The sequence below is a fragment of the Lepidochelys olivacea genome (genome assembly GCF_965140295.1).
Source record: "Lepidochelys olivacea isolate rLepOli2 genome assembly, chromosome: 22".
Taxonomy (NCBI): Eukaryota; Metazoa; Chordata; order Testudines; family Cheloniidae; genus Lepidochelys; species Lepidochelys olivacea.
This window is the reverse complement of record NC_140432.1, coordinates 3,175,128-4,272,045: the sequence shown is the minus strand read 5'-3', so window position 1 is coordinate 4,272,045 and position 1,096,918 is coordinate 3,175,128. Positions and strand designations below refer to the sequence as shown.

Genomic DNA, 1,096,918 nt, shown 5'->3' with positions numbered 1-1,096,918 from the left:
GGGTCCCGACGACTGCCGGATTTCGTCACAGGCGGGGAGACCCTCTGGGATGATGGACACCAGGAAAGCAGGACCCTCCACAGGTAAAATGGATTCGGTTCGCTGGGGCGGGGATAGTGTGGACAGGCCTCTGCTTTCTCAACCTTGCTGCGGGCTAGATGGTACTCTTCTCTCGAGCTTTGGAGAGCTGGGCAGAGCCGACCGTGCGCACGCTACCGCTGGAACGGGCAGCACCGTGCGGGCACTGAGCAAGATCTTATATATTCTCTAAGGCGGGAAAAGTTTGAGGGAACAGAATGTTGGGGGTTGGCTCTGGCGGGAAAAGCTGGTTCAGTCCGGTTTGAGCCAGAAAACTCCAGTGTCTAAGTTGTAAACAAGTTTGCTTACAAAGATGGAGTCCAAGGGTCATAGTTCACATACTCCATATTAAATTCTATTGAAGCCAGTGATTTACGTAACATTACTTCAAAATTACATTATTAAAACACCTAATTAAACGTATTAAACAACACCAACATTTTAAAACTTTTTTTTATACCTAACCATGCTCTGAACATACCTACCAGACTGGGCCCTGTAGGAGAGCGAGGCTGGGGAATGCCTGGTTTGAGAATCCCACTGGCGGTGAGCTAGGGTTTCTCAGCAGCTTGGTGGTTCTGCATATGCCTTTGATGGAAATGTGGGCACCTGGTGCCCCTTGTCAGCCTAAAAGTGGGCATCCCAGTGTAGGCAGCAGCTGTGCAAGGATTTTGAGGTTCTCAACGGTGTCTAAATCTCCAATTTAGGCGCCGATAGTGGTAGTTAGACATCTAAGGGCATATGTGGAGCTAGCCCTAAGACTTTCACAAGCAATCCTTCAAAAGGGTCTGGTGCTCAGAGGTGAGTGCTCGACCCTTTCTGGCCATTGGGCCCTTTAAGTTGGAGCCTTCACAGGAATGGTAAAAGGCACCTCTCTCCCCTGGAAGTCTCCCCCGGGGAGGGATAGCTCAGTGGTTTGAGCATTGGCCTGCTAAACCCAGGGTCTGTGTTCAATCCTTGAGGGGGCCATTTAGGGGGTTCTGGGGCAAAATTGGGGATTGATCCTGCTTTGAGCAGGGAATTGGACTAGATGACCTCCTGAGATCCCTTCTAACTCTGATATTCTATGAATCTACCCTCTTGCTAAATTCCAGGGTCCTGCTGGAAAAGGAAAAAGAGAAAAAAAAGCTGGAAAAATGTGTCAATAGGAAGTGTTAGGCAACCTTAATATGGGGGCCACTGCTGCCTCTTCCTCTATGCAGAATCTTAGAATCATAGAACTGGAAGGGACCTCAAGAGATTATCAAGTCCAGTCCCCTGCACTCATGGCAGGACTGGGGTCATGTAGTAATTTCTGTTGTCAGAAGGGGGTTGCGGTGCTATGAAATTTGAGAACCCTTGCCCTAGGCAGTTTATTCTAGTGCTTAACCACCCTGACAGTTACAAAGTTTTTCCTAATGTCCAACCTAAATCATCCATTGCTTCTTGTGCTATCCTCAGAAGTTAAGGAGAGCAATTTTTTGCCCTCCTCCTTGTAACAACCTTTTATGTACTTGAAAACTGTTATCATGTCCCCTCTCAGTCTTCTCTGCTCCAGACTAAACAAACCCAATTCTTTCAGACTTCCCTCATAGGTCGTGTTTTCTAGACCTTTAATCATTTTTGTTGCTCTTCTCTGAACTCTTCACAATTTATCTACATCTTTCCTGAACTGTGGCACCCAGAACTGGACACAATACTCCAGCTGAGGCCTAATCAGCCAGGAGTAGAGCAGAAGAATTACTACTTGTGTCTTGCCTACAACACTCCTGCTAATACATCCCAAAATAATGTTTTGCCTTTTTTTTTTTTGCAGTAGTGTTACACTGTTCATATTTAGTTTGTGATCCACTGTGACCCCCAGATCCCTTTCCACAGGACTCCTTCCTAGGCAGTCATTTCCCATTTTCTATGTGTGCAACTGATTGTTCCTTCCTAAGTGGAGTACTTTGCATTTCTCCTTATTGAATTTCATCTTATTTACTTCAGAGCATGTCTCCAGTTTGTCCAGATCATTTTGTATTGTAATCTTATCCTCCAAAAACTTGCAACCCCTCCCTGCTTGGTATCATCCGCAAACTTTACAAGCGCATTCTCTATGACATTATTTAAATCATTGATGAAGCTGTTGAACAGAACCAGATCCATAACTGACTCCTGCAGGACCCACTCATTATGCCCTTCCAGCTTGACTGTGAACCACTGATGATTACTCTCTGGTAATGGTTTTCCAACCAGTTATGCACCCATCTTGTTTCCCTAGTTTATGAGCCGGTCATGTGAGACAGTATCAAAAGCCTTAGTAAAGTCAAGATATACCACATCTACCACTTTCTCCCATCCACTGGGCTTGTTATCCTGTCAAAAAAAGCTATAGGTTAGTCTGACATGATTTGTTCTTGACAAATCCATGCTGACTGTTACTTATCAACTTATTACCTTCTAGGTGTTTGCAAATTGATTGCTTAATTATTTGCTTCATTATCTTTCCAGGTACTGAAGTTAAGCTGACTGGTCTATAATTCCCCGGGTTGTCCTTATTTCCCATTTTATGGATGGGCACTATATTCACCCTTTTCCAGTCTTCTGGAATCTCTGTTGTCTTCCATGACTTTTCAAAGATAATCGCTAATGGCTCAGATCTCTCCTCAGTCAGCTCCTTGAGTATTCGAGGATGCATTTTATAAGGCCCTGGTGATTTGAAGACATCTAATTTGTCTAAGCAATTTTTAACTTGTTCTTTTCCTATTTTAGCCTCTGATCCTACCTCTTTTTCATTGACATTCACTGTTAGACGTCCGATCACTACTAACTTTTTTGGTGAAAACTGGAACAAAAAAGTCATTTAGCACGTCTGCCATTTCCATGTTTTCAGTTATTGTTGTAGCATTCCAGGTATATTTCTGACCTGTCCTGTGGCAGACAGGCTTCAAAATGCTGTCTCAGCAAAGAAAGGCTAAACTGGTCTCCAGGGATGTATCGCACTTGTTTGTTTGGGCCCAGTAAGAAGTTAGAACCCGCACATGGGGGAAATACTGTCTCATCTCTCTGGACATGCTGCATGGCCCTTGGTGGTGTTTAGAGCCGGAGCCCCGGGGTAGCAGCGGCAGGGCTCCGTCGGTGATTTAAAGGGCTGCAGTAGCAGCGGCTGGAGCCCTGGGCCCTTTAAATCACTCCTGGAGGTATCACCTCCGGCAGCGGGGCTTGGGCGGCGCTTTAAAGGGCCCGGGGCTCCCCACAGTGGCTGAAGCCCCTAGCCCTTTAAATCACTGATGGATCCCTGCCGCTGCTACCCCAGGGCTCTGGAAGCGGGCTCAGGCGGTGATTTAAAGGGCCTGGGGCTCCGGCTGCTGCAGGGAGCCCCAGGCCCTTTAAATTGCCAGACTGGGGAAGCCGGTCCGGTCCGGCACGGCGTACTGGCTCTTGGAGGGAGCCCAGCCCCATGGACAGCCTTGGGGAAGGAAGCCCATTCGCTAGCTTTAGCGCCCTGAAACCATCCCACACAGGCTGCATTTGGGATGAAATGTTATCCTGGGGCTAGTGCTAAGAACAGCTGGATTAACCCTAAACCAGCTGCCTGCCTCCCAGGGCACTGGACACCTCCCAAAGAACTCGACTGCTCTGTCTCACTGGCAACTCCTGTTTGCCACTAGCTCAGAAAACTCATCCAAAGTCTTCAGGGAGCGACAGGCTGGTCCCCTTCCCAACGAAGCCTGAAGGTTCTCATAGGGTGGATCCCATCTTCATGGAGAGATGGTCTCCTGGACCCCCTCTTCCCATTACAGCTCCCTTGTCTGGCCCCATCTCCCCCAGTAAGTGGGGCATAACATCACCGGGACAGCGACACCATGGAAAAGCACACCGGGGTGTTCCATTTCCCACAGCTCCTTTGAATGTGATCTAGCAGCTGGTTACAAGGAGGAGCCAGGATCACATGAGCAACCAGCTCTGTGCAGAGTGTGGGCTGTCGGAGAACTGGGGACACCCCAAGCTTTCTGGCAGGTCTGTTCCATCCACCAGAGCCAGCTGTGCCTGCAAGGAAGTGCTATCGCTCTGCGGTGGTGGGTTCTCCCCACCCGCAACTGTGCCAGGGTTGAGGATCTCTCCTCTGTCAGGAACTCAACCAGGTCTGCTGCATCCAGTTAGAAGTTTACAATAACCAGGTAGGGAATTTCTCAGCTCAGTGGGATAGCTGTCGACCTGGAGGTGTTTGCAGCTTTTCTGTACGTGCACACAGTCACCTCCAACTCACACAGCCAGCTTTCACTTCACAGATCCCCTCAGGGGTGACCCTGGCAGAGCTACAAGATCACACTAGTGAGCTATTTGTTACCAGGGAAGACTCAGACAAAGGAGCAAAGTTCTGCGCCTGTTTCGCTAACACACTAACATGGCCTCAGCTCCTAGGGACTGTGGCCCTGAGGAAGGGTCTCAGCACTGCTAATGCAGCTCCAGCCATGGCTCCCAGAGAAAAGGGAGGGAAGGGTTCATGAGTCACAGATTCCAAGGCCACAAGAGACCATTGTGATTGTCTAGTCTGACCTGCTGTATAGCACAGGCCAGAGACCTGCCCCAAATAATTCCTAGAGCAGAGCTTTTAGCAAACCCTCCAGTCTTCATTTAAACATTGGCGGTGATGAAGAATCCACCACAACCCTCGGTAAACTGTTCCATTGGTTATTTACGCTCACCATTAAAAACTCATGCTTTATTTTCAGTCTGAATGTGTCTAGCTTCAACTGCTAGCCTTGGATCATGTCAGACCTTTCCCTGCTAGATTGAAGAGCCCATTATTAAATGTTTGTTCTCCATGTAGGTACTTAAAAGACTGTGATCAAGTCACCCCTCAACCTTCTGTTTGTTAAGCTAAATAGATTCTGCTCCTTGAGTCTGTCACTATAAGACAGGTTTTCTAATCCTTTAATCATTCTCATGGCTCTTCTCTGAACCCTCTCCACTGTATCAACATCCTTCTTGAATTGTGGACACCAGAAATGGACACAGGATTCCAGCAGCAGTCACACCAGTGCCAAATACAGAGGTAAAATAGAAAAGGAGGACTTGTGGCACCTTAGAGACGAACCAGTTTATTTGAGCATGAGCTTTCGTGAGCCAAAGCATGCTTTGTGTGTATAAAAAAGATCTTCTACACTTTCCACAGGATGCATCCGATGAAGTGAGCTGTAGCTCACGAAAGCTTATGCTCAAATAAATTGGTTAGTCTCTAAGGTGCCACAAGTACTCCTTTTCTTTTTGCGAATACAGACTAACACGGCTGTTACTCTGAAACCAGAGGTAAAATAACTTCTCTGGTCCTACTTGAGGTTTCTTTTATGCATCTCTAGTGAGGCAGAGGGGGAGGAGCCCCACATTGAACCCTGGTGGGCGGAGCCACATCATGCTCAACCCTCCCACTGGAAGTCATTGGGCGGGACCAGAAGTATAAAAGGCGGGCCAGAGAACTCAGTTGGGAGGCAACTGCCAGAGGAACCAGATGCCTCCTGTGAGCTCCTGAGCTGGGAGGCCACTGCAGACCCCCAGGGAGCAGACTGGCCAGGACCATTTACGGACCCGAGCACAGAGGAGCTGCAAGCCCTGATGGAGGCCTTCTTTCCCGACAACCAGGACGACCCTCTCCAGAGCCAGGTACACCCGGAGGGGGAGTTGAGAAGTGGCCCAGGGGTAGCCGACCCCTGTCTGGCTGCAACGCGGACAATAAGCAAGTCAGCATGTTGTGGTCAGGATTCCCGCTGACCCAGTGGCGGCCTGTTCTGCCACTGTCAGGGCCCTGGGCTGGGATGCAGTGGAGTGGGTGGGCCTGCGTTCCCCCCTGCCACCCCAATCTGTGGGTGGCAGTCTCCCCCTCTCTGAGGCAAGAAGCCTGTGCTTGTTGGCCCTCCGCCAGAGCTAGGAAGCCCGACTGCTGCTCAGCCTCAGTGCAAGCCTGATCCCTGAGACCAGGGGTCTCAAACTCAATTTACCTTAGGGCCAGTGCCGGTTCTCAAATCCTCCCAGCAGGCCAATAAAGTCACTGAAAATGGTGTTCAGAAAAGAAAACGTTTGTATTGTCTCTTTTTATTTCGAATTCCTTAGAAATAATAAAACTCTCGTACAGCTTTATACAATTCTTTGTCTGCCTGAGAGTTTTTAGTGTTTGCCAGACAGCTGCCAACACGTCAGTTCTGTCAGTTTGTTGAGGTTTGGCCTCGGGGACTGAGCAGTTGACACCTTCAGGCTGCAGCGAGGTGGGCGTCAGATAGTTACGTCCGGTATTTTGACTTGTTTATATTCATTGTGGAAAAAAGTGATGCTGCCTCCCTGGCTGACTCTGCCCGGCGATTAGTGATGGGATCTCTGTCTCTCTCCCCCAGCCAATGGGAGCGCTGGGGGACGTGTTTGCGCTGCAGGCCGCAATGGGGAGGTTCTCGGGCCGCAGACGGCCTGCGGGCCAGGACTTTGAGACCCCTGCCTTGGACTCTCTACTGCCCTGATCAAGGGCCTGGGCTAACTGACTGTTTGCTGCCCTGCCTGAGTCCAGGACTGGGCCAGAGACTCTTTGCTGCCCTGCCCGGGACTACGTAATTGTGTTTATTGTTTGGCCCTGACCACAGGCCCAAGCTCATGTCTCCCGTCACCCCGCTGATTTCCCACATTAGGCGACCCCCGGAGATGTAGCGGGGCGGATCGGCTGCCCACAGACCCGGAAGAGGAGGAGCCACTCCCCCCAGTGGACTACACATCCCTGGATTGCATTAGCTCTTTTTCGCCACAGCGTCACACTGGGAGCTCAGATTCAGCTGATGAGCCACAACGACCCTCAAATCTTTTTCAGAGTCACTGCATCCCAGGAGAGAGTCCCCCATCCTGGAAATATGGCCTACGTTCTTTGTTCCAAGATGTATACATTTACATTTAGTGCTATTAAAATGCATATTATTTGCTTGCGCCCAGTTACCAAGCGACCCAGATAGCTCTGAATCAATGAGTGTCCTCTTCATTATTTAGCACCCCCCCCAGTTTTTGTGTCATCAGCAAACTTTATAAGTGATGATTTAATGTTTTCTTCCAGGTCATTGATAAATATGTTAAATAGCATAGGCTCAAGAACATATCCCTTCAGATCAGTTTGTTTAAAACAAACCAAAGGAAGTATTTCTTCACACAACGCACAGTCAACTTATGGAACTCTTTACCAGAGCATGTTTTGAAGGCCAAGCCTATAACAGGGTTCAAAAAAGAACTAGATACATTCATGGAGGATAGGCCCATCAATGGCTATTAGCCAGGATGTGCGGGGATGATGTCTCTAGCCGATGTTTGCCAGAAGCTGGGAGTGGGTGACGGGATCACTTGACGATTATCTGTTCTGCTCATTCCCTCTGGGGCATCTGACATTGACCACTGTCAGAAGAAAGGATACTGGGCTAGATGGACCTTTGGTCTGACCCAGTATGACTGTTCTTATGACCCCACTAGAAATAGACCTGCTCGATGATGATTCCATGTTTACAGTTATATTTATTATACAGTACATATTTGGCAACATGTGACCTCCAGAAGAGGTAAGCGGAATGTCCGGGTTCCAGTAACACAGACACAGGTAACTAACCGCTTTCATGTTCTCTCCACAGGTATCGTTGCGGAGAGTGGACCAGATGATATGTCTGGGGCGAGAAAGCAGAAGGAGACTCCGCTGGTTGGAAGGCATGAGATGCTATGTCCTGAGGTTGGGAGTTCCACGACCACCACTCCCAAGAGGAGAAGGCGGGTGGTGGTGGTCAGGGACTCTCTCCTCCGGGGGACTGAGTCATCTATCTGCCGCCCTGACCGGGAAAACCGAGAAGTTTGCTGCTTGCCAGGGGCTAAGATTCGCGATGTGATGGAGAGACTGCCGAGACTCATCAAGCCCTCGGATCGCTACCCCTTCCTGCTTCTCCACGTGGGCACCAATGATACTGCCAAGAATGACCTTGAGCGGATCACTGCAGACTATGTGGCTCTAGGAAGAAGGATAAAGGAGTTGGAGGCGCAAGTGGTGTTCTCGTCCATCCTCCCCGTGGAAGGAAAAGGCCTAGGTAGGGAGCGTCGAATCGTGGAAGTCAATGAATGGCTACACAGGTGGTGTCAGAGAGAAGGCTTTGGATTCTTCAACCATGGGATGGTGTTCCATGAAGGAGGAGTGCTAGGCAGAGACGGGCTCCACTTAACGAAGAGAGGGAAGAGCATCTTCGCGAGCAGGCTGGCTAACCTAGTGAGGGATCTCTAGGTAAACTAGGTTCACCGGGGGAAGGAGACCAAAGCCCTGAGGTAAGTGGGAAAGCGGGATACCGGGAGGAAGCACAGGCAGGAATGTCTGTGAGGGGAGGGCTCCTGCCTCATACTGGGAATGAGGGGCGATCAACAGGTTATCTCAAGTGCTTATATACAAATGCACAAAGCCTTGGAAACAAGCAGGGAGAACTGGAGGTCCTGGTGATGTCAAGGAACTATGACGTGATCGGAATAACAGAGACTTGGTGGGATAACTCACATGACTGGAGTACTGTCATGGATGGTTATAAACTGTTCAGGAAGGACAGGCAGGGCAGAAAAGGTGGGGGAGTAGCACTGTATGTAAGGGAGCAGTATGACTGCTCAGAGCTCCGGTACGAAACTGCAGAAAAACCTGAGTGTCTCTGGATTAAGTTTAGAAGTGTGTGCAACAAGAGTGATGTAGTGGTGGGAGTCTGCTATAGACCACCGGACCAGGGGGATGAGGTAGATGAGGCTTTCTTCCGGCAGCTCACGGAAGCTACTAGATCGCATGCCCTGATTCTCATGGGTGACTTTAATTTTCCTGATATCTGCTGGGAGAGCAATACAGTGGTGCATAGACAATCCAGGAAGTTTTTGGAAAGCGTAGGGGACAATTTCCTGGCGCAAGTGCTAGAGAAGCCAACTAGGGGGGGTGCTTTTCTTGACCTGCTGCTCACAAACCGGGTAGAATTAGTGGGGGAAGCAAAAGTGGATGGGAATCTGGGAGGCAGTGACCATGAGTTGGTTGAGTTCAGGATCCTGACGCAGGGAAGAAAGGTAAGCAGCACGATACGGACCCTGGACTTCAGGAAAGCAGACTTCGACTCCCTCAGGGAACGGATGGCCAGGATCCCCTGGGGGACGAACTTGAAGGGGAAAGGAGTCCAGGAGAGCTGGCTGTATTTCAAGGAATCCCTGTTGAAGTTACAGGGACAAACCATCCCAATGAGTCGAAAGAATAGTAAATATGGCAGGCGACCAGCTTGGCTTAATGGTGAAATCCTAGCGGATCTTAAACATAAAAAAGAAGCTTACAAGAAGTGGAAGGTTGGACATATGACCAGGGAAGAGTGTAAAAATATTGCTCGGGCATGTAGGAATGTTATCAGGAGGGCCAAATCGCACCTGGAGCTGCAGCTAGCCAGAGATGTCAAGAGTAACAAGAAGGGTTTCTTCAGGTATGTTGGCAACAAGAAGAAAGCCAAGGAATGTGTGGGCCCCTTACTGAATGAGGGAGGCAACCTAGTGACAGAGGATGTGGAAAAAGCTCATGTACTCAATGCTTTTTTTGCCTCTGTTTTCACTAACAAGGTCAGCTCCCAGACTGCTGCGCTGGGCATCACAAAATGGGGAAGAGATGGCCAGCCCTCTGTGGAGATAGAGGTGGTTAGGGACTATTTAGAAAAGCTGGACGTGCACAAGTCCATGGGGCCGGACAAGTTGCATCCGAGAGTGCTGAAGGAATTGGCGGCTGTGATTGCAGAGCCATTGGCCATTATCTTTGAAAACTCGTGGCGAACCGGGGAAGTCCCGGATGACTGGAAAAAGGCTAATGTAGTGCCAATCTTTAAAAAAGGGAAGAAGGAGGATCCTGGGAACTACAGGCCAGTCAGCCTCACCTCAGTCCCTGGAAAAATCATGGAGCAGGTCCTCAAAAATCAATCCTGAAGCACTTGCATGAGAGGAAAGTGATCAGGAACAGCCAGCATGGATTCACCAAGCGAAGGTCATGCCTGACTAATCTAATCGCCTTTTATGATGAGATTACTGGTTCTGTGGATGAAGGGAAAGCAGTGGATGTATTGTTTCTTGACTTTAGCAAAGCTTTTGACACGGTCTCCCACAGTATTCTTGTCAGCAAGTTAAGGAAGTATGGGCTGGATGAATGCACTATAAGGTGGGTAGAAAGCTGGCTAGATTGTCGGGCTCAACGGGTGGTGATCAATGGCTCCATGTCTAGTTGGCAGCCGGTGTCAAGTGGAGTGCCCCAAGGGTCGGTCCTGGGGCCGGTTTTGTTCAATATCTTCATAAATGATCTGGAGGATGGTGTGGATTGCACTGTCAGCAAATTTGCGGATGATACTAAACTGGGAGGAGTGGTAGATATGCTGGAGGGGAGGGATAGGATACAGAAGGACCTAGACAAATTGGAGGATTGGGCCAAAAGAAATCTGATGAGGTTCAATAAGGATAAGTGCAGGGTCCTGCACTTAGGACGGAAGAACCCAATGCACAGCTACAGACTAGGGACCGAATGGCTAGGCAGCAGTTCTGCGGAAAAGGACCTAGGGGTGACAGTGGACGAGAAGCTGGATATGAATCAGCAGTGTGCCCTTGTTGCCAAGAAGGCCAATGGCATTTTGGGATGTATAAGTAGGGGCATAGCGAGCAGATCGAGGGACGTGATCGTTCCCCTCTATTCGACATTGGTGAGGCCTCATCTGGAGTACTGTGTCCAGTTTTGGGCCCCACACTTCAAGAAGGATGCGGATAAATTGGAGAGAGTCCAGCGAAGGGCAACAAAAATGATTAGGGGACTGGAACACATGAGTTATGAGGAGAGGCTGAGGGAGCTGGGATTGTTTAGCCTGCAGAAGAGAAGAATGAGGGGGGATTTGATAGCTGCTTTCAACTACCTGAAAGGGGGTTCCAAAGAGGATGGCTCTAGACTGTTCTCAATGGTAGCAGATGACAGAACGAGGAGTAATGGTCTCAAGTTGCAGTGGGGGAGGTTTAGATTGGATATTAGGAAAAACTTTTTCACTAAGAGGGTGGTGAAACACTGGAATGCGTTACCTAGGGAGGTGGTAGAATCTCCTTCCTTAGAGGTTTTTAAGGTCAGGCTTGACAAAGCCCTGGCTGGGATGATTTAACTGGGAATTGGTCCTGCTTCGAGCAGGGGGTTGGACTAGATGACCTTCTGGGGTCCCTTCCAACCCTGATATTCTATGATTCTATGATTTTGAGACCTATCATTTAGCCAGTTTTTAATCCATTTAATGTGTGTCATGTTTATTTTATATTGTTCTAGTTTTTTAATCAAAATAGCATGTGGTACCAAGCCAAAACTCTTACAGAAGGCTAAGTATATTATGTCAACACTATTACCTTTGATGTATCTCATTAAAAAAAGATGTTAAGTTAGTTTGACAGGATGAATTTTCAATAACCCGGGTTAATTTTCATTAATTGCATTACCCTCATTAATTATGTATTCATCAAGTACCATATCAGCTGCTCCATTATCTTGCCCAGGATCAGGGTCAGGCTGACGAGACTTTTTATCCTTTTTGCCCTTTTTTAAAATTGGCATATTAGCTTTTTTCCAGTCTTTTGAGACTTCTCTACTGTTTCCAGATTTATTGAAAATTAACATTAACAGTCCATCCAGCTCCTCAGCCTGCTCTTTTAAAATTCTTGGGTGCAAGTTATCTGGAGCTGCTGATTTAAAAATGCCTAACTTTAGTAGCTTTTGTTTACTATCCTCCAGAGATAAAAGCAGAATGGAAAGAATGTAGTTGTTGGGGACACTGGGGCATGGCCACTAGGTAACTCGAGGGGATGGAAGACCACGAGTGTCGATGAAGCCCCCTCGCACTAAGCCCAAGTGTCCTTGGCCCCCCCTCCTGCCTGGAGGCACTCGTAGCAGTTATGCTGAGGATCTGCAATAATATGTTGCAGAGTCAGACTGCCTGAAACTAAGCAAGGCCAAACAGGGCAGATATGGAAGAACAATGCTGAATAAAGCAGATTTATGTATGATTTAACAAATGATACAGAGAACAAGGGCACTAGCTGGGAACTGGATTGGCTGGCTATATGGATACTTAGGGCAGCTTGCTATTGGATAAGTATGCTGGAAAAAAAGGATGTATAAAAGCCTGTGTAACTTCCTGCTCTGTGTGCAGGATTTGAGATTCTATTCTCCCTGTACCTTTTTGCAGCTGCAAATAAACTTTTCTGCTTCTCCACCCCGTTGTGATTATTGGGTGTAGCACACCAGGTAGCGAACCAACCCCAGCTGTTGTTTAGCCTCTCGGCACTGGGTGCCGGCAACATTATCCTCATCATATGATGAGTATATCGTGTTTTTTTCCCCCAAATATAGAACAGAAATATTTATTGAACACTTCTGCCTTTTCTGCATTATTATTGAAAATTCTACCATTGCCGTCAAGTAACAGACCAGCACCGTTGTCTTTTTGTTCTTAATATATTTAAAAATCTGCTTCTTGTTGTCCTTAACTCTGTTGGCCATAGATTTCTCCATGTGTCCCTTGGCTTCCCTTATTTATTTGCTACAATTCCTATCAACTTCTCCTTCCTTCCATTTTTTACAGCTGCCTTCACTTCCTGACTAAATCAGGTTGCTTTTTTAACCAGCACAGCCTTCTTTCTCAATGGTGGGATTGTGACTTTTTGGCCATTTAGTAAGGTGTTCTCAAATGATTCGCAATTATTGTTTAAATTCTACCTCCCAGCTGATCTGGCTCATAACTGTTTTCAGCTTTGTGAAATTGGCCCTATTTAAACACCAAGTATATATATTACCTTTTTCTGCTGGCGCATTATAGATGTGATCAAGTCATGATCACTTGTATCTCAGCTACCATTAATTCTGCATTCTGTGATGTGTTCCTTTTCATCCATTAGGTGAAGGATGAGCACCCTCTGGACCCAGAGGAAACTGACACCTGTGGGAGTGCTTCCCAGACACATGGGGCAGCTGGGGAGAAAGCAAAAAGGGCCGATTGGAGAGGAGCATTGACAGCTCGATAGTCAATGAAAGATGATAGGTGGGTAGGGACTGACTGTGCAGGGCTTTGAAAGTGAAGAGAAGCAGCTCATGTTTGATGTGGTAGAGAAGGGGGAGCCAGTAGAGGGTTGCAAATAAAAGGGCGACAAAGCAATGGGCTAGGAGAAAGATCTTTGCGGCAGCATTCTGGATAGAGATGAGTGGGACAGGATTCAGGGCTGGCCTGAGAGCCGGTTGATCAGGGCAGTCGCTCAGGGCCCCAAATCAGCATTCACCACTGGGGCACTACATAACTTGGCTGGTCTGGCTTGCCAGTGTTTTTGTTTGGTTTTGCTCTGCTGGCCTGCTCAGGGAAAGGCACTGAAAACGTTTTCTGCCCTGGGTTGCAAAATACCTAGGGCTGGCCCTGATTGCATTGGTTAAGGCCAGAGAGCAGGATGTTGCAGTAATTGAGTTGCAAGCTGATGAGAGCCTGGAGGAGAGTTGTAGCTGGTGGATGGATAGGAATGGCCCGATCTTTGGGTGCTGTTGTCCACAGTGACTGAGACAGGAGGTAGTAGGGAGGGTTTGGGGGAAGATTAAGAGCTCTCTTTTAGCTGCCATCTTGAGCTTGGGGTGATGGCTAGACATTCACAAGGCAACATCAGAGAGACAGGCAGAGATACTCATTTGTACAAAAGAAGCCAGGTCTGGAGCAGAGAGAGATCTGTGAGCTGTCCACATAATGATGGGAGTTGAATTGTTCACAGATAAGATTACCCAGCAATCAGGTCAGCCTGGCCCCAGGCTTTCCTGCACTTGAACTGAGAGCCTCCCCTCAGACAGCCGCAGCGTCAGCCCTAGGCCACGACATTCTAGTCATAGGTCCCCGGACTGCTCTAGCTCCCCAGCTGTAGAACACCCATGTTGGCCCGTAGGTCCTGGAGCCTAGAGCAGGCGCTTTCCTATCCATGGCATAGATGCCCTGGGGCAGAAAGGGCACAGGTTTGGATCTCGCCACAGCCAAGACAGTTAATGAGTATGTACGTTGTGTCCAGATGTGAAACAGCAGCCAGTTGCACGGATGTGAAATGTCTGAGTAGCAGCTTTGATGTGCTGAAAACAAAACTGCAGCTTGCAGCAAAAAACTCTGATGTGTTCTGTCTGCTGAGCCATGAGGTATGTGTCCCAGGCTGTTCTCCATCCAGCAAGCACATCAATGAGGAGGTCAGGCTAATTATCCAGGGGATCATTCCATTGGTATTAAGGCTGCCTGTGCCACGCACTGTGTTTATGTACAGTATAAATCTGAACTCTAATTGACTTCACCTCCTTGGAACGTAAGGCAAGAAGTAACATCTGTGCCTGATGTTATTTTATGAAGTGCTGATTCCATCAGTAAAGAAACAAAATACCTGTAGTAAAAGCAAATCCCTGTAAATCCCAGCAGGGCTGCTTTCAGGCCCTACCGAATGGCGCACTGGCAGAGCTGGCAATCAAGGGCTGACTTCAGGAACTAGCCTGGTGACCACATGGCTTCTTGCATGAAGGAGAGATGTCCAAATGAAGAGAATCTTTGTGAGGTCAACATGATTCAAGCCTTAGTCAAAGGAAGCCTCTCTTGCTCTAGAATGTGATTGATTGGGAGAGGGAGCACATACATAAACACGCACTGAAACACCCCCCCACACACACACATCTTTTTGGGGATGCCCCACAGAGCAGTTTGCCTCTCCTAGGGCAAAGACCAAGCATTCAGAATCCCTCTGCTCAGTTGCCCTGGCTGCATAGAAATCTTTCAAAAGTGACCCCCCCCCGTAACCTCCACTGCCTGAGCCTGTGCAGAGCCTGGGCCGATTGCCCGGAGAGGGGCCAGCTGCCCCCAGTATCACCCCCACTGCCTGAGCCTGTGCAGAGCCTGGGCCGATTGCCCGGAGAGGGGCCAGCTGCCCCGAGTATCACCCCCACTGCCTGAGTCTGCGCAGAGCTTGGGCCTATTGTCCTGAAAGGGGGAAGCTGCCCGGGGTGTGACCCAGCCCAATGAGCAGAGGTCACTGTCAGGCTTCCTGCACTGCAGCTGTAACCCCGTACAGGCATCGACCCACCCCAGTGACAGCTCTTGCCTGCATCCTGGTGTATGTTGTTCAGTGCGCTGCACCCCCCAGGAACAAGCGATGGGTTTGTAGGCAGTTTGCACTCTTGCCTTCCCCAGGCACACTCCACCACCATCCAGCAACTGTTCTGGGGTGACTGAGCCTTCTGCTGCCAGGTGCTCTCTCATCAGGATTCAGTTTCATAAGCCAGGGCAGGGGTGGGCCTGGCCACCCACACAACAGTGAGCACAGACACCCCATCGATAGCCATATCATGTGGGGGGACCAAAGCCCCTTCTTGTCCAAATGCGCCTGGCCAATGCGTCTCATGCAGTGTCCATGAACCCCCTCTGTAGTTGATCCAAGGCAATGTAACAAGGGAGCAGCATCTTTTCTAGCTGCCATATTCCTGTGCCCTTTGTGCGAGGCAGACCATGGGAACAGGAGTGCCAGCAAAGGGCAAACCACAGGAATAATCACCTCCCAAACCTCCATCACCACAACATCGATGGTTGGCTTGTCACCACCAAACTGACCAGCCACCTGACCTGCAGCAGTCTGGGGTGGCCAACTTCCATATGGCAATGGCAACGCATTTCTGGACAGGTATGGCCTCCCTGTGTGCTGGGGCTCAAGGGTAGGGCAAGCTCCTCACGTGGCTCCTCTTTACCATCTTGGTGGGCTAAAAACACTTCCACACACGGGCCGAGAACAGACAAGTTCTCCCACAATAGATTACAAAACAGTTCAGAGAGTGGCTTGGTTTCAAAATTGCTGGTTATGGGGAATCTGCCACAACCGTTGGCTGTTAAAGATTTGTGACTTATTTCCAGTCTGAATTTGTCTGGCTCCAAATTCCAAAGATTGGACCTTGTTAGACCTTTGCCTGCTAGATTGAAGAGCCCATTATAAAATTTCTGCTTTGAAGTAGGTACTTAGAAACTATGATCAAGTCACCCCTTCACCTTCTCGTAGATAAGCTAAATAGACAGAGCTCCTTAAGTCTTACTGTAAGGCAGGTTTTCCAATCCTTTCATAATTCTGGCAGCTCTCTCTGAATCTCTCCAATGTTTCTACATCCTCTTGAACTGCGGGGCACTATGATGCTGGAATCCTGTGTCCAGTTTGTCACACCAGTGCCAAACACAGAGGTGAAGTAACCTCTCTGCCTCTTATGGCAGGTTGAGTCACAGAAACTCCCTCAAGACTGTCACTAGTTGTGTTGGGATACCACTGAGAACAAACCCCCCTGCCAGAAAAGGCTTCCCTCCACTCCCGTTTTGCTGAGCTAGACACACCAGTCAGCTCCACACAGACCAAGAGGTTGGGCCACGCCCCCCTGCAGTTCACTTAGCCCGGGGGCTTCTCAGTTAATAGGGACTTTCCCAACACCCAGTATTCAGTCTTTCTGGGAGCCTAAATGCTGAATAAATCCATTTTACTCTGTATAAAGCTTATACAGGGTAAACTCATAAATTGTCTGCCCTCTATAACACTGATAGAGAGATATGCACAGCTGTCTGCTCCCCCAGGTATTAATCGCTTATTCTGAGTTAATAAACAAAAGTGATTTTATTAAGTATAAAAAGTAGGATTTAAGTGGTTTCAAGTGATAACAGACAGAACAAAGTAAGTTACCAAGCAAAATAAAACAAAACACGCAAGTCTAAACCTAATACATTAAGAAACTGAATACAGGTAAAGCTCACCCTTAGAGATGTTACAATAAGCTTCTCTCACAGACTAGACTCCTTCCTAGTCTGGGCCCAATCCTTTCCCCTGGTACAGACCTTGTTAGTTCCAGCCGGCATCTGAAGTGAAAAACAGGGGATTCCACATGACTGGGCCCCTCTTTGTTCTGTTCCACCCCCTTTAATAGCTTTGACACAAGGCGGGAATCCTTTGTCTCTCTCTGGGTTCCCACCCCTCCGTCTAAATGGAAGAGCACCAGGTTAAGGATGGATTCCAGTTCAGGTGACATGATCACATGTCCTGTGAGACTTCATTATCCACTCACTGGCACACACTATACAGGAAGTCTTACAAGTAAACAGAGCCATTTACAACCAATTGTCCTGGTTAACGGGAGCCATCAAGATTCCAAACCACCATTAATGGCCCACACTTTGCATAATTACAATAGGACCTCGGAGTTATATTTCATATTCCTAGTTTCAGATACAAGAATGATACATTCATACAAATAGGATGACCACACTCAGTAGATTATAAGCTTTGTAATGATACTTTACAAGAAACCTTTTGCGTAAAGCATATTCCAGTTACATCATATCCACACTTATAAACATATTTTTATTAAACTATGGAGTGCAACATCACACACCTTCTCAAGGTTCCCATTTATACATCCAAAGATCACATTAGCCCTTTAGCACAGTGTCACATTGGCAGCTCACGTTCAGCTGATTATCCAGATGATCTCCAAGTCTTTTTCAGAGTCACTGCTTCCCAGGATAGAGCCCCCAATCCAGTAAGTGTGGCCTGCGTTCTTTGTTCCTTGATGTACATTTACATTTGGCCCTATTAAAACACACGTTTGCTTGCACCCCATTTACAAAGTAATCCAGCAAAAAGAACGAGGAGTACTTTTGGCACCCTGCTTATAATAGCCCACTGTAATTGATTTGTCTCGTTAGAGTTGGTAAAGCAACCCCCATCTTTTCATGTTCTTTGTATATATACATCTCCACTCCATGCATCTGATGAAGTGGGTTTTAGCCCGCGAAAGCTGATGCCCAAATAAATTTGTTAGTCTCTTAGGTGCCACAAGTCCTCCTCATTCTTTTTGCTGATACAGACTAACATGGCTACCACTCTGAAAGTAATCCAGAATGCTCTGTATCAGTGACCTGTCCCCTTGGTTATTTACCATCACTCCAATGTTTGTATCATCTGCAAACTTTATCAGTAATGATCTTTTGCCTTCTTCCAAGTCATGGATAAAAATGTTAAACAGTATAGAGCCAAGCTCCAATCCCTGTGGGACCACACTGGAAACACACCCATCAATGAGGATTCTCTGTTTACACTTACCTTTTGAGACCTGTCAGACAGCCAGTTTTTAATCCAACATGTTAATTTCATACTGTTCTAGTTTCTTCATCAAAATTTTGTATGTTAACAAGTGAAATGCCTCACAAAATTCTAAGTATAATTCATCAACGTTATTACCTTTTATGATGAAGTTGGGGATTTTTGTAGTGTTTTACATGAATAGTGTGTGCATGCCTCAGTTTTCCTGTGTGCTGAATGTTTAACGAGGTGTGAGAGATGGTTTGTTGTTGCAGCGGATCCTGTAGACAGTTGGCTGTGAGCGGAGAGGCTCTGCAGTGAGTGGGTGCCAGCGATAAAACAAGGGAATTGAAGGAATCAGTAAGGAAAGGCCCTAGAACCAGCTCCCTGTGAGGGACCTTGCACGTCTGTGCAGGGAGAAAGGGCTGAGCATTGGGAGGCTCACCCAGGACCTGCTGATTGCCTGTCTGGTAGAGAATGACCAGTCCGAGGAGCAAGTTCCAGGTCTCAGTGGGGCTTCCGGGGTGCCCGGAGAGCCTGGGAGTAGCAGGGGGCCAGCTGTTGGGCTAGCGGGAGGGGGTCCACTGGACCTGGCTCTCCAGCCAGGACAGGGGCTTCCCAACCTGGGTTCCCCCCAGTGGATGTGAAGAGGTGGAAATTGGAGCTGAGAGTGAAGGAGCTGGAGCCAGAAGAGCAGAGGCTAGCTGACTGCTTGGAGCAGTGAAAACATGAACTGGAGTTGGAGGAGAGGCAGGCCAAGAGGACCTGCTCTGGAGTAATTGGGGAAGGACACCAAGCTGCCAATTCGGCAGGAAGCCTAGATTCCAAAGTGTGTCCCGGTGTAATGGGGGAGGTATATCGAAGCAGTGGGGGCAAAAGATCTATCTGGCTTTAAGATTAAACTCGATACGTTTATGGAGGAGATGGTATGATGGGATAACATGGTTTTGGTAATTAAATATTTATAAATAGGCCCAATGGCCTGTGATGGGCTATTAGATGGGGTAAGATCCGAGCTACCCAGGAAAGAATTTTCTGTAGTATCTGGCTGATGAATCTTGCCCATATGCTCAGGGTTCAGCTGATCGCCATATTTGGGGTTGGGAAGGAATTTTCCTCCAGGGCAGATTGGAAGAGGCCCTGGAGGTTTTTCGCCTTCCTCTGTAGCATGGTGCACGGGTCACTTGCTGGAGGATTCTCTGCTCCTTGAAGTCTTTAAACTACGATTTGAGGACTTCAATAGCACAGATATAGGTGTGAGGGTTTTTTTGTAGGAGTGGTGGGTGAAATTCTGTGGCCTGTGTTGTGCAGGAGGTCAGACTAGATGATCATAATGGTCCCTTCTGACCTAAATATCTATGAATCTATGATGCCGACCACGCTGCCTGTGAGAAGGCTGGTGATTTGAACCAGGTTGACCCCACAGGCGGGCACAGCTGTCTCACCTCACTGCTTGGTCCCAAGGCAATAGGGGTGTTCAGCCAAATGGACATTACAGAGACTGGGGACTATGAATGTTCAAACAGGCTTTGCTGCTTAAGTTTGAATGGACCCCAGAGGCAGATAGGAAAAGATTCCGGGTATCCCGAGAAATATCTCTGCAAGGGCAGGGGGGAAAGGGTGCGGGGCCGCCCCCGTCGCAGAGGGCGTGCAGAATCTGGTTGGATTGGGGGAACTGTGGCATATCTGCCCTCAGAAGCCCAAAGCCCTGCAAGGTGCAGGTATGCTGGTAGACTTGAGGTTATGGACAGCAGACGGGGTTGGGGAGAGAGACCCTTGTCGGGGACTTGGAAGGGGAGTCACCCAGAGACCTCTCAGAGGAAGCCCAATGCAGGGGTGCCCACGAATGCCGAAGCAGGCAGACCCCCTTCCCTGGGACCTGAAGTGTCATTACTTCGGGCAAAAGGATGCAAGGTGGTGTCATGCCCAACGACACAAGAAATTTTTGCCCAAGAGAACCCTCGAAGAGTTAATGGGCATAGGTGCCAACTCCAGAGCACCCACAGGGAAAAATTAGCGGGTGCTCCACACCCACCGGCAGCCAAGATCCGCTTCACCTCTTCCCCACCTCCTCCCTTGAGCACAATGCGTCCCCGCTCCTCCCCCTTCCTCCCAGCGCTTCCCACCCATCAGCTGCCTAACAGCTGTTTGGGGGTGCTTAGGACTTTCTGGGAGGGAGGGGGAGGAGCGGGGATGCAGTGCGCTCAGGGGAGGAGGCGGAGAAGAGGCGGGGTGGGGCAGGCACTTGGGGGAAGGGGTGGAATGGGGCGGGAAGGGGGCGGGGCTGGGGTAGGAAAAGGCAGGGAGGGAAGGTGGTGGGGCGAGGGCAGTATAGGGGCGGGAAGAAGTGGTGCAGGGGCGGGGCCAGGGGCAGGAGGGGTCGAGCACCCACCGGGCAGAGGGGAAGTCGGTGCCTATGTTTACAGGCAAAGGGAAGACAAGTAGACAACCTGTAACACAGGCTGAGAGAGCGAGCTGGGAAGCGGCCATCCAGCCAGCTCCTGGGGCAGAGCTGGCCAGGGGAGTGGGGAAGGCAGACGGGCTTCCACTCCGAGCCCAGCAGATATGTCTGCTTGTGACTTCTGGGCTCAGGCCCCTCTGATCCCCAATGGGAGCAGAAGGTGGGGGTCAGTGGGAAGACATTCACGGAGTGAAGCAATTCTGGGATGAGACACTTGTGGGTGTGATGCAACTTCACCAGCTGCTGAGGGGCCATGTAACTTGGGGGAAGGCTCCCAGACAGCAGCCATTCACCCGGGGTTTCTGTGCAGACACAGGAAGGATGGGGGTGGGGGCGGCGGTTAGCTAGGGTCCTTCAGCACATCAGCTTTGACGTACTCTTGGGAAGTGACTCTCTCTCTTAAAGACAGGATCCAGACTCTGCACCATAATGGCCAAAGAGCTGAACCCACCAGAGATCGGAAGGTGGAGAGGGCAGGAGCCAGTGAGCATGTGAATGGCCCAGCCGGCAGGGAGGGGAGCACTTTCCCCCCTGGCTAGTAGCACAAAAGAAGAACTGCAAAGCCCTGGTTACTTGCCTATCTGTAGCCAGCCCCTGGAGCTGAGTGGGACAACAGTCCTGCACAGGGTAGAGGTGACTCACACTGGCTCTGATGAGGCAACCAAAGCAGTGGGCTCGCTCCGTACCCCCACTGGGACATGGGTGCTGAGGGTGGTCGGACCCCCAGTTAAGGTCTTGTAGTGAGGATACATCTGAATGGGGCCCCAATGAGGTTGGGGTGCATGATAAGCTACCTGCAGAGGGGCTGATGGCGGATGGACTGAAGAACTAGCCAGATGGTGCCCTCATACTTGCCTGTGGCTGAGGTCAGGGAGGGCCACTTGGCCTGACACCAGCAATCCACCCAGCACAGGGGTGTGAAACCTCCAATGGCAGAAAGTGAGTTTCCAGGGGCAGGGCTTAACAGGACTGAGACCAAGGCCTTGTCTGGAGGTGGGAAAACTAAGGCACAGCAATGAGAGCTGGGCCCCGAACCCAGCAGCTGAATTTTAGACCTAGCGGCAGAAGGATCAAGACAAGTTGCAGTGGGGGAGGTTTAGATTGGATATTAGGAAAAACTTTTTCACTAAGAGGGTGGTGAAACACTGGAATGCGTTACCTAGGGAGGTGGTAGAATCTCCTTCCTTAGAGGTTTTTAAGGTCAGGCTTGACAAAGCCCTGGCTGGGATGATTTAACTGGGAATTGGTCCTGCTTCGAGCAGGGGGTTGGACTAGATGACTTTCTGGGGTCCCTTCCAACCCTGATATTCTATGATTCTATGATTCTATGAAGGATCCATCCTGGAAGAAGTGGGGGCCTTGTGGGCCACAGTGTTGCAAGATCCTGGGAAAGGATCCAGCTGAGAGAAGTGACCCAGTACCAAGAAAGGGCTCCCTGCGGGAAAACTGAACTTCGGGTATCAGAGTACCAATGGGGGGATGTCCCTTCTTCAAATATCAGGGGGTTCAGTGCACCAAGTGAGAGCTGCTGCAGAATGTTTACTGCCCCGGAAATTCACAGGGGTCCCCCCTTTTGAGTTGGTGTATGGAAAGAGAAGGAGGGGACCCCTTAAGCTGATGAGAAACAAATGGGGAATCTGTGGTGGATTCTGAAGTATTGTTCTGGGGAAAGCTCACTGAGCTCATGGGTTTGGCCAGGAAGAACCTAGCCAGCGCCCAGGAACTGCAAAAGGGCTGGTATGACAATGTGCCTGATCAAAGACCAGAAGAGGGGTCTCGGCTCGGTGAGAAGGGCACATGGGAAGAGCCCTGTGATATCAGCAGCCAGCTGAAGGAGGTGAGTCATGCTGGGAATTGTACCATTTCAACATAATGAAGCTGTACTTTGACAGGGAGACTGTTGGTGTGGCCGTGTGTGTGGGCAGCGGAAGGAGAAGGGGAAAGGGAATCTCGCTCCTAAGCCAGGAGTTGACTTCCTGCTGGAATAACTTCTCCTCTCTGACCAGCTAACCCCTGCCTGCTGGCAGAGATCAGAGGGGCTGCGTTCATACCTGCAGCTGGGCGCCAGCTGGCCTGGGCTCACTAATCTGGCTATCCATGGGGGGCGGGGGGGTGTTCCCTGTTCACAGTCACTGGGAAAACAGCCCGGGATCTGGAAAGAGAGGTCAGTGACATGCTGGCATTACGGGTGATCCAGCCATCCTCCAGCCCCTGGGACTCACCCGTGGGGCTGGCCCCCAAGTAAGATGAATTGATCAGACCCATTGTGCACTATCGGAAGCTCAGTGCTGTCACCATGTTTGATGCCTGCCCCATGCTTAGGACTAACAAAATCCTAGACAAGGCGGGGTGGAGGAGCGTTACCTCACTACTGTGAATCTCCCCAGGGGCTACTGGCAGGTGCCTTTGGACCCAGTTGCCAGGTTGAAATCTGCTCCCATCACCCCTATAGGGCTCTGAGTTCCTGGTCCTTCCTTTCAGCCTCAAAGGGGTGCCTGCCACCTCCCAGGGGATCAGTTACTGAGGCGCGGTGGAGGACTGTGCCTGGCATACATTCATGATATCTGTGTCCTCAGCCTGACCTGGGAGAACCGTGTGTCCCAGTGAAGAGGGGGCTGGGACGCCTCCAGGATGCAGGACAGATGATAGAGGCTGGAAAGGGTAAGATGGCAGAGGTGTTGTACCTGTGCCACAAGGTGGGAAGCAGCTGCCTAAAGCCAGAGCCAGCCAAGGTGAAGGTAACCAGAGATTGGCCCATTCCTCAAACCAAGACACAGGCCCTCTAATGGGAGGGCAGGGGACCACTGAAGGTTTGTACCCCACTTTAGCTCCCGTTATGAAGATTGGTAAATTGGGCGAGCCAGACAAGGTGGTCTGGACCGAGCAGTGCCAGGGGGCACTCTGTTCACTGCAGGAGGCTCTAGCCCAGGGGCTGGGGCTGGTACACCCAGACTTGGACAAACCCTTTAGGTGTTCACCAACATGCCTCAAACGCAGGGCTGGGCACAGTGCTGATGCAGGCCAATCCGGAGGGGAAGAGACATCCCATTGTGTACCTGAACAAGAAGCTGCTCCTCTGGGAGCAGGACTATGTGGCCATAGAGAAAGGAATGCCTGACCCTGGGATGGGCTGTTAAAAAGCTGCAGCCGTGTCTATTTGGGCGGAGCTTTATGGTGTACACTGACCACTCGCCCCTGATGTGGCTGCACCGGATGAAAGGGGCCAATGCCAAACTCCCAGGGTGGCGTCTGATCCGCAAGGATTATCATATGGGGTGGTCCATGTTAAGAGGAGCGCGAATGTTATAGATGATGCTGTGTCCCGGAGAGCAGGGGCCTGAACTTCCCCAGGTCACCAGCTGGAGTGACCTTGCTCAGTTCAGGCTCGAAGGGGGAGAGATGTGAGGAAGTTGGGGATTTTTGTAGTGTTTTACATGAACAGCATGTGTGCGCCTCAGTTTCTCTGTGTGCTGCATGTTTAACAAGGTGGTGAGAGACAGTTTGTTGCAGAGGACCAGGTATGACCTCGCCCAGCAGCCAGGAGCCCCGGACACTGGCCTGGAGATGGGGAACCCTAACAACTGGTGACTAAGAGGCTCACTCCAGTTTGGCAGCCAGCTGGTTCTAGCCAGTGGGAGGACAAAGGGCTGAGGAGAGAGGACCACACTGACCTGACCAACCAGTTCCAGCCAGAGGGAAACAAAGGATGGAAGAGAGAGGGCCCCAGTGACCTGTTTACCTGGGACAGAAGACAAAGCACAGGGGAGGAGCTGTTGGGGGAGATGATATCGGATAATCAGCTAGGAGTGGGCTGCTGCACTGGACAGAGAGAGAGCAGCCAGAGCCCACCCGGATGCGGGACAGACCTAGATGTACTATGCTGAGGGATGCTAGGCCTGAGGGCCTTGAGAGTTTCCTGTGCTGGGTTCAGATGCTCAATAAACCCTTCTGTTTTACGCTGGTGGAGAGTCACTCCGGTCTAGAGATCAGGGCTGCATTATTTCCTCTGGGCATGGAGGCCCCGGGGGTCCAGAGCGAGTGGAGTCTTTGAGGGGGCCCACGGTGAGAGACAGGCATGGTGAGGGCTCAAAGAGGTGCGTTTCCAGGAGGCAGAGGGGCCTATGGTTTAACCCCCAAGAGAGAGTGGATCCCCAAGAAGAGCTGTCACACTGAAGGGGGTTCTTCCCAGGGACCATATGGAGCCGGGGGAGAGCACGAGTCCTGTGAGTCCGTGACACCTTTATCAACCAAACTTGTAATCATATAATAAAAAAGATATCAAGTTAGTTTGAGTGGATTGATTTTCTATAAATCCATGCTATTGTCATTAATTATATTACCCTCCTTTAATTCTTTATTGATTGAGTTGGATATCTACCATTCCATTATTTTGCCTGAGATCAATGCCAGTCTGACAGGCCTACAATTATCCAGGGTGTCCTATTTACCCTTTTAAACTACTGGCATGGCATTAGCTTTCTTCCAGTCCTCTGGAACTTCCCCAGTGTACTAAGACTTATGGAAAATCAGCATTAATGGATGAGCAAGCTCCTCTGCCAGCTCTTTTAAAACTCCTAGTAGCAAGTTATCTGGATCTGCTGATTTAAAAGTAGCTGCTGTTAACATCCTCCTTAGTCGTTGGAATAGACCGTATTTCTCCCCATCGTTTAACATGAATACATTACCTGGCATTTTCCAAAAAGGAAAACAGAAATATTTATTGAACGCTTTTGGAGAGGACAGCTTGGAAAGGGAACAGTGAAGGGAAGGTGACAGAAAGTGTGTGTGGGGGAGGGCTGCAGGGTGTCTCTCTCTCTCTTTGGATCCCTAAGAGCTGTTAGCCCAAAACAGTTTAACTATAGTCTACACAGATCAGAAGAGGGCTGTCTGCAGATCCCACCCCCTCCCGCATCTATCGTCAGGTGATTTATTAAGACAGAGGCAGAATAAGATGTAACACACAAATACTTATTATGAAAAGGAGGACTTGTGGCACCTTAGAGACTAACAAATCTAAGGCGCCACAAGTACTCCTTTTCTTTTTGCGAATACAGACTAACACGGCTGCTACTCTGAAATACTTATTCTGTCACTAGTCAGTAAACTTTACAAGGACCCCTTCAGACAATAAACAACATAAGCAAGACACACTCCATTGTTAACAGTTACCAGAGCTCGAAGCTCAGAGCCCTTAAATCCCCTTAACCTATTGATGTAAAAGAGAGGAAAACCAAAATGGGTATTACTCTACCATACCCTGAAGACAGGGACACAGTGACAAAGACTCAGGATACTGACAGGGATAGTGGTGAAAATCGGGGGCGCTGGACAGCAAACAGGAACTCCGGAACTGGGTTTGCTTCTCCATCTGGACAAGTCCTCTGGGCAGGTCTTCTCCTTCTTGGGCAGATCTTCTCCCTCAGATAGGTCTTTGGTGCTTGCCCACGCAGTCTCTGCTTGACCTCGTAGTCCAGTGCAAGTATGCGCTCACTAATGGTGTGTAGCAGCTGAGTGCACGTAGATTAATAGAGACCAAGAACCCAAAGTCCTGTGAGACCTGGTCCCTCTGGGGCTCCTGGCAGCTCACTGAACTGTGCGGGCATGTCGCTCACTCAATAACCTGCGGTCGCTAAGCAGATAGATTATGGCTGTCACATGACTCCAACTGCCCTGACCTTTTTCCACCTTAATTTGAAAAAGGCTGAAAGGGCACGAAATCATCTGAGGAGAAGGGTATCCAAGATGGAGGCTTAGCTGTCCTTTTATGTAATATCCATCTTGGATTTGTAAAACGGGTCAGAAACAGATTTTACTCAACAAGATCCTTTGTGGCTCAGTCACTAGCCACTGGGCTGGAGGCAGGATTCTCCAGAGGAGGTTCTCGGGCCTGGGTGATTGAGGAGGCCAGACTGGATGGGTGTAATGGTCCCTTCTGGCCTCAGGATTCTACATTTATGTTTTGTTCATAGATTCATAGATATTTAGGCCAGAAGGGACCATTATCATCATCTAGTCTGACCTCCTGCACAATGCAGGCCACAGAATTTCACCCACCACTCCTAAAAAAGACCTCACACCTATATCTGTGCTATTGAAGTCCTCAAATTGTAGTCTGAAGACCTCAAGGAGCAGAGAATCCTCCAGCAAGTGACCCGTGCCCCATGCTACAGAGGAAGGCGAAAAACTTCCAGGGCCTTCCAATCTGCCCTGGAGGAAAATTCCTTCCTGACCCCAAATATTGCGATCAGCTAAACCCTGAGCATATGGGCAAGATTCATCAGCCAGATACTACAGAAAATTCTTTCCCGGGTAACTTGGATCTTACCCCATCTAAAAACCCATCACAGGCCATTGGGCCTATTTACCATGAATATTTAATTACCAAAACCATGTTATCCCATCATACCATCTCCTCCATAAACTTATCGAGTTTAATCTTAAAGCAAGATAGATCTTGTTTACGGATCCAGAATGCTCTGGTACTCAGAGGGCGAATCCCCCCAGGCAGAAAGGGGCTGCTCAGAGCCATGGCAAACGCTGCCCATCTCCAGCCGAGACCTGCCTCTGCAGAGCTCACCAGAGGAGGTAGAGCTAGGGGCGCTCACGCTGCTTTCCCAGGGTCCCAACGTTTCATTTCACTCGTCCATGGGTTCGGAAGTGCTTTACCCCATCCCTCCCCTGTGTAGATGCCTCTCGGGATCTCTGGTTCCTCAAGGCCCTGGGCAGCGGGACAAAGGGCTCCTCTTCTCACTCCAGGCAGGAGATGATGTCAGGCTGTGAACAGGAATCCCTGCTCATGGGAAGGTCCACAGGTTGGGTCCCAGCCTGGCAGATGTCTCAGCATTCATTGTTCCATTATTTTAACCCCAGCCACCCTCCCCATGCTCACAAGGACGTGGGATCCGCACAGCTGGGGAAATACCACGGAAGCCTTCTGGGGAGGCAAAGTGTCTGTGAGGGGAGTTGATGTGTCCCTGTTAAGACACCAGCACCTGTTACGTGCCAATGGACCCTTTATCTCCCACTCAGAGGGCTAAATCCAGTCGCTGGATTGCCACTCTACTGTCCCCCACCCACCCTGGGATAAATTACGCCTGGGTGGGCACAAGTTAGAGGGCAGGACGTGTGACCACCCCACGTGTCTCCCCTGCCGAGTGACACCCCCTGCCCAGCCAGGGCCACCACGTTACCTGCAGGGAGGGGTCCGGGGGGTTCTGTCCTTCTCTCCCTGTTCCTCCCCCTCTCCCCCAAGCAAGTTCGACCCGCTCTCCCTGGCAGCCGGGCAGGGAGCGGGACAGAGCCGCTCTGCCTGAGAGAGCCTGGCTGGGAGGCAGCCTGGGCTTGGCTGCCGGAGGGAGGGACTGGGGCTCCAACTCGCTGGGCCCCTATCCCTGCAGCGGGGCCCGGCGGGGGGGCAGCCCGCTACCGCCCCGGTTGCCAGGGACAGGGGTGAGCAAGCTAGAGTCCCCTCTCCCCTCCCCATCATGTTTCTGGCTCGCTCAGCCCCTGTCCCCGGGCCCCACTCCGCCCCCGGCGGCAAAGCCCAGGCAGGGAGAGGGCCGCAGATGTGGCTCTGTTCTGCTCCCTGCCCAGCTGCCAGGGAGAGCCCCTCTCTCTCCCTGCCCCCGGCAGGCCAATCTGGGGGGGCATTTGACTCCCCATTCCTCCCCCCCCACCAAATGGCTTCTGTGTGGGTCCTAGAGAAACAGCAGCTGAAAAAGCCCTGGCAGCACATGCCTCCCTGAACTGGGAAGAGCCTGATGGCTCCAGAAGCAGTGCAGAGTCTAGGTCCTCTTCAGAGGGGAGGTCCCCGCTGACAGGTGGGGCTTGGAGTGGAACTGTTGACAATGCCATTGCAGGAGGACAAACCACCATCTCCCTCCTTGCCCAATAGACTGATTTGGGAAGAGCTCCCTGAGGCAATCCTCCCTGGGCCTTCCTCACCCCCGACCACCTCGGGCTGGCACTTCTGCAGCACGGAGCGGTGAAGGGTAAGGAAGAGGTCCCTAACCGTTTATGACAGGACATGTCCAGCTGCCTGTTACTGTATTATTTGCCGAAGCAGCTCCTTATGGAGGCGGCACTTAGTCCCCAGCCTCCTTCGGCGCGGCAGGGCCCGGCACCGAGCTCTTCAGTGCACAGCGCCCCGGCGGCGGCGGTGGAGGCGGTCCCTGGCCGAGACCCGCGGCACCACCGCTCCCCGGCACCGCAGTCGGTGACATGGGCTTGGCACCACTCCCGCTCCCCGGGACTGAAGTGGCACCAAAAGCCAGAGAAGAGGGGCAGAGACCCAATTCCCTGGAGCCAGCCACGGGGGCGCATCCCGGAGGGGAGTGCCCAGGAGCAAAGGTCCTAGCTGCGGCACCATCACCTCCAGGCCCGCAGGGGGAACCATTGAGTCCGGTGCCGCCGGACTCCCCAACCCGCAGCGTGGTGGAAGTCCAGCTGCTTTCTACCCCAGACACATTTGCAGCGGCGAGGGACCTCATCATCATGACAGCATTGGGGTCTCCTCCACTCCATGCCAAGCCCCCAGTGCCCCTGCGGATGGCACCGTCTCAGGGCAAGCCGGCGTTGATCCACCCATCGGCACCAGTGGTCAAGCCTTGGCACCGTTCCCGTTCCCGGCACCGTTCCCGGCACTACTCGAAGCCCAGGCACGGCTCTCCCTCGCGCCGCCAGTTGTACTCATGGTGCTGGTCGCAATCGCGGCACCGCTCCGGTTCGCGCTGGTGCTCCCAATCATGGTGCTGCTCTGCCTGCCAGTCGCCGTTGCAGAGCAGATCCTGGACGCAGCGCCAATCCCAGCACTTTTGGTCATCTTGGCACAGCTCCAGGCCACGGTACAGCTCCAGGTCCCAGCACCGCTCCCCTTCTCCTCGTGGCTGCTCACCGGCACAGATTCATTTAGTGCTGCCCTGGCCCTCACAATCCAGTTCTCGTTGCTCGGGATCAGAAACAGGATTGAGGTTTTCGGACCGGGACCCCCGCTAGTTGGACTGTGGCCACTCTGATGCGGGGTGGCAGGCGCCCAGGCAGGGTCCCACCCAGTGGCCGTTCTGGACCCCGTGGGCATACCACCAGGCCCAAGGTGCACAGTCTGGTGCTTCCTGGTTGGCCGCCTCTGAACCATGAGTGCCGGAAGTTGATACTAAACTGGGAGGAGTGGTAGATACGCTGGAGGGGAGGGATAGGATACAGAAGGACCTAGACAAATTGGAGGATTGGGCCAAAAGAAATCTGATGAGGTTCAATAAGGATAAGTGCAGGGTCCTGCACTTAGGACGGAAGAACCCAATGCACAGCTACAGACTAGGGACCGAATGGCTAGGCAGCAGTTCTGCGGAAAAGGACCTAGGGGTGACAGTGGACGAGAAGCTGGATATGAGTCAGCAGTGTGCCCTTGTTGCCAAGAAGGCCAATGGCATTTTGGGATGTATAAGTAGGGGCATAGCGAGCAGATCGAGGGACGTGATCGTTCCCCTCTATTCGACATTGGTGAGGCCTCATCTGGAGTACTGTGTCCAGTTTTGGGCCCCACACTTCAAGAAGGATGTGGATAAATTGGAGAGAGTCCAGCGAAGGGCAACAAAAATGATTAGGGGACTGGAACACATGAGTTATGAGGAGAGGCTGAGGGAGCTGGGATTGTTTAGCCTGCAGAAGAGAAGAATGAGGGGGGATTTGATAGCTGCTTTCAACTACCTGAAAGGGGGTTCCAAAGAGGATGGCTCTAGACTGTTCTCAATGGTAGCAGATGACAGAACGAGGAGTAATGGTCTCAAGTTGCAGTGGGGGAGGTTTAGATTGGATATTAGGAAAAACTTTTTCACTAAAAAAACACTGGAATGCGTTACCTAGGGAGGTGGTAGAATCTCCTTCCTTAGAGGTTTTTAAGGTCAGGCTTGACAAAGCCCTGGCTGGGATGATTTAACTGGGAATTGGTCCTGCTTCGAGCAGGGGGTTGGACTAGATGACCTTCTGGGGTCCCTTCCAACCCTGATATTCTATGATTCTATGAAGCCATCTACATTCTACATGGTCTTCCACAAGGATAAGGTACAGCTCAGGCTGCACCCGGCCTTTCTCCCCATGGTGGTGTCGGCTTTTCACACCAGCTAGGATATTTTCCTGCCCGTTTTTTACCCTAAACATCACGCTGGTCCCCAGGAGCAGCGGCTGCGTTCCCCCGATGTCTGCAGATCCCTAGCTTTCTACATTGAGTGCACTAAGCCATTCAGGAAATCAACCCAGCTCTTCGTTGCGGACCAGATGAAGGGCCTCCCAGTCTCCTCTCAAAGGATTTCCTCCTGGATCATGGCCTGCATCTGCTCTTGCTATGAGCTGGCCAGTGTGCCGACCCCATCTCTCACCGCGCACTCCACTAGGGCCCAGGCCTCAACAGCGGCATTCCTGGGCCAGCAGGACAGCAACTTGGTCCTCAGTGCATACCTTCACTTCTCACTACGCCATCGTCCGGCACACCAGAGATGACGCAGCTTTCGGCAGAGCGGTGCTACAATCTGCACTCCTTCACTCCGACCCCACCGCCTAGGTAAGGCTTGGGAGTCACCTAATTGGAATCGATATGCGCAAGCTCTCGAAGAAGAAAAGACGGTTACTCACCTTTGTACCTGTTGTTCTTCGAGATGTGTTGCTGATGTCCATTCCAAACCCGCCCCCTTCCCCTCCGTCGGAGTAGCCGGCAAGAAGGAACTGAGGGGCGCCGGGTCGGCAGGGGTATAGCTCGAGCCCCATGCAGGTGCCACTCCAGGGGGCTCCACAGCCGACCTGATGGATGCTGCTAGGGGAAAAATTTCCGGCAGCCATGCACGCGGCACGCGCACCTAATTGGGATGGAGACGAGCACCACATCTCGAAGAACAACAGTTACAAAGGTGAGTACCATTGTTTTCTTCCGGGGGGAAGTAAAGGCTTGAGGCCCAAACCCTGGAGGCGGGGAGCTCTGAGAGACGGGCTCTAGAGGGGCTGGAGGTGCAGCAAGCTCTGAAGCGGGATCAGATTCCTGGCAATAGTGCGTGTAGAGCCGTTCTCAGCCTGTTTACCATTGTGGGCTGCATCCAGTACTCTTAGTGTGGCCCTGAGGACGTCACGTGGGCCTCAGCTCTGTGCTGATCGGGGGCGGCTCTACCAATTTTGCCGCCCCAAGCAGTTGCCGCCGAATTGCCGCCTCCACAACAGCGGCGGAGCGGCCGCCGAATGGCCACCGCGGGACACGGCCTGCCGCCCCGTTCTCACTGCCGCCCCAAGCACGGGCTTGGAAAGCGGGTGCCTGGAGCCGGCCCTGGTGCTGACTGGTCCACAAGCAGCCCACGGGCCGCAGGTTGAGAACCACTGAGTAGCCTTAGCATAGTTTCCTGTTACTGCCAATGGGTAAAATTAAAAAGAGTGTGTGAGAGCAAGAGCTGGCGCCCTATAGCCTGTGGCGGTCACACCAGACTGGCGTACGTTTGTTAGCATTGCCCGGTTCGCTTTCTCTAGGGGGAGGTGTCATGACAAGCAGAACACAAAGCAGCATCCTCTCAGAGGCAAGCGAAAGCTCCCCTAGGGGTGACACTGTTACTTTACTGGTGGATTCAAATGCTGGCTATGAAAAGAGGACCCAATCTGGCAGTCTCACCAACACAACCAGGCCCTCCCCTCTGCACTAGGGTCAGTCAGGTGCATTGAGAGTTCACTGGACAGGATGCTCCAGTCCGAGTCCCACTGCATCCCCTCTTGGACGAAGTCTCCACAATGGCATCTGAGCCCTGAAGTTGCTTCCAACCCAGCATCTCTTTTATGGAGGATACACTGTAGTCCTGTGCAATAAGGGCACCAGCAAGAGAACACACTGCAACAGTCCTGGGAATTACTAACTGGCCAGAAATCAAGGAGGGTGCGAAAAAAGAAATGCAATGTTACATTCTTTGGTCGCTAGATGGTGCTGCTGCTGTGTGACACGGAGCTTCAGAAAGGTCCCAGTGTGGCTCCCTGGGAAGGGCACCATTTGTTTATGGCGTTTGCACTGACATTTTAATTGCAGGACTGGGAAGGCTTGTCTGTAAGAAAGCTCAGTGCTTTTCTGTTTTCTGTTTTGATTCATTCCTCTCCAGTGTCAGATCTTCAAAGCGCTATGTATCTCTTTCTCACAGACACACACACAGCCTCATGGCAATAGTCTGCATTGTAAAACCTCCCTATAAATGTCTAATCATGATGGGGGGCTGCTAAGGAGCTGTGAGAGTCTTAATGCTCCAGATCTGAAAAGGCTTGAGGTGTGTATTTACTGATAAAGAGGAGACCTGCCTGCCTTTTGAGCCAAATTGCCCCCAGCTCACGTTCACATTTAACATGATTTTTATTATTATTTATACCAACTGAATACTCTGCATTGAGGCGGAAGGAAAAGATGCAAACATTAGGCATCAATCAGGCATATCTGAAATATTAGCCATATATCCAAGAAAGAATTCCCGAATAGATCGGCCTTGCCAGCAATAACAAACCCCCTCTTGCTGGCTCTGACAGATGTAGTATGGCTCAGCAGCATGCTTTCAGGCTCAGATAATTCCTCTCACAGAACTAGCTCAGTGGGGTGGAGGGATAGGTTTGAGCATTGGCCCGTTGTGAGTTCAATCCTTGAGGGGGCCATTTAGGGATGTGGGGCAAAAATTGGATATTCGGTCCTGCTTTGAGCAGGGGGTTGGACTAGACCTCCTGAGGTCCCTTCCAACCCTGAGATTCTATGATTCTATTCTATGATCATGACCCAAGAACTCCTCAATGCTGACAAGAGGATTAAAAGGATGTCCTGATTCTGGTCTGTACAGCGTGACTCAGCAAAGAATGTTGTGTGAGGGGTTAACTGAAAGCCAGCATCACTCAGGCCATTGTTACTATTGTGCAAGGGATGTAGAGATACTGTGCAGGGCGCTGGGTGCACACTGGGAATGTGTCCTTGGAGTCTGTATCACAGCAGAAGTGAAGAAACAGGTTTCCTGTCACACAAAAGGTGTTTATTCACCTGTCTCTCTGTTGAGATGTAAATTAACTTGCTCATTCGCAGTGAGTCTCTCAACACCCATCTGAGATGAATGCAGAGGAAGGGTTGTAAGAATTCCAGCAAGGTGTTAACAGGTAGAGACAGGGGCACAGCTGCCGCCGAATTGCCACCGCGGGACACGGACTGCTGCCCTATTCTGAATGCCGCCCCAAGCACCTGCTTGGACAGCTGGTGCCTGGAGCCAGCCCTGGGTAAAGAGAGACAGTGCAGGAAGAGAACCTTATCGTGAGATGCATGTTAAAGGTTTGCTAGACTATATTTGGGGAACAAAGAAAACACCCTGCACCTAGGAAGTAAACAGGCAGTGTGTTTACATGAATGAAAACAGGATCACCACCAGCCTTGGTTGAAGACACTGCAAAAGGCTTTGCACAAGATAAACTTCATTAGACAGGCGGTTAACCGAATAGTTAAGTTTAGGGTATGTCTTCACTACCAACATTAAAGCACTTGGCAGCTGTGTAGTCGCAGCACCAGCACAGGGAGAGAACTCTCCCAGCGCTGTAAAAAACCCACCCCTCGAGGGGAGTAACTACCAGCACTGTCTACACGCCACTTTACAGCGCTGAAACTTGCATCACTCAGAGGGGTGTTTTTTCACACCCTTGAGCGAGAAAGTTTCAGCGCTGTAAAGTAGACAAGCCCGTAGTCTCTAGAAAGCGTGTTATGTAACCCTTATGTTTCCATGACCCTTACTCACTATCTCTTGAATTGTGACTCTTTGATAATAAACATATTGTTGTTTTCACTATAACTATATCTCAGTCAGGGTATACCACCCAGCGGGGGTGGTATACGTTTGTCCCAGGTCACTGGGAGGGGGCTCGAGCCGGTTTGCATTGTGTTAGTGGAATGGATCCCCTAGATACTGAACCCGGCCCTTGCTGCTGCCGACTCTGACGGGCAGAAGGGTTACACATGCACTGGTGACTCACGGGAGAGCCCCACCCCCCTTCACCAGCCTCCTACCCACTGTCCCGGGCACAGGCGATGGAGTCAGACCGACCCCCTTCTGCACAGGGGGAGGAAAGGGGCAGTTCTTCAGAACTCCCCTCCCCAGGCAGCTACCCCAGGAAGTGGGACTGAGGCCACTAGCCTCCCTGAGCTCCCAGCATGGCGGGGGTGGGTGGGGGCCATCTGCTGGAAGGGCAGCGCAGGGCCAGTGGGTCACTCGCCAGCGAGCAGGGGCTGCGGGCCGAGATGCAGCAGTAGCCGGGAGCCAGTTGCGGAGGCAGCAGCAGAGGGGTTGCTTGGTACCACCACCCCCCCCCCCCGTGGTGAGAGGTGAACCCCGTGAACGCCCCTCTGTATGCTGACCAAGGACAGCCAATTGTGAGGAGGTGCACCAGGGGGAGCAGGACTGATGCGTTAAAGGGACATTCGCTCATCGGACTTTCCCACTGCCAGGTGGGAAACTGAGGCAAGGGACACTGTGGGATCTACTTTGCTTATGGTAACATGCTTTTGCATGTGATTGTCATGTTTTCCCAAATGAATGCTGGTTTCCCTCTCCCTTCTAAGAAAAGTTTTCTATTGCTATACACAGACTCTGTGTTTGTAAGAGGGGAAGTGTTGCCTCTGAGAGGCGCTCAGGGGTGGTGGTAAATTTTCCCAGGTTACTGGGTGGGGGCTCAAGCCAGTTCTGTGTTATATTGTTAAGAGGAACTTCTGCATATTGAACCTGGCCCTTGTTGCTGCCAACTCTACCCGCCAGAAGCGTTATACTTATAACCAACCCATAGCTTTCCCCTATCGTATTATTACAAAAGCATGACGGGGACAGAGGCCAACACAGTGCATGGCCTGAGTAGCCATCTTTCTCCAGTACCTGGGGCGTGAAGAGTGATGGTCCCTTAAAACAAGGGGCTTATTCTGGAGGCTAATGAGCATGCACAGGAGTAACTGAGGGCTTGTTTGGCCTGTGGAGTCTCCGTTACTGGTGATAATGTGCCAGAAGGGAACAGCTCTGCTTGGCTGTCAGACTCAGGCCGACTGTTATAACAGCAAATGGATCCCATTCCAGGGAATGCACAATCCAGGGCTTGGTTTGACCTGTTCTCTAGCAACAAGAGCCTGGCCAGTTGACTCAGGCTGAGTCATAGCTCTGAATATGGCAGGAGAGCGTTCAAGCACCAGGGCAGTAGACAGGAAGCCTGGGAAGTGGTGGAGAGGCTGGGGGAATTTGGAGGAGTTTGGTGGCAGGGGTGGAGACTGTGTGCAGCAAGAACGGGAATCCCAAACGATTCCAAGCTAGTTCTTCCCTGCGTTCCCTGCCTTTCTGCTCGGAGCCCTGGAGCACCTCTCACAGGCCACTGGGGAAGGCCAAGCCAAGCCAAGCTGAAACTCAAGGCATTGATTCTCCCATGCCGTTCCTGATCTTGGCTCTCAGCTCTATGGAGGATGAGGAGTCGGCGGCAGTGACCAATTGCACTTGGTCCCTAATGGGTTTTGCTACTTAATCACCATCTACTTTCCCTAGGCCGTGGCTGGAACCAGTATTGTTATGCTGCCCACATGGTTTTCAACAACTTTTAAATGAGTTGAGTCAACATGGCAGCCCTGTAAGCAGCGTGCGACCAGGCCTTGTCTCTATTGTACTGTTTTCAAACAGATGTTTAGAAATAGCCAAACATCTGGCTTTGGTTTCAGTTCCAAATCAGCAGTGTTTGAGCCATACCTGTGCCCTTGGCCAAGTGTCCCACTGCCAGGGTGAGCGAAAACCCCTTCCCTCTCCCACCCCCCCGCACGCGATTATTATTCACTGGAACACATACATCATGAAATCATGTATCAGATATTCTCACCAAATGGGACCAAATCCATGCAATTCCCATGAAACTTCTCTCTATTTGAATATGCAATATCGTGCTGGGAGATTAACCTAAAAGCAGATTAATAGACAACTCACCTAATCTGGGATGAAATGAGTGCAAATAATACCCCTTCTCTGTGTTTGTGTAACTGGAATTTTTCATATGATCCTGCTTGTGTTTTCAATACCTTACTGCTTGGAATTCACGTGCCATGACCCTAGGCCAAGGCCAGGAACTGAACCTCTTCACTCCCAGACACTGACTAAGGATCACAATGTGTAGGGAGAGCAAGAGGCCTTGCGGCCATGTCAGAAAGTGCAGCACTGTAGCATCTAAAGTGGAGCTGCCTGGAGAGGGAAGGGATGGGCAGGTGTAAAGACTCTGCACCTGGGCTATCCCCTTCAGTTATGGGCCCTTCCATACACGAATGGTGCAAACTCAGGGGAACTCAAAGGTGGGAAACTAAAATGATTAACAACCCCAAGAGACTGACTGATGAGGAGGGATTAAACATCTATGGCAGCTCTGCTAATGCCTTTATATCCTGACCCCTGCTACTCCATCCAGCACTCTCCACCCACTCCCTTTCTCTGACTGGAGCATGGAGCTGGTTTATGGAACTTTGGGGGTAAGGGTCTATTTTGGCTGGAAAGTCTTCTATGGCAGCATTTAAAATATTATTTGATATAATTAATCCCTCAGAGCCATGTGGGCTGCTGGTTTCTCGATCTTCAGAGCTCAGGGTTGTGTGGGGTGATTCCAGAGGGCCACAGAGTCTAGGGCCGTATGGGGTGCTTCTCAGCCCACCTGAGCCTAGGGCTGCGCAGGATGCTCCCCTGGCCCTCAGAATCTGATTTTGTGAGATGCTGCAGAGTAGAGACGGGGAGTTGATAACAGGTGAGAAAACGAGACGTTGAGTTTCTCCTGAGGATCCAGGGCATTGCAACCCTGAGGAATAAAGTGTGTGATCTGCGGTTTCCATGCGAAAACACAAAGCCCAGCATCTCTCACTACCCTCCCCACCCATTGTGACTCATTGCATACACACACACATTCACATGCCCAATGTCATTCATTTTACACACACACACATTCTCACATGCCCACATGCCAGACCGGGCAGCTGCACACACATCACAATTCTCTTTGGAAGCTACGAACAAGAGCCTGTGATTGTAGCTTAGTCATCACTATGCAGCATAGAAACCAGCCCCCCGCCCCCCCAGCACTGCGTGCAGTGCTGCAGTAGAACCTCAGAGTTACAAACACCTCGAGAATGGAGGGCGTTCGTAATGCTAAAATATTCATTACTCTGAACAAAACGTTCTGGTTGTTCTTTCCAAAGTTTACAGCTGAACATTGACTTAATACAGCTTTGAGACTTTACTATGCAGAAGAAAAAAAGCTGATTTTTATCCATCTTCGTCTAAATGAAACAACCACAGCAGCCATTTCCTTACCATGGCAGATCTTGTTTTTAAACTTTCCCTTTCTTTTTTTTAGCAGTTTACATTTAACAATACTGTACGGTATTTGCTTTTGTTTGTCTCTGCTGCCTGGTTGCGTACTTCCGGTGCCAAACGAGGGGTGGGGTTGACTGGTCAGTGCGTAACCCTGGGGTTTGTAACTCTTCAGTTCTACTGCATGTCTCACTGTGCATGGTTCCCAGCCATGGGGTCCGTAGCAGGGCCCATGGTTTTTCATGGGCAGTTGACAATCCCTCCTGCACAGCCCTCTCTGTCGGCCTCATATTCACTCAGTAAACACTAGGGCTCCGTGAGCACTTTGGAGTCAGGAGCAGTGTGTCTACATGGGAATCAAAGACCTGCAGCGTGGCCATGGCTGGCCTGGGTCTGCTGACTCGGGTGCAGGGGGCTCGGTCTGTGGGGCTACAACAGCCTGAGCCTGCAGTCTACTGCCCCGCAGCCCGAGCCCTGTGAGCCTGAATCAGCTGACCCAGGCCTGCCATGGGTATTTAATTGCGGTGTAGATGTCCCCTAAGAGACCCTAACGGGACTGGAGCTTGGGTTCTGAGCCCGGGGGGATTGGGGGGGGTGCACTTCAGAACCAGAGCTCCACCCGAGCCACACCGTCATAGCTCTGTCTACAGAGGGCACTGGGGTGAGCCCAAGTCAGCTGGCCGGGGCCATGGGCTGTGTGGACGTCCCTTAGCCAGCAGCCTATGCTCCCACCAGACGTGTGCCATGGGGAGCAGAGTGGAATTGCAGGGATGCCAGGGGAGTGGCTATTACTTGAGGCATTTCTGGCTGGACCAAAGCAGGAAATCCCAGGAGTCTCCCCAGGGAGCTTGTGGTCAGGAGATTTCCAGCCCCTGAGCCCCATGCTGGACAGACAAAAGGTGCAGAGACACTTCTGGGGGCTTATCCAACCCAAATCTGTGAGCTTCACCCCTCCCAATTCCCCTGGTGCGGCTCTGGCCTATAATCATGCCCTTCTGCCGTTGTGGGTGTTGCTGCAGTCGGTTCATCCAGCTTGCTCACAGCAGGGCACCTGCCGCTCTGGAGCCCAAGCTTGCTGTGGGACGGGTGACATTAATTCAGGAGCTGCACGCACATCTGGCAGAGGGGGCCTGGGCAGCATGGCTGTGGGGTGCCAGTGGGGCCCTATATCAGCCCCTGGGACAGGACGCATCATCTGGTGGCTGTAAATCTGCTTGAAAAAGCCTGTGGAGCTGAACGCACTGATATATGTTGGGCTGCACAGCTCTGGCATGTGAGAAAGCTGCTATAGCAGAGGCCCCCTCTCCCACTCCCCTCTGCTCCCCACTCCTCACCGACCAGCTCCTCATAGCCTTGCTCCTTAATTGAAACCGTACTTTAATTCTGCTCCTATAAATATTAATGGGGTTCTTTAGAGCCCCCAAGCTGGGATCACGTGGTGTGTGGTACCCAGCGCAATCATGTTTTATTGGTGCTTCCATATGGACCAGGAAACGTGCACAAAGGGGGGAACTCCACGGATGGGAGGAAATTTACTCTAGACTCAAGTCGGCAGAGGAATGACCGGGAACTTGCAGCCTGAATTGCCAGCCGCAGGGGTGACATTCTTGATCCTCTGGCACTCACACAGCACCGTATTACAGCTTATTTTTCAAGTGCAAATTGTGGCAGTTGCTGGTGCTGCTTTTCTTACTTCTATGCCAGAGAAGCATCTACCATTATCTGCAGAGATATCCACGAAAGCTCATGCTCAAATAAATGGGTTAGTCTCTAAGGTGCCACACGTCCTCCTTTTCTTTTTGCGAAGACAGACTAACACGGCTGTTACTCTGAAACCACTTTTTACAGAGGCCCTACAACAGCTAAGGCAGTTGGTTTCATATTTCCTCATTCTTCCCATCCCTGGGGGATTAATACACAGGCACTGTCTTTGCAGCAGGGACAGTGTAATAAATTCACTACAAGGCTTCACTGAACTGTCACTCACTGAAAGAGAAGGTTAGACCAAGACTCACGAGATGGCCAGCACAGCAGCAGAGATCTGTCTTCAGTTCTTCCCCCCCTTTTTCAGTGACTCATAATTTTCCCCAGATACATTTATTTGGGGCTGAAATGATTCACACTTGGCCTCAGCCCAAGAGGAACTGTTTCTAGAAAACCTGTGTCGAATCAGTTGAGAAGTTTGGTCCTTTCTTTTTCAACAGGGGGAAAAGGCACTACATTTCCCTCTCAGTTCTGGTCAGACTTGTTCTCACAAACCGAGTTCACAAAAATGACTCAAGCAGCGCTAGAAACAAATCTGGCTCTCACTGACACTTAAAAGGTGAGTGGCAAAGGGGTGGGGGATTAGTTCATCTGCTTTCCCTGCTTTTGCTTCTCTAGGACAGAGAAGGGCAGGAAGGTTTGTCAGAAAGAAAGAAAGAAAGAAAGAAAGAAAGAAAGAAAGAAAGAAAGAAAGAAAGAAAGAAAGAAAGAAAGAAAGAAAGAAAGAGGGGCAGGGAAGAGGTTCTGCTCTTTTCTACAATAGAAATTCAGGTCTTGTCCACCGTGGAACACTCTGTGGATTATGGCATCGAAAGAGCCCAAAGGCTGTAACAAAACTCTTTCTGTCTTTGTTAACACCAATCTAACCGAAGAACGGTTTGAAGAAAGGATGTCTTTGTTAAAGATTCAAACACACGTCCATGCAGTGTGAAGTGGGGCTCCCAATACACATGTTCCGCAACCTCCCCTAGGTCCTCCAGAAAATCCAGGGCCCAGCAAGGTTCATATTCAGACATAAATGGGCAGCAAGTTTAAAACAAACAAAAGGAAGTATTTCTTCACACAAGTCAACCTATGGAACTCTTCACCAGAGGATGTTGTGAAGGCCAAGACTATAACAGGGTTCAAAAAAGAACTAGATAAATTCATGGAGGATAGGTCCATCAGTGGCTATTAGTCAATAGCCAGGATGGGCGGGGTGGTGCCCCTAGCCTCTGTTTGCCAGAAGCTGGGAATGGGCAACAGGGGATGGATCACTCAGTGATTCCCTGTTCTATTCATTCCCTCTGGGGCACCTGGCACTGGCCACTGTTGGAAGACAGGATACTGGGCTAGATGGACCTTTGGTCTGACCCAGTGTGGCCGTTCTTATGTTCTTGTAAAACCAGGGGAGCCCAGCTGGACAAAGCCCACATTTCAGGCTCTTTTTATCCTTCATAAAGTAACAGAAACAGAAAAAAGGGCACAGCTCTAGTTCTAGAAAGCCTCTTCGCAGGTCACCTTTAAATGAGCTAGGTGGGAAGCCAGCTATTTCAGGGGTTCTGTGAGCTAGGAGGCAGCAGTTTGTCACATACACAGTATTACTTTGCCACTTGATTAACTCAGTGATTTGTCTTAATGTCTCTATTCCAAAATTAACATGGAAAATAAAGCCGAAAGCGAAATAAAGGTGAAAATAAAGGCAAAATGCAATGTTATCTTTGAAATCTGGAACAGGCAAAAGGCAGGAAATTTTACAGCAAAATCCAATTGCTCTGACCCAAGCCCTGAGGAGGGGCCAGTGTAGAGGGGATGGTGGGGCCATGATCTTGACTATTGATTTTGCCCACCAAATTACATGGACCACAGTAGGTGCTACTGCACGCTGACCCTGCGCAACCGAACAAGGTGGTCTGGCAACCTATGAACTCCCACCCCTGAATGGCTGCCACACACAGGCAGTACGACGCCTCCCCTCCGAGCATTCTTGTTTAGTCTCCCCCACAGCAGAGCGCAAAGCCATAATTACCACTTCCGCAAATACTTGTTGCAAGAGAGTTCTACACAGAGCTATCTGTATCCATGTAGATCACTGAGGTGAAAGCTGGGGCTTCTCCAAGCGGCAGAGAATGGCATGATCTGCAAAGTGTATGCCTCTAATAAAGGAAGAAACAAACAATCAAGATGGAGATTTATGTTTAAAGGCCTCAGATGCCTTCTGGAGAACAACACATGGAAATCAACCCCGAGGTGAAACAACTGCAACAAGAGACACAGAGCAGCTGCTCCTTTGAAGAAGGAGCTTATACAGATTAGCAAACTTGTGGATATGGGAATCTTAAAGAAAGTTATGTGACTGACCAACTTTCAACACTATGGTAGCTATAAAAATCCAGGCAAACTGCTCACACCTCACTAAAGCTCTAAAATGATTCTGTTATCCTTTACTAATAACTCAAGGGACTCAGCCCAAACTCCTGAAGGCACCAGGTTGCAATCCATCTTCAAAAACCCATTGTTATCAGCTCATGAACATCTTCAAAGAGCGTTGATGACGGTTCACAGTTATCACTGGGACATTCAATACAGAGAGGGCCTCTGATGACCATTGCAGAATTTTAGTCCAGAGCAGCATTACTACAACAGACTGTGAATACTGGGACCATTGAAATCTTCAGCATGCACCAAGGTGGAATGAAGCTAGACAGACTCAGACTAAAAATAAGGCATACATTTTTAACAGTAAAAAGAAAAGGAGTACTTGTGGCACCTTAGAGACTAACCAATTTATTTGAGCATAAGCTTTCGTGAGCTACAGCAGTGAGCTGTAGACTAACACGGCTGTTACTCTGAAACCATTTTTAACAGTGCAAGTCATTAACCATGAGAACAATTTACCAGCTGTCATGGTGGATTCTCCATCACAACAATGTTTAAATCAAGACGGGATGTTTTTCTAAAAGATCTACTCAAGGAATTATTTTGGGGCAGGTCTGCCCTGTGTTATCCAGGAGCCAGACGAGAGGATCACAATGGTCCCTTCTGGCCTTGGGATCTATGAACCAGGAACTTGAGCACATCAATCAGACAGAATTCCTTCATGTGATAAAGAAATGGCTTCTGCAAATAGGCTTGCCCAAACAGATACTGCACCTCAGGTACTCAGAACAGTCGTTATACTGGGAATGCACAGGCAGGAGGTAAGGAGAGCCACTTAACATCCATACTGCCTATAGACACACATCCCAAAAGGCTAACCATACTGGGGCTGACGTGAGTCTATGTGAGGCCTGAAATGTCCTGTATTTGCCAAACATGAGCCGTGAGGTCAGAGACTCCATAAGCCACTGCAATATCTGCAGTGAAATCCTCTTACGAGTTAGGCATGCATCAGTCTTCCCTCCCTAGCATAACAAATACGTTAACTGAAAAATTGCATAAGGTTGCCCCAGGCAGACCTAGGAATAGAAATTAGGTCTCTCATATGGCTGAGCCAATACAGCCACTGGGCCTTGGAGCTCAACCATATGTATGGGCTTGTGTGTCCCACACTAGGAGGGGATGGGTCCTTGTCCCCTCTAGTGGCTGGTCCACAAGGCATATTTGAGTCTGGTTCTGTTTCCAGCTGGAGGATTGATTAATTTAATTCAGATTGTAGAAATCAGTGCCAGGACTCTGAAGGTCCAGTGCCAAGTCCTGTTAATGACCAAAGTGGGTCTTATAGTTGCACATGACAGAATTTCTGTATTTCTACTTTTCTTTTGGGGGAAAAAGTGGTTTATTTAATTCACACAGTAAGAAAACATCCTTTCAACACGGTTTATGGTTAGGAACCATTAGAATCTGTCAGTTATGGTGTGATGTGCAATAACCCAGCTGTTCCACACCGTGGTCATTTGTCACAAATATCAGTTGTTGGAGCCACACATTGGGAAGCTTGAAGGTTGAGAGGAATGATGGCAAAGACTTTAGTGAAATGGCGGCCATCTTCCCAGGGGATAGCTTGTGGCACCCGCTCCACTGAAAACAGCAGCCATCTTTGCTAGGAGCAGCCTCATTTCACATGGTAACACTTTAGTGAAAGGGTGGCCAGCTTCCCTGAGGGCAATCTGTGGCTTTGCAGATGGCGGCCATCTTAACTAGTGGCATCGCTGCCCCCCACTAGTGAGACCCTGGCCATTTTTCCTGAGGGCCATGTGTAGCTTCAATTCCACTAGGGAACTTCACTTCCATTGTAAGTTAGGGGAAACGGTGGCTGTTTAAACTAAGGGGAACATTGGGAAATATAGGAAAATAAACTTTGCTTGATTCCAATCTAATTTCTTTAAACAAATATACATCCATCATCTCCTTGCAATGCGAGTTAAGTATGGAAAGTGTGAATGAAAACAAACTGGCCACTTGTGAGCAAAAGGCATTCAAAAAAAGGGATCAACAGATAAAAAAAGTCCTTTTTATTACTAATGAATGCAAGTTGGGATCTTTAACCCACACTAAAGAAAAGAAACACATTTCCTTGAAAGTCCCCAGAAAATTCAGTCCTCACCACAGACTATGTGCTGCTCATTGCGGAATTCCACATTTCAGGGGAAAGAATGCAAAATCTCTCTGTCACCTGCATGTAATATAGCCAAGTCAAACTCATGCTAATAAAGCCTTTATACCACTCCACAACAACATGAATTCCCTCTATATAATCAGAGAGTATAAACCCCTAGTCCAGGAACATGCCTGCATGTGCAGAACCTAGTATCCAATTGGCGCTACCTAAACAATAGACAGTATGAATTATAAGATGACAGACACAGAGGTTAGACTGTATATCCAGCACTGCCAAACCCTGGTCTCCATTCAGAAGATTCTTGGGCTGTTGAATCGTTTTAGCTACCTCTGATTTACATGGTTTCCTGGTAAGTCTTCACGCTCCGAACCAATTGGAACGATTTCATCCCCAGCGGGGCTGGATTTTCTGACTAACAGAAATGTGAGCGTCTGGTTAAAACATTGAAGTCTCCACTGTGCTTCCCTTTTATGGGTGATTTTATAGCTTCTGTATAATCCATTAGGTTACGAGCTGCCCTTTGATCCTTGTTTGCCCCTCACCTTCTGTTTCTGGTTGATTTTGTCCCTTGCTGGCCGCCTCATCTCTGTGCCGCTCACACCATTCACCTCACTTAGAGAGGTTTCCTTTGGGCTCCCTGGACTGGATTTTCAGCATAGCTAACAGCTATTTCCATCACTCCAGCTAACACTGTTGCTGTGCTAGAGGCCTATGATGCCACGTGCCCCATTAAACACACTCCCCCATCCAGGAGTTGGCTGGGAGGGGATCCCATGCGACCAGCCTAGCCTGGAACATCCTCAGAGCCACTTGGAATGTGGGGTGTAGCCTCCCTCCTGCAGCTGCAGGTGGATCTATGGAGACACTGATAATGCTCAGTTGTGATAGGCCTCCTGCTAGGGAGTGCTGGAAACGATCCAGCTCAGCACCTCTGAGCAAGAGCCAGCCAAGTCCTGGTGCTGGCCTGGGGGGCGGGGGGAAGAGGATGACACTGAGATGGCTGCACTAACGGGAGCAGCGTCTGTATCTCCTCCACAGGAATAGCAGGAGAAGGAGTGCTTCCCAGCAGCCAGGAGGCATTACGCCTTTCAAGGCACACACCTCCACCTGGGCACACCTCCTCATGCTACCCAGCATGGCTCCCCCTTGCACTGAGCCTTTGGTCTTTGTGGCCCAGAATTCTTGCAATAAAATTGTAGGGTCAGTGGCTAAACACAAGCTCTCTGTTATTTCCTTGATTAACTGATCTCTCCCTGCTCTGCACAAGTGTGCTCCCTTTGGGCTCAGCAAATACAAGGGAGCAAGCCAGCATGCAGTGAGGGGCTGAAAACTGGTTTGGTTACAATAAGAGGAACCCTCCAAACCCATATCAAGTCTGAGGTCCCGTTGTGAGGCAGTAGTGAAGGGGAATTTTTAGTAGTGAAGGGAAATGGAGTGATGGTGGATTCTCCATGACTGGTTGCAGTGCGAGGAAGTTTGTGTGGAAGGCTGGTTTTTTATGAGCGGATCCAGTTTTGAGAGCTCATTCGTTATCTTTCCCTGCTTGCTGCAGAGGATGTTGATCAGGTGGTTCCGCAGTTTCTTTGAGAGCGTGGGGCACAAGCTGTCAGCGTAGTCTGTGTGGTGTGTGGATTGTAATGGAGTTTTTACCGTCAGTCCTTTTGGTACGAAATCTTTAAATCACGACTGGACACCTCGCACTAAAAGATACATTCTAGCTCTAGCTGAAGCTATGAGCTTAATGCAGGAATCACTGGGTGGAACTGTCTGGCCTGGGTTATGCAGGAGTTCAGACTAAATGATCACAATGGCCCATCTGGGCCTTGATCTATAAACCCCCCACTATTCTTCCACCTGCCTTCAGACAGAGGGAAGATGAGAACAGTCCCAAGATTTCCCTGGTGAAACCCACTCACCCCCTTGGCAGGTGTTCTGCGGAGTAGGAGGCCCAGTGGCCTTGTTCTTCCCTCCAGTGTTTTCAGGCCACAGCGCCCTATGCTGTTATTTCACAGGGTCCTCAGGGAGCCCACTGGCACTGGGGAGCCTGTCAATTTGCCAGTCGTCTCCCACTGCTCTGGCTCTTTACAAGTGAAAAGGCACCTTGGATCTTACACCCAGCGATTGCAAATCCCCTGATCTCACATGACCCTCCCTCCTCTCACCCCGAGGGAGCAGCACGAAACTCTGGGACTGTCTCAGCAGAGCTGAGCTGAGCTTCCTGGGGATTCTGTGCAAGAATTAACTAAAGCAAAGCTAATCCCCGGGGGCCTGTGAGGGGTTTGGGCTGAAGAGCTGCCACTAGGCAGCTGACACTCAGGGGCCTGATCCAAGGACGGTACAGCCAATGGAAGGACACCCATTCACTGCAATGGGCTTCGGATCAGGTCCCAGGTCCTCATCCCTCCTGGCATCCCAGTGCTGGAGCACAGCAGGGACCTGGTCAAACCACAGTCTGAGTAAGAGGAAGGCAATGCTGGCTGGCAAGGGGAGCTGCGCCCAGCTCTTGGGGTGGAAGTGCGTGGAGTGTATTTATCTCTGCTCCTGCACCCTCTGAAACTGAATCCCTCCCCTGGGACATGCAACTCACTCTGTCTGGGACTGAGCATGAAGGCCACCCAGCAACCCCAGCCAATTGAGAACCTTTCAGACAGAGTAGCAGGGATGCACTCCTTATGCCAGCATGCTGCCTTCGGCTCTGGTGACCAGGCCATACTGACGTGTCAGAAGGGCATTCCTGTGGTTAGGCAGTTCCTGAAACCCAAGGGATCGAGATAGTCCCACCCATCCAGAACTGACCTTAGCACGATCAACAATGGATTTTGTCAACCAGTTTTTGAAGTAAGGAGCCCCTATTAGGTGGAAGGGCTGCAGAGTCAAGGACTTGCAGGCTTTATAGCTTGCGACGATGTCTCCCCTACAAGCTAATCTTCATAAGGGAGGTTCTTTCTCTTTGAGAGTTGACAGTGGAGTAGTTTCTACTTTGAATAGTCTTTTTTCCAGATGTCCTGCTTTCCTTTCTCCTCCATTCTCCAGGAGAATTACAGTAGCAATCCTTTCCATAGTTCCCAGCACGATTTCCATGTCACATAGATGATGTATGGGATGATGATTCAGCTCTGCAGTCTGCGAGTACCATACCCCAGAGACCTCACCTTCCTTCGCTCTGATCCTTAATGCTCTGCACATCAAGCCTGGTTTCCTAAGCAAGATTTAGTGCTGCTCTCTGTGGTAACAAGCTGTGCATGGTTCACATTACTGGGCCTGCTGACAAAGAAAAATTCTTACCCCAGCACAGCTGGGTGCCTCTACTGCAAAGCACTCCAGCAACCAGGGGTGGTCTGGGCTCTAGCCGCTGCTGAAGCGGGAGCCATACAAGATGGAGCTAAGATTCTCACTCACCTTTTCATGAATGTAGTATGTTTTACAAACTAAGGTTGAGATTTTCAAAGCATTCTAGGGAATTTAGGGTCAACTTTTCAGAAGGGCTCAGGGTCAAACTTTCCAGATCTCAGCACCACACCCACAGCTGGATAGTCAAAAGAACTCAGCACACAATGTGCAGAGCTCCTAGAAAACCTAGTCTTGGTGCCTAAATCCCCTAGACTGCTGTGAAAAGCCCAAACTGACCTCTGAGACTTGATAAAGGGACAGTCACTTTGCTAAATCTGAGGCTTGATCTACATTAGAAAGTTGACTCACCTATTTAGGCACAGCCTGACATGCATCCATATGTAATTTTGTCTCCTACCAATAAAACCCTCTGGTTTTTCCAGCATAGTTATTCCCCTTTCTTATGTACCTCTGCTGATATAAGTAAACCTCCAGCGGCAATCCCACAATGCAACATTCTCTTCCCAAACAATCAATCTGGAAGCCCTTTTGAACTTCACTGCACAAGCATCACTGAGACCGGAAGTCCACCTTGCTTTTAAGTGCCCAGCTCGATATTCACAGCCACGGCCATTCCAAATACCGGCTACCGTTTTGTTGAAAGAGTGGCTCCTAGCTCCTGGTTTATGCTGTGGCTTGGTCCCGATGGTAGGTGCTCATTGCCCGTACACTGTAGGAAGAGGGGTGTGTGCAGGCCCAACGACAGCTCTCCTGCAGGACCAAGGCTCTCTGCAGTGACTTGGTGAGGCTGGGGCGCGCAGAGAGGAGTACCAGTGCCATGCAAGGGAAAGGAGGTGAGGAAGAGACACCAGAAGGTGAAGCGGAACAATATGCTGCCCATGTGGGGCAGGAAAGCATCCTGACTAACTCGGAGGCCTTGTTAGATGCAGAATCAGGGCTGCTAGGTGCTAAAACTTGGAGAGGGAGGAGGAGGTCCATGCCTCTGGGGTGCATGGAGGAAGCAGTCCCTGGGGGATTTTGCTGCTCAAGTTATGTGTGATACGTAAGCCCCTGGGCTCTGGAATGCTATAACTCCAGCACAGTCTTTCACCTTTACAAAACTCAAGCTGGCTGGAGCCATAGGCTCTCTCCTGCATTAACAGTCCCTTTGTGTTGCTGGGGTGGCACAATGGAGCAGGAAGCTAGCTGGATGTGGCCAGCTGATAATTCCTGCAGCGTGGTGTACCCAGCCCCTGCATGACTCCCCCATGGCATAGGGGGCAGGGAGGGAGTAGGGAGACTCAGGGAGAAGGTATGGCTGGAGGATGATATTCTTCAGCGAACCTCAGCTGGCTTACAATTCCTTGCTGGTAGGGTCGTCAACAGTCCTTTATTACAAGGGACATCCCTTATTTTTCATCTCTGTACAACAAGGTCAGGAGTTACTGAGTGCTGCAAAAAAGCAGCAAGAAATACCCTGGCAAATGTCAGTGAGTACTGCTTAGTATTATTGTTATTATTATTAATAATCATGATGATGATGATAATAATTTTGAGAAGAGGGGTGGGGTGAGGTGCTAAGAAAACAATCCCTTATTTTTGAAATAGAGCATTGGAAGCCCTACTTGCTGGCAAAGGTTTAAGGATGCCACTTTTGGGGAAAAGACTGGGGACACTTTCTGTTGCATAAACATTTATGCAAATTAGTTCATTTGTATATTTGCAAATAATTTGGGAGCTTGGCTGGATTCAAACTCACAATCTATAGGAGACAGGCTCAGTAGCCCATTAGCAATGACCTGACACCTATAAGATCCAGTGAGTGATAACCAGGGATCCTAGAAATCCGTTTGCCACAGAAAAATACGGAAAAACATGGAATTGGCGTTTTTAGAGAATTTGTAGTTTTTCCATTTTGTGAAAAAATAAAAACATATATTAACTATTAACTACATTTTACTGAAAGTACCAGTGTCACATATGCAATGCACACACCCTTCCCATCTTGTGGCTGATTTTTGAATGCATGTTAAATTTACAGTGGAACCCCGTTTTTCCAATCTTATCCAGATCAGATAATCAAAAATTGGGATAATCAGGAGAATTGGCCCAATCTTCTAATTTGTCTAGGTCCCTCTGTATCCTATCCCTACCCTCCAGCGTATCTACCTCTCCTCCCAGTTTAGTGTCATCTGCAAACTTGCTGAGGGTGCAATCCACACCATCCTCCAGATCATTAATGAAGATACTGAACAAAACCGGCCCCAGGACCGACCCTTGGGGCTCTCCGCTTGATACCAGCTGCCAACTAGGCATGGAGCCATTGATCACTACCCATTGAGCCCAACGATCTAGCCAGCTTTCCATCCACCTTATAGTGCATTCATCCAGCCCATACTTCTTTAACTTGCTGGCAAGAATACTGTGGGAGACCGTGTCAAAAGCTTTGCTAAAGTCAAGGAACAACACATCCACCGCTTTCCCCTCATCCACAGAGCCAGTTATCTCGTCATAGAAGGCAATTAGATTAGGTGAGGCTGACTGGCCTGTTGTTCCCCGGATCCTCCTTCTTCCCTTTTTTAAAGATGGGCACTACATTAGCCTTTTTCCACTTGTCCGGGACCTCCCCCAATCACCATGAGTTTTCAAAGATAATGGCCAATGGCTCTGCAATCACATCCACCAACTCCTTTAGCACTCTCGGATGCAGCGCATCTGGCCCCATGGACTTGTGCTCATCCAGCTTTTCTAAATAGTCCCAAACCACTTCTTTCTCCACAGAGGGCTGGTCACCTCCTCCCCATGCTGTGCTGCCCAGTGCAGCAGTCTGGGAGCTGACCTTGTTTGTGACAACAGAGGCAAAAAAAGCATATTGTGGCTAGGGAAACTGAAGTTCAGCATTTCATTTTAATCATGGAAAACCACAGATTTTTATGTTTTTCTATAGGAGAATTTTGGTTATTTTTAATCATGGAAAACTAGGATCCCTGGTGATAACTTAAGATGGAGTCTCCAAGACAGACAGATATTACATACGCACCCCCCGCACCCCAAACTCTGAAAAAACCGTGTTCAAAGAATATTAAGGTTGCAAAGTCAAGCGCTCAAAAGTTAGAAAATGCCAGAATGAAGGTTGCCCATGTAACCTCATTCAGTCCCTCTGTGCATAGGCATTATGATGCAGCCTTTTATAACACCATCACATACTATATTTTAGTCCTACAGGGTGTGGACTTAGGATTTTAACATCCATAGCACCACCCTCAACTCCTACAGCGAAAGGAGAAACTGGGAGATGAGCTAGACTGTTATCATCTGTGTGAACCAATCCTTAGTGGGGATCCAACATACAATTTGTCAGCTGGTTATACACCTGCTTGTGAGATGCAATGGAATGTTGGCTATCAGGATTCCTGGGTTCTTGCCCTGTTTTTGGCAGTGGGCTGTGGTTAAGTGGTAGGAACAAAGAAATTAAGAATTAGGCAATAGTCACTGTGGCATAGTGGTTAGAATTCTGTGCTCCTGAAAAATTATTGTAATGATTCCCACAAATGAGGGCTGTTTTTTATCAGCCAGAACAGAATAAACATGAGCCCAGTGCTGATGTGACAAATGTGACATCTGGAGGCGTTTGGAACAAACACGGAGACCTTAAATAAGCTTTTCAATTGAGTGCATTATGAGGACATTTGTTAAACACTGAGCCTCCCCTTTTTACTATGTCAAAGAGCTCTTAGAATATTCATACTGCAAACCCATACTTTACAGTGCAAGGGCTCCATTTCACATGCTAATTGCTGGTTCACATTAGCCAATTGTTTCTAAGATAACGTTTATGGGACACGCACAGCGTGTTTGGAATATTTATCATGCTTCATAATATTCCTCCCTCCTGCGTTCCTATAGCTCCAACAGATTTTAGTGGAGTTTAATACATATTTTCTATGTGTAATACAAATCACTGGCCTTGACAACCAGACTTTTTATAACGTGTATGTCTTCCCAGTAGTCGTATTTGTCTGGTGGAGACAAGGGAGAAAGTGTCACACATTCTTGCGGGCATCCTAGTGCAAGAAATGTTATCAATATAATTTCAGCAAATTGTTCCTAGAGTCCTCGGAAGGCTTCACATTCTGCACATCCTGCAGCATCTCTATCACCTAAGGCCCTGCTCCTGCAAAGGGGCATGCCCCCATGGAGTCCTGGGAAGTTCAGTGAGGATCCTCAGGAGCATGAGGATACTCAGGAGCATGAGGATCAGTGTGGGCAGATCTCTACAGGCTTGCTACCCAACACTAGATCTGCTACTGGAGTTTCAGTGGCAATCTCCAACTGCCTGCTGCCTCAGCACCCACAAGAGAAAGCAACTCCATGAACGGAAGAACTCCAGGCCAGTCTGTGTCTGAGTGGTGTTCTGTGAAGCTTTGTGGTGGACAGGGGCAACAGCGGCTTCAAGAATCTTTCATGCCCCCAAGTCCTGGTGCCGATGGTCTGCAGGGCTGGTCCCCAGCATAGGCTGCTAACAGCCCTGAAGGGATGTTATGGGTTGTCAGAGTACAAGGATGCCATGACCTCACATCCTTCCCCACACCCAATCCCCCCATGCTAGGGGCAGGGAAGAAGCAGGCCTACGTCATTGGAGAATTTCTCCTACCCAGGATGGGGAACTCCTGAAAGCCTCGGTCACCAAGGAGATGGCTTTTGGTCCAGCCCTTTACTTGTCCTCAGGGCTGTGGTGTTTTTTGTCTGAGGAAATGAATGGGGAAAAAGTTTCTCATCTAAACCACGGAAAAGCCACAAACCTATACTGTTTGCACATGTGCCCTCAGGACCATTTGTTACCTGAGAGTCACAGCACGGCTGGAACAAGCCAGAGAAGAGGAACATCTCAGAAGCCCTTACACTATTGGAGGCTTGGACCACAGGACTGTCCTTGCGCAGGTGTTATGTTTTAGTCCCTGATCCTTCACTGAGAACTGTCAACCCTTTGGCTACAACAGATCTCTCTGCAGTTCTGCTGCCCTCAGGGTTCTCAGCACAGAATCGAGGCATCATCCATTTCTTCATTACCTGAATTTCTAAAGTAAGGACAAGCAGGGGAAGCCCTGTTTTTGTTGGGGGAAAAACCTTCCAGGCATTCTTTATAGTGTATAAAGAAACAAAGGAAAACAAACCCCGTGCAGGTCACAGTCCGCACACTCTGGGTGGAGGCTTTCCTTGGAATGGATACCAAGCCCCAGGCTACTTCAAAGGGCTGAGCGCTTTTCACTTAAAGGCCCAGTTGTACTTCATAGCATCCCTGCAGATAGCACCTTTATTTCTCTCTGTATGGACATGATTTCATTATCACTTTAGCCTGGTTTCCCTGTGTGTGCTGAATTGTTGGCTTTTGGTGTTGTGATCCTTCCCCCATCTAGTTCTATTCTCTTCTTCTAATATTTGTGTGTAACCCATTGTCCATGCTGCATTTCATTTCCAAAGTCTGTCTGCCTTTGAATCACATTACTTGCTATTTTATAGGAGGGATCCAGGAAGATGATCTTTAGCCCTGTAAACTGGAAATGCATAAAATAAGGATGTGACATTGTACCTCTAAGTAGCACCCTGGAACCCCCATCTTCACTATAATGATATGAGTATGATCTATTTTGTACAAAATATATCTTGTGAGGTATCATTTTAAAAGTCTTGATCTGTTGAACATCAATATCCTGTTGGATTGTATGCGCTGTCATTGTGTGTGAAGTTAGGAAGTTTTGCTATGCATGTGTTACTGAAATACGTTGTGAGGTTGGGAACACCCACAATCAGCCTTTCAGTTACAACAAAAGAGTAGCCATCAATAGCCGGACAGCGTTAATGCCTCAACAACACCATCAAGAAAAGTTTCCTCTATCCTAGAGACTTCTCAGAGGAGGCACGTACACCATGGTGGCGAACTAACCGACCTCACAGCAAAGATCTTTCCAGCAATCTGGAAGAAAATATAAAAAAGAGACAGTGTTTTGGTTGAAGTGCTTGGGAAAATCTCTGCTCAGTTTACAAAGGCTGGTATGTGCCCTCTCCACACTGAGGGAGTGGCAAATTGGATAGTGAACTTAGAATCCAGAATCTGTATCAAGCGGAGTGCCCCAAGGGTTGGTCCTGGGGCTGGTTTTGTTCAATATCTTCATTAATGGTGTGGAGGATGGCATGGATTGCACCCTCAACAAGTTCGCAGATGAGTGGGAGGAGTGGTAGATACACTGGAAGGTAGGGATAGGATACAGAGGGACCTAGACAAATTAGAGGATTGGGACAAAAGAAATCTGATGAGGTTTCATCAAGGACAAGTGCAGAGTCCTGCACTTAGGATGGAAGAATCCCATGCACTACTACAGACTAGGGACCGAGTGGCTAGGCAGCAGTTCTGCAGAAAAGGACCTCGGGGTTATAGTGGATGAGAAGCTGGATATGAGTCAACAATGTGCCCTTGTTGCCAAGAAAGCTAATGGCATTTTGGGCTGTATAAGTAGGGGCATTGCCAGCAGATCGAGGGACGTGATCATTCCCCTCTATTTGGCATTGGAGAGGCCTCATCTGGAGTACTGTGTCCAGTTTTGGGCCCCACACTACAAGAAGGATGTGGAAAAATTGGAAAGAATCCAGTGAAGGGCAACAGAAATGATTAGGGGGCTGGAGCACATGATTTATGAGGAGAGGCTGAGGGAACTGGGATTATTTAGTCTGCAGAAGAGAAGAAGGAGGGGGGATTTGATAGCTGCTTTTCAACTACCTGAAAGGGGGTTCCAAAGAGGATGGATCTAGACTGTTCTAAGTGGTACCAGATGACAGAATGAGGAGTAATGGTCTCAAGTTGCAGTGGGGGAGGTTTAGGTTGGATATTAGGAAAAACTTTTCACTAGGAGGGTGGTGAAGCATTGGAAAGGGTTACCGAGGGAGGTGGTGGAATCTCCTTCCTTAGAGGTTTTTACGGTCAGGCTTGACAAAGCCTTGGCTGGGATGATTTAGCTGGGGATTGGTCTTGCTTTGAGCAGGGGGTTGGACTAGATGACCTCCTGAGGTCCCTTCCAACCTTAATCTTCTATGATTCTATGACACTGGATATTTTGGTCTGAAAGTGCAAGATCTAGTATTTGCAGGACAAAAACCATGAGGAAGACCCAGAAAAGGTGGTTCGAGATGCTGAAGGAGGACTTGAAGAACGCTGATGTCAGCTTAGAAGATGTACTGGAAAGGAATGCTTGGAGGCAAAGAACTAGAGCTGCTGACCACAGCTAATGGAGCAAGGTGAGGAGGAAGATGAAGTACTAGTCATCTGTAGCACACTTTTAAGAGGGAAACTGAGCCACAGAGAGGGGAATGTGACTTGTACGCAGTGATTCAGTAACAGAGATGAGAAAGGAACCCAGATCTCTTCACTCCCAGGCCTGTCATAACTGCTGAACCATGCTGCCGTCTCCTGTCAGCATGCTATGGGAACGGAGCACCTGGGATGTGTGGCCTTCAGGTCAAATATAGCCTCTGGAACTCATGGGTCACAGATTCTAAGGCCAGAAGGGACTGCTGGGGTCATCTAGTCTGACCTGTTTATACGTCCAAGGATTGCATTAGCCTTTATCACCACAGCATCACACTGGCAGATCATGTGCAGCTGATTATTCACCATGACCCCAGGTCTTTTTCAGAGACTCTGCTTCCCAGGACAGGATTCCCCCATCCTGTAAGCATGACCTACATTCTTTGTTCCCAGATTTATATCTTCACATTTGGCCACATTATAACGTACATTGTTTGCTTGCACCCAGCTTACCAAGCTATACAGCGTGATCTGGAGCAGTGACTTGTCCTCTCCATTATTTACCAGCACCCCCGATTTTTGTGTCATCTGCAAACTTTGTCAGGGATGATTTTATGGTTTCCTCCAGGTAACTGGTAAAAAAGTTAAATAGCAGAAGGCCAAGAACCTGTTCCTGCAGGCCCCCACTGGAAAGACACCTGCTTGATGACGATTCCCTGTTTACAATCACATTTTGAGACCTATCAGTTATCCAGCATTTATGATGTGCCATGTTGATTTTATATCATTCTCATTTTTCAGTCAAAAGGTTACGTCAAGTGAGATGCCTTACAGTAGGCGAAATACATCAACACTGTTACCTTTATCCTCCAAACTTATCATCTCACCAAAAAAGCCATCGAGTGACCCTGAACAGCCTAAATGAGGCAAGCGAACACCAGCAACTGGTCAAGAACTGTATCCCCCTCTTCTAGAGGGTCTGCGCTGTGGGTCAGCTAAGGCTCCAGGAGCAAGGAGCCCTGAGGACAATGCTGTCCTGCCCCTGCCATTGCATTGCTGTCAAAGGGGATTTAGTGCTAGAGTCTGCCAGCCCCAGTAGAGACTCCCTTTGTGTGAGATGGGTGCATACATCCATGGGAACCCACCCGGTCTAAGAACCTGGCACGTGAGGCCCCAGCTGCCCCTGCCTCTGGAGTGGGCGTTACTCCATATGTTTACATTATGATTGCAACAGCTTGTCTGAGACCCTACGGTTTGTTCCTGGTTTTAGCCACTAGATGGTGCCAGAGTCAGGATTTTCACCGAAGGGATAAAGCTCCCATTTGGCCCTCCGGTGCTCCTGTGCACTGGACTCAGGCCTCTCCAGGGAGGCTGCTGCCGAGGCAACACCAGCGAGCAACGGAGCAGCCCTTGTGCCTTGCTCTAGTTTGCTGCAATGAAAGAACAAGGGGAGGGGACTGAACCCCAGGGTATCCCGAGGTCAGGCCCAGGGGTCAGTGCCCTGCAGCAGATGCCCACGCAGGCCCAAGCAGACAGGGAGACCGTCCTTATTTTAAGGGACGCCCCTTAACCATTTTATACATTAAATTGAAGCTGATGCTAATTGCACGGTACACCTGAGGGCAGTAGAAATGCACCCTTGGGAGACAAACACACAGTTTGCTACAGGAAATGAGGTTTCCCTAAAGTGTTCCTTAAAATAAAGCCTGGTCCCTTATTTCCATCCAGCAAAGGGCATCACCCGCCGAGAGCAGCAGCAGGGAATGCAGAGGGTTTGGAGGGGAGGAACCAGCTGCACCAGCCGACTGGCCTGCTAGTCCCCACTGCCCAGTGTCGCACTCCCCTTCTTGACTGTTGCTGCTGCCTCATCGGTCTGGGCAGCCTCTTCACCCGTCTGATGGCCACGCCAGCTCATGGTAACGCTAGTGTGTGGTGGGTCTGCCACATGCTCCAGCCCCTCAGCTGTGCACTTGTCAAGCCCCCCAGCCAGAGGGCAGCCCTGGTGGTAGAGTGCATGAAGAAAGTGACATTTCTGGAGCTTTGTGAGCAGCTTTCCGTGACCCTTCAGTGTAAAGACACACACGAGGCCACCTTTGCTGGACCAGAAGGGGGTTTCTATAACCATTCTGGTAGCTGGCTACCCCAGACTGCAACAGGTCTGTTGCCAGCCAGTTTGGTGTTGGAAGGGTGACTTTGGGTACAGCTTTGGCAGAGGTCTCTGAGGCCATCTGTTGTATGGGTAACCCCAAGGTGACTGGAAGTAAAGCTATTCCAGAGGCAATTGCTGGCTTTGAGAGAATGGGGTTTCCTAACTGTGCCCATTGTGCTCATGTGCCCATAGTTTGCCCTCCCCAAGGAGCACACGAGCATATAAACCTCAAAGGGAACTACAGGTCCTCGTGGACCACAAGGGGTGATTTAATGGGGGCTGCATAGGGAAAGTTCATGATGCCAGGGTTTTTTGCTGATCAGCAGTCTACATTCATGGCCCGGCTGGGACACTATTCCCACCACATGGCAGTGTCATAAACGGAGTTACTGTCCCCACCAGCATTCTGGGGGCCCTGTGTGCCCCCTTTTGCCTTGACTTATGAAACTGTACCCTGATGTCAGAGACGGTTTAACTACACTCTCAGCAGGTGCAGAGTGGTTGCTGAATGTGCTGTTGGCAGATTGAAATCCCACGGGAGGTGTCTATAGACCCCTTTGGATGCCGTGTCCTCAATGCTGTCCGCATCACTGTAGCTTGCTGTGCTCTTCACAATCTGTGTGAAGCCAGAGCTGAGCCTTTTCCTCCTGAATGGACCTGTGACAGCGAGAGGCACCTGTGGATCGGTGCCTCAGCCACACAGTGCACCCACCCCAGCTGGAGATGGATGCCCCCAAGCACAGGAGTCAGGGGTGCTTTGTGCTTCCACGTTATGGACTTGCCTGGTCCAATGGACGAGGGGGAATAGCACCTCTATGAATGTGCTTGTGGTGGGTGGAGATGGGGCTCATTGATTTAGTGTAGGGGGCTGTTCAGTGCTTGGGGAGAGGTGGGGGCTTGATTTCATGCAATGTACTTATCAATGACATGACCACTTATGAAATGGGGCGTGGGGGAGGATGATTCACAGTATCGATTCATATAAGGAAGTAACTGAAGTGTGGCTTACTGTACCTAACTGTACAGAGGACTAGTGTTTGGATTTTCCACGGAATGCATCCGATGAAGTGAGCTGTAGCTCACAAAAGCTTATGCTCAAATAAATGTGTTAGTCTCTAAGGTGCCACAAGTCCTGCTTTTCTTTTTGCGAATACAGACTAACACGGCTGCTGCTCTGAGACCAGCCTTTGGATGCTAATTCCTAATTGTCCCTGATCATGTGATAGCTTTCATATTTCAAATACACACTGTCTGATGTGGTGCAGTGATGGCAATAGGCGTCCTTGAAGACAGACCAATCTTTATTTCTAAACACGTTATAAAAGTACAACAGCTGCCCATTCCAAGGCAGGGAGCCACCATTACCGCACCAAAACACCAGTAACAACAGACCCCTACAGGGAAAAAAAAAAAAAACAGTGGAAGAACAAGTGTGAACAGTGGAACCAAGTACAAGACAGAACCTCCTCCTGTGGCATGTCTGCTGGGCCCCCATTCTCCTTTCCCTTGGTTCCCCATTTGCTGACAACTTGATGACGGAGCAGGGGCTAGAGGCATCCACAGGGGAGGAGGTCAAGACAGAGGGCTGCATGGAGCTAAGTTGCCCTGCCCAGCCGCTCATGGGGCCTGACTGCATGGGCTACCCAGGCATGGAGTTTTCCATGCTGTTTCCGGATTGCATCCCAGGGTACCATGCAGGTATCTGAGGCCTTGGTGTGGATAATGCAGCAACAGCTGGTACTCTCATAGCCATTACTGACAACAGCTGCTCAGCTCTGTCCTCTCTTAGCAGCCATTCCTGTTCCAGGAACTGCAAAGCAAATGCCTCCTCCCACACTGAAACCCTGTCCTCAAGCTATGCAGCCCACTGCCAGCCGGAGCCTTTCCTCTGGTCTCCCACCAGGTCTTTGCTCGAGCCGCAAATCCCTTTGTTTGAGGTACTGGACTTGTTGGTGACTCTCTGCAGAACTTCAACCATCAGTTCATCACAGGAACATTTCCTCTTACCTCTGTAATGGTACATTGGGCCAGCCTCGTACTGCCCTGTGAGTGAGCTGTAGAGGTTCTGTGGCCAATGGAGGGTGAGGGGCCTGGAACAGGACAGGACACAGAGGGTTATTGTCTCAAACACCCCCATGCAGGAGCACAGAAAAATCCTTGTGGAATTTCAAGAACATAAAATGCTACTTTTCCAAACTGAACTTCAATATATTGCAAGCAGGATGCACAGAAGCCCCTTGACACGACCTGGTTAATCACAGCGAAAGAAGTGCAGAGACGAGAGGCTTTTTTTCCCTAGAAAACTGCAGAACTGCTTGGGTTGGCCGGGGGAGGGCGTGGGGGTGGGCAAGGTGCCATCAGTGGCAATGCTACAAAAGCTTTTTCTATCATTTCGGGCCTTCCACATTTTGGAGGGCAGAACAGTTCTTGTGCTGCCCGGCTGGCCGAGGGAGATGTTATTCCAAGCTTCTGGTGGGAAACCGGCAGTGTGTGCAGCCACAGTATTCGGATGTAGAGAGACTGACCAGCACATTGATTAGTGGAGTGGGCTAGTCAGCTATGAAGCTGGCCCTGGGAAATACACCCTTCCCTGCAAAGTGACTGCCTAGCTGGGGTTCCTGCTTCAGGAAAACTTTCTATCAGCACCTGGGATTGGTTCAAAATTCATGAGGGAATCAACAGGACACTGCATTAGCTTCCACATGGCTTAGACTGCTATGGCTGCATGCAAACAGTCATCTCTCTTATACCCCACCCCCCATGGCACATTTCTGGATGTATTTTGAACCCCAGTCAAATTTGGGGTTTTGTCACTTGTGGACTGCCTGGACTAGCTTTCCCTGAAACGGACTAGATTTGTGACTGGGACTCATTTCCACCTCTCCCCTCCCCCACAGTTCAGTTTCCAGCATCTCTTTCTGCCATGGAGAGGTTATAGAATGGCGTACTTACCGGCATGGCAATGCAAAATTATTATTTTTAGGAAATAGGAATGGCTGGACCAAAAATCTGTGCCTTTCCAGTAAAAATACACTTGAAGGCGTTTTTACTATTTGCATTTCCCAGTCACCATTTTGAACTCCATGTGATGGGGAAGCCACAGCACTGGGCTACAATCTGCCATTGGTGGATACATGCTGCTAGCTGGGGTGTCTCATAACTTTTTCATTGGTTAACAGAGCAGAAATCCCTGCCATGCCTATATTAATCCTAACAAACATTGAAACAGGGTCAGAAGCTTAAGAGGCTCCGGGGCAGCTTCTGTCCAGCCTCTCTCTGCTGCAGGCTCCGCAGAGAGCTGTTCCTCGCTGGGGAGGACGGGACATCAAACAGCTCTTCCAAGTGTGGCCCCAGGATGTGCTGCTGCTGTGTGGGATCAGTTTCAGTAACAGTCTCTTCACTGCCCTCACTCGGCACCTGCTCCTGGCTCCCATCAGTCCCCATGCTGGATTCCGGGGCCAGCCGGGCACCACCCTGGCTAACCAGGTCGTCATGCACCATGGTTGGCTCTGTGCTCGGAGCAACACCCAGCACGCAGTCAAACTCCTCAGAAAACAGGCCCAATGTCGGTGAGTAGCTCAAGGTGGGGTTCTGGTCTCTGGTTTTCCAGTACTCACTCTGGAGACGCTTAAGCCAGTCCCTGCACTGCAGTCAGGTCAGACCCTAGAGGCTGTTTTATTGACAAACCTCCATTCATAAATGCAACACACAATTCTAAGCTACATTAACACCACCCAATGAACCTTTCTGCCCAGGAGAGGAGGTGACAATTCAGGATAAGTTGGTGGCTGAGGAATTTAGCACAGAGATTCCCGTAATCAGCCTTTTGTATTTCAAGGCCAGCTTGCAGTTTATGTGGTAACAATATATTTCATTCAATTCATTAGCTCGGAAACCATTCAGGAATCCAGCTCTTTGCATGCAGGCAATAATGTAAGCTAGTAGAAATGAGTCCAGCAAACACATCAGTATCATATTCTGAAAAGAGGCTAATGTACACACAGGCTGTTTCTCAGCTCTGTCAGATGTTTTGCTCCCTCTGTTGTCCTCTAGCTCCCAAGGTAAAAATCTGGCACTGAACAGGTAAACTCCTCTCTCTTAATCCAGTGCACAGGTCTGCGGGCTGAGCACACCCCTCCTCTTTTAGGGCCTGAACCTACACCCATTGGAAAGATGACTTCTCTTACTGAGTGCAGCGCGAGTTAGATCAGGCTCTTGGAGCACAATGTAGACAGCTCTTTAGAGGTGTCCCCCAATCTAGATAGCCACTGAATGGCCAGTGAGTTTTCACGCTCAAAATACCTACCTCGGCCTTCAATCCCTCATAGAAGAGGGAACAAGAAAATGATTCAGTCACAGACAGTGATTTGTTTTTCATGTTTGTTCCTTTTCTAAGGTGACAGGTGCAAATGATAGATATGTGTATGTTCTGATGCAACCAGAAGGGAATATAGCAGCTGAAAAAAAGTCATTTTAATGAGGACAATAAACACACTGTAAAAAATAAAATAAACTGACTCGATAATACTGACCCACCACTTCACATCTTCAAAATACTTATTGTGTTACTGCCTCATTAGCTAGTGTTATCAGAGCATCAGTGCCAGGGCCCTTCCATGCTGGTGGCAGGTGCCCCTGGTTTGGGACACAGCCTCAGTCCCTGTGCAATAGGTGGTGTGGTGAGTGCGGCAGGAGCCCACCAGTCATTGACAGTAGCTCTCCCAGTCTCTTTAGCAAACAAGAGGCCACACATCTGCATCTTGGGCGGTAGGAACAACAGGCCATAGTACGTTATACAGGATTACGTGACACAGTCTGTGACAATAGATCCCAATGGAGCCAGAGGGACGTCTGTGAGGACGACTTCATCACTGACTCAGCACTGCAGGTTCTGCTCCGCTTGAGCCACCCCCCTGGCCAGGTGGGACAGGGAAAGCCCGACCGAACTGTCTCCTCCGTGCACACGAACTGCGATGCAGGGTGTGACGGTACACCCCATATTCTTTATGGAAATATGCTTAGGATATGCATATGGCCTAACTGAGATCTATTTTATGCAAGACGGATCTTATCATTGGGAAGGTTATAATTTACTGAATATGTATCATTTCTTTATCTAAAGTTAGGAATACTGATTATGTAACAATTACAACAGTGTGTGTATTTGGGAGACACCCACCAGACAACAGGCCATCAGCCTTGATGGGCTACTAGGAAGAAACAATGAGACTTTGAAGACACTAATCTCTCTCCTTCCTGAGAGGGGTCCTGGGACATAACCGTGACACTACTAGGTCAGGTGGTCCTGTCACCTGCTACTAAACACCATCTTGGGCTTATAGTAATTTTCCACTAAAAGGAAGGGGAGGTCAAGACTGGGAAACAAAAGATTCCCACCTTATGTAAATCTTATTTAAGGCTGGGGAGTAAGGCAAACAAGACTCTTCGCCTTTGCCTTCCAGCCCAAGAAGAAAGACTGCTGAAAGTACCTGAAGAGACAAAGGAACTGAGTGGTGGGAAAGGCAAGGGCTGAGTCCAGACTAAGACAGGAGTCTAGACTGTAAAGAGAGAGAACTGGAACTCTAAGCTACAGAAACTCTGCAACTTGCCTAAAACAACATTTAGGGTGAGAAATTATTTCTTGAAACCAGTCTCTTTAAGATCTTAAGCTTAGCATGTGTCTTTTGTTTTATTTGCTTGGTAGTCTGCTTTGTTCTGTTTGCTATCCCTTATAATCACTTAAAATTTGCCTTGTATAGTTAATAAACTTGTTTTTATTATTAAACCCAATTTGTGCAATTTCTAACTGGAGGAAACAAGAAGTTGTGCATCCCTTCCTCCACACTGAGGGAGGGGGCGAATTTATGAGCTTACTTTGTATAGATTTCTCTACAGCACAAGACAGTATTATTTTGGGTGTGCTTTCCAGAGGGAGCTGCACTTGAGTGCTGGGCAATTTCCTAGCCGAGTCTTCTCATACAGAGCTGTTTGCAGACCCTCTGTGATTCTACAGCTGGTGTGTCCCTACCTGTGTGTGCGTGCCTCCAGAGACTGGAGAGCCTAATTCAGCAAAAGAGGGAGAGGGAGCCCAGCCTAGTGGATCAGAAAGGCTCAGTTAAATCCCAGTACATCCCGGATGGGGGGGTCCAACCCATCACACAGGGGTTCTCCTCCCTGCTGCCTCCTGGCTTGCTGCTCCTTCTGTTTTTTTAAAAGCAACAATTCCCCCTCAGAGCAGTCATATAACGGTTTATGTAACAGTCTGCACAGCCCATGATCTGTACTGGGAAGCTGCTGGTCAAAGCCTTTGGCATCACCATCCAAAAACACTGTGCTGCTTTTGCGTCAGACCACTCATTCACTGAGATCAACAGCTCAAAGGCTCTTAAGTAGTCAGATTCCAGTCTCATTTGCATGACGAGCACATTTCTTCTCAGGCAAAAGTACTTTTGCCATCTTGAAGCCACTGCTACCAGCTTTATTACTTGCTGTAGAAATCCAAGGATTTATCGAATACGGCAAGTAACAACTCTAGCACACAAAGGCAGGATTTGACTTCCTACTACACCCCCCAGGTCAGATACCACACAAGACAGCAGCATAACCCCAACTACTCGTGGAGGTGCTGTATACACTCATCATTACCCATCTCCCGACCTGAGTCTTTAAAGGGACACTAGTGTCACAAGCGATGCCTATAATCCCTATAACTGAAAGAGTTTAGAGGGGAAAAAAATCACGCTCTTTATTTTTTCAGTGTGTTTTTTTTGTGCATCTTACAGTATTGAGTGTCTCGGCAGGGTCCTGGTTCACTAGTCTAGGCAGTGAGGCCTGGAATCTACAGCCATTTACACAATGGGCATTGAAACCAGTTGAAGCCTTTCCCTTCATCACAGTTGGCTCTGGATCAGCCCCTGAGTAATCTGCCACTGCCATAATGGGTAAAGCACTTTCTGCTCCAAAGATGGACATCTCCTGGGCCATGTGGGCTGCAGTGCTTCTTTTCAGGCACAATTAAATGGTTTGTTTTCGGAGAACTTGTTCACAGAATGAAAGATCATTTAAACATTGTCTGATTAATGAGGAAAAAAATCAAGTGGATCATGTGGAAGTAAAAAGTTCCTAAAGAAATGGCAAAACCTTGACTTTACATTTTTCAGGCACACTTTACTAGCTGCTGCCCAGTTTGCCACAATCAGACCTTGACTGAGAGCCCAGAGCCACCTCCTCCCATTTGAATGGACATGTTCCAACCCACCTGGGAACATGGGATGCTCCAAGCCTCAGCCTTACCTTTGTGAGGAGCTGCCCAAGCACCTTGGCTTCTCGTCCACTGTAACCCCTAGGTCCTTTTCTGCAGAACTGCTGCTGAGCCATTCGGTCCCTAGTCTGTAGTGGTGCATGGGATTCTTCCGTCTTAAGTGCAGGACTATGCACGTGTCCTTCTTGAACCTCATCAGATTTCTTTTGGCCCAATCCTCCAATTTGTCTAGGTCCCTCTGTATCCTATCCCTACCCTCCAGCGTATCTACCTCTCCTCCCAGTTTAGTGTCATCTGCAAACTTGCTGAGGGTGCAGTCCACACCATCCTCCAGATCATTAATGAAGATATTGAACAAAACTGGCCCCAGGACCGACCCTTGGGGCACTCCACTTGATACCGGCTGTCAACTAGACATGGAGCCATTGATCACTACCCTTTGAGCCTGACAATCTAGCCAGCTTTCTGTCCACCTTCTGCTACTCTGCTGTACCCAATTGGCCTGGGTCTATCACAAGGGGCAATATATTTTCTGTGTTATCATCTATTCCTTCTTAATGTTTCCCAACATTCTGTTTGCTTTTTTCACTGCCGCTGTACATTGAGTGGATGTTTTCAGAGAACTATACCATGACACCAAGATTTCTCTCCTGAATGGTAACAGATAATTTAGACCCCATCATTTTATATATAATTGGGATTATGTTTTGCAATGTGCATTGTGACATTCTGTACCTTGGGGGAAGCACACTGTAACCCCCCATATTCCTCATCTGCATATAATTATATTTCATATAAAACATGCTTTGTAAAGTATCAGGGGAAAGGTTATGATCTGCTGAAAGTCATTTCTCTATCCATATAATATCTCTATATAATATTCCAATCCTCCTGTGCTGATGATGAATCCCAACTTTGTCATCAGCAAATTTCATTAACACACTCCTGCTTTTTGTGCCTCCATCATCTACTCTCCCTGCACCTCAAGAGTGAGGTTAAACCCAGACTCAGACTGACTCCCCACCACCTCTATCTATTGTTGTTTAACAACAGTCCTTGGGTCAGTTTTCAATCCATATGAAGAAGCTGAGGTTGAAGCCAATCTGAGATAACATTCCATGAGACAAATGCTTTACTACAATCCAGCTAGATCAGTGGTCTCCACCTTTTTATTCACAAGATCACTTTTTGAATTTAAGATCAACCCAGGATCTACCCCACCTCTTCCCTGAGGCCCCACCCTGCTCACTCCATTCCCCCCACCCTCTGTTACTCGCTCTCCCTCACCCTCACTCACTTTCACCAGGCTGGGGCAGGGGGTTGGGGTGCGGGAGTGAGGGGTGCAAGCTCTGAGTGGGAGTTGGGTGCAGGAGGGGGCTCCAGGGTGGGACAAGGGATTGGGATGCAGGAGGGGGTGAGGGGTCTGGGAGGGAGTTTGGGTGCATAGGGGGGAATATGGGGAAAAAGGGTGTGAACAATCCTGAAGTACTAAAAACCTTGCAAATAAAAGCCTGCAACTCCCATTGGAGCGCTTAGGGGCCAGAGCCAGGCCATGCCATGGCTGGTACAGGGGATTGGGGTGCAGGAGAGGGTGAGAGGTGTGGTCTCTGGGAGGGAGGTTGGTGCAGGAGGGGGCCCCGGGCTGGTGCAGGGGATTGGAGTGTGGGAAAGGGTGCAAGCTCTGGCTGGGAGGCGCTTACAATCGGCGGCTCCTGGCTGGCGGCACAGCGGAGCTCTGGCAGGCTGCCTGCCTGCCGTGGCCCCACGCTGCTCTCAGGAGTAGCTGGCTGCTGGCAAATCTCTGCAGTCCCTCCAGGAGAGGGAGCAGCGGGTCTCCATGCACTGCTCACGCCTGCAAGCTCCGTCCCCACAGCTCCCATTGGCCAGTTCCCAGAAACGTGCCAGCAGCCAGCCGCTTTCGGGAGCGGCATAGGGCTACAGCAGGCAGCTCGCCTAAGCCCCAGTGCGCCACTGGCTTTGTAGAGGCCCAGAGATTGCGATCGACTGGCAGAGGCTCTAGGATCGATCACGATCGCTGGGTTGGTGACCACCGAATTGAATTGAAGCCGTAGCATTCCTTTCGTTACCATTTAAGCACCAACAATATGCTTGATGATATACAACACAGATAATACAGACAGCCCTGCTCCCAGGAGCTTACAGACTGAGCTATGCAGTTAGAGCAAAGACTCAGAGCAGTGAACGAGCTCACCACTAACTGAACTCTTGGCTTTGTCTATGTCGGGGTGGGCAAACTGCAGCCCGCGAGCCATTTTAAGCCGGCCCGCAAGCTCCCACTGGGGAACTGGGTCTGGGGCTTGCCCTGCTTTGGTGCTCTAGCCGGGGCGCCAGATCGGGGGCCACACCACGTGGCTTGGCTCCCCTCCGGCCAGGGCGCAGGGTCGGGGGCTGCATCAACTGGCTCCCAGAAGCCACGGCATGGCCTGGCTCCGGCTCCTAAGCGCTCCAATGGGAGCTGCAGGCTTTTATTTGCAAGGTTTTTAGTACTTCAGGATTGTTCACACCCTTTCCCCCATATTTTTCTTGTTAGAGATGAAGTTGCAGCTTAGCATCACTTTGATTTGTGTTTCCTCCTCATTCAATGCTGGGCCAAGTACTTTTCAATGAAGTTATACAATCTAGTTCAGAGGTGGGCAAACTATGGCCCCCAGGACCGTCCTGCCCCTGGCCCAGGAGGCTCGCCCCCAGGGCCTCCCCTGCTGTCCCCCCATCCAGCCTCAGCTCACTGCGCTGCCAGCATAATGCTCTGGGCAGCAGGGCTGCAGAGTCCGGCCTGACTCAGTGCTCTGTGCTGCAGGGCACGGATGCCTGTCCTGGTGCAGCCGCACCGCCAGGCACCGGTGCTCCAGGCAGCGCAGTAATGGGGCAGGGGAGTTTGGGGGGTGGTCAGGGGCCGGGGGTGTGGATAGGGGTCAGGGCGGTCAGAGGGTGGGGAACAGGGGGGTTGAATGGAGGCGGGGGTCATGGGGGGCAGTCAGGAAGGTGTGGGGTTGGATGGGGCGGCGGGGGGCAGCTAGGGGCAGGGGTGCTGGGGGCAGTCAGGGGACAGGGGTCCCGGAGGGGCAGTCAGGAAGGAGGGGGGGTTGGATGGGCCAGCAGCAGACAGTTAGGGACGGGGGGTCTGGGGGCAGTCAGGGAGAAAGGGTGGTTGGATGGGGCAGGAGTCCCAGGGGGGCAGTCAGGAAGGGAGGCGAGGAAGCAGTTAGGGGCAGGAGTCCCCAGGGGGCTGTCAGGGAACAAGGGGGGTTGGATGGGGCAGGAATCCAGGGGGGGCATCAGGGGGTCAGACAAGGGGTGAGGGCCAGGCCATGCCTGGCTGTTTTGGGAGGCACAGCCTCCCCTAACCGGCCCTCCATACAATTTCAGAAACCCGATGCAGCCCTCAGGCCAAATGTTTACCCGTCCCTGATCTAGTCAGAAGTTCATTCACCAGAGCCCCTCTCCATCAGATTTTGTGCTTTCATCAGAAGAAAGGGGTTGCTTCCCCACTTCAGTTTTCTAACAAAACGAATGACAAGCTTTCTACAGCCAATGCCAGCAAAGGGAGATCTTTCCCTCCACAGGAGCTAGGAATAGTTCAGGCAGGATAGACTGTGAAAATTGCAAGAAGTGATAGAGGAACCATGGTGTCAGTAAAACCAGCGAAGCTATTTCATGGCCTGAAAGAAGTAGTTAGGTACAGTCAGTGGAAAGGGGTGGCATTTAGCATTGTATGAGTACGAACAGGCAGATATGGTGCAAGTACGTAACTAAACAATAGGCAACAGAGCATGCATTGCTTGGATGGTGGCACATTATACCTGAGGCATCACAAAGACTAGTTTCACCGACCTGCGAGGTGCACATAGGACATCCGCAAAACATTTGCATTAGAAGTTTGCCCTTTGTCAGTGTGTTGTGCTTCTGAGAACATAAAACGCTCCCTGGGCCATTCTGCTGAAGTTTGACCCAGGCATCCGAGAAAGCTGAGTGGGATTGGTTGTCGTTCTAGACATGGCTGGAGTCAGAGGCTTCAGATGTTTATTTATATAAATGATGTGTTTTTTTTCATGATCTATCCTACCCCAGCTCCTACGCCATTGGTTACCCTGCCTGAATTATGAGCGGGAATCTCACTAGAAAGGGACTCTGTGTACTTTTGTTTGATTCAGCATTCGAAAAACACACACGTCTACATTGCCCCCCAAATGCCCAGAAAAATGTCTCGAGCAATATGCCCTAAATTACATGACAATTCTTATTTCACTCATTTCTAATTTAAGGACAGAATTTTGGAAAGAACCATTTACTTTCCCCTTCTGGAACAATGGGGATATCCAGAAGTTCCCCAAAGCACCGCCGAGGGTGGTTGTCCTACTGGAATTTTTTAGTCACATCCCCTTTCAGTACTGAGCAGTCAAGTGTGTCCCACTGGGAGCAGGTACGTGGCTATGGCATCACGGGCAAGGCCCAAGTGGCCAATCCCAATATGGCTTTGGAGAGTCCAGGCCTAAAGTTGCATGCCAATCAACAGCTGGCCTACAAAAAGGTGAATTTCCAAAAGGGCATGAGTGGCACGAGTACTCCAGCCTTCAGCTTCGCTCATAAGTGAAGGCCCCTCCACAGTTATAGGGACTGGAGCGGTCATCAAATTGCTAAAAAACACATTATTCTTTATTTTGTCCTCTAGGAACCAGTCAGCCAGTGGCTTCTCAGAGGGACTCATTAGTTTTGCACTTGCATGAAGAAGGAAGGGAGGGCAACAAATAAGCCCTTGGGGATCCATTAAATACAATTCACTAAATAAAACAGAGTGCAAAGGAATACCTAGAGGAGAAGAAAAGAGCTGATGACAAAGCCTAGTCCTAGAATGAGCATGAGATTTCTTTATTAAAATGCTCTAGCTGCATAGCAGCTGTTTTTGTCAAGTGCCACGGGTGTTAGGGAAGTGTCTAAGGTGGCATATACATTATACAGGGCGTTGAATGGGTCTGGGAAAAAAACCCTCTGGGCTACAAAGATGGTTTTTATTACAGTAGAAAGTTTGGGCCCAGGTGGCCTAGTCATGTATGGAAATCGGCATGTCCTACCCTTTCCTCCACGGCCTCCTCCTGCAGCATTTTTCAAATGTTATGTTTTTATGCAAGCTACTTTTCAAAACTTCACTCTTGCTCTGGGCTCAAGGCCAGATCGCCTCAGCCCACAGAAGAGCATGGGGGAAGAGGTCCCCACCTCTGCTCCCACCGTTCTGTCCCTAGCCTCCCTTCAGTGGTTCCACCTTCTGCAGCAGGTTTTCCTCCCTGAAATGCTGGTGGGAATATCTAGTGACATGCACATTCAGCTCCCCGCACAGAGGAGCTCGCAATCCCCTCCCTGACCCTCTCCAAGGGAGCAAGGAGGCAGCAAAATAAACCCCGGTTCAGGGCAAGCTCAAGAATGGCAACACAGATCCATTTCCTTGTGCCAGAGTGTCTCTGAAAGAGCCCCTGGATTCAGAGCTGGGCATAAGCAACACCTTTGAACTGTCACGTCAGTACTTTTTAAGCCAGGGAAACTGAGAAACATTTAGTTCTTCCTGTTCCTGCTTTTTTATTGCCATAAAAATAGGATCTCACTTTCCCATGAGTTTACCCTCTCCACTTGCTTCTGCCTCTGAAATCATTTCTCAGGTGTTTTGAGAAGGATTACAAAGCCAAAAATGGCAGGGATAGGTGAACCAACCCAAACTTCTAACACCCACAGTTCAAACTGAACTGGGCTAAAGCCTCCAAGTTCAGTTCCCCTTTTTATTTATTTCCATACTTCCTTTAGCCAAAAGCACCAGCACCAGGAAAGGCCTCCATCATGGCATTCTGCACCACCTCCTTTGTTGGAAAGATTTCCAGCCTGACTTTTAGACCCCAGTGGTTCAGGTAAGGATCAGATCTTTTAGGAAATTTCAGCTAGGACTACAACTGTAGATGAGGAAAAGGAGAAACCAGAGCAGCTAAATTTCCATAGAACAGAGACCATGGATGTACCCCTGGAAAAAAAAATACTGGAGACACACGATAAAGTCTGTAAACAGGACTGTCTCTGCCAGGAAACAGTTCTCAGCTTCGAAAGACACAGCAGCAACATTTGGTAATTATCCAGTCCAAAGCATACACATTCTACAACTTCATTCTGGAGATGCCAGGGCCCCAGAAAGCAGATGCTGATTCTGGAAATCAGTGTAGGTCTCATAACATCACTTGAAGAAAGGTTTCTGGAGAGATTTGGGGAGCATATTTTCTTTACCCAACTGGTAACACATTGTCTACTTTGGAGCACGGGGAATTCCCTTCTTCGGAACAGCTAATTAACTCAGAGTGGTTTAGCATACACTGGCTCCAAGATATGGTGAACCAGAACCAGGAACAGACTTCCTAGAAATGTCACACTGAGAAGGGAGACCAGGACATAGCGACCAATGAAGAAGGTGTCCACGATCTGAGGAGAGTGGAAAGGTCACAAATTACACAACAACATTTCCTTCTTTATCACTGTTAACAAAAGCCCTACTGCAGGTACCATGGCAATTTGACCAGTTCACTGTAGAATAGTAAGTAAGTGTTCTCTGGGGGCTGAGAGATGGTGTACCAGGTAGTAAAAAATAGAACAGAATAGAACTTTTGGCCTTTTGAAAAGGAAAAGCCAGCCAAGATAAAAGTAGCAGCTCCATGCAGGCAGGCAGGGATGGGGTACACTCCTTCCCAAATGTGCCACCTCTCAGCAGGATTTCTCCGATAAAGGCAGGCTGCTCTGCCTAACCCGCTGGCGGGGTCGCTGCTGAGTAACAAAGGGGATGTCTTCTCCCACTAGAGCTGTGTGTGCCAACTCCAAAGCAGGATGAAATTCAAACCCTGTTCTGCTGAATACCAACTCACAGTGCTAGCATTTGACCCACAGAGCTGCCATCCTATTATTTTAAATTTAATAGGTTCACATGAGACACATTCATGGTAGTACTCACACTGAATTTCTCTGTTGGTTCTGATTACTGGACAGTGGCTCAAATGCTACCACTTGTGAGTGGGTTTATATAATAGGTTCCTATTCCCATCCTGTTTCAAGCTTAGTTCTAAGGCGAGAATTAAGCTGAGCCATGAAGCAGCAAGGTACCTACTATTTAGATGAATGAGAAAGTGTTTAATCATGGAGTGGAGCCCAATTCTGCATTCCTTGGACCCAAACTTCAATAGAATTCAGTAGGAATCTAAGGTGAACCAGAGTGCAGAATCTGATCCATGAGGTTCAAAATAGCCCTGAGTTAACCATGCTCAGCTCACTAGAATAACATGTGGCCGTGAGTCATGACAGCGAGACAAGAGCTGAAATCTTGTCCAGCAATTATTTCCCTGAAGTCAACCAGTTGTTTCATGAACTCCATGTCACACAGCTGCTTCTTCCAGAATACTAGTCACTGATCTTTATATTTATGGGCATTGATATAAGGCACCACTGTGCTTACAGAGGATACATGGCAGGAAAAGAATATCTGATTATTTAGTGAAGATGCAGACACAGAAGGCAGACAAAATGATAGTGAGAAACACCAACCAGAAAGCCCAGGATTATGAAATCATCCTTTGAGCTTCTGGGATTGCTTATAACAAAGGTGAGTATTATGAAACAGTGTTAACACAAGCTTGACCTTGGCTCTGCTACAGAACAAGTCTCTTGAGGGTGACATGTTTGCTCGTCCAACACTTTCACTTTTTAATTAGCCAATTAGCAGGCTTTGAGCATAGAAAGCCCAGGCCATGTATTATTGATATCGTATTGAACTAGGCTGCTTCAGGGGCAAGTCCTGGAGATCCTGTAAATGAGCATTTATTCTGCTGGCTTGTCGAACATGTACACTATAACCTATTTCCACCACGGCCCTTGATCTCAGTTCCAAGTTTTACTTGGAGCAAGGCAATTCACATGCATGGGGGAGGGGGAGGGGCGGAGGAGGAGGGGAGGAAAAAAAAAAAAAAAGAACCTCTCATACCACACTGTGACACTCCGTACCTTGGGGAAACGCCCTACACCACCATGTTCATTCTTTAATATGATTGTGTGGTACACAATGCAAAGTTTGTCATGGTAGGTGTCTTTGGAAGGCTCATGACACACTGAGCATTGTTGTTACAGTAATGTTATAGGTTGTAATTTCATGTATATAGTTATGAGGCTGAAAACGTGTCCTCATAGCTTAAAACAAGCCCAGGCAAAAACTCTCCAGGAGCAGAGGGGCAGTTCATAGATATTAAAGGTCAGAAGGGACCATCATGATCATCTAGTCCGACATCCTGCACAACACAGGCCACAGAATCTCACCCACCCACTCCTGCGATAAACCTCTCATCTATGTCTGAGCTATTGAAGTCCTCAAATCATGGTTTAAAGACTTCAAGGTGCAGAGAATCCTCCAGCAAGTGACCCGTGCCCCATGCTACAGAGGAAGGCAAAAAAGCCCCAGGCTTCTTCCAGTCTGTCCTGGAGGAAAATTCCTTCCTGACCCTAAATATGGTGATCAGTTCACACCTCATCAGGGCATGCATGGGACAAACCCAGCCCAGCCTCACAGGAACAAAGGACACTGGCCTAGGCAGCAACAAAGGATCTGTTGGACTCTCGAGGGAGTCACCCCCCTTCCCTTGGTCAGTTTGGGGCTATGATGAGGTAATGCTCACCTGACTCTGAAGGGGGAGGGGGGGGCAAAGCCAGGAGGGAAGAAAAGACATGATAAAAGGGAGAGACGTTTGCCATGCTGGCTCTCTCTTCCAACTCCATCTACAGACACCACCACCAAGCAACTGAAGCGCTGATCAAAGGGGAGAGCCTGGCTGAAGGGCAACCAGCCAGTCTGTGATGAGAACATCTAAGTTTGTAAGGGCACTGAAAGTGTTAAGATCAACTTAGAATGTGTTTTGCTTTTATTTCATTTGCCCAAATCGGACTTCTTGTGCTTTGACTTATAATCACTTTAAATCTATCTTTTGTAGTTAATAAATTTGTTTATTCTACATGAAGCAGTGCATTGGTTTGAAGCATATCAGAGACTCCCCTTGGGATAACAAGCCTGATATATATCAATTTATTTGTTAAATTGACGAACTCATATAAGCTTGCAGCATCCAGCGGGCATAACTGGACACTGCAAGACGGAGGTTCCTAGGATTGTGTCTGGGACCGCAGATACTGGCTAGTGTCATTCGGTTGCACAGTCCAAGCAGTGCTGGCCAAAAGTGCTCGCTCACGTAGCTGGGAGCTGCTTACAGGGTAGACGCTGTCTGAATAGCCCAGGAGTGGGGGTTCTCAGAGCAGAGCAAGGCAAGGCTGGCTCCCAGAGTCGAGGATTGGAGTGACCTACCAGATCATCAGTCCAGGTAACACCAGGGGAACGTCACACATACCACACAACTCAATATTTAGAAAAGTGAGTATCATTCCTCTGCACGCTAATAATGGAATATGGGAAAGAGCACTTTGGTATCCAAAGCCCCAAACACCTACAGAAGGGCTGGGAGATGTAGAGCAAGAATAAGACAAACACAGAAAGCAGCATGGTGTGAGCAGGAGTCAAGAGAATCCACCATCTAAACTATGGCCAACAGAGACTAAGCTCTTAGGAAGGTGAAAGGACACCAATCGGGCTCTGAGACAGAAGGCAAGTGGAATTAGGGGTAAATGATTGAGAAAGTCAGTGGAGGGTCAGGCAGGGTGCTGAATGCAGGACTCTTTGCCAAGTGATTATTACTCTATAATGCTCAAAAGTGTGCTGGGTGCTGCAAGGAAGGCAAAGAAAGGTATGGTCCCTGAACCAAAGCATTTGCAGTCTAACTTAGAAATGTGAGCAAGAAGCAATGGAGGCAGCTTGAACTCCCAGAAACCAAGCAAAATTCTGAGGCCAGGCAGGCTGCACTGTGCAACAAGCAAGAGACAGAGGGGTTTTGAGGCAAGCCACCTTGGAGTGCAGAGCCTTGGAGGAAGGCTCACCAAAGAACTAACTGCCTGCATCCTCCAGTCAAACAACCAGTATCCTGCCAGAGGAAAACCAAGGAGGAACAGAAAATTTCCCTTGGAAGGTACTTGTCTTCCAACTGCAGAAGAACAGGGTGAACATTCCTCAAGCTCTGAGAGTTCCTCAAGGACACAGGAAATCACAGTGCTAAGAAAGGGCTTTTTAATCACTGGGACAAAGTCAGGTGTGTGATAATAAAGGAACCACAGGATCATTACTAAGAGTCCAGCTCACAAACCTTTTGGTGAAAACTGTGGTATGAGAATCTGTCAGTACCCACAAACTAGGACACTGTAGGAAAAACTCAAGTGCAATCTGCTGTAGAGGCCTATCTTCCAGCTGCATTCCCAGGCAAGCCCAGCAAAACAGGAGAACTAAGAGCTGCAGTGTGTGAGTGAAAAGATGGTGTAAAGAGTGAGGAATTTAAATCATTAGTACTGGGAAACCTTTGGCAAGAAGGAGAACAAGCCCAGAAAGGGCATTCGCTGATGGACCCAACAGGGAGCCAGATTACTGGTAATGAAGACTCTGATTGACTCTTCTGGAAGCAGTTGACATGCAAGTGAAACTGTATTTTAGCAGGGGCAGGATTACAATTGCCCCAGAAGAAGGGCAGATGGGGGATACAAAGAAGCACTCTAGCAGGGTAACAGTGACAGGAAAGAGAATGAGAAAAGCTCACAGACTGAAGTATTATGGGATTATCAAAATTGTAAATCTCTTGCACTATAAATGGGATTTTTACAGCAATTTACAGATGCAGAGCAAGCCAGATTTCCTGCCCTGAAGATTTTAAGCTAACGCAAAGACCAGACACAGACAGTATGGGGAATATTACTCGTGAGGAGGCAAATGAAATACCAAAAGAGGAGAGAGCACTGAAGTTTAGTGGCTAAGATGATGAAGATTGTTCTACATGGGGCCAGAGGGCAGCCTGATGGAAGGTGAAAAGATCAAAGTTGAAGAAAGAGACAAAGGAGGAGAGAGAAAAGGTTGTGAGTTGCCGAAGGAGCACATGAGGGAAGATGTGGCAAGAGAACAGGAGCCACAGCAGAATTAAAAAAAGTATGTGAGGGTGTGTGTATGGTGGGGAGGGAATGTGAAACATGGCAGGAGGAGGAGGAGATGACTTTAGCAGAGGCGTTCTGAGTACATGGAGTGTAGAAAGAGATGACGGGAGAGGTACAGTACTCAAGGCAGGAGCCAAGCAAGGGCTCTAGCAGGGTTTGAGCAGTGAGGTGATGGCGAGGCATGGGTGGGCTCTGATTAAAAGAGTGACAAATGCCTCTACCTCAGGGTCAGTTAATCAGGGAGCAAGAACTGTCCTGGGAGAACGCAAAAACTTTCCTGCATACTAGAAAGATGGCAAGACACTGCAGCTCCTGACTAGAAACTATACTGCACGAATAGGCTAGGCCACCAAAGCACTGCACAAAAAGAGTTCCAATCCTGACTAAGGACTTCTGGGGAAAGGAACTAGGAGGTAGGATCCATAGGGATGCAAATACCCTTACAAACTGGTATGTCTACACTACGAAATTAGGTCGAATTTATAGAAGTTGTTTTTTTAGAAATCGGTTTTATATATTCGAGTGTGCACATCCCCACAGAAAATGCTCTAAGTGCATTAAGTGCATTAACTCAGCGGAGTGCTTCCACAGTACCGAGGCTAGAGAGTCGACTTCCGGAGTGTTGCACTGTGGGTAGCTATCCCACAGTTCCCACAGTCTCCGCTGCCCATTGGAATTCTGGGTTGAAATCCCAATGCCTGATGGGGCTAAAACATTGTCGCGGGTGGTTCTGGGTACATATCGTCAGGCCCCCGTTCCCTCCCTCCCTCCGTGAAAGCAAGGGCAGACAATCGTTTTGCGCCTTTTTTCCTGAGTTACCTGTGCAGACGCCATACCACAGCAAGCATGGAGCCCACTCAGCTCACTGTCACCGTATGTCTCCCGGGTGCTGGCAGACGCGGTACTGCATTGCTACACAGCAGCAGCAACCCATTGCCTTGTGGCAGCAGACGGTGCAATAGGACTGGTAGCCGTCATTGTCATGTCCGAGGTGCTCCTGGTCACCTCTGTGAGGTTGATCAGGAGAGCCTGGGCAGACATGGGTGCAGGGACTAAATCTGGAGTGACTTGATCAGGTCATTCTCTTTAGTCCTGCAGTCAGTCCTATTGAACCATCTTATGCTAAGCAGGCAGGTGATATAGATTGCTAGCAGTCCTATTGTACCATCTTCTGCCGAGCAGCCATGAGATGTGGATGGCATGCAGTCCTTCTGCACCGTCTGCTGCCAGCCAAATATGTAAAAGATAGATGGAGTGTATCAAAACAAGAAATAGACCAGATTTGTTTTGTACTCATTTGCAACCCCCCCTCCCCCGTCTAGGGGACTCATTCCTCTAGGTCACACTGCAGTCACTCACAGAGAAGGTGCAGCGAGGTAAATCTAGCCATGTATCAGAGGCCAGACTAACCTCCTTGTTACAATAAGAACAATAACTTAGGTGCACCATTTCTTATTGGAACCCTCCGTGAAGTCCTGCCTGAAATATTCCTTGATGTAAAGCCACCCCCTTTGTTGATTTTAACTCCCTGTAAGCCAACCCTGTAAGCCATGTCGTCAGTCACCCCTCCCTGCGTCAGAGCAACGGCAAACAATCGTGCATCTGAGTTGAGAGTGCTGTCCAGAGCAGTCACAATGGAGCACTCTAGGATAGCTCCCGGAGGCCAATACCGTCGAATTGTGTCTACAGTACCCCAAATTCGACCTGGCAAGGCCGATTTAAGCGCTAATCCACTTGTCAGGGGTGGAGTAAGGAAATCGATTTTAAGAGCCCTTTAAGTCGAAATAAAGGGCTTCATCGTGTGGACAGGTGCAGGTTTACATCGATTTAACGCTGCTAAATTCGACCTAAAGTCCTAGTGTAGACCAGGGCTAAGAATACAAGCTGAACTGTCAAATGCAAGAATTCCAGAATACAGTAGTTTGGGTTACTCCAGATCAAAACAGGGATTGAGAGAGTCAGAATGGACACTATAGTAGTGATGTGCTCCCAATATCATAACAAGGGACTCCCACAAAGTTTTCCTTCTTGGTGTGTGATAAACCCTGTGTCCCTAGCACGTACATGCTGCAGAGATGAGAGGTAGGGGACTCAGGATGCTCATATAGCCACAGCTGCAAATAGCACTCACTTCAGATGGTCAGCAGACTGCAGCCCATCCTATTGGGCACAGACCTGGCTACAGGGATCCATGCTTTTGTGCACTTCCAGTTTGATCACTGCAGCTCATTGTACCTAGGAATGAAGCCACATACCCTGAGAAAGCTGAAGCTGACATGTAACCCTGTAGCACATCTGCTCAGAAAGAAAGGCTGCTGTGAAGATAATGTCCCAAAGCTACTCCTGAGGGCATTCTGTGCAAAACATTTAAAAATACTGCGAGTTTTATTTGTCAATAAATACATGCGGAGGCTCCAGCATGGCAGATGGAAATGGTAAAATTATCAATAATAATGCAGAAAAAGCAAGTATGGGGGGGGGGGGGAAACCAGATGATATAGTCTCATCATATGGTGTTGACAACACTCTTTCCATTCCACTAGTATCTTTGAAGAATGTTAAACAGAAGTTACTAAAATCAGTAGGTCCAGATAATTTGCATCCAAGAGTTTTGAAAGAACTAGCTGAGCAGCTCACTAGACCATTAACATAGCTTTTCAATAAGCTTTAGAGAACTGGGGAAGTTCCAGAAGACTTAAAGAAAGCAAACATTGTGCCAATTTTTAAAGAGGGTAAACAGGATGACCCGAATAATTATAGGCCTATCAGCCTCACACTGAGAGTCTCTGGATTAAGTTTAGAAGTATGAGCAACACGGGTGATGTTGTGGTGGGAGTCTACTATAGACCACCGGACCAGGGGGATGAGGTGGACGAGGCTTTCTTCCAGCAACTCACAGAAGTTACTAGATCGCACGCCCTGGTTCTCAAGGGAGACTTCAATCACCCTGATATCTGCTGGGAGAGTAATACAGCGGTGCACAGACAATCCAAGAAGTTTTTGGAAAATGTAGGGGACAATTTCCTGGTGCAAGTGCTGAAGGAACCAACTAGGGGCAGAGCTCTTCTTGACCTGGTGCTCACAAACCGGGAAGAATTAGTAGGGGAAGCAAAAGTGGATGGGAACTTGGGAAGCAGTGACCATGAGATGGTCGAGTTCAGGATCCTGACACAAGCAAGAAAGGAAAGCAGCAGAATACGGACCCTGGACTTCAGTTCCCTGAGGGAGTCAAAGTCTGCTTTTCTGATGGGCAAGATCTCCTGGGAGAATAACATGAGGGGGAAAGGAGTCCAGGAGAGCTGGCTGTATTTTAAAGAATCCTTACTGAGATTACAGGGACAAACCATCCCGATGTGTAGAAAAAAAAATAGTAAATATGGCAGGCGACCAGCTTGGCTTAACAGTGAAATCCTTGCTGATCTTAAATACAAAAAAGAAGCTTACAAGAAGTGGAAGATTGGACAAATGACCAGTGATGAGTATAAAAATATTGCTCAGGCATGCAGGAGTGAAATCAGGAAGGCCAAATCACACCTGGAGTTGCAGCTAGCAAGAGATGTTAAGAGTAACAAGAAGGGTTTCTTCAGTTATGTTAGCAACAAGAAGAAAGTCAAGGAAAGCATGGGCCCCTTACTGAATGAGGGAGGCAAGCTAGTGACAGAGGATGTGGAAAAAGCTAATGTACTCAATGCTTTTTTTGCCTGTCTTCACGAACAAGGTCAGCTCCCAGACTACTGCACTGGGCAGCACAGCATGGGGAGGAGGTGACCAGCCCTCTGTGGAGAAAGAAGTGGTTCGGGACTATTTAGAAAAGCTGGACGAGCACAAGTCCATGGGGCCGGATGCGTTGCATCCGAGAGTGCTAAAGGAGTTGGCGGATGTGATTGCAGAGCCATTGGCCATTATCTTTGAAAACTCATGGCAATCGGGGGAAGTCCCGGACAACTGGAAAAAGGCTAATGTAGTGCCCATCTTTAAAAAAGGGAAGAAGGAGGATCCTGGGAACTACAGGCCAGTCAGCCTCACCTCAGTCCCTGGAAAAATCATGGAGCAGGTCCTCAAGGAATCAATTCTGAAGCACTTGGAGGAGAGGAAAGTGATCAGGAACAGCGATCATGGATTCACCAAGGGCAAGTCATGCCTGACTAATCTAATTGCCTTCTATGATGAGATAACTGGTTTTGTGGATGAAGGGAAAGCGGTGGACGTGTTGTTCCTTGACTTTAGCAAAGCTTTTGACACCGTCTCCCACAGTATTCTTGCCAGCAAGTTAAAGAAGTATGGGCTGGATGAATGGACTATAAGGTGGATAGAAAGCTGGCTAGATTGTCGGGCTCAATGGGTAGTGATCAATGGCTCCATGTCTAGTTGGCAGCCGGTATCAAGTGGAGTGCCCCAAGGGTCGGTCCTGGGGCCGGTTTTGTTCAGTATCTTCATTAATGATCTGGAGGATCGTGTGGATTGCACCCTCAGCAAGTTCGCAGATGACACTAAACTGGGAGGAGAGGTAGATACGCTGGAGGGTAGGGATAGGCTACAGAGGGACCTAGACAAATTGGAGGATTGGGCCAAAAGAAATCTGATGAGGTTCAACAAGGACAAGTGCAGAGTCCTGCACTTAGGACGGAAGAATCCCATGCACTGCTACAGACTAGGGACCGAATGGCTCGGCAGCAGTTCTGCAGAAAAGGACCTAGGTGTTACAGTGGACGAGAAGCTGGATATGAGTCAACAGCGTGCCCTTGTTGCCAAGAAGGCCAATGGCATTTTGGGATGTATAAGTAGGGGCACTGCCAGCAGATCAAGGGACGTGATTGTTTCCCTCTATTCGACACTGGTGAGGCCTCATCTGGAGTACTGTGTCCAGTTTTGGGCCCCACACTACAAGAAGGATGTGGAAAAATTGGAAAACGTCCACCGGAGGACAACAAAAATGATTAGGGGACTGAAACACATGACTTATGAGGAGAGGCTGAGGGAACAGGGGATGTTTAGTCTACGGAAGAGAAGAATGAGGGGGGATTTGATAGCTGCTTTCAACTACCTGAAAGGGGGTTCCAAAGAGGATGGCTCTAGACTGTTCTCAGTGGTAGCAGATGACAGAACAAGGAGTAATGGTCTCAAGTTGCAGTGGGGGAGATTTAGGTTAGATATTAGGAAAAGCTTTTTCAGTAGGAGGGTGGTGAAACACTGGAATGCGTTACCTAGGGAGGTGGTAGAATCTCCTTCCTTAGAAGTTTTTAAGGTCAGGCTTGACAAATCCCTGGCTGGGATGATTTAATTGGAGATCGGTCCTGCTTTGAGCAGGGGGTTGGACTAGATGACCTCCTGAGGTACCTTCCAACCCTGATATTCTATGACCCTGGGTAAGATAATGGAGCAGCTGATAAGGGACTTGATTAATAAAGACCAAAAGGAATGTAATGGAATTAATATGAATCAGTGTGGGTTTATGGAAAATAGACCCTATCAAACTAACTTGATTTTTTTTTTTTTTTATGAGAACACAAGTTTGCTTGATAAAGGTAATAGTGTTGACCTAACAGACTTGGAACTGCTCAACATTCTGATTAAAAAATTAGAATAGAAAATTAATATGGCACTCATTAAATGGATTAAAAACTGGTTAACTGCAAACTTAACTATAACTGTAAACAAGGAATTGTCACAAACAGGTTTGTTTCCACTGGGGTCCTACAGGGCTCAGTTCTTGGTCCTATGCTATTTAACATTTTTATCAATGACCTGGAAAAATCAAAATCATCACTGATAAAGTTTGTAGATGACACAAAAATTGGGTGTGCACTAATTAATGAAGAGGACAAGTCATGGATGCAGAGCTATCCGCATCACTTGGTAAAATGGACACAGGCAAACAATATGCATTTAATACAGCTAAATGTAAATGTATACATCTAGGAACAAAGAATGTAGGCCATACGTACAGGATGAGGGACTCAATCCTGGGAACCAGTGACTCTGAAAAAGATTTGGGGGTTGTAGTGGACAGTCAACTGAACACGAGCTCCCAGTGTGGCACTGTGGCCAAAAGAGCTAATGAGACCCTTGGATTTATAAATAGGGGAAACTCGAATAGAAGTAGAGAGGTTATTTTACCACTGTACTTGGCATTGGTGTGACTGATGCTGAAATACTGTGTCCGGTTCTGGTGTCCACAATTCAAGAAGGATGGTGATACATTGAAGAGGGTTCAGAGAAGAGCCACAAGAATGATTACAGGATTAGAAAACACGCTGTATGGTGATAAACTCAAGGAGCTCAATCTGTTTAGTTTAACAAAGAGAAGGCGGAGGGGTGACTTGATCACAATCTACAAGTACCTACATGGGGAAACAAATACTTAATAAAGAACTCCTCTTCTGTCTAGCTGAGAAAGGTATAACATGATTCAATGGCTGAAAGTTAAAGCTAGATAAATTCAGACTGTGCGAGTAATTTCACTATGCGGGTAATTAGCCATTGGAACAGTGTACCAAGGGTCGTAGTAGACTCTCCATGATGACAATTTTAAAATCAAGATTGGATTTTTTTTTTTTTTTTTAAAAACACCAGCTCTAGGTATTATCTGGGGGAAGTTTTATGGCCTGTGCTATACAGGAGGTTTGATTAGATAATCATAATGATCCCTTCTGGTCTTAGAATCTATGAACTCCCATTCATCCATGTCAGAAAATGACTCACTGTGGACAGCAGGTTGCTCGCCTCTGGGCAGTGGCAGGACCCAGCTGGTTCCACCCATAGAGAAGCCTTTGGCATCATGGAACAGACAAGGGGGTCCTAACCACCCCACTCTACTTGTGCCTCTTGCTCAGGCTCCAAAGGGGTGCAGCCAGCCAGGTATCTAGGGCAGGGTAGCAGAGAGGAGAGCTGGCAGAGAGTCACCAGTGGTCAAAGAAGGGAGGAGAGAGAAAGCAGCAAGCTGCTGCTGAGGCTGGGCTGAGCTTCCATCCCCCGTATCTGAATACAAGGGACTCCCTGCACACTCTCTCCATTGCTATCCTGCCCTGTCCTGGACACCTGGTCAGCCACAGCCCCACGTCCCCTGACAACCTCATTCCACCCCCACCCTGTTTGAAAGCCAATGGCCTAAATTGAATAAGGTGCAACCACCAGGACAACGAGCCTGAAATGGGGAAAAGAAACCATGAATTTACCTTCATTTCTGTAGCTGGTGCTGGGAACTCACTGGCACGAGGGAAAAGTAACAGAACCAACATAACGATCACAGCAGAGAAGAAAACCATAATGACAGAGAATCTGAGGAAAGAATTGGACAGGAAGAATCCCACTATTAGGTCTCCCAGCCACACAGCTCCTTTTATAAATGAGACATTGACACTGCTCACATTTTGTCCATACCACATCAAACAAACCAATATCCCCATATCCCTCTTCTCGGCCTAACCCCAGCCCAGGTATTTAGTGCAGCCACAGGACTCCAAAAAAAGCAGCCCTCACAAATTCAAAAGAATTCTACTCTTCTTTTGTCCTTCCCATTAAGATATAAAGTGCCAACATACTGAAATGAAAGATAGTAATTCCCCATAAATCAGACACTGGTAGTGAAGCAGTACCCAGAAAATCTGATTTTCAAAACCACTTAGGGCAACTGGTCATACAATTTCCACTTGATCCCCTAGGCAGCACTGAAAATCTCAGACTTGTAGCGTAAGGTTTGAATTGGATGTTTTGCTGGAGCCTGGTACAGGATAGTCTCTGTACTGCCTACCCATAAGAGCACCGGGAAATAGTTACATTTGCTTGAATCAATCATTTTAATTATTTATGCGACTTTCATGGGGGGAATCTTGGCTCAGTGAGCAAAGACTTAAAAAACAGATGAGTCTCTTAGTCAATCAGCATCCTGTCCCACAACCACACATGGGCTTTAGAGTGACAAGCTCCTGAAGTGATTTAATCTTCAGTGCTGCAACAAAAAGACAAATGGGAAAGGCCAAGCCCTGGAAAAGTGCCTTTAGGAATGAAATAAATATATATATATGACAGTTCACACCCAAAATCCACCAATAATCCTTCCCACCCTACTTGGTATGTACAAGTACTCTACACACTGTAGCACTCTATGGAGAGCGGGTAGACTACAAATGAGCTGGTTAGTGTTTATGGACTCAATCTAACTCCCTCTTAAATTAATGAGAGTCTGCTATTAACAGGAGATTAAAATGGATCCTATTCAAGCTGTGAGGAATTAAAGAAACAGTGCCCTAAAATCCAGATGTACTAGGACAGTCAGGCATTTCACTTCTAATAACTTTAGCTTTCTTTATCCAGAAGGCTACATCTCCTTACCTTGCAAGACCGGAGGTCCTGGATAACAGCATGCAGAGCAGCAACATCAAGACACAGAGCAGCGCTAAAATAAATACTCCTGGCCCCACCCCAAGCACAGTGCCAGCCATTCTGGAGGAAAGAGAAAGCATCAGCAAACCTGCTTCAGCTGGCCTTCCTCAATCACACAGAGGATAGATTTTTCTGCAGGTTCCATTTTTAAAACATGTAACTATTCAAAAATAAAAACAAATACTTTAACACTAACAAACTAAGTGCAGAGAACAACCTGGGAAACTAACTATCATCTCCTCAGGCTAGTAATTTCATCTGGCAATTATTCTTCAGGTAATGCTATGTGAAGACACTGGAAGTATAAGAACAAGGAGATTTGTTTGTTTTAGGACTATTTGTTAACTATATTCTATTTACCCAAATTCCTGCTCCAATTCCAGCTTCATATGGACTTTTTAAAAAATAAATGTATATTCTAAACTGTTACGTAGTGTTGTGTGTATTATGAAATGCATTCCACCCAAGAGTATATCTTGGTGAAGTGATCCTGGTGTATAGTTTGTATACCATTTGTTAAATATGTACAACATTTTGGGAGCCAGCTAAATGAAAGGTGCTACATAAATAAAGGTTATTAGTACAAAAGAGTTGATGCACAGTACATCAGCCGAATACACTAAGGGAGTTTACATGCTGTGTATTATTTTATGTATGCTTTCAAATTTAGGTGAACTACCTTTCACTGATGACAGCTGGCAGTTAGAATGATTAATGTTTAAATATCTAGTAACCTCTTCTACTACAAGCTGAGACACCAACTCTTTCACCCACCAAGGAGAGCTACTAACGGGCTAGGATTCACCCACAGTCCATCTGCACGGTAGGAAAATAGTCCTGGTCATTTCCCCTCGCACAGAAATGACTTGGAGTTTCCAGGCACCCAGAAGCGGTCCGACTGGCCCCCGCAGGCCGGACCCAGCCCGTGGGACGATTCTGTCCGGACCGGGCGGCAGCATTTTGCTCTACAACGGGGTCCCGCACACGGGCGGGGCTTCGCAGCTGCCGCAAGGTCGCAGCAGGCGGCTGCAGCATTTGCCTGGAGCAGCGCGGCCCAGGCCCCGGCGGGGGAGGCCAGGCCCCTCTACCGGCTCCTGGGCCGCCGGAGCCCACCCGGGAGGGCGCGCGGCCGCGTGCCGGGAGCCAGGGCTCCGCTGAGCCGCAGGACCCCCCCCCGGCAGATTCCTGCGCGGAGCCCGGGCGGGGCCGGGGCCGGGGCCGGGGGGGGGGGGGTGCGGGGCGCCGGGGGGCGGTGCGGGGGGCCGGGGCCGGGGGGCGGTGCGGGGGGCCGGGGGGCGGTGCGGGGGGCCGGGGCCGGGGGGCGGTGCGGGGGGCCGGGGCCGGGGGGCGGTGCGGGGGGCCGGGGCCGGGGGGCGGTGCGGGGGGCCGGGGCCGGGGGGCGGTGCGGGGGGCCGCGGACCCAGCCGTAACGCCTGGGGAGGATGGAGACCCAGCGAGCCGGGGGTGCAGCAGCCCCCCGGGGCCCACGGGCCGCGCTCCGCACGGGCTGCGGGCTCCCACCGTCCACTGGCCTCAGCTCACCCCACGCTCGGGGCCGCCTCAGCCGCGCCCCGCGCCCGGATCCAGCGCCTCAGAGCCGGCCGCGCGCGGGGCCTCACGGACACTCGAGGGGCCGGAGAAGCCCCGGCCTGGCCCTGGGGTCGGTCTCGCGGGCGGGGCGGCCCCGCCCGGGCCCAAGGCGTCGGCTCCTACCTGCGCCCGGGCCGGGCCCCGACACTGCGCTTTCCCCCGGCTGCTCGAGCTCACACGGCGGGGCGCCAAAGAGAGCCAATGGCAGATAAGCTTCTATTCCGGGCTGTAGCTGTGCACCAGTCAGCATCCCCCTCTCAGCAGCGCCTCGCTCTCCGCTTGCCGGCTCTTCGCGGCCGGTTTCCCCGGGCAACCAGCCGCCTCGCGCGTGTTGAAATGTGCCATCTGATTGGTTAGTGCTGGGCGCCAATCACTGTGGCCCGGTCCGCTGCGCCGTATCGCTATTGGTTACAGCAACTCTCCCCCCCACCACGTGATAGGCGGTCCGCGACTGAGGGCGGAACACGGCAGCTCGGCTCGCGGCGACGCCGGCCCCGCCTCCTCGTTCCGGGGCGGGAGAGTCGAGCTGGGCCCCGCCCCCGGCCGACGGTTCCTCGCGCCGGAGGGGCTCGTGCGGCGCCCCTGAGGAGCCCTGCGGGCTCGGGGGCGGCCGGGCACGTGGGCATCGGGTCCCGGCTGCCGTCCTGGATCCTCTCTCCTCTGAGATCCGCCTTCCCGCCCCTTCGCCTGAGGGGGAGGCTCCCCCGGTGCCCGGCCCGCGGGGTCCCCGGGCTTTCACGGGCAGCCGGCGCCCCAGGTCCCAGCCACCGCACTCGCTGTGTCGTGGTTGGGTTTAGCCCGGTCTCGTGGCTCGCGGGCTGAGGGACCCGCTTGTCCTCTGTGCCCCAGCGAGGCTGACGAAGCCCCGCCAATCCCTGTGTCTAGCCCTCAGACGGCGCCACAAAATGTGGGGGCCGCCCCCCTAGAGACGACCCCGCAGCCCGGGTCCGGCTCCCTGCGAATCTGTCCGCTCTCCTTCGCGTGCCTGAGCCCCTGACTGAAGGAACACCCCCCAGCCAGCCAGCCAGCCGCCGCCAGGTGGGTGAATCCCCCGGATGGGGGAGCCCCCTCGCTTGTCTGATACCATACAGCGTGAGGAATCTTCGCCCCCTGGTGCCCTATACCACCAGCCTGTTTGGAAAACTCCCCTGAGCAACGACCTTGACACGTTAAATCCCCATCCCGCTGCACCTCCCCTCCCTCACTAGGCCCCACCTCTACATACCCCCAAATTCTTCTTTTCACCTCCTTGAAGACCCCTCCCCCCACTCTCATCTTGTTCTTAAAAGGATACTGCTACTAACCAAATTACAAACACTAACAATATAATAAAATAGTTACAAACACATCAAAACTCATTTAGAAATAAGAAAAGGAGGACGTGTGGCACCTTAAAGACTAACCAATTTATTTGAGCATAAGCTTTCGTGAGGTAGAGCTCACTTCATCAGATGATGTATCCGATGAAGTGAGCTGTAGCTCACGAAAGCTTATGCTTATGCTCATGCCCAAATAAATGTGTGAGTCTCTAAGGTGCCACAAGTCCTCCTTTTCTTTTTGCGAATACAGACTAACACGGCTGCTGCTCTGAAACCTGTCATTTAGAAATGTTTTACAATAAAGACATTTGAACAATTCCATTTTAACCTTTATACTTACTGTTCTACAACTATTTTCATAGAGGTCATCATCATCAGGACTGAACTTGCAATTGTCAAAGCTATAATAGAGTGCTCAACCACCTCAGCCATAGGAACAACCAGTAAGGAGAAGGTACTGTGTAGTCTGCTATGTGGAGCAGCCCAACAGGGTGATGACAGAGAAAATCTGCATTTTTATTTTTCCAGTTCAAGTACTGAGGCTTGGTGGAGGCCCTGGGGTGGTGACTGGAGATGCCTGTGGGGTTGAGAATTCGAAGTTGTTGGATCTCCACTGATGGGGCAGGGGAAAAATCTTGAACATGTCTCTGCCTTGACATCAGTTCTGTCACTTTCATGCGGTAAAGGAAAGTTTAATCAGAATAAACATTAACTGGAGGCAAAAAGGTGACCAAAGGATGTTCTGATTAATAGAAACTGGATTTGACAAAAATAGCAAATTGCATCGTTTCTGTCTGTTGGGTAAGCAGCTTTTGAAGCCAAACAGGAAGATGCAAACAATTCTAGTGTGTGATATTGGAGGCTCCATTCTTGTTCCTTGTCATTTAATAAACGTCTTTCCGTAGTAAATTATTAAGTCAGGATTTTCTCTGGTCTGGGCCTGAGGAAGTGAGATGAGAGGACAGGAAATCAAACAAACAAGCCTTCCCTTGGCATCACTGTCTCATTGTGTTTCATGAAAGGTGCCACTCTTCATAATTTTTTTTAAAGTGGCCTCTCTTTGATAGCTGAGCTCAGCAACTCTGAAACAAGGGCTCTCTGCTGTTATTCACAGACATGATTAATTTGCTGTTTCCATCAATCAGAAGATCCGTGCACTGACAGAATGCAACTGAGTATTTGAAAAGATTCCTGCCTTAGGTTTGCTATGGTCATATCAAGGAAGGGCCTGAACCAGCCCAGCCCACTCAACTTCAGGGAAATTTGGATCACGCTCTGAACTCTGTGGCTCGGGCCTCTCCCTGGTTACATTCAGGGATAAGTTTCAGAGTAGCAGCCGTGTTAGTCTGTATCCTCAAAAAGAAAAGGAGGACTTGTGGCACCTTAGAGACTAACACATTTATTTGAGCATAAGCTTTCATGAGCTACAGCTCACTTCATCAGATGCATCCAGTGGAAAATACAGTGGGGAGATTTATATACACAGAGAACATGAAACAATGAGTGTTACCATACACACTGTAACGAGAGTGATCAGGTAAGGTGAGCTATTACCAGCAGGAGAGTGTGTGTGTGAGGGGGAACCTTTTGTAGTGATAATCAAGGTGGGCCATTTCCAGCAGTTGACAAGAACGTCTGAGGAACAGTGGGGGGTGGGGGGGGAGGAATCAACATGGGGAAAGAGTTTTGCTTTGTGTAATGACCCATCCACTCCCAGTCTTTATTCAGGTCTAAGTTAATTGTATCCAGTTTGCAAATTAATTCCAATTCAGCAGTCTCTCATTGGAGTCTGAAGGTTTTTTGTTGAAGAATTGCAACCTTTAGGTCTAAAGAAAAGGAGGACTTGTGGCACCTTAGAGACTAACCAATTTATTAGAGCATAAGCTTTCGTGAGCTACAGCTCACTTCCTCAGATGCATATCGTGGAAACTGCAGCAGGCTTTATATATACACAGAGAATATGAAACAATACCTATTCCCACCCCACTGTCCTGCGTGGGGTGGGAATAGGTATTGTTTCATATTCTCTGTGTATATATAAAGCCTGCTGCAGTTTCCACGATATGCATCTGAGGAAGTGAGCTGTAGCTCACGAAAGCTTATGCTCTAATAAATTGGTTAGTCTCTAAGGTGCCACAAGTCCTCCTTTTCTTTTTGCGAATACAGACTAACACGGCTGATACTCTGAAACCTTTAGGTCTGTAATCGAGTGACCAAAGAGATTGAAGTGTTCTCCGACTGGTTTTTGAATGTTCTAATTCTTGACGTCTTTCTTGTGTCCATTGATTCTTTTACGTAGAGACTGTCCAATTTGGCCAATGTACATGGCAGAGGGGCATTGCTGGCACGGCTCATGATGGCATATATCACATTGGTAGATGTGCAGGTGAACGAGCCTCTGATAGTGTGGCTGATGTGATTAGGCCCTATGATGGTGTCCCCTGAATAGATATGTGGACACAGTTGGCAACGGGCTTTGTTGCAAGGATAGGTTCCTGGGTTAGTGGTTCTGTTGTGTGGTGTAAAAAGAAAAAAGAAAAGGCGTACTTGTGGCACCTTAGAGACTAGCCAATTTATTTGAGCATAAGCTTTCGTGAACTACAGCTCACTTCATCGGATGGTGTGTGGTTGCTGGTGAGTATTTGCTTCAGGTTGGGGGGCTGCCTGTAAGCAAGGACTGGCCTGTCTCCCAAGATCTGGGAGAGTGATGAGTCGTCCTTCAGGATAGGTTGTAGATCCTTGATGATGCATTGGAGAGGTTTTAGTTGGGGGCTGAAGGTGATGGCTAGTGGCTTTCTGTTATTTTCTTTGGTGGGCCTGTCCTGTAGTAGGTGACTTCTGGGTACTCCTCTGGCTCTGTCAATTTGTTTCTTCACTTCGGCAGGTGGGTATTGTAGTTGTAAGAATGCTTGATAGAGATCTTGTAGGAGTTTGTCTCTGTCTGAGGGGTTGGAGCAAATGCGGTTGTATCGTAGAGCTTGGCTGTAGACAATGGATCGTGTGGTGTGGTCTGGATGAAAGCTGGAGGCATGTAGGTAGGAATAGCGGTCAGTAGGTTTCCGGTATAGAGTGGTGTTTATGTGACCATCGCTTATTAGCACCGTAGTGTCCTGGAAGTGGATCTCTTGTGTGGACTGGTCCAGGCTGAGGTTGATGGTGGGACGGAAATTGTTGAAATCGTGGTGGAATTCCTCAAGGGCTTCTTTTCCATGGGTCCAGATGATGAAGATGTAATCAATGTAGTGCAAGTAGAGTAGGGCATTAGGGAATGAGAGCTGAGGAAGCGTTGTTCTAAGTCAGCCATAAACATGTTGGCATACTGTGGGGCCATGTGGGTACCCATAGCAGTGCCGCTGATTTGAAGGTATACATTGTCCCCAAATGTGAAATAGTTATGGGTGAGGACAAAGTCACAAAGTTCAGCCACCAGGTTTTCCGTGACATTATCGGGGATACTGTTCCTGACAGCTTGTAGTCCATCTTTGTGTGGAATGTTGGTGTAGAGGGCTTCAGGGATAAAACTTGGTTCTTTCAGTATCTGTAACATTTTCTGAAAAGGCAATAGGAAAACTTGCTCTGAAAAAAGAAAAGGAGTACTTGTGGCACCTTGGAGACTAACCAATTTATTTGAGCATAAGCTTTCGTGAGCTACAGCTCACTTCATCGGATGCATACCGTGGAAACTGCAGCAGACTTTATATATACACAGAGAATATGAAACAATACCTCCTCCCACCCCACTGTCCTGCTGGTAATAGCTTATCTAAAGTGATCATCAGGTGGGCCATTTCCAGCACAAATCCAGGTTTTCTCACCCTCCACCCCCCCACACAAATTCACTCTCCTGCTGGTGATTGTGAGGGTGAGAAAACCTGGATTTGTGCTGGAAATGGCCCACCTGATGATCACTTTAGATAAGCTATTACCAGCAGGACAGTGGGGTGGGAGGAGGTATTGTTTCATATTCTCTGTGTATATATAAAGTCTGCTGCAGTTTCCACGGTATGCATCCGATGAAGTGAGCTGTAGCTCACGAAAGCTCATGCTCAAATAAATTGGTTAGTCTCTAAGGTGCCACAAGTACTCCTTTTCTTTTTGCGAATACAGACTAACACGGCTGTTACTCTGAAACCTTGCTCTGAAAAGTCACTCTGCACAAATGGCTCCATGCAGCCCCCCGTTTAGGATTGCTCAAATAGGGCAAAAATGTTTAGTTTAAGTAACAGTTAAAAAGATGTTTTTTGTAACTGCTAGCCTTGCAGATTCCACTTGGAATATGAGAACCAGGTTGGGCTCTTCACCGTTACGTATTATCCTCATTAATAAAGATCCTGCAGACCCATATTGTGCCCCGAGTGATACCTGTGAAATCCCCATTGCCTACAATGGATCTGCACAGGTGTAACTGACTGAAACTGAGTAAACAATTCTGTTGCTGATGCAGAAGGAGTAGACTCCTGCTCCTTCATCTATAGCTGTGTTGGCTCTAATAGGAGGAAAGAGCAGAAAAATTTATCCCTGTCACTAAAGTCAGCAAGCAGGTCTGTGTCTGCATACACACAGAGAGTAGGTTTAATAAGTAAAAATGTCATTTTCACTTGGTCACTTTTCAGAGCAGAACTGCAATTTAAGCTTCCAAATCCTCCAACACCTTCTCTGTGCATGCTCTGCTCAGGTCACACCTAGGTAACAGCCTGTGTAATGGGGCCTACAAAACCCATACTGAGTTTAAACAGAGGAGGGGAGAAAACCTCTCCTGTTTACAAGCAAGCAGCTTGGTTACACCCCCATGCAGCTGCTAGAGCTACTAATCATGGAGACAGGTACTCACAGCTGCAACCAATGGGGGAAACAATGCCTTCTATAAAGGAGGGAGTATAGAGATGGGAGGGGAGGCAGAAAGGCGTAGGACAAAGGGGTGACAGCCATGCACCAGGCTGCCTCCAAGAAAGTAACCAAGCAACTGAAGCGGACTGAAAGTTGTAAAATTAAAGGACTGCTAGCCTTAATTAGAGGTGAAGGTCCATGTATTGACCTGACTGAAGACAGGCTAAGGTCAGTCAGCCCAGAAAAGCTCGGGCCCCTCGAAAGACCACACCAAGAGACTGCGAGAGCCTGATATAGCTCTCACCAAGATAATAAGTGGGAGGCATTGACCTTCCCTTTGCTTCTTAGGGAGGAAAATCTCAAGATCTTGGAATGAAAGGCTACGTCTACACTGCCCAGTTAGCCTGGGTAATTCACACCTGGGTTAGTCTAGCCCAGCTGTGAGCAACCCCCAAATGGGTTACTAATTCTACTGGTGTTACTGTGTCATAACTGTTGCTGTTCTCACCCCTGTGCGTCTGGGGGGTGCATCCCATGGCTGTCTGTGCAGAAGACATTCTATGATTCTTTTCCAGTCAACTGTGTTAATTAAAAGGGAGAACCTTTCTGGGGGCGGGGGGGGGGATTGTAGGAAGGCATCACAGGGCTATCAGCACTTGAGTGATTTTGCCTGTGGGTTTCAGCCTGAGGGCTTGTCTACACTTACAGTGCTGCAGCTGTGCCATTGTAGTGCTTAGTGAAGATGCTACCTACACCAACATAAGGTGGAGGTGCCCCACCTCCCTGAGAGGCCATAGCTATGTCGATGGGAGAAGCCTTATGTGATGCGGTGGACCAGGCCCTGTGGCCCCCTGCTGGAGGCCTTGTGACCCTGCCATACCCTGCCCCAGAAAAGGGCAGTGGAGAGGGTCCTCCATAGGCCATGGCTATATGGGACATGGCCTATCAGAAAGGGGCTGCTGGGAGCAGCTGATCAGAGCCTAGCAGACTAGTATAAGAGCTGCAGGGCCAGAATGAGATCAGTTGCTGCCTGGAGCTGGAAGTGGGAGGACTGGGTGCATAGCTGACTGGCTGGAAGAGCAGCAGGACTGTGGACAGCTCACTGCAGGCAGGACTGAGCCTAGGGAAGGCTACTAAAGGCCAGGTGCCTGGCTGACTGGAAGAGCAGCAGGACCATGGACAGGTCAGTGCGGGCAGGCTGACTTGAGGGGACTGAGCCCAGAACCTGGCCAGACCAGCCGAGAGTACTGTGATGTGCCCTCCTGGTCTGGTTGAAGACCGACCCCAAGCGAGCACTACCAAAAGGACAGCAACCGAGGGTACCGAAATGGGCCCCTGTTGGGCTGTTAAAGAAAGCATTTTCTCTGGGGAGGAAGCTTTGGTCCTACGGCCCTGTACTAGGGCCATGAGAAAGAACTAGAGACAGTATACCCCAGAAGTGGGGACAGTGTGTGTGACTTGGCCAGAGGGCTGAGTCACAGAAGACCCACCGAAAGAACGAGTGGCTGAGGAGAGCGGGGTACTCGCAAGAGGCAGATGCCACCCTGTTGTAAGAACTGAAAGAAATGCAGGCTCACACCTGCCCAGAAAGGAGGTGCCCATGAGAGGCGGGTGCTGACCCTGTTACACCCTTCCATCAATATAGTGCTATCTACACTGGGGGTTAGGTTGGCAATAATTACATCATTCAGGGGTGTGGTTTTGCCACATGCCTGAGCCATGCAGTTATACTGTCATAAGTTGGTAGTGTAGGTCAAGCTTGAGTTAAAGCAGAGCCCAAGCTGTAACCCACACCTCAAGCCAGCTAAACTAGCTTGGGCTTACAGCGTCTTGTTTTCTGTGTGGACGATGGGGTGGGGTAAGACTAAAATCCAGGTAAGAATCTGGATTAACTCTGCAGTGTAAAAATAGCCTAAGTGAAGTGACTCCAGTTAAATTATATCTTATTTATTATGCACATAGTGCAGCTAACACTAGCTAACTACAGGCAACTGCTCTGGTACTTCCCCTCAGGCCCAGCAAGGGCATCCACTCGCAGCTTCCCGCTTCCCAGTCATTACCCGCGTCTCTCTCCCTTCTGACTAGTGTATTTCCCAGCCACACTGTTCCCTGCCTTTGCTTTGTTATTCCCAGCATAGGCAGGCTGCCAAGCACACCTGCTCGCTTTCTCTTCAGTGACTGACAGAGTGATTGTCAACAGTTAAAAGGTGCCACACAGCTCTTTCTATGCAAGCTTATTTTATTCTTAAGGTAATAGCACTATGGAGAAAACATAAAAAATAAGAAAAAGACCCCACATGCATGCTAATAATCTTACCAAAATTCACCCCAACCATAACCACTTCTGATAGGGCAGTCCTTCAAATCCCCTCCCAAGGTGATTCCTTGTGGTTACATGTTCATTGCAGCTCAGAACAAGCAACCAGGGTGACCCTAAGAGCCCCTCAATGCCCACTGGCAAAGGGTTCACTGCCATATAACAGCAACTCCTATCAAGCCTAACAAATTCACTACACCTAACACTCTGCTGTCATGATATTCATCTCTGAAGAATGTCATGTAAGAGATCAAATGAAAGCTCGTGATACACTGGTAGTTAATATCATTGTGAAAATGTATTCACACTCTGGGGAGTTATGGATACTTACTGATATTATGCTTTAAAGTCTGTGACCAAATAAAGGGGGAACAGGTTCTCTTCCAGACAAGCAGGAGCATTGTTATCTCCCTAGTTCTAATGTAAACTGAGCATGGTGATATTAGAGACAACAGGCAGTCCATCTGCATCTGCAGTAAACTCTAATGACCAGGATGATGAGGAAACAGCACACTAGAGGACACACCAGAGTCTGAATGTCACAGGTTCATCCTGACACTGGTGACAAAGACAATCACCTTTGGGGAATATAAGGAGAAGCAAAAAGATATTTTGATTATCCATCAGTTAAGTAACAAAGAGGCCGGCACTCTCCCTATCTTTGAACAGTGGATCCCATACCATGTGGGTGGGTGATGCTGAAAGGTTGCTTTAGCTAAGAAACTTACCTTGGACAAGAATTGTAGTGTGTTAAATTCTAGTCACTAGAAAGCATGCTTATGCTTTTGTTTTATTTTTGACCATTTTCTATGATTGCTTAATATCATTAAAATCTCTGTTCTTTATTAATAAATGTATTCTTGTTTTATTATAAATTCATCTCAGTGCTGTTATATTAAAGTGATGTGTTCATCTTCAGCTGAGTCAACAGGCTGGATCCTGCAGGGAGTCACTTCTGGAGAGCGTGGGAACTGAAGTACACCAAGGGTTAACCTGCAAGATAAAGTTAAGGCTGGTGAACTCTTGAGAACTCTATGTGGCTGGCTAACAAACTAGAGGGGAAAGGAGTTGTCACTCAGTTTAGCAACAGCAGACCCTTTTATGCTGAGATAGAGAGGTAACAGGGTGACTTACAGTTCTGGACTCCCTGAGAAAGCATCACACCCAGTCGTATGGGGCCTCAGTAGGCGCAGATGTTCCAACCCTAACCCAAGGATTTGGGCCCTCCCAATCCTAGGACAGGGGGGTGGCTTCAGAGGATTGATAACAGAGAAAGTATATTAGCATCCCCCTTACTAACAGAGAAGGTACATACAATGCAACAGTAACACATACACAATTGCATTTTTAATACAATGTACCCCAAAGGTATTAATTCAATACAGTTTAACTTAATTCAGTACACTTTATCTTCATTCCATAAGGTTTGTTCACAATATTGTCAGTCTGTCACAACATTAATTACCACCTATTTATATTACAGAAGCAAATGGATTACTAATGTTCTTTAAACTATTTACATGTAACCAAGAAATAAAATAATCTGGCTATTAAATAGGACTCCTCAACACTATAACACAAAAATGCTGTAAAATCAACTATGAGATGAAGCCCAAGTAGAAATGTTAAGTCTTCTTACTTACCAGGAGATATTTTCAAAGGTGCAGAGGGCAGTTAGACAGCCAGGGTAAAATGTTCAAAAGCAGCTAAGTAATGTAGAAGGCTAAAGTTCCATAGACTTTCAATAGGACTCAGGCACTTCTGAAATTTTTCCCTCAACTCCCCCAACAAAAGTCAATGGGAGTTGGGCACCTAACTCCCATTTATACCATTGAAAATGAAGGAAAGAGGAAAGTGTGGCTACTTCATAGCATCCCCTGCAAGACCAAGGGTAGTACTGCAAGCACTCCCTGCTTCAGTCAAGTGGCAAGAGAGAATAGCTTTTCTCTGTATCTTTTTTTATGGCAGTTTTTCAAGTGTTTGAAAGACTATCATATCCCCCTCTCCCCTTACTCTCCTCTCTTCCAAACTAAACATACCCAGTTCCTTCAGCCTTTTCTCATATGGCTTGCATTCCATCCCTTTGATCATCTCTGTCACTTGCCTCTGGATCCTTTCCAGTTTCTCCACATCCTTTCTATACATTGGTGACTAAAATTTGGCCACAGTATTCCAGCTGAGGCCTAACCAGTGCCAAATAAAGTGGTACAATCACTTCCCATGACTTACATGCTCTATACCTTTGTTAATGTAATCTAAAATTGCATTTGCTTGTTTTGCAACAGCAACGCATTGTTGACTCATGTTGAGGTTGTGATCCTCTACAACTCCCAGATCCTTCTCAACAGTGCTGATGCCAAGTCAGTTATGCCCCATTCTGTATTTGTGCATTTGTTTTTTTCTTCCCTAAGTGTAGCATCTTACATTTGCCTTCATTAAATTTCATTTTGTTGTCTATAGCCCAGTTCTCCAATTTATCAAGATCCTTCTGCATTTTCCTATGTCCTCCAAAGTGTTGGCACCCACCCCCCAGCTTTGAGTCATCTGCAGATTAAATCAGTGTGGTCTCTATTCCTATATCCAGGTGATTAATAAAGAGGTTAAACAACACCAGACCCAGAACAGATCCATATGGAACTCCACTTGAGACTTCCTTCCAATCTGATGTCATTCCATTAATAGTTACTCTTTGGGCATGTCTACATTTACATTTTATAAGGCTCTAACTTGCTGGCTCAGGGGGGTGAAAAATCACCCCCCTGAACGCAGCAAGTCAGAGCGCTTTAAAGCGCTAGTGTAGACAGGCTCTGAGCGCTGGGAGCCGCGCTCCTGGCACTCGGAGCTAATCCCCTCTTGGGAGCGTTCCCGCAGCAGCGCTTTGAAGTTTCCAGCGTAGACATACCCTTTGTTTGCCGTTGTTTACCTAATTATGTATCCACTTAATGGTAGTTCCACCGAGCCCACATTTCTCCTGCTTACATATCAGAATGTCATGTGGGACTGTGTCAAAAGCCTTGCTGAAGTTCAGGTATATTATATCCACTGTATTCCCCCTCTCCACCAAACCAGTTACTCTGTCAAAGAAGGAAACCAAGCTGGTTTGGCATGATTTGTTGGTAAATTTATGCTGGGTGTTAGTGATTACCCCTTCATCCTCCAGGTATTCACAAATGGAATGTTTTATACATTTTGATACCTGGGAAGCTACTAGAGCAGTCAGGCTCACTGGTCTACGGTTCCCTGACTCCTCCTGTCCCCCCACTTTTTAAAGATGGGCACTATGTTAGCCCTTCTCCAGTATTCTGGAACCTCTCCTGTCATCCATGAGTTTGCAAATATCATTGCTAGTGGCTCTGAGAATTCTTTGGCCAATTCCTTCAACACCCTGGGGTGAATAGCATCAGGCCCTGCTGACTTGAATTCATTCATATTAGTCAGTCAGATCCCTGACATGTTCTTTACTTATCCTGATCTGCATCCCTTCCTCTTTGTCTATGGTAACTTCTCTAGTCCTTGGATCACACTTTTCTTTTGGTGAGAAGACTGAAGCATTGAACAAAGTAGGCACTAAGCAGCTCTGCATTCCTATCATCTTCTGTTACCAGCTCACCTTCTCCATTGAGCAGCGCATCCACACCATCCTTGATCTTTCTTTTTTTCTGACATATTTGAAGAACCCCTTCTTGTTGCCTCTAACATTCCTTGTCAATTGTAACTCACGCTTTGCCTTGGCTTTCTTGATTTTCTCCCTACACACTCATGCTATTCCCATGTAGACTTCCTAGGTGACATGCCCTTCCTTCCTGCATGTATGCCTCTCAGTTTTTAGATAGCTAAAAATCTACCTGTGGAGCCACATTGGCCTCCTGTGGCTCTTATTCTGTCCTTATCTCCTCCTTTCCTTAGGATTTTGAATTCTATAAGATCATGATCACGTCCTCCCAAGTTCCTGACCATGTTCACGTTTGCAACTAATTCATCCCTGCTGGTCAAAACCAGATCCAAAATGGATGACCTCCGACTTGTTCCCTTCTGACCTTCTAGTCCTCTGGATGATTGCCTTGTTGATCTGAGTGGATTTTCCTTGAACAGAGGGTTTCAGGGTACCAATGCCTCCAGCAAGAGACAGAGAATGCCCGATAGACCATGTCACAGTTATATATGTCTGTTATGGTGAAAAGTGCTAATGGCTGCCGACAGGTAGATATTCGATCCAAAGATAATTACAGACCTAATTTGAAGTCAATGGATTCCAAGCACACCCTTTCAGGCCCATCAAAGAGACAATCAAGCCCCATTCTATAATTAAAACACCTGCGAGCTGTGGGGTTACCAGATGAGGCGCTAAGCTCAGAGCTAAGCCATGTGAATGGATGGATTTCCCCGATCGTGAGAATGACCCTGAGAGGAAGCAAAGAAGCAAGCTTCTTGGGTACAGTGGTCACAGGAGGGAAAGACTTGGAGATTTCTGAGCAACGAAACTGCCTGCTGTTTGTTTCCACTGTGTTCAAGAAAACAGGACTCTGTACACTGTTAAAAAATAAACAAGATTACACCAGAAGTATACTTGACTCATATCACCCATTTCTCATCCTAATGATATCCACTCAGGCCAAAGGGCAACTATATATGTATGTATAAAGATTTTTGAGCATCTGTCATATAATATAAAACATGAATGAAGTAACTCTCCAGGCTTTTTTTAAAATATGGGCGGCTGTATTTTAAAGAAGCCTTATTGAGTGCTGTCAGGGTTCCCTCTGAACTCTGGGGTACAGATGTGGGGACCTGCATGAAAGACCCCGTAAGATTATTTCTACCAGCTTAGGTTAAAAACTTCCCCAAGGTACAAATACTTCCTTGTCCTTGGATGGTTCTGCTGCCACCATCAAGTGAGTTAGACAAAGATTCAGGAAAAGGACCACGTGGAGTTCTTGTTTCCCCAAAATATCCCCCCAAGTCCCTTCACCCTCTTTTCTGGGGAGGTTTGAGAATAATATACCAACCAAATAGGTAAACAAGGTGAGCACAGACCAAACCCTTGGGTTTTTAGGACACTAAAAACCAATCAGGTTCTTAAAAGCAGAACTTTATTATAAAGAAAAAAAAATAAAAGAAGCACCTCTGTAAAATCAGGATGGAAGTAATGAGAGTAATAACAGAGTAATAAGATTTAAAACACAGAGGAGTCCCCTCTAGACAAAACTTCAAAGTTACTGAAAACACAGGAATAAACCTCCCTCTTAGCATAGGGAAAATTCACAAGCTAAAACAAAAGATAAGCTAATGCATTTCCTTGCTATTACTTACAATTTTTGTAATCTAGGATGCTTATTTCAGGTAGGGTTTTAGGAGATGTTTTTTCTTACCCTGGTCCCTCTCTGTCCAAACAGAAAAGGAGTACTTGTGGCACCTTAGAGACTAACCAATTTATTTGAGCATGAGCTTTCGTGAGCTACAGCTCACCTCATCGGATGCATACTGTGGAAACTGCAGAAGACATTATATACACAGAGACCATGAAACAATACCTCCTCCCACCCCACTCTCCTGCTGGTAATAGCTTATCTAAAGTGATCACTCTCCTTACAATGTGTATGATAATCAAGCTGGGCCATTTCCAGCACAAATCCAGGTTTTCTCACCCCCCCCCCTTCCAAAAACCACACACACAAACTCACTCTCCTGCTGGTAATAGCTTATCCAAAGTGACCACTCTCCCTACAATGTGCATGATAATCAAGGTGGGCCATTTCCAGCATAAATCCAAGTTTAACCAGAACGTCTGGGGGGGGGGGGTAGGAAAAAACAAGGGGAAATAGGCTACCTTGCATAATGACTTAGCCACTCCCAGTCTCTATTTAAGCCTAAATTAATAGTATCCGATTTGCAAATTAATTCCAATTCAGCAGTTTCTCGCTGGAGTCTGGATTTGAAGTTTTTTTGTTGTAAGATAGTGACCTTCATGTTTGTAATTGCATGACCAGAGAGATTGAAGTGTTCTCCGACTGGTTTATGAATGTTATAATTCTTGACATCTGATTTGTGTCCATTTATTCTTTTACGTAGAGACTGTCCAGTTTGACCAATTACCAGCAGGAGAGTGAGTTTGTGTGTGTGTGTTTTGGGGGAGGGGGGTGAGAAAACCTGGATTTGTGCTGGAAATGGCCCAACTTGATTATCATACACATTGTAAGGAGAGTGATTACTTTAGATAAGCTATTACCAGCAGGAGAGTGGGGTGGGAGGAGGTATTGTTTCATGGTCTCTATGTATATAATGTCTTCTGCAGTTTCCACAGTATGCATCTGATGAAGTGAGCTGTAGCTCACGAAAGCTTATGTTCAAATAAATTGGTTAGTCTCTAAGGTGCCACAAGTACTCCTTTTCTTTTTGCGAATACAGACTAACACAGCTGTTACTCTGAAACCTGTCCAAAGAGAGCCCAACAAAACCTCCCCCCCACAGATTTGAAAGTATCTTCTTCCCTTATTGGTCCTTTTGGTCAGGTGCCAACCAGGTTATCTGAGCTTCTTAATCCCTTACAGGTAAAGGAGGGATGTTATGCTACCCTTAGCTGTATGTTTATAAGTAGTGCCCAGGAACAAACCATCCCGATGTGCAGAAAGAATAACAAATATGTCAGGCGACCAGCTTGGCTTAACCAAGAAATCTTCGGTGAGCTTAAACAGAAAAAGGAAGCTTACAAGAAGTGGAAACTTGGACAGATGGCTAGGGAGGAGTACAAATATATTGCTCGAGCATGCAGGAGTGTAATCAGGAAGGCCAAAGCATAACTAGAGTTGCAGCTAGCAAGGGATGTGAAGGGTAACAAGAAGGGTTTCTACAGGTATGTTAGCAACAAGAAGGAGGTCAGGGAAAGTGTAAGACTCTTACTGAATGGAGGAGGCAACCCAGTGACAGATGATGTGGAAAAAGCTAAAGTACTCAATGGTTTTTTTGCCTCAGTCTTCATACACAAGACAAGCTCCCAGACTGCTGCATGGGGCAGCAAAGTATGGGGAGGAGGTGAGCAGCCCTCAGTGATGGAAGAACAGGTTAAGGACTATTTAGAAAAGCTGGACATGCACAAGTCCATGGGGCTGGATCTAATGTATCCGAGGGTACTGAAGGAGTTGGATGATGATTGCAGAGCCATTGTCTTTGAAAACTTGTGGTGATCGGGGGAGGTCCTAGACGATTGGAAAAAGGGAAGAAAAAAAAAAGGAAAAAAGTCATCTTTAAAAAAGGGAAGGAGGAGGATCCAGGGAACTACAGACTGGTCAGCCTTACCTCAGTCCCTGGAAAAATCCTGAGGCAGATCCTCAAGGAATCCATTTTGAAGCACTTGATTGTTCCTGATCATCTTCGTCTCCTCCAACATGGATTCACCAAGGGCAAGTCATGTCTGACCAACCTGATTGCCTTCTATGATGAGATAACTGACTCTGTGGATATGGGGAAAGCAGTGGACGTGCTATATCTTGACTTTAGCAAAGCTTTTGATATGGTCTCCCACAGTATTCTTGCCAGCAAGTTAAAGAAGTATGGGCTGGATAAATGAACTATAAGGTGGATAGAAAGCTGGCTCAATGGATAGTGATCAACGGCTCAACGTCTAGCTGGCAGCCGTATCAAGTGGGGTGCCCCAGTGGTCGGTCCTGGGGCTGGTTTTGTTCAATATCTTTATTAGTGATCTGGATGATGGGATGGATTGCACCCTCAGCAAGTTCGCAGGTGACACTAAGCTGGAGGGAGAGGTAGATACGCTGGAGGGTAGGGATACAGTCCAGAGTGACCTAAACAAATTGGAGGATTGGGCTAAAAGAAATCTGATGAGGTTCAACAAGGACAAGTGCAGAGTCCTGCACTTAGGACGGAAAAATCCCATGCACTGCTACAGGCTGGGGACCGACTGGCTAAGCGGCAGTTCTGCAGAAAAGGACCTGGAAATTACAGTGGATGAGAAGCTGGATATGAATCAACAGTGTTGCCAAGAAGGCTAAAGGCATATTTGTCTGCATTAGTAGGAGCATTGCCAGCAGATCGAGGGAAGTGATTATTCCCCTCTATTACATCCAGTTTGGGCCCCCCCACTACAGAAAGGATGTGGACAAATTGCAGAGAGTAACGAAAATGATCAGGAGGCTGGAGCACATGATTTATGAGGAGAGGCTGAGGGAACTAGGTTTATTTAGTCATAGAATATCAGGGTTGGAAGGGACCTCAGGAGGTCATCTAGTCCAACCCCCTGCTCAAAGGAGGATCAATCCCCCTATTTTTGCCCCAGCTCCCTAAATGGCCCCCTCAAGGATTGAACTCACAACCCTGGCTTTAAGCAGGCCAATGCTCAAACCACTGAGCTATCCCTCCCCCCAGAAGTCTGGGGAAGAGAAGAGTGAGGGGGGATTTGATAGCAGCCTTCAACTACCTGAAGGGAGGCTCCAAAGAGGATGGAACTCAGCTGTTCTCAGTGGTTGCAGATGACAGGACAAGGAGTAATGGTCTCAAGTTGCAGCGGGGGAGGTCTAGGTTGGATATTAGGAAAAACTATTTCACTAGGAGGGTGGTGAAGCACTGGAATGGGTTATGTAGGGAAGTGGTGGGATCTCCATCCTTAGAGGTTTTTAAGGCCTGGTTTGACAAAGCCGTGGTTGGGATGATTTAGTTGCGGTTGGTCCTGTTTTGAGGAGGGGATTTCACTAGATGACCTTCTGAGGTCTCTTCCAACCCTAATCTTCTATGCTTCTATGATCTGAGGCCCTCCAAAGGGGAGAGAAGCAGCAGCCAGCAGGACTTTGGAACAAACCTTGCCAAAGCTTCCCATGGCTGGGTCTGGCACTTTTGTATTTAAAGGCGCAGTGCTTGGGTGGGAAATTTGTTCTCTCCTATTAATTAATATTTGTATTAAATAGTGCCTAGGAGCCCCGGTCATGGACCAGCGCCTCATTGTGCTAGGTGCTGTACAAACACAGAACAAAAAGACAGTCTCTGTATCAAAGAGTTTACCCTGCTCTTAAAACAATGTTCTCTCTTAGCAATATTAACTATTGTGTTAATCAAATACCCTCCATGCAGCTGTTTGACTGATGAAAGCTCTGGCCTGGCAGTTGCTTTCTCCATCTTCACTCATTTCTTTTTGCTATACCCACTGGGAGCCAAGTCTGTCCTTCACTGGATGTCATTTAATATCAGCTGACATTTCTTTGACTATAATCTAGAGATGTCTATGCTATTAACAAAGTTTTCCAATTGTCTGTGGCAGCCATCTGATTCCATTTATGTTCAGAGATTCCAAAGCCAGAAGGGACCATAGTGATAATCTAGTCTGCCCTTCTGCATAACACAGACCATCAGACAGAATTTACCCATCCCTTCTGCAGAGGCTCGCCCATCCCCAGAAATTTCTTCAGTACCTAATAAGCATAACCCCCTCCTCTTTACATCATCTTCTCATCCACACATGGAGACCTTGAAGTTCCCCCATCCACCTGATCCTGTGTCCCCTGTATTAGGAGCAAAGGCATCTTTAGGCCTGACAGAAGCCTGATGTGGACTTTAAGAGTCTGTTCTGATAACGTTTAACAGCAGAAGAATAAGTAGAACTGTGTATATGTAACAAATTGCAGAGTAATCATATTTAACGTTGCACGTGTGTAAGAAACTAATCAGGTTGTGTTGCTCATGTAAAAGAAATTGCAGAGCAATCATGTTTGTGAGAACAAGATAAAGTAGCTGAAATGCTCAAAAAAACCATTTGGAACTAATACTAAACCTATACTGATAGGGTGAGGGGGGGAGTGAACCTGGGAATGAGAGACTAATATATATGTATAGGAAAAGAAAGTTATAAATAAGTTTGTGTAACAGCTGGAGCTGAAGCTGTATTGTCTAGTGCTGGACATGGCTGTGATGAGATGATCCTGATGGGCTTCCCACTTGTGAGTAATTGATCACTACTCGCTGAGTGTTTTGCCTTAGTTAGATACATTTGCTGAGTAAATGAACCTTAATCCAACACTCTGTAGACTAGAAGATTTCAAAGAAAACTGAGACCCTGGACCTAAGTTTCCTTTCTAGCAATCTAAATTCTGCTTCCAGGACCAATGTTCCCTCTAATTTTTGACAGGCCATACGCACAAAAAAGTTCTTCCGTGCAGATTTGTGTGCGCACGGTGTTTCGCCGTGTGCGCGGGGTTTAGGATGAGTGCATGTGCACACGCGCACAGCTTAGAGGGAACAGGGTCCAGGTCCTCTCTCTTGTGCCATTGGAACCAATACGTCCCTTGACCACAGTCTCCCTCCAGCACTCACTGTCTTGATGCTGCTAGACAAGTCACTGCCCAGTTTCCATGGTCGGCGCACACCCAACTATCGATACGCCTAATGATCGAACACCACACTAGCTTAAACAAAATAGTATACAGAAAACAGAGAAAGAATCAATGGTAGTGAATCAAACAGAGTGAATCATAAAACTTTCTAGCACAGCCTGAGGTCACCGTAAATCTTGCTGTGGGAGGGTGTGGAAGGTTCTTTAGCATTACAGGTGAATTTTTAAATGGAAACATCCTTTTCCTTGTTTGACCCCCAGCCCAATACATTTAAGCCTTATCTACATGGGAAAGTTGTTTGGCTATATGTTTTTTCAGTATAACTACACTGAAAGTGCATCCACATTACTTTGTTTATGCAATTTAAGCTCCTTCCCTTTGAGTCATGTTGTGTCCACACAGCTCTGTGCTTTTCTGCGCAGCACTGTGGACAGATATCCCATGGTGCAATATGCTGTCACTTGGTTCTATGCATGTGGGGATTTTTTTCATGGCACATTGCTGGATGGCACATTGCTGGATACCTGCTGGACCCTACTGGAACTCTGAGACTGGGGGGGGGGGGGGTCAAACTAAAAACTCCCATGATTCCTTTCATAGGATCCCAGGCCTCATCTGGTTTTAGCAATCTAGTGCCATTTTCAAAACTACTGTCAGGAGGAAACACTGCTGAGTGCTGCAATCCTAACAGGCATGGATATGAACAGCTGTACTAGATATACCGGTGGATGGTTTGGAGGAGCCACCAGTATAGCCACTGTGCTGATCCTGCTCGAGGAAGATGAAATTGAATAAGTACTTCTGCAGGGAATTCCCCTGGATTAGCTTTATTCATAGAATCTCAGGGTTGGAAGGGACCTCAGGAGGTCATCTAGTCCAAACCCCTGCTCAAAGCAGGACCAATCCCTAAATAGCCCCCCCTCAAGGACTGAACTCACAACCCTGGGTTTCGTAGGCCAATGCTCAAACCACTGAGCTATCCAGAATATCACTTCTGGACTTGGCCATCCAGCAGTGACCAGCTGACAGGACAGTGCTGCAGAACTGGGATGCCAAGCAATGGAAGCAAAACTTCAGGATGTGTAAGGCTGCTTCCCTGGAAATCTGTGCAAAGCCCATCCTGGAGCTGCAGGAGGGGAAAAGGAAAGTTTCATCAGGAGAGTTCCCCTTAGCATGGAAAGCATGTGGCTATCACCATCTGACAGCTTATTGGCCCTCTTTGCTACTGGTCAGCATGTAATCCCCCCTTTCTTCTTATTTCCTGGTGTTTAGCCAAAAACACTCACTGCTTAATTATAGCTGCTGTTTCTCCTTGTTCTGAGCTGATATGGAAACATTGCCAGGCAAGGGGGCAGTGACGGCAAAGAAGTAACAGCTGTTTCAGCACACTGGAGGGAGTACAGAACGTTGTTAACCACGCTCAGTAGCTGTTTTGAAGCTGATGTGGAAGGCTTTATTAAGGGCAGCCCCATTGCTGCATGTACACACTCAGCTGCCTAGTGGGAGTCTGGAAGGTCCTGGCCAATCAGCAGTGAGTGCTGTCAGGGGTACAAAACTGGCAACCACATAGAGCCCCAGTCAGATCCAGCCCAGCCCTGGGGGAGGGAGATAGAGCTGCCAGTGGTAACCCAGGCTGAGTGCTGGGCTAGATCTCAAGGCAGTTTCCCAGTGGGATTGAGGAGGGATCACAGGCAGGAGGCCAGATGTCTCCAGGAGGTGCACTGTATCATGGAACCAGACACTGTGAGCCTCACAGCTGCAGTCAGTGCCAAGTTGTTTTCTTTCTTATTTGAAGTTGTGTGTGCGCTCAATAGTGTGGATGCTGAAACACTTGGGTATGTAGGGCAGCTAAATGTTTTATTTCACTGTTAGTGCATTACCAAGGGTGAGCCCATGTGAAAGCAGAAGATCTGATTGTCAGAAGTCTCAAGCCCTGTATTGACTTTGCAAGGCACGATATATATGTTTTGGGTCTAGGCCCCATGTTCTATTCTTCATTTTAAAGGCATGATAGGGTATCCATCCACACAAGGTGAACTGCCTGGCTGCACCTGAAGGAGAAGCCAGGGAGCATGGATTAATTAGAGATGAGGCTCCAGGCTTAGCTGGATGGGAACAGGAGGGGCCCAGATAAAGCCCAGGAGCTGCAAGCAGAAAGGGGCTCTGCAGGAAGGAGTCTGCAGTCACTCCCTGGAAGAAGGGAGGCATGTTTGGGGCTGTAGACGCAAGTAACCTACAGTTACTCTCTGGGAGCAGGGAGCTGGCACACGCAGGGAAGGGGGCAGAGCCGGCAGGTAAGGAAAGGGCTCAAGGAAAGGCAGCAAGGTCCAGGAGGGACCAGACCTTGGTTGCTGATGAGAGGGTCCCTTAGCTGGGACCCTGAGGAGACGGCAGGCCTGGGTTCCCCTGCCAGCCACTGGGGAAGTTGTGCAGAGCAGGCACTGGGAAGCAGACTGCCCCCAAAGACTTTGACACCCCAGAAGGGGAGGGCCACAGGGACTTCTCCAGAGAGCCAAGTCATAAAGAGGAAGCTGTGGCCCTGGAGCGCTGGGGCTGGACCTTGAAAGAGGACGAAGGTTGGCGAGACCGCCAGAGGAGGGTGCCGCACTTGGAAGGAGCGAATGCCCACAGCAACCAGGAGGAGGGACACTAGCAAGGAGTGGACCTCATGACAAAAAGGGAAATAAATCTCTAGTTAGAAATGTCAGTCTAGCTAGATTGCATTGCAACAGCTTGTAACAGGTGGGGATTTTTACTGGAGTGTTATTCACAAAAAGGAATTTGAAATTATTAACTGTGCGCGCAGAACTGTTGTATGGCAAAGACTTGTACTGGATTCTGCAGGAGAGAAAGTGAATTCTGTTTTTTCTACTTTTAATATTTAGAGGGTTCCTACAGACAATCCAGCTGTAGCCTCTTGCAAGAATAGGGATTCATGGTCTTTGCAAATAGTTTGCCAGAGGAATTCTGTAGCACAGAATTGGTAAGTGAATTGACTTACCTCCCCTCTACATAGGTTACAAGCAGCTGACCACTTTGATCCACTAACTATCGGATCAACTGTGAGGGAGGTTAGAACTGCTAGGGAAACAGTGTTGCTCTCACCTCCCATCTAGCCACCAGACCCACTCCAGCTTCACTTCACAATCCCCTGGAGCAAACACAATCTTCTCTGCTAGTGTCTGCTCCTGGATTTTTATTGCCAAGCGACCTGTTTGCCAGGAGGTGTCAGCAGCTTGTGCTGTGACAGGAGCCTGAGTCTTTCTTGCCACATGTAAGAGAAGATACTGCATGTGACCCACTGCTTGTGGCTTCATACTCTGTGGATGTGCCCCTGCCTGATTGTAGGCACTCTCCATAATCTCTGCTGTCCGATATTCTCTGGTGATTTTTGCTACCATGAAAGCATCTGCCCACTGGGTTGAGAATCTGCATAGATAACCTAGGCAACTCTGAGAAAGAATGTTCTGAAGCTTCCCTCACGTAAAATGATGTTTGAAGGAAAGAAAAAATAAATCACAGACAAAGGCACATGGCACCTGAATCTCCTGCACGCTATGCGTTAACCATAGGCACTGAAAAGCCTCCTGAGAAAGTGTAGCACTTACCCCCTCAGAGCACATGCTGGGGCTACTTTCTTATTCATGTTTTTGTTGGGGTTTTTTTGGTAGGAAATAGCAGCATTAACTAGGTGCTCAACAAGCTAGGAGCCAGGATCCTTACAACTTACAAAGCACAAGTCGGAAAGTAATTAAAGCATACATCCACTAACGAAGGCATCCTAAAGACAAGCCCTGTCATCACCCTGCCTCTTCTGAAGCACCAAACCCAGCTTCTACATGTCCTCAGTTTCAGCCTGTTTGCTGGAGAATCTTGTTGAGGAGCACCTAGCAGGCATTACTCTAACCTCTTGTGTCCAGTAGTGCAGTATCTAGGATTCCTTTCACAAACCCTAACTTGCCACGTGGAGTGGGTGCAATTTAAGTTTCTGTCTCTTTAAACCTCATTATTGCGAATGCTGTACATTATAAAATATCACCCAAGTTCTCAGCTGCTGTTGATGTCGTGGAGTTACACTGATTTATACCAGCTAAGGAGCTGGTCCCATATACCTGTCCCAGATGCACATTAAGCAACATCACTGAGTAGTGCCCTGCCCAATTTCCTGTTTTAAATCTAGCCCAGGGATCGGCAACCTTTAGCCTACAGCCCGTCAGGGAAATCCGCTGGTGGGCCGGGCCGATTTGTTTACCCGCAGCATCCGCAGGTTCGGCTGATCGCAGCTCCCACTGGCCGCGGTTTCCCGTTCCAGGCCAATGGGGGCTGCAGGAAGCAGCGTGGGCCGAGGGATGTGCTGGCTGCCATTTCTCTGATGGGCCGCATGGCAAAGGTTGCCGATCCCTGATCTAAACAGTGACAGGGAAGTAAAAATTCATTAAGAAGCAGGCTCTCTCTCTTCTGACACAACTGTGCTTCAGAAACAGCGGCACAAGGCTTTCTAAAAACAAAACTATTTACACTTGGGGTGAGACATCGCAAACTGAGCTTCATATTTGTCCTGAAAACAGCATTCCCAATAATTCAAACAAAACCCTGCAACAAAAACCTTAATTAAAAGGATTGTAAGGTAGTGGGCACTGCTATGTGTACACCGTGTAGATTCACGTGATAAATGAATCACAGGCCCTGGTCAGAGTGTTTATTATTCACTTTGTACTGCATCACCTACATTCTACTCACTAACTCATCTCCTAGGAACTTCCAGACTGGATCAGACCCATGGCCCGTCTAGCCCAGGATCCAGTCTCTGACAGTGGCCAGTTTCAGAGGGAGGAGCAAGAAGCCTTGCAAAAGGCAGTTACTGGACAACCTTCCCCCAGGGAAGTTTCCTCCTAATCCCATCCCACTAAACCTTGGGCCTTGGGCACTGTGAAGGGGTACATGCTCACTCATGGAGAGGAGACTTAGGAACTCTTCTAGGCTCCTTCAGCACAAATGAGGAGCACATGGAAGGTTTGTGATGCCTGGGGGGGAGCTTAGAAAGGAAAATCCCCCCCAGGAAGGGGTGGTGAACTGGAAGAAGACTGCTACATCTCAGAGACTGCTGACTACAGACTGATCAGCCACGAGAGACAGTTGCAGGCTTTGCTGTCCCTGAAACTGTGTGGACCAACTGCCAACAGGGTGCCCCAAGAGGAGGGGCTGGAGGTGGACCCTATTTAAAGGCAGTAGGGGCCAGCTGATAAGCCAAGCCCCACAAAGGCTCAGGGGGTCTGTCTCTTAGGCAGCCTCTCTTCTATTCCGATTCCCCTCTCTTGCAAGAGAAAGGGAGAGAAAAGGATGTTTGTTTTGTTTGGAGGACCCCTTGTGTGCTACAGACAGGGGAAGACATTATAAATAACTTGAACTGGGAACTTGGTGGGGACTCAGGGGAACTCCAACCCCCCACTGATGCCCTGTAGCAATGAGTTCCAGGGGGTAGTTATGCCTTATGTAAATAAAATAAAAATTTTATTGCTTTTGAATTTACCACCTTTTTCAATTTCGTTGAGTGCCTTCCTTTTTGTGTTCTGAAGTAGGGTGAACAAAAGTTCTTGATCTACCTTCTCCAGACCAGTCAATATTGGACAGACTTACCTTGTCCTCTCCTATTCACCACATTTCAAAGGTAACAATCCCACCTTTTCCATTTCTCTTCACATGAAAATTTTCCCAGGCTATTTCAGGTAATCTTTAATTTTTTGGTTTTAATTTCTTACCTTTGGAGTTGGATTCATGGTAACTAAGGGCCTGGGACTTTCGGGTAGAATGATGAAAAAAACTTGTCTCAAACTCTAAAAGAGTGGTTTTCAACCTGTGGTCTGGGGACCCCAGGGGTCTGAAAATGCAGAAAGGTTGAAAGCCCCTGCTCTAAACCATTCCTCACATAGTTTTCCAGCTCCAACGTATGTGGCTTTCATGGGTTTTGGATGTGCAAATGGCAAATTCATGAATGAGTAATGCAGACCATCTCAGATGAAAACCACCTTTGAAAGCCAGCCCCATCAAGTCATCCTCCACCAGGTTAGCTCCGTTCTGTGCTTAAAAATCCTGAGTGCAACCTGCTCCCACTTCCTTGGAAATCTGTTCTCCAGCCACACTGTCAGGAAACATTCCCTTGATATGCAGCCTAAATTTCTCTTTATTTTGTCTTGTTGCTCCCAGTTTTAACCCCTTGAAGCACCCTGCACAATTCTTCTCCCCTTGGTGTTTATACTCTTCAAGTATCTAGATGGTTATCATGGACCTCCTTAGTTATTACTCAGCCAAGCTATACATTGAGCTCTTTAATCCTTCCTTATTAGTCAGATCCTTAATCAGTTCTGAGCTTTCCAGTGTTGAGACTTCCCATCATCAGAAATGTCTTAGCACTGGGAGATGCTCCCCCACTAGGAACCTAGACCTGCAAGGTGCTGAGTACCCTTCAGTCCCATTAGCAGGCCTTATATGCTTTTCAAGTGCAGAGCCATTTGAGAGAAACTTCCCAGGGACACCCCGGGCTGTGATGCACCTCGTTATCACCTGCCTGTAGCACAAGAAAGCCATGGTTGTGCCTATTGTGGGTGAGTTCCCATACCATTCTGGGTACAGGCCAGTTAACAATGGCTTCCACTTCTAAGGATCCAGGCACATTGGGCCCCTCCTATTCAATGACCTAGATAAAGGGCTTTGTCCACCTAGTCTTACACTTTGGCACTGTTACTGTGAGACCTGCATCTTTGAGTTTTTTTAGAACTGTTTCCAAGTGGTTGTTATGAGCTGACCAGAAACTGCTGAGATGGCAATAGTGCATCAAATGCTGTAAACCAGAGTAGGCTTCAAATCAGCACATTTTTAACTGAAAAGGATGATACTTAAGAAATCTGTGTTTTTGTGACTAGTTAAACGCATGCCACAGGGTATGTCCACACTATGAAATTAGGTCGAATTTATAGAAGTCAGATTAACATGCAGCACAAACTCAACTAACCCCCCCACCCCCCCAATTCTCTGAGATGATCGCTTCACCCCTCCCCCCACCACATGACTAACAGTGGGGATGATTTCTTTTCAGCCACAGGCAAACAGCCCAGCAGGAGCGGCCACCTCTGAATGTCCCCTTAATAAAATTCCCCTATTTCAACCAGGTGACCTGGAATCCAGGTGACCTGGAATGATAGCACACTCCTGAGGATAACAGAGATAAAGAACAGATGTTGCTTGCATGCCAGCAGACACCGGGACCACACACTGCCATGCTTTTTATGCAATGATTCCAGACTACGTGCTACTGGCCTGCCGTGGTAAAGTGTCCTACCATGGAAGACGGAATAAGGCTTCCCTCCCCAGAAACCTTTTGCAAAGGCTTTGGGAGTACCTCCAGGACAGCTTCACTGAGATGTCCCTAGAGGATTTCTGCTCCATCCCCAGACACGTTAACAGACTTTTCCAGTAGCTGTACTGGCTGCAAATGCATCCCAAGTCTTCAGGGCAAAATCCATCATTAAACACGCTCGCTTTTAAACCATGTATTTTATTTACAAAGGTACACTCACCAGAGGTGCCTTCTCCGCCTTCAAGGTCTGGGAGCCTGGGTTGGGAGGATACTGTCTCCAGGGTGATCAACAGTTCCTGGCTTGTCAGGGAGAATGATTTCTCCGCTTGCCTGGTGTCACTATCATCTTCCTTGTCCCCTAAATCCTCATTCCTGTTGTACATGGACTCCTGCAAGGGAGTTTCATGCAGATGTGGGGTAGTTTTAGGGGAACCCCCTGGAATTGCATGCAGCTCATCATAGAAGTGGCATGTCTGGGGCTCTGACCCCGAGCGGACGTTTGCATCTTGGGTTTTTTGGTAGGCTTGCCTAAGCTCCTTAAGTTTCACACGGCACTGCTGCGGGTCCCTGTGACAGTCTCTGTCCTTCATGCCCTTGGAAATTTTCTCAAATAGTTTGGCATTTCATCTTTTGGAATGGAGTTCTGATAGCATGGATTCATCTCCCCATACAGCAATCAGATCCTGTACCTCCCGTTCGGTCCATGCTGGAGCTCTTTTGCGATTCTGGGACTCCATCGTGGTCACCTCTGCTGATAAGATCTGCACTCACCTGCAGCTTGCCATGCTGGTCAAACAGGAAATGAAATTCAAAAGTTTACAGGGCTTTTCCTGTCTACCTGGCCAGTGCATCCAAATTGAGAGTGCTGTCCAGAGCAGAGCACTGTGGGATAGCTCTCAGAGGCCAATACTGTTGAATTGCGTCCACACTACCCCAAATTCAACCCAGCGATGTCAATTTCAGTGCTAATCCCCTCGTTGGGGAGGAGTACAGGAAATCGATTTTAAGAGCCCATTAAGTCAACAAAAATGGCTTTGTGGTGTGGATGGGTGCAGGGTTAAATTGATCTAACGCTGCTAAATTCAACCGAAACGCACAGTGTAGACCAGGGCCAAGAGATGGTACAAGAACACACCGATCCCTTGTAAGAGAAGGAGGTGATGACAGGCTAATGGATAAGAAGAGTGGTAACTAACCATGTTTGGAGTGGGATATATAACTTGTTTGTGTTAAAGAAAAAAGTCAGAGAAAGAGCAACTCTGTGAAAGCCCAGGGGACAGGATCATGGTGTCCTGATGGAGCTGGTGCTCTTGTTGCTGGCATACGTGTCTCAGTGCACCTGTAACTCCGATGGGGTGCTCGTACCATGCTTTGTCAACAATAAACCTGGCCGAGCGCCTTTGTCACTGAACCGAGCCTGTGGTCTTTCTGATAAAAAATCAAGACCTGCTAACTTGGAACACTAGCAGTAAATGCAGCTTAACAACTCTGAAGCCGTAACAACATTCCTTAGCACTAACACATTCGTGTCTTGTAGAGTAATGCTCACCCAAAATCCTCACAGTGCTCCACAGCCAGGTTGGCTGTGACCCTTCTATCATGAGACAAGGAAGCTTGCCTGTTAGGTGCAGGATGCAGTGTGTTTCTTTGCCCCCCCCCCCAAGATACACCGTCCCCATCCTTTGGCATTATGCAGAACCAGGACATCCCCTGCGGTTTCTCTCAGTTTGTAGATTTTTGCAATCTCTCATTTGCAACTGGCTTAGGATGCAAATAGGCCGACAGTATGAATGGCCAGACAGGGAGATAAGTGTCTGTTACCTTGTGCCTGAAAGGAACGTTTCTGAAGTGTGTCACTTTCTGGGGGCCTGTCTGAACTCTGAGATCTTCAGACCATAACTTTCAGTAGAGATACAGATTTTCTCAAATATGACCCAGACATACATTTTGCAGTGGTTACAACAGGTTATTGTCTTTTGGTAGAGATCTCACATGCCACCCTCTTATGCATATATCCTGGGCTGGGAATCCCTGTAAAGATTACCTTTCACCTGTCAGTTTGAGGAATCTTCTCTCCCATAAGCATGGCTGAAGGAAGAGATGAGACACTCTCTGTATTCTCATATAAGAGGGGAATAAAGAGAGGGAAAAAAAAAACACTACTGAGGGGGGGGGGGAGCCACAGTAGGTTTGAGGTGCTGTGGCCAGTTGGAGACCCAGTGAGGGGGCTGCCAGGAACTCTGATCCTATCCTCTTCTCCCCTGAACAGCAGCCCAACCTTCCACAGGTCTAGGTGCAAGCAGAAGGGGGTTAATAATACAGGAGCTTAAATATAATGCTCCTTAGCCACCCGGGTCTGAGGTGATTTGTTGACATTTATGAATATTAAATAAATAGGCTACAATATCTGGATCTGAAATGCATGGCCAGGATCTGCTGTGGAGTCAGAAGAACTTGGAGATGGATTCAAAACTCTTCGCACAGTCATAAAAACTTGCTGAGCTAAAGCTGTAAAAATTCTAGCTTGATCATCAAGTATTAAGATTGGAAAAAACAAGCATTGATGCAAGTAAAAATATTCTTCTACTGATTTAAAGACTAGTGAATTGCTAAATATTTTTATTAGCAGCAAATTTGCTGCTTGCTGGAACTAATTTCACGCCTTGTAGATATGGTGCTTAAGCTGGAAATAGCGTTAAATTACTCTCTTGTAAAGGCAGTTAAGCCTTCTGACAAAAACACCACTAGATGGCATAAAACTGTCTGACATACACAGCAGGTACCAAGAGCTGGAAGCCAAGGGAGGAGCCTGGCAGAGGATGGGGTAAGTACAACTCTCATTCTACAGCATTGCCGTAGGCTGACATGAAATGGCCTTACTAACACGCCTGTTTCTCGCCTCTATCCTGGTCTCCTCCCTCCACAACCTCATAGCTGGCAACACTGATGAACATTTTGGAATGGAGTTGACAAACAAGCTTATATCAGGAAAGCAGCTGAGGGAGCTCCAGAGAGAAGCAAAATCGGCATTAGTCCCATGAGAGGTTTGGAAAGGTGCTGCTAACCTCTAACCAGAGACTGTTGGCCTCACCATGTCAGGTGCAGTGTGCCAACACCACCCAGCACATCACAGGATCAGGTCCCTTTTTCCCCAGAGGCCTTGTTCTGGTTGTTTAGATAGAGACTGGTAGGCAAGGAGAGAGAGAGAGAGAGAGAACCCACAGAGTCAGTGACTTTCCCACAAGTTTTGGAGCAGGAGAAGCGAGTCCCACTTCTTACAGGCCTGGTTGTCTGTGGCCTGGAACCTTGAGTCGTATTTACACGACTCCACAGGAGTGTAAAATGCTATTAGATCACAATGGCAGCTTGTTCACCCCTGGGGCACTTTGTCTGAGGTGGAACATCAGGCCCAGGGTCTGTAACCCACCAATGCCTGGGGCTTGGAGGCTTTGGGGCTGAGTCCAGGTGCTATGCCGCACCCCAGTGATTAACAGCAGCTGAAGGTTAGATTAACAATTCGGGTACTTCCAGTGGAAGAACCTGAGGGAAGTGGTGGATGTGGCATGCTGACTGGTAGAACAGTACTGCCAACTTCACAAGTTTCAAACTCTTGGAAAGGCCTGCAAAGGACAGGAACTGCCCCACCCATCTCACTGCAGCTTGGGTGTGATCTTTGAGCTTGAAAGGGGAAATCGCCCCTTTGTGTGCAAGGGATTCAGGAAACACCCAGAAACAATATGACACACACACCATGGAACCAGATCCTACAGCACACACACAATGCCCCTGCAATGGGAGAGGCCTCCCCCTTTGCACCATGGATTGAAGGTGGGACTCCTCCCCAACTCCATTCTCCCCAGGTACCAATATCCCCCCGACCCACACCACTCCTCTACTTCCCTCTGGCCACTCCTGGATCAAGTCCCCTGTCCTGCTCCCTCCCTGCCCAGCCCAGGGCAGCATGTACACTCTGGGATCCACTTTGCACCCTGTTGCTGGGTGGAGCTGCCCTGAGTAGGGTGACCAGATAGTAAGTGTGAAAAATCAGGACACTTTTTCCAGGGGGAGCAGTGGTGGTATAGTTGCCTAAAAAGACAAAGCCCCTAATATCAGGAGGTCTGCTCCCTCTCGCCTGACGCTGGGCACAGGTGGCATGGGCGGGGGGGGATGACAACCATGAGTCACTTGCTCTGCAGGATGTAGCAAGCGGAAGAGCAGCCACTCCTGGTGGCAGCTGGATCTACAGTATCAACCACAGCTCAGGCCAAAACCCTGGGCTGCCAGGATTCTCTTGCCAGCTCAGCACTGCTCCCACACCAGGCCCCTCCCACAGCCAGTCCCTTAGTCCTTCCTATAGCAGGCCCCTCAGCACTGCTCCCAGCCTCCCACACCCAGCGCTGATCCTGATCCCCACCCCTCTCTCTCACCGGCCCCCTAGACTCCCATGCCCATCCCACACCCTGATCCCCACACCGGTCCCCCCAGTGTTGATCTCCATGCCCCTCCCACACTGGTCCCCCCCCCAGTGTGGATCTCCATGCCCCTCTGATACCAGAAACCTCCAGGCTGCTCCTCGCACCATGCCTCAGGCTCACAACCCCACATCCACCAGCAAGTAGATGTGGCATCAAATATTTGCCTGGAGGTTTGATACTAATTTTTAAACATGCAATATGTGGAAATCCATCCATCCACAAAATGCTTGTGACACAGCAGAGGCCGCCTTCCCCACATGCCTCTCCCCAACAGAGCTAACACAGAAATGAAACCTTAACCCACTTACCAGCACATCACCTCCACATCTCCACCCAGACACACGCTTTGCCAGTGCTCCCGTACCACACCCCTAACTCGGCTCTAAAACCCCTGAATTATGCTGTAAGTCTAGTACACAGAGACCCCTGTCTGTCAGCGCAGAGTGAAGTGAAGTCTGAAAGTGACCCAGCATTGCAGCCCCTGTGTGCGAAAGGGTTCATTTTAATCCGCTTAACGCCTAAACCGGTACTAGAATCTGCAGGAAGGAAGGGAAAGGATTGGGGTAGCTGTTTAGCATTGCTTTCATCCTAACCATAAGGCAGCATGTAAGTGAAGAAAAGTTCCACCAGGTGAAAATATTTATCTTTTGGATTCCTGAAAAATGAGAAGTCCATTGGTGATATTTTGTGAGATGTGCCCAAGGACCTTGCCGGAGGGTTGGGTGGGAAGGAGAAGCGTTGTTGAAAGTGCCAGGTTTCAGAATAGCAGCCGTGTTCGTCTGTATTCGCAAAAAGAAAAGGAGGACTTGTGGCACCTTAGAGACTAACCCATTTATTTGAGCCTAAGCTTTCGTGAGCTACAAAGTGGGCTGTAGCTCACAAAAGCTTAGGCTCAAATAAATGGGTTAGTCGCTAAGGTGCCACAAGTACTCTTTTTTTTTTTTTTTTTTTTTGAAAATATGACAGTTGGTGTAATCTGACATGCCCCAAAAGCAAGCAACTCCTCTCCTGCAAGGGTGGCTTAGCAATGCCCAGAGAGGGGTGACTCCATCAGAGGCAAAGAGGTCATAGGCCTGTCACAGTGGTTGTAGTATTTTAACAAGGGACAGCCAGGAGACCTGGTAGGCCTCTCTGTACCTGGTATTTCCAGGAAGAATGTCTCAGGCAAGCCTTGTGCAGCCTAGAATGGAGAAAGTTTACCATGCCTTAATCTTCCCTAGCCTTGCTGATCGGCTCCCTCTCCCTGAGGGGTTCAAAGCACCAGAGGGGTATTAGAAATTACACTTATCCAATCAGGGAACAAAAACAATATCATGTGATCAGCTGGCCAACACATCTTATGCAAACAAAAGAGGAGCTGGTCCACATTTTGCTAACTCTGAAGGACAAAGGTCGAGCCATATTTCTGCAATGGAAACATAATCGGTTAAATGGACCTCAACAACGTCCTTGGACAACATGTATGTCCCGTAATTGACCAAATGATAAGTTGCTCTTTTCCAAAGAGCATCACTAGTAAAAGAAAGTTAAAATAATATAAGAGTTTGTAATGGCTCCTCTGGGGATAAGTCTCTCTCACAGGAACCCATTTTGTATTATCTTTCTCTTGCTCATGGCGGAAATCAATTTTAATAGTACTGACAGGAAATGAGGATGTAAGACTTCAAATAGCACAAATCCTGCAACGTTCACAAATCATAAAATGGGATATGAAGTTGTTTTAAAAATAAAAGTCTGTTACCTGCAAGTGAAAGCCTTTCTATTGAGGACCCAAACATTACTGGCTTATGTGACAGTGATTAGGCAAAGTATTTCCAACAATTAAACACAAATTAGATGAACCGTGTACCATTCGCATATGGAGATGTGCACTTCAGGCTATTAACATGGACATAGGGGGCACCTTTGTAATCATGGATTCTGATTTTATAGGCACCAGAGTTGGAGGAATTTGGTTTTTTTGGTCTGTAAATAGAACCATAACTCAGGGCAGTATGCTGTCTTTTCAAACTTACTCTACCACAAACACCACACATGGCATCCCAGTCTCAGAGGCTAATCAAGCTTTGAAATTCTCCCCCCTGCAGATACAATCACTGCCCAACTGATCAGGGTCCCAAGGAAAATTGATCCATGTTGTTAGCTGTGTGTAACTGGGTTATCTAGGTGGTACCACTTGGGGCCAGTCAGGGCACAGCTCCCCCACTAAGGTCCCTGATGATCTGGTGCTGTGGTGCATTAGCCCTTCTGCTAAGACACTCTGGGGTTAGAGTCCCAAACAAAGGGCAAACAGTGAACTAAAATCTGAATCTGAGGATTCAGCTGCAAGACCTGGCCCGGTCTCCATGCAGCTAGTCCCTCCTTGTCCATCTTCCTGGGCCCAGTCGGGTTACCCAATGGCCATAGCCAGGCTTCCCTTCTCAAGGAAGTAGCAGAGCTCTGCTTTCCCTCCACGTCAGCCCTCAAACTGGGCTAAGTCTCCTCTTTTTAACTCCCTTCTCCACGCCTGACTGTAGCTGCTAATGTAGCAGTCCGGCTGACTGTGTGGTCCCCAAGCCCTGCGTAGCCCTCATTGCCAGTGTGGGGCCTAGCTGCCTCATTAACCCCCTGGTTGCCAGGGGGGGTCCTGTCTGGCCCATCACACTAAGCTATAAATGGAATTAGATGCATCACAATGGGGTGAGGTACAAGAGACCAACTCAAAGTGTAGTAAACAGTTAGGTCCCCATAAGCTTTATATGTAGGTGTAAGTGATGACTAGGCCTTGTACCAGCCCTCATCACCAGGGTGAATTTCAGCCAGGATGCAGTGTTAAATTGATTACCAGATGTGGGGAGGGGGAAATGGAAAGGAATTCCCCCCCCCACAGGTACACTGTCAGGAACTTGGGATTTCACTTCTTCTTCTAGGGCATTGAGCTGGGTCATGTTTTCAGGCATGAGCACCTTCAGCTGAGCTGGAGGACTAGCCAGCCCAGCCTCCAGGCAGACTAAAGAACTCAGCTGGGTTGCAGGAGGACCACCTGACTGGCTGAAAGGAGCCAGCATACCTGCGTTTAAGCTCAGCTGCAGCAGGTAGAGGCTGCTCAATGCCTAGCCTGCAGCTGTGATTCCTTCTGTGCCTGCCTTGTTCTTTGTCCGGCTCCAGTCCACTCCAGCCTCACTCCCCTGCTTGCTCCTGACTCTGCCCTCCACTTGACTCCAGTTCCTGGCTTCCGCTCCAACTACTAGGCCTGACCACCCATGTCCTGGCCATGACACATGGTAGTGTGTTCCACACAATTTCCTGTGGCTTCTCAAGGAAGTGGGCTGTAGTGCATCTGGGTCTTTTCTACCTCCTTATTCTAGATGGCTGTAGCAGGTCCATGTAACAGGGGCACACTCACCTCTTGAAAGCACCCCCTTAGCCAAGTGCACCTGGCTGCACACTCTCCATTTGTCCCCACTTCAGGGCAGAGCAGTGCCCAGGGCTCCCTCCCTGGAGACAATGTCTTCAGCCTCTTGGGGCCTTTCTGGTCACAGCTCTCCAGCTGGGCACTACAGTTCAGTCCCCCCTCTGGGGTGCCTCAGTGTCCAGGCCATTTCCCCCAGTGGCAAATGGAGCATGGTGGGGACCCAGGCCCATCCATTACTCCAGGTTCAAGCCCAGGGACCTTGTAGATAGCAGCCAACTGCTGCTCTTCTTTATCTATGTCATACTGTTACTCTAATTCCCTGGGCCACTTCCCCACAGCCCCACACCATCTTCACCCTTATTTCAGGGCCTTGTCCTAATGGAGTCCCAGCAACAACCTCAAGGCTCCTTCTTGCTCTCCCTAGCAGCACAGCCCTGATCAAGGTTCTGCCGCTCCAGCTCCAGCAAGGAACTGAACTCATGCTAGTCCTGCAGCTGTTCTTATACTAGGCTGCTGGGCCCTGATTGGCTGCTTTCCCCACAGCCATTCTAGGCAGCTTGGAGAACCCTCTCCATTGCCCTTTTCTGGGGCAGGGTGTGGCAGGGTCATGAGGCCTCCAGCACGGGCCTCAGGGGGTCTGGTATACCCTGCCACAGCCACGTAGAAAGTCTTAGTGCTACTGGACATAAATGACTTGTCCTGAGTTTTTCCATTCAATTAAAATTCTTCAGCTTCAGTTTCAGATTCCAGGTAGAACAAAATCCAGTGCTGGGAGTTGAAGTTAGATAAATTCAGCCTGGAATTAATAGTACCTAGCTGTTACCTAGTGTTGTCATTAGTAGATCTCAAAGTCCTTTACAAAGGAGGTTAGTATTATTATCCCTATTTTACAGATGAGGAAACCGAGGCACATAGGGTATGTCTAGACTGCACTTAAACACCCACAGCTAGCCCATGTCAGCTGACTCGAACTCACGAGTCTTGGGCTAAGAGGCTGTTTAATTGTGGTGTAGATGCTTGGGCTGGAGCCTGGGCTCTGGGACCCTATGAAGGGGGAAGGTCTCAGAGCTCTGTCTACAACACTAACTGCCCCTTAGCCGGAGCCCTGTGAACCCAAGTCAGCTGACATGGGCCAGCTGCAGATATTTAATTGCAGAAATGCCATTGGAAGTCATGCCCAAGGTGTTACTTTCCTATGTGACCCAATCCTTCTTAGGTGGGCTAGCGGGTTGCCTGGTCTCCCACTGACCAGCTGTGTGTGCTCATGCCTGACACTCCAACAAGCAATGCAAGTCCTATAAGTCTCTAGACCCATGGGCTTCAATTTATGTATATTTACTGCTATCTGTGTGGCCCAGATCGTTAGTGTTTTGGGACCTATGGCAAATCATTCAGCCCAGAACCAAACAGAACTCAGCCTGGACTCTGCACGGCATTAGGAAGACTTTTAAAAGTATTTGTTTTATTTTCCATACAAAGCACATATCCTTTATGCATTTACTTCATGGTGACCATTCACCAACTCATGTCTACCCATAACAGCCCTTTATAAGTCACTGGAACTTTGGATACCTTGTGTGACAAAAGTGAGAATGTTCTGAAATATTTGTATGATGCCTATGTGTGCCTCAGTTTCCCCTATATATGGCATAGCTACCCAGAGAGGGTGTGGGGGGAGAACTAAGTCTGCATTCAGGCTAAGGGAGGTGGGTGTTGCTTAGCTATGTAATCCTGAAAGGGGCCTTATAAAAAAGGACTGGCCAAGGCTGACCCCATATCAATGGAGAATCCAAGACGACAATGGAAAACCAAATCACCAGGATAATGACACTTAGCAACCAGCACCTCAGCCTCAGAGCAAGACGGATTCCCTCACTTCTCAATAGGGAAGCTCGGCATGGACCCCAGCTCAAGAACAAAGGACTGGAAGGTGTGAGGTGGGGGATGAAGTGTTGGCTTCTGAAGGAAGCTGGAGTCTCTCTCCCTTGGACATAGGTGAGGGAGGTGAGAATGAAGGAGAGACAGCTGGAACATGGGGCTCACTATAGCTTGGCTGGGGCTCTGAGCTAACCATGGAGGACTGTGCTTTAACTGTCATCTCTCAGAGCTAACCTAAAGCCTCCCAGATCCTGTGTGCCATGGGACTAATCAATTGTTCCCTTGTTTTGAAAAGGCTGCCAGTGTTGCTGCAAACATTCACTGAGAGCATTGTGCCCTGAAGTTTTGGCATCATTTCATCTGCAAGAGATGGTGGGGATTGCAGCCTATGATGTAGATAGTTTGCAATGTATCATGTGACTGAATAGTCCAATCTGAGATTTGCATGATCTTTGGGAGTTATTGCCAATGTATGTATCTTAGTTGGGAGCTGCTTGCTTCCTACAAGCTCTTTTTTCTTCAAGCTTTGGGGGGCCAGCTTCTGTCATGGACTTTGATTCCATTATGGAGACGAGGGCACCACTTGTTATGATCACTTGCCAAGATTTTCCATTGGTCAGGATCAGTTCCAAATTCCTTCATATCTCGCTTGTATGTGTCTTTATAGCGAAGCTTGGGACATCCTGTTCTTGTTCCCTCTGATAGCTCCCCGATAGCATGTCCTTGGGTATGCGTCCGTCTTCCAACCTACTCAGATGGCCCAGCCAGCGCAGTTGTCTTTGCTTGAGCAGGGCTGTCACACTTGGTAAATTTGACCTTTGAAGAACCTCTGCGTTGGTAACTTTATCCTGCCATTTGGCGTTGAGTATGTGGCATAAACAATGTAGGTGGAAAATGTTTAACCTTTTCTCCTGATGAGCATAAGTTGTCTATGTTTCCCCACCATACATGAGAGTGCTGAGGACACCAGCTTGGTACACTAGCATTTTGGTCTTGATTGTTAGCTTTGAGTTGTTCCATGCTCTTTTAGTTAGTCTGCTAAAGGTGGTGGCAGCCTTTCCAATGCAAACATTTAGTTCTTTATCCAGTGAGAGGTTGGTGGTCACTGTAGAGCCTAAATAGCTGGACTTTTGGACTACTTCTAGCTGGTTTGTGTTTAAGGTGATTGAAGGATCTTGTGGAAACCCCTGTCCTAATACAACCGTTTTCTTGATGCTGATAGTGAAAGAAAATGCCTGACAAGCACTTGAAAGGCGGTCCATGAGTTCTTATAGTAGAATTTCATTATGAGCTATGAGGGCAGCATCATCAGCCAATAGACATTCCCTGAATAGCACCTTTTTGACTTTGGTCTTTGACTTAAGTCAGGACAGCTTGAGGAGTTTCCCATCTGATCTTGTATGGAGATACACTCCATCTTTCATGCACAGGTCAAGAATACCAAGAAGAAGATTCCAAAGAGTGTAGGGGCAAGAATACATACTTGCTTCGCTCTGCTTTTCATCTCAAAGCTGTCCAAAGTGGACCCATCAAACTGGACAGTTGCTCTCATGTTCTTGTGGAATGAACATATAAAACTTAACAGGGTTGGTGGGCATCCTATACTTTATAGTATTGCAAAAAGACCTGCTCTGTTGACTGTGTCAAATGCTTTGGTTAGGTCCACAAAGGTGATGTACAATGGTCAGTTTTGCTCTCTGCACTTTTCTTGGAGTTGACACAGAGAAAATATCATGTCTATAGTTGATCTTCCAGCCCTGAATCTGCACTGTTGTAAGCACACTAAGATGATGTTTGCGAAAGCTTTTCCTGCTACATTTAGCAGCAAGATACCCCTGTAGTTGTTGCAGTAGCCCTTTTCACCTTTATTTTTGTACAAAGTGATGATGTTTGTGTCATACATCTCTTGTGGTACCGCACCCTCTTTCCAGCATTTAAGTACCAACTGATGAAGATACTGTAATAGGCTGTCTTTTCCGCACTTGAGGATTTCTGCTGGGATGCCATCTTTTCCAGGAGCCTTGCCACTTGATAGCAAATCAATGGCCTTGCTTAGCTCTTCTACAATGGGCTCCACATCTTGCTCTGGCATGACCTGTAGAGTTGGTATTTGTCCAGTGATTCGCTGCTGATGTTTCTTTCTTGTGCTTATAGCTCTGAATAGCGTTCAACACAACGTGACAACTGCTTGCTTTTATCTGTAATGATTTCATTGCTGTGCGATTTGAAAGGGGCAACCTTGTTGACAGTGGGACAGAGAGCTTTCTTCAGGCTGTCATACATGACTTTGAGGTTTCCTGTGTCTGAGGCTGTCTGCATCTCTTCACAGAGCTTGATCCAGTAATGATTTGTACAGTGTCTGCTTGCTCGCTTTACCTTGTTTTTTGCATGTCAAAGTCTCACTTTAATGATCTCTGTTTGCTTCTTGTTGTGTTCCAGATAGGCTGTGTTCTTAATGTTGATGACAGGTAATAGTCCCACATCATTTTCTTCAAACCAGTCCTTTCCTGATGGACTCTTTCCCCCAAATGTAGCTAAAACTCTTTCATGGATTGTTGTTCTTAAATCTTCCCAAAATTCCTCTGCCTTCTCTGGTAATGACTTCCTGTGCATGCTAAGTTCAAAAGCCTTCACAAACTCCTGGCATTTCCTCTGGTTTTCAGTGTTAATAGCATTGATTTTGGGCTTGCTCCTAGGTTTTGCTCTGTGTAGTTTCTTGGCTGTAATCTTCACTTTGCTAATGATCAAGGCGTGGTCAGTGTCACAATCAGCACTGTGGAAGGTGTGAGTGTTCTGCACTAAGGGGAGGTCTTTCCTCCTGACAATAACAAGGTCTAACTGGTGCCAGTGGCCTGATCATGGATGTCACCATGACACTTTGTGGCAATCTTTTCTTGTAAAATATGCCCTGAAGGGGCCCTGTAAAACCCCCCTGTGGGACACTGGCTTGGCTGGGGTCTCTGCAGGGAGCCATGAAGAAAGACAGGGGATGTTGGTGTCGAAGGCCCCGTCTTGGAGACCACAGGCCTGTCCCTGTGGAACTGTGTGGGTGCTTGGGGAGCACAGGACTCCATGATACCTTGCTTCTTCCCATGTTGCATTGATGAGGTCCTCAAAGCTAGCTGAATATACCTAGAACTGGGTTGAATGAAGAAGGCCTCATTTACCACGTGCCTTCCAACTGCTGTAATAACCAAGGCTGGGGTCCTACAGACAACAGCCTCCTTCACCACACAACCCTGATTCATGCCCTGAGCACTGTCCAACCTGGACAATAAATGAGGCAAGGGCGCTGTGGAAATTAAAGTGTGTGATCATGTAATTAAACAGTGCATCGTAAAGCGTATGCACAAAGTGGCCAAATTAAAGTTGCTTGGCAACCTTGGTTCTGGTATTTCCTAGCTTTGGGGTGGTTAACTTTGCACATTAATGTTACTTTAACCTATCTTTTGGGGATGAAACCCTGACAAAGAAAGGGCACCAGCAGGGTTGCACCTTTGATCCACAGCTCAGAGCTCCACCACTGGGTTGCAGTTGGTTTGGCAGCCATTTGTTAACAGCGGAGGAATACTGAGGTTCAGGAATCCTGGGTTGAATTGCAGGAGCTGCATGGGAGTGTGTAGCGGCTCTCAACCTGCAGGGTTAGGACCCCTTGGGGATTCACAAACAAGTTTCAGGGCAACAGAATGTTTACCTTTCTCATCTTAAAACAAACTGTGTTTCTGGACTTTATGGTTGTGAAGATAACCTCCAAGTGTCAACAGAATGTAAAGTGATGCAGGGGTGCCTGTCTGAATCTGCAGACCACCAGACGCAGTAGGTCTAAGAGGTGGCCCATGCATCTCAGTCAAGGCCCTGTGGACTGTATCATTCTGTGGCCATGGAATCTGGCATTTTTTCATGATCCCACAAAATGAAGCATTTTTGCCATGGAATTCACCACTTTTCTGCAGCCTGCTCAACATTATTTTCCCATCTCTCTGCCCTGTGGTGTGCTACTTCTTGCTCTCCAGCTTTCCCTTCATGGAAAGTTCATAGATTACAGAGTGTTCCCCTTGCCCAGTTCCATGGATTCCAGCAGCAGGGTGGTCCTTCCTTTCTTATCTCCTCTGCTGATCTGCTGCTCACAGCCTGGTTTTCTTGCATGGTGATCTTGGAGCAAAACACACATCAGAATCTTTGTGATCTACCACAGTTCTCCAAAGGAGCGGTCTCAGTAGCGTGCAAAGGATTGTGGGTATGATGCAGTCATGAAAAGGCAGGCACACTGAGCCATTTGGAGATCAGCTATCCACTGAAAGAAATCCAGTGAACTCTTCAAGTGAAAACCTGTGGGTTACAGAATCAGAAGACTGCTGCACGAATGACAATGCTGTAAACATGAAGGCCTCCAAGCATCATACTGAGTGTCTCTGCGAACAGCAAGAGCTGCTGGGCCTCAAATAATTTGGGAAACACCGATTTCACTCTGTGCCTCTGATATCATTCCCATTATATTGGAATCAGTTTCTGCCAGTCAAGTCAGCAGTTCACCTCCAATGACACAGTCAGCTGACAGACTCACGCCATGGCTACAGATGTTTGGGAAGAGTGCAGGAGAGCCAGGGCTTCTGACTACAATGGGATGAAATTACAGATAAATCTTTTTCAGCCCACCTTTGAACATTTGTCCAGTGAGGACAAATAGGATGATTGTCCACAGGATGAAAATCTTTGCAGCTTCCCACAATCAGTTCTTCCAGCTGGGTTGGATGAGCCTTGCTGTGGTGGTATTTGTATTGATGTGACTAAGCTATGAAAGGAAAGCACAGCAGCCTTGGGACTAGAATCCACTCTATTGCACTCCAAGCCATTTGGCCACATAGGAAGCCTCGGCGAGAAGAAGGATAGCAGTGGAACTGAAACAGATACTTGATGATGTGAACTTTACTAAAGGTGAACCCAGTGCAGGCCTCCTCACTACTTAATGTGCAGAATTGGGCCTTTTACATCAGCTGCTTTTCTTCACCACAGCCCATTGGCTTCTGCATGACAGAGTTCTGAGCTGCATGTCTGGGCTCAGAGAAGAGTCAGGGATTCCCCTGGTGGAAGGAAAGAGTTCCCATGCCCTTGCTGTATCATTGACCGGCATTGGGTCGCTCGAAATGCTTCCTTCCAGGGGCACAATGTGACGTGGGCTTTCAACCTGGGGGCTGCAAACAGTTATCAGGGGTCACAGCCATCCTGCCCATCCCATATTGCTAACTAGGACTAGGGTCCTGGATGGGGCACCAGGGGGGGAGATACGGGAAGAGACAGTCCTAGGGAACTGGCAGTCTGGAAAAGGTTGAGAACCAGTGCCCAAAGCAACTTCTCAGCAGGGACAGATGAAGGGAGTCTGGAGCCCTAGAAAACACTTGCATGGCGTGATATGGATAGTGTGGGATGGATTTCTAATCTCAGGTGGTGCTGACGTGTGTTTGTGGATATACAAGAGGGAGGTGATGCTGAAAGTGTGAGGTCTGGTGGCTACATGGCAACGAATTGATCCATATCACGGGGTGGGGCAAGTTGGGTGTGTGGCAATGGAGGACGGGTTCCTAATGTTGAAGGGTGTAGTAGGTAATAAGCCTCTAAATGCACTGAAGTATTGTAAATAATCATTCTTCTGGAGTAAAATGTAACATTGTCAAGAGCTGATAAGTAACCAGGGGAAAAGGATTTTTGCCTCTCTCCGAAAGGGCAGGAAACCTTGTCTTCTGATTCTCCAAGATCAGATGTGCCATTGAATGAGGCTTTGTCTATTGAGGTGGAAGAGCAGAACACTAATGAGACTGATGATCCTACAATTCAGACATTTCCAAACCCATCATCAGCAATGAGAATTTAAATCCCTGTTCTAGGCCTTCCTGCAGTTCTTCACATCGCTTACACTCAGGAGCAATCTCTGTTCATCTTTGACGTCAAAAAAATGGCAAAGCTCAATCTGTGATTATGTCACAGGAGCAATGGAAAGGCAAAGATTTCAATTTGATAAGAAAACTGCAACTTTCTTTTATGCTAGCAACATTGTCTTCAGTGTAGCATAAAATGAGTAATTTAAAGAAATGACTGAAGTGCTCTCCTTGAATATACTCCTCCAGGCAGATTTTAACTTCTCCTCCTCTACTAGATGCTCCAAGTGAAAGAAACAGAGGAAAAATTATAGGAAGAACAAAAGGAATCAACATTGACATTAATGCAAGGAAGTTGAACATGAGTAATGACCTGATAATAGCTATGAGCATTCATATAACAAAAGATGCATCCCTACTTGATGCTGTTAATTCTATGTGAAAGGAAACCATAAGCTACAGATTATGTGTCCAAGTTGCTGAAGATGCCATTCAAGAATTCAGGGAGAAGATGATGGAAAAGAAGAGAGACCTTCTCAAGTGTGTTGTCCTTAGCTTCTGAGGCATTGGTGTTCAGCATGCTAATTAAACTTCATTGAGAAAGAAGTAACAGCGAATATAGTCCTGGAAGTTCTTTGTGCATTAGTGTCCAAGAGCAGATAGAAAAGAGTATGAAGTCTCACAAATTAATAGACTGTTGTGTTCTTATATTTGCCTTACAGAACCGGAAGCAGTCATTGTGGACAATATGTGGCTATGGTGTTTAAGGATTTACTATGTTTATGAAGTGAATCACATGATGTATGTCTTGTGTTTCATTTAATAAATACTTTTTGCGGTCCCCTCCTCCCTCGTTTGTTTTTTTCCCCAAAAAGAAAATCATGGACCCTTTGAAGTTGGGGGAAATTACAACCAGCAATTAAGTGACAATCATAATGAAGTGACAGTTCCAAAGTAGCTAAAATGTTACAAGACATTTTCTGAGCAGTGCTGTTGCTTTTTCCTTGTGTTATTTTCTCTTTAAAAGGGCAAAATTATATATTCTATCGCCTTCCATTTTAGCCTCCTGGTGGAACTGGTCGTTTGTTTGCCAACCCTCTCTCGCCTTCTTCTGACAAAGTATTTTCCAGTTATCATCAAACTTCAGCGCAGCCACCATGCCACAAACACACGGCAAGTGTTGTCAGAGGGTAACTAAAAGAGTTCCAAGAAAAGCAACAGCCATTGATAAGGAAACTCTTAACACTTAACTCTAAGTGGCTAATCGTCATTAGTTCCTTTGGTATTCCTCAAAATGACATTAATCATAGACTATTCATTAGACTTTAATATGCCTGTAATATGTTAATCCATATTAATTCAACTGTAATTTAGCATTAAATAATGTCCACTTATTGGAAGGTGTTAGTGATGTAACTTAAATCCATTTTGTAATAAAGCTGATGAACAGACGTGGGTAGAGAGTGAAGTCAGGGAGCAGGAAAAGTCTTAGTATTTTGCACTCCTGTCATTGATGTATTATGTGACTACAACATGCAGTAGCAGAGATGAAATGCAGACACATGCACAGTCAGCTGTCTGCTGGTCTCCAGGCTTCTCAGCAGCACCAGGTGGGATGCAGAAATCATGTCTGGCTCCCCAGGGGGAATGGACCTTGGAAAGCTACAGGTCTGTGTAGCCCTTGGCACCTGTCACAAATGGAAAAGATGTATTTTGCTTTCTGGGCATGTTTGGAAGTATAAGGAGTCATAAAATCCCTGAATGACACTACAGGGACCCTGAAATAACTGCTGGCAGTGACTGGAGAGAATCTGACCTTCCTAAGCATCAGAATAGCACGGTCAGCCTCTATTTTTAGCTGTTTATGGATCATACTCAGTGTTGATGGTTTGCTATCACCACTGAATGCTCCATTCTTCTTCTACCGCTTTCAAAGAGACACCGACTACATAGTCTCACTGTGTCACTGGTCTTTTCGTCTTGTATTTCTGTACATTTTCACTAGCGCAAAGGCTCATGGGCTAGTGCACTATACTACTCCTGCACTATTAGCTGTGAGGAAAAGAAATGTCTTTAATACGTGCCTGACAAATTGTCATGACTGATCCACTGAGGTTGCCTGCCATCCCACAGCCAGAGTGTGACCTTGTGTGACAGGGTCGGGCCAGAGGGCTATAGGAGAGTCATTTTTTTTTGAAGCAAAAGATGTTTTTATTTGCGTAACACACTTACAAAGTAAAAACAGCAGCATATGCAACGTGTAACACAGCAACCAGTCACAATTGTTTTCTCATTAGCTTCAGGGGAGGGAAGTGTTCAAGCTTGCCTGGGCCCAGAGCGGGGGGCTTCCTCGACTCGCGTGGTCTTCCACCCCTTCGAGTTACCTGGCGCCACGCCCGAGTGTCACCAACAATTCCCTCCTCTGAAAGCACCCAACAAGAGGGGCAGTTTGTGGGGTGGACAATCCGGGGGGGGCACGTGCACCCACGTGTGAAAGGATCCCTCTAAGGTGGTGGTGTCCACAGCAGCAATGGCTGGGGCTGGGGTCCCTTACTCTCTCCCCCAATCAAAGGGTCAGACAAAGGGACCCGGACGGGGGCACCGAGCAGAGAACCTCGGACAGCGCCCACTGTTCCTCAAAAGCATCAAGGGAGTCGGTGGACGCCACCCAGAGGAACTCCGCCCAGATACATGAACGGACCGAGGATCCGAAAATGGCCCCACAGTCACAGGAAACTGCATTGGCCAACCTCCTCTCTCTGGTTTTATAGATGGCCATTTTAGCCAGGGCCAGGAGGAGGTTAACTAGGAGATCCCGTAACTTTGTGAGGCCACGGGTGGGGAGTGCATAAATAAAAAGGTGAGGGGAAAAATGCAACCAAAAATGTAATAGGAGATTTGTGAGGAGCTGGAACAGGGCCTGCAGCCTGGCGCACTCCAAATATACGTGCGCCAGGGTTTTCCTCACTCCGCAAAAGGGACAAGTATCTGGGACGGGGGTAAACCGCGCCAAGTACATGCCCGTGCTCACAGCTCCATGAAGGAGCCGCCAACTGATGTCCCCGACGGACCTCGGAACCAAGGTGGAATATAGGCTGACCCACCGGGGCTACTCACCCCGGGACACTACGGTGAGGGCGTGAAGGGTGTGGAGCACGAGCATGTATAGATGTTTCCTTGGCGCAGTTTGGAAGCGTACCGGCTGCAGTTCATGCAGCCGGCTCGCAGTGAAGGGGTGAGGGGGTCGATTGGGTCTGCGGGGCAGGAGTCCAATTAAAAGGTCCAGCGGGCCTGGGGTAGAGGGTGGGTGGGGCGTGCCCTCGAGCAGGACCCGGTCGAGGTAAGCTTGAGCAGCAGGCGGCAAAGCAGCCTTCGCCTCCTGAAGTACGTGCCGGGGGGTGTGAGGATAGGGGTAGGGGCAGGGGCAGGGGCGAGGTTCTGGGTTTTGGGAGGCAAGCAGCTGGATGGTGGCGCCTCCCGATCAGGCTCAAGTGTTAAGGGGGTGGGGAGGGAGCTCTCAGTGACACTGGGCACGCGCTCTGTGGTGGATTTAGCAGCCACAGCATCAGGAGGTGGATTATCTTCTGTAGGGCCCCCGCCCGGGAAGGAAGTCGATTGCTCCGCACCAACGGGGGGTTCCGGCTGTCACCTGAGCAGGCTCCGTGGTCATCAGCGGGGTGCCATCAGCGGCCGGGTCGGTGGAGGAGTCCAGGGGCTTCTCGGAGGTGGTAGCGGAAGCAACAATTAAGGGGAGGGAGCATGGGGAAAAGAGGGGTGGAGTGAGGTCGCCTAGATCGAGATTTGCTGGCAAAAGGTCATCCTCCCCCTGGGCAACTGGGGTCAGATCTAAGGCCTCGATCTCCTCGAACATGGAGGAGAGGACACGTTCCACCACCCCGGGGTTCTCCCCGCCGGCACCCACCACAACGGTGTCTTGGGGTTCACGGGGGCTTTCGGGTAGCGTCAGGACAGAAGGGGCTTCCTCGAGGGTCTCGGAGGGGAGGGTCTCCCGTGGAGGGGAGACACTACCCTCCGGTGCTGCCACGTCTTTCCGGGCTGACACTGGTGGATGGGACGCACTCGTGGGCAAAGCGGAAGGTTCGGCATCGGTGCCCCCCTTCCTGGTCTTCTGGGGGGCCTCCGCCTCGGGTAGATGAGGTGGAGCTTGAGCCTTCCACTTTCCTCGCTTCCCCTGGACTAGGGCCCAGCCCTTCGTGGCATCATCTGGGGGCTGGTTAGCAGGGGTCATGTCAGGGGGTAAAGGCGATGGCTCAGGGACTTGGGGGAGGGACTTGGGTGGGGTGGCATAAGGGAGGGACTACTCTCCCTGGGACAGGCTCTCTCCCATGTCTGGTGGTATCTCTGCCACACCATCCTCCATAGGCCCTGCTAGATTGTCAGCAGCGAGGGCGGGGCTGTCCCGCTCGTCTGGGCGTTGTAGGGGAGGTGCTCCTTGGGCCTGAGCGGGAGTAGCGGTGGTCCGAAGAGGAGCGGGGGCAGGTTCGGGTACCGGGCAGCCAGGGGCATCAGCAATGACGGGGCCAATGTCCTGTCGGGTTTCGGGGATCCCAGGTGCCCCTTCTTGCCGGGCTAAGGGGCAGTCCCTCCAGACATGCCCTGACACCCGGCAGAGGTAGCACCGGGCTTCCCCTGTGGAGAAATACAGCCGGTAACGGGTCCCCTGGTAGGGGACCAGGAAGGACCCTTTGAGCGCCTCTCCGTCACACGCCACCAATGGCAATAAAAGTTGCACTTGCCGGCAGAAGGAAAAAATGTGATGGAGGTTGGGGTCCTTGCACCCAATGGGAGAGGGCTGATGACAGAAACAGGTTTCCCCAGGGTGGAAAGGGCGAGTAGCAGGGCAGCATTGGGGAGAAAAGGAGGGGCAGAGGTCAGGACCAGGTGGACGCCCAGGTCCTCTAGCGGCTCTAGGGGGGCAAACACCCCCCCCCACCACCACCAGGCCCCTCTCCACCACTTCCTGGGCGGCAGCCTCCAATGCTAAGAAGAAGACGACCTTCCCGTACATTTTGGAGGCCGCCACAATGGCCGAGGGCCCCACCACCCTCACCAACACCCACACATAGGTCTCCATGCGGGGCGAGGCAGGCACCAGGAGGCATCGGACACCATGCTTCCTTGTCATGGTGGGAAAGGAGCCCCGGCCACTCTTGATGGTGGCGGAGGCGGTGGGCGGGAAAGATGACGAGGCGGCAGGCAGGGGGGCTGCCGCCGCCCGGGCATACATCCTGGGGGCTGAGGGAGGGACATCCGCAGAGCTGGTGGAGGGGGCAGCGGGGGAGGACGCTGTGGTCAGTGGCGGGGCTGCAGCAGTGGGGATGGCCCCTGCCATGGAGGGCCCGGTTGTTTTAGCAGGGTCCTTCCCCTTCTTCTTGCCCTGGCCTTTCCCGCCGGCTGGAGGGGCTTCCCTAGAGTCTGGGGAGGCGATGGGCATGGCAGCGGTGGAGGTCACCCCGGTGCCCTCCATTGCCGATGCCCCAGCGGGGGTGGTGGCAGGTGGTTAACAGGAGTTGGGGTCAGATATAAAGGGACAAGCTGTGGGGTGGACAATTCGGGGGGGGGGCACATAAACCACCGTACGCTTGTCCAGAGAGTCCTGTTTGGTTGGCTGGTGCTTCTGGTCCACGCGGTGGAATCAGGGCGAGCAGCTGAGTCCAAAGGCAGATGTTAGATAGCCAGCAAAGATGGCAGTGAGGAAGGTCGTAGTGTGGGGGTTGGGAGGACACAGATGGATTGGGGGGCAGCTCCGTGCCACACCCCTTGTGTCCCTTCAAACACAATTAAGACACAGTCAAGGCCTCCCCCCACACGAGAGCACCGTTCGAAAGTTACTCAGTCTTAGGTCCCCTCCACAGCGATTTGTAGATTCCCTGGGCGGTGTTCCTCTGGTGGATGGCTTTTTCTCTGTCTATTCCGGGTTTTCTTTTTTTCAGCAACAGCATTCCAGAAATGCCAGAGCAGGTGATAAGAGTCCTCTCGACCGAAGACGGGTCCGCAGACAAACAGCTAGCAGCTGGGTCTGGGGGCTGGGTCCTTCCACTCCCCCCATCTGGGGAGTGAGCCGGCAGTCCCACCTCTCTCAGAGGAGGTTTCAGCTGGAGCGGCAGCAGCATCCAAGGGCAGGCGATGGGGGGCTAGCAGCCGGCCGGCAGCTGGCCAGCACTCTAGCAATAGCAGGAAAGAAAAAAAAAACAACAAAAAGAAAAGAAAGGGAGGAGAATGGGTGAGAGAGTGTCTGGCCCAGTTGGGGGGAAGCCAAAAGCAGGGGCAAAAAGCAAGGAAAGCCCAGGCCAGAGGGCAGCAGCAGGAGAGAAGGCTAAGTAGGTCCCTTTTCCCTGTGTAAGGTAACAGGGAAACTTTTTTTTTTTGAAACAGAAAGAAGTTTATTGGTAACGCTTACAGAATTACCAAAGGAAACAAAACAACTATGCAACAAAACAACGCAATCAGAAGGTATAACACAGCAGCTTTCAGGAGGGAGAAGTGTTCAGGCTAGCCTGGGCCCAGAGCGGGGGGGCTTCCTCGACACTCGTGGTCTTCCACCCTCCTGAGTTACCTGGTGGCCTAGAGCGGGGGGGCTTCCTTGACACTCGTGGTCTTCCACCCCCTCGAGTTACCCAGTGCCGCGCCCAGTGTCACCGATCCTCCCTCTCCTGAGAGTGCCCGGTAAGATGGGCACGGCTGCGGGGTGGGCGGTTTAGGGAGGGGGGGGTAAACACCCATGTATTATAGGACCCCTCCTAGATGACAGGAATGATGGTATCCACAGCGGCAATGGCTGGGGCTGGCGTCTCTCGCTCTTCCCCTCAATCAAAGGGTCAGACGGAGGGAACCGGACGGGGTCACCGAGCAGAGAACCCCAGACAGCGCCCACCGCTCCTCGAAGGCTTCAAGGGAGTTGGTGGACGCCGCCCAGAGGAACTCCGCCCGGATACGTGAGTGTACTGAGGATCGGAAAACGGCTCCACAATCGCAGGACGTTTCATGGGCCAACCTCCTCTCTCTGGTTTTATAAATGGCTGTTTTAGCCAAAGCTAGGAGGAGGTTGACCAGAAGATCCCGCGACTTTGTGGGGCCACAGATGGGAAGTGTATAGATAAAAAGGTGGGGGGGGAAAATGAAGCCAGAAGCGTAATAAAATATTTGTGAGGAGCCGAAAAAGGGGCTGCAATCTGGCACACTCTAAATACACGTGCGCCAGGGTTTCCCTCACATTACAGAAAGGACATAACAGGGAAGCTTTTTTTTTTTTTTTTGAAACAGAAAGAAAGTTTATTGGTAACGCTTACAGAATTACCAAAGAAAACAAAACAACTATGCAACAAAACAACGCAATCAGAAAGTATAACACAGCAGCTTTCAGGAGGGAGAAGTGTTCAGGCTAGACTGGGCCCAGAGCGGGGGGGCTTCCTCGACACTCGTGGTCTTCCACCCTCCTGAGTTACCTGGTGGCCTAGAGCGGGGGGGCTTCCTCGACACTCGTGGTCTTCCACCCCCTCGAGTTACCCAGTGCCGCGCCCAGTGTCACCGATCCTCCCTCTCCTGAGAGTGCCCGGTAAGATGGGCACGGCTGCGGGGTGAGCGGTTTGGGGGGGGGTAGACACCCATGTATTATAGGACCCTTCCTAGATGACAGGAATGATGGTATCCACAGCAGCAACGGCTGGGGCTGGCGTCTCTCGCTCTTCCCCTCAATCAAAGGGTCAGACGGAGGGAACCGGACGGGGTCACCGAGCAGAGAACCCCAGACAGCGCCCACCGCTCCTCGAAGGCTTCAAGGGAGTCGGTGGACGCCGCCCAGAGGAAACCCGCCCGGATACGTGAGTGTACTGAGGATCGGAAAACGGCCCCACAATCGCAGGACGTTTCATGGGCCAACCTCCTCTCTCTGGTTTTATAAATGGCTGTTTTAGCCAAAGCTAGGAGGAGGTTGACCAGAAGATCCCACGACTTTGTGGGGCCACGGATGGGAAGTGTATAGATAAAAAGGTGGGGGGAAAAATGAAGCCAGAAGCGTAATAGAATATTTGTGAGGAGCCGGAAAAGGGGCTGCAATCTGGCACACTCTAAATACACGTGCACCAGGGTTTCCCTCACATTACAGAAAGGACATAACAGGGAAGCTTCCAGAACAATCAGGAACCTTCTGGAGACAATTAAGACAGGCTGATTAGAACACCTGCAGCCAATCAAGAAGCTGCTAGAATCAATTAAGGCAGGCTAATCTGGGCACGTGGGTTTTAAAAAGGAGCTCACTTCAGTTTGTGGTGTGCGTGTGAGGAGCTGGGAGCAAGAGGCACTACGAGCTGAGAGGGAGAACGTGGACTGTTGGAGGACTGAGGTTGTTCAAGCGTTATCGGACACCAGGAGGAAGGTCCTATGGTGAGGATAAAGAAGGTGTTGGGAGGAGGCCATGGGGAAGTAGCCCAGGGAGTTGTAGCTGTCGGACAGCTGTTCCAGGAGGCACTCTAGACACCTGCATTCCACAGGACCCTGGGCTGGAACCCGGAGTAGAGGGCGGGCCCGGGTTCCCCCCAAATCCTCCCAACTCCTGGTCAGACACAGGAGGAGTTGACCTGGACTGTGAATTCCGAAAAACGGCCAAGCTGAGGGTTGCCGTGAAGTTCCAAGATGAGTAAATCCGCCAATAAGCGCAAGACCCACCAAGGTAGAGCAGGAACTTTGTCACACTTGCCATGGGAAAGGAGCATTTAAAAGACTAATTTCTGCAATAAGGAGCTGGGAAAGGCTGGATGGGAATTTGTGAGAATCTTCTTACCTCCTAACAGCCTTGCCACTGCTCTTCCTCCTTGGTGCTTCTGCATCTCTGTGCTACACGGTAGATGTATTTACTTCTTTAAAAAGAAGCGAATGTAGAAAACAATGTTCACAGCCCAAGAGACAAAGAAATGGATAACCTCCTGAGGTCCCTTCCAACCCTGATATTCTATGATTCTATGAAATTAAACACTAATATTGGTCCTGATCCAAAGTCCATTGAAGGAAATGGAAAGGCTCAAGGACCTTGGATCACTCCCATAGTTCCCTATTCCAGATAGCTGCATTGCTGATGGCTGTAAAGCAGAGAGTTCTTCATATTTAGGGGATTTCATGTAAATTTATGAGGCTGGTTTTGATCTTGAACACCCAGTCTGGCTTAGGCCCTGGCTAACTTTATAACTTCCTTACAGCTGAGGTGCTCTCACTGACAGTTCCTAACTCTGGAAATGTAGATCTGCTGTCCCCATGCAGCCTTGTGTCCCTACGTATTTTATAACCCCCACCCCTTGCAGTACCATCATATCTGAGCTCCCCCACAAGTGTTTATGGATTTTTTCTTACAACACCCATTTGAGGCAGGAAAGTATCATTAATCCCATTTTACAGATGCGGAAACTGAGGGACACAAGAAGTTGGGGTGATATTTTGGAAAAATCTCAGTTCCCATTTAAATGAAGTGGCCAGATTTCCAGACATGTCCTGTCCCTGGCATCTCCGGCCAGGCCATTTAGTTGCCTAAATAGGTGCTGAGTTTTTAAAAAATAAGTGATTCATCCAAGGTCTCACAGAGATTCTGTGGCAGAGCCAGAAACTAAGCCCAGATCCCCTGCGCAGCAGTCAAGTGTAGTAGCGACAAGACCATCGTTCTCCCCTCACAGTTGCTTGCTATGGGCCTGATCCAATCCCCATTGCTGTCAATGGGGGGGTCTGTGATGGGGTGCATAGACAAGGGAGGTGCCAGAGAGGCCCAGGCAACAGAGCTAGCCCTGCCCCGTTAATCTTGTATGAGAGGGAGGAGGCATTTAAAAGGGAGGAAGCTGCAGTAAGTGGGTGGGGAAGAGTAGGGTTGCCCTAAGCAGCAGACTGCAGGGGTAACTCCTGAAGTTGCAGAGGGAACCCCTAGACAGAAGACCTTCACCCCGCCCCTGAGAGGAGTACAGTGGACTTCCAGGGTAAGATGGACAGGCTGAGCCTGACTCAAAGTCCCAGCCAGAGCAATCTCCCCAACCCTGCCTACATTGGTGCATGATTGTTGGCAGCTCTGTAGACTAACCAGCCCCTCTGCTGGGGCCACAGGGAGGGAGTATCCCTGAATACACTGGGATTTGTGATGTTCATTTTGATTCCCACAACTGGAGACTTAAGAAAGCCCACAAAGGGGAACCCCACCCCCGCTGCACACAAATAGCAAGGAAGTGGGGCCTGTGCTGGGAGCAGCCAACGTAGATAATGGGATGTGATCAGGTCTTCCCAACCACTGACGGAGGAAAGGCTGAAGACTCTGTTACAGGGTCTTTCAGGCCTTAACATAGTAGAGAAGACTGCTGGCAGGAGCAACTTCCGGACTACCCAAACACCAGCCTCAACCTGTCTCTTTATTCCCCCACTACTGTGTGGTTGTGACCCTACGAACACCCAGTGCCAGCTGGCATACTGTCATTATTATATTCACCCAAAGGATGACATAATGTATAACTGGAAAACTCATAACTCACTGACCAGTAATACTATTGTGTGATGCATGTACGGGTAACATATGCAAAGTTACAAACATGCTGAAATTATGTTCTTCAAATGTGTCCCACTCAAGATGTAAGGTACCTCACTCTGAGCAAAGCAATGTGGTTCTGCCAGCTTGAATGTTTCTTGAGAGACATTGGAAATGCATTTATATAAAAGATAAACAAAGCCATCACGCTAGCAAGGGGAGAAGACAACCACCAACTATCACCAGCGGGGGGGGACCAACCAGAAGTCTTCACGAGACCACGTGGTGTCTCTTCCCAGCAGGAGAAAAAGAACGTTCTCTGAGAATACATTTCAGAGTTTACTTGTCTATAGAGAGTTATCCTTTTGCCTGAAGAGACAAAGAAACTGACCATTTTGGACTCTGTAAAGGATCCTGGTCCAAAAGGTTGGTCAGGCACTGCTGGAAAAGAGACTTGGCAAGAAACACTCCTCTTTTGAACAAGAAACTCCAGTTTGTTAAATCAGACTTTAATCCTAGGAACATATTTTTGCTTTTATTTGCTTGTAACCCTTTCTATCTTTATTCTTTATACTTGGTATCACTTAAATCTATGCCTTTTTGATTAATAAACTTGTTTTACTTTTAATATAAACGAACACGGTGCCGTGACTGAAATAAGAGTGTTTGTCATAGCCCAGTTCAAAGGAGCAGTGAATGTAATAACTACCGAGAGTGTTCCAGGAGACGGCTGGATGCTACATGGCAACAGTTTGGGGAAAATTGGGGGCTGGAGGGGCGTTGGGGTTACCTCGCAAGGAGTAACCAAAGCCAGCTACTGGTGTCAGGGCTCTGAACCAAGGCTGCACAGACAGACGCCCCGGGGGGCCGTGGCAGTGGCTGGCAGGAGTGAATACCATCTGTGTCAGCACTGAGGCCCAACAGAGACAGCCCACAGGGCCAACCAAGGGCAATGCTGTGAGAGCAGCTGATCCCTGCTGTATTCCCCACACCTCCAGCACCACCCCGAAAGCCCCATCGAGCCCGACTGCCACATCGCACCCACAGGGCAGCAGCCACAGGAAGGTAGAGGGGCTGCCAAGGCTTTGTTCACTCAAACCCCACAGACCGTACGTGGCCATAAGGGTGTAATGCAATTTACACATTGATAAGTCAATATCCATATCAATCCCATGGGGCTCGGTACCCTGCAGCATAGGAGAAGGTCACTGTTTTCAGGTTGGGAAAGAAGCATGTCAGAGTAACCACCGGAGCTAGTGGATGCCAGCCCCTTCATTTGACGGGCATTCACCCTCATTGTCCCTGACTCACTGACTGGGATCTTAGCTCTTCGTTGCTCTCACAGTATTTCAGTGCTTCTGCTACAAAATTTTTCATTACCAAAAACATTTCTCTTGCCCATCACCCCACTGCTCTCCTGTACTGTCTTCAAGCCGCTGGCTGGGTGGAGCACTTATTTGTGACAAATTGGGGTTGAGCTTGATTAGACATGTTAACATGCCCATGAATGTCAGCAAGGCTTCCTTGTTTTGAGGTCTTTTGGTCTGTATAATTGTCTTCCTGTAGTGAGCCAGTGTGGCTCCCCGCCGCCCCAGAGAGGGACGAGCCCTTCCGGACACTGGAGTAGGCGGAGCCAGGGAGCTCTGAGCCCGCCCCTCAGAGGGTCAGGCGGCACGCTGGAAGTATAAAGGCTCGACCTCAGAACTCCCTAGGGAGACAGCCGCCAGGGAGGCCAGACGCCTCCGACCTGTCCTGTGCCCACCAACCGGAGGAGTTGCCGGGCCTGCCCCACGCCCGCTCCCCGGAGGAGTTGCCGGGCCTGCCCCACGCCCGCTGCCCAGAGGAGTTGCCGGGCCTGCCCCCTGCCCGCTGCCCGGAGGAGTTGCCGGACCTGCCCCACGCCCGCTCCCTGGAGGAGTTGCCGGACCTGCCCCACGCCCGCTCCCTGGAGGAGTTGCCGGGCCTGCCCCACGCCCGCTGCCCCGAGGAGTTGCCGGGCCTGCCCCACGCCCGCTCCCCGGAGGAGTTGCCGGGCCTGCCCCACGCCCGCTCCCCGGAGGAGTTGCCGGGCCTGCCCCACGCCCGCTCCCCGGAGGAGTTGCCGGGCCTGCCCCACGCCCGCTCCCCGGAGGAGTTGCCGGGCCTGCCCCACGCCCGCTCCCCGGAGGAGTTGCCGGGCCTGCCCCACGCCCGCTGCCCGGAGGAGTTGCCGGGCCTGCCCCACGCCCGCTGCCCGGAGGAGTTGCCGGGCCTGCCCCACGCCCGCTGCCCGGAGGAGTTGCCGGGCCTGCCCCACGCCCGCTGCCCGGAGGAGTTGCCGGGCCTGCCCCACGCCCGCTCCCCGGAGGAGTTGCCGGGCCTGCCCCCCGCCCGCTCCCCCGAGGAGTTGCCGGGCCTGCCCCACGCCCGGTGCCTGGAGGAGTTGCCGGGCCTGCCCCACACCCGCTGCCCCGAGGAGTTGCCGGGCCTGCCCCACGCCCGCTGCCCCGAGGAACCCATGGTGCTGGACCCCCCGAAGGACACCACCGTGACCCAGGTACCACCCAAGGGGGAGTCTGGAAGTAGCCCGGGGGCAGCCGACCTAGTCTGGCTGCAACAGAACCCATGTCAGCGTGTTGCGGCCGGGATCCCCACTGACCCAGCAGCGGGTCTTCTGCTGCTGCTGGGGCCCCGGGCTGGGACGCAGGGGAGTGAGAGGGCCTGCGTCCCCGTTGGGTGGCAGTCCCCCCTCTCCCAGGTCTTTTGGGGCCTGGGCTATTGTACTGTTACTGCTCAGCCCCTGCCTGAGGGCCTGGCTCCTTGTGGCCCCCCCGACCTAGGGCCTGGGCTCACTGCGCTTATTTCAGTTGCCCCAAGGGCCACCGAGAGAGACTCCCGCGGCAGAACTAATTCCCCATAAACTTCAACTGTGTGTAGTGAGCTGGTGTGGCTCCCCGCCGCCCCGGAGAGGGATGAGCCCCGGCTAGACTCTTTACACTTCCCTTTGCTTGGGTTCAGCTACGCCCCTTTGTCACCCAGCGTGTGTCCCACAGAACTCATCTTATTCAGCTGGACCTGGCATTTGGTCTTGCTCCGTTTAAGGTGTTTTTCTTTCCTTTGGTGACAAGCGGGATGTTATGCCATCTCTCAGTGTGGCTCATTTCCACCCCAAAATAGCAGGCCATCAACAGCTATTTCCACCTTACCCAGGTCTGCCAATATGCAGGACATAATGCTTTGGTTACCTCAGGAGCTGAGGCAATCCTGAAAATGAGTCATTTAAACATATATCTGCCAAACAGGGAGTTGAAGGGGCAGAGTTTTTGTTATAGTCACATTACACACACACAAGTTAGATAAAAGAAGATCAAATATTCCTGCGGGATGGTTGCAGTGTAACACTACTTTCTTTCTTAGAATCCTGAACTTTAACACAAGAACCAAAAACAGAGAAAGAAAGCAGAGTGCTTGCTCCCTCGCCCCACATTGCAGTAGACTGGCTTTTTGCAGACTCTCTGCTGCTAGACACAAATCACGGGCTACTCTCCAGAGCCCCCTGACCAGCAAGCAGGACCAGGAAAACCTCTGAGGATTTCACGTGACAATTTATCATTTTAATACAGTTTTCAATATGCCACAGTTTTATACTTTCTCTTTTGAGTTAGACCTGCCAAACCCCATGGCTTGCATAGAGAACTGAAACTATCTTTGCATTTTGAAGTATTCACATGACCTCCTCATTGTGGCCTTGGACCTTTATTTCTCTAAGGTTTGCTACTGGTATAATTATTAATTTATGGCTATCAATTCTTTAAAAAACGACTTCAAGTTTTTGGAATGAGGATAAAGAGAGGAAAAGTTTCACTTTCCCACAGGCCTCTGATCTGAAATTAATCTGTTTGTTACTGTTGGGAGAACAAAATTTCTGAGAGTCAGAAAATTAAAAATTGCTCCAGTTGCACCCCCAAAGACTTTTCTCCCATTCTTTCCCAGAATTCTGGTGCGTGTGCTGTGTTTATAGTGTTAATTACAGTTTTATTCTCCAGTCTTTGCAACACCCTGATTTCATCCTTTTTCATTTGGCAAACATTGATTTTCCCTCCCTCGCACTCCCTCCCCCCCGCCGCCCAGGAGGCAACTTGAAATTGATGTGGCTGTTGTTGTTGTTGTTGAATTTAATTTCCTTCCTTGTGTGTGCATAACATCATCTAAATTAGTGATAGAAAAGACCAGTTAGACTTCTGATAATGTGGACTGGGATCAGCATCCTCAAGCTCCATGGAACTTCCTTTGAGTGCCGCAAAGTGCCCATGTGCTGCTACACAATATTGGGATTATTCGCATTTGACAATCTGTGACTTTTCTTTCGAAAAATTAAATATTAAAGAAATACCTTGCTCTGCTCTGAACAGCCCTTGCCCTCCTTGGTATATAAATCCATTCAGTATCCAGCCTCAGGCAGAGCTCAGTCGGCCTGTAAGTATTTTGTTCTTTTCCCCAACTTAGTCCTTTCAGCTTTTTCATGCTTTCTGTCACTCTTCAGGAAATGCCCTCCAGTGTGTCAACGTCTTTCCAGTATCGAGGCTCCCAGAGCCATGCACAGCATTCCACGTGCAGCCTCACCGATACCATATCAATAGTAACTGTCATCTCCTGTGTCCCTCATGTGATGGCTCTACATACGCACCCCAGAGTCACATTTCCTTCTTTACTGCTGTATAAATCTCATCTAGCAGAGACATTTCCAATACTTTTGTTATCATGGCATCAAAACTCTACACAAACGAAAGTAACTTTGTTCATTGGAATCACAACAATCTGCCCTTCCAAGATTCACCAGCTTTTGCATGAGAATCCTCTTTCTTCACTTTACTGCCTGTGCCTCTTAAACCTCCTTTATCAATAACTAGCATCTGACAGTTAACTTACCCATAATTTGTCCCTCTGTCACTGAAGTCTTAGCAGGTGCTATTCCAAGACCCAGCTCAGTTCTGCCCTCATGTACACCTGTGTGATCTCCCTTATTTCAGTGAGGCTGAGCCCAGCCATTTGCCATAGCATTTGACCCTAATGATTGCAGAAGATTAGGAAGCATACATATCATGGATAGTCTGCTGAGTCCAAGAGACGCTCTAAATTTTCTATTTGGTTCCTGGGACCATGAGAGCCAACACAGATAAGCACCTGTAAGAAAATCAAGCTTGCCCACAAAGAGTTCTCCAACCGTCCTAGAGAGACAGACAATACTTGTTGGGAATTCAATGCTCAAAAGAACATTCTGCCAGGGGCAGGTGATCAACAGGATGGTGGGCTGCCCTCCCAGAGCCAAGACATGAGATGTCACTCTAAGATTGGATAGACTTCTGACATCAATAAGCAAGGATCCATCGGTGATGGTTCATATTGCCACTAATGACACTGTATTGCCAGATATTTCACAGATAATAGATAACTTCAGGGAACTCAGAAGAGTGTTGAAGAAGAATGTCCAAGCAGAGAGAACACGTAACTATAGATGGGGGGAAGGAGGAGCACATATTTTGAACCCACACCCCACACACAGGATGACTGCCTCCTTTCTCGTCTATAGATTATGTGTAGGCAAAAAAAAAGCTATGTGATCATGGGGGACTTCAACCTGAGTGACCTATGCTGGAGATCTCATGCTGCCAGGACTAAAACATCCTGGGAATTTCTAAATATTATAAAGGACCATTTCCTAACCCCAAAAGTGTTGCCTCCAACACTATATTGGACTTTGTCTTGACAAATAGAGAAGAACCAATCACAGAACTAAAAGTCAGTGGTAACTTAGGCTTTGTCTACACTGGCACTTTCGTTGCTAAAACTTTTGTCACTCAGGGGTATGAAAAAACACACCCCTGACCAACAAGTTTTAGCAATGAAAAGTGCCAGTGTGGACAGTGCTACGTAGTCAGGAGACTCTCTCCTGTTGGCGAAGATACACACCCTGGTTGGGGGTGGTTTTATGTTGTCACTGGGAGAGCGGCCACACACAACGCACCTTACAAGGGCACGGCTGCAGCAGCACAATCACGCTGTTGTCAGATGTGCTGTGTAGACATAGCCTTAGAGTAGGCACCCTTTACTTGGGGGGGCCTCTGAACTTAATGGGGAGTGTTCCACTCGGGAAGATGCTGGGTGCTGCAGTTCAGTCTGGGAGACTATAACTCCCACGATGCCTTCAGGTAGAGAAAGACTTCCACTTGGAGAGGAGGCAGGGAGAGCATGTGGTGGGCTCCATCTTGGCGGGGAGCTAAGGTTGGTTAGTGGAGCTCTGTCCAAGCCAGGAGCTGCTGTTAAGCTCCTGATAGAGAGCCAGAAGCTGTTGCTGAGAAACCACTGGGGCTTTGACTAAGCAGGATGCCATGGAGTGTATTGCTGGGCTTCCTTGGAGCCAGGGTAGAGATTATTGCTGTGCCCAGAGTTGACTGAGGTTGATCTGCAGTGCAGGCAGTCCGCATCAGCACCTCCTTTGTTGTTTGGGAAAGTGCTTGCAAGGGACGGGGGACAGCAAAGAGACTCTAAGGGGTTGCCTAAGTCTGAGATGAGAAAATGGTCTTATCATCTAACCAGAATCCAGGGTTATTAACCTCTGGTTATAACAGCTCCATTCTTCAGAGTGGCTGTGCAGCTTGGAGTGATCCCAAGTTAGAATTGTTCTACCTTTGTTACCTTGGCTGGACTGCTTTACTGGACCAACAGAGTGCTGTCCCCAGCTTCAAGATTGTCACACACGCCCACGCAAGCATCTAGATCGCTGACATTCAGAGGAGTGGACATGCAGGGGTGGTTAAATGGTGACGGTGGAAATGTAAGTTGATTACGTTTCATTTACTACTGTAAAGTGCAATTATTAATTAATTTATTGGAGTACCTCCTTTTTTAAATTGGTTGTGACATTTTAATTATCTCAATATATTATATCACATTTTTCAAAATTGTTAGATTAGAGTTAAGACACCTTGTCATAAATATAAAGGGAAGGGTAAACACCTTTTAAAATCCCTCCTGGCCAGAGGAAAAATCCTTTCACCTGTAAAGGGTGAAGAAGCTAGGATAACCTCGCTGGCACCGGACCAAAATGACCAATGAGGAGACAAGATACTTTCAAAAGCTGGGGGGAGGGAGAAAACAAAGCCTCTCTCTCTCTCAGTCTGTGTGATGCTTTTGCCGGGGACAGAACAGGAATGGAGTCTTAGAACTTAGTAAATAATCTAGCTAGATATGCGTTAGATTCTGATTTCTTTAAATGGCTGAGAAAATAAGCTGTGCTGAATAGAATGGATATTCTTGTCTGTAAAAAGAAAAGGAGTACTAGTGGCACTTTAGAGACTAACCAATTTATTTGAACATGAGCTTTCGTGAGCAGCTCACGAAAGCTTATGCTCAAATAAATTTGTTAGTCTTTAAGGTGCCACAAGTACTCCTTTTCTTTTTGCGAATATAGACTAACATGGCTGCTACTCTGTCTGTGTGTCTTTTTGTAACTTAAGGTTTTGCCTAGAGGGATTCTCTATGTTTTGAATCTAATTACCCTGGAAGGTATTTACTATCCTGATTTTACAGAGGTGATTCTTTTTATTGATACTTCTATTAAAATTCTTCTTTTCAAGAACTGAATGCTTTTTTCATTGTTCTTAAGATCCAAGGGTTTGGGTCTGTAGTCACCTATGCAAATTGGTGAGGATTTTTACCAAACCTTCCCTACAAAGTGGGGTGCAAGGGTTCAGAGGATTTTGGGGGGAAAGACATTTCCAAATGGGTTCTTTCCTAATAAAATAAACCAGGATAAAACGTTTGGTGGTGGCAGTGGAAGTCCAAGGGCAAAGGGTAAAATAGTTTGTACCTTGGGGAAGTTTTAACCTAAGCTGGTAAAAGTAAGCTTAGGAGGTTTTCATGCAGGTCCCCACATCTGTGCCCTAGAGTTCAGAGTGGGGAAGGAACCTTGACACACCTTTACTTAAGATTATATTGTTTATAACTGGTACTTTTGAGTTAGACCCATTACACAGGTTAACTCAGATTTATTCCTGGAAGCTCTCAAGGCATTCCAGTGAGTGTGTGCTGGGCCCAGCCAGGTGGAGGTACCGTCAACACTGATTTCCTTTATAGGTAAAAGGACTGCAGCAGACGAGGGTTGGGGGGTGGGGTGGCAGAGGATTTGCATCTATCCAACATCACCACTGGGATTCTTAGGGTCTCCTTTGCTTTCAACAACATCAGGCTGTGGTGGAGTGTACAAGCCACATAGCGGTGAGGCAAGGGTTAAGGAGTTGCTCTGGACACTGGAGGCCCTGCTCTGCTGCCCCTGCTGGGCATGCTGTGAGTGGAAGCAGCACTCAGGAGGGAGGAGCTCAGAGGGAAGGACACTGAACCACCACAGAGTGAGGGAGACCCCCCCAGAGAGTGGCCAGAAATCTCCAAGGGGGACTCCAAGTGGCACCAGGAGAGGATCTGAAGCCTGGGTAGGAAGTAGCCCAGGGAGCAGGCGTAGAGGTGCCCGGCCCGTAGGCCATACACTTTGAATTATTGTTTCTTTGGGCCCTGGGTTGGAACCTGGTGGAGCAGGGAGGGCCCGGGTTCCCCTACCTGGGCCACTAACTCTCACCATTGGGCAACACAGCTGCTGAATCCAGCATCCAGGGCACCACTGGGCAACATGGCCGCTGACTCCAGCCACTGGGCGACATGGTTGCTGATGCCCACTGCTGGGCAACACGGCCACTGACACCTGCCACTGGGTGGCGCAGCTGCTAACGCCTGCCTCTGGGTGACATAGCTGCTAACGCCCACCACTGGAAGACACAATGAGCCAAATGGACTCTTGGTCTGACCTAGTATGGCCATTCTTACATTTTTATGTTCTTATGTCATTCTAACGTAAAGGCGTATAGTCACACTGGAAACTAGAAAAAAACAAATTCAATCATTGTAAACTTTCATAGATAATTTAAGTAAGGATAAAAAATTACACTAACCTAGTAACTAAAGCTACTAAAAATTCAGAGTTTATAGTCCATCTGTCTCTTTGCTTCAGGGAGCCCGTAGTAAATTTATTGCTAAATAAATAAGCCTAGCAAAAGTCAGTGCCGAAATCTGCATACTCATAAGAAAATTAACAGAACTCTCTTGTTATGATGGCTGATTCTCAATTTGCATCTTTAAAGAGTTGTGACCATTTCTTGGTTTGTTCCTTCCTGGTTACATCAGAGGTAGGGCCAGTCATATGCTTTGTGGAGTGCTGCATGGTGAGTTTTTAAACAGGTGCTGTGTACGATGGTGATTTTGCACCATGGGCTGAACTGAAACAAAGTGGGGGGACATAAAAAGTTAACAAAGGCTGAATATTGTCTCGGGGGGCTGTTGACTGAAAGTTAAAGGCAGCTCCAAGGGTGATTCACCTTTGGAATTCATCAGGTCTCTGTTGCCTACATTTTAGTTTTGCTGTGTGTTTGGATTTCTGAATGTCTCACATATAATTATTCCAGTGAAAGCCATAGAAAAATAGATTTCCTATGGAAAACTAATGAGATACATAATTTGACTTTGCAGTGGGGGGGGTGTGTGAGGTGGAGGGGTTATGAATTAATCCCAAGAGATTTTGTGGTCTTTGCTGTTATGGGAAGCTCAGGATGTCAATTTATGATTTTTATTAGAGTTTTATTTAGCTTCTCTTTCGATGTGTTAAAAAACTAATAGCTACTTGAAAGTATAAATATATTTTTAAAAACCCCATATCTCTTTCCAATGTGGCCAGTATTGTCTCAGCAAAACGGGTTCTTCTGTCGAAGGATATGAGCGTATCACTGCTATGTGCTTGCCTGCATAGCCTCTGCAGTTCTATTGTCTGATGCTGGATTTAGTCAAGTGGTGGGGACCTTGCATATGAAAGTCCCTGCATAAGTGCAGGGTTTTTCAGTTCTATCAGCTGTGTAGGAAGGATCAGTAAAGACAAGAGCGAGAGCAGCTTTGCATTTAAAGGCAGGTTTGGAAGTGCAGTAACTCAGATTCAGGCCCTGAAGGAGAAGCGAGAGCAAGCAACAGACTTATTATGGCTTGAAATGAAACATTAAAAGGAAGTAAACTGACAGTAGGAATTTTCTAATAAAAATGATATAACCTTCAATTTATAGAGCCCTGTCATCCTGAAGGATCCCGCCATGCTTTGCAGACTCCATGTCATACCATTAACCCGAGTATAGCCATCTCAGAAATGGAGCATGGCAGCTGTTTAACAACACAGCGCTGCCCTGTGCTCTGCTCAGGGGGGCAGAATTACATTGTGCAACCTTAGCTCTTTCCTGACTTTGGAGTGCTCAGCAATGCACCGTTCATGTTCCTCTAACCAGTGATGGGACAGAATGTTCTCCTGGCAGATGCTGCACAAACCAATGGCCATCGGTGTGACTTTTCCTGCTGGTGGTTGTGATGCTGGGATCCATCTAGGTAGCCAGTATATATTGCTCTTGTGCACATATTTTTAGATAGGGTGCACTAGGCCTGTGCCCTCAGGTTCCTTGTTTACCGGTTTGCACTTTGAGGCTGTTGTTTTCCCAGCTGGCAGATCAATGGACTCATCTGGTTAATGCCAGCGTCATCCCCGCTGACAGCCCTGATGGTAGCACTCAAGCACAGGTGCCGACTTCCCGAAGTGCCGGGGGGGAGGGGGGGCTCAACCCCCAGCTCCTGCCCCAGGTCCTGCCCCCACGCCACCCCTTCCCACAAAGCCCCACCCCACCCCACCTCTTCCCACCCCTGCTCCACCCCCACCCCCACCTCTTCCTGCCCCCTCCCCCGAGCATGCCGCATCCTTGCTCCTCCCGCCTCCCCCAGCCTCCTGCATGCCACAAAACAACTGATTGTGGCAAGTGGGGAGGGTGGGGGAGGTGCTGATCTGTGGGGCCCGCCGGCAGGCAGGAGGCGCTGTGGGGGGAGCTGATAGGGGCTGTCAGTGGGTGCTCAGCACCCACCACTTTTTCGCCATGGGTGCTCAAGCCCTGGAGCACCCACGGAGTCGGCACCTATGAGGACTCTGTGTCACATAGAGCCCTCAGGCTCTGTGGCCACTTTGCCAGATCCAAGTTCAGGCAGCTGCTTTCTGGGAATGTGAGGCCAAGTGCACCCAGAAATTCTGGAGGGCTATGGTTTCTCATAAAGCCAGTCGATCATGCTACTCTAATGTGTTTGCACCACAGTCTCTGAGCACCTGGATGACTCTTATCTGCATCCCTCTCCTCAGGAGTTGCTCATCATCTTCTTCTCACTCTGAAAAATATCCCTGACATGTATCTTCTGAAGATGAGTCGCTTTTCCACATACACGGAACTTCTCTACATCGTCCTGATGGGACAGCAACCTGCACCACATTCTCTGTATTCAGAGAGCGGCACCAATGCCACTCAAAGTGAGTAAAATAGACTAACATTTCTGTGTGGCATACTGCTGTTGTCTGACCCTTCAAAGTGAAGGTCTGATGAGGAATCTATGCTAAGTGGGGGAATCTGGAGTTGGCGTGGACAGGTTATTTTGCCTCTGCATTGGCAGTGGTATGACACTGCTGGAATAGTGTGTCCAGTTGTGGTGTCCACAATTCAGGAAGGCTGTTGATAAATTGGAGAGGCTTCAGAGAAGAGCCACAAGAACGATTAAAGGATTAGAAAACCTGCCTTACAGTGACAGACTCAAGGTCTCAGTTTATGTAGGTTAACAAAGAGAAGGTTATGGGGTGACAGTCTATAAGTACTTTTATGGGGAACAAAACTTTGATACTGGACTCATCAGTCTCATGGACAAAGGTGGAAAGATCCAAGATCCTAGGGTTGGAAGTTGAAGATAGACAAATTTGGACTAGTAATAAGGTGCCCATTTTTAACAATGAGAGTTATTACTGGAACAATTTACCAGGGGTTGTGGTGGATTCTCCATCACTGACCATTTTAAAATCCAGATTGGATGTTTTTCTAAAAGATCTGTTCCAGGCATCATTTTGGGGCAGATCTCTGGCCTGTGCTATACAGGAGGTCAGACTGGATGAGCTCAGTGGCTCCTTCTGGCCTTGCAATCTAAGCACCTGTCATAAATATAAAGGGAAGGCTAACCACCTTTAAATCCCTCCTGACCAGAGGAAAAAGTCTTTCACCTGTAAAGGGTTAAGAAGCTAAAGATAACCTCGCTGGCACCTGATCAAAATGACCAATGAGGAGACAAGATACTTTCAGAGCTGGAGGGGGGGGGAGAGCTCTCTCTGTCTGTGTTGTCTTTTGCAAAGACCAGAGCAGGAATGCAGGTCAGAACTCCTGTAAAGGGTTAGTAAGCAATCTAGTTAGATATGCGTTAGATTCTGTTTTGTTTAAATGGCTGATAAAATAAGCTGTGCTGAATGGAATGGATATTCCTGTTTTTGTGTTGTTTTGTAACTTAAGGTTTTGACTAGAGGGATTCTCTATGTTTTGAATCTGATTACCCTGTAAGGTATTTACCATCCTGATTTTACAGAGGTGATTCTTTTACTTTTTCTTTAATTAAAATTCTTCTTTTAAGAACTTGATTGCTTTTCATTGTTCTTAAGATCCAAGGGTTTGCGTCTGTGTTCACTGATGCAAATTGGTGAGGATTTTTATCAAGCCTTCCCCAGGAAAGGGGGTGTAGGGCTTGGGGGGATTTTGGGGAGAAAGACGTTTCCACGTGGACTCTTTCCCTGTTATACTTGTTAGACGCTTGGTGGTGGCAGCAATAAAGTCCAGGGACAAAAGGTAAAATAGATTGTACCTTGGGGAAGTTTTAACCTACGCTGGTGAGAATAAGCTTAGGGGGTCTTTCATGCAGGTCCCCACATCTGTACACTAGAGTTCAGAGTGGGGAAGGAACCTTGACAGCACCTATGAATCTAAGCTGCAGCTCATAACACTAACCAGAGTGAACCCAAGCAAAGGGACACTGCTTACCATGAATAACAGCACAGGGACCGATGTGGTCCCCAGCACACTGGCTGGTACAGAGATCTGACTGCTCCCTTTACAGCCAGGACTTCAGATGCAATGAGAACATTATTTATCACAGAGACTATGGTGAGTGCTGATGAACCACAGGAAGCTGGGAACCAGGAAATTCAGTAAATACCCACTGCATGAAATACTGTGGTACAGAAATGGAGGCATGGTGCTCACTGACACAATGGGATAGTGCTTCGCTAGCCCCAAGCCAGCTCTGTGGATGCCTGAGGAGTGTTCACCAAGTAATTCTTGGCAATGGTTTTCTGGCAGTTGTCAGAGAAGTTCTCTATAAAGAATGTGGTTCATAATTAACCACCTCTGCTCTTACTGAAGTTCTGGACAGCCTCGGCCCATGTTTAAATGTGCTCATGCTCCGTATGTTGGGAATGTTAGATGGGGTGGGATCTGAGTTACCCAGGAAAGAATTTTCTGTAGTATCTGGCTGGTGAATCTTGCCCATATGCTCAGGGTTTAGGTGATCGCCATATTTGGGGTCAGGAAGGAATTTTCCTCCAGGGCAGATTGGAAGAGGCCCTGGAGGTTTTCCGCCTTCCTCTGGAGCATGGTGCACGTGTCACTTGCTGGAGGATTCTCTGCTCCTTGAAGTCTTTAAGTCCTTGAAGTCCACGATTTGAGGACTTCAATAGCTCAGACATAGGTGAGAGGTTTTTCACAGGAGTGGGTGGGTGAGATTCTGTGGCCTGCGTTGTGCAGGAGGTCGGACTAGATGATCATGATGGTCCCTTCTGACCTTAGTATCTATGAATCGATGAACGTGAGGGCCAGGGGCACTGCTTAGAGTGTAAGTTCTTCCGGGCAGGGCCTGTACTTTTCTTATGTGTTTGTACAGCACTTAGTACAATGGGGCCCTGATCCCTGCTTTGGGCCCCAAGGCACTGCCACAATTAATAAAAAATGGTAGTAATCACTAATTACATATGTTAGAAGCTGAGCACTGTAAAGATGCTGTGAGCCCGAGGAGTTATCACTGTGTCTGAGCCTGAAATATTTATAGATGAATAGATTTTTAATTCAGAAGGGACCATAATGATCATCTAGCCTGTCTATCCTTCTATATAACACAAGACATAAATTTCACTTAGCGATTCCTGCATCCTATGGTAGAACTAGAGCAGCTTTTTTGGAATGACAGCCAGTCTCGATTTAGAGATGCCACGTGCTGGAGAAGCCAGGCACCTGTTGCTAATCTGTGCCACTCATTAATTGCTCCTATTGTTAAGAATCTTATTTCCAGTTTTAATTTTGCTGACTTCAACTTCTAACCATTAGATTTGGTTACACCCTTCTCTCCTGAATTAAAGAGCCCTCTGTTAACAGGTATCTTCTCCCTCTGGAGGTATTTATGGACAGTGACCAAGTCACATTTTAACCTTATCTTTGATCAGCTAAATATACAGAGCTCTTTAAGTCTCTCACTGTAAGGCAGGTTTTCCAGATGTCAGATCATTCTTGTAGCTCTTCTCTAACCCCTCTCTGATTTTTCAACATCTTTTAAAACTTTTTTAATAGTGCAGACACCAGAATTGGACTCAGAATTCCATACGATGAGGTTGCTACTGCTTTAAGAATTTTCTCTTTTTAGAAAACACTCTTAAAGGCATGTTTCCATTTATTAATTGTTTTTCTCTGACACCGTGAAGCTGTTTGGTTTTAGATGAGGAACAACTGTTTTGACTCTTCCCGAATGACAGATCATTTCAGAAAAATTTACCAAGAATTGCCCACTTTCAAAATAGCTACCATCTCCCATTGCTCTCAATTGGTCTGAGGTTACAGATTAGGCATAGCAATTGGCCACTTCCTCAGTGGTTCCCATTGTTCTCACTAGGACTGAACCAAGCTGCCCTCATGGAAGATGGAGACAGAGAGGAGAACTTTGAGAACCAAGAATGACCTTGGGCAGATCACTGCGGTCTACGTGGCTCTGGGAAGAAGGATAAAGGAATTTGAGGTGCAAGTGGTCTTCTCGTCCATCCTCCCCGTGGAAGGAAAAGGCCTGGGTAGAGACCGTCAAATCGTGGAAGTCAACAAATGGCTACACAGGTGGTGTCAGAGAGAAGGCTTTGGATTCTTCGACCATGGGATGGTGTTCCAAGAAGGAGGAGTGCTAGGCAGAGATGGGCTCCACCTAACGAAGAGAGGGAAGAGCATCTTCGCAAGCAGGCTGGCTAACCTAGTGAGGAGGGCTTTAAACTAGGTTCAATGGGGGAAGGAGACCAAAGCCCTCAGGTAAGTGGGGAAGTGGGATACTGGGAGGAAGGAGGAGCGCGCGAGAGGGCAGGGCTCCTGCCTCATACTGAGAAAGAGGGACAATCAGCGAGTTATCTCAAGTGCCTATACACAAATGCAAGAAGCCTGGGAAACAAGCAGGGACAACTGGAAGTCCTGGCACAGTCAAGGAATTATGATGTGACTGGAATAACAGAGACTTGCTGGGATAACTCACATGACTGGAGTACTGTCATGGATGGATATAAGCTGTTCAGGAAGGACAGGCAGGGCAGAAAAGGTGGGGGAGTTGCACTGTATGTAAGGGAGCAGTATGACTGCTCAGAGCTCAAGTATGAAACTGCAGAAAAACCTGAGAGTCTCTGGATTAAGTTTAGAAGTGTGAGCAACAAGGGTGATGGCATGGTGGGAGTCTGCTATAAACCACCGGACCAGGGGGATGAAATGGACGAGGCTTTCTTCAGGCAACTCACGGAAGTTACTAGATCGCAGGTCCTGGTTCTCATGGGAGACTTCAATCACCCTGATATCTGCTGGAAGAGCAATACAGCGGTGCACAGACAATCCAAGAAGTTTTTGGAAAGTGTAGGGGACAATTTCCTGGTGCAAGTGCTGGAGGAACCAATTAGGGGCAGAGCTCTTCTTGACCTGCTGCTCACAAACCGGGAAGAATTAGTAGGGGAAGCTAAAGTGGATGGGAACCTGGGAGGCAGTGACCGGGAGATGGTTGAGTTCAGGATCCTGACACAAGGAAGAAAGAAGAGCAGAAGAATACGGACCCTAGACTTCAGAAAAGCAGACTTTGACTCCCTCAGGGAACTGATGGGCAGGATCCCCTGGGAGAATATCCGATCAAGTGAGCTGTAGCTCACTAAAGCTTATGCTCAAATGAATTGGTTATTCTCTAAGGTGCCACAAGTACTCCTTTTCTTTTTTTATGAGGGGGAAAGGAGTCCAGGAGAGCTGGCTGTATTTTAAAGAATCTTTATTGAGGTTACAGGGACAAACTATCCCGATGTGTAGAAAGAATGCTAAATATGGCAAGCGACGAGCTTGGCTTAACAGTGAAATCCTTGCTGATTTTAAATACAAAAAAGAAGCTTACAAGAAGTGGAAGATTGGACAAATGACCAGGGAAGAGTAGAAAAATATTGCTCGGGGATGCAGGAGTGAAATCAGGAAGGCCAAATCACACCTGGAGTTGCAGCTAGCAAGAGATATTAATAGTAACAAGAAGGGTTTCTTCAGGTATGTTAGCAACAAGAAGAAAGTCAAGGAAAGTGTGGGCCCCTTACTGAATGAGGGAGGCAACCTAGTGACAGAGGATGTGGAAAAAGCTAATGTACTCAATGCTTTTTTTGCCTCTGTCTTCACGAACAAGGTCAGCTCCCAGATTACTGCACTGGGCAGCACAGCATGGGGAGGAGGTGACCAGCCCTCTGTGGAGAAAGAAGTGGTTCGGGACTATTTAGAAAAGCTGGACGAGCACAAGTCCATGGGGCCGGATGCACTGCATCCGAGAGTGCTAAAGGAGTTGGCGGATGTGATTGCAGAGCCACTGGCCATTATCTTTGAAAACTCATGGCAATCCGGGGAAGTCCCGGACGACTGGAAAAAGGCTAATGTAGTGCCCATCTTTAAAAAAAGGGAAGAAGGAGGATCCTGGGAACTACAGGCCAGTCAGCCTCACCTCAGTCCCCAGAAAAATCATGGAGCAGGTCCTCAAGGAATCAATTCTGAAGCACTTAGAGGAGAGGAAAGTGATCAGGAACAGTCAGCATGGATTCACCAAGGGCAAGTCATGCCTGACTAATCTAATTGCCTTCTATGACGAGATAACTGGCTCTGTGGATGAGGGGAAAGCGGTGGACGTGTTGTTCCTTGACTTTAGCAAAGCTTTTGACACGGTCTTCCACAGTATTCTTGCCAGCAAGTTAAAGAAGTATGGGCTGGATGAATGGATTATAAGGTGGATAGAAAGCTGCCTAGATTGTCGGGCTCAACGGGTAGTGATCAATGGCTCCATGTCTAGTTGGCAGCCGGTATCAAGTGGAGTGCCCCAAGGGTCGGTCCTGGGGCCGATTTTGTTCAATATCTTCATAAATGATCTGGAGGATGGTGTGGATCGCACCCTCAGCAAGTTTGCAGATGACACTAAACTGGGAGGAGAGGTAGATATGCTGGAGGGTAGGGATAGGATACAGAGGGCCCTAGACAACTTAGAGTATTGGGCCAAAAGAAATCTGATGAGGTTCAACAAGGACAAGTGCAGAATTCTGCACTTAGGACGGAAGAACCCCATGCACCGCTACAGACTAGGGGCCGAATGGCTCAGCAGCAGTTCTGCAGAAAAGGACCTAGGGGTGACAGTGGACGAGAAGCTGGATATGAGTCAACAGTGTGCCCTTGTTGCCAAGAAGGCCAATGGCATTTTGGGATGTATACGTAGGGGCATTGCCAGCAGATCGAGGGACGTGATCGTTCCCCTCGATTCAACATTGGTGAGGCCTCATCTGGAGTACTGTGTCCAGTTTTGGGCCCCACACTACAAGAAGGATGTGGAAAAATTGGAGAGAGTCCAGCGAAGGGCAACAAAAATGATTATGGGACTGGAACACATGACTTATGAGGAGAGGCTGAGGGAAGTGGGATTGTTTAGTCTGCGGAAGAGAAGAATGAGGGGGGATTTGATAGCTGCTTTCAACTACCTGAAAGGGGGTTCCAAAGAGGATGGATCTGGACTGTTCTCAGTGGTAGCAGATGACAGAACAAGGAGTAATGGTCTCAAGTTGCAGTGGGGGAGGTTTAGGTTGGATATTAGGAAAAATCTTTTTCACTAGGACGGTGGTGAAACACTGGAATGTGTTAACTAGGGAGACGGTGGAATCTCCTTCCTTAGATATTTTTACGGCCCAGCTTGACGAAGCCTTGGCTGTAATGATTTAGTTGGTGTTGGTCTTTCTTTGAGCAGGAGGTTGGACTAGATGACTTCCTGAGGTCCCTTCCAACCCTGATATTCTATGATTCTGTGATTCTATATTCTAACTGAGACACAGGTCAGTGGAGGCGGTGGCCATATCTTCTGAGCACAGCCTATGCCCGCCGTCCCACAGAGAACACTAGAAGATGGAAGCCATTTAAAATCGGGCAATTCTTTGTGAATTTCTCTAAAGAACAATGTTATTCTTCAGCCTCTGCTGACAGAGAAACATTCAACTATAAAGAACAATAGGGAGAGATACAAGTAAACTTAAAAAAAGTATTTTAAAAAATTACCCATTGCATCAGATCTACTCACGGCTCATCTCAGCCAGTGTTTGTGTAAACACAATGTCTGAGCTGAGACCACCTGGGACAAAACTGGCTCTAGCCCAGGGGGCTCCGTTTCTTAAAGGATCTGTTTTTAAATTAATTTGAACTCATACATTAAATGCTGGATTTACTTGAAAACTCCCAGGACATTAATTCACTATGCAGCAAATAAGTGTTGTGATTTTGGGGAGGATACAGTATGTGTCAGGGACCCACAGCTGAACCCAGACCCAGCTCATTGCCCTCGGCTGATTCAACTAATGAAGCTGGCCTCCTGATTGACTGAAGACTCCAGCAGGCACATTCTTAAACTCTGGAGCAGGCCTAGGTCCCTGGTCAATAGTTTCCTTGCCTGCAGCTGTGTTTCTGGTCCTCCTTTCTGTTCCTGCTCTCAGTTCTATCCTTGCTCTTGACCCTCGCTCCTAACCCCTTCTTCTGTCTCCTGGTCCTTGTTCTTGGCTGCCACTGCTGGTTTCTTCCCCTTGGCTTCCAGTTCCTGGTTTCCACTCCTGGCTCAAGCTCTGCTTCACCTGATGCTTCTGGCTCTGAGCCTTGGTTCCTGGTTCTCAGCTCTGGCTCGATCCCTGGACTTGGTAACTTGGCTCCTGATTTGGGCTGTGGCCACTAGGCCTGGTCACCTCTGCTCCAACCACTAGGCCAGCCGCCCTCCCTGACCATTAGGAAAGACCTCCCCATGGCCTGATCTTTAACAGTATTCTTCATATATAGCAAAGAGCTTGAATTCCATCTTGAAGTGCAAAGCTTAACCCCAGCTATGGAGCCATGACTGCTCCTCCATGATAAATTTTTGTGTTGTTTTTAACACATATTGTTTAATTATTTGTTCAGCTTCCTATCTTATGTATACTTAACAAGATTTCTTTTTGCATACACATAAAGCTGTAAACATTAATTTCTCATTGTGTCCTGTCAGTTTTCTTAGAGAAAGTCTACACTAGTGAAAATGTAATGTAGTAAGGAGAATTGAATTATTCATGGCAATGGAGTGAAATGACTTACAGTAAAACTCGATATTTTATGTAATTTGTTTTTCCCTAAGCCTGTTGTGTAAGTATAACAAATTATGCATGTCATTTCCCTTGCTGTGTGTTTAATATTTTAACAAACTTGCTCTGTGTATTTTTGTCACTTAATAAAAAGAACCAGTCGATTTCTTTAATAAGCAGTGATTAGTACACAGTACCTATACATCCACCACAGTGACCTGAAATGTACATCCAAGCAAGTCAAACAGCTGTAGTTTGTCTATGTGGGGAAACAGGCCAGAATAGCTATTCCATAATAGCTCCCTGGATGGACACTCTTATTTTATACTAGTCTACTTTTGGATTAAGTTAAACTACACAAAGACACTCTAGTTTGGAGTAAGAGTGTACACATGAGGAGCTAGTGCAGAATAGCTATCCCCCTTCAAATTCACATCCTAGTTTATTTTGCAGTGGCTTTCCTGTGCAGACAAATCCTTCCACAGCTGCTAACTGAGCCATTACGGTCATGGAGTCTAAATCCAGAAGAGAAACCTGTGATCATCTAGTGTGACCTCCTGCATATCGCAGGCCGTAGAGTTTACCTGAAATAATTCTGATTTGAACTACAACAGATCTTTTCGAAAAACATCCCCTCTTGTCTTAAACATTGCCCGTGATGGAGAATCCACCGCAGCCCTGGGCAAATTGTCCCAATGATTGTGTGCTAATAATGGGCTAAGCTATGGCATTGAGGATATGTCTATACTGCAATAAAATACCTGCGGGTGTCCTGTGTCAGCTGACTTGGGCTTGGGGGGGGTGCTCAGGTGCAGGGCTATAACCCTGCAGTGTAGACATTCTGGCTCAAGGGGGAAGGATGTCAAAGCTAGGACCCCAACCAGAGCCCAAACGTCTACACTGCAATTTTATAGCCCCAAAAGCACGTCAGGGGATGTGGGCCAGCCGCGGGTGTTTTATTGCAGTGTAGACATACCCATCATCACAGAGACATTTGAAGATGCATCCCTGAAGAGGAGACAGAGAGGACTGCTGAGGTGCTGTTAGGCTCAGCTCTTCGTGTGCTTTTCTGGCCTAGCGTGAGATGCGCAAAGCAGGGTCTGTGAGGAAGCAGAGGACAGTCGTTAGGCAGCTTTGACTCCAAGGCACTTGTTAGCATAAAGGCATGAGAGGGAGAGAGGAAGGGCATGGACCAGGCGTGGAGACTGATGTAGGGGTATTGCTAAGACTGGAAGGAGAATGCTCCCATAGGAGCTCAAGCTGCGAGGAGGTGCCATTCCTCTTTCCCGTATCAGAGCCCAGAGTCCTGGAGGTGAAAGCAGCAGTTAAAGGTACAGTGGTGTCAAGTTGGTGCCAGCTCAGAAAAGAAGATGTCCAAGCCTTTGCCCATTCTCACTTATCTAAACATACTCCACCTTCTACAGACCTGATCCCCACCCTCAGCATTGACCTGACTTCACCCCTGCACCTGACTCATAGAACTTATGGCCAGAAAGGACCATCATGACCATCTAGTCTGCACATCACAGGCCACAGAACCTCACCCACCCCCTCCTGTAATAGACCCCCAACCTCTGGCTGAGTTACTGAAGTCCTCAAATCATGGTTTAAGTACTTCAAATTACAGAGAATCTACCATTTACTCAAGTTCTAGCCAGAAAGTGACCCTTGCCCCATGCTGCAGAGGAAGGCAAAAAACTCCCAAGGTCTCTGCCAATCTGACCTGGGGAAAATTCCTTCTCAACTCCAAATATGGTGATCATTTAGACCCTGAGCATGTAGGCAAAACTTGCCAGGCAGATACCTGGGAAAGAATTCTCTGTAATAACTCAGAACCCTCCCCAATTAGTGTCCTATTTCTGGCTGTTGGATATATTTGCTGTTAGCAGTCGAAGATTTGCTACATGCCCTTGTAGGCAGTCCCAGCATACCATCCCCTCCATAAATGTATCAAGCTCAGTCTTGAAGCCAGTTAGATTTTTTGCCTCCACTGTTCCCCTGGGAAGGCTGCTCCAGAACTTCACTCCTCTGATGGTTAGAAATCTTTGTCTAATTTCAAGCCTAAACTTGTCGAGGGCCAGTTTATAGCTATTTGGTCGTGTGTCCTCCCTGGTATTAATCCCTTTGATGTACTTATAGAGAGCAATCATACCGCCCCATAACCTTCTTTTGGTCAGGCTAAGCAAGCCAAGTTCCTTAAGGGTACGTCTACACTGCAGTGTAAGCCCAGAGTTAGTGGAACTAGAGTCAGCTGATCCTGAGTTAGACAACCTAGGGCACGAGCGACTACACCGATTGTTAAACCTATGTTAAGATTTTTCTAACCTGGGACTTCGGCATCCACACTGCAGCACGCAGACCTGAGTCAAATCAGACTCCCTGGTGTCCTCCCAAAATGTAGCCACTCCAGCCTTTTGACCCTGGTGCACTGTGGGGAAACTTGACTGTCCACCCTGCACGTCGCAGGAAGTTTGAACAGCCTGCCAACGCAGCCTGCCGAGGGGTCATTTTGGTCTGTGTGCTCCCAGCTCCCAGAGCCAGCAACATGGAGGAGGAGGTGTAGAACTTCTCTTGCTTGCACTTTCACTCCTGCGTTAGGCAGGGCTTCCGTGAGATGCTGGTGGATGTTTCGGTGACGTTTTCTGACCTGACAGAGCTTAGGATGGAGCAGGAGGAGAAGTACACAGACATGGCCGACTTGCACTGACTAATGCTGCTCATAACCCTTGGCATGGCTGCTGTTGCCCCCTACATAGACTGGTGCTGGGCCACAAGCACAGACTGGTGGGTTCACATCGTCATGCAGCCCTCAGGTGACCAGCAGTGTTAAGAAAGCTACATTCCTGGAGCTTCGTGAGCAGCTTGCCCCAACCCTCCAGTGTAAAGAGACACATAGGAGGCCACCCTTGCTGGACCAGAAGTGGGTTGCTATGACCATCTGGTAGCTGGCTACCCCAGACTGCTACAGGTCAGTTGCCAGCCAGTTTGGTGTTGGAAAGTTGAGTGCGAGTAGAGCGCTGGCAGAGGTCTCGGAGGCAGTCAGTCGTGTGGGTTACCCCAAAGTGGGTGGCATTAAAACTACCCCGGAGGCAATTGCTGGCTTTGAGAGAATGGGGTTTCCTAACTGTGCCATTGTGCTCATGTGCCCATAGTTTGCCCTCCTCAAGGAGCACACGAGCATATAAACCTCAAAGGGAACTACAGGTCCCTGTGGACCACAAGGGGTGATTTAATGGGGGCTGCACAGGGAAAGTTCATGATGCCAGGGTTTTTTGCTGATCAGCAGTCTACATTCATGGCCCGGCTGGGACTCTATTCCCACCACATGACAGTGTCATAAACGGAGTTACTGTCCCCACCGGCATTCTGGGGGACCCTGTGTGCCCCCTTTTTGCCTTGACTTATCAAACTGTACCCTGATGTCAGAGGCCTGGCAGAAGACGGTTTAACTACACTCTCAGCAGGTGCAGAGTGGTTGCTGAATGTGCTTTTGGCAGATTGAAATCCCACGGGAGGTGTCTACAGACCCCTTTGGATGCCGTGTCCTCAACGCTGTCCGCATCACTGTGGCTTGCTGTGCTCTTCACAATCTGTGTGAAGCCAGAGCTGAGCCTTTTCCTCCTGAATGGACCTGTGACAGCGAGAGGCCGCTGGATCGGTGCCTCAGCCAGAAAGTACACCCGCCCCAGCTGGAGATGGATGCCCCCAGGCACAGGAGTCAGGAGTGCTTTGTGCTTCCACGTTATGGACTTGCCTGGTCCAATGGACGAGGGGGAACAGCACCTCTATGAATGTGCTCCTGGGGCTGTGGTCAGGGTGTCTCATTGATTAGGGGGGTTTCAGTGCTTGTGGAGGGGTGGGGAATTGATTGTCATGCCATGTACTTATAATGACATGAACACTTCTAAAATGGGAGTGGGGGTAATTCATCGTCTGCCGTGATGGAAGGCCGTGATGGAAGTATGAATTGCTATAGATAACTGTATGGAGGGACAGTTTGTGCCCATTAAGTCCCTGATCATGTGTTTACCTTCATTCTTTTGAACACACACTGTCTGATGTGATGCAGTGATAGCAATAACATTTCTTGATGAAATAATAAAACTTTATTTATAAATATGTATGAATAAAGTACAACATTTGCCCACTCCCAGGCAGGCCAGCCACCATTACCACAGCAAAACACCAGCGACAACAGAATCTCACAGGAAAAAACAGATAAAAACACAGTGCACAAAAAAGTGAACACTGTGAAACCAAGTACAAGACAGAAACCTCCTACTGTGGCATGTCCCCTGGCCACCGGTTCTCCTTTCCTTTCTTTCCCCATTGGCCATTCACTTGGAGGCGTGGGAGGGGGCCAATATGGAGAGTTGTGTGGGGGCAAGGCTGCCCTGCCCAGCCACTCAAGGGGCCCAACTGCATGTGCCACCCAGCCATAGAGTCTTCCAAGCTGCTTCTGGACCGCAGCAGAAGGTAGCTAGCTGGGGACGCAGGTCGTGCTGCAGATGATGCACCAGGAGCTGCTACCCTTTCCATCGTTAGTGATATAAGCCGCTCACACAATTCTCTGCTGAGTACTTCCCTCCTCCTTTAGCCACCATTCCTGTTCCAGGCCCTGCAAAGCAAGTGCCTGCTCCTGTGTTAAACCATGGCCTCAAGCTGTGCAGCCAGGCTCAGCCTTTCCCCTGGCCTCCCGCCAGGCCTTTCCTCTAGCCGCAAGTCCATCTGTTTGTGGTACTGGACTTGCTTGTTGGCCCTGTCCACAACTTCAACCATCGGTTCATCACAGAAACATTTCTTCTTGGAACAGTCCGTGAAGGTACAATGGGCCAGCCTTGCACTGCCCTGTGGGCGAGCTGTGGAGATTCTTGAGCCAGTAAAGGATGTGGGGCCTGGAACAGGACAAGACACATGGGGTTATTGTCTCAAACACCCCCTGTGACCGGGGTCCCAGGAAGCCACACTGAAGTTACTCAATTAGGGTAAACTGCAAAGAATGGAGCAGACAATCCCCAAAGTTGGTGGATATTCCAATACTTAGATTTACCAAACCAGCACAAAACTCCTTCTGTAATACCTCCCTGGTTCCGCAGAAGCCAACAACACAGTTCCGTTAAAATAACCCAGCCTCAGGCCTCCACCCAGACACCCAAATCAAATACGATGAGGATTACTGAAAATCTTATTCATCATATAAAAAAGTTCTACCAATCCCAAAGGATTGGACACCTTACCTCCCAGGTTAATGGATATTCCAGAATTTACCCAAATACACACTTACTGCCAATTCTTAACTAAACTACAATTTATTAAAAAAGAAAAGTGAGAGAGTATTGGTTAAAATATCAGTATACATACAGACATGAGTACAGTTCTGAGATCAGATTCATATAGAGATGGTGAGCTTTGTAGTTGCAAAGAGTTCTTTCAAAATTAGTCCATAGGTTATAGTCCAATGTCCATATTCCGAGTGATCCAGATGGAACTCGGGAGATCTCAGTCAATGAAACATCAAGCAGATCTGAGATAAAAATTATCAGGATCCAAGACATCTTTATACAGTTCCAGGCCTTCTTTGACAGCTCGGAGTCCTTAGGGAAACAATAGGTAATCATCGAGACTTTGCCGGTAATTAGCTACACAGATTAACATAAGGCAATTGCTTGTTTTCCACCATTTGCAGGTGATTTGCTATAAATTTCAAAGAGAGATGACTACACGATATCCTATGTTTACAGTTAATTTCAATGTTAAGATTTCCTTTTGATCTCTGAATTAACAGAATACAGCATAGACAGGGACTGTTTGATTACACTGTTCACCTCTAACAATATATATGTAAACATACAAAAACACAAACATCTACCAAAATGTCTCTAAGGGTTGAATTTGGGTCATCTATCCTGCAGGATGTTTAACCCTTTCTGGCCATCCGTCACACCCCCGTGCAGGAGAACTGAAAAAATCCTTGTGGAATTTCCAGGACATAAAATGTTACTTTTCCAAACTTAACTTCAGTATATTGCGAGAGGGATGCACAGAAGCTCCTTGACACAGCCTGGTTAACCACAGTGAAGGGAGTGCACAGACAATGATAAGTTACAAATGCAAAGCTGCTTTTTTATTTTAGAAAACTGCAGAACTGCTTGGGTTGGCCGGGGGAGGGCGTGGGGGTGGGCAGGGTGCCATCAGTGGCAATGCTACAAAAGCTTTTTCTATCATTTAGGGCCTTCCACATTTTGGAGGGCAGAACAGTTCTTGTGCTGCCCGGCTGGCCGAGGGAGATGTTATTCCAAGCTTCTGGTGGGAAACCTGCAGTGTGTGCAGCCACAGTATTCGGATGTAGAGAGACTGACCAGGACATTGATTAGTGGAGTGGGCTAGTCAGCTGCCAAGCTGGCCCTGGGAAATACACCCTTCCCTGCAAAGTGACTGCCTAGCTGGGGTTCCTGCTTCAGGAAAAGTTTCTATCAGCACCTGGGATTGGTTCAAAATTCACGAGGGAATCAATGGGACGCTCCATTAGCTTCCACATGGCTTAGCCTTCTTATGGTTGCATGCAAACACACAGAACTCCACAATCTTCCTCCTCCCCGCCCCAGTTGTAATTGGGACAAATGATTTTGTCACCTGTGGACAGCATGGACTTGATTTGTGAATGGAACCCATTTCCACCTCCCCCACCTGCACCCATTTCACTGTTTCCAGGCAGCTCGACAGACCATTGAGTGGTTACAGAGCAGCATACTTACAGGCATGGCAATGTAAGGCCTTTGCTTTTAAGAAACAAGAAACGCCCTCGCACAAATCTGTGCCTTTCCAGTAACAAGACACTTTCAAGGTGTTCTTTACCGTATGCATTTCCCAGTTGCCATTTTGAACTCCACATGCTGGGCGGGAGGTGAAAGGGGAACACCAAGGTGCTGGCATACAATCCGCCATTAGCAGATACATGCTGCTAGCCAGGGCATCCCGTAACGTTTGTATTGGTTCATAGAATGGAAATCCCTCCCATTACTGTATTAATAAACATTCCAATGGAGCCAGAAACTTAGTGGGCTCAGGAGCTGCTTCTGTCCCGTCTGTATCTGCTGCAGACTTCACAGTGGGCCGTTCCTCAGGGGGTACATGGATTCAGAGTGTGCTGCTCCTCTCCAAAGCCTGCTCTGGGATCAGTTCAGCGACCAAGTGACTTCATTATCCTCCCTTGGCACCTGTTGCTAGCTCCCATCAGTCCCCATGCTGGATTCTGGGGCCAGCAGGACACCATCCATCTGAACCAAGTCATTGCGCACCACCATTGGCTCCATGCTGGGTGCAGTGCCCAGCACCCAGTCAAACTCCTTATAAAACGGGCATGATGTCAGCAAGTTGCCCCAGGTGTGGTTCTAGAACATAAGAATGGCTATACTGGATCAGATCAAAGGTCCATTAGCCCAGGATCCTGTCTTCCCACAGTGGCCAATGCCAGGTGCCCCAGAGGGAATGAAGAGAACAGGCAGTCATCAAGTGATCCATCCCCTGTTGCCCATTCCCAGCTTCTGGTCCCGGTTTTTCTGGTACTCAGTCTTGAGCCACTTAATCTGCTCCCTGGACTGGTCTGATATATTTGCAATGCTGGCAGCTTCTTCACTATTTGCTGGTACGTCTGATCATTCCAGGTTCTCTTACTGACGTCCCCTCTTTTGCTGGCCTCACACTACAGATTCACCAAAATCTGGCTGTGCTGCCATGCCCATGAAGCCGCGCACTTGCAAAAGGCTTCTTCTGGTCTGTCTCCACTGCAAACACAGAAGGCTGGTGCATTTGTAGCTTAGTGGTCAGAAGACAATGGAAGAGTTAACGCTGACTCACTGAGCTGCTGCAGTACACCAAGAGGGCTGCTTCTGTTTTCAGTGGACTGGAGATTCTTAGGATAGAGGGGACAAAGGAAATTGCCCCATGGGATTGTGGGATACTTTTGGTCAAGTAAAGCAACTGTAAAGCAACGGGGCTTGAACCCTGGGTCACTGCTCAACTTGGGCCCAGATCCCGCAGAGTCCTAGGACCCTAGGTCTGAGCCGAAGTCTGAGGGAACTGTGTTTAGACAAAAGGGAGGTCTGGGCTCAAGCCTGAGTCTGAGCCCAGGCTTACAGGGCAGTGTAGACAAACCCAAAGTTTCCTCTTCTCAGGTAGGTTCTGTATTCCTCAGATCATCCTAGAAGCCCTTCTCTGCACCTGTTCCAATTTGAATTCAAATTTCTTAAACATGGGAGACCAGAACTGTACACACTATGCCAGATGAGGGTTCATAAGTTCCTTGTATAATGGTAAGAACACTTTCCTATCTCTCCTGGAAGCACCTCGCCTGATGACTCCTGAGCTAGCATTAGCTTTTTTCACAATTGCATCACACTGGCAGCTCATAGTCATCCTATGACAGACCCAGATCTTTCTCCTCCTCTGTTGCTTCCAACAGACATGTCCCCATCTTATAGCAAAACTTCTTCTTGTTAGTCCCTCGGTGCGGGACCTTGCACTTTGCACTATTAAATTTCATCCCATTTCTATTACTCCAGTTTTCAAGGTGCCCCAGATCTTTTTGTATGATACTCCAGTCCTCCTCTGTATTGACAATACCTCCTGTGGTGGCCAGGAGTCCTCCTGAGTCCCTACCAGACCACGATTTGGGTTACTTACAGAGTCCTTCACCTGGTTGTGGCAAACAAGGGCTTCGCCAAACAACCAAAGGTTCTTTTCCCTCTCGCTCCGCTGGGAGATGGAGAATCAGAGTAAAAGAAAAGGGCAAAGGTGGTCAGACTCTTAGGCAATCTTTTGGGTCACCCTTTTGGGGTTCATCTTACCAGCAGGTTCTAATATCCTTGCTCAGGATTAAGGTCTGCCTGCAGCCCATCTTTGTGGTAACCCCCACTGTGCACCAGGTCCATACGGTCTCAGGGGTGGCAAAGTCTGAAACTGTCTTCCTGTTTGCTGATCTGTCACTATACAACTATCTGCTCCTCGTCACTGCCCCTCCCTGTGGGGGATTTTCCCTTTCTAAGCTTCCTCCCTCCAGGCAAAACAAGCCTTATAGGTGTGTCTGGTTAGTGCTGGCTGACCCCGGAAGAGTTCGTTAGCTTCCTATCTACTCGAGTGAGGGCATGCCCCTCTCACCTCCCAATTTTGTGTCTTGCACAGATTGTGTTAGCACACTCCCACTTTTGATGCCAAGGTCACTAATGAAAATGCTAAAAAAGATTGGCTCCCACTTCTCCAAACCTTCCTTGGCTGAAACAGAATTATCCCACAGAACCTCAGTTTGCAACAAGCCCCTCCCTTGTCGCCAGATCCTTGCTCTGTACCACTGTATGCTGAGGAACCTGTATCAGAAGGAGAGAGAATCTTCTATCTGCGGAAATTAGCCTAGGATAGGATAAAAATATAATCAGAAGAGGTGAGAACTTAATCTTCTATGAAGTGGTAGTTCCACTGAGCACAAGTTGTGTCCCCGAGAACATTCTCACCATTTGCCAGAACTACCTCATAGGGTGATGAAGACCATTGGCAGTTAGCATCCACTAACAGTAGGTCCAGGACATGTATGTATCCCTGTCTAGCCTATATCTGCAGCAGCATACTGAGACTTTCCCATCCCAAATGGTCTCCTTTGAGAATGGTTCCACTTTTAAGCCCATAACTCTGAAAGTCCATCCACTCACTGTTTTTGATTGTTGGCTGTAACTTTCCAGGGACAGGTGAAATGTGCCATCATTAAAATCATGCTGTAAGAGAGCACATTGTTTTATTTGAGGTCCCTTCCAACCCTGATATTCTATGATTCTATGATCTAACCAGACTCTGGACACGCAGAGGAGGGGTTTGCCCTACCAGCCTGGCAGTATCCTTGCCTCTTATGTCAGCCTACAGATATAAAACAACAAGAAAGAACCTTGGCCAACCTAGTGGTATTCAGCTGAAGTGGTGGTTTTATTTAAAGATATTTCTTGCATTTCAGGATTGCATGTTACCATAGCCAACACTCAAAGGCTAGAGTGATGATGAAGCCGTGGGACTAGTAAAGTGAAAAAGAGCAAATGCTGATGCTAACCTATAAAATACAGTATTCGCTGCACAAACCAATGGACTGGTTCTTTGAGATGAGCAGAGTTGTTCTTTTCTGTGCACTTGGTAAGCTGGATGTGTGAATGACTTTTCTTGCTTCTAGTCCCAACTGTAGTCAGAAGAGAGCCTAAGACATAAGCCCTTTTATCAGAGTCCTGGTATAAGGCAGAACCTGTTGACAGAGTAACACTTTGAGGGTATGAAACTTTTATGACACTATTGTGTTTGGGAGCCAATGGTGGAAACCTGTGGAAAAGGCGGAAACCTGTTGAAATTTTTAGTTAGCTTTATGCATAAATTAATATTCTAAAACATTTTTGCTATGACATTTTTATAACTGTATTTAAAAGTGCAAGCAAGTTTATAAAAACCAAAACAAGAAATTGACATTTTGTTAATATTACACTGTTGTAATATTGTATTTTGTATTATTACAAAATATTATTACAAATACAAATATTGTATTTGGGCTGTACCTGAACCCCGAGCTACTCCATGGCGTAGGAGCCAGCTTACCAGCTCTGTGCCAGCAGAGCTTTCCCCTCTACCAGGAGACTTCTCTACCAGCAAGTCATAGCCAGAATCCAGTCTGTTAAATGTAAAAGCGAATTGACTTTGGCTTTGCATATAATGCTTTGGCGACTGCTTCCTACAAACATCCAGGAAATAAGGTGTTAATCACAAAGTGAATTTTAAACTAGCTCAACTGTGTATTAACACTGGAAGCCATTCGAAAAGTTATATTCTTCCAATAAGAGAAAAGGAAGAATACCATGTGGCCAGTCACAACTCACCTCTCATATTTTCAGTACTGAGCAAATTGTTCATATAGAAACATATTTCACAAAAATCATTTAGTAATTTCAAAACACAAATAAATCTGAGGAAAGCATGACACCGCACAAGCAGAAAGAGGCTGGAGCTGTTAATGAAGTTATTCTCTATGAGTTATTTGCTCAGCTCTGTTCATTTTTTGACAGTATCTGAAAGGTGCTTCCAGGTCACAGGTATCTGATATTGCGAAGAGCAACATTTCATAACAGTTTAGCACAGGAAGTGAATGATACCATCTCCAAGTGAAATGCAAAGATGCAGTTGTCCTGTCCACAGTGGCATTTGTTCAGAAGACCTGATCTAGGGGTCATTTTTGCAAAAAAAAAAAAAAGCCTTTGGTATTTTTACCAATTTTTACCAAAGGTGGTACCTTCAACAGCACAGTGTCTCTTAGTGCCATGCTTGGTCATTGGTTCCGTACTTAAACTCCCTGGATTTGCTTTGTGAATCTCCTATCCAAGTTCTAAGGAGGACTAATCTCTTGTGAGATTGGATACTGACACTATGTACTGCTGCCTAAACCTGGGGATTGCTGAAATATTTGGTACTCAAACATTTCCAGAAGTGCCCATTAGTGCTGCCATATTGAGATATCATATTGGGGGATGGGGATGGCACAGACTGATCGGAATGGTAGAATCTGGTAAAGCCGTGAAAAAGACAGGACTCATTGAATAGGTCTGTTGTTAGTGGGGTCCCACCAGGATTGCTTCTTGGCCCTACACTATTTAATATTTTTATTAATGAAAACATAAAATCTTCACTGATAAAGTCTGCAGCTGACACAAAAATTGGGGGAGTGTAAATAATGAAAAGGAAATGTCACCGACAGAGAGTGATTTGGATCACTTGGTAAGCTAGATGCAAACAATATGTGTTTTAATACGGCTAAATGTAAATGTATACGTCTAGGAACAAAGACTGTAAGCTATACTTACAGGATGAGGGACTCTGTCCTGGGAAGCAGTGACCCTGAAAAAGATTTGGGGGTCATGGTGGATAATCAGCTGAACATGAGCTCCCAGTGTGACACTGGCTAAGAGTGCTAACGAGATCCTGAAATGCATAAAAAGGGAAATCTCGAGTAGAAATAAAGAGGGTTTTTTTACCTCTGTATTTGGCACTGGTTGGACCACTGATGAGAGTAAGTAACAATTTATGAAGGGTTGTGGTGGATTCTCCATCACTGACAATTTTGAAATCCAGATAGGATATTTTTCCAAAAGACCTGCTCTGGGAATTATTGTGGGGCAGGTCTCTGCCCTGTGTTACACAGGAGGTCAGACTAGATGATCACAATGATCCCTTCTGGTTTTGAAATCTACAAATCTATGAATTATATCTGTTTTATGCTGACAGTACTATTCAATCTCATCTCAGTATTTAAAGGGGGCTCCTTAGCTTCTGTCTTTTGCTCAGGTTTCAGAGTAACAGCCGTGTTAGTCTGTACAAGTACTCCTTTTCTTTTTGTCTTTTGCTCACTTTTCTTTTCATTCTATATTTTAGAGGATGAAAAGCAAACTTGGTGCTCTTGTAATATCTTTACTATTGAGTTCAATGTGTTATGTCTACCCCTACTTATCTCTCCTATTTAAATTATACAGTCTCTGAAGACCTAAATATTTTTCGCCTGGCACCAAATCTGGCTGAAACAACTTAGTACTGAAGACACTTTTATGGCTCCTTGTCTTACATTGCTCTTGTAGAATAACAATGAGGGTGTAAAGACCAACCCGTTTTCTGATTTATAAGGCACTCTGAGGTCTCCATTGTATTTTAAGTCCTGAACAGCAAGAAATTATCATAAATCATTGCCCAGAAAATCTCCAAAGACTAATTGTTAATGGGGGAGAAAAGGAGCTGCTCCAGGTTACTTCTGGAATGATGTTTGTCATGCTGACATGCTGTTCTAATAGAAATCCGGCGATGTCTCATGGAGAAATCTCCATCAGTCTCACTGGTTGCAGAATGTCCCACCGCTTTACAGCGGACACACGTGGTGCAATAGCAAGGAGGCTGTGTCACATTTGCAAATCCAGGACTCCGACCCCAGCAGCAATTGCAGTTGGTTAGTTTGCAAGCCTGCTTTTCCCCCCGGGATCTTTAACATGCGGACTTGGCCCTACAGCTTTCCGCAACACTCTTCCAAAATACGTGTTGATATTTGAGGGGAATGTGGCTGACTGCAGAGCCAAGAGCAGGTTTGCCATGTGGAGTCTCCTTTGCCTCACCATGTAAACTACATGTATACATCTTAGTGCCCACAGAACATCTGACACATAGGTACCACTACCCTCTGCTGGGTGGAATATGCTAGGGCTGCTCACGTGCACGGATTCCTCTTCTGGCTGAGCTTGCCTGCAGCTTACAGGTGTGTTATCTTTGAGTGGTTAAGATGAAGGCTATGAGTTCTAGTCCTGATGTTACATCTGTTTAGCTGGCTGATAACGCTCTAAGTCAGCAGGGCAGAGAAAGCAGCAAGGCAAACATAGAATAGAATATAGAATCATAGAATAACAGGGTTGGAAGGGACCCCTGAAGGTCATCTAGTCCAACCCCCTGCTCGAAGCAGGACCAATTCCCAGTTAAATCATCCCAGCCAGGGCTTTGTCAAGCCTGACCTTAAAAACCTCTAAGGAAGGAGATTCTACCACCTCCCTAGGTAACGCATTCCAGTGTTTCACCACCCTCTTAGTGAAAAAGTTTTTCCTAATATCCAATCTAAACCTCCCCCACTGCAACTTGAGACCATTACTCCTCGTTCTGTCATCTGCTACCATTAAGAACAGTCTAGAGCCATCCTCTTTGGAACCCCCTTTCAGGTAGTTGAAAGCAGCTATCAAATCCCCCCTCATTCTTCTCTTCTGCAGGCTAAACAATCCCAGCTCCCTGAGCCTCTCCTCATAAGTCATGTGTTCTAGACCCCTAATCATTTTTGTTGCCCTTCGCTGGACTCTCTCCAATTTATCCACATCCTTCTTGTAGTGTGGGGCCCAAAACTGGACACAGTACTCCAGATGAGGCCTCACCAATGTCGAATAGAGGGGAACGATCACATCCCTTGATCTGCTGGCAGTGCCCCTACTTATACATCCCAAAATGCCATTGGCCTTCTTGGCAACAAGGGCACACTGTTGACTCATATCCAGCTTCTCATCCACTGTCACCCCTAGGTCCTTTTCCGCAGAACTGCTGCCTAGCCATTCGGTCCCTAGTCTGTAGCTGTGCATTGGGTTCTTCCGTCCTAAGTGCAGGACCCTGCACTTATCCTTATTGAACCTCATCAGATTTCTTTTGGCCCAATCCTCCAATTTGTCTAGGTCCTTCTGTATCCTATCCCTCCCCTCCAGCGTATCTACCACTCCTCTTATTTTAGTATCATCCGCAAATTTGCTGAGAGTGCAATCCACACCATCCTCCAGATCATTTATGAAGATATTGAACAAAACTGGCCCCAGGACCGACCCCTGGGGCACTCCACATGACACCAGCTGCCAACTAGACATGGAGCCATGGATCACTACCCGCTACACTTCCTGCATTCCCCCTCCTACTGATTTGGTGCAAACTGCACTTGCAGGGAATGTCACCCCTAATCCTTCCTGCAACCTGCAAACCTGTCAGACACCATACAGCTGGTCAGAGAGCATGCAGTGAGTGGCTTCTGGAATGGCTTCCGCTTTCTCTCTCTTGATTTGTCCTTTCCCTTCTTCTTTCCTGTCACTTGTGCAGTGGTTTTGTCACCGTGGCCATATGGTAGGGTTGCCAGGTGTCCAGTTTTTGACTGGAATGCCCAGTTGAAAAGGGACACTGGGGGCTTTGGTCAGCACCACTGACTGGGCCATTAAAGGTCTGGTTGGCATGGTTCTGGCAGGCTCGCTGCCTGGCTCTGCACGGCTCCCGGGAAGCTGCTGGCATTTCTCTCTGGCTCCTAGGTGGAGAGGCGGCCACAGGAGGTCTGCACGCTGTTGCTGCACTGAGCGCCAGCTCCCATTGGTCAGGAACCGCGGCCAATGGGAGCTGTGGGGGCGGTGTCAGCAGGCAGGAGCAGTGCCCAGAGCCACCTGGCTGCACCTCCGCCTAGAAGCCAGAGGGTGATGTCGCTGCCTCCGGGAGCCACTTGAGGTGAGCACCACCCGGAATCCACACCCTGCACCCCAAACCCCTGCACCATTCCTGAGCCTCCTCCCATACCCAAACTCCCTCTCAGAGCCTGCACCCCCTCCCGCACCCCAAACCCCTGCACCATCCCTGAGCCTCCTCCCATACTCAAAACTCCCTCTCGGAGCCAGCACCCTGCAACCCGTCCTGCACCCCAATCCCCTTCCCCAGCCCAAAGCCCCCTCCAACATGGTGAACCCCTCATTTCTGGCCCCACTCCGAAGCCCGTACCCCCTCCCACACTCCAACCCCCTGCCCCAGCTCTGAGCCCCCTTCTGCACCCAAACTCTCTCCCAGAGCCTGCACCCAACAACCTGCCCCGGCTCTGAGCCCCCTCCTGCACCTAGGGTTGCCAACTTTCTAATTGCACAAAAATGAACACCCTTACCCCACCCTGCCCCACCCCTGCCTACAGGCCCCACCCCTTCTCTGAGGCCCCGCCCCTACTCACTCCATCCCTTCTCCCTCCATTGCTCACTGTCCCCCACCCTCACTCACTTTCACTGGGCCAGGACAGGGGATTGGGGTGCAGGCTCCGGCTGGGGGGGGGGGTGAGCTCTGGGGTGGGGCAGGGGATGAGGGTTTTGGGATGCAGGAGGGGGCTCAGGGGTGGGGGAAGGGGATTGGGGTGCAGGAGGGGTTGCAGGGTCCAGGCTCCAGGAGGGAGTTTGGGTGCAGGAGGGGCTCAGGGCTGGGCCTGGGGTGTGGGAGTCGGTGTGGGATCCAGGCTCCTGGAGGCAGCTTGGGTGTTGGAGGGGGCTCAGGGACTCCACTTGCTGCCCCTGCCCCAAACACCAGCTCCGCAGCTCCCATTGGCCAGGAACCTCTGTCAATGGGAGATGCGGGGACAGCACCTGCCACCTGGCCACCCCTGTGCCTGGGAGCCAAGCTGGACATGCCAGCCACTTCCAAGAGCTGTGCAGAGTCAGGGCAGGCAGGGAACCTGCCTTAGCCCCACTGACTGGGAGCCGCATGAGGTAAGCGCCGCCTGGCTGGAGCCCACAGCCCGAATCTCCTCCCGCACCCCAACCCCTTGCCCCAGCACTGAGTCCCCTCCCACATCCCAATTCCCTCTTGGAGCCTGGAATCCGTCCCACACCCCAACCCTAAGCCCCTTCCCACATCCAAACTCCCTCCTGGAGACCGCATCCTGTCCCACACCCCAACCCCTCGGCCCCAACCACCAGCCTGTACCCTACACCCTCTCCTGCACCCAACCCCAGCCCTGAGCCCCCTCCCAGATCCAAACTCCCTCCTGGAGACCGCATCCTCTCCCACACCCCGACCCCCTGCCCCAGTCTGGAGCCTCCTCCCACACTCCGAACCCCTTGGCTGCAAGCACTAGCCCCTCCTTCACCCCATACCCCTCATCTCTGGCCCCACCCCAGAGCCCACACGCCGAGCTGGAGCCCTCACCCCCTCTCGCATCCCAACCCCCTGCCCCAGCCCGGTGAAAAGAAGTGAGTGAACAATGGTAGGGGAGAGCGAGCTACGCAGGGAGGAGGGATGGAGTGGGCGGGGCCTCAGAGAAGGGGTGGGGCAGGGGCGGAGCAAGGGTGTTTGGTTTTCTGCAGATAGAAAGATGGCAATCCTACCATATGGGTCTGTCATTGTTTAAGCAGATCTCCCCGTTTAACTTATTGGGCCGTTCTGATTTAAACCACTACATTCTAAGGCCTGTTATTTATTATCATGAATGGACTTTAAGAAAACCAAGACAGTTCTGTATGGAACCCACCCCCAGCTCCGGCCTCCTTCCCCTCCCCACACAAATACAGATTTCAGCAGGAGGCTTTAGATTTGGGGACTATTTAACTAGTTTAGGCCCAAAATTGAACTTCTGTCAAAAAAAATGGTTTTGCTCTGAGTTGCATTATCAGTAAGGTTAAGATTCTGTCGTAGGGAACCAAGGGGGCTGACCCAACCCCAGCTACTGCTCTTGTGGTCTGGGGACCACTGCTCTGGTGGGCCTGGGGCTGGCTGCTGTTCAGCTGTTCTGGTGGCCCCAGGGCTAACAGCTGCTCCAGGCCTGCCACAGAGCAAACCATGGAGGTCTCGGAAAGTCCTGGAATCTGTGGTTTCCATGACCTCCATAACAGAATCGTATCCTTGATGATCAGAATTTCCATAGACCGTTATGCTGTGGTGATGGGGCATGAGAACATGACTTATACTGACTAGAAACAAAAGGGGAAACATTTTTCATCTTCCATGCTGGGAAAAGTGCAAAGTTCGTACAGTTTGACTAACTTGGGCCCTGATTCAGGGAGGCACTTAAGCACATGTGTAAAGTGACCTGATATACCAAGGTACTTAATCTCGACGCACCAAATTCAATTGCTTTCAGGGGGACCACTCACATGCTTATAGCTAGGCATATGCTTTGGTGCTTGCTGAATTCAGGCTTTAGGACCAGGGTAGCTGGTCCCAGTGGAGGGCCTAATCCCAGAGCAGGTGAGTCCAAGCCAGCCAATTAAAGGGGGCTGGCCTACACCTGGGCCTATGTAGGGCTGCTAGAGATGGACTGAAACAGGTTGTGCCCTGGGAAGGGAAAGCCACACTGGAGAGGAGTTCGTGTCCATAGAGGGTCCCTAGAGCAAGGGGCCAGGGGCTCAGAGAAGCAGCTCTGGGGCTGCCAATCCAGGAAGGCAGCAATGCTGACTGAAAGAGGGCGGCTGCTAGGCGCAGGAGTGCCAGAGACCCTGGGAAGGGGTGGCTCTGAGGCTAAGGAAGAAGGTAAGAGGGTTTTTCTGTTTGTTTGCCAACCTTGGCAAGGGTTAAGAAAAGAAAGCTGGGCATGGCAGCATGTGTTTTGGGGCCGGGGAGACCCTATGGCCGGGCCCTTACGCTGCAATGAGTCCTTTAAGTCAGGTAAGGGTGACTGCAGCATCCCTCTCACCGTCCATTGCAGACAAGAGCTAGAAATAGGCTCCTTTTGTCAAACAGGGACAGCTGTAAAAGTTAACTCTGAAATCTAGAGTCCGATAAACACCCTAGTGACAAGTAAAATGGGTTTTGTTGTCTGTCTTTTTGTCCTGCTGCTGAAGCGATAATCTCTAATGATGTTAACACTGTCATCTCTCTGCTGCTAACTGCCTCGCAGCAGTGGGATGTTAGCTGACCTGAGGAGAAGCCAAGGGTAGCTAATTGGCCATTAGCAGGCATTATCAAATTAGGATTATAATCCATTTTGACCTAAGAAGTAAAATGTTTCAAATTGTCTGCTTACTTAATTGCATCTTCAGAATTTGGCAGGAAATTAACATGAGCGATAATGTCTTGGAATTGACTGATCACATTGCTGTGCATTTCTGCTTAGTGAGCTATTACAGGCCCCTCCCTCAGTGGCCTGCTCCTGGAGAAGTCCAGGCTCTGTCTGTTTGCCAATGTTTGTAAACTGCACTGAAATCCTGGGGCAAAAGGGGCCTGATCTTGAGGTGCTGTGTCACCTTATTTCCTGCTGATCTCACTGATGGGGCCATATCTGTATGGCAATAAAACACCCACAGCTGGCCCAAGCCCCAACATCTACACTGCTCTTTTATAGCCCTGCAGCCTGAGATCCATGAGCCCACATCAGCTGACCTGGACCAGCCATGGATGTTTTATTGCAGTGTAGACGTACCCCGAGAGCCGAGGATGCATAGAACTGTGCAGGATCAGGCCCTGAGAAAGAGAATGAGAGAGAGATGTCACCTCCTTTATGGATATCTAGGGCTTTTATGACTTCATCACCACAGTGTCGGAGCACCTACCACATATCGAAAAATAGAAACTGCAATTACAATCTCCCTCATCTTTCCCGGGCTGTCGGAGAAACATGCTGATTCATTGACAGTGTTTTGTTTTTATGGGGTTGCATGGGAATGGATATGGGAAACAGATGCTTAATCTCTGATGGCAGACTAAGTAAAACATACAAATAACAACATAGATGCTGTAGTAGGAAGAGGACCTGAGACATAAGCCCTTGTAGCAAAGGCCTCGCTGGGCTAAAGTAGTGGTCAAACCTTTGCTGATATCAAGCAAAGTCAGGCTCTGAGCTAGAAGCCGGCCCTGCTCACAGAGTCTGCCAAGAACAGGGCTGATATTGCAGAAACACGTCCCTAAGAGGTGCTAGGCACAGAGCACTCGCACAAACACATTCCAGAAGGGTGGTACCAGAACACCTCGATACCAACACATTCCCTAAAGAGAACAGAAACACGCTGACCCATCCTAAAAATAAGGTCAGAATGACAGTGTGATGGATAGAGATGTACAAGGTGATGGGTGGTAACTGGCTACCTCAGAGGGTGTCAACTAACTATCTCAGAGGGGCAGGAAGTAATTTGTTTGTACTGATGCATAAAATGGATCTCAGAGCGAGTGTCTCTGTCTGGCATGGAATGGAAGAGAAGGGGAGAATGGAAAGTCCCGCCATTCACTGAGCCGGTCCATTGTTACGGGTGTACATGTATTAGTCGTTCAGTAGAGTCTGCGGGATACTAGTACTGTGCTTCGTCGACAATAAACCTAGCTGGGTGCCTTCGTCCCTTAACGGATCTTGTGGTCATTGGGCAGTTCACTCAAGGTCTGCTGTGCCAGCTGTCTGTGCAGGGCTTGGACAGCACACAGGGAGAACACACACATGCAGCCAAACCTCTAATGACACTGGTAACCCACGACCGCTGATCTAGTAAGTAAGTGAGCTGTCCTCTGTAGGAATTGAGATCTAATATAACAGAAAACCACAAGCTAGGGAACCCCTTATCCACTCCATGCAAATCCCCACAGAGTTTGATGAAATTTGTAATCTCAGTAAAAGATTTAAGGGTGGCAAGTTTGCAACAGAAAAGCTTCAAAAACAGAATCCAAGGAGAAACTGCTGAGCTTGAATTAATATGCAAACTAGATCCCATTAACTTGGGTTTGAATAGAGACTGGGAGTGGCTGGGTCATTACACATATTGAATCTATTTCCCCATGTTAAGTATCCTCACACCTTCTTGTCAACTGTCTAAATGGGCCAGCTTGATTATCACGACAAAAGTTTTTTTCTCCTGCTGATAATAGCTCATCATAACTGATTAGCCTCTTAGTTTGTATGGTAACTTCCAACTTATCTGTATGTATCTATCTATATCTATATATCTCTTACTATACGTTCCATTCTATGCAGCTGATGAAGTGGGCTATAGCCCACGAAAGCTTATGCTCTACTAAATTTGTTAGTCTCTAATTTTGCTGTTCTTCTAGCAAAATTAAGAGATGAAATGAGGTCCACTGCAGTGCAACCACCACCTTACTATAAAAGCCAGGTTCCAGTTAAACTTAAACTAAAACCTAGACTGGTGCCGGTCAAAACGGCAAAAATAAGGACACAGAAGGCAGAAGTAGCAAACTGTACTTTCACTGAATTGACAAATCAGACAAAGGCAAAAATGGAACAGTTCACAGAGCACATTAGGAGATGGGAGCTGGGACTCAATCACAGGGGAGTGAATAAAAAAGAACTTCAAAGTGAAAAACCAAAACTGAGCAGGTTAACACCTAGAGTTGATGAATTAACACATGGGGTTGCCCCAAAACAGTTAACTTCAGCTAAAAAGGGCACTCCTGCAATCTTCTGGCATGCAGACAAAAGCAACGGGGGGGGGGGGGGGGGGGACAAATTCAGGTTTTACAAGAGGAGGTAACTACCTCCACTCTCCTCTCAGAGCCAAGATAAAATCAGGGGTGCGGGTTCCTAACAGTGCAGGTTCCCAACTGCTTTGAGCCACAGAACCACACTTCTCCCTCAAAGCTACAAATAGAATCTTCTTTCTAAAATATTTTTACATACCAGTTACATTTTCCTCTATAGCCTTTCTCAGTTTGCTCAATTTGCTGCTGCTGCTGCTTGTACTTTAAGATACCTTGATAGAGTTAATCTTTCTTGGCTCAGATCTCCCTACCTCCCTAGGCTGCTCTTTACTCCCCCGCCTCTGTTCACTTCTGCTCTTTCTCTTTGTTTTAAAAGTGAAAGTTTTTACAGAAACCTCCAAAAGATCAAGCAATTGAAAACAAAGCAAAACAACAAACTAGGAGAAAAGATAAAAACTTTACTTTAAATAAGCCCAGTATGTTAATTATTTTAACCCTTCAGGAATGCAACAGCTGGGATTACTCCTAACTTTCTTGAAGATATGGTTGCCAAGCAACAGATATGCAGACTCTGCTTCTAATCCTAACCACTGAGTAATGTTTGAAACATGGGCTTTTCTTATTTCCATAGAGCAGTTTTAAAATAGAGTTTAATATAAAGAACTGGAAAATGCCTTAAGTTACTAAATTGATACAACAAATTTGGACAATATTAATATGAATTTTTATCAATTTTTATTAAAAAGTTTTAAATAAGGTAATAACTTGCTTATTTAAATGTTTAACCCTTTTTTTAAAAAAAATATTTTTGTTTTCCTTGTTTTGTGTAGTTATAAATAGCATTCTGGAGCCATTTGCTCTTAATTGTAGGTTTGTCCTGTGGTGCATGCTGTGTGTGTGACATCTCTATTGTTTTATTATTTTTATTTTGTTGCAACAAAAGTAAATATTATACCCTTTTTTTAAAAAAAGAGGTACCACATTATTTTAATATTATGGTTGGGGCATAACCATCATAATGTTATTAATTCCTACTTATTTATTTTTTGCCAAGTTCAAAAGGGCCTCAGTTATAAATCTATGTGCATATATTTCTGCCTCAACAAATAATGCAATTGGAAACAAAAAGAATTCTCTTTTATTAATCACAGTTTCGTTTTTTGTTTTATTTTTAATTTATTTTTTATTTTTTATTCAAAATAAAAAAGGAGTGGAAACCTCAACATTAAGGTGAAGGAAATATTAACAAAACGTCACTTTCTTCTTGGGTTTTTATAAACTTGTTTGCCCTCTTAAATACAGTTATAATAATGTTACAGCAAAAATGTTTAAAACCAGCAATTTATGCATAAAACTAACCAAACAATTTCAACAGGTTTCCACCTTTGTCTCATAAACACAGCAAAGTATCATGAAAATGTAATACCCTCAAAGTGTTTGCACAGACTTACATTTAAAATTTATTTTGGTTTAATTTTATACACTTTTCTTTTATGTTATGTTAAAAGGAAGAAGTGGTTGTTAACATTTGTTCTTCTAAACAGTTAAAAGTGGAATTGGTTTCACAAACAAATTAACTCCAAAAAGCTTGGTAAAAATTCTGTTATTAACTCTTTTGCTAAAACAAAGTGCTGAGCAGGGGAAAACAATACACCATATCATAGAAGATAGTGAGCGTCTATTTTAGCAGTTAAGCATTACGTTTAGTATAAAATATTAATAAGGCACCTCATGTTAAATGAATGTCTACACAACAATTGCAAAAGGATAGCTTGTGTTATAAAAGACTTGGTCCCTATTACATTGTAAACACACGAAGTTACTCTGTGTATTCAATTTGGGTTACTAAAAACAAGAAAACTTACTTAAGCTGTTTAAGGTTGCATTCCACAGACCAAAGACACCGGAAGATATCAGTATACAGTGAAGGAACCCCCAAGCACCAAGAAAAGAACAATGAAGTGCTTTATAAATAAGAGACTGGTTAAATACACCTCAGTCTACTCTATGTGGACAATTAAGTTGGCAAATCAGCTAGAAATCACTGTCAGTGAAACTTGGCTACTATGTAAATGCAACTGTATTGTTGCTGTACAGCATTTACAGTGTGCGTAACCTTGCTAGCCAACACACAGGTAAAAATCACCAAACAAATGGCAGCAAACAACATGAGTTAGTTGGGGTTGGTCCTGCTTTGAGCAAGGGGTTGGACTAGATGACCTCCTGCGGTCCCTTGTAACATTGAGAACCCTGAGATTCTATGATTCTATGCTTCTAAGGCAAGGAAAAAACAAAGTGGTAAAGAAATTAAGTTACCCACTAATTACAAATTGGGTAAACAAATTCCCTGGTAATACCAGCCACACTTTGGGGTCAGTGATGCTGCAGCCTAAGTAGGTCACATGTTATTCAAAACAATCTTGTTCAGTGTCTGGGTACCAACACTAAATCCTGACACAGCAATATTTGATCAATTGGTTACTGTCCATTCAACAGGTTATCTGAAAAACAGCGTCCATAAGATCCATAACAACTGGATCTATGTCAGCTACTGGTGTATCACAGAGCAATGCAACCCATGGAACAGAGAAGCTAGCCGTTCCTGTTTCCTGCCCAGTAACGTTTACCAAAGGGTGATAACCAGCAGTAAGGGTAACCTATAACGTGGATGGATAGTACTGTGTAGTAACTAATTACAAGACATTTATATATAAAGGTCTCATTTGTAATGTCACTACTCTAAATTTCCATTTTACTTCTCATATACATCGCACCGTGGGACACACTGTAATAATGTCTATCCCAGTATTTCAGAACACAGCCTACTACCAATAACAACATAAGTGGTAACTGTAATTGCCCTAATAGGAATGTGTTGCTATCTGCAGTACCACAAGGGCCAAATTACACGACCTAGACTGGAAAAGGATTGTTATGCTTGGCTATAAAGTGCGGCCAGATGTACACATACATACTATGCATACATACCCCTATGTAACATACCATACCATAGACACCAAATCCATATTATCCATACATATTAATTATCTGGAAGTGCTCCCAACGCTCAATCATAAAACTACATTCCTCAGTCACGGTCCCGGAGCTAACATTCCCAAGTCCACCGTAAGGGAATAAATACAATTGAAAAATAAAATCTGTCCATCAGTCATATGAGGGAACATGCAGACTAAGGGGCAGATGGGGCGTGACTGTGTGGATGATAAAGTGAGGTGACCAAATAACAGTGTTTAGCCCCCGGCTCATCTTCAGTCCATGCATTATGCTTTTCCGGAATGATAGGTAAACATCCTCCCCATAAAAAGACAAAAAGTGGGGAAATGTATTAGGAAGAGAGCCTGAGACATAAGGCCTTATATCAGAGGCCTGGTATGAGGCATGAGGCCTGGGTTAATGTAGTGGTCAAAACTTTGCTGATATCAAGCAAAATCAGGCTGTGAGCTAGAGGCAGGCCCTGCTCACAGAATCTGGCAAGAACAGGGCTGATATTCATAGAATCATAGAATCTCAGGGTTGGAAGAGACCCAGGAGGTCATCTAGTCCAACCCCCCTGCTCAAAGCAGGACCAATCCCCAACTAAATCATCCCAGCCAGGGCTTTGTCAAGCCAGGTCTAAGGATGGAGATTCCACCACCTCCCTAGGTAACCCATTCCAGTGCTTCACCACCCTCCTAGTGAAATAGTGTTTCCTAATATCCAACCTAGACCTCCCCCGCTGCAACTTGAGACCATTACTCCTTGTTTTGCCATCTGCCACCACTGAGAACAGCCCAGCTCCATGCTCCTTGGAACCCCCCTTCAGGTAATTGAAGGCTGCTAACAAATCCCCCCTCACTCTTCTCTTCTGCAGACTAAATAAGACCAGTTCCCTCAGCCTCTCCTCATAAGTCATGTGCCCCAGACCCCTAACATTTTCGTTGCCCTCCGCTGGACTCTCTCCAATTTGTCCATATCATTTCTGTAGTGGGGGGACCAAAACTGGATGCAATACTCCAGGTGTGGCCTCACCAGTGCCGAATAGAGGAGAATAAACACTTCCTGTGATCTGCTGGCAGTGCTCCTACTAATGCAGCCCAATATGCCATTGGCCTTCTTGATAACAAGGCATTGTTGATTCATATCCAGCTTCTCATCCACTGTAATCCTTAGGTCCTTTTCAGCAGAACTGCCGCTTAGCCAGTTGGTCCCCAGCCTGTAGCAGTGCATTGGATTTTTCCGCCCTAAGTGCAGGACTCCGCACTTGTCCTTGTTGAACCTCACCAGATTTCTTTTGGCCCAATCCTCCAATTTGTCTAGGTCACCCTGGACCCTATCCCTATCCTCCAGCGTATCTACCTCTCCCCCCAGCTTAGTGTCACCCGCAAACTTGCTGAGGGTGCAATCCATCCCATCATCCAGACCATTAATGAAAATGTTGAACAAAACCAGCCCCAAGACTGACCCTGGGGGCTCTCTGCTTGATACCGGCTGCCAACTAGACATCAAGCCGTTGATCACTACCCGTTGAGCCTGATGATCTAGCCAACTTTCTATCCACCTTATAGTCCATTCATCCAATCCATACTTCTTTAACTTGCTGGCAAGAATACTGTGGGAGACAGTATCAGAAGCTTTGCTAAAGTCAAGTTATATCACATCCGCCACTTTCCCCATATCCACAGAGCCAGTTATCTCATCAGAGAAGGCAATCAAGTTGGTCAGGCATGACTTGCCCTTGGGCAGAGGTGAAACTAAGCCAGTACGGTATGGCGTACTGGCAAGAGCTGGTACGCTGTGCCGGACAGGACTGGCTTCCCCAGGCTGGTGATTTAAAGGGCCCAGGGCTCCCTGCAGCAGCCGGAGCCCTGGGCCCTTTCAATTGCCTCCCGAGCCCCGCTGCCGGAGCCCTGGGGTAGCGGCGGCAGGGCTCTGTCGGCGATTTAAAGGGTCTGGAGCTCCACTGCGGTAGCGGCAGCTGGAGCCCCAGGCCTTTTAAATCATCACTGATCCCCGGGGCTTCCAGCCCCTCTGCAGCTGGTAGCTCCGGGGCTTTAAATCTTGATTTAAAGAGCCTGGGTATTTAAAGGCCCTGCCTCTTCCAGTTGAGGCCATGCCCCCTGCTCAGGACTCCGGGGTACCGGTAAGTCTTTTAAGTTACTTTCACCCCTGCCCTTGGGGAATCCCTGTTAACTATTCCTGATCACCTTCCTCTCTTCCAAGTGCTTCAAAATGGATTCCTTGAAGACCTGCTCCATGATTTTTCTGGGGACAGAGGTGAGGCTGAAAGGTCTGTAGTTCCCTGGATTCTCCTTCTTCCCTTTTTAAAAGTTGGGCAGTATATTTGCCTTTTTTCAATTGCCTGGGACCTCCCCTGATTGCCATGAGTTTTCAAAGATCATGGCCAATGGCTCTGCAATCACATCCGCCAACTCCCTCAGCACCCTTGGATGCATTGCAATCCAGCCCCATGAACTTGTGCACGTCCAGCTTTTCTAAATAGTTCTTAACCTGTTCTTCCATCACAGAGGGCTGCTCACCTCCTCCCCGTACTGTGCTGCCCAGTGCAGTAGTCTGGGAGCTGACCTTGTCTGTGAAGACCGAGACAAAAAAAGCATTGAGTACTTCAGCTTTTTCCACATCCTCTGTCACTAGGTTGCCTCCCACATTCAGTAAGGGGCCCACACTTTCCCTGACCTTCTTCTTGTTGCTAACGTACCTGTAGAAACCCTTCTTGTTACCCTGCATATCCCTTGCTAGCTGCAACTCCAGTTGTGCTTTGGCCTTCCTGATTCCATTCCTGCATGCTTGAGCAATATCTTTATACTCCTCCCTAGTCATCTGACCAAGTTTCCACTTCTTGTAAGCTACCTTTTTCTGTTTAAAATTTCTCTGTTATGCCAATCTGATCATATGCCATATTTGCTATTCTTTCCACACATCAGTTCCTGCGCCCTCAATAAGGCTTCTTTAAAACACAGCCAGCTCTCCTGGCTTTCCCCTTCATATTAGCCTCCCAGGGGATCCTGCCCATCAGTTCCCTGAGGGAGCCAAAGTCTGCTTTTCTGAAGTCCAGGGTCCGTATTCTGCTGCTCTCGTCTCTTCCTTTTGTCAGGATCCAGAAGTCGACCATCTCATGGTCACTGCTGCTCAGGTTGCCATCCACTTCTACTTCCCCTACCAATTCTTCCCTGTTTGTGAGCAGCAGGTCAAGAGGAACATGGCCCTAGTTGGTTCCTGCAGCACTTGCACAAGGAAGACGTCCCCAGCACTCTCCAAAAACTTCCTGGATTGTCTGGGCACTGTTGTATTGCTCTCCCAGCAGATATCAGAGTGATTGAAGTCTCCCATGAGAACCAGGGCATGCGATCTAGTAACTTCTGCGAGTTGCCTGAAGAAAGCCTTGTCCACCTCATCCCCCTGGTCCGGTGGTCTATAGCAGACTCCCACCATGACATCACCCTTGTTGCTCACACTTCTAAACTTAATCCAGAGACTCTCAGGTTTTTCTGCAGTTTCATACTGGAGCTCTGAGCAGTCATACTGCTCTCTTACATACAATGCAACTCCCCCACCTTTTCTGCCCTGCCTGTCCTTCCTGAAGGGTTTATATCCATCCATGACAGTACTCCAGTCATGTGAGTTACCCCACCAAGTCTCTGTTATTCCAATCACATCATAGTTCCTTGACTGTGCCAGGGCTTCCAATTCTTCCTGCTTGTTTCCCAGGTTTCTTGCGTTCGTGTACAGGCACCTAAGATAACTAGCCGATTGCCCTGCTTTCTCAGTATGAATCAGGAGGTCTCCCCTGTTGCACCCTCCTCCTTGTGTCTCCTCCTGGTATCCCACTTCCCCAGTTACCTCTGGGCTTAGGTCACCATCCCCCGGAGAACCTAGTTTAAAGCCCTCCTCACTAGGTTAGCAAGCCTGCCTGCAAAGATGCTCTTCCCTCTCTTCATTAGGTGGATCCCATCTCTTCCTAGCAATCCTTCTTCCTGGAACAACATCCCATGGTCAAAGGATCCAAAGCCCTCTCTCTGACACCACCATGCATTTACTTCCACATTTCGATGGTCCCTACTGGGGCCTTTTCTTTCAACGGGGAGGATGGATGAGAACACGACTTGCACCTCAAACTCCTTTATCCTTCTTCCCAGAGCCATGTAGTCTGCAGTGACCCACCCAAGGTCATTCTTGACAGTATCATTGGTGCCCACGTGGAGAAGTAGGAAGGGGTAGCGGTACGAGGGCTTGATCAGTCTCTGCAGACACTCTGTCACATCTTGAATTCTAGCTCCAGGCAAGCAGCACGCTTCTCGAGTCTCCTGGTCTGATCGGCAGATGGATGACTCCTTCCCCCTTAGGAGGGAGTCCCCGATCACCACCACCCATCTCCTTCTCTTGGGAGTGGTGGTCGTGGAACCCCCATCCCTAGGACAATGCATCCCATGCCTTCCAGTCGATGGGGTCTCCTTCTGATCCTTTCCCTCAGATGACTCTTCCAAACCATTCTCCACCATAGTACCTGTGCAGAGATCCTGAAAATGATTCCTTACCTCTATCTGCCTGGGGTTACATGGGTTCTCCTCATTCTTCTTCTGGCGGTCACATGCTGCCAGTTTTCTTCCCTGTTCTGCACTGCCCTCTGATTCTTCAGCATGCTGTGTCTGCAGTACCAAAAACATATTGCAAAAACACACATTCCTAAGAGGTGCTGGGCACAGAGCACTCGCACAAACACACTCCAGAAGGGTGGTACCAGAACACCTCGATACCAACACGTTCCCTAAGAGAACAGGAACACGCTGACCCATCCTAAAGATAAGGTCAGGATGACAGTGTGATGGATAGAGATGTACAAGGTGATGGGTGGTAACCAGCTACCTCAGCGGGTGTCAACTAACTACGTCAGAGGATCAGTACCTAACTTATTTGTGTCGGGGTATAAAGATGTTTCTCCAAGGGAGTGTCTTTGTCCAGCCTAGGGAGGAACGGAAAGTTCTGCCGTTCACTGAGCTGGTCCACTGTTATGGGCATACATGTATTAGTAGTCTGGTAGAGTCTGCGGGATACTAGTACCGTGATTCATCAACAATAAACCTGGCTGGGTGCCTTCCTCCCATAACAGATCCTGTGGTCATTGGGAAGTTCCCTCGAGGTCTGCTGTGCCAGCTGTCTGCACAGAACTGGGACAACACAAAGGGAGAACACACACACAACCAAACAACTTACCACAGATGCTGCTCCTGAATCGATCAGAGGGGTTGCTGTTGAGTCATAAAACACACTGCCACTAGAAGGGGGTGGTATGCATTACTTCCAGCCATACACCTCTTTTAGGAGAGTTGTCTTTGTGGCATTGTGGGAGGGACAGTTAAGCAAATCTCTCTTTCTCACTCTCAGTGTAAATGAGAGGTCCTGTAACCGAAGGAACCAGTGTTTATTTCTCAATTTTTTAAGTATGACAGTCCAGCTACTTGAAATAAAAATACAGACATTTGTTAGGATTTGAAGGCAAGTGTTTTGTAACATTGTCCTCATTAATCCTGTCAGCCGTGCAGTTTCACTCTGCTCTTCAACACTTGCTAAAGATACATTACTTTTCTGGCTCAGTGAAACTTCCCTGCCACTGCCAATAGGCACAAGATAAACACTGCAAAGTCATTCCAATACCCTCATTATTCCCTCTGACCAGGGTGAGCTCCTCTAAAGCAAACCACCCTCCAGAACCTCAGGTGTGTCTGCACTCAGAACGGTACCGCAGCAGAGCTGTCCCACGGCAGCTGCCCTGCTGTCACTCTTCGGCATAGACACTGCCAGTGCAGGTTGGAGGGAGTCTCCCATTGCTGTAGATCAGCAGTTCTCAGACTGTGGGTCGGGACCCCAAAATGGCCAAGGCTGGCTTAGAATTGCTGGGGCCCAGGGCTGAAGCCCAAGCCCCACTGCCTGGGGCCAAAGCCAAAGCCTGAGGGCTTCAGCCCTGGGAGGTGGGGCTTAGGTTACAGGCCCCCTGCCTGGGACTGAATCCCTTGGGCTTCATAGAATCATAGAATATCAGGGTTGGAAGGGACCCCTGAAGGTCATCTAGTCCAACCCCCTGCTCGAAGCAGGACCAATTCCCAGTTAAATCATCCCAGCCAGGGCTTTGTCAAGCCTGACCTTAAAAACCTCTAAGGAAGGAGATTCTACCACCTCCCTAGGTAACGCATTCCAGTGTTTCACCACCCTCTTAGTGAAAAAGTTTTTCCTAATATCCAATCTAAACCTCCCCCACTGCAACTTGAGACCATTACTCCTCGTTCTGTCATCTGCTACCATTGAGAACAGTCTAGAGCCATCCTCTTTGGAACCCCCTTTCAGGTAGTTGAAAGCAGCTATCAAATCCCCCCTCATTCTTCTCTTCTGCAGGCTAAACAATCCCAGCTCCCTCAGCCTCTCCTCATAAGTCATGTGTTCTAGACCCCTAATCATTTTTGTTGCCCTTCGCTGGACTCTCTCCAATTTATCCACATCCTTCTTGTAGTGTGGGGCCCAAAACTGGACACAGTACTCCAGATGAGGCCTCACCAATGTCGAATAGAGGGGAACGATCACGTCCGTTGATCTGCTCGCTATGCCCCTACTTATACATCCCAAAATGCCATTGGCCTTCTTGGCAACAAGGGCACACTGCTGACTCATATCCAGCTTCTCCTCCACTGTCACCCCTAGGTCCTTTTCCGCAGAACTGCTGCCTAGCCATTCGGTCCCTAGTCTGTAGCGGTGCATTGGATTCTTCCATCCTAAGTGCAGGACCCTGCACTTATCCTTATTGAGCCTCATCAGATTTCTTTTGGCCCAATCCTCCAATTTGTCTAGGTCCTTCTGTATCCTATCCCTCCCCTCCAGTGTATCTACCACTCCTCCCAGTTTAGTATCATCCGCAAATTTGCTGAGAGTGCAATCCACACCATCCTCCAGATCATTTATGAAGATATTGAACAAAACCGGCCCCAGGACCGACCCTTGGGGCACTCCACTTGATACCGGCTGCCAACTAGACATGGAGCCATTGATCACTACCCGTTGAGCCCGACAATCTAGCCAGCTTTCTACCCACCTTATAGTGCATTCATCCAGCCCATACTTCCTTAACTTGCTGACAAGAATACTGTGGGAGACCGTGTCAAAAGCTTTGCTAAAGTCAAGAAACAATACATCCACTGCTTTCCCTTCATCCACAGAACCAGTAATCTCATCATAAAAGGCGATTAGATTAGTCAGGCATGACCTTCCCTTGGTGAATCCATGCTGGCTGTTCTTGATCACTTTCCTCTCATGCAAGTGCTTCAGGATTGATTCCTTGAGGACCTGCTCCATGATTTTTCCAGGGACTGAGGTGAGGCTGACTGGCCTGTAGTTCCCAGGATCCTCCTTCTTCCCTTTTTTAAAGATTGGCACTACATTAGTCTTTTTCCAGTCATCCGGGACTTCCCCCGTTCAGCTTTGGCCCTCCCGCCCAGAGCAGTGGGGCTTGGGCTTCGGTCCCCCGTCCTGGGGTGATGTAGTCATTTTTGTTGTCAGAAGGGGTCGCGGTGCAATGAAGTTGGAGAACCCTTGGTGTCAGTAATCCACCTCCCCGAAAGGCGGTGGCTAGGTCAACTTCCCACTGTCTACACTGGGGGTTAGGTCGGCTTAACTACACCACTCAGGGCTATGGATTTTTCACACCCGTGAGCAACACAGTTAAGCTGACTTAATTTTCTAGTGCAGGCCAGGCCTTAATGTGGCTTAGATTCAGGCACTAACCAGCAGCAGAACTCCTAGACAAGCAGAGTGAAATTCAAGAGTTTCCTGAGCAACTTTCAGATACTTCCTTATTTCCAACAGTAGGAACTGGAAAGCGACATTGAGGGTCATGTTGGACTGTATGAACAGGAATCCTGGCTTGGTGTTATGGTGTGACAGAGGAAAGAGCCCTTTTTGCGAGAGAGCAGTGATGTACGCTATAGTTCGAGTTCCTATCGTGATCCCTCCGGAGACAGAATTAGGGCTGACCCTATATGGTCTGAGTGGAGCAGTACCTTACCTGTGCGTTTGCTGGGTTTGTTAGTCGGGTTTGTTTGTTTGTTTTTTCTTCTCACATGAACATTTCTTCCAGGGAGATGTGGAGAGGTTGTAACTGAGCATTTCCTAGATTCCTAACGCTTGAGTCTGGGGGTTTGAAGTCCCACACCAGTCCTGGCTGGGCACAGGGCACTGTTGTAAGGCACCAAGCACAGCTGCAGCGTAATGAAGGCTTTGTAAATGAATTTCCTTTTTTAAAAACATGTGACTACCAGGCTGCAGGAGGCTCTGACATCTCTGTCAATGGAGCGGTTTAGCCTCTCGGATACCCAGGCTTTGCAGACAATACTGGAGGTTTCTTTGAGTCTCAGAAAGTTTAATTCTGGGGTCATCCCTGACAGTGTTCCAGAAACAGCCCCCATTGGAGGGAATGGCATACACAATGGCTCCTTAAGAGTCACCATCAAAGGAAAGAGACTAATCACACTGACAGGTTAAAATACCCACTACACTGACACAAAACGAGCCCCAAGTCTGCAGCAGGCCAAGTTCTCTCAACAAACCTTGTGAGGACTGACCCAGCCTTGTGCCCTGGCTCCCCGGCCCAATTTTCTGTATCCCCTGGGTCTTTCTGATCCTTGCCCTCCCTTCAGCCCCTGCCCAACAGATATCCAGCCCCCTCCCCTTACACACCAGGGACAGTACCAACTTTACTGCTGTAAGCAGAGTCAGGATGAGCTCCACTCTGACATCTGGTGGTGAGGTGTGGCAAGTTGTGGAAAAGAACTTCAGGGGCTGATCTCATTTGCATAGGCACACCCACCCCGCCTAGCATGAGGCCATAGCTGCCCAAATAGCCACTTTGGCTGCTGAGGGTTCCCCAGTGTCTCTGTTATTGGGGCAGGAAGAATAAATTGTTATTACCCTGATTATGGGAATCCAGTACAGTGGAACTGTACTTGGCCTTTTGTTATGATGGAGGGACTCGCCATCAACTAAGTAGCACTCGCCAGGCAAGGGACATGGGTTCCAAAACTCTGTGAACTGAGAGAGGGTGGGGATGGGTATTAGTACTTGGTGGCATAGGTCCCCTGATGAGGGCATTACATGCTAATTGCACTTTCTTGTCTCTCCACTGTAGAATATCAGGGCTAACTTTGATTCCATTGGGAGTCTGGTTACAGGCTGCTGAGCTGAATTGGCTTTGGGCTAATGGTGCACCAGCCCTGAGACTCCCCTACTACAAGCTGAAATCACAAAAGAGCTAAACTTACTAAGAGCTGAAATCACTGAGTGTTGTGTTAGGTAGTGGGGGAGCCTGAAGATATTTGGCGGAGCAGTTTGTGGGATGCAAAGCAGCTTGTGGAGCAGAGCAGTTTGTGGGACGGCTGGCAGAGTGGCTGGTGGAGCAGAGCAGAGCAGTTTGTTGGCTGCCTAGAGCAGCTCATGGGGCGGCTGGCAGAGCGGAGCCCCATGGAGAGGTGGGGCCATCAGCTTTGGGCCATGTAAGATGCCCCTTAGCACCCCCCCTCCCCAATCTCCCCCCAGGTTGGGAGGTAAAACTCTGCAGATAAACTTTCGAACTCTGGGGCTGCCCTGACCAGGGACAGAGACTTTTGGGTCGTTGAACTTTTGGGACTTTGGGTGATTTGGGGTTGCTGGACTCAAGAACCAAAGGGAAAGGACATGCCCCAATTTGCTTGGGGTGGGGTTTTTGCTCATGGGTTGTGTTATGAATCCTGTTGGTGGTGTTTCCCCAACATAATGCCACATTGTTTCTCTCTGTTATTAAAAGACTTTTTGCTACACTCAGACTCTGTGCTTGCGAGAGGGGAAGTATTGCCTCTTGGAGGCGCCCAGCGGGGGTGGTATAAGTTTGTCCCAGGTCACTGGGTGGGGGCTCGAGCCGGTTTGGCATTGTGTTAGTGGAATGGATCCCCTAGATACTGAACCCGGCCCTTGCCAACTCTGACAGGCAGAAGGGTTACATTTTCATGCCCAGAACCCCTCCCACAGCTCTAGGTCTCCTGCACTTCTCCACACCCAAGAAATCTTCAGCCCACTCATTGCTCCCAGGACAGCTCTAGCTTTTTTCATGTCCCAAACATTTCTGGGTTTATTAACACAGCCCCTTGTGAGATGCAGGCATTTGGATATCCCCATTTACTGACAGGAACTGAGGCACAGAGACGGAGGCCATCTCACGAATTGCACCTCCAAGAACTGTGCTTGATACAATTTACTCCATATCGCTCAGAGAGTATGTGGCAGACCAGCCCTAGAACCCACTTCTTGTCGTCCTAGTGTGTGTCCCTTAATCACAGGTCTATCTTCTCATTCACTACACACCCATGTCAACGTGTTCACGTATATGCTAAGCAAAACTGTCTCTGCATAACAGAGAACAGCATGCAGGTGATCATGTAGGAATAGCTCCATTGTCCAGAGAGCACAGCTAAGCACATAAATTCGTCTTACCCTTTCAGAGAGGCAGGGTGGATATGAATTGGTGCTGCTGTGTGAGGGTGTGACATTCCCCTCTAGTGTTATCTGGACTGGTGATCTGCTAGGTGACTCCAATCCTTGACTCAGCCTTACCCTGCTCTTCCGGGAGAACCCTCTGGATGCTGCAAGCTTATATGAGTTTGTCAATTTAACAAAGAAATTGATATGTACCAGGCTTGTTATCCCAAGGAGAGTAGGGATAGGATACAGAGGGACCTAGACAAATTAGAGGATTGGGTCAAAAGAAATCTGATGAGGTTCAACAAGGACAAGTGCAGAGTCCTGCACTTAGGACGGAAGAATCCCATGCACAGCTACAGACTAGGGGCCGAATGGCTCAGCAGCAGTTCTGCAGAAAAGGACCTAGGGGTTACAGTGGACGAGAAGCTGGATATGAGTCAACAGTGTGCTCTTGTTGCCAAGAAGGCCAATGGCATTCTGGGATGTATATGTAGGGGCATTGCCAGCAGATCGAGGGACGTGATCATTCCCCTCTATTTGATATTGGTGAGGCCTCATCTGGAGTCCTGTGTCCAGTTTTGGGCCCCACACTACAAGAAGGATGTGGAAAAATTGGAAAGAGTCCAGCGGAGGGGAACAAAAATGATTAGGGGACTGGAACACATGAGTTATGAGGAGAGGCTGAGGGAGCTGGGATTGTTTAGTCTGAGGAAGAGAAGAATGAGGGGGGATTTGATAGCTGCTTTCAACTACCTGAAAGGGGGATCCAAAGAGGATGGATCTAGACTGTTCTCAGTGGTAGCAGATGACAGAACAAGGAGTAATGGTCTCAAGTTACAGTGGTGGAGGTTTAGGTTGGATATTAGGAAAAACTTTTTCACTAGGAGGGTGGTGAAACACTGGAATGCGTTACCTAGGGAGGTGGTGGAATCTCCTTCCTTAGAAGTTTTTAAGGTCAGGCTTGACAAAGCCCTGGCTGGGATGATTTAGTGGGGGATTGGTCCTGCTTTGAGCAGGGGGTTGGACTAGATGACCTCCTGAGGTCCCTTCCAACCCTGATATTCTATGATTCTATGAGTCTCTGACACACTTCAAACCAAACACACTGCTTCAGGTAGAATAAACAAAGAGATTTATTAACTATAAAGATAGGTTTTAAGTGATTATAAGTCAAAGCATAACAAGTCAGATTGGGTCAAATGAAATAAAAGCAAAACACATTCTAAGCGGATCTTAACACTTTCAGTGCCCTTACAAACTTAGGTGCTTCTCACCACAGGCTGGCTGGTTGCTCTTCAGCCAGGCTCTCCCCTTTAATCAGCACTTCAGTCGCTTGTGGGTGCTGGTGTCTGTAGATGGAGTTGGAAGAGAGAGCCAGCATGGCAAATGTCTCTCCCTTTTATCATGTCCTTTCTTCCTTCTTGGCTTTGCCCCCTGCCCCCTTCAGAGTCAGGTGAGCATTACCTCATCATAGTCCCAAACTGACCAAGGGAAGGGGGGTGACTCCCTTGAGAATCTAACAGCTTCTTTTGTTGTTGTCTAGGCCAGCATCCTTTGTTCCTGTGAGGCTGAGCTGGGTTTGTCCCATACATGCCCTGATGAGGTGTGAACTGTCTCTCTGTTCTTGAAAAAAGAAAAGTGTCACCTTAGAGTGTCTTGTGTCACCTTAGAGACTAACAAATTTATTTGAGCATAAGCTTTCGTGAGCTACAGCTCACTTCATCGGATGCATGTTCTTGGAGAGTTTTTGCATGGGCTTGCTTTAAGCCATGAGGATACATTTTCATAACTATATACATGAAATTATAACCTATAACATTACTGTAACAATTACTGTAACCACTATAACCACCATGCTCAGTGTATCATGAGCCTTCCGAAGACATATGACATGATAAACTTTGCATTGGATACCACACAATCATTTTACAACAATGAACATGGGGGTGCTGGGTGTTCCCCCGAGGTACAGAGTATCACAGAGGGACCTTGGCTCTCCTAGGAGTGACTTCAGGGACCATCTTTCAGGCCCCCGACATAAATTTAGGCTGATCTGACAATTTGCATCCTCTCTCAAATCTGACAAAATTTGGTTTAAAAATAAACTTCATTACAATCTTAATTAGCAGAATAGAAATTCCATCACTTAGAACCACAGCATCCTCCTCATGGATCAGCAACTGAGTTTGAACACAAGGCTTTCCCAGTGCCTTTTCTTAACCACTTGACCTAACACCAGGGGCGGGGGGCAAATGGGGGAAATGATGAGGGTAGATCATGGGCATGAGTGTGCATAGGGCAATTGAACTGAATACTGGCACCATTATCCACAGGCGGTGGTGATTTTAGCTGATGCCTTCACAAGTGAGATAATGGAGGCATCCACCCCAGAATAGCTAATAGTCCAGTAGTTAAAGCACTTGTGGGAGATTCAGGCCCCTGGGCTGAATCAGTACTCTAGCCACCAGCCTATTGGCTATTGATGGGCTGGGTCTCTCTCCTTGCCCAGAAAATCCATCTGGACCTCTGAAACCCTTGCTGATGAACATTTGTTGAAACTGGTAAGTTCCTGTGAAAAGTTTTGGCTTCAACCATCAGCATGTTCCTACAACAGTGTTTTGTTGAAAAATGTCCAGCCAGTTCTAGATATGAGGCCCTTCCCCATAGCATCATAAGATCTCAAAACACAGTAATTAATTAACTCTCACTGTCCTAATTTAGTCTTTATTAATCTATGAGAGAGAGATTTATTGTTTATTCCCATTTTGCAGATGGGGACATCAAAGTATAGAAAGGCGAAATTATTCTCCCAGGTTCTCTTAGTGAGTGAGTTATGGAGCCAGAAATGGAACCAAGAATTCCCAGTCAAGTGTTCCAGCAACTCAGCCATACTCTTCTCAGTTGCCGGTGGTACAACAGACGCTAATTCCAGTACGGTTATGAGGCCCTAATACAGGTGGATGGGGTGCCACACGTCATCTTGCCTGCATCCATCAGTTTGGACAAGTGGGCTTAAATCGGAATACTTTATCACTGGGTTTGTTTCCTGATTATCTGGTATGTATTTTAAAACAAACAATATGGCTGAATACATGGATAAATAGGACTAGTTGGACATACGGCTATTCAGTCAAGTCTTCAACCATATTTTCTGTCTTGTTTTCCTTTAATATGGAAAACTTGCAAAAACAGTGTATGTTCTCATGTACCAAAAGGATACTGCTGAAGTGTTCCAAATAGAGTTTTCAGGTGTCTAAATAGCCCCTAGAATTATGCTAAAGTTGCCACCCCCACCAAAATCTGAAATGGCGCCCCTGATCTCGTCTTCCTTGTCCCTGTTCACAGCAGGGACCTCCAAGTGTCCACAGGGGGGAGGGCGGGAGGTTCGGGGATGGCACGCAGCTCTTTGTAAAAGCAGCAGGTCTGCAGCTATGCACCAGAACAACTGTTAGCCTCCTTTGCTTTCTGGTAAGCCTGAAGCAGCCCCATGGCTTTCACACGGCACTGCTGCATCCCCCCTATAGCCCTTCTCTTCCATGCCCCAAGCGATCTGCTTGTAGATGTTGATGTTTCTATGGCTGGATCAGAGCTGTGCCTCGCAGACTGAGGAAATCCACCATGTCCTATGTACTCCAGGCAGGAGCGCATCTGCAGCGTGTAGTCAGCATGGTTAGCTGGGCAGTTGCCAGGCGTGCTCTAGAGTTGCTAGGTGTGCTCTCCAAGCTGCACAACCCGGAATTAGAATTTCAAACATGTGCAGGCCTTTAAAGGAAAGGGGCAGTTCCCTGGCCGCTGGGAAATGGAGTTCACAATGGTGACCAGAGCGGCCAGGGTGGGACATTGTAGGACACCTCCTGGAGACCACTAACAGTTGATGTAAGTAATGGAGGGTCTACACTGACACTGCATTGACTTAACTACATTGACCTTGACTCTACACCATGCAGGGGCATGGTGTTATTAAGACAGTGTAATGGGGCCGTTTCAGCAGCCAGAGCAAAACTGAAGTGTAGATGCTGTGATATTATCTGATTATAATATAACCATATAGAGCATTGTTGCAACCACTGTTATATATTTGCAGCAAACCTTGTACAAAGGTTGTCAAGTGAGGTGCCTATGACAAGGTTATGATTTGCTGGTTATGGTTATGGTTATGCTATCTGTCTGCATGTATCATTTTTGTATTTGAAGTTATAAGTATGGCTCTGTACCTGGATTTCAAATGTTTGCTCCTGGGGTACCACCCACAAGGTTGCTAGGCAGCACATCTTGGAGGGACTATTCAAGTTAAAAGAAAAGGAGTACTTGTGGCACCTTAGAGACTAACCAATTTATTTGAGCATAAGCTTTCATGAGCTACAGCTCACTTCATCGGATGCATACTGTGGAAACTGCAGAAGACATTATATACACAGAGACCATGAAACAATACTTCCTCCCACCCCACTCTCCTGCTGGTAATAGCTTATCTAAAGTGATCACTCTCCTTACAATGTGTATGATAATCAAGGTGGGCCACTTCCAGCACAAATCCAGGTTTTCTCACCCTCCGCCTCACCCCCCCACACAAACTCACTCTCCTGCTGGTAATAGCCCATCCAAAGTGACTGCTCTCTTTACAATGTGTATGATAATCAAGTTGGGCCATTTCCAGCACAAATCCAGGTTTTCTCACACCCCCCCCTCCAAAAACCACACACACAAACTCACTCTCCTGCTGGTAATAGCTTATCCAAAGTGACCAATCTCCTTACAATGTGTATGAAAATCAGGGTGGGCCATTTCCAGCACAAATCCAGGTTTTCTCACCCCCCCTCCCCCAAAACACACACACACAAACTCACTCTCCTGCTGGTAGTAGGTCATCCAAACTGACCACTCTCCCTACAATGTGCATGATAATCAAGATGGGCCATTTCCAGCACAAATCCAGGTTTTCTCACCCCCCCACCTCCATACACACACAAACTCACTCTCCTGCTGGTAATAGCTCATCCAAACTGACCACTCTCCTTACAATGTGTATGATAATCAAGGTGGGCCATTTCCAGCATAAATCCAAGTTTAACCAGAACGTCTGGGGGGGGGGGGTAGAAAAAAACAAGGGGAAATAGGCTACCTTGCATAATGACTTAGCCACTCCCAGTCTCTATTTAAGCCTAAATTAATAGTATCCAATTTGCAAATGAATTCCAATTCAGCAGTTTCTCGCTGGAGTCTGGATTTGAAGTTTTTTTGTTGTAAGATAGCAACCTTCATGTCTGTAATTGCGTGACCAGAGAGATTGAAGTGTTCTCCGACTGGTTTATGAATGTTATAATTCTTGACATCTGATTTGTGTCCATTTATTCTTTTACGTAGAGACTGTCCAGTTTGACCAATGTTCATGGCAGAGGGGCATTGCTGGCACATGATGGCATAGATCACATTGGTGGATGTGCAGGTGAACGAGCCTCTGATAGTGTGGCTGATGTTATTAGGCCCTGTGATGGTGTCCCCTGAATAGATATGTGGGCACAGCTGGCAACGGGCTTTGTTGCAAGGATAGGTTCCTGGGTTAGTGGTTCTGTTGTGTGGTATGTGGCTGCTGGTGAGTATTTGCTTCAGGTTGGGGGGCTGTCTGTAGGCAAGGACTGGCCTGTCTCCCAAGATTTTTGAGAGTGTTGGGGTCATCCTTCAGGATAGGTTGTAGATCCTTAATAATGCGTTGGAGGGGTTTTAGTTGGAGGCTGAAGGTGAGGGCTAGTGGCGTTCTGTTATTTTCTTTGTTTCTTTTCACCTGTCCTGTAGTAGGTGACTTCTGGGAACTCTTCTGGCTCTATCAATCTGTTTCTTCACTTCCGCAGCTGGGTATTGTAGTTGTAAGAATGCTTGATAGAGATCTTGTAGGTGTTTGTCTCTGTCTGAGGGGTTGGAGCAAATGCGGTTGTATCGCAGAGCTTGGCTGTAGACGATGGATCGTGTGGTGTGGTCAGGGTGAAAGCTGGAGGCATGCAGGTAGGAATAGCGGTCAGTAGGTTTCCGGTATAGGGTGGTGTTTATGTGACCATTGTTTATTAGCACTGTAGTGTCCAGGAAGTAGTGCAAGTAGTGCAAGTAGAGTAGGGGCGTTAGGGGACGAGAGCTGAGGAAGCGTTGTTCTAAATCAGCCATAAAAATGTTGGCATACTGTGGGGCCATGCGGGTACCCATAGCAGTGCCGCTGATCTGAAGGTAAACATTGTCCCCAAATGTAAAATAGTTGTGGGTGAGGACAAAGTCACAAAGTTCAGCGACCAGGTTAGCCGTGACATTATCGGGGATAGTGTTCTTGATGGCTTGTAGTCCATCTTTGTGTGGAATGTTGGTGTAGAGGGCTTCTACATCCATAGTGGCCAGGATGGTGTTATCAGGAAGATCACTAATGGACTGTAGTTTCCTCAGGAAGTCAGTGGTGTCTCGAAGGTAGCTGGGAGTGCTGGTAGCGTAGGGCCTGAGGAGGGAGTCTACATAGCCAGACAATCCTGCTGTCAGGGTGCCAATGCCTGAGATGATGGGGTGCCCAGGATTTCCAGGTTTATGGATCTTAGGTAGTAGATAGAATATCCCAGGTCGGGGTTCCAGGGGTGTGTCTGTGCGGATTTGATCTTGTGCCTTTTCAGAAAGTTTCTTGAGCAAATGCTGTAGTTGCTTTTGGTAACTCTCAGTAGGATCATAGGGTAATGGCTTGTAGAAAGTGGTGTTGGAGAGCTGCCGAGCAGCCTCTTGTTCATGAGAAAACCTGGATTTGTGCTGGAAATGGCCCACCTTGATTATCATGCACATTGTAGGGAGAGTGGGCACGTTGGATAAGCTATTACCAGCAGGAGAGTGAGTTTGTGTATGTGTGGTTTGGGGGAGGGGGGGTGAGAAAACCTGGATTTGTGCTGGAAATGGCCCACCTTGATTTTCATACAAATTGTAAGGAGAGTGATCACTTTAGATAAGCTATTACCAGCAGGAGAGTGGGGTGGGAGGAGGTATTGTTTCATGGTCTCTGTGTATATAATGTCTTCTGCAGTTTCCACAGTATGCATCCGATGAGGTGAGCTGTAGCTCACGAAAGCTTATGCTCAAATAAATTGGTTAGTCTCTAAGGTGCCACAAGTACTCCTTTTCTTTTTGCGAATCCAGACTAACACAGCTGTTACTCTGAAACCTATTCAAGTTAAGTGGTTCATCAAGAAACACTTGGTTGGCAATGGACCATGGGAGACAGCCATCTACACTGAGTGGACTGTCATGTAAATGTGCTGTCTCGAGTGTAGGTAATGGCTTCCTGCAATGACTAAGGGAAACTGGGTATGAATGTGTGACTTGCACATGTGGCTCCAAACTCCATCTGTTGCTATAATTTTCTACAGTAAGAACAATGGGATGCCCTCCACATGGCAAAAGTTATAAAAGGCCCTGGAAACACCTCCATTTTGTCTTCAATCCTGCTTCTTACCTCTGGAGGAACTTTACTACAAACGGAAGCTCTGAAAAAAGGACTGAGTGACCCATCCCAGCTGTGGATGTGTTCCAGAGACTTGACTTAGGCCAGCAGTTTATTCCATCGCTGCTACAAGCCTGAACCAAGAACTTTGCCATTACTGCATGTAATTGATTCCTTTAACCAATCTTAACTCTCACTTTTCTTTCTTTCTTTCTTTCTTTCTTTCTTTCTTTCTTTCTTTCTTTCTTTCTTTCTTTCTTTCTTTCTTTCTTTCTTTCTTTCTTTCAATAAGCCTTTAGATTTTAGATACTAAAGGATTGGCACCAGCGTGATTTTTGGGTAAGAGCTAAGTTATATATTGATCTGGGTATGTGGCTGCTCCTTTGGCATCAGAAGAGACTATTATTTGATGAGACTGGTTGTAAAGAACCACTCATCTCTGAATCCTATGTTTTTGATGGTGATATAAGATCTGGAATGCCTGAGAAAACTGCCTTTATGTTTTCTTCTTAGCCAGTGTGATGAAACAGGAGTTTACTTTTGTGGCTGGTTTGGTATATCTTATAAAAGAATAGTCACCAGTTTGGGGTTGTGTTTGCCCTATTTCTCAGCATTTCATCCTGAATTTGGCATCCTCCGTTGTGACCCACTAAGGCAGAGGTGGGCAAACTACAGCCCGCGGGCCACATCTGGCCTACGGGACCGGCCTGCCCGGCCCCTGAGCTCCCGGCCGGCGAGGCTAGCCCCCAGCCCCTCCCCTGCTGTCCCCCCACCCCCACAGCCTCAGCTCACCGTGCTGCCAGCACTCTGGCCCACCACTCCTGCTGGGTAGCGTGGCGGTGTGGCTGGCTCCGGCCAGGCAGTGGGGCTGCGAGCTCCTGCTGCTCTGAGCAGCATGGTAAGGGGGCGGGGAGTGGGGGTGTTGGACAAGGGGCAGGGGGTCACGAGAGCAGTAAGGAGACAGGGAGCAGGGGGCTGTTGGATGGGGTGGAGGTTCTGGGGGGGGGCAGTTGGCGGCGAGAAGTGGGAGGGGGCGGATGAGGGTGGGGGCCAGGCTGTATGGGGAGGCACAGCCTTCCCTACCTGGCCCTCCATACAGTTTCACAACCCGATGTGGCCCTCGGGCCAAAAAGTTTGCCCACCCCTGCACTAAGGCATGGTTACAGTGGCGTAGTCTGGCTAGGATCCACAGAACCAGGTCAGTTAAGCTTTGGGTCAGAACCCCACGCTATTAAAATTTGAAATTTGATATTTTGAGTTTGAAAGGATCAGTGACCATAAGCCAGATGGCATCAGCAGAAGCAATGAAACTGCAAGCCCTGAGAGACAGCCTGTGTCTTGAATATGAACAGAAAATGGCTGAAATAAAGAAAAAAGCTGCTCAAAGAGAGAGAGAAGCTACAGAGAGATGATCTAGTTGGGGATCGGTCCTGCTTTGAGCAGGGGATGGGACTAGATGACCTCCCGAGGTCCCTGCCAACCCTGATATTCTGTGATTCTATGAGAGAGCCAAAGAAGCGTACAGGCAGTGTATGGAATGGCTGGCTGCTGAGGAGAGGGTTCTCCAGATGCAACAAGAAACTGCCAGATTTGGGCAGCACAGTTCCCAATGGTGACCAGATGGGTCAGGGTGGGGCATTGTGGGACACCTCCTGGAGACCACTAGCAGTTGATGTAAGTAATGCAGTGTCTACACTGACACTGCATTGATTTAACTACATCGACCTCGACTCTGCACCACTCAGGGACGTGGTGTTATTAAGTCAACGTAATGGGGCCGTTACAGCAGCCAGAGCAAAACTGATGCACACACAGCTAAGTCAATGTAAGCTGTACTGTGTCGACTTACCTGTGTAGAGTAGGCCAGGCCTGGTCTCCTGGTCTCAAGGCTCCCAGCCTGTTTCATCTTCTTCTTGGCTAAAGGGTATATTTTGTAGCGGAGGCTCACACTACCCCCCTGCCCCCCCCCCCCCCCACAACTCTGACCAGGAGTCTGTGCACAATGCTGGTGTTCCATGAAGGGATCACAGTGGTCCAGCACACCAGGAACACAACTTTTCCAGTTGTCCGTGTTGCTCTCTCTCTCTCTGTATAATTAGGGCTGTAAATTAATCACAGTGAACACAAGCAATCAATGAAAAACAAATTAACTAGATTTTAAAAGTAGTTGCTATTAATCACAGTTTTATGTGTTACTGTGAAAGCAAACACCTGCAGTGTCCGTGCAGCAGCCATCAGGCGTGCTGTGACTCCAGGAGAGCTGTGATTGTTCATGGGTGTCCAGGGATCACCAAACAAAGCAACAGCTCGTGCATTTTTCAGAAGTTCCAACTTTTTAGTCATCTCACTGTGATATAGGTCATGTATTCCAGATGCAATGCTCCTTGAGAGAGCAAAGTATATGACTGATTGGACGATGCAATTTGAATAACATCTCTTAGCCCACTCTCATTTACAATGTTGAGTGGTCTGCAGTGATAGCTATCAACTTTGCAATAGCATTGGTTAACCTGTTGTACTTCGTTTGATCCATTGGCTTGAAGCGATCCTGAAACTCTGTCAGTGTACTCTGTCGTGGCTGGCGGGATTCATTTGCTGCTGGTGCATTACCTGTCGCACAAGAACTGGAGGTGAAAGCATGTTTAGCGCATAGGTGGTACTGCAGACTTGAACTACGTCGATGTGGAGCTCAGCGTTGCAATAGCTACCAGATAATCATCTTTTTATCCAGAGAACCATCTGTAAGTTTTTTAAAAACAGACTTCCCATTCAAAAGGCCTGAACTTTTGCGGCTTTGCTCCATTAACTTTTTCTGATATTTAATCATTCCAGATCATGAGAACACAGTAGAACTGTGCCAATGTCCGCCAAGCGATGAAGTACAGTAAGTTAAGAGGCTCAAAACAGAAATGTGCAATTAACACTTGTTAAAAAATAATGCATTAATTTGTTTTGTGTTAATCATTTGCACTAACTGCTATTAATTGACAGCCCTCCCCCCCCAAAAAAAAATAATTCGACATTTGTAAGTTGCATTTTCACAATATAGATTGCACTACAGTACTCGTATCAGGTGAATTGAAAAATACTTTTATTGTCTTTAGCTTTTTTACAGTGCAAATATTTGTAATAAAAAATAATAATATAAAGTGAGCCCTGTGCACTGTGCATTCTGTTTGTAATTGAAATCAATATATTTGAAAATGTAGAAAAACATCCGAAAATATTTATAATAAATTTCAATTGGTATTGTATTATTGTTTAACAGTGTGGTTAAAACGGCAATTAATTGCAACAATTTTAAAAATCTTGTGATTAATAATGATTTTTGAAAAACCATTTGACAGCCCTGAGATATAATATGGTTTTTGCAAGCTCATAGGGAATGTTTTATTGAGCCAAAATCATTAATATTGTTACTTGATCTGGGGAAGGGAGGGCCCCTAGTTTATATATAATTATGCACAAAAATCTGTTAATGCTGAGTTTCCAAAGTCAAACACTCGAAAGGTAGCGAATACCAGAATTAAGTTTGCCTGTGCAACCTTAATTTGGTCCCCTTGTGCATATGCATTATGGTACAGTCTTTAATTATAGAATCACATAATAATTTTCCCACAAGACGCCTGTCTCATTCAGTGCACAGGATGGACAGTGCTCACTGAATGAGTAGCTATTCAGTAATTTTTATCCTCATCATTTAATCTGTGGCCCCAGGCCTTACTTACTGCACACCAATCAAACCCTGCACTGATTGTAAAATTAATATCCTCCTGGGATTTTTATGAGGTTTATCACTGATATGAGTGCTTCACAAACATTAATGAATTATCTTCTCAACCACCTGGTGAAGAAAGGTGGTAGTACCCCATTTTACAGATGTGTAACTGAGTCACAGAGAGATTAACACCAAAATTGTGAAAAATATCTAGTAATTTTAGGTGCTCAATTTGAGACACCTATGGACGGACTCTTCAGAGTTCTTAGCACTGTATATGTTCAAAGCCCAGCTCCCATTGACTTCTCTTGTAGCTGGGGTAGGGGCTTGGAGGAAGGGATGGAGTGGGGGTGGGGCTTGAGGCGGAGCGGGGTTGAGCACCCCCCTGCAACTTGGTAAGTCGGCGCCTATGGACGGAGGTCCTATAAACAACAGCCTCCTTGACTATCCAACCCTGATTTGCTCCCAGAGCATTGCCCATCTTATGCATTGATTGAGGTAGGGGTCCTTTGGAAAAAATACTCTGAGATCATGTAATTAAAGACTATATCGTAATGCATGTGCACAAGGAAGCTGAAATTAAAGTTGCCCAGGCAACTTTAATTTTGCATTTCCTAAATTTTGACAGGTTTCAGAGTAACAGCCGTGTTAGTCTGTGTTCGCAAAAAGAAAAGGAGTACTTGTGGCACCTTAGAGACTAACCAATTTATTTGAGCATAAGCTTTCCTGAGCTACAGCTCACTTCATCGGATGCATACGATATCCGGATGCATCTGATGAAGTGAGCTGTAGCTCACGAAAGCTCATGCTCAAATAAATTGGTTAGTCTCCAAGGTGCCACAAGTACTCCTTTTCTTTTTCCTAAATTTTGAGTGTTTGACTTTGCATCCTTAATGTCCTTTTAATGTAATTTCCTACGTTTATTTTTTAAAGGGAATTCTCTCATGTGGCATTTAAATGGCTTTAAGACTTTATAACATGGCCAAAACACTGTATTCTTCCATCACATCAGTCTTGGAAACGGTTGAATCATTTTAGCTAAAACCTTTTTCTACCTGAGGAACATTGCAGCTTGAATGGTTAAAATTTGGCAAAGTTAAAAGCAACTGAAAAAGGTTCTTACAATGGAAGGTGTTAGGCAACCTTAATTTATAGGCAACTTCTAGCTCTGCCTACAATCCTTCTGAACTATTGGAGAATAGATAATCCTTGCATTTTTTTGCCACACCACATTTCATGTTGTTTGATACAGTATATACTGAAAACAAATGAGGAAAAAATAGATATGTGAGTACAAGTGGTCAAGACCTGCTTTTTGACAATTTCCCATATAAATAAATGCTTCATTCATCTGTCAGCTATGACTCACCTTAATTGTGGCTTGATCTTTCATTTCCTGTACCCAAAACTCACGTTGATTTTAATGGGGGTTTTTCATGTACAAAATGCTGGATCCATCACAAAACAGGATCATATTCCTAATGTTTAAAGCTGGAGTAGAAGAAAAGTGCATTGAAAGCTTGAGCATCAGAACAAAGCTCTTTGCATAGCTGTGTAGGGTACAGGGGACCCAGACAAAAATGCAAAAGTGTGGATTTGTGTGAGGAGAAGAGGTTGTGAGGGGAAAAGCCTAGAGCTTGCATTCAGGCTGTCTACACTGCAATTTTGTAACCCCACAGCCAAAGCCTGAGTCAGTTGATGGGCCAGCTAGGGGTGTTTAACTGCAGTTTAGACATACCCTGTGTATACTGTACCTTTCTTTGGATGCTGTTTTTATAATTTTCTTCTTTGACTGGTGGTTTAGAAAAAATAGCACCCAGAATTAATTTAGAACTATATTCCTCAAGTAGGCAAAGTAGTTCAGTTTTACAGTAATGGAAAGAAGACCCAATGCTTTACTTTTCATAGGATCTCAAATCTCTGGTTATATATTGGCATATCATAGAAAATCCTGAAAGAACCATTTACATCTTGTAAGAAGAGTTGGGGGGAGGTGGAATCAGAATAACCTTTTGCAGGCTGTCCAAATTCAAGGTATACTAATAATCCTTCAATGCCACATAAAAATATAGAAAAAGCTACTTAAGCCCACTTCTTGCCTGGAATCTTGTGCAGTCACTTGCATCTGTACAAAACTCCCAATCAAATCAGAATCTTCCACAGACCCTTGTTGGTGGCAGTGTTTTACATGTACTTTGCAGAAGAAGCGTAAATGACTGCCCCAAGTGTAAGGCACTCATGCCCTCTGTAGATACAGAGGTCAAATTCCATGTACATGCAATCCACACTGAAGTCTAAGAAGTTCACGCATGTGTAATCAAGAGGAGCATTTCTTCTTTGATATTTACCTAGGGTGACCAGACAGCAAGTGTGAAAAATCGGGACAAGGGGTGGTGGGTAATAGAAGCCTATATAGGAAAAAGTCCCAAAAATCGGGACTGTCCCTATAAAATTAGGACATCTGGTCACCCTATATTTACCAGGCCTGGGTAAATAGTGGGAAACAAATATTTGTTAAATAACTTAAGTTTAAATAAAATAATAAATGATGTGATTCAAATAAATAATGTGATAGATATTATTATTCAGACAGCACTGCTACTGAGGGGTGAGGGGGGTTTGTATTTATTAAAAAACATGCCCATTGCAACCTCTGCATCACTTTACACCGGATTTGTGTCAGTTTTATTATTGTTTTAAAAAGAACTTTATCACAGAGAGAACTCTCTCTACTTAATAGACTTCACAATCAATCAGTAACACTTCTGAAATTAACACCTTTGACCTGTGAATAAAACTCTCTAGTTTATCTATTTTTGTTGCTTCTTGGAGGAGCAAATCCTGGAATAATTTTGTTTAAAGGAAGGGCCAAGGAGAGTATTTAGCATCTCCCTTCTGTAGTTTTTAATGGATTGATCTCTCTTTTATAATTCCAATATATTATTTTGCATGCAGCAGGAGTGTAAAAGAATGCACTTCCCCTCAGTAAAGCGACTGGGGGGGGGGGGTTTCAAACCTCACATGGAGGGTGGGGGAGGCAAGCATTTACAACATCTAGGCGTAGGTGCTGGAATTAGGGGTACAGCCTTGCTGAGAGTGGTTTCCATCAGGGGCCCTGGATCAATGTTTATAGTGGAGGTGCTGAGAGCCATTGAACCGAACTGTAAACCCTGGCTAGGATGGAAACCAGCACCCCTAGTCCCAGCATCGATGGGTTTCCCTCACACCCGGGGCTTACAGTTTGGTTCAATGGCTCTCCGTACCCCCCTGTACAATTGTTCCAGCTAACCCGCATCTAGGGGTTGGGGTGAGATCTTTAAAATTCCCTTTGGAAGGAGTTAATACAGAGAAAAGGCCTTGTGGAGCTTGAGCCCCTGTCCCGCTGCTAACGTGTTTTCAAGCCCCAGCCCCGGGCGCCTCCCAGCCGGGCCGCTGTGCCGCAGGTCTGGGGAGTGCGCGGGCCGCGAGCCGGGCGAAGCGCGCCCGGGACCGGGCCGAGCCCGCCGCCCGCCGCCCCCGGGCCGGCCCGCTAGAGGGAGCCAGGCGGCAGCCGGCGCGGGGCGGGGCGGGGCGGGCGGGGCCGTGACGCGCGGCGGCGGGCGGTGAGTATAGGCTGCGCGGCGCGGCCGGTGTCAGTGTGATGAAGATTGGCGTGCAGGTAAGCTGTCATTCAGCGCGGCCGGCGCGCACCCGGGGGCGGGCGGAGCCGGGCAGGGACCCGGCTGCGGGCAGGGGATGCGGGCGAGGGAGCCGGCCGCGCCGCCGGGCTGGGGAGAGGCGCTGCGCTGCGGGGCGGGCGGGGGGCGCGGGCAGACGCTGGAGGGTAACCCCGCACGTGGGGGTTGGCGGGTGCTGTGCAGGGGCAGAAGGCGGGTGCGGCGGGGTCGGTGAGTGGGGGAGGCAGGGGGTGCGGGGTCGATGCGGGCTGGAGGGGCAGGGGGTGCGGGCTGGAGGGGCAGGGGATTCGAGGCTAGTGTGGGCTGGAGGGGCAGGGGATGCGGGGTCGATGCGGGCTGGAGGGGCAGGGGATGCGGGGTCGATGCGGGCTGGAGGGGCAGGGGATGCGGGCTGGAGGGGCAGGGGGTGCGGGACCGGTGCGGGCTGGAGGGGCAGGGGGTGCGGGACCGGTGCGGGCTGGCGGGGCAGGGGGTGCGGGACCGGTGCGGGCTGGCGGGGCAGGGGGTGCGGGACCGGTGCGGGCTGGAGGGACAGGGGGTGCGGGACCGGTGCGGCTGGAGGGGCAGGGGGTGCGGGACCGGTGCGGGATCGGTGGGGGCTGGAAGGGCAGGGGGTGCGCGGTCGCTGAGCGGTGGCGGGCAGGGGGTGCGGGTGAGGCGCGGGGCAGGAGCGGTCGCTGGCTGAGGGGCCGAGGGCAGGACCGGCTGTTTCTGCGCTTGACTCCCTCCCCCTGGCCGGGTTTCGGTGCCGGTAGCTGGGCAGGCTGCGCCGTGGGGCCCGGCCCCCTCCGCGGGCCAGGCTGGGGAGTAGCGGCGGGACAGTGCCCGGCGGAGCGGCGGCGATGGGGGCCGCTGGGCATGCGGAGAGCCAGCTGCGGGAGGCGCAGCTCCGAACCCCGGCCTGGGCTGCCCGGACCCGCCGCTCTGGGCCCGGGGGTGCGGAGTTTGTGCGGGTTGCGGGAGCCGAGCTGCTGGCGGGGGTTGCGGGAGCGGGCTGACGGGAGGGTTTCGGGGCAGCCCCGCCGCGCTGCGCTCCCAGTGCTACCCCACTGCGATGGGCTGCGGACCCGGAGCTCCTGCGCCGGCGGCCTCCAAGGGTCAGTGCGGTCCGGGTGGGGAGAGCCCGGGGACCGGGCAGGAACTGGGCCGAGCCCGCTATTCTCCCCGGGCGGCTGGTTGCCCGCGGCTCCGCTGTCCCGCCCTAGCCACACGCCGCCCGGGCCTGGCACCGCTGCCCCGGGAGCTCCGTTCACCCAGCGGAGGGAAGGGCACAGGGGGCTGGCCGGCTGCTGGCTCCAGCCGGCGAGGCTGCCCGAGCTGGGCCGGGACCGAGGAGAAATCGCAGCGGCCGAAGCCCGGGCAGGCGGAGCGCAGCGCCAAGCTCGGCGCCCCCAGGGACTGGCTGGGCTCGGCAGCGCGGCGGGCAGGGAGACGCGGACTCGCCCGCACGGCGGCTGCTCCGGGCTCGCTGCAAGCCAAAGCCCGCGGGAGCCGGGCTGGTGGGCGCCGCAGCGCCGCGTGTAGGGGCTGGCCGGGGAGCTGGGGCGCTCCACTGCGATGGTCTCCCTTGGCGAGCCTCCTGCGAGCTGCCCCGGGCACCGCGGGCCCGATCCCGCCGGCGGGCGCTGTGCGGAGCCCTGGGCTTGGGGCTGGCGGTGCTTGGGGCTCCCTGGAGCGGGGCAGGCGGGGAGCAGCGCCCCTTGGCGGGCTGGGTGCCCGGGCCGTGCCCGGCGGGCACAGCGGTCTCCGTGTGGGCGAGAGGAGGAAGCTCCGCCAGGCGCCGTCTCGCCGTCAGGCCCGTGTCGCTTGCGGGTCGCTGCTCTCGGCGGGAGCGGTGCTGAGCGGAGCCCAGGCTGGGCGCTGCGCGCCGCGGACCGGCGGGAGCGGCTGTGGCTGCCCGCTGTGCCCACCCCGGACCCTGCTCTGCCCGCCGCGCTCGGCTCGGCGGGGAGGGACTCGGAGCCCCTGGCGGGGAGGGACTCGGAGCCCCTGGCTCGGAGCCGTTTGCAGCTCTCCCGTCGCCCTGGCTTTGTCCCGGCCGGCGTCTGGCGCGGCGCGGGGAGCGCAGTGAAACCGCTGTTCCTGGGGCGGCAGCAGCCACGTTAGTGCGGGAAGGGCGAGGGTCCGAGGGGCCCGATCCCATTCTCCCGGCTGAGCGAGGGCAAAGCTTGGCCGAGCGTCCGCTCCCCTCTCGGCTCCCCCCGACGCGCGCCAGGCCGGGGGCTGTTCCTAGCTTTGTTCTTCGCACCAGAGCGCTCGGCTGCAAGGCTTTGACCGTCCCCTGACACCGGAGCGGCGGCTGCCCTGCGTGCCGGCACCCCCAGCCCGCCCGCGCCGCGGCGTTTGGCGGTAGCTGACCCTCTTGCCGGGACGTTCAGCGGCAGGACTGTCCGAGCCCGTCCGGCTACGCCAGTGATGGGATCGGGGGAACCCCTGCCCTGAGCGTGCAGATCCCACAGGCTTGAAGTTCTGCCGAGACAACGCCCGCGGCCGTCGGGAGTGGGCGGGACGGTGCCGGCTCTGGCTGCGAAGGGGTCCCGCCTGGCGCTGTGCCCCGCTCCGGGCCCAGGCGCGCTGGGGCTGCGTGTTCGCTTCCACCGTGCTTGGGAACAAAGGGGACGGAGGCAGTTCGGGGGGTGCGCGGCTAGGCAGCGCCAAGAGGGGGCAAGCGACGGGGAAGGTGGGAGACAAATTCAACTTTATCCAAACCATGGCTTCGGGGTTACCCATCTCCGTGGTCAATGACGCGCGAGACGAATCTTCAAACGGGGCTACGGCGAGGATAGATGGGGCCAAGGGTCCTTCTCCTAAGCACACCTTTGCCTTTCCAAGACCGCCTTCTGCTCCTTTGTCTCCCCCGCTTTTCCGCCTGCCCTGGGTTTTGGGTGGCTCTGGCTGTCTCCCAAGTGAAAGAGGCCGAGCAGTAGCGGTTTCTTTTCCACGCCGGGATGCACTGGGCTGCTGAGACGTGTATGTGAGCGATGCACTTGCTGGAGGTTCAGAGCCCGAAGGGACGTGCCAGGGACAGGAAGGAAAGTGTGTGGATTAAGTGTAATGCAGAGCAGGTTCCAGAAAGAGGGTCTGGAGGAAGACAGGGAAAGGCACGTGGAAAGTCCGCAAAATCAAACCCCCGCACAGACTTGCCCTTTGCCTGGCTTGCCCAAGCGCTTTCCGCTGTCGGCCTGCAGATTGAACCGTGGGAGGGGCTGCAGTGCTTTGCTGACAGCAAAGTTGTCAAAACATGTCACCTGGTGTAGGAGAAAGTGCGAGTGAGACTGGTGCGGGGAGGGACTACAGGACACCTCTTTGTCTGAGTGCTGGTGCCCTGACTGTTCCCGTTGTTCCGGGGCTGGGGCTAAGGACCTCAGCTCCAGACTCTCTGGATTCTGAGATCTGAAACGGACCTTTTCAAATCGATTTGACAATTCTGTGCGCACAGGGCCCTTGCCAGGTAATTAGGAATGATGGTTGGTTTAGGTGCTAGTCCAGGATTCACAACTGTGTTGATCATGTTTCAGAGTAACAGCCCTGTTAGTGCCACAAGTACTCCTTTTCTTTTTGTGTTGATCATGGGGCTTGCTTGGTGTGTTACATACCAGCTGAATTGACCTAGAATATTGTAATGAAGCAATATTCAAAATCATGCCCTTTCGCCTGCAAGCCTGTGTTAGTAAGTGTGAATGGGAGGCATTTGTGGAAATCTCTGGAAGACCTGGATTTACTGCTCTGGTGCTGTCTGTGAAGTCTCACTTCAGACCTCACTCAGTCTTGAGTTTTCACAAGTAGTGCAGAGGAGCCCCCTGCATTTTGCTTTCTTTACCCCCTTGTGTTCTATTTCCTGCGGAAGACTGAGAGTCCTTTCTTACTGAGTGTGTCATTGCATTACGTTATCTCACTGAAGACACAGAAAATGCTGGCTTCATGTAAAAAGAACAGGAGGACTTGTGGCACCTTAGAGACTAACCCATTTATTTGAGCACAAGCTTTCGTGAGCTACAGCTCACTTCATCAGATGCATCATGTATTAGCACACCAGCCAGAGTCCCCCTTCCACCAGGGCAACTCCAGAATAACTGGAGTTTTTAAAAAATATTTTATATTTATACCAGAGACAATCTAGAGTAGCTGAGATCCAGGTTTGGTGCAGAGTTTAAATTAAACAAAACCACGGTGGCACTAACGCCAACCGTTGTAAAAGTTCAACTTCAGTGCAGTTTGCTTAAAGCTATGTCTCCTGGAGGCTTTTGTTTAGGTTGCAGCAGAGTTGGCCTTCCATGGTTTCTAGTTACATGAAGCTTCTATGAAGGGCCTTTCAGCTAAGATCTATCTCACTAAAAACACATCCCTCCATGTAACAAGAAACCCTAAACCAAGCAGGATATTTTAAAACTGAAGCAATGAAGATTAGATTAAGTCTCCTCCAAACAGCTCTGTTCTGTTATTATTTTTGGCTGGAATGTGGGGGAAGGCAGCTGTCTCTGACAAGCCTTGTGAGAGTCAGAATAGATTTTAAATGTGGGGTGGAACAGCTTTGCTGTTGTAAATAATAAAATTGACTCTGAAAGCACTACAATAGCAAGTTCTGAAATGGTTGGTGCTGCTATAAAGCACATTTCAGCTGGACTTTTTGTGATTGTTTTTACTAGAGGGGGTTGTGACCTCAGAACTGGGTTTTACATATGAATCACAAAGACCTTTAATTTGTTTATCTGTCTGCATATATTCACACATTCAGTTTCACTTTCTGACCTTATTGAACATGCTTTATTCTCTAGCCATTACTTTGAACTGCCTTCTTACATTTATCTGACCTGTAGGTTTTACTTTTTACTATTTTTACAGTTGACTTTAAACGGGGATTCCCTGCATTAAATAACACTAATAAGTGTGTGGGACTCATTGTGAGGTGACAGCAGGCACTGCACAGTTAAGGTTGTAGTTGGATTTCCATTATGAGCCAGAGTCTGACTCTTTTTCCCCCGTTCTCTTAAAAATCACAATGTCAAATTGGCCTCAGAATTCGTAGGCTGACACACAAAACAATTGCACACATTGAGGTGAATTGGACAAAGGGTTTCTGGATAATGACATGCTAAAGAGAGAGTCACCTGGCTTTGAAAAGTCTTATGATGACTTTTCCTCTTCATAGCAGAAAATCAGGAAGAAGGAGCAGGAAATGACCCATTTCACTGAACTCCCCTGGCTGAGATCCAGCACTCAGGGTGAAAATTTAGTTGTTTAAAGTCTCATTTTAAAAGATATTAATTGTGGAACTGGTAGCATCAGCATTGGCAGCTTTAGCACATGGTGTCAAAGAGCTCTGGGAGTCCCAGGCCAAGATATTCCAGTGATCAGGAATTCTGGGCCCCTGACTTGGGTTGCCTTAAAGGTGCTGGATTTTCAGAAAGGGCCGAATTACCCGAATCTGAAAATTGAGCTCTTTAAAGCAGAAGGGAGAGGAGTCTTGGCTGTCTGGCGTCCCTGAGCTGGAATCCTCTTCATGTGAGTTTTTGGCAGCAGGAGGGTGTCATGGGGCAAGTACACCCCATCCCCCTTTGGGGTGGTGAAAAGGGTGTGTGGCTGAGTCCGCCTGACCACCCTTAGCCTCAGGGCTGTGTGGCCTAGTGGCCAGAATCAATACAGTTGCCCTCCCTTACAGGGCTGTGTGGCTCAACTCTCTCATAGGGTGATGCAGCTTGATGGTCAGTGAGGGGATAGGCCACCACCCGGTCGGGGGAGAGTGGCCAGGGTAGGGAGACACAGGCCCTTGCTACTCCACCAGGTCCCAGCCCAGGGCCCTGTCAGCAGTGAGTGTACTCTCTTCTGGGTCAGCAGAGATCCGACCAAAACACACTGATTTAGTTCCCAGTCCTCCAGCTGGATCCATGTCTAGTCCCTCTGCCTACTTCCTACTGTGTCTTCTAGTGGCATGGTCTCTGAGTCTCCGGCCTGTGAAGCTCCCACCGGTTCCAGTGTTCCCTGGGTGTCCAGCAGTAGCCGCGTGTCTGTCCGGACCTTGGAGGGTTTGGCCTCCATGATCTCAGATAGGCAACTGCAACATGCATCCTCCCACCTCAGTGGTCAGTCCAGACTGAGCTGGGCTACTCCCTTTTATGGCTGCTCCAATTGGAGCATGCCCGGCAGGCGCGAGGCTTCCTCTGCCCAGAGTGTGGCCAAGGGTGTCAGAGCCTTCCCAAAAGTGCCCTCCCACCCCCCCCAAGGCCCCATCCCCGGCCAAGCCAGAGTGGGGCCGGGGAGCCCACTTCCTCCTCGCCCGGGGTGAGGGTGGGGCCAAAAGCAGCCTCCTGCCCATGTCCCCACCCCCTGGGCCCCAGCCAGGGCAGGTGGAGGGTACATGTCACAGCTTCCCACGGCTGTCTGTGCAGCACTTACCCTGGCTGGGCCCTGGCGCCGAGCCCCTGAGCCCTCCCCAGCTGGGCCAGGTCGAGGAGAGCTGCGCAGGCAGGTGCGGGAGCTGGTTTGGACCCTCCACCTGCCCTGGGCGGGGCCGGGAGTCTGGGGGGCAGGGCATGGGCAGGGGCTGCTCTCAGCCCTCCCCCCCACTGCAGGCCGGTGGAGGGTCCGCATGACTCCCAAAACTGCTTGGGCTCCCCGGCTGGGCTCCATGCTGGCCAGGCTTGGGGGTGGGGCCTCAGGGCAAAGAGGAGGGGAAGGGGGTGGGGTCTGTCCCATTGAAAAGTGGGCAGGCTGTGGCCCCCTGTCAAGGCTGAATCCCCACTCTGGCACTTGGAGTGCAGAAGGTGGGGGCTCGCAAGGATTTTAAAAATTAATACTGGCCACTCCATTAAACTCCCAAGGTTACAGCTTTTCTCTGATCTTGGCTTGGTAAATGCTGCCACCACCCAAATGCAAAAAAAACCCCTTGAACCCAGGAAGGAGCACTTGGGAATTCCTCCCTGTGGGGTACCCTCAAGCTCTTTCACCCCCCTCTGGGGAAGAGCTGAGAAAGAAAACAAAGGAAATTAGCTGTTGCCACCAGTTAATTAAACAATATGTGCACAAACCTCTTAGGACACCAAAAATCCAATCCTGTTCTTAAAAAAAGGTAAATTTTATTAAAAACAAAAGGGAAGAAAATACATCTGGAACTTAGGCTTTTGTTAGATTTTTAAAAGAGCAATTCCAAAATCAAGCACCCAAAATAGCTTTCTTGGGAGTTCAGCTTAAAGGTTACAAACAAACAAACGTATCTGGGGTTAGCACAGAGGAGCTCCACAAGCCAAAATAAAGAAATAAACCTGATTCTATCTAAACATTCCCTGTCCCAATGATTCCTTCTAGGTATGGAAGATAATTTTTCATACCTGGTTCAAACCTTACACAGCATTCCTGCTTTCAGCATTGCTGCTCCCTGTCCCTGCAGCCCAGAGAGAATAATAAAAGTTTCTTTCCCAATTTTAAAAAGTTCTACCTTCCCATTGGCTCTTTTGGTCAGGTACCCACTTCCTTTTAATTACCTTGGGGACTTTTAACCCTTTCCAGGTAAAGCAAGCAGAGAACAGCTACCAAGAGGGATTTTGTAGCTAACTGGCTGGTTGGGTGTCCATAAAAGGGAGCTACCCCCCCCTTCATTTATCACACCCCCCTGGCCTCCCCGGTTCCAGCACCACCGGGTGTGGCACCCCTCTCCCCATAGAGCACATGAGCAGCCTGCAGAGATTGCCCTGGAGTGAGGTTTGGCCCCAGTGGGTGAAATGTGTTGAACACTCAAGAGAATTCCCATTGGCATCACTGAGCTGAAAAGTGGGGACTGGGAGCTCGTTAGAACTCTCATCATTTTCCACTCTGGTAGCCAAGCAGAAGCTTCTAACTTGCTGTAATACTGATTAAAGTCAGATGCTCTTTTCTAAATGGCAAATTTTAGACCCTATTGTTCTCTCTTATTAACGCTGATCCAGGTTAGAGGTTTTCCTTTTTAGTCCCTTGTTGGGCTGCTCTACTGGCCTCTCACTTAGCAATACGGTCACCAGCAAAAGTCGTGAGAAACGACAGTCGTCATTAACTGACCCCCACATTACAGATTCCTGAGTGTCACTTACCTGGGTAAGGGCCTGGCAGCAACTCCCACAGCACATTCAGGTCTGCTGGTTCAGTGTGTCCAGGTTTGTGGTGGGAGAGTGACAAAACAGAGATGGGGCTTGATCATAAAATATAACACTCTGAGGCATGATACCATCAGGAAAAGTAGAATCAAAAACTGTGAGCAGAAATTAATGCTAATGTTGGCTGGAGCAGCATCTGCACGTGGGCAGGTAGGAGGAAGCAGTCTGGCTAAATGCACTTCACATTTACCAGCTAATGTAGAAGTCCGTCTACAACATGTAGATCTGAAGAGCATCCTGCAGGTTTGTGACTCTTTCCAGCTGCACATCCCTACAGCAACGAACAGGGCTCAGTGCTGCTTGTGATCCTGTAGCCAGTCTGCATAGGGATCTACAGAAAGGTTTTTCCTTGCCCTGCAATGTGATGTCCTTTCTCTGCTGGGCAGATTACAGGAAGCTTGTTGGTCAGTGGTCTGCCTGAGTTCACGGGACCCATTTTCCCTCCCCCCAGCTCTGTCAGGGCGAGCTAAGGCATTGGGAAGCAGAGTGCTGATCTCACCAATGCTCCTCATTCAGTCACATATTGAGACAACTGACCTGTGGGAGGAGTTAGAAAATCAGAGCAGAGGATGGGGGAAGCTCTGGGGAGAGAGACCCACAGGGATGCTTACTCCACCAGAGGGAGAGAATGAGTGGCTAGGAGCCAACACATCACTGCTGTCCTCCATGAACTTATCTAGTTCTTTTTTGAACCCTATTATAGTCTTAGCCTTCACAACGAAGGCGAGGAGTTCCACAGATTGACTGCGTTGTATGGGGAAAAACCTTCCTTTTGTTTGTTCTAAACCTGCTGCCTATTAATGTCATTTGGTGACCCCTAGTTTTGGATTCTTATGACACTTACCTTGGGTCATGCCATACACTAGCAGGGACATGACCGCTTATGTGAGTGAACATAGTTAGTAAGTTTGAGATGCTTCTCACTCTGACATCCCTGATACGTGCCACCAACCCCTACCACCCCAACCCTACTTACTGCATAACGGTGCGATACAGAAGTCTCTAAAATTCCATATTTGGAAGCAATTAAATTCCTGATTGCTTGGAAGCAATAATGCTAATTACTGAATTTAAAAATATTGATGTGGCATTACACTGCTTAAGTGTCTCTCTGTGCGAGATCTGCCAACCCTAGGTATACAACACCGCTGACCCTATTACATACACCACTATAGGCCACCATCTCAGTGCGCAGTATTGGCCAATAGTGGTGATAGTGAACATTTTTGCAAAGAATTTGAGGGATAATTCATTATGGGATGGTCTATAAGGTTATCTAGACACAGCAATCTCTGGGTGCAAACCTAAATATGCTTCAGGTAATGCATTTCCTTATTAAGTAACAATCACTGTAAGGAAATCTCACAGATAAGAAAATCATTTTTGGAGCCCAGTGTGTGTTCTGAGAGCGGAGAAAAGTACCCTGAATTAACAAAAGCCACTTAAATTTAGTCCCAAATGTAGGGCTGGCTTTTGGCTGAACAATGGCCGTGTAATCCTGGAGTGCGGCTCTACTGCGTGAGATTGGCCTTTGTGAAAGGCTGTCATCTGGAAGGAGTTTAGCAGCCCTCAGGGCAAGCAGAGGCATGACATGGCCCTTTATTATCAAGCACATTCCACAGATCTGCAATGCTAAGCAGAGTTGAGTCTGCTTCGTACTTGGGTAGGAAACTGAGGGACAGCTAGTGATTCAGTATATAAGAACGGCCATACTGGGTCAGACCAAAGGTCTGTCTAGCCCAGTATACTGTCTCGACAGTGGCCAATACCAAGTGCCCCAGAGGGAATGAACAGAACAGGGAATCATCAAGTGATCCATCCCGTCACCCATTCCCAACTTCTGTCAGACAGAGGCTAGGGACACCATCCCTGCCCAGCCTGGCTAATAGCCATTGATGGACCTATTCTCTGAACTTATCTAGTTCTATTTTGAACCCTGTTATAGTCTTGACCTTCACAACATCCTTTGGCAAGGAGTTCCACAGGTTGACTGTGCATTGTGTGGAAAAAACCTTCCTTTTGTTTGTTTTAAACCTGCTACCTATTAATTTCATTTGGTGACCTCTAGTTCTTGTGAGTATTAGAATGAGTAAATAACACTTCCTTATTTACAAAAAGAAAAGGAGGACTTGTGGCACCTTAGAGACTAACCAATTTATTAGAGCATAAGCTTTCGTGAGCTACAGCTTTCTCCACAGCAGTCACGATTTTGTAGACCTCTATCATATCCCCTTAGTCATCTCTTTTCCAAGCTGAAAAGTCCCAATCTTATTAATTGCTCCTCATACGGAAGCCATTCCATACCCCTAATAATTTTTGTTGCCCTTTTCTGAACCTTTTCCAATTTCAATATATCTTTTTTGAGATGGGGCGACCACATCTGCATGCAGTATTCAAGATGTGGGCATACCATGGATTTATATAGAGGCAATATGATATTTTCTGTCTTATTATCTATCCCTTTCTTAATGATTGCCTACATTGTTTGCTTTTTTGACTTCCTCTGCACATTGAGTGGATGTTTTCGGAGAACTGACCACAATGACTCCAAGATCTCTTTCTTAAGTAGTAACAGCTAATTTAGACCCCCATCATTTTATATATAGTTGGGATTATGTTTTCCAATGTGCATTACTTTGCATTTATTAACATTGAATTTCATCTGGTGTCAGTCTTCCGTCTGAGTCCATAATGAGTCACTGCCCTGCACAGTGTTGGGCCCGGTGTGAGTGCCATCTTCCCAAAGGGACTTAAAACCAAGGCCCTGGCCGCTGTGGCCATTGATGCCCTTCTGATGCTTTTCACACTGGTAGGGATATTAACTCCACATTCCAGCTGCAGTTAATCAACTACATTCCCTCTGCAGTTTCAAGGGACTCTCCACTTCCCCCGCTAAAAGAGTGGGTATAGTCCTGACCTAGGCTTGCTGCCCCCTTCCACCTTAGACATGGCTGCATTCCAGGGGTGGGTGAGCTTTCCTATCTCCAGCTGAGAGCAGAGTTTGGCCTGGGGTGTGTTTATGTAGGTATTGCTCACTTCTCACTTCTGGAGAGGAAGGCAGCACCCTATGCCAGCAGCACTGTAACCATTTTTCAGGAGGGGAAGTGAAGAATAACTTCTTCCATTCCAGCTGCTGAGGGAAGTAGGAAGGCAGAAGGTGATGGTGGAATGGAGCCAGAATATGGAGTTCAGACTCCTGTTTTTGTGGGATGTGCCATGAGAGACTTAATGGCCACAAGGGGTCAGGGCCTTGAGTTTGAATCTTGTCTAGCACGACAGCGGCACCAAATGACATGGGTAACGGAAGGCAGAAATTGGCCATGGTCTGTCATGTAGCTTGGGATCTCCTAGGATGAAGGGTGCTGTATACAGGTAAAGACATTGTGGTCATTCTTAGATGAATGTTTTACCACCTGAGCAGGGTTGCACTGAGCAAAATGGCAGTTTTCTTTTTAGAGACTTTTTGCCAATAAGTTGGGTAACTTTGTGCATAACCCTGAGTGCTTTAGATTTTGTTTGGTTTCGAAATACAACCTGGCTTGAGGTTTCTATTTTTTCTGGCAAACTCTGTAGTGACTTCTTTGAACTATATCATCAGACTGTGAGTGCTTCTCTTCCTGGGACACTATACAGTTATCTTTTGGCTTCAAAGACAAATCTTGCTCAGTCCCTAAACTCTTCCTAGAAGATGCCGATTGGCCTCATGTGCTCACATCCAGTGGCTCTGTTTGGTTCAGTTTGTGTTAGGAGAAGTTCACTCCCTGTTAATGGCTCTGAGTGAGTTACAAGCCAAAAACACCCAAGTATATTGGCACCTCCCCATTCCTGCACTTTCCTTGCCTTGCCAGTGAACTTTCTGATTGCTCAGTGGTTTCTAGGTGCAGTGGTGGGGTGACTGGCAGCAGGAGAGCTGTATCTTGAAATAGGAGTTCAGAAGTCGTGGAGCACTAACAGATCTCCAGAGGGGACTGTCTTCAGGCCTGGGAAGTCAGTGGAAATACTGCCATGGACCCTTGTGGGAGAAGGAGCAGTCCCATACCGAGACCCATACGTACAGACCGAGTCTCTGGTGATTTTTTTCCCTGGTGATCGCACTCACCGTTGGTCTCTTCTGGATGTGTGCGGCCCCTGAGAGTTAATGTATTGTGGTCATGTCGTCAGCGCTTAGGGGGTACGTGGTAAGTTTCAGAACGGTGCGCACGACTGCTTCTACGATTGGGACTGCTTCTCATCTGAACAAAGTTTGGGTTTTATTTTTACACTGATGTGCAATACCGATAATGGTCTAATTCTGCATTGCCCCAGCTGGTCATAAAGCCAGAGTGTGACACTTACCCCTGCACTGCTGCAATATCTAGAAAAATATACAACAACAACAATGCGCTTGGACAGGGAAGGTCGGCAGCGCCGGAAGTCCATGACCACGTTGCACAGCTTTATTCCAGGCATCTAAAAGCACCGTAGGGTTATTACTGTTTTGGTGCAGTGAGGTTAATTGCAGGCGGCCACGTGGCTGCTGCCAGTCCATGGGCAGACAATGTGATCTTCAGGGCTCAGTGTGCAGGGCTCTGTTGCTGATGAGGGCTATCTGACCAACAGTGCTAGCTGGCAGTGACCAATGATGATGTCACTCCTCTCGAGACCAATTCTCAATAATCCATCCCTATGACTGATAAAGTCAAATGATCTTATGCCCAACGATCGCCTCTAGCAATGCACATGAAATGTCTCCAGCCTCCTGATGTCTTGTTTAAACAGCTTCCATGTTTCAGATTCGTAAGAGGATGGGAAATGCACAGGTTAGATAAATCCATACTTCGTATGTAATTTCACCACCATTTGACTCCAAACTCTGTCCTGAGCCTTCATGGCTGAGGCTGCTAAACCAATTCTGCATTGTGCAGGAGGTCAGACTAGATGATCATAATGGGCCCTTCTGACCTTAAAGTCTATGATTCTATGATTCTAATTCTCCTTAGGGTGCCTGGCAGGCTGTGCCCACGTGAGGGCAATTTCCTGCCTAGACAGGTGAATTGATAATACAGTATTTAACAACTTTGGAGTTGCTTTCTTTTTTCATAGAAGGAGCAAAAGTTTAGGTGAACAGAAATACTCTGAAAGGTTGCTCTTGAGAGAGAGAACATCCTGGAGCACAAAGAAATGAGCTGGGACTCTAACTTTTTCCTGAGTCTTTTCTTGTCTTTTATACAATGCCAGAACTCCAATAGTTCCTTCCACTTACAGTAAATAAATAAAATATAAAACGAGTGCATAGTTACCATGAGGACAGCACTTCCTGGTCAGAGTTGATGGGGAGGCGACAAAATTTCTATAAGGCAGTTAGGATCCCTAGCGTATTGGGATCCTAAATCTACCCACAAAGACTCTGCTGAAATTAAAATAAATAAAATTCAATGATTAATTGAAAAATAAAAATGGAAAAATAAATAAAACCCATGTTTTTCTTTCTGCTGAGTTGCCTTCCCCATTTTTCCTGCCCCCCAGTCACTTCCTTGAAAGAGACAAATTTTTTTTTTTCATATGCACAAGGGTAAAGTGAAAATCAGCAAACCCATTTCCTTGCGCATTTGAGTGAGATATGGGTGTCACACTGTGTGGAGAGGCTCATGAACGTGGGTGCCAACCTCAGGGCAGACTGGCACAAAGTAGGGCACACATCCCAAAAGGTTGTATGCTCTGTAATTAGATTTCAGCAACCAGGTGACAAGTGTGAACTTCCAAAGCATGATACAGCCTTAGCCTGGAGTCACTAAGGCACTTCGGTCTATCTTGTCACCTGAGCAAGCCTGCTTTGGTGATAGATGATCCCTTACACCAAAAATCACAACAATATCCAAGTTATTCCCAGTCCCAAAGGATCAGTCACTTACCCTAGGTCAGATCTCAAACCCAAGACAACTCTTGTAGCCAATCCTATAATACTAGCTAAAGATTTATTGCCTGAAGCCAGGTCTACACTACAGACTTATATTGGGATAACTGTGCCACTCAGGGGTGTGAAAAATTCACACCCCATGAGTGACATAATTATACCCACCTAATCCCCAGTGTAGACAGCGCTATGTCAGTTGGAGAGCTTTTCCTGTCAACATAGCTACTGCCCCTCGTGGAGGTGGATTAACTATGCCAACAGGAGAATCTTTCCTGTCGCCTTAGGAGCACTTTCACTTAACTCCAATTTCTATTTTATCAATACTAACAGATGGGTGAGTCAGACTGGGTTCCAGCTATGCATTCTTCAGTGTTCAGTGATGCCTAGTGGCCTCGGCATAAGCTGGCAGCTGGCCTGAGAGCCTCACAGTGAGTAATAGACAAGGGGCAGAAAATGGCTCCACTCCTTCAACAGAGCAACCATATTTCAGCTGCCCCTGAAGCCCTAACTCATCTGCCCAAATCCAGGGGAGATTAAAGTTCATCTCACAGGTAAAAACGCAAGAGAACATAATTGTTTATCACGCGCACAGGGATGGTGATAAATAGTCTGAGACCATCCTCTGCGGTGTTCTGATGTTGCCAGTAACTAGAACTTGGCAAATGGTCTGGTTCACCCAACTGCATCTGAAATTGGGCTTCGAGGATGGTCCAGTCCTAATAGGTGCTTTGGGCCTGGGATCCTGACAAACTACAAGGAAAGGGGTTCTCGTAGCATCTGGTCGCAGGACGACTGTTCAGACTGAACTATACTGTCTGCTTAATTTGCTTCAGGATATGAAAGGCTGTGATTGCAACCGCGTGCGGATCGTGCACAGTGTGGGATTCGGGCTCCTCGCTGATCCTCGTTCTTTCTATTTGTGTAGTGACTAAAGAGATGATCCCGGCTGACACTTTTGACAGCCACAGCCTGCTATCATAGAGCAGCAGGGTCTGTTTAATCTGTGGCTCTCTGCTTTGGATGGACACCCCTAGGAAGTTAACAGTGATGCTGCAGGTTTGCCACCATTTATTTTTCAGCCAAAATGAAACCAGCAAGAATTGCTTGTAAATTGAGGTAACAATGGCCCTCATGCGAGCTTTCTAAATAGTTTTCAGAGTAACAGCCGTGTTAGTCTGTCTTCGCAAAAAGAAAAGGAGGACTTGTGGCACCTTAGAGACTAACCAATTTATTTGAGCATGAGCTTTCGTGAGCTACAGCTCACTTCATCGGATGCATACCGTGGAAACTGCAGAAGACATTATATACACACAGAGAACATGAAACAATACCTCCTCCCACCCCACTGTCCTGCTGGTAAAAGCTTATCTAAAGTGATCATCAAGTTGGGCCATTTCCAGCACAAATTCAGGTTTTCTCACCCTCCGCCCCCCCCCCCCCAAACTCACTCTCCTGCTGGTAATAGCCCATCCAAAGTGACCACTCTCTTCACAATGTGTATGATAAGCTATAAATTGGTTAGTCTCTAAGGTGCCACAAGTGCTCCTTTTCTTTTTTCTAAATAGTGAGACTGATCAGCATTCTCCAAATTAATCCCCATGGGGGAGTCTTTGTGTTGAGGTTCTGGAGACCAAAACTTATTAGATCTGCAATAAATCATATTCCTAAATGGCCTCTGAAGATGTTCCAGAGTATGCTGGCCCTTGGCTCTCTGCCCTGCTGGTGGCTTATGCTTTATGGCCCACTGGTGACACTAGCCGGGCAGCAGCAGGAGAGTCAAAGCACATGCTACACTTGTGAATGCTTGAAAATAGAAGAGAGGAATGACTTCTGCTGGAGCCGAAGGCCGAGTGGGACAAAATAACTGATTGGGCCAGATCATGTCCATCTGCAGAACTCCCACTAAGTCTAAAAGCACTCGGAAGGCCCTCTGGACATGCGTGCAGAGTTCCTTTGGGGGTGACTGGGGTACCATGATCTTCCTTGGCTGATGTCTCAAGATCAACAGAGATTGAACAGACCTTGGAGATCTGCAGAGGCCTGGAGTATCGCATGGGGCTGGCTCCTCTGCACTGTTTCTTGAACCCCCTGCCATTGGCATCCTGCTGCCAGTGGCTTCCCTGCCTAAACCTGGGTGGTCCCATATGGATTGCAGAAGGATTTACATTAGCAAAAGTGCATCTGCAGGACTGGGCAAGGGACAGTGGAGCAGGAGGGGGGTGAAGAGGCTACTACTTAGGCTTGCCTCCTCTCCCTCGGACAGTTTTTGAACTACTGTAACCGGTTTTCTACTTCTCTCATCTGTCAGAGGGCGAAGTTGGGGTGATCTGGCCCATTATCTGAAAACGTCTTGTATGGGGTTGGGATCTGAGCTATAAGGGACTCCTTTCTAAGCAACCAGCACAGAGACATTTCTGGCCTTCATACCACCCCCCAGTAGGGTTATGTGAGCATAAGTCAGGAGCATCTTTAATTGTTTGGAGCTAGGCTCTCTAGGTTCAAGCTAATTTCACATGTGTGATTGAATAATTCAATTCTCAAGTAAGTTTGCCACTACCCTCCACCAAACTGAGGGTCGTAATGATCATTAGACTGATCCTGGAGAGCTTTTATGGAGCTGTAGAAGAGACTAAATATGTGATTAGTACACAGGGAGTAGATTTCCCCCTAATGAGAATTGGAATTGGAATCCCGTTAAGAACAAATGCCCTCTAATTAGAAAAAAATTCTTTCATGGCATCATTAGTCAGACTGTTAAGATTCCAACTCAAAATAACAGTAAGAAGGAGAGGAAGTAACTGTGGTCCCTGAGAATAACTGACAGCTTTTCCCCTGAAGAAGAGCTCTGTGTAGAGCAAAAGCTTGTCTTTCACCAACAGAAGTTGGTCCAATAAAAGATATGGCCTCACCCATCTCCTCTCGCTAATATTCTGGGACCAGCATGGCTACAAGAGCACTGCAAACAGCCTTTCCCCTGTTCAGAGGAGGGATTAATGGGTCAGATGACGTTTGAAGCCACTTTTTGTCACTAAGGGCTGCACTGTGGTTTTTCTTGGTGGTAATTGCAAGGAACAGACAGATTTTCCACGATGAGGCAGCACCAGAAAAGCAGGTAGTTTGATGAGGTCTCCGTTGAGCTGTTTCTCAAGGCAATCCCCAGCAGAAAGCAGCCTTTCTAATACCGGTAGGAAACAGCTGCCTTTGGTCACAGCATGCCCGTGTCTGCTTCCGAACAGCCCTGTCAGAACCGCACCGTTTCTGCAGCACAACGGCCTGGTAGAAAATGGCACATGCTGATCTCATTACAGCACTGTAAATCTGGAGAAACTCCACTGACTTCAATGAAGTTACTCTGGATTTACAGTCATGTAAATGGTATCAGAATGTTGTCTTGGCTCCCTCGCTGTTTGTGCTTTGGAACTCCTCATGCTCCCATGTCCCCCAGACAGAGCGGACACTGTGCAGAGTAAAGTTGGTGAATTAAATTAAACATTTGTCAGCTAGCTTGTTAGGATCTAAGATTTGTGAATGTTTGAATTAGCATCTGTTAAATATTTGCAAGCATGGAGATGTGCAGGCCTTGGAAAGAACTGTGCAATTATTTTTTTTAAAAAGGCTTGCCAGGGTGGCAATGGCCAACCATTGCCTTTTGGGCAGAGCTGCTCTTCCGTAAGGCCCTTTCTGATTGACAGGGCACTTGAGCTCTCTTCGAAGAGCCGGATTTGAGGGAGTCGAATGGTTGGTGTGCAGAACTCATGGTGATGGGCTGGGGTCCTTTCTCAACGACACTAGGAATAATGAGATGAAATTAAGAAGGGAAAAGTCAGGCTGAACACAGTATTGTCAACCCCAAGTGTTCAAAAATCACGCGTCAGGCCCCCCAGAATCGTGAGATTGACTTAAAAATCAGGAGATTTAAAAAACAAAATAAAGCTTTTGGCTTTTTATTGTGTTTACTTTCTGATGGCTGGGCCATTGGGGGCCACATTTCCAAGCTTTTGTTTCTGCACACTCACAAGGGCAAGAAACGTATCTTTTCTTCAGTTAAAGCCAAGCTTCTCCTGTAGTCATCTGGCTCTGGGATCTGGGGCTTCAAGAAGAACACCACCAAGAGCGCTGACAACACTCTGAACGTGAAGAAGCTCTTTCTGACAGTGAGGTGGATCAGGCTGTGGCTTCATCTCCTAGAGCAAATGGCAAAAGCCTTCTTGCTTGGGATCTGTAGAACTACAATGGAGGGTGCATTAGAGACAGGTCCATGACCCTGTGGGATAGGATGGATGCACAAGTGTCTTTCACCTCAAACTCCTGTGACTCTAGTTCCTTGTAGTCTGTGGACCCTGTTGCCCAGTGCTCTAGTCTAGACAGTGTTGTTCTCACCCCACTCTGATGACTGGCCGTCATTCATGCTGCTGCTTCACACAAATCAAAACTTTGAAAGTCTGCAGGTGGCAGAAATTCTGGCAAATGCAGGAAGAGTCACCATCAAAATTCTCTCTCCCTCCACCCCATGCAGTCTCCAAGCAACTGTTGTGACTTTAAAAAATATATATATTTTTGCTGTTGTCTGATGCCGAGTGTCTCTCCTCACATAACTATGGGCATCTGCGTTGGTGTCACCTCCACTTCTGAAAGAGGGTTCTAGTTAAGTACGTTAGAGATGATGGACCAAATCCAAACTCTGTATAAGTGCAGTTCTAAAGCCAGTGAGATTTCACCTATGTAATTACATCAGATCTGAATTTGGCTCTGCGACAACAGTATCAATGTTCTTCCCTTTGTGCTTGGATTATGATTCTGGCACAATTTCTACAAGTATTCTTTGACTGGGATGTCAGTGACTAAAAGCAGAGATGCTCTTGGTATGGCCGCCAGGCTTATTAGATCTTTGTGTAAATGCAAGAGCTGTACCGCTGACAGGAAATCTGTCCTTCATTCCTACACGTGTTATCTAAAAGCCCCTCTGTTGAAAGCTGCATTTGGTTGCAATTTACTGTCCAAGGCTGGTTAAAATGTCCAGAATATGTGTGGATTACAGGTGGATAAATGTTCTTTAAATTACAGGCATTTCACAAGCCAGAGCAGAGAAGAGGGCATGGTGAAAATGCATGATCATATGCCCTGGTTTGCAGTGCCATGTTGGTGAGGAGCTGTAGCGAAATACAGCTGCAGTGGATCAGAAACGTGCCCATCAGTAATGTTGTTATATATGTAGCTTTCAACTGTAATAAGGTGTTGCAAGAACGATGAAAATACTTATCACTAAACCCACATTTTTCTGCAAGCACAGGCGGTGCTCCTACTTTCCGCTGCTACAATGTGCTGCTTTGTACTGTCAATAAAATAATTAAATCTCATTGCTCAGTTACCAATTTTCAGTCTATTGCTTTGGTTTTTCACCTGTGAAATACTGAGATCTGAAAATCCCAGCTTTACTTTAAACATGTCTACCAAATGATGTTATTTCATGACAACTCTAAACTGCTAAAGAATGTGTCGCAAAACAGGATTTTGGCCATTAAAGTCACATCACCCAAAGTCAGGAAACCGCTGTGTAATTGCTTCCTGTAGTAGCAAGGGCAGAATTAACATAAGTGATGCTGCTGCACCATTAGAATTAATGGTTTAAATTTGTTTGAGTTTAAACTTCCCCGAATTTTACCTGGTATCAAACAAGTATGGTTTTCCTGAGATGACTAAGGGGGGGGATAGGACAGAGGTCTATAAAATCATGAATGGTGTGGAGAAAGTGAATAAAGAAGTGTTATTTACTCCTTCACATAACACAAGAACTGGGGGGGTCACCCAATGAAATGAATAGGCAGCAGGTTTAAAACAAACACAAGGAAGTATTTCTTCATACAGTGCTCAGTCAACCTCTGGAACTCATTTCTAGAGGATGTTGTGAAGGCCAAAGCTGTAACTGGGTTCAAAAAAGAATTCATAGGTATTAAGGTCAGAAGGAACCGTTATGATCATCTAGTCTGATCTCCTGCACAACGCAGGCCACCGAATCTCACCCACCCACTCCTGAAATAAACCTCTTACCTATGTCTGAGCTATTGAAGTCCTCAAATTGTGGTTTAAAGACTTCAAGGTGCAGAGAATCCTCCAGCAAGTTCATGGAGGATAGGTCCATCAATGGCTCTTAGCCAGAATGCTTAGCCAGGGATGCAATCCCATGCTCTGAGCGTCCCTAGCCTCTGTTTGCCAGAAGCTGGGAATGGATGACAGAGGATGGATCACTCAGTGATTGCTTGTTCTGCTCCTTCCCTCTGAAGCACCTGTCCCTGGCTGCTGTTAGAAGAAAGAACCCTGGCCTAGATGGACCATAGGTCTGACCTAGTCTGGCCATTTTTATCACTCACCTCGGATTTCATTCTAGTGCCACAAGTAGGGCTGTCAAGCGATTAAAAAATTAATTGCGATTAATCGTGCAATTAAGTTAATTATGATTAATTGCGCTGTTAATAATAGAATACCATTTATTTGAATATTTTTGGATGTTTTCTATATTTTAAAATATACTGATTTTAATTACAACACAGAATATAAAATATTCAGCACTCACTTTATATTTATTTTTGAGAAATATTTGCGCTGTAAAAAAATAAAAGAAATCGTATTTTTCAATTCACCTCATTCAAGTACTATAGTGCAATCTCTTTATCATGAAAGTTCTACTTACAAATGTAGAATTATGTACAAAAAACCTGCATTCAAAAACAAAACAATGTAAAACGTTAGAGCCTACAAGTCCACTCAGTCCTACTTCTTGTTCAGTCAATCGCTCAGATAAACAAGTTTGTTTACATTTGAAGGAGATAATGCTTCTTGTTCACAATGTCACCTGAAAGTGAGAACAGGCATTGTAGCTGGTGTTGCAAGATATTTATGTGCCAGATGCTCTAAAGATTCATATGTCCTTCATGCTTCAACCACCATTCCAGAGGATATGGTCCATGCTGATGATGGGTTCTGCTCGATAACAGTCAAAAACTGTGCAGACCAATGCATGTTCACTTTCATCATCTGAGTCAGAGGCCACCAGCAGAAGGTTGATTTTCTTTTTTGGTGGTTCGGGTTCTGTAGTTTCTGCATCAGAGTGTTGCTCTTTTAAGACTTCTGAAAGCATGCTCCATACCTCGTCCCTCTCAGATTTTGGCAGACACTTCAGATTCTTGTGTCGAGTGCTGTAGCTGTTTTTAGAAATCGCAAATTGGTACCTTCTTTGCGTTTTGTCAAATCTGCAGTGAAAGTGTTCTTGAAACAAACAACATGTGCTAGGTCATCATCAGAGACTGGTATAATATGAAATACTTGGCAGAATGCAGGTAGAACAGAGCAGGAGACATATTATTCTCCCCCAAGGAGTTCACAAATTTAATTAACGCATTGTTTTTTTTAATGAGAATTATCTGGAATTATCTGGAAGCATGTCCTCTGGAATGGTGGCCGAAGCATGAAGGGGCATACGAATGTTGGCATGTCTGACATGTAAATACCTGTAATGCCAGCTACAAAAGTGCCATGTGAATGCCTGTTCTCAATTTCAGGTGACATTGTTAATAAGAAGCCAGCAGCATTATCTCCCATAAATGTAAATGAACTTGTTTGTCTTAGCAATTGGCTGAATAAGAAATAGGACTGAGTGGACTTGTAGACTCTAAAGTTTTACATTGTTTTGTTTTTGAGTGCAGCTATGTAACAAAAAAAATCTACATTTGTAAGTTGTACTTTCACAATAAAGAGATCGCAGTACAGTATTTGTATGAGGTGAATTGAAAAATGCTATTTCTTTTATCATTTTTACAGTGCAAATATTTGTAATAAATATAAAGTGAACATTGTACACTGTGTATTCTGTGTTGCAATTGAAATCAATATATTTGAAAATGTAGAAAAAAACATCCAAAATAATTTAATAAATTTCAGTTGGTACTCTATTATTTAACAGTGGAATTAAAACTGCGATTTAGCGTGATTCATTTTTTTGAGTTAGCGTGTGAGTTAACTGTGATTAATTGACAGCTCTAGCCACAAGCAATTAAAAACTGTGGCAATGGGAAGCATGAGCTAGCATTGTGCCTCCCCGCCCCCTTAGGGACCAGAACTCTCAACCTACCTGCCGAGGCCCAGCCATGGGATAAAGACCTGAGGGGAAGGATGCAGGAGTGTCATTAGACCTAGTGAGAATGACAATCTGTGTATATAGCAGTATCTTTAAGATGGATCCCAAAGGCTTTACAGACTTTACTGCCTGACTGATCAAGCTCTGGGGTTGAAACTGGAGACCTTACTCCCAGAACACTCCCGAGTGACTTCAAATTACGGATGGTTGAGAGTGACAGACAAACACAGGCATTGCTTCTTCTTTAGCTAACTCGGGAGTGTTTAAAAATCTGCCCCTGGAAACGCTCCTACCTAGGGTAGGTCCGAGGGGATTGTCTACACTGGAGATGGAGCTTTGACCCTCGCAGTGCTGCTGTGGCTGCCCCAAGTACTTTGCTGTCTGAAAACCTACCAGTGCACGTGGGGGCTAGCTCGTCACGTCGCCCAGCCAGCCACAGCTGTGCGGCTGTTTGTAAGTGCACTGGCTTGACCAGAGCGACCGCAGGGATGTCTGCCTGAACTGGGAATTACACCGCCATTAAGCTCCAGCCCAGAAAACGCACAGCGACACGGCACGACAGTTCAGGATGGTCAGTAGAGAACACCGCGCCCAACGTGCAGAGCTGACGGTGGCCAGACACAATGTAAATGGGAATTTGGCCAGGTTTCCAGGGTGCAATGTAATTCTGTAGCATAAAAAAACTTTTTCTCTTTCCCCAGTTTTGTGATTCCGGATTTGTGATATAAACAGTGTAACGTACAACAGTCAAATAAGCAAAAGCAAGGTCTGTGTGGTCCGGAGGGGAGTTTGGGTGTGAGACTCTGTGGAGAGCATGTTCCCAAATGAAGTTTGCAGGCACCTGACTGTGGAAGTCATTCTCATTGTTACAATTGTGCTTCTTGACAAAATAGCACCAGGAATCAAGCAGCAAGTCAAAACTTTTCAGAATATTTCTCTTAATCCCTTCAAAAATATATTTCATTTCAAGAGCATTATCTACAAGAACCTTGCATTATCTGATCAGCAGAGTATCCCTGCATGGCTGCTGTCTGTTGGAAGCAAAACTAGTCTTTTTTAGATACATCAGTTTTAGGTTTGCCGGAAAGCATTTTATAGCTTTATAAAACCCTTAAAATGTTTTTTAAACACTCCTCCAAGCTTATACGGCTAGTTTTAGACTAGCAATGGCAAGCTCCCTTATCCCCCAGCAAATTCCCACCATGATGAGGTGTGTAAACGGTTTGAGGCATTTTTAAAGCTTCCTAGCAATACATATGGAAGGGAACGCAAGCCCCTCAGCCTGTACAAATGAAAGACCGCGTCCTAATTCATGTGGCATATAAGACTGTGAAGTCATTTTGCGTCTTTCTGTGGCAACGTTTATATTTGTATTGTTTCAAGGTGTACATTTTTTCCATCTGAATGTTGCCTTACAGTGACCACGCAAGGATTGTTAGGGGGCATGTGTGTATCGGTCTGCTCTCGGTGTGCTGGCGGCATTTGAGGTGTGCTGAGATGTCAGGGGTTTTCAGTGTTCAGGTTATTAGTGCCAGTCTATGATCTTTCCTTTTAAAGCAGACTTTGGTTTTTGGTTCCCAGAGTGTGGCATAGTAAGTGTTTCTAGCCAGAGGGCAGCCTGGGATGGGGTTTGGGGGTGGATGAACAGCCCGCTGCTGCTATAGGCTGGTGGAAGTGGCTGTCCTGGAGAGGGTCTCACGCCTTGTTCTTTCATTAGAATTGTCTCTCTCCTCCTCTCAGCTCAGTTTTCACCCCGTTTTCTGTCTGCCCCTTCTCTGTTCCTGCCCAGAGTCTCTCCTGAGTGAAATGCAAAGGCAGCACCGCTCACATTGGAGTTGAATCTCGGAACCCACCTTGTCTGAGAGGCTTTAAAATCAGGTCCAGCTGCTGAGCTCCTGGGCAGGTCCATACCATAGTTTTTCCGAGTCCTCACTCAGCGCTAGCCCCTTGGTCAGCCTGTCACAAAAAATGGTCCAGATCATTTCTGGAGATGCCTGCGTGGAAGGGCCTCTGTCTACGGCTCTTTCCCCTTCCCATGTGGAAGAGCATTGAGTTGCCTTTACAACACTGTCCCTGGTCTCTTCTAGATCGCTCTTCACAGGTCCAGGGTCCCCACGGCCTGGGCATAGAGATTGGGCCGACAAGGGTGAGGAGAGTGCAGAGGGAGCAACATGCACAGTTCTGGTCACCCATGTTCAAGAAGGTGAATTCAAACTGAAACAGGTGCAGAGAAGAGATACTAGGATGATGCGGGGCATGGAGGGCCTGTCTTATGAGAGGAGACGAGAAGAGCTTGGCTTGGTTAGTCTTGCGAAAAGAAGGGGATATGATTGCTCTCTGTAAATACATTGCGGGGTTGACACCAGGGACGGTGAAGAGCTAGTTAAGTTAAAGGACAATGCTGACACAGGAATAAATTGATATAAACTGGCCATGAACAAATTCAGGCTGGAAACTAGAAGAAGATTTCGAATCATTAGAGGGGGTGGGGTTCTGGGACAGCCTCTGTATAGGACTTGTGGGGCAAACAACTCAAAACTAATTAAGAGAAGGCTGGACAAGTTTATGAGTGTGATAGAATGACGGGGTTGCTTATGATTATAGGGGTCAATGCTCAGCAGCCATGGGGCTCACTTCCGGTGCATGTCTTATGATGCTACAAGCTCATGCTTCAGAGTTTCAGCTGGCCATCTGCAGGGTCAGGAAGGGATTCCCCCTCTCCCTGTGTCTGTGTGCATGTGGGTGTATTTTAATCTTCCTCTGAAGCACCAGGTCCTGGCTGGAGATGAGACATTGGGCGGGGTGGGACAGGGCTCTGAGATGGGACTCAGCAGTCTCTCTTGGGTGCTTGGCTGGCTGTTTCTTGCTCATATGCTCAGGGTCTAACTGATTGCCACACATGGGGTCAGGAAGGAATCTTCCCCCAGGTCAGTGACCTTGCGGGTTTTCGCCTTCCTCTGCAGTATCTGGATGCAGGACACTTGCCAGGATTGTCTGGGTGTATCTCACTTGTCATCCCTGCCATTGTAGGGCCTCGGGCACTGATGCCCCTCGGTCCCTCCTGTTCTCTGCCTGTGGCACAGACAGTGCACTCTGCTGTGGGCTGTGATACTTCAGTCTCACATTGGTTGTTGAGTTTTGTATGTGGGGGCTGGGTGGTGCTGGTGGCTGGTGATAGAGAAGAAAGGAAAGCAGCAGAATACGGACCCTGGTCTTCAGAAAAGCAGACTTTGACTCCCTCAGGGAACTGATGGGCAGGATCCCCTGGGAGAATAATATGAGGGGGAAAGGAGTCCAGGAGAGCTGGCTGTATTTTAAAGAATCCTTATTGAGGTTACAGGGATAAACCATCCCGATGTGTAGAAAGTATAGTAAATATGGCAGGCGACCAGCTTGGCTTCACAGTGAAATCCTTGCTGATCTTGAACACAAAAAAGAAGCTTACAAGAAGTGGAAGATTGGACAAATGACCAGGGAAGAGTATAAAAATATTGCTAGGGTGAAATCAGGAAGGCCAAATCACACCTGGAGTTGCAGCTAGCAAGAGATGTTAAGAGTAACAAGAAGGGTTTCTTCAGGTATGTTAGCAACAAGAAGAAAGTCAAGGAAAGTGTGGGCCCCTTACTGAATGCGGGAGGCAACCTAGTGACAGAGGATGTGGAAAAAGCTAATGTACTCAATGCTTTTTTTGCCTCTGTCTTCACGAACAAGGTCAGCTCCCAGACTACTGCACTGGGCAGCACAGCATGGGGAGGAGGTGACCAGCCCCCTGTGAAGGAAGAAGTGGTTCGGGACTATTCAGAAAAGCTGGACAAGCACAAGTCCATGGGGCCGGATGCGTTGCATCCGAGAGTGCTAAAGGAGTTGGCGGATGTGATTGCAGAGCCATTGGCCATTATCTTTGAAAACTCATGGCGATCCGGGGAAGTCCCGGCCTACTGAAAAAAGGCTAATGTAGTGCCCATCTTTAAAAAAGGGAAGAAGGAGGATCCTGGGAACTACAGGCCATCAGCCTCACCTCAGTCCCTGGAAAAATCATGGAGCAGGTCCTCAAGGAATCAATTCTGAAGCACTTAGAGGAGAGGAAAGTGATCAGGAACAGTCAGCATGGATTCACCAAGGGCAAGTCATGCCTGACTAATCTAATTGCCTTCTATGACGAGATAACTGGCTCTGTGGATGAGGGGAAAGTGGTGGACGTGTTGTTCCTTGACTTTAGCAAAGCTTTTGAGGGGGTCTCCCACAGTATTCTTGCCAGCAAGTTAAAGAAGTATGGGCTGGATGAGTGGACTATAAGGTGGATAGAAAGTTGGCTAGATGGTCGGGCTCAACGGGTAGTGATCAATGGCTCCATGTCTAGTTGGCAGCCAGTATCAAGTGGAGTGCCCCAAGGGTCGGTCCTGGGGCAGGTTTTGTTCAATATTTTCATTAATGATCTGGAGGATGGTGTGGATTCCACCCTCAGCAAGTTTGCAGATGACACTAAACTGGGAGGAGAGGTAGATATGCTGGAGGGTAGGGATAGGATACAGAGGGCCCTAGACAAATTAGAGGATTGGGCCAAAAGAAATCTGATGAGGTTCAACAAGGACAAGTGCAGAGTTCTGGACTTAGGAAGGAAGAATCCCATGCACCGCTACAGACTAGGGACCGAATGGCTAGGCAGCAGTTCTGCAGAAAAGGACCTAGGGGTTACAGTGGACGAGAAGCTGGATATGAGTCAACAGTGTGCCCTTGTTGCCAAGAAGGCCAATGGCATTCTGGGATGTATAAGTAGGGGCCTTGCCAGCAGATCGAGGGATGTGATCTTTCCCCTCTATTCGACATTGGTGAGGCCTCATCTGGAGTCCTGTGTCCAGTTTTGGGCCCCACACTACAAGAAGGATGTGGAAAAATTGGAAAGAGTCCAGTGGAGGGCAACAAAAATGATTAGGGGACTGGAACACATGAGTTATGCGGAGAGGCTGAGGGAACTGGGGATGTTTAGTCTGCGGAAGAGAAAAATGGGGGGGGATCTGATAGCTGCTTTCAACTCCCTGAAAGAGGGTTCCAAAGAGGATGGATCTAGACTGTTCCCAGTGGTAGCTGATGACAGAACAAGGAGTAATGGTCTCAAGTTGCAGTGGGGGAGGTTTAGGTTGGATGTTAGGAAAAACTTTTTCACTAAGAGGGTGGTGAAACACTGGAATGCATTACCTAGGGAGGTGGTAGAATCTCCTTCCTTAGAAGTTTTTAAGGTCAGGCTTGACAAAGCCCTGGCTGGGATGATTTAATTGGGGATTGGTCCTGCTTTGAGCAGGGGGTTGGACTAGACGACCTCCTGAGGTCCCTTCCAACCCTGATAGTCTGTGATTGATAGGACGGGGGTCAGACTGGGTGATGCGTGGTCCCTTCTGGCCACAGGCGGTGGGTTTAATGAAACCAGGGGAGACTACGCACAGGCCTGGCACAACTCCACTGACCCACTGCTGACTGCCTGGGCTGCGATGGCCTGGCCTGTGCCCTGTTTCTTCCCATCCCTGCTCTACCCCTTCCCCAAGGCCCCCACTGCCCACCACTGCCTGTTGAGTCCCTCCTCTCCTCCAGGCCACCTCCCCTCGCCCAAGGTCCCCGCTGCTCACGGCATCCCTCCTCTCTTCCACCCTCCTCCCCTGCAAGGATCCCCCTGTTTGCCACATCCCTGTGGGCAGGGGGGGCCTCGTGGGAGAAGGGTGGAGGAGAGGAGGGACGCAGCAAGCGGGGGGGGCCTCGTGGGGAAGGGTGGAGGAGAGGAGGGACGCAGCAAGCGGGGGGGGGCCTCGTGGGGAAGGGTGGAGGAGAGGAGGGACGCAGCAAGCGGTGGGCGGTGGGGGGCCTCGTGGGAGAAGGGGGGGGAAGGAGGAGAGGAGGGACGCAGCAAGCGGTGGGCGGTGGGGGCCTCGTGGGAGAAGGGGAGGGAGGAGGAGAGGAGGGACGCAGCAAGCGGTGGGCGGTGGGGGGCCTCGTGGGAGAAGGGGGGGGAAGGAGGAGAGGAGGGACGCAGCAAGCGGTGGGCGGTGGGGGCCTTGTGGGAGAAGGGGGGGTGGAGGAGAGGAGGGACGCAGCAAGCGGTGGGCGGTGGGGGCCTCGTGGGAGAAGGGGGGGGAGGACGAGAGGAGGGACGCAGCAAGCGGTGGGGAGGGATGCAGCAGGTCGTGGGGTGCCTCACGGGGACTGGGTGAGGCCTGGGACAGTGTGGACATGGCATGTGGGCAGAGCCGGGGGTGGAAGAGGTGGGGCCGTGGGCGGAAGTGGTGGGACAGGGAGCTAGCCTCCCCCAGGGGAAGCTTCACCCGCCGCCCATGCTTCTGGACTTCGTGACTCTGTGTACAAGAGGGATGTCCGTAAGTAGGCAAGAGATCAGATGCCAGTAGATCGTGCTCAAGAACACACAGCAGAGTTCCCAGGGTTTGCAGGACCAGTAAATCCTGTGACTGTTCGGCACTGCCAATGGCTTCCATTGGCTGCACTCTACTTGCAGGGAGGCACAAGCATGGGTAGGTGGTTGTCAGTTTACAGCTGCCCTGACCCCGCTTCTCTGTGTCGAGAGGGAGACCCTGGCACGCCGGCGGGCAGCACGCCAGGTTGCCGCCCCTTTTCCGGCTCCTCCTGATCCTCCTGCTGAGGTTCTGGCTGCACTTCTCCTCCCTTCCTCCACCGCACTGTCCGTGGCTCCTCCAAGTCCCAGGCTTTGCTCACCAACCTCTTCCTCCTTTGTGGAGCGGTGGGTGGGCGCTACCCTGGGTACGCCTCTGTATCCCCTCCTGCTTGCTCATTTTAAACCTTTACCCTCCCGGCCCCCATTCCTGGGCCTTTATGTTTTGTCCCATGGGACTTGTTGTTTTCTGGGCTCTCGGCCCTTCCTTCAGTTGCGAGGTCTGTTGTCACGCCTAACCTGTCCTGGTGGGAGTAATCATCGTTATTACTTTGTTACCATATTGTGCTTTGTCATTTATTATTGAGGGTGGTACAATCCAATAATCGCATCCTTCTAGAATGTAAATTTAGCTTGTACTCACCTTAGCAGTGCCTGGTTCAAAAAACAAACATTAGCTAAACACAGAACTTTAGACACTGGGCAGATGAAGGTTGCTTATTTTCAAATTGTATTTTTAGTTAGATCTGTAAAATAACTTAAAATTTGCATGAAAATAAATGCAGTTCCAAGTCTGATACCAGTAGCAATGATGGAGACAAGTGTTAGTGAGTCACGTACATGACTGTGATCGGTAAACATAAATGCCAAAATAATTAGAAAAATAAATTCCCTGTCTTAATAAAAGAGAAAAGAACCTTAATCACGCGTGTTAAAATTACAGAAATATATTTTTAGTGGAGTGAAAAACCGTTGACTAAAATAGAGTAGATACTGGCAGTAACACGGAGTGTGTCTGCTGGGGAAAGTCAGCAGATTCTGAGCACATTTTATTTATTTTTATTTATCTCTACTAAAGATAGTGTGAAAAGTATCAACCGTGTGTTTCTGAGATCCGTGTGAAGGCTCCAGAACTGATACCTCAAGGCTTGGGATTATCTTGCTGCATTATCCCCTGATTGTTCTAAATTTACGTAGAAACTTAAATATGGCTTTAATTGGTATTTGAATGTTTTTTCTTTCTTTATAGAGGAATAAGATACAGTGCTCCTGCCAGCTACTTCCTAAATTATTATCTGCAAAAAAACTAGAGTGTTCAGGTGCCTAAGTAGCCCCTGGAATCACAGGTAAAGTTTCCCCCCACCCACCCCCCCAAAAAAACCCCCAAAAAGCTCTGAAATGGCACCCTGAGTGGGTCATGGCAAGCAGGAGGCTGGTAGTTTTTACTGTTTCTGATTTAGCATGGGTCAGTGTTTGCCTTTCTGGTTTATTATTATTTATTTACTGATCCCATCCGTGAGAGAGCCCACTGCAGATCCAGAGCTATGTAGCCCTTCTGGCCTCATCTAGACTAGAATTGAAGGGTTTGATGTTAGCAAAATAGCTGGGGGCAGGCTAGGGATTAGCTTGGCCGGTTTAGGATGCACCACAGGCAAGATGGCTGGTCCAGAGTAGACTTTTAGCATCTTGGTTAGCTGACACCTGCTAATATCACATCTTAAAACCCAGTCTAGATAAGGTCTCTCTGCTTTTTGGAGAGCACTGAAGGGAGATTTCTATAGGTGTTTTCCTCTTTGTTCCCATTGAGTCACCTGCTTCAGACAAAGAAAAGTCAGGTCTGGATATTAAATACATTAACTTTCTTTTTCTTTAAAATTTATTCATCTCTGTCCCAGCGAGATCGCAGTTGTGCAGAGTGCCCGGAAATGCATTTGTGCAGCAATTGGTTTCCTTATATTTTAGTAACAGATCCAACGTAGCTAACTACAGCAATTAATTTAGCAACATAAAAAATTAAGTGGAACATTTTATCAGCTGAGCAGTTTGCGGGACCTGTTTATGCACGGCACGGAAGCATTCTGTTGGTTTGGGAGTGCATTTAAACGTTAAAAATAGCATTTAAAATGCATTTGAAGTTCTGCACTAGATGAAAATGGTACTTCTGGCAAATATTTAGCACAGAATATGAATTCATAAGCTTATTTGGCCCTAAGAAAATCTGCTGTACATTGGAGTGCTTTGTCAGATTGACAGCAAAGAACAAACTTAATGAACGTAGTGGTGGGTTATTTTCCTGCAAGAATATGAGCTGTCGTTACATAACAGGAAGGGTAAAATAACCAGGAATAGGAGACAAATTGGCAGGTGTAATCTTAATTGAATTAATCTGTCAAAAATGTACTCTAGAAATTGTGCATTTATTTAGTGTCACTCTGAGTCAAACTTGAATGATGGCATTAGATCTCTGCTCCTTAGAAGGCCCTAATGCCATAATTTTTCCTAGTATTTGAATAGCTCGGTTGACGTTTAAATATGCTGGATAATAACAGGACTAGGAGCCTGTGGAGGGTGATATGCCATCAAACATCTTTATTTGTGCTGTTAAGTAAATAACATTAAGGAAAGGGATAGGACTTCTTTATCTTTTTTCTGGGAGAAGAAAGGATTCCCCCTGCTAGCATTGCCTTCGCCCTGCTGCTCCCTTTGGATGGTGACTGGGGGAGGCATGGGGGGGGGGTGAATAACTTCCCACTTGTGGCTGCTATTATCAATTAGTTTTTGACTGGGGGAGGAAGTAGCTAATCTTTCTGTCCTCAGCTGGGCCAGTCAGATCTTTCATTCCACTGTGGTGGCAAAGACTGAAGTGCTTCTGATGCTGTGAGAGCACCAGGCATGGTGTACATTGGAGTTTTGCGTAGGGTTTTCATTTCGTTCTGCATTTCCCTCTCTGGCTGTGGTTACTTTTGATTCTTACCTTCTGGGAAGGACTGAGGAACAGTTCTCAAATCCGTGACAGTTCTCAAATCAAGTCAGTGAATAAAGGTTAATCTCATATCTGTAATTATCTTAATTACCCAATAAAAGGTATATTAGTGATTATTGCCCAACCCAAGCGTGGGCCTCCCCATACTGCTTACTGGGCCTCGCTCTTCCAGGTTGCAGCTGTGTCACTCCAGCGGAGTTGTTCTTGCTTTACGCCAATGTGACTAAGACCAGAAGAGAGTCCCCAGTGGAATACTTCTGCTGACGATTTCAGGGAGAGTGTGGAATATTAACTAAGTCATAGAAGCCTCCATAATAGTCATGAAAAGTCTGATTACAATCCCCTGAGAGGACCAGGGCAAGGCTGGGTGCAAGGACCATGCCTAATCTTTCCTTGCCATGTATGGTCTAGTCTGGTTTTCAGTTTCTTAAGTAGTGGGGCTTCTCTCACTTCCCTTTGGAGTTAATTCCCCAGTCTAATAGATCTAACCATTAGGAAATATTTCCTTGTATTTAACATATTTTCTGTTCTTAGTGCCATCTTGTTACCCCGAGCAATCTCCCTTTGCGCCATGGTAAATCATTCCTCTCTGTTCACATATTTCTGGACGGGAAGCATTCAAGGCACAGATTTCCCTTCCTTTGGTTTTAGAAGTCTAATATCCCAGTGCTTGGATGGAGAACCCTGTGGGAATGCGTATGCTAAAAGCACCAAGTAAAGCTATTTCACTAGGGGATAGTCAAATGAACAATCTTGTTTAGTAGCCTAGCTGTTAGAACACCTGGATGGTAGCCAAGGTCATCTCAAGGTAGGTCATCTTATTGTTTCCCTGTAACAATTTATGTTTCGATTTTGTAATACAGTGACAGAATTTTCAGATTGATATTACTGGGGAAATCTGCTGTTATCTCTGTGTGAATTATAGAAGCTTTTTCTGTCAGAATTAATTGTACCCTTAGAGGGGTTTAGTGCATAATCTCTGGTCTACAATCTCGTTCACTTGTCAAGTGGAGGTCCCTTTGTGGAATGAGTTTGGAAGGCTCAGCTCAAGGGGGAGTTTCTGTTGCAAAGTCAATTGTATTGTTACAAAATTTGTCCCACACCATATCTCTTTGGAGGGCAAGTTTGTTACTGAAATGGAGTGGAGATTAATACTCTCCACATGCTGCCTCCTGCAGCATTTTAAGCCTTTCATTTTAGGCTTAAATCCAGTGCCAGGATTTGGTGTATCTCTTTGGGGTCAGGAGTGCAGAGATGCTCTCTGGTGTAAGTTTGTGAGAAGAAAGAGACTCCCAGCTTTTCAAAGCTGTCAGCCCTTGATTTTCAGAGGTGAAAATAAAATTCACTCTGAGTGTTGCTGGGAAGTGACACCTGCAGTGTGGGATGCTCAGTTGTCTTGTTTTCATAAATTTTCCTCCTTTTTCCTTTTGCTGCAAAAGCCTTAGCAACACAGGAATTCAGTGCACAAGCGGTGGCTGACAAGATTCTAGGAAAGCATTAAAAGAACTGCTAGGTTGCTGTTTCCCCTCCTATCTGCATACAACAGCAACTTTGCACATACTGATAATTCTTTGCTTGAGACTATTTTCCAGTTTATTGTGTTGGAAATTAATGTAGCAGTGGCTGCTGGTGCCGTGGCTGCTGCCACAGTGGCTTGATAATGTAGTCTCTTAGTTTTACCCCCTTCTGTGCTGTAGGCTCCAGCCAAGCCCTCATGCAGCTAGCTGGGTTATTCCTCTGTTCTTGTTATTTAGCAGGAAATTTTCACTTCTCGTTCATGCTAGCAGCTGCTTTTAGGAGGGAGGAAAACATTTCGGTATGTAGGATTCCCAAATGCCCTGGGAGTTCATTCCCCATTGATTTTGTTCCTCTCCACCTTCCCTACCGTTTGCATCAATGAACATGTTCCTAAAAGCAGAGGAGGAAGCGGGGGAGTAAGGATGAGTTTTTGCAAGTTGTGCCTCAAACTGCTAAAATAAATGTGCAAACTCTGTTTAGATTGTTAATAATTCTTTAAAAGGACACTGGTCGAATTTGCCCCCAAATTTAGAATCCAGTCCTGCAGCTTCTACTTATTTGAGAAGCCCCCTGGAAGTCCAGAGGATTACTCATGTGAGTAAATGCTGTGGCAACAGTTAGATTCTGAATATATATATATGTATATTTGGGAAGAAATTTTCTTAAGCGCCAAAGGGATGAGGGAGCATAAATCTCACTGACAATCATTGGGACAGAGCACAAGGCCCATGGAAAAATCACTGGGAAAGTCCCATAGGCCCTTTGAAAACTCTCTTCCAATGGCTGTGTTTATTGTTTTAATGTACATTTCCCCAGCCTTTCTAAAGCAGTCTCACCATAGGAAGTGAGAGCCACTTTTGACGAAACCTACAGAGCAGCAGAAATGTCCCTGGATTTTTAATTCCAAAGGAAACATTTCTTAAAATGAATCAGCGTCCCCTGCAGGATTTGCACCTTGTTGCAGCTAATTCCTGAGAACCTAGACCTGCACCAGAAGAGAAACCGACATCTGTTTTCACTTTCTAAGCTGAAAGAAATACAGGACCTGATCCGCAGCCCAGTGAAATCAGTTGCAGTCTCGTCTCTGGGCACTGGATCAAGGCCCCAGTGTGTAAATAGTGAAAAACAAATGAGATTTGAAAATTCCAGTTGACTAATCTAAGGGTATTTGTAACCTGGAAAGGGATTTGCATGCCTCATTTTGTAAAATGTGGCTCTAAGGGCAAGACTTTGGGTGACCATGCGAGCAGCAGAGTGTTCTGATCTTGCTTTGTGTTCTTCTCCACACACCAGTTAATAGGGCCGGATTTTCATTCTCCCCATCTCCAAGGGTCTGTTTGTGTGTTTGTGTTTGAAAGGCATCTGATATCCTCTCCTTGGCTCTGCCAGTTCCCTGCTGTGCTGGGATGCCGAGCTGCTTCACGGGCTGCCCACTCTTGCTGATAGTATGTGTGCATGACCCTTGTGTGGGGGAGAGGGCGTGCCAGCCCAAGGAGCTGGCCACGCTCCAGCGCCTGGCCGTGACATACAGGACCCTTCATGAAACCAGACAGAATTAAACCCTTTGTTTCCTGTTTGCCGGGCCGGCTTAGAAAAAAGTCAGTGAGGCTGAAGTGCTCAACAAGACAGTCTTTGTATTAATTTAATTAATCGGTTTAGCTGAGGGGCAGTGAGGATGGGAGGTCATGCTATAAATACCTCCATTTCTTGGAGTTTTGAGATGGTTCTGGTGCAGGGGCCTTATCACCCACCTGGGCTTCCCTGTTTGCCAATGGGCACAGTGTGTCTTGCGATCAGGCTGGAAAGGAATTCCCATGAGGAGCTAGCTTCCCTGTCCACTGCACTGTTGCCAACCTGCAGCTGTTGAGGTCCTTTGGAATTTTTTTTTCTACCCACACAAGTTCTCATTTCAGCATTTCACTCCCCCGTGACTCAGAACTGAGGTGAGAGGTGCTAAACACCTCTGACTGAGACACTTAGCTCAGTGCGCCTGGCCTAGGAAGGCCATGCATGCGTGTCTGGGGATGGGGAGAGCACCTACATTACAAACCGCACTCCCTTGTCATTCGAATGGGTCCATCAGCATTTGCTGGGGATGAATCTTGGCACAGAGGCTCAGTCTAGGAGGAGGTGAGTTTTTTAAACAAATCATCTGTGTGGTTCTTTTTAAACAGTGACAATATGTGTGAAATATCACAGATTTGGGGTTAATTTTCATCAGCTTAAAATGAAACCAGCCTCAGTTAAATAGAATCATAGAATACCAGGGTTGGAAGGGATCTCAGGAGATCATCTAGTCCAACCCCCTGCTTAAAGCAAATCCCCAAGTTTTGGCCCAGATCCCAAATAGCCCCCTTAAGGATTGGACTCACAACCCTGGGTTTAGCAGGCCAATGCTCAAACCTCTGAGCTATCCCTCTGCCCCCATCTGCTTTGGCTTTGGAGTTTGGAGCATAGCTGCCACACAGGGACATTAGCAGCGTGGCAGGGCAGTTTTGGCAAAATCTAAATTAGAAAGCCCCTTATGGCTGATGGTGTTCTCTGGTTGCAAACTCCATGGCCTCTTGAGTCATGGATCTAGTGCAGGAAGGAGGGAGGGAGAGTGACCTGGGCGGTCAGGAGCAGTGTGTTGTGTTGTTACAGTCCTTGTGTCCAAGACGTTTCATCATGGCAGTCTTGTTTCGCAATGGCTGGTTGCAATAGCTATTCTTCCCAGTGGCCTGCATAGTGCCTGGAGTTAGAAATCATCCCCTTCTCAGTGTACAGGCTGCCTGGAACAAAGTGAGCAAGCAACCCCAGAACCACTGGAACAATTTATCCAGGGTCATGGTGGATTCTGGACCCTGGGATGGTGGCCCCGCTCACCGGTATTATGGACTTTGGCTGCTAGGCCGCACTGCCCTGAGAGCAAGGGTCATATTAAGGACGAAGGCCTCAAAGTGACGCAGCCCCAAGAGGTGGGGCAGCCCTTCAGACTCGATCCCAGGGATGTGACACACCTCTCCCCTGCCCTCACAGGGTGTTTCAGCCCCGGGGCACCTGGTGGAGAATACGGGCATCGGTCGGGACCTGCTCAATGGAGATCAAAAAGCTTTTGAAATGGCTGCTAGAGAGCCAGCCGGTGCAGCTGCTCCAGCAGATCGCCTCACAGCAGCAGCTTCAGATGGCCCAGCAGCAGCAACAGCTAACGTGGGAGTTGGGCCACCCAGCCACAGGCGCAGCAGGAGCGACTAGTGCAACAGATGGCATCGTGTTGCGACCCCCACAAACTCTTCCCCTCCTCCGGCCGGGTCTGAGGCTGGGGGTGGCCTGGTGGGTATTCCTGACAAAGATGGGACCCAGTGATGACCCGGAGGTGTTTCTCGTGATGGGATGTTAGATGGGGTGGGATCTGAGTTACAACAGAAAATTCTTTCCTGGGTGTCTGGCTGGTGGATCTAGCCCATATGCTCAGGGTTCAGCTGCTCGCCATATTTGGGGTCCGGAAGGAATTTTCCTCCAGGGCAGATTGGAAGAGGCCATGGAGGTTTTTCGCCTTCCTCTGTAGCATGGGGCACGGGTCACTTGCTGGAGGATTCTCTGCACCTTGAAGTCTTTAAACCATGATTTGAGGACTTCAATAGCTCAGACATAGGTGAGAGGTTTATCGCAGGAGTGGGTGGGTGAAATTCTGTAACCTGCATTGTGCAGGATATCGGACTAGATGATCATGATGGTCTCTTCTGACCTTAATATCTATGAAACTTTGAGTGGGGTCGCCACTGAATAATAGGCCACACTTCTAGCCTCTTACTTAACTGACCTGGCGTAGATGGCATCCCGGAGCCTCAACCCCCCAGGAGGCGCGAGAATATTCGAAGGTGAAGACAGCCATCCTGGACCAAACGGGCATCAACCCTGAAACGTACTGACAGCGACTCCGCTGTGAGTGGTACCCGCCAGGGCCAGACCCAGGGCTGTGGCACACGGGATCCAGGATTAGTGTTGGTGGTGGCCAGAACCGGAACACCAGACTGGGTCCAAGTGGCCGAAGCTGTGGCCCTGGAACAATTCACTCCGATCCTTCCTGCTGGGGGGAAGGAGTGGGTGCAATGGCATCACCCGGCAACCCTCACCGAAGCAGTCTCCCTGACAGAGGACTACATGGCTGCTGAGGGAGTGGAGTGATCAGGCCGTAAACTGGGGGCCCCGGGAGATCCGGACTGACCGCTAGGTCAGTGGTCTTGCAAGACCGAAGGGGGGAATCCCCATCTCTGTGCCAGGCTGCCAGCACCCACAGCAGGGCCCAGTGCAAGGGACCTAATCGGGGCAACCCCTACCTGGGGCAAAGACGACTCACTGGGTGGACAGAGTGCATCCCAGGCCACCCCACTCACAGGGGGAAATCGTGATCGATGTTATGAGTGTGGACAGGAAGGGCACTTCTGGAGAGAATGCCCTTACATGGATTGCAATTACGGGCAGGTTTGGGTGGCCAGTCACCGCGCCTGGAAGAGGGAGCCATATAAGATCTTGGTTCCTGTTCGGGTGGATGGGACGCCAACAACAGGCCTGGTGGACTCAGGATGCAGCCAAACAATCATCTGTGCTGGCCTGGTCGAGACCACCAGCTGGCTGGGGCACCCAAATGTCTGCAATGCATTCATGGGGACGTGAAACCATACCCAACCATCTGGGTGTGACTTGAGACCGCCCATCAGGAAGGACTGTGCCAAGTTGTGGTGGCCCCAAAGCTAGCCTACCCAGTGATCTTGGGGTGCAGCTGGCAGGGTTTTGCTGGTCTCCTTCAGAAGTGGAGCACACACCCTTCGGGAGCTAGGGAGGCACACCCTGTGAGGGGGGGGGGGTTTGGGCCTTCCAAGGCCAGACGACCCCGCAGAAGGACCCTCAGGAAACCCTGGGATACCAGAGGCCGGCTGCCCCCTGGCTGAAGCCCTGACAAGGGAAGTGCAAGGATGGCTGGACATTGACGGGAACATCCTAGAAGAACAAAGGGGAGATCCAACCATCAGCCGAGCCTGGCAGCAAGCAGTGGGCCCCACCTGGAAGGAGGATCAATCTCAGTGCCTTCCCCAAGGACCCCAGTTTGAGATCTGCAACGACCTTCACTACCGGTTGGTCCAGGACCTGCAGACGAAGGAAGACCTGAGCTAACTGCTGGTCCCACGGTGGTTCCAGCAAGGCGTGCTCCGCTTGGCTCACTCGGTACCCTGGGCTGGGCACCTGGGGAGGGAGAAAATGCTGCAGTGGGTGGCCCAAAGATTCTTTCAGACTGGTATACACCAAGAAGTGTGGGACTACTGTGTCTGGAGGCCAGCCCGAAGGGGGTACAGAGGGCCCCCCTTGTGCTCTTACCTGTGGTCAGGATCCCCTTCGAGCATATTGGCCTGGACTTCATGGGGCCTCTGGAGAAGAGCAGCAGGGGCCACAAGTATATCCTCATAGTAGTCAACTATGTGACGTGGTACCCGGAGGCTATACCTTTACAGACCGCCACTGACTCCTGCTATGGCTAACAAACTCCTGCAGATCTTCGCCAGAGTTGAACTACCGTGCGAGATACTAACAGACCAGGGAACTAATGTAACATCCAGTCTGATGGCAAAGCTATGCTGCCAGCTAAATATCCATGCCCTCAAAACCTCGGTCTACCACCCCCAAATGGATGGGTTAGTGGAGTGATTTAATGGGACCCTGAAGTCGATGCTGAGGAAGTTTATAGAGGACGATCCCCGGCACTGGGATAAGTTTCTGCCAACACTACTGTTCGCCATACGAGAGGTTCCACAGGCATCCACTGTGTTTTCCCCATTTGAACTCCTCTATGGGGGGCAGCCCCGGGGAATCCTGAACCTTCTGAGAGAGACTTGGGAAGAATAGGAGACCTGGGTCAGGGGGTCTGTCCAGTACATGCTGCGGGAAGGGTGCCAGGAGCTGGGTACCATGGTAGAAGAACCTGTTGCGGGCCCAATGCGCTCAAGAGAACCAGTACAACAGGGGAACAAAGATGAGAACCTTTGAGCCTGGAGGCTGGGTCCTGGTGTTATTACCCTTCTCAGAGTCTAAGCTCTTGGCCAAGTGGCAGGGCCTCTTCGAGGTAACCAGATGGGTAGGCCCTGTCGACTATGACATACGGCTACTGGGGTGTTGGAGAGATGCACAGGTATACCACATGACCCTCCTCAAGGCCCGGAAGGAATGGGAGGGCTTGATGATCGCCCTGTATCACCCAGAGCCCGAGTTGGGGCCACTGGCAGACAAACCTGCTGATCTAGGGCTGGTGGCAATCAGCCAGGAGCTCGATACCTAACAGCAGGAGCAGGTATCTTAAAGGAAAGGAGTCTTTCTTTCCCACCATCTTGTCTGCCAGGCCAGGGAAAACAAATGTGACGAGCCATCACATTGCCACCATCCCCAGTCAGAAGGTGAGAGAGAACCACCGCCTGCTATCCAAGAAGATGTAGGAGATGGTACAGAAGGAACTGGAGATGATGTTGGCCCTTGGAGTGGTTGAGGAGTCCAGGAGTGAGGGGTGGAGCCCCATAGTTCTTGTCCCCAAGGCTGATGGAGTGATCAGGTTCAGCACTGACTTCAGGAAGGTGAATGGTATCTCTCGGTTTGATGCCTACCCCATGCCCCAGGTGAACGAACTGCTTGAGCGGCTGGGTGATGTGGAATTTATCTCCACCTTAGATCTAATGAAGGGATATTGGCAGATCTTTTTGACGGCAGCCTCCAGAGAGAAGACGGCCTTTCCTACACCATTTGACCTCTACCAGTTCACCATGATGCCTTTTGGTTTGCATGGGGCTGCTGCCACTTTCCAGTGGCTCATGAACCAAACATTGAGTCCCCACAATTTGTATGCCACCGTGTACATCGATGATATTGTCATCTATAGCGCCGGCAGGGAGGAATATCTCCAGCACCTTGCCAACGTGCGGCGAGTCCTGGGAGATGCAGGCCTCACCGTGAACTCAGCCAAGTGTCACTTGGGACAGCAGGAGGTGACGTATGTAGACTTCACCGTGGGTAGGGGAAAGCTACACCCCTTAATAGAACAGGTGCAGGCCCTATGGGACCCCCACACTCCCACGACAAAGAAGCAAGTACCGCAATTCTTAGGACTGGCAAGGTATTGCTGCCTGTTTGTACCCAACTTTGCCACGTTTCCCACCACACTGACGGACTTGACAGAGAGCTCCCAGCCACAGAAAGTCCAGTGGTCAAAAGACTGTGAGGCTGCCTTCCAGGAGCCGATGCTGTCCCAGCCCGGCTTCACAAAGAGCTAGAAGGGGAGGAGCATCCCATCCTGTATTTCAGCCACAAGCTGTTCCCCTGGGAGACCCGCTCTTCCACAATAGAGCTGGAGGCCTTTGCTGTTAAGTGCGTGGTCGATGCCTTAAGATATTACTTTTTAGGGAACCCCTTTTCCTTGGAAATTCCTTCCCTGTGCTGCACCGGTCAGGGAAGGCCCATGTTAACGTGGACTTCTTCTCCCGGACAGGGGAGGAAAGGGGAAGGGATTCTGGTGTTTGTCATAGTGAGCCATGTTCTCTTGAGCGGGGAAGCCATGCCATCCTTCATCCCCAAGCAGCACTCGGAGGAGATGTTTAGAGCACTGGATGGTGAAGATGCTTTGAAAACCTAGAGGGATGGAGTGGCACAAACAGGAATTGCAGGAAGCACTTAAAATGTACTTATAGGGCACAATAAAATCAAGGTCCCTTTTTGTATCCCATTACCAAAGCACTGGAGGGAAGGACGCGCCTAATCTTCATTGTGCAGGTCAGAAGCTCAAAAGGCAAGATCCTGGTATCAATCGATCAATAGCGGTGTCCTGTGTGGAAAGACTGCATGCTCCTTCTCCATTCTGATTATTATGCTAGTGCCTAAGTACCAGCCAAGAAGGGGGCCCCATTGTGCTGGTCAGTGCATTAACAGAGCTGTGGATGGTCTCTGCCCTCAAGAGCTGACAATCTAATTCAACCAGACAAACGCAGGGCAGGGGAGGGGGAGAACACCCCAGCCGACTGAACAACAGGATGGCAGCAAGTTAGTGCCATGAGCTTTTTTGGTTTTGGGTGGGTTTAGTTAGGAGGGGATTAGCTAAGTGGGAAGAGTGAAGGGGCGGGGGAAGGGAAAAGAGGGCAACGGGGGAGTGGATGTGGGGTGAAGCTGAAGTGAAGAGACTGTGAAGGGGGGGAGGGGGTCTCTGGAGGTCCATGCTTTTGGCTGCTTCTGCTGACCAGAATGGATTTTTCTCTGCAGACTTTCCCTAAGGCCGCATGGCAGGGGGAGGGGAGGCTCCACCTGGTTCTCTGTCCCCAGAGTGCTGCGGGGGGGGGGGGGGGGTGGTGGTCTCCCCTGCATATTTCTAGCTTGGTCGGGAGGGGTGGCCCTGGCTCTGGACTCTGTTTTATCCCCTCCCCCCCAGTGCTGCAGTGTCTGTTTTGGCTGCTTCTGCAGCTGCTGCTGCTGCTGCTGCTGGATCAAGATCACCAAGGTGCTGATGGCCTGGTCCAGCCACGTTTCCTGGCAAGACAAGACAGATGCCCTTTTCTCTGCAGCTGCAGCAGCTGGGAGATAGGGACTGCAGTCGGGAATCTAGTGATCTCTTCACTTACCTTTGTTTCTGAAACACATAGAAATGTTTGCCCTCCCTGGATAGTGTTGTTACACGGACCTCCCCGCAGGACTGTCAGACACAGGAAAGCAGGAGAAAGAAGAAGGTTGTCTTAGCAATTCATTTTTTATTTGTACTGGTATTTGAGTCTGGCAGTTCATCCAATCAAGCTGAGAGTAGATGAACATGCTGGAAAATCACTATTGTGAGTGTGTGAGCATGAACACAACACACATGCTTTGGAGCTCTTGTTTTCTGTAAGTGTCCAGGCTCATGAAAAGCAAATGTTTAGTCTGAATGCTCAAATATTTGCCAAAAGCAAATTCTGAATTGTATATTCAATTATGAAATTATTTGGTGCAGTGTTTGAATAGTTACATAAATCATATGATATATGATTGCTATTCCCTGATTGGATGAGTTGTGTAATTTACAACCCAGTCCAAATGTTGAACTACACATATCAAAATTGTGTATGCTATTAGAAATTTGCACTGTGTTAAGTTAGTTACAGTATGAATTTCAAATTATGTGAATGTTCCAATTGCAAATAAGGCACTCAGTCTGACAAACAAGAATTATTTGCTGAAAAATTTGAAAACAACTGTGAAATTCTTAAATCACTTATTATTCCAAATCTGTCCCTGGACAGTTCCTACAGGGAAAAAAGGTGAAATTTATTGAATAAATTACAAGTTATAAATGATTTGTTCAGCTGTACTATACAGATAAATAGTTTAAAATCAAAAATCCCTTCTGACATATTGTAGTGAAACTGATTCAATATTTAACAATCTAATTAGTATTGTTACAGCTTTGGGAGTGTGTCCATAAGGCAGCGCCAGTGGGTGGAGGAAAGAGGCTCACTGCTGAGCCCTGGAGCAATTCGGCTGTCTACCCTTGCTCTGTAGACAACAAAAATCCCCCATAGAATTGTCAGGTGTGGAAATTGGGGGGGAAATAAAGTGACAAATAAACTGTATTTAAATAAACTTTTCACTGTTAATGGATGGGAGCCTGCACTATTGAGAATTGTATGTACATGGTGCATGATATCTTCGTGCTATGTTAAACAACCCTGGCTGTGTTCTAGTTGTTTCTAGTTAGGCCTAGCCAGATTGTGTAGGCAAATAGTGAAGGTACTTTAAACACCCAAGCCCCCCGCCACTCTCCCCTCCCCTCAAAATCCCACACAGAAAGAAGTATTTTGAGAACATTAAGGTTGCAAAGTAAAGCACGCTGAAGTCACAAAAGCCAAAGTTACAGTAGCCTTCAGCTACATGGTCACGCTTACTATTATTTCTGCAGGATCTAGCCGCATTCTCCAGACTGTCTCCTGCTGTCCTTCAGATATTACACTGGCCTAAGGCTCAGAATCGGCAGCTTTCACTGCTGGACCAGAAACAAGGTTAAGGGCCAGTATCTATGGGGAATAAATATTTGATAAAGGGGCTCTTCAGTGTTGCAGACAAAGATATAACCAAAATCCAATGGTTAGATGGTGAAGCTAGACAAATTCAGATTGGCTGTAACGTGTAAATTTTAAACAGTGAGGGTAATTAATCACTGGAACAATTTACCAAGGATCGTGGTGGACTCTCCATCACTGACCATTTTTAGGTCAAAATTGGACGTTTTTCTAACATGTATGTGATGTGGTTGTAGGTGAGACTGCCCTGTAGCACCACCTGTGTAGTTAGCATGGTATTGCAGGTATTCCCTGCCTCAGTTTCCGTTTTCAGGAAGCCAGTGACTCCACTTTAGGCGCTCTTGACACATGACTCAATGATACCATTCTGGGGGCTGGTTTATTATAAAACTTCCTACCGAAGAGTCTGTAACAAAAAGTCCCAAATGAACAAAAGGCGGTTCAGGCGAAGCTCTGTTTCCAGTGCCCTCAGTGTTATCTCTGGGTATGCCTGCACTGCAATTAGACACCCACGGCTGGCCCTTGCCAGCTGATTTGGGCTGGGGGCTTTCATTGCAGTGCAGATGTTTGGGCTTGGGGCACAGGCAAAGCTCTGGGACCCTCCCACCTTGCCAGGTCCCAGAACTTGGGCTGCAGCTGAAGCCTGAAGATCTACACTGCAAAATGAAACAGCTCTGGACCGCGAGCTGGAGTCAGCTGGCACGGGCCAGTTGTGGGACTCTAATTGCAGTGTAGGCATATGCTATGTCTCTCCTTTTGGCAGGAGCCCCCGACCTCCTTCAGGAGCTGGATAGTTCAAGCAGTCATTGTTCCTCTCCTTACCAGAAGTCCCCAGCTCTCCTCTTGGAGCTGGGTTGCAATTCAGCCGACTGTAGGACCTTAGCTAGCTTCTCCCTGAGCTGGCCCCACTTAGGCCTCAGGTCAAAGGGTCTGGTGACAGCAGAGCCACCTCCTGCTGGTGTCCGTCTACCCTGGTATGAGGAGGGAGGCAGCATTTATGCTGGTTCCCTTTTCTTAGCTCCGCCCCAGTTGGCTGGGGACAGGGGAAGCTTGCCCCACCCTCCCTGCAAGGCTTTGGATCCTTAAAGAATCAGTAACAGGATTTCCTCCTGAACACTCCTTACTCCCAGGACCACGTCCTCTCTGCCAGGATCTCTCAGGTCCTTGTATCTATGATAGGACCTTTCAATTCTTAAAGAGCTATGCCAGCTTGTAAGGTGGGCTGCCCATTAGGTAGCACTACCCTTAAGGGGCAGACTATGCATCACAATTCTATACTTCAAACAGGACTTATTTCAGGGACATTCTCTGGCCTGTGCTATCAGAAGGTCAGACTAGCTGATCACAGTAGTCCCTTCTGGCCTTGCAGTCTAGGAATTAGGCAAGAAATGGGAGTGTCATAGCATTGGAAAGGGGTATTCCCCAGCTCTCCAAGGGGAAATCACTTGCTTCTAGCTACATTACAGACCCTACAACAGTGACGCTAATATGTACAGAAAAGCTATTGTACCTCATTTGTAGAGGTTCCTAAAGTCAGTTATTGATAGAAGGGCCCATTGTGATTGGCCTGTGCTATACAGGAGATCAGACTAAACAGAACATCCCCAAAATAATTCCTAGAGCAGATCTATTAGAAAAAAATCAATTCTTGATTTAAAGATTGCCACTGATGGAGAATCCACCACAACTTTTCCTCTCCAAGTCCTGTGAAGCTTCCCAGTGGGCATTAGCCCCAGTCTGTGGTAGGAGTTGCAGATACTCAGCATCACACATTATCTGAGGAAGTCAGTGGCAGCACAGAAAGGGAGAGGGCTGGATACCATACATGTGATGATAGGTTTTGCATACAGCAATCTACCCATAAGTCTCTGTGCTGAAAGCTTTTCACTGTATGATAAGTGTAGACAACTGCATCTGCTCCAGTTACAATTAGTGCCTAAATACTTGTGAATAGCACTGCTGTGCAATTAGAAGTGCTTAATGACATGCACACCCAAATGTTCACGAGCGTGAAGTATTTCTGCTGCTCCCGCTGAGCCACCCCAACCAAAAGTCAGCCTAGGAGGCTGGGACCACATGCCCTCTAACCTGCTGTACAGGATGCAGAGCCTCCAAGGTGAGCAGGGGCCAACACTGGTCTTCGAATTTCCGCCATGTGCAGGGTTCTCTGAACTTCTTGGATTGGAATGGTCCTGGAGAGTCTGAGAAATACATTGTGGAGGGAATCGGTGCATAGGGAATAGCTGGGACCCAGTGGGCAGAATGGAGTACCTCTTGTCTCTGTTCAGGGCAACTACACCTGCATTTTCCCTCTGTGATTCCTTGAGGGCACCCACTCTAGGCACCAGACTCCTGAGTTGTCCCCTCTCTTAGGGGGAGACCCGTGTCTCTCACCCCGCTGACCAGGGTTTTTCCAGGTGCACAGTTTCTTGCATACATTGTGATATTCCCAGCAAGCCAGACAGATACACTGTGATATCCCCAGCAAGCCAGACAGCCTAAACAGGCCAGCCTCTGCACTTGGCTTTCTCTTCAAAGGCTATGAACAATGTGATTGCCTGCAGTTATAAGGGTTGTGCAGCCCTTTCTAAGCAAGTGCATTTATTCTTAAAGTGAAGGCATGACAGAGAAAACATATTAAAAACAATAAAAGAAACTACACGCATGCTAATAAGTTACCAGAGATCACCTTCCAACTCCAGCAAGGGTTCTGGTAGAGGTCAATTCTTCAGACCCCACCCAGGGTTTTTTCTGTAGTTACAAATTCATAACTATCTTAGCTCAGAACTCTCACATCCCCATGAGTTATTCAATCTCTCCTTTCAACAGCTTTTGGTTTTGATGTCCAGTCTCAGAGAACAGGTAATCAGCAGACAAAGACCCTCTCCTCAGTATGTAGCTGCAAAAGGCTTAGTTTTTGCATAACTGGAGGTGGGAAATTTGCATTCATCTCCGCCTAGAGATTCCCAGGACAACCCACTTGACACGGTTTGTTCCAAAAGTCCATCCTAATAGGCACATTGTTCAATACAGTCGTTTGAAGTTCCTAACACCTCCCAGGGTTATATCTCCCCCTAACAAGGTTACATGCAATCCCGGCCACAATAATACACAGCCTTTGGATTTAATACAATTGACTCTGAAGATACTTCAACATAATTCAATTTGGTTTTTCAAGATTATTGCAAGAGATTGACACCTCTGTCACACCTCTCTTGGGTGCCTTCTTCTGGGTGCCAGCATTTTCAGTAGTCAGCTCAGCTAGAATGCTTTCCGTGCTCATACCCAATGGGCTGTCTAGCGCAGTGGTTCTCAAAGCCGGTCCGCCGCTTGTTCAGGGAAAGCCCCTGGCATGCCGTACCGGTTTGTTTAGGTGCCGTGTCCGCAGGTTCAGCCGATCGCGGCTCCCACTGGCCGCGGTTCGCCGCTCCAGGCCAATGGGGACTGCGGGAAGGGTGGCCAGCACGTCCCTTGGCTCGCGCTGCTTCCCGCAGCCCCCATTGGCCTGGAGTGGTGAACCGCGGCCAGTGGGAGCCACAATCGGCCGAACCTGCGGACGCAGCAGGTAAACAAAATGGTCCGGCGCGCCAGGGGCTTTCCCTGAACAAGCGGCGGACCGGCTTTGAGAACCACTGGTCTAGTGGGCATGAGCAGGAACTGTTCCCATCAAAAGGGCTCACAGGTGAAGCTTTCTGTGTTGGCTTTTGGTCATGAAAATTTGCTCTGTCGGCAATCCCCACCCCACCCCTGCCCCCACACTAACTGTAGTAGCCACTCATGCACTAGTGAGGAATAGTGCTCACTAAAGCTGAGCGAATAATGGACTTTTTGGATTCATTGGAAGGTTTGAAAAATTGAAAAAATCACTTTGGGCCAAACTGAAAACAACTTTGTTGAGGTTTTTTGGTGAATTTGCAAAATGGTTGGAATTGAAATTGTCTGGGAATGTCAATGAAACATTTCCCTTCCGCCCACAACGTTTCAGTCCAACTTTCAGCTGTTTTGATAAAAGCAAGCAAAGGATGCACAAAAACTGTCTACAGGAGGAGGAGGGACAGAAAGTGGTGGAGCCACCCTTTTAAGTTTTAAGTCAGTGGTTAGGGCTCTCACCTGGGATGTGGGAGACCCCTGTTTAGTTCAACGGCTGCTCATTGTCATTACGAGTGACCTGCCATGGATCAGCCAGGCCCTCCGCCCAAGTGGGATTTTCTGCCACCTGAGGGGGAAAGGGCGCTTTCAAGAAACCCAAGGACTGTTCCATTAATTTAAGGAGAAACTGATCAAACGATACTGGTGACTGAGGCATCTCTTGGGCTCAGCAGTGGAAAATATAAGGCCTGGAGATCTACATCCCTTGATCTTAGCAGGTATTGGCCATCTCCTTGCAATCCATCTAAAGACCATTTCCCACTCTCCTACACTGACTGCAGGCTGCCACAGTGCACTCAGCTGATGAGGTGAGGTATTTAGTCACATGTTTCCAGTACAGGAGGTAGATCATAGAATCTCAGGGTTGGAAGGGGCCTCAGGAGGTCATCTAGTCCAACCCCCTGCCCAAAGCAGGACCAATCCCCAATTTTTGCCCCAGCTCCCTAAATGACCCCCTTAAGGATTGAACTCACAACCCTGGGTTTAGCAGGCCAATGCTCAAATCACTGAGCTGTCCCTCCCCCCATTAGCTGAGTGTGGCTGTTTTTATCAGCTGTTTTTCTGTGCTGCTGACCCTCCTCTGGACCTTAGTGGATGGCATGTGACACCAGTGAATTGGCCTGGGGTAGAATTACAGATTAAAGAGTTATAGATGAGGTGAGGCCCTTCTCCAGCGGCAGTTGGAATCAGTATGCAGTGTATCCAGAGTTCTGATTTTTACATGGATGACATTTTTAATGCTTTTCTTAAGATAAAAGAGGCCCTTATTTGGAATGTGTGCTAAAAGATTTATGAGTGTTACACATCTTGAATAATTCTACCTGTAGAAGCCCCTTCATTGTACTTTCTTTTCATGTTATAGAGAACATTTGAAGACTATAAGGTTGACAAAAGGAAAGTCTCTGAAGTGATGTTTGAAATCATTTCACAAGAATTAATTGACAAGCTTCCCAGGCTGGGGTTATGGAGAGGGTTGAGGGATTATAATGGGGAAATAGGTTGTTTTGTAAGTAGGAAGCATTGCCTGTGTATGTGTGTGTGTGGCGGGGAGGGAGGGAAGTTTGGGAGTGGGGGAAGGGCAAATGGGAAATTAATTTGATTTTTTGACAGTGATTCAGAAGCAGTATTTCAAAAAGCCAGTTTGAAGGCTCTGTTTTCAGGATTCGTTGTGCTGTGAGTGTTTGTGGCCACCACTGAATATGTCACAATCCTGAGATCACTGCAGTGTTACAGTAAAACCAAGTCTGAAGCTTTTGCAGATACTTGAGTGTATGGCATCTTTTAAGGGCCGTTTGGCTAGGAAAAGGAACCTGTCAACTGGAAACGTCCATGGGGCTGTTTGAACAGAGGCAGATAGTGGGGTCAGGACAGAATGTCTGCAAGTTTGGGACAAGCTGTCACACAAATACTATTCTAAAGTCAGGAAATGGTATTTAACAAATAAAAATCTAGGTAAAGCCAAATGTTTCTTAACTAGGAGTGGCTCTTAGTATTGCCCTGGGTACATTGTAATTTAGGAAAGCCATGGATAAAGGAGATCTCCCCAATGGTGCTGACATTCAATATAGAATGGATGGGCGGCTCTTTAATCTTCGGTGTCTCCACTCGAAGTCTAAAGTCGTCAGGGCGTCCACTACTGATCTTCAGTACACTGATGACTGTGTCATTGTCGCGCATACTGAGAATGACCTTCAGTCCATACTGGATTTTCTTATCATAGAATCATAGAATCATAGAATATCAGGGTTGGAAGGGACCCCAGAAGGTCATCTAGTCCAACCCCCTGCTCAAAGCAGGACCAATTCCCAGCTAAATCATCCCAGCCAGGGCTTTGTCAAGCCTGACCTTAAAAACCTCTAAGGAAGGAGATTCTACCACCTCCCTAGGTAACGCATTCCAGTGTTTCACCACCCTCTTAGTGAAAAAGTTTTTCCTAATATCCAATCTAAACCTCCCCCACTGCAACTTGAGACCATTACTCCTCGTTCTGTCATCTGCTACCATTGAGAACAGTCTAGAGCCATCCTCTTTGGAACCCCCTTTCAGGTAGTTGAAAGCAGCTATCAAATCCCCCCTCATTCTTCTCTTCTGCAGGCTAAACAATCCCAGCTCCCTCAGCCTCTCCTCATAACTCATGTGTTCCAGACCCCTAATCATTTTTGTTGCCCTTCGCTGGACTCTCTCCAATTTATCCACATCCTTCTTGAAGTGTGGGGCCCAAAACTGGACACAGTACTCCAGATGAGGCCTCACCAATGTTGAATAGAGGGGAACGATCACGTCCCTTGATCTGCTCGCTATGCCCCTACTTATACATCCCAAAATGCCATTGGCCTTCTTGGCAACAAGGGCACACTGCTGACTCATATCCAGCTTCTCGTCCACTGTCACCCCTAGGTCCTTTTCCGCAGAACTGCTGCCTAGCCATTCGGTCCCTAGTCTGTAGCTGTGCATTGGGTTCTTCCGTCCTAAGTGCAGGACCCTGCACTTATCCTTATTGAACCTCATCAGTTTTCTTTTGGCCCAATCCTCCAATTTGTCTAGGTCCTTCTGTATCCTATCCCTCCCCTCCAGCGTATCTACCACTCCTCCCAGTTTAGTATCATCCGCAAATTTGCTGACAGTGCAATCCACACCATCCTCCAGATCATTTATGAAGATATTGAACAAAACCGGCCCCAGGACCGACCCTTGGGGCACTCCACTTGATACCGGCTGCCAACTAGACATGGAGCCATTGATCACTACCTGTTGAGCCCGACAATCTAGGTCTGAGTGTCTCTTTCCATGGAGGAGGTGGAGAAAGCTGGGCTCAGGGAGTTTGGTCAAGTCTCTGGAAAGGAGAGAGTTTGTGGGGAAAAGCCAGTGACTCAGCTTTGTCTCTGTGTGCACTGTCTGCTCTGCCTCTGTCTCACTATTTTAAGATTTTATACTGCTGCCCATCACCCTAGTGTCTGTAAAATCAGTAGCACTAAGAAAGTCCCTAGTGGACTCCTGCAGTCTTTGAAACATCTCCTCTTACTAGGGCAGAGCTCTGCTTTGAATAGGTTTTTATTAGGGCTGTCAATTAATCACAGTTAACTCACGCAATTAACTCAAAAAAATTAATCGTGATTAATCGCACTTATAACAATAGAATACCAATTGAAATGTATTAAATATTTTTGGATTTTTTTTTACATTTTCAATATTGATTTTGATTACAACACAGAATACAAAGTGCACAGGGCTCACTTTATATTATTCTTTTTGATTACAAATATAGGCACTGTAAAAATGATAAAAGAAATAGTATTTTTCAATTCACCTCACACAAGTACTGAAGTGCAATCTCTTTATCATGAAAGTGTAACTTACAAATGCAGATTTTTTTGTTTGTTACATAACTGCACTCAAAAACAAAACAGTGAAAAATGTTAGAGCCTACAAGTCCACTCAGTCCTACTTTGTATTCTGCCAATCAATAAGACAAACATGTTTTGTTTACATTGAGGGGAGATACTGCTGCCTGCTTCTTATTTACAGTGTCACCTGAAAGTGAGAACGGGTGTTTGCATGGCACTTTTGCAGCCGGCGTTGCAAGGTATTTACGTGTCAGACATGCTAAACATTCATGTGCCCCTTCATGTTTCGGCCACCATTCCAGAGGACATGCTGATGATGCTCATTAAAAAAATAATGTGTCAATTAAATTTGTGACTGGACTCCTTGGGGGGAGAATTGTATGTCTCCTGCTCTGTTTTACCCACATTCTGCTGTATATTTCATGTTATAGCAGTCTTGGATGATGACCCAGCACATGTTCGTTTTAAGAACACTTTCACAGCAGATTTGACAAAACACAAAGAAGGTACCGATGTGAGATTTCTAAAAATAGCTACAGCACTCGACCCAAGGTTTAAGAAGCTGAAGTGCCATCCAAAATCTGAGAGGGATAAGGTGTGGAGCATGCTTTCAGAAGTCTTAAAAGAGCAACACTCTGATGCAGAAACTACAGAATCCGAACCACCAAAAAATAAAATCAACCTGCTGGTGGCCTCTGACTCAGATGATGAAAGTGAACATGCGTTGGTCTGCACTGCTTTTGATTGAAGCAGAACCTGTCATCAGCATGGAAATACGTCCTCTGGAATGGTGGTTGAAGCATGAAGGGACATATGATCCTTTAGTGCATCTGGCCCGCAAATATCTTGCAACACCAGTTACAACCGTGCCATGTGAACGCCTGTTCTCACTTTCAGGTGACATTGTAAACAAGAAGCAGGCAGCATTATCTCCTGTAAATTGTAACCAACCTTGTTTGTCTGAGTGATTGGCTGACTAAGAAGTAAGACTGAGTGGACTTGTAGGCTCTAAAGGTTTACATTGTTTTATTTTTGACTGCAGGTTTTTTTGTACATAATTCTACATTTGTAAGTTCAACTTTCATGATAAAGCGATTGCTTTACACTACTTTTATGAGGTGAATTGAAAAATATTTTTTTTTGTTTTTACAGTGCAAATATTTTTAATAAAAAATAAATATAAATTGAGCCCTGTGCACTTTGTATTCTGTGTTGTAATTTGTAATTTAAATTAATATATTTGAAAATGTAGTAAACATCCAAACATATTTAAAATAAATGGTATTCTGTTGTTGTTTAACAGTACAATTAATTGATTTTATATGTGATTTTTTTAATCGCTCGACAGCGCTAGTTTTTTTTCTTTGGGGGTGGGGGCTGTCGTGGGTTGGGTCTAGAAGGGGTTTCTGAATTGTGAATGTCACTGGTAGGAGCCTGTTTTCCCCTCTCCTTTCCCCCTTTCTTTCGTTGTCAGCAAGGGGCACTTCTCATTCCTGTGAGTCCTTTCTCCTGGGAGCTGTTAAACGCAGGCCAGGGGTTAAAACGCTCCCTTTTTGTTTTGCCTGTTGAACACACTTCGGGAGTGGGTGAAGTCCCAGCGGGGCACCCGCGGCAGCCATTGCCATATACCCCGGAGTGCTCCTGTAGCTTGCGTAGGTGTGCCCTGACAGAGCCGGGAATGCTGTGTGCTCCTGTCAGAGAGGCGCCAGCAGCATGGCTTAGTTGTGGCATCATGTGCCAGGGAATTCCACAGGGCTCCTGGAGGTCTGGGCAAACTTGCTAAGACACTTTTTGTCTTCTGCTACTTAGCTGGGTCGTTTTGTGCTGTGCTCCGATCTTCAGTTTCGCTCTGCCCAGCAGTGGAAGAACCAAAGCCTTGTCCCAGGTCTGTTTGCAAAACTCTCGGTCAGCTCAAACGTCCACGTTTCTGAAACCTGGTACAGAAACCCCAAGGCTGCCAGAGTGGGTGGTGCGCGCTTGAGAAGAGGCTGCAGGTGAGAGTAAAGCCGTGCATTCTGGGCACAGGGTCCACAGTAGCTCTCTGGTTCCGCTCCAGGAGTGGGGCAGGATCTGTATTGTATCTGTACACCCCAAAGCCCCACGTCTTGCTTGGGCTGGGGTGGAGATGCCGGCGCATCTCATGGAGTAAGGGGCTGAAATAGCAGCGGCCGCCTGTTGTCTGGGTGGCTGGGAGTGGCCCTGAGGCACCAGCTGCTCAGTGAGAGACACGGACCAAGCTTGCTGCTGTGCGACCTGGGGCCACTGTCCTGCAGGCGATCCAAGGGGACAGAAGCAGGCTGTGTGGGCCTTTGCTCTGTAGTGGGCTTCTCCCCTAGCCCATCACTGGCACCAAGGCCTTAAACTGGCATCAGAAGCTTTAGGAAATGCTGCAAAACCTTCCCCTTTGAGAAAGCCTTTTGTCCATAGGTGACTAGTCCTGCCACGGTGGCTCTCCATCTTCCCTTCTCAGTGGGTTTGCAGCACGCTCCCAGGGCGGAGCTGGAGAGTTTAGGCTGGAATCCTGGGGACCTGCAGTGAGGAAAGTGAGGTGGAGGTTCAGGGCATTGTGGTTAGTGTTGCTTTGCATTCTGGTGAGGCTGTGCCACCAATCAGCCAACCTGTTTGTTACCAGGACCCCACCATGTTCCTAGGGCACTGCCAGCCCTTATCTGCTGTACACTCTGTGCCAAATTCGGCCCTGCCATAGTCAGACACAGCTCCCATTGACTTAAATGGCAGCTCTACATGTATACACTTGAATTTGGTTTATTGGCTAGAAGAAGAATAAAATGGAGACAGACAAGTCCTACTCCCAATTACAGCAGCGGCAGGATTGCCAACTCTTGCGATATTTGGTGTTTTTCTTAAGGCCCTGGTTCCTGAAGTCATGTGCTTTATATCAGAATCATAGCAATACAGGGCTGGCAGGGACCTCGAGAAGTCATCAAATCCAGCCCCTTGTTCTGTGGCAGGACCAAGTAAACCTAGACCATCGCTGACAGGCGTTTGTCCAACTTGTTTGCAAAAGCTTCCAATGATGGGGTTTCCACAACCTCCCTTGGAAGCCTGTTCTGCAGCTCAGCTACCCTGAGGGTTAGAAAGTTTTTCCTGATATCTAACCTAAAACTCCCATGCTGCAGATTAAGCCCGTTACTTTTTGTCCTGCCTTCAGTGGACATGAAGCACAGTTGATCACCGTGCTCTTGTTAACAGCTCTTGTTATCGGGTCATCCTCAGTCTTCTTTTCTCAAGACAAAATGTTGGTTTTTTTAACTGTTCTTCCTAGGTCAGGTTTTCTAAACCTGTTATCATTTTTGTTGCTCTCCTCTAGACTTTCTCCAATTTGTCCACATCTTTCCTAAAGTGTGGCACCCAGAACTGGACACAGTGCTCCAGTTAGAGGCCTCATCAGTGCCAAATAGAGTGGGACAGCTACCTCCTGTGTCTTACTCACAGCAGTCCTGTAAATATACCCCAGAGTCACATTAGCCTTTTCTGCAGTTGCATCACGTGGGTGACTTGTATTCAGTTTGTGATCCATTATAACCCCCAGATCCGTTTCAGCAGTACGACCACCTAGCCAGTTATTCCCCATTCTGTAGTTGTGCATTTGACTTTTCCGTCGTAAGTGAAGTACTTTGCACTTGTCTTTACTGAATTTCATCTTGTTGAATTCAGACCAATTCTCCAATTTGTCAAGGTCATTATGAATTTTAAACCTGTCCTCCAATCTTGGTTGTCATTTTAAAATAACGTTTCTAACCCTCATGATTAGAGAGAAAAGCTTGAAAAGGCTCAGATGCCAGAAGACAAATACCCCTCCCCCAAGTTTTTAAAAATCTCATGAATTTTGTGGCCCAGCCCCTGCCTTTCGGACACAGAGGCTGGTGGAGTTGCAGCAGGAGTCAGAAGCACATGGCACTGCTGCAACCAAGAGATGATTTTCTGACTGGCTCAGACAGCAGATCAAGTGCAGTCGCTCACTCACCATGGCAATGTAGAAATGAGAACCCAATTAGTTCATGTGACTTTTCTGACCAATCACAGCCAATCAACCCAGACTGACATTCCAAAAAATAACACAAAAATCTTCTAACAATTTGCAATCAATTTAAAATGAGCAGAAAGCTACCTTTGGTTGACACTTTGTAAACTGCAAATATGTAGTGACCCTAAAAGCAGGAAAGTGTGAGCAACAAAAATGGTGACAAATATTTCTCTTAGCTAGCTGCCTGCTCAGTATTTTCAGCTGTTTTCCAAATGAGGCCTCGTGCTGGGTACTATCACCATGACTGCATCCCAGGCTCTGGAGCCATCCACCTCCCCAGAGTTTATCGCTGGATGAGGCAACCCTGCAATAGCTGCAATAGGAACAGGATTTAAAAATATCAAAATAAAATCCACCCTTTTCTCCCTTCGGAGGGAAATGCTGAGCCTGGCTGATAGTTCATAGGTCTTAAGGCCAGAAGGGACCATTCTGATCATCTAGTCTGACCTGCACAAGGCAGGCCAACAGTTTCACCCAGAAGAACGGGCATAGAGATGAATGATTTGCCTGAGGCTAGGCACAAGAACACAGAATCCTGGCTCCCAGTCCAGCATGCTGTCCACTAAACCACAGTGCCTCCCTGGTTTGGCCCTTGTTCAGCCTAACAGTCATAGGGGAGACCTGACTCTACAAAGCTGTCATAATCTTACGACCCACTTCTCTCAGCCTTACCTACAGCGAGTAGAATCTTGGACCTGACATTTCAGTGGGACTACTCACGGAGTGTACACTTCTCAACGTGAGTAAGGCTGGCAGACTTTACCCCTCAACATTAATGTGAGCTAAACATAGCAGCAGTGTTATCCACCTAAGCCTCCCCAAATCACAAGATTGGCTTAAAATCATGAGATTTCAAAATGATGATAAATGTTGGGTTCTCTTTATTTCCTGTCTGTTGTTTTGAACCTTTAGGTCACGCATGTGCCATGTTTTTACTCTGTTATCTGCAACCAGGAGGGCCAGAAACTTACTTTTTAAAAAAAAGAAAGCTGAGATTCTCACCAAATTACTGGTCTCCAGGGTTGGGGCTTTAATAGCGCAAGAACCAGCAACACTGCAGAGAGTCCCAAGCTGGCTTCCCTGCTACAAGTGTTAGCAAGAGCGGCTCTATTGGTAATGTGCCATGACCAGATCTGAGCCACTCCCGCAACTGCTGAATTCATTTTCAGTCGCTGGCATTTAATTTAATTACCTGCATTTGTAAAACACTTAGAAGTAAAATGCCATGTATGTACTGGGTGCTGTATTATTATTTCTTTAAATACATAACTGACACTAAGATAAATAGATAAAATGGTAATAGAAATTCCTCAGTTATCTGAATTATGCATATCATGTGCATTATGTTTCTACTGTGTTCAAACGGGAGCGTTTTTATTTATTTATATGATGGGTAAATTTAAATAGAGATCTGGGTGATGTCATCTGAAACCAGGAGGACTAGTTTGTGAAACAATATCCCATACAAACCTTAGCTGGCTGTCTTAAAATAGCTATTTTATAGCGTGGAAATGTAATATCTCTTTAAAAATGAGCACCTGGCTGGATCCTGTAAAATTAACTTCAACTGCAGCATGTCCTGGTGAATCATTTCATGTGAGTTAGGCCTCACCCTCCCGTTGGTTATAGCTTATATTAATTTTGCAGTAACTGCCTGTCTCTAGCCATTTGCAAGTCATTTCTGTGGAGCTGCAGGCCAGAATTAAAATTGACCGAATCATTAACGGCAGCCACGCTGGTTGGTACTGGAGAAGTTATGATACAGCAGATGAAATACATCTGCACTCTTGGTTCCAGTATAGCTGAGAAGGATTAGAAGACAATTAATAAATCATTTAGTGCTGTAAGTTTAAGTAACTTCTTATTAAAGGTTGCAGAGATCTATTGTGCAGTGACAAATTTCCTCCATGTTGTATCCAGTTTGTTTCAGTGATTTTTAGTTTCAGTTTTTAAATATTTTAAAATGTTTCCGTGATTAAATATATAAAAATATGAAGTGTGTGTGTGTATAAATGATTAATGTGTAGTCTGTGTGCCAAACGAATCACAGGATTCTTTCCTAAGATGATAAAGGCATCTATACAAAAGACAGTGTAGACTACTGGCGTGTGGCCGACTGAGGGTGTCGGGTCATATTCCGGGGGGAGGGAGGAAAGACAGTCACTGTTAATGTGCCTTTGCACCCACAGCCATAACTGGAAAGGACTGTAATGTTCCCCTAGCCTTGAAACGTGTCTTGTAACTAAGCTCCGATCAAAATATGTGCCTCACGGCTCAAGTGAGATAGCCTCAGAATATGTCTGGGTGGTTGTTGTGTACATGAGTGGTTTTCAAACTGTGGGTCGCGACCCAGAACTGGCTCACGGAATGGAAGGCACTGGGTCATGGCAGCTCTGGTCAGCACCGCTGACCGGGCCATTAAAAGACCTTCGGCGGTGCTGCCTGGCTAAGGCAGGCTAGTTCCTACCTGTTCTGACACCGCGCTACACCCCGGAAGCAGCCAGCAGCAGGTGGGGGGGCGCACGGGGCTCCACACACTGCCCCCGCCCTGAGCACCGGCTCCGCACTCCCATTGTCCGGGAACCGGCCAATGGAAGCTGGGCGGGGGGGTGCCTGCAGCTGAGAGCCTCATGGAGCCACTTGCGCGCCTCCTCCTAGGAGCCGGACCTGCTGCTGGCTACTTCCGGGGCACAGCGCAGTCCGCCGTGCCAGGACAGGCAGGAAGCCTGCCTTAGCACCCCCGCTGCACTGCTGACCGGGAGCCGCCCGAGGTAAACCCTAAGCGCCCCAACTCTGTGCCCCAATCCCCTGCCCCAGCCTTGAGCCCCCCCAAACCCAGAGCCCCTTCCTGTACCCCAAACCCCTCATTCCCGGCCCCACCCCAGAGCCTGCACCTCAACCCCCTACCCCAGCCCAGAGCCCCCCTCCTACACCCCAAACCCCTTATTCACGGCCCCACCCCACAGCCCTCACCACAACCCTCTGCCCCAGCCCTGAGCCCCTCCCACACCCCAAACCCCTCATCCCCAGCTCCGTTGGGTCGTGGGCATCAACAATTTCCTTCAACTGGGTTGCCAGAAAAAAAAGTTTGAAAACAAGTGGTCTACCTGTCCTTGGTGGGTGGCCAGATTAAACTATTTGCTCTAGTTACACTGAGTAGAAGAGTAGCGTGTGTGAGGCCCACCCTCACTGGGAAGCCACGCTGTAAAAGTCACTGGTTGTGGTGATTGTCTTCGTGTCGCTCTTCATGCATTTGTCTGTGTGCTACTGCTGAGCTGAGTGCGGGTGAATGGAATGGAACGCAGTGCGGGCCCATTCCGGCAGGCCTGGCTCTGCTGTAATGCCTACTGCACCAAGGGGGGCGTTGCCTGACTAAGGTTCCCAAAATCAAGCCCAGTGCACGCAGGCAACCAAAGTTATTAAAGCAGGAAGGGGGAGTTGGAAACTCCACTCTGGACTCATTCCTCACATGTCTGAATCAGGGGGTAAGGGGCTGGACCAGCAGAGGCGCTCTGGAGCAAGGGAGGAGGGATGCACTTGCATAAGCCAGCAAGCCTAACCCTCTGCCCCCTGCACCTCGTGGAGTGGTTTACCCCAGTGCAGAGTGCATGTGGAATGTTCCCGTTCTGTGGTGACTGTGCGTTAGACCCGCCTTGCACTGGTGCAAATGGTGGGACAAGATGCGAGCAATGGACATCAGACCCCAGGTGATGCTGGAAGGAGTGGGGAGGCTATCCTTCCGACACATGATTCTCCCATCCATGAGCACCAGAAGGACTTGAAAAGTGTGTGCGTGCGGGGGGGCGCAAAGCAATCAAAATGAGCTATGTATGAGTGGCACTGTGACCGGGTGTCTAGGCCCAGCTGCCCCTCATCATGCCGGCAGGGAAGAGACTCTGCTGTGATGCCGCCCAGCTGAGGTCAGGGGACAAAGGGAAGTGGCTAGGCCACCTGCCCTCCCCACTTGTGCCCCTGCTGAGTTCAGGTTCTCATAAGTGTGTGGGAAGGAAATGGCCCTTTGGCCCCCCATTTCTTGCACCCATGCTCCTCTCACACTACACCACACCCCACTCACCCATGTATGCCCAGCGAGCCTTTCCCCTCTACTTGCCCATCCAGTTACATGAACCCCAAGCACTCTTCTTCACCCACTTGAGCCAGCTGTCCCAAATCTTCCTCCGGAACCTTTGCCCTGCCCTGCTCCTTGGAACAGTGCACTGGTGTAGAGATTGCCACGCACACGTGTGTGACCAGGCGTGTGACCTCTTGGGAGCTGGCTCCCTCCATGTGACTTTACATCTCTTTTTGCTAACTGAGACCCAAGTTCAAAATGCAGCTCTATGGGATGTCACAGGCCAGTGGTGGCTTAGAGTTATCCATATGCCACATGCTCATGTGTAACACTCTTCACTTGCCAAGAAATCAATACGTTGTCCAACACAGGCACCCCGCACTGTGTGTGCGTGAGCACAACACAATGGATTGTGGCGGGGCTCAGCGCTTGATGGCATCTGCAGCGACACCTCAGCCCCTGTGGAGCAGAAGGCATATTGCACAGTGGCTCTTTAGCGGTGCTGTTTCATGGTTGTCCATGGCAGTGGTTTTCAAACTGTGGGTCGTGACCCAGTACTGGGTTGCGGCGGCTCTGTCAGCACTGCTGACTGGGCCATTAAAAGTCCCGTCGGCGGTGCTGTCTGGCTAAGGCAGGCTAGTCCCGACCTCTTCCAACACCATGCTGTGCCCCGGAAGCGGCCAGCAGCAGGTCCGGCTCCTAGGCAGGCGGGCCAAGGGGCTCTGCGTGCTGCCCCCACCCCGAGCACCGGCTCCGCACTCCCTTTGGCCAGAAACCGGCCAATGGAAGCCAGGGGGGCGGTGCCTGTGGGCGAGAGTTGCGCAGAGCCACTTGCGTGCCTCTGCCTAGGAGTTGGACCTGCTGCTGGCCACTTCCAGGACACAGTGCGGTCTGCAGTGCCAGGACAAGTGGGAAGCCTGCCTTAGCACCCCTGCAGCACCGCTGACCGGGAGCCATCCGAGGTAAGCCTGCACCCCAACCCTGCGCCCCAATTCCCTGCCCTAGCCCTGAGCCCCCCAAAGCCAGAGCCCCTTCCTGCACCCCAAACCCTCATTCCCAGCCTCACCCCAGAGCCTGTACCCCCACCCCAGAGCCCTGACCCCCTTCCGCACCCCAACCCCCTGCCCCAGACCTGAGCCCCCTCCTTCTCCCTAAACCCCTCATCCCCGCCCCCACCCCAGAGCCTGCACCTCCAGCCCAGAGCTCGGACCCCCTCCTGCACCACAACCTCCTACCGCAGCTCAGAGCCCCCTCCCACACCCCGAACCCCTTATTTCCACCCCCACTCCACAGCTCTCACCCCAGCCCTTTGCCCCAGCCATGAGCCCCTCCCACACACCAAACCCCTCATCCCCAGCTCCGTTGGGTTGCGGGCATTAACGATTGATTTCAGTTGGGTCGCCAGAAAAAAAGTTTGAAAACCACTGGCCTATGGCATGCCATGTAAATGGGTCGCCATCAGGGCTTTGGTTTGGATGCTCCTGGTGCTAGTGATTGTCACTAGATGGAGGGTGGAGCCTTGTGCTCTAGTTATGGCGAAGTGACAGCCTCCATAGCTAAAGTTGCAACTTGTTTTCTATCATGATCTTAGTCTTGCCCCCCCTTCACCCCAATTCCTCTATAAAGGTAAATTCCATTTTACATTTGGCAGGTGTGCTCTGTGGTTAGGGGACAATATTTTGCTCAGATTTGAAGTGATTTACCTTGGGATAAAATAGGAGAAATCACCATGCATTATCTTGCCTAGCTGCCCTCGCCAGCTGTGCTCGGAGTTGGCACCCCAAGCTCCAACAGCCAGAATTCCTGACTCCATTTCCTTCTCCTGGCGTCTGCTCCTTCCTCCACCCTTGCCCAGCCAAACGAGATCTTCCCTGCTCATTCTTTTTCCTCAACTATCTGCTCATAATTCTGGTGGCTGTGTCTATGGCTCAGTGGGGAGCAAGGGAGGGAAAATACCTGAGCTACCATAAAAGATGAGCTGCTGTAAAATAACTCATTCTTCTTTCTAGAGCAAGGGCCTGGATTGGACAGTCTACTTTGGACAATCTACTTTGAGTGGCAGCTCATGGGCAGAGCTTATCTTGTGGACAGGGCTTGGAAGAGTACCAATGCCTTATTTTTCCACTGACTCCTGGCTCCAGCAGTTTAGTAACTTCTGGCTGATGTAAAAGAGAGCACGTATGCAGATCCATCCCTGCACTATATACCGGGGCACACTGTGGTTACTGTGTGGCAACTTGGGTTGCCAAAGACTGAGATGATCTTCCCCAGCAAGGGCAGGGGGGCAAAAATGTTGACAAAGGGGGTGGGGCAAGATCATAGCAAGTGCAGGGCCTGGATTTTAGTATTCGTTAATTTTTTCTGTGTCTTGCAGCCTGCTTTGAGAAATGTCTGGCATAGTGTCAAGTCATCTGTATGTGAATGTCTGATTCCAGAATATATGTGCCTTCTCATCACAGATAACTGAGTTTTGCTGCATAGAAAGTGGGAGGCTTCCGTTCCTTTCTCCACAAAATTCTTTTTCAGATGAGCAAAGTCACTTCTCTTTGCCTCGGTGGCTGGGCTGAGATCTGGGGGAAATGGCAGCTGGACTCCTTTAAAGTGTATTCCTGGTACAAATGTGCAGTGAACAATATTCAAGCTTGATTCCTCTGATTAGCTAGTGTGTGTTTACACCAGAGGATTTAGTACTTGATTACAGCAGCAGCAGGTGATGGTGCCGCAGAACTGATGCAGAGCTGCTCATTGGGGAAGGGCTTAGGTATTCCTAGTGCCACGTTATGAAAACTCACTCAGAGCAGGCAAAGGTGTCTCAGCCCTGTCTGCATTTGTGCTTACACAGTTACTCCGTTCAGCTGCACTCTTTCTGGTGGTGGTGGCTACAATACAAGACTCCTTTTTCCAGTGTAGACAAGGCAAAAGGTTTCAGAGCATGGTGCTCCTTCTCTGGGGACTTTGAAGGGCTTTCGGGGGGAGGGATAGCTCAGTGGTTTGAGCATTGGCCTGCTAAACCCAGGGTTGTGAGTTCAATCCTTGAGGGGGCCATTGAGGGATCTGGGGCAAAAATTGGGGATTGGTCCTGCTTTGAGCAGGGGGTTGGACTAGATGACCTCCTGAGGTCCCTTCCAACTCAAATATTCTATGATTCTTTCCTCACAGCAAGGATAGGCTCCTTCAGAAGCCTTGACACAAGATTTTCTATAAAAGCAAGTCAGTGTGGCTGGCTTTCTCTGCAGAGCCACCTACCTCGTTTTCTGCTTTGGCTCTTTGATTTTTTTCTCTGCATTCCATTCTGGCTTTGAAATATCTCCTGCCAATCAATCATGGTTTTCGATTAATTTGGTCTTGCTGTCTAAGTCCTGCCCCTTTTGTATCTCTTTTCCCCAGCCTGGCTTCTGGCTCACTAAATTTAGCAGAAATCCTTCCGATGCCATTTTCCAGAGGTGATAGCAGCTCAGAGAATATCTTGCTGATCCGCTCGAGCGTTCCAATGGCACCGAAAAGTCCTGTGGCTGAGAGTCAGTGGGTGCAGCAGCTATCCAGGCCCTATGTTTAAAGGAACCCTGATGATCATTTGCGCTTGTATAGATAGCTCATGAGTCCGTCTCCTTTGAGGATTTTTATGATGTGTTTGCTTTTGATAACGTAATAAAAAAACCTGAAGGAAAATCTGGCAGTGACCTAAGTAAGCTCAGGCTCAAGCAAATTCAGTGAAAGAAATGTCTGACCTTTCATGACAAGCTTTAGGGGATAGATTATATGGGGACAATATTAGATAAATATCTCTGTAACAAAGGCCTAGCAAAGCCAGAAACACTAAACATGCCACTCTGGGAACGCATGGCCAGAGCAGCATTTCTTGGAGAAATTCTCTGAGACTGGTGAGTCATTATTTTTCAGAGGTGTGTCCAGAGCTTCACTCAGTGGTTAAATGGGGAGTTAGGTGCCTGACTTTATGCAGTATTGTTGTAGGTGTGTCGGTCCCAGGATATTAAGAGAGACAAGCTGGGTGAGGGAATATCTTTTATTGGAACATCTTCTGTTGGGGAGGGAGACAAGCTTTCGAGCCACACAGAGCTCTGCTGGTCAGACCAGCCCTGAAGAGCTCTGTGTAGCTTGAAAGTTGTCTCTCTCACCAACAGAGGCTGGTCCAATAAAAGATATTCCCTCCCCCACCTTGTGCCTAACTTTAGGCACACAAGTGTGAACATCTTGTTCTAGGAGTTTTTAACATAAGCGTTGCTTTCCTTACAGTTATACAGAGCTATTGGAAAAACAAACTCTGTAAATAGGCAAGGATGCCATAATACGGGACATTTTCTGACGGTTTGACTGTGTATCCGTATGCTGCATTCACCCTTACTTGCATTCACAAACCTTGCAGCTGCAGTCACAGGTTCATTCACTGCAATTCCACAGTTTCTTTGGAAGAGAAAAGAGGGAGAAAATGAACAAGAAGCTTTTACTCTCTGGGGTTCCCAGGCTCCTCAGCTCTGCAGAAGCATGAACTTGTGAAGGGAGGCCCAGAGCTTTTGTGAGAGTCCATCCTGGACAGCTTACGAGTGAGTGAGGGGGATTGAACCCCCATGCTACAGAGCTCTTAACTAGCCACCCTGTAGCTGCAGGGGGTCTCTAAATATATAGCTACAGAACATTTAAATGCACCCCATCCACCTCCTGGCCTTTGCTGCCCCCAGCAAACTCAAACAATGGACTCAGCACTCTGTTTCCAAATGCAGCAACAACATCCTTCCCCTGAAGCGTCTGGACTGCTGCTTAGTGAGGGCTGTCTCCAGCCAGTTCCAACTTCCAAAGCTTAGTCCTTCCAGATGGAGGCTTGTGGGGGCTGTCTGTTAAAGAGCAACACTTTTGGGCAGGTATTTTTTCTATGAAGGACTTTTGCTCAAGTCTCTCAACAAAATACACATTTGGCTGCAGACTAGGCTGGGAGAATATCAGTCCCAAAGGGATATCGAATCAGAAACCAATACCCATCTGAAAACAGGGATTCTGACTCGATATTGTTCAGCAGCCTTCCTGCTAGCAGCAGGTACTGCAGTAATTAGCCATTGGTTTCTTGGGCTGTATGCAGCGGTGCCTTTGTGCTTCAGCTAATGCTATGCCCAGTGGTTCTGCTGAACAAGGCTGATGCTGTGATAGATTCGGGATCGATATATGACGAGAAGAGCAATGTGCGCTCCTCATGGAAAACATAATGGGGAGAAATGTGTAGGCGCTAACGATTGGGAACATAGATCAGATTTGGCTCAAGTGGACAACCTGTGGAGGGAAGAAGCCCTCACTATCTATAGCCACGGCAGTGGAGAGCGAATAAAAATGGTCAGTATATAGTATAAATCCCAGGGCTTTTTTTTGTTTGACTTGTATAACTTCCCCTTCAAACATCACCCCATAGCGATCTTCCTGGACCTGATTGCTTGGCGAAGGCTCCCTGGTTCAGGACAACTGGAAAGCTCCCCCTAGATCCACTGAAAGTAATGATCTAGCTACTAACACCCCTTCCCCACTCTTAGGTGGTGCATCGTGGGGAGCGACCTTACAGTCGCTTACTGGGCTCCATCTTCTTCAGCCCGCATTCTGCATCTGTGTAATGGGGCAGACGGAAGTCCTCTGTTTTATCCACAGCAAAGGTATCTCCTGAGTGGTGCAGACGTCCACCCCCTTCTCCTATAAATGTTCCTGAAGGACCGGAAGAGAGGGTAACTCAGTCCTTGGTCTTTGGCTGTTCTGCCGAGACCCAAAGTAAACGTGAAGGCAGTGGCGGATTAATGATGTTGCCGCCCCTAGGCCCTGAAATAATTGCCGCCCCCATATGAACTTGTGAACGGCACTAACTGATACAGCAAAGGAATCGATTTTGCGCATTTTTGCTGTCATTTCATTTTCCCTTTCTTTCTTTTGGGTAGCCTTTTTTTTAACTGAGAACTGCTTCATTTCTTCCTTCTGGTCACATTATTAACGTTTAGAGTTGTCGCGAGTACGTTTACTAAATGGCGTCGCGCCCTCATGGGGGTTTCAAGACGTGCCACGGTTGTAGAATCGCGGCGTCACTGATTCTTTGGTTTGGTGCGCGGTTACGATACGAGCAAGCGACGATACAGGCATCTGACAGGCAGTGGGCTTGTGCAAAAGTGGCGCGATGACAAAAATGCTGCCATGATCAATTTGCTGCCCCTGACAATTTGCCGCCCTAGGCCTTGTCGGCCTCGGTGATAATACGCCATTGCGTGAAGGCTAGCGTTAAGGACAAGCTCACATGCAGGATATTGCCAAATACGAATGACCGTGACAAATCTGGCTGGATGGTGGCTGGTTGAGTCAAGCTTTTGCCTTCTGCTGCATTCTGCTTACCTCCTTTCTCTGAAACTTGGCATCCTGAGTGTCTGGGCGATTCGGATACTGAGTCTGATTTGAGTTTCTGTCAGCAGAGGAGAAGTAGGAAAATCCCACAGGCCTGCAGCGAAGAACTGTCTGAATAGTGCTGGTGAAGCTGCTGCCGTTCAGGAGAGGATTCTGGGCATCGCTGTCACCAACACTCAGGTTCAGGGTGTATGAAACAAACACTCCCCGGAATAGTTGCCTTAAAGGGTCTCCTCATCTCACCAGCCTGCCTGGTGTTCGACAGTTCCCAGGGCAAGAAAATGTCATTTTCTCAATGTGTCAGGTCGTTACGTTTCCTTTCTGTGATTTCTTCCGTCTCCGTCACGCGGCGTCACCAGCAGCGCGGAGCCAGTTTCCCACCGTGGCCGGTTACTGACAGGGTGCTCTGCCGCACACAGCTGGGCTTGCATTAGCTGGGGCAGGGGCGGTAGAAGCTCAGTCTCCAATGGAGGGGCTCAGGCTTGGGGCTAAGGGTGTGCGCCAAGGGAGCTGGGGTGCGCAGGGGATTTGGGCAGCATCCAGAGCTCTGGCATGCCTGGCAATTGGGCAGGCTGAGGCAACGGTGCAGTCCGGGCAGCTGCTGAGGCCTGGTGTCCCCACTCTGGGGACCCAGGGCAGCTGCCTGCCTGGCTCCCTGCTCCCCACCTCGCAGGCTGCTTTTACGCAACTGGCAGCAGCTCCTGCCCTGGAGGTGACACAGTTCTGCCCCCATCCCTGAAATGATGCATCTCTACTCTGGCCCTGCCCTGCCTGGCTCTTCCTCTGACTCCAGGTGCCCCCTCTCCCCAGTGCCAAGAGGGCTGCGCTGAAGGAGGAATGGGGGAGGGCTGCCCCATCTCACACCCTCCCTGGGGACAGAGGAAATATTTGGGAGTGTAAACATAGATCAGCCCCCACAATATTTCCATTGGGGGGTACTAGCCCCCACTGGTGCTCCTCCCCTCCCCCTTTCTGCTGCCCTGAGCCAGGGGACCCTGCAAGGTGAAGTGCTAGAGAAAAGGGAAAGGGGGGTGACCCTGAAGCAGCAGGAGTGTGTGGGTGTGTAAGGAAGAGGCAGGGCTGGTTGGTGTGCTTTGCAGGACACATGGACACACACACACACACACATACACAGCCTTGTGTTTGGGGGAAATGCTTGCAGCTGGAAAGAAGGGAAACTTGGCTCACATGGCTGACCTGTGAAAGAGTTCTCTGGACTGCACCCTTTTATCCCTTCAGATTTTGTCATTCCTTTGTGTAAGGTATATTAACACAGTCTGGTTCTTTGTCCCCCTCTAGTGGCTAGACCATGTCTGAGGTTTATGAGTCTGCTCTTCTCACTGAGCTAGGGATTTGGGCCCCTCCTTCCCTTCGAGACCTGTGAAAATCCAGTCTGATGTTCATAGACGTGGCGGGTACTATCAAAGAGGAGCATCTGAGGTGGAAGGAATATTTGCAGGTTTTTTGATTGATTGTGGGTTTTGGTTGATTTTGTTCAGGGTATTTTTTGGGGGGGGTCAGTTGGGATTTTTTTTGCATGGAAAAGAGTGTCATTGTTGTGAGTGTTGTTCTTATGTTGGAAGGGTCTTTTCAAAAAGGAAAGCTCTGCAGCTCCTCCTAGAGATGGTCAGACTCTGGAGTCACCTAATCTCCTCTTGCAAATTTGTTCCATAACCAGATACCCTGGACCAAGCATGCTTTTATGCCCTGGTTTATGTGCTTCATCTGGGGCTCTGTGAGCTGCAGTGTCCCAGGGGAGCGAGAGGTTCATAGATTAAAATTCAGTCTTTAATATAGTTTTGTCTTGATTCATTAATTTCTTTGAAGATTAGGACAAAAATATTAAACTGGCATCAAAAACTAATGGGGAGCCAATGGAGGGACTTGAGAACAGGCCATGATGTGTGCATGGCAACCTAAACGTAGAAGGAGGCCAGTGGTGGTGAGAAGTAAAGGAATCTATTCACTCTCTTTGAGTAGAACTTTGTTGTGAGTCTGGCATGGAACCCAGTTGGTGGAGAGGTGCCCGTAATAGAAGCCTTTCCGCATTACAGTCTTGGGAGTGTTGCCATTAAATAGCGAGGAGCTATTTCCCAACTCTAGTAAAGAGTCTTTTATAGTTGTTACAGCATGCAGCTATGTGATGGCAATTGTAAATAAGCAGATAGGGAGGAGGATCCATCCTTTGTTCATGTGATGTTAGTCAAGATATTAGAATTCATTGTTACAGAGTATAAAAGGAGAGAATTATCTGAACCATGCTAGTCCCTCCCCAAAGCTAGAGCTAACCTGCTTGCATAAAATTAGCATTTAATAACAGCTTTGCGTATGTTTGAACAGAATGGTTCTCCATCTTTCAGAGTGTATTCCAATTAACATTCATTCTATCCCAGGCAGGAGTGGGAGGAAATACTTTGAACTGATTGAGCCTGAGGCTGCTTTGGGATCCTCCAGAGTTCACCTGTTCTAATAGCATTTTGTAGATAAAGTTTGTAATCTGAGGCGAGCTGTCATGTAGTAACAGGAGATGGGGATCATAGCTTGGGGAGCACCAGTGATTGGTGAGAAATGATGTCATCGGAGATGAGATACTCACAAATAATTTGTTTGCTCTGCCACTACCATGACTTCTTAATATATTACATTTCTTTAAATGCCCCAACTATCAAGGCAGGAGCGTGGGGGGCTGCCATGGTTATGGATGGAGATTGTGCTAGCATTTTATATAACAGATGGTTCCTATTTGTGCATTGATCTTGTGGAAATTAACTCCAATAATGGGTTCTGTGGCCTAGCTCCCATGATGTCAGGTCAGAGGGGGAGGCAGAAATGTCCCTAGTTGATTATACTGTCTTATTTCAACCTCATCCCCTGCACAAAATGGCAAGAGGTCATACTAATTCCCTGGCAGGATATGACAGCCCCCTCTTGGCCGATGTTTTTCCAAATGGTTGGGGAGGTCAGGAATCAGTCTTGGGACCAGTCTTATTTAGCATTTTCATTAATGACCTTGGCACAAAAAGTAGGAGTCTGCAAATAAAATTTGTGGATGACACAAAGTTGGGGGATATTGCCAATGCAGAGGAGGAACAGAATATTATACAATATTTGTATGACCTTGAAAGCTGGAGTAATAGAAATGGGATGAAATTTAATAGTGTAAAGTACAAGGTCCTGCACTGAGGGACTAATAATGCACATTTTTCTATAAGTTGGGGACATATCAGTTGGAAGTGACAGAGAAGGAGAAAGACCTGGGTGTATTGGTCGATCACAGATAATTAAGAGCCACTGGTATGATACGATCACGAAAAAAAACTAATGCAGAAATACCATGCATCAGGCGAAGTATTTCCAGTAGAGACAGGAAAGTGTTAGTACCATTATATCAAGCACTGGTGAGACCTCATCCGGCATAATGTGTACAGTTCTGGTCTCCCATGTTTAAGAAAGATGAATTCAGACTGGAACAGGCGCAGAGAAGGGCTACTTGAATGACCAGAGGAAAGGAGAACTTGCCTTATGAGAGGCAACTTAAGGAACCTGGCTTGTTTAGCCTAACAAAACAATGGCTGAGTTATGATTGCTCGCTATAAATACATTGCAGGGATAAATACCAGGGAGGTAGAGGAGTTATTTAAGTTAAGGGCCAATGCTGGCACAAAACCAAATGGCTATAAACTGGCCGTCAACAAGTTTAGGCTTGAAATTAGTTGAAGGTTTCTGACCATCAGAGGAGTGAAGTTCTGGAACAGCCTTCCAAGGGGAGCAGTGGGGGCAAAAAATCTAACTGGCTTCAAGAGCGAGTTTGATAAGTTTATGGAGGGGATGGTATGAGGAGACTGCCCACAGTGGCACGTAACTGATCTGTGACTGCTAGCAGCAAGTATCTCCAAAGGCTGGTGAATTCTTTCCCAGGTGTATGGCTGGTGGGTCTTGTCCACATGCTCAGGGTCTAACTGATTACCACATATGGGGTTGGGAAGGAATTTCCCCCCTGAGTCAGATTGGGAAAGACCCTGGGAGTTTTTTGCCTTCCTCTGCAGCAGGGGGCATGGCTCACTCTCTGGTCTGAGTTTGAGTAAAAGGCGGATTCTCTGTAACTTGAAGTCTTTAGTTTATGATTTGAGGACTTCAGTAACTCAGCCAGAGATTAGGGGTCTATTACAGGAGTGGGTGGGTGAGGTTCTGTGGCCTGCGAAGTGCAGGAGGTCAGTCTAGATGGTCATGATGGTCCTTTCTGCCAGGCAGCAAGTGTGAAGAATCGGGGCGGGGGGAGGGGTAGGTAATCGTTGTCTATAAGACAAAGCCCCAAATATCGGGATAGTTCCAATAATATCGGGATGTTTGGTCACCCTAATGAGTCTGAGTCAGAGTAAGTTTAACCCTTTGTGTCAGACACATAAGAACGGCCATACTGGGTCAGACCAAAGGTCCATCCAGCCCAGTATCCTGTCTTCCAACAGTGGCCAATGCCAAATGCCCCAGAGGGAGTGAACCTAACAGGTAATGATCAAGTGATCTCTCTCCTGCCATCCATCTCCACCCTCTGACAAACAGAGGCTAGGGACACCATGCCTTACGCATCCTGGCTAATAGCCATTAATGGACTTAACCTCCATGAATTTATCCAGTTCTTTTTTAAACCCTGTTATAGTCCTAGCCTTCACAACCTCCTCAGGCAAGGAGTTCCACAGGTTGACTGTGCGCTGTGTGAAGGAGAACTTCCTTTTATTTGTTTTAAACCTGCTGCCCATTAATTTCATTTGGTGGCCCCTAGTTCTTATATTATGGGAACAAATAAATAGCTTTTCTTTATTCACTTTCTCCACACCACCCATGATTTTATATACCTCTATCATATCCCCCCTTAGTCTCCTCTTTTCCAAGCTGAAAAGTCCTAGCCCCTTTAGTCTCTCCTCGTATGGGACCCGTTCCAAACCCCTAATCATTTTTGTTGCCCTTCTCTGAACCTTTTCTAATGCCAGTATATCTTTTTTGAGATGAGGAGACCACATCTGTACGCAGTATTCAAGATGTGCGCGTACCATGGATTTATATAAAGGCAATAAGATATTCTCCGTCTTATTCTCTATCCCTTTTTTAATGATTCCTAACATCCTGTTCGCTTTTTTGACTGCCGCTGCACACTGCATGGATGTCTTCAGAGAACTATCCACGATGACTCCAAGATCTTTCTCCTGATTAGTTGTAGCTAAATTAGCCCCAATCATATTGTATGTATAGTTGGGGTTATTTTTTCCAATGTGCATTACTGTACATTTATCCACATTAAATTTCATTTGCCATTTTGTTGCCCAATCACTTAGTTTTGTGAGATCTTTTTGAAGTTCTTCACAGCCTGCTTTGGTCTTAACTATCTTGAGCAGTTTAGTATCGTCTGCAGACTTTGCAACTTCACTGTTTACCCCTTTCTCCAGATCATTTCTGAATAAGTTGAATAGGATTGGTCCTAGGACTGACGCTTGGGGAAAACCACGAGTTACCCCTCTCCATTCTGAAAAGTTACCGTTTATTCCTACCCTTTGTTCCCTTCTTTTAACCAGTTCTCAGTCCATGAAAGGATCTTCCCTCTTATCCCATGACAATTTAATTTACGTAAGAGCCTTTGGTGAGGGACCTTATCAAAGGCTTTCTGGAAATATAAGTACACTATGTCCACTGGATCCCCCTTGTCCACATGTTTGTTGACCCCCTCAAAGAACTTTAATTGGTTAGTAAGACATGATCTCCCTTTACAAAAACCATGTTGACTTTTGCCCAACAATTTCTGTTCAATTTATGTGTCTGACAATTTTATTCTTTACAGTTGTTTCAGCTACTTTGCCCAGTACTGACGTTAGACTTACCGATCTGTAAGTGCCAGGATCACCTCTAGAGCCCTTCTTAAATATTGGCGTAACATTAGCTATCTTCCAGTCATTGGGTATAGATGCTGATTTAAAGGACAGGTTCCAAATCATAGTTAGTAGTTCCGCAATTTCACATTTGAGTTCTTTCAGAACTCGTGGGTGAATGCCATCTGGTCCCGGTGACTTGTTACTGTTAAGTTTATCAATTAATTCCAATACCTCCTCTAATGACAGTTCAATCTGTGACAATTCCTCAGATTTGTCACCTGCAAAGGACGACTCAGGTTTGGGAATCTCACTAACATCCTCAGCCGTGAAGACTGAAGCAAAGAATTCATTTAGTTTCTCTACAATGACTCTGTCATCTTTAAGTGCTTGTAGCGAGGCGGGACTCACTGACACAGTGCCTCCCGCTGGTCGTCCTGAGAATTAGCTCTCCAGCTTCCAGGGTGCCTTCTGCAGGCCAGTGTCTCGCCTATTGCTGGCCCCTGTGTCCCTCCTGGACCCCAGTGTCCCTATATCTTGGGTGCCCTCTCTCTGGGTCTCCCCACCCAGGGGAACCCCCAACCCTCTATACCCACCTCGCCTCAGTCTATGGCTACTGCCAGTCACCATCTAGCCCCCACTCACTGGGGCAGACTGCAGTATCATCATTGGCAAAGGGGGGTTTGGACCTGCTGCCTTTGCCTACCCTGGGCTGCAGCCTCTGCAACCCCAGTACCCTTCCCAGCCTTTAACAAGGCCTGCAGCCGGGGGGGTTTCCAGACTGGAGCTCCCCCAGCGCTGCTCCACTCTAGGTACCTTACTCAGCTCCCAAGCAGCCAGGCCCATTTCTCTCCACAGCCTTTTATAGGGCCAGCTGTGGCCTGATGGGGGCATGGCTCCAGCTGAGGCTGCCTTCCCCATCTGCCTAGCTTTTGGCTCACCGCCCCAGCCCTCTCCCAGGGCTGGGCTGTAACCCTTTCAGGACCGGAGTGGGTGACCACTCTGCTACAGAGCTCCTTTTGTGTCTTGACCATCCAGGGGCCACACTGGTTGTTTAGCAGGCTTCCTGCTTCTGATGTACTTAAAAAACATTTTGTTCTTACCTCCACCAATACCTCCTGGCCCATGTTTTCTCTACAGCTTGTGGAGAAAGGGCAGGGTCTGGGGAAGTGACTGTCTGATCAGTGGTTGAGAAGAGTGGATGCAGGCACAGTGGTACTGGACTGAGTGTTAAAATGTAGCTGAACGGTTTCATGGGGGCCTCTGAAAACTGACCTCTCGGGATCTGTACTTTGGGAATGTTTGTTACAACCATAGAGCTGTGATGTTACAGGAGAGGACTGGGCTATAGAAATCAAAAGGGCAGGCCCAATAGGTTGTCCTGCGTAAATAGGACAAGTAACAGACCTGTGGTGGGAAGAAAAATCATCAGAACTAAATTAAGCAGAGAAGGCCGAATTGTCAGCTGGTATAATCAGGCAAAACTTCCTCAATATCAGTGGAGCTATGCCTGTTTACACCAGCAGTGCATTCAGCCCTAGGGCCTGACAGTGCAGTTCCTGTGCATGGGAAAGTGCCTTTGAAACTATAGGGCTCTCAGGTGGATCCAGTGATGAGTCCAGTGTGGGTCAGTGCAGGGAAACGTCACGTTTTAGCAGCCTGTACCTGCAAATGCAGGCCTCTCTCTTGTGTGTGTCTCGCTGTACTTTCCTGACCTTGGTCTGGTGTGGAGTTTGTCATTAAAAGGGGAGTTCTCTGCACTTCATAATTTCCATGAACATAACTGGGTGGAACATAACTGGGGAACTGAAATCTGTAAAGCTGCCATATAGAGCTCCACTCTGGTCTTTCTGCACCTCCCAGTAGAAGAGCCAAGTCTAAAGCTTCTGTTAGGAGAAGAGCTTTTAGAAAGACATTCCTCAGCCTCCACTCAGGATAGTTATTACAGCCAATTAATAGCCTGAAAGAGGAGATCTGCAGAGAGTTCTTTAAGGAGACAGGCAGTTTATTCACCTGTAAGTGGAGTTCTCTGAGATAGATTGTCTCTTCGGCACCCCACTCACCTACCCTCCCTACATCTTCAGGATGTTTGGGCTACAGTCCCTTCTATGCCCTCACATTGAATGTCTGGATCTGGAGTGGGGTGTATGTAGGGCTGCACTAAATACTGTTTTGTAGGCTCTGAGTGCATGATGCCAAGGACACAGTCACTGAGGTGTGAACCTTCAGGGACAGTAAATAGATTAAAAGATCTTTCTCTCCGAGGTCTGAGAGAAGGGTGCAAAATACTGGGGGGAAGGAGTTCATTGCTTACACTACTTGAGGCATTAATTATGCCATTAATTGAAGCAATTAAAACTCAACGCCCAGAATTACAGTCTTGGTTGATGAGGAGGGACTAATATTCAAATATTTTGTTTTGAAAGTATTATAGGTTCACGGGTATATGCTGACTGATAATGGGAACCCTTATGTGGTGTATTTGGACATATTTAAGTGTACACATAATAGGCTGTTACCAAACTGGAATTTCAGATGTCTTCTGATTTACATAATTTCATGTGAACATTTCACTTCTCCTTTAACTGAATTTAACTTAAGTTTAGAACTTTAACTTAAGTTTAGAAAACTCAGGTTTGTTTTATGGTTATTTGTGTGAATGATCTTTTTATTTTTTAAATTAAACTTTCTTTAAAGAGATAGCCAGAAGTAAAATAGTAGGAACCAATATGTTGTAAAATTCTTGGTTAGTTAGTACCACATGTCCATCCAGTCTGCTTCAGAGTTCTTTTGGTTCATTGTCCTTTTCCTGATGAATTATTACCCATGATGTAATGTACATATGACACACTCATTCTTACTGCTGAGACCTGCCCTCACTGTGGGTCATGAGTGAGACTTGAACCTAGGACTTTCAGGAGGATTTTAGTTAGATAATCCAACAGTAGTAGTAGTCTCCATTCTTTTCTGTGGATCAGTCGCTAGAGGAGGCTTTGACGATAATTTAATATGTTACACTTCTCTAAGGCCAAACGTGCTGTTAACAGTTGTTTAATTTTAATAAAATACATAGTACCTGGTGATCTGCTTATTTGTACCAGCTGTTTTTGTGTTAATCCATTTAAGTGGGAATGCTATTTCTCACCCAGAAGCAATAATTTTTGGAGGGTGTCATATCTTTATGTGATCTCTGCTCAAATACACAAAGGTTGTGAATAGATCTGGTTGCATGGGGAATTTCCAATATTTTGACATTTTGTTTTGGTTCCAAATGAGGAAAAAAGCTGAAATAGCATATTTTTGGAGGGATGAAATTTCCCCCAAAACTTTGGATTTGAAAATATCAGAACACTTTGATTAGATACTTTTAGCTGAAATGAAACATTTCAGCATTCCTGAATTGAAATGTTTCACTTCAGGTCAGGTTGACAATAAGCTGCATTTGCCTGAGCTGCTGTGATGCCTCATAGGAGCTGTAGTTTGAGCGCCTCATGCCCCCAGTGTTCGCTGTGGGCCGGGCTCCTTGGTCAGACTACATCTCCCATGATGCACCATGGTGTCTCCCTCTGACTGAGGAAAACAGGAAAACTACAGCAGCAATTTTTTTCTGTGAAAAATGTCGATTTTGCAGAAATCATATTTTCTATAAAAGCCCCACTTCGAAGGAAGTGCACTTAAACAGCCCCTCTGCATGTGTTTGTGCATTCTCAGTAGAATTGCATTTTAATATTGCTTTCCTCACAAATAGGCAAAGGAATTAGCCCTCTCCAGGGTCTAATGTTTCACCCTTAAACAGTCTTTCTCCAACTTAAAATAATGAGTTAATATCAAAGTGTGGGCTGAATCCAGTGGGATCCTGGGTACTTCCACTGTGCTCAATGGCCAGCACCTTGCAGCGCCAGGCTTCTCGTTTGGAAACCTGGTCTTAGCCTGAGCCCTTGCAAGGTCCCTCTAGACAGTACTGCCAGTAGGGTTGCCAGGTGTCAGGTTTTCGACCGGCATGCCCGGTTGAAAAGGGAACCTGGCGGCTCCGGTCAGCACTGCTGACCAGGCCGTTAAACGTCCAGCCGGCAGCACGGTGGGGGCTAAGGCAGGCTCCCTGCCTGCTGCGGCTCTTGGGTGCGGCTCTCTGAAGCAGCAGCATGGCCCCTCTCTGGGTCCTATGCATGGGGCAGCCAGGGGGCTTCCACCCGCTGCCGCCACCCCAAACGCCAGCTCTGCTGCTCCCATTGGCCAGGTGCTGCGGCCAATGGGAGCTGCGGGGGTGGTGCCTGCAGATGGGGCAGCGCACAGAGTTGTCTGTCTGTGCCTCCGCGTAGGAGCCGGAGTGGGGACATGCCACTGCTTTCGGGAGCTGCTTGAGGTAAGCGCCACCCAGAACCTGCAACCCTGACCCCCTCCTACACCCCAGCCTCCTACCTCAGCCCGGAGCTCCCTTCCATACTCCGAACCCCTTGGCTCCACCCCCCAGCTCCCTCCTATACCCCAAACCCCTCATCCCTGGCCCCACCCCAGAGCCCGCACCTCCAGCCGGAGCCCTCAGAGATGGGGCCTTGGAGAAGGGGCAGGGCGGGGCCTTGGATGAGGGGCAGGATGGGGTGGGGCAAGGGTGTTCAGTTTTGTCGGAGTAGAAAGTTGCCAATGCCAGTGGGAGTCGCACAGTCCCTGGCCTCAAGCCCATCTGCAGGTCAGGTGCTGCAGGAAAGAGCAGCTGACAATCAGCCTCTCCCAGGCTCTCCCTGAGGTTTCACTGCACACAGACAGATTGTTCCTGCTGTCCTGTCTGCCACAGCAGCTGCTCGCTGCCTGGTTGTGGTTCTGAGCCATGGACTTGCTGCTTGCTTGCCCTGCTGCAAAGGGCTGGAGTTGCATTCCTCAGACATTACCGCCTGGTCCAGGTGCTCGCTCCTGTGTTCCTCTGGGCTGGATCTGCAGTTGTGCGTGTTGGAAATGATCCGTTCACTAAATGTTTCTGGTCCCCGGAGGGTCATGTGAGCTGAGGGAGAACGTGGCCTGCTTTGTGAGTGATTAACATGGTGTAAGCAATCTGCATACGGAGAAAAGCCCGGCTGGTATTACATTATTCTGTTACAGTTTCAAAGCTGGTGTTAAGTGGACATGATTTCTTCCTATGGACCATTAATTCTGTTTTATTGCTGGCCTGATGGCCATTACCCTTTTTTGCCAATGCATTCCTCCATTAAGTTTGTACAATTAATAAATATGAGCCGTGGAGGTGATGCTAGCATCAATGGGATGGCAAGGAACAGGGATTTAGCTGGTGCAGCCTGTGTGTGTGCAGAGGACAGCTGGTTCACAGCGTCCGTGTGTGTGACGGCTGGGAGAAAGGCAGCGAACTCTCTGTGGCTGCGTTCTCTGCAGGCTCCTGGATGCTGCAAACAGCCTCCCTGTGGTGTGGGGAGTGGTGACCTTTGAGGAACAAAGGTCCTTCTCCTGTCCTAAATACACCTTCGAGGGGCAGCTCTCCACACTGTCCAGGCTACTCACTCTGGGCAGCTTGGCTCTGTCTCACCCTTGATCTGGCGTCACATTCCAGTGAGTTAATGAGAACCTCCTTTCTGCTCAGTCATCTAATACGCTGAAGCCCATAACCTGCTCCCCACTAGGGTTGCCAGGCATCTGGTTTTCAACCGGAAGGCCCAGTCAAAATGGGACTTCAGTCGCTAAACGTCCAGTCAGAGCAGCGGGGCTAAGACAGGCTCCCTGCCCGGCTCTGCACAGCCCCTAGGCGCAGGGCCGGCCAGGGGGGCTCCGCGCACTGCCCCCACCCCAAATGCCAGCTCCGCATCTCCCATTGGCCAGGAACCACGGCCAGTGGGAGCTGCGGAGGCGGCACCTGCAGGCGGGGGCAGCGGCCCTAATGGCCGCAGGGACATGCCAGCCGCTTCTGGGAGCCGCTTGAGGTGAGCGCTGCCCGGAGCCTGCTCCACCTCCCACACCCCAACCCCCTGTCCCAGCCCTGAGTCCCCTCCTGCACCCAAACTCCCTCCCAGAGCCAGCACCCCCCCACCCCTCCGCCAACCCTCTGCTCCAGCCCGGAGCCCCCTCCCACACCCTGAACCCCTCATTTTTGGCCACAACTCGGAGCCTGCATCCCCAGCTGGAGCCCGCACCCCCTCCTGCACCCCAAACTCCTCATCCCCAGCCCCACCCCTGCCCTTAGGCCCCTCCCACAACCAAACTCCCTCCCAGAATCTGCACCCACACTGCAACCCCCTGCCACAGCCTGGAGCCCCCTCCTGCACCCTGAACCCCTCATTTCTGGCCACACCCCAGAGCCCGCACCCTCAGCCAGAGCCCTCACCCCTCCCGCACCACAACCCCCTGCCTCAGCCCCACACTCCCTCCCACACTTTGAACCCTTCGGCCCTGTTGCTGAGCCATTCGGTCCCTAGTCTGTAGCGGTGCATGGGATTCTTCCGTCCTAAGTGCAGGACTCTGCACTTGTCCTTGTTGAACCTCATCAGATTTCTTTTGGCCCAATCCTCCAATTTGTCTAGGGCCCTCTGTATCCTATCCCTGCCCTCCAGCGTATCTACCACTCCTCCCAGTTTAGTGTCATCCGCAAATTTGCTGAGAGTGCAATCCACACCATCCTCCAGATCATTTATGAAGATATTGAACAAAACTGGCCCCAGGACCGACCCCTGGGGCACTCCACTTGATACTGGCTGCCAACTAGACATGGAGCCATTGATCACTACCCGTTGAGCCCGACAATCTAGCCAGCTTTCTATCCACCTTATAGTCCATTCATCCAGCCCATACTTTAACTTGCTGGCAAGAATACTGTGGGAGACCGTGTCAAAAGCTTTGCTAAAGTCGAGGAATAACACGTCCACCGCTTTCCCTTCATCCACAGAGCCAGTTATCTCATCACAGAAGGCAATTAGATTAGACAGGCATGACTTTCCCTTGGTGAATCCATGCTGACTGTTCCTGATCACTTTCCTCTCCTCTAAGTGCTTCAGAATTGATTCCTTGAGGACCTGCTCCATGATTTTTCCAGGGACTGAGGTGAGGCTGACTGGCCTGTAGTTCCCAGGATCCTCCTTCTTCCCTTTTTTAAAGATGGGCACTACATTAGCCTTTTTCCAGTCATCTGGGACTTCCCCCGATCGCCATGAGTTTTCAAAGATAATGGCCAATGGCTCTGCAATCACATCCGCCAACTCCTTTAGCACTCTCGGATGCAGCGCATCCGGCCCCATGGACTTGTGCTTGTCCAGCTTTTCTAAATAGTCCCGAACCACTTCTTTCTCTACAGAAGGCTGGTCACCTCCTCCCCATGCTGTGCTGCCCAGTGCAGTAGTCTGGGAGCTGACCTTGTTCGTGAAGACAGAGGCAAAAAAAGCATTGAGTACATTAGCTTTTTCCACATCCTCTGTCACTAGGTTGCCTCCCTCATTCAATATGGGGCCCACACTTTCCTTGACTTTCTTCTTGTTGCTAACATACCTGAAGAAACCCTTCCTGTTACTCTTAACATCTCTTGCTAGCTGCAACTCCAGGTGTGATTTGGCCTTCCTGATTTCACTCATGCAGGCCCGAGCAATATTTTTGTACTCATCCCTGGTCATTTGTCCAATCTTCCACTTCTTGTAAGCTTCTTTTTTGTATTTAAGAGCAGCAAGGATTTCACTGGGAAGCCAAGCTGGTCGCCTGCTATATTTACTATTCTTTCTGTACATTGGGATGGTTTGTCCCTGTAACCTCAATAAGGATTCTTTAAAATACAGCCAGCTCTCCTGGACTCCTTTCCCCCTCATGTTATTCTCCCAGGGGATCTTGCCTATCAGTTCCCTGAGGGAGTCAAAGTCTGCTTTTCTGAAGTCCAGGGTCCGTATTCTGCTGCTCTCCTTTCTTCCCTGTGTCAGGATCCTGAACTTGACCATTTCATGGTCACTGCCTCCCAGGTTCCCATCCACTTTTGCTTCCCCTACTAATTCTTCCCGGTTTGTGAGCAGCAGGTCAAGAAGAGCTCTGCCCCTAGTTGGTTCCTGCAGCACTTGCACCAGGAAATTGTCCCCTACAGTTTCCAAAAACTTCCTGGATTGTCTGTGCACCGCTGTATTGCTCTCCCAGCAGATATCAGGGTGATTGAAGTCTCCCATGAGAACCAGGGCCTGTGATCTAGTAACTTCTGCGAGTTGCTGGAAGAAAGCCTCGTCCACCTCATCCCCCTGGTCTGGTGGTGTATAGCAGACTCCCACCACGACATCACTCTTGTTGCTCACACTTCTAAACTTAATCCAGAGACACTCAGGTTTTTCTGCAGTTTCGTACCGGAGCTCTGAGCAGTCATACTGCTCCCTTACATACAGTGCTACTCCCCCACCTTTTCTGCCCTGCCTGTCCTTCCTGAACAGCTTATATCCATCCATGACAGTACTCCAGTCAGTGGCAAATGGACTTGCTTGCAGCTATTTTTCCTACCTGGAGTGCTGTTCCACCGTTCTGAACTCCGTTCAAATTTGACACATACTGTCTTGGGTCCAGTTGCGTCTCGCAGCCTAGATATTTCGTAGACTAAATGCTGCCTATTGGCAGCTGTTCCAAGCAGCAACTGTACCTGCAACTGGAACTTTAAGTATAGTGAGGAAGTCTGCTGTGCCCTTCCCAAATAGCTGAACATGTTCCCCCTCCACTTGCCAACCTGGCTCATGAGGGCCTAGGTTAGCCCTGAATGCAAGTTTTCCATATTGCATCTGGTTGCAATGAAAAGGCCTCAGCACTTGTGCATCAGAAAATCAGTGGACTGAATTGTGCTGGGTCTGCCCTCTGAGTTAGCTAGGTCACTTCATCCACATGAGGTCCTGATTCCACCACTCCCAGCTCCTCTAGTCCAGGCAGTGCTTTAAAGCTGGGGTGGGCCGATATTGACCTTAGAAGCCCTGCAACAGGCTGGGCCCAATGAGCTTCTAAGTTCCATAACTGTCCTTGAGGATTTGCAAAGTGTCATGTGGATCGGTTCAGCTGGGATGCCCAGCACCATGGATCTGCTTTTTTCTGGGGAAAAGAGTGGCAGCATGGAGCAAAGGGAGGATGGTGGCTCTGCAGCATGTGCATTGCCCTGAGGTGAAATAGTCTTGTAGGAGTTAATTCATGTACAAGGTGGATGTGGGGAGGGAAAGTTTAATGCTGAGAACATGGAAGTTGAAAGACTCCCCTGTAGTAGGGACATTCTGGCCCTGGAAACATTCAGCATCAGTTTCCGTGACCCAGAGGGAGACACAAGGACTTTTGAATAAATTCCTTTTTATTTAATTTTAGCTCGTGTTTTAAATTTCCCTTTGCACAAGTGATTCTCTGCAGTCGCACATGTGCACGCATACACACACAGACAGAGAGACAGACACACAGACAGACAGACAGACAGACACATACACAGAGAGGTTTTAATGATATAAACCTTCCCACCCTGAAGTTGGAGAAAATAGATAATTATTTCAAAGGGGGAAAATGACTATATTTAATGAATTTTACCTTCAAAAACATTTGATTAGATTACTTAACGTTTATGGAAAAAAATCCTCCTCTTTGCTAAGAGTATTCACAAACTTTGAAGGTGTAAATCTTTTCCCTGTTAGAGTAAGGGTGCAAATTGGCTTATAGTGGAACCCTCTTTGCAACCTAAATTTTGGAAGTAATGGAAACCAAGCAGGAAAATGGAGTTGCTCCCACCACCCCTGCAAAACTTTATGCACAAAAGAACAGCCAAGTTCAGCGAGGTAAAACGAGCCGTGGGATATGGTGAGGGGCTCTGTTGGGTTCCATATTCAGCTTCCGAGGTCAAAAATTCCTCATAGGGTTTTCCTCTGCATGTCCAGTGCCTACTGAATGTTGGGACAATGAATCCAACATTGTCATTAAAAATGTCATGTGTGTGCAGAATATGGTGTGTGTGTGTGTGTGTTAAACCTTCATAACGCAGACAAACCGAAACAGATTTTCATTGTCCAATTTCAGATTTCTACCCCAAACAGTTGACAATGTAGTAGCTGTGTGCAAATTGTTTTTTGGTGAATTATTTATTAATAATTTTACACTCTTGAGAGACAAAAGTGGGAGCCATTTTTGCCCAAACTTTTAAGAAAAATTGCATCTGGAGAGAAAATTTTGGAAGCTTCAGAAAACTACAGCCCGAAAGGTGAAAATCTGATAAATGTTACAAGCAAGTGCAACAGGATTCTTTAGAATAGAAACACTGTCACTCAGCGCTGACTGAATGGGCAGGCACGTGATTTGTTAACCCTTTGGCTGCTGAACCAGCATGGGGTGTACAGACATCATGACATGTTCATGTTAAAGTGACATTGACATGGGTTGACTGTTGGATCCATATTTAAGGTGTCACCTTCATGCTCCATCCCTTGTATAATCTATAAATCTCATAGGTTTTAACACTGCTAACATCAATGATTTTAACATCAGAAGGGATCCTTAGATTATCCTGTCTGACCTCCTGTATAACACAGGGCAGAGAATTCCCTCTAGTTTTCCCACTACTGAGCCCAATAGCTTGTGTTAGGCTAAAACATATCTTACAGAAGGCATCCAGTCTTGAAACCCTCATCTCCTGAAAACCCAGCCCAAGTTAAGTTGATAGAAAGGAATCTGAATTATGGTGGGTAAAATGTAAGAAGAAAGTAAACAGGATAAAGACAGAATCTAAATAGCAAAGAGACAAATAAAAACAAGCCATTCTGTATGTACGATCAGAAGCAGAGCACCCGGGGGGAGGAAATTCCGGTTCCTGGACTGTCTGGAGGTAAAAGAAGCAATCAAGCAGATAGTGACAAAGCTGAGATGCTAAATGATTTCTTTGCATCGGTCTTCACCAGACCTGCTCTTTTGCGGTGATGAAGATGAGGCACTGCCAGAGACTGAGGTGTCACAAGAATAGGTGCTGGATGAAAATGATAAATTTAAGAGCATCAAGTCCTCAGGACCAGATGGGACAGTGAAGAGCTCTATGGGAATTCCAGGCTGAAGGTTCTCAGCAGCCAACAAAATGTGCAAGGTTGAATTTTCAAAAATATCTAGTGTGGTAGAAGCACAGATCCCATCGAAAGTCAATGGGACATGTGCTCCTAACTCACTTAGGAGCTTTTGAAAATTCCACTTGCAATCACTTATTAACATCCTCTATTACACTGGAGCACAGGAGAATGGAAAGTGGAGTACAGAAAAGACACTTGGGGAAGTCCTGAGGATTACAGAGTAGCGTGACTTATTTCAGACTCAGGAAAATGGGCTGAAATGATCATTCATAATAGAATTATAAAACATCTAGGTGTACAGGATATGATAATGATAAAGCACCATGGCTTTGTAAAGGAAAATTGTGCTTTAATCTGGTTGAATTATTGAGCATGTCAACAAAATAATGGCTAAAGGAGAACCATTTAATGTCATTTATGTCTGCTTTCAATGGCCCCTCCAAGAAGCTACTAAAATTAGGTAACTAATCATGGGATGAGAGCTAAAGTACAACCATGGATTAGAAACTGGATCTGAGGGGAAAAAAGAGTAGGACTAAATGGACAATTTCCAACATAATACAAGGTTAAAGATGGGTGCCCTATGGTGCTGCTCTCACACCAGTTTGGTTTAATATTTTTTAGCTTGGTAAAATCTGCAGGTGACACAAAATTATTTAGATTAGTCAACAATGGAAAAGGCTGGAAAGGGACCTGACCAAGGCCCTACGCCAGCAAAGCACTTAAGCATGTGTGTGACTTTATGCACATGAGTAATTCCACTGAGGTCTGTAACTCCAGAGGGGCTGAAAGTTATGCGTGTGCCTTGCTGGGTAAAGGCCGAAGTTTGGTGCATGGGCAGCCAGAAGACAGAGGAAATGAGTTGTTGGCAAAAGCAAAGTAATGCAAATGGGAAGGAATAATCCAAACCACTCATACACGTTGCTGGGTTCTACATTAAGCATTACTACACAGACCTGAATGTCACTATTAGCAGCTCAGTGAAGACTTCTGCTCAGTGTGGTGGTCACACTGTTACCGTGCATATAGAATGAGAAAGAACACTCAGTGTCTCATGACAGTGACCTACTTGCCCTAAAGGTACGGAATAGTGTGTTGGAGCCGGAGTTGGGGGATCCTTGCCTTTTACATGGGTCTTGGGGAGCAGCTAAACTTCTGGTCCCTTTGCAAGGCTTGTGGCCCTTTTCAGGTAGTGCTGCTTCCTTGTCATTTTGCATCCCTCTATGGGAAAAAGTGCCATGAATAAATGTGTCAATTAGAAAATAATGGAGTGCTTTCCAGTAACTGGTCATTTCACTAATGGCTTATTAAATAGGGGACAACGAGTACAGTTTGGCCACCTTCCCTCTCTCCATATATCTCTATTTCTGAGACCTCATTCAGCTTCTTTGTCTAGAGCTGATGTGAACAGCCTCACACTGGCCAATTCACCCATGTTACGGGACTTTGAAATAGCCCATTGTGCCTTGCATATTATTTACCTTTGTCTGAAAGCCTCTCTATTTGCAGCTAGAATGTAGAGTTGATTCAAATGTTATAATTTTGTACAACCTGCAAAGAGATGGAAAGATGTGGCTATATGCTCCTTCATGTGTCTTTCTCCTAGCCACAGAGAGGGTAAGTAAGGAATCCGCAGGGCCCTTTGTTACACTAAATTCTATGTTTAAAGCGCTATTCTATTCCTATTGTGTTCTGGCATTTGAAACTCTGAGCCTGACTCTCCTATCACAGATGCTGGAGCAAATCAGGAGTCCTGCCATCAGCCAATGACACTGCACTAGGGAAAACTAGCGAAGTTCTCCGTGTTTGCAAAGGGAAACACTGGGAATAAAAGGTGGGCTCTCTCTACAAGGGGATGTGAGTCAGCTCCCTGTCTCTATTCCGGAATGTTGCTAGGCTCTAGTAAGGGCATATTTTTATTTATTATTTTTTGCAAAGCTGAGTAAGAAGAAAGGCCCCTTCTGGGTTCCCTTTGCACAAAGCTCTGCTGTCTGACTCTGGAAGCAGCTGCTCTCTGGAGACCTCAGCTGCTGCGTCTCTGGTAACAGTGGCAGCTGGCGGAGGTGCTTGTGGGCTCTGTCCTGTCCGTGAAATAGCCAGCGACGTGTTCCTACAAAGGAGAACATGACTCAGTCTGCTGTGTCAGTCCTGGGGAATTGCATAGGCCTGTGGAGCTCCACAGGCCTGTGCTCCTGTAAAGAGAAAAGGGCAAAAACCTTCATTGATTTGTTCTTCCTGTCCCAAGGACATTCTTCCCTCACGTGGTTCTGAAGCTCCCTGATATTTTTGCAATGTGATTTAGCAGCGATGTTAAGGAGTGACTGTCATCTCTCATGTGCAGCACAAACAGCAAAGAGAAGGCTCCACTTAGCCAGTTGGGACAGAGGCTGGTCTACGCTACCGTGATAAGTCGACCTAAGTTACGCTGCTCCAGTTACGCGAATAATGTCGATGTATCTTAGGTCAACTTACCATGCTGGGTCGACTGTAGACGCTCTCTCGCCAGCTTCCCTTACTGTTTTTGGGGAGGTGGAGTATAGGAGTCGCCGGGAGTGCACTCTGCGGTCGATTTAGCGGCCCCCTAAATTGACATGGCTGCATCGATCACAGCAGTGCCAATCTACCAGTAGCTTCCAAAGGGAGTTTGGGACAACAGGAAGAAATTACAAAAGGATATTGTTCCCTCATTTCTTCCTGTTTAATTGGTCCAATGCTCAGAGGTTAAAGGGAAAGGAGCCATGTGTCTCTTCTGTTTGGTGTCTCTTGTGCTATGTGTATAGAGTTGCCAAGTGTCCGGTTTTCAACCAGCTGTTAAAAGTCCGGTTGACTGTACAGCAGGGCTAAGGCAGGCTTCCTGCCTGCCCTGGCTCCATGCAGCTCCCAGAAAGTGGCCAGCATGTCCGGCCCTTAGGCGTAAGGGTAATCAGGGAAGCCCTGCATGCTGCCCCCAGTGCCAGCTCGGCAGCTCCCATTGGCTGGGAAACCAGCCAATGGGAGCTGTGGGGGCGGCGCCTGCGTGCATGGGCAGCATGCACCAAGCAGAGCCGCCTGGCTGTGTCGCCGCCTAGGGGCCGGACACGCCAGCTGCTTCTGGGAGCTGCATAGCGCCAGGGCAGGCAGAGAGCCTGCCTTAGCCCCGCCGCGCCACCGACCGGGAGCCGCCTGAGGTAAGCACTGCCCGGCTGGAGCCCACACCCCGAACCTCCTGCCCCAGGTTGGAACCTCCTCCCTCACCCTAACTCCCTCCCAGACCCTGCACCCCAAACCCCCTGCCCCAGGTCAGAACCCCCCCCAAACCCAAACTCCCTCTACTACCTCGGGAGGTGGTAGAATCTCCTTCCTTAGAGGTTTTTAAGGTCAGGCTTGACAAAGCCCTGGCTGGGATGATTTAACTGGGAATTGGTCCTGCTTTGAGCAGGGGGTTGGACTAGATGACCTTCTGGGGTCCCTTCCAACCCTGATATTCTATGATTCTATGATTCCCTCACAGAGCCTGCACCCCCTCTCACACCCCAACCCTGTACCCCAGCCCTGAAGCCCCTCCCTTTCTGCACCCCAACCCACTGCCCCAGCCCAGTCAAAGTGAGTGAAGGTGGGGGAGAGTGAGTGCCAGAGGGAGTGGGGCTGGAGTGAGTAGAGGCAGAGCCTCAGAGAAGGGGCATGACCTCAAGGAAGCGGTGGGGCAAGGGTGTTTAGTTTTGTGCAGTTAGAATGCTGGCAACCCAACATGTGTACAGGCTTCCTCCATCAAGAAGATAGAATCATAGAATATCAGGGTTGGAAGGGACCTCAGGAGGTCATCTAGTCCAACCCCCTGCTCAAAGCAGGACCAATCCCCAATTAAATCATCCCAGCCAGGGCTTTGTCAAGCCTGACCTTAAAAACTTCTAAGGAAGGAGATTCTACCACCTCCCTAGGTAACGCATTCCAGTGTTTCACCACCCTCTTAGTGAAAAAGTTTTTCCTAATATCCAACCTAAACCTCCCCCACTGCAACTTGAGACCATTACTCCTTGTCCTGTCCTCTTCTACCACTGAGAATAGTCTAGAACCATCCTCTCTGGAACCACCTCTCAGGTAGTTGAAAGCAGCTATCAAATCCCCCCTCATTCTTCTCTTCTGCAGACTAAACAATCCCAGTTCCCTCAGCCTCTCCTCATAAGTCATGTGTTCCAGTCCCCTAATCATTTTTGTTGCCCTTCGCTGGACTCTCTCCAATTTATCCACATCCTTCTTGTAGTGCGGGGCTCAAAACTGGACACCAATGTCGAATAGATACTTACATTTCAGTGGCTAATTTCTGAGGATGATTAGCTGATGAACTACCTCTGTGCTTCATAGCCTCTCTTCATCCTGAATTGTGCCTCAAGGTGGCAGATAAATTCAGTTGGATAGTGTTTCCTTTTATTCTATTTGCAAAGCATCACAAATACCCCCAAGGAAACCTTTGTCCCACCCAGCCCCAGCAGAATTCTTTGCAGAGCACACCTTGCATTACCCACAGCTACTCTGGAAGGGTTTGGAGAGTTTTAAAAGACTGTTGTTGGGAATGGTTTCCCTATGCATAAAGAGAGCTAGCCTCGTACTCCAGGAGTCCCGCCAGCTGGCTCTGGAGGAAGAGCGAAACCTGCTGGTGATGCTTAGCACTATGTCTCTTCTCTCTGACCTAACCAGGTGGTTGAGCTTCTGGGGGTTGTAGGAGGGCTACACGGCTGAGGTTTGAGCCGGCGAAGACCAAGAGAACGCACGATGATTGGGGGAAGAAAGTGTAAGAAATGGTGGAGATTAGGGGCATCTCCTCGGCTGACATGTTGCCCACCCCTTGTTATAGGGGTTTGCAATTGTGGAAGTAATGTTGGGTCCTCAGTTGTTCCTAGTTGCTCAGGTAGCAGTGGGGACCAGCAGTGTCTTTCATTTGCCCTTGTCAGGAAGGGTGTGAGGGCCTCGCTCCAATGATCCAAGCTTTTGGCATCTCCAGATTAGACCCAGCAATGTGCTCTTTATGGAGTTGCACAAATTAAGGAGCAGGTGATGTCTGGGGTTCTCTGCTTGGTGTCCGCTTCTGGAATCCTGATTGTAAACCTATGACCTCACTCCTGTTCTGTTCTTTCATTTGTTGTCCTCTGTAATCTGTTGATCCCTGTGGTTTTTCCTGGTCATTCCCATCTGAAGATCCCTTTCAGGGATCCCTCATGCACATGGGGACCAAATAGGCCTCTGCACTGAATGAGGAGTCCTGTGGAAGGACTAGTATGTGATCATGTAACTAATGTAATGAATACATATACAGGAGGCAGGCAAATTAGCGTTGTCTGGGCAACCTTAGTTCTTGTGTTTCCTAACTTTTGAGTTTTTGATTTTGCAACTTGAATAATATTCTTTTAACACAGGGTGTGTTTCGCCTCCAAAATGCACAGAAATTGTCAGGACAGCAACATTGCCCTAATTTAATTAAGAAATTCTTACTTTCACCCATTTCTACTTTAAGGGCACAATTATAGAGCTACCCAGAAGAGTGTGTTGGGGGTGCAGCTTGCTCCCTGCAGAAGGCGTGGTTGGGATGTGTGTGGCAGTTTGCTCCCTGTAGCCCCTGCATCCTGGTCAGCTGATTTACAATACAACACGTGCATACTTTGAGCCTAGGAACTGAGCTCCATGTTGAGCTTATCCCACCTCACAGATCCATCCCAGAGTGTTAATTTTTGCTCTGACATCTGCTCTCATTCTAGTAATTTCCTCTCTAATAAAAGCCGTTTTTAAAATATCAGCAGGTACCGTCGAGGATTGGATCCTGAGGCTCCTCTGGCCTTCACGCTGATCCACTGAAAGAGTCCTTGAACTGTAAGTAACTTTGATTGGCATTTTCTCCTGTCTTTCATTGAGGTTATGGGTTAAAGATCAGGCCAGAAATTTGATATTTGGCTGCACTGCACTGTGTAATGAAACATCTAACAATGAACTAGTCAGGATTTAAAATACAGTGAAATTCTAATTAGATTAGTTGGAATGTGACAAAGGAGCCCTGTAATATGACATTCTATTTAATTAGTCTTTATTGATTGTGCTTTAAGGTAGACTTCATATACTATGTGTGTAATTAGCTCTACTGCAGTACATGGTTGGCACAAGTTTGACTCGTCTGAACCTGACACTTGTAGCATAAAGATTTCCTCTCTGTGTGGAGGTGAAGGGCCAGGCCTTGCCATTTTCACTAAACAGAGGTTCTGGCCTGACCTGTTCCTCCATTTGTGTGTATGTGAAGGGACTAGGCTACATCCTGTGGATAATTTACTTGTCTGCTTGTTGCACTGTTTATATACAACCGCCCATGTGGTTACAGAAAAAGTTACATCTCCTGGCCACTCCTGCTCCCAGGTAAACACCCCTGACAGCCAGAGGTCAGAATCTCAAGAAACAGTCTTATAAAAGCCTACCCATCCGTGTGGCATTCCTTGGCATGGGGAACTTGCCTTGGCAGGGGCTGCTCCCCGTGTTGCAGAAGAGATGGGTGACTGATGGAGGGGAGAGGAGGTTGGTAAAACAGTAAAGAGGCAGATTTCTTGTAGCCCTTGTCTCTCCTGCTGCAAGGGCTAGTTGAGCGTTCGTTCTCTCCCATGATGGGATGAGTGTAGATGGCTGAGTTTGTTCAGTGGGCGTCAGCCAAGATTGACTTCCTTATGTGGAGTTTTAAATCCTCCCAAGGTATATTCAAAACTCAGTTTTTGGCAATTTGCTGCATCTCTGAAGGCGCCTGGTGGAATTCCCTTTAATAGTACATTGGCATCTCACTAGTCCATGGAATTATAAATGATTAACCGTTATCAGCGAATATCATCACCTCTGTGTAAAAATAGATTGACTGTAATGAGCATTTGAATAAATCATAAGAATGGCTAGCCTGATATCATATAACATCATGCAGATGGCTGAGCAAGAAGCATACTGAGCCCTGCCACCCTATGGCTTGCTGATTTCAGTGCTGGCAGAGTTAGTGATTGAAGGTTGTAACTTGCAGGGCATCTCATTTTGGCAGTCACATCTGTCTGTCCATTTGTCCGTGTGGTACATATGCATGATTTCTTGAGTATCCAGCTCAACAGAAAAATAAGAAACTGAAACTTCTGCACATCTGCCTAAAATCAGTCATAATACTAATGGTGTGATATGCACAAACGCCCTGGAGAAAGTCATGATTGTGTGAAGAATTCAGAGATGAGCTGTTACCATGTTATTCTTTGGTCGTTCTAGAACAGCAGCCAATGGAATGATTATGTTTCTTATATGTTCCTCCATTCCCATGTACATTCCTGTATTCTTAGACCTTTGTGTTCTCCTCTGTAGCTAGCCATCTTGATGTGCAACTCTTCTTTGCTGAAGTGTTAAAATATCCTAGTGGCGACTTCTAGGGTATATTATGTGGATTGGTACAGGTGATTGCTTGATGCTTCATTTCTGCTCCCATCCCGTGGTCTGTCATAATTCACCTCTAGGTCTTTGATAAAATATCAGTGCTTCATTCGAGGCCTCTCTTTTCTCTCACTGTGGCGACTGGTAATGACAAAGTCTGGCACAGTATTATGATTGACAGAACTTGTAAGCTTAAAACAGAATTCCTTGGGGCCTGAATCTTTGGAATCATTTGTAGGGTTTTCCCCTTCCCAGGTCCTTTGTGTATGTGCCTGGCTCATGTCAATTAGCAATGGCAATCCTGTGTGTTGCTTTGCTCACGCACTTGTCAGAGTGGGAGGGAACACCAGGCACTGGGAATGTGTAACTAAGATTAGGAGTCATTGTTTATTCTCTGCGCTATACAGCTCGCTCCTGGACATAGTCTTCCAGACCGTGAACTTGTGCTTGTTCTGAATGAACAGCTGTATAAAAGACCAAGCAGGTAGCTGTCTTTGTCCTATAGTATCCCACTGCACGTTCTAAGCAAAAGACACCCATTGCTGTTTATGGCAGCGTCTCTGCAGTAAAGTACCTCAGTTATTTGGGGACCTCCGAAGGAGCAGACTAGCCATTATAGCCAAGAACTTTTAGGGATACTTCTTGATATTAGATATTGGTGCAGGAACAAGTCCCCAGGAGTCACCGTGAGATGGTTCCCTAGAGCATGTTTGCTGGTGCTTGCTCTAGTTTAGGTTCCCTGGGGGTTAGCTTGCGGCCAGGCCCAGCCATTTAGAGACCTCATGCTTCCAGGCTGGCTTTATGTCTAACTCTGCCTTCTCTGCTCTCCATTGATGGGGTTTCCAGAGCGCGATGCTACCCTGGAAATCCAGTTAAGTGCAGAGAGTGACCTGAGGCTGTTATCTTTCTGGGAGAGTCTCTGCAGGACTAGTGAAGGAAGCATCTGTGTGGATTATTGAAGCCACAGAAGCCTTCTGCAAGGTTTTAGAGAAGGGGAGGAGTAAGGGACGTTGTTTGTCTGATTCTGAGAAATAAGGGAATTGTGGAGATTATGTTCAAACTGGGCATTGGCTGCTAATCTCTCTCCCCATTACATGTGGATGGGGGAGGGAGGTCTTGCACAGACAGTGCCTTCTGCTCATGAATGCTGGAGGATGATGCAGCAGAGTAATTATAGTGCACCCAAATTATGGTGCACTCTCGTGTGAGTTCTGGTCATGAAGAAAGCCCGGGCTTCCAGGGATCCCGCTCATGCTGTGTGTTTGTTCTATAATACAATTTGTTGATGTGGTGATCACTTTGACTTCAGGAGCTTTCTGCATCTTTCCCACAGGGAGTCTGGGAATTACTATGGATGTTCTCCAAGAGGCACTGTAGGTATTGGGGTGACCTGAGACTGTAGCTGGGTGCCAACATCGCATCCTACACATCCATCTTCATTAGCCCATCAGACAGAAGAGGAAGGAGTCGCTTGGTTATAAAATGTTTCTCTGTTATAAAGTGTCTCTGCGTTGCCCAAGAGTTTATGTCCTCTAGGCTTAGTTTATTGCTGAGCAGTGACCTCTCTCTTTCTTGGAGACTGGGAATATATTGCTTAGCAACAACTGATCTGATGGGGCACTTGTTTTATGTGTCTTTCTTCACCACTGATTTATTTCTCCTTTCAGGGGGAGGTTGTTTGTCTAATTTTGAGAAACATGGGAATTGTGGGGATTATGTGCAAACTGGAGCGTTGGCAAATTCTCTGTAATTTACATCAGTAGTTGATCTATTTGTTTAGGACTGAATTTTGGCTTTGCCACAAGCCCCAAGGCAGGGGCAGCATGTTGTCACAGCACCCCTGGAGCACAGCTTGGAGAGTCACAATCTGCTGCCCGGGTCCCCCTGCTCCAGGGAAGGTGGTTTGTGAAGACCCTGGGTCTGGGGCAGCTGGTTTGCTCGTGGCACGGGGAAGCAGGGAGAGACAGGGAATAGTATCCCTGTGAAGGCTGTTCTCCTTCCCCACCATGCGGGTAGCTGGTGCTGCAGAGTAAAGGGTTGCCTTGCCCTCCCTTACTCTCCTGCACAGGAGCAGTAGGTGTGCTGCAATTTCGATTTCAGTGTAGAGGAAGCCCAGCACCAAAGCTCTGGGCACCCTGGAGGGACACTTGAAAACACAGTAATAGGAGCTACAATATGCATTGTCTAAAGCTGTAGCATAACTGCCTGCCCCCCGCATCTCAGCCGTCCCCAGCCAGGGGTCGGTCCTGGGCCGGTTTTGTTCAACATCTTCATTAATGATCTGGATGACGGGATTAATTGCACCCTCATCAAGTTCGCAGATGACACTAAACTCGGGGGAGAGGTAGTCACGCTGGAGGGTAGGGTTAGGATACAGAGTGACCTAGGCAAATTGGAGGACTGGGCCAAAAGAAATCTGATAAGGTTCAACAAGGACAAGTGCAGAGTCCTGCACTTGGGAAGGAAGAATCCCATGCACCGCTACAGACTAGGGACCGACTGGCTAAGCAACAGTTCTACAGAAAAGGACCTTGGGATTACAGTGGACGAGAAGCTGGATATGAGTCAGCAGTGTGCCCTTGTTGCCAAAACGGCATATTGGGCTGTATTAGTAGGAGCACTGCCAGCAGGTCGAGGGAAGTGATTATTCCCCTCTATTTGGCACTGGTGAGGCCACACCTGGAGTATTGCATCCAGTTTTGGTCCCCCCACTACAGAAGGGATGTGGACAAATTGGAGAGAGTCCAGCGGAGGGAAACGAAAATGATTAGGGGGCTGGGGCACATGACTTACGAGGAGATGCCGAGGGAATTAGAGTTATTTCGAATGCAGAAGAGAAGAGTGAGAAGATATTTGGTAACAGCCTTCAACTACCTGAAGGGGGGGTTCCAAAGAGGATGGAGCTTGGCCATTCTCAGAGGTGGCAGATGACCAAACAAGGAGCAGTGGTTTCAAGTTGCAGTGGGGGAGGTCTAGGTTGGATATTAGGAAAAACTTTTTCACTAGAAGGGTGGTGAAGCACTGGAATGAGTTACCTAGGGAGGTGGGTGGAATTTCCATCCTTAGAGATTTTCAAGGCCCGGCTTGACAAAGTCCTGGCTGGGATGATTTAGTTGGGGTTGGTCCTGCTTTGAACAGGGGGTTGGACTAGATGACCTCCTGAGGTCTCTTCTGACCCTAATATTCTATGATTCTATATGCCCAACCCCCCATTGCAGCTTTCCCCTAAGAAAAATGCCTCCCTCTGCTGCCTTTGCACTCCTGCAATGGCCACTCAGCCCCATGGGTGTAGTGACGCACCCAGAAGGTCAGCCAGCTCTGGGTATGTGAGAAGCATTCCACAGGAAATCAGCCCCCCTCTTCTGAACTGAGGGGCACCTGACTGCAGCCATGGCCGTGGTCTTTCAAGAAGGTGGGTACCAAGCTGATTAGGGCTGATTAGGGCTTTGTCAAAGACAACACCTGGAGCTCCACCCAGAAAGCCACAGACAGACTGCTTATGGAGTGCTGGCATCATGCTGCTATCCTGAGGCACCATGTTACAAGCTGTCAAGGTTCCTTCCCCACTCTGAACTCTAGGGTACAGATGTGGGGACCTGCATGAAAACCCCCTAAGTTTATTTTTACCAGCTTAGGTTAAAACTTCCCCAAGGTACAAACTATTTTACCTTTTGCCCTTGGACTTTATCGTTGCCACCACCAAACGTCTAACAGATATATAACTGGGAAAGAGCCCGTTTGGAAAAGTCTTTCCCCCCAAATCCTCCCAAACCCTACACCTCCTTTCCAGGGGAAGGCGTGATAAAAATCCTCACCAGTTTGCATCGGTAAACACAGACCCAAACCCTTGGATCTTAAGAACAATGAAAAAGCAATCAGGTTCTTAAAAGAAGAATTTTAATGGAAGAAAAAGTAAAAGAATCACCTCTGTAAAATCCGGACGGTAAATACCTTACAGGGTAATCAGATTCAAAACAGAGAGAATCCCTTTAGGCAAAACCTTAAGTTACAAAAAGACACAAAAACAGGAATATCCATTCCATTCAGCACAGCTTATTTTATCAGCCATTTAAACAAAACAGAATCTAACGCATATCTAACTAGATTACTTACTAAGTTCTAAGACTCCATTCCTTTTCTGTTCCCTGCAAAAAACAACACACAGACAGAGAGAGCCTTTGTTCCCCCCCCCGTTTTGAAAGTATCTTGTCTCCTCATTGGTCATTTTGGTCAGGTGCCAGTGAGGTTATCGTAGCTTCTTAACCCTTTACAGGTGAAAGGATTTTTCCTCTGGCCAGGAGGGATTTAAAGGTGTTTACCCTTCCCTTTATATTTATGACACAAGCAGCCTGCACATTCTGCATCAGCTTGAGTTTTGGCTAGGCTCAAGGTGTAGTATGGCAAGAACACATTACAGGGCCCAGCCTTGAGGTGATAAAGGCAAATCAACTAACAAAGCCCCTGCGTTTGAAAGTCACATTCACAATCTTCTGGCCTGGTGCAGCTGGAAGACAAGCCTGCCTGGTCACAGCTGCCAGGAGCCTTGTGGAAATGGCAGGGACAAGGCTCCCCTCTTACCCAGCCAGGTGCTGTAGGGCATAGGTGCTGACTCCATGGGTGCTCTGGGGCTGGAGCACCCATAGGAAAAACATGGTGGGTTCTGAGTACCCACCGACATCCCCACTGATCAGCACCTTCCCCTCCCAGTTCCTCCCGCCTGCTGCGATCAGCTATTCTGTGGCATCCAGGTGGCTTTAGGGAGGAGCAAGGGTGGGGCATGCTCAGGGGAGGGTGCAGAAGGGGATGGAAAGAGGTGGGGCAGGGGTGGAGTGTGGGCTGAGTGGAGGTGGGAAGAGGCGGGGTGGGGCCTTGGGGGAAGGGGTGGAGTGGGAGGGGATCTGGGGCAGAGCCGGGGGTCGAGAAAGTCAGCGCTTCTGCTGCAGGGAGTAAGGAAGCTCCTGCAGGGCCCCGAGTTAACGGAGAAAATGTGACCCTTGCTTCTGCACTGTTCAGGAAGAAGGTGATTGCACAGGTGAGCCTTCCACCCACTTCTCATTCTTCTCACACCAGTGGCCGTGTGTGCCTGAGCCTGGAGCCCCAGGTCACCGTGCACCTGGGAGGGAATGGCTAGTGAGGCAGCTCACCTTCTGGTGTCTGGGAAGGTCTGTGTGAGAGCCATGCCTGTCTACAATGGCAGGTAGTAAGGCTTGTCTCCAATCTAAATGGTTGTGAAGAACGTAGACTTGGCTGAGGTATCCTTGAAGTTTCTGAGATTTTGGATTCAGTCCTGAGAGCTTCAAAAATCCCCTAAAGCCAAAAGTTGAAATGAGGCAGTATAGTGAGAGGGTGGCCACTGGTTTTTAGGAGGTTATACTCTAGCTTGGCTTCCTCTGTCTCTTTGCGCAGATGCTCAGAGGAGGGAATGAGGGCTGGGGGGCTGCAGGAAACACCAGAGACAGAAGGGGAGCTGTTTGGTGCGGTAACCTCCACACTCCAGTCACTGCAGGGCTTAGGTTTTAGAGCAGTTTCAATGGTATGCTGGGTGGAGACATTGTCCTGGGAGGACTTTGAGGACTAAATCCTGAAGGAGAAGACAGGTGGCCTGTGTGGCTGGTATTTTATTACTGATCCACCTGCTGAATTTCAGTCTGGCAGCTTTCCTAAGATGCAGGAGCTCACCTGCCATGGTCCTGTCCCTATATGCTTTGATACAAGGATGGGGCTGAATGATGGAGGATCAGCAGACTGTCATGTTACAGAATGAAGCAATTTGTCATCATTGCCTACATGTATAATAAATAGGCTGTTTCCTTAACCCCTCTACTGAGATTCAAGTGAGAAAATCAAAGCACACACCTGAGTAACCACTGGGAGTGGGGTAAAAATGTGGGTAGTGACAACATTCCCCTTATCTGGGTCAGGTCACCATCTCCTGTGATTTGAGTTGGGATGCTCCCATGCTGCAGGCAGCTGTCCTGACAGGCTACCCTAGATAAAGCCTCCAGGATTCCAGATGGGTCTGAGAAAGGTTTCGTTCAGCCACATAGCATTGTGTTGGAGTCTGGGGGGAACTGTTGTGCACTGGTGGCACCTGAATGCCCTCCCTGCCAGTGTTGCCCACACAGTGCAGCATAGGTTGCAAGCAGCCTGCTGTAGCTGAAGCAAGAGGGCTCCAGTGGGTGGGTCTTGAACTGAAACCCACTGTTGGCGGCACAGAATTTTTGAAGGTGTATGTGCAGGGTCTGGGAGGTACAACCAGAGCATCCACGAAGTGAGGCACAGCAGATATGTTCAGAGCCAGTGGCAGGGTGGTACCTTCATGCTGCCTCCTAGCGGCTATGCAGCTGAGTTTCCTTGTGAAGAATTTATGTTGCAGATAAAGTTTTTCATATCTGGATTCAGGTGGCTGCTTCTGGGCAGAGAGAGTAATGACCGGAGCGGACAAATGCTAGTTCTTCTCTCCTTGAGGTTCGGCCAGTCTCACTCACTGAGCTTCTGCAAGTGGTAGGGGTGCTGAGGCTGAAGCCTGTGATTTGGATCCGTGTCCTTCCTGGCTCCCAGCCCCTGAGCAGGCAGCCCAGTAATTCAGGAAACTTGTACCGCCTCAGCTAAAGAAACCATTGCTGGAGGCTGATGAGCTCCCGAGCTGTCAGTCTGTACATGTACTCCCATTTTTAGAAAACCCCATTGACAGGATGGTAGTGGGTCAACTCTAGCAATTGCTGGAGTGACCTGATTTCTGGGACCCAGCTCAGTCTGGTTTTAGTCCTGGGCGTGGGGTTCAAACTGGACTGGTTGATGACCTTCTGCTAACAAAGGATGAGGAGACAGTGTCCGAGCTCCTCTTATTAGATCTGTCGTTTGCCTTTTACACCGTTGGCCATGAGATTTTAGTCTCTTGTCTGCTGACACCAATGGCAGTGGGTGGAGTTGGTCTTGAAAGATTCCATTTGTTCCTAGTTGGCAAATCCCAAGGCAATTTCTTCTTATGCCCCAAGAGCTTTCTCATGAGGTTTACTGCAGGGGTTCAGGTTTGGCCACACTCCTGCTCAACATGGATATGAGACCATTAGGAGAGTCAGTGAGGAAATCTGACCTGTGCTGTACTCTGCATTTGATGACACCTGGCTCTGAATCTCCATCACTTCAGACCTGGTTGCAATGTGTGCCTGAACCAGGGCTGTGAACAGGGATGAGATGTTTGAAGCCCAGTGCAGGCAAGACTGAAGGAAAGAAATGGAAGAGTTGGCAAGCATGCTATCTGCATGCACGGTGGAGAGTGGATGTCTGTCACTAGTGACTTGGGCTCACAAGCTAAGGTTTTGTTAGGCCCTGGACTGCCTTTCTAAGATTAACCAGCTTCTGTCTCCAAAAAGAGGTGTGGGGTGGGGAGTTGCATCTGGCTGGAAGAGTGACCATTCCTTTCAGGTTTGGGGAACTCCCTGCCTTCCTCTAGGCCTTTGTCACATTGAAACTAGCTTACTGCAATGGGTTGTACATGGGGCTGCATGATGCTGGTGCAGAATGTGGCCACCTGCCCATTGCATGGTGGATCACTGCCAGTATTTTAACACAGATTCTCCGAGTGTGCCACTGGTGGATGATTTTAAACAATCAACTCCTAAATGGCTTGCCTGGTGGTTGAGACATCTTTGTCTTCTTGGGTCATATTTGAGAGCTGCAGCAGCCTCAATATAAACAAGATTAATACAAATATTGAATTGAAAACTGTTAGATTTGGTAATGCTGTTTTACATTTTGGAAGATACCAGAGAAATAAACAAACACTGTCTCCCAGCAAAACTGTCCAAGTTTTATTTAAAACGAATAAAAGGAAATATTTTTTACATAATCCACAATTAACTCATGGAATTCATTGCCACAAGATATAAGTTGAAGTCTTTGTCTTCCTAGTGCTCTTGTTGTTGCCAGTGTAGGTGGGAGAGGAGAAAGGCCAAAGCATGATGCCACTGTCCCTTACATTATACCCTCAGTCCTTGTGCCTGGAAAACACCAGCCCAGACATGTCCTGGTGGGGTTTGCTGAATCACAGAGTTGAGCAGTGCCCTACTGTGTGATGCTTGTGCAGTCCTCTTACAGCACTGTAAATCTTTTGATTACAACACCCTTGCTGATCCATGGTCATTTAACACCCTTCTGGGAGTGGGTTACCTCCTTTGTTGTCACTGGAGAATTAGCAGTGGAGACTCCGCAAATTGCAACATATTTCAGTAGCAATCATAGAGCAAAATCTCATAACTCCATACACACTAACAATATACACGTTTGGACAGAACAATGGGTTTCACAGATCATGACTTTTCATATGATATCTTACATGGCAAGCTTTGTATGAAATATGCCATAATTATATGATGAGGGGGAATATGGGGATTCTAGGGTGATGCTTTGAGGTACAGAGTACCACAACAAGATTTGCCTTTTATGGCTGAGGAATGAGTATACTGATGGGTTGAATACGTGCTGTGAGACGGGTCCTTCCGATCACATCGCAGAGAAGCGGGGCTCTTTGCAATTTAAATATAGAATCATAGAATCATAGAATATCAGGGTTGGAAGGGACCCCAGAAGGTCATCTAGTCCAACCCCCTGCTCAAAGCAGGACCAATTCCCAGTTAAATCATCCCAGCCAGGGCTTTGTCAAGCCTGACCTTAAAAACCTCTAAGGAAGGAGATTCTACCACCTCCCTAGGTAACGCATTCCAGTGTTTCACCACCCTCTTAGTGAAAAAGTTTTTCCTAATATCCAATCTAAACCTCCCCCACTGCAACTTGAGACCATTACTCCTCGTTCTGTCATCTGCTACCATTGAGAACAGTCTAGAGCCATCCTCTTTGGAACCCCCTTTCAGGTAGTTGAAAGCAGCTATCAAATCCCCCCTCATTCTTCTCTTCTGCAGGCTAAACAATCCCAGCTCCCTCAGCCTCTCCTCATAACTCATGTGTTCCAGTCCCCTAATCATTTTTGTTGCCCTTCGCTGGACTCTCTCCAATTTATCCACATCCTTCTTGAAGTGTGGGGCCCAAAACTGGACACAGGACTCCAGATGAGGCCTCACCAATGTCGAATAGAGGGGAACGATCACGTCCCTCGATCTGCTCGCTATGCCCCTACTTATACATCCCAAAATGCCATTGGCCTTCTTGGCAACAAGGGCACACTGCTGACTCATATCCAGCTTCTCGTCCACTGTTACCCCTAGGTCCTTTTCCGCAGAACTGCTGCCTAGCCATTCGGTCCCTAGTCTGTAGCTGTGCATTGGGTTCTTCCGTCCGAAGTGCAGGACCCTGCACTTATCCTTATTGAACCTCATCAGATTCCCTTTGGCCCAATCTTCCAATTGGTCTAGGTCCTTCTGTATCCTATCCCTCCCCTCCAGCGTATCTACCACTCCTCCCAGTTTAGTATCATCCGCATATTTTTTTAAAGAATGCTATTTTTCGCGGGAGCCAGTCACTGCCCCCGATTTCTTGCTCACCCTGCAGTTGCTCTGAATGTGGCTATGGAAGACACTCCCACCTGTCGGAACAACATGGGATCTGTGTTTCTAACACAGGTGCCGACTCCATGGGTGCTCCGGGGCTGGAGCACCCACAGGGGAAAATGGTGGGTGCTGAGCACCCACCGGCAGCCCCTTATCAGAACCTCCCCCTCCCCCCAGCGCCTCCTGCCCGCTGGCAGGCCCCGCCGAACAGCACCTCCCCCTCCCTCCCAGCGCCCACCGCCTGCCACGGATCCGCTGTTTCGCGTTGTCAGGAGGCACTGGAGGGGAGAAGTGAGGGTGCAGTGCACTTGGGGGAGGGGGCGGAACTGGGCGGGGCAGGGGCGGGGAAGGGGCCAGGCAGGTGTGGGAAGAAGCAGTCGTGCGTGGTCTGGGGTCCGGGGCGGGCAGGCAGGCAGGCAGGCAGCCCCACGAGCTCCAGGGGTCCAGGGCTGGGGTCAGGTCTGCCACTGCCATGCCACCCGGCCCCTGTGGCCCAGGTAACATGTGGGCTGCATATATGGCCCACAATGATAAATATGTTGAGAACCAGTGATCTAGAGCAAACCTTGCTCTTCCCTGTACATAGTGACCCAGAATTGCTATCATCCCACTGCCTGTACCAGTGTGGCCATCTGAACCATGGTAGGAGCTGTAAAAGACCAGGGCCTGTTGAATAAACCGGCTATTACATCAAGGTGGATAGAGAGTATACACCACAGATACCAAATTGCAGTTGAATGAAAGGAGCGTTCCCATCTACATCCACAGGAGGAGAGACTGCTGGCTGGGAGCACCAGCATGGCAGTAGACAGGAGGCGGGGGGAAAGTGGGCCAGGGAGGCCCACATCCGCATCCCTGGACAGCAGTGGGAACTGCTCTTGGCCCCAGGTGTCTCCCAATTCGGAGAGGTGTCATTGCTAGGTGCCACCTACCACTGAGTCTCTCAACGTGGGATAAGCTCCCTGCCTTCTGTCATCCTCATCCACAGGTGAGAGTCTGAAACAGCTGAATAATGGGGAATATGCCATCAGTAGCTTGTTTTGATTATATTTGAATTACTCAGTAAATCAAGATTAGCCCTGTCATAAATATAAAGGGAAGGGTAAACCCCTTTAAAATTCCTCCTGGCCAGAGAAAAAAATCCTCTCACCTGTAAAGGGTTAAGAAGCTAAAGGTAACCTCGCTGGCACCTGACCAAAATGACCAATGAGGAGACAAGATACTTTCAAAAGCTGGGAGGAGGGAGAGAAACAAAGGGTCTGTGTGTCTGTCTATAGTCTGTCTTTGCCGGGGATAGACCAGGAATGGAGTCTTAGAACTTTTAGTAAGTAATCTAGCTAGGTACATGTTAGATTATGATTTCTTTAAATGGCTGAGAAAAGAACTGTGCTGAATAGAATAACTATTTTTGTCTGTGTATCTTTTTTGTAACTTAAGGTTTTGCCTAGAGGGGTTCTCTATGTTTTGAATCTAATTACCCTGTAAGGTATCTACCATCCTGATTTTACAGGGGGGATTTCTTTATTTCTATTTACTTCTATTTTTTATTAAAAGTCTTCTTGTAAGAAAACTGAATGCTTTTTCATTGTTCTCAGATCCAAGGGGTTGGGTCTGTGGTCACCTATGCAAATTGGTGAGGCTTTTTATCCAACATTTCCCAGGAAAAGGGGGGTGCAAGTGTTGGGAGGATTGTTCATTGTTCTTAAGATCCAAGGGTCTGGGTCTGTAGTCACCTAGGCAGATCGGTGAGGCTTTTTACCAAACCTTGTCCAGGAAGTGGGGTGCAAGGTTTTGGGAAGTATTTTGGGGGGAAAGACGTGTCCAAACAGCTCTTCCCCAGTAACCAGTATTAGTTTGGTGGTGGTAGCGGCCAATCCAAGGACAAAGGGTGGAATATTTTGTACCTTGGGGAAGTTTTGACCTAAGCTGGTAAAGATAAGCTTAGGAGGTTTTTCATGCAGGTCCCCACATTTGTACCCTAGAGTTCAGAGTGGGGGAGGAACCTTGACAAGCCCTATTCTAATTATCCCAGATACAAAGTGCAACTTTATGGATAACAGCAACCTATTCACGACTCTGTGGAGCCAAAGTCTCCGAAGCTGAGTCCCCTGTCTACATGACTTCTCCAAATCTCCCTTTGACTGTATGGCTGAGGAAAGGTTTGGATGTGGAAAAACTCACAGTCAAGAACTTCCTCACACTGGTGTACATAGCTCTGTAATGGAGAGGTCTCATCATTCTGTGCTCTGTGTATGGCACCTTTCAAATGGAGGCATCTTCCTGCCTGTTTCAGAGGCAATTCTAAGGCAACAATGATTCTGTGTTTCAGTTCAGCTACAGAATGAGACCCCCTTGCTTCTGGAGACTTTACATTGATTCTTTCTTTGTTGTTTCCTTAGTCTGAAATAAGTCACTGTTTTGCAAACTCTTTGGGTTAGGGACTGTATCTCTCTTTGTCTTCTGTGAAGTACCTTGCCCACTGTAAAATAACACTAGCTACTTTCAAGGGTCTTGAAGGGCTTGATCTTGCCTTATTGACTTCAACTGAAGCAGGATCAGTCCCCACACTCAGCCATACCTACCCAGTGTTGGTTAAATGATGCCTCATTTTCTGGCTATTACGTCAGACATAGAAGAGCTGTGTGGCTTCTGAGTGCACATGTTGGAGGATTTGTAAATCCTGCAGCACTCCAGTCCCACATGTGGATTTCTGTGCCCCCTAACCATTCCTGAGTGGAGTATGATTAGGCTCCCACTCATTACATGTTAATGATCCCCTCTAAGTTGTGCTGTTGTTCCCATCTGGAGAGGCAGAGAGCTGAACCTGGGAAATGGGGCTATTTACATCTCACTTTTATAACTCAGCTGTGGTACTTCCCACCTCTTCTTCATCTGTCCTGCTCTCCAGTGCATGGAGACTGAGTGAGGCTCTTCGTTGCCCTAGTCCAGCCAGTTTGGATGCAGCTCATAAAGCAAATAGAACAATCGTCATGAGGGTTTGGCAGAGGAGTTCCAGGAACTATTTGCTCCAAAGGCAAGCCAGCACTCCAGCAGAGTCCTCTTTATGGGAGTTCATGAAGACTTAATTGGGATTGATTTTTTTAATTACCTGCTGCCTGTGCATTTCTCCTATCTTTTACATCAGGTGGGTCATTCCTCTACTCTGACACTAAAGTTGTTTCCAATGGGGGCAGAGACTGGTGGGCACAAGTGGATATTATGTACAGGAGCTTGTTTCAAGTTTATAAGTGAGAACTGTGCTGTGTTTCTTCCCCACAAAGCTCTCCTTCTCCTTGTACCTGCCTGGTCCTGAACCATCTCTGTAGTCTTTCAAACAGATGGCAATTAGAGTGTTTAAAAGAAGAGCAGGCCCCTTTGGCTTGGCTGGAGGTGACAGTGTTTATCAGGCTAGCATGAAGTGAGGACAATGCAGGAGCCAGTGATGATAGCGGCTTGGAGTGGAGCATAGGGGCTGCTCTTGTGGAAGAGCAAGCTCATTCCCACAGACAGGAGGGACCAGTTGAGGCTGTTGATGGACACGTTGTCCATTGCTGAATATTGTGGGAAATGCACTGGGGGAGGTGAGACGGGTGGGGAGATGTTAAATGGCAGAGAATAATGACACCTCAGACTGACAAGACACATGAAAACCGTCCTATGGATGGCCGGTTTACCTGCTTCCTGCTCTGCCCTTTGAGGTGCATATGGGGGATTGACAGTCTGAGTTAGAGGCTACTAGAGTTGCTCCCAAAACCAGCATCACCCCACCCGCAGACATTTCAAACACAAATGTTAATTTGAACATACTTGGGTCCAAAAAGAGTTTGGTTTTTCCACAGGAAGTTTTCTAATGAAGAGTTTTGTTGAGAATTGACATTTTGACATAAAATGTCATCTTGTTTTAGAGTTGTCTTTTTTTAAATAAGCAGCTGAAATGAAATGACTGAGTCTAAATGAAAACTTATATTTTGGTATTTCCTGTGGGGAAAATGGAAAATTTTCATTGGAACTGACATTCTCCTATAAAAAAATGTCTGTTTTGATGCAAGCATATTTTTCAGTGGGAAAACTTTTCACATGAAAACTTTCAGCCAGCTTGCTGTCCGCAGAGAAGCCTGGCTGACAGACCGAATTGATACCTCATTTTGTACAGCTAAAGTACAACATTTCAAAGGTTTGAACTCGGAGTCTATTACAATCTCTGCTGCTGGGGGGAGTGTGGCGTAAAGAGACCATCAGTTCATCCACTGGCTGCTGTAACCAGCCACATACGTACTGAGCCTCCACGAGGCTCGCAGCATTGGGCATGGAGGTCAGGCCCTCGCGGGGTGTCTGGTGTGTCATGGCACCAGCCCTTGTAGGACACAGTCCCAAGTGACACACTAGGTGCATATAACTGAGGCCAGCGCTGTGGGCTCTTCAACAAAGACTATTGGTGGGACCCAATATCCACTCTCCAACTGCCTCTGGTGCCCAAGTTCCCATCAGAGCCTCAGACCAATGATGTCCCCCAGTTGCTTGCAAATGTGGCAGGTGATCCATCACACGCCTCTGTAAGAGGAAAAGAGCAGCAGCAGATCTGCCCCTTGCCCTCCCATCATTGCTCAGCAGAGTCGTACGTCACATGGGTAACTCAAGTGAATGATACAATAGGTTGAAAGAACGAGGAGGACTTGTGGCACCTTAGAGACTAACAAATTTATTTGGGCATAAGCTTTCGTGGGCTATAAGCCACTTCATCAGATGCATGCAGTGGCAAATACAGTAGGAAGAGAGAGATATATACAGAGAACATGGAAAAAATGGGGGTTGCTATACCAACTCTAACGAGACTAATCAATTAAGGAGGGCTATTATCAGCAGGAGAAAACAAATTTTGTAGTGATAATCAGGATGGCCCTTTTTGAAACAGTTGGCAAGAAGGTGTGAGTAACAGTAGGGGAAAAATAACATGGGGAAATAGTTTTTAGTTTGGACCCATCCACTCCCAGTCTTTATTCAAGCCTAATTTAATGGTGTCCAGTTTGCAAATTAATTCCAGTTCTGCAGTTTATCGCTGGAGTCTGTTTTTGAAGTTCTGTTGTTGAAGCATTGCCACTTTTAGGTCTGTAATGGAGTGTCCAGGGAGGTTGAAGTGTTCTCCGACTGGTTTTTGAATGTTATAATTCTTGACGTTGAAAGTTGAGGTTGAAAGTGTAGACAACTGCTCCCAGTAGTGGCAGTTTTACGGAAGAGAGCTTGAGCATGAAGGTGGTGCTCAGTGACTCTTGGGAGGTGGGTAGGGTGAAAGCTAAATCACCACAAAACTGGTCAGACAAGGTGGATGGATGAGCCATGCAGGGAAAGCCAGGATGCTAGAAAATGAGAGGCTGGGGGTGAAGGGAAGGCAAGAAACGAACTGGGAGCTCAGAAGCAGGAACTCAGGCTGTGAGCTCCTGCTACTTCAGCACAAAAGAACTTTTCTCCCTTCCCTGCAACCTCTCTGTTTCTCTTATTCAGTGGGATGAAGCTTTGCCCTTGACTGTTGTTTTTGTAGATTTTCTCTGTTTTTCCCCTGTTAAATTAACTTTGCTTTATTTACTCTGAACTGGCATTATGGGCTGTTTGGGGGATTATTTCTGGGAGCCAAGAGGGTAACAATCCTTTTCAGCAGAGGTTGAAGTTTGTCTAAGCCAAAACCCAACTCAGATTTTCCCCCCAAAAGCTTTATCTTGACATGGTCAAAAAGTGGAATTTCCATCCCCTGGGAAATGTCAAGTTTTTAAAATGTGGTTTTGTCCCAAATTGGGATGAAAAGTCAAACTCTTGATTTTTGTGTGAAATGAAATACTTCATTTTAATAAGCATTTTTCACAGCTTCATCCATTATAAAACCAGAAGGGATCATTGTGGTCAGCGATTCTATTTCCTACATATCACAACCTAGAGAACTTCCGTGAGTTAATACCGGTTTGAACTAGAGCATCCCTTTTAGACAAACACCCAATGTGAAAGTGTTCCATTTTATTTCAACATGGTTGTTTTGACTTTTGTTATAACATAAAAGTTGAAACAAAACATTTTGACCTCATTGGGGAAAAAAAGATTTTGATAATTTCTTGTTGAAAACTTCAGCAAAATCATTATATTCCCATGAAATGTTTTTATTTTGCCGAATCAGTATTTTCCAATTGAAAACTGTTGCTGCTGGACAACTTTTGACCAGGTCTCCTCCTATCCCAGAAAGTGCTGTCAGCATGCTGCTGTGGTCTGGGGTGAAGGTCACGGGTGCAAGGAAAGCCCCTAGTGCAATGCCTTCAAATACTTCAAAAAAAGTTACTGTTAACTGAGAGGAAAATGCATTGACATCATGTCTTGGAGGCTGTTGCCTCAGGCTGCAAAATGCACTGATCTTTTGTGCTGTAGAATAAATTTGACACCAACACGTATTAAAAATCCAAGCTGAGTTCAGAGCTTCAAGCTGCTAGGCCTCCTTTGAATGTTTTGCTAACACCTGTGCATGAAGGTAGGACCACACTTCAGGGTAATGTGGGAGCCGCAGTGTCACATAAGGGAATCGAAACAGCTAGGGCAGACAGATGTCCTGGCAGACACGTAGAGGTGGTTCCAACGTCTGTCTACAGTTTTCTTTTTCTCAGTTAGAAAACTGGAAAATTTTAGGTGGAAAATTTACTTCCTTTTCTTTCAAAAATGCCTTTAAAAGGCAAATGAAATAAATAAAGCATTAAAGCCATGTTAAACCAGAGAGATGAAGCACTCAGAAGTCAGGAAATTCCAAAGAGATAAGATTACTGGGGCACATTAACTTGGTCATGTTGCACATGTGTTTTGTTTTCTAGTTCTCAAACTGTATTACCCTTGGTTACTAATATTACCAATAAATAATTTTTATTAACATTGCTGGATTTCTTTGGGATTTCTTGCTACTGAATGCTTGATCTCACAACCTTCCTGTACCTTTAGTGCGTTTCTTACATGTCATAGTATCTAAATTTTAGCTAGCCTACTAATATTTGAATCAGACTTATTGGCATATTGACTTTTGGCAAATTACTATTGAATGATTATAATAAAATGTCAAGAGACAGCCAAGCACGAGGCTATGCAGTGCTCTAAATATATGTTCAGAGAGGCAGTAAGTCTTGTTAGAAAATTATCATCATTATTACATCCTGGAACACTCCCTGGAAAAGGGAAAGCTATTCCCCGGCACGGGCTCCTCTATTTTTATAGATCAGCTCAGAATATACTAATAAGGCAAAACAGTAATGGAACAGTGACAATTCACTCTTCTGTTCTGATCAGTTGTTATAACATCAGATTTTAACTAATGGGAAATTATTGGGTACAGCAGATTGGACTCTCAGCTAGCTTAGGTTTCCCTGTATCACCATCTATCTAAGTGCTGCTAAACCGTACTCTTCTTATGATTCATAATAAACATTTCTGTTTCTAGTAGCACTCAGCAGCCCCAGTATGCATCCGATGAAGTGAGCTGTAGCTCACGAAAGCTCATGCTCAAATAAATTGGTTAGTCTCTAAGGTGCCACAAGTACTCCTTTTCTTTTTTGCGAATACAGACTAACACGGCTGTCACTCTGAAACCTACCGAGGACCTGAGTCCCATTGTGCTAGGCACTCTGCAAACACCTACAGCGAGGTGGCCCTGAAGAGCTCATTAGCAGAGTGTGGCAGTATTTTGAATAAGTTCTTTAAGCAAGGGATATAGATATCCAAATATTTTTGTGTTTAAAGAGTCCCATTGGATGGAAATAGCCATCAAGATAGCACTGGCAGAAGCCCCAATGTATCTATGACTCCAGCCATCGGTCTTCACCAGCCCACTGATCTGTCTTGAACTTCTGACTCTTGCATGTGCAATGGTAACAAAACGAAGTGCTCTCTTGCTCTGGTTTAATCAACCTGATCTAATGCTGTATGCTGCAGTCACATTTATAAGGCCTTTTTAGCTGCAAATCTGCCTCCTAAATGTAGAATTTTTGTGGAGTGGTAAAAAAATAATGGCTGTTCTGTGTCTCCCATCTCCTGTGCTAGTAGATGGCAATTTACATTATGCAAATAGACATGATGCAATCAAAGCACTTTAGCTGAAATCTGGCAGGGAGAGCCTGCTGATGAGATGCAAAGGTCTGAAGCCCCAACTCCTGCATTTCTGAAAGCTTTGAGGGATCTTTCCATTAAACCAAAAAAAAAAAAAAAAAAAAAAAAGTCCACTCAACTCAACCCGAAGAGGTAAAATGGAGCCAGTGCAAAGATGAATGAATTCAGTGAGCTGCTGAAGCTACTTTCTCAATTAATGGCTTTGTTTAATCATACCCCCTGTCCAGAGGAGTATTGTCTTACGGATAATTTCGTTTGCCTAACGAGATTTTACTAATTAAATCTCCTTTCTGTAGGTGTGACTGTCTCTGCAGGCTAGAGGAATGTTTGTAAATCCTTCTCCGCTGCTGGCTAAATAACCCTTTCCTCTCCAGTGCAAAGAAAAGGCTGGAATTTCTGAGGACAAACACTGGGTTTGAAATAAATTAGCTTTTGAAACCCTGAAAAGCTGCTTTGTTGTATGTATGTGACCGTGCGTGTGGCTTTCTAACAACATCCCCTGCCTTACAGGATACTTTAAAGCCAGGAAGCTCCTGAGCTCATTCTTGCTCTTCCTGCATGTTGGCTTCTAAATCAGGCACTGGCAGCTCAGCTGTTGCTGTGAATGTTGCCTGGGTAGGAGAGTGGGGGGATCCAGCACATGGGGGCTTTGCTTTAATAGCTCAGGCCCTGCAAGGCTGTAAGCCATATGCCCAGTCCACTGGCAGGTGATTAGTAACCAGTATGACATCATAAACCCTGAAATGATCCTGAAAATGGGTCAGTGCACTGGATGGCTTTTATGCAGCTGGAACTAGAGCTGGTCAAATTATTTGTTGTTAATTTTGGCATTTTTTCCATTGAATAATTATTTATTTGCAGATAAATGTTTCCTTTACTCCTAGATGGAATGTAAGTACCTTCTTCCCCCTCCCCCGCCCCACTACACTTATTCAGTGGTGCTTAATGATAATTGGCTCCTCATGTCAGTCCCAGCTGCCGGGCTCAGCCAAGCAGTGGGATGGTGCACATGCATTGCTCTCTAGCTAACCACACGGTCTAATAAACTGTGTTGCACTAAGCAAGCCAGCTCCAATTGGACTCAGTTTGTGCAACCAAAGGGCCAGCCCAATCTGCCCCAGGATTAGTTCACCTGTCCCCCAAGGGACAGAGCCACAAAAGGGTTTGTATAAATAAATATTAATTGGAGCAAGTGCGCTAAGGGTTATAGAGTTGTTCTCAAGCTCTCTGGTCTAATGAATAATTAATTATACAAAGTGGAACAGCTTCAACTGGAGAGACATTACCCTGTAATGCCGTATAGCCCAGGTCACTTGAAGACCTGTGTTCAAATCTCTGCTCTATATCAGGCAGAAGGGGAATTTGAACCTGTAGCTCCCATACTAGGAGTGAGTGCACTAACCACAGGGCTATTAGATGTAAGCAAGTTCTTCCTGAGTTTTTCCATGAAGGGACTTAGGCACCTAGCTCGAAGAGAGAGTTCACCACTGTTAATCCCAGCAGAGGGAGGTACCTAAGTCCTTTAGGGTATGTCTACACAGCAACTAGACACCTGCGGGCTGGCCCCTGCCAGCTGACTTGGGCTCGCGAGGCTCAGCCTCTGGGGCTGGTTCACTGCAATGTAGACCTCAGGGCTCGGACTGGAGTCAGGGCTCTAGGACCCTGCGAGGTGAGAGGGTCCCAGAGGTCGGGCTGCGGCCCAAGCCCAGAAGTCTACACTGCAATGAAACAGCCTGGCAGCCTGAGCCTCCAGAGCCTGAGTCGGCTGGCGCGGGTGTCCAGCTACTGTGTAGACATACCCTTTGAGGGTGGACCTTAGGTCCCACCGCTCTCCTCAGCATTTCCTATTGGCTAGCTTAGACAGCTCCCTTGGTATAACTTCGTCAAAAATCCACACCTCCGAGCTATGGCGTTACACCAACCTAACGCCGGTGTAGGCAGTACTGTATCGACAGGAGAACTTTTTCCATTGACATAGCTATGGCCTCTCGGGGAGGTGGAGCACCTACGCCGATGGAAGAAGTTCTCCTGTCAACCTAGGTAGCATCCTCACTAAGCGCTACATCTGCACAGTGCGTGTCTGTCCACATGTATTGTGTGGGGTGCTGCACGCCTACCAGCTTACCAAAGAGAAGGTAAGTGCGTGACTTGATCACAGACTATGAATGTCGACACAGGGAATACAGATTTAATTATGGGCTCTTCCATCTAGCAGAGAAAGATTTAACATGATCCAATAGCTGGAGGTTGAAGCTAGACAATTTCAGGCTGGAAATAAGGCGTACATTTTTAATGGTGAGAGTAATTAGCCATTTGAACAAGTCACTAGGGGTTGTGGTGGATTCTGTGCACACAAAGATGCAGTGTACCCCTGTTTTTCCCTAAACCATTGATCTAGTAAGCAACACAGCACTTGCGATAAAACAAAAGTGGGTTTCTTTAAGAAAGAATAAGGATTTAACTAGAAACAAGAGAGTAGTGAAAACAAGTGGTTGCAATACAATACAAACTCATAAAATGCGTCCACACTTATCAATAATCATCTTTCCTATCTAATAGGAAAAACTGGTTAAACAACTGCAAACAAAGAGTAACTATTAATGGAATGATGTCAGATTGGAGGGAGGTCTCAAGTAGGGTTTCACAGGGATCTGTTCTGGGTCTGGTATTGTTTAACATCTTTATTAATGACCTGGATGTAGGAATAGACAGCACACTGACCAAATTTGCAGATGACACGAATGTATGCGGGGGGGTGCCAACGCTTTGGAGGACACAGGTAAGATTCAGAAGGATCTTAATAAATTGGAGAACTGGGCTCTAGACAACAAAATGAAATTCAACAGACCAGTGTAAGATGCTACACTTAGGGAAGAAAAAACAAAAGTACAAATAGGGGATAACTGGCTTGGCAGCAGCACTGCTGAGAAGGATCTGGGAATTGTGGTGGATCACAATCTCAACATGAGTCAGCAATGCGATGCTGTTGTAAAGCATGCAAATGCAATTTTAGGTTACATTAACAGAGGTATAGAGCATGCACATAATCGTAGGTGATAATACTGCTTTACTTGGTGCTGGTTAGGTCTCGTTTGGAGGACTGGTTTCAGAGTAGCAGCCGTGTTAGTCTGTATTCGCAAAAAGAAAAGGAGGACTTGTGGCACCTTAGAGACTAACCAATTTATTTGAGCATAAGCTTTCCTGAGCTACAGCTCACTTCATCGGATGCATACTGTGGAAAATCTCCTCACTGTATTTTCCACTGAATGCATCCGATGAAGTGAGCTATAGCTCACAAAAGCTTACGCTCAAATAAACTGCTAGTCTCTAAGGTGCCACAAATACTCCTTTTCTATTTGGAGTACTGTGTTCAATTTTGGTCACCGCTGTATAAAAAGGATTTGGAGAAAGTGGAAAGGATCCAGAGGTGAGCAACAAAGATGATCAAAGGGATGGAACACAAGCCACATGAGCAAAGGCTAAGCAACTAGGTAAATTCTCCCTTGGAAAAGAGGAGATTAAGGTGGGGTATGATAGCAATCTTCAAATAGTTGAAAGGCTGCCCCAAGAAAGATGGGGAAAAGTTGTTTTTTCTTGCCACATAGGGCAGGACAAGAAGCAATGCGTTCAAACTACAGCAGAGCAGATTTAGATTAAATCTCAGGAAAAACTCCCTAACTGTAAGAACAGTAGGACAATAGGACAGACACCTAGGGAGGTTGTGGAAGCTCCTTCACTGGAGGTTGTCAAAAGGAGGGATAGCCATCTACCTTGGATGGGTTAGACACAACAAATCCTGCATCTTGGCAGGGGATTAGACTAGATGACCCTTGCGGTCCCTTCTAACTCTATCATTCTAGGATTCTATAAAGTAGATTCCTCCCCTCCCCCGGCAAGTTCAGTCTGTTGCAGAACTGGCTGGTTTTTCAATAACTAGGATCCAAACCATTCACGAAAGCACTCCCTTGTGCCAGGGGAGTTCCTCAGTGAACGGAGACAGAGCATCTTCCCTACACTCGGTTATACTGAAAACAGTCTTTTGTTCCCACCCTATTCACAGCCAGCGGGAAGCTCTATCTGGTGTAATGTTCACCTCTAAGTGGTTTCGGTTAGTCATGGTGCCTCTGATGGTTTTTCATTGATAGTTTTGGGAGGGAACAAGCCTGGTCAGCTGAGCCTTGCGTTACCTCGCTGGTTGATTAGGGAGGACAACTCCCTCTTGCTTGGATGGGCCATCCCCAAGGCTCATTACCTCTTGATGATTAATTTCTTTTCCAAGTCCATAAAGCCAACTTTGAATATAAATGCATTGTTCCTTCAATACTCCCCCTATACACAACTCACAGTGACTATGAATCTTGACAAGTCATGAGCTGTCTGTGGACACCTCACGTGATATCCCTTACGGATAAATACCCGGTAAGATGGGTGCTTGGTATAATGAGTTTGTCAGGTCTGAGGTCAGAGCTGTTTACAAAGAACAGGGGACCCATTGCCAAGGATTCTCTGTGTCACAGACACACACCTGTGTCTACAAATATATTACCTGCTTTGTGCATACCCACCGATGGAAAAGTAGCCACCTTGAGGTCTTTGCCAGCAGAAGCGTGGGCACCTCCAGGGTTAGGCGGCAGCTGAGAAGGGGTTTGGAGGATCTCATTGACCCCTAAATGTTGAACTTGGATGCCTAAGGACACCTCAGTCCCTTTGTGTGCAGGCCCTTGCACTGTTTCCACTGAGCAGTCAGCCAGCTCCTCTGTCTGTGTGGGTCTTTCAAGCAGCAGGTGAGAGAAAACATTTTTAAAATAGGACAATGTGACTGGTCAGCACACCCATCAGCATGGGGCTCAAGGCAGGGCAACACTGGCTACTGCTTTAACTCCTTTTTCCAACTGACGAGAATCCAGCTTCTGGCGCCCTGTTAGCAAAGTGGGAGGCCTTTGCGGTGAGGCACTGGGCTGGGCTTCAGGAGCCTGCGCTCGCTCCTGGCTTTGCGGCAGACTTGCTGTGACGTCCAGGGGAACCATGGCCTCGCCGTACTTATATAGGCCTCGCCATGTTCAAAGCACTGTACAAACCTTATCTCAGTGGAACGCATTACTCACACTCCCCTTATGGAAGAGCCCTGCACAATTTAATAGGGATTAAACCATTAAGGTTCTAGACCAATTAAATTGGTTTCTAGTCCTTGTTCTGCCATTAACTTATTGGGCAAGTCACTTCACTGCTATGTGCCTCAGTTTCCCCTCTGGGAATGGGGATAATGATCAAGACCTATTTTGTAAAGTGCTGTGAAATCTATGACTGAAGAGCTCTGCAGAAGGGCTAAGTAATATTATTATTAGCAGTTACTCTAAAAACGTCCAGTACATAAGAAATAGCAGTCTCGAGTTTCTGTAGAACTATATTACACCATGCCATGGACCTTAGATAATGATATCCCCACCACAGAATGCCATCGACTGTTTCCCTTCTATGTAACATTCTGTAAGATTTCTCCATAGGGGTCTGGGAGTCGGGAGTGTAAAGTGGATGTATTTAATATTCAACATGCCATGTCTCAGTGAATTGGACAACTCTTTATGTGAGACTCAGTAACTTTTGTGGAGCAGTAAATCCCAAATAACAGGTTAATGGGCTGTAGCTAACCTTCTATACGATCTGCTCTATCTCAGAACTCCCCGCTCCAGAAGAAGGAAAAGGCCTTTGATGTCTCACAGCTTGTGTGCCCCGAATTATCTCCCTTGGTCCAACCATATTACCTGGTCGGCACTGGCAGGGATCCCGACTGTCCCTAGTAAACCCTGCCATGGCTGGAACTTTCCTGCTTATGCTGGTGAGCCTTGCGTCTTGTCCCTTGTAGGGTAGGGTTGATAGGTAAGGTCACTGGTTCTCCCAAACCCCCAGCCTTCTTGGTGGAAGGAAGCCTGAGCGCTTCCATACAGGGCAGTGCAGGAGGGAGCCGCTCTTCTGCTCCTAGCAGCACTGTGCTAAGGTTTAGCGGGAAGGCAGAGTTGTCACCTATCCCCAGAACCACAGTATAGTCCGAGCACTCTGTAGCCTATGGGCAGACACACTAGGCCGGAGCCCACAAGAGAATAGCTCACATCCTCCACTTACCACTGTTCATATTTCTGTGCAATTCTCCTATTTTACATTGGAATACAGGACTGAGTCCAGTCCCCTGGTGTTGCAGGCAACCCCGACATATAATCCCCTTTTTACAATTAAATTAACAGAAGTTTCACATGTTCCCTTCAGGCAGGGCTCGACATAGTATCCAGGGCTCTAATATGGCAATCCCAAGTTTTACTCGCTCGCCTTCCAAAATGAACGTGCCACAGCTATGTGCTTGGCTACCCTTTCTACAACAATTGTTCTGACCAGTAACCCACCCTTCCCTCCTACGGCTAGGAAGAGCACCCAGGAATCATGACTCCCAACGGTTTGCTGCTGAGCAGCATATAGTTGTATAATTGACTGGGAAAGTGTCATATCCCCTGCTAGCTGCTGGTCTACATAAAGGGTGAAAACCTACTACTCCTGCCAGCTGCTCCTTTTGCACAAGTGGTAGCAGTCTGTGCTGAGGGCCTGAAGGTCCTGGATTCAAACCCTGCTGAAGGTTGAGGTTGCAAAGGGAAGCATTCAAAAGTTAGGGAAAGCCTGTGTATGTACTATGATACAGGCTTTAATAGATAGCCCCATACTGTTTTCTCCTGCCCCTTTCAGGGCCTGATGAAGTCATTGGGAGTCTTTCCGTTGACTTCTACTGGCTTTGGATCAAGATCTCAGAGCAGAGCACATACACCAACGAGGAGACAGTGTCATTTGTATACGTTTGCACACAAACACCACATGAAAAAAATGTTAGATTGCAAAGAGAAACCCTCAAAGAACAAGCTAAGCAAGCGTGACTACTTTACACTCTCTGAAACAGATCCTGAGTGTTACCCAACACAGTTAGAAACTGTTCTGAAAACAGTGCATGGAATACTCCGGCGAAATGTTCAGTACGTTGGAGTTCTATGGGTCTGTGTGTCATCTGAAGTAAAAGAACTGAAAAGTAGGTCAGTGCCCATGGTTGCGGTGAGAGAGGGTGTATAAAGGGGAACGGAAATAGGACAGACCTGTCTAAGCAGAGCTTGACTCGAACTCATCTCTAAGGCAGTACGCAGTAGAGTGAGTGTCATGGCAGGCTGCGTGTAACCTAGTCCCACGTTACCCTGGTTGCTGTTTGTTTAAAGATCCAGGCTCTTGAAGGATGTGTAGCATTTGGGAAAATTTAAGGTACATTCTTCTTCTGGAGAGGGACAGGCAGAGAAAGAGAACCCCAAATATGCAGAATGCACAGAAATGTCCCCAGACCCCTCAATGTTTCAAAGGATGGGTCTTTAAATGAGAGTTGCCCGTTTCTCTGACTTCATAACTTCTGCTCTGTCTCTCTGCTGCACCTGGCCCTGCCATGGGCTAGTTCTGCTTCCTGTGCCACATGTGGCTCCCACAGCTTGTCCTTCCCCACAGCTCCATCCCCGTCTGACCCCGAAGCTTCCCATGCTTCCACCATCCCCTCCGCCAAGCTTCTCTCTCCGCCCCATGACAGATTTCCCTTGCTTTCCCTGCCTCTTCTGTCTCATTCCCCTCACTCATCCTGACTTCCCCCTTTCCCCACCAGCGGCAGATTAATACACGTCCCACGGGGCCCGCGCCCAGGAGTCCCAGACAATTTGGGGGGTCCCACAGGAGCGCCGGAACCTGGGTAAAAGTGGGGGGTCCACCAGCAACTGAGCTGTACCCTGACCCCTGTTCCTCCTCTTCCCGCAAAGGACCTGCCTCCTGGCTGGCCAGAAGCCGGAGCCTGGCAGTGGTAAGAGCCACTGGGGAGCCTCGGACCCTGAACCTGCCTTGGGTGGAGACCAGGTTGCCAGAGAGAAGCCACCGGCCCGTGTCCCCACCCCCCAGGCGCACCGCTGTTGGTGGGATCCAGAGGCAGGGGCTCCAGTCCAGCATCCTGTCCAGTCCCTGGGCCCAGCAGACGTGCTCTGCGGGGAGAGGAGACCCTACTCCAGCTGGGAGGCGGTGGGGAGCTCTGGGAAGGTCACAGGCAGCGAGAAGCCGGGCAGGGATGGCTCCTCCGGCGCAGCTCCCACTGCAACTGGCCTGGCCTCAGTGGCTTCCACGCTTCACCCGGGCTCACTCAGTGCCTGCGCCCAGCTCCTACTGCCAGGCTGCCCCCGCCAGGGGGTCCTGCTGCTGCCAGGCTGCCCCTGCTGGATCCTGCTGCTGCCAGGCTGCCCCCACCAGGGGGTCCCGCTGCTGCCAGGCTGCCCCCGCCGGGGGTCCCGCTGCTGCCAGGCTGCCCCTGCTGGATCCCGCTGCTGCCAGGCTGCCCCCGCCGGGGGTCCCACTGCTGCCAGGCTGCCCCCGCCGGGGGTCCCGCTGCTGCCAGGCTGCCCCCGCCAGTGGGTCCCGCTGCTGCCAGGCTGCCCCTGCTGGATCCTGCTGCTGCTAGGCTGCCCCCGCCAGGGGGTCCCGCTGCTGCCAGGCTGCCCCTGCTGGATCCTGCTGCTGCCAGGCTGCCCCCGCCAGGGGGTCCTGCTGCTGTAGAGTGACCGGACAGCAAATGTGAAACACTGGGACGGGGATGGGGGGTAACAGGAGCCTATATAAGAAAAAGACCCAAAAATCGGGACTGTCTCTATAAAATCGGGACATCTGGTCACCCTAGGCTGCTGCCAGGTTGCCCCTGCTGGATCCCACTGCTGCCAGGCTACACACACCAGGTCCCACTGCTGCTTCTACTCCTGGCTGCCGCCAGGCTGCCCCCTCCCTGGGTCCCACTGCCACCAAGCTGCCCCTGCCGGGTTCTTCCTGCTCCTGGTCACAGGCTGACCCTACTGCTGCCCGGGCTTTTTGCCCAAGGCAGCAACCAGGTGCTATCCCGCTCTGCCTCTTGCCTCTGGCCTGAGGCTGGCAGTTTGGGAGGCAATGCCCCCCTCATCCCCCCCCCAAAACTGCACCCACGTCACTACCGCTCTACACCTGCCATTTCGAAGGGAACAAAGCTGGTTGCCTAAGGCTACTATGGCCATGTTAAAAAGTGGGCAGGCACGACCCCCTTGATCTCCCCAGTTCTGGAACCTCTGGGCCCAGGGTGTGGGGGCCCAAATGTTCTTTGTGCCCAGGGCCCCAAGAAATCTTAATCTGCCTTTGCCCGTGCATGGTTGCTTCTGGCCCTTCTTCCCCTCTTTTCCCCACATATGGGCTCTTCTCCTTTTTCTCCTTCCAAAAGCTGCTGTCCTCACCCCAGGCCCTGAGACTGACCTGTGGGTCCCAGGCAGACTTCTCTCCTGGCAGCACAGTAGTCTCTCCCATCCTCCCTGTTGGCTGCATGTCTCTCTTTCAGCAGAAGCCAGCTCTGGGTCTCCCCAGCCTCTGGCCACAAACAGCTGAGAGCGGGCTGCAGTAGACACATAGATTCCAAGGCCAGAAGAAACCACTGTGATTATGTAGTCTGCCCTTCTGTGTAACATAGGCCATCAAACTCCCCCCAAATAATTCCTAGAGCAGATCCTTTAGAAAAACATCCCATTTTGATTAAAAATTGTCGGTGATGGTTAATCACCACAACCCCTGGTAAGTTCCACTGGTTAATTACTCTCACCCTTAAAAATGTATGCCTTATTTCCAGTCTGAATTTGACTAGCTTCAACTTCCAGCCACTGGACTATGTTATACCCTGTTCTGCTAGACTGAAGAGCCCATTATCAAATATTTGTTCTTATGTAGGTACTTATAAACTGTAGTTAAGTCACCCCTTAACCTTCCCTTCGTTAAACTAAATAGATAGACTCAAGAAGCTCAGTCGCTATAAGGCAGGCTTTCTAATCCTGTAATCATTCTTGTGGCGCTTCTCTGAGCTCTCTCCAATTCATCAACATCCTTCTTGAGCTGGGGACAGCAGAACTGGACACAGGATTGCTACTCGAGATTCCCCTGTTTACACATTAGGTCCTTTGGCCACAGCCTCACACTGGGAGCTCATGTTCCAGCTGATTATCCACCACGACCCCCAAATCTTTTTCAGAGTCACTGCTACAGCCCAGCCCCAGGACTTTGGCCAGGAGAACATTTCTCTGGGACAGGTTCTGAAAAATCCAGACTGCCCTGACTTAATTGGGCTGTTGGCAGATGAGCTAGTGAACCATTTTATTAAGCAACAACAAGAATCTACTGTAGCTCTGCTCAGTAACCCAGAATAAATACTGAAAAACCAACGAGAAGTCCTTGTGGCACCTTAGAGACTAACACATTTATTTGGGCATAAGCTTTCGTGGGCTAAAACCCACTTCATCAGATGCATGGAGTGGAAAATACAGTAGCAGGTATATATACACAGTACATGAAAAGATGGGAGTTGCCTTACCAAGTGGGGGGGGAGTCAATGCTAAATACTGAGTAACTTGGGTTTGCTAGGTAATTGATTTCCATAGTTATTTCTAAATAATTCAGTAAATATTAGATTATTGCTACAAATTACTTATAAAACAGATAATTCATTTGACCACTCCAAGGAAATCAAATTGCTAATACTGAGCAATTATGAATAATTCAGTTCTCTGGGTAAGGAACAGGTTTCCACCCTGTGAAACGAAGACCTTGTCTACACTTGCGGCAGCATGTGGGGTATACGTTGGCAGCTACACATGGCAGTGAAAGGCTGGCTGTGTCCATGTCCACGGCAGTGTGTGACAGTGAAAGGCTCTGGCACGCGGGAGACAGCGGGACACTACACTTCTAAGAATAGCCGTGTAACTTGGGTGGGTGTGTAGAGAGCTGTGTAGGGGTTCAGGAGTGTAGGGCACTTTGCTCTGTACTACTTACCTAAGCCGTCCTCCCTGTCAACACTGCTGTTCATACCCGGGCTAGCTAGGTGTGCAATGTCTGTACTCTACACACCACCGCAAGAACGGATCTACTATAAAAAACACCTAAAGAAGCGATCTGTACAGCACAGATGCTTTCTGAATCAATAACTAGGACACTTACACCTCCCAATCCTGAATACACAAGAGTCAAAAGAAACTTAAATTTAACCTGGGTGCTGTGTGGTCCCTCAACTTGTTTCGTTTACTGGTTATGATCACAGAATTAACCTTTTGGTTCTTTCTGTAAATCATTTATTAAAGCAAATGTTTAAGAATGTAACTCTGGTAACATTTTATAATCAATGCATTGTTTATAGAATGGTCTATAACCGTGCACAAGATAATTCTCAGCATGCCTGGCTTAGTGTGAAATTTGCATATTTGTTTTTTCTAGGTTCATTTCCAATAGTGCGAATTGTGGGGGAGTTTATTCAATGACTTTGATTGTAAATTTGTTGTTTCATATGTGGATGGCTTTGGCAATCCTCAGGGGAGTTATAAGACCTGGCTGTAGTTTCTGAAGAAGGCAATAACCTTCTAATTGATCAGTCGAATACAGGGCAGGTTTGTGTCCATGGGCATTACACAAGCAAGGCCTTTTCTCGCATTGTGTAACAGGTCTAATTCCAGCCACAGGTAAGTGGGTGCAATTTCATTGACTTCCATGCGGTCATGCCCACTTACACCAGGTTTGAATTTGGCCTATTAAATTGAATCAGATTTAACTAGGCAATTGCACACTTTGTAGCTTCTATAACCTGAACTCATTCCTCCATCCCCACCCTCCAAACTCCCTGTGTGCCACCCTCCTGTTCCCGTCTATAACAGGGACTCCCTGCAACTACTCACTCCCTCCTCCATGCCAGGAACTCTGTGTGCCCACCCCCATTCCCACCTGTCTCCATTCCAGGATCTCTGTGTGGCCTTCCCTATACTGGGTCCCCCATAACCCCCATGTCAGGGCCTCTGTATGTGCCCTCTTCCCCATTGTGCTCCCCATTTCCTGTATCTCCCATTTCTTTTCTTTTTGTCTGGGAGATAAGTCATTCAGGGCATCAACACCATATCTGGCCTATAGAGAATTACAGAGCTGGCTGAAGTGGCTGAGCCTGCTAATCGGATGTTAACGGCTTCATGGGTCCCCCGTTTGCACCCTTCCAGTTTTCTGATTTTTATCCAAATCAATAGGGGTTCCCCCACTGATTCCTAGAACATTCCTTGATATTTTATTTCCTTGATTTAGTTGGTGTTGGTCCTGCTTTGAGCAGGGGGTTGGACTAGATGACCTCCTGAGGTCTCTTCCAACCCTAATATTCTATGATTCTGGAACTGACTGTATGTACAGTTCCAAAGTTATTGTATTACATTCAAGCAGACAGACAGGCAAACAGAGAAATGCCCCAAGGAACCATGGCCAAATGCTTAATGTTATTAAAGAATCAACATAGAGCCAAATGCTGGCACAGGACAACTTAACCATCATGGTGAGTGTGCTCTGACAGTGCCCCGCTAATGTGGGCCTGTGTCCTGCTCTCCTGTGGTTCCTTTCAGAGGATATCTAACTGCACAAGGAGACTCTCCTGTTATATGAACAGATACATGGGTACTGAGAATTATGACAATAAAGCCCTTTGTTGAGAACAGAATTCACCTTGCAAAAATTCTCAAGACCAGTTTCTGGCTGGTGCTGAGCACCTCCAAAGCCCATAGAATGTAAAGGAAGTTGCAGGTTTAGGTCCATTAAGATCTTCAGAACGTCTGCTCAGCTGCCTGCTAACCCGCGAGGTGCGTAATTCCTTAGGAGCCCACGTTTCCACCATGGCATCTACATTTCTGCCAGCGCACAAAGTCCTTATGCTGCTGAGTGGCTTGGCATCTAGGCACCTAAGCCCTGGCAAGATTCTTGAACTAGGTATTGCCCTGCCTAGCTTCCTGGGCTCAGCTCAGTAAGCATTCTCAGACATTGCCTAATCCTCCCAAGAGAAAGCCAGGTGAGGGGTAGGTCCTCTGTGTGCCCAATGGCCCAGTGGTTGGTACACTCACCTGAGATGTAGAAGATCTAGGTTCAAATCCCATCTCTGTCTGAATTGGTTCAAGGACTTTAATGCTGCTATCCCACCTCAGAGGCAAATTCTCTGTGGTGGGGCTCTCTGCTGTGGTGCTGTTGTACTTTCTGTGAAATACTGAAATATTCATTGGCACAGCGCCTGGAAATTAGATCAGGGCCTCAGGCTAGAGAAGCTGTGTCTACACTAGCATTTTTGTCTACACTAGTGTGAGCCCCTCCTCCCCCTGGCTGAGAAAAGTTTCACCGACAAAAGCGCCGGTGTGGACAGTGCTATGTTGGTGGGAGAGTGTCTCCTGCTGACATAGCTAATGCCACTTGGTGGGGGTGGTTAAAATATGCTGGCGGGAGAGTTCTATCCTGCCAACAGAGAGCAGCTACACAGGAAACCTTACAACTCTGCAGCTGTATTGCTGTAAGGTCCGTAGTGTAGACACAGAATCATAGAATATCAGGGTTGGAAGGGACCTCAGGAGGTCATCTAGTCCAACTCCCTGATCAAAGCAGGACCAACCCCCAACTAAATCATCCCAGCCAGAGCTTTGTCAAGCCTGACCTTAAAAACCTCTTAGGAAGGAGATTCCACCACCTCCCCAGGGAAGCCATTCCAGTGTTTCACCACCCTCCTAGTGAAAAAGTTTTTCCTAATATCCAACCTAAATCTCCCTCACTGCAACTTGAGACCATTATTCCTTGTTCTGTCATCTGGTACAACTGAGAACAGTCTAGATCCATCCTCTTTGGAACCCCCTTCAGGTAGTTGAAAGCAGCTATCAAATCCCCCCTCATTCTTCTCTTCTGCAGACTAAACAATCCCAGTTCCCTCAGCGTCTCCTCATAAGTCATATGTTCCAGTCCCCTAACCATTTTTGTTGCCCTCCACTGGACTCTTTCCAATTTTTCCACATCCTTCTTGTAGTGTGGGGCCCAAAACTGATACCGTCTGCCAACTAGACATGGGGCCATTGATCACTACCCGTTGAGCCCGACAGTCTAGCCAGCTTTCTATCCACCCTATTGTCCATTCATCCAGCCCATACTTCTTTAACTTGCTGGCAAGAGTACTGTGGGAGACCATATCAAAAGCTTTGCTAAAGTCAAGGAATAACACATCCACTGCTTTCCCCTCATCCACAGAGCCAGTTATCTCGTCATAGAAGGCAATTAGATTAGTCAGGCATGACTTGCCCTTGGTGAATCCATGCTGACTGTTCCTGATCACTTTCCTCTCCTCTAAGTGCTTCAGAATTGATTCCGTGGGGACTTGCTCTATGATGACATAGCCTCACTCTCTCTCGCCCAATGAATATATAATTATTTATCCAAACTGGAATAGCCTCAACAGGAGAGATTGACAGAGACACCCACCCACTCACACCTAGAATACCCTATGGCCTAGGGGAGACCTGGGTTCATGGCCCTGCTCCCAAGCAGGCAGACGAGGGATTTGAACCTGCGTATCCCAGTGAGCATTCTAACCACTGGGCGACTGGTGACACCAGCTCCTGATTACCTTTTCTGTGACCTCCTTGACTCCTCCTCCCACCTTTTTAGTCTCTCTAACATGCTGCCACTAAAATAACCTTTTCCTGCCACCGTGACGATATCTCCCCCAATCCTTGGGAAAGAAGCTGTGCAGCTGTATTTGCTGGCCTTGCTGCTCCCTTTCTCCTGTCTCCCACCTTCACGCTTCCCAACTCTTCTCACCTTTTTGTTCCCTTCGTACCTTTTCTCACGCTGCCTCCTATGCCTTGAACAACCTCCCTCTTCCTACGCAACAAGTTCTTCTCCTTCAGACCTCCCCATGGAGCTCTCTTTCATTGTCCTTCTGTCCCAAAGCATCTGCTTCTCCTCTCCTGCCCTCAGGATCAGTTAAAACACAACAGTTGTAAGCTTCCCGTGCAAGATAAGCATGCTCTTGGTTTGTTCTAACCCTTGGTGATCCTATCCCTTCCCTGTTCAGGGCCTGCAGCACCCAGGGATTGCACTTCGCTAACTCCAGGACTCTGTGTTTTACAGCATCCCTGTTTGAAAAGCCAGACTGTTTCTGTCATTGTAACCCCTCCGAGGAGCGGTATTTGTCAGCCACAGAATCAGACATTTCCCTGCTCCAACCCATGAAAACCTTTTACTATGTGTCCAGGAACTGGTATTTCCCAAGTCAGGGGCCTGGCCCAGCTTCTTCCCGGTTAGTTGCTGTGCCCTGTAGTTCAAGTGCTTTCCCAGGAGACAATGGGATGCCTCCACCATCGACTCAGCCTCCTGCTTCGAGGCAGTTGCCTGGTGCCCTGTTGTCCAGCATGCATCCTTCATGAAAGCTGCAGATATTCTTCAATTACTACAGCTGGCAGGGACTGACTTCAGTTCCTCCCAGAGGCTGCTGAAGTCAGTGGAGCTCTGCCAGATTTACATGAGCTGGAGATCTGGCCCATTGTATTCCTATTTGAAGGGTTTCAGAGTAACAGCCGTGTTAGTCTGTATTCGCAAAAAGAAAAGGAATACTTGTGGCACCTTAGAGACTAACCAATTTTATTTGAGCATGAGCTTTCGAAAGCTCATGCTCAAATAAATTGGTTAGTCTCTAAGGTGCCACAAGTACTCCTTTTCTTTTTATTTGAAGGGTGTTGCCTGGCTCTAAACTCTGGGTGGTTATTCAGGGGTCATTTTCCCTTTCACTCAAACCTGTACTTCCCACCATCTCACACCAATGCTTTGTTGCGAGCCTGGTGACAATGAGCTGCCAAGACAATTCCCCAAAGACACCCCAATTATACAAGCCTTCCAGCCTCGTTTCCTGTAGCGTGAGGGTCACAAATGCATTGCTGTAGGCCAGCACAGGAAGCGAGCGCCTCCTCTCCCTCATTGGTTGCCTTGTTTGTTTTTCGGTGTCGTGAGACCTGAAGCTGTGCCCTACCCCACCCCCACTGTCTCGGGCGGCATTCTGGGCTCCCAGCCAGATGTTGCTAAGGCAGGGCCCATGAAGTGTAGGGTTTCTGGCCACCTGTTGGGAGAGCTTAAGTTGTGTTTTTCAAAGGCATTTTGTGCAGCCTGGACACAGCAGAGCTGATTTTCTCAGGCAAGTGGCATAGTTAGCGATGTGTTTTGGGTAAAAAAGAAGCCCACACTGACATGTGGATCTGCAATCACGGGATCTGCAATCCCGGTGACAAAGCCAGGCATTCATGCCAGCTATTCACAAAGCCCCATCCCAGGTGAGCTAGGTTGGCTGGAAGCATTTTCACTTTTACCCTCCCATGGGTGGTTTTCAGCACTTTCCCCACATCAGATGAGTCCAGAGGTTTGGGTTTTCATTCATCACCAGAACGAGCTGTTCAGGGAATAGTTATCAGTGCCGGCCCCATGGTCAGATACACCAGTGGTTCCAGATGGAGGGATGAGTCAGCTGGTGCGGGCCAGCCCTGGGTTTGTAATTGCAGTGCAGCCATGCCCAGAAAGTGAAGAGGGAGTCTGTTATTTTATTTCTTCACTTTGTGACGAGTGAGTCAAACTGACACGTGGGCAAGAACTGCCACGCACATATCCTCATCCTCTAACGTCCTCACCTGGCTGAAGGGCCCTGCTTGTTTATTGGCTTGGCCATAGCTCCTCTCCCCACAGTATGTGAGCAGCTTTACCACAGTCCTGTGAAATAAGAAAGGACGATTAGCCTCATTCTACAGCTGAGGAACAGAGGCCCGTGGAGATGACATTGCTTGGTCCATGTCGCGCAGCATGTCTCTGGCAGAAGCAATAACAAAACCTGGATCTCCTGAGTCCTAAGCCGCAACCTCAGCCACTAGACCACCCTTCTCTGGAGCCTCCACAATGCACAATGTAGTGTCTGCTCACTTTCTGGAAGAAAGCGCATCAGAGCCACCTTGAGAAGCATCACAACAGACTGTTGTCGCTATATACTGGGCCAAATACTGCGACGTCTGCATTTGTGCAATGACAAATGTACATTACTATTGGCTTCAGAGGGGTGCACGCGTATAACTGTATATGGGGTGCATATTTATATTTCAGGGACAGATTCTAATTTGAGTTATAACCCTCCAGGAAAGAAGGCCGAGTGGTTAGAGCAATAGCCAGCGGCATGGGAGATCTGGGCTCATTTCCCTGCTCCTCCTTCACAGTCTTCTTGTGTGAGCTGGGGTGAGTCACATAGATTTGGATCCTGTAAGGTAATTAGGCTCCTAACTTCCATTGAAATCATTCAATGGCATGAATTTCTGTTCCATTCCCTTGATTTCAATGGAAATTAGGAGCCTACATACCTTTGAGGATCTCTCTCTGTGCCTCAGTTCCCCAGCTGTACAATGACGATGACAGTGCTCCCTGCTGCACAGGGCATTGTGTGGAGACATGCTAAGACTGAGAAATGCTCAGGCACTTTGGTACTGTGTGCCATGTAAATGCCATTGGTAGGTGACACACATCCTCAGCTGTTGTAAACCAAGGTAGCCCCATTACCTTTCATGTAGTCATGCCGCTTGACCCTGGTTGCAAAGCTGTCCCTCTCACGTAAATCTGGGGTCAGGCAACTGTCTTCAGACCTGGGTTTTACACCAGTGTAACTGTAATGGAGGGCTGGATGGCCTAGTGGTTAGAGCACATGGCTCCCAACCCCCTGCTTGGTTGTGGGGCCTCAGTCTCCAAGGTCATAGTTAGAGTTGGGGGGTAGGGCAACCCAGGCCTTCCCTCTCCACTGGGTCCCAGCCCAGGGCCCTGTGTTTGTCAATGCTCGAACAGAGGCAGCGCTCCTGGCATGGAGTCTAAATTGGCTGCCCTTGGCTACTTCCTGTCAAGGTCTGTTTGGTTTGGGGCATGGCCTCTCTAGTCCACTTAGCTGGCAGCTTGCTTCCCATAGGGTCTTGAGAGGCACCTCATCACGGTCGCAGGCTCCTTTGGGTGGGCAGCTGCAAGTTGGGGAGGTCGAGCTCCACAATGTCCTGGGCTTTGCCCACTGAGTGCCGCTGGAGCTGGAAGTTCCAGAGTCTCCTGCAGCTGGGGGCACAGGGCTTCCTCTCCGGTGGCTGCCTGGGTGGGTAGGTTAGTGACCCTTCCCCTCACTTAGCGAGGCAGCTAGCTCCTGCCCCTTTGCAAGTCAGCCCCAAACTGAGCCAGGCTCTCTCCTTTTCTCCCCCCTCCAGGCCTGGCATTGGCTGCAGGTATAGCGTGGTGGAGCTAGCCGGGCCCAAAGGTGCTGGCTGGCAGTTTTTCTGCTTCTTCACGGTAACTAAGATCAAGATCTGTCTTAACTCTTCAGATGCACACACTGTGTCATGTCTCCAAACACTCGTCATTGATATAGGACAGTAAAACTGAAAAAGTTACAGGAAATGTGCAGTTAATTGTGATATCTCCTTGGAGAACAAAGTAATTTGCTACTAAATAGAAATACAGAAAATGATTTTTTTAATGAAACATTAACTCCCAACTCCAGTTGACTTCCAGGAGAGCACAGGGTATGCAGCACTCTTGAAAGTCAGGTCCTAAATAAAATAACTGTGAGCAGAGAGAAATATCTTATCTCCAGTCTCTTTCCATGACAGTGATTTCAGGTGATTCTTGTAACAATAGTAGGTAAAAAAATTCAGTGTGATTTTTAAATTAATATTCCTGGTGTTAGAAAAAATTGTGTTTGGCGGAGGAAAGGAATGAAAAGGCCCAAGTGAGCACATGGCTGGGAGACCTGAAGACAGAATTTTAAAAAGTAGCCACAAATTCTGAGTGCATTGCTTCCTTGCTGCCCGACATGAGGCATTTTGGATCTGATTGTCAGAGGAGCTGAGGACCCACAACTCCTATTGGGATTGTTTACCTTGGGGAATCTTATTGTGTTTAAACATTACACATAGCAAAGAAGTTAGCTTGCACAATGCAGACAGTGTCTTTGTAGTCAATATAGACCAAACGAGCTTGTGTTCGGTATCGTAGGTTTTAAACATGATGAGTGTTGTCAGTTGGCTTGCGTGTGTTTGTTCTTTCCGTGTGTTTTCCCAGCTCTGCGCAAATGGCTGGTTCAACAAACCGCGATGGTACTACCCAGTGCGGTTAAGTGTTAAGCTGGAAAGTTGTTGCCTCGGGAGCACTGTTTAGGCTGCTCGGAGGTTCTGTCCTTGAAGACCACAGGCACGGTTCAGTGACAAAGCCACTTGGCCAGGTTTATTGCCCCCTTCACACAGTCTCAGCACCCTGGCTCCCTGGTTACAGGTACACCGACACATTAGTGCCTCGTAGCGAGGAATGGCTCAGTCGGCAGTGGGGGTTTCTGACATCCCCATGGCCACGCAAAGAATTAAGGCAAAGTACCCTGACATTTATAGACTAAAACAAACTAACATAAGCAACTTACACACCACCTTATGTATTTCATGACATCTGTTTGTTACCTGCCCTTGTTCCTGATATCTTGGACAAAACATTCCTAATAACTGTTTTGTCAAACCATCTTATCTTGTACTAGATTGGGATGTATCTGTGCTATCTGGAATATAGTTACGTAAATATCTAGTGCCTAGTACACTAGCCACAACTTTGCCAAGTTCATGTACTGGACAGTGAACTTGTAAGCATCTGCTTTAATGCATGGCCTAAGTTTGGTTCACAGCCTCTGACTCACAGGTGAGAACCCCAACCGTTGGGCTAAAAGTTACAAGGTAGGCTCCTCCACCTTCTGTTGCTGTTTTGTGAATCTAACTGCATTGTTTATTTTCCTGACCAAAACTATTTGGCAAATTTGTGTTAAATTTGCAAATAGGTTCAGGTCAACCGTAACTGCATTGTCTGGCAAATCAACTATGAATATAAAAATGTTTGCCCAGTTCTACCCAGGACCTCTCTTCAGCAGATGGCCAAAGGCAAGGCAAGAAAAACACTGCGGAATGAGCTGGGGAGAGGAAAAGGGATCGAGATGGCTGGATGGATCTAGACTGTTCTCAATGGTAGCAGATGACAGAATGAGGAGTAATGGTCTCAAGTTGCAGTGGGGGAGGTTTAGCTTGGATATTAGGAAAAACTTTTTCACTAGGAGGGTGGTGAAACACTGGAATGCGTTACCTAGGGAGGTGGTGGAATCTCCTTCCTTAGAAGTTTTTAATGTCAGGCTTGACAAAGCCCTGGCTGGGATGATTTAGTTGGGGATTGGTCCTGCTTTGAGCAGGGGGTTTGACTAGATGACCTCCTGAGGTCCCTTCCAACCCTGAGATTCTATGATTCTGTGATGGGGTACAGGTGAGGAGGCAGCAGTCAGACAAAGGCATTAAAATGTCTTATCCCAAGCCCGATCTTCAGGTACCCAAGGGGCAGTAGGGAGTTCATACTGAGCTACAAATGTTAAAAACGTCTTTCAGCAGAGTCCCCCCTCAATCTCCCGGGGTGAGTCTGTTCTGTTCCCCCTGGCTGGCAAACATAAGGGTTATGCATGGACTCACTCACCAGACCTGTTTTTAAAATATATATTTAGCATTGCAGTGGTCTCTCCCTGAGCAACTACACACACAGCAGATGTCCCAGAAGCTAAACATAACTCCTGCTGCCCTCTCATCAGCAGCCAAGACTCTCCATGTTCAAGGAGTTGGTGATAGGGCAGTTTTCATGCCTCCTATCACCCCATCAATTAGCCTAAATCCCACTGCCCTAGGGAAGCTCCTAATCCCTGGAAACTGATTCGTGTGCCAGGTGTAATTGAGACCCTAAAATGTGTCATGCCCCAAATGCCACAAATGGCAGAGGTTGGTGAGGACAGCACATGCCGTGGCTGTTCAGTGCCATGAAGCTGTGGGGATAACATACCTGCAGGTCCTGAAACCAATACTGAGCAAAAATGTCTGTCTATGGTGAGCGAAGGAGTTTCTCTCTCCCTCATCATAGTTGCTAGAGTCCAGAGGCTTTTAAGCAGCTCAAAACAGGCAGGGAACTGCAGGAAGAGAAAGGCGTGTCCTTAGCACAGTTGAACACTAGGCAGTAAAAATGTATTCTATCATTGTCTCTGCCACAGAGCCACTCTGTGATGCTGGGCAAGTCACATAACCCAAAAACTTTCCCAGGTGGCCAGTAACTGTGTGTTTCTCATCTTCTGGGTGCCCAGTCTGAGAGAGGCAAGGCTCAGGAACTCACAGTTGCAAGTGAAGTTTTTGGGAGTTGCTGCTTCTGTAGCACTGTTGGGAGTGAGGCAGCGCGATGTGCAGGCTTAGCATGACAGCCAGTCCTGAACTCTAACACTGCCGCTGCTGCTGACTCCCTGTGTCGCCAAGTCCCTTTGTCTCTCTGTCGCAGATTCCCAAGCTGGAATGTGAGGCTTTGAACATATAAACCACTGTGAAGTACACTGAAAAATTGGAGGTGTCTCCGATTGGAGTTTGGTTGTAATCTCCCTGAGTCTCAGTTCCCCGTTTACAAAACCCTCCCTACTTCCTAAGAGTGTTGTGAACAGAGGCCCTCAGAGAGTGTGAGGAGAAAAATCATTCTGCACTGAGGGCAGGGTTTGCATGTTGTGCGGGAAGTAAAGTTTGAGACTCACGTTCAGGGCCGGATTAAGGTTATGAGGGGCTTAAGGCTAATCGGTGGGAAGGGCCTAAGTATGAATTACATATTGCAAAAAAAATTATGAAGTCATCAAATATTTCTCTACACACATATTTACATATTACTTATTTATGTAAAATGAACACATTTATTCTACTCTCGTGACGCTCAATTCTCCAAACAGAGACTTCTGAGTATGAGGTAGCACAAGGGATGCTACGCTGTCCTTCTCTTAGGCCTCCTTCCCCTAGGTAGTGGGGTGCTCATCTTGATGAGGGTGGTTTCAGAGTAGCAGCCGTGTTAGTCTGTATTTGCAAAAAGAAAAGGAGGACTTGTGGCACCTTAGAGACTAACCAATTTATTTGAGCATAAGCTTTTGTGAGCTACAGCTCACTACATCGGATGCATCTCACTCTGACTGCACTCTGGGAAGCAGCCAGCTTTTATTATGTAAAAGAAAACCACTCAGGTGTAAAATCCACTGAAGTAGAGGAAGTAGTAATAGGATAATTACATTGGGTGGCATTGTATTTTAGGCTGTCTTGCTCTGAAAGCTGCCTCCCAGTGTTGCACTGGCTGGGGACGATGAATTACTGTTTTCACATTGAACCCAAATATTATTTGTGGGATGATTCCCAGTTTGTGTAGTTAATCTCCAGTGATTCCCCACATCAGGCCATTATGTCACCAAGCTCTTCCACAATTAGAATCATAGAATAGAATCATAGGACTGGAAAGGACCTCGAGAGGTCATCTGGTCCAGTCCCCTGCACTCATGGCAGGACTAAGTATTATCTATTCTAGAATGTGTGATCAGCAGCTCTGACATGAGGTTGTTTAAGCATGAGTTCTGTGTGCACCAACCCCCCATGGTTTGCATTTGTTTGTTTAAAACTTTCTGTAAGAAAAAGGTAAAAGCTAGAAGTGACACAGATCTTTAGATGGTTGCCCAGTCATAATATTTAGCACTTCTGTACTATGTTAGCTCTTCAAAATCACTGTACAAACATTAAACAAACTTAATCTAAAGCCTTTCAGCTTTTGGATGACAAGGAGCTGACAAAACAGAGCTATTCCCTGTTGTGTTCTCTGCCCCCGTGAATAAAAAAACTTAAGTGAAAATCAGCATCTTAAAAGACCCGTTAAGGATCTTTCAAAAGAACAGTCCAACCAAGGCTGTTGTAGTGACACCCTTGTTACATCAGGTCTGGTGTTTGTTTAAGGCTAGTGTAGAATGAAAGGAATCCTGTTTCATTTGCATGTGTAAATCAAGCAGACCTTGCTTATTCTTTTCCCTTAAAGTGCTCAGAGTTAGGGGAGGAAAGTGAATGAGATTCTGCTTATACTAGGTGTGAAAAAGCAGAAGGGACCAAAATCTATTCTTGTGCAAAAATCTGTTCTCCCTAAAGTCAATAAGGCTGCACAGGTGTAACTGTCAGCAGGACTTGGCCTGTGTTCTCATTCCCTTCTTGAATCACACACATCCCATGCTTATCCAACGTTTTCCGCTTGGGAAAGTTAGTTTGAGATGGGGCAGAAAAATGAGGATTAACTTCAGGGTTATTTAGCTTCAAGTTTTTGGAATGAAACTCAAAAGAAATCTAATGTGAGGTACTTTTATGATGGATTGAACGGCTGGAGAACCAGCAAATGGACAGAACCTGCCTTTAGCCTATTCAGCCAGTCTTTCTATCATAGTCTGCTGAGAAGTGGATTTAAAATCCTTGCGGGAGAGGGGAGGGAGAAACCTACAACATTGTGTGTTGAGCTTCCTCCAGTGCTTTTGCAACCCCTTAAAAGTACAAAGACGCGCTGGCCTGTGGAACGAGGCTGAGCATCAGGAAAGAACTTGGTGGCCTGTGCATCCCAGGACAGAAAAATACATCAAAGAAAAAAATGGGATTTCTTTGATTTTTAGTACAGTTCAATACAGTATTGAACACAGTGAATCATACATCTGACGCCCCTCAATGGAAGGCCCTGTAAAAGTTAAAGTCTTGGTATCCGGAATGGGCTGTTTTGTTTTGTTTTCCCTACAAATGTGTGGGAATTCATTCCTCTTACACGGGAGGGGTAATAGTTCTGGCTGGAGCTGGATAGAGTTTGTGCAGGTTCTGTGCAAGATTCCCACCCTGCCACTCTGGTACTGCCTCTTCCCCCCCCCACCCCCTTGCCCTGCCCCCCCACAGGCACTCACCAGTTGTCCATAAACAGGACCCAGCACACATAGAAGATGAGAGTGACGGGCACTAGGACCAGGGAGGCAGTGTCCTGGAGCTGCCTGCCAGCCTCAGCCCAGGAGAGAGGGACTAGGGTGACCAGATCGCAAGAGTGAAATATCAGGACACATTGGGTGAGCGGGGTTAAGAGAGCCACAGGGGCACAGCCCCAACCGGAGCCATGAGAGGAGGCGCACAGCCCTAGGAGCTACAAGAGGGGTGTACAGCCCCTGCTGCAGCCTGCACCACAAGCCAGGGGGCAAAGACTCATGGCCCCAGCTCCAGCCTCCAGCAGAAGCCACGGGGCCAGGGGCACAGGTTTCTCCTCCCTCCCTCCCAGTGCCCTTCCCCACAGCCCCACCACCACAGCTAAACAATGCCCCACACAGACTCCCACTGCCCAGCACACAGATCGCCCCCACTGCCCAGCACCCCCCAACAGGCCCCCACTGCCTACCACCCCAAAACACACAAACCTCCCCCACTGCCCAGCGCCCTCCACACCCTCAAAGCTCAGCACCCCATACACACCTCCCAGGCACTCACTCCATGAGGCCCTGCCCCCTTCCCTGGCCGCACTCACCAGCCCTGCCGGGAGGTCTCCGGCTCCTAGGGTCAGAGCGGCGAGGGGGGTCTCCAGACAATCCACGTGCTGCGCCCGCCATAAGCGCGAGCTCCGTGGCTCCCACTGGCCGGGAAAAGCGCCAATGGGGGCTGCTGGAGCTGCGGAGCGGGGCTTGCAGGCACCGGCAGCGTGCAGAGAGCCCCCTGCCCCCCCGCCATGACCCTAAGAGCCAGAGAGACCTGCCGGGGGGTGAGGTGGGGAGTCCCGGTGGTGCTTACCTGGGGCGCCTCCCAGAAGCATCCAGCAGGTCCCTCTGGCTCCGAGGGTCGGGTGCACTGGGGAGGCGGAGATCTCTCTGCCCGCTGCGGCGCCTGCAAGCCCCGCCCCCGCAGCTCTGATTGGGCAGGAGGGAGTGGGTGCAGCACGCGGAGACCCCCTCCGCCTCTGTGCCCGGGGCTGCCCGCACTGCAGGCTCCTGCCGGCGGGCGGGCGCCAGGAGCTGCCCCAGGAAGCGCCGCCACGCCGGCCCCGGGACTTCGGCGGTGATGGTGAGCGGTCCGTCCCCGATATCGGCACAAAAGGCGTCCCGACCGATGTGCGGTTGGGACACGGGACAAATGGGTTAAAATCGGGACTGTCCCGACAATATCAGGACGTCTGGTCACCTCAAGAGGGACAGAGGGAGCCTGACAGCTAAGCAGAGCTCCGGAGAAATTGGGGTGGGGAACAACGCGGGCTCAGATTACACCCAGGGCTGGCACGGGTTCCCGTGGTAACTGGATTTTTAGTGTCCGGTCACCAGTGTTAACCGGATCCCTGGCAGTGTGTTCCTGCAGCGCAGCGAGACGGCTGAGCTCTTCCAAGCCACAGGGCGCTGCTTTGCCTGTCCTGCCATTAGCAGCGCTCCAGCAGGGCTAGGTGAGCAAGCTCGCTCCCCCCTCACCCGGCCGCGCCCCCGCCTGACCAGTAGGGCCTACAAAATAGGAGAGCCTAAGGCTAGAGCCTTATTAGCCTAATGGTTAATCCGGCCCTGCTCACATTCATTGATGAGGATAAAAGAAATACTGAAAGGCTGCCTGATTCCCTAACCAACCTCTCACCGATGAGGCAGAGGTCCTATGGAAAAACATGTCACTGTAGCATTGATTCTCAGGTCACAAGGGACGACTGTGATCATCTAGTCGGACCTGCTGTGTAGCACAGGCCAGAGACCTGCTCCAAGTCTCACATTGCTTGCACAGAAGGGGGCTGAATTAAGGCAGCACGAGCAACATTAGTTTTGGCATTTCCGAAATGTCCATTGCTTGGTCTTTGCAACCGTAACAATAGTCTTTTCATGTGGAGTTCGTCTGCGGGTCGAAATCAGATCCGTGTATCTTTATGCCGTTTTTCTATGTTTGCCATCGTTCCATTCTTTAATAATAATGTAGGAATAATGTAGGGCGGCCGGATATTGAGAAATGCTGAGCGCCCACAGCTGCTACTATCTCTGTTGGCTTTGAAGGTAGAATACGCACAGAACTTCCCCCTAAGAACTTACAACCTAACTACAGAGGCCTGATTTGCTTCTTGTACCAGAGTCCATCAGGAATCACACAGGTGAAGCCAGTGGAGTGATGTTGGCATAAAAGTGATACAAGGGCAGCATCAGAACCAGCATTTGGCTGCAAAGGGCTGGGTCCTCTACCCATTCTAGACACTTGGGGATGTCTACAAAGCAAAGAAAACCTTGCTGCTGGCCTGTTTCATTGCAGTGTAGACTTCCAGACTTGGGCTGCAGCCCGAGCTCTGGGACCCTCCACCCTGCAGGGTCCTCCTAGAGCCCGAGCTCCAGCCTGAGCCCAGGGGTCGACACAGCAGTGAAACAGCCCCACAGCCCAAGTCCTGCAAGCCTGTGTTGGCGGGCACGGGCCAGCCGGGGATGTCTAGTTGCTGTGCAGACACATCCATGGTGCTGTGAGGAGCCACAGGTAACTTAAAGCAGTTTCAAGGATGGCCCCAGAAGGTGGGCAATTGTGGGCTAACCTGCTCCCAGGGGAAGTTTCTTCTTAACCCCATGAGTTAGAGGCCAGTTCACGCTGTGGACTGGAAGGGTTATATATTGTTGGCTTGGAAATAATCTTAACTCTGATGTGATTGTGGAGGTTTTCATTAGTCACAGAAATGTCCAAGCCTTTTTTGCTTCTTGCTAAGCTCTTGTACAAAATGGTTTCCTTTATTAGCTTTGCAATTGCTAAAGGCTCTGGAAGTCATGCGGGGTATAAACGAATAACTCTCCAGCTTGCTTTGCTCTAATCCTGCTCCTGCAGCCCTGGGCCCACGGGAGACAGATCCCTGCTGGCCGCTGTTGGTTCAGGCAGCCATGCCAAGCCTGCATTGTCTGCCATTGCTTCATGTTTTGTGCCATTGTGTTGCTTTGACATCAATCAGTGTGGCTTTTGTCCTGTTACCCTTTGCTGCCTCCGTGCCAGATCCTGGCTGTATTGGCATGTGAGTGGTGGAGGGGACAGAGGAACGACATGTTTGGGGGAGGATGTAAGTGGGGGAGGGGAGAGAAGGCAGGGGGCTGTATGGGAGTGGGGGGAGGGGATGGGTGGATGTGTTTGGGGTAGGATGTGCGGGGGGGAGGGGAGAGAAGGTGGGGGATATATGAGAGTATGTGAATGTGGGGAGGGGGAAGGGTGTATTGGGGGGTATGTGAGTAGAGGAGGGGATGGGACAGGGCATGTTTGGGGGAGGACGTAAGTGTGGGGAGTGGAAGGGGTGTGTGTTTGGGGGAGGATGTTGGGGGGGAGGCAGGGGAGGCATGTTTTTCTGGGGAGCATTGGGAGGGGGCAGAGTGGGGGCTGTGAGTGTAGTATGAGGCGATGGGAAGGGGAGACTGGATGTGTGTGTGTTTGGGGGCGAGTGTGGGGGAGGAGGATATGATGTGGGGCAGTAGACAGGAGTTGTGTGTGTTTGGGAAAGCAGAGAAGGAGTAGCTTGTGTGTGGGTTTGCTGGGGCCATCAGTGTCTTGAGATTGTCAGTCTGGAGTTATGAAAAGTACAAAGAAAATACTATGATGGAACTTCCCTTTTTTAGGGGGTTCTGTAAAGCTGAAGAAATGGCCAGGCTGGGAGACAATGCCCCTTTGAGAATATTTTGAAATCTCCATATAAACACTGCTAATAGTTTGAGAGTTTATCCCATTTATTGTTTCATTTAAATGCTTTTAGGCTTGCTGTGAAGTTAAATGCAAATTTTCCCTGTTTCTCCTGCTGGTCAGCGGTTGGTGGGGATGGCGCATAGCCCAAATCCCCAGGAAATCTCCTGCTGTAATCTCCAGCAAGACATGGAAAAGTTTGTTGTTAGTCAGAAGCTTTCAGAGCAATGTTTAGATTGGCCATTGGTCAGGTCTGAGCCAGAACCGTTTTGTTTCATGGCTCCGGACCTGGCCCACATTAAAAACAAGCAATGTTTGGTTTTGCTTTGGGTCTGTTTTTTGTTGTTTTTTTTTAACTTTTTGGCTGGGGTTTGGCAGCCATCCCTGTAGACAGAGGCAGATTCCCACTGCTGGCATTAGATGCAGGGAGAGGCAGGGCTGTTCTCTTTGCCTGCTGGGTGCAAGGCAGGGTTCATTTTGGGGGGGCTTTATTTTTAGTAGCGCTTGTTTCAGAAGCATCATGGCCCCTACATTTCATTTCCATTTTTATCCTAGTTTCCATTGTTTTATCCTCGTCTTACCGTAGATGGTTGAACATCATTGCCCTGTAGCAGCATCTGCTGTGAGAGGTGGGAGTGGAACAACTGCACATTCTGCTCAGGCTGTTCCCTGCTGAAGCTGGCTACCAAGCAGCATTGTATAAAACAGCCCTGCCGTGCCCCTCCATCATGCCCTTCCTCTCCTTTTCCCTTAGGTGCTAATAGAGCTCTTATTCTATAGGGGAACAGCTCATAGAAACAGCATGATACTAAATATCCCCCAGAGAACCTATGCACCATTATCCATTTGGCATGCTTTTTTATCAAGAGATAAAAACAGACATAAATCTAAAGCCATAGAAACATATACCCTCCCAGCCTAAACACCAGAGAGCTTGCTACAGGTAACAATTATTATGCATTTATAGTATGTGTAATTTAAAATATATAGACTTCAAAAAATGCTACCACGGGGAAGCTGTCAAGCCAATGACTGTTACATTACTCTAGTCCTTGGCTGGTGCAGTTAATTAGGATGGCTGAATATCTAATTCATGGTGACTGTCCTTACAGAGATGGAGGTGCTTATGCTACATAAAACTAAAAGGTGTTTTCAGATGTATCCCCAAGTGCAGGTGTAAACTGGATTTCAGGGGAGCCTCTTTATCACTAAAAGCCATTGGAAGAGCTGCCAGATCTCAGGGAGTTAGGGTCACCTCCCCTCATTTCTGTATATGAAGCTAAACATTCATGGATCTAATCATTCAAAACAAGATTGTGGTCAAACAGAATTAGCTAAATCTTCACCTGTCACTTTGTCATGGTTGGGAATCGCTTTCAGTGACAAAAGAAACTTTGAATCAACTCTTTAGCATCCTCCCTGCCCTCCAAAACTGAAACAAACTCCAGTGACAGAAAGAGTATTTCCTTAGGGTAGCCTTCCTGGTGAAGCATTTTCTTCCTTTTTTATTAGGACATAATTACAAAAACACTGTAAAAGGTAGGGTTTTTGTCATTAAAAAAGTCACTTTTTGTCTATAATAAATCACTTTTGAATGCTTAGAACTGAATCTTTCTCTGGGGTGTTTGTCAGTTGCAGCTCTGCTCAGCATCACAGACGGGGCAACGCGATGCAAACAAACAAACAAAAAAGGACCATCATTAACTCTTTATCTTGAATTCAGTATGAGAATTTATGGTTGAGGAAGAGAGATTATTGGTCCTATTTTGGGCATCCAAAATGGGTTGTATTTTGTACGTTATAGATTCATAGATACTAAGGTCAGAAGGGACCGTTATGATCATCTAGTCTGATCTCCTGCACAACGCAGGCCACAGAATCTCACCCACCCACTCCTGCGAAAAATCTCTCACCTATGTCTGAGCTATTGAAGTCCTCAAATCGTGGTTTAAAGACTTCAAGGAGCAGAGAATCCTCCAGCAAGTGACCCGTGCCCCATGCTCCAGAGGAAGGCGAAAAACCTCCAGGGTCTCTTCCAATCTGCCTTGGAGGAAAATTCCTTCCCGACCCCAAATATGGCGATTACCTAAACCCTGAGCATATGGGCAAGATTCATCAGCCAGATACTACAGAAAATTCTTTCCTGGGTAACCCAGATCTCAGATTCATTGGTACCCAACAGCAATGTGCTTTCCTCATGTTCCTCACGGAAAAGACACAGCCGAGCTTTTCACCTGAAAATGAATATTCCTTCCTCACCTGAGTATACGAGTATGTGTGTGTGAGAGAGAGAAAATGGGGTGGACGGAGGGAGAGAGAGATTTGATCCATCTTAAAATAACAATTTGTAGTTCATATTTTAAACAATGAATACAACAGCGTGTAAGGGTTGTCATAGCAGTACTTTTAAAGAGAGGTTTTTGTAACTCTTTCTGGCACATTGGATCTATTTCTGTTCATAACATGCCTCTCTGCTTTACATTGGAAGCAGTTTCTCTAGAGGTCAGTTCGGTGCTCAGAGATGAAGATCAAGTAAATAGTCGGGTTCGTTCAGTTTTTCCTCTTCCTGTACATGTTGAGCACTTGCCACCCTGCTGTCTGTTTTTCCTTGCCAAGGTTCAGTTCTAATTATGTTGATTTTCTTCAGCCCACCCCCTCCTAGAAGCTTATTAGGGTGAATATTTTTATTTATTATCATTTCGCCCAGCTCCTGCCAGCATTTCCAATTACTCTCGCCGCTTCCTTGTAATTGTCTTTCTGTAATGGCTCTGAAACAATTGCGCTAAATGAGGTGTCTCCGGCAAGATGAGAGTTTCACTTCATTAAAGGCTAATGTATTCTCAGCTCCAGCTCTGTGGGGCTGGCTTGGAAAAGAGACATTTAAACAGCTTCTTTTATTTTATAGAGACCAACTTTCAGTGGTAGAAGATTCTTGTGTGTGTGAGTGTGCGCAGGTACACCCTGGTAATAATTTAAAGAAACTTTATGAAAGAACAGCCGCTTCTTGGTGGTTATCATGAGGGCTTTATCTTCTATTTGGAATGGTTTATATAAAGAGAAAGGCATTTGCCCTAATGAGGAGGGGGCTGGTAATTTGATATGCTCCTTCAGTTTCTTTGGTGGCTGCTTGGCTGGCAGGTATAGAATATACCATGGGCCCGATGGGCCTAATTTACTAAGTATTTGTGCAGTAGCCTGACAGTCCTTGAATTTAGACAATGAAATAGGCTCATTCATAAAAAGAGTTTGTTTTCCACCACACCTCTACTTTGTGGAATGGAACTTTTCAGAGTGGTGAATTTGACTGATTGGCTGGAGCTGGGTGTGAAGGGAGTGGGTTATAATTCATTCCGGTATTGTTCACCCCAAGCATTCAAAACTCATGAGTTATGCCCCCCCAAAATCATGAGATTGGGTTTAAAATAATGAGATTTTAAAAATCCCAACACATGTTGAGGTCTTTTCATTTGCCTTCTGCTTTTGGGGGAGTGCTCAGACCACACTTTTGGAAGAGATGCTTTAGTCAAGCACAAGTTGGGCTCCATACAGGGGGAAAGTGGGTGAAATTTAATGGTCTGTGACATACAGGAGATCAGACTAGATGATCTAGTGCTCCCTTCTGGCCTTTAACTGTATGAACTCTTAAACCCTATGAAACCTATGCTTTCGGGCCTTTGTATACAACCATGAGGGCTATAAGTTTTTTTTTAGAAAAGAAGTGAAAGCTGAGATTCTCACCTAATCACTTGGCTACCCAAGCTGGGGCTTTGAGTAAAATACCAAATATTAGGAAACTCGCAGTAAAATCCGAAAGAGTGGGCAACAAAAATCCACAAACATTTCTGTAACTTGGCTTTCTCTTCTGCATTGAAGCACTGGCTGTTTTACTCCAGTTGAAGTATACCAACAGAGCGTGTGCACACTACTCCCCCAGCGTAGGTGTCATCCACAGCAGGGCTGCTTTCCACCAATTCAGGCAGGGTGGTTGTCATCTCTGACAGCTGTCAGAGGGATTTTCTACGCACCGGTTTAACTTAACGCAGATTTTAATACAATTTTGTTAAATTGGTGCAAGAGATTGTTATTTCAGTTTAAAACTGGTTTATTTCTGCTCTTTTAGGACAGTAAGGGATTGATTTAATCCAAGTCAGTATAAGCCACGTTTAAACCAAAATAAGAATGTCTACACACACGTTTGCACTGGTTTAACTCAATCTGATTACAATACCTTTAGTTAAACCAATACAAGTCTGGATGCAGATAAGAGCCCCCTTAGCTAGCAAACTTCCTTAATTCCCCAGCTGAAAGTCCTCCCTCTGCCACTCCCATCCCGTAAATCCCTCCCCACAAGAAATGCTCCTCCAGCTTTTTCCCCCATCTGCTGCGGCTCCAAAATAAACTCAGCTTCACTGGCACTCAGCTGTTGAGACATCTGTGGGTCTTGGGCTGGGATTCATTTTCTGCCCCGTCTTGTTGCTCCCACAGTATCCTCCTTTCCCCTGGCTGTGCACCCCCACATAAGCTGCCCTTCACAGTATGTATGCTTCAAGCGATGCCCCTTGGCTCTGGCTCTGCAGCCCTGAAGCTGATGATCCATCTGTGAGAGATCAGCTGCAGATTCTGCTCTGGTGAACCTCCTGCAGTTCTCCAGAGCACGTGGCTCGTCGGGTGGCTGTGGCTGCAGCCGGAGAAGACCAGCTGGGAGCGGCACCCTTCACACTGCCTCCCCCTCGTGCTGGCTCCAGCTGCTGCAGGACATGGGTCACAGGCTCTTGGGCTACATGTCGTGCTGGTGCTGGAAGCATCACTCGAGATGGAGGGAAGCATCTGTGGAGGAGCAGGGCTGGGAGAGGGTGTCATGGCCGGGGTGCTTGGCTAGGGGCGTGGGGCGTCTGTAGGAGAGGCAGGCTGAGCAGATTGCCAGCTGAAGACTTGCGGCACTGTGGGGTGTGTGGGCATTTCCAGGGGAAAGTAATGTGTCAAAGGTGACAGATGTCAGCTGATAGGGCATTAACCGTGCCAGTATGTTGTCACTGATCCAGGCTACTGCAGTTCTTCCTCTTGTTACATTTTGGGGAAAGTTACATCGATTTCTGCTTCCCCAACAATCAGTGAAGCACTTTTGTGTGTGGACAAGAGGGACCTTTTACTACACCAACGTACACTGAGAGCAAGCTAGAGGTAAACTGGTGTAGGAGTGTAAGTGGGAGAAGAATCAGGCCACAGTCCTGTTCAGTCAACTGAGTGTAAAAAGTCAATGCAATTTATCCAGTGTAGCCATGGCCTTAGGAAGTGCACCTCAGTGTGACATGCCCATCACACTGCAATCTCTTCTCACAAAGGGACACAGCAGTGACGTTTTGTTTATATGAATGTTCATGGAAAACAATTTTCAGGCTCAAAGACAATATTAGTTTAGTGATTAAGCTACATTCCTTCCACGTGGCAACAGAAATAGTGCAGCGACCAACTCAGTTGTTTATTTTGGGATTTGTGAAGCAGGAGAGTAGATGCAAGGCAGAGTGGGAGAGGATGGAGAAGGAAAGAGGGGAAGTGGGCCAGCTGTAGTTGGAGGGAAGATAGTTCTGGGAGCAGGACTCACTCTGCACTTGTGCTCACTTGTGGCTCACCACAGGCATGAGATGCAGGCCTTGATGGGAAAGCTGGACTCCTTGCTAGCAGGGGACAGGGTATCTGGCCCAGACAGCAGCAGCCAGCCCGGAGCAATGACAGCTGGGAGAACATCCAATATGGCCCCATTGGCAGGATCCTGTACCTGTGGACTGGGACCAGCTGCTCTCCTTCCTCACAGACCTTTCAGATCATCCATCCTTTCACAGCCCGGTTGCTGTTGGGTCCAGAGGAACAGAGGGAACTAACTAGAAGGTTTATGGCCTTTGTCTGGATGACAGGATGAAAGCAGTCCCCTCCCAAGATGTCAGTAGACCTCTCTGCCCCCTGGGGAATGTTACCCATCCTTTCCCTTATCCTCCCCAGGAGTTGGCCCCATCCCTGCTCAGCATCCTAGGAGACAGGCCTAGGTTGGTTGTCAGTTCACTGTTTTGGTTTTTTTAATATATTTTTTAAAATCTACATATAGAACACCACATGTGATAAAATTAGAATGCCATGTGATCAATACATTCACCTATAGCCACAACTCCTTCCCACTAAATCTGTCTCTGAGGCCTTTTTAACATTAAAAAAACAAAAAACCGGCAAATTCGAATAGCTGCCATTTTTTTGAGTCAAGCTGCCAGAAAAATGTTTCCTCTTTCTCCCCACAGGTGTACCGTTTTCCTCCCCAAATTATCTCTGCCAGAGGCCTAGTATGTGTAAGATTCAGGTATTGAGGAATAAAAGCTTTTCTGCCTATAACAATGCTGTGGTTTTAACGTCTGATGTCTTCCAGCCTTGGAGGGCTAGAAATGAGAGATTAGTGATATAAGGGATGGGATATTGTTTATAACAACACAACACTGCATCATAGAGAAATACTATGTTCCCCTGATCCCTGGCATCACCAAAATGTAAAGAGACAGACACACTCTTCATAGCTACAACAATGCAATCCCCCAGCCAGAGCCACATACGCCACATAAGGATCTGGCTGCAACCTTTACTGTTGGACCTCTGCCCACATTGGCAGAGTCTGGCTATTTGTCCCGATATAGTGGCTGGACCACATAAGGGGATAAGGATCTACTGAACTGCCAGCTAATGGAATTACTCAAGTTCAAGCGGTAGAGACTCATGCTTTTACATTGTTGGTCTGAGATTCAGATTCCATTGTCGGCCTAAGTGGCGTCATTATACACAGATGCACTCTTCACGTACAATTACTTTGTGTGAATGTGATGGGAAAACTAATTCTAAACCTGGCCTCGGCCTGTGATATTACACTACCTCATTTCCTAACTGTCATGCTATTGGCCAAAGCATAACTAAGGGGGCCTGGAAAAAAAAGGGTTAAGATGTTCTATAAAAAGTCCCTGGTCCTGCTAGCCTGTCTGCACCTAAATCCACATGCTCCTTCTGCCCACTGCATGGGAGAATCAAAGGCATGTATTTATGATAAAGGTAACTAAATACTTTGGGTAGAGGATTGGAGGTCCATTGTGTTAGCAGTTGTACAAACAGATAGAAAGACACTCCCTGCCCAAAAGAGTTTACAAATTAATTTTAAGGAAACTGAGCATGTAGTAAATGAAGCGCTTTACCCGTTAGTACTATTTTGCAGGTTCGGCTTAGTTAAAAGAGGTTCGATAGTCATTCTGAGGCCAGCTGACTATGTGTGAACCTTGCCTTTTCTTCAATATGGAATTACTGCATTTCTTTGCCTAAAATAATAATAATGACTATTATAAAAAGCCTTTTGTGTTAATACATTTTTTATTTTCCTGCCAGCCAAGGGTAGCTTTTTTAGCTGAAACTTCAAGGTTCCTTGGATATTATTTTTGTTTCTGAATCAGACGTTATTTCAGCGTAGATCTTGTTTAAAAGAAAATCATTTTTTGTCCTGTGATTTTCCCCCCAACAGTCCCATGTTTCCCTCCTTTTCACTCTTCACTTGCCCAACTGGGATTTTAATGCAGAATTCTTAATCTTAAGGAGACTTAAATACAGGCTTAAAGTTAAGCATGTTCTTAAGTGTTTTCTGAATAGAGATGATCGTAAGCACATACTTAAAGTGAAGCATGTGCTCAATTGCTTTTCTGAGCAGGGCCGTAGGGCCCAACTGGACAACCTTTATTCATGTAATAATAATAATTCAGTAATCCAGTTGAATTCAATGGATCTATTCCCATGAGTAACTGTTACTCAGCCTGAGGTAAGAGTTGCAGAACTGGAACCTTAGACACTGATAGTGATATTCAGCACCTCAGTAAGTTACCATGAAAACCATTAAAAAGTATTTAAGTGTAAAAAGAAAAATATCTACTAATATTGGTCCAAATATTGAGATATTGGGGGCCCAGGGAGCTGGCTTTACATACAAGCTCCTTTTCCCTTTTCTTCCAGAGGAAGTCCCACCAAGTCTCTCTGCTTGTTCTTCCCTAGCAGCAGCTTGAGCTACACTTACACTGGGAGTCAACATTTATAATGCAAGGAAAATGTGTTCTTTTGTGTGTTCACAGCCCCCTCTCCTTCCCTCCCATTTGCTACACAGATGCCCCCCCCAGTACACCCTAGTGTCACATATCTTTGTTGCCATTAAAAAGGAAACTTTTAATTCCTTTACAATGGTATTAGCATTACTGTTGTAGTGGGATTTCCCTTCCCCACTAGCTGAGTTGCAGGAGGGTGAGGCTGGAGGAATGGGAAGTGAAAGCTCTGGTGAGTGATGCTGCCTGTCGCCCCCTCTAGGAGAGGCAAATGCTCCTGGGTGAGGGCTTGGACTGGGCTATATGGAAGTTTATTGGATGTTTTAGACAATATGGTCTGCCTCATTCATTCCAATATGCCTGATGCTACACTACATTTCTAGATAACTGCAACCCAAAATAAATTAGTCCTTTATAGTGGCAAATATTGCTTATAAACACCGAAAAATCAAATAACTGGCTGCTACTTTTGCATAATTTAAAAATAATGAAAAGAATTAACTTAATATACTGTCTTTGTTCTGTTCTCACTTCACTCCCTAATTCTCGTTCTTTTCTCAGTTTTTCCCAATCTTTGTCAGCCTTTTCTTTCATATGTTTATAAGTACCTGTTCTCTGTCAGTCTCATTTTTCTATTACAAACAAACAAAATATTTTGGTAAAGTAATGTTGCAAAATAAGGCACTCAGAAATTAGAAACAGCCAGATTTAAGATTGCCCGTGCAAGCTTCATTCTGCCCCCCCCCCCCCCCAGGTATGCATTATGATACAGATTTTAAATAGACGATCACATACAATTTTTCCACAAGACCTCTGCCTCATTCAGCACACAGGATGGACACTGTGCTTAGTGTATGACCTGGGGGTTGCAGTGGACGAGAAGCTGGATCTGAGTCAGCAGTGTGCCCTTGTTGCCAGGAAGGCCAACTGCATATTCGGCTGTATTAGTAGGAGCATTGCCAGCAGATCGAGGGAAGTGATTATTCCCCTCTGTTCGGTACTGTTGAGGCCACACCTGGAGTATTGGGTCCAGTTTTGGTCCCCCGACTACAGAAGGAATGTGGACAAATTGGAGAGAGTCTAGCAGAGGGCAATGAAAGTGATTAGGGGGCTGGGGCTCATGACTTATGAGGAGAGGCTGAGGGAACTGGGCTTATTTGGTCTGCAGAAGAGAAGAGTGAGGGGGGATTTGATAGCAGCCTTCAGCTACCTGAAGGGGGGTTACATAGAGGATGGAGCTCGGCTGTTCTCAGTGGTGGCAAATGACAGAACAAGAAGCAGTGGTCTCAAGTTGCAGTGGGGGAGGTCTAGGTTGGATATCAGGAAACATTATTTCACTAGGAGGGTGGTGAAGCGCTGGAATGGGTTACCTAGGGAGGTGGTGGAATCTCCATCCTTAGAGGTTTTTAAGGCCCGGCTTGACAAAGCCCTGTCTGGGATGGTTTAGTTGGTGTTGGTTCTGCTTTGAGCAGGGGGTTTGGCAATATGACCTTCTGAGGTCTCTTCCAACCCTAATCTTCTATGATTCTATGAGGCAGCTGTTCAACAGATCTTTTCTTCTGTGCAGGAAGGTCCATCTTCCCTCACAGTAGATCTTCAGCCTATATGCAGTTAGAGGACAGAACTAGATGTGTCTGTCCTGGGAAATGGGGAGTAGTCTCACCCTTGAAGAGTTTAGCATTTTAGTTCTGCCTTCTCAACGGCAGGTGGGCAGGGTCAGACCTTCCTGCTAGGGGTAGAAAGGCTATTGTTTAGAATTATCTAATTATTCAAGGGCAAATTGCTAGTATCCCTGATATCTGACAATCCACGAAAGAGAGCAGATAGCAAGTACCTGTCCAATCTCTGCTGTGGACAGGATGCAATGGAGAGAATTCCTCAACCAGAAAAGGGTCAGGAAATGTATTCTGTGCAGGGGGATTTTTCTCCTTGTAGATTGAAAGGAAGCTTACCTGCACATGCCGGTTCATCTAGCACATCACAGATTTCTCCACTTCCGCTGGCTACAAGGAGCATAGGCGTAATTTGACTTCTATATTTGGGGGGCGGCTCCAGTCAGGCCAACGGGGCTGCCTGGGGAGTGGGGGGGAGAGGGACAAATTCTGTGCTTGCCCACAGGGGCACCATTTCAGATTTGGGGGAGGGGCGCAACTTTAACCATGATTCCAGGGGCTACTTATACAACTAAGTTTTTGCAGAAAATAACTTAGAAATCTCTGACAGGAGCATTGTGTCTAATTCCTATGACAAGAAAGAAAATTAAATAAATATTAGACCCACTCAGCTCTAATACTAACATGTTCTGACATCTTGTGGCAAGTCACTTATGGGACACTGGTTAAGTTTAAAATTGTAATGTCTATTCTTACTCAGATACTCTTACTAAAGTCAGAGGGGAACACCATGACCATCTAGTCTGAACTCCTGCACATCGCAGGCCATGGAACCTCACCCACCCACTCCTAGCCTCTGGCTGAGTTACTGAAGTCCTTAAATCATGGTTTAAAGACTTCAAGTTCCAGAGAATCACCATTGACACGAGTTTAAACCTGCAAGTGACCCATGCCGCAGAAGAAGGTGAAAACCCCCCAGGGTTTCTGCCAGTCTGACCTGGGGAAAAATTCCTTCCTGACCCCAAATATGATGATTAGTTAGACCCTGAGTATATGAGCAAGACCCACCAGACAGATACCTGGGAAATAACTCTCTGTAGTAACTCAGAGCCCTCCCCATTTAGTGCCCCGTCTTCAGCCATTGCGAATTTTCCTGTCATACCACCCCCTCCGTAAACTTATCGAGCTCAGTCTTGAAGCCAGTTAGGTTTTTTGCCCCCGTTGCTTCCCTTGGGAGGTTGCTCCAGAACTTCACTCCTCTGATGGCTAGAAACCTTTGCCTAATTTCAAGCCTAAACTTGTTAATGGCCAGTTTATATGCATTTGTTCTGGGGTCCACATTGATGCTTAACTTAAATAATTCCTCTCCATCCCTGGTATTTATCCCTCTGATGTATTTATAGAGAGCAATCATATCTCCCCTCAGCCTTCTATTGGTTAGGCTAAACAAGCCAAGCTCTTTGAGTCTCCTTTCATAAGACAGGTTTTCCATTCCTCAGATCATCCTAGTAGCCCTTCTCTGCACCTGTTCCAGTTTAAATTCATCTTGCTTAAACACGGGAGACCAGAACTGCACACGATACTCCAGAGGAGGTCTCACCAGTGCCTTGTCAGGCAGATATACAGTGTGCTATGAGTCCTAAAATCTCATGGGTTAATGGTCAGCTGGGATAAGACCCAGCAAGCTCCCATGCTGTCCATTGTACCCCTCTGGGAACTCAAACGCTTTTGAGCATGGACTGATTCCCTGGAGGGTGATAGTCCAAACTGAGGGAAACAGTCCAATCAGCTGTCAGCACTCAGCAGATGTTGGTATGGGTTTCCTAGATACTATGCCCTCTTGCAGAGTTGCTCTGTGGTGATCCAAATATGAGACCTCAACAGCCTTTCCACATCAGTTCCAGCTATGCTTTTCATTGGTAGATAAAACTTTGAAGATCCATAGATTCAAAGGCCAGAAGGGACTGTTTTGATCATCTAGTCTGACTTCCTGTATAGCACAGGCCAGAGACCTGCCCCGCAAAATTCCTAGAGCAGATCTTTCAAAAAAAGTCCAATCTTGGCTTAAAAATGATCAGTGATGGAGAATCCACCATGACCCTTGGTTAATTGTTCCAATGGTTAATGACTCTCACTGTTAAAATTTTAGGCCTAATTCCCAGTCTGAATTTGTCTAGCTTCAGTTTCCAGCTGTTGGATTATGCCAGATCTCTACCAGATTGAAGAGGCCATTATTAAATATTTGTTCCCCATGTAGGTACTTACAGACAATAATCAAGTCATTCCTTAATCTTCTCTTTGTTACACTACCCCAGATTGAGTCCTTGAGTCTATCACTATAAGGCCTGTCTTTGATTGTTCCTGTGGCTCTTCTCTGACCCCTCTCCAGTTCTGTCAACATCCTTCTTGAGCTGTGGACACCGGAACTGGGCACAGGATTCCAGCAGCCGTGGCACCAGCGCCAAATACAGAGGTAAAATAACCTCTGTACACCTACTAGAGGTTCCCCTGTGTTATGTATCCCAGGACTGCAGTATCCCTTTCGGCCACATGGTCACTCTGGGAGCTCATGTTCAGCTGATTATCCAGCATGGCTCCCAAATCTTTGTCAGAACCACTGCTTCCCAGGATAGAGCCCCCCAGCCTGTAGGTATGGCCTACGGTCTTTGTTCCTAGCTGTATACATTTACATTTAGCTGTAAATGTGTGGGAGCACAGCTTATAGAGGAGCCCTTGAAGGCAGTGTTGACTATCAGTCCTACACCTGCAGGTAGAGGAGCCTGTATGGAGGGCAGGGTGGATCACTGGTACACAGGACAGAGAAAGCCCTGCTGAGAAAGGAAGGCGGAGAAACCATGGAGCACAGAGCGTAGTGGATCATTTGTAGCTGCAGCTGGTTGTTACCATGATATTTCTCTACTCCCCTAACCAGGTTCCCTGAATTAGGCTGCCACCTCTCTGTCCTGTGTGCCCACTGCACACCCTCCTGACACCAAAACCCCACGCCTTCCTGTGTCTAGCAAAACCTGCACCCCAGACCCCAGAGTCTCCGCCCCGCCCCATCTCCCTTTGGGTGCTCCCTTCCCCACTTACTCTCTCTTCAGACTTCTTGTCCCATTTTTATTTTCCTGAACAACCCTGGCCTCCCAGCCTCCTGCCCTAGATTCTCTCCACCCTGCTTCCTTACCCCTGCCCCTTGGGTGAGCATTCCTTCCCAAACCGATGAGCGCACACATCCATACACGCCTGTGCGCACACAAACGCGCACACACAGAGGGCATACCAACACACCCATTGTATGGTTCTTCCATCAATCCATTGTGCCCCCTGCTGGCTATTGTGTTTCTTCCGCCTCCTTTTGGGTGTTCTATGGCTCCTCTGCACCATCTCCCATCTCCCTGGTTTAAGTGCTCTCTTCCCGCTCTGTCCTCATTCCCTCTGTTTGCTACCCCATTCCCTGTGTCCCCCTGCCTCCCGAAGCTCTGTCCCTACTCCAGGCCTCTAGTCTCCCCTAGAGTAACCCCTCTAGTGTGTGCTCTGTCCCCTCATGTCCTCTGCAACACCGTTGAGCTTTGTTACCCCTACCTGCCCTCTGCTTCTCCCCTAGGCTTTGTCCTTCCCTGTGCTATTGGGTGTGCCCCACAAACTCTTCCTCTCTCCAAACAGGGCCCTCTAGTTCCCACCAAATTCAGCCCTCCAATGTCCTCTGGTTCCCCCAAATACTCCCTCCCCTTACCCTCCACTAGCCTATGCTGCGTCCTCCCCAGACCTCTCCCTTCCCCAAACCTTCTGTCCCCCAGTCCTACTTACATTCTGCTTCTCTGTTCTCTTGGCCTTGTGCCGCCCATAATGGCTGACAGGACTGGTAACCTGCAGAATTCTGAGCACAGGAAACATGCAGATTGAGCTGTGGTCCCTGCACCCCGGCAGGTGAGCAGAGAGGTATGTAGGTTAAGTCAGCTCTGTGAAGTACTTTCTCTCCTCTCTGGAGACTGGAGAGGGAGAGAGCAGACTAGCTTCCCCCGGACCACTGGGGGATCCAAAGGCAAAGCATTTGGAGAAGCAAATAGATCATTCCTCCCCTTGGCTGCAAAGTGGGGGTGGAACATGACTCTTCTCACTTTCCCCATCTCCCCTAAAATGATGTTCGTGTTAATAGAGACCCACTGCCTGCTATTCAGATGCTGGCACGGCTAATGCCAGCCTGAGGTTTTCCTGAGAGGCAGGTCCTAAAGGGAGGGAACGGGAGGTAGGGGAATAGGGAAGGGGCACTGCTTATAGTCCAGCCTGGGGAGTTCTAGAAATGGCTGCTCATCTTAATGGGAACAGACACAACTTGGATTTCAAATACACAGACATGGGAAAACAACCCCAAAATGGGTCCAGGTAAGAAACATGAGAAACCTCCTCCATGCTGCTGCCCGACTGTACACTGCTGCCCTATTCCAGCTGCCCCATGCACAGAAAAGGGGTGCTGAAGGGCAGCCTCAGCAGGACAGGAAGGTCCATAAAGGGACAGTAGGCAGAGGGGGACACGGATTCTCCACTCTACTCTGTGACATCATTTAAACCAGTGGTGTAAAATGCTGCCATTCTGACTTTTTTTTTTTTTTACACAGTTTTACACTTGCTTTGAAGTGGGGTTAGCTGGAGAGGGATTGATTGCCAGGTAACTACATTAAGCAAACTCTAACGTAAATCACTAGTCAGTATCTTGGGTCTTGTCTGCACACAGAACTTGCACTGGCTTAACTAAACTGTGAAATAACAGTGGTAAACTAAACTGATAGAAGCTAGCTTTAAATTGATGTAAGTGTCCACAGACGATTTAAATAAATCGCTGCAAAATCACATCTCTAGTTAAGCTGGAACAACTCTGGGCTTAGACCAGGCCAGACATGACAGTCAACAGAAATGTCTAACATTGTAAAGCAGGTTAAATTTGATTGGTTCCTATAGTCCAGGGATGTAGATTTTTCCCATTAAAATGGAGGACACAGCTGTCCTCTGCCCTGAAGGTGGAGGCTGAGAAGCATTTCAGACCTTCCATAGTATCAACGGAATCATTTTTCTCAGGCCAAAAGCAATGACTGGCCTAGTTAAATATGGTCCGGAAATCTATTCATCTGACAATACTGTTACTTCTCAGTCTTAGAGTTAGGGGCTCTGCTGTTCATTAAGTCCCCCTCCTAATGATTTATGATTTCAGTGAAACACTCAATCTCGTTAATTTACCTCATCTTTCCAGAAAATGGTTACACCCGATTCAAAGAAATAATCTTAGCCTCAAGAATAAAAATTTCATGTTCAGAAGATGATTATCTTTTTCACTTTAGTTGGGCATGTGTCCATCAGGTAATTCCTTATGCTGCACTCGGCACATCAGCTTATTTTGTAAAACAGAAGCCAAATACTTTATAATCTGATAGTGTAACAAAAGAAGAGAATGAACCAGGACTTCAGAGACTGTTGCTGAAACACATAATTAGAGACATAATTAGAATAAGCCCATCAATGCACAATTATATATATTGCTGCTCTCCTGATGCTAACATAAATGCACTAATATCCAAAAATTTGATGCCAACCTGAATTCCACAGGATCTAATTAGTACTAAGGGAAGTTATACAGTTTCTGTTTGACACCTTGCGAATCAAGTGAGTAACGATTAAGTACTTTACAGTAAAAGTCACCCAGTTTAAAATGAAATGTAAATGCACAGTGTAGCATTGTATCCAGCTGTGAACAAAATAAAGCTAATCCAGCACAATTCCATGAGATTAATAGAAAATAAAATAATCACACAAGACAAGACCAGATCCTCCTGTCAACTAATGATTCTCTTCCTCTTCCAACACACACTCCTTTGTTCTTTGCCTCTAAAGCCGAGAAATAATATTTGAAAGATTATCCATGTGGAAATATTGATCCTCTGCTCTGGACTAACATACTGCCATCTACTATTGTATGCAATCATTGATGAGAGAAGTGGAAACTACTTAGTAGATTATCCTGTCCATCTCTGCCAAGGCAGGATTGTTCAATATGGGACATTTTCTACATTTTGTCCAGTTAGTTTTAAAAGTTGCAAGCAATGGGGTTTCTGCAATTTTTTTGGGCCCCTTGCAAAGGGGTGAACTTCATCCGGTCTTCTCATGTTCCTCACAATCTATTCTTGGCCCTACTCTGTGATAAGTTTTTGGCCCTACACTATTTAATGTTTTTCTCAATGACCTAGAAGAAACAATTATCACTGATAACATCTTCAGATGACAGAAAAATTGGGGAAGTGGTAAATAATGAAGAAAATAAATCACTGATACAGAGCGAACCGGAACACTTGGTAAATTGGGTGCAAGCAAACAATAGGCATTTTAATACTGCTAAATGTAAATGTATACAGCTAGGAACAAATAATGTCAGCCATACTTACAGGATGGGGGATTCTAATCTGGGAAGCAGTGACTCTGAAAAGGATTTGGGGGTTGTGGTGGATAATCAGCTAAACTTGAGCTCTCAGTGTGACACTGTGACCAAAAGGGCTAATGAAATCCTTGGATACATAAACAGGTGTGACCGCTGCTGGAATTCTGTGTCCAGTTCTGGTGTCCACAGTTCAAGAAGGATGGTGATAAATTGTAGAGGGGTGAAAGAAGAGCCACTAGAATGATTAAGGGATTAGAAAACCTGCCTTATAGTGATAGAGCCAAGGAGCTCGGTCTATTCAGTTTAGCAAAGGGAAGATTAAGAGGTAACTTTATTATGGTCTATAAATACCTACATGGGGATCAAATATTTGATAATGGTCTCTTCAGTCTGGCAGAGAAAGGTACATGATTAGTGACTGAAAGTTGAAGTTAGACAAATTCAGACTGGAAATAAGGCATAATTTTTTAACTGTGAGGGTAATAACCATTGGAACAATGTTCCAAGTGTTGTGGTGGATTCTTCATCACTGGCAATTTTTAAATCAAGATTGGATTCCCCCCCCCCCCCCCCAAAAGATCTGCTCTTCTATGGCCTGTGTTATACAGGAGGTCAGACGAGAAGATCACAGTTGTCCCTTCTGGCCTTGGAATCTCTAAATCTCTCTGGGTGACAAGGTGAAAAGGCCCCATAGACGTTTGATCACTTCATTTCTTGTTACCTTTTCTAGTGGCCACATTCCTCTGTCCACTTTGTTTGCTTTTTCGTTCAGTCAACTTGCTTAACAGTGCCTAGAGAAAGTCACATCAGCAGGTCCAAATTATATCATAAAAGTGCACAAGTGAATAAACTAGTACCACATTTTTTACAACTTAAAACTTTATTATAGTTTGTTTAAATATATAAAAATTGGTTGGATGTTAGGAAAAACTGTTTCACGAGGAGGGTGGTGAAGCCCTGGAATGGGTTCCGTGGGGAGGTGGTGGAATCTCCTTCCTTTGAGGTTTTTAAGGTCAGGCAAAGCCCTGGCTGGAATGATTTAGTTGGAGATTGGTCCTGCTTTGAGCAGGGGTTGGACTAGATGACCTCCTGAGGTCCCTTCCAACCCTGAGATTCTATGATTCCATGATTCTGTGAACTGAAATTTGCTGTGTGTAAAATTTGCTATTTAATTATTTTCTACAAAGTGGAATAACTTCAACAGAAGAGATTGCAAAGGACACACTCCAGAATTCTCCAGTTGCTGGGGCACCAACCACAGAGGTGGGGAATGTGGGGTCAAGTCCCTGGGCTAAACGAGGCAGAGTGGGAAGTTGAATATGGCTCATTCACATTCCAGATGAGGGCATTAAGCTATGGGCTACACAGCTTTAGCGTGACCAGATGTCCCGATTTTATAGGGACAGTCCCGATTTTTGGGTCTTTTTCTTATATAGGCTCCTGTTACCCTCCACCCCCTGTCCTGATTTTTCACATTTGCTGTCTGGTCACCGTACACAGCTTAAACATGTAACTTAAGTGTTTTTGAAAATCCCACTGGGTGCCTGTCTGCAACTTCAGGCACCTAAATACTTTTGAAAATCTGGCCCCAAGTGATTTTTGAAAATGGGACTTAGGCTTCTAAGCCACTTAGATGCTTCTGAAAATTTTATCCTCTGTCTGTTTCAGAATGTTTCTTTCTTGTAGCTGTTGGAGAAGTTCAGTGAGTGCTCTGCCTAGCATCAGGGACCCTAGGATGATATGTTGCTCATTCTCTGCTGATCCATTCTATTCTGTTGGGTTCTACTAGTCATTTAGAGATTGCTCCTTGGGCTTTGGTCTCATGGCTATAGGAACAGGAATCCATGTCAACCATGTCAAAAGGTAAGGGGGTAAGCCCAGGCATACAGCAGATGTGGGGAAGAGTGTAGATGAAGAAAGCCTACTGATACCTAGATGAACAGAAATTGCCTGGCTGCACCATTATCTCATTGTGATGCTGATTGCCTTCCTCCTGCTTCGATCACCCACCAATCAGCTTCGCCAACAAGCACCTTCATGTTTTCTCCCACGCTACCCCTTATGCATGGGGAAGACTCCCTGCAAAAACATTTGCAGCCACTACCTGATTCTCCTTCAAATCCTTCCTTAAAATGCACCTCTGCTATGTTGCCTCCCTTCTAAGAACAGCTAGGCCAGTGGTGAGCCGTGTTACAGCTACCGATCAGCTCACTACACCTACTAACTGTGCACATGGTGGCTAGTCTGTGTAATAACCAGCTCTGATTACTGGGATCTCATCCTTGCTTCTCCCACCCTATTCATTTGTTTCACCCCCACCTGTTGTTACGTCTTGTTTTGAGACTGTGGGCTAGGACGATCATATAACATATGCTGAACATAATGGGGCCCTGATCTAGGCTGAGGTCTCAGTGCACTGCTGTAAATAATAATCTGTATTTCAAGTGAATAGATTTTCATTAAATGGGGAAGCATGGGGAAGGAGAGATGACTATTAGTAGGTGTAAGGAAGCAGGGTGGAGGGTATCGGACTGTGAGCTTATAAGAATACATCCTGAAATAAGCCATCGGCTTAGTACTCTCCTCTGTGTTTGCGCCATCATTTTGAATGTGCTGAAATGTTCTGTTTGCTCTTAATACTATAGGACTTCTTGGTCGGAGCAATGGTATAAATGTAACCCTCTGGTGAGTGTGCGTTACAGGTCCCTCTCTGTGCTGATCCGCAGAAGATACAAGTTATTACAGTTGCCACACAGCCTTTAGATGTAGTAGCTCATGCTTTTAGCGCTGGATATATGAAGTACAACTCCAGTATGTCATCAGAGAGAGGGCTGTCCATACAAATAGGGATACCATATAATACCACTTATATACTGCTTTTCATCTGCGGGGCTTCAAAGACTTTTCAAAGATGGGTAGAGATCATCCTCCCCGTTTGCAGATTAGTGCCCTGAGCTACCTGTAGTCATAGAGCTAAAGGCCAGAAGAGATCACCAGATCATGTAGTATGGCTGCCTGTCCCTCACAGGCCACCAACAGGACTCAGCACCCTTGCACTGAACCCAACAGCCGGAATGAGATCAAGGTATTACAGCCCCAAGTGGGTAAGTGATTTGTGCGATGCCTTACAGGGATTCTGTGGCAGAGTTAAAAACTGAACCCACATCCCCTCTGTCTGCTACGCCCGCTTAAACCCCTGCCTCCTGTGTGGGCACCTCAGCCTAATGTACAGCAAATGCAGTGAGCTCGGTCGCAGTGGCCGAGCACAGACAGTACAAAGAAGAGGAGAGACAGCGCCAACGAGTGAAGACACCAGGTTGTTTTTGTATAAAATGTCCTTGTATTTAATCAGAAAGCCATTATGAATAATTTTACCATCTTAATATTAGCTGCCTCCTTGCAAAAATATGGGCGGCATTCAAAGCGGGGAAAGCTTTGTAACTGGTCATATTCAGCCGAGTGCAGAGGGACAACACCTGGCCCTAGGCATCACTTAAGTCCTGTCCTGAGGGTTTAAGTGAGGCTTAAGTGTCACGTAGACCCTTGGAGGAGCTCTCTGTTCTGGGGTGAATCTCAGCCCATCTGCTCATGGATCAGCTCCATGGATGTTAATATGGGCAACACAGTAATCACGGTGGTAATGAACGTGTGTGGAAAACTAATCTGTCTGCTCCTATAGGGGCCCTTTGCACTCACACTGTGCTCCAGTATTTCCCTTGTGTGGGAACAGTGAGGAGGCCACAACCAGGGCACAGAGTAACAGGGTGGCAAGTCCTCCTGGTCAGCTCAGCTGACATTGCAAAGGACAATTCATACACTGATAGGACCCAGTGATATATGAATTGCTGACCTGTGCTGGGGGGTTAAACCATCTTGGGTGGTTTGAGCTAATGTGGGTGAACTGTCCTTTATCCAATGTCTTTGTCCAATGTCCAATGACAATTTCCAATGTCTCGTCCATCCTCCCCGTGGAAGGAAAAGGCCTGGGTAGGGACCGTCGAATCGTGGAAGTCAACGAATGGCTACGCAGGTGGTGTCGGAGAGAAGGCTTTGGATTCTTTGACCATGGGATGGTGTTCCATGAAGGAGGAGTGCTGGGCAGAGACGGGCTCCACCTTACGAAGAGAGGGAAGAGCATCTTTGCGAGCAGGCTGGCTAACCTAGTGAGGAGGGCTTTAAACTAGGTTCACTGGGGGAAGGAGACCAAAGCCCTGAGGTAAGTGGGAAAGCGGGATACCGGGAGGAAGCACAGGCAGGAATGTCTGTGAGGGGAGGGCTCCTGCCTCATACTGAGAATGAGGGGCGATCAGCAGGTTATCTGAAGTGCTTATATACGAATGCACAAAGCCTTGGAAACAAGCAGGGAGAACTGGAGGTCCTGGTGATGTCAAGGAATTATGACGTGATTGGAATAACAGAGGCTTGGTGGGATAACTCACATGACTGGAGTACTGTCATGGATGGTTATAAACTGTTCAGGAAGGACAGGCAGGGCAGAAAAGGTGGGGGAGTAGCACTGTATGTAAGGGAGCAGTATGACTGCTCAGAGCTCCGGTACGAAACTGCAGAAAAACCTGAGTGTCTCTGGATTAAGTTTAGAAGTGTGTGCAACAAGAGTGATGTAGTGGTGGGAGTCTGCTATAGACCACCGGACCAGGGGGATGAGGTGGATGAGGCTTTCTTCCGGCAGCTCGCGGAAGCTACTAGATCGCATGCCCTGGTTCTCATGGGCGACTTTAATTTTCCTGATATCTGCTGGGAGAGCAATACAGTGGTGCATAGACAATCCAGGAAGTTTTTGGAAAGCGTAGGGGACAATTTCCTGGTGCAAGTGCTAGAGGAGAAAACTAGGGGGAGAGCTTTTCTTGACCTGCTGCTCACAAACCGGGAAGAATTAGTAGGGGAAGCAAAAGTGGATGGGAATCTGGGAGGCAGTGACCATGAGTTGGTTAAGTTCAGGATCCTGACACAGGGAAGAAAGGTAAGCAGCAGGATACGGACCCTGGACTTCAGGAAAGCAGACTTCGACTCCCTCAGGGAACGGATGGGTAGGATCCCCTGGGGGACTAACATGAAGGGGAAAGGAGTCCAGGAGAGCTGGCTGTATTTCAAGGAATCCCTGTTGAGGTTACAGGGACAAACCATTCCGATGTGTCGAAAGAATAGTAAATATGGCAGGCGACCAGCTTGGCCTAACGGTGAAATCCTAGCGGATCTTAAGCATAAAAAAGAAGCTTACGAGAAGTGGAAATTTGGACATATGACCAGGGAAGAGTATAAAAATATTGCTCGGGCATGTAGGAATGAAATTAGGAGGGCCAAATCGCACCTGGAGCTGCAGCTAGCGAGAGATGTTAAGAGTAACAAGAAGGGTTTCTTCAGGTATGTTGGCAACAAGAAGAAAGCCAAGGAAAGTGTGGGCCCCTTAATGAATGAGGGAGGCAACCTAGTGACAGAGGATGTGGAAAAAGCTTATGTACTCAATGCTTTTTTTGCCTCCGTCTTCACTAACAAGGTCAGCTCCCAGGCTGCTGCGCTGGGCATCACAACATGGGGAATAGGTGGCCAGCCCTCTGTGGAGAAAGAGGTGGTAAGGGACTATTTAGAAAAGCTGGACGTGCACAAATCCATGGGGCCAGACGAATTGCATCCGAGAGTGCTAAAGGAACTGGCGGCTGTGATTGCAGAGCCATTGGCCATTATCTTTGAAAACTCGTGGCGAACCGGGGAAGTCCCGGATGATTGGAAGAAGGCTAATGTAGTGCCAATCTTTAAAAAAGGGAAGAAGGAGGATCCTGGGAACTACAGGCCAGTCAGCCTCACTTCAGTCCCTGGAAAAATCATGGAGCAGGTCCTCAAAGAATCAAACCTGAAGCACTTGCATGAGAGGAAAGTGATCAGGAACAGCCAGCATGGATTCACCAAGGGAAGGTCATGCCTGACTAATCTAATCGCCGTCTATGATGAGATTACTGGTTCTGTGGATGAAGGGAAAGCAGTGGATGTATTGTTTCTTGACTTTAGCAAAGCTTTTGACACCGTCTCCCACAGTATTCTTGTCAGCAAGTTAAGAAGTATGGGCTGGATGAATGCACTATAAGGTGGGTAGAAAGTTGGCTAGATTGTCGGGCTCAACGGGTAGTGATCAATGGCTCCATGTCTAGTTGGCAGCCGGTGTCAAGTGGAGTGCCCCAGTGGTCGGTCCGGGGCCGGTTTTGTTCAATATCTTCATAAATGGTCTGGAGGATGGTGTGGATTGCACTCTCAGCAAATTTGCGGATGATACTAAACTGGGAGGAGTGGTAGATACGCTGGAGGGCAGGGATAGGATACAGAGGGACCTAGACAAATTGGAGGATTGGGCCAAAAGAAATCTGATGAGGTTCAATAAGGATAAGTGCAGGGTCCTGCACTTAGGACGGAAGAACCCAATGCACAGCTACAGACTAGGGACCGAATGGCTAGGCAGCAGTTCTGCGGAAAAGGACCTAGGGGTGACAGTGGACGAGAAGCTGGATATGAGTCAGCAGTGTGCCCTTGTTGCCAAGAAGGCCAATGGCATTTTGGGATGTATAAGTAGGGGCATAGCGAGCAGATCGAGGGACGTGATTGTCCCCCTCTATTCGACATTGGTGAGGCCTCATCTGGAGTCCTGTGTCCAGTTTTGGGCCCCACACTACAAGAAGGATGTGGATAAATTGGAAAGAGTCCAGCGAAGGGCAACAAAAATGATTAGGGGTCTGGAACACATAACTTATGAGGAGAGGCTGAGGGAACTGGGATTGTTTAGTCTGCGGAAGAGAAGAATGAGGGGGGATTTGATAGCTGCTTTCAACTACCTGAGAGGTGGTTCCAGAGAGGATGGTTCTGGACTATTCTCAGTGGTGGAAGAGGACAGGACAAGGAGTAATGGTCTCAAGTTGCAGTGGGGGAGGTTTAGGTTGGATATTAGGAAAAACTTTTTCACTAGGGGGGTGGTGAAACACTGGAATGCGTTACCTAGGGAGGTGGTGGAATCTCCTTCCTTAGAAGTTTTTAAGGTCAGGCTTGACAAAGCCCTGGCTGGGATGATTTAATTGGGGATTGGTCCTGCTTTGAGCAGGGGGTTGGACTAGATGACCTCTTGAGGTCCCTTCCAACCCTGATATTCTATGATTCTATGATTCTTTTCATGCTTGTAAACACAGTAGAAATACCCTCTTCAATTTCAGGAAGGAGTGCAGATTGTTACTGCACTGTGGTGTGTGGCATTGCTATTAACATCTGTTCAGTATCCTCAGCATTGACTGCACAGCAAAGGCCACAGGTCAGTCATGCACTGTACAACTCAGTTTACAAGTGGCTGTGCTAAACTTATTCATGCCTCTGCTACAAATCGCAGATCAAAGGAATAAGGCTCACTTTTATCCTAGCTTGATTAAAGGGAATGCACCTGTACTCTGGATCATTAGAAACTTGCTTAACTTAGACAAAACGTAGCTTTTCACTCTTCTCCACTTCCCCTCACCAGTTGAGCTTTCAGTCAATCCAGAGATCCTCCATGTCCATTTTCTGATATGTCCTTTTATGCTTTTCTTCCAGAATGAACACAAAAGGGCAAAAATAGTCAAACTGCGGGGATGGATTCAGTTAAAAGGCTGATTTAAGAGGTGCACCTTGCATTCTCTCCTGAGACTTGCCAAAATCAGGGGCTGTGTTGGCCACAGGGGAGAGAGGGCTCACAACAAGGAGTGTCCTGCCGTTGCTTCCAGACTACGCTCCCTGTCCCAGCAGCAGAAGCCATCTTAGCTGGTGTGATGCCAGGAAATCTTTTGGATAGCTGAGTCTCAGGCCATTCAGAGATTGAAAGATCATTATTAATACTCTGAATTGCACCTGGGTGCTTGACAGAATTTATACTGCTTATGAGACCTATTTATATGGCAAATCTTAAGTTGCTAAGTTCAACTATATTTGCATTATCACCACAGAAAAATGGCGGTATGATTTCTTTTACAATGGAAACATACATTTGCTTTATCTGCCCAGAACTCCCCAAATGGCTGGAAAGACTTTGCTCAAGTGCCAAAACAACAACCACCATCTTTCAGGCAGCCCAAGCAGGAACAATTACTGCCCCAAAGGGGAAAGGGTTAGCATGTGTATGAACCTGTCATATGGGCTTCGAATGGAAACTCTTCTAAAACCCTGACTGTAGCAGTTTTGACTGGAATCTCCCCTATGAGGCTGAAATTCATCCCAGCCCACAAGGTCATATGCACAGCTTACACTTTTAAGGGCAGAAGGCCTGGGCATCCCTTAAATAGCATTTTAACCCTATTTTCAGTGGGGCCTAGGTCTTGCGCCAGTCCTCTCCAAGGTGTTGGGGGGAGGGAGAGGCCTCGCACTGAGGCCTGCCCAGGAGTGAGAGGGGGCTAGGCCTTGTGCTGCCCCCCATTGTGGGATGAATTTCACCCTTAGTGCTTAAAGGGCTCCCAGAGAACAGCCCCAGGGAGGCCATGCAGACCTGTGTGGGTCTCTTGGCACTGATAGTCCATTCACTATTGGCTGAAGAAATGTAAAGGAGCCAGTCTCTTCCGAGATCTCCTGAGTCACACGGAAGGGAGGGTTCTCTGGCAATGAATAGAGTATATCTAGCATGACTAGAAAGAAACACACTTGCATGCCAACACACTGGTGTAGGAAACGCAAACTGAACTCCCCTCTGCCCTGAGGCGCTGTACTGGGGGAGTCATCCAGTCCTGAGGGAAGGCAGTCAGTGATGGGCTACAGCTTTCAGTTCTGCCCTGTCTCCATAAGAACCTCGCTGGCAGATGCTCGCACTTTGGAGGGAGGCTACCACCCAGCCTCTCTCCTGAAGCTGGAAGCCCGCAGCTCGGTCACACACTGGAACTCGACGGGGTGAATCTGGCCCAGTCACTGCAGCAGGTGTCTGTGAGGCAGCTGCTTTGCTGTTGCAGACTCGTTCTTGTCCTGATGATCTGATCCAGATGTCTGGACAGGATCCTTTGTCTCTCTTTGTCCTGGATTTGGGCAGGTTCATAAAGCTACCTTGATGACGGTGTTTGGAGAGTGGGATCTCCCAGTGACACTCCCCCCCCGGTCAGCACTTTCTCAGCCTTGTCACCTCCTGACTTAGCCCTTACGTTCTGGATCACGTCCCAGCCTGGGGGTGGTGCCAACAGAGTCAGGGGAACTCACCTGCCCTCCTGATAGGCACTGCCAGGGGTCTGGCATGTAACACATCTTTCCCTTCCTGTGGGTGAGAAGGAGAATGCCTGAGAATAATGCCTCATACATGTGAGGTGTCTTTCCTTTCCCAGCCCATGTGCTCCACATCCCCTGTCTCCCTGACCTGCACACTGGCACTTGTTCTCGGCTGGTCATTCTAAGAGTCACCGTGCATTGAAGCCCCTGGTTTGGGGGAGGTATTGGTGAGTGGACACATACACACCCGGTGTGCAGAATTACATGAACAAACCGTCAGGTCAGACAGTACCCTTGTGATTTAGACAGCTTCCTTTGGTTCACAAGCAAAACTCCAAAAGAAGCAAAATGGTAGCTCTCTACAGTGATGTGAGTGGGAGAGGGGCAGAGCAGGAAGGAAGAGCTGGAGGAGGATGGGGCTGGGTGGGTTCTCCGGAGGCGGTGGGATCTGAGGAGTGAGTTTGGGCAAGTGCTGTGCTTGCTGTCAGTACTGTGAAGATGGTACCGAGCCTGGGGACATTTAAAGGGATGCAGGCACTTTGCCTCTGCTTTTCAAGCCGCCTGACTAGAACGAGCCCTGTGTGCTGTGGCAGGGCTGATCAGACGAGATGCAAGGCAGGGGCTGGTATTTCAGCTAGTCAGTGGCCTTGTCTTGCACTTCCAAAGCCTCTTTCACCATTGGAGTTCAGGGTGTGAAAATGGTTCTCTTCTCCTTGCTGCTAGACTAGTCTGTGATTTGCCAACTCTGGTGCTGCCGTCACTGAGGTCTGCAACAGCAGAGCTTGAATAACTGTCAGCAATGGGATTGCAACCGCCCTACAGTTAGTTACGTTTGTGCCTTGATGTCTCAGACAACTTCCTCTGACTTTTGTGCTGCCCTTTTATGCAGGCTGGGCTTCCGACCTCTCCACAACTGCCACAGTAACAAAATTGAGGCTTCTCCTAGAGCTGTACTGAGTGTGAGGTGAGGCCAGCTGTTCACTAACTTCTCACACGGGGTTCTTGTACCTCATTCTGAAACCAGATCTGTATTGCCATTTGCACACCATGTGCACCATGCACGGCATCCCTCTGAATGGCAAGAAGGGATGCACCCATGGGACTCATTACTGTCCTTTGTCACAGACAGTAACATTGCTGGGAAACAGCTTCATCCATCTTTGGCAAGTCCACAGACTGCACTCATTGCTGAGCAGGCCATGCTTGCCCACCTCCCTGGTAAATTATGGCAATGCATTTGACCCGGGTCTGACTGTGAAGGCCACACAGAAGATTCAGATAGTTCTGCACGTAGGAGCCCACCTCCCAGACAAGAAGGACTGATAGGGTGCCTCATGCTGGTGCCCTATGCTCTTCACTGGATGCCCATTCAATGACAGACCCATTTCAGGATCACATCCTGATCTAAAAATCCTTTAACAGGTTAGGGCAAAGCAGAGTTGAAGTTTTTGAAGTTTTCAAGGTCAGGCTTGACAAAGCCCTGGCTGGGATGATTTAGCTGGGGATTGGTCCTGCTTTGAACAGGGGGTGGGACTAGATGACCTCCTGAGGTCCCTTCCAACCCTGATAGTCTAGGATTCTCTGAGAGGCACTGCACTGCAAGGTACCTTGGCTCCAAAAGCTCGCTGCGCAGGAGAAAAAGCTCACTTTCTGCTGAGGAACCCAGCTTGTGTATAACGATGAAGCTTCTTGTTGCTCTTGACCACCAATATCCATCTAAATTAAACGTGTAGGCAGGGGGCGAGCTTGGCTGGGTCGCTGGCATGTGATCGAAAGCTGTTCTTGGCAGCGTGGCGTTGCCCCGATGATCATGTTTCAATGTGGAATAAAGCCAAGCCTCCCAGCACGGAGGCTGCCTGGCTGCATGACACAAATAGGCCTCACTCACTGTTCTTACTCCACCACAGGCCAAGCAAGCACCAAGTGCTTTGGAAAAAGGAGCCCTGTGGCTCTGGGGGAAGCACTTCAATCATTTATTCCACTTTGACCCCAAGCACTTCAGGTAGCTGTTTATTCAAAGACAGAAATATCTGTTAAGATGGAATTAAGGTTGAGGTTCATTTCAGTAACTTTTTTAGTCTCCAAAGAATAGGGTAGTTGTCAAAAACAAGCATCAGAAACCCAGAAAATTTAGGGCCAGATCCTCAGCTGGTGTAAATTGACATATCTTCATTGAATTTAATGATTTATACCAACTAAGATTCTGAATCTCGGAGTTAGGGTGCAACTTAAAAGAAATCTTAATAATTGAAAGTATGGAAATGCACAGTGAAGGCCCCCAAACAACCTTAACTGTGCCCCTGCTGCAATGCTTGGGAAAAAACAAACTCCGAAACTCTGACAACCTTATCCTTAAAATCTGTTCCATTTCATCATCAACCAGAGACACTAAGGTGTTTGACTCCTGCTCAAACAGTGGTTGTGCCAGCTCCAGCCACTTTATAACCGTACACCGCACACAGAAAAGGATGTCCTTTGCAAATAGCATTCTGAAGAGGCAGTCATTCCCAACTCTTCATTAGGATTCCATGTGTCACCAGTTATACAAATGTCATTAAACACAGAGCTAACGTATATACCTATACAAGCCTCCTGGGCCAAGATCATGAAATTATTGCACTTACATGAAAGAAGTATGGTTACGAGGCATCACACTTAGTACTGGGGACACGTCTTTGTGAAATGAATTATAAAACCAGAGTTCTGTGGTGCTGTTTTTGATGTCACCCACAAGCTGTACAAGTATAGTGCTTTTCCCACACTGTGGCTACAAACAGCTCAAAGCCAGGACAAGATAGTGGTCAGAACATGGTCACGTTCATTTAAAAATTCCACCAAGGAATTTTCCACTATTTTCTGTAGTATGTCCTTAGCTCTCTGGGGAAATCAGATATGAACATAGCTGGGAAGAATAGCACATGGGGAACATTTTTCTTGTTTTTACATTCACCCTAGAAATCCTCCCTCTTTATAAGTCAAAGCTGTCTTCATAGGAGGAGGGGCATTGGTTTGAAGCTAAGGATCCACCATTTAAATGTTTTCCAAAGCCCAGTGAACCATTCTGATTGATGTTCTTATTTCACCAGGGACTAACCACACAGATATGTCTTTCCTCATCTCTGAGTTAATCCTGGGAACTAGAGTTTTGCCAAGTTTTGTCAAGGGGGAATCATAGATCAGCTTGATCTGAAATTTCTAGGAAAAGGCTTTTTAAAATAAGATGAGGCAAAAAAGCATTTGAAGGCGTTGCAAAACATGAGTATGACTGATTTTTTCCAAGTCAAATAAATCTCAAAAATAGCTGGGCTGAATTACCTCATGGGTGGGTGGGGGGAACAACTAGTGAACAAACAAAAACCCTGATGATTGTAGACTACAGTGCAAAGTATGAAGTGAGAAGCGCTTTTCTGAGGATTTGGAGCCAGGAAAAAATTGGGTTTATAGTGGAAAGCAAATTTGAACCTTACTACTATGGCGAGAACACCCCCTTTCCCATCTATCTCCCTGCCCCTGCAGGTACATCAGTGGTTCCCACCACCCTAGAATCTGGGGTCTCACAAACATTAATGAAATAACCCTCAAAAGATGCCGGAGCGGCAGGAAGGTTTGTTGCTCCCAAGTAACAGATGAAGAACAGAGGCACAGAAGTGGGTAAGAGAGGGCACTTAAAGGTGCAGATAGGCATCCAGTGGGATTTTTCAGAAGCACCTAAGTGAGTTGGGTGCCAGACTCCCATTATCTCTCAATGAGAGTTAGGCACCGGACCTGCACCTCAGCGCCTTGGGAAATCTGGCCCTGCGTGACTGGCCTGAGGTCACACAGGGAGCTTGTTTGATGTGTCACTGTGTAGTGATTCACGCACAAGATCCTTCCCCCTCCTGGTATGAGTTTGCCCGCAGTCCAGTGCTCCCATCACCCTAGTGTCCAGAGGTGAAATACTGGCCCAGAGAAGCAAATGGCAAAACTTCCAATGACTTTAGTGGCACCAAGATTTCTCACCCTAGGGGTATGTCTACACTGAACTATACACCCAGAGCTAGTAGATCACAAGTTAGTGACCCTGGGTTTGTTTACCTAGGGTTTGAGTGTCTACACTCAGTTGTAATCCCAGGTTAGGAATGGTTGAACCCTGGGTCCCAGCCTCAGGCTCCAGAGTCTACACTACATTATGTGGGCCCAAGTCCCACTACCCTTATCCCAGACTTCCTAGCCCCTCCCAATATGTTTCTAGTCTTAGCCCCTTGTGCGGGAAAACATGACTGTCCACCAAATGTGACTATCCAGAGGACAAGAAAAGTCGGCCCATGGGATTGTGGGATACTTTTCGCAGACTCCCAGAGAATGAGTCCAGTGGGACTGTGTCTACACTGCAAAGCAATAGGACTTGAGCCCTGGGTCCCATCTTGACTCAGGCTTGGACCTTCCACTCCCATGGAGTCCTGGGATGCTGGGTCTGCGACCTGGGTTAGTGAATTTTGTGTGTAGATGGAACGGGGAGTTAGGCTTGAGCCTGAGTTCAGTCCCTGGCTTCCATTGCAGTGTAGATGTACCCTCGGTGTCTTCTACAAATGAAAAGGGTCAAACTGTGCTGGGTGTGTTATGGTTATGTGATGGAGGGTGCAAGTAGCCACATCCCCTTTCCATCCCTGTGCAGCAGTTGGGTGCATTTGCAATTCCCATGCTCCCACAGTGCAGGGACTGCTCCATTTCTCTGACACCTGGGGCTGAAGAAACCCCAGGGATGAGGTTTGGTCAGGCCCTGTGCCCCCTGCCCTAGCCAGCATAGCATGTCATACACATAGAGGGCAATATTCTGCACTCCCTGGCAGGGTGGATAGCACGGGACACACTCATTCTGCCCATGCTTGGAGAATGCTTGGAGACATTCTCTGTCTGCCTCCTACCGCTCCCACTAGGATAGTGCAGCTCAGGTCTGGTTCAGTAACGGTTTGGGAAAAGCAGTGACCAGGGAGTGGCAAACTTTGGAGCTAACACAAAAGTATTTAGATTAGTCAAGTCCAGAGAGGATTGTGAGGTACTACAGGGGACCTAACCAAGCTAGTTAAATGGGTAACAAGATGGCAGATGAAATTAGTCTCTAAGGTGCCACAAGTACTCCTTTTCTTTTTGCGAATAAATGTAAAGTAATTCATGTTGGAGGGGAACTCATGAACTACTCATGCCCCTTGCTGGGATCTAAATTAACTGCACCAAGTCAGGAAATGGACCTGGGCATAATTGTAGGGAACTCGATGAAAACATTCGCTCATTGTGCAGCTTTGCATAAACTAAATGCTAAGGTATAAAAGGAACAGGATGGACAATAATACAGAAAATTCTATAATGCCATTATACACATCAATGCTGCAGCATCAAGTAGAATAGACTGCGCAGTACGGGTCGTCCCGTCTCCAAAAGGATATTGCTGGATGGGGTTCAGAGAGGGGCAATGAGACTGATTAAGGGCCTGGGAAAACTCTCCTATGAAGAAAGACTGAAAAGATTGGGATTGTTTATCTTAGAAAGGAAACCCGTAAGAGGTTGTGATAACGGTGTCCAAAATAATGCATGATTTTGAGATGGTGGATAGGAAACTTCTATTCTCCCTGTTATTCAAGGAAAGTGAAAGGCAGCAAAATGAAAACTGATTAAAGGAAATATTTTTTCGCACACTGGGTAATTAGACGGTGGAACTTATTGCCACAGTATGTTGTTAAAGTCAAAAGTTTGCAAGATTCAATGAGGAATTGAACATTTATCTAGATAACAAAAATACCCAGTTATAATAGTACATATTCTAAAAAAGACAAGAGCTTTGGTATGTATATAAATCATCCTCCTTCAAGCCATAGACCAACTTCTAACTCCTAAGGGTTGTGAGGAAACATCTCTTGGGGCCACGGTATCCCATAACTGCCCCCCTCCCCGTCCCCCGTGGTTTTTGCTCTGAAGCATCTGGTGTTGGCCATTGTCAGAGAGAGGACATTGGGTCTGATCCAGTACGAGAATTCTTAGATACATGTGCAAGACAGCAGGACTCATATATGAATGAAGGTCAAAGGGCCTTTGGAAAGAGAACAGGGGCAAGTATTTGCCTCCTGGTCTCTGCTGGGGAGCTTGGTTTTAAGGGCTAGCCTCACAATTGCTGGTCTAGGAAGCTCCATGGCAGCAATTCTTTTTCTTAGCCCCCTTTCATAGAATCATAGAAGATTAGGGTTGGAAGAGACCTCAGGAGGTCATCTAGTCCAACCCCCTGCTCAAAGCAGGAGCAACACCAACTAAATCATCTCAGCCAGGGCTTTGTCAAGCTGGGCCTTAGAAACCTCTAAGGATGGGTAGGTAACCCATTCCAGTGCTTCACCACCCTCCTAGTGAACTAGTGTTTCCTAATATCCAACCTAGACCTCCCCCACTGCAACTTGAGACCATTGCTTCTTGTTCTGTCATCTGCCACTACTGAAAACAGCCGAGCTCCATCCTCTTTGGAACCCCCTTCAGGTAGTTGAAGGCTGCTATCAAATCCCCCCTCACTCTTCTCTTCTGCAGACTAAATAAGCCCAGTTCCCTCAGCCTCTCCTCGTAAGTCATGTGCCCCAGCCCCCTAATCATTTTTGTTGACTTCCACTGGACTCTCTCCAATTTCTTCCTTCATCTCTTCTGTAGTGGGGGGACCAAAACTGGATGCAATACTCCAGGTGTGGCCTCACTAGTGCCAAATAGAGGGGAATAATCACTTCCTTCTATCTACTGGCAATGCTCCCACTAATACAGCCCAATATGCCTTTGTCCTTTCTGGCAACGAGGGCACACTGCTGACTCATATCCAGTTTCTCATCCCCTGTAATTCCCAGGTCCTTTTCTGCAGAACTGCTGCTTAGCCAGTCAGTCCCTAGTCTGTAGCAGTGCATGGGATTCTTCCTTCCTAAGTGCAGGACTCTGCACTTGTCCTTGTTGAACCTCATCAGATTTTTTTGGTCCAATCCTTCAATTTGTCTAGGTCACTCTGGACCCTATCCCTACCCTCCAGCATATCTACCTCTCCCCCCAGCTTAGTGTCATCTGTGAACTTGCTGTGGGTGCAATTAATCCCATCATCCAGATCATTGATAAAGATGTTGAACAATACCGGCCCCCCGGGGCACTGTGCTTGATACCGGCTGCCAACTAGACATCGAGCTGTTGATCACTACCCGTTGAGGCTGACAATCTAGCCAGCTTTCTATCCACCTTATAGTCCATTAATCCAATCCATCCTTTTTTAACTTGCTAGCAAGAATACTGGCAAGAATTTCCATTTCATGGAGGGTCATGTGAGAGGTTCTTACTCCACCATGAGGACACTAGATTTCTTGGAGGATATAGTGTGTTTTTCTCTGTCCTCTGCCCCCAGCCCAGACAGTAGCAATGTGTCTCATGGGGAGAGGTACTTTTGAGAAAGCCACCACATTGGCCAACAAAAGGGATGAACCAGGATTTCCAGAGGTACAAAGCAGGAGCTGCTATAGCTTGAGCTGTAGCCGACTCGCATCCTCTGTGGATTGGGCGCAGAAGCGGACATGGGACACAGCTGGATTATACTTTGATCTAGTCATAGATCATTTCATTTTATGTCAAATGAAACCGTTGTGATAATCTAGTCTGACCTGCATATCACAAGTGATAGACTCTCACCCAGTGATTCCTGCAACAAGCCCAATAGCTTCTTTTCCTGTTATTCCTTATGTATCATACTCAAAGTTTATGACCATGATTAAGGCATTTGAGTGTTTCTGCACTCAGGTTACAATAAACTGCTTTTTAAAAACACATTAGATTTTTTCATATTTTCCTCTCAGTGTCACGACAGGGCAGAGTTAAGGTTTCTGCTCAAAGAGAAACTCAATTATGAAGAACAAAAGGGAAGAAAAGGACCATTAATCCTAAAAAATACATATTCAAATGTAGCCTATGCACAAGATTTTAGGAAGTTTTAATGATACAGGGAGTTGTCTATGACAGGGCAGAGTTAAGGTTCTTTAGGTGCCCTAACAGTGCATTTCCAGACATTAACATGTTAGATTTCTTTTCAATTTAACCTTATTTGTAAATTTCCTGGGTTCATAAGACTTGGTTTTGGACAATTACCACATCCCTGTAATGTAGTGTACCCTAAGCTACTGACATGTATTGTCAACCTTAACTCCATTTTAATGTGCTTTTTGTCATGGAATATTTGCTGATAAAGTTTGCAGATGACACAGACATTGGTAGAGTGATAAATAACAGTGAGAAAAGGTCAGTTATACAGGGCAATCCAGATTGCTTGGTAAATTGGACATGAACAAACAACATGAATTTTAATGCAACCAAATGCAAGGTTATAAATCTAGGAACAAAGAATATAGGTCACACTTACAGGATGAGAGACTGTATCCTGGAAAGCAGGGTACAGACTCTGTAAATGACTTAGGTGTCATAATTACCTACATGGGGAGAAGATACTTGATACCATAGGAGTTTTTAATCTAGCAGATAAATGCATAACAAGATCTAATAGTAGGAGCTGAAGCTGGAAAAATTCAACCTGGAAATAAGATGCAAATTTTTACCAGTGAGAATAGTTAATCATTGGAACAGATTCCCAAGGGATGTAGTATATTCTCTATTACCTGAAGTCTTTAAATCAAGGCTGGACGTATGTCTAAAAGAAATATTATGGTTTAACAAGTCACTGTACTTGAGGCAGGAATTGCTAGTGAAATTAGTGTGTTTTGCAGGAGGTCAGATGTGATGATCATAATCTTTTGACCTTAATATCGATGAATCTATGCATCACAGTTGACAATAAGCATTCCTTTTGAGATCTAATTGCCAGTACATTCAACTAATTAGGAGTCGCAAGACCTTTTGCAGTAACAAATTTGGTGACTGTAGATAATGTTACATACTTTAGGTTCATTGGGATTTGGTCTGATACCACAGCAACTCAGAGCCAATCAGTCACTTGTGGGCTGCCAAAAACCTAGAATAATAATATCAATAATTCGAACAGTTTCACCAAGATTAGCAATTTTTTGGTCATGAACAAAATGGAGAATCATTGACCAATGATTCAGCCAGCATTTATAGGGTGATTTTCAAATAGTTTTCAGGCCAGAAACTGAGGCACTTAGTAGAACTAAGAGTATGTCTATACTACCCGCCGGATCGGCGGGCAGTGATCGACCCAGCGGGGGTCAATTTATTGCGTCTAGTCTAGACGCGATAAATTGACCCCTGAGCGCTCTCCCGTCGACTCCTGTACTCCACCGCCGCGAGAGGCGCAGGCAAGTCGACGGGGGAGTGGCAGCAGTCGACTCACCGCAGTGAAGACACCGCAGTGAGTAGGTCTAAGTACGTCGACTTCGGCTACGTTATTCACATAGCTGAAGTTCCATAACTTAGATTGATCCTCCCCCCACCCCCCAACCCCAGTGTTGACCAGGCCTAAAATTATTTTTCTGTGTATTGAGGGTGCTGTTTTGCAGCCTAAGATTACTGGGCCAACATCTGACCAACAATTTGCAGAGAAATCAGGAGCAAACATTTGTTCTCACAACTGTCCTGTAATCGATGCATCTGACTATATCTGAAGCTTTTGACTATATAGCATATAAGATTTGTACACAAATCATTATTTCTCATTTTATTCCATACAGTGAACTCATTAACTCATAGGGAAATGGGTTGGCGGCCTTTTTACATGTACTGGGACTGTGAGATATACATTGAATGTAGGGCTCTCTCTGTTGCTCTCTTAAGAATATGTTAGTAGATCAGACACAGATATGAGATTTTTATAATGGCTGATTTAGGATTGGTTTTACATTGTTTAGTTTAGTATAGTTTTCATTTTTCAGTTAATTTGATCCCAATCCAGCAAAGGATTTAAGCACCAGCTCAACAGTAAGCATGTGATTAGCCCTTCTGAAATTAAAGTTAAGCATATGCTTAGGCAATTATAATTATTATTATATTGTTACTACTACATGAGGACCGAGAGGCCCCAAATGAGATCAGGGCCCCCTTGTACCAGCCCCTGCACAAACACATACAGAGAGACAGACGCTGCCCCAAGGAGCTCCCAATGTAAAGAGACAACACAGACAGTGGGTGGGAGGGAAACAGATGAATGGAGCAGGGAAGTGACTTGGCCACAGAAGATCAGTGGCAGAGCCAAGATGAGGAGCCAGGTCTCTTGGTCCCCAGGCCAATGCACTAGACGATGATGATGATGGCCCAATGAACCTACATGTCTACAGATTAATGCAGTGTTGCTTACTCTGACTGACCTTTTTAACTTTGTTCCACTTTAAGACAAAGGAAGCTTAAAAAACAACTATGAAAACATGTTCTGGATGTTTCCTGTCAAGTGTCTCCATCCAAAACTTGATTCCTTGGAGCTGAGAGGAGAGCATTACAGATGGAGCAGAGCTCGGTTTAGTTCTTTCAACATGAAAACTCGTTGCCTCAGCAGCACAGCTTGTACCCTACCTGTAGCTGGAAGATTCCCTTGCCCCCTGAAATTGATGGTCGTGCCATCTACTGTACAACTGCTGACTACTGAAAATGTAATCCTGGAGGTGTTTGCAAACTGCATCTGCAGTTGCTGGATTTTGTGGCTGAGTCTGCACATCCTTTGAGAAGGTGGCACTGTCTATTGTCTTTCCCTTTGGAGTGTTTTTGTGCACTTTGTGCAGAGTATTTTGCTCTCTAACTCTTTCAGAATGAACGTGCAAATCCCATCTCCCGTTAGTCATTGCAATTTTCTTAATCCTTTAAAAGAGCCTTCACAGTGCAACAAAATTATTTTGGTGTCACTAGGAAAGCAAACCACTCTTGAATCCTCTTATAAATCCATGAGGGATGTTTTTCTCCTCGATATTTTCTCAGGTTTCACCACTTACTTATTTCTGAGTGAGGGATAATAGCTCTTAGAATAAGCCACACACTGATTGTATTATTATTGCTATTTTGATGATTGTGGCTATTGAACATATCCTGACTGAGGACCTTTAAGTACAAACCTTCTACTCTGGAATTGTGAATTACGCCAGCCCCTTTTCTAATCTCTCTTGGCCTCCACTTCCTTAGATGGATTGTCTGTGCATCTGGTTGCATATTTTGAATCAAAAGACAATTAAGTTACATTTCTGTGCATAGTTTACTGTTGCTCTGAACCAGTCACTGTTCCACTGAGGTTAATCTTGGGTTTTTGCAAGCCTGTTTGTAGTACCTTCTTCTCAGTTACAATTTTCATTTTACTATTATTAAATATTCCCAGACATTACATTATTATGTGCCTCTGAGCTTAAATTCCTGAATTGGGGACTGGTCACATCTGGGCTTCTTCTGACAATGATTGTTCTCCTTTGCAAAGGAATAGATATTAAAGCTGAATGTTGAAATGATTTCCCATAACTCTTTGGGATGGGTCTGCACAGGTACATGCTGTAACACAATCTGTTTGGAATGGCCTTGGCAGAAATTGGAATGGCCTTGGCAGAAAAAGGAATAGCAGAATCTATTTAATCCTATGCAGCAAGTAGCAAAAATATCTAACCCTCTGTTCACCCGTTCGAGTTACGCAACAAAGAACTAGAGAGGGATTGGAGAGGTGACTGTGGACCTTGGCTTTGAAAAAGAAAATGGTGCCAGACTCGGGTTATATTGCACACTTTATGCCTGTTCACTGCATAGATCATGGCATTCTAAATGTTTTCTTGTTTTGCTTTGTCTCAAGCTAATTCTGCCCCAGGAGTTCCCAGCCTATGGCCTCAAGTGTCATTATGGAGCTGTTGAACTGCTGCAGGAAGTATTTTGCATATTTTTGCAATGATAGTCAAACACTGGAAATCAGTTTACCTGAAAGTCAAAGTCCCAAGTTTTTATCTTGCATCTGGTTCAGGATCAATTGGCAGCTTGTGTTCTGAGTGATGTTGTTATGATGAATTGTCATGGCGCACAGAAAAAACATTCAAATGATTCCCTGGGTCCAAATATTCCAATGCTGATCAGAACTCATATTTGGTACCACCTGACATTTGAAATTGCTTTTTATTTTTTCCTACTTGTTTAACTTCTTATGACAGCATCACCCTGTTCCACACACACACACACACACACAGACAGTCAGAGACAGATCCTCCCCCACCCCCATCGTATACACACACACTTACAGACACACTGACATGTACCGATTCAGAGACGTAGATATACACACCGGCAGACACACAAATGCAGGCACATAGAGACAGAGGCACACACAAGTGTCCACACACACACACACACACACAGATTCACTCTCACACGCACTGATTTTCACACAGAGTGAAACCGTAACTTTTTTTTGTTCCCATTGTCTCCGACCCATATACTCCAGGAAGTTTAATTTGTTCTCGATGGTAATCACCATTAAATAGAAATTGTCTTTTTCTGTGTAAACACGTCATTAGTGAAGCTGGTTTCTGCAGAGTCCAGATTTCATTTTTATTAAAATGAAACACTTTTAGACTCCTCACTGTGTCCAAGGATGAACAGTATAATTTTAACCCATTGGGTTGGCCACAGATAATTGCGCTAGCATTTGATTGGATGATTAGGGAAATATCGTCTTCTCATGCAGTATAATTTGCATTTTCCTCTACTTCTATGGAGTTCAGTCATGCTTTTGTACACAGGCAGTTTTAATGAGCATTATAAATCCTAATGAATATATTTCCATGTTCATTTTATTGGCTTGTTTTTATTACTGAAGGTCTAAAACACAGGTCCAGTTAAAAACCTGCAGATGAAATGATTGCACAGTGTGGTCTGGAAAGAGGCATTATATTTCTATTTCTCTCTCCCTCTCTTTAATAAGAATAATTGTGACTAAGGAAGTCTCCTGTTTATGGAATAAGGACTGGGAACACAGTGGGGAAGATGTTTGAATTCTTGAGCCCCAGACATTAGAATAAAGGCATGCTCCTCTTATGGGCGGTACCACGTCTTTCAGAAACAGTGGATCCTAGAGGGAAGCGTCTTTTCTCTTGTTGACTTTAGAGGGGAGCGACTTGGAAGCCAGGACACTTGAGGATTTGGGACTGGGACTGACCTTCAGGTCGGCTATTGAAATCTGTTCTAGTCAGTGCTGACTGAGAGCCATTATCCTTGGGCATCTGTTCCCTGCTCTCTGTGCAATACACTTAGGGGCTTGGGCCAGTTGCTGCTGTGTAGGCGTCCCCATCACTAAACTCACCATCACAATTGGCCCCCATGTCAGCAGACTCCGCGAACAGTGCCAGTCTGGAATGGGCCTGGAGAATGAATGCTTATCTCCTCGGAGTCTCTCCGGAACATGACTGATGCCCAGTGATGGGGCAGTGCAGGGAAGTTTGTACGCCTGTTTCCCAGGCTGCACACACTCTGTGGAGAAATGAAGGATGCCAGTCTGCAGGGCTGTTTATGCAGAACCTCATCAATACTGGAGTCACTGACATTTACTGTAAATGTTCCTGTTGCTCAATGATTATTCTCTAACACCTACTGTGACTTCATCTGCAGTCTCATTGGAATACTCATTCTTTTCTCTTCCCTTCTCTGTGCTTCTCTTCCTCAGGTATAACTGAGACACCCTCTTGAAGTGTTTTCAATGCCTCCATAGATTCGAGATGTCTTTGCCATCAGTCTTGAAGAGAAATCTTCAGTGAAATATTAACTACCAAAATATTATTTCATTCCAAAGTGAGATATGCAATAAATGACATCCCCACTGCTGCCCCATCTTGTGTTATTAGTTGTGTGCCCAATGGCCCCCGGGAGTGGGGAGCTGCGCAGATACAGTCCCTAATCCATTGCCTTCCTCCATTGCATGTTCTCTAGACCCCACTGTGTTAACTCCCTAGCCACTAGCTCTTTTCTGGGATCTCTGCAATCTGACTTCTGCCAAGGCTGTGCACCGTTTTTTGGTATTGGAAAATGTCAGAGATTTTCACAATATTTCACAATTAAAACTAAGAAAAGTAAGTGTTCACAAATGTGACCAGCTGTATGCAAGGCCGTCTTCTGTATCCCATTCTCCTTGATTTCTCTGCCACACGCACCAGCCCAACACACTGTCCACCATAATACTCTCAGCTCCCTAGGCTTTCACAGCTCTGTGCTTGAGTGATTCCTCTCCTAGCTCTCGAAATATTCCATCGGTTTCTCTCTTGAATCATATACTTCCATTAATTGGCTGTCCCTCCTCCTTCCCTCTCCCACTCTCAGTTTGAGCCTCCCAAGTTCTTGTCTGGTCCCCTCCTTTTCTTAGGCTTCACTTTATCCCATTGGGTTAGAGAACGATGCAGCAAATCATAGAATCATAGAATCATAGAATATCAGGGTTGGAAGGGACCCCAGAAGGTCATCTAGTCCAACCCCCTGCTCAAAGCAGGACCAATTCCCAGTTAAATCATCCCAGCCAGGGCTTTGTCAAGCCTGACCTTAAAAACCTCTAAGGAAGGAGATTCTACCACCTCCCTAGGTAACGCATTCCAGTGTTTCACCACCCTCTTAGTGAAAAAGTTTTTCCTAATATCCAATCTAAACCTCCCCCACTGCAACTTGATATGACTGTATAGCCTGTATGAAGGGAGATCTGAGTTCCTAGTCTCTGCTCCATAGTGGGGATTCAAACATAGGATTCTGAGTGCCCTAATCACTGGCCTCTTGGGTGTAAAGGCACCTAAGTCCCCTCATGAGTCTATCCTGAAAAGTGTGTGCATTTTGTTTCAGAAATGTCTAAATGAACTGGTTTGATGCTTCTGATTCTTTTTTTTACCAAAACAAGTTGCCGAAATTGGTATGAATTCACAAACCATTTCAGTTGCCCTGAGTCTGCATTTTTTTTGTTGAAAATGTGCCCAGCTTTACTCATGATCTCTTGCCCTGCATGACTCTGCACAGATTGATAAGGGTATAGGAATTGTCATGTGGGATCAGACCAGGATCCATCTAGTCCAGTATCCTTTCTCTGTTAGTGGCTCACACCAGATGCTTCAGAGGAAGAAGCCCTGCAGTGGGCAATTATTAGATAACTGCCTCAGGGGAAGATTTCTTCCAATTTTATTTATTTTTTTAATATTCACTCATCTATCTCTGGATGCTTTTGTGATCTTGCAGATGTCCAATCCTCTTTGGATTCTGCTAAGTTCTTGACCTTAATGATTTCATGTGGCAATGAGTTCCATACACCAATTGTACATTGTATGAAAAAGCATTTCCATTGATAGGATTTACTATTGCTTATAGTCCTTGCCCCAAAGAGAGTAAATCTAAATTAGAAACAAGCTCAGAACCCAGTGAGAATCATAGTCCTGTGTAGCATTTAAATCTCTGTCATGATGCTGAAGTAAATGTTTAAGCCCATTTCAGGGAATGCGCTGAAGAGACAGCAGAGGGTGGGGGCGAGAAAAGAAAGTTAAAGGAGGAGCACCAAGGTAGGAAGGGTCAGACATAGAGAGCACAATGCCCAGGATGGCATGGTCAGCTTTTAAAGGTAGTCTTGGTATTTAGATACGAATATTGGGCCCAAACTTGGAATCTGAGAAGGAGTCCTTGTGTACTGTGCTGCTCGCTGTAATGCAGAATCAGTGGAACTGATATGATTTCCCATTGAAGTAGCTTGGTTACATTTCTTTCACCTTAGTCTTGCAACGAGGAAAAGAGGAGGAAGGAGATGTGGGAAGTGCTCAGTCTAGGATAACAGGCAGGCAGAGAGAGTGGCAGCGTCCAGACCCCTTCTGGCTGGTGGAGAGTATAACCTATTAAGTGGTCTCTGCTTAATGGCTTTGATTATCTACTGAATATAACAAGTTTCATGTAGAGAAATTTACCTGCCTGATGATTTGGGTTCACACTTTTAGCATCCATTACATTAGAATGGGGAAAAGTGTTCTGAAAACGTATCCTCCGTGTGTATCTGCACAACGTGCACTTGGGAATCACATAAAGAAAAGGAGGACTTGTGGCACCTTAGAGACTAACAAATTTATTTGTGCATAAGCTTTCATGAGCTACAGCTCACTTCATCGGATGCATTCGATGAAGTGAGCTGTAGCTCACGAAAGCTTATGCTCAAATAAATGGGTTAGTTTCTAAGGTGCCACAAGTCCTCCTTTTCTTTCTGCGAATACAGACTAACATGGCTGCTACTCTGAAACTTGGGAATCACAGTTTCTCCTGCAGTTTTTCCTTGTGCATGCGACTCCTGGTGCAACTGGCTTGGGAGTGATTGTTGCTTTCTCTGTTAATCTGTGATCCAAGCCGCCTCAGGTTTGGATTTAGATCACAGTATGAAGCCTCCCAATCCCCCAAACTGTCTCAGTTTCACTTGACCTGCTAAACAAGGAGACTCTGTGGCTTTATTTTTTTCATTTTATTGCCTTTGTTGCCTTAGAATCAGGGAAAGACCCTTCTTCTGAAGGAAAGTTCAGCAATCTTTCAGTTCAGGAGCCACAAGAGTACAGGACAAAGCATAAGGTACTCCACATTCCTGTAGCCAGTGACGTCAAGAGCAAAGCCAGCTTCCTCTACCCATCGTAGCTCATATTGGTCTGTGGTGCTTGGCTTCTCCTTTCTACATAGCAAAGGAAGACAGAGGCAGAAGATGCGAGAAGTGAACTAAGGAAGTGGGGAAGGATAGGTTTTTGTGGAACATTGTACCTTCTGTGGGAAGAAGGAACTGTATGGTTTGGATGGCCTCCACCTCATTATCAGGGGAACCAATATCCTCAGGAACAGGGTGGCTAGAGAAAAGTCAGGAACTAATAATAAAAGGGTGACAAGCCAAAGTTTAATCTACACTGAATATTTATTTATTGTTGCTCAAAATATCCCTTGTTATTGAATGCCCGCTTAGCCTTTGAAACAATCCCAGCTGGGCTAGTGGGCTGCAATCACTGAGTGACAGAGGGCACGCAAGGCTTGCTGAAAAATCAGTGATGCGTGAATTGAGTGTGCACATTCAGTGTTACCCGCTTTCCTTCTCTGGACAGAACAGAGAATATTGGTGTCAGGCCCAAGGGCAGCAGGAGAACAAACCACATTTGAATTTGCTTTTTACAGCTGGAATTTGGTCTTGCACTGAGACAGGCACTTTTCCAGCCTAAGGGTTGTTTGACCTGTTGATACGTGGCTAACCAGAGGAAGAATTCCAGTTGAGAGAAAGTTCAGCCTGGATGGGATTCTGGGGGAGTTTGCTTCCTAAAGGATTTCTTATCCTTCTCTTCATGTGTCAGTATATTTATGTCTACATCTGTAACTTTCACTCCGTGCATCTGAAGAAGTGAGGTTTTTACCCACCAAAGCTTGTGATCAAATAAATCTGTTAGTCTTTAAGGTGCCACCGGACGCCTTGTTGTTTTTGTGGCTACAGACGTTTGTGGATACACGGCTACCCCCTGATACTTATCCCATCTCAGGCTCACTGAGTGCTGCTTTTCTCAGGCAGTGGTGCAAGGAGAAATGATTTCTTGCCGGTACGCTGGACTCTTGCCGGTACGCTGTGACCTCCCCATGTGACCCCCACATGGCTCCTCCCTACCCTGCCCCCAGCCTGGGGCCCCCATGCACTCCTCATCCCCTCCCCATGATCCACATCCATCCCATGTTACCTGGGGGGGCCCTCTGTCCTCCCACTGCGCCGGAGACTTCTGCTCCACAGACCCCAGGCAGGAGGACTCAGGAGAGGTGGCTGGAGGCGGGGCTGGAGGCAGGCTCCTTCTCTGTCTTTACGGTGCTCTGTACTAGCTATAAATATCTTACTGCTATGGTGGACCGGACCAGACCGGCCTACTTGCACCACTGGCATCGGGCTTCCCTCAGGCAGTTTGATTGTAACAGGAAAGGGATCATTCAGCCCTATCCAAAGTAACCACTGATTTTAGGTGCCTCCGTTTTGGGATGCCCAAGTCAAGGCACCTATGGGCTGATTTTTCAGAGATGTGGAGCCCTCAATGAGTTGTGGGTACTCAGCACCTCTGAAAATGAGGCTCATGGTCTCTCAGCTTGGGAACTCCCCAAACTGAGAAAGCCCAAATCAGTGACCTCTCTTCAAAATTTTAAGTACACTCTGTCTGATGTGGTAAGTTGCTTCCTGTCTTGTTTGGGTATCTTATAGTAAAGTTGGCAAAGAGTCCTGTGGCACCTTATAGACTAACAGACGTATTGGAGCATAAGCTTTCATGGGTGAATACCACTTCATCGGACACATGCATAATAAAGTTGTTACTAAGTTTACTTTATTTTCTATTCCAAGGCTGAGTGTCAGTGAATAGCCAGCAGGGCTCTGTTCAGAGGGGCATATGGAGGAGTGGGTCACTCTAAACTTGTCCTTTAGAGCTGCAGGTACAGTATAAATAACTCACCTGAGGAGCTTTACATGAGTGCACATGAGCTCTGACAGCTGAAGGAACCTGGTAATGCAGGCTTGCAAACTGCATTTGTGCCTTTTTAAAATTAATGTTTAAAGAAGAACCGTCAGCTCTCTGGGCAGCAGCATGGGCGGACGGGACGTGGGGCAGGCAAAGAAATGTGGTGGAATGAATAGTGTTCTGTACTCCAGGAAGTTGCTGATTGATGACACTGATACTAGGCTCCTGTGCAAAAGCTATCTCACCTCTCCTTGCATTTAGTGTATTTATTTAAAATCCCAGCACAGATTAGCCTGACCAGAGCCCTGCTGCTCTCCATTTATAGGCAGCCTGCTTGGCGCTGTTTGCATAAGACCACTTGGGGAGAGCAAGGGATTATGGGCACTACAGAAAATGCCTAGTTGAAACAAATTTTAATCTTTTTTCTCTAAACTGCTCCAAGTATCCAGCACAGAACAATTTACTCCTTAAACTGAGTGTTTGTTCTATCTCTGACATCAAGATTATTAAAATAAAGATCTGGATGAATGAAGTGTAGTAGCTGGATTGCCTGGGTACTAGCTGCCAGCTCAGGGGCATTAGGATTTATCAGTGGCGTTGATGTTTTTCAGAAAGAAGGCAAAGAACTCATGAAAATGGCAGGGTTGGAGAAGCCCCCCTGCACAGAGCATTATCAGAGCGAGGGACAGCTTCTCTCTGAGTTCTGCAAGGAGCTTCGCATTGAAGATACGTGCTGCTGCCTGTGGGAAGGATGCCCTTTTCTGTTCGCTAGCTTTCGTCTGTGCACAAGGCATGGCCTCGTTGCAGCTCTTGGTCAAACCGCACTCCTTCTACGAAGGCCAGGAGAAACGAGCATGTTCTTATTAGCGTGGAGTGAAGTGAACAAAGCTTTAAGTCACTGACTGCCCCACGTTCCCCACTGTGTCCCGCTGTCTCGGAGTGGTGATAAGCTCTTTGGGGCAGGAACGGTCGTCAGGTTTATGCGTTGTTCAGCACAGAGCATGCTGCTGCCTTGAAACAAATATTCAGTCAATAGCAATAACCGGGGGGCAACTCGGTTTGGCCATGGTCATTCTGTGCTCAGTCGGGCAGGGATTTCTGCCTTCCACTCAGGCCCCTCTACCTCTGGAACAGCTGCAGTCCAGCTGCTGGCAACCCTGCTGAGGCGAGCGCTAAACCTCTCTGGGGTCAGAGCTGTGGTATGTCGGTTTCTATAGCAACCAGCCAAAGGTCCACTTTCTCAGCACAGTTCCCCTCCTCAAGCGAGTTGTGGAGTTAGCTCAGCTGAAGAGTATGGGGCTGCAGAGCGCTGGGTTAGCGCACTCCCGTTTCCCCTTAACCCGCAGACCTCTCTGTACTTGCTAACAAACTGGCAGAATTGGGTGAGGAGATTTAGGCTTGAAAAGCTCCATGTTATTAACCAGACGGTCCCTGGTTCTGGGAGCTGCGTGGCAGTGTTTCAGATGGAATAGTGACTAGAATAGCAGGAACACGAGTGATACCAGCTTGCAGTTCGAGAGCAGAAGGGGCGGTGAGCAAACATCCAGAGAGCGCCTCACCTCTGAAGGGCCAGGCTGGCCACGTTCCCTCATGCTGTGCTTTTCCTTCTTTGCCTAGTGCTAGAGCTCGCCTTCAGCGCAGGAACGAGGGGCCTTGTTGTCTGTCTGTTCAACTCTTTCCAGTGCCCTTTTAGCTGCTCTCTTTGCGCTAAGGGGCAGATGAAGAGCAGAGGGTTCCTCTGTGTTGCTAATTAACAACATGTTCTTCTTTTAAAACACACATAGTACAATCCATACACAACTTACGCCCAGCAACAGTGACAATCACCCCTACAGCCCTCACAGTCACACTAACACATGTAACGGCAACAGACATGCATGCGGCAACCCCGACACAACATATCCAGCTAAAATAGACACAAAAACAAAAATAACCACTTGAACACCCCAGCCTCTCTTAATAAAGTACATCTGTTATGTCTGGACCTTGTTCATAATAAATGCCAGAATATCCATTCACTTTAATGATGTTATCAATATCCATAAGAAAGCTACGTACAAAATCAATGCATTTAAATAATCAGATCGTTACAAGTGCATCTACACCAGTAGGGCCATGTCTGATTTTACTGTCTGTGATTCTGTAACCAAGGTGCAAGAGCTGTGAAGATGAGCATGGGAATAGATCTAGAAATGTTCAGAACTGGTTGCTCTAGGAAGATAATAATGATGCTTTTAATCCTGGGCTACCTAGGGCCTGAGTCTACTCTTATCTATGCTCTGTAAATCAGTAAAACCAATGTAGGTGAGATCAGACTTTGGCTCCTGCTGTCCACGAGGACTTATCCTGGCTGCTACTGAGTACTCACACTTCCAATGATTAACTCAGTACCTCTCAAGTGGCCTCAGTACGTGGTAGGATCAGGCCCCATGTGAGGTTCAGGAGGTGATTCTGTGACTCTGTTTCTCTCTATCTAGTGACAGATCGCAGAACGTGGTCACTGGTGGTGAGTCATTGTTGACGGGGGTGTTCCTAGGCATATGTTCTAGGCCCAGTGGTATTGAGTGTTTTTATTGAAATATGAAAGTAAATATAAAATCATTGTTTATAAAGCTTGCAGCTGACACAAAAATTGGTGGAGAGGTAAATAATGAGAACAAGTCAGTTCTGGAAAGTGATATGGATAGTTCAGTAAGTGATCACAAATGACATACATTTTAATACAATCAAATACAAAGTCATAATTCTAAGAACAAAGACTGTAGCTCACACTTACCGGATGGGGTTCTGTGTTCTGGAGAGCAGTGACTCCAAAAAGGATTTAGCTGATATGATGAGTGACCAACTGAACATGAGCTGTCAGTGTGACACTGTGGCCAAAAGGGCAAAAAGCAATGCTTATATCTATAAATGGGGGCTATTGAGTTGGATATGGTACTGGTGAGACCACTACAGGAATAGTGTGTCCAGTTCTGGTCTGCACACTTTAAAAAGGATGTTGGAAAATTGAAGGAGGTTCATAGAAGAGTCACAAAAACAATCCAAGGGTTAAAAAGCTTATTTTACAGTGAAACACTTGGGAAGTTCAATCTATTTAGCGTAGTAGAGAGAATGTTAAGAGATGACTTGATCCTGGTCTATAAATACTTGCATAGGGAGAAGCCATCTGATAATAGATGACTCTTTAATCTATCCGATAAAATCAGAACAAAATCTAATTGCTGAAGGTTGAAGCTAGACCAATTCAATTTGGAAACAGAAAACACATTTTTAACAATGAAGCTAATTATTTAGCCATTGAAACAACCTACAGAGGGATGGGGTGGATTCTCCAGCACTTGAAATTTTAATATCAAAATTGGCTGTCTTTCAGAAAGATCTCATCAACCCAAAGTTATGGGTTAAACTAAGTGATCAGAAGGGTCCCTTTCTGATACTAAAATCTATGGATCTATGAATGGCTGCACCACAGCTGCTGTTCCAGGTGCCGTGAGTTTGATGGTCTCAGCAGTGTTTGTGATGAGTGAGCAGGCAAGTGTGGGGCTGAACAAGGAGCCGGGAAGTTCAGTGACCCACAGCAGATAAAAACAGGACTTCGTTTCTTCTCTTTCCCCTTTTCATCAACATCTTTTATTTTCCTTTCACATTTTTATAGGCAGGTTCATTGGCTCAAGATATAGACAGTATTTCAAGTCCCAGTGTACTAAATTGTGGCAAATCTTAGAGTTAGTTTTAGTGATGACTTTGTCTTTGTTTGTGAGGAGAGGTGGATGAAGAAAGAGAATTCCTGTCCTGGTGTTCAAGAGCTCAACTTTTATAAACACAAATATTTACTGCATTCTTTATGGTGTAAAGTGACATCTGTCTCTTTCTGGGATTTGATTTTTGTTTTAATTTTGTTGTGCTTTCCTGTTTATGGGGATCTGTCAAGTATTCCTCACTTCAGATCATTGCTGAGCCCAGATACACAAATGGACTTACGTGTTGCAAGGCTCAGCTTTGCAGCACCTAACTTGTAGGTGCCCAGCCATGCAGTGGAATTCATAGTTCTGGGCTCTGTGTGGCTCATCAGCTTGTCTCTCTCACCAATGGAAGTTGGTCCAGTCAAAGATTTTACCTCACCCATCTTGTCTCTCTAATATCTTGGGACCAGCATGGCTACAACAACACTGCATAGTCCTGAGGTAAGCACCCACGCTCCCTGTACAATGCATGGGGAGAGCGAGGCACCTAGTAAGGGGATACACCAAAGTCAGCAAGCTGAGTGAGGTGCTGCCCAAGATAGACAACAGGAAAATCTGAGGAGAGGGGTGTGGTCAAAGCCCCACCCCACAAAGGGAGTTAGGCGTCTAAGGCCTGGCTGGAGGTGTGCAGCCATCTCTGCTTGGGATTCAGAGCCAGGAACCCTCTTCTGGAGTCAGGTGTCTAAACTGTTCTTGTCAGGAAATGCGGGGGATGACTTGCCCTGCACTCCCCTTATAACTTTTAGTCCAGGGTTTGGATACTTACCTGCAGTGTGGGAGACCCAGGTTCATCTTCCCCCTTTGCCTGGTCAGGGCGGGGATTTGAACTTGTGTCCTTCTCTCTAACCACTGGTCTCTGGGTTACTCTCAGGCTCTCCTGTTGAAGTTGTTCCATTGTGTATAAATCATTCAATAGTGATTGGGGCAGAGGGACTGGATCTGGGTCTCCCGCACCAAGGAGATTGCCCTACCCACTAAGATATATAGTCATTTTGACTCTCATTTTGGTCCAATGACTATTTAATTGGAGAAACTGAGAGAGCCCTGCCCCAGACAACCCTTATCCCAGGCCCTCTACATAGAGAGTGGAGACTCAAGTTCAAATGCTTTTTTCCATGTCTGGCAACAGTGGAATTGAACCTGGTTCTCCTACATGCTGGGTGAGTGCACTAACCAATGTACTAAAAGTTATAAAGGGGTGGGACCCACCACAGCCTCCTTGGCTGATTCTTCTGTGGAGGGTTAGACATGCTCTGAGAACATTCACTGTCTTGAGCCCAGCAGGCTTGTCAGGTGGGGGAATACTTGCTGGGACTGTGGTGTGAGCTTGGCGTGCAGATGTTTGTTGGGAGGTGGCCTAGCATGTGGTCACTGGCAGAAGCTTGGGGATTTCAGGAACTTTAACAGTGGAAATGTAGGTGCTGAGGGACTTCAGGCACCTACAGAGTTAGGTAGCAGCTGAGTGGGATTTTTGAGGATCTCAGTCAGTGGTGCCTAAATGTACTTGTACTTAGGCTACAGTGGCAGTTAGTCACCAAAGTCCTTCATGGATCTAGACAAATTCCAAGTGTCTCTTTTGTGTTAATTTAAACCACAGACTGACCTGGTTTGCAAATGGCTGTCATTTTGCATGAAAAGATCATTTTCAAGGATAACAACTTGGTGTCCCAGATGGATCAGTTCAGTCAGCCCTACTTTTTATACAGAGTATCATAGGTTGTTCTGTACTTTTCCTTCTATTCATTGGTATTAATTCAGCAAAAATCTGTTTTACTGATGCCAAGAAATAGGGGACCTTCCCTAAAAGAATGTGCCGTTGAAAGGGTCTCCCTGAATCCTTTCTGAACATAAGCCAGAGATACATACTGCCCAGCACCCTTCCAGCAAATACCTAGTGATAAAAATATCTCTGAGCCAGTCAATGGTTTCAAGCAGCAAGGGCTGTGCATGATTTTATATATATATATAGCTGATTTGCTGGCATTTCTGGATAAGCAGAGTTGTGGACATGGGGGTGAAGGGAATTGTATCTGAATTGGGCCCTGATTAGAGCTAATCAGTTCAGCGTTGATGATGAAGGTAGTTTGTAACAGAATCTGTAAGAAATGGCAGAACCTAATGTATTTCACAGAAACTTCCACAATTAAAACAACACATATAGAAGATGGTTTGTTTGGTTGCTGTGCACACTGGGGGCCTGCAGTTCACCTCTGATTAGTCATAAACTAATCCCAGTTTTACTCCAGTAAGAGCTCTATGTAATGACACAGAATCATTATGATATGTGTGTTTCTCTTTTGAGGTCCCTGTTCAGATAACAGGTTTCAGAGTAGCAGCCGTGTTAGTCTGTATTCGCAAAAAGAACAGGAGTACTTGTGGCACCTTAGAGACTAACAAATTTATTTGAGGATAAGCTTTCGTGAGCTACAGCTCACTTCATCGCATCCGATGAAGTGAGCTGTAGCTCATGAAAGCTTATGGTCAAATAAATTTGTTCAGATAACAGTACACTGGAAGTCTACACTCACATCCAGAGGTTTAAATGACCATGAAAGTGAATCTGAGTGCTTTGTAAAATCACCAAAGACTTGGGACATTGGTAGATGTTTATTCCCAATTTATCTCTGTGTTTTTTTTTTTTTGTTTTTTTTTACACACTTAAAGGCTCTCTCAAGATTTTGAACCAGGATTTAAAATAATCCACCAAATGTCCCTCCCTGCATGTTGGGTTTTAGCATTATTACTACTTGGCTTGGTTCATAGTATTTCAGTTCCATGTAGGAAAGATTGACGCATCCATTTTCATGAGTCAGTATTAGGTGGTTCAAAGCACTTTGGAAAATTCCCTCCATATCGTTCTTAACTATGTAAAAAAATCCAGAGGTGTTTTTATACTTTGCAGTTTTATTTAGAGATAGCTCTGCTTATTATGGGATATTAGAGAAAACCCAGTCAATTCACATACAATTGCCTTTCCTGCAATGCTGCTCGTTAAAAGGCTTTAAAATTAATATTAATTAAAATTAATTCATTATTAGTTATTGATGAATATTGACTCAGATCAATATCCATATCAATATCATTTCATATTGATGACTATAAATCATACTTATAATTCATAACTATTGATTTCACAGATGTCACAGCTATGAAATATGGATCATTGTTACCTGGCAGTGAGATTACTTAGATTTTATTTATTACGATGTGATACTTCTTAAATGCTGCCACTATGCCAGTGAAGACGGTTCATGCCGTGACGTGCTTACGTATCCAAAAGATGTGAGCAATATATTATTTTACTCCTACTTCTCATATATTTGGTTATGGACACTAGTGATATGGGAAAATTCACCTGACACATTCCTCTGACAACCCTAACTGACCCACAGAACACGCTTACATTGAGTCAATGGTCCCTGTGACCCGTTGGAAAACACAGACGAGAGAACCTCACCCAGGAAAAAGCTTGTGAGGGAACTAGAGTCGGTCTTTTAGAAAGACACGTAGTCTAGAAGACTGTAAGCGATAAAGAACCCAACGGACCCCCTCCCTTGGTAATCTGTGCCAATGGCTGATACGTATGCCAGCTGGCTTTGGGACCATACATCACCTGAGCAATGGGCTCTGCCCCTTCTCCTCCTATGCCAGGTAGCGATGGGGGCATTTGGTAGAAGCGTTGTAATGCTGGTTTTACCACAGCTGAGCGCTCCCTGGCCAGGAGAGTTCTCAGCTGGACAGTGAAGGCCAGATTCTGTTCCCTGCATCTCAGGCCAGAACTGGGGCTGGAAATGTGGCCTGATATCTCCATTTGTACAATGGCTAGTTCAGATACAGAGTGTGTGGCCCCATACGCTCCACTTTACAAAATATATAATATAGAGCAGTGGCTTTCAACCTTTTCTCATTTGAGGACCTCTAAAAAAATTTGAATGGAGGTGCAGACCCCTTTAGAAATTTTACACATAGTCTGCAGATCTCCACGGGTCCACAGGTTGAAAACCACTGATATAGAGAAAAGGAGGACTTGTGGCACCTTGGAGACTAACCACTTTATTTGAGCATAAGCTTTCGTGAGCTACAGGATGCATCCGATGCAGTGAGCTGTAGCTCACGAAAGCTCATGCTCAAATAAATGGGTTAGTCTCTAAGGTGCCACAAGTCCTCCTTTTCTTTTCACTGATATAGAGAGTATGTAACATAACACCCTGCACATGGGCTGTTCATTGACTTTATATAACTACCACCATTTGCCAGAGCACCGGGAACTGTTTAACAGCTATCTAGATAACAAAGGGTGAAAGCTGCTGTGCACTAGAGACAGATGGTTCAGTGATTAAGGTCTGTTCTTCCACAGACTCCTAGTGTGACTTGGGGCAAGACGCTTAGCTCCAGATCCTCAAAGGTATTTAGGCTCCTAGGCGCCACTGATTTCCCTTTGAGGATCTGTGCCTTAGTCAGCCTGTGCCTCAGTTTCCGACCTATACAATGGGAACAATAGTATGTCCCTACATCACCGGGGTGTTGTGAGGCCAAATTAAGGGTTATGTGGTGCTCTGAAGCTCTGATAATGGGGGCCAGACCTTACGTAGAAAGAGATGAAATTAACAATTAAAGGTAGTTTTATGTGTTTGGTATAAAAGGGCTAGTTTCTCCAAACAAAAGGAAGACATTGGATTTCTGCTTGTTTTGACATTAGAGATTCAGGTCTTCTCTCAACAGAGACCTAAGCCTCAGAGATGAGCAGCAGAGAAGGGAAGAGTTTTAGACTGACTGCTTAGAACTCTGAGGTTTGCATGTTTGTATAAGACCTGTGTAAATGCCAATGCCTAGTGAACACCTGGGAGAAAGTCAGTTTTGATTGAAGCCTGCTCTCTCTTTAATGCAGGTGCTGGAGCTCACAATAAGCATCTGTGTGGCCCACAAGAGGTTCTCCTGCAAACCAAGCAGAGAGGCCTGGACATTCCTGAGATTTCAGCAGTAAAAACAAGCAGAGAAAAAACCTTTTAAAAACAAACTTTCCAGGCCTCCACTACATCCCAAAGAAGTTACAAAGAGGGGGGAAGTGCAAATGCAATTTTTAAACAACCCTTTGCAGTTCACATTTAGCTGGAGGTTTAAGTATCGATGGCCTCATGGTTATTGCTCTGGCCTAGCATCCAGGAGAGCTGTATTCAGTTCTTGTTCCAAGGACTCCTTTTGCGACCTGTTATGATTGCTGCAATGGCTGGTAAAGTCATTTGGAGTCTTTCTATTGACTTCAGTGCCTGTTGCATCATGACCTTACTCTGTCTGGGCCTCAGGTCCATCTGTAACATGAGGATAATCATCCTGCCTTTCCTCAGCCTACTCTGGGTCTTGACTATTTAGACTGGGAACTCTGTAGAGCGCTTAGCAGGGTCTCTGGCATGGCTGACTACTAGGCACTACTGTCAATTCAGAATAAGCAAAGTTGGTTTTGCGGAAATTTTGTTACAGAGAAAGAACTACAGGCAGCCCAGAAAATGAAAAGGCAACTTCTGGTGTAGAAGCTGTTCTGAGATGTGTGGGTTAGGAGGGAAAGTGGTGTCCAGAGCCCCGCAAACAGCTGCCAGCAGAGGGTCATTTACTGGATAACTTCCTTCAGGGATCTTGTGATGTTGAACTCTGCCCCTCCATGGCATCTTCCACAGGAGAGGCATTTCCCCCTAATGAGACACAATGCAGGGAGGCAGAGGGGAGTGTAGAACAATTGCTGCCTTGTGGTTGCTGTTTGCTTAGCTACATACTCACCTGGGGAGTCTTTTTAGAGTAGGGTGTTTTTAGAAATTCATCGCAGTGTTGCCAACCCTGTGGATTTAAAATAATTCGTCAGGCCTCAAAAATCATGGGGTTGACTTAAAAACCAGGAGCTTTAAAATAAACCAGGAGCTTCGGGCCTTATTATTTGCCTTCTGGTTTACGAGCCTTTAAGGTTACCCTCACGTTATGCTGCGGTTTCCTTTCTTTTTCTGATTTTTTAATGGAAGCTGATCCTCACCAAATAGAGATCCTCACCTAATCCCAGGAGCCGGGACTTAAAGAAAAACACCAAGTCTCACAATAAACTCTCAAGAGCTGGCAACACCACGTCCCTGTGGTTTGTGAATTAAAAGTGCGGGTTCCTTAGGTAAATGATGAGAGAGGCTAGTTTGGCATGAGGCCAGGAGAAGATCACGCAGCATTAGAGCAGAACGAGGGAGCCAGAGTGCAGCAGAGCACAGAAGGGAGGAGGATGGGAGTGGAATTGGGAGAAGGGAATAGGAGAAGCCAGGGAGAGGGGGAAATGGCACCTGCAGGTCACCTGATGAGCAACGCCAGCAGCAGAGTCAGAATACCCAAGCAAGGCAGGGAGACCAGTTAGGGGGGTAAGAGCCTTCAAATAGCCAAAGGGGGGTAAACACCATGGACCAGCACCTGACCCCAGCCCCATCCCTCCAGCTCAAAGGAGATGGAGAGCTTCTCTAGGAGGGCACTGAGGGTTTCCCTGATGTAAGAGAACCTCTGGATGGTGTGGGGAGTTCTTGGACAGGCTGCAGGAGGTAATTGGTGGGGTGTGCTCTGGCTATCCAGCAGAGCAGTCCCTAGAGGACCACCAAAGCCAATATAATTTAGAGCCGCCCTTAAGTTGCCCTGATATATTCCGGGGTGTGTTTCCGCCCCTGGCTGGCTCCAGCGTTGGGGAAGTGCAGAGTTCACTTAGAGTCACATTCCGTGCCCCCAAGTTCTGTGCCCCACACAGCTCAGCCAGTCCTGGGCACCTGCAGCTGCAGAGGAATTATGTAACTGTGAATACAGGACTGACATGGCAGCTGAATATCAGGAAACAGGCCAGTCAGGGAGAAGGCTCAAGCTGCAGAACCATCCCCTGGAGAGGCCCTGGGAGATGGTTACTAATTGGGCCTGAAGCCACCTGGGCTGGTCCCCAGGGGGGATACGCTGTATCTTCATCGTCTTTGTGAAAACATGCCAGTCATGGAAACAACAGATCTGGCTCTGCAGCAGAGTGATTTGTGCAAGGGCAGCCGAGAAGATCTCTCTCAAACTCCTCCCTCAATAAAACAGAAAATACATGTAATTTAAGAAACCAAATTAGTGCAAGGTTAATTTTTATATTTTAAAACTCAGGAAATGGAGATTAAGTTCCCATGGCAACAGTATCTTTATCCTCTTATTTTTGTGCATTCCGGGACTCATCCACCAGAAAATATTGGCTGCCTTCATGATCATAGGGGTCCAGAAAGCCTCTGGGTCTCGGTCTCATTGTAAGCAGATTCATCCAGGGCCCCGTCTGTACTTGGATGGAAGAACTCAAAGAAAAAATACATGCACCTACCTCTGTGTATCTTAGAATCTTGTCTTGACAGTTGGCCCCTCATCTTCTCCTGTCCCTACATATTTGAGATAGTTTTGCACCACCAGAGAATGGGATAGGAAGGGAATTCAGCTTGGTATTTGTCCCTTGGGGAAGCCAGCACGACTGTTTATACAGCTGACAGCACTGTGTTTGGGTGTGCTATGGCAGAGTCAAGGAGGGTGTGTGTTAGAAGTGTCTGGCATAGTGGTGATTGTTCCTTTTCTTACACAAACAAAGAAATTCCCACTGAAAAACTCCATTAATACAAAGTTAAGGTTGAGAATTTGACCCCTCGATTCAGAAAGTTCCCATGGTGATATCCCCACCATCCTTAACGCGCTGCAATGTGGATAGGTCTTACAGTTAGGAATGGACAAGCCAATCTGGGCAAATTGCAACTGTCTCCAATCTTTGCCCATCCTGCACACCAAACCCAAACTTTATCCTATCTGAGCTATGGAACAAGTTCAATACATGTTGTTCTCTACCGTCCAGAGATGGGATCTGAGCTCTCTGCTACTGCTGCTTATCTCTGGAGCATTGCTTGTAGTGACACCACAAAGCTGAGAACCCCAAATATAGGGTCCTATGTTCCCATAAGTTGCATGCCAAAAAGCGTATCAAGTTACAAGACAATCTACCTCCAACTTCTCAGCACAGCTGCACTCCTGTTGGTGGCATGCTGCCGTTCCCAGTAACAGCACAGAAACAGTACTGCTGAGCCAGAGAGAGATGGGGGGAACCTCGATCTGAAGGGTCAGCACAAAACCTGGAGTCCCTGGGAAAACAAAAACAGACACTACCGAAACCACAGCGGATTTAGCATGTGATAGGCAAGAATCCCCTGAGTGGCCTGTTTCTGGGGGTGCCTCCGATGAAGTGAGCTGTAGCTCACAAAAGCTTAGGCTCAAATAAATTGGTTAGTCTCTAAGGTGCCACAAGTCCTCCTGTTCTTTTTGCAAATACAGACTAATACGGCTGCTACTCTGAAACCTGTGCATACAGAGTGCATCTGCAACTGATGGCATGGGATGGATCAGGATCTGCTGCATCCACTTGCTACACATTGTCATTGGGCAGCCCCAGAGGTGGTCATGGAGCCTTACACAGTGTTACAGAGATGGTATCATTTTCAAGACTTTTCCGTCTCAAGGCATTACCGAACGAGTGAGACCAGACCAGACCATGGCATGGGTGAGGAAGGGTGATGGGAAGCTGATCAGGTAACTGGGTGGGGGGAGGGAGTTACAGTGAATCCAGCTCCAGTGATTTGGCCTGTGAAGCTGCCAGTGCATCAAGTTTGTAGGTTTTTTGGTCACTTCCCTCAAATATATATTTCATTTATTTTTTCTATCTTCCCCCTTTTCCCATGGGGAGATGGGCTGGACTATGGGAGGAGGGGGACCTGAAGGAGGTGGTGGGATGGGGAGGACTGTGGGAGGAGGGGGAGCTGGAGGAGGTGGGGGGATGGGCAGGGGTGTGGGAGGAGGGGGGGCTGGAGGAGGTGGGGGGATGGGCAGGGGTGTGGGAGGAGGGGGGGTTGGAGGTGGGGGGATGGGCAGGGCTGCGGGAGGAGGGGGGGCTGGAGGAGGTGGGGGGATGGGCAGGGCTGTGGGAGGAGGGGGAGCTGGAGGAGATCAGGGCGATGGGCGGGGCTGTGGGAGGAGGGGGAGCTGGAGGAGGTGGGGGGATGGTCAGGGCTGTGGGAGGAGGGGGAGCTGGAGGAGATCAGGGCGATGGGCGGGGCTGTGGGAGGAGGGGGAGCTGGAGGAGGTGGGGAGATGGTCAGGGCTGTGGGAGGAGGGGGAGCTGGAGAATGTGGGGGGATGGGCAGGGCTGTGGGAGGAGGGGGAGCTGGAGGAGGTGGGGGGATGGGCAGGGCTGTGGAGATGGGGGGCTGGAGAAGATCAGGGCGATGGGCAGGACTCTGGGAGGAGGGGGGCTGGAGGATGTGGGGGGATGGGCAGGGCTGTGGGAGGACGGGAAGCTGGAGGAGATCAGGGCGATGGGGAGGACTGTGGGAAGAGGGGGGCTGGAGGAGGTGGGGGGATGGGCAGGGCTGTGGTAGGAGGCGGAGCTGGAGAATGTGGGGGGATGGGCAGGGCTGTGGAGATGGGGGGCTGGAGGAGATCAGGGCGATGGGGAGGACTGGAGGAGGGGGGGATGGGCAGGGCTCTGGTGTTTGAGAAGTAGGATGACCATTTTTCTGAAAGGGAAAATGGGACACCATGTGGGGCTCGCCCGAGCCCCCCGCCCCATCCCCTGTGCATGGAGCTGGCCTGAGCCGCTCACCAGAGCGGACTCCCTTGCATGAGGCTGGCTGGAGCCGCCTGGCATCATGGCTTTCCCAAGCCCCACTGCACGGGGCCAGCTCAGTCCTCCCACAAATGTTTCTCTGCACTCCACTAGAAGGGCACATCCCACTTTTTGGCAAAACTGGGCATTTGTCCCATTTACTTTTGCCAGCTAATGGTCAGCTGGCGAGAGTGAATGGGACAAATCCAGTTTGGAAAAAAAAATATCGGGACGATTGGGACAGGGCTGGAAAAGGGGACGGTCCTGGCTCAAATGGGACGTATGGTTACCCTGAGGAGAAGGGTCAGGCTACTTGACGTGTGTCGGGAAAGTTGACCCGGTGTCGGGGCAGCATGGAATCAAGTGACGAAGTCTGGAGTGGGAGAAATGAGACAGAGCCATGGGGGCCAGGACCTGCTATGTTAGAGCACTGGAAAGCATTGGGGCTGATACAGGATCTCATCAGACCTCCCTTAAGCCTAATTGAAATGGCTTGTCTGTGGTGCATAGGCCATGACTGTGATTCACCCCCTGCATGGGGTGAATCACACCCCACTTGCAAGGGGATAGATCTAATATGCTGTGAGCCCCTTAATACTGACTCCACTGGAATGTGTGGGTTGAAATTTTAGTCTCCGCAGTACATAAAGTAGCTGTTTATTAAGTGGTCTCTGTCACGACCCGGGTTCACCATACTGCTGTGTTCCAAGGCTGGCAGTTTTTTATTAATTTGCACTGTATGCTTCTGTTAATTGATTGATAGAGGAGGAAGTGATAGGACAGTTAATGCCCTGAAAGAATCTTTATTTTGCAGCTAGCAATTTTCTGCTTGTTTGTTTGCAATGAGGGGAAGAGTGAACCAGCCTGTAATTTGAATTGGATTTTTTTAACCAAATGAAAAGCAGCCCCCGCCCCTCAAAATTCGGGGGTGTTTGTGCTGCACCCTGGCACAATGCTTTCCTCCTTTCCAGAAGGGGGAAGACAAAGAAATGAGGAGTGTTTTCTGCTGAGTCCACCTGGACTTTGGCACATCCATGGAGTAGATCAATGTAACCATGCTAACAGGGAACACAAAGTTCATGGGCATGGGGAAATACAAGCGTGCAAAACATCAGACATGGGGCTGTGGGTTCAGTCCTGCAAACCCTTGTGTAGGTGAGTATCTTGTATCAGGTGAGTAAAAGTTATTCACATGAATAAGTATGCGCAGAACCAGGTCCTATGGGATTTCAATGGACTCAGCTCATCTTCTCTGCTTTCTGACTCTTTTTAAAACCTTTCGAATTCATATGTATTACAGGCATGTGTGTGCAGCCATTTGTGTGTGAACAGTCGTGTGCGTGCTTCTGTGTGTATATTAATGAACATAAAGAATGCTTGTCCCTCTGAGAGAATGGCTTTACCCTATGGGAAGTCTGACTCTCCCTCACTGCAATATAGTTAATTGTAAAAACTCTGCTAATGCAGTGCTAAGTTGTGTGGTTAAGAACTCAGTGGTCAGGTGATAGGACGCCCTTGGCCCTGCCCTGTTGCGTGGATGCATTTCACTGCAGATTGGCATTACATGATCACATGGTAGTTGTTGAATAATTAGGCTAAGGCCCATATTTTGACAGCTTTATATACACAGGTGTGTAGTACAGCGCTGGGAGAGTGCAGGGAAGCCATGTGTTTGAAAAGTGCACAGGAAGATGTGCATAGTTAGCTTGCTCCCTGCAGGGAGGGCAGGGGGACCCTGTTGGGGGCAGCTTGTTCCTTGCAGTGAGGGCAGGGAGTGTGTTGGGGTGAGGAGCTTGCTCCCTGCAGGGAGCAGGGAATATGGTGTGATGGGGCGCTTGCTCCCTGCAGAGAGGGCATGAGGTGTGGTCATGGGAGCAGCTGCTGCTGCTGTTCCAGTGATGGCCAGGCATGCTTTAGTCTTCTCTCTTCTCACTCAAAAATGGCTCAAGGGATTTTGTTCCAATTTTTAATAATAAAATGGAATTAAATAACGCCCCCTCCCCAGTGGACACTGAGTGCTGAGCATCAGGGAAATGTGTCCTTTCCCTTTACACTGTCCTGGCAGTGTAAATAGTCTGCAAAAGGGGATGAAACAACCCCTTTTCAACACCCCTGCCTTAAAGGGGTCCCCTGGCCACTATGTATCCATTACTCAGCTCCCAGCCTAGAGGGCATCATACGGGTGAAAGGGAGGGATGGGACGGGGCCTGGGCAGAGCACACTGCCCTGTTCTGTGGTGGCATAATTGTGACAGTCTGTACTCCTGCGTTCACCCCTTTTGTAGGATTATGATAAATCTTGTACAAAGTATAGCTTGTGAGGTATCATTTGAAAACTCATGATTTGCTGGTCATTATTGTCCTAGTAAAATATGTGCAGCAACTTTTTATGTAAAGTTATAAAAGTATGACATTACTGAGACATGTTCCAAAGTTAGAAAAGCAGTCACAAACCAGTTCCTTAGAGACAAAAGGCAAATTGACGCCTCAGCCAGGTGTCAACGAAATCAAATGGACCATCACCTGGTTAAGTGGCCATTTTTTGGCAGGAAAAGGGGAATAAGCGAGAACTTTATATCTTGGCAAAGAAGCAGCTGGAGTTTCCCATCCCCACAGATTTTCTGTCTCTTGAACATCAGCTGGAGAAGTTTCTCAAAGAAGAGGAAAAGTATAAGAATGGGGAAGAGATGCCCCAAGTTATCTCTCCTGTCGTCTCTGCTCATGGCATCGACAAATCTTGAAGGACAAAGGAAGCATCATTGGACTGGGGCGGGATCCTGACTGAAAGGAATTCAGCCAGTAAAACTGCTGTAATATGTGGTGAGAGAGACCTTTTGCTTTGAAGTCACCCTAACTTGTTAAGTTAGGCATTAGTTGTGATTTACTTTATTTTCTTGTAACCAATTCTGACTTTTATGTCTCATTACTTGTAGTCAGTTAAAATCTATCTTTTATAGTTAATAAACTTGTTTTATTGTTTTATCTAAATCAGTGTGCTTTGACTGAAGTGTTTGGGAAACTTCATTTGAGGGAGCAGGAATTGTGCATACCATTTTCTATTAATAAAATGATGGACTTTCTCTGAGCTTGTGCTGTCCAGGAGAGGGCTGGGCAATACACACACATTTCTGGGCGAAAGTCTGGGACTGGGAATTTGCTGGTGTTACTCTGCAGTGTAATTCAAGAGTGGTTGGCCATAGCACTCATATATAGCTGTGGGTGGTATACATGCTGGAGGCTGGGTACGAGCAGACCAGGAGTGGTTGCTCTCACAGCAAAGCAGGGTAAAAGACACCCTAGTTGGAGAACTGCGGGGACACAGCTTGTCCAGATTGGTCCAGATTACACCCTGGGTTGTGTCATAATAATGACCCATGGAGGAGGCTGCTCTAAACTTCCCTGGGGGCTGGCCAGGCCCCCAGCATGGCCAGAATTAGGGAGACCCAGAGGTCATTAGAGCTTCCTTTGCCTTCCTGCCCTCCCTGTGTCAATGTGGATTCAGGGGACAATCTGGCCTAGGGGTTAGTGCAGAATCAGCTTTGGCTCTCATGGTTGCAGACTCTGTCAGGCCTTCACCTGGACTCGCTGTCCTGCTGCAGGGTACCAAGGTACTGAGACAGGAAATGAGCTGTGCCCTGGTGTCTCTACCTGCAGGAGGGTGGGATTTCTAACCTGTTACAGGGAAGCTGCTTATAAATGACAGCCCATCTCCAGCCCAGGGAAAAGAAATAATTTACAGGAAATATACTGGCAAGGCCGCACTAAGATATGAAGGGTTTTCCCATTTGGTTGCCAGGGCTTGGACAAAGCTGTCAAGGCAGGGATGCATGAAGCTTTTCTGCTTTCAGTTTAGATTAGTAAACCTACCGTTTTAATTTCTAATGAGAAAAAGGCTACAAGTCAAACCTAGAAATATCCTACCATTCCCAACACAGACGGTAACAATTCCATAGCAGAGTACAAATACACTGAACTACTAGCTATGCCCTTTCGAAAGGACCCTATGTTTAGATGAGCAGCTGGCATACGATTGATCTGTAAGTAACTTTTGGGAGTAGAATGGAAGTTTCTGGCTTTGGCTCTGAGCCCAGCAGTTTGTGATCAGAGTTTTGTAGCCAGTTCACTAGAAAAGCCCATTCCCTTTTTCCTAATATGTTCATGGTGTATGGTTATCCTAGAAATGTCAGTGATGCCCTTTCAGTGTGATGATCTGTCCCAAGTAACTGTGGTATGTAACCTATCACTTAAATCAGCCTCTGTACCAGATGATTGGAGGATAGCACAATACCAATTTTTAAAAAAGGGTCAAGGGGCTATCCTGGCAATTACAGGCTGGTAAGCCTCACTTCAGTATTGGGCAAATTGGTTGAAATTACAGAACAGAATTATCAGAGACAGATGAACACACATTTGTTGGGGGAAGAGGCAACAGGGCTTTTGTAAAGGGAAATCCTGCCTCACCCATCTGTTAGAATTCTGTGAGGGGGTCAAACAACATGTGGACGGGGTGATCCAGTGACCTTTCAGAAAGCCTTTGACAAGGTCCCTCACCAAAGGCTCTTAAGTAAAGTAAGCTGTCATGGGATTCAGAGGAAAGGTCCTCTCATGGATCAGCAACTGGTTAAAAGAGAGAAAACAAAGGGTAGGAATAAATAGTCAGTGTTCAGAATGGAGAGAGGTTAATAGCGGTGTTTCTCAGGGATCTGTACTGGGATGAGTGTTCAGTGTATTCATACATGATCTAGGGGGGAAAGGGTAAACAGGGAGGTGGCAAAATGTACAGACAACACAAAGTTACTCTGGATAGTAAAGTCCAAAGCAGATTGCTAGGAGTGACAAAGGGGATCTCACAAAACTGGATGACTGGGCAACAGAATGGGAGATGAAATTCAGTGTTGATAAATGCAAAGTAATGCACATTGGAAAACATAATCCCAACTATACATACAAGTGATGGGATATAAATTAGCTACCACCGCTCCAGAAAGATCTTGGAGTCTATCTTGTGGATAGGTCTCTGAAAACATCTGCTCAATGTGCAGCGGCAGTCAAAAAGGTTAATACAGGGGTCAGCAACCTAGGGCACGCGTGCCAAAGACGGTATGCGAGCCGATTTTTAATGGCACGCTGCTGCCTGCTGGGTTCCAGCTGCCGGCCCCGCTCAGCCCACTGCCGAACCCAGGCCAGCAGCAGGCTGAGCAGGGCTGGGATCCCGGAAGACAGCAGCGTGCCATTAAAAATCCTGCCCGCCCCCACCTGCTCTTCTCAGCCCCCCCCTGCGGGGGCAGGGTGAAGAAGCCTGCCCTGCAGCAGCAGCCGGCAGGACCAAGCAAGTTCCCCCTCCCTCGCCTCTTCCCCCCGCCGTGCTGGGTTGCTGCCCCTGCCCCTCTCCCCCTCCCTGCCGCCCATCAGCTGATGGCCCTTGCGTGGGAGGGGGAGCTCCGGGGAGGAGGTGGAGAAGAGGTGGGGACGGGGCCTTGGGGAAGGGAGTAGGAATCAGGGCATATCCCTTCCAGCCCCCTGCCGTGACCCGCTCTGGGCAGGGAGTGCCCCCAGGACCCTAGCCCACACCCCCTGCACCCTCCTCTCACACACCCAGCCCTCTGCCCTGACCCCTGCACCCCCCGCCCTGACCTCTACACCCCAACACACACTCGCAGCCCTCTGTCCTGACCCCTGCACTCCCTCACACACACCCAGCTCTCTGCCCTGACCCCTGCACCCCCCCAGCCCTAACTCCAACACCCCCAATACATGCCCCGAGCCCTCTGCCCTGACTCCTGCACCCTCCTCACACACCCCCAGCCCCTCCACATCCCATGCCCTGACTCTTGCACCCCCCACATCCCCACCCCCACCCTAAGCACCAAACGGGAGCTCCTGCACCCCTCCCCCCACATTCCCACCTGCACCCCTCGCACCAAATGGGAGCTGCCCAGGTAAGCACTCCACACCCAAACCTCCTGCCCCAACCCTGAGCTCCCTCCCTCATTCTAGCTCCTGGCAACACCCTACATCTCAACCCCCAGCCTGCTCCTTCACTCCCAGCCCTATGCTCAGTGCAGAGAGAGGAAGAGAATGGGCTAGAACCAGGGAGCAAGTAGGTACCTACTCTATGTGGGCAGGGCTGGGATCACAGACCGGCAGCGGGCTGAGCGGGGCCAGTAGCCAGGACCCTGGCTGGCAGGAGCTGGCGGATGGAACCCCAAACCGGCAGTGGGCTGAGTGGCAGCGGGCTGATCCGCTCAGCGCACTGCCAGTCTGGGGTCCCGGCCACCAGCCCTGCTCAGCCCACTGCCGGTCTGGGGTTCTGGCTGCCCCTTGCCAGCCGGGGTCCCGGCCGCAGGCCCCGCTCAGCCTGCTGCCAGCCTAGGTGAATGGAACCCCAGGCTGGCAGCGGGCTGAGCAGGCCGGCGGCGTAAGATCAGCATTTTAATTTAATTTTAAATGAAGCTTCTTAAATATTTTGAAAGCCTTGTTTACTTTACCTAAACAATTGTTTAGTTATATAATATACAGACTTGTAGAGAGAGACCTTCTAAAAATGTTAACATGTATTACCGGCATGCGAAACCTTAAATTAAAGTGAATCAATGAAGACTCGGCCCACCCCTTCTGAAAAGGTTGCCCACCCCTGGGTTAATAGATAATAAACAGTAAATAACACAATGCCACTATATAAATCCATGGTCCGCCCACATGCTGAATACTGCATGCAGTTCTGGTTGTCCCATCTCAAAAAATATATTAGAATTGGAAAAGGTGCAGAGAAGGAGAGATTAATAAGATTGGAACCTTTCAGTTTGTAAAAGGGACGACTAAGGGGGGATATGATAGAGGACTATAAAAATCATGAACAGTGCGGAGACAGCGAATAAGGAAGTGTTATTTATGCCTTTGCATAACAGAAGATCCAGGTTATCCAATTAAATTAATAGGCAACAAATATAAAAACAAACAAAAGGAAGTACTTCTTCATACAACACACAGTCAACCTGTGGAACTCGTTGCCAGGGGATGTTGTGAAGGCCAAAACTATAATTGGGTTCTGTGACGGGCTATGCCCCCTAGGAAGCCACCTGATGTGCTGAGATACCACTGAGTCTACCTATTCTGACAGCATGGGCCCTCTTTAACCTGTCTTGCTGAGCCAGGCTATTAAAGCCTCCTCTAACACACACACACAGGCAGGGCCACACGCAGCTGCAGATAAACTCTGGGAAGACTCAGTTTAAGGACTTGCTCCAACATTCTGGTGCTCACTCCTTTTAAGGGGTATAAACCCAAAGGTTTTATGAAATTTGTTCCTCCCTCAATGTGGAAAGAGGTATGCACACTTCTTGCCCCCCCCCCCCCCCGTAGAAGTTACAGAAACTGGGTTTAATAATAAACAGAACAAATTTTATTAACTATAAAAGGCAGATTTTAAGTGGTAAAAGGGCAGTACAGACAGAACAAAGCAGATTACTAAGCAAATGAAATCAAACACTCAAACTAAGCTAGTTTCAGTAAAGAAATTGGTTGGAAATAGTATTTTTCACCCTAGATATTGTTGCAGGCAGGTTGCAAAGTTTCTGTGGTTCAGAGTTCCAGTTATTGTACTGTCTCACATGATCTTCTAATAAACAAACTAGGGAAACACAGCCTAGATGGAGTTACTAAATGGTGGGTTCATAACTGGTTGGAGAACCGTTTCCAGAGAGTAGTTATCAGTGGTTCACAGTGAATCTGGAAGGGCATATCAAGTGGGGTACTGCAGGGATCGGTCCTGAGTCCAGTTCTGTTCAAGGTCTTCATCAGTGATTTAGATAATGGCATAGAGAGTACACTTATAAAGTTTGTGGATGATACCAAGCTGGGAGGGGTTGCAAGTGCTTTGGAGGATAAGATTAAAATTCAAAATGAGCTGGACAAACTGAAGAAATGGTCTGAAGTAAACTGGATGAAAATCAATAAGGACAAACGCAAAGAACTCCACTTAGGAAGGAACAATCAATTGTACACGTACAAAATGGGAAATGACGTCCTAGAAAGGATACTATGGAAAGGGATCTGGGGGTTATAATGCAGTACTTCTCAACCTTTCTAGACTACTGTACCCCTTTCAGAAGTCTGATTTGTCTTATTTCACCTCACTTGAAAACTACTTGCTTACAAAATCACAGATAAAAATACAAAAGTGTCACAGCACACTATTACTGAAAAATTGCTTAGTTTCTCATTTTTACCATATAATTATGAAATAAATTGATTGGAATATAAATTTTGTACTTACATGTCAGTGTATAGTATATAGAGCAGTATAAACAAATCATTGTCTGTATGAAATTTTAGTTTGTACTGACTTGGCCAGTGCTTTTTATGTAGCCTGTTGCAAAACAAGGCAAATATCTAGATGAGTTGATGTACCCCCTGGAAGACCTGTATGTACCCCCAGGGGTACACGTACCCCTGGCTGAGAACTACTTGTACAGTGGATCACAATCTAAATATGAGTCAACCGTGTAACGCTGTTGCAAAAAAAAGTGAACATCATTCTGGGATGCATTAGCCGGGGTCTTGTAAGCAAGACACAAGAAGTAATTTTTCCACTTTACTCCGCACTGATTAGGTCTCAGCTGGAGTATTGTGTCCAGTTCTGGGTACCACATTTCAGGAAAGATGTGGACAAACTGGAGAAAGTCCAGAGCAGAGCAACGAAAATGATTAAAGGTCAAGGAAACATGATGTATGAGGGAAGATTGAAAGGACTGAGTTTGTTTAGTCTGGAGAAGAGAAGATTGAGGAGGGACATAACAGATTTCAAGTACATAAAATATTTGTTACAAGGAGGAGGGCAAAAAGTTGTTCTCATTAACCTTTGAGGCTAGGACTAAAAGCAATGGCTTTAGATTCCAGCTAGGGTGGTTTAGGTTGGACATTGGGAAAAAATTCCTAACTGCCAGAATCGTTAAGCACTGGAATAAATTGCCTAGAGAGGTTGTGGAATCTCCATCATTGGAGATTTTTAAGAGCAAGTTAGACAAACACCTGTCAGGGATGGTCTAGATAATATGTAGTCCTGGCTTGAGTGCAGGGGACTGGACTGGACGACCTCTCAAGGTTCCTTCCAGTCCTACACTTTTATGATTCTATAATGACACTAATGAGCCCAGTAACTTGTAATTGAGCGAGAACAGATGGAGTCTTGATTTAAAAAGACTCCATGTGATAATGAATTTATCACATCCCTTGGTAAGCTGTTCCAATGGCTATTCACACCATTATTAAATGTATATGTTAAGCCACGTATACAAGTCTCGCACTCAATCGTAACACATTTCACCAGGAGAGAAGTGGCTGGGGACATCACTGTGTTCCACCTCCTGAAATGCGGAGATCAGTATAAGATCTTGCAGCCTCCAGCTGTGGATGCATTTGACTTTAACCTGGAATTTAGGCAGATATGAAGAGGGCAGTGAGTTTCAGGCTGAGGCATATTGCTTATCGATAAGGCTACGTTTATGTCATGGAGGTCATGGAAGTCACGGAATCCGTGACCTCTGGAGACCTCTGTGACATTCTCTGCTTCAGCCCCAGGGGCTGCAGGACTCTGGAGCTGGCAGCCAGCAGGGCCCTGGCAGGGTTTTGGTGACAGCAGCGACAGGCAACAGGGTTACAGCAAGAGTACAACAACAGATGACAGACTACTGAGGGGGCCCTCCTCAGGGTTCCAGCGATGGGTGACAGCCTTGCATGGGGCGGGGGTGAGAGGAGGACGCCTCAGGCGAGTGGCTGGGGGCATAGGCGCCAACTCTGTGGGTGCTGCAGGGCTGCAGCACCCACAGGGTAAAATTAGTGGGTGCTCTGCACCCATCGGCAGCCAAACTCCCGCCACCCCTACCCCCTCCTCGCCGCCTTCTCCCCTGAGCGTGCCGCATCCCTGCTCCTCCCCCTTCCAGCGCTTCCCACCTGTCGCCTAACCCGATGTTTGGCGGTGCTTAGGACTTTCTGGGAGGGAGTGGGAAGAGTGGGGATGTGGCGCGCTTGGGGGAGGAGGCGGTAAAGAGGCGGGGCAGGGACTTGAGGGAAGGGGGTAGGATTGGGGCGGGGCAAGGGTGGGTCAGGGGCAGGCACCCACGGGGTAGAGGGGAAGTCCACGCCTATGGCTGGGTGTGTCCCATTTTCTTATGGTCACCCTGCAGCTCCCAGCCACTGTGGGCAGAGGGCCACACTGCCGTTTCCGGCTGCCGTGGGGCAGAGGGGGAACCCCACAGCTCCCAGCCACCGTGGTGGTGGGGGAAACCATGGAGCCGCAGCAGCAAAAGTCACAGACAGGTCATGGCTTCCGTGAATTTTTGTTTATTGCCTGTGACCTGCCTGTGACTTTTACTAAAAATATCCATGGCAAAATCTTAGCCTTACAGAAGGCTGGTGGGACAGAAAAGCCAGGGCTTCCCCACAGTCTCCCAGCTAACGTGATACTATCCCATGCTCAGATTCCTATCACCTGGTCTGGGGAAGAGAGAGTGGGATGCCTTCTGGCACCCCTTTTGTGGTGGGAATTTGTGGTGTGTGGGGAGGGGAGAAATTGGCCTCTGGCGAGTAGAGAAGCACGCGTCGTGTCAGAGGCCCTCTAGACCATGTTTGCCGCACCAAATAGGTTGAAACTTTTCCAGTTTCGTTTCTGGAATGTTGGAGCTAGACAAGTTCGGACGGGAAATAAGGCAGAAATGTTTCACAAGGAGAGTAATTAACCATGGGAACATGTAGTGAGGCAGTGACTCACCGGTGCGGCACCGCCTGCTGGTCATCCTGGGAATTAGCTCTCCAGCCTAAGGAGCGCCCTCTGCAGGCCGGTCTCTCACCTGCCGCTGGCCCCCGTGACCCTCCCGGCCCCCAGTCCCCCTCTCCCTCAGGGTTCTGCCCCCAGCAGTAACCCACAATCTGGGTCTCCCCACCCAGGGGAACCCCCAACCCTCTATCCCTACCTTGCCTCAGTGGCTACTGCCAGTCACCATCTAGTCCCCGCTCACTGGGGCAGACTGCCGTCTGTAATGGCCACTCATCATTGGCAAGGGGGGTAGGACCGGCTGCCTCTGCCTATTCTCTGGCTACCCCTCTGTCGCTCCAGTACCTTTCCTGGCCTTTAGCAAGGCCTGCAGCCTGGCGGTTTTCCAGACTGGAGCTCCTCTGGCCTTTCCCCAGCCCTGCTCCACTCCAGGCACCCTTTCCTCCCAGGCAGCCAGTCCTTCTCTCTCAAAAGCTAGAGAGAGTCTGCTAAGCTCCTGGCTCACAGCCCTTTTATAGGGCCTGCTGTGGCCTGATTGGGGCATGGCCCCAGCTGTGGCTGCTTCCCCCAATGAGCCTAGGCTTTTCTCTCAGCCCCGGGCCTCTCCAAGGGCTGGCTTTTAACCCCTTCTGAGCGGGGTGACTGTCCCACTACAGAACAACATAGCTAAGGATGCAGTGGTTCTCTGTTGCTTGGAGTCTTTAAATTGAGACTGGATGTCTTTGGAAGAGCAATTCTAACTCAAACACAAGTTTATTGGGTTTGATGCAGGAATCACTGGGCTGGCCTGTGGAGGTCAGACTAAAAGATTAGAATGGTCCCTTCTGGCCTCAAACTCTATGGTTCTTTGTTATGGTCGAGATTTTCTCGTGTGTTCCTTGCTTTCCCATTGGATATGGCTCTGACTGGTACTGGGGAGCTGGCCTAGCAGCTGAGCCCTGGTACACCATCAGCATGTATCAGTGGTAAATATGACATCAAATTAAGCAAAAATAAATACGTTTTCATGCAGTATTTTTCTCTTGACTGAATCAAACAATGCTGTTGCCATAGGAACAGCCTTTTGTGAAAAGGTCACATGCTAGAAACTGTGTTTTAAGTGCAACTCAAGGAGATTATGGAGGATTAGCTAATATATATATATATATATATATATATATATATATATATATATATATATATATATATTCTTTAAAGGAAATGTTATAAAGGAATAATATCCAGCTGAACTGGAAAGTTCTCTCAGTAAATTAAAAAGTTGAAAAGTCTGTGATGAAGGTTTTCCTTTTTAGCAGCATGCAGTGGGGTGATATCTGAAATAGTGATTCTCCTCTGTGTTTTTACTTGGCTTTAATTAAACCTCAGTCAGGGCTGAGAAATGTGGTGAGACGAGATAATTGCACTATTCCCAATACAGTTTTTCAACTCTGGCTTTGCTATGCACCTCCTGACAGAAGGAACCCGCACCCAGGTGCTTTGTATGGCTCAGGGCTGAGTTTGTACTATTGTCTCATAGCTTGCAGGTGCTCGAAGAGCAGAGCAAGAGAAGGGGATGTCAAGTGAGTGATTGCCAAGGAGAAATTTGGGGAGACGTAATCTAGGGAAGGGGTCAAGGTTAATGAGTGTGTCAGTGGCTCTCTGTACTGAGACTCTTATAATAGAAAATGGATTCACTACAATGACCAATCTCCTATTTAAAAAAAATTACTTTGTAAAAACGGAAAGAGATAGAAATATTCTCTTGTCAGTTTGCAATAAGTGGCACAGCTTCCAAGATTGACAGCTTCATAGCAAAAGACTGTTTATATGGACACCCCCCACCGCTCCCAGTAACAGGGCACCGGGCACTGGTAGCACAGGGACACAGCTCCTCTCTGATCATCATAGTTTGTGCTGTACTCCTGGTGCCCCTGCTGCCATCTGCTAGCTCAGATAGGGGAGCAACACTGAGCTATGGGCCAGTCGGGCTCAACGGGTAGTGATCAACGGCTCCATGTCTAGTTGGCAGCTGGTATCAAGCGGAGTGCCCCTGGGGTTGGTCCTGGGGCCGATTTTGTTCAATATCTTCATTAATGATCTGGATGATGGGATGGATTGCATCCTCAGCAAGTTCACAGATGACACTAAACTGGGAGGAGAGGTAGATACGCTGGAGGGTAGGGATAGGATACAGAGGGACCTAGACAAATTGGAGGATTGGGCCAAAAGAAATCTGATGAGGTTCAACAAGGACAAATGCAGAGTCCTGCACTTGTGACGGAAGAATCCCATGCACTGCTACAGGCTGGGGACTGACTGGCTAAGCGGCAGTTCTACAGAAAAGGACAGGGGGATTAGAGTAGATGAGAAGCTGGATATGAGTCAAAAGTGGGGATTACAGTAGATGAGAAGCTGGATATGAGACAAAAGCTAATGGCATATTGGGCTGCATTAGTAGGAGCATTGCCAGCAGATTGAGGGAAGTGATCATTCCCCTCTATTTGGCACTAGAGGGCCACACCTGGAGTTATTGCATCCAGTCTTGAGTCCTCCACTATGGAAAGGATGTGGACAAATTGGAGAGAGTCAAGCGGAGGGCAACAAAAATGATTAGAGGACTGGGGCGCATGATTTACGAGGAGAGGCTGAGGGAACTGGGGTTATTTAGTCTGCAGAAGAGAAGAGTGAGGGGGGATTTGATAGCAGCCTTCAACTACCTGAAGGGGGTTCCAAAGAGGATGGAGCTTGGCTGTTCCCAGTGGTGGCAGATGACAGAACAAGGAGCAATGGTCTCAAGTTGCAGTGCGGGAGGTCTAGGTTGGATATTTGGAAACACTATTTCACTAGGAGGGTTGTGAAGCGCTGGAATGGGTTACCTAGGGAGGTGGTGGAATCTCCATCCTTAGAGGATTTTAAGGCCCGGCTTGACAAAGCCCTGGCTGGGATGATTTAGTTGGGGTTGGTCCTGTTTGAGTAGGGGGTGGGACTAGATGACCTCCTGAGGTCTCTTCCAACCCTGATAGTCTGTGATTCTGTGGCCAAGTTTGGTGCCCACATACCTGAAGGGGCCCAGAGCTATTCCACTGCAGTCAGTGGATATGGTGCTGTTGAGTGCAGAGGGTGCTGGGGCAGTGGGTGTGGAGGGATCAATTTCCACTTTAGAGACTTTTTAAAAGAGCCATTTTTTCAGGGGGACTCTCCTGGCATTAATGGTTTGACCCCTGCTGGCTCCACCCGTGGAATTGCCCCGGGCCTGCTCCCTCCCTGGAGCTTCGGTCATGGGGGTAGCACAGCTGAGTGGGGAGATGGCCTTTGTATCTGAAGTGAACAGGGAGTATTCCTAGTGTAGGGCTCTGTGGAGAACCTGGAGAGATGTATTGTGGAGCTGCTTCATTCCAAGGTCAAGTGATATTGCAGCTTGTATATGATCTGTGGTATCCAAAGCTCCTGTTGTTCCTTTCATCCTGGTCAGAGGGTTTCAATCTGTGCAGACTGCTACCCTACCAAAATAGTGGGTAAGGAAATGGGGATGGGGTAAGTCAGCAGTCCTGGCTCCACACCCCCTGGGAATCCCATGCGGAGCTGTGTTCTGTGGGGCAGGAGCAGGGGTCAGAAATACACCCATCCTGTAGGTTGAAGATGGATACCATGTATAAGGTGCTGTACTGGGCCATATCGCTATATCTGGTCTCTGCCACCAGCTCCCTGTTTGCCCTGGGGCGTATCGCTGCATCTCTGTGTCCCAGATCACCCCTTCTGTGAGGGAAGAGCCCTGGAGGGGGATCCACAGGAGGAAAGCTCTGCTGATGCCTTCAGGGAGATCACCCATGTCATCCCACAGGGAGCGGGGCAGGGCTCGTCCTCTCACAGAAACGGCTGCAGGGCCTACCCCCAAGCCTGGCAGCACCAGGGGGATCACAGGAGGCCACAGCCGTTCGCCTGGAGGTCTCTCAGGATCTCACAGGGCCCCCAGGATCCCTGGGCAGTTACATGGGATGGACAGCACAGTCTGGGCTGGTGCAGGGATATGAACCATCGCACCAGCTCCACTCACTGCTATCCTTGCCTCCACCCCATAGCTCTATGGGGAGCCAAGTCTGTGGGGAGATGCCTCTGCCCAGAAGAGCTATTGATATTGTGGAGGCATCGGAGCCCCCTTCCCTGAGGAAGGTGGGAGACACGCCTGTGAAGTTCCTGTTCCTTGCACCTGTCTAGGGCACAAGGTGTGCCCAGGCTGTGAGACCGTTGGGCTGTCGGAGCAAAGGGCAGTGCAGAATTCCAAAATCAAGGGCCCTTCATTGGTGATAATGACTTCTGACTAGGGCTGTGGGCCAAGTAATATGTTTGGTGGATTTCAGCTCTGGGATTGCCCAGAAACTCCATGTCCTTTTCTCACATGTATTAGTTATTTACAGTTATTCAACAAAACTTGGTATGAATTCCGTGTAATCGGAGCTTGGCCTAACTTCAGATGTGAGGCTTAGGTGGCAGTGCCCTCATGTGCCACGTTGTGTTGTTTCTGTTCCCTGTCTGGTTGAACAGAACTATCAGGCACTTAGTGTGAACACTTGCAGAAAGCATGGCCCAGGTACTCCCTCCCATCAATATATGAGCATGTGTCAGGGAGTGGGGCATGGGCAGTTGTGTCTAGTGGTTGGAGCCAGAGATAGTAGCTAGGAATCGGAGCCAAAGAGCAGAACAAGTCAGAGGCCAGGTGCCAGAGCCAAGGGTCAGAGCCAAAAGGTACATGTCAGGAATTGGAACCAAGGGTCAGACCCAGGTTACCTGGACTAAAGCAAGGCTGGGGCCAGGGCAGGAGTAGGGCTGGGTCTGAGATGTAGCAAATGCTTTGAACAGCTGCTGAACTGCTGCTGCTGGACATACGAGCAAGCTTGCTAGCTCCCCCAGCCAACCCGACAGAGCATTCCATGAGGTGGTCTAGCTGATGGAGCCCAGCTCTGTTCATTAGGCTGCCAGGAGACTGAGCTGGCACAGTGGCAGGACTTTATTCCTGACTGTACCCCCTTCAAGGATGCCCCCAGACCCAACATCTCAGGGTAGACGCTGTGAGAAGCGTGCAGCAGATCTGGGGCATGGATGTGCTCTGCCATTTCCCAGGACCATTCATCCTGGCCATAAGCCTCCCAGGCCACCAAGTATGGCAGTTGTCCCCAACACATCGGGAGTTGAGGATTTGTTGCACAATGTACTCATCTTGTCCATGGACCACTGCAGGCAGAGGGCTGGAATGGTATGGGAAGGGGCTTCAGGAGAGAGACATGAAACATGGAGTTAATCTTCAGAGACCTGGGTAAATTGCAGTTTGGATGTGCCAAAGGGCCCTGATATTGGTGGTCCTGCTGGCTTTGCTGGGTTGAGGCATGGGTGGCATTATTATAAGCAAATTGGCATATGGAAGCATAGACAACCAGTTGTCCTGATGATAATTCAGAAGGCAGCCAAGGTATTGCCCAGGAATCTGGTTAACCCGCTCAATCTGCCCATGGTGTATGGCTGGTAGGTAGATGAGAAGAGTGGCTCCATCCTCAGAAGCCTTAGAAATGCCCACTAGAACTGGGAAGCAAAACGAGGACCGTGGTTTGACATGGTGCATGTTGGCAATCCGGGGAGATGAAAAATGTTCCCCAGGAAAAGGCAAGCCATTTCCTGGGCAGTAGAGTTGGCATGGCAGGGGATCTTGGTTAGGAGATGGGCCATGACTAGTATAGCTATATGCTACTAGGAACATGGCAGCTCCACAATAAAGTCAATGGAGATAAGAGTCCATGGCTGAGATGGAATGGGCAAGGGCTGGAGAAGTTTGAGCATGGGCGTTTAGTCCGGGTGCAAAGGCTGCAGGATCTTATGTAGTTCTTGACTGAACCCAGCCCAGCCACCAGGCTTGCAAGCCCAGTCACCAGAAACTCCTCAAGATTAGGCTCCAGGATTTGAGGTAGCCGAAGTGCCCAGCAAGTAGCATTCTATTACATAACCATGGATGTTCCTCTGGGACATAGATACCGCCGTTGTGGTTGTGACATCTTGCTTGGGTCACTCAGGACTGTGAGCCACAGTTACTACTCGGCTTCAGTAACAGTGAGCTTATTAGGTTCCAGGTCTTCACCATTCTTGTCCTTGTTGAACAGGGTATCAATATTCCCATTTCTTGCTCCCAGGTGATAGGTAACTACAAAGTCAAAGCGGGCAAAGAAGAGGGAACAGCGGGTCTGGTGTTGGTTAAGGGTCATGGCTGTTTGGAGATACTCCAGGTTTTTATTATCTTTGAAAACCTGGATGGGGAACCTGGCTTCCTCCAGTAGATGATGCCATTCTGCAAATGCAGCCTTGATAGCAAAGAGTTCCTTGTCCCATATATCATAATTCTTTTCTGCTGGGGCCAGTTTATGAGAGTGAAAGGCGCAGGGGTGAAGTTGACCATGAGGATCTGCCAGCTGGGACATTGTTGCCCCTATGGCAAATTGGACATGTCAGCTTCCATTGTAAACAGTTTTGTGGGGTCTGGGTGGATAAGGATGGGTGCAGTGGTGAATTTCTCTTTTAGTTGATCAAACACAGCTTGCTCTTCTGAGGAGCAGGTGAACCAGATTCCCTTTCATAGCAGTGCAGTCAGAGGAACAAGTAGATTGAAAAACCCCTTGATGTACAGCCTGTAGCAACGCCTAGGATGAACCGGTTTTGTTCAATATCTTCATAAATGATCTGGAGGATGGTGTGGATTGCACTCTCAGCAAATTTGCGGTTGATACTAAACTGGGAGGAGTGGTAGATACGCTGGAGGGCAGGGATAGGATACAGAGGGACCTAGACAAATTGGAGGATTGGGTCAAAAGAAATCTGATGAGGTTCAACAAGGATAAGTGCAGGGTCCTGCACTTAGTACGGAAGAACCCAATGCACAGCTACAGACTAGGGACCGAATGGCTAGGCAGCAGTTCTGCGGAAAAGGACCTAGGGGTGACAGTGGACGAGAAGCTGGATATGAGCCAGCTACAGGCTGGGGACTGACTGGCTAAGCAGCCGTTCTGCAGAAAGGAACCTGGGTATTACAGTGGATGAGAAGCTGGATGAGAGTCAGCAGTGTGCCCTTGTTGCCAAGAAGGCCAATGGCATTTTGGGATGTATAAGTAGGGGCATAGCGAGCAGATCGAGGGACGTGATCGTCCCCCTCTATTCAACATTGGTGAGGCCTCATCTGGAGTACTGTGTCCAGTTTTGGGCTCCACACTACAAGAAGGATGTGGATAAATTGGAAAGAGTCCAGCGAAGGGCAACAAAAATTATTCGGGGTCTGGAACACATGACTTATGAGGAGAGGCTGAGGGAACTGGGATTGTTTAGTCTGCAGAAGAGAAGAATGAGGGGGGATTTGATAGCTGCTTTCAACTACGTGAGAGGTGGTTCCAGAGAGGATGGTTCTAGACTATTCTCAGTGGTGGAAGAGGACAGGACAAGGAGTAATGGTCTCAAGTTGCGGTGGGGGAGGTTTAGGTTGGATATTAGGAAAAACTTTTTCACTAGGAGGGTGGTGAAACACTGGAATGTGTTGCCTAGGGAGGTGGTGGAATCTCCTTCCTTAGAAGTTTTTAAGGTCAGGCTTGACAAAGCCCTGGCTGGGATGATTTAATTGGGGATTGGTCCTGCTTTTGAGCAGGGGGTTGGACTAGATGACCTCCTGAGGTCCCTTCCAACCCTGATACTCTATGATTCTATGAACCCCTTGATGAACAGCTAGCAAAGCCTAAGAATTGTTGTACCCCATGGATGCCCCTTTTGTATGGCCCAGTTGCATATGGCCACTGCCTTGCCTGGATCCATGGTTAGCGCCTTGAGAGAGATAATGTAGCCAAGGAATTCTATCGTATCCTGGTCAAACGTTCATTTTTTGGGTTTCACATGTCAATAGTGTTGGTGCAGTATTTCTGCATACATAATGATTGTGGAGAGTGTGAATGTCAGAAAAGATTAGGATGTCATGAAGATAAATGACTAAACAGCAATCTAGCATATCCCTGAAGATTTTTTTAGGAAGTACTGAAAAGTCTCTGAGAGATTGCACAGGCTGAATGGCATGGACAAATATTCAAAGTGTCCCTACCATTCATCTTACTTTTTAATCTGGACAAAATTATACGCTCTGCAAAGGTCCAGTTTAGTAAAAACCTTGGTGGAGTGGGGTCTTTTGAAAAGCTTGTTAAAGAGGGGGAGGAAGTATCGATTTTAACAGTAGCCCTGATTAATGCCCTGCAGTCAATACAAAGCCTTAGAGAGCCATCCTTTTTCTTAACAAAGAAAATTGGAGCCCCGTCCGGAGAAGTGGAAGGATGGATAAACCCCTTTTGTAGCTTTTCCTGGCGGTAGTCATGGAGAGCCTGCAGTTCAGACTCCAAATGGGAATAGATGTGGTCAAAAGGAATTTCAGCTTCAGGCTAGAGGTCAATGGGACAGTCATAGCTGTGATGGGGCAGCAAGGTGTCCAAGTTCTTTCTGTTGAACACCTTGGCAAAGGGCTTTTATTTAAGAGGTATCACAAAGGCAATGGAAGTAGCCACAGGGGGTGCTGAGACTCCTCATGGATTAACCTGCTTAGACTCAGAATCTCAGGGAAGACAAATGAAGCAGTAGAGGGCTTCCATAGTCGGAGACAAAAGTGTTGGCAATGCAGGGAGCAGAACTGTACCGTGCCCACACGCCAACAAATGCATGGGTCATGGGTGGCAAGCCAGGCCATGCTAAGGACAACTGGAGAGTCTGGTACTTGAATAAAGCCAAACTGGAGGGTCTTTCAGTGACCCTGAAGGGTAACAGTTTCCAAGGGGGCAGTGTGATGGGTAATGGGGCCTGACAAAAAGAGCAAGCCATCGATAGACTTCCCCAAGTCTGGAGAGTTCTTGCATTGGATCTTATGTACTGTGACAGGGCAAGGCCAGATGGCTATAGAAAAGTAGTGGGAGAGAGATATATTAGCTCCAGGCTAAACAAATCCCTGGTACCAGGATAAGTTAAATGGCAGCTGCTCCTGGTCAATTAAGATACCTGGGGCCAATTAAGAGCTTTCCAGAAGGCAGGGAGAAGGCTAGGTTGATTGGGACACCTGAAGCCAATCAGGGGCTGGCTGAAACTAGTTAAAAGCCTCCCCGCCAGTCAGGTGGGTGGACATGTCAGGAGCTTTGGGAGGAAGTTATGTTTTGTTTTTTTTTGCAGAGGCTGAGCAGTACACACCATATCAGGCACAAGGAAGGAGGCCCTGAGGTAAGGGTGAAGTGGAGCTTGAGGAAGTGGGGGCTGCTGTGGGGAAGTAGCCCAGGGAATTGTATGTGTCATGTTTCTAAAAGGTCAGCTACCATAGCTGATACTATTAGGGTCCCTGGGCTGGAGCCTGGAGTAGAGGGTGGGCCTGGGCTCCCCCCTTTGCCCTCCCCCCTTTGCCCTCCCCCCTGTTTAATCACTGAGACTGGGTGACAACAGATGACTGTGCAAGGGAGGATAGCTTCTCCTCACCCCCCTCACTGGCTTATGATTAAAATGGCTCAGTAGACTGTGACCCTTGTCTCTAGAGAGAGAAGGGTTATGTGGAGGGTTGCAGTGAGCCTCTGAGGCTAGTGAAATCTGCCAGGAAATGTGGGACCCATGGAGACAAGGAAAGAGCTCTGTCACAGTACCCACACAAAATCCAAGTCCATGAAGTTGCTGGAGGCACTCCAGCTGAGTCCACCAGTGCCTGCAGGTTGACCTTGGACATGGTAGAGCGTTGGATCTCAAGGGGAGTTGAAGGTGTGTTGTATCCCACTTAGTTGTTGCCAAGGTACCACCAGAGAGATACTGGTGCTGCGTGCCAAAGAGAGGGGGAGAGCACCACTCCCACCCAGGCACTTCTATTGGGGCTGGGACCTGGCGTTCCCTGATTGGAACGCAGATTGTGTCTTGCAGGACAGCTTGACAGACAGTGTCCTGGTTCCCTGCAATATAGGCATAGACCTCATCTCTGGCATCAAGATTTCCCCACATTGGAGACACGGGGATGAGCCTGATCGATTTGTATGGGCAGCAGAGAAAGCGCTGGTGATTGCAGGGCTGGAGCCACCTGGGCTGAAGGGGGCTGGGAGACAGGTCCTTTTGCTTCTGTCAAGCAGTCATCATACCTTTTGCTAAGGTCAATCAAGGCATGCAGGCCAGATGGGGACTCCACCTGCACCAGCTCAGCTTTGATATCCTCATTTAGGCTGAGGCAAAAAAGAATAGCACTCTATGGCCTCGTTCCACTGGATGGCCGCTACCAAGAGGCTGAACTGTGTCTTATACTTAGCAAGTGGCTGGTGCCCCTGCTGCAACACCTGCAGGGTGGCCTGGGCAGCATCCTTGCATGTTGGGTCACCAAAGGTTGGATGAAGTTCTCAAGCTGGCACAGGAGTGTGGACAGAGCTTCCCTAGTCAGCAGGCTGATAATCAGCCCCCTCCCCTCCCCCTCGATCTGGTCAGTGGGGAATGACTATGGGCATGGCAGAAATAGAAGCTGGCACTGATTGAGAAACTGTCAAAATTTGTGACAATCATTGTTAAACTTGTCAGGCAGGGGCATCCCCGGCTCATAGAGAGTAGAGGTTGGTGTCAGATATGGTGGCTGGAACCTGCAGGGTGTGTAAGACACCCACTATCTCCAGCGGGAAGCTGTTAGCCTCAGAGGGAGCCATTCCAGCCACCAGGCTGGACCCCTTCTCCGTTATTTTGGTTTTTGGCCGCTCAAACCGTGCAATGTTGTGCCTACTTACAGCTGGATCAGGGCTAGTGGTTAGAGATGGAGGCGGTAGCCACGAATCGGAGCCAAGGGTCAGAGCTGGAGTTAGAGGCCAGGAGCCTGAGCCAAGGGTCAGAGCCAAAGTCATAAGTCAGAACTGGAGCCAAAGGTCAGAGCTGGGTTACCTGGGGTGAGGCAAGGCAGGAGCAGGGCGGGAGCAAGGCTGGGAACAAGACGGCGTGTGGGTAAATGCTTTGAGCAGCTGCTGAACTGCAGCTGCCGTTGGGCTTAAGAGCCAGTCCGTTAGCTCCAGCAGCTAATCAGACAGGGCGTCCTGTCAGGTGGTCTAGCTGAGGCTGCCCAGCTCTGTTCCTGAGACTGAGCAAGCACAGCCGCAGGGATCACTTACGTTAACAACGCGTGCTCAGGGTTACATTTGTAGGAAGCCAATGCAAGGGACCCTACTCACCCCTTCAGATTTGTTTTTACAGTCAAGTTTCACTGTCTGGATCATGCAGAATCTGTGGGGCACACCCCAGAGGTGCCCCTGAGCAATGGCTGAAGTCGGGAGGAGAGCTTAGCAAGCAGAAGGCGTGCTGGGTACGGGGACAAGCAGAGGCCAGGTGGAGCCTGCTCATTGTCCCTAGGTGAGTGAGTCCATGGAACATGTGCGAAGAGTTTGAGTGCAGTGCTTCCCCAGCACAGAGACAGTAAAATATTCCTCCTTGGCGCAGACTGACTGGAAGCTCACTAACAGCTGGTGTCGGTCTGAAATATCACCAGGCAGCGTGTCCCGGCTCAGAGTATGCACGGAGAGCGCAATCCTGCTCATTTACAAGTGGCTGCTGTTCCTTTCTGTAGCAAAGATAGCAGTGAGTAACTTCAACATGAAGCTTTTGTCATGATGTGTTTGAGGTTGGGGGGTGGGGGAGGAATTACTGTGGAAGAGTCATGTGAATAAAAAAGCAAATATGCAGATCAACTAAGTGGCATCCTCTCTGGGGTGGCGTTAAAAGACTTTTACCACATAATGCCCCATCTAGAGAAGGAAATCACTCAAAAATGGGATGTGAGCATGGAGGGGTGCATCTGGAAAGCAGGAAACAGTGAAAGAAGGGTTCTTTGGACAGAGATTAATCAAGCAACATTCAGTGTCTCATTTTTGGTCTGTAGTCATGATTTTTGCTGGCTTACAGTGACAGCCTCTGGCAAAGCCGCCTGCTTTGCAGTTAAATGCCTGAAGTCTTGTCTTTGAAGGCTCCAATTCTTCTGTGTAAAATCAATCTCAATGTTATAAAAATATTGAAAGAGCTCTTGCTGGTCAGTTTTGGGACATGCTCTACCTCCTTTTTCTCCCTGCCCCTCATGAAGGGATATTGTCATTTGTCTTCATTTCTGGAGAAGATAAGAGTAAAGTACAAGTGACACCCTGCTGCAGATCTTAGATAAGTACCTGGCCTGTTGGCGCTAACTTCAAGGTGTCCAAGCAGAAGTCTGCAGAGACATTCTGTGCAAAGCAAAAAATAACTAAATATTCAGTGGGCCAGAGAGAAAGATGCTAGAGCCCAGTGGCTAAGGCACACAGCTGGATGGGGGCACTTAAATTCCAGTCCCAGCTCTGCTGAATATTTAATTATTTATGCAGAGTGGGATAGCTTCAGCAGGAGAGAGACCCACTCTATTTTCTAATCTAGACCGGCAATTAATATATTTTCCGGGGAGGGGGGGAGGCCTGAATCCAAGCCCCTGCTCTAGAATGGGGATTCAAACCTGGATCTCCTATATGCCAGGTGATGCCCCTAAGTGCTGGACTATTGGGTATAACAGGCCACTCCTGTGTCCTTGGTTTTGTAAAGGGTGCATAAGGTTATGGCTACACATCAGTTAAATGTCCGCCAACTCCGACTCCTGGGGCTCAGGATGTAAAACCGCAGTGTAGACATGCAGGCTCAGGCTGGAGCCCAAGCTTTGGGACCCTGTGAGGGGGGAGTCTGCAATGGGCCAGCTCTGGGTGTTTGTTTGATGTGTAGACGTACCCTATGTCCCCTTGTGAATTTAACCCAGAAGATCCAAACATTTTAGTTTGGAAACTGTTGCCATTTCCAAAATTTCTTTTTTTCTGATTGAAACAGTTCTCTGAAATCTACCGGAATTCACGAAATGTTTCCATTGACCCAAATCTGTAAATCTGTCAAACAGTATCAGCCGAAAAAAGTCTGCCCTGGTCGAGTTCTTTCGTCTCGGCCGTGGTGGGAGCAAGAGCAGGACTGATGGTCTGAGCAGTGGCTGAAGTGGAAGCAGCCCGGAGTGGAGGGCACAAAGAACAACTTATGTGTGTGACTGTGCGTGTTTTGGAGCCGCCACTTGTCTCCCAGTCCCTTGCCTCGCTACTCAAGCTGAGTGCTGGGCACACAGGCTGTCTCTAGGAGCACTGCGATATCACTAAAATTCAGCAACTGGACATGAAACTGCCGCAGGAGAAGGTCAATGGAAGGAGATTTTAAGAAAAATGCTTGTGTAAACAGAGCCTATTTGGTGGAGGAGAAACAAAGCCTTCCTGCTGGAAGGAGCAACTACAATACATTGTGCGTCCTTCTCCTCTGCCATGGGTACTGTGGGAGAGCAGTGTGGGTTAGGAGAGAGGACATCCTGGTAGTGCTTAGGAGGCGCCAGCTCTGAGCAGGGAGCTACCTAGACATGCCCACCAACCTCTTTGTGTTATCCTGATCGTGCAGAGTGGGAACATGTGTTCTCCACTGGTTATTCTGCAGTGTAAGCTCTAATGTAGACAGGGACCAGGCTTCTGTGTTGAAAACCAGTGTACACCAATAATCAGAAAGCAGCATTCACTCATTCACTTACTAACAGGAAAGGTGGTCTGTGGAGCAGCCCCAGAGCTGTGCCCAGAAGAGCCCTGGAGCTCTCAGGCATAGGGGTGAGAGAGCATTTCTCCCAGCATGCTTTGGTGGTTTCAAAGTAATTCAGCACACTGAACTTTTATACAGCTTTAAATATCTGCTGTGAGACTCTTGACTGGTGTGCTAAGGATGAAGAGTAATTGTCTCATCCCCCACTTTATGGACTGAATCACGCTGGCCGTAGGAGCCAGGCTAATAACTTACTGTTTTATCACCTCACTTATGCATATTCTGTTTTGTCCTCCTTTGGAGGGACTTTAAGGCCTCATGTTCCGCTGGATAGAGGTCCTAGGTTCATAGGAATTTTAGGCACAACTCAGCCCAGCCTTGGTTTAATTATGGCTTGTGAGAACATGAGCGCACCCGGGGGTGGTGGGAGCGGCTCAGGCTGCAATGGAGGCAGAGGCTGAGGCATGGGGCCTTTGAACAGCTCAAGGCCCTAAGGTCTCCAGGGCCTAGAGGGAACTGCTGGAGCAGCTGCATCTCGGTAAAGATGTAGCCAGTGCTTCTGCCAGCACAGTGCCACCAGTGAGCAGGGTGGTGGGGTCATGACACCACTTCCCGGACCGGGAAATCCTTCTCTGGGGCCAGCAGCAATGACCAATGCCCCCGCTTTCTGCGGGCAGCCAGCTGAATAACAGTGCTAAGGGGGAAAATGCTTCACAGGCCATCTACACTCTAGCAACCCCGCACAGGGCAAGCTGACGCTTCCCTACTGTTTCTGTGACCCTTCCTCTGGCAATGCACTGCATAGGGAGGTCAGACGCACCTCACTGCAAAGTGGCACTTTCTCTGTGCTGTGAAAGATTCCTTCACTTCTTCGTTAACTTAGCCCTGAAATCTAGTGCTTGTCATTGCTGCCAGGCCCTGGAGCCCTCAGCCAGACGTCCCTGAGCAACAGCAACAGAGAGGCTGGCTCGGGGCTGGGTGATGGTGGATACAGAAGAAAGGAAGTAGTAGGCACTTCAGAGGTACCTGGGAATATTTGGATTTACAATAAACCTAGATGTTGCCAAAGATCTTTAACCAGTCACTAGAATGCTCCTTCTCACCCTTTTCCCATTTCACACTGAACAGTGCTGGGGAGCTCAACAGTTACGACTTGTGTGCTGGCTTCCCTGTCTCTTGGTTGACTACTATCATCTCCTCCCTCTGGCTCTGACACTCAAGCTCATTCAAAACACGCTGCATCTTCCTGGCTCACCACTGCAATCACATCACCCCCTTTTGTGTCTCTCCCCGGGCTGTCCCCCCCCACCCCCCATCAAATGCAAGCTCCTTTTCTTTGCCTTTAGAGCTGTTCATGTGTGGCCCCTCCCATCAGATCTACAGTAACTCCTTGCTTAACATTGTCGTTATGTTCCTGAAAAATGCTACTTTAAGCAAAACGATGTTATGCAAATCCAGTTTCCCTATAAGAATTAATGTAAATAGGTGGGGTTAGGTTCCAGGGAATTTTTTTTCACCAGGCAAGAGATATTGTATACATTTACAGTATAAGTTTTAAACAAACCATTTAATACTGTACTCATCAATGTTGAGTGTAAAGCTTGGTTGAGAGAGAGGCGTAGCAGGGTCTGGGGCATGGGGGCTTACCCCACTCCACCCACCTGGCATTCCAGGCAAGCCCCCAACCCTGCTCCCTGGCTGGAACGCTGAGTGGGGCGAGCCAAACAACCTTATAATGGAACATTGCACGAGACTTTAAACAAGTATGTTCTCTAATAGATCAGCAACCGAATAACGAAACAACGTTAACTGGTACGACTGACTGTACTAGCTTATCAAGCCACTGACCCTGTCTTTGCTGCGGCCAGAATGGCAGCCTTGATCACCCTCCCGTATACCGCTTCCTCAGACCCCTCCACACTGACTCCACTCTGCCCACTAGACATGCGAAAAACTCATCAGCCATCAACCTGCTGTTGTCCGCCTTTAAACCCCTCTTCAACCCACCTCTGCCACATGCCCACCCCCCTCGGGCTTGGCACTGTGCTGGCAAATGAGAAGCCTTCCAGCTAAACTCCGCATCTCATCCTCCCCTCCCCGTTGTCTCTTTGGCCTATCTGTGGAGTCCTGTCTGTCCCACTGAGCTCTTGGGGCAGACACTGTCTTCTTTGTTTGTCTGTACAGCAGCAAACACAAGGGGCCTGATCTTTGATGGGCACTCCTAGGCACCCCATAAAATCACTAGTATTAATACTAACAAGTGAAACTTGAAGCCATGTATGACCTGTATTTGTGGGTTTGTTACAACCTGGACACCTGGGTCAAGTTCACAGAAAGACTTGCTGAGGCTCTGAAGATTGTTGGTCAAGAATGGGCACTGTTTTGAATCAATATGAGCTGGAAATCATGTGAAATCTGTAGTTTTGTATGGCTTTAGTGCTAAAGTGGGTGAATCACTCATTTGAACTAAGCTTTGATGGTGTTTTTCAGTCCACATCTCAAAGCACATCTTGAGGGCAGTTAACCTACATGTATCAACACTGAGGCAGATGTTACCATGAAGCTTCAGATAGCTCAGATATTGAGTTAGACTTTGCCCGATATGCACAGCCACAAGAGCCATACCCTCGCTCCTCAATGCTGCAAATACTGTATGGTCAATAGGAAGTGTGAGTCCTCCAATCAGCCAGCTCAGACCAGGAAATGTGTGTAGCTGCTGCCATCCAGGAATCCAGAGCCACCAAGAAAACAGAAAATCTATGAAAACAGGCAGTTTCTGTGCAGTTTGAAAGGCTGGCTTGGAGGTTAACAATGAAAAGCAGAAAAACAGATTACAATTCAACACTGAAAAAATAAAAGGAGCACAAAACCTAATATATGATGAGCAATATGATACATCTATATGAAATAGAGACAATCTTAAGTTCAAATCATATATTTAGGGTCCTACCAAATTCACGGCCATGGAAAATGCATCACGGACTGTGAAATCTGGTCTTTTGTGTGCTTTTACTCTATACTACACAGATTTCATGGGGGAGACCTACGTTTTTCAAAGGGAGTTGCAGAGGAGTCATGAGGTTATCTTACAGGGCTTGCGCTTTTGCCACCCTGACTTCTGTGCTGCCTTCAGAGCTCCGTGGCTGGAGAGCGGTGATTGTTGGCCAGGCGCCCAGCTCTGAAGGCAGCGCCCTGCCAGCAGCTGCACAGAAGTAAGCGTAGCGGTACCACAACCTTCCCTACAATAACCTTGTGACCCTCCCACAACTCCTCTTTGGGTCAGGGCCCCTACAGTTACAGCACTGTGAAATTTCAGATTTAAATAGCTGAAATAATGAAATTTACTATTTTTAAAATCCTATGACCGGGAAATTGACCAAAATGGACGCTGAATTTGGTAGGGCCCTACACATATTGTACAAATGTATCACTCAGTGTAGCAAATACATGTATAGTTCATAGTTACCAATCAGTGTAACAGTAAATCATGTTCTGATCTTTGGTGAACACTTTTGTTAAATATTTGAGTTTATAGTCTTTGGTCCACAGTCCTAGTTTCATCCATATTTACCTTGCTAGACTGTCCCTGAGATATATTTCCCAGCAACTCAGTTTCAACTAGTTGTGAAGGAATAGGAGCAAAAACCAGTTACCAGCTCTGAAAAGAACTAGCACAGAAAGGATTGGTGAAATTTGATGAGGAGATAGCATTGTCTTTCTTTGCCGTTATGTTTGTTATGGTGTATTTCTGTAGCATATGATGATAGCCTGACATTTAAGTCAAAAATGTTGATTCAAACCAAATATTTAATTTCAAATTGACATTTTGAAACTAAACATTTTGTTCCATTTCAAAATGTCATTTTGGAAAATAGAATATTTTTGTCAAACTTGACATTACCCTGTGAAAAATATTAATTTTGACGAAATCATATTATCTGACAAAAGGTTTTTTTGTTGGAAAATTTTTGAGCAGCACTGGTATTGAGTCATTTTGGCGCCAGTGTTTGCTGCCCAGGATAAAGAAATGAGCATGAAATTGATCTTCCTCCATTATAGTTGAGCAGAGTAATAAATAAAACTGCAGTATCTTCATATTCATTTGTATTTGTCAGTGAATTTGCTTTGATTCTTTTCTGTTTACTTTCCATGCCCATGTGAGGGATCACTTAAAATCATAGAATATCGAATCTCAGGGCTGGAAGGGACCTCAGGAGGTCATCTAGTCCAACCCCCTGCTCAAAGAAGAACCAATCCCCAACTAAATCACTTCCTACTGACATGACAGGAAAGTGAATTCCGAAGTCTCATGATGAAAACCAAACTTTAAATACATTTACACTCATCCTTCCAGGTTACAGAAGACAATGTTGTGGTGTTTATGTAAGCAATCACACTTACATGACATAGCTAGAATTTCTAGCATTGATACAGTTCATGATCAGGCCTTAGACTAAAAATTTTGGCTTTTTCTTCTGTCAAATTAAAATATTGAATAAATTTTAGGGAATCACAATCTGCTCATAGATATCCTCAAAAAGAAAAGGAGGACTTGTGGCTCCTTAGAGACTAACCAATTTATTTGAGCATGAGCTTTCGTGAGCTACAGCTCACTTTAGATTGGTTAGTCTCTAAGGTGCCACACGTCCGCCTTTTCTTTTTGCGAATACAGACTAACACGGCAGCTGCTCTGAAACCTGTCACAATGAGCCAAATAACACTGCCACCACTAGAAGGTGCTCTTGTGCCAACATAATAAAAGGTTGCTTTGTGCTACTCACTCTTATCTTGAATCATAGAATATCAGGGTTGGAAGGGGCCTCAGGAGGTCATCTAGTCCAACCCCCTGCTCGAAGCAGGACCAATCCCCAATTTTTGCCCCAGATCCCAAAGGGCCCCCCTCAAGGATTGAACTCACAACCCTGGGTTTAGCAAGCCAATGCTCAAACCACTGAGCTATCCCTCCCCCAAGTTTGGACCATTTTGAAAACATTTTGGACCAGGGCCACCAAGGAAAGAATAACCCACATGGGGAAGTGCAAACTCTGAGCTGATTCTGCCACACCTACTCACACGGAGCTGTGCCTTACTCTATAAGCAATCCTGTGGGTTTCCATGGTACTCCTCAATGTACCGATGGCAGGATCCAGCCCTTGTGTGTTTGAACTTGTCACTTCTCCTAATTCAACCCCTGGGGGTGGGCCCCAAGCCCATGGACCCTCAAGATAGACATGGTTCTCAGAGGCTCTGTTGGAGGCAAGGTATATATTGTCAGAAGACTCTTGTTTTCGCACTGGGTTATTGGGCCCGTTAAGGCCTCCCAAGTATGGTCCAAGCTCTGGCCCTCTCTTGTTAAATCCATTCCACAGAATATAGAGATGTGCTGCAAGGCACCAGGTTAAAGCTGTAGCAGAAAGGGTAACTTTTAGAGTTGTCTGCCTTCTCAGGATTTAACCCTGCAGTGGCCCTCTAAACAGCATTTGCCGGTTTAGCTGCCATGGCAAATGAAACATGAATGTATTCTCATTTGGCCTGTGCAGCCGAGAATTCAATTCCCAATTGTTCCTGTCAGTACTTGCGTTGGTTTAAAGTTTGGTTGGGAATTTAGTTTATCTAAAAGAGTAGGAATGCAGCTTTGCCTTGGAGGAGAGGCTCTTTCTGAAGTGTGGGTGATTATGAGCTGTATCTCCTTGCTCTGCTTCAGGCAGAGGATGGTAGGATGAAAAATGAGGAATCATACATAACTTAGAGAGAGTTAACCTGGGCCAGGGACCTTCCCCATGCTGTGGCTTCCCCTACAAAGAGGATGGGGAAGGCAACATTTAATTGTCCTTTGTATAAACCAGTGCAGAATTTCTTTCAACACAAGCCTTTAGTATTGCTCAGTTAAGACACAGCCTGCTCTAATCTGCTTAATTCCCCCCCCCCACCCCACATATATCTGGTTTAGCTCTCAAAGAGTAATTAGATGACGACATTCATTCAGTTAAAATGGGAATGGAATAGGCTAGGCAGGCAGCATTTGCCAAAGCCCAGCATGCTTTTTGCCCTGTAAATTTGGAGCATTTCCTATTCACTGTGATAGTTTGTATCAATTGCTAAGGAGTCTCTCTGTTCCTGAACAGAGACAAACAATGCATAGTAATATGCAGATAGAAATCACAAGCCTCCTATTGCAAGCAAAAGAAATGCGATCCTCAAGAAATCAGGAATAACTGCAATTTGTATTAGCAGAGGACCAAGAACATACAAACCCTGAAACAACTCAGAGGTGGAAAGGCAAAATCACTTGAGGCTCCATCATGACACAGTGAGGACAAAAATCAAAACCCAACTACTTTAAAAATCAGTTTAATCTCATCTGAGAACCCAAGCTGTAGTATGCATTAATGGCAATTGTACGGTTATTGCATTGTGTTACTCTAGAGTTAAGATTGTTTGATTCTTAGATTCCAAGGCCAGAAGGGACAATTGTGATCATCTAGTCTGGCCTCCTGTATTACACAGGCCAGAGAATTGCCCCAAAATAATTCCTAAAGCAGGTCTTTTAGAAAAACAGTCAATCTAGATTTAAAAATTGACAGCGATAGAGAATCCACCATGGCCCTTGGTTAATTGTTCTCACCATTAGATATTTATTTCCAGTCTGAATGTGTCAAGCTTCCACTTTCACCCATTGGATCATGTTCTACCTTTCTCTTTTAGACTGAAGAGAGTACCATGTAGGTACTTATTGTCTTGTACTTGAGGTTTGTGGCTTGTTTACTGTCATCAAGTCACCTCTTAATCTTTCCTTTCTTAAGCTAAATAGATTGAGCTCTTGGAATCTATCACTGTAAGGCAGGTTTTTAAATCATTTAATTATTACCATGGCTCTTCTCTGAGTCCTCTCCGATTTATCAACCTCCTTCTAGAATTGTGGACACCACAACTGGATGCAGTATTCCAGCAGCTGTCACACCAATGCCAAATACTGAGACAAAATAATGGTTCTACTCGAGATTCCTGTTTACACATTGCATTAGCTCTTTTGACTGCAAGCATCATACCGGCAGCTCATGTTCAGCTGATTATCCACCATGACCCCAAATCTTTTTCAGAGTCACTGCTTCCCAGGATAGAGTCACCTATCCTGTAAGTATGGCCTACGGTCTTTGTTCCTGGATGTATACATTTACATTTAGCCGTATTGAAACAAATATTGTTTGCATGAGCCAATTCACCAAGTGATCCAGATAGCTCTGAATCTGTCCTCTTCCTTGATAAAAATATTAAATAGTGTAGGGCCAAGAACTGATCCTTGCAAAATCCCACTGGAACCACAACTGCTCAATGCCAATTCCCCATTTACAATTCCATTTTTGAGACCTATCACTTAGCCCGTTTTTAATCCATTTAATGTGTGCATGTTAATTTTATATCATTCTAGATTTTAATGAAAATGTCATATGGTACCAACTCAAATGCCTTTCAGAAGTGTAAGTATATTATGTCAATGCTACTATCTTTATCAACCAAACTTGTAATCTCATCAATAAACGATATCAAGTTAGTTTGACAGGATCTATTTTCCATAAGCCCATGTGGATTTGCATTAATTACATTACCCTAGATTAATTCTTTATTAATTATGTCCCATACCAGCCGCTCCATTATTTTGCCCAGGATCAATGTCACGCTGACAAGACTACAATTACCCAGGTCAACTTCTTTACTCTTTTTAAAAACTGGTACAAGATTAGGTTTCTTCCAGTCTTCTGGAACTATCCCAGTGTTCCAAGACTGATTGAAAATCAATATTAATGGTCCAGTGAGCTCCTCAACCGGCTCTTTAAAAACTTCTGGATACAAGTTATCTGGACCTCGTGATTTTAAAATGTCTAACTCTAGTAGCTTCTGTTTAACATCCTCCAGAGATACTAGTGGAATGGAAATAGTGTTGTCGTCATCCTATGGTGGGACATCATCTGTTTGTTCCCCAAATACAAAAGAGAAATATTTACTGAACACTAATGCCTTTTCTGCATTATAGATAATTCTACCATTTCCATCTAGTAATGGACCGGTACCATTGTTGGATTCTTTTTGTTCCTAACATTCTTAAACTCCTTTTTAATGTCCTTAATTCTATCCATAGATTTATCTTTCTATCCTTTGCTTCCCTTATATTTTTTCTACAATTTCAAACTTCTGATTTATATTCATTACTATCAACTTTCTCTTTCTTCTATTTTTATAGCTGTTATATATTTTCTTTTTCTATTTTAAAAAAAAATATTGAAATTTTTAAAACTTCCCCTCTAAACCAGGTTGTTTTTAAAATCATTATGGCCTTCCTCATCACATGTGGGATTGTGGCTTTTTGGGCATCTAGTACAGTGTTTTTAAACAATTACCAATTAGCACTCACATTTTCCTTAAATTCTTCCTCCCAACTGATTTGGCTCATAATTATTTTCAGCTTTGTGAAAATGGCCCTTTAAAGCACCAATTAGTTTATTATTGGTTTACATTACAAACTGGAATGAAAAACCAAAATTAAAAAATTTCCCACAAAATGGAAATTCCATATATTAAAAATTTGGGACAATTGAAACCTTTTCATTTCAGCAATGTAAAATCATTTAATTTTGACTTTATATATTATATTTATTTATTATATTATATATACTTATAACATTAAATACAATATGTAGCTAAACATAACATCTAATTAATATATTCATATACTGTAAAAGTAATAACAGCAATCAGAATGACTAAGTCAAAACAAAATGGCTTTACATTGTTGAAATAAGACTTTTGACTTTTTCCCATCCAAAATGTTGTTGAAATCGACATGTTCTCACAAAATGTTTTGATTCTGATGAAACTGCATGTTTCAATGGAAAGCTCTACTTATCACCCTCAATACCGTCTTGTAGTGATGTGCTTATATCTATATATATGTTCTATTAATAATTCATTAACCCTTTATAAACTGTGTATGAGTGCCGCCTTATAAAATAAGATTGAACAGAAAATGGCTTCAAAAAGAAGTTTCAGGTAGAATTAAACAGTGGAGCCGGGACATGCTTGCGACATACTGTGACTGTCTCCCAGGAGTTGGTGGATTGACATGCACTTGGCAGAAGGCAGTCACAAAACCTGGCATTGACTTCAGTGGGGCCCAAATTTCATCCATAGGTTTCAGGCCAGAAGGGACCATTCTGATCATCTAGTCTGACCTCCTGCATAGCACAGATCAGAGAAATGCACCCAGTGCTCCCTCTTGTAGAGGGAAATATTCTAAAATGCGTCTGGCAGTGTCACCAAACTGCCGCGCGCTCTCTGCATTTTCATTAGAGCTGAGCAAATAGTGGAGCCAACATTTCTGCAAATATTCATTTGAAATTGAAAATAAATGGCAATTTTACCCTCTGGAGTTCACTTTCCATGAACATGGCCAACTTTACTGGCACAAACAGTCGCCAGAAGTGGATCTGAAGCTCAGATGCTAGAATGCTTAGCACATGCCAGTTTGAAACTGTACATTGAATTGTTATATTCAAAACTCAGATGCTGGGCTGTGTTGTATTATTACATAACTCATGGAATCAGGGAACAGAAACAGTTGCCACATGGCTTGTGTGACCGGCCAAAACAGCATGAATTTGAAAGTTCCAATACTGAATATTTGCAATAAATGGTTTCTGAGCTATGCATATAAGGGGAAGAATTCCAGGTGAAATTCACAAATAATTTTGAATCGTGGCTAAATAATGGAATAAAAAATGGAAACCAATCATGAACAGTGTAAAGACAAAATCTGATAACTAGATCACGGACTGTGAATTATTTCCTCAGCTCAAATATTTATCTGTATTTCATGGATCTAGGTGCCTTTTGCCCTGGTTTGTAATTCTAATATCTGGGTTAATTCCTTACACCAGCAGATAGAAATCCAGTTATTCAGTACCTGGTACTCCTGATGCCCTTTGTTCTCCCTTTTTCTTTTTTAAGAAATCTTCTGAATTTGGAAATATTTTTTTGTTTCTAGGGGACTCAGGGTACTAACAGGACAGCAGCAGCATTAATATTGATGTGGACCTCCGTTCTGTGTTTCTGAGAATGCCAGCAGCATATAAATACTGTTACTGGCTAATTAATGAGTATCAAGCCGAGTTTTGATTTATTGGGGGGTTGCCTCTTACTTTTGCCCCTTTTAACTAGTACTGGTGGCTATGTTGGAATGTGTGCCTTTCAGCAGGCTGAGCAGCCCAATGGAGCATGAGAGTCCTTCTCACTTCTTTCCTTTAAAGTTCTTTGTTGCATCCCTGGTTGCTAGAGAAGTCTTGCATGGAGGGAGACACAAAAAATAAATCAGAGCCCTTAATCAGGCCATTCAAACAGTCTAGTCTTACTCTTAAAAGAGGACCCATATGTCTCCCACCAGATATTTTACAGAAGTGCTGAAAACACAGTGAGGTGGCTGACAACAACTCTGCCCCAGAATGAACCATAACAGTAAGCTTCTTCCAAGGCTTTCTGGACTTTTCAGGCAAAATAGTGGGAATCCTTGCTAGTGGAGTGATCCATGGTCACCAGGTAGGGAGACATCAGCCAGCTGAGACATTAGCAGTGTTGACCCAGCACAATCCCAGCCAGCAGCCCCCACTATTTTATTCGAAGGGGAGTCATGGTACAGTAACATGGCTCGCTCCTTTCCAGCCTCTTTCGTGCCTCTGAGTCCTCATCCATGTGGAACGAGTGATCGCACTTCCCCTGCTGTACCCCCAGTGACTGCAATGGCAAAACTCACATTCTCCTCAGCGGCTATGGAGATGGCCCTCTGTACATAACTGCTTTTGAGTGATGCTCTCCTCCAGTCTCCAGAAAAATTAGAGCAGGCCTAGGAAAAAATAATCTCCTTCACTCTACCCTTAGGTGACTTTAAGGTGGAGACCTTTTGGAAACTTACAAAGTGGAAAAAGAGGAAAAAAAATGAAAACTGAACCCCTGGACATCCTTCAGCTGACTTTGCAGTGCCAAAACACGCACCCCAAACAAAAAACCCAAAGAGACAGATGAAGGGGAAAAAACAAAATTCCAAAATTTTGAGAAAAATTAATTTTTTTAAACAGCAATTTGCAAATATATAAATATAACAAAAATGGCTCCATTCCAAACCCTGAAAACAGACAATTTAGGAATGATAGAGTTTTTCACACAATTGTTTTTCCATTTTTTGCCCATCTCTATCTGCTTTGGCTGGTCCTGTTAGGAAGCCGTGTGTAAAGCTCCTCAGACACACCTTGGCTCCTAGTGTACGCTATTTTGAGCACTACATAGTCCACAATGATAAATACAGCCCCTTGCTTGAAGATCTTACACTGTAAATGACAGATGCAGAAATGGGCCATTCTAGACACAGTGGTGGTCTTGCTCTCGTTTCCCATTTGTGCTGGAGACAGTGGCTGTAGGGAGGAGGGATGTAAGTTGCAGCTGCTTCCTCTAAATGACTTTTCCAGCATCAGTCGGGTGCCACGTGACAGATTTGTCTTGTTTGTATTGGGTAAAACTGTGTGAGAGAGACCTCTTTGAATAAGCCACAGGGATGTGGAAGGGGGAAATGTGGCCATACTATCCTCTAGTGGTGAGGTTGACAAGGCCGTGGAATAAAGATGGCTGGCTGCCCAGGAATCTAGGCCATGTTGTAAATACCACAACTCTCTAATGCTGGATTGAATGTGCAATGGGGAGCTCCTCCATGATTTTACACCATCTCTCTCTCACAGACTTTAAGGCCAGAAGGGACCATCATGACCATCTAGTCTGACCTCCTGCACATTGCAGGCCACCGGACCTCACCCACCCACTCCTGTAACAGACCCCTAACCTCTGGCTGAGTAACTGACATCCTCAAATCATGATTTAAAGACTTCAAGTTACAGAGAATCCACCATTTAGACTAGTTCAAATCATCAAATGACCCGTGCCCCATGCCATAGAGGAAGGTGGAAAATACCCATGATCTCTGCCAATCTGACCTGGGGAAAATTCCTTCTCAACCCCAAATAGAGCAATCAGTTAGACTCTGAGCATATGGGGAAGACCCACCAGCCAGACACCTCTGTAGTAACTTAGAGTCCTTCCCACTTAGTGCCCCATCTCCAGCCACTGGAGAGATTTACTGCTATCAGTCGCAGATCAGCTGTGTGCCATTGTAGTCAGTCTCATCATACCATCACATTCATAAACTTATAAAGCTCAGTCTTGAAGAACTTCACTCCTCTGATGTCTAAAACCTTAATCTAATTTCAAGCCTAAACTTGTTGATGGCCAGTTTATATCCATTTGTTCTTGTGTCCACATTGGCACTTAACTTAAATAACTCCTCTCCCTGCCTGGTATTTTATTCCTCTGATGTATTTATAGAGAGCAATCATAGCTCCTTCATTTGGTTAGGCTAAACAAGCCAAGCTCTTTGAGTCTCCTTTCATAAGACAGGTTTTCCATTCCTCGGATCATCTTAGTAGCCCTTCTCTGCATCTGTTCCAATTTCAATTAATCTTTCTTAAACATGGAAGAACAGAGTTGCAGACAATACTCCAGATGAGGTCTCACCAGTGCCTGTTATAATGGTACTAACCCTTCCCTGTTTCTATTGGAAATACCTGATCTGCAGCAACCTAGGGCTTCATCAGCCTTTCTCACAACTGCATTGGTGGCTCATAGTCATTCTGTGATCGACCAATACACCCAGGTCTTTCTCCTCGTCTGTCGCTTCCAACATCCTCCGTTTATAGCAAAAATTCGTGGTGTTAGGCTCTTTCTCCCTTCTTTGCTGTTGGCCCTTTAGCATGTTTCCTGTACCAGCAAATACAAAATGATTTTCCAGCCAAAAAAGGAAAGAAAAAGACAATATCGAGGGCATGGCTCTGTAATATATGTCCATCTCTCTCTCTCTCATATTCCTTTTGTGGCAACAGGCTGTTATATTAACATGTGGAAAAGTTAGAAATATTTTCTGTCTTCTAGACCTCTGAACTCAAACTAGAAAGAGTTTTGGAAAAGTGCAGGCCTACAAAAGAGTGTGATTGTGGTTTGAAAGCCTAAAGAACTGAATCTTACCTGAGCCAAAGGGGCTTCACTTCGGGGGCTAGGAGCTTAGACAGGTATTGCCAGGATGGGTGGGCGGTGAGGGGTGAACACTTCTAAATACATAAGAACGGCCATATTGGATCAAACCAAAGGTCCATCTAGCCCAGTATCCTGTCTTCTCACAGTGGCCAATGCCAGGTGCCCCAGAGGGAATGAACAGAACAGGTAATCATCAAGTGATCCATCCCCTGTCGCCCATTCCCAGCTTCTGGCCAACAGAGGCTAGGGTCACCCTCCCTGCCCATCCTGGCTAGCCATTGATGGACCTATCCTCCATGAATTTATCTAGTTCTTTTTTTGAACACTGTTATAGTCTTGGCTTTCACAACAATCTCTGGCAAAGAGTTCCATGGGTTGACTGTGTGCCGTGTGAAAAAATACTTCCTTTTGTTTTGTTTTTAAACCTGCTGCCTATTACTTTCATTTAGTGACCCCTAGTTCTTGTGTTATGAGAAGGAGTAAATAACACCTCCTTATTTACTTTATCCACACCAGTCACGATTTTATAGACCTCGATCATATCCCCCCTTAGTCGTCTCTTTTCCAAGCTGAAAAGTCCCAGTCTTATTAATCTCTCCTCATACTGAAGCTGTTCCATACCCCTAATCATTTTTGTTACCCTTTTCTGAACCTTTTCCAATTCCAATATATTTTTTTTTTGAGATGGGGCGACCACATCTGCACGCAGTATTCAAGATGTGGGTGTACCATGGATTTATGTAGAGGCAATATGACATTTTCTGTCTGTCTTAATGATTCCCAACATTCTGTTTGCTTTTTATACATAGAGCTGTTACAAATATTTTAACCCTTTCTTAACATGCCAGTGAAAGAGTGTGAACACCACCTTTTAAAGGAGGTCAGTGGGATGTGGGGTTCCCAGACTAGATTATAAAACACCACAAATTTTTGCCACAGTTTCAAATTCTTATGAGTTTGAGGGTCCTGCAAAGATCAGCTGGCCCAGGAAACCTACCCAGCTCACTCTTTCCAGTCTCTCTGTACAGGCCAGAATACGCCTGCCCCCAGGACAGAGATGCAGCCGGCATCTGTTCCATTGCTTATCTACAAGCTTCTGCTAGAGAGGACAAGCAGGAGAGACTTTCACTCCCAGGGGAAATTTCAGGGGCTCTAGTGCAGAAGTTCTGAGGGTCCTGGTTGATTTGCAGCTACATCTCAGCACATCCTGGGATTTGAGGACAATTTTCCAGACCTCGAATCATTCTTTTGGCTCGTTTCTGAACTGTCTCCACTATTTCAACAGCCTTTTTGAAATGTGGAGACCAGAATTGGGCAAAGTATCCAGCAATGGTTCCTCTGAAGCTGTGAGCTCTGCGGCATCCGAGGAGAGTGTTTTTACTGCAAATTTTCTTAAGATGTTTAAGCATTTGAGATTAGTGGTAGCCCAAGGGGCAGTGTGTGGATGTGGATCTGGCCCTACATCTGGCTGGTGTTCTGTGTTTGGACTGGAAGCTGAATCAGGATTTGGGTGTGGAATCTCTTGGAGATTTTCATGGAGTTTGCTGAGATTTCAGCCCCTACTGGTGGATATCTCATGGCCTGTTAGAGCAGATTCTCCTTAGATGTTGACAACATCTGAACAACACTTGGAAAATAGGATCCCCTCTGTTTTGACTCTGACCTGGGGCTAATAAGGAAATGATTGATTTGAACTAGATCCCTCCTCAACATGCATAGTTCAGGTTTTGGTCCATCTCTTGTGCTATAACTGAGAATGGAATTCTGCAACTGGACACTGTGGTAGTAACTCCAGGAGGTGTGTTTGTGTGTCTGTGTGAGTGCGTGTGTGAATATGGGCATCTGAGTGCATGTCCGCACGTCTGTGTGCGTGTGTGTCTGTGTGTGTGTGCTCCTGTCTTTGTGAATGTGGGTGTGCATCGGTGTGTTTCTGTGTGTTCATGCATCTGTTTGTGAGTGTGTCTGAGTGCCTCTTTGTGTCTGAGTGTATGCGAGGGTCTGTTTGTGTCTGTGAGTGTATGTGTGAACGAGTCTGTGTGTGTGTGCGCAGAGTAATTAGAAACACAGTTTCCCCACCCCACCCCTTTTCATTTTTAAACCTGACTCGCTCTAGCTTTCCAGCCTCCCCATGTAAAGTCTGCAGTTGTGCTGAGTGGCAAGGACTTGCAGCACGGGGCCATGCAGGCTGCACCATGTGGGCTCTGGCAGGGCTTCTACTACAAGCTGCTGGAAAGATTTTAAATTCCTGACTAATTTCTTTTTCATGAAACAAATGAATCTTCAGAAGGCTCCTTCCTAGCAGCTGCTAAGTCATTTAATTTATCCGAGTCATTTACAATTTGTGATGGGACTGCTAATGGCTTGATGTGGGGATCAACATCACTTAAAGACTTTCATGTTTTGTTTGTAATTTGTTTTTGGATTCCCCCCAGAGGCAAAAAGCTGTGTTTGGAATATGTCAGTTCCCTGTCCCCAGCCCCTTTGTCATGTCAATGCAGCTTTGGTTGAAAGAATAAACTGCAGCCCACCCAGAGGGACCTGCAGTCCTGCTACCAGCTACCAGTTCAAAGGACCTGCCTGTGATCTGAAACATGCCATAAAATGAATGTGTTCCAGATGTAGCCAGGAATTCTCATCAACCCTTCCATCCACCTGACTGGTACTGACTGGGAATGCTTCCTTCACGCTGCTGCCATGCTCGGCCAGCACCAGGCACCGGGATGGGTTTTGTCAGTGTTACACCTTCTGGCTGTCGCTGGGGATCGATCACACTTGCCTTCTGCCCACAGTGCGAGAAAGGAAGGAACAGTTCCCAGCACAGGCGTGGGGAGGCTGTGGCGGGGATGCGTGTCTGACAAGGGTTGAGTGTTGCTGCTGGGGTCACTGTGCTGAGTTTTCGCCCCGGATGTGCTACCACTAACTGGGAGAAAACTCTTGTCATGTAGGCCTTTTGTTACATGGCAGAGGGAGGCTGAAAACTCCAGCTTTGCTTAGTCAGTGAGTGTTTGTGAGAGTAAACCAGGGCCCAGCATTGAACCACGTCCCAGACAGTCACCAAGAGGATTAAATGCATGAACCAAGGAGGCTGAAACCAGTGATCATTCCCTCTCCAAGCACCCTCCAGCTTTGAGTTTGGCCTTGACCCCAGCCTAGAGCCCCACTCCCTGTCTCCCCCCCTCCCTGGCAGAACAGTCTCAAATTCTTTTCCTCTCTGTCCTCTGTGGCATGGAGCAGCGAGGGGGGCTCCTGCACATGGCCCAGTGGCTCTTCTCATGCTCTGTGGGAGGGGCTGGGGGTTATGCAATGTTCTTGAACCCCAATAGTAGTGTCAGGACTGGGGTACCACTCTACTGGGCAATGTCTAGGCACATGTGTTATCTGCCACGAGGCCCCTACAACCAATATCTCCTAGGCTGCTCCAGCAGGGCCGGGTCACTGACAGAGAGGCAAGTGCTCTTCCCCAGCAAATGCTGAGTTCTCTCCTTGGAAGTGGGCGAAGCGCCTTTGTCACCCCTTGCAGAAATCTACTTTGCATTTTCAGTGAGCTTAGTATTGATGCAGGGTGCCATACTCAGAGCCCAGGGGTCCAAGTCCTCTTAGTACTTGTCAGGCAGGTGCAGCCCATACAGCCAGCTTTTCAAAGGAGCTCAGCGTACTGGGCACACGCTGGGTGTGGAGAATCTGGCCCAAACAGCCCAGACCCGTCGGTGCAAGCTTTCCTCATCCCGCACCTAGCACTGCCTTCTGGGCAGGAAAGGGGAGTTCAGTGTGCCCAGGCTTTGTTGTCTTTGCTGAGAGTGCCAAAAGTGGTGGCAGTTAGTGCTGATTTTGGATAGTGGTTTTCTAATGAGGACAGCTGCCTGCTTGGCCCCCCCCATTTCATTTCCCATCCAACTGTGCTGCACACTGACCATGCAAATAACAGAAGTTTCCACTCCAGGACAAAACCCACTCAAGTGACGGATACCCATGCAAAACAAATGTCTCTGGGGGGTTATAAGACAGAGGGAAATAAAACGCAATCTGCTATACTAGACTTTCTTCATTTCAGGACTTGCATAAGCTATTTTACAACCACGTAAATGTACCTTCTTCCACTACCTTTAAATGAGCATCAAGGAAGAGAAACAAAAAGAGGTGTGTGTGAGATTATTGCTCTTATTTCACATATTATTGTAGCACCCCAGGGCTCCGCTCAGGATCAGGGCCCCATTGTGCTACACACTGTACAGACACAGAGGTAGACATGACCCTGCCCCTAAGAGTTATAATCTGCAAAACTGGGCAATGGGCATGTGCTATCACTGTGATGAGGGAATTCACTGGTGTGGACCAATGCAAATCAGGTGGCTTCATTGACATCAGCAGGAGTACAGTGATTTACTCCAGCTGAGGATCTGGCTCTGTGATTACAGAATGCACAGCATGTGAGGAGGGGGAGTTGGTACAAGTGAGGATCCAGCTGATCAAGAAGTCAGGGGCCAAGGCCGTCTGTAGAGAGAAAGCATCTAGCAGCACCTTATAGGAGTTGGCCTCTCTCTGATAGCAGGATTTTCTTCAATGAAGGATTCCAGCTCCCATTGCCAATTCCCTGGCCCCTCCAGCACTTGCATGCAGGCCGAGTTTGTCTGAGTCACTCTAAATAACATATTCCACTAACCTGCCAGGTCTCAAGCGCTGCATTGCTATCAGGGAGGAGATGCTTGTAAAGGCAGCCGAGGGCCTGGCAGGAGAGGGGCATCTTTACCTTGTTTACTAAAAAACAAAAGTGATTCTCTAGTGCAAGAGCAGCATCTCAGAACCCAGTGCCATCTTCTCTGCCCCCCACTGGCCTCCCACCACTGCCTATGACCCAAACACCAGCGTGACCCAGAAATTCCCTCTCCCAGGCCTGCAAATCTGCCTGTTTCCTCATACGCACCATCCCCTTGTTCAGGGCTTACTTGACTCTATGTGGGCTGAAATCCACAGTCAAGCCTTCTTCCCTTCCTCTCTCTTTGACTAGTGCAGCTGGCTTTGTGCTGGTTTCCCCGTTCCTGCTGAAATGCTTTGGGCTTCAGCATGAGAGGGAAGAGCTCGCCAGAGACAGCTTCAGGAGCTCCCCAGGCATTGCAGAGCACAGGTCCTGCTCTCTGTAGCTTTAAACATTCCCTCCGTGTGCTGCAGCCGCACTCCTGCACCTTGCTTCTTTGCTCTCCACACTTCATCCTGTCGCAGTGGATCCACGCCCCTCCCACTGCCCCCATGGCTGCTGGCTAGAACAGCCTTGCTTTGTCTCTCCAGCACGCAAGCCTCCAGCACATTTCATCCCAAGCAGACGGTTCCTTCCCTCCTACCTCTGACCCGCCTCCTGTCTCTTTCCTGCTGGCCCTGTTAATGAGAACTCTGTAACTATCGGTGGTGGGCCAGTCTGTAGCTGGGCTGTGGGTGATGTGCCAGGGGCTGGAAGGGCCCCAGGAGCCTTGCCAGTGCCCTGCTTGCATGGACTCTGCCCTCAGGGGAATGCAGGGACTGCTCCCTCCCCCACAGAACGCTAAAGGGGCTGAGGAAGGGCCATAAGTGCCCTCCATCATCCCCTCCACACCAGTGCTGAGCCCCTGCTACACCAGTGCAGCTCTGCGCTGCCCCCACCTGGGCTAGTGGTGAATTGCAATGACCTGCTCCCGCACTCTGCGTCTCCAGTGCTGTATCACTGCCCTGGGAAAGGCCTGCGTTCTCCTTCGCGCAGAGTGTGGCTGGAACCGGGGGGAGCGGGGGGGGGTCCGCCACCACCACCTGTCTTGGAGTAGTAACAACAAACATCAGATAAATGGTTTATATCGTTTCCATCAACCCCACCCCCCAAGTCCCAGCACTTCTGTTCTCACACCAGACAAAGCACATGGATTCTTAGGGATTCACTTGTGACAAATACTGTGCAAGACTTCACAGCTGAACAGTCTTCAACTCTAGTGCCCGTGGCTTCTAGTAAGGGCAACAAAGTCTGTGACCGGGCAGCATTACAAACGAATTGGTTGATTAGGACTTGATGCCAGCATAGCCTAATTTACTAGCTCAAAAGTGTGTGGCAAGTGTGTTGCTCTAAAGTGCCTGGGTCTCCTCCCAGCTCCTTGCTTGAGGTTCCAGTGGGGTCCGAATGCAGCACAGCTAATGTTGCAGATAAGAGACAAAACGAGGGCAAGTGGGTTTCAGGAGCTGAGCTACTCAAAGTGCAGTTCTAGAGCCGGGGTCGGCAGCCTTTCAGAAGGGGTGGGCCGAGTCTTCATTGATTCACTCTAATTGAAGGGTTCACGTGCCGGTAATGCATGTTAACGTTTTTAGACGGTCTCTTTCTATAAGTCTGTATAGTATATAACTAAGTTTTTGAGCTAATTGTAATGTAATTTTTGATAAGGGCTGCAGAGTGCTGGACCCAGGCCAGGAGCAGGGCCCTGGGCTGGCTGCCGGTACCCCAAGCTGGCAGCAGGGCTGAGCGGGGCCAGAGGCCCGGACCCCAGCTGGCAGGGGGCTGGGCAGTTGGAACCCCAGACCAGCAGCGAGGTGAGTGGGCCCAGCAGCTGGTATCCCAGGCTGAAAGCAGGCTGAGCGGGGCAGATGGCTGGGACCTCGGCAGGCAAGGTACCGGCGGCCGGAACTCCAGACTGTCAGCGGGCTGAGTGGGGCTGGTGGACAGAACCCCAGACCCAGCGGCAGGCTGAGCGGCTCAGCCTGCTGCCGGTCTGGGGTTCCGGCCACCAGCTCCTGCCACCCGCCGGCCCCCTCAGCCTGCTGCCGGCCTGGGGCTCCATTCACCCAGGCAGGCAGTGGGCTGAGCAGGGCCAGCAGCCGAGACCCCGGCTGGCAGCAGCGTGCCAGTAAAAATCGGCTCGCGTGCCGCAGGTTGCCGACCCCTGTTCTAGAGTATAGTAATGAGGAAGGTAGGTAAGGATGGGCAAGCCAGTCACCTAGGAAGGCATACATTGCAGCTAGCTTGTCGGGCACAATGGCTTGCTTCTGTGGCAGGGAGCTAAACCAGCAAACATGAGTGGTTCTCAGTTGCTCTCAGAGCTGAGCTTTGATTTATTTAGAAGCTCTGCATGGTAATTGAACACTACTGGGCTGGTGAAGAATTTTGAAACTGAAAATACAAGGGGAGCAGTTCTCTATGTAAAGCTTCCCCATTAAGGATGTTCTCAGCCAAGGATGGAGAGCAATCTCCAAGGCTCCAGAGGCACCCAGGGTTGGGAATTGCTCGGAAAGTGGTAGATCAGCTGCAGTAGATGATGGGGTGAAGTAGATGTAAAAATAAAATTGCTATTCATTGCTAATGTAGTGTGGTGCTAATTAATTTTTAAACAGACTCACTAGGGACCTCATTGCTAAAATATGATATTTTATCCTCCAGCACAATAACTGTTAATCCAAAACAAACCAAAAAAAACTCTGTGAAGATTGGGTCTCACTTGGCAGACACAGTCTGTTCCATTTTCTTATAAAAGTATTAATGGGACTTCAAACAATCTTAACAAGAACAGCAGCCACGAAAACATGGGGATGAGCATCAAGATGGGGCACATGATGCGTCTCTGGTGGGAGAGATGAGAGGCGTCCCCTAGTCTAGGAAGAGGGGAAGGAAACCACACCAGCCAATCCGTGTCCTCTGAGTTGTGTGCCCACCGTGAGCAGTCCCAAGTATTCGAAGAGGATGGGCAGTCTAGATTGGCTGGCTCGCTTCCAGAGGCCACTCAAGTCAATCTGCTGCCCTAGGCAAAACTTCAGTGCGCTGCCTCGCTCGCTCCCACTAGAACAGAAGTTCTCACTCAGCGGGACTTTCTCAGGGGACCTGGCGAGCATCCTGATGGTGCAGTGGTTATGGTAGAAGTGGGGGGCCAAGTGCCAGATTGCAGCATTATTCACTCAGGTTTGGCCCAGCCACACACATCTGTTATGATGGGCGCATGGGGGCTGCCAGGCCAAATTTGAGTGAGCAGCACGAGGGCTTGCAGCACTGTTCAGGTTTGGCCCGGCTGCCCCCTGCCGCTCTAGGAAGAATCTACTGCTTTGGGCAGCTGCCTCGTTTGCCTGTAGCTAGAGCAGCTCCTGTTCACTTCCTGGTGCAGCTAAGCTGAGGCCTTTCCCTTCTGTCATTCTCCTCTTGTTCACGCTGAGGTTTGCACTCTGGGGAAGCCACCTCTGCTCTCCCAAGACACTCGGTTCGTGGATCCAGAGAGACCACTATTTTGGACTCAGGAGCCCCCATGGAGAAGCTGCACTGTGCATGTCAGCAGAGGGTTGGGCTATCCAGATGTGCTGAGCACACATGAGGCATTAAGGTTCCTGTGATTTTTTTTCACATAATGAAAGCTGCCAAATTGGAAGTCCCAGGCGTGAGGCCTGGAGGTGATTAATAAAGATCCATCTGTTTGAAGCACCTGGACATTGGATTCCTTTCAGGCAGTTTTATTTCTTGACGATACATTTCCTGTGCCATTTCTCCCCACCTCGAGATTTTACATAGACCCAGCATTGATCCTTCAGTGCACGAAAAGGTGCAGCATTCATTCCCTATACAGCACTCTGCCTGGCAGCGCATCAACCTGCAGTAGCAAAATGCTCTTGATGAAATATAAATGTGAGTTTACTCCTGCTTTTCTCTGGTTTCCAGCCCTGCATTAGGGCTTGCTGTAAAACAATCACATTTATGTTCCCAGCATTTAACTGCAGCACTCACAGACACCAGCATGACATAAAGCAGCAGCCAGCCATTTAGAGAGGGTATTTGCGCACACAAAATCCTGCTGTCCATCGCAACAGCTGAGTTGAATTGACCAATAAATGTATGTAATGGCTGGCTGGATCCCACTCTGTAAGTCCTCCAGGTCCCGGTTCGCTTCTTCCCTGTGCTCGTGTCATCATCACTTTATATTGGCCTGGTGTGCCTCATTCTTATTTGTATTTTCTGCATCTGCTCCCACAGAAATGTTTTATTGGTCTCTGGGGTTAATGTCACTGAGCTGGATTATTTATGCATGTAAATCAGAGGGCCAGGGACTGAAGTTATAATGACAACATCCTCCGGCAAGACACAGGTGATTACTGCTTGGTGGGATTCTTTCTTCCTTCTGTCAGAGCCAGCGTACCAACAGCAATGATTTACTGGTGGTGCAGTGGGGAGTGCCTGGCTGTAAATCTCAATGCTGGATGTGGCCAGTGACTTGCTTCCTAGAGAATTTTTCTGATAGTGCATCAAACTCAGGTTCTGGGAAATGAGAAAATATAGTCTGAGCTGAAAATACTCACAAAAGGGAGAGACACTTGCAGCTTTGCTCTCTCATCTGTCCTTGCTCTTGCCTTCCCCTGGCATTGGGGTTCTCCTCTCGCTGAGCACCTTTGGGAGTGTGCTGTGGCTGGTTTCTGTACCCCTGCAGTAGGGTGCAGAGGTGTGTCACCTTGTATTTAGCTGTGACACTTGGCGTATGTTTTCCAGCCCTGAAAACTAGCTCTGTGTGGCTCAAAAGCTTGTCTCTCTCACCAAAAGAAGTTGGTCCAATAAAACAGGTTTCAGAGCAGCAGCCGTGTTAGTCCGATGAAGTGAGCTGTAGCTCATGAAAGCTTATGCTCAAATAAATTGGTTAGTCTCTAAGGTGCCACAAGTACCCCTTTTCTTTTTGTCCAATAAAACAGTGGCTCTCAACCTTTCCAGACTACTGTACCCCTTTCAGGATTTGTCTTGCGTATTCCCAAGTTTCACCTCACTTGAAAAGTACTTGCTTACAAAATCAAACATAAAAATACAAAGTGTCACAGCACACTAGTACTGTCAAATTGCTGACTTTCTCATTTTGACCATATAATTATCAAATAAATCAATTGGAATGTAAATATTGTACTTACATTTCAGTGCATAGTATAGAGAGCAGTATAAACAAGTCATTGTATGAAATTTTAGTTAATACGGACTTTGCTAGTGCTTTTTATGAAGCCTGTTGTAAAACTAGGCAAATATCTAGATGAGTTGATGTACCTGCGGAAGACCTCTGTGTACCCCCAGGGTACATGTACCCCTGGTTGAGAACCACTGCAATAAAAGATATTACCCACCTTGTCTCTCTAAGAATTGAAACACACTCATCTTTTCTTCCCTTTGCATGTAGCTATTATTTATATCAGGTCAAACTTATTTTGTTTGCGATTACCTGAGTAGCCTGTCCCAGTTGTTGTTAATTTCTGCCTTTTAAGCTTCAGTGGCATATGTGTATCAGTCATTTCCATTTATCACCCTACAAAGGCTTGCTTAACAACAATTTAAACTGTATTCCCAATCAGTCAGAAACGTGGAGAAGGTCTTCCTGTCTCCCAGGTGCTGCCAGAGGAGGTCCTGCTATGAGGAGAGGCACGTTCAGCTGTTTTATGATCAGATGAACAAGTTGTAACAGGTGTCAGAACAAATGGGGCACTGTAATCATATTACTCAGAGGGATGTAGAATGCAGGGCCCCAGAAACTGCTCTAGACTCAAAGTGCTCCTGGAGCAAGGGGTAGGAGCCCCGTTGCTTGGGACTTTTAAAACTAGGCCAGACAAAACAGCAGATGCTGTTCTGTAAGGAGCTGCCCTGCTTTGGCCCTGGGTGATCTCACTGCTGTGACTCCAGCCATTACAGTGCCCTGCCCTCACCCTGATCCCCACATCCCCACACAAGGGCTGACAGAAGTCACTGTCCTTTTGCTCACCTAAGCACAAGTGTATGCAAGATTAACTGTGGGAGGATGCAGGACCATGCCGCCCCTCAGGCTCCTACATGTACCAGCCAGCAGTATGGGCCAGCCATAGAGGGAGTGACTGCTCCACCCTCAGAAAGGTGACTCCCCTGTGCACCAAGCAGCTGGGGGAGGCATCGGGCAGCACTCTGCACCAGCCCCTCGACTAGGTCCTGTGAATCTAGGTCACCAGCCCAAATACACCCTGGCTAGGAGTGGCCCAAGCCAGTGTCAGCCTCACAAAACTGTAACCACTTCAGCACCTCTTTGCTGGAACTCTGAGCAACAGCCACAGGCTGACTGTGCTGGAGACTGACCTAGCTGCTTGCCAAGTGCTCCCTCCAGGGGCCTGATCCTGCTTCATTGCCCTCAATGTAATTACTCCTGTAAGTGAGGGCAGAATTTGTCTCAGTGAGAGTTTTGCCAGTGACTTTAATGGGGCAGGATTGATCCCCCAGTTAGGTCATAGACAGGCTGGCCTGGTAGGCTACGTATTTAGTTTTTAGCACTACCCTGGGTGGGTACTAATATGGCTGTGGCAGAGCTGGGGTGGAAATCCATGAGTATCTGGCTCCCCGTCCCATGATCTAACACTGCATCCAGTTTGTACTTTTCACGTTGTAAGAAAATGTCTGGCTGCTTTATTATTGGTAGTTGTATAAGAACATAAGAATGGCCATACTGGGTCAGACCAAAGGTCCATCTAGCCCAGTATCCTGTCTGCCAACAGTGGTCAGTGCCAGGTGCCCCAGAGGGAATGAACAGCACAGGGAATCATCAAGTGATCCACCCCCTGTCACCCATTCCCAGCTTCTAGCAAACAGAGGCTAGGGACACCATCCCTGCCCATCCTGGCTAATAGTCACCGATGGACCTATCCTCCATGAATTTATCTAGTTCTTTTTTGAACCCTGTTATAGTCATATAAATCACTCAAATAGACTAAATAATGAACAATTGATCTTGTCCATACCTGGATGTGCATTATAAATATTCCTGTTAGAAGACAGCCCTGTCTGCTTGAAACCACCTTAGAGCAATCTTCACTCTTATGCTACCTTGATAATCTGGATTTATAGTTTTCACCCTTAAACACTCAGTATCTGCCAGCTGCTACTACACACAGCAGTAGCTGAGATTCCACCATTTTCTTTATCCTCTGAAAAGGGAATAACTGTCTGGTAACGGTTGGCAAATGCTGACTTTTTAGTTGTGTCCACATATTTTGTTGTTTGCTCATGATGTCTCTGTGTGGCGTGGTCTTGTTTGGCATTTGCTGCCTCCCTTGCGTGTACATAAAGGGCTATTAGAGAAAACCTTTCTAACAATCCTCTTTCTTGCTGACTGGAAATTGATGGAGAGATGCAAGTGACAGTACAGAAATCTGCCAGGCTCTTGCATTTCAGTATTGCTTTCCTGCAAGGTTTTGGTTTTGAGGATGGAGAGCATGATTGTCAGTCTTTTTGATTCAAACATTTTCTCTGGGACAGAAAATCAATCTTAAGAATTGTTGTTGGTACATTAATATGAGGCAAAAACTTCAAAATTAGCATCCAGAGAATGATGAATGAACATACACTTCAACCCTCCACTTGACAGCCTGCTGACAACTGCCGACCCAGGGCCCATAAAGCCCAGCCCCAGTTTGAGGGTCCACCCCAACATCCTCTTGGTGGAATCTCAGAGCTCCTGGCTGGCCCACTGGCCCTACTTATGCCAGTAACAGGCACAGAAGCTGTTTGAACAGCTGGGATCCACCATGATCTGGACTGTGTGCCTTGTGTCTCCACCTCCTGCTCCCCTAGCTTGACTTCCTAGCATCATGACCTGGCTCGGCTCCTGACCTCTGAGGTGTTGTTCTGGTCTCTGGTGTGCTTCCTGCCTCTGACCTGCAAGTATCCTCACATGTCCTGACTCTGGTTACCTGTGTGTGGTTCGGATCTCCAGTTTGTCTCCTGCTTCTGATCTCCTGGTATCCTGACCCACCTGACGCTCGATTCCTTACTGTGGACTCCAACTTTGGCCAGTAGATCTGGCTGCCTGTGACCCAGCCTTGACACATTGCCCTGTGCTCCATCGCCCCCAGACCATTGCCCTGGTCTCCACTGCACACCCCTATGCTCTGTGCTCAAGCATGCCACCACTCCCCAATTGATCTACCTTGCAATTCTCTCCGCTTGCTATGTGCTCCATCTCAGGCCCCTCATTGCCACACGTTCCTTCGCACTGCTGTGGCTTGCATTTTGGCGATTATCTCTGGGTTTCTCTCCATCATAGACTAATCCTTGGAGACCTTCCAGTTGGAAGAGGGCCTTCACCAGGTTTGGTGTAAACAGTACAGGGCACTGCAATAGCTATTCTGTAGCATGGCACAGCACACCATGCCTAGGAAGTCATGCTCTTTTGTGACACATCAGCACATAAATGCTCATTTGAACATACATCTTCAAGTCTGCAGTAAAGTTCTTGTGTTGGCCATCATGGTTCCTCAAGTGTCACAATCTAGACATCATCACAGCAGAGAGCAAAATGCTGCTCAGTGGAAATAAAAAGAAAACAAACTTTATACTGTGTAAAGGCACCTGCAGAAAGAAATTCATATCTCAGTGGCTCAGCAAACTAGTAGCCTCTTAAGGGTCGGGGCACTGCATGCAGGGTCTGATTCTGAAATTAAACCTCATCCTTTTATGGGCTTCTTATGTGCAGTCTCGGAGTCTGAACAGTTTTTCCATATGCAAAAGGAATACGGCATCTGGTTTCACTTCCAGCAGCTGGCAGCTTGAAGTCTATATTTTGTGTGGTGCAGAGTAAAGAGAAAATAAAATGTTGAATTGTTTGGCATTATCAAGGATTTCTGCTCCCCAGGAATTCTGCATAAAGAGATGGAAATTTTAACTGCTGGAGCCAAGAAACACACAGAAGCATATGAATTTATTACATTTTATCTCATTCTCCGGCAAACAGCACTGAAAATGTCATAAGATCATCTATTGTTTCATCATTTATAAAGAATTTGTGTTTCTCAGTTGTAATTTCTGTGACGCATGGCTATGGGGAAGGGAAAGAAATTGGAGCAGGAGATAGAAGGGCTTTAGCAGGTTGAACATGCAGTTTGCCTGGCCTCAGAACCACATGCATTTACATTTCTCACATTCCAGTTTTTAATTTAACAAATGTAATTAAGGCTGGGGTAGGTGCTCGGATTATTCATTTACTCCAGATGGAAAAATTAAATTGAATGCAAATTCTGTAATCAGACATGAAGTTCAGAACGTTGGGCGTGATGGGGAAGTAGCAGCACGTTAATAGGGCCACTTTCCCTACACAGCACCCAAGCACAGAGTCAGGGATTATTTGAATAATTGAGGTGGCATTTGATAAGATATCTGATTGCTGAAACCTCCTTAAAACGAAGCCCTAATTGTAATTCTCCATCAAGAAGGATTAATCTGTGTAACAGGGCACGCTGGGAATAAGGACAGGCTCCACTTTCAAGCTGTCTCACTCTTGAATTTGCCCTTTTACTGAGATCTGGTGTTCCTAACAGGGTCCCCCCGGCTGCACAGAAATGACATATGGGTTTCTCTTTTATTTTGTGCTGCCTGTCAGGCCCCTCCTTAGAGTGAAGCTGACCTGGCTCTGCGGAAAGTTGGAGCTACATACTCACTGTTGGATTCTGAATGACACAAAAGTCCTAGATACGCAGAGACATTGTCCAGGGTCCTTGGACTTTTCCTACCTCCTTTTACAGATGCTACCATGAGGGGGCAGAGAGATGCTGAAAGAAAGAATATTTAGTTCCAAAGTGCATTTTGATGCAGTATCAGTTTTTAAAATAAAACCTTCATTCATCCTTTTCTAATTCTGCAGAAGGTCATTTATGCACTGGCTCTTGTAAACTGCATCAGGGCCTATAAATCATAATGTACAGAAGACTGTCTTGATAGAACATGAACTTTAAGCTAAAACGGATTGTACTTCACTCTCTTCTTAAAAATTGCAGCCAAAAGAATTTTTTCCCATATCAAAGTGCTGGACGTCAGGTCCCATCCTTGACTTGGTCTGTTTGAATTGCCCAACCTTTGCCTGCCGATTTCCAAGTGTTCTTTTCAAGATTAGTGCTGGGGAGAGGCACTGGGCTGGAAGCAATGGAAAAACCAGGGACATATGGCAGTGACTATACAGGGGTTCCTCCCACTGGCCTGTCAGTGTGTCACCTGAACTGAAAAGAGTCCCTCCAGAGGGTGAGCAGGGGAGCTCAGTCTCCATGATCCTTTCATTTCTTGGCCTCGCTTTAGAAATTTTCCATAGGGGAATAATTGTAACATTCTTATTATTTGCTTAGAAGGAGCTTGGCTTATTTTGAAAATTCCAGTTGAATTTTTTAAGCCTGGTAGTACAGAGAGCTTCATCCATGGTGTGAAAGCTGGTTAGAGGTACCAGTCCTATTTGTATTCTACAAACCAGAAATGAGAGATTCCCTGTGAATCTTAAATCACTTAAGATAAGTTGGGTGTTATCTTAAGGTTTACAAATTGCTTGTTTGCTTTTCCAGCTGGAGCTGTTAATTCTGAACAATTACTGTGCAATTTAAAACTGAAATGAAGCATATGGATTGGTCCCAAAGAAAAAAGTCTGTTACAACCTCTCTTTAGTGTCAGATAGGGAGTCTGGAAAACAGGCTGTTTACAGCAGGAGGGAGGTGGAATAGGACAGGACCTGAGCTACTTAGAAGCAGGTGCACCAGCTTTCATTTACATTAGGGAACTTAAGAAATGTCTAGCATACACACTCCAGCAATTCATCTTCATTTTAAGATCTTGGTTGATTCTAGTTCACCAGTTCAAGACTCTCTGCAATGATAAATTCACAGACACACAACCTCTGCATATATTCTAGCTACTATCTCCACTGGCTCTGGCAGGTTTACAGTCAGTCAGTGCAGTCAGACTTCTTGGGTTCAGCCCTCTTTCTTCTGGATTCTTCCTTTATAATCAGAGATCATCTGTAGGTATTTATAGAGAAGGATCAAGTCACTCTTAGCCTGCTCTTTGATAAGATAAACAGATCGAGCTCCTTAAATCTCTCATTTTACAGAGAGAAACTCAAGAAGCTCAATTTGTTTTCTTTATCCAAGAGAAGACGAAGAGGGGCCTTGATCATGTGTAATAGAACCTACATTGGGAGAAGATTTTTTGATAGTAGAGGGCTCTTTGTTTTAGCAGATAAAGGCAAAATGAGATCCAGTGGCTGGAAACTGAAGCGTGATGAATTCAGACTAGAAATTAGGTGCAAGTTTTTAACAGTGAGGGTCACTCAACATTTATAAGCTTACTGTGGGATAGAGTGGATTCTCCATGCCTTGAAGTTTTTCAAGTCAAGATTGGATATCTTTCCAAAGGATATGCTCTAGCTCAGAAGTCAGGGCTTGATGCTAGAATCTCTGAATGAAATCCTAGTGCCCATGTTCTGGAGGTCAGACTAGATTATTAGCAAATGCATAAGTAGTATAGTAAAGATGGGAAAAGGTTCAAAATACAAAATATATAAGAGAGAATTGAAACAGAGATGTGTTTGTCCAAAAATATCCCAAGGGCGTAAGCAGACATCGCAGGCATTTACCCATTCAGTAACCATTCATAAAGTGTCACAACAACCTATAATAACAAATATTCATAGAATCATAGAATTTCAGGGTTGGAAGGGACCTCAGGAGGTCATCTAGTCCAACCCCCTGCTCAAAGCAGGACCAATCCTCAACTAAATCATCCCAGCCAGGGCTTTGTCAAGCCTGACCTTAAAAACCTCAAAGGAAGGAGATTCCACCACCTCCCTAGGTAACCCATTCCAGTGCTTCACCACTCTCCTAGTGAAAAAGTTTTTCCTAATATCCAACCTAAACCTCCCCCACTGCAACCTGAGACCATTACTCCTTGTTCTGTCATCTGCTACCACTGAGAAGAGTCTAGATTCATTTTCTTTAGAACCCTCTTTCATGTAGTTGAAAGCAGCTATCAAATCCCCCCTCATTCTTCTCTTCTGCAGACTAAACAATCCCAGTTCCCTCAGCCTCTCCTCATAAGTCATGTGTTCCATGTGTTGATGGGAAATGGTGCAAAAGAGAGGCAGACAGAATTAATCCAAACGAAAAAGGCTACTGATATAATTCCAGGACTGGGTTAAGATCATAGCCTGGTAAACAAGAAAAGTGGGGGATTATAAATCAATGAATCAAAATTGGTGTGTTGCAAATTAGGCCAAACTGGTGGTGGACAGAACAATGAGGAGATGGGCTGTTCTGCCCATCGCTTCCATTTGGTTTCCAAGAAAAGAACCTTTGGAAAGGCAAAGGAAGACGTGGCACTGGCTACCTGAAAGACAAGAGAAAGGGAAGGAGCAGGCTTGACCATCATGGTTGCCGTGCCACCGTCTCCTGGGACCCCAGACCTTCGTCATCCCAACGCTGAGAGCTGTCCTGAGAAGACTGGCCCAGAGGGAGAGGGAGACAGATGACATTGCCAGCTCCAGCTGATGTGAAACTGTGTCATTGTCCCCTCCCTTTGTGTCCTTTCTCTTCCCCACTTTATTTCTTCTCTTTTCTCTCTCCTTCCTTTTGCGTTCTGTTTAATAAGAATCTGGCTTAGCTGCCCAAGACTGTATATTTTGCAACAGCGCTATAAGCCTGTGACCAGAAAGAAGCAGCTAAAAGCAATTCCCTGAATAGCCCAATGCTGGTACAAGTTAGCAAGGTTTCAGAATGGCAGCATGGGCTGGGCCTGTCTTTTTCCAGCAATAAGGTTGCAAGTGAGAGTCAACACCAGAGACAGAAGCTGCATTTTCTATTTTTGCTGTTCTTTTCTCTCCCCTCTTGCATATGTTTGGCTCATTCAAACTTTAACAACAACAACAACAGCTTCATCCCATCCAACTAACTTCTTTTTTCCCCAAAAGGATGGTTTTTACCGTCTTAACAGCATCTGAGAGTCTGTCAAATAAGGAGTGTTTCCTTCTAAAAATGCTCTCAAGGTAAAGGGAGAGAGAGCAAGAGATGTTGTTAAAATGAAAGTCTTATTTAATACTTTACATTTCAAAGGCTTTAACTGTTTTTCTTTCTTTTCTGTATCTTTAATACAAGGTTAAAAGGATGTTTAATGGTGTGTTTGTGATGGTACTAAATAGGCTGAGGTTTCTGCACATCAAACCCCAAACCTTGTTTAAAACTATTCCATGTAGGACAGTTTCAGGGTCTTGTTAGCATTTTTGACTCTTTGGGTCCCTTTATTCCATCTCAAATAATACAACTGCCCCCTCACATCTGTAATGGTCGAACTTTCAACAGAGGCAGCTCTAAATGAGGCAACCTCTCATCAGGCTGCGTGATGATAAAGAAGTTTCATACAGAGGGAGCAACTCATTCCCTTTCTGCTCACCACAATGTGACAGCATACGCCGGAGAGCTTCATAGATTCCCAGGCCAGAATGGATCATTGTGATCATCTAGTCTGACCTGCTGTATAGCACAGGCCAGAGACCTGCCCCAAAATAATTCCTAGAGCAGATTCTTAGAAAAACATCCAATCTAGATTTTAAAATTGTTCCTCGGTAAATTGTTCCAGTGGTTCATACCTTATTTCCAGTCTGAATGTGTCTAGCTTCAACTGTCAGATCTTTCTCTGCTAGATTGAAAAGCCCATTATCAAATATTTGTTCTCTATGTAAGTACTTGTAGACTGGTATCAAGTCATGTCTGCACCTTCTCTTTTTCAGCTAAATAGATCGAGCCCTTTGAGTCTATCACTATAAGGCAGGTTTTCTAACACTTTAGTCATTCTTGTGGCTCTTCTCTGAATAGGGTGACCAGACATCCTGATATTATCCGGACCATCCCTGTATTAGGGAGTTTGTCTTATATAGGCAACTATACCCTCCCCCCCAAAAAAGGGTCCTGATTTTCCACATTTGCTATCTGGGCACCCTATCACTGAACCATCCAATTTATCAACATCCTTCTTGAATTGTGAGCACCAGAACTGGACACATGATTCCAGCAGCAGTCACACCAGTGCCAAATACAGAGGTAAAATCACTTTTCTGCTCCTACTTGAGAGTCCCTTGGTTATGCATCCCAGGTTTGCATTAGCTCTTTTGGCCACAGCACCACGCTGGGAGCTCATGATGAGTTGATTATCCACCATGACCCCTAAATCTTTTTCCCAGTCACTACTTCCATGGATAGAGTCCCCCATCATGTAAGTAGGGCCTACATTCTTTGTTCCCAGATGCACACATTTCATTTAGCTGTATTAAAATGCATACTGTTTGCTTGTGCCCAGTTTACCAAGAGATCCAGATAGCTCTGAATCCGTGATCTGTCCTCTTCTTTATTTACCACTCCCTCAGTGTTTGTGTCAGTCTTTATCAGTGTGTCACGGGGTTCTCACTCACTGCAGGTAGCACCTCCTCCTGGCCATTCTGGGGATTAGCTCTCTTCCAGGTCCGACATCTCCCCTTCTGGTCTCTCCATTCATTGTCCTCTCTCTCTCATTCTGTGGCCTGTCTTTTGCTCCAGGAGCATCAGGTGTTTTTTTGTGACTCTGCCTCCGGCCGGGGCACTATACAATTTCCCCTTCTAGGGTATAGAGTCTCATTGGGTCTGATGTCCAGGCAATGCCACTCCATCAGTGTCTGCTAGGGGAACTCAGGCCCACCCCCCACTCTAGGTTCCAGCCCAGCTTCCAGGGTCCTACCCTTTTCCTGGGTTCCCTCCTGGCTTCTCTAATGCACAGAGGGTGGCTGCAGACTTTCTCATTGCAGCCCTTTCTGTTGTCAGCTTCCTGACATTGTACTAGCCCAGCCCACACCTGCTCTGGTGAGCTTCATCCTCCAATTAGGGGTTGGTCCTCCAGACTAATGCCCTCATGTGTGGCCTATCACACTAATTGGCATTTTCTGAGCCCCCTTAACCATGTCAGGGTTGATGTGGGGCAAACACTCCATCATATGATAAATATATGTTTTTTTCCGGATCACTGATAAAAGCATGAAATAGTGTAGAGTCAAGAACCGATCACTGGAAACATACCCATTTGATGATGATTCCCTGTTTACAGTTACATCTTGAGACCTATCATTTAGCCAGTTTTAATCCATTTAATGTGTGCCATGTTGATTTGATATTGTTCTAGTTTTTTTAATGAAAATGTTGTGCAATAGGATGTCAGACACCTTACAAAAGTCTGAGTTTGTTACATAGATAATTTGGATGATTTAGTTGGGGTTGGTCCTGCTTTGAGCAGGGGGTTGGACTAGATGACCTCCTGAGGTCCCTTCCAACCCTGAGATTCTATGATTCTATGATACATACAGTGTTGTTGTTGCTGTGTTGGTCCCAAATAAGTATATTACATCAACACTGTTACCGTTATCAACCAAACTTGTAATCTCAACAAAAAAAGATATCAAGTTAGTTTGACAGGGTCTATTTTCCATAAATCCATGTTGATTTGCATTCATTACATTACCCTCCTTTAATTCTTTATTAATCGAGTCCTGTATCAGCTGCTTCTTTATATTGCTCAGGATTGATGTCAATCTAACAGGTATATAATTACCCAGATCATCCCACATATTCTCTTTAAAAATTGACACATTAGTTTTCTTCCAGTCCTGTGGAACTTCCCTGGTACTCCAAGACTTATTGAAAATTAACATTGATGGTTCAGTGAGCTCCCCAGACAGCTCTTCTAAAACTCTTAGCTGCAAGGTATCTGGACCTGCTGATTTAAAAATGCTTAACTTTAGTAACTTCTGTTTAAAATCCTCCAGAGATATGAGTGGAATGGGTGGCATACCATATGATGAGACTATATCATCTGTTTTCCCCCAAATACAGAACAAAAATATTTATTGAAAACTTCTCCTTTTTCTGCATTATTATTGATAATTCTACCATTTATATCTAGTAATGGACCATTGTCAGGATTCTTTTTGTTCCTAATCTATTTTAAAATCTCCTTCTTATTGTCCTTAATTCTACTGGCCATAGATTTCTTCTTGTGTTCCTGGGCTTCCCTTATCAATTTTCTACAATTTGTAAGTCATTCATTGCTATCAATGTAGCCTTTTCTCCATTTGTTATATTTTTAATTTTTTTACAGCTGCCTTTCCTTCCCCTCTAAACAAGGTCATTTTTATAATCAGAACAACGTCCTTCCTCAATTGTGGGTGTGTGTCTTTGGGGTCATCTAGTAAGGTGTTCTTAAATGATCCCCAATCATCATTCACTTTTTTCTGATTAAATTCTTCCTCCCAGCTGAGTTGGTTCATAATTGTTTTCAGCTTTGTGAAATTAGCCCTATCAAACAACAAGCATATATATTACTGGTCTGAACTTTATTCTGCTTTCATATTATTAATGTGATCCACTCATGATCACTTGTACCTAAACTTCCATTATTTCTCAATTCTGTGATCAGTTCCTCTTTATCTGTTAGCTATCCCTTGTGATGGCTGCAACACTTTTTAAGTTATGAAATTGTCATCTATAATGTGAGAAATTCGAAGTGTTTTAGTACTGGGAGCATGAGACCTCCTGCATCTGTCACTCAAATTGAAGTCCCCCATGATCACACATGATCGGTCATATATTCCAGATTGGTTTTCTATTGATGAGTCAGTTTGAGGCGCCTCCCACATATCTCTGAAAAATGGCAGTTGTGGTATTTCCTGGATTTTGTCAAAAAGGTTCTTTTGTGGCAATATAATTCTTAATGGTAGGTGGTGGGGTATAAGAAGGCACTGGTGCTTGTTGGTTTCAGAGTCCCTGTTATTATTCTTAATATTTGATTTATGTGCACATTAGCTAGCTTTCTGTGGGGAGAGTGTAACCACAGAGGATAACTGTGTTGTCCAACTGAGTAGTGGAGAGCTAATGCTGAGCTGAAAAGTGGTGCATTAACTCCCCAAATTGAGACCGTAAAACCATTTCTGCTCTTAATCTTCTGAGCTACCATGGTGAGGTGGTCCTTATTAGACAAGTGAGTGAGCTAGAGTTACTCCTAAATATACTCCCAGATAATCATAATCATAGAATTGTAGGACTGGAAGGGACCTCAAGAGGTCATCTATTCCAGTCTCCTGCACCCATGGCAGGTCTAAGTATTATCTAGACTATCCCTGACAGGTGTTTGTCTAACCTGCTCTTAAAAATCTCCAATGATGGAGATTCCACAGCCTCCCTAGGCAATTTATCCCAGTGGTTAACCACCCTGACAGTTAAGAATTTTTTCCTCATGTCCAATCTAAACCTCCATTCCTGTAGTTTAAGGCCATTGCTTCTTGTCCTATCCTCAGAGGTTAAGAACAACATTTTTTCTCCCTCCTCCTTGTAAAACCTTGTATGTACTTGAAAACTGCTATCATGTCTCCTCTTGGTCTTCTCTTTTCCAGACTAAACAAACCCAGTTTTTTCAATCTCCCTTCATAGGTCATGTTTTCTAAACCTTTCATCATTTTTGTTGCTCTTCTCTGGACTTTTTCCAATTTGTCCACATCCTTCCTGAAATGTGGTGCCCAGAACTGGACACAATACTCCATTTGAGGTCTAATCAGCATGGACTAGAGCAGAAGAATTACTTCTCCTGTCTTACTTACAACACTAATGATGTTCACTTTTTTTGCAATAGCGTTACACCATTGACTCCTATTTAGCTTGTGGTCCACTATGACTCCCAGATCCTTTTTCACAGTATTCCTTTCTAGGCAGTCATTTCCCATTTTGTATGTGTGCAACTGATTGTTCCTACCTAAGTGGAGTACTTTGCATTTGTCCCTATTGAATTTCTGCCTATTTATTTAAGACCATTTCTCCAGTTTGTCCAGATCATTTTGAATTATAATTAGGGCTGTCAATTAATCGCAGTTAACTCACGTGATTAACTCAAAAATAATTGTGATTAAAAAAATTAATCGCAATTAGTCACAGTTTTAATTGCACAGTTAAACAAGAGACTACCAATTGAAATTTATTAAATATGTTGGATGTTTTTCTATATTTTCATATATATTTTGTATTCCGTAACTGAATATTTTGTATTCCGTTGTAACTGAAATCAAAGTGTATATTTTGATTACAAATATTTGCACTGTAAAAATGATAAATAGAAGAAATAGTAGTATTTTTCAATTCACTTCATACAAATACTGTAGTGCAAACTCTTTGTCCTGAAAGTGCAACTTACAAATGTAGATTTTTTTTTGTTATATAACTGCACTCAAATTCAAAACAATGTAAAACGTCAGAGGCTACAGTCCACTCAGTCCTACTTCTTGTTCAGCCAATGGCTAAGACAAACAAATTTCTTTACATTTACAGGAGATAATGTTGCCCTCTTCTTAGTTACAATGTCACCAGAAAGTGAGAACAGGCATTCTCGTGGCACTTTTGTAGCCAGCATTGCAAGGTATTTACGTGCCAGACATGCCAAACTTTGTATGCTCCTTCATGCTTCGGCCACCATTCCAGAGGGCATGCTTCCATGCTGATGATGCTCATTAAAAAATAATGCATTAATTAAATTTGTGACTGAACTCCTTGGGGGAGAATTGCATGTCCCCTGCTCTGTTTTACCCAATTCTGCTGTATATTTCATGTTCTAAAGCAGTCTCGGATAATGACCCAGCACATGTTCATTTTAAGAACACTTTCACTGCAGATCTCACAAAACGCAAAGACGGTACCAATGTGAGATTTCTAGAGATAGCTACAGCGCTCGACCCAAGGTTTAAGAATCTGAAGTGCCTTCCAAAATCTGAGAAGGATGAGGTGTGGAGCATGCTTTCAGAAGTCTTAAAAGAGCAACACTCTGATGCGGAAACTAAAGAACCTGAAGCACCAAAAAAAGAAAATCAGCTTTCTGCTGGTGGCATCTGACTCAGATCATGAAAATGAACGTGTCGGTCCTCACTGTTTTGAATGGTTTTCGAGCAGAACCCGTCATCAACATGGACTCATGTCCTCTGGAATGGTGGTTGAAACATGTGCATCTGGCACATAAATATCTTGCGATGCCGGTTACAGCAGAACGCCTGTTCTCATTTTCAGGTGACATTGTAAACAAGAAGCAGGCAGCATTATCTCCTGTAAATGTAAAGAAATTTGTTTGTCTTAGTCATTGGCTGAACAAGAAGTAGGACTGAGTGGACTTTCAAGCTCTAAAATTTTACATTGTTTTATTTTTGAATGCAGTATTTTTGTACATAATTCTATATTTGTAAATTCAACTTTCATGATAAAGAGATTGCATTACAGTACTTATAGTAGGTGAATTGAAAAATACTATTTTTCTTTTGTCCTTTTACAGTGCAAAAACTTGTAATCAAAAATAAATATAAAGTGAGCACTGTACATTTTGTATTTTGTGTTGTAATTGAAATAAATATACTTGAATATGTAGAAAACATCCAAAATATTTAAATAAATGGTATTCTATTATTGTTTAACAGTGCAATTAATTGTGATTAATTTTTTTAATTGTGCGATTAATCACAATTCAAATTTTTAATCTCTTGACAGCCCTAATTATAATCCTGTCCTACAAAGCACTTGCAACCCCTCCCAGCTTGGTATCATCCACAAACTTTATAAGTGTACTCTCTATGCCATTATCTAAATCATTTATGAAGATATTGAACACAACTGGACCCAGAACTGATCCCTGCGGGACCCCACTAGATATGGCCTTCCAGCATGACTGTGAACCACCGAGAACTACTCAGTTATGCACCCATCTTATACTCGCTCCATCTAGGTTATATTTCCCTAGTTTGTTTACGAGAAGGTCATGCGAGACAGTATCAAAAGCCTTACTAAAGTCAAGATATACCACATCTACCGCTTCCCTCTTATTCACAAGGCTTGTTACCCTGTGAAAGAAAGCTGTCAGTGTGGTTTGACATGATTTGTTCTTGACAAATCCATGCTGACTGTTACTTATCACCTTATTATCTTCTAGATGTTTGCAAATTGATTACTTAATTATTTGCTCCATTATCTTTCCGGGTACATAAATTAAACTGACTGGTCTGTAATTCCCCGGGTTGTCCCTACTCCCTTTTTATAGATGGGCACTATATTTGTCCTTTTCCAGTCCTCTGGAATCTCTCCCATCTTCCATGACTTTTCAAAGATACAGATGCTCCCCGACTTACGCAATCATTCCATTCCGGAACACCTTGCGTAACTTGAATTTTGTGTAAGTCAGAAACGTATACCTGACTGTTACACAAAAAACAAACAAAGGAAAAAAAAACCCACCTCCTATTTCTAGCTTACAGAACTTTTTCCGTAAGTGCAGATTTGCATAAGCTGGGGAGCATCTGTAATTGCTAATGGCTCAGATCTCTCCTCAGTCAGCTCCATGAATATTCTAAGATGCATTTCATCAGGCCCGGTGACTTGAAGACATCTAACTTGTCTAAGTAATTTTTCACTTGTTCTTTCCCTATTTTAACCTCTGATCCTACCTCATTTTCACTGGCATTCACTATGTTAGACGTCCGATCACCACGAACTTTCTTGGTGAAAACTGAAACAAAGAAGTCATTAAGCACCTCTGCCATTTCCACATATTCTGCTATTGTTTTCCCCCTGTGATTGAGTAACAGGTCTAATGATTCTTTCTGACCCTAACATTTATGAATATATTGCATGAGCCCAGTTTACTGAACAATCCAGATCAGATCATGTAAGTGACCTGTCCTAATCAGTGTTTACCACTCCATCCATCTTTCGGTCATCTGCAATGACTTCATATTTTCTGTCAGATAGCTGAGTAAAATAATTAATCACACTCGTCAAGAATTGATCCCTGTGTTACCTCCCTGAAAAGCATCCCCTTTAATCAATAATTCTCCACTATTAATGACACTTTGAGAACTATCCTTTTGCCAGTTTTTAATACATTTAATATTTGTTATGTATGTTCTGCATAGTGCTTATTTTTTAATCAAAATGTTGTGAGGTACTCTTATTTACTTAGCCTTACAGAGTCAATAAAAATTACACAAAAAGAAAAGGAGTACTTGTGGCACCTTAGAGACTAACCAATTTATTTGAGCATAAGCTTTCGTGAGCTACAGCTCATCAGTGCAGCTGTAGCTCACGAAAGCTCATGCTCAAATAAATTGGTTAGTCTCTAAGGTGCCACAAGTCCTCCTTTTCTTTTTGAGAATACAGACTAACACGGCTGTTACTCTGAAACCAAAAATTACACAGTTTTCTTTATCAGTCATACTTGTAAACTCAGCATTTAAAAACAACAAGTTTGTTTGACAAAACCTATTTTCAGAAAAAACATGTTAAATGTCATTATATTTCCATCCTTTAATTCTTTATCGTTAAGGTCTATATCAGCCAGTCCATTACTTTGCCTGTGATCACTGTCACACTAACAAACCCATAATCACCCAGGTCATCCTGCCTACTCTTTTGGAAATACTGGCATGACACTGACTTTCTTCTAAACTTCTTGAACTTACCCAGTTTTCCATGACTTATTAAAAATTAAGGTCAACCTGACAGAGAGCCCCTGCCAACTCTAAAATCATCAAAATCTTCAGTTTTTCCTATTGCCATCTTACATGGCCCTTTATAGATGCTTTAACACAGGTAGCATCCCTGGTTAAATCCAGTGGTGGCTTTCTTGTGGAAAACTTCACTCTCCTGAGCATCAAGTCTTCAGACTCTGGGAATCAGAAGCCAGAATAGGCTGATTTAGAAGATTGCATTTGTGTGTAAAAAGAACAAGTGTCAGGCATACGGTGGTTTATTCAATATATGCTGTGTCTCTTTGATAACGAAGTTAGCTTTAGAACTGCGACACCAGGGCTGGCTACCCTTGAAAAGTGACATCTCCAGAGTTTGTTGTTTCTATCATTTTGTTTTCACACCTGTGCAGGGCTCTTGCAGTGATGTTTGACAGGAACATTTCCAGTAGAATAGTCTAATGCTGCCGTGAATATTCCTAGGGTGACATCGCTCTTCTGGAGAGAGCCACCAGGTCACTTATGCAGGCTTTCCCTTCCTTCTCCGGGTCTGGTGCTTTGACACTGTCAACCTAACTGCTGTTAACTGCTGTTAGGCATCCAGCCATTACTAGCAATGTCAGGGGTTAAACAGCACTCTGTCTAGAAGAATAATGAAATGATGTAACCCCTGAATGCAGGTGCAACAAAAAGGACCCAGTCTGCCTATAATGTAGTAGTTATGAGACTTAAATTGAAGCTGAGGGCAGGTAATGCACAAAGCTATAAAGTCAGTCTTTTTAACAATATTCCAGAGGTGGAAGACCTAAACCTATTTAAAATATTTCTGCATTGAGGAGCAAAGAGCCAAGATCATTATTTTTGTGCAAAGATATAAAATGTTAAACACCAGCTTTATTAGACCTTTATGAAAGTCTGGGTGAAATACTGCCACTGTGAAAGTATTTTTGTGAGACAGAACTGAGAATCACTTTAAATAATTACCCACATTCCTCTGAAGAGAGACCCCAAAGTTCAGCTGAAGACACTGTCAATTTCAGAGATATTTTAACAGCTGAAGCTGTCACTTCCTGCCAGCCCCCTTTGCTGCTCACAAGATGAGGTTGCTGCAGCAACACTATGTATGATGAAAAGGAGGACTTGTGGCACCTTAGAGACTAACACATTTATTTGAGCATCAGCTTCCGTGAGCTACAGCTCACTTCATCGGGGAGATTTATATACACAGGGAATATGAAACAATGGGTGTTACCATACACACTGTAACCAGATTGATCACTTAAGGTGAGCTATTACCAGCAGGAGAGTAGCGGGGGTGGGGGGGAACCTTTTGTAGTGATAATCAAGGTGGGCCATTTCCAGCAATTGACAAGAACGTCTGAGGAACAGTAGGGGGGAAAAATAAACAAGGGGAAATAGCTTTACCTTGTGTAATGACACATCCACTCCCAGTCTTTATTCAAGCCTAATTTAATGGTGTCCAGTTTGCAAATTAATTCCAATTCAGCAGTCTCTCGTTGGAGTCTGTTTTTGTTGTTGTAATATTGCGACTTTTAGGTCTGTAATCGAGTGACCAGAGAGATTGAAGTGTTCTCCGACTACGTATGATGTAACAGCTCCTTCGTAAGCACATATTAAGTTTGAGCTCAGCCCACTGCAGATCTGGGAGTTAGCAGAAAAGTTTAATTGGTCTGTGGTAGAGTCCCAATTACAAATGGTAATTTCCACCTGGCTCCAACAAGGTTCCTGCAAAGTTTATGCTGAGGCTAAGGAAGCCATTGCAAATGCTCTGATGGCAGTGGGTTTTTCTTTTTTTCTGTAGTAAAAGCTATGAGAGAAAAAGTTCATAAAAATATTATGACTACCATAAAAACTCCTGTGGCATTAGCCATGATCCAGGCAGTAGCATTTCCCAGCCAGTTACTGTGAGATAATGCTCCTGAGTATAATTCAGGTCAAACATTCCTTCAAGCAAATGTTAGGGAGGAATAAATGGTGTCTCGATTACACCGACGTAGCGAGCTTGGGAAAAGAAGTTCTTGGGCTGTGAAGTTTACGTCAAGACCTGGCTGTGGGCCAAAGGAGAGGGAAGGTGGGGGGGGGGGGGGTGAGCAGAGCTTTCTGCAACTCCTTTTCTAAAGCTCCAGAATCTTGTGCTGAGATGCCTTCTCCAAGAGCTGGAAACATGGCTTCCCTCCATGACCAGTCTGTTGGAACGGAAGCGCCTTTATGCTCAGTGATTTCCCACTTCTTGCTCCTGTTTCACTGGCTGCATTTAACACAGATCAGACAGCAATAGGTACAGGGCCTAGGTAGGAACCTAGCATGAGTGACTTTTTCTTACAGACTGTTCCACGTTCAGGCTACTGGTCTCCACTCTGTAAAGAGCCCTGGATATGGCTATATTTGGGGCAGGGACTGACTTTTTGTTCTGTGTTTGCGCAGCGCCTATTGCAACGTGGTCCTGGTTCATATACTAATAGATAACCGTTCTCGTTCTCATGCCAGATGCAACTCACCCAGCTCATGATAAAAATGATCAAATAGACACACAGGGTGTGTGCCTGGGATCCTAGCCCTCTGTAATGGACAAAGAGGTGATGCAGAGCTCCCCTGCCTCCCGTCCATGGGTTCAGTCCTCCTCAGCCCTTACAGGTGCTCTGCACCTGCTGGCCCAGGCTTTGTGCAGGGGTGTGTATTACTGTCACCTTTATGCACAGCAAGGCAGATATATAATTCCAACACAGCAATGTGTTAATGTATATGGTGGCAGCATTTAGTACATGCTGCTGTCTGGAGAGCGGGGTCCGCAACAGGACACCGAGAGGTAAGTTGAAATGGCCACAGTGAGAGGATGGATGAGGATTTTGTAGAGGTGATGGGAAAGTGGATGAGGATATACAACATAGGTACATAGGAACTGCAGATTGTATCAGATGCAAGGTCCGTCTCGTCCAGTGTCATGTTTTTGAGGGTGGCAGCACTAGGTGCTTCTGAAGAAAGGGTAAGAGCCCCACGCAGCAGATGTGGGATAATCTGCCCCATACACTAGCTCTCATCCTGGTCTCTAATAGTCAGAGACTGGCTTAAGCCCAGAAGCAGGAGGTTTAACATCCCTTCCAAAAAGTTGTGTCTGATATTCTTGGGGTCCCTATAAATATCATGGGAACGTTGCAGCGATGGTGACCTGTCAGTTTGTAGGCATGGGTTATGAGAGAGGAGAAGGAAAGTCCCCAGTCAAGGTAGAGACAATGGAGGCCAATGGGAGGCTTCAGTTAAGATGGAAAATTGAGGTGTTGGAGCAGAAAACGAGGGTGCTCTTCCTGGACTCTTTGCATTCTCCTCCCTGCCTCTAACCCCAGTGCAGTGGGAGCACTCGGCCCTGAACGGAGTCTCTCTATCACCCGACACATCCACTTCCAGTCCAGCTGTACCTGGCAGCTCTCTATTTCAAAGGCACCTGTCTTAATGGTATCTACAAGGACTGGAGGGCACTGCCCCCACATTGGATGGGAATGTGCCCCTCATTGCAGTTGGGAGCAGTGCCCCTTCCTGGCACTGGAGGGCAGTGATTGGGTGGCTGACACATGCTTTTGAAACCCACAGCACAGCAATGTCAGTTAGAGACTCTGGGAGAAGATTTCAGAAACCAGGGCAGCCTCCTAGCTCATTTCTTGAATGCAGATGTAGTATTAATGGAATGAAGTGGGGGTACATGACCAGGGGCAGAGGGTACCCAGCCTCACCCTGACATGGACATTTTATGCCTTTTTAAAAGCCTTTCTCCCTTTTCTCCCAAGAGCTGAGCTGAAGGGAGGCATCAGAGTGGCTTTGGGGTCCCCCTTTTCTCGAGCAGGGGTCTCAGCCTTTTATAGCTCACTTCAAAGAGCAGCGTCTCACCGGGTCACAGACAGAAACACTCATCCTGGCTAAACCAAGTTCTGGTCAAAAAGGAAAGCTCTTGGTGTGTCAGCACATCACAAAGCCACTGCCTGCTCAGACTCCATAGCACTGAGAACAGCAGGGTCCTGCCCTCCCCTCCTCTCTCTCCCACCTTCACTCTTACTGAGCCCACAGCAGAGACTGGGCTGGTGCCTTTGTCTGAACTTTCCAGCTGTGCGGGTTCTACTGGAAATAAAAGGAGCCAGAGACCAGCAGCCAGGTGTTCAGTCACCAGGGAGGGAATAACCTCAAGTCCCTGCTCCAGAGAACCCCCTGTGTGGCAGTGAAAGGAAACACACATTAACTCTGAGGTGCTTTCATTAGGAGGAGGCTCTAGGGGTGCTGAGCTGGGTGCTAAGTGGGTTTGTGACCAAGAAGAAAAGGGCTGGTCAGGACTTCTAGGCCCGGAGAGTCACATCTGGTCCCCTCTCGCTGTCAGGAAACTTCCTTCCTCCCCACCTGCTGTCTCATTGAAATAACTGAAATTGGGCAAAACCGGCCCAGAGCCCAGTGAAGCTCCATGTGAGAGGCTTACTGAAAGCAGGGGATGAGATAGGCAGGAGGGAGAGGGACTGGGAAGCAGGGCAGGTGGTGCTCAGCTAGAGGGAGGGAGAGACGCGGTGCAAGAGCAGCGCTCATTCAGTTCCTGCCCCTCTGCTTAGAACCGCTGAGTGAATGTCTCAGCCTTAAAGGGCCACAACGTGATGCCAGGTTAGAATGTCCCTTGGCACAAGGAGGGCACTCGCACATCATTGATCTGTCCGTCTGTCTGTCTGTCTCTGTTTGTACCAGCAGGTAGTTTCTGACGACCACACATTATTTAAAGATATGATGCTGAAATTGTTGCACAGCATCAAATTGGCAGCCTACTGTTCCCCTGTAAACTGTGCACCACCCTTCGCAATCACCCTTTTCGGGCAGGACCGTGACCCAGTGGAGGGGCTTGTAGTCTGGGGCTCAGCACACCAACACTGTGCCAGTACAATGGAGAAAGTGAATTCCAGAGCCAAGAGCCACAGTGGAAACACGTAGGGAAGAGGCAGTGTCTCAAAGAGCCAGGATACAGGACATACAGGCCCTTATAGATCCATGTGAGTTTATTCAACTGTACAAAGAAGCAAATGGGACCACAAAGCAGTCTTCAAAGAACTGATCTCATAGCTGCCTGCAGCTCACACTTGGTGGTTGGCCACATTCTTCACAGGCTGCAAGGCTCCATGCAGAAGGCAGCCTGGATGTCACAAGGGCACGGATAGCTGTGGAAAAGGTCCATTTCAGAGAGGAAAGGTCACAGCTATTCTTGGCATTAAAGTACCGAGAGTATGTGGATGATGCAACTCTAAAACAGCAGAGCCTGCAGCTCACTCGCTCTGTCCCTGAAAGGCAAGCCCCCGCCTTTCAATACGGAGGGCGACCCCTTTGACCTCTGCTACCCCAATCTACAGTTTTGCACAACAATAGCTGCTCCACACCTTTCCTGGGCGAGCTGAATTTTTTTTTTTACCAGCACCACCTGAGAATCCAGGCCAGTGTGGGTGCCTTAAAGCCCCATCCATCCCAACTGCTATCTGCTGTCCACATGGGCAATGAACTTATCAAAAGAGGAAGCCACTTACATATCTACGTTTTCCTCACTTATCATTATAACTTCCAGCGTGTCTGGATTGTGCCTCAGCCAGCTTGTTCTCATAGAATCTCATCCTTAGGCCCTGGCTCGGGCTGGGGGCTGCTCGCAGAGACCCCCTGGCCGTCCCTGTGCCTAGGAGCTAGAGGGACTTTCTGGCTGCTGCTTGGAGCTGCACAGAGCCAGGGCAGGTAGGGAGACTACCTTAGCCCCGCTGTGCCACCGGACTTTTAGCAGCCTAGAATCTCCTGTATTGGCTTCAGTAACCTCCAGGAGATCAAGCCTGATTCTGGGAGACCAGGCCAATCCGTGAGGGTTGACAACCCTAGCCTATTGTGATTCTCTAGTCTGACCTCCAGCATAACACAGACCAGAGATCCCCACTCAGAGACTGCTGCATGAAGCCCAAGAGTATGTTATTGGAACACTGCTTACAGATGAGCTGCTGCTGCTTCCTCTCATTCTCCCCCAGTGCCTTTCTGCCAGAATGGAGCCAGTGCGACCAGGAACCCCACATTAGTTCCTTCAGGGCCTGATGGACAATTGCCCCAAACCTCCCCCTGGCATCTTTCTGGGAGGAAAGTGCAGAACTGCCCCACACAGACCCTCTCTAAACTTCCTGGTGAGAAGTGTCAAAGGCTGCTGACAAGTGTAAAATAATCATCAGGGAATCCTGATCTGTGTCCATACTGAGCCATGGGTTATCACCAACAGGGCCTAGTCAGTCAGCTGACACCAGCTGCCTGACAAATGTCCTTGTTGCTCTTCTACGTGTGTGATCTGCTGGTGGATGAATTCCAAATGTCTTCTGTATGTAATACCTTCCATGCCTATTGCTTGGGGAATGGCTTCTATCTTGGTCACAAGTAACTGCCTGACTGTGCCTCGCTGACATGACTGTCATGGTCCAAGTTCCAATAGCTGCCACTTAGAATATACTCTTTTATAAGGTTAGCCTCATGCAAACCACAAGACTGGATTCTTCTTTGAGGAGAGGCACTGACTTCAATTTATCCCTGCTCTTCAGGCGAACATTTCATGCAGCCTCTATAGTTAGCGTGGTGCTGGTCACGAATTGCTCTGTGGAGGCTACACGTAGTTTTCAGTCTAACTGCTTGTTTTCAGACACTCCTGCCTTTCCCACACTTTTGCCATGCGTCAGTAAATTTCCCATACTTGGCCTCTCCTTAAAGTTGTTTTATTTTTCCAAGTTTGAGGAGAATGAAACAAATACTCTTTTGCCATCATGAAGACAATCAGATTGCTTTTCTCCCAGCATCCCTTGCAGCGGAATCAGCTTGGGGGGAGAAGGGGGGATTGCACTGGGAGATACAGTTCCAGAGCCACTGCTGCATCTTCCTGCTACTCCCTGAGGCAACGAAATAGATGCTGATGCCGTGATCCTTTGGTGACACAACTTCTTATAACTCACATCAACTTACTGCCTCTAGCCATTGGCTTCCAGAGCTCTGACTGCCTGCTCCTGGCCACCAGCGTATTCAAACACACGCATACACACGCATGCACACAGATATGTGCTTACACACATGCATACACACACAGAGGCGCACACACATACATATTTCTGCACAAACCACCCCCACCCCCCCATGAATAACAAGTGGTGGCTGAATATTCACTCCTCACATCCTCCCCTTGGATCTCTGGTCTCCCAGTCAGTGGCCCCCCCTGTTGTGCCACTGGGTGAAAAGGTCAGTTCCAGAGCCAGAACTGCATCCTCCTGCTACTCCCTGAGGAAACAGAGTTGATCGTGATGCTTAGATTCTTTGGTGACACAGTCTATGCCCTCCTCCTGCTACTGCAAAATGGGAGGTGTGAGTAGAAGCAGAGATTTCGGCTGCTGTTGGTAACTTCATTTCCATCTCTCCAGCCCTGTATTACCCTCCCACCCCCACACACACACAAGTTTTCTCATCCCTCATATGGGGGCGATGCTTTGATTCTGATGGGCTCAATGAAAACAGATCAGTGACTTTCCAGAGTCCCAGAAATGCAAGACAAGTTGGTATCCAGAATGTTTGCATCAGGGCAGGAAGGAGTGGGGCAGCTGCTGGCATCTGGCCTCGGTGGAGTTCAGCAAAAGCAGATCTTGTTCTCTGCCTACCCCATGCCTGTCACTGCCATGACTAAGCACTAACATGGCTTCCAGCTTCTATTAGGGAAGATGCCATGTGAACTTTGAAGGGAGGCTCATTGGGACCCAAATCTGCTGAATTAGAACTGAAATCAGTGTAACCTGCCTTTTTTTGAAGTAGTGAGGGAATGGGTGTGTGGAATGGAGAGAGCTACACAGTTAAAGGGAAGGCTGTTGGTCTCAATGCTTATTACAAAACAATATAAAGAGTGCATATATATATCCAGGCTCCCCATTGCTCATTACCCACTAAATGCTCAACAATATTGGCTCTTAATATTTGATCTATTATTTTGCTGGGAGTAGAAGTTAGATTTACTGGACAGTAATTGCCAGGATCACTTATCTTTCCTTTTTGAGAATCACTACCGCAGTGGCTTTCCACCTGTCTTATGGTTCCTCACCATAAATTGTCAGTGCTTTAGCTAGTTCATTACCCGAAAACCTTAAAATGCATTTAATCTGGACTAGCTTATTTGCATATGTTCTTTTCCCCCGGATTCCTTTACCAATTCTTGATCAAGTATTATTTTTACAGGCTCTCCGTTCCGTACTAATATGTTCAATTTTATTTTCTACGCTTATCTTTTTTTAAGGCAGAGTTTAAAAGCAGGTCGTTATGTTAGCATCATTATTAATTTCATCCCCTTTCTCCTGTACTAATTAATAGGCCTGGTTCCCTCCATATTTCTGTCTTCCCTGATATGTTTGTAAAAGTCCCTTTTTATTTTCCTTAACCCCTTTGGCATCATTAACTTGTTTGGCTTCCCTTTCCATTATCTTTATCATCCCTGCTTGGTTGCTTCCCTCTTTTCCATTTGCAGAACACGTTTCTCTTTTATCCCTAGATTTCTGAGCAGCCGTTGTGAAGCCAACCCATGTAAAGGGGCCTTTGACTTCAGTCTTTTTAGATGAGCTGTTTGAGGGTTAATCTTCATGTACTGGACAGCGAGCAGGCTCTGCATACTCTGGGATGTTCTACAGAAAGTCCAATGCACGTCAGACTGGAACAGGTTTGGGTTCAAGCCAGATTGAACCACACTTCTATTCTCTCTCTAGTTGTCAGCCCCCATGGAGGGGGAAAAGGTGGATGCCGTGTGGAATAAGAGAGGTGGGGTTAATTTACTAGGGTGCTGTGGACACATTGTGCTCCCTAGCAAGCTGAACCACTGGGGTGCTCTGAATTTTAGGGGCTCCGTCCTGTCAGGCGTAGTTCTCCCACAGATGAAATCAGAGCAATATATCTTTAAGAGCTTCTTTGCAAATCCTTCTTTCCTTTCATCCCCCAGCACTAGGATGGATTGAGGCAGTGTAAGGAAACCTGAATAACTAATCAGAGTCCTCATTAGCCCCCTACCGAGATGCTCAAACATTCACTTTGCTGTTTGTGAAGCAGAAAAAAAAATCTGCATTAAAATTGATGTGTTATTAATCCCAGTGTTCTAGACCTCCGGGGCACCAAGTTTCCTCTGTTTTGCCTGAGGCCAAACAGTGTGGTGCCTGCTTCCACAGGGTACTTTGACGTTTTATTATTTATTGGCCCAGTGCAGTGAAGCAACTTTGCACAGTGAGTGACTGCTCAGCTCTCACCACCAGTGTTTCACACAGTCTCTTTGCATGCACACACGCTCACAAATATGCAGGCAGTCACACTCCAGACTCTTGTGCTCACAAGCAGGTATTCACATTCATGCACGTGCGTGTACTCAAGCACACCTATGCAGACACAGTCACACACGTACATACCTTTGCACACACATACACGTGTATTCATGCATGCACACACATGTACATGCCCCCTGCATATATACCCACACTCATGTGCACACGTGCACTGAAGAGCTACACTCCTGTTTCTCACATGTCACTTAGATGAGATGCACATAGGCATCTCTGTGACTTCCAGAAGTTGTTTTGCTATAGTTTATAGGCAACAGAAGAATTTCTGCGCTCTGTCTCTGCTTAGCCCAGCGAAAGGAAGAGAAATCTAAACAGGGGGTTGTTGTATCAACAGCATTTAGCTATCAGGTCTTCTAAAGCTAGGTGAAGGTTAGCAGGAACACCCCTTTTTGCTGGGATTCTCTCAGGCTATTGATGCCACTACCAGTAAGCAAGCTCACTAAAACCTGTTGTATAATTCATATACAGAAACATTCCTTTGGGGCTGCTCCTCCCATGGCACAAACGCAAGGAAATGAATGGTGGAGTCACAGAACAGCTGATCCCCTCCAAGCCTCCAGTTGTAGCCACTCACCTTACCATTAGTACACCTGAATTCTTTGCTTCTTCTGCACACATCCCTTTACGAGGGGTGATGATGATGGCAATTATTATCACTTGTATTACCATTTCAAACTCTTGCAGTTCTGGCTGTTTGGTGTGAAGCTGGTTGTGTGATTGTGGCAGTTTGGTGTGTAGCTGGTTATGTGGTTGTGGCCAGATTCCAAGACCAGAAGGGACCACTGTCATAATCTAGACCAACCGCCTGTATAGCACAGACCATAAATCTGCCTCACAATAATTCCTAGAGCAGATCTTCTAGAAAAACTTCCAAACTTGATTTGAAAGCGTCCACGATGGAGAATCTTCTCTTTGTTAAGTTAAAAAAATGAAGCTCCTTGAGTCTGTAACTACAAGGGGTTGTCTTCATGTACAGCACTTAAGCTGTAGCACTTTAGTGAAGATGCTACTACACCAACGAGAAAACGTCTCCCATCGGTGCAGGTACTCCACCTCCCAGAGAGGTGGGAGCTATGCTAGCGGGAGAAGCTCTGCTTGTCAACATAGCAGTGTCTACATGGACGTTAGGTCATTATAATTATGTTGCTCGGGGTGCAGATTTTTCATACCCCAGAGCAATATAGTTATACCAATGTAGGTCTCTAGTGTAGACCAGGCCTCAGGCATGTTTTCTAATCCTTTAATCATTCTTGTGGCTCTTCTCTGAACCGTCTCCAATTTATCAATATCCTTCTTGAATTGTGGACAGCAGAACTAGATACAGGATTCCAGGAGCAGTCGTACCAGTGCCAAAAACAGAGGTAAAATAACTCTCCACGCATACTTGAGATTCCCCTGTTAATGCATTCCAGGATTGCATTAGCTCTTTTGGGCACAATATTACACTTGGGAGCTCATGCTCAGCTGATTATCCACCATGACCCCCAAATCTTTTTCAGAGTCACTGATTCCCAAGATAGAGTCACCTATCCTGTAAGTATGGCTTACATTCTTTGTGCCTAGATGTATACATTTACATTTAGCCATATCGTTTGCTTGCACTCAGCTTACCAAGTCATATTGATCTCTCTGAATTAGTGACCTACCTGTCATCTTCATTATTTACTACTCCCCCAATTTTTGTGTCAGCTACAAACTATATTGGAGGTTATTTTATGTTTTTTTTCAAAGTCATTAATAAAAATGTTAAATAGGATAAGGGCAAGAACAAGTCCCTGGATGTTTGCTGAGGTAGCTGGTTATGTAGTTGTGGCTTTTTGGTATCTATCTGGTTGCATTGGGAGAGGATCAATTGGTAAGGGGGTCTCTGGGGTGATGGGAGGGGTGATAGGAGGATTTGACATTTCCCAGTGTACAATCTGGACTGTTGAACAGCTATATTACCTCCATTCTCCAACCTGGGGTGCCTTTTACAACTGCTTTGCTGTAAGAGCAACCACTCCTGGTCTGCTCACACCCAGCCTCCAGCATGTACATATCTCCCTAGTTATAGTGTATGAGTGCTCTAGCCATCCACCCATGAATTACACTGCAGGGCAGCGCCAGCAAACTCACAGTCCCAGACTTTCCCCCAGAAATGTGCGTCTTGCACTGCCCAGCCCTCTCCTGGACAAGATCATATAAAGTCCATCATATAAAGTCTGGTAATGGAAGATGATAGGAAGGAAGAGCTGCTCAATGCCTGCTTTGCTTCAGTCTTCTCACAAAAAATAACGTAACCGGAGGACTAGCGAAGTTACCATAGACAATAAGGGGAAAGAGATGCAGATCAGGATAAGTAAAGCACACATTAGGGATCTTCTGACCAATCTGAATTAATTCAAATCAGCAGGGCCTGATGCTGTTCACCCAAAGGTACTGAAGGAATTAGCTGAAGAAATCTTGGAACCACTGGCAATAATATTTACAAACTCCTGGATGATAGGAGAAGTCCCGGAAGACTGGAAAAGGGCTAATGTAGTGCCCCTCTTTTAATAAGGGGAAAGGGAGGAGCCGGGGAACTATAGGCCAGTCAGCCTGACTTTGATACCTGGGAAGCTACTAGAGCAATGTATAAAACATTCAATTTGTGAATACCTGGAGGATGAAGGGGTGATCAGTAGCAGCAGAACAAATCCTGCCAAACCAACTTGATTTCCTTCTTTGACAGGGTAACTGGTTTGGTGGATGGGGGAATGCAGTGGACATAATATACCTGGCCTTCAGTAAGGCTTTTGACACAGTCCCACATGACATTCTGATAAGTTGGAGAAATGTGGGCTTGACAGAACTACCATTAAGAAGGTACATAATTGGTAGAACAACCACAAAGAGTAACTATTAATTGAATGATGTCAGATTGGAGGGAGGGCTCAAGTGGGGTTCTGTAGGCATCTGTTCTGGGTCTGGTGTTGTTTATCAACTTTATTATTGACTTGGATCTAAATATAGAGAGTATACTGATCAAATTTGCAGATGACACAATGCTGGGGGGAGGAGTGTTGCCAATACTTTGGAGAATAGAGCTAAAATTCAGAAGGATCATGATAAATTGGAGAACTGGACTATAGACAACAAAATAAAATTCAACACAGACAAATGTAAGGTGCTACACTTGGAGAAGAGAAACCAAATGCAAAAATACAGAGTGGGGGGATAACTGGCGTGGCAGCAGCACTGCTGAGAAGAATCTAGGCATTGTGGCGGATCACAATCTCAACATGAGTCAGCAATCAAAAAAAGCAAATGTAATTTTTTCTGTAATTAACAGAGATATAGCAAGCAAGTTACGGGACATGATAGTACCGTTCTTCTCAGTGCCAGTTAGGCCTCAGCTGGAGTACTTTGTCTAATTTTGGTCACCGCTGTATAGAAAGGATGTAAAGAAACTGGAAAGGATCCAGAGCCGAGCAACAAAGATGATCAAAGGAATGGAATGCAAGCCATTTGAGCAAAGGCTAAAGGAACTGGGTGTGGTTAGTTTGGAAAAGAGGAGATTTAACAGGGGACATGATAGCAGTCTTCAAATACTTGGAAGGCTGCAAAAGATGGAGAAAAGTTGTTCTCTTTTCCCACAGAGGACAGGACAAGAGGCAATGGGTTCAAACTATAGCATAGCAGGTTTAGATTAAATTTCAGGAAAAACTTCTGAACTGTAAGAACAGGAGGACAATGGGACAGACTGCCTAGGGAGGTCGTGGAATCTCCTTCACTGGAGGTTTTCAAAAGGAGGCTGGATAGCCATCTGCAGCTCGGTAGGGGGTTAGACTAGATGACCCTTGTAAGCCCCTCTAACCCTATGGTTCTATGGCTTCTTAACAGAAAACGATGTGCAGAAATCTTGTTATTCCAAATGGAGTTTCCCAAACACTTCAATCCAAACACGCAGGACAACAAGGACAAGTTCAGAGTCCTGTACTTAGGACAGAAGAATCCCATACACTGCTACAAGCTGGGGACTGACTGGTTAAGCAGCCGTTCTGTAGAAAGGAACCTGGGTATTACAGTGGATGAGAAGCTGGATGAGAGTCAGCAGTGTGCCCTTGTTGCCAAGAAGGCTAATGGCATATTGGGCTGTATTAGTAGGAGCATTAGTAGATCCAGCAGATCGAGGAAAGTGATTATTCTCCTCTATTCAGCACTGGTGAGGCCACATCTGGAGTGTTACATCCAGTTTTGGGTCCGCCATGACAGAAAGGATGTGGACAAATTGGAGAGAGTCCAACGGAGGGCAACAAAAATTATTAGAGGGCTGGGGCACATGATTTATGAGGAGAGGCTGAGGGAACTGGGATTGTTTAGTCTGCGGAAGAGAAGAATGAGGGGGGATTTGATAGCTGCTTTCAACTACCTGAAAGGGGGTTCCAAAGAGGATGGATCTAGACTGTTCTCAGTGGTAGCTGATGACAGAACAAGGAGTAATGGTCTCAAGTTGCAGTGGGGGAGGTTTAGGTTGGATATTAGGAAAAACTTTTTCACTAGGAGGGTGGTGAAACACTGGAATGCATTACCTAGGGATGTGGTGGAATCTCCTTCCTTAGATATTTTTAAAATTAGGCTTGACAAAGCCCTGGCTGGGATGATTTAGTTGGGGATTGGTCCTGCTTTGAGCAGGGCTTTGGACTAGATGACCTCCTGAGGTCCCTTCCAACCCTGATATTCTATGATTCTATGGCTTATGAGGAGAGGCTGAGGGAACTGGTCTTATTTAGTCTGCAGAAGAGAAGAGTGAAGGCTGCTATCAAAACCCACCTCAACTACCTGAAGGGGGGGTTCCAAAGAGAATTGAGCTAGGCTGCTCTCAGTGGTGGCAGATGACAGAACAAGGAGCAGTTTGGGAGGTCTAGGTTGATATTAGGAAAAACTATTTCACTAAGTGGGTGGTGAAGCACTGGAATGGGTTACCTAGGGAGGTGGTGGAATTTCCATCCATAGAGGTTTTTAAGGCCTGGCTTGAAAAATCCCTGGCTGGGATGATTTAGTTATGGTTGGTCCTGGTTTGAGCAAGGGGTTGGACTAGATGAACTGAGGTCTCTTCCAACCTTAATCTTCTATGATGATTTTATGATTCTAAGGTTAAGCTTAAAGAACAAAACACATTTATTAAGTACAGAACGATAGATTTTAAGTGACTATAAGTATTGAGGCATACAAGTCAGGATGGGTTACAGTTAACTCACATGATTAACTCAAAAAAATTAATTGTGATTAAAAAACTTAATTGCAATTAATCTCAGTTTTAATTGCACTGTTAAACAAGAGACTACCAATTGAAATTTATTAAATATTTTGGATATTTTTCTACATTTTCATATATATCTTGTATTCTGTGTTCTAATTGGAATCAAAGTGTATATTTCGATTACAAATATTTGCACTGTAAAAATGATAAACAGAAGAAATTATATTTTTCAATTCACTTCATACAAGTACTGTAGTGCAATCTTTGTCCTGAAAGTGCAACTTACAAATGTAGATTTTTTTTTGTTACATAACTGCACTCAAAAACAAAACAATGTAAAAGTCAGAGGCTTCAAGTCCCCTCAGTCCTACTTCTTATTCTGCCAATCGCTAAGACAAACAAGTTTGTTCACATTTACAGGAGATAATGCTGCCCTCTTCTTATTTACAATGTCATCAGAAAGTGAGAACAGGCATTTGCATGGGACTTTTGTAGCCAGCATTGCAAGATATTTATGTGCCAGATATGCTAAACATTTATATGCCCTGTGGCAGAGCTCCAACCTTGTCCCCGTGGGTCCTGCACTTCCAGGTGGTTTATGCTAGCTTCAGAGGCTCACTGCAACCTTCCACGTAGCCCTTCTCTCTCTAGGGTCAGGGAAACAGTTTACTGAGCCCTTTTCATCACAAGCCAGCAAGGAGATTGGTGAGAGAACTCCCACAGTCTCTGTTGCTCCTACAGCCTCATACCAAAATAGTTTAGCCTTCTGTCTTGACAGAGGCCTGTTTTCCCCTCCCAGAAGGTGTTTCTGTAGTGGTGGGTTGGGGGGAACCCGGGCCCACTTTCTACTCCGGGTTCCGGCCCAGGGACCCTAATGGTAGCAGCTATTGGTAGCCAACCTTTCACTGCCAGAGTTGCTACATTTCCCTGGGCCACTTCCCCACAGCTCTCCTGCTTCTCCCTTCTTCACCTTTACCAGTGACTTGAGGGTGTCTTCATTAACCAGCCCTTCAGCCACACATCCTTTCCTCTGGCTCTCCTCTGCCTGACTGGAGTGAGCCCTTTTATAGTACCAGAGGGGCCTTAATTAGAGTCAGGTGGTCACATTAGCTTAATGGCCTCACCTGACTCTTTGTAGGTTAATTGGAGTCGGGTGTTCTCATTAGCCTGGAGCAGTCCCTGCTCTGGTCAGTCAGGGAACAGAAAACTGTTAATCCAGTGGCCAGTATATCTGACTTCTGCTACTCTGCTGTATCCACTGACTCCCTTGATCCACTGACTCCCTTGACACCTTCGAGGAGCAGTGGGCGCTGTCTGGGGTTCTCTGCTCAGTGTCCCCGTCTGGTTCCCTTCGTTTGACCCTTTGAATGCACTCTTGTCCCTGTTCTTTCATTAGTTGTCTCCTGTAATTTGTTTGGTTTCCAGGTCCTACGGACCCCCTCTTAGGGTGGGGGGGGGATCCTTTAGCAGTGGGTGGGCTTTGCCCGCCCACTTCCTGGATCCCAATACGGATACTCTGCTGTACCCAACTGGCCTGGGTCTATCACAGACTCTTCATGCTTCGGCAACCATTCCAGAGGACATGCTCCCATACTGATGACGCTCGTTAAAAAAATAATGCATTGATTACATTTGTGACGAACTCCTTGGGGGAGAATTGTATGTCTCCTGCTCTGCTTTACCCACATTCTGCCATATATTTCATAGTTGCAGTGGGGGAGGTTTAGATTGGATATTCAAGTTGCAGTGGGGGAGGTTTAGATTGGATATTAGGAAAAACTTTTTCACTAAGAGGGTGGTGAAACACTGGAATGCGTTACCTAGGGAGGTGGTAGAATCTCCTTCCTTAGAGGTTTTTAAGGTCAGGCTTGACAAAGCCCTGGCTGGGATGATTTAACTGGGAATTGGTCCTGCTTTGGGCGGGGGGTTGGACTAGATGGCCTTCTGGGGTCCCTTCCAACCCTGATATTCTATGATTCTATGATTCATGTTACAGCCGTCTCGGTTGATGACCCAGCACATGTTGTTCGTTTTAAGAACAATTTCACTGCAGATCTCACAAAACGCAAAGACGGTACCAATGTGAGATTTCTAGAGATAGCTACAGCGCTCGACCCAAGGTTTCAGAATCTGAAGTGCCTTCCAAAATCAGAGAGGGATGAGGTGTGGAGCATGCTTTCAGAAGTCTTAAAAGAGCAACACTCTGATGCAGAAACTACAGAACCTGAACCACCAAAAAAGAAAATCAACCTTCTGCTGGTGGCATCTGACTCAGATAATGAAAATGAGCATGTGTCGGTCTGCACTGCTTTGAATGGTTTTCGAGCAGAACCCGTCATCAACATGGATGCATGTCCTCTGGAATGGTGGTTGAAACATGCGCATCTGGCACGTAAATATCTTGCGATGCTGGCTACAGCAGAACACCGGTTCTCATATTCAGATGACATTGTAAACAAGAAGCGGGCAAAATTATCTCCTGCAAATGTAAACAAACTTGTTTGTCTGAGTGATTGGCTGAACAAGAAGTAGGACTGAGTGAACTTGCAAGCTCTAAAATTTTACACCGTTTTATTTTTGAATGCAGTATTTTTGTACATAATTCTATATTTGTTAGTTCAACTTTCATGATAAAGAGATTGCATTACAGTAGTTGTATTAGGTGAATTAAAAATACTATTTATTTTGTCTTTTTACAGGGCAAACACTTGTAATCAAAAATAAATATGTATTCTGTGTTGTAATTGAAATCAATGTATTTGAAAATGTAGAAAACGCCCACAATGTTTAAATAAATATTATTCTATTATTAATAGTGTGATTAATTATGATAAAGTTTTTTTAATCACTTGACAACCCTAGTTACAAGGAAATAATCGGTGAAATGCAGCTAACACCTAACTTAACAAGCTAAGTGAATATAAAGCAAAGATCTCTCTCAGCACGTTCCAGAGGTCTCACTGGCTGACCCTCTTTCAGTCAGGATCTCTCCCCCACCCCGCGTAATCCAGTGCTGTTTTACTTTGTTCTTCACAGGTTGATGATGCTGGGCAAATAGCAAGAGAGAGATGATTTGGAGTGTCTGCCCTATCCTCTTATGCCCTTTCTCTTGCACAAAAATCATCTCCAGCTGACGTGTGGCCAGGAACTTTAAACTGCTGCTTTGTCAAAATATAGATTTTGTGCCCACACCCTCTCCCCTGGGGAAGAGTGGCCACTTAATCAGGTGGTGCTCCATTTGATCTCCTAGATACCTGGCTGAGGCATTGGCTAGGGACACTTGTTTGTCTCTGGGACACTTGTTTGTCACTGCCCTCCAGAACATATTGGAACATGTCTTTGATTATATCACACAGTGGAATCTTATATCTTTATATACTATGTTGCAACACATATTTTACCAGGACAATAATGACCAGCAAATCATGAATCTTCAAATGATACTTATGGAGTATGTATTGCACAAAATTTAACATAGTCTTGTAGAAATGGGTCAATGTAGGGGTATAGACTGTCACAGAGGACAGCACCCCGAAGGGGCAGGGAACCCAGGTACTCAGAAAGGAGCCAGCAGGTCCATTACAAAGTGGGTGCAGACATTTGTTATCATAGATGTTACCATTTCTGCAATACACAGTGTACCCATGCCTGTGTGTGTGTGTGTGTGCTGTGCTGATCTCATATCTATAATTCTGTGCATCCATTGGTAGTGGTGATAGCTGTGTCATCAATTACAGTGCCATGTGGCTACCTGGCCTATTCATGCACTGCCTCTGGCATTTCAACCCCCAGAGCAGCTTCAGCCACCAGATTATCTTTTAAATCAACCTGTTACAAAAATCTTTCCCCCTTCCTACAAAATGGAATTCCCTCCAAATACCCTCTTCCTTCCCTTCAAAAATGTACTGTCCTGAGGCTCAGGATGGACAATGTTCAGTTCTAAAGTCATGCCAATAAAAGGTTTCAGAGTAGCAGCCGTGTTAGTCTGTATCCGCAAAAGGAACAGGAGGACTTGTGGCACCTTAGACACCAACAAATTTATTAGAGCATAAGCTTTCGTGAAATACAGCCCACTTCATCGGATGCATAGAATGGAACATATAGTAAGAAGATATAGTACGAAACTGCAGAAAAACCTGAGAGTCTCTGGATTAAGTTTAGAAGTGTGAGCAACAAGGGTGATGTAGTTGTGGGAGTCTGCTATGGACCACCGGACCAGGGGGATGAGGTGGATGAGGCTTTCTTCCGGCAGCTCGCGGAAGCTACTAGATCGCATGCCCTGGTTCTCATGGGTGACTTTAATTTTCCTGATATCTGCTGGGAGAGCAATACAGCGGTGCACAGACAATCCAGGAAGTTTTTGGAAAGCGTAGGGGACAATTTCCTGGTGCAAGTGCTGGAGGAGCCAACTGGGGGGGGGGGGGCACTTTTCTTTACCTGCTGCTCACAAACAGGGAAGAATTAGTGGGGGAAGCAAAAGTGGATGGGAATTTGGGAGGCAGTGACCATGAGTTGGTTGAGTTCAGGATCCTGACACAGGGAAGAAAGGTAAGCAGCAGGATACGGACCCTGGACTTCAGGAAAGCAGACTTCGACTCCCTCAGGGAATGGATGGGTAGGATCCCCTGAGGGACTAACATGAAGGGGAAAGGAGTCCAGGAGAGCTGGTTGTATTTCAAGGAATCCCTGTTGAGCTTACAGGGACAAACCATCCCGATGAGTCGAAAGAATAGTAAATATTGCAGGCGACCAGCTTGGCTTAAAGGTGAAATCCTAGCGGATCTTAAATATAAAAAAAAAGCTTACAAGAAGTGGAAATTTGGACATATGACCAGGGAAGAGTATAAAAATATTGCTCAGGCATGTAGGAATGAAATCAGGAGGGCCAAATCGCACCTGGAGCTGCAGCTAGCAAGAGATGTCAAGAGTAACAAGAAGGGTTTCTTCAGGTATGTTGGCAACAAGAAGAAAGCCAAGGAAAGTGTGGGCCCGTTACTGAATGAGGGAGGCAACCTAGTGACAGAGGATGTGGAAAAAGCTAATGTACTCAAGGCTTTTTTTGCCTCTGTCTTCACTAACAAGGTCAGCTCCCACACTGCTGCGCTGGGCATCACAACATGGGGAGTAGATGGCCAGCCCTCTGAGGAGAAAGAGGTGGTTAGGGACTATTTTGAAAAGCTGGGCGTGCACAAGTCCATGGGGCCGGACGAGTTGCATCCGAGAGTGCTAAAGGAATTGGCGGCTGTGATTGCAGAGCCATTGGCCATTATCTTTGAAAACTCGTGGCGAACAGGGGAAGTCCCAGACGACTGGAAAAAGGCTAATGTAGTGCCAATCTTTAAAAAAGGGAAGAAGGAGGATCCTGGGAACTACAGGCCAGTCAGCCTCACCTCAGTCCCCAGAAAAATCATGGAGCAGGTCCTCAAAGAATCAATCCTGAAGCACTTACATGAGAGGAAAGTGATCAGGAACAGTCAGCATGGATTCACCAAGGGAAGGTCATGCCTGACTAATCTAATCGCCTTCTTTGATGAGATTACTGGTTCTGTGGATGAAGGGAAAGCAGTGGATGTATTGTTTCTTGACTTTAGCAAAGCTTTTGACACGGTCTCCCACAGTATTCTTGTCAGCAAATTAAAGAAGTATGGGCTGGATGAATGCACTACAAGGTGGGTAGAAAGTTGGCTAGATTGTCAGGCTCAATGGGTAGTGATCAATGGCTCCATGTCTAGTTGGCAGCTGGTGTCAAGTGGAGTGCCCCAGGGGTCGGTCCTGGGGCCGGTTTTGTTCAATATCTTCATAAATGATCTGGAGGATGGTGTGGATTGCACTCTCAGCAAATTTGCGGATGATACTAAACTGGGAGGAGTGGTAGATACGCTGGAGGGCAGGGATAGGCTACAGAGGGACCAAGACAAATTGGAGGATTGGGCCAAAAGAAATCTGATGAGGTTCAATAAGGATAAATGCAGGGTCCTGCACTTAGGACGGAAGAACCCAATGCACAGCTACAGACTAGGGACCGAATGGCTAGGCAGCAGTTCTGCGGAAAAGGACCTAGGGGTGACAGTGGACAAGAAGCTGGATATGAGTCAGCAGTGTGCCCTTGTTGCCAAGAAGGCCAATGGCATTTTGGGATGTATAAGTAGGGGCATAGCAAGCAGATCGAGGGACGTGATCGTTCCCCTCTATTCGACAGTGGTGAGGCCTCATCTGGAGTACTGTGTCCAGTTTTGGGCCCCACACTACAAGAAGGATGTGGATAAATTGGAGAGAGTCCAGCGAAGGGCAGCAAAAATGATTAGGGGTCTGGAACACATGACTTATGAGGAGAGGCTGAGGGAACTGGGATTGTTTAGTCTGCAGAAGAGAAGAATGAGGGGGGATTTGATAGCTGCTTTCAACTACCTGAGAGGTGGTTCCAGAGAGGATGGTTCTAGACTATTCTCAGTGGTAGAAGAGGACAGGACAAGGAGTAATGGTCTCAAGTTGCAGTGGGGGAGGTTTAGGTTGGATATTAGGAAAAACTTTTTCACTAGGAGGGTGGTGAAACACTGGAATGCGTTACCTACGGAGGTGGTAGAATCTCCTTCCTTAGAAGTTTTTAAGGTCAGGCTTGATAAAGCCCTGGCTGGGATGATTTAATTGGGGATTGGTTCTGCTTTGAGCAGGGAGTTGGACTAGATGACGACCTGAGGTCCCTTCCAACCCTGATATTCTATGATTCTATATATATATACACATACATAAAGGTAAGTTGGAAGTTGCCATGCAAACTGAGAGCCTAATTAGTTAAGATGAGCTATTATCAGCAGGAGAAAAAAACTTGTGTAGTGATCATCAAGATGGCCCATTTAGACAGTTGACAAGAAGGTGTGAGGATACTTAGCTTAAGGAAATAGATTCAATATGTGTAATGACCCAGCCACTCCCAGGCTCTATTCAAACCCAAGTTAATGGTATTTAATTTGCATATTAATTCAAGCTCAGCAGTTTCTCTTTGGAGTCTGTTTTTGAAGCTTTTCTGTTGCAAAATTACCACCCTTAAGTCTTTTACTGAGTGGCCAGAGAGGTTGAAGTGTTCTCCTACCGGTTTTTGAATGTTATGTTTCCTGATGTCAGATTTGTGTCCATTTATTCTTTTGTGTAGAGACTGTCTGGTCTGGCCAATGTACATGGAAGAGGGGCATTGCTGGCATATGATGGCATATATCACATTAGTAGATGTGCAGGTGAACGAGCCCCTGATGGCATGGCTAGTATGATTAGGTCCTATAATGGTGTCACTTGAATAAATATGTGGACAGAGTTGGCGTCGAGCTTTGTTGCAAGGATAGGTTGCTGGTGAGTATTTGCTTCAGGTTGGGGGGCTGTCTGTAAGCGAGGACTGGTCTGTCTCCCAAGATCTGTGAGAGTGATGAGTCGTCCTTCAGAATAGTTTGTAGATCTTTGATGATACGCTGGAGAGGTTTTAGTTGGGGGCTGAAGCTGACGGCTAGTGGCGTTCTGTTATTTTCTTTGTTGGGCCTGTCCTGTAGTAGGTGACTTCTGGGTACTCTTCTGGCTCTGTCAATCTGTTTTTTTACTTCATCAGGTGGGTATTGTAGTTTTAAGAATGCTTGATAGAGATCTTGTAGGTGTTTGTCTCTCTCTGAGGGGTTGGAGCAAATGTGGTTATTTCGTAAAGCTTGGCTGTAGACAATGGATCGTGTGGTGTGTCCTGGATGGAAGCTGGAGGCATGTAGGTAAGTATAGCGGTCAGTAGGTTTCCAGTATAGGGTAGTCTTTATGTGACCATCGCTTATTAGCACAGCAGTGTCCAGGAAATGGACCGCTTGTGTGGATTGGTCTAAGCTGAGGTTGATGGTGGAATGGAAATTGTTGAAATCATGGTGGAATTCCTCAATGGCTTCTTTTCCATGGGTCCAGATGATGAAGATGTCATCAATATAGTGCAAGCAGAGTAGGGGCATTAGGGGACGAGAGCTGAGGAAGTGTTGTTCTAAGTCAGCCATAAAAATGTTGGCATACTGTGGGGCCATGCGGGTACCCATAGCAGTGCCGCTGATTTGAAAGTGTACATTGTCCCCAAATGTGAAATAGTTGTGGGTGAGGACAAAGTCATAAAGGTCAGCCACAAGGTTTGCTGTGACATTATCGGGGATACTGTTCCTGGAGGCTTGTAGTCCATCTTTGTGTGGAATGTTGGTGTAGAGTGCTTCTACATCCATAGAGGCCAGGATGGTGTTTTCTGGAATATCACCGATGGATTGTAATTTCCTCAGGAAGTCATTGGTGTCTCTAAGATAGCTGGGAGTGCTGGTAGCGTAGGGCCTGAGGAGGGAGTCTACATAGCCAGACAATCCTGCTGTTAGGGTGCCAATGCCTGAGATGATGGGGCGTCCAGGATTTCCAGGTTTATGGATCTTGGGAAGCAGATAGAATACCCCTGGTTGGGGTTCTAGGCATGTGTCTGCACAGATCTGTTCCTGTGCTTTTTCAGGGAATTTCTTGAGCAGATGGTGTAGTTTCTTTTGGTAATCCTCAGTGGGATCAGAGGATAATGGCCTGTAGAATGTGAAGTTAGAGAGCTGCCTAGCAGCCATCTTGTTCCATCTTATTCATGATGACAACAGCACCTCCTTTGTCAGCATTTTTGATTATGATGTCAGAGTTGTTCCTGAGGCTGTGGATGGTGTTGTGTTCAGCACGGCTGAGATTATGGGGCAAGTGATGCTGCTTTCCCACAATTTCAGCCTGTGCACTTTGACGGAAGCAATCTAGATAGAAGTCCAGTCTGTTGTTTCGACCTTCAGGAGGAGTCCATGCAGAATCCTTCTTTTTGTAGTGTTGGTAGGGAAGATTCTGTGGGTTAGTATGTTGTTCAGAGGTGTGTTGGAAATATTCTTTGAGTCAGAGACTTCGAAAGTAGGATTCTAGGTCACCACAGAACTGTATCATGTCCGTGGGCTTGAAGGGACAAAAGGAGAGGCCCCGAGATAGGACAGACTCTTCTGCCGGGCTAAGAACATAGCTGGAAAGATTAACAATATTGTTGGGTGGGTTAAGGAAACTACTGTTGTGGCTCCTTGTGGCATGTAACAGTTTAGATAGTTTAGTTTCCTTTTTCCTTTGTAGAGAAGCAAGGTTTGTGTTGTAAATGGCTTGTCTAATTGTGGGGGGGTGGTTGGCTTGGGACCTGAAGCAATGGGATGGCACAGATTCCCTGACTGGCAAAGTGGGTTAAACCCTGAGAAGGGGACCAGGCTTGGTTAGAAGTCCAAGTAAAAGAGGTGGCTTTAAAGGGCCCAGAGATGGGGCTGAAGATGCTGGTGAAGGGAGACAGCTTTGTTGGACTTCCCATACCCTGGAAGGGGTTTATTCTGACTGTGTGACTTCGCTGGAGGGCCGACCCCTTGAAGAGCTGCCAAGCAAGGTTAACAACCAACAGGGAGTGCCAGGGGCAGGAAACGGCCAGCACCACCAGATGTAGCAGCTGGAGGTGCTCAAGTGGTGATGTGCCCTATCACGGAATCCCTGCTCTGAAGGAGCTTAAAAGTCGTCCTGAGGTCTGTAGCTGGACAGATTTTTCTAGCAGCACCCAGTAGTATTGTACCTGGGTGTACGTAGGTGCAGATACTCACATGCAGATTTGGGTATTAGCCATTATAAACATGTTCTTAATTATCATTTCTATACATTTAATTAAGGTTTTATTAACAACAGTACACTTGGGTGTCTAGTTTTTGTAATGATTTTGTTTACTGATAATCTTACCTTTAAAATACCATTTTGTCTGGGAATGTGTGCGCATGTCAAGAGGAATAGGTAAGATTCCTTACTTTTTGCCATTGAGTTTGCAAAGTGAATCAGTCTAAAGTGAAGCCATGCCAAAGTTAAGAAGGCCTGAGCAACCTTAACTCTGCCTCCTGTGTGAATGCAAGCTACAGTCTTTAATCACAGAGTGTTATTTCTTCCAGACCCCTGCCTCATTCAGGGTGAAATTCACTCCACACACAGAACACTGAAGGGTGAAATCAAGGCCCTAGTGAAGTCAAAATGGGAGTTTTTCTGTTTACTTCATGAGGGGTAAGATTTCACCCCAAATCATAGAATCATGGAACCATAGGGTTAGAAGGGACTGCAATGGTCATCTAGTCTAACCCTCTTCCAAAATGCAGGATTTGTTGGGTCTAAACCATCCCAGACAGATGGCTACCAGCCTCCTTTTGAAAATCTCCAGTGAAGGAACTTCCATGACCTCCCTAGGCAGTCTGTTCCATTGTCCTTCTGTGCTTACAGTTAGGAAGTTTTTCCTGAGTTTTCATTGAAATCTGCTCTGCTGTAGGTTGAACCCATTGCCTCTTGTCCTGTGCACTTTGGCAAGAGAGAACAACTTGTCTCCATCTTTTTTATGGCAGCCTTTCAAAGATTTGAAGACTGTCCCCCTTAATCTCCTCCTTTCCCAACTAAACATACCCAAGTCCTTCAGTCTTTGCTCGTACGGCTTGCATTCCATCCCTGTGATCATCTTTGTTGCTCGCCTCTGGATCCTTTCCAGTTTCTCTACATCCTTTCTATACAGCGGTGACCGAAATTGGACACAGTCCTCCAGCTGAGGCCTCACCAGTGCCGACTAGAGTGGTACTATCACCTCCCGTTATTTGCATACTGTGCTTCTGTGAGTGCAATCTAAAATTGCATTTGCTTTTTTTGCAACAGCATCGTATTGTGGACTCATGTTCAGATTGTGATTTGTCTGTGTTGAATTTCATTATGTTGTCTACAGTCCAGCTCTCTAATTTATCAAGATCCCTTTGAATCTTAGCTCCGTCCTCCAAAGTGTTGGCAACCGCCCCCTAGCTTTGTGTCATCGGAAAACTTGATCAGTATGCTGTCTGTTCCTACACCAGGTCATTAATAAAGATGTCAAACAACACCAGATCCTGAACTGATCCCTGTGGAACCCCACTTGAGACCTCCTTGCAAACTGACATAATTCCATTAATAGTTACTCTTTGTTTGTGGTTGTTTAACCAGTTATGTATCCATTTAATTGTAGTTTTACCGAGTCTACATTTCTCCAGCTTTTTTATAAGATGTCATATGGGACTGTGTCAAAAGCCAAGTCCAGCTATATTATGGCCATCCACATTCCCCCTATCCACCAAACCAGTTACTCTCTCAAAGAATATTTGGGGTCTGTGCATGTTCAAGAGAGCTAGCCTGAAATTTTTCTTGTGTGGAAAAATTCTTTTTGTTTTAAAAAAATAAAACCTTTACACTTTTTTGTTTACTGACTAATTGAAAACTTTCATGGAAAGTAGATACCATCCATGAAAATTTTAATTTTGTCAAAATCCCAATTTTCTGTTTGGAAAAAACTTTCACTGGAAAGTTTTTCACCAGGTGTAGAGTGTTGGTAGGTTGGGACCGTGAAATTCACACCCTTAACTTGGGGTTAGTGTGAGGTGCTGTCATGTAGCACTCACCACCACCATTCCTGGGCTCCTACTCCTGCCAGTGGAGTGGAATGGCAGTCACAGAACCTCTATAGCTCATGATGGGCACTACTGGAGTGTGCTATAGACCACTGGGATCCGATTTGGATAAGGATAGAGACCTCTTTAATGTTTTTAATGAAGTAAATACTAATGGGAATTGTGTGATCATGGGAGACTTTAACTTCCCAGATATAGACTGGAGGACAAGTGCTAGTAATAATAATAGGGCTCAGATTTTCCTGGATGCAATAGCTGATGGATTCCTTCGCCAAGTAGTTGCTAAACCAACAAGAACGGATGCCATTTTAGATTTGGTTTTGGTGAATAGTGAGGACCTCATAGAAGATATGGTTGTAGGGGACAACCTTGGTTTGAGTGATCATGAGCTAATTCAGTTCAAACTGAATGGAAGGATAAACAAAAATAGATCTGTGACTACGGTTTTTTATTTCAAAAGGGCTAACTTTAAAAAATTAAGGAAATTAGTTAGGGAAGTGGATTGGACTGAAGAACTTGTGGATCTAAAGGCAGAGGAGGCCTGGGATTACTGCAAGTCAAAGCTGCAGAAGCTATCAGAAGCCTGCATCCCAAGAAAGGGGAAAAAATTCATAGGCAGGAGTTGTAGACCAAGCTGGATGAGCAAACATCTCAGAGAGGTGATTAAGAAAATGCAGAAAGCCTACAGGGAGTGGAAAATGGGAGGGATTAGCAAGGAAAGCTACTTTATTGAGGTCAGAACATGTAGGGATAAAGTGAGAAAGGCCAAAAGCCATGTAGAGTTGGACCTTGCAAAGGGAATTAAAACCAATAGTAAAAGGTTCTATAGCCATATAAATAAGAAGAAAACAAAGAAAGAAGAAGTGGGACCGCTAAACACTGAGGATGGAGTGGAGGTTAAGGATAATCTAGGCATGGCCCAATATCTAAACAAATGTTTTGCCTCAGTCTTTAATGAGGCTAATGAGGAGCTTAGGGATAATGGTAGGATGGCAAATGGGAAGGAGGATATGGACATAAATAATACCACATCTGAGGTAGAAGCCAAACTCAAACAGTTTAATGGGACTAAATCGGGGGGCCCAGATAATCTTCATCCGAGAATATTAAAGGAACTGGCACATGAAATTGCAAGCCCATTAGCAAAAAATGTTAATGAATCTGTAAACTCAGGGGTTGTATTGTATGACTGGAGAATTGCTAACATAGTTCCTATTTTTAAGAAAGGGTAAAAAAAGTGATCCGGGTAACTACAGGCCTGTTAGTTTGACATCTGTAGTATGCAAGGTCTTGGAAACATTTTTAAAGGAGAAAGTAGTTAAGGATATTGTAGTCAATGGTAATTGGGAGAAAATACAACATGGTTTTACAAAAGGTAGATCGTGCCAAACCAACCTAATCTCCTTCTTTGAGAAGGTAACAGATATTTTAGACAAAGGAAACACAATGGATCTAATTTACCTCAATTTCAGTAAGGCATTTGATACGGTTCCACATGGGGAATTATTAGCTAAATTGGAAAAGATGGGGATCAATATGAAAATTGAAAGGTGGATAAGGAACTGGTTAAAGGGGAGACTACAACGGGTCACACTGAAAGGTGAACTGTCAGGCTGGAAGGAGGTTACTAGTGGAGTTCCTCGGGGATCGGTTTGGGACCAGTCTTATTTAATCTTTTTATTACTGACCTTGGCACAAAAAGTGGGAATGCGCTAATGAAGTTTGTGGATGACACAAAGCTGGGAGGTATTGCCAATTTAGATAGAGACCGGGATATCATACAGGAAGATCTGGATGACCTTGTAAACTGGAGTAATAGTAATAGGATTAAATTTAATAGTGAAAAGTGCAAGGTCATTCATTTAGGGATTAATAACAAGAAGTTTTGTTATAAACTGGGGATGCATCACTTGGAAGTAACAGAGGAAGAGAAGGACCTCGGAGTATTGGTTGATCACAGGATGACTATGTGATATGGCCATGAAAAAATTGAATGCAGTCTTGGGATGCATCAGGAGAGGTATTTCTAAGAGAGATAAGGAGGTTTTAGTACCGTTATACAAGGGACTGGTGAGACCTCACCTGGAATACTGTGTGCAGTTCTGGTCTCCCATGTTTAAGAAGGATGAATTCAAACTGGAACAGGTACAGAGAAGGGCTACTAGGAGACTCAAAGAGCTTGGCTTGTTTAACCTAACCAAGAGAAGGTTGAGAGGAGATATGATTGTTCTCTATAAATATATCAGAGGGATAAATACCACAGAGGGAGAGGAATTATTTAACCTCAGTACCAATGTGGACACAAGAACAAATGGATATAAACTGGCCACCAGGAAGTTTAGACTTGAAGTTAAACGAAGGTTTCTAACCATCAGAGGAGTGAAGTTCTGGAACAGCCTGCCATGGGGAACAGTGGGGGCAAAAGACATATCTGGCTTCAAGACTAAGCTTGATAAGTTTATGGAGGGGATGGTATGATGGGATAGCCTAATTTTTGCAATTAATTGATCTTCGACTATTAGCAGTAGATGCCCAATGGCCTGTGATAGGATGTTAGATGGGGTGGGATCTGAGTTACTACAGAGAATTCTTTCTTGGGTGTCTGGCTGGTGAGTCTTGCCCACATGCTCAGGGTTTAGCTGATCACCATATTTGGGGTTGGGAAGGAATTTTCCTCCAGGGCAGATTGGCAGAGGTCCTGGGTTGTGGTTTTTTTTTTTTGCCTTCCTCTGCAGTGTGGGGCATGGGTCACTTGCTGGAGGATTCTCTGCATCCTGAAGTCTTTAAACCATGATTTGAGGACTTCAATAGCTCAGACATCGGTTAGGGGTTTGTTACAGGAGTGGGTGGGTGAGATTCTGTGGCCTGCGTTTTGCAGGAGGTCAGACTAGACAATCACAATGGTCTCTTCTGACCTTAAAGTCTATGAGTCTATGATACTGGATCCACATAAAAGAAGAATCTGTGGCCCCTCTTCTAGCCCGCCCAGATCACTCGCTGCACACCCTGCTAAGTAATCTTCCACACTAGCCTTCTACTGGCTGGTGCAGAGACCATCTCAGTGGTACGCAGCGGGTTAGCATTTTGCCCTGGCTGTGCCAGTCAAACCTGCATATGTGGAGAGCCCTGTGCTCTTTGCCAGGGTGAATTGCTCAAAAAAGCAGATTGGGCAGCGTGCAGTGTAAGAAGCAAGAGTGTGATACTGATTTGTATATCGTTTAATAAAGCATAAGTGCAGTGTAATTGCTATCTAACTAGGCACAGGCTAAGAAGAGCTTTGGTTGTCTGCCCCGAGTGGCTGATACCAGCCACTATGCAACCTGCTACTATCTCATAGTTACAGCAGCTCTCCTGTAGTTCGGATGACAGAGGGCTCTGTTACTGGTGCTGAAGTTGCAGGCTGAATCCTGCTGACAGTCATGGTCTCTGTATGTTTATGCAGCCGCAGTGCACTGTGCCTCCATGTTGGAAACTATCTGTGGCTCAAAGACAGAGGTTTCCTTCCCTTCTCCTAGCACATGACAGAGTGTCAGTGAGGAGAGATTTTGCAGAGCCTGTCATACGTCTCCCTGGGCAAATATAGTGCCCATTTTTTTAAAAAAGGGAAGAAGAAGAATCCAGGGAACTACAGACCGATCAACCTCACCTCAGTCCCTGGAAAAATCATGGAGCAGGTCCTCAAGGAATCCGTTTTGAAGCACTTGGAGGAGAGGAAGGTGATCAGGAACAATCAACATGGATTCACCAAGGGCAAGTCATGCCTGGCCAACCTGATTGCCTTTTATGATGAGATAACTGGCTCTGTGGGTATGGGGAAAGCAGTGGACGTGATATAGCTTGACTTTAGCAAAGCTTTGGATACGGTCTCCCACAGTATTCCTGCCAGCAAGTTAAAGAAGTATGGCTTGGATGAATGAACTATAAGGTGGATAGAAAACTGGCTAGATCGTCGTGCTCAACGGTTAGCGATCAACGGCTTGATGTCTAGTTGGCAGCTGATTTCAAACGGAGTGCCCCAGGGGTCAGTCCTGGGGCTGGTTTTGTTCAACATCTCCATTCATGATCTGGATGTTGGGATGGATTGCACCCTCAACAAGTTTGTGGATCACACTAAGGTGGGTGGAGAGGTAGATATGCTGGAGGGTAAGGATAGGATCCAGAGTGACCTAGACAAATTGGAGGATTGGGCCAAAAGAAATCTGATGAGGTTCAACAAGGACAAGTGCAGAGTCCTGCACTGAGGATGAAAGAATCCCATGCACTGCTACAGGCTGGGGACCGACTGGCTAAGCAGCAGTTCTGCAGAAAAGGACCTGGGGCTTACAGTGGGCAAGAAGCTGGATATGAATCAACAGTGTCCCCTTGTTGCCAAGAAGGCTAACGGCATATTGGGCTGCATTAGTAGGAGCACTGCCAGCAGATAGAGGGAAGTGATTATTCCTCTCTATTCAGTACTGGTGAGGCCATATCTGGAGTATTGCATCCAGTTTTGGACCCTGCACTATAGAAAGGTTGTGGACAAATTGGAGAGAGTCCAACGGAGGGCAACGGAAATGATTAGGAGACTGGGGAACGTGACTTATGAGGAGCGGCTGAGGGAACTGGGCTTATTTAGTCTGCAAAAGAGTGGGGGGGGGAAGCGTTGATAGAAGACTTCAGCTACCTGAAGGGAGGTTCCAAGGAGTCTGGAGCTCAGCTGTTCTCAGTGGTGGCAAATGACAGAACAAGAAGCAATGGTCTCAAATTGCAGTGGGGGAGGTCTAGGTTGAATATTAGGGAAAACTGTTTCACTCGGCAAGTGGTGAAGCACTGGAATGGGTTCCCTAGGGAGGTGGTGGAACCTCCATCTGTAGAGGGTTTTAAGGTCAGGCTTGACAAAGCCCTGGCTGGGATGATTTAGTTGCTGTTGGTCCTGCTTTGAACAGGGGGTTGGACTAGATGACCTCCTGAAGTGTCTTCCAACGTTAATCTTCTATGACAGGTTTCAGAGTAGCAGCCATGTTAATCTGTATCTGCAAAAAAGAAAAGGAGGACTTGTGGCACCTTAGAGACTAACACATTTATTTCTGTATAAATTTGTTAGTCTTTAAGGTGCCACAAGTCCTCCTTTAATCTTCTATGATTCTATTTGCTAGACATACCAGAATGTTCTGTCTTTTATATAAGATTCTTTCTCTTTGGGGCATATTGTCTGCTGAGGTTCAGGGGTGTAGCTCCATTGATTTCAACAGAGCCGCACCAATTTTGACCAGTCGAAAATTTGCCCTGCGTTTGAAACTCTGGCTTTATCACATTTGTATCCTTATTTACACATCTTAATAAAGGCACCTGAAAACAAAGTGGTGATTAATAATTCGACCCTGAAACCTGGAATGGCAGGAATCCAGCCCAGGACTGTGGTCACCCAGAAGAGACTTGGGATTTGTCTTTCTGGAAGCTGCCCTTTGCTGCCTTTTCTTTTTCACCGTAAGTTATGTCCTGGCACCATCTCCATTGCACCCACGTCTGCTTAGATCCATTCCATTTTGTGCCTATCTGACTTGCTACCTTGTTGTTTTTCACACAGGTGGGAAGTCACTACATTGGTGTGGGATGTGTGATTCTGAACTGTGCCTGCTCACAAGCATTCATGTGTAATGCAGAGCAGGCCTGGGATGGTCTGAGCCGAAGCTCATTTATTAGTGGATTCATTTTCCCTCTCTTCCCCTTCCCCCTCCTCTTCCAGTTTGCAGACTCTTACCTCCCATGGAGCTCTAGTACAGTCAACCTTGCTGTTAATGAGGTGTTCGGGGAGCGCAGCAGGATAATCAGCTCCACTGACCATTCTGTAGCCCCTGGGTCAGTTGGCTGTAGGTGGAGCAGGCTGATCTTAATCTCTGCAGATGATAAGATTTTACATTTGATTAAAGGTGGTAGATAATTTCCCATCTGAGACACTGCTCTAAAGAAGCAAAGCCCTTATGGGACCAAATTAAACATTGGTGTAAGAGAGCACAACACCTGCTGAGTCCATGGGAGTGGTGCTTGCTTATTGCAGGGTGGATTTGTCGGAGCTGTTGCTTGCTTTGCTGTATTGCGGCAGCAATGGTGGCTAATAGCACTGTGCTGTACATTATGTTGGTTTGATATTGGCCAGTTTCCTCATTTTCTGTCTCCTTTTAGTTTTGCTTCCTCTCTTTCTGCCATATAAATTGTTATGCTTGTGCTCAGAGGAATAGTTACTGGGGATAGAAGATGAGCCGAGAGGCTGTATTTCAGCCTGGAAGATTTCTTTGGGCTTTAGGGAAAATAAAAATAACAAGAACAAGGGGGGAGGGATAGCTCAGTGATTTGAGCATTGGCCTGCTTAAACCCAGGGTTGTGAGCTCAGTTCTTGAGGGGGCCATTTAGGGATCTGGGGCAAAAATTGGGGATTGGTCCTTCTTTGAGCAGGGGGTTGGACTAGATGACCTCCTGAGGTCCTTTCCAAGCCTGACATTCTATGATTGTAAGGTAAATTGTTAATTATGGGGGCAAATCTATTCATTTCCACAGCCTGAAGAAAACCATATGACTGCAGTGTCATCTGTGAACCTCTTTTCAATTTCTAGTATGTGTTTTATTAATCCCCAATTGTTTAGATTACAGAGAGAATTTAAGTTCCAAGTGCTAATACAATGCAGTGCAGAACAATGCAATATCTTTAATGAATGGTATCACAAAATCCTTTAGTGCAATAGACAGTCACATGCTAACAAAAAAGGGAATGCAATTTCAAGAGGGGAAGCATCTCAGAGGGTGAGGAAGAGGGGAACATCCCATGTAGATAAGGTGTCGCAAACAAAAGGATGGCCTCTGCGGATGCCATTGGGAAAAGTCTAAGATGAAGGTTGGAGGAGTAGAGTGAGCAGCAGGACATAGGGCCCAAAGAGTTCAAGGTGTTAACATGATTCTGAAACTGTCCAACATTAACCCATTTGAAACAAAGTTCATTAAAAATCCTTTTGATCCTTTTTCCTCTCCCCCCTATCTTTTGGCTTGGTCTACACGACACAGTTAGGTTGACATCAGGCAGCTTACGTTGACCTAATTATGTCAGTGTCCACGCTACAGCCTTACTCCCACCAATGTAAGTGCCATACTACAGCAAGAGGCATAGGGCTTATGTTGGTGTAGTCAGGGTGATGCAGTGTGTCCGTGTAGACACTGCATTACATTCATAGGCTGTTGGCTGTCTTTCTTGTCAATTTCACGGCTCCATGCTGAAGGCCTGAAATTGACAGGAAAGTCCAGTTGTCAGGGGGTGGGTGGGGGCTCTCTCCCTGCTCCCAGTCAGTCAGCGCTGACCCTGGCTCCTTACTCTTGGCTCCCAGCCCAGCTTCTGCCCACTTCCTGCTACCAGCTGCATTGCTGCTCATAGGCTCCCCACAGGGAGCCCTGGTGCTGGACAGAGGCTCCCTGCTCCCTGCCACTGGGACCCCGGCTGCCTCCCCAGGCTCTCGGCTTCCCGCTCCCTGCTGCAGCCAGGCTCCCTGCAGGGAGTGGGGAGCCTAGGGTGCAGCCTGTCTAGCAGCAGAGAGCCGGGCAGTCACAGCATGACGGCTGCCCAGAGGCTCCTCGGAGCTGCCTGGATTTCCGGTGTGGAGCTCGCTGTCGGGAGCCTGGCTGCGGCAGGGAGTTGGAAGCCGAGAACCAAGTGGTGCAGCTGGGGTTCCAGCAAGGAGTTGCATGTGGAGCTCAGTGCATAGGCTCTCAGCCCCCCATGCTGCCCTTCTAAGGTGGTGGAAGGGCTCTGAGTGAGAACGTGCACCACCAATAGAAGGAGGGTAGTGCGGACATGAACCACCACTGTAATTATTGTGGTGGTTGTAAATCAACCTAGCATAGATTGACTTATGTTTCTAGTGTAGATATGCCCCAAGTAAAAGAGTTAAAGCATTTCAAAAGTAAAATCTTGAGAGATTCCAAGGCCAGAAAGAACCATTATAATCCTCTAGTCTGATTTCCTGTATAACACAGACCAGAGAATTTCCCCAGAATAATTCCCAGAGCAGATCTTTTAGAAAAACATCCAATCTTGATTTAAAAATTGCCAGTAATGGAGAATTCACCATCACCGGGGGTAAGTTGCTCCAGTGGTTATTACAGCGTATCATGACCATCTAGGTGTTTATAATTCTGCTCTGAATTAAACCTGTTCCTTCAATGGTTTGGATAGGCCAGACTCAAACAATCAGGGAAGCTACTTTTGTATCCTCAGATGTATCAGGAATTGACCACAACTCAGTGTCACAGCAGATGGGTAGTTATAAGGAAAAAGTAAAGCACTCATTTTTATGAACAGATGCTTCCATGTGGTAGTCTCCATTTATCACAATGCCATAGGTTGGAAGGGGTGGGTGGGAATAAGGTCCAGGAGATAAAGCACAGGACTTGGAGCCAAGTGATGTTGGTCCTGTTTTGTGGGACCTTGGGCAAATCACTTCTCCTCTGTGTGTCAGTTTCCATACCTGGAAAGTGGGAACAATAATAGCTTCTGCGCTGGTTTGCTGGAGGCTTAATGCATGGACGATGGTGATTGCCATAGAAATGATTAGACACAATAAAGTGCAGTAACCGAGCCCGTTGAGACCCCTTGCAGCCCAAATTACTGGGTAATGAAGGTGTCAGTAGGAATGGCCTGATGGGGCCTATCAGTCCAGCCTTGTTGGTTTTCATTCAGCACGGAGTGACAGCATACTGTACGCATGGCAGAAAACAGTACCCTTCCAGCGAGCTCTAACACATGGTCACTCTTGATGAATGGAAATGATAAATGCACTAAACAGCTCCCCTCCTGGAATATTTTATACCATTCTAGTGCTTCATTCGACCCACACGGAGCAGTTGTTGTTCTGATTCACCTATAAAACAGAGCTGTTTCTTCAGCTAGTTAGAGAACAACACATCCCGAAAAGTAATGATGCTCCTGACAGGAATAATCTGGTTCACCTGGTCCATAAATAACATAGATGATTACACACAGACACCCTCAAACACAGGGTTACCATACATCTGGGTTTTCTCAGGCGTTGCCTCTTTTTTTGATCCTCTGGGCGGATTTTTCTAATAAGAGGCAACATCCAGGATTTTTGCAGAGCAGAGGTTGCAGCTCAGAAATATTCATCTCTGTGCCCCGATTGGTCTCTCCCCTGTGTCTTCAGCTGACTGATCCCTTCCCTGCAGCCACAGCTGCCAGGATCCCATCCACCCAGGCCCCGGCTCCCAGCCCTGGGCGGAGGGAGAGGCCTTCAGGGGGGTGCTGACCGAAGAGCAGCAGAAGCTTTCTAAAAGTGGAGGGGCCACCAGTGCCTGTACTATGCCCCGGGTCCCCTGTGCCGCCCCTTCTCCCTGAGCCCTCGTCCTGCCCCTTCCCCCAAGGCCCCACCCCTGCACTGTCTCTTCTATCCTCACACAGCTCCTTCCCTCTGAGGCCCTACCCCCACACCACCCCTTCTCCCCAAGGCCCCACCCTTGTGCTGCCCCTGCTTCCTGAGACCCTGACCTCATGCCGCTCCTCCCCTGCACCACCTCTTCCCCCAGGAACCCCCATCCTGTGCACACACACCCATCCTGCAACCTCCCTCCAAATACCCTCTCCCAGTGTGCACACACATCCTTCTAGCAACTCCTCAAATGCCCCCAGTCCCCCATCCTCTCGCAGTGCCCTCTTTTTGGGTACCTGAAATATGATAACCCTACTCCAACAGGTTTCAGAGTAACAGCCGTGTTAGTCTGTATTCGCAAAAAGAAAAGGAGGACTTGTGGCACCTTAGAGACTAACCAATTTATTTGCGCATAAGCTTTCGTGAGCTACAGCTCTCTTCATCGAATGCATACTGTGGAAAGTGTAGAAGATCTTTTTATATACACACAAAACATGAAAAAATACCTCCCCCCACCCCACTCTCCTGCTGGTAATAGCTTATCTAAAGTGATCACTCTCCTTACAATGTGTATGATAATCAAGTTGGGCCATTTCCAGCACAAATCCAGGTTTTCTCACCCCCCTTCCCCCCCCCCCCACAAACCCACTCTCCTGCTGTTAATAGCTTATCTAAATTGTGGGAGGAGGTATTTTTTCATGCTTTGTGTGTATATAAAAAGATGATCTACACTTTCCACAGTATGCATCCAATGAAGTGAGCTGTAGCTCACGAAAGCTTATGCGCAAATAAATTGGTTAGTCTCTAAGGTGCCACAAGTACTCCTTTTCTTTTTGCGAATACAGACTAATACGGCTGTTACTCTGAAACCTCTCCTTACAATGTGTATGATAATCAAGGTGGGCCATTTCCAGCACAAATCCAGGGTTTAACAAGAATGTCTGAGGGGGGAGTAGGAAAAACCAAGGGGAAATAGGTTACCTTGCATAATGATTTAGCCACTCCCAGTCTCTATTCAAGCCTAAATTAATTGTATCCAATTTGCAAATGAATTCCAATTCAACAGTTTCTCGCTGGAGTCTGGATTTGAAGTTTTTTTGTTGTAATATAGCAACTTTCATGTCTGTAATCACATGACCAGAGAGATTGCCGTGTTCTCCGACTGGTTTATGAATGTTATAATTCTTGACATCTGATTTGTGTCCATTTATTCTTTTACATAGTGACTGTCCAGCTTGACCAATGTACATGGCAGAGGGGCATTGCTGGCACATAGACTATCAGGGTTGGAAGGGACCTCAGGAGGTCATCTAGTCCAATCCCCTGCTCAAAGCAGGACCAATCCCCAATTTTTGCCCCAGATCCCTAAATGGCCCCCCTCAAGGATTGAACTCACAACCCTGGGTTTAGCAGGCCAATGCTCAAACCACTGAACTATCCCTCCCCCCATGATGGCATATATCACATTGGTGGATGTGCAGGTGAATGAGCCTTTGATAGTGTGGCTGATGTTATTAGGCCCTGTAATGGTGTCACCTGAATAGATATGTGGGCACAGTTGGCAACGGGCTTTGTTGCAAGGATAGGTTCCTGGGTTAGTGGTTCTGTTGTGTGGTATGTGTTTGTTGGTGAGTATTTGCTTCAGGTTGGGGGGCTGTCTGTAGGCAAGGACTGGCCTGTCTCCCAAGATTTGTGAGAGTGTTGGGTCATCCTTCAGGATAGGTTGTAGATCCTTAATAATGCGTTGGAGGGGTTTTAGTTGGGGGCTGAAGGTGACGGCTAGTGGCGTTCTGTTATTTTCTTTGTTAGGCCTGTCCTGTAGTAGGTGACTTCTGGGAACTCTTCTGGCTCTATCAATCTGTTTCTTCACTTCCGCTGCTGGGTATTGTAGTTGTAAGAATGCTTGATAGAGATCTTGCAGGTGTTTGTCTCTGTCTGAGGGGTTGGAGCAAATGCGGTTGTATTGCAGAGCTTGGCTGTAGACGATGGACCGTGTGGTGTGATCTGGGTGAAAGCTGGAGGCATGTAGGTAGGAATAGTGGTCAGTAGGTTTCCGGTATAGGGTGGTGTTTATGTGACCATCGTTTATTAGCACTGTAATGTCCAGGAAGTGGATCTCTTGTGTGGACTGGACCAGGCTGAGGTTGATGGTGGGATGGAAATTGTTGAAATCATGGTGGAATTCCACAAGGGCTTCTTTTCCATGGGTCCAGATGATGAAGATGTCATCAATATAGCGCAAGTAGAGTAGGGGCTTTAGGGGACGAGAGCTGAGGAAGCGTTGTTCTAAATCAGCCATAAAAATGTTGGCATACTGTGGGGCCATGCGGGTACCCATAGCAGTGCTGCTGATTTGAAGGTATACATTGTCCCCAAATGTGAAATAGTTATGGGTAAGGACAAAGTCACAAAGTTCAGCCACCAGGTTAGCCGTGACATTATCGGGGATAGTGTTCTTGACGGCTTGTAGTCCATCTTTGTGTGGAATGTTGGTGTAGAGGGCTTCTACATCCATAGTGGCCAGGATGGTGATCTTCCTGAGCTTATGCTCAAATAAATTGGTTAGTCTCTAAGGTGCCACAAGTACTCCTACTCCAACACCCTTCCTATGTGTGTCCTAATGCACCTCCTCACCTTTCTCAACGTCACCCATGCACCCATTCACATGCCCACACCCCTTTTCCCATTCCAAGACACATCACCCTGCATTCAGACATACATCCAGACCCCCCTTCATTCACTCAGATGCCCACATCCCCATACACAGCACTCATGCACCCTGCATATACCCACCCACTTTCACAGATGCACCCCCCGAAAACACAGCTTCATCCAGCCACACAGACAACCCCCCCAAGACACACCCTCTTTAGTGTCTGCTGGTTGCCCATTCTGAGCAAGCTTCACATTTGTTTTGAAGGCCTAAATCATTCAGTTGCAGGGCGAGCAGAGGATTGCTCATCCTGATGCCTTCAACATTAGCAGCCGTGCAGCAGCTCCCTGATGCTGGCTTTCCAGCTATGCCACTCTGGCCCACATCTTCAGCCAGGCTTCACCTGGCACTCCCACGTGTAGGCCCAGGGCCTGACAGTGCGGGAATGAGGGGAAGGGCAATGGCGGCTTTCACACTCCCTTGAACCACACCCAGGGGTGGGGGATGGATCTGAGGATGCCAACAGCTCTTCCCAGGAAGAGCTATTGCCATCCCCTGATTGCCCTGAAACGAACCCAGGCCGTGGAACATGGCAGGGCGGTGGGGCCAGACCCAGGGCTGCTGACTGCCACAAGATTTCACAAGTCCTGCAATTCACAATTCTAATAGCTACTTGAGATCTCGCCAGATGCTGCTGACAGGAGTGGGGAAGGTCAGTAGGAGAGACAGAGAGGCAATGTCAGGTAGGGAAGGAGTTGGTGGGGCAGGACAGGGAGCTAGGTATATTTGAGGAAGGGAGAGAACTGGATACAGGCCACTACCCAGGGCAGGAAGGGAGGGGCCAAGAAAGACAGCCATGGACAATACCCAGGGGGAGAGCAATGGTGTGGGAGCTGGGGACAGTGCCCAGAGGTAGAGCAGGGGTGGGGGAGCTGGGGACAGTGCCCAGAGGTAGAGCAGGGGTGGGGGACCTGGAGACAGTGTCCAGGGTTGAGGGGAGCTGGGGCAGGTCCAGGCGTGGGGGAGATGGAATCAAAGAATCATAGAATATCAGGGTTGGAAGGGACCTCAGGAGGTCATCTAGTCCAACCCCCTGCTCAAAAGCAGGACCAATCCCCAATCAAATCATCCCAGCCAGAGCTTAGTCAAGCCTGACCTTAAAAACTTTTAAGGAAGGAGATTCCCCCACCTCCCTAGGCAACGCATTCCAGTGTTTCACCACCCTCCTAGTGAAAAAGTTTTTCCTAATATCCAACCTAAACCTCCCCCATTGCAACTTGAGACCATTACTCCTTGTCCTGTCCTCTTCTACCACTGAGAATAGTCTAGAACCATCCTCTCTGGAACCACCTCTCAGGTAGTTGAAAGCAGCTATCAAATCCCCCCTCATTCTTCTCTTCTGCAGACTAAACAATCCCAGTTCCCTCAGCCTCTCCTCATAAGTCATGTGTTCCAGACCCCTAATAATTTTTGTTGCCCTTTGCTGGACTCTTTCCAATTTATCCACATCCTTCTTGTAGTGTGGGGCCCAAAACTGGACACAGTACTCCAGATGAGGCCTCACCAATGTCGAATAGAGGGGGACGATCACGTCCCTCGATCTGCTCGCTATGCCCATACTTATACATCCCAAAATGTCATTGGCCTTCTTGGCAACAAGGGCACACTGCTGACTCATATCCAGCTTCTCATCCACTGTCACCCCTAGGTCCTTTTCCGCAGAACTGCTAGCCTAGCCATTCAGTCCCTAGTCTGTAGCTGTGCATTGGGTTCTTCCGTCGTAAGAGCAGGACCCTGCACTTATCCTTATTGAACCTCATCAGATTTCTTTTGGCCCAAATCCTCCAATTTGTCTAGGTCCCTCTGTATCCTATCCCTGCCCTCCAGCATATCTACCACTCCTCTTAGTTTAGTATCATCTGCAAATTTGCTGAGAGTGCAATCCACACCATCCTCCAGATCATTTATGAAGATATTGAACAAAACTGGCCCCAGGACCGACCCCTGGGGCACTCCACTTGACACCGGCTGCCAACTAGACATGGAGCCATTGATCACTACCCGTTGAGCCCGACAATCTAGCCAACTTTCTACCCTCCTTATAGTGCATTCATCCAGCCCATACTTCTTTAACTTGCTGACAAGAATACTGTGGGAGACCGTGTCAAATGCTTTGCTAAAGTCAAGAAACAATACGTCCACTGCTTTCCTTTCATCCACAGAGCCAGTAATCTCATCATAGAAGGCGATTAGATTAGTCAGGCATGACCTTCCCTTGGTGAATCCATGCTGACTATTCCTGATCACTTTCCTCTCATGTAAGTGCTTCAGGATTGATTCTTTGAGGACCTGCTCCATGATTTTTCCAGGGACTGAAGTGAGGCTGACTGGCCTGTAGTTCCCAGGATCCTCCTTCTTCCCTTTTTTAAAGATTGGCATTACATTAGCCTTTTTCCAGTCATCTGGGACTTCCCCCGTTCACCACGAGTTTTCAAAGATAATGGCCAATGGCTCTGCAATCACAGCTGCCAGTTCCTTTAGCACTCTCGGATGCAACTCGTCCGGCCCCATGGGCTTGTGCACGCCCAGCTTTTCTAAATAGTCCCTAACCACCTCTTTCTCCACAGAGGGCTGGCCATCTATTCCCCATGTTGTGATGCCCAGCGCAGCAGTCTGGGAGCTGACCTTGTTAGTGAAGACAGAGGCAAAAAAAGCATTGAGTACATTAGCTTTTTCCACATCTCTGTCACTAGGTTACCTCCCTCATTCATTAAGGTGCCCACACTTTCCTTGGCTTTCTTCTTGTTGCTAACATACCTGAAGAAACCTTTCTTGTTACTCTTAACATTTCTCGCTAGCTGCAGCTCCAGGTGCGATTTGGCCCTCCTGATTTCATTCCTACATGCCCGAGCAATATTTTTATACTCTTCCCTGGTCATATGTCCAACCTTCCACTTCTTGTAAGTTTCTTTTTTATGTTTAAGATCTGCTAGGATTTCACCATTAAGCCAAGCTGGTCGCCTGCCATATTTACTATTCTTTTGACACAGTGTCCAGGGGTCGGGGGAGATGGAGACAGTGTCCAGGGGTGGGGGGAGATGGAGACAGTGTTCAGGGGTGGGGGGAGATGGAGACAGTGTCCAGGGGTGGGGGGAGATGGAGAAAGTGTCCAGGGTTGAGGGGTGGTGGGCCAGGTCCAGGGGTGGGGGACCTGGAGACAGTGTCTAGGGGTGGGGGACCTGGAGACAGTGTTCAGGGTTGAGGGGAGCTGGGGCAGGTCCAGGCATGGGGGAGCTGGAGACAGTGTCCTGGGGTGGGGGAGCTGGAGACAGTGTCCAGGGGTGGGGGGAGATGGAGACAGTGTCCAGGGGTGGGGGGAGATGGAGAAAGTGTTCAGGGTTGAGGGGAGCTGGGGCAGGTCCAGGCGCGGGGGAGATGGAAACAGTGTCTAGGGGTGGGGGACCTGGAGACAGTGTTCAGGGTTGAGGGGAGCTGGGGCAGGTCCAGGCATGGGGGAGCTGGAGACAGTGTCCTGGGGTGGGGGAGCTGGAGACAGTGTTCAGGGGTGGGGGGAGATGGAGACAGTGTCCAGGGTTGAGGGGTGCTGGGCCAGGTGCAGGGGTGGGGGAGATGGAGACAGTGTCCATGAGGAAGCAGTGGAATGTGTTGGGGCGAATGCTTGGCACGGCCTGGGGCAGTGTGGGCAAGTGTCACCGGTCACCTGGGGAGGAGGGTGTTCCACAGTTTGTGCACATTTTGGTGAATTTCCTGACAGACAAAGCCACCCACATATCTGTGTGCCTGCATGCATGCGCACACATCCAATGCAGTGAGCTGTAGCTCACAAAAGCTTAGGCTCAAATAAATTGGTTCGTCTCTAAGGTGCCACAAGTCCTCCTTTTCTTTTTACACTCAAAGCAGTGACTCTCCCTGTGTGTGTGTGGTTTTTTTTAATAGCTCATGATGTTTAAGTCAGACTCATTATTTGTGGGGAGAAGGGTCAGTCTCATGGTTTTTGGACTGGCAGGGCTGGGAATATAGCCTATAAATAAACTACTCTTCGATGTGAACAGCTCTTTCCTAGTTAACACCATCTCAGTCTGAGTGTCAAAACACATTCACACCTAAGTAAAGATTGTAATTAACTAGCACATGACAAAAAGAGGTGCTAAACCAAAGCCCAGCAAGCAGAGATGTGAGAGGGGAGTTCATGGCTACACCAGCCTTCTCTTTTATTTGTCATTTTCAGAACTGGAACATAATGAATCCCCAACCCCAGCAGCATGCTGGATTTCAGCCCAACTGATCAAATACAAACGCTTGCAAACAAACGTCGGGCAATGTTCATTCTAGCTGGACACAAAAGAGAGGACTGCAAAGCAAGGAGGCTCGTGATGAATCCCTGCTGGCAGCTCCCCAGGTCTGTGCTGGAGCAGAGCTGGAGGAGGTACTTGCAGGAGTTTAGCAGAGTAGCTCTTTATAAAATGTCAGCTGACAGGAGGAGCAGCCTGAGCTTCCATTGGGAGTGAGCATAATGCTCACTAACGCGAGGAGCTTACAGCGCTGGCTAAACAGCTCCTGGGACCATGCAGACAGGTGCTGGGCAAACGTCTTTCTAGCCCTTCCAAAACACTTCAAGGCTGACTTGGTTGAAACACTCCTAGCTGCCCCAGGACTCAGGAAATGATTCCATTGGGCCTGAGCAAAGTACCAAGGCCAAACAGCAAAAATGAAGCTGTTTGTACACCAATGCGAGGAGCCCAGGTAACAAAATGGAGGAACTAGAGCTACTGCTGCAGGAAGTGAAACCGGGTATTCTAGGGAGAACAGAAACAGGGTGGAATAGTCGTCACGACTGGACTACGGGTATGGAAGGGGATGTGCTGCTTAGGAAAGACCGAAATAAAGGTAAAGGTGGTGGAGTAGCATTGTAGATCAATGAGGAGGTAGAATGTAAAGAAGTAAGAAGCGATGGGATGGATAAGACAGAGTCCGTCTGGGCAAAAATTACATTGGGGAAGAAAACTATTAGAGCCTCCCCTGGGATAGTGCTTGGGGTGTGCTATAGACCGCCGGGATCTAATTTGGATATGGATAGAGCCCTCGTTAATGTTTTTAATGAAGTAAATACTAATGGAAACTGCGTGATCATGGGAGACTTTAACTTCCCAGATATAGACTGGAGGACAAGTGCTAGTAATAATAATCAGGCTCAGATGTTCCTAGATGCGATAGCTGATGGATTCCTTCACCAAGTAGTTGCTGAACTGACTAGAGGGGATGCCATTTTAGATTTGGTTTTGGTGAGTCGTGAGGACCTCATAGAAGAAATGGTTGTAGGGAACAATCTGGGTTCAAGTGATCATGAGCTAATTCAGTTCAAACTGAACGGAAGGATTAACAAAAGTAATCTGCAACTAGGGTTTTTGATTTCAAAACGGCTGACTTTCAAAAATTAAGGAAATTAGTTAGGGAAGTGGATTGGACTGAAGAACTTATGGTTCTAAAGGCAGAGGAGGCCTGGGATTACTTTAAATCAAAGCTGCAGAAGCTATCAGAAGCCTGCATCCCAAGAAAGGGGAAAAAATTCATAGGCAGGAGTTGTAGACCAAGCTGGATGAGCAAGCATCTCAGAGAGGTGATTAAGAAAAAGCAGAAAGCATACAGGGAGTGGAAGATGGGAGGGATCAGCAAGGAAAGCTACCTTATTGAGATCAGAACATGTAGGGATAAAGTGAGACAGGCTAAAAGTCAAGAAGAGTTGGACCTTGCAAAGGGAATTAAAACCAATAGTAAAAGGTTCTATAGCCGTATAAATAAGAAGAAAACAAAGAAAGAAGAAGAGGGACCGCTAAACACTGAGGATGGAGTGGAGGTTAAGGATAATCTAGGCATGGCCCAATATCTGAACAAATACTTTGCCTCAGTCTTTTATGAGGCTAATGAGGAACTTAGGGATAATGGTAGGATGGCAAATGGGAAGGAGGATATGGACGTAAATAATACCACATCCGAGGTAGAAGCCAAACTCGAACAGCTTAATGGGACTAAATCGGGGGGCCCAGATAATCTTCATCCGAGAATATTAAAGGAACTGACACATGAAATTGCAAGCCCATTAGCAAAAAATGTTAATGAATCTGTAAACTCAGGGGTTGTATCGTATGATTGGAGAATTGCTAACATAATTCCTATTTTTAAGAAAGGGAAAAAAAGTGATCCAGGTAACTACAGGCCTGTTAGTTTGACATCTGTAGTATGCAAGGTCTTGCAAAAAAATTTGAAGGAGAAAGTAGTTAAAGACATTGAGGTCAATGGTAAATGGGACAAAATACAACATGATTTTACAAGAGGTAGATCGTGCTAAACCAACCTGATCTCCTGCTTTGAGAAAGTAACAGATTTTTTAGACAAAGGAAACACAGTGGATCTAATTTACCTAGATTTCAGTAAGGCGTTTGATACCATGCCACATGGGGAATTATTCGCTAAATTGGAAAAGATGGGGATCAATATGAAAATTGAAAGGTGGATAAGGAATTGATTAAAGGGGAGACTACAACGGGTCCTATTGAAAGGTGAACTGTCAGGCTGGAGGGAGGTTACCAGGGGAGTTCCTCAAGGATCAGTTTTGGGACCAATCTTATTTAATCTTTTTGTTACTGACCTCAGCACAAAAAGTGGGAGTGTGCTAATAAAGTTTGCGGATGATACAAAGCTGGGAGGTATTGCCCATTTAGAGAAGGACCGGACGATCATACAGGAAGATTCAGATGACCTTGTAAACTGGAGTAATAGTAATAGGATGAAATTTAATAGTGAGAAGTGTAAGGTTATGCATTTAGGGATTAATAACAAGAATTTTAGTTATAAGCTGGGGACGCATCAATTAGAAGTAATGGAGGAGGAGAAGGACCTTGGAGTATTGTTGATCATAGGATGACTATGAGCTGCCAATGTGATATGGCCATGAAAAAAGCTAATGCGGTCTTGGGATGCATCAGGAGAGGCATTTCCAGTAGAGATAAGGAGGTTTTAGTACCGTTATAGAAGGCACTGGTGAGACCTCACCTGGAATACTGTGTGCAGTTCTGGTCTCCCATAGAATCATAGAATATCAGGGTTGGAAGGGACCTCAGGAGGTCATCTAGTCCAACCCCTGCTCAAAGCAGGACCGATCCCCGACTAAATCTTCCCAGCCAGGGCTTTGTCAAGCCTGACCTTAAAAACTTCTAAGGAAGGAGATTCCACCACCTCCCTAGGTAACACATTCCAGTGTTTCACCACCCTCCTAGTGAAAAAGTTTTTCCTAATATCCAACCTAAATCTCCCATGTTTAAGAAGGATGAATTCAAACTGGAACAGGTACAGAGAAGAGCTACTAGGATGATCTGCGGAATGGAAAACTTGTCTCTGGAGGATCGTGTGGATTGCACTCTCAGCAAATTTGCGGATGATACTAAACTGGGAGGAGTGGTAGATACGCTGGAGGGGAGGGATAGGATACAGAAGGACCTAGACCAATTGGAAGATTGGGCCAAAAGGAATCTGATGAGGTTCAATAAGGATAAGTGCAGGGTCCTGCACTTAGGACGGAAGAACCCAATGCACAGCTACAGACTAGGGACCGAATGGCTAGGCAGCAGTTCTGCGGAAAAGGACCTAGGGGTGACAGTGGACGAGAAGCTGGATATGAGTCAGCAGTGTGCCCTTGTTGCCAAGAAGGCCAATGGCATTTTGGGATGTATAAGTAGGGGCATAGCGAGCAGATCGAGGGACGTGATCGTTCCCCTCTATTCGACATTGGTGAGGCCTCATCTGGAGTACTGTGTCCAGTTTTGGGCCCCACACTTCAAGAAGGATGTGGATAAATTGGAGAGAGTCCAGCGAAGGGCAACAAAAATGATTAGGGGACTGGAACACATGAGTTATGAGGAGAGGCTGAGGGAGCTGGGATTGTTTAGCCTGCAGAAGAGAAGAATGAGGGGGGATTTGATAGCTGCTTTCAACTACCTGAAAGGGGGTTCCAAAGAGGATGGCTCTAGACTGTTCTCAATGGTAGCAGATGACAGAACGAGGAGTAATGGTCTCAAGTTGCAGTGGGGGAGGTTTAGATTGGATATTAGGAAAAACTTTTTCACTAAGAGGGTGGTGAAACACTGGAATGAGTTACCTAGGGAGGTGGTAGAATCTCCTTCCTTAGAGGTTTTTAAGGTCAGGCTTGACAAAGCCCTGGCTGGGATGATTTAACTGGGAATTGGTCCTGCTTTGAGCAGGGGGTTGGACTAGATGACCTTCTGGGGTCCCTTCCAACCCTGATATTCTATGATTCTATGATTCTATTCTATGATTCTATGATTCTTATAAAAGGAGACGCAAGGAGCTTGGCTTGTTTAGCCGAACCAAAAGAAGGTTGAGGGGAGATATGACTGCTCTCCATAGCCCAGTGGTTCAGGCACACAGCAGAGAAGTGGCAGATCCCTGTTCAGATCCTTTCTTCTCTTCAGGCATAGGGATCCTAAGCACCTCACTCAGGCTTTGGGAATCCCATTGATTTTCTAGGCTCCTAACACCTAAGTCCCCCTTCAGATCTAGCCTCCAGTCTAGATAAAAATGTCCCACTTCCTTGGTAGTTTGTTCCAAAGGTTAATCACCCTTGTTAAAACTTTATACCTAATTTCTAATTTGAATTTGTCTGGCTTCATCTTGCATCAACTGGTTCTTGTTCTGCCTTTCTCTGCTTCGTGGAAGAGTCCTTTAGTAGGGGGTATTTTCACCATACACTATAATCAAGTCACTTCTCAATCATCTTTTTGATCAGCTAAACAGACTGAACACTTTAAGTCTCTCACTATGAGGCATTTTCTCCAGCCGGCAAATAATTTTTGTGGCTCTTTTCTGCATCCTTTCCAATTTTTCAAATTTTTAAAATGTGGACACCAGCACAAAACTCACTATTCCATTATCCATCCCACCAATACCATGTGCAGAGGTAAAATCCCCTCCCTGCTCCTACTCACTATTCCCCTCTTTATACAGCCAAGGATAGCATTAGCCCTTTTTGCTTGTCTACTGTGAGCCCTACATCCTTTTCAGGATGTTTCCAGGATACAGTCCCCATTCTGTGGTATGGCTTGCATTCCTTGTCCTTAGATGTATTACTTTGCACCTGTGTGTATTAAATCACATTTTGTTTGAATGAGCCCAAGTTGTACAGAGAGGTCTGTATGACTGCCCTGTCCTTAGCATTATTTACCACTTTGTCAATCCTTGTGACTGCCCTGTCCTTAGCATTATTTACCACTTTGTCAATCCTTGTGTCAGCCACAAATTTGATCAGAAGTGATTTTATATTTACTTCCAGTTCATTGATGAGGGCCTATAACCAATCCCTGCAGAGCCCCACAAGAAACACCCCCATTCAGAGAGGATTCTTCTTTGACCATTAAACTTTCTGAGGTCTGTCAGTTAGCCTTTTCATAATTAAATTAACACATGCTCTATTCATATTGCAAAACGCCAATTTTTTAATCAGAATGTCATGCAGTACTCAGTCAAATGCCTTACAAATGTATATTGCATTTATGCAGTTACTTTTATCAACCAAACATGCTATCTCATCAAAAATGAAATCAGGTTAGTTTGCCGAGACCTATTTTCCAATAAACCATATTGACTGGCATTAATTATTTTCCTAACCTTTAATTCAATTAAATCCTGTATCAGCTTTTCCATTATTTTGCCTAGGGTTGACGTTGACTGGCCTCTAGATACCCGGGTCATCCCAGTTGTCCTTTTTGAATATTAGCAAAACATTGGCACTTTTCCAGTCTTCTGGAATTTCCCCAGTATTCTGAGATTTTTAAAAATTAACACCAGTGCACCAGAGCTCTCCTCGGTCAGCTCTTTTAGGACTCCTGGGTACAAGTTATCCACACTTGCTGGTTTTAAAATGTTTATCCCTAATAGATTTTGTCTAGCAGACTTCTCAGTTACTAATGGACTGGAAAGTACTTCATGAGTATATAATTTTGTTTCTTTCCAAATGCACAGCAGAAATATTTACTGAACACTTCTGCCTTTTCTGCAACATTATTAATAATTTTACCATCTCCATCTAGTAAGGGCCTATCCTATTGCTAGGATTTGTTTTGCACATACTGGAGGGCTGACTGATTGTGATTTTTATGCTGGCAGAGTTGTTCACCTAGATGAAGCATAGCCTGATGGATGCATTGGAGTTCTAAATATTTGTGATGAACTATTTTCCTATCTCTGATATAAGCTGAATTAACACAATCAGGGCCACGTTTTCCAAAGGGCTCACTCTGTTTGTAGAATGTTGGACTCTCTTGAAAATCTGTCCCCACACATCTATAACCCATGGGAGAGGGAGTGAAGAGAAGGGTGGTCCTGGAGATATTGCTGACTGGGCATTCTCCCAGTTAGTGCCCCCGGAAAAATTCACTCAGCTGATTTCAGAGAAGTGATGTTGGAGGTTTTTGTTTACCTTTTAGTGTGTTTAGCGATTGGGCTAATAACATCACAGAATAGCACAACAGAAAAAAAATTTAAATCTCACTTCGGAGTTACTCTGTGTGCTGTGTATTATTGTCCATACTTCTCTTAGCTTGGACCATGAAACCTGATGATCACTTTCATTTTTGTGCCTAGCGATTGGCCAGTTTCGTGGAGGGTATTTCATGCACTAACACAGCACTCCAACATTTGTGCTCCAAACACTGCAGGGAACAATTTATGTTTTTTGGGGGGGTTTTAAACTGGTTCCACTGGAATTTTAAAAAAATATTCCTAAATTCGAGGCCAAATTTGGTCTGACATTGTCCCTTTTGCTTGCCTGCTTTTTTATAGACTGGAAATATACTGTGGCAGAGAGCAATATTTTTCTGGCTTTCTGTTCTTGCTGTTAGTCTGGATCGTAAAAGATCTCCGTGACGCTTATGAAGAGTAGATCTGTTGGCGGGAGTTGCAGATTTGTTTTTGTACCTGCTGCTTTCACTTGTATAGAAATGAATTTCTGATGGGGGAAATGCTCTCTCTCTTTTCAGGTGCTTTGGCTCTGACTGAAAGAAGGAGGTTTTGTTTTACTGGCAGAGGAAGAGCAGAGGCGAGAGGTTCAAAGGACTGGCAGCTCCCAGAGCACACTCCAAACAGTAAGACTCATCATACTTCTATAGCTTCAAGTAAATGAACAAAATAAATCAGAATAATTTCAATAAGTGGCACAGATAAATTAACAAAGCAGGGTCCTTTACACATGGAATAGGCCAGGAGTGACCTTACTGAAGTTTTAATGGGGACACTGGCAATATATTTGTCATAATTTTTAAGATAATTATAATAAAATAACCCCAGGGCAGCCAGATATTGACTTAGCAAAATGGTGTTAATCCATCATATTATAACAGGGTTACTCATGAGTCCTTGATTACTGCTGTTTGTTTAAAACAAGTACACAAAGTGTGTGTTTTGGGAAAAAATCCAAACTTTTAATTGTCTCAGCTTCTAATAACTGGAGCCTGAAAGGATGCCATACGCACAACTGTTACTGCTACCTGTGGAAAATTTGCTAGTTTTTAAAACGTTTTTGTTGATAAGCTTTTAAATCAGACCATACACAGAGTCTTTCTCCAAAAGGTCAACTGTGTTTTAAAAATGAAAAAAGGTTAAAAAGAAAATGACCAAAAGTATACACCATTATTACTGCCAAATTTACAAGAGCAATAGTTTGTGATCTGAGTCAAAAATTGCCAGAAGTTAAAAAACACAAACCCTAAGAATATAGAAAACAATCAAATGAAATGTGTCTGAAATCAGTGCTATCAGAATTCTCTGTGCAGTGTAAGGCCCTGAACTCGTAACCACTCCAAAGGGACAGCCCACAGACAGAAAATTGCTCAACTGAGTGCTTGCAGGAACAGGGTTCAAACTGGTGTCCAATTCAGGATGCTCTGGGGGCACTGAAGAAACCACAAAGTTAGCTGAAAGTTACTTGCTTCATCCTGAGTGCTACCTGTGATGGGTTACCCCGGGGTGCAACCTGGCACTGGGGTACCACTGAGCCCTCTGACCAACCAGCCTGGGCTCCCTCTCACACTGTGCTGCTGTGACAAGCTGCAGACCCGCTCCCGGTCCTACACTTCCCCCAGCATTCACACAGGTAGGGACACACCCAGCTGCAGTTACATGCTCTCTGACCAGCCACTGCATAAACCAACAATAGAGAGGCTGCAGCCAAAATAACCACCAGCTTCCCAGCCTAGGACCTCACAGCTGTACCGTCCTGCTCTGGTCCAAACCTCAAACCGGTATGAAGGTATTATCCAGTTTGCCTCCCCCGCAATGTGGAGAGGAAATGCAACAAGCCTGTGTTAAACCAAGCTGAGATTTTTCCCCAGACATTTCACTTAAAGGCACACTGAGTTTAAATTAAAACATAAAACAGGTTTATTAACAACAAAAGATAGATTTCAGTGATTATAAGGGATAGCAAACAGATCAAAGCAGATCACCTAGCAAATAAAGAAAAATGCAAACTAAGCTTAACATATTAGATTGAATATGCATTAGTAGTTTCTCACCTGAGTGATGGTACAAGCAGGCTGCAGATTCTTAAGGTACAAACTGCACTTGCTTTGCAGCTTGGAATCCCCAAGCTTTTCATACACAGGCTAGAAATCCCTTTAGCCTGGGTCCAGCACTTCCCCCGGTTCAGTCTTTTGTTCCTTCCGTGTTTCCAGGAGTTTTCTTGGGTGGGGAGTGAAGAACAACACATGATGTCACTCCCTGCCTTAAATAGCTTTAGCATATGGTAGGAACCCTTTGTTTCAAAACTTGGTTCCCAGACAAGTTTGTGGAAAAATATAGACACCCCAAAATGGAGTCCAGAGTCATGTGGCCTGGTCACATGCCCTTGCATACCTTGCTGAGTCCTAGCAGCCATTACTTACAGGCTGTCTGGAATGTTCACAGGAAGGTTACATTCTTCCAGGCTCCATTGTTTTTGCTGATGGGCCATCAGCACTGTCTGGCTTCTTCATTGTTATATTTGAAGGGCTAGTTATGGGTGTCACCCAAAGTAAGCACATTTGAAATACAGACACATAGTCAATATTCACAACTTCACATACAAAAATGATATGTGTATACAAATAGGATAATCATATTCAGCAAATCATAACTTTTCCAATGACACCTCACATGACTTGTCTTGTACAAAATGCATCATAATTATACCATAATCATATAATAATAATATCACTGTGAAGAATATGAGGTGTAGAGTGTCATACTACCTACAAAACCTTTGTCTTAATATAACCCCACAGTTAGGTAGAAGAAACAAAACTTCTGTAGCTCCAAACCGTGCATGTTTTTTTCTTAAAACATGAACTTCTGTCATCTCTCTGGCCTCTCTCTTCTTAACTAGGAAATATTAGGGCCTGAGCATCTTGTGAGAAAATCCTTTTCTGTTCTTTTAATCAGATATAAAACTTACCTTGATCCAGAGCACAGTCCAAAGATTTCTGTATCCCTCTCTTTTAACAGAACCGTCTTGCCTCAGTAATGTTTTAAAATTTTCTTCTAATAAACCATGTAAAGCGATGAGAGGATTATATTTTGCAGGACCCTCTATGAGACCTAATCAGAGGTTAGCCCTTCCAGATGTGCTGTTGGAATGATCTTTGGGGCAGTTTTCTGGCCTGTGTTATGCAGGAGGTCAGACTAGAAGATCACAATGGTCCCTTATGGCCTTGGTATCTATGAATCATAGCCTCTACCAAATGATATTAGGACTAAGGGCAATGCCATTTTGTGTTACCGTGTTATGCCAGATTTCACAGTAGTGTAGGTCAATTTCTAACCGAATCTGGTTCTTTAGTAAGATGTAAGTGATGGTTTCTGTTTTTTTCTACAAATTCATGAACCATTTTAACCTGAGGAAAGGTGACATCATGTTTATTATACTTTGTGCTTATAAAATTATGTGAATTACTCAATTAACCCCTTTTTTTTATTGGAAGTAAGTGACTCAGGAGACAGGGCTAATCCCCAGAGAGGAACCCCCCATACTTGAAGATTCTTTTCCAGTTCCATTCATAGGAGATTGACTACAATGTTCCAGTTGACCCTGCTGGCTAGATTTCTCAGGATGATGTCTTTCTTCCTTGATCCCATCTGGCCCAAGGATTTGATTGTTCCTTTGGACAGTGCCCTGAACAATGGGGGCAGAGATTGTATGTAGAGTAGCCCCTGGAAGTCCTGTGCCCTAGAGAGGCTCTGAGGCACAGTTCCCTCCCCACTTGGATGGTAGCAATGACCTAGATCTGCATCCAATTATGAACCCTCCTGCACCAGCTCCATTGAATTGGCCAGCACACTGTAAGGGACGGAGTCAGGACTCCACCCATTCCCCATCACTCCCCTCCCACCTGCTCCAGAGCCGGGGCAAGCAGGTGCACAACGTGTGACTCTTGCATGCCCTATTCCCCTGTGTGGGTGTTCAAGCCAAGTCACAACCTAGCCCTAGGGAATTACCCGAGACTCTCCAAGAGAGAAACCAGGGCCCCGAGACAGCCGGGCGTGTGGCTAGCTCTAAGCACTTGACTGAAGTCATTGGAGCTGCCTTACATGTTTAAAGTTCTGCACACACCTAAGAACTTCGTTGAATCAGGCCTGATGATGAGAACTCCTAGCAGAAACTGGAGAAAAAAATCACAATGATTTAAAATACAAATATGATTAGCCTGATAGCCACCATCAGATACCTCCCTCCTCAGTGGCAGTGAGCGATGGCTCCAGCATAGCACGCTTAGCAACAGCCAGATATTTTCCTTTTCGTCTAGTGATGGGGCTGCTAGATCAGGAGGTTCTCAGCAAAGGCAGAATCTTCACAGTGCTCACTGAAAACTGCAGAGTAGTTGGAAACATTTCAGCTCATTTTAGAACCCCAGAGGCTTGAACATTTGTGTATTTAATCCAGTGTTGTGTTTAGAGAGCACAGGGGGTGCAGGGGGAGGGGGGAGAGAGAGAGAAAATACACTTTTCAAAGTAGAGGTGAACTAGGAAATTATGTTTTCTTGAACTCTGGAAAACTAGGGACCCTGCCTGAAGCCAAACAGCCAAGCAATTCAGGGTTTAGGCTGAAAGTCCGAGTTGATGTTCCACCACTGATTGCATCACTGTGCTTGCCGTTGGGAAAAGCTGCATGGCTTGTGCACAATTTCATGCACCTTTCTCAGGATCTGGCAATTCACTGATTCTTTGCTTGGACTTCCCTTGCTGTTGTAAGTATAGGTCACCTCTGTATCCCCTACACACACATTTTATGGTTTATTTTTTGGAGAACATGAAAAAGAAAATATGGTAAACATAGAATATAATTACAGGCTTTCAAAATTATTTGTGACTCCCTGATTGGTTGAAGGTTTGTACAGTAGCTATATAATTTGGCTCTTAAAATTGGTAGTTTTTTTCTGATAGGATTTAAAAAGCTGTAAATATGGCTGCTGATTCAGACTTCTAACTTCCCTGTAAACATGCAAATAGAGAGAGTTTGAAATGGGAGCAGTTGACTAAACAGCTTCTGTTACAATGTATTGTGTGAATGTTAATTTAATAGCAAATCAGCGATGCTGTAATCAGCTGGTTCAGTGCCTCTGTCCTGTAGGCAGAGAGGCCTAGATCCTCAAAGGTATTTAGGCACTGAATTCCCATGGGAATTAGGTGCCTACATACCTTTGATTATCTGGGCCAGGCAGCCCATGTGCTAAAGATGTGCATGACATTTTTGGAAGTCTCACTGCAGCCTCCATTTTTTAAAACACTTTTTGTTTGGGATTTTTGCATTTTACAGGGAAACCAAGCTGTTCTGAATGAGGCAACTAAACCCAAAAGGTAGTGCAGGGCAGAGAGCTCTCAGAAGTGCTCGGAAAGGCAGTAAATCAAAACCTTTGCTGACAGAGATGCCTGGTGTATCCTTTATAGTGGCCACAGGAAGTACCTGGAAATGGAGAAAGAACCATCTCCAAAGGAGATTTGCTGGGAAGGGATTTCTCAAGGGCTCCCTTTTCTCACTCTTAGTCCAACTTTCTTTGCCAACAATCGGATGATTTTCAGCCTTGGATTTTTAAGAATTTGTTCATGATTAGAAAATACTGAACACTTCATATGGACTTATTTCAGATCACTGGATGTTTGTAGGCTCTGTTCACAGCTAGAGTTGCCAACTGTCTCATTACACAAACCCAAACACTCATGCCCCGCTCCTACCCCACTCCTTCTCCGAGGCCCTGCCTCTGTCCTGCCCTTTCTCCGAGACCCTGTCCCTACTCACTCCATCCCCCCTCCCTCCGTCCCTCACTCTCCCTCACTTTCAAGAGGCAAGGGAAGGGGCTTAGGGTGTGGGAGGGGTTGTGGGCTCTGGGCTGGGGCAGAGGGGTTCGGAGTATGGGAGGAAGCTCCGGGCTGAGCCTGGGGCAGGGGGTTGGGGTGTAGGAGGGGGTGTGGGGTGCAGGCTCTGGGAGAGAGTTTGGGTACAAGAGGGGGCTCCAGGATGGGGGAGGGTGCAGGTGGGGCTCCCAGAAGTGGCTGGCATGTTCCTGCAGGCCCCGGAGGGGTACGGGGCTCTGCATGCTGCCCGTGCCCGCAAACGCCACTGCCGCAGTTCCTGGCCAATGTGAGCTGAGGAGTCGGTGCTGGGGGCAGGGGCAGCGTGTGGACCCACCTGTGCCCCCCCACTCAGGAGCTGCAGGGACGTGCCAGCCACTTTCAGGAGCGGCGCAGAGCCAGGGCAGGCAGGGAGCCTGCCTTAGCTCCGATGCACTGCCGGACTTTCAGTGCCAGAATCTCCTGGTTTGGCTTCAGTAGCCTCCCAGAGATAGGGCCTGATTTCAGGACACTCCTGGCAAAAGTGGGAGGGTTGGCAACCCTATTCACAGCACATATTCACTGTTGATCCATATTACCACAGTGTAACTTGTCACTTTACTAACATGGCCTGGTCTCTGTTTCCTGATTGGATTGCTAGAACTGTAATAAAGCAAGGAGGGTTCTGTCAAATCATTAGTTCTTTGACTCCCTTAGGGAGCAGGTGGGAACATTTTTTGGAGTTAAACGGAATAGGATTGGGAGGATCAGGGAATTTTAGGATATTTTAATTCCCCCCCCCCCCCGTTTTGTTTTGTTTTTTTTTTTTTTTGGCTGGAGCACTCTAGTCAGGTGTTTCTAAGATGTAACTGGTAGACATTTCTTGACTTTAGCAAAGCTTTTCATACAGTCTCCCACAGTATTCTTGCCAGCAAGTTAAAGAAGTATGGGCTGGAAGAATGGACTATAAGGTGGATAGAAAGTTGGCTAGCTCATTGGGCCCAACAGGTAGTGATCAATGGCTCCATGTCTAGCTGGCAGCCGGTATCAAGCAAAGTGCCCCAAGGGTCGGTCCTGGGGCCGGTTTTGTTCAATATCTTCCTTAATGATCTGGAGGATGGTGTGGATTGCACCCTCAGCAAATTTGCAGATGACACTAAACTGGGAGGAGAGGTAGATACGCTGGAGGGGAGGGATAGGATACAGAGGGACCTAGACAAATTGGAGGATTGGGCCAAAAGAAATCTGATGAGGTTCAATAAGGATAAGTGCAGGGTGCTGCACTTAGGACGGAAGAACCCAATGCACCGCTACAGACTAAGGACCGAATGGCTAGGCAGCAGTTCTGCGGAAAAGGACCTAGGGGTTACAGTGGATGAGAAGCTGGATATGAGTCAGCAGTGTGCCCTTGTTGCAGAGGTGAAAGTACACCCTGGTACGCCAGATCGGCAATTTAAAGGGCTTGGGGCTCCCAGCAGGTGGTGAAGCACTGGAATGCGTTACCTAGGGAGGTGGTGGAATCTCCTTCCTTAGAGGTTTTTAAGGTCAGGCTTGACAAAGCCCTGGCTGGGATGATTTAACTGGGAATTGGTCCTGCTTTGAGCAGGGGGTTGGACTAGATGACCTCCTGAGGTCCCTTCCAACCCTGATATTCTATGATTTCAAGGAATCCCTGTTGAGGTTACAGGGACAAACCATCCCGATGAGTCGAAAGAATAGTAAATATGGCAGGCGACCAGCTTGGCTTAATGGTGAAATCCTAGCGGATCTTAAACATAAAAAAGAAGCTTACAAGAAGTGGAAGGTTGGACATATGACCAGGGAAGAGTATAACAATATTGCTCGGGCATGTAGGAATGTTATCAGGAGGGCCAAATCACACCTGGAGCTGCAGCTAGCCAGAGATGTCAAGAGTAACAAGAAGGGTTTCTTCAGGTACGTTGGCAACAAGAAGAAAGCCAAGGAAAGTGTGGGCCCCTTACTGAATGAGGGAGGCAACCTAGTGACAGAGGATGTGGAAAAAGCTAAGGTACTCAATGCTTTTTTTTGCCTCTGTTTTCACTAACAAGGTCAGCTCCCAGACTGCTGCGCTGGGCATCACAACATGGGGAAGAGATGGCCAGCCCCCTGTGGAGAAAGACGTGGTTAGGGACTATTTAGAAAAGCTGGACGTGCACAAGTCCATGGGGCCGGACGAGTTGCATCCGAGAGTGCTAAAGGAATTGGCGGCTGTGATTGCAGAGCCATTGGCCATTATCTTTGAAAACTCGTGGCGAACGGGGGAAGTCCCGGATGACTGGAAAAAGGCTAATGTAGTGCCAATCTTTAAAAAAGGGAAGAAGGAGGATCCTGGGAACTACAGACCAGTCAGCCTCACCTCAGTCCCTGGAAAAATCATGGAGCAGGTCCTCAAAGAATCAATCCTGAAGCACTTACATGAGAGGAAAGTGATCAGGAACAGCCAGCATGGATTCACCAAGGGAAGGTCATGCCTGACTAATCTAATCGCCTTTTATGATGAGATTACTGGTTCTGTGGATGAAGGGAAAGCAGTGGATGTATTGTTTCTTGACTTTAGCAAAGCTTTTGACACGGTCTCCCACAGTATTCTTGTCAGCAAGTTAAAGAAGTATGGGCTGGATGAATGCACTGTAAGACGGGTAGAAAGTTGGCTAGATTGTCAGGCTCAACGGGTAGTGATCAATGGCTCCATGTCTAGTTGGCAGCCGGTGTCAAGTGGAGTGCCCCAGGGGTCAGTCCTGGGGCCGGTTTTGTTCAATATCTTCATAAATGATCTGGAGGATGGTGTGGATTGCACTCTCAGCAAATTTGCAGATGATACTAAACTGGGAGGAGTGGTAGATACGTTGGAGGGTAGGGATAGGATACAGAAGGACCTAGACAAATTGGAGGATTGGGCCAAAAGAAATCTGATGAGGTTCAATAAGGATAAGTGCAGGGTCCTGCACTTAGGACGGAAGAACGCAATGCACAGCTACAGACTAGGGACTGAATGGCTAGGCAGCAGTTCTGCGGAAAAGGACCTAGGGGTGACAGTGGACGAGAAGCTGGATATGAGTCAGCAGTGTCCCCTTGTTGCCAAGAAGGCCAATGGCATTTTGGAATGTATAAGTAGGGGCATAGCGAGCAGATCGAGGGACGTGATCGTCCCCCTCTATTCGACATTGGTGAGGCCTCATCTGGAGTACTGTGTCCAGTTTTGGGCCCCACACTACAAGAAGGATGTGGATAAATTGGAGAGAGTCCAGTGAAGGGCAACAAAAATGACTAGGGGACTGGAACACATGACTTATGAGGGGAGGCTGAGGGAACTGGGATTGTTTAGTCTGTAGAAGAGAAGAGTGAGGGGGGATTTGATAGCTGCTTTCAACTACCTGAAAGGGGGTTCCAAAGAAGATGGATCTAGACTGTTCTCAGTGGTACCAGATGATAGAACAAGGAGTAATGGTCTCAAGTTGCAGTGGGGGAGGTTTAGGTTAGATATTAGGAAAAACTTTTTCACTAGGAGGGTGGTGAAACACTGGAATGCGTTACCTAGGGAGGTGGTAGAATCTCCTTCCTTAGAAGTTTTTAAGGTCAGGCTTGACAAAGCCCTGGCTGGGATGATTTAGTTGGGATTGGTCCTGCTTTGAGCAGGGGGTTGGACTAGATGACCTCCTGAGGTCCCTTCCAACCCTGATAGTCTATAATTCTATGACATCATAGTCTATTGTAATCTTGTAGACTGGAGTCACGTTTAAAATGATTTCTTTGTCACCACATTCACATAAAGTAATGGCATGGAACATGCGCACATGTGGTCCTAGCTGGCTGGGATGTGGCCAGATCTTGTATGGCCCATTTAATTTCATCTGCACCTGGGCTCTGGCCAGGGGCTTTGCATAGACCGAGCTGTTAAGGGGTTTCATCAAATTATTCTCTGTGGCACTTATGCATGTCCATACACTTGAGTGGTTTGCACAGTTGTAATTGATCAACATTGTATTGAAACTTGGTCGAAATGTTTACATATTGACACGCAAGAAAAAATAGAACCCAGCTCATTTCCTCTCTGTTGTGTTGGCTAAACTGGAGTGAGAAGCAATGGCCATTAATATTATCCCTTCAGATCAGCAGATCTGATGCTGTATCCACACCAGGAGCACATCTGTAAAGTGAGAAGTTGCCATTCTCAGAGAGTCACTTTTCAAAGTAGAACCCCTCTCTCATTTCTGGCCCTTTGTTTCGGTGGTCACCCTGCTATGTCTGTTTGAAACAAGTGTCATTTACTGGGCTAGCATTTGTTTTTCTCAGTACTTTTATGTGAATAAAAATTCACTTGCAGGGTTGTTTGCAAGAGGCCAGTTTAAACAGGTTGGAACGTGGCCAGTTAGATTTACTGAGATGTTTGAACCTTCGAGACTAACCAATTTATTTGAGCATGAGCTTTCATGAGCTACAGCTCACTTCATCGGATGAAGTGAGCTGTAGCTCACAAAAGCTCATGCTCAAATAAATTGGTTAGTCTCTAAGGTGCCACAAGTACTCCTTTTCTTTTTGCAAAGACAGACTAACACGGCTGTTACTCTGAAACCTGAGATGTTTGAATAATTTTCCCGACTGTCCACTGAGCTCTCAAGGTGAAACTGCTACTCAAGGCCTGTCCGTACCACTCAGAGAACTGGCCGCAATGTGCTCCTCAGCCCTTAACTAAGCAATGAGAATGATCTAATTCCTTTTGATCAGTAGCTGCTTCCTTTCATCAGAGGCCAACTGTGCTCTCTCCACAGCAGTTTGGACCAGTGCTTCTCAAGCTATCTGATGTGGGGGACCGGCAATTTTTCCCCCTAACGTGCGCACAGACCGGCAGCCGATGGCTCGCAGACTAGCACCGGTCTGCGGACCACCACTTTGAGTAGCACTGGTCTAAACCACAACTAGCTTGCAGATCCAGAGCTTTGGCCCCAACTACAAATCCCTGACAGGGTGCAGCTGTGCACTGTGCTGTCAATAAATGGCCAGCCCAGCTCATCCATTCCCCATTTTCAAAAAAGGATTCCAGTTCAGGCTGAAACACTGACAAGCTCCAGCCCAATATGAATCCTTAGAACAAAAGGATACATCTAAGTCTAAACTGAGATGTCATAGGGCATGGCTGCCTTCTAACACTCCCTGCTTCAGTTTCCCTCCCCTGAGGTGGGTCTCCTTGGCTCAACACACACACACCAGTCAGTTCTAGAGATATGTATTAACCCTCTGGCTAAATCCCAAATCAAGAAGTCCAAATTAAAAAGCCCAACAACCAAAAAATGGTGGTTCTGCTCTTTGGGGCTTGTCTTCAACCTATTCTCTGCGCCCAATTCCCAGCCCCTTTTCCTGGGCTCCCTTTGAGAGAATATTTCTCCACTCTGGGGTGGAGCACTAGCCCCAGGCTGGTTCCCCTGAATTACCGGTTCCCCTGCAGACCCAGGCTCAGGGGTCTTACACAGGAACCTGCCCACTCTCTGTATTTCAACTGCCAGACTGAGCTCTCTCAGCCCTCCTATAGGGCCCAGGTGTCCAATCACTTGCCTCCTTGGGCTGGGAAGCAGCTGATTAATTTTGGCACAGGTGCGGTAGGGCCCATTCTGCCTCAAAGGAGGCAGTTACCCTGTGACATGAGGCTTTGTAGTGGAATCACTAACATATTGTCAACTACCGTACATGTTTGAATAGCTGGTATCACAACTAGCAAAGCCTGTCCGTAAGCTTACTGTTCCTGAGAGAGGAGAAGTGAACCCAGCTATCACAGGAGGTTAATAACGTGAGCTGTAATTCATTGCTTTTGTATATTCAGAGGTTCAGTCATAGGGCATATATATCGACCAATTATTTTGTGTCACTGATTTTCCTTGGGCACTGAAGAAGCTGTATTGTTTTGTTGTGACGATATTAGCCATTAACCCACTGCAAGCCGAGAGGAAGGGGCTGGTAATTGTGCATCCCGTGATATTGTGAGAGTGGGCAGCTCAGCTTCTTAACCTGAAGTTTTATAGTCCACAGGACACCCAACTTTTGCTGTAAAAAGAAATCTAGCAAATTACCCGAATGATCTTATTGATTAAATCAGTGGGCTAACCCACATTAGTGATGAATTCCCAAACGTTGTCTGTCAGTGGAGGCTAAAAGTAGTCTTACAGGAACTTACTTTTTCAAAGTTGTCAACTTTATTAAGTACATTTGGCTGGGGCAATGCCACACAATGTTAAATGTATGTTGATCAGAAAGGCAAAACAGCTATATGAGTTAAACTCTCAGATGTCTACAAACATTTGTCTTATATACTTCATCTTCTTTTCATCCTCCCATCCTCACTTTGTGACACATACACAGAGAAGAAAATGGGGATTACAAAGGTCAGCAATTACACATTCTGGTTTAAGCATTTGTATTTCACAATTAAAATACAAAGATAAACCTTGTTAATTATTTTACTAAGTGGAAGCACCAAAATGTGCCATCAGTCTGCTCCTTCACTTTCACCCGAGAAAGGAGGAGTCTTTTCACAGATATCTTTCATTTTAATATATAACTGTTGTCTTTCTTGTGAAGCGTTCACAAGAAGGTAACATTTGCAATTTATAGCAAATATCAATGAATGGAAAATTTATGTGGAGTTGTACAGATTAGGCAAAGCAAAAATAGGAATGACATAAATCATGACATTGTATGGCATTCAAACAATGAATATACAGTACCATAGAAACTAGAGATGAAAAAGATTTGTTAGCTTAACTAGCTACATGGCTGATTCCCTACAGAGTAATTTCTAAAGCTTGTGTAGTCGTTTACTACTTTGCAGTTTACCTTTTATATGGGCGAACTGTGTGAAAGCCTGGGGCACCATTAGAAGCGGGGTGCCTTCGGATCAGGAATGCCCCTACCCCTGCTGCTCTGTTGCCATCTGCAACCCCGCTGCTCCTGCCCCCTGCCTTGGAGCCCCCTTGGTCCGCTGTTCCCAGGAGCCTCCTGTTTGCTGTGCGGCACCGGGGGGAAGAAGTAGGGGGATTAAGTCAGGTGTCGCTCTCCCCCCGCCCATGTCCCCCATCTCCGCAGAACGGAGGAGGAGAGGGGACAGTGGTCAGAAGTGAGAGGAGCTGCTGGTGGCTGCTGCTGTCTGCACAAGCCTTCAGACTGGTGAGGGCCGCTCTGCTTAAAGGGACAGCGCTCTGTCTCCCATACACTCCCCCAGCACGCACACTCTGTCTCTGTCTCTCTCACACACACACACTATCTTGTCTCACACATGCACCCTCTCTCTCTCTCCACACTCTCTCTCACACACACACACACTCTGTCTCTTTCACATTCACCCCCCAACACATACATGTATTATTGTTGTTGTTACTTCTTGGTACTTCCTGCAATGCACATATATTCTCTAAAAAGAAAAGAAGGACTTGTGGCACCTTAGAGACTAACCAATTTATTTGAGCATGAGCTTTCGTGAGCTACAGCTCACTTCAGCTGTAGCTCACGAAAGCTTATGCTCAAATAAATTGGTTAGTCTCTAAGGTGCCACAAGTCCTCCTTTTCTTTTTGCGAATACAGACTAACACGGCTGTTACTCTGAAACCTGTCATATAGTCTCTGTAATTTTATTATTTCAAAGTGCTGTTATTTTATTTTTTGACTGGTCTATGCATTTCATAATTTTATTTCTCACGCTTAAGTTTAATTCTTTGAGTAGTGAGTTCTAAAATGCCTAATCTGTCCTGGCTGGAGTAATTGTCATTATTACTTTTATTATCATATTGTGTTTTGTCATTCATTATTTAAAGTGGTACAATCAAATAATAGAATCCTTCTAGAATGTGTCTTTAGCTTGTACTAACCTTAGCAGTGCCAGTTGAAAAAACATTAGCTAAACACATAATTTTACACACTGAGCAAATGAAGGTTGCTTGTTTACAAATTGTATTTTCAGTTAGATCTGTAAAATAACTTAAAATTTGCATGAAAATAAATGCAGTTCTAAGTCTGATACCAGTAGCAATGTTGGAGCCAAGTGTTAGTGAATCATGTACATGATTGTGATTGGTAAACATAAATGCCAAAATAATTAGAAAAATAAATTCCCTTTCTTAATAAAAGAGAAAAGAACCTTAATCACGCGTGTTAAAATTAAGTATGTTTTTAGTGGAGTGAAAAACAATTGACTAAACTAGAGTAGATAATGTCAGTTACACAGTGTGTCTGTTGGAGAAAGTAAACAGATTTTAAGCAGATTTTATTTATTTTATTTATCTCTACTAAAGATAGTGTGCAAAGTATCAACTGTGTGCTTCTGATATCTGTGTTAAAACTCCAGAACTGATATCTCAAGGCTTGGGATTAGGAATATTTTGCAGTATTATCTCCTGATTGTTCTAAATTTACATCTAAGCTTTTAAACGTGGCTTTAATTGGAGTTTGTATATATTTTTCTTTCTTTATATAATGATTAGATACAGTGCTCCTGCAGGCTAATTCCTAAGTTATTAACTGCCAAAAACCCTAGAGTTTTCAGGTGCCTAAGTAGTCCCTGGCATCACAGTTAAAGTTTCCTCACATTCCCCAAAATCTGAAATGGCGCCCTGGTGAGCCAGGAGTGGCCAGAGGGCTGCAGGAGGGCCATGGGCTCTGGCAGGATGCAGCCCCTGTGTGACAGCACAAAGCCCACTTTGAGCCACATTCCAAGCACCAGGTACCACAAGCCACAGCAGCAGTGCAGGAGGGTGGCAATACACCATATACCATGCCACTCTTACATCCACCCTGACTGAATTGGCCCTGTCCACACTGGTTCTCCACTTGTGCGGTACCTCCCTTCTCTTCATGTGTCCGTATACCTGTGCCTGTATCTGTAATTTTCACTCCGTGCACCTGAAGATGTGAGGTTTTTATCCACGAAAGCTTATGATCAAATAAATCTGTTAAATTTCTTGTGGCTCACTTCATCCCATTGATTCTACTTCCACTCTTTGTACCACTCTCGTCTACCCTCCTGCCTGACCCATTTACACAAAAGAAATGCCCATTGCTTGTCAGTGCCATCCGCGGAGACAAGTCACAAGATCTGAACCAGTTCTGCACTATTGCCTGTTGAGCCAGTCAATCATTTTGGGAACCAAAAACTCATTTGTCTCCTAGACCTCTGAGGGTACGTCTACACGGCAAAAAATAAAAAAAGGTGTACTTGTAGCATGGGTAGGTCAAGCCCATGCAACAATAGTAATGTAGACAGGGTGACAAGCCAGGCTCCCTCGTGGGCTAGCCCCGCCCCAAGAAGACCTCAGATACATACTCTGGTGACCAGCCTGCGCTGAATCCATCCTGCCATGCCTACACCACTTGGGTTCTTCTTGAAGTGCTTGCTCATGTCAATTCCAAGCAGATCTGTGTGCAGCGTGTGGACGGTCGTCAGAAGGTTTTTCGCCTAGCGGTATCATCAGGTCGGCTGTGGAGTTCCCTGGAGTTGCACCTTCATGGTGGTGTACATAGGTCCCTGCCGACGCACCGCCTCTTCAGTTCCTTCTGACAGCCAGTAACAGTTGTTGGAGCTACGTTCTTTCTCTTGCCTTGGCAAGCATTTCTCTAGTGGCGTCTCTTGTTCAATCCCTGTAAATAGTTAGATTAGAGTTAGTGTTTGCATAGTACTTCAGATGAGTTAGTAAATTTTTCTTGGGGTTCCCCCCACCCCTTTAACTCTCTTCCCTGGGACTGGGACTTGCCTCAGACCCAGGGTTTCAAGCCATGTGGGTCCTGCCACAAACCCATGCCAAAAGGCAATCCACACAACTCCTGTGTAAAGTGCCTGGGTGAAACCCATCAGGCTGATCGCTGCAGGATATGCAAAGGTTTTCATCATAGGGCCGAAAAGGAGAGGGACTTTAGACTCAAGCAACTGCTTATGGAAGCAGCTCTTCATCCCCAACCAGCCCCGGGCCACTCAGATCCAACACCCAGCACTTCAGTGTGGAGTGCGCCGGTCTCACTTAGAGAGGCTATGGTGCTGAGGAAGGATTGTGTACCTAGCACCTCTCAGCACCGCCATTCTCTGGCACCGAAGCCCGCTCCGCCAGCCCAGCACCACTCCCACTCACTGGTGCCTCACAAGAGGCACAAGAAAACGGACAAGGGGCGCTTGCCCACAGCAAGACGGTCCGGGCATGAACGCGCCAGTGATGTGTGTCCCACAGGGGGCACTCAGCACCTGCTCCACTGTTGACTTTGGCCCCACAGAGGGGTCCGTCGAGTCCAGTGCCCACAGAGTCCCCTGTCAGGGAATGCCAGGTGAAGGAGCTGGACCTTCCCTCCACTCTGGACACCTTTGAGGCAGCCAGGGACCTGATAGCCATGATGGGATCTTTAAAATCTTTAAAAAGGGGAAGAAGGAGGATCCTGGGAACTACAGGCCAGTCAGCCTCACCTCAGTCCCTGGAAAAATCATGGAGCAGGTCCTCAAAGAATCAATCCTGAAGCACTTGCATGAGAGGAAAGTGATCAGGAACAGCCAGCATGGATTCACCAAGGGAAGGTCATGCCTGACTAATCTAATCGCCTTTTATGATGAGATTACTGGTTCTGTGGATGAAGGGAAAGCAGTGGATGTATTGTTTCTTGACTTTAGCAAAGCTTTTGACACGGTCTCCCACAGTATTCTTGTCAGCAAGTTAAGGAAGTATGGGCTGGATGAATGCACTATAAGGTGGGTAGAAAGCTGGCTAGATTGTCGGGCTCAACGGGTAGTGATCAATGGCTCCATGTCTAGTTGGCAGCCGGTATCAAGTGGAGTGCCCCAAGGGTCGGTCCTGGGGCCGGTTTTGTTCAATATCTTCATAAATGATCTGGAGGATGGTGTGGATTGCACTCTCAGCAAATTTGCGGATGATACTAAACTGGGAGGAGTGGTGGATATGCTGGAGGGGAGGGATAGGATACAGAAGGACCTAGACAAATTGGAGGATTGGGCCAAAAGAAATCTGATGAGGTTCAATAAGGATAAGTGTAGGGTCCTGCACTTAGGATGGAAGAATCCAATGCACAGCTACAGACTAGGGACCGAATGGCTAGGCAGCAGTTCTGCGGAAAAGGACCTAGGGGTGATAGTGGACGAGAAGCTGGATATGAGTCAGCAGTGTGCCCTTGTTGCCAAGAAGGCCAATGGCATTTTGGGATGTATAAGTAGGGGCATAGCGAGCAGATCGAGGGACGTGATCGTTCCCCTCTATTCAACATTGGTGAGGCCTCATCTGGAGTACTGTGTCCAGTTTTGGGCCCCACACTTCAAGAAGGATGTGGATAAATTGGAGAGAGTCCAGCGAAGGGCAACAAAAATGATTAGGGGTCTAGAACACATGAGTTATGAGGAGAGGCTGAGGGAGCTGGGATTGTTTAGCCTGCAGAAGAGAAGAATGAGGGGGGATTTGATAGCTGCTTTCAACTACCTGAAAGGGGGTTCCAAAGAGGATGGCTCTAGACTGTTCTCAATGGTAGCAGATGACAGAACGAGGAGTAATGGTCTCAAGTTGCAGTGGGGGAGGTTTAGATTGGATATTAGGAAAAACTTTTTCACTAGGAGGGTGGTGAAACACTGGAATGCGTTACCTAGGGAGGTGGTAGAATCTCCTTCCTTAGAGGTTTTTAAGGTCAGGCTTGACAAAGCCCTGGCTGGGATGATTTAACTGGGAATTGGTCCTGCTTCGAGCAGGGGGTTGGACTAGATGACCTTCTGGGGTCCCTTCCAACCCTGATATTCTATGATTCTATGATGGCACCGCAGTCCCCTGCCAGAAGAGAGTGAGCACGGGCAGCGCAGCGCCGACTAGAGCAAACCCGCCATGTTGCAGCACTGGTGCAGAGCTCGGCGAGGCTGTCCTCTGGCTCCAAGCATGCCTGTTGAAGGTGTGTCTGGGGCAATGCATCAGCTTGGAGCCCGGATCCTTCTCCCTGCTTCCTGAACCATCTGTCCCACTTCTGTCGCGCATGGGCCCAGATAACCTCAGACTGCCGAGTTCTGTGCATGGTAGATGTGGGATATTCTCTCCAGTTCTGTTCCTCCCCTTCCTCCCACCCCGCTGCCCCGTCCCTCTTCAGGGACCCTTCACACAAGGAGCTTCCTGTACAGGAGGTGCAATCGCTCCTACGCGTAGGAGCAATAGAGGAGGTTCCTCAGGAGCTAAGGGGGAAGGGATTCTATTCCTGATACTTCCTAATCCCGAAAGCCAAAGGGGGTCTCAGACCCATTCTCAACCTGCAAAATCTCAACAGATTTATGAAGAAGCTGACATTTCACATGGTATCTTTGGCCGTCATCATTCCCTCCGTGGATCCAGGGGACTGGTACACTTCCCTCGACTTGAAGGACGAATACTTTCATATATTGATAGTCCCGACCCACAAGTTCTCGTCCATCCTCCCTGTTGAAGGAAAATGCCCAGGTAGGGACCATCGAAAGTAAATGCATGGTTGTGCAGGTGGTGTCGGAGCGAGGGCTTTGGATCCTTCGACCATGGTATGTTGTTCTAGGAAGAAGGATTGTTAGGAAGAGATGGGATCCACCTAATGAAGAGAGGGAAGACATCTTTGCAGGCAGGCTTGCTAACCTAGTGAGGAGGGCTTTAAATTAGGTTTGCCAGAGGGATGGAGACCTAAGCCCTGAGGTAAGCGGGGAAGTGGGATACCGGGAAGAAGTACAAGGAGGAGCGTGTTGACATTCCCTTCTGGTGTTATCTGGATCGCTGATCTGCTAGGTCACTCCAATCCTTGACTCTGGGAGCCAGCCTTACTCTGCTCAGCTGTGAGAACCCCCACTCCTGGGCTGTTCACGCACAGCCTCTGGCATGTAAGCTGCTCCCAGCTCCTTGCAACTGAATGACACTAGCCAATATCTCCAGTCCCAGACACAACCCTAGGAACCTTCATCTTGCAGTGTCCAGTGATGCCCTCTGGACACTGCAAGCTTACATGAGTTCGTCAATTTAACAAAGAAATTGATGTGTACCAGGCTTGTTATCCCAAGGGGAGCCTCTGACACACTTCAAACCAAACGCACTGCTTCAGGTAGAATAAAAAAACAAATGTATCAACTATAAAGATAGATTTTAAGTGATTATAAGTCAAAACACAACAAGTCAGTAATTAACAAAATAAAATGAAATATAAGCACACAGTCTAAACTCTCAACCCTATTAGACTGGGCAGCAAGTAGATTAAGCAGTTTTTCTCACCCCACTGGATATTTCAGTCCTTAATATACAGGTTGGTTCCTTGAAACTGGGCCAATCTCCTGCGTTGGAGTCTTGTCTTCTTCTCAGTGTCTTGGTTGCTTGCAGCGTAGGTGGGGGCAGGAAAAGGGCTCAGTATGTGTCCACTCTGTCTGTTTTATACTCTCAGTCCATGTGCATGAGCTTCTATTGCATGAGCTAAAAGCCATATGCCTGTTAGCTAAGGCTGTAGAACAGACTGTGATCTCGGTGCCACTAGATGGGACAGAGCACCACACCCCAGAGGTGTGTGGGTTACACTTGCAGATACAGATTATAGTGCTGTTGAACCTTTCTCCAGTAGTCTTCCGCATTTCCAGCAGGTTTCAGCTTGGGGTGAGGGGGGGACTTTTCACTGCTCCATTCTTCCACTCAGAGTGTTTTCTTAGTTCATTTTATTCCTGGCACCATGTGGTGTTCAGTGATCAGTCAGAGCCAAGCAATCTGACAGAGCCCTGCTTCATTCAGTGTCTGCGTTCCAAATGATCAGTGTAGCATAACGTGAGCCTCTGTAACATAAAAACCAGTTCAGACTAGCTCTTACCAGTGCTTCTTAAAGGAACAGTTCCCCCAAACCATGGGAAGACTGGGAGAATGGGTGTTCTTTGGCAGAGCAGTCAGTAGGCTCCAGTAATTATCTTTGAGGTAGTGAGTACTAATGGCCCCTCTCCCACGTCTGTCTCCAAATATATATTTGGTCTCTAAAATTGTATTATCTCAAATATTCCTATGCACTGAAAAGTTCAGGAATTATGCAGCATGAGGCTGCTTAAATTTTGATGAGGCTAGAATGGTTTGGTCATGTGTTTTTCTTTTTTTGCCGCCAGTAACCTTAAACTATACTCTTGTCTGACAGGAATCCCTGCAACACTTCTGAGTGTGAAAAAAGGCACATTTGAAGGTGTGAGTCATACTTCTGCTTTCAAGAACAGTAATGGCTTTGCTGATGCTTGTGGTGACTGGGGAAAGTGAGTGTCCCATGGGAAATATAAGTGTTGAAAGTTGGATGTTTCAGTCATACTGTGCAGTAAAGGTACCAGAATCTGCATGCACGAACTGTATCAAACTATCAGTGCCCAAAAGCCAGTGACTTCTATAAGAATCAGTCAGGACCTGGAGTATACAACCTCCAGCCCACATGCTCTGGTTCTGTAACCCACTGATCAGTGTATTTTGTGTCCCCATCTCTGTGCCTGATCCATAGAAGGTAGGGCTATCTAACAGCTCTCACTTTTAGCACTCACCTGTTTAGCTCAAGCTGGAGCAATTTCTAACAGTGGCTGCCACATACGTGGGAGAATTGACCAGTGTGTGAACAGCTTGGGATGAGCTGCTTCTTGCAGGGTGAAGTACATAACCCACTAGTCAGTGTGTGTAAGGTATCTCCCTCAGGGAATGTGGGTCGGTTAAAGCTCACAGCTGTGGAAATTCATGCTTTCAGCTCTAGAGGTTGCTGATACCAGCCTAGGTAGAGGGCATCACAGTGTCAGCTGTTATTGCTAGTTGGTGAGACAAGGCAATACTGTTATCTTGCACAGTGACTGTTAAACTTGTAAGGTCCAGAATTTGATACAAAACCAAGCACCAAACATTTTAGTATGAGGAGCCCAGGAGAGTGTTCGGATCCTATTGTCTCTTGACCACAGGGTTGTGCTGGTGTTTGGTTAGTTGTTTTTTTGTGCTGGCCATGAGGGGAGAGGGAGGAGGCAGGCTGTGACAATTTAAGACCCTAATCCTGAAACAGTTATTCAAATGCATAACTTTACTTATGTGAGTCATTCCATTGACTTAAATGGAACTTGTCACATGACAAAATGATGTGTGTACATAAGTGTTTTCAAGGACCTGGGTCTAAATTTGTTCCTTGTCTTAAAAACTCATAATTCCAGTGTTTGACAGCAGACGTGGTTGTTGCTGAATGTGATTTCTGAGAGAGAATTCCATGTATAATAGACCAGCAATAACCCTTATGTTAAGGTCGCTTGACACTTTCCATTATAAAAAGTCTTCTGACCATTATTCTGAAGATTCATAGAATCATCGATCATAGAATTTAAGGCCAGAAGGGACCATTAGATCATCTAGTCTGGCCTCCTGTATCACTGGCCATTTTATTGCATGCAGTTACCCCTGCATTGAATCCAGTAACTTGTGTTTGACTAAAACATATCTTCCAGACAAGGCCGGCTCTAGGATTTTTGCTGCCCCAAGCAAAAAAATTTTTGGCTGCCCCCGCTTTTTTTCTGTCCCCCTGGCCCCAGCTCTGCCCCAACTCCACCCCTTCCCAACCCCTTCCCCAAATCCCTGACCCCGCTTCCCCCCCTGGGTGTGCTGCATTCCCCACCCCCCTTGCTTTCTGTGGCTCCCCCCCCGCAACCTACCGCCCTAGCTCACCTCTGCTCTGCCCGCTCCCCTGAATACGCCGCTGCTCCGCTTCTCCCGCCTCCCTCTCAGGCGAGGGAGAGGTAGCGTGTTCAGGGGAGCAGGCAGAGGTGAGCGAGGGTGGGGGGGAGCGCAGGAAGTAACAGGGGAATAGAGGAACCGCTCCCTGCCCCAGCTCACCTCCACTCCACCACCGCCGCCTCCCCTGAGCGCACCACCGCTCGGCTTCCCCTCCCTGCCTCCCTCCCAGGCTTGCTGCACCAAACAGCTGTTTTGAGCACGGCAAGCCTGGGAGGGAGGGGGGAGAAGCGGAGTGGCAGCGGTGCGCTCAGGGGAGCCGGCGGAGGCGGAGCGGAGGCGAGCTGGGGCGGCGGGGGCACATTTCCAGGGGCGGCCTGGCCAGCGCCGGAATGCCGCCCCTAGAAATGTGCCGCCCCGAGCACCTGCTTGTTTTGCTGGTGCCTAGAGCCGGCCCTGCTTCCAGAAAGGCTCCAGTCTTGTTCTGAAGATATCTAGAGGTGGGTGGGAGAATCCACCACTGCCCTTGGTAGTTTGGTTAATCACTTTCACTGTTAAAAATTTGTGCCTAATTTCTCATTTGAATTTGTCTGGGTTCTTGGTCTGCCTTTCTCTACTAGATTAAGAAGCCCTTTAGTACTGGGTATTTTCCCCTGTGAAGGTACTTATACACTGTACTCAAGTCACCTCTCAAGCTTCTTTTTGATTAGCTAAATGTATTGAGCTCTTTAAGTTTCTCATTTTAAGGCATTGTCTCCAGCCCTTGAACCATGTGTCTCTTTTCAGCATCCTCTCTAATTTTTCACTGTCCTTTTTAAAATGTAGACACCAGAACTGTATGCAGTATTCCAATGCTGTACACAGAGGTACAATCATCTCGCTCTCGCTACTCACTGTGCCCCTGTCTATACATCTAAGGATTGCATTAGCCCTTTTAGCCACAGCATCACACTGGGAACTCACGTTCAGTTGCTTGTCTACTCTGCCCCCTACGTCCTTATCAGAGTCAATGGGAGTTGGGCTCTTTTTGAAAATCCCACTGGGCATCTCTCTGCATCTTTAGGCACTTAAATACTTTTGGAAAAGCTGGTCCTCTGTGCCTCAGCTCCTCCTCTGCAAAATGGGGTCAGTAAGACCTCCCTACCTGACAAGGGAGTTGTGAAAGTAAGTCATTAATGTTTGTGAAATGTCTGATACTACAGTGAGGATCACATTAGAAAAGCCTGTGGAAAAATGAATAATTCTGTATTCAGTGCATGGTTTGGTTGGTGGCAGTAAATAAGGCAGGACGGGGATTTCAACTATCCCCATGGTGACTAGGAACATGTTGCCTCAGGATAGGATGCAGAGGTAAAATTCCCAGACACCATTAACAACTGCTTCTCGGAGAAGCTACTCCTGGAACCCAAAGGGGAGCAGCAATTCTTGATTTAGTCCTAACTGGTGCATAGGATCTGGTCCAAGAGATGAAAATAACTGACTCACTCATTAGTAGTGACTGTAATGTAATTAAATTTAACATCCTTGTAGAGGGGAATACCAGAGAAAACCACTAAAGTAGCATTTAACTTCAAAAAGGGGAACTACACAAAAGGATGATCCAGTGGATATAATGCACTTGGACTTTCAGAAAACCTTTGACAAGGTCCCTCACCAAAGGCTCTTAAGCAAAGTAAGCTGTCATGGGATAAGAGGGAAGGTCTTCTTGTGGATCAGTAACTAGTTAAAAGATAGAAAACAAAGGGTAGGAATAAATGGTCCATTTTCACAGTGGAGAGAGGTAAATAGTATGGTCCCCAAAGGGTCAGTTCTGGGACCAGTACTGTTCAAGATATTCATAAATGATATGGGAAAAGGGGTAAGCAGTGAGGTGGCAAAATTTGCAAAATTACTTAAGATAGTTAAGTCCAAAGCAGACTGTGAAGAGCTACAAAGGGATCTCACAGAACTGGGTGACTGGGCAACAAAATGGCAGATGAAATTCAGTGTTGATAAATGCAGAGTAATGCACATTGGAAAACATAATCCAACCATACATACAAAATGATGGGGTCCAAGCTAAGTGTTACCACTCAAGAAAGAGATCTTAGAGTTATCATAGATAGTTCTCTGAAGACATCTGCTCAATGTAGTAGAAGTCAAAAAAGGTAACAATGTTAGGAATCATTAGGACAGGGATAGTTAATAAGATAGAAAATATAATGCACTATATAAATCCATGGTATGCCCACACCTTGAATTCTCCATGCAGGTCTCGTCGCCCCATCTCAAATAGTTGTTTACTATGGTTGAAACTATAGTAAAGAACAGAATTATCAGACACATAGATGAACATGATATGTTGGGGAAGACTCAACAGGGATTTTGGAAAGGGAAATCATGTCTTATCAAACAATTAGAATTCTTTGAGGATGTCAAAAAATGTAGTATAATTGGAAAAAGTACAGAGAAGGGCAACAAAAATGATTAGGGGTATGGAACAGCTTCCATATGAGGAGAGATTAAAAGACTGGGATTGTTCATCTTAGAAAAGAGACGACTGAGGGGGAATATGATAGATGTCTATAAAATCATAAATCGTGTGGAGAAAGTGAATAAGGAATTGTTAATGACCTCTTCACATAAGGCAAGAACCAGGGGTCACCCAATGAAATTAAGAGGCAGGAGGTTTAAAACAAACAAAAGAAGTACTTCTTCACACAATGGATCTTTGGAACTCATTGCCAGGGGATGTTTTGAAGGCCAAAAGTATAAGTGGGTTCAAGAAAGAATTAGATAAGTTCATGGAGGATAGATCCATCAGTGGCTATTAGCGACACTGCTCAGGGATGGAACCCCATGCCCAATGTTCCTAAACCTCTGACTCCAGAAACTGGGAGTGGATGACACGAGATGGATCAATTGACAAATTGCCCTGTTTTCATAGAATCATAGAATATCAGGTTTGGAAGGGATCTCAGGAGGTCATCTAGTCCAACCCCCTGCTCAAAGCAGGACCAATCCCCAATTAAATCATCCCAGCCAGGGCTTTGTCAAGCCTGACCTTAAAAACCTCTAAGGAAGGAGATTCTACCACCTCCGTAGGTAACGCATTCCAGTGTTTCACCACCCTCCTAGTGAAAAAGTTTTTCCTAATATCCAACCTAAACCTCCCCCACTGCAACCTGAGACCATTACTCCTTGTCCTGTCCTCTTCTACCACTGAGAATAGTCTAGAACCATCCTCTCTGGAACCACCTCTCAGATAGTTGAAAGCAGCTATCAAATCCCCCCTCATTCTTCTCTTCTGCAGACTAAACAATCCCAGTTCCCTCAGCCTCTCCTCATAAGTCATGTTTTGTTCATTCCCTCTGAAGCATCTGGCACTGGCTACTGTGGGAATTCAGGTTACTTGGCTAGATGGACCATTGGTCTGACCCAGTGTGCTGTTCTTATGTTATGTTCTTAGCATGCTTCCTTTACTGAGCAGTGAGCACCTACTCTGTCCAGTGACCAAGGCAAAAATTGGTTTGACCATATAATTATTGATTGCATTATAAGGTATATGTATAAGATAGTAAAATAAAGTCAGCCTGGATGATCTGAATGATGGGATTCCTAACACTGAGAGGTTGATTTTGCAATCTTGATGCAGAAGGTTTTTTTGTTTTGTTTTTATAATTGTTGATTTATGAAATATAAGCAAATTGTTACCATACAAATGCTAAAAATGCAAAATCAACAAATACAAAAAAGGATTTATAACTTTTTGTTCAAGGAAGACATTAGGTACTGACATAAACTCAGGACAAAGCCCTGGCTGGGATGATTTAATTGGGGACTGGTCCTGCTTTTGAGCAGGGGGTTGGACTAGATGACCTCCTGAGGTCCCTTCCAACCCTGATATTCTATGATTCTATGATTTGTCTAATGAACAGGACATTAAGCATGGAAGCCTTATAGGCATCAGGCATGTGTCTGGGATTGTTACTTTATTCAAGAGTGATGAAACCATGAGTCTTTCCATTCTATAATTGCTTCTTGGGTTCAGTCACACTCCTTTGTGGCTGAGTATGTGTCCTACACTCTCTCTTTCACACATACGTTTCCCCCTCACTCCAGCCCCCATGTTCTCCTGCTCTCATACGCCTCTTGAGTTTCACCCTCCTGCCCTCTCAATAGATTGGGGCAATGAGTAGTTTTTGAGGGGTTTTTTAGGACTTATTGTAGTTTTTTGTTGTTATTCTTCATAACTGAAAGTTTGCCTGTCAGTGGAGGCTGGTGAATAATGTTCCATTACAGAGAATTCCACAAAGAACTGCCCTCTTTCAAAATGGTTGTCATTTCCTTTTTGTTCTCAATGAGAGAGAGGCTACAGTGGCTATCAGTTCAGCTGGCTTTTTTCAGAATGGCTGTTACCTCCCAATGAGAGTGAAGCCAAGTGGCTCGCGGAGAAGATGTTAGTCCCTTAGGAGCCTTCTTAACTTTAAACATGTACTTTGGTTCTTTGCTCAGTCAGGGCCATGGTCAAGGCACTAGATAGTGTAATAAATGTGTTGCAAAGTCCAGCTCTCACTGCAGAATTGTGCTGTAGAATCAAAAAGTTTCAGTTAAAAGAAAAGATTTCCAGCCCAGTGAAGTAAATGATCCAAATATGAACCTACTGAAATGAACCAATACAAGTGTTTCCTCTTGAGTTTAAACATAGCCTAAAAAAATGGGCCAGATTCTCAAAAGATTAATGAATATTTAATCAATTCATTTTCAGACTAGTCAAGCCCCTTTTGTGTTCACTTCCTCAAAGTATGCATGCATAGAAACTTCTCATTAAGAATGTTCACGGAAATAGTAATGCGCAAGCAAATATACAAAAATATTTGTGCAAATCAGATTTTGAATTCATAACACTAAGGGAGACTTTGAATGAGTTACAGTTGAAGAATGAATCAACAAATGATTTCGAATAACAAACAGAAGCTTCTCATGGACTATTCGTGATCAGAAAGGAAACTTCTCAAAAAATTATTTGACCAGTTTTACTAAATTTAAGCTGTATTTTTACTTCAAGCCCTTTCAATTTGCCCTGTAGATGAGATTCAAGAATGTTCTATCAGCATTTCAGAAACTTTTGCTGAGACAAGTGGCACCTAAACTCTTGCAAAAAAACAAACAACAACCCCCCCAACCATAATATTTTTACTTTACTTTGAAGGTGTGTCTTTGATGAGGATTTCCTTTGCCAGATTGTTTGAAAAGTATCTTAACGCTCTCTTTCTATAAATATAACACTTTACAATGTGTGTAGGTACCTCAGGCCTTCACTTAAAAAAAGAACAAAGTTGTTTAATGTTGCTATTCAAGGTTCATTAACTTTGTCTACTAAAGTTCTTATTGGCTGTTGCAGTTTTTATTCTAGTGTTTATGTTATTGAGATGTCCCTGGAGCATTTTAGTCTTGAGATGCGTTGGGTTGAGTATCTTCAGAAAAGAGAATGACTTAGCTGTAATTGCTGTTCTCATCAGAGATGCATCATAACCGCTCCCCCTTCACACACCTTTCTCCTCACAGAGATGAGGGGGCTGTAATTTAAAATCTTTTAATGATACTCCTCTTTATACCTATGGGAGGGATTTCACCTGCCCCAGTGAAAACACCTGGTGCTTGGAAGGAGTTTGACGGTATTGTATGGCAAGGTCTGGCAGAAGACACCGCCTGTTGGAACATCTTGGGCTAGATTGTGACAAACAGGTACAGCATGGATTAGGGAGTGGTTGAAAGGAGTTTGGGGAGTCCTCAAGGCTCCTGGTACATAGTGGGACTGTACAGGCTACTCCACACCAATCCCCAGGATGGTGCAGTCTGCTCCTCTTAGTGCTCATGGTCTGGCCTGCTGTAAGGGCTTGTGCAGAAAGGGGCAGGGCCATGGCCCTCAGTCTCCTCCTGTTTCCTTTTTGGCAGTGTGCTCGCCTGGGTCACATGAACACATGAATATTTAGGGCTTTTTCTTATATAGGCTCCTATTACCCCCACCCCCCATCCTGATTTTTCACACTTCCTGACTGGTCACCCTAAATGTGGAAGATGTAGAGAGGTGATCTGTTGTGATGTTTATCTTCAGAGAACAGTGACAAATGAACCATATAGTTTTGAAGCATGCTAAGATACATAGATTCCAAGGCCAGAAGGGACCATTTTGATCAAGTGTTCTCAAACTGGGGGTCGGGACCCCTCAGGGCGTTGTGAGGTTATTACATGGGGGGTCTCGAGCTGTCCTCCTCCACCCCAAACACTGCATTGTATCCAGCGTTTCTAATGGTGTTAAATATATAAAAAAGTGTTTTTAATTTATAAGCAGGGCCGCCCAGAGGATTCAGGGGGCCTGGGGTCTTCGGCGGCTGGGGTCCTTCTGCTTCGGGTCTTCAGGGCTCTTCGCCAAATTGCCGCCGAAGACCCGGAGCGGAAGAAGCAGTGGCGGGTCTTCAGCGGCGGGTCCTGCACTCCTGGTGTGTTCGGCGGCACTGAAGGACCCGCTACCAAAGTGCCACTGAAAACTCTCATGGGGGCCCCTGAAAACTCTTGTGGGGGTCCCTGTGGGGCCCAGGGCTTGGGGCAAATTGCCCCACTTGCCCCCCTCCCCGGGTGGCCCTGTTTATAAGGGGGGGTTGCACTCAGAGGCTTGCTGTGTGAAAGGGGTCATCAGTACAAAAGTTTGAGAACTACTGATTTTGATCATCTAGTCTGACACCCTGGATAGCACAGGCCAGAGACCTGCCCCACAATAATTCTCAGAGCAGATCTTGTGGAAAAACAGCCAGGCTGGATTTAAATATTTTGAGTGATAGAGAATCCACCTCAACCATTGGTAAATTTTTCCAGTTGTTCATTACCCTCACTGTTAAAAATCTGCACCTTATTTCCAGTCTGAATTTGTCCAGCTTCAACTTCCAGCCACTGGATCATGTTCTGCCTTTCCTTGATAGTCTGAAGAGCCCATTAGCAAATATTTGTTCATCGCCTAGGTACTCAGAGACTGTAATCAAGTCATCCCTTAACATTCCCTTTGTTAAGATAAATGGATTGAGCTCCTTGAATCTATCACTGTAAGGCAGGTTTTCTAACCCTTTAATTACTCTTGTGGCACTTCTCTGAAGCTTCTCCAACTTATCAACTTCCTTCTTGAATTGTGGACACCAGAACTAGACACAATATGCCAGCAGTGGTTGCTCCAGTGCTAAATATTGAGGTAAATATCCTCTCTACTCCTGCTCAGGATTCCTCTGTTTATGTATCCCAGGATGGCTTTTTCAGAGTCACTGAATTTTTTTTCAGAGTCACTGTTTCCCAGGAGAGAGTCCCCCATCCTGTAAGTCTGGCCAACAGTTCCGAGATGTACACATTTACCTGTATTAAAACACATATTATTTGCTTGCACCCAGTTTACTAAGCGATCCAGATCACTCTGTGTCAGTGACCTGTCCTTTTCATTATTTACCATTCCCCCAGTTTTTGTGTCATCTGCAAACTTTGTCAGTGGTGATTTTGTTTTCTTCCAGGTCATAGATAAAAATATTAAACTGAGTAGGGCCAAGAACCAATCCCTGTGGGACCCCACTGGAAACACACTTTCTCGATGATGATTTCCTGTTTACAATTACATTTTGAGACATATCAGCCAGCTTTTACAATTTAATCCATTTAGAGTGTGCAATTAAACGTGTGTGTGAGAGAGAGAGAGAGAGAGAAAGAGAGATTGAGAGAGAGAGAAAAGTAGGGTATTTAGATGGGAGAGATGACTGATTTTAACATAGCATTGTAGATTGGCTGCTGAAAACATCTGAGGGAATCTCTCTCTCTCATACACACACACGCTCACACTCACACACACCCCTACACTTGCCTTTTAATTGGATAGAAATTCTTTAGACTAAGGGCTTTTCAGAGAGATAAGGGAAAAAAGAAGTAAAGGGACTTTTACATGCACGGGGCTCTGCATGCTGCCCAAGCACCAGCTCTGCACTCCCATGGGCCAATGGGAGCTGCGGGGAGGGGCGGTGGCTGTGGGCGAGAGCGGTGCATGGAGCCTCCTGCCCTCCCCACCCCCCTGCCTAGGACCCAGACCTGCTGGCTGTTTCTGGGGCACGTACAGTGCGGTGTCAGGAAAGGCAGGCAGCCTGCCTTAGCTTCCCCTCTGTGCCACTGACCAGGAGCTGCCCCAGGTAAGCCCATGCCCCAACCCTGAGCCCCAGCAAACCTGGTGCGCGCTTCTCCACCCCAAACCCCTCGTCCCTGGCCCCACCCCACAGCCCCCTCCCACACTCCAAATCCCTGGGCCCAGCCTGGAGCCCCCTCCTGCATCCCAAACCCCTTATCCCCAGACCCATCCCAGAGCCAGCACCCCCAGCCCAGAGCCCTCACTCACTCCCTCCCTCCCATACCCCAACCCCGTGCCTCAACCCACAGCCCCCTCCTGCACTGCAAATCCTTCAGCCCCACCCCACAGCCTGGAGACCCCTCCTGTACCCCAAACCCCTCATCCCCAGCCCCACCCCAAGGCCGCACCCCAGTTAGAGCCCTCACCCCCTCCCGCACCCCAGCCCCAGCCCAGTGAAAGTGAGTGAGGGTGGGGGAGAGAGAGCCACTGAGGGAGGGGGAATGTAGTGAGCGGGGTGTGGGGCCTCGGGGAAGGGGTGGGGCAGGGCGGGGCCTCAGGGCAGCGGCAGGGCTAGGGTGTTCAGTTTCATGTGACTAGAAAGTTGGCAACCCTACATCAGGGGTATATCTGCTGTCATTGCCCTGCTGCCTAGGTTACTGCTAGCAGCTGGTGGGCGATGCTCGGCTCCCAATCCACGTTCATAATGACAATTCAGTCATTCATCATAACAGTGAATAGTCCTTGGGCCAGGGAGAAAGAAAGAATGATTCTGTAACCAAGTGGTAAGGCCATCTCCCAAGACGTGGGAGACCCACATGGAAGTCCCTGTTCCAATGACTATTCGACAAGCTATATAGAGTAGAGCAGCTTCAACAGGAGAGATTGAGAAAGCTCAGTATCAGAAGATTCCATAGCCCATTGATTATGGCACTTTCTTGCAATATGGCAGAACCAAATTCCCATCCCTTCTCCATATCAAGGGAGGAATTGAACCTCAGTGTGCTACATTCCAGGGGAGACCCTAAGAACCAGGCTCAAAATTACAAGCAAGCCACTATCTCTCACCAGCATTTTGTGAATCTAGCTCTCCACTGCTTGGGTCAAAATGCATGAAATCAAAACAAACAAATTCAGGTCAGGACAGAATAGCAAGGAACAAAGAACGTAGCTGATACGTACAGGGTGGGGGACTATGTCCTGGGAATCAGCGACTCTGAGAAAAGGTTGGGGGTTGTGGTGGATAATATGCTGAACGTGAGCACCCAGTGTGGTGCTGTGGCCAAAAGAGCTGACGTGATCCTGGGATGCATAAACGGGGGAATCTTGGGTAGGAGCAGAGAGGTTATTTTACCTCTGTCTTTGGCCCTGGTGCGACCGTTGCTGAAGTGGGATCAGAAAAGAGCCGTGAGAATGATGGAAGGGTCGGAAAAGATGCCTTGTCGTGGTGGACTTAAGCAGCTCAATTTATTTCGTTTAACAAAGAGAAGGTTAAGGGTGACTTGATCGGTTTCTAAGTACCTAAGGGGAATGGGTGTTTGATGGTGGGCTCATTCATCTAGCAGGAGTTTTCTCTCGGCCTCTACCCTGCCGCACAGGTTCCAGTGGCATACGTTTAATGCTTACAGTGCTGTTATCTACGTAAATATGCTCACATTTTCTTCTCAAGCACATTGTTAATTTCAGGGCTGAAGGTAACTGATGTTAGGTGAATTAGTTTCTCATCTACAGCACTTGGAAGATGTGAGCCTAGGTTCAGCACATGAGTTCCACTGAGTCGTGCAGATGGCACCCAGGCTGCAGGCTGCACGTGAAGGAAAGTCCATTTGAAGAGGGAACACAGTAATGCAAGCAGCCCAAGACATCTGCTATAATGAAGGGCTCAGAACTGGCCAGTGAGACCCTGACTTGGGGAGGGGTAAAGCCAGAAGATATGCTGATTCAGCCTAACTGGTGTGCCACTCTTGCCCATTGTGGCATGTAATGTGCTGTATAAGCGCTGCTAATTATTATTCTTGTCCTTATATATCTTGACTTTAGCAAAGCTTTTGATACGGTCTCCCACAGTATTCTTGCCAGCAAGTTAAAAAAGTATGGGCTGGATGAATGGACTATAAGGTGGATAGAAAGCTGGTTCAATTGTCGGGTTCAACGGGTAGTGATCAACAGCTTGATGTCTAGTTGGCAGACGGTATCAAGTGGAGTACCCCAGGGGTTGGCCCTGGGGCTGGTTTTGTTCAACATCTTCATTAATGATCTGGATGATTGGATTAATTGCACCCTCAGCAAGTTCACAGATGACACTAAGCTGCGGGGAGAGGTAGATACGCTGGAGGGTAGGGATAGTGTCCAGAGGTACCTAGACAAATTGAAGGATTGGGCCAAAAGAAACCTGATGAGGTTCAACAAGGACAAGTGCAGAGTCCTGCACTTAGGAAGGAAGAATCCCATCCACCGCTACAGGCTGAGGACTGACTGGCTAAGCAGCAGTTCTGCAGAAAAGGACCTGGGGATTACAGTGGACGAGAAGGTGGATGTCAGCAGTGTTCCCTTGTTGCCAAAAAGGCTAATGGCATATTGGGCTGCATTAGTAGGAGCATTGCCAGCAGATCGAGGGAAGTGATTATTCCCCTCTATTCGGCACTGGTGAGGCCACACCTGGAGTATTGCGTCCAGTTTGGGCCCTCCACTAGAGAAAGGTTGTGGACAAGTTGGAGAGAGTCCAGCAGAGGGCAACAAAAATGATCAGGAGTCTGAGGCACATGACTTATGAGGAGAGGCTGAGGGAACTGGGATTGTTTAGTCTGCAGAAGAGAAGAGTGAGGGGGGATTTGATAGCTGCTTTCAACTACCTGAGAGGTGGTTCCAAAAAGGATGGATCTAGACTGTTCTCAGTGGTAGCAGATGACAGAACAAGGAGTAATGGTCTCAAGTTGCAGTGGGGGAGGTCTAGGTTGTATATTAGGAAACACTATTTCACTAGGAGGGTGTTGAAGCACTGGAATGGGTTACTTAGGGAGGTGGTGGAATTTCCATCCTTAGAGGTTTTTAAGGTCAGGCTTGACAAAGCCCTGGCTGAGATGATTTAGTTGGTGTTGGTCCTGCTTTGAGAAGGGGGTTGGACTAGATGACCTCCTGAGGTCTCTTCCAATCCTAATCTTCTATGATTCTATGATATGTCCATAGCTCTTTTCACCCTAAAGATTTTTACATGAGACATAAAATCACAGGAAGTGGAAATAATTGAGGATTTTCTAAATCCTCCTGCTGTGGCTGGAGCACCTGTTAGGAGCAGTGGGAGGCCTTGTGTAGGCTGGTGTTTATACCACAGCATTTTCTTTTTGATGTGAACAATTGTTGACACTCAAAGAGATGGATGGAGACATTTTCTCTTGCAGAGGACACAGAGGGTAATTTGGGGGCATTCCTTCATCTGAGCCCAAGGCACTTCTCCTGTGGGGGTTTATACAATTGTTTTGACACCCACATCCCCACCCTGTCACTCTATCAGATGTGCCTATGAGGCCAAAAGGGTAGAAGTGAGGTGGTTCCTTCCATACGTAGATGATACACAGTTCTGTCTCTGTTTATTCAGTCCCTGATGGTACAGTTGATAGATTTCCAGTGTCTACCCAAGCCAAAGGTTGAACATGGGGCGGAGGGTCAGTGCGAATAAGACACAGGTAATTTTGGTGGCCTGAGACAAACAACTAGAGCAAATGGTGGAGATGATATCTGAGCAAGTTTTGTCTGCCATTTGTTACTCAGCTGCCTCACTTGGATTTCTCCCATCTCCTGCTACTTCACAATCAGATAGCAGCAGTAGCCCAGACTATGTCTTTCCACCTGTTCATTGCAAGAAGCTTGGGGCTTTTGCTTTCCGATGTGGAGTTCAGCACTGCAGTATCCACGCCACTGTTATCTCCACACTGGAGTACCAGAATGTGCCCATCTTTGGGCTACAGTTGAAGACCACTCAGGATCTTCAGTTGGTGCAGAATGTGGATATTCACTTGCCTACTGGGAGCAGGTTCCACATGTGTGTGCTCTGTACTGGCTTCTGATTAGTGTCCAGGTGCTATTCTGTCCTTGATCTAGGCACCCTTTCCTGCGAGGTCTCTGTCATCATTTTATCCTCTGGTAGTTGAGATCAGCTGAGAGGCTCAACCACACGCTTCCTGAATGTGCTCCACTTGGGACAGTTCAGCAAGTTCTTACTGGAGGCTTTTAGCCAACAGATCATAGAATCATAGAATATCAGGGTTGGAAGGGACCCCAGAAGGTCATCTAGTCCAACCCCCTGCTCGAAGCAGGACCAATTCCCAGTTAAATCATCCCAGCCAGGGCTTTGTCAAGCCTGACCTTAAAAACCTCTAAGGAAGGAGATTCTACCACCTCCCTAGGTAACGCATTCCAGTGTTTCACCACCCTCTTAGTGAAAAAGATTTTCCTAATATCCAATCTAAACCTCCCCCACTGCAACCTGAGACCATTACTCCTTGTTCTGTCATCTGCTACCACTGAGAAGAGTCTAGATTCATTTTCTTTAGAACCCTCTTTCATGTAGTTGAAAGCAGCTATCAAATCCCCCCTCATTCTTCTCTTCTGCAGGCTAAACAATCCCAGCTCCCTCAGCCTCTCCTCCATAAGTCATGTGTTCTAGACCCCTAATCATTTTTGTTGCCCTTCGCTGGACTCTCTCCAATTTATCCACATCCTTCCTGTAGTGTGGGGCCCAAAACTGGACACAGTACTCCAGATGAGGCCTCACCAATGTCGAATAGAGGGGAACGATCACGTCCCTCGATCTGCTCGCTATGCCCCTACTTATACATCCCAAAATGCCATTGGCCTTCTTGGCAACAAGGGTACACTGCTGACTCATATCCAGCTTCTCGTCCACTGTTACCCCTAGGTCCTTTTCCGCAGAACTGCTGCCTAGCCATTCGGTCCTTAGTCTGTAGCGGTGCATTGGATTCTTCCATCCTAAGTGCAGGACCCTGCACTTATCCTTATTGAACCTCATCAGATTTCTTTTGGCCCAATCCTCCAATTTGTCTAGGTCCTTCTGTATCCTATCCCTCCCCTCCAGTGTATCTACCACTCCTCCCAGTTTAGTATCATCCGCAAATTTGCTGAGAGTGCAATCCACACCATCCTCCAGATCATTTATGAAGATATTGAACAAAACCGGCCCCAGGACCGACCCTTGGGGCACTCCACTTGATACCGGCTGCCAACTAGACATGGAACCATTGATCACTACCCGTTGAGCCCGACAATCTAGCCAGCTTTCTACCCACCTTATAGTGCATTCATCCAGCCCATACTTCCTTAACTTGCTGACAAGAATACTGTGGGAGACCGTGTCAAAAGCTTTGCTAAAGTCAAGAAACAATACATCCACTGCTTTCCCTTCATCCACAGAAACAGTAATCTCATCATAAAAGGCGATTAGATTAGTCAGGCATGACCTTCGCTTGGTGAATCCATGCTGGCTGTTCCTGATCACTTTCCTCTCATGCAAGTGCTTCAGGATTGATTCTTTGAGGACCTGCTCCATGATTTTTCCAGGGACTGAGGTGAGGCTGACTGGCCTGTAGTTCCCAGGATCCTCCTTCTTCCCTTTTTTAAAGATTGGCACTACATTAGCCTTTTTCCAGTCATCCGGGACTTCCCCGGTTCGCCACGAGTTTTCAAAGATAATGGCCAATGGCTCTGCAATCACAGCCGCCAATTCCTTCAGCACTCTCGGATGCAACTCGTCCGGCCCCATGGACTTGTGCACGTCCAGCTTTTCTAAATAGTCCCTAACCACCTCTATCTCCACAGAGGGCTGGCCATCTCTTCCCCATTTTGTGATGCCCAGCGCAGCAGTCTGGGAGCTGACCTTGTTAGTGAAAACAGAGGCAAAAAAAGCATTGAGTACATTAGCTTTTTCCACATCCTCTGTCACTAGGTTGCCTCCCTCATTCAGTAAGGGGCCCACACTTTCCTTGGCTTTCTTCTTGTTGCCAACATACCTGAAGAAACCTTTCTTGTTACTCTTGACATCTCTTGCTGGCTGCAGCTCCAGGTGCGATTTGGCCCTCCTGATATCATTCCTACATGCCCGAGCAATATTTTTATACTCTTCCCTGGTCATATGTCCAACCTTCCACTTCTTGTAAGCTTCTTTTTTATGTTTAAGATCCGCTAGGATTTCACCATTAAGCCAAGCTGGTCGCCTGCCATATTTACTATTCTTTCGACTCATCGGGATGGTTTGTCCCTGTAACCTCAACAGGGATTCCTTGAAATACAGCCAGCTCTCCTGGTCTCCTTTCCCCTTCAAGTTAGTCCCCCAGGGGATCCTGGCATCCGTTCCCTGAGGGAGTCGAAGTCTGCTTTCCTGAAGTCCAGGGTCCGTATCCTGCTGCTTACCTTTCTTCCCTGCGTCAGGATCCTGAACTCAACCAACTCATGGTCACTGCCTCCCAGATTCCCATCCACCTTTGCTTCTGATCCTGAGTTTGCTGACCTCAGGGGCATGCTGCTAGGCATGTGGGTGGGGAAGGTATTGAGGAGGTAGGGCTTGGTCTTTAGTTTTGTGGCCTTTGAATCTTTTAGTGTTTGACATGGTGTTGATTGAATATTCCTGCATTTATTCTTAAACTATAGCATTTTATTTGTACCTTCAGCATGGGATGGGTTCATTACATCAATCTATCTGACTGAGGAAACAGGCTTTCTCTGACACACTGAGGTGAGAAAGAACAGAAGGCAGTGCCATTCAGTAGAGGGGCTGACTGATGACTGCCACGAGTCAGACTGAGCCACAAAATGCTGTGCTAGTCAACTCAGCTATTTATAGCCCTTCATGGATTTTGCAGAGCAGATCGTGTGTGTTTTTCTTCAGATAAATCCACAGTTACATGAAATTTGTGACAGGTTTACACCATTATTTCAAGATTCATAGCTGTAAGTTCCCATTGAGAGAGAACTGTCCATATCTTTCCAGCAAACTAAACACTCTTCCTGGAATATTTATGGTGGCTGAATAAGTTTGTTTCACAAAGATAAATATAACACTATCAGCAACAGCTGTCTCTCATTTTTATTTGTTTTATGTTTGACTATAAGTCCAATGATCTAAACACATCAAAAGCAGACAACTGACTACATGTTTTAGTAAACGGGTTATATTATATAACACAGTTAAATAATGCTCCACACTGCCACCTTCTGCAAATATGCAGAAAGGAAACCAGCAACATGTAAAGTAGCCACTTGTACACTGATGATCATTTACAATAAAATAAATGGGGTTCATTTACAACATTTACAATAAAACTAATTCTAGGGGTATACTCTCTCTTCCATTGTGAACAGTGGACTCCGGCTGAGCAACTGTTCTGCAGAGATTCTCTTCCCCCAGCAAAATTAATTCTCTGTAGGGTTTTTTCTAGCCTCTCACCCATATGTCTAGAGAGTTAAAGCCCTGAACTGTTCACCTTTCTCTAGCAGGGATGGCTGTTACAAAGCATTGCAGCGGGACTGTTAATGTTCTGTCTCCAGTTGGAAGGTTTAATCCATGAGGGAGTCAGTGGAGTTAGCATATCTCTTGAGAAATCTGACATTATCCACTTAATGGCCGGGTGGGTTTGTTTTAAAATATTTTAAAGTGATGCATCCTTGGTAATGACTCACGAGGGCTCCTTACACCTCTGAAAGCAACCAGTGCAATTTGAAGCTAAGGAATCTCAGTTATTAATTCTCCCAAATCTCTTTTTTTCTCTCTGTTAGTAATGGAAATATTTCATTTGCCAGCACAAGGTTTCTGTGCTACACTTTACATGCTGCCATGCAACATCACTATTCCTTCTATTTATATTTGCTATCCACAGAGCTGGCAACAGCACTATTGGTATTAAGCATCAGTGTTAATGCAAATGGCATCAACTATCATTATTAATCCTCGGAGATAAGAATATTGGTGTTTATTCAGCTGAAATCTAAGTTTTAATGTAGAAATCTTAACATTTAGAGCAACAGGTTCTCCTTGTAAGTAACTAACTTTTTCTCATGCTATTTCACAGTATAACAAAATGGAAAACAATGAAGAAAATAATGACTATAAACCGGATGCTTCTGGAGTTCACTAGGTGTTTTCCATAACCCAAATACAAGAGCTGTAGTTTTACTTTCACATGATGCAAGATATTTCCTTGCATATAACCTTCCTTCCCCTTTTTTGGTCTGAGAAAGGACATCTTCCCGCATTCCGATGGGTCATTGGTTAATAAGGAAGAATAGTTTAAGATGTAATTGTGCCTAGAGTTTTACCTTCCTTGCCCAAAACAATCAAGGACTGTCTGTCATGCTTCTTTCCTTGCCAAGAATACTTTAACATTATGTAGAATCACTGTATTTTGTGTGGTTTCAGAGTAACAGCCGTGTTAGTCTGTATTCGCAAAAAGAAAAGGAGGACTTGTGGCACCTTAGAGACTAACCAATTTATTAGAGCATAAGCTTTCGTGAGCTACAGCTCACTTCCGCATCTGAGGAAGTGAGCTGTAGCTCACGAAAGCTTATGCTCTAATAAATTGGTTAGTCTCTAAGGTGCCACAAGTCCTCCTTTTCTTTTTGTATTTTGTGTGTTTGCAGACATTGTGTGGAACCAGCTGTATCTAGTAGCAGCTCTATAGCAGACACTTAGGCCTGGTCTACACTTAAAACTTAGATTGACAGAGCTATGGCACTTGGGTGTGAAAAAATCCACGTTCCTGCATGCCATAGCTATGCCAACTTAATCCCTAGTGTAGACACAGGTTGGTTGACAGAAGAATGCTTCCATCAGCCAAGCTACCATCTCCTTGAGAGGTGGAGTTCCTTTCTATCTCTGTGGTCTGCATCTCACTGTGGGGTTACAGCAGCATAAGGATGGCACTAGAGCTATGCAGCTATATTCCCTGTAGCGTAAACATGGCCTCAAATACAACATGACTTTTTATGGGCTGCTGAAGACATTTGAAATCTCTGCCTAGTGATTATCAGCCATTTATCTCAGTTTCATGAGAGCCACTAGACATTGTACAGAAGCTCATTTCCCCTAGGACATATTGCAGTTATCTTAGGTTAGAATCTTGACCTCACGGTGTCATTTGCTTCAGAGCAAACAGTTATATTAACATGTCTGTTATTATTGTTTTAGGTGTTCGTAATGTCATAGATTTTGGGTCTGTCTTCCTGCTCATTCAAGCTTTCTACACTCAAATTACTCCTCTCAAGTTATTCTAGCCCAAGTGAGAGCCGGCATTTAACACTGACGTTTCTGTGTCCATCCTGGCATTGCACTTACTCATGTGGCACTAAGACTTCTGGGGGCACATCCCAGTGTTCTTAGCACTGTAATAAACTCAGCTGTTCCAGTAATTCTGCCCCAATGAATTGTGGGAGAACTTGTCTGTCTTTTCTGGGCACATGAGGGAAATTGTGGGAAGGTACTGGAGAAGCAGTGGCACTCAATTGCCGGTAGCGTGCGTCCACACTGCAGAGTGGTCATGTTAGTAGTTAACATGTGATCACCCAAGTTTTAGCCTCCTCTTGGTCCAGCCAACTAGAGCGAAGGGTTTTTGTGGGTGAATGGGACTTGAGTTAGGGGCAACGCATGAGTTTTAACTCAAGTTAGAATCATGGAATCACAGGGTTAGAAGGGACTGCAAGGGTCATCTAGTCTAACTCCCTGCCAAAATGCAGGATTTGTTGTGTCTAACCCATCCAAGGCAGACGGCTATCCAGCCTCCTTTTAAAAACCTCCAGTGAAGGAGCTTCCACAACCTCCCTAGGCAGTCTGTCCCATTGTCCTCCTGTTCTTACAGTTCAGAAGTTTTTCCTGAAATTTAATCTAAACCTTTTATGCTGTAGTTTGAACCCATTGCCTCTTGTCCTGTCCTCTGTGGGAAAAGAGAACAACTTTTCTCCATCTTTTTCAGCCTTCCAAGTATTTGAAGACTGCTATCATCTCCCCCCTTAATCTCCCCTTTTCCAAACTCCTCTTTTTCCAAGCTCCTCCAGTTCCTTCAGCCTTTGCTCATACGGCTTGCATTCCATCCCTTTGATCATCCTTGTCGCTCACCTCTGGATCCTTTCCAGTTTCTCCACATCCTCTCTATAAAGTGGTGACCAAAACTGGACACAGTACTCCAGCTGAGGCCTCACCACTCTACTCTAACCTACCGAGTAGAGCACTACTATCACCTCCCAGGACTTGCATGCTATACCCCTGTTAATGAAACCTTCAACTGCATTTGCTTTGTTTGCAACAGCTGTTGACTCATGTTGAGGTTGTGATCCACCACAACTCCCAGATCTGTCTCAGCAGTGCTACTGCCAAGCCAGTTATCTGCCATTCTGTATTTGTGCATTTGGTTTTTCTTCCCTAAATGTAGCACCTTACATTTATTGTGTTGAATTTCATTTTGTTGTCTATAGCCCAGCTCTCTAATTTATCAAGATCCCTTTGAATTTTAGCTCGATCCTCCAAGGTATTGGCAGCTTTGTGTCCTCTGCACATTTGATCAGTGTGTTGTCTATTCCTACATCCAGGTCATTAATAAAGATGTTAAACAACACCAGACCCAGAACAGATCATTGTGAAACCCCACTTGAGACCTCCCTCCAATCTGACATTCCATTAATAGTTACTCTTTGTTTGCAGTTGTTTAACCAGTTATGTATCCACTTAATGGTAGTTCCACCGAGCCCACATTTCTCCAGCTTACTTATCAGAATGTCATCTGGGACTGTGTCAAAAGCCTTGCTGAAGGCCAGGTATATTATATCCACCAAATTCCTCCTAACCACCAAACCAGTTACCTTGCCAAAGAAGGAAATCAGGCTGGGTTTGGCATGATTTGTTCTTGACCTAGATCCATGCTGGCTGTTGATGATTACCTTGTCATCTTCCAGGTCCTCACAAATTGAATGTTTTATACATCGTTCTAGTAGCTTTCCAGGTATCAAGGTGAGGCTGACTGGCCTATAGTTCCCCAGCTCCTCCTTTCCCCCTTTTTTAAAGATAGGCACTATGGTAGCCCTTCTCCAGTCTTCCAGGACCTCTCCTGTCATCTATGAGTTTGTAAATATTATGGCCAGTGGCTCTGAGATTTCTTCAGTACCCTTCAGCGAATTCCTTCAGTACCCTGGGGTGAATAGCATGAGGCCCTGCTGATTTGAATTCATTCAAATTGATCAGATCTCTGCATCCCTTCCCCTTTGTTATCTATGGTAACTTTGCTAGTCATCTGATCAAATGTTAATTTTTGTGAGAAGACTGAAGCAAAGTAGACCCTGAGCAGCTCTTCCTTCCTATCATCTTCCGTTCCCAGCTCACCTTCTCCACTGAGCAGTGGACCGACAGTGTCCATGATCTTTCTTTTTTGTCTGACATATATATATACACACACACACAACCCCTTCTTGTCATCTCTCACATTTCTTGTCAGCTGTAACACATTCCTTGCCTTGGCCTTCCTGATTTTCTTCCCACACGCTCATGCTATTCCCATGTATTCTTCCTTTGTGATATGCCCCTCCCTCCATTTCCTGTATGTATGTTTTTTAGATAGCTAAAAAGCTCCTTGTGCAGCCACATTGACCCCCCCTGTGGTTCTTCTTATCTTTCTTGTATGCTGGAATAGCTTTATATTGAGCCTCTAGTATTACATCTTTTAGGAACTGCCAGCCCCCTTTGACTCATTTTCTTCCTATTTGGTCTTTCCCTGGGACCTTGCCTACTATTTCTCTGAGTTAATTGAAATCCACCTTTCTGAAGTCCAGTGTCCTCATTTTGCTGTCCTCATGTCTTCCTTTCCTTAGGATCTTGAATTCTATCAGATCATGATCACTTCCTCTCAAGTTCTGGACCCCCTTCACGTTCACAACTAATTCATCCCTGCTGGTCAAAACCAGATGCAAAATGAACGTCCCTGAAGTTGTTTCCTCAACAATCTGAATCAGAAAGTTGTCCCCTACTCACGCTAAAAATTTACAGGACATATTATGTTTTGCAGTAGTAGTCTTCCAACAGATATCAGGGAAGCTTTTTTTGCCCCCGTCTTCACAGACAAGGTCAGCTCCCAGACTGCTGCCCTGGGCAGCACGGTATGGGGAGGAGGTGAGCAGCCCTCAGTGGTGAAAGAACAGCTTAAGGACTATTTAGAAAACATGGACATGCACAAGTCTGGATGCAATGCATCCGTGGGTGCTGAGGGAGTTGGCTGATGTGATTGCAGAGCCATTGGCCATTATCTTTGAAAACTCGTGGAGAGTGGGGGAGGTCCTGGACGACTGGAAAAAGGCAAATATAGTGTCCATCTTTAAAAGAGGGAAGAAGGAGAATCTGGGGAACTACAGACCAGTCAGCCTCACCTCTGTCCCTGGGAAAATCATGGAGCAGGTCCTCAAGGAAACCATTTTGAAGCACTTGGAGGAGAGGAAGGTGATCAGGAACAATCAACATGGATTCACCAAGGGCAAGTCATGCCTGACCAACCTGATTGCCTTCTATGATGAGATAACTGTCTCTGTGGATATCGGGAAACTGGTGGACGTCATAAACCTTGACTTTAGCAAAGCTTTGGATACGGTCTCCCACAGTATTCTTGCCAGCAAGTTAAAGAAGTATGGCTTGGATGAATGGACAATAAGGTGGATAGAAAGCTGGCTAGATCGTCGGGCTCAACGGGTAGTGATCAATGGCTCAATGTCTAGTTGGCAGCCAGTATCAAGAGGAGTGCCCCGGGGTCGTCCTGGGGCCGGTTTTGTTCAACATCTTCATTAATGATCTGGATGATGGGATGGATTCCACTCTCAGCAAGTTTGTGGATGACACTAAACTGGGGGAAGAGGTAGATACACTGGAGGGGAGTGATAGAATCCAGAGTGACCAAGACAAATTGGAGGATTGGGCCAAAAGAAATCTGACGAGGTTCAACAAGGACAAGTGCAACGTTCTTCACTTAGGACGGAAGAATCCCATGCACCGTTACAGGCTGGGGACCGACTGGCTAAGCAGTAGTTCTGCAGAAAAGGACCTGGGGATTACAGTGGATGAGAAGCTGGATATGAATCAATAGTATGCCCTTGTTGCCAAGAAGGCTAATGGCATATTGGAGCGTTGCTGGCAGATCAAGGGAAGTGATTATTCCCCTCTATTCAGCACTGGTGAGGCCACATCTGGAGTACTGTGTCCAGTTTTGTGCCCCCCACTACAGAAAGGAGAGAGTCCAGCGGAGGGCAATGAAAATGATCAGGGGGCTGGGGCACATAACTTACGAAGAGAGGTTGAGGGAAGTGGGCTTATTTACTGTGCAGAAGAGAAGAGTGAGGGGGGCTCCAAAGAGGATAGAACTCGGCTGTTCTCAGTGGTGGCAGATGACAGAACAAGGAGCAATAGTCTCAGGTTGCAGTGGGAGAGGTCCTGGTTGGATATTAGGGGAAACTTTTTCACTAGGATGGTGGTGAAGCACTGGAATGGGTTACCTAGGAGGTGGTGAAATCTCCTTCCTTAGAGCTTTTGTAGGATCCATAAACTTGTGATCTTCAAATGGCTTTCCTTGTGCAGTTCTTTACACAGAGTTTCCAGCAGATATTCACAGTGCTCATCATCGCTGGTGATATTTGACACTTTCACAAAGTGAGAAAATTAGGAAGCCCCCTTGAAGGAAATGTTTAGTTCATGGTTAATCTGGGCTTGAAAGAATCTTTGTAATTAAAAAAATGTGTTTTGCTCCAACAACTCCTGGTCTCCTTCCCCCCACCTTCCCCTGGGGCTGCAGCCAGCAGCAGAGAGTGGGAGAGTTCTGTCTGCCACTCAGCAGTGACTCCTCCGGGATATGGATAGGGTCTGAAATTTTTTTTTTCCAGTCCTCTTGTGCTTGAGGGGGCTGGGAGGGATATGTGAAGCACAGTCTCAGTTGTGTGTGTGTGTGTGCACAAGTGTATAAGAATGTAAGTGTGCGCATTTAGGGGCGTAACCCTTCTGCCAGGAATGTCAGCAGCAACAAGGACTGGATCAGTATCTACGAGCTCCTCTTGACATTAAAAAACAATCGGCTCAAGCCCCACCCAGAAATCTGGGAAAACTAACTACTACCCTAGGGTGCTTCTCAGAGGCAATACTTGTCCACTCACAAGCACTGAGTCTGTGTGGAACAAAATAAATCTATTATAAAGAGGGAGAGGGAACCCCACAGTGCGTCAAAAGTGTGCAGACCATAAGTAAACACCTGCCCCACAATAGCTTCGGCAGTGTCCATGGTCTCAGTGTGCGAAAGTCCAAAAGATGAATGTCCCTTTAACGTGCCACTCCCTTTCCCTCTGCTGCACCGTTCTCATGACTGGTTGTCTGAAGTCAGTCATGTCACAGACTTCAGGGTGCGTTCATGTGGGTTCACCTCCCATTCCTGAAGAGGGCAGGGTTGCTGCCATGGCTCACCATGGCTGTCACTGTTGTCTCTGCCACTGCTTGCTGCAGCTGCCTTTGCTGCTCCTCACTGCTGTCTCTGCCACTTCTGCTTTTACATATGCTGCCACATTGTGAGGTTCCACCACTGAGCCCCGTTCTTGGTGATTTCAGCAGGTAGTGGGGAACTTCACTGCTGTCGCATCCTCTGCATTGTCTTACACTCAACACTGTCTCCACACCAGGTCTAAAGTTCCACCCCCTAGACCTGCTCAGCCATGATTACAGCTCTGGTGATCGCTGGTAGGAGTAAGGACTTTAAAGTGAGTCTGACCAGCTTTACCTTTAAACACTGAAGGTGGCGGGATAAATAGTATCTAGGGTTCTTTAAACACAGTCCATAGCAGTAGACAGGAACACTTGTTCCTTGTCTCCTGGTGGCCCCAAACAGCCAAAATTGAACATTTTGGCAAAGCAGGTCTGTCTGCTGAGCATCTAGCAGAGTAGGTGTGTCTATGCAAATATAGTCTTTTCCCTCAGTTCATCAACCGATGGCAGGGGAGAGCTCAGTCAGACCCTGCACCTTACAGAGGGAAGGCTGTATCTTGTTTGGAAAATTCCATATATTGACAGCAGAGGAGGGAGAAGCACTTTTACAGGGGGTTGCAGGGGATTTTGCTTCTACAACATCATTAATATGCTGAAAATGTAGCTCAGAGATTCAGAGACAAACTGCTGGGCAGCCATTGCAATGCAAAAGGCAGAGCCTGTTTGAGCAGCCAGTCTGAGATCATGCCTCTTCCAGCCGGGTCTTGGACTCTTATGAACAAAATGTAGCATTCTGGAAAAGGAGAGAGGTCAGGACACTTATCTGATGAACTAAACAGGAGTTTCTTGCAAGAAGAATGGCAGAGTTCTCATGATTGTGTTTGGTTGTATTCCTCAGCTCTCTCCCAGGAGCATTTTCAGGGGGTCAGCAGCAGTGGTAACTTAGGTGCTCTCCTTGACCAGGCTTCTCCACTTCTTGAAAACTCCTTAGGGATCTCATTGCATTCTATGACAGGTTTCAGAGTAACAGCCGTGTTAGTCTGTATTCGCAAAAAGAAAAGGAGTACTTGTGGCACCTTAGAGACTAACCAATTTATTTGAGCATGAGCTTTCGTGAGCTACAGCTCACTTCATCGGATGCTCCTTCAAAGCTGGGATCTCTTGTTGCTGGCCAAGGGTTCCCTATAGAAGGAAGTTTCCCAGTTACCTTGAAGGTCCTAGTCATCTGGAACATATTTCTGCACTACCAGGCGTGTCCCCAAATTCACAGGTAGACACCGACAATCTTTAACATTTTCCTGTCGTCCTACTCCAACACCTGTTGCCCAGAGTCTGCCTGTCTGTCTACATTCCTATATTGCATCCTCCATCATGGTATCTGAGCACCTGAGGGATGGGTCTGAAGCCCTGCCAGGCAGGAGCTCCAATGAAACAGTTTTCCAAAGAGTTCAACTTCTGTTCTTCACCTATAGTTTTACCTTTGCATCTAAAAGGAAACTGCATCAGAACTCAATCAATATAGCTATCCATAAACTTCCTGTCTAGAAACCCGAGTGCGGAGGACATGAGCTCCTTCCATTAGGACTCCACCTATGGGCTTGTAGGAAGGGATGTTTTAGCACAGTACTAACCAGAGGACTGAACCCAGAAATACCTTTCCCAAACCCTCTTTCCTTCTGAACCTTTTGGGGTTGGAGACAGTGGAACCTGGAACTAAACTAGTTCTGATTTTGGTTCTCTTTTTGCAGACAAAATCCTGCCCAGGCTTTTACTGCATCAAAGCTAACCCCACTGCTGGTCTGGAAAATCTCGAGAATAAACTTATGTTTTCAGACCTTCCTCCCCGCCCTCTCTACCACTGCAAATATGTAAGCTACAAAGAGCTCCAAGGCCCCCAAGTGGAGAATGCAGCACACACATCTGGAAGAGTCCTTGACCCAACCTAAATGCTGCTCCATGCTAGCAGGAGGATGTAGCTCTCCCTTGTTTGGCTAGCCCTGGTGCCTTGAGAGTTCACAGTTGGACTTTGTTTATTGTGCTTGGAGGGATAGTCCATCACTAATTCAAGTGTTTGAGGATGTGCCTCTCAGGCACGGTGGAATTAACCCTTAGCAAAAGACAGCCCCTGCCCAAAAGCCCATAGAGCAGCGTTTCTTAAACTGGGGTCTGCAGACCCCTGGGGGTCCACAAGGGTACTCCAGAGGGTCCGCCAGCCCTGCTGATCGGATCCTCCTCCTCCCTCCCTCAGGAGGCACTGGGAAGGAGCGGGAGGAGCGGGGACCGGGCCTACTTGGGGTAGGGGGCGGGAAGAGGAGGGGAAGAGGAGGGGCAGAGGGTGGAGGGGAGCGTGAAGAGGTGGGGCGAGGATGGGGCCTTGGGGGAAGGGGTGGATTGGGGGTGGGCCCTGGGGCTGAGCTGGGTCTTGGAGGTCCACAGAAAATTTTAAATCAAAATGGGGGTCCTCGGGTTGCTAAAGTTTGAAAACTGCTGCCATAGAGACAGGACAGATAAAGCATGGGAGAAAGGAAGTTTTGTTACCCTTATTTTCGAGTTGAGGAACTGTCACCCAGAGAATTTAAGGAGGAGATTTTCAAAGGCACAGAGTGCAGTTAGGTGCCTCCATGCCAGTCCTGCCTTTGAAAATCTCTGTCTCGGTGACTTGCTTAAGGTGACACAAGTATTGTATCTCCTGAGGCCCAGTCCAGGGCCTGAACCCTGAGCTAAGTTCCCTGTAAGCTGCGTGGCCACGTGGCTGTGCAGCAGCCTATTTAGAGCCATGCAGGCGTGCAGGGAACCCAACCTGCCAGGGCTGGGGCAGCCCAGCCCAAACCCAGCCCGAGCCAGGGCAGCAGGGACCCAGGCACAGCCCGCCCCACCCCCACCACATGAATTGTGTTATGTGCACTAATTTGAAGGTGATGTGTCACACATCACCTGCACATCGGTGCTCATAACACAGTTCCTTCCGCACATGGGTGGGCAAAATGAGAGGGAACACCCACCCTGAGTCCATCCTTCCTCTCAGTCTTTCTTTTTGGAATACATTATTTTTAGATTCCGTACCTCCATATTTGGCCATCTCAGAGCCATTGCTGATATTGCTTGCTCCCTTATTTATGAATGAGGCTAGCTTTATTTTTCCCTCTTATTTTCTAGTTGTTCTTATCGTCCGGTGTTCTCAGTTCATATAATGCTAAATGAATGGTCACTGCTAGCAAGCCTATGAATTATTTCCACAGTCATGTACAATTCATTCCTCTTAACAAGAGGTAGATTCAAGATTCCTCTGCCCGATTCTCTACCTTCTGGATGAGGAGGCTGCCCATTACCATAAGTCTGTTTGCTACCCTATAGACTTTAGAGCTAGTTAAAGCCCACACAAGGCAGAGTGTCTTATAGTTTCAACTTCCAGCAAGTTTTTGTTCTCACAGCCCTCAACAGCACTTAGCTCCCACTGAGTGCCCCTGAGAATAGAGGCACTGGGGAGTGAATTCTCTGCCCTGACCCTAGTGCAGGTGAGAACAGCCTGGCAATAGTCCCTAGGACCACTGCCTTTGGCCACCCATCACCTTGACACATTGTGTCTTTGATTTCTTTGTAGATGTTCTCCGGCATTCTGCAGGGAATGATTACAAATTCTCTTCTTCTCCTCTGTCCTGATACATTTGTTCATCCTTCACTATCTCCTTCTGCATCCATAGCTTGTGCTCTCAGCCTGCTGCATGTGCCCTGATGATGATAAATAGGATTCACTTTCCTTGACTTGTTCCAGAACAAGGGCTTGATCCAAAGCCCATGGAAGTCAACGGAAATATTTTCACTGAATTAAATGGGCACTGGCTCCCCAGAAGGGACACCAACTTACATTTAATTCTTATAGGGTCCTTTTGGTCTTTAAGCACATGTAGGGATGTTGCCCAGACTCAGTACTGAATTACTTCGGAGCCTACAGAAGCCATTCTGTGCCTCAGTGGTACTTCTGACTCCTAGGTATGCCCTGTTCTTTCTTTGGAACCTGCCAAGATCTGTGTATTTTGCTGTTGCTCTCTTTTTTCTTAGGAATTTAGTTCTTTGCTGTCTTCCTCGTCACTATTTCTGAACATCCCTAACAGAGCATTGACTGTGTGCATTGCCTCTGCCCTTTGCCAATTAGATCTACAAGGCACTGAACACTGTTATTTTTTCCATTGATCTGACTCATTCTGGGAACCCTGCATAGGACGCTACAGAAGGGAGTATTGTGCCCCTCTATGTGCAGGTGGTCACTCTGGGTCAGGCAAATAACAGTCATAAGAACACCCATATCGGGTCAGAGCAATGGTCCAGCTAGCCCAGGATCCTGTCTTCCAACAGTGGCCAAAGCCAGATGCTTCAGAGAGAATGAACAGAACAGGGCAAATGAGTGATCCATCCCCTGTCGTTGACTCCCAGCTTCTGGCAAACAGAGGCTAGGGACACAGCAGAGTGTTGAATCCCTGCCCCTCCTGGCTAACGGCCGTTGATGGACCTCTCAAGCTCTTGAACTTATCTGGCTCTTTTATGAACCCTGTTATTGATTTTCAGAACAGCAGCCGTGTTAGTCTGTATTCGCAAAAAGAAAAGGACTTGTGGCACCTTAGAGACTAACCAATTTATTTGAGCATAAGCTTGAAGTGGGCTGTAGCTCACGAAAGCTCATGCTCAAATAAATGGGTTAGTCTCTAAGGTGCCACAAGTCCTCCTGTTCTTTTTGCTGATACTTCCTTATTTACCTTCTGTACATGCTTTTATAGACCTCTGTCATATTCCCCCCCTTAGTCGTCTCTTTTCCAAGCTGGAAGGTCGCAGTCTTTTTAATCTCTCCTCTTACGGAAGCTGTTCCATACCCCTAATCATGTTATTTCCATTCTCTGAACCTTTTCCACTTCTAATATATCTTTTGAGATGGGGCAACCAGATCTTCACACAGTATTCAAGATGTGGGTGTACTATGGATTTATACAGAGAACATAATAATGGCCAGACTGGGTCAGACCAATGATTCATCTAGCCCAGTATTTTGTCTTCCAACAGGGGCCAGTGCCAGGTGCCTCAGAGGGAATTAACAGAAAAGGCCATCAAGTGATTCCTGCCCCTAGAGGCATTAGGATATTTTCTGTCTTGTTATCGATCCCTTTCCTCATGGTTCCTAACATTCCGTTCGCTTTTTTGATGGCTGCTGCACATTGAGCAGATGTTTTCAGAAAATTGTTCACAATGACTCCACGATCTCTTTCTTGAGTGGTATTAGCTAATTTAGACCCCCATCATTTTGTATGTATGGTTGGATTATGTTTTCCAATGTTCATTACTTTGCATTTATCAACATTGAATTTCATCTGCTACTTTGTCGCCAAATCACCCAGTTCTGTGAGATCTGCAGTCTGCTCTGGACTTAACTATCTTGAGTAATTTTGTATCATCTGCAAATGTTGCCACCTCGCTCTTTACTCCTTTTTCCAGATCATTTATGAGTCAAAGCCAGACTATTGCAATGGTGAAATCTTTTGAAGGTTTTACACTTCAACAAATAACTATGTACTGTCCACAAGCTTGGAGGCTTTCCCTCCATGGCTTTTGTTCATTATCAAAAAATAACTAAGTGTCTGCTCTCTGCCAACCTGATTTCCCTTCCTCTAGGATTATTTATTCAAGTCATAATGCTGACTTGGTGACGTCACAGTCAGTGCATGGCAACAAGCTGTGATACTGCAATGGCATCAGCACAAGAGGCCACAATTGGTCCCACCCCAGGGCTGCTCCATTGATTTGGTCTGGAGGGATGAATTTAGTCCAAGATTGTTGCCCCCCTAAATGACGAAATTGGAGAAGCTCTGTTGGAAGACAGAACACTGCTGATCAAACTCCAGCATTCTTTCTTCAGAGTTATTTAAAGTAAACTAGTACTGGACTATAAGGTGGATAGAAAGCTGGCTAGATTGTCGGGCTCAACGGGTAGTGATCAATGGCTCCATGTCTAGTTGGCAGCTCGTATCAAGTGGAGTGCCCCAAGGGTTGGTCCTGGGGCCGGATTTGTTCAATATCTTCATAAATGATCTGGAGGATGGTGTGGATTGCACCCTCAGCAAGTTTGCAGATGAAAGTAAACTGGGAGGAGAGGTAGATACGCTGGAGTGTAGAGATAGGATACAGAGGGACCTAGACAAATGGGAGGATTGGGCCAAAAGAAATCTGATGAGGTTCAACAAGGACAAGTGCAGAATCCTGCACTTAGGACAGAAGAATCCAATGCACCGCTACAGACTAGGGACTGAATAGCTAGGCAGAAGTTGCAGAAAAGGACCTAGGCGTGACAGTGGACGAGAAGCTGGATATGAGTCAACAGTGTGCCCTTGTTGCCAAGAAGGCCAATGGCATTTTGGGATGTATAAGTAGGGGCATTGCCAGCAGATCGAGGGTCATGATTGTTCCCCTCTGTTCGACACTAGTGAGGCCTCATCTGTAGTAGTGTGTCCAGTTTTGGGCCCCACACTACAAGAAGGATGTGGAAAAATTGGAAAGAGTCCAGTGGAGGGCAACAAAAATGATTAGGGGACTGGAACACATGACTTATGAGGAGAGGCTGAGGGAACTGGGGATGTTTAGTCTACGGAAGAGAAGAATGAGGGGGGATTTGATCGCTGCTTTCAACTACTTGAAAGGGGGTTCCAAAGAGGATGGCTCTAAACTGTTCTCAGTGATAGCAGATGACAGAACAAGGAGTAATGGTCTCAAGTTGCAGTGAGGGAGATTTAGGTTGGATATTAGGAAAAGCTTTTTCACTAGGAGGTTGGTGAAATACTGGAATGCGTTTCCTAGGGAGGTGGTGGAATCTTCTTCTTTAGAAGTTTTTAAGGTCAGGCTTGACAAAGCCCTGGCTGGGGTGATTTAATTGGGGATCGGTCCTGCTTTGAGCAGGGGGTTGGACTAGATGACCTCCAGAGGTCCCTTCCAACCCTGATATTCTATGATTCTATAGAGACAGCAGTTATCTCCTGCATAACTCTGTGAAATTCAGTGAAGAAGTTACCACAAAAATTAATGTTTCTGCTGCCTCTGGGATGTTAGGAATAGGACTCTGAGAAATTGTGGAAAACATATTTTTGCAAAATGCTTCAAGATTTTTTCCTGCATTTTTTGCGTGTTTGGGCCGATGAGAGAGTGGGTTTATGCAAAATGATATCTTGTGTTTCTAGTCTGAAAACAATTTCTCTTGTTAACAGGACCACTTCCTCTCAATATTTCCCTCACTTGCAGTTAGGCTCATAATTGTTTGCATCCCACAGGCAGAATGGTTACCTGGGGAGCAAAGAATGTCGTCTCTATATGTCTATTACATGATGATAGGTAAAAAGGTAGAGCGATTTTTCAGTTTGCCTAATGCAGTAAATCTCCTAGATTTAGCATTGTTTGGGGTTATTTTTTAATACTATAATTGTATATGTTTGGGAAGGTTTTGAATCAGAAGACAGCGGATGGAATTGAAACTGACTTAGTCATTCAATGTTTGACTAATTGGTGACCCTGTACTCTTCTGTCCTCTTGACAGATTTTCAAATATATTGTTGCAAGTTGCACTGTGACTAATGTTAGTCCCAGGCTGATATGGCACGAGATAAATGGCGCCTACCTGTGGGGAGAATGTGCATGATGCTATAGAAACATTTTTAAAAGTACAGTAGAGTTGGTTGATGCAATGGCTTCGTATTTGTTTACTCACACAATAAAGCAAGACTTTGTATGAGCTTTCAAATACACAGCTTCTCCATTACCTGCAGCATCAACTGAAAAGCTCCTTCTGCTCCCAGCACCTTTGAGAACTCCCATCTGCAATGTCTGAAAGGCCAGTGAGAGTTCCCAGGCTGCCTGGAGGAGAGGAAGGCTGAGTTTCAGAGCTCCAAATACAGGTAATTACGAAAACTCAGGAGTTTCTAAGATGAACCCAGCACCTCCTCTAACATGCACTTGAGAAGTTTCTTGGCTCTGGAAAACCCCAGGACTCATGGTTTTCTGTGTTTTACACATGCCATTGCCAGGACAATTTCAATGGCCATGCAGAAGCAGAGAAAAGAAAAAGCCATGATCACTGATCATCTTCTGAGTGAACTCCTGCTAGCCACTGGACTCTGGAGTGGACCTCTGCTCCTGTGTCTGAATCAGATTGTCAGCTTTTTCAAGCAGAAGCCATGCCTTTCCTTTGCTTCACAGCACTGAGGACATTGGCAACTGACAATGAACAATAGCAATGCTCGTTCCTCTACTTCTGACTAATATTTCAGGCCAGGGGCTTGAGCTGATCACAAGCTTGAAATATTTCAGGACATCCCCCCTCTCACCCAGTTTCCGTTGGCAACATGACCACCCCCTGAATAGTGAGGAGATGGATTTGTGTTTTCATAGTGTGTCTTGGAGTCAGGGTTTCGGATTTGTACAGTTAGCACAACTATGCCACCTCAAACCACAACCAAAGGCAGCCATCACCACCGAACTGATTTGAGTCTGAGTAATTCTAATGGCAGGAGCTCATTTGTAGGGGCCACGGAGGGAAATGACTCAGCAGGCTGAGCCCATTGGCAGGACCAGTGCAGCAATGGTCAGCGGCATTCGCTCGGGAGCAGGCAGTGTCTCATCTTTTGGTTAATCAAGCTGAACTTTCTCCCATCAACAGGTTCTAGATGTGAATCAATCCCATGATGCAACATGTCTCCCCAGCACCAGCTCTGACAATGATGGCCACACAGAGTGTGCCCCCTCCCCCTTACCAAGACAGCCAGCAGGTGAGTGTGCTGCAGAGCTCACATCCAACACCACCCTTCAAACATGCAGCCGCAGCCGCAGCGAGGCTTGCCCAGGGGCTTTCCATGCATTTCCACTTACAGCCTTTGTAGAAGAGTTTGGAATGCTGCAGAAAACCAGCAGGGGACTTAGCACCAAAGAGAAAATTCCTTATGAATCGGTATTGCTGCCAAGTGCGAAGCAACATTGATTCTGGCAAGAAATGGAAGGGTCCCACATTGTTATCTAGAACCAAATGCAAATGAAGTTGCAATGCATGACTGGACTTTGTTCTGTGCCCTGCTCTAACCAAATATATCCCCAAATGCAAAGATCATACCCTAGGCAGCATATTACCAAAGGTATTTAGGTGCCCAAAAATACACATAGGCACCTCCTGGGATGTTCAGACACACCTGAATAAGTTTGTAGCTTGACTCCCATTGACTCTAATGGGAGCTATGGGACTAACTTATACATATGACTTTGTAAAACCCACTGGACACCTAGCTTCATCTTTAGGCACCTTAGAAAATCTGGCCTGGCCTAACTTTAGACTCCCAAGTGTGAACATGTTACCCTGGGATCTTTTGTGCCAGAGTCCAGAACACAGGTTTGGGAGACAGTCAATGGCATTTAGATTCCTAAGTTCCTAAAATGCCTTTTGAAAATGCCATTTAAGCTCCTAAATCAGTTAGATGTTGGGGTGACGCTGAGCACAGGAACGCCTAAATCACTTTACAAAGCCTTACACACTTTGAAAAGTTGTGTCAGTAGTGTCATCTGATATTCTTCCCAAGAGGGAAGGGGTATAAAGAGGGCACACAGAGAATGGCTTTTTGCACAATGTGCTTGATCTGAAAGAACTCACTCCAAGATAGCGTGAAACTTCACCCCTACGCTGGGTGAAAGTGCTTTGCCTTTGGAACTGTTGGTCCTATCTCTTGGTGCCTTTTTAAAATTGTTACTTTTGCACCTAATCCGTTTGAGAAAGGAAGGATGGGTAGTGACCTTTTTTAATTCGCCCTGGATTCCAAAGAGGAGTTTCTTTACCAAGCACTGGGATAAGCAGGAAAAGTGCTCAGCTCTCTGTAGCTGGCCTATATAGTACTTGGGAGGAAAGGGCTGGGGGAGGGGAGCTGGAGGCCTGCCAGCTGAAAGGAGACACTGCTGCATTGCTGAGTTAATTCTCTCCTTGGAGAACTATAAAAGATACAAGCTTAGAAAAGACAGCTGTGGACTCTCCGCAACTCTGACCCATACCTGCACCCCACCATGTCAATCCCATTGAAGTCCTCAGACAGCTAAAACACTAGCCAAGTACTTTTCTGTAGATAGGTCTAATGCAAAGCTGGCTAAGGGATCAGCCTGTGTTTCAGAATGCAGCACCAGTGCGGCAAACGTCCTGGAGTTGGGTGAATATCACAAAACAGGTCCTGGGGGTTGCGCTCTGATTTCAAGGTGAATTTTCTTTGGCGCTGCTCAAGCCCCTTCTGTAGTTTCTTTCCAGGGACTTTTGAGCAATGTCATAGTCACTGGCAGAAAGTTAAAGTGAAGCTGAAAGCTCAAGTGCTCACACCAGGCTGGAGTGTTTCAATGGTGTGCAGTGGGGCAGCAGAGATGTGGGGCTCCCAAATACCATCCCCAGTTCAACTAGCCAAACAAGGACCTGAGCAAACTCTTAACCACATTCACAGGCAGTTACTTTGTGCCAGCATGGCAACAGGAAAATGAATGGGGGCTCACACAGTAAACATTACAATAGCCTGGTGTTCCCAGGAACCACATCTCAAGGAGTGCTGGGGGGGCACCCAGAAGGAAGGGTTTGATTTTTGCAACCCCCCTAATCCTGTTTATCTGCTCTTTCTCCCTGAGGTGCTACTTCAAGCCCTGCTGTTGATTCCATCAGTTACACTCACCCCAAAAGGCACAGGAGAGAAAAGCAGGTGGCTTATGTGCCCAAAATCGAACAACCAACACAGATCAGATTTTGCATGTCAAGCATCAAATGCTGGCAGCAAATTCTTCATTATAAAGCCACAAAGTTCATTTTAAAAAAACCAACCCTACAACATGTATTGAATAAATGTGGAGAATGACTAAGTGTGAGGAAAGCGTGATCCATTCAGAGTGAAAATCAGCAAATAAATTATTTGAATTTAGATGGTCTAGTTCAAGCCAGGAACAGAACAGCAAAAATATTTACCAATCAGGAGTTAGATTAAGTAGACCACACAATTCTAAAACACGAGTGTTTGCTATCAGACCCATTAGACCTCCCCTTGAGGGGAGGGATAGCTCAGTGGTTTGAGCATTAGCCTGCTAAACCTAGGGTTGTGAGCTCAGTCCTTGAGGGGAGCCATTTAAGGATCTGGGGCAAAAATTGGGGATTGGTCCTGCTTTGAGCAGGGGGTTGGACTAGATGACCTCCTGAGGTCCCTTCCAACCCTGATCTTCTATGATTCTATGACCAAGAGCTTGATAGGAGGACATGTATATGCAAGGAAATCTCAGGACTTCTTTATTTTGCTGGATCCTGGGTGCAGTAGGTGGCAAACAAGTCTAGGGGTACTATGACAAGATGGAAGTGGGTCCAGAAACTCTTCTTTTGTAACATGGGGTCACAGTGTGAAAAGGTTGAGAAGCGTTAGGTTCAATGCACTGAAGCCACGAGAAGGTGGAGCTGTGTGAAATATTCATAACAAAACTAAAAATGAGGTTGTGGCATTTCTATGGAAATGGAACTTGGCAGTGGGCGACGAACACACAGTGGGCATGCAGTGAAGTGAGCGTGGCAGTGGGCATGAAGTGCGAAAGAAGCACAGTATTGTCTCTGCTCTTTGGATGCCCATACAAATGCTGAGCTGGTTTCACAGTGCATTTTCTAGTTGCAAACTGGATTGGTTGGGACAGTCATATAGTTTAAGTCATATTGTATTATTTCTGTTTCCCTGATTTAGCTGCTTTCCAGAGGCCTGGCTGACTGTTTCTCAGGGTCTGGAGTTAAGTTGTACTTAGGAAGATGGCCAGAAATATGGTTCTTTTACTGACACACAAATAATTAGACAGCTTGGAGTTAGAGTTGGTGGAGGTGAAAGGGTTCAAATCTGGACCCCTGGTAAGGTTCCTCTTGAGTTTCATCTTCAGAGTTAAGGCTGGGCAAGGGTTGGGTTCAAGTTTGATGGCACTGGATTCCTGACATCCAGGGACTTATCTGAACTGGCTCTGGAAAACAGGCCTGGACTTTATGCACCAAACCGAAGAACAGCTCCTTCTCCTCTCTGCCCCATGACCCCAATATTTTGCAGAAAAGCAACTTTTCAAGGAGGTAAAAATGCATGGAATGAAACGGTAAAGGCTTTTCCATTCAGTTCTGCATACTTACGCCCTCACCCCCCATCATGTGCGTAGCACAACTTGTAGGTTAACAAGCTAGAAATATGAACCCTTTAACTAAATAGAAGCTAGGGGAAGAAACCATAAGAAAATGTAAACAATGTTTTGATTTATTTTTTAAAAAATTGGCAACCTATCTCAGGGAAAAAATACTTCCTATATAATGTGGCTCTAAGGGTTGGAACAAACCTCTGTCCAAGTGCAAATAAGGATTTAGTTGTTATAAAGAATGTCTGCCAAAGTACCCAAAAGTCTTAGACATGGAGTTTTGTGACATTATTTAGATTCAATTGCTGCAAAATACCAGGGGTGCTTCACAATCTGTGCTGGGCTCGTTGGGTCAACACACCTACCTTTTCTAAAAGCAGCTGCATTAGTGGCTCTGTCATGACAGGGGCTGAAAAGGCAGCGTTTCCATCCATGGTGGGGCTAGGTTGGGCACAGAGCTTTGTGTTCAAAGCTGAATCGGGAGATTCAGATCTGATAGTGCAGAAATCTCACCAGCTTTTCTAGTAGGTTTTAGCCCAGTTTTGACAGGTGCCTCATGACATCAGCTCTTCTGATATATTGTCTGCTTGCAACTGAATCCAGAGAACAGATCCCTTTGTGCACTGGAGCTAATCTGGAACCAGCGTACTCCGAGCAGGTTCTGATGAAGAGCCTTGAATTGGAAGCCGGGGCCTCCTCCCTAAAAATTACAGGGGTTTGGAGGTGAGGGTTGGGTTCGGACCCACCAGTAATTATGTTGTTTACTCTTTAACGTGTCTAAGCCACTCTGTGACGTGGCTGGGAATCAGTCATATCAAAAATATTGTGACCGTTAAAGCAGATAAGAACCATAGAGGCAGTTCAGTTCCTGGAAAACTGGTAGGTTTCTTTTTCTTTATCTACGAAGGTGTCACTCTCGTTGTCTCAGGGTTCCTTGCAAGGCACAACAGTGAGTGCACATGAGAGGGGTGTGTATTCCAACCACCACTGTGTTGCATGGTACCTTAACTAGGGACCTTTTAGTGCATGCCAGCTAGGTCTACATGGCCAGCTAACATGCAACGCAGTGTGGTTTAGAATTCACACCCTCTTGCACATACCGCTGCACCTGTAGACAAGCCCTCTGTCGCTCTCATCAGTTGCAGCGTGAGTGGAGCTCATCCAAATAATGTATTCAGTGAATTTAGAGCTAGTGTTCAAACAATTCCAGAAAGCTTGTCTCTCTCACGAACAGAAGCTGGTGCAATAAAAGACAGTACCTCACCCACCTTATCTCGCTCTTATTCCATTTTCAGTTATTTGCCCATTTTTATTCTCAGAAGTTTGTTCGTAGTCACTTTAGTTTTTTCTCATGTAAGTTAATTCCATCTCTCACAGGCTCTGGGGGGTCACCCTGGGGAAGCTGAACCCCTTTACTGAATTCAATGCAATAAGCGTGTTGTCCTTTTTGGGAAAGAAAGTAATCACTTGGCTTGCTGTGCTCTTTATTTCATCTCCCACTTTGATCTGTTCTGTTCCCTCTCCCCGATCTTGCTCCCTTGCATGTTCCCTGCTCCCTGCACTTGTACATACTTTCCTGACATCTAATTCCCCTGGTTTCCAGGACTCTCCCTGTGGCAGTTCCCATTACTCTTCCCAAGTGATGGCTCCCCCTTGTGGTAGTTCCGGTCCCTGGCAATGCTTTATGTTTGTCCTCCCAGTCTTGTGTGGCAATGGCCTCTAGGCGAGGCAACTTGGCTTGTTCCTGCTCCTTCTTTCCTAGCTGCTTCTTCAGGCTTCCAGGCTCTTATGATTAGTTGGAAACAAGGAGGATCCTGCACTATGTGACCTGCCAGCGCTTTGCAGGTCACCAACAATGATGCACAGAACACAGTTTGGGAACTAGCTCTGCTTGGCCAGCACAGCAGAATGCATGGGGCTGAGTGGGCAGCAATCTGCTGCGGGTATAGGCAAATAGAAAATCATTGCCCTCCTGGAGCAAGAGAGGAGCACAAAGCCACCAGGACTACTCCTGGGATGGTGCAGTTTATGCCCCAGTCCTTGCTCAGGCCTTTGGGAGCTCACAGCAGGAGCTGAGCTGAGCTTCTTTGAGAATCTGGCCATTAGGGGTTAGTGTGGGGCTGAGAATCAGGAGTTCTGGATTCTGTACCCAGCTCCGCTAGTGACCAACCCTGCGACCTTAGGCACATCCCTGTGAAGCTGTTTCCCCTCCTGCAGACTGGGAGGCGCGGAGATCTCTCATTTGTGGCTAGAGGATGAGTCGCTGTCTGCCTGCCCATACTGATCACTACAGAGGGGCGGGGCAGTAGAAATAGTCCCACAGGGGATGCAGAGAGCTGCTGCCTTTTGCTGCCCAGCTTCTGGCTCCCTCTTCCAAACAAGCCCATCCATCAGTGACCTTCCATGAACAGACAAATACAACATGTAAAGTAAGCAAAGGCATGAGCTCTCAGGCTCTGTGGTATGCTTAGGACATAAACAGAATGCCTCCCTTTCCATTAGTTAAGGGTAACAGTTTTAAACTGAAGGCCCATTTCCTCAAAGAGTCTAACAGCTTTAGGATTAAATGTGCACTGGGTCTGAGTTGCTGGAATTCCTCCATAATGGCTGTAATCAGCAGCTGGGAGATGTTTAGGGTTGAAGGGATTAGTAGATAGCTGTATGCAAGACCCAAATGTTACAAAAGAATGTAGATTGGGGGTGGGGAGGTGGTGTTAGTTAAGTGTGAAGAGCCTTATTTAATTCATATTATACTGTGGATTAACAAATCACAGCTGCTGAAAGGGGCTTTCATGGCTAGTCCGGATGCCAAACGCTCTTGTGTCCCAGGAGAAATCAATTGCTGCTTCAAACATGCATTTCTATGTTGGCCCATGTTTGCCAAGCTGTACTGCACCATTTCAGCCACCGAGCTGGAGGCTCCAACCACACATTTATGGTAATATCTGCATTCAGTGGGGAGCACTTCAAGTTATTCCAAAATGTGATGCCCAGTAAGAACTTGATTTGCCTTGGTCTGAAAAACTCTGAGTTTCTACCATAAATGATCTGCTTTGTTGGTGCAAAAATAGGAACATCCCTTTTGCCTCTTTGCTAAACACTGGTTTGTTTATTTGAAGCATGCTTTGAGAATTTGGTTCATTCCTCAGATGGCTCTCACTACAGCTAGAGCAGCTGATATAAATGAATAGGTGTCCCTGGGATACTTGGAGACAACTCCTGAGTTTTACAGATGAGAAACACCTGTACTGTAAACTATGTCCCAGAGAACACTTAAGTCTGTGGGGGCGGGGGGGGGGGTGCACATGTGTGTGCATGAACACATCTGTGTGAACAAGCATGATACGGATACAAGTGTGTGCATGTGTGTATGAGAATTGTCCTAGGTGTCACCAGCGTTGTCAGATGTTTGGCTGCATGTGTGTTCTCCCGTGTGCTGTCCTAGTCTGTGCAGACAGCTGGCACAGCAGACCTCGAGTGAACCGCCCTATAAATTTACACACTTAGCTCGTAGCAAAGGCACTTCGTCAGGTTTATTGCTGACGAAGCACAGTGCTAATGCCCCGGCTCAATGGTTACAGGTACACTAACACATGCATGATTGTGACAATGGACCGGCTCACATAGTGGTGGGACTTTTCACTATCCCTAGGCCAGACAAAGACCACTCCCTCTGAGATACATCTTTATACACCAATACAAACAAGTTCCATATTACTCTTGACATATCAGGGTTCCACCCACTGCTTTGTAGCTGTAGGTTTGATCAACACATCTCTATTCATCACGCTGTTATCCTGACCTTATCCTTAAGATGGGTCAGACTGTTCCTGTTATTTTTGGGGAATGTGTTTATTGGGGTGTTCTGGTACCACCCTTCTGGAATGTTTTTACGTGAGTGTTTTGTGCCTAGCACCTCTTAGGAGTATGTGTTTTTGCAATATCAGCCTTACGCTTGCCAAATTCTGTGAGCAGGGCCTGCCTCTTGTGTACAACTTAACTTTGCTTTATATTAGCAAGTGTTGACCATTACTTTAGTTCAGGCCTCAGGCCTCATACTAGGCCTCTGATACAATGGCTTAGGCTTTCTTCCTACTACACCATCCTCTCATCTCATTTCAGCATTATTGTGTATTGTAATCTAGCAGCCAAAAGCAGACTAGGTGCCCGACAGCCCCTTCCCTGAAGAGCTTACAGTTACAGAACTCACATAGTAACATATGGAGGAAGGGAATGGACCATCCTACAATAAAGGTGAAGAACTAGGCCAAGGCCAACCAACTTGGGTAACAGATATTGTGATACATAGAGGACAATTAAATTCACATAGAAAGAATACTGGGCCACTCTGCTGGACAGGGTGGATGTGGGTGCATGGGGCTGAGGGGGATGCACACAGGGGCATGTGTAACCCTTCTGCCTGTCAGAGTTGGCAGCAAGAAGGGCCAGGTTCAGTATCTAGGGGATCCATTCCAATAACACAATGCAAAACCAGCTCGAGCCCCCACCCAGTGACCTGGGACAAATATATACCACCCCCACTGGGCGCCTCCAAGAGGCAATACTTCCCCTCTCCCAAGCACAGAGTCTGAGTGTAGCAAAAAGCCTTTTAATAACAGAATCATAGAATCATAGAATCATAGAATATCAGGGTTGGAAGGGACCCCAGAAGGTCATCTAGTCCAACCCCCTGCTCAAAGCAGGACCAATTCCCAGTTAAATCATCCCAGCCAGGGCTTTGTCAAGCCTGACCTTAAAAACCTCTAAGGAAGGAGATTCTACCACCTCCCTAGGTAACGCATTCCAGTGTTTCAGAGAGAAACAATGTGGCATTATGTTGGGGAAACGCCACCAACAGCATTCATAACACAACCCATGAGCAAAAAAACCCACCCCAAGCAAATTGGGGCATGTCCTTTCCCTTTGGTTCTTGAGTCCAGCAACCCAAAATCACTCAAAGTCCCAAAAGTCCAACGACCCAAAAGTCTCTGTCCCTGGTCAGGGCAGCCCCAGAGTTCAAAAGTTTATCTGCAGAGTTTTACCTCCCAACCTGGGTGGAGATTGGGGTGGTGGGGGGGTTAAGGGGCACCTTACGTGGTCCAAAGCTGATGGCCCCACCTCTCCATGGGGCTCCGCTCTGCCAGCTGCCCCATGAGCTGCTCTAGGCAGCCAACAAACTGCTCTGCTCCACAAGCCGCTCCAGCCGTCCCGCAAACTGCTCCACCATATATCTTCAGGCTCCCCCACTACTTAACACAACACTCAGTGATTTCAGCTCTTAGTAAGTTTAGCTCTTTTGTGATTTCAGCTTGTAGTAGGGGAGTCTCAGTGCGGGTGCACCATTAGCCCAAAGGGAATTCAGCTCAGCAGCCTGTAACTAATGGAATAAAAAATCCTAATAGAGAAAGAAGTGCAATTAGCATGTAAGGCCCTCACCAGGTAGCCCATGCCACCAAGTATTAATACCCATCCCCACCCTTTCTCCATTCACAGAGAATTGGAACCCATGTCCCTTGCCTGGCGAATGCTACTTAGTTGATGGCGAGTCCCTCCATCATAAAAAAAGGCCAAGTACAGTTCCACTGTCTTTGATTCCCATAATCAGTGTAATAACAATTTATTCTTCCTGCCCCAATAACAGAGACACTGGGGAACCCACAGCAGCCAAAGTGACCATTTGGACAGCTATGGCCTCATTCTAGGCGGGGTGGGTGTGCCTATGCAAATGAGATCGGCCCTTGAAGTTCTTTTCCACAACTTGCCACACCTCACCACCAGATGTCAGGGTGGAGCGCATCCTGACTCTGCTTACACATGTACTCCTGGAACTTTATGTGTATCTATGGTGGCAAGACTGTCCTGTGAAGCAAGCTCAGGAGCCAACTGGATCTCTAGAAAAGATTTTTACTGGCTACAAGATGGATGGGAGGGAATCTTAAAGGTGCATTACAGAGCTGAAACAGATCTCAGTTAAGGCTAGAAGTATGTGCCCCATTATATAGGCTCTGCCGACATCCAACAGTGAAATCATTTAAACTTACCTCTCCAGTGATTACTCCCTTCTGTGAGTCCCTCTGGGAACTCCTGCTTCCCCAAAGACCTCCCAGAATACAAAATTCTTCTATGTCGCTGATACCATTATTAATCCCATGAATTGCAGTGATATCATTCGACCCACGGCATGGCATTCCAGACATGGGACTAATTGTGTCCATGGTGTCACAGAGTGCTGTGCTCTGGGGTATCATTGGAAAACTAGGACATAACAATGGTTTCGACAGAGAAAGAGAGAGAAGGGTCCCTCATTAGCTAATACGGGGGTTTAGAACATATTACCTGTTGGACATGCCATCCTTCACTTCCTGTGCTAATTTGTTGTGCGGTGGGACTGTGCACTGTTACACCAGTGGCATTTCACTAGCCAAGTGACTCTGTTCAATACCAGATGAAGAGATGTCTGACTAAAGTTCATCGTGTATATCAGTTTAAGTTTAGAAACGACTTTGGAATGGAAGATGCTAGAGAAAAGTCAGATCACTTGCTCTCACATTTCTGGGCTTTTATCTCAATGGTCACATCAGCCTTGCAGCTCATATATCTATTTGGATTGAGGATCATGGTTTGAATGGGGAATGTCTTTGGAAGGTGCTGTGATTGGAGGGGCAGGGCTCTTCGGACCGCAGAGGAAGTGTAGCTAGCATATCTTTGGCTAATATATGTGTGGAGAATGGTACAGTTAGGGACTATACTTAAAAGCCATTTGTTTTCTGCACATCCAATGCACCTTCTGTGTTACAGAGGTAGCCCTCACCTTCATGCTGTTTTCCTGTCATTTCCACACACTCTGATGCTGAGCTCCAGAGAGAGAGAATGTTTTTATAGAATCTTTTAAAAACAAAACTTTTCCATAGTGAAAAATTCAGACTCAAAAGCCAAGCAGTGCTAAGCAGTGCTGCATTTTGTGACAGTTGCATATTTAAACATTAAGCATCTCTCCTTGGGATGATTAATGGATAATTGCTTTGGGTGATGTATCTGCAGTGCACAGGCCTGGAGGGACAACTGTAGCCCCAGAATTACTGCTATGTATGGCACTGGTAGTCATTCTCTGGAAGCTTTGCAGCCCATTCTGTTGTTAGTCTAGCAGAATAATTGTGGCATTCATCTGTCCCCCCCCCCCCCGAAGGAATTATTTTATTTAGAAGAAGCAGCAAAACTGACTAGTGTGGCTGTTTTGAATTCAGAGCTGAACAGGAAATCTGTGACATAAACCATAGCCAACGTGGCTGTCTCCTCAGCCATCTCCCTTTTCATCTTTCTGCCATCAGGGTCCATCATGGTTTCTGTTGGTTGGCTGAGATATTATTGAAAGTATCCCTTGCAGCCACATTTATTGGGACCGCATGGTGATGTAGTCTGTGCTGCAGTCTCCATTGTACGGCTGATCTCAGCACACTCTCTGGTGTCCAGCATGCTTTCTCTGGAGCTATGTGGTCTCAGGCTGATCTAGATACTAATTGTTTGAGTCACTTGATGAGCCCTCATGAAAGCTTTTAGCTGATTGGTTCACTGCTTCTGGGTGCTCGTTTATGCCTTGAATGGTTCCTTGAAAATCCTTTAAATAAGTTTAAGTTAAAGCCAAACTCACACTCGCAGCAACTTTCCTTTCCTAATGCACATTATGGCAAGTTGGCCTCTTCCAAATGTTGCAGTATAGTTGCAATGACTCTCCCTCACCTCACTATAGCCTCTGTGGCCACTGGAAACAAAGCCTCAGTGTGAGGTTTGGTGACACTTTACTAAAGAGGCTTTCAGTGCCCTTTGAATGGCTCCAAATGAATGTTAATGAGGTTTTTTTACATTCTGAAATCGAAATTTTCACATCAGATTTATTTTTAGGACTTTAAAAGGAAATGTGCTGCTCACGTTGCACTTCCTGTGAAAGCCATACTTCAGCCGGCCAGCCTGCAGCATAAATGGCAACAGTGTATGGCGTGGGGTTTGGGAACAGCCACAGGCGAGGCTGTAGCAACCTGGGAGTGGGACCAGCCTCTGTGTGGCAACTTCAGTGGTTTCTGCAAAATTTAAGCTTCCTCTTAAAACACGTTTCTAGCCCCTATGGCTGCAAAGGTAATTCTGTGAATGTGACTGAGTCTGTAGACATCCAAAACTGAGAGCTGTGAACTGCCTTGTTCATCTCCAGAGCTTGTTGGCGCTGAAGCCTGTGATGACAGTTTAAGTGATAGCTATGTCACTGCTGATCATGGGTCAGATTGTGTGTCAATAGTACCTTACTATGTGAGTAGCCCCATTGAGATCAGAATCCAGGGTAGGAGGGAGGGGGCCAGAGACAGGTACATGTGGGATAGATATTGTCCTCCGCCACCACGCACCACACAGAACGGTTAATGTAGATGATGCTTCATTAGCATCTCTAGAGCTTTGCGTTCGATGCTGTGAAATCCTTCATGGGGAGTTCCTGGGGCTGGCTAAGGAAGTCCTGAAGCCTTCTGCTAGAGCCAGAAAAGTGGGGATATGGCCCCAATAATGAAGTGGAGGGCACAGGACCCCACATGAACAAGTGTCCTGTACATGTCCTGGTATCACAAAATTTGGGGGCAGAACCCCCTGCCAAAGCCACTCCTACCCCTACACATTTTGGGGAACTCCTTGGGGAGAAGTATGCCATTTTCCTCTCCTGTGTCCTGTTGGTTTGCCTGGCCTGAGGTCAGAATTGGACTGAAATCCCCTCCCTCCCCAGAAAGCACCTGGAGTCAGTTCCACCTGATGTGTTGGTCTGAGTGTGAGGGGAAAGGGGCAGGCAAGTTAATTTTTTGCAGCGAAGATATGATTAAGTGAGAGATAAGATTGTCATCTCAGGCTTTCTCACCTATGGGACTAAGAGCTGTACTCTGCAATGCTGAGACCTGCTTGCCACCTTCGGGAGGCTTTTATGATGGAGTGAAATCTGCACATTATGAGCCTGTCTGAGTCACATGGCCCCTTTATGCTCATCTCCTTAATGTGTCCCTTTGGTGCGAAAGGTCACTTTGCACAAACGACACCTTGGTGCGGGTTTTATGGCTTGTTGAACTTTGGCGTCATCCTTTGCTTGTTTCACCACTCCTCTTGGTTTCCTTTTGTGAGCACTCTGAGTTGACTATGGTGTTTTGGCTGATCTCCACTGCACCTTGTTTTCTGCTGGTGTGGTAGGAGCAAAAGGGAAATGCAGGGATATTGTATTCCTGTTTGCAGTTGAAAGAACTGTTAAAATAGGAGGGATTCTCCATAGCCAGTTCTTTCTGAGACTTCCAGTGCAACTTCCATTCCCTCTCCCTCATGGATATGCTGAGGCCCTGTAGCCCTGCAGAGCATCTAGGGTGGAGAGACACTGGAGCCCAGATTTCTGTGATCAGGAAAGCATGTTCAGAGAGAATAACATGTTACTTGGCCAGGAGGTAGAACTCCTGGCATTGGGAAGATATAAAATTCCTCTACCTTTGGCTGTGGTACTTTTGGAGTTGGAAAGCTTAGGTGGAACCTTAAAAGTTGGAGAGCTGGATAGTATTCCGATAGCAACTCTTGTGGGAAATGATATTTAGTCTGTGGCTAAATCAGTTAATATAGTAACTCGCAGCCAGAAGGAATATTGTTGTGTAATCTCAGAATTGTTCAGACGCAAAGGCAGCTGTGTGGGGAGGGGGTGGCCCCAGCCCCAACCCCTGTTCAGCGGGACGAGGAACCACTGTGCTTTGAGGTGTGGGAGGGGCCAAGGCCAGCTCCCGCATTGCATTGCATAGCAGAGGAGCATGGAGCTCACACAGCTGAAGGGAGAGGAGTTATTCCTAGTAGGTGAAGGGGCTGCTGTTCAGGTGGTCTGTAGCCAGGGTTTTGCAGATGACCTGAGAATAGATCCCACACTAGAAAGTACCTGTGGGCACATCCTTAAGGGGACCCCAGTGAGGGAAAATGGGGAAAGATTTTCTGAAGAGGAAGGGAGATTGTATAGGAAAGCCCCCATGGGGAAAGATAAAGCCCCCTGCCCAGCACCGTGGGGAGGTAAGGTGGCTAGCACATGTCTGTCCTTTTGCTGGTCACCTGGGGGCACAGAGAACCTACAGTAAGTTCAAGAAGAATTTTCACTGTCCAAGAATACAGAATAATGCAAGAGAGTGTTGCAGATCTTGTGACTCCTATCAAAAGAGAAAGAGACCTGCAGGACATCCCTTGCCTGTAAAACAAGAGGCATTTTAAGGGTAGCAATGGACATTGTGGGACCTATGCCATGTCCTGCCCAAAGGGGGAAGAGATATATCTTGGTTGGAGTTATTTTACTGCTAGATATCCAGTGGCTGTAGGTCTAGCTAACACAGTAGCTGACTTGGTGGCAAAAGCCCTTTTCACGGTTTTCAGCAGAATGAGTTTCCCTAAAGAGATTTGGTCAGATAATGAATCATATTTCATGTCCCAGCTAGGCAGTGAACTGTGGAGGTTGTGTGAAGTCAAACAACTAAAGGCTGCCCCATCTCATCCAGAGACAAATGGTCTGGTGGAAAGGTTCAGTGAGACCTGAAATCAGTGCTGGCTATGTTTGCCAGCAAGCGAGTCTGGGACTGGCATGAAATGTTGCCCTATTTGCTTATAGGGAACTGCCACAAGGGAGTCTACAGGGTTTGCCTTTTGATTTTCCATATGTAAGGAAAGTGAGGGGACCCCATCAGAGACTCCTGGGAAGGGGACACTGAGGCAGAGGAGGAGCCAGTGAGTAAGTACAAAGGTTCAAAAAAGAGCTAAGAGACATGATGGAGGTTGTTCAAACTAACCTCACTGACAGGCAGACCAAGCCAAAGGCCTGGGATGATAAGCGTGCTTGTCAGCTCAACTCGGTGTTGATGCTGTGAAAAAATACCAAATGCGCACCTCCAGGGAGGGAACTTTTGAAGTGCTGGAGGGGACTGCAGCAGGGACTTGGGGTGACTGGGGCTGCACTGCCAGGCACTCGGTGGGGGGGCTGCCAGCCCTGGAGATGCCCACCCTGTGTTCAGGGGTCTTGGGGGAGCTGGGGGCCATGCCGCCTGCTTGTTGCTCGGAGGCTGAGGAGGCCACATGCCACCCGTCTGGCGCTCGGGGGTTGGAGGGGGCTGCGTAGTGCCCGCCCGGAGCTCTGGGGTGGGGGGAGAGGCTGGCAGCTGCGGGGGAGAGGGGGACTCTGGGCTCCAGAGAGGGAAGGGAGCGGGAGGGGCGGGACCTCAGGCAAGCAGGGCGGGCCCAGCCGGGGGCTAACCTTCCCGAACCATTCAGACCAATGGTCCATCTAGCCTAGTATCCTGTTTTCCAACAATGGCAAATACCTGGTGCTTCCAAGGGAATGAACAGAACAGGGCAGGGACTGTGGAAGTCAACGGCTTAGGGACACCCAGACCCTGAGGTTGCATCCCTGACCATCTTGACTAACAGCGATTGATGGACCTATCCTCCATTAAATTATCTAATTCTTTTTTGAATCCAGTTATACTTTTGACCTTGAACATCACCTGGCAATGAGTTCCACAGGTTGACTGTGTATTGTGTGAAGAAACACTTCTTTTGTTTGTTTAAAACTTCCTGCCTATTAATTCATTGGGTGACCCCTGGTTCTTGTGCTACATGAAAGGGTATCAGAGTAAGAGCCGTGTTAGTCTGTATTCGCAAAAAGAAAAGGAGGACTTGTGGCACCTTAGAGACTAACCAATTTATTGGAGCATAAGCTTTCTGCATCTGATGAAGTGAGCTGTAGCTCACGAAAGCTTATGCTCTAATAAATTGGTTAGTCTCTAAGGTGCCACAAGTACTCCTTTTCTTTTTATGAAAGGGTATATAGCACTTATTCACTTTCTCCACATCAGTCATTATTTTAAAGATATCTATCATATTGCCCAGGGGTGGCCATATGACAGTCTTCAGCAGTTCGAGAGCTGGGGTGCACCTGCCAGGGCTTGAGAGGCACCCTGTGGGAGGGTTTAGGGCTTCAGCTCTGCTCCTGCAGAAGCAATGAGCCACAGCACATATGATCTGCAGGATTGAAGCCCTGAGACTCCCCCCTCCCTGCTGAGCAGAAGCCCCTAACCTACCACCTTGCTGCAAGGCAGTGGTCTCGAGCTCCCCTCCCCAGTCTGGTAGGTGGAGAATGGGGGTGGAGTTGGGGGAAGGGGGCTCCACGAGCTGCACTTTCATGGTAAAAGAGCCTCATGCATCTTGCGAACCACAGTTTGGCCATCCCTGATATAGCCCTTGAGTGGTCTCTTTCCCGAGCTGAACAGTTTCAGGCTTTGTATTCTCTGGTCATATGGAAGCCGTTCCTTACCCCTCATCATTTTTGTTGCCCTTCCCTGTACCTTTTCCAATTCTAATTTATCTGTCTTTAGATGGGGTGTCCAGAACTGCACTCAGTATTCAAGGTGAGGGCGTACCATGGATTTATATAGTGGCATTAGGATATTTTCTGTCTTATCATCTGTCCCTGTCCTAATGGTTCCTACCATTCTGTTCACTTTTTCGACTGCCACTGCACATTGAGCAGATGTTTTCAGAGACCTATCCACAACTCCATGATCTCTTTCTTGAATGGTAACAGCTAATTTAGACCCCATCATTTTATATGTATAGTTGGGATTATGTTTTCCAATGTGCATTACTTTGTATTTATCAACACTGAATTACATCTGCCATTTTGTTGCCCAGTCACCCAGTTCTGCAAGATCCCTTTTGCAGTCAGCTTTGGACATAACTATCTTGAGTAATTTTGTATCATCTGCAAATTTTGCCACCTCACTGTTTATTCCTTTTCCCATATCATTTATGAATATGTTGAACAACATTGTCCCAGAACAGATTCCTGGGGAATACCACTATTTACCTCTCTCCATTCTGAAAACAGATAGTTTATTCCTACCCTTTGTTTCCTGTCTTTTAACCAGTTACTGATCAATGAGAAGACTCCTTACTGTGCTTAAGAGCCTTTGCGGTGAGGGATTTTGTCAAAGACTTTCCACTGGATCATCCTTGTCCACATGCCCTCAAAGAATTTTAGTCGATTGGTGACACTTGGTTTCCCTTTACAAAAGCTGTGTTGACTCTTCCACAACAAATTGTGTTGTCTGTGTACCGGATAATTCTGTTCTTTACTATAGTTTCAACCAATGTGCCTGGTTCTGAAGTTAGGCTTACTGGCCTGTAATTGCCAGGATCGCCTCTGGAGCATTTTTTAAAAAATGGTTTCACATTAGCTATCCACCAGTCATCTGGTACAGAAGCTGATTTAAATGATAGGTTACATTACATACCACAGTTAGTGGTTTTGTAATTTCATATTTGAGTTCCTTCAGGATTCTTGGGTGAATTCTATTTGGTCCTGGGGATTTATTACTGTTTAATTATAAATTTGTTCTAAAACCTCCTCTATTGACACCTCAATGTGGGATAATTCACCAAATTTGTCACCGAAAAAGAATGGCTCAGGTGTGGGAATCTCCCTCACATCCTCTGCAGTGGAGATCAACGCAAAAATTTCATTTCGATTCTCCGCAATGGCCTTATCTTCCTTGAGTGCTCCTTTTGCACCTTGATTGTCCAGTGGCCCCACTGTTTGTCAGGCTTCCTGCTTCTGATGTACTTAAAAAAGTTTTTGTTAGTTTTTGAGTCTTTTGCTAGTTGCGCTTCAAATTCCTTTTTGGCCTGCCTGATTATGCTTTTACACTTGACTGGCCTAAGTTTATGCCCCTTCCTATTGTCCTTAGTAGAATATGACTTCCAGTTTTTAAAGGATCCATTTTTGCCTTTAACCACACCTCTTCTACTCTGGTTAGCCATTGTTGACTTTTTTGGTCCTTTTACTATTCTTTTTAGTTTGGAGTATACATTTAATCTGAGCCTCTAGTATAGTATTTTTATAAAGCGTCCATGCATCTTGCTGGATTTCACTCTTGTGACTGTTCCTTTTGATTTCCATTTAACTAGCTTCCTCATTTTTGTGTAGTTCCCCTTTCTGAAGTTAAATGCTACTGTTGTGGGCTTCTTTGTTAATCTCCCCCCCCCACCCCCAACCCCCCCCACACAGGGATGTTAAAGTTAATCATATTATGATCTCTATTACCAAGTGGTCCAGCTATATTCACTCCTTGGGCCAAATCCTGCACTCCCCTCAGCACTAAATCAAGAATTGCCTCTCCCTTTGTGGGTTCTGGGACTAGCTGCTCCAAGAAGCAGTTAGTAACAATATCTAAAAACTTTATCTGTGCATCCCGTTCTGAGGTGAGGTACCCAGTCAGTATAGGGATAGTTGAAATCCACCATTATTATTGAGTTTTCTATTTTTTGGCTTCTCTAATCTCCTGGAGTATTTCACAATAACCATCACTGTCCTAGTTAGGTGGTCGGTAGTATATTCCTACTGCTATACTTATTATTCAAGCACGGAATTTCTACCCATAGAGATTCTATGGTACAGTTTGATTCATTTAAGAGTGTTAGTATATTTGGCTCTATGCTTTCTTTCACGTATGGTGCCACTCCCCTACCAGGTTGGTGTTTGGCAGGTACTGCTTGTATCTCGAGGGTTACCATTAACTTTTGTTGCTTTCTTACTTGTTTGTTTGTTAAAAATCTAAGGCTATAGTTTACAATCCTCTTTCCAGACAGGGATTCCGAGTAGGGACTTGAAGTTGGAGCTGAGGCAGATGGGGATGGGAAGGGATTCTTCATAAAAGCTAGCTGAGTGTTAGGAGCCTGGCAGAAAGAGAGCAGTCAGACAAGCAGATAACTGGGTGAATAGAGCCCAGGGCAAGGAGAGACGGGCAGTGGCATAAGGAGGGATTTGAAGAAAGGCTGGATTGGGAAAGGCAGATGATTCTGGTGTGGAAAGGTGAATGTGGAGGAAGCCAGAGGGGTTGCAGAAGCTGAAATGCAAAATGATTGAGGGTTTTCTCAGGCCTTGCGTACACTGCGGAATTTTGTGGATGCAAGCGTAGATGCCGACTCGGTGGGTGCGCCGGTGCTGGGGCACCCACGGGGGAAAAATAGTCAGCGCCTCCCCTCTGCTGTGATCAGCTGTTCAGCAGTGTGGTGCTGGGGGGCAAAGGGGAGTGAGGGCGGGGTGCACTTGGGGGAGGGGGTGGAGCGGGGGTGGGAAAAGGCAGGGCATGGGCAGGGCCTTGGGGGAAGGGATGGAGTGGGGGCGGGACCTGGGGCAGGGCAGGGGTCTAGCACCCCTGGGGAAAGGAGGAAGCTGGCACCCATGGATGCAAGTTGCGCCAACGTGTCCTTGTGTCGGCAGAGTGCATCCGCAATAGGAGTTCTTGCATCAGCGCAGAGAGCAGTGCACTGTGGGTAGCTATTCCTCTGTGCAACTGGCCACAGGGTGCATTGGGAAGGGTTTGCAACATCTCATGGTGCAGGTACAGCTTCACACGACAAAGGTTTCTCAATCCTGTTGTTCCATGGGCATCCTACTAGATTGCCAGCTGCTTTTCAACTGTTCTGGCAATCTGCAACCCAGCCATCTCTGTAAGAAAGCACAAAACGGGCACTGCTTTTCAGCATTGTGGTGTGTGTCGTGAACAAAAGGCTATAAGAGGTGTCCAATGGGGGCAGGGGATGCCTTGAAGGAGCATATTAACACTGAGCCACAGTAATGTGTGTTGCTGGAGTGTGCTGAGCCTGGCATTGTTTGTTTGCACCATGCCCGAAAAGTAATACACTGTACATCACTTTTTAATGTAGCACTCAGTAATGTTATCAGACCAACATTGCTGAACACTAACACGGGAAGCCCACAGAAGTGTGTGGGGAAGAGTGTGTGTATGTGTGAGAGAGAAACAGAGTGTGTGTCGGGGAAGTGTATGTGTTGCGGGAGAGCGAGTGTGTCAGCACCCTGTCTCTTTAAGTATAGCAATCACCAGCCTGATCACTTGTTCGGACAGCAGCTGGAAGCAACCAACTGGGAGATAGACAGCTGGTGTCACCCTGTCCCCTCACCCCAGCTCAGCGGAGACTGGCACACCAGCCGGGGAGAGGGTGCAGGAGTCTCTTTCCCTCCTTCCCCTGCAGCAGCTCACCCTGCCTGCCTCTCACTGCGATCCTAGTGCTGGGGAGAGCAGGATTCCACGTTAATGTTTTGATTCCGTGATTCCTTCCAAGTTCTCTCACAGCCTCCTCTTCCCACAGACTAAGGACATCCACTCCCTCCCCTGTAGTGCAGGCAGGAGTGCATTTGCTGTCAGGAGCGGCATGCTCAGCTGGGCAGTGGCTATATGAGCTCTCTGCGCTGAGCAATTTCAAAACTTCCTGGGGCTTTGAAAGCGGAGGGGTGCATTATTTCACAAGGAGGGTGGTGAAGCACTGGAATGGGTTACCTAGGGAGGTGGTGGAATCTCCTTCCTTAGAGGTTTTTAAGGCCCAGCTTGACAAAGCCCTGGCTGGGATGATTTAATTGGGGATTGGTCCTGCTTTGAGCAGGCGGTTGGACTAGATGACCTCCTGAGGTCTCTTCCAACCCTGATATTCTATGATTCTATGTCTGTGTAGTTGGATGCAGGGCAGCGGAGTTCAAAACAGTGAGCAGAGCGGTCACGGGGGGCATTGTGGGATACGTCCTGGAGGCCAGTTACTGCGACATAGCGAACGCAGTGTCTGAAGCTTTGTTGCTCTAACTTTGCTGCAAAAAGCTCTGTGCCTCTCATCGAGGTGGCTTTATTTTGCCAGCAGAGCAGGAAAGTTTTGATGGTGGGAAGAGCATTGTAGCGTGTACACTGACACCCTTTGGTCGACAAAAGCTGCCTTTTGGCTCAGTGGGGATGGAGAGGAACACGCCGACAAGTAACACTACAGTTCTTCGTTTTCCTTTTATGCAATAAACCAATGTACGACCCTAGTGTTTAGCACACTCCCTACCCACTCCTGTGAAATGTATGTGTGACAAACTGCTGAAAGGCCTCTCTGTGTAAGCACCCCCTTTCCCCAAAGCAGCTTATACAGGGAGGCAAAAGAGCAAGGAGATAAGGAGCACTAAAGAAAGATCAGATCTCTTCTTTGGTAGCTTAGCATTAAATATCTTTTCTGCTAGTTGTGATGCTGCTTGACAGGTCCTTTTAAAGGCAACAGAGTTGACTGTCAGAAAGACTGAATTTCCTAAAATACAGAGGAAGCAAAGGGAGAAAATTCCTTTGAGAATAGAGCAACTGCTTTAATAATCTTCTGATTCGGCTAAAGGCTAATAATATTGAGCATAATCTATTCAAATGCACAGGAGAATCTGTCTTTTGAAATTAGGAATCTGCATAAAAAATCCAGGGTCCCATATGTTCTTCATAATAAATTTAAAAAATTTCAAGTGAAGTTCTTTCACTGGAACTTTATTTTTGAAGTCTGTGGAATGAAGTTATGAAAAATGGAAGCTTCTTTTTTAAAAATAAGCTGTTGTTTATCTTCTGAGGATGAAGCACAATAGGCAGAGCTCTGCTCTCCATCATACTGGTGTAAACCCAGATGATGATTTTTTTCTCAGTGGAATTACTGAGAGCAGGATTTTACCTCATCCTGTATCTCTCCATTTTCTGTTAATTTCCACTGCAGCACAGTCAAGAAAGAACAAACTCCACTTTACTGGAAAGTAGTTTTATCTGGAAAGACAAATTTCAGTTTTTGGAAAATTTCATCCTCAGTCAGGATGAAAAGCCAAAAACTCAAATTTCTGCAGAACTGAAATCTTGCACTATTTCTTGGTGTTTCTAAAACAAAAAATAGATGGATGCAGAGCTGCTGACTAAAACTGATATGAGTCTTGTCAGTTTCATGGCTGCCCACCACTGCAGCAGCAAAGAAACTGGGCAAACACTTGTCAAATTAGCCAGACTCAGGTGAAAATCACTGTAGCTATTTAGTGGTGGGCAGCAGTGAAACTGACAAGAATTACATACGTTTCAGTCTGCAGTTGCCAGGGTCTCTGGCAGGCTGATAGGGAGTGGGGAGCCAGAAAGCCCTCAGATCACTGGCTCCCTAGCTCAAAGCTTGCCTCCCAGGGATGACAGTTCTTCCTAGGTTCCCAAGTCTGCTGCTGTAGGTAAGTCATGTGACATATAAGAAAGGAGTACTTGTGGCACCTTAGAGACTAACCAATTTATTTGAGCATAAGCTTTCATGAGCTACAGCTCACTTCATCGGATGTGTACTGTGGAAAGTACAGAAGATCTTTTTATACACACAAACCATGAAAAAAATGGGTGTTTACCATTACAAAAGGTTTTCTCTCCCCCCACCGCACTCTCCTGCTGTTAATAGCTTATCTAAAGTGATCACTCTCCTTACAATATGTATGATAATCAAGTTGGGCCATTTCCAGCACAAATCCTGGTTTTCTCCCCACCCTCTCCACAAACCCACTCTCCTGCTGGTAATAGCTTATCTAAAGTGATCACTCTCCTTACAATGTGTATGATAATCAAGGTGGGCCATTTCCAGCACAAATCCAGGGTTTAACAAGAACGTCTGATGTCGGGGGGTAGGAAAAAACAAGGGGAAATAGGTTACCTTGCATAATGACTTAGCCACTCCCAGTCTCTATTCAAGCCTAAGTTAATTTTATCCAATTTGCAAATGAATTCCAATTCAATGGTCTCTCGCTGGAGTCTGGTTTTGAAGTACTTTTGTTGTAATATCGCAACTTTCATGTCTGTAACCGCGTGACCAGAGAGATTGAAGTGTTCTCCGACTGGTTTATGAGTGTTATAATTCTTGACATCTGATTTGTGTCCATTTATTCTTTTACGTAGAGACTGTCCAGTTTGACCAATGTACATGGCAGAGGGGCATTGCTGGCACATGATGGCATATATCACATTGGTAGATGTGCAGGTGAACAAGCCTCTGATAGTGTGGCTGATGTTATTAGGCCCTATGATGGTGTCCCCTGAATAGATATGTGGGCACAGTTGGCAACGGGCTTTGTTGCAAGGATAGGTTCCTGGGTTAGTGGTTCTGTTGTGTGGTACGTGGTTGCTGGTGAGTTTTTGCTTCATGTTGGGGGGCTGTCTGTAGGCAAGGACTGGCCTGTCTCCCAAGATTTGTGAGAGTGTTGGGTCATCCTTCAGGATAGGTTGTAGATCCTTGATGATGCGTTGGAGGGGTTTTAGTTGGGGGCTGAAGGTGACGGCTAGTGGCATTCTGTTATTTTCTTTGTTAGGCCTGTCCTGTAGTAAGTGACTTCTGGGAACTCTTCTGGCTCTATCAATCTGTTTCTTCACTTCCGCAGCTGGGTATTGTAGTTGTAAGAATGCTTGATAGAGATCTTGTAGGTGTTTGTCTCTGTCTGAGGGGTTGGAGCAAATGCGGTTGTATCGCAGAGCTTGCCTGTAGACAATGGATCGTGTGGTGTGGTCAGGGTGAAAGCTGGAGGCATGTAGGTAGGAATAGCGGTCAGTAGGTTTCTGGTATAGAGTGGTGTTTATGTGACATGATTGGCCAATCATTTTTTTTAGAAATGGAGACTTTTCAAGGTGCCAAACATTTATAGAATATCAGGTTGGAAGGGACCTCAGGAGGTCATCTAGTCCAACCCCCTTCTCAAAGCAGGACCAATCCCCAATTTTTTCCCCAGATACCTAAATGGCCCCCTCAGAGGTTGAACTCACAACCCTGGGTTTAGCAAGGCAATGCTCAAACCCCTGAGCTATCACTGCCCCCCTGGAGTTCTAGGAGAAAATAGAATTAATAAGACACATGCCCCTTTAGCTATACTACTGATTATATAAAAACTAACAATGTTTTCCACATTTTAAGGATGATTTTAACCAGTTGATTCTGGGAAACTTTAATGGGAGAGTGCATCGGCCACTTTGTTAGAAGCTCCTGAAACATGTTTTATTTCAAAATCAAAATCCTGGAGAGCTAAACTCCACCAAAGAAGGTTTTTGTTATTGTCCTCTACAGTATGAAGCCACTGTAGCGCAGCATGGTCAGTTTGCAGGTGAAAACGCCGTCCCCAAACATATGGGCATAGCTTTTCCAGAGCGTACATGATGGCATAACATTCCTTTTCGCTGATTGACCAATGGCTTTCCCTCTCAGACAGTTTTTTGCTGAGAAACACGATAGGATGGCATTCTTGATCTGGTCCTTCCTGCATTAAAACTGCTCCCACACCACACTTGGATGCATCCATGGTTACTAGGAAAGGTTTGTCGAAGTCTGGGGCCCTGAGCACAGGGTCCAACATGAGTGTTGCTTTAAGCTGGTTAAAGGCCTTCTGACACTCATCAGTCCACTGAACTGCATTTGGTTGGTTCTTTCTGGTTAGGTTGGTCAGTGGGGTGGCGATTTGGCTGTAGTGTGGTACAAATCACCTGTAATAACTGGCCAAGCCTAAGAAGGATTGGACCTGTTTCTTTGACTTTGGGACAGGCCACTTTTGGATAGCAGTCACTTTGGCCTATAGGGGATTGATAGTTCCTTGACCCACCTGGTGTCCAAGGTAAGTCACTCTATTTGACACTTTTTAGCCTTAACAGTTAGTTCTGCCTCTTGTATGCACTCAAAGACCTTCTGGAGATGCTTCAGGTGTTCTAACCATGAGTCAGAAAATATGGCCATGTCATCAAGATAGGCAACTGCAGATTCTCCCAATCCCGCTAGGAGACTATCCACAAGTTTCTGGAATGTGGTGGGTGCATTCCGCAGCCCGAAAGGGAGTACATTAAATTCATACAGCCCTACATGGGTGATGAAGGCTGATCTCTCCTTGGCAGATTCATCTAGCGGAACCTGCCAGTACCCCTTGGTTAAGTCTAAGGTAGAGATGAACTGGGCACGTCCCAGTTTCTCCAATAGCTCATCTGTGCGAGGCATTGGATAGTTGTCTGGGCAAGTCACAGCATTTAGCTTACAGTAGTCCACGCAAAAGCATATTTGCCCATCCGGGTTGGGGACTAGAACCACTGGAGATGCCCACATACTGTTAGGGGGCGGATTACACCCATCTGTAGCATGTCCTGGATCACCTCTTCTGTAGCAGTTTTGGCGTGAGGAGCCACCCAGTAAGGTTGGGCTCTAATTGGGCGAGCATTACCTGTGTCAATGGAGTGGTATGCCTGTTTGGTCTGTTCTGGGGTGGCTGAGAACATCGGTGCAAACCTAGTGCACAGCTCCTTGATCTCCTGTCGCTGCATACATCCGAGGGTCATTGAGAGGTTTACCTCTTCCACACCACTGTCACTTTTTCCTTTGTAGTAGACACCTTCAGGCCATTTAGCGTCATCTCCTCCCTGGGCTGTAAACTGACAAACCTTTAATTATCTGGAATAGAAGGGTTTTAGAGAATTAACATGGTACACTTTAGGCTTGAGGGTTGAGGTGGGGGATGCTATGAGATAGTTGACAGCTCCCAGGCGCTCTTAGATCGTAAATGGCCCTTCCCATGACGCTTCCATCTTATGGGCCTGAAGCGCCTTCAAGACCAAGACCTAGTCCCCTACTTTAAAGGAACGCTCTCTGGCATGTTTGTCATACCAGACCTTTTGCTCTTCCTGAGCATCTTTTCGGTTTTCTTTAGCAAGGGCTAAAGAGGTTCGGAGGGTGTTTTATAGGTTGGTTACGAAGTCCAGAATGTTAGTTCCTGGAGAAGGCATAAACCCCTCCCACTGCTGCTTCATTAACTGTAATGGCCCCTTAACCTCATGGCCACACACAAGTTCAAATGGTGAAAACCCTAAACTGGGATGTGGTACAGCCCTGTAGGCAAAGAGCAACTGCTGTAACACTAGATCCCAATCGTTGGAGTGCTCATTTACAAATTTACATATCATGGTCCCCAAAGTTCCATTAAACTTCTCCACCAGGCCATTAGTTTGATGGTGGTAAGAGGTGGCAACCAAGTGGTTCACCCCGTGAACTTCCCAAAGGCTTTTCATGGTCCCTGCCAGGAAATTAGTCCACATTCCTGCATCTGTGAGGATGTCGGAGGGCCAACCTACCCTGGCAAAAATGTCTGCTAGTGCCTGACACACACTTTTAGCCCTGGTGTTGCTTAGAGGTACTGCTTCCGGCCATTGGATGGCAAAATCCATGAAAGTCAGTATGTACTGCTTCCCTCTGGGTGTCTTTTTTGGGAAAGGACCCAGAATATCCACAGCTACTCGCTGAAATGGAACCTCAGTTATGGAGAGTGGCTGGAGAAGGGCTTTGACCTGATTTTGGAGTTTTCCCACTCTTTGGCATACCTCACAAGACTGGACATAGGTAGAAACATCCTTGCCCATTCCCTCCCAGTGGAATGACCTCCCCAACCAGTCTTTGGTCCTGTTCACCCCAGCAAGGCCACTAAGATGATCATGGGCTAAGCTCAAGAGGTTGACCTGGTACTTAGTTGGAACTACCAACTGTCTCTGAGGATGCCAGTCTTCCTGGTGCCCACCAGAAAGAGTTTCCTTATATAAAAGTCCTTTTTCTACAACAAACCGGGATCGATTAGAAGAGCTGAGAGGCGGTGGGTTGCTCCGTGCCGCCGCCCAAGCTCCCTGGAGGCTTCCATCTGCTTCCTGTTCGGTCTGGTACTGTTCCCTTGATGCTGGAGACATCAGTTCCTCATGGGATTGTGGACCTGGGCTTGGTCCCTCTTGGACGTGAAGCAGGTGATGGGGCTGTTTCCACTGACTGTGAACCGCTCTCCGCTAGTGCACGCTGTGGTATTTCAGGCTCTGGCCGAGCCTCTTGTGTAGGGTTATTTGCTGCTGTTGCCAGTGCAGGCTCGGTGGTGCCCTCTGGTGTTGGAGCTGCAGATGGGGTTGCAAGCGATGGACTCAGTGCTGTCAATGGTTCTGGTGCTGGTTGCTTTGCCAGTTCCGGTTCTGGGGCTGGCTTTGGTTGGGTTTCTGTGACTGGATCCACTACGGCTGTTTCAGTCATTGGCAGGGGATCTGGTTGCACCACCTCCATCTGAGTCTCTGGTAACACAGATGGGGCCCTGGTGGAAGGCTCAGAAACAGGGATAGCCTTAGTCTGGCTGCAGGTGACCATTCCCACCCTCTTGGCCAGCTTTACAAGGTTGGCCAAGTCTTCCCCCTGCAGCATGGGAATGGGATAATCATCATAGACTGCAAAAGTCCACATTCCTGACCAGCCCTTGTACTGGACAGGCAACTCGGCTGTAGGCAAATCAAAAGAGTTGGACTTGAAGAGTTGAAGGAGGGATAGCTCAGTGGTTTGAACATTGGCGTGCTAAACCCAGGGTTGTGAGTTCAATCCTTGAGGGAGCCATTTAGGGATCTGGGGCAAAAATTGGGGATTGGTCCTGCTTTGACCAGTGGGTTGGACTAGATGACCTCCTGAGGTCCCTTCCAATCCTGATCATAGAATCATAGAATATCAGGGTTGGAAGGGACCTCAGGAGGTCATCTAGTCCAACCCCCTGCTCAAAGCAGGACCGATCCCCAATTAAAGATATTCTATGAATCGTCACTTAGGCCTCTGGGTTGATTAAGTTGGAGTCCACTAAGGATTGGTGGACAGCTGACACCTGCACTCGAGTGTTCCTCCACCCTGTAACCTTCTTCCCGCTCACACTCACAGTTTCCCTTCGCTCTGAGGGTATTTGGCATCCGGGCCAGAGGACTTTTGATGTGATCCCGGTGCAATGAACTGTAATCTGTTGGGGTTCTTGGGGCAGTTGGCCTTTACATGCCCCAGCTCATTACATTTAAAACATCGCCCAGCTGACTGGTCACTGAGGCAAGGTGGGTTGCTGGAGAAAGGTGTGGTTGGACGATAAGTGTCTGGGGTTTTCCTTGGGGTGCAGTTGGGGCCTTGGGCTGCCCCTGGTTGTAGATTGTGGTCTGAGGGTGTCCCTTCTGGTATCCCCCCAAACTGCAACCAGGGTTGTTCCTCTCTGCTACCTCCACCCATTTGGTTCCAATTTTCCTCGCCTCTCTGGCAGTCTGGGACTGCTCATATTGATCAACATAAGAAGCAAAACTTTCTGCTGAGACCATTTTCTTAGCCCATAAACACTGTTTTACATTATCATTGGTCATAGTCAGGAACTGCTCCTGTATCATCAAATCACCCATTTCTTCAAAGCTAGTTATACCTTTTCCTTTGACCCATTTATCGAACAGACACTTCATCTGGATTACATAAACCACATTACTTAGTGCAGCTGCTCTCTTAAGGGCTCTAAATTTTACTCTGTAGGTTTCAGGGGTATCCTGAAACTGTTTCAAAACCATGTCCTTAAATTTATCCTAGTTTGAAGTGTCATCAATGGACATCTTATTGAATATGTCCAGAGCTCTGCCAGTCAATTTTGCTACCAATGTGGTCATCTTGTGATCATCAGGAATTGTATGGAATGTGCACAATCTCTGAAAGGTGAGGAAATATTCAGCAATATCATGGGATTCATCATACTGTGGACATAGTTGCTCCCATTTGTGGATTTTTGAGGAAGTGGAGCCAGCAGCTGAAGGATTTTGTCTCTTCAACTCCATAACAGCCAGTTCATGCTTCTGGTCCTCCATAGCTCTCTTGAGGGCAGCCTCTTCTCCTCTGGCTCTTTCTGCCTCCATAGCTCTCTTGTGGGCAGCCTCCTGTGCATTTATTTCTAGTTGTTTTAATTCCATTAGTCTCTTATGTTCATTTTTTTTCTCTTGTGCTTCCAGTTTAGCCAGCTCTAGTTTATTAACTTCTTTACTGGTAGTCGTTTTTCTGCTTTCTTGTGCTTAACTCTAGCTATACCCGAGAGTTAGGGGGAAAAAAAACTTGTGAATTGCCCTGCAGGAGGTTAACTACCCTGCCTTTAGGCAGAGAAGAACTCCAGCTGCTCTCAGCTCAAAACCTCTCCCTGCTTCTAAACAGCCAAAAGGAGAGAGAGAGAGAGAGTTTTGTTTAAACCCTCTGTGCTTTTGGTTCAAAATTATCCCACCTCTGCCGCCATGTCAGGGTTCTCTCCCCACTTTGAACTCTAGGGTACAGACGTGTGGACCAGCATGAAAGACCCCCTAAGCTTATTTCTACCAGCTTAGGTTAAAAACTCCCCAGGCATAAATTCTCCCTTGTACCTTGGGTTTAAGTAACACTGCCATCACCAAGTGATTTAACAAAGAACCAGGGAAAAGGACCACTTGGAGTTCCTCTTCCCCCAGCAATCCCCCCAAGCCCTTACACCCCCTTTCCTGGGGAGGCTTGAGAATAATATCCTAACCAACTGGTTACAAAATGGTCAAAGACCCAAACCTCTGGGTCTTGGAACAATGGAAAAATCAGTCAGGTTCTTAAAAGAAGGATTTTATTAAAAAAAAAAAAGAAAGGTAAAAATCATCTCTGTAAAATCAGGATGGAAAATACTTTACAGGAATATTGTAATACATCTGGAATATTGTGTGCCGTTCTGGTCTCCCATGTTTAAGAAAGATGAATTCAAACTGGAACAGGTACAGAGAAGGGCTACTAGGATGATCCGAGGAATGGAAAACCTGTCTTATGAAAGGAGACTCAAAGAGCTTGGCTTGTTTAGCCTAACCAAAAGAAGGCTGAGGGGAGATATGATTGCTCCCTATAAATATATCAGAGGGATAAATACCAGAGAGGGAGAGGAATTATTTAAGCTCAGTACCAATGTGGACACAAGAACAAATGGATATAAACTGGCCACCAGGAAGTTTAGACTTGAAATTAGACAAAGGTTTCTAACCATCAGAGGAGTGAAGTTCTGGAACAGCCTTCCAAGGGAAGCAGTGGGGGCAAAAGACCTATCTGGCTTCAAGACTAAGCTTGATAAGTTTATGGAAGGGATGATATGATGGGATAGCCTAATTTTGGCAATTAATATATCTTCAACTATTAGCAGTAGATATGCCCAATGGCCTGTGATGGGATGTCAGATGGGGTGGGATCTGAGTTACTACAGAGAATTTTTTCCTGGGTGTCTGGCTGGTGAGTCTTGCCCACATGCTCAGGTTTTAGCTGATCACCATATTTGGGGTTGGAAGGAATTTTCCTGCAGGGCAGATTGGCAGATTTCCTGGGTTTTTTTTGCCTTCCTCTCCAGCGTGGGGCACAGGTCACTTGTTGGAAGATTCTCTGCACCTCAAAGTCTTTAAACCACAATTTGAGGATTTCAGTAGCTCAGACATAGGTTAGAGGTTTGTTACAGGAACGGGTGGGTGAGATTCGGTGGCCTGCGTTGTGCAGGAGGTCAGATTAGACGATCATAATGGTCCCCTCTGACCTTAAAGTCTATGAGTCTATGAACTACGAAGAGATTTTTTAAATGAGTACAAGTATAAGGCATTAAAGTCAGAAATGGTTACAAGAGAAATAAGTATAAAACACTTCCTACTACTAACTTAATAAACTAGACTTGATTCAAGATGAAGTCCCTTACCACATATTTCCAGTAACATTGTTGACCAAATTCTCAGGCCAGGATTTGCTCCAAAGTCCAACAGCTGTTTCTTTTGTCTTCTTAGCTGAAAAGGAGAGAGATGAATAGGGAAAGGTAACTTGGTGGGGAGGGGTTGCCCCTCACTTTTATTGTTCAGGCACCTTTGAAAAGCATTTTCCTGAGGGTTTCCCCTAGATAAAGGTCATTCCCACTGTGAGGTTGGAATTAAGGAATCTGGTGGTGAAATATGTTCATGCTGTTGTTTGCTAAACTGCAGATCTGTTTGTTCCTGCTTCTCTTCCTTACCAAAGAATGACCACTTGATAAGTGATTGCCCATCAGCTTTGATGACACCTGGCTAGATGTGTCAATTTGTCCTTTGTCTTTAAGAAACAGACTTGCGTGGCAAACACACTTCAGTCATGATTTCACCTTATGTTCATAGGTTTGTATATAATGCTGCTACATACATTTCATTCTGATATTAATAACCAGTGAATTATTAGCTTTCAAATGATACCCCACAAGGCGTATTTTGTACAAAGATTATTACAGTTGTGTGTAGGGTGTGAATACAAGGGTACATTCCATCACATAGGCCCTTTGGTTTCTGTCCTTGTATGCACACGGAGAACCTGTTTTACACTCCTCACTGGGAGAGTTTACCTCTACTGAGGCACTTTGGCCTAATCTAGGAATGGGATTTTAGGATCCAGACACCCAGTTTCCCTTCACTACCTCTCAGTAGAGGTGGGTGGACTTAGTTCTTCTTCAGGGCAGACTGTGTGAAACACTCACATAACACTAGCTTCTGAAAAACAAGAGTTATTAAAAACAGAGAGAGAATCAGATTAAAATGAAATAAACAGTTTCTATAACATTCCTTGTGTGAATCTAGAGAACTAGGCCTCCTTAGCTAGAGCGTGCTAAAGAGAAGAAAGGAATATCTGTATCTCTAATAAGTAATTCCCTTCCGACCTCCCCTTGGTAAGGGAGACCACTGTGTTCAGGGAATCAGAGAGCTCCCACACACTCAGCCTTCTTGCCAGTCCTTGGTGTTGGAGTTCATTAGCACATTGGGTGAGGCCACCTCCACATTTCCATGGAAGTGTTATATCAGGGTGTGAGAGGAAGCTAACAAGCTCTTCTGGGCTCAGCCAGCACTAACCAGACACATCTGTAAGGCTTGTTCTGCCTGGAGGGAGGAAGCTTAAAAAGGAAAAACTTGCCACAGGAAGGGGCAGTGAACAGGGGAGGACTGTGTGGTTTGGAGACAGCTAGGTACAGAGACAGATCAGCAAAAAGGAAGATAGTTGCAGACCTTGCTGCCTCTGAGACTGTATGGGTCAGGTATAAACAGGGGTTACCAAAAAGGAGGGGTTGAAAACAGACACTAACCCTGAGCAAGGACACTGGTGGCTGCAGATGTGCTAGACCCCAAAGGGGTCACCAAAAGGCTGTCTGAGAGGCTGACCACCTTTGTCTTTTCTTTTACCCTGATTCCCAGGGAGGGAGTGGGAAAAGAACCTTTTTGTTTGTTTTTGTCTGGGGAATCTCTTGTTTGCTGCAAGCAGGGAAGGACTCTGTAAGCAACCCAAATCATGATCTGGTGGGGCCTCAAGGGGGCCCTCACCCATCACACAGGGATACCATGTGGCGGAAGAGCCACAGGTGGTGTCTTCGCTAGGGGAAAAGGTGCGTTTTTAACAGGTTAACTAGTTGGTTAGAATCATCATGAAGACCAGATAAGTTGTAGTTTTAACATGTTAGCTGGTCAAAGTGAACCCTGGCCCATCTGAGTCAGAAAGAGGAACAGGGTTGGGTAGTTGATGGTCTTCTGCTGACCTCTTGGAAGTAGCTAAAGATTGCACAGGGGTGACAGTCTGAGTGTATTGCTGACTTCTGGTCTGCTGGTAGTATTAGGTGGTGGTGTGGGGGTTTTGACGGGCATCCTTACCAGTAGTCCTACTAGGAAGACATGATTCCTATGTAGGGTCTTGGATGGTTGTAGTTTCTGTGGCAGGAGGTCAGACTAGATGATCATGATGGTTCCCTCTAGCCTGAATGTCTGGGTTAGGATACACTCCCCTGTCTCATTTACACAGAGAACAATCTAGCATGCTAACTTTTGTGGATCCCATTCTGAGGTGCCCATCTCCCCTGTACAATGAACAGGGAGCCTAGATGCCAGGGATTTTCTAGGTGCCTAAAAGTTAGATGTGGCAATGTTGAGCATTGCCACCTCCAAGTTCCTTTAAAAAAAGAAAAGGAAGACTTGTGGCACCTTAGAGACTAACAAATTTATTTGAGCATAAGCTTTCGTGAGCTACAGCTCACTTCATCGGATGCATTTGACTACAGACTAACACGGCTGCTACTCTGAAACCAAGTTCCTTTGTGAATCTAGCCCCAAATCCATACAGACTACATCCATTGATCCTTCATTGGGAATATTGACAAGAAGGGCCGCCCTCACAGGAAGATTTTTTTTCTCTGTGCACATCTCCCACAAGTCTTATACAAGGCTCAACTTCTGTTGCCAGACAAGACCAGTAGAACCTAGTTTTAACAAGATCAGGAGTTTTGTCTACACCTATGTGTCCCATATCATCATGCAAAGAATGCAGCACAATACAGTGGTATTTCCTGGGGAGAATCAGTTACTGGGTTGCATACAAACCTTCTTGGCAACAAAGGCACACTGTTGACTCATATCCAGCTTCTCATCCACTGTCACCCCTAGGTCCTTCTCTGCAGAACTGCTGCCTAGCCATTCGGTCCCTAGTCTGTAGCGGTGCATTGGATTCTTCCGTCCTAAGTGCAGGACTCTGCACTTGTCCTTGTTGAACCTCATCAGATTTCTTTTGGCCCAATCCTCCAATTTGTCTAGCTCCCTCTGTATCCTATCCCTACCCTTCAGCGTATCTACCACTCCTCCCAGTTTAGTGTCATCTGCAAACTTGCTGAGGGTGCAATCCACACCATCCTCCAGATCATTAATGAAGATATTGAACAAAACCGGCCCCAGGACCGACCCTTGGGGCACTCCGCTAGATACCGGCTGCCAACTAGACATGGAGCCATTGATCACTACCTGTTCAGCCCGACAATCTAGCCAACTTTCTACCCACCTTGTAGTGCATCTGTGCAGCCCATACTTCTTTAACTTGCTGACAAGAATACTGTGGGAGACCGTGTCAAAAGCTTTGCTAAAGTCGAGGAATAACACATCCACTGCTTTCCCTTCATCCACAGAACCAGTAATCTCATCATAAAAGGCGATTAGATTAGTCAGGCATGACCTTCCCTTGGTGAATCCATGCTGGCTGTTCCTGATCACTTTCCTCTCATGCAAGTGCTTCAGGATTGATTCTTTGAGGACCTGCTCCATGATTTTTCTGGGGACTGAGGTGAGGCTTCATCTCGGGATCATCCTTCTTCCCTTTTTTAAAGATGGGCACTACATTAGCCTTTTTCCAATCTTCCGGGACTTGCCCCGATCTCCATGAGTTTTCAAAGATAATGGCCAATGGCTCTGCAATCACATCCGCCAATTCCTTTAGCACTCTCGGATGCAACGCATCCAGCCCCATGGACTTGTGTATGTCCAGTTTTTCTAAATAGTCCCGAACCACTTCATCCTTCACAGAGGGCTGGCCGCCTTCTCCCCATGCTATGCTGCCCAGTGCAGTAGTCTGGGAGCTGACCTTGTTCGTTAAGACAGAGGCAAAAAAAGCATTGAGTACATTAGCTTTTTCAACATCCTCTGTCACTAGGTTGCCTCCCTCATTCAGTAAGGGGCCCACACTTTCCATGGCTTTCTTCTTGTTGCCAACATACCTGAAGAAACCCTTCTTGTTACTCTTAACGTCCCTCACTAGCTGCAACTCCAGGTGTGATTTAGCCGTCCTGATTCCATTCCTACATGCCCAAATAATATTTATATACTCATCTCTGGTCATTTGTCCAATCTTCCACTTCTTGTAAGCCTCTTTTTTGTGTTTAAGATCAGCAAGGATTTCACTGTTAAGCCAAGCTGGTCGCCTGCCATATTTACTATTCTTTCGACGCATCAGGATGGTTTGTCCCTGTAACCTCAATAAGGATTCTTTAAAATACAGCCAGCTCTCCTGGACTCCTTTCCCCCTCATGTTATTCTCCCAGGGGATCTTGCCCATCAGTTCCCTGAGGTAGTCAAAGTCTGCTTTTCTGAAGTCCAGGGTCCGTATTCTGCTGCTTTCCTTTCTTCCCTGTGTCAGGATCCTGAACTCGACCATCTCATGGTCACTGCCTCCCAGGTTCCCATCCACTTTTGCTTCCCCTACTAATTCTTCCTGGTTTGTGAGCAGCAGGTCAAGAAGAGCTCCACCCCTAGTTGGTTCCTCCAGCACTTGCACCAGGAAATTGTCCCCTACAGTTTCCAAAAACTTCCTGGATTGTCTGTGCACCGCTGTATTGCTCTCCCAGCAGATATCAGGATGATTGAAGTCGCCCATGAGAACCAGGGCGTGCGATCTAGTAGCTTCTGCGAGTTGCCGGAAGAAAGCCTCGTCCACCTCGTCCCCCTGGTCCGGTGGTCTATAGCAGACTCCCACCACGACATCACCTTGTTGCTCAGGCTTCTAAACTTAATCCAGAGACTCTCAGGTTTTTCTGCAGTTTCATACTTGAACTCTGAGCAGTCATACTGCTCCCTTATATACAGTGCAACTCCCCTACCTTTTCTGGCCTCCCTGTCCTTCCTGAACAATTATACCCATCCATGACAGTACTCCAGACATGCGTGTTATCCCACCAAGTGTCCGTTATTCCAGTCACATCATAATTCCCTGACTTTGCCAGGACCTCCAGTTCTCCCTGCTTGTTTCCCAGGCTTTATGCATTTGTATATAGGCACTTGAGATAACCCGCTGATCGCCCCTTGTTCTCAGTATGAGGCAGGAGCCCTCCCCTCTCACACGCTCCTGCTCGTGCTTCCTCCCGGTATCCCGCTTCCCCACTTACCTCAGGGCTTTGGTCTCCTTCCCCCGGTGAACCTAGTTTAAAGCCCTCCTCACTAGGTTAGCCAGCCTGCTCGCGAAGATGCTCTTCCCTCTCTTCGTTAAGTGGAGCCCGTCTCTGCCTAGCACTCCAGGGCTGCGGGAAGGGTGGCCAGCATGTCCCTTGGCCCGCGCCGCTTCCCACAGCCCCCATTGGCTTGGAGTGGCGAACCGCGGCTAGTGGAAGCCGCAATCGGCCGAACCTGCGGATGCAGCAGGTAAACAAACTGGTCCAGCCCGCCAGGGGCTTTCCCTGAACAAGCAGCGGACCGGCTTTGAGAACCACTGATTTATACCATCCCTGACAGGTGTATGTCTAACTTGTTCTTGAAAATCTCCAAAGACACAGATTCCATAACATCTGTAGGTAATTTGTTCCAGTGCATAACTACCCTGATAGGAAGTTTTTCTTAAAGTCTAACCTAAATCTCCCTTGCTACAATGTGAGTCCATTGCTTCTTGCCCTGTCCTCAGCAGTTAAGGAGAACAATTTATCACCCTCCTTTTTATAACCTTTGACATACTTGAACACTGTTATGTTCCCCCCTCGGTCTTCTCTTCTCCAGACTAAACAAACCAAATTATTTCAATCTTTCCTTGTAAGCCATGTTTTCTAGACCATTTTTGCTGCTCTCCTCTGGACTTTGTCCTGTTTTTCCACATCTTTCCTGAAATGTGGTGCCTGGAACTGGGCACAGTATTCCATTTTAGGTCTTAACAGTGCTGAGTAGAGTGGAAAAAATACTTCTCGTGTCTTGCTTACAACACTTCCGCTAATAAATCCCAGAATGATATTCACTTTTTTGCAACAGTGCCTTGTTGACTCATATTTAGCTTGAAATCAACTATAACCCCCAGATCTTTCTGCAGTACTTCTTCCTAGGAAGTCATTTCCCATTTTGTATTTTTGCAGTTGATTATTCCTTAAGTGTAATACTTTGCATTTGTCCTTATTGAATTTCATCCTCTTTATTTCATACCATTTCTCTAGTTTGTCAAGATCATTTTGAATTCTAATCCAGTCTTCGAAAGCGCTTGCAACCCCTCACGGTGTGGTATCATTCACAAACTTTATAAGTGTATTCTCTATGCCATTATCTAAATCACTGGTGAAGATATTGAACAGAAATAATTTATCACATTAAAGAGCTCTGTGCTGTCAAATCTTCTCATCATGGAGGTTCTTGTAAATTGTGATCAAGTCACCTATTAAATTGCTCTTGGATTGAGCTTCATTAGTCTCTTGCTGAAAGGCAGGTTTTCTGGACCTTTGCTCATATGCATGGTTTTGTCCTGAACCCTTTTGATTTGCCATCAACCTTTGTAAAATGTGGACACCAGAACTGGATACCAAGGCCAGTAATGGTCTCACTAATTCATATATGGTGGTAATAACACCCCCCTGTTTCTAGTCAGGATCCTCCTGGTTATGTAGCCACGGATCACATTTGCTCTTTAAGGGCCTGTCTACACAGTGCTTTAGTCTGCACCGGAGGGGTGTAAATTTTAGTCCTTCCTGGTGTGATGTGCACTAAGGGTACGTCTGCTCAGCATGTCGATAGACTTGGGCTAGTGTGGCTTGTGGCAGCACTCCAGGCACATATGCCAGCTGTGTAGGCAGCACCGTGAACCCCCGGTGTGCCCACGTCTCGAACGCTGCCGGCAGATGTGGTCAGCCCATCTCAAAACAGATCCACTGGAATTGGAAAAGGTTCAGAAAAGAGCAACAAAAATGATTAGGGGTATGGAACAGCTTCCGTATGAGGAGAGATTAATAAGACTGGGACTTTTCAGTTTGGAAGAGATGACTAAGGGGTGTTATGATAGAGGATTATAAAATCATGACTGGCGTGGAAAAAGTAAATAAGGAAGTGTTATTTACTCCTTCTCGTAACGTAAGAACTAGGGGTCACCAAATGAAATTAATAGGCAGTAGGTTTAAAACAAACAAAAGGAAGTTTGTTTAGTTGGGGTTGGTCCTGCTTTGAGCAGGGGGTTGGACTAGATGACTTCCTGAGTATTTTTCACACAACGCACAGTCAACCTGTGGAACTCTTTGCCAGAGGCTGTTGTGAAGGCCAAGACTATAATAGGGTTCAAAAAAGAACTAGATAAATTCATGGAGGATAGGTTCATCAATGGCTACTAGCCGGGATGGGCAGGGATGGTGTCCCTAGCCTCTGTTTGCCAGAAGCTGGGAATGGGCGACAGATCACTTGATGATTCCCTGTTCTGTTCATTCCTTCTGGAGCACCTGGCATTGGCCACTGTCAGAAGACAGGACACTGGGCTAGATGGACCTTTGGTCTGACCCACTCTGGCCGTTCTTATGTTCTTAAGTTGTGGCTGAGGCTGGAGTTTGGGCTCTGAAGCGTAGAGAGGTGGGTGGAGCTGCAACTTCAAAGCACTGTCTGCATAGCTATTTTTAGAGCACAATTGCAAGCCTTGGTAACCCAAGTCTATGGACCTGGGCTGGGCAGCTCACTTCCAAAAGCAGTGTAGATGTACCCTAATCAGCCTGCATGGAGCTAGCTGGGGCAGACTAAAAGTTCCCTACTGCATGTTAACATAGTACTCTTTGAAACAGGATTACATTAACGCCCACTAGGAAACTTTTAATCTAGGCCAGCAGGATCCACGCAGACCAGTTAGTACACAACACACTAGTGTGGACTAAAATGTACATCCGTCTAGTGCAGACTAAAGCCTCGTGTAGGTAAACTCTTAGCCACCATATCACAATGGACACTCAGTTGTTTCCCACTATGACCCCCAAGTCCTTTTCTGAGTCACTTTTTTCCAGGCTACAATCCCCCATCCTATAAATGTGACCTGCATTCTGTGTTTCCAAATATGTGGCCTTGCCTTTGGTTGTTCAGTTATTCAAATGTGCTAGCTTCATACATGATCCAAATTGCTCTGTATGACAGACCTGTCCTTAATGTGGTTTTAACATGGCCTGGTCCCAACAACGCATGCCTTCAAATAGATGTTAGAAAATGATTTACAAGTACTTAGAACCAATAAGGGCAGGTTTAATGCATATGCAAATTACAGCCTCATTCATGATCAGAGTGCTGCACAGCTCTGCTAGGATCTGCTGGATCATTGTCCCTGTTATTGCTGTTCACTGTGAAGGATTTTTTTTTTAGCACTATTTTGTGGCGAAAATATTTGGCAGTGTAGGAGGTAGAAAGAGCCATTGTCTGTAGAACATATTTCCAGTCTTAAATGTTCAAAAATCAAGACTTGAGCTTCACAAATCCTGAGACTGGCTTGACTATTGTGATATTCTAAAACGTAATAACGTCAGGACTTTTTTCCCTTTGTCTTCTGGTGGTGTAATCTGTAGTGTTCATAGATATTTAGGTCAGAAGGGACCATTATGATCATCTAGTCTGACCTCCTGCACAATGCAGGCCACAGAATTTCACCCACCACTCCTAAAAAAGACCTTCAAGCTTTTCTCTGCAACCATTAAGGCTAGAAACTTACTAGCTTTTTTCCATGAAAGCTGAGATTGTAGTATAGTTACATAAATCTAGGGGCTGGGGCTTTATGAAAAGCACCAAATGTTGTGAAACTAACGATAAAATCATTAGAGTTGGCAACACTGATATGTGCATTGTATAAGCTTTACTTTTATTGATTGAGATGAAAATGATTTGCCTTTGTTTTGCACAGACCTTTCAGCAAACTGTTGCCTCCAGCTTCACCATAGCATATACTGAAGAGCTGCTTTTCAACCCATTCCAGTTTCTCCTCTCTCTAGTGATATTACACGGCAATATTTAAACCCATTCAGCCAATCCTCAAAAAGCAGCAGCAGCTTATCCGCTTTAAAATTTTCCTCCCAATCATAAACAGCAGTGTGAGCAAAACTGGAAGTTGTAGGACCAGACAAAATCCTTGCTACACGCTCTCTCTCCATGTTGTGTTTGGATGTGAAAGCAGCAATTCAAAATTAGAGAAATCATTACATAAAACTGAGGGAAAGGATAGGTGGGAGGCAATGTACACATGTACATAATTGATAAGGAAATGTAGGACAATGGAATAAGACTGCCTAGAGAGGTTGTGGAAGCTCCTTCACTGGAGGCTTTCAGAAGGAGGCTGGATAGCCAGCTGTCCTGGATGGTTTAGACACAACAAATCCTGCATCTAGGCAGGGGGTTAGACAAGATGACCCTTGCGGTCCCTCTAATTCTGTGGTTCTAGGATTCTATGAAATGTGGAACATAGGGGTGGAAGAGACCTCCTGGGTCATAGAGTCCAGGCCCTGCCATTGCAAACAGTCCCATCACATAATCCTCTTAATAAGTTTATCTAGCTTTTCATTAAAATGAGTTAGCTTGTTTGCCCCCACTGCTTCTGTTGGGAGGCTGTTTCAGGACCTCACTTGATGGCTGGAATTTACAAAAGGGTTTCTAACCTAATTTACTTATGACCAGTTTATACCCATTTGTCCTTCTGCCAACGTGATCCCTTAGTTTAAATAGCTCTTCTTCCCCCCCGGTGTATACTCCTTGATGTATTTATAGAGCGCAATCATATCCCCTCTCAGCCTTTGTTTTGCTAAGCTCTCAGGGCTTGTCCCCACAGGGCATCAGTATACACTAGAGGGGTGTGTTTGCTAAAGTTCACCATCATGTTGCACACTGACTGGTCCACGTAGACCCTGCTGGACCAAGCTCAACATTCCCCAGTGAGCATTAAAATAGTCCTGTTGCACCAGCAGGGTCTGCACGGGCCAGTTAGGGCACAACACATTTGCTGCCTTGTGTAGACAAGCCCTCAGTCTCCTTTTGTAAGTTAGGCTGTCTGTTCCTGAAATTATCCTAGCAGCCGTTCTCTGCTCCTGTTCTAGAATGGGGTGATGGCCAGAACTGCACACACTATTCCCAATGAGGTCTCATCAGTGCCTTGTTACAATGGTGTTAATACTTGCCTAATACAGCCTAGGGACACATTTGCCATTTTTACAGTCGCATCACATTGGTGGCTCATAGTCATCACGTGATAGAACTGGGTGCATGAGTCGTTCTCCTCCACTGTCATTTCCAATTGATAAGCCCCCAGTTTATTGCAGACATTCTTGTTGTTGGTCCCTAAGTGCACTTTGTACTGTTATACTTCATCCCATTCTATCGTCCCAGTCCTCAAGGTCATCCTTCCTGTAGAATATCCCAATCCTCTGCTCTGTTGCCGATGCCTCCCAACATTGTGTCATCCGAAAACTTTGTTAGCACACTCCTGCTTTTTCTGCCAAGGTTAATAATGAAAATATTAAATAAGATCCGTCCCAAGACCGAACCTTAGGGAGCTCCATCAGCCACTTTCCTCCAGTTTGATAGCTCTCCTTTCAGCACAGACTGTTGTTGTCTCCCCTTTCGCCAGTTCCTTTCCCACCTTACAATGCCTGTACTAACACCATCTTCTCCAGTTTAACTAAATTCCCATTTGGCACTGTGTCATTCTTTACCAAAGTCCAGATAAATAAGATCTGCAGCATTTCCCTTGACTAAGAAATCAGTACTCTAATCAAAGAAAGACATCGACTTAGTCTGGAACCATCTATTCTTGACAAACCCGTGTTGCATTGTATCCCATTTTCCTTTTACTTCGGTGTCTTTATTCTTTGTTTCAGTATTAGTTTGACAGCCTTGCATACTGTTGTGTTCAGACTAATGGGTCGGTAGTTGCCCAGATCACGTTTTTTTCCCCTTTTCTAATTGTAGGAGCCAAGTTTGCTATTCTCCAGTCATCCTTCTTATTGGGGTTGCAATGTCATGTGCCTGTTCTTCCCATATTCTGGGATGGAGATTATCCAGTGCCCCCAATTTGAGCACAGTGAGGTCTTGGAGTTTTGCTTCCATCTTGGATGTGGTCATTTTCATTTCAATACACTAATTCCTAAGAGCCATCCTGCCTTTGCCCATGTGTTATAGATTATGTTTATTGAAGTCTGGGGGCTAGATTCACAAAGAAACCTAGCTGCTATGATACCCGTAGCCACGCCTAACTTGTAGATGCCTAGAAAATCACTGAGTTCCGTGCTATGCTCTGTATATAGTAGAACCCCATTTATCCAAGCCTCCAGTATCTTGCTCTCCGTATTAACCGAACGGTATTAACAGTGCACACAAGTCCAGAAGCAGGTGATCTTTCCTGGGACCAGTAGATGGCACTGCAGCCTTTCCCATTCTCTGGATTATCTGCATATTTTGATTATCCTATCTGGCCCCGCTCTCAGATTGATTGGATAAATGAGGTTCTGCTGTACAATGAATGGGGAGAGGACAGTGCCTCAGAATGAGTCACAAAAGCCAGCATGGCTACCTGTTTAAAGTAGCCAATAAGAGATGCCAAGCCAAGGGGTGTGTGCTAAGCCCCGCCCCTCTCTTGGAAATAGGTGCATCCCTCTGATTCTCAGCTGTAAACCCTCTCTTGGCCTTAGGCACCTATGTTGTTTTAGCTCAGTGGTTAGGGTACTCACCCAAGAAGTGGGGAACCACTTGTTCAAGTCCCCACTCCACCTGAGGGGAAGAAGGAGTTTGAACCACCTACTACCTGAGTGCTCTAACCGCTGAGCTATGGGATAGTCTGAGGTGAGGCTTCCTCCATCTCTCCTTTTGCAGCTGTCCTAAATAATGAAAGAATTATTGGGCCAGAGAGAGAGCAAGTGAGAGTGACTCTACAGTCTGGAAATTGGAGTGCTCATCTAAAGGTGGGAGACCCAGAATCCAGACCCCCACTTCAATGGCTTTTAAAAAGATTATATAGCCACAGTGGAACAGCTTTAAGAGGAGAGATCAAGAGAGCCCTGTCACAGATCCACAGGACCACTGCTATGCCCCAGCTGTTAAACAGCATCTTGGAGGAGCCCCTTCAGTGTGCCAGACCCCCAAGGGGCCTCACTATTCCTTAAGGGTAGGCATCACAGCCTCACTGCCTCCGAGACACTGTCTCTGGGCTCCAGCCCTCCTGCTTCATAGCATGAGCTCTGCCCAGGGAGTCCAATAGAACTTGTGTCAGCATATAGGCCTGTTTGTTAGCCTGAGATAGAATTTTGGATTTGATTTTTGATACTCTTATATCCTTACTAATATGTGTGACCAAAACACTGTGTGGCATTTCCCACAGCCAGATGGGGCTTTTAGTACAAGGAGAAAAGATAAGGAATAGAGCTAAAGTGTTACTGGATATGATGGTAGTGTAATATACGAGCATACACTGGAAGGCTGCTTGGCTCATCTCTCAAGCCGAGGTCAAGCAACCAGCCAGGAGGGGTAAAGGGGGTTGCGGGGGAATATAAGAAACGATTAAAGCCAAGGAGATGCCTGTCCCTGACTGAAGCACAACCTCACTCCTTACCCCTCCCATGGCATACAAAAGAGGTGGTACCGATGCCCCCAGACTCACAACCCTCCAAAACAGAACTTAACCCTAAATTGTAAGGGGTGGGACTAAGGGTGGGCACGGCAGGGGAGAACAGGGACACTGGGAAAAAGGTTCTGTGGCATCACAGCTATGGATATGCTTGCTTGAAACTAACCTCAATAAACAGTGCATTGTCTGTGGGGACTTCCGGTCTTCTGCTTTCTGCCTGCATGACAAGAAGGAGGAGTAGGGGAGGGGTGAAAGGAAAGCCCCTAACAACTTGTGTGCTCTTCAGGGACGAATGCACACCAGCAAGTGGTTGCGGTGACACCAAGCAGTGTTTTCAAAACAGAGTAGGCTTGATTCGCCAAGTGGAACACAACACGTGCAATCCTGAGGTTAGCATAGAGAAATGAAGGTTAAAACGTAGTCCATCAGGCCCTAGAATACTCCATCAGCCAAGCTGTAGTGGATTCCATCTCAGGCTCTGTCCCTCTGACTTCTTTCTCAGCCCCAGGTTGGAGCACCAACTTCTTCCAGAAGCCCAGCCTTTATCCGCTGCAGGTCACCTCCCAGTCCTTTGTCTCCAGGCAGGGTTGTGCTGAGTTCACAACCACATTAGCTGGAGCTTCCCACTGTCCCATGTCAATTCTTCAGTCCTCGGGGCTTCCATTGTTCCTCTGGACCCCCTGTTTGGTCTGGATTGGTTTCAACCAGTTCCTTAATGACCCACTAACCCACACTTCATGTCCTGTGCTGCCCCCAGGAGCAGACTTAACCATTTTTCCTCCACTGGGTGGCAATGCAAAGTACAGAGGGAAATTGAGGCACACATGGGCATCATAAAAATATTACCGAAAATTCCCACTTTGTCACCCCCTCTTCCCCATCATAATATCCCATAGCTTGGTAGCTGGGCACCCACTTGCTTAGTGTCAGATCACCATTCAAATCCCTTTGTCTCTTCAGACTGAGTGAAGACTTGAAGGGGAGGGGTCTCCCACATCCCAGGTAAATACCCTAACTACTGGGCTAAAAGTTATGAGGGAGGGCCTCCCCCACTGGCTGTTTGGTATAAGCATGCCTACTGGGACCCGATCTGGTAGACAAGCTCTGAGCCCACTTATTGGATCTGGCCCCGCAGGCTTAGCTTCCCGCAGTTTGTGTATCAGGTACCCAGATGTATGGTGTGGAGCAGCAGTGCACATGCTCAGAGGCAGAACCGTAGGCACCCAGGGAACTTCTACTGTCAAAATGTAGGCACTGAGGGTCTTTAGGCTCCTACAGGGTTCAGGGACAGCTGAGCAAGGGTTTTGTGAATCCCAGTGAGGCCTGATTCTGGGATTTAGGCATCTCACATGTCAGGTAGGCACCTGTATCCTTTTGGCACTCTAGCCCTGAGCAGTCATTTAGTTTTGCGGTCATAACTAGATTATTTTAAATCTGTACCTCCATCCTCACCTCAGAAGATAAAGGTACCTTTGGCTAATAGGACTAAGAACAAAATGAAGGATTTAAAATATATATATATATAAAATCAGAAACAAAAGGAACTTTAACAATATTATAGGTCATTTCTTCAAATGCTACATGGAGGTGGTAAAATGGTCAATGATGTATAAAACCAGAAGTGTTCAACGTCTGTGTTTGGAACTAAATTCTTTTTTAGTTTTTAGTTGTGCTGCTCACAAACCGGGTAGAATTAGTGGGGGAAGCAAAAGTGGATGGGAATCTGGGAGGCAGTGACCATGAGTTGGTTGAGTTCAGGATCCTGACGCAGGGAACAAAGGTAAGCAGCAGGATACGGACCCTGGACTTCAGGAAAGCAGACTTCGACTCCCTCAGGGAACGGATGGCCAGGATCCCCTGGGGGACTAACTTGAAGGGGAAAGGAGTCCAGGAGAGCTGGCTGTATTTCAAGGAATCCCTGTTGAGGTTACAGGGACAAACCATCCCGATGAGTCGAAAGAATAGTAAATATGGCAGGCGACCAGCTTGGCTTAATGGTGAAATCCTAGCGGATCTTAAACATAAAAAAGAAGCTTACAAGAAGTGGAAGGTTGGACATATGACCAGGGAAGAGTATAAAAATATTGCTCGGGCATGTAGGAATGAAATCAGGAGGGCCAAATCGCACCTGGAGCTGCAGCTAGCCAGAGATGTCAAGAGTAACAAGAAGGGTTTCTTCAGGTATGTTGGCAACAAGAAGAAAGCCAAGGAATGTGTGGGCCCCTTACTGAATGAGGGAGGCAACCTAGTGACAGAGGATGTGGAAAAAGCTAATGTACTCAATGCTTTTTTTGCCTCTGTTTTCACTAACAAGGTCAGCTCCCAGACTGCTACGCTGGGCATCACAAAATGCGGAAGAGATGGCCAGCCCTCTGTGGAGATAGAGGCGGTTAGGGACTATTTAGAAAAGCTGGACGTGCACAAGTCCATGGGGCCGGACGAGTTGCATCCGAGAGTGCTGAAGGAATTGGCGGCTGTGATTGCAGAGCCATTGGCCATTATCTTTGAAAACTCGTGGCGAACCGGGGAAGTCCCGGATGACTGGATAAAGGCTAATGTAGTGCCAATCTTTAAAAAAGGGAAGAAGGAAGATCCTGGGAACTACAGGCCAGTCAGCCTCACCTCAGTCCCTGGAAAAATCATGGAGCAGGTCCTCAAAGAATCAATCCTGAAGCACTTGCATGAGAGGAAAGTGATCAGGAACAGCCAGCATGGATTCACCAAGGGAAGGTCATGCCTGACTAATCTAATCGCCTTTTATGATGAGATTACTGGTTCTGTGGATGAAGGGAAAGCAGTGGATGTATTGTTTCTTGACTTTAGCAAAGCTTTTGACACGGTCTCCCATAGTATTCTTGTCAGCAAGTTAAGGAAGTATGGGCTGGATGAATGCACTATAAGGTGGGTAGAAAGCTGGCTAAATTGTCGGGCTCAACGGGTAGTGATCAATGGCTCCATGTCTAGTTGGCAGCCGGTATCAAGTGGAGTGCCCCAAGGGTCGGTCCTGGGGCCGGTTTTATTCAATATCTTCATAAATGATCTGGAGGATGGTGTGGATTGCACTCTCAGCAAATTTGCGGATGATACTAAACTGGGAGGAGTGGTAGATACGCTGGAGGGGAGGGATAGGATACAGAAGGACCTAGACCAATTGGAAGATTGGGCCAAAAGGAATCTGATGAGGTTCAATAAGGATAAGTGCAGGGTCCTGCACTTAGGACGGAAGAACCCAATGCACAGCTACAGACTAGGGACCGAATGGCTAGGCAGCAGTTCTGCAGAAAAGGACCTAGGGGTGACAGTGGACGAGAAGCTGGATATGAGTCAGCAGTGTGCCCTTGTTGCCAAGAAGGCCAATGGCATTTTGGGCTGTATAAGTAGGGGCATAGCGAGCAGATCGAGGGACGTGATCGTTCCCCTCTATTCGACATTGGTGAGGCCTCATCTGGAGTACTGTGTCCAGTTTTGGGCCCCACACTTCAAGAAGGATGTGGATAAATTGGAGAGAGTCCAGCGAAGGGCAACAAAAATGATTAGGGGACTGGAACACATGAGTTATGAGGAGAGGCTGAGGGAGCTGGGATTGTTTAGCCTGCAGAAGAGAAGAATGAGGGGGGATTTGATAGTTGCTTTCAACTACCTGAAAGGGGGTTCCAAAGAGGATGGCTCTAGACTGTTCTCAATGGTAGCAGATGACAGAACGAGGAGTAATGGTCTCAAGTTGCAGTGGGGGAGGTTTAGATTGGATATTAGGAAAAACTTTTTCACTAAGAGGGTGGTGAAACACTGGAATGCATTACCTAGGGAGGTGGTAGAATCTCCTTCCTTAGAGGTTTTTAAGGTCAGGCTTGACAAAGCCCTGGCTGGGATGATTTAACTGGGAATTGGTCCTGCTTTGAGCAGGGGGTTGGACTAGATGACCTTCTGGGGTCCCTTCCAACCCTGATATTCTATGATTCTATGATTCTATGATTTCAGTGGTAGAAAAAGAGGATGTTAAACAGCCTCTACTTACGTTAATTATTTTTAAATCAGCAGGTCCAGATAACTTTCAACTGAGTTACAATACAGTTGGTCAAGGAGGTCTCTGAAATAGTGGTGTAATTTCTATAAAAAATCTTGGAACACTGGGGACATTCCAGAGGACTGTAATAATGCCAATGTGGTGCCAATATTTAAAGAGGTTAAATGGAGACAAGCTGAGGAATCATAGGGCTTTATAAAGGAAATACTGGAAAGTCTTCAGAGAAGAACTACAGGAATGATTCAAAGTTCAGAAACAACATTCTATGTACAAGAAGGGAGCCCAATCCATTTAGTTAATCAAATAATTGTTATTTGATCTTGGTCTACAATTATCTACCCAGGAGAAAGATACCGGATACTAGCGGGCTCTCTAAACTAGCAGACAGAGGCAGCACAAGATCCAATGGCTGGAAGTTGAAGATGGTAAAATAGAAACTGAAAATTTTCAATTGTGTAATTAACCATTGGCATTGATTACTAAGGACATGGTGGATTCTCCCTAACACAGTCTGTACATCACAATTGGATGTCTTTCAGAAAGATAAGCTATTTGGAACAGGGACCGTCTTTGTGTTCTGTGTTTGCACCCATCAGGTCCTGGTCCATGATTACACTCCCAGGTGCTAGAACAATAATAGTAACTGTACAGTCTAGCTCATCCACGAGTCACTGGGTTTGATGCAAGAATTGAACTGGGTGATGGTCTCTGGCCTGTGTTCCAAGATGACCCATGCCTGCTGATAGTGGGGGGCAGGGTGAGGACACATGACTCCACATGCCCCCACATGTAGCCTCTGCCTGTGTTCTGCAGGTGGTCAGACTAGATAATCATAGTGAACCTATGTCTAGTGGAGTGTAAACACAATAGCGTCTAAGCAAAAGAGCAGACGGATGTGAGGAACATGCAAATACACAGCTTGCTAGGTAGTGAGGGGGTTGGAACCAACTCCATGAACAAGTAGGCTGTTAAACAATCTTTACATTTTCTGCTACCGACAGGAATTTGGCAAACTTTCTCTGACAGTGAAGCAGTGAGCTAGCGAGCAGGAAGAAGGTGCCCAAAGAGCAGTTTGTTAAATCAGCGGCCAAGCTTTGATCAGTCATTAGCATCAACATGCTGGTTTAATTAACTCTAAGATGGAAAGGGGGAGGTACGTGAATAGATTCATGACAGATGTGTAACTGTGACAACAGCTATGTGTTAAAATGCCTTTAACACCCACTTTCCATTCCTCTCGTCTTTTTAAAAGCTGCATTACAGAGACCTCTGGTCAGCTGGCTGTGAAACACATTCCGTCTGCAGCAACAGAGCTGATAAAACTGCTTTAAATCCTGTTTAGAATTTCCCAAAGCTTTTTCTGCTGTCTTGTAACCCACAGTGATTCATTAGCCCAGTCCACCCCATGAACAATACGTCCTAGCCAGCATTTCTGGAATTGACTTTCCACTTTGTGAGACGGACTTTCTTTGGTGGGTTTTTTTTCAGCATGTGGCCATGATGATTTCTCCTGGTTTTTTTTCTCCTTTGTTATTCCATTTTCTTCATCCTCCTCTTTTGCCTTAGTGCATGAAAGCCACTGGCTCAGACACCTTATCCTAAATCCGTAGGCTGCAGCAACGATCAGATCTCAGTGCTTAGCCTTGTCAGCATAGGCTGATGGCAACCTAATCTATGTTACATCTTCCCATACACTTAAACCAACTACACACTCTTCAGGCAGATTTAAAATATTGGAGAAAACCTTTTGCTCTAGTTACAGGACTAGCTGAATTTCTGTCCCATTTCTGGTCTGAGTGTATCCCTCAGGTCTTCCGCTTGTGCCCTTACCTGTCTCAAGCTAGAACCATGAGATTTTCCACTCTTAGGGCCTGGCTGCACTTGCAGATGTAGAGCGCTGTGAGTTAAACCCGCCTTCGTACAGCGCTGTAGGGAATGCGCTGCAGTCTGTCCACACTGACAGCTGGAAGCGCACTGGTGTGGCCACATTTGCGGCACTTGCAGTGGCATTGGGAGCGGTGGATTGTGGGCAGCTATCCCACAGAGCAACTCTTCCCATTCTGGCGCTGTGGTTTGTGGGAAGGGGGCGGGGAGCGTGGGGCATTTTGGGTCCTGTCCCAATGCCCCATGATGCATCGGTTCACATCCCAGCAATCCCTTTGCTTCTTTCCACATTTGGCGCCATCTTTCAACGGTTTTTGTACTGCGTGCTCTGTCTTCCCTTTCGGTCTGCGGGAATGGAGCCCCAACTGCTGAGGAATATGCTGACAAGTCTTGCCAGTGCATCACGTTTGGCAGTCAAGTTATTCCTTAAGATCCAAAGTGACAGTGAGGGCTCCGACGATGATATCGACTCAAGTAATGCAAACGACACAAGTTTGCTTGTGGCATTCACAGACATGCTCACCACCGTGGAACACCGCTTTGGGGCTTGGGAAACAAGCACCAAGTGGTGGGATCACATCGTCATGCAAGTCTGGGATGATGAGCAGTGGCTGCAGAACTTTCGGATGAGAAAAGCCACTTTCATGGGACTGTGTGAGGCGCTCGCCCCCACCCTGCGGCGCAAGGACATGAGATTGGGAGCTGTCCTGACGGTGGAGAAGCAGGTGGCTATTGTAATTTGGAAGCTGGCAACTCCAGACAGCTACCGATTGATCGCTAACCAGTTTGGAGTGGGAAAGTTGACCGTTGGAATCATGTTGATGCAAGTTTGCAGGTCTATTAATCGCATCCTGCTCAGAAGAACCGTGACTCCGGGTAACGTGCATGACACTGTGGCTGGCTTTGCACAAATGGGTTTCCCTAACTGCGGAGGGGCAATAGATGGCACGCATATTCCAATTCTGGCACCAGCCCACCTAGCCTCCGAGTACATTAATCGGAAGGGCTATTTCTCTATAGTTATCCAGGTGCTTGTGGATCACCGTGGGCATTAACATTAACGCAGGTTGGCCCGGAAAGGTGCATAACGCACGCATCTTTTGCAACACTGGCCTGTTCAGAAAGCTGCAAGCTGGGACTTTTTTCCCAGACCAGAAGATCACCGTAGTGGAAGTTGAAATGCCCATTGTTATCCTTGGAAACTCTGCTTACTCTTTGATGCCGTGGCTCATGAAACCCTACACAGGGAGTCTTGACAGCAGCAATGAGTGGTTCAACAACAGGCTGAGCCACTGCAGAATGACTGTGGAGTGTGCTTTTGGCCATTTAAAGGGTCGCTGGCGCTGTCTGTATGGGAAGCTGGACCTGTCTGATAACAGCATCTCTGCGGTTATATCCGTGTGCTGTACCCTGCGTAACATTTGTGAAGGGAAGGGTGAAAGATTCACTCAGACATGGAACTCGGAGGTTCAACACCTGGAGGCTGAATTTGAACAGCCAGAGAGCAGGGCTATTAGAGGGGACCAGGACGGGGCTGCAAGGATTAGAGATGCCTTGAGGGAGCAATTTGAGGGAGCAATTTTGAAAAGCCAACAGTAACATTTGGTGTGGTGCCCTCCATGGGAGTGAAGTGCGGTAGCAATCTGTGTTTGCTACATATGATACACTGACTAGCAGTGCCTGTTGCTTTCCTGGGCTAAGGTTTCTTTTACGTTATGCAATAATAAAGAATGTTTTCAAAGCCAAAAAATCAATTTATTGAAAAGAAACACAACACAACTGCTTGGGAAACACAAAGGTCAAGAGGGTGGGGTGGGTTGGGGTGGGGAACGGTACAATCACAGATTTGCATATGTCCTGTCTGGAGTGCTGTACAATGAGTACTGCACTTCAGGATGGCTATACTGCAAGGTGATGGGGGTTGAGTGCAGTGGGTAAGGGTCGTAGTTTTCAGGGCTGTGTGGTGAAGCTACGGGTGTCGGAGGCAATGGGTGGTGGTAAGAACCCGGATGCTGGGGAAAGTGGTTTGGAGGTGATATGGTGGCACAAGGGAAAGAGTTTTGGGACAAGGGCTGCAGGGGGGGGCGGGCATGGTAGTGCTCCACCTGCATGGCTATGAGCACGTGGATCTAGTCCGGTTGGTGCTCCATGATGCTTATCAGCCGCTCTGTGCTTCGGTACTGGTGATCCGCATTCTGCTGGCGGACTCTCCTTTCACTCTCCTGCCACTCCTGCACTTTTTTATTTTCATTAGTTGAATGCTGCATGTCCTTTTCGCTTCTACATGGCCTCTTCCTGATTCTTTGCAGCCTCTTGGCCGTTGATAGCACAGATGGCTGAGATCTCAAGGTTGCATCTGTAAAGGCAAAATGCAACACTTAACAGAGGCAGCATTGCACCAGACAGAGCAATGATTCCCCTGTACTCAAGGGCAAGCACAGTCTACATAATAGCATAATTTGCCTGTCCCAAAGTGAGCGCACATACCCACGGGAGCCCCAAAATGGTGGAAAGCTAAGGGTCAAGTGTGTTTCACACTTGATTGTTTCACGGCTGTTCTGTCCCCTGGGTTTCTATGCCTTGGGGAGAGCCAACAGCAGCAGGGGGCCCCTATACTGAACACTGTCCCCGCATTTTCCACAGGAGTTCATCCTGGAAAATATCTCGCTGCTTGAGGGTGACCAGGGAAGCAAGGGAGGGTCTTCTACTGCAATGCAGCTTCTGCCCGGGCCCGTATGCAGCTTGCCTGTGTGCAGCAATGGTCCCCCTGCCCCTCACGGCACAGTGGCACGGACAAGTTAGCCTGACGGGGACAAGACCACAGTGGCTCTCCCAAGAAACCTGCACAAGCGCATTACCCAAGTTCTGGCTGAGACCTTTGAAGAGATCACTGAGGTCAATTACCGCGATGTGAGAGAGCACGTCAACGCCCTATTCTGCATCTAGGCATGCTTGCAGCCCTAACCCTCCTCACCCCAACAGCCCGCACCAAATAACTTCCTTCCCAAAATAAAAGCCGCTTACTGGGAACCTCTTCTGGTGTTTGTCCTTCCCCAAGCACCGGCCGTCGTGACTGGCTACCTTCCTCCTGGATTGAGAACAGCTCCTGGGTGCACGCATCTAGGGATTCCAGGGTGTCTTCCTCTGCTGGAGCACCCTCGCTCCCACTTTGCTGCTCCTCCTCCTCCTCCTGCCTTGTTGCAGTGTCCTCTGAGGTGTCCATGGTGGTACTCGGCATGGAGGTGGGGTCGCCCCCAAGTATCGCATCCAGCTCTTTGTAGAAACAGCAGGTCGTGGGAGCAGCACCAGATGAGCAGGTTGCCTCGCGGGCTTTGCAGTAGGCATTCCGCAGCTCCTTCACTTTAATCCTGCACTGCAGTGCATCACGGTCATGGCCCCTTTCCAGCAGGGCCCATGATATCTGCCCGAAGATATCATAATTCCTACAGCTGGAGCGCAGCTAGGACTGGACAGCTTCCTTCTCCCAAAAACTGATGAGGTCCAGCACCTCGCCATTGCTCCATACTGGGGCTTGCCTGGCGCATGGAGGCATGGTCACCTGGAAAGATTCGCTGAGAGCACTCCACGCCTGGCTGAGCAAACAGGAAGGGGATTTTCAAAATTCCCAGCAAATTTAAAGGGCGGGTCTGATGGTTGGTCACCTGAGGGCAGGGCAGTAGAGTTCAAAGTGATGACCAGAGTGGCTAGCAGAGGCATTGTGGGACACTTCTGGAGGCCGATCACAGCACAATAACAGACCAGGGCATCCACACTAGTGCCACAGCGCTCCAGCGGTGGCGCAGCAAACGTTAATCCACTCACCGAGGTGGAGACCAGCCGCGCTGTACGTGCCTTGCCAGTGTGGACGGGGCGTGAGCTAGGGCGCCCGGGGCTCCTTTATTGTGCTGTAACTCGCAAGTGTAGCCAAGCCCTTAGAAGTGAAGCTGGGGTACAGTGCCCTGTGTGTCAACTGCTTATTACCCCCACAGGTCTGCGTTTTTCCCTTCAGGAGTCTGTGAGCAGAGGTAGATAGTGACCAAACAACCTTCCTAAAACAACAGTATTGCTTATTTAACAGTAGGAACAGAGCATTAGAGAGAGGGAGGAAAAACTAAATCAAACAGTGTACACAGCTGTCTGTCTTACCTAGGGTTGCCAACCCTCCTGGATTGGCCAGGAGTCTCCTGGAATCAGAATCGATCTCCTGGTGGCTACTGAAACCAATCCAGGAGGGGGGATGGAGTGAATGGGGGCCAGGGCCTCAGAGAAGGGGTGGGGCAGGACAAGGGTATTTGGGTTTGTGCAGTTAGCCAGTTGGCTCTGCTAAAAGTCTGGTAGGGGGCGCAGTGGGGCTAAGGCAGGATCCCTACCTGTCCTGGCTCCTCATAGCTCCGAGAAGAGACCAGCATGTCAGTCTGGCTCCTAGGTACAGGGATGGCCAGGGAGTCTATAAAAGAACAGGAGGACTTGTGGCACCTTAGCGACTAACCAATTTATTTGAGCATAAGCTTTTGTGAGTTACAGCTCACTTCATCGGAACACTTCATCCAATGAAGTGAGCTGTAGCTCACGAAAGCTTATGCTCAAATGATGCATGATTTAATGATTTAATGATGATCGATTTAATGATTGATGATTTAACTGGGAATTGGTCCTGCTTCGAGCAGGGGGTTGGACTAGATGACCTTCTGGGGTCCCTTCCAACCCTGATATTCTATGATTCTATGATTCTAAGTCCTCCTTTTCTTTTTGCGAATACAGACTAACACGCTGCTACTCTGAAACCAGGGAGTCTCTGCGCACTGCCCCTGCCCCGCAAGTGCCAACTCCGCAGCTCCCATTGGCTGGGAATTGTGGCCAATGGGAGCTATATGGGTGCTGTCTGCAGGCAGGGGCAGTGTGCCGAGCCCCCTGGCCCCTCTGCCTAGGAGCCAGACAGACATGCCAGTTGCTTCCAGGAGCCAAGTGGAGCCAGGGCAGGCATGGAGCCTGCCTTAGCCATGTTGCACCACCGGCCGGGAGCTGCCTGAGGTAAGGGTAGCCAGAGCCCACACCCCTCACCTCCTCCCATACCCTAATCCCCTGCCCCAGCCCTGAGCCCCCTCCCTCACCCAAACTCCCTCCTAGAGCCCTGTCAAGGTTCCTTCCCCACTCTGAACTCAAGGGTTCAGATGTGGGGACCTGCATGAAAAACCCCCTAAGCTTATTTTTACCAGCTTAGGTTAAAACTTCCCCAAGGTACAAACTATTTTACCTTTTGTCCCTGGACTTTATTGCTGCCCCACCAAGTGTCTAACAAAATATAACCGGGAAAGAGCCCACTTGGAAACGTCTTTCCCCCCAAAATCCCCCCAAGCCCTACAGCCCCTTTCCTGGGGAAGCCTTGATAAAAATTCTCACCAATTTGCATAGGTGAACACAGACCCAAACCCTTGGATCTTAAGAACAATGAAAAAGCAATCAGGTTCTTAAAAGAAGAATTTTAATTAAAGAAAAAGTAAAAGAATCACCTCTGTAGAATCAGGATGGTAAATACCTTACAGGGTAATCAGATTCAAACATAGAGAATCCCTCAAGTCAAAACCTTAAGCTACAAAAAGACACAAAAACAGGAATATCCATTCCATTCAGCACAACTTATCTTATCAGCCATTTAAACAAAACAGAATCTAATGCATATCTAACTAGATTGCTTATTAACCCTTTACAGGAGTTCTGACCTGCATGCCTGCTCTGGTCCCGGAAAAAGCAACACACAGACAGAGAGAACCCTTTGTTTCCCCCCTCCCCTCCACTTTGAAAGTATCTTGTCTTCTCATTGGTCATTTTGGTCAGGTACCAGCGAGGTTATCTTTAGCTTCTTAACTCTTTACAATTGAAAACTTTTTTTTCCTCTGGCCAGGAGGGATTTAAAGGTGTTTACCCTTCCCTTTATATTTATGACAAGTCCACACCCCCTCCTACACTCCAACCCCCTACCCCAGGCTCAGCCAGGAGCCCCCTCCCACACTCTGAACCCCTGTCCCAGCCCTGTGAAAGTGAATGAGGGTGGGAGAGAATGAGCGACAGAGGGAGGGGGAATGGAGTGAGTCAGGGGCAGGGCCTCAGGGAAGGGGTGGGGCAGGGCAAGGGTGTTTGGGTTTGTGCAATTAGGCAGTTGGCAACCCTAATTTACCTAGAGTCCTGCCATCCTTCAATGATGACCTAAGAAACCCTAGCTTTTTCAGACCCCCGCCCCACCCAGCAGGCTGCTGGGTCTGAGTTTGGTTTGGTTGGTTCTCCCGAGAGAGTCCTTTCTAAATCCCAGCCCAAGTTCTTTCTCTCCTGTGTTTTAGTTTACCTTGGTTGTTCCTGGGCAAAATCATCAAAGCTAAAGTTTTGGCACTATCCCTTAACAATGCTTCAATGTTTGACAGGCGACTGTCTGGTGCCACTCTTCTCCTTCCTGCCTCTACTTCAGATAGACCCCTATGGGGTCAACCCATCTAATCAAACAGGAAACACCATTCCAATAGTCAGACCAACATACAATATTCCCTGATTTACAGGGCAGCTCCATATCTGTCCCTCTTGTATTCAGTAGCCTCAGGCTTTTTCCATACCTCCTGCCCTTCCAGACCAGGAACCAAACCACTTTTCTTAATTCAGGGAGTTTCCCTATAGGAACATGGGGGAGATGTATACATTGAGGGCTGGCTACACTTGCAAGTTGGAGCACATTAAATCAGCCCTGGGTGCCCTAATTCCTGAGGGGTCCTCACTGGCAAGGCACGTAGAGCGCCTGGACTCTGCAGCAGGAGTGCTCCTGGTAATCCACCTCCACCAGAAGCATAAAGCTTGCTGGACCCTGGCTGAAACACCTGGGTGTCAGTGTGGACGACGTGTTGCATTACTCGGCTGTAATTGGCCTCTGGAAACGTCCCATAATCCCCTGAAGTCAAGTGGCCACTCTGGTCATTGCAGCCAAGGTCAAAACAGGCATGGGCATATCCCCTTTCACAGCTCCCTTTCTGACAGCCGGCTGCTTATCTGCTCCGAGACAAAGAAACCATCACTGTGGAATGATGCTGCTGCCGAGGCAGGCCTGGGGGGGTGGGGAGCTGATGTCGGGGTTTCCCCCTGCTGCTGTCTGAACTTACAAGACAGCCTGCTGACACACTCTGCCCCCCAAAACACACCGTCTCTCCCTGCACATACACACAACACACTCCCTGTCACACTCCCCCCATTTGAAAAGCACGCTGCAGCCATTTGCACACTGGGATGGCTACCACAATGCACTGCTCTCTGTGGCTTTGCAAGAGCTGCTAACGTGGCCACACCACTGCGCTTGCAGCTGAGAGTGTAAACACACGGCAGCGCTTTCCCTGCTGGGTCTCCAAAGGCTGGTTTAACTCCCAGCGCTCTACATCTGCAAGTGTAGCCAAGCCCTTACATAAGTGTGTTTGAGTCTGTCCGTGTGCATCTCGCCTTTCCCTCTTGTTAGTTTCTTTGCTTGTGTCGATGTTTACATTTCTTACTTACACTTTCTTGGATTTTGTTATGTCCATAGACTCAGGCTTCTTTTCCCTCAGAAATATTTGCTCTTGGGACAGATTGAGTCAAAGGGAAACCGCTATACTTCTCATTTACTTTCTCTCCTTTTCCCCTGGTTTAACTCTGCAGGGCAATCATGGTAGATGATTGGCTCCGCCTAGACCCCATCTGACTTCCACCTGCTTGCTGCAAATACATGAAGTGCACTTAAACATCGTAACCTACTCCTGAGCCAGGGAATTCGTACTCCTTGCCAAGAAACATTATACACACATATTAGCTGCATTAAATATTTGCAGCAAGAACAGGATCTCTATTATTTAAAGGACCTTGGCATTCCATGGCATTAGCAATAGGTTGCATTGGACCTGGGGATTATTGTCTTTATTTCAAGGTGAAGTAATGGCTTAGAAACAACTACAAAAGGAGACTTTCTGTTAGCTGGAGTAATAGTTGCAGACTCTGCTCCTGCACCTCTGACTGGAGACAAGGACACAAAATAGACATTGAAGTCTACAGTTATAATTTAATAGATTCTATAATGTAAGGGGACAATTGCTATTTGAGACTAAGGACTGGTTGCTGAGCACCTGCAATCACACTGTCTCACTGAAATAAAACTTCAAATGCACAGCACCACTCAGAATCTAGCCCTCTGATTTTAAAATTCTGCATGTAAAAACCCTGGCCCAAATTCTGTGATCTATATTCATAGATTCCAAGACTCGAGGGGACCATTGTGATAATCTATTCTGAGTTCCTGTATAATACAGGGCAGAGAACTGCCCCAAAATAATTCCTCGAGCAGAGCTTTTAGAAAAACATCCACATTTGATGTAAAAATGATCAGTGATGGAGAATCCACCATGGCCCTTGGTAAATTGTTCCAATGGTTAATTACCCTCTCTGTCAAAAACATATACCTTATTTCCAGTCTGAATGTGTCTAGCTTCAGCTGTAAGCTTGTGGATTGTTATACTTTTTTCTGCTCCATTGAGGAGCCCATTATTAAATATCTGTTCCCCCCTAGATACTTATAGACTGTCATGCCTTAACCTTCTCTTCGTCTCAAAGAGTTCAATCTATTTAGTTTAACTATCACTGTTAGACATTGTTTCTATTTGTTTAATCATTCTCGTGCCTCTTCTCTGAATCATCTCCAATTTATCAACATCCTTCTTAAATACTGGGCAGCAAAACTGGACACAGGAGTCCAGCAGTGGTCACACCAGTGCCAAATACAAACATAAAATAACCTGTCTACTCCCTCTCAAGATTCTCCTGTTCATGCATTCAAGGACTGCATTTGCATCACTTTGGGAGCTCATGTTCAGCTGCCATGACCCCCAATCTTTTTTCAGAGTCACTGCTTCCCAGGATAGAGTCCCCCATCCTGAAAGTATGGCCTGCAGTCTTTGTTCCTAGATGCATACATTAACATTAAGTCATGTTGAAATGCATATTGTTTGTTTGCACCCAGTTTACCAAGCAATCCAGATCACTCTGAATTAGTGACCTGTCCTCTCCAATTTTTGTTATCTCAAACTTTCAGTGGTGGTTTTATTTTCTTCCAGGTCATTGATAAAAATGTTAAATAGCCAAGAACTGATCCCTGAAGGACCCCTCTGTAAACACACCCGCTTAATGATAATTCCCCGTTTACAATTACATTTTGAGACCTATCATTTATCCAGTTTTTAATCTATTAATGTGTGCCATGGGAATTGTATATTCTAGTTTTCTAATCAGAATATTGTATGGTACCAAACTGAACACCTTACAGCAATACTATTATCTTTATCAACCAAACCTGGAATCATCAGAAAAATATCAAGTTAGTTTGACAGAATCTGTTTTCCATAAACCCATGTTGAGATGCATTAATTACATTACCCTCCTTTAACTCTTTATTGACTCCTGTATCAGCTGCTTCATTATCTTGCCTGGGATCAATATTAAGCTGATAGGTCTATATTACCCAGGCCATTTCATTTACCCTTTTTGAAAATTGGCATAACATTAGCTTTATTTCAGTCTTCTGGAACTTCATAGAATCATAGACTATCAGGATTGGAAGGGATTTTAGGAGGTCATTTAGTCCAACCCCCTGCTCAAAGCAGGACCAACCCCAACTAAATCATCTCAGCCAGGGCTTTGTCAAGCTGGGCCTTAAAAACCTCTTAGGATGGAGATTCCACCTCCTCCCTAGATAACCCATTCCAGTGCTTCATCCTCCTAGTGAAAACGTTTTTCCTAATATCCAACCTAAACCTCCCCTACTGCAACTTGAGACCATTACTCCTTGTTCTATCATCTGGTACCACTGAGAACAGTCTAGATCCATCCTTTTTGGAACCCCCTTTCAGGTAGCTGAAAGCAGCTATCAAATCCCCCCCTCATTCTTCTCTTCTGCAGACTAAACAATCCCAGTTCCTTCAGCCTCTCCTCATAAATCATGTGTTCCAGTCCCCTAATCATTTTTGTTGCCCTCTGCTGGACACTTTCCAATTTTTCCACAGCCTTCTTGCACTGTGGGGCCCAAAACTGGACATAGTACTCCAGATGAGGCCTCACTAATGTCGAATAGAGGGGAATGATCTCGTCCCTCGATCTGCTGGTAATGCCCCTACTTATACAGCCCAAAATGTCATTAGCCTTCTTGGCAACAAGTGAACACAGTTGACTCATATCCAGCTTCTCATCCACTGTAACCCCTATGTCCTTTTCTACAGAACTGTTGCCTAGCTGCTCAGTCCCTAGTCTGTAGCAGTGCATGGGATTCTTTCATCCTAAGTGCAGGACTCTACACTTGTCTTTATTGAACCTCATCAGATTTCTTTTGGCCCAATCCTCTACTTTGTCTGGGGCTCTCTGTATCCTGTCGCTACCCTCCAGCGTATCTATCTCTCCTCCCAGTTTAGTGTCATCTGCAAACTTGCTGAGGGTGCAGTCCACGCTATCCTCCGGATCATTAATGATCTGTCCCATGCTCCAAGACTTAATGAAAATCAACATTAATGGTCTAGCAAGCCCCTCACCCAGCTCTTTTAAAACTCTTGGACAGATGGTCTCTGGAGCTGCTGATTTTAAAATGTCAGACTTTAATAGCCTCTGTTTAACATCCTCCAAAAGATATAGTGGAATGGAAAGAGTTTTATCATCTGTCTTTCCCCCCAAATACGGAACAGAAATATTTATTGAATGCTTCTGCCTTTTCGGCATTATTATTGATACTTCTACCATTTCTGTCTAGTAATGGCTCAATACCGTTTTCAGGATTCTTTTTGTTCCTAATATATTTTAAAAACCTCCTTCTTATTGTCTTTAAGTCTGCTGTCCATAGATATCTTGTGTCCCTTTCCTTCACTTGTCAATTTTCCACAATTTCTAACTCCTGTCTTATATTCATTCCTACCAACTTCCCCTTTCTTCCATTTGTTATAGATATTTTTACAGATGCCTTCCCTTCCCCTCTAAACCAGGTTAGGTTTTTTTCACCAGCACCACTTTCTTCCTCCATCGTGGGATATTCCCCTGACAGCTTTTGGAAGTCAAAGGGATTGCAGAGTTAGAGTTGAGCACGCACTCTCCCTCTAATATTTAAAACAAAGGTTCATAATTACTCATTTAATGAGCAAAAGGCTCAGGAGTGCAAAGGAGTAGGGTGGGGGCAGTGGTGGTGGTTTTTATTATTGTTTGTATCATGGTAGCATCCACAGGCCCCAGTCAGCACTGGGCACAGGTGCTGGACACTGTACAAACATTCCAGAAAAGACACACAGTTTACAATCTAAAATAGGGCTGAGCTGTGCCACGTGATGCCGGACAAAATGGAGTGGAAAGGAAAGAGGATAGTGACAGTAGTGGGGACAGGAGGCTGCATATATTAGCTGTATGTACAGTTTGGAGGTTTGATAGGATGGTTGGTTTGTTATGCAGTGAAGCACAAAAGTAACTAAAAGCTAAAGTTAAGGCTGCCTGCACAAGCTTAACCTAGCCTCGTATTGTGTGCATGTTACAAATATAGTCTGAGATTAAATTAAAACATAATATTTCATACTGAACACAAGTGTCATAGAATTTTTTCTACCATCTTTGATACACACGTAGCATTTTGTGACACTAATTTCATTTTCATAACAATCCTGTAGTTCTCTGTTGACTTGGAGTTTTTATATAACTTCCCTTGCTTCTATGGCATTTCAATACTTTTGTCATTACACATATACTGCATAGTCTTTCTTAATTGGAGTCCTGGCATGAGACATTTAACTTAGCCCTGGTCTACACTAGGACTTTAGGTCGAATTTAGCAGCGTTAAATCGATGTAAACCTGCACCCGTCCACACCATGAAGCCGTTTATTTCGACATAAAGGGCTCTTAAAATCGATTTCCTTACTCCACCCCTGACAAGTGGATTAGCGCTTAAATCGGCCTTGCCGGGTCAAATTTGGGGTACTGTGGACACAGTTCGATGGTATTGGCCTCCAGGAGCTATCCCAGAGTGCTCCATTGTGACTGCTCTGGACAGCACTCTCAACTCAGATGCACGATTGTTTGTCATTGCTCTGACGCAGGGAGGGGCGACTGATGACACGGCTTACAGGGTTGGCTTACAGGGAGTTAAAATCAACAAAGGGGGTGGCTTTACATCAAGGAGTATTTCAGGCAGGACTTCACGGAGGGTTCCAATAAGAAATGGTGCACCTAAGTTATTGTTCTTATTGGAACAAGGAAGTTAGTCTGGCCTCTGATTGATACATGGCTAGATTTACCTCGCTGCACCTTCTCTGTGAGTGACTGCAGTGTGACCTAGAGGAATGAGTCCCCTAGATGGGGGGGCGGGTTTGCAAATGAGTACAAAACAAATCTGGTCTATTTCTTGTTTTGATCCACTCCATCTATCTTTTACATCTTTGGCTGGCAGCAGACGGTGCGGAAGGACTGCATGCCATCCACATCTCATGGCTGCTCGGCAGAAGATGGTACAATAGGACTGCTAGTAATCCATATCGCCTGCCTGCTCACCATAAGATGGTTCAATAGGACTGACTGCAGGACTAAAGAGAATGACCTGATCAGGTCACTCCAAATTTAGTCCCTGCGCCCATGTCTGCCCAGGCGCTCCTGATCGACCTCACAGAGGCGACCAGGAGCACCTCGGACATGACGATGACGGCTACCAGTCCTATTGCACCGTCTGCTGCCACAAGGCAATGGGTTGCTGCTGCTGTGTAGCAATGCAGTACCACGTCTGCCAGCACCCAGGAGACATACGGTGACAGTGAGCAGAGTGGGCTCCATGCTTGCCGTGGTATGGCGTCTGCACAGGTAACTCAGGAAAAAAGGCGCGAAACGATTGTCTGCCCTTGCTTTCACGGAGAGAGGGAGGGAACGGGGGCCTGACGACATGTACCCAGAACCACCCGTGACAATGTTTTAGCCCCATCAGGCATTGGGATCTCAACCCAGAATTCCAAGGGGCAGCGGAGACTGCGGGAACTGTGGGATAGCTACCCACAGTGCAACGCTCTGGAAGTCGACTCTAGCTTCGGTACTGTGGAAGCACTTCGCCGAGTTAATGCACTTAATGCACTTAGAGCATTTTCTGTGGGGACACACACACTCGAATATATAAAACCGATTTCTAAAAAATCGACTTTTATAAATTTGGCCTAATTTTGTAGTGTAGACATACCCTTAGGGTATGTCTACCCAAGAAATTTGGTCGATTTTATAGAAGTTGGTCTTTAGAAAGCGATTTTATACAGTCGATTGTGTATGTCCTCACTAAACACATTAAGTCGGCGGAGTGTGTCCTCAATACCGTGGCTAGCATCGACTCACAGAGCGGTGCACTGTGGTCCACAGTCCCTGCAGTCTCCGCTGCCCATTGGAATTCTGGGTGAAGCTCCCAATGCCTGATGGGGCAAAAACATTGTCGCGGGTGGTTTTGGGTACATGTCGTCAGTCTCCCCCCATCCCTCACTCCCTCCATGAAAGCAATGGTAGACAATCCTTTCGCACCTTTTTTCCTGGGTTACCCATGCAGACACCATAGCATGGCAAGCACGGAGCCTGCTCAGCTCACTGCTGCTGTTGTGAGCATTGTAAACACCTCGTGCATTATCCTGCAGTATGTGCAGAACCTGCCCAGGAGATGCCAGTACAAGGACGATTGTTAGGAGGACATGGACACAGATGTTCCTGAAAGCACAGGACGTGGCAATTGGGACATCATGGCGGCATTGGGGCAGGTGTATACAGTGGAATGCAAATTCTGGGCCCGGCAAACAAGCACAGACTCGTGGGACCGCATAGTGCTGCAGGTATGGGATGATTCCCAGTGGCTGTGAAACTTTCACATGCGTGAGGCCACTTTCCTGGAACTTTGTGAGTTGCTTTCCCCTACCCTGAAGCGCAGGAATACCAAGATGAGACCTGCCCTGATAGTTGAGAAGCGAGTGGCAATAGCCCTGTGGAAGCTTGCAACGCCTGACTGCTACTGGTCAGTCGGGAATCAATTTGGAGTGGGCAAATCTACTGTGGGGGCTGCTGTCATCCAAGTAGCCAATGCAATCACTGCCCTTCTGCTAACAAGGGTAGTAACTCTGGGAAATGTGCAGGTCATAGTGGATGGCTTTGCTGCAATGGGTTTCCCTAACTGTGGTGGGGCAATAGGACGGAACGCATATCCCTATCTTGGCACCAGACCACCTTGCCAACAAGTTCATAAACTGACATCAGTGTGGGATGGCCAGGAAAGGTGCATGATGCTCGCATCTTTAGGAACTCTGGGCTGTTCAAACAGCTGCAAGAATTACTATTGGGGATGTTGAAATGCCAATATTTATCCTTGGGGACCCAGCCTACCCCTTGCTCCCATGGCTCTTGAAGCCGTACACAGGCAGCCTGGACTGTAGTAAGGAGCAGTTCAACTATAGGCTGAGCAAACGCAGAATGGTGGTAGAGTGTGCCTTTGGATGTTTAAAAGCTCGCTGGTGCTGTTTGCTGGCTAGGTTAGACCTCAGCCCAACCAACATTCTCGTTTTTACTGCTGCTTGCTGTGTGCTCCATAATATCTGTGAGAGTAAGGGGGAGATGTTTATGGCAGGGTGGGAAGTTGAGGCAAATCGCCTGGCAGCCAACTTTGAGCAGCCAGACACCAGGGCCATTAGAAGAGCACAGCTAGGCATGCTGCACATCAGAGAGGCTTTGAAAGCCAGTTTCATGACTGGCCAGGCTACGGTGTGATAGTTGTGCGTGTTTCTCCTTGATGCAAACCCGCCCCCTTTGTTGATTTTAATTCCCTGTAAGCCAACCACCCTCCCACCTTCGATCACAGCTGGCAAAAGAAATAAGGTCACTATTGTTTTGAAACCATGCATTCTTTCTTTATTAATTAAAAAAAGTGTGATAACTGACAAGGTAGCAAGGGTGGGGTGGGGGAGGAGAGGAGGACAAGGCCACATTGCTTATTGTATCCACACTACAAATCACAGCTGTTTGAATGACAGCCTTCTGTTGCTTGGGCCATGGTCTGGAGTGGAGTGGCTGGGTGCCTGGAGCCTCCCACCCCCCGCCTTCTTGGGCATCTGGATAAGGAGGATATGGAACTTGGGGAGGAGGGCAGGCGGTTATACGGTGGATGCAGCAGCGGTCTGTGCTCCTGTTGCCTTTCCTGCAGCTCTACCAGACTCTTGAGCATGTCCGTTTGCTCCCCCATTAGCCTCAGCATCACCTCCTGCCTCTTCTCATCGCACTCACCTAACGCTTTCCTGGCCTCTGCCACTGAATGCCTCCATGCATTCAGCTGTGCCCTATCAGTGCGGAAGGACTGCATGAGCTTGGAAAACATGTCATCGCGAGTGTGGTTTCTTCGCATTCTAATCTGTGATAACCTCAGGGACGGAGATGATAGGGGGAGCACAGAAACATTTGCACCTGCGGGGGGATAAAAAGGGAGAGTAAAATTTAAGATGATACATTTCTGAGAACAAAAGGGAGACACTTTCACAGTGAATCAAGCAATTTGCAGCGGACAGCACATGTGCTTTAGGTACAAGGTTGCATTTTGCCTTTTATATTGCGCACCTGCCGGTATGGTGACACATGACAAACAGCTGTACAACATATTCAGTTTCCAGGCAGCCATGGTAAGCCTTTTGGTATGCAGGGTTGGCTTCTTACACCTTCATAACACGTGGGAATGGTTTCAAACTGCAGTGCCATCCTTTCCCATAGCAAGCAATGCTGGTTGGGTTTCACATTTAAAAGGAGGGGCTGCCGTTTTCGGATGGATGACACTAAACTGGGAGGAGAGGCAGATACGCTGGAGGGTAGGGATAGGATACAGAGGGACCTAGACAAATGGGAGGATTGGGCCAAAAGAAATCTGATGAGGTTCAACAAGGACAAGTGCAGAGTCCTGCACTTAGGACGGAAGAATCCAATGCACCGCTACAGACTAGGGACTGAATGGCTCGGTAGCAGTTCTGCAGAAAAGGACCTAGGGGTTACAGTGGACGAGAAGCTGGATATGAGACAACAGTGTGCCCTTGTTGCCAAGAAGGCCAATGGCATTTTGGGCTGTATAAGTAGGGGCATTGCCAGCAGATCGAGGGACGTGATCTTTCCCCTCTATTCGACACTGGTGAGGCCCCATCTGGAGTACTGTGTCCAGTTTTGGGCCCCACACTCCCAGAAGGATGTGGAAAAATTGGAAAGAGTCCAGCGAAGGGCAACAAAAATGATTAGGGGACTGGAACACATGACTTATGAGGAGAAGCTGAGGGAACTGGGATTGTTTAGTCTGCGGAAGAGAAGAATGAGGGGGGATTTGATAGCTGCTTTTAACTACCTGAAAGGGGGTTCCAAAGAGGATGGCGCTAGACTGTTCTCAGTGGTAGCTGACGACAGAACAAGGAGTAATAGTCTCAAGTTGCAGTGGGGGAGATTTAGGTTGGATATTAGGAAAAACTTTTTCACTAGGAGGGTGGTGAAACACTGGAATGTGTTACCTAGGGAGGTGATGGAATCTCCTTCCTTAGATATTTTTAAGATCAGGCTTGACAAAGCCCTGGCTGGGATGATTTAGTTGGGGTTGGTCCTGCTTTGAGCAGGTGGTTGGACTAGATGACCTCCTGAGGTTCCTTCCAACCCTGATATTCTATGATTCACACACCTCTCCCCACCGCATGGTTATTCTCTGGGATGATCCTTTCACCCCTCCCCCCACTGCATGGCTATTCTCTGGGATTATCCCTTTTAGCCAAGCACAAACAACCCATCGTGAACAGGGTCCTTTTACTATTCCCTTACAAAAATTCCCTGTTTCAACCAGGTAACCATGAATGATTTCACTCTCCTGAGGCTAAACGATAAAGACCAAATTTTGCTTGAATGTGACCAAAACCCAGGACCATTCGCTGCCATGCTTTGTGCTGCAATGATTCCAGACTACTTGCTACTGGCTTGGCATGGTAAAGTGTCCTACCATGGAGGATGAAATAAAGCAGGCCTCCCCAGAAACCTTCTGCAAAGGCTTTCAGAGTACCTCCAGGAGAGCTTCATGGAGTCGTCCCTGGAGGATTCCCGCTCCATCCCCAGACACGTTAACAGATTTTTCCAGTAGCTGTACTGGCTGCGAATGCATCCCAATTCGTTAGGGCAAACCAAACATTAAACACTATTGCTTTTAAACCCTGTACTGTAGTTACAAATGTGCACTCACCAGAGGTGCCTTCTCCAGCTTCAGTGTCTGGGAACCTGCCTTGGGAGGGGATTCGCTCCAGGGTGATGAAAAAGTCCTGGCTGCCGGGGAGAACTGATTCTCTGCTTGCCTGCTGCACATTCTCCTCCTCTTCCTCATCCACAAAATCCTCCTCCCTGTTGCATGAGACTCCCCCCTTGCAGGTGTCCATGGACAGTGGTGAGTTAGTGGTAAGGGTCCCCCCCTAGAATGCTATGCAGCTGATCATAGAAGCGGCATGTCTGGGGCTCTGACCCGGAGCAACCGTTTGCCTCTTTTGTCAGGCTTGCCTGGGCTCCTTAACTTTCACGCGGCACTGCTGCATGTCCCTGTCTCTGTCTACCATACCCTGTGCAATTTTGGCATATACATTAGCATTTCTTCTTTTTGATTGGAGTTCAGCCTGCACAGATTCTTCTCCCCATACAGCAATCAGATCCAGTGTCTCCCGTTCGCTCCATGCTGGAGTTCGTTTGCGATTCTGGGGGACTGCATGGTCACCTGTGCTGCTGAGCTCACCATGCTGACCAAACAGGAAATGAAATTCAAAATTTCCCGGGGGTTTTCCTGTGTACCTGGCTAGTGCATTGGAGTTGAAAGTGCTGTCCAGAGCGGTCTCATTGGAGCACTCTGGGATAGCTCCCAGAGGCCAATAACATCGACTTGCGTCTGCACTACCCCAAATTAGACCCAGCACGGTCGATTTTAGCACTACTCCCCTCGCTGGGGAGGAGTATAGCTGTCAATTTTAATAGCCCTTTAGGTCGACGGAACGGGGTTGGTTGTGTAGACGCATAGCTTATAAAATCAACCTAACGCGGCTAAATTCGACCTAACCTCATAGTGTAGACCAGGGCTTAGGCTACTATAGAAAGTTTGTAGGCTTCTGTACCAATTGTTTTGTTATATTTAGTCTGTAGCAAGTTGTGTAAGTATATTTAACTCTGTGCTTTTCATAAAATACAGTTGATTTTCATGAATTCTGTTTGTCCCGTTCATGCAGAGTCGTATACAGTATTACAGGATATGACACCGGTATAGCAAAAGTCACATAAAAATGTATGCTCTCATGTATTTGAGAATTAGCATGAAAGTATGCAATTTAAGACAGTATCATGATGCATATGCACATGTAACTGTAACTTTTGTATTTCCTGATTTCTGAGCACATAATTGTGCAATATTAACATTTTGTGCGTTTGTTTGCATGGAATTTCTTGGGAGTCAGGTATGTTGGCAACAAGAAGAAAGCCAAGGAATGTGTGGGCCCCTTACTGAATGAGGGAGGCAACCTAGTGACAGAGGATGTGGAAAAAGCTAATGTACTCAATGCTTTTTTTGCCTCTGTTTTCACTAACAAGGTCAGCTCCCAGACTGCTGCGCTGGGCATCACAAAATGGGGAAGAGATGTCCAGCCCTCTGTGGAGATAGAGGCGGTTAGGGACTATTTAGAAAAGCTGGACGTGCACAAGTCCATGGGGCCGGACGAGTTGCATCCGAGAGTGCTGAAGGAATTGGCGGCTGTGATTGCAGAGCCATTGGCCATTATCTTTGAAAACTCGTGGCGAACCGGGGAAGTCCCGGATGACTGGAAAAAGGCTAATGTAGTGGCAATCTTTAAAAAAGGGAAGGAGGAGGATCCTGGGAACTACAGGCCAGTCAGCCTCACCTCAGTCCCTGGAAAAATCATGGAGCAGGTCCTCAAAGAATCAATCCTGAAGCACTTGCATGAGAGGAAAGTGATCAGGAACAGCCAGCATGGATTCACCAAGGGAAGGTCATGCCTGACTAATCTAATCGCCTTTTATGATGACATTGCTGGTTCTGTGGATGAAGGGAAAGCAATGGATGTATTGTTTCTTGACTTTAGCAAAGCTTTTGACACGGTCTCCCACAGTATTCTTGTCAGCAAGTTAAGGAAGTATGGGCTGGATGAATGCACTACAAGGTGGGTAGAAAGCTGGCTAGATTGTCGGGCTCAACGGGTAGTGATCAATGGCTCCATATCTAGTTGGCAGCCGGTATCAAGTGGAGTACCCCAAGGGTCGGTCCTGGGGCCGGTTTTGTTCAATATCTTCATAAATGATCTGGAGGATGGTGTGGATTGCACTCTCAGCAAATTTGCGGATGATACTAAACTGGGAGGAGTGGTAGATACGCTGGAGGGGAGGGATAGGATACAGAAAGACCTAGACAAATTGGAGGATTGGGCCAAAAGAAATCTGATGAGGTTAAATAAGGATAAGTGCAGGGTCCTGCACTTGAGATGGAAGAACCCAATGCACAGCTACAGACTAGGGACCGAATGGCTAGGCAGCAGTTCTGCGGAAAAGGACCTAGGGGTGACAGTGGACGAGAAGCTGGATATGAGTCAGCAGTGTGCCCTTGTTGCCAAGAAGGCCAATGGCATTTTGGGATGTATAAGTAGGGGCATAGCGAGCAGATCGAGGGACGTGATCGTTCCCCTCTATTCGACATTGGTGAGGCCTCATCTGGAGTACTGTGTCCAGTTTTGGGCCCCACACTTCAAGAAGGATGTGGATAAATTGGAGAGAGTCCAGCGAAGGGCAACAAAAATGATTAGGGGACTGGAACACATGACTTATGAGGAGAGGCTGAGGGAGCTGGGATTGTTTAGCCTGCAGAAGAGAAGAATGAGGGGGGATTTGATAGCTGCTTTCAACTACCTGAAAGGGGGTTCCAAAGAGGATGGCTCTAGACTGTTCTCAATGGTAGCAGATGACAGAACGAGGAGTAATGGTCTCAAGTTGCAGTGGGGGAGGTTTAGATTGGATATTAGGAAAAACTTTTTCACTAAGAGGGTGGTGAAACACTGGAATGCGTTACCTAGGGAGGTGGTAGAATCTCCTTCCTTAGAGGTTTTTAAGGTCAGGCTTGACAAAGCCCTGGCTGGGATGATTTAACTGGGAATTGGTCCTGCTTTGAGCAGGGGGTTGGACTAGATGACCTTCTGGGGTCCCTTCCAACCCTGATATTCTATGATTCTATGATTCTTTAAAAGAAAATGGCTGAGGACACAAAAGGAAACCTATTACAAGGAGATCAACTTTTTAGGATTTTGAAGGTCTGCTCACAAATTGATGTAGTGTGTGTCAGGGTTCAATTCATGTCAGTTCAGGTACCTTTTTTGCTGTGTTCTGGTATTTTAATTTTTTTTTTTAATGACTCAGTCCCTGGTGTTTGCAGAGTCTAACTACTGATCTAGACTCCATGTAATTAGCCTCTTCAATGCACCTTAAGGCAGTGCTTCTCAAGCTATCTGATGTGGGGGGACTGGCAATTTTTTCCCCCAATGTGCGTGCAGACCGGCAGCCAATGGCTCGCGGCCTGGCACCGGTCCCCGGACCACCACTTTGAGTAGCACTGCCTTAAGGGACACACTAGGTGGAGCCTTGCTTCTATGCAACACAGGAGATCTGCAGGAGGGAAGAAATCTCTTCTGTAAACTGTAGGAGCTGCACATTTCCCATGGTGTATAAGAGCAGGCATTCTGCCTGTGCACCATAAGATGCGCACAAGAATTCTTCAACTCTTTTGCGCTTGACTAGGAACAAAAGAAGTTAGTCACAGATCTGTGCTTCCTTACAGCTGCACTTTCTAAGCCTTCCAAAAAAAGTCCATGAAAAGTGTACTGCAGTCGTGTGAGGTTTTCTGATAGTGATAAGAACTTTTCACCAGACGCTCTTCTCAGTTAGGTCTCTTCTCCATATTTTGTATTTGCCATAGGCTCTTCTCTTCAAAAAGGGATATTTCCTGGCTAGTTTTCTGCTTCATCTCCAGACACTTTTGGCTGCAGAGCTGTTCAGGAAAAGTCACATTTTTTTTTAAATAGGAACATAATATTTTTCATTTTTCTCATTCATAAAATGAGAAAACTAATTTACTCAAATTTTTATATTTATAAAAACCTCTCTTTCAGGCAAAGAGCAAGCCTGGACAAGTTGAGCCGAAAAGGATTGGAAAGGTATGAGCAAACAGAAGATTAGAGTGCAAATTGTTGCTCAACTTTACCTGTAGAAGGTATCATTGCCACTCCTGCTTTACTTTTACTTCAGTTACTTTAAAGGAAGGGAGTCAAAGTTGTTCAGATAGGGAGCATTTAGAGAAGCTAAGAAAGAAGGGTTTCTTCTATATTTCAGGGAAGGTTTTTTAACAGTAAGAGGAAGTGGCAGTGAAACAGACTCCTAAAGGAGGGGGTTGAGATATCATCACTTCAGAGATTCAGGAGCAGGTTAAATGCAGTTTCAGTGGAGACGTGGTGAGCCATCTTGAAGAGTGCTGAGGGTCGAACTGATGGTCTATGTGATTATTCCTGTTATCTATGATTACATTAATTCTCTCCAGACAGCTAATGGAATGTTTCTCCAATGACTTTTAGCATTAGATAATACTGCTGAGGAAAGAATTCTGATTGGTAATGAGGTTTCTACTAAGAGAGCTAATTTTGATTGAATATTATGATTAATGCAATTCACAAGATTTATTTATTTGGAGCACTCACCACTACCCCAAAGGGAAAAGTCTCTACCATTATACTTATTTTCCAATGCATTAACTGTTAGAAACAGAGCACTGAGGTTAATTGCCCAGGGTCCCTTGGAGTTTCGCGGCAGTCTCAGGAAAAGAGCCCTGATCCCTAAGATGGTAGAATCACGCCTCAACCATTACATCACAGTGTCTCTCCTGCAAATTCCTCAACTGTCTATACTTAGGTGTACTGTAAAATGCTTGAGACTTACCCATCTTTGGAAAGAAACTTGGGAACTACCAATTTAACAGTGTTACATGTACAGAGCATTGGTATTAGACATCTCTTTCTGAAAGGGGAACTAAAGCACAGAAAGGTTGAATGGAACCTAAGACTAAAATGCTATAATTTAGACACTGACTCTGGAACTGAGTTTTTACCCTACCTAGAGTCTGACTTACTGTACTGTATATTGATCTTTGCAGCACATTTCCCAACACAGGAGTGAAGGTGTCCACGCTGTACATACGTGCATAGCTAAATTAGCTGCATAGACATAGTTGCCAAGCTTTGGGTGACATTTTATGCAAATTATTGAATTGACTGATTGGCCTATTTCTGACTGATTTGCATATTGCCATAAACTTTGGCTTAAAAAACATTCTGTGGATGTAGTGCTCATGCAGCACTTGTGAATGAAACCCTCTGCTTATCTACAAAGCAACATCAGATCAAGCTTCCCCCACATACTGGCCTGCCAGCTTGCAAAACACTGATCTGGGGGGAATCTCTAGGGATCACAGAGGAAGTTCAGTCCCCATGGCCCAGGTCATTCTTGGTCTCTCTGCTTAGTCTGCCAACTAGTGCGAAGAGTGTTGGTGAGTTTGTGCTATGGGAATTTTAGCTAAGAGACAATGCACGTTAGCATAGAGATGATAGCAGGCTCATAAACCTCAATGCGTGTCTAGGCACTAGCCTGGGACAAAGTCACACTGTAAGTGTGGGTTACACAAGCACATAATTTGGGCTATTTCTTCTGAAAGCCAATATGGGGAAGCATAAGAGACTTTAGTCTATCGTATTAGAGAGAGCTGGGCTCTTAACCTGCTCTGTATGCAATTGCGGTTTCCACTCTTAGTGATCCGAGCTGTAAAATGGGTACATGGGATTTGCTTTCCAAAAGGTTGGGGATGAGGACTTAGAGCCTGATTTTTTCAAGGTATTTTGGCACCTGAAGATGCAGGTAGGTGCCAAGTGGTATTTTCAAAAGTATCTTGGCTCTTGACTCAGAACTTAGGATTTTTAAAGGATTTAAGCACCTATTAGGTGCCTTCCTGAATCTTTAGGTACCTAAATATCTTTTAATAGTCCAGCACTTGTTAATAAGGGTAGGGGTGTGCACAGAAAAATTAAGAACAGGCACTAGAAGAGTTGGATTGAGAACTCATGGCTTGTAGCTCAGTTCACCTGTCCCAAATGATCTGGAGGATGGTGTGGATTGCACTCTCAGCAAATTTGCGGATGATACTAAACTGGGAGGAGTGGTAGATACGCTGGAGGGGAGGGATAGGATACAGAAGGACCTAGACCAATTGGAAGATTGGGCCAAAAGGAATCTGATGAGGTTCAATAAGGATAAGTGCAGGGTCCTGCACTTAGGACGGAAGAACCCAATGCACAGCTACAGACTAGGGACCGAATGGCTAGGCAGCAGTTCTGCGGAAAAGGACCTAGGGGTGACAGTGGACGAGAAGCTGGATATGAGTCAGCAGTGTGCCCTTGTTGCCAAGAAGGCCAATGGCATTTTGGGATGTATAAGTAGGGGCATAGCGAGCAGATCGAGGGACGTGATCGTTCCCCTCTATTCGACATTGGTGAGGCCTCATCTGGAGTACTGTGTCCAGTTTTGGGCCCCACACTTCAAGAAGGATGTGGATAAATTGGAGAGAGTCCAGCGAAGGGCAACAAAAATGATTAGGGGTCTGGAACACATGACTTATGAGGAGAGGCTGAGGGAGCTGGGATTGTTTAGCCTGCAGAAGAGAAGAATGAGGGGGGATTTGATAGCTGCTTTCAACTACCTGAAAGGGGGTTCCAAAGAGGATGGCTCTAGACTGTTCTCAATGGTAGCAGATGACAGAACGAGGAGTAATGATCTCAAGTTGCAGTGGGGGAGGTTTAGATTGGATATTAGGAAAAACTTTTTCACTAAGAGGGTGGTGAAACACTGGAATGCGTTACCTAGGGAGGTGGTAGAATCTCCTTCCTTAGAGGTTTTTAAGGTCAGGCTTGACAAAGCCCTGGCTGGGATGATTTAACTGGGAATTGGTCCTGCTTTGAGCAGGGGGTTGGACTAGATGACCTTCTGGGGTCCCTTCCAACCCTGATATTCTATGATTCTATGATTCTAAGGCGGCTGTACATGAGTAAGACACTTTCTAAGTCTGGTTTGCAGTATTTCCCAGGGCAGTGGCCCTTTGTAACCACCACTGCTGTTTTCCAACAGGAAAGACTCCTCATTACTAGGGCCAGAATGGGCAAGAGACTAACCAGACTACTTCTCATAGAGCTAGGACTTCTAGGCACATGGTCTGAAGTGCTTCCCCACACACAGAAAGTTATCACATGGACTGGAGCCTGTATCATTGCCTGAGGGGAGTGAATACCTATGTACAACCATTAACAAAAATAACCACACACTAGCATATTGTACATTTGCATACTCTTTCATATATTTGCAAGAACTCAGGCACAAACAAAATGATGAGATTTCCCATTTTCAAGTTATGCTGCAGCAAACACCCACAGAGAGCTGTAAAGGTGCACACTTAGGCTGCATCTACATTTGATAAGTGCCATATATTATATATAGAATCAGAAGATTAGGGTTGGAAGAGATCTCAGGAGGTCATCCAGTCCAACCCCCTGCTTGAAGCAGGACCAAACCAAACAAAATGTATTAAGTAGTTCAGCTTTTTCCACATCTGTCACTAGGTTGCCTCCCCCATTCAGTAAGGGTCCCACACTTTCCCTGACCACCTTCTTGTTGCTAACGTACCTGTAGAAACCCTTCTTGTTACCCTTCACAACCCTTGCTAGCTGCAACTCCATTTGTGCTTTGGCCTTCCTGATTACTCCCCTGCATGCTTGAGAAATATTTTTATACTTCTCCTTAGTCATCTATCCAAGTTTCCACTTGTAAGCTTCCTTTTTGTGTTTAAGCTCACCTAAGATTTCTCTGTTAACCTAAGCTGGTCGCCTTACGTATTTGCTATTCTTTTTGCACGTTGGGATGGTTTATTCCTGCGACCTCTTTATAATACAGCCAGCTCTTCTGGACTCCTTTCCTCCTCATATTAGGCTCCCAGGGGTTCCTGCCCATCAGTTCCCTGAGGGAGTCAAAGTCTGCTTTTCTGAAGTCCAGGGTCCATATTCTGCTGCTCTCCTTTCTTCCTTTTGTCAGGATCCTGAACTCAACCATCTCATGGTCACTGCTGCCCAGGCTGCCATCCACTTCTATTTCCCCTACCAATTCTTCCCTGTTTGTGAGTAGCAGGTCAAGAGGAGCACGGCCCCTAGTTGGTTCCTCCAGCACTTACACCAGGAAGTTGTCCCCAGCATTCTCCAAAAACTTCCTGGATTTTCTGGGCACTGCTGTATTGTTCTCCCAGCAGACATCAGGGTGGTTGAAGTCCCCCATGAGAACCAGGGCCTGTGATCCAGAAACTTTTGTTAGTTGTCCAAAGAAAGCCTCATCTACCTCCTCCCCCTGGTCTGGTGGTCTATAGCAGATGCCCAACATGACATCACCCTTGTTCCTCTTGCCTCTAAACTTAACCCAAAAACTCTCAACAGGCTTTTCTCCAGTTTCATACTGGAGCTCTGAGCAATCATACTGCTCTCTTACATGCAGTGTAACTCCTCCATCCTTTCTCCCCCGCCTCTCCTTCCTGAACAGTTTATACCCATCCATGACAGTGCTCCAGTCATATGAGTTACCCCACCAAGTATCTGTTATTCCAAGCACATCATAGTTCCTTGACTGTGCCCGGACTTCCAGTTCTTCCTGCTTGTTTCCCAGGCTTCTTGTGTTCATGCACAGGCACCTAAGATAACTATCCAATTGCCCTACTTTCTCAGTATGAATCAGGAGGCCTCTTGTGTTGCACCCTCCCCCTTGTGTTTCCTCCCAGTATCCCCCTTACCTCAGGGCTTAGGTCTGCAGTGACCTGCTCAAGATCATTCTTAGCAGTATCACTGGTGCCCACGTGGAGAAGTAGGAAGGGGTAGCAGTTCAAGGGCTAAATCAGTCTTGGCAGACACTCCATCACATCCTGAATTCTAGCTCCAGGCAAGCAGCACACTTCTTGAGTTTCCTGGTCTGGACAGCAGATGGATGACTCCATCCCCCTTAGGAAGGACTCCCCGACCACCGCCACCTGTCTCCTCCTCTTGGGAGTGGTGGTCACGGAACCCCCATCCCTAAGACAATGAATCCCATGCCTTGTGGTCGATGAGGTCGCCTTCTGATCCCTTCCCTCAGATGACTCTTCCAAACAATTCTCTGCCATAGTATCTGTGCAGAGAGCCTGAAAATAGTTTCTTACCTCTGTCTGCATTGGGAGTACATGGGGTCTCCTCTTTCTTCTTCTGGAGGTCACATGCTGCCAATTTTCTTCCCCATTCTGCACTGCCCTCTGATTCTTCAGCATGCTGTGTCTGCAGTTCCAAATGCTGACTTCTATCCAGAAAGTCGTCAGGGGTCGGTCTTGGTGCCAGTTTTGTTCAACATTTTCATCAATGATCTGGAGGATGGGATAAATCGCACCCACAGAACGTCCACAGATGACACTAAACTGGGAGGAGTGGTAGATACGCTGGAGGGTAGGGATAGGTTACAGAGGGCCCTCGACAAATTAGAGGATTGGGCCAAAAGAAATCTGATGAGATTCAACAAGGACAAGTGCAGAGTCCTGCCCTTAGGACAGAAGAATCCCAGGCACCACTACAGGCTATGGACGAACTGGCTAAGCGGCAGTTCTGCAGAAAAGGACCTGGAAATTACAGTGGACAAAAAGCTTGGTATGAGTCAGTGTGCCTTTGTTGCCAAGAAGGCCAATGGCATATTGGGCTGCATTAGTAGGAACATTACAAGTAGATCGAGGGAAGTGATTATTCCCCTCTATAACTGAGGCCAGTTTTGCATCCAGTTTTGGGCCCCCCACTACAGAAGGGATGTGGACAAATTGGAGAAAGTCCAGCGGATGGCAACAAAAATGATTAGGGGGCTGGAGCACATGACTTATGAGGTGAGGCTGAGGGAACTGGGCTTATTTAATCTTCATAAGAGCAGAGTGAGGAGGGATTTGATAGCAGCCTTCAACTACCTGAAGGGGGTACCAAAGAGGACGGAGCTCGGCTGTTCTCAGTGGTGGCAAATGACAGAACAAGAAGCAGTGGTCTCAAGTTGCAGTGGGGGAGATCTAGGTTGGATATTAGGAAAAACTATTTCACTAGGAGGGTGGTGAAGCGCTGGAATGGGTTACCTAGGGAGGTGGTGGAATCTCCATCCTAAGAGGTTTTTAAGGCCCAGCTTGACAAAGCCCTGGCTGAGATGATTTAGTTGGTGTTGGTCCTGCTTTGAGCAGGGGGTTGGACTAGATGACCTCCTGAGGTCTCTTCCAACCCTAATCTTCTATGATTCTATGAAATCAAGGATCCAAAATATACATTTCAACTTCTTTTTCTGATAAAAAGTATGTTGTCTGTCCTTAGGGAGGAACTAGAAAAATCCCAAGGCAGATCAAGGAAATTCTGAAAAAGTGTGGATATTGAAGAGAAGAAGGGAGACATTTTTGCAGTCTGGGTTATGTGGGTTTGGATCATCTAAAGGAGAAGTCAGAGGAATAGAAGATTACCTTGGAATGTTGCAGTGCCAGGCTTATATGAACACTTTCCCATTGCTTTTTGATTCCAATACTCTGTATTGGACCTCATTCTGCTGGATATAAATGAATTGGTCACTGAACTAAAAATTAGTGGTTGCATAGCTGCAAGCAGAATACAGACTCACTCAGTACTAAATACTTGGTGATTGAAAAGAGCTAGTTTCCAAAAGCTAAAGATAAGTGTGAGCAAAGTTGACAAGGCGAAAAAATGGTAAAGAGAAACAAATGGCACAAGAATTGGGAATTGTTTAAGAACACTTGACTAGATGTCCTAAAAGCTACAATTTCAAAGTCTCTGAAGAAGGCTGCATGAGTTTAAAAAAATAAAAATAAAAAAGTCCTAGTTTAGAGGGGAAATGAAGCAGCAATTAAGCAACAAAGTAAAAGTCATTCTATGACAAATGGAAAAAAGATGAAGACGACAACACAGTATATATTGGAAGTTAAGAAATGCCAGCAATTGATAAGAGAAATTAAAGAAAAATCCATAGGTAGTAGAGTTGTGGAAAATAAGTTTTATACAAATATTGCAGGAAAGAAAACTGAAACAGCATCTATAAAAGTTAAACATGTGGACCAGAGAGCTTTGTGGGAGCTAGTTGAGGAGATCTCTGAACTGTTAAGTTTTAATAAATTTTAGAATGCTGGGGAAATTCCAGGAAAGAGGTAGAAAATATATATATCAGTATTTAAAAACAATAAAGGTAATGATAAACTAGTTCACCTGACATGGATTCTGGGCCAAATAATGTCATGACTGAGATGGGACTCAATCAATAAGGAACTAATAGATGACGAAATAATTAATGCCAATCAAACTGTTTTCAAGGAAAATAAGACTTGTCAAGCAAACCTGATATTCTTTAATGAGATCACAAGTCTGGTTGATAGAGGTAACTTGTATTGACTTAATGTACCTGGACTTCTGTTAAGCACTTGCCTTATTACCACGACATTCTTATTAAACATTTTATTACAAAATCAATATAGCACATATTAGGTAGATTAAACGCTAGCTAACTGGGGGATCTCAAAGTAATTGTTCATGAGGAATCATTGTCCAATGAGAGTTTCTAGTGGGATCCCACAAAGATACATTATCAGCCCATTGATATTAAAATATTAGCAATAATATAAAGAAAAAATAAAAGCATTGCTAGTAAAGTTTGTAGACGATACAAGCTGTAATGAATAATGTTTAGGACAGGTCCATTCCTCAGTGATCTTGATCACTTGGTAGGATGGGCTCATTTGAACAACATGCATTTTAATACAGCTACATTCTAGGTTGTATATCTGAGAAACAAAGATGTGAAACACACTTACAGGCTGGGGAAACTGTATTCTGGAAAGCAGTGACTCTGAAAAGGACACAGAAGTCATGATGGATAACCAAGTGAACACGAGTTCCCAGTGTGAAGTGGTAGACAAAAGAGCCCAGAAATCCTTGTGTGTGTGTGTGTGTGTGTGTGTGTGTAAGCATTGAGTAGGAGTAATAAAGTACATGCCATTGATGCATATGATACTGGCCCAAGTATGCTGGAATATTGTGTCCTGTGTGGGTGAGGTTCTGTGGCCTTCAGTGTGCAGGAGGTCAGACTAGATGATCACGATGGTTCCTTCTAACCTTAAAGTCTGCGAGGTCCTATGTCCACACGTCAAAAAGAATGTTGACAAAATTGAAATGATTCAAGAGAAGATTTAGGGCTTGTTTACATGGTGGTTTAGTGGATACTAGAGGGCTGTAAAATTTTGGTCCACACTAGTGTGTCGTGTACTAACTAGCCCATGTGGACTCTGCTGACATGCACTAAAAGTACTTCACTGAGTGCTTGCTCGTGTCGATTCCATTCTAGGTGTGCGTGCACCCACGTGTGCAGTTGTCGATGACTTTTGCCTTAGTGGTATCCGTAGGGCCGGCTGTGGCGGCTCTGGAGAGCCACGCTCATGGTGCAATATATCAGGTGCTGCCAGACCTGCGCCCTCTCAGTTCCTTGTTACCACCCATGGGGGTTGGTCGAAGTGCTTCTCTCCCTTCCTTCGCAAGTGGTTAGGGCTTTTTCTTGCCTCATTAAGAGCCATTCAGCCTTAGGGCTTTGTAAATAGTTGTAATTGTCCTTAATAGTTATAGTTGTAGATAGTTAGTAGTTAGAGTCCCAGTGGGACTTTGGCCCCGGCGGGGCATGCCTCCATCCCCTGGGTTCAAGCCCTGTATGGGCTAACGGGCCCATGCCTGTTAGTGATCCCCATGGCAGCTGTCTCAAGTGCTTGGGCAAATCTCACATCAAGGAGAATCATAGAATATCAGAGTTGGAAGGGACCTCTGGAGGTCATCTAGTCCAACCCCCTGCCCAGAGCAGGACCAATCCCCAACTAAATCATCATAGCCAGGGCTTTGTCAAGCCTGATCTTAAAAATATCTAAGGAAGGGGATTCCACCACCTCCCTAGGTAACGCATTCCAGTGTTTCACCGCCCTCCTAGTGAAAAAGTTTTTCCTAATATCCAACATAAATCTCCCCCACTGCAACTTGAGACGATTACTCCTTTTCCTGTCATCTGCTATCACTGAGAATAGTCTAGATCCATCCTTTTTGGATCCACCTTTCAGGTAGTTAAAAACAGCTATCAAATCCCCCCTCATTCTTCTCTTCTGCAGACTAAACAATCCCAGTTCCCTCAGCCTCTCCTCATAAGTCATGTGTTCCAGTCCCCTAATCATTTTTGTTGCCCTTCGCTGGACTCTCTCCAGTTTTTCCACATCCTTCTTGTAGTGTGGGGCCCAAAACTGGACACAGTACTCCAGATGAGGCCTCACCAATGTCGAATAGAGGGGAACGATCATATCCCTCGATCTGCTGGCAATGCCCCTACTTATACACCCCAAAATGCCATTGGCCTTCTTGGCAACAAGGGCACACTGTTGACGCATATCCAGCTTCTCGTCCACTGTAACCCCTAGGTCCTTTTCTGCAGAACTGCTGCCTAGCCACTCGGCCCCTAGTCTGTAGCGGTGCATGGGATTCTTCCATCCTAAGTGCAGGACTCTGCACTTGTCCTTGTTGAACCTCATCAGATTCCTTTTGGCCCAATCCTTCCATTTGTCTAGGTCCCTCTGTATCCTATCCCTACTGTCCAACGTATCTACCACTCCTCCCAGTTTAGTGTCATCTGCAAACTTGCTGAGGGTGCAATCCACGCCATCCTCCAGATCATTAATGAAGATATTGTACAAAACCGGCCCCAGGACTGACCCTTGGGGCGCTCCACTTGATACCAGCTGCCAACTAGACATCAAACCATTGATCACTACCCGTTAAGCTCGACGATCTAGCCAGCTTTCTATCCACCGTATAGTCCATTCATCCAGCCCATACTTCTTTAACTTGCTGGCAAGAATACTGTGGGAGACCATATCAAAAGCTTTGCTAAAGTCAAGGAATAACATGTCCACTGCTTTCCCCTCATCCACAGGGCCAGTTATCTCGTCATAGAAGGCAATTAGATTAGTCAGGCATGACTTGCCCTTGGTGAATCCATGCTGACTGTTCCTGATCACTTTCTTCTCCTCTAAGTTCTTCAGAATTGATTCCTTGAGGACCTGCTTCATGATTTTTCCAGGGATTGAGGTGAGGCTGACTGGCCTGTAGTTCCCCGGATCCTCCTCCTTCCCTTTTTTAAAGATGGACACTACATTAGCCTTTTTCCAGTCATCTGGGACCTCCCCCGATCGCCATGAGTTTTCAAAGATAATGGCCAATGGCTCTGCAATCACATCTGCCAATTTCTTTAGCACTCTCAGATGCAGCGCATCCGGCCCCATGGACTTGTGCACGTCCAGCTTTTCTAAATAGTCCCGAACCACTTCTTTCTCCACAGAGGGCTGGCCACCTCCTCCCCATGCTGTGCTGCCCAGTGCAGTAGTCTGGGAGCTGACCTTGTTCGTGAAGACACAGGCAAAAAAAGCATTGAGTACATTAGCTTTTTCCACATCCTCTGTCACGAGATTGCCTCCCTCATTCAGTATGGGGCCCACATTTTCCTTGGCTTTCTTCTTGTTGCCAACATACCTGAAGAAACCCTTCTTGTTACTCTTAACATCTCTTGCTAGCTGCAACTCCAGGTGTGATTTAGCCCCAGAGTTGTTGGAGTAGGGCCGACGGCATGGAGAGGCTAAGCCCAGGAGAAATGAAGCAAACTCCACTTGCCGCAGACTTTATCAATCCTGGCCACGGCGGCGTTAACAGGCCACTACATCTTGAATGGTCTCTTAGAATATGTGTTAACTGTGTATGATAAACAGTCTGTTCCACCTTTTATTTAGCTGTGACACTCTGAGTACCTTTCATGAACCTCAAGGAGAGCTCTGTGTAGCTTGAAAGCTTGTCTCTTTCCCCAACAAAAGCTGGCCCAATAAAAGATATTACCTCACCCACCTTGTTTCTTTAATCAGTCATTTCATTCTCTTCAGTACCTGGCTCTAAAGACAGACACAGCAGCAAACCATTGCCTTCCATCAGTCCTGCTTAGGTTATCAGAAACCTTCCTAAGTTGTTAGTGTATGGAAATGCCTGTGTCTGCGAGTCAGTTTTTCCCTTGACCACTAGCTTTTGGGAAACCAGGGTTTATATTTATAAAAAGGACTTCCTTTAGCATGTGCTTACACACAGTGCTGCTCACAATTAAATGCAGTGTGCTGAATTTGCCCCGAAGAGCTTTGTAGATCTGTAACTTCACTGGCTAACCATCTCATCTTTCCCTGGAGTGAAATGCAGCAATTGTCTTTATTAGGGGTATGGAACAGCTTGTGTATGAGGAGAGCTTAATAAGACTGGGACTCTTCAGCCTGGAAAAGAGACAACTAAGGATGGATATGATCGAGGTCTATAAAATCATAACTGGTGTGGATAAAGTAAATAAGGAAGTGTTATTTATTCTTCATAACACAAGAACTAGGAGTCACCAAATGAAATTAATAGGCAGTAAGTTTAAAACAAACAAAAGGAAGTATTTTTTCACACAACACACAGTCAACCTGTGGAACTCTTTACCAGAAGATGTTGTGAAGGCCAAGACTATAACAAGGTACAAAAAAGAACTAGATAAATTCATATAGAGGATAGGTCCATCAATGGCTATTAGCCAGGATGGGCAGGGATGGTGTCCCTAGCCTGTTTGCCAGAAGCTGGGAATGGGTGACAGCAGATGGATGTCTGGATGATTACCTGTTCTGATCATTCCCTCTGGGGCACCTGGCATTGGCCACTGTTGGAAGACAGGATACTGGGCTAGATGGACCTTTGGTCTGACCCAGTCTGGCCGTGCTTATGTCCCTCTCGGCTGATGCCTCTTTGGAAACTGAAATGACCGTCTTTATGTATTCAAAATTACATAGCTCTTGCCCCCTCCCCTCCACTTGCACCCTGAATAGAAATGTGGTGAAGCAGAGAGATGTCTCCCCGCTCATGCTGACCCTTGACATTAACAGTAAGTATAGGGGACCATTTGCTGCAGAAACACAGATTATTGTCAAATTGCACTGGATCTGGAGCAATGCAAAATTTTGTGGTCTGCCATAATTTCTCCAGAATTCACCTCCATTTGTATAAAGAAATTGAAGTGCAATGAGTAAAAGGAAGAGACATTCAACAGAGGGAGGAAAATCAAATGAAGGCAAAGGTTCCCCCCCACCAATATATGTTCAGGAGGAGAGTGGGATTGGAGCAGTTGGTTGGGAAGGGCTAAGGAATTCACACTGCTCTGGAATATTTGTATGGAAGTTAAAGTATATTTCTCTGATTCAGTTGGTAACAGCTGCTGAACTGGACTGTTGTTAATTTTCTGTGACCTTTGGATGAGATTTGAGAGCTGCAGCATTTCCTCTCCTTCAGCAGGGTTAAGGGTTACTGGTGGGTAGCCAGGTGATGACAACAGGAATTGGTGGGAATTATATTTGGAAAAATAAAAGTCTCCAGGACATTGTTAGAAATTCTAATAAGAAATGGCTGGTTCCACATTTCAATCCAGATGCCAATTCCTTGAGGTTTGTACTGTTAAATGTACTGACTTTACAGCTACTTGTTCCCAAAATACTAGTCTGGAAATTCAGTGGTTTGTCTGAATTCTGGTTTCTGGTGGAGAGAGAGGCAAATGGGTGGTACAGTGGGGAGGCACCAGATCTGTACACTTTTCCTAATGAAAAGAGTGTCTTTGTGTTTTACTACAGGATGAGGATTATCAGGAAATTCCCTGCCTGGTACCAGAGGCCTTGTTGCCAGCCCCACTGTATTTGAGTCTGTGATTGTCTTTGGAGCTTTAATGACAAAGGGGTGAACTGTGGCTTTGCCATGAGCTGGCAGCAAGGGGCAGTGTGTGGTCATCCTGCCCCTGGAGCAAACCAAGGGGCAGATTGTGGCTCAGAGGCACAGCCTTCTCTCTGGATGGGTCCCCACTTACTATAAAGGGGAAATACCCCCATTCCAGATCCAGACCTAGCAGGCCAGTGAATTGGGGTGGAGCCAAGTCTTTGACCACTCCCCACATAGCCCCATCCACTCTTCCCCACTTTTGCAAGGGAGTGCTGTCCTTCTCATGCTGCTACGTGCAATCCAGCGCAAGGGATTAAGGTTATGCACTCTTACTTCCTTGTGCAGCTGCATCACAAGAGGGGAGGGATAGCTCAGTGGTTTGAGCATTGGCCTGCTAAACCTAGGGTTGTGACTTCAGTCCTTGAGGGGGCCATTTAGGGTTCTGGGGCAAAAACTGGGGATTGGTCCTGCTTTGAGTAGGGGGTTGGACTAGATGACCTCCTGATGAGGTCACTTCCAACCCTGATATTCTATGATCAGTCGGGCTACATCTAACCCAGATCAACCATCGTTTCTGAAATGTGACATTGCTTTGTGGTAATAAGTGTTTTGTGTTGGTACAGGGTGGGCAAGAGGAGCCTGACCGTTGCAAGTGAGAGCTCTTTGCCAGTAAGGGCAAAGTTTATAAGTCGGTTGCTATAGCTCCAGGGTGGGAAGAAGTGTGAGCAGATAGGCTCATGCAGCTTGAAAGATCTGATGTGGTCTTTTGCAATACATGTGTGCATCTGCAAATAAAAATAGCCTTCTTATGTTTTCTTTTTATTGTTCCAGGTCTTTGTTTGCTCCCCTTTCTCCAGGTTTGTCATTTCCCCTCCCCCTCTGCTAGTCCCTGACTTTTCATTTTCTTTTTTCCCTTTTGGCACGGGATGGGATGCAATGGAAGAAATGATTTTCACCCCAGTTTTGGCCAGCTCTGGGCTGCAGCACTCACTTACCAGAGCTGGGCTTTCAAAAGCGCTGTGTGGCTCTGACTTACTGAGAAAGCTAGGTAGCCGGGCCCCACACATTGCCTGAATACTGACTCACGGGGGAGCCTTTGCGTTGGCCTCCTCTGTTCTAAGAGACATGCAGCCTGGTGTTTGGTGCCGTTCAGCCAAGGCATTAAAATCAGTGTGTGGTTCCATCCTCACTCCGACTGCTGGCCTGCACCTGGTGTCATTATTTACTCTGCTGCACAGTGGTCAGAAACAGCCCAGCTTTGATGACCTGCCAGTCACATTGTAAAGTTCACCTGATAGGGGTTTTTGGAGAGGGGGCTGAGGGTGCCCTGACTAGAACAATGCAGGGTGGAATAGAGCTTTTGTTGCAGGTAGCTGACTGGCAGAGCGCCTGTCTAAATGATTCATTCCATGCTCTTGGGCTTGCTGTGTTAGGGTGTCTAAACTCTTGGAGATGTGTTGCTTTTTATTATTTACATCAAAATAAATGAACCAATAGGTACTCAGAATAGTAGAGATTAACACAGACTTCGCATGGCTGTAAATGATGATACAAGATGCAAGGCAATGGTGGAACAGGTCTGTTATTCCTGAATTTCCTGCTGTTTTTCATGTCAGACCTTTCCTGTCCTAAAAAGACTTAGGCTGGAATCTCAATAAATTCTCGTTGTGGGGAATAGGACTAAACAGTTTGGCATCTGTCTTTTCTAATGGTTCTGGCATCCTCCAATTATGTGCTACCCCATGGAATAGCTTCCAAGAAACATATTGACACAGACACACACACACAAAAACACCACAAGGCAATCAAGCACACCAGCACAACCCTCCAAAAATCACACAGGCACCAGTGAAATCAGCAAAATCACAGACAAAAAACATATGGTACATGATAACTAGGGCTCTACCAAATTTATGGCCATGAAAAACCCATCATGGACCATGATTTGTGGTGTTTTGTTTGCTTTTACCCTATACTATACAGATTTCACAGGGGAGACCAGCATTTCTCAAATTGGGGGTCCTGCACAAAAGGGAATTGAGGGGGTTCACAAGGTTATTTTAGGGGGGGTATAGTATTTCCACCCTTGTTTTTGCACTGCCTTCAGAGCTGGGCGGGCAGAGAGCGGTGGCTGTTGGCAGGGCGGCCCAGCTCTGAAGGCAGCGCCCTGCCAGCAGCAGACCAGAAGTAAGGGTGGCAATACCACACCGTGCCCTCCTTACTTCTGCGCTGCTGCCTTCAGAGCTGGGTGGCCGGAGAGTGGCAGCTGCTGACTGGTTGCCCAGCTCTGCCGCCAGCAGCACCGAAGGGTGACAACACCACACCAGGCCATCCTGACTTCTGCGCTGCAGCTGGCGGGGCTCTGCCTGCAGAGCTGGGCTCCCAGCCAGCAGCTGCCGCTCGCCAGCCGCCCAGCTCTGAAGACAGCACTGCCGCCAGCAGCAGCGCAGAAGTAAGGGTAGCAGAACCGCAACCCTCCTACAATAACCTTGCAACCCCCCACCCCAACTCCTTTTTGGGTCAGGGCCCCTACAATTACAGCACTGTGAAATTTCCAATTTAAATAGCTGAAATAATGAAATGTATGATTTTTAAAATCCTATGACTGTTAAATTGATCAAAATGGATCGCGAATTTGGTAGGGCCCGAATGATAACTCTGTAGAGAAAGGAGACAAATTCAGAAAAACTCACACACATGCAAACATGGACTTGCTTACACAGAGAGACGCACATACACAGAGGCAGGAACACACACAATTCACACACGTAAACGCACAGACACACACACAGGAACACAGACAAAACATAAGACAGAGACACACCCAGAGACAAGTGAGCAGGACCCAGTGGCACATAAACACAGAGCTACAACCACGCACGTACAAGCACCTCGATGGTCACATGCATATGAGGCAATATTGATATTGCACACACACACAGTCACGAACAGAGAAGTGCCCCCCTCTCTTTCACTTACACACAGATCTGGTTTGTTATAAACCCCAGTGCTTTCTTGTCTTGTTTTAACAGATGACTGCCACCGCGCAACAGCCGGCTAAGGCACAGCCAGGGCACATCACAACACCCTCGGGAGCAGCCAATACCCCAGTCCCCAGCACTCCTATTGACCCTCAGGCACAGCTGGAGGCTGACAAGCGAGCTGTCTACAGGTACAGAGAAACTACTGCCAGGCTGCTCTTTAATGTTCCTTCCCATCACTGGAGTGGCATGTTACTGCAATCTGGCCTGGGGCTAACATGTCAGCAGGAGTCTGCAGAGAGGCATTTGCTTAGGCGTCCTTGTCAATAGATTTTTCAGGAGGCAGCTTTCAGTTCACGTTAAACTAGGTGAGACCCATGTTCCGGAAGAAAGAGCTCCTCTCTCTTTGTTAGAGACCTTAAAGGTACCCACACACCATTGTGCGGAACAATATGCGGGAGAAAGTGACCCCAGTGCACCTGGGATGCTAGAGATCAGAAACAATTAATATGTGATGGGAGATATTAGGATGAAACGCTCAGTGGATACTGGGGAGTTCTGAATTTCTTCTGTTACTTTCCCTTCCTAATTTGTTTGGCTTCTCACCTGGTACATCACTGGTTTAAAGTACCATGGGATTCAGTTATCATTGCTTTTTTAAAGGCAACTGTCCGGATACTGGGATACTATCTGATGTCTGTTTGGTTATCTCTGTGACTTAAGTGGTCAGCCAGACCTGCCCTCACGGTGGGCTCACCCTGCTGTCCAAGCCCCACCTGGGCGGTGGGCTCACACTAGCAGTAATCACCACATCTAAGGGCAGAGAGCTAGCCCACATGATAAACCATGTAATCATCCACAGCAGGGGGCTCATCCTCTCCTTAACCCCTCAGCCATCACAACAGGGTGGCCTTTGCATTGACCTGTGGGTGTAATTTCCCATCCCTGGCCTCATGTGTAGACAGAAGAGGATGAGGAGAACATTTGCTCTTTAGAACTATAAATTGTCTGTATTGTTAACTGCTAAACACAGATGAGAAAACAGGAGTGCCGCTGAGCAGCGATCCCTGCATTGATACTGTAGGCTCAAGGGGACCTGGGAATTCCTGCTTCTTCATCTGGCACTTTACACCTGGCTTTATTTCCTCTTTGATCCAAGGGAAAGATTCTGCCAGTTCAGCCTTCAGTGCGTCTGGCCCCCTACTCAACTGGCTGGCATACTGGGGTGCTTCTTGGTGAAAAGATTGAGAGCTGGATTCTGCCCTGCTTGGTCCCTGAGTCAGTCATTTATCTCTGAAAAAAGTAGGTGACTATCAGACCAGAATGGCAGCATTCTGTCCCAACTTTGCTCAGGTGTATGGAAGGGCAACCAAGGCCTGGAAACTGAGGAACGTTTCTGGTGAAAAGAAAAGGAGTACTTGTGGCACCTTAGAGACTAACCAATTTATTTGAGCATAAGCTTTCGTGGGTTAGAACCCACTTCATCAGATGCATGGAGTGAAAATACAGGAGCAGGTATAAATACATGAAAGGGGGTTGCTTTACCAAGTGTGAGGTCAGTCTAACGAGATAATATTTTAAGATGTGGTCTGCGTCACTATGTAGCAAGTTAAATAACAGATGTGCAAGCTGATATGAGTTATAGTACATTTTGCTCACTTACATAAACTCATATCAGCCTGCACATCTGTTATTTAACTTACTACATAGTGACACAGACCACATCTTAAAATATTATCTCGTTAGACTGACCTCACACTTGGTAAAGCAACCCCCTTTCATGTATTTATACCTGCTCCTGTATTTTCACACCATGCATCTGATGAAGTGGGTTCTAACCCACGAAAGCTTATGCTCAAATAAATTGGTTAGTCTCTAAGGTGCCACAAGTCCTCCTTTTCTTTTTGCGAATACAGGCTAACACGGCTGTTACTCTGGTTTCTGGTGAAGTGTCTGTAGCTGTGTAAAAGCTCAAGTGCGGTCTTTTTGTGGGCATTGAAGTAGACTAAGCAGCTAGGCAAAGTGTGTGTCATCTCACCCTCTAGTGACTGGTGAGCATAGAGAACAATAGCCTACTGCTACCAGCTAATGACATTAGTTCTTCAGTTCAGGTGGTTGAAGTCAGTAGTGTGGCTCTGAATGTTCTGGGTTCAAACCCTGCTGGTGGTCCATGCCGGGCATCTATGGTTTCACATGATGGGATTCCTTTCTTTTACTAGTTTTTTTTCCCTTGTATTCCCTTGTGTGTACACATTATGATGCTATCTTCAGTTATATGGTGCTCTGCCACTGTATGTTATGTTAACTGATGATGACACCATTGAAGTATTTGGCTCTCGGGTGTCGAACTTGCTCCCTGTGAAGTCTGCCTTACTTCCTCTGACCCTGAATCTTAAAAAGCACCTAGTCAGTTTTTCCTCAAAGGAGTTAGAGATTGTCCCGTGTTAGTTTCCTTTCATTACTGCATTGCTATCCTTTGTATTAGACTCTTGTCATAAGGCAGCCCCACCTGGAGTGCCCTCCTGCAGCAGGTCACAGCATGCCAGGTACACCTGCCTCACTTCTGCCTTTCAGAAATCCCCCAGACTCCACCACAGGCTCCCTTGCCTCAGTAGTACCACTCCTTGGGCCTGGTTTATTACAAAAACATCATGCAAATACTCCGACACCAAGAGTCCCAAACATAGTCCTAAAACCCTGCTCTGCATAACAGGAACACCTCACCAGCCTCTCTGCTGGGCACACCCCTCACCAGCCTCTCTACTGGGCACGCCCCCTCACCAGACACCAGTGTCACCCACCACATCTGTGCTCTTGAGCCCCCTACCAAGGGCAGGCAGAGGGTCTGCCAGGGCTCCCCACAGCAGCCTGGATGGCTGTTACCCTGGCCAGGCTCTGGCTTGCAGCCTGGCCAGGGGGTAGGGCCTTGGAGCAAAAAGGAGGGGTGGGCCCACAGAGGGGGCAGGGCCTCATGGCCCTCCTACTTTCATGAGGATCCAGCACCCCTGGAACGCTTCTGCTTCTCTGCCTGTCCCTCTGGTCTCTGGCAGCTCTCCACTACCCTTCCTAACTCAGCAGGTCACAGCCTTCCTGACCATTTATAGGCCCTAGATGCTGCCCCGCCCTCTTAATTGGCAGAATGGGAGCATCTGCTCTGGCCCAGGGGAGCTGGACCTACTTCATTTACAGAGGCCAGGCACCCTGGGACAAACCCCTTGGGAGTTTTGCTTTGCAAGTTTCCAGATATTGTTAATTACATTTCTAGGGTGTTTTTATTTATGTGCATTAACTAGTTCAGTCCCTGAGCGCCTCAGTAGCAGTGGAGCGTGAAACGGGTTGAATCACAGAAACCCCCTTGGGGCTGCCAACTAATGTGCCAAGACTACTTCTGCCCCTGCTTTCCCTGCCAGCTTCGGACTCCAGAGTCCTGCCCGGCTATGCCAGACACGCTTGCTGGCCACAAACACAGACCCAGGTCTGAGCCACGTCCCAAAAACTGCAAGCTTAACTGAGAGCAGCTTAAGAAGTGTTCATGTCTTTAACACTCAGATGCACAACTCCCAGTGGGGTCCAAACCCCAAATACATCCGTTTTACCCTGTATAGAGCTCACACATGGTAAACTCATGGATTGTTCACCCTCTGTAACACTGCTAGAGAGATATGCACAGCTCTTTGCCCCCCCACCCCCAGGTATTAATACATACTCTGGGTTAAATAATAAATAAAAAAGTGATTTTATTAAATACAGAAAGCAGGATTTAAGTGGTTCCAAGTAGTAACATACAGAACAAAGTGAATTACCAAGCAAAATAAAATAAAACATGCAAGTCTATGCTTAATAGAGTAAGAAAATTGAATACAGATAAAACCTCACCCTCAGAGTGTTCCAGTAAGCTTCTGTCAGGGTTCCCTCCCAACTCTGAACTCTAGGGTACAGATACATAGATACATAGATATTAAGGTCAGAAGGGACCATTATGATAATCTAGTCTGACCTCCTGCACAACGCAGGCCACAGAACCTCACTCACCCACTCCTGCAGTAAACCTCTCACCTATGAAGTCCTCAAATCATGGTTTAAAGACTTCAAGGATCAGAGAATCCTCCAGCAAGTGACCCGTGCCCCATGCTACAGAGGAAGGCGAAAAAACTCCATCTGCCCTGGAGGAAAATTCCTTCCCGACCCCAAATATGGCGATCAGCTCAGGGTTCAAGCTTATGGGCAAGATTCACCAGCCAGATACCCAGGAAAGAATTCTCTGTTGTAACTCAGATCCCACCCCAACTAACATCCCATCACAGGCCATTGGCCTATTTACCATGAATATGTAAAGATCAATTAATTGCCAAAATCATGTTATCCCATCGTACCATCTCCTCCATAAACTTATCAAATTTAATCTTAAAGCCAGATAGGTCATTTGCCCCCACTGCTTCCCTTGGAAGGCTATTCGAAAATTTCACTCCTCTGATGGTTAGAAAGCTTCGTCTCCAGATGTGGAGACCCGCGTGAAAGACCCCCTAAGCTTATCTTTACCAGCTTAAGTAAAAAACTTCCCCAAGGTACAAATTGTTCCTTGTCCTTGGAACGGTATTGCTGCCACCACCAAGTGAGTTAGACAAAGGTTTAGGAAAAGGACCACTTGGAGTTCCTGTTTCCCCAAAATATCCCCCCAAGACCCTTCACACCCTTTCCTGGGGAGGCTTGAGAGTAAACAAGGTGAGCACAGACCAGCCCCTTGGGTTTTTAGGACACTAAAAACCAATCAGGTTCTTAAAAGCAGAACTTTATTATAAAGAAAAAGTAAAAGAAGCACCTCTGTAAAATCAGGATGGAAGGTAATTTTACAGGGTAATCAGATTCAAAACACAGAGGATTCCCCTCTAGGTAAAACTTTAAAGTTACAAAAAAACCCAGAAATAAACCTCCCTCTTAGCCTAGGGAAAATTCACAAGCTAAAACAAAAGATAATCTAACGCATTTCCTTCCTATTACTTACAATGTGTAATCTTAAATGCTTAGTTCAGGTATGGCTTAGGAGATGTATTTTCCCTGCCCTGGTTCCTCACTGTCCTGGAAAGAAAACAAAGAAACACAAAACAAAAACCTTCCCCCACAGATTTGAAGGTATCTTCTCCCCTTACTGGTCCTTTTGGTCAGGTGCCAACCAGGTTATCTGAGCTTCTTAACCCTTTACAGGCAAAGGAGGGATTTTATGCTACCCTTAGCTGTATGTTTATGACATTCCTTTTACAGACTAGTCTCCTTCTAGTCTGGGTCCAGCAATCACTCACACCCCCTGTGGCTAGTGTCATTTGTTCCAGTTTCTTTCAGGTATCCTTTGGGGTGGAGAGGCTATCTCTTGAGCCAGCTAAAGACAAAATGGAGGGGTCTCCCCGGGATTTAAATAGACTTTTTCTTGTGGGTGGACACCCTCCCTACCCCTGTGTAGAATCCCAGCTACAAGATGGAGTTTTGGAGTCACATGGGCAAGTCACATGTCCATGCATGACTCAAAACTTACAGATAGCAGCCATGGTTCACATGCTACCTTGAACGCCCTCAAGTAAAGTTCTTATGTGGATTGGAGCCTTCCAAGATCCACTGTTCGTTAAGTGTTTCTATGTGATGGGTGTCTTTGATCTTCCCCGGTCATGACCCTGTCTTGTTTCATTTATACTGACCTTTTTATTCTGCCATGTGCCGCTTGAGCAGAGTGCAGGTGCACTGGACAAAAGGAGAAGAAATGGTCATTGTCAGTTAAAAAACACGAAAACAACAACAACCCCTGAGCAATTCCCCTCTCAGTCTTTTCAGAAGCAGCAGGGCAAGAGAGATGCCAGTTCTCTCCCCTTTCTGGAAACCCTAGTACAGAGGGAGAGATTCAGCTTGCATCAGTAAACATGTCCTGCTGCACAAGCACAAACCTACATGCATTTGTTTGAAGGCCACAGTCAGCCTGGGGCGCTTAGACTTTGGGGACTTTGTTTTGACGTTTCCAGATTGCTGACAGCATATTGCAGGCTCCACTTCTCTCTTTCACTCTCATCTGAGATCAATCTCTTTATTATTTCACCTTTGGGGTTTGTAACTTACTGCTTAATGTTTTTTAACAACACTGTGAGCAGGATTAATAATTTTAATCAGTGTTAGCAAGCTGCTAACAGCAGCATTTCTCTCAAATACATTGGAGATGTACTTGGGGGAGGGGTCACAAATTAGGGATTTACCAATGTATTTCCAAGGAATTGTCGAATGCTAAGAAGAGGCACTTTCTATATATTTTATATTAATTGTCATTTTTTTTGCCCCCACATGTTCCAATGTTGGCTGGACACGATGGCGATGCAAAGTGGAGGTCACTGCATGCATCCTAATGAAACCAGTGGGAGTAGGTACCAAGGACATAGGGAAAGGTAGGAGAGAGATCCTGGAGGCCATACTTAAGCTGCTAGGTAAGAGATTAAAGTCCAGGACATCCATGGTAGAATTCTCTGAATTCTTCCAGTTCCATGTGCAGGGCCAGTTAGACAGGCAAAACTGCAGGGTCTCATTGTGTGGATGAGACAATGGCATTGGGAGGGGGGATTTAGGTTTATTAGGAACTGGGGAACCTTTTGGGAAAGGGAGAGCCTATACAGGAAAGATGGGCACCATTTAAACCAAAATGGAACCAGATTGCTAGCGTGTAAAATTAAAAATGAACTATGTGCTGGGGGAAAGCCAACAGACATGGAGGAGAACACAGTTCAGACAGACACATCCCTTAGGGGAGGATCTATTAATGGGGATTCCCTATATCCTAGTAAAGAGGAGAGGATAGAAGATGGTAAAGGAGAGGTAGGAACTGAAGAGAAACAGTCAAACGAAAAAGAGTCCCATTAAATTACATAGAATCATAAAATCATAGAATATCAGGGTTGGAAGGGACCTCAGGAGGTCATCTAGTCTAACCCCCTTCTCAAAGCAGGACCAATCCCCAACTAAATCATCCCAGCCAGGGCTTTGTCAAGCCTGACCTTAAAAACCTCAAAGGAAGGAGATTCTACCACCTCCCTAGATAAGTTTCAGAGTAGCAGCCATGTTAGTCTGTATCTGCAAAAAGAAAAGAAGGACTTGTGGCACCTTAGAGACTAACCAATTTATTTGAGCATGAGCTTTCGTGAGCTACAGCTCACTTCATCAGATGCATCCGAGATGAAGTGAGCTGTAGCTCACGAAAGCTTATGCTCAAATAAATTTGTTGGTCTCTAAGGTGCTACAAGTACTCCTTTTCTCCCTAGGAAACGCATTCCAGTGCTTCACCACCCTTCTACTGAAAAAGTTTTTCTTAATATCCAACCTAAACCTCCCCCACTGCAACTTGAGACAATTACTCCTTGTTCTCTCATCTGCCACCACTGAGAACAGCCTCCATCCTCTTTGGAACCCCTTTCAGGTAGTTGAAAGCAGCTATCAAATCCCCTCTCACTCTTCTCTTCTGCAGACTAAGCAATCCCAGTTCCCTCAGCCCCGCCTCATAAGTCATGTGTTCCAGTCCCATAATCATTTTTGTTGCCCTCCGCTGGACGCTTTTCAATTTTTCCACATCCTTCTTGTAGTGCGGGGCCCAAAACTGGACACAGTACTCCAGACGAGGCCTCACCACTGTCGAATAGAGGGGAACGATCACGTCCCTCGATCTGCTGGCAATGCCCCTACTTATACAGCCCAAAATGCCATTGGCCTTCTTGGCAACAAGGGCACACTGCTGACTCATATCCAGCTTCTCGTCAACTGTAACCCTGTGACGTTATTGACATAATCTGGGACCGTACAGATCATCGTTGCAACCAAGGTCCTGTAGTGGCACCAAATCTTACATAAAGGGGGTCAAATGAGGTGTCTAAGACAAGGTTATCGTTTGCTGATCATGATTATGCTGTCTATATGTGTGTATCATTTTTGTAGTTGAAGTTATGAATATTTGCTCTATATTTCAAACTTATGCTATGCTTCTGGGTGACACCCCAGACAAGTTGGTGTCAGCTCTGCCTAGCCTGCTGGATGGCCTGTTAAGGACCATCAGCTATGCAACTGACCCACTGAGAGAAGGCAGATACACCTTGGGGCTCAGCAAGGTATGCAGGGACATGTCTATGGACAGAACTCTGAGGTTTTTCCAGGCCATGTGATGGGCAGTTTGTCTTTGGAACAAAGAAAGAATGACCACATGACAAGAGACTATAAAAAGCTGCTGCAGCTCCTCCATCTGGTCCTCAATCCTGCTTCCTACCTCTGGAGGGACTTTGCTACACTGAAGCTTTGAACAAAGGACTGAACGACCCATCCCAGCTGCAGGTGTTCTCCAGAGACTTGATTTGAACCTGCAGTTTATTCTATCACTGCTGCAAGCCTGAGCCAAGAACTTTCCCATTACTGTATGTAATTGATTCCATTTAACCAGTTCTAGCTCTTGTCTGTATCTTTTTCCTTTTATGAATAAACCTTTAGATTTTAGATTCTAAAGGATTGGCAACAGTGTGATTTGTGGGTAAGATCTGATTTGTATATTGACCTGGGTCTGGGGCATGGTCCTTTGGGATCGAGAGAACCTTTTTTCTTTTACTGGGGTATTGGTTTTCCTAACCATTTGTCCCCATAACGAGTGGCACTGGTGGTGATACTGGGAAACTGGAGTGTCTAAGTGAGTTGCTTGTGTGACTTGTGGTTAGCCAGTGGGGTAAAACCAAAGTCTTCTCTGTCTGGCTGGTTTGCATTGCCTTAGAGGTGGAAAAAACCCAGCCTTGGGCTATGACTGCCCTGCTTTAAGCAATTTGTCCTGAATTGGCACTTTCAGTTGGGTCCCGCCAGAACCAGCATCGTTACAACCCCCTAAGTCCTTTTCTGCAGAACTGCTGCCTAGCTGCTCGGTCCCTAGTCTGTAGCAGTGCATGGGATTCTTCCGTCCTAAGTCCACAACTCTGCACTTGTCTTTGTTGAACCCCAGCAGATTTCTTTTGGCCCAATCCTCTAATTTGTCTAGGTCCCTCTGTATCCTATCCCTACTGTCCAACGTATCTACCACTCCTCCCAGTTTAGTGTCATCTGCAAACTTGCTGAGGGTGCAATCCACGCCATCCTCCAGATCATTAATGAAGATATTGTACAAAACCGGCCCCAGGACTGACCCTTGGGGCGCTCCACTTGATACCAGCTGCCAACTAGACATCAAACCATTGATCACTACCCGTTAAGCTCGACGATCTAGCCAGCTTTCTTTCCACCGTATAGTCCATTCATCCAGCCCATACTTCTTTAACTTGCTGGCAAGAATACTGTGGGAGACCGTATCAAAAGCTTTGCTAAAGTCAAGGAATAACATGTCCACTGCTTTCCCCTCATCCACAGGGCCAGTTATCTCATCATAGAAGGCAATTAGATTAGTCAGGCATGACTTGCCCTTGGTGAATCCATGCTGACTGTTCCTGATCACTTTCCTCTCCTCTAAGTTCTTCAGAATTGATTCCTTGAGGACCTGCTTCATGATTTTTCCAGGGATTGAGGTGAGGCTGACTGGCCTGTAGTTCCCCGGATCCTCCTCCTTCCCTTTTTTAAAGATGGACACTACATTAGCCTTTTTCCAGTCATCTGGGACCTCCCCCGATCGCCATGAGTTTTCAAAGATAATGGCCAATGACTCTGCAATCACATCTGCCACCTCCTTTAGCACTCTCGGATGCAGAGCATCCAGCCTCAAGGTCATCCAGCTTTTCTAAATAGTCTCGAACCACTTCTTTCTCCACAGAGGGCTTGTCACCTCCCAGCAGATATCAGGGTGATTGAAGTCTCCTATGAGAACCAGGGCCTGCGATCTAGTAACTTCCGTTAGTTGCCGGAAGAAAGCCTCATCCACCTCATCCCCCTGGTCTGGTGGTCTGTAGCAGACTGCTACCATGACATCACCCTTGTTGCTCAACACTTCTAAACTTAATTCAGATTCTCTCAGGTTTTTCTGAAGTTTCATTCTGGAGCTCTGAGCAGTCATACTGCTCTCTTACATACAATGCAACTCCCCCACCTTTTCTGCCCTTCCTGTCCTTCCTAAACAGTTTATATCCATCCATGACAGTACTCCAGTCATGTGAGTTATCCCACCAAGTCTCTGTTATTCCAATCACATCATAATTCCTTGACTGTGCCAGAACTTTCAGTTCTCCCTGCTTGTTTCCCAGGCTTCTTGCATTTGTGTGTAGATACTTAAGATAACACACTGATCATCCTGCTTTCTCAGTATGAAGCTGGAGCCCTCCCCTCTTGAGCTCTCCTGATTGTGTTTCCTCCCAGTATCCCACTTCCCCACTTACCTCAGGGCTTTGGTCTCCTTCCCCCAGTGAACCTAATTTAAAGCCCTCCTCACTAGATTAGCCAGCCTGTTTGCGAAGATGCTCTTCTCTCTCTTCATTAGGTGGAGCCTGTCTCTGCCTAGCACTCCTCCTTCTTGGAACACCATCCTGTGGTCAAAGCCTTCTCTCCGATACCACCTGCATAGCCATTCGTTGACTTCCATGATTCGACGGTCTCTACCCGGGCCTTTTCCTTCCACAGGGAGGATGGACGAGAACACCACTTGCACCTCAAACTCCTTTATCCTTCTTTCCAGAGCCACATAGTCTGCAGTGATCTGCTCAAGGTCATTCTTGGCAGTATCATTGGTGGCCATGTGGAGAAGTACAGACAGCTGCAGCGGCACAGGAGCTAGCAAACAGAGCTGTAAACAGGGGAGTTTGAGTGGGAGTTCTGTTGGAGGAGAAGGTATTTGTGTTTGTTTGGTTTTGTATTGGTAGTATCTGTATGTGTAGAGGCTTGTAGGGGCTTTGTGCTGGGAGAGAAGCTGAGCCCTGATTAGGGGGCGGGGCTTCACTGACTAGGGGTCCTATAAAGGTAGCAGCCAGTCAGGCAGCGGCACAGGAGCTAGCAAACAGAGCTGTAAACAGGGGAGTTTGAGTGGGAGTTTGAAAGGGGAGTTTGTCTTGTGGTGCTTGTGTGGGGTTTGGTTTTGCTGTGGGTGGTGGTGTTTTGGTGTGGTTTGTGTTTCCCAGATTAACAGGATTTAGGTGGGAAGGCTATGACAGATTCAGAGGTGGCAGTGGGAGTGACCCATGTAGCAGATGACACAATGAAGATGACTGGATGTGGAAGCTGTGGTATGTACATGATCCTGGAGGGGGCACCTGGTAAGAGTTTTGTCTGCATGAAATGCCGTCTGATAGAGCTGATGGAGGAAAAGATCAGAGGTTTGGAGATGCAGGTGGAAAGTCTGGTAGAGTTTAGGAAGGGGTTTGAGCAGATTATGGAGCAAAGACATGAGGTATCTGAAGGGAAAAGCTCAGACTTGCAGATGGAAGCAGGACTAGGGAATTCTGAGGGGAGACTGGGTGAGGAAAGTGGTCAGTGGAAGCATGTGACTAAAAGAACTAGGCAGAGGAAAAGACGGGCTAGTGAAGGAGAAATAGAGCTTCAGAATAGGTTTGCAGAGTTGGAAAATGAAGAAGAGGCTCAGCAGGTAGTCACTGAAGGTGACAGGGCAAGGAAGAAGAGAAGAGCGGTTAGTCCTATAGGAAAAGGGGAAGAGTTAATGGAGATTACACCAAATATGAGCCCCAGGAGGATACAGGATGGGTTAAAAAGGATTACAAGGGAGAATGGGAATGGAAAAAACTTGCAGCCAGAGGGAACAGGGGATAGACTGGAGAATAGCACCGTCACTAGGAAAAGGCAGGTCTATGTGATTGGGGACTCTTTACTGAGAAGAATAGATAGGCCTGTAACCAGAGCTGATCCAGAAAATAGGAGGGTGTGCTGTCTTCCAGGTGCTAAGATACGGGATGTAGACCTGAGGTTGAAAAGGATTCTAAAGGGAGCGGGAAAGAATCCCCTAATTATCCTTCATGTGGGAACAAATGATACGGCTAGATTCTCGCTGGAAAGTATTAAGGGAGACTATGCTAGGCTGGGGAGGACGCTTAAGGAAATTGAGGCTCAGGTGATCTTTAGTGGGATTCTGCCTGTTCCTAGAGAAGGGCAACAAAGGTGTGACAAGATTATGACTATCAATAGATGGCTTAGGCAGTGGTGCTATAAGGAGGGCTTTGGGATGTATGGCCATTGGGAGGCATTCATGGATAGAGGACAGTTCTCTCGGGATGGACTTCATCTGAGTAGGGAAGGAAATAGACTTCTAGGATGGAGGCTGGCACAACTGATTAAGAGAGCTTTAAACTAGGAATTTGGGGGAGATGGTTGGGAGATGTCCAGGTAATCTCTACGCCAGAATTTAGCATAGAGTGGAAAGAAAATGAAGTAAGTGGATACAGCTGTAGGTAGGAGGAAGGGCAGTGTAGATACAAGTCTAATAGGTTATACTGGTAGTAAAATAACCGTGCCTAATAGGGTACAGAATGTGAGTGAGGCCAAACAGCAAAAATTAAGATGTTTGTACACTAATGCAAGGAGCCTAGGTAACAAAATGGAGGAACTAGAGTTACTGGTGCAGGAAGTGAAACCAGATATTATAGGTATAACAGAGACCTGGTGGAATAGTAGTCATGACTGGGCTACAGGTATTGAAGGGTATGTGCTGTTTAGGAAAGACCGAAATAAAGGTAAAGGTGGTGGAGTAGCACTGTATATCAATGATGAGATAGAATGTAAAGAAATAAGAAGCGATGAAATGGATATGACTGAGTCTGTCTGGGCAACAATTAAATTGGGGAAGAAAACTATTAGAGCCTCCCCTGGGATAGTGCTTGGGGTGTGCTATAGACCGCTGGGATCTAATTTGGATATGGATAGAGCCCTTTTTAATGTTTTTAATAAAGTAAATACTAATGGAAACTGTGTGATCATGGGAGACTTTAACTTCCCAGATATAGACTGGAGGACGAGTGCTAGTAATAATAATAGGGCTCAGATTTTCCTAGATGCGATAGCTGATGAATTCCTTCAGCAAGTAGTTGCTGAACCGACTAGAGGGGATGCCATTTTAGATTTGGTCTTGGTGAGTAATGAGGACCTCATAGAGGAAATGGTTGTAGGGGATAATCTTGGCTCAAGTGATCATGAGCTAATTCAGTTCAAATTGAATGGAAGGATTAACAAAAATAAATCTGCAACTAGGGTTTTTGATTTCAAAAGGGCTGACTTTCAAAAATTAAGGAAATTAGTTAGGGAAGTGGATTGGACTGAAGAATTTATGGGTTTAAAGGTAGAGGAGGCCTGGGATTATTTTAAATTAAAGCTGCAGAAGCTATCGGAAGCCTGCATCCCAAGAAAGGGGAAAAAATTCATAGGCAGGAGTTGTAGACCAAGCTGGATGAGCAAGCATCTTAGAGAGGTAATTAAGAAAAAGCAGAAAGCATATAGGGAGTGGAAGAAGGGAGGGATCAGTAAGGAAAGCTACCTTATTGAGGTCAGAATATGTAGGGATAAAGTGAGACAGGCTAAAAGTCAAGTAGAGTTGGACCTTGCAAAGGGAATTAAAACCAATAGTAAAAGGTTCTATAGTCATATAAATAGGAAGAAAACAAAGAAAGAAGTGGGACCGCTAAAAACTGAGGATGGAGTGGAGGTCAAGGATAATCTAGGCATGGCCCAATATCTAAACAAATACTTTGCCTCAGTCTTTAATAAGACTAAAGAGGATCTTAGGGATAATGGTAGCATGATAAATGGGAATGAGGATATGGAGGTAGACATCACCATATCTGAGGTAGAAGCGAAACTCAAACAGCTTAATGGGACTAAATCAGGGGGCCCAGATAATCTTCATCCAAGAATATTAAAAGAATTGGCACAAGAAATTGCAAGCCCATTAGCAAGAATTTTTAATGAATCTGTAAACTCAGGGGTTGTACCGTATGATTGGAGAATTGCTAACATAGTTCCTATTTTTAAGAAAGGGAAAAAAAGTGATCCAAGTAATTATAGGCCTGTTAGTTTGACATCTGTAGTATGCAAGGTCTTGGAAAAAATTTTGAAGGAGAAGGTAGTTAAGGACATTGAAGTCAATGGTAAATGGGACAAAATACAACATGGTTTTACAAAAGGTAGATCGTGCCAAACCAACCTGATCTCCTTCTTTGAGAGAGTAACAGATTTTTTAGATAAAGGAAACGCAGTGGATCTAATTTACTTAGATTTTAGTAAGGCGTTTGATACTGTGCCACATGGGGAATTATTAGTTAAATTGGATAAGATGGGCATCAATAGGAAAATTGAAAGGTGGATAGGGAATTGGTTAAAGGGGAGACTACAACGGGTCCTACTGAAAGGTGAACTGTCAAGTTGGAGGGAGGTTACCAGTGGAGTTCCTCAAGGATCAGTTTTGGGACCAATCTTATTTAATCTTTTTATTACTGACCTGGGCACAAAAAGTGGGAGTGTGCTAATAAAGTTTGCAGATGATACAAAGCTGGGAGGTATTGCTAATTTAGAGAAGGACAGGGATACCCTACAGGAGGATCTGGATGACCTTGTAAACTGGAGTAATAGGAATAGGATGAAATTTAATAGTGAGAAGTGTAAGGTCATGCATTTAGGGATTAATAACAAGAATTTTAGTTATAAGCTAGGGACGCATCAACTAGAAGTAACGGAGGAGGAAAAGGACCTTGGAGTATTGGTTGATCATAGGATGACTATGAGCTGCCAATGTGATATGGCTGTGAAAAAAGCTAATGTCGTCTTGGGATGCATCAGGAGAGGTATTTCCAGTAGGGATAAGGAGGTTTTAGTACCGTTATATAAGGCATTGGTGAGACCTCACCTGGAATACTGTGTGCAGTTCTGGTCTCCCATGTTTAAGAAGGATGAATTCAAACTGGAACAGGTACAGAGAAGGGCTACTAGGATGATCCGAGGAATGGAAAACTTGTCTTATGAAAGGAGACTCAGGGAGCTTGGCTTGTTTAGCCTAACTAAAAGAAGGTTGAGGGGAGATATGATTGCTCTCTATAAATATATCAGAGGGATAAATACCAGAGAGGGAGAGGAATTATTTAAACTCAGTACCAATGTGGACACAAGAACAAATGGATATAAACTGGCCACTAGGAAATTTAGATTAGAAATTAGACAAAGGTTTCTAACCATCAGAGGAGTGAAGTTTTGGAATAGCCTTCCGAGGGAAGTAGTGGGGGCAAAAGATCTATCTTGCTTTAAGATTAAACTCGATAAGTTTATGGAGGAGATGGTATGATGGGATAACATGGTTTTGGTAATTAAATATTCATGGTAAATAGGCCCAATGGCCTGTGATGGGTTTTTAGATGGGGTAAGATCCAAGTTACCCGGGAAAGAATTTTCTGTAGTATCTGGCTGATGAATCTTGCCCATATGCTCAGGGTTTAGCTGATCGCCATATTTGGGGTCGGGAAGGAATTTTCCTACAAGGCAGATTGGAAGGCCCTGGAGGTTTTTCGCCTTCCTCTGTAGCATGGGGCACGGGTCACTTGCTGGAGGATTCTCTGCTCCTTGAGGTCTTCAAACTACAATTTGAGGACTTCAATAGCACAGATATAGGTGTGAGGTCTTTTTTAGGAGTGGTGGGTGAAATTCTGTGGCCTGCATTGTGCAGGAGGTCAGACTAGATGATCATAATGGTCCCTTCTGACCTAAATATCTATGAATCTATAAGTATGAAGGGGTTGTGATCCAAGGGCTTGATGAGTCCCTGACCACCACCACCCACCTCCTTCTCTTGGGAGCAGTGGTCGTGGAACCCCCAATCCTAGGACAGCACATCTCATGCCTTCCAATCGGCGGAGTCTCCTTCTGCTCCCTTCCCTCAGATGTATCATCTGGTCCACTCTCTGCATTCATACCTGTGGAGAGAACATGAAAACGGTTGCTTACCTGTATCTGCATTGCTGGTACATGGATGGTCCCCTTTCTTCCTCTGGAGGTCACATGCTGCCAAATTTCTTCACCATCCTTCTGTCCCTGCTGCGCAGCCTGCTCTGAATCTTCAGAACGTTATGTCCATAGAAGCATATCCTGACGTCTGTCCAGGAAATCTTCAGTTTCTTTTATGCAACGCAGGGTCGATACTTGTTTCTCCAGACCTTGAACCTTCTCTTCCAATATGGAGACCAGCTTGCACTTTGTACAGACAAAGTCGCTTCTGTCCTGTGGAAGAAAGACAAACATGGCACATCCTGTGCAGGTAACAACAGCTGAACGCTCACCATCCATATTACTTTTCTTCTATGAGCTTCCTCAAGAGTTGTAGTAACTACTCAGAGAAGTTGGCAAGATGTAAGCGTCAGTGGGCTCTGCCCAGGCAAACTCCCAGGCAAACTCCCTCTGTTCGCTGCTCAGCTGGTTCACAGCTGACTGTCTTTTTATAACAGTCAGGCCCACTCACCTGGAACAAAGCACTCCCAATTCACACTTTTCAAACAATCAAGCACACGGTCAAACTGACAAACTGTCCCCACAACAGACACTGAGATACTCGCCAACACAGCCCCCCATTGCAGCACTTAGTGTACCTCTTGAGCAACTCTGGTTTCAGGATGATCCCAGTTATGCAACCATGGCTCAGTCCATACCTCATGAAGGTGGCTTCAATGCACATGTCACTCCAGAAGCATAAAAGATGAACAAAGAAAACAGTTGGCCATGGTTTTGGTTTATAATCTGTTAATGTCTATAATTATCCAATATTTGAAAAGTAATTCTCTTGAATGAATATGTAAGAATTTGTTAAGTGAGCCTGTTGTGAGAGCCTGCTGTGAGAGTGCTGTGTCTCATTGGAGGGAGGATGGGGACTGGCAGGATACACTGCTAATACAGACATAACATACGTACCTCCTGCTTAATTATGTTTGTTAACAAAATAATTGAAGTTTTCATTAAAAATAATTGAATTAAATGAAAGTGGTTTCACTGTCATCTGACTTGTGAATCACGAGAAGAGTTGCATCCGATGAAGTGAGCTGTAGCTCACGAAAGCTTATGCTCAAATAAATTGGTTAGTCTCTAAGGTGCCACAAGTCCTCCTTTTCTTTTTACGAGAGGAGTGGTAATAAGTGTTCAGATTTCAGAATGTTTACCAGTGACAAGGGGGCTCAGGCAGTTTCTTTAATTTAAGGTTTTGATATTCAGAATCTACAAAAAAGAACAATTGTATGGCTACTAAGACAAGGTACTGCCAAACACTTGCTTTTGGCTACCAGATGGTCCTGTTTAATGTCCCATTTGATGGGGGTGGTATTGTTTGTTGATGGGCCTATGGCCTGTGGTTGGAAAAGTTAATATACCCTGACTGCATCTCTGCTCTGAAACATACTCACTTGTCTTGGCTTACATCCTATTTTTTTTAAAAAATCATCATATTATTCAGATTTTGGTTACATATCCATACGATATTCAATGAGTCCCTCTGTTCCTCACACTGCATTGAAACAAACTGATTTTTCTATCTCACCTTCCACACTCAAGGGAGCTCCCACGTAGACTTATACACTTGCACCCATTTATAGAGACAGGGAGCATGGGCCAGACTACGGGGCCAGCCTGTCCTGGCGGGGCATGTCACCAGGCTCCCATGCTGTAGCTGGGCACGGCAGTGCTGTGATCCTGTGCCCAGCACAGACACGGGAAGAACATGCCCGTGTCAAGTTGCAGTGGGGGAGGTTTAGATTGGATATTAGGAAAAACTTTTTCACTAAGAGGGTGGTGAAACACTGGAATGCGTTACCTAGGGAGGTGGTAGAATCTCCTTCCTTAGAGGTTTTTAAGGTCAGGCTTGACAAAGCCCTGGCTGGGATGATTTAACTGGGAATTGGTCCTGCTTTGAGCAGGGGGTTGGACTAGATGACCTTCTGGGGTCCCTTCCAACCCTGATGTTCTATGATTCTATGCCCTGCCTAGCTGCCACAGGACATGTTGGCCCAATCAAGCATCCTGCCTTGGCACCTCTGGTCATGTGGAGAGTGGGTTCAGTCATGTGATGAGCGTAGGAATCATGCAGAATATTGGCAGTTTTCGGAGTAGCAGCCGCATTCGTCTGTATCCGCAAAAAGAACAGGAGTGTGCCATCATTGCCCGTTTGCCACGTACATTGGCCAAACCGGACAGTCTCTCCCCACTGTATTTGCCACGGTATGCATCCGATGAAGTGAGCTGTAGCTCACGAAAGCTTATGCTCAAATAAATTGATTCGCCTCTAAGGTGCCACAAATGCTCCTTTTCTTATTGCAGAATATATGGGTCATGAATCTGATCACAACTTGTGTCTGGCCTCTGTAGTGCCTCTTTGGGAGCAGGTCCAACTGTATGCCAAAACCAGGTCGAATTGCACCCAGTGGTGAGACTGCCTGAACTCTGGCATCTTCTGCTTTTGTTGATTTCAGTCCCTTAACAGTGTTGTAATAGGCAGTATATTTGTATTTTATAAAAAGAAGTCGAGGGAAGAGGGGGAATCAGTTGCTGTCATTCAGGATAGAAAAGAGAAATTGATCCAGGATAAAGAGTGGAAGAGTTGACTGGCTCACTGGAAACCTTGTACATCACACTGAATGTCTGGAGGGGGTTTTTTGGGTGGGGTGGGGGGGGGGTAAATTAAAATTTCTTGCCTCTGGACAGCATGACAGTTCAAGACCACATTGGGGATTTTTCATTTCATGTCAATAAATTTAAATAGGCCCAATTCAATTGAAATTAATGCCTGAGCTCCTAGCTTTTACGCTCGGCTCTTAAAGAACACAGATAAAGGAAAAATATTTGGGGAGTTTAATTTGTTCTCTCTCTTTCACACACACACACACACACACACTCAGAAACCCCGGTAGAATCATTCTGAGAGGTTTTTTTGTTCCACAAAAGATAGAAGAAGAGAAGCTAAACCATGCACGTGATATTCTGCTAGCTTGTGTGTGTGTAGAGCAATGTGTTAATAAAATGTCTCTCTTCCCTCTGATCTGAAATATGGGAAAGAAGTCTCTGCTTCTAATTGGATCATATGGGAGCTTCTCTTTAGTTAATCAGCAAGGCAGCAGCACTAAAGAGCCTCTTTGGCTGAGATTAAAGATTTCAAAATAATCTTAGAAGATTTCAGGATCAGATGCACATCTGTGCTAATTGTATTTATTTTTGTAGTGCTCAAAATGAGGTGCCCTGAAGTTTTCACTGCCATGAGCTTGGGGTGCAAACATTGCTCACATGTGGCAAAATCATTCAGGAAACTTGGAAGCACTCCTGATATCATCACATATTTTGCTCATGCTACTTACTGTGTTGGGCTCTTCAGTCTCCCATCACTTTTCCCCTCTGAAATACACTAATTACTATAGAAACAGTGGTATCGACATTGGTGAGGCCTCATCTGGAGTACTGTGTCCAGTTTTGGGCCCCAAACTACAAGAAGGATGTGGAAAAATTGGAAAGAGTCCAGCGGAGGGCAACAAAAATGATTAGGGGACTGGAACACATGAGTTATGAGGAGAGGTTGGGGGAACTGGGATTGTTTAGTCTGCGGAAGAGAAGAATGAGGGGGATTTGATAGCTGCTTTCAACTACCTGAAAGAGGGTTCCAAAGAGGATGGCTCTAGACTGTTCTCAGTGGTAGCAGATGACAGAACAAGGAGTAATGGTCTCAAGTTGCAGTGGGGAAGGTCTAGGTTGGATATTAGGAAACACTAGTTCACTAGGAGGGTGGTGAAGCACTGGAATGGGTTACCTAGGGAGGTGGTGGAATCTCCATCCTTAGGCCTGGCTTGACAAAGCCCTGGCTGGGATGATTTAGTTGGGGGTTGGTCCTGCTTTGAGCAGGGGTTGGGACTAGATGACCTCCTGAGGTCCCTTCCAACCCTGCTATTCTATGATTCTATGTATCGCCAGTATGGGAGGAACTTAGAATGTCTTCAGATGTAATGTAAAGCCAGTTAATAACTGATACCTGGGTTTGGGAAATTCTCAGGGTTACTTTATCTGTGACAGTACTGGGGGGGGGGGGTGCTCACATGGGATGAACACTCACAGGTGGGGTTCACATTTTGATTACTCCCAAAATGGGATTTCCATTCAAACTTCTATTGCAGTCACACGTACTGTGGGTGGGTGTTGCAAATATATCAATTAGACAAACCTTGCCTTCTGTGAGAAGCCTGGGGGGTGGACAGGGCCTTGAGTAGCAGGGGAGCTCTAGAGCTGGAGTAGCATCCGTACACCCCCCGTAAGAAAGTGTTTTGGCCAATGGACCCACATACCGCACACATAGTCAAAGGTTTATTAGTTATGCACTTTCAGAAAAGGGGATTGTAAAAGATGGGGATCCTGCCCTAAGGTCTAAAGTGAGGGAATTACAATTCTTGGAGGCTCCTCCAGGAACAGTAGTAGAGTCCCAAAGAAACACACCCCTTATCGTAGAAAGGATCAGGAAGGTGAGAAATAAACCAGTCTGATTTAATGAGAAAGTTCAATATGTTAATTGAACCAAATATGTAGCACTCAAGAAATGGAAATCCAACCCTGGGGAAGTCCATAGAAAGAAACATAAAGCACAGAAGGTAAAAGGGGAAATAAAAATTAGAGAATTTGAAGGCTAAAGGAATTTGAAGAGCAGTTAACCAAAGATATAAAAGCAAATTATAAACAAATAGGCCAGGCCCGCAAGGGGCTTTCCCTGCACAAGCAGCTGAACAAGTTTGGGAAACACTGGATTAAACCATTAAATAAGTTTATTAAATACAAAAGATAGATTTTAAGTAGGGCTGTCAATTAATCTCAGTTAAGTCATGCGATTAACTCAAAAAATTATTCACGATTAAAAAAATTAATCACGATTAATCACACTTGTAACAATAGAATACCAATTGACATTTATTAAATGTTTTTGGATGTTTTTTCTACATTTTTAATTTTGACTTCAATTACAACACAAATACAAAGAGCACAGGGCTCACTTTATATTATTCTTTTTTATTAAAAATATATGCACTGTAAAAATGATAAACAAAAAAAATAGTATTTTTCAATTCACCTCACACAAGTACTGAAGTGCAATCTCTTTATTGTGAAAGTGTAATTTACAAATGCAGATTGTTTTTGGTTACATAACTGCACTCAAAAACAAAACAGTGTAAAACTTTAGAGCCTACAAGTCCACTCAGTCCTACTTCTTATTCTGCCAATCGCTAAGACAAACAAGTTTGTTTACATTGATGGGAGATACTGCTTCTTATTTACAGTGTCACCTGAAAGTGAGAACAGCCATTTGCATGGCACTTTTGTAGCTGGAGTTGCAAGGTATTTACATGCCAGATATGCTAAACATTCATATGCTCCTTCATGTTTTGGCCACCATTCCAGAGGGCATGCGTCCATGCTAATGATGCTTGTTAAAAAAATAATGCGTCAATTAAATTTGTGATTTTGCTCCTTGGGGGGAGAATTGTATGTCCCCTGCTCTGTTTTACAAGCATTCTGCATATATTTCATGTTCTAGCAGTCTCAGATGATGACCCAACACATATTCATTTTAAGAACACTTTCACAGCAGATTTGACAAAATGCAAAGAAGATACAGATGTGAGATTTCTAAAAATAGCTACAGCACTTGACCCAAGGTTTAAGAATCTGAAGTGAAACACTGGAATGCGTTACCTAGGGAGGTGGTAGAATCTCCTTCCTTAGAGGTTTTTAAGGTCAGGCTTGACAAAGCCCTGGCTGGGATGATTTAACTGGGAATTGGTCCTGCTTTTGAGCAGGGGGTTGGACTAGATGACCTCCTGAGGTCCCTTCAAACCCTGATATTCTATGATTCTATGAAGTTCCGTCCAAAATCTGAGAGGGACCAGGTATGGAGCATGCTTTTAGAAGTCTTAAAAGAGCAATACTCTGATGTGGAAACTATAGAACCCAAACCACCAAAAAAGAAAATCAACCTTCTGCTGGTGGCATCTGACTCAGAAGATGAAAATGAACATACATGATTCTATGATTCTATGATACATCAGTCTGCACTGCTTTTGATTGTTATCAAGCAGAACCCAACATCAGCATGGAAACATGTCCTCTGGAATAGTGGTTGAAGCATGAAGGGACATATGCTGGAGGGTAGAGATAGGATACAGACGGACCTAAACAATTTTGAGGATTTGGGCCAAAAGAAATCCGATGAGGTTCAACAAGGACAAGTGCAGAGTCCTCCACTCAGGACAGAAGAATCCCATGCACTACTACAGACTAGAGACCAAGTGGCTATGCAGCAGTTCTGCAGAAAAGGACCTAGGGGTTACAGTGGATGAGAAGCTGGATATGAGTCAACGGTGTACCCTTGTTGCCAAGAAGACTAACAGCATTTTGGGCTGTATATGTAGGAGCATTGCAGGCAGATCGAGGAATGTGATCCTTCCCCTCTATTCGGCTTTGGTGAGGACTTATCTGGATATTGTTTACAATAGCACCTAAAAGTGAGAACAGGCATTCACATGGCACTGTTGTAGTTAGCATTGCAAGATATTTACATGCCAGATGCACTAAAGATTCATATCATAGAATTATAGAATCACAGAATATCAGGGTTGGAAGGGACCTCAGGAGTGTTTAGTTGGGGATTGGTCCTGCTTTGAGCAGGGGGTTGGACTAGATGACCTCCTGAGGTCCCTTCCAACCCTGATATTCTATGATTCTGTGATCCACCACCTCTCTAAGTAACGTATTCCAGTGATTCACCACCCTCCTAGTGAAAAACTTTTTCCTAATATCCAACCTAAACCTCCCCCACTGCAACTTGAGATCATTACTCCTTGTCCTGTCCTCTTCTACCACTGAGAACAGTCTAGAGCCATCCTCTCTGGAACCCCCTTTCAGGTAGTTGAAAGCAACTATCAAATCCCCCCTCATTCTTCTCTTCCACAGACTAAACAATCCCAGTTCCCTCAGCCCCGCCTCATTTATCATGTGGATAAATTGGATAAATTGGAGAGAGTCCAGTGAAGGGCAACAAAAATGATTAGGGGACTGGAACACATGAGTTATGAGGAGAGGCTGAGGGAGCTGGGATTGTTTAGCCTGCAGAAGAGAAGAATGAGGGGGGATTTGATAGCTGCTTTCAACTACCTGAAAGGGGGTTCCAAAGAGGATGGCTCTAGACTGTTCTCAATGGTAGCAGATGACAGAACGAGGAGTAATGGTCTCAAGTTGCAGTGGGGGAGGTTTAAATTGGATAATAGGAAAAACTTTTTCACTAAGAGAGTGGTGAAACACTGGAATGCGTTACCTAGGGAGGTGGTAGAATCTCCTTCCTTAGAGGTTTTTAAGGTCAGGCTTGACAAAGCCCTGGCTGGGATGATTTAACTGGGAATTGGTCCTGCTTTGAGCAGGGGTTGGACTAGATGACCTTCTGGGGTCCCTTCCAACCCTGATATTCTATGATTCTATGATTCTATAAGTCATGTGTTCCAGTCCCCTAATCATTTTTGTTGCCCTCCGCTGGACTCTTTCCAATTTGTCCACAGCCTTCTTGTAGTGTGGAGCCCAAAACAGGACACAGTACTCCAGATGAGGCCTCACCAATGTCGAATAGAGGGGAACGATCACGTCCCTCGATCTGCTGGCAATGCCCCTACTTATACAGACCAAAATACCATTAGTCTTCTTGGCAACGAGGGCACACTGTTGACTCCTATCCAGCTTCTCGTCCACTGTAATCCCTAGGCTCTTTTCTGCAGAACTGCTGCCTAGCCATTCGGTCCCTAGTCTGTAGCAGTGCATGGGATTCTTCCGTCCTAAGTCCAGGACTCTGCACTTGTCTTGTTGAACCTCATCAGATTTCTTTTGGCCCAATCCTCTAATTTGTTTAGGTTCCTCTGTATCCTATCCCTACCCTCCAGCGTATCTACCACTCCTCCCAGTTTAGTGTCATCTGCAAACTTCCTGAGGGTGCAGTCCACGCCATCCTCCAGATCATTAATGAAGATATTGAACAAAACCAGCCCCAGGACCGACCCTTGGGGCATTCCTCTTGATACCAGCTGCCAACTAGACATAGAGCCATTGATCACTACCCATTGAGCCCGACGATCTAGCCAGCTTTCTATCCACCTTATAATCCATTTATCCAGCCCATACTTCTTTAACTTGCTGGCAAGAATACTGTGGGGGACCATATCAAAAACTTTGCTAAAGTCAAGGAATTTCACATCCACTGCTTTCCCCACATCCACAGAGCCAGTTATCTCGTCATAGAAGATAATTAGATTATGGGACAAGCTGCACTTGCTTTACAGCTTGGAATCCCCAGGTCTTTTATACACAGGCTAGAAATCTCTTCAGCTTGGATTCCGCACTTTCCCCCACTTTGTTCCTCCAGTGTTTCCAGGTGTCTTCTTGTGTGGGGAGTGAAGAAACATGGATGATGTCAATCCCTGCCTTATATAGCTTTAGCATATGGCAGGAATCCTTTGTTTCAAAACTTGGTTCCCAGACCAGTTTGTGGAAGAATTCTGACATCAGAAGATGGAATCTAGATACATGTGGGCTGGTCACATGGCTGTTATAGCAGCCATTTCTTACAGGCTGGGCAAAATGCCCATAGGAAGGTTAAGCTACTTCACAGTCCTATTGTCTTTGCTGATGGGCCATCAGCCCCATCTGGCTTCTTCATTGTTGTACCTGAAAAGCTGGCTGTGGGTGTTTTCCAGAGTAAGCCCATCCAAAATGCTGATCCCTAGTAAATATTCATAACTTCGGATACAAAAATGATACATGCATACAAATAGGATAATTATATTCAGCAAATCATAACTTTTCCAGTGACATCTCACATGACTTATCTTTCATAAAATACATCTAATTATATTATATTAATATCATAATAATATCACTATGAAGAATATGGGTGCCCCGTCACATTATCATTATAAGAGACACTTGGGGTGATATTGCGAATTGCAGACCAGTGAATTGTACCAGGAAAATTGGTTGAAATTATAATTAATAGAATTATTATAAAACATATAGGTGAAGAATGTATGCTAAGAATAAAGCAGCATGGAAAGGATAATCGTATGTCTCTAATCAATTACCTGGCTATGTCAAAAAATTACAACAACTACCCATTGAACCTTTATTTTCACTTTAAAGAAGCTTTTGATAATCAGCCAAAGGGTAAGAAAAGTACTATCAGGGATCAGAAGCTTACTAAAAGAGAAAACAAAGAGAAGGAATAAATGCTTAATCATCAGCATAATAAAAGATTAATGGTGGGGGTGGCACACCAACACCAGTGTCTTTTACTGATTTTGTCTAATATCTTTATTCAGGATCGAGAAAAGGGAGTGAGCACGAGGGTGGCAAACTTTGCAGAAGATACAAAATTATGTAGGTTCAGCAGACCCAGGGAAAACTGAATAATGCCAGAAGGCCGAAACCAAGCTAGATGAATGGGCAACACAATGGCAGGTGAAATTCAACTTTATTAAAAAACAAAGCAATGTATGTTGGGAGAAATCATCAGAAAAATGACCTGGACATCATTGTGGAGGGTTAGAATCACAGAAAATTAGGGTTAGAAGAGACCTCAGGAGGTGTCAAGGTTCCTCCCCGACTCTGAACTCTAGGGTACAGATGTGGGGACCTGCATGAAAACCTCCTAAGCTTACTTTCACCAGCTTAGGTTAAAACTTCCCCAAGATATAAATTAATTTTATCCTTTGTCCCTGGATCTCCACTGCCACCACCAAACTCTAACTGGGTTTACTGGGAAACATAGTTTGGACATGTCTTTCCCCCCAAAATCCTCCCAACCCTTGCACCCCATGTTCTGGGGAAGGTTTGGTAAAAATCCTCACCAATTTGCAGAGGTGACCACAGAGCCAAACCCTTGGATCTGAGAACAATGAAAAAGCATTCAGTTTTCTTACAAGAAGACTTTTAATAGAAGTAAAGAAATCATCTCTGTAAAATCAGGATGGTAGATACCTTCCAGGGTAATTAGATTCAAAACATAGAGAATCCTCTTAGGCAAAACCTTAAGTTACAAAAAAGACACACAGACAGGAATAGTCATTCTAGTCAGCACAGTTCTTTTCTCAGCCATTTAAAGAAATCATAATCTAACACATACCTAGCTAGATTACTTACTAAAGTTCTAAGACTCCATTCCTGGTCTATCCCCAGCAAAAGCAGCGTACAGACAGACACAGACCCTTTGTTTCTCTCCCTCCTCCCAGCTTTTGAAAGTCTCTTGTCTCCTCATTGGTCATTTTGCTCAGGTGCCATTCAGGTTACCTTTAGCTTCTTAACCCTTTACAGGTGAGAGGATTTTTCCTCTGGCCAGGAGGGATTTTAAAGGGGTTTACCCTTCCCTTTATATTTATGACACGCCCCCCAAATCTCAGCTAGGGTGAAACGCTGGCTGGGATTTCTTCCTGGAGCTCTAGGAAAAACAGAGTTAATAAGACACATGCACCTGTAAATATACTACCAAGTACATAAAGACTAACAATATTTTCCACATCTCAAGGACGATTTTAACCAGTTGATTCTGGGAAACTTTCATGGGAGAGTGCATCAGCCACTTTGTTAGAAGCTCCTGAGATGTGTTGGATGTCGAAATCAAAATCTTGGAGAGCTAAACTGCACCGAATAAGTTTTTTGTTATTTTCCATGGTGGTATGAAGCCACTGTAGTGCAGCATGGTCGGTTTGCAGGTGGAAACGCCGTCCCCAAACATATGGGTGTAGCTTTTCCAGGGCGTAGACAATGGCGTAACATTCTTTTTCACTGACTGACCAGTTGCTTTCCCTCTCAGACAGTTTTTTGCTGAGAAACACTATAGGATGGAATTCTTGATCAGGTCCTTTCTGCATTAAAACTGGTCCCACACCACGCTCAGACGCATCTGTGGTTACTAGGAACGGTTTGTCAAAGTCTGGGGCCCTTAGTATAGGGTCAGACATGAGTGTCACTTTAAACTTGTTAAAGGCCTTCTGACACTTTTCGGTCCACTGAACGGCATTTGGCTGGTTTTTTTTTGGTTAGGTCTGTCAGTGGGGCGGCGATTTGGCTGTATTGCGGTACAAATCGCCTGTAATAACCAGCCAAGCCTAAGAAGGATTGAACCTGTTTCTTCGACTTTGGGACAGGCCACTTTTGGATAGCATCCACTTTGGCCTGTAGGGGGTTGATAGTTCCTTGACCCACCTGGTGTCCAAGTCACTCTGTTTAGAGCTATTTGATACTTCTTAGCCTTAACAGTTAGTCCTGCCTCCCTTATGCACTCAAGGACTTTTTTTAGATGTTCCAGGTGTTCTGCCCAGGAATCCAGAAATATGGCCACATCATCAAGGTAGGCGACTGCATATTCTCCTAATCCCGCTAGGAGACCATCTACAAGTCTTTGGAAGGTGGCGGGTGCATTTTGCAGCCCGAAAGGGAGTACATTAAATTCATACAGCCCGAGATGTGTGGCGAAGGCTTACCTTTCCTTCGCAGATTCATCTAGCGGTACCTGCCAGTACCCCTTGGTTAAGTCCAAGGTAGAGATGAACTGGGCCCGTCCCAGTTTCTCTAATAGTTCATCTGTGCGTGGCATTGGATAGTTGTCTGGGCGAGTTACAGCATTTATCTTACGGTAGTCCACACAAAAACGTATCTCCCCATCTGGTTTGGGAACTAGAACTACTGGAGATGCCCATGCACTTCTAGAGGGGCATATTACACCCATCTCTAACATATCCTGGATCTCCCGGTCTATAGCAGTTTTAGCTTGAGGAGACATCCGGTAAGGTTGGAATTTAATTGGGTGAGCATTACCTGTGTCAATGGAGTGGTATGCCCGTTCAGTCAGGCCTGGGGTGGCTGAGAACGTTGGCGCGTAGCTAGTGCACAGCTCCTGGATCTGCTGTCGCTGCATACGCCCAAGGGTCATGGAGAGGTTCACCTCTTCCACACCACCAGCACTTTTCCCTTCGTAGTAGACACCTTCAGGCCACTCAGCGTCCTCTCCTCCCTGGGCTGTAAACTGACAAACCTTTAATTCTCTGGAATAAAAGGGCTTTAGAGAATTAATATGGTACACCTTAGGCTTTCGGTTGGAGGTGGGGAATGCTATGAGGTAATTAACAGCTCCCAGGCGTTCCTGGACCGTGAATGGCCCTTCCCACGATGCTTCCATTTTATGGGCCTGGAGCGACTTTAAGACCATGACCTGGTCCCCTACTTTGAAGGAACGCTCTCTGGCATGTTTATCATACCACGCTTTTTGCTCTTTTTGAGCATCCTGTAAGTTTTCTTTAGCAAGGGCTAAAGAGGTTCAGAGGGTGTTTTGTAGGTTGGTTAGAAAGTCCAGAATGTTAGTTCCTGGAGAAGGTGTAAATCCCTCCCATTGGTGCTTCACCAACTGTAATGGCCCCTTAACCTCACAGCCATATACAAGTTCAAATGGGGAAAACCCTAAACTGGGGTGTGGTACAGCTCTGTAGGCAAAGAGCAACTGCTGCAACACTAGGTCCCAATCATTGGAGTGCTCATATACGAATTTATGTATCATGGCCCCCAAAGTTCCATTAAACTTCTCCACCATGCCGTTTGTTTGATGATGGTAAGGAGTGGCAACCAAGTGATTTACCCCATGAGCTTCCCAAAGATTTTCCATAGTTCCTGCCAAGAAATTAGTTCCTGCATCTGTGAGGATGTCGGAGGGCCAACCTACCCTGGCAAAAATGTCTGCTAGTGCCAGGCACACACTTTTAGCCCTGGTGTTGCTTAGAGCTACTGCTTCAGGCCATCGGGTGGCAAAATCCATGAAAGTCAGTATGTACTGCTTTCCTCTGGGTGTCTTTTTCGGAAAAGGACCCAGAATATCCACAGTTACTCGCTGAAATGGAACTTCAATGATGGGTAGTGGCTGGAGAGGGGCTTTGACCTGGTCTTGGGGTTTTCCCACTCTTTGGCATACTTCACAAGACCGGACATAGGTAGAAACATCCTTGCCCATTCCCTCCCAGGGGAATGACCCCCCCAAACGGTCTTTGGTCCTGTTCACCCCAGCATGGCCACTAGGGTGATTGTGGGCTAGGCTCAAGAGCTTGGTCCGGTATTTAGTTGGAACTACCAACTGTCTCTGAGGATGCCAGTCTTCCTGGTGTCCACCAGAAAGAGTTTCCTTGTATAAAAGTCCTCTTTCTACAACAAACCTGGATCGATTAGAAGAGCTGAGAGGCGGTGGGTTGCTCCGTGCCGCCGCCCAAGCTCTCTGGCAGCTTCCATCTGCTTCCTGTTCGGTCTGGTACTGTTCCCTTGATGCTGGAGACATCAGTTCCTCATTGGATTGTGGACCTATACTTGGTCCCTCTGGAAACGATGTAGGGGATGGGGCTGTTTCCGTTGACTGTGAACCGCTCTCCACTGGGACACTATGTTGGGGTTCAGGCTCTGGCTGAGCCTCTTGCGTAGGGTTATGGGCTGCTGCTGGTTCAGGTTCGGTGGTATCCTCTGGTGTTGAGGTTGCAAGTACTGGATTCAGTGCTGGCAATGGGTCTGGTGCTGGTTGTTCCGCTGGTTCCGGTTCTGGGCCTGGTTTCGTCTGGGTCTCTGGGACTGAATCCACTACTGCTGTTGCAGACATTGGCGTGGGGTCTGGGTCCATCACCTCTGACTGGGTAGTGATAGAAGTTTCCGGAACAGAGCTAGGCCTCACGGCTTGTTTAGCCTGGCTGCGGGTGACCATTCCCACCCTCTTGGCCCGCTTCACATGATTGGCCAAGTCTTCCCCCAACAGCATGGGGATGAGATAATCATCAGAGACTGCAAAAGTCCACGTTCCTGACCAGCCCTGGTACTGGACAGGCAACTTGGCTGTAGGCAAATCGAAAGAGTTGGACTTGAAGGGTTGAATCGTCACTGGGATCTCTGGGTTGCTTAATTGGGGTCCACTAAGGAAGCATGGATAGCTGACACTTGTGCTCCGGTGTCCCTCCACGCGGTGACCTTCTTCCCACCCGCACTCACAGTTTCTCTCCGCTCCAACGGTATCTGGGAAGTATCTGGGCCTGCAGACCTCTGGTGTGATTCCGGTGAAATGAACTGTAATCTGTTGGGGTTCTTGGGGCAGTTGGCCTTTACATGCCCCAGCTCATTACATTTAAAACATCATCCAGCTGACGGGTCACTGGGGCGAGGTGGGTTGTTGGAGAACGGGGTGGTGGGACGATAAGGGGTCTGGAGGGTTCTTTGAATCATAGAATCATAGAATATCAGGGTTGGAAGGGACCTCAGGAGGTCATCTAGCCAACCCCCTGCTCAAAGCAGGACCAATCCCCAATTAAATCATCCCAGCCAGGGCTTTGTCAAGCCTGACCTTAAAAACCTCTAAGGAAGGAGATTCTACCACCACCCTAGGTAATGCATTCCAGTGTTTCACCACCCTCCTAGTGAAAAAGTTTTTCCTAATATCCAACCTAAACCTCCCCCACTGCAACTTGAGACCATTACTCCTTGTCCTGTCCTCTTCTACCACTGAGAATAGTCTAGAACCATCCTCTCTGGAACCACCTCTCAGGTAGTTGAAAGCAGCTATCAAATCCCCCCTCATTCTTCTCTTCTGCAGACTAAACAATCCCAGTTCCCTCAGCCTCTCCTCATAAGTCATGTGTTCCAGACCCCTAATCATTTTTGTTGCCCTTCGCTGGACTCTTTCCAATTTATCCACATCCTTCTTGTAGTGTGGGACCCAAAACTGGACACAGTACTCCAGACGAGGCCTCACCACTGTCGAATAGAGGGGAACGATCACGTCCCTCGATCTGCTCGCTATGCCCCTACTTATACATCCCAAAATGTCATTGGCCTTCTTGGCAACAAGGGCACACTGCTGACTCATATCCAGCTTCTCGTTCACTGTCACCCCTAGGTCCTTTTCCGCAGAACTGCTGCCTAGCCATTCAGTCTCTAGTCTGTAGCGATGCATTGGGTTCTTCCGTCCTAAGTGCGGGACCCTGCAGTTATCCTTATTGAACCTAATCAGATTTCTTTTGGCCCAATCCTCCAATTTGTCTAGGTCCCTCTGTATCCAATCCCTACCCTCCAGTGCATCCACCACTCCTCCCACTTTAGTGTCATCCGCAAACTTGCTGAGAGTGCAATCCACACCATCCTCCAGATCATTAATGAAGATATTGAACAAAATCGGCCCCAGGACCGACCCTTGGGGCACTCCCTAGATACCGGCTGCCAACTAGACATGGAGCCATTGATCACTACCCGTTGAGCCCGACAATCTAGCCAACTTTCTACCCACCTTATAGTGCATTCATCCAGCCCGTACTTCTTTAACTTGCTGACAAGTATACTGTGGGAGACCATGTCAAAAGCTTTGCTAAAGTCAAGAAACAGTACATCCACTGCTTTCCCTTCATCCACAGAGCCAGTAATCTCATCATAGAAGGCGATTAGATTAGTCAGGCATGACCTTCCCTTGGTGAATCCATGCTGACTTTTCCTGATCACTTTCCTCTCATGTAAGTGCTTCAGGATTGATTCTTTGAGGACCTGCTCCATGATTTTTCCGGGGACTGAGGTGAGGCTGACTGGCCTGTAGTTCCCAGGATCCTCCTTCTTCCCTTTTTTAAAGATTGGCACTACATTAGCCATTTTCCAGTCATCTGGGACTTCCCCCGTTCGCCACGAGTTTTCAAAGATAATGGCCAATGGCTCTGCAATCACAGCCGCCAATTCCTTTAGTACTCTTGGATGCAACTCGTCCAGCCCCATGGACTTCTGCACGTCCAGCTTTTCTAAATGGTCCCTAACCGCCTGTTTCTCCACAGAGGGCTGGCCATCTACTCCCCATGTTGTGATGCCCAGCGCAGCAGTCTGGGAGCTGACCTTGTTAGTGAAGACAGAGGCAAAAAAAAGCATAGAGTACATTAGCTTTTTCCACATCCTCTGTCACTAGGTTGCCTCCCTCATTCAGTAAGGGGCCCACACTTCCCTTGGCTTTCTTCTTGTTGCCAACATACCTGAAGAAACCCTTCTTGTTACTTTTGACATCTCTTGCTAGCTGCAACTCCAGGTGCGATTTGGCCCTCCTGATTTCATTCCTACATGCCCGAGCAATATTTTTGTACTCTTCCCTGGTCATATGTCCAACCTTCCACTTCTTGTAAGCTTCTTTTTTATGTTTACAATCCACTAGGATTTCACCGTTAAGCCAAGCTGGTCGCCTGCCATATTTACTATTCTTTCGACTCATCGGGATGGTTTGTCCCTGTAACCTCAACAGGGATTCCTTGAAATACAGCCAGCTCTCCTGGACTCCTTTCCCCTTCACGTTAGTCCCCCAGGGGATCCTACCCATCCATTCCCTGAGGGAGTCGAAGTCTGCTTTCCTGAAGTCCAGGGTCCGTATCCTGCTGCTTACCTTTCTTCCCTGTGTCAGGATCCTGAACTCAACCAACTCATGGTCACTGCCTCCCAGATTCCCATCCACTTTTGCTTCCCCCACTAATTCTTCCTGGTTTGTGAGCAGCAGGTCAAGAAAAGCTCCCCCCCCAGTTGGCTCCTCTAGCACTTGCACCAGGAAATTGTCCCCTACGCTTTCCAAAAACTTCCTGGATTGTCTATGCACCGCTGTATTGCTCTCCCAGCAGATATCAGGAAAATTAAAGTCACCCATGAGAACCAGGGCATGCGATCTAGTAGCTTCTGCGAGTTGCCGGAAGAAAGCCTCATCCCCCTCATCCCCCTGGTCTGGTGGTCTATAGCAGACTCCCACCACGACATCACTCTTGTTGCTCACACTTCTAAACTTAATCCAGAGACACTCAGGTTTTTCTGCAGTTTCGTACCGGAGCTCTGAGCAGTCATACTGCTCCCTTACATACAGTGCTACTCCCCCACCTTTTCTGCCCTGCCTGTCCTTTCTGAACAGTTTATATCCATCCATGACAGTACTCCAGTCATGTGAGTTATCCCACCAAGTCTCTGTTATTCCAATCACGTCATAATTCCTTGACATCACCAGGACCTCCAGTTCTCCCTGCTTGTTTCCAAGGCTTTGTGCATTCGTATATAAGCACTTGAGATAACCTGCTGATCGCCCCTCATTCTCAGTATGAGGCAGGAGCCCTCCCCTCACATACGTTCCTGCCTATGCTTCCTCCTGGTATCCTGCTTTCCCACTTACCTCAGGGCTTTGCTCTCCTTCCCCCGGTGAACCTAGTTTAAAGCCCTCCTCACTAGGTTAGCCAGCCTGCTCGCAAAGATGCTCTTCTCGCTCTTCGTAAGATGGAGCCTGTCTCTGCCCAGCACTCCTCCTTCATGGAACACCATCCCATGGTCAAAGAATCCAAAGCCTTCTCTCCGACACCACCTGCGTAGCCATTCTTTGACTTCCACAATTCGACGGTCCCTACCCAGGCCTTTTCCTTCCACGGGGAGGATGGACGAGAACACCACTTGCACCTCCAACTCCTTTATCCTTCTTCCCAGAGCCACGTAGTCCGCAGTGATCCGCTCAAGGTCATTCTTGGCAGTATCATTGGTGCCCACATGGAGAAGCAGGAAGGGGTAGCGATCTGAGGGCTTGATGAGTCTCGGCAGTCTCTCTGTCACATCGCGAATCTTAGCCCCTGGCAAGCAGCAGACTTCTCGGTTTTCCCGGTCAGGGCGGCAGATAGATGACTCAGTCCCCCGGAGGAGAGAGTCCCCGACCACCACCACCTGCCTCCTCCTCTTGGGAGTGGTGAATCATAGAATCATAGAATATCAGGGTTGGAAGGGACCCCAGAAGGTCATCTAGTCCAACCCCCTGCTCGAAGCAGGACCAATTCCCAGTTAAATCATCCCAGCCAGGGCTTTGTCAAGCCTGACCTTAAAAACCTCTAAGGAAGGAGATTCTACCACCTCCCTAGGTAACACATTCCAGTGTTTCACCACCTTCTTAGTGAAAAAGTTTTTCCTAATATCCAATCTAAACCTCCCCCACTGCAACTTGAGACCATTACTCCTCGTTTTGTCATCTGCTACCATTGAGAACAGTCTAGAGCCATCCTCTTTGGAACCCCCTTTCAGGTAGTTGAAAGCAGCTATCAAATCCCCCCTCATTCTTCTCTTCTGCAGGCTAAACAATCCCAGCTCCCTCAGCCTCTCCTCATAAGTCATGTGTTCCAGTCCCCTAATCATTTTTGTTGCCCTTCGCTGGACTCTCTCCAATTTATCCACATCCTTCTTGAAGTGTGGGGCCCAAAACTGGACACAGTACTCCAGATGAGGCCTCACCAATGTCGAATAGAGGGGAACGATCACGTCCCTCGATCTGCTTGCTATGCCCCTACTTATACATCCCAAAATGCCATTGGCCTTCTTGGCAACAAGGGCACACTGCTGACTCATATCCAGCTTCTCGTTCACTGTCACCCCTAGGTCCTTTTCCGCAGAACTGCTGCCTAGCCATTCGGTCCCTAGTCTGTAGCTGTGCATTGGGTTCTTCCGTCCTAAGTGCAGGACCCTGCACTTATCCTTATTGAACCTCATCAGATTTCTTTTGGCCCAATCCTCCAATTGGTCTAGGTCCTTCTGTATCCTATCCCTCCCCTCCAGCGTATCTACCACTCCTCCCAGTTTAGTATCATCCGCAAATTTGCTGAGAGTGCAATCCACACCATCCTCCAGATCATTTATGAAGATATTGAACAAAACCGGCCCCAGGACCGACCCTTGGGGCACTCCACTTGATAACGGCTGCCAACTAGACATGGAGCCATTGATCACTACCAGTTGAGCCCGACAATCTAGCCAGCTTTCTACCCACCTTGTAGTGCATTCATCCAGCCCATACTTCCTTAACTTGCTGACAAGAATACTGTGGAAGACCGTGTCAAAAGCTTTGCTAAAGTCAAGAAACAATACATCCACTGCTTTCCCTTCATCCACAGAATGAGTAATCTCATCATAAAAGGCGATTAGATTAGTCAGGCATGACCTTCCCTTGGTGAATCCATGCTGGCTGTTCCTGATCACTTTCCTCTCATGCAAGTGCTTCAGGATTGATTCTTTGAGGACCTGCTCCATGATTTTTCCAGGGACTGAGGTGAGGCTGACTGGCCTGTAGTTCCCAGGATCCTCCTTCTTCCCTTTTTTAAAGATTGGCACTACATTAGCCTTTTTCCAGTCATCCGGGACTTCCCCGGTTCGCCACGAGTTTTCAAAGATAATGGCCAATGGCTCTGCAATCACAGCCGCCAATTCCTTCAGCACTCTCGGATGCAACTCGTCCGGCCCCATGGACTTGTGCACGTCCAGCTTTTCTAAATAGTCCCTAACCGCCTCTATCTCCACAGAGGGCTGGCCATCTCTTCCCCATTTTGTGATGCCCAGCGCAGCAGTCTGGGAGCTGACCTTGTTAGTGAAAACAGAGGCAAAAAAAGCATTGAGTACATTAGCTTTTTCCACATCCTCTGTCACTAGGTTGCCTCCCTCATTCAGTAAGGGGCCCACACATTCCTTGGCTTTCTTCTTGTTGTCCAACATACCTGAAGAAACCCTTCTTGTTACTCTTAACATCTCTGGCTAGCTGCAGCTCCAGGTGCGATTTGGCCCTCCTGATATCATTCCTACATGCCCGAGCAATAATTTTATACTCTTCCCTGGTCATATGTCCAACCTTCCACTTCTTGTAAGCTTCTTTTTTATGTTTAAGATCCGCTAGGATTTCACCATTAAGCCAAGCTGGTCGCCTGCCATATTTACTATTCTTTCGACTCATTGGGATGGTTTGTCCCTGTAACCTCAACAGGGATTCCTTGAAATACAGCCAGCTCTCCTGGACTCCTTTCCCCTTCAAGTTAGTCCCCCAGGGGATCCTGGCCATCCGTTCCCTGAGGGAGTCGAAGTCTGCTTTCCTGAAGTCCAGGGTCCGTATCCTGCTGCTTACCTAGATTACTTACTAAGTTCTAAGACTCCATTCCTGTTCTGCCCTCAGCAAAAGCATTACACAGACCGAGAGAGAGGCTTTGTTTCTCCCTCCCCCCAGCTTTTGAAAGTATCTTGTTTCCTCATTGGTCATTTTGGTCAGGTGCCAGCGAGGTTATCCTAGCTTCTTAACCCTTTACAGGTGAAAGGGGTTTTCCTCTGGCCAGGTGGGATTTTAAAGGGGTTTACCCTTCCCTTTATATTTATGACACCTCCTAACCAGGGTTTTTCTAGGCTGCATAGTTCCCTGCATACATCGTGAATTCCCCAGCAAGCCACATAGCCTAAATGGCCAGCATGTGCACTTCGTTTTCTTTCCAGAGGCTATAAACAGCATAATTGCCTACGTCCCTGCCACACAGCTCCCTTTAAGCAAGAGTATTTGTTCTTAAGGTGAAAGATTACAGAAAAACATATTAAAACAATAAAAGAACCTACACTTGTGCTACCAGGTGTACCAGAGATCACCCCCACACTCTAGCTCAGCAGATGGTCAATCCTTCAAACCCCACCAAGGGCTTTTTCTGTGGTTATAAGTTCATAATAGCTTTGTGCTCAGAACAGGAACCAAAATGCATGTTAGCCTTTTCTTTATACAGCTTGGATCTTTGTAGGCCATAAATAGGTAATCAGTCAGGCAATGGGTTCCCTCCTCAGGGCATAGCTTCAAAAGGTTAGGTCTGGAGGTAGGAAGTTGCCTTCCCCTCCCCTCAGGTGTTTCCTAGGAAACCCATTTAGCTTGGTCCCCAAAGTTCATTCTTGTCTGGCATATTGCTTAAAATAGCCCTTTGAAGCTCATAACACTTCTCAGGGTTTACATTGGCCACATCTCCCCCTAGAGAAGTTACATATAATCCCACAATAATACATACATAGTGCATTTATAATATACAATGGACTCCAAAGCTATTGAAACTTAATTCAATAAGCTCTCCCAAAGATATTGCAGGATATTGCCATTTCTGTCACAGAAGACATATTGCCCATTGTCCACTGATAGAGATGGCAATATGCAACATTAACATTACTAGAAATGAGGTAACTAGAACTGATCTCTCGGGAAGAAGTGCTAGGAGACTGGTGTAACAGTGAAGTGAGCTAAGCAGCAAAAGCCTCGTGAAGGACAAAAAGGCAGAAAGACTTTTTCAAGTTTAATGGGTTGGTTAAAAAATGTTTTTTTTCAGCTGCTAAACCTATTTCATCTTAATGGAAAGAAGTATTTTTGTTACATTTAGGGAAGTGGCTCATATTTAATGCTGATCTGCACTTATTTCACCATTTAGTGATATAGCCATTTGTGCTAAGAAGTTTTCTTCTGCCAGTGAGTGGTTAGTGCTTTCACTTGAACATCCAAAGTAATGTGTTTTCTGACACATTGACCATCACTGCTGATAATTTACACTTTTCTTGGCCACGATGTTTTTTTTTAAAGTAATGTTCATCTCTAATCAAACCAGCTCCTTGCATGGACACACTGGGCTACAAATGTTTCCATTGGGAGATTTTGATGTGAAGTTGTTTGCTTCCAAGGATTCCTGGAGAAATGCTAGATGTGATCTTCAAACTACACTTTGAATATTTTAAATAATTGTAAAATTTATCTTATACTATGGTAGTGAAACTTGGAGCTTCATTAAGACCTTACTATCTAAACTCCAAGTTTTCATAAACAGCTACCTTAGACAAATCCTTAATATTCGATAGCCAGAAAAAAATCACAAGTCAAGAATTCTGGACAAGGATGAAATAAAAACCAATAGGACAGGAAATTATGGAATGAAAAGGGAGATGGCTAGGTCATACATGTAGGAAAGACCTGAATAACATAACAAAACAGGCTCTGGACTGGGACCTCCTGAGCTAGGGGTGACAAGGTAGACCAAGGATAAGATTTAAATGCACAATAGAAGCAGAATTGAAAGAGAAAGAGAGAGAGTGAAAGAGAGAGCTCTTATAACAAAACCTGAAAAACCTTCTGAAACTTTATGTAGTTAATTTGGTTATCAGGATGGAGCATAGCAAATGTCTTCTGAGCGGCTAGCATGGCTGTCCTCCCTCCCAGCTGAGACATGAGCCAACTATGCTGGTTTCCCTAGAGTTTCATGAATCTGATGAGCCTCTGGACCAACGGTTCCCAAACTGGGGTTCACGAAATGTTACAGGGGGTTCTCAGGAAAAAATTTACTAATGGTGGACAGAGCTGTCCCTAGGGTCCCCGGGCAGTATGGGCCCAGCAGCCTGGAGCCCCTGGACTTCCCAGAGCTAAGCAGATCAAAGCAAGCATATCTATCACACTGCGGAGATTTAAACTTCAAGACTTCTTATAAGAAATGGAAAGGGAGGTGGATATTTTTTGCTGTTTTTAAAATTAAATAGGCAGCTAGTAATGTTTTTAAAATTATTATGAAGAACAAGTTTAAGCTTTGTTGTAATGTGCGTTGTTTGCCTGGACTGCTTGACCTGAATGATTGTATAGGAGAAACTCTGTGAGTTGGCTTCTTAAATACCTTCATGCTGTTTCACTTCTGCTACTCCTTGAGGTAACATAGGAGCCTTGTCTTACAACAGGCTTATTCAAAGTGATACAAGCTGTGAAAGTGAGATCTGGGAAGAGTGTTGCCATTTCACAATGTAATAAAAATACTGTAATGATAAATAATAATTAACAGTGTAATTAAATAATTAATAAACAGTGTCTAATCATGTCATACAAACAAATTTTATATTTCCAAGATCACTGATTTTATACTCAGGTAAAGGAGAAAATCCCTGAAAATATTCATTTTTGGAGGGGGTTCGCAAGACTTGACTTTTTAGTGAAAGGGGTTCACAGGTTGTCAAAGTTTCGGAACCACTGCTCCAGGCTGACATGGGAGGCAAAGCTGACCAGCTGTGGGGACAATTTGCTGATGATCTGGTGCAGCAATACAACCAGTTGGTGGCTTCAACTGTCAACACCATGGTTAACCCCAAAACATCTCTCCCTTAATACGGATCCTGTAAATCATATTTGACAACTGATGAACAGCATCACATCTAACATAAAGGCAGAAGATTGGAATCATATAATCATAGAATATTAGGGTTGGAAGAGACCTCAGGAGGTCATCTAGTCCAATCCCCTGCTCAAAGCAGGACCAACCCCAACTAAATCATCCCAGCCAAGGCTTTGTCAAGTCGGGCCTTAAAAACCTCTAAGGATGGAGATTCCACCACCTCCCTAGGTAACACATTCCAGTGCTTCACCAATCTCCGAGTGAAATAGTGTTCCCTAATATCCAACCTAGACCTTCCCCACTGCAACTTGAGACCATTCCTTCTTGTTCTGTCCTCTTCTACCACTGAGAACAGTCTAGATCCATCCTCTTTGGAACCCCCTTTCAGGTAGTTGAACGCAGCTATCAAATCCCCCCTCATTCTTCTCTTCCGCAGACTAAACAATCCCAGTTCCCTCAGCCTCTCCTCATAAGTCACATGCCCCAGCCCCCTAATAATTTTTGTTGCCCTCCACTGGACTCTCTCCAATTTGTTCACATCCCTTCTGTAGTGCGGGGACCAAAACTGGACACAATACTCCAGGTGTGTCCTCACTAATGCCGAATAGAGGGGAATAATCACTTCCTTTGATCTGCTGGCAATGCTCCTACTAATATAGCCCAATATGCAGTTGGCCTTCTTGGAAATAAGGGCACACTGTTGACTCCTATCCAGCTTCTTGTCCACTGTAATCCCCAGATCCTTTTCTGCAGAACTGCTGCTTAGCCATCATGAGATGCCCCCAGTCCCCTATGCACCAAAATGCTGCTGATACCCATCCTTAGACCTTCTCCTCAGCAGCTGTCACTCAGCTTGCAATACTTGCAAGACACTGGAAGAGGGAAATCCCTCAAGGAGACAGATGAGACACTGACCTCACCTTCCAATTGTCAAGTCAGCGTGACACTCAGAAGCCTTTGTGGATCCAGCACTGCTTCTTGATGGTCAGGCATTGAAAGTGAAACCCCTTCATCCTCTGACTTATTAAGGGACTAGGTCTGTTCTTGGAGGAGGACCTAGCTGCACTGATCTACATTCTAATCATGACAGAGGATTTGCCTGGTGACTGAGGCTGTAGGAGGCTGCCTGGTTTTCTGGGTATGTAGCCAGTCTGCACTGTAAATGGGTGTCAGTGACACACTAATGTGGAGTTAGAATTGACCCTAGCTACTTAACATGTTTTAAAGTTCCTAAAACCTGTCTAAGTGGGTTGCTAAGTTGTGTTTTAAAATGTGTTAACTAAAACCTGTCACCTAACATATTTTAAAATAACTGTAATGCACACTGGAAAACATAAACCCAACTATACATAGAAAATGATGGGGTCTAAATTATCTACCACAACTCAAGAAAGAGATCTTGGAGTCATTCTGGATACTTTTCCGAAAACATCCACTCAGTGTGCAGCGGCCATCAAAAAGGCGAACAGAATGTTGTAAATCATTAAGAAAGGGATAGATAATAAAACAGAAAATACCATATTGCCTCTATATAAATCCATGATATGCCCACATCTTGAATAATGCATGCAGATGTGGTTGCCCCATCTCAAAAAAGATATATTAGAATTGGAAAAGGTTCAGAAAAGGGCAACAAAAATGATTAGGGGTATGGAACAGCTTCCGTATGAGTAGAGATTAATAAGATTGAGAATTTTCAGTTTGGAAGAAAGACAACTAAGAGGGGGATATGATAGACGTCAATAAAATCATGACTGGTGTGGAGAAAGTAAATAAGGAAGTGTTATTTTCTCCTCATAACACAAGAACTAGGGGTCACCAAATGAAATTAATAGGCAGTATGTTTAAAACAAACAAAAAGGAAGTATTTCTTCACACAACACACAGTCAACCTGTGGAACTCCTTGCCAAAGGATGTTGTGAAGGTCAAGACTAATAACAGGGTTCAAAAAAGAACTAGCTAGAATCATAGAAATCATAGAATATCAGGGTTGGAAGGTACCTCAGGAGGTCATCAAGTCCAACCACCTGCTCAAAGCAGGACCAATCCCCAAATAAATCATCCAAGCCAGGGCTTTGCCAAGACGGGCCTTAAAAATCTCTAAGGAAGGAGATTCCACCACCTCCCTAGGTAACCCATTCCAGTGCTTCACCACTCTCCTAGTGAAAAAGTTTTTCCTAATATCCAACCTAAACCTCCCCCACTGCAACTTGAGACCATTACTCCTCGTTCTGTCATCTGCTACCACTGAGAACAGTCGAGATCCATCCTCTTTGGAACCCCCTTTCAGGTAGTTGAAAGCAGCTATCAAATCCCCCCTCATTCTTCTCTTCTGCAGACTAAATAATCCCAGTTCCCTCAGCCCCTCCTCATAAGTCATGTAATCCATCCCCCTAATATTTTTGTTGCCCCCTGCTGGACTCTTTCCAATTCGTCCACAGCCTTCTTGTAGTGTGGGGCCCAAAACTGGACACAGTACTCCAGATGAGGCCTCACCAATGTCGAATAGAGGGGAACGATCACGTCCCTCGATCTGCTCGCTATGCTCCTACTTATAGAGCCCAAAATGATGTTAGCCTTCTTGGCAACAAGGGCACGCTGTTGTCTTATATCCAGCTTCTCATCCACTATAACCCCCTAGTCCTTTTCTGCAGAACTGCTTCCTAGCCACTCGGTCCCTAGTCTGTAGCAGTGCATGAGGTTCTTCCATCCCAAGTGCAGGACTCTGCACTTGTCCTGTTGAACCTCATCAGATTTCCTTTGGCCCAATCCTCTAATTTGTCTAGGTCCCTCTGTATCCTATCCCTACCCTCCAGCGTATCTACCTCTCCTCCCAGCTTAGTGTCATACGCGAACTTGCTGAGGGTGAAATCCATCCCATCATCCAGACCATTAATGAAAATATTGAACAAAACCGGTCCCAGGGCCGATGCTTGGGGCACTCCACTTGATACCGGCTGCCAACTAGAGGTGGAGCCATTGATCGCTACCCTTTGAGCCCGATGATCTAGCCAGCTTTCTATCTAACTTATAGTCCATTCTTCCAGCCCATACTTCTTTAACTTGCTGGCAAGGATAGGTCCATCAATGGCTATTTGCCAGGGTAGGCAGCGATGATGTCGCTAGCCTCTGTTTGCCAGAAGCTGGGAATGGGTAACAGGGGATGGATCACTTGATGATTGCCTGTTCTGTTCATTCCCTTTGGTGTGCCTGGTATTGGCCACTGTTGGAGGACAGGATGCTGGGCTGGATGGACCTTTGGTCTGACCCAGTATGGCTGTTCTTATGTTATGTTCTATTCACATATACGATATCTCCTTCTTCTCATACCAGTGAACCCCTTCAGCTGAGCAGTGGCAGCTGTCTGAGACCTTGCAGGTCAGCTTCCCAGTGGAGGAGAAATCAATGATCCAAAATCTTCGTATACCATAAGGGCTTGTCTACACATAGAGTTATTCTAGAATAGATTCTAGGCACAGGCCAGTGGGTAAAATAAACTTATTCTGGTATAAGAGTGCTCACACATGTTATTCGGGCATAGCTACTTCACTTTCTAAATTCACACTCTACTTTAATCTGAAACAACTGTCAAGTGTAGACAAGCCCTAAGTATAATTTGTTTTAATTAAACATATACAGCAGTCCTGGAACTGAGGCAAACAGAATGCAGGGCAATCCCTTCTTTGAGGATTCTCAGCCCAATATGAATGCCTGGTTCCCAGAGTGCAACTCTGCCTCAAAAATTGACTCTAATCAGAGACCACGGCAGAAAGAAAACTATCCTGTTGCTGACCTAGCTTCCCATCCAAGGACCACTGTGTCTACACAGAGCCTTAATCTCCAAAACTAACAACAACACAGCATGTCTCCACCAAACTAAATGTTAGCTTAAAGGCTAAGAAAAAGCATATGGGGAGACTATGTTTTTAGTCTCCTATAACAATTTGTTATGGCAGAACCTGCCATAACAATACAAAGTAAAAATTACAACCTTCAAACATGTGAAGAAAAGGCACAAAAATAAAATCCGTGCATTGAAGCCAAAGAAAGATGGTCTGCCTGTGTCTTTCCCTGGCAGTACCAGCAGATGCATACAGGATCAACATATGGCAGGTTTCAGACCAACACCAAGTCTGAATATACAAATTCATGATGCATGAAGATATGTGTGGAGTCTGTCTTCCTTTGAAATAAACGTAAGTGCAGATCAAATGTAACAGCGATATATAAGCAGCCTGTGAAAATGTCCTGCATGGTTCATCATATAATAAAGAAAAAGATTGAAATAAAACTCCAAATATAAAATGAAATCTACTCCCTTTCATCTGTTCTTTCTCCACCTCCTCAGCCTTCACAATGACCTGCCACAGCTCCCTCTCACCACGTTTGTGCTGAGGGACATTTGTCCCTCCTGTTTCCTCATTCTTTATGTTCTTCATCACACATCAAAAATAGCATTTCTTACTCAGCTGTCTTTGCTCCGTAAGGACCCGATTGTCCACTGGATTGAATCATCTATAATAACTTTCACCTGCACCATTCTGACTGGATAGGATCTTACAGCCAGTTTGCACTGATGTAAATGATGACAGCAGACAATCACTGGGTTTTGGCCAAGAAGTCTCTGGTTTTGAGGTTTTCAGTTTTTCAAACAGACACGTTCCACAAAACCTTGTTTTTCCGCAAAGCACAACTTTGTGTTGTCCTGCAGTTGTAATGGGAAATAGTCCCTAATATTTAACTTTACTACCTGACGAGGCACATTCTACAGTTAGACAAGATGGTTAAAAGGTTAATTTGGCCCTCACCACAGAATGAGTTTGAAGTGCCTTTTTTGTAAGTACTTCCATGGGGAGAACATTTCTGAGAGCAGAGGGCTCCTTAAACTAGGAGCCAAAGGCAGAACAAGGTCCAATGGAAGTTGAATCTAGAAAAATATCATAGCAGAAATAAAGCACAGATTTTTAACAGTGATGGTAATCAACCACTGGAACAGATCAAAGGTGTGTGGTAAATTATCCATTACTTGGAGTCTTTAAATCAAGACCAGACCTCTTTCTAATAACTCTCCTCCAGTTAAGTCACACTTTATTGATCTTGATGCTGGAATCACTGTGTGAAATTCTAGGCCAATGTTATGGTAGAGGTCAGACTAGCATCATAATTGTCCCTTCAGGCCTTGAATCTATGAATCATTGAGTATACAATACACCTTTTATGTATTATAATTATGCAGCTGCTTGTGTCTATCATAAGAATTCTTGTTCACTCCTGTTGAGAGCTGGTTCCCTGCTTTTGGCCTTTTAACACTACCTAGTTAAGAACAGAGTAAATTAAACCCTGAAAAATTTTAAAGCCCTGATAATGGTCTGAGCTAAGCAAGAGCCATCAAATTCAGAGCTAAATGGGAAACTGCCATTTCCAGGCAGAGCTGAACAAGTTAAGGCCACAGGACTCTGAAGAGCACTTAATTTCCTGTAGTCTACTCAATGAGCAGCTATACAATGCTTGGTCACACTATTTCATCACCAACTGCATGTTCCACAATCCAAAGAGGCAGTTTTTTAGTCATTATGCATATGGCAGGAGGAAATTAGACTGAAATTTCATAACCATGGTTGGACCCGCAGGGAGATTAGCTGCAGCTCACATTGCCAAGGGTTCTGAGCAAAATGAAACCAAAGACATAAACGGAATCTGTACATGCAGTATGCAGAAAGGTTTTGCCTCTGTGTAAGGCCAAAGAGACATTTCAGTTTTCCTTTTCCCTGGAGAAAAAGCTTTCCTTGTTGTATGGAATATTCACTTCTTAATGCTTTAGTGCACCTAATCCTACTGAAATTTGTTGTAACTACCTATCTAGGTACTCATATGACCCTACTACCACATTATCTCAGGCCTTGTCCACACTTACAGCACTGATGTGAAGACACTACCTATGCTGATGAGAGAGCTTCTCCCATCAATATAGGTGCTCTACCTCCCTGAGAAGCAGTAGCTATGTTGATGGGAGAAGTTCTCCTGTTGACATAGCGCTGTCTACACCAGAAGTCACGTCGGTATAACTACGTCGCTCGGTGGTGTGGATTTTCCCCAAGCGATGTCGTTATACTGACATAAGTTTGTAGTGTAAACCAGGGCTAAGACCTGGTCTACAGTTTTGTTGGCATAGCTATAACAGCTAGGAGTGTGAAAAAATCAGCCCCCCAGCCAAAACAGCTATGCCGGCAAAACACCAGAGAGCTTCTGTCACTTTAGCTAATGTCTTTTGAGAGCTAACAGAAGAATTTCTCTTGCTGACTACCACTGCCTCTCCACTAGTGGGCTTTATCAGCCTAGATGTCCTGGCCAAGGTTCTGTGGCATAGACAAGCCCTGAGTAATTCTCAAGGTTTTATGCATTATCCTTGCAAAGCCCAAATGAGATAGGGAAGTATTATTGCCTCCATTTTACAGAAGGGGAACTGAGGCACAGAGAGATCAAGTGACCTGTCCAAGATCATACAGGGAGTCTGGGCCAGAGCCAGGAACTGAACCTTGAGCTTCTGAGTTGAAGGTTAGTGCCTCGACCACAAGACCCTCCTTCCTGAAGTTTATGTTACTTTTCAAACTACCTGCTTATTTAACAGCTCTTTTGCCTGTATTGCTATAGCAGGAGATTGAGTGACGACCATTCTAGCTAAGTTTCAGAGTAACAGCCGTGTTAGTCTGTATTCGCAAAAAGAAAAGGAGTACTTGTGGCACCTTAGAGACTAACCAATTTATTTGGTTAGTCTCTAAATTGGTTAGTCTCTAAGGTGCCACAAGTATTCCATTCTAGCTAAGGCTTCATAGTAGTTTCCAGTCTAAGTCACTGCTTTTGTGACTTTCTGAAGGTTCACCCTAAATTCAATCTCTGCTTGAGGCGATTTGGTACTTGGTATTTGAGTGCACAGGCAGCTTTCCCTGGGCATGTGGGGGGAGGAGGAAGGCGGGGAAAGGGCAAAACTGCACTGGTGCTTATGGGAGAAGTGGACAAGCAGGTGATCAAGGTTGGTTCTCTGGGGGTGCAAAGGTTGGAATCGAGCTTGCAGTGAGATAATAGGATGAGCAGATGGGGCAGGGCTACATTGTAGTAGCCACACAACTGTTTCCCACTGTCTTATTCACACTTCCACCCAGTTCCTCCCCAGCCTGAGTGCCTGGCCCCTTCCTGCCAGCTCCCTCTATCGACCCCAAATGAGCAAAATTCCAAATGAAGTCTTCTTCTAATGGGCTTGGCTCCATAGTGGAGGAGGACAGTAGAGTCGGAGAGGCTATCGTACACTTTGGAGTGATTGGTAGGTGAAAGGCAGTGTTTGGTTTCTGAGTTACAATTCTGAAGTTATTGCCTTGCTAAATGATTATTTCCAAGGGCAACACTGGGAACCTATATCAGCATAGCTATGTCGCTCGGGGGTGTGACACAGAGATGTAGCTATGCCCCTGAGAGACGTAGCTAGACTGACCTAACCGTCGGTGTAGACAGTGCTTGGGCAATGGAAGAATACTTCCCAATATTCCATTGACCTTCTTGGCAACAAGGGCACACTGTTGACTCCTATCCAGCTTCTTGTCCCCTGTAATCCCCAGGTCTTTTTCTGCAGAACTGCTGTTTAGCCAGTTGGGCCCCAGCCTGTAGTGGTGCATGGGATTCTTCCTTCCTACACTTGTCCTTGTTGAACCTCATCAGATTTCTTTTGGCCCAATTCGCCAATTTGTGTAGATCACTCTGGACCCTATCCCTACCCTCCAGCATATCTACCTCTCCCCGCAGCTTAGTGTCATCTGCGAACTTGCTGAGGATGCAATTAGCCCCATCATCCAGATCATTAATAAAGATGTTGAACAAAACCAGCCCCAGGACCAAGCCCTGGGGCTCTCCGCTTGATACCAGCTACCAACTTGACATCAAGCCGTTGATCACTACCCATTGAGCCCAACTATCTAGCCAGCTTTTTATCCACCTTATACTTCATTCATTCAATCCATACTTTTTTAACTTGCTAGCAAGAATACGGTATCAAAACCTTTGCTAAAGTCAAGATATAGCACATCCACCACTTTCCCTATATCCACAGAGCTAGTTATCTAATCATTGAAGGCAATCAGGTTGGGCAGGCACGACTTGCCCTTGGTGAATCATAGAATCATCATAGAATATCAGGGTTGGAAGGGACCTCAGGAGGTCATCTAGTCCAACCCCCTGCTCAAAGCAGGACCAATCCCCAATTAAATCATCCCAGCCAGGGCTTTGTCAAGCCTGACCTTAAAAACTTCTAAGGAAAAAGATTCTACCACCTCCCTAGGTAACGCATTCCAGTGTTTCACCACCCTCCTAGTGAAAAAGTTTTTCCTAATATCCAACCTAAACCTCCCCCACTGCAACTTGAGACCATTACTCCTTGTCCTGTCCTCTTCTACCACTGAGAATAGTCTAGAACCATCCTCTCTGGAACCACCTCTCAGGTAGTTGAAAGCAGCTATCAAATCCCCCCTCATTCTTCTCTTCTGAAGTCTAAACAATCCCAATTCCCTCAGCCTCTCCTCATAAGTCATGTATTCCAGAGCCCTAATCATTTTTGTTGCCCTTCACTGGACTCTCTCCAATTTCTCCACATCCTTCTTGAAGTGTGGGGCCCAAAACTGGACACAGTACTCCAGATGAGGCCTCACCAATGTCGAATAGAGGGGGACGATCACGTCCCTTGATCCGCTCACTATGCCCCTACTTATACATCCCAAAATGCCATTGGCCTTCTTGGCAACAGGGGCACACTGCTGACTCATATCCAGCTTCTCGTCCACTGTCACCCCTAGGTCCTTTTCCGCAGAACTGCTGCCTAGCCATTCGGTCCCTAGTCTGTAGCTGTGCATTGGGTTCTTCCGTCCTAAGTGCAGGACCCTGCACTTATCCTTATTGAACCTCTTCAGATTTCTATTGGCCCAATCCTCCAATTTGTCTACGTCCCTCTGTATCCTATCCCTGCCCTCCAGCGTATCTACCACTCCTCCCAGTTTAGTATCATCCGCAAATTTGCTGAGAGTGCAATCCACACCATCCTCCAGATCATTTATGAAGATATTGAACAAAACCGGCCCCAGGACTGACCCCTGGGGCACTCCACTTGACACCGGCTGTTGACTGTTCCTGATCACCTTCCTCTCCTGCAAGTGCTTCAACATGGATTCCTTAAGGACCTGCTCCATGATTTTGCCAGGGTCTGAAGTGAGGCTGACCAGTCTGTAGTTCCCCAGGTTTTCTTTCTTCTGCTTTTTAAATATGGGCACTAGATTTGCCTTTTTCCAATCGTCTGGGACCTCCCCACAATCGCCATGAATTTTCAAAGATAATGACCAATGGCTCTGCAATCACATCAGCCAACTCCCTCAGCACCCTTGGATGCATTAGATCTGGATCCATGCAAGTCTAGCTTTTCCAAATAGGCCTAACCTGTTCTTTCAGCACTGAGGGCTGCTCACCTACTCCCAATGCTGTGTTGCCCAGTGCAGCAGTCTGGGAACTTTCCTTGTCTGTGAAGACCTAGGCAAAAAAAGCATTGAGTACTTCAACTTTTTCCACATCATCTGTCACTAGGTTGCCTCCCCCATTCGATAAGGGTCCCACACTTTTCCTGACCTTCTTCTTGTTGCTAACATACCTGTAGAAACCTTTCTTGTTACCCTTCACATCCCTCGCTATCTGCAACTCCAATTGTGCCTTGGCCTTCCTTATTACACCGGTGCATACGCTAGGAATATTTTTATACTGCTCCCTAGTCATCTGTCCAAATTTCCACTTCTTGTAAGCTTCCTTTTTGAGTTTGAGCTCACTGAAGATTTCCCTGTTAAGCCAAGCTGGTTGCCTGCCATATTTGCCATTCTTTCTGCACTTTGGGATGGTTTGTTCCTGCGCCCTCAGTAAGGCTTCTTTAAAATACAGCCAGCTCTCCTGGACTCCTTTCCCCCTCATATTAGCCTCCCAGGGGTTCCTGCCCTTCAGTTCCCTAATGGAATCTAAGTCTGCTTTTCTGAAGTCCATGGTCCGTATTTTGCTACTCTCCTTTCTTCCTTCAGTGTCTACACTGAAGCACTAGAGCGGCTCTGTAGAATTTTCAGTGTAGACATACCTTAAGTGTTAGTGTGGGCTGTGAAAGCTTAACTGCTGAACAGCACTGAAGTCCCTGCAGTCAACAGAGGTTTCCAAGGTCACTCCCGGGGGAAGGAAAGCCATGCCCAGCAGCTAGATTGCTGCACAGTCGGTCAGTTTGGTAATTGAAGTTTAGCTTCCTTGCCAAGGTCACTCTGAAAAAAATGGTTGAGTGACTGTGGAGTTACTGCTCGGTTTTATAGTGTATCAGGAGTTTTATCACCCATAAAAAGAACTTTACAAAATAGTTTCTCCTTTTGACTCCCACTCTACAAAGTGTGTTCTCAGGGCTCTGCTATTCAGTGAGGAGATGTCTGTCTTGGGCAGTCTATGTAGCTCAGACACAGCAGTCTCCCTGAGACACTCTGCACTTGGGAGCCTGTCTGAGGGTGGGGGGGGGAGAGCAGCAGGAATACATCAAGAGTCCCAGTGAATTTGATTTTAGTTTTAATGCCCTGTAGCAGACAGAGCCCTATTCTCTTCCAGTCCAAGTGGTAAGATGCCTATTCGGGGGTCTGGGCCTGATTCTCCAGGCCTGCCTCAGTGTTTAGCAATGATAGGATGCTCTTCTCAGTTAATGGGACTCTTTCCCTTTGGTGTAAACAGTGTCTCTTCCTTGGCTTAGCTAAAGAGGGAGAATGTGGAACTTCTTATTCCTCTGCCTTTGTACTCCTGGCCCGTCTCTAGAATCACTCAGCCATTTGAAGCATAAAGCAGAGTCTTGAGGAAACACTTTCCATTCATGGTATATGTCATTGTTACTCCCAGAATTGTGAGTCCTTTTCTCTGACAGCAGTGTAGTCTCTGTTCAGCAAGTTCGCCAGGCTCTGCTGACCTCTAATAGCTAGCGCTCCCACTTGCTCGTAGATATGGGAATATGTGGAATCTTTGTAGATGCCAGAACTAAGACAGGAGTAATTTAACCAAATAAAGGCTTAAACCCCCTAAGAAATAGACACATCCGTTTTAATCACCTACAGCAGTGACACAAAACTGTAATTTTCATGCTGTGAAGGGTCTTTTATTTCTTTGTCTTTTTAACAAGGAGAACTGAATATTCCCCGCCCTGTTTTTGTTCTGCTGATCTTTACTAGAGTTAAGAGAGGAAATGGAATTTGAAATGCTCTTTCCCTCCCTCCATTTCTTGCTCTTCCCTCCTGTCTCCCGCCTCACTCTCTCTTTGCCTTTCCCCTCCTGGCTTGCAGGCAGAACACTGCTGAATGTGCTAAATTAGGCCATTAGAGGAATTCATTTCTCTTTATTAGCCTGTGTCAAATCCTTTTTATTAGTGGCTGAAAACGACCTCTCTTCTGCAGTAAAATGTCAGGCCAGTTCAGCCCTTTTATTTGTTCTGCGCTGACGAGGATCAAACTCTCCCTGAATTAGTGCAGAGATTTATTTCCTCCAAATTTTTAATAGCTTTGGGGGGAGGTAAGTGAGCGAGTGAGATCCCTGTTCAGTTCCAGTGTAGGTCATATGTGTCTGTATTGGACCTTGGAAGGACTGGCTGCTTTGACTGAATGAACAGGGAGCTCCACTTCTACCCATGAGGAGAAGGTGAAGGCGACCACTAACCCTCTGTCATTGCACAAGCCTGAGCTTTTCATTCCCATGATTGGAGAAAATGGTCTGGTTTGCTTTGATTCTCCAGTGCCATGGCAGCCTCCTCTAGGATATAACAGAGGCAGAAATAATTTTGTTGGTAACCAGCTCCTTGGTGTCATGTCAGCAGCCATGCACAGTGTGGTCCTGGATGATTTGTCTGCCTGCGGGCATATAAGCAGCAGTGCCAAGTGCATTGCATACCCTGGTTGGGGAGCTGGCCACAGCCTTGCACACATCGCAGGGGGAAGAAAAGCTTCCTGACATTCTGTCTAGACTCGCCTTCCATTCTTTCATCCTGTTGCTCAGTGCTCAGATACAGGGTGGGAGGCACTCTAGGAGTGCCAGTAGGCACATGCCAGGTTATACTGTTACTTCATACTTCCTCTCTCTCCTTGGTGTTTGTTCACGCCTGCCGTAATGCCACACTCTCAGCAGGAGCTCAGCAGAGTTAGCTCTTTTAATAGTTTTTATATGTCAGTTCTCCCCTCCCCTGGACAATTTTCGTTACTCTGCTCTGCATTTATTATACTTTGCTCATCACTTTCTGGACACGGGGTGCCCAGAACTAAGTCCAAAATTCCAAATGAAACTGTGTCCTGGGGAAAGGACAGGGCTCCTCTCTCCCATGGCCTGAGGCGGGGCAGAAATGAATCTGACCAGCCTTGTCTCCTTCCCATGATCCTCAGCCTGAGATCCCTCCTACAGCCTATCTGGGAAGGGCTGCTGAAGATCCCAACACACACCCAGCCCCTGGAACTCCCTCCATTTAGAAGCCTCCAGCACGTTACTGTTGATACCTTCTGGGGTAAACCAAACCTTTTACAGGTAAAAAGAAAAGGAGTACTTGTGGCACTTTAGAGACTAAGGTTAGTCTCTAAGGTGCCATAAGTACTCCTTTTTGCGAATACAGACTAACACGGCTGTTACTCTGAAACCTTTTACAGGTAGTCACTAGTTGTGTGATCCCCACTGTCTGTGTGCCCGACTTGAGACACTTGCGGCCAGGTTTTCAGAAATGCTGATTACTCGCAGATGCATCTGAAGTTACTGGGAGCTGGGCTTTCGTAGATTCATAGATGCCAAGGCCAGAAGGGATTACAGTGATTATCTAGTCTGACCTCCTGTATAGGGTTGCCAACTTTCTAATTGCTCAAAACACCCTAGCCCTTCCCCTTCCTGAGGCTCCACGTCCCCACTCACTACATTCCTCCTCCCTTGGTGGCTCGCTGTCCCGCAACCTCACTCACTTTCACTGGGCAGGGGCAGGGGGTTGGGGTGTGGGAAGAGGTGAGGGCTCTAACTGGGAGTGTGGGCTCCAGGGTGGGGCCAGAAATGAGGGGTTCAGGGTGCGGGAGAGGGCTGTGGGGCAAAGAGTTGGGGTGTGGGAGGGGGTGAGGGCTCTGGCTGGAGTGGTGGGATCTGGGGTGGGGCTGGGGATGATGGGTTTGGGGTGCAGGAGGGACTCCAGGCTTGGGGGTGGGGCTGAGGGATTCGGAATATGGTAGGGGGCTGCGGGTTGAGGCAGGGGGGATGGGGTGCAGGAGGCAGTATGGGCTCTGAACTGTGAGTGCGGGCTCTGGGGTGGGGGTGTGAATGAGAGGTTTGAATTGCAGGAGGGGGCTCTGGGGTTTGGGGGGCTCAGGGCTGGGGGTTGGGGCTCAGGGTTGGGGCACGGTCTTACCTCGGTCAGCTCCCGGACAGTGATGCAGGCTCCCCACCTGCCCTGACACTGTGCTGCACCCCAGAAGCGGCCAGCAGATCCGGCTCCTGGGCGTGGGAGCCAGGGGACTCCGTGCGCTGCTCTCACCTACAGGCACCACCCCCTGCAGCTCCCATTGGCCAGGAACCACAACCAGTGGGAGTGTGGAGCCAGTCCTTGGGGCTGGGGCAGTGCGTGGAGCCCTGTGGCCCCCATGCCCAGGAGCAGGACCTGCTGGTCACTTCTGGGGCGCAGTGCGGAGTCAGGACAGGTAAGGACTAGCCTGCCTTAGCTCCACAGCACCGCTGACCGGGCTTTTAATGGCCCGGTCAGCAGTGCTGACCAGAGCTGCAAGGGTTGAAAGCCAGACACCTGGCAACCCTACTGCTATATCACACAGGCTAAAGACCTGCCCCAAATAATTCACTGGGCGTGAACTATACAGTACTATAAAGTGCTAAGTACTCTGAAAAATCAGGCCCTAGGTGTTTCAAGTTAAGCACCCAAAATTAGTGAACACTGCTGAAAATTATGGCCTCTTTGTGCTTCAGTCCCTGAGGTGTAAAATGGAGATAATACCAGCTCATCTCACAAGGGTGTGGTGAAAATAAATTCATTAATGTTTGAGAAGCACTTGGATAATCCAGTGGAAAGCGCCATAGAAATGCCTATGAATAAATTAATGATGTTGTATTCAGTGCAAGGTTTGGCTGGTGTGTGTTGTAGAAGGCCTAGGGCCATACAGAGACTGTGGTGGATAAAAAGAAAGACGGAATAACTACCTAATCACTGAGCACTATCCAGCTTCACTGTCTGAGAGAGGGGCCTCTGGAAAAAAACAGTCATGGATCCTGTAACATAATGTAACATGGGGGCGGGGGAGGAATTAAAGGTGCACTGTTACATTTATTTAACTGGGAATTTTCCTAACTTTTGAGTGCTCAACTTAGCAATGTGGGTTTTGTTTGTTATTTGGTCTTCAGTAACACTCACTTCAGTAAAGTGAAGTTTGTAGCCTCGTCTCGTGCCACAATCCTGCCTCCACTGGAGATGTGGTTGTAGGGTGCCATCTCTTCTTCCATACAGACAGGGCAATGGCATGGGGAACCTTCATTCTCAAGAAGTAGCTTCACGGGGAGAGAATGTGACTATTAGACTATCTAGCCCATCTCCCTGGGGCCAGGCAAGGCAAGATTTTTCCATACGGGTTATATTAATTATTATTATTATGTAGTGCCTAGAAGCAGGAGGTGGGGAAACATGGGTCAGAGTGGTGTAGCTGGAATCCCCTGTAATTATCCCATCAGTCAGGATGCCTCAGCTTGGGTCAGGAGTTGGCCCCTCTGCACTTGTCTGCTTCTGCCAGGCACTGGGATGGCGCTAGTGAGGATGCCCATTGAAATGCATGGGGTAGTTCACATCTGTCAAAGCTTTTGTTTCAGGCTCTCTGCAGACTCAGGCAGACATAATGGCATGAGCTATGCTCAAACTACTTTTTCTGTGTTTCCTTTGCAACAGTGAAGACTATTAAATTCCTTCTTTTTATGTGAAAACTCGGATTTTGATGAAGTCACATGGCTTCAGAAAGTGCAGCGCTAACCCTGGGCCTTAACCTGGCACTGCCCATTGTTTGGGATTTTTGAAACTAGACTGGACAAAGCACTAGAAGTTGTGCTTCCTGGGCATTCATGACTCCCTCCTCTGCTGGTTCTCCTCACTCCTCTGTGATCATTTCTTCAGTTCCGTCCTTTGTCCGTCTCCCACGTGGGTGGGGGTCCTATTGAGCTCCATCCTAAATCCCCTCCTTTTCTCTCTTTGAACCCTTTCGCTATTGATCTTACCTGTTCACTTGGCTTTGATGACCATCTTTACTCTGATAACTCACAAAACTGCCTCTGTACTCCATACCTGTTGCCCTCCATCCAGTTTCCTGGTTTGCCCTGTCTCTCTGACAGATGTCTAGCCTTAAACTCAAAGTGAACATGGCCGAAACAGCTCCTGCTCTTTCACCTGAAGCTCTCTCATCTGTCACCGTGGACACCATCTTCGCAGTCACTCGGGCTTGTTACCTGGGAATCATTTTCAACTGAGCCCTTTGTTTAGACCCATGCAGCCAGCCCATAACTAAACCTTGCCACTTCTTTCTAAATAAAACTTCAAAAAAGTGGCTTTTCTTCCCTGTCTACAACAACAACATTCCCACCCAGGCCTTCAGCATTTTGGGTTCAGATGACTGTTGCCACCTCTTTTGCCTTTAACTTCTGCAGCCTGACCTCCCTCAAGTCCATTCAATATGCAGTGGCTGAGATCACACCAGCCGTCCCTCAATTCCTCTGCTGGCTAGTTCCCCCCTCACCATCATAAAGTGCAGTGTTCTTGTCCTTATCTTCAAGAACCATCACAATTTAACCCAGCCCCATCTATCTGCTCAATTTACCTTATCTTATTGTAAGCTTCCTCCTTTACTCCAGCTATGGTGTCATCCTCCCTCACCAACTTGTCTTTTTTCTGCCTCAGGTATCTTCAAGCTCTGTTCCAATGCTGGAATACCTTCCATTCTTCCAGACTCCTTCAAAACCCTATGTTTCAAACCCCAGTATTACCATGTTGCCTACCAAATACTCACAGCATTAGACCAGGGCTCATGCTCCGGGAAGCAGCTGGAACCATGTCCCTGCGCGGCCCCTGGGGATGGCGGGCGGCACAGGACTCTGCATGCTGCCCTTGCCATGCCTCCAGGTATCATAGAATCACAGAATCTCAGGGTTGGAAGGGACCTCAGGAGGTCATCTAGTCCGACCCCCTGCTCAAAGCAGGACCAATCCCCAATTTTGCCCTGATCCCTAAATGGCCCCCTCAAGAACTGAGCTCACAACCCTGGGTTTAGCAGGCCAATGCTCAAACCACTGAGCTATCCCTCTCCCCACAGGGACCTCCCCCGTTGACGGTTCCCCGTTCCCGGCCAATGGGAGCTGCGGGGGGCGGTGCCTGGAGGCAAGGGCAACACACAGAGCCCTCTGCCCCCCGGGCTGCAGGGACATTGTGCCAACTGCTTCTGAAATTGGTGCAGGGCCTGCGCCACCACGAAAAGCAATCCCATGGGCCGGATCCAAAGCCCTGACGGGCCGGATCCAGCCCGCGGGCCGTAATTTGCCCACCTCTGGGCTAGATAGTCTAATTGTCACTTTCTATCTCCAACTTCTAGGACTCTTTGAAGGAAAGTGCCTGAGCTGTAGGCACGTCAGAGAGATTGCTTGCTGAGCATTTGACAGGGGTCTACAAATTGGTCCTTTCTCCACCTAGTGTGTGCACTTTAATTCTCTCCATAAAATTGAAAAAGGAATTTGTGCAGTGTACAGAGGTTGGGGGGTGCGCTGCTCAACTCCTACCACCTGGCATTACTGCTTGGATTATTAGTTCCTGGTAATTTAGTGCCCTTGCACAGGGTCGATTTGTGCCTTTCATTTCTAATTGATCTAGTGGCTGTTTAAATGGCAGCAGGCATCTGTTGAGAGTTGGAAGGTTCATAAGGCGCAATAATTCATAACACCGTCTGGAATTTGCCTTTCATATCGCTCAGCTAACCCTCTGCAGGGCTGCCTAAATTATGACTGCCGAGGCTTCTTTACATATTCTATTCAGGGCTTGGAGAATCTTGCATTAAACTGGGATCAGTCTAGATTAGACTATAATATGCTGCAGCATTAGTGGCTGCAAATGAAGACTTATACCAGAGTTTAACCCCTTCACCCGACTTTCTTGTCTTGGTCCTGGAAGGCTTGGCTAATCCGTTGCTTCCTCTGATTTGTTGATGTGTTTAATAGATCTTTCAGCTTGCTGGACTCCTGGGAGCATGAAGTGTCCAAGACTTTTAAAAAATTAAAGCACACTCGCTTTGATTAAATAAGGCGCCTTTCAGACCTTAATGGAAGAGGCACATGGTTTTTCAATTCACCACAAATATATAGGGAGAAAGAGACCAGCTATCTGGTGTCATGTTTGGAATGTGTTACAAATTTAAGCAGCTCCATTGCCAACCTGCTGTATGGATTTGGAGAGCAGTTAACTTATTTGTAACACAGTTCTTGTCCTTCCCGTTTCCTCAGGATTTGATAAGCCTGAGCAGCCAAAGAAAGTTTTACCTGCCCATGTTTAAATGCAGCTTCAGTTTGGAACCCCTGGCTTTACACAACATTAGTATTTGGATTTAGCTGGGTTTTTTAAAAAACTGAAATACCAGCTCTTCTTTCAGGAGGCAGAGTGTTTATTACTTTTTCACTGACAGAGATTTGACTGTCCTTATTCGCATGAGAAACATGGCAACTCACCAATCTGGGATTAACCAGAAAAATGAAAGGCCAGTTGCAAGCAGCTTTACAGAGTGTGCGGGTCTCTGGGCAGAGTCATCCCTACCCAGGGATAATGGGGAGGGGAGTGAGGCTCATCCCTCTGAAGTGCAGCTTCACAATTGAAGTATGTCACACTGCCTCTCCCCATTCTGATTGGCACCCCTCCAATCCAGCTTGTTTTAATGATTGCTCTAATTTCCGCTCATTCAGGGATGAGGCCTACAGATATCTGGATGTCACTAAAAGTGCATCGATCATCAGCCAAGTCTAAACCGGACGAGTTTGTGTAGGGGTGTGGAGTTGTTTTAATTTGCTGAGTGTTCCCTGGAAGACTAGTTGGTGCATTGGTGCTGGTGATATGCTGCCACATGGATGGCTGAACTCACCTCACCTAGGTTTGAACTCAAATGGTTTTGATTTTGTATTCTGCTTAGGAGACCTGAGCAAAAGGACCAGAAAGGCCAAATAGCCAATGAAAAATGGGGTGAACAATGCAGCAGAGTAAAAAGGCCAGTGTGGATAAGTAGCAGACAGAGGAGAAAGAGAAATTCTAAGACAAAGATGAATGCAGTATGTAGCACTTTGACTCAGTGAATGAGCTGCACCAGTGTAGCAGAGCCAGGTTGCTTCCCACAGAGCTGTGCAGTCCGCGTAAGAGCCACTGACCACATAGCAACTTTACAGTGGCCACAACGAACCCCTACAGGGGGAAGGGTTAGGATAGGGGAGCTCTTTGAAGTGTCTGGCCCTTGTCCCAGTGGCACATGACATGGCAGAGAGTGCTGCTGTGTACTAATTGTCCAGTGTGCTCTGTGGGGGAAATGGTCCATGTTTTACCGTTCTTTCCTAGGGGTTATTACATTTTAAAAAAAAGTATACACATGTAAATAGTTATTTTCATCTACTGTCCTGTTTATTGCCAATCTTTGTTCATTTGTTTCACTGTACCAGGTATTATATTTATTATATTATATTAATGCATTTTGTATTGTGTATAAAGCAAAATGTTAGACAATGTCAATTTTAACAGGCGATTCATTTATTGTAATCTATAGAGATATATAGGTCCCCAACCAGGCCGACTGCATCAGCTTCTTCCATGCAACACTCCTCTAGAGCTTCAAAGAGGAAATCACTGGAATCCTCTCAAAAAGTCTCTAGAAAGTGGGCTTCAAATCCCCTGGGTAGAGAATCTACCACAAGGAGACAGTCCCTGACCAGATTGACCACTGATCTCCAACTCAGTACCCACAAGGCAGCAGACTCCTTAGGTACCATCACCACCAGCAAGTCTAGGGACTTTAAGAGTTCAGGTGGGGGGAAGGGATTGTTAGGGAGCCATCCCCATGCAGACCCTGGATGACCCCTAGTCTCTCTCATTCAGTCAGGCACATCTGCCCCTGTCCCCATGTGTCCCTGCACTCCCCATCCCCATGTGTCCTTGTACCCCCACTCAGCCACCCCACCTCCCCCATCCCAATATGTCCCTGCACTCCCACCTTAGCAACCCTCCTCCCCCTGTGGCCCTGCACCCCCAATCAGCCACCCCCTTGCCCTGTCCCCACATGTCCTTGCACCCCCATCCCCATGAGTCCCTGTACCCCTCCCCATGTATCTCTGTGCCCCCACTCAGCCACCTTCCTCCCCATGTGTCCCTGCACCCCCACTCCCATTCAGACTCCGCCCCAGTCTGTCCTCTCCCACTAGCCCTTCTGAACCCCAGTCTATGACCCCCAAGCAGCTCCACGTGCCCCACGCTGTCTGTCCCCGCCATATCCCATGCCTCCTGACCTTGCCTCACAGGAAGGGTGCTGTGAGGAAGGCGCCTCTTCTTTTCCCTATCCACAGCTAGAGGTGCTTCTGACTGGGAGTGGCTTCTCTGTGTTCTGGCACTGCAGCAGCTCCGTGGGCAAAAGGCATAACTACAGCACTTCTCTGGCAGAATGTATTTTCTTCAGAGAAAAATATTCTGTGCGGGACATGAATTCTGCACATGTGCAGTGGTGCAGAATTCCCCCAGGAGTAGCCTGAATTACCACACCCATTCTTATCTGCTGCAACAATACGTGCATTTCCCCCGCTTCAATGACCACCTTTTTCATTTTTGTCAGAACTAAGAACATATCACTATGGACAAGTGGGCGTAGGATATTATTTCAATAGGATATTCTATCCATTTTATCTTCCTCCTCCCCCACCCCAGTTCCCCTTCAGGGACCCCGCTCAACAGCACCTTTTGCGACAGGAAATCGACTCTCTCCTGAATCTGGGTGATATAGAACCAGTTCCTACACAACACAGAGGGAAGTGATTTTACTCCAGGTACTTCCTGGTACCAAAAGAGAATAGCTGTCGGAGATCCATTCTAGAACTAAGATCACGCAACAGATTTATAAAGGTTTAGTGATTCAAAATGGTAACCCTTGCAGCAATGATTCCATCACTGGATGAAGGGGACTGATTCTCAGCCGTCAACCTCCATGACACGTACTTCCATATAGCGATCCAACCCTCCCACAGACGGTTTCTATGATTCACCCTGGTTCAAGAGCACTTTCAACACACAGGTTTCAGAGTAGCAGCTGTGTTAGTCTGTATTCGCAAAAAGAAAAAGAGTACTTGTGGCACCTTAGAGACTAACCAATTTATTTGAGCATAAGCTTTCGTGAGCTACAGCTCACTTCATCGGATGCATAAAGTGGAAAGTACAGTGAGGAGATTTTATATACCACACAGACCATGAAAAAATGTACATTGTAAGGAGAGTGATCACATGTGCTGCCTTCAAAGGTACCTCAGAATTATTTACTCACCACGCAAACACATTTAAACAAACTACTCTCTATGCCCTTGGTAGTTAAAAAGTCCTTTGAATGGTGGAAGAACCCTCACAATGTTTGTGCTGGGGTCTCCTTCATTCAGCCACGCCCAACATCAATAATAACAATGGATTCCTCCCTATAGGAATGGGAAGCCCACCAGAACATCCATACCATTCAAGACAGGTGGTCTCCTGTTGAGTCCATGGTACACATCAACTTGCTGGAACTCAGAGCAGTCAGAAATTCCTGTATTCATTTCCTGCCACTGATCGGGGCAAACATAAAAATCATGACACTAAACTGGGAGGAGTGGTAGATACGCTGGAGGGTAGGGATAGGATACAGAGGGACCTAGAAAAATTAGAGGATTGGGCCAAAAGAAATCTGATAAGGTTCAACAAGGACAAGTGCAGAGTCCTGCACTTAGGATGGAAGAATCCCATGCACTGCTACAGACTAGGGATCGAGTGGCTAGGCAGCAGTTCTGCAGAAAAGGACCTAGGAGTTACAGTGGACGAGAAGCTGGATATGACTCAATAGTGTGCCCTTGTTGCCAAGAAACCTAATGGCATTTTGGGCTGTATATGTAGGAGCATTGCCAGCAAATTGAGGGACATGATCATTCCCCTCTATTTGGCATTGGTGAGGCCTCCTCTGGAATACTGTGTCCAGTTTTGGGCCCCACACAACAAGAAGGATGTGGAAAAAGTTGGAAAGAGCCCAGCAGAGGGCAACAAAATGATTAGGGCGCTGGGGCACATGACTTATGAGGAGAGGCTGAGGAAATTGGGATTATTTAGTCTGCGGAAGAGAAGAATGAGGGGGGATTTGATAGCTGCTTTCAACTACCTAAAGGGGGTTCCAAAGAGGATGGATCTAGACTCTCCTCAGTGGTAGCAGATGACAGAACAAGGAGTAATGGTCTCAAGTTGCAGTGGGGGAGGTTTAGGTAGGATATTACAAAAACCTTTTCACTGGGAGGGCAGTGAAACACTGGAATGGGTTACCTAGGGAGGTGGTGGAATCTCCTTCCTTAGAGGTTTTTAAGACTTGACAAAGTCCTGGCTGGGATGAGTTAGTTGGGGATTGGTCCTGCTTTGAGCAGCGGGTTGGACTAGATGACCTCCTGAGATCCTTCCCAACCCTGATATTCTATGATTCTATGATCATGATGGACAGCATGTCATATACATTTTACATAAACTGCTCTGTCCGCCGAAGCAGTGAGACTCTGCATTTGGTACACATTGCACCAGATCAACATCTTAGCTGCTTACCTTCTGGCATACAAAACACCCCAGCGAATGCTTTCAGCAGATGCTTCTTGCAAGATCATGAATGGGAGAGAGATCCCACTATATTCCACTGCATATTTCTACATTGGGATGTCCCACAGATAGACCTGTTCACTAAAGCCAAGAACAAAAGTGCTCCCATTTCTGCTCCAGAGCCGGTCTGGGTCACCACTCCCTGGGAGACGTCTTTCTCCTCCATTGGAACTGAGGACTCTTGTATGCATTTCCACCAATTCCCCTAATATCCAAGATGCTGCTCAAGATAAAGGAAGAAAAAGCCAAGGTTATTCTTGTGGTGCCCATGTGGCCAAGACAAATATGGTTTCCTTATGTCAGCTTGCTGTTTGTCAGCCAATCTCCTCTCCCAGGATGCTGATCAAATTAATCTCCCCAATCTCCAGGTTCAAGGCGTGGCTAATAGATAGTTCAAGGGTTTAGAAACAACCCGTTCTGAGGATATGGACAGTGCTATTGCATAGCAGGAAACAAGCCAGTCGTGTCACATATGTCCAAAAGTGGAAGAGATTCAAACACTGGTGTGACTCAAAGCCCATATCACCTACATCCTCTCCACTATCATTTGTACTCGAGCTAAAAAGGTCTGGCTTATCTCTAAGCTCTGTAAAGGTGCACCTCGCAGCTGTCATGGCCTTCCATCATATGATAGAGCGGTTTTCTGTTTTTGCTCATCCCATAACAAGAAGGTTCCTCCTGGGATTGGGTAACCTCTTTCCACAAATCAGATGCCCCACACCAGCATGGGACCTCAACATTGTACTCAGATGTCTTATGAGACCCCCCTAGGAAGCCGTGACCACCTGTTCCCTTTTACACCTGTCTGTGAAAACCACATTTCTAGTCGCCAACACGACTGCTCGAAGAGTAGGGGGGATAGTGACTCTAATGACATACTCCCCTTTACTTTTCTTTAAAGTCAAGGTCACCCTACATCCATGTCCCAAGTTCCTGCTGAAAATATCTTTGGACTTCCATATAAACCAATTTATTCACCGTCCAGTTTTCTTTCCTAAACCACAACAGGTCAAAAGAGATGTGTCATTATACACACATGATGTCAGGAAGGCATTAGCCTTTTATTTATATAGGACTAAACCCTTCAGGAAATCTCCCAGACTTTCTCTCCATTGCGGACAGAACTAATCCCCAGTTTCCAAGCAAAGACTCTCCAGGTGGATATCAGGCTGCATTATCTACTGCTGCCAGTCTCATGATCTTCAACCTCCTTCTAGAATACAAACTCACTCCATGAGATCCCTCTCCACTTCCATAGCCTTCCTCAAGAATGTTCTGGCCACATATATATATAGAGTCGCAACTTGGACATCCATTCACACATTCTCTGAAGATTTCGCAGTCACTCATGACTCAGCGTCCAATGCCATATTTGGCTCCACTATTTTATCCTCAATTCTAGACTCAATGCCGAAGTTCTATTGTCACAGGATAGGTACTCTCCATCCCAAGAGCTGGGTCACGTACAGACAGAAGAAGGAAAAAACTGTATAGCAGCCAGTTAGGTCCTGTATTCATGAATCTGTCTATAAAACATGGTAGTACGGCATAGTGGAGTCAATCAAGCGGCCCTTCCACTCAGGGCAGTGTGGCCTAATGGCCAGAGTCAATAAAACGGCCCTTCCACTAAGGGTAATGTGGCGCAATTGCCGGAGTCATTAAAATAACCCACTTCTGTGGGATTGCATGGCCGATGGCCTGTTGGGGAAGTGAGATGCAACTTAGGGGTGTGTGGCACCCAGGGTTGGGGGACTCGGGTCCTCCCTGCTCCTTGGTGTCCCAGGCCAGGGCCCTGGTGGTGGTGGGGGTGCTCACCACTGAGTCAATGGGGATCCTCCCAAAACACGCTGACTGGCTCCCCAGTTCACTCACTAGAGAAAAGTCTAATTCCCCTGGGCTGCTTCCGACCCTTTCTCCCTCGGTGATGCTCCATGGTTCCCCCGGGTCTCTGGGATTCTCAAATGGGCTAGCACCTGCTGGCACAATCTCTTCTCCAGGCTCAACAGGCAGCCTGGAGTCCCTCTGGAGCTCTGTGGCTTTGTAGTCAGGGCCTGTAGCAGCTCCCTGGAGAGAGCCTGCAGTCTGCGTCCTCTCTCTTCAGCAGCCTGCCCAGGCTGAGTTGGACTACTTCCTTTCATACCCTGCCTCCAGGCTGAGCATGTGCAGCAGAGTCAGAAGGGTGGGGCTTCCTCAGCCTGCAAAGCACAGTTAACTCTTTCAGGCTGGTGTGGGGCAGGTACACCTCGTCACACCCATCCATCTGTTAGGGGTCCTGCTGTGGAATCACCTGGAGTGGAGCACCCATAGGGACACTATTCAAAGAATTAGAGAAGGTTACTCACCTTGTGCAGTAACTGTGGTTCTTTGAGATGTGCCCTCCTATAGGTGCTCCACTATCTACTCTCCTCTCCTCTGCTTCGGAGTTCTTTTCAATGAGCTTCATGGTAGAGAAAGAACTGAGGGGAGTTCGCCCACACAGCACTATATAGCCCTGGTGCAGGGCATGAGATGGGGAGAGTGCATGTGTGGGCAGGACGGACACTGCTACCTAAAATCTCTAATCTGAGGCACATGGAGTGCAAGCACATCTAGAGTGGAGCACCCATAGGGACACACATCTTGAAGAACCACAGTTACTGCACAAGGTGAGTTGCCTTCTCTTCTCAATATCTTGATTTTGGGCTGAATGCTCATATCTTCCCTCATTTTACCCTTCCCTTTTGCTATCAGTTTAACACCCTCCTGACTACTCTAACCAGCCTGTCCCCAAAGAGATTGGGTTTCCTACTGAGACGGAGGCCAGCCTAACTGTACAGTCCCCTCTCTCCACAGAAGGTGGGCCATTGTTCCAGAAATCCAAAACCCTCTGCCACTTACCTAGCCAGCGGTTTACTTCCAGAATCTTCTGCCTTCTGTCTTCCTTTGCTCATGGGACAGGAAGGATCTCTGAGAAGATCTCTTGAACACTCCGAGTTCCCTGAAGTAATCTGTTATCTGCGAGATAGAGGAATGATAGAGGTCGTGGGAATCCTTCCAGGGCAGAGGCTGCTAACTACTGAGAGGCAAGAGGCAAGGGAATTAAGTGAAGTGATGAGGCTGGGGAAGTAGAGAGACTCAGATGAAGAGGTTCTTGTGGATCATCACATAGAATCATAGAATCATAGAATATCAGGGTTGGAAGGGACCCCAGAAGGTCATCTAGTCCAACCCCCTGCTCAAAGCAGGACCAATTCCCAGTTAAATCATCCCAGCCAGGGCTTTGTCAAGCCTGACCTTAAAAACCTCTAAGGAAGGAGATTCTACCACCTCCCTAGGTAACGCATTCCAGTGTTTCACCACCCTCTTAGTGAAAAAGTTTTTCCTAATATCCAATCCAAACCTCCCCCACTGCAACTTGAAACCAACATGCACCAGACGAGTCTATGTAATAAATAACTTGATAGCAGAGGTGTCCCAGAGTGTGGCAAGTTTGGTTTTTTACTTGTCTATTTTGCTTCTTTTTATTGTTTGCTGGTATTATTAATTTATTATATTATTATTATTTATTATTTATTATTTTATGTTATTATTTTCAAAGGTTCAAATACCCTTAAAAGATCAAGAAAATAGAACATTCCAGAATGTTACAATGAGCCCATGACTGAAATATCCACTCCCTTGTGGGAAAGATACTGTAAGGTTCAGAGTGTATCGAGGTGACCTCTCATCCTCCCCCGCTTTTGCTAAGGGGTAATCTTGACCACAGCTAAGGGGTTCAGGGTAAGAAGAGGGCTGAGTGGTTTGAAAAGGTGTTTTGGTTCTCTGTTGTACTTAAAAAGGGGTGGCCTATCCACTTGTGGTGGGGTTTGGGGGGTGATACGGTGCATTCTGGAGGACTAATTCTTATTTCATAGCTAGACAGATTCAGAAGAATACAATGTAGGTTTATAGGTATTCAATTATTAAAACAGGAAGCACATTCCAGTCAGTTGGGCTGAAATTATCTATAAACAGCCCCCAATTTAAGGCATTGCAGTGTTTTGGATGTCTCATACTGGGCGCCAACAATGTGAAGCACCCAAAGTCCAAGGCCACTTTTGACAATTTTGTCTTTGGTGCTCAGGCACTTTTGGCTCAAAATGGACAAGCTGTTGGCGCCATCTGCAACAATGTTGGGTGACCATCTATGAAGATATTGTCAGACATCCAAAGAGCAGAGGTAGCAAACTGCAGAAACCACAAGGCAGGATGTTGGCGGCCCGCAAGGCAGCAGGTCATGGAATAGTATTGGAGTGGTACATATGGTTAACATTTGTTACTACAAACCATTGATGGAGGGCTGTAAATTACACAGCACTTTCCAAACACAAGAGATAGGTTCTGTGCCCTGGAGAACTGAGAGTCTAACTAAGACAAAACAAACACAAACACAGAGTCAGGGCTTGGGTGGCTGAGGAACGCAGGGGTGGGGGAAACATCATTGTGGGAGGTGGCAATGCATTGTGGGAGGTGCCATGCTGGGCTGGTACATTATGAGGCGACTCATGGAAAGGAGGGCAAAGGAGGTTGAGGCTTAGACCCTTTGGGAATGGTCTGTTTGCCTCAGAGGATCTTTTGCAGTCTCGCTGGCCGAACTGGGGGAAATGGTTCAAATTCAATTTTTGGATCATTTTATTTTGGTTGAAATTTTGAATTATAACCAAATAAAGTTCAGTACATATGGATTAAATTATCATGGGTCCCAAGACTTTTTTTCAGTTTTGGACCAGACTTAGGCTCACTGAGGCACAGACCTGAAAGAAAAAGGCTCCCCCCCGGCCATCACAAAAGCAATGATTTAAAGAGTCAAACCCAGAGGAGCCAGGCTCCGTCTGACCCCGTCAAGGTGAGCACAGCCCTTGGGATCCTTCTCACTGGATCCTTTCATAGGTACGCAAGTGATATGACTCTATGTGCTGACTCTTTATGCTCTGCTGCCTCTTTATGCTCTCCCTCTATGCTGTGATCCACGGGACTGCTGTGTACTATACTGTTATTAGTGCCACTATGGGCAGAACCAACATCAAATCATGCAGGAGTTCAAGGCCATGGAGAACTTCCTGTGTGAACCAAGCATTGTAGATGGTGTCCACTCCCTTCTAAGGGGCCCATGGGGAGATAGCACAGCCTCTAGGAATAGGAAATATAACTGCCACTGCTGTGAAAGTTTACCCTGTTTCTAGAGCATCCAAATCCAGCTGCTCAAAACCTCTTCAAAACAACTATAAGTTATGGCACCAACTGACCAACTTCAGTCCAATCAGAATTGGACCGTAATCCCTGTAGTAATGTTGGTAACTGACCCAGTGACATTACAACCAGTGGAATTTGCTTTATAGAACTATCAGAATAAGGTGCCTACAGATATGTTTGGGAGATTTACCTGTTGGGCTGGCTGCCATTTTGACAATTTAGCAGCATAGCAATCCCCTGTCTCCCAGAGGCAAGTGTAAATTAAAGGTTAGAAAACAAGATGAGAATGAGACTGGAAAAGTTGTTTAGCTCGTGAGTGAATGTAATACTCGCCCACACTCTGGTGCAGAAAGCTGAAATCTGTTAAATACACAGCAAGACAGCTTTGGCAGTGGGGGAGGGCTAGCTCAGCGGTTTGAGCATTGGACTGCTAAACCCAAGATTGTGAGTTCAATCCTTGAGGGGGCCATTTAGGGATCTGGGGCAAAAATTGGGGATTGGTCCTGCTTTGAGCAGGGGGTTGGACTAGATGACCTCCTGAGGTCCCTTCGAACCCTGATCTTCTGTGATTTACAGAAAGAATGTTGTGATTTCCTGTCTCTCCAGGCATCCTCTTTTCCCACTCCTGACGCTGCTGTTTGAGAAGTGTGAGCAGGCCACACAGGGCTCCGAGTGCATCACCTCTGCCAGCTTTGATGTGGACATTGAGAACTTTGTACACCAGCAGGAGCAGGAACACAAACCATTCTTCAGTGATGATCCCGAACTGGACAACCTGGTAAAGCCCTGGTTCAGACCAGTACCAGCCCCATTGATTTGTTTAGCATTTTAGATGACAGGGTCACTGCTTTGCTCTTACACTACAGGCATCTGAACCTAAAGCCCAAAGGGCAGCAGATTAGAGAAGTCTCAGGGTGGATGGGTTTTAAGGAGCATATGCTAGACAGTGGTTTTCAAACCGGGGTACACATAATCCTAGGGGTACACGAGCTCTCGTCGGGAGTGGGGGGTACGTGAGAAAAATCCTGTAATGGTGGACAAACATTTTATTTAGTAGCAAGATTTTCAGACTGTGGGGCACGCCTCCCAGGGGTGCTGGAGGAACGTTCGGTGGGGCAAGCGGCAATGCGAGATGGCTCAGTTTTTGAGCTGAGCCCCCATTGAGTTACCAGCTTTTGGTTGCATGCCCCCCACAACCCAGACAGGCTGGGTGCCCAACTGAGGTGAGTCAGGGGGTTAAGATGGCGCTCCATCCCTGAGCTCTGTGGCGTCACTGCTCACCCCCTTGAACGTTCCTCTGGGTCCCCTGAGGAGGGGCGTGCCGCACAGTTTGAAAACCTCTCGAATCATAGAATCATAGAACCATAGAATAACAGAGTTGGAAGGCCATCTAAATCATCTAAATCATCCCAGCCAGGGCTTTGTCAAGCCTGACCTTAAAAACTTCTAAGGAAGGGGATTCCACCACCTCCCTAGGTAACGCATTCCAGTGTTTCACCACCCTCCCAGTGAAAAAGTTTTTCCGAATATCCAACCTAAACCTCCCCAACTGCAACTTGAGACCATTACTCCTTGTCCTGTCATCTGCTATCACTGAGAATAATCTAGATCCATCCTCTTTGGATCCACCTTTCAGGTAGTTAAAAGCAGCTATCAAATCCCCCCTCATTCTTCTCTTCCGTAGACTAAACAATCCCAGTTCCCTCAGCCTCTCCTCATAACTCATGTGTTCCAGTCCCCTAATCATTTTTGTTGCCCTTTGCTGGACTCTCTCCAATTTCTCCTTCTTGTAGTGTGGGGCCCAAAACTGGACACAGTACCCCAGATGAGGCCTCACCAATGTCGAATAGAGGGGAACGATCACGTCCCTTGATCTGCTGGCAATGCCCCTACTTATACACCCCAAAATGCCATTGGCCTTCTTGGCAACAAGGGCACACTGTTGACTCATATCCAGCTTCTCGTCCACTGTCACCCCTAGGTCCTTCTCTGCAGAACTGCTGCCTAGCCATTCGGTCCCTAGTCTTTAGCGGTGCATTGGATTCTTCCATCCTAAGTGCAGGACTCTGCACTTGTCCTTGTTGAACCTCATCAGATTTCTTTTGGCCCAATCTTACAATTTGTCTAGGTCCCTCTGTATCCTATCCCTACCCTCCAGCGTATCTACCACTCCTCCCAGTTTAGTGTCATCTGCAAACTTGCTGAGGGTGCAATCCACACCATCCTCCAAATCATTAATGAAGATATTGAACAAAACTGGCCCCAGGGACCGACCCTTGGGGCACTCCGCTAGATACCGGCTGCCAGTTAGACATGGAGCCATTGATCACTACCTGTTGAGCCCGACAATCTAGCCAACTTTCTACCCGCCTCGAAGCTGTGGCTCAATGGAAGGCAGAAATCTGGGGTGGCACATGTCACCTCTGCCTATCTGAGATGGGGTATGCGGTAGCCTACATTATTTGTAAAGAAGTACTCAGTTTAAAAAGTTTGAAAATCACTGTGTTAGAGCAATGAGGAGTCTGGATAAGCTTGGCAATTGTGATTTTTCGAAAGGAATAATTATAATTCTTTGTCTAAAATTTATAGAAACAGTTTAAGAACATAAGAACGGCCATACTGGGTCAGACCAATGGTTAAAGCTGCAAGTCTGTCATGGAGGTCATGGAAGTCATGGATGCCATTACTTTCCGGGATGTCTGTGACTTCTGCAGCAGCCAGTGTGGCTGGCCTGGGGGCAGCTTGAGCAGCTCGGGCAGCCCCTGGGCCAGCCGCACTGACCACTGCAGGGGCAGTCTCAGGCCACCGCACCCCCCCAGCAGCAGTAGGTGTTTCGGTGTAGGAAGGGGCTCAGGGCTCGGGTGCAGGCGTGGGTGAGGGCTTTGGGCAGTGCTTACCTCGGTGGAGGGGGAGGGCTCCCCAGAAACAGCAACATGCCCCTCATCTGCTAGACATAGGCGCGGCCAGGCAGCTCTGCACTCTGCCTCCACCTGCAGGCACTACCCCACAGCTCCCATTGGCCACGGTTCCCAGCCAATGGAAGCTGCAGAGTTGGCGCTTGGGGCGGGGGCAGTGTGCGGAGCCCCATGGCTGCACCTCTGTCTCAGAGATGAGGGACATCATGTCCGTGCTTCTGGGGAGCTGTGCAGAGTCGGATAAGGAGCCTGTCAGCCCCGCCTGCTCCCCCCCAGCAGCACTGGGGATCCCAGGCTACAAACTACCGCTCGCCATCCCTCAGCACCAGCAGGGGTCCCAGGCTGCATGCCACTGCCCCCGCGAGCACCCGCAGTGTCCCCAGTCCCCTCCCCCAGAGCACCCGCAGCACCCCTGGCTCCCTCACCCAGAGTACCCGCAGTGCCCCTGGGCCACCCTCTGCCCCAGATGACCCAAGTTTTAGTTAGGGGTATATAGTACAAGTCATGGACTGGTCACAGGCCCTGAATTTTTGTGTACTGCCTGTGACCTGTCCATGACTTTTACTAAAATACCCATGACAAAAACCTAGCCTTATCAATGGTCCATCTAGCACAGGATCCTGTCTTCCGAGAGTGGCCAATGCCAGATGCTTCAGAAGGAATGAACAGGGCAATTATCGTGTGATCCATTCCCTATCGTCTCCTCCCAAATTCTGGTAGTCAGAGGCTAGGGACACCAGAGCAGGGGGTTGCCTCCCTGGCAATCATGTCTAATAGCCATTGATGGACCTAAGCTCCATGAATTTATCTAATTATTGTTTTGAATCTGGTTAGAGTTTAGGCCTTCACAACATCCCAATGAATTCCACAGGTTGACTGTGCATTGTATGAAGAAGTACTTCCCCTTTTTTTTTTAAACCTGCTGCCTATTAACTTCACTGGGTGACCCCTGATTCTTGTGTTGTGTGAAGGAGTAAATAACACTTCCTTATTCACTTTCTCCACACCAGTCATGATTTTATAGACCTCTACCAGATCCCCCCTTAGTTTTTTCATCTCTGCTCATATGGAAGGTGTTCCATGCCCTTAATCATTTTTGTTGCCCTTCTCTGTACCTTTTATAATTTTAATGTATCTTTTTTTGAGATGGGGCAACCAGAATTGCCCACAGTATTCAAGACGTGGGCATACTCTGGATTTATAAAATGGCATTATGATATTATTGTCTTATCTATCCCTTTCCTAATGGTTCCTAACATTGTTAGATTTTTTGACAGCCAGTGCACATCGAGTGGATATTTTCAGAGAACTATCCACAATGATTCAAAGATTTCTTTCCTGAGTAGTAACAACTAATCTAGACCATTTTGTATATTTAGTTGGGATTATATTTTCCAATGCACATTGATTTGCATTTATCAACATAGAATTTCATCAGCCATTTATTCATTCCCTTTGTTTCCTATCTTTTAAACAGTTACTGACCCATGAGAGGACCTTCCTTCTTATTCCAAGCCTGGTTACTTTACTTAAGAATCTTTGGTGAGGGACCTTGTCAAAGGCTTTCTGAAAGTCCATGTACATTATATCTGCTGGATCACTCTTGTCCACGTAGTTGCTGACCACTTCAAAGAATTCTAATAGATTGGTGAGGCATGATTTGCCTTTACAAAAGCCATGTTGACTCTTCCTCAACAAATCGCGTTCAATCTGTGTGTCTGATAATTCTGGTTCTTTACTGTAATTTCAACCTCTTTACCTGGTATTGAAGTTAAGTAAGCCACTGGTCAGGATTGCCAGGATCACCTCTGGAGCCCTTTTTAAAAATTGGTGTCACATTAGCTACCCTCCAGTCATCTGGTACAGAAGCTGATTTAAGTGATAGGTTACATACTAGTTAGTAGTTGTGCAGTTTCATATTTGAATTACTTCAGAACTCTTGGATGAATACCAAGTGGTCCTGGTGACTTATTGCTGTTTAATTGATCAGTTTGTTCCAACATCTCAATCTGGGACAGTTCCTCATATTTGTAACCTAAAAAGAGTTGCTTGGGTGTGGGAATCTCCCTCACATCCTCTGCAGTGAATTAATTTAGTTTCTCTGCAATGGCCTTATCTTCCTTGAGTGCTCCTTTAGGACCTCGGTTGTCATAGGATATCAGAGTTAGAAGGGACCTCAGGAAATCATCTAGTCCAACCCCCTGCTCAAAGCAGGACCAATCCCCAATTTTTGGCCCAGACCCCTAAGTGGCCCCCTCAAGGATTGAACTCACAACCCTGGATTTAGTAGGCTAATGCTCAAATCACTGAGCTATCCCACCCCCTCACCTGTGATATACTGGTTGTTGACAGACCTACTGCTTCTGACATACTTAAAAAAGTTGTTGTTGTTAGTTACCGAGTCTTTTGCGAGTTACTCCTCAAATTCTTTTTTTGTCCTGCCTAATAATGCTTCTATGCTTGATTTGCCAGAGTTTATGCTCCTTTCTAATTTCCTCTAATTGACTTCCAATTTGTTAAATATGTGTTTTTGCCTCTAACCACTTCCTTTACTTTGTTGTTTAGCTATGGTTGCACTTTTTTAGTCTCTTACTGTGTTTTTTTTTTTAATTTGGGGTAGCCTCTCTTATGGTGTTTTTTAAAAGTGTCCATGCAGCTTGCAGGCATTTCACTTATGTGACTGTACTTTTTAATTTCCATTTAACTAGCTTCCTCATTTTTGTGTAGTTCCCCTTTCTGAAGTTAAATGCTACAGTGGTATTCCCCACTCCCACAAATATGTTAAATTTAATTGCATTATGGTCACTATTGCTGCTATTAAAAGCGACAAACTGCACTGACCTTCACACACATGAGGCAAATGACTGACTGCTCCGAAGGCAAGAGGCCTCCACTTTAGTCATTTAACTGGTTCTACCAATAGCCCCTGCTTTATCTAGCAAGTGCAAATGTGTGGTTTAAAAATATAAGTGCCCTAACAATCAGTAACTTGCTTCTGATTTATTAAATTAGTTTTTGTGTCTGATTGTTAGCAAACTGTAATTTTTGGTTTGTAAAACTTTCCAGATAAGAAACCGTAATGACATGATCTCTCTGCCTTTGGCAAACTGGATTTACTGCCAGTACTTTACACACTGTTAATCAGTGGTTATCTTAAGAAATGTGAGCAATTTCTCAAAGTTAAAGTTTCCTTGTATACTAATCTCTAGATCCCTGCCTTTCACAGCTTTCTACCTGCATTTTCAAGGTGGAAATTGCAGTCACAGTTTGGCAGATTTTACTTGCCAGTGATATATATAAAGAACAAGAAACGCTTTCTTACTGAAGAGTTTTGTAACAACTTTGCTCTTCTTACTCCTGAGTTTGTTCCCAATGCTATCAGCTGAAAAGAAAGGCAAACTAGCTCTCTTCTTCTTCAAGTGATTGTCCCTATTGTGTTCCACTGGGGTTATGCATGCACACTATGCGCTCAGAGTCTGAGAGTTTTGAAAGTTGTGTTCATTGGTCTGTGCACATACCCTGGCTCACCTCGTGCTTCCGACCAATGCAATAAAGGGTGGGTTGGACCAACTGCTTCTTCAGTTCCTTCTCATTGCTGCATGGTCTGCATTGGAACCTTCAGTTTCCTCATCTCTGATGTTGTTCTAAATAAACATTTGTAAATAGTTTTATTAATTAGTAGTTTTACCAGTTTGAATAGTTTTAATAATTGTAGAGTAGATTACAGGGGTCTTCCCTGCACTTCTGCATTTGGGTATCGGACTATGCCCAGTACTATGGGCTTCAAACTCTGTGCCCCCCCGCCCACTGTCCTTCTCGGTCAGCGATGACCATCAACACTGCGTCTACTGCCTGGGAGAAGTTCACATTGCTGCTCGGTGCAGTATCTGTCAGTCCTTCCCCAGCCGTACCTGAGAAGGGTGGGCACTTTGCCTCAGCAGATATCTCATGGGATGACCATGGGACCCCAGTTGGATCCAGGCTTGGAACCCCCCCACCTCCTGCACATTGACCTGAATCAGCAAGGAGTGAGCCTTCTGCTATGAAGTCGAACTCTAGTGCCAGAGAATCCGCCCCCACAGATCCATTGCAGGACCTAGTTGGGACATTAAGAGAGATTCTGATAAGCATGGGTCTAAAGTCTTCCTCTCAGTCCACTCTGACAAAAAATCAGATGTTCCATCCACCAGCTGTGCCCATGAGGATTTAGTGTGTCCTAAGTCCCCAGAAACAAGGTGCTCTAGCGGCTCCAGGCTGGGCTGTATCGGTACTGCCATCCCGCCTCTTCACAAGACCTGGGACCCTCTGGCACCAGTGACGTCCAACTACCCATCAAGGCTGAATCCCCACTCTGGCACTCGGAGTGCAGAAGGTGGAGGCCCGCAAGGATTTAAAAAATTAATACTGGCCACTCCAGGCTTGTATTAAACTCCCAAGGTTACAGCTTTTCTCTGACTCTGGCTTGGTAAACGCTGCAACCACCCAAATGCAAAAAAAAAACCCTTGAACCCAGGAAGGAGCACCTGGGAATTCCTCCCTGTGGGGTACCCTCAAGCCCTTTCACCCCCGTCTGGGGAAGAGCTGAGAAAGAAAACAAAGGAAATTAGCTGTGGCTATCAGCTAATCAAACAACATGCACAAACCTCTTAGGACACCAAAATCCTGTTCTTTAAAAAGGTAAATTTTATTAAAAACAAAAAGGGAAAAAATACAGACAGCTGCAGCAGCACAGGAGCCAGTAAACAGAGCTGTAAACAGGGGAGTTTGAGCAGGAGATCTGTTGGAGGAAAAGGTTTTCTGTTGGAGGAGGTTTTCTGTTGGAAGAGAAGGCTAACAGGACTTAGGTGAGAGGGCGATGACAGACACACAGGCAGCAGTGGTAGTGACCCAAGCAGTGGAAGACACAATGAAGATGACTGGATGTAGAAGCTCCGGCATGTACATAATCCTGGAGCGGGGACCTGAAAAGAGTTTCATCTGCATGAAGTGCTGCCTGATAGAGCTGATGGAAGAAAAGATCTGAGGATTGGAGATGCAGGTGGAAACTCTGGTCGAGTTTAGAAGGGGGTTTGAGCGGACGATGGAGCAAAGACATGAAGAGGGTGAAGGGAAAAGCTCAGACTTGCAGATGGAAGCAGGACCAAAGAACTCTCAGGGGACACTGCTGGGTGAGTAAAGTGGACAGCTGAAACATATGACTAAGAGAACCAGGCAGAGGCAAAGACGGGCTAGAGAAGGAGCAACAGAGCTCAGGAACAGGTTTGCGGAGTTGGAAAATGAAGAAGGGGCACAGCAGGTGGTCACTGAAGGTGAGAGGGCAAGGAAGAAGAGAAGAGCAGCTAGTCCCATAGGAAGAGGGCAAGAGTCAATGGAGATAACACCAAATATGAGCCCCAGGAGGATACAGGATGGGTTGAAGAGGATTGCAAGGGACAATAGGAATCGAGAGGACTTGCAGCCAGAAGGAACAGGGGATAGACTGGAGAATCGCACCATCACCAGCAAAAGGCAGGTCTACGTGATTGGAGACTTCTTACTGAGAAGACTAGACAGGCCTGTAACAAGAGCTGATCCAGAGAACAGAAGGGTGTGCTGTCTGCCGGGTGCTAAGATACGGGATGTGGACCTGAGGCTGAAGAGGATCCTAATGGGAGCAGGAAAGAATCCACTGATTGTCCTTCATGTGGGAACAAATGATATGGCTAGATTGTCGCTGGAACATATCGAGAGAGACCATGCCAGGCTGGGGCGGACGCTTAAGGAATTCTGCCTGTTCCTAGAGAAGGGCAACAAAGGTGTGACAAGATTATGATGCTCAACAGATGGCTCAGGCAGTGGTGCTATAAGGAGGGCTTTGGGATGTATTGCCACTGGGAAGCATTCATGGGCAGAGGACTGTTCTCCCGGGGTGGACTTCACTTCAGTAAGGCGGGAAATAGACTTCTAGGATGGCACAACTGATCAAGAGACCTTTAAACTAGGAATCTGGGGGAGATGGTTGGGAGATGTCCAGGTAATATCCACGCTGGATTTTAACATTGAGAGGGAAGAAAACAAAGTAAGAAAGGATACAGTCGTGGGTGGGAGAATGGACATAAGGAGGAAGGGTAGTGTACAAACCAGTCTCATAGGTGATGCTGGTGGTAGAATGTCCGTGCCTAATCGGGTAAAGAAAGTGAGCGAGGCCAAACAGCAAAAATTAAGTTGTTTGTACACCAATGCGAGGAGCCTGGGTAACAAAATGGAGGAACTAGAGCTACTGGTGCAGGAAGTGAAACCAGATATTACAGAGATAACAGAATAATAACAGGGCTCAGATTTTCCTAGATGCGATAGCTGATGGATTCCTTCGCCAAGTAGTTGCTGAATGGACAAGAGGGGATGCCATTTTAGATTTGGTTTTGGTGAGTAGTGAGGACCTCATAGAAGAAATGGTTGTAGGGGACAACCTTGGTTCGAGCAATCATGAGCTAATTCAGTTCAAACTAAATGGAAGGATAAAGAAAAATAGCTGTGTGACTAGGGTTTTTTATTTCAAAAGGGCTAACTTTAAAAAATTAAGGAAATTAGTTAGGGAAGTGGATTGGACTGAAGAACTTGTGGATCTAAAGGCGGAGGAGGCCTGGAATTACTTCAAGTCAAAGCTGCAGAAGCTATGGGAAGCCTGCATCCCAACAAAAGGGAAAAAATTCATAGGCAGGAGTTGTAGACCAAGCATCTCAGAAAGAAAGCAGAAAAAAGAAAAATCAGAAAGCCAACAGGGAGGGGAAGATGGGACGGATCTGATTATTGACGTCAGAATATGTAGGGATAAAGGGAGAAAGGCCAAAAGCCATGTAGAGTTGGACCTTGCAAAGGGAATTAAAACCAATAGTAAAAGGTTCTATAGCCATATAAATAAGAAGAAAACAAAGAAAGAAGAAGTGGGACCGCTAAACACTGAGGATGGAGTGGAGGTTAACGATAATCTAGGCATGGCCCAATATCTAAACAAATGTTATGCCTCAGTCTTTAATGAGGCTAATGAGGAGCTTAGGGATAATGGTAGGATGACAAATGGGAAGGAGGATATGGAGGTAAATATTACCACATCCGAGGTAGAAGCCAAACTTGAACACTTAATGGGACTAAATCGGGGGGCCCAGATAATCTTCATTCAAGAATTTAAAGGAACTGACGCATGAAATTGCAAGCCCATTAGCAAAAATTTTTAGTGAATCTGTAAACTCAGGGGTGGTACCATATGACTGGAGAATTGCTAACATAGTTCCTAGTTTTAAGAAAGGAAAAAAAAGTGATCCAGGTAGCTACATGCCTGTTAGTTTGACATTTGTAGTATGCAAGCTCTTGGAAAAAAATTTGAAGGAGAAAGTAGTTAAGGCTATTGAGGTCAATGGTAAACGGGACAGAATACAACATGGTTTTACAAAAGGTAGATTGCAGTGGATCTAATTTACCTCAGTTTCAGTAAGGCATTTGATACGGTTCCACATGGGAAATTATTAGCTAAATTGGAAAAGATGGGGATCAATATGAAAATTGAAAGTTGGATAAGGAACTGGTTAAAGGGGAGACTACAACGGGTCACACTGAAAGGTGAACTGTCAGGCTGGAAGGAGGTTACTAGTGGAGTTCCTCAGGGATCGGGTTTGGGACCAATCTTATTTAATCTTTTTATTACTGACCTTGGCACAAAAAGTGGGAATGTGCTAATAAAGTTTGTGGATGACACAAAGCTGGGAGGTATTGCCAATACAGAGAAGGACCGGGATATCATACAGGAAGATCTGGATGACCTTGTAAACTGGAGTAATAGTAATAGGATTAAATTTAATAGTGAAAAGTGCAAGGTCATTCATTTAGGGATTAATAACAAGAATTTTTGTTATAAACTGAGGATGCATCACTTGGAAGTAACAGAGGAGGAGAAGGACCTCGAAGTATTGGTTGATCACAGGATGACTATGAGCCGCCAATGTGATATGGCCGTGAAAAAAGCGAATGCGGTCTTGGGATGCATCAGGCCAGGTATTTCCAGAAGAGATAAGGAGGTGTTAGTACCATTATACAAGGCACTGGTGAGACCTCAGCTGGAATACTGTGTGCAGTTCTGGTCTCCCATGTTTAAGAAGGATGAATTCAAACTGGAACAGGTACAGAGAAGGGCTACTAGGATGTTCCGAGGAATGGAAAACCTGTCTTATGAAAGGAGACTCAAAGAGCTTGGCTTGTTTAGCCTAACCAAAAGAAGGCTGAGGGGAGATATGATTGCTCTCTAGAAATATATCAGAGGGATAAATACCACAGAGGGAGAAGAATTATTTAAGCTCAGTACCAATGTGGACACAAGAAGAAATGGATATAAACTGGCCATCAGGAAGTTTAGACTTGAAATTAGATGAAGGTTTTTAAGCATCAGAGGAACAGTCTTCCAAGGGAAGCAGTGCGGGCAAAAGACATACCTAGCTTCTAGACTAAGCTTGATAAGTTTATGGAAGGGATGATATGATGGGATAGCCTAATTTTGTCAATTAATTGATCTTCAACTATTAGCTGTAGATATGCCCAATGGCCTGTGATGGGATGCCAGATGGGGTGGGATCTGAGTTACTACAGAGAATTCTTTCCTTGGTGTCTGGCTGGCGAGTCTTGCCTACATGCTCAGGGTTTAGCTGATCACCATATTTAGGGTTGGGAAGGAATTTTTCTCCAGGGCAGATTGGCAGAGGCCCTGGGGCTTTTTCACCTTCCTCTGCAGCGTGGGGCAGGGATCACTTGAGGGAGGATTCTCTGCACCTCGAAGTCTTTAAACCACGAGTTGAGGACTTCAATAACTCAGACATCGGTCAGGGGTTTGTTACAGGAGTGGGTGGGTGAGATTCTGTGGCCTGTGTTATAGGAGATCAGACTAGACAATCATAATGGTCTCTTCTGACCTTAAAGTCTTTGAGTCTATCTGGAACTCAGGCTTTTCGCTAGATCTTAAAAGAAACAATTCTAAAAATTAAGCATCTAAAAGAGCTTTCTTGGGGGTTCAGCTTAAAGGTTACAAGCAAACAAAAGCATCTGTGGTTAGCACAGAGGAGATCCACAAGCCAAAATAAGAAATAAAGCTGATAGCATCTAACTAAACATTCCCTATCCAAATTATTTCTTCTAGGTATGTAAAATACTTTTTCATGCCTGGTTCAAACCTTACACAGCATTTCTGCTTATAGCAATGCTGCGCCGTGTCCCTGCAGCCCAGAGAACAACAGACAAAGGGAAAGTTTCTTTCCCAATTTTAAAAGTTCTACCTTCCCATTGGCTCTTTGGTCAGGTGCCCACTTCCTTTTCTTTTACCTGTGGGCTTGTTAACCCTTTCCAGGTAAAACAAGGAGAGAACAGCTACCAAGAGGGATTTTACAGCTAACTGGCTGGCTGGTTGTCCATCAAAGGGAGCTACCCCACCACTTTATTTATCACAGCACCATGTCCGGTGCTGGCACCAGCAGCCCGAACACAAAGAGTCCCTCTTACACCTAGGAGATCCAGATCCATGGCTGCACCACAAGACGTTTTCGCTCTCCTGGGTCCAGAATCCCCCCCTCCATTTGGGCCTTCAGTCTCTAGGGAACTCATGTCTCCTCCAAGAGACCTGCCCGTGGTTCAGAGCCTTTGGCCCCGCTACATAATGTACACCTCTCCGACGGCACTGATGGTCCACCACTGGAGCCTGAATCAGCCTTTTCTTCCTTGGGGGATTTGGAACCACCGGAAGAACTGGCTCTCACATACCACTCTTCTCCATTTCCCAGGAGACCTGCATGACCCTGGGAGCAGCCATCACCTCATTCTGAGCCATTGGGATCCCATGCCATGGAGACCTTAACGGCCACCCGGCGATCCCTCCTATTGGGCATATTTGGGACTGAGGGAACAGTGCCCCCCTTCAGAGACCATCCTTTCCATCAGGGAGTTGCCACCTGCTTCCTCTCCTAGGGAACCACCGAACTTGCCCCCAGATCCATAAATAATAAAATCATAGAGTTAGAAGGGACCACAAGGGTCAACTAGTCTAATCTCCCTGCAAGATGCAGGATTTGTTTTGTCTAACCCATCCAAGACAGATGGCTATCCAGCCTCCTTTTGAAAACTTCCAGCAAAGGAGCTTCCACAACCTCCCTAGGCAGTCTGTTCCATTGTCCTTATGTTCTTACAGGTAGGAAGTTTTTCCTGAGATTTAGTCTAAATCTGCTCTGCTCTAGTTTGAACCCATTGCCTCTTGTCCTGCCTTCTGTGGCAAGAGGGAACAACTTTTCTCCATCTTTTTTTATGGCAGCCTTTCAAGTATTTGAAGACTATCGTGTCCCCCACTTAAAATCTCCCCTTTTCCAAACAGAACATACCTAGTTCCTTCAGCCTTTGCTCATATAGCTTGTGTTACATCCATTTGATCATCTTTGTCACTCACCTCTGCATCCTTTCCAGTTTCTCTACATCCTTTCTATACAGCAGTGACCAAAATTGGACACAGTACTCCAGCTGAGGCCTAACCAGCACTGAGTAGAGTGGTACTATCACCTCCCGCGACTAGCATGCTATGCCTCTGTTAATGCAACCTAAGCATTTGCTTTTTTTGTGACAGCATCACATTGTTAACTCATGTTGACGTTGTGATCCACCACAACTCCCATATCTTTCTCAGCAGTGCTGCTGCCAAGCCGATTATCTTTCATTCTGTATTTGTGCATTTGGTTTTTCTTCCCTACATTTGAATTTCATTTTGTTGTTTATAGCCCAGTTCCCCAATTTATCAAGACTCCTTTGAATTTTAGCTCTATCCTCCAAAGTGTTGGCAACCTCTCCCTTCCAGTTTTGTGTCTGTAAACACATCTGTTCGATCATCTGCAAACTTGATCAGTATTCCTACATCCAGGTTGTTAATAAAGGTGTTAAACAACACCCAACCCAGAACAGATCCCTGTGGAACCCCACTTGAGACCTCCCTCCAATCTGACATTCCATTAATAGTTACTCTTCGTTTGTGGTTAACGAATTATGTATCCACATAATGGTAGTTCTGCCAAGCCCACATTTCTCCAGTTTAATTATCAGAATGTCATGTGGGACTGTGTCAAAAGCATTGCTGAAGGTATATGATGTCCACCGCATTCCCCCATCCACCAAACCAGTTACCCTGTCAAAGAAGGAAATCAAGCTGGTTTGCCATGATTTGTTCTCAGTAATTCCATGCTATTGGCTAGTGATCACCCCTTCACCATCCAGGTATTCGCAAATTGAACGTTTTACACATTGGTGTAGTAGCTTCTCATATATCAAAGTCAGGCTGACTAGTTCCCTGGCTCTTCTTTTTTTTTTTTTCTATTTTTAAAGATGGGCACTATGTTAGCCCTTCCCAGTCTTCCAGGACCTCTGCTGTCATTCATGAGTTTTCAAATATTATTGCCAGTGAGTATGAGATTTCTTCAGCTAATTCCTTCACTACCCTTGGTTGAACAACAACAACACAGCACTTGCCATGTTTGTACAAAGAAGCAAAGAGCCATGCTCTGACTGTTAGATCTCTCTGCAGCATTTGAGGTGACTCACCTTAGAGACCTGGTGAGGGTGGGCAGAAGCACAATCAGCTGGTCAGATCCTTCCACTTCAACTGATCCCAGAAGGAAGTTACTGGCAGCTGCATCTCTGCCTCTGTAACCCACACTGAAAAGGTCTAAAAATCCTTCCTGACCCCTGCAGGTGACAAGTTGAAGTGATGAAGTTTGATTGTAGTCACTGTATTAGTGCAAAAAGAAAAGGATGACTTGTGGCACCATAGAGACTAACAAATTTATTAGAGCATAAGCTTTCGTGAGCTACAGCTCACTTCATCGGATGCATCCTGTAGCTCACGAAAGCTTATGCTCTAATAAATTGGTTAGTCTCTAAGGTGCCACAAGTACTCCTTTTCTTTTTACAGATACAGACAAACACGGCTGCTACCCTGAAACCTGTATTAGTGCAGAGATGCAAGCGTTATGAGCATACTGAGGGCACTGAAGGCCGGAAAGGACCACCACAACCATCCAACCTGATTCCCTCTACAGGCTGTAGAACTTGTCTTGGGAGCAGGATTGCAGCATATATTTTAGAAAGATATCTAATCTCATTTTAAAGATTCCATTGCCTCCCCAGTAAGCTGTTCCAATATTTAACTATCCTCACTGCTAGTAAATTGAATCTTATTGCAAGGTTGAATTTGTACAACTTCAACTTTCAGCCATTGGATCTTGTTCTACCTTTGACAGCAAGACTGAAAAGCTCCCACTGTCAAATCTCTTTTCCATATGTAAGTTCGTATACACAAGGATCAGTTCACCTCTTGACCTCCTCTTAGATAAGCTAAACAGGTCAAGTTCCTTAAAAAGCCTCACATTGCAAGATTTCTTTTCCAGTCCTGGGATCATTTGTTGGCCGCTCCTTAGAACTCTCTCTAGTATTTCCATATCCTTCTTGAAGCATGAGCACCAGAACTGGACACGGTATTTTAGTACAGTAGAACCTCAGAGTTACGAGCCCCTCGGGAATGGAGGTTGTTTGTAACTCTGTAATGTTTGTAACTCTGAACAGACTGTTACGGTTGTTCTTTTAAAAGTTTACAACTGAACATTGACTTAATACAGCTTTGAAACTTTACTGTGCAGAACAAAAATGCTGCTTCTAAAAGAAACAAGCACAGAAACAGTTTCCTTACCCTGTCAAATCTATTCTTAAACTTTCCCTTTATTAATTTAGTAGTTTACATTTAATACAGTACTGAACTGTATTTGCCTTTTTTTGGGTCTCTGTTATTGCCTAATTGTGTCCTTCTGGTTCCAAACAAGGTGCGTGGTCAGTTTGTAACTCTGAGGTTCTACTATAGTGGACTTACCAATGCAGAAGTAAGATCGCTGCCCTGCTTCAACTTGATATTCCCATTTTTATACATCCAAGGATCACATGCATCCTTTTTGACCTTTAATCTTGGAAGACTGGGGAAACTCCAAAAGATTGGAGGACTGCCAATTTAGCTCCAATATTTAACATTGCACTGGGAGTGCATGCTGAGAGATTATCTATGATGACCTGATTCCAAATATACTAAAGTCCTTATCTGAGTCACTGTTTTCCAACACAGAGTCTCCATCCAGTACATATAGCCAGCATTCTTGGTTCCCAGATGTGTTACTTTGCATTTGGCTATATTAAAACACATTTTGTTGGATTATGAATATTTAACCAAGATATTCAGATCACTCTGTAACAGAACCTGTCCTCCTCATTATGTACTAACCCACCAGTCTTTGTGTCATCTATAAATTTACCAACAAATATTTTATATCTGTTTCATTTGCAAAGAGAGATGCTGAGCGCAGGTTAAGTTGAACAAGTAGAACTTTATTAAACTCTGTGCACTGCTCTGTTATGTGTCTGAGTAGTTTCCACCCTAACTCCCTGAGCTCTGTGTTCCATTGGTCACCTGTCAATGACATCCCTTCCAGAGGACATGGTTCCTCTGACTCCAGCTCCGTTGATCAAGATACAATATCATCATCTAGATCATTGATCAAAATATTAAATAGCATTGGACCACAAACTGATTCTTGGGGAACCAGCTACTGAGAGCTCTGCTCATTGGTATATTCCCATTCACAACCACATTCTGAGATCTGCAAGTTAACCAGTTTTTAATCTATTTTGTGCCCTGTTAGTTCCATATAATGCAATGTTTTAGATCAAAATATCATGTGGTTCTAAGTCAAATGCCTTAGAGAAGTCCAAGTACACTCTATGAACACTGTTGGCTTTATCAACCAGACCTCTAATACTTGGCAAGATTTACCTTCCAGAAACTGTGTCAATTGGCAGTAATTGTAGTTTTAACTTGTAATTCTATGTTGGTAAAGTCCCAGATTAACCATTCTGTTATTTTACTCAGGATCAATTTAAGGCTAACTGGTATATTGTTCCCTGGGTCATCTCTTTTACCCTTTTATAATATTGGAGCTACATTGGCAGTGCTCCAGTCTTTTGGAATTTCCCCAGTTTATAGTTTAGAAAATCCTCAGCTAGTTCTTTTAAGACTCCTGGGTGTAAGTTATCTGGGCCTTTTGATTTCAGAATGTTTAATTTTAGCAGATGCTGCCTCACATACTGCTTCATTACAGATGATAAATCTTTTGCTCCATCCACATCATATGGGATAGATATACCCCCACCCCTTTTGTTCCAAATACAGAAAAGGAGTATCTATTTAACATTTCTGCCTTGTATGCATCATTATTCACAATTTTGCCATCTGTATCTAGCAATGAACCTATACCTGACAGAGCTCTTTTGTTTGTAATAGGTTTTAAAAATGTCTTACTATCTTTAATCCTATTAGCCACTGATAGTACATTGATTCCTGTACGTTGCTTTATCAGTCATCTACATTTTTTAATCTACTTATAGTCATTACCATTTACTTTCCTTTTCCCCCCATTCATTATATATTGATTATTTTTATGCTTTATCACTGCTTCGTCATCTTCTTTTAACCAGGATGGCTTCTTGTCCAGCATAACTTTTTTTGGGTTTTTTTAGCCATCCATTAAGATGTCCTTGCACAATCCCCAGTTTTTGTTAACACTTCCCACCTTAAATTTGTGTTCCAGTAAGTTATGCTGACAACTGGTTTAAGCTTTGGAAGAATGGTGCTATATTCTGTTTGCACAAAGTAAATGTAACCAGATCATAGTCACCGATACATAGGGCAATCCCTAATGTTTAGATCAGTGATTAACTCTTCCTTGTCCAGTATATTGAGATCCAGTATTGACTTACTCCATGTTGAGTGCAGGACTTTGTGTTAAGAAATGGTAATCTATTATTTTAAGAAACTCTTCAAGGAAGTTTTGTTACTGGCTCCATGAGATATCCAGCAATTGCCCCCCAGATTGAAGTCACCCATGATAATACAGGCTTTATTCCAACACATTATGGACAGATGTCTACAGAGCAGTTCATCCTGTCCTAGTGATAGTTGGTTGTCTGTAACAAATGTCCACTGGTATCCCATGTTTAGTTTTATTAGTTTGAACTTTAATCCATAAATGTTTGAGGTCCTGTGATTCTGAATTGTCTGTGCCTCTGTAACAGGTAACAGTGTCTTTGATGTAGTGTGACCACCTCCCTTTTCCCCATTCTGTCCTTATGGAACAAGTTCTAACCTAGGGGCTCAGGTAGCAGGTTTGTGAGAGCGAGATAACAGAACTGGGGTCATTTGAAGGAATTTCACCTTGGACTCCACTAACTATGGGCTGAGCAGCATTTACTTACCTGATAACCTCAGTGGGCTCCTAACATGAATAAAGGTTCAGGATTAGGCCTTATCTGAGTAATTCTGAAAAAAAAAAACCCACAACTGATTAGAACTTCACAAAATGCATGGGGCGTCCCTTTCATTTCATTCTGCTTTTCTGCACCAGAAAAGGGGCACCTCAGTCCTATTGATGACTGAGCAGTACAAGGTGAACGTATAGCTTCTTTATTCACGTAGCAGCAAGAGCTGCTTCGCTTTTTCTGAAATCCTTTCGACAGCCCACTGCTTAAGCAAACCCCAGCCTGAGTAGTTGTGCCAGGAATGGAAGGTAGACGTCAAAGCTTTACAGTATGACAAGCATGTGAGAGACTAGACTGCCCAGACCCAAGAGTGAGTCTGTATCGCAGCAGGCAGCAAGCATATACTGGAACTGTCTCAGCCAATCAGAGAACAAGTCCACTGTGCAGTTACCGATTATTACAGTGCAATTTTTTCCCAAGTCACACTGGGAGGTGTGGGGACTGGGGTGGGGGGAGGGGAGAAGAATATTAGAATCCAGTGTCTGACCTTTATTTTTTGTAACCCGTAACTAACTAATAACTGGGTTCTTATCCGTCACATTTTCCATATAGTTAAAACTCACTGCCAGCTCCCTTCAAATATACACCTGAAGAAATTATGTTGTAAAGATGAGTTAATGATTTCCTCCGCGATCTTTCCCATTATAGTCTCAATGTTCCCTTTCTCAAAATGGCCACCATTTCCCATAACTGACAATAGGACTAAATCAACATGACAGGATGTAAGCTGTATGGTCACTCTGGTGGCCATCGTCCCTTCCCTAGAAAGAGGCATGTGATTTATGGCTCTCAACATGCACAGCGCTTACTATCATGTGGACATCCATCCTGCCCACAGATATTTCCTGAGATTCATGGTGGGGCATAGTCACTTTCAGTACAGGGTTCTCACATTTGGACTCAGCACCACTCCTCGCAAAGTTTTCTCCATTGTGGCAGTCCACCTTATATTCCCTTACCTCGATGATTGGTTGCTGGCAGCATGATCAAGAAGGGCTGCTCGAACCTCAACCTCCATGTTGCTCACAACCCTCTGCTCTCTGGGGTGAGTGTAAATGTTAAAAATTCACATTGGACCCCACACAATCCTGGAGTTTATTGGGGCACACATCGACATGGACTCGGCTCCTGTGTACTTGCTAGAGATTCCAGACCATACAGGACCTGGTTTCCAAGATGGTGCCTTCTGTCCCAGTCAGGCAATGCCTTTCTCTTCTTGGCCACCTGGCGGCCTGCGCTTCAGTAACTGTCTGCAGCTATCTGTGGTTTCACTGCCTGCAGCTATGGCTCCACAGGGTCTATTCCCCTGCCATCATACTATGGACCTTCTTCTCCCTGTTCCCCAAGAGATCCTCTCCCCACCTCCAGTGGTGGATGGACCCAACGTGGGTATACAGTGGGATATTGTTCCTCCCTTCTTCCCCTTCAGCGCTGCTGTTCTCCATTCCATGATTTCATCATCATCCTCACTCCCTCCTCCTAGCAAGCATCAATTACGGTCACAGTTCATGATATGCCCCTTAAGACATATGTAAGGCGGCCATGTAGAGTTCGTTATATACGTTCTCTTCCCATTACGCCTTCGTGTGGGATGCTGCTATGGATGCCTCCTTCAGCATGCCTGTTCTCCGTCCGATCATCATCCTCGCACCCTCCTCCTAACTAAGGTACCGCTTGTTAATCATCTTCAGTGGAATAGGGACCATCACTCAAAGAAGAGGAGGTTACTTACATGTAAGTGGAGCTTCTTCAGGATGTGTGGTCAAACCTTCCCTCCTTCTCCTCTGCTGCGGATCTTAGGTTTAAGGTGGAGAAGGAAGTGAGCAGCCATCAGTCTGCCCTGCCCTTTATTGCCTTGGACGAAACCATGAGGCAAGGCCAGGGCAAGTGTGCGGACCAACTGACAATACTACTTTCAAAAACTCTGGCTCTGGACCCATGGCACATGCGTATAACCCTCTGTGGAATACAATAGGAACATAGAATCATAGAATATCAGGGTTGGAAGGGACCTCAGCAGGTCATCTAGTCCAACCCCCTTCTCAAAGCAGGACCAATCCCCAACTAAATCATCCCAGCCAGGGCTTTGTCAAGCCTGACCTTAAAAACTTCTAAGGAAGGAGATTCCACCACTTCCCTAGGTAACGCATTCCAGTTTTTCCTAATATCCAACCTAAACCTCCCCCACTGCAACTTGAGACCATTACTCCTCATTCTGTCATCTGGTACCACTGAGAACAGTCTAGATCCATCCTCTTTGGAACCCCCTTTCAGGTTATTGAAAGCAGCTATCAAATCCCCCCTCATTCTTCTCTTCTGCAGACTAAACAATCCCAGTTCCCTCAGCCTCTCCTCATAAGTCATGTGTTTCAGTCCCCTAATCATTTTTGTTGCCCTCCGGTGGATGTTTTCCAATTTTTCCACATCCTTCTTGTAGTGTGGGGCCCAAAACTGGACAGACTACTCCAGATGAGGCCTCACCAATGTTGAGTAGAGGGGAACTATCACGTCCCTCGATCTGCTGGCAATGCCCCTACTTATATATCCCAAAATGCCTTTAGCCTTCTTGGCAACAAGGGCACACTGTTGACTCATATCCAGCTTCTCGTCCACTGTAACCCCTAGGTCCTTTTCCGCAGAACTGCTGCCTAGCCATTCGGTCCCTAGTCTGTAGCGGTGCATAGGATTCTTCCGTCCTAAGTACAGGACTCTGCACTTGTCCTTGTTGAACCTCATCAGATTTCTTTTTGCCCAATCCTCTAATTTGTCTAGGGCCTTCTGTATCCTATCCCTACCCTCCAGCATATCTACCTTTCCTCCCAGTTTAGTGTCATCTGTAAAGAGGCTGAGGGTGCAATCCACACCATCCTCCAGATCATTTATGAAGATATTGAACAAAACCGGCCCCAGGACCGACCCTTGGGGCACTCCACTTGATACCGGCTGCCAACAAGACATGGAGCCATTGATCACTACCTGTTGGGCCCGACAATCTAGCCAACTTTCTATCCACCTTATAGTCCATTCATCCAGCCCATACTTCTTTAACTTGCTGGCAAGAATACTGTGGGAGACCGTGTCAAAAGCTTTGCAAAACTCAAGGAACAACACATCCACTGCTTTCCCCTCATCCACAGAGCCAGTTATCTTGTCATAGAAGGCAATTAGATTAGTCAGGCCCAGCATGACTTGCCCTTGGTGAATCCATGCTGACTGTTCCTGATCACTTTCCTCTCCTCTAAGCACTTCAGAATTGATTCCTTGAGGACCTGCTCCATGATTTTTCCGGGGACTGAGGTGAGGCTGACTGGCCTGTAGTTCCCAGGATCCTCCTTCTTCCCTTTTTTAAAGATGGGCACTACATTAGCCTTTTTCCAGTCGTCCAGGACTTCCCCCAATCGCCATGAGTTTTCAAAGATAATGGCCAATGGCTATGCAATCACATCCGCCAACTCCTTTAGCACTCTTGGATGAAGTGCGTCGGCCCCATGGACCTGTGCTCGTCCAGCTTTTCTAAATAGTCCTGAACCACTTCTTTCTCTACAGAGGGCTAGTCACCTCGTCCTCATGCTGTGCTGCCCAGTGCAGTAGTCTGGGAGCTGACCTTGTTCGTGAAGACAGAGGCATAAAAAGCATTGAGTACATTAGCTTTTTCCACATCCTCTGTCACTAGGTTGCCTCCCTCATTCAGTAAGGGGCCCACACTTTCCTTGACTTTCTTCTTGTTGCTAACATACCTGAAGAAACCCTTCTTGTTACTCTTAACATCTCTTGCTAGCTGCAACTCCAGCTGTGATTTGGCCTTCCTGATTTCACTCCTGGATCCCCGAGCAATATTTTTATACTCTTCCCTGATCATTTGTCCAATCTTCCACTTCTTGTAAGCTTCTTTTTTGTGTTTAAGATCAACAAGGATTTCACTGTGAAGCCAAGCTGGTCACCTGCCATATTTACTATTCTTTCTACACATGGGGATGGTTTGTCCCTGTAACCTCAATAAGGCTTCTTTAAAATACAGCCAGCTCACCTTGACTCCTTTCCCCCTCATGTTATTCTCCCAGGGGATCCTGCCCATCAGTTCCCTGAGGCATTCAAAGTTTAACTTGGGGGCATGCTTGACTGCTCTTCTCCTTCTACCTGTTTAGCTTAACAAAGAGAAGGTTAAGGGACAACTTGATTTCTAAAATTTGTTGTAGACAAAAGGTAATCATTCAACCAAAGACTCCTCATCTGGTAAATTTCATAGCTCCAGTCATCAATGAATCAGTGGTAGTTAAAGGTATGTGAGCAGATAAGGTTATCTAGAGGCAGAGTCTGAAGCTATTGCCCTAGGCAGGTTTCCTGCGCATTGAAGACGAACGACATTTTGTTAGGAAGCATGATAAATGAGGACATGGATGTTCTGTGTCATCAGCTGAGTGACTTTTTATCTGCCCAGGATTGTGTCATGGAGTTCTATGAACTAACCTTTGGGACATCTGTTGCTGTCTGTGTATTTCTTATTCTCCTTCAACTCCTCTGCTACATAGCTGAGCTTGGAAGCACTTTCTACAGGTAGAGTGCCCAGCTAACTTGAGGGCTATTGCATTTGGTACCTGACAACTGGCATCATGACTGAAGGAAGAAAAAGAGCATCTCATTTAATGCTGCCCTACACCTTGCTGTCCCTGTCCATAACAGTGCTATAGCCATTTTTCTGCATTTACACATTAGACCGTGTGACCATGCAGGTGCTGTGTGAATCTGATTGCTTTTTTGGGACCCTATTGTTTTCCCAGATCACTGTGGCCTATAGTACCAGGCCATATCCTTATCTTGGGTCTCTGAGGGACAATCATCTCCGTCCTATGAATCAGGGCATGTATGGCACTGCTCCACCCTCTCACAGTCAGAGGGACTCTGGCATAGGGACCAAGGTGCTTGAGGAGAAAAGGCATTTCTTTTGTTTAGCTCCCTCTATTTAAATGACTGAAAGTGGAATCCAGGTGTGGCATGTGAAAGCAGCCACCCCCCAAGGAGACCCTCGGCTGTTGTCCTTTCCACCCTCTGCCATTTGTGTGGCAGAGAGACCTCAGCAACCAATACACATGTCAACCGGAGGAGATGGAAATATTTGATGCTTGGATCTCCTGGAGGAGGTAGGTGCTAATTCACCTATGGAATGGGGGCGGGCAGTTTAAGTAGTTAATACACGTGTGATTGCATCATTGCTGTCACTGTTTGTCCTTCAGTTCCTCTGCTTTTTTCCTTCTTGCAAGTTACTGTTCCGGAAACTACCTCCAAGCAGCTGATAGGAGAGTATGTACCGGCTCCCTTCTTTTCTTTTCTTTTCTTTTCTTTTCTTTTCTTTTCTTTTCTTTTCTTTTCTTTTCTTTTCTTTTCTTTTCTTTTCTTGCTTTCTCTTATCACAGGAATTGCTGTACAAACCCCACTTGCCTGTTGCTGTTTAATTGTTCTCTCCTGGCTTCCAGTTTTGTACATTTTATATTAAAGTAGAAGTTTCTCATTGGTGTATCCTGTGTAAATGTAGAGACTGTCCAGTTTGACCAATGTAAATGGCAGCCGTCACCTTCAGCCCCCAACTAAAACCCCTCCAACGCATTATTAAGGATCTACAACCTATCCTGAAGGATGACCCAACACTCTCACAAATCTTGGGAGACAGGCCAGTCCTTGCCTACAGACAGCCCCCCAACATGAAGCAAATACTCACCAACAACCACATACCACACAACAGAACCACTAACCCAGGAACTTATCCTTGCAACAAAGCCCGTTGCCAACTGTGCCCACATATCTATTCAGGGGACACCATCACAGGGCCTAATAACATCAGCCACACTATCAGAGGCTCGTTCACCTGCACATCCACCAATGTGATATATGCCATCATGTGCCAGCAATGCCCCTCTGCCATGTACGTTGGTCAAACTGGACAGTCTCTACGTAAAAGAATAAATGGATACAAATCAGATGTCAAGAGTTATAACATTCATAAACGATTCGGAGAACACTTCAGTCTCTCTAGTCATGCAATCACAGACATGAAGGTCGCTATCTTAAAACAAAAAAACTTCAAATCCAGACTCCAGCGAGAAACTGCTGAATTGGAATTCATTTGCAAATTGGATACTATTAAATTAGGCTTAAATAGAGACTGGGAGTGGCTAAGTCATTATGCAAGGTAGCCTATTTCCTCTTGTTTTTTCCTACCCCCCCCACCCAGACGTTCTGGTTAAACTTGGATTTAAACTTGGAGAGTGGTCAGTTTGGATGAGCTGTTGCCAGCAGGAGAGTGAGTTTGTGTGTGTGTGTGTGTCCCCGGGAAAAAAGGCGGGGGGGCGGGGGTGAGAAAGCCTGGATTTGTGCTGGACATGGCCCACCTTGATTACCATGCACATTGTAGGGAGAGTGGTCACTTTGGATGAGCTATTACCAGCAGGAGAGTGAGTTTGTGTGTGTATGGGGGTGGGGGGGGGGGGTGAGAAAACCTGGATTTGTGCTGGAAATGGCCCACGTTGATTATCATGCAAATTGTAGGGAGAGTGGTCACTTTGGATGAGCTATTGCCAGCAGGATAGTGAGTTTGTGTGTGTGTTTTTTGGAGGGGGGTGAGAGAACCTGGATTTGTGCAGGAAATGGCCCAACTTGATTATCATGCACATTGTGTAGAGAGTTGTCACTTTGGATGGGCTATTACCAGCAGGAGAGTGAGTTTGTGTGTGGGGGGGTGGAGGGTGAGAAAACCTGGATTTGTGCTGGAAATGACCCAACTTGATGATCACTTTAGATAAGCTATTACCAGCAGGACAGTGGGGTGGGAGGAGGTATTGTTTCATGTTCTCTGTGTGTATATAAAGTCTGCTGCAGTTTCCACGGTATGCATCCGATGAAGTGAGTTGTAGCTCACGAAAGCTCATGCTCAAATAAATTGGTTAGTCTCTAAGGTGCCACAAGTACTCCTTTTCTTTTTGCGAATACAGACTAACACGGCTGTTACTCTGAAACCAGTGGTAGAGATAAGGCCATAAATATGAGCACAGGTACACTTAGGGTGCTTTTGACTTCTCTGGAGCCTTGCTGGGTACTTGTCCTCTCATCTATTCCCTGTGGTATGCTTATCTCAGTGGGACCCTCCATTTTAGTACCCACCATTTCTTCCTCCTCACAACTTTCCCTCTTGTTACTTTGTAGTGTGCAGAAATCTGCGACTGTTGTCTGTGGGGACCCTTCCTCCTTGGTTGCTATGAGACATAGCTGTTTTTTGCTCATGACTAGAACTGGGGGAAAAATGTTGGCAAATAAACTGTTTGCCAAAAAATGCAGTTCCAGATCAACCAAAACTGTTCACAAAGTCAGGTTGAATTAGGTGAATAGTTTCAGACAAAAAAAACTTGGGATAAAAAATTCTGAAAATGTCTAAATGTTTAGTTGGACCCAAAACAAAAACATTTTCAGATTTTTCATTTTGGCCACCAAACCGAAAAAGCAATTATTCATCCAGCTTGATTCATGATCTAATGGGGACAGGTGTGGCACATAATCATCCCCTGCCTTATGCTGATTCATGTTGTCTCCCAGCTCCTAGAGCTGAGTTCTGTTCAGGTGGCAGGGGGGAGAGGGGGGAGTGCAGAGAAGAGTGCTCCCACCCCAGCAAAAATGCATGTTTCCATGCCAGGAACTCCAGTCTCTTTCCACCCAGCCAAAGCCCCTAAACCCAGCAAGGTCAAGATTTTCAAGCAGAATCTGAGTTCTTTCCTCCTTTGGCTTCGTTGCCAGTGATAAATATTCTGTCGTTGGGACTGTGGCTGATGTGGGAAAGAATCCTACTCTCTCTGTCTGAGCAATGTTAGCTCTGAAGGAGTGAAACTCAGTACCTTCTTCTCTGGTTACTGCGCTCAGCAGATCAGACTCTGAAAAATGCCATGTCATTTCAGAGTGGAATCACACCTCAAGCAAGGAACTCTGCAAATATTCAACTACTCAGAGTTGTTAGTAATTAGTATTTTTTGTTACACAAGACTTATTATTTTATGGTTTGTTGGCTCATCCTCAGGGCAGCATTTTAGGGCCCAATCCTGCAGCCCTTGTTCCTGTAAATAAATACTGAAGGATCAGGCCCTTAATGTAGCCTACAGGGGTCTAACATTCTGATTAGTTAACATTTGTGGGCCAACTGGAGAACACTTAGCCTGCACCTGCTTTGAAGTTTTGCAAATAAAGAACTAAAACCCCCAACAATTACACTGAACTGAGTTTTGTGGGACCCCTGGGAAATGAATTCAGAGGAATGGTAAGTAAAATTGGACGTAAGCAGTGGCCATTTCCAAGGGAATGAGGTTCTTTCACAATTGTAAAGCCTAGTTCTGAGTAATTGCACTTGGGTAAGGGCTACCTGTGGAACCAAGAGGTATCAGCTGAAGAGCAACATAAACCAAACCCCAAACCTTGGGCAGAGTTTTGGAGATTGTGGATCCGATGGATTCTGACTGGGGAGGAAGTGGAGCAGCCGTCCTGTTCTTTGCGCTGCGGCTCTGGGAAGCAACACTCCAGAACTCTCACTCTCAGAAGAAATGCCCTGCTGCAGAGGTGTTTTATTAGCTACTTTTATTATCCACGTAGGCCTCTGCCGTATTCTTCATGTTGCTCATTCTTCAAGGAGACCCAGGGCTCTGATGTTCATAGGGTTTGGCCACAGCAAAACACATTTGTATCTCCCAAGCATCATCAGCAGTGGGGGACGTGTGACGGCACCCTTGTTTATACAGGGAAAATGAAGGAAGTGGCTGTAATGAGTTTGCAACTGAGTGACAGAAATTAAATTTTCTTCTCACTCATGTGTAATCTGGAGCTGCTCCAGATTCCTTGGCAGATACAGCGCCTTTTGTGGGGGCGGCGGCATTTCTGCCTCTCACTCCTCTGTTTGTGTCTCTCCACTTCACACTACACTTCTGCATGGGATTTGCCAGGCAATCCCTGTGTCTGGAACAAGCGAGGGCAAACAAACTTTCTGCTGGGGTTTGTTTGTGTTGTCTGGGGGATTTCTTAACACCACTAATTCCGTGCAAATTGTCCACCACCGCTGATGGCAAAAAGGAGATGAAAAGGCCAGCAACATTAGCCATCATTAGAATAAGAATCATGTATTCCTCCCAGCTGAGATGCATATAATTAGAAATTAGAAAAAGGTCAGATCTTGCCATTATCAACTCAATCAGCTGCTGAGTGCCACACAGTCAATTAATTCAGCATCTGTATTTTTTACAACCCTGCGCACGTATTCCATTGGACTGTAACTCTTTTTCTGGACAGATATACTACGCAGTGAAGCAGGAACATAAAATGAGAGACCCTAAGCAAATGAGCTGAGATAATTGAGAGATTTATTTTTTATATATATGTGTGTCAGGTCTTTTTGCCTTTGCCCTTGAATATTGACTTTCATAAATGTGATTGTTGGATGGATGCACTGGTCTGAGGGATCTCTGCCCCTCTTTGAAGCTAACTTTTCTCGGGTCCATTTACTGAATAGCTCTGAAGAACTTAATTTCCCAGTTTGTGTGCTGGTCAGGTTGGTTTGTTGTTGTTGTTGTTATTTTTGACCTTGTGTGTTATTTCCATTTCTGCAAGAGAAAAGAAGTAGGATGTGGAGCATGGGGGTGCAAGGGTTCAATAACATATTGACGTGAACCAGTATTACTGGGGCTGCAGCAGGAGCTGAAAGGCAAAGGGCTTTCAAACTCTTCCTCTCAAAATTCCCTGGAGTAGATGGGGACTAAAAGGAGTTTGTCCCCTGTTTGCCCTGGCTAACCATACTTCTGATGAATCTCTTCTTGCTGTATTTATAAATTGTGCCTCATTGGCACCCGTTATTCTGTCTCCCTGATGGCTTTGTGACTCAGCTGAGAAAGCCTTCACAGTGCATTAGGACAGAGAAATGTGGCTATCTCCTGAGGTCCTCACCTTCCTCCTACCCCTTTTTAATGCCACTTTTATAAATCTCTGAGCTAGTAATGAGCAAGGCCTCATTATAGCATCAGAGTTCCAAAGGCCCTCCTCCTACTATTGCCACTGCAGGCTCATCAGGGCAATTGATGGCAAGGCCATTGAAATGTGTGTAGCCATTCAATCCAGGAGCAGTCTGTGCCTAACAGTTTGTAAAGATGAACACTACAACCTGAAAGTTAAAAAAATCCTTTGACAGGTGAAGACTTTTTGTTATATAAAACTGGCTTTATCACCACACAGTGAGTAGCTGGAATTTTATATGTTATGCAAGATTTCAAACTGAAGCTGTAAAACTTAAAGTTTCAGTTCCGTGAGAGGAATGTTTTATGTGTACATTTTTTAACATTTATGGGGTACATTTTAATGAGACCCAAGCTTTGCTCTAGGGAAAGCTTACAGCCACGTTGCTGCTCTGAATCTTGTTAGAGAGAGTGGCCAATAGAGAATAATCAAACACATTTTTACAGCCAACGCTTAGTCTCCAAAATTTCTTTGGGCATTTCTTTTAGTTGGGATGGTAATTACAGTGAGTTTCTGCATCTCCAAATAGTGAAGATGATGACAAAATGGGGATGAGCGGTAAAAACGCAAGCTGGCTCGCTCTGAGCGGGATGGTTCATTGGTTAATACTGACTAGCAAAATAGTCTTCAACCAGTAGTGACCACTTATTTGGGAAGCCTAGTGTTTAGCAGAGAAACAAAAACATCACTGATGAATTACTAACTTTCAGTTGGTGAAAGTGGTCTGGATATTTGTTTATTTTCTCAGTTCAATATTTTGTTTCCTTTTTTTACCTGTCTTGACATAAGAGCTGCAGGGACTTTGGTAAATATACTGAACAACTGATGGTTTTTGCCATGGCTTCCACCTTGTCCTTAGCTAAATTCCAAGTGCAACCTCTAGCAGCAGTACTTGGAGGTGAATCAGATTGGTGAATTCCATGGCAACGAAAATATTTATTTTCTTTTACCACTAGTGACAAAAATGCCCTGTTTGAAAAGGCTGCTTTTCTGCATTAGCACCAACAGATTTGAACTGCAGTCCTAAAAAGGATTATGTGGCAAATGGTACACTAGGTTATTTAATCAGATTGTCATCCTTAGCAGTTCCTAGGTAATCTTGCAGATTCTCATCCTTAGCAGTTCCTTAGGTTGCCCAATGATTCTACTAGTTACTAGAAAGCCAGTGGATATGCACTGACCGCCTCTCTTTGTTTATCCCTCTCAGATGGTGAAAGCAATTCAGGTCCTGAGAATTCATCTGCTGGAGTTGGAGAAGGTGAATGAATTGTGCAAGGACTTTTGTAACCGTTATATCACCTGCCTCAAAACAAAGATGCACAGCGATAACCTACTCAGGAATGATCTTGGGGGGCCCTACTCCCCAAACCAGCCCTCCATAAACCTACACCCACAGGTAATGGCTGAAAATGTCCACCACACATGCTTTCCTAGACTCTCCCCTTGGTCCTTATTGTTCTACAAACAGTGTCACTCCATTATATAGAGTTCCTCCTCATTTTGATCCAGTTGCCAGAAGGTGTGTCTTCCTAATGGGCTGTGTGAGCCTGGCAGAGGAATCCTGGAGATTTAAGACACTTTGGTTCTGATTTTCAGAGGCACTCAATATCTGCAGCTCCCATTGGCTTCCCATTGTACTTGCTCAACAGCTCTGCAAATCGGTCAGAAAGTGTTTCCAGGTGGGCTCTAAAAATGGAATCACCTGAAAACTAGGGGCACTGTTGAAAATGTAAGTCTTAATTTGTGTGTGAGTGTATGTGAATATATGTGTTAGAAAGCAAATGACCCGTGTCCTGCTCACCTAATGAAAAAGCACGAAGCCATAGGAGGAAATGGTGCGGTGATTGAGTGTGTTTCATTGGGTTGCTCTGAATGCCATCCTGCAGCAGAGCACTCTTTCATAGAAATGTGATTCTAGTGGGTGACTGCCACTGGCTGGTAGAGTTTTAACCGTGAAAGTTTATGGATGATGAAACTGAGATGTCAGAGAAAGTATTGCATACGGCTGTATGTCAGTATGCAGTGCTAGTTACAGAGGGGGCACAAACTAATTAGAACCATGGGAAATTCTTAATACTGGTCTATATGGTGAATTAGTGCACAGCAAGCTGAGGAGTAAATCTGCAGTGTTCTAGCATGCTGCACACTAACTGTCCGTGCGCTGCGATGTACTGGTGTTTGAAACCCTACACACTAACTCTGCATATAGACAAATCCTTATCCTCACTTTGAAAAAATTTTAAATAAAAAACCAGATTTTTGGTTACATTTTAAAGTTTATGGAGATATAAACTGTTGAATTTGTCAATTATTACCATAGAAAAAGGGGCAAGATTTTGTAGCAACAAAAACCTGGCACAAAAATTTCATGACGCCTAATCTCTATTAACATTTTTTTAAGCAACCCCTTGTTCTTTTTCCTCTCACTGAGGTCAGAGTTTGTGCATTTGAATTGCTCTCCTAGATTTCTAGTAGCAGATGTTGTGCCCTTGACAGAACAGTAATGCAGTGAACTTCCTTTCACAGCTCTCACTAGTACTGTACTGTCTCTTACCTCTTCCTTCAGAGGCAGCACAGACAGCTGCTGGGACAGGCATCAGAATGCATTGCTTCTATACTATTCCATCCTGCCAGCTGACCACTAGCTTAGTGTCTAAGTGCATCCTAAGGCTTTTTGTAGGGTTCTTTGCTTGAAATTTCTGTGTAGGTGCTGGATGAGTAGCTTCCCCAAGAAGGGAAGCAGGAAGTCAAGTAGTAAATGGAAATCCAACCCCAGTGAAGCCCATGAAATGGAAAATCAACTACATCAGGCAACATGTAAGAAGAAAATTAAGAGGTTAAAATAGAATTTGAACTGTAAATAATTCAAGGTATTTAAAAATAACAAGAAATTACATCTATCAGAAGCAAGATGCCTGCAAGAGGATCGGAGGTTCCATTACACCACTAGGGAGAAATTCAGGAAGTTAAGGAAATTGCTGGAAAATTAAGCAATTTTTCCCTCAGGTCTGGTCTATACTTAAAACTTATACTGGCATAGCTATGTCTGTCAGGGTGTGAAAAAACTACAGCCGGTAGCAACATAGCTATGCTGACAAGCACCCCAGAGTAGATGCAGCTATACTAACAGAAGAGAGCTTCTGTCGGCAAAGCTAACATTGCTGGGGAAGAGGGTGTTACTACACCAACAGGCCTCTTCTGTTGCTGCGTCTCCACTAGGGGGCTATGCCGGCATAGGCCCTGCTTCACCACAGAGGATGTTGGGGAGGTTCTTACCCTGGACCTACTCTTCTCAGGTAACAGCAGTGAGGCACTGTCAAAGACTGAGGGGTCTGAAGAAGAGGTGCTGGTACAAATTAGTAACCTGGTCTAAATAAAAGAAAAGGAGTACTTGTGGCACCTTAGAGACTGACCCATTTATTTGAGCCTAAGCTTTCATGAGCTACAGCTCACTTCATTTTCCACAGTATGCATCGGATGAAGTGGGCTGTAGCTCACGAAAGCTTAGGCTCAAATAAATGGGTCAGTCTCTAAGGTGCCACAAGTCCTCCTTTTCTTTTTGCGAATACAGACTAACACGGCTGCTACTCTGAAAACTGGTCCAAATAGTGACACACAAACGTTCTGAAGGAGGTTCAGCATGAAGTGACTGAGCTGATAGCAAAAATACGCAAACTCTGATTGTCATCGGCTGCTATACAAGAGAGTTACAGGGTAGCAAATGTTGTATCTCTATTTTTGCAATGTGCTTGGAGTGATCTGGGGAATCACTGACTGGTGAGCTGAATGTCTGTACATTGTAAATTGTAACAGTTTATGAAATATGGAATTATATTATGGGGTCGCACACATCATTGCTTGTGCAGGCCGAGTGCATTGCACCCACCAGGAGCTCTTTGCACCCGTTCTCCCCCCTCCCGGCTACCCAGGTGCTATCCTCCCACCTCTTATTTTAGGGACTCCCTGCAACTCCCCCATCTGTCCCCTGCCAGGGGCTCTTTGTGCACTCCCATTTCTATGCCCTCTTTTCCTGCCTCCCCCTCTGGAAGGGGGATTGTGGGCCCTCTCCTCCATAGCAGGTTTCCCTAATCTCCCTTCAACCAGGGGTTCTGTGTGCCCCCATTCCAAGGTCCCCCTTTCACCCCCATAACAGGGACTTTCCATGGGTCCTTCTCCCTCCCTTTCCCCAGTGCATCCATTCCTCTCTCCCTGATTTTCTACAAATCAATATTGTTCTGGCCATTGATGCCTAGGACACTCCCTGAAATTTTGGAATGGATCCCATGCAGGATTGAAAAGTCATAGTTTTTACAGACAGACAGACAGACTGGCAAACAGCGAATGCCATGAGAGGTCCCTTCTGGCCTTAAACATCTGTGAAAATTTCAGCTGAAATGGCCCAAACCAGGTTCCATCCAGGTGTGTCTTGGGACATAAATTCAGTGGATTTACATTCCATGTTTGTGTCAGATGAAGGGGAAAAGTGTAATCTGCACTAGTGCCATACACAGGGCCCAGTCCTCTCCTCCTGCCACAGACGTATTCTGCAGGGGTGGGCCTGGCAGGCCCCCAAGATGTAGGACTTGGAGTTAACATTCTTTTGAGATGAGTCAGGCAGCTGCCACCTTCTTGTTGCTGTTGTTGCAGACTTAGGCAGACCTCTGCCTTTAGTGACACTCATTTCAAACCTTTTTCTGCCATCAAGATCACTAGAAACTTTCAATGGATAGCTATGATTCTGCCTGAGTGCCTGTGTCTTAATGTGACCTGCATATACCATACGTTCCCAAAGTACCTCTGCAAAATGACCCAGTCTCCAAGAGTGCTATGCTTCCAATAGGACTTCAAATATTTTTATAGCAGCTCTTGGAATAATGCAAAGTAAAGCACTTTCCTCAAATAATGGCTTCCCAATGTACACTGCACTAAGCCATGTTTAGTTCATAAACGTGACAGTGTGAGCACACCTTAGTTTGAAATGTACAAATGATTTTTGTCTTAAATCTGATATTGAAGGCTGCATTATCAGGTTATTTGGTTACACAATATGGCATTTTCCTTCTTGCTTTTGAGAAGAGGGGTTTTTTTTCTGTTTGTGTTTTAGTCCCACTGTGTTTATGACCCTTTCATGGCATCTTTCTGCAAATTGTTGAGTGTTTACTAGCACAAATATTTGTGAAAAGCAAATCTAAAATCCAAAGGTTTGATATCCACCAAAAGCAAATTTCAGATTGGATATCCAGACATCTAAAAGTACCTCTGTGTAGTGTGTAAGTCATCCAATCAAATTCAAAAATAATACATGATTTGAATAATAATTATGAAGTTGGATAGTTGAGCTACTAAGGACTTGTCTACATGGCGTGGCAAAGCCCTGTAGAGGGATGTGATTTCTATAGTGCTCTAACATGTTGCATTCTAATGGCCCCATGTAGACCCTACTGGTGCGCATTAAAAGGTACTTACTTCAGGTTAACATAGTCTACTTTAGGGTGCAACATGCTAGAGTGCTTTACAAATCACACCTCTCTAGAGCACTTTGCTATTCCATGTACACAAGCCCTAAGTAATAGTGACTACAGTACAATTGTGTTCAACATTCCCAGGGGAGGGATAGAACCAAAACCTAGCACTGTGACACTCAATTGTAGAAAGAAGGATTTTCAAACAAATGACAAAGCTTATCAAAAAAGCCATAAAATCAAAAGGAAATTGAAATCCTTCGAGTCAGCATGGAGGCTATTTAAACATTCCTTAATAGAGTCACTGAATGCCCCCTAAGCAAAAAAATAAAAACAAAGCATAGAAAGGCAAACAATAAACAAGTTTGGTTTAATGGTAACACTATTTCAGAAAACAGGTATCCTTCAGAAAATGGAAATCCAAACCTTAGTGAAGCCAACAGAAATGAACAAACTAGAGCAGGCGACGTTCAAGAAGGAATTGAAGAGCGAAGAGGGGATTTGAAGTGCAGTTAGCCGAAGATTTAAAAATCTCCCAAGAGATTCTTTCCATAGAACAGAAGCAGGAAGCCTGCAAGAGGGCTACTAGGGCACTGGACTGTCAGGGATTGAAGGACCAGACTGTGGCCAAGGCTTTTGCAAGGAATTTACAGAGGATAAGACATCTTCCTGCTCTGGATGCAGATGGATTACAAACTCTATGGGGCTGCTGTCTGTCCCAGTTTTGATTGCACCCCCTGGTATGTTGGCCAATCCAGTCAGCACAGGGGACAGGATAGTTATCTGCTTCTGGTGAAGCTGCTGTAGAGTACTACCACCCAAGAGAAGGTGAGAGCAGGGAAGGAAGGCACATGACTTGCCCTAAAGGAGCAACTAAGGAAGATCATGACATTACTGAGAAGCTAAATGATTTCTTTGCCTCGTTATTTATGAGAGGATGCAGACCCATGCCCACCAGTTTCAGAAGGGTTTGTACTTGAGCCATATCTCTGTGGCTGCTACCAGGGCTACACGGCTGTTTATACTCATGCTAGCTCGATGAGAGCTAGCAGAAATAATGTCCACATGCAGGGGAATCACAGCCCTAGCTGATAGTATAGACAGAGCCTAAAAGGGCTGAGCTGATCACAAAAAAATGCAATTCCTCAATAAACTCAACATTTATACTGGAGAACAGGAGGGCAGCAACTGTTGAACCCACCTGGAAAAAATGCATAGATTGCATGGACGTGTCTAGGCTGTGATAATGCTAAAGCCCGAGGGCTTCGAATCTAGTCAAATGTTTGACTGTGTCAACTAAAGGAGAGCCAGAGTAAGAATAAATGATCATTTTCCACAATAGTACAAGGCTACAGATTGGTGTACTGTGTTAATTTGATGGAATATACAGGCCTAAATCATCAAACGTGTTGACATGACCCTGTCATTGTCCAGCATTGAACAGTGTTAAACCAGATTTGGTTTAACCTCAGCCTGCTCAGCACCATGGCAAACACACCTTTAAAACTCCTTGTAACCTTTTATTACAGATAGAGAAAAGAAGGGGAAACAGTTAAAGCCTTTGAAATGCAAGGTATTAAGAAGACTTTCATCTTAACAACATCTCTTATTCCTTTCCCTGGAGAGAGTTTTTAGAAAGAGCACCCCTTTCCCCCATCTGACAGTTTCTGATAGTGTTAAGGATGGCACTAACTGGCCTTTCCAGGGAAAAGAGAAGTTAGTTGAGCTGGGCTGAAGCTGTTACTGTCTCGGCTGTTGTTAAAGTCTGATCCCATTTCCTAAAAAAAACAAATCTTGACAAATACACACAAGAAGGAGCAGGCAAAGAACAGCAAAGATAGAAAAGGCAGGTTCTGTCTCTGGTGTTGGCCCTCACTTGCAGCCAAACTGCTGGACAAAGACAGGCCATGCCTATGGTGTTATCAGCCACTCCAAGACCTGCACACAGCATCAGGCTGTTTGGGGCACAGTTTTGGGCTGCTTTTCTTGTCACAGGCTCACAACAGTGTTGTGAAGTACAGTCTTGGCCGGCTAAGCCAGACTCTTATTGGAAGAGTGATAGGAAAAAGAAGAAATAAGGTGGGGAAGGAAAAGAACACATGGGGAGGGGGACAATGTGTGTGACAAAATCTCACTTTCCAGGTGGTATTCAGGTTTTAACTAGAGCCAGTGGAGGTGCCGTGTCATCTGGCTCCCTCTCTCTTGCCTGGTTGGGTCAGGATGTCTCTGAGAATTATGACAAAGACAGTCCGACAGTGTCACGATAGATTCCAGGGTTCCAGGAGACAGTGATGGTGGCAGCCATTATGGTGAATCTCACTCTTTCCTGTTCTTTTGTCTTCCAGTCAGCCATTGTCCACATCCCTTCTAGTTTTCTTCCCAAAGTCTTTTATTTTAAAGGCCCCAAAAGGGTGTGATGGATGGAATAGCCCATCCCCTCATTATTTTGTTCACCAGTGAGGCCTGATTTCTGACACCGATTTCTTTGACACCAGTGAGGCCTGATTTCTGACACGGAAGCCGATTTTGGTTCACTGATTTCCAGTCCCATGCTTCTCTTGTTTACCAGATAGGATCGTAACTCAGTCCTTGAGTTATATTATTAGGACTTTTTATTTAGACTAATTTGGTCTCTCTGTCACTTTTTTGCACCTTTTCCCATAATTTATGTTTGGTTATTGTGACATTTTATGAACTTTCACTCAATTTTCATACTTGAACTCACAGTTAGGGTGAGTCTGTAGGTCCAGTTATTATAACAATGCCCCAAAGTGCTTCTAGCACCTGTTCAGTTTTATTTATTTTTTTATGGTCTGGAAAAGGAAATGAACAAGTGAAGTGTCTAAATTTGCAAATAACTCAAAATTACTTAGATTAGTCAAGAATAGAGGGGACTATGAGGAACTCTAGAAGGATTTACCAAAGCTAGACAGTTCGGTACGATCATGGATGGCAGATTAAATTAATTCAAAAGTGTATAGTAATGTACATTTAAAGGAATAACTGTAACTAATCAGGGAAAGGGTCAGGGAGTCTTTCTGCGCAGCTCAATGGAAACCTCTGCTCAATGAGCAGCAGCAGGAAAAAAAGTTAAGGAAATATTAATAGATATTAAAATAAAAAAAAAAGACATTATGGTCATCTAGTCTGTCCTCCTGCACTACCTAAGCCAGATGATTCCTTCCAGTGACTTCTGCCTCATGCTTGAACCAGAGCCCATGTTTTAGAAAAACATCTAATCTGAATCTAAAGACTTTATGTGGCAGCGAATCTATCACATCCCATGATAAGTTGTTTCAGTTGTGAACTGCCCTCTGTTAAAAATGTACACATTATTTGCAGTCTGAATTTCTCTAGTTTAACTTCTAGTCATTGGATATTGTATCATTGTCCACTAGATCAAAGAGGCCTCTACTATCAGAATTTTTCTCCCTATGCTGATTTTTGTAGCCCACAATTAAGTCATCTATTAATGTTCTCCTTGACAAACTCGATCACCCCCACAATGATGTCTCCCCTTCTCCACACCACTGTGCTCCTTTCACATCCCCACACTTGGGGAACTTGGGGCATCCATGTCCCATGCTGCCTTATAGTACTTGTACGCATGTATGCAAAACCCATGATGATTGAAATCCACCTTCAGTGGTGATGATAGCAGGAAGGGGAAGGTAGGAGGCTGTCTCCATCACCTGGGTTCCCGTGGAATTGTACCAGTATCAGTCACTTTCTGGCAATATTTGTGAGCAGCAAGATCTGTGATGGCGATGTCTGTTTGTTTTCCCGTGTAAACGAAAATGCTTTGTCAAAGGCAGCACAGCTGGGGAAACAAACCTATCTCAAGTCCATTCGCTTGACATCTTTATACTTTGTTCCTGAAAATCTCCCGAGTGTACTGATGCTGTAGCTGATGGCAACTGAAGTGTATGTGTGTGAAGTCCACAGGTCTCCTACACTGGACATTTTTTAAAAATACCTCTTTGATGCAATCTGGTGCATTCCAAAAGTAGAAAATGGACTTTACTGCAGTTTTTTCCTGAGTCCCAGAAATGAAAATCATCCTTGGTGGGGGCAGTTTACCAGAGGGGAATGACTGTTTCAGAGGAAAGGAAACCACAAACTTCCCTTCAATCTGCCATGGAATATTAACCAGGGCCTCACCTGCCTTCTGCTCATCACTGAAATAAGGGTCAGGCAAAGGGAGACATTTGCTGAGAAGGAAGTAAACTCTTTTACAAACACAGAGGAAAATGCCAAAGGACTCAGGCAGTCCTAGGAAATGTTGCTCAGCTGGATACATTGTCATTAAAAAAAAAACTTCCAGTCTAAAAGCCCCACCTTACAGTTGTCATTTGAAACTCTGGAGCAGGCATTCACATGGCTGAAGTTATAAATGATCCAGGTGTAACCCTTCTGCCAGGTGGAGCCAGCAGCAACCAGGGCCAGGTTCAATATCCTGGGGTTCCTTTTCAACAATACAACACAGAACCAGCTCGAGCCCCCACCCAGTAACCTGGGAAAATTACACACCACCCCGAGTGCCTCTGAGAGGCAATACTTCCCCACTCGCAAGCACAGAATCTGAGTGTAGAAAAAAAACTTTTAATGAAAGGAGGGAATTCACCTGACATTAATTAGGGGAAATGCCACAAGCAGGATTCACAATCATAAAACTGTGAGCAGGGCGCCCCCCCCCCTCACGTTCTTGAGTTCTACAACCAACCGTTCCTTTTCTGTGCCCCTCTCTGCTCCCTCACCACACCCCACCCACAGTGGTTGTCCTTGGTCAGTGAGGACCCAGGGCCATCTGTATGAGTTCACCTCCCACCCAGGGAAGAAGGCACCTTGCTTGCTCCGCCCCCTGCGCGCTTGCTCTGGCTGGCCGCTCTGCCAGCTGCTCATTCCACTCCCGCCAGCCGACTACTCGCTGCTCCCACCGGCTGCTCCTGCCGGCCGACAGCTCACCCGCTCCCGCCACCCGACTGTCAGTTAACTTCCACTGCCGCCTGCCTCTGTGCTGTGACTTCTGCAGGTCAGTCTCTTAGTGATTGTCCGCTTTTAGCGGGCTGGGCAGAAATGCTGTGCCATCACAAGTGACTCCAGCTCTCATTTAAGCACTTCAAATAACAAAGGCTCCTAATGAAGCTTGTTTAGCTCTATCTTTGAACAGTGCGGGGAGGGTGGGGGATAGGTTAAACCAGACCGGGAACACTTAGGGACAGTCTACACCTCCTGGCTGGGACACCTGTCCCCTCCCCTCTTATTTTCACAGGGCTCTGGCATTCGAGCTTCTGGCTTAATGAGGTCCTTTCAGCTGAGGGTCACCCCCTCATTTGGACAGTTTAAGCACAGTTCTGCTCCCCTTTATTCATAAAATAAAGACAACAACATTGATAACAGCATTTCACTACCCCGGCATTCAGTACTAAAGTGATTTGTAACCCAACAAAGTTGATCACTTTGAGCAACACCACTCAAACACTGCTGGATATCTAGGCAGAGTGGGTGTGTTCATGTTAATACAGTTTGCTCCTGAAGTCTCTTCCCCTCCCAGATAGCTGTCAGGGGAGAGTTCATTCAGACCATGCTTACATAGGTCTGTCATTTCAAGTACAGAGTTCTGTTCTATTTGACATGGAGTAGTCATTTAAGTTAGGGTGAATACTGGGGGCAAAATATTCCTCCAGCCTGCAGGAATTAGTATGTTTGGTAAGCCCATTTGAAAGTTTACAGGACTCAGATGGCATTTTGATGCATTAAATATTTTTGTTCAACTGGCCTCTACCCTTGTCCGATGTCATAAATCAGTTGCTGGGAGCCTGTGGAAAGCAATGTTAAGCATGTGCAAAGCTTTAGGGTGAAAAAAATCCTATTAGCTTAGGTGCCCTGGCCATCTGATTGTGTTATTGTGCCTATTAATATAGCATTAGAATGGTTTAAACTGTTAATCATGGTTTGGATTTTTGTTGACAACTGAGAAAATGTGCCATATCCTTAGAGGGTCTGATAGAATATGTGTGTCTGAGCTTCAGATTCACCAAGCACAATTACTGAGCATATACCTATTGTCCTTACGTTTGTGTCTGATACTTGATTGGAGCCATTTCTAAAGAACATCAGAAAATTTCTGTCAAAATGAAATTCAAAAGAAAATAAGGAAAAAGTTTCATCAAACTGGTCTTCCATTTTGAGAGCAGCTGTAGTCATTTCACTCACTCCACGGGAGCCCTCCAGGCATGAGGAATTTTAACCTATCATAAGAGGACTGCTTCCCAAGAGGATTGAGTCCCTCTGGTGGGATGAAGGAGGCTCTGTGACTGAAGAAAGGAGATGGGTGGAGCCAGTTCTTCACCGTATTCCACTGCTGCTGAATCTTGCCTCTGAGATGGGAGGTGGGCAACTCACAGTGTGGCTGCAGCCAGGTTTGGCAAAGAACCACCATGGAGCAAAGCAATCAAGAGAGGGAAGCCAACGTAGAGAGAGGAGGACAAGTATGATGTACTCGTTGTAGCCCATGTTGCTGAGGAGATGTGTGAAAGCATTCTACACTACTTGGAATGCTCTAAAGGCTGAAGTTTTGATTCCCAGGTAGAATGCATTGCTGTAATCCAGACAAGGGGTGACAAAAGCTGTATAACTAAGGCCAGGTCATTATCTGCCAGGATGGGATGGAGTTTCCTATCCAACCAGTGATGGTAGAATGCATTACTCATGGATGCTGCTTTGTCATAGCTTAGCATCAGCAAGAAATCAAGGAGCATCCTAAATTATGGACTGGATTGACCAGTTGTGGGTATGAGCTTGCCACCAAATTAGACTGCACCATGGTTGCAGAATCTTCAAAGAACTTTCCTTGTCCCATCAGCATCACTTCTGTCTTGTTTGTGTTCAGCATCAACCAGCTCTTCTTTATCCATGAGCTGATCTTGTCCAAGCACTGCACCATCTTGGTGGTGGTATAGTAGTAAGGGGTGAGGGAGAGATAGAGCTCTCACACTGGAGCTTGGAAGGGTTACAAAGCTTGAACATATTTGTTTCAGTCATAGCAAGATCAGTCAGTTTCATTAAATTTCACACTTAAATGTAAATTGAAATGAGCAACAACTTTGGAAAAGAATCATTCGGAGTGCAAGAAAGAGGGTGTCACGGTTTCAGGGGAGCTGCACCTGTATTCTCCTCTCTGTGGTCCACTCCAGGAGCATCTAGTCAGGACTTAGCTCTCCATCTGTCACCTGTCTCTAGGCAGGGACCCGTATGCCATTCACTTCTGACTAAGGGGAGTTTTAAGACTGCACAGCTCACTGCCTTACATGATGATATTCCCAGCAAGTCAGTCTACCTAATAGCCAGTGCCTGGCATTGTTTTCTCTCTGAGGGAACAGTGTATTGCCAGCAGCTACAAGTTACCACACAGCTCTTCTAAGCAATCTAATTTATTCTTAAGGTAAAAACATGACAGAGAAAACATAATAAAAACAATAAACAAATTTAAACACACCAGGAGTCACCTATCAATCATATGGAACCCTAGTAGGCCAAAGTCTTTTCAACCCTTTCTTGAACAAGAGGTCCTGTCTGTTTGGTGGATAGTAAAAAGACCCTGAGTCAGTTTAAACTTAACCTTTTAAAATCAAAAGCCCTTTCTTTGTCTATTGGTCTCTGGAAAACACAGTATGAGGCAGGATACAAAGCCTCCCCGGGGGGGGTGCCTTTCTGGAGGTGTTTACAACCTAAGTGATTCACCTTAATCACACCCACTGTTTCTGTTTCCTGGCAGAGCTGCGGCAACCTTCCCCCCTGGAGTTGCATACAGGCTTTGGCCTACCGTGATATATAAACCATTCAGTATGGTTCCCAAAGGTCTTGCATGGGGCTGCAATAACTGTCACAGAGCGTATCTGAGATTCTTCCAAGAGGACCAAGTGAAAAAGGTAGAAAAGCATTAACCATTAATCACCTGGCCATGTACTATTATTATTTATTTGTATTGTCTTTGCACCTAGGAGCCCCAGCTATGGACCAGGACCTTATTGTGCTGGGCAATGTATAAACACAGAACAAAAAGATGGTTCTCACCAGCAAGATCTTACAGTATATAAGACAAGAGACACCGGGTGGATACAGAAAGTCCGAAGGTGGTGCACAAGGAAACTATAAAACAATGCTTGTCAGCATGATAGGCGGTGCGCTTCACAGCTGCCTAACAGTTGCAAAGTGTTTTGTAGGCATCACAGCAAAGGAGAGTTTTAAGAAGGGTTTGAAGGAGGACCATGAGATGGTTCTGATGAAATTGACAGGAAGCGCCTCTCAATAATGGGTGGCAGCATGAGTGCGGGTTTGCAAATGTCACGCATGAGTGGAAGTCAGCATCGCAACAGTGCTATGAGAAATGTTAGGTATGATGGAGACAGGCCAGGAAGAGTCTTGAAGGTGAATACAAGCAGCGTATGTTTGATGTGATAGAGAAAGGGGAGCCAATGGAGGAATGAAGAGAGGGGTGATGTGGTCAAAGCGACAGGCTAGGGAAATGATCTTTGTGGCTACGTTTTGAATAGACATGAGTGGGGTGAGATTGCTTTTATCAAGGTCAGAGAAGAGGATGTTGCAGTTATCAGCACAAGCTGGTGAAAGCTGGGATAAGAGATTTAGTTGTGTGGATGGATAGGAAAGGCCATATCGTAGAGATGTGATGTAGAAAGAATCTGGAGGATTTAGAACCAGTCTGTATGGGATTTTCTAGAGCAGTGGTCGCACCCTCCTAGGGCACCCCCCACCGATGGGGCACAGAGGAATATTTGGGGGGGGGTGCGGTGAGGCACAGGCCAGCCCCATGGGGGTCTGGGAGGGAGTGTTACCCAGCCCGGCTCTGCCCCAGCTCTGCTCTGGCCCCAGTTCCCAGCCCCAGCTCTGCTCCCGGCCTGCCCTCAGATGTGGTCCCAGCCTTCGCTCCCGGCTCCCGAGCCTGGCTGCAGCTCCACTCCCAGCTGAAGCCCCAGTCCTGTGCCCAGCCTCAGCCCCCAACTGCAGCCCGGATGTGGCTCCACTCTCAACCCTGACCATGACCCAGGCCTCGATCCCTGTCCAGCCCCACTCCCAGCCCAGGGCCTTCTCCCAGCAAGTGGGGGCGGGGCCAGAGGTGGGAGTGAAATGTTGTTAAAGTTGGCTGGGCTTCTGGGTGTGGGAGTCAATCAGGGTGCAGAAGTAGAGGTGCTTGTTTAAGAAGATGGCAGAATTGAAGGAGCAGAGAACAAATGTGTAGTGCAGGAAGGCAGCATGGCCACGGATACCCATCAATGTTGAGGTGAGCCAGGGCTGGTAGGGTATTCCTCAGGGCCAGTCAGTCAGTAGGCAGAGGCCAGCTGGGAATCCTGGAATGACTATCTACTGTCAAAGCTCCTCTGTGGAACCTTCCTCTCCATTCTGCCAGTCTCCCCCTATCTCCTGCCTTGCCTGGTACCTAATCAGCTCCCCCTCAGCCTGTTGTGTTGTCAACACAGTGGGACTTCAAAGTGAATCTTACTAGGAGGTAGTTAAGTTTCACTTTGACTCTGAACCAACAGAGATCTGCTCCCAGGTCAGGGTGGCTCAGGAGCTCACTGAACTTCTAAGAGGAATTAGGGGACAGGCAATAAAGCAGTAGGCTTAGAAAAAGAGGTGACCTAAGACGGGGGAAAGCAAAGGAGGAAGAAGAGGAAACAAAGGAGGCTGTAAAGGGTAGAGACAAGAAGAAAGAGTGGTGGGTGAACAGTGGGGAGAGAAGATGGTTTAGAGGGGGGAAAGCAAGAGACAAAGTCCTTTTTATGATTGTTGTAGTACCTGAAGGCCCCATTGTGCTGGGGGCTGCACACTCTGCCCTTAAAGTCTTAGTCTAATTAAACAAAAGAGACAAAGGTTGGGAGGGGAAATGGTGGCACAAAGAAGCATACTGTCTTGCCTGAGGTCACAGCAGGTAGTAGCAGAGCTGGGAATAAAAACCAGGTTGCCTGAGTCCCAGTTCAGTGCACCATCCATCTCTCCAAAAGCTAATCTCTATGAAAAAACTAATCCATCTCCAGGACCAAGCAACTCCTTGGGTTGGGGGAGGGATAGCTCAGTGGTTTGAGCATTGGCCTGCTAAACCCAGGGTTGTGAGTTCAATCCTTGAGGGGGCCATTTAGGGATCTAGGGCAAAATTGGGGATTGGTCCTGCTTTGAGCAGGGGATTGGACCAGATGACCTCCTGAGGTCCCTTCCAACCCTGATCTTCTATGACTCTATAACACTTCTTCAGTCTTGTTGTTGAAACCTGGTAACTCCGCTGACTAGCAGTGTCACTCTGTATGCTCTCTTTACATCTTGGCCTGGTTTAAAAAGGCATGGAATGGGCTGCTAACTGCTCTGCACCAGGCTATTGGGCAGAGCCAGCATCTGGAGTGATACCTGGCCATTCCTTCAGCACACCAGAGGGGCGGGCGGGGTGTGTGTGTGTGATCGCGGGAGGAAGAATGATCAGGTCAGTACTAGTTGCAACTTGCAGAAAAATGTATTGCTCTGTACCCCATCTGACTCTGAATCTCCAACAGTGGGGTCTCCAAAGGCCCTTTCTCAATTGTCCCACTTGACTTGCATACTACCCCCCTGCGTTCATCATGTAGAGGTGTGTGGAGCACTAGTGCTGTGTAGTAGGAGGTTGGTAGCTGTCTTCATACAGCCTTTAAACCAATACATTGCACTAGGGATGGGCTGCTTGGAAACTGGTATTCTTTCTCCTTACTCCAGGAAAGGTACATGTGACAGAGTGGGTTGGGGAGCCAGTAGGGCTCTGCTTGTGCTGGATATGGTCTTGCTTCTTCTTTTGTTGGGGGTTTGAAGCAGTGGAATAAGAAAACACATCTCCTGTATAGAGAGGGGTTGAAAGTATCTCAGCAATGTAATGTGTTCCTGCTCTAGCAGCCATGTTACCAGATTAATAGATTCATAGATATTAAGGTCAGAAGGGGAACTATGATCATCTAGTCTGACCTCCTGCACAATGCAGGCCACCGACTCTCACCCACCCACTCCTACGATAAACCTCTCACCTATGTCTGAGCTATTGAAGTCCTCAAATCGTGGTTTAAAGACTTCAGGGTGCAGAGAATCTGCCAGGAAGTGACCCATGCCCCACGCTGCAGAGGAAGGCGAAAAACCCCCAGGGCTTCTTCCAATCTGCCCTGGAGGAAAATTCCTTCCCGACCCTAAATATGACGATCAGCTGAACCCTGAGCATATGGGCAAGATTCACCAGCCAGACACCCAGGAAAGAATTCTCTGTAGTAACTCAGATCCTTTTGCCATGACCATGCTTCCAGGAATAGGGATAGGATTCTGTCCACAAAGGGTCACTTTGGAGAGTCCAGGCAGATTGTTTGACTTTGAGTCTGTAGACTTCAAGGCACTTGATGTGGCATTGCACTAGCAGGGAGAGGTCCAGAGAAAAATAATGCCATAAAAAGTTCATTTCTTATTTAGATTTACTGAAATAGCCAAATCACTTAATCATGGATCTAAAAATCTGTCCTTTTTCTATTTTCTAATTTTCTCTAGAAATGGACTTATTATTCCTTTGATGCTTTATTGTAGTTCCCCTTATGATCAAAATTAGCAAGAAACTTGCATAAAAGAGAACAATAATTGCTCGACGAGCATCTCGTTTGTAATTTATTAGTTTCTATTATTGTGAGTCACTATAGCAACGGCTTGCATCCAGGGCGAGGAGAGAGATGTTCGATATGAGCCGGTGAGGCTCTAAGTCCCAGCAAATGGAGAGACACATTTTTATCAGTAATTTTAATGAAAATAAGGAGTGAGGAGTTAATGAGGTGGAAAGCCATCCTGTGGCTATTGTGAATTTTTTTTTAAGTGTTGATCTAATTAGAATGCATTGGTCAGGAAAAGTAATGAGGGCTTTAGCGCTTCACAAAGATGTGAGGATCATATCAGAAAATTAGCACAAGTCTTTGGAAATAATCAGGCCCTTGGAGAGGCACTAAACCTCTTCTCTTGACAAACCTCTGATTTTACAGGTTGCTCTGCAATCATAGAGCTGTCCTAGTTTAATTTTCTCAGGGAGAGAGAGAGGTTCATAGAATATCAGGGTTGGAAAGGACCTCAGGAGGTCATCTAGTCCAACCCCCTGCTCAAAGCAGGACCAATCTCCCATTTTTGCCCCAGATCCCTAAATGGCCCCTCAAGGATTGAACTCACAACCCTGGGTTTAGCAGGCCAATGCTCAAACCACTGAGCTATTTCTCTCCCTGAGGTTCACCTACAGTGATGGCACTTTCTTGTGCCTGCCAAAAAGGAGTTCATTCACTTGCAGTTAAAATTAGTTAAATAGCATCTTTTGTGAAACCGATGTTCCTCTCAGACACTGACTAATGGGCCTGGGGTATGTGTTCCCCACCCAAGGTCAAATTCACACATGAGCCAATCCAAGCCATCAAGGCAAGAATCATGAGTACATTCCCAGAGCCACCCACACAGTCCCACAGTCACCCAAGTTCACTTGCCCAGTCTCTGAGGACCCAGTATCTGGGCATGTGTCTAGTTCCAGATCTACCACCAATACACACAGGGCCATGCCCCCAGGCCCTGAGAGCCCAGTTTCTAAGCACCTGGGACACAGGCCCAGTCCCCACATGCCCAGGGGTACAGACCTAGTCCAAAAGCCCAGTCTCTGAGTGCCCAGGGCTATACACTATATATACACATTATACAACATATGCATTTACATTCTATCTAACATATATTTATATTTAAAAGCACAGTAGGGTCTAACTATAACCTTTAGCTCAGGAAAGGGAAGGCTACCAGCACTTCTGAGCCTGCAGAGTGACTTTCTTTTTCTGTCTTTTTACCTTCTGTTGCTCACACCATTTACTCCTTTATAGCAGATATGATAGTACCATCTGTATACTTCTCATTATAGCCTTATACTTGGACCATGTGAGGCCTGGCAGCTCATTCTTCCTGATGTCAATGATAGTAGTATATATACTCCCCCATGGGCTGGACCCTTTCAAAGCCAGAGTGGTTTCAAAATATTTGCTGGAGGCTTCCAATTGTGTCAGACATTGACTTAATTTTGCTTTCCTCTGCCACCAGTCCAATGCTGTTTAATACTTTCAGATGTGTTACATTTGCTGCTGAATTCACGAAACTATAATTAGAATCTTTAGTAAGATGCTCCACACTAGGATGTGTGGCAAAGGATGCAAAATTTCAGTCTCAGCAGAGAAACCTAGCTCTGTAACCATCAGCAGTTCTGTAAATATGTCCTTTGTTAACATTTCCTCTTTCTCTAGTTCGTTTTCAGTTTCTCATCTCAGCTGTCACCAAAAAAAGAGCTTTTTAGTTAAAAAACAACTTGGTTAAGGGAGAAGGGGGATGTGAGAGCAGCAATCACAAATAAATCATATAGGAAATGGAAAAAAGGACATCAGACAACAATGAGCACAAGTTAGAAGTTAAAAAATGCAGACAATTGTTAAGTCAAGAAAAAGTATCAACAAAATATCTATGGCCAACAGGTTTAAGGATAATATGAAGGATTTTTAAAAATATATCAGGAACAAAAAGAATAGCAACAATGCTATAGGTACATTATTAGAGGCAAATGGTAACAATATCAATAATCATGCAGAAAAGACAGAAGTGTTCAATAAATATTTCTGTTCTGTATTTGGAACAAAGCTGGATGATGTACCAGTATCATGTAATGAGGGTGGAATACTTTTTATTTTAGCTATAACTAAAGATGGTGTTAAACATATCTAGTAAAGCTAAATATTTTAAAATCAACAGGTCTGGATAATTTACCCACAAGAGTTTTAAAAGAGTTGACTGAGGAGCTCTCCAGCTGTTTATGTTAATTTTTAAAGTGTTGGAAAACTGGGGAAGTTCTAGAGGACTGGAAGAAAGCTAATATAGGATCAATATGGAATAACCTGGGAAATTCTCGGCCTCATAGCCTGACATTGAACCTGGGTAAAATAATTAAACAGCCAGTACAAGACTCAAGCAGTAAAGAATTAAAGGATGCAAATATAATTAATACCAGTCCACCTGGTTTCCTAGAATATAGAGCTTCTCACATGAACTAGATCATCATCAATCATTTTTTGACAAGATTACAAGTCTGGTGGATAAAGATAACTGTGCTGATGTAACAGGCTTAGACTTCTGTAAGATGTTTACCTTAGTAACACATGATATTCTGATTAGGAACATACAGAAACAACATGATATATTAAAGGGATAAAGCACTGGCTGAGAGATGTTAAAATATAATTGTTATTGGAGAATTATCAGCTAGAAGAGGTGTCTCTGGCAGGGTATCTCTAGTATCACTAGAAGGATTGATTCTTTGCCCAACCCTATTCAGTATTTTTATCTGTGATCTGGAGAAGAATATAAAGTAATTGCTGATAAACTTTGCAAATGACAGAAAGATTGGAAAGATGGACCATAACAATAAGGACAAGTCACTGATTTGGAGGGTTCTGGATTGCCTGGTCAACTGGGTGCAATCAAACAACATGCATTTTAATACAAAGTCATCTCAAAACAAATAATGTAGGCCAAGTTGACAGGATGGGGGACTCTATCCTGGGAAGCAGTGACTCTGAATAACCAGAGTAAATTATCATAATGGATAATCAACTGAACATGGATAAAGAAAAGGAGTACTTGTGGCACCTTAGAGACTAACCAATTTATTTGAGCATGAGCTTTCGTGAGCTACAGCTCACTTCATCGGATGAAGTGCATCGGATGAAGTGAGCTGTAGCTCACGAAAGCTCATGCTCAAATAAATTGGTTAGTCTCTAAGGTGCCACAAGTACTCCTTTTCTTTTTGCAAAGACAGACTAACACGGCTGTTACTCTGAAACCTGAACATGGATAGGGAGGGGGAAGCCACTATCCTTCGATGTATAAAAACAGGTGTATCATATAGGAGTAGGGAGATGGTACTTCCTCTGTATACAGCATCGGTGAGATCACTACTGGAATATTGCATCCAGATTGTGTGTGTGCACTTTAAAAAGGATGTTGAAGTATTGGAGAGGGTTCAAAGAAGAACTACAAAAATGATTGTGAGAAATGTGGAGTTGTTCTTTAATCATTATTAATATTTTATATGGATCAATCACTAGCATAGTGTTTCTGTATCATACAATATAACAGTTTTTCACCCTAGGGGTCTGAGCCTACCCAACTAGAGGAAGAGGGAGAAGGCTCTTTCTAATGGTCTCCTAACAGCTTACACTTAAGAGTCATTAAGAGACAATGACAGAGCAAGTAGCTTTAATGACTTTAGCTTGCTCCCCTCAGGGAGCACCAAAACCAGCTTAAACCAGCTGAGTCAGACTGAGGTCTGGTCTACACTATAGAGTTAGGTCAACGTAAGGTAGCTTATGTCAACTGAACTCTGAAAGCGTCTACACCAAAATGTCCCTCCTGGCACTCTGAAACCTGCCTCCTGCCAGTGTAAGTCGCCCACTACACTGACTTAATAACTCTACTCCACAGAGAGGTGTAATGCATAAGATGATGTAGCTAGGTCGATGCAGCCATCACCCGTTGCTGTCAGGAGCTGAAATCTGGAGCCGTACTGGGCTGACAGCAGGAGCCCCACTGCCCAGGGCTGACAGCTAGAGCCCCACCTCCCGGGACTCACAACTGGAGCCCCACCTGCAGCTCTTAGCCTGTGGGGGTTCCGGCTGTCAGCCCTGGGTGGTGGGGCTCCAGCTGTTACCCTGTGGGGCTCCAGCTGTCAGCACCGGGACATAGGGGTTCCAGCTGTCAGTGCCCCCCAATGCCACACTACAGTCGGTGCAGGCTCTTGTGGTGAAGACGCTCACTACCGGCAGAAGGAGTGTAGTATGGATATGAAGAGCTCATTTAATTACTGCTGTGGCTTTAGGTCAACTTAACTTAAATTGACTTAATTCTGTAGTGCAGACATGGCCTGAGAGATTCAGATTGAGAGACATGTAGGCAGTGTTGCTGTAGCAGTGTTGGTCCCAGGCTATTAGAGAGACACGGTGGGTGAGGTAATAGCTTTTATTGGACCAGCTTCTGTTGGTGAGAGAGAGACAAGCTTTTCTGCCACACACAGCTCTTCATCTAGTCTGGGATTGAGATGCATACAGACACAAGGGGGTTTTTAAGAGACTGTAACTTGGTTTTCTTCTGTTCCTGTCACTGAAGAGGAAAGCCTGTCTAACTTAGCTTACAGTGAAGGGTAAGACATCACATATCCATATGGGCTGTTTGTTATTTTAAAACCCGTTTTTGCTAGTGCTTTGTTCCTACTGCTAACTAATAATACTGGTTGTCTGAAGCCAGATGCCACAGCAGCCTTTAGTGACTGGCATGGGGGAACTACACCTCCTGCCTGCAGCTCAGCCAGATGTGAGAGATTCCCACTTAGCTGTGGGAACGTGCGATAGGGCCACCAAATGCACAACTGTCAGGCCAGATGCCTCACAGTAGCCCTGTGGGAATTGTGGGCAGCTGGGGAGTGAGGTTTGGGACATGCTATGGGGGAGGCTGGTGAGAGGAGACTAGAGAGCATCGAAACATGCTGTGAGGAAAGCTGGAGAGCACAGATGTCCATGTCATTACATCGGAGGTAGTTTTGTTAGAAATATCCCAGACAGTGCTGCTTCTGGGTCTAGTGAGATTGATAGTCACCTTTCCAGCACACCAGTTGCAGTCATCCTGGACACATTAGGGCCTCAAGGTGAAGCCTATGGGAGCAGGGCCTCACTTCTGGAATTACCTCCCAGTAGACATGTATCAGAGCCTGGCAACTTATGTTGCAAGATGCCCCTTGCTTTCTACTAATGCTCTGGAATGCCTGGCATGTAGCTTACTGCCTAGATTTTCCTCTGTCTCTGCTCTTTAAAGTCTCAGTGCTGGGGTGGAGGTGAGGGTGGGGGTAGAGTGGGGAGATTCACAATGTGTTTGCTCAAATTTAGGAAGCAGGTGTGGGTGTGTGGCAGAGGCCCTGATTTGGTCAACTTACTGTATTCTCTCTACACACGTGCACATCATACATCATTTGCAAGTTTATTATATCTGCTTTAAGATGAGCTATGATGTGGAGCTGTCAAGCGGTGCTGCTACCATTGAAATGGGGCTAAAAATGACATCATCAACATGTTAAAATGATCATTTTGAAATATTTGCATTCATTTCTGTTATTTTCATGACTCTATGTATTATTTCAAAACAGAACATTTGATTTTTTTTAACCTCATAGCATCACGACAAACTAAAGGGAAAAACAAAATCTAATAAGAAATTTGTAGAGACATAGAATATCAGGGTTGGAAGTGATCTCATCAGGAGGTCATCTAGTCCAACCCTTTCTCAAAGCAGGACCAATCCCCAATTTTTGGAAAGACTTTCAAATGTGCAAAGACATCCAGAGACAAAAGACATCCAAAGACATAGACTTTCTATGTGCAAAGACATCCAAATTTTTGTTTGCCAAGATGCTCTTTTAACATACTCAAAATTGTCCTCATCTGGTAGGAATTTGCTGAGCGACTTCTCCTCTTTGCTGGCTAGACTGAGGTGCAAGCAAATCAGGTCTCTGTAGGTCTCCTTTTCTTTCTCACTCTGGTCATACAGCACTGCTACCAACTTCCTTGCTCCAGAAATTGTGGCTTGTCTGTCACTTTCTCCCAGTTTGGCAAGATCTTTGAAGTAATAAACTCCCTTTGCTTTGACATTAAATTAATATTTTTCCCAATACCAAATAGGGATGACATAGAGCCACATCCTAGTAATGCATTGTGGCACTTTGTACCTCAAAACAGCTCCCTGGAACCCCCATACACACCCCATCATATAAGTCTGATATATTTCATAAAAAGCATGTCATGTAAAATATCATACGAAAGGTCATAATCTACTAAAACCCATTATTTTGTTCAAATATGTATATCATTAGTGTATATGAAGTTATGAGATTTTTGCTGTATGGTTGTTACTGAAATATGTTGTACGTTTGAGAGTCTCTACTGCTAGGTGGTGATCCACTCTCAGGAGGGTGTTAAGCAACCACTAATCAGTAGGCGAGTTGTAAGCAAGAGATTTACAATACTGTAAGAGTGCTGCACAAGCATCACACAGTAGGGCACTGCTCAACTCTGTGACTCAGCAAAGCCCACCAGGACATATCTGGGCTAATGTTTTCTAGGCACATGGACTGAGGATATAAAATAGGGGATAGTGGCATCATACTTTTGCCTTTCTCCTCCCCCACCTACACTGGAAGCAACAAGAATGCTTGGGAAAAAAAAGAACTGAGGAGACTGGTCCCAGGCTTAAAAGGGAAGACTGCATAATAAGAACTGTACCATTTAGTGGGGTGAGAAAACTGCTTGATCCAAATACTGCCTAGTCTAATAAGGTTTAAGATTTAGACTGTGTGCTTACCTTTTATTTTCTTTGGTAACTGTCTCTGACCTTTTGTGCCTACCACTTATAATCACTTAAAATCTATTTTGCTGTAGTTAATAAATCTGTTTTGTATTTTACCTAAAACAGTGTGTTTTGGTTGAAGTGCTTGGGAATTCTCAGCTCAGTTTACAAAGGCTAGTTGTGTGTTCTCTCCACATCGAGGAAGGAGTGGACTGGGTAATGAACTTACACTGTTCAGGCTTCTGACCAGGGCAAGCCAGTATATTCCAGGGATGGAAGGCTGGGGGCTTGGGAGATTTGCTTATGCCTTTCTCTGTGTGATTCGTGAGTGGCTCGGGGAGCATTCATGCAATTTAGCTGGGTATGGGGCTCCACATGCTGTTGTGCTAAGTGATAACACCACCTGGAGGGGTTTGCTGCTTGTCACTAGCAAAGCACTGTGAGAGACAGCCCAGGCTGGAGAGTTAAAGGGGAACAGTGGTACCCTAGTTCCAGGCTGTACCCTGGGGATCCCATCACATGCATATACAGCAGGAAGTATGCTGCAGAAATCAGGAGTGAGTAGGTCACAAATTGCATGCACAGCTATAGAGTGATGCTTGTCAATTGTGCTGGTAATGGTGCCTGTTTCAATGCTCATGTTATCTGTGTGTTCCATTTTTGGAAAGTAGTGAACAGCAAAGACCAAAACATCTGTATCAGGTGATCTAATGATTATAGTTCCTTTGACACCAAAAGACCCAAAAGCCATATTGGCACATACTGGGTGAAGAAGTATCCTTGTGTCTGCTTACTTTTGAGTACTGTCAAGTCTTGGGCTTCTTCAGGACCCGTACTGCTGATGAACTTTACTACTTCACCATTGGAAAAGCCTCCACAAGGAGTGTTTGTGTTGGGTGTGCTCCTACCCTCTTGGGTGCATTTTGCCAGGCTTAGATATGGTTTTCTTGGCCATGTCAGCAAATGTTCTGATGCCAGATTTCTTAGCTGGGCTGAAAAAGCTACATGTCCCATCAGAATCAAGTGCACCTCTCACAAATCTCTCCCTTTGTTTTTCACCAACACCTGCTATTTTCATCAGAGACTCTTGTACAGCTGATGTTACATGCACTGCAGTAGATACGTTGATAAGCACCTCTGGATGTGATTCAGGGTCCAATGGATTTGTCATATGGTTGATGACATGGTTCGTAGGAGCTGTAACATGCTCTTCATCCCTCTTCAGTGCAGAGGCAAGGACCTATTTTTTTGTCTTCTCTACTTCTTTTAAGCCATTTGTTTCTCTCATAGCTTTTGCATATTTGTCATATGAAGCTATGAAGTCCAAACGATATGCTATTGGAGCACAATCTTCAGTGGGAGACTGAGCTGGTCTCCAATTTGAATTGAAAATATAGAAAACTATTATAATCACTTGTGAGGTACTTTGACAATTAAGAATATGCAATGTGAAAACATTTCATGTCAGTATATTGCAAAATGCTCACATTCGCCATTTTTGCCATATGCTGAACAGCTTAATCATTTCTGATAAAATGTTGTTTGGTACCTTTGACCAATAAACACCGTATTCATGTGCTGAAATTAACTTGACAGTAAAAACTGTAGTCACAGTCATGTTGCAGTGTTTCTGAAACTGTCAAAAAATGATACTTTCTCATTTTGGGTGTCATTGTTTTACCTCATCTACAGGTTTACAATACCAAATGACAGCGCCACATCATACCTCATTTAAATGTACATAAAATAAGCTTTCAAATGATATGTTCTATGGGTGTGTGTAGTGTGGGTACATGGCCCTTTTTGGAGAATTGCTGGATGACTTCCCTAGTCTGAACATTTTGATGTGGCCCCAGATAACCCCAGTGCCAAGTAAATATTTGAAATAATAGAGACAACTTTGCTATCCAGGGCTGTGAGGTTGGCACTTTTCACCTGCCCAAAATTCACTTTAAAAACCTTAAACATATATGCAAATCCTCTGGATCCAGGAGACACCAAGCAACTGGGCAGTGGGCTAAAAATAAGTGACAGTAGAAAAAACATCATATCACCTCTGGTTTATGTATGGGGGTCTGGTATACTGAGGTTTAAAGTAAGTGAGAGTTGAGAGGTATGAACAAGTTCTTATAGCACTGGCTTTGTATCCCCTGACAAAAGCAGAGACTTTCTCCTAGAGCTGCTTTCGTGTGTAGAAGAGTTTGAATTTGATGAGATTGTTAGCAAACATCACCACAGCAGGAGACTGCAAAAAGAAAAGGAGTACTTGTGGCACCTTAGAGACTAACCAATTTATTTGAGCATGAGCTTTCGTGAGCTACAGCTCACTTCATCGTTATTCAGGAGAATAAAGCCTATCTCAGTTTCTTAATGGAGTGTCCTTTATATTAGCTCATCTTGTGCCTCTACTATCTGCAACATGGGGAACACAGGGAAGCATTCAGTGGACAGGCTCCCCATGCGTCTTCACCATGTGCCCTTTGGAAAGCTATGAGCCTTTACGTCCGGCTCTCACAGCTCTAATTTTCCATTCTGAGCAAATGGGAAGGTTGGAGTCAGCTGCTTTTGGATACATTGCATGAAATCTGAAAAGTGCAGGTTACTCATAATTTGATGTTAATGGATTTTGCAGTAAAACCGATGTGGGCAAATTTGGCTTATCTGAGACACAAACACACAACTGTGCAAGGGGATCTAAGGTGGGACTGTATCTCAGAGAAGGCTGAAGAGGCATTGGAAAACTCAGAGACTGGAAGGTTGGCATTAAGTGCACAGCTTTTAAAGGAGAGAGAGAGAGAATTTGTCATGGTTCAGGTTTAATCCCTGAAGCTTGAAATAGAAGAGTCATCATCTGTGCTTATGGTAAGGTTGCTTCCTACTGAAAAATGATACAGCAGGATAAAACTTCCACTCTGCTGCCAGCTTTGTTGAAGGCAGCTTGTTAATGTTTTTCTCGAGTTGTTCATTACTTTGATTTGTTGTAGAGGAAAGAGAAGCAAATCTACTTGGAAAATGCATGTCAAGCCCAAAGCCCCACCTTGGCCCCACACTAATGTTAGGCAGGATTTTTGCTGCCTTTTATTCTGTTGCATGTCAAAAGTCAGGCCAGGAGAAATCTAGCTGCTTGGGAGTTTGGAAGGAATGATTCAGGCTATGTTTGTACTGCCAGCTGGTGGGAGGTACTGGGGTCTTGTTGCAGTGACTTGTTACATATAATCCGATCACGTTCTGCTCCGTCTCCTTCAGCACCATATTTACTCTGAGGTGTTTTACATGATCCTGCAGTTTGCAGGGAGCCACATGGCAGCACTGTGGAGGAGAAGACAGATTTGTAGCCACTGGGGGAAGGTGCCAGATCAGAACTCACAGGCAGACATAGTCCTGGTTGGCTCTGCCTCTGCCTGGTTAGGAATCATAGAATAATAGAATATCAGGGTTGGAAGGGACCTCAGGAGGTCATCTAGTCCAACCCCCTGCTCATGACGCCCTCCTTCACCAGCTTGCAAGTGTGCATGGCCCTGCCTTCACATGCTGCTGATTTCAGGATGCAGGTAGAGGGGAAGGGACTTAGAAGAGGCCTCCCTCCCTTAGAGTTGTAAGGGCTCAAATATACCCTTGATAAGGATTCTGATGACTGTTCTCGACATTCCTGTGCCCAGTGGGAGCTGTGATGGCGCAGTGTCATGTGCCAAATGGATGGATTGACAATAGGTCGGAGAGAGTTAAAAGCTAATTACCTCATTAACTCAGAGGGTCCAAAGGCAGAGGAAGATAGTGCGAAAAATGAGAAATCTGTAGGCTGGTAAATCCAAGGCCATAGGAGGTGTCTCCCCTGCTGGGCTCAGGAGCCGTAGTGTCCCAGGATGCTGTTAAAGCTGCTGCACCATCTGCAAAGGTGGTGGGAATGAACTTTGCAAATAAATCACTGGGTGTTTCACCTGAAGAAGGCTTCTGAATAATTTGTCTGGAAAGAGGCAGGACAGACTGGGATTTTTCACCCTGCAGCCCAAGCTCTACAAGCCCGAGTCTGCTGACCCAAGGCAGCTGTGGCCATGCTGCAGGACTTTTATCCCTGTGTAGATATACCCATAGTGTGTTACAACTCATAGTGCATCTAGATTGGAGATGGGGCTTTGGAGAAAAGAATAAAATTTCATAAATATCAGTGTAGCATTTCAAATTCCTTAAGGCAGGGGTAGTCAATAGGCGGACCACAGGCCAAATTCAGACTGCCAGACACTTTTGAATGGTCTTCAAAATCTTTTTATTTATTTATTAATATCATTATTGTTTTCTTTTTTTATCATTATTTTCTCTGGAGTCTGGACCTTGACTATATGTTGACCAAGAAATGTAGACCTTGACAAAAAATAATTGATTACGCCTGCCTTAAAGCACCCTTCAAACAGAAAAGCCTGTTATTCCCTTAGCTTTGTTGGCCCTTTCATTCCCCTCAAGTCAGTGGGCAAAATGTCAAACCCAGAGTCTCTCTTTGCAGGGAATGTCAGGAGATGTTAAATGTGAGTAGAGCCTGGTCTTCTCCAGCTGAAAATTTCCAAGGCTGCCTGCTGCTAGTCTCAGTGGTCCATAACTGCCTTTTCCAACATGCAGTTTTAGAAACATATGAGGATTAGCATGGGCAGTGCGTGGAGCCCCCCTTTGGGGAGGCTAGCTCCCGGCTTCACCCCTTCCGCCCGCATGCCCCTCCACAGCCGGAGCCCCGAGACCCCCTGTCCCCCTGTGTCCAGAGCCCCAAGACCCCCTTCCCTCCTGTTGCCAGAGCCCTTAGCCCACCCAACACACACACACACACCCAGAGGAGCACCGAGTCTCCAGGGACTCCAGGGAGATTACTGATGAACCCAGGAAACTGAGTAGCACATGCCATCTCCTCAGCCGTCCTGGAACCTGCCTGGGGCATAAAAATAAGCAAAAATTTCTCCCGCCAAACCCACAACCAGCATTCGGTGGCGGCAGGTGCGCCAGGAGAGGCTGAGACTCTCCTGGCCTATTATACCCGCTGCCCATGAGGATTAGCTTCTTTATTTTGTGATCCAACAGCATTTAGTTTTGTTTTTTTAAAATAAAGTTTCCCTGTTTTACCAGTTTTACCTGTTTTACTTTCTGAGAGCTGCTTTCATTGCTGATGGCGGGCTTGACTGCAAAATGTGTACCGAGCACACGTCAGTTTTAGTAGCACAGATCAATTCTGTCACATTTAAATCATCAGTCAAGTAAAACAGCCTAGCATTTTAGGGGTAATATTTTAGGGGTAACATCCAGAGATGGGAAAACCTCAGTGATCCTGAGATTTTGTGACGTTCACAGATTAAATTTTGGGATTTTTAAAACTAGTTTAAGAGTCTTTATTTTCCCGTAACCTTAAACCCACTTTTTTTCAAAGGTGATTTATATTATATTATGTTATATTATATTATATTAATTATATTCAGCCAAAGAGGAACCTCTTTTAGGGAGAAAGATGCTCCCTGAAAGCTGTGCTGGTTTAAGTGGGAGGCCTTTATTATAGGCAGAGCTGGTAGCAAGGCCTAGAATTGAGGTTACCCAATGCTTTCCATTATCATAGAATCATAGAATCATAGAATATCAGGGTTGGAAGGGACCTCAGGAGGTCATCTAGTCCAACCCCCTGCTCAAAGCAGGACCGATCCCCAATTAAATCATCCCAGCCAGGGCTTTGTCAAGCCTGACCTTAAAAAACTTCTAAGGAAGGAGATTCCACTACCTCCCTAGGCAACGCATTCCAGTGTTTCACCACCCTCCTAGTGAAACACTGTATTCAGTTGCTTATAACTTTGCCAGACTTCAGCTGTTCAGACTGACATTTCCTATGCTGGGTGCCTGCCTCACACGGAATTTTATCACAGGTTTCAGATAAAAATGATTTAGCCACTTCTCAAAATAAGATTGGGGGGAACTATATTATTTTCCCCACATTAAAAACAGTTTTTATTACTATTTCACTGAGAAGTTCTAGCAGCTCTACGCTTTGGTGCAGGCACTTGGAATTTGGTGGGGATGGGGACACCCTGGCGTCAGGAGAGGTCTTTATTGTCCCCATGAAAATTTGATAAAATTTGGCCAAGTTATAAGCCTCTGAAAAATGTCAATTTGCACATGCTCAGTAGAGACTTGCTTGATTTTGTTATCTAAATTGTCCCAATGTACTGGCCACAATCATAGAGTCATAGAGTTTAAGACCAGAAGGCACCACTTGATCATCTTCTCTGACTTCCTGTGTAGCAGGCCCTGTCTTAAGCCCAGTAACTTGTGTTTGGCTAAAACAACTCTTCTAGAAAGATAGCCAGTCTTGATGTCAAGAAAGTGATGGAGAATTTAAAACTTGCTTTGGCAGTTAGTTCCAGTGGTTAATCACCCACAAGGGTAAAAATGTGTACTTTATTTCTAATGTCAATTTGCCTGGCTTCAGCTTGGAGGCATTGATTCTTGTGTCTTTCTGTGCTATCTTAAAGGGCCTTTTATTTTCTCTACGAAGGTACTTAGCACTGCAATCAAGTCACCTCTCAATCTTCTTTTTTGGTAGCGTGAATTAGCACTTTCTCAAATCATTTTTGTGTCTCTTTCCTGCTCCCTATCCAATTTTTCAACATCCTTTCTAAGATGTGGACACCAGAACTGGATGCAGTATTCCACTATGGGTCTCACCAATGATATATACAGAGGTAAAATCATCTCCCAGCTCCTGCTTACTACACCACATGCCTTCAGCACCCTACTCTAGCATCCTGCCCCATCTTCTCCCTTGTATTCTATCCCCCATCACATCTGCCCCCTTATCTGCTCCCTGTCCCTTGTGTTCCTAGCACTCCATCCATCTGCTCCCATGTCCTCATTCCCTTCACCTTCTGAGTCCCCCACTGCATCCTGAAGCCCACCCCATCTGTCCCCTGTGTCCTAGTCTTCCCCATCCCTACCGCATATCCAGAGTCCAGTACTGCTGTATCATTCCCCTTATTTTTCCACCTGTGTATTGCATGCCTGCTTCAGCCATATGTCAGGGACCCATTCCCCCAGGCCTGGAAAAGCTCCCCCAGCACCCTAGGGTTCCCTTCAGATTGACACCCAGAGGGATTTGCTCAAGATTTGGGGGGGCAGAGCCCTAGTGGGGGGGCAGATGGAGCCCCATGCTGTGAAGCTCAGCTCATAGTTATAATTAAAGGATTAGGAAACATGCCTTATAGTGATAGACTCAAGGAGTTCAATCCATTTAGCTTATCAGAGAAGGTTAAGGGGTGACTTGATTATAGTCTATAAGAACGTATATTAGGACCAAACAATTAATAATGGGCTCTTCAATCTAGCAAAGAAAGGTGCAACATGATCCAATGGCTGGAAGTTGAAGCTAAACAAATTCAGACTGAAAATAAGGTGTACATTTTAACTGTAAGAATAATTAACAATTGGAACAATTTACAAATGTTTGTGGTGGATTCTTCAGCACTGGCAATTTTTAAATCCAGATGGGATGTTTTTCTAATTGATCTGCTATAGGAATTATTTTTGGGACTTTCTATGGCCTGTGTTATACAGGAAGTCAGACTACCTGGTCACAATGGGCCCTTCTGGTCTATGAATCTACAATGCTTTTGAGAATAGATCCCTAGTACGGGGTTGGGCAAGGCTGCAGGAAGGAGCTGTCCTGAGATACATAGACACAAATATTCACGGTGAGCCTTCTGGCCCCAGTGAGGATGTGAGTGGTGAGGTAAACGTACATATTCCTGAAGAAAAGTGTAGATCAGAGAAGAGTGTGGTGGAGGCACAAGAAACAGCTGCTGCTGAGTTTAAATTCCTTAAGTCTAGATGATCCAGGACTGTGGACCGTCTTGAGCAGTAGCCTGAGGGACTTCCTTGTACTGCATGGGACACACCAAGTGAAAAACTTCATGTTCCCCAAAGACAATGAAAATAGAAGTTTCCATCCAACACATTACTGGCGTGAAATCCCCAATGGTGACAAAGTGGAGAGGCCAAGGCTTATATACTCAAAAACCCAGAATGCTGCATGCTGTTTTTGTTACAAACTCTTCCATTCTAACGTTCCAGCCACATTGGATTCTACAGGAACAAAGGACTGGAAAAAACTGGCTAGAAATCTGGCATGCCATGAGAAGGCAGCAAATCACCAAAGAGCATTCCATAGGTGGAAAGAGCTTGAGATGAGACTAAGGTTAAAGGCCACCATAGATGATCAGCATCAAGAGAAGATTGCATCAGAGTCTCTTTACTGGCAAAATGTTCTGAAAAGGCTCTTTGCCATTGTGAGAAAGCTTGCTACCCAAAGCCTAGCCCTGCGTGGCACTTCAGATCAGCTGTATGTGCCAAACAATGGAAACTTCCTTAAGATTGTGGAGCTGATGGCTGAGTTTGATGCTGTTCTCCAGGACCATCTAAGAAGAGTCACCACCCAAGAAATGTACACACACCACTACCTTGGAAAAACAATTCAAAATGAGATCATACAGTCACTGGCAACAAAAGTCAAACAGAAGATTGGGGCAGATCTGAAGTCAGCAAGAGATTCCTCTGTTATTCTGGACTGCACACCTGACATCAGCCATATGGAACAAATGACTTTAATGGAGCGTTTTGTAACAACACCAGAACCTAGTGACAATGTCCCTGCAATGGTGACTGTCAGAGCATTTTCTAGGATTTATTGACATTGATGATACTACAGGAGCTGGTATGACAAACGTGCTTCTTAAAAAGCTGGAAGAGACGGGAATTGCGATAGCTGAATGAGAGGTCAGGGCTACGGTAATGGTGCCAACATGAGAGGACAGAACAGAGCAGTGCAGACACGGATCCAAGAGTTAAACCCTCGAGCTTTTTTTGTCCCATGCAGTTCTCACTCATTGACCTTGGTGGTCAGTGATGCAGCATCAGCTTCCAGTGAGGCTGCTGAATTTTTTAACGTAATTCAAAGCATTTCTGTATTTTTCTCTGCATCAACTCATCGATGGCAAATTTTGAAGCAACATCTGGGAACATTCTCTCTGACACTGAAACCACTGAGTGCCACACAATGGGAAAGTCGAGTGGAGGTGATAAAGCCTATCAAACACCAAATTGGGAAGATAGATGATGCCATAGTTGCCTTATGGAGGATAATGCTATGACAGGAACTGTTCATGGGAGAACAGTGGTAGAGGGAAATGGAATCACCAGAAACATACATAACTTCAAATTTCTGTGTGGCTTAGTGTTGTGGCATGACATAGTGTTTGAAATAAATGTTGTAAGCAAGAGACTCCAAGGTGATGACCTTGATATGTCTGGAGCAATGGAACAATTGGACAAAGCATAGGCATACCTACAGTCTTACCGGTCAGATGAGGGATTTCAAAACGTTCTGAAGAGTGCACAGAAGTTGGCAGAGGAACTTCACACTGAAGCTATTTTCCCACCCATTCAAGAATACAAGAGTCACCAGAGAAGAAGACATTTTGATTAGGAGGCACAGGATAATCCCATAAGAGACCCCAAACAACAATTCAAAGTTGAATTCTTTAACCAGGTGCTAGATTGTGCAATACAGTCAGTTGAAGAATGTTAGGATATAGATATTCAGGCCTGTCTGTAAAGGCCTAGACTCTAAGAATTTAGGTGTATTCTTATCACTTGGCTAGTTAGAGGTATAAAAGAAAGAATCAAAATCACTGTCTGCCAGTGTAAGGTCCTTCTCTTACTGTGACAGTCTGGGGCCCTGTTCTTAGGCTAAGGCCTTTGGCTAAGCAGCAGAGGCAGCCATAAGCTGGGAAGCAACCGGTCACCTCCTCACATCCCAAACTAGTCACATTGAAATAAGGTGCTATTGGGCTGTTAGGAATTCACTCTTGTCCTGATAGTGCCTATCACCTCCAGAGAAAGGAAGTGCCTACAAAATGTAAAAGGAAACTTAGCTTGATGGCATCCTGTCTGGTAAGAACTCACTTATCAATAGCTGGGATGTGAAATCCTCACTTCTGTATTGTTTTGTCATTATAGTTCCCACTTTGCTATTGTTTGTCTGTATAATCTGTGTCTGGTTCTGTGATTGTTTCTGTCTGCTGTATAATTAATTTTGCTGGGTGTAAACTAACTAAGGTGGTGGGATATAATTAGTTACATAATCATGTTACAATATGTTAGGATTGGTTAGTTAAATTTCAGGAAAATGATTGGTTAAGGTACAGCTAAGCAGAACTCAAGTTTTACTATATAGTCTGTAGTCAATCAGGAAGGGGGTGGGTGTGTGGGTGGGGGAGATGGGAACAGGGAATGGGGGTAAGGAAATTGGAATCATGTTTTGCTAAAGGGGGGAATGGGAACAGGGAATGGGAGTAAGGAAGTTGGAATCATGTTTGGCTAAGGGCAGGAATGGGAACAGGGACACAGGTGTAAGGCTCTGTGGTGTCAGAGCTGGAAAGGAGGTTACTAAGGAAGGAAACTGGAATCATGCTTGCTGGAAGTTCACCCCAATAAACATGGAATTGTTTGCACCTTTGGACTTCCAGTATTGTTGCTCTCTGTTCATGCGAAGGAAGGGAATACTCACAAAATTGGGGCTTGGGGTGCTGGGGAAAGTGAGGGCTCTGGCTAGGGGTGTGGGCTCTGTGGTGGGGCCAGAAATGAGGAGTTCAGTGTGCGGGAAGGGGCTCCAGCTTGGGGCAGGGGGTTGGGGAAGGCAGGGGGTTGGGGTGTGTGTGGGGGGGGTGAGGGCTCTGGCTGTGAGTGGGATCAGGGCTGGGGCAGGGGGCTGGGGCTTGGGAGGGGGCCTGGGGTGCAGTCTCTGGGCAGCGCTTTCCTTAAGCAGCCGCCAGAAGCAGCAGCATGTCCCCCTTCTGGCTTCTGTGCAGAGGCGCCTCCAGGCAGCTCTGCATGCTGCTCCGTCTCCAGGTGCCGCCCCTGCAGCTCCCATTGGCCGTGGTTCCCGGCCAATGGGAGCTGCAGGGGTGGCGCTTGGGGCGGGGGCAGCATGCAGAGCCCCTTGGCTGCCCCTACACGTAGGGGCTGGATGGGGGACATGCCACTGCCTCCAGGAGCCACGTGGAGCCACAGTACATGCGGAGCGGGGCAAGCCCCTGTCCCCACTCACCAGCTGGAGTTCGAGAGCCAGATTAAAACGGCTGAAGGACCAGATGTGGCCCCCAGGCCATAGTTGGCCCACCCCGGCTCTAGGTGGTGCTTACATTTTGATGGATTTATTAAGCTTGCATAGCATTATACAGAGTTGTTGCCATCTGTACGTTAATCCATTTGCTACAATGTGGTCATGCACATTTTACTGTAAGCATGGACCACAATCACAGTTTTGCTTTTGCTCTTATTACAATGGATTGTTGGCTCTGTTTGAATCAATGCCTTGCTGTTTTTAATATTTTGTGAGAGTTTTTATCAGTATATGTACAAAGAATGGGAACACTATCCAGTAATTTTGAGAACCACTGTTCTAATCTGTTCTGAAAAACTGCCAGACAGGGATTCCATAACTTCTTTTGTTAAGCTTTTCCAGTACTTAATTATCCTTATAGTTAGAAAGATTTTCCTAATATCTAACGTGAATTTTCCTTGCTGCAGATTAAGCCCATTACTTCTTGTCCTACTGTAACATGCTGCTGGGGATACCCAAAGCTGTGAGCCACCGTGTTACCTCTTTACCTCAGCAAAAGTGAGTTTTGCTGGCGACTAGATTGTGTGTCAGCTCCCTGCCTTACCAGTCTATCTTCCTCACCAGTAAACTCATCTAGACTCTCCCAGCCCAGATCTTGCCTAGCAGGTAACAATCAGTGAACTCCAGCTGTTTCTCTGCAATGCATAGGCCCTATCACTGTGCATTCACAGAAGAGATTAAGTTCACTGCTCTGTTAAAGAGCCAGTACATCACCGTTTATTAACTTAACTGGAGTACATACACCCTTCCTCCTGGAATGTGTTTACATATTCGGTGTGTTTTAGCAATGCTAGCAATAATGGTGACAAGTTCATGTACCGGACACTGAACTTGCAGGCGAGCATCTGTTTTTGACAGAGTCTAACTTTTGCTCAAAGCATAACTTTTGCTGACTTTGGTTCAGGCCTCAGGTCTGAAAAAGGTAAAAATTGTTAAATAAGTTATTTGTTCAGCTCTAGACAGATATCCTGTTGTCAAATTTCCTGGCAATGAAGAGTGCTTACTGTACATGGAGCGATGCTACATATCATAGAATCATAGAATATCAGGGTTGGAAGGGACCCCAGAAGGTCATCTAGTCCAACCCCCTGCTCGAAGCAGGACCAATTCCCAGTTAAATCATCCCAGCCAGGGCTTTGTCAAGCCTGACCTTAAAAATCTCTAAGGAAGGAGATTCTACCACCTCCCTAGGTAACGCATTCCAGTGTTTCACCACCCTCTTAGTGAAAAAGTTTTTCCTAATATCCAATCTAAACCTCCCCCACTGCAACTTGAGACCATTACTCCTCGTTCTGTCATCTGCTACCATTGAGAACAGTCTAGAGCCATCCTCTTTGGAACCCCCTTTCAGGTAGTTGAAAGCAGCTATCAAATCCCCCCTCATTCTTCTCTTCTGCAGGCTAAACAATCCCAGCTCCCTCAGCCTCTCCTCATAACTCATGTGTTCTAGACCCCTAATCATTTTTGTTGCCCTTCGTTGGACTCTCTCCAATTTATCCACATCCTTCTTGTAGTGTGGGGCCCAAAACTGGACACAGTACTCCAGATGAGGCCTCACCAATGTCGAATAGAGGGGAACGATCACATCCCTCGATCTGCTCGCTATGCCCCTACTTATACATCCCAAAATGCTATTGGCCTTCTTGGCAACAAGGGCACACTGCTGACTCATATCCAGCTTCTCGTCCACTGTCACCCCTAGGTCCTTTTCCGCAGAACTGCTGCCTAGCCATTCGGTCCCTAGTCTGTAGCGGTGCATTGGATTCTTCCGTCCTAAGTGCAGGACCCTGCACTTATCCTTATTGAACCTCATCAGATTTCTTTTGGCCCAATCCTCCAATTTGTCTAGGTCCTATCATGTTGGTTTATGCAGATTAAACAAATATTTAATCAGCTAAAAACCTGTTAACTGAATGAGGACCACTACTCCCAAACACTGAGTAGACTACTTCATTTAATAATTGAACAATTCTATTCTGCATCATTTATTCTGAAGCTGCCCAGACATTGAAAGCTGTGTAATAATAATGCACTGGCTCAAGGAATGAAATTTCTCTACATTCACAGTTTATTAGTTTGTCTCCAAGGGGTGTGTGGTGAAGGTAACATCAGTGAGAAATGAAAGAAGCAGCTAACATGTACACTGTACAGTCTGGTGACTGAGTCACTAATGACTGATTGTGTGGGACTTACTGGAAACCCTAGAAATAGCCAGTTATTAAATAATTGGAAAACTTACTTGAAATGTACCAAAAATGACAAATTCTAGTCATCGCCTCTTTATTAGTACTAAACAAACTGTGAATCTAGAAGCTATTTTTGTCTTACACAAAACTGATCATAATAAAACTGACCCTAATGTTTTTCGTAATGGAACTGTATAAACTTGTCATACTCTTGTCATCTAAATATCGCAAGCTATGATATTGCTCAACTTTGCTCAACTTCTGTACTTATAGAGCAAGCATGTGGTTGCCAACCCTCCAGGATTGTCCTTGAGTCTCCAGGAATTAAAGTTTAAAGTTATTGTCATGTGATGAAACTTCCAGGAATATGTCCAACCAAAATTGGCAGCCCTGCATGCAAAGGGGATGGTTCTGGTTTTTGTAGTCAGTTTCTTTGTCCCAAAATATTTCTTTTTTCTTCCTGTTTCAATTCCTCCTCTCCTATAACCCTAAAGCTCCGGGGCCACAGATGGAATTCTGGAGAAAGGTATCTGTGAAGAGCTTTGTGATAGGTGGCCATCAGTTCAGCAAGTCTTGATGGCTACTCGTCCCTAGGTATTTCTGTTCTTTTGATGTGAAACATCCTGCAAGGATCAGTTTTTGCTCATATAGATGGTTACCATGTGGAAACCAGCAGCTACCAAACGTTCTTATAGCTGATCTAAAAGCATTCAGGAGGCTGATTCTTGCCCTTGTGATAGTTTTAGCTTCCATGGAAAATCTCTTCCAAACATGGACCTAAAACACCAGTGAAAAACAGAGAATGTTTTTGCTAAACATAAAATAAAAAGTGAGAGACACTGAAACTGTAAATTGTATACTAAGAAATTTGAAAGAATAACTATTTCATAGGTTTTAAGGCTGGACCTCCTGTATAACACAGGCCAGAGAATTTGTCCAGTGGTTCCTGCATTAGACCCATAACTTCTGGTTGAGCTAGAGCATATTTTTTTTCAAAGACATCTAATCTTGATTTAAAGACTTCAAACGACAGAGAATTTACCAGATTCCTTGGTAATCTGCTCCAGTGGTTAATTCCCTCTCTTTAAAAATTACGTCTTTTTTCCTGCTTGAACCTTTGAACTTTCAGGCATTGGATCTTGTTATGCCTTTCTCTGCTACATTAAAGAAGACCTCTAGTATCAGATATCGCTAATATCAGTAATAACACGTGTCACCTTCTAAGCTTCTTTTCAATAAGTGCAATAGTCTGCCAGGGTCTATGTCTACACTGCCTTTTAAAACCGCTCGGCAGCAGATCTCAGGCTGGGTCTACAGACTCAGGCCTGTGCTACGGTGCTAAAAGCAGCAGTGTGGATGTGATAACTCGGGCGGAAGCCTACCCTCCACTCGGCTTCAGAGCCCACGTTCCAGCCCAAGCCCAAACACCTACAAAGCAGTTCTTAGCACCATAGCCTGAGCCACTGTTCCAGTAGTGATGTCATTGCAGTATACAGAGGTACAATCACCTCCACTTCTGCTTGATATTCCTCTGTTTATATAGCCGTGGAGGACTTCAGTTCTTTTTGCCCCAATATCATACTGGGAGCTCATATTCAGTTGGTTATCCACCATGATCTCTAAGTCCTTTTCACAGAACATCAGAATGGCCATACTTGGTCAAATCAATGGTCCATCTAGCCCAGTATCCTGCCTTTCAACAGTGGCCAGTGCCAAATGCTTCAGAGGGAATGAATAGAACAGGACAGTTATTGAGTGATCCATCCCCTGTTGTCTAGTCAGAGGTTTATGGAGACCCACAGCACAGGGTTCCATCCCTGGCCATCTTGCGAAATGCCCACTGATGGACCTATTCTCCATGAACTTATCTAATTCTTTTTTGAAGCCTGTTATATGTTTGATCTTCACAATGTCCCCTGAGTTCCACAGGTTGCCTGTCTGTTGTGTGAAGCAGTACTTCCTTATGTTTGTGTTAAAGCTGCTGCTTATTCATTTCATTTGAGTGACCCCTGGTTCTTGTGTTATGGGAAGGGATAAATAACACTTAACTTATTCATTTTCTCCACACCAGTCATGATTTTACAGACCTCTGTCATATCCAGCCCAGTTCCCCCAGTTATCTGTTTTCTAAGCTGAGCTGTCTGTCTTTTTAATGACTCTCCTCAGATGGAAGCTGTTCCATACCCCAACTCATTTCTGTTGCCCTTCACTGTCCTTTTTCCAGTTCTAATACATCTTGTGTAAGATGGGACGACCAGAACAGTATTCAAGGTGTGAGCATCCTATGGATTTAGATAGTGGCATTTTGATATTTTCTGTTTTATTATCTATCCCAGGGGTTCTCAAACTGGGGTTGGGACCTCTGAGGAGGTCATGAGGTTATTACATGGGGGGCCGCGAGCTGTCAGCCTCCACCCCAAACTCTGCTTTGCTCCAGCATTTATAATGTTGTTATAAATTAAACTTTTTATATATTTAAGGGGGAGTCACACTCAGAGGCTTGCTGGGTGAAAGGGGTTACCAGTACAAAACTTTAAGTTACACTGATTTCTATCCCTTTCCTCATGGTTCCTAACATCCTGTTAGCTTTTTTTGACTGCCACTGCACTCTGAGCAGATTTTTGCAGAGAACTATCCACAACGACGCCACGGTGTCTTTCTTGAGGGGTTCTGTTTTCCAATGTGCTTTACAATGTACTTATCAACATTGAATTTCATCTGCCATTTTGTTGCCCAGTCACCCAGTTTTGTGAGACCCCTTTGTAACTCTTTGCAGTCAGCTTTGGACTTATCTATCTTGAGTAGTATTGTATTATCTGCAAATTTTGCTACCTCACTATTTACCCCTTTTTTACACATCATTTATGACTATGTTGAACAACGCCCGTCCCAGGACAGATTCTCAGGGGACCCACTATTTACCTCTCTCCACGGTGAAAACTGACCATTGATTCTTATCCTTTGTTTCCTATCTTTTAACCGGTTACTGATCCATGGAAGGACCTTTCCTCTTATCCCATGACAGCTTACTTTGCTTAAGAACCTTTGTTGAGGAACCTTGTTAAAAGCTTTCTGAAAGTCCAAGTGCACTATATCCACTGGATCCCCCTTGTCCACATGCTTGTTGACCTCCCTCAGAGAATTCTAATAGGCATGATTTCCCTTTACAAATACTGTGTTGACTCTTCCCCAGCATATTGTTTTCATCTGTGTCTCTGACAAGTCTGTTCTTTTCTATAGTTTCAACCAATTTACTTGGTATTGAAGTTAGGCTTACTAACCTGTAATTGACAAAATCGCCCCTGGAGCCTTTTTTAAAAATTGGTGTCACATTAGCTATCCTCCAGGCGTCTGATACAGAGGCTGATTTAAGTGATAGGTTACATTCCAGAAAGTTCTTGACAGGATACAGTCCCCCATGCTAGCAGTATGACCTGCACTCTTTTTCCTAGGGGTGTGACCTGGCATTTAGCTTAATTAAACACATGTTAGAATCATAGAATTATAGAATATGAGGGTTGGAAGAGACCTCAGGAGGTCATCTAGTCCAACCCCCTGCTCAAAGCAGGACCAACCCCAACTAAATCATCCTAGCCAGGGCTTTGTCAAGCCTGACCTTAAAAACCTCTAAGGGTGGAGATTCCACCACCTCCCTAGGTAACCCATTCCAGTGCTTCACCACCCTCCCAGTGAAATAGTGTTTCCTAATATCCAACCTAGACCTCCCCCACTGCAACTTGAGACCATTGCTCCTTGTTCTGTCAAAGTTGTTCAAGTAAGCCTATTTTACCACACAATCCAGATTGCTCTGTAGAACTGACCTGTCCTTATCGTTATTCACAATTCTGCCAATCTTTTGTCATCTGTAAAATTTAACAGCAGCAGTTTTATATTTTCATTGATAAAGATATTCAATAGGATTGAGCACAAAACAGATCCCTATCATACCCGACCAAGAACATATCCTTTTGGATGATGATTCCCCATGTGCAATTACTTTATTAGATCTATGAGTTACCCAGTTTTTAAAACAGTTAATATGTCCTATGGTCATTTTGTACACAGTTGATGTTTTTAATCAGAAAGTCATGTATTACTAAGTCAAACCCCTTACAAATGTCTAAGTATAGTATGTCAGTGCGCTTACCTTTGTCAACCAGTCTTGTAATTGTGTCAAAAAAAAGCTATCAAGTATTTTTTTTACAAGACCTGTATTCCATAAAGCTATGTTGAGTGGCATTAGTTGTGCTATCATCCTTTAAGTCTTTTACTTATTGCCTCCCATGTCAACCTATCCCATGATTTTGCCTGGTTAACCAGCCTATAGCTCCTACCCCTTTTAGATATTGGCACTACAACTACAATACCCACCTGCTGAAGTGAAGAAACAGATTGACAGAGCCAGAAGAGTACCCAGAAGTCACCTACTACAGGACAGGTCCAACAAAGAAAATAACAGAACTCCACTAGCCATCAGCTTCAGCCCCCAACTAAAACCTCTCCAGTGCATCATCAAGGATCTACAACCTATCCTGAAGGATGAGCCATCACTCTCACAGATCTTGGGAGACAGGCCAGTCCTTGCTTACAGACAGCCCGCCAATCTCAATCAAATACTCACCAGCAACCACACACCACACAACAGAACCACTAACCCAGTAAGCTATCCTTGCAACAAAGCCCGTTGCCAACTGTGTCCACATATCTATTCAGGGGACACCATCATAGGGCCTAATCACATCAGCCACACTCTCAGAGGCTCATTCACCTGCACATCTACCAATGTGATATATGCCATCATGTGCCAGCAATGCCCCTCTGCCATGTACATTGGTCAGACCGGACAGTCTCTACATAAAAGAATAAATGGACACAAATCAGATGTCAAGAATTATAACATTCAAAAACCAGTCAGAGAACATTTCAATCTCTTTGGTCACTCGATTACAGACCTAAAAGTGGCAATTCTTCAACAAAAAACCTTCAGAAACAGACTCCAACAAGAGACTGCTGAATTGGAATTAATTTGCAAACTGGATACATTTAACTTAGGCTTGAATAAAGACTGCGAGTGGATGGGTCATTACACAAAGTAAAACTATTTCCCCATGTTTATCCTCCCCCCCCCCCACTGTTCCTCAGACGTTCTTGTCAACTGCTGGAAATGGTCCACCTTGATTATCACTACAAAAGGTTTTTTCCACCCCCCACTCTCCTGCTGATAATAGCTCACCTTACCTGATCACTCTCGTTACAGTGTGTATGGTAACACCCATTGTTTCATGGTCTCTGTGTAAATAAATCTCCCCACTGTATTTTCCACCGAATGCGTCCGATGAAGTGAGCAGTAGCTCATGAAAGCTTATGCTCAAATAAATATGTTAGTCTCTAAGGTGCCACAAGTCCTCCTTTTCTTTTTGCAGATACAGACTAACACAGCTGCTACTCTGAAACCTGACAGAGGTTGTGTCTTTAGCTTTGTCTTCACTGGAAAATTGTTGCTAAAATTTCTCACTGCTGAATCCCCTAGATTCAGCTCCCATAGAGATATCAACATCAAGAGCACTAGTGTAGAAAAGGTTTGGTAGCTACTAACATGTTAAGCACCATGTCATGCCATCCTTCTCTGAGAAGAGTTAGGGATCCTAAAATGGCATCAAGTATCTGGAGCCCTTGTCTACACTAATGTCTCCAATCTTGCTCCCACCAATGGAGTTGAATTTGTGGGAGCAAAAGTGGGAAATTTCACAACAATTTCCTAAGGAGACACCAAGAAAAGAAAAGGCCCTGCTTCTCATGGGGACTTCAATCACCCCAATATCTGCTGGGAGAGCAATACAGCAGTGCACAGACAATCCAAGAAGTTTTTGGAAAGTGTAGGGCAATGGTCTCCATACTTTTTGGCTCATTCACCCCTGGGGTGAAGAGTGGAAAATCTGCTGCAGACGCGCCACCGCTGGAGGAAGACCAGAAGTCCTGCCACAGATGTGCAGCCGAGGGAAGAAGAATGGAAGACTTCCCGCAGGCAGGCCGCCGGAGAGGAACACCACCTGTGGACGTGCAGAGCTGCCGCCAAAGAAGAAAACAGTGTAATGCTGTCCAGTGATGCTCCTCCTGCGTCGCACCCCCTGGGGTGCGCACACCCCAGTTTGGAGACCACTGGTATAGGGGACGATTGCCTGGTGCAAGCGCTAGAGGAACCAACTAGGGGCAGAGCTCTTCTTGACCTGATGCTCACAAACCAGGAAGAATTAGTAGGGGAAGCTAAAGTGGATGGGAACCTGGGAGGCAGTGACCATGAGATGGTCGAGTTCAGGATCCTGACACAAGGAAGAAAGGAGAGCAGCAGAATACAGACCCTGGACTTCAGAAAAGCAGACTTTGACTCCCTCAGGGAACTGATGGGCAGGATCCCCTGGGAGAATAACATGAGGGGGAACGGAGTCCAGGAGAGCTGGCTGTATTTTAAAGAAGCCTTATTGAGGTTGCAGGAACAAACCATCCCGATGTGTAGAAAAAATAGTAAATATGGCAGGCGATCAGCTTGGCTTCACAGTGAAACCTTTGCTTATCTTAAACACAAAAAAGAAGCTTACAAGAAGTGGAAGACTGACAAATGACCAGGGAGGAGTATAAAAATATTGCTTGGGCATGCAGGAGTGAAATCAGGAAGGCCAAATCACACCTGGAGTTGCAGCTAGCAAGAGATGTTAAAAGTAACAAGAAGGTTTTCTTCAGGTATGTTAGCAACAAGAAGAAAGTTGAGGGAAATGTGGGCCCCTTACTGAATGAGGGAGGCAACCTAGTGACAGAGGATGTGGAAAAAGCTAATGTACTCAATGCTTTTTTTGCCTCTGTCTTCAAGAACAAGGTCATCTCCCAGACTACTGCACTGGGCAGCACAGCATGGGGAGGAGGTGACCAGCCCTCTGTGGAGAAAGAAGTGGTTCGGGACTATTTAGAAAAGCTGGACGAGCACAAGTCCATGGGGCCAGATACGCTGCATCTGAGAGTGCTAAAGGAGTTGGCGGATGTGATTGCAGAGCCATTGGCCATTATCTTTGAAAACTCACGGCGATCGGGGGAAGTCCCGGATGACTGAAAAAAGGCTAATGTAGTGCCCATCTAGGAGAAAGAAGATCTGAGGAACTACAGGCCAGTCAGCCTCGCCTCAGTCCCTGGAAAAATCATGGAGCAGGTCTTCAAGGAATCAATTCTGAAGCACTTAGAGGAGAGGAAAGTGATCAGGAACAGTCAGCATGGATTCACCAAGGGCAAGTCATGCCAGACTAACCCAATTGCTGTCTATGATGAGATAACTGGCTCTGTGGATGAGGGGAAAGCAGTGGATGTGTTATTCCTTGACTTTAGCAAAGCTTTTGATACAGTCTCCCACAGTATTCTTGCCAGCAAGTTAAAGAAGTATTGATTGGATGAATGGACTATAAGGTGGATAGAAAGCTGGCTAGATCATAGGGCTCAATGGGTAGTGATGAATGGCTGCATGTCTAGTTGGCTGCCGGTATCAAGTGGAGTGCCCCAAGGGTTGGTCCTGGGGATGGTTTTGTTCAGTATCTTCATTTATGATCTGGAGGATGGCGTGGAAGAAACTCAGCAAGTTTGCAGATGACACTAAACTAGGAGGAGCGGTAGATACGCTGGAGGATGGGGTTAGGATACAGAGGGACCTAGACAAATTAGAGGATTGGGCCAAAAGAAATTAGATGAGGTTCAACAAGGACAAGTGCAGAGTCCTGCAGTTAGCGCAGAAGAATCCCATGCACCGCTACAGACTAGGGACCGAGTGGCTCGGTAGCAGTTCTGCAGAAAAGGACCTAGGAGTTACAGTGGACGAGAAGCTGGACATGAGTCAACAGTGTGCCCTTGTTGCCAAGAAGGCTAACAGCATTTTGGACTGTATAAGTAGGAGCACTGCCAGCAGATCGAGGGACATGATCATTCCCCTCTATTCAGCATTGGTGAGGCCTCATCTGGAGTATTGTGTGCCATTTTGGGCCCCACACTACAAGAAGGATGTGGAAAAATTGGAAAGAGTCCAGCAGAGGGCAGCAAAAATTATTAGGGGGATGGATCACATGATTTATGAGGAGAGGCTGAGGGAACTGGGATTGTTTAGCCTGCAGAAGAGAAGAATGAGGGGGGATTTGATACCTGCTTTCAACTACCTGAAAGGGGGTTCCAAAGAGGATGGATCTAGACTGTTCTCAGTGGTAGCAGATGCCAGAACAAGGAGTAATGGTCTCAAGTTGCAGTGGGGGAGGTTTAGGTTGGATATTAGGAAAAACTTTTTCACTAGGCGGGTGGTGAAGCACTGGAATGCGTTACCTAGGGCGGTGGTGGAACCTCCTTCTTTAGAAGTTTTTAAGGTCAGGCTTGACAAAGCCCTGGCTGGGATGATTTAGTTGGGGATTGGTCCTGCTTTGAGCAGGGGGTCGGACTAGTTGACCTCCTAAGGTCCCTTCTAACCCTGATATTCTATGATTCCATGATTTGTAGAGCCCTACAAATCTGCAGATATTGCATTTATATGTGCAAATGGGATGCAGATACAAATTTTGTATCCCCGCAGGGCTTTATAGACTTGCTCTTAGTTAGCTAGTATAATGGTGCTGAATTTCCTCCAGGTTTGTAGGAACCTTCCAGTCCTTTATAACATTCAGTTTCTGGGACTGGGGTTCCAAACCATCCTTACCAATTATATGTCCCAGGAAGGTGATGTGCTCCCTTGAAAACTGACGTGTTTTCAGCAAGTTTACACCCTGACTCCTTATAAAGCTTTGGAATCCTTTCTATTTCCACCAGATGTTCCTCATGTGTTTTATGAAAACATATGAAGGCATCTAAGTATATGAGGGTGTCTGAAAGACAAACTGAAACATATGGTGTCACAAAGGCAATTCTTCCTTAATTCACAGGTGACACTTTTAACTGATATTTTCCAGATACCCATCTGGTCATCCTGCAGCACATAATTTAGCTTCTCTTTCAATGTAACCAGATACAACAGGGGACTCTAATATGGGGAATGCCTCACAGGAATGGTCTCTGGCTTAAGCACAATCCAGTGTTGCACAAGATCGTATCTTCATTATTCTTGGAGACCACACTAGTGTATAGTAAGAGCAGCTGTTTTAATTGCTTCCTGGCATTGCCTTGTATGGATTCTTCTGTTAAATCAACCCCTAGCTCTTTTTCTGATTGGGTTGCATCATAGCTCTTGACCTTTGCACGTGTGAGAGTCTTTGAGATACCAGCTACATTGGACATTGTCCCCAAGATCTCAATTTTCACTAGCTGCATCTCCTGGTCACTCACATTCATTTCTCTTACCCAAAACTCCCCTTTTGGTCCAACTTGAAACAGAGCAGTGCTAAACACAATTCTAACTGGATATCCATAGCTTCACTTCCATAGATTCAGTGAAGCAGTCTTTTATTCTAGAGTATTATTGTGTGATGACCTGGTTTTGCCACAACTTTATTCTGAATCACCACAGGTTCATAAAGTTCATCTCTCTTGTCCTGTGGTCATGGTAGGCTCCAAGATTTGTTCCTCCCTGCAGGCTCCATGCTTCTTCCTACCTACATCCAGCAGGGGTATCTGAATATTTTCGAGGAACAGGTTTGTTCTGTTAATACCCCAGGAGTTTTTGTGACGTCTTCTGATAAAATCCACTCCCAATATAATAGCACTAGAAATATTGGAATACTAAATAGACTTTTGTTGTAGTGGCTAAATTCAGTGAAAGCTGAATTTCTCCTGTTGTCTGTGTTGTTAAGTGCTGTATAATGTCGTTGCTGTGGCAACACTGTTAAGGTTGCTAAGCTGTAACAGCTGCTCAGTGCTTCCGTTCTTGGAGCTGCAGTGTTAGCTACATGAGCAAAGAGCAGACATTGATGCTACTCAAAGAAAGACCATGGGCTCAACTCGGTGATGAAGACGTTCGGCCAGGCTTATTGTCAATGAAGCATAGCTCGAGTGCCCTGGCTCCATGGTTACAAGGACACTAACACATGTATGCCCGTGACAATGGAACCAGCTCAGTCAGCACACCATGACACTCTCCCCTAGGCTGGACAAAGATGTCCCTCCTATGATTTATCATAGAATCATTGAATATCAGGGTTAGAAGGGACCTCAGGAGGTTATCTAGTCCAACCCCCTGCTCAAAGCAGGACGAATCCCCAACTAAATCATCCCAGCCATTTGTCAAGCCTGACCTTAAAAACTTCTAAGGAAGGAGATTCTACCACCTCCCTAGGCAACCCATTCCAGTGTTTCACCACTCTCCTAGTGAAAAAGTTTTTCCCAATATCCAACCTAAACCTCCCCCACTGCAACTTGAAACCATACTCCTTGTCCTGTCCTCTTCTACCACTGAGAACAGTCTAGATCCATCATCTTTGGAATCCCCTTTCAGGTAGTTGAAAGCAGCTATCAAATCCCCCCTCGTTCTTCTCTTCCGCACACTAAACAATCCCAGTTCCCTCAGCCTCTCCTCATAAGTCATGTGTTCCAGTTCCCTAATCATTTTTGTTGCCCTCCGGTGGATGTTTTCCAATTTTTCCACATCCTTCTTGTAGTGTGGGGCCCAAAACTGGACACAGTACTCCAGATGAGGCCTCACCAATGTCGAATAGAGGGGAACGATCATGTCCCTTCATCTGCTGGCAATGCCCCTACTTATACATCCCAAAATGCCATTGGCCTTCTTGGCAACAAGGGCACACTGTTGACTCATGTCCAGCTTCTCGTCCACTGTAACCCCTAGGTCCTTTTCTGCAGAACTGCTGCCAAGCCTTTCGGTCCCTAGTCTGTAGCGGTGCATGGGATTCTTCCGTCCTAAGTGCAGGACTCTGCACTTGTCCTTGTTGAACCTCATCAGATTTCTTTTGGCCCAATCCACTAATTTGTCTAGGTCCCTCTGTATCCTATCCCTACCCTCCAGCATATCTACCTCTCCTCCCAGTTTAGTGTCATCTGCAAATTTGCTGAGAGTGCAATCCACACCATCCTCCAGATCATTTATGAAGATATTGAACAAAACCAGCGCGAGGACCAACCCTTGCGGCACTCCACTTGATACCGGCTGCCAACTAGACATGGAGCCATTGATCACTACCCGCTGAGCCCGACAATCTAGCCAACTTTCTATCCACCTTATAGTCCATTCATCCAGCCCATACTTCTTTAACTTGCTGGCAAGAATACTGTGGGAGACCATGTCAAAAGCTTTGCTAAAGTCAAGGAACAACACGTCCACCGCTTTCCCCTCATCCACAGAGCCAGTTATCTCGTCATAGAAGGCAATTAGATTAGTCAGGCATGACTTGCCCTTGGTGAATTCATGCTGACTGTTCCTGATCACTTTCCTCTCCTCTAAGTGCTTCAGAATTGACTTCTTGAGGACCTGCTCCATGATTTTTCCAGGGACTGAGGTGAGGCTGACTGGCCTGTAGTTCCCAGGATCCTCCTTCTTCCCTTTTTTAAAGATGGGCACTACATTAGCCTTTTTCCAGTCGTCCGGGACTTCCCCCGATCACCATGAGTTTTCAAAGATAATGGCCAATGGCTCTGCAATCACATCCGCCAACTCCTTTAGCACTCTCGGATGCAGCGCATCCAGCCCCATGGACTTGTGCTTGTCCAGTTTTTTTAAATAGTCCCGAACCACTTCTTTTTCCACAGAGGGCTGGTCACCTCCTCCCCATGCTGTGCTGCCCAGTGCAGTAGTCTGGGAGATGACCTTGTTCTTGAAGACAGAGGCAAAAAAAGCATTGAGTACATTAGCTTTTTCCACATCCTCTGTCACTAGGTTGCCTCCCTCATTCAGTAAGGGGCCCACACTTCCCTCAACTTTCTTCTTGTTGCTAACATACCTGAAGAAACCCTTCTTGTTACTTTTAACATCTCTTGCTAGCTGCAACTCCAGGTGTGATTTGGCCTTCCTGATTTCACTCCTGCATGCCCAAGCAATATTTTTATACTCCTCCCTGGTCATTTGTCAGTCTTCCCCTTCTTGTAAGCTTCTTTTTTGTGTTTAAGATAAGGAAGGATTTCACTGTAAAGCCAAGCTGGTCGCCTGCCATATTTACTATTCTTTCTACACATCAGGATGGTTTGTCACTGTAACCTCAATAAGGATTCCTTTTATACACTGATACAAATGTATTACATTCCAGATATTGTTAGTTACCAACCGTACACCTTATACCTGCTCGTTTGAACAAAACATCTTTATCCATTTTCCTGTCAACCCATCCTTATCTTATGTGGGATCAGTGAGTTCTTTTACCTTCTTTAATAATGTGTTTATGTAGTTACTTGAGAATTCTGGGTGTTCTTCTACCAACCTCTCTGGTCAGGAATGTGCTTACTGCGCTAGTCAATATCTAGTGTGTTATTTTTCCAAGGCCAGGCCTACTCTGGTTCACAGCCAGGGGTGAAAGTAAGTCTAGGGACTTACTGGTATGGGACTGGACTAGGGCCAGCTCTGCCAGGGCAGGGCCTCAGGGAGAAGGGCCAGCCCCAGCCTACCCTGTACTGGTAAGTGCCTCCTTCCCCTTCCCCTCCCCTCCTTCCCCCACTGGGATAACAGCGGCAGCCAGGGGCTCTGGCAGCAGTTTAAAGGGCTTTGGGGCGGTAACATTGGCCAGAACCCTGGGCCCTTTAAATCGTCCTTGGAGCCCCACCGCCGCTTTTCCAGGACTCAGGCAGCAGGGCTCCGGGAACGCCCCAGGCCCTTTAAATTGTCCCCAGAGCCTGCTGGAGCCCTGGGGAAGCAGCGGCAGGGCTCTGGGGATGATTTAAAGGGCCCAAGGCTCGGCCACCGCTACCGCCCTGGGCCCTTTAAATCGCTGCCCCAGCCCCGCCGCCGCTACCCCAGGTCTCTGGCAGCAATTTAAAGGGCTGGGGCCTCCAGCTGCTGCTGGGAGCTGTAGGCTCTTTAAATTGTGCCAGGGGAAGCCGATCCACTCTGGTATGGCACACCAGCTCTTGCCGGTATGCCGTACCGGGGAGTACCGGCTTACTTTCACCTCTGTTCACAGCCTTTATTTCACACTGTTTGTTATGCCTGAGGCTCCAGCAAGGCCTACATTCCCCTCCTTTTTGTCTTTTTAGGGGGAGGATGTTTACCCATCATACCAGAAAAGCAAAATGTATTCACTGAAAATGACCCAGTGGGCTAAACACTGTTTCTGGCCATTTCACTTTACCCATCCATACATTCATGCCCCATGGGTCAAATGGTCTGCACAGTCCCTCAGATGACCTGTGGACAGTTTTCTTTTTCCAATTGTTCTTGGTACCATATAGTAGGCCTGAGAATATTAGGTCCAGGACTTTAATTGAGAGGTGCAGTCGTCGATTCATTTTGAACAATTGGGATAGGCACTATTACCGTGTGTCCCACAGTGCTTTGTCTATGAGGAGTAAAACAGGAATTTGGAATGGTGACATCACAAATGAGGCCTTTGTATAAAAACTTCTTGTAATTAGTTACTACACAATACTGTCCATCCATGCTACTGGTTATTCTTACTGCTGGTTGTCACCATCTGGTAGGCTTCGCCAGGCAGGAGACAGGAGCAGCTAGCTTCTCTCTTCCATTGGTTTGGCCTGAATCATCGTGGCCACCCACCGAACTTGCGATGTCAACACATTCCTGGGATCACAGGCCATGTGTGATGTTCTTTAGGATTGCACTGCTGTGTGGTACCCCAGTAGTTGATGTAGATCCAGTTGTTTCTTGTAGATGATGTCTTCCAGCCAATCTACTGAATGGACAGTAACCAATTTATCAAATATTGCTGTATTAGGATTCAGTATTGGTAACCAGACACTGAACAGGATTATTTTGAATAACATGTTCCTCAGTTACAATGCAGTGTCACTGACCCCAAATTATGACTGGAACAAACAGGGAATTTGTCTATGTAATTTGACATATTGCTAATTAAGCACTGATTTTGTTATGCACTGAGGGAAATGCCAGTTAGCTGTTTATTAGTAATAAAGTGATTTTCCTTTTTTAATGTTCCCTAATGAGTTAGAGGACTTGTGGCACCTTAGAGACTAACAAATTTATTTGAGCATAAGCTTTTGTGAGCTACCGCTCACTTCATCGGATGCATTCAGTGGAAAATACAGTGGGGAGATTTATATACACAGAGAACATGAAACAATGAGTGTTACCATATACACTGTAACGAGAGTGATCAGGTAAGGTGAGCTATTACCAGTGGGAGGGGGGAGGAGAAAACTTTTGCAGTGATAATCAAGGTGGGCCATTTCCAGCAATTGACAAGAACATCTGAGGAACGGGGGCGGGGGAGGAAATAAACATGGGGAAATAGTTTTACTTTGTGTAATGACCCATCCACTCCCAGTCTTTATTCAAGCCTAAGTTAATTGTATCCAGTTTGCAAATTAATTCCAACTCAGCAGTCTCTCATTGGAATCTGTTTTTGAAGTCTTTTTGTTGTAATATTGCGACCTTTAGGTCTGTAATCAAGTGACCAAAGAGATTGAAGTATTCTCCGACTGGTTTTTGAATGTTCTAATTCTTGACGTCTGATTTATGTCCATTTATTCTTTTACGTAGAGACTGTCCGGTTTGACCAATGTACATGGCAGAGGGGCATTGCTGGCACATGATGGCATATATCACATTGGTAGATGTGCAGGTGAACAAGCCTCTGAGAGTGTGGCTGATGTGATTAGGCCCTATGATGGTGTCCCCTGAATAGATATGTGGACACAGTTGGCAACGGGCTTTGTTGCAAGGATAGCTTACTGGGTTAGTAGTTCTGTTGTGTGGTGTGTGGTTGCTGGTGAGTATTTGCTTCAGGTTGCAGGGCTGTCTGTAAGCAAGGACTGGCCTGTCTCCCAAGATTTGTCAGAGTGATGGGTCGTCCTTCAGGATAGGTTGTAGATCCTTGATGATGCGTTGGAGAGGTTTTAGTTGGGGGCTGAAGGTGACGGCTAGTGGTGTTCAGTTATTTTCTTTGTTGGGCCTGTCCTGTAGTAGGTAACTTCTGGGTACTCTTCTGGCTCTGTCAATCTGTTTCTTCACTACAGCAGGTGGGTATTGTAGTTGTAAGATTTCAGAGTAACAGCCGTGTTAGTCTGTCTTTGCAAAAAGAAAAGGAGTACTTGTGGCACCTTAGAGACTAACCAATTTATTAGAGCATAAGCTTTCGTGAGCTACAGCTCACTTCCTCAGATGCATATCGTGGAAACTGCAGCAGGCTTTATATATACAGAGAATATGAAACAATACCTCCTCCCACCCCACTGTCCTGCTGGTAATAGCTTATCTAAAGTTAAAGTTAAAGTTAAGAGCGCTTGATAGAGATATTGTAGGTGTTTGTCTGTGTCTGAGGGGTTGGAGCAAATGCAGTTGTATCGTAGAGCTTGGCCGTAGACAATGGATCGTGTGGTGTGATCTGGGTGAAAGCTGGAGGCATGTAGGTAGGCATCGCGGTCAGTAGGTTTCCGGTATAGGGTGGTGTTTATGTGACCATCGCTTATTAGCACCATAGTGTCCAGGAAGTGGATCTCTTGTGTGGACTGGTCCAGGCTGAGGTTGATGGTGGGATGGAAATTGTTGAAATCATGGTGGAATTCCTCAAGGGCTTCTTTTCCATGGGTCCAGATGATGAAGATGTCATCAATGTAGCGCAAGTAGAGTAGGGGCGTTAAGGGATGAGAGTTGAAGAACCGTTGTTCTAAGTCAGCCATAAAAATGTTGGCATCCTGTGGGGCCAGGTGGGTACCCATAGCTGTGCCACTGATTTGAAGGTGTATATTGTTCCCAAATGTGAACGGCTGGTACTCTGAAACCTAATGAGTTGGTTATGGTAATTACTAGGTAACTTCCACAAGCAGTTCAAATAATTTCTTTACCAATTTGTTTTTGACTTGCCTTCATATTGTTTGCTGCCATACATGTGTTAATTTTTACTCATGTTTGGTTCAACATTTTAGCAATGTCATGTACATGGTGTACTGTTTCTTCAGTAGCCAGGTCCTTAATATCATGAATTACAGATTCAGAGACAGTTTCTGCTGGTGCTCAAAATGTTCAGTGTTTTGTTTTATTTATATAGATAACAATTAAGGCTACAATTATGTCACAGAAGTCATGAAATCCGTGACTTCCAGAGACATCTGTGACATTTTCTGCCCCAGGGCTAGAGCTGTCATTAGGCAACCCCGCAGTTCTCAGTCACTGCAGGCAGCAGGGCCCCAGCAACTCCTAGCTGCTGAACAGCAGAGGAACCCCAGAGCTCCCAGCCCTCGAGGGTGGTGAGGGTTCCCACTCATCCCATGCGGCCAGGCTTCCTGCAGCTGCCTAGCCACAGTGGGCAGTGAGGGGACCCCACAGCTGCGCAGCCGCTGCGGGGGTGTCCCCACAACTGACCAGCTGTGGCAGGCAGCAGGGGAAACCTGCAGCTCCCCAGCCTCAGTGGTAAGCAAGAGGATCCCACAGACGCTCAGCCACTGTGGGCCATGGGGGGACCCCAAAACCCACAGATGCTGTGGGTGCTGGACCCTCCTCCCTCCTCATTTTGTCAGGGATATTTTTAGTAAAAATCATGCACACGCACAGGTCATGGTCTTCTGTGAATTTTTGTTTATTGCCCGAGACCCGTCCGTGATTTTTACTAAAAATATCCCTGACAAAATCTGAATTTTACCAATAATTTAATCCAGATTTTGGAGTCTCCTATTTTGAAAGATACTATATTGTGGAATAGTCTTTTGCCAAGCCCTTGAGTTTTGTGCACATTCCTGATAAAATGCTAGTGTATTGATTAACAAAGACTTATACAGAAATAATACACAGTAACCAAATTCATCCATATTTTAGATAAAGATTTAAAACAACAAGCACATGAACTTACTTTGCTTAATAATATACAGTTTAAATGATAGTTAGAGCTGGTCCAGCTAGTGCTTTCTAGTGGATTGCATACTTAATTGTCCATATATGGTAGGTTGAGGTTAGTTGACCTGTACAAAGCATTTCATTTTTCTTTTCCTGATGCCCATGGGTTTCTTCACCATGCACTGCTGTCTTCTGACGTCTTTGGGATGCACCCTTAAAAAGCTTAAGTTTATTAACATAATAAAATTGTTTGACATTTCTCTTGTTTTCAGTAACCCAAATTTAATACACAGCTTAACTTAGTTTGTTTACAATGTGTGATACAGTATGGCCAGAGGGCAGCAGGAGAGCGTTCGAAGGGAGCCATATTCCTTGCAGAGGGAGGAAAGTTTGCTATAGATTATTAAAGCACCTAGATTCATAGATTCGTAGATATTTAGGTCAGAAGGGACCATTATGATCACCTGAAGCCAATTAGAGCACCTGAAGCCAGTCATCTGATAAAACCCTCCTGCTTCAATCAGCCAGGGGAAGGAGTTGGAGCAGAGTGGTTTGGAGTCGGAGCAGAAACCAGAAAGCAGAAAGCTGGCTAGATTGTCGGGCTCAACAGGTAGTGATTAATGGCTCCATGTCTAGTTGGCAGCCGGTATCAAGTGGAGTGCCCCAAGGGTCGGTCCTGGGGCCGGTTTTGTTCAATATCTTCATAAATGATCTGGAGGATGGTGTAGATTGCACTCTCAGCAAATTTGCGGATGATACTAAACTGGGAGGAGTGGTAGATACTCTGGAGGGGAGGGATAGGATACAGAAGGACCTAGACAAATTGGAGGATTGGGCCAAAAGAAATCTGATGAGGTTCAATAAGGATAAGTGCAGGGTCCTGCACTTAGGACGGAAGAACCCAATGCACAGCTACAGACTAGGGACCGAATGGCTAGGCAGCAGTTCTGCGGAAAAGGACCTAGGGGTGACAGTGGACGAGAAGCTGGATATGAGTCAGCAGTGTGCCCTTGTTGCCAAGAAGGCCAATGGCATTTTGGGATGTATAAGTAGGGGCATAGCGAGCAGATCGAGGGACGTGATCGTTCCCCTCTATTCGACATTGGTGAGGCCTCATCTGGAGTACTGTGTCCAGTTTTGGGCCCCACACTTCAAGAAGGATGTGGATAAATTGGAGAGAGTCCAGCAAAGGGCAACAAAAATGATTAGGGGTCTGGAACACATGACTTATGAGGAGAGGCTGAGGGAGCTGGGATTGTTTAGCCTGCAGAAGAGAAGAATGAGGGGGGATTTGATAGCTGCTTTCAACTACCTGAAAGGGGGTTCCAAAGAGGATAGCTCTAGACTGTTCTCAATGGTAGCAGATGACAGAACGAGGAGTAATGGTCTCAAGTTGCAGTTGGGGAGGTTTAGATTGGATATTAGGAAAAACTTTTTCACTAAGAGGGTGGTGAAACACTGGAATGCGTTACCTAGGGAGGTGGTAGAATCTCCTTCCTTAGAGGTTTTTAAGGTCAGGCTTGACAAAGCCCTGGCTGGGATGATTTAACTGGGAATTGGTCCTGCTTTGAGCAGGGGGTTGGACTAGATGACCTTCTGGGGTCCCTTCCAACCCTGATATTCCATGATTCTATGATTCTATGATTCAGAGAGCAGTTTGAAGGAGTTGAAGTAGAGGAGAGTTTGGGGAAGTGCCTTGGCTGGCTAGAAGGCCAAGACCCTAGGTAAAGAGACACCTGGCTTGTGCAGAGGGAGGGCAGGAAACCCCACAAGCTGAAGGGCAGGAGAGGGAAGTAGCCCAGGGGAAGGAACTGCTAGTTCTAGTGGTTTACCGCTATCCCTAGGGCCCCTGGGCAGGGACATGGAGTAGAGGGCGGTCTGGGTCCCTCCCTCTCCACTACCCTTCTCTCGGTTACTAGTGGGACAGTGGATACCCTAGTTCAGGGGCAGGAAACTGTGCCCTGAACCCCCGCACAAAAAGAGGAAGAGCAGAACCCATCATAATTGTGCCAGCAATTTGCCACAAATGTAATAGGGACCAAGTCTTTTAGAACACAAACTATGCTTTTGTTCTGATTTTCTCAATTCTCTAGTACAAATATCCCAGTTTTAGATACTTTTGTTGTTGTTATATAGACATTCCTTTTTGATCAATATGTGCATTACTAATTTTTATAATAAACATAGTGCTTAACTGCTACAATAGATGCTCACAATCTTTAGTGAGGTGTATTGCTCTCCCCTGCTGAGCACTGTGTTTTAGCAAAAGTGTTAAGAGCCAAATTTTTAACCAAGCTTTTTTAGAGTTAATTTGCTTGTGATACCAATTCAACTTTTCTCATCTGTTTGGAAGCACAAACTTCAACAACTACTACTTCCCTTTCACATAATAAAGGAAAACAGTTTAACAATTAAACCAAAATGAATTGTAAATGCAGGTCTATGCAAACACTTTGAGGGTATTAAACTTTCATGGCCCTTGGTTGAGTATGGGAGACAAAGGTGGAAACCCGTTGAAATTGTTTGGTCAGCGTTAACATTTTGTGACATAACCAGACATAGTATATATCAGTTGTGGCCAACTGCGGCAGGCGAGCCACATGCGCCTCTTTGACAGGTCAGCTGCAGAGCTCGGGGCTTCACCCCGCCAGGGGAGGATGAGCAGGTGCTCACGGCTTCAGTGCCATGGGGGGGTGAGCTTCAGCCCTGTGGAGGGCCGCTGAGACTCAGGGCTTCACCCCGCAGCAGCGAGGTGAGCTGGTGCTCATGGCAGGGGGGTGCCAAGGCTCAGGGCTTCACCCCGCAGTGGGGCGAGCCGGCGCGCCCGGCTTCAGCCCTGCGGGAGTGGGGGAGGTGCTGAGGCGAGGGGCTTCAGCCCTGCCAGGGGGTGATCTGGCACTCACCGCTTCAGCCCCGTGGCGAGGGGTGCCAAGGCTGCTTCACCCTGCAGCAGGATGAGCCCGAACTCACAACTTCAGACCCGCGGGGGTGCTGATGCTTGGGGTTTCAACCCTGTGGAGGTGGGGCACCGCTGCTCGGGGCTTCAGCTCTCCAAGAGGAGGCGAGCTGGTGCTTTGGGCTTCAGCCCAGCAGGTGGCGCCCAGGCTTTGACTTCAGCTGCACATGCTCATTATAACAGGTAACTGCGGCATTGCAGAGCTGTGCAGACCTTGTGTGCTGTGATCTCCCTGCATGCTGCTCACTACAGACTGTGTATACTGTTCAGAAGTTGCGTTTGAATAGTTTTAGATTGAAGTGTTAACCCTATGTTAATTTTGTGGGTGACAATGACATCTTCAAACTGTAAAAAACACAAGTATGAAGAGAGAAACTGAAGCTTTCAGCCAGAATGGGAGGAAGATTTTCATTCACTAGTAAAGGTGGCAAACCCCTGTGCCTTACCTGAAATGCATCACTCACTCACTACAAAGCAAGCAACTTCAAATGTCACTATAAAACGAATCACAATAACTTTTCATCTAATGCCCTCCTGGCTCAGAATTAAGGAAAAACAAGGTAGCCACGTTAAAATTATGCCTCAACAGACACTACTTTTGGCGTTCAGTGAGGAAGCTGACACAACAACTGAAGCTAGTTTTGTTATGGCATGGGCTATCACTCATGCTAAATATCCATATCGCGATGGAAAATTTGTTAAGAAGAACATTGCAGAAGTGGTTGCAATTTTAGATCCAAGTACCACAAAACTTCAACCACTAATATAGCAAATTCCAATTTCATGCCGCACTATGAGGCGGATCTCCCAGATCAGTGCCAATGTCGCAAGCAAGATGCAAAATTATATAAAGAATTCTCTAGTATTCAGCCTAGCTCTCGATGAATCCACAGAAGTTCAAGATAAACCACAACTAGCCATATTTGTTCGCTATGTTTCTGCAGATGTAATTGTGAAAGAAGAAATGTTGGACTTAGTGGCACTAAAAGAAACAACGCGCAGTGTTGACATAAAGAATAAACTTGACAAAGTATTGACAAATGTTGATATACCACTGGATAAACGTATCAGTGTTTCAATGGATGGAGCACCTGCAATGGTGGGGGGGAAAGTAGGCCTTATCATACTCTTGAAAAGTGATCCCAAATTACCAGAGTTTCTCCCTGTTCATTGCATCATCCATCATGAGCATCTCACAGGCAGATAGTTCAAGTATGAAAATGTTATGAAAATAGTCCTAGAAATTGTCAATTTCATCTGCTTGAATGGGCAAACTCATCGACAGTTCAAAAATTTCATTGAAGAGCTGGATCTTGAAGACAAACCTAATGACATCGCTTTCTACTGTATTGTGACGTGGTTATCAACCAACGTCTTAAATAGGTTTGTGGAACTGTTGGAGCCTATCAGTGCTTTCCTTGAAAAAAAGGAAAAGTCTTATCCACCACTGAAAGATGAGCAATGGATGCACTGATATTATGCAGCATCTGCAAACTCTCAATTTGGCACTCCAAGGGAAGGATAAGATTATTTCTGACCTTACTCAGACAGTCTTCAGCTTCCAGAACAAGTTAAAACTTCTGGAAATAGACATAGTGTCAAGAGACTTGAACCACTTTCCCCGTCTCAAGAGCAGGGTAAACACATTCCTTGAAATCAAAGTAGAAAATCACAAACTTGAGGAATACAGAGCTAAATTACAAGGACTGCCTGATGACTTTCAGGCCAGGTTTGAAGACTTGCAGAAGCTGAGATCCTGCTTTACCTTTCTTGTAAACCCATCCATTGTTGATCAGGCTCTAAAGATGATGCATATATCAGTCTACAACCGAGTTCTGGAAGCAAGAGCCAGGAAAAAAGTAGCCTCAACTCAAGAAGACTAGTGTGAAACTCATTTCAATTTTTGGCACAACATACTGCTGTGAATCTCTGTACTCCGTGATAGAGTTTGTAAAATTGAAACATCGTTCAGTCCTTACAAATCAACCTACTCCTTGACAAGATATGAACCAGATATCCAAAGACTTACGACCAGGATGGAGACTTACAAGACCTGTAGCTCTAGCAATAATTAACCGTGATACAGTAAGTAGGATGTTAATATTTTTTAAAATGTATGTGTAAAGGTTGTGTGTGTCTTGCAGCTCTGGAACTTCTGAAGATTATTGGATCTGAGATTATTGGATCTCAGAGGGTCAGTAAATTTGGCCACCCCGGTATATATTATCTTTTTTTAAGATTTTTGCTATAACATTCCTATAACTATATTTTAATATTTAATAAAAGTGCAAACAAGTTTATAAAAACCCAAACAAGCAATTGACAGTTTATTAATATTACGTTTACACTAATGTTGAGGTGAACCCTTACATTTTTTCCTTTGAATAAAAAAACCTGTGATTGATAAAAGAATTATTTTCATTTGCAATTGCATTATTTGTTGAGGCAAAAATATATGTACATATATTTATAACTGAGGCCTTTTTGAGCTTTGCAAGAAAAATTGATTATTAATAATATTATTATGGTTATGCCCCAACCATAATATTAACATATTGTGGTAACACTTATATCTTAAAATGTATCACGTTAAGTGTTGTTGCTACAAAGTAAAAACAAAAGAAGTATTTACATGACGGACGCAACATACAATGACACAGCACAACATCTGTGACATACCGGACAAATTTACAATGAAAGACGAATAGCAATAGAATTGTATTTATAACTATATAAAATAAGGCTTTAAGAACGTAAAGTTATTAAAGCAATGCATTTTAGAAAACAGACAGGTGAGCAAAAGAGTTAAACCTTTAAATAAGCAAGTTATTCCCTTTTTATTTAAAACTTTTAATAAGAATTGATAAAAATCCACATTATTTGCCCACTTGGTTTTATTAATTTAGTTAACATAAAGCCATTTCCATTACTTTATATTCCTTGTATTTTAAAAATGCTGCTATGTGGAAATAAGAAAAACTCACATTTCATATAGTAATTAATGACTAGGATTAGATGGCGAGCTAACATTTCTGTTGCTTGGCAACTATATCTTCTAGAAAGTTAGGAATATTTCCAGCTGTTGCATTCCTGACCGGGTTAAAATTATTAATTTACTGGGCTTATTTAAAATAACATTTTTACCTTAGGTTTTTTTCTCTTTTTTTCCCCAGTCCCTTCATCTTTTTCCTGTTGTGCAGGTTTCTGTAATAAGGACAACTTTTAAAACAGAGAGCAGAAGTGAGGAGAGGGGAGGGGAGGAGCGGGAGAGGGGAGAAGAGCAATCTAGGAAGGGAGGGAGACCTGAGCCAAATGATTGATTAACTCTGTGAAGTACCAGCAGCAACAGCGAGTTTTGCAAACGGAGAGGATATAAAGGAGAATTTAACTGATATATAAAACTATTTGAGAAGAAGGTTACATTATTAGCAAGGAGCAAGGAGCGGGGCTCCACAGGTTAAAGCAGAGGCTTGGGAACCCGTACCCCTAGTTTTTATTCTGGCCCTGAGAAGAGAGCGGGGGTTATTATTTACCTAATTTTGGAAAACCTGAATTTGTTCCCCTAGTATCCTGTTGCTTTTGTCTGCATGCCAAATGGATTGCAGGATTGTCTTTCCCTGCTGCAGTTAACCATTTCTTGGCAACTCCATGCATTAATGCATCAATTCTAGGTGTTAACCTGCTCACTCTTGCTTTTTCACTTTGAAATTCTTTTTTAATCCACTCCCCAGCAATCAAGTCGCAGCTCCCGTCTCCTAATGCGCTCTGTGAACAGGGCCGGATTTCCAGTTAGGCACAGTAAGCACGTGCCCGGGGGTGCTGGCATTCTAGGGGTACCGTACCTCTCTAAAACTTTGTGCAGCACGGTCAGCTGTAGACAGGGGAGCGCTGAAGTTGCTGTGCCTCAGGGCACATAAGGTGCAAATACAGCCCTGTCTGTGAACGGTTCCATTTTCTACTTCATCTGATTTACCAATCCAATGAAAGTATTGTTTGCTACTTCTCCCTCCTGTGGACTTACTCTTCCCATTCGAGGAGGCACCAGTCTACGTCTCAGTTTAGGTTTTACCAGAATGTAGCTCTTATCATACAGTGGTGGTTGCAATGTGGTGACCCAGACACAGGGACGGCTTGGTGGCTCTTGGTCTGGGTCATTCCCAATGTCCCCATTCCAACACCCATTCCACTCCTCTCATGTTCCATCTTTTAATTTTGATGGGCCACCTTTTTCTATCTCTGTCCCCATTCTTCAGGCGCTATAGAAGTCCCCGAAGCCTGTTGTTGCCCAACAAGATTTATAACAGGGGCCGGCACTTCTTTTTTTTGCAGATTTTCTACAGCTATTTCCAATTTTCTATTCTGTTCTTGTGCTTGCTGTAATGTATCATGCCTCTGGACTGCTTGCTGCCCTGCCAGGAGAGCTGGAGCCTTCCATGGCTTGGTGGCTTCTCTTAACTCTTCTATTGTTTTTGTTATTTGCCCAGCCAGTTTTGTGGTGTGTTGTCTTAACCATCTAACAGGCATGGCCATAGTTGGCAATATTGTACATTTATTATTCTTATTATTTTTCAAGGCTACACTCTCTGCCCTTGCCTAATAGATTCCAGTCCATGTTTCCCCACACTCTTTTTTAAACTCGTATGGACCACTTTTTTCATTACCCAGTGCATCCAAACCTTGTCAAAGTTTGTAGAGATTTGTGGAGGAGAAGGGGTGCCCCAGCTCATAGTTTTCTGCCATCTGAGGTCGTAACCCCTAGAGCGGGCAGTGGGGTCACCAGTGTTGTTAAGTGCTATGGAATGTCATTGCTGTGGCAACGCTATCAAGGCTGCTATATTGTTACAGCTGCTCAGTGGATCCATTCTTGGCGCTCTGGTGTTAGCTGCACGAGCAGAGCGCGCAGCCTGGTGCTTCAGCAGACCTCAGTGTTACTTGTAAAGAAAGACCACAGACTCAGCTTGGTGGCGAAGGCGCTCAACCAGGCTTATTATTGACAAAGAACAATACTACAGTGCTGGCTCTGTGGTTACAGGTACACGTATGTATGTCCACGACAATTGTACCAGCTCAGACAGCACACCAGGAGAGTGCCCCCTGGACTAGACAAAGATGTCCCTCCTATGACTTCTCCTTGTACACACTGATACACATAAGTTACATATTACACTCCAGACGTTGTTAGTTACCAAACCTACACCTTGTATCTGCTAGTTCGAACAAAACATCCTTATCCATTATCCTGTCATCCCATCCTTATCTTATGAGGGGTCAGTGTGTTCTTTTACCATTTCTTAAGAATGCTTTTAGGTAGTTACTTGAGAACTACGGGTGTTCTTGCACCAAACTGTCTGATCAAGAATGTGCTTACTTGGTTAGCCAAAACCTAGTGCGTTGTTGTTTTGCCAAGACCGGGCCGACTCTGGTTCACAGCCTTTGGTTCACACTGTTAGTTATGCCTAGGGCTCCATCAAGACCTACAGTGTGAAGTGTCTGAAGATTAATAGTCACCAATTTAACTCTTGCATTGCACATTTTCTTCCCTTGCAGTACTGCTCAAACTTATTTCAGATTCTGAGTCCAACGGCATTGTAGTTTTCTAGCTGTCGATGTGTTCAGATACATAGTAATAGCTACATGGGCAACTCTTCATATGGCCCCTTCTAATAGTTGCTAATGGTGCCACTACTTCATCAGCAATGTCTAAATTTCCTTTAGTGTGGCTACCTTCTGCTTATTCCAACTCCAATAGTCTTTGCCTTCACATTGACTGAAAATGTCATCTGGCCGGGGATGCACAGTGGAAACAGTCTTTTCTATTTGACTCATGGAATGCCTGCAAATAGAATCATGGAATTATCGGACTGGAAGGGACCTCGGGAGTTCATCTAGTCCAGTCCCCTGCACCATGGGAGGACTAAGTATTATCTAGACCATCCCTGATAGGTGTTAGTCTAACTTGCTCTGAAAAATCTCCAATGATGGAGATTCCACAACCTCCCTAGGCAGTTTATTCCAGTGTTTAACCACCCTGACAGGAAGTTTTTCCTAATGTCCGACCTAAACCTCCCTTGCTGCAAGTGAAGCCCATTGCTTTTTGTCCTGTCCTCACAGATTAAGAAGAACAAAATTCTTCTCCCTCCTCCTTGTAACAACCTTTTATGTACTTAACTGTTATCATGTCCCCTCTCAGTCTTCTCTTCTCCAGACTAAACAAACCCAATTTTTATATTCTTCCCTCACAGGTCATGTTTTCTAGACCTTTAATCATTTTTTGTTGCTCTTCTGTGGACTTTCTCCAATTTCTCCACATCTTTCCTGAAATGTGGCGCCCAGAACTGGACACAATACTCCAGTTGAGGCCTAATCAGCGCAGAGTAGAGCAGAAGAATTACTTCTTCGGTCTTCTTTACAACACTCCTGCTAATACATCCCAGAATGATGTTTGCTTTTTTTGCAACAGCGTTACACTGGTGACTCATATTTAGCTTGTGATCCATTATGATCCTTAGATTCCTTTCCGTGGTATTCCTTCCTAGGCAGTCATTTCCCATTTTGTATGTGTGCAACTGATTGTTCCTTCCAATGTGGAGTACTTTGCAGTTGTCCTTATTGAATTTCATCCTATTTACTTCAGACCATTTCTCCACTTTGTCCAGATCATTTACCCTCCAAAGAACTTGCAACCCCTCCCAGCTTGGTATTGTCTGCAAACTTTGTAAGTGTACTCTCTATGCCATTATCTAAATCATTGATGAAGATATTGAACAGAATCGGACCCAGAACTGATCCCTGCGTGATCCCACTCATTATGCACTTCCAGCATGACTATAAACCACGATAACTAGTCTCTGGGAATGGGTTTCCAGCCAGTTTTGCACCCACCTTATTGTAGCTCCATCTAGGTTGCATTTCACTAGTTTGGTCATGCGAGACATTATCAAAAGCTTTACTAAAGTCAAGATATACAACTTCTACCACTTCCCCCCCCCCCCCATCCACAAGGCTGGTTAACCTGTCAAAGAAAGCTATCAGGTTGGTTTGAGATGATTCATTTTTGACAAATCCATGCCAACTGGTAATTATCACCTTATTATCTTCTAGATATTTGCAAATTGATTGCTTAATTATTTGCTCCATTATCTTTTCAGGTACAGAAGTTAAGCTGACTGGTCTGTAATTCCCCAGGTTATTCATATTTCCCTTTTTATAGATGGGCACTATATTTGCCCTTTTCCAGTCTTCTGGAATCTCTCCCATCTTCCATGACTTTTCAGAAATAATCACTAATGGCTCAGATCTCTCCTCAGTCAGCTCATTGAGTATTCTAGGATGTATTCCTTCAGCCCTGGTGACTTCAAGACATCTAACTTTTCTAAATAATTTTTAACTTGTTTCCCTATTTTAGCCTCTGATCCTACCTCATTTTCACTGGCATTCACTATGTTAGACGTCTGATCACCACCAACCTTCTTCTTGAAAACTGAAAAAAAGAAGTCATTAAGCACCTCTGCCATTTCCACATATTCTACTATTGTCCACCCCCCGGCATTGAGTAACGGGCCTACCCTGTCCTTGGTCTTCCTCTTGCTTCCAAAGTATTTGTAGAATGTTGTTGTTTTTTTTACCCTTTATGTATCTAGCTAGTTTGATCTCGTTTTGTGCCTTGGCCTTTCTAATTTTGTCCCTACATACTTGTGTTATTTTTTTATATTCATCCTTTGTAATTTGACCGAGTTTCCACTTTTTGTAGTACTCTTTTGATTTTTATATCATCAAAGATCTCCTAGTTAAGAAAGGGTAGTCTCCTGCCATACTCCCTATCTTTCCTACACAGTGGGATAGTTTGCTTTTGTGCCCTTAATAATATCTCTTTGAAAAACTGCCAACTGTCTTCAATTGTTTTTCCCCTTAGACTTGCTTCCCATGGTATCTTACCTACCAACTCCCTGAGTTTGCTAAAATCTGCCTTCTTGAAATCCATTGTCTTTATTTTGCTGTTCTCCCTTCTACCATTCCTTAGAATCATGAACTCTGTCATTTCATGATCACTTTCACCCAAGTTGCCTTTCACTTTCAAATTCTCAACCAGTTCCTCCCTATTCTTCAAAATCAAATCTAAAGCAGCTTCTCTCCTAGTAGCTTTCTCTACCTTCTGAAATTAAAAATGGTCTCCAGTACAGTCCAAGATCTTGTTGGATAATCTGTGCCCTGCTGTGCTATTTTCCCAACACATGTCTGGGGAGTTGAAGTCCCCCCTCACCACCAAGACCTGGGCTTTGGATGAGTTTGTGAGTGGTTTAAAAGAAGTCTCAACCACCTCTTCTTCCTGGTTAAGTGCTCCGTAGTAGCTTTCAGGTGGGCCTCCTCCAATTTTTTAGCTACTTAACTAGTATCATTTCTTGAAGAGCTGCATCTGGTATAAAAGAGTCACCCTGGAGCTGGGAATTAACAGCTGATACCTTTTAAGGAAACCTCAATTTTGTCTTCCACATTTGTAACTCTGCATATAATCTCGTCCATAGATTTATCCAGCATGTCATTCTTCCCCTGGTAAACCATTTATAAACTACTTTTCACACCAAATTCTCTGATACCTTGCCACCATATTGCCACTCCCACTCCCAGCATTGACAGTTCCAGATTCTGCACAGCATGTTCTACTTCACTTGAGTCATCTTCTGGCCAGGTTGGCCTGGGGAAAGCTGTATCAAAACTCCATGCACACAAATAACGATGCAGGGTTCCCCTCCCTGTCACCTCCTAGCTTGCTCTTTCTTCTGGTATTTCGAAAGGGCCAATCGCCATTCATACTAGTTGTGCAAACGTTGGTGTAACTGTCATTACAACCCATGACCCATACTGGGAAACAGCTGGTAAAAGGCGTTAGCATCACCATCCAAAAACACTGCGAGCTATTCTGCTGCTTTCCCATCAGACCACTCGTTCACAGAGAGAAGCGGCTCCGTCTGTCAAGTACTCATGGATTCCAACTGCATCTGCATGACCGGGCAGTTTCTTTTCAGGCTAAAGTTCTCTTGCCATCTTGAAGCTGCTGACCCCAGGTGTGATACTTGCTTATGGAAACAAAAGAACCTATTGGGACACTGCATTACAACGCTAACACCACAGACAAGACTTAAGCTGATCCTGCATCCATCCCCTGAGCCAAGACAAGTTAACACTAAGATAAAAATTTTGCATCACCTACTGGTGGAGGTTTTGTCTGCACTGATCATTGCAGTATCAAATTATTCATGCTATAGGGAAATAAGAGAGTTTGAAAGTGTGGCATAGCACACATGGATGAAATCCTGGCCTTCCTGAAGTCAACAGGAGTTTTGCTATTGACTTCAGTACAGCCAGGATTTCACCCATGTCTCCAGAACAAATATCTGATCAAAGCACTAACAGTGGTTTTGTGCAGTCCATATTAGCAGATGTTTTAACTTGGGCTTTTACCATTGCTATTACAAGCAGTAACTTGTCTCATAGTGTAGGCACCAGTAAGGGCACAGTTCTCAGCTGCTGCATACCATGGCTAATAAAGAAGTCAGAAGAGTTGCTCATAATATACCATGATCAACCATAACATGTTGCAGAATTAGCCAGAAGTTAATAAACCAATATAGGTGGAAATAAATAGCTTAAAGAAAAAAAACGTCTATCCATTTCTTTAAGTAATGGCTAGATTAGAAGGTAATGACGTTTGGGATGTCTTGCCATCTCCTCAGACCTTCTGAAAACCTAGCAGCACGTATATCAAGCCTGGCCAGGTATCAGACATTACTTATCAGGGCTGTAAGTTTGGGCATCTAGAGATTGTATGTAAATGTTATAGTGTCTCAATTTCTATATTAAATAAATATGCATTACAGTATTTGCATCAATCTCCAGTCATAAATCCATCAATCCCCCACCACAACATCAAACCTATTAATTCCCCCCCTCTCTTTTCTCCCTTCCATCACTGCCTCCCCTTTTCCCTTCAAGTTTCCCCATCTCCTCTTTGGCTTTTTTGTTATGCCATCAAATCCCCCCCTCCTCTTTGCTCACTCCTTCTTCCCTGAAATTTCTCTCCTCTCCTTTCTTCCTCTCACTCCCCTTGAGCTTTTCTGTCTTCCTGGGGCATCAGTATATCTTTTCCTCTAAACCCTGGAGGGACCAGGAAGTCATTCTCTCTATCACATGGATACATGCTGGGAAGTGGGAGCCAGAATCCTGCTCTCTATCTTGGCTGCTATAGTGTGATCTAGGCTGCAGTCTGCTGCTCCCCCTGCAGACCCGTGCATGCAGAGCTCGCTCTCTGTATTGCTGGGCTGGCTGGATAGCTACTATACAGCTCTGCAGGGGGAGGATAAAGAGGAAGTCCCTGCCATAGAGTAGAATGATATAGTTTTAGGTATGGGCCAGGCCTGAGAGTGTCCTGGTGAAACTGAGATGTACAGAGGTAAGTTTTTATTGCAGAGATTATATCTGATGGGAATAAGTGCTGTTCCCTTTTGTGTTTCTAGGCAGGAATTGGGGTAAAAGAAGAGAGCATCTCCCTTGCTGGCCTTACAGGGTCCACACAAGATCAATTCTCTGTCCTGCAAGCTAAGGAATTTTATGATTATGGGCAATGGTCTGTCAGCATCAAGAGGCCACAGCATGGGGAAATCAATGTGCCCATTTAAAATCCCTGATTTTCAGCGTATCTGGTTGTCCTTCTTGGCATTGTATAATCCTGGCAGCCTCAGAAAGCAAAAGACAAAGCAAGGCCCCCTGTGGGACTCATGTTCAAAGTACAGTGAGAAAGCAGCCCCTCAGCAGAGTGCTCACATGGAAACCGCGGCTGTCATGGGGGGCGGAGGAGTGAAATTGCAGCAGGCAGGTAATGATAGTGCTGAATACTAGAAGGTCTTTGCTGCCCCGTGATGCAATTAATGTAATAGATTCATACCTGATTCCACACAGATGGATCTGAACAGAATTTGCTTCCTCATGTGGGCCTAGAATCCTCTTCCTCCTACTTCATTGCCTTAATTTTAAGGTGTTTGTGGCTATTACAGAGCAATTTTGATTGAAATGTATTGCTCACAGTATTTGGCTGACAGTCCCTTAAAGGTACTGATCTTTTCGGTGATGAGACATGGGGTGGATATGATGGAATAAGAGGGATTTTCTCTTTTGATAGAGAGAGAAGTAGATTCAATCAACCACTCTGCACCAAGGCCCCTGCTATATGCCTCTGCATTCCCCAGCCACAGTGTGGGTAGCTATACCTAAGAGCAGCTTTCAAAGGAGTTCCATCCTTAGAATTCTTTACATTAAGAATGAGTGTCCTTCTAAAAGATACATTCTAGCTCAACCAGAAGTTAATGATCTCAATGCAGGAATCAGTGGGTGAAATTCTGTGACCTACTAATGCATGAGATCAGACTCAATGGTAAAATGGTGGCCTTAAAATCAGTGACTCTATTAATCTATGCCATGTAAGTAACAAAAACTAAAACTTCATTGAAGCTTTTTTCCCTAGCATGGCTGTCCCTAGGATTTTTGCTGCAGAACCCCTCTGCTCCACATCCTGGTTCTCTCGAGATGCCCTATCCACAGCTGTACCATGTAGCCCTACTGTAGATAGCTCTCTGACTCCAGCAGTTATTTTCGGTTAGGTGTCAGTTATTCCTGTTGAGAGCATGAAGATGGGACCTGAGAGAAGTTCCAGATCTTACACTGTAGTTATAGCTTGCTGAATGCACTTGACAGAATAACTCAGCACAAATTACCTTGCACTTTCATGCAGTGTTCAAGACCCTGATAATAGGATGTATCTACTTAGGAACCCTGCATCTCTACACATAGGCTTAGCCTGTTACCCATTCATTCCATTAATAGACTGTTTCTTCTCTACAATGCTGATCATTGTTACTTGCAGATAGTGCCCTGGGCTGTGCACGGTTTTATCAGCTGTTGTGCTTCGCATTCAAGGCAGTGGCATTTCAGTACTTGGTGAAGTGAGCTCTGTTGTGGGTCCACAGCAAACGTTGACTTGAGTATTGCTCTTGAAGTACAGCATGTATTTCTGAGCTTTAGAATTGACTAGAAGGAAGATGTTACTTATACACTGTAAATACCGTACTCACAATGGTGAGCAGCGACCAGTGGAGTCAATAGGACCAGTGTGAATGAGGGGTTTGCATCTGGATCTGTTTGAGCAAGAAATTGTCAGCCCCACCTTCAGTGTTGCCTACAATGAGAGCACAGGGAACCAGGGATCGGCAAAGAGGCTCTTCAACTGCTCAATAGGCACCATTGTCACCATGCCTCAGTGGGTTACAGCTGAGAATACCAGATTCAGGACAAACAGCTGAGAAATAGGGCAGACTCACCCCAAACAGGTGGTTATTCTACCATTAGATATACCAAGCCATTAATAAAAGTAAACTTTTAACTCACCACAAGAAGTCAAAAATGCACTCTCCTTAGGCATTCCAGCATATATTTCACCAACCAGACACTAGACTTATGATGAGTGGTTACTGAAAACCAATTTCATCAAACAAAGGGTTTTTGTGATCTCAAGAGACCAGTGACATAGCCAAGTTAATATATATCGCAGATCTTACCCAATAATCATGCTGTTGCCAATCCTTTAATAGCTAAAATCTAAAGGTTTATTTTTAAGAGAAAAGAAATAGAGAGTTAAAATGGTTAAGGAAATCATATACATACAGTCATTGCAAAGTACTTGTATCAGGTTTGAAGCAGTGATGGAATAAACTGCTAGTTTGCAAATCTCTCCAGAAATTACCCAATCAGTTTGGTAGTCATCAGTCATTGTTCAGAGCTTCCTTATTAGAAATTCAACCCAGAGAAATGAAGCAGGAAATGAAGACAAAATGGGGATGTTTCTAGGGTCTTTTACACCCTCTCCCAGGTGGATGGAATTTTTCTGTCCCAAACAAAGCTCCCAGTCTCAGTTTGTGGAAAATTACAGGCAGAAGATGGAGTCCAGGGTCACATGAGCAAGTCACATGCCTTTGCATGGCTTGCTAACTCACAGGAGCAAGCCATTGGCCACATGGAGGATAAGGCATCTGCAGGAAGAGCCAACGGGTGGAATGAGTTTCTTTTATGGCCCACTGTGAGAGTTAATTGCCCTTGAGGGGCCATCAACATAAAGCTGTCTGTCCTGAATGTAGTTTTTACATGGTGGGTGTTACCCCAGGATCAAATACATTTGAAATACTGGTACATAGTCAATGTTCATAACTTTAGTTACAAAGATGATACATGAATACAAATAGGATAATCATATTTGATAGATTCTAACTTTTTCATTGATACCTTACATGACATACTTTGTATAAGATTTGTTAAAATAACAGTGCTAGTTACATTGATATACAAGGTCATATTTCAATCATACAGAATCACAGCCATGATGGGGGAAAGGAGCTGTATATTGCCCTTGCAGGTCAGGTGACAGTTTTATTACTGATTTCAGAGTAGCAGCCGTGTTAGTCTGTGTTCGCAAAAAAAAAAAGGAGTACTTGTGGCACCTTAAAGACTAACAAATTTATTTGAGCATAAGCTTTCGATGGAGTGAGCTGTAGCTCATGAAAGCTTATGCTCAAATAAATTTGTTAGTCTCTAAGGTGCCACAAGTACTCCTTTTCTTTTAGCTTTATTACTATGTAACCATATGTACATATTTAGCTCCCAAAGGCCCACTAATGACTGGGGCCCCATTTTGCTGGATGCTACACAAACACAGATAGAAAGACACAGGTGTGACGGGTTGAATCACAGAAACGCCCTTGGGGCTGCCAACTGATGTGCCAAGACTACTTCTGCCCCTTCTTTCTCTGCCAGCTTGGGACTTCAGCACCCTGTCTTGTTGAGCCAGACATACCAGTCTGCTCCAACATAGACCCAGGGTCTGAACCACGTGCCCCAAAGCTGCAGACTTAACTGAAAGCAGCTTAAGAAATGTTCCTGTCTTTGACACTCAGATGCCCAACTCCCAACGGGGTCCAAACCCCAAATAAATCTGTTTTACCCTCTATAAAGCTTATACAGGGTAAACTCATAAATTGTTCGTCCTCTGTAACAATGATAGAGAGATATGCACAGCTGTTCAGCCCCCCTCCCCCCCAGGTATTAATACATACTCTGAATTAATTAATAAATAAAAAGAGATTTTATTAAATACAGAAAGTAGGGTTTAAGTGGTTCCAAGTAATAACAGACAGAACAAAGTGAATTACCAAGAAAAATAAAGTAAAACACACAAGTCCATATCTAATACAGTAAGAACTCTGAATACAGATAAAAACCTCACCCTTAAAGGAATTCCAGTAAGCTTCCTTTTACAGACTAGTCTCCTCCTAGTCTGGGTCCAGCAATCACTCACACCCCCTGTAGTTACTGACCTTTGTTCCAGTTTCTTTCAGGTATCCTTGGGGGTGGAGAGGCTATCTTCTTAGCCAGCAGAAGACAAAATGGAGGGGTCTCCCAGGGGTTTAAATAGACTTTCTCCTGTGGATGGACACTCCCTGCCCCCCGTGTAGAATCCAGCTACAAAATGGACTTTTGGAGTCACATGGGCAAGTCACATGTCCATGTATGACTGAGTTTCTTACCACCCAAGCCAAATTCCTGAAAAAGCTCAGATGTGGACTGGCATCTTCAAGATCCATTGTCCGTTAAGTGCTTCTTGATTGAGCATTTAACTTGCACATTCCTTTCTCAAGAAGCTGACCAAATGCTTACAAAGGCTACTTAAAAAATCAAGCCAGTACACACGCAATATTCATAACTTCAAACACAGGTATACATATTTAGCTCCCAAAGGCCCACTAATGACTGGGGCCCCATTTTGCTGGATGCTACACAAACACAGATAGAAAGACACAGGAATACAGGAACTGCCAGCATGGATCAGAATCATGAGGGGAAGAGTTAGCAAAGTTCATTTTTCTAACTTGGTAACTTTTCCAAAGTTGGAGACATTTTTAAAAGTTAAAGTAGAAAAAGGGAAATGTTAAAAAGAGAGGAAAGAATTAAAAAACCAATAACTAGACATTCTATTCCATTCAGGAGCAAAAAAGGGAGAAAACAAAAATCCAAAATTTCAAAAAGTCGTTTTCATTTCTGAAGGTTGAATTGAAATGTGAATGTCAATTAAAATGAAATGAAATTTCAGATAGAATGAAAGCATTTAAAAAAATTGGAATCTAAATGAAAATATATTGTTTTATTTCATTCTGAAGTTTCCCCATGGAAAAAAATATCAAAATATGTACAACAGAAATTCATTGTTGGAAAAAAGTATATTTTATTCTCTGTTTATTAATATTTCTAAAATGCTTTGAGACCCCTAAAAATCTCAGTCTGCAGATGAGCACAGGGTTAGTATTGAATTTACCCTTTGATCGAAGGCTAATTCCCAATAAGGCTTGTTTCTGCTGATTGTGTCTGGAATCTTTGTATAAGCTGAGGTTTGTGTTGGTCTCTCTAGGATTTGCTGCAGAATTCTCCGAACTCAATGACTGCAGTGGCCAACAACCCCCAGGGAATTGTGGTCCCAGCATCAGCGCTGCAGCCAGGGAACATCTCCATGGCAACGGTCAATTCACAAGTTGTGTCAGGTGGGAGGCGTGCAACGTACATCAGTGACCATGTTAGTCACATCTTTTGCATGCTTACGTTCTTTTCTTTAGATGACAAGGAAAAAAAAACCTGAGTAAGAACAGGCAGAGCAAATGTCTGTGAAATGAAAGGTATGGCATGGAACTGGGCAGCACTTTGCACGTCCAAGTGTCTTCTGACTCAGATGTTGTGAAATGGGAACACCTGTCTTTCTGTTAAAGCTGAGATAATTAACTGCACAGCGGGAGAGCTCTGATGACTCTACTGGCTCTGCCTTCTTGGATCAGGGCTCACAATACTGCATGCTGGCCCCTTGGTAGCCAGTAGGTTCATTTTCATGTTACTGTCTCAGACCATTCTTTGTGAGCTGGGCAGTGTCTGTTATTTCAGCAACTCTAGTTCTGCTTTGGGTACTGACCTGTGGCCCAGGATCAATTTGTCCAGTGCAGAATTGATGTGTTTTTAAACAGAGCTGTAGTGATGATGCATCACCCTTCTGTCATCTCTGCTTTGCAGAATGTCAAATTCTGTAGCTCCAGGGATCTTCTGAGCCCCAGAAAAGGTTGGCAGTGTTCTATCCCCTCACAGCCGCTCCGGCTGGGGCTGCCCCAGGGCCCCAGAACCTGAGAGCTCTTGGCTTTGGAAGGGAATGACATTATTTTGTCATACTTTTACTGTGATCCTTTGCTTGAACTACAGGAATGGATCTAGACCCAGTTTTATCTGGCTAGTCCAATCCCTGTGCTTTTGTACTGGACAGTGTGCAGCTCTGCTAAAAGTGTTAATATGCTCCTTTCCAAACTGACTTCTCACGACAACTCTGAGCTGCAGCTGAGACCAGTGACACCACTGGCCTTGAGCATGTGCCTCCCCTTGGCCAGCCTGGAGTGATAAATACCAGCTGTTTCCCTAAAACTCTGCTTTGAACCATATCTTTGTCAGGTGGAGCCCTTTACCAGCCTGTAACTATGGTAACATCTCAGGGCCAAGTGGTAACCCAAGCAATCCCACAAGGAGCCATACAGATCCAGAACACACAGGTAAGATGAGTGGGACTGAGAGGCCTGAAAGGGCTAAGCCAGAACACTGGTGTCCTTAAAGTTTTAAAAGGGGAACAACTACAGGGAAAGAGCATGGTCATTTTTCATTCATCCACTGCTCTCACATCTCCCTCTGCCCCCACAATCTCCTTTCATGCCCTGTCTCAGCTCCTTCTCTCTCTGGTCACATACTTGCTCTCACACTCTTTTTGCACATAATCTCATGTTCCCTCCTCTCACACTCTCCCCTTGGTGCTATCTTGTGCTCTCTCCCCTCTCACACTCACTCCTGCTCTCTCACCTAAATTGTGCAGGGAGACTCAGTTACAAACAACAGCTGCCACTGCTTTTAGCAAATTTTAGGTCCAGCAGTTCCTGACAATATGCTTAGCAATGAGGAGCCAGACATTCTGTCAGCGGACAGCTCTCATTAAAATCAGTGGGGGGTAGGTACTCACACATGATGAGGCCTGGGACATCCAGCCAGACCTATGGTTAATGCAAGTGTGATGGATTGTCAAAGGGAGATCTGTGTTTTGATCCTTCACTAACACTCTGGCTTCCTAGTAAGTAACTGACCCGTGACATGTGAACGTCATTGAGGAGATGCAGACCCATGACTATGACCAGCCTGTGTGAAGTAAGTCAAAGGAAGGCTCCGATTTAGTTGGGGTTGGTCCTTGGAGCAGGGGGTTGGACTAGATGACCTCCTGAGGTCTCTTCCAACCCTAATCTTCTATTATTCTATGATAATCCACTTCTGAGGGGCAGGGAGATTCAGTTAAGTTATTCTCTGACCTTATTGCAATAGGTTTGACAGACTGATGGAGTCCTGTGCTTGCCCTATATGAACACATATTTCGGTAAGACGTTTTAGGATCTGAATCCCAAATATGTATGTGCTCCTGCTGTGGTTAGCTACATTATCTTAGTAGTGGGCTGCCTCATCCACTGAAGAGACTTGAACTAGCTAGGGCCTAATGTTTCAGAGAGTTCAGGGTCTGGTAATAAGAACTGCCCTCTGCTGAAATAAAGCTCTGTTCCTCCAGAGCTCTTTGGCAGTTCAGTGTTGCAGATCTTTGAAGCTTGGGAGAACAAAGCTCCTTGTTTAGTTTTCTCTGTAAAAAATAAAACTATACACACGGAATGCAAAAAATACAATATAAAGTTTATGATAAAATTACAGTTAATCACACAAAAGTCAAGAGAGGTAAACTAAAGGTTGCTCACACAACTGTAACTCTGCCTCTTTGTTTGAGTGCATTATAAATACAGGGACAGATTCACCCACATGATGCACTCTTGTGATGCAAAGCAGCTATAAATCCATTTAAGCAGCGACTTAAGCTAGGTTTACAGCTGCTTTGCATCACAGTGGTGCAAAGCAGCTGGAGTGTACCTGTGAATCTGGCTCAGGTTTTAATTACATGATCACACACTCTTTCTCAAGATAATACAAAAACATATCATACTGGTGTTTTCTACAACTCAGACAGACACATATAACATCTTGTAGTGCTATGCAGTCCACAGAAGTCGTTTATATGAAATGTATGTGGAACACCACACTTAGACAACATGCTATGAACAACAACGAGTCATAACAGCAAAGAATCATAAGGAAAATGCATTGGCTTTCACAGGGGTTTAGAATTAAATAATAAACTCTTCCATCAGGAACACACATACATTTGATGTCAGTTTGTAGGGGAAAAAAATCAGTTTTCTATTTACTTGAAGTGGTCTAGCTAGAAATGTGTTGATAACTTTCAAGCCGAGTGTAAATTCTGTACGCGGTTTACCCTGCGCTGAAGAGACAAGATTTAAAAAAACAAACATTCAAAAACAATTATGGCCTAGTTGGCAGATGTGACTGAGGCAATAGAAGCTGTGGATGTCCAGCACTTCTGAAAGGCACGTCCTTAACAAAGAAAGATGAATGCATTGAGTCTCAGAGTGTTCAGAAATGCAGAGAGTTACAGTGAAAAAATACACAATAGTTAACCTTTTATTGTGAGGAATTGCAAATAGGCATTTCTCTGAGATAGCCACCAGTTTGGTTCATTCCAGAGCTACAGCTAAGGTGATTATCAGACATTTTAATGTGAATTAGGCTGAACTTGAGCAATTTATTGGAGGGTTATAGACAGACTTTAAGGTCAGAAGGAACCATCGTGATCATCTAGTCTGACCTCCTGCACATTGCAGGCCACAGAACCTCTGGCTGAGTTACTGAAGTCCTCAAATGATGGTTTAAAGACTTCAAGTTACAGAGAATCCACCACTGACACTAGTTTAAACCTGAAAATGACCCCTGTGCTGCTTGAGGCAACAGCAAATTTTTGAATGATCTGCATTGTATAGAATAAAAGTGATACAACAATATACAGCAGTGCACAGGATAATACATCTGTCCTGTCAACAAAAGATACGCCATAATCACTCATCCACTGCTCCCACGCACATGAATTATGGAGCTCAGTGAAAGGGTCCATTTGTTTTATTGTTCATCACTAGTTTGTTTCCATTTTATTCCCCCTCCCTTTTCATAAATTATAGGCATTTGCAGAAACTGATTCAGAATACTGAGATTTGTATTCACTGGGCTAAAGAATTTTCCCAGCCTTCCACTGGAAATGCGTAAAGACAGAGTCAAATCTAGCTGACAGATGTTCGTGCTTTTTTCATACAAAAAAACTATATCTGAAGGTAAGGGTTGCAGATTTAAGCACACAAAATGCCAGAAATAAGGTTGTCTGTGCAACCTAACTATATGCCTCCTTCGTAACAGAAGCAGGGGTCCTTCTGCTTCTGTACTCATGTAATTAAAGACTGTCATAATACACACACACACACACACAGAGGCAGATTTAAGGTTGCATTGGTGTTTCCTGCCCAGTTAGTGTTTGATTTTGTGGTTTTAACTTTCTTTTAATAAAGGTCATGTGTGTGAAGTTTTAGGTTTTTTAAAAAACGAGTTATAAAAACTGAAATTCTGTCACACAGAACCATAATGGAGATTTTTAAGAGCAGGTTAGACGAATATCTGTCCAGGATGGTCTAGATAATACTTAGTCCTGCCATGAGTGCAGGGACTGGACTACATGACCTCTTGAGGTCTCTTCCACTCCTACAATTCTACAATGACTCCTCCCTTTGTGGTCTGAATCCAGTAGGGGAACAGCAGACACCACCAATTTGGTCAACTTAATTTACCCTCTCTACACACACATCATAAAAAAACTCATTGCATCTACTTCGAGATGAGATATGATGCAGAGTGGTCAAGTTATTCCATTTCTATGGTCGTGGCACAAACAATGACACCAACACTTTAAAATGACAACTTTGAAATATTTGCATTCGGCTGTTAAATAATATATAGTCATTAAACTAAGACAAAATTGGATTTTTTTGTGATCTCAAAGCATCACAACAACAATAACCTAAGGGTTAAACAAAATCTAATAATAAATATATACAGGTATCATCATCATCCTCTTGTTCACCATTGTGGTCTCTGTTGGGAGATAGATAAGCTATTACCAGCAGGACAGTGGGCTGGGAGGAGGTATTGTTTCATGATCTCTGTGTGTATATAAAGTCTGCTGCAGTTTCCACGGTATGCATCCGATGAAGAGAGCTGTAGCTCACGAAAGCTCATGCTCCAATAAATTGGTTAGTCTCTAAGGTGCCACAAGTACTCCTTTTCTTTTTGCGAATACTGACTAACACGGCTGTTACTCTGAAATCTGTTGGGAGTGTGGGCATGACATTTTGGGGTACAATCCAGACCAGCGAGGAGCTGTGTCACCACTTGCCCTGAAAGCTGGGGTGCCTCCCAATGCTTTGCTGCTGTAGCTCCCAACCTGGGCTCCTCACAAGCAGCCAAACAGCATGCAAGTCACCTCCTGAGTGTCTGTGTATAGCTTCAGCCCTGGTCCAGCAGCTCTGACCCCAGCAGCCTGTCAGCAAACACCAGCCACACTCTGGCTTCCAACAGCCTTGGTTACTACCTGCAGAGTGGTCCAAACACACTCCCAGAAACATGTGTTCTGCACAGTCCAGCCCTCTCCTGGACAGTCCAGGTGTGCTAGATCCATTGTCCCTCTAAGGGGATCAGTATACAACAGTCTTGTTACTTTTAAATGGAGTTACCCAAACAAGTCACAGCACTGGATTCGTTTTGATTAAAGAATAAAACAAGTTCATCTAACTACAAAGAAACAGATTTTAAGTGAGTACAGTTATTAAAGTCAGAAGTGTTTATAAGAGAAATAAAGATAAAACATTTTCTGAACTTAAACTAGACTTGGGTCAAGGTGAAGTTTTTACCACAGGTACCCAGTAACAGTGCCAATCAAATTCTCATGCCAGGATCTGCTCCCAGAGTCCAAAGGTTGTTTCTTTTGTCTTCTTAAGTGAAACAGAGAGAGCGAAGGATAGGGGGAGATAGCGTGTTTCTACCCCTCACTTTTATAGTTCAGTCACCCATTGATGACAGGGACAAGGAGTCTCACTGTAAAAGAGGTTTCATGTTGTTGTTTGCTAAAATGCAGATTTGCCTTGTCTCCGTATTGCAGTTTTGAGGACTTTGTTTAGTACTCATATGTAAATTGAGGTAAAACACACACATTCTTTTAAGACCTGCTTGACCAGACCTGACTAACTGGGCCTACATGGGTTTGAACTTGTGCTACCAACATCATTCTGGGGAAATTCATAACTTTACAAATAATGTTGTTACACGTTTCATCATAATATTATTGACCAGTGAGTTATTAGTTTTCAAATTATATCTCACAAGGCATGTTTTTTACAGTGCGGAGTAGGGGTGCATTTGGTCACAATGGGTTACCACCAATCTTCATTGCCTTGCATGTATATAGTTCTGTACGGGGAAGATCGTTCTGACTACGGACAGTTGATTGTGTAGAAGCCCCTGCTGGTACAGGCACAAATAAGGTCGTGTAGAAGTTCAGATGCCATTGGTCCTTTGAAGAATGCAGGAAGTAGATTGTTATCCACATTTTTCCATCCAAGTGATGAAGGAGGATCCTGGGAACTACAGGCCAGTCAGCCTCACCTCAGTCCCCGGAAAAATCATGGAGCAGGTCCTCAAAGAATCAATCCTGAAGCACTTACATGAGAGGAAAGTGATCAGGAACAGTCAGCATGGATTCACCAAGGGAAGGTCATGCCTGACTAAGCTAATCGCCTTCTATGATGAGATTACTGGTTCTGTGGATGAAGGGAAAGAAGTGGATATATTGTTTCTTGACTTTAGCAAAGCTTTTGACATGGTCTCCCACAGTATTCTTGTCAGCAAGTTAAAGAAGTATGAGCTGGATGAATGCACTATAAGGTGGGTAGAAAGTTAACTAGATTGTCGGGCTCAACGGGTAGTGATCAATGGCTCGATGTCTAGCTTGGCAGCCGGTGTCAAGTGGAGTGCCCCAGGGGTCGGTCCTGGGGCCAGTTTTGTTCAATATCTTCATAAATGATCTGGATGATGGTGTGGATTGCATTCTCAGCAAATTTGCAGATGATACTAAACTAGGAGGAGTGGTAGATACGCTGGAGGGCAGGGATAGGATACAGAGGGACCTAGACAAATTGGAAGATTGGGCCAAAAGAAATCTGATGAGGTTCAATAAGGATAAGTGCAGGGTCCTGCACTTAGGACGGAAGAACCCAATGCACCGCTACAGACTAGGGACCGAATGGCTTGGCAGCAGTTCTACGGAAAAGGACCTAGGGGTGACAGTGGATAAGAAGCTGGATATGAGTCAACAGTGTGCCCTTGTTGCCAAGAAGGCCAATGGCATTTTGGGATGTATAAGTAGGGGCCTTGCCAGCAGATCGAGGGATGTGATTGTTCCCCTCTATTCGACATTGGTGAGGCCTCATCTGGAGTAGTGTGTCCAGTTTTGGGCCCCACACTACAAGAAGGATGTGGAGAAATTGGAGAGAGTCCAGCGAAGGGCAACAAAAATGATTAGCGGTCTGGAACACATGAGTTATGAGGAGAGGCTGAGGGAACTGGGATTGTTTAGTCTGCAGAAGAGAAGAATGAGGGGGGATTTGATAGCTGCTTTCAACTACCTGAGAGGTGGTTCCAGAGAGGATGGTTCTAGACTATTCTCAGTGGTAGAAGAAGACAGGACAAGGAGTAATGGTCTCAAGTTGCAGTGGGGGAGGTTTAGGTTGGATATTAGGAAAAACTTTTTCACTAGGAGGGTGGTGAAACACTGGAATGCGTTACCTAGGGAGGTGGTAGAATCTCCTTCCTTAGAAGTTTTTAAGGTCAGGCTTGACAGAGCCCTGGCTGGGATGATTTAATTGGGGATGGGTCCTGCTTTTGAGCAGGGGGTTGGACTAGATAACCTCCTGAGGTCCCTTCCAACCCTGATATTCTATGATTCTATGATTATACAGGGTAAACTCATAAATTGTCCACCCTTTATAACACTGATAGAGAGATATGCACAGTTGTTTGCTCCCACAGGTATTCGTCACTAACTCTGGGTTCAGTAATAAGCAAAAAAATGATTTTATTAAGTATAAAAGGTAGGATTTAAGTGGTTCCAAGTAATAACAGACAGAACAAAGTAGGTTACCAAGCAAAATAAAACAAAACAAAAATGCAATTCTAAGCCTAATACAGTATGAAACTGAATGCAGGTAAATCTCACCCTCAGAGATGTTCCAATAAGCATCTTTCACAGACTAGACTCCTTCTAGTCTGGGTCCAGCAATCACTCACACCCCCATATTTATTGTCCTTTGTTCCAGTTTCTTTCAGGCATTTCTTGGGGTTGGAGAGGCCATCTCTTAAGACAGCTGAAGACAAAATGGCGGGGTTTCCAGGGACTTTTATAGCCTTTCTCTTGTGGGCAGAAACCCATTTGTTCTTCTGTGCAAAGTCACAGCAACAAGATGGAGTTTGTAGCCACCTGGGCAAGTCACATGTCTATGAATGATTCAGCTTTTTGCAGGCTGACACCATTGTTTATATGTTAGTTTGAACATACCCAGGAAAGCTCAGATGTGGATTGGCATCTCCCAAAGTCCATTGTCGTTAAATGTTTCTTGATTAGGCACTTACTGAGAATAGTCCTTTCTCAAGCAGATGACCAAATGCTTCACTGATGCTACTTAGAATCAAACACATTGATCTACAAGTACATAGCCAGTATTCATAACTTCAAATACAAAAATGATACACAAATACAGACAGCATAATCATAACCAGCAAACTACAACCTTTCTATAGACACCCCACTTGACCTTCTCTGCACAAGACCTGGTGCAACCATAGGACCCTGGTTGCAACAATGATCTATACGGTCACAGTTCATGTCAATAACATCACAGGTATGTTGGTAAGCACATCCAGACGTGATTCAAGATCAGATGGCTTTGTCATATTGTTGATAACATGGGTCGTAGGAGTTTTAACATGCTCTTCATCCCTCTTCAGTGCAGAGGCAAGGACTTATTTGTGGACTTAGTCTTCATTACTTCTTGTTAGGCCATTTCTTTCTCTCATAGCTTTTGCATATTCATAATATGAAACTATGCAGTTCAAACTGTGGGCATACAATCTACTGCTATTGGAGCACAAACTTCAGTGTGAGACTGAGCTGGTCAGCAAATTTGAACTGAAATTATGTAAAGCTATTATACTCACAATTTGAAAATTAAGAATTTGAGAACATTTCATGTTAGTATATTGCAAAATGTCAACATCTGTCATATACTAAAGGCTTTATGATTTCTAAACAAATGCCCATGCAAAACCAATCAATTTTCAATACATTGTTGATTGGTAGCTTTGACCAACGAGTACACATTAATGTGCTGAAATTAACTTCTACAGTAAAAAATGTAGTTATGTTGCAGTGTTTCTGGAACTCTGGGGAAAAAAACCCAAAAGACTCATTTTGTTACTATCATTCAACCTTGCCTACAGGTTTATGGCACCACTTGACAGCTCCATATCATATCTCATCTAAATGTACTGTGACAGGGTCGGGCCAGATGGCTACAGGAGAGTGATAGAAGACAGATATATTAGCCCCAGGTTAAGCAGGTCCCTTTCCCCTGGGTAAGGTAACTGGGGCAGTTCCAAAACAATCAGGAACTTGCTGAAACCAATTAAGGCAGACAGGCTAATTAGGACACCTGGAGCCAATTAAGAAGCTGCTAGAATCTGACCTGGTGTCGGGGTGGGATTTGGTGTGCACAGTGCGGTAGAAGAAGGAGAGTGTTAGTATAAAAAAAAAAAGGAGAGGGTTTTTTGGTTTTTTTCCCCCACCACAATGGAGGAGATAGTGCAGGCACTGATACAAGCCACAGTTGCCCAGCAGGAGGCTACCCGTGTCCAGGCAGCCGCCCAATAGGAGGCAGTGCAGCTGCAGCAAGAGACTAATTGCCTGCTGATGGACCAGGCTGCTCAAGATCGCACTATGTTGCAGGAACTGGTAAACCAGGTAAAGGCCCTTATAGAGCTGAACCATGGCCATGATGCGACGCAGATCATATGGGCCAGCAATTGGCTGCAGAAAATGACGAGGGAGGAAGATGTAGAGGCATACCTCCTGGCCTTTGAGAGGACAGCCCTGCGGGAGGCTTGGACCCAAGAACAGTGGTCTGGAATCCTCGCTCCATTCCTGTATGGGGAGGCCCAGAAGGCCTACTATGATTTGCTTGAAGAGGCTGCGGCAGACTATCCCTAGCTGAAAGCAGAGATCCTGGCCAGATCTGGGGTAACGACCGCAGTGTGGGCCCAACAATATAATGAGTGGAGGTACCAGGAGAACAAAACCCTGCAGTCCCAGTTATATGACCTCATCCATTTTGCACGAAAGTGGTTACAAACTGAGTCCCAGAGTCCGGAGGAGATACTAGACATTCTGGTCATCGACCGGTACATGAGAGGACTACCACCAGACCTTTGCACCTGAGTAAGCCAGAACGAACCCTCCACCTACGATGAGATTGTCGCACTGGTAGAGAGGCAAAGTATGGCAAGGGAGCTGACCCGACCAGTTAAGGAAGAGGCACCCTGGGTTAAATTAGTAGCACCAAGCCCCAGAGCTCAGGCGACTGGGCCGCCAGGAGGGCCCAGGTAGAAAAAGAGAGGGGCTGAAGGCCCACCGGAGGCCATAAAGAGTCAGAGCACTGAGGGGGAAGAAGATAGTGTCATTAGACTCCCCAAACCAAGAGACCGGGGAATGCCTAGGGCTCCATACAGATGTTATGCCTGCGGGGAGTGGGGACACATAGCTGCACAGTGTCCCAGTGCCGAGGAGCCTATGCAGTGTAACCTGGGGAACTGGGCAGACCTATGATTCCTAATCCACCTGGTGGGGGTCACACTAACCCTGCATATGTACAGCAGACCAGTAAAACTAAATGAGGCAGAGACCACAGCACTGGTTGATTCGGGGAGTGCGATCATGCTTATTTCAGGGAAGCTTGTGAAATGTAGTCAGCTGCAACAAGTTCCAACAAGGGGATCGGGTGATGGTGTTGGTACCTACGGCAGAAAGCAAGCTTTTGGCCCAATGGCAGGGGCCCTATGAGGTGGTTGAACCCATGGGGGAAGTAACCTACAAGGTGTGGCACCCTGGATGCTGGAAACAAGAACAGATTTATCACATTAACCTCTTAAAGCCTTGTCACCAGCGAGAGGCATGTGTAGTGGCCCAAGAGACCCCAATCCAGGATAATAATAAAATAACCTGCAGGAGCAGATGAGGATATCCACTGATCTGACAGCGAAACAGAAGAAGGAGGTAACTGAGATGATCAACCAATACCAGGACATGTTTTCAACCAAACCAGGCCGGACCACTGAAGCATATCACCACATTATCACAGACCCTGGGGCGAAGGTAACATTAAGGACCTACCAGGTCCTAGCGGCAAAAAGGGAAGAGATCAAGACAGAGGTGAAAAGGATGTTGGAGCTGGGAGTCAGTCATTGAAGAGTCCAACAGTCAGTGGTTGAGCCTGATTGTGTTGGTGCCCAAACCCGATGGCACCACTAGGTTTTGTAATGACTTTTGCCAGCTGAACGAGCTATCCAAATTTGATGCCTATCACATAGCCCATATTGATGAGTTAGTTGACTACCTGGGCAATGTCCAATTTTTGACCACCCTTGATTTAACAAAGGGATACTGACAGATTCCCCTTACCAAAGAAGTGAAAGAAAAGACAGCATTCTCTACACCAGAGGGTCTGTTTCAATATACTGTTCTTCCTTTTGGACTGCATGGGGCACCTGCCACCTTCCAGCGTCTTACGGACAAGCTCCTGCGGCCCCATACCAGTTATGCAGCTGCATACCTGGATGATGTGATTATTGACACCCCCGACTGGGAGACCCACTTGGAAAAGGTGGAAGCGGTACTGGACATGCTAAGATGGGCAGGCCGTACAGCCAACCCAGCCAAGTGTGCTGTAGGGCTAGCCAAGGCTAAATACCTTGGCTACATTGTAGGAAGGAGCATGGTCAAGCCCCAACTAAACAAACTGGAGGCTATCGAAAATTGGCCCTGGCTGACTCGGAAAATACAAATCCGGGCATTTCTGGGTGTGGTGGGGTACTACCGGCAATTTATTCCCCATTTCACCACCAGAGCGAGTCCCCTGATGGACCTGATAAAAGCCTGGGGTCCAGACATGGTGAAGTGGACAGATGCCGCAGAGAAAGCATTCACAGATCTCACGACAGCCCTCTGCAGTAACCCCATGCTTATAGCCCCGGACTTCAACAAAAAATTCATTTTACTGACAGATGCATCTGAAGTCAGATTGGGAGCTGTCCTGTCGCAAATGGTCGGAGACAAAGAACACCCGATCCTCCACCTCAGCAGAAAACTCCTCCTGAGAGAGCAGAACTATGCAGTGGTTGAGAGAGAGTGCCTTGCTGTGAAATGGGCCATGGAAACACTAGTTATTACCTGCTGGGACGATGGTTTACCCTTGTGACTGACCATGCACCTCTCCAGTGGATGCAACGAAATAAAGAGAAGAACGCAAGGGTGACCAGATGGTTCCTGTCCCTACAACCTTTCCAATTCATCATACAACACCCGGCTGGAAGCCACCATGACAATGCAGATGGCTTGTCATGGGTACACTGCCTGACATACCAAGTTGCCCAACCCCATGGTGTTGAGCCGGGGGGAGGGTATGTGACAGGGTTGGGCCAGATGGCCACAGGAGAGTGATAGAAGACAGATATCTTAGCCCCAGGTTAAGCAGGTAAGGTAACGGGGGCAGTTCCAGAACAATCAGGAACAATCAGGAACTTACTGAAACCAATTAAGGCAGACAGGCTAATTAGGACACCTGGAGCCAATTAAGAAGCTGCTAGAATCAATTAAGACAGGCAGGCTAATCAGGGCACCTGGTTTAAAAAGGACCTCACTTCAGTCAGCGAGGGGCGCACAAGGAGCTGAGAGTGAGAAGGCGTGCTGCTGGAGGACTGAGGAATACAAACGCTCTCTGGCATCAGGTGGAAGGTCCTGTGGTGAGGATACAGAAGATGTTGGAAGGAGGCCATGAGGAAGTAGCCAAGGGAGTTGTAGATGTCACACAGGTGTTGCACAAATCACTGTAGACAGCTGTGATCCACAGGGCCCTGGGCTGGAACCCGCAGTAGAGGCCAGGCCCAGGTTCCCCCCATCCTCCCAACTCCCTATTGGATACAGGAAGTGTTGACCTGGACTGTGGGTCCCACTAGGTGGACCAGCAGAGACTGCAGGGATTGTTCTCCTTCTTTTTCCCCATGCTGGCCAGTGATGAGCTTAGCTTAGTGAACGGCAGTTTGAGCCACTAGCAAAAGTGGCCAAACTGAGGGCCGCCCTGAATCTCTGGGGCGAGCAAATCTGCCAATAAGCGCAGGACCCACCAAGGCAGAGGCAGAATTTTGTCACAGTACATAAAATAAACTTTCAAATGATATGATATGTGTGCACTGTGACGGGGCAAGGCCAGATGGCTTGAGTGAATTAGTGACAAACAGGTATGTTAGCCCCTGGCTAAACAAATCCCTGGTACCATGCTAAGCAAATGGCAGTTGCTTCAGGTTATTCAAGACACCTGGCGCCAATTAAGATCCTTCTAGAAAGGAGTGGAGCTAGCTAGGTTGATTGGGACACCTGAAGCCAATCAAGGGCTGGCTGGAACTAGTTAAAAGTTAGTCAGTGAGGTGCGCATGTCAGGAGCTGTAGGAGGAAGCCACACTGTTGGAGGAACTAAGCAGTACAAATCCATATCAGGTGCAAGGAAGGAGGCCCTGAGGTATTGGTGAAGGAGATATTGAGTGGGGGCTGCTGTGAGGAAGTGGCCCAAGGAATTGTACATGTCCTATTTCCAAAAAGTCAGCTACCATAGCTGCTACTATTAGGGTCCCTGGGCTGGAGCCTAGAGTAGAGGGCGGGCCCAGGCTCCCCCCTCCCTTCCCCAATTAATCACTGAGGCTGGGAGACAACAGAGACTGTGCGAGGGAAGGTTGCTTCTCCTCAGCTCCCTTACTGGCTTATGATGAAAATGGCTCAGTAATCTGTGACCCTTGCCTCTAGAGAGAGAAGGGCTATGTGGAGAGTCACAGTAAGCTTCTGAGGTTAGTGAAATCCGCCAGGAAATGCAGGACCCACGGAGACAAGGACAGAGCTCTGCCACAGCACATATGGGTGGGTACATTAAACTCCAAATGCATAGCCTTTTTTGGAGAACTGCCACATACCTACAAGAACTTCAGATCCACAGTACAGACATCTACTATTTGAGTTAAAGAGTTAAAGTGGTGGCAACAGATGATTATCCTCAGTGTGGATCAGCCACTACAGTGGAACATGGCACACACTATGCTACATAACCAAGAAAACCTACCATTTTCTGCATTATGTTGTGCTCTCTTGTCCATACACTGTCACTGACCCACAGGATTAGATCTAGCTCTATTGATCCAGGGATGAGGAATCAGGGATCCCTATTTTCTGGGCTATGTTATGCAGGAGGATCATGTATATGATCACAATGGCCCCTCTTGGCTCCCAAATCTAAGGGGGTGCTATTTATTATTTGTATTATCACACTGCCTATGAGCCATCATCATGGACCAGGACCCCACTCAGATTAATATATTATGATGCCAGAAGGAAGTATTGTGATTATCTAGTTTGATCTCATGTGTAACACAGGCCTGTACTAATAATTCCTGTTTGAACTAGTGCAGATCTTTTAGAAAAACATCTGAATATTTCCAGGGATGGAGATTCCACCACAAACCTTGGTAAATTGTTCCAATAGTTAATTACACTCGTTAAAACTTCGCACCTTATTTGTAATCTGAATTTGTCTAGCTTCAATGTCCAGACATTGGATCGTGTTCTACCTTTTTCTGTTAGATTGAAGAGCCCTCTATGAAATTTCTGTTCTCCATGTAGGTACTTCTAGACTGTGATCAAGGCAACCCCTAACCTCCTCTTTGATAAGCCAAATAAATGGAGCTCCTTGAGTCTTTCACTATAAGGCATGTTTTCTAATCCTTCAATCATTCTTGTGGCTATTTTCTGAACTCTCACCAATTTTTCAACATTCTTCAAGTGTGGACATCAGAACTGGACACAGGATTCCAGTAGTGGTTGCAACAGTGCCAAATACAGAGGTAAAATAACTTCTCGACTCCTACTCAGGATTCTCCTGTTTATACATTCAAGTATCGCATTAGTCCTTTTTGCCACAACATCACACTGGGAGCTCATGTTCTGCTAATTATCCACTCTGACCCCCAAGTATTTTTCAGAGTCACTGCTTCCCAGGATAGAGTCCCCCATCATGTAAGTATGGTCTACATTCTTTGTTGCTAAATGTATGACTTTACATTTGGCTGAATTGAAATACATATTGTCTGCTTGTCTCAGTTTACCAATCAGTCCAGATTGCTCTGCATCAGAGACCCAGCCTCTTCATTATTTGCCATTCCCCTCAATCTTTGTGTCAGCGGCTGATATTTTTTCCTTCCAGATCATTGATAAAAATGTTAACTAGCATAAGGTCAGGAACTGATTCCTGTGGGACCCCACTTAGAAATACAAGTGCTCAGTGATGATTCTCTGATTACAATTGCATTTTGAGACCTATCATTTAGCAATGTTTTTTAATCTATTTAATGTGTGCCAAGTTGATTCTGTATCATTCTAGTTTCTCAATCAAAATGTCATGCCATATCAGTTTTCAATCCACCACAATATTATTATGAGGGTCAGAGCCATAGTTTTTCTGTAGCACTCAGCAAAAAAAGTTATATAAATCTGAAAATGTTCAAAGTGCTCATTTTTTGGAGAGGGTCTATATGTTGGGAACCCCTTGACCAAATAACCCTAAATTTATAGCACAATGTATATCCCAGTCCCTCTTGTAGCATAACACATTTTATGACAAACCTCCTAGGGAAGTGGATTTTTCAGCACTTGGAAAGTCAGTTCTTAAACAGAAAGTTCTCAACCTGAACTATGGAAATGGCAGCCTTCCATAATACTGCCTGCACCCAAGGCAGAAAATTCCAAAGGGAGCCCCTTGACATCCCGCACAGATGGCTGTGGGCACCATCTCAGTGGTATGGAGATGCCATCCATTATTTATAATTATTTTTGTGTGGGGGAGACCTGCTCATTTGAGACGTGAACATTTTGGAGAATTCAGTGGCCGCATCACTCATGTGTAAGCCTACTTTTTAGTCATAGGTATTTTTAGTAAAAGTCATGGACAGGTCACGGGCAGTAAACAACAATTCACGGCCCGAGACCTGTCCATGACTTTTACTATAAAACTTGAGCTGTGGGACCACGAGTGCTCTGGGGAGGTGGGTGGCAGCACACAGCCCAGGACCCCTGCTGGTGCTGGGAGGGGGGACCAGGCGGCAGCTCATGGTGTGGGACCCCCTGCTGGTCCTGGAGGGGGAGAGGGTTGGCAGGGCTGGCGGGCTCCCTACCCAGATCCAACCGGCATGTCTCTGCAGCTCATAGGGGGAGGGGCGGCCATGGGGACTTCACGTACTGCTCCCACCACAATGCCGGCTCTGCAGTTCCCACTGGCTGGGAACCGCAGCCAATAAGAGCTGCGGGGCTGGCACATGCAGGAATGGGCAGCGTGCGGAGCCCCCTGGCCACTCCACCTAGGAGCTGCATGGACATGTCAATGGGAGCCAGGGAGCACCCCCCCCCCAGGTAAGCGCCGCCAGGCACCCCAACCCCCTGCCCCAGCCCTGAGCCCCCTCCCACACTCCCAAACTGCTCAGAAGTCACGGAGGTCATGGAAAGTCATACTCACATGTTCTCCAGAAAAGCTACCTGATGGATGGGAGGCTGTGAAAGATCTGGTGAGACTGACTTTGTTTATGTCTCTAACAACATGGGATGGGGTGGTAAAAATCACTGGGATATGAAACTATTCAAATACAAAGCGTAAGACCCAGGATCAAACTTCCTGAAGACTACCCTGCTGCTTTGTTTGATATAGAAAAGCACCCAGGGAATGAATAAGAGCCCGAAGGAGCCCGCCCCTTTTCTCTCTGCATCCGATCACAGTGCAGACTCCATTACTCCGAGACAGCGAGCCCTCTCCCCTTTTGACCCTAGCTAAGAGCAGAGTAGCTAATTTTGTTCACCTGCCACAGCCCCAGTAAATTCTGCGTAGGTATTTCTTGCCATTGCAAATGAATTCCAGTTAGTTTCTTCCCTTGGCATGCTCTGACCTGGGGAAAATCAAGCTTCTAGTGCTACACAGGTGAGACCCTGCATTTCAGTTTCAACATTTCACTCTGCATCAGTGGAAACCAGATAGCACCTGAACAGCCTTAGAGCCCTTTGAACTTGCACTCACCTTCTTTTCACATTAATGCATTTATTTCTCATTTTACCAAGCTTAATAAAACCCTTGGAAGTGCATTTTCACTACTGCATCCTCCCTGGTCCATACCTTGTCCTCAGCTCTTTGAGCCTGAATGAGGAAGAAAAAATAAAATCCAAATCTAGGTTCTTTTTAATGTATAAAGGGAATTGCTGGCTCAGATCATACAGTGAAACTGATCAGTTGTGTGAAATACAAGTATGCTGGGAATATTGTGGCAGTGACAGAGCCCTGGACAAGCACCTCCTGATGCTATTCCTCTTCTGCCTGGGTAATTTATTCAGCCTAGGCCCTGCAATACATCACAATCTTTGCCTGAGGGAATCATTTATACCTGACACAGGGCTGCCATAATGATGTTTAATTCATACAGGAGAAGTGTTTTGATGAAGAACCTAAAAAGAAAAGAAAAGGCTTTAAGTTGATGTTGAGATTTCAGCCAGTAACTTCATTAAAACTCCTGTACTGTTACTTCCTGTAACTTCATTAAAACTCTTCTCTTTCTGCTTCCCAAGAATATATATAGTGCCACCTATCCACCTTGTTACCTCCGTTAACGCCAATCTCCTCATGGGTTTTGATGGACAGGCCTGGGTTCTTCTGGATCCTGCCATCTGCTCAACAGAATGTAACTTCTTTTTCTTCCCATATGAATGTATTTGGCAGCGTCTCCACCTGCCTCGCTCCTTTCTGGCAGAGTCACCAGGGCAGCGTGGGAGGAAAAGTCTAATCACAGGGAAACCCCCGCTTACTTGCAGACAGTTGCAGGCTACCAAGAGATAACAAAAACACATTACAATATATTTACCAGTAATTCTATAAAACAGAAGGTGAATATAACATAACAGGGTAAAACACTATTCTCAGGGTCACCGGTGTCAATGCTGATAATACTTGTGAATTTCCCTGGCATGTGTCCTGATATAGCAAATGTACAATTAGTGTCCCATTGGGATGCGTATTTCACAGGGGTCCTTGATAACTGTGACCATGAGATCTTCGGTGCAGCAGCAGCTACCAATGTGGCTGACTGGGTTCAATACAGCCCAAAGGATTCACACGTGGTAGGGTGGTACGTCCCTCTGCAGATTTAATAGGCAGCAGGTAATACAATCCCCAAACCTTTCCCCCCAGGCTTGAGGACACAGTTCAGGGAGTAGGGGTCTCCCAGACAATTTCTCTGATAAGCTAACTGAAGGATGGTGCACTCACAACTCCATGATGGAGCCGCAGGTTCAGACATGGCTCTGGACTCCTCAGCACTGCAGAGGGGCTGATGATCACTGCTGGCAGGCGTCCTCTCCATGCAGGAGTCAGTCTGCTTCTGGTGCCAGGATTTCCCCTCCCCCCCAAGGGGTGCAGGGCTTACGGTGCAGGTTACAATAACTCTACTAAACTCCAAACTGTAGTCTCCGGCCCTAGTGCTCGACACACTCCCAGCAGGTGGCAGCCCTGGATAAGCACCCGGAGCAGAGGTGGCCATGTGGTGACTGATCTCACCTAGGGACCTTGGGTGCTAACTTAGCCAGGCTGGGGGGAAGTTTTCCCAACAAAACTCTACAAACTGGGTGTTGCCTTGGAGCGGGAAAGGCTCACGCTGTGGGATCTTGCTTTCAGGTCCCCAGAGGCTAGTTCTCAGGGGGAACCTTGCACGCAGGCCTGGGACTCACCAGTCCTCCCCATCCCTGACAGGCAGTCCTGCCCTTACCCCGGCTGGCTGCAGACTGCTCCAAAATGACTTCTCCCCTTTGGGGCTCCCTGGGAAGGGCATCTCGCTCCCTATTGGTCAGGCTAGGTCTTCTAACTTGGCTTTCCTTTGTCAATCATTTGCTCTAAGCAGGCTCCTGCAATCCTTCCCCAAACCAGCAGGGCCCCTGTTCTACATAGTGGCTCTCCTCTCTCCCTCTGGGTTGCTGAGCAGACTCCGAGTCTCTCCTTGGCCCCCTTCCTTCCTTACAAGGGACAATGTGCCTCTTGCTGAACTACCATCACACTGAGCCCCAGGAATCTCCCTGGGGGTTATGTATTTATGCACACACACCTTTCTGTTTAAAACCATGTTTCTCCGCTGTTCCGGAAATAATCTCACATGTTTAACGTTCGTTAATGGATTGAGAGTTTTCATCTCAAGCAGCAAATGATTGTTCAGAAAAAAGGAAGTTACTGCTACTCCTGCCTAAGGCTAACTGGGTTCTGTGTCTGATGTGGGCAACGCAGGCAGCATCTGGGCCTGCAGGGAATATATTTGAATGATACTTTGCATTGGCACTTAGCGTCAGTTGAGCCAAATTGGAATATTTTTTCAGTAGGAAAATTTTATCAAGGTTGCCTGCCAGATTCATTGTATTTGCAGTCTGGCAAGACCAGAGCCGCCTGTAAGGAGCTTCCAGAGGAATCCATATGCAGTACTTAATACCCTAGAACTCTGCTACATATTCTTAAATCGCCGTGTACTGGCACCTTACCTGTTACTATTTACATATATACAGACATAGCACATTCTTTTACCACCATCTCCACATTCTAGTTAGACCTTGGACAGCTCAGTTCAGCAGCCAGTAGAGCTGTATCACTGCTGACCACTCAGGGTAGACAAAGGCAAGCTGGAGTTTGCATTGATTGAGCTAATCAAGATTTAAAACTGGAGCAAATCTGGATTAACAGTGATATGGCTGCACCAGACACTGGCCCCCCAGTTGCTGAATTGAGATTATCCCCAAGAGCAGACAAGGACTCTGACTCAGCTCAATCACTTTGATGTGAACTTAATGAAAACAACAGGTACAAGCAAGAGTGATGAAGGAGTTACTATTTACCACATCACCTCCAGTAAAGAAACACTAAAATCTCTCTTTTTCCATTTGCCAATCCTACATCTTCATTGAGAAATGAAGTATTTTATGCCAGCTTACAGAAGAAAGGCTTTAATAAAATCCATCTTAAACCATTTTGCTTTTACCTCTGTGAATGGCAGAAAGCTCGGCAGCCCAGCAGAGTCACCGTGAAATCAAGCAGCCATTGTGTGTTTTGTCACCATGGCAACACAGTTTTACCTGTACTGTTATTTAAGCTTTTCTTTCTCCTTTCCTGCCCTGTAGGTTAACCTGGATCTGACCTCCCTCCTTGACAGTGAAGATAAAAAGTCAAAGAACAAACGGGGAGTCCTACCGAAGCACGCTACCAATATAATGCGATCCTGGCTCTTCCAGCATCTTATGGTGAGAGAAGTCAACAAGCATGTAAGAGAGTTTAAGCAGGGACAGGTTTTAAGGGTACTCGTCTTACACTGCCTCTTCACGAGAGAATAGTTAATATGTGCTAATGCTTTGATAAAATGTCGTACAAAAATCTTCAGGAGATACGGATAAAAACCTTATTTTCTTTAACAAAGAGGAAGAATGATGTTATGTATGAATTTAAACCTTAAGAATGTAAATGAAGGAATTTTTAAGAAATCAAATTAATGTCACACCACTTATTCCATTTGTTTATTTTTTGTATTTCTCTCAGCCTGGAGCATGGCAATAGACTAAGTGGCTTCATTTCAGGGTCTAACCAGTCGTAGCTTCGTGCATGTGCACAGACCTTTCAGTATTCGGGATGGAAATGCCACACAGGCACATTTATTTCTTTAAAAACACGCCTTGAAACTTTTCTGTTGGGCTTAGGTTTTGCAAAGCTTGTTTCCACAAAACCTAAATTTTGGGTCAATTTGACCCGTCATGTGCTCCTTGAAAAGGTCTTGCATGACAAAGATGAATATTTATTATCAAGGAAAATGAAGTGCAAAAGACAGCACCAATGCACCATTATGGCTACACAGAAAAAAGTCACAAAATCAGAAAATGCATGAGCGAAGGTGTGTGCAGCAATGTTAATGCAGGGCTTGTCTACATGGTATGGCAGTGCACACTTAGAAGGCTGTGATTTCTCAAGTGAACCAAAGGATTACCCACTAAGTGGCCTGTGTTGACCCTGCTGGTGAAGTTCCATGGTGCACATTAACACGATAAAGTACTATGCTAATGTGCAATAGGGAACTTTTAGTTCATGCATGGACCAGTTAGTGCACAACATCTTGATGCGCTTGTGCATTGCTGCACTGTGTAGACGAGCCCCCAGTACTGTTGTACATCCTGTGGATTTTAGGTGTACATTTTATAACTTAAGGAAAACTATATTAAGATATACAATTAACAAAACAAATAGAGAAAACCACAAAACTGTGCTTAACACAGGGCCCGATTATCCCTCCGGGGGAAGATATAGAAAAAGGAGCTTAGAGGGAAGAAAATTCTGTGTAGCTACCCTTTTAGCAAACTGGGTGGATAGTGTTCACTAAATCTTGTGGATCCCTAGGTGCCCACCTGATCCATGGCTGATTAACTGGAGGACAGGGTCATTAGTGTGGAGATCTTGTAGCTCCACAAAGGTTGTGGCTCTCCAGTGAAGCCACACTCCCTCCTGCTTTTATACCCTGGAAAGAAGTATTCTCCACCATGGAGGGGACCCACAGAAAGACTCCCAGTGATGATAATAGGCTTTTGATCAGTTCCTACATGCCTGCCACGTTTCCAGATCCAGCATATCTTTGTGCTAAAAGGAGTGGTTGAGCGTTCTGAAAACAAGAAAGACCATTTTCTTACATGTTAGGAAACAGATAGGCAGCCAGTGAAGGACTCTGAGGAGCGGTAATGGGTTGTGCAGCCTGTCCCTACCCCTCAGAACTCATAGTAAAAAGCTAAGTTGCTCTGAAACTCAAAATCATAGAATCATAGAATCATAGAATATCAGGGTTGGAAGGGACCTCAGGAGGTCATCTAGTCCAACCCCCTGCTCAAAAGCAGGACCCATCCCCAATTAAATCATCCCAGCCAGAGCTCTGTCAAGCCTGACCTTAAAAACTTCTAAGGAAGGAGATTCCACCACCTCCCTAGGCAACGCATTCCAGTGTTTCACCACCCTCCTAGTGAAAAAGTTTTTCCTAATATCCAACCTAAACCTCCCACACTGCAACTTGAGACCATTACTCCTTGTCCTGTCCTCTTCCACCACTGAGAATAGTCTAGATCCATCCTCTCTGGAACCACCTCTCAGGTAGTTGAGAGCAGCTATCAAATCCCCCCTCATTCTTCTCTTCCGCAGACTAAACAATCCCAGTTCCCTCAGCCTCTCCTCATAAGTCATGTGTTCCAGACCCCTAATCATTTTTGTTGCCCTTCGCTGGACTATCTCCAATTTATCCACATCCTTCTTGTAGTGTGGGGCACAAAACTGGACACAGGACTCCAGAGGAGGCCTCACCAATGTCGAATAGAGGGGGACGATCACGTCCCTCGATCTGCTCGCTATGCCCCTACTTATACATCCCAAAATGCCATTGGCCTTCTTGGCAACAAGGGCACAACGCTGACTCATATCCAGCTTCTCGTCCACTGTCACCCCTAGGTCCTTTTCCGCAGAACTGCTGCCTAGCCATTCGGTCCCTAGTCTGTAGCTGTGCATTGGGTTCATCCGTCCTAAGTGCAGGACCCTGCACTTATCCTTATTGAACCTCATCAGATTTCTTTTGGCCCAATCCTCCAATTTGTCTAGCTCCCTCTGTATCCTATCCCTGCCCTCCAGCGTATCTACCACTCCTCCCAGTTTAGTATCATCCGCAAATTTGCTGAGAGTGCAATCCACACCATCCTCCAGATCATTTATGAAGATATTGAACAAAACCGGCCCCAGGACCGACCCCTGGGGCACTCCACTTGACACCAGCTGCCAACTAGACATGGAGCCATTGATCACTACCCATTGAGCCTGACAATCTAGCCAACTTTCTACCCACCTTGTAGTGCATTCATCCAGCCCATACTTCTTTAACTTGCTGACAAGAATACTGTGGGAGACAGTGTCAAAAGCTTTGCTAAAGTCAAGAAACAGTACATCCACTGCTTTCCCTTCATCCACAGAGCCAGTAATCTCATCATAGAAGGCGATTAGCTTAGTCAGGCATGACCTTCCCTTGGTGAATCTATGCAGACTGTTCCTGATCACTTTCCTCTCATGTAAGTGCTTCAGGATTGATTCTTTGAGGACCTGCTCCATGATTTTTCTGGGGACTGAGGTGAGGCTGACTGGTCTGTAGTTCCCAGGATCCTCCTTCTTCCCTTTTTTAAAGATTGGCACTACATTAGCCTTTTTCCAGTCATCCGGGACTTCCCCGGTTCGCCACGAGTTTTCAAACATAATGGCCAATGGCTCTGCAATCACAGCCGCCAATTCCTTTAGCACTCTCGGATGCAACTCGTCCGGCCCCATGGACTTGTGCACGTCCAGCTTTTCTAAATAGTCCCGAACCACCTCTTTCTCCACAGAGGGCTGGCCATCTATTCCCCCTGTTGTGATGCCCAGCGCAGCAGTCTGGGAGCTGACCTTGTTTGTGAAGACAGAGGCAAAAAAAGCATTGAGTACATTAGCTTTTTCCACATCCTCTGTCACTAGGTTGCCTCCCTCATTCATTAAGGGGCCCACACTTTCCTTGGCTTTCTTCTTGTTGCCAACATACCTGAAGAAACCCTTCATGTTACTCTTAACATCTCTCGCTAGCTGCAGCTCCAGGTGCGATTTGGCCCTCCTGATTTCATTCCTACATGCCTGAGCAATATTTTTATACTCTTCCCTGGTCATATGTCCAACCTTCTACTTCTTGTAAGCTTCTTTTTTATGTTTAAGATCCGCTAGGATTTCACCATTAAGCCAAGCTGGTCACCTGCCATATTTACTATTCTTTCGACACATCGGGATGGTTTGTCCCTGTAACCTCAACAGGGATTCCTTGAAATACAGCCAGCTCTCCTGGACTCCTTTCCCCTTCATGTTAGTCCCCCAGGGGATCTTACCCATCCGTTCCCTAAGGGAGTCGAAGTCTGCTTTCCTGAAGTGCAGGGTCCGTATCCTGCTGCTTACCTTTCTTCCCTGTGTCAGGATCCTGAACTCCACCAACTCATGGTCACTGCCTCCCAGATTCCCATCCACTTTTGCTTCCTGGATTGTCTGTGCAACTTGCTGGATTGTCTGTGCAATTCGTTTACCATCTGCCCCCTGCCTTATTAGTGATGAGACCACAGGGTAGCATCTCTTAGGGTAATTTACACACTTCCTAAGATGTCTACATTTTCTCCCTTTTTGTTATGAGTGCTCTGTGCACCTGCTAGCTAGAGCAAGTAGGGAATCTGGCTGCATCAGATATAGAGATATCAGAAAACCAAGCACCTATGTACAGTGGTGATGGGAACATTGGAAACCCAATGCTGGGATGAAAGTACTGGTAGTTATGGAAACCCAAATAAGGATCCGTCCCACACATACACCATCTCTCTATATGCATTATCTTCTATCTGCTCATCACCCTGGTAACTTTTCAGAGCTCTTAGCGGCAGATTTTCAAAGGGATTTAGGCACATAAAGATGCAGATAGGTGCCTATTGGGATTTTCAAACACTGATGCCTATGAAAATCCCACTAGGAGTCCTGTCTGCATCTTTGGGTGCCTAAATACCTCTGGAAATCTGACCCTTGCTTCATAATTTTACCAGAATGTATGGCCACTTCACATTCTTGCCCTGCCAGAGAACAGCTAATTTTTCTTGTACACCATTTTCACTCGATTAAGAATGTTTTATTTCTGTTGCTTCTGCCATGCAGGCATTACAAAGGCCTGCACATCATGGATCATAAAATACCATATACAAAGCTACATTAGAGGCAATAGAAAAGAGTTGAACCTTTAACAAAGTCATACATTTCTTTGTTAATTAAACTGACCAATAGAGATAGAGAGATGCTGAAATGTTGGGCAGAATTCTGAACTTGCATACCTCCAGTAAATGCTGGTGGGTAGGCAGCACAAGGGCCTGCATAATTGCTTTATATGACAGGGATGTCCCAGGACTTTGTGTCCCCAGGAGAAAACCCCATAGCAGTTCTCCAGATCAAAATCCAGAACCACCAGAAGATTATACAGTTTGATCTGAGTATTTTGCAGCTCTTTGGGGGCTCCCCTGGCTCTCCCTCCACAACTCCAGAATTTCCTGGGCAGAGCAGGAGGTATGATTCAACTCCAGGTTTTGCTGTCTGTGATGTCTAGGAAGATCTGGGGGTGGTGGGGGGAGATGGAACCGGCCATTGGAAAAGCACCCTTCCTGCGTGGTACTACATCAACTTCAAAAATACCAGTTCCTTAATTCCAGTCAAGTATAATGACCTTGCATATATGGTCAATAAAGAGAACACCGATGTCCCACCTCACACCGACTGTGACTGCCCTGTAGAGCTCCAGCCAGAGGAAAAGATCCCCTTTGGGCATATTTACCCTTTAGCAGAACCCAAGCTCAAGAGCCTTTGAGATTGCAGGAGCCAGCAAACAGAGCTATAAACAGGGGAGTTTGTAAGGGGAGTTTGAGGGGAAGACTAAGAGAGCCAGGCAAAGGAACAGACAGTGAAGGGAGTATGTGCTGGTCTGGCAGTGTTTTGGTGCTTGTTGAGGGTTTGTTTTGCTGTGGGGTGTGGTATTTTGGTTTTGTTTGTGTTTCCCAGACTAACAGGACTTAAGTGAGAAGGCTATGACAGATATGAGGCAGCAGTGGTAGTGACCCAAGCAGTGGAAGACACAATGAAGATGACTGGATGTACAAGCTGTGGCATGTACATGATCCTGGAGGGGGTACCTGAAAAGAGTTTCATCTGCATGAAGTGCGGCCTGATAGAGCTGATGGAAGAAAAGATCCGAGGATTGGAAATGTAGGTGGAAACTCTGGTTGAATTTAGAAAGGGATTCGAGCAGGTGATGGGGCAAAGACATGAAGAGGGTGAAGGGAAAAGCTCAGACTTGCAGATGGAAGCAGGACCAAAGAACTCTGAAGGGAGACTGCTGGGTGAGGAAAGTGGGCAGCTGAAACATATGACTAAGAGAACCAGGCAGAGGAAAAGACGGGCTAGTAAAGGAGAAACAGAGCTCAGGAACAGGTTTGCGGAGTTGGAAAATGAAAGAAGGGGCACAGCAGGTGGTCACTGAAGGTGAGGGGGCAAGGAAGAAGAGAAGAGCAGCTAGTCCCATAGGAAGAGGGCAAGAGTCAATGGAGATAACACCAAATATGAGCCCCAGGAGGATACGGGATGGGTTGAAGAGGATTGCAAGGGACAATAGGAATCAAGAGGACTTGCAGCCAGAAGGAACAGGGGATAGACTGGAGAATCGCACCATCACCAGGAAAAGGCAGGTCTACGTGACTGGGGACTCCTTACTGAGAAGAACAGACAGGCCTGTAACAAGAGCTGATCCAGAGAACAGAAGGGTGTGCTGTCTGCCGGGTGCTAAGATACGGGATGTGGACCTGAGGCTGAAGAGGATCCGAATGGGAGCAGGAAAGAATCCACTGATTGTCCTTCATGTGGGAACAAATGATACGTCTAGATTCTCACTGGAACATATCAAGGAAGACTTTGCCAGGATAGGGAAGACGCTTAAGGAAATGAAGGCTCAGGTGATCTTCAGTGGGATTCTGCCTGTTCCTAGAGAAGGGCAACAAAGGTGTGACAAGATTATGATGCTCAACAGATGGCTCAGGCAGTGGTACTATAAGGATGGCTTTGGGATGTATTGCCACTGGGAAGCATTCATGGACAGAGGACTGTTCTCTCAGGACGGACTTCACCTGAGTAAAGGGGGGCAATAGACTTCTAGGATGGAGGATGGCACAACTGATCAAGAGACCTTTAAACTAGGAATCTGGGGGAGATGGTTGGGAGATGTCTGTGGTGTTTAGATGCTGCTGGTAATTATTAGAACTGGCAGCACTGACTGTTGGGAGTCTGAAAGGACAGGAAACAGGAAGGAGGGGGGAAGATGAGGAGGTGGAGTGAGAGCTACCAAGGGTGCAGCAGCAGCTTGGTAAAGAGGTTTCCACTTTAAAAATAAAGTCCTATTGAAGTTTGTTAGTAGAATCATAGAATCATAGAATATCAGGGTTGGAAGGGACCCCAGAAGGTCATCTAGTCCAACCCTCTGCTTGAAGCAGAACCAATTCCCAGTTAAATCATCCCAGCCAGGGCTTTGTCAAGCCTGACCTTAAAAACCTCAAAGGAAGGAGATTCCACCACCTCCCTAGGTAACGCATTCCAGTGTTTCACCACCCTCTTAGTGAAAAAGTTTTTCCTAATATCCAATCTAAACCTCCCCCACTGCAACTTGAGACCATTACTCCTCGTTCTGTCATCTGCTACCATTGAGAACAGTCTAGAGCCATCCTCTTTGGATCCCCCTTTCAGGTAGTTGAAAGCAGCTATCAAATCCCCCCTCATTCTTCTCTTCTGCAGGCTAAACAATCCCAGCTCCCTCAGCCTCTCCTCATAAGTCATGTGTTCTAGACCCCTAATCATTTTTGTTGCCCTTCGCTGGACTCTCTCCAATTTATCCACATCCTTCTTGTAGTGTGGGGCGCAAAACTGGACACAGGACTCCAGATGAGGCCTCACCAATGTCGAATAGAGGGGAACGATCACGTCCCTCGATCTGCTCGCTATGCCCCTACTTATACATCCCAAAATGCCATTGGCCTTCTTGGCAACAGGGGCACACTGCTGACTCATATCCAGCTTCTCGTCCACTGTCACCCCTAGGTCCTTTTCCGCAGAACTGCTGCCTAGCCATTCGGTCCCTATTCTGTAGCGGTGCATTGGGTTCTTCCATCCTAAGTGCAGGACCCTGCACTTATCCTTAGCCTAGAGGAGGATCTAGGCTGTTCTCAGTGGTGGCAGATGACAGAACGAGGAGTAATGGTCTCAAGTTGCAGTGGGGGAGGTCTAAGTTGGATATTAGTAAATTCTTCTTCACTAAGAGGATGGTGAAGCACTGGAATGCTTCGGGAGGTGGTGGAATCTCTGTCTGTAGAGGTTTTTAAGGCCTGGCTTGACAAAGCCCTGGCTGGGATGATTTAGATGGGGTTGGTTCTGCTTTGAGCAGGGGGTTGGGCTATATGACCTCCTGAGGTCTCTTCCAACCCTGATGTTCTATGGTTCTATGTATGTCTACACTTGGAGCTAGAGCTGTGACTAATGTGCTAAAAACAGTAGCGTAGTCAGGGCAGTGGCATTGGCTAGCCATGCTGAGTATTTACTCACGGGGTTCAAGCAGGTTTGTACTCAGGGTGGGTAGGTTTGCTGCCACTGCCCATGCTTCCACAGCTACGCTACTGTTTTTAGCTCGCTAGCTTGATGAGTTCAAGCATGAGTGGGTCTGCATGAACTGGGACTGGGCCCCCCAGCTCTAATATCTGTTCACTGGATGTTTTCTTGAAGCTGGGATTTTTGGGTTGTCCATTCCCTGCAATTGGCTTCTGGTGCAAAATAATTAAAAAGCACTAGGCAGATTTTCTGGTGCACCATGTTACACACCAATTAATACAGATTTAGGCAATTAGCACTGTTAGAAAGAGACCCTAGGGCATTCTATGCAGCTTGTCCTAATTATCCCTGAAGCTGTGGGTTTCTAAATTATGTATTTTCTAATCTATTAGCTTTTGGCTCTCAAATATTTACTTTTTTTGCTCAGTTTAGAAGTTAATCTGGTTCTTCCACCAGCCATCATCAGGATACCATGGTCATCATAACTCATTTCAGTAGCCTCAGCCCACTGGACCGATGGTCCAAAGTGCCAATTTAGGAAAATGTTTCAAAAGAAATGTGGATGCAGATATAAAAATCTCCTAGAGACAGAGTGCTATCTGAAAATTATGTACTGTATTTCATAGCAAATGCTAGTGTTAATGCAATTTAGGGAAAAGGAAACTAAGTACTCCAAAGTAGGAAGTCATTATTTAAATATGACAGTTTCAAAGATTGAAATGCTCCTAGAGATTGAGGCAATGCCAGATATTAAGGATGGCTCTGTATTCTAAACCATAGAATACTTGAATTAATTTAAAAAATAGAACAAAAATGTTTCAATTTACCAATTTAAAACATTCATGACATTAAACTACTGTACTGATTTTCTTCAAACTTGGATTGCTTTTTAAATCTCATTGAGACTTAAAAATGAAGTCAAATCTCAATGTATGGTAATATAATTTACTATATTTAATGGTTTATAACAAAATCCATTTTGTATTATATTATAAATTCTGTTTACTGACAAATTGTGTATAATGAGCTAAAGACAGAATATATTTTAAAGAATTAAATGTGTAGAGCTAAAATTGAGCTTTCAATTTTAACTCTATTGAATACAGAAGAACTCTTAACTTAATTTCTCAGCCTCCACAGCATTTATAGTTAATTTGTATGCAGTTTCTTTGGTGTTTTCATTTAAAAGAAAGAAAAAGAAAAGGAAGAATTATTATTTGGCTTGGTGCCTCATAAATCCATATGCTTTTGACTAAAATTTTCAGTGCCTAGGAAAATATACTTCATTTGTCCATTTGTTTTAAAGGAGCAGAGCTTAGAATTTTAAGCCAATTTGTTACCTGGTTAAACATGAGTTACATAAGACATGGGTCTGAAAGGGACCTCCTGAGTCATCTGCCCCACTATCATAGACTTATTCAGCTCCATTTTAAAACCTCTTACTTTTCTCGCCCCAATGGCTCCTATTGGGACATTGTTCCAGAACCACACTCCTTTGATAGTTAGAAACCTGCTTCTAATTTCTAGGCTACCTTCTTGGCACTAACTCAAAGCACACATATGAAGGAGGAATTTATGTTAATACTGTCCCTATTAATCATCAGTCATCATGAAAACAAAAGAACGGCCATACTGGTTCAGACCACTGGTCCATCTAACCCAGTATCCTGTCTTCCAACGAAAAGAACAGGAGTACTTGTGGCACCTTAGAGACTAACAAATTTATTTGAGCATAAGTTTTCGTGGGCTACAGCCAAAATCATCAGATGCATGCAGTGGAAAATACAGTAGGGAGATTTTATATACATAGAGAACATGAAACAATGGGTGTTATCATACCCACTATAACAAGAGTGATCAGTTAAGGTGAGCTATTACCAGCAGGAGAGGAAGAAAAAAACAACCTTTTGTAGTGATAATCAAGGTGGGCCATTTCCAGCAGTTGACAAGAACGTGTGAGGAACAATAGGGGGGAAAAATAAACATGGGGAAATAGTTTTACTTTGTGTAATGACCCATCCACTCCCAGTCCCTATTCAAGCCTAAATTAATGGTGTCTAGTTTGCAAATTAATTCCAATTCAGCAGTCTCTTGTTGGAGTCTGTTACAAAGTTTTTTTGTTATAGTATTGCGACTTTTAGGTCTGTAATCGAGTGACCAGAGAGATTGAAGTGTTCTCCGACTGGTTTTTGAATGTTATAATTCTTGACATCTGATTTGTGTCCATTCATTCTTTTACGTAGAGACTGTCCGGTTTGACCAATGTACATGGCAGAGGGGCATTGCCGGCACATGATGGCATATATCACATTGGTAGATGTGCAGGTGAACGAACCTCTGATAGTGTGGCTGATGTGATTAGGCCCTATGATGGTGTCCACATATCTATTCAGATAAGAGCAGACTCCTAAACACGTAAAAGAAAAGTATACAGAAGAGAATGACATTACATAACTCCCTATGCTACACTTCTCCCCTACAGTATTTTTGTAATAAGTTTAGACTTCTGTGAGCTCTGCATTACCATTCTGTCAACAGTGTCTGTCAGTCAGAGCTTTTGGTTCTTGCTCTTCTTCCAGGCTATCATTAGCATTTTGAGATTCACATTCTATAGGACCATATTCAGTTATATCATCTTCAGGCCAATCAAAAGACAATCATTTTCCTTCCCAGTAATTACATGGTCATCATGTTCAATTTCAGGTTCTTTTCCCTTCACAAACTTTTATCTTCCAATGGCAGTCAATATTCTCCTTCATTACCTCTCTGTTTCTTCTACCCTAGCCATATCAAGTATGTCAATATATCATACAAATAACAGATGGCATCATTTAATCCATGGAACAGCTGAGCCATTATTCTCTGAATCACTGCAGATACACTGGCTATGACATACAGGGACAGATTTTCAAATGTTCAGCACACATAGTTGGGGCCAGATTTCCAAGATGGTTTAGCTCTCATTTAGGCACCATTTATCAATATTATTTACCACTCCACCAATCTTTCTGTCATCTGCAAACTTTTTCAGCAATCATTTTATAATTTCGTCCAGACTATTGATATAAATATTGAATAGCTCTGGTCTCGGAACCAATCCCTGCAGGACCCCACAAGCAGAGCTCGGCAAAATTTTCTGTACAAAACTCTTTTGCTGAACAATGCAGATTTGGTAACAGTGAAACCTTTTGAATATGTGTCTGTTTCACCAAATTGTTTTGGTTAAAATAAAAGGAAATTTAAAAAAATCTAAAAAATTCAAAACGTTTTGTCTGATGTTTTCAAAATGAAATGTTTCAATTTTTGGTTCAAAGCAATTGTTTTTTCAAAATGTTCTTTAATTTTACTTAAAAATCAATAAAAACATTCAAAAACACTCAAAACTGAGCCATAATGTATAGTTTCAGTTTTAATGAAATGTTTCATTTGGCCCAAAACTGTTTTTCCCCATTTTTTTTTTTTAGAATTGCCAGAGAACTGAAAAGTCTATTATTCTTATAAACTTGGCTACTAGAAAACATTACTTTGATGATGATTCCTGATTAATGATTACATTGACAGAACTATCTGTTAGCCAGTTTTAATCCATTGAATACATGCTATATGGAGTTGACATAGTGTTAATTCTTTAACCAAGTGTCACGTTACACTAAGTCAAAAGGCTTCCTGATGTCTATGTTACCCCATCCCAGTTATTGTTATCAGCCAAATGTGTAAGCTCATCAGAGATTCACAGATTCATAGGCTTTAAAGCCAGGAAAGACCACTGCAACCAACTAGTCCAATCTCCTGAGTTATACAGGCCAGAGAATTTCACCCCCTGATTCCTATGTCAATCCCATAACTACTGCTAGGGATAGAGCATATTTTTTAGAAAAACATTCAATCTTGATTTAAAGACCTCAAGTGGCAGAGATTCTACCACATCCCTTGCTCAGCTAGTCCAGCAGTTCATTACCCTCATGTGGTAATGCACCTTATTGTGAGTCAGAATTGTTTACCTCGCCTTTCCAGCCATAATGCCTTTGTCTGATATAGTAGAGTCCTCAACAATTAGAAATCTTGTCCCTGTGGAGGTGTCTCTGTACCATATAGACTGATAAGCTAAATCTTACGCTGTAAAACAGGGAAGGTCTCAGGTGGATGGCTCCAAATCCTGTATCAAAACCTGCAGCAAATCAGGATAACTCAGTCTCTTTTCAGGGGGTAAGTTTTGAAGCACCATGAGAAATGGGCCTCTTGGGTTGGCAGCTAGGAGCTCCCTACCCTGCAGCCCCCCGCTCCTTTGTTCATCTCCATATGGGATATAATGTTAAACTGAGGTAAATTAACCACCCAGGAAGTTTCTCCCACAAAGATAGAGCTTTTATATTACTCAAACCAGGAGCAGCTGAGCTTCTGTGGGATGCAGATGGGGGGGGGGGAGAGGGAGGAGTGTCCAGTCTCACCCCCCCACACCTGAGCTTCTGTGGGGTGCAGATGGGGGTGGGGGGAAGTGTCCAGTCTCACCCACATTCTCTGGCTTGCCTGAGTCCTCCTCCAAACAGCTAATTCCTACGGGTATTCGCAACCCCGACGTTTCTTTTGTAAGTGATCTTCCAGCTCCTTCAGTCCGTCTGTAGCTCATCTCTGGATTTGTCTACAAAGCCCCATAATGTAGATTACAGGGGTGTGAGCTGCAGCACACACTAAAAAGTTACATTGCTACTACCCCCTGTATATCCTGCTAGTGAGAACTAACAGGTACCTAGTACAATGTAACCTTTCAAACAGGACTATGTTAAAGCAAACTAGGTATCCTTTAGTTCCCGCTAGCAGGGTCTGCTTGGGGCAGTTACAGCACAATGCTTTGGTGAATTCTGCAATTCACCACTACCACCCCCTTGTTCCACACTTCAGGGCCATGCCGATAAGCCCTCTGTTAGCAAGTTTCAAGTTGGCCAAAGCTTTCTGCATGTTTTCTGTTTCCTGGAAATCTTTCCTATGCATGTTAGTCAAGTTTCTGCTCTTCTCTTTAATCTGCTTTGCTAGTCTGGGTTGGGTAGTTTGTAGCTGGGTTTAAAATCAGTCTGGATACATTGTAGCTTCTGATTTAATAAAGTTTTCTTTCCAGCTAATTGCCTTCAGTTCCTTTTGAGAAGCTCCTGCCCCTGTTTTAGTTCTTTCTGCAAAGTCTCCAGGTCTTTCCTTCAGAGAAGCTTTTAGTTCCTGTTTTAGGTCTTGTTTTAATACCTTCTGGCAGCTTTGGTTGTCTCTGGGACAGCTTTGATTTCTGCAAGCGCCTTCACTATATGCTCAATCTTGATTCAACAGGAACACTAGCTCACAATTTTTCTCCTTGTAAAATATATTCCAGCCTCACATCAGTGTCACCCCTCTGCCAAGAGGTGTCAGATTTCAGTTTCTTCCAGGTTAGCTTCCCATTGAAGGAGAAATCAATGACACAGACTCCATGTAATTTCGTAGTGTAATATATTTATGCTATATACACCAGTCTTTGAATATAGGTGACTACACAACATCAGGCAACCTCTTCCTAAATACCAGTACCTGGTTCCTAGAAAGCAACTTTGTACCAAAAATTATCCCTAGGTAGAGATTAAGGCAGCAAGCAAAAGCTACTTCTAGCAACTCCCCTAAAGAATGCTACATCGCAAAATAAATCTGAATACAGCAGTTCTTGAAAGACTGAACAGTGCTCGTATACTAAGGGTATGTCTACGCTACGAAATTAGGTCGAATTTATAGAAGTCGGTTTTTTTAGAAATCGTTTTTATATATTCGAGTGTGTGTGTCCCCACACAAAATACTCTAAGTGCATTAAGTGCATTAACTCAGCGGAGTGCTTCCACAGTACCGAGGCAAGCGTCGACTTCCAGAGTGCTCCCACAGTTCCCGCAGTCTCAGGAAATGAGATTCAAAAGTTCACGGTTCTTTTCCTTTCTACCTGGCCAGTGCATCTGAGTTGAGAGTGCTGTCCAGAGCGGTCAAAATGGAGCACTCTGGGATAGCTCCCGGAGGCCAATACCGTCGAATTGTGTCCACAGTACCCCAAATTTGACCCGGCAAGGCCGATTTAAGCGCTAATCTACTTGTCAGGGGTGGAGTAAGGAAATCAATTTTAAGAGCCCTTTAAGTTGAAAAAAAGGGCTTCATCATGTGGACGGGTGCAGGTTTACATCGATTTAATTCTGCTAAATTCAACCTAAAGTCCTAGTGTAGACCAGGGCTAAGGGTATGTACTCTACAAAATTAGGTCGATTTTATAGAAGTCAATTTTTAGAAAACGATTTTATACAGTTGATTGTGTATCTCCCCACTAAGCGTATTAAGTCGGCAGAGTGCGTCCTCACTACCGTGGCTAACATTGACTCATGAAGCAGTGCACTGTGGGTAGCTATCCTACAATTCCTGCAGGCTCAGCTGCCCACTGGAATTCTGTGTTAAGCTCCCAATGCCTGATGGGGCAAAAACATTGTCGCTGGTAGTTTTGGGTACATGTCGTCAGTCTCCCCTTCCTCCCTCGCTCCCTCCATGAAAGCAATGGCAGACAATCCTTTCATGTCTTTTTTTCTGGGTTACCCATGCAGACGCCATAGCACAGCAAGCATGGAGCCTGCTCAGCTCACTGCTGCTGTTGTGAGCATTGTAAACACCTCATGCATTATCCTGCAGTATGTGCAGAACCTGGCCAGGAGATGCCAGCACGAGAATGATTGTGAGGAGGACATGGACACAGATGTTCCTGAAAGTATGGGATATGGCAATTGGGACATCATGGCGGCATTGGGGCAGGTTGATACAGTGGAACGCCGATTCTGGGCCCGGCAAACAAGCACAGAATGGTGGGACTGCAGAGTGTTGCAGGTATGGGATGATTCCCAGTGGCTGCGAAACTTTCACATGCATACGGCCACTTTCCTGAATCTTTGTGACTTGCTTTGCCCCGCCCTGAAGCACAGGAATACCAAGATGAGAGCTGCCCTGACAGTTGAGAAGTGAGTGGCGATAGTCCTGTGGAAGCTTGCAATGCCTGACTGCTACCCCTCAGTTGGGAATCAATTTATAGACTTATAGACTTTAAGGTCAGAAGGGACCATTATGATCATCTAGTCTGACCTCCTGCACAACGCAGGCCACAGAATCTCACCTACCCACTCCTGCAATAAACCTCTCACCTATGTCTGAGATATTGAAGTCCTCAAATCATGGTTTAAAGACTCCAAGGTGCAGAGAATCCTCCAGCAAGTGACCCATGCCCCATGCTGCAGAGGAAGGCGAAAAACCCCCAGCGCCTCTTCCAATCTGCCCTGGAGGAAAATTCCTTCCTGACCCCAAATATGGCGATCAGTTGAACCCTGAGCATGTGGGCAAGAGTTACCAGCCAGATACCCAGGAAAGAATTCTCTGTAGTAACTCAGATCCCACCCCATTTAACATCTCATTACAGGCCATTGGGCCTATTTACCATGAATAATCAAAGATCAATTAATTGCCAAAATCATGTTATCTCATCATACCATCTCTTCCATAAACTTATCAAGCTTAATCTTGAAGCCAAATAAGTCTTTTGCCCCCACTGCCTCCCTTGAAGTGGACAAATCTACTGTGGGGGCTGCTGTGATCCAAGTAGCCAATGCAATCACTGACCTTCTGCTAACAACGGTAGTGACTCTGGGAAATGTGCAGGTCATAGTGAATGGCTTTGCTGCACTGGGTTTCCCTAACCTTGGTGGGGCGATAGACGGAACACATATCCCTATCTTGGCACCGGAGCACTTTGCCAACCAGTACATAAACCACAAGGAGTACTTCTCAATGGTGCTGCAAGCACTGGTGGATCACAAGGGACATTTCACCAACATCAACGTGGGATGGCCGGGAAAGGTGCATGATGCTCACATCTTTAGGAACTCTGGGCTGTTTGAGCAGCTGCAAGAAGGGACTGACTTCCCAGACCAAAAAATTACTGTTGGGGATGTTGAAATGCCAATAGTTATCCTTGGAGACCCAGCCTATCCCTTGCTCCCATGGCTCTTGAAGCCGTACACAGGCAGCCTGGACAGTAGTAAGGAGGAGTTCAACTATAGGCTGAGCAAGTGCAGAATGGTGGTAGAATGTGCCTTTGGATGTTTAATAGCTCGCTGGTGCTATTTGCTGACTAGGTTAGACCCCAGCGCAACCAATATTCCCATTGTTATTACTGCTTGTTGTGTGCTCCATAATATCTGTGAGAGCAAGGGGGAGCCGTTTATGGTGGGGTGGGAGGTTGAGGCAAATCGTCTGACTGCTAATTTTGAACAGCCAGACACCAGGGTGATTAGAAGAGCACAGGTAGGCACGCTGCGCATCAGAGAGGCTTTGAAAACCAGTTTCATGACTGGCCAGGCTATGGTGTGACCGTTGTGTGTGTTTCTCCTTGATGCAAACACGCCCCCTTTGTTGAATTTAATTCCCTGTAAGCCAACCACCCTCTTCCTTTGATAACAGCTGGAAAAGGAAATAAAGTCACTATTGTTTTGAAACAATATATTCTTTCTTTATTAATTAAAAAAAAGGAGATAACTGATAAGGTAGCCCAGGTGGGTGGGGAAGGAGGGGAGGAGGGAAGGACCAGGGCACATTGCTTATTGTAGCCACACTACAAATCAAAACTGTTTGAATGACAGCCTTCTGTTGCTTGGGCCATCCTCTTGAGTGGAGTGGCTGGGTGCCTGGAGCCTCCCCCCGCATTCTTGGGCATCTGGGTGAGGAGGATATGGAACTTGGGGAGGAGGGCAGGCGGTTGTACAGTGGATGCAGTGGCGGTCTGTGCTCTTGTTGGCTTTCTTGCAGCTCCACCAGACGCCTGAGCATGTCCATTTGCTCCTCCATTAGCCTCAGCATTGCATCCTGCCTCTTCTCATTGCACTCACTTAATGCTTTCCTGGACTCTGCCAATGAATGCCTCCATGCATTCAGCTGTGCCCTATCAGTGTGGGAGAACTGCATGAGCTCGGAAAACATGTCATTGCGAGTGCAATTTTTTTCGCCTTCTAATCTGTGATAACCTCAGGGACGGGGATGATAGGGGGAGTATAGAAACATTTGCACCTGCAGGGGGATAAAAAGGGAGAGTAAAATTTAAGATGATACATTTCTGAGAACAAAAGGGAGACTCTTTCACAGTGAATCAAGCAATTCACAGCAGACAGCACATGTGCTTCAGGTACAAGGTCGCATTTTGCCTTTTATATTGAGCGCCTGCCAGTATGGGGACACATCACACACAGCTGGGCAACAGAATTCGGTTTCCAGGCAGCCATGGTAAGCCAAAGGGTATGCAGATTTGGCTTCTAATGCCTTCATAACATGTGGGAATGTTTTCAAACTGCAGTGTCCCCCTTTCCCATAGCAAGCAATGCCAGTTGGGTTTGCCATTTAAAAGGAAGGGCTGCAGTTTTCGGGGTGGACGTGCAGCACACACCTCCCCCCACCACTCTGAGTGGCTATTTGGAATGATCCCTTCCCCCACCCCCACCCACCCCCCGCCTTGTGACTATGGGATGATCCCTTTTAGCCAAGCATAAACAGCCCAGCGTGAACGGGGTCCTTTTACTGTTCCCTTACAAAAATTCCCCTATTTCAACCAGGTAACCATGAACGATATCACTCTCCTGAGGCTAACACAGAAAGACAAAGACCGAATGTTGCTTGAATGTGACCAAAACCCAGGACCATTCGCTGCCATGCTTTGTGCTGCAATAATTCCAGACTACTTGCTACTAGCTTGGCTTGGTAAAATGTCCTACCGTGGAGGATGGAATAAGGCAGCCCTCCCCAGAAACCTTCTGCAAAGGTTTTCAGAGTACCACCAGGAGAGCTTCATGGAGATGTCCCTCGAGGATTCCTGCTCCATCCCCAGATACGTTAACAGACTTTTCCAGTGGCTGTACTGGCCAGGAATGCATCCCAAGTCTTCAGGGCAAATCAAACATTAAACACTATTAGAATCATAGAATATCAGGGTTCGAAGGGACCTCAGGAGGTCATCTAGTCCAACCCCCTGCTCAAAGCAGGACCAATCCCCAACTAAATCATCCCAGGGCTTTGTCAAGCCTGACCTTAAAAACTTTGAAAGAAGGAGATTCCACCACCTCCCTAGGTAACGCATTCCAGTGTTTCACCACCCTCCTAGTGAAAAAGATTGTTCTAATATCCAACCTAAACCTCCCCCACTGCAACTTGAGACCATTACCCATCGTTCTGTCATCTGCTACCACTGAGAACAGTCTAGATCCATCCTCTTTGGAACCCCCTTTCAGATAGTTGAAAGCAGCTATCAAATACCCCTTCATTCTTCTCTTCCGCAGACTAAACATAGAATCATAGAATATCAGGATTGGAAGGGACATCAGGAGGTCATCTAGTCCAACCCCCTGCTCAAAGTAGGACCAATCCCCAATTTTTGCTCCAGAGCCCTAAATGGCCCCCTCAAGGATTGAACTCACAACCCTGGGTTTAGCAGGCCAATGCTCAAACCACTGAGCTATCCCTCCCCCCAACAATCCCAGTTCCCTCAGCCTCTCCTCATAAATCATGTGTTCCAGTCCCCTAATCATTTTTGTTGCCCTCCGCTGGACGTTTTCCAATTTTTCCACATCCTTCTTGTAGTGTGGGGCCCAAAACTGGACATAGTACTCCAGAGGAGGCCTTACCAATGTCGAATAGAGGGGAACGATCACGTCCCTCGATCTGCTGGCAATGCCCCTACTTATACATCCCAAAGTGCCATTGGCCTTCTTGTCCACTGTAACCCCTAGGTCCTTTTCTGCAGAACTGCTGCCTAGCCATTCGGTCCCTAGTCTGTAGCGGTGCATTGGATTCTTCCATCCTAAGTGCAGGACTCTGCACTTGTCCTTGTTGAACCTCATCAGATTTCTTTTGGCCCAATCCTCTAATTTGTCTAGGTCCCTCTGTATCCTATCCCTACCCTCCAGCATATCTACCTCTCCTCCCAGTTTAGTGTCATAGCAAGCAATGCCAGTTGGGTTTGCCATTTAAAAGGAGGGGCTTTTAAACCCTGTACTGTAGTTATAAAGTTGCACTCTCCAGAGGTGCCTTCTCCTCCTTCAGGGTTGGGGATCCCACCTTGGGAGAGTATTGGCTCCAGGGTGATGAAAACGTCCTGGCTGCCGGGGAGAATGGATTCACTGTTTGCCTGCTGCGCATTCTCCTCCTCCTCCACCTCCTCCTCTTTCGCATCCACAAAATCCTCCTCTGTGTTGCGAGACTCCCCCCTTGCAGATGTGCATGGATAGTGGTGGGGTAGTGGTAGGGTCCCCCCATAGAATGTCATGCAGCTGATCATAGAAGTGGCATGTCTGGGGCTCTGACCCAGAGCGACCATTTGCCTCTTTTGTCTTTTGGTAGGCTTGCCTGAGCTCCTTGACTTTCACGCAGCACTGCTGTGTGTCCCTGTTTTAGCTCTGTCCATCATGCCCTGTGCGATTTTGGCATATACATTAGCATTTCTTCTTTTTGATCAGAGTTCTGCCTGCATGGATTCTTCTCCCCATACAGCAATCAGATTCAGTGTCTCCCGTTCGCTCCATGCTGGAGCTCGTTTGCGATTCTGGGGGACTGCATGGTCACCTGTGCTGCTGAGCTCACCATGCTGACCAAACAGGAAATGAAATTCAAAAGTTCCCAGGGCTTTTCCTGTGTACCTGGCTAGTGCATCGGAGTTGAAAGTGCCGTCCAGAGCGGTCACATTGGAGCACTCTGGGATAGCTGCTGGAGGCCAATAATGTCGATTTGTATCTGCACTACCCCAAATTCGACCCAGCAAGGTCGATTTTAGCACTACTCCCCTTGCCAGGGAGGAGTACAGAAGTCGATTTTAAGAGCCTTTTAGGTCGACGGAACAGGGTTGCTTGTGTAGATGCATTCATTATAAAATCGACCTAATGTGGCTAAATTTGACCTAACCCTGTAGTGTAGACCAGGGCTAAGAAAAGGAGAGTTACAACTATAGATAAGAGTGCCATCTGGTGACATCTGCAATATATATCCATAGACTATAAGAGCATAAGGGATCATTGTTCTGGTCATCTTGTTTGATCTACTGTATAACACAGACATAAGACTATCCTGAATTAATTCCTGCTTGAACTAGAGCAGATCTTTAGAAAAATATCCACTCTTGATTTAAATATTTCCGATGATGGTGAACCAATCACAGCAGAGGCATCAGACCCAAGCATCAACTGTTGTGAAGGTCTTTCAGTTTTGCTGTTCAGTTCAACTAAATATGTATGGAAATTATAGAATAAGAAAATTCCATCCCCCAAAAGATTATATTAATCACCCTGCCCCCCTTGACTGAGTTTGGCCCTCCTACATTGGCCGAAGCGTGAGAACCCCTGAAAATTATTAGATTCCCCACCTGTGGATATGGATCCATGCTCCTCCTGGCTGGTAAAAGCCAGTGAAGAGCAGCTATGCTAATTACTAGGGAAATAGTCTCCTTCAGCAAAGCATAACTACCAAACTCCTTGAAAAACACAGTTCATCCAGTAGTGTAATGAATAAATTAGGTAGTGAATAAATTCAGGTAAATTATACCCATTTCTCATTTGGGAAATATGGAATTTACCCACTTCTCATTTTGGGAATATGGAGTTTGGTTTAGGTTAGTTTATCCATCTCTTTTTTTTTACCACTGCACTACTGAGTTCACCCAGTTGTCAAGAAGCCAACACTTGACCCTGAAAAAATCTCTAACTACTGTGCCATATCCTCCCTCCTGTTCCTTGGCAAAATAATTATGAAAGTATTAATCATCACCAAGATCACCAAGACAAGCTTTCCATGCTCATACTGCTGGGCCTTTCTGCAGCCTTTGATACAATGGATCACCAGGTACCGCTAACCCACCTACACAACATAGCAGGAGTAGGTAATCCAGCACTACACTGGCTCTAACCATTCACCTTCAGCAGAACTCAGAGCGTGCTCCTCCTCTCTGAAGGCCCTCACCTGCAGGGTCCCACAGGGATCATACCATCCCCACTTCTCTTCAGCGAGACCAATATGAGACCACTGGGACAAAAAGTCAGACACCATGGGCTGGATGGTAGGTTGATGATACTCCACTATATATCTCATTCTCAGCTGATGCACCCACCCCACTATGAAGGTGTCAGAATGCCTACAAGAGATGAAAGATGCTTCTTGGATTATGATCAGCTGACTCAAGTGGAACCCAGGCAAGACTGAAGTGGTGATTGAAAGGCAGAATTGCTTTGAAGAACTAGCGAAGACACTGACCATGCATTTACTTTCCTTTTCTTTCAAGTTTATTGTTGAAACAGCTCTTCGATGGCCTACAGCTGGGCAGATTGTTACCGGTACCAGTGAAAATTCTGATTCAATTTGCTCAATGCACAACAGTTTATTTGAGAAAGAATCACTGAAGCAGTAGAAGGTTATATAAAATGTCTCCCTAATAAGTCTCAATTCCCCAAGCATAAACCCTCAGTAACTATGTTGGTTTTACACAGTATCCTGATTGGAAAACAAAGCCGGTATAGCTACCAGTCTTAGATGGAGACTTCTTTTCTTCTCTTCTTCTCCCCTCTCAAGTACTTGGTCTGTCAAATGTTCCCCGAAGTAGGATCTTGGTTACTCCAAGGTCCTCTGGTTCAAAAGTACTGCAAAAGTCCCTCGTAGCAGGGTCTTGGCTACCCTGAGACCTTCTGTCTTACAGCATCATGGACCTCTTCAGATGTTAATTGGGGAACTAATTAACTAATTTACTTTACTTAGCATTTATACCTCTATTTTCAAAGGAGTCACATGTCCCAAAAATATGCCTTGTGGGCGTTTTGTTACTGTTTTTTCTCCAATTAATATTTTAGAAAGGACTGCAAAACAGACACAGGCCAAAGATCAGTTGACGTTTACCCTCTCATCAATCATTCACTTGAGCTCCCAGTGTAGTGTCATCCAAAAGGGGTTATTTTGGCCCGGGCCAACCTGTACCAAGCCCACTGATCACGTGTTTTTGCGTTTTCTTTACTTTGTGAGCTGGTCAATCGGCTGACATGTTTCAAAGTCTCATGTTGAAACAAATGCACAAATAGAGCCTCAATTAACCATTCAAGTGCAATTTCAGCACTCTCAGTAAATTTCCACACCAACTGTCTGATGCTAAAAGAATCCTGCTCCCAGAATCCTTTAGCCAGTTCAGACATCCCGAGCTGGTTTGTTTACCTGCCGTGTCCGTAGATACGGCCGATCGCGACTCCCACTGGCCGCAGTTCGCCGCTCCTGGCCAATGGGGGCTGCAAGCTCATGCTTATTACATTCATTCAGATCAGTCACAGTAATTCATAATAATTCACCATTATCCCAGTATTTATGAGTTTCCCTTTTTTATGCATAGGAGCATTGAGATTTGGGGAAGTGAATGGATTAGCTTTATATATATGGGTGTGTGTGTTTTCCCTTCTCAGTCTCCTGTTTCTGATTAGAGGGAAATCTCTTTTGAGATGAGATGGAGAAGTAGGACATAGCCCCCTGAAGGTGCTTGTTTCACTTGCGTGCAAGCTGGGAGGTTGTAAGGATGGACATTGACACATGGAATTCCGAGATTCTTTATGGGGCCTCTGCCATAGGGAATCATAGGCAAGAGGTATACCCAGGCAGATATACAGCTACCTCAGGGCCTCTAGGGGCACCCTTGCTTAGCTGGAGCTCTGTGGGAGAGGAACCTGCCAAAGTTGCCATGATTAGAGAGGAGCCTGGAAAGATGCCTGTGGTAGGGCTGGAGCCTTTGCACTTTGACACATTTCTGGGGCCTCATGATGCCTTCTGGGGCCTCCATGATGTCCCGTGCCCACATCAGCTGGGAGCAGGATCAGTCTCTTCCTGGCCCTTCTCCACTGTTCCGCTGGGGGCCTGGCAGAACACAGAGACAGTCCCCTCCTTGTCATGGTGCAGGAATGCTGTACAAGCAGATTATTCACCATGAGCATCTCTTCTATGCTCACTTTGAGCAGCATGGAGAAGGGTGAGGCGGGGGCTGCCTCAGACTGAAAATTCTGTCTGAACCCAAAAAAAGTTTCTCCAGCATTATGCTGCAGAGAGTGAGACAGGCTAAGATTTTACTGCCCGGAAAAATCCCAAGTTCAAAAGCAAATTATTTAGTTTATCCAAAAGGCTTATGAGGTGACTTGATTATGGCATTTAAGTATCTGCATGAGGAGAAAGTTTCTGATTGCAGAGGGCAGTTTAATCTATCAGACAAAGGCATAGTGACATCCAATGACTGGAGCTGGAGTTGGATAAATTCAGACCTGCTGTAAGGTGGAAAAGTTGAACAATGATCGAATCTACATTTGGAACATCTTACATGGGGAGGTAGAACCAGATTGTTAAAGGTATTTCAGTGCCTGAGGATGCAGAGAGGAGCCCACTGGGTTATCATAGGCACCTAGGTGCCTAACGCCTACAATGAGAGTGAGGCACCCACGTGCTTTTGAAAATTACAGAATCTCAGGGTTGGAAGGGACCTCAGGAGGTCATCTAGTCCAACCCCCTGCTCAAAGCAGGACCAATCCCCAGTTTTTGCCCCAGATCCCTAAATGGCACCCTCAAGGATTGAACTCACAATGCTAGGTTTAGCAGGTCAAAGCTCAAACCACTGAGCTATCCCTCCCCCCCAAAAAGCTCACTCCTTCGAGCCGGTTTGAGGAGTGCACAATGCTGCTGAGCTAGAAAGCTTGTGGCTTCCCTGTCTCTGTGCTGGTCACATGGAAGTGCTCATGCTATGGAAAGTGGAATTATTAGCTCCATAAGCAGCTATTGGCCAGCGTCCTCATCGGCAAGATCACTGCGAGGTGTTTGGGTAGGTTGAGGTTGTTTGTGGCAAATGGCGAAAGAGTTAAAAATGCAAATGGATATCAGGAAGGTTTTCAAACAATCAGTGCCAGAAAATGCCCCTGAATGTGATGCAGCGATGGTTCCAGAGGCACAACCTGCTGCTAAGAAAAGGAGAACATGGAAGGAAGAAAATAAAAAATTTCAGGCGCAGTGGGAAACGCGGTTTCTTGTGTTTCTAAGCCATCCAATTCCGTTTCTGAGCAAGCTGCAGTGTGTGCTGTTTGTAAGAAAGAAATTCATCAAATTAAAATGTACGCGATGCAATGTCACTATAACACTCACGCAGGGGAAGTTGAACAGAATTATCGTGGTGAGTTTCAGAGGCGCAAGCTGTTAAATGATGCAAAAAATCCCACTAAGCATCTCTTTGTATCTCAAGTTCTTCCATGAGAATTTCAGGCTAATTCAGAGTAAACCTGCAGATCTCAGTCTTATGGTGTAGACCAGTGGTTCTCAAACTAGGGCCGCCGCTTGTTCAGGGAAAGCCCCTGGCAGGCTGGGACGGTCTGTTTACCTGCCGCGTCCACAGGTTCGGCCAATCACAGCTCCCACTGTCCGTGGTTCACCGCTCCAGGCCAATGGGGGCTGCGGGAAGCCGCACGGGCCAAGGGATGTGCCAGCTGCCTTTTCTGCAGCCCCCATTGGCCTGGAGCAGGGAACTGCGGCCAGTGAGGGCCACTATCAGCCAAACCTGCGGACGCAGCAGGTAAACAAACAGGCCTGGCCCGTCAGGGGCTTTCCCTAAACAAGTGGGAAAGGGGTCCTGCCTCATACTGAGAAAGAGGGATGATCAGCAAGTTATCTCAAGTGCCTATACACAAATGCAAGAAGCCTGGGAAACAAGCAGGGAGAACTGGAAGTCCTGGCACAGTCAAGGAATTATGATGTGATTGGAATAACAGAGACTTGGTGGGATAACTCACATGACTGGAGTACTGTCATGGATGGATATAAGCTGTTCAGGAAGGACAGGCAGGACAGAAAAGGTGGGGGAGTTGCACTGTATGTAAGGGAGCAGTATGACTGCTCAGAGCTCAAGTATGAAACTGCAGAAAAACCTGAGTGTCTCTAGATTAAGTTTAGAAGTGTGAGCAACAAGACTGATGTCGTGGTGGGAGTCTGCTATAAACCACCAGACCAGGGGGATGAGGTGGACGAGGCTTTCTTCTGGCAACTCACGGAAGTTACTAGATCGCAGGCCCTGGTTCTCATGGGAGACTTCAATCACCCTGATATCTGCTGGGAGAGCAATATGGCGGTGCACAGAAAATCCAGGAAGTTTTTGGAAACTGTAGGGGACAATTTTCTGGTGCAAGTGCTGGAGGAACCAACTAGAGGCAGAGCTCTTCTTGACCTGCTGCTCACAAACCGGGAAGAATTAGTAGGGGAAGCAAAAGTGGATGGGAACCTGGGAGGCAGTGACCATGAGATGGTCAAGTTCAGGATCCTGACACAGGGAAGAAAGGAGAGAAGCAGAATACGGACCCTGGACTTCAGAAAAGCAGACTTTGACTCCCTCCGGGAACTGATGGGCAGGATCCCCTGGGAGAATAACATGAGGGGGAAAAGAGTCCAGGAGAGCTGGCTGTATTTTAAAGAATCCTTATTGAGGTTACAGGGACATACCATCCCGATGTGTAGAAAGCATAGTAAATATGGCAGGCGACCAGCTTATCTTAACAGTGAAATCCTTGCTGATCTTAACCACAAAAAAGAAGCTTACAAGAAGTGGAAGATTGGACAAATGACCAGGGAAGAGTATAAAAATATTGCTTGGGGATGCAGGAGTGAAATGAGGAAGGCCAAATCACACCTGGAGTTGCAGCTAGCAAGAGATGTTAAGAGTAACAAGAAGGGTTTCTTCAGGTATGTTAGCAACAAGAAGAAAGTCAAGGAAAGTTTGGGCCCCTTTACTGCATGAGGAAGGCAACCTAGTGACAGAGGATGTGGAAAAACCTAATGTACTCAATGCTTTTTTTGCCTCTGTCTTCACGAACAAGGTCAGCTCCCAGACTACTGCACTGGGCAGCACAGCATGGGGAGGAGGTGACCAACCCTCTGTGGAGAAAGAAGTGGTTCGGGACTATTTAAAAAAGCTGGACGAGCACAAGTCCATGGGGCCGGATGCGCTGCATCCGAGAGTGCTAAAGGAGTTAGCGGATGTGATTGCAGAGCCATTGGCCATTATCTTTGAAAACTCATGGTGATCCGGGGAAGTCCTGGATGACTGGAAAAAGGCTTTTGACACAGTCTCCCACAGTATTCTTGCCAGCAAATTAAAGAAGTATGGGCTGGATGAATGGACGATAAGGTGGATAGAAAGCTGGCTAGATTGTCAGGCTCAACGGGTAGTGATCAATGGCTCCCTGTCTAGTTGGCAGCTGGTGTCAAGTAGAGTGCCCCAAGGGTCGGTCCTGGGGCCGGTTTTGTTCAATATCTTCATAAATGATCTGGAGGATGGTGTGGATTGCACCCTTAGCAAGTTGGCAGATGACACTAAACTGGGAGGAGAGGTAGATACGCTGGAGGGTAGAGATAGGATACAGAGGGCCCTCAACAAATTAGAGGATTGGGTCAAAAGAAATCTCATGAGGTTCAACAAGGACAAGTGCAGAGTCCTGCACTTAGGACGGAAGAATCCCATGCACCGCTACAGACTGGGGACCGAATGGCTCGGCAGCAGTTCTGAAGAAAAGGACCTAGGGGTTACAGTGGACGAGAAGCTGGATATGAGTCAACAGTGTGCCCTTGTTCCCAAGAAGGCCAATGGCATTTTGGGATGTATATGTATGGGCATTGCCAGCAGATCGATGGACGTGATTGTTCCCCTCTATTCGACCTTGGTGAGGCCTCCTCTGGAGTACTGTGTCCAGTTTTGGGCCCCACACTACAAGAAGGATGTGGAAAAATTGGAAAGAGTCCAGCAAAGGGCAACAAAAATGATTAGGGAACTGGAACACATGACTTATGAGGAGAGGCTGAGGGAACTGGGATTGTTTAGTCTGCGGAAGAGAAGAATGAGGGGGGATTTGATAGCTGCTTTTAACTACCTGAAAGGTGGATCCAAAGAGAATGGATCTAGACTGTTCTCAGTGGTAGCTGATGACAGAACGAGGGGTAATGGTCTCAAGTTGCAGTGGGGGAGGTTTAGGTTGGATATTAGGAAAAACTTTTTCACTAGGAGGGTGGTGAAACACTGGAATGCGTTACCTAGGGAGGTGGTGGAATCTCCTTCTTTCAAAGTTTTTAAGGTCAGGCTTGACAAAGCCCTGGCTGGGATGATTTAGTTGGGGATTGGTCCTGCTTCGAGCAGGGGGTTGGACTAGATGACCTCCTGAGGTTCCTTCCAACCCTGATATTCTATGGTTCTATGAAGTGTCTGCTCTAGTTTGAGAACCACTGGTGTAGACCTTCCCTGTTAAAGTTTAAGCAGACTGGAGATGGCAGGATCAGGCCTGGGGCTTTCCTTTCTCGTCCTCTAGCAAGTAATAAGCTTATTGACACAGCAGGACCTTCCCCAAGGAAGAATAGGCAGTGCAGATTGTTGCTTTGAAGTTAATCTTCTATTTTCTATGCATACACAGGTAAACTGGTTGTATTCATTCACATAAGGTAATTAGCCATTCAAACTATCAAGACAGTTCACAGGTGGTTTACTATGTGGAATTGCAAGTTTCAAGGAGAGATTAGGACAATAATATTACTACACCATAAGTCCCATCTAAATGACAATATCCCCTTTTGATCACCAAGTCAATAGAACACAGTAATGAAGCATTATAAGATAAGAACAGAATTTAGCATCTACAAGCTAATTAAATCACACTATTAAACTTCTAACAAAATACAGGTAAACCCAGACAAATACACTTAACATCTACCCTTAATTTCTATTACTACAAGTAAATGGGTTAATGATGGCTGGTCTAGTAAATCTCTTTGAAATTCACATTCAAGTAGATTGTCTTGATTACATTTCAGTGCCTCTTATTAAGTTGTTATGGGTCATACCCAAGTTGACTGGCCTGTCAGTATCACAACCAGACATTCCAGTACTCCCAGGAATGGAGTGGGGCTGGCCCTGCCGGATGGCCCCACACCTGCTGGTGTGACCTCACACTCACGATGCATACGGGGTCACGCTGAACGGAGAATGCCATTTTGAAGAGCATGCCACTTCATCCCCACCACTGTGACCTCACACGTGCAAGGTCACAGATCAAATGCGGTCTTCAAAATAGCACCCCCTGTCTGGTACCAGACAAAATCACATCTGGTTTTGTCTTAATACCATGCGTGGGGACAAACTACTCGAAGAAAGGACTGTCCAGTTTAAAACAGGACAAATGGCCTCCCCAGGGATGACTTTCTAAATAACAGAACTCAACCACACAATATGGGTTCAATGCAAGAATCACTGGGTGAAATTTTCTGGCCTGTGTTATGCAGGAGGTCAGACTAGTTGATTCTTATTGTCTTCTCTGGCATTAAAATCTAGGCACTATAAAATTGGGTGACCCTACTCCTGTCTGATTAGAGACAGGCTCAAGCTGCTAATGCCAGTTGTAGCTTCAAACATAGCCAAAATTTAAGGGAGTTAGGATGCAGGATTTTGGTAGCAGCCCAGCTCTGTAAACTAGCACATTGTCACTTTATCAGCGTTCATCATATTCTACCCAAAACACCCTTAGCTTGTCAGCTCTTTGTGGCAGGGTATGGATCTTTAGAGATAGGGCCAATGTAGACTTCTTGGTGGCACAGTTGAGCCTAAGATCTTGGGTTTTTTAGCCCAACTGCCACCTTTATGGAACAATCCTATAGCATTTAATCGAGATTATGCCGAAGAGGCCTTCTGGAAATGAACCCCATGCTGTTGTATTAGAAACAGAAACTATTGTAAAAACCTATAGAGTTTAGTAGAAAATGACAACTTTTCTATAGGAGAATCCAAAAAACCTATAGAAAATTTACGGTTTTCTGTTGCACTTCCAGCAGCAGTGCAGGATGCGGGGGTGAGTGGTGACATTTTGGGGGGTGGAGTATCCACACACCCCCCGGCAGGCAGCCTAATATGTCTCCACTCTACTCTGCCCCTCCAATCAGGGAGCAATAGGGTGTCACATGCTCACTCTGCAGCCAATTAGAGGGCAGCACTGTAGGGGCCCTACTTCAAATTCTTCTCTGCTTTCTGTGGAGACGGTGGGGCCAGCTGGGCCATGGAGCTGCAACTTGTGGGCCCCCAGGCAATCCAACTCATAAGTGCCTGATGGGGTCCTGCAGCATCCGTTTGTGCCGGGGCACTGAGCGCAGCATGCCCCCGCCCCAAGCCCCTCCCTGACCTTGCGATCCCTGCCCCCAAGTGGTCCCCAGAGCCCCACCCCTGGCCTTGTGTCCTCCCCACCCTCTGTCCTTTGGGGCCAGTCTGTGGAGCCCTTTCCAGCTCCCCCCACACTCCCAACCAGCCTCTTCTTTCCCCAGTCCACCTCCAGTCACCAGCTTCTGCCACATCCTGCCTCCACCCATCTCCCCCGGGCTGCTATCTGGAGTCTCCTTGGTCCCTCCCACTACCCGGAGCCTCCTTCCTGACTTTCTGCTATCGCAGCCCCCAAAGGGATATCGCACCGCTTCCTGGATCATAGTCCAACAGCTTCACCTCCTGGCTCTGAGCTCAGAAGTACTCACACACACTTGCACACTAACACCCTGCTTTGCTGCCCAGATCCTAGCTCATACCCATTCGTCTTCTACCTACCCCCAGCTCTGCTACTTGGCTCAACTGTGGGCATGGATGAATGTTTGGGGGACAGTGAGTAGCAACACCGCGCATCCTACTTTCTGGGTAGGGGAGTTGGCGGGTGATCAGGGAGCTTGGGGGGACAATTGGGAGAGTTGGGGAGGGGAGCTGGGTGGGGGTCTGGACCTTGACTATACGTTGACCAAGAAATTTGGACCTTGACAAAAAATAATTGAGTACCCCTGCCCTAAGCCAATGGTCCCATGCCTGATTAGCACTTTTTCTCTTTTAAGCACCAGATAAGCTAGCAAAAAGCCTCTGATGTGAAGGAAATTCACTCTAGTACTTGCTGTGTAGTTTAGGTGAGAAGTTTTGGCTTCTCTAATATTTAGTTGCTTCCACTGGAAGCTGTAAATCAAGATCAGCTTTTATGAAATGGGGTTCGCCTGAGGCTGGCATAGTAAAGGTTGGTCAGTGAGTGATGGTGAGTTCTAAACAGAGTCTGTCAACCCTTCTTTAGCCTTTCCCTGCTCTTGTCTCTCCAGCATACAACACTCTCACTCCTGTGGCATGATGTCCAAAAATGAACCGGAAAGTAGCATTCCATGAGGTTCCTTAAGGAGCAGTTCTCTAGCAATGAGACTGGCAGTCTCCCATCAGTACACCAGATGAATTACTCTGTTTTTAATCGGACTGTCCCTACCATAAATGTGCTTTACAGGACACACAGAAGATCTCCTGTGGATTAAATGTGGCACGTCATATAGATTTCCTATCAATCTTATTTCAGAGTAATGTAGGTTGGACCTGGGCATCAGACAAAGAACATGGACGAATATCCCAATGCTGAAGTTGAGAGACTGCAGGGAAAACAAGCTGTCTAGAGCTTCTGTTTTGAGAGAAATGTGGAACATGGACCATCTGGGCTGCTAGGCCTGCCATGATCACTGGATATTCTGTCTAGTTGCTAGGAGCTGTCATAATTTTAAACAGATGAATCATCACATGTGGTTCAGAAGTTTGTGTGCTGGCAATCCTTAAATCAATATTTACTTAAACTTGTCATTTAGTGACTAATTGTGCTAATTCAGTCCTCTGACCTTTTATCATCCCAGAGCAGGGTAACTACTGCCCTCAGCTGGCTCATTTGCAGAATAACAGGTTTCAGGGAAAATAGTTGTTACACAAAGATAAGTTCTTTCATCAAGTTTGTTTTGTATTGAAGTCTCCAATTTTGTACCCATGTGGTGTTTATTTTATTTTAGCAAGTATGTCCCATTATCTGAGATTCATTTGACTCTCTGCAGTTAGTGGCAAAATTTCACAAAGTTTGGCTGTTTCTCCTGTTGAGGCCATCCCTAACTCATCCATCTCCATTCCTCTCTCACAACCCAACCCAGCCCCATCCTCCTCCTTGCTCTCACTTTCTCCGTCTGCTCATGTTCTGCCAGGCACTAAGCACACTCACTCTCTACACACTGATGGAAATCGCTGACCGGAATACCACTGGTTTAGGAATACAGGTCTAGATTCACAAAAGGACGTAGACTACCAATTGTCCCTTTAAGCACATAAATCCCAGAATCAGGCACCACTGGGATTCACAGAACCCCCCACCCTGCTTTTTCCAAACCCTTTAAGTACTAAACTCACTTGGCACCTAGATTTTTTGCAGTAAAATTCCCTGTGGCCTTATGTTTGTGCTTCTGCACATGTGCACTGCGGGACACCTAAGCCCCATAATGATGGATGAAATGAGAGAAGATAGGTGTTCCTCCGTCTAACTCACCTGCAAGGCCTGATCTAGTAAGTCAGCTCAGAGGCTGCCTACCAGATTGGGCCCCAATAGGCATTCTTCCACAAAACAGCTGGGGAGACAAGGACCTCCCTTAAGACTTTTAGTCCAGTGGACTGGTGGGAGTCCTCCCTCTGCCTGATGGACAGAAGGGATTTTCTATCTCTGAGGTGCATGTCCTAACCACTGGGCTATAGGTCATTTGGGGAAGGGGCAGAAATGGGGCTCAGTCTCAGTCTCCCCTGTTGAAACTGTACCATTGTGGAGAAGGAATTGTTGGGCTGCAGAAAAAATGTGCCCAAGCACAAGAACAATTCTGGAGCCTGGTGGTTAAAGCACTCCCTTGGGAGATGCAGGATCCAGTCCCCCGGTTCCAATGACTGTTTAAATTAGCTTCATTAGGAGGGACTGATGGAAGCCCACACCAGAAAATCCTATTGCCTAGTGGTCAGGACACCCACCCAAGAGGGAGCAAAGCCCTGTTCAAATCCTTTCTTCTCCATCTGGTAAAGGGAGGACTTGAACCAGGCATCTCCCACTTTCCACAGGAGTGCTCGAACCGCTGGACTGGACTCTAACCTTCACCCCTGGCTTCTTGCAAAAATGGTGCAGGTGTGTAACACCAAGTGAGGGTTTGCAGCTGAGAATCCCAAGCAGCCTGGACTTAGGCATTGAACTCCTTGAGCGGGGTGGAGTTTAGAATACACCCCTCACCTTGCCATCTCCCATTGGCTAGTTTAGGTGGCACCCGCTCAGCATGCTGGCTTTTGTGAATCCCATTCTGAGGTGCTTCCCCATTCATTGTGTGGGGAGACTAGGAGCCTAGCTCATGCGTTGTGAATCCCAGTGGGTTTCTAGGCCCCTAAAGTTAGGCATGGCAATGCTCAGCATCATCAGGCCTTAGTACCCTTGTGAATCTAGCTCATAGGAATGACCAAACTTGATCAAACTGACAGCCATCTACCCTCCTTGCAGTCTCTAATGGTGGCCAACACCAAATGCAACAGCAAAAAATCTTATAATGGACAATTATGGAATAACCTGCCCCCGGGGAATGTCTCTTTATAGCCCAGGCACTTAAAAGTTGGTTTATGTTGGGCAGGATGAAGGTTTATATCTCTTATACAGTTTTATCCCAGCTAGACCCACTAAACCCGTGCTCCTTATGCCTTTTACATGGGACATTTGCAGACTGGAATGTAGCAGGTGCACCTTGCATTTTTCAGGATGCTGTCCAGAACAAGCTGAGTGTGTGAGCTAACAAATTTTATAAAGCTTCAGCAAGATTTGCCATGGCGCAATACACAGAGAATCAGTTATTAATAAGGAAGTAACTTCATCTCTTGGGTAACTGGCAGGAAAATGTCATTCAAACAAATGCCTTGAAATTGTTATTCTTTTTTTATTATTTCAGTTTTAAAAGACCCGAACAATCCAACCAACTATTTTTTAATATTTGTTTGAAAAGGAATGGGTTATTCTTAATCTGGGAGTTGGTGACTCCCGTACTGTGGGCTTGGCTAGTGGTTCCGAGGCGCCAGTAAGCAAGGTACATAGTGGCTCATTTTTCTGGAATGCCCACAGAATCTGTAACCATGTAACAAAGCTTTGGATCTGGACAAAGGTGTGAGTGCTCCTGTGACTGGAGTCCCAGTGCAGACTGGGTTATATTTTAAGACGATCTGGAAAGCTTCAGGGAAGGGAAAAGCTTCTGCCCAGTAGAGCAGAAACACTGTCTTGTTAGCTGCCCAGTGTAAAGTAGCATTACTCAGAGGTCCCCTCACATGTTGCTATTGCTGAGCTCGTTGGAACATGTATATTTTATTCAAGAGTTACAAGCTGAGATGTGCTGGATATGAAGTTTGCATAAACAGTTGCATTAAGAGGGGAATTTTGAGTAGGATTAAAGAGGTTATTTGACCTCTGTATTTGGTGCTGGTGTGAGCATTGCTGGAATCCTTTGTCCAGTTCTAATGTCCACAGTTTAAGAAGGATGTTGATAAATTGGAGAAGGTTCAGAGAACAGCCACAAGAATGATTACAGGGTTAAAAAACATGCCTTATATTTATAGATTCAAAGTAGTCAATCTACTTAGTTTAACAAGGTTAAGGGGTGACTTGATTACAGACAATGAGTATCTACATGGGGAACAAATATTTAATAATCACAGAATCATAGAATATCAGGGTTGGAAGGGACCTCAGGAGGTCATCTAGTCCAACTCCCTGCTCAAAGTAGGACCAATCCCCAACTAAATCATCCCAGGGCTTTGTCAAGTCTGACCTTAAAAACTTCGAAAGTAGGAGATTCCACCACCTCCCTAGGTAACGCATTCCAGTGTTTCACCACCCTCCTAGTGAAAAGTTTTTCCTAATATCCAACCTAAACCTCCCCCACTGCAACTTGAGACCATGACTCCTTGTTATGTCATCAGCTACCACGAGAACAGTCTAGATCCATCCTCTTTGGAACCCCCTTTCAAGTAATTGAAAGCAGCTATCAAATCCCCCCTCATTCTTCTCTTCTGCAGACTAAACAATCCCAGTTCCCTCAGCCTCTCCTCATAATTCATGTGTTCCAGTCCCCTAATTACTTTTGTTGCCCTCCGCTGGGCTCCTTCCAATTTTTCCACATCCTTCTTGTAGTGTGGGGCCCAAAACTGGACACAGTACTCCAGATGAGGCCTCACCAATGTCAAATAGAGGGGAATGATCACGTCCCTCGATCTGCTGGCAATGCCCCTACTTATACATCCCAAAGTGCCATTGGCCTTCTTGGCAACAAGGGCACACTGTTGACTCACATCCAGCTTCTCGTCCACTGTAACCCCTAGATCCTTTTCTACAGAACTGCTGCTTAGCTGCTCGGTCCCTAGTCTGTAGCAGTGCATGGGATTCTTCCTTCCTAAGTGCAGGACTCTGCAATTGTCCTTGTTGAACCTCATCAGATTTCTTTTGGCCCAATCCTCTAATTTGTTTAGGTCCCTTGGGCTCTTCAGTCTAGCAGGGAAAGGTAGAACATGATCCAACAGCTGGAAGTTGAAGCTAGACAAATTCAGACTGGAAATAAGGTGTATAATTTTAACTGTTAGGGTAATTAACCACTGGAACAATTAACCAGGAGTTGTGGTGGATTCTAGATCCCTGATGATTTTTAAATCAAGATTGGCTGTTTTTCTAAAATGTAAATTCTAGGAATTATTTTAGGAAAGTTCTATGGTCCATAATATGCAGGAGGTCAGACTAGATGATCACAGTGGTCCCTTCTGGCCTTGGAGTCTATAAATCTCTGAAAGTTTTACAGAAAGCTCAAAGATCTACTTTTCAAACAGATCTCTCGACAGAAACACACATATTTTGCACTCTAAAGTTGGATTTGTGGGTACAAACTGTGTAACCGGGGCTTGATTTTGCTCCCTTTCAAACCAATGGAAAGACTTTCATTGACATAAATGTGCTTGGTCTTGTGCCAAATGGGGTAACTGAATATTTAATCCAGTTTGTGGATGCCTGTCAAGGCTGATTCCCCACTCTGGCACTTTGAGTGCAGAATTCTCTGCAAGGATTCTAAAAATTGATACTGGCCACTCCAGGTTTGTATTAAACTCCCAAGGTTACAGTTTCTCTCTGATCTTGGATGGGTAGATGCTGCCACCACCCAAGTGCAAAAAACCCCTTTGGACCCAGGAGCACTTGGGAATACCTCCCAGTGTGGTACCCTCAAGCCCTTTTACCCCCTCACCCCTCTGGGGAAGAGCTGAGAAGAAAACAAAGGAAATCAGCTGTTGCCACCAGCTATTTAAACAACATGTGCACAAACCCTTTAGGACACAAAAAACCCAGTCCTGTTCTTAAAAAAGGTAAATTTTATTAAAAACAAAAAGCAAGAAAATACATCTGGAATTTAGGCTATTGCTAGAGTTTTAAAAAAGCAAATATAATAATTTAGCATCAAGAATGTTTTTTTTTGAGGTCCAGCTTAATGGTTACCAGCAGAGCAAAAGCATTTGGGGGTTAGCACAGAGGACTCCACAAACCTTACAGAAATAAAAGAGAGAAATCTAATCATGTCCTTCTAGACATTTTCTGATCTACTTACATATCTGGAGTTTCATATTGAGTAGTTTGAGGTATGATCTGGTGATTTTCATACCTGGTTTACAGCTTTTTACAGCATAGCTTCAGCCCTGTCTCTGTTTTGTCACCTTTCTCCGGAGAACAACAACAGACAGACAAACAAAGGGAAAGTTTTTCCCCAATTTAAAAAGTTCTAGGCCTCCCATTGGCTCTTTTGGTCAGGTGCCCACTCCCTTCTTTTTACTTATGGACTTTTTTAACCCTTTACAGGTAAAGCAAGTAGAGAACAGCTACTAACAGGGATTTTATAGCTAACTGGCTGGCTGGGTGTCCATAAAAGGGAGCTGCCCCCGCCCCTTCATTTATCACAATGCCACTATCCATTTGTATGTATTGTACAAAATTGGCATGTATGAGTTTAGAAGCTTAAAGTGATTGAACTCAAGTAGCACACATAGGAAGTTTCCTATCATTCTTACTGCATATACGCATACAAGGTAAGGCTTCTGTAGTTCATTTCAGTCTTATTGCCACAATAAGACCCGAGTTCTTGAAGCTCAATCCTGAGTTTTCCAGTTAATTTGCCTTCTTTCTTCAGGAGTAAGTAATGCAGCTTCTTCCCCAGAGCTCCTATAAGTTACCATGATAATTCTGTTGGGTTCGACATTTTATACTGATTACAAGGGTCACAATCCCTATGTAACGTTTAGATCAGATCTGTGAATAAAATGTCCCAGCAATCACAAGCACTCATTATCACAAAATGAGTGGAGACCAGATGAGATAAACCAAGAGCACTTCCTGTTCTTTAAATAATAATCAAACCAAGGTAAAGTTCCCAAGAGTTTGTTCTAAAAGTCCCCAACACACTAAAATGTGAGTGCTGCTTCTATGGATTGGTGGTAGAGGGTGAATGCAGATGGCTATTTTGGCAGCTGTGATGCAAATAGTTTTAATAGTAATATAAATGACAGCTTCCAGACTGGCAAGGTTTCAGCTAGGTTCCCTGCTCTGGTTTTTCTCTGCTGCCATTGAATGTGTCTAGTGTCTATTACAAGAGGCCTTGCATACTACTGAGCAATGGGTTCGCATTTGGGCTTTCAATTCCCGTGTTCAATTGTAGGGAAAGGAGCACTTCAAAACTTGGTAATGCTGAGTCACCCAGAACGGAGGTGGGGCACCCTTTAATAGAGCTCATCCTGGTAAAACTCAGATCACGACAACTGACCCTGACCCTCTGCTCCTCAATGCCTTCCTCTAGGTAATGCACTATAATTATGCTATTGTCTCTTTTCAGCACCCTTACCCAACAGAGGATGAGAAAAGGCAGATAGCAGCACAGACAAACCTGACACTTTTGCAAGTCAATAACTGGTGAGTGAACCTGAGTGTGGGGGTTGTGGAATTTTCCTGCTTTCATAGTTATTAAACTGCTGGAGTCACGTCACTACTCTCAGTGTCCCTGCCTAGCCTGTGACTTTAACCACATGGATAGCAGGATGCTGATTCAGTTGCCTTATTGGCCATTTCCCAGAAGAAAATCAGCATCAGAGCCCGAGGAAGAGGTGTTTTTCTGTGGTTGTGAGGTGTTGTATCTGAACAATAGAGTAAGGTGGAAATAGCTCCTAGGGAAAAGAGACAAGATTCAAACCTGAGCACCTTATGGACTCAGGTTGGTTCTTCTTAGTCTGAAGACAAAGGAGTGAATTTATATCCACTGGTGCTTAAAAAGAAAGTAGACATAAAAAGAAACATCTCTATATAAATTGCTTACAAAACATTTAAAATCGTGCTCCAGGTACAGTAACTCTCCACTTAACGTCCTCTCGCTTAACGTTGTTTCGATATCACGTCCCTGCTCAGTTATGGAACATGCCCCGTTTAAAGTTGTGCAATGCTTCCCTATAATGTCCTTTGGCTGCCTGCTTTGTCCACAGCTGGCAGCCCCCCATCAGCTCCCCAACAGCCCTCCCACAGCACCTCCCACCCACCGGCAGACCCCACGGATCAGTGCCTTTCCCCTCTTCCCCTGCCTCCTGCCCGCAGCAATCAGCTGGCTTGTGGGGTTCAGGAGGGAGGGGGGAGGAGCGAGGACTTGGCACACAGGCTCCCCCTCCCTCCCCTGCCTCCCGAACACCACAAACCAGCTGATTGCCACCGGTAGGAGGCAGGGGAGGGAGGGGGAGGCTGAGCGCAGAGTCCTCACTCCTCCCCCCACCCTCCTGCCCCCAGAATGTCGCAAGCCAGCTAATTATAAAACTAACTTAAACAGAAGCTGGTCCAATAAAAGATATTCCCTTGCCAGCCTTGTCTCTCTTAAACCTTTAGTGTCACTTACTTCATTTCCACTCCTTCAGCCACATTTTCCACTGGTGTAAGTTTGTGATGTCCATGAAGTTATATCAGGGATGAATTGAGCCCTGAGTGAAACTTTTAATTCATGGAAAAGGCTTTTCAAAAGTGCCCATGTGACTTAGGAGCCTGAGGGCCAGATTTTTAAAAGTATTTAGGCATCTAATGATGCAGATAGGGACGTAGTGGAATTTTCAAAGGCAACCCACCAATCAAAAGAAATCAATGGGAGCTTTTGGTTTTCAAAACATAGAATCATAGAATATCAGGGTAGGAAGGGACCTCAGGAGGTCATCTAGTCCAACTCCCTGCTCAAAGCAGGACCAATCCCCAATTAAATCACCCCAGCCAGGGCTTTGTCAAGCCTGACCTTAAAAACTTCTAAGGAAGGAGATTCCACCATCTCCCTCACTAACGCATTCCAGTGTTTCACCACCCTCCTAGTGAAAAAGTTTTTCCTAATATCCAACCTAAATCTCCCCCACTGCAACTTGAGACCATTACTCCTTGTTCTGTCATCTGCTACCACTGAGAACAGTCTAGATCTATCCTCTTTGGAACCCCCTTTCAGGTAGTTGAAAGCAGCTATCAAATCCCCCTTCATTCTTCTCTTCCGTAGACTAAACATCCCCAGTTCCCTCAGCCTCTCCTCATAACTCATGTGTTCCAGTCCCCTAATCATTTTTGTTGCCCTTCGCTGGACTCTCTCCAATTTATCCACATCCTTCTTGCAGAGTGGGGCCCAAAACTGGACACAGTACTCCAGATGAGGCCTCACCAGTGTCGAATAGAGGGGAACGATCACGTCCCTCGATCTGCTGGCAATGCCCCTACTTATACATCCCAAAATGCCATTGGTCTTCTTGGCAACAAGGGCACACTGTTGACTCATATCCAGCTTCTCGTCCACTCTAACCCCTTGGTCCTTTTCTGCAGAACTGCTGCCTAGCCATTCGGTCCCTAGTCTGTAGCAGTGCATTGGATTCTTCCATCCTAAGTGCAGGACACTGCACTTGTCCTTGTTGAACTTCATCAGATTTCTTTTGGCCCAATCCTCCAATTTGTCTAGGTCCCTCTGTATCCTATCCCTAACCTCCAGTGTATTTACCTCTCCTCCCAGTTTAGTGTCATCTGCAAACTTGCTGAGGGTGCAATCCACACCATCCTCCAGATCATTTATGAAGATATTGAACAAAACCGGCCCCAGGACCGACCCTTGGGGCACTCCACTGGATACCAGCTGCCAAGTAGACATGGAGCCATTGATCATGACCCATTGAGCCCGACAATCTAGCCAGCTTTCTAGCCACCTTATAGTCCATTCATCCAGCCCATACTTCTTTAACTTGCTGGCAAGAATACTGTGGGAGACTGTGTCAAAAGCTTTGCTAAAGTCAAGGAACAACACATCCACTGCTTTCCCCTCATCCACAGAGCCAGTTATCTTGTCATAGAAGGCAATTAGATTAGTCAGGCATGACTTGCCCTTGGTGAATCCATGCTCTCTGTTCCTATCACTTTCCTCTCCTCTAAGCACTTCAGAATTGATTCCTTGAGGACCTGCTCCATGATTTTTCCGGGGACTGAGGTGAGGCTGACTGGCCTGTAGTTCCCAGGATCCTCCTTCTTCCTTTTTTTAAAGATGGGCACTACATTAGCCTTTTTCCAGTTGGCCGGGACCTCCCCCAATCGCCATGAGTTTTCAAAGATAATGGCCAATGGCTCTGCAATCACATCTGCCAACTCCTTTAGCACTCTCGGATGCAACGCATCCAGCCCCATGGACTTGTGCACGTCCATCTTTTCTAAATAATCCTGAACCACTTCTTTCTCCACAGAGGGCTGGTCACCTCCTCCCCATGCTGTGCTGCCCAGTGCAGTAGTCTGGGAGCTGACCTTGTTCGTGAAGACAGAGGCAAAAAAAGCATTGAGTACATTAGCTTTTTCCACATCCTCTGTCACAAGGTTGCCTCCCTCATGCAGTAAGGGGCCCACACTTTCCTTGACTTTCTTCTTGTTGCTAACATACCTGAAGAAACCCTTCTTGTTACTCTTAACATCCCTCGTTAGCTGCAACTCCAGGTGTGATTTAGCCTTCCTAATTTCATTCCTACATGCCCGAGCAATATTTATATACTCATCCCTGGTCATTTGTCCAATCTTCCACTTCTTGTAAGTCTCTTTTTTGTGTTTAAGATCAGCAAGGATTTCTCTGTGAAGCCAAGCTCATCGCCTGCCATATTTACTATTCTTTCTACACATCGGGATGGTTTGTCCCTGTAACCTCAATAAGGATTCTTTAAAATACAGCCAGCTCTCCTGGACTCCTTTCCCCCTCATGTTATTCTCCCAGGGGATCTTGCTCATCAGCTCCCTGCGGGAGTCAAAGTCTGCTTTTCTGAAGTCCGGGGTCCGTATTCTGCTGTTTTCCTTTCTTCCTTGTGTCAGGATCCTGAACTTGACCATTTCATGGTCACTGCCTCCCAGGTTCCCATCCACTTTTGCTTCCCCTACTAATTCTTCCCGGTTTGTGAGCAGCAGGTCAAGAAGAGCTCTGCCCCTAGGTGGTTCCTCCAGCACTTGCACCAGGAAATTGTCCCCTACGCTTTCCAAAAACTTCCTGGATTGTCTGTGCACCGCTGTATTGCTCTCCCAGCAGATATCAGGGTGACTGAAGTCTCCCATGAGAACCAGGGAGTGCGATCTAGTAACTTCTGTGAGTTGCCGGAAGAAAGCCTCGTCCACCTCATCCCCCTGGTCCGGTGGTCTATAGTAGACTCCCACCACGACATCACCCTTGTTGCTCACACTTCTAAACTTAATCCAGAGACTCTCAGGTTTTTCTGCAGTTTCATACTGGAGCTCTGAGCAGTCATACTGCTCTCTTACATACAGTGCAACTCCCCCACCTTTTCTGCCCTGCCTGTCCTTCCTAAACAGTTTATATCCATCCATGACAGTGCTCCAGTCATGTGAGTTATCCCACCAAGTCTCTGTTATTCCAATCACATCATAATTCCTTGACTTTGCCAGGACTTCCAGTTCTCCCTGCTTGTTTCCCAGGCTTCGTGCATTTGTGTATAGGCACTTGAGATAACCCGCTGATCGCCCCTCTTTCTCAGTATGAGGCAGGAGCCCTTCCCTCTCATGCACTCCTGCTCGTGCTTCCTCCCGGTATCCCACTTCCCCACTTACCCCAGGGCTTTGGTCTCCTTCCCCTGGTGAACCTAGTTTAAAGCCCTCCTCACTAGGTTAGCCAGCCTGCTGGCAAAGATGCTCTTCCCTCTCTTCGTAAGATGGAGCCCGTCTCTGCCCAGCACTCCTCCTTCATGGAACACCATCCCATGGTCAAAGAAACCAAAGCCTTCTCTCCGACACCACCTGCGTAGCCATTCGTTGACTTCCATGATTCGACGCTCCCTACCTAGGCCTTTTCCTTCCACGGGGAGGATGGACGAGAACACCACTTGCGCCTCAAACTCCTTTATCCTTCTTCCCAGAGCCACGTAGTCTGCAGTGATCCGCTCAAGGTCATTCTTGGCAGTATCATTGGTGCCCACGTGGAGAAGCAGGAAGGGGTAGCGATCCGAGGGCTTGATGAGTCTACATGTACACACCTAACCCCAAGCTCCCACTGGGCCCTGCTCCGTAGAAGTGTAGAAGTGGAACCAGACAGAGTGTCTGTGCCCAAGAAGCCAGAGCCACAAGCTCTGCCTGGAGCTGCCCATACTGAGGAAAGCTTGGAGCTGAGCTTTGGGGGAATTTTTGAAAATCCCTCTAGGTTCGTATCTGCATCATTAGACACCTAAATACTGATAAATATCTGGGCCTTAGGCCTAAATGTCATAGTGGCAGGCAAACTAGAACGATATAGACAAATCAAGAGCTGTAGAATTATTTAGGACTATGGGATTGTTTATCCAGAGAGTGTTGCACTGTTTGAAGAGTATACTGTAGAATGTATGGACTGAGGAGCAGGGTAATTACATGGAGCATTGCCTGGAGAGTACTTTACTGTTTATCATAGAATCATAGAATATCAGGGTTGGAAGGGACCTCAGGAGGTATCTAATCTAACCCCCTGCTCAAAGCAGGACCAACCCCAACTAAATCATCCCAGCCAGGGCTTTGTCAAACCAGGCCTTAAAAACCTCTAAGGATGGAGATTCCACCACCTCCCTAGGTAACCCATTCCAGTGCTTCACCACCCGCCCAGTGAAAACATTTTTCCTAATATCCAACCTAGACCTCCCCCACTGCAGCTTGAGACCACTGCTCCTTGTTCTGTCATCTGCCGCCACCGAGAACAGCCAAGCTCCATCCTCTTTGGACCCCCCAGCAGGCAGTTGAAGGCTGCTGTCATTATGTGGGGTCATCATCAGCCAGGACTATGTTTTATTGTTACTTCTGTCATTTCATTCTGCTGCTGTTTCATTTGCAGCACACAATAATGCCAGACTAAACTGAGCAGTAGAATGATTAAATATGGAATGATGACGTTTACTTATAGTAATGATTAAGTCTACCAAGGGCCTGTACTGACTGATGCCTAGTAATATCATGTAAACTCTAGCCACAGTAGCTGGTATACATTTGCAATCACCCAGTGCCCCCTGCTGGTGAAAATATACATAATGCAATAATTAGTGTTTTATTTTTCTACAGAGGATAATAGTCAGCATATTGCTAGTAGTTATAACAAAGTACTTACTTGTGAAATAGGGTAACCTTTTGAAAAGCACCTAAGGGCTTGTCTTCAAAGGCAAATAGTTCAGAATAGCGATAATGGAGTAGCAAATGCCGAACAACTATTCTGCACTAACTCCCATTGTGGACACTTTTACTCTGCATTGCCTTTGGGTTAGCTTCCACTACTTTGGAAGTGGACTAAGCAGAAAAAGGCACTCTTGATGTGGAATAAGAGTGTCCACATGGGGAATGAATGCAGAACAGCTATTGTGCTTTAAAATCACATCCTAGCTTACTTCACAGTAACTTCTCTAAGTAGACAAGCCCTAAGCAGTTTAGGAGCCAAGTTTTCTTTTCAAAAGTGACTTGGGCACTTAGAGACAGATCTAAAAGGGGTTTAGGTGCCTGAACAATGTGAGAGGTATTGATTATGACCAGGAGACAGAGGGCTTGTCTACGTGGCTGCAGGGTGGACTATAGGGGTGTGAATGCACCAAAGTGTATCTGCCTAACAGCGAATGAAAAGGTACCTAGTTCACATTAACATAGTCCTGTTTGAAAGAGGACTACGTTCACACAAAGTAACTTTTGGTTTGCACTAGCAGTGTCTACACAGGGCAGTTAGAGTGCAACACTTTGGTATGCTCTGCAATTCACACACCCTTAGTCCACACAATGGAGCAGAGTAGCAGCCGTGTTAGTCTGTATCCACAAAAAGAAAAGGAGGACTTGTGGCACCTTAGAGACTAACAAATTTATTTGAGCATAAGCTTTCGAGAGCTACAGCTCACTTCATCGGATGCACTGATGCTCAAGCTTATGCTCAAATAAATTTGTTAGTCTCTAAGGTGCCACAAGTCCTCCTTTTCTTTTTACAATGGAGCAGTGGAGACATGGCCAGAGACTGCACAGGCTACCTAATCAGGTGACCTGTCTCAGGGGTCTAACTCCGAGAGGGTTTGCAGCTGAGAATCCCAGGCAGAGGGATCATCAGCCAGGTGCACCAGGGCAGCTGTTTGTGCGCCTAAGGCTCACTGCTCTCCCCTCTCTTCTCCTGGGCATTTTACTCCTGGCTAATGTAGGGCACTTCCCACTCAGCTGGCCAGCGTCTGCAAATCTCTCTCTTCGGCACTTAACTATCCCCAGGCACACCATATGGAGCCTGGGTGAAATTGAGCTGCCTAACCAAGGGCTAAACCTTCCACTAGGCGGGGGCCACCTGGGGCTGAGCCATTTCTAAATCTTTTTAAAACTCTGGTCCTTAAGAACCTAAGTCTCATTGAAAATCAATGGAACTTAGTCTTCTGAGTCACTCAGATGCTTTTGAAAATGTTACCCACAGTCAATAAGTGAAAGAAGATAATTATTCGAAAACCTTGTAATAATTCTGAATCTTCAACAGTGCAAGTAACTCCCTGTTTTTCCCCATGGGAAGGTTTATCAATGCCCGACGGCGCATTCTGCAGCCCATGCTTGATGCGAGCAATCCAGATCCAGCCCCCAAAGCCAAGAAGATCAAATCCCAGCACCGTCCTACTCAGAGATTCTGGCCCAACTCTATTGCAGCTGGAGTGCTGCAGCAACAAGGAGTCAATCCTAATACCAATCCTGACGGTAAGAATGGGGCAGGGACATGGCATGGGATTGACTCGGGAAGTCTGTAGTGCACATCTGCCTTGGTTATTGTACTTAATGTCAGTAATTAAGAATGTTTGCCTGTTAACGAGCATGCGGTACATTCACACTCTTTGCTTTCAGTTTCTATGGGGTAATGCCAGTTCTGGAGAGGAGAAGTGTGAGGTCTTCTTTCTTGAATTTTATCCAGTTTTTCTCACTGTACTTCTGCATATACTGAGGAGACTCCAGATCACCACATGCCAGTTAGTCATGCCCCTCCTGGCTGAAAAACTTTACTGGAGAAACAGCGAGGTTAGAAACAGTGAGACTAGTATGATCCATAAAAATATGTCACACCCCATCCAGCCAGTTACCTCCTTTAGCACCAATCTCCTTACAGGTTTTGATGGACAGGGCTGTGTTCATCTGGATCCTGTGTCCAGCTCAGCAGGGTGTAACTTTCTTATTTTCTTCCCATATGAATTTATTTGGTGGTGCCTCCTCCCCTCTTGTGCCTTCCTGGCAGGGTCACTGGGACAGCTTGGAATGGAAATTCCAACCACAGGTAACCCCCACTTACTTGTCAGCTAGTTGGAGACTCCCAAGAAATAACACAAACACATGCAAGCTATTCAACAGAGTAACTATATTAAAGAGAAAATAAATATAACAGAGTAAAAGGCTATCTCAGGGTCACCAGTGCCCATGCTGATAATACCCATGAATTTCCCCAGTCACATGACCTAGTAGAGCAAAAGTAAAATTTAGTGTCCAGTTGGTACGCGTACTTCCCAGGGGCCCTTGATGACCTCTGACTACAATATCTTCTGTAGCAGCAATACACAACTTGGCTGGCTTGGCTCAGTACAGCCCAAAAGACTCACATGTGGGCTAGGATGATAAGTCCCTCCACAGGTTTAATACGCAGCAAGTAATAAAATCCCGAAACCCTTATCCCTGGCTTAAGGACGCAGTTCAGGGAGTAGGGGTCTCCCAAACAATGTGCCTGGGTATCTAATTAAAAGATGGTGCACGCACAACTCCATGAACGATGCTCAGGTTCAGAGATCGACCTAGACACTTCAGCTCTGCTCAGGGGCTGATGATCACTGCTGGCAGGCGTCCTCTTCCTGCAGGAGTCAGGATCTCCCCGCTCCACAAAGGGGTGCAGGGCTCAGGTGCAGATTATAATAACTCTGCTAAAAACACAACTCCTGATCTCCTGCCCCAGCGCTCAGCCACGCTCCCAGCAGGCGGGCAGCCCTGAGTGAGCACCAGAGCAGCACTGGCCACGTGGGGCCTGGTCTGTCTAGGAGCTGAAAGGCTCACGCCGCCCGGCTGGGGAGAGAATTTTCTCACAAAACTCTGTGTGCTGAGCGCTCTCCTGAGGAGTGAAAGCACCAAGCTAAGGGATGTTGCTGCCAGGCATCTGGAGGCCAGTTGTCAGGGGAACCCTGCATGCAGGCCTGGGGCTCACCAGCTCCCCCATACCAGTCCTGCCCCTTCAGTAGCTGGCTCCAGCTCCTCCAAAATGGCTTCTCCCCTCTCCCAGCGCTCCCACATCCTGCTGGTCACCCTAGGTCTTCTTCCGGGGCTCTGACTGGTCAGTCATGTGACTCTACTCCCCACCACCCCCAGACATGGCCCCTCCTCTGAGCAGGCAGCTGGTGGCCATCCAGGCACGCTGCCGTCCTTCCCCAGAGCTCCAGGGGCCATCGCTCGAAATCGGGGCTCTCCTCGCTCCCTCGGGGCTGCTCACAGTCTCTGAATCTGCCCTTGGCCCCCCTTCCTCCCGGGACAGCATGCGTCTTCCTGTGCCAGCAGTACACAGAGCCAGGAGCCAAGCTGAGCCTCCTGGGGGTTACAAATATATCATTAAATGTCTCCCTTTGGGAGGATGGGTTGCCAGATTCTCTTAGGAAGCTGTTTATTGTAAGGCACTTGTTCAAGAAACCTTTCTAAACATTTGTAATGTTGATAAATAGAGGAAGTTTGTGAGAATGGGATGTCAAAGCAACTCCATAAATATTCAAAGCACTCTGATTTCTTCATATTAGCTTGGCTGTGATCTGTCTCCTTGTAGGCTAGGTACTTAATGGAGACTGTGCTTCTTTCATTTAGGGTGACCAGATGTCCCGATTTTATACGGACAGTCCTGATATTTGGGGCTTTTTTTTATATAGGCACCTATTACCCCCCACCCCCTGTCCCAATTTTTCATACTTGCTATCTGATCACCCTACTTTCATTGTTCAATGATCTTCTGCTGGAGGTGAATGAGAACCAAGTACCCATGCAAATTCTGCTAGATCTGTCGGCTGACTTGATATTGTTGACTCTGAGATGTAGCTGACATGGTTCCAGACAGTCAATCTTGAGTGGTTCCATTATTTTCTTGCTGAGAGGACCTATAAGGGAAGTGTTGGGAGACTGCTCCAAAGATACGGCAGACATCTTTTGTCACTCCTCCTGTTTTACCTGTATATGAGGCCATTGGTTCCTGTATTGTAGAAGATTTTAAAATTGCAAGAGATTTTGCACAGTGTAAGGTGGGTAGGTGACACCCAACTGGGGTGTCTCCTTTTCTCCCCTCAGTTATTGCTCTTGTTGCCAGTTGTTGGCTATGTGTGTGTTCTCACTGTGTCCTATGCCAGCTCTGTGCAGGTAGCTGACACAGCAGACCTGGATCGAACTGCCCAAGAAGACCACAGACTCGGTTCAGTGGAAAGGCAGTCGACCAGGTTTATTATTGATGAAGCACGGTCCTAGTATCCCATAGACTCCACAGGACCACCAACACATGTATACCCATTACAGTGGACCAGTTCAGTGAACGGCGGGACTTTCCAGTCCCCCCTCGGCCAGCCAAAGACACTCCCTCTGCAACCCCTCTTTTATACACTGATAAAAATAAGTTACATACTGCTCCTCTGACATGGCTAGTTACCACGCTTTACCTTCTACCTGTTGGCTCCATCAAAACATCTCTATCCATTACTCTGTCATTCAGAGGGGTCAGCGTGTCCTTGCATCATCTTCAGGAAGTGTGTTTACACCATAACCTTGTATCAGGGTGTTCTGGCACACTCCTTCTGGAATGTGTTTATGCACGTGTCCAGTGCCTACCACTTCTTAGCCAGGTTCTTGCCAGGTTCTGTGAACTTGAAAGCAGGCATGTTTTGTAACAGGGCCTGACTTTTGTTCATAGCCTAACTCTTGCTAACTTTGCTTATATCAGCAGGACTTGATTTTAGTACAGGTCTTGGGTCTTACCAGGCCTCTTATACCTGGCCTCATGTCTCAGGCTCTTTCTACTACAGTTCTGCATGCTTCAGGGAATGTTGGGAGCCCCAAGAAGTCTCCCAACCACGGACCAACATCTCCTGCTGCTCCCTGAAGCTCCCCTGGTTAGGAGTCATCACTTCGCCAGCCAAGGAGAATGGGAAGGTCTTAGGAGCATAGTTCTTCCAGTCAGTGGAGAGGGGGATGACTGGGAGCTACCTGTTCCCTTTTATTTAACCTCTGGCTCTAGTTATATCAGTATGTCACAATGAGCCTTGTATATTTCAGTGTTATTGGCCATTCTCGTAGAATGCTGTGACGTTTTTAATATGGGCATTTCACAAAATTCTTTAAGTATTTCTCCAACATCACACCCGTAGTCATAACCAGCAGTCTATCTTTTAAGAGGATGGTAGGGTGAGATTTTTCAAACTATTTAACATTTAAAATGTAATGATCCTCAGTTTACTAATTTGCCTAATGTTGTAGGCATTAGCTCTGAGACGACTTCCTTATTACAATTTTTTCATAAAGTCTGCCTGACACCAGCATTAAATTGCAACAAATATTAGCTATTATTACTGTTACTATTACCATTAAGGTAGCACCAAGTGTTATCAGGTTAGATTGGGCCCCACTGTGCTAGGTGCTAACAAAGATACCATGAGAGATGCTCTCTGCTCCAAAGAGCTTGCAATCTAAATAGACAAGAGTGGGAGGGGAAAGAGAATGGAAGCAGATTGCCCAGGATTATACAAAGGGAGCCAGGAATAGCAGCCACAATTTCTGACTCCAGGTCTAGTACCCCATCCAGTAGACCTAGTTGCCTCAGCACTCTGGCTCCCCTAAGTAGTAAAACAGGTTGCTAGTTTTTAAGATGCACCAGAGGCAAATTTTAAGGTGATGGAAATAGTGGTTTAATTGGTCAGCATAAGTGAGGGTGAACATAAGATGGATGAATTCACACAGGGTAGGGCTGAGGTGCTGGGGATGTAACAGGAAAACAACCAACCGGATAGTGAAAGATAAAGTAAGCCCCAAAGTGGAAGTGTCAGAATTGAGGTTGCCGGTGCATATGTAATATGATAGTCTTTAATTACATGATCACGTACTCTTTATCCACAGGACTCTGCCTCATTCAGTACAGAGGAAGGACCGTGCTCAGGGAATAAGGCAGCTATTCAGTTTTTCCTTTCATTCTCACCATTCTGTGTGTGGCTTCTGCCCTATCTAGTGCCACCATCCAAACCCTGCACCAAATATTAAATTATTAATTTCCTGTTGGGCTTTTCTATGGCGCTCATCATTGTGATATCTGAAACTCTCAACCAGTATTGAATGTATCTTCACAACTCCACTGAAGTTATGAGTGTATTATTTGCCCCATTTTACAGATGGGAAAACTGAGGTGAAGTGATTTATCAAAGATAGATTTCAGGACCACCTGACTTCCAGCCCCATGTTCATTCCTCCAGCCCACAATCTATTACTGCTAGCAGGACTGAGCAACTCCCAGTGACTTTAGTTGCAGTTGTGAGCACTCAGCACTTCTGCAAATCAGTCCCAGGTGTCTCTCTGTCGGACCCAGGTGAGTAAGGAACACACAATTAGTGGCCATCTATAGAAATGTGGATTAACATAACTTGTCCCACATCACACAGGAACTCTGAAGCAGAGCTGGAGAAAGCATTCCGATCTTCTGACAGCTACAGCCTGAATCACAAAATCATCCATTCTTCTTCCTGCAGTCCCCCCTCTCATTCTCTACATGCCTTTCAACTTCAGAGAAAGTAAGGTAGAGGTCCTATAGAACTGCCTCATTCCCTACACAACCCAGATTCAATGTCTGAGTACCATCCATCCTATGCGCTGAATAAGGTAGAGTCCTGTGATCATGTAATTAAAGACTGTATCACAATATATATGCACAAGGAATGGAATGCAATCTTAACTCTGGTTTCAGAGTAGCAGCCGTGTTAGTCTGTATTTGCAAAAAGAAAAGGAGGACTTGTGGCACCTTAGAGACTAACCAATTTATTTGAGCATGAGCTTTCGTGAGCTCCAGCTCACTTCATCGGATGCATTCAGTGGAAAATACAGTGAGGAGATTTATATACACACAGAACATGAAAAAAGGGTGTTATCATACACACTGTAAGGAGAGTGATCACTTTGAGCTACAGTGTGTATGATAACACCCATTTTTTCATGTTCTGTGTGTATATAAATCTCCTCACTGTATTTTCCACTGAATGCATCCGATGAAGTGAGCTGGAGCTCACGAAAGCTCATGCTCAAATAAATTGGTTAGTCTCTAAGGTGCCACAAGTCCTCCTTTTCTTTAATCTTAACTCTGGTATTTCCTAAGTTTCAAGTGCTTGACTTTGCAGTTTTAATTATGTTATTTGGACACTTTTTCCAGTGTAATTTCTTTTGTTTTTTAAAAAGAGGAAAATAATTCTGTTGTGTGCATCTGTAAGTACCCTCATTATGCATCAGCAAGGTCTGAGCCCACATCTCCAGCACAGGCTTTCACAATTTGAGCTACATTAGCTGGTATCAGGAGAAGGTTGCTGGTCTTTGTGAACCAGCCACCAGAGGCAGATTGAAACAGTGTGAGAGTAACTCCATTTTTAGACATCAGTGCCAAGCACAAAGATATGGAAGGTTCCTTCTAAGAGGCATTGTGGCTAAGTGAATAGGATTTGAGTCTCCCTTATGAGAACTATTTTTTAAAGGGTAAATGGGATGACCCAGGTAATTGCAGGTCCCCAATGTTCCAAGACTTATAGAAAATCAATATTAAAATTACATGGCACACAGTAAATTGATTCAAAGCTGGCTAACTGATAAGTCTCAAAATGTAATTGTAAACAGGCAATCATGATCAAGCAAGAGTGTTTCCAGTGGGGTTCCAAGGGGATTGTCAATGACCTGGAAGAAACAATAAAATCATCACTGATAAAGTTTGTAGATGACACAAAAATTGGGGTTGTAAATAATAAAGAGGACAGTTCACTGATACAGAGTGATCTGGATCACTTGCACAAGCAAATATGCATTTTAATACAGCTAAATGTAAATATATATACATCTCATAACAAAGAATATAGGCCATACTTACAGAATGGGGAACTCTATCCCGGGAAGCAATGACTCTGAAAAAGATTTGGAGGTGAACATGAGCTCCCCGTGTGATACTGTGACCAAAAGGGCTAATTCGATCCTGGGATGAAAAAACGGGAATCTTGAGCAATAGAGAATTTATTTTATCTCTGTATTTGGCAATGGTGCGAATGCTGCTGGAATATTGTGTCCAGTTTTGGTGTCCACAGTTCAAGAAGGCTGTTGAAAAATTGGAGTGGGTTCAGAGAAGAGCCACAAGAATGATTAAAGGATCAAGGTGCTCAATCTATTTAGCTTAACAAAGAGAAGGTTAAGGGATGACTTGATTACAGTCTGTAAGTACCTACTTGGGGGACACATATTTAATAATGGGTGCTTCCGTCTAGCAGGAAAAGGTACAACATGATCCAATGACTGGAATTTGAAGCTAAACAAATTAAGCCTGGAAATAAGGTGTAAATTTTTTAACAGTGAGAGTAATGAACCATTGGAGCAATTTAAGAAGGGTTGTGGCATCACTGACTATTTTAAAATCCAGATTGGATGTTTTTCTAAAAGCTCTGCCCTCGGAATTATTGTGAGGTAGGTTTTTGGCCTCTGCTATGCAAGGGATCAGACTTGATGCTTCCAAAGATCTCTTCTGGCTTGGGAATCTAGGAATAAAACAACTGCTTTAGCTAAAGAACCATTTGTAATATTGTTCGAAGACCGCGAACCAACCTTTAATTCTATTATTAAAGACTCAGGGGAGAACTGATTTTTTGCTATATGGGATCAGCCTAAGGTCAACTTGCTCATCACACTTGAAACACCAGCTGTTGGAAGTTAGGTAGGAAATATGGTCTAGAGAAAAGGGTCCTGGATGGGGATTGAGGGGACCTCTCTATGGAACTTAGATAGCCCCACTGAGCACCTCTCAATATTTAATGTGTTTATCCTCACAACAGCCCTGTGAGAGATATTTTTATTCCCTTTTTTACTGATGGGGAGCTGAGTCACAGAGAAATTAAGGGCTGGATTCACAAGGGGACTTAGGCATTGCATCATCTTATTCCTAGGTACCCTGCCACGCAATCAAATTCACAACCCCAAGTTAAGCACTTAGGCTTCCTATCCAATGCCTGGGGAGAGTTAGGTTCTTGGGACACCCCGGACTGAAAGTCACCTTGTTACCCCTTCCTCAGTGAGAGAGAGCCTTGCCGTGGTGTATGCATGCCAACTCCCTTGCACCACAAGCCTTCAACCACTCAGGCACTCTCCTCTGGGCTGTGCCAGTTCTCTTTTGCCTTGCACGTTAACAGTCCCTGAGTCCCCTGATATTCAGTCCCTGTCACTGGCTACTCACAGAAATCCCAGATCCTCTCCCCCGAAAGGAGCAGTTTACCAGTTTTACTGTAAACCACTGCTCCGGTAAACCACATAGAACTTGTAATGAACCAAAAGAAGGGTTATTTAAGGAAGAACAGAGATTCTACTAGAAACAAAAGAGAGTGAGGGAAACAAATAGCCTTTAAGGCCAGAGTTCAGGGAATCCTCATTGCCAGATGGAGCACTGGACAGGGGAGACTTTAATCTTAGGGACAGGCAAACACCAGGCAAGAATAACTTGCTATCACTGTTCTTTGTGGGCAAAACAAAATCATAAATGAAAACCTGTGTCTAATAAAGTAGGTTTTCCTCCCAAAGTTCAGACTGTTGTACCCAAGAATGAGGATCCAAACTCTATGAAAACACCACCTTCACAAGAGGTTTCCTCAGTGAGTAGATACAGAGTGCTTCTCCTTCTCCTGTGCTACACTGTGCAGCCTTTTGTGTCTGTTCCCAGAAATCCTGTCTTGTTGTGAAGTTCCTTTCTTACCCTCACATGGTTTCAATTGTTTGCAATTGCCTCTGATGTTTTTCCACTGAAAGTTTTAGCATTGCAAAATGCAAATGGGCCATCACTAAGACACATTAACCACTGGTGACTAATTTCTACTCCTAGTCCGTAAACCATCATTTCAATATAAATTAATTTTTCTTTAAAATTCACCCGACATACATTTTGCAATGATTATGAATCTTGAAATGCTACGAGTTCTCTGTAGACACTGTTCATGTTGCTCTTGATGAATAAATATCCTGTAAAATGTGTTTGGTGTGGTGAGTTTGTCAGGTCTGAGGTGAGTGTTGTTTGTAAAGAACCAGAGACCCTTTGTTAAGGAGCTGTGTGTCATAGGCACCAACGAAGGGGCTTTCAGAAGCCAGCAAACTGAGCAGGTCACCATCTAAGCAGCCGGGAGTGAAATGAGAAAAAAGGGACAGATCCTCAAAGGTGATAAGATGCCTAACTCCCATGGACCTGGGCCTTAGGAGCCTGACTGACAGGTTGAAGGGAGGCGCCTCCCTCTCCCTGGGCATCTCTGCCATGAACCCTCTGCTGGAGCTAGGCACCAAATCCAGTCTTTTCTTGTGAGAAATCCAAACCCAACTCCTCAGCATACCCCAATAGCCTAAGGGTTAGGGCACTTAGCTAGGGTGTGGGAGACCTTGATTCAAAGCCTTGTTCTACTTGATCTAGATCAGGAACTTGAAACTAGGTCTCCCATGCCAGTTCCTGGCTCTTGGGCATTCTGAATGTCACTTTCTGCTTTTTCATAAGAAAGGGCCAACTTGACTTAGGTGCCTCACTGGAGAAGAGGGTTGCCAACTGGGAATGTGGTTGAACTAGACCATTTCTTGTTTAAAGAAAGAAGTTTGTATCCGCCAATTCTTAAACTCATGAATTAATGGAACATAAATCTGGTTCTCACTAGGTTTGTGAAATTCCCTTTGAGTCTTCATGTACTGCTGCAGAGTGCTTCCCTAATGGCTGATACATCAGCCAGGAATATTTAAAAAATAATCTTGCGATATCTTGAGAGTTGGCCAAGTCATGAAGTTGTCAGTCCTAGATTAGAGTCAGAAAGACACTGAGAATTCATATAGGGACATAAGCTGCATAAAATCATTGACTTTTCAACTAGATCAAAACCAGAAAATTGAACAAAATCACCTCTTAAAATTTCTTGTCGCTTTTAGACTAAAAGCTGTTTCTGAGCTGCTGTAGGCAGCACTGGCTCTAAACGTCACTTATGTCACAGATACACAGATTGCATTTCCCCTGCTCTCTGAAGATGCTGCTATAAATAATTCAAGCAGACGTTTTGACAGTATCCCCGGGGTGCAGCCTGGGACCATGGGACTGCTGTGCCCCCTTAACTCTCCAGTCTGGGCTGTCTCTCACAGTGCCTTGCTAGTGACAAGTAGCAAACCCCTCCAGGGGCTGTTATCACTCAGTACAACCACATGTGGAACCCCACAGCCATCTTGAATGCTGCCAGAGCCACTCATAAATCACAGAGAAAGGCACCAGCCAAATCCCACCCCCTAGCTCCCCAGCCTTGTACCTCAGGAATATACCATCTTACATTGCTCAAGACGAGCAGTGCAAATTTATTAATTGGTTCACCACTTCATCAATAGAAAGTGGATATACACCAGCCTTTGTAAATCTGAGCAGGTTTACCAAACACTCCAAGAAAATTCACTGGTAAAGATCAACAGTTAAACAAATTTATTGACTACTAAAGATAGATTTTAAGTGATTTATAAGTGATAGGCAAAAAATCAGAGTTAGTTACCAAAATAAAACAAAATATAAGCATGCAGTCTAAACTCTCAACCCTATTAGACTGGGCAACATCTAGATTAAGCAGTTTTTCTCACCCCGCTGGATATTGCAGTTCATAGTACACAGATTTCACCCTTGAGACCTGGGCCAGTCTCCTCTGTTGGGGTCTTCAGTCTTCTGAGTGTCCTTGTTGCTTGCAGCATAGGTGGGGAAAGGAGAAAGGCCAAGCATCGGGCCCTGTGTTCTGACCCATGTGCTTGGAGAACACAAATCCAGGCTTGTGTGGTGGGCATTGCTGAGTTCTCAGGCAAGCAAGGTTGAGCAATTCCCCTGGTGTGGCCTTATACAGGTGAGTCATTGAATTGTAGTTCCCCTGCTGGACAATGGCTGGTGATGTCTGTTCAGCATCCACGCAGATGTTCGTTACCTCCCTTGGCATTGTCTCTGGAGAACTAGTATCTGGGCGCCTCCAAAAACCCACAGCATATTTTAGTGATAACCATACAACACTATTCTCATAACTTTATATGCATTAATGATATACATATTTAGATAGAACAGTGACTTTCAGCAGATCATAATCTTTCCCCTGATACCTCACATGGCCTGTTTTATATGCAATATCACAATTATATATAAATGAGGAATATGGGGGTCACAGGATGCTCCCCAACATATAGAATGTCCCGGTTGTGTTAACTGCTTTTCTTGAATAGTTTCTTATCCTGCACTTTCCCAATATTATATGTTTTAAAAACAAATTAAACAATGAATAATTCAAACAGCCAGAGATTTTACAATCTGATTTGCAAGGCTTTTCTGTGTGTGTGTTAATAAGATGGGGGGGGTGTTATTACTTAACTCATTACTGCTTTTGATCTTAGCTTAAGTGAAGAGCAGCAAACACTGAGGGCAGCTGCCAATGTACTAAAAGTCATAATTCTCCAGATGAGAAGGAGCATTTGGGGAAAGGGGAGGATGAGATGCAGAGACATTTACAAAATAGGGAGAAAAATAAGCACAAGTGCAATAATGTGAAAATGAAAGTGAGAAACAGAGAGGAGACGAAGGAAAAACAGAGAGGCGTAACATTCAGTGTTGCCAGCTCTTGGAGATCTCATGATGTTATTGTGAGTCTCACAGTATGAGGTGTTTTTCTTAAAGCCCCAGCTCATGGAGGCATGTGCTTAGATGAGAATCTCAGCATTCTCCCCCCACCTTTTATTTTTAAGTAAATCGTGGTTGTGGAGAAAAGCTTGAAAACATGATTTTTAAACCAATCTCCTGGATTTTTGAGGGGCCTTACTAATGAGTTTTGAAGGCTTAGAGATGGAAGTACTTGTGGAGGTTAGCCTCCCTTTCCCCAAAACCTAGGGATGCTGACATACTTCATTTGCCTTCTGGACCCTTTTTTGCAAACCTGCCCTGGTCTAGCCCCCAGTTATCTCAGAGACTACTTCTCACCTGATGTCCCACCATGACAACTGTGCTCAGAAGATACATTCTGGCTAGAAGAATGAAGGGTGATGCTCACAGGATCAGGAAACAGGGCACCTGAAATCTGAAATCCAGCAGCCTGTAGGTTCACCGCTTTCTGTTTAGGCTCCCCACTGACTGCAGGCTGCATTGCAATCATATAGTCATAAAATCTAGAGGTGGAAAGGACATGTTAGGTCATCCAGTGCACATCCCAAGAATGGGAGCAATACAGGGTTGTTCCTTACAGGGTATTTCCCTGTATTCTGTCCAGTCTGATTTTAAGTGTCCCAAGCAATGGGGCCTGCTCCATTTGTGTTCAGAGACTGTTCCATACCAAATCCATCTCACTGACAGGGATTCCCTGATGTTGAACCTAAATTTTCCCTGTCTTAATTTCATCCAGTTTATCCTAGTTAAATCTCTTGTATATCACTAAGTAATTTCTATTCCTCCTTAGTGTTAATACCTTGTAGCTATTTCCAGTCTGTTAGCCTGTCTCTTATAAATTGCAGCTTATTCGTGCTATTCCTGCAAGTCATTCTCTAAACCCTTATTGTCCATCCATCTGTACAGTGGGTTTCCCCTTCTCTCTTAGGAACTTGGAAGCAGATCAGAGTTTTGACCTTGGGCTGGGCTTTAGGGAGCCAGTTCCAGAATTGTCTGCATTCAAGTGGAGCAAATGGCAAGATTCAGGCCTCCATTTTCAGCACAACTATTTTACTATTGCAACTCACTGGCAGTAGCCTATCTTGTTCTCTGTGTTTCTGGTTAGTTTCCCCAGTGTATTGGATGTATTTTTCCAAGATGAGTCTGTTTTAATTATTTTCAGCCTATGTCTCCAATCTTTTTTGATCACTTTTTGATTCTTTTATCCTCACAGGTGTTTGCAGCTCCTCCCAATATTGTACCAGGTGTAAATGTATTTAGTGCACTGTTCTGTCTTTTAACACAGATTGCTATTTACCATCGCTAGTCTTAGACATGTTTGGGCAGTTGTAGTGTGGAGGAACAAAATGTTTGCCCAGTGTTTTGGGGATGATATTGGGCCAGATCCTAAGCTGGTGTAAATTGGTGCAGATGTGTTGACTTCAGTGAAGCTCTACTGATTTACATCAGCTGAGGATCTGGTTCATTTTGGTTGGTGGTAACCAAGGTAAAGTGTGATCCAGATATTACAGTGATGGGCAGTTATAAATACGTATAATGATAACAACCTTAAAGTGTTGCTTAGAAGAGAAATTTTAGCAAAGTGTAAAGAAGTAGCAGGTTGGTGACGTGAGTGCATAGCCTTTCTGGGAATAGACCTGAAATGCCTGACATATTCAAGCAACCATACACATGTCCCTGAGTGCTTGTGTTCAGTTAGCACTCCACAGCATCAGTCAGTGGGACCTGTGGTACCAGCACCCCAGAAAACCTTGACTTGTCTCTTGGGCTGGAGGTGTCCAGTGCCATCAACCTAAAAAATTACAAATCAGGCCCCGCAAAATCATGCAATTGGCTAAAAATTGAACATTTGAAACCAACAAACAAACAAATAAAATGTCAGGGTTTTTTTATTTGCCTCCTGGTTCCTGAGCCTTTTGGGTGGTCTTGGGTCACATTGTCAGGTTTTTCTCCACAACCATGAAGGCTAGAATCTTGTTATTTGAATGAAAGCTTTGATTCTCATATATTGATATGACTCCAGCAGAAGGGGCTTCAAGAACAACATCAAATATTAAAAGACTCATGCAAAATTTGCGAAATTTGGCAGCACTGTCAGATGCCAGGTGCACACAGACCTGTTACGACTCTTGATTTAGCCAGAAGGCTCCTATTTACAGCTGCCCTCTGAGTTGCTCCTTCGGAAGAGCTTAAATCTCCTTGAGTACTGCAGAGATGCTCTTGGCTTCATCTCCACAAGAAGAGTGGTTCTAGGGGGATCTCCATGTTTAGACTTGGAGGTCTGGCTAGAATGACACTAGAGTCATTTCTCCCTGCCCAGAGGCATCTGCAAGCTGGAACCAGGGATTGGCAGCAAGAACAGCATGTCCCAGTCAGGCAATGAGCAGCCAGTTAGACATTCGGCAGCCTAGTCAGAGCATCTCCCAGCTGATGGCAGGAAGCAGCCTGATCCCCCTCCCAGACAAGGGAAACAGCAGCCACCATCAATGACTAGTATCAGAAACTCAATCACAGCCCTTCTGTCCAGTCCTTGGGCAAGGAGCAGCAAGGGCCACAGCTGCAAGAAACTGTCAGTCACCTCTCCACCAGAAGTTTTTATGTTCTCAAAGTTCCTTCCAGGCTGCAGTTTTACCAGGCTCATGTTCTGGTCATTAGGACATTTTATATCATGTATGTAAATAAGGTGATGCATGGTAATAAAATATGCAAATTAATCCACTAAGCATAAAACCTCCAGAATTGTGAAACTTCAGCTTCAACATGTATGCATACGAATTTGAACACTTCAGCCTCTGTCCCTTTGTGCCTCAGTTTTCCCATCTCTACAGTATGGATACTACTACTACTACTAAATTAATAATAATACCCATCTTTTTAAAGCTCTGTTAGATCCTCAGATAAAACTTCCATGTATTGATAGTAGTATTTTCCACACTGAATATGTCAGATTCAAACTTATTACTGAAAATTCAGCTGCTATGTTGTTTTACCAGAAATATTGATGTGTAAATCTGTGATTATGACTGAAAATGTATTAGGTTAAAGAGAAGGTTTGATTTTCACATCTCGTATTGAATGGAAGGTATGGCAAATGCCAACCAATGTGGATCAATCCATAGCAAGTCAGCAGTCGTGGCATTGTTGTCAGATGGCATTGTTGCCTCAGCAAGGTAAAACGTGCAAATGTAATTCTTTATATCAGATGTTATTTTCATTTTAGGCTCCTTAATTATGGACAACCTGCAGTCCCTGTCTTCCGATAATGCTACCATTGCTATGCAGCAGGCCATGATGGCAGCTCATGACGACTCACTTGATGGAACAGAAGATGAGGAGGAGGATGAAATGGAGGAAGAAGAAGAAGAAGAACTGGAGGAAGACAATGATGAGCTCCAGACAACGAATGTCAGTGACCTTGGCTTGGAGCAGAGTGACTCACTGGAGTAGTAAAGAATTGAAGGTTCCCTGATTTATGGTAGAGCAGATGCCTCCTGGGAAGATGTTTGCCTACCTAAATCAGCAGCCTGAGGAATTTTAGAGGAACCCTGATCTTTGACATACAAGCCCCCCACATCGCTTTAAAAATTATGTATGACAAAATCAAGTAATGATACCCTTACAAAGTGTCCTGCTTGCCTGCAATACACTGCAGCTATGGACAGGAGTGCACATTTAAGAGACCAGTAGAATGTGCAGGGTTATTATTTAAGTGAAGGACACATGTTTACAAGGCACATATTGTGGCCAGTTTTTTGTTGTTGTTGTTGTTGTTGTTTTTGATAAGAACAAAAGTGTTTTTAGGGCAAGCTGTTTTCTGTATGACTGAGTCTTTGATGGATGTTATCATGCAATGCCTTTTTTGACATGCAGGTGAGAGGCAGGTCTGTTTTCATTTTCATTGCTTTTATGAAAGATTTATAGATGCAAAAGGATTGATGCTTTTTTTAAGTAAAGGATTGTAATGATTATAAATATCTAACTGTAGGGAAATCAGAGTTTGCAAATTGTCAGAATTTAAAACTGAACCTTGAAAGACTTTAGTGTTGGATCCACTTAGATTCCTGATTAGTGCTGATTAAATGAATGTCAACTCTTCAGACTTCCATCTCTTCCTATACCAGAGTGACAAACCCCAGGAAGTACAGACGGGGGACACACACGCTGGTGTAAATCGGTCTGGTGATTGGGCACCAGACTGTGAGCTGAGCAGCCTTTGTAAGAGAACCGAAAACTTAGAAACTTTTAATTTAATGTTCTGCTTGTGATACAGTCAGTGAAATTTCTAGGCTATAGGTGCAATGTCAAATGACCAAGAATGCCCTCAAGTGATGCCATCTAGGTACCATTAAATGTTTAGAAGATCACAAATACTCAAGAAATAATTGGGCGGTCTTATGTTTTAATGAAATATTGACAAAAATGCTAAATTTGCCTTGTTCACCTGAAACATAGTCAGATTTCAGAATGCTGAAAGCAATCTCATATTCTGCTATGCTACAGTGCAAGCCATCTCTCTTTGATCTCCTGGTTTTGAGAATTCATGGATTTCTGAACTAGGAAAAGGTTTTTTGAGCTAGCTGAAGTTGCTCTCCAGATGGTGAAATATAAAAATGCCCCTTGCATTACTTCAGCCTCTTCTGTGGAATCCCCATCAACTATCCCTCTCAGGTAAAGCATTCTGCCGAGAGATTGACGAAAAGCCGTCTTGAAATAAGATGCTCATTGAGGCTATGTCTACACTGTGGCAGGGAGCACGCTTCCCAGTGTGGCTAGACAGACACTTGTTAGCTCTGCTCAAGTTAGTGTGCTAAAAATAGCTGAGCTAACAAGTGTCTGTCTAGCCACACTGGGAAACACTCTCCCTGCCGCAGTGTGGACATAGCCTTAGCCATGTTTAATAGCAGGAAGGCGGGATCAGAGCCATAAAAGTTTTCTTCACTGAATGTGGAAGACGTTTCATGAAGCACTGGCAAAACTAATCACAGACAAGACTTTCCTGAGATCAGAAACATTTGCTGACCTGACTAACATATATACAAATATAGTAAACAAATAAGAATCTGATTATGGATATAAGCACAGAAATGGCAACAAAGGCCCTCTAGTATTCACACAGTAGGAAGGAAATAAACTCCCCTTGATAGAAAGAGACTTCACCCCCAAAACATCACTTGCACTCAATCTCCTCCTCTCTCCACACACCATGGTAGTGAATGGTAGAACCGAATATGGTTGTGTTGTCCATAAAATTTCATTGAATGAACTTTCAGTTCATTTGTAGGAGAACAATTTCAGTGACAAGCCTTGGATGGCAACAGGCTGAGAATGACAGTTAGCAAAACAACTGGGGACCTCCAAATTCCATCTTTGAGGAGCAGGCAGTAACTGAGACTGAGGAAGGGCTTCCTGAAATGAATGTATTCCTCCCTACCATGAGCTGATAGTGGAAGCTTTAATAGAAATTTGAGAAAGAAACAATCTTATTTATAATCAGTGTTATAGAGCAATATGTTTTGCTTCCTTTCCATGCCATAATTAGATCACATTTCCCCTTTGAAAATGCAGTGGCATTAGGGCAGCCAGAAAATAAGAATTCCATTCCACAATCAATTGACATATAAGAACACAAGCAAACTGACATTTGCACATCTGAGAGCAACCACTCAAGAGCCAGTAGCCTGATGGTTAGGATACTCAGCTGTGGGGTAGAAGATGCAGATTCCAGGCCCTGCTCTAATTCAAAGCAGAGATTGGACCTGTGTCTCCACATCCTAGGGAAATGTCGTCACCAACAGGCAAAAGAGCTGGGTCTTATCTTCACTTCAAAGTTAGGACAACATAGCTATGGTGTTCATGGGTTTGAAAAATTCACACCCCCCAGAGTGATGTAGGTATGCTGATCTAAACCCTGGGATAGATGCGGCCGGGTTGACGAAAGATTTCTTTCATTGTCCTAGCTACTGCCACTCAGAGAGGTGTATTGCTTACAGCGATGGAAGAACCCCTTCCATCAGTGTAGGAAGTGTCACTGTCAGTGTTATAGCCGTTCTACTGTAGCACCCATCGTGTAGACATGGCTGCAGTCTCTCTCACCTGTTGGAGCTGTGCCACTTTGTATAAACAATTAAATGTTAATTGGACCAGAGAGAGATGGTCTCTGTTGCCTGGCTTTCTCTCTCTCTCTCTCTCTCTCTCTTCCCAGAAATTCCATACTGGACCTGAGAAATCGTCCCGTTGAGAATGGTGCAGATCAGTGAAAATTTTTGGTTTTGAAAATTCTGCCTTTTCGAATGAAAAAAATGGTTTGGCAGAAAGTTTCCAGCCAGCTGACAGCTAGGATGGAAGCTTTATTTTTCTGGTTCATATTCTTACTTAAATATGCATACACATCAACACCAGCCCAGCACTAAGGACTGTGCACACAACTTAGTCTTGATGGAGCTAATTTACACACACTGAGTTTTGAGACCGTTTCAGTGACTTGACTGTTTTATGACAGAGTTTGATCCCATTTTTAAGTATTATTTTTCTGTAACAATGATTTTTCCTGGCCCCTGAACAATAGTTTCCAGTTTGCTCCTTCTTTTGCCTCTTGAGAGTTGAGAGGTTTGATTATCTACAATAAGGGTTGAATCCATGATAATTCCTTGGGAATTTATTGGACTGGCAATGGGCATAAGGGCCTGTTTTCAGTACTGATATGGCGTGAATGTAATATGTAATTTCATAGAAATTTCATTGTAATCTAGTATTAATTCATGTCCATTTATTATAAAGTGCTATCAGATGAGATTTTGCAGCTGTATCTTATTGTGAGTTTATTTATATGTTCTTGATTAAGGATTAGGAATAAAGGATAAGAGAAATCTAGGTCAATGAAAGGGACCCAGTGTTACCCAAGACATGAGTTCTATGAATGTGATTCCCCTTGGCAGGCTTCAAAATTGAAAATTGCTGTAATTCTCAAAGGTTATGTATGAAATTTTAGCCATTCATCATAGCTACCACCTTAACTACCTGGTAAGAATGACTGGAAGACAAGAGCTCTCTGCCTCAGAGAAGGCACCAATTCACTGCTCAATTAAGCTGAAAATATTCTCAAAATCCAGAAGTGCGGTATGTGTCTGGACAACAGGAACAGATATGCAGGTCTGAAGAGTCATTTCAGTCTATCCAAGAGAGAGTTACAGATCACATTGCGCCTTCTGGGCATTCCATACCTTGGAGTGTGAGTCCAATATGCTCACAGCTGGTTAACAAAATTAATGGATTTTTAAATAAAGTAAAGTAAAATAAAATAAAATAAAAAATTCTGAGATTGCTTAGTACTTCACCTCAGGCTAATTCATTGCTCTTTTTCCTGCTTTAACCTTTTACTGTTGTCTTCTTGTCTTTCTACTTGAGGCGTCCATGAGTACAGAATGAATTAGCAGGCCCATTGCTCTTCCAACACACGTAGACCGTTCCTTTCAGAGAAGAGGTTGATGGCAGCAGAATATCCCCTTGTAGCTCCAGTCCTCCCTGCAATTCAGCCAGGTCCATCCTTCTGCATTAACAGGGCATGGCAGCCCCTCAAGGGACTTAAGAGTAGGAAGGTTTCACTTGAATTATACAGCAGAGCTTTTCCAGGCAAAGGTTAAGATTTTCTGTCTCTCCTGCCACTGGGTTTCTTCCCTGTGAGTCAGATCTGAGACTCATGCAAGTCTTCTCCTACCTGGGGCAGGGATGAGAATCTCTACCAACAGGATCTGTGCTGGGGCCTGGGTCACGCTTGCACTGAAACCAGCCATTATGTGATACAGCTCTTTCCTACCAAAACTGATGGTTCTGTTGGGCTGAAACCAGGTCTCTCCTCCCACCAAATTCCACAACGTTAGAGGAAACTGCAGGAGAAGCAGCTCTGCAGCATCCATGGAGCTCCATGCCAAAGCCAGTTTTCCAGTGGCTAGTCTAGTTCCTCTTGGTACCTTTGTCCTCCTCCTGCAGGGGCTTGGGAGAAAACCTCACAGCCCTAAAGCCCTTTTAGCATTGCAGCCAGGAGAGAATGAAGGAGGTCTTCAGGGTTCCCCTTATCTAGTGAAAGTTCCATGAGGGCGAGAAGCCATAAGGAAAACCTGCTCTTCTTCCTCTCACTACCAGAGGGAGCCTCCAGCCAGACCTTCTAGAAAATTCCCTTTCTCTCCCATCCTACCCTTCCCCTGAGCGTGCAGACAGCTGTAACCATATTATGTGCATGCCAAACACACTGGACAAACAACATCTTGTCAATTTGCCACAGAAGAAGGATTTCCAGTACCCGACTGATAAAGTTCTTGACTGGACATCTCATACCAATGTTCTGGGACTCAGAGAGCTATGGAAGACTGCTGACCTTCGAGGATTTAAGTCAGAGGTGCCCTGTTTTAACTGGGACAGGCAATGACACTATCATAACTGGCCTCAGTAAACAGGCAAGGACACGGAGCAAGAATCTGGTGAAGAAAAGAGTGAATCGGATGTGCTGGGGAGAATCCAATCTGGAAAGTATCAGTTACAAGCAACAGAGGAGGAGAAAGACTGGGTGTATTGGTCTATCACAGGATGACTCTGACCTGCCAATGTGATGCAGCCATGAAAAAGGCTAATGCAATCCTAGGATTCATTCAGCAAGGTATTTTCAGAAGAGATAGGGAAGAGGTATTACAGTTATGCAAGGCACTGGTGAGACCTCATCTGGAATACTGTGTACAATTCTGATCTCCCATGTTTAAGAAAGATGAATTCAAGGCGAGAAGGACTATTAAGATGATCAGAGGAATGAGGAATCTACCTTATGAGAGGAGACTTAAGGAATTTGGCTTGTTTAGCCTAACAAAATGAAGGATGAGGTGAGATGATTGCTCTCTATAAATACATCAGAGGGATAAACATCAATAAGTTTCGGCTTGAAATTAGATGAAGGTTTCTAACAATCAGAGGAGTGAAGTTCTGGAACATTCTTCCAAGGGGAGCAGTGGGGGCAAAAAACCTAACTGGCTTCAAGACTGAGCATGATAAGTTTATGGAGGGGATGGTACGATAAGACTGCCTACAGTGGCATGTAGACGATCTGCGACTGCGAGCAGCAAATATCTCCAACAGTTGAGGGAGGGAGGAGTGGGAGGGTGCTGAGTTACTACAGAGAATTCTTTCCCAGGTGTCTGACTGGTGGGTGTTGCCCACATGCTCAGGGTATAACTGATCGCCGTAGTGGGGTCAGGAAGGAATTTTCCCCCAGGTCAGATTGGCAGAGACTCTTGGTGGACTTGCCTTCTTCTGCAGTGTGGGGTGCAGATCACCTGTTTGTTTAAACTAGAGTAAATGGTGGATTCTCTGTAACTTGAAGCCTTTAAATCAAGATTTGAGAACTTCAGTAATTTAGCCAGGGGTTATGGGCCTACTACAGGAGGGGGTAGGTGAAGTTCTGCGGCCTGCAATGTGCAGGGGGTCAGACTAGATGATCATGATGGTCCATTCTGGCCTTAAAGTCTATGAGTCTGTGAGCTGCCACTGGCAGGAACCATGAACCAATCAGAGGCCTCACCCCAGAATATAGCACCACAGCCAATGGATATTCCAACAGATCTGTCAATATTGGAGATCGTAGAAATGGGTCTGCTTGTCATGAGAATCTACTTCTCTCCTGGACCAAGTCTGCAGTAGCTTCAAAGGGCTAGGACTATGGCTGGTGGATGTCTTCCATCCTTTTCCAATAATTTAATTCAGGGTGTACAAAAATAATTTTAAAAATAAAAATTCATTATTTTATTTAAATCAGTTTTAATTAAAATCAGACTTTTAATGTACATATTGCTAGTTCTTTCCTTTCTTCCCATTTTATAGTCTTAAATTGCTAAAATTGCTAAAATGGATGTGTTGTACTTGTTTCTTTAATAGTTTCCTAATTGCTAGTAGACTTTCAGATTTTACACAGAATTTTTTGTACCAAGACGTTTCACACATAAAATGCTCAACGGTGTGGAAAAAGGTAAGTCTAGGGCCTCATTAGCATCCTCACCATGGAGACAACACAAACACAAAAGTGATCAGCAAATCATAGAATCATAGAATAGAATCATAGAATATCAGGGTTGGAAGAGACCTCAGGAGGTCATCTAGTCCCACCCCCTGCTCAAAGCAGACCAATCCCCAACCAATCCCAATCCCCCAAATAGTTTGTGCGATCTTCTACATGCCAAGATGAAATGCTTTGACTAGGCTATACTCCTCCAACAGGGTTTGCAGCTGGGTGGCAGCTTGTGCACCTTAATCACTTAAGTGATTTTGAAAATCCCACCCTAAATATCTGTTTAGGAGCTTAATTTTAGGCTCCTATTTTTGAGGATTTGGGCCTAAGTGTGTAAAAATGGTTGCAACGACATTGTTAATGTATCAAAAGTCTAAATCCCCTTTTACTGTTAACACTGAAGCCATTTTTTTAATTGAAGTGATTTTATGATACTAAGAGAAAAACTTTTAATAAAAATAAAATTTCAATTTGTGATGGTGCAAATGCTTATGCACGTGCTTGACAGCCAGCATGATCAGACCCAAAGAACTGAATTGGACTGTTCATACAAGGAAATCAACGCACCTGCTGAGGTGTTTGTAGTGTAGGGAAATTAATTTTCAATATGTTGGAATTTTGTCTGTAGCAGTTTTATAAAATTCAGACAAGATACCCTGGGCTTAGAAGTTGAGGAATTTTACAAAATCCCAGCATTTATAATTTAGTTCATTATAGATGTTAATACTAAATTGAAATAACACAGTTTTACAAAATCCCAACATACCGATGCCCCAGTCACTCTCCCCATGCCATAGTTCATCCAAGCTCCCCTCTGACACTAACAGTTTAGTCCTTGAAACATTCACATTGTGGCCTTTTATCCGCTATGGTAACATTGTTTTGGACCTGGCAAGCCACTAACTGATCCTAAAGTTTTTCCAGTAGGAGGTGGAGAAATAGCTATACTTAATCATGGAAAAGACAGACTGATCCCCCTGGTGCAGTTAGAGAGGAGATGGAAGTTTTCATGTAGGATTCCATTTCGTAGGTGTTAAACTCCTAGCACAGTTAAGATGACAGTATTATCTGGGGCAAGAAACTGGCTGTATCTTGAAAACTCAGCCTTATGTTAGAAGCTCTGCCATCCACTCTGTGTATCCCTGCGGGCAGCCCCCTTTTTGGGTAGTGTTAGAGGTAGCCATAATGTTTTGCTCACCCAGTGAGAGAATTAGCTGATTTATCCTATAGCTGCTGCTTCCTAGATTTCTATCCAGGCAAGGGTAACCTGAGGATGATTCCTAATATCATCACCTCAGCAGACCTTCAGATTCCCAGTCAATTCAATTTGTCCTGCTTTTACTTTCCTTCTCCTCCATCTCCCTCATCCTCCCACAAATACTTTGTAGCATTCTCGTGATGTAGTTAGGCCACTAAAATACCAAGATCATAGGAGTCAGGTCAGAATCCCGTTTGCTGGGTTCTTTAATGGTTCCCAGAAAGATCAGACAATGTCTAGATGCTGTCTGACTAAGGCACATATGACTGGAAGTCAGTCCCACTTAGGAAACAGGGTTCATTCAGCAAGAGCTAGGGAAGCTTTGGAGACTGACTCTGCTTCATTGCTGGATATTTGCCAAGTAGACGTTCAGCCAATACATTTACAGACACTATCACAGGGAGGCCACTGCTTCCTTGGATGTGGCATTTAGGCAAAAGACTCAGGATTGTCAAAACTAAGTGAGCCAGCTGATCCTCCCTGAAGATAAAGTTTTCACTATTACATGTAATTCCAGACCACCAGGGAAATCTTGAGCATAAAGAAAACATTGCTCCTTATCTGTTTATTGCATTACTGTACGTGATTCCCACCCAGTAGAAGTTCTATCTGTGAGGAGTTCTATCTGGTCAATTTGCGGTTATTGTAGACCTGGCTTCTCAACAGTAAAAGATTTTCATGCGGCAAACAGATTCTTTGTGATCTACATACAGATGATATTTAATTAAATACATGAAACATGAAAACACTGTCAATTACTTCAGTGCTGGGTATATTATGGCCCATACTGCCGCATCTGCTCACCCTTTCATCAGTCAAAATTCCCACTGATGTCAAAGGGAATTTTGCCCTGAGTGAAGGCTTTCATACAGGGACTTATGTGTATAATTAACACATGAAAGGGGGCAGGGAGAGAGCAATCCCTAGTGCTCCCTGTTATTCATCTATTGCATGCTGCTTATTTACTCTTTGATATACTTGTAAATAATACATGTGAAATTTAATTGTTACTATAAATGGGTCAGAATTAAAACACTGTATACAAACACCTTGCCAATTTAGGGCATTGAGGTCTGGGTCTGACCCTGCTGCCCTTCATAACTCCAGCCAGTCTCTAAGGATAGTATAATAGCTCTCTGCAAGACAATTCATTCATGGGGCTAATTTCTTCACTTTGTGTCAGGTGCGAGCAATCTGTGCTTGGGGCAGGTAAGTTCTGCAACAGGCTGTAGAATAGCAGCAGAGCCACTCTGCAGTCACAACTACAACACTGAGTTTGCAGTAAAACTGATTGCTCGTGTCCCTTGTTCTGCAAGGAATAATGGCTAATGCATCTAAGGCCACGTCTACACTACGCCCCGGATCGGTGGGTAGTGATTGATCTATCAGGGATCGATTTATTGTGTCTAGTGTAGATGCGATAAATCGATCCCTGATCGCTCTGCCGTCGACTCCGGAACTCCACCACAGCAAGAGGCGGAAGCGGAGTCGATGGAGAAGCAGCGGCCGTCAATCCCATGCCGCGAGGACGCGAAGTAAGTGATTCTAAGTTGATCTAAGATATGTCGACTTCAGCTACGCTATTCTCGTAGCTGAAGTTGCATATCTTAGATTGATCCCCCTGCCCCCAGTGTAGACCAGGCCTAAGTAGTGTGAAACAAATTACTTTAGTCTGCCCAGGCCAGCCCCCAAACTCTCTTGCACAGGAAGATGCAGGGAGCACCCATGGAGGTGGGCTACCTAGCATATAGGTAGGGTGACCGGACATCCTGTTTTTGATGGGACAGTTCCGTATTTAAGCCCTCTTCCAGATGTCCCAACTTTTTGTTAAATATGGGCAAATTGTCATGTATTTTCTGCCTCCCCCCCTGATTTCAATACCATCAGGTCCTGCTGCTGGCTGGATCCCTGCTTGCCAGCCACCCCCCATCAGTGATGAGGTAAGCACTGCCTGGATAAGGTGGGTGAGGTAATATCTTGTATTAAATTTAAGAAGGACAAATGCAAAGTACTCCACTTAGGAAGGAACAATCAGTTGCACACATATAAAATGGGAAATGACTGCTAGGTCGGAGTACTGCAGAAAGGGATCTGGGGGTAACAGTGGATCACAAACTAAATATGAGTCAACAGTGTAACGCTGTTGCAAAAAAAAGCTAACATAATTCTGGAATGTATTAGCAGGAGCATTGTAAGCAAGACAGAAGAAGTAATTCTTCTGCTCTACTCTGCGCTGATTAGGCCTCAACTGGAGTTTTGTGTCCAGTTCTGGGCACCACATATCAGGAAAGATGTGGACAAATTGAAGAAAGTCCAGAGAAGAGCAACAAAAATGATTAAAGTTCTCAAAAACGTGAGTTATGAGGGAAGATTGAAGAAATTGGGTTTGTTTAATCTGGAGAAGAGAAGACTGAGAGGGGACATGATAACAGTTTTCAACTACATAAAAGGTTGTTACAAGGAGCAGGGAGAAAAATTGTTCTTCTTAACCTCTGAGGACAGGACAAGAAGCAATGGGCTTCAATTGCAGCAAGGGTGGTTTAGGTTGGACATTAGGAAAAACTTCCTAACTGTCAGGGTGGTTAAGCACTGGAATAAATTGCCCAGGGAGGTCGTGGATTCTCCACACTGGGGATTTTTAAGAGCGAGTTGGACAAACACCTGTCAGGGATGGTTTAGATAATACTTAGTCCTGCCACAAGTGCACGGGACTGGACTAGATGACCTCTCAAGGTCCCTTCCAGTCCTATGATTCTATGTTTGGACCAACTTCTGCTGGTGAGAGAGACAAGCATTCTAGCTTCACAGAGCTCTCCTGAAGGTCAGGTATGAAGAAGAGCAGGGAGTGGCAGCAGCGGCAGCTCACTCCATGCTCAGGCTCAGCTTCTGGGGACAGGAGCCAACTCTGAACGTGCTGGGGCAGGCGGGGGGCAGCCTGCTGCTGCTGCAGCCAGATGCTCTCCCAGGCAGCCACTGTGTTGCACTGGGCAGCATCCGGCAGTGGCTCTGGAGCTTGGCTGCCAGGAAGAGCAGCCAAACATACTGAGGGAGCCAGCGCAGTGGGAGGGCAGCGCTCCTCCCCCAGGTAACATGGGATGGGGAAGTGATGGGGAGAGCGCAGGGGCCCTGACCTCAGGGCAGAGTGGGGAGGAGTCACATGGGGGGGGTCACATACCTTTCCCTTTAGCTGGTGCATCCTTTGTATCCCTTCCAAGAGTTGCTACAGAAGTTGGTCCAATACAAGCTATTACCTCACCCACCTTGTTTCTCTCATATCCTGGGATCAGGACAGCTATAACAAAACTGCCTACCAAATACTGGAATACACTTTGGACATAGTAGGCAACTGACCCACTGACTGCAAAGTGATGCAGACAGGCTTTAGCAGAAAGCTGCTGAGTGATATTATGGAGAGTTAATTTTGTTGAAAACATCTTCCCAGGGTAGATTTTGTAGGTCATGTTGCATCTCCAATGAATGTTGGAAGTCAGATGCCAGAGTCCCTTTCAATTTGTCTGTTCTCTGTCAGGAGAGGTACTGTGGCATCTCCTTCAACTCATTCCAGTTCTGTATTTGGATTTTTTGCCAGAATGATTTGAAGGTCAGTGCCAGTGAGTATTCTTTCTTCCCAACGGCTCCTTGATTAGAGCTATAGATGTACACAGACCAGTTGTTCCCAGTGCTGAGGGGTTTATAATAATTTCTCACACATTGTCAAAAAATCATTAGACTCCTTGTTCTGAAACCTGTTTTCTAAGAAGCCAGGTCCTGGTCCAATTAAAGTCAATGGAAGTTTTGCCATTCTGCCCATAAGTAATAAGGGTGAGAATGACCCCTATGCAGAGAGAAAGCATAAAGCCTATATTGAAGGCATAAGTGCAAGATAAGTGACATATAGGGTAGGAATGATGGTCTAATGAATAGGGCACTGGCTTGGGATTTAAGAGGTCCTGCTTCAACCATGGGCTTCTTGTCTGACTTCAGCAAGTCATTTAATCTCCTCATGGGAGAGGAGAAGGATTCTCTACCTCCCAGAGGTGTTGTGTGGGCAAAATCCATGTTATGAAGCAATAAGACACGCGGTGATTAGGCTAGATAATAAATATAGTCCTTGTGTTGCTTATTTGTGTAGGGATGAATTTCACCCTCAAAAATTATGCATATTTTCCATGACATTGAGAGCACTGATTGGCCACCAGTTTGGACACAGATTTGGTCAAAACCCAAGAGGTGGTCCTAAATAAGTGAGAGAAAAATCAGACCTGTGTTTTTATTTCTGTTGCTTGTGTCCTTTTTTTAGATTAGATTCCGAATGATTAAGTCTTGTGCACACAATTTGTTTTACTTCTCCCATTGAGAGTTGAGTTGCTTGATTTTACATTATCTGCCAAAAATTGCAAAAGAGGTTTCAAAGATGCTGCTCAAAGTGATGAACATGCAGAATATGACCAAGTCCTTAGATGCCTTTGCACTGTTGAACAGGGGGTTGGACGAGATGACCTCCTGAGGTCTCTTCCAACCCTAATCTTCTATGATTCTATGATTCTATTCATGCTGTGGCTGGCAAAAATTCAGGAGAAAAATAACCAAAAATATCTCAATATTCAATGCACTGATCATCTGCTTTGTACAACAGCAACTGCAGAAGATGGCGATTAGGGCAGATTGTTAGCAGCAGTCAGCAACATCTCCATGTGCAGAGCATCAGGCAATGGGTCATGGCTTAATTTTATGGTTATGTAAATTTGCCACCTTTGCATGTAAAAACATTTTGGAATGGCTTGTGTGCATGCCCCTTTTGGGATTTTCAGATGGCAATTATCAAAATGTCAGCTAGCTCCTTTGCTGACAATTTGCATATTCTCTGCTGTGCTCCTTGAAGCCAGTATGAATATGCATGAGAGCTTCTGTGGGAAGGCTAAGATCTTCAATACGTGTTGTAGCAGCCATGACTTCTTTATATTTAAATAGACTTTAATAAAAATAAGTAATCTTTTATTACTACATATATGGGTTTTTTTCATATTACACAGAAAGTGGAAGAGAACGGATTACATTTAGAAACAATATGTGCATCACAAAGAAAATCTAATGAGCATCCTCTCTCCCCCTCAGGGAGGTAAACAATCAGAACCCATCAAAAATGTGAACAGTCATTCTCCAAGAGCAGCATTTAATTACTATCTTATCTGCTTGCATACTAATCACTAGAGGCTACTGGTTCTGCCCTATGAATAATCAGCCTCTTCAGACTCTTAAAAGTGGAACCGTTTAAATCTCTGTTTTGATGCAGTTTTTGCTAATTTAAAGCTTGTTCTATCAATCTTTACTTTGTCGTGTAGTAGAAGGATATTCACTGAGGAAATGGCAAGATCCTTGATACTTGCTGGGTCAAAGTTCTATTTAACCCAGCTGGGAAACAGCGGATTGAAGAAGAAACAATACAACCATCTCAGTTACTGGTTAAGACTTGCCACTGGGAACAGTTTTCTAACATACTAGACAAGGATGGTAATTTTTTCACACCTTATTTCTAAAAAAAAGTTGTATTTTTGTACAAATAGTGATATGTGAATTGTTCCACTTACAGCACAGAGATGAGGGTTGTGTTTGTGAGCTCAGTACTTTTTTGTTCTGGAGTTTCAAGTTTGTCTCCATTTCGTGTCACTGTTAAAACAAAAAGTTGAATTCTGAAAAAAAAACAATTATTCTGCTGTCAATTTGTTTAAAGTTCATGCAAATAAAGTCTTGGTTTTTTTAAACTAAAGCTACGAATGTGAGACTTTTCTTAGACTCCAGGATGGATGGTAACTGGCAGGAAACATCAATTTTTTACCCTGAATATGTCCAAAAACATTAAAAGTGGAAAAGCTAAAAAGACTCTCTAGGATCCAAAGGACTCACAGAGCAGACAACAGTTTTCTATTTCTTAGTAGCCACTAAGGCCCTGATCCTCCAAGAACTGATGCACATGCTTGACATCAACTCACATTAGTGAAGTTAAGCATGTCCACTGCTTAAGTGCTTGCAGGCCCAGGTCTGATGGATATACTGTTCTCAATGTGACTGAGGGCCAAAGGAAAGCAGCTAATCTCACACACATTCTTTACAAACACATATACTCAAATGGAAAGTTGTGCAGATGGCACCATTATATTGGGATTTTGTCATAACAATTTTTATGCCGCTAAATACTTTGCAATAATACTGGACTGTACACCAGATGTGAGTCATGTTGAACAAATGACAATGATCATTCGTTTTGTGGACATGGGAAAGTCTGCAGATGAAGATAATGTTGAAGTGCTCATAAAGGAACATTTTTCGGGTTTCGTACCACTGAAGGAGACGACTTGAGCATTTATGATTGAAACTATTCTACAAGAGCTTGAAACAATGTCATTATCTGTTGAAAACTTACATGGCCATGGCTATGATAATGGGAGTAATACGAAGGGTAAAGACAATGGTGTGCAAAGGAGAATGATGGAAATCAATCCTAGGGCCTTTTTTGTTCCTTGCAGTGCGCATTCTCTGAATTTGGTTGTCAATGATGCTGCTAGATGCTGTTTGGAGGCAAGCAGTTTCTTTGACCTGGTGCAACGTGTTTATGTACTTTTCTCAGGCTCAACATGCCATTGGGAGATTCTGACTTGCCATGTGAATTCTCTAACTGTGAAACCACTTAGTCAGACAAGATGGGAGAGTCGCATTCATGCTTTGAAGCCTCTTCGCTATGAACCTGGAAACGTTTATGATGCCCTAATTGAAATTTCTGATGATACTACCTCTATTGAATCATCTGGCAATATCATAGAATCATAGAATCATAGAATATCAGGGTTGGAAGGGACCCCAGAAGGTCATCTAGTCCAACCCCCTGCTCAAAGCAGGACCAATTCCCAGTTAAATCATCCCAGCCAGGGCTTTGTCAAGCCTGACCTTAAAAACCTCTAAGGAAGGAGATTCTACCACCTCCCTAGGTAACGCATTCCAGTGTTTCACCACCCTCTTAGTGAAAAAGTTTTTCCTAATATCCAATCTAAACCTCCCCCACCGCAACTTGAGACCATTACTCCTCGTTCTGTCATCTGCTACCATTGAGAACAGTCTAGAGCCATCCTCTTTGGAACCCCCTTTCAGGTAGTTGAAAGCAGCTATCAAATCCCCCCTCATTCTTCTCTTCTGCAGGCTAAACAATCCCAGCTCCCTCAGCCTCTCCTCATAACTCATGTGTTCCAGTCCCCTAATCATTTTTGTTGCCCTTCGCTGGACTCTCTCCAATTTATCCACATCCTTCTTGAAGTGTGGGGCCCAAAACTGGACACAGTACTCCAGATGAGGCCTCACCAATGTCGAATAGAGGGGAACGATCACGTCCCTCGATCTGCTCGCTATGCCCCTACTTATACATCCCAAAATGCCATTGGCCTTCTTGGGAACAAGGGCACACTGTTGACTCATATCCAGCTTCTCGTCCACTGTCACCCCTAGGTCCTTTTCCGCAGAACTGCTGCCTAGCCATTCGGTCCCTAGTCTGTAGCTGTGCATTGGGTTCTTCCGTCCTAAGTGCAGGACCCTGCACTTATCCTTATTGAACCTCATCAGATTTCTTTTGGCCCAATCCTCCAATTTGTCTAGGTCTTTCTGTATCCTATCCCTGCCCTCCAGCGTATCTACCACTCCTCCCAGTTTAGTATCATCCGCAAATTTCCTGAGAGTGCAATCCACACCATCCTCCAGATCATTTATGAAGATATTGAACAATACCGGCCCCAGGACCGACCCTTGGGGTACTCCACTTGATACCGGCTGCCAACTAGATATGGAGCCATTGATCACTACCCGTTGAGCCCGACAATCTAGCCAGCTTTCTACCCAACTTGTAGTGCATTCATCCAGCCCATACTTCCTTAACTTGCTGACAAGAATACTGTGGGAGACCGTGTCAAAAGCTTTGCTAAAGTCAAGAAACAATACATCCACTGCTTTCCCTTCATCCACAGAACCAGTAATCTCATCATAAAAGGCGATTAGATTAGTCAGGCATGACCTTCCCTTGGTGAATCCATGCTGGCTGTTCCTGATCACTTTCCTCTCATGCAAGTGCTTCAGGATTGATTCTTTGAGGACCTGCTCCATGATTTTTCCAGGGACTGAGGTGAGGCTGACTGGCCTGTAGTTCCCAGGATCCTCCTTCTTCCCTTTTTTAAAGATTGGCACTACATTAGCCTTTTTCCAGTCATCCGGGACTTCCCCGGTTCGCCATGAGTTTTCAAAGATAATGGCCAATGGCTCTGCAATCACAGCCGCCAATTCCTTCAGCACTCTCGGATGCAACTCGTCCGGCCCCATGGACTTGTGCACGTCCAGCTTTTCTAAATAGTCCCTAACCACCTCTATCTCCACAGAGGGCTGGCCATCTCTTCCCCATTTTGTGATGCCCAGCGCAGCAGTCTGGGAGCTGACCTTGTTAGTGAAAACAGAGGCAAAAAAAGCATTGAGTACATTAGCTTTTTCCACATCCTCTGTCACTAGGTTGCCTCCCTCATTCAGTAAGGGGCCCACACATTCCTTGGCTTTCTTCTTGTTGCCAACATACCTGAAGAAACCCTTCTTGTTACTCTTGACATCTCTGGCTAGCTGCAGCTTCAGGTGCGATTTGGCCCTCCTGATAACAGTCCTACATGCCCGAGCAATATTTTTATACTCTTCTCTGGTCATATGTCCAACCTTCCACTTCTTGTAAGCTTCTTTTTTATGTTTAAGATCCGCTAGGATTTCACCATTAAGCCAAGCTGGTCGCCTGCCATATTTACTATTCTTTCGACTCATTGGGATGGTTTGTCCCTGTAACCTCAACAGGGATTCCTTGAAATACAGCCAGCTCGGCTGAGCCAGCTCGTGAAATATGGCACGGACAGATGCAGGAGCTCTTGCAAATGGCCTTTCCACGTTCAAATTGTGATGTTTGGGTTTCAGCTGTTAATGGTTGAGCACACAGGATGACTGACTGCAATACTGACAAATTCAGGGGCTACACAAGGTGACTGGGTCCTTGGTTTCCCATATCCTGCTTGAGTGATTAAACCATCAGGCTACAGAGTCAGCTTTGAATATGATTACTCTCTCTCTCTCTCATCCAATGGCTCTTTAATAATTTATACAGAGTTGAACAGCTTCAACAAGAAAGATTGCACCAGCATATCACATAGCCCAGTGGTTTGGACCTTCATCTGAAAGATGGAAGAGCCCTGTCCAAATTCCTTCTTCTCATTAGGCAGGGGGGCACTTGAACTGGGGTCTCCCATATCAGAACCACTGGGCTTAAAGTTATAAGGGAGGTTGTCCGCTATCATCTCCTCTCCACCCCCCGCTGTTTTCTGTAAGCTTGCCTGTAGGGCCTGTTGTGGTAGGTGTGTTCCAAGCATGCATACCTGATTGGGTCCCACATGTGAGACAGGTGGGTGGATCACTCTGGGGCTTAGCCCGGAGATATGGTTCTGGCCATTTAGAGTGTGGTTGCAGCATGCATGACCAGAGGCACAAACCTAGGTGATAGCAGGAGCTTGTACTGCCAAAACATAGGCCCTGAGAGAGTTTAGGCAGCTACACGTTCTGTGGCAGCTGAGCAGGGGTTTTGTGAATCCCACCGGGACCTAAAAGTGGGACATAGGTGCCTCAAATGCCAGTTAGGTACCTAAGTCCCTTGGTGAATCTAGGTCTGAGGGCCAGATTTTAAAGGTATTTAGGCATATTATGTTTCACAGCATACACAGAGAAATTAGATAAAAACATTAAATATTCTTGCGGTCAGGTTGCAGTGTAACACAACCTTTATTCTTAGAATCCAGAACCAAGAACCAAAAACAGAGAGACAAAGCAGGAGACGCAACAGAGAGACTGTGGCTCAGAGAAGGACATTCTGTCTCAACGCTGTCGGAGGCCCACACATAGGGATAGAACAAGCAAGACTGCCTAGTGCACCAGGCTGTCTCAGCATAATTAGTCAAAAATAAGGCCTTCCCATAATTCCCGGGAATTGTCTATAGTCCTTGAACCATAGCTGTTCATAGCATACACAGAGAGAAATTAGATAAAAACATGAATATCCTTGCTGAGAGATTGCACCATAATGCTGTATTTCTTAGAATTCAGAATGATAACACACAAGACCCAAAAGAAAGAGAGAGAGAGAGAGAGAGAGAGGCAATGGCAGGTGTCTAACTGCAGTATAAACATACTCTTAGGCAGGAGACGCAACTCACTCCACCTTGCTTTAAGCTAGCTCATTCCAAGCTGACTCTGAGAGCCCACTTCCTTACAGAGCCCTTAGCCTGCAAACAGGACCAGGAAACCCCCACTCTTAAAATGATAGCATGCAAATCCAACACCCTCAGCAGATCAGAAGTGACTACAGAGCTCTGGGAGTAAGGGTGAAGGAGTTTGGGGTGCAGGTGGTGTTCTCTTCAGTCCTTTCAGTCAAGGGTAGGCGTCCAGGCAGAGACAGATGCATCCTGGAGGTGAATGCCTGGCTGCAAAGATGGTGTCACCAGGAGGGTTTTGGCTTCCTTGACCATGGGATGCTATTCTAGGAAGAAGGACTGCTAAACAGAGATGGGGTCCATCTATTGAGGAAGGGGAAGAGCATATTTGGATACATATTAGCTAAGCTAGTGAGGAGGGCTTTAAACTAGATTCAAAGGTGGCAGGTGATCAAAGCCCATGGGTAAGTCAAAAACATGGAGACCTGTTAGAAAGGTTGGAATCTGGGGGGAACATGGGCTGTTATAGCAGGGATAGGGAAGAGACAAGACAGAATTGGGGCAAGGGAATCAAATCAGTATCTTAGATGTCTGTATACTAATGCAAGAAGTATGGGGAATAAGCAGGAAGAACTTGAAATGCTAGTAAATAAACATAACTATGACCTAGTTGACATCACAGAGACTTGGTGGGATAATACGCATGACTGGAATATTGGTATAGAAGGGTACAGCTTTCTCAGGAAGAACAGGCAGGGAAAAAAGGGAGGAGGTGTTGCCTTATATATTAAAAATGTAGACACTTGGACTGAGGTTGAGGTAGAAATAAGAGAAAGACTTGTTGAAAGTCTCTGGGTCAGGATAAAAGGGTAACGAACCAGGGTGATGTCTTGGTCGGGGTCTACCACAGGCCATCTGACCAGGAAGAAGAGGTGGCTGAGCCTTTTTTAAACCACTCACAAACTCATCCAAAGCCCAGGACATGGTGGCGAGGGGGGACTTCAACTCCCCAGACATGTGTTGGGAAAAGAGCACAGCAGGGCACAGATTATCCAACAAGTTCTTGGAATGTATTGGAGACAATTTTTTATTACAGAAGGTGGAGAAAGCTACTAGGGAGGAGGATGTTCTAGATTTGATTTTGATAAATAGGGAGGACCTGGTTGAGAATTTGAAACTGGAAGGCAGCTTGGGTGGAAGTGATCATGAAATGACAGAGTTCATGATTCTAAGGAATGGTAGGAGTGAGAACAGCAAAATAAAGACAATGGATTTCAAGAAGGCAGTCTTTAACAAATTCAGGAAGTTAGTAGGTAAGATCCCATGGGAAGCAAGTCTAAGGGGAAAAATAATTGAAGACAGTTGGCAGTTTTTCAAAGAGATATTATTAAGGGCACAAGGGCAAATTATCCCACTGTGTAAGAAAGATAGGAAGTATAGCAAGAGACCACCCTGGCTTAACCAGGAGATCTTCAATAATCTAAAAATCAAAGGAGTCCTACAAAAAGTGGAAACTAGGTCAAATTACAAAGCATGAATATAAACAAATGACACAAATATGTAGGGACAAAATTAGAAAGGCCAAGGCATAAAACTCGATCAAACTAGCTAGAGACATAAAGGGTAACAAGAAAACATTCTACAAATACTTTGGAAGCAAGAGGAAGACCAAGGACAGGGTAGGCCCATTACTCAATGCGGGGAGAGGGGGGGAATAATAACAGAAAATGTGGAAATAGCAGAGGTGCTTAATGACTTCTTTGTTTCGGTTTTCACCAAGAAGGTTGGTCGCGATTGGACATTTAGCATAGTGAATGTCAGTGAAAATGAGGTAGATCAGAGGTTAAAATAGGAAAAGAACAAGTTAAAAATTACGTAGACAAATTAGATGTTTTCAAGTCACCAGGGCCTGATGAAATTCATCCTAGAATACTCAAGGAGCTGACTGAGGAGATATCTGAGCCATTAGTGATTATCTTCAAAAACTTGTGGAAGACGGGAGAGATTCCAGAAGTCTGGAAAAGGGCAAATATGGTGCCAATCTATAAAAAGGAAATAAGAACAACCCGGGGAATTACAGACTAGTCATCTTAACTTCTGTACCTGGAAAGATAATGGAGCAAATAATTAAGCAATCAATTTGCAAACATCTAGAAGATAATAAAGTGATAAGTAACAGTCAGCATGGCTATGTCAAGAACAAATAGTGTCAAACCAACCTGATAGCTTTCTTTGACAGGGTAACAAGCCTTGTGGATGGGGGAAAGCGGCAGACATGGTCTATCTTGACTTTAGTAAAGCTTTTGATACTGTCTTGCATGACCTTCTCATAAACAAACTAAGGAAATGCAACCTAGATGGACCTACTATAAGGTGGGTGCAAAACTGCCTGGAAAACCATTCCTAGAGAGTAGTTATCAGTGGTTCACAAGCCTGCTGGAAGTGCATAATGAGTGGGGTCCTGCAGGGATCAGTTCTGGGTCTGGTTCTGTTCAATAATCTTCATCAATGATTTAGATAATGGCATAAAGGAATAACAGACTTAAAATATTTGTACTTCCCAGAAGAGGGCTGGGCAGCTTAGTACATACTTTTATGGGGGAAAACCTGGGACTGGGGATGTGTTTGGGTCACCCCAGTGAAAGTCAGGGGGTAGCTGGCAGGCTGCAGTTACACACAGACGTTCAGGGTGTGGCTTGTATTCTGGAAGGCTATATGTGAGTGGCCCAGGTGGGAGATACTTCAGCAAGGCATTGTGAGGCACCTAAGGTTGCAGGGCAGGAGCAATGCAGCCTCCCCCACCAGTCTGGGTTATGCCCCAGTCTGTCACAAATTGTTCTTGATTAATTACGCTCAGTTAATAATATACACTTTATTTCCAGTCTGATTTTATCTAGCTTCGTCTTCCAGGCATTGAATCACATTTAACTTTCTCTGCTAGATTGAAGAGCCCATTATTAAATATTTGTTCCCCGTGTAGATATTTATAGACTATTTCTTTCTTAAGCTAAATAGATAGAGCTCTGTAAGTATATCATTATAAGGCAGGTTTTCTAATCCTTTAATCATTCATATGGCTCTTCTTTAAACCCTCTCCAATTTATCATCATCCTTCATTAACTGTGTACACACAGTATTCCAGCAGAGGTCGCACCAGTGCCAAATACAGAGGTAAAATAACCTTTATACTCATACTCGAGATTCCCCTGTTTAGGCATCCAGAGACTGCATTAGCCCCTTTGGGCACAGCATCACATTGGGAGCTTGTGTTCAGCTGATTGTCCACCACAAAGCCTAAACCTTTTCAGACTCACTGCTTCCCAGGATAGAGTTCCCCATCGTGTATGTATAGCCTATATTCTTTGATCCTATATGTACACATTTACATTTAGCCATATTAAAACACATATTGTTTGCTTCCACACAGTTTATCAAGTTTCAGAGTAGCAGCCATGTTAGTCTGTATCCGCAAAAAGAAAAGGAGGACTTGTGGCACCTTAGAGACTAACAAATTTATTTGAGCATAAGCTTTCGTGAGCTATAATGCATTCAGTGGAAAATACAGTGGGGAGATTTATATACACAGAGAACATGAAACAATAGGTGTTATCATACACACTGTAAGGAGAGTGATCACTTAAGATGACCTAATACCAGTAGGAGAGCCGGGGGGGGACCTTTTGTAGTGATAATCAAGGTGGGCCATTTCTAGCAGTTGACAAGAATGTCTGAGGAACAGCGGGGGTTGGGGGGGTAAGAAACATGGGGAAATAGTTTTACTTTCTGTAATGACCCATCCACTCCCAGTCTCTATTCAAGTCTAAGTTAATTGTATCCAGTTTGCAAATTAATTCCAATTCAGCAGTCTCTCATTGGAGTCTGTTTTTGAAGTCTTTTTGCTGTAATATTGCGACTTTTAGGTCTGTAATAGAGTGATCAGAGAGATTGAAGTGTTCTCTGACTGGTTTATGAATGTTATAATTCTTGACATCTGATTTGTGTCCATTTATTCTTTTATGGAGAGACTGTCCAGTTTGACCAATGTACATGGCAGAGGGGCATTGCTGGCACATAGAATCATAGAATCATAGAATATCAGGGTTGGAAGGGACCCCAGAAGGTCATCTAGTCCAACCCCCTGCTCAAAGCAGGACCAATTCCCAGTTAAATCATCCCAGCCAGGGCTTTGTCAAGCCTGACCTTAAAAACCTCTAAGGAAGGAGATTCTACCACCTCCCTAGGTAACGCATTCCAGTGTTTCACCACCCTCTTAGTGAAAAAGTTTTTCCTAATATCCAATCTAAACCTCCCCCACTGCAACTTGATGGCATATATCACATTGGTGGATGTGCAGGTGAACGAGCCTCTGATAGTGTGGCTGATGTGATTAGGCCCTATGATGGTGTCCCCTGAATAGATATGTGGACACAGTTGGCAACGGGCTTTGTTGCAAGGATAGATTCCTGGGTTAGTGGTTCTGTTGTGTGGTATGTGGTTGCTGGTGAGTATTCGCTTCAGGTTGCGGGGCTGTCTGTAGGCAAGGATTGGCCTGTCTCCCAAGATCTGTGAGAGTGATGGATCGTCCTTCAGGATAGGTTGTAGATCCTTGATGATGTGCTGCAGAGGTTTTAGTTGGGGGCTGAAGGTGATGGCTAGTGGCGTTCTTTTATTTTCTTTGTTGGGCCTGTCCTGTAGTAGGTGACTTCTGGGTACTCTTCTGGCTCTGTCAATCTGTTTCTTCACTTCAGCAGGTGGGTATTGTAGTTGTAAGAATGCTTGATAGAGATCTTGTAGGTGTTTGTCTCTGTCTGAGGGGTTGGAGCAAATGCGGTTGTATCATAGAGCTTGGCTGTAGACAATGGATTGTGTGGTGTGATCTGGGTGAAAGCTGGAGGCATGTAGGTAAGTATAGTGGTCAGTAGGTTTCCGGTATAGGGTGGTGTTTATGTGATCATCGCTTATTAGCACCATAGTGTCCAGGAAGTGGATCTCTTGTGTGGACTGGTCCACGCTGAGGTTGATGGTGGGATGGAAATTGTTGAAATCATGGTGGAATTCCTCAAGGGCTCCTTTTCCATGGGTCCAGATGATGAAGATGTTATCAATATAGCACAAGTAGAGTAGGGGCATTAGGGGATGAGAGCTGAGGAAGCGTTGTTCTAAGTCAGCCATAAAAATGTTGGCATACTGTGGGGCCATGCGGGTACCCATAGCAGTGCCGCTGGTTTATCAAGTCATTCAGATCACTCTGAAACAGTGACCTGCCCTCTTCACTATTTACCTCTCCCAATTTTTGTTTCATCTGAAAACTTTATCAGTGAGGATTTTATGTTTTCCGCCAGGTCATTGATAACAATATTAAACAGCACAGGGCCAAGAACCAATCCCTACGGGACCCCACTAGAAACACATCCGCTCAATGATGATTCCCCATTTACAATTACATTTTGAGACCTACCAGTTAGCCAGCTTTGAATCCATTTATCGTGTTCTATGTTAATTTTACATCATTCTAGTTGTTTAATCAAAATGTCTCGTGATACCCATTTAAAGGCCTAAGAGAAGTTATTTTACATCAACACTATAAACTTTATCAACCAAATTTGTAATATAAAAATCTCTAGTGGCAGTTCCTTCTGCACAATATTCAACAGCATCTCTCTTTATCTCATTTCAAAACCATCTCTGAGACCCTCTTTCAGAAAATTACCAAACCAGTAAATATGCAGTGTGGTTGTAGTCGTGTGGGTCCCATGATATGAGAGAGACATGGTGAGTGAGGTAATATCTTTTAATGGATCAACTTCTGTTGGTGAAAGAGATAAGCTTTCACAGAACTCTTCTTCAGGTCTGAATAAACAGCAAGAAGCAGACAGCTTTTTCAGGCTTGCCAAAAGAATCAGAGATACTTTCTTCTGTTTGGTCTCCTAGATGAAACTTTTATCCTTCTGTTAAGAAATTAGTGGTAGACATATAATGCTTCTTCAGAATTTCTTTTAGGACCAGGTCTCCAGCTCAGCAGATTTTTGTGGAAAATATAAGCTTTTAAGCATGTTAAATGGTGTTTTTCATGCCAAAGTAGGAACACAGCCCTACTGTGTTTATCAGTATCTTCTATTTTCATTTTGCATAAAAATACTGCTTGAATCTTTGAACAAATGTTGCAGAATTTTCCTCTTTTTCATTAAATTGGAAGCTGTCCATAATGACATAAGCAGCCATTTTATCTTTACTCTTTCCTCTCTTCTTCTTTTTTTAACTATTCCATCCTCATTGCCAGTTTGTTGTATATTCTCCCTACATCCCCGTGGCTAGGGCATTTGCCTAGGTTTAAGTCCCTGTACCAACTGAGGCAGAGCAGTGACTTAAACCTGAGTGCCCCACACAGAGGATGAGTGCTTTGGACTTGGTGTATACCTTCTTGTACGGATGAGGTAGGTGGGGGAAGCCTAGTTTAAGAATCCTGCCTGGCCAGAAGCATGATCTAGGCAATGAGAAGTTCAGCCTAGTGGATTTGCCCATAGAACCTCCCTCCTGGTGTCTGATAATGCTTGTACTCCTCAGTCCTCCAACAGTCCACGTTCTCACTCTCAGCTAGTGCCTCTTGCTCCCAGCTCCTCACACACGCACCACAAACTGAAGTGAGCTCCTTTTTAAACCCAGGTGCCCTGATTAGCCTGCCTTAATTGATTCTAGCAGCTTCTTGATTGGCTGCAGGTGTTCTAATCAGTCTGTCTGTCTTAAGTGTCTCCAGAAGGTTCCTGATTGTTCTGGAAGCTTCCCTGTTACCTTACCCAGGGAAAAGGGACCTACTTAACCTGGGACTAATCTATCTGCCTTCCATTACTCTCCTGTGACATCACGATCCTCTTCCCCCTCAGTGCTCCGACTCTTTGTGGCTTCTGGTGGGCCTTCAGCCCCTCTCTTTTTCTACCTGGGCTCTCCTGGTGGCCCAGTCACCCGAGCTCTCGGGCTTGGTGCTGCTAGTTTACCTGGGGTGCTTCTTCCTTAACTGGTCAGGTCAGCTCCCTCGCTGTCCTTTGACTTTCTGCAAGTGCGACAACCTTGTCGTAAGTGGAGGGTTGGTTCTGGCTTATCCAGGCGCGAAGGTCTGGTGGTAGTCCTCTCATGTACCAGTCAATGACAAGAACTTCTAGTATCTCCTCCGGACTCTGGGACTCAGTTCATAACCACTTTCATGCACGATGGATGAGGTCATATAATTGGGACGGCGGGGTTTTGTTTTCCTGGTACCTCCACTCATGCTATCGCTGGGCCTGCACTGCGGTCGTTACCCCAGATCTGGCCAGGATTTCTGCTTTCAGCTGGGGGTAGTCTGCTGCAGCCTCTTCAGGCAAATCGTAATCAGTCTGTCTGTCTTAATTGTCTCCAGAAGGCTCCTGAGTGTTCTGGAAACTTCCCTGTTACCTTACCCAGGGAAAAGAGACCTACTTAACCTGGGGCTAATCTATCTGCCTTCTATTACTCTCCTGTAGCCATCTTCTTTTAAGAACCTGACTTATTTTTCCATTGTTCCAAGATCCAGGCATCTGGGTCTTTCATCATTTTGTAAGCAATTGATTAGGATAACTTTCTCAAGTTCCCCTAGGAAAGAGAGTGTAAAGGCTTGGGGGGATTGCTGGGGGAAGAGGAACTGCAAATGGTTCTTTTCCCTTGTTCTTTGTTAAATCACTAGGTGATGGCAGTGTTACTTAACAAGGTACTTAACAACGTACAAGGGAGAACTTGTGCCAGGGGAGTTTTTAACCTACGCTGGTAAAAATAAGCTTAGGGGGTCTTTCATGAGGGTCCCCACGGCTGTACCCTAGAGTTCAGAGTGGGGAGGGAACCCTGACAGAAGCCATAACAGAAATTTTTCAAGGCCTCAGGTAGTAACTGACCACACATCAAGGGGATGGCTGAGTCTCCTTGGTCACTTGCAGCCTGCATTTACCTGGTTCACCATGCCAGACTGAGACTCAGGCCACTCCAGGTGTGCCTCACTTCGGCCTATTACCCAGGGTGTGACAGCCTGGACTCAGTGGTCATGGTGCCAGAGCAACTACTCGAGTCCCTCCAGTGGAGGCTCAACCCTCAGACAGTGTGCGAGGGACTCCCCTTCAACGGCCCCCAGCCCTCCTTGTCTCTGATAATTGACACGTCAGCTCTGGGATGGGGCATGCACTTGGAAGACCTCTATACGCTGGGCTTATGGTCGCAGGATGAGCTCTCTCTATATATCAATATCAAGGAGCTGAAGGCAGTGTGACTAGCTTGCCAAACCTTTCAGGCCATCCTACAAGGACACTGCGTGGCAGTGATGATGGGCAACACACAAATAGGGAGAGCCTATTCCTCTCCCCTATGTTGGGAAGCCCTCCAGCTGTGTGAGTTCTGCATAGCCCACTCCATTCACCTAGACGCATCCTATCTACCAGGAGTTCAGAACGCACTAGCAGACCACCTCAGCAGATCCTTTCACAATCATGAGTGGTCCATCTGGAAGGATACATATACTCCATTTTCCAATGGTGGGGGTTTCCCCAGGTCGATCTGTTCACCACCTGGAGCAACAGAAAGTGCCCCTCTGGACGCTCTGTCTTTGCCAACCCTATTGTTGGTTGGTTCCTCAAGGGTCTGAAACACCTACATCCTAAGATTAGACAGCCTGTTTCTGTCTGGGACCTTAACTTGGTCCTCTCCAGACTAATGGGGACCCTTTTGGAACCACTGGTGATGTGCTCCTTTCCCTACCTGTCGTGGAAGGTCCCCTTCTTAGTCCCCATCACATCAGCAAGGAAGGTGTCTGAGTTAAAGGCTCTTACCTCTGACCCCTTACACAATCTTCCACAAGGATAAGGTGCAGCTTAGACCTCACCCGACCTTTCTTCCTAAGGCTGTCTCTCATTTCCACACTAGCCAGGACATATTTCTGCCTGTTTTCTACCCTAAGCCTCATGTGAGTAGCTGCAAGCAGAGGCTACACTCTCCAGACATCTGGAGGGCACTAGCCTTCTACATTGAGCACAGTAAGCCATTCAAGAAGTCTAACCAGTTGTTTGTCACAGTGGCAGACTGAATGAAAGGGCTCCCAGTCTCATCTGAAAGTATATCCTCCTGGATCATGTCCTGCATCAGCATGTGCTACAAGCTGGCCAATATCCCAGCCCTGGCACTTATGGCACACTTCAAGAGGGCACAGGCCTCATCAGCGGCTTTCCTGGCCCAGGTCCCAATACAAGAAATTTGCAGGGCTGCAACTTGGTCCTCCGTGCACACATTCACCTCTCATTACGCCAAAACACTAAGTGACCCTATCATCTATAGAAACTATTACAACCCCAAGGCAGGATATGCCCTTGCTGGTTATCATGAGGCCCCCGTGCTTTGTGGGGTTGGTGTGGGTGGAATATTCCATAGCTTGTTTGGTTAAGCCATACTGCTTTTGAAGAGTGGGCCTAGAGATTATTAAACCCCACATAAAAACTGCTGCTCAAAACATCCCAGCTATTCTGAAGAAAGTGGGAAATCCATCTACACAGGAGGGATCAGGGCTGATGTACATTAAAAGGAGATAGAGCAAGAGAAATGTGTCACACCAGTGATGCATGGGTCCCCCAAAAACCTTTGAAAGAAGGACTTTGACACACAGGGCCAGCCATAAACTAATGACCAAGAGGAAACCTAGGAGAAAGAGGAGATGCTCTCCACTTGGTAAAAGAGATATATTTTAATCAAGAGGCCTTTTTTTCACTGTGGGTCTGAAGAGTGCACCAAGTCCGAACTAGACTAGTTCCACATAGCCCCTATGCAGACCAGCATTGAGAAAAGCATCTACATCAAGATGCCTCCTCTATCAGCCATTACGGAGACTGCCGCCATTGACTTTGTTATAGCAGAGAATGGCATAGGTTATATGATTTAACCAACACACTCCTGTACCTTTGTTGCAAGATTGTAAAGAAGATGGCGCCTCCCTCAATTGGGAGGCCAAGCTGGGTCTGGTGAATTACCACATGGTGTCTATTTTCAATCAGGTTTCAGAGTAACAGCCGTGTTCGCAAAAAGAAAAGGAGTACTTGTGGCACCTTAGAGACTAACCAATTTATTTGAGCATGAGCTTTCGTGAGCTACAGCTCACTTCATCGGATGCATGCCGTGGAAACTGCAGCAGACTTTATTTATACACAGAGAATATGAAAAAATACCTCCTCCCACCCCACTGTCCTGCTGGTAATAGCTTATCTAAAGTGATCATCAGGTGGGCCATTTCCAGCACAAATCCAGGTTTTCTCACCCTCCACCCCTCCACCCCCCCACACAAATTCACTCTCCTGCTGGTGATAGCCCATCCAAAGTGACAACTCTTTACACAATGTGCATGATAATAAAGTTGGGCCATTTCCTGCACAAATCCAGGTTCTCTCACCCCCCTCCCAAAAACCACACACACAAACTCACTATCCTGCTGGTAATAGCTCATCCAAAGTGACCATTCTCCCTACAATGTGCATAATTAAGGTGGGCCATTTCCAGCACAAATCCAGGTTTTCTCACATCCCCCCCACCCCCATACACACACAAACTCACTCTCCTGCTGGTAAAACTCATCCAAACTGACCACTCTCCAAGTTTAAATCCAAGTTTAAATAGGCTAGGTAAAAAAATGCAAGGTAGCCTATTTCCTCTTGTTTTTTCCTACCCCCCCCCCCCCCCAGATGTTCTGGTTTAACTTGGAGCATTGCTGGCACATGATGGCATATATCACATTGGTGGATGTGCAGATGAACGAGCCTCTGATAGTGTGGCTGATGTGATTAGGCCCTATGATGGTGTCCCCTGAATAGATATGTGGGCACAGTTGGCAACGGGCTTTGTTGCAAGGATAGGTTCCTGGGTTAGTGGTTCTGTTGTGTGGTATGTGGTTGCTGGTGAGTATTTGCTTCAGGTTGCGGGGCTGTCTGTAGGCAAGGACTGGCCTGTCTCCCAAGATTTGTGAGAATGTTTGGTCATCCTTCAGGATAGGTTTTAGATCCTTAATAATGCGTTGGAGGGGTTTTAGTTGGGGGCTGAAGGTGACGGCTAGTGGCGTTCTGTTATTTTCTTTGTTAGGCCTGTCCTGTAGTAGGTGACTTCTGGGAACTCTTCTGGCTCTATCAATCTGTTTCTTCACTTCCGCTGCTGGGTATTGTAGTTGTAAGAATGCTTGATAGAGATCTTGTAGGTGTTTGTCTCTGTCTGAGGGGTTGGAGCAAATGTGGTTGTATCGCAGAGCTTGGCTGTAGACGATGGATCGTGTGGTGTGGTCAGGGTGAAAGCTGGAGGCATGTAGGTAGGAATAGCGGTCAGTAGGTTTCCGGTATAGGGTGCTGTTTATGTGACCATCGTTTATTAGTACTGTAGTGTCCAGGAAGTGGATCTCTTGTGTGGACTGGACCAGGCTGAGGTTGATGGTGGGATGGAAATTGTTGAAATCGTGGTGGAATTCCTCAAGGGCTTCTTTTCCATGAGTCCAGATGATGAAGATGTTATCAATATAGCGCAAGTAGAGTACGAGTGTTAGGGGATGAGAGCTGAGGAAGAAAATAAAAGAACACCACTCGCTGTCACCTTCAGCCCCCCAACTAAAACCTCTCCAGCACGTCAAAGATTTACAATCTATCATGATAAATGATCCCTCACTCTCACAGATCTTGGGAGACAGACCAGTCCTTGCTTACAGACAGCCCCCCAACCTGAAGCAAATACTCTCCAGCACCCACACACCACACAACAAAAGCACTCACCCAGGAAACGATCCTTGTAACAAAGCCCGTTGCCAACTCTGTCCACATATTTATTCAAGTGACACCATCACAGGGCCTAATCACATCAGCCACACTATCAAAGCTTGTTCACCTGCACATCTACCAATGTGAGATATGCCATCATGTGCCAGCAATGCTCCTCTGCCATGTACATTGGCCAAACCAGTCTCTATGTAAAAGAATAAATGGACACAAATCTGATATCAGGCATCATAACTTTCAAAAACCGGTAGCAGAACACTTCAGCCTCTCTTGCTACTCAGTAGAAGATTTAAGGGTGGCAATTCTGCCACAGAAAATCTTAAAAAACAGACTCCAACTAGAAACTGCTGAGCTTGAATTAATATGCAAACTAGATACCAGTAACTTTCGTTTGAACAGAGACTGGGAGTGACTGGGTCATTACACATATTGAATCTATTTCCCTAAGTTAAGTATCTTCATACCTTCTTGTCAACTGTTTAAATGGGCCATCTTGATTATCATGACAAAAGTTTTTTTTCTCCTGCTGATAATAGCGCATCTTAACTATTAGCCTCTCCCACTTTGTATTGCAACGTCCAAGTTATCTATATGTGAATATATATATCTTACTATATGTTCCATTCGCTGCATCTGATGAAGTGGGCTGTAGCTCACAAAAGCTTACCACAAGTCTTCCTTTTCTTTTTGCAGGAACAGACTAACACCGCTGCTACTCTGAAATCTGTTAGAACTGTTAACCACTGAGCCTTTGGAGACAAAAGCCTTTTTATTGTGGCTTCCTCCCTGCTACTGGCAGGGAACGAGGAGGCGAGACGCCCCAGACAGCTTTCCCCCACTGCCATTGGGAAATCAGGAGTGGAGGGGATGCAGCCGGCTAGGAACCCAGGAGCCTGTGGGCAGCCAGGCTCCTGGCAGGGAACTGCAAGCAAAGCTGAGAGGCCGGGCTTTCAGCTCCCCACACTGCCCCCTTAGCTCGGTGGAAGCAGTGCTGGTGAGGATGTACACCACTGACAGAAGGAGGGTAGTATGGCCATGCACCACCATAGTAATTACGGCTGTGACTGTAAGTCGACCAAATATAGGTGGACTTAAGTTTCTAGTGTAGACATTCTTTTTCTTTCAAATATCTTGTAGTTAGCAGGTTGATTTGATCAGTAGAGCTGAATGGTAGATATATAAGGAATTTATGCACCCTCCCCAAACATTCCCCTTTGTGATCTGGTGGTGAAAATTAAATTGTTTTCACAACTGGGATGCTTTTGCCTAATTTTTAGTTAAAATATATTTTCCTGTTTCAATGAAAAAAAGAGCAGTGGAGACCCTTAGAATCATAGAATCATAGAATATCAGGGTTGGAAGGGACCCCAGAAGGTCATCTAGTCCAACCCCCTGCTCGAAGCAGGACCAATTCCCAGTTAAATCATCAAACAGTATTCCTACAGTAAACCTTCCTACAGTATTAAACACTAAGTCACCTTACACAACACTCCTTAATGTTCTGTACCCTCTCCTGACCCTGGGCCTTGCAGATGTCAATTTTTTAAAATTTTAAACAGGCTTCTTTCGTGCTTTAAGTTCTAGTTTGTTTTTAAATAAAAATGGATGTAGCACATTTATAATAAACACCCTATAAATACCCACAGTTTTAAAAGGTTTATATTTAAAATGTTTATAAATATTGTGGAGGTTTATGAATCCTTGTAACGTTTCAGTTTTGGATTAGACCAAGGGTGGGCAATGTAGGGCTCGGGGGCCGCCCTTCAGTCGTTTTAATCTGGGCCTTGAGCTTCTGACGGGGAGCGGGGTCTGGGGCTCGTGGCTTGCCTTGCTCATGGCTCCGTGTGGCTCCTGGAAGCAGCAGCATGTCCCCCCCTCCGGCTGCTATGAGTAGGAGCAGCCAGGGTTTCCACACGCTGCCCCTGCCCCAAGTGCTGCCCCTGCAGCTCCCATTGACCGGGAACTATGAGCAGTCATGGCCCGCCATACAATTTCCATAACCAGATGTGGCCCTCAGGCTAGAAAGTTTGCCCAAAACCTGACTTAATTTCAGTTGAATGAACATGAACTACAGAGCGGAGCTTTTACTATCAGAACCAGAAATCTATAGGCCAGAGAGGTGGCTCAGAACCAGAAATCTATAGGCCATTATCAGGAAGGGAATAAAAAGCAAATAAGACACTGACACCTGCCAAGTGTCCCCCTTCTGGCGTGACAGCTCTTGTCACATCATGTGAGTAAAATCTCACACATTAAAAGAGGAAGAGATGAACCTTTCCACATTAAATACCCCTTGGCCTTAGGGAACATGTTGAGAGACAGCAAACTAGGCTGACCAGATGTCCGGTTTTTAAAAGGACAGTCACATATTTAAGCCCTCCTGCAAGTGTCCTGACTTTTTCTTAACAATGGGCAAATTGTCCCATATCTTCTGTCTCTCCCCTCAGTTCTGGCAGATCCACTGCTGCTGCTGGCCAGATCTGTGCTCGCCAGCCGCCTGCCCACCAGCGGTGAGTGGGAGGGTCCCGTGGCAAACAATGGGGGTGGGGGTGCAAGGCTGGTGAAGATGCAGGGTGTGGAGTCTGTCAGCGCAGCCCCCACTCTGTCCCGTCTCTCAGCCAGCAGCGCTCCGCCCCCCCATCCCATTTCCACCTGGCACTGGCGGGGCTCTCGAGCTGGTAAGCGTGGGCAGGCGCCATCCAGCGGCCGGTTACATGTTGCCTCTGCTGCCCACCCGTTGGCTCTTTGGGTGTGCTCCCGCTTGCTGTCCTCTCCCTGCTTTGCCCCTTTGCCCTCCCGCAGCCCTGCTGCTCCTCCATACCCTGCCCCCCCCCGCCCACAGGCACTTCCTTCTTTCCCCCATTGCCTCTGGCTGGGCCGGCGCCCCGGCAAACCCAAGACCTTCCGGCGCTGGTCAGGAGGAGCCGAACCCTGCCTGTGCCAAAACCGCGCACACTGCTCTCGTGGGGAACCCGCTCTGCCCCTCAGCTAAGCTCTGGAGTGGTGGTGGGAGGAAGCAATGTCCAGCCTGTTCACGACCTAAACCCATGATCCACAGCAGCCCCTGGGGTAGGGGCCTAGTACCCTTTTCACCCCCGACCTGGGTCCGGCCCCCAGAGAGCAAGGGGTTGCCCCGTCCACATGGCACTCTCCCCTGCTGAGCCACCTCTCTGGCTAGGTTTGTGGAAGCCCCTACAGTCAGGTTCCCTGGGCCCTGGGGCAGAATGCATCCCGAGGGCTGAACCCCTTCCAGCCCGCACTGTAGCCAGGGGACAGGAGGCATCTGGGTTATGTCAGAGGCCAGCAACAGCCTGGAGGTGTTAGCTGCCTTTCTACACTGCGGGCCAGGAAGGGACTAGCTGCTTCCAACCACACGGGAGGGTGGGGGAAGAGAGATGAGCTCTGCAAAGACACGGGCCAGGTCATCCTTCCCCCTGCCCCCGCCCCTCCTCCGCCTCCTCTGCGGCTGGAAGCAACTCCCATCTCTTCTCTCCCACACTGCTGAAAGGCTGCTGCTGGCCACACTCTGGTGTGAACCCTGGCAGAAATCTGGAGAGAGGGGGCATGTGATGCTGTGTGCCCTCCAACATGTGTTACCTCGGGAAAAGGCAGCACCGCGTACAAGGAAAGGAAGGTCAGTCCCGGGGGCCCAGCCAGGCATGGAAGGCAGAGTGTGCTGGGCAGGGAGGGGAGAGTTGATTGGTCACCCCCCCGTTTGAGAGAGGTGTACGTGTGTGTGTGTGTGTGTGTGTATCACCTCTCCCCATGTGTGTGGGGGGTAGGAGTATATGTGTCACCCCCCCATGTGAACCCTAAAGCCTTAAAGATAAAGAGGTAAATACAAAGAATCCAACTACTCAGTATTTCTTTTTAACGGGGGCTCAGTCAACCTGATGTTAATTTGAACATTTGTACTGCATAGTTCTGGTTGATTGACTTGCTTGAATATGAGTAATTTTACCAAGTGTCCCGTATTTAGCATAGGGAAATATGGTCAACCTACAGCAAACCATGAATTGTTTCCCTCTGTCTCTTTAACATCCCTCCTATATGTCACATTCTCCTGTGACCACTGTCTAGACAATGGACTCCACTTCCTGAGAGAGCTTGCCTTCACTAGAGAGACTTCAATTGTTGTGTACTGAGGTCTGTGTTGGAATCAAAACCTATGAGTTTAAAAGCATGTGAATGTTCATGGTCCTGCTTGCAGGCTAGGGGGCTTTTTAGCGAAGCGTGTGAGTAGAGTCAGTCTGAAAAGCACCAGCTTAAAGCCAGGTGAAGGGAGTTGTGCCTTGCTGCCTTAGGGAGCAGCCTGTTTTCTCTCTGTGGTTTTCGGTTCTGGTATGTAGTCATTCTGAATGCTAAGAAATAAAGTAGTGTTATCTTGCAATCTTCTAGCAAGAATATTTTATGTTCATATTTAACTTCTCTGCTATTCTACTATGGTCCAGAGCCTTGTTAGCACTAGCCAGCCCCCAAGCGTAAAGGTCTCACCCTGGCTTCCACCAGCCTGTTTGCTCCTTGCAGGGTGACCCGACAGCCCGCCTGGTCCCAAGTCTCTGCAAACCACTGACCCCAAGTTCTTAACAACCAGATACTCGGACATTTCCACCCTTGTTTGTCACTCCCAAAGGAATGAAACCAGCCCCCAGATACAAGTTCACTTTGGTGCCACACTCCACACAGTCTGCAAATCCTAGTAGCCAATCTCTGCAACTCTTCCAATTTCTTTCTTAAACATGAGAGATCAGAATTGCACACTGTATTCCAGATGAGGTCTCACCAGTTCCTTGTATAGTAGTAACAACACTTCCTTATCTCTCCTGGAAATACCTCATTTGATGCATTTGATCTTTCTCCTCTTCTGATATGCCCCAATTTATAGCAAAAATTCTTGTTGTTAGTCCCTAAATCCATGACTTTGTACTTGCACTATTAAATTGTGTCCCATTTCTATTACTCCAGTTCTCCAGGTTGTACAAACCTTCTTGTATGATATGTTGGTTCTCCTCTGTATTGGCAATATTTCCCAACTTTGTGTCATCCACAAATTTTTAATTTTGTGCCATTAATGAAAATGTTAAATAAGATTACTCCCAAGATCGATTACTGAAGAACTCCACTAGTAACCTCCCTCCCCTTAGACAGTTCACCGTTCAGTATGACCTGTTGTGGTCACCCTTTAATCAGTTCCTTATGCACCTTTCAATTCTCATATTAATCCCCATCATCTTCTCAAATTTAACTAATAATTTCCCATGTGGGACTGTATCAAATGCCTTATTGACAGTGGGGTAGATTAGATCTACTGCATTTCTTTTGTCTAAAAAATCAGTTCTCTTAAATGTGTGCCCCATTATGCCAATTTAATAACATTCTCGGCCCAAGTGGCATAAAGTCAGTCAATGTACTTAGGTCAACACAGGTTGAGTGTAGACACTGCATTACTTACATCAACCCCAAATGTCATCCAGCAGGGGAACGATTTCAGCCTCTTAAATTTTGCTTTCCATAATGAATATACTGACAATGATACCTCTGTGTGTTTTAGCTGCAACTGCTGCCATTGTGGCCTATCACACCCACAGAACGTCTGAACCACATAAGCAGAAGGAAGAGGACTCGGGATGACGTTCAGTGAGATCCTGCAAACCAGTGCTTCATCAGAGAACAAGCACAGGTCCTGGAGGATGAACATTGCAGACACACTGGAGAAGGACAAAGTGGAGTGGAGAAAGGTGCAGGACAAGGAGAGGGAGATGCATCAGGACACAATGGGGCTTCTCAGGCAGCAGACAGACATGCTGCAGACGCTGGTGGACCTGCAGATTCAACAAGCCAAAGCTTCCTTCCCTCTGCAGCCCACTGAGAACTCAATATTGGGACCATCTTATACCCCCTCAACATTCATCATGGCATCAGGGGTTGCTGCAGTACCCCAGCCATTCCACTCTGGAGGACATTAAAGTCAACCAGAGCTTCACATACTCTGACATGTGAAAGCCACAGCTGATATTATGTAGCTGAAATGGACACAAATATACTTTCCCCTTCATAACTTCTGTTCTCTTAATTTAGTAAATTTTATTACGTTTTTAATGTATTTGTTTTTAAATTGCCCAGGTTTTGATTTGTGGGGTTTCGTGGGGGTTTTGGCAGTGGGCGAGGGCGGATTGCACTGATTTGGTTACAGAATAAAATTCTGTTATTTGAAACATAATCCATCTTTATTAGTTCAAAATATGGTGGTTGCTGCTCATCAGTTCTGAAAGCAACCTGTTACTGCACAGGGCCACACAACTCATAAGATTATTCACAAGCAAAATTAATAGAAGCATTGATAATGTTACATCCCTACATGTACAGCAATCACCACCGGATTCATAGCAGGTCACAGAAGAGCAGGGCCACGTAGAGCACACCACAACCACACACTACTTTGGTTTGCTATTAAAATGGTCTTTCAAAGCCTCTCTGAGCCATATAGCTCTGCATTGAACTCTTCTAATAACCCTTGCATCTGGCTGTTCAAATTCAGCTGACAGTCGGTCCACCTCCACCCTGGCAGAAACTTCCCCCCTTTGCTTCACAGCTATTATGCAGGATATAGCAGGCAGCTATAAGCAGTTGGATCTTTTTCTCACAGAGATCCAATCTTGTGAGTGAATGCCAGCATCCTGTCAAACAACCAAAGGCACATTCAACTGTCATGCTGTGCCAGTAGCTGAATCCTTCCTTTATACTGTCAAGGTGGCTGGTTTACAGCTTCATGAACCAAGGGATCAGCTGGATTACCCACGATCACTGCTGGCATTTCAACATCACAAATGGTAATCTACCAGTCTGGGAAAAAAAAATCTCCCCGCTTGCAGCTTTCTGAACAGTCATGCATCTTCCCTGACCAGCCCACATTGATGTTGGTGAAGAGTCCTGGGTGATCTACAAGCCCTTGCATAAGCATGGAAAAGCAGCCCTTTCTGTCGATGCACTCTGTGGCAAGGTGGTCTGGTGCCAAAATAGAGATATGTGTGCTATCGTCCACCTGCAGTTTGGGAACCCAATTGCTGCAAATCTGTTCACTATGTTCTGCACTCTGTTGAGAGTCACATTCCTGAGTAGCAGAAGGCGATTAACGGTCATGCAAGTTTGCAGGACAATGGACCCTGCGGTGGTTTTCCCAATTCCAAATTTATTCCTCACTGACCGGGGTGTTATTTTTTGCAACAAAATTATTTAGGCACCTGACTCCAGGAGAGGTATCACCATCAGCTGAGACAGGCATCTCCATTCCTCCTGGAGTTACCTCTTGGAAGGGGCAGGACTTAGCATTTTCTATTAGCTAGCTTAGGCAGCTCCCTCCTCAGCATGCTGACTTTTGTGGATTCCATTCCTGGGCACTTGTCTTTCCCCATGCGTTGTATATGGAACCCAGGTTACCTAACTCTGAGCTGTGGGTTCCACTGGTGACAAGGTGCCTAAAAGTGAGGCATTGCAAAGCCTAAGCCCCTTTGTGGAGCTGGCCTCTAGTTTTTAAAGAGGCTATCTTTCAAGCGGCTACCTTTAGCTACCTTGCTAAACTGTGCTGTGAAATTTGAATCTGGTTTCTGTGTAAATTCCCATCTGTGTGTACTCAGTAAGTAACTGGGCATATAAATGTTCACTTGTATGTGCAAATATGGGATTTTGTGTATGTGTCTACAACACAACTCACTCAGTTCTAGGGTGTCTCCTTTTGGCAGTTTAGGGGATTAACTCCTTCCAGGTCTGGTGCCCTTTCTTAGCACAGGGGCCCTCTTTCTCTCTCTATCTGGAACTCAGCGTACTCCTTCATGACTCAGGCCTGTTGTGGTATCAAAGTCTCATTGCACAACTGTTCCAGGCAGTCTTTCGCTGTCTGGTAGGGGAACCCAGGCCTACCCACTATTCCAGGTTCCAGTTCAGGGACCCTACTTCCAGTAACTATGGTCTACTTCCATCCAGACCCTGTTGCTGTTTCCCCTTGACTCCTTCCTATTTCTCTGCTCTTATCTTCTGGCCTCCTCCTCTTTCCAGTTTTATCAGCCCAAATTCCTTCCTTCCTTCCAGCAGGTGACTACAGACTACCTAACTCTGTAACCCCAAACACACCTCTCTTCTCCCAGGGAGAAACTACAGACTACTTTCCTTAAAGCCCCTTTACTGCCAACTCTCTAGCTTTATAACAGCCCCACCTATTCCCTCTCAGCTGGGCTCCATCTTCAATTAGCCTTTCAATCCCTGGCTCTTCCCCCAAAACAAGTTAATTGACATCATTTCATCTGCTCTGTCTTGTGTGAGGTAGCAGATACAATGGACTCTGAACCAGATGAGTTAATCATGACACCATCACTTCAGAATCAGTAACAAGTTAGAAAGATGTTACCAGTGATGGATTTGGCTTAAGAGTTTAGAGTGTAGAGACATGGGGATAGAGAAGTGAATAGTCCTGATTCATGCAAAGGCTCAGACTGGCATGTTAGCTCAGCTATTTATCATTCTTGGACAGTTTCCACTTCCACTGAGAATCCTACTATAGAATCATAGAAGATTAGGGTTGGAAGAGACCTTAGGAGGTCTGTCTATTCTGTTTTCTGCTTAACATTTTGTAAAACAAATCCATGGCTCCAAAGAACTGTTTTCAGGTAAAGAGCATAAAGTATTTTCTTTTCCAAAGTTTAGATTTGTCTATTTGAGGGGTTAAGGAACCCAGCCATGAGAATCTGAATTCAAAACTGGTGTAAGGCAGCTGCTTCTCCAAGAAGTGTGACAACTTTTAATTAAATGAAAGTTTATTTCGGTATTTCAAAATTAGTCCCATAGTGTGATATGTTTTGGGAAGCTGGACCAAAAATACATAGTGTGTGGTGAAGGACTGTCTTCATTATGTCAGGTGGCAAAGAGAGAAAATAGCAGCACCTGCCTTCACTTTTGCATTCAATGATTACTAGGACTAGAAGCCAACAGCAAAGGAATATTTTTTGCTTATGTTTAATCCAGGTTAATGCTATACATTTTTAAATACACATTTTGGAATTGACTCTATCATGCAGTCCCTGTGATGGAATGACTCTGGCCTTGTTGTCTCTTGTTGCACTGCGGCTCCAAAGGCAGATTAGGTAGGGCAGAGCACTGGAAGAGAGAAAATGAGATAGTTCAGGACCTGGTTGCTCTAAGATGAAGCAGGAAAATATTTCACCGCTTAGAGATGTAGTGACTGAGAACACTGGCAGACAAGGGCACTGTTTCTAACACAAACATTGCAGATGGTTATCACTAGCATGGGCTGTCCCTGTCAATAGCTCCACACTACAACTCTGGGCTTTGTACAATTATTGCACTGGATTCTCACACAACCCTCTTGTTGTAGCTGAAGAAAGAAACTATATGCTTCATCCAGCCATCTCCACTTCTGCTGCCTTGGTGTAGCAAATAAGGAGGGGAAGGGAAGGGGCATAACCCGAAAGCAGCCCACAGCTGGTGGCGGATCCCATAGGTACTGTTACCAGTTGGAGGGGCTTAGAGTAGCCCCTAGGTTGCTTTAAAACATGGTGAGACTCTGACTGGTGTAAAAGTGGTCAGAGAATCAGGAAGGCATAATCAGCTTCCCAACTTTTGAAACTGGGTGTAGAAGAGAATCTAGGCCTCTAGTATTACACCATACTAGTATATTACACACAAAACAATACATGCAAAGAGCATTAAGGTTGCAAAGTCAGTCAGAAGACAGGCAATGCCAGAATTAAGGTTGTGGGTACAAGAAGTCCTGTGGAAAAAATGTTTGTGATTATGTAATTAAAGACTGTGTCATGATGCATATAGGCTCTGCAGGCAACCTTAATTCTGGCATTTCTTACCTTTTGAGTGCTTGACTTTGCAAACTTAATAATGTTCTTTTAATTTTTGGTGTAATTACCTAGTTTAAAAAAAAAAGCAAACTGAAAAACCGGAAATTCCATCGTGTAGCATCAAACAGACATTAACATGGGTCATAAGCAGGGACAGGAACCTTTAGATCCACTGCACAGAGCTCTAATGGGCTAGCGGAGTAACTAGTAGAATTAGGAGATTGTAACCCTCTCCATGGCCCGGCTCTTGACTGGGATGGGACACTTTGCCAATGGGTTTCACTGATATTTGCTGAGAGCAGAGGAATGGAGAGACTTGGGAATCTTGGATTCCATTCCAGGCTCTGAAGGGGAATGTTCTCTAATGGGCACAGACTGTTCTGTCCATTTTCCCCAAGCTTGCGGCCTTCTGCCCCTTCCCCTCCAACTCGGCCTGTCCAAGTCCCATCTCCTTCCCACTACTGGCTCCTTGTCCCAGTCCTATTCCTGTCACCTTGTCAGTGCCAGTCTCCACTCCTCAGAATTCTCATCACAGCCTCACTCTTCTTGCCCAGCCAGTCCTAGTCTCCCGCTCTGGACTCTCTGTCCCAGTCTCCTCCCCTCCATCCCAGTGTTTATCCCATTCTTTCAGTTCCAGTCTCTTTGCCCAGCCAGTCCCAGTTCCCGTCCCAGCTCCTCCTCTGAAGCATCCCTCTCCCTGCCCCACCTCCAGTCACCCCCACATTCCCATTCCCCATCCCCACTGGCTCCCAGTCTCCTTCCCAATGCTCTTTTTCCAGCATTTGTGTCCTTTCCTATCTGACTCTTTCTCCCAGTCTCTTTGCCGAGCAAATCCCAATTCTCCCCCCACAACCTGGCTCCTTGTCAGATCTGTCTCCCCCTTCCCTCTGTACCACCAGCCCAGTCTCCTTTTTAAAGTCCTCCCTTCCCCTTCCTGTTTGCTTATCCTATTTCAGTTTCCCAACCACCCACTGGTTCCTAGGCCTTGCCCAATTTCTCTCTCTGGCTCCCAATCCCGGTCTCCCTGCCCAATCATTCCCAATGTCCTCTGTGTCCCAGATCCTCGTTCCAGTCTTCTTGCCCAGCCAGTCTCAGTTTCTCCATAACTCCCAGTCCCAGCTTCTCTCTGGCTCCCCACCAATCTCTAGTTCCAGTCTCCCTTCACTCTACCCCAGCTCCTTGTTCCAATCGTCACCCTCCACACCCACCAGGCCTGGCTCTTGTGCTCTCTGCTTTTGATTCAGGCAGCTTCCACATTGCCTCAGCATCAGCAGGCAGTGCACTGAGAACATACGAGAGACAGTCTGCGTACATAAGAGCATAAGAACAGCCACACTGGGTCAGACCAATGGTTCATCTACCCCAGTACCCTGTGTTCGGACAGTGGCCAATACCAGACGCTTCAGAAGGAATGAACAGAGCAGGGCAATTATTGAGTCATCCATCTCCTGTCATCCATTCCCAGCATCTGGCAGTCAGAGGCATGGGGTTGCATCCCTGACCATCTTGGATAATAGCCATTGATGGACCTATCTTCCATGAATTTATCTAATTTTTTGAACCCACTTATACTTTTGAACTTCACAACATCCCCTGGCAATGAGTTCCACAGGTTGACCTTGTGTTATGTGAGAGTGCTTCCTTTGGTTTGTTTTAAACCTACTGCCTATTCATTTCATTTAGTGACCCGTCATTTGGATGTTACATGAAGGGGTAAATAACACTTCCGTATTCACTTTCTCCACACCATTAATTATTTGATAGACCTCTATCATATTGCCCCTCAGGCATCTCTTTTCCAAGCTGAAAAGTCAGAGTCTTTTTAACCTCTCCTCATATGGAAGCTATTTCATACCACTAATAATTTTTGTTGCCCTTTTCTGTACCTTTTCCAATTCTAATATATCTTTTTTGAGATTGGGGGGGGGACTAGAACTGCACAAGGGGTGGGTGTACAATGGCTTAATATAGTGGCATTATATTTTCAGTCTTATCCCTTTCCTCGTGGTTCCTAACATTCTGTTCGCTTTTTTGACTGCTGCTGCACATTGAGCGGATATTTTCAGAGAACTATTGATGCTCTTTTTCTTGATCTGGTAACAGCTCATTTAGACCCCATCATTTTATATGTATAATTGGGATTGTGTTTTGCAATGTGCATTACTCTGCATTTATCAACACTGAATTTTATCTGCCATTTTGTTGTCCAGTCACCCAGTTCTGTGAGATCCCTTTGTAACTCTTCACAGTCTGCTTTGGACTTAACTATCTTGAGTAATTTTGTATCACCTGCAAACTTTGCCACCTCACTGTTTTCCCTTTTTTTCCAGATCACTTATGAATATGTTGAAGAGCACTGGTCCCAGCACAGATCCCTGTAGGACCCCACTATTTATCTCTCTCCACTGTAGAAAGTGGCCATTTATTCCTAATCTTTGTTTCCTGTTTTTTAACCAGTTACTGATCCATGAGTAGACCTTCCCTTTTATCCCATTAGTGCTTGCTTTGCTTAAGAGCCTTTGGAGAAACTTGCAGACCGCTAAAGGCACAGAAGAGAGACACTGCCTCAGAGAGTGAGGCGTTTGAGGATAGAAACAGGGGTACTTAGCTGTCTTAGGTTTAGAATGAGAATGACAAAATCAAAGCTCTTTTAAGACAGAATGTCCTGATGCAGTAGTAAAAATTCCAAGGTAAATAATCACAAAGAACGTGAGAGATGATTAGTTACTAGAAACAGCAAATAACAGCTCAGAAGGGAATTATATCAGCTTTTTCAGGAATAGGGGAGGCAAAAGTTCAACAGCTGAGACTTTTATTAGAAGAAAGACAGAGTGCACTTCCATGGATTCAAGAAGCACTAGTAATCTAAAACGGTGGGTGATTGTAGTGAAGGAAAAACCTAACTGCAAAAAAAAATCTGGAAAAACTATCAGCCTCATCTTGATGGTAAATCTAGAAAAAAGACTTAAAAGGAAAAGCAGCATGATTTTAACACTTTTTAAAAATTAAATAACTAAAAAGGAGATATAGTTAGCTATTAGCTAAAAGGCAGGTAAAAATCCCTTCTATTTTACTAAATAATCTGAAAATTTAAATTTGTTATAAAATGTTTTTGTAAATTAGTGTACTGGCATGATCCATGCACATCAACCCCACTCTCTGTGTGCGCGCGTGTGCATGTAATCATGTAAACAAGGGGCTCTATTAATTAATCCAAATTTTAGTAAAAACATTTAAAAGAAAGTGCAATAAATTTATGGAATTAAATGCAGTTAAAAGCTTAAAGAAATACTTTTCTAAAACCCTTAGGTAAAGTAAAGTAATAGGTACACATATAAAATGGTTTCTTGCTTCTTTCTTAAGAATGTGGGTTACTAGTTAAAGGATACTGGGTTAATATGTTAATAAATATAGAATCATAGAAATGTAGGACTGGAAGGGACCTCGACAGATCATCTAGTCCACTCCCCATCACTGAGGCAGGAGTAAGCTGGGTTTTTCTTTACCACTTGTTTAATTGTTTTGTTACAGTCATTCAAGAAAAACATCTTTGGCTTCTGGCTGAATTTCAGTTAAAGTGCAGCTATTGACTTCAGGTTTTTCGCCGCAATCAGCTTGTATGTCTTTCTTGTATGTCTTTCTCCTCACTGACTAACCCTGATAACCTTTTCTATATTGTTTGCTTTTATACCTTGTGTACATTCTGTGTCCTGTGATCATTTTTATTTTTATTAGGGGTTTTATTTCTGTTGCAACAAAAATAAATTAATTTTGCACATAATTATATCAAAACTTTTGTGTTGTTCTGTGATACCAACTTTTTTTTAAAATTAAAGCTAAAAAGACCTTTTTTTTAGGTTGTAATAAGTTTATAAGACACAAGGTTATTTTGTTATATTTTATTTTATACATTATAAGCACCTTTGATTTTAAGCAATCAAATCTTTTCTTATAATAATTGGTGTTTATAGATGCAGACGTGTATAATGTCAATTCCTCTGGCAAAAGGGATAGAGGAATGATGCTGGCTGTAGTAAAGGCTAAATTATCCCTGGATGCGGAGTGGAACAAAAAAAGGCTGACCTCTCAGCTAAAAATGCAGCCCAGGCCCTGTCAGTGCTGTTAAGATACAGTGGAAGGATTCTGAGTTGGCAGGCCTGCAGAAATGAGACACCACTGTACAAAAACTTGGAGGTGCAGAACCCTCACAACATAAGGGGACCCCACTGAGGATAATACAGTTCCCCTGGGGAGAAAATGTATGGATGGCTCAAGCCTCAGATGCATGGGTGTCGATTATCCCTAAAGAGCTGCAATCTGAATGTATATACATATATCATAAACTGCATACTGGAGGGCATGAGGGAAGTGAAAACACAGTGTTTTGTAGTCAGCAAATAGGCTGGTTGCTACAGATGAGGCAAGTTGTTAAACATTATATTGAGAACTGTTTGGTTTGTGCCCAAACTAACCCAGGGCCTACAAAAAACAAGGTCAAATTAGGATACCAACAAACAGAAGGACCTTGGGTTAGGTTGCAAATTGACTATCTTGGACTATGGTTATCTTAGAACAAGTCTTTACCAGATGGGGGCTCCCCTGGGTAATAGACTCAGATCAAAGGACACCCCTTGCAACCTAGTTAGGGAGGTCCCTATAGTATTGTGGAAAAAAACAGCCTGACTGTGTATGTGGTGTGCATTGATAAAAGAAAGCAGATGTGGGACAAATGGCTACACATTAATCAGGTGAAAATGTTTAAAGGGGAAGCAGGATACCGCTATTATTGATATTTTACAGAATGGCTTTCTGTTACTAGAATACTTTTTGTCTGCGGGACTATGGATTTGGATCATGCAAATGGAACCAAATGAAACAAGCAATCTGGAATTCCCAGCCAACAGACTCTGCAAACTCATCACAGACTACAACTACAAGTGGCTGGTCGGATGAAACCCAGGGCAACAGGAATTCCAATGCCTGCCATGTATGAACTTGGTATTAAGGAGACTCAATGTGGTCAAAAGGCTAGACAGATGCATTTGGCTACAATTACACTAGAGACACTGGTAAAATGGACTTGAAAGTACCATACGCCTACTCTGAAGGAGGAGTTTCAGAGTAACAGCCATGTTAGTTTGTATTCGCAAAAAGAAAAGGAGGACTTGTGGCACTTTAGAGACTAACCAATTTATCTGAGCATGAGCTTTCGTGAGCCACGGCTCACTTCATCGGAGGCATCACGAAAGCTCACGGAAGCTTATGCTCAAATAAATTGGTTAGTCTCTAAGGTGCCACAAGTCCTCCTTTTCTTTTTTCTGAAGGAGGAGTTACAATAATAAATTCGCATAATATTTCTAAGGCACTAAATGAAACCCTAGAAAAGATTAATCAGTTAATTGGGCATAATAATGATGAGGCTGAAAACCACACTATGGCTAAGGAGGTAATGTGTGGGGCAAGGGTACGTGCATATTTATGAGACTTAAAGAAGTTTTTACAGACCTGGAGGCAGGGAAAGTGCCGGATCTTGTCACTGACAAGCAAATATTAAATTGATATAGGGATGATAGAGGGAAGCTTTTGACACTGTCTCCCACAATATTCTTGTCAGCAAGTTAAGGAAGTATGGGCTGGATGAATGCACTATAAGGTGGGTAGAAAGTTGGCTAGATTGTCAGGCTCAACGGGTAGTGATCAATGGCTCCATGTCTAGTTGGCAGCTGGTGTCAAGTGGAGTGCCCCAGGGGTCAGTCCTGGGGCCGGTTTTGTTCAATATCTTCATAAATGATCTGGAGGATGGTGTGGATTGCACTCTCAGCAAATTTGCGGATGATACTAAACTGGGAGGAGTGGTAGATACGCTGGAGGGCAGGGATAGGATACAGAGGGACCTAGACAAATTGGAGGATTGGGCCAAAAGAAATCTGATGAGGTTCAATAAGGATAAGTGCAGGGTCCTGCACTTAGGACGGAAGAACCCAATGCACAGCTACAGACTAGGGACCGAATGGCTAGGCAGCAGTTCTGCGGAAAAGGACCTAGGGGTGACAGTGGACGAGAAGCTGGATATGAGCCAGCAGTGTGCCCTTGTTGCCAAGAAGGCCAATGGCATTTTGGGATGTATAAGTAGGGGCATAGCGAGCAGATCGAGGGACGTGATCGTCCCCCTCTGTTCGACATTGGTGAGGCCTCATCTGGAGTACTGTGTCCAGTTTTGGGCCCCACACTACAAGAAGGATGTGGATAAATTGGAGAGAGTCCAGCGAAGGGCAACAAAAATGATTAGGGGACTGGAACACATGAGTTATGAGGAGAGGCTGAGGGAACTGGGATTGTTTAGTTTGCAGAAGAGAAGAATGAGGGGGGATTTGATAGCTGCTTTCAACTACCTGAGAGGTGGTTCCAGAGAGGATGGTTCTAGACTATTCTCAGTGGTGGAAGAGGACAGGACAAGGAGTAATGGTCTCAAGTTGCAGTGGGGGAGGTTTAGGTTGGATATTAGGAAAAACTTTTTCACTAGGAGGGTGGTGAAACACTGGAATGCGTTGCCTAGGGAGGTGGTGGAATCTCCTTCCTTAGAAGTTTTTAAGGTCAGGCTTGACAAAGCCCTGGCTGGGATGATTTAATTGGGGATGGGTCCTGCTTTTGAGCAGGGGGTTGGACTAGATGACCTCCTGAGGTCCCTTCCAACCCTGATATTCTATGATTCTATGAGACACAAGTGTTAAAGGAAGCTTATGTCCTCCTTGAGTTGGCTACGGTAGTTATGCTAACTCCTGACTGCAGGCCTCTTAGAGGGGCCATACAGGTTTATGTCTCTCTACTATTAACTGAAAAGAGAAATATCTACAAAACCCGAATGTGTGTCCCTTTGGTGCTAGTTCTAGAGGACTCTGTCTTTAAGGAAGGACCAAGATACCTCAGGTACTGGTAAGGCACTTTCACGGATGGTGGTAGGTAGCTACTGTAGATTGCTGCATGGAGAAGCACATACGATTGGTTTACCAGTGTGATGCCCTCGGAGCCATGCAACCAAGCTGGGGCTTAGTAATGACGAGACAGAACCCTCAGAGAGGGCTCATCTTGTGTGTCAAGTATGGCCGAGTGCCTGGAATAGACCAGCACCACGTATGTGAGAAATGGAGAGAACACTGCAAACAAAATACAGGTATGGAGGGAAAGTGTGTCCAATTGACCAATGGAATTGATGTTTTTCCCCTGAATTTGAAACCATGGTTGGACAAGTCAAAGAGATCCCTGTTCCTAAATTTGAAAACTTAAATTTTTAATTAACATTTTGGGCTGTAGAATGAAGCTGCATCACCTTTGGCGGAGTATAAAGGAGCTCAGTGACAGAGACAGGCTGCTCAATGGGGAAACTGATAAAATCGGTCCTTTAGCTGCATCTGTTTTTCCATATCTTTTCTATATTGTGATTCACATTTAACTTTTGTTGTTGCTCATTTTGTTGCTTTACTTATTACTGAAGTATTCAAAATTATACTAACCAGTATATTATACTGTGGTTTCTGGTAAAGCAAACTGGTCTACAAATAGCATAGAATCATAGAATCTCAGGGTTGGAAGGAACCTCAGGAGGTCATCTAGTCCAACCCCCTGCTCAAAGCAGGACCAACCCCAACTAAATCATCCCAGCCAGGGCTTTGCCATGATACAGTTGTTGCCACTAGTGAAGTAATGTATATACTGTAACTACAGGTTTCAGAGTAACAGCCGTGTTAGTCTGTATTCGCAAAAAGAAAAGGAGGACTTGTGGCACCTTAGAGACTAATCAATTTATTTGAGCATGAGCTTTCGTGATGAAGTGAGCTGTAGCTCACGAAAGCTCATGCTCAAATAAATTGGTTAGTCTCTAAGGTGCCACAAGTCCTCCTTTTCTTTATACTGTAACTAATTTGCTGTAATTTGTACTAAATACTAAATAAGTGCTTTTAACTAAGTGAACACTCACTAATTTCTTTTAATTATTAAATATTATTGTGAATGATGTGTATTACTATTTACAGAACAGAAAAAATACTTTACTATTCTTGAGAAATTCAACAATGAATATTAAGCAACTGTAATTAATTTATTTCTTTGTGTGCTGCTTTGCACCACGTCATGACCGGCAGGATGAAGGCTGTATGATTTAATCCAAAGCCCATTGAGTATAACAGCACTATGCTCCCTGGGGGGTAAAATGCAAAATCTTCAAACAAACTTTTCCATTAAGCTATTCAACAATGACTTATGCAAGATTTTTGCACCCACTTGAGTTTCTACCATTACCTGAACAGTTTTGTCTGAGTCAAGATGACAGGTCTTTGGGCCAGGACCAGTGTAGTCATAGATCCCAAGGCCAGAAGGGACCATTGTGATCCCCTAGTCTGACCTCCTGTATAGCACAGGACACAGAACCTCCCCCAAAACATCCAATCTTGATTTTAAATGTGCCAGTGATGCAGAATTCACCATGACCCTTAGTTAGTTGTTCCAGGAGTTAATTATTCTCATTGTTAAAAATGTATGGCTTATTTCCAGTCTGAAATGGTCTCTGGATATGTTTGTAAAAGGCCAAGCTCAGTGCTGGTCTTAAGAAAATAATAATTGCTGAGTTGGTACTAATTGTCATGGTGTCTAGAATTGTTTTGGTTGTTGTTAGGGTTTTTGTTTGTTTCTTTGGCATTTTATTACCTTTTAAAATGTAGTCCGTTAGCAATGTAGGGACCTTCTCGTTATCCTCCTTCATTGCAAAAAGAACTGGAAAAAGAGGAAACAATCATGAGAATGACCCTTGAAAAGCAGAAGAATTTTATGGCTTCAGCCACACACCAATGCCTGGCTTTCAGCCAGGGCCTAGAAATTGTTCAGTGAAACCAGGGACCTTATACTCCCACCACAGGACACAAGGAATTGCCAGTTCAATTAATGGGAGTTTCTCATATCTATCAGGTATGTGGGTGTGGGTGTGGAAGAGGGCTATGTGTAAGCATGCATATGTGCATGTGTATGAACAGGGACTCTATTGTGCTGTGAAATCGTACAAACAGTTGATACTGTGAAAATATGCAGAAATAAAATTAAAGAACTCCCAGAAGTTTCCAGAGCTGCTGCCCAGAATCAGTACCACATTATCTCTCTCTCTCATTTAATTAATTACTTAATTTTAAGTTCCTAAGTAATAAGACAGGATGGTAATGCTGATCCTGGGGGCACAATAAGGAATAATTTGCAATGTTCTGCAGACATGCCATCTTGGGCTGTGACCTCATTAGATTTTTCAATACAAGCCCTGTTGGGCTAGATCTCCAGGACACCCTAGGGTGCTGCTGGAAGTAATGCTGAGATAGTGAGTGGCAATCTCCTCTCTTGGAGCCAGGTTCTGAACTCAGGTACAGTGGTATAAATCGGAGGAATTCCATGGAGATCAGTGGGATTATTCCAGATTTACACTGGTGTAATTGAAACGGTAATCTATCTGAGAACTACTATTAAATTAATATCCCACCATGGTGTTAGGGTCACTGGGCTGTGTAGAAGCTGACTGCTTTAAGGGAACACTTAATAGCAAGTTCTTGACTCATTAAAGTTCAAAAGTCATTCAAGAGCATAGCTGTAAACCTAGTAAATCCCAGTCAATTCTAACACTTGGCCAACACAAATTCTTTTGTAGTTTAAAGTGGACATGAGATTTCTCTTCACTTTCTGTACTGCTGCTAGTCATTGTTAAATAGCTTCCACCATAGGTGCTGGAACTAAGGGTGCTGCTGCACCCTTTGGCTTGAAGCAGTTTCCATCATATCCAGGGTGTACAGTTTGGTTCAGTGGCTCTCAGCGCCCCCACTATACAAATTGTTCCAGCCCCCCTGACTTCCACATTCCACTCCAGTAGAGAATGATTCCTCTATTGCAGAGACATGCCAGTGCATGCTATTGTTGAGGTTGTAATGCTCCTTTCATAGCAAACATTATTTTGGGGCTGAAGTTTTCCATGCTTGCTCTCAGCACAAGGATGATTTTCTGTGTGTGTGTGTGTGTGTTAAATTTGAACAAAACTGACTTTGCTACTAATTGCCTTCCTACACCTGTGCATTGTGCACCCAATAAATCTATGTGAATACATCCTATTATATTGTTATCTCATCCTCCCTCCTCTTGCCCCCTTGTCTGGCTCATCTATCTATTACGTCTTGTCTACAGCTGGGTGAATAACTGATTTTTTTTCGCTCACTGGCAGTTCCAAATTTTTTTTAAAAAGGTTTGGGCCAAACCAAATAGTCACTGGTTGCGGAGCCCCAGAAATAGGTGGCATTTTGGAGGGTACCACCATTTATTCTTTTATTCAGCCGGGAGGGACTCGAGCCTGAAGTGCCTAACAAAGCCCAGCAGGGCATCTGATCTCCATAGAAAGGAATCCAGATGTAAGGAGCCAGGTGAGGCTTCCAAGCCTGAGAAGCCCAGTGGAGTCCACTGGCAAATCTGAAAGCCAACAAGGGGAGCTGAGCCCAAGGAATCCATCAGCTCCATTCAGAGGGAGTCTGAGGAGGCCAGAGGGGAGACCTGATCATATTTTTAACATCTATACAGCTGCCATGAGTGGCATCCAACTTAAGTTGTGCGAATCTTCATTTGTGGGCAGAGTCTGTATGAGTTCCACAACTTCCTTGTTTAATTCAGCTCTTCAATGTGATCACCTGATGAATTGGTTAAGTGAGCACCTCGGTGAACATGGTGAACATCTGGGGAGTGGTTTGGTGTGTGCACTCAGGAAGGAATAGTTTAGGGGCATGCCTGGGGAGCTGTTTAATGTGAACATTCAGAGAAGGGCAGTTTAAGGGGAGCACCCATGGAAAGGTGTTAGGTGAATGCTTGGAGAGAGTACCTGGTAGGATCGTCACCCAACCTCACATTCATGGGACAGTCCTCTAAATGTGAAGATGTCGTGGCTCCCTCAGCATTGTTAAAACATTGATTTTTACCAGTCTCAGGGAGAATTTATGTGAAAGACATACAAAAGCCTGGGGGCCATAAAAACAGGAGGTCAAATCTCACCCCTACCACATGTTATATTTCCGTGAACTTCCCAAACCTTTGAAACAAGGCTTCACACACCTCACTTAGTAGGAAGACAGGTATAATTTCCCCCCGTTTTACAGATCTGGTAAGGTAATTATAAAAGATTACCTCTCACAGAGCTGGAAGTAGCACTCAGGTCTCTAAGATGGCCAGCGCAAGTCTCATCCACTTAGCCATACTGCATTTCAGAACGATTGTGCCAAATCTATGCACAGTATTTGGTTATCTTGTCTGGAAGTTACATTTGAACCATTAGACCACATTCCACTCTCAGAGTCAAAGATAAAGCGCCGGTATGCTGATTCTCAACACTCGACTGTTGTCTAGCAATTAGCATGCAACATCCTCCCTCTAGTGGCTGGTTCACACAGAAGATTAAAAAAGTGATATCTGCTACCACTTATTCCTTTACCTCAAGTAACAGAGATCCCGAATCTGAATCTGAAGGTCCTGAATAGAGCTGGTTAGAAAAAGGAATTTCCATCTCCTGGGAAATTCCAAAGTATTGAAATCTGTTTTTGTTCCGAATCAGAACAAAAACTCAAAAATTCAAACTTTCTCATGTAATAGACATTAAAAAAATTAATTCAGAAACATTTCAATGTTTATCTTTTCTTAAATATAAAATATTAACATATTATAATGCAATATAATATGTAAAATCTGCCATCCAGACTGGGAAATTCGAGAAGTGTGTTGCTTGCCTGGAGCTAGAATTCAGGATGTGACGGAGTGTCTGCTGAGACTCATCAAGGCCTCGGATCGCTACCCCTTCCTACTTCTCCATGTGGGCACCAATGATACTGCCAAGAATGATCTTGAGCAGGTCACTGGCTCACAGACTACGTGGCTCTGGGAGGATGTATAAAGGAGTTTGAGGCACAAGTCGTGTTCTCATCTATCCTCCCTGTTGAAGGAAAAGGCCCAGGTAGGGACCATTAAATTGTGGAAATAAATGCATGGTTACGCAGGTGGTGTCAGAGAGAGGGCTTTAGGTTCTTCGACCATGGGATGTTGTTCCCGGAAGAAGGATTGTTAGGAAGAGATGGGATCCACCTAACGAAGAGAGGGAAGAGCATCTTTGCAGGCAGGCTTGCTAACCTAGTGAGGAGGGCTTTAAACTAAGTTCTCCGGGGGATGGAGAGCTAAGCCCTGAGGTAAATGGGGAAGTGGGATACCAGGAGGAAACACAAGGAGGAGGGTGCAACAGGGGTGGCCTCCTTATTCATACTGAGAAAGCAGGGCAATCGGCTAGTTATCTTAGGTGCCTGTACACGAATGCAAGAAGCCTGGGAAACAAGCAGGAAGAACTGGAAGTCTTGGCACAGTCAAGGAACTATGATGTGCTTGGAATAACAGACACTTGGTGGGGTAACTCACATGACTGGAGTACTGTCATGGATGGGTATAAACTGTTCAGGAAGGAGAGGCGGGGGAGAAAAGGTGGAAGAGTTGCACTGCATGTAAGAGAGCAGCATGATTGCTCAGAGCTCCAGTATGAAACCGAAGAAAAGCCTGTTGAGAATCTTTGGGTTAATTTTAGAGGTGAGAGCAACAAGGGTGGTGTCGTGGTGGGTGTCTGCTACAGACCACCAGACCAGGAGGATGAGGTAGACGAGGCTTTCTTTGGACAACTAACAAAAGTTTCCAGATCACTGGTTCTCTCTTCAATCTCTCTGACATCTGCTGGGAGAGCAATACAGCAGTGCACAGACAATCCGGGAAAGTTTTGAAGAGTGCTGGGGACAATTTCCTGGTGCAAGTGCTGCAGGAACCAACTAGGGCCATGCTCCTCTTGACCTGCTGCTCACAAACAGGGAGGAATTGGTAGGGGAAGTAGAAGTGGGTGGCAACCTGGGCAGCAGTGACCATGAGATGGTTGAGTTCAGGATCCTGACAAAAGGAAGAAAGGAGAGCAGTAGAATATGGACCCTGGACTTCAGAAAAGCAGACTTTGACTCCCTCAGGGAACTGATGGGCAGGATCCAATGGAAGACTAAAATGAGGGGGAAAGGAGTCCAAGAGAGCTGGCAGTATTTTTAAAAGCCGTATTGAGGGCGCAGGATGGTCAGATAGATGCTTTTTGCTAACCTGGTGAAAAATCCACACAGATCTGGCCAAATTAAAAACCCAGAATGTCATCATTTGCACATGCTCAGTAGCACTTGTACAGATTTGAAGCTAAAACTTGAAAAATCCATCTACTCTGAGCACGGTGCCCAGCTGCATAGAGCCTGCCTACCACAAAGACTCCATCTGTACTTCAGATTGGTTCCCGGACATCATGATCCTCCAGTGTCACTCTGAAGCAGTCAGGACACACAAAAATGGTCTTTCTCTACTCTCCATTGCCCCAGGATTCGTTCTGAAGGTTTAGCATTCAAACCCTTCTGACGACATGTGCAATGGCTGTTACTGTTGCATATGACAGAATTTGTTTAAAAATTTTTGTATTTAGGTTGTGAAGTCAAGCACTTAAAAGTTAGAAAATGCTAGATCTAAGAGTCTCCATGCAACTTTAATTTGCCTCCCACATGCATATGCATTATGATACTGTCATTAATTACAAATTTACATGTTACTTTTTCCACAGGATTCCCTACCTCATTAATTTCAGAAGATGGACTGTATTCAGAAAATAAATCTGGATTATGTCAGAAGGCTGTTTCTTGAAGCAGGAATCCTGCCTTAATCTCTCTCTGTGTCAGTTCCCACCCATAAAATGGGGATAAGAGTAGTGCCCTATCTTGCTGTGGTGGTGTGAAGATAAATTCATCATGTTTGTGAAGCTCTGAGATACTGTCATAATGAGAACTATAGAGAGGCCCATGAAGAAATAAATCAGGGTTTTATAATAACAATAATTCACACACTGAAAATTTCCACTGAAAGTTGCAGGGTTCTGGGGAACAAATAGTTTGTGATCATGTAATTACAGGCTGTATCATTACACTTATGCACAAGGGGCTGAATTAAGGTCGCACAAGACTTAATTCTGGCATTTTGTAACTTCGAAGTGCTTGATTTTTAAACTTGATTTCTAGGGATCCCTTGCTCTTAAATTAATACTTACCTCTGTGGCTCTGGGCTTTGCTAATGGGCTACAGAGCCTCCCACCTGTTAATCACCACTTTCATTCAGACAAGCTCAGCAAGGACTAAATGTTGTTGCTACCTAATGGATATTTGATGGACCTATGGGAGGGGAGTTTGATGGGTCTCAGCTCTAGTTCCTACATCACAAACTCACTACCACCTTGCACTAATTGACAGACTGATCAGAGGCTATGAGCTGCATGAGCCAATCATAGAATATCAGGGTTGGAAGGGACCTCAGGAGGTCATGTAGTCCAACCCCCAATGAGAGAGACCTACTCTTACTTTGAAAAGGAAGCACCTCACAGGAGTGCTTTATCATGGCCAGTCAGGAAGGGATTCCCTAGGTAGCTGCTAAACCAGAGGAGTAGTTTAGGATGAGCAGCTGGGAAAAGCAGGGCAGATTAGGGTTCAACAAGCTGGTACCTGGCTTCTGGGCATGGTATGATAACAGAATCTAAACTTTCATTTTTAAAAAAAATTATGTTTCTAATGTGCATGGTTGTGCAGGAGGGGCCTAGGAGGGCCACACAGAAATGTGCCTGAGGTAAAACACTGGCTACCTGGCCCTGAGGTTGAGTACCTGTGCATATTTTCTGTAGAGATCTGTAAATCCCTAGTGTTTCAGTTAACTGCTTTACCAGAATCTCCAGTTCTCATGAGCTTCATCCTGGTGCTGTTAGCTGCCTTATCTCTGAGGTGCATAATTATCTCAATGAAGTGGATGATATAGCCAGCCCCCAGTGCTTTGAGCATCTTAAAGATTAAAACCAGTTCCTTGAATTGGCACTTAGAAAACACAGTGTGGTGTGTTCTTGGTGGGTTTTCCTGCTAATTAGGCAGCTGCTGCACTCTGCACAATCTGAAGTTTATGTGTTGTTTCCACCTTCTGCCCCAGATAACGTGAGTTACAATAGTCCAGCCTGGAGATGATGAACTCATGGATCACTGGGAATAGTACCTCCCCTGAGATAAGCAGAATAATGTCCTGACATGCTAGAGATGGAAGAATGTATTTCTTGCCACTGTATCTATCTAAGCATATTGAGCAAACTCCAAGACTTTGTACTATCTTGACAGACTGAGAATAGCTGCCTTTGATGGACAGTGTAATCTATGTCTTGGCTAGGTTCTCAATACATTACTTACTTCCCATCAACATTATTTCATGAGAGCTGGGTTCAGAAGAAGTGGTAAATCTGCATCGTCAGGCTATTGTAGGCAACAGAGCGCATACTGGCTATGAAACCTGTATTGCTGACAAAGTGGGAGAGGCAAAGTGGGAGAGGCGATGATTTAACTGGGAATTGGTCCTGCTTTGAGCAGGGGGTTGGACTAGATGACCTTCTGGGGTCCCTTCCAACCCTGATATTCTATGATATTCTAGGCTCTTCTGAAGATCTGCCATAAATACTAAGGAAGAGGGGAGGCAGAATTTTTCTCGATAGGAGGGCTTTGAGGCCTAAGAAGCAGCTGGCCCCTGACCCTTCCTGAATCCTGGAATGAATAAAACCATCGTATTGCTGCACTGTCCACTCCAGCCAGCTCTTGTACGCAAGTTGCCAGCACATTGTGCCCAATCCTGTGAAAGGTGGCATAGAGTTTGAGCAGTGTTACTGATGGAGAGTCCACCACCTCCCTGCACACATACAGTTTCTGTGTGTGTGTGTGTCTCTCTCTCACACACACACAGAGTCTGTCTCTCTCTCTCACACACACTGTCTCTGTGTCTCACATACATACACACACACTGTGTGTGTCTCTCTCTCACTCACACACACTGTCTCTCTCTCATGCACACACATACACACGATCTCTGTCTCACACACAGTCCCTGTGTCTTTCTCACATGCACACATACACTCACACACTGTCTCTGTCTCACACACACACACACACACAAGCTGTCTGTCTCTCTCTCACACACACTGTTTCTTCCTGACACATTTACACACACAGTTTCTGTGTCACACACACTGTCTCTGTGTCTCACACATATACAGTCTGTCTCTGTCTCACAGACGTATTGTCTAACACACACACAGTCTCTGTCTCTCACACACACATTGTCTCTCTCACACACACAGTCTCACACATACACGCACTGTCTCAGTGTCTCTCTCTCACACACACACAAACACACATTGTCTGTCTCACACACTCTGTCTCTGTCTCAAATACACAAGGTCTCTGCCTGCCTCTCAATCACACACAGTCTCTCTCTCTCTCACACACACACACAGAGTCTCTGTGTCTCTCTCATGCACACACATACACACACTGTCTCTGTTTCACACACACACATACATTGTGTCTCTCTCACACACTGTCTCTGTCTCACACACACACATTATTTGTGTGTGTGTCTCTCTCTCTCACACACACACACTGTCTCTGACACACACACACTCTCTGTCTCTTTCACACTCACCTCCCAACACATACTTGTGTTGTTGTACTTCCTGCAATGCACATATATTCTCTGTCATTTTATTCTTTCAAAGTGCTGTTTGACTGGTCTATGCACTTCGTAATTTTATTTCTCTCTTATGCTTAAATTTAATTATTTGAATAGTGAGTTCTAAAATGGCTAGGCTGACCAGGCTGGAGTAATTATCCCTATGGTATCTTTTAAAAAATATATATTATATCTAGGTTTTTTGTTTCTACTGGTGGCGCACATCCGCACATTGTCTCAATATTGGTGCACATAACAAAATGCATTCTACACATCGACGAAAAAACGCAAGGGAATACGTGTATGTGTATGCTCAGAGACAGCTACGGAACTTTTACTGCAAAAATGTAGGCACCCAGTACGTTTAGGCACTGGCAGGGTTCGGCTAGAGCTGAGCAGGGCTTTGTGAATCCCAGCGGAGCCTGATTCTGGGATTTAGGCACCTAAAGTAGCGGTTAGTTTCCTAAATCTCTTTGGGAATGTAGCCCCATATGTGCACAAACTTCTACGCTTTATCACACAGTAGTTGTGCAGATTTGTAAAGGGTTGTAAGGTTCTAGGATGGTTAAACTCATTCCACCACGCAGGGAATGTCCTCCATTAGAGGTCAAGGTGTACAGTTCCTCTAGGGGTTGTGTACCCATCTGAATGGCCTACCCTTAGAACCAGTTTGGTTTTGTATGGCTGGGAGGAAAATACAGTTCTATCACCAGTCCTCCATCTATGTCCTTGATACAGTGACTAAATGTTCTCTTTCTAGCTTTGTCACCACTGGTCATGGGGGTATACGGGTCTCTCTATCCCTCCCTCCCTTGCTCACTGCTTCCGATATTTTTATATATCAGAGCTGATTAATTGTAACAGATGAAGCAGGAAGGAAGATGGCTAGAGCACACGTGGCAGAAGTCTCATTCTGACCTTATTCCATTGTAACATATTATTACATATTGCATATGTAATATTCCTCAGTACTTATTTTACTGTTAAACATAAAGGAAGAGGAAGAACACATAGCACAGAAGTACAACCTTCTCTATCTTTTTCCAGGGTCTTAAAAAACAAGCACTAATCTAACTACCAAGAAGGAAATAAAACTAATAGAAAAAGCAAACAACAATACATTATATTCTAATAGTTAGCACTAATCCTACATTGAGGCAGGGAACAAGGGGGTGGTTCCTGCCCATAGTGGTTGACAGCAAGAGAGGAACTGAGAGATTAGTAAGGGGCAGTGTCTTTCATACCCTTGGTTTTTCATTTGTTTTGGATTATAAGGCTGTATGCTCTCCCTAGCAGTTTTTACTCCTATGAATGGGTCTGTGGCTTGCAAATCATGGCCTGTATCTCCAGCAGTGGGGATCTGCAGAGGCAATTTCATGAAAGAATTGTGTGCAAGATAACTACAACAGCTGAACCAATTTTGTTCAAACTTGGCTTGTTTTGTAAATCTCGGTGAGTTCTGAGGAAAAAGCGAAATTGTCTGTTTCCTGGTAGTTTTGAACATACTGGCATTGAAAGTCTTCATGCACTGTAGTGTTTGTTGCTAGGTTCTTATTTCTCTCACTTTTGAGTGATGAGTGTTGTGGCAGAGCTCCTACCTTGTCCCTGTGGGTCCCGCGCTTCCAGGCGGTTTATGCTAGCCTCAGTCAGAGGCTCACTGCGACTCTCCATGTAGCCCTTCTCTCTCTAGGGCCAGGGTACAGTCTACTGAGCCCTTTTCATCATAAACCGGCAAGGAGGTTGGTGAGAGAACCTCCTACAGTCTCTGTTGTCCCTACGGGCTTATTCAAGAACAGTTTAGCCTCCTGTCCTGACAGGGGCCCATCTTCCCCACCCAGGAAGTGTTTCTGTAGTGGTGGGTTAGGGGAAACCCGGGCCTGCCCTCTACTCACAGTGTATATGTGGATAGTTAAAGAGTGGATTGCGTGTGTTTGATCAAAAGCACTTTTAACTGTTGAGGAGATGTGAAGCACTTTAGCTGGATCTAATTGCTGGAAGGTTTTTAAAGTCCAACAATCTCACAAAAACATTTAGACCAATGTTTTCAAGAGCAGCCAGTAAACTCAGACTTCCCCAATTTAAATTAAAGGGCTGTACAATTTAATCCTGGAATTTTTTATGAACTAAAGAACTTTACAAGTTGTCATTGTTTATGTATTTATTTATGATATTGGAGCACATAGAAGCTGCAACCAAGATCAGAGCCTCATTGTATTAAACAGTGTACAAACGGGGGCCCTTATCTTATAAAGACTTAACGCATGCGCCTATCTTACAATGTGTAAAGTGAAGCATATAAATAAAGATTTGCAGGATCAGGGCCATAAAGTAAGAGACAGTCCCTTCCCCCAAAGAACTCACAATCTAAACAGACAGGGCAGACGTGGAGTGGGACAAAGAATATAATATGCAAGCAAAGTGAACAGAGTCATAGTTTACAAATGTCATGTTAGTTCCACAATTATTTTTTTTTATTAATTTTTGGATGGGTTTTCTTTTCTATCTATATTCAATGAAGGCAGGAAGAGGTTTACTAAAAGGAAAAATAAGGGAAGGGAGAGGAGAGGGGGCATGGAAGACAGCTTGAGTGAGACGGAAGTGAAGAGACTTGAGGGAGATGGAGAGGGATGTCAGAGGTTAGAGCCAGAGCCAATCAGTAGACGAAAGAACATGTCTAATGTAGAAAGCATATTCTCATGACATCATCAATGTCCCATAGTGCCTGCTGCTGAAACTGCTTTTGTAGCTGCTCCAGCTGGCTTGAGTTGCTGTGCCCTGGAGTTTCTCTTTTCCCTGAGCCTACATGGGTAGGGGCTGGATAGGGCCTAGTGTCCCTAGAAGGGAGTTTCCCTTGCACAGTTCTCAGTTCGGCATCGTCACCTTGCCACATCCACATACTCTGATGCTGCTGAAAATGCTACTGGTAGCTTAGCAGTTTATTCTCTTGAATCATTGAGAACTGTCTGGCACTGTTGGTGAAGAGAGGATGGTTGTCAGACTGCCAGTCCTATCAACAGCTATGAGAACTGTTTTCTAAATGGATACTCACAAAGAGGGAGAAAGGGATGAAGTGCACAGAACCAGAGTTCAGATATTTGATCCTGCTTTCTTTCTATTTCTATTTCTATCTATCTGTGGATAAATTGGAGAGAGTTGTGGATAAATTGGAGAGAGTCCAGCGAAGGGCAACAAAAATGATTAGGGGACTGGAACACATGAGTTATGAGGAGAGGCTGAGGGAGCTGGGATTGTTTAGCCTGCAGAAGAGAAGAATGAGGGGGGATTTGACAGCTGCTTTCAACTACCTGAAAGGGGGTTCCAAAGAGGATGGCTCTAGACTGTTCTCAATGGTAGCAGATGACAGAACGAGGAGTAATGGTCTCAAGTTGCAATGGGGGAGGTTTAGATTGGATATTAGGAAAAACTTTTTCACTAAGAGGGTGGTGAAACACTGGAATGCGTTACCTAGGGAGGTGGTAGAATCTCCTTCCTTAGAGGTTTTTAAGGTCAGGCTTGACAAAGCCCTGGCTGGGATGATTTAACTGGGAATTGGTCCTGCTTTGAGCAGGGGGTTGGACTAGATGACCTTCTGGGGTCCCTTCCAACCCTGATATTCTGTGATTCTATTTCCTTTCTCTTTTTCTGATTTTTTCCCATTATGGAGATGGATCTGGAAGCAGCATCCATAACATCGAAGGATGCTTGAAGCGTGGTTCTAGGTTGGCCCACTGAGATGATGGACTGGAATTGCTCCCTATGTACTATATGCATATTTAATTTATATTTGGCCAGGACCGCCTGATAGTTCACAATCCTGAATTGCAGGGTTGCTGAAGAGTAGAACTTCCATCCAAAGAGATCCAGTCTCTTTTAGTCTCTGTCATATGGGGTAGACTTGGAAAAGTGTTTTCTACCCTGGTCATTTACCACACCCACCACCAGTGAGTTAGGAGGAGGGTGTGAGAACAAAGAATCAGAATCCTTAGGGGGAACATAATACTTCTTAGCCACTCATTTACATGTTGGTAGAATGGCAGCAGGTGTTTGCTTCTCAGTCTTAGCTTGATCCAGGAGTTTCTCATTAATGGGTAACACTGCCCTGGAGGTTGTTGCTGACTGCACGATATCCAACAGTTTGTGCTGTAAGTCTGGAACCTCCTTGAGTGGAATTTGAAGAGTGTCAGCTACCCTATAGAGGTGTTGAAATTGCCAAAAATCATTGGTCATGGAAGGTGGTGGAGGCATAACTGCCTCCTCTGGAGACGAGGATGAAATAGGTGTTTGAAGGGTGGCCTCTTTATCTGCCCTGGCCTCCTGCTCCTCAAATGCTTTCTTCAATGAGAAGGCTGTTTGTGGAGGAAAGGACCATATGACTCTGGCCTCCCTATGTAATGGTACCAGTGGTTTGGTGAATTGCTGCTGGTTGTAATGGACTGGGTCATAGGCAGTCTGGCCTACTGTTCATGATTGGGCTGAATCTGCATATATAATTGCTAGTTATAGTTGCAGTTATAGTTATAGTCTAGTTGGCTCCCAGACTGCTGCGCTGGGCATCACAAAATGGGGAAGAGATGGCCAGCCCTCTGTGGAGATAGAGGTGGTTAGGGACTATTTAGAAAAGCTGGACGTGCACAAGTCCATGGGGCCGGACGAGTTGCATCCGAGAGTGCTGAAGGAATTGGCGGCTGTGATTGCAGAGCCACTGGCCATTATCTTTGAAAACTCGTGGCGAACCGGGGAAGTCCCGGATGACTGGAAAAAGGCTAATGTAGTGCCAATCTTTAAAAAAGGGAAGGAGGATCCTGGGAACTACAGGCCAGTCAGCCTCACTTCAGTCCCTGGAAAAATCATGGAGCAGGTCCTCAAAGAATCAATCCTGAAGCACTTGCATGAGAGGAAAGTGATCAGGAACAGCCAGCATGGATTCACCAAGGGAAGGTCATGCCTGACTAATCTAATCGCCTTTTATGATGAGATTACTGGTTCTGTGGATGAAGGGAAAGCAGTGGATGTATTGTTTCTTGACTTTAGCAAAGCTTTTGACACGGTCTCCCACAGTATTCTTGTCAGCAAGTTAAGGAAGTATGGGCTGGATGAATGCACTACAAGGTGGGTAGAAAGCTGGCTAGATTGTCGGGCTCAACGGGTAGTGATCAATGGCTCCATATCTAGTTGGCAGCCGGTATCAAGTGGAGTACCCCAAGGGTCGGTCCTGGGGCCAGTTTTGTTCAATATCTTCATAAATGATCTGGAGGATGGTGTGGATTGCACTCTCAGCAAATTTGCGGATGATACTAAACTGGGAGGAGTGGTAGATACGCTGGAGGGGAGGGATAGGATACAGAAAGACCTAGACAAATTGGAGGATTGGGCCAAAAGAAATCTGATGAGGTTCAATAAGGATAAGTGCAGGGTCCTGCACTTGGGACGGAAGAACCCAATGCACAGCTACAGACTAGGGACCGAATGGCTAGGCAGCAGTTCTGCGGAAAAGGACCTAGGGGTGACAGTGGACGAGAAGCTGGATATGAGTCAGCAGTGCGCCCTTGTTGCCAAGAAGGCCAATGGCATTTTGGGATGTATAAGTAGGGGCATAGCGAGCAGATCGAGGGACGTGATCGTTCCCCTCTATTCGACATTGGTGAGGCCTCATCTGGAGTACTGTGTCCAGTTTTGGGCCCCACACTTCAAGAAGGATGTGGATAAATTGGAGAGAGTCCAGCGAAGGGCAACAAAAATGATTAGGGGACTGGAACACATGAGTTATGAGGAGAGGCTGAGGGAGCTGGGATTGTTTAGCCTGCAGAAGAGAAGAATGAGGGGGGATTTGATAGCTGCTTTCAACTACCTGAAAGGGGGTTCCAAAGAGGATGGCTCTAGACTGTTCCCAATGGTAGCAGATGACAGAATGAGGAGTAATGGTCTCAAGTTGCAGTGGGGGAGGTTTAGATTGGATATTAGGAAAAACTTTTTCACTAAGAGGGTGGTGAAACACTGGAATGCGTTACCTAGGGAGGTGGTAGAATCTCCTTCCTTAGAGGTTTTTAAGGTCAGGCTTGACAAAGCCCTGGCTGGGATGATTTAACTGGGAATTGGTCCTGCTTTGAGCAGGGGGTTGGACTAGATGACCTTCTGGGGTCCCTTCCAACCCTGATATTCTATGATTCTATGAAGTCTGCCCATCAGGGGGTGGTTGTCACTGTGCAGGGGCTGGAGGGATCGCAAGATCCAGGTTCTGTAAGCAAGAGTCAGGGTCAGGCTGGGGTCGAAGACCAGAGATCAGAGGCAGTACCAGGTTAGAACTAAGAGTCAGGAATCAGGGTCAGAGTCAGGCTGGAGTCAGAGGTTGGAGATCAGGAGATCAAGCAGGGTCTGGCATTGCAGCAGGCTGAAGTCTGTGAGATTGTCCAGATGACTTCCTGGGACAACTCCTGGGGTTATATAGAGAGCTTGGAAATGAGAGGGCTGCAGGATACCGTCGCTCTGGGTCTCTTGGGCTGCATTTCCTGCCACACCTACCATAGTGCTCCCTGTCTGTGCCTCTGCATGGCCTCCCGGTGGCAGCGTGGGACTACCAGTCATCCCAGGCTCCGTAGATCTTGGTTCTAGTCCTGGGGTTCTTACAGTCATCCCAGTATGTCAATTGAGGGGGAGTGGCAGGCTGGGCTGGTTCCATCATCCTTGATGACAAGTGTGATCTTCCCTGTGACTGAACAGATATGCTGGAGAACTCTGAACAGAAATATAAGAGACCAACGGGAAGTCTCCTTCATCCTCCTTAATATCATCTAATGGAGGAGCACCCACAGAAAAGGATGGAGAGTCCTGTTCTACCAGAAGATGGAGGTCTGACAATGGGGACCCATGGTACTGACAGACACATGGTACCCATATGAAGCGAGGACTCCAGTTTTGTCCATTACAGACAGGTTCATAGGTTATTAGAACTATTGCACCAGAAGTGGAGCAGCCATAGGGCAGTACTCAAAGAACACGTATTTCTGTTTTCAGTCTCTTTTCACAAGTAAAAGAATGAAGGAGAGCAGCTTGAAAACAATCATATGAAAAATTTTACTTTTCAGAGAAAAATTGAAGCAAAACATTTTTGTCTGAAAACTTGTAGTTTGAAACTGAAAATTTAAATTTGGAAATGCCACCATGGTGCCTCTTGGAGTCTTAATTCTGGGTGCCTCATTCCCTCATTCTCCTCTATGGGCCAGGCTCCACGGCGGGTCTACATCTCCCATGAGTCACCACAATTTCCCGAGAATTAAGTTTCTAACCTCAAAATATGCTGTGTTCTAAGTGTACTCGAAATAAAATATGGACAATCTACACAATGGTTGCCATGGGCAATATATATCATATAGAGTTTGAGGCCAAATTGTTTACAAATGACAGGTTGATTTTGAGTTTCTGAACTTGGGCAACCAAATTTGGGATACCCCAAATCAGTGGCTGCTTTGACAAATTGGGCCTGAATGACTTGTGGGTTCTCAAATTGACGTACTGTGTGACTTGGACAAGCCATGTCATGTCCCTGTGACCACCTGTAAAACACGGGTCGTGATACCTCCCAATCCCTAGGCGCTGGAACTTGGGGTGCTGTTAGAGGTGCTGGCCAGAAGTGGTTTCCATTATATACAGGATTTACAGTTTGGTTCGATGGCTCTCAGCACCCCCACTATAACCATTGTTCTGGCCCCCCTGGGGCAAGCCGGGGGTTTCAGTCAGTAATGTTTGTAAAGCCCTTGGAATTCCTTTGATGGGAAGACAAAGTATGGTATACTGCATTATAGAGTGGTCAGATTCACTTTTGTTTTCTGTAACTTTCACTTCCTGTTTTCACTTCATGTGTTCAAGTTTCATCTTTCAGTGATTCTTGTTAATCTTTCTGTCCACTTGGCATCCTATGGGGTGGGCGGTGGGGGGGGAGACGCAAGACAGATATTAATCATGTTGCTAATGCACTGCTGAAAGGTGCTCTGGGACCATGGTGATGTGGGCAGTGTACTGAACAGAAGAGAAAAGCCCTTAATTCAGGGGACTGTGAATGTAGGGCTGGTTGTTCTTCAAAGAACACTGAGATATGTCTTTCTAAATATAACATATGTTTTCATCACAACCTGATGCAATTTTCACATTAATTAATTGTGCAAAAGATTTTATCCTTGGTAATCTTGCTGGAAAGTTTTTTGGTACTAGAGACAAGCCGTTTTTGACACTGCTCACAAACTGTCACTTATACAGAAATTGTATAAAACAGCCAGCCATTCATAGCATTTCATTCCTTTCAGAAGAACAGAAGCCAGTGTTTGCTTCATTCAATACAATACGCAGTTGCCATGGAGACACAGAAGGAACCGAATGAGTTTCCCAGAATGTACCAGGCTTGTCATAGCATATCGGCCTTTTATTTTCTGTTCCAAGTTAGAGTTAGGGGCTAAATTCATTAACTAATAGATATTGGATGTTTATGAAATGCACTTTAACCTTCAAAATGTTCTTGCACACGATGATTTTCCAGTATAGAAAGCTGGAAGTTAATTGCCAGCAAAAAAAAAAAAAAAAAAAGTGTAATAGTTTGAAATCAGATAAATAAGGAAGAAGAATGTTATTTGTTTGTAGGAATTTGAAAAACATCCTCTCCCTGTGCTATCCTTTCTTGCCTTTTCCTGTTTTGGCTAATGTGTCATTCAGCTCCACTCTGAACATACAAGCCTGTAAATGAAACCCAGTGCACATGATTGTCATGAAATGTATGAATTTCTTCAAATAGAGCTTCAGTCTCACAGATTTGGGATTTCTAGGTCAGAACCAAGCTCAGTAGAGTCAAAATGATAGAGGGTCTAATATCCTGCTGAATTTCACAAGTCCTTCTGCACCCAAATGGCCTTACCACTGAGAGAGCCTAACATGATACCCTAAAATGGCATTCTGACATAATATGTATGGCAAACCCAGGAACTTACTGTTTGTCAGCATCTGCAGATCTTCGACAGAGGGAGGTGACCCTTTCTTCTCATATGGAATAACCGTGTTCAAATACTAGAAAGGAATGACATGTACCATTATTCTCTCGCCATTGCAGGGCAAGCTAATGTGAAACCAAATTGCTTATAGAATCATGTGAGATATGAAAGAAAAGAAATCACACAAAAAACTCTACTAAGTAAAGAGGCTAATGCTCTAGAAAATAATCTTCAATTCAATATTATTATATATTGGTATGACAAACTATGCAATTGGTGCCAAAGAATGACAAGGACAGAACTCCTCGGGATATGCCAGAGGCAGGCAAGGGCTAAATTCTGCCCACCATTTTGGAGGAAACACAAGGCCTCTGGAGGGTCCTGCAGAAAAGTTCTGACTCTACCCAGCCCCTTACTAAAGCTGGGTGAAATATCCTGGCCAAAGTTTTTGGTTTTGGTTGTTTTTCCCCTCCCCGAAAAATGCAGATTTGGATTGGCTGAAACATTCTGAAATTCATGTTTGTCAAATTGTTTCTGTCAACCTCCCCCCCGCCTGAAAATGTCAAAATATTTCATTTAGACCTTTTTGACACAAGACATTTCAATTTTTCAATTCAAAACTTTTCATTTCAAAATTACTTGCAATTTCATTTAAAAGCAATAAAAATGTTTTAAACTAGTCAAAATCAACTCAAAATGTTTCATTGCAGAGTAAACAAAACTTACAAAATGATTTGCTGAAAATTCAGAAAAATTGCATTTTTTGGTCAACCTGAAAATTTCTTCTTCTTCTTCTTCTTCTTCTTCTCCTTATTTCAACACTGCCAGTGAGCTGAAAAATCAATTATTCCCACAGTTCTGCCCACTACTGTGGGTTTTAGTCACAGTTAAGTTTCAAGCTCCTGCTGGGATAGGGCTTTTTTGTGTATGTGTGTGGTTTTATCCCATGACCACTGGCCATTGTCTGGTCCGACTGGTTGGCTAGTCAATATAAGCTGAAGCTATCTGGGTTGCATCTTTCCTTTCCCCCTGGATTCCGCAGTTTTCCTGGTCAATTTTTAATGGAAAGGTCTTTATTTACTTTTGAACATCTAAAGAAACATTTTGCTTAGGAAAAAGAAAAGGAGTACTTGTGGCACCTTAGAGACTAACCAATTTATTTGAGCATAAGCTTTCGTGAGCTACAGCTCACTTCATCTGCATCTTATGCTCAAATAAATTGGTTAGTCTCTAAGGTGCCACAAGTACTCCTTTTCTTTTTCCTAAGCAAAATGTTTCTTTAGATGTTCAAAAGTAAATAAGGTGCCACACCTTAGAGACTAACCAATTTATTTGAGCATAAGCTTTCATGAGCTACAGCTCACTTCATCTGCATCTTAGGGCTTTTCTACACAGGGACATCCAGGAAAGTTAATCCAAATTAACTAAAGGTGTGAATTTGAAGTGGATTAGTTAAATGTCACTAAATCCCATATAGATGCTATTATTCAGAATTAAAGTGGCTTCAATTTGGATTAACTTTCCTGGATGCCCCCATGTAGACAAACTGTTACTTGCATTTATGTTTTGGTGTTGCAGGAGATGGTGTCTCTTAGTTTCACCATCTCCACTCTCACGCTGATTGCACAGTTCTTCCTGACTCAGTTTTGTTACTGTAATTTGTTACTGTTATTTTCCACCTCAGGTTTATGGTCACTGATTCTGTATTTGTTCTGCCTTTATTTTGCACTCATACTAGTGGCTTAGGTTGAGAGCATCACTGAATTTGGGGTAGGGTTAGTTTGTTTCACAGGTCAGACAGAGTTGTGGGCACATGGAAGTGATCTTACATACAAATGGATTATTTATTTCTTTGAATTCAGTTTTTAATCCTCTAGTGTGGGGGCTGTCAATTTTTTTCATGGTGTGAGCTATTTCTTGACAGAAACTGAAAACTCCTCTCACATTCACAAATGCAGTGACCCACCCCATTATGTAACATCTCTGTGAAGGCTACAGTAACTATTTATATGGGAAAGTAATATGAAGAAGGTAGGCAGGGCATGTTTAGCTTTCTTCTAATGCAATCTGCGCCCTAGGAAGTCAATAGATAATAGCGTCTCCTGACTATGGTAGTGCAGAATCAAGCCCTATGTGACTATTCACCTCTCTCCAGACCACTGCTGCTCCACAGAGCAAAGCTTATAAACTATAGCTTTTCTGTTTTCGGGTGAATGGAGCATTTGTTGTTGTGGTGGTTTTTTCTCTCTATGTCTCTGGGTGTGTAAAGGGCTCTTTGTACGGTACTGTCACTGTTAGGGCTTATCCAAAGCTCACTGAAGCCAGTGGGAGTCTTTCCTTCAACTTAGGTCTGGTCCACACTTAAAAAGTTAGGTTGACATAGTTACAGTGCTCAGAGATGTGAAAATTCACCTCCGCAAGAACTGTAGCTATACCAGTCTAACTCCCAGTGTAGACACTGTTATACTGAGGGAAAAAACCCCCCTTTTGTCTCCGTAGGAAGCGTCTATATTACAGGTCCACTGTTAGTGCCCACAGTGTAGACATCGCTCAGTGAGCTCTGGATCAGACCCCGATGCAGTGCATCTGGGGCAGATAGGGCAGAGTTCTACTGAAACTTGAAGGACAATCTTGTCAGCCTCAGTTGGGTACTTCCAAAGAAACCCAGGAACAGCTTAGTGCAGCAATAACCCACGCCATGGCATGCCGTAAATAGCAGGCTACTTGTGCACTGATTACAGACCTTTTGGCTTTGTGCCTAGAATCACCAGAACCTGCTAATGCACATTCTCTATAATTACAGTAGCTTCTTAAACTACATTTAAAATACTTTTAAAAACTGAGTCAGAGTCATGGGAAGATTTTTATTTCCCCCGACTAGTTAAAATAGGCCATAGCATAAAGAAAATGTTTACCAAGTGGGGAAAGGAGTAGGAACACCATTTCTCTACAATTTTGACCAAGTTCCCTACAAAAAAAAAACACCATTAAGAGAATTTCACAGTGGCACAATTAAGGATTTAAGAATCAAGCAGCATCAAAATTAAGGTTACATACATAAGCTTAACTCTGCCCCCTTGTGCATATGTATTACAATACAGCCTGTAATTGCAGGATTATATATTATATTGCAAGTAGCACAATATATTATATTTTTCTATAACATTACATATACAGATGTGTATTTAGACTTTTAATATACATTTTTCTTATCTCTAGGGCACTTATTCTAATAATTTTGGTAGTGGACCATGTTTTGTACATTTCCTCAAGCACAGCCTTCCATAGCTTGAATTCAGGAGACAAGGCAACTAATTATGCAACTAACTTTGTTGCATATTTACATGAGCTATATATGCTAGCAAATTTTCACTATCACTTTATGTTGTGGATTCTACAAATGCTATCCATGCACACCTAGTTATAAAAAAAATCCAGAAAAGTAGCTAGCAAAACCATCGTTAAGATTACAGGTGTTTCCATTCTACCCCTTGTTTTTCAGTTGCTCATAACTTCCCAAACTTTTTGGGCTGAAGTTTTCCAGTCCTGAAGCATGATTTTTCATTGACGTTGTGTGCACATGGGCAAGGCAACTGTATAATGGGTATAAATATTTTAGTTCTCATCAACTTAGCACTCATTTTGCATCGCGGAATTGGGCCACTTTTCTTTGCTCAAAGGTGAACGTACAGGGAAAGTTTGATGGAGAATGGTCAGCCATTTTGGGAAATGAAAGATTAGAAACTAATGTGCCCCAGCCCCCTAATCATTTTTGTTGCCCTCTGCTGGAGTCTCTCCAATTTGTCCACATTCTTTCGGGGGGGGAGGGGCGAGAGGGGAGGAAGAACTGGATGCAATACTCCAGATGTGGCCTCACCAGTGCCGAATAGAGGGGAATAATCACTTTCCTCGATCTGGTCGAAATGCTCCTACTAATGCAGCCCAATATGCTGTTAGCCTTCCGGGAAACAAGGGCACACTCTTGACTCATATCCAGCTTCTCATCCACTGTAACCCCCAGGTCCTCTTCTGAGAACTGCCGCTGAGTCAGTTGGTCCCCAGCCTGTAGCAGTGCATGGGATTCTTCCGTCCTAAGTGCAGGACTCTGCACTTGTCCTTGTTGAATCTCATCAGATTTCTTTTGGCCCAATCCTCCAATTTGTCTAGGTCACTCTGGACCCTATCCTTACCCTCCAGCGTATCTACCTTTCCCCCCAGCTTAGTGTCATCCGTGAACTTGCTGAGGGTGCAATCCACGCCATCCTCCAGATCATTAATGAAGATGTTGAAACCGGCCCCAAGACTGACCCCTAGGGCACTTTGCTTGATACCGGCTGCCAACTAGACATCAAGCAATTGATCACTACCCATTGAGCTCGACAATCTAGCCAGCTTTCTATCCACCTTATAGTCCATTCATCCAGCCCATACTTCTTTAACTTGCTCGCAAGAATACTGTGGGAGACCGTATCCCACACACTCTAGGCTCTCGCTTGAAAGCCCTGTCTCACACAGACTAGGGGGTCCCATTCGAATGCCCTGTCCCATTCATGTTAGGACCTGTTGTGATAATTTGGCCTATAAATTTACTCTGATTGTGAGCTCAACTGTAAAAAGGATGTGCAAGTTCATAATATATCACAATAGTCTATAATAAACATTGAGCTTGTTTGAAATAAGCATGCAAAGCAAACTGTTAATGTTTCTGCTTTAAAATAAAAGAGGGTTAACAAGTATTTTAAAGCTATTAACTTTAAAAAATATTTTAACACATGCTTTGTTTCATATTTTTTCTTCTATTTTGAGGGTTTCAGTTACTGTAATTGGCAATAATCTTGAAGATTTAATGAAAAAAGTATTTTTAAGAAAAAGCAAAAGTGGTAAAAATGAATTATTTTAAATTGTTGTAGGTTAAGTTGCTAACAGAGACTTTTACTGAAATAATGCCTTGGGTAACCCTCTGGTTAACAAAATGCCATCTTAATTCAGGGCTGCTATTGCACTGACTGTGAATTGAATCTCAAATCACCAGAACCAAGGGCTCTTGAAATACCAAATTTTAGGTAATTTTTCTAATTGTTTTGGTTTTGCAATGTTTTTTTCCCTTGTGGTTTAGATTTTGCAATTTTTTTCCTTGCTGTTTTTGCCACCTTTGGTGTTGCAAATGGGTCACAAATACAAAAGTGGTTCCAAAAGAACATCGTTTTGTTGCTTCTTTTTAAAGGAGGGAATATACTTAGGTACAAATGCCACCAGGGCTGTTTTTCTCCAAGTGAACAAGCTTAACCATTAATGCATAAAATGTTCATGGTTTGTGTAAATGTACAGCTTTATCTGTGTAAGTGACAAAAGAGGGGGGACATTTTTGCCATCTTTACCCATTCTGGGCATACAGCCAAAGAAGTGATAAGAGCTGGTTTGTTTTTAAACAGAAGCAGTTTTAACTTTTGTTTTAGCTACAAATGAAGTGAGTTGTAAGTTCTTAGCTTTGTTAACATCTGGAAAGTTTAACTTTAATTTTTGTAACATCTAATTAAGTAAAATTTATAAATTCCAATTTTGAGATAAGGAATTTGCACACCTTAAAATATAACCAAGAACCTTTTTCTTTTTCCTTAAGCATAAACTAAGATAATTTTTCTTTGTAATTATGATTCTATGAACAAATGTTCGATCCTAGGCATAATTGGTTCATAAAAGAGGGATTATGTTGTGATAAATGGGCCTACGAATGTACTCTAATTGTGAGCTCAACTGTACAAAGTATGTGAAAGATCATAACATGTCCAAATAACCTATAATAAAAAATGTTGATAGGAAAAAGTACAAAAAGGAGAAAGAAAAATTGAATTTGTCGAAACAAAAGGGCCTGTTGATATGGACTATGTAAAATCATGTGTGGTAAAAACAGAAAATGTGGAACTAGAAATTGATGAACCAAAATTAATGTGTCAGATATTAGCCCTGATGGGTGGACGAAATAACGAGGGGATGAGCTATTCCACCTATCGCTTCCCCCTTTTTTTTTTTTTTTGATCCTTAAAGAAAGAGACTTTGAGGGGCGACAATAAAGAAAAGAGGGAGGCTACTGGAGCAGGCTTCACTATCATGGCTTCCACCCCGCACTGTTTCCTGAGGTCTCAGACTTTCTTGGTTCTGATCCTGAGATGTTGTGATCAGGTGTCCACCCCACACAGGCCTGGTAGGGGCTAAGGGGGCGAGGTAGGCCTATTAAGTCCACAGGCTGCACCTGGAGGAAAAGCAAGGGAGTAGGGATTGACTGCAGGCAGGCTCAGCTGGGCAGGAAGAGGCCCCACTGGAACTCCCTGTCCAACACACACTAGGAGACAACAGCAATACTTTCTCTCATACATGCTAGGACCCCACTGATATGTCCTTTCTCAAACATGCTAGGGGTCCCACTCAACCACCATGTCTCACAGATGCTGGGACCTCACTGGAACATTCAGTCCAATATATGCCAGGACCGCACAGAAATGCTCTGCTCCACACACGCTAGTGTCTCACTGCAACGCGTTGTCCCACAAATGCTAGAGGTCTCACTGGAACACAGTGTCCCAAACATGTTAGGACCCCTCTGGCCCCAATGTAATGCCCTGTCCCACACATGTTAGGGATGCCACTGGAACCATCCTGTTCCACAGATCCTTTCCCCAAAGCACCTCCAGCTGCTAGGAGTCTCTGTGGATGTGCATATACTATCAGCAGGCCAGGAAGGTGATGGAGAGAAGCTCCAACCCTCTTCACCTTAGAAGGTATGCAAGAGAGGAACTCTCCTGCTGCAGACCTCCTAATGTCTGCAGCAAATTAATGGCTTTCCTGAGGACCTTACAGGGCACCTTACAGGTATACAGCAGCTAAGACAATCACTCCATGAGTTCATGTAGTGTACAGTGACTAAGGCAAGGTCTTCTGTCCTTACCGCAGTCTATGATTCAGTGAAAGCCACTTATACATTCAGCGTGGCCTGGGGATAATCTACAGCACAGATACTTGATTTTCATAATTGAAAAGCAATTTCCACCAAAGCAGCCAAAGGCAATGGACTGTGTCCCTTTTCAACACTTTTGGCTGTATGGCTGATAAAACAAAGACATTGCAAACACTTCTTTTGTAATAGGGCAAGTATTTTATGTTTGGTTGTTTCTTACTCACCTTACCCTCAAAAATAATTGAAAACTTTTGTTCAGATTTTCCATATAAAATAATCACCTGATTATTTCATAGACTGAGCAAAGACTGAGCCTGGAACATTTTGGCCCCAAATCTGAACATTTTGGAAAGTTCTTATGGCAGCGATACTCAGCCAAATTAATGATCAACATTACCCAAAAGAGCCACAGTAGTGTGAATTCATTGTTTCATTTACTATTGTACCATTCATATGTGAATAGTATGACAGAGGAAATAGTTTTTGTATTATATATTATTCTCACGGCAAATATATTAATAACTTAGTGCAAGTTAATAACTTAATTGGTTAATAACATCGTAAAAGCACTGTGATTGGTTAATGATTAAATCATACAGTGTTTTAATATCACATGCTACAAAGAGCCACAGGAGAGACATTAAAAAGCCACCTGCAGCTCGCAAGCCGCAGTCTAAGTATCACTGTCTTAGGGTGATACTCAGCCCTATTCATGGGCCAGCACTAGGTGTAGGCCCCACTACCCTGCCAGTAAAACCTTATTTTGAGGGCTTCAGTGGGACTTAAGTGGTGCCATGCTGGCCCCTGTACAGGTATGAGATGTCAGGTGTGGCCTAGGTTTTTGGCTGTCCCCAGGCAAAGAGGTGTGGATTTAGACCGAGGCCTTATGCCAGTTCCTATGGAGGAGTATGGGGTTGTGGGGCCTGGGCCTCATGCTGGGCCCTGTACAGGGGTTAGGAGTCTGGGCCTTATGCCAGGTCCTGCACAGTTCGGTGGAACCTATGCTTCTTGCTTGGCCCTGCACAGAGGTGAGGGTTCAGGTAATGCCTCTGCCTCAGGCTGGTCCCCTGCACAGGGCTGAATTTGACCATATGTGACTGAAGAGCAAGGATGAGAATGGAAATTGTTATGTTGTCATTTATTATAAGATAATTTGTTACTGATTTACTGATTTTTCAGGTTTCCTAGTGCCCTGGGGCTCAGACTCCCATCTTCCATCTCCCCTTCAGCCTGACCACTTTTAGCTGAGGCTTCTGGCCCAGTAGCACTTTCAGCTCCCATTTTTTATGACCAAATCTAACACTGGGGATCAAGTGTCCCCATAATAATTGTTGTGAATTGGTACTGTACCAAAAGGGTAGCTGGTCTCATGAGATGGGCTGGGGAGGAACCTGCTTCTCTCCAGCTTACCCTTCATTTCTCTCCTTTTCCATCAAGCTCCCCCCTGGCTCCCCACCTAAACCTGGTCACTTAAATCATTAAATTAAACTAGGAATTGTAACAAAGCTTCTTTTATGCTTATCCAGGGCTGCTCAGCACTGTGTGGTGATGCTTCCCCTGAGAAGCCCTAGTTTTGGCACCCCTACTGCAGAAAGACTTCCTGGGGAAACCACAATTTCAACCAGTTCAATCAGCAATATTAGGAAAGTGGCTTGTTATTTGGAATAGTGTTTCATGTAGGCGCTGAAGTCCGAGTTGCATCAAGACTTACAAGTTTAGAGTAAGGTTGTGGCTGTACCTACATCACGCTTTACAGAGCTTGTGGGGATTCTACTGCCCTTCCCAGGCAGGAATGGGCAAGTGGCAGAGGAGTGGGTGGACAGCTGAGCTGATGTGATGGCTGACACACTGGGGACCTCCTCAGCTAAATGCATGAGCTGCCCAGTGCTTGAACCAAGACTCTGTCAGTAGGGGCTGTAACAACTCACATCCTCTATGACTCAGATCACAGGAGCAACCACAGGGTTACACTGGCATGGAGGGGCAAGTAATCTGTACCAAGTAAAAGGCTGGCACAAATTACTTCTACCCTGGAGCAAGCGGGAACCAGGCACTGAATCATGACTCTGACTTACAGATAGGGGTCTGGTCCTAAGGCAGTGAGCTTTAAATGTACAAAAATAAAGGCAAAGCTAAACTGTTTACGTCTAAATTAAATGGACTCTGTTTTACCCAACAATGCTTAAATTTTTAACTAACGTATCAAAGAATCATAGAATATCAGGGTTGGAAGAGACCTCAAGAGGTTATCTAGTCCAACCCCAACTAAATCATCCCAGCCAGGGCTTTGTCACACTAGGCCTTAAAAACCTCTAAGGATGGAGATTCCACCAGCTCCCTAGGTAACCCATTCCAGTGTTTCTCCACCCTCCTAGCGAAACAGTTTCTCCTAATATCCCCCACTGCAACTTGAGACCATTGCTCCTTGTTCTGCCATCTGCCACCACCGAGAACAGCCGAGCTCCATCCTCTTTGGAACCAGATCATTAATGAATATGTTGAACATAAGAACTTAAGAATGGCCATACTGGGTCAGACCAAAGGCCCATCCAGCCCAGTATCCTGTCTGCCGACAGTGGCCAATGCCAGGTGCCCCAGCGGGAGTGAACCTAACAGGTAATGATCAAGTGATCTCTCTCCTGCCATCCATCTCCACCCCCTGACAAACAGAGGCTAGGGACCCCATTCCTTACTCATCCTGGCTAATAGCCGTTAACGGTCTTAACCTCCATGAATTTATCTTGTTCTCTTTTAAACCCTGTTACAGTCCTAGCATTCACAACTGCCCCAGGCAAGGAGTTCCACAGATTGACTGTGCACTGTGTGACGAAGAACTTCCTTTTATTTGTTTTAAACCTGCTGCCCATTAATTTCATTTGGTGGCCCCTAGTTCTTATACTATGGGAACAAGTAAATAACTTTTCCTTATTCACTTTCTTCACACTACTCATGATTTTATAGACCTCTATCATATCCCCCTTAGTCTCCTCTTTTCCAAGCTGAAAGTCCTAGCCTCTTTAATCTCTCCTCATATGGGACCCATTCCAAACCCCTAATCATTTTCGTTGCCCTTCTCTGAACCTTTTCTAATGCCAGTATATCTTTTTGAGATGAGGAGACCACATCTGTACACAGTATTCAAGATGTGGGCGTACCATGGATTTATATAAGGGCAATAAGATACTCTCCATCTTATTCTCTATCCCTTTTTTAATGTATCCTAATATCCCGTTTGCTTTTCTGACTGCCGCTGCACACTGCGTGGACTCTTCAGAGAACTATCCACGATGATGCTAAGATCTCTTTCCTGATTAGTTGTAGCTAAATTAGCCCCCATCATATTGTATGTATAGTTGGGGTTATTTTTTCCAATGTGCATTACTTTACATTTATCCACATTAAATTTCATTTGCCATTTTGTTGCCCAATCACTTAGTTTTGTGAGATCTTTTTGAAGTTCTTCACAGTCTGCTTTGGTCTTAACTATCTTGAGCAGTTTCGTATTGTCTGCAAACTTTGCCACTTCACTGTTTACTCCTTTCTCCAGATCATTTCTGAATAAGTTGAATAGGATTGGTCCTAGGACTGACCCTTGGGGAACACCACTAGTTACCCCTCTCCATTCTGAAAATTTACCACTTATTCCTACACTTTGTTCCCTGTCTTTTAACCAGTCCTCAATCCATGAAATGATCTTCCCTCTTATCCCATGACAACTTAATTTACTTAAGAGCCTTTGGGGAGGGACCTTGTCAAAGGCTTTCTGGAAATCTAAGTACACTATATCCACTGGATCCCCCTTGTCCACATGTTTGTTGATCCCCTCAAAGAACTCTAATAGATTAGTAAGACATGATCTCCCTTTACAGAAACCATGTTGACTTTTGCCAACAATTTATGTTCTTCTATGTGTCTTACAATTTTATTCTTTGCTATTGTTTCAACTAATTTGCTCAGTTCTGATATTAGACTTACCAGTCTGTAATTGCTGGGATGACCTCTAGAGCCCTTTTTAAATATTGGCGTTACATTAGCTATCTTCCAGTCATTGGGTACAGAAGCTGATTTAAAAGACAAGTTACAAACCATAGTTAATAGTTCCGCAATTTCACAGAACAAAACATTGTAGAACAGTATTGTATCAAACTTCAGCACAAGGACTGTAAAGTAGCTCACCAGCCATAATTACAGCAAGCCAGGCTAATCAACAACTATGGTAAATCCACAATCTAACTCTTAATTTGTTGATTTACACCAAGATGGGATGGTCCAGCCACTCAGAGTTTACACTGTCCGAGTTAATTTTATCCTACATAGCAGGTCCCTTTTGTTTAACAAATACTTAAAACAAAAAGTTAGTTCCACATTATGTAATTTATTTTTAAGCAATTTTTTTTTAACCATCTGGGGAATTAATTGAGAAAAACAATGGTAAAAACCCAGTCATTGTTACTGAGTGAAGTACTCACAAGTTAGGAAAGGCCATAATCTTAACCCTTCCCCTTGGGGTGCATGCATCTTTATGATGCAGTCATTAAGCACATGATCAAGCACTATTGTTTCTGCCTCACTCCTGCCTCTCTCTATATGCAGGGTGAATGGTGCACAGTAAAGGAGCAGGACTCATGTGGAATCACACCTCATTTTGGGTCAAACTCTGAGAAAATTCGTTTCCTCCAACATGAAAAGTGGCAGGAGGGAATGTTTTATGAAGAAACCTCCACAAGGACTCTTTTTCAGAAAGTATCCCATAGCATGCCATTGGAGGGAATGGGATCTGGCACTCCACGGTAGATGCCAATAAGCACATCCTGAAATGTGGTGGATGCATTGGGTACCATATGGACCACCAGATTGTCCAGGGCCATCTACATGGAAGTCTTGTGTCCTTTCACGGGATCTAACCCTCGTGAAACCCTCCCCAGGCAGCACAGATCCATTCAACATATGCTACCAGAGACCTTCAACCCCTAACACCAGCCTGGAGACTCCTGGGGCCCAACAAGAGAGCCACAGAAGACTTAAACCAGCCTAAAGGTGTGCTGATTTTCTGGATAACTTCTCTGGAGGCTGGAAGGAGACATATTGTAATACCAAAGCACAAGGAGCTCTTGAAGAGATCACAGAGGATTTATGAAAGAAGAACCACTATAGTTTTTCATGTTTTAGATTATTTCAGAACTTAAATGTCCTTATAATGGAGGACATAGTCTGAGCCAGTTCACTAAGCACTGGAGAGAGACAGGAAAGCAATGCAAATCTTCTAATGTTGAAATGCAGGGCTAAGCCAAGGAGCATAGCAAACAGGAGTGAGACCTGAGATGAGCAGTGTGTGGTTTCTTTATTCCAAATGTCTTTTCCTCAAACTCTTATTTCTTTCAGAATTCCAGCCAGAGCAGTTTGAATTACCCCGTACAGATAACATTGGGCATAATTTAGTTCCATTTTTGGTTACTGAATCCTTCTTTAAAAAGGTCATTATTCATAAGTATTCACCAAATACTCTGGATGAATTATTTTCAGACTATTGACTAATCACAAACTGTTCATTTCAACTATTTGTCCTTTGTTTTATGTGGTTGGTCATCTAAATCACACAGTATTGTTTCTGTTCCTGTTTGGATGAGTGAAACTTTTTAAAAAGAAGAATGAGTAGCGCTCAGTGAATAATGAATCACAAACTTTCTGACATGACTTTTCAGATGAGAAGTCCTTCATACTAAATTGTGTGAAAATTTTAGGATTTGCACACAATTTCTAAAACACCAAGCAGTGCCTGAATATTAATGAAAAATGGAAATCATGAGCCCAAAAGTCATCACAAACCAAACTCAGCACTTTTAGTTGCAAAAATATTTGTAAATCAATTGGTTTAATATCAGTCAACTCTGTTCAAAACCCTGCTTTCTTCTTCAAATGAAATAATAGAAATGTTTTTGTTTATTCAGAAGAAATGACATGCATCGACTCCTGGGAGTACCTGATCTATGCAGAGGACTTTACACACACCTGTTTATCAGTTGCTGAATTCCCAAATGTCTGCCGAATACCAGTCTGCAAGATATTAGAGATTCCTTCCATACTGAATCGCTGCATAGAAGAGAAAAGCATCTGATTTACGCAGTGCTAGAGGGGATACAATAAAGCTTTACAAATTTATGAATGGTCCAAGGAAGGCAAATTGGGCACTTCTATTTCCCATGATACAAGAACAATGGGACACAAGAATGAAACTTAAAGTTGACAAATTTAAAACTTGTAAAAGGAAACACAATCCAATGGTTGGAAGCTGAAGCTAGACAAATTCAAACTGGAAATAACACGTACATTTTTAACAGTGAGGATAATTAACCACTGGAACAGTTTACTAATGGGCATCTAGATTCTCTACTACTAACAACTTTTAAATCATATTTGGATGTTTTTCTAAAAGCTGCTCTAGGAATTGTTTTGGGGAAGTTCTATGGCCTGTGTTATACTAGATAATAACTAGTACGTGTTACACTAGACAATCACAACGGTCCCTTCTGGCTTTGGAATCTATAAAATATATTTTTACACAATGCGCAATTAACCTATGGAATCATCGCCACAACATATAACTGACATCAAAAGACTAGCAAAGTTAAAAAAAGGACTGGGTATTCCAGAGTTGCAATAGATAAGGTTAAAAATTAGAATGTTTATAAATCCTCATATTTCAGGGTATAAGTTGACATCTAACTGAGTGGTCAGGAATGAACTTATCCCTTTGTGTAGGTTATTCCATAAGTACCTATTTTGGGGTGTATTGCACCTCTTTTGGAAGAAGCTGGTACTAGCTACTGTTAGAGGGAGGATATAGAACTACTTTGACTCTTGGTCTGATTCAGTCTGGCAATGCCTTTGTTTCTGTATTCTGCAGGCCAAGGCCATGTCTACACAACAAAGTCCGGGTGATACAAGGTATGTCAGCATGCAGCTGCCACAGTTAGCGTATTGCTTTTGCTTGTACATACTTGGCTGCCTGCACTGGCATTTTGCATGCTCTCTAGGAGTATTTATATCCATGCAAAGGGCAGTGCACCGTGAGTAGATATCCCAGTACGCCAGTGTGACCCTAACAGCATCCCAGTGCAAGAGGACCAGCGGTCACTGGTATCTGTTAGTGAGTTTCAGATCATCTGACCTGTTCAGTGTACCCCAATTCACTAATGCCATAATCTGTCAAAAGGCAGCATGGAAAATATCAATATAAAGCAATAACACACTGATTATTAATATTCTTGCATGGTGTAGGTATGGAAAATGCCCAAATGGACCATACCGATATGAAGGAAATGTGGAACTAAACTGTGTTTATCAGACAAATCTGGGGAATTGGATAAACAAGTTTCTCTCAGAAAAAGGACAGACCAACGTCTCCAGCCAAGTGTCAGAGAATCAACTGACAATCACATGTCAAGTGGACATTCATTTCACTTTAGCAAACACTGGTGGGGGAAAAAGCCAGCATGGAATCTCCTTCATCAGCAGACTCCATGCCACCTTCCTCACAGTTTGAATGAACTTTACTTTGGGGGTAACCTTCAGAAGAATCCATTTCAAAGGTTCACTGGACTATAAAAGACAGGTACAAAGAACCCCAAGTTATCATTCACCTAAGAAGACAAAGGAACAGAGAACTTTGGACTTTGTAGAAAATCCTGACAAAGGGGGAGGAATATCCTTCCACCTTGCTGGGAAGTGGTTTGGGAAGAATCTTACCTTGAATCAGGAGTGTAGTATTGTTAAATCTTAATATCTAGAAAGCATTTTTCACTTTGATTTGCTTATACCATTTATAAGTCTATTCTTTATACTTGATCTCACCTGAAATCCTATTTCCTTTTGTTAATACACTTGTTTTACTTTTAATCTAAACCAATCCAGTGCCGTTTGAACTGGAGTGATTATTAACTCCAGTCAAAGTGGTAAGCTATGCAGTTTGTCTCTTTAGAGGAGCAAATGAACCATAGTATCCCTCTGAATGGTCCAGCAAAGGGCTGGATGTTGCAGATCACATGGTTTGGGGAAAAATCCAGAGTGAGTGATGTTGGGGTCTTCTTGCCAGGTGAAACCAAGGCTGCTGGAGGCCAGAGTGTTGCTGTGGTGCAAGAAGCAGGCTGCTGGAGTCAGAGTTGTTGGTCCAGAGAGGCTTATCACACACAGACAGTGCATGTTTGTATGCTGGCTGGAAGCTACAGCAGCAGAGCATTTTACAAGGCACTGAGGATTATAAAGCAGGTGATGACAACCCCTCAATGGTCTGGATTGCACCCCACAATGTTACAGCCACATGCCGCCATCCAGCACAGTGCCTTCTGGGAAGTTTTTGCACTGTGTTGCGGGGTAAAATGAGTTACACAGGTAACTCTGGGAAATTGGGGTCAAGCTCCCATCATGCAACTTTTTCCATTCCATAATGCCATCACTTTCCCATGATTTTCACACCTTTGTTAAGATCCCACAAGCCTGCATAGCACTGTTCAGTGTCCACCATCTTTGACAGAAGCATGGACCTGACACAGTTCTGAAATATTCTCACGAGCGTTGCAAATACAGGTGTCATAAATATAAAGGGAAGGGTAAACCCCTTTGAAATCCCTCCTGGCCAGGGGAAAGCTCCTCTCACCTGTAAAGGGTTAAGAAGCTAAAGGTAACCTCGCTGGCACCTGACCAAAATGACCAATGAGGAGACAAGATACTTTCAAAAGCTGGGAGGAGGGAGAGAAACAAAGGGTCTGTGTCTGTCTATATGCTGGTCTTTACCGGGGATAGACCAGGAATGGAGTCTTAGAACTTTTAGTAAGTAATCTAGCTAGGTATGTGTTAGATTATGATTTCTTTAAATGGCTGAGAAAAGAATTGTGCTGAATAGAATAACTATTTCTGTCTGTGTATCTTTTTTGTAACTTAAGGTTTTGCCTAGAGGGGTTCTCTATGTTTTTGAATCTAATTACCCTGTAAGATATCTACCATCCTGATTTTACAGGGGGGATTTCTTTATTTCTATTTACTTCTATTTTTTATTAAAAGTCTTCTTGTAAAGAACTGAATGCTTTTTCATTGTTCTCAGATCCAAGGGTTTGGGTCTGTGGTCACCTATGCAAATTGGTGAGGCTTTTTATCCAACATTTCCCAGGAAAGGCGGGGGGTGCAAGTGTTGGGAGGATTGTTCATTGTTCTTAAGATCCAAGGGTCTGGGTCTGTAGTCACCTAGGCAAATTGGTGAGGATTGGTGAGGATACAATTTGCCTAGGTGACTACAGACCCAGACCCTTGGATCTTAAGAACAATGAACAATCCTCCCAACACTTGCACCCCCCGCCTTTCCTGGGAAATGTTGGATAAAAAGCCTCACCAATTTGCATAGGTGACCACAGACCCAAACCCTTGGATCTGAGAACAATGAAAAAGCATTCAGTTCTTTACAAGAAGACTTTTAATAAAAAATAGAAGTAAATAGAAATAAAGAAATCCCCCCTGTAAAATCAGGATGGTAGATATCTTACAGGGTAATTAGATTCAAAAACATAGAGAACCCCTCTAGGCAAAACCTTAAGTTACAAAAAAGATACACAGACAGAAATAGTTATTCTATTCAGCACAATTCTTTTCTCAGCCATTTAAAGAAATCATAATCTAACACATACCTAGCTAGATTACTTACTAAAAGTTCTAAGACTCCATTCCTGGTCTATCCCCGGTAAAGACCAGCATATAGACAGACACAGACCCTTTGTTTCTCTCCCTCCTCCCAGCTTTTGAAAGTATCTTGTCTCCTCATTGGTCATTTTGGTCAGGTGCCAGTGAGGTTACCTTTAGCTTCTTAACCCTTTACAGGTGAGAGGAGCTTTCCCCTGGCCAGGAGGGATTTCAAAGGGGTTTACCCTTCCCTTTATATTTATGACAACAGGACACAAGATTCTCCAAAATTATCAGGAAACACTACAGCAGTGGAGGGCATGATGATTTCTTCAAGGACAGATTGCGAAAGGACACAGCAAAAAACAATTCAAGGTTCTTAGCGGCATTCATAGAGCAGCTTCACACTGTGGAGCAATACTTCTGGGCCTGAGAAACAAGCACCTACTGGTGGTATCACCTCATAATGCAGGTTTGGGATGATGAGCAGTCAGAACTTTCAGATGCAAAAGGCCACATTCCAGGATCTGTGCCTGAGATCACCCCAGCCCTACAGCACATAGACACCAGAATGAGAATTGCGTTGACAGTTGAGAAGCAAGTGGTGATCATAGTCTAGAAGCTTGCAATGCCGGATTGCTACCTCTCAGAGGGAAGTCATTCTGGAGTTGGAAAATCCACAGTGCGGGGCATTGTCATGCAGTTCTGTAGGACCATTAATCACGTCCTGCTATTCAGGACTGCAACTCTCAGGCTATGTCTACACTGGCAATGGAATGACAAAACTTTTGTCTTTTAGAGGTGTTAAACCCCCTGCCCTGAAAGACAAAAGTTTTGCTGCAGCAAGTCCCCAGAAAAATCATGGAGCATGTCCTCAAGGAATCAATTCTGAAGCACTTAGAGGAGAGGAAAGTGATCAGGAACAGTCAGCATGGATTCACCAAGGGAAAGTCATGCCCGACTAATCTAATTACCTTCTATGATGAGATAACTCGTTCTGTGGATGAAGGGAAAGCAGTGGACGTGTTATTCCTTGACTTTAGCAAAGCTTTTGACACGGTCTCCCACAGTATTCTTGCCAGCAAGTTAAAGAAGTATGGGCTGGATGGATGCACTACAAGGTGGGTAGAAAGTTGACTAGATTGTCGAGCTCAACGGGTAGTGATCAATGGCTCCATGTCTAGCTGGCAGCCGGTATCTAGCAGAGTGCCCCAAGGGTCGGTCCTCGGGCCGGTTTTGTTCAATATCTTCATTAATGATCTGGAGGATGGTGTGGATTGCACTCTCAGCAAGTTTGCGGGTGACAGTAAACTGGGAGGAGTGGTAGATATGGTGGAGGGCAGGGATAGGATACAGAGGGCCCTAGACAAATTGGAGGATTGGGCCAAAAGAAATCTGATGAGGTTCAACAAGGACAAGTGCAGAGTCCTGCACTTAGGACGGAAGAATCACATGCACCGCTACAGACTAGGGACTGAATGGCTAGGCAGCAGTTCTGCAGAAAAGGACCTAGGGGTGACAGTGGACGAGAAGCTGGATATGAGTCAACAGTATGCCCTTGTTGCCAAGAAGGCCAATGGCATTTTGGGGTGTATAAATAGGGGCACTGCCAGCAGATCGAGGGACGTGATCGTTCCCCTCTATTCGACATTGGTGAGGCCTCATCTGGAGTACTGTGTCGAGTTTTGGGCCCCACACTACAAGAAGGATGTGGAGAAACTGGAGAGAGTCCAGCGAAGGGCAACAAAAATGATTAGGGGTCTGGAACACATGACTTATGAGGAGAGGCTGAGGGAGCTGGGATTGTTTAGCCTGCAGAAGAGAAGAATGAGGGGGGATTTGATAGCTGCTTTTAACTACCTGAAAGGTGGATCCAAAGAGGATGGATCTAGACTATTCTCAGTGACAGCAGATGACAGGACAAGGAGTAATGGTCTCAAGTTGCAGTGGGGGAGATTTAGGTTGGATATTAGGAAAAACCTTTTCACTAGGAGGGTGGTGAAACACTGGAATGCGTTGCCTAGGGAGGTGGTGGAATCTCCTTCCTTAGATATTTTTAAGGTCAGGCTTGACAAAGCCCTGGCTGGGATGATTTAGTTGGGGATTGGTCCTGCTCTGGGCAGGGGGTTGGACTAGTGAGGTCCCTTCCAACTCTGATATTCTATGATTCTATGATTCTAAGTGGCAGTGTGAACAGAGCGTTGTCAGCAGGAGCGCTCTCCTGCCGACAATGTGAATGCCACTCGCTGGGGGTAGAAGTTTTTTGTCGGCAGGAGAGCCGACAAACAGCAGCTATACCGCACGACTTCTAGCAGCACAGCTTTGGTGACACAGCCATGTCGCTAAAAGCTGTGTCATATAAACGTCGCCTCAGCAATATGCAGAACATAGTGGACTGATTTGCAACAGTGTGGTTCCTGAACTGTGGTGGAGCAATGGACAGCACACATATATATTCCTCTTTTGGCACCAGACCACCTTCCTATAGCATACCTCAACAGAAAGGGCTACTTCTCTATGGTTATGCAAGACTTGGTGATCTCCAGGGATGCTTCAGCAATATTAGTGTGAGCTGGTCAGGGAAGGTACATGAGGCTGTCATCTTTAAGAACACACGACTGTTCAGAAAGCTGCAAAAAGGGACATACTTTCCCAACCAGCAGATTACCATTGGTGATGCTGAAATGCCAGTAGTGATCCTGGGGGACCAAGCCTACACCTTGCTCCCCAGGTCATGAAGGCCACCTTGAGAGCAACAAAAGATTCAACTACCAGCTCAGCAGGTGCAGGATAAAATTTGAATGTGCTTTTGGTAGATTGAAGGGATGTTGGCATTGTTTACTCACAAGACTGGATCTCAATGAGAAAAATATCCCAATGGTTATAGCAGCCTGTTGTCTCCTGCATAATATCTATAAGGCAAAGGAAGAAAAGTTGCCACTAGGGTGGAGCACAGAGGTGGAATACCCAGACACAAGGGCCGTTACAAGAGCCCAGCATGGAGCTATGCAGTTGTAGGGGGCTTTGAAAGAGCACTTTAAAGGTGTCGTCACACTAGTGTGCTGTGCTGGACTTTTCTCTGGCCCCAAAGGTTTGTGGGCTGTTTGGAATTGTGCAGCATGTGTTGTACATTTATGTGTATAACACTGTCTTATAATAACCCTATGAACATTTATAACATTACACTCTTTCACTGAAACGATGAATTAAGCAGTGCTCTCTGTACATTTACACACGGTACTCGGCATTTTCTTGAACCTATGAGTTGTCTGGTGCCATACACTTACAAGTACTGGGCGCTTTGAGTACTTCTACATGTTCTGCAATATGCGTGATGCACTAGTAAAGATGAATTTGTCTTCAAAACCAGAATTTTATTGACTGGTGAAAGCAGTGTAAAAATGTGCAGCTAAGAAAGGGCAACACAATACAAACATAAATTAACTGAAGAGAACTTTACATTTAAAAGGCAGCAAAGATTTAGAAAAGCAGCTGCTCAGTGTCATTTCAGTGCACAAATGCAGTCCATTTTAGCTACACATACAGCAGCCGTGCCTCTCGTAGGTCAATGCTGTATGTGAAGTTGCAGTTGTCCTTACTGTCTGCTAGCGTGGCGTGGTGGGGTATGTATGTGACCCATGGTGCCAAGTGGATTGTTGCAGGGTGTAGGAAGATGCCACTATGGAGGTCTCCAGGGACTGCAAAGAATGGCAAATCCATGATTGTTGGACCTTTAGGTCAACTAGAGTTTGCAGCATATGTGTTTGCTACCTGAGAAGCTCCATTATGTCGAGGTGCATCTCCCTCTCCTTTTCCTGATGAGATTCTTGGGTCTTTCTCCATTTTCCCCTGTTCTTTCTATCCCTCTCCATGCCTTCTGCCATTGGCCAGCCGGGCCCTTTGTCTGCGTTCCAATTCAGCACTGGCTTGTAGGATCTCCTCTTCTTTGTCCTTCACATCAGAGTCAGGTGTTCCATGGTGATGACGAGGGTACCCCTCAAGACCTTAACAGCAGCAGCTATAGATAAAACACACATTTACCATTATGTAAATGTCACAACAACAAGCAAAATATAAGGTTCCAAATTGCCTTCCCTCATTCCCATAATAAAACGTTAATAAGACAGGCTTCTTGACACTTCAGCTGTGGAGCGCCTCTGCATAGTACAGCTCTCCATCCCAGCCATAGTGAGTATGATCTATAAGTGGTCACCTTGGGGGGTGCGGGGGGGAAGGAGAGCATTAACATTTTCAGTTGCTGAAACAATTTGGTCCCTATTTTTATGGGTATAAGTATAGGGCACTGGCACTGAAACTTGGTACTGTTTTCCACAGGCTGGGGTGATTTTTGCTGAAATCACACTCCTGAGGGTAACAAAGGCACAGAGAACACAGCTGCTGGTGTCCTGAAGCCACCTGGGCCCATATGCCACTAGTTTACTGCAATCATGTCAGCTGAACTTATTGCAGAGTAGTGTGGGAAAATGTCCTACCATGAAGGAAGAAAGAAGGCAGCCCTTCCTAGAAACCTGTGGGAGAGGTCTGCAGAGCACGTCCATGAAAGTGTCAGTGAAATCTCTCAGGAGGACAGAAGCGACATTCCTACGTGCATCAACAAATTGCTTTGCACACCCTGCACTGGGAATGAGCAGATATCAACTCTACCGGTACTCCTACTTCTTCTCATCTGTGTAAGACAATGAAAAGTTGATACATATGTCTTTGGTAACTTAGTATGGCCCAGGCCCATCTTTACATTTAAACAGTGTAAGCATGCACACACTTACCCGAGATTCCTTCTTCTGGATCAGGCTCATCCGTGCTTGGCTGGTGAGACCACCTAGACTGCAGTGGAGTCTTAAATAGGTCCTGAATTGCAGCATAGCTGGACCCTCCCACCATGTGTTCTTTCTCCTCCTCGTTGCTGTTCACAGCAGGGTTCTGTGTGTTGGGCTCCACCGAGATATCTGCAGTGGGCTGCTGGGTGCTGGTGGGGTCTCTGGCAAGTATGGCATGCAGCTTGTCATAAAAGTCGCCGGTCTGTGGCTCAGCACCAAATTGAGTGTTGTGGGATGCCCCCCTCAATTTCTTAATTTCCACATGGCACGGCTGCTGATCTCTATTACACCCCTTTTGCCCACATCCCCTGAGCAAACTGTTCATAGATATCCATGTTTCTACGACTATTCCTTAGCTGTGCCTCTTCTCCCCACAGGCTCACTTGATCCAATATCTCCTGTATACTGCAGGCAGAAGTACGTCTGGAGTGTGTAGCCAGCATGGTTGGTTGGGCAACTGCACACAACAAGGAAGAGCTGCTAGGTGTGCTTGCCACGCTGGCAATCAGTCTTTCATGAAGACATGGAGTGTTTTTAAGGGCAGGAGGGGGCTTTCAGTCTCTGTGAGCCCTGGGCTGTGGAGTTTACAATTGTGACCGGAGCTGTACAGCTGCTGAAGGGCTGTTACAGCTGACACGGGTCACACGGTGTCTACACTCACACTGCACTGATCACAGGCTGTCAACAATGACTCATCTGTGTTTGGGGAGGTGGTTTTGCTGGGTGCTTATGTTAGCAGGACACAAATCTGAGTGTAGACACATGCACAGACAAATCAACGAAAGGTGACTTATGTCAACCTAACTTTGTAGTGTAGACCAGGCCTGAGAAGCAGCAGTATTAATGCAAGTTTTTAGACATTTGGAGAACATTGGGTGTGAATTCTCATGATTTCTTTGAGATGAGCATATTTTTTAGCTGCCGTTATTCTGATTAAGTGGCTTTGACTACCTGTAAATATAAACCAATAGCGTTTCTGTGAAAGTGTGAAAAGTTCTCATGCATGGAAACAAGCAGTGTGGAAATGATTTTAATAGGGAGTATTAAGGCGGAGTTGCTTGCTGTTCCAGCTTCCATTCTTCTGGGGGAAGGCTGCTTTTACTTTAAATCCATACATTTATCTAAATTAAATAATCTGAAGATTACTTCCAATTATTATAAGTGCCCATTTCATGCCTATCTCTTTAAAGAGATAGCTTCCCCTGCTCTCCAGAATGGGTATGATCACCCCTATCCACTCTTTGCAATGTCTCACTGCATGTGGGGATTTCTCACATACCTTGAGAGGCATTTGGGTGCCCCTTTCTATTCGGCTGCTCTGCAGACTCAGTCCTTTCTCTTTCCTCCTCCTTTTCATCAGCTCTCTGTGCTCTTTTTGCTTGTTCTGGACCTCGATCAGCACTGTGATGAAGGAGTTCTTCACCTCTTTCTCGAACTCCAGCTCATCTCGACGAGCCAGCTGCTGCACCAGCTCTTCTGAGTAGTCACGGATGGCACCCTCCACATTGTCCAGCAGCTCGACCAACTCAGACACTGACATCTGTTCCAAACCTTCACAATTAGAAGAGGTACGCGTTCATTTAAAAATACTGGATGCAATTGGGTACTATCGGGCAGAGACTTTGTGTCTTGTGAGTGGAATGTCAAAAAAGCTCAGCCAGTACCACAGAGACGTGTGGCATTTTTAAGCCTGGCTGCTTAAATGATGATTCATGTTCGTTGGTACAAAATTGCTAAATTAAGTACATCACTTTCTACGACTATAAAACCTGCCAGTTTCCGGAAGAATGACTTCAGCCAAATTTCACTCAGCTGCCTCCTCACTCTTCAGGCACCTAAAATCCGTAGGTCCATAAAACCCTACCAGGAAGAATGCACAGTCTAGGCACCTTCATACTTACCTCGTGCCTAAGCCCCAGTGGAATCCTCAAGTTCCCGTACCTCTCTTTCCTGAGGGGCCCAATTTAGTCGGAGTTCTCAGAGCCCATTTAATCACATAAAATGGCCATCCGGGGAGGAGGTGGCACCATCCTTACGACCTGTAGATCAGTGACTAGTGCATTCACCCAGGATGTGGGAGAGTCCTATTCATTTCCCCCTCTCTGCCACGTAGGGGGAAGGTATTTGCACTGGGGAAAATGCCCTAACTACCACATGGGCTACATGGAATTCTACAGGGGGGTGCTCTCAGTCTCTCCTGAGGAAGCTGTTCCACTGGGTAGAAATAATTATGCATTGGACAAGATCAACAGAGGGAGAAAGACTCTACTGCCCAGTGATTAGGGAAATCATCTGGGAGATTCAGGTACAGTTGCCCTGCCTGAGTGCCTATGTAATTGTTTATATACAGGGTAAGAGCTCCAACAGAATACCCCACACCCGGTGGTTAAGGCATTCTTCCAGAAGGGGTAAAACCTACATTCATGTTCTTGTTCCACATCAGGCAGAAGAACTAGGCAATAATTGCATTATTTTTTTGTAAATAAGTGTGGTATTACCTCATCTGGATGCACAGGTAGCTCAGAAGGAGGGTTGTTAAAGAGCCCAGGAAAGGTAAATCAACAACAGAGCTTAGAGAATATTGTGGCCATTACTGAGAGATGATACTTCCAGGTTCCAGAAAAGTTACTGGGTTTTGGTTTGTCCAGGCTGAGACCCTAAAAGATCAAAAGCCCCGTATGGGTTTAAAAGGTGTCCCTGGCAGATAGGGAGGGGGCAAGTGGTCAGTTCAGCTCTGCTGGAGTTTGATAGAGAGACAGCAAGTCAGCCTGCTGGAGGCTGACACAGAGACTGACTGTGAGTCAGGATCTGCAGCAAGCAAGCAAGCTGTAACTTGGTGCCCAGTAAGAATAGGGGACACCAAGGCAAAGTTATATCTATGTAGGGACTTGAGGGTCATGACAATATGTGTATAGGTCTCTTTGTTATTTTTAAATCAACATCTCGAAGCTCCATGTACCATTTGGGAAAAATAAAGCATCCTTCTGTGTCCCTGAGCACAGACCCCCAAAGGAGAAGTCTGGCAGGGTCCATGCACAGTCGGACCTGCTAGATAACACAATTGGTGCCCTGGGAGGTGTAACCCAGAGACCCAGTCAGAGAGTAGCTGGATTGCAGGATCCCACTCCAGAGAGAAACAGAGGCCAGAGCCTGCCACTTGAAAGCGGTGTCCTTGAGGAAGTGGAAGAGGGTCTCAGAAAGGGCAGCCTATTCTTGGGTCTCCCACATCTGTCCCCAGTGCTCTGTTACTGGGCTAAAAGTTATAAGAGGGGCACCACTTCCTCTTCCTTGTGAGAAAGAGGTTAGATATGTAACTCCAGGAGAGGGTTCACAGCTGTGAATCCTGAACGGAGAGAGTGCCTCCCTCTGACTTGGATTTAGATGCCTAACTCCTTTGGGGTGGTAGGGCTTAGGCCACACCCTTCTCCTCAGTATTTCTGAATCAAAAGAGCAGTGGATAAATTTTTCAAAAGCACTTAGGGGGCTAGATCTAGAGAAGGAGTTATGTGTTGCAAACACCTAACTCCTACGAAGGCCCCCCATATAATGCCTGGGAAGAGTTTGGCACCTAAGAATGAGATCCTCAGCCACCAGTTAGCTGAGCATACAGCCAGCAAAGGGGTGGAGTTTAGAGCCCAGATTCAGAGAGGTATTTAGGCACCTATCTCTGCTGAGGAGTCTCAGCTATAAACACTCTTCTAGAGTTAGGCACCTATGCCAAGGCAGCACTATGTCATTAGAAAGCACAGATACCCAGCAGTCAGAACGCTCTCCTGGTGTTTGGGGCTCCCCAGTTCAAACACCTACTTTGGAGCAGGGACTTGAGGCTACACTTCTACCACCCAGCTGAGGGCCCTCACCACAGTGCCATCGTGAAACGGAGCTGTTGGCCCCTTACTGAAACTTAGCAGGGGTGTTGGTTGACCCTCTCTCAGTGCCTAAAAAAAAAAGGGAGGGACCAATCAGAAATGAGACTGACAGTCCCCAGGGCCAATAGGGAGAGATCAGTGTTCCAGGTCAGCCCAATTGACAGGGGAGGCCGGCCAATGAAGGAGTCAGGAGCCTGGGGGGGCCTGTCCTCCATGTGAGCAGCAGCTGCCTAAGCCAGAGTAGGGCAGAGCTAAGGGGAGAGCAGCAGCAGCAGCATGGAGACAGAGGATGCAGAGCTGAGCTGGAGCCAAGGGGGCCAGAGCTGGGCTGGAAGCAGAGCAGCAGCACTGAGCCAGAGGAGGGGGAGCAGAAGCTGGAGCAACGGAGCAATGCAGACCAGCCACTTCAACAGTAAGCCAGGATAGTGACACTGGCCATGCCTCAAGTAACACTACAGCAGAATGTGGTGAGCAGTTAGGGAGAGCAAGGGGGGACCGTGGGCAGCGGGCCCAGTGCAGGGAGACGTTGCCAGACAAGAGGGCCTTGAAAGTCCGACTCGGAGGAGGGACATGACCCAGACAGGGGGGCTGATACTGGGGAGAAGGGTCCTGCCCCCTAGACTCTAGGCTTAGGGCATGGGGACATTACTAGAGCAGGTGTCCTACCCCTGGTATCACCACAGCACAGCCAGGGCGTGTGAGGGAAATCTGGGACGTGTGAGGAGCAGCCTGAATTTTTCTTACATCCCAGAGACAGCTGTTTGTGGTGTCCCCAGGCCCACACAGCAGGGTTACTTGTTTCCTTTAACCGTTCCCATTTTTTCCTTCTTTTTTACAACTGTTATTTAATAAATTGTATTTGGTCTGAACTATATACAATGATCAGTGGGTCAGAGAAGCATCTGGTGCAGAGAGAGTACACGGAGTAGGGACACCCTAGCCCCTGTCCTAAGTAGCCATGACAAGACTGAGGGTTAAGACCCCCCAGGAATCCTGGGCCCAACCTTGTTGGGATTACGAGGACTCTGCCACACAGGAGAGTGGAATGGGAGTCCTTGAGGTCAGGCAGGCCTCTAGGGAAAGGGAGCTGGAGCGAGGACTCAGATCCTTTTGCTAGCTGATTCCACCAGGGTAGTGCATTAGCCAGGAAAGTTCCCCACAATAGCAGGACCAACCCCCGCTTATAATTGTATATGCTGGGCTGAGTTTCTCTCAGTCTCTCCTGTTGAAGCAATAATTACATATTCATTGGGAGAGAGAAAGAAAGTGAAAGATTAACTCGATATTCTGGTGGTTAGGGCACTCATGGGAGATGTGGGAGAACAGGTTCATTTCCCTGGTCTATTAAATGTTCAATTATTTACACAAAGTGAAACAGCTCCAGCAGGAAAGATTGGCTAATGTAGTGCCCATCTTTAAAAAAGGGAAGAAGGAGGATCCTGGGAACTACAGGCCAGTCAGCCTCACCTCAGTCCCTGGAAAAATCATGGAGCAGGTCCTCAAGGAATCAATTCTGAAGCACTTAGAGGAGAGGAAAGTGATAGGAACAGTCAGCATGGATTCACCAAGGGAAGGTCATGCCTGACTAATCTAATTGCCTTCTATGACGAGATAACTGGCTCTGTGGATGAGGGGAAAGCGGTGGACATGTTGTTCCTTGACTTTAGCAAAGCTTTTGACACGGTCTCCCACAGTATTCTTGCCAGCAAGTTAAAGAAGTATGGGCTGGATGAATGGACTATAAGGTGGATAGAAAGCTGGCTAGATTGTCGGGCTCAATGGGTAGTGATCTATGGCTCCATGTCTAGTTTGCAGCTGGTATCAAGTGGAGTGCCCCAAGGGTCGGTCCTCGGACCGGTCTTGTTCAATATCTTCATAAATGATCTGGAGGATGGTGTGGATTGCACCCTAAGCAAGTTTGCAGATGACACTAAACTGGGAGGAGAGGTAGATATGCTGGAGGGTACGGATAAGATACAGAGGGCCCTAGACAAATTAGAGGATTGGGCCAAAAGAAATCTGATGAGGTTCAACAAGGACAAGTGCAGAGTCTTGCACTTAGGACGGAAGAATCACATGCACCGCTACAGACTAGGGACCGAATGGATTGGCAGCAGTTCTGCAGAAAAGGACCTACGAGTTACAGTGGACGAAAATCTGGATATGAGTCAACAGTGTGCCCTTGTTGCCAAAAAAGCCAATGGCATTTTGAAATGTATATGTAGGGGCATTGCTAGCAGATCGAGGGATGTGATCGTTCCCCTCTATTCGACATTGGTGAGGGCTCATCTGGAGTACTGTGTCCAGTTTTGGGCCCACACTACAAGAAAGATGTGGAAAAATTGGAAAGAGTCCAGCAGAGGGCAACAAAAATTATTAGGGGACTGGAACACATGACTTACGAGGAGAGGCTGAGGGAACTGGGATTGTTTAGTCTGCAGAAGAGAAGAATGAGGGGGATCTGATAGCTGCTTTCAACTACCTGAAAGGGGGTTCCAAAGAGGATGGATCTAGACTTGCTCTCAGTGGTAGCTGATGACAGAACAAGGAGTAATGGTCTCAAGTTACAGTGAGGGAGGTTTAGGTTGAATATTAAGAAAAACTTTTTCACTAAGAGGGTGGTGAAACACTGGAATGTGTTACCTAGGGATGTGGTGGAATCTCCTTCCTTAAAAATATCTAAGGTCAGGCTTGACAAAGCCCTGGCTGGGATGATTTAGTTGGGGATCGGTCCTGCTTTGAGCAGGGGTTTGGACTAGATGACCTCCTGAAGTCCCTTCCAACCATGATATTCTATGATTCTATGATTGAGGCACTATACCTATAGAATATGTGGTTAGGGTCCTAGTGGTTAGGGTCCTTTACTAGTGAAAGGGAGATCTAGGTTCAGTTTCTTGCTTTAGAACAAGGGGTTTGAATCTGACTCCTGCATCAGTATCCTACTTGTTGGTTTCAGAGTAGCAGCCGTGTTAGTCTGTATTCACAAAAAGAAAAGGAGGACTTGTGGCACCTTAGAGACTAACCAATTTATTTGAGCATGAGCTTTCGTGAGCTACAGCTCACTTCATCGGATGCATTCAGTGGAAAATACAGTATTTTCCTCTGAATGCGTCCGATGAAGTCAGCTGTAGCTCACAAAAGCTTATGCTGAAGTTTCCACTGAATGCATTGGATGAAGTGAGCTGTAGCTCACGAAAGCTTATGCTCAAATAAATTTGTTAGTCTCTAAGGTGCCACAAGTACTCCTTTTCTTTTTGTGCCTATGCATCTCAGGAGAGCTCCTTCCTGCTTAGATAGAAAAGCTTCCTTTGCTTTCTTTCTTTTTCTGAATGCTGCCCCAGGGGGGCGTTCTCTTCTTTCACTCATGACTGCTGTTCTGTGCCAGCTAAAGTGGCTCTCAACACTCAATTGAAGGGGACAAATAAGCAGGCTGGTAACAGGGCCTGAGTGAGGGAAGGTATCAGCGTCTTAGGGCCTAACTGGCTCCTACTACTGCAGTTGACTGCCTGTTCTCCTCAAGTGGGTTCAGGGAAGCAGCAGGACACAGGGAGCTCCCTGAGAAGCTGGGGTTAATCAGTCCAGGCTCCTGGGGGTGCTAGCGAGGGACATAAGAGGCTCCTCCCCCTCTCTCTCCCTGCAGCTCCTGCTGCTTTCTGTTATTCCTGCTCCCCTGTTCTCCTGCCTGCCTGTTCTGTCTCTTGCGCCCTCCTTCCTCCAGCCCAGCACTCCCCCATCTCTGTGCATCCAGAGCAGGGAGAATCCAGATGCACCAGCAGCAGATACCATTTTCTACACGCTGGGTCCTAGTGGCGCCCCCCATAGTCTGGCACCTGAGGCAGGCGCCTCAGTTTGCCTCATGGTAAGGCCAGTCCTGCCTTGATAGGACATATCTCAGATAGTACCTACTTCTTTGTGGTAAAGCTCAGAGTATGATGACATGTTTACATGAGAAAGCATCTCTACTTGGAGGGGATTTTCCCGATTTTGGTGATTTTTGATGGAGAAATGTAAAAGCAGATTTTTTTCTGGTAAAATGGCAGAAGTATTTTGTTATGATGATGTAAAGACAACTGTATTGTGCTTTTAATGCGATAGTATTCCATAATCTGTCAATTAACGAGAATGAGGTGGTTTAGTTAGTATGGCTGGTTAAACGTTTTCCACTGAAACTTTGTTCAGTGGAAAATTAGGTTTCTGATAAGATGAAATTTTTTTGCGAAAAGTGTTTCCTTTCCTAAAACTTTTGTGATTTTTCTTGAGAGAGCTGAAAACCCCCAAACTACAAATATTTGGCCAAAAACCAAATATTTTTCAGTCTTCGGCAGTTTTGGGCCAAAACTTTTTGGTCTTCAGCCAAACGTTTTCAGGTTTGCAGTGAAAAGTTGAAATTTTACAGAGATGAAAAAACCCAGTTTCTGACCAGTTTTACTTTGGTTAGCTAATTTCTGAGTTTTTGGAGTCAATAACGCAATAAAGATGCATGTTGTCAGTTGACAGACCAGTCTGCTAGTTTTTGGTTGTCCTATGACAGGACTGGTTGTACAGGTGGGTGTGCAGGGGGTGGCCTGAGTGTCTTTTTCCATGTGGTGCCACTCAGCTGTTTTTTCTTCCTGCACTCTGATTGGCCAGCTGTTTTTACTTTGCTAGTTGGCTAGCCACCTTCTCTTTCTTCTTTTTTTTTTTGTTAAACTCCGCTGATTGGCTGGCTGTAGGGTTTTGTTGTTGTTGTTGTTTTTGCTCAGCCACTCGGGGCTGTAGGGGACACTAAACCCATTTTCTGCCCTGGCCAGCAAAATGGCTCTGGCTGCTCCTGTCCTATGAACAATGCTTTATTGTCTAATTTTTTAATAAAAATAACACCCTGACTCTGACTTCCAGGCTTTCTAACATTTGTGTGGATTTTATGATTTGTTATCATTTCAAAATGAAATGATATCAAATACTGAGACAAAATATGACATCAGCCATAAAGAAATTCATCATACTATATCAATGTCTTTTCAGGGGAAAAGTTTTATAAAACATCTTGAAGGAGCTTCACTTTCCAACCAAACTCTTTCTCTCTCTCTGTTGATACAGCTATCAATAAAAACGTGTTACCACCTCCTTACACTCAACATTGGCCCTCTTAACCCACCTTTCCACTGGAAGTTCATGTTAGCTTGTTACTCAGCATCATTCAGTAGAGTCCTTCTAAGATTCATGGGTTTCCAGGATACAGTTCACATCCTGTAAGTTTGACTTAGATTCTTTATTCCGAGATGTATGGCATTGCATTTTGTGACACTGAATGAGGAATCATGGTTTTAATATGTGTTTTCAATTGTCACCATTTGGAATGTTAATTAGTTGCTGAGTGACTGTACACCCCTAATAACACTGGTGTTTCACCTCTGGAACATTTTAACTAATATTTAGACAACATAGGCAGTTTTTCTAGATTACCTACTACACTGAGCATTCATTTTGTTAGTTTATTTGATTATTTTTTGTATTACAGGACCGCAAAGTGTCTTACAGTCATCAATGAAGTCTTACAGGTCCCCTATGAGTTGGTTCTTATCTCTTCTTAGAGACGAGTAAAATGAGGCCCCAAAAAGCAACTTCTTTTTTTATGAGAGTTCAGAGAGGACTTTTGTTGATGCTCTTTTATTTCCTTTTTACTATAGTGATCTATCACCTCTCGAAGAATCATAGAATATCGGGGTTGGAAGGGACCTCAGGCAGTCATCTAGTCCAACCCCCTGCTCAAAGCAGGACCAATCCCCACCTAAATCATCCCAGCCTGGCCTTTGTCAAGCCGGGCCTTAAAACTATCTAAGGAAGGAGATTCCACCACCTCCCTAGGTAACCCATTCCAGTGTTTCACCACCCTCCTAGTGAAAAAGTTTTTCCTAATATCCAACCTAAACCTCCCCCACTGCAACTTGAGACCATTACTCCTTGTCCTGTCCTCTTCTACCACTGAGAACAGTCTAGGTCCAGCCACTTTGGAACCCCGCTTCAGGTAGTTGAAGGTTGCTATCAAATCCCCCCTCATTCTTCTTTTACGCAGACTAAATAATCCCAGTTCCCTCAGCCTCTCCTCATAAGTCATGTGCTCCAGACCCCTAATCATTTTTGTTGCCCTCCGCTGGACTCTTTCCAATTTTTCCACATCCTTCTTGTAGTGTGGGGCCCAAAACTGGACACAATACTCCAGATGAGGCCTCACCAATGCCGAATAGAGGGGAATGATCACGTCCCTCGATCTGCTGCTAATGCTCCTACTTATACAGCCCAAAATGCCGTTAGCCTTCTTGGCAACAAGGGCACACTGTTGACTCATATCCAGCTTCTCGTCCACTGTAATCCCCAGGTCCTTTCCTGCAGAACTGCTGCCTAGCCACTTGGTCCCTAGTCTGTAGCAGTGCATAGGATTCTTCCGGCCTAAGGACTCTACACTTGTCCTTGTTGAACCTCATCAGATTTTGTCAAGGTTCCTTCCCCACTCTGAACTCTAGGGTACAGATGTGGGGACCTGTATGAAAACCTCCTAAGCTTACTTTTACCAGCTTAGGTTAAAACTTCCCCAAGGTACAAATTATTTTACCCTTTGCCCTTGGATTTCCACTGCCACCACCAAACTTTATCGGAGTTCCTGAAAAAATGGAGTTTGGACACGTCTTTCCCCCCAGAATCCTCCCAACCCTTGCACCCCACTTCCTGGGGAAGGTTTGGTAAAAATCCTCACCAATTTGCATAGGTGACCACAGACCCAAACCCTTGGATCTTAGAACAATGAAAAAGCATTCAGTTTTCTTACAAGAAGACTTTTAATAGAAGTAAAAAGAAATCACCTCTGTAAAATCAGGATGGTAGATACCTTACAGGGTAATTAGATTCAAACATAGAGAATCCCCTAGGCAAAACCTTAAGTTACAAAAAAGACACAGACAGGAATATTCATTCTATTCAGGACAGCTATTTTCTCAGCCATTTAAAGAAATCATAATCTAACACATACCTAGCTAGATTACTTACTAAGTTCTAAGACTCCATTCCTGTTCTGTCCCCAGCAAAAGCTTCACACAGACAGACACAGACCCTTTGTTTTTCTCCCTCCTCCCAGGTTTTGAAAGTCTCTTGTCTCCTCATTGGTCATTTTGGTCAGGTGTCAGCAAGGTTACCTTTAGCTTCTTAATTCTTTACAGGTGAGAGGATTTTTCCTCTGGCCAGGAGGGATTTTAAAGGGATTTACCCTTCCCTTTATATTTATGACAGATTTCTTTTGGCCCAATTCTTTAATTTGTCTAGGTCCCTCTGTATCCTATCTCTACCCTCCAGCATATCTACCACTCCTCCCAGTTTAGTGTCATCTGCAAACTTGCTGAGGGTGCAGTCGACGCCATCCTCCAGATCATTAATGAAGATATTGAACAAAACTGGCCCCAGGACCAACCCTTGAGGCACTCCACTTGATACCGCTGCCAACTAGACATGGAGCCATTGATCGCTACCGTTTGAGCCCAATGATATACCTTGCTTTCTATCCACCTTATAGTCCATTCATCCAGCCCATACTTCTTTAACTTGCTGACAAGAATACTGTGGGAGACCATATCAAAAGCTTTGCTAAAGTCAAGATATATCATGTCCACCGCTTTCCCCATATCCACAGAGCCAGTTATCTCATCATAGAAGGCAATCAAGTTGGTCAGACATGACCTGCCCTTGGTGAATCCATGTTGACTGTTCCTGATCACTTTCCTCTCCTCTAATTGTTTCAAAATTGATTCCTTGAGGACCTGCTCCATGATTTTTCCAGGGACTGAGGTGAGGCTGACTGGCCTGTAGTTCCCCGGATCCTCCTCCTTCCCTTTTTTAAAGAGTATTATCTTTAAATAATTACACTACATCAGCCTTTTTCCAGTCATCTGAGATCCCCCCCGATGGCCATGAGTTTTCAAAGATAATGGCCAATGGCTCTGCAGTCACATCTGGCAACTCCTTTAGCACCCTCAGATGCAGTGCATCCGGCCCCATGGACTTGTGCTCATCCATTTCTAAATAGTCCTGAACCACTTCTTTTTCCACAGAGGGCTGGTCACCTCCTCCCCATACTGTGCTGCCCAGTGCAGTAGTCTGGGAGCTGACCTTGTTTGTGAAGACAGAGGCAAAAAAAGCATTGAGTACATTAGCTTTTTCCACATCCTCTGGCATTAGGTTGCCTTCCCCATTCAGTACGGGGTCCACACTTTCCCTGACCACCTTCTTGTTGCTAACATACCTGTAGAAATTCCTCTTGTTACTCTTAACATCCCTTGCTAGCTGCAACTCCAATTGTGATATGGCCTTCCTGATTTCACTCCTGCATCCCCGAGCAATATTTTTACTCTCCTCCCTGGTCATTTGTCCAATCTTCCACTTCTTGTAAGCTTCTTTTTTGTGTTTAAGATCAGCAAGGATTTCACTGTGAAGCCAAGCTGGTCACCTGCCATATTTACTATTCTTTCTACACATCAAGATGATTTGTTCCTGCAACCTCAATAAGGATTCTTTAAAATACAGCCAGCTCTCCTAGACTCCTTTCCCCCTCATGTTATTCTCCCAGGGGATCCTGCCCATCAGTTCCCTGAGGGAATCAAAGTCTGCTTTTCTGAAGTCCAAGGTCCGTATTCTGCTGCTCTCCTTTCTTCCTTTTGTCAGGATCCTGAACTTGACCATCTCATGGTCACTGCTCCCCATGTTCCCATCCACTTTTGCTTCCCCCTACTAATTCTTCCCTGTTTGTGAGCATCAGGTCAAGAAGAGCTCCGCCCCTAGTCAGTTCTTCCAGCACTTGCACCAGGAAATTGTCCCCTACAGTTTCCAAAAACTTCCTGGATTGTTTGTGCACCGCTGTATTGCTTTCCCAGCAGATATCAGGGTGATTGAAGTCCCCCACGAGAACCAGAGCCTGTGATCTAGTAACTTCTGTTAGTTGCCTGAAGAAAGCCTCGTCCACCTCATCCCCCTGGTCTGATGGTCTATAGCAGACTCCCACCACAACATCACCCTTGTTGCTCACACTTCTAAATTTAATCCAGAGACTCTCAGGTTTTTCTGCAGTTTCATACCGGAGCTCTGAGCAGTCATACTGCTCCCTTACATACAGTGCAACTCCCCCACCTTTTCTGCCCTGCCTGTCCTTCCTGAACAGTTTATACCCATCCATAACAGTACTCCAGTCATGTGAGTTATCCCACCAAGTCTCTGTTATTCCAATCACATCATAGTTCCTTGACTGTGCCAGGACTTCCAGTTCTCCCTGCTTGTTTCCCAGGCTTCTTGCATTTGTGTATAGGCACTTTAGATAACTCGATGATCATCCTGCTTTCTCAGTATGAGGCAGGAGCCCTCCCCTCTTGTGCTCTCCTGCTCGTGCTTCCTCCTGGTATCCCAGTAACCAAACTCCATCCTAGCAGATCTATCTAGCACACTAGACAATAGAATTATAGAGAGAGGTCCATGCAATATGGATGAAAGAAACATTTATTCAAATAAGACTTAAAATACCTTGTATTATAACAACACCAACTGAGAGAACTGAATAGTATCCTAGAGAAAACATGAACAATGTCAACTTTCTTAAGCCCCAAACTGAAGTCTCCCTCTGCCCTTCCCACATGTCCTCACCTTCATAGGACCAATTGTTGTTAAAGGTTTGTGTCAAAATCTGCATCTCCTGCAACAGGATTGAATCAGCCTGAGAGGAAGTTTCTCCTCCATCCTCCTCCTCCAAGATCTCTTCTTCTTCTTCAGGATCTGGGGAATTCTGCATCATCTCCTCAATTTCTTCAATTACCTGATAAGATAATATGAATGCCAGTCACTGAATTGTATTTGAATGACCAATAGCTGGATTCAGCACTAACAGATCATTGCTGATACTATGTAAATACCATGCTTTCAGAACAACAGCTGGAGAGCTTCTGCATATAGTACTATAAAGGGTATTAACTGCATTTTTAACTTTAGATAATACTGTGTAAGCAATTATCAGCAATATTTGTGAACATATAAGTATGGTATGCAAGCAGACCAGGGTATCCTTCAGAATATGGAAATGCAGCCCAAGAGAAGACAATCATAAGAAACATAAACCAAAACTGTCAAACTTTCAGAAGTGCTCAGCACCCAGCAGTCCCATGGGAGTCACTAGAATTAAGAGAGCTCAGCACCTTTGGTAACAAGGCCACTTATTTAGATGCCTAAATATGGATTTAGGGGATAGAACTTAAAACACCTGAATTTGAACATTTTGACCTAAAAATATAGCAGACAAAATATAATGTGGAAATTAACAAGGCAAATTAAAATTATTTAAGTATGTCAGAAGCAGAAAGCCTGTGAGAGAACTAGTGACTCTTTTGAACTATAAGGGAGTTAGAGGGAGCAACTAAAGCACATAATCAAATTGCTGACAAGCTGAATGATTTTTGAATCAGTCTTCGTCAGAGGATGATGGTGAAATACCTGACTTGGAGACAGAGTTTTCAGAAGAAGAGGTGATGAATCAAACTGGTACACTAAAGAGTCCCCAGGGCAGGTTCCTACAGCCAAATGCTCTGCAGGAACTTAAGACTGAAGGCACTGGGCTGATAGCAAAATGTGCACTCTTTCATTAAAAACAGAAGTCTGTTTGAGCATGGGAGAGTAGCAAATGTGGTGCCAGGATATTAAAAAATGCACTAGAGGCAAACCTGGGATTACAGAGCAGTGAGCCTTACTTCATTAAAACTGGCTGAAACCACAATTAAAGACAGAACTATAAACACAAAAAAGGTCATGACATTGCAAGATCAACCCCTGCCTTCGCTAGCAGTGATGCCAGCCTCGATTACCCCCTATCCACTTTCCTGCAAGCATGCATGTGCTGTGTCCTAGGTTTCCCTTACAAATGGGAAAAGTTCCCAGACAAATTCCATAAAGCCACTACTTTGTCCCCCTTCAAGCCTCTCCTCAAAATTCATCTCTTCCATAACACCTACTGTAAACAGCAACCAGATAATGGCTGGGCAGTGGAGAGCTGTGATCACTGCTGCTGACCAGCTGAGAGCACACATCCCACTGTATATACTACCTTGTTGCCCCCATCCCACCTCTGCCAGTTTGTCTCAACAATCACTAAAAGAACAGGAGGACTTGTGGCACCTTAGAGACTAACAAATTTGAGCATGAGCTTTTGTGAGCTACCGCTCACTTCATCAAGTGAGCCGTAGCTCATGAAACCTTATGCTCAAATAAATTTGTTAGTCTCTAAGGTGCCATAAGTATTCCTTTTCTTTTTGCGAATACAGACTAACATGGCTGCTACTCTGAAACTCAACAATCACTGTATCTTATCTTTTGGACTGTAAGCTCTTTGGGGCAGGGATTGTCATTTATTGTATGTTTGTACAGCACCTAGCACAAACCTTTAGGTTCTGTATCAATATCAATATTTACTACTAATACTAAGAATAATAATTGGCCAAGCTTGCAAAAGCTTTACACTCAGCTCAATAGCATTTCTGTGTCTGTCTGTAATGTGATCATTTTTAAATGCTGCATCCAATCAATTCCAAAACTTCAGAGAATGTTCTAGGCATCAACGGCCAGAATTATGTGGAAAATCAGAAAACAGAAAGGGGAAACATGAGGGACGCATGAACTGTAAACTCTATCAGCTATCATGATTAATAGACAAAAGCCCTAGTCTTGTAACTATAGATAGGAAATAGGCAGTCTTTTATGTGGATAGTCGGCCGGGATTTTATAGAAAACCTAATATGGATGGAATGGGTTCAGAACCAAATCAAGACCCACCCCCAGAGGGGAGGGAAGCCACTTCCAAGAAGCCCCAGGATAGGTGGGGAAAAGCAGTGTTCCATCTGTGGCCAGCTGAGTCACTTTGCCTGAGATTGCTCACTCCATGCAATGAGGCCCAATGCAGTGCTGGACCTCGACCTCACAGAGTTAGCTATGTGACTGACTCTTTAGAATCATAGAATATCAGGGTTGGACGGGACCTCAGGAGGTCATCTAGTCCAACCCCCTGCTCAAAGCAGGACCAATCCCCAATTAAATCATCCCAGCCAGGGCTTTGTCAAGCCTGACCTTAAAAACTTCTAAGGAAGGAGATTCTACCACCTCCCTAGGTAACGCATTCCAGTGTTTCACCACCCTCCTAGTGAAAAAGATTTTCCTAATATCCAACCTAAACCTCCCCCACTGCAACTTGAGACCATTACTCCTTGTCCTGTCCTCTTCTACCACTGAGAATAGTCTAGAACCATCCTCTCTGGAACCACCTCTCAGGTAGATGAAAGCAGCTATCAAATCCCCCCTCATTCTTCTCTTCTGCAGACTAAACAATCCCAGTTCCCTCAGCCTCTCCTCATAAGTCATGTGTTCCAGACCCCTAATCATTTTTGTTGCCCTTTGCTGGACTCTCTACAATTTATCCACATCCTTCTTGTCGTGCGGGGCCCAAAACTGGACACAGTACTCCAGATGAGGCCTCACCAATGTCGAATAGAGGGGAACGATCACGTCCCTTGATCTGCTGGCAATGCCCCTACTTATAAATCCCAAAATGCCACTGGCCTTCTTGGCAACAAGGGCACACTGTTGACTCATATCCAGCTTCTCGTCCACTGTAACCCCTAGGTCCTTTTCCGCAGAACTGCTGCCTAGCCATTCGGTCCTTAGTCTGTAGCGGTGCATTGGGTTCTTCCGTCCTAAGTGCAGGACCCTGCACTTATCCTTGTTGAACCTCATCAGATTTCTTTTGGCCCAATCCTCCAATTTGTCTAGGTCGTGGGCAGGCCACAGGCCGTGAATTTTTATTGCCCATGATGTGTCCATGACTTTTACTAAAAATACCTGTGACTAAATCCTAGCCTTATTTATGTATGATTGTGTTCTACTCCATGGGGGAGAACTACCAGACCTCCTCCAGGAACTACCAACAGTGGGTGGTGCTTAAGGCAAATCAGTCAGTTTGTAAACCCACCCTCTCCCCCAGAGGTACCTCATCCTGGAGAGGGTCACATTTACAAACTGGACTCTGCAGAGATGAACAGACAAAGAAAGGACTTTTGGATAAATAGCCTGAGTTTAAACTGGTTCTGGGCCTTCTTTCTGATCCAGCAAATGGACCGGACCATTTGTCCAAGAGGGGACTCCAATCCCTGCAGAAGGGTTGGAAGGATTTGGCCTATTAAGGCCCCATAAGAATGATGGGTGATTTCTGGTAAGCTGTTACCATGCATTTAGAAACTTTCATTGTTTTCATAACATTTTCTCTGTATCCTTTCACCTTAACAATAAATGTGCTTGCTTAGAAAGAGCTGTGTGGTAATTTATAACTGTGGGCCATTACACTGTTCGTAGGCTATTTAGGCAGTCTGGCTTGCTGGGAATATCACAGTGTAGGCAAATAACCGTGCAGCCTGGAAAACTCTTGGGCAGGAACAAGAGAGAAATGAGTCTCTGCCCAAGAGAGGCGACAGCCGTGGAACCAGGAACCTAGAGCAGGTGCCCTCGAGGGACCATAGAGGGAAATACAGATGCAGTAACTCTGAACTGTGACACCAAAGTCTCTAATGACTTCTTTCTAGTCAAAGCCCAGAATCAGCTCTCCATCCTCATCCTCCTTGACAGCCATCTGCGACACAGTTGAACATACTCTTTTTCTTGAAATTTTGTCCTGCACTGTCTTCCATGACTGTTCTCTCCCGGTTCTCCTCCTACTTCTATAATTGCTCCTTCCGTGTGTCCTTTGGAGATTCCTCCTCATCTGCCCTCCAACTTTTTGAGGAAGTTGCAAATGGCTCTGTCCTTGGTCACCTTCTCTTCTCCCTCTACACCTTATCTCTGGGTAATCCACAAATACAAATTCAACTATCACCTCTATGCTGACAACTCACAGATCTACCTCTCTACTCCACACCTGTCTCCTTCTATCCAAGTTAGAATCTCTGTGATATCTCCTTATGGATGTCTACACACCCGGTCAAGCTAAACATGGCTAAAACAGAACTCTTAATCTACCCTCCAACCCCTCCCTGCTACCTCCTTTCTCAATCACTGTGAATAACACCACCGTCCTGTCTTCACTCAGCCCTGTAATCTGTGTGTCACCTTCCACTTGGACCTCACATTCAGGTTATATCTAAATCTTGCTGATCCTCTCTAGAAAACATCGCTAAAGTATGGACTTTCCTATCCATTCACACAACTAAAACTTTCATCCAGGTTCTCAACATCTTGAATCTCAGTTTCTGCAACATCTTTCTCTCTGGCCTTGACAAATGTAATCAGGTGTTGGGGACACTGGGCACTACACTAGATAAGTCGGGAGGGTGGAAGACCATGAGTGTCGAGGAAGCCCTCCTGCTCTAGGCCCGGATAAACCAAGGCCCCTTTGCTCCTTGAACTGTCTGTGATCCTGCATAACTCTGAGGAAGCTAGCACACAAACAGATAGGTTTGCACACGGCTCGCCAGCCAAGGCCGGTTTCGGCCTGGGAAACAGATAGATAAGGCAGAAATGTTTAGCAAAAATCAGTAACAAATAGGACCAAATAAGGCAAGGCTCGGGCAATGCTACTGAGGAAAAACACAACTGGCTGCTTTAGCTGATTGGCTACGGTATTGTACGGGGCAACAGGTAATTGGTTGCATAAGCTTGTGTAGTGAAATAGGCAAAGGTATAAAATGTATACTGGGATCTGCTGCACTGCCGCAGGATTTGAGACAGCTCAGTCTCCCTGCACCCTATTTGGAGCTCCAAATAAATCTCTCTGCTTCTCCACCCCGTTGTGGTCATTGGTGCGACGCACACCGGGCAACAAACCCAGCTGTTGCTTCCCTCGGGCACTCTGTGCTGGCAACACAGGGATGGCCTTAGATGTTTTGTCACCAAGGGTGGCAAACGTTTTTGGTTCTTTCCCCTGAGCAGACTGGTAGAGCAAAAAACAAACAAACCAGCAGACCAGACCAGCTGAGTTATGTGGTGCCCCACAACCCAGGTGCTGATTTGCTGTCTCTGCAAGTTGGTGCCCAGGGCAACTGCCCTGATTACCAGCCCCCAAGACCAGCCATTTAACAGTGAAAGTAATTAACTTAACAGTGAAAGTAATTAACCATTGGAACAACTTAGTGTCATGCTGGATTTTCTATCACTGACCATTTTTAAATCAAGATTGGATCTTTTTCTAAAACTATGCTCTGGGAATTATTTTGGGCAACTTCCCTGGCCTGTGTTATCCAGGAGGTCAGACGAGATAATCACAATGATCCCTTCTGGCCTTCGAATCTGTGAGTGAAATCTTTTCCCACTCACCTCCATCAAGAATGCTGCTGCAAAAATCATTTTCCTATCCTGTTGCTTTGACAATGTTAACCCTATCTTTGAATCCCTCCACTGGCTCCCCCTTCTGTCTCCTTTGCATCAAACATGAGCAGCTTCTCTTTACTTTCAAGGCCCTTTCTGGGCTATCCCCACCCACCTATCGTCTCTCGTTTACTATCAAGCTGTCAATGCTCCCCTTTGATCAGCCCACAGTGCAACCTCCAGCCTCCATTGCTCACTTGTTACCTTGTAAAACAAACACTTCTGTGCTTTCCCACTACTGCCCCACGCGCCTGAGAGGCACTCCCCATAAATACCCACAGTTACCTTATCTTCCTCCTTCAAAACCTCCTCAAAACTCTCCTTTGCCATGAGGCCAACAAAAACTCGACAACACTTAGGCTGCAGCTGCTCTGAGATCATTGCCCATCATGCTGACTAATGCTGTTCCCTTGTACTCCCTCATTAGTCTGTATCCATCTGTTGTCGCTCGTCTTATGCTCAGATTGTAAGCCCTTATTTAAGTGGAACCGTTACTGGGAAAGAAAGAGAATGAATGGGACTGACCCTATAGTCCAGTGGTTAGGGCCTACATCTGGAAGGTGGGAGACCCCAGGTCCTATCCCCCTGCTCTAGTCACTCTTTCATTATTTATCCACAATGGAACAGCTTCGACAGGAGAGACTGAGGGAGTCCCATATCAGAATATCCCATAGCTCAGTGGTTAGAGCACTCTTCTGAAGGTGGGTAATGTTGTAGGAGTAGCAGTGATCTGTATGCTCTGTATGAATATGCTATGTATAACCTCTATGCTCAAAAGGTCTGTTACACTCCCTCCACCCCATTTTGTCTCCTCTCCCTCTTTGAATACTTGTGAAGTGGCTTTCCCCTTCCCGCTCCCTCCTGGAATGCTTGTGGGATGAAGTGAGCTGTAGCTCACGAAAGCTTATGCTCAAATAAATTGGTTAGTCTCTAAGGTGCCACAAGTCCTCCTTTTCTTTTTGTGGGATGAATGGGCTGCTTCAGAAAAGCTCCAAGGTAGATAAGGTGTCTGGGACTCAAATTAGGCAGTGATCACACACCCAATGCATGGACACTGCCTGAGGTGGAGTGTGACCAATCAGATGCGGCCAACTTATCTCTAGTCGCAGGCCATGAGGAGCAGGTCCTTAAAAGGGGAAGTGGACATGTGCTCAAGAGCACACTCATAAGCTTGTACCTCCCATGAAGGCCCTTCGCCTGGACCGCCTGGCCGGTGGTCCGCTGCGTTGCATTCCATCGTGCCTTGGGAAGACTTACCTTCATCACACCATCCATTGCTGCACTGTGGGACACTTACCTTGAAGAATCCTGACATCTCCAGTGCCGTGCCTGTCCTGGGAGCATGAGTATGTGAGTGTGAAGCAGCCCGAGCGAGAAGACACCCCCCCTTGGGGAGTGGCCCAAAAGAAAGGGGCAGACCCCTGGATGCCAGGGGCGGTTCCACCTGGGAGTACAATTCCTGAACTAGAGCTCATGTTGGATAAGTATGTACTTATATATGGTCATATACGGTCCCCATAAGGGGGGCTGGATCGTGCAGCCACCTGGCTGCTGGGGCAAGCAGGCTGGCAACAGCAGGCAGCAAAGAGTCAGCTCACCACTGAAATGTATTCACTCAAGGACCGATGCAATGAGCTGGAGAAGGAATGGGATAGGTGGAAGGCGCAGGCTTTGACTGCTAGCGACCAGGCTTCTTCCCTCTCTGTGGCTGCAGTACAGGCAGCCACAGCAGAGGAGGAGCGGGAGCAGGTGGAAATAGAGAATGCCGCTCTGAGCCAGGTCCTGGAGAGGTCCGCCCGGGAGAACAGGGCCCAGGGGGCTTACTCAGCCCTGGTCGCTGCTGTTGGGGTGAAAGCCCAGGGGGGTGTGGGACCATATGATGATTGGGACGGGGATATCTGGTATGATCTGGATCCCCCGGATCCGGAGCCCGGATGGCCAGATCCCAGACACCACGTTGCAGCCGTCTGGAGGGTGGTCCGAAACTATGGGCCTGCAGCCGCAGGGGGCAAGGCAGCCCCAAGTATTGGACAAACTGTGGCAGAGACCGAGTTGACTCTCACCTTATAACTTTTAACCCAGTTGTTAGAGCACTCACATGGGATGTGAGAGACCCAGGTTCAATTCCCCCCTCTCTTGGAGGAGAAGAAGGAATCTGGACAAGGGTTAATGTTACCCAAAATTGGGCCAGCTAGTGAGCTTAGGGAGGACTTATGACCCACCAGAGTTTCGCAGAAAGCAGCACGTTTATTATTCTGATAGCTAAGCTCAAAAGAAAAGGGGTGTCACACTCACACTCGCATACTCACGCTCCCAGGACAGGCACGGCGCTGGAGAGGTCAGGATCCAAACAGCACCTGCTCTGGCTGGATTTGGAATGTGATCTGATCTGGTAGGCACCCTCTGAGTGTACCTACTGGATCAGGCTCCCCAGACTTAGGCATCCCAGTGCCTCTTCCCTCTGGTTGGTGAATTGCTCTGGGGCTTAGGTGGGAGGCAGGCAGCTAGACATCTCGAGGGACGCAGCGTGCATGCCCAGAGGCAGAACTATAGGCACCTAGGGGACTCTTATTCTGAAAAACTAGGCACCAAATGAGTGAGGTGCCGAGAGGATTCAGCAGAAGTTCTGTGGATCACAGTGAAGCCAAAACTGAGTCTTAGGCACCTAAGTCTGGGGTTTAGGCACCTAAGTACTATTGTGGATTCCACCTTGATTCTTATAACATTTTTTGTGCATAACTGGAGCTCAGACTGTCACTTGAGTGCCTCCCAAACGGAAATCTTCTGCTCAGGATTTATCTCAGCCGGTGCATGACATCCATTACTCCTTTGGGGAAGCAATATTTCAAAATGCATCGATAGGTAAGTCTGGAACTCCAACTTGTCTTGAGCTGAACTGATGCTCCAAAACCAGCAAAATGCTCACGAGCAACAGGACTAAGGCTGTCTTGCAGGGCAGGGGTTTTGCAGGCCACTGGCTGTCACAGTAACTGCATAGCTGAAGGTCAAATGCTGTGGCCGCTGAAGCTGAGCTACACCCATGCACTGTGAATCTGAGCCCAACCTGTCAGCTTTGAGAAAATGCATGTTGTGCAAGTCCTTGCTCTCTGTCTATATTCTGCCAGGGCATCTTTTGGAAATGTTGCCCTGAGACCAAAATTTTTGATTTAAAAGTAGTATTTTGAAGTGCTCTAAAATCCACAGGCAGATTTAGATTCTATCATAGAATCACAGAATATCAGGGTTGGAAGGGACCTCAGGAGGTCATCTAGTCCAACCCCCTGCTCAAAAGCAGGACCCATCCCCAATTAAATCATCCCAGCCAGAGCTTTGTCAAGCCTGACCTTAAAAACTTCTAAGGAAGGAGATTCTACCACCTCCCTAGGTAACGCATTCCAGTGTTTCACCACCCTCCTAGTGAAAAAGATTTTCCTAATATCCAACCTAAATCTCCTCCACTGCAACTTGAAACCATGACTCCTTGTTCTGTCATCCGCTATCACTGAGCCTAGTCTAGATCCATCCTCTTTGGAACCCCCTTTCAGGTAGTTGAAAGCAGCTATCAAATCTCCCCTCATTCTTCTCTTCTGTAGACTAAACAATCCCAGTTCCCTCAGCCTCTCTTCGTAAGTCATGTGTTCCAGTCCCCTAATCATTTTTGTTGCCCTCCGCTGGACTCTCTCCAATTTTTCCACATCCTTCTTGTAGAGTGGGGCCCAAAACTGGACACAGTACTCCAGATGAGGCCTCACCAATGTCGAATAGAGGGGAACGATCACATCCCTTGATCTGCTGGCAATGCCCCTACTTATAAATCCCAAAATGCCACTGGCCTTCTTGGCAACAAGGGCACACTGTTGACTCATATCCAGCTTCTCGTCCACTGTAACCCCTAGGTCCTTTTCCGCAGAACTGCTGCCTAGCCATTCGGTCCCTAGTCTGTAGCGGTGCATGGGATTCTTCCGTCCTAAGTGCAGGACTCTGCACTTATCCTTGTTGAACCTCATCAGATTTCTTTTGGCCCAATCCTCCAATTTGTCTAGGTCCCTCTGTATCCTATTCCTACCCTCCAGCATATCTACCACTCCTCCCAGTTTAGTGTCGTCTGCAAACTTGCTGAGGGTGCAATCCACACCATCCTCCAGATCATTAATGAAGATATTGAACAAAACCGGCTCCAGGACCGACCGTTGGGGCACTCCGCTTGTTACTGGCTGCCAACTAGACATGGAGTCATTGATCATAGACTCATAGACTATCAGGGTTGGAAGGGACCTCAGGAGGTCATCTAGTCTAACCCCCTGCTCAAAGCAGGACCAATCCCCAATTTTTGCCCCAGATCCCTAAATGGCCCCCTCAAGGATTGAACTCACAACCCTGGGTTTAGCAGGCCAATGCTCAAACCACTGAGCTATCACCCCCCTTCCCCCCCAAATCACTACCCGTTGAGCCCGACAATCTAGCCAGCTTTCTATCCACCTTATCGTCCATTCATCCAGCCCATACTTCTTTAACTTGCTGGGAAGAATAGTGTGGGAGACTGTGTCAAAAGCTTTGCTAAAGTCAAGGAACAACACGTCCACTGCTTTCCCCTCATCCACAGAACCAGTTATCTCGTCACAGAAGGCAATTAGATTAGTCAGGCATGACTTGCCCTTGGTGAATCCATGCTGACTGTTCCTGTCACTTTCCTGTCATCTAAGTGCTTCAGAATTGATTCCTTGAGGACCTGCTCCATGATTTTTCCGGGGACTGAGGTGAGACTGACTGGCCTGTAGTTCCCAGGATCCTCCTCCTTCCCTTTTTTAAAGATGGGCACTACATTAGCCTTTTTCCAGTCATCCGGGACTTCCCCAGATCACCATGAGTTTTCAAAGTTTTCACTAATTAAACAGATGGAAGAAGAAAGACTCTAATAAGCAGTTAGGGTAATGTAATCCAGAGTTTTTCTTCACTCCTTTACTGAACAAAGTGACCGAGTGTGATCAAGGGAAAGAAAGTCTCTGGTCATTGAGTGAAGAGACTCTTGATACACAGCACTCTGTAACATGAGCTGCTCACAACATTTTCAGATTCTTATAACTTTTTTGGTGCAAAGCTAGGAAATATAAGGAGGTCAGAACAGTGGGGCGGAATGTGTGTGTTGGGGGTGGAGCAAAGAAGGGTATGTGTGGGATGGGGGCTCTGACCCTTTGCCCCTTAGAACTGTGCTCTGGTACACATACTGAGGGGCCAGTACATCCCTAGACAACAACTCTTACTAGCATAAGGAATCATCCAAACCCTGTTTTAGAAAATCCAGTCTGGGATTCCAAAAATGTAGTTTTTCTAGGAACCCTTGACCAATAAGTGACTGTCATCAAACGGACTTTTTCTCTCTAGGAGCTCAGAAACACTGACAGAGCAGAACCACAATGGGCGAAAGTTGAGCACCTTCCCCTCCAGTGACATACTTGGATGGGAAGGGAAGTGGTGCCATCTGTGCCCTGTCCCACTCCTCCCTCCCTCCCCTATAATACTCCCCTCCCTCAACAATTCTTCATCACGGCCAAGGGCGGGGGATCAGGGACTCCCCATTGCTCCATAATCAGGGGAAGAAATGCAGAACTGCCCACCTTCCCCATGCTGTCTCTGCCAATGGGGAAGGGACAGCTGGCTCACTGCACAGTTGCTGCTTCACCCTCACAGTGCAACATTAATTGTGCCCTTTTAGGTATGTTCCAACATACCAGCAGCACATGTGCAAGCTCTCTACCCTTACAGATGCTACACAACACTGTAGGAACACAACACATCGGACCAATTCTAATACCTTCTCTTTGTGAAGGCAAAACGCCGGTTTAGGACACACACGTGCAGTGCAAAGGCCCTGCCTGCACCTGGCCTATACCCAGACACTGAGCATACTGCACACAAACTACTGCAGAATAACGAAATGCTACAACCACTCTTTTCCTGATGATTCCTTCTGAGACATTGTCTTAACTTAGCCCTCACTAAGCTCCAGAGACCAAAGTCATGTATACCACCAGACTGCTGATAAGAAAACTCCTGTTCACCACTACTGACACAATTTACAGAACTCTGCATTGAAATGAGGTATATTTGATCACTCAAGGAAGGTACACACACACCTCTACTCATATCACCATTACAGCTCTTCCAACATGCTCCAACTGATCTCTCCACTATTCAATACAGCTATACCTAACACTGTTATATAGCTGGCATGCATACAGATAAATGCTACAATTAAAATCTGTGGAACACAACACAACACAGACAATAGCACATACTCTTAGTCATTCTTTATGTCTACTTACAAGGGCACTACCTTCCATGAACCATTGCCAGTGGATATTACCAGCTCCAGAAGGGCACAGTTAAGTTTTCATTGTACTCGTGGCATATGTTCTGGTTTCAGAAGTTTAAGTTTGTGTTACATTAACATTAATTACATTTCCTGTTTTACAGAATCATAGAATATCAGAGTTGGAAGGGACCTCAGGAGGTCATCTAGCCCAACCCCCTGCTCAAAGCAGGACCAATCCCAAATTTTTGCCCCAGATTCCTAAATGGCCCCCTCAAGGATTGAACTCACAAACCCCTGGGTTTAGCAGGCCAATGCTCAAACCGCTGAGCTATCCCTCCTCCCTATTGAAAGGCGCAAAATGATTGTTGACCGTTGCTTTCACGGAGGGAGGACCAAGGGGTAGACTGTTAGCAGATGGTGCAGTACGACTGCTAGCCATCGTCATCTCCTGGGTGCTCGCAGTGCTGCTGGCTGGGAGAGCAGCCTGAGGCAGAATGGCCCCCTCAAAGATTGAGCTCACAACCCTGGGTTTAGCAGGCCAATGCTCAAACCACTGAGCTATCCCTCTGCCAGTTGAGCTATCACTCTGTTCAGTGTAGCTGAACTCAACATTCTGGAAGGGCATGAGACATCACTCGGCAACCTTAACTCTGAGCAACCTTAATGAAGTTTTTGGGCAGTTACTACCAGACTAGAAGTGTCATAACCATAAGGGTAGCCTAAAATTCCTCCTTACCTGTAAGGGTTAAGAAGTTCATAGAATCATAGAATATCAGGGTTGAAAGGGACCTCAGGAGGTCATCTAGTCCAACCCCCTGCTCAAAGCAGGACCAATCCCCAACTAAATCATCCCAGCCAGGGCTTTGTCAAGCCTGACCTTAAAAATATCTAAGGAAGGAGATTCCACCACCTCCCTAGGTAATGCATTCCAGTGTTTCACCACCCTCCTAATGAAAAAGTTTTCCTAATATCCAACCTAAACCTTCCCCACTGCAACTTGAGACCATGACTCCTTGTTCTGTCATCAGCTACCACTGAGAACAGTCTAGATCCATCCTCTTTGGAACCCCCTTTCAGGTAGTTGAAAGCAGCTATCAAATCCCCCCTCATTCTTCTCTTCCACAGACTAAACAATCCCAGTTCCCTCAGCCTCTCCTCAGAAGTCATGTGTTCCAGTCCCCTAATCAGTTTTGTTGCCCTCCGCTGGACTCTCTCCAATTTTTCCACATCCTTCTTGTAGTGTGGGGCCCAAAACTGGACACAGTATTCCAGATGAGGCCTCACCAATGTCGAATAGAGGGGAACGATCACATCCCTCAATCTGCTGGCAATGCCCCTACTTATACATCCCAAAATACCATTGGCCTTCTTGGCAACAAGGGCACACTGCTGACTCATATCCAGCTTCTCATCCACTGTAACCCCTAGGTCCTTTTCTACAGAACTGCTGCTGAGCCATTCGGTCCCTAGTCTGTAGCAGTGCATGGAATTCTTCCGTCCTAAGTGCAGGACTCTGCACTTGTCCTTGTTGAACCTCATCAGATTTCTTTTGGCCCAATCCTCTAATTTGTCGAGGGCTCTCTGTATCCTATCCGTACCCTCCAGCGTATCTACCTCTCCTCCCAGTTTAGTGTTCAAATAACCTGGTTGGCACCTGACCAAAGGAACCAATGGGGACAAAAGATACTTTCAAATCGGGGCGGGGGAAGGGGGAAGAGAGGCTTTGTTTTGGGTTCTTTGTTAGTTCGCTCTTGGGACTAAGAGGGACCGGACATCAATCCATGTCCTCCAAACCATTCTGAACCAGTCTCTCATATTACAAGTTTCAGAGTAACAGCCATGTTAGTCTGTATTGGCAAAAAGAAAAGGAGTAGTTGTGGCACCTTAGAGACTAACCAATTTATTTGAGCATAAGCTTTCGTGAGCTACAGCACACTTCATCGGATGCATAAAGTGGAAAAAAAAGTGAGGATGTTTTTATACACACAGACCATGAAAAAATGGGTGTTTATCACTACAAAAGGTTTTCTCTCCCCCACCCCACTCTCCTGCTGGTAATAGCTTATCTAAAGTGATCACTCTCCTTCCAATGTGTATGATAATCAAGGTGGGCCATTTCCAGCACAAATCCAGGGTTTAACAAGAACATCTGAGGAACAGTGGGGGTGGGATGGAATAAACAAGGGGAAATAGGTTACTTTTTATAATGACTCAACCACTCCCAGTCTCTATTCAAGCCTAAGTTAATTGTATCCAATTTGCAAGACTTGGACTGTCTCCCAAGATTTGTGAGAGTGATGGGTCGTCCTTCAGGGATGACCCAGTCCTTGCCTACAGACAGCCCCGCAACCTGAAGCAAATACTCACCAGCAACCACATACCACACAACAGAACCACTAACCCAGGAACCTATCCTTGCAACAAAGCCCGTTGCCAACTGTGCCTACATATCTATTCAGGGGACACCATCACAGGGCCTAATCACATCAGCCACACTATCAGAGGCTCGTTTACCTGCACATCTACCAATGTGATATAAGCCATCATGTGCCAGCAATGCCCCTTTGCCATATACATTGGTCAAACTGGATAGTCTCTATGTAAAAAAATAAATGGACACAAATCAGACGTCAAGAATTATAACATTCATAAACCAGTCGGAGAACTTCACTCTCTCTGGTCACGCAATTACAGACATGAAAGTTGCGATATTACAACAGAAAAACTTCAGAAACAGACTCCAACGAGAGACTGCTGAATTGGAATTAATTTGCAAATTGGATACAATTAATTTAGGCTTGAATAGAGACTGGGAGTGGTTGAGTCATTATAAAAAGTAAAACTATTTCCCCTTGTTTATTCCTTCGCCCCCCGTTCCTCAGACGTTCTTATTAAACCCTGGATTTGTGCTGGAAATGGCCCACCTTCATTATCATACACATTGTAAGGAGAGTGATCACTTTAGATAAGCTATTACCAGCAGGAGAGTGGGGTGGGAGGACAGAAAACCTTTTGTAGTGATAAACACCCATTTTTTCATGGTCTGTGTGTATAAAAACATCCTCACTGTATTTTCCACTTCATGCATCCGATGAAGTGAGCTACAGCTCACGAAAGCCCATGCTCAGATAAATTGGTTAGTCTCTAAGGTGCCACAAGTTCTCATATTACAGAAATTGTAAGTACAGCCAAGCAAGGTGTATTAGTTTATCTTTGTTTTCTCAACTTGTGAATTTTTCCTTCGCTGGAGGGAGGTTTATCCCTGTTTTGTCGTAACTTTGAAACTAGAATCATAGAATACCAGAGTTGGAAGGGACCTCAGGAGATCATCTAGTCCCACCCCCTGCTCAAAGCAGGACCAATCCCCAATTTTTGCCCCAGATCCCTAAATGGCCCCCTCAAGGATTGAACTCACAACCCTGTGTTTAGCAGGCCAATAGCTGAAACCACTGAGCTATTCCTGCCCCCAAAAACTAAGGCTAGAGGGGGTTCCTCTGTGTTTTGTGCATCTTTTGTTACCTTGTAAAGTTATCTTCCAACCTGATTTTACAGAGGCAATTTTTGCCTTTTCTTTTTTATTTTTTAAATAAAATTCTTCTTTTAAGAACTGATTGATTTTTTTTCAGTGCCCAAAGGGGGGAGGGATAGCTCAGTGGTTTGAGCATTAGCCTACTAAACCCAGGGTTGTGAGTTCAATCCTCAAGGGGGCCATTTAGGGTTCTGGGGCAAAATTGGGGATTGGTCCTGCTTTGAGTAAGGGGTTGGACTAGATGACCTCCTGAGGTCCCTTCCAACTCTGATATTCTATGAATCCACTGATTTGGGTCTGTGTTCATTTTGTAACCAATTGGTTAGGATATTATTCTCAAGCCTCCACAGGAAAGGGGGTGTAAGGGCTTGGGGGGATATTTTAGGGAACAGGAACTCCAAGCGTCCTTTCCCTGGTGCTTTGTCTAAATCACTTGTGGTGACAGCACACTGTTCAAGGACAAGGTGGAATTTGTGCTTGGGAAAGTTTTTAACCTAAGCTGGTAAAAATAAGCTTAGGGAGTCTTGCTTGTGGGTCCCCACATCTGTACCCCAGAGTTCAGAGTGGGGAAGGAAACCTGACAAGAAGAATCTCTGGCCTGACCCAGAATGACACTTTCTAAGTTCCCGAGTATCAGTCAAGGAATCACTTGTTAACAGAATACAGAATATATACACTATCCTATGCAATTAACAAATGAAATATTTCTATCGCCTGACTATTTAATCACTGGCAAAGGAGCTGTGATCTGCTGTCTTATATAGAGAATGCAGTTTACATTTTAATTAAAAAAGAAAAAGGTTGATGCAATAATAGAGAATGAAAATGAAAATATTAAGGCAATCACCAAAAAACCCCAGTTAAACAGGCTATTTCCTCAAACTACTTGCATCCAATCAATATTACTCTGCAAATATTATTGGAGAAAAAGAGGGAATATTTATTTACATTATGTAATTTCTTTTCCCACCCTCAGACGTGGTGATTATTGTTAAGACTCTCAGCACCTGGATAGGAAAGCCATTCCACAAAGAAGGAATCATTTGCCTTTCTCCACCTCACGTTATGAGTCTCCTTCTGGTTGCCATTTAATTCATTGAACCATGTTCTCTCTTGTATTCTACCTCCTTTGCATCATCCTGGCTGTGCAAAGGGGCTGAAAACATCCCACTTCTCCCCAGAGACTGGGTTCAGCCCTAGTTATTTTAGTGAAACTGAAGAGCTGATGGGGTACCTGCACTCAGATCAGGACGTGTTGATAGTAATACATTTCTTTCCAGTAATGCTTAATTTTATAATGCACTACACCATTTGATTTTGAGATGGACTGTCCCTACAACCCCACTGTAGAATGTGTCTAGGGGACTCCGGGAAATCTGGGAAGGTAGGATTTAGGAAAAAATCCGAAGTAGTTCATGCTCCATCTACAAAAGCTGTTTTCCAGCCTTTCATCCAGTGATGAACCCATTCAGTTGCAGATTCTTTTCTCTTAAGAAGCTGTGACTAACCCTCAGCACTGAGAGTAAAGTGTGTGTGTGTGTGTGTGTGTGTGTGTGTGTGTGAGAGAGAGAGAGAGAGACTCCCAGACAATTTGCATGTGAAATTGGGATTGTAAAGCCTGGGGTGGGATAGGTAGAAAGTAACATGGCTGACTACAATCAAAGGGTTTGGGATTAGAGCTGGGTAAATAATGCCTTTTTTTGGTTCCCTGGTAATTTTGAAAAATAAAAACACATTTTGTTTCAGGTTCAATCAAAAACAATATTTCTCAAAATGTTTCAGAATCAAAAAGTGAAAAGATTGAGTCAAAATGAAACATTTGTTTCAGGAAAGGAAACAAGGACGAGAGTCACAAAACTGTAGAGGAGGAGCAGGTGGCAGGATTGCCTTTGTTATAAGCTTTAGCCAGAGGTGTGGGTACTCACTGGGGACGTGGGTGAGGCCTCCTCAATTGCCCTCTATCTAATGACTGTGGATGATGATGAATAGGAAAAAGACTCTGCAGCCTGGTACCCAGGCCACTGACATGGGAGACTCTCCACTGACTATTTAATTATATATACGCAGCGGCATGGCTACCCTCCAGCTCCTATGCGGAGGCATGGCCAGGCAGTTCTACACACTGTCCTGTCCACAGGCACCGCCCCTGCAGCTCCTAATGGCTGCAGTTGCTGGCCAATGGGAGCTGCGGGGGCGGCGTTTGGGGCGGAGGCAGCATGCGAAACTCCCTGGCTGCCCCTACGCATAAGAGCCAGAGGAAGGACATACTGCTGCTTCCGGGAGCTGCATGGAGCCACGGCACACGTAGAGTGGGGCAAACCCCAGACCCTGCACTCTGGCAGGAGCTCGAGGGCAAGATTAAAACATCTGAAGGGCCGGATATAGCCTCTGGGCCATAGTTCGCCCACCCCAGCTTAGCTAGTCGGTCCCCAGCCTGTAGCAGTGCATGGGATTCTTCCATCCTAAGTGCAGGACTCTGCACTTGTCCTTGTTGAACTTCCTCAGATTTCTTTTGGCCCAATCTTCCAATTTGTCTAGGTCACGCTGGACCCTATCCCTACCCTCCAGCATATCTACCTCTCCTCCCAGCTTAGTGTCATCTGCGAGCTTGCTGTGGGTGCAATCCATCCCATCATCCAGATCATTAATGAATATGGTGAACAAAAATGGTCCCAGGACGGACCCTTGGGGCACTCCGCTTGATACCAGCTGCCAACTAGATATGGAGCCGTTGATCACTACCCATTAAGCATGACGATCTAGCCAGCTTTCTATCCACCTTATAGTTCATTCATCCAGCCCATACTTCTTCAATGTGTTGGCAAGAATACTGTGGGAGACCATATCCAAAGCTTTGCTAAAGTCAAGGTATATCATGTCCACCGCTTTCCTCATATCCACAGATCCAGGTATCTCATCATAGAACGCAATCAGGTTGGTTAGGCATGACTTGCCCTTGGTGAATCCATGTTGACTGTTCCTAATCACCTTCCTCTCCTCCAAGTGCTTCAAAATGGATTCCTTGAGGACCTGCTCCATGATTTTTCCAGGGACTGAGGTGAGGCTGACCGGTCTGTAGTTCCCTGGATTCTCCTTCTTCCCTTTTTTAAAGATGGGCACTATATTTGCCTTTTCCCAAACATCTGAGACCTCCCCCGATTGCCATGAGTTTTCAAAGATAATGGCCAATGGCTCTGCAATCACATCAACCAACTCCCTCAGTATCCTTGGATGCAGTGCATCCAGCCCCATGGACTTGTGCATGTCCAGCTTTTCTAAATAGTCCTTAACCTGTTCTTTCTCCACTGAGGGCTGCTCACCTCTTCCCCATACTGTGCTGCGCAGTGCAGCAGTCTGGAAGCTGACCTTGTCTGTGAAGACCGAAGCAAAACAAGCATTGAGTACTTCAGCTTTTTCCACATTGTCTGTCACTAGGTTGCCTCTCTCATTGAGCAAGGGTCCCACACTTTCCCTGATCTTGTTCTTGTTGCTAACATACCTGTAGAAACCCTTCGTGTTACCCTTCACATCCCTTGCTAGTTGCAACTCCAATTGTGCTCTGGCCTTCCTGATTACTCCCCTGCATGCTCAAGCAATATTTTTATACTCCTCCCATGTCATCTGTCCAAGTTTCCACTTCTTTTAAGCTTCCTTTTCGTGTTTAAGATCAGCAAGGATTTCACTGTGAAGCCAAGCTGGTTGCCTGCCATATTTACTATTCTTTCTGCACATTGGGATGGTTTATTCCTGCACCTTCAATAAGGCGTCTTTAAAATACAGCCAGCTCCCCTGGACTCCGTTCCCCCTCATATTAGCCTCCCAGGGGATCCTGTCCATCAGTTCCCTAAGGAAGTCATAGTCTGCTTTTCTGAAGTCCAGGATCCGTATTCTGCTGCTCTCTTTTCTTCTTTTTTTCAGGATCCTGAACTTGACCATCTCATGGTCACTGCTGCCCAGGTTGCCAGCCACTTCTACTTCCCCTACCAATTCTTCCCTGTTTGTGAGCAGCAGGTCAAGAGGAGTACAGTTTCTAGTTGGTTCCTCCAGCACAGGCACCAGGAAGTTGTCCCCAATACTCAACTTAAATAAATGTTTGGGGTCAAAATGATCCATTTCCTTTTGACATTACTGAGACATTTCAACTTCTTCAATTTGGTTGAAACCATTTTTCAAATTTGACATAAATTTGCAGATAGTTTCAGTTAATCTCAAATCGCATTTTTCGGTAATTTACCTATTTGTCCAAAAAATTTCACCCAGCTCTAGTCACGACACTGGACCAGGTTTATCTTATGTTCATAAGAACATAAGAATCACCAGTTTTTATCAAAGCGAGGGGTCGATCTAATCCAATATCCTGTCTCTGATGGTGTGACTCATACCAGATGTCTCAAAGGAAGGGTGAAGAAACCCCAGAGTTAACAATTTCAGAATAACCTGTCCCTTGGGGAAGTTTAATTGAATGCCCCTTTGTTCTGCATTATGCATCTTCTTTACCGTTCCCTTTTTGTGTACCTTTATCATGTCCCTTGTTATTCTTGTCACTGACTCAGTACATACAAACCATCTGCTTGACAGTTAGCCCAGCAAACTGGTTGTGTGCAAAGAACTGAAAATGGTCTTTTTCTCACTGGGGAATCAACTTCAAAGGGGGAAGGAAGGGCGCAGTCTGGATATTTGTGTAATGAAAGGCTTTTTCAACACATGACACCGGGTTGAGGGCAGGGGATGAAGCACTTCAACTAATATATAAAATAAAAATGCTGCTATAGAGACAGCTGTGTCCTCTTATTACATCCCTCTGCTGGCATTACAAGGCACAAAGCTTGCCTCTCTAAACAAACCTATAGCAAACGAGGAGACAGGTCGAAGAAGAATGTATTTGTCCATATTAACCACAAAACCAAACCTCTCCAGTTCAGTTAATTTTAGCTCAGTGTGCACAAGTCCATACACACGGTAGAAGGGTCTGTCTACTCCAGTGTCCCCCCCATACCTCTTTATGTGCATGCATAACTTGTGGCACCAGCAATTACACAGAGACACTGACGAGCGACTGGGCCTATCCTTGCGTAATGGGACTGTTATTCAATTACATGGTAGCATTTACAGTGAGGACTTTTGCCTTTCCCTGATGTGAAGGAGAGCACAAGTATCTTACAGTAAAGAGACAGACAATCACCCTTCCCTCAGCCCTTTTCCAAGACTACTGTACTTTCTGATCTGCTGAACACAATCATTGCAGGAAAGGCCATTTCCATTATGGTGTGAGCAGCATCACCATGATCCAGCTATTGTTGCTTTATAGTGTATCATTAATAGAAATTCATGAGTGCAACAAAGAGACATTCTACCTATGTTAAGCTTTGTCATACTGTTGACAGACTCAACCTCATTGCCATCCATGCAGGTAAAAATGCAGCTGTTCACCATATTAAGGGCTCCATCCTGGAGACCCTACTCCATCAAAACTTCTAGTTCAGTCCTATTTGAAGTTAATGGGAGCTTTGCTCAAGTTAGGACTTCAGGTCTTACTTCATAGTAAAGAATAGTGCTAATTACACTGCCCCTCCGTCCTTTGAACATCAACATTTCTTGATGTTTATTTACAAATAATTGCATTTTCCTATAAAGCCAAAGGCTAAGTGGTGGTTTATATGAGGACAGGCTCCCCTTTCACTCAGAAGAGAAGGGCCTTAGTGATTCTTAGGTTTCTTAGCATGCTGACTCCTGGGTTTCCCACTATTGCTATGGGCAGTTCCTTGTGGCTAACTTGCTTAGTGAGGGAAGGGGCTGTTGTGCTTAGTATAAGGGAGAATCTGTGTCTCTTACTATAGCAAAGGTGACCTTGACGGGGTGAGATTTGGTGCAAGGAAAATATCTTGTCAGAATTTCTCTCCTTTCAGAGAGAGAAAAGGCCAGGGCAAAAACTCAGGAAGGTTCATGTACCTGATCTGCTGTGAGTAGAGGCTCCTCATTAATACCAGAGTCATTTTCACTCTTCTCATTGAGCTCTTCCTCCTTCTTCTCGTGGATCTGAAGAAAAAACCCAAACCAAATTCTGATTGGTCAGCAGCAGGTATATTCCCGCTTGGGTCTTCAGTTTAGCATTGATTTTACTGCATGAATTACTACTCTCCCTCTAGATATCTGAGAAGCATCTGAAAATGAGGTTCACTGCTTCTTCAAAATCCAAGCATACTCCACCACTGAGATACAATAGAAGGCCATCATGCAGCATGCTTTGATATGTCAGACCATCTCGTACCTAGGAATGTGGGAGAAGAATGTTGTAGGAGAAGAGGGAATAACAGGTCAAGTCAACAGAAAAAGTCTGAGGTGTGTCTGTGTAACCCATAATCAGCTTTAGTGCTGGTGATGTTCTAGATCTATTAGATTCCTATTAGATTCTTCTCACATAATGAGTTTTAAAATCATTCTATAGCTTTGTCATTTCAAACACCCTTACCAACATTTTGAAACTATTTATAAGAAATTGATCTCAAAGACCACAAAATGTCCCTATCTGGTAAATAGCAAAACTTATTGATCCGTGCATGTTTAGGCACAGAAAGGATTTTTGCCGCCTGATTTATGAGCTCAGTCCTACAAGCTGCTGAGCATGCTGGCCCTAATCCAGCAAAGCAATTAAGCACATGCTCAATTTTGAGCACATGAGTACCCCTACTGAAACAAGCCTTCTATCCTGAAACAAGCCTTTTTCAGCCTTTAGCAGATTGGACCCTGCTTGCCAGAAGAGGATGGAATTAGGGCCAGAGATACCTCTTGATACGTTGATAGATAGGAAACAGTCACCACTATTCTCCTCATGCTAAAGGAAAGTATATTAATTATTACTATTTTAGTATTGTAGCACTCAGAGGGTACATCTGAACTACAAAAATCCCTGTGGCAGCAACTCTCAGAGCCCAGGTCAACTGACTCAGGCTCGCGAAGCTTGTGCTACAGGGCTGAAATAGCAGAGTCCTGGCTCTGAGACCCAGTGAAGATACTGCTGGCCAAGTAAATCCAGGCAGTTTCTTTCAAAATAATAAAAGTTCTGGAAGTCCTGGATCTCTCAATGCATCCAGTCCAAATACATTGGTAAGTAAATGCTTTAATTGGAGATATTTCCATGCTCCAGAGCAGGGCAAGCCAAACTGTTGCTGAAGATCCACAAATGGTTTAAATTTATCATTTTCAATTACCTGCAACACACACATAATTCCTCTATCTAATCCCTCCACATCAAGGTTTTACCACCGATTTTAAGGATGGGATTGCTCACTAGGATCATTCACCTCTATATGGAAGAATGCGTGGAAGCAGAGCTTTCTAGCCAGGTTTGATCAAGTTTGCTCACAGCTATGATTATGATAGCTCTGGAGCCAAAAAATCTATAATAATTCAATTCTACAATGCCTGAAAGGGAGAGAGGGTATACCAATTCTCGTTCAATCCGACCCCAAGGTGGAGCTCTAACGGTCATAAATATGGACGGCAGGTGGAGCCCCCCCTTAGGGGAGGCTAGCCCCCAGCTCTGCCCCTTCTGCCCCCCCCACCCCCACAGCCAGAGCCCTGAGACCCCCTGCCGCTCTACCAGGGCCACAAGTCCCCGCCCCCTCAGCCAGAGGAGCCCCGCCCTGGCCAGAGACCCGAACGCCACCCCCCTCCCTCCAGCCAGAAGAGTCCCGGGCCAGCTGAAGCCCTGAGCCTCCACCCACAACCCAGAGGTGTCCCGAGCCTCCCCCACATACACAAACCTGCCTGGAACTGCCCCAGCCCAGCCACAGCTGTGCTGTGCCTCCCCTCCCCAAGCTGCTACAGAGAAAAGCCTCTCACCCTTGTCTGAAGAAGTTTTTGATATGTCCTATGTAGGTTCCAGGGCCACTAGGGAGGCAGTATTTGCTACTGAGCTTCCTGGGTCCACCCCCGCACTGCTCCTCGGCCGTTCCTGTTAACTGCTGGAAATGGCCCACCTTGATTATCACTACAAAAGGTTTTCTTCCCCAACCCCCACCCCGCCCCCCTGCTGGTAATAGCTTATCTTAAGTGATCACTCTCCTTACAGTGTGTATGGTAACACCCATTTTTTCATGTTCTCTATGTATATAAATCTCCCCACTGTATTTTCCATTGAATGCATCTGAGATGAAGTGAGCTGTAGCTCACGAAAGCTCATGCTCAAATAAATTGGTTAGTCTCTAAGGTGCCACACATCCTCCTTTTCTTTTTGTGAATACAGACTAACACGGCTGCTCCTCTGAAACCTAGGAAGAGACAGGTATTAGTAGTGGGTGATTTGATCATTCAAAACATAGATAGGTGGATTTGCAATGACTGGGAGAACCACATGGTGACTTGCCTGCCTCGTGCGAAGGTTGCGGATCTCTCGAGACATCCAGATAGACTTATGTGTAGTGCTGGGGAGGAGCCGGTGGTCGTGGTACATGTAGGTACCAACGACATAGGGAAGGATAGGAGAGAGGTCCTGGAGGCCAAATATAGGCTGCTAGGCAAGAGATTGAAGTCCAGGACCTCCATTCTCTAGTAGAATCCATGTGCAGAGCCAGTTAGACAGGCAGAACTGTAGGGTCTCAATGCATGGATGAGACAATGGTGTGGGGAGGAGGGGTTTAGATTTATTAGGAAATGGGGAAACTTTTGGGAAAGGGGGAGCCTAGACAGGAAGGATAGGCTCCACCTAAACCAAAATGGAACCAGATTGGCTGGCACTTAAAATTAAAAAGGTCGTTGAACAGTTTTTAAACTAAGGGCTGGGGGAAAGCCGACAGGTGCGGAGAAGCATGTGGTTCAGACAGAGACATCCCTTAGGGGAGGATCTATATATCCTAGTAAGGAGGAGAGGATGGAAGATAATAAAATAGGGGTAGGATCTGATGAGAAACAGTCAAATGAAAAAGAGTCCCAGTCAATTATATCATGTAATGGCAGACAGCTAAAAAGTGACAAGTTCTTAAAATACTTATATACAAATACTAGAAGTCTAAATAATAAGATAGGTGAACTCGAGTGCCTCGTATTAAATCAGGATATTGATATCACGGGCATCACAGAAACTTGGTGGAATGTGGATAATCAATGGGACACAGGAATACCAGGGTACAAAATATATCAGGAGGACAGAACAGGTCGTGCTGGTGGGGGACTGGCACTACACGTGAAAGAAAGCTTAGAATCGAATGAAGTAATAATCTTAAAGGAACCAAACTGTACCATATAATCCCCATGGATAGTAATTCCATGCTTAAATAATAGGAATATAGCAGTAGGGACAGACTACCGACCACCTCACCAAGATGGAGATACTGATTGAGAAATGCTCATGGACATTAGAGAGGCTATAAAAATTAAAAACTCAGTAATAATGCAGGATTTCAACTATCCCTAGATTGACTGGGTACATGTCACCTCAGGATGGGATGCAGAGATAAAGTTTCTTGATTGGAAAAAGGCCCATATTTAAAAAAGGGAAGAAGGAGACTCCAGGGAACTCCAGACTCACCTCAGTCCCCAGAAAAATCATGGAGCAGGTCCTCAAGGAAACCATTTTGAAGCACTTGAAGGAGAGGAAGGTGATCAGGAACAGTCAACATGGATTCACCAAGGGCAAGTCATGCCTGACCAACCTGATTGCGTTCTATGATGTGATAACTGGCTCTGTGGATGTGGGGAAAGTGGTGGACACGATATACCTTCACTTTAGCAAAGCTTTGGATACGGTCTCCCACAGTATTCTTGCCAACACATTGAAGAAGTATGGATTGGATGAATGAAATATAAGGTGGAAAGCTTTGGATACGGTCTCCCACAGTATTCTTGCCAACAAGTTAAAGAAGTATGGATTGGATGAATGAATGAACTATAAGGTGGATAGAAAGCTGGCTAGATTGTCGGGCTCAATGGATAGTGATCAATGGCTTAATGTCTAGTTGGCAGTGCCCCAGGGGTTGCTCATGGGGCTGGTTTTGTTCAACATCTTAATTAATGATCTAGATGATGGTTTGGATTGCACCCTCAGCAAGTTCTCAGATGACACTAAGCTGGAGGAAGAGATAGATACACTGGAGGGTAGGGATAGGGTCCAGAGCGACCTAGACAGATGGGAGGATTGGGCCAAAAGAAATCTGAGGAAGTTCAACAAGGACAAGTGCAGAGTCCTGCACTTAGGATGGAAGACTCCCATGCACCGCTACGGGCTGGGGACCAACTGACTAAGCGGCAGTTCTGCAGAAAATGACCTGGGGATTACAGTGGATGAGAAGGAGGATATGAGTCAAGAGTGTGCCCTTGTTGCCAAGAAGGCTAACAGCATATTGGGCTGCATTAGTAGGAGCATTGCCAGCAGACTGAGGGAAGTGATTATTCACCTCTATTCGACACTGGTGAAGCCACACCTGGAGTATTACATCCAGTTTTGGGCCTCCCACTACAGAAAGGATGTGGACAAATTGGAGAGAGTCCAGTGGAGGGCAATGAAAATTATTAGGGAGCTGGGGCACGTCTTCTGAGGAGAGGCTGAGGAAACTGGGTCAGGGGGGATTTGACAGCAACTTTCAACCACCTGAAGGGGGTTCCAGAGAGGATGAAACTAGGCTGTTCTCAGTGGTGGCAGATGACAGAAAAAGGAGCAATGGTCTCAAGTTGCAGTGCGGGAGGTCTAGGTTGAATATTAGGAAAAACTCTCTCTCTAGGAGGATGGTGAAACACTGGAAAGGGTTACCTTGGGAGGTGGTGGAATCTCCATCCTTACAGGTTTTTAAGGCCCGGCTTCACAAAGCCCTGGGTGATATGATTTAGTTGGGGTTGGTCCTGCTTTGAGCAGGGGGTTGGACTAGATGACCTCCTGAGGTCTCTTCCAACTCTTATCTTCTATGATTGACACCTTAAATGACTTCCTCTTCGAGCTGCTAATCCTGAAACCCACAAGAGGAGAGGCAATTCTTGATTTAGTCCTAAGTAGAGAACAGGATCTGGGTTGAAGAGGTGAATATAGCTGGACCACTTGGTTATAGTGACCATAATATAATTAAATTTAACATCCCTGTGACAGGGAAAACACCACAGCAGCTCAACACGGTAGCATTTAATTTCAGAAAGGGGAACTACACAAAAATGAGGAAGTTACTTAAACAGAAATTAAAAGGTACAGTGCCAAAAGTGAAATCCCTGCAAGGTGCATGGAAACTTTTTAAGCACAGCATAATAAAGGCTCAACTTAAACGTATACACCAAATTAAAAAACATAGTAAGAAAACCAAAAAAGTGCTACCATGGCTAAACAACAAAGTAAAAGAAGCAGTGAGAGGCAAAAAGGCATCCTTTAAAAAGTGGAAGTTAAATCCTAGTCAGGAAAATAGAACGGAGCATAAACTTGGGCAAGTAAAGTGTAAAAATATAATTAGGAAGGCCAAAAAAGAATTTAAAGAACAGCTAGCCAAAGAATCAAAAGTAATAGCAAGAAATTTTTTAAGTACATCAGAAGCAGCAAGCCTGCTAAACAACCAGTGGGGCCACTGGACGATCAAAATGCTAAAGGTGCACTCAAGGACAATAAGGGTGTGGAGAAACTAAATGAATTCTTGGCTTCGGTCTTCATGGCTGAGGATGTGAGGGAGATCCTCAGATTTGTCACCTAAAAAGAATGGCTTGGGTTTGAGAAACTATCCCAGATTGAGATTTCATTAGAGGAGGTTTTGGAACAAATTGATAAATTAGGTCACCAGGACCAGAGGGTATTCACCCAAGAGTTCTGAAGGAACTCAAACATGAAATTACAGAACTACGAATTGTGGTATGTAACCTCTCATTTAAATCAGCTTCTGTATCAAATGTCTAGAGGATAGGTAATGTGACACCAATTTTTTAAAAAGGGCTCCCAAGGTGATCCCGGCAATTACAAGCCAGTAAGCCTGACTTCAGTACTGGGCAAACTGGTTAAAACTATAGTAAAGAACAAAATTCTCAGACACGTAGATGATCATAATTTGTTGGGGAAGAGTCAACATGGGTTTTGAAAAGGGAAATCCTGCCTCACCAATCTACTAAAATTCTTTGAGGGCGTCAATAAGCATATGGACAAGGTGGATCCAGTGGATACAGTGTACTTAGATTTTCAGAAAGCCTTTGACAAGGTCCCTCACCAAAGGTTCTTACGTAAAGTAAGCTGTCATGAGATAAGAGGGAAGGTCCTCTCATGGATTGGCAACTGAATAAAAGATAGGAAACAAAGGGTAGGAATAAATGGTCAGTTTTCAGAATGGAGAGAGGTAAATAGTGGTGTCCCTCAGGGGTCTCTACTGGGACCAGTCCTATTCAACATATTCATAAATAATCTGGAGAAAGGTGGCAACATTTGCAGATGATACAAAACTACTCAAGATAGTTAAGTCCCAGGCAGACTGCAAAGAGCTACAGAGGGATCTCACAAAAGTGGGTGACTGGGCAACAAACTGGCAGATTAAATTCAATGTTGATAAATGCAAAGTAATGCCTATTGGAAAACATCATCCCAACTATACATATCCAATGATGGGGTTTGAATTAGCTGTCACAGCTCGAGAGAGAGATCTTGGAGCCATTGTGGAAGGGAACATAGCCCAGCTATTTTTAATCACCCTGGTTGGTGGGGTGTGATCATATGTTTAATGTAATGTTTACTATGTGATATGATTAATGTAATAGTCAGGGAGAGTACGGGAAGTTATGTTACAAATGTCAAGACCCTTAGTGCTTGTCAGGGGATAATTGCTCAAGTGGGAAATGAGGAGCAATCAGGGCCAGCTCTAGGATTTTTGCCGCCCCAACATGGCCACCCCTGCTTTTTTTTTGTGCCCCTCCACCCCAACTCCGCCCCTTCCCAACACCTTCCCCAAATCCCAGGCCCCGACTCCTCCCCTGGGCGTGCCGCATTTCCCGCCCCCATTGCTTCCTGCGGCTCCCTCCCCCCCCCGCAATCCCCCGCCCTAGCTCACCTCCGCTCCTGAACACGCCGCCACTCCGCTTCTCACCCCCTCCCTCTCAGGCGAGGGAGAGGCAGTGCATTCAGGGGAGCAGGCAGAGGTGAGCGAGGGTGGGGGGGAGCGCAGGAAGTAACGGGGGGGGGGGGTAGAGGAACTGCTCCCTGCCCCAGCTCGCCTCCGCTCCACCACCGCCGCCTCCCCTGAGCACACCACCGCTCGGCTTCCCCTCCCTGCCTCCCTCCCAGGCTTGCTGCACCAAACAGCTGTTTTGAGCACGGCAAGCCTGGGAGGGAGGGGGGAGAAGCGGAGTGGCAGCGGTGCGCTCAGGGGAGCCGGCGGAGGCGGAGCGGAGGCGAGCTGGGGCGGCGGGGGCACATTTCCAGGGGCGGCCTGGCCAGCGCCGGAATGCTGCCCCTAGAAATGTGCCGCCCCGAGCACCTGCTTGTTTTGCTGGTGCCTAGAGCCAGCCCTGGGAGCAATGAGACTGTCTAAATGCAACTGTAAATATAAGCCTAACTTCCACCAAAGCAGAGTGTTAAAAATCCAGGAGACTAAATTAAATAATAATATAAAGGAATAGTTGAATAAAAAGTATCAAAGGAACAAGTGGAAAAACCCTCCACTTACCAGAAAATGTCGAAAGCTTCCTTTTCTTCACAGGTCTTAGAGACCGTAACCGTGCATTTTGGAGTTTATATCTGTAATCTGCCAGGCCAACAGTCTCTGTGCTTTTAATTTGTAATTTCTAAGATAACATGTTGCTGAAAAACCGAAGGAGAAGTGCTTATAGCTCTGGGTCTGAGAGAAAAGGGGAAGTAGGCAAAACAAATTGCTTCTAACCTGCATCTGGCAGAATTATATTAAAGGTAGGGATCCATAAGACATCTAATTACATATATATGTAAAATATTTAAATTTAGAGATAAGGTTCAGCATCCTTTTAGACAAGGCTATGTATAATGTACATGTACAAAGTAAAGCAAACCCTGCTTCTTACCCCTCTAATCTGTAAGTGGTGGGAGAAGCAGTAGGAAAAGGAGAAAGGGTAACACCCTTAGCTGAAATTCAAGCATTGAGTATTTGTATTGTCTGGTTATTTGCATGTTTATATTAGCCAAACTGTAGCCACAAACTTATTTCACATCTTCAGTTGTTAATTAATATATTCCTGATTTAGCCTCTCAGCGGTTGTGCATCATTATTCCAAAAATAGGTATCAAATTATTTGCAATTCTGAACTTGCCTAATACAGTAAAGGAAGCCAGCAATGTATAATCTTTCTGCTTTACATAGGAAGCAACAAATCCTTTAATAAGCAAAATATAGCAGTCTTTGCTACCCACAACATGAATGATGATTATTGTTATAGGTCTTAATTCATCAAAATAAAATGTTCCACTTATCTCTTGCAATTTTCCCTTATATTTCCTAAATATATAAATCATGTGTTAATCTTTTCTTTTTAACCCATTAATGGTTTAATCTAGGGTGTAAAAATTCAAGGAAAACATCTTTGGCTGCCAACTAAATTATGTAACTTATTTTATATGCAACCCAGAATGTAAACCAGGACAATGAACAATTTCAACCCTTAGTTTTCCTGAACCTGCTCTAAACAGCAATACTTAATCCAGGTATGTCAGCCTCAGGATCGGCAGGTCCCTGTTCCCTGGATAGCCAAACAAAGGCTACTCCAGGCCAATCAAGACACTTGACACCAATTAACCAGTTAAGGTCGTTAGGCTAATAGACACAGGTGGAACCAATCAAGGTCTCACTCAGGCTGCTTAAAAGCTCTCCTTTCCAGTTCCCTTGGGAGGGCTGAGGTGAATGGAGCTGGAGAAGGAAGCATTGCTGCACCCTGAAGGTGAGGGTGAAGCCAGGAACAGGGAATCAAAGCAGTATTTAGCAGTGGAGGGAAAGTCACCAACACTGCTACCATTAGGGTCCCTGGGCTGGAACCCAGAGTAGAGGGTGGGCCCGGATTCCCCCCTCCCCTACTCTGCAGAGATCCATTCAGAGGCCGAACTGTGCCTACTGACCTCTATGGAGCAACACAGACTGTGGAGTGTTTCCCCCTCCCATCTCCCATACTGGCCTGTGATGAAAGTAGCTCCATAGGCTGTGACTCTGGCCACTACACTGTGAAAGGAAGGTCACATTGGGGCCTTAGTGAATTTCTGAGGCCCCTGGATCAGCCAGGAAGCGCGGGACCCACAATTACAGGCTCAGAACTTTGTCGCACTAGATCATGATTTTTTTATACTCTGGCGGAGTTTTTGTTGCAATAACAATAGTTTTGTGTGCAAAGGTTTGAATAAAAATATTAACAGTAAAACATTTTTCTTTGTGATACCAACTATTTCAATATTCTAATTAGGGTTTAGCCTCCATGAGTGTATTTCTATAAAACAACAATGCTGCTTCAATCTCTGCAAAAGTCAGTCATAAATACAGGTGGCTGTGTGTGTGTGCCCAGTTGTTTGACAGAACCCACAGAGAAATTCATTGAGCAAACCATTGTAATATTAATGTAGAATTAATAGCTATATTATAGCTTCTATGTTTTATTAGATGACAACACATTGGTTACCTGTAGGGCCCTGCCAAATTCACAGGCCATAATGGTCAATTTCATATAATCACACAAGGTTAGGGTTGGAAGGGACCTCAGGAGGTCATCCAGTCCAACCCCCTGCTCAAAGCAGGACCAGCCCAACTAAATCATCCTACCCAGGGCTCTGTGAAGCCTGACCTTAAAAAACTCCAAGGATAGAGATTCCACCACCTCCCGAGGTAACCCTTTCTAGTGTTTTACCACCCTCCTAGTGAAATAGTTTTTCCTAATATCCAACCTAGACCTCCCCCACTGCAAATTGAAACCATTGCTCCTTGTTTTGTCATCTGCCGCTACCGAGAACAGCCTAGTTCCATCCTCTTTGGAACCCCCCTTCAGGTAGTTAAAGGCAGCTATCAAATCCCTCCTGACTCTTCTCTTCTGCAGACTAAATAACCCCAGTTCCCTCAACCTCTCCTCGTAAGTCATGTGTCCCAGCCCCCTAATAATTTTCGTTGCCCTCCGCTGGACTATCTCCAATTTGACCACATACCTTCAGTGGATGGTGGGGAGGGGAGGACCAAAACTGGATGCAATACTCCAGGTGTGGCCTCACCAGTGCTAAATAGAGGGGAATAATCACTTCCCTCAATCTGCTGGCAATGCTCCTACTAATGCAGCCCAATATGCCGTTGGCCTTCTTGGCAACAAGGGCACACTGCTGACTCATATCCACCTTCCTGTTCACTATAATCCCCAGGTCCTTTTCTGTAGAACTGCTGCTTAGCCACTCGATCCCCAGCCTATAGCGGTGCATGGGATTCTTCCTTCCTAAGTGCAGGACTCTGCACTTGCCCTTGTTGAACCTCATCAGATTTCTCTTGGCCCAATCCTCCAATTTGTCTAGGTCAGTCCGGACCCTATTCATACCCTCCAGCATATCGATCTCTCCGCCCAGCTTAGTGTCATCTGCAAACTTGCTCAAGGTGCAATTAATCCCATCATCCAGATCATTAACAAAGATGTTGAACAAAACCAGCCCCAGGACCGACCCCTAGGGCACTCCGCTTGTGTCATAAATATAAAGGGAAGGGTAAATCCCTTTAAAATCCCTCCTGGCCAGAGGAAAAATCCTCCCACCTGTAAAGGGTTAAGAAGCTAAAGGTAACCTCGCTGGCACCTGACCAAAATGACCAATGAGGAGACAAGAGACTTTCAAAAGCTGGGAGGAGGGAGAGAAACAAAGGGTCTGTGTCTGTCTGTATGCTGCTTTTGCCGGGGATAGAACAGGAATGGAGTCTTAGAACTTTTAGTAAGTAATCTAGCTAGCTATGTGTTAGATTATGATTTCTTTAAATGGCTGAGAAAGGAACTGTGCTGAATAGAATGACTATTCCTGTCTGTGTGTCTTTTTTGTAACTTAAGGTTTTGCCTAGAGGGATTCTCTATGTTTTGAATCTAATTACCCTGGAAGGTATCTACCATCCTGATTTTACAGAGGGGATTTCTTTACTTCTATTAAAAGTCTTCTTGTAAGAAAACTGAATGCTTTTTCATTGTTCTCAGATCCAAGGGTTTGGGTCTGTGGTCACCTCTGCAAATTGGTGAGGATTTTTACCAAACCTTTCCCAGGAAGTGGGGTGCAAGGGCTGGGAGGATTTTGGGGGGAAAGACGTGTCCAAACTACGTTTCCCAGTAAACGCAGTTAGAGTTTGGTGGTGGTAGTGGAGATCCAGGGACAAAGGATAAAATTAATTTGTACCTTGGAGAAGTTTTAACCTAAGCTGATGAAAGTAAGCTTAGGAGGTTTTCATGCAGGTCCCCACATCTGTACCCTAGAGTTCAGAGTGGGGGAGGAACCTTGACATGGTGGCAGAGTGGTGGGATTAACCTGAAATCCTTTTCAGATCAATTTGAGATTTTTTGAACCAGAAAAACAGATTTTAAAAAGGAAATATTTTTTTTCCTTTGGGGCTGCTGGAAAGGAGGTCCAACTGAAAGCAGTTAGTTTTTTCTCTGCTTTGGAGCCAGAGCAGAGACAAAAGGGAATTGTCTTTTTCTGTAGGCTGACAATCACTATCATAGAATAGGTATCCTATTCCAGCACAACAAAATTTTACAAGCCAAGTTTTGTTTATTTCTAAACCTTGGGTGTAAAGTTAGTTAAAAACAGAGAGATTAGGATGACAGACTCCACGGCTCAACAAAAGCTGGAATTAGCCAGATTTCAGGCTGATGAAAAACAAAAGGAACATGAAAAACAGATAGAACTCATGTGGATGGAAAACGAGGTATAGGAGGCTGCCCACAGGAGGGAAATGGAGGCAAGGAAGCATGTGGAGGAGGAGAAGGAAAAAGAGAGGAAGCAGGAACTGGAGATGGAGAAGGTAAAGGCTCAGCAGAATATACCAACAAACCCTAGCAATCCTTCTCCAAGTACCACTTCCCATCCCAGAAAGTTCCCCACCTACAAGGCAGGCGATGATACTGAGGCCTTCTTAGAAAACTTTGAAAGCGCCTGCCTTGGGTACAGCATCTCTACCGACCAATACATGGTAGAGCTGAGGACGCACCTCAGTGGACCCTTAGCTGAGGTGGCGGCTGAAATGCCTAAAGAACACATGAACAAGTATGAACTGTTTAAATCCAAGGCGAGAGTCAGAATGGGGATAACACCCCAGCATTCTCATCGGAGGTTCAGAGCCCTAAGGTGGAAACCAGACGTGTCATTTACCCAACATGCCTACCACATTGTGAAACATTGGGATGCCTGGATATCAGGAGCAAGTGTTGAATCTCCAGTAAATTTGCCCTTCCTAATGCAAATGGAACAATTCTTAGAGGGTGTTCCTGAGGAAATAGAAAGATACATCCTAGATGGGAAGCCCTAAACTGTAATCGAGGCAGGAGAGATTGGAGCCAGATGGGTAGAGGTGGCAGAGAAGAAGAAAACTGGTCGCAGTTGGAGCGGAGACCAGAAGGGACAACCCCAGACCACACCCTATTACCGGGGGCCACCCAAAGCCCCACCTACCTCCCAAAGAAATCTCCAGACCCCTTATCGTCCCACCACCCCGTTCTCCAGCAACCCACCTTGCCCCAGTGACCCGTCAGCTGGACGATGTTTTAAATGTAATGAGCTGGGGCATGTAAAGGCCAACTGGCCCAAGAACCCCAACAGATTACAGTTCATTGCACTGCAATCACACCAGAGATCCGCACGCCCAGATACCTCCAAGATACCCTTGGAGAAGAGGGAAACTGAGTGTGGGCGGGAAGAAGGTCACGCGTGGAGGGACACCGGAGCACAAGTGTCAGCTATCCATGCTTCCTTAGTGGACCCCAATTTAATCAACCCAGAGATCCAAGTGACGATTCAACCCTTCAAGTCCAACTCTTTCGATTTGCCTACAGCCAAGTTGCCTGTCCAGTACCAGGGCTGGTCAGGAACGTGGACTTTTGCAGTCTATGATGATTATCCCATCCCCATGCTGTTGGGGGAAGACTTGGCCAATCATGTGAAGCGGGCCAAGAGGGTGGGAATGGTCACCTGCAGCCAAGCTAAACAAGCCGTGAGGACTAGCTCTATTCCGGAAACTTCTATCAGGACCCGGTCAGAGGTGATGGACCCAGACCCCAGGCCAATGTCTGCAACAGCAGTAGTGGATCCAGTCCCAGAGACCCAGACTGAACCAATCCCAGAACCAGCGGAACAACCGGAACCAGACCCATTGCCAGAACTGAATCCAGTACTTGCAACCTCAACACAAAAGGGCCCCACCGAACCTGAACCAGCAGCAGCCCATAACCCTACACAAGAGGCTCAGCCGGAGCCTGAACCCCAACATAGTGTCCCAGTGGAGAGCGGTTCACAGTCAATGGAAACAGCCCCATCCCCTACATCGCTTCCAGAGGAACCAAGCATAGGTCCACAATCCAATGAGGAACTGATGTCTCCAGCATCAAGGGGACAGTTCCAGATCGAACAGGAAGCAGATGAAAGCCTCCAGAGAGCTTGGACAGCGGCACGGAGCAACCCTCCGCCTCTCAGCTCTTCTAATCGATCCAGGTTTCTTGTAGAAAAAGGACTTTTATACAAGGAAACTCTTTCTGGTGGACACCAGGAAGACTGGCATCCTCAGAGACAGTTGGTAGTTCCAACTAAATACCGGACCAAGCTCTTGAGCTTAGCCCACGATCATCCTAGTTGCCATGCTGGGGTGAACAGGACCAAAGACCGTTTGGGGGGGTCATTCCACTGGGAGGGAATGGGCAAGGATGTTTCTACCTATGTCCGGTCTTGTAAAGTATGCCAAAGAGTGGGAAAACCCCAAGACCAGGTCAAAGCCCCTCTCCAGCCACTCCCCATCACTGAAGTTCCATTTCAGCAAGTAGCTGTCAATATTCTGGGTCCTTTTCCAAAAAAGACACCCAGAGGAAAGCAGTACATACTGACTTTCATAGATTTTGCCACCCGATGGCCGGAAGCAGTAGCTCCTAAGCAACACCAGGGCTAAAAGTGTGTGCCAAGCACTAGCAGACATTTTTGCCAGGGTAGGTTGGCCCTCTGACATCCTCACAGATGCAGGGACTAATTTCCTGGCAGAAACTATGGAAAACCTCTGGGAAGCTGATGGGTAAATCACTTGGTTGCCACTCCTTACCACCATCAAATAAATGGCATGGTGGAGAAGTTTAATGGAACTTTGGGGGCCATGATATGTAAATTCGTAAATGAGCACTCCAATGATTGGGACCTAGTGTTGCAGCAGTTGCTCTTTGCCTACAGAGCTGTACCCATCCCAGTTTAGGGTTTTCCCCATTTGAACCTGTATATGGCCGTGAGGTTAAGGGGCCATTACAGTTGGTGAAACAGCAATGGGAGGGATTTACACCTTCTCCAGGAACTAACATTCTGGACTTTGTAACCAACCTACAAAACATCCTCCGAACCTCTTTAGCCCTTGCTAAAGAAAACTTACAGGAGGCTCAAAAAGAGCAAAAAGTGTGGTATGATAAACATGCCAGAGAGCGTTCCTTCAAAGTAGGGGACCAGGTCATGGTCTTAAAGTCGCTCCAGGCCCATAAAATGGAAGCATCATGGGAAGGGCCATTCCTGGTCCAGGAGCGCCAGGGAGCTGTTATTTATCTCATAGCATTCCCCACCGCCAACCGAAAGCCTAAGGTGTACCATATTAATTCTCTAAGCAGCAGTTCTGCAGAAAAGGACCTAGGGGTGACAGTGGACGAGAAGCTGGATATGAGTCAACAGTGTGCCCTTGTTGCCAAGACGGCCAATGGCATTTTGGGATGTATAAGTAGGGGCATAGCCAGCAGATCGAGGAACGTGATCATTCCCCTATATTCAACATTGGTGAGGCCTCATCTGGAGTACTGTGTCCAGTTTTGGGCCCCACACTACAAGAAGGATGTGGATAAATTGGAGAGAGTCCAGCGAAGGGCAACAAAAATGATTAGGGGTCTGGAACACATGACTTATGAGGAGAGGCTGAGGGAACTGGGATTGTTTAGTCTGCAGAAGAGAAGAATGAGGGGGGATTTGATAGCTGCTTTCAACTACCTGAGAGGTGGTTCCAAAGAGGATGGTTCTAGACTATTCTCAGTGGTGGAAGATGACAGGACAAGGAGTAATGGTCTCAAGTTGCAGTGGGGGAGGTTTAGGTTGGATATTAGGAAAAACTTTTTCACTAGGAGGGTGGTGAAACACTGGAATGCGTTACCTAGAGAGGTGGTAGAATCTCTTTCCTTAGAAGTTTTTAAGGTCAGGCTTGACAAAGCTCTGCCTGGGATGATTTAATTGGGGATTGGTCCAGCTTTGAGCAGGGGGTTGTAGATGACCTCCTGAGGTCCCTTCCAACCCTGATATTCTATGATTCTCTAAAGCCCTTTTATACCAGAGAATTAAAAGTTTGTCGGTGTACAGCCCAGGGAGGAGACGACACTGAGTGGCCTGAAGGTGTCTACTATGAAGGGAAAAGTGCTGGTGGTGTGGAAGAGGTGAATCTCTCCATGACCCTTGGGCGTATGCAGCAACAGCAGATCAAGGAGCTGTGCACTCGTTATGCACCGACGTTCTCAGCCACCCCAGGACTGACTGAACGGGCATACCCCTCCATTGACACAGGTAATGCTCACCCAATTAAAGTCCAACCTTACCAGGTGTCTCCTCAAGCTAAAACTGCTATAGAACGGGAGATCCAGGATATATTACAGATGGGTGTAATCCGCCCCTCTGGAAGTGCATGGGTATCTCCAGTGGTTCTTGTTCCCAAACCAGATGAAAAAATATCTTTTGCGTGGACTACCATAAGCTAAATGCTGTAACTCGCCCAGACAACTATCCAATGCCATGCACAGATGAACTATTAGAGAAACTGGGACGGACCCAGTTCATCTCTACCTTGGACTTAACCAAGGGGTACTGGCAGGTACAGCTAGATGAATCCGCCAAGGAAAGGTCAGCCTTCACCACACATCTCGGGCTGTATGAATTTAATGTACTCCCTTTCGGGCTGCGAAATGCACCCGCCACCTTCCAAAGACTTGTAGATGGTCTCCTAGCGGGATTAGGAGAATATGCAGTTGCCTACCTTGACGATGTGGCCATATTTTCGGATTCCTGGGCAGAATACCTGGAACATCTACAAAAGTCTTTGAGTGCATAAGGGAGGCAGGACTAACTGTTAAAGCTAAGAAGTGTGAAATAGGCCTAAACAGAGTGACTTACCTTGGACACCAGGTGGATCAAGGAACTATCAACCCCCTACAGGCCAAAGTGGATGCTATCCAAAAGTGGCCTGTCCCAAAGTCAAAGAAACAGGTTCAATCCTTCTTAGGCTTGGCCAGTTATTACAGACGATTTGTACCGCAATACAGCCAAATCGCCACCCCACTGACAGACCTAACCAAAAAGAAACCGCCAAATGCCGTTCAGTGGACTGAAGAGTGTCAGAAGGCCTTTAACCAGCTTAAAGTGACACTCATGTCTGACCCTGTACTAAGGGCCCCAGAGTTTGACAAACCATTCCTAGTAACCACAGATGCGTCCGAGTGTGGTGTGGGAGCAGTTTTAATGCAGAAAGGACTGGATCAAGAATTCCACCCTGTGTGTTTCTCAGCAAAAAACTGTCTGAGAAGGAAAGCAACTGGTCAGTCAGTGAAAAAGAATGTTACGCCATTGTCTACACTCTGGAAAAGCTACGCCCATATGTTTGGGGACGGCGTTTCCACCTGCAAACCGACCATGCTGCGCTACAGTGGCTTCATACCGCCATGGGAAATAACAAAAAACTTATTCGGTGGAGTTTAGCTCTCCAAGATTTTGATTTCGACATCCAACACATCTCAGGAGCTTCTAACAAAGTGGCTGATGCACTCTCCTGTGAAAGTTTCCCAGAATCAACTGGTTAAAATCGTCCTTGAGATGTGGAAAATATTGTTAGTATAGTTAGAGGTGCATGTGTCTTATTAACTCTGTTTTTCCTAGAGCTCCAGGAAGAAGCTTTGAGTAATTACTCGGCTTCTCTGAGTAATTACTTCATCTCCTGAGGAAGCTCATAGTAGGAAGGTAATATGGATGGGGAGTGTTCAGCTGTTGTGACCTGCACTGGATGTGCCATGTTTGTCTTTCTTCCACAGGACAGAAGCGACTTTGTCTGTACAAAGTGCAAGCTGGTCTCCATATTGGAAGAGAAGGTTCAAGGTCTGGAGCAACAGGTATCGACCCTGCGTTTCATAAGAGAAACTGAAGATTTCCTGGACAGACATCAGGATATGCTTCTACGGGCACAAGGTTCTGAAGATTCAGAGCAGGCTGTGCAGCGGGGACAGGAGGACAGTGAAGTAATTTGGCAATATGTGACCTCCAGAAGAAGAAGGGGGAACGTCCATGTACCAGCAACGCAGATAGAGGTAAGTAACCGTTTTCATGTCCTCTCCACAGGTACCATTGCGGGGAGTGGTCCAGATGATACGTCTGGGGGAAGGGAGAAGAAGGAGACTCCACCAGTTGAAAGGCATGAGATGCACTGTCCTAAGGTTGGGTGTTCCACGACCACCACTCCCAAGAGAAGGAGGCAGGTGGTGGTGGTCGGGGACTCTCTCCTCAGGGGGACTGAGTCATCTGTCTGCCGCCCTGACCGGGAAAACAGAGAAGTCTGCTGCTTGACAGGGGCTAAGATTCGCAATGTGACGGAGAGTCTGCTGAGACTCATCGATCCCTCAGACCACTACCCCTTCCTGCTTTTCCATGTGGGCACCAATGATACTGCCAAGAATGACCTTGAGTGGATCACTGCAGACTACATGGCTCTGGGAAGGAGGATAAAGGAGTATGAGGCGCAAGTGGTGTTCTCGTCCATCCTCCCCGTGGAAGGAAAAGGCCGGGGTACGGATCGTCAAATCGTAGAAGTCAATGAATGGCTACACAGGTGATGTCGGAGAGAAGGCTTTGGATTCTTTGACCATTGGATGGTGCTCCAAGAAGGAGGAGTGCTAGGCAGAGACAGGCTCCACCTAACGAAGAGAGGGAAGAGCATCTTCATGAGCAGGCTGGCTAACCTAGTGAGGAGGGCTTTAAACTAGGCTCACCGGGGGAAGGAGACCAAAGCCCTGAGTTAAGTGAGGATGTGGGATACTGGGAGGAAGCACGAGCAGGAGAGCGCAAGAGGGGAGGGCTCCTGCCTCATACTGAGAACAAGGGGTGATCAGCGGGTTATCTCAAGTGCCTATATACAAATGCACAAAGCCTGGGAAACAAGCAGGGAAAACTGGAGGACCTGGCAAAGTCAGGGAATTATGATTAGATTGGAATAACAGAGACTTTGTGGGATAACTCGCATGACTGGGGTACTGTCATGGATGGGTATAAACTGTTCAGGAAGGACAGGCAGGGCAGAAAAGGTGGGGGAGTTTCACTGTATGTAAGGGAGCAGTATGACTGCTAAGAGCTCAAGTATGAAACAGCAGAAAAACCTGAGAGTCTCTGGATTAAGTTTAGAAGTGTGAACAACAAGGGTGATGTCGTGATGGGAGTCTGCTATAGACCACCAGACCAGGGCGATGACGTGGACAAGGCTTTCTTCCGGCAACTCGCAGAAGCTACTAGATCGCACGCCCTGGTTCTCATGGGCGACTTCAATCATCCTGATATCTGCTGGGAGAGCAATACAGCAGTGCACAGACAATCCAGGAAGTTTTTGGAAACTGTGGGGGACAATTTCCTGGTGCAAGTGCTGGAGGAACCAACTAGGGGCGGAGCTCTTCTTGACCTGCTGCTCACAAACCGGGAAGAATTAGTAGGGGAAGCTAAAGTGGATGGGAACCTGGGAGGCAGTGACCATGAGATGGTCGAGTTCAGGATCTTGACACAAGGAAGAAAGGAGAGCAGCAGAATACGGACCCTGGACTTCAGAAAAGCAGACTTTGACTCCCTCCGGGAACTGATGGGCAGGATCCCCTGGGAGAATAACATGAGGGGGAAAGGAGTCCAGGAGAGCTGGCTGTATTTTAAAGAATCCTTATTGAGGTTACAGGGACAAACCATCCCGATGTGTAGAAAGAATAGTAAATATGGCAGGCGACCAGCTTGGCTTAACAGTGAAATCCTTGCTGATCTTGAACACAAAAAAGAAGCTTACAAGAAGTGGAAGATTGCACAAATGACCGGGGATGAGTATATAAATATTGCTCGGGCATGTAGGAATGAAATCAGGAAGGCTAAACCACACCTGGAGTTGCAGCTAGCGAGGGAAGTTAAGAGTAACAAGAAGGGTTTCTTCAGGTATGTTGGCAACAAGAAGAAAGTCAAGGAAAGTGTGGGCCCCTTACTGAATGAGGGAGGCAACCTAGTGACAGAGGATGTGGAAAAAGCTAATGTACTCAATGCTTTTTTTGCCTCTGTCTTCACGAACAAGGTCAGCTCCCAGACTGCTGCACTGGGCAGCAGAGCATGGGGAGGAGGTGGCCAGCCCTCTGTGAAGGAAGAAGTGGTTCGGGACTATTTAGAAAAACTGGACATGCACAAGTCCATGGGGCCGGATGCATTGCATCCAAGAGTGCTAAAGGAATTGGCAAATGTGATTGCAGAGCCATTGGCCATTATCTTTGAAAACTCATGGCAATCGGGGGAAGTCCCGGAAGACTGGAAAAAGGCTAATGTAGTGCCCATCTTTAAAAAAGGGAAGAAGGAGGATCCTGGGAACTACAGGCCAGTCAGCCTCACCTCAGTCCCTGGAAAAATCATGGAGCATGTCCTCAAGGAATCAATTCTGAAGCACTTAGAGGAGAGGAAAGTGATCAGGAACAGTCAGCATGGATTCACCAAGGGCAAGTCATGCCTGACTAATCTAATTGCCTTCTATGATGAGAACTGGATCTGTGGATGAAGGGAAAGCAGTGGACGTGTTGTTCCTCGACTTTAGCAAAGCTTTTGACACGGTCTCCCACAGTATTCTTGTCAGCACGTTAAAGAAGTATGGGCTGGATGGATGCACTACAAGGTGGGTAGAAAGTTGGCTAGATTGTCGGGCTCAACGGGTAGTGATCAATGGCTCCATGTCTAGTTGGCAGCCGGTATCTAGCGAAGTGCCCCAAGGGTCGGTCCTGGGGCCAGTTTTGTTCAATATCTTCATTAATGATCTGGAGGATGGTATGGAGTACACCCTCAGCAAGTTCACGGATAACACTAAACTGGGAGGAGTGGTAGATATGCTGAAGGGTAGGGATAGGATACAGAGGGACCTAGACAAATTGGAGGATTGGGCCAAAAGAAATCTGATGAGGTTCAACAAGGACAAGTGCAGAGTCCTGCACTTAGGACGGAAGAATCCAATGCACTGCTACAGACTAGGGACCGAATGGCTAGGCAGCAGATCTGCAGAGAAGGACCTAGGGGTGACAGTGGACGAGAAGCTGCATATGAGTCAACAGTGTGCCCTTGTTGCCAAGAAGGCCAATGGCATTTTGGGGTGTATAAGGAGGGGCATTGCCAGCAGATCAAGGGACGTGATTATTCCCCTCTATTCGACATTGAGGCCTCATCTGGAGTACTGTGTCCAGTTTTGGGCCCCACACTACAAGAAGGAAGTGGAAAAATTGGAGAGAATCCAGCGAAGGGCAACAAAAATGATTTAGGGGTCTGGAACACATGACTTCTGAGGAGAGGCTGAGGGAACTGGGATTGTTTAGTCTGGGGAAGAGAAGAATGAGGGGGGATTTGATAGCTGCTTTTAATTACCTGAAAGTTGGATCCAAAGAGGAAGGATGTAGACTATTCTCAGTGATAGCAGATGACAGGACAAGGAGTAATAGTCTCAAGGTGCAGTGGGGGAGATTTAGGTTGGATATTAGGAAAAACTTTTTCACTAGGAGGGTGGTGAAACACTGGAATGCGTTACCTAGGGAGGTGGTGGAATCCCCTTCCTTAGAAGTTTTTAAGGTCAGGCTTGACAAAGCTCTGGTTGGGATGATTTAGTTGGAATTGGTCCTGCTCTGGGCAGGGGGTTGGACTAGATGACCTCCAGAGGTCCCTTTCAACTCTGATTCTAAGAAATCCCAGCCAGCGTTTCACCCTAGCTGAGATTTGGGGGGCGTGTCATAAATATAAAGGGAAGGGTAAACCCCTTTAAAATCCCTCCTGGCCAGAGGAAAAATCCTCTCGCCTCGCTGGCACCTGACCAAAATGACCAATGAGGAGACAAGATACTTTCAAAAGCTGGGAGGAGGGAGAAAAACAAAGGGTCTGTGTCTGTCTGTGTAATGCTTTTGCCAGGGATAGAACAGGAATGGAGTCTTAGAACTTAGTAAGTAATCTAGCTAGGTATGTGTTAGATTATGATTTCTTTAAATGGCTGAGAAAATAGCTGTGCTGAATAGAATGAATATTTCTGTCTGCGTGTCTTTTTTTGTAACTTAAGCTTTTGCCTAGAGGGAATCTCTATGTTTGAATCTAATTACCCTGTAAGGTATTCACCATCCTGATTTTACAGAGGTGATTCCTTTTTACTTCTATTAAAAGTCTTCTGGTAAGGAAACTGAATGCTTTTTCATTGTTCTCAGGTCCAAGGGTTTGGGTCTGTGGTCACCTATGCAAATTGGTGAGGATTTTTACCAAATCTTCCCCAGGAAGTGGGGTGCAAGTTTTGGGAGGATTTTGGGGGGAAAGACATGTCCAAACTACGTTTTTTTCAGGAACCCAGATAAAGTTTGGTGGTGGCAGTGGAAGTCCAAGGGCAAAGGGTAAAATAGTTTGTACCTTGGGGAAGTTTTAACCTTAGCTGGTAAAAGTAAGCTTAGGAGGTTTTCATACAGGTCCCCACATCTGTACCCTAGAGTTCAGAGCGGGGAAGGAACCTTGAGAGCAGTCAAAGGCCTTTTTGGCATCTAAAGAAACGACACCTCAGGATTCTTTAGAATCTCTCAAAGCAGCAGTAGTATCAGCTGACACAAATGCTCCGAGGAGTGTCTGTTATGAAGGAAGCCTACCTGGTTTATGTGTGTCACGTGCGAGAGAACTTTGTCCAATTGCATAACAAGAGCTCTAGCTAAAATCTTAGTATCCCATTGATTAAAGAAATTGGCAGTACATAGTCCACAGTCTTTCCCAGGTTTAGGAATAACTGAAATTACAGATTCTCTTAGAGTTGGTGGGAGAATTTGCTCATTCTTGGCCACATTGAACATACTCAATAATCTAAGTGTTAAAGTTTTTGAGAACTTTTTGTAAAATTTAACAGGGACCCCATTTGCACCAGGAGTCTTTCAAACCTTCATTTCTTTTATAGCCTAAGACAGTTTCATAGCTTCCAGAAGGCCATCTCCCCAACAGAAGTTGGTCTAATGAAAGATATTACCTCACCCACCTTGCCTCTTTCGGACCAACACAGCTACAACAACACTGCACACAGCATGGAGAAATATTGATTACCACCTTCTTTATAACAACCGTTTACCTATTAAGACTGCTATCATGTCCTCCCTCAGTCGTCTCTTCTCTAGTCTAAACGTACACAGTTCTTCCAACCCTCCCTCACAGGACATGTTTTCTAAACCTGTTATCCTTTTTGTTGCTCTCTTCTGGACTCTCTCCAATTTGTCCATATCTTTCTTGAAGTGTGTGAGGATCCTGTCTCTTTAAGAGCTAGTCTGTGACTCATCTCTCTCTCTCTCTCCCCCCCTTTCCCCCCGCCCCCTTAGCAGCTCTAATAAGTTGACACATTTACCCTGAGGAGTTAAGTTAAAGTGGAGCAGCTCCTCCTCCAAGTTAGACATGCTTTTACAGGCTGGATATTAACTTCAATAAAGAAACAGCTTCCTTGCACATGGGCTTATGATGCCTTCACCAGATCTCTAAAGAACACAACAGTGTGGTGCCCAAACATGAACACCATACCACAGGTAAGGCCTCACCAGTGCTAAGTAGAATGGAACAGTTCTCTCCCATGTCTTTCACACAACACTTCTGTTAATACATCCCAGAATGACATTTGCCTTTGTCATAAATATAAAGGGAAGGGTAAACCCCTTTAAAATCCCTCCTGGCCAGAGGAAAAATCCTCTCACCTGTTAAGGGTTAAGAAGCTAAAGGTAACCTCGCTGGCACCTGACCAAAATGACCAATGAAGAGACAAGAGACTTTCAAAAGCTGGGAGGAGGGAGAGAAACAAAGGGTCTGTGTCTGTCTGTGTGATGCTTTTGCCGGGGAGAGAACAGGAATGGAGTCTTAGAACTTTTAGTAAGTAATCTAGCTAGGTATGTGTTAGATTATGATTTCTTTAAATGGCTGAGAGAAGAGCTGTGCTGAATAGAATGACTATTGCTGTCTGTGTGTCTTTTTTGTAACTTAAGGTTTTGCCTAGAGGGATTCTCTATGTTTTGAATCTAATTACCCTGGAAGGTATCTACCATCCTGATTTTACAGAGGGGATTTCTTTACTTCTATTAAAAGTCTTCTTGTAAGAAAACTGAATGCTTTTTCATTGTTCTCAGATCCAAGGGTTTGGGTCTGTGGTCACCTATGCAAATTGGTGAGGATTTTTACCAAACCTTCCCCAGGAAGTGGGGTGCAAGGGTTGGGAGGATTTTGGGGGGAAAGACGTGTCCAAGCTACATTTCCCAGTAAACCCAGTTAGAGTTTGGTGGTGGCAGTGGAGATCCAGGGACAAAGGATAAAATTAATTTGTACCTTGGAGAAGTTTTAACCTAAGCTGGTGAAAGTAAGCTTAGGAGGTTTTCATGCAGGTCCCCACATCTGTACCACAGAGTTCAGAGTGGGGGAGGAACCTTGACATCTGTTCTGCCCAATCTTGTGAATCTAAACTCTTTGGAATTTTTCATTCTCTGAACATTTTTGATATTTTAGCTTTTTGTTCTAATTCTGAACAGAAACAAATTTTGAAATGTCAAAATTCACATTGGAATAAAAATTGCATTTTTGACCAGCTCTAGAAACAAGAGCACTACATCAACCCTGACACCGCTGAAGCACTGGGCCAGCTGAGCTCCCTGCAGTGCTCTGTGACGTGCCGTATACATTCGCAATCACTAGCTGCGTTGGTCAGTCGGCTGGCAAGTCTGTGCTCTACATTGTTCTAACGGTGCCATGGTGGAAGGTGGTACAAACATCCTCACTATCGCTCTCAAACAAACAACAGCCTAGCTGACAAAACCCCCATTACATACATATAAGGCTGTTTCATTTATAGTTCCGCATTACACATGCTTTTCAATGATCAAGGGATGGTGACCTAAGTTCATGCAGTTTGTGAGAGATCTGTTCCAATCTCTGACAGGCACTCGCTTCTCACATTCTATTATTCCTATTTCTCGGAATGGCTGCTGGACATCATACCATTTTATGCATTTACATTCTTCCTTTATCAAACTGCAAATGGTGTCCCAGAACATGTTAGGTTTTTTTTTTTTACAAGTAATGCAAAAAATAAAGTCTGGGAAGTACCTCTGAGTCAGAAATATTGCCATTCAACACCTCGATATCGGGGTCCCTCCAATCCTCAGTGATCGATGGAATGTAATTGTCTGTTAAAGCATCCCAAACCCTGAAAGTAGAAAAACATGTTAATAGCTGTCAGGTGGATCCAACCCTGCCTAAATGAAAGAAAGGCTCACCTCAAGAAAGAATGGTCTCAGCATGCTCTGTTCAAAACAGCCCTGAAACAACATTCATAGATTCATGGATTTTAAAGCCAGAAAGGATAAGTATGACCATTTACTCTGACCGCCTGCATAACACAGGCCAGAGAACCTCAGCCAATAATTTCTGCATCAAGCCCATAACTTCTGTTTGAGCTATAGCATATTTTTAGAAAGATATACAATCTTGATTTGAAAATTTCAGAGATTGAGAAACCAATAGTTGATTACCCTTGCTGTTAAAAAAAACTGTGTCTTATTTCTAGTCTGTATTTGTCTAGCTTCCACTTCCAACCATTGGACCTTGTTCTGCCTTTGTGTGCTAGTTTAGGGAGCCCTCTGCTCTCAGAAATCTCTTTCCCCTTGTAGACTGTGACCAAATCACCTCTTAACCTTCTCTTGGATAGACTAAATAGATTGATGTTCTTTAGTCTCCTACTACAACACAGGCTTTCCAGACCTCAGATTATTCTTATAGCTCTTTTTAGAACCCTTTCCAATTTTTCAACATTAGAGAGACAAGACCATGAAGGAAATGGAAATACCAGTGCACCACCTACTACATTCTGTGTGGCTGAGTGACCAAAGCAGCTCCTTCAGAACAAGGATTTAAATAGCCAAGAACTGGCCTCGCAAGCTGCAGCAATTAATGCAATCTCTGACTCCACTCCCTCTAGATCCAGCCAAAAATCAGCTACGGAGAAGAGGATTTTTAAGTATTAAGAGTTTTCCAGCACAGGTGAAACTATTACAGAGAGCTCTCTTTAGTCAAATGGACCGGTAGTTACAGTCTGCTAAAAAAAGGAATGAGGGGGAAAAATAGCACTTTAGACCAAACAAAATGGCTGCAGCCAGACCCCAGGTCCAAGGCACTGAAGCAACAGAATCAACAACTACCACTACCTCCATAATGGCAATAGGGATAGTCGACGTTACTGGTGAAAATATGACGATTGTGATAGGGAAAGAATGGGAAATAGACAGTGTGTTCCTCGCTGCAAGGTATTCTGGATGGCCAGCAACAATGACAAATGGACTGAACTTCAAGGGGAGCTGAGATAGGGAATGGCTGTGGCTCACCCCAACCCCCAGACAGCTCTCTGAATTCTGGCTTTCCTCCTTGCTATCTACTTTTGCAAACTAATGTAAATTGAAAACACAGTAGGCCACCCCCCTCCAGCAGATAATGATTGACCCTGCTCTATTGTAATTAGACTGCTTATCTATAAGAACAGACAAGCAATTTCAAAGGTAATTTAAGAAGAAAGAGGAGGGTCCCTTTTGCCTGTGTCTTGTCTGGAGATCTAGCTACACATGGGCTATGTGCATAAAGGAGGAGGAGGAGGCTCACTGAGACATGAGAACATGCACAGCACAGTTAGAACTTTCAGAAAATGAATGGGGAAGTGTTTAACAAGTACCACTGGGCACGTATAAATGGTGATGTTGTGAGAGTTATAACAGACAAATCTGGACAGATTTTCAAGAGCGCAACACGTGTGACCTAAGAACTGTCCCTTGCCAAATTTCAAACATCTGCTAAAAACAAATGGAGGCAAGAGACCTGTCCATGGAAATGGTTGGGAAAATATTTAACATTGACAAAACAACTTACTCTTCAATAATCTTGTTTTCAGAAACAACTGAATCATTTTTTGCTGAAACATTCAAAAAAACTCAATCTTGGCACAGACCCAGAGTAGAAATTTTCAGCCTGAAGCATTCAAGTTTGGCCAAGTTATAAGTAAATGAAAACAGAGGTTTCAACAAAAAGTGCTGGACAACTTTATCTACTGCTATTGCTACCGTAATAATACCAAGAGGTAAATAGTGGTTTGCTGTGACCAGCGTTCAACATATTTATAAATCAGGTGTTCTCAAACTGGGGGTCGGACCCTCTCAGAGGGTCACCAGGTTATTACATGGGGGGTCGCGAGCTGGCAGCCTCCACCCCAAACCCCGCTTTGCCGCCAGCATTTATAAAGGTGTTAAATATATAAAAAAGCATTTTTAATTTATTAGGGGGGTCACACTCAGAGGCTTGCTATGTGAAAGGGGTCACCAGTACAAAAGTTTGAGAACCACTGTTATAAATGATCTGGAAAAAGGGGTAAACAGTGAGATGGCAAAGTTTGCACACAATACAAAATTACTCAAGATAGTTAAGTCCAAAACAGACTGTGAAGAGTTATCCTGAAGGACGACCCATCACTCTCACAAATCTTGGGAGACAGGCCAGTCCTTGCCTACAGACAGCCCCCCCCAACCTGAAGCAAATACTCACCAGCAACCACACAACAGAACCACTAACCCAGGAACCTATCCTTGCAACAAAGCCCGTTGCTAACTAGGTCCACATATCTATTCAGGGGACACCATCATAGGGCCTAATCACATCAGCCCCACTATCAGAGGCTCGTTCACCTGCACATCCACCAATGTGATATATGCCATCATGTGCCAGCAATGCCCCTCTGCCATGTACATTGGTCAAACTGGACTGTCTCTACGTAAAAGAATAAATGGACACAAATCAGATGTCAAGAATTATAACATTCATAAACCAGTCGGAGAACACTTCAATCTCTCTGGTCACTTGATTTCTGACCTAAAAGTGACTATTCTTCAACAAAAAAACTTCAAAACCAGACTCCAACGAGAGACTGCTGAATTGGAATTAATTTGCAAATTGGATACAATTAACTTAGGCTTGAATAGAGACTGGGAGTGGTTGAATCATTATACAAAGTAAAATATTTCCCCTTGTTTATTCCTCCCCCACACACACACACACACACTGTTCCTCCGATGTTCTTGTTATCTCCTGGAAATGGCCCACCTTGATTATCACTTCAAAAGGTTTTCTCTCCCCCCACCCCACTCTCCTGTTGGTAATAGCTCATCTTAAGTGATCACTCTCCTTACAATGTGTATGATAAACACCCATTTTTTCATGGTCTGTGTGTATATAAATCTCCTCACTCTATTTTCCATTTTATGCAACCAATGAAGTGAGCTGTAGCTCAAGAAAGCTTATGCTCAAATAAATTGGTTAGTCTCTAAGGTGCCACAAGTACTCCTTTTCTTAAAGTTAAAAGTTATTTCTATGAGAAAGGTTAATGGTTCATAGGTAGTGCACTGCAATGATAAGGTGCTTCTGGAGGCTTTGAGGTCTACTTATTGCTAGTAAATATTTATATCACAGTGGCACCAATCACAGAATCGAGCTGCACTGTGCTAAGAGATGTAAAGACAGTTACCGTTCTGTGGTTTGCTGTGGAAGTGCTATCTTAATTCTGAACTTCTGGGTTTCTAACATGTTTTTAACTCTAAAACTCCTGAAAGGCAACGCAGATTAAAACATTAATGTGTATGACGGATCCACAGGGTACAACATGAATGGCGGGAAAACTTTGCCCCCTTAACTCTCCCGCCTGAGCTTTCTCTCACAATGTTATGCTGGTGACAAGCCAAACCCCTCCAGGTGCCTGTTCTCACACAGCCTTTACCATACAGAGACAAACTCAGTGAAGTTGCATGAATGCTCTCCAAGCCACTCATGAACTGTATACAGGGAGATGCCAGCATATTTCCCCCCGACTCAATCTTGTACTCCAGAAATGTCCTGTCTTACACTGCTCAAGACTTCTCATGAACAGTACAAGTTCACTAATTAGTTTGCCACTTTGCCAAAAGATAGTGGACATGTACCAGCTTTTGTAATCTGACCAGATTCCCCAAGCACTTTAGACAAACTCACTGGTTAAAATAAAACATTAAAATAAGATTATTAACAAAAGAAAGAAAGATCGATTTAAATGATTATAAGTGTTAGGCATAGAGGTCAGAGATTGTTATATAAGAAATAATAAATAAAATTTCAGTCTAAATCCTGAACTTTATCAGACTAAGCAAGATTTGCATGGAAACAGTTTTTCTCACCCTACTCTCACAATTCTTAATATATAGGCTGAATTTCCTTCTCAGCCTGGGACCAGTCTCCTCAGTCCAAAGTCTTTATCTTCCCAGTGATCTTGTTGCCTTCAGAGTAGGTGGGGGAAGAGAGATGTGGTCTCATGATGCCACTGTCCCTTATTTTATACTCTCAATTCATGTCCCAGGAAAGATACTGGCCCAGACATGTCCTGGTGGACCTTCCTGAGTCACAGAGATGAGCAATCCCCAGTGTGTGGTGCTTGCACAGCTGTCTTCTATTGAATTATAAGTCTCTTATTTACAATTCCCTTGCTGGTCAGTGGTCATTTATCACCTGCCTGGGTGTGGGTCACAACCCTTGTTGCCATGTGAGAGCCAGACGTGGGCGTCTCCCAGACTCACAAGATATTTAAATAACAACCATACAGCAAAAGCCTATAACTTCATGCACAATAACGATATACATATTTTGACAGAATAATGAGTTTCAGCAGTCATGACCATTCATATGATATCTTACATGGCATCCTTTGTATGACATATCACAACTATATACAAATGACGACTATGGGGGTTAGACAAGGTGCTGTTTTGAGGTACATTGCATCACAGTGTGCATGTACCTTTGCATTGCCTTAGCAACATTTTCTGTGTGGGAAATTCCTTAATTTTTTTAAGATCCTAATATACAACTGGGCAGTGCAGGGGCTTTGTGGAGTATTCTTTAGTGCATTTCATAAGAGTCACAGGAGGAGAGCCCCTTGTACTTCCACCACATCCATCAAGATCTATCCAGGTCTTAAAGACTGACCCACTGACCAAACTGGGGACGAGGGACAACAAAATGATCCCAGGAAAACTCTGCACAGGAACCTCACATTTCCTCTCTCCTCTTCTGTGGATTTTAACATGGGAGGGCAAGATCTGCACATTAACGTTTTCTTTAACTGGAGCTCATTTCTGAAGCTTTTTTCCACATTAGCGGGGTTTTGTTTGTTTTTACATATTGTTTGTAATTGTTTTGGTACCACACAGAAATTGTGAGCTGTTTTCCCTGTTGAACCCAGATGGAGCAAATAATAGATGTGCTAGCAGAAATCAAAGCTGTCCAAGAGACACTGAAAGCTGCCAAAAGTAACTAAAACAAGACCTAAAACAAGAGCTAGAGACTTTGAAACATCTAGAGGTTGCCCAGAAAGGACGGAGGAGATGACCTGAGGTCAGAAATAGGAACAGTTTGGGGCAGCAGCTACAAAGTGTCCAGGCATATTTGGAAGCCCAGCTACAAGAATCCCAGTCTGGACAGGCAAGATGGATTGATGAGGTGACCGTCAACCTCATTACCAAGGACCAAAAGGTTTTCCAGGAAATAGTGATGAACAAGAAACCTTTGGCCAATTCAGAACTTGCTTAGAGAGATGGGCTTAAGGAACTTAAAATTCACCTTGAGAAGGAACTCCAAGGGTCACCAACCACTGTGGGAGTCAGCCACCTGGACGAGAAATTGGGCCAGTAAAAGAACTTAAGTAAGACAGGACAACACTTTTCTACCTCATTGGTAGCTCACAGAACCCCAGAGGATAGAGGGGAGATTGTCTAAGCTTGAGTAATATAATACAATACAAAATAATAACAATAAATTATACAAAAGTCCCATTATCTTTGAGCGGAAAACTCCCTGGAAGGTTTATTTGATTCAGTTTAACATCACTCTGGAATTTGAGCAAGAAGTCTGCATAGCAGGAAGAGTGGATGGGCTAATAATTGGTTTAATGCACAGATTTTAAAACGAGATGGGACATTATATAGTCTGACTTCCTGTAAAGCACAAGCCATAGAATTTCATGTAGTTACTCCTGTATTGAGCCTAATAACTTGTGTTTGGCTAAAGTATATCTTCCGGCATCCTGTCTTGATCTGAAGATTTAAAGAGATGAAGAATCCACCACCTTATTTGGTAGTATGGTACAGTAATTAATAACTCTCATTGTTAACATTTTGTATTTCTAATTTGATTTTGTCTCATTTCAGCCATGATCTTCTGAGGCCTGAAGATCATGAACATAGAGGACCCGGGGAACTATAGACCAGTCAGCCTAACTTTGATACCTGGAAAGATATTGGAACAAATTTTTGAACAACCAATTTGTAAGCCCCTAGAGGATAACCAGGTGATAAGTAATAGCCAAAATGGGATTTGTTAAGAACAAATAATGCCAAACCAACCTAATTTCCTTCTTTGACAGGGTTACAGACAAGTGGATGTGGGAAAGCAGTAAACATGATACCTTTACCACATTAGCAAGATAAGGTGAGTGAGGTAATATTTTGGATTGGATCAATCTCTGTTGGTGAAAGAAAGATGCTTCCGTGTTTGCAGAGCTCTTCTTCAGTCTAGAAAAGGTACTCACAGTGTTACTGCTAAATACAAGGTGAAACAGGTTGTAGTTAACAACACAAGTAGTTAACACACATTGTAAGAGATCATTCAAGATGAAGTGTTGAGTTAACACATCTGCAGGAGGGCAGAGTTACTGAGTTACAGACTGTTGTAATAAGCCAGAAATCCAGTGTCTTTATTAAGTCTATAATTGTTAGTGTCTAGCAAAGTTAGGAATTTAAGCTGCCAGTCTTGTCTTTTGAAGGAGTACTGCAGATTTCCTTTGAGGATGAGGACTGAGAGGTCAGATATGGCATGACCATTTTGTGAAAAGTGTTCACCCAAGGGCAACACGGTGTTTTTGTCTTTTTTCATTTTTCTGTGTGAGTTCATTTGAGAGTGTAGTGATTGTCTCATTTCAATCACACAGTTGTTATTGTGGCATTTAGGATGGATGAGGATGAAGAACACCGAATGTTGTGATAGGCATGTGTAGGACCTATGGACTTGAAAGATGTGTTGTCTGTGGTATTGACAATTGTAGCAGTGGAGCTATGCCTATAAGTTTTGCATCTGTTGTTATCACAGGGTCTGGTGCCACTTTGCTTTGGTGGTCCTGTTTTGTGGAGAGCCTGCTTCTGATGATGAGCTTGGCAAGGTTGGGTGGGGCTGTTTAATGATACTATGTATAGGTTTCGCTGTGGGGTGGTATGGGGAAGGGATAGCTCAGTGGTTTGAGCATTGGCCTGCTAAACCCAGGGTTGTGAGTTCAATCCTTGAGGGGGCCATTTAGGGATCTGGGGCAAAAATTGGGGATTGGTCCTGGTTTGAACAGAGGCTTGGACTAGATGACCTCCTGAGGTCCCTTCCAACCCTGCTATTCTATGTGACAACTAGGGGTGTGTGGTTAGGTTTTTTTCATATTGAAGCAGATTCTTTGGGGGTATTTGGGGGGCCCATTCCATGATGCTATCTATTTGTCCCTTGTTTTGTGAAGACAGTTTTAAGTGTGTTAAGGTGTGTACCCTGGACTTTCTCCTCAGAGCATATTCTGTGGTATGTGAGTGCCTGGCTGTAGCTAACAGATTTCTTGGTGTGTTTGGGGTGGTTGCTGGATCTGTGAAGATAAGCATGGTGATTCATGAGTTTCTTGTGTATAGCTGATTCTACTGTTGAAGCTGATTGTGATGTACAGGAAATTGATACTTGTGTGGGAATGTTCGAGACAGAGTTTGACAATTGGGTGATGATTGCTGAAGTTGTGGTAGAAATCTGTGAGGAAATTTAGGTTGTCTGTCCAGAGGATGAAAATATCATTGATGTATCTCAGGTATATCACTGGGTCTGACTGATGGAGTTCCTGAAGGAGATTGGGTACATGTCTGTTGCTGGCCGGCTCCTGCAAATGGTTAGCTGGGCCATATCCTTCCCAATCCATTAGATACATGTGTTGTCCTTGGAGTAGCTTAGAATCCAGAATATGTCTCACAATGTATTCTTCCTGCCCCTGAACCATGGGAGCGGGAGGGCGGTGAAGGTGGTTGGTTGTGTCCAGAAGGGAGTTATCCATATATTTCTTCAACAAGGAAGCATGGAATACTGGATTTTCATGGTATGAGGTAACTGGAGCTTGATCTGTTGAGTGATCCAGATTGGTCCAATGTAATGATGGTCTCGTTTCCTCATGAATCGGGCAGCATCCAAGTGTTGAGTCAAGAGCCATACATTGTCTCCGATTACCATGGGAGGAGGTCCTGTTGATGGAGGTCAGCATATCATTTGTAGCTCTCCTTGGCTGAGTTTAAGTGTAATTTTAATTCCTCCTGGATGTGGTAGAGATGTTGAATCAAATCAGAGGCTCCGAGTACTTGGGAGAGTGGCAGTATGGATGGATGGAAACTGGGGTGGAAGCCATAATTGGCATAGAAGGGACTTTGGTGAGATGATCTTTGATTGGACTGAGTGTAGGCAAATTCAGCAAAAGATAGAACTCAGAATCAATCATTTGATGGTAGTTGTAATAAACATACAGCTAAGGGTAGCCTAGAATTCCTCCTTACCTGTAAGGGGTTAAGAAGCTCAAATAACCTGGTTGGCACCTGACCAAAAGGACCAATGGGGAAATAAGATACTTTCAAATCGGAGGGGGGGAGGGAGGCTTTGTTTGTGCTCTGTGTTGTGTGTTCTCTGGGGAAGCAGAGAAGCATCAGGTCAGAAAACTCCTCCTAAAATCATCCTAAAATGAGTCTCAATATTGCAAAAAGAGTAAGTAAATAAGGCAAGCCACGTTAGATTATCTTTTGTTTTGAGCTTGTGAATTTTCCCAGTGCTAAGAGGGAGGTTTATCCCTGGGGTTTTTTTTGTATCTTTAAAGTTTTGCCTAGAGGGGAATCTTCTGTGTTTTGAATCTGATTACCCTGTAAAGTTACCTTCCATCCTGATTTTACAGAAGCGTTTCTTTTACTTTTTTTTCTCTTTATAATAAAGTTCTGTTTTTAAAGAATATTTGGTTGGTAGATTATTCTCAAGCCTCCCCAGGAAAGAGGGTGAAGGGGCTTGGGGGGGATATTTTAGGGAAACAGGAACTCCAAGTGGATCTTTTCCTGAATCTTCATATAACTCACTTGGTGGTGGCAGCAGTACCCATCCAAGGACAAAGAAGGATTTGTGCCTTGGGGAAGTTTTTAACCTAAGCTGGTAGAAATAAGCTTAGGGGTCTTTCATGCAGGTCCCCACATCTGTACCCTAGAGTTCAGCGTGGGGAGGGAACCCTGACAGTAGTTGATAAAGCAGCAGAGATACTGTTCTAGAATTTGATTTACCCATTCTGATTGTCCGTCTGTCTGTGGGTGGTAAGCAGAGGAAATGCATAGGGTGACTTCCAGGAGTTTGAACAATTCTGTCGAAAAATGGGAGACAAATTGTGACCCACAATCAAATGTAATATCGGCTGGTAACCCATGGAGCTTGAAGATCTGGACACAAAACAAATGAGCCATTGCTTCTGCAGTATGGATCTTCTGACAAGGCACAAAGTGCACAATTTTGACAATAGCCAATATAGCTGTGCAACCCTGAGAGTTGGAGAGATCAGTGATTAATTCCATTGAGATAGATGCCCAGGGTGGGAGTGGGGTCGAAGTAGGATGAAGGCACTTTAAAGTTTGGCACAGGGGGTCTTTGTCTGGCCAAAAGTCTCATGGGAAGCAATGTAAGATTTGATGGATAAGAATAGTTTTGGCCACCAACAGTTGTGAGAGATCAACTTCACGTCTTCCAGCACCTAAAGTGGCCTGCCAGCATGAAATCATGGCACAGCTGGAGTATGGCTAGATGAGATGGTCCATCAGGGACATAAATGTGATCCCTGAACCAGAGTACTTCATTTTTGACTCATAATTTCATGTCAGAATTGGCTGACACCGATGTCATTGCGAGTGGATCATGGGCAGAGAGGACTTTACAAGAGCCAAAAGATTGGTGTTTGGCCAGAGCGTTTACAAAATGGCAGGAACTGAATATAGTGGCAGGTCTGGGAGTTTAGCCCCCTTACCGAGGTACTCCTCCTTGCAGGATAACACACTGGGTTTGCCATATTGGTTTCCGGATCTGTAAGTCTGGGTGAAGGTGAATCTAGGTTGACGTTGGTTGCAGGCTGTGGCACTTTGGAGATGTTCCAGGTTTTATGATATGTGAACACCTTGACCAGAAAACATATACCTTCTAGATCGGGGTGGCCAATCTGAATCTCATAAGGAGCCAGAATTTACCAACGTACATTGCCAAAGAGCCACAGCAATATGTCAGCAACACCCCCATCAGCTCCCCCATCCTGCTCCCAGCGCCTCCCACCCACCGGCAGCCCTGCCGATCAGCACCTCCCCCTCCCTCCCTGCACCTCCCGATCAGCTGTTTTACGTGCAGGAGGCTGGGGGGGAGGGGAAGGAGCGAGGGCACGGCAGGCTCAGACAAGGGGGCGGGAAGGGGTGGTGTGGGGTTAGGGCCTGGGGCAGAGCCAGGGGTTGAGCAGTGAGCACCCTCCAGCACATTGGAAAGTTGGCGCCTGTAGCTTGAGCCCTGGAGTTGGTGCCTAGACAAGGAGACGCATATTAAGTTCTGAAGAACTCCGGAGCCACAGGTTGGCCACTCCTGTTCTAGATGGTGATGCCACTTCTGAAATGCAGCCTTGATGGCCAGTAACTCCTTAGAATAGATTTCATCATTTGTTCCTAGGGTGTCAATTTCTTTGAATAGAAGGTGCGAGGCTGGAGGTCATTTGTGGGCCCATGTTGTTGTGATAGCACTGACCCAATTGTTTAGGCAAATGAATCTGCTGTGATGACAAAGGGTTGTGAAGGATCTGGGTGTACTAGGATGGGGGCAGAGGTAAAGGCTTTCTTCAGTCAATCAAAAGCCAACTGGGCTTCTGCTGTCCAGGAGAAAGTGGATGTCAGGAGACCGGATTGTAGGTGGTCATACCTAGTGGTAGAAGTGGGAGTCAGGTCTAGTGGTCAGAATCTGAATGCAAGAGCCAGGGGCCGAGACAGGGCCAGAACCAGGAAGCAAGGCCAAACATCAGAACTAGCATCAGAGTCCAAATGCCAGAGCCAAGGGTGAAGACAGAATTGGAATCAGATATCAGAGCCAAGGTTCAGAGCTATATTACCAGAAGTCAGGGAAGGCAGAAGTAGAGCTGGTTCTGAGACGGAAGCAAGGCTGGGACAGGATGGGAACAAGACTGGGGGCAGGGCTGGATCTGGGCTGATTCTGTAGAGAAGCAGAACAGGAGCAATGCTTGGTGAGAGATAAGCACATAGAGGCAGAGAGTCCACAGGCATGTGCTTTAAGCAGCCAGCGAGCTACCCCTGCTGCTGAACTTAAGAACGAGCCTACTAGCTTCCTCAGCCAATCAGACAGTGTGGTTCATCAAGCAGCCTAGTTGGCTTGTTAGGGTATCAGGAATACTGAGCGGGCACAGATGCAGGCTTTACTCCTGGCAGTGGAATTCTTCCATGGCACCTGGATAACTGAAAATACCACTTGCGAGAATCCTTGAATGAACTGTCTATAGAAATTGGTGAATCCTAGGAAGCACTGGACATCCCAGATACTCTTGGGTGTAGTCCAAATCAAAATCACAGAGACTTTTCTGGGATCCATGCTTATTCCTCCAGGAGAAATGACATACAAGAAGTCCACAGAGGTGCAGTCAAATTCGTATTTCTCAGGTTTCCCATACAGATCATTTCCATTTGCTCAAAGATGTTAGAGCATTAACCTAACATGCTGGTCATGTAGGGTTTGGTTTTCTGAGAAAGTAAGAATGTCATCTAGGTAGATTACAACATATTGGTCTAGAACACACCTGAATCATTAGCCAAGTTATGGAACATGGCAAGGGTGTTACAGAAACCAAAAGGTATAACAGGGTACTGAAAATGTCCATAACGAGTACGAAAGACTGTTTTCCATTCATCACCCTGTCAGCTCCAGAGTAGTCTATCGACACCATACAGGTGATTGAAAATTTTAGTCAAGATGACCCTCTCCAGTAGTTCACTGATCAATGGCAAGGGATATTTATTCTTAATGGTGATATTGTTCAGTGTTCGACAGTCTACCCAAAAGTGCAGGATACCATCTTTTTCTTTTTTTTTTTGGCAAACAGGATTGGGGCCCTGGAAGGGAACACAGAAGGATCCATAAAATTCTTTATTAGATTTTCATTGAGGTATTCCTGGAGGGCCCTGAGTTCAGATTCTGACAAAGAGTAAATTCACCCAATGACGATTTTGGCCCATAGCTGAAGATCTGTGGAGCAGTTGTAAGGCTTATGTGCGGGCTGGGCACTGGCATTTATTTTATCAAATACATCCGCAAAGTCCTTGTATTTCACTGGAATTGGGGAATGATCCTTGCTCAGAGCATGCAGTGCACAGACAATAGTGGCCTTGCCCATATTGCATCTAATGTTCTTGGCTCCTGATTGGACTAGACACTAATACTGACAATAATCAGATTTGAATCACATTCATGCCCTCCACGAAATGCTTGGATTGTGGAGGGAGAGCCAGGGTATGCTGAGCATGATTGGGAAGGTCAATCAGGTTAACTTACATCCTCAAAAGAAATCAGCACATCTTCAAAAGATGAGCCTAGCAACTTAAATTAATAACTTTGCTAGACATTAATAATCATGGACTTAATAAAGACAGGTTTCAGAGTAACAGCCGTGTTAGTCTGTAAGCTATTACCAACAGGAGAGTGGGTTTGTTGGAGGGGGGGTGGGGAGAAAACCTGGATTTGTGCTGGAAATGGCCCAACTTGATTATCATACACATTGTAAGGAGAGTGATCACTTCAGATAAGCTATTACCAGCAGGAGAGTGGGGTGGGGGGAGAGAAAACCTTTTGTAGTGGTAAACACCCATTTTTTCATGGTTTGGATATATAAGAACATCTTCTGTATTTTCCACAGTATGCATCCGATGAAGTGAGCTGTAGCTCACGAAAGCTTATGCTCAAATAAATTGGTTAGTCTCTAAGGTGCCACACGTACTCCTTTTCTTTTTGCGGAGAGAAGTAGGTGTTAAGTAGGGGTGACTAAAAGAGAGGTGACACCAGCAGGCCCCTTGACTGTGTGAATTGCGGTGCCGCAGCACCTCTGTGAGGTGAGGGCTGCGTGAGAGGAATTTGTTGTGAAGAAGGGTTCCTCTGCGCCAGTGTCCTGAGCCTTAGAATCATAGAATCTCAGGGTTGGAAGGGACCTCAGGAGGTCATCTAGTCCAACCGCCTGCTCGAAGCAGGACCAATCCCCGATATTTGCCCCAGATCCCTAAATGGCCCCCTCAAGGATTGAACTCACAACCCTGGGTTTAGCAGGCCAATGCTCAAACCACTGAGCTGTCCCTCCCGCCCTTGTGACAGAGGCTGACGGTGCCAGAGAGCGAGAAGAGCCTGTGCGAGGTCAGACAGGCTAATATGCGTCAGCACCTGCTTTCGTTGCGGTGCCGAACGGTGCCGTGAGAGAGGCAGGCACCTGAAAGCCTGAAGCCTCAGCACTGGAGCTTCATGCTACTGGAGGAGCCCTGGCGCATCAAAGGAACTCAGCCAGAGAAGCGCCCGGAGGGAGGTGGTAGATCTGCCCGGCGAACTCTTATTCCTCAAAATACCCTTTGCGGGTGAAAGAGGCTGCCATTTTTTTAAAGTTTCCTTTCCCTTTTTTGAGGCAGGGGACTGCAGTGTGCAGCAGAGTGGGCGCCTGGATCTGAGGCTGGTCCTAAAGATTTTTGCAAGAGGAGCAGTTTTAACCTCAGCTCCCTGTCCTTGCGTGCCCTGGATTTGAGCTTGCTGCAGTGGGCACATTTGGGGGGGATGTGGGACTCCCCCAAACATTTAATACATTTTGAATGGCCGCCTGAAAGGGGGACGGCATCATTGCAGTTAGAGCAGTGCTTAAAGCCTGGAGAGCCAGGCATGCTGGAAGCCAGATGGGCTGCTCCAGCTGTTGCACGTACAAGGTGCAGCTGCTCCACAGCCTCCAGGTAGATTTGGCTCCACCATCATCAATGAAGAAAACTAAAGGAGTGCAGATTGCGTCAGACAAGCGTGCGCATCACGCAGGCCATCGCCATGACCGGCTGTCTCCGAGTAGCTGCTGAATGGGGTGTGGTGACTGTCCAGCTCTTAGCAGCCCTAGGTGGCCCTTCAAGGAGCGTGTTGGGACACCTTAGTGGTTTAGAAATAGGGAAACTTGCATTCAGAGCTGGCTGGCAAATGTCGGCGTATGGGGGGGGGATCCATGGAAAATTTCGCCAACAATTAAATTTGTTTTATTTTTGTGGAGGTTTCCCCCAAACTGAAAATTTTCTACCAAAACTCAGAACAATTTTTGGCCACAAACTGCCGGAAACCAGAAGTTTTGACTTAAAACTGCTGAGAATTGAAATATTTTCAGTTTTCAACCAACATTTTTCGGTTTCCAACCTCCCCCCCTTACTCCTACCCCCCCAAAAATCAAAGATTTTTGAGGAAAGCAGCAACTTTCTATGAAAATGCTCGTTTAGTTGAAAACCCCAATTTTCCTTCAGAAAAATGTTTGGATGGAACATTGTTGTCTGCCCTCCTGGCACTGCTGCTGTCCCTGTTCTGGGGATAATGAGAGGAGTTTAAGCCCATGACTGTCAATCCAGCATGAAATTCAGCATGCTCCTTCCACTGCGGGACATGGCAACCTGACCCGCTCCGAAGAATGAGAATATTAAATCAGAGCAAAATACATTTACCTTCATCCTACTTCTGTGAACCACTGGCAGCTGTTAATTTAACAGAGGAGCTCTTTGGGGGAAGAGACCCTTGCCAGGGCTGCTGCTCCTGTACCCCAGACTACAGCAGTAGAAAAAGCACAACTTTAAGGAAGCTCCCACAGGCTAGCAGCCATTGTGGAGGACTGAGGAGAACTTTCAATGAGCTCCTTAGTTTAAACCTAGGACCAGGGCCCCACCAAAAAATTCTGACCTAGCCACATCCTTCATCCTCACCAAATATTACCAGCCAGTGTTTTGGAAGGTCGCATTTATTGCAGTCCTAGGAGAGCGTCACTTTCTGAGTCTGAGCTGATGGGTAGACAAGACACAACAGCAAGTGAGCATTTGTGGGGTTCTCTGGCAATGACAGAACATCCCGTCTTAGCAGGACCCTTTCACTGCCTAAATATGACCCATACTCTGCCTTTCTATAAGGCCTTTTATCCAAAGCTGTCAAAGCACTCCCTGATGTCAGTGAATTAAACCTTGAGATGCCCCTGTGCTATGGGGAGTACCCTCACTGCAGTACCTACCCCACACTCCTCACCCTGGTGTGTTGTTATCTCCATTGGCCAAAAGGCAGAAATGAAGGCACAGAGAGGCCTCAATTTTCAGAAGCGCTGAGCATCCACAGGCCCTTAGGGCTGGATTTTCAGAAGAAACTGGAGTCCAAAATGCTTGCTTGCAGGGGACTCTGGCCCCTGATTGAGGTCCCTAATGGGGACCTAAATGGGGAGTGGGGTGACCTTCAGGAAATCTATCCCCATGTGACTTACTCAGGGTGTCTCCTTTGCCTTTTGTTCTCACACTCTGCGACGCCCTGCCAGCTGGTTAGCTACTTGGTTGCACGTCACCACGCTCCCACCCCTGGATCCAGCGATGACTGATTTCTCTCTTTGCTTGCCCCATCTTTCCTGAGTGGCGCATGGCTGCTCATCAGGAGCTGCCACTCATAGCCAAAGCCATCAAGACAAATGAATGCCCAGAAAACCCTCAACTCCTGCTGATTTCAGAGGGGACTGAGAGAACGCAAGACTAGCACCTGGCAGGATTAGACCTGGTGATCATCTGCTTTTGTTTTTCCACTTTTCCCTGCCTCTCTCCCCCTCTCTGCTGATGGAAGGTGTTTTGTCTACCTGCCCTCAGCTGGAGGGAAACCCCTCACAAGGCCCACCCACTGCAACCGCAAAGGCCACCCTCTAGAGAGAAGGACGGGGCCAAAAGGAAGACAAAGTCAAGTACAAAATGGCAAAGCAAAAATGCAGATGAGAGGAAGTAAAAAAGGGTTGGGTCTTTTTGGTTGGCTGGTTTTAAAAGAAAAAAGAGGGGGGGAAATGGTATCTAACTATTAATGGGAAGCTAAACTAAAAGGGAAAATAGTTGAACAAAGGGAGAGAGAATTTCTCTAACGTGTCTGCTGAGCTCCGTCTCAGGCCAGGGACGGTAGAGAAGGAACTGAGGAGACCGGTCACACATGTGTACTATTAAAGCACGCTCGACATGTGGGGTAGGCTCTGTGCGTGCGCGACCGGTACGAGTGCTGCTGTCAAAATCTCCGAGCGAAGGGAGCACCCAGAGGGACATCTCTTGAAGAAGAAATTGATTTCCATCCTGTGTGGGAACAATGGTGTAGGAAGGATGTTTTTTAAAAAAGCCTTTAAATCTGCACTTGCTAAACTGTTTGAAATGATAATTAAAAACAGAATAATAAAACACCTGGAAGATCATGAGATGATAAAGAGAGAACATGATAAAATTATATAATTACATAAAATAGTGATGGGTTTAGAGAAGGTAGATTGAGAATTTCTGTTCTCTTTCTCTTATAAGAACAAGGGGACATTCAATTTAATTGAAAGGTGGGAAATGCAATACTGATAAAAGAAAACACTTTTTCACACAACCCGTGTAATTAGAACTCAGAGGAACTCACAGGAAGTCACTGAGTTCAAGAACTTAGCAAGATTCAAAAAGAGATTGGACATTTATATGGAAAACAAGAATGTCCAGAATTATAATTAATTATGACAAAACTTTTGGAAGGGATATTAAATCTCCTGCTTTAGGGCTTCAGCCAGTCAATAACTACTGGAGACTAGGAAGAGACATAATGTGGGGGGCAGATTACCCTCACATCTGCCTGCTGCTTCTTACACCCTCCTCTGAAGCATCAGAGATAGAACACTGGGCTAGAGGGATCTCAGGTCTGATCCAGTCTGGCGGCTCCTGTGAAACAGACTATGTACAAAGTACTCTCAAATGGACTACATGAACAAACTGAAAACCAGAGTTCTAACTTTCGTGTTAGTTGGAGCAATAGTAAGTCAAAAAACCTTCCAGATGGAAACAATGGTGTCCCTTTAACAAACAGTTTATCTTTGCATTCCAGTCCACAGTGCAAGTGCTGAAAGAACCTCTTCCTGCTATGCGGCACTGCTAAATGATAAACACACAAGCATAAACCAGAGAATTTGCCCTTCACAGAATGTTTCTGCTGAATGGCATCATCTAAATAAAATAGTTCCTGCAGTGGAGCTTCCTGAGGCCAAGATTTTCAGAAACAGAAACCTAAAGTCAACCACCTTAAATCTCTTTTATACATGCAGGCTTGGATTTCAAAGGAGCCTGAGGGAATTAGGAGCCCAAATCCTATTTCAATGGGAACTTCACCTAACTCCTCAAGCTCCTTTGACAATTCCAGCCTTAAATACATTGCCTGATTTTCAAAACTGCTGAGCACCCAAGAGGTTCCAATGAGCTCACTGTCATAGACGCTAAGGCTTAGTTCCCACAGTTTTTGTACCAGTTTAACTCTTGGTCTGATTTTTTACTGAAACAGTTAAATCAGTACAATCTCTGATGTGGATACAGTTATACCAGTATAAGCCTCTTTATACTGGTATAACTGCAGGGGGGCCATTTATGGAGATGGGAGTATATGGGGGATGTTGCCCCCCCTATGACACGGTGTACCTCCAAGTTTCACCCTGGAACCCCCACATTCACCACTGCGATATGACTGTGATGTTTTTTGTACAAAGTATGCCTTGTGAGGAATCATTTAAGAAGTCTTGATTTGTTGAACATTAATATCCTGTTGAATTTTTTGTACTATCCTTGTATGGGAAGTTATGAAGTATCACTAAATGTGTTACTGAAATATGTTGTGAGGTTGGTAACACCCACAACTAGCCTTTCCGTAACAACAAAGGAGCAACTATCACTGTCCAGACTGGCACTGATGGCCCATCAAGAAGAATCCACTCTCCCAGAGGCTGCTCAGAAACAGCACATACACAATGAGGACTGCCTGACCCCACGTCACAAGAAGGATCTTTCTAGCAGCTGGAAGAAAGTATAAAAGACAGACAGTGACATAATCACTTGGCTTCTCTCCTTCCCCAACTCAACACCTGGAGATCATCTGGAAGACACAGACTTTGAACTGCGGAGTTTGATCCCAGGCTGGAAAGGGAATCCAGCCTGTGTATTGAGAACTGTGAGCTGCCTGCAACTTCTATTAGGGTGAGAGACTGATTCAAATCTTCCTTAGGCTGTAGAATTTAGACAGCAAATTTATCTTTACTTCTTATGTAACCAACTTTATTCTCTATGCCTGCTACTTATAATCACTTAAAATTAGGGATGTCAATTAATCACAGTTAACTCACGTGATTAACTCAAAAAAATTAATCATGATTTGTCATAAATATAAAGGGAAGGGTAACCACCTTTCTGTATACAGAATTATAAAATCCCTCCTGGCTAGAGGAAAGACCCTTTCACCTGTAAAGGGTTAAGAAGCTAAGATAACCTCACTGGCACCTGACCCAAAATGACGAATGAGGAGACAAGATACTTTCAAAGCTGGAGGGGGCGGGGAACAAAGGGTCTGTCTGTCTGGGTGATGCTTTTGCCGGGAACAGATCAGGAATGCTCTTCAGAACTCCTGTAAAAAGTTAGTAAGCAATCTAGCTAGAAATGTGTTAGATTTCCTTTTGTTTAATGGCTAGTAAATAAGCTGTGCTGAATGGAATGTATATTCCTGTTTTTGTGTCTTTTTGTAACTTAAGGTTTTGCCTAGAGGGATTCTCTGTGTTTTGAATCTGATTACCTTGTAAGGTATTTACCATCCTGATTTTACAGAAGTGATTCTTTTACTTTTTCTTCAATTGAAATTCTTCTTTTAAGATCCTGATTGCTTTTTCATTGTTCTTAAGATCCAAGGGTTTGGGTCTGTGTTCACCTATGCAAATTGGTGAGGATTTTTATCAAGCCTTCCCCAGGAAAGAGGGTGTTGGGCTTAGGGGGATATTTGGGGGGAGGGGAGACATCTCCAAGTGGGCTCTTTCCCTGTTCTTTGTTTAACACACTTGGTGGTGGCAGCATAGGGTTCAAGGACAAGGCAAAGTTTGTATCTTGAGGAAGTTTTTAACCTAAGCTGGTAAGAATAAGCTTAGGGGGTCTTTCATGTAGGTCCCTGCATCTGTACCCTAGAGTTCAGACTGGGGAAGGAACCTTGACATGATTTAAAAAATTAATCGCAATTAACCACACGGTTAAACAATAGAATACCAATTGAAATTTATTAAATATTTTGGATGTTATTCTACATTTTCAAATATATCTATTTCAATTACAACACAGAATACAAAGTGTACAGTGCTCAATTTATATTATTTTTATTACAAATATTTGCACTGTAAAATGATAAACAAAAGATAGTATTTTTCAATTCACCTCATACAAGTACTGTAGTGCAATCTCTTTATCATGAAATTTGCAAATTACAAATGTAGGGTTTTTTTTACATAACTGCACTCAAAAAACAAAATAATGTAAAACTTTACAGCCTACAAGTCCACTCAGTCCTACTTCTTGTTCAGCCAATCTGTAAGAGAAACAAGTTTGTTTACATTAATGGGAGATGATGCTGCACACTTCTTATTTACATCACCCGAAAGTGAGAACAGGCATGGCACTGTAGTAACTGACGTCGCAAGATATTTACATGCCAGATGCACTGAAGATTCATATGCCTCTTCATGCTTCAGCTATCATGTGGACATGCTTCCATGTGGATGACGCTCATTAAAAAAATAATGCGTTAATTAAATTTGTGACTGAACTCCTTGGGGGAGAATTGTATGTCTCCAGCTCTGTTTTATCTGCATTCTGCCCTATACTTCATGTTATAGCAGTCTTGGGTGATGACCCTCCACATGTTGTTCATTTTAAGAACACTGTCACTGAAACTTTAACAAAATGCAAAGAAGATACCAATGTGAAATTTCTAAAGATAGCTACAGCACTCGACCCAAGCTTTAAGAATCTGAAGTGCTTTCCAAAATCTGAGAGGGGCGAGGTGTGGAGCATGCTTTCAGAAGCCTTAAAAGAGCAACATTCCAATGTGGAAACTACAGAATCCAAACTACCAAAAAGAAAATCAACCTTCTGCTGGTGGCATCTGACTCAGAGGATGAAAATGAACACCGGTGCACACTGCTTTGGATTGTTATCGAGCAGAACCTGTCATCAGCATGGGCGCATGTCCTCTGGAATGGTGGTTGAAACATCAAGGGACACATGAATCTTTAGTGCATCTGGCATGTAAATATCTTGCGACGCTGGCTACAACAGTGCCATGCAAGCACCTGTTCTCTCTTTCAGGTGATATTGTAAACAAGAAGCAGGCAGCATTATCTCCTGCAAATGTAAACCAACTTGTTTGTCTGAGCGATTGGCTGATTGGCAGGGTAGGGGACAATTTTCTGGTGCAAGTGCTGGAGGAACCAACTGGGGCAGAGCTCTTCTTGACCTGCTGCTCACAAACTGGGAAGAATTAGTAGGGGAAGATAAAGTAGATGGGAACCTGGGAGGCAGTGACCATGAGATGGTTGAGTTCAGGATCCTGACACAGGGAAGAAAGGAGAGCAGCAGAATACAAACCCTGGACTTCAGAAAAGCAGACTTTGACTCCCTCAGGGAACTGATGGGCAGGATCCCCTGGGAGAATAACATGAGGGGGAAAGGAGTCCAGGAGAGCTGGCCATATTTTAAAGAATATTATTGAGGTTACAGGGACAAACCATCCCGATGTGTAGAAAGAATAGTAAATATGGTAGGCGACCAGCTTGGCTTAACAGTGAAATCCTTGCTGATCTTAAACACAAAAAAGAAGCTTACAAGAAGTGGAAGATTGGACAAATGACCAGGGAAGAGTATAAAAATATTGCTCGGGCATGCAGGAATGAAATCAGGAAATGGAGATCAAACAAATTTACTTGCATAAAGAATGATCCATAGAGTCCTGCACTTAGGATAGAAGAATCCCATGCACTGCTACAGACTAGGGACCGAATGGCTCAGCAGCAGTTCTGCAGAAAAGAATCTAGGGGTTACAGTGGATGAGAAGCTGGATATGAGTCAACAGTGTGCCCTTGTTGCCAAGAAGGCCAATGGCATTTTGGGATGTATACATAGGGGCATTGCCAGCAGATCAAGAGATGTGATTGTTCCCCTCTATTCGACATTGGTGAGGCCTCATCTGGAGTACTGTGTCCAGTTTTGGGCCCCACACTACAAGAAGGATGTGGAAAAATTGGAAAGAGTCCAGCGGAGGGCAACAAAAATGATTAGGGGACTGGAACACATGACTTCTGAGGAGAGGCTGAGGGAACTGGGATTGTTTAGTCTGCAGAAGAGAACAATGAGGGGGGATTTGATAGCTGCTTTCAACTACCTGAAAGGGGGTTCCAAAGAGGATGGATCTAGACTTTTCTCAGTGACAGAACAAGGAGTAATGGTCTCAAGTTGCAGTGGAAGAGGTTTAGGTTGGATATTAGGAAAAACTTTTTCACTAGGAGGGTGGTGAAACACTGGAATGCGTTACCTAGGGAGGTGGTGGAATCTCCTTCCTTAGAAGTTTTTAAGGTCAGGCTTGACAAAGCCCTGGGTGGGATGATTTAGTTGGGGATGGTCCTGCTTTGAGCAGGGGGTTGGACTAGATGACCTCCTGAGGTCCCTTCCAACCCTGATATTCTATGATTCTATGACTCAAAACTGGACACAGTACTCCAGATGAGGCCTCACCAACACCGAATAGAGGGGAATGATCATGTCCCTCGATCTGCTGGATATGCTCCTACTTATACAACCCAAAATGCCGTTAGCCTTCTTGGCAACAAGGGCACACTGTTGACTCATTTCCAGCTTCTCGTCCACTGTAACCCCTAGGTCCTTTCCTGCAGAACTGCTGCCGAGCCACTCGGTCCCTAGTCTGTAGCAGTGCATGGGATTCTTCCATCCTAAGTGCAGGACTCTATGGATCATTCTTTATGCAAGTAAATTTGTATGATCTCCATTTCCAGGTCCTAGAAATACCTCCCCCCCCCCAAACATGAAAACCTCCTTAGAATTGAAGAGACAAGATTAAAATTGACAAGCCCAAATTTTAATTTATTTTTTAAATATCATTTACTTCACAGGCTTTCTGCCCTCCCACCCTCTCAATGATCTATTCCATCAAATTAGTGGGAAGCACTGTTGGGTGACCCTACATGAATAAACCCAAAGCACTGTGTTTCTGAAGGACAGAATACGGAAGCCTGTCTGTACGTCACTCTGCCTGATGCGATGGCCACCACTGAAAAATGTGTATGTCACATTATAAATCCCTAGTCATAAGAATGGAGCAGAGTCATGGTATCATGTGCCCCAACTCTAAACAGAGCTAAGGGTTTGCCTATATTACAAAATTAGATCAACTTAATCTAGGTTGACCTCCAGCCAGTGCAGTAATTCAATCCGCTGTTGGTGTCCATGGCAAGGCTGCAGTGTGTATACTGACATAGTTAGGTCAACATAAGCTGCCTCACGTCGACCTAACTCTGTAGTGTAGACAAAGCCTTAGGCCTTGTCTACACAACACAGTTTTGTTGACAAAAGTCAGCTTTCGTCAACAAAAGAGTGGAGGTGCACACACTGAAATGTTCCCCCTGCTGATATAATTCCCCTTCTACCCCAGCATAATAAAACCACCTTGACAAGTGGCATAGAACTTTTTGCAACATATTTAGAGCAACCCAGTGTCAGTGTAGACACTGTACTTGCTTATGTCGCCCCAATTGGGCTACAGGTGTCCCACAATGCCCGTCATGACCTCTTTGATCTCAGTTTGAACTCTGCTGCCCTGAAGGTACACAGGTATGTGCCCCTCCTCCTTTTAAAGGCCAGGTAATTTTTGAAATTTCTCCTCCTATTTGCTCGGCATGGACAGTTCACACCACATCTTCCCAGCTGCATGGAATACACCGGAGCTGTTGGATCTGCTGGGTCTGCGGGGAGAGGAGGCTCTGCAGTCACAGCTTCAATTCAGCCATAGGAACTTTGATGCCTCCGGGCTGATTTCTAGTGGCATGCAGGAGAGGGGTCACAAAAGGGACACACAACAGTGCCATGCAAACATCAAGGAGCTGAGGCAGGCATACCAGAAAGCAAGGAAGGCCAACCATCGCTCTGGTGCAGCGCCGAAGACACACCATTTCTACAAGGAACTGCATGCCCTCTTGGCTGCAGCTCCACCTCCATCACCTAGAGCCCTGTGGATACTTTGTGGGGACAGAAGGAAGCAGCCAGCAGAGTCAACCCCAAGGACAAAGTGGTAGACAAGGAAGTGGAGTTGGAGGAGGATGTGGAACACATGAAAATGGCATGCGGTGATGTGGCGAGTTAGGACCTTTTTTTGACTCTGGAGGGATCTAGTCAGTCACAGCACTCTGGCACCAGTGGACATGAAGCAGGGCAGGGCCAGATTAAGACCTTTAGAGTCCCTAAGCACTGAAAAGATTATGGTGCCCCCCCCCATATGTAATTCAAAATAAAAACAATACTATACCATAAAATAAAATTTTATTTTTCGAAATGACACAAAACTTACACGTATGCTGAAATTAAAATAGCTTCTTTCTAGATTTTCTGATTGCAAAATTCTGGATAAGTTCATCAAAGCCGACTCGACAAAGCCTGTCCACTTCCATACACAATAGGGAAAGTGAATCCAGTCTGTCCTGACACATTGTTGTTCTCTGAGGGTTTTTTATTCCTTTCAGCTGAGAAAAAGAGCATTCTATGGAGCAGTTAGTAATCATCAATGTTAGAAAAATATGTAGTGCGATCTCTACATTTGGAAATACACATTGTATTCCGCCTTTCAGTATTGTGTCATGAAGATCAATGTGACTGAATTTCATTTTTCCTGTTTCATTAAACTTTGCAAGCATATAACAGTGTAACTGCCGTACTTCTCCACAGAGATTCATGTTCAAGTCAACAGGGTATGAGTCAACTAGCTTTTGCCAACCTTGTGAATATTGTTCATCAGATAAGTCCACATCGTTTAGAAAAGAAAATCTACATGATACTTCTTTGTACACGTCACCTCTCCTCTTCATATGAGCTTCAAGTGTATCAATTATAGTGTAGTAAGTAGATACGCAAAATTTGCCTCTGGGATTCAATGCTGTTTCTGGTGCACTGCTATCATTTGCTTGTTTTTTCCTGATTCGCTTGCGGGACTGAGTTTCTTTGTAGTTAGTATCAGGCAAGATATCTTTTGATATGTCTTCAAATCTTTTGAAATCATTCCTCAAAGTGTGTAAGTGGTCTGCTAATGATTGACAGAGTTCTGCACATGTTTTCAAATCCAATTCTTTTTCTTGGAGAGCTTGACTTGTGTGGTAAAAGTGTTGTAAAATGTCATTCCATATGGTCAACATGAATACAATCTCTAGTTCTTGCATCTTGTTTGCAATGTTTTCTGCCTCTCGTATAGTTTCTCCCTTTTGTGGTTGGTCTTCAGCTATACTTTCTAATGCATCCACAATCTTTGAGTAGGACTCCAGAATTGCACTTGCTGCCACTGCATGTGCCTCCCAGCAAGTATTAGAAAGAGATTTCAACACACCATCATTGCCCAAATATGTTTTAAGAACTGCCCATCGGCGTGTTGAGGCAGAGAAAAATGTATAAAGTAACTGGACAGTTGAGAAAAAACTTACTACCACCAGACAACAATCCACAGCACCGCGGCCAACAAGACTGAGAGAGTGTGCAGCACATGCTATGACTATGGCATATCTGTTCTGTTCTAAAAGCTTCTTTTGCATCCCTTGATAAAGCCCTGACATGTTGGCAGCGTCGTCGTAAGATTGACCTCTGCACTTCGAGAAATCTATTTTGCAGACTTGGCACAGATACTGCAGTACGTGATTTGCCATTTCTTCACCAGTGTGGCTTTTCAAATTGAGGAATGTTATAAATTGTTCAACTGGTTTTCCATCTGTGGGAGACACATAACTTAGTACAATACTCAACTGATCAATAGGTGAAAGATCAGGTGTAGAGTCGACAGATAAATTGAAGTACCCAGCAGTACTTCTTTCATCCACAATAGCTGAACAAACTTTGTCACTCATTAGACCAATGAGTTCATCACATATTGTCTTGGATAAGTATGATGGGTTACCTTTGCCAGCATTCCCATATTTTGAGATATGGCCAGCTAAAAATGGGTCAAACTGAACCACAAGCTCCAACAATCCCAAGAAATTTCCATTCTGCAATGATCCAAATGTGTCATTTGATCACTGGAAAGGCAGACCACATCAGCTAATGTTTGAATAACAGCTATAACACGCTGCAAGACATGTTGCCAGTATTCACGCTCCCCTTTAATTTGTTCTTCCAATTTTTGTGTCAATCCAAAGCCCTGTCTTCAATTTAAATATGTCAACATTGAATCTCTGTGATTAGTGCTATTTTCATGTTGTTCAATTAAAACAGTATTCCGACAGTCACTAAATCCATCTGCAGCAAACCGGGATGTTCAAGGTTTATCTGCAAAAAGTTTGCAAACAAAACAGTACACAGACCCTGTTGATGGTGAACACAGTAGCCATTCTCGAGTGTATTTCTCACCATTCGCTTTCATGCCAAAAAATATTTTTTGTGAACAATATCTTGTTTGTTTGCCATTGGTAAAAGTCCAATGTGATTTCTCAAATGGCCCAATGTGGTGTTGACAGTAATTTGTCCACAATCTATCCAGTAAGCTACATCATCGGTACTGAAATCAACCCACATACCAGGATCTTTTCTCCTACTATTTACAGCATGAGCAGGTTCAGTCTCTGACACATCCACACCTTCTACAACGTCTGTTTTACCACCAGGTGTAGGATGATCAGTTACAGTCTCTGACACAGCCACATGTTCTGGAATGGTGTTTGTTTCACCAACAGAAGAAGGGTCAGTCTCTGAAACACCTCCAGGTTTTGGAATGTCTGTGCTACTGAGAAAAGATGTTGCTTCTGATGGATTCGCTTTGAAAAATTATGTCAGCTTTGGAAGATTTTGGAAAATTTCACTAGTTTTTTTGTTTTTTTTCTTCCACCAGTTTACGTTTCTGTGCTCCACTCAGTTGGCTATGTTTCATCCTGCCCCTTATCTCAATTATCTGAACTTAAAAAAAAAACAAATTACACAATGCACACTATTTTTATGTATATATATAAAATATATATATAAGAAAGGAAAAAATGAATCAAGTACGTATAACCCAGAAGAATATATCAATAATAAAACATAAATGTATTGCAATACATGACAGGATTTGATTCCCTCGCATTATTTCGATCTACGTTAGTAGGACGCCCCCCTGGTTTAGGTGGGGATAAGTAATAAAAAGAGAACAGAAAAACAGGGGAAGAGTATGGAGCGGAGTGCAAGGAAGTCCAAAAAAGTTCTGATTTTTCCCATGATGACTATTTGGATGCTTTTTTTGAAATATCAAATATCAAATTTAAAAAAAAAAAATCTCACGTGCTTAGTCTGCCTAGTGGGTAATCCAGCCCTGAAGCGGGGGATGCGAGTGTAGGTAAGCATACATTTTACTTTGATACTTCATGGTGAGAGGAGATTGAGCTCTCATGTACTTTGTTATATGGTAGAGGAGGGATAAGGGAATGAAATTAACAACAGAGTTTATGCAGCTACGCAGTGGGAGCCTGGCAGAAAAGTTTGTTAATGTACACTGGGATAGCCTGGGAATCCTCCAAAGAGATCTCTAGGAAATTTTCCTGCAGATATTCTGCAATCCTCTACCAAAGGTTCCTTAGCAGAGTTAGCTTGTTTCTGTCCCCACTGCAGGAAATTTTGCTGCACCCAACAGGCAATTATTTCTGCAGGGACCAAAGCCGCACATAGGCGAGCAGTATACAGAAACAGTCTGAAGACACACACATGCAAGAGATGCACCCTTGCACCCTGGGTTACCCTCAGTAGTGAGATATCGGGTTTGATCACCCCACCTATGGAAAAGGGTACCAATATTCAGAATATTTCCACTAGGAGCTTGTAGGAACCCCCTTCTCAGACCACCCAGACCCTTTGTTCCTTCTTGCCCATTCCCCCCTTTCCACCCCCCACCCAACCAAACTCACCATATTTCGGACTCACGCCAAGCTGTATGCTAGCCAAGGGACAGTGACAAAGAGGTGTGTGTAACTTTTGTGATTCACGGCTGTGAGCGCACTCACAACACTGTGTCAGTTCATTGTTTCTTTGGCTTCTGAAGATGCCCTTGAGGACCCCACTTCTCCACAGCGGTAGAGTACATCCATCAGATAAGATGGATTCTATGATTCTATGGCAAACCAGGAAGAGTAAGGAGGATATGTTTTGTGAAGTGCTGCAGTCAACAGCTACAGCAGATAGTGAAACAATAGCACTGAGGGAGACAATTAATGAAAATATCAGGCTGGATAGCCTGGAAAGGAGAGAGGGGCAAGAGTGGATGATTAAGCTACTGGAGGACCAGACACAGATGCTCAAGTTCCTCATTATGCTGCAGTCAGAGCACAGCCATGCACGAGTCCCCCTGTAGTTCAGTACCTCACTGAACTCCGTACCATGCTCTCCCCAAAGTCCCGCACCACATTTCGTGCATGTTCCCGGTACCTCTCAGTAGCCTTGCACTCAACCCATAGGGACTGGTTTCATAAAGCTGGAATTACACTCAGCTATGAGAGCCATAACCAAGAGACTATTCCTCCTTTCCATGTTCCCTATTTGATGAATATTTTGTTTTTGTCCTGTTATTAAACTTTATTCTTTTATACAAATTTACTCTTTATTTGTATCATATGCACATTAATTGGGGTGCTAACATTCAAACACAGTGGCTATTGGAAGGAATATTTGCTCACTACAATTAACGCTCAGGTTAATCAAACATTATAGGGGTCACACAGGGCGGCAAGTAAACATTGCCTGGCTGAATACCTCACATAAAGACACGTTGCTAGGAATCATTGTCAAAATGCTCCTTCAAAGCCTCCCTGATTTGAATAGCATCCTGTTGTGCCCCTCTAATTGTCCTGGTATCTGGCTGCTCAAAATCAGTGGCCAGCCAATCAATCCCAGCACTCCACCCTGGGGAAAACTTTCCCCCCTTCACTTCACAAATATTATGCCTTGTACAGCAGGCTGCAATGACTGTGGAAATATTTTCCTTGTTGAGGTCTAACCTGCCAAAAAGGCAGTGCCACCAACCTTTTAATATGCCAAAGATATATTCAGTGGTCATTTAGCACCTGCTGAGCCTGTAGCTGAAGTGCTCCTTGCTGCTGTCCAGGTTCCCGGTGTAAGGCTTCATGAGCCATGCGAGCAAGGGGTAGGCAGGGTCTCCCAGGATCACTATGGGCATTTTCACATCCCCCATCAGAATCTTCTGGTCTGGAAAGAAAGTCCCAGCATGCAGTTTTCTATACAGTCCAGTGTTCCTAAAGATGCATTCATCTGCACCTTCCCTGACCACCCTACAGTGATGTCAGTGAAATGGCCCTGGTGATCCACTAGCGCCTGCAAGACCATGGAGAAGTAGCCCTTTTGGTTGATGTACTCTGTCTCAAGATGGTCTGGGGCCAAAATTGGGATCTGTGTTCCATCTATCGCTGCAGTTAGGGAATCCCATTGCCTTGAAGCCATCAAATATTTCCTGCACATTACCAAGAGTCACAGTCCTTTGTAGCAGGAGGTGATTAATGGCCCTGCAGACTTGCATCACCACAACCCACACAGTGGATTTTCCAACGCCAAACTGATTTGCAACTGACTGGTAGCAGTCTAGAATTGCCAGCTTCCACATAGCGATTGCCACTAGCTTTTCAGCAGTGAGGGCAGCTCTCACTCTGGTGCCCTTGTGCTACAGTGCTGGGACAAGCTCCGCACACAGGTCCAGGAGGGTGGATTTGCACATCCAGAAGTTCTACAGCCACTCTGGTCATCCCACACGCGCATCACAGTGAGATTCCACCACTCGGTGCTTGTTTCCTGAGCCCAGAACCAATGATCCGCCATGTGCAGCTGCTCCATGAACGCCAGCAGCAGTCTTGAATTATTTCTTTCCATGGCACACAGCAGGGCAGGCACCACTGATTCACTTTCTGTTTCACAGCTCATGAAATACTGCAGAACCAGCCACGTTGTGGTCATAACGCTCAGCAGTTCAGGATCCATGATTTCAGACAGAGATGGTGGGCACATAGTTTACAAGGACTGTTAAAAATGGCATGAAACGAAGTCAGAAGCCCATGGAATGATGGAACAGAAATAACTGCATCATGGGATGATGAGCACACTCCCATGATGCATCACAATCCATTCCCAGATCTTCCAGGAGCAGAGGGTGGCAAGTTGCACAGTGGGATAGCTTCCCATGATAAAACTCTCTCACTGTCGATGCAAGAGCACAGACTGTGGATGTGATCTGCCAATGCAAGGAGCACTGTGTGGATGTGTACAACCAATGTAATTAAAGCAGCTTATGATCGATGTAAGTCGACTAAACTCTGTAGTGTAAAAATAGCCTTAGTCTCAGTGGTGACCTAAAAGCCTTGGCGTAATCTCTTTATGAGTATAGACATTACAATTTTTTTCAAATTAAAACATTAAAATGGCCTTTTTCCAAAGAAAACATATTTTGCAAAAAATTATTCACTTATTCAAATGTTTTAATTTTTCACAGACATTTTCATGACTTCTTTATCCATTGTTTTTATTTAAAAAATTATCAAAACCATTATCAAAATGGTTATCAGATGTTTTTGTTTCCTGAAAACAAGTGTCAGGAATCATTTCCATAATGTTTTTGACCAAAAAATATTTTAAAATGCAATAAAAATTTTGAAAACCTGAAAATAGATCTATTGGAAACCCTGCACAATGGAAACTTCTTCAAAATTTTCAATTTTTTTCTTAGTTTTTATTTTTCCTTTTTTGACAAGCTTTATGAGGACTCATTGCATTAAAATAAATAAAAGCCTCCTTGGGTTAAATGTATTATTAGAATTTCTAGTCTACTTACTCCTCATCCTGAAGATGCTCTTCCTCCTCTTGTATCTGGAGATGATTTTTTACAGGAGCAAGGTTCTCGGTTTTGGCATTGTAATTCCGAAAGCAGACATTCAGCTTCTCGTCAAATTCATTCACCAAGTCTTCCATGGACTTGAAGCTGATAATTTCAGAGGAGAAGTTCTCAAGCTCAGAAAGGGAGGGATCTTCCAGATGCTGAGGGGATGAGCTATAAAAACAATGCGGTTTTTCTTCTCTCTCATCAGCATAGCAGGGTCTCAGATCCTCAAACTCCTCATCCAGACTCACCAGTGGAGCTTCCATCTTGAACTGGCTAAAATGAAATAGACTTCTTCAAGTCAGATTATCTAGAACAAAAAGTACATCCATGAATCAGTAACAAGGTTTTGTAACCTGTATGCACACACTTTCTGTTTCTGCAGGCTTCAGTGCATTACTGTGGGAAGAATAGTCCTGTCTATATTGATGATCATATCAAAAATTTCATGACAACCTGCAAAGATTTCAGAGTAACAGCCGTGTTAGTCTGTATTCGCAAAAAGAAAAAGAGTTCTTCTGGCACCTTAGAGACTAACCAATTTATTTGAGCATAAGCTTTCATGAGCTACAGCTCACTTCATCGGATGCATACTGTGGAAAGTGTAGAAGATCTTTTTATATACACACAAAGCATGAAAAAATACCTCCTCCCACCCCACTCTCCTGCTGGTAATAGCTTATCTAAAGTGACCACTCTCCTTACAATGTGTATGATAATCAAGGTGGGCCATTTCCAGCACAAATCCAGGGTTTAACAAGAACGTCGGGGGGTGGGGTTGGAAAAAACAAGGGGAAATAGGTTACCTTGCATAATGACTTAGCCATTCCCAGTCTCTATTCAAGCCTAAGTTAATTGTATCCAATTTGCAAATGAATTCCAATTCAACAGTTTCTCGCTGGAGTCTGGATTTGAAGTTTTTTTGTTTTGTAATATAGCAACTCTCATGTCTGTAATCGTGTGACGAGAGAGATTGAAGTGTTCTCCGACTGGTTTATGAATGTTATAATTCTTGACATCTGATTTGTGTCCATTTATTCTTTTACGTAGAGACTGTCCAGTTTGACCAATGTACATGGCAGAGGGGCATTGCTGGCACATGATGGCATATATCACATTGGTGGATGTGCAGGTGAACAAGCCTCTGATAGTGTGGCTGATGTTATTAGGCCCTGTGATGGTGTCCCCTGAATAGATATGTGGGCACAGTTGGCAACGGGCTTTGTTGCAAGAATAGGTTCCTGGGTTAGTGGTTCTGTTGTGTGGTTGCTGGTGAGTATTTGCTTCAGGTTGGGAGGCTGTCTGTAGGCAAGGACTGGCCTGTCTCCCAAGATTTGTGAGAGTGTTGGGTTATCCTTCAGGATAGGTTTTAGATCCTTAATGCATTGGAGGGGTTTTAGTTGGGGGCTGAAGGTGACGGCTAGTGGCGTTCTGTTATTTTCTTTGTTAGGCCTGTCCTGTAGTAGGTGACTTCTGGGAACTCTTCTGGCTCTATCAATCTGTTTCTTCACTTCCGCAGCTGGGTATTGTAGTTGTAAGAATGCTTGATAGAGATCTTGTAGGTGTTTGTCTCTGTTTGAGGGATTGGAGCAAATGCGGTTGTATCGCAGAGCTTGGCTGTAGACGATGGATCGTGTGGAAATTGTTGAAATCATGGCGTTAGGGCGTGCACATGGCCCCACAGTATGCCAACATTTTTATGGCTGACTTAGAACAACGCTTCCTCAGCTCTTGTCCCCTAACGCCCCTACTCTACTTGAGCTATATTGGTGACATCTTCATCATCTGGACCCATGGAAAAGAAGCCCTTGAGGAATTCCACCATGATTTCAACAATTTCCATCCCACCATCAACCTCAGCCTGGTCCAGTCCACACAAGAGATCCACTTACTGGACACTACAGTGCTAATAAACGATGGTCACATAAACACCACCCTATACCGGAAACCTACTGATGGCTGTTCCTACCTACATGCCTCCAGCTTTCACCCTGACCACACCACACGATCCATCGTCTACAGCCAAGCTCTGCGATACAACCACATTTGCTCCAACCTCTCAGACAGAGACAGACACCTACAAGATCTCTATCAAGCATTCTTACAACTACAATACCCAGCAGCGGAAGTGAAGAAACAGATTGATAGAGCCAGAAGAGTTCCCAGAAGTCACCTACTACAGGACAGGCCTAACAAAGAAAATAACAGAACGCCACTAGCCGTCACCTTCAGCCCCCAACTAAAACCCCTCCAACGCATTATTAAGGATCTAAAACCTATCCTGAAGGATGACCAAACACTCTCACAAATCTTGGGAGACAGGCCAGTCCTTGCCTACAGACAGCCCCCCAACCTGAAGCAAATATTCACCAACAACCACATACCACACAACAGAACCACTAACCCAGGAACCTATTCTTGCAACAAAGCTGGTTGCCAACTGTGCCCACATATCTATTCAGGGGACACCACCACAGGGCCTAATAACATCAGCCACACTATCAGAGGCTTGTTCACCTGCACATCTACCAATGTGATATATGCCATCATGTGCCAGCAATGCCCCTCTGCCATGTACATTGGTCAAACTGGACAGTCTCTACGTAAAAGAATAAATGGACACAAATCAGATGTCAAGAATTATAACATTCATAAACCAGTCAGAGAACACTTCAATCTCTCTCGTCACACGATTACAGACATGAGAGTTGCTATATTACAAAACAAAAAAACTTCAAATCCAGACTCCAGCGAGAAACTGTTGAATTGGAATTCATTTGCAAATTGGATACAATTAACTTAGGCTTGAATAGAGACTGGGAATGGCTAAGTCATTATGCAAGGTAACCTATTTCCCCTTGTTTTTTCCTACCCCCCCCCCCACACACATTCTTGTTAAACTCTGGATTTGTGCTAGAAATGGCCCACCTTGATTATCATACACATTGTAAGGAGAGTGGTCACTTTAGATAAGCTATTACCAGCAGGAGAGTGGGGTGGGGGAGGTATTTTTTCATGCTTTGTGTGTATATAAAAAGATCTTCTACACTTTCCACAGTATGCATCCGATGAAGTGAGCTGTAGCTCACGAAAGCTTATGCTCAAATAAATTGGTTAGTCTCCAACCTGCAAAGAGTTGCTCATAGCCTTCTGAAAACTGCATTTTTGGCCTGACATTTTCCATGTTTCATGTCAGCCAGAGATTAATTATTTCTGGGAAGTTTGAACAAAATCAGTTTAGACAGAGTTTTTTTTTAATATGGGAAGATTTTAAAAAATACTATTTTTTAATTAAACCTTTAACACATATTACTCACATAACTCAAAAACAATTGGATTTCACAAACTGAAATTTTTCAGGAAGGCTACTCTTCATGAGAAACAGGTCTTTGCATTGTTTACTAAAAACTAAAATACAGTTAATATATAAACATTTCAAAGAAAAATTCATGAGTGCACATTAGAAATTTTTGATAACTTTGGCAGACTCAATATTGTAGCTCTAGTTAACATCAGAGGGTGAGATGTTCAACAGGACTTGTGCTCCTAAGACAATTGGGTGCTTTTGAAAATCCCAACCATAGTTAATACTGACATTTCTACAAAATCTGCATTGAGAGAACATTTTAACCAGAAAAAATGTAAATGATAATTATGAATCATTTCAGAATACCTTATCAGATGCTCTAAAAGCCACAATCCCAAAAATGAGGAAGAAGGGTATGCTGGGTAAAAACTGACCTGGTTTAGAGGAGAAGGGAAATCAGCTATAAAGAATTGGAAAATAATATATAACAAATGGAAGAAAGGGAAAGTTGATAGTAACAAATATAAATCAGAAGTTAGGAATTGTAGAAAATTGATAAGAGAAGCAAAGGGACATAATGAAAAATCTATGGCCAGCAGAGCTAAGGACAATAAGAAGGAGCTTTTAAAAAAAATATTAGGAACAAAAGGAATCCTGGAAATGGTATTGCTTCATTATGATGTGGAAATGGTAGAATTATCAATAAGAATACAGAAAAGGCAGAAGTGTTCAATAAATATTTCTGTTCTGTATTTGGGGAAAAACATATTCCATATATACTTGTACATAAGCCTAATTTTTTTAGTAAAAAAGGGAAGCATCAGAGAAGGGGGCCGGCTTATGAACAGTTATAGAGAGTGAGAGGTGGGACACAGCCCCTCCCCCCAACAGAGGGAGGAAGGAGTGGCAGCACAGCCAGCAGAGCCAGAAGAGAAGAGGCGGGGCCAGACTCTCTCCTCTTCTGGCCTGCTCTCCCTCCCCAGCCTCCAAAGCAGCTGCAGCTCCAGGGCTGGCAGGCTGCAGCCGCACAGTTCAGCCCACCGGAGCATGCTGCAGCCAGGCCCATGCCGCCCAGCCCAGCCCAGCCCGCCGGAGCATGCTGCAGCCAGGCCCATGCCGCCCAGCCCACTGGAGCATGCTGCAGCCAGGCTGCCCGGTGTGGCCCACCAAAGCAGGCTGCAGCCACACTGCCCAGCCTGCCAGAGCAGCTCCAGCCAGGCCAGAGACATCCTCCCCTGGCCCTCCCCAGATAAGGTGGGTTGGGGAGAGTGTGGGGGTCCCGGCCTAGGGGGTGGGGTCATGTGGGGGGTGATCACAGGGATTACTCCCCTGACCCCCAGCTTCTCCCCCACAAAAAATTTCCCCACCAGTTGCTGTCCCGGCCCATCAGGGTAAGCAGCTGGCGCACCGGGACACTTTGTTTACTTAGGTTTACCTCCGTGCCTGCAGACGCTCGAGTTAAACAAACCATCTTGGCCCACCAGCGGCTTATCCTGATGGCCCGGGAGCCAAACTTTACCAACCCCTGAATTATAGCGTTGGCTTATGAATGGGTCATAAAAATTTTCCATTTTTACTTATCCATCTTGGGGGGGTCAGGTTATAAATGAACCAGCTTATGATCGAGTATATACAGTAGTCTCATCATTTGGTGATGATAACACTCCTTCCTCTCAACTCATATCTCTGGAGGATGTTAAAGAAAAGCTACTAAATTTAGTCATTTTTAAATAATCAGATCCAGATAACTTGCATCCAAGAATTTTAAAAGAGTTGTCTGAGGAACTTGCTGGACCATTAATTTTGATTTTCAATAAGTCTTGGAGCATTGGGGAAGTTCCAGAAGACTGGAAGAAAGCTAATGTTATGCCAATTTTTTTAAATGGTAAACAAGATGACCTGGGTAATATAGGTCTGTCAACCTGACATCGGTCCCAGACATGATAATGGAGCAGCTGATATGGGATTCAATTAATAAAGAATTAAAGGAGGATAATGTAATTAATGCAAATGAGCCTGTATTTATGGAAAATTGGTCCTGTCACACTAACCTGATATCTTTTTTATGAGATTATAAATTTGGTTCATAAAGGCAGTAATGTACTTAGACTTCTGTAAGGCATTTGACATGGTACTGAATATTTTGATTAAAAAACTAGGATGATATTAAATTAATATGGCACATAACCTGGGACCATAGGACCGCTCTGCCCCCTTAATTTACTAATCTGGGTTGTCTCTCACAATGCCTTACTGGCGATAAGCAGCAAACCCCTCCAAGTGCTGTTACCACTCAGGACAACCACATGTGGTGCCCCACAGCCACCCAGATTGAAAGACTGCTCCCAGAGCCACTCACAAATCACAGAGAGAAAGGCACCAGCCAAATCTCCCCAGCTCTCATCTTATACCACCAAAATATACCTCTAGCACTGCTCAAGACCCTTTCTTGAGCAATGCAAGTTTATTAATTGGTTCACCACTTCATCAATGGAAAGTGGACATACACCAGCCTTTGTAGTCTGAGCAGATTTACCAAGTACTTCAGTCAAGCTCACTGGTAAGGATAAACACTAGAATACGTTTATTGATTACAAAAAATGGATTTTAAGTGGTTATAAGTGATAGGCAAAAAGTCAGAGTAGTTACCAAAAGAAAATAAAAGATAAGCATGCAGTCTAAATTCTCATCCTTATTATACTAGGCAATATCTGGACTAAACAGTTTTTCTCACCCCACTCAAAACTGCAGGTTGGTTACAGTCTTTCATATGCAGGCCCTCCCTGTTAGCCTGGGAACCAGTCTCCTCAGCTCCAGCATTCTTGTTGCTTTCAGTGAAGGTGGGGGAAGAGACAGGACAAACCATGAGGCCTCTGTCATCTACTGAATATCCTCATTCTGTGTGCTTACAGAGCACAAGTCCAGGCATGCCCAATGGCATTACTGAGTCACCAGCCAAGGTTGAGCAATTCACCTGTTGGGGCCTTGTGCAAGTGAGTCACTGAATTGTAACTTCCTTGCTAGACAATGGCTGTTGATGGTTATTTGACTCCCACCCAGGCATTGGTTACCTGCGTTGTTGTTGTCTTTGGGGAGCTAATATCTGGGAGATTCCCAACTCACAGCATAGTTTAGTGACAACCATACAATACAATCTCATATGCACTAATGAATCTTAGGGCTGTCAAGCAATTAAAAATATTAATCATGATTAATCACGCAATTAAAAAAAAATCATGATTAACCATGTGATTAATCGCACTGTTCAACTATAATAGAATACCATTTATTTAAATATTTTGGATGTTTTCTACATTTCAAATACATTGATTTCAACTACAACACAGAATACAAAGTGTACAGTGCTCAGATTATATTTATTTTTGATGACAAATATTTGCACTGTAAAAAACAAAAGAAATAGTATTTTCAATTCACCTAATACAAGTACTGTAATGCAATCTCTTTATCATAAAAGTTGAACTTACAAATGTAGAATTAAGTAGAAAAAATAACTGCATTCAAAAATAAAACAATGTAAAACTTTAGAGCCTACAAGTCCAATCAGTCCTATTTCTTGTTCAGCCAATCACTCAGACAAACAAGTTTGTTTACATTTGCATGAGATAATGCTGCCCACTTCTTGTTCACAATGTCACGTGAAAATAAGAACAGGCATTCGCATGGCACTGTTGTAGCCGGCGTCGCAAGATATTTACATGCCAGATGCGCTAAAGATTCATATGTCCCTTGATGTTTCAACCACCATTCCAGAGGACATACGTCCATGCTGATGACGGGTTCTGCTCGATAACAGTACAAAGCAGTATGGACCGATGCATATTCATTTTCATCCTCTGAGTCAGAGGCCACCAGCAGAAGGTTGATTTTCTTTTTTGGTGGTTCGGATTCTGTAGTTTCCACATCAGAGTGTTGCTCTTTTAAGACTTCTGAAAATATGCTCCATACCCCGTCCCTCTCAGATTTTGGAAAGCACTTCAGATTCTTAAACCTTGGGTCGTGTGCTGTAGCTATCTTTAGAAATCTCACATCGGTACCGTCTTTGCGTTTTGTCAAATCTGGAGCAAAAGTGTTCTTAAAACGAACAACATGTTCTGGGTCATCATCCGAAACTACTCGAACATGAAATATACGGCAGAATGTGGGTAAAACAAAGCAGGAGACATACAATTCTCCCCCAAGGAGTCCAGTCACAAATTTAATTATTGTATTATTTGTTTAACAAGCATCATCAGCATGGAAGCATGTCCTCTGGAACAGAGGCTGAAGCATGAAGGGGCATATGAATGTTTAGCATATCTGGCAGGCAAATACCTTGCAATGCCAGCTACAAAAGTCCCATGTGAATGCCTGTTCTCACTTTCAGGTGACATTGTAACTAAGAAGTGGGCATCATTATCTCCCTTGTCTGTCTTAGAGATTGGCTTAACAAGAAGTAGGACTGAGTGGACTTGTAAACTCTAAAGTTTTGCATTTTGTTTTGTTTTTGAGTGCAGTTATGTAACAAAAAACCTACATTTGTAAGTTGCGATTTCATGATAAAGAGATTGCACTACAGTACTTGTATGAGGTGAATTGAAAAATACTATTTCTTTTGTTTATCATTTTTACAGTGCAAATATTTGTAATAAAAATCATACTATAAAGTGAGCACTGTACACTTTGTATTCTGTGTTGTAACTGAAATCAATATATTTGAAAACGTAGAAAAACATCCTAAAATATTTAATAAATTTCAATTGGTATTCTATTGTTTAACAGTGTGATTAATCGCGATTAATTTTTTTAATCGTGATTAATGTTTTTGAGTTAATCATGTGAGTTATCTGCGATTAATCGACAGCCCTACTAATGACTATATACATATTTAGATAGAACAATGGCTTTCAGCAGATCATAACCTTTCCCATGATACCTCACTTGGCATTCTTTATATGAAATAGCACAATTATATACAAATGATGAATATGGGAGTTGCAGGGCACTCCCCTGAGGTATAGTGTATCACAAACCGACAAACTGATAGCTCTCAAAATGTTATCGTAAATGAGGAATCGTCATCAAGCAGTGATTCCAGTGGGGTCCTTCAATAATTGGTTTGTAGCCTATACTGTTTAACATTTTGTTCAATGACCTGGAAGAAAACATATTTTTTACACTGAATAAGGCAGGGCAACCCTGCATTAGCTATGCATATGCAGTGCAGCCCTCTTTCATTTAGAACTGGAGCTGGGAGAAGGGTTTTTTTAAATGGGGTTCAGCTCAGCTGTGTTCTCTCCCTTTAGTGTTTGTTAATTCAAAAAGCTTTGAAAGTGGCCTTCAGAGTTTGCTCAGATACGCACTCATGGGATCACGCACATGTATTTGCAGCATCAGTGTGGGGAGCAGAGAGACCCCTTTAGACTCTTTGCAACAGGCTGTTCTGATCTTCACTGGCAAGGCTGCTTACTTGAGAGGAGTTTGGATGCTGGTGCTATGGTAGTATTGTTTCCTGTCTGTGTCTGGAAGCTAAAGGTGACTGCTTCCTTCTGCATCGGCGCACAGAATGTCCCTCCTGTTCATTGTGCGTGTGCTCATGGACCTCACCAGTGAGTGCAGCTTACAAACGGCAATAGGCCATTTCTCCATTTCACCTTTGAAAGAAGAGGAGCAGATTTTTGTAGACGGGAGCATACGGGTCTGGAAGCAGGGGGGACCAGGAAAGGCACAGGTTATATATTTAATATTTATATGCAGATAAAACAGGAAGGCCAGAACTTTCAAATGAGAAAGGAGAGCTACTTGGGCAAGAGCGCTCTTAGGTGGTGCACCTGCCCTGTGCTGCTCTGCCTGCTGCAGCCTGGCCTCTCCTCACCGTCCCTAAAAGTAGGTGTGGAGAGTGTTCCTCCACACACACCCAGGGACTATATCACCCTAGAGACGGGAGAAGCAAGAGGGGATGCTTGGCATGTTGGTGGAGATGTCGTGGGCAGCTAATGAGAATGGTGCCTGCACTCGAGGGGATGCGGCATTGGGGGTAGGTACCAGGCAAGGGGTATGTGTGCATGGGTGAGATGGGTGTCTGGTTTGGGGATGGGTTCCAGGGGCAACATTAATTGGTTTATTTGATGTTTGGGGGACTAGATTAAGGCATATATAGGCTCATGAGTAGGGCCCCAGCTCCTGGAGTTATGTGATTTCTTCGGATTCTCAGCTTTCACTTTTAAAAAAGGGCATTTCCAGCCTATGTAGTTGTAAAGGAAAGCATTAAAATGTGGCACAATTATAACTGAACAAGTCAGAGCTGCCTGCCTCAGTACGGAGACAGTCTGAAACACTAGTTCCGAGAGGGAAACTGCCCTCCATGGGAGGTTAACAACTAGATCCTCTGCTCTGGGTCAGGGGCTCACCAAGCCCACCCCAGCAAGGAACTTAGTGTGTGGCAGGAGGAGAGAGTGCAGTGGGCCTTTTCCGCCACCCCAGCAGTTACACCCTGGCGGATGGGGTAAGTACTCGGGAGCACCTGCTGTCACCCCTTCCTCTCTGGAAAGGGAGAGGAGACCCCTGTTGCCTCCCCTCTGTGCCAAAGGAGAGGAAGTGACCCTGCTGCCAATACTGGGGCAGAAGGAGCCCAATGCCACTGCACTGCCTCTGGGAGGAGAGGGGAACCAGTGCTTCCACCCTCCAAGTGAGGAAGGATGCAGAACAGACCCATGTTGTGTCTATGGCCTCAGAGGACCTTAGCCTGGCCCTGCCTGGCATTAATTGGGGTCAGAGGTCAGACAACTGGTGAAAGAGATCTCCAGGCCAGATGGACGACACCACGTAGGTGGGAGTTATGGCTCGGGACACTAGTGTCTGGGAAGTATGTGGTCTGGGAAGTCTTGAGCTACTTGGGCAAGAGGTCTCTTAGGTGGTGCACCTGCCCTGTGCTGCTCTGCCTGGACTCTCCTCACAGTCCCTAGAAGCAGGTGTGGAGAGTGTTTGGTCTGGGAAGTACTTGAGCTAATCAGTACAGAATACATTTTTAAAGCCTTGTGGTCCTTGTCCTTCTTACAAAAAGGGCTGATTTGCTGTCCTGTTCCCTCACCTCAGCCTGGGTTCCTTGCCATGAATCTGAAACCACCCCCCACACATGGCATCCTACTCCAACACCTCCCTCCAACCCCCTTCAAGTTATGGGCCTCTTCCACCCCTTGACTGCAGCAAATGGACCTTTTCTAACTAGTCATCCTGCAGGCCCATGTCAGTTCCTCTCCACATCCTGTCCTTCTTTAGCGGCTCCAGGCCCCCAACTCCAGGCCACCTTCCCTGTCTGCATTATCCTCCACAGATTCACCCTGGCCCAGGCAGGAAGCAAGAGATTTGGCAGCTTTGCTTTGTTAGATATTGGGCAAGCAGGTGGCAGAGGAAGTCCTCTGATGGTGGGTCACATGGGCGATACAGTGAGAGAAGAAATAGTTAAAGGTGCAGCATTGTTAAAGGTGGCAGGATGGACACATATGTAAGGGGACTGTTGTCCCCTTACTAAAACTCAGTGGGGGGTGTTTTGGTTGGCTAGCTCCCAGTACCAAAAGAAAGTGGAAAGGTCAATGGGAAATCAGGACCCTAAGATTGACAGTCCCCAGGAACAATAGGGAGAGGCCAATGCTCCAGGTCAGCCTGATTGACAGGGCAGGCAGGCTAAATAGCGAGTGAGGAGGCATGGGGGGGGTCCTGTCCTCGGTGTGAGCTGGATTTGCCTGGGTCAGACAGAGTGGGCTGAGCTATGGAGAAAGCAGGGGCCCAAGCTGAGCTCAGGAGAAGAGCTGTGCCAGTCAGAGGGGCCAGAAAGGCAGCCAAGGAAGCAGGTCAGTGCTGGGAGCCGAGTCACAGAAGCAGCCCACAGAGCAGACCTGTGCTGGGAGAAAAGCTGTAGCAACCAGAGCCAGAGAGGCCAGAGCAGCAGCACTGCTGAGGCAGAGTGGAGCTGGGGCTGAGCGTGGTGAACAGCTGGGGAGAGCAGGCCCAGCACAGGGAGGCACCCCCAGCCAAGACGCCTTGCAGGCCAGGCTTGGAGGGGGATCGTAACCCTGACAGGGCAGGGTCAACGCTGGGAAGAAGGGTCCTGCCGCATAAAGCCTGAGGGCGTGTGGTCACCGCCAGAGCAAGTGTCTGACCCACAGCATCCCTGCAGCACAGCTAGGGCCTGAAAATCATAGAATATTAAGGTTGGAAGAGACCTCAGGAGGTCTTCTAATCCAATCCCCTTACACTCCAGAGATGCTGGTTGTGATGTCCCTATGCCACAGAGCGGGATGATGTGTTTTCCTTTAACCTTTCTCATTTTTCCTTATTTTTTTTTAAATTGACTGCTATTTAATAAATTGTATTTGCTTTGAACTGTATGTAATGATCAGTGGGTCAGGGAAGCATCCAGTAGAGAGAGAGCACCCTTGAGTGGGGATACCCTGGCCCCTGCCCTAAGTGACCACGACAAGGTTGGGGGTCGAGCCCCCCAGGAATCCTGGGCCCAGCCTTGTTGGGGTTACGAGGACTCTGCCACACAGGAAAGTGGAAGGGGAGCCCTCGAGGTCAGGCAGGCCTCTGGGTAAAGGGAGTGGGAGCGAGGATTCAGATCCTTTCGCTAGCCTATATCACCAGGCTAGTGTATAAGTCAGGAAAGTTCCCCATAATAGCTGGACCATTCCCCCACTTACATATACGCCAAGATTTTCAGAAGTGCTCAGCATGGTGGGAATTGAGCTCTTTTGCAAATATGGTCAAAAGCCTTTTTGAAAACCCAGCCTATCTCAGGGTAACTGAACACTCAGTTTTACCTGGGCTGGTTTTCTGCCATGATTTCAAAATTCATTACTGATAGTGTTGTGGTTTTCAAAATACAAGATACTATTTGTCCATGTAGCCTGCATGAGTCTATCACAGGGTTGCTGATGGCCATAGCCCAGTCTGGGCAACAGTGCACAAGACCAATCACAGCACACCTCCCACGGCACACAAGGACGTACTCACAGGCAACCATGGTCACAGACAATTGCTGTTTGGCCACAGGCAAAGGTGTCTCAGGACACTGGTTTTGAGGCTGCAGATGGCACAGGGACACTGACTTTTACAGGCTTGGCATGTGCAGAGAAATTAAACCTATTTCACTAGCTCTGTTTCCTAAATCAATGTAGTTAAATCAGTGCCGCAGCCCCCTTGTGTGGACACTCTTAAATCATTTTAAAAGTGACTAATACTGATGTAGTTTAACTCAATATCAAATGTACATAAAAGAGCAAGGCTAATGCATCAGCTTGGGGCTCAGGGGAGGAACAGGGGATGACCACTGGGTGGCGGAAAATTATGGCAAGGTACATGTCCTTCCTTAAGGCTGTCTTTAATGGGAGTCTGCCTCTTCATTGAGGTTTCTGTCCTGTGTGTGTCAGAGCTCCAAAGAGCTGGAGATACTCCTTTAGAGAGGCCAGACCACCCTGTGGACTCCAGACTGAGTATGTGTGTATCTGTCTGCCTCATCAGCAATCGCTTTCCTAACTGAACCTTTTAAACTGGTGTCTTCTTCCCCATTTTTTAAAAAAAGTGGTGGTTTTGTATTCTCCCTGCACTTTGTGTGGCTGCCAGGAGAAGTGGGGTGTAGGTGGGGAACTTTTCCTTCATCATATGCTCTCAAACCAGCCTGACATGCAGGTGGTCAGTTGCAGGCAGAAGGGTTTCAGCTTGCTTCCCGCAAAGTTAGGGTCTTAGCCATGGCTATCTCAGAGGCAACTTACTCTGTGTATGGGGGTGTCAAAGTTCCTTCCCCACTCTGAACTCTAGGGTACAGATGTGGAGACCTGCATGAAAACCTCCTAAGCTTACTTTTATCAGCTTAGGTTAAAATTTCCCCAAGGTACAAACTATTTTACCTTTTGCCCTTGGACTTTCACTGCTACCACCAAACGTCTAACCGATATTATTATTAATAAAGAGTCTGTTTGGAAACGTCTTTCCCCCCCAAAAATCCTCCCAAACGTTACCCCGCCCCTTCTGGGGAAGGTTTGATAAAAATCCTCACCAATTTGCATAGGTGACCACAGACCCAAACCCTTGGATCTTAAGAACAATGAAAAAAGCATTCAGTTTCTTAAAAGAAGAATTTTAATAGAAGAAAAAGTAAAAAGAATCACCTCTGCAAAATCAGGATGGTAAACACCTTACAGGGTAAGTAGATTCAAAACATAGAGAATCCCTCTAGACAAAACCTTAAGTTACAAAAAGACACAAAAACAGGAATATCCATTCCATTCAGCACAGCTTATTTTCTCAGCCATTTAAAGAAATCAGAATCTAACGCATATCTAGCTAGATTACTTACTAAGTTCTAAGACTCGATCCCTGTTCTGTCCCCGGCAAAAGCATCACACAGACAGAGAGAGAGAGAGAGGCTTTGTTTCTCTCTCCCCCAGCTTTTGAAAGTCTCTTGTCTCCTCATTGGTCATTTTGGTCAGGTACCAGCGAGGTTATCCTAGCTTCTTAACTCCTTACAGGTGAAAGGGTTTTTCCTCTGGCCAGGAGGGATTTTAAAGGGGTTTACCTTTCCCTTTATATTTATGACACGCCCCCCAAATCACAGATAGGGTGAAACGCTGGTTGGGATTTCTTCCTGGAGCTCTAGGAAAAAAGAGTTAATAAGACACATGCACCTCTAAATATACTACCAAGTATATAAAGACTAACAATATTTTCCACATCTCAAGGACGATTTTAACCAGTTGATTCTGGGAAAGTTTCACAGGAGAGTGCATCAGCCACTTTGTTAGAAGCTCCTGAGATGTGTTGGATGTCAAAATCAAAATCTTGGAGAGCTAAACTCCACTGAATAAGTTTTTTGTTATTTCCTATGGCGGTATGAAGCCACTGTAGTGCAGCATGGTCGGTTTGCAGGTGGAAATGCCGTCCCCAAACATATGGGCGTAGCTTTTCCAGAGTGTAGACAATGGCGTAACATTCTTTTTCACTGACTGACCAGTTGCTTTCCCTCTCAGACAGCTTCTTGCTGAGAAACTCTACAGGGTGGAATTCTTGATCCGGTCCTTCCTGCATTAAAACTGCTCCCACACCACACTTGGACACATCTGTGGTTACTAGGAACGGTTTGTCAAAGTCTGGGGCCCGTAGTACAGGGTCAGACATTAGTGTCGCTTTAAGGTGGTTAAAGGCCTTGTGACACTCTTCGGTCCACTGAACAGCATTTGGCTGTTTCTTTTTGGTTAGGTCTGTCAGTGGGGCGGCGATTTGGCTGTATTGAGGTAATAACCAGCCAAGCCTAAGAAGGACTGAACCTGTTTCTTTGACTTTTGGATAGCATCCACTTTGGCCTGTAGGGTTGATAGTTCCTTGATCCACTTGGTGTCCAAGGTAAGTCACTCTGTTTAGGCCTATCTGACACTTCTTAGCCTAAACAGTTAGTCCTGCCTCCCTTATGCGCTCAAAGACTTTTTGTAGATGTTCCAGGTGTTCTGCCCAGGAATCCGAAAATATGGCCACATCGTCAAGGTAGGCAACTGCATATTCTCCTAATCCCGCTAGGAGACCATCTACAAGTCTTTTGGAAGGTGGCGGGTGCATTTCGCAGCCCGAAAGGGAGTACATTAAATTCATACAGCCTGACATGGGTGGTGAAGGCTGACCTTTCCTTGGCGGATTCATCTAGCTGTATCTGCCAGTACCCCTTGGTTAAGTCCAAAGTAGAGATGAACTGGGCCCATCCCAGTTTCTCTAATAGTTCATCTGTGCGTGGCATTGGATAGTTGTCAGGACGAGTTACAGCATTTAGCTTATAGTAGTCCACGCAAAATGGTATCTCCCCATCTGGTTTGGGAACTAGAACCTCTGGAGATGCCCATGCACTGCCAGAGGGGCGGATTACACCCATCTGTAACATATCCTGGATCTCCCGTTCTATAGCAGTTTTAGCTTGAGGAGACATCCAGTAAGGTTGGACTTTAATTGGGTGAGCACTTCCTGTGTCAATGGAGTGGTATGCCCGTTCAGTCAGTCCTGGGATGGCTGAGAACGTTGGCGCATAGCTATTGCACAGCTCCTGGATCTGCTGTTGCTGCATTCGCCCAAGGGTCAGGGAGAGGTTCACCTCTTCCATGCCACCAGCACTTTTCCCTTCGTAGTAGACACCTTCAAGCCACTCAGCGTCATCTCCTCCTTGGGCTGTAAACTGACAAACCTTTAATTCTCTGGAGTAAAAGGCGTTAGAGAATTAATATGGTACATCTTAGGCTTTCGGTTGGAGGTGGGGAATGCTATGAGATAATTAACAGTTTCCTGGCGCTCCTGGACCGTGAAGGGCCCTTCCCACGATGCTTCCATTTTATGGGCCTGGAGCGCCTTTAAGACCATAGAATCATAGAATATCAGGGTTGGAAGGGACCTCAGGAGGTCATCTAGTCCAACCCCCTGCTCAAAGCAGGACGAATCCCCATTTAAATCATCCCAGCCAGAGCTTTGTCAAGCCTGACCTTAAAAACTTCTAAGGAAGGAGATTCTACCACCTCCCTAGGTAATGCATTCCAGTGTTTCACCACCCTCCTAGTGAAAAAGTTTTTCCTAATATCCAACCTAAACCTGCCCCACTGCAACTTGAGACCATTACTCCTTGTCCTGTCATCTTCTACCACTGAAAATAGTCTAGAACCATCCTCTTTGGAACCACCTCTCCGGTAGTTGAAAGCAGCTATCAAATCCTATCATTCTTCTCTTCTGCAGACTAAACAATCCCAGTTCCCTCAGCCTCTCCTCATAAGTCATGTGTTCCAGACCCCTAATCATTTTTGTTGCCCTTCGCTGGACTCTCTCCAATTTCTCCACATCCTTCTTGTAGTGTGGGGCCCAAAACTGGACACAGTACTGCAGATGAGGCCTCACCAATGTCGAATAGATGGGAACAATCACGTCCCTCGATCTGCTTGCTATGCCTCTACTTATACATCCCAAAATGCCATTGGCCTTCTTGGCAACAAGGGCACACTGTTGACTCATATCCAGCTTCTCGTCCACTGTCACCCCTAGGTCCTTTTCCGCAGAACTGCTGCCTAGCCATTCGGTCCCTAGTCTGTAGCGGTGCATTGGATTCTTCCGTCCTAAGTGCAGGATTCTGCACTTGTCCTTGTTGAACCTCATCAGATTTCTTTTGGCCCAATCCTCCAATTTGTCTAGGTCCCTCTGTATCCTATCCTTACCTGCCACCGTATCTACCACTCCTCCTAGTTTAGTATCATCTGCAAATTTGCTGAGGGTGCAATCCACACCATCCTCCAGATCATTTATGAAGATATTGAACAAAACCGGCCCCAGGACCGACCCTTGGGGCACTCCACTTGATACCGGCTGCCAACTAGACATGGAGCCATTGATCACTACCCATTGAGCCCGACAATCTAGCCAACTTTCTACCCACCTTATAGTCCATTCATCCAGCCCATACTTCTTTAACTTGCTGACAAGAATACTGTGGGAGACCGTGTCGAAAGCTTTGCTAAAGTCAAGAAACAATACATCCACTGCTTTCCCTTCATCCACAGAACCAGTAATCTCATCATAGAAGTCGATTAGATTAATCAGGCATGACCTTCCCTTAGTGAATCCATGCTGACTGTTCCTGATCACTTTCCTCTCGTGTAAGTGCTTCAGGATAGATTCCTTGAGGACCTGCTCCATGATTTTTCCGGGGACTGAGGTGAGGCTGACTGGCCTGTAGTTCCCAGGATCCTCCTTCTTCCCTTTTTTAAAGATGGGCACTACATTAGCCTTTTTCCAGTCATCCGGGACTTCCCCCGTTCGCCATGAGTTTTCAAAGATAATGGCCAATGGCTCTGCAGTCACAGCCGCCAATTCCTTTAGCACTGTCGGATGCAACGCATCCGGCCCCATGGACTTGTGCACGTCCAGCTTTTCTAAATAGTCCCTAACCACGTCTTTCTCCACCTACTCCCCATGCTGTGTAGCCCAGCGCATGACCATGACCTGGTCCCCTACTTTGAAGGAACGCTCTCTGGCATGTTTGTCATACCAGGCTTTTTGCTCTTTTTGAGCATCCTGTAGGTTTTCTTTAGCAAGGGCTAGAGAGCTTCAGAGGGTGTTTTGTAGGTTGGTTACAAAGTCCAGAATGTTAGTTCCTGATGAAGGTGTAAATCCCTCCCATTGCTGCTTCACCAACTGTAATGGCCCCTTAACCTCACGGCCATATACAAGTTTAAATGGTGAAAACCCTAAACTGGGATGTGGTACAGCTCTGTAGGCAAAAAGCAACTGCTGCAACACTAGGTCTCAATCACTGGAGTGCTCATTTACGAATTTACGTATCATGGCCCCCCAAAGTTCCATTAAACTTCTCCACTATGCCATTTGTTTGATGGTGGTAAGGAGTGGCAACCAAGTGATTTACCCCATGAGCTTCCCAAAGGCTTTCCATAGTTTCTGCCAGGAAATTAGTCCCTGCATCTGTGAGGATGTCGGAGGGCCAACCTACCCTGGCAAAAATGCCTGCTAGTGCCTGGCACACACTTTTAGCCCTGGTGTTGCTTAGAGCTACTGCTTCTGGCCATCGGGTGGCAAAATCCATGAAAGTCAGTACGTACTGCTTTCCTCTGGGTGTCTCTTTTTCGGAAAAGGACCTAGAATATCCACAGCTACTCGCTGAAATGGAACTTCAATGATGGGGAGTGGCTGGAGAGGGGCTCTGACCTGGTCTTGGGGTTTTCCCACTCTTTGGCATACTTCACAAGACCGGACATAGGTAGAAACATCCTTGCCCATTCCCTCCCAGTGGAATGACCTCCCCAAATGGTGCTAGTTGTTCTGCCGGTTCCAGTTCTGGGACTGGCTCTGTCTGGGTCTCTGGGACTGGATCCACTACTGCTGTTGCAGTCATTGGCCTGGGGTCCAGGTCCATCACCTCTGACCGGGTCCTGGTATAAGTTTCCGGAACAGAGCTAGGCCTCACGGCTTGTTTAGCCTGGCTGCGGGTGGTCATTCTCACCCTCTTGGCTAGCTTCACATGATTGGCCAAGTCTTCCCCCAACAGCATGGGGATGGGATAATCATCATAGACTGCAAAAGTCCACGTTCCTGACCAGCCCTGGTACTGGACAGGCAACTTGGCTGTAGGCAAATTGAAAGAGTTGGACTTGAAGGGTTGAATCGTCACTTGGATCTCTGGGTTGATTAAATTGGGGTCCACTAAGGAAGCATGGATAGCAGACACTTGTGCTGCGGTGACCTTCTTCCCGCCCACACTCACAGTTTCCCTCTGCTCCAAGGGTATCTGGGAGGTAACTGGGCCTGAGGACCTCTGGGGTGATTCCGGTGCAATGAACTGTAATCTGTTGGGGTTCTTGGGGCAGTTGGCCTTTACATGTCTCAGCTCGTTACATTTAAAATATCTTCCAGCTGATGGGTCACTGGGGTGAGATGGGTTGCTGGAGAACAGTGTGGCAGGACGATAAGGTGTCTGGAGGGTTCCTTGGGGAGTAGTTGGGGCCTTGGGCTGCCCCCGGTAGTAGGGGGTGGTCTGAGGTTGTCCCTTCTGGTATCCGCTCCAACTGCAACCAGTTTTTTTCTTTTCTGCCACCTCCACCCATTTGGCTCCAATCTCCCCCACCTCGATTACAGTTTTGGGCTTCCCATCTAGGGTGTATCTTTCTATTTCCTCAGGAAACCCTCTAAGAACTGCTCCATTTGCATTAGGAAGGGCAAATCTTCTGGAGCTTTAACACTTGCTCCTGATATCCAGGCATCCCAATATTTCACAATGTGGTAGGCATGTCGGGTAAATGACACATCTGGTTTCCACCTTAGGGCTCTGAACCGCCGACAGGAATGCTCAGGGGTTAGCCCCATTCTGATTCTCGCCTTGGTTTTAAACAGTTCATACTGGTTCATTTGTTCCTTAGGCATTTCAGCCACCACCTCAGCTAAGGGTCCACTGAGGTGCGGCCTCAGCTCTACCATGTATTGGTCGGTAGAGATGCTGTACCCAAGGCAGGCCCTTTCAAAGTTTTCTAAGAAGGCCTCGGTATCATCGCCTGCCTTGCAGGTGGGGAACTTTCTGGGATGGGAAGTGGTACCTGGAGAAGGATTGCTAGGGTTTGTTGGTATATTCTGCTGAGCCTTTGCCTTCTCCTCCTCCACATGCTTCCTCCTTTTTTCCTTCTCTTCCAGTTCTTTGTCGCTTGCCTCCATTTCTTTGTCCCTTGCCTTCATTTCCTTCCTGTGGGCAGCCTCCATTTCTTATTCCCTGGCCGCATGTGCACCCATCTCCATCCGTATGAGTTCTATCTGCCTTTCATGTTCCTTTTGTTTTTCCTCAGCCTCAAATCTGGCTTATTCCAGCTTTTGTTGAACCGTGCAGTCTGTCATCCTAACCTCTCTGTTTTTAAACTAACTTTACACCCGAGAGTTAGAAAGAAAACAAAACAAAACCAAAAAAAACTTGGCTTGTAAAATTTTGCTGTGCTGTCCAGATACCTTTATGTTCTCTGATAGTGATTGTCAGCCTACAGAGAAATCCTTAACAAAAAAAACCCTAACACCTTTGTCTCCAGGCAAATAGGCAGAAAACCCCTCTAGTTACTCTTAGGTAAAAAAAAAAAAAAAAAACACTTCAGGTCTGTGAAGAATTGTGAATTTCCCTGCAGGAGGTTAACTACCCTGCCTTTAGGTAGAGAAAACTCCAGCTAACAAAAGACAATTCCCTTTTGCCTCTGCTCTGGCCCCAAAGGAGAGAAAAAAAAACTCTAACTGCTTTCAGTTTAAAACCTGCTCTCCCTTTCAAATCTGTGCTTCTGGTTCAAAAAAATCTCAAAATGATTTCAAGTTGATCCCACCGCTCTGCCACCATGTCAAGGTTCCTTCCCCACTCTGAACTCTGGGGTACAGATGTGGGGACCTGCATGAAAACCTCCTAAGCTTACTTTTACCAGCTTAGGTTAAAACTTCCCCAAGGTACAAACTATTTTACCTTTTGCCCTTGGACTTTCACTGCCACCACCATACGTCTAACCGGTATTATTATTAGGAAAGAGTCCATTTGGAAACGTCTTTCCCCCCAAAAAGTCCTCCCAAACATTACCCCCCTCCTTCCTGGGGAAGGTTTGATAAAAATCCTCACCAATTTACATAGGTGACCACAGACCCAAACCCTTGGATCTTAAGAACAATGAAAAAGCAATCAGTTTCTTAAAAGAAGAATCTAACGCATATCTAGCTAGATTACTTACTAAGTTCTAAGACTCCATTCCTGTTCTTTCCCCGGCAAAAGCATCACACAGACCGAGAAAGAGAGGCTTTGTTTCTCCCTCCCCGCAGCTTTTGAAAGTATCTTGTCTCCTCATTGGTCCTTTTGGTCAGGTGCCAGCGAGGTTATCCTAGCTTCTTAACCCCTTACACGTGAAAGGGTTTTTCCTCTGGCCAGGAGGGATTTTAAAGGTGTTTACCCTTCCCTTTATATTTATGATGGGGGGGTCTTCTGTGCTCTAAAAAAATCTAACAACATCACTCACCACATTAACCAGACCCTATTAGCTGACTCACCACCTCAACCTCCCTTAACATAGAGAGCGCTTGGGCCCTGCTCGCAATTATTCTTCTTTGTGAATGCAAAAGTGGTAGCATAAAGATGTAAAAAGTTCAGAATACAAACTATGAAGTAGAGAGAGATAAACCAGAGATGCATAAATCAAAAAAAGAAAAATGTCTAAAGTGTCCAAAGGTCTTTGGTGGGCATCACAAGCTTTTGTCATTCAGTAGCCTTGGGGTCAGCAGCTGGAGTCTGCAACGTCCCTCTGATACACCAGCATAGGAGGAGCAGCCGTTTCAGTGCGTGTGCAAGTGGGCCTTGTGTGGCCAGAGGAGCCAGCAAAGCCTGACTGCCAAGCACAGCTGATCAGGCTACTGACAATTCTGGTTGTAATTCATCACATATTGCTCTATCTAGTTTCTACAGTCCCAGAAGTGTTTAATGAACTACTTAGGGGTCCTACAAGTATTTGATGTGATTAGACATTATCCCACTTAGAGGAATTCTCCCAGTTGCCTATTGTTTGCATCTAGCGCACTCACCGTTTCTTTTTAAGGCAGCCAGTTGTTCCTTTGTATTAATTTGACTCCATTGTCACCATGGTCATTATAAATAGCTCCTAATGACCAGCAGAAATGATTGTTGTGCAGGCTCTAAGTGAAGCCTCCAGCACATAAGGGGCTGATGCTGTTCATCAAATGGGCAGAGATTTCTGATCATTTCTAATGCAATTCATAGTTCTCTGAATTGGGCAATTCTGATATAATGAATCATTGTAACAATTTGGGGATGAATTTATTCTTCATAAAAGTGAGGGACTAACACAGCAGAATGAGAGCCCGACATCACTCAGGCAGGCATTCATTACACTAGCTTTTACCACACTGCTCTGCCAATCCTGACCTACCCTGTCCTGCTATTCCAGCCCTGCACCCATAGCAATCCTGCCAGTGTACCACACTAATGACCTGCAGAACTAGTACCTTTTACTATTCCAGTCCTTTGTGTCTCTGCCAACAAAACATTGAGGAATCCATCTTTGTACAGTACAATAACATTCTCAAAAAGATAAAGAAAGCATAACACCACCTCATTGACCTTTCTGCCCTTTGATCCTGAATTTCACGCATATTTATCCTAAATCCTGCTTTTAAGAGTCTACTCCACCAGCAAGAATGCCCGACAAACAAGCATCTAGGCAGGCAGCAGAACAAGAGCATAAATTCCGATGCACTGCTTCATTGCATATGGAGCCTCAAGTTCCCTTTTGCCAAACATGACATGACAGAAGCAACAGAAGATGGAAAACAGGAAGATGCAGAGGCCCAAAGAGCATCTGGAAAATATCCTACAAATAAGGCTACATTTTAGTCAGGGGTATTTTTAGTAAAAGTCATGGACGGATCATGGGCAGTAAACAAAAATTCATGGTCCGTGAACTGTCCATGACTTGTACTATATACTCCTGACTAAATCTTGGAGAGGGGGGCGGCCTGGGGAGTGCCACAGATGCTTGGTAGACTCCCTACCCGGCTCCATACTCCCCAGAAGCAGCGACCTCCCTCAGCTCCCAGGCAGAGGCAGAGGCATGGCCATGCTGCATCCTCCCTGAGTGCCAGCTCCTCAGCTCCCATTGGCCAGGAACTGTGACCAATGGGAGCTACGGGGGCAGTGCGTGCAGGTGGAGGCAGTGTGCAGAGCCCCCTGGACATGCCTCCCCCAAGGAGCTAAGGGATGTTGCCACTTCCAAGGAACCCCCTGAGGTAAGTATCGCCCAGAGCCCTCACCCCCTCCCACATGCCAACTGCCAGCCCTGAGCCCCACACTCAAACTCCTGCTGCTGCTGGGGGAGGGGGGCGGTGACCCAAGAATGCCCCAGCAGCAGCCAGTGCGGCTGTCTGCTGCAGAAATCATGGAGGTCACAGAAAGCCATTAAATGTGTGACCTCCGTGACAAACTCACAGCCTTACTTATAAGACACCGTAATTCATAGATGCTGAGGCCAGAAAGAACCACTGTTATCATCCAGTCTGCCCTCCTGCATAACACAGGCCACAGAATGTCCCTGAAATAATTCCTGTTTGAACTAGAGCAGATCCTTTAGAAAAAATATCTAATGTTGATTTTAAAATTGCCAGAGATGGAGAATCCACCACAACCTTTGGTAAACTATCCCTATGCAATCTCCCTGGGGCTCTCTGTTTGGCCCAAACTTCCCACGCTGGTTGGCTCAGGACACTCTTCTCCTCACCTTCTCCCCCACCTCTCTGGTTTAACATGATTCCCCCCAACACACAGTTTTGCTTTGGGCTGACTTTCAAATTAGAGTATATCTCTACTGGATTCAGCCTCACAACGTTATCTCCATGTTACCCCTTCCTTACATAGCACGGTACCTGCTGAGTCATTTCCAATGCTGGGATTAAGCAATGGGATACAGCTGTAACAGCCTCCCTACGGCATCAGACTCTGGAAACTGACAGTTATCTGCTTGTATGAGGCCCTACCAGGAAGGAGACAGGTGGAGGGAGCGTACCAGTCACTTTGCTGCAGGGGGCCAGGGCAAGGTGCTCTGAGAGCCAGGATGAAGAGTAACAATCTCTTACTCTCTGCCTCCCCATTCCCCAAGCAGCGAACCCTGCACAATGCTGGTCTGTTTGCACTAAGCACTTTAGGGATCACTAGGGCGTGCACTCCCAAGTGGCACTGTCAAGACATTAGTGCATTAGTGATGTTAGGTCACCTTGTTTGAAGAGCCAGGCAGCAATACTGCATCCCAGTCATCGGATAAGTAGAGATTCCCGTCAAAACCATACATATTCCCCATCCCTATGGACACCCCCCCCAAGTACATGCACACACAAACACCCTCCACTACACCCAAACAATCCTCAGTCTCCATACATATAAACACCCACCTCCCATAATCCTCCCCTCCAACACAAACACTAACAACCTCCCCTTCCTGCACACTTCCCCCCCCACACACACACAATCTCCTCTCCACTCCACATACACACGCTCATTCTTGTCTCCCTGAACAGCCTCTCCCACACACATCCAACACCAATCCATACGCATCCACATACAGACACGGGTCTCACTTCAGACAAAACCCCCTCCATGTGCACTTTCCTGCCCCCAGGAAGCCTCATTCCTACACAACAAAGCCTCCTGCCTCCCACTCAACACACTGACTTCTGCTTTTCCCCGCCACAACCCCACTCCACATACACCCCCCAATTCTCAGTCACCACCTATATATATAATCCCCTTCTCACCATCCTTACACACCCCAAACCCCATCCCCTCACCCCCACTTTCCCATCTGCATTCTCACACAGCCCCTCTCCCCCGCCCTTCACAATCCTTCCTCTGCATCAACACATGCAGACAAAAAGCCATCCCCGAGCACAAGCCTTCGCCCAGTGCACACGCGCCTCCCCTGTGCACCTGCACAGCCCTCCTCTGCGCGCACAGGGCCCCCTCTGTACACACACAGCCCTACCTCCGACACAATGGCTCTGCGCAGGGCGAGGCGCGGGTGCTTTGGGTCTCACGATTGCGCGCTGCTTTGCCGGGCTGTGGGGTCCCGTTCCGCCCCGCGGCCCCGGCAGTCGCTCGCCAGACAGTGGGGACGGGTCAGGGGCCGCTCCTCGGAAAGCGGAGTCGGGCCCCCCGCATCCGCCCCCGCAGTTCGGGCCCCGGCGCCGCCGCTCAAAGGCCAGAGACAAACACGCACCTGAGTGTGGCCGGGGGCTGGCAAAGGGCAGCGGGAGACGCGAGGCGCGGGCTCAGCTTAGCATCCCGGGGAGCCGAGCGGAGAAACGCGGCGGAGTCAGCGAGCCGCCGCCTGCGCGGAGATCGGGCTGTTCCCAGCCGGCTGCCTCGCCTCTGCGTGCGCCCAGCCCTTCCTCATCAATATGCATTAGCCTCCGGAGCCTGGCGGCCGCCCCTGCTTCGGATAGGAGGCCTGCTCCGAGCACACGCTGACGGGGCCCACTCCTGTTCCGAGGGGCACCGCTGAGGGCAGCGCGCCCGGGGGCAGGAGGGAGGAGGGCTTTCTTCCCTAAATCCAGAGCCGCAGGGATGATGCAGACTCGCAGCAAGCAGGTCGGGGCTCATTTTGACAAAAGCCGTGTTGTTTGGGGGAAGAATCCCAGCAAAAATGGAAGATTCTTTCCCAACCACAGCATAGGAGAAATGAAAGATAGCATCTCCGTGATGCCTCCAGCCATTTGGGATCGAAGGGATTTGGGATTCCCTTAGATCCCCAATGGCTGGAGGCATCGTGGAGATGTTATCTTTCAGACTCACAGAAGGAAACCTTTCTACACAAGCACCCTCCAGAAAAAGATCAGGGGAAAGATATCTGACAGCATCAAACCCTTCTGCTTTCTGCATGTTCAGACAAACTGTTCTGAGCAGTCA

The 1,096,918-nt window shown here is 46.1% G+C and overlaps 3 protein-coding genes and 1 long non-coding RNA gene across 16 annotated transcripts; 1 reads left to right on the top strand and 3 right to left on the bottom strand.

Moving 5' to 3' along the window:
- Positions 1-69,009: 69,009 nt before the first annotated feature.
- Positions 69,010-85,911, bottom strand: TMEM218 (transmembrane protein 218). 3 transcript variants are annotated; one of them, XM_084611887.1, is made up of 4 exons: positions 85,556-85,911; positions 83,792-83,902; positions 82,636-82,738; positions 69,010-70,828 (listed from the first exon to the last, which is right to left on the bottom strand). In XM_084611887.1, the coding sequence occupies exons 2-4, from the start codon at positions 83,899-83,901 to the stop codon at positions 70,703-70,705; spliced, it is 339 nt and encodes a 112-aa protein (XP_084468013.1). In that variant the 5' UTR covers position 83,902; positions 85,556-85,911; the 3' UTR covers positions 69,010-70,702. The 3 variants fall into 3 exon arrangements, with proteins under 3 accessions (XP_084468013.1, XP_084468014.1, XP_084468015.1); XM_084611888.1 differs by lacking the exon at positions 85,556-85,911 and adding an exon at positions 85,385-85,544; XM_084611889.1 differs by lacking the exon at positions 85,556-85,911 and adding an exon at positions 84,617-84,972.
- A 120,384-nt stretch (positions 85,912-206,295) lies between these two features.
- On the top strand, positions 206,296-895,510 carry PKNOX2 (PBX/knotted 1 homeobox 2). Of its 7 annotated transcripts, XM_084611722.1 has the most exons (15): positions 206,296-206,345; positions 294,106-294,178; positions 417,967-418,014; positions 511,015-511,119; positions 563,329-563,437; positions 632,788-632,832; positions 648,624-648,763; positions 715,321-715,492; positions 744,271-744,459; positions 815,741-815,870; positions 816,814-816,911; positions 835,943-836,062; positions 872,847-872,923; positions 880,026-880,204; positions 894,634-895,510. In XM_084611722.1, exons 5-15 carry the CDS (start codon positions 563,351-563,353, stop codon positions 894,858-894,860), a joined length of 1,464 nt encoding a protein of 487 aa, XP_084467848.1. In that variant the 5' UTR covers positions 206,296-206,345; positions 294,106-294,178; positions 417,967-418,014; positions 511,015-511,119; positions 563,329-563,350; the 3' UTR covers positions 894,861-895,510. The 7 variants fall into 7 exon arrangements, with proteins under 7 accessions (XP_084467848.1, XP_084467851.1, XP_084467847.1 ...); XM_084611725.1 differs by lacking the exon at positions 417,967-418,014 and having other exon boundaries at positions 744,271-744,321; XM_084611721.1 differs by lacking the exon at positions 417,967-418,014.
- Positions 852,592-857,876, bottom strand: LOC311511368. Its single transcript, XR_014709267.1, has 3 exons — positions 857,595-857,876; positions 853,808-853,973; positions 852,592-853,109 (listed from the first exon to the last, which is right to left on the bottom strand). It is a non-coding gene; the product is annotated as an uncharacterized lncRNA (long non-coding RNA).
- A 38,250-nt stretch (positions 895,511-933,760) lies between the features above and the next one.
- Positions 933,761-1,096,495, bottom strand: FEZ1 (fasciculation and elongation protein zeta 1). 5 transcript variants are annotated; one of them, XM_084612071.1, is made up of 10 exons: positions 1,096,230-1,096,491; positions 1,071,567-1,071,887; positions 1,041,327-1,041,426; positions 1,016,759-1,016,845; positions 995,223-995,391; positions 982,976-983,247; positions 973,202-973,282; positions 960,241-960,316; positions 943,334-943,399; positions 933,761-933,917 (listed from the first exon to the last, which is right to left on the bottom strand). In XM_084612071.1, the coding sequence occupies exons 2-10, from the start codon at positions 1,071,875-1,071,877 to the stop codon at positions 933,901-933,903; spliced, it is 1,179 nt and encodes a 392-aa protein (XP_084468197.1). In that variant the 5' UTR covers positions 1,071,878-1,071,887; positions 1,096,230-1,096,491; the 3' UTR covers positions 933,761-933,900. The 5 variants fall into 5 exon arrangements, with proteins under 5 accessions (XP_084468197.1, XP_084468195.1, XP_084468196.1 ...); XM_084612069.1 differs by having other exon boundaries at positions 1,071,567-1,071,921; positions 1,096,230-1,096,490; XM_084612070.1 differs by lacking the exon at positions 1,096,230-1,096,491 and adding an exon at positions 1,095,996-1,096,193 and having other exon boundaries at positions 1,071,567-1,071,921.
- Between the last annotated feature and the right edge of the window lie 423 nt (positions 1,096,496-1,096,918).

Excerpts from the sequence above, each read along its gene's own strand:
- PKNOX2 (XM_084611721.1), top strand. The coding sequence starts at position 563,351 with ATGATGCAACATGTCTCCCCAGCACCAGCTCTGACAATGATGGCCACA. Across the intron at positions 648,764-715,320 it reads GACAAGCGAGCTGTCTACAG|GCATCCTCTTTTCCCACTCC; the intron begins GTACAGAGAAAC and ends CTGTCTCTCCAG. Across the intron at positions 836,063-872,846 it reads GGCTCTTCCAGCATCTTATG|CACCCTTACCCAACAGAGGA; the intron begins GTGAGAGAAGTC and ends GTCTCTTTTCAG.
- TMEM218 (XM_084611887.1), bottom strand. The coding sequence starts at position 83,901 with ATGGCTGGCACTGTGCTTGGGGTGGGGCCAGGAGTATTTATTTTAGCG. Across the intron at positions 82,739-83,791 it reads AGGACCTCCGGTCTTGCAAG|ATTCTCTGTCATTATGGTTT; the intron begins GTAAGGAGATGT and ends TTCTTTCCTCAG. Across the intron at positions 70,829-82,635 it reads CACCAGCTACAGAAATGAAG|ATCGTGGACACCTTCTTCAT; the intron begins GTAAATTCATGG and ends CACTCTCCTCAG.
- FEZ1 (XM_084612071.1), bottom strand. The coding sequence starts at position 1,071,877 with ATGGAAGCTCCACTGGTGAGTCTGGATGAGGAGTTTGAGGATCTGAGA. Across the intron at positions 995,392-1,016,758 it reads CTCTACTCACAGCAGATCAG|GTAATTGAAGAAATTGAGGA; the intron begins GTACATGAACCT and ends TTATCTTATCAG. Across the intron at positions 943,400-960,240 it reads TCTGCAGATGCTGACAAACA|TTCTTTTTGCAATGAAGGAG; the intron begins GTAAGTTCCTGG and ends CTCTTTTTCCAG.